This window comes from Cydia fagiglandana, chromosome 22 (genome assembly GCF_963556715.1).
Source record: "Cydia fagiglandana chromosome 22, ilCydFagi1.1, whole genome shotgun sequence".
NCBI classification, from domain to species: domain Eukaryota; kingdom Metazoa; phylum Arthropoda; class Insecta; order Lepidoptera; family Tortricidae; genus Cydia; species Cydia fagiglandana.
In genome coordinates this window covers 11324072-12266427 of record NC_085953.1, presented here as the reverse complement: position 1 = coordinate 12266427, position 942356 = coordinate 11324072, and the positions used below count along the sequence as shown (strand labels likewise).

The 942356-nt window shown below is 39.2% G+C and overlaps 18 protein-coding genes, 3 long non-coding RNA genes and 2 pseudogenes across 27 annotated transcripts; 13 read left to right on the top strand and 10 right to left on the bottom strand.

Moving 5' to 3' along the window:
- Window positions 1–163869: 163869 nt before the first annotated feature.
- On the bottom strand, window positions 163870–536514 carry LOC134675410 (calsyntenin-1). 2 transcript variants are annotated; one of them, XM_063533639.1, is made up of 20 exons: window positions 536289–536514; window positions 197861–198021; window positions 191292–191413; window positions 189606–189817; window positions 188615–188761; window positions 187543–187743; window positions 187293–187373; window positions 186404–186586; window positions 184558–184685; window positions 183956–184136; window positions 183289–183426; window positions 182613–182745; window positions 181214–181407; window positions 180177–180358; window positions 179300–179416; window positions 178017–178118; window positions 176610–176730; window positions 174203–174372; window positions 167427–167535; window positions 163870–166672 (listed from the first exon to the last, which is right to left on the bottom strand). In XM_063533639.1, the coding sequence occupies exons 1-20, from the start codon at window positions 536371–536373 to the stop codon at window positions 166605–166607; spliced, it is 2835 nt and encodes a 944-aa protein (XP_063389709.1). In that variant the 5' UTR covers window positions 536374–536514; the 3' UTR covers window positions 163870–166604. The 2 variants fall into 2 exon arrangements, with proteins under 2 accessions (XP_063389709.1, XP_063389708.1); XM_063533638.1 differs by having other exon boundaries at window positions 167427–167538; window positions 536289–536513.
- Window positions 370584–371060, bottom strand: LOC134675526 (uncharacterized). Its single transcript, XR_010099758.1, has 2 exons — window positions 370994–371060; window positions 370584–370954 (listed from the first exon to the last, which is right to left on the bottom strand). It is a non-coding gene; the product is annotated as an uncharacterized LOC134675526 (long non-coding RNA).
- On the top strand, window positions 400319–401725 carry LOC134675498 (uncharacterized). Its single transcript, XR_010099753.1, has 3 exons — window positions 400319–400404; window positions 400808–401042; window positions 401399–401725. It is a non-coding gene; the product is annotated as an uncharacterized LOC134675498 (long non-coding RNA).
- On the top strand, window positions 433619–435216 carry LOC134675527 (ctenidin-1-like). Its single transcript, XM_063533791.1, has 3 exons — window positions 433619–433739; window positions 434229–434486; window positions 434779–435216. The coding sequence occupies exons 1-3, from the start codon at window positions 433683–433685 to the stop codon at window positions 434926–434928; spliced, it is 465 nt and encodes a 154-aa protein (XP_063389861.1). The 5' UTR covers window positions 433619–433682; the 3' UTR covers window positions 434929–435216.
- On the top strand, window positions 497067–498874 carry LOC134675523 (uncharacterized). The gene is made up of 2 exons (XM_063533787.1): window positions 497067–498251; window positions 498772–498874. Exons 1-2 carry the CDS (start codon window positions 497067–497069, stop codon window positions 498850–498852), a joined length of 1266 nt encoding a protein of 421 aa, XP_063389857.1. The 3' UTR covers window positions 498853–498874.
- Window positions 536515–542008: 5494 nt separating the features above from the next.
- Window positions 542009–621069, top strand: LOC134675457 (lysine-specific demethylase 5-like). Its single transcript, XM_063533726.1, has 31 exons — window positions 542009–542444; window positions 548492–548569; window positions 549472–549610; window positions 550572–550738; window positions 554924–555155; window positions 556023–556189; window positions 556543–556704; window positions 558218–558334; window positions 559810–559921; window positions 560141–560277; window positions 561974–562080; window positions 562510–562662; window positions 564564–564675; window positions 566774–566968; window positions 567359–567537; window positions 568140–568311; window positions 569984–570182; window positions 571903–572018; window positions 573221–573440; window positions 601008–601204; window positions 602023–602193; window positions 602782–602996; window positions 604003–604124; window positions 604373–604515; window positions 605536–605685; window positions 606396–606481; window positions 610556–610673; window positions 611232–611471; window positions 615451–615568; window positions 619837–619971; window positions 620897–621069. The coding sequence occupies exons 1-31, from the start codon at window positions 542238–542240 to the stop codon at window positions 621064–621066; spliced, it is 4836 nt and encodes a 1611-aa protein (XP_063389796.1). The 5' UTR covers window positions 542009–542237; the 3' UTR covers window positions 621067–621069.
- Window positions 579480–598268, bottom strand: LOC134675435 (uncharacterized). 3 transcript variants are annotated; one of them, XM_063533702.1, is made up of 7 exons: window positions 598054–598268; window positions 597506–597616; window positions 582548–582921; window positions 581493–581700; window positions 580860–581029; window positions 580434–580656; window positions 579480–579597 (listed from the first exon to the last, which is right to left on the bottom strand). In XM_063533702.1, the coding sequence occupies exons 2-7, from the start codon at window positions 597522–597524 to the stop codon at window positions 579578–579580; spliced, it is 1014 nt and encodes a 337-aa protein (XP_063389772.1). In that variant the 5' UTR covers window positions 597525–597616; window positions 598054–598268; the 3' UTR covers window positions 579480–579577. The 3 variants fall into 3 exon arrangements, with proteins under 3 accessions (XP_063389772.1, XP_063389771.1, XP_063389773.1); XM_063533701.1 differs by having other exon boundaries at window positions 579480–580656; XM_063533703.1 differs by lacking the exons at window positions 579480–579597; window positions 580434–580656; window positions 580860–581029; window positions 581493–581700; window positions 582548–582921 and adding an exon at window positions 590300–591080.
- Window positions 621070–621641: 572 nt separating the features above from the next.
- LOC134675481 (uncharacterized) lies at window positions 621642–631631 on the top strand. Its single transcript, XR_010099749.1, has 2 exons — window positions 621642–629973; window positions 630095–631631. It is a non-coding gene; the product is annotated as an uncharacterized LOC134675481 (long non-coding RNA).
- A 1559-nt stretch (window positions 631632–633190) lies between these two features.
- Window positions 633191–635803, bottom strand: LOC134675508 (uncharacterized). Its single transcript, XM_063533773.1, has 2 exons — window positions 635568–635803; window positions 633191–634912 (listed from the first exon to the last, which is right to left on the bottom strand). Exons 1-2 carry the CDS (start codon window positions 635671–635673, stop codon window positions 633543–633545), a joined length of 1476 nt encoding a protein of 491 aa, XP_063389843.1. The 5' UTR covers window positions 635674–635803; the 3' UTR covers window positions 633191–633542.
- Window positions 635804–638351: 2548 nt separating this feature from the next.
- On the top strand, window positions 638352–644349 carry LOC134675392 (zinc finger protein OZF-like). The gene is made up of 3 exons (XM_063533596.1): window positions 638352–638470; window positions 640908–641228; window positions 642986–644349. The coding sequence occupies exons 1-3, from the start codon at window positions 638404–638406 to the stop codon at window positions 643990–643992; spliced, it is 1395 nt and encodes a 464-aa protein (XP_063389666.1). The 5' UTR covers window positions 638352–638403; the 3' UTR covers window positions 643993–644349.
- A 41761-nt stretch (window positions 644350–686110) lies between these two features.
- On the bottom strand, window positions 686111–687587 carry LOC134675641 (uncharacterized). Its single transcript, XM_063533970.1, has one exon. It carries the CDS (start codon window positions 687585–687587, stop codon window positions 686193–686195), a length of 1395 nt encoding a protein of 464 aa, XP_063390040.1. The 3' UTR covers window positions 686111–686192.
- Window positions 687588–728954: 41367 nt separating this feature from the next.
- Window positions 728955–734036, top strand: LOC134675487 (uncharacterized). 2 transcript variants are annotated; one of them, XM_063533752.1, is made up of 3 exons: window positions 728955–729214; window positions 729815–730575; window positions 732390–734036. In XM_063533752.1, exon 3 carries the CDS (start codon window positions 732453–732455, stop codon window positions 733386–733388), a length of 936 nt encoding a protein of 311 aa, XP_063389822.1. In that variant the 5' UTR covers window positions 728955–729214; window positions 729815–730575; window positions 732390–732452; the 3' UTR covers window positions 733389–734036. The 2 variants fall into 2 exon arrangements, with proteins under 2 accessions (XP_063389822.1, XP_063389821.1); XM_063533751.1 differs by having other exon boundaries at window positions 729815–734036.
- A 165-nt stretch (window positions 734037–734201) lies between these two features.
- Window positions 734202–910675, top strand: LOC134675422 (facilitated trehalose transporter Tret1-2 homolog). Of its 3 annotated transcripts, XM_063533675.1 has the most exons (5): window positions 734202–734214; window positions 886735–886795; window positions 906494–906825; window positions 907750–907885; window positions 909345–910675. In XM_063533675.1, the coding sequence occupies exons 3-5, from the start codon at window positions 906502–906504 to the stop codon at window positions 910565–910567; spliced, it is 1683 nt and encodes a 560-aa protein (XP_063389745.1). In that variant the 5' UTR covers window positions 734202–734214; window positions 886735–886795; window positions 906494–906501; the 3' UTR covers window positions 910568–910675. The 3 variants fall into 3 exon arrangements, with proteins under 3 accessions (XP_063389745.1, XP_063389746.1, XP_063389744.1); XM_063533676.1 differs by lacking the exons at window positions 734202–734214; window positions 886735–886795 and adding an exon at window positions 872477–872581; XM_063533674.1 differs by lacking the exon at window positions 734202–734214 and having other exon boundaries at window positions 886676–886795.
- On the bottom strand, window positions 748186–751766 carry LOC134675531 (uncharacterized). Its single transcript, XM_063533796.1, has 2 exons — window positions 750522–751766; window positions 748186–749741 (listed from the first exon to the last, which is right to left on the bottom strand). The coding sequence occupies exon 2, from the start codon at window positions 749721–749723 to the stop codon at window positions 748380–748382; it is 1344 nt and encodes a 447-aa protein (XP_063389866.1). The 5' UTR covers window positions 749724–749741; window positions 750522–751766; the 3' UTR covers window positions 748186–748379.
- LOC134675512 (facilitated trehalose transporter Tret1-like) lies at window positions 762833–769954 on the top strand. The gene is made up of 3 exons (XM_063533777.1): window positions 762833–762978; window positions 766388–766533; window positions 768714–769954. Exons 1-3 carry the CDS (start codon window positions 762873–762875, stop codon window positions 769848–769850), a joined length of 1389 nt encoding a protein of 462 aa, XP_063389847.1. The 5' UTR covers window positions 762833–762872; the 3' UTR covers window positions 769851–769954.
- On the bottom strand, window positions 772625–779363 carry LOC134675674 (facilitated trehalose transporter Tret1-like). The gene is made up of 4 exons (XM_063534002.1): window positions 779311–779363; window positions 775937–776072; window positions 774655–774800; window positions 772625–774069 (listed from the first exon to the last, which is right to left on the bottom strand). The coding sequence occupies exons 1-4, from the start codon at window positions 779350–779352 to the stop codon at window positions 772840–772842; spliced, it is 1554 nt and encodes a 517-aa protein (XP_063390072.1). The 5' UTR covers window positions 779353–779363; the 3' UTR covers window positions 772625–772839.
- On the bottom strand, window positions 796622–798586 carry LOC134675518 (facilitated trehalose transporter Tret1-like). The gene is made up of 3 exons (XM_063533781.1): window positions 798447–798586; window positions 798196–798331; window positions 796622–797923 (listed from the first exon to the last, which is right to left on the bottom strand). Exons 1-3 carry the CDS (start codon window positions 798471–798473, stop codon window positions 796635–796637), a joined length of 1452 nt encoding a protein of 483 aa, XP_063389851.1. The 5' UTR covers window positions 798474–798586; the 3' UTR covers window positions 796622–796634.
- LOC134675429 (facilitated trehalose transporter Tret1-like) lies at window positions 805351–822531 on the top strand. Its single transcript, XM_063533692.1, has 3 exons — window positions 805351–805522; window positions 820355–820490; window positions 820871–822531. Exons 1-3 carry the CDS (start codon window positions 805481–805483, stop codon window positions 822199–822201), a joined length of 1509 nt encoding a protein of 502 aa, XP_063389762.1. The 5' UTR covers window positions 805351–805480; the 3' UTR covers window positions 822202–822531.
- Window positions 827011–831311, top strand: LOC134675672 (facilitated trehalose transporter Tret1-like; annotated as a pseudogene).
- Window positions 831785–836771, top strand: LOC134675671 (facilitated trehalose transporter Tret1-like; annotated as a pseudogene).
- Window positions 840572–853563, top strand: LOC134675669 (facilitated trehalose transporter Tret1-like). The gene is made up of 3 exons (XM_063533999.1): window positions 840572–840666; window positions 842269–842401; window positions 852296–853563. The coding sequence occupies exons 1-3, from the start codon at window positions 840625–840627 to the stop codon at window positions 853561–853563; spliced, it is 1443 nt and encodes a 480-aa protein (XP_063390069.1). The 5' UTR covers window positions 840572–840624.
- LOC134675624 (cytochrome P450 6B2-like) lies at window positions 845757–847910 on the bottom strand. The gene is made up of 2 exons (XM_063533952.1): window positions 846533–847910; window positions 845757–845987 (listed from the first exon to the last, which is right to left on the bottom strand). Exons 1-2 carry the CDS (start codon window positions 847899–847901, stop codon window positions 845767–845769), a joined length of 1590 nt encoding a protein of 529 aa, XP_063390022.1. The 5' UTR covers window positions 847902–847910; the 3' UTR covers window positions 845757–845766.
- Window positions 910676–911461: 786 nt separating the features above from the next.
- LOC134675502 (uncharacterized) lies at window positions 911462–927323 on the bottom strand. The gene is made up of 7 exons (XM_063533766.1): window positions 927168–927323; window positions 919999–920142; window positions 918878–919033; window positions 917966–918119; window positions 914646–914731; window positions 913849–913997; window positions 911462–913232 (listed from the first exon to the last, which is right to left on the bottom strand). Exons 1-7 carry the CDS (start codon window positions 927258–927260, stop codon window positions 913112–913114), a joined length of 903 nt encoding a protein of 300 aa, XP_063389836.1. The 5' UTR covers window positions 927261–927323; the 3' UTR covers window positions 911462–913111.
- Window positions 927324–942356: the final 15033 nt, after the last annotated feature.

Sequence of the window (942356 nt, the reverse complement as noted above, 5' to 3'; positions counted from 1 at the left end):
CTTTTAGTATGAGGGCGCCTTCGGCGCCCGGCTTTGGAACGCGTTCGTCGGGCTACGCCCGACCCTTTAGTATGAGGGCGCCAAAGGCTTTGAAACGCGTACAGCGTGTCTCGTACGTCGGGCTACGCCCGATTCTTTTATAATGAAGGGCGCCTTCTTCGGCGCCCGGCTTTAGAACGCGTACAGCGTACCCCGTACGTCGGGATACGCCCGACTCTTATAGTATGAGGGCGCCGAAGGCGCCCCGCTTTGCAACGCCTACAGCGAGCTTCGTACGTACAGCGTACATTTTGGCTAATCTGGACTTCTATACCTATTCACTTAATAAAATATTGTAGATCATTAAAAAACACCATGTATATAGTGGCCAAACAAATTTATTTTGTCAAAAACCTTCTTGTATCGCCTTAATCGGCTAATACGTGGATAGAATCCAGAGCGCTTGTAGATTCGTAGTTCGAATTACCTACCCGATAAATTAATGTTTTATCGGGTTCATGTAAGCAAAGCCGGGTGCAAAAGCTAACAATATGTATATATTTGAAATGTGCTAATTGAGCTCTTTCAAATGATATACAACACGTCATCATTACTTATTTTTATTTTTTTGTTCGTGACTTTATGACCTCTAGAGGGCGCCGTGTTCATTTTTTTGTGACGTCATATAGCCTATAACCAGCGGACGCATAAGACGATTCGAATGACATATCGTTTGTCAAATTATAATGCGTACTCTAGGAGTTCTGAGGGAACAAATGAACATACATACATACATACCCACATACATACCGGTCAAAATCATAACCCTCCTTTTGCGTTGCCGTAGTCGGGTAAAAAGGAAATGTACTAGATTTTTAGTATAGCATTTATGGTGCGTTACCCCCTTCTCCCTGAATAAACTGGGTTCGTAGCCAACATGCCAATCGGTTACGCTCCGTATCGAGCGAAACGCAACTGTCACTGGAGCACTAATATCATCATCATCTCAGCCATAAGACGCCCACTGCAGAACATAGGCCTCCCCCTTAGGGGGGGTGAATGCCACAGTAAGCACTAATATAGAAGAGTGATAACAGACACAAAGCGTTTTGGTGTCGTAGCGCAAGCGATTGTCACCTTGGCTAGGCACCCTGATCAGAAAACGGGGAAAATACACTATCCTTGAAGCGAACTATTACTTTGTACCTCTTACCTTTGAGACAACAATGAATATATACACGCTACCTTAACGTATTGGCAAAAAGGTCATGTTGACATATTTTTGGCACTTTGCCCGTGTCGATATTTAATGCCTTGTCTGTACATTTCACGATTAAAATGAAGAATATCCCATTTTCAAAACGCGTGATCAGGCGAAGCCGGCAAAGCTTTGATTGATATCGATCGTATGCACACATACACATACATATATGTTGTATGTATGTATATGCTTCCAGGCAATCAGTTGCCACTTAGCTTCCATATGGAGCTACAAAGGGTGCCCCTCATTTAATTATAATGGGGACAATGTCCATTATGCGAGGGTCAAAATACTCAAAACTAGTTTGGAAAGTTGGTTTCTGACAAATTTTTTGTATGAACATATGAAATGACTATGTATTTAATAATACGTGTCAAACATTACATGTAAGATTATAACGACATGTATACGTAGGTACCTGTGTTTCAAAAATTAATAATCTCTCTCTCCACACTATTCACCACACACACACACAGACACTATCTAAAAGCAGAAAGGTAATCCTGCACCAACTCCAAGTTTTATTTGACCCAATGGTTGACTGTTAGAGAATGCCTAAAGGTATTAAGTCCGCCATTTGTACAATTTTATCTCGTGCAATAAAGTTTAAATAAATAAATTCGTCTTATTTAATTATTATTCCCAAATGCTATTATGTTCTTCCTTCTTCAAGAAACATGCCGAAATTTTCAAAAACCGTTTCTTAAATTCCGTAAACCGTTAAAGCGCCTGTCAGAACCAAAACACAACAGATGATATGGCATAAAAAAATCAGGACACGTCCCAAAAAAAAAAGCGGCCATCATATCCCCCCTACGATTGCGTCAACACATTTATGAAGTGTCTGGGCGGCGGGGGGGTTGATTATCAGCTGAGTGATAAGGACCCCCTTGTTAACCCCCCTGATTATCGAGCCCGTATGTTATTACATGATATTGCATTAAAATCGGGTCAATTGCTTGTCGGTCGAACAAGTGGAAGTTGGAGTACTATTGTAATGTTATTGAAATATTATATTGTAATAAACAAATGTAACATAAAATAAATTAAAAATAATATTACAAAAAAATATATTTGTGATTCTCAAAATGAGCTCTTTCATTTGATATGCAACACGATATAGTTTAAAAAACATTATTTTTAATTAAATTTTCTCATTTACCCCCCAAGAGTGGCCTCCATGTTTAAAATACATTTGTTTACGTAAGATTTTACATATTAGTAACAAATTTCAATTAAATTGGTCCAGTACTTTTGGAGAAAATGCATGGGTTGTGGCAGACGGACAGACAGACAGACGCACGAGTGATCCTATAAGCGTTCCGTTTTTTCCTTTTGAGGTACGGAACCCTAAAAACTAAGTAAGTAGGTACCATCAGCCGCAAAAATGCATGGCGACTATATTAATGAATTCATTCATAATTTCTCCATGCAATTTCGGAGCTTACTGTACCTAATGGACCTATACTTATATCATATAAACATTTACACCTGTGTTATTTGTTAATATTCATATTACTCCAGTTAAATAAGCTTTCTACCTAAAATACCTATCGTATGCTGCCTTTTGATTCGGCGACCGCAATAGATGGAGGATACACTCTGATGACTCCCTAAATTTACGGATTTTACCAACTACTCGTAAAATTGTATCCATGCTCAATGTTGGAAAGTCCGCCATCTCGTGACCTCGAAAGTGAAAATATCATCTTAATAAACAATTTAATTTCTGACTAATATATTAAAGTAGGTATGTATATTTATTAAACAAGTAAATTTTTTTTCCTAAGAATTTTTTTTCGTAAGAAAAGAAATTAAATTTATAAATAAGACCGCACCTGATAGCTTCTGACGCAAAGGTGCCCATAATGTTACCTATAATATTACCTATTTACTTAAACTGCAAATAATTATGTAATTTTCACTGTATTTTAAAACATGTTACTCGTAAGTCAATCAATTTGTATTGACATAATTTGAAGATTAAAATACCCAAATAAAACTACATTATCTCTAAAATCTACCAATTAGAACGACACTAATGAACGCAACTTTTTTGTTACCCTAACCTTTCTTAATTAAGGACCCCCATAACAGCTGGTGACCTTTGGGACCCCTACGGAACCCATCTCGGCAGATGTAAGCTGAGTCATCAAGCCAGTGCTACAAGCGTGGCTCGCGCACGAAAGTGTTATTTGTGAAGCTTTTAAACAAAAGCATACAGAGTCTTACGGCGCGATTCGGGAAATGAATTAGACATTCACTAGATATGAAATAGTAAAGATATGTGACGTTCCACGGCAAAAGGTACCTTATGGCGGCTGGCGCTTACGCTATTATTAACGCCGCTCCAATATTCAGCCGGAGCAATGGTACCTTTTTCCGAGGAACGTTTACTATTTCATATCTAGTGAATCTCTAAATCATTCCCCGAATCGCGCCGTTAGTCGGTTGGTAAAATAAAAAATCGTCCTTATCGAAAATCGGCAAAGTTAAACATAAAAAACTTCAATTTTCTTTGTATTAAAGAGCATCGAAAACTAGCACCAGACATAAATATATGTTATGTTATGTAAATGTTTATGCCAAGTTTCATGTAATTTAAGCATGTCGTTTTAACTTCGATTGTATGAGAGCTTTTTGGCAGTAATATACCTAATAACTATTTTAATTAATTTAAAAAAGCCCGTAGGCAATTATTTATGACAAAAATATATTATTTGTTTAACTTCAAACTGCTGGATCGATTTTTATCAAACATAGCTAACCACCACCACCACCACCACCGAGAGGAAACATGCTTTCACGTAAAAAAAATGCACCGAAATGTCAATCACAATGATATGGCGTTACGTGGCGATGGTGTCTATTGAAGATAATACTTAATTTGTATGGAAAATAGGGAGTCTAAATACTTCATAATTTTTAAAAGTTGTTGAACAAAAGTGTCACCGTTACGTTTTAATTATTTGCTCGTGTTATAGGCCACACCCGGTATGTGACACCCCTCTATTTGCATCGGGGGTAAAAAAGGACAAAAACTACAAATTGTCCTAAATTAACCTCATGTGAACAAATGTCTGTTATCCGTCGGTCTGTCCTGCAACTTTCGAGATAACGGGCACCGTAACGAAACCTCGCCGCCACTTCCTTAAGGAAACTAAGATTCTCCCATGAAGATACTAAGTTCTCTAAATTATGACTGTTATCCCATTTTGAACCCTGCACAAAACGCTCTAAGTCGATTTTTACTTGTTCTTTTTCAGCAAAATTGGACCACATTTAATCGACTTTAAGTTAACGTAATAAGGTTCGAATTCGCACAGTTTTTGATATGAAACTTACCCTTTAAAAGTTCGAGATACGGATGTCCTTTGATTATTGCATTTTATCTGAACTAGGCGTTATCAATAGCAACTTCGGGCCCTTTCCGGGCCGTAATAGGGCTATTCATTCATCTTGAAAAGTTACCAACTAACAAGGTAACAAGGTTGGAAGGAGATACTGCTCTTACTAGGGTTGGTAAATCGAGTCTTTTGAGTATATCAACTAGAGTCATTTTTACGAGACTCGGCGCTTAAACTTCTAAGTCTTAAGCTGGGTGAGTCCTTTATTGAGTAGGTATTTTTAAACGCAATAACTCAAAAGGACTCGAGTCTCTTCATATTATTTATTTTTTATTTGTTATTTCGAGACTTCATATATTTTTTTAGTTTTATCTAAATAACAGTAAAATAGACGCTATTGTATGATTTTGATTTTGATTGATGTTTAACTAACCTATTTAAAGATAATGCTATTTAAAAATTGTGTAAATAAATTTTGAGTTTTCTGAAGAGAACTGGAGTCTCTACAAAAAACTGAGAATTTCTAACAAAATAAAAAAAAAGTCGAGTTATGACTTAATTATAGAGTCTGAAAAATTGAGTCGAGTCTTAAAGAAGTGGACTCAAAAGGACTCAAGTCTTAACCAACACTAGCTGTTACGCCTGTTACTTACGTCGGAACTCTGAACGTTGAAAAATATGGTTCTGTGAGAAAATTCCGACTTTTCGTACCCTTTATAGGGTTCGTGGTCAACGGGTAACAACGGACCACCGGATGAAAGGATTAGAATTTTCGAAACGTCGGGAATCGGGATGTAGGTGTATTCAATTAATTATGGGTCATCCATTAATTACGTCACACGAATTTCTATGTTTTTGACCCCTCCCCTGCCTTCTCACACTTGGTCACATTTGGCAAACCCCTGCCCCACCTGGTGTGACGTCACATTTTTGGCAATTTTTTTGTTTTCAACGAAACCGGCATAATGTTTTTTCACAATATTTTTTTATAATAAATAAAATATTAGTCATTTTATAACACAGAATTGATTACGAGAGAAAATAAATGACTAAAAACGATTATCGTTCCAAAAAAACTTGTTATTTTAAAGTTTTTGTGTCAGCCCCCCACCCCTTGTCACTACGTAAAATTTTCTTAACCCTCTCCTAATTTTTTTTTAAATTTATTTATCATATAATACACAACAATTTTATAACACATATTCCTCGCCAAACTGCAATTGCAGTTTGTTGGCAATGTGTTGGCAAATGTGTAATGTAATTAATGTATGATTCCATTATACGCGATTATGAAACCGATTATCCGTTTAAATATTTTAATTTCATGAAATAACTATTGAAGTAACCGAAGACAATATTACAATCCAGTTCAAGTTTACATTGTAAGTTCTAACAATATTATTGAGCAACCGAAACCCTTGAATCAAGTTCTAGAGAAAAGTTAACTAACAAGCTTGGAAATAGATACCGCTGTTGTACTGGAAGTACTGAGTACTGACATACAGCCGTATTCCAACAATGAGATACGTCAAATACTAGATATTGAAACGATCTTTCTTCTTCCTCGCGTTATCCCGGCATTTTGCCACGGCTCATGCTGAGAGCCTGGGGTCCGCTTGACAACTAATCCCATGATTTGACGTAGGCACTAGTTTTACCAAAGCGACTACCATCTGACCTACCAACCCAGAGGGGAAACTAGGCCTGGTTGGGATTAGTCCGGTTTCCTCACGATGTTTTCCTTCACCGAAAAGCGACTGATGATGATAGATATTGAAACGATATGGATTGGATATGGCAGTGTCAAACAAGTGTTTGAAGATACGTCAATTCTGACACTTCTTTGACACTGAAATATCTAATCCATATCGTTTCTAGATCTATTAACTGACGTATCTTAAAGTTCGTATCGGTCCGATAGTGATATACCTACCGTTTTTACCCTTTGAGTACGGAACCCTAAAAATGTACTGGTTCAACACAGAAATTATTGTTTGTCAAAGCCAGCCTCAGGTCATTCGCTCCGCAAACATACCTGCGTCCGAATCCCGACATTATCCACTAAGCGCTTTGCTTCTACTTTCCTTATGCGCACTGCCAAGGAATGGAATTCCTTGCCGGCGTCTATATTTCCGTGCTCTTATAACCCGGCAACCTTCAAATCAAGAGTGAACAGGCACCTTCTGGGCGAGCTCGCTCCATCGTAGGCCACGTCTACGCCTCGGCTAGTCTGTGGCCATGAGTAAACCCATGCATAATAAAAAAAAAAAAAATTATCAGTATTATCTTCTGCCAACAGTTAATAAAACATTAATATCGTACACATTGTTATCAGTGCTGTAAATGCGGCCTCTTTGTAACCGGGGAGATTTTACAACAGTTATTTAGGAAACGCATGGTAGGAGAGAAGAGGAGTTTGTTGAGAACCATAGAAAATAGAAGAGGAAAGATGCTTGGTCACCTGCTACGACACGACGAATTTATCAAAAATATAATTGAAGGGAAAGTTGAGGCAACAAGACGGAGGGGGAGACCAAGGAGAACGTACATAGATCTAGTAAAGGAAAAGCTCAACGTCGTGTCGTATCAGGCTGTCAAGGAGAAGGCAGAGGACCGACATACATGGAAATCGCTCCACCGACAAGAGTCTAACTCTTAAATGAATGATGATGATTTAGGAAAAAGTTAAAGATGATTAGAAATTATGAATGCTTATGTTTTAACTCTTTTGAGCATCCATACCGCAATTAACTTTTGTTGAGTAACACTGTGCAACACGGTAACATTAGGTGACTTACTCCACAGTTACACATTAACGGCTTCCTAACTAAGTACTTATATTTACATTTCAGTAAAACGATTTAAAATTATTATGTCGAGTACACATTATTAGTTGTTTATATACAGTGTGGAAAGATAAGTAGGGCCCTGGAGGGAAACTACCTTAAATCCTTAAACTGGCTCATTTTACTTAAAGGAGACATTCCTTTATTTTTAAAAAGAACCAAAACTGCATTCAAAGTATTTTTCTTTTTAGGGTTCCGTACCCAAAGGGTAAAACGGGACCCTATTACTAAGACTTCCCTGTCCGTCCGTCCGTCCGTCCGTCCGTCCGTCTGTCACCAGGCTGTATCTCACGAACCGTGATAGCTAGACAGTTGAAATTTTCACAGATGATGTATTTCTGTTGCCGCTATAACAACAAATACTAAAAACAGGATAAAATAAAGATTTAAATGGGGCTCCCATACAACAAACGTGATTTTTGACCACAGTTAAGCAACGTCGGGAGGGGTCAGTACTTGGATGGGTGACCGTTTTCTTTTTGCTTTTTTTGTTTTTTTTTGCATTATGGTACGGAACCCTTCGTGCGCGAGTCCGACTCGCACTTGCCCGGTTTTTATTTTCTTCAAATTGACTTATCTAAAAAAATCTTGAGTACTTAATATTAGATTATATGGATATTTTGTACGACACATGAGTGTAAGACCTAATGCTTCTTGGAGAAATGTTATCACTAACATTAACTGTAGTAGAATAAAATTGGGAGTTTTTATTTTTAGTCGGTTCGAGTCCCGGGCGAGGCAAGCCAGTTTTAGAAAATCTTTGAATGCAGTTTTGTTTCTTTTTAAAAATAAAAGAATGTCTCCTTTAAGTAAAATGAGCCAGCTTAAGGATTTAAGGTAGTTTCCCTCCAGGGCCCGACTTATCTTTCCACACTGTATATGTGTAGGTACCTATACGGCTACCATCAGTTTGGCATTGACATAAACGCTATCGTGAACGTAATTTACTTTCTATATATCTTTTTCGCACTAAGTAAGTAATATGTCAGTACGAGCGAGATGCATAGAAAGTAAAATACGTTCACGATAGCGTTTATGTCAATGCCAAACTGATGGTATCCGTACTAATGTCGAAAATGTTATGTCTACGACATTATTAATGATAGGCCATGATAGCCATGATAGGTCCTGGTTTCAAGACTTGGCCCGAAAACGGGCAATAAAACACATGCGCGATGAGGGTCGCCTCGATGCGGATCCTCAATGCACTTTTATTTGTCACAAATGTGGGCGACTGTGCCGTTCAAGGATCGGGATATATAGCCACGTGCGACGCTGTCGCTAGATAATAACTAAGTCATAGATGCTGCTTAAATCATCTGTAAAGATGCACAAGGCCTAATGATGATGATGATGATGACGACATTATTATCGTAATAGAATCAGCATCATATTCTCGTAGTTGTATTGTATTTAAAACAAATCAGGAAAAATAACATTCGTCATTAATACAAAGGCGAAATTATCCCTTTAATTTCCCTTTGTATTTGTGTAGATTTGAAAACCTTTCGTGATCGAATGGTAAACGATTTCAGAAAAATGAGTTTATCACATAATATTCAAACATATTACATAAGTATATATTATAATAATGTTTAATCGACATAATCATTTTAAATCGTTTCACTCAAATGTAATTCGAGTTCAAAAGGTTTCGAGTTCGAAATATCAGCACGGATTTAAGGCTCCAAAAGGTTTTTAATCATAAGCTTCTATTGATTCCGGATTGTAATTATGATTACCGAAGCAAAAGGTCCGGGTCCGGAAAATAAAAATCCGGTAAATTTATTGCCGTATGAAAAACATTACCCTCCTTATTACTGTCACCATCAGGCGGTCTAGCATGAGTTGCGATCTCGCTCGTGACTCCTTACATCAATCGCGACTTCAAGTATGGACTCGTGTGCTAGAACGCAACTTATGCTAGACCGCCAAATGTATCGAAGCGGCCAATATTTTCACAAATATCTAAAAGCCTCTATTATTAAAACATTAAAATGCATGTGCAGATGTTTATGAGCACCTTGGCAGCTCCGCTAATTTTTATGGCGACTCTACATATTGATTATTGCTCTACATTATCATTTTACGTTTTAGATATTTTTATTAAATAAAATATTGCAAAAATGTTATTATATTTGTCTCAGGACCAAGTTTTATTGGGTTTGATAATTAAATTTTAGGAAATTAAATATTAGCCAATAAATAAGGTGATACTTTATGTATGAAAAAAGATTCCGTTCCGGTGCGTCACGTGTCACGTAAAACGTGACAATCCGGACGTTAATATCTGACCTGAAAGTATAAACGTGTCGCTTAATTTCAAACTCGGATAAATTCATCTGATCATGCGATCTTGGTATTAAGAAAAGGTAATAGGGTAACCTACTTGTTGAGAGGATCGAATGGATTTATCCGAGTTTGAAGTTAAGCGACACAAACAGCAACACTCCACTGCAACTGCAACAACTGTCCATCGGTAGACCTTATGCCTTTTGTAATAAGGTTTTAAGGTAAACGTTTTGTAATATCGTAGGGATGGACGTATGGCCACGCGTTGGGCGGACAAAATAACGTTGGAGACAAACGCCGCATTACAGGCTAGCATGCACTGGGCAAAGGACAGAGCGGCTTGGAGAGCACTGGTGAAGTGTCCACATTCGTCACGTCCCTCAGCCACGAGGTTACGACAAGGAAGAAGAGTAAGGTTTACGAATTGTCAGTTGTGTGGGCGATGGTAATAAGTATTTAAATGTTTTATGTATTCAATGACTTCGTCGTAGTTTTCACAAATATGATTCATACATTCCTGGACAGTTAGTCTTATCTTAGTTGCAATTTATATTATTATTCTAAGATAAGATTCCTTCATTCATACCGTTTAATATTTTATCTCTTTAGATGCGTACAAAATAAATCCATGTTAGAAACGAATTAAATTGATTTATTGCCGTTTTCTCTGTAGCTCGCAAATGGAGAAAAATTTTCAAAATTCAAGGAAATCTTAGCTAGTCAGTATGGTATCTTAGATAGTCGGTTTTTTATCATATCATCTGTCATCATGCCTGTCATGTTCTTACAAGTGTGCAAGAGCGAAAGTGACGCATGATATGACAAGTGATAAAATGCGACCATGATACCGCCACTTAAAGTGTATGCGGTTGGTGAACTTATAAGAGAATATTCCAATATGTATTAAATCCCCCGTATTAAACCTATACCCCGTATTAAATATGTATTAAACCTGAATGCTTAGAGTCAGACCAAGCTAACTGTGCATGGTTTTTGCATTGACAAAGTGTGGTGATGTCATCATTACCTAATATAAAATTACAACGTTTAGATACTCCCTCACTTTGCTATATAAGTACAAGTCTGTGCATAGTTAGCTTAGACTATATTTGTGCAGTACGGATATGATGGTCGTTCTTGTCTACGTGACAGCGTGATAAAACGGTGTCCGTCACTTTCTATCCCACGGTGTTAAAAAGTGACAGTTATTTTATCACGTGGATAAAGATGGATAAAGCCATCCATAATGCGCCGGCTGGTATAATCTACACATGACAGTATCGAATTGTCAATATTTTTCACATGACTCAAAGCACTTATTACGTTCTTCTACTGACTAGTTCCTAACGTAGTAAAGTTAGTAATAAAACGTCATAAGAGCTTGCAATTATGATGCTTTTCCGTCATTTTGGTTATAACGTTTAGATTAGCGTTATCGAAATGCAAACGTCTCAAGGTTGCCAAACAATGCGGCGTTTTAGTTGCATATTTGGATCTTCTTTATTCTCTTCTTCTCCGTCGAATTACTCTTGGCAGAGCAGTCGTGGTCACGTTGAACGACGAACGATTCTACGCCAGTTCTCCCTGGCAGATGCTTCTCTGGCACATGTGTTAAGTGGGGTGTTGGTAAGGGCTTTTATCTGATCCGTCCAACGCATCGGGGAACGTCCTCTTGACCTACAGCCATTGACCCGTCCCTGGACAACAAGTCTCTCCATGGCCTGCTCTCCACGTCGCGTCACATGTCCGAAGTATCTGAGGATACGCGCTCTGACCGTAGCTGAGAGCCTCTCTTTCACCTTAAGTTCTTCCAATATGGAGACGTTTGTACGGTGTTGTGTCCAAGTCTTCTTTATTAACAATGTTTTAATGTCCCTCAATCCTATAGTGGACACATAGACATCCTAAACCTATTACTTACCTATGATTACCGCTCTTAGTTTTAGTATGACGATCATTATGAAATATTAGACATGTATTCTGTTATTTATTCAGTTTTATTTCAATTTGACGATAGCTCTCAAATTTCTTTTTAAATTATAAATTGTTAGTTTTCATAATTTGTAATTTGATTATCATTGTTGACATTTTATAATTACGTTTGCATGCTAAATTATTGGCGATCATAATGTAAATTCATATAGCTTAATAGCGTAAGGATAATTTATACTGTAATTTATCATTATGAAATAAATAAACTAAAATAACTAGGTAACGACTCGAAACGGTTAAATAGTTACTTTTATTCACTACCTAGATTGTTGGCTCATGCGAAGTGCGGTGGGGCAAAAGCTACGGTCACAAAAAGTTGTTAAATTTACTTGGGCTAATTTCTCATACTATTTGATACTCGTATTCCGTCCAATGCGAACGTATACTGATATCAGAATGGCTTCTAATTAAAAAAAACTGCCGCGTACACAATTACACATCCATATAAACTTTTTCTCCCATTTTTGTAATTAATAGGAAATTGTATACAATAGACATAGTGATTTTATGATACGTATTCAAACTTATTAAGAATTTAGTTACCTTATAGGCAGTTTATCAGCTTAAACTCAAAATACATATCACTTATTAATTATTATAGATAATATATGATGTTTTTATGCTAAATAGGCAGTTTCTTACTTCAACAGATTGTCAAAAAAAAACCTTTCTTAATATACCTATTCCAACTTCTACTACTTCGTAGGTGTAAACTCGAGCTTAATAATGTATTACATCATGTAATCAGAGCCTTATCAATCACCATCCCACAGATCGATAGCTTTCGGCATACGACATAAAATTGATGGATTTTTGCCACGACTGTACCAACATTGAGCTCTACCATCCAATAATCGACTTTACACGATTCTAATAAAGCTCAAATTTGAATGTAGGTTGAACCGAACTGCCCGCTCGGAGCTATATCGCCCACTAAAGGCCTCAGAGGCGCCTCTAAGTCGCATCCTAGCAATAATTAAACTATGTAGGTCGCTCGCCCACCACTAACCACCTAACCAATGTATCCTGACCTACCTAAACCCTACTTGATTAAAGAATTTCCTTAAAGAACCCGCGAGGCGGGGGTCAGCCGACGCTGGTCGAGTGACCTCCGCACAACGCATCTGTTGTTCTTTATTCAATTCAGCTGCGTTTGAATTTGGAATAGAGGTTTTTGAAACAAAGCGGCGTTCATGTTCTGTTCTTAATTCAAACGGCTTTTGTACCTACAGTAGACGTCAAAAATATGTTTACACTTTTGCACCTTACTCCTTTGTAATAAGGCAAAAAGTGTATACATATCTTTGACGTCGACTGTACAGACACCGACATTTTCCGTCAATTATAGAGTTAGACCAAGAAAAGTCTGCAACGATTTTGATAGCACACGCAGTGCAAGTATTATTTAAACGTTATAATTTGATAAAAGTTTGACGTTTAAGATAACACTTGCACTGCGTGTCCTATCAAAATCGTTGCAAACTTTTTTTGGTCTAACTCTTTCTGTCACTATATAGACGTGAATTTCAAAGTTTGTGGAAACGAACCTAGCGTACTTTGCATGGCATTTGTAATGACAAAGTGTGGCAATGCCATCATTGATGTCAAATTTCTTAATGAAATCAAGTCGTAATGACACTTTCCCACTTTGATTTATTCAAATCGGTGCAAACTTAGCTTAGACAGACTCTATCTTAGATGGTCAAATTTACATAATTTATTATTAATGATGATGGCGTTTCCACACTATTTTGTCATAAAAAGCCACAAGTTTCATAAAAATTTGCCATTGCAAGTGCCATGCAGACCATGCAGTCAGCTGCACGGATATCATGGTCGCATTTTTATCACTTGTCATGACATGCGTCACTTTCGCACTTCATACTTGTTAGAACGTGACAGGCATGGTGACAGATGATAAAAAGGCGACCATATTAGCCTTGCTGGTCTGACTCTAATTCTCAGTAATTTACATTTTTATTAAGAGCCAACAGGAGTGGTCATTTCTCCATACAAACGTACTCGACTGTTTCCTCCGTTGGTTTTGATGCTAGAGCAATGATTTTTTTCAACACAGATTAATATTGTCAATATCTGTGTCGGACCGTTTTGTTTTTTTTTTTATATTTTTGTTTTTTAAGGCGCTAGAGCCCTTCAAAAATGGCCAAAATGGCCTCATTGACCATGCCGTAATGAGAGGCGTAGTATTCAAAACTGATATCAATTAGCCTAGAAAGCAAAACCGTCCGACACAGATAATTTCATAATCATTTAGATTTCCAAATTTGGTTACGATTGGTTAAGTTTTGGAGGAGGAAACAGTAGAGTACGAAACCTTGATTTTCGAGATTTTTACGCAGGATTTTTCGCCTTGTCCTTATCGTACTAGTTTTAGGAGCCGCTTCAGTTAGCGAGACGGGTATATTTACCTAAAATATTTAAAACTCAGCTCCTATTTCGTCTTAAAAGTCTACACTGAATGTACATCACGCGTTACATGACGTAACTAAAAATACGACGTCCATAGCTTTAATTGAAAATAATTGAATTGAATGCCTACCGCCATTTAGCACAGATGATTTGGATCAGACATTCATTATTTTTCAGTCTAGTCTCTATTCTAGTACCAATTTTATAGTCCGAAAAGAAATTGTAGAAAATTATTGAGGGCGCCACTTTCTACGTAACTGTCACATTTTAAAATGCTTAAATATGGCAACAATTTAGTACTTATGAATTTTTTTAGTTCCATTTTATTTAATTTTTATTTTTACTATTTTATCGCACGGTACGAACGGTACGTATTTTGCAACGAGAAAAAAACATGTCAAGGGACGTCACAAGTTGGTATAACTTTTAAAAATACTAAGTGCGTTTAATATTTTATCTACACACATGTCATTAGTGCTCTATAATGCGTTCAGAAACCGTAGGAAATGACAAGCTTTATTACAACCAATTTTACTATGAGAACTTCCTTATCTGTGGTAGTAGAAAAATTTGTACTTTAATGTACATAACGTTATAGATTTTTGTAGGTTATGAGTTTAAATTTGGAACAGCAGTCAAAACTCAAGTAGGTCTCTATTCTAGTACCCATAGATATTAAAACAGTTATCGATACGAAACGTCAATTTAGTATGTTTTTTAAATATAAACCGCACGATATTTGATCTCGAGTGACATGAGAATAGGGACTTCATTCTTTTGTTTAGAAATTTAAAAAAACTACGGATGTGTGACATGCGTGAAAAAAGTTTTCATTTACCGCCATTTGACGTACAGTTTATCTTTTAGTTAGTTTTAAGTATGTGTTTAGATAAAGTAGTGTATGTAACTGTACATAATTAGGCATTAAAACACTCGTGTGATCCTATTAAGAAACTCACTAACGTTCGTTTCTTAAACCCACACTCGTATTTTAATGCCTCTCATTATGTAGCAGTCACATAAACTACTATAATTATTTTTGTCTAGTTTAAGCCTAACCTGATAATACCACGGTAGTTATGTAAGTATGTACAATTGTACATAGTTATATTGTAAGTCAAATTAGCACAAGGAAAACTCTTTTTTAATGCTAATGAGCTGTTATCACGATAAGCAATGTTTTTATTCTTTATCGGTCTTGTGTAACATTATTATGCCTATTTCGTTGCTTAGTTAAGCAATTCTTGTTACTAGGTATAGACTAAAAATTAGGTTTCTCTAGGTATCATTGCAAAGTTTGATTTAAACCGTTTCTTGGAAATTTGAAGCAAAAAAGGGCATTACGGATTAACTTGGATTGTTGCGTTATACTTAATCTTAATGAGTACCTACAAAAAGTCTTGTTTTTTGCAATATACTTAAATCACCATGCATTATTTTTATTTATATAAGTGACGAACTGGAAAAACACTATTTTTTTCACATATGTGTGACGAACCGGAAATATTACACTTATATTTATTTAAATGCGTGTAACGGACTGGAAAACACTATGTTTTTTAAATTTCAATAGCAAAATATTAAATAAAACCTCCAAAAATGCTAAACCTTTCTAAGCTTTGACTTTCCTAGTATAAAGACAAAAGCTATTAAAGTGACTTAACCTCCTAAGTCCCTGCGTACAATTTTTTGTACATATTCCAGAATCTATTTTGAACTTTTATTGTGTTACTAAGGGTTCTAATTTCCAAAACAAAACAATTGCCTCTGGGTCTCAGGAGGTTAAAGCCGACCACTGACTAACAGTCCGCCGGACGATATCGGCCGGTCAGTTGTTCGGAACTGTCAAATTTTTGTTCTAACTGACAGGCCGATATCGTCCGGCGGCCTGTTAGTCAGTGGTCGGCTTAAGACATTTTCGAGCGAGGCTCGGTCCCTTCACCGGTCCCCCACAATCTGGGTCAGCTGATCCGATCGGTCGACACGGTCTGAATGATTTCTTTTGTTTCTGAATGAGTCCTGTTCGTCACGGTTCAGATCATACATACATACATACATACATATATTTGCATTAAAAAGGGGTAGCCTAGTATAACTTAGATGGGACTGAAATGATGCGCATTTCACTCGACCGCGCAAAGCTTTTATACGGCCCAATTCGAACTATTGCTTATAAGATGTCACAGCGATACGATAAAGAGTGTATGTGTCAAAGGTGACACACGGACAGATCAGTATCGTATCGGTGTGACATCTTATATGTATTGTTCGAATTGGATTGATAGGAATATATTTTAACTATTAACTAACACTTAATATTTTAACTGTGTATGTGTGTTGGGTATATGACATTTACATTGATTTATTTTTATTTGGGCTGGAAGCCAAATGATAGTGGCTGCTGTCTTTAATATTTGACAGGTCTACAATTGTACAAGATTTCCTGTCAAATATCAAAAGTGCGACCAAAAACGGAATGATGTCAAGATTGTCAAATCATAGTAATAGGAAGTATTGAATTCAGTAGGCCTAGCACATGATTGGCGCGACAGTATGTCGCCCGCGAGATAGAATACCAATAGACTGCCGTATTCGAACTTCAAGATATTCACAAGAGATGACACGTACTAGATACGTTATAGGTAGTTTAGATATCAACTAGTTCTCCTTTGCAGCGCAATTCGGACAACCAATGTCACTTTTACGTTAGATAGAGTAAGATATCTATTAGATGTGAATTGGATCTCTAGTCATATCCTGTGGAAATCGTTCAGGAGTTCTCCAGAATTGCGCAAATGTCAAATTTGACAGGTTAGAACTTAAACATATCGTTATCGTATCTTGGTGATGTCTAAAAGATATCTAATAGATATCTGTTTCAAAATCCGAATCAGGCCCAGAATTATATTAACGGTTAGTTTCATTTCACTAGACTTATATCGACCGGGATAATTATGAACCGTGATTACCTTTTATATTGTTTTCGAGCTCCCGATTTTCCGACGCAGTTACATAAAAGGTAATCACAATCCGTATCCCGATCGATATAAGTCTAGTAAATGTATATTGTACTTATCTCTTTCTAACTAAATTAAATATCAAAGTGTCAGATAAGGAAGGATAATTTATACGGCTTGTACAAAGTTTATGAATAACGGCTTTATTAAATTTTATGTCGCTTTCCGTGTTTGAAACTTTCGTTCGAAATAACCATACTGTGACATGAACCCCTAATGTAAATTTCATTCAATAGCGTGACGAGCGTTCGTATGTTTATTTTAGTATGGGATTTTGAACAGCGCACCAAGCGGGACAATTTGGAAACTCAAATCTCAAACAAAATGACACTACGCAATCGCGTACGTCACGTCACGCTTTCAAATGAAATGTACACCATACTGCAAAACGTAATTCAAGACCAAAAAAAGTAAGAAAATGTTGCCATTGCAATAATTTGTTTGTAAAATAGTAAATTCCTTTTGATAAATAATCACGCTAAGTTAATTTATTCATTAGTAATTTTACTCCTATTATTTAATAAAGTACTTTTATTTACTTATTTGTACATAAATACAAGACGCGCTAGTAAAAAAGTGGCAACATTTCTTACTTTTTTTGGTCTTGAATTTGTCTTGAATTACGTTTTGCAGTATACCTAGAGGTTCATGTCACAGTATGGTTATTTCAAACGAAAGTTTGAAACACCGAAAGCGACATACAAGTTAATAAAGCCGTTATTCATGAACTTTGTACAAGCCGTATAATTTATCCTTCCTTATCTGGCACTTTCATATTTAGATTAGTTAGTAAGGGACACAATATATTTTAATTTATAATTTGGTACTGTGACAAGGGGAGCAAAGTGCCATTTTATAACAATAATTAGTGCTGTTAGTTCAACCAATTTGACATTTAAAAAGGCAACAGCTTGACCTTTATAAAGGTCAGATTAACTTAAGTCTATGCTCTATTTTTAATGTAAATATTAATTTAAACACATATATTATCAAATATATATAAGCAGAGTTTATTCAGCACAAGGGTAAAAACAAGAATCAGAAATCAATAACAACGTCAATCACATATTTGAAATGCATGACATGTCGGCCAGGATTACAGCAAGGAGTACATACTATTCTACAAATGAATGAAACCTCCAACACGCCCTCTTAATCTTGGACGACTTCCATCAAGTCCTGCACAAAAGACTCGTGCTTACAATATGGCAATGCCTTGGTAAGTACATCAGCAGTCATCTGCTCAGTAGGCATGTAAGTCAACTCAATGACGTTATTCTCAATAGTCTCACGAATATAGTGATATCTAACGTCCACATGTTTAGATCGTTTGTGGAATACTGGATTGGTGGCCAGTTTAGCAGCAGACTGGTTATCACTATACAAAGTAACAGTATTACTACAACCTGTCAACTCAGCAAGAACCGCACGGACGTATACCGCCTCTTTGGCAGCTTCTGACAAAGCTATATACTCCGCCTCGGTAGACGACTGTGCGATACAAGATTGTTTGTAACAACCCCAGGAAATGACATTCCTACCTAACTTAAATATATACCCCGTGTATGATTTACGATCCGCCCCATTAGCCCAATCAGCGTCAGTAAATCCAAAAACACGAAATTTATCATTAACATCACTTTTCCTGTACACAAGACCTAAATTCATTGTGCCTTTCAAATAACGTAATACACGTTTGGCCGCAGTAAAATGTTCAGCTGTAAAACGGCTGTTAAACTGACTAAGAAAACTTGCAGCAAATGAAATGTCAGGTCTAGTGGTCACAGACAAGTACATCAGGCAACCTATTAACTCCTGATATGGTAGATTACTATCGTGGGTAACACTATCAGAAAACTTCAGACCTAAGTCTAAGGGCGTCTTTGCGACTTTACAGTCTTTCATACCGAAACGTTCGAGCATCTTTTCGATATAGTTTTTCTGACTCAGCTTCAACTCACTACTAGTGCGATCTACTTTAATGCCTAGCATATGTTTAACTTCACCTAAATCTTTCAAAGTGAAGTGAGACTTCAGTGACGTTTTCAACTTATTTGCAAGCTCGTCACAATCGTAAAAAACGAAAAAGTCATCTACATAAAGTGCGATAATAATGGTTCGCTTACCCACGCGACGACTGAAGATACAGCTCTCGTACTTGCTCTGCGTGAACTTCTCTGCGAGTAAAACTTGCTTTACCTTATCGTACCAGGCGCGGGACGCCTGCTTTAATCCATACACAGCTTTCTTGAGTCTATAGACTTTATGCTCATTGCCTTGTTTGATGAATCCTTCCGGCTGTGACATATAAATTTCTTCGCTCAAATTGCCATTCAGGAAGGCAGTTTTAACGTCGAGGTGATCAATTTTCAGATCTAACTCGACCGCAAGAGACAACAACATTCTCAACGAACTATGTCGAACAACAGGAGAGTACGTATCCATATAGTCGATTCCGAACTTCTGGGTAAACCCTTTCGCAACCAATCGTGCTCTATAACACGCTATTTTCCCATTAGCGTCGCGTTTTATTTTGAATAGCCACCGGTTCTTCACAATATTTTTGCCCGCCGGTCTATCAACAAGCTCCCAAGCCTCATGCTTATTAAATGAATCGATCTCATCCTGCATAGCTTGTCGCCACAGCTTGCTATCACTCGACTGCATAGCCTCTTTAACAGTTGTCGGCTCATATGCCTCTACCTCGAGTGCCGACGCAACATTGCATCTCGGTAATCTTGGCCGTAAATTATAGGCTGGTCCGTCACCATGCGGCTCCCTTGAAGCACCGCCTGCATCAGTAGATGAACTCGGTATCTGCGCGTCCGCCTCGAACCAAACTTCAGGTGCTGCTGGCCTCTCCGCCTCAACCTGAACCTCTACATTTGGTAGCAATGGCATCTCCGCCTCAAGCTCAACCACAGGCTGATTTTCCATATCACTCTCCTCAACGGTAGCTCCGCCGTCAGATATAGGGAAGAATATCTCCAGAGACCGTTTACTGGTGGCACCTGGAAAAATTGTTTCATTAAAGATAACGTCACGACTACGAATAACTTCATTTTTAGTTAAATCGTATAGCCTATATCCTATGTTCTCATAACCGAGAAAAATGCAACGTTTGCTCTTTGGCTCAAGCTTATTCCGCTTTATTTTATCAACATGAGCATAAGCTTCGCAGCCGAAGACACGTAAATGTTTCAAGCTCACCTTCCTCCCTGTCCAGGCCTCCTCAGGAGTCTTCCCCGAGAGCCTTTTTGAAGGAGACACGTTTATCAAATACGCTGCCGTGCGAGCAGCTTCAGCCCAAAATTTGTGATCTAAGTTTGACGAGTACAACAGACATCTTACTTTTTCCAGAAGGGTACGGTTGAGCCTCTCGCTGGCTCCATTCATTTGGGGACTATACGGCACTGTCACCTGATGGACTATCCCCTTACCTTTCAAAAAGTTGTCAAGTTCTCTGTTCACATACTCGGTCCCGTTGTCAGATCTCAGGGCTTTCACTTTATCACCAGTTTGAGTTTCAACTAGAGTAATAAAGTCTTTCGTGTATTGACTCACCTCGCTTTTATGCTTCAGGAAATACACGAACACCTTTCTCGTATGATCATCCAAGAATGTCAGGATGTACCTCTTGCCTCCAAGCGAATTCACCGGCAACGGGCCGCACAAATCCGTGTGAATTAAATCCAACCGATTTGCAGCCACAGACTTCTCAGGATTGCTGACAAAAGGAAATCGCGCTTGCTTTCCTTTCAAACAAACCTCACATGCAACATCTTCACAAGGGTCGTCCTGAAAACTAATATCATTAGCAAGTCCCTGCCTCAACAGCTTCATATTGTTGCCACTCAAGTGGCCAAGACGCTTATGCCAGGTTGCAGAGCTAATAGTCACGTTCGCCCTTAGACTACAGGTCTGAAGTTTGTACACACCTCCTACGTCATTTGCCTTAATCAAAACATCGCTCGACTTAGAAATTGTACAACCAGTAGTATCAAAATGTACAATACAACCATTCTTAATCATTTGAGAAACAGATATGAGATTAACAGAGAGTTTAGGTACAAACAGCACGTTAGTCAACATCGTATTATCCGACAACTTAACATTACCTATACCTGTGCACTCTAGTTTATCTCCACTAGCAACAGTGATGTATCCACTCTGCGATCTAAAGTTTGTCATCAAATCGCGCCTGCTAGTCATGTTATTCGTTGCTCCCGAGTCCACATACCATGAAGATTCAGAGGACGCTTCAGTGCTATATGCCGACAAGTCACAGTATCCTAAACAAGCAAAATCGTTGCGACAGTTTTTCTTGAGGTGACCTTTTTGTTTGCATTTCCAGCACCACGGCTCTCTCTTACGACCAGTAACATCCTTCGTTTTAGACTCGGTCTTGTGCTGTTGCGCTTTTCTCGTCCAGGAGTCACTCGTAGTAGCGCCTTTTCTCATCGAAGACAAGCACTCACTCGAATCTCCACGAGCAGTCCACCGTTGATCCTGTAGCAGCTTGGATTTGACAAGATCGGCCGTAATGACAACTCCCGAATGCTCAAGTGCCATGATCATGGGCTCGTAGTCCGTTGGTAAACCTTTGAGCATCAGCGCACCAAGAAACTCGTCATCAACTGGTTTGTTCATATTCGCTAATTGCTGCGCTAGCGATAAAATCTCCTTGACGTAAGCTTCCATGCTATTGAAGTTCTCAAGTTTGACAGCGCACAAATTCTGGAGAGTTCTCACTCTAGAACCGAGACCTTTATCATCATACGCACGTTCCAGTGCATCCCAGGCGTCTTTCGCGGTGTTTGCCGACATCAAATGTACGAAACAAGACTTCTCGACGCTCAAACAAATCTTTGATTTTGCTTTTTCGTCACGTCTATTTCTTACCTCGGGCGACGTTGTGTCGCCTTCAGCGTAGCCGCTCACACAGGTCCATAAATTGTCGTGTATCAAAGCATTTTTTATAACAAATTTCCATTCGACGAAATTTTCACGTCCACGTAATTTTTCGTGCGAGAAATTATTATTGTTACTTTCCGACATATTCACAACAACGGTAAACTATTTTCGCTGACCATAACCTAATGTAAATATTAATTTAAACACATATATTATCAAATATATATAAGCAGAGTTTATTCAGCACAAGGGTAAAAACAAGAATCAGAAATCAATAACAACGTCAATCACATATTTGAAATGCATGACATGTCGGCCAGGATTACAGCAAGGAGTACATACTATTCTACAAATGAATGAAACCTCCAACAATTTTACCTTACGTTGTCGAAAGCGGTGTATGGGTCAGCGAATTTCTATGGGTAGTGTAGTAGGTTCATAGTAAAAATATAGGTATATGTACCTTTAAAAAGACGTACTTACGGTCACCTGCAATAAATATGTTACTGTTCGAAGGCCGCAAAAATATGTGACACGCTGATATGGCTCTACAAATAAGATCGTGTCAGATATTTTTGCGGCCTTCGTTGTGTAACATATTATTGCAGGTGACTGTACAAAGCCTGAGCCTGATTCATCCTGAGGGTCGCGAAGTTAAGGTGGCCACTGACGAACCTTCCAACAGTCCAAATAGCGTGGCTACATTCCAAAATCGGTCCGTGAATGTCAAAAACGTACAATGTTTAGTATTAGGATGCCGTCCATTTGGATGAATCCATTGTAACGGCATCCATTTGGAAGGCTCGTCAGTGGCCTGCTTTAGAGGCGTACGTTTCCGTGAAAATACGAAGGAAAATAATTATGCACGTGCACTATAGACACTATAGTTCGTTTTTTAGCATTAGAAAGAACTTGCAAGAAGTATATAGGCTCGACATGTCTTTTAATTGAAAAACGCTTTTCAAAAATTAAAAACTATTACTTATGAAAGCAGAAGAATATAAATGGTCGTATTAGATTCATAATTGTTACATATTTGCCGTAACTTATTTTTAAAATGTGTTTTTCAACTAAAAGACACATTAAGATTGTTTACCTTATTTCTAATGCTAAAAAAACGAACTATACATCTGTACTTACATAGTTTATGAACTATCCGAGTTAATACTTCGGAATGCACTAGTTTACTAATGAATGTCAACTCTTTAACAAGGCTTACGGGTCCGTTACCACAATACAATAGAATCCAGATGTCACGTACTCGTCTTCTCATCGCCACATTTCTATTATCAGCTACATTGTAATTCCAACTCCATTTCCCATGTAACAAGGTTGATTTTGACAAGATAACAGTGACAGAGATACGACAGTTTGTAAGATTCTGAGGAACCGGGCCAGTCTTTTATTCTAATGACAAATGTTTCACTCGTCTGTCATTTGTTCAGTTTTTGTCGAGACCGAGATTCATAATGTTCGTTAACCCTTCGAGTGGCATTGTCCTCCTCGAGGTCTCTACGGTAAGTGGCGGTGGCCGCGAGGAGGACAGACATAACAAGCCCGTTGAGTGGCGCAGCCATTTTGGAAAAATATACGTCAAGTGGCGGGGCCTCAATGGGTGATCATCGCGAATTTGGCGCGTCACTTTGTTTTACGCGGGAAATCGACCGTTAGGGAATACTATCCTTGTTTATTGACGAATGCATCTTGCAAGAGTGAGCAAGCAAGGCATAGTTTTAACGGTTTTATTTTAGGCGCGAAATGCAGCGTCGCACAGATGCCGCGAGACGGTCTCTGCCAATTACGGGCTTGTTATGACCGAACCTTCTCGCGGCCTCTGCCACGCAAAGGCATATTTAAAAAATGGCCGCGCCATTTCTCCTGCCGTTCAACCGGAGGTGCTGCCACCCGAAGGGTTATGAAGTTGAAAATACGGTTCAACGCTTGTTTTTGAATGAATTGCATGTCAAAAACCGCAAAACCGACAAAAATAATATTATTTTGCGAGAGGCCTGCACCTGCATAAATTTTATTATAGTTCGTTTTTTTAGCATTAGAAATAAGGTAAACAATCTTGATGTGTCTTTTAATTAAAAAAACACATTTTAAAAATACGGCAAAATATGTAACACTTATGAATCTAATACGATCATTTATATGTATTCTTCTGCTTTCATAAGCAATAGTTATTGATTTTTAATTGGTTTTCAATTAAAAGACCTGTGAAGATCGCTTACCTTCTTCCAAGTTCTTTCTAATGCTAAAAAAAACGAACTATAGACATTATTTTTAGATTTTTTTAAGCTTTTAATTAAACGGACTACTTGAACTACTTGAAAAAATAATAGTTATTCAGACCATTTTTTTCATGCCCAATTTTAAATAACTTTCGTCAGGTTATATCTAGTACTTTTACTTAATAAGTACTTAGGTACGTTTAGAGATTGGCCGAATCATTTCCGAATATAGACTTTGCCGAATACGAATATACAGCCAAATGTTCGGTTCAGATCTTCCCGAATAGAATATTCGGCTAAATTATCTGGTTCATACCTACATAACATATCGTTCATACATTCTTATGAATCACCCGAAAACGTTTATAAACGCAGCTATACCTCGTTTTTTTTAGCATTAGAAAAAAGGTAAACAATCTTGATGTGTCTTTTAATTGAAAAACACATTTTAAAAATTAGTTACGGCAAATATGTTACAATTATGAATCTAATACGATCATTTATATTCTTCTGCTTTCATAAGTAATAGTTTTTGATTTTTAAAAAGCGTTTTTCAATTAAAAGACATGCCAAGATCGCTTATCTTCTTGCAAGTTCTTTCTAATGCTAAAAAAAACGAACTATAGATAGATAAAACGCTCCCTAGAAGTATTCAGGTTTCGTAAAAGGCAACTGAAGGACTCGCGAACAAATTTTCTACACTTGCCTAATGATCTTAAAGTTACCTACGTTATAGAGTTACATATTACATGTATAATTGTATGTTGCCAACAGACAAACATTATAAAAAAAATTGCCGAATATTCGGCATTTTTCCGAATTATTCGACCGAATAAGAAGGAATAATTATAATTTCACCGAATATTTGGTCAATCTCTACTTACGTCTGAGAACCCTGTTAATGATTCGATTGTTTTAAGCGGGCTTATAAAATAAAGCAAATGCAAACTGCAAGACATTTCTAAGATTACAATTGATGGTCAATTCTGTTTTTCTATAATTTAACACAAAAAAATATCTGTATATTTTAAAAATATCTTAATATGTTAATTTATTTCTAGCCAATTGAACGGATGAAATTCATCAACTTGGCAGATTAACAGATGAGTCTATTTTATCTTTAATTTTTTTCATAATTCCGTTTTCCCAGTGACTTCTATCTAAATATAAATTTAAAAAAAGTTACGTTATTAAATTTAAGATAAACTTTTAAAGATTCAACGAGATTTTTTTTTGCGAATACTAGCTAATAAGATTCTTATTAGAACATTTCATGATTCTTATAGAACAAAGACACAAAAGCAGATTTTACGTAATTTTCCCCTCTTCGTAAATTGAATTATTCCACTTTCGCATCTAAATAAAATTCCGAAACAAAAGAAAGCCAAAATGTGTTTTTGTCTTTTTCGCGGCGCAACTGGCTGTTCCCATGACGGTTTTAATAAATTTACCATCGCAGGAACGCTTTAAAAAAAACTTACGCTTACTGCGCGATCCAATAAATTTTACATTACCTACAAAAGCTTTCAAACATTAAAATTAACGGAGTATATCGACCAAACTATAAAAATAAGAATCCAGTGCAAAAACAGCAACGAAAACTTCGCACAAAAAAGCTCTAAGCCGATCGATTGTTAAAAAAAAAACTTACGTCTCAGGCCGGATCCAGGTCCATCGGTCGTGGGGAAGAAACAAAAAAAAAACACAACATAACTCAAAATCACTGGTCGCGAACGGTTTTCGGGATAAAAATCATAGGAGTTTGATCAAGCGTGCGTTCAGTACGCTGCGGGCTGGCTACTGATCTAATTTCAAAACGACGAATGAACAGCTCTTGAAAGTGACGTAACACGGCCGCCATATTGCCCCGCACCCCGCCCCCCGGCCGCGCCTAGCTTCCGATTTGAGCAAAAACTGCACTATTATTTTTAATCAATCTAGTTCCGTACTAAAATTCTCGTGTAGAATTGATACAAGGCGTTCGCCCTGAAAGCAATTACTTAGGGTAGTTTAGTATGTCGCTGTTCCAATTAAGTTGTTCGAATTAAGCAGTAAAACTAAGGTTGGTTGCGCTGTTGTTTAATTTAGTTAATGTACTACCTACGTGAGAATAGATGGAGAATTGTTTAGCAGTAAAATGGCTCTATACGAAAAATATTTGGATGGGTAAATTCTATTTCACACAAATAAACACAAATGTTGATGAATATTTCACAATCCTATTTTCATTGTATATTGTGAGATAAATAAATCATATCACATGTAAAAAAAAAAAATACAATATAACAGGATAATGGATTTATATAAAAAAAAATCACACAATAAATCAATCTACTAAAGTTTCAATGTAGGTATTATTTTATTTGCAATTTAGAGCTGAAGACGCCACCGGTTCGATTTCGTCTTCAGCCACCGGAGAGCTTTATTGCTTTTAGTACAGTCGCTATCAGATATAGTGGAGCAGCGGAGGTGCTCAAAAATATTTGAACACGCACGCTAACGCCTTGACAATAGAGGCGTGTTCAGATATTTGTGAGCACCATGGCCGCTCCGATATATCTAATGGCGACTCTCCCATCTATTTCAGTTTATAACATTATTAGTCTTTTTTTCCTATTTTACAGAAAACCTAAATGTTTTTTGGCTTCGTAGTGTTTCTGTTGATAAATAAATAGCCCTTTTCTGTACGAATTCGGACTTATGGCCCTTTTGGGCTCAAGTACTTCAAGCTTTTAAACTTTTATAGAAGAAATGCAAAGCTTTTTAGAAGTTTTTTTCCTGCTCTAAGTAAGAGTGATAAAAAAACTTGAAAGCTCTCGAGTTTATCGCGAGATTGGCTTTTTAGCTCTACAAAGCCATTCATTTTTCTTGTTTTGATGAAAATAACGTTTAGTGTCAACTATGGGGCTGTCCATAAATTACGTCATCGATTTTTGACCCTCCTTCCCTAAAATCATCCAGAAATCATGCTTCGAATGACCCCGTTTCCTCCTACGTCATGCTACCATTATCCGATGTCCAGACCCCGCCCCCCTAATTTGAAATGACGTAATATATGAATAGCCCCTATGTTATGATATGAATAAAACTAAAACTGCATTTTACAATATAAGTATTGTTTAAAAGGAGGATATATGGTTTTTCAGCACATCCGTGTCTAAAAATTTCCTTGTTTTCTATACTGCATCGACTACATCCGAGCAGAAGCAGCGCCTCTACCGCGAAAACAGAAATTCGCAAATTGCGGGGATCTTTCTCTTTTACTCTCATTAAGACGTAATTGGAGTGACAGAGAAAAATGCCCGCAATTGTCGAACTTCGATTTTCCCGGTTATAGGCCAGTATCATGGTCCCGCATTTTATCACCTGTCATGCCATGTGTCACTTTCACACATCATTTTGTGATAATAAGTTTTTGGCAAAAATTTCTTTTTTGGTACAAGCTTTTATCGCTGACTGTACTTTTCTTACGACAGACAACTAATACTCATCGAGACAATTCTAAAAACTCCTAACACAATTAGGTTACGTTATTTCATCACAGAGTTCCTATGGCCTCCTGTCTCCATCATTATTACTCAAAATGTTACTAAAGTGACTAGACAGTCATTTTCTTTCCATGTAGGTTTTCTTTTAGCTTTTTCTTCAGGAAAAGTCAATTTGTAGAATATCGCCCTGATATTTAAATAACTATTTTAGACTTGCGCTCCATAAAGCAAAACCGTTTAATTCCGCCCTTCATCCCTCAGCGTTAATGAGATTATATAAACGGATTTCATATTATTTTTGCACCCGCACGGACTTTTTTTACACGAACCGACCACGATACGGCAACCTTTAGTAATACAAGAAACTGTAGAAAAGATGAGATGTAGAGAACTGTAGAAACTGTAGAACTGTGGAGACTGTATTGAGGGCGCCACTTGCTTCGTAACTGTCACATTTTTGACGTTAAATGCTTAAACATGGCAACAAAGTATGGAAAAATTAAATAATAAGGGTGTGCCGTTTTTTGTGGGTTCAAACTCTGGTTCACTTTTCACACATTTGATTTACCGCAATTTTTTTAATTTTTTTTTATCAGATTATGATGATATTGTAGAACCAAGGTGTTTGTATTTTCAATTTATTGATTCTACCCCGTTTATATTTCATGCAAGTCAAAGTCAAGTCCAAAAAATACTTTCTTCTTGATTCTAACCCCGTTTCTAACATTGCACAAGTTTTGATTCCAAATCCTATTATTGTTTGAGGAAGTGAGTTTCTTCCCACGTATTACACTCACATCAAAAATATGTGATAGAACGGAAAGCCCCGTTTATATAAAAATAAACATACCGTATGTATACTTTATTATAAACATTGAATCATAAGACTGTTTTAGATACGTGGTAAAGCGGAAGAAACAAAGAATTTCAAGAATTTATCTCAAGAGTTACACGAATTTCATTAATACAAGTACTAGTAATTGGGTTATCGTCTTAAGTGGGTTTTTTGTGATCCAGGAAATAAGGGTCAGTTGATAAACTTTGAAAAATATTATTAAAGACTAATGAGCTTGGCATCCGATCAAAAATATAATCTTCTGATCTGACGTCCGGAAATTATTTCAATAGAAAAAGATTCGTCTATAATAAATGTATTTCCATAGCGTCACAATTCAAACTTAAAAGAGAGTCATAGTTTAATTCTGAAACCCCAAAAAATATTGTTTTTTTTACAATTAAATAACGCTGGTGTTGCGAATACGTGTACTAGTCTCAGTACAAAAAGTACTAAAGGTGGTTGACTGAAGAACAAAAATACGAACTTTTCGAGAAAAGACGATGGGAACGGATTATTTACTATAAGTACTACATAATATATACCTTACTTAAAATATAGAAATACTTATATACATAGATATAGAGCCTTCCTAAAATATCATTAGAGCGATAATCATTGTCCCAGTGACAGCTAGATAATTGAAAGCGAGACGAGCGAATTAACTCATTAGAATATCTGAATACAACAAACGACGTATGGACACTGCAATGATAGAAAACTTGATGCATTCCGTTATTTTAAAATCGCTACTTGTGTTACTTTATTTAGTATTTATTTGCAGTTCAGTTCAGTTAGTTTATTTAGTATTTCGTTAGCCGTTGGGGCGGAAAGGTTCTCGAGTGGCGACCACGTACCGGAAGGTGCAGCGTGGGTAGACCCCCCACAAGGTGGACTGACGACCTGGTAAAGGTCGCGGGAGTCCGCTGGATGCGGTTGGCGCAAGACCGGTCATTGTGGCACTCTTTGGGGGAGGCCTATGTCCAGCAGTGGACGCCCTCTCGCTGATATGATGATGATTATGATGATGATGATGATGATGATGGTGATGATTTACAGTTCAGGAGACCTGTTCTAAATTAACAATTCGTTATGGTTTAAATCTGGTTTTGATACGACCTCGACGATCATCTTGGTGAGTTGCGTGCATCACGCACTATTATATACTGTGTATCTTTAGGTATTTAAATAAAAGTAAACAAACAATTTGTACATTTTCGGATAGTTAAAACATTTATTGGTTAACCAACCAAATAGAAAACCGCCTGGATCTGTCACTGAACGGCCTTGACTTTAACCTACATAATTTAATCATGTAACATTTTCATCTACCTGTAACTGGCTTAAGGAGCCATTTCAGGGTAGATTTGTTTACTTTTATTTCAATACCTAAAGATACAGAGTATATTGTAGGCACGAAGGATAATTAACCGTCCCATAGAAAAATTGATTTGAATTGTAATGAATTTCGCAGCTTTTTCTAGTGACAAAGATAAATTGTTTGACCAGCTATAAATACTTAAAGGATCAGAAACCTAGAATTATAAGCACCCGTAAGCTCTGTTGCGGTGACCGCTTAAAATCCAAGCCACATATTTGTGTTTCTCTCGGCGCGATTCGGGAAGTGAATTAGAGATTAACTAGATACGATATAGTAAAGATATGTGACGTCCCATGGGTAAAGGTACCTTATCGCGGTTGGCGCTTATGCTATTATTAACGCTGCTCCAATATTATTGCTGCGCTATGCGACGTAAGCGCCAGCCGCCATAAGGTACCTTTTTCCTTCGAACGTCACATATCTTCATTTATCATATCTAGTGAATCTCTAATTCATTTCCCGAATGGCGGCACCAGACGCCATAAGGTACCTTTTGCAGTTGAACGTCACATATCTTTACTATTTCATATCTAGTGCGTCTCTAATTCATTTTCCGAATCGGACCGTCTGTCGTGGTATGATAATTTTTTTTTTCAGGAAAATGTTCAACTGGCAGTCGTCGCACCGTAAAGTAGTCGTGTCGTAGGTTGTCCCAAAACCCTCTAAAAGATCATTAGGACGATAGCCATTGTTCGGGTGACAGCAAATTGAAGGCGAGACGAGCAGGGTTAACTCGGCTGAAAATCTGAATAAATGTCAAACGGAGTGATGGAAATGAGAAGCTTATTGAGGGATTTTCCATTTTATTTTTTAAGAGGAAAGTACGTACTCGTCGTAAAAGAGAAACCGTTTTTCTACTTCTAAATATATCTTCCATTCTCCATGTTTTTTAGTATGTTGTAAACACAATGGAGAAATAGGTTTATAGGTTTTCCGTTTTTCAAAATTTGCAATACCTACAATTAATAATTTAGATCATTTGGGATTTAGTTATTATGGATTAAATATACGTGTATTTAGGTATTTTGGGAAAACGATATTTTAAGAAAAAAAATTGGCATTCAGCTTGGTCTTAGGCATTTTGACTCTAGGAATTCAGATAAATAGGTACCGCGAAATTAAGCAACACGACTGCATGCAGGTTGGCGTGCAGTCGGCGTGCAGTTCCCAGGATACAAATACAAATTGCAGTCGGGTTGCAGTTCCCATACAAATTGCAGTCGGGTTGCCGTCCGTCTGTACCGGCCATGAAATGCAATTAAACCAAACCCGAAACTTCGTCCCTACATATTTTTGTAAAGATCACACCTTCATTTTAACCTACACAATTTCAGAGCCCTTAAAACTGTGTCAAACGCTAGTTCCCGTGAGGAAGTACAAATTTGCCTGCACTAACTAGTCCACTATAACCTGACCCCCTGTCTAAAGTTCGCCACAACGGGGCAGGGGCCAGGGTATTCTGGCGGCTCATAATGAGGATGTTGCAAGGATCTTGAGGTCACGTCGACAACGGATGAAACAAGTGAAAAGTGCTGGAAAATGGAATAGAATTTTTGAAGAAAAAGTAACGGTTGATTTTGTTTTAGTAAGTGGTTAGAAAGGAAGAACGCAGTTAATTTCAAATCAATTTTAAAAATTGTAATTCTCTACAGTTACTGCATGAGCGCTGGAATAGCCTGCGCTCAGGTGCCAATTAGAATAATTAAGACTTTTTGCAAGTAAGTAGCACGTGCGGTTTTACTTAGCAATAGACAAAAGATTAGCAGTTCGGGGCTATATACCCTGTAACTTTAATATAATTGTAAAAAAATAAAAGTATTAACAAAATAATTAAACTAAACATTAAAATTAAAACTAAAACTAAACTCTAACAACTATATACCTAATTAATCGAATGGAGATTGGCGGTTCATGTATATGAATAATCATCATTATTCTTGATAAACAATAATTGCAATATTTAACATCATTAGGCTCATCTTTGGATTCTGTATGATGTATTCTATATTATGTCTCCACGACCCCGAAATCACCCTGTATTTATTATATCCTCCTTAGGCCCAAAATCCTACCTGTTATACCTCTTCAAATCGATGAAATTGGAATCTTATTCAATTGGAACAGAGTCGCTTTTGCGTTGTTGGAATTAACGAACGGGTGTAGGACCTACACTATAGGTTCTAATCTTAATGGTAAATTTAGGAGGTATATTAACATTACTGCCACAAATGTCAAGAGTTCGGGCAGCAACATCGATTTTAAGCCATTTGCAATGGCGTTCCACTCTGCCCGATTCTAACTTTAAGATACGTCAATTAATAGATCTAGAAACGATATGGATTAGATACGTCAGTGTCAATTGTGATGTTTCTTCAAACAAATACGCCACGTTTGACACTGACACATCTAATCCATATCGTTTCTAGCTCTATTAATTGACGTATCTTAAAGTTCGAATACGGCAGACTCTTTCAGCCATCTTGAAGTTTTCCCTAGATTTCCACTTTCGAGACATTACTTTTAAAACTAGTTTTATGCCTAGAGCTAATGTATTGGTGCTGGTCCAAAACGCGGTTTACGAGGCCAGTGCCCGGGGTAGTAAAGATTTTTTAGCGTTCCAAGAAACGACCGATTTAGAACTGCTACTTTGTAGTTCTGCGGTGTATTTGAACTTTTAAGAAATACGGTGGGTTTTGTAAAAAATAACTGAAAAAAGCGTGTCTGTTGGGTCTTCGGCGAGGCGACGCCCAATACTTCAATTAAATATTACTATCACTACCTACACCTTATAAAACAAAGTCCCCCGTCGCGTCTGTCTGTTTTTGTGTTTGTTCGCGATAAACTCAAAAACTACTGAACGGATTTTCATGTGGTTTTCACCTATCAATAGAGTGATTCTTGAGGAAGGTTTAGGTGTATAATTTGTTAACCCGTGCGAAGGCGGGGCGAGTCGCTAGTCAAATTAAAAAGTCACACGAACACGACGCCAAAAAGCCGCCCTTTTTCAAGAATAATTTTATTGATAGGTGAAAACCGCATGACAATACAATTAAAGTTCCTTGTTCATTTTAAAATTAAATTAAACTTGGCATGAACATTTACGTTACATAATATCGTTTCGTTTTAATAGTTTTCGTAGTTTTACTCCTAGTTTCATAAGTTTAATGAAACTTCTGTACCTAATCGCTATATTTTCTTCGTATACGTAATCATTTTTAACAACGAAAACTAGTACAGCCAACTTCATAAATATGTATACACTTTTGCACCCTACTCCTTTGTAATAAGGCAAAAGGTGTAAATTCTTTGAGCTCGACTGTACCAGTTACTTGAATGTTTCATGTCAACGATGTCCAGACCGAAGCGAATTCTATTAGCAGTTAGCATAAATGATATCCCACCAAAAACATAAATGTAAAAAAGGAGAGCCAAGTTCAATACAAAAATTATGCTTGGCTGTGGGGCTCGCCGCAAAAATAATGGAGATCTAAATGAGTGCCACTGCCAAGTTCTATGCAAAACCCAAATATGTATTTATAGGAACAAAATAACATTATAAACAAGTATTAAACTCTATTTCTTTGCTTTCTTGGATACCTATAACAATTGCTGTTATTTAAAAAAATGTGAGATCTTAAAGTAGGTTAGATTTGACTTGGCCAGTTTTCATTATATCAATCATTTTATATATATTGTAATTCTGATAAAACCTGGCCAAGCCAAATCTAACCTACTTTAAGATCTCACATAGAAGGGTCAAAAGTGGCACCAAGTGGTTCGTGTAATATTACACTCGACGCTGGCTAGCCAGTTCCTTTGCTTGAACTTGGCTTGACACGCTGCCGCGTGTCTAGATCTATGACGACCACTGGAAGCATTTGAAGACGCTCCGGATCGTCCGGTGACGGATGGTGGAATGTCATTCTTGCATGTAGGTACATTGCAAAATGAATCTCGTGATTCCGAAAACTAGAATGTGTGTGTCATTACATTTCACTGTCCAAATGCTTTCGGGAGGAAGCTGCTATCGAGACAACATTCCATTTCTGTACGGTTACCATCAGTTTGTCACTGACATAAACGCCGTCGAGAACGTAATTTACTTTCTATACATCTCGCTCGCACTCGCATATTAGCGCAAACGGGATGTATAGAAAGTAAATTACGTTCTCGACAGCGTTTATGTCAGTGACAAACTGATGGTAACCGTACTGGACGCAGCTGCACTACTAGTACGAACAGTGCCGGATTTAGACATTTGCCGCCGGTAGGCTATGCCGATTTTGCCGCCCCTATCCGCCTCGCTTATAGGTTTTTTTAAATTACTTTCCTATCAGAGGCGTTTAATTTTTTAGTACAACACACCATACTTACTTACTCACTTACTCCGTTGGCTCAGCGACCCAAAATGAGACTTGGCCTCCGACACAATACAGCGCCACTTTTCTCGGTCCTGTGCGACCTCTCGCCAATTGCTGACTCGAAGTTCGCGCAGGTCCGCCTCCACCATGTCGCACCAGCGATATCTGGAGCGTCCGATAGGACGTCTTCCTGCTGGACGGCCCAGGTATGCTCTTTTGCTCTATGCTATGCTCCCGTTGAAAGTGCCGCCCACCCGCTCTCGGTTACCTCACAGTTACCGGCTGGCAAGGACGCGACGATGCGGTGCGCAGAGCGGAGGCGACGTAAAATATTCAAATATTAAAGAAATATTTACAAAACCTATCAGATCACACTGAAAACAACACAATATCTATGTGAACAAAAATCATGTTTTCAACTTACGTAATATTTTGGTGGCCTGAATATTCTTACAAAAATTTTGTTACTTCGTTTATACTGATTCAAAATAGGAAACTATAGTTAGACCGTAAAAAGTCTGCAGCGATTTTGATAGCCCACGCAGTGCAAGTGTCATTTTAAACGTCATACTTCTATGAAATTATTACGTATAAATAACACTTCCACTGCGTGGGCTATCAAATCTGCTGCAGACTTTTTAATACCCACCTTACAACATAATACGATTCTTATTTCTTCCTAATTCGCGCAATGAGTTTTGAGTAATTGAGGTCATCGAACTTGACAACAAAATGGCGGGAACCCTAGCACGTCTTATCTCACTCACACAAGTATGGTACGCTTTCACCTACACGAGCTTAGTTAGACTGTGTGCGTAGGAACGAGTTTGTTTCATACATTTGGTCGCCAGTGCAGGTGTGGTAGTAGGGATACGTATTAGACAGGCCGTGCTAATAATATCCCTCATTCTGTGGTGCTGGAAAGTCATGAAAAGCTTGTATCTGATATCGAGAGCTCTCTATCCATCCTGAGTTTCGGCATGGGATCGGAACAATTTAGTGAGATTTAATACCACGAATACACAAGAATCGACGATGATCCCAAACTCACAATGTAGTCAGATGGTGGTCAGATAGGTCACAAAAAATGCAGTTAATGAAATAAAAACGCGAGCGTAGCGAGCGCGAAATTTTTTCGAGAATATAGTAGGTACTGTAGGTAGGTACATTTTTAAGGTTCCGTACTTCAAAAGGAAAAAAACGGAACCCAGCATTATACTACCAGGACACAAGAATCGACGACCATCCCAAGCTGTGGTCAGATGGGTCACAAATAATATGTAGGTACTTAAATGAAAGCGCGAAATTTTTTTCGAGAAAATAGTAGGTATATACCTACATTTTTAGGGTTCCGTACTTGAAAAGGAAAAAACGGAACCCATATAGGATCACTTTGTTGTCCGACTGGCCGTCTGTCTGTCTCAATATAAAGGGTCTTGACATGACAGAGGGCGGCAAAATCGTCAAATAATGTTTGTTATTTAAATTTTACAAATAAATTCTGGTCGACCCTATCTGAACGGCACGTACAATATTTTTTTGACCCAAATTTGCCGCCCCCTAAAATCTGCCGCCCTAGGCTTCAGCCTACTCAGCCTAGTGGTAAATCCGGCACTGAGTACGAACGCGTCGGTGTTATTGTCAATTTCCATAGTAAAATGAATGGTAGTGCTGCTGTCGTTGGAAATCGACTAGTATATCACCTTAAGTGGTAAAAATACCCATGGCAGATATGGCGACTTGGTAAAAATGATTTCCTGAAAATACGAGTACACAGTGGGTACCTCGACCTACTTACAGGCCTTACAGCGCTTATCTATTTTTTAAATAACAGACCTCAAAATATTTCAGTATGAAGCTTCATATTAGCGACTATTTTATGACAACGAATCAAATGAACTACTTTGGGGAGTTATTGTCTCATAATTTATTATATATTCAGCGGCCGCCATCGAAAACAAGACTAATTAAAACTATTAAGCGCTCATAATTCATTATTATTGATTAATTGACTTTATTATGGTACAAGTTATAAGATGTGGCGGGAAATTACTCATTTTCTCTATTTGAATAAATAATTTAATTTACCTGTGGTTGCTTAGCACACCTGACACTGCGGGGTTGCGAACTGCATCGCAGCCATAATTGTGTTTTTAGTTTTAATATATATTTTGTAATCATATGTATGCTAGTTTTAAGGTATTTATCTATGGGCCAATAGTTGCCTGAAAATAAATGTTTTCATTTCATTTCATTTGCTCGTTATGTTAATTATAATGTATTTAATATTATTTTAATTGTGCACAATAAAGAATATTACTACCTGCTAAGTACTACTTATTTTGAATTTCGAGGTAAACTCAGTATTTATTTCTTAAACTAATCAAAACTAAATTGACGCCCAAAACTAAACAACACAAGTCCAAGGCAATTTTATATGACGATTTATAAATCTGTAAACTTGTATAACTAGTGAATACGCGTTTACGTCGAGGCATTTCGGAAAACTAGTTTTAACTAGGGAAAACGCGTTTTCACTGAAAACCTTTTATTTTTTAAATAATATTAATAAATAAATAATAACTATTATAGGACATTTTTACACAAATTGACTAAGACCCGCGGTAAGCTCAAGAAGGCTTGTGTTGTGGGTACTCAGACAACGATATATGTAATATATAAATACTTAAATACATAGAAAACAACCGTGACTCAGGAACAAATATCTCCCAACAAACAATTAAGCGACACTTAGCACTTATTTTATCACCTAAAGACATAGAACGGCTGTAGAATAGCTACATATTCTAAGCTTACAGGCTCTGGTGACATCAGGGTCTTTAAGAGGTCCATGTATAGCTTTAAGATCCACAGTAGCCGTTTTGGCCGCTACAATGCATCTTAAGCCGCTAGTGTTATAGCTCAAAGTGAATTCTACCACCTTAATATCTATATGAGTAATAAGCAGCTGCAATTTTCACTTAAGGTTCTAAACAGGCGATAAAAATTCTTTTACACCTCCGTGTATCATAATCGCTACTTAACTCTCTTGTATCACTTACAGTCGAAAAGAGAAGTTATGAGTCACCATTATCGATCATGTAGTCGCAGACGAGCGTTATTCAATACCTTAGTACATCTTATACTGTTATTAGAGTCTTACTTAGAACCTAAGCCTATAGCGCCATGTTAAGATGACCGATGAATCAATAAGCAAAACAAAAACTATTAATTAGAACTTAAATACTTCATAAAAATCGATACTTTTACTCAATATTGACCTAATGTTAGTATTGTGATATTTAAAACCGGACTTCACGTATATTGAGAAATTTTTCGAAAATTAAATACGGTGGACCACAAATAAAAAAATATTATATTCAGATAAATATGCAAAGGATCAATGGGCCCATTAAAATTTTGTTAGTAATACATATAGTTTTTGACAGTGTAATTAATTTCGCCATCATAAATCCGCAGATAACTCCTGCATCAGTGAACTAAAATAATTATTTGCTTTTAATTATCCGCCATTACATTTCACTTCAAGCTGTCACAGAGCAAGCTTACGAATAATATATAATACAAAATGGAAACATCTGCAACCAAAGCAGATAGGGCTAAGGAAAAAATGTGCAATTACCTTCTTGAGTGTTACAAAAATTGACTTTAAATGCTAATATACCATCTAAAGCTGAAAGTATCATCTATATGGCCCTACACTACTACTCAAATAGTTAGTATTCGCTTATTTGGCACCCTTTTAAATCCTAAGTACTTAATCAACGCTATTACAACACTACTTTAGCGCTCTTCTACTACAACAGTTTGTAGTTGCCTATATGCAACCCATCTAGATCCTAAAGAATTAATTAATACTATTGTAGCTCCACTATACCGCTCTTATGTCTCTTTTTTTATCCGCTAACCTTACTGTAGCACTGTTATAAATCTTATGGTGATAAAATTAGTGCCCGATCCGGGGTTAAAACGGGGTTATAGCCGGCTATAACTCCTATTTTTAGAGCACTAACAACACCTAAAGAGTAAATAGGCGCTTATATAAATCTCTTCTAACCCTTAAATTTAGCGCCTAATGTTAGTTGGGCTGTATCATCATACAAATAAATGCCCTTACCAGGATTCGAACCCGGGACCATCGGCTTCATAGGCAGGGTAGGGCAGCCCACTAGGCCAGACCGGTCGTCAAAAAAAACGCGATAAATTGCCAAATGAAACATTGGACAAACATTCGTCAAAGTTTCAAAAGGGAATATTACGCAAAACTCTGCGTAGAGGGCGTCACTAGCTCTTCACATGGCCTACCGCGAAACACGAAAATTGAAAGTTCGGTTTCTGCCTCTCTATCACTCTTGCCTATTTGATCGATAGAGAGGCAGATAGCGAAATTTCGATTTTCACGTTTCACCTGTAAACAAATCTCCTTGATGCATTAATGTCATAAGTGAAAACTTGTCATAAAACTTATTAACGCCTAGTATGTATAAGTTACTCTATGGTTTACTAAGTACACTAGTGCTGCAATCTGCCGGCAGAATATTGCAGTAATATTCCCTATAGGGTAGGTACCCATATTTCAAATCCATGACCTGTATTAACCTTAGTATAGTATCAATTCAATCATTCAATCAATCAATCAGTATAGTATGGACTATCCGCCAGCCTCTTCTGCCCAACACCCTAAACACATCACCTATAAGCACATGTCAATTTACGGCGGCTTATTTCCGTGCCGATTAAAGGATGACTCACACTAGACCGGGCCGGAGCCGGGCCGGAGCCTGGCCGGAGCCGGGCCGGAGCTTCCGGCGCTCCATTTTCTATGGAAAGCACCACGTGATCACCGATCAGGCGTCATAGAAAATGACATGACGGACGCGTGGGCCCGGGCTAGCGTGAGTCATCCTTAATACCGTGCGGGTAATGGACACTCCCTGTCATAATAATAATGAAAAATACCGGCCAAGTGCGAGTCGGACTCGCATTTCTAGGGTTCCGTACACCGTACATAAGTCCGACTTGACTGCACATTTCTAATAGGTTTTCCTGTCTTATATATGTAAAGAACTATTTTGTGTATTTTTTTCAAAATTTTAGACCCAGTAGTATCGGAGATAAAGGGGGAGGGGGATGGTAATTTTTTGGCTATTTTCTTAAATAACTTCAAACCTATGTATTTTAAAATTATAAAAAAACATGTCCATCATTGGGTCACTAATTTACATATGTGTACCAAATTTCAACTTCAATTGGTCCATTACTTTCTGAGAAAATAGGCTGTGACAGACGGACAGACAGACGCACGAGTGATCCTATAAGGGTTCCGTTTTATTCCTTTTGAGGTACGGAACCCTAAAAATTGTATATTTTTATTGAAAAGAAATTTTTTATTTTGAATAATATACGAGTAGGTGCAGTGGGTTCAGGCACCCGAGTTTTTGAAAAATCGTACCGCTTTTTTGGATTATAAACTTGAGGAGGCATTGCTCTAGTAACTAAATTTGATTAACTATACATTACCAGAAAAGTGGGTTAGGTTAGAACTGCGACCCTAACAAAAAACGGGCTGCTACCAGAAAAGTGGGTTAGAAAAGGTTATTTTTTATTTTTAGTTCTGACACTTAGGGCCACTTGCACCATCACACTAACCCGGGGTTAAGCGGTTTAACCGTCAACAAAGTGTCAAATTGTAGTGGTAACCATGGTAACTCCAGGTTTAACCGGTTAAACCCGGGTTAGTGGCATGGTGCAAGGGCGCTTAGAGACATTTAGATCTCTGAAATAATTTCTGAAGTAAGTGTGTTTTTTTTAGGGTTCCGTACCTCAAAAGGAAAAAACGGAACCCTTATAGGATCACTCGTGCGTCTGTCTGTCCGTCTGTGCGTCTGTCACAGCCAATTTGCTCCGAAACTACCAGACCAATTAAGTTGAAATTTGGTACACATATGTAAGTCTGTGACCCAAAGACGGATATGTAACGTCAACAAATGAATTTTAAACATAGGGGGTACTTTTGGGGGGTAAACGATTAAATTAAAAAACAAAGTTTTGAAAACTATATTGTGTTACATATCAAACAAAAGAACTCATTTTGAGAATCTCAAATATATTTTTCTTATAAATTTACGATAAAAAATTTTGAAGTTATTCAAGAAAATAGACAAAAAATTACCATTCCCCCCCTCTATCTCCGAAACTACTAGGTCTAAAATTCTGAAATAAATACACAAAATAGTCCTTTACCTAAAGATGACAGGAAAATGCGGTTAACGTTTTTTAGGGACACAGCCGCAATGGTTTAAGTGAAACGTGATGTAGACAGCTATTGCGAAGGCCCTAGGCCGATATCCGCATAAGGCCGAAGGCCCGAAGCGTCCCAAAGAGGCGTGCCTTTAGCTTCAAGCGTGAGTCGGACTGAAGACAAAAAATGCGACTAGGCTGTATCTGGCAATTAGCCGCAATGGTACTTGTAGTACAGTCAACAGCAGAAGTTGCTAAGCGGGCGAGGTGTTCAAAATTACCTTCACATGCTCTTATTGTCTTAAGTATAAAGTCGCGTCCAGATCATTTTAAACCACTCGCCCGCTTAGCAACTTCTGCTGCTGACTGTACTGATTGATTAGGATACGTTTTACGTGTTACGTGTTTTAAAAAGCACTAGGTATACAGGGTGGCTAAAAAATAAACTAAGTGTTTTCCCGTTGCCAACGTGCAACCCTGAAATCGCGAAGAAAAATTTGGCTGTTTCATACATTTTGGCTGGTCCGTTTTCTATGGGAGGATACTTCTTTTTTCGCGATTTCGGGGTTAGTCCCGTACTAAAAGTAGCTCAGTATAATCCCAAAACCTCCTCGTACTTTGACCACCCTCCTGTAGGTAATAACTCTCTTCGGCCTTCGCTTTTAAAACACTTTCGGAAATTGTCGGAAGCGCGACCCGTCGGAGTTCGAGTTTTCAGCTCTACGCATTTGGACACTTGTATTATTGTTCGGCATTTAATCTTCAGAGATGTAGAGATATAAGCCACCACGCCAGAAAACTTCATGTTACATCTGGTTTTTGATTGACCCATTCGGGTTTTTCAAGACGTTACACTCACGTCACGTTTCACGTACAAAAAAAAATGTTGAATATTGTGTGATGTACGGAACCCTTGAAACGCGAGTCCGACTCGCACTTGACCAGTTTTTTTATTACCTACTACTATTATTGGTGTTTTTTTTGTAATTCCACATTTAGAGATTTTATACATGTCTAAGTAACTGTCATACCTTATTTTGAATAGATTTTTGCGGTTACATGAATTTTATAATTTTTGATGTGTTTTTTTTTTGGTTTTACATGTAAATTCCAGATTGACGTGTAAAAGTGTACTTAGCCCTCGCCGAGGACAGCATATAAAAAAAATCTGTTTATTTCACAAAAAAAAACAACATTACACGTTCTTAACCTAGTTATAATCTTTAAGATTTTAGTAACTAGGATGAGGGGGACATATTTATTCCCTAATCTTAAGTTCTAATATATTTATTACTTTACATTATGTATTTATGTATGTTTATGTGTAGGTATATGTATTATATTTATTGTGCTTATTTAACTAATAATTATTCTTGTACAGTCAACAACAGAGCTATGAATACAGGCAAAGTGCCAACAATATGTATACACGACCTTAATGTACAGGCAATAAAGTACTGTATACATATTTTTGACACTTTGCCTGTATTCATAGCTCTGTTGTTGACTGTACTATGGTATTCAGTTTTTTTTTTTGCGCCGCATGGTCTGTTATTGTCCGCAGAAAAATAAAAATAATATTACTGCACATTTATTTTTTATCAATTCTATCACAATTCAGTCTGAGGAGAAAGTGCTTCAATTCAACACCGTTTGACCTTAACCCACAAATGTACTGATACAATTTCTTTACCATTTTAGTAACGTTCGAAAACAATGCGGCACGGCTCGAGTTGTTAAATGAAAATCAACCGAAACTGGTTCGATTTAGAGTCTAAAATTAGATGTCGTGATCGATTTATGGTTGATTTACTTTTTAGGGTTCCGTACTAAGCCTATATTGAAGATATTTGTATTTTACTTTTGTATCCAGAATTAATAAGAGAAATGCTGCATTGAACTGTATCTATCTATCTAATCTATGTAATACCTTTCAACGAGCAATTCTTGTTTATTTATACAGTATAAATATACCCATCAAAAACATAAATGTAAAAAAGGAGAGCCAAGGTCAATACAAAAATTATGCTTGCCTGTGGGGTTCGCCGCAAAAAGAATGGAGATCTAAATGAGTGCCAAGCTCTATGCAAAATCCAAATATGTATTTATAGGAACAAAATAACATTATAAACAAGTATTAAACTCTATTTCTTTGCTTTATTGGATACCTATAACAATTGCTGTTATTTAAAAAAAATGCGAGATCTTAAAGCAGGTTAGATTTGACTTGGCCAGTTTTCATTACATCAGTCATTTTATAAAGTTATTCAACATATATATTTTGTAATTCTGATAAAAACTGGCCAAGCCAAATCTAACCTACTTTAAGATCTCACATTTTTTTTTAATAACAGCAATTGTTATAGGTATCCAATAAAGCAAAGAAATAGAGTTTAATACTTGTTTATAATGTTATTTTGTTCCTGTAAATACATATTTGGATTTTGCATAGAGCTTGGCACTCATTTAGATCTCCATTCTTTTTGCGGCGAACCCCACCGCCAAGCATAATTTTTGTATTGAACTTGGCTCTCCTTTTTTACATTTATGTTTTTGATGGGATATCAATACTTTTTGTAAAGAAAACTAGGCAGGTATTGAGATTTAATGTTTCTTCTTGTGTTTCCGCTGCATATTTTTTACTTCTGTTCTTTGTATTAATTATGTGGTGCCGCGCGCCGCCAACGACACACCGTTGGCCGGTTGTTTAGCGCGTATTACAGGTTTTTTGTATGGGGACCCCCCCTATTTATTAACTTTTTTTTGTTTTTAGATTTTTTCCTACGCTTACACACAATAACCGAGCTGGATTCCAAATTTCATCCTTCTAGGTCATCTGGAAGTAGGTTAGGTTTAGGTACTTATATGTCAGTCACAATAAAAAAATGTTTTTTTTGTATGGGGACCCCCCCTATTTTATAACTTTTTTTTATTTTTAGATTTTTTCCTACGCTTTCACACAATAACTGAGCTGGATTCCAAATTTCATCCTTCTAGGTCATCTGGAAGTAGGTTAGGTTTAGGTACTTATATGTCAGTCACAATAAAAAATGGTTTTTTTGTATGGGGACCCCCCCTATTTTATAACTTTTTTTTATTTTTAGATTTTTTCCTACGCTTTCATACAATAACTGAGCTGGATTCCAAATTTCATCCTTCTAGGTCATCTGGAAGTAGGTTAGGTTTAGGTACTATAAGTCTGTCAGTCAGTCTTAAAATTTACGAATTTTTGACCTTCATATCTTTATAACCGTTTGAGCTAGCTTCATGAAATTTGGGCTTCTAGATGTCCTTATGGATATAATTAAACACACGTAGTTTTATGTGTTTACGTTAAAGATGTTTTGAGTTATAGAAGGGTCAAAAGTGGCACCAAGTGGTTCGTGTAATATTACACTTGGCGCTGGCTAGCCAGTTCCTTTGCTTGAACTTGGCTTGACACGCTGCCGCCTGTCTAGATTTCGGGATCTCGGAAACGGCTCTAACGATTTTGATGAAATTTGCTATATGGGGTTTTCGGGGGCGAAAAATCGATCTAGCTAGGTCTTATCTCTGGGAAAACGCGCATTCTTGAGGTTTTATGTTTTCCGAGGAAAGCTCGTTCTCCCAGATATTGTGAATAAATAAAATAGGTACACATGTGAATCAAGAGTCACTGAGCCCACTGCCAAAAAGCCGGTACCATACAGTCGAAGCTACGCTCTCATTTTAAAACGACATTATTTAGATGATGATGATGCGGTCGTAAGACTCTTAATAAAATCCTAATGGATAGTAGACATTTGTGTATTTTTAGGGTTCTGTACCCAAAGGGTAAAACGGGACCCTATTACTAAGACTTCGCTGTCCGTCCGTCCGTCCGTCCGTCCGTCTGTCTGTCACCAGGCTGTATCTCACGAACCGTGATAGCTAGACAGTTGAAATTTTCACAGATGATGTATTTCTGTTGCCGCTATAACAACACATACTAAAAACAGAATAAAATAAAGATTTAAATGGGGCTCCCATACAACAAACGTGATTTTTGACCAAAGTTAAGCAACGTCGGGAGTGGTCAGTACTTGGATGGGTGACCGTTTTTTTTTGCTTTTTTTTGTTTTTTGTTTTTTTTTTTTGCATTATGGTACGGAACCCTTCGTGCGCGAGTCCGACTCGCACTTGCCCGGTTTATTAATTATTTCAGCTTGATACCTCCACGCGTTCCTGAGAAAAGTATCTGGATTTTTTTTCTCCTCTTAGGATAGAAAGAGCTCATACGAGTATGAGACTCTGAGCAGGAATAATATAAAAACCGGGCAAGTGCGAGTCGGACTCGCGCACGAAGAGTTCCGTACCATAATGCAAAAAAAAACAAAAAAAAGCAAAAAAAAAACGGTCACCCATCCAAGTACTGACCACGCCCGACGTTGCTTAACTTTGGTCAAAAATCACGTTTGCTGTATGGGAGCCCCACTTAAATCTTTATTTTATTCGGTGTTTAGTATTTGTTGTTATAGCGGCAACAGAAATACATCATCTGTGAAAATTTTAACTGTCTAGCTATCACGGTTCGTGAGATACAGCCTGGTGACAGACAGACGGACAGACGGACGGATGGACGGACGGACGGCGAAGTCTTAGTAATAGGGTCCCGTTTTACCCTTTGGGTACGGAACCCTAAAAATCACCAAATTTGAAAAAAGTGTATAAGAGTGACATTCCATTTCCAACTGCAGCTGCAATACTGTTCATTTTACTATGGAAATTGACAATGACAGCGACGCGTTTCCATAGTAAAATGAACAGTATTGCAGTTGCAGTTGGAAATGGAATGTCACTTTAAGGAGTGTATCGTACAATCTTTAAATAAAATGGCCCTATTGCGAATGTCCGACTCGCGCTTGCCCGTTTTTTCGAACGCTATGCGTATCTCGAACGCACCGGTTCGACATCAGAAAGCGCGGGAAACCATTGTTTTTTTTTAGTTTTAATTTCATCGGGCTTAAATTGCGCGGCAAAAAATAGTATTAATGGTACTGTTTGTTTTAATAGAGTTATTATGCTCAGATCAGTTACTTTACTTTTGGTTTTGTGTTTTTTTTGTTTTGGTTATTTATGCCTCAGAATGGAAACGGTTAATTTGTGTCGATAATAGGGTATTATACTGTATTTAAAATAAATTATTTTACACCATGTATGAAATAAAGCACCACATCTTCTTCCTCGCGTTATCCCGGCATTTCGCCACAGCTCATGAGAGCCTGGGGTCCGCTTGCCAACTAATCCCATGATTTGACGTAGGCACTAGTTTTTACGAAAGCGACTGCCATCTGACCTTTCAACCCAGAGGGTAAACTAGGCCTTATTGGGATTAGTCCGGTTTCCTCACGATGTTTTCCTTCACCGAAAAGCGACTGGTAAATATCAAATGATATTTCGTACATAAGTTCCGAAAAACTCATTGGTACGAGCCGGGGTTTGAACCCGCGACCTCCAGATTGTAAGTCGCACGCTCTCACCGCTAGGCCATCAGCGCTTTTCGAAATAAAGCACCACATAATTATAAGAAAAACACAGATAGGAGTTATTTTTAAACACAGATTCTATTTAATAAATCGGATAGAAATATAAAAAGTAGGCGAGTTGACCGTGACGTCACGCAAGATGTAACGTTTCATATAAATTCGATATTAGCAAATCGTTTTGACAGTTCTAAAATAGTAACTGATTTGACTAGTAGAAAAATACCCTATCCTCCTAAGGCCCAGCCATACAAATTAAAAATTCAGAAATTGCCACTGAAATTTGAATCTTTATTGCAGGGAATAGAGTTGATTTTGGTTCTGTTTGAAAATTGAACGAAATAATCAAACTGCGACTCTGTTCCAATTGAATATGATTTAAATTTCATCGAACTGAATAAGTACTATAGGTAGGACCTTGGGCCTTAGGAGGCTATTACTTAATAAATGTTTGTCTCTTTGTTACGCCACAGTATAAATAATAAATAGCACTAAGTACAGAAGACTCACTCTCTAACAAAACGCGTCTGTTACGATCAGCACAGATATGGCCGCTAGGTGGCGACAGCGCTACGCGCGGTTTATGGCAAGCCCCAAAATTGGGGCCGAACGGATGTACTTTTAGCTACCTGTAGCAAAGCGACGAAATCGCGGAGTGAGACACGCCTGGTTACGCTTAAACCGCCTAACATAACAACCTAATTCATTGTGATGAAATTTGGTATGGTGTTAGTTTCTGGCCCGGAGACGGGCATAGGGTAGTTTTATATCATCAGGGTGCCTAGCCAAGATGCCAACGCGCTACGGCATCGAAACGCAGAGAGCGTTTCCCGACCCAGTACGATAGATGCCGTCTCTATCGTACTGGGTGATTTAAAAAGTTTAGTACATATTATTATCTGTTGGCTCCTCTACACGATGGGCCAACGCCGGCCGCTCTAAGGGACGCAGCCATGCGATAGAATGAGATAGCAATATCACTTGCTCCCTCTAACGCATAAATGCGTCCCTTGGAGTGGCCGGCGTTGGCTCATCGTGTAGAGGAGCCATATGATTAGTGTGGCTACCACCAGTTTGGCACTCGCATAAACGCTTTCGAGAACGTAACTCACTTTCTATGCATCTCGCTCGTACTCGTATATTAGTGCGAGTGATATGTATAGAAAGTAGATTACGTAGACGTTAGCGTATATGTCAGTTTTGACACTGTCAGTGACTCATGGTACAGGTATAGATCCGTACAAAGACTTTGAAGGTTAAACCAACAAACTAAAAAGAGATCGATATATTTATTACCTAGATTCTGCATGGCGGAACTAAACCACGGAACTATGACGATGTAACGCGTAAATACGCAATCGAAAATCAACTGTAAACACCTGAGATAAAGTTCAATTTTAAAACGCGGTTAAAGTGACTGCAACTGATGACGTAGTTTTTGTACGGATTAGAGTTTTTTCATTGATCTTTTTGTGAGTTTGTGATTCAGACGTAATGCCATATCCGCACGCACTAATGGAGATCATTTATTATAAAGGCTGATGTACAATAAACTGCAGAGATATCTGACCCCCCTGCCCTGTAAACAAGTTTATATGCAGGAAGAGGGGTTAGCTATCTCTGCAGCTGTACACGACATGTATTTTCAGCATGGTTCCTGCCAGCTGCATTGCTGCAGCGAATGTGAAAAATTCGGGCAGCAATATCGAATTTGACATTAGCGACAGCTATGTAATCGGCACTATAATGTTTTTCAAACTCGAAGATAAGGTAAGATGACACTTGTCATTTCAATACAATTTTGCGAGATTTGGCTATTTTAGGTTATAAATTATATGGAGATGACAGGTGTCATCCTACCCTTCGAGTTTGAAAAATATTATAATGTTGCCTTCCAATACCGCAGCAGTAATGCAGTCACAATGAATTATAATTCATAATTAATACTTTTTATAATTAACTAAAATAAATAATTAATAAAGATTATTTTGTCACCTGCTCTGCTTAGTACTTTACATACAATGTAATATTACTACTAGAATAACAACAATTTAATATTACGTTAGTTTTGTCAACCTACATTTCCCTTACACTCAAATCTAAACCCTAAACACACAGCGATACGATTTATTTTCCAAAACGTCGCGGTAAAATATTACACGTCCGCTCCCGTTGACAACTAGTCTGCTTCTGACAGATGTCGGCCGCCATTTTGAATTAGTGTTGTGATAGGCGAGCGCTTGACTCAACTGGACCAGTATAAAGCGCCATTTAAACGGTTCAAGAACTTGCATGCAATTTTCAAGACATTGCTTATCAAAGGATCATTCTATGGAAATTGCCATGTAAACAAAATTCACTAGTAAATTCATCATTCAGAGACAATTTCAATATGGCGGTTTGTTTACATAGTTTAGTTAAGTAGCAAGTTTCATAGAAACCCTTTACAGAGTACAATTAATTCAGTGGATCGACCAACTACCGCAATGTCTATGTGTCTAAATTTGGCTTGACAGTCGGACAGCGTAGTCTTAGTAAGAAATAAAGTCCCGTTTTCACCCTTTGTGATGTCTGATCCGCTACTTTTCATGCTGGCGGTAACTCGCTGAGCTATGAGAATACAGAACTGGCGACGGGTACTAGACTAGGCATAGAAATTCGCGATCAAATGGGAACGATATTAAATTGAACATGCTATATTCTACATAGAACCTTATGGAGGTCTAATAAAGTTGAAAATAGCAGCGATATTGCAGTTTGTAGTGCTTTATAGTTTTAAATTATTTCATACAAGCTAGATGAACGATATTAAGTATCTGCAAAACTGTCGTTAGTAATATTTTTATTACACTTTTATCTAATAGATTTTCGATTTTATCGTCGGAGTATATTTTTAGTCCATTTTTAGTGTTCCGTACAAAACTTTGTTTACGGAACACTTATGGGATCACTTCGGTCTTGCAAATCAGTTAAATACGTTTTTCTCAGAGACCGTTTGACATAGATACCTAAAATTTGGAACAGTTATAGCAATTACCACTACTCATATTGTGAATAAGTCAAAACTGCTTATTTCTTATTAAAGGGGGAAATTTAGGGGGTTGAGAGGGGTAAGCTGAAACTTTTTTCATTTGTAAGAATCGTGTGGGGTACCATTAGAAAGCTTGCAAAAAATTGAGTCGATGGACTGATTTTGACTTCATTTTAGACTGCAATAGTTTCGTCAAAAAATGCATTTAAAGTTGCAAGTTTTCATACAAAAATTTTCACCTCTGTCCGGGCGATTTTCGCGAAAACTATAACTAACAGGCAGCTGACCAGTCAATACCCAACTTAAAGAAGCATGGAGACGGCGGGAAAATTATCAGCTTAACTCTATCTTTATTAGTTTTTCAACTGCAGCTTGACCTTTGGTTGCTTAGGGCTAGCTAACTGATGCTTACACTGGTCAATTCATATTAGGCGAGAAAAATCCTTAGTTAAAACTTTGGCATTGAAATTTATGACTTATGACTTTGACACAAAGTTTAATTCTGCTTGCTTATTTTTGTGGGATATTTAATTTTATCTCAATAGCCTACTATAAGTATGAGAGAGATCTACAAAATACGACCTTATTATATTGCAAATAAGTTTCAATTTCGAACGGGCTTTCCAAGCAATGGACTAGGCATCTCAAAAATCTGAAAAATTCAAATTAAGAATTCCGTTCTTGACTGTCGTTGTGTTTTTTTTTCCACAATAGGACACATAGAGTTAGTAAGGCGTATAGAGATAATAAAGTCATTTAATATTTATGAACAGCTTTGGCCTCATGTATAGATTTTATTGAGAGTATCTGATTCGTCGAAACAATATACACAATATTCCTTTTCATTAAGTACCATTACATTTCTGTATTAATTGTATAATTATAATATCTATTAATTATATTCAGTACTTATGTATATTTTTGAACGGATCGGTGAGCAACAAGATTCAGGGCTATAACCGCGAAAATAGAAGTTCGCAAATTGCGAGCATTTTTCTCTGTCACTCTAATTACGCCTTCATTGGAGTAAAAGAGAAAGATCCCCGCAAATTGCGAATTTCGGTTTACGCGGTAGCCCCTCAGTCCTGTTACGAGAAAATAATTTTGGAAGACATTAATAGTATATGACAGTTTTTAGAAAAAAAGGTAAAATTGACGAAATATTTAAAGTAAGCCGATCTTGTTTTTTAGCAGTTCTAAATAATATTAAAGTCTATACATATGTTGTATATATATGGCATAGAACTAGAAACAAAATCAAATAAAAAATACGAATGAGTTCTAAATTCAAATTGAAGGAGTATACATTTTAAGGTATTATAGGCCAAGCGCGCACCACGATATTAATTTTTGCGACACGATTTTAGAATCGCGCTGTAATATATCGCAGAAAATTCACTGCGCGCACTGCGATGAAAATGAAAAAGTCGACCAGTCGCTTGTCATGAAACGTGTCTTTAATATGCGATTGCTGTATGACTTTGAGCATTTATAACACAAAGGTGATCCCCGTCTATTTCCATAATTAAATGGTCAACATCTAGCGTCTCATTTTGAGACTCCATTGGATATGCAGGTGCCGAGACACGAACACTTGATATTACATATCAAGGCAAAAATGTTGATAAGGTGCGTGTTACAAAATTTCTAGGTCTTTCAATCGATAGCGATATGTCGTGGAAGACTCATTCCGAAGAAGTATGTAAGAAACTATACCGATTTTCATATGCTCTATACAGATTAGCGAAAACTACCGACCGCAGCACCGTACTAACCGCTTATCATGGTTTCGTTTCATCAACTCTACGTTATGGATTAGTTTTCTGGGGAAACTCTACATATCGACATTCTTTGTTTAGGGCACAAAAACGATGCGTAAGGGCTATCTGTGGTCTAAGCCCTCAGGAGAGTAGCGTGCCTCTTTTCGAGTCGCTAAAGTTACTGACATTTCCATGTCTATATATTTTCGAGTGCTGCGTTTTTGTCAAAAGTAATTTAAATTTCTTTCCTTTCAAAGAGCAACAGCGAACTTGCAGCCTTCGCCCAAGAAAGCCAGCGCTATTAGTGAGTAGGACTACGACAGCTTTGATGCAAAAAAGCGTACTGGTGATGGCACCAAAGTTATTTAATAAGTTACCAGAATCATGGCAAACGGCACCAATACATAAATTTAAGTCCTTATTATTTAAATTCTTACTAGATAAATGTTATTATAGTGTAACTGATTATTTTAATGATATTGACATATGCCTAAATAGTGAATTGTAATTGTAATCTATTAGCATAATTATTTCCGAGCAAAGTTATAACATGAACATTTGTCATTTTTATTTTTGTATAAGTATATGAATTGTATCAGTAAATTATATTTGCATATGCCAATCTCATTACCCATGTAAATAATGTAAAAAAAATGTATATAGTTAGATAATAAGAAATTATTTCGTACGCCAAAAGGCACATCACGGCTGTTCCTTAGAATATTAAGTTATCACCTATTTATGTACCTGTGATGAACGAATAAAGAATTTGGAATTTGGAATTTGGAATTTGGAGATGTTGGGGTTTGGAGAGCGAAATGCCGACTGAGGTCCGGCCGGGGTGCGATTTTATTATCATAGTGCGCGCGGGGCCATACAAATCCGCATGCTGCAATTCACTTTGCGACAATCGCGTCGCGAACAATCGCGGAAAAATGTGACAAATCACAATTTAAAAATCGCTGCGATTTTTTTGTCGCATATGCGACACATACGTTGCATTTCTGCGACAAAATTATCGCAGGACAAAAAATCGTGGTGCGCGCTTGGCCTTACTCTAAATTATTATAATACATCAAGCATTCGCCAGATGCTCGACTTCGGTATTCAAACACAAAGCAATACACACAATATATACAAGCAATATATACAAGAATCTAACTAAATGCAAAGGCCGAAGGAGCGATTCGAAGATCCGAAGCGTCCGACAGACGCGCGCCTCCCGTAACTTTTCCAAGTATTTTTAAGTACAAGTGTCTAAGTCGCAAGATCCAAAGGCTGAAGTCGCATTGGGCCGAAAGCACGAAGCATCCAGGAGGTCAGTTCTAAACACAGGTAATTAATACAAGTGTCTAAATGCGAAGGCCGGAGGCCGAGCTCCGCGTAGGGCCGAAGGCCCGACGCCTGCAAGATGTCAGTGGTTAAACACAGAACTGACAGCCTGGACGCTTCGGGCCTTCGGCCCTACGCGGAGCTTGGCCTTCGGCCTTCGCATTTAGATACTTATACTATTGTTCTGTGTTTAAGTACTAACATCCTGGACGCTTCGGGCCTTCGGCCCCACGCGGAGCTCGGCCTTCGGCTTTCGCATTTAGACACTTGTACTATTGATCTGTGTTAAAGCACTGACATCCTGGACGCTTCGGGCCTTCGGGCTACGCGGAGGTCGGCCTTTGGCCTTCACATTTAGACACTTGTACTATTGCTCTGTGCTAAAGCGATGACATTTTGCTAAAGCTCGGCCTTCGGCCGTCGCACTTAGACACTTTGTACTATTGTTCTGTGTGTGTAGTTGAATACGGTATCCTAAAAACAGGCAGACAACCTCTGTAAAATATAACGATGCGAGCAGTACGGCTACCATCAGTTTGGCATTGACATAAACTCTACCGTGGGCGTGAACGTAATTTACTTTCTATGCATCTCGCTCGTACTGACATATTAGTGCGAAAGAGATATACCTATAGGAAGTAAATTACGTTCACGATATCGTTTATGTCAATGCCAAACTGATGGTAGCCGTACGGAACACTAAATTCCTCGAGCTATCTCGGACTTGGCCAAATTATTTTATTTCATACTTGGGTCGATCAACTATTTCTTGTTGTTAGTCTGTCCCATCAGCTAGGTGACAATAGTAGCATAGTTTCTTAGAAGAGCTGTTGTACCATATTCTACAAACGTGCTTAGTAGATGTCCCATTATAGAAAGGCCTTATAACTACCAAAAATTTCAAGTTTGGTTCATTTAAATACGAAATAACTACCTAGTATTTTAAGAGTGACCCAGGAGACCGTAACCATGGCAACTAGTGACAAGAAAAAGTTGATTCACCCACTTACGCTCAAAAATAATCACGATTATTAATTTGCAGTCTTGACTCTTTCGCACTCATGTAATGTTGATATAGGTAGACAGATAGATAATTTCTTTATTCATACCCTTCTGTCATTCCAGTACCTACGCCTACCACGAGTGTGACACTGACGTAATATATTCGCTAGCTTACTTTCTATACATCTCGCTAGCACTAATATGCGAGTACGAGCAAGATGCATAGAAAGCGAATATGTCAGTGTCAAACTTGTGGTAGCCGTACTGTGGTTGGTATTGTCAGATCGTAAAAAGCCTGCAGCGATTTTGATAGCCCACGCAGTGCAAGTGTCATTTTAAACGTCAAACTTCTATGAGATTCTGACTTTTACATAACACTTACACTGCGTTTTGTTTGGTGCGACTATATTAACGTTTGCCAATTAAACTGCCCTTAAACACTTTCGCCTAAGCCACTCCCAGACTAAGCTGAGACTAAATTTACCTTAAGCCGTTAGTGCTTTAAATGGCAATTTCAACATACAACGTTATACAGGATGGGCCAAACAACTTACCTATATTTAGAAAATAGGAATGAAGCAGATATCTAAAACTATTAATAAATATTTTAGTGGAGACTCTTAGTCGTCGGGGGATATATCAGGGGAGACCCTCCCCTGATATATCGACGCGCATTCGGCAAAAGCCGATAGGAAAAAGCTTTATGTCCACGGAATAAGAGCGAAAAAGCCGTCGACGCGTCGGCAGGCGCCGGCCGATGCGAGCCGAGCCGAACGACGACTTTTTCGCTCTTATTGCGTGGACATAAAGCTTTTTCCTATCGGCTTTTGCCGAATGCGCGTCGATATATCAGGGGAGACCCTTACCCAAAACTACCTAGCCCCAAACTGAACAAAGCTTACTAGATTTCGTATTTAAGTCGTGCGCAACAAAATGTTATCCCGGTAACAAATAGCACTTATTAATCAGTTCCTTTTTTGAATTGTCAAAACGATTAACCACTATGAAATTTAAAAACAAAACAAGTTACATCACGTTATCAACTCTTAATAGTTCTATCTGATTTATTAAATAGAAATTGTGTCAAAAATAATTGACGTTTTTATAATAATTTTTTGGTGCCGTATTTCGTGAAGTAATTTATTTACAACACTGAGAAAATCCCTATTACAGTTATTGTTAAGTACATTAATAATTTGCCCTGATTTTGTAAAATTTGTATTGAACAACTTTGCAACTGCAGCAATTTTCTGAAGTCTTTTCCCAAACTGACCCCATTAGGAATTCACCCTGTATCTTGTAATTGGGGGCTGATTAGCCAGCCTGTCCCGCGGACTGTGATTAACGACCTCCCCCCCCTGAGAAACCCCCCTTGTGGGTAAATGCAAGGGCATTTTCAGTGTAATATTTATATGTTTGCGGTTCTGACGGCGGGCGAGATTACAGTGAATAATTGCTTGTAGAAGATATTTTATCGTATATAAACAATTTTTGTTAAAAAAACTGAGGCTCCAATTTGAAACTTGAAGTACGTAACGTAAGGTTTGTAGACACATTAACATTATTTGCGTAGCTACTTACCTTTAATTTAATTGTTATGGAGATTAGGCATATACAGGTTGGAAAAATATATGGGCCCTGGAGGGACAGTGCCTTAAAACCTTAAGTTAGCTCATTTTACTTAAAGGAAATAATCTTTTATTTTTAAAAGGAAACATAACTGCATTCAAAGATTTTTTTTATTCGCTTAGTCTCGCCCAGGAATTGAACCGACTAAAAAAACACTAGGTCTTGCACTTGTCTGTCGTACAAAATATCTATAAAATCGAATATTTAGTATGTTTTTAATTTTGAATATCAAGTAAATTTCCGGGCGAGACAAGCGAATTAAAAAAAAATTGGTTGTAGCTTTGTTTCCTTTTAAAAGTAAATGAATATTTCCTTTATGTATAAAATGAGCTAGCTTAAAGTTTGAAGGTACTCCAGGGAGTCCAGGGCCCATTATTTTTTTCCACACTGTATGTAACCATAAAAATGAACCTTAATAGCTATCAATAGTTTTCTAAATTGTAAATGCCATAATGGGCTACGCATGCGGTAAATGGTTAAGTAGATAAGTTTAAGTTACATATAAATAAACTACCTAGTACTTGCATATTAAGCTAATTATAATAGGAGCCTCGTCTGCCAACAAACCGCTATGTGGTTTGGCAGAAGAATGTATTGTATCTAAATGTAAGTAAGCTTGTGAATAAACGCTTTATTTATTTTTTTATTTGTATTTTATATCAATTTTATCACTGTAACCTACTGCCGTATTCGAACTTTAAGGTATTCACAAGAGACGACACGTACTAGATCCATTCTACGTTATATTTCATCATACGTTATAGTTTAGATATCAACTAGTTCTCTTTTGCAGCGCAATTCGGGCAACCGATGTCACTCTTACGTTAGATAGAGTAAGATATCTATTAGATGTGAATTGGATCTCTAAGTCATATCCTGTGGAAATCGTTCAAGAGTATCTCCAGGATCGCACAAATGTCAATTTTGAGAGGTTAGATCTTAAACATATCGTTATCGTATCTTGGTGATGTCTAAAAGATATCTAATAGATGTCTATTTCAAAATCCGAATCGAACCTAGTATCTATTTCATTGGCAAAGCTATTATCGTACATCCAAGCCCGTACGGGTGCGCCGGGGCGCGGCGACGGCAGGACGGCCGAGTGTTATGGTCGCGAATTGTTATTGCTGCTCAAGGGTTGTGCTGACCTGATTCCGCCATTCGTTTCATTTGATGCACGTTTTTAGGGCTCCGTAACAAAAACCACTATTCGCCAACAAACTGTCTACAGTTTGGCGAAACTTTTGTATACCTAGACATAAGTATATTTTTAGAAATAAATAAATAAAAAAAGGTACAAATGGAATACTTATGGTGCGATTCTGTCAGTCCGTCCGTCACTGTCCATTTGAAATTTGGAATAGTCACGAACAACGTTAACCCAAAACTAACATTTAAAATGTTAGAGTTAGACCAAGAAAAATCTGCAGCGATTTAGATAGCCCACGCATTGCAAGTGTCATTTTAAACGTCAAACTTCTAGGAAATTATGAAATATAAATAACACTTGCACTGCGTGGTCTATAAAAATCGCTGCAGAATTTTCTTGATCTAACTCTATTTTGTTAAGGCCGCCGGAAGACGCTGGATGCGGGTTGCTTCCAACCGGTACGAATGGAGGTCCAAGGGGGAGGCCTATGTTCAGCAGTGGACGTCTTATGGCTGAGATGATGATGATGAACTCTATTTTCAGTTACAATGCAAATTGATCATAAGAAAAGACGGGCAAAATTTCAAAGTTTAGTTACGAGGTCAAACGGGGTATCGTTGAAAGAGCGTAAGTTTTAAACTTTCAGGTTAGTTCTTGACTTGCAAAGTTAACACCAAAGCTTTTTTAAGAGCCAACAGGAGCGGTCACTCGACTGATTCCTCCGTGGGTTTTGATGCTAGAGCAATGATTTTTTCAACACAGATTAATATTGTCAATATCTGTGTCGAACCGTTTTGCTTTTATTTATATTTTTGTTTTTTAAGGCGCTAGAGCCCTTCTAAAATGGCCAAAATGGCCTCATTGACTATGCTGCAATGAGAGGCGTAGTATTCAAAACTGATATCAATTAGCCAAAAAAGCAAAACGGTCCGACACAGATAATTTCATAATCATTTAGATTTCCAAATTTGGTTACGATTGGTTAAGTTTCAGAGGAGGAAACAGTCGAGTACGAAACCTCGATTATTGAGATTTTTCGCCTTGTCCTTATCGCACTAGTTTTAGGAGCCGCTTCCGTTAGCGAGACGGGTATATTTACCTAAAATATTTAAAACTCAGCTCCTGTTTCGTCTTAAAAGCCTCATCAAGGCGTGCCGATGTAGTTCCCATTAATAACCGTGATGTATGAAACGCGAGTGAATCGTGGAAAACGCCACCAAATTAAAATATTTATATCATGAATCTAGGATATACCTGGATCTGGCATGAGTGGTGGGGGTAACTGACAGAACGAGATAGTCTTATGTATCTTTCAGTAGGTGTAGCAGAGAAAGCGGTATTATTGCTTGCCCTTGTCACAGTCTCACTTTTTGTTTGTTCCCCACCTTTTTATTAGTATGGAGAATGGTGGGCAACAAATGAATTCGACCAATCACAGTGTCGCATTTGCGTATGTTTTGTCCCTCACAAAGGCACGCGTATACCACTTCTATGCGATCCTACCTTCTATGATTTATATTAATAAATGTCAAGCTTTAATTGACCACGACTACTTATAATTTGAAATTAAGTTGTAAACATAGACAAATATAAGTAAGGAAAGAGTGTTAACCGCTCGTCAGTGGAAAGGTACCCTTACTGAGTTTTCCTTCGGTAGTTCAGTCAGTATAGCGTGATGGCAACAGTAGTCGTAGCCACAATTGATCGCGCACGGGTCGCGCCTACTTCCCGCCGCGCCCGCTTCCTACTGGGGCACGGTCGACGACCATTGACAATAATTACGCAGAAGCGACAATTCTATAATATTGGAACTTATCTTCTTCTCTCTTGTCTTATCTTTTCTTATCTTATCATATTAAATTCTACCCTACCCGCTATCGACACCAATATAGTCGCCACTTGCAACGCGGCATAAAGCTACTGTGACCGCTTATTCGACAAGCCGTATGCTTGTATGCCACCGAGTTGTAATCAGTTGTTTGCACGAGTATATAGCTGAGTTTTACTTCGGTAGTTGAGTCAGTATAGCGTGATGGCAACTGTAGTCGTAGCCACAATTGATCGCGCACGGGTCGCGCCTACTTCCCGCCGCGCCCGCTTCCTACTGGGGCACGGCCGACGACCATTGACAATAATTACGCAGAAGCGACAATTCTATAATATTGGAACTTATCTTCTTCTCTCTTGTCTTATCTTTTCTTATCTTATCATATTAAATTCTACCCTACCCGCTATCGACACCAATATAGTCGCCACTTGCAACGCGGCATAAAGCTACGGTGACCGCTTATTCGACAAGCCGTATGCTTGTATGCCACCGAGTTGTAATCAGTTGTTTGCACGAGTATATAGCTTAGTTTTACTTCGGTAGTTGAGTCAGTATAGCGTGTTGGCAACTGTAGTCGTAGCCACAATTGATCGCGGGCGCGCCTACTTCCCGCCGCGCCCGCTTCCTACTGGGGCACGGCCGACGACCGTTGACAATATTACGCAGAAGCGACAATTCTATAATATTGGAACTTATCTTATTCTGTCTTGTCTTATCTTTTCTTATCTTATCATATTATTAAATTCTATCGAACACCAATATAGTCGCAACTTGCAACGCGGCATAAAGCTACTGTGACCGCTTATTCGACAAGCCGTATGCTTGTATGCCACCGAGTTGTAATCAGTTGTTCGCACGAGTATATAGCTTAGTTTTACCTTCGGTAGTTGAGTCAGTATAGCGTGTTGGCAACTGTAGTCGTCGCCACAATTGATCGCGCACGGGTCGCGCCTACTTCCCGCCGCGCCCGCTTCCTACTGGGGCACGGCCGACGACCGTTGACAATATTACGCAGAAGCGACAATTCTATAATATTGGAACTTATCTTATTCTGTCTTGTCTTATCTTTTCTTATCTTATCATATTAAATTCTACCCTACCCGCTATCGAACACCAATATAGTCGCCACTTGCAACGCGGCATAAAGCTACTGTGACCGCTTATTCGACAAGCCGTATGCTTGTATGCCACCGAGTTGTAAATTGTAATCAGTTGTTTGCACGAGTATATAGCTTAGTTTTACTTCGGTAGTTCAGTCAGTATAGCGTGTTGGCAACTGTAGTCGTAGCCACAATTGATCGCGCACGGGTCGCGCCTACTTCCCGCCGCGCCCGCTTCCTACTGGGGCACGGCCGACGACCATTGACAATATTACGCAGAAGCGACGATTCTATTTAGCAACATAATATTGGAACTTATCTTATTCTGTCCTGTCTTTTCTTATCTTATCATATTATTAAATTCTACCCTACCCCCTATCGAACACCAATATAGTTGCAACTTACAACGCGGCATAAAGCTACGGTGACCGCTTATTCGACAAGCCGTATGCTTGTATGCCACCGAGTTGTAAATTGTAATCAGTTGTTTGCACGAGTATATAGCTTAGTTTTCCTTCGGTAGTTCAGTCAGTATAGCGTGTTGGCAACTGTAGTCGTCGCCACAATTGATCGCGGGTCGCGCCTACTTCCCGCCGCGCCCGCTTCCTACTGGGGCACGGCCGACGACCATTGACAATATTACGCAGAAGGGACAATTCTATAATATTGTAACTTATCTTATTCTGTCTTGTCTTATCTTTTCTTATCTTATCATATTAAATTCTACCCTACCCACTATCGAACACCAATATAGTCGCCACTTGCAACGCGGCATAAAGCTACTGTGACCGCTTATTCGACAAGCCGTATGCTTGTATGCCACCAAGTTGTAATCAGTTGTTTGCACGAGTATATAGCTGAGTTTTACTTCGGTAGTTGAGTCAGTATAGCGTGTTGGCAACTGTAGTCGTAGCCACAATTGATCGCGCACGGGTCGCGCCTACTTCCCGCCGCGCCCGCTTCCTACTGGGGCACGGCCGACGACCATTGACAATATTACGCAGAAGCGACGATTCTATAATATTGGAACTTATCTTATTGTGTCTTTTGTCTTATCTTTTCTTATCTTATCATATTAAATTCTACCCTACCCGCTATCGAACACCAATATAGTCGCCACTTGCAACGCGGCATAAAGCTACGGTGACCGCTTATTCGACAAGCCGTATGCTTGTATGCCACCGAGTTGTAATCAGTTGTTTGCACGAGTATATAGCTTAGTTTTACTTCGGTAGTTGAGTCAGTATAGCGTGTTGGCAACTGTAGTCGTAGCCACAATTGATCGCGGGCGCGCCTACTTCCCGCCGCGCCCGCTTCCTACTGGGGCGGCACGGCCGACGACCATTGACAATATTACGCAGAAGGGACAATTCTATAATATTGGAACTTATCTTATCCTGTCTTGTCTTATCTTTTCTTATCTTATCATATTAAATTCTACCCTACCCGCTATCGAACACCAATATAGTCGCCACTTGCAACGCGGCATAAAGCTACGGTGACCGCTTATTCGACAAGCCGTATGCTTGTATGCCACCGAGTTGTAATCAGTTGTTTGCACGAGTATATAGCTTAGTTTTACTTCGGTAGTTGAGTCAGTATAGCGTGTTGGCAACTGTAGTCGTAGCCACAATTGATCGCGCACGGGTCGCGCCTACTTCCCGCCGCGCCCGCTTCCTACTGGGGCACGGCCGACGACCATTGACAATATTACGCAGAAGGGACAATTCTATAATATTGGAACTTATCTTATCCTGTCTTGTCTTATCTTTTCTTATCTTATCATATTAAATTCTACCCTACCCGCTATCGAACACCAATATAGTCGCCACTTGCAACGCGGCATAAAGCTACGGTGACCGCTTATTCGACAAGCCGTATGCTTGTATGCCACCGAGTTGTAATCAGTTGTTTGCACGAGTATATAGCTTAGTTTTACTTCGGTAGTTGAGTCAGTATAGCGTGTTGGCAACTGTAGTCGTAGCCACAATTGATCGCGGGCGCGCCTACTTCCCGCCGCGCCCGCTTCCTACTGGGGCACGGCCGACGACCGTTGACAATATTACGCAGAAGCGACAATTCTATAATATTGGAACTTATCTTATTCTGTCTTGTCTTATCTTTTCTTATCTTATCATATTATTAAATTCTATCGAACACCAATATAGTCGCAACTTGCAACGCGGCATAAAGCTACTGTGACCGCTTATTCGACAAGCCGTATGCTTGTATGCCACCGAGTTGTAATCAGTTGTTCGCACGAGTATATAGCTTAGTTTTACCTTCGGTAGTTGAGTCAGTATAGCGTGTTGGCAACTGTAGTCGTCGCCACAATTGATCGCGCACGGGTCGCGCCTACTTCCCGCCGCGCCCGCTTCCTACTGGGGCACGGCCGACGACCGTTGACAATATTACGCAGAAGCGACAATTCTATAATATTGGAACTTATCTTATTCTGTCTTGTCTTATCTTTTCTTATCTTATCATATTAAATTCTACCCTACCCGCTATCGAACACCAATATAGTCGCCACTTGCAACGCGGCATAAAGCTACTGTGACCGCTTATTCGACAAGCCGTATGCTTGTATGCCACCGAGTTGTAAATTGTAATCAGTTGTTTGCACGAGTATATAGCTTAGTTTTACTTCGGTAGTTCAGTCAGTATAGCGTGATGGCAACAGTAGTCGTAGCCACAATTGATCGCGCACGGGTCGCGCCTACTTCCCGCCGCGCCCGCTTCCTACTGGGGCACGGCCGACGACCATTGACAATATTACGCAGAAGCGACAATTCTATAATATTGGAACTTATCTTATTCTGTCTTGTCTTATCTTTTCTTACATATCTTATCATATTAAATTGTACCCTACCCGCTATCGACACCAATATAGTCGCCACTTGCAACGCGGCATAAAGCTACTGTGACCGCTTATTCGACAAGCCGTATGCTTGTATGCCACCGAGTTGTAATCAGTTGTTTGCACGAGTATATAGCTGAGTTTTACTTCGGTAGTTGAGTCAGTATAGCGTGTTGGCAACTGTGGTCGTAGCCACAATTGATCGCGCACGGGTCGCGCCTACTTCCCGCCGCGCCCGCTTCCTACTGGGGCACGGCCGACGACCATTGACAATATTACGCAGAAGCGACAATTCTATTTATTATTCAAAGCCCACTGTGTCCCACTGCTGAGCATAGGCCTCCCCCCTCTTCCTCCACTCGTCTCTATTTAGAGCAATATCTGGCCAGCCTCTCAAGAGGAGTCCAAGTTATCCCGCCATCGCCGACTAGGCCTGCCCGCTCCCCGGTTAGACTCGTGGGGCTCCCACTCTATGGTTAACTTGGCCCACAAATTGTCCGGCATTCGGCAGACATGACCAAACACACACAAGACATGAGTATAGCGTGTTGGCAACTGTAGTCGTAGCCACAATTGATCGCGCACGGGTCGCGCCTACTTCCCGCCGCGCCCGCTTCCTACTGGGGCACGGCCGACGACCATTGACAATATTACGCAGAAGCGACGATTCTATTTAAAATTTAGTTACCTATTTGTTTTATAAGTTGTTGTTTAACCGCTCGTGCTCATTTTGATACCTGAGCCAGCGAAAGATTCCAAAATTGAACCACGAGCGTAGCGAGTGGTTCGAAAAATGGAATCTCGAGCGTTGCGAGGGTTTCAAAGCGCGAGGGTTAAACAAAATTTACCCCCGAGTGAAACACAAAATTTTTCACCACACCAACCCGAAGCAAATATTTAATGTAACATATCATACAAAATCAAACCAAATCAAATCCAAATGAATGTTATTAAATATTTATTATCCAAAATCATTATTCAAAATTTGCATTTGATTACCTACTTTGCCTCACATGTGAATAAAATGCAACTTTGCTATCAGTTTTTGGAGTGCAAAGTAAGCCTTTCCGAGGCGGTGTGGTGAAAATTATATTTTCTACCAAACGTTTAGGTCGTATAATCGCCCACCCTGTTAACTGACAGTTTGTAAACCTTATTACAAAGGCCATAAGGTCCATCAAATCAATCTATCAAATCATCGATGAACAGTTACGAGTGTTGTGTACACGTCGTTGGGACATGAGGGCCTACCGCGAACCACGTTCGATATGTTGCCTCTCTGTCGCACTTCTAAATTCGTACGTAAGTGTGACAGCGAGGCAACACGTGGAACGTGGTTCGCGGCAGGCCCTCTGTACTAAATAGTAGGTATAGAAGTTTGATCAAATTTTTATTAAGCAGATACGTCTTTGTTATATTTTTTTTTGTGTGGGAGAAAACTTTCGTCTGTTGCGTTAGGTACCGTACAAAACGTACCTTTTATCTGACCAAGTTGTTAATTTTAATGTGTTAATTAAATACTGGATCTAATAATTGAAATTGAAAATCTTTATTTCAGGTCTGTCGACCCATATTCTGTTAGTATACACGGTGCTTAAAATATGTTAGTTGAGTACATACATTGTAAAATAAATAAATTAAATTACATTAAACATAATAAAACAATTAAAATCTAAAAACCACTTAAAATACATAAAAAAATAAAAACACAAATCATTTTATTTAACATATTGCCATACTGATTTGACTTGCCCAACCCAGTAATTTTGAATTGGACAGTCAAATCTGCCTGCAATCAATTTCAGAATGCTGTTGTGGCTATTTCTTACCCGACTCCAGATGGATGCAATTTTTTTGCGCATGATTGCATAAAAGTCATCTGTTCGGGCCTCAGCAAACATGCCTGAAGCACTGCACCACCTAGGTAGCCCCAACAACAGCATTCTGAAGGCATTATTGTACTGCACTCTTAGGGCATTATAAGCTCGTTTAGTATACTTGACCCACAGGCCGCTCGAGTAAAATGATTGGCTGTAGGCTTTAAATAGCGCAATTTTTACCTCTGTAGAGCACTTCGCGAACCTGCGGGCCAGCATATTACTCCTCACTGATAATGCCCTACGCTCTCTTTCTATATCTTGGTCATCACAGAGATCCTCAGCAAGTATGTGACCAAGATACTTAAAACTTTGCACAACTCGCAGCACAACCCCTCCAAGAGTAACGGGAGGTACAAAATATGGCTTAATTTTACCTGCTTTAAAGACCATCACCTCACTCTTGGAGGAGTTATACCTCAAGCCGTGCGAGTGCGCATAGTCTTCGCACCTGCCTACTAACTGCCTCAACGCCCCGATCGACGGGCTCAGCAGCACCATGTCATCAGCATAGCTCACATTGTTGACACATAAGTCTTCAATATGGCATCCTGCATGCATGCTGCTGAGACCGCCTATCAGGTCGTTCATATACCAATTAAACAGGGTTGGAGAAGTCAATCCCCCCTGCCTAACTCCACATTCAAGCCTGTATTCCTCAGACAGCGCCCCCGCCCATTTAACCTGATTTGCTTGGTTATTGTACCAATATTTTAAAATGCTGATACAATTTGCTTGTACACCTGCTTCCTCTAGCTTTTTCCATAAAATATAATAATTAACCCGGTCAAAAGCTTTTGAAAGATCGAGGAAGCAGGCATAAACAGGAGTTTTCTCAGCCGTGTAGTACCCGACAGTATGCTTCAAACACATAATGGCACTTTCAGTAGACAAACCTGCCCTGAAACCAAATTGGGCTTCATGCAGGTTTAGTTGCCTTTTAAGTATAGTGTTAAGCATACTGTCGAGAACTTTAGCTGTTGTGGTGGCCAGAGAAATTGGGCGGTAATTACTCTTGTCTGATAGATCACCATTTTTGTTTTTAACTATGGGGATGACTACGGTTTTCATTAGGGCCGATGGTAAGTATGAGTGTCCAACACACAAGTTTAGGAGGATGGCTAGCACCCTGGGCAAGTGAGCACCAGCATACTTAAAATGTTCTATACTCAGGCCATCGTGGCCTGGTGACTTTCCTCTCTGCATTTTACGTATGGCATTTTCAATGTCAGTACTTGAAAAGTATAAGTCACTTGAGCTCCCGATGACCCGCTTACCTGGCGCTACCGGTACTTCCGGCAACACATCATGCAAGAGGGATTTTACCGTGAAGTGTTCCCGGAATACTTCGGCAATTTCCTTTGCCGAATAATACCCGTGTAAACAAAAAAGTAAAAATATCAACATGGTTTTTGAAAAATAAATTTTTCTTTGCTAGAGACACGAAATCACCGCCAATACCGAAAATCGTCAATTGCGAGGATTTTTCTCTGTCACTCTAATTACGCCTTCATTGGAGTAAAAGAGAAAGATCCCCGCAGTTTGCGAATTTCGGTTTCGCGGTAGCCGCTCAGTATTCTAAAACCCGTGGTCTCCAAACACCGGCCCGCGGGGCAAGTCCAGCCCGCGGGCCCCCCAAAGCGTGTGCCCACTGTCCGGCCCGCGGCAGCCAGGCTCCAGGGGTTCAGCATTCATTGAGAATGGAACTGTTCCTAACAGCAGCAACCAGGCACAGCGGAAGATTCTGAGGCGCAATATGGCCCTCAGCTAAAAAAATAAAATAACGGGTTGCACTCCGGGAGTGCCGACAGAAGTGAAAACTCAATGACTAGTCCAAAATGTCTGCAGCACTATGTATAATTTACCCATCCTCCTTTCTATTGAAAAACTTTAGTTCCGAAATTGCTGGCCAATGCTGAGATTAAATTTGTAGCGTTAATTGTTTAAAATTCGAATAGAAATTGTAAAGTTACCTTGCAGACCTCGCATCTAAATATAGTTGGTCATGATATCTTGAGTTTTATTCACCAGTACTAGAGTTCATTTTTATTAGCGATTTCATCAAGATGTAGCTGTATTGAATTATATTGGAGTGATATAAAGTTAGAATGTAACTGTGAAATCCTCGTATGGCAGCCCGTACACGATTAGAACATTGAGCTTTATTGCTTAATATTAAAGTCCAGTTTTAAATAATTAATCTGATTATGATACGTTACTAAAATTCTTTGGTGAATAACATTGTCCGTGACACATGACGTCAGCGTTACGTTACGCGTTACGCGTTACGCTGTATCGAGTTTATCATTTTTTGCCCACCTCAAAAAGTGCTCAGCGCCGCTAAAGAAGCTTTTACTTCAAAAAATTAGGAGACCCCTGTTCTAAAAGTTAATTCGGATTGCCGCTTCTGTTTCAATGATTCTATGTCCACAGACAGTCGGGGCGCGGCTGCCGTTAAAAAGTTTCGATTACGCTCCCACCTGTTTAGCGATATTGATATTGTCTATGGATTTTGTTGTAATGTCTGTTAGAGTTAGACCAAGAAAAGTCTGCGGGGATTTTCTCAAGTGCTATTTATACGTCATAATTTCATAGAAGTTTGACGTTTAAAATAACACTTGCACTGCGTGGGCTATCAAAATCGCTGCAGACTTTTGGTCTAACTCTATAGACTTTGGTTTGGGTAGTAGACTTTAAAGGGGCCCACAGATTACCAGTTCGCCGCACGATATCAGCCTGTCAGTTAAACGCAAAAGGTGACAGTTCCGAACAACTGACAGGCTGATAGATATTGTCTGGCGAACTGGTAATCTGTGGGCCCCTTTTTAAATGCTGATGCGATCGCTTGGATAGGTGTCCGCGGAAGACCAGCGTCAAGATACCTGAAAGGTAACTTGATATCAAGCTGAGTCACAGAATAAATAATAGTACTAGGTACAGAAGACTCACTCTCTAACAAAACGCGTCTGTCACGATCAGCACAGATATGGCCGCTAGGTGGCGACAGCGCCACGCGCGGCTTATGGCAAACCCCAAAATTAGGGTCGAACGGATGTACTTTTAGCTACCTGTAGCAAAGCGACGAAATCGCGGAGTGAGCCACGCCTGGTACTTACCTTATTAAATTTAAGCCATACTGTAAGTGTCCGCGGGTGCAATAAAGAAAGAAAAAATCATAATAAAGAATGCCTCTCCCTTTTATTAGGTATGACACAAAATCACTTCACACCAAATTGTTATACTTTACAATGATAACACATAAAATATACACACCCTAATGTTTATGTTTTCAAATAATTAACCTATAATAAAACAAAGTCTCGTGTCGCCACCCTAAGTTTACTTTACCGCCTTTGAAATAAATGTCACAATTGTATTCATATTATAAGGGAGTTACGTCATTTTAGTTTTGCGCGTTTTCGTCAATTAATTAAATTGTTTTCGCTTTTACGGCCATTTTATGGGTCGGCCATTTTGATCAGCCGTGTTAAAATGGCGGATAGTGTCTTCCAGTTTATGGCTGATTTGATGATATGTGGCTTTCCTCCAGAGAAGGGCCCTTGTGTTTTATCTGCAATAAGGACGTTTTTTGTCAGAATTTCTGTTGGAATTTTAGATGGAAACGTCCTTATTGCACTTGAAGCATAAGGATCCTTCTGTATGGAAAGCCACATATAAGTCGTTAAGTTAGGGCTGATTTACACGGCGCGCGAACTCGCATGCGATTATAGTTACATTGCGGACTGTTGGTTACGTCCAATTGAACTGACCGATCAAAACCCGCAATGTAATGAAACTCGCATGCGAGCTCTCGCATCGTCTAAATGAGCCCTTAGGGACAGGTAATATAAATATAAAGTGTTTCAGAGGCGTGGCGTCCACTAACCTTAAACAATTTAGCATTATTATAATAAATAAATAATCGCTCTCTCTCTCTCTCTTTCTCTTTTAATAATAAATGAATTGAAGTAAAAGAAAAAAAAATACAATTGAAAAAGAGTACCTAGGTCAGCCATTTTCAAAGTGTGTTCCGCGGAACCCTAGGGTTCCGCGAAGCCTTAGGGTTTCGCGAAAATATACTTGTAATAATAAGAAAAAAAAACAGCTCTTCTATAGGTATATCTGGTCCACAGTGATGAACGAACATTTTTTATTTGGGGTTCCGTCAAATATTTCGCTTGCCAAAAGGGTTCCGTCACCAAACAAATTTGAGAACCGCTGACCTAGGTCATACTTAACTTTTACTATGGGAATGGGACCAAGTCTGAAATCGTAATAATATTGATGTTTTTAATACCTCATTACCTACCTACATCTCAGTGTTTTTTACGAAACAGGTACCTATGTATCTTTTGCAATTTAGGAATTGGAAAAATATATCTATCTCGCAAATTTTGGTAGGGCATTGGAAAAGAAGAGAAAATGTACGTCGGTGTTTCAGTATTAAAAAATAATATATTTTAATAGCATCATTTTTCCGCGCACTGTCCCGGAATTTTGCCACAGCTCATAAGACCTGGGGTCCGCTTAGCAACTAATCCCAAGAAATGCCGTGGGCAATACTAGTAGTTTTTACGAAAGCGAATGCCATCTGACCTTCCAACCCAGAGGGAAAATTAGACCTTATAGGGATTAGTCCGGTTTATTCACGATGTATTCCTCCACCGAAAAGCAACTGGTAAATATCAAATTATATTCCGTACAAAAGTTCCGGAAAACTCATTGGTACGAGCCGGGATTTGAACCCGCGACCTCCGGATTGCAAGTCGCTTGCGTAAGAGCAAGTCAGTCAGGCCACCAGCGCTTGTTGTAAAGGGGCCCACTGATTAACAGTCCGCCGGACGGTATCGGCCTGTCAGTTAGAATAAAAATTTGACTGTTCCGAACAACTGACAGGCCGATACCGTCCGGCGGACTGTTAATCAGTGGGCCCCTTTAAACGCACCATCAAAATAACTAGATGCAAATAAAATGAAACTGCACCAAAATCCTTTCCCTCCAATAATGGCGTTGACAAACAGAACGTCGTCGTATAATATTGATGGGCTGGCTAAAAGCCGACAAAATGGCGGACAGTCACACCATCCATCATTCGCCGCAAAAAACAACATCATAGTCACCATAATTAAACGTTTTATGCTGGCAGGCGATTGGTCGGAGAAAATAAAATTCCAAATTTAAATTTTTAAGCGGTTGACCAACGATAGAATCGATATATTAAAAAAAATCGTGTTTTAGGATTCTGTACCCAAAGGGTAAAAATGGGACCCTATTACTAAGACTACACTACTGTCCGTCTGTCTGTCTGTCACCTGACTGTATCTCATGAACCGTGAACAAGACAGTTGAAATTTTCACAGATTATGTATTTCTGTTGCCGCTATAACTAGAAATACTAAAACGTACGGAACCCTCGGTGAGCGAGTCCGACTCGCACTTGTCCGGTTTTTTTTACAATTTACCTACATTAAAAATCTAGATAATGTTTACAAAAAGTGCCACAATCTATAGCAAACTGATTTTTCATTGCGCCACGTTTAAAACCGACACCGATTTATCTCAAAATAACAAAAGTCCATCAACGATATGTCAATGGTTTCGCCCCGTTGACAGATCCATCGTCGCCCCTGATTGGTCCAGGTTCGCCGCCAAAAGCTGACAGCTGTCAAATGCCGCCATAATGAGGTGACATGTTGTAAACAAATGAGCGAATGGTTTTCTTTGAATGGGTCTTGTTTGAGTGAATGAATGGAGTGTGAATGTGTTGATAGCTAAAGCGTTCTTAAGATGTGGTTCGCTCACTAGATGTGTAAGTTGATTTACATTTGTGGAAAAGGTGCTTCGTCGATACGAAGCACCTTACTACATCTACTGGTACGATTACCAGAATGTTGTTTAAAAGGGCCCTGTTGAAGTGAAAACATATTTAGCGGGGCTGTGCACTTTTTGTGATGGAGAAAAAATGTTAAACTCGCGACAGGTCACGTGACCGACAGATTTGACAGATTGAAAATTCGTAAGACGGACACGTGACCTGATCGAAAAACTGTTACAATGTCATTGAGTTTTCACTTCTGCCGGCACTCCCGGAGTGCAACCCGTTGTTTTTTGTAATTATGAAGCATCCATGGGCTGCCCCGTACAACAACACGTTGTACATACCTATATATTTTGTATATTAAAATTTAGTTTATTTTCAGTGTCTTAAGGCGATGATGATTATTATGATTATATACCTATTGACTCAGACAATGACCTGTAAAATTCAGTTAAAATAGAGCCTTATAATTTCATGATTTTGTGTGACATTTACATATGGACTTCGCTCTGGCTGGTATCCTGGAGTTGCAAATTCGAATCTGGCCAGAGACAGTGATTTTTCCCACTTTTTCTTTTTTGTCGCTTGCTGAGGTTTCGGCTTCATAAAAAATAGACATAAATCATGCTAGACTCCAATATCACAGCCATATCCGTCACACTTTCATTTCACCCGGCCGACAGGAAATTTCTAAACAATAAGTTAATTTAGCCACAATGGCTGATGAAAATGAAAGTAATAGAATGGCGTGACGCGCCTGCTGCTAGACAAATAGTCTATGACGTATTCCTGCCCCAAAATATTTTTGCGGACGCCCAAAAGTAAAACTATCTCAACTTCATATCAACTCTTAAAGATCGTAAGATAGTGGCGCTTAAATCAACTGCAAGCATAACTTTGTGACACAATTTAGCGGCAAACTTATTTTTTGCGTGCCGTAAAATACATTTTCTTGAGATGGGACAAAGACTGTGTATAAGGACTGGTGATAGGTCGGCCATTTTGGATGGTAAAGTTAATTTGGTGTTGCAGTAATTCGTTTACCAAAAGGACAAGTTGTAATTAAAAGTGGAATTGTCACGTGAGTAATGTCTGGGGATAGGAGAGTATTTGTTTACTGAAATAAATGTGTTTGGTAACCGTTATAATGCAGTTAGTGGGTAGGTACTTTTAAATTTGTAGCTTATCTTAGGTAGGTATGTACCTACTTATATATTAATTAAAATAAGGTGTTTTCATGCTCGGATTTGTGGCGCTCTAATTAATAGGGTTCCGTACCTCAAAAGGAAAAAACGGACCCCTTATCCCACTCATGAGTCTGTCTGTTTGTCTGTCCGACCATTCCCCCCTTTATCTCCGAAGCTACTACACAAAATTGTTTTTTACCTATAGGTACATGACAGGAAAACCTATCAGAAATGTGCAGTCAAGCGTGAGTCGGACTTAATTACTTAGTTTTTGATCCGACTCCTACGGGTTTTTAAAGACTTTTCATTAACGTTCCACATAAAAAATACATTGTTAAAAATTGGGTAATGTACGGAACCCTTAAAATAATTGGTATTTTATAATATCACAGTCTTCCGCTTTAGCCAATAACACACTCTAAAACGTTTTTCGGTTGACCATAATTTTCTCTTTCAAAATGGGATCAAAAGGTACTCATACCTTAAATTTTTCTGACATTTTATAAATAGTAACTAGGGATGAAAGCCCTTAAGCAGAAATGTAACAGGACTGAAAGTATATTTCCAAAGAAACAAATTACATTAAAATAATCTAATGAATTCTCAATAATCCCAATCTAAATATCTCCCGAAAACAATGAGACGAACCAAAAATTAATGGCCCAAATTTAGATCAATTTTCCATTCGAGTAAATCGCATACAAGTATAATTGCTCAATCGGCATAACCCGTTGGAAAATGTGTTCAAAACGAGCCGTGACCAATCTTATTATAAGGCAATAGAGTTTGAATTGGAATGTCACCATAGTTTTTGGTGAGGGCTGGTTAAATGATAGGTTGAAGCGGATAAGAAATAAAGTCAATATATCTTAGTTTAATTTGCGAAAAAAATGCAAATATATAGTTTGGCCTAGGACTGTTACATTTCAAACATAGACAGAGAGAATCATACTGTATTTGTCTTAAGTTAGTACTAGCACCCAAAAAAAGGTATGATAAATTAGTTTTCATTTTTCTTACTTACTAATAAAATGTGTTTTCCAGACTCTGCCTTTCTCGATTCATAATCGCTTCGGCTCCCGCTCCGTCTGTAACTCAGACGACACATACGGTAACAAACGCCGAACGTTGGTTTTACCATCCGACCAGCAATCACAGCTCGGAACAATCCGTTAATTTTCCGATCACTTCCGCTCCTGCTCCGTCTATCGCTCCGCCTGTAACTTGGCCCACACGAACGGTAACAAAAGCCGGACGCGGGCTGTACCATCCGATCCGACACGCAATAACAAGTCTTTGACTCGCCAATCGCTTCCGCCCCCGCTCCGCCTATCGCTCCGCCTGTAACTTGGCCCACACGAACGGTAACAAAAGCCGGACGCCGGCTGTACCATCCGACACGCAATCACAACTCGGAACAACTCTGACGAATTAATATTCGTCAAAATTGTTCGGTTTCTTGATTAGTGGCGGTGGCCATGGGATCGGTCTGAGAGAGACTGGTCCGATTATACCGAATGGATTTAAAGAAAACAGCATTTACACAGGTAACATTAATATTATAATATGGAGGTACATCAATAGTATAATATGTAAGCGCTATCCAAACTGTGCCTGTGGCGCATCGGACCGAATGCCCCAACGATAGGGATTGCAATCCGGTCCGGCGGATCCGGTAATCCGGCCGGATCCGGCACATTTTTCAAGATACCGGATCCGGCAAATTTCACCGGATCCGATCTCGGATCCGGCAAAGTGAATCAAAGCGCTAAAATATAAAATAACAGCTTAAAACACTGCTAAAATTTAAAATTTCTCGCCAATATTCGAATTTTCTCGCTCGCAAACAGCAACACAACAACTTATTTGTTAGTTGACGCCAGTCTTTTAGCCAACGAAATACTTATGTATCGTCGTTGCGTTGAGATTTCAGTGCACCGTAAGTACTGGATTGGTTTATATTCAATTTATTGTGTTGTTTCATTGTAATTTATGTAATTCTATGTACATGTTCTTTCGTTTTATTTTGTACAAACCATTATAGCCCAGTTATAATAAGTGTTACCTGCATTTAAAATATAATGAATAAATATTTATAAAATTTCATTCAGCACTTCAGCAGATAAGTTAAATGTTTTGTCGAATTAAAAGTAATTAAATAGAGGAATATATGTTGACTTTTGACGACCGGTCTGACCTAGTGACCCTGCCTGTGAAGCCGCGATCCTAGGTTCGAATTCCGGTAAGGACAATTATTTGTGTGATGAGCACAGATCTTTGTTCCTGAGTCATGGTTGCTTTCTATGTATTTAAGTATTTGTATATTATATATCGTCTGAGTACCAACAACACAAGCTATCTTGAGCTTACCGTGGGGCTTAGTCAATTTGTGTAAAAATGTCCTATAATATTTTGTCCTTTATTTATTTTTCTTCTTAAGTTAGGTTAATTATAATATGAATATAAAAGTAAAATATAAAAACACTTACAAAACAATAAAAAATATATATAAACACATTATAAAAAACCTAACCTAGGGTGCCGCCGGCAGCGGGGCAGGGCCCAAGCTGCCGGTGGTCAGGGCCGCAGAGTGAGGAATCGACGTACTATTTTGTTATTATTATGCTACTAAATAAAGCGGGAAAATGTTTTGTGTGTATAAATGTTTTAATGTAGACTTGTATAGGTATACACGTTTATTGATTTTGTTTGCTAAAACTAAAATGGTTGAATTGAGAGCACCTTTTTGTGGGAAATGTGGGTTGGGCTATAGATATTTAAAAGAGAAAAAGAAGATTTCATTTGTGGTTAAGTAATAAAAACATTGATTATTGAAACTTAAAACAGCCGTCATCGAATTTAAACTGTTGTGAGACATACTAACATTGAATAATTTACGGTTTAGACTCACTTGTTTTTAGTCACTCGCGCGACATGTTTCGGAGAGCCTAGGTCACCTGTTAAAACACCCGTTTTATTAATCCATTAAAAAATATCCTTAACTACGCATATAACGCTAAAAACATGATAAAATACGTGATTTGATGAATTTTTATCCGCAATAACAATCCGGCCGGATTCAAAACCAGACCGGATTGCAATCCCTACCCAACGATAAACTTTATGGGAGGCATGAAAAAACTGCACGCAATAACTGGACTAACTAAATAACTAACTACGGATAAAACTTTCACAGTAAAGGTGCCGTTAGAATTCAGATAGCACCGCCATGAATGCTACAGCGCGATATTACTGCCGACTGCATCACTGCCGCAAACGTCAAACATCCAAGTGTCAAACAGCAACATCGGTTTTAACATTTGCGCGAGTGATGCAGTCGGCAGTAATGTTGCTGCACGCTGCCCTGCAATAATGCTGCAGAAATGCAGTCTGCCTAGAGGACAAACGAATTTTATTCATTTTATTTAGGTTATATTTTAGTTTTCTTGGAAGTTTGTCCCCATTATGGCTGATTTTGTTTATTTCCAACGAATCACCACTTAAACAAATGGCAGGCCACTTGACTTGTAGATGAATATGATTTACAGATCTGTCACTACTAGTGAAGTGGCTTCCAGGTATTCCTGCTAGTCCTAACTATAAATTGCATGCAAAAATAAGCAGGTAAGTACGAGTATAACGGGTTAATACTGATTGACTACACGGATTAGCAAAGTAATATTTTTGTTTTATAAATATGGATCTTTTCCCCAAAGTAACGCCTGATTCTATTAATTTCTTGGCTCCTAATTACTGTGAGCGTCATACAACCCATGTGCTTGTACGGCATCATATCAACGTTTAGAATTATCCCACAATTTAGTCGCATCATGGCGACCCGACTTGCACTCTGCTGTTTCGCTTAGCAACATTCCAGTAAATATCAAACTGGCGTTGATATCAATGGTAAAGACTATCCTAAATTTCCCTTAATTGATAGTCACCCTACTTGCATCGCTTCGTGTCTAAATCGCTTAGGTTCTAATTACTGTGAGCGTGACAAGAACCCTTCACTAGGGGCCCTTGCGTGAACTGTCTAATTAAAATCAATACGAAAAGCCAATGGTACCACTATATCCCTGTCCGAAGTAAAGAACTCAACTTATACAAAACCTAAACCTATAAAATGTATTACAAAAATTGAGAGAATGATACCTGACTCCACATACAAACTAAATGTAGTTTTGTGGAGCTTTGTTTATACTTCAAAAATTGTATCCTCCTGTTGTAATAAATAAATAAAAAAAAAAAAACTATGAAAACGGATAAAGCGAGTGTAATTACGTAATTTAAAATACGTTTCGAACCTTTACAGCGTGCAGCGTACGCGGTCAACGGGAGACTGGGGAAAATAATTTATTTATTTTCTTTGATTAATTTAATCAGTAATTTATACTAGTAGATAATTTGCACAACAGAATAGTTACCTACTCTACACGGTTACCAAAAACAAGTGTACCAACCCCGAAATCGCGAAAAAATGTGGCTGTTTTACACAATTTGGCTGGTCCATTTTTTATGGGAGGGTAAATATTTTTTTCGCGATTTCGGGGTTGGTTTCATAGTAAAAATTGCTCAGTATAATCCCAAAACCTCACTGGCAACGGGCGTGCACTTATTTTTTGACCACCTGTATATTTCGCGTTCAAAAGTATCTTTTACAATCTAACTGTTCCACATTTAGTAACATTATCTCTTTTTGTCAAGCTGTTAAAAATAGATTTGTAGTAGATACTTTTGACTAGAGATGCACCGGATATCCGGTTACTATCCGGTATCCGGCCTATCCGGACATTATTTTACTATCCGGCCGGATACCGGATAGTGACCTTCTATCCGGCCGGATACCGGATAGTAATATTGCTTGATTTCGGAGTAAACAAAATGGATTTAAGAAACAGACACGGTCATAATCGTACTTGTTTATTATTTTAAAACAATTTAATCATTCCACTGACTTGCATGCGCACTCATTTCGAACCTAGAAATGAGTCCGCGCGAACGTTTACTAGGAAACAGGTCAAACCTGCAGAATGCGCACCTGAATAACCGAAATGTAGGTATAGTTCCGCCGGCCGAATATTCGGCGGCCGGACACCGGTTATTCGGCCAGTGTCCAGGCCGGATATCCGGTATCCGGTATCCGGCCAAACAACTATCCGTTGCATCTCTACTTTTGACGCGTAGTCTGATCCACTATTTTTGATACTGACTGTACGTAATATAGAGTCACTTGTAATATTTTACCTTTCTCACATTACCTCCCGTTTTACACAAGTTAAAAATAAAAGATTATAACTCCCTGTGGCTAAAACTTTATCCATAATACGATCTGCAATACTGCAAAAAAAACTAAATTGCGTCCATTCAAACTGACAGGCTGTCAGGTGGGGGGCTGTGGGGGGAGGAGGGTTAGAGGGGTCATCGCGAGTGTACTTGACCCGGGGTTAGCCGCGGCGGGCGAATGTCGAAAATTCTGGCGAAAATTTTTCTGGACTAAGTGAAAATTTCAACAATTGCGAAAAGTAAGAAAAGTTGTCGGGAAATTCAGGAAATTTTCACAGGAAATAAAGGAACATTTCATTTTTGAAATGGAAAATGACTTTCTCCACACTAAATAAGCCAAATTTGTGAAATTTCCATATAGAAAAATTTGGGAAACTTCGCATATTTTTGAATGGAAATCGTAATTTTCCTTTTCCAAAGTGAAAGTTTCCTTTGTTTCCTGTGAAATATTGCTGAAATATTCAAGAAATTTTTCAACTGTAGATGGTCAAGCTAATCTTGTCATTAGAAAAAGGCGCGAAATTCAAATTTTCTATGAGACGCTATCCCTTCGCGCCTACATTTTTCAAATTTGCCGCCATTTTCTACTGACAACATCTGCTTGACCAAGTATATTTGGAAGCTTCCACAGTATGCACGTCGTATTAGGCTGAATAAGGCGTGGCTCACTTCGCGATTTCGTCGCGTCTCTACAAGTACAAGCGGACCACACCAATTTTGGTGTCTAGCAGTAGTAGTTGCCGCGCACCGCTACGGAACGGACGCCTGCTCGCGCTTGTATCTTGCGGTCATATATATTAGGTATGTCGTAATATACTTGTTTTGTGAGAGAGTGAACCTTCTGTACTTAGTAGTCTTAGGGCCCCCCCACATCTGGCGTCTTTCGAGCGTCGGCGTCTACAATTCTATGGCCGACGTCGACGCAACGTGACGCAGCGTCGACGCAACGTCGACGCAGCGTCGACGCAACTGCGCAGCGACGTCATTTTCCATAGCGCTGGACCGACGCCGACAGACGCCGACGCTCGAAAGACGCCAGATGTGGGGGGGGGGCCTTAGTACTATTATTAATTCTGTGGCTGAATGTAGTGAATGTAGCAAGTATCTATAGGCTGGTAAAAATCACTTTTCGTCATGATTCTTATATCGAAAATCCCTCTCGAAAGCGCCAACTAACCCCCTATTTGATTGACATCGCCATGGTGTCATGTTACACTGGAAGTGTGAGGGGGACAGGATTATGCGCCGTTTACTTCGTTAGAAAGGGATAGATGCGATACGATGCACTGTGACACTACGGTTTTTGGCACTGGGTTTGACCGATTTCGAAGTACCTACTAAAAACCCGCTCCCATACATTCAAAGCATCATCATCTTCATCTTTCTCGCGTTGTCCCGGCATTATGGCACGGCACATGGGGTCCGCTTGACAACTAATCTCAAGATTTGGCGTAGGCACTGTTTTTTACGAAAGCGACTGCCATCTGACCTTCCAACCCAGAGGGGAAACAAGGCCTTATTGGGATTAGTCCGGTTTCCTCACGATGTTTTCCTTCACCGAAAAGCGACTGCTAAATATATTTAAATGATATTTCGTACATAAGTTCCGAAAAACTCATTGGTACGAGCCGGGGTTACAACCCGCGACTTCGAGATTGGAAGTCGCACGCTCTTACCGCTAGGCCACCAGCGCTCCCATACATTCAAAGCGTCGTTTTAAAAGGAGAGCTTCTTAATTGTATGGCGGTGGCTAGGTTTGTGTAAGTGTATGTTCAGATATTTTGAGCACCATGGCCGCTCCTATATATCCGATGGCTGTACAGACAAACTACTCAGCATTCGCGGCATTTCGTAGGAATACGAATGGCGTGTTATTATTCAGATGGAGTTTTTGTGTTGCCGTAATGGCCCATTGCGAGAGTTGGGTATATTATACACTACTGATAACACGAGTACGTAAGTCTTATTGCTAAAATATATTGTATAAATGGTCAGTTAAGAAATAATATTGCTATTATAAATCCTTTATTTATCGTGGGTCTTAGGTTAGGGTTTTATAATATGAAGATAAAAGTAAAATATAATAACACTTACAAAACAATATAAACACATTATAAGCCGCAGAGTGAGGACCCGGCGGACTATCCGCGCCGTGTCCAAGATCACCGCCTTCTGCATCTGACCCTTGATCCAACCACCTAGCGAGAGTCTCTCAAGACTCAAGATGTTGGTCGAGACTCTTCGTTTACTGTTATGAATTATTATTGTACTTCTTCTACTTCAATTTAAGAGGTATCCTCTTGTCGGTGGAGTATTTTCCATTTCTCCCTCTCATAAGCCACATCTTTAACGTCTTGATACGACACGACGCCAGCTTTTTCTTTTATTTGGTCTACATAGCGACGTCTTGGTCAGCCCCTGTCTCTCTTTCCTTCTATCTTGCCTTCTATGATGGTTTTAAAGAAGTTTGTCGTGCCGTAACAAATGTCCAATCATTTTTCCCCGTCTGTTGTTGATGGTGTTCAATATCATCCTCTTCTCTTTCACTCTTCGTAATACCTCTTCATTCGTTATCTTCTCCGTCCATTTTATACCTTCCATACGTCTCCAACACCACATTTCGAAAGCTCCCTTTCTTGTACACAGTCTTTTATTGTACACAGGCGTTCATAATAGCCCTTAGAGGAAAGGGGACGGGCTGTTTCTCCATGCAAACGTAGTCCCTTTTCCTCCCTGGATATTGACATTATGGAAAATATTTTTCATAATTTGATGTGTATTAACCATAGCTACATATGTCCCTACGTTTGATTTTTAATTTTTTTTAATTATTGTAAAAAATTAGGGCCAAAAAACACATTTAATATAAGCTTTTAAATGCTCCTAAATCTTATAATAATCAAAAAATCGATAAAAATCAAACGTAGGGGCATAGCTGTGGTTGATATGCAACAACGTGTCAAAATATTTTCAAAAATGTCAATATCCAGAGAGGAAAATTAGGACTAAATTTGTATGAAAAAGCGATTTGGCGCGGGTCCTCCACATTCGTCATAAAACAGAACAGTGGCCCAGAAACGTAATGGCAACAGGATATTAACAAGTTGATACCGGGGCAGGAACTATTTCATACGAGTCACCGTGGAAGGAAGGCATTTAGGGAAACATTTCCGATGACAGTTATGATGGATGTGCCTGGCTGTGTGGTGGGAACTATCGGATTATGTGCAATAACTTGTAATAATACTTAAATAGGAAAGTGATGCAAAAGTTAGACTTATATCGACCGGGATATGAACCGTGATTACCTTTTGTATTAATATCGGGAACTCAAAAACAATACAAAAGGTAATCACGGTTCATATCCCGGTCGGTATGTCTAGTGAAACTAACCGTGAATCATTCAAAACTGTTAATGCAAAAGTTGCTTTTACTATTAAAGATTATACTTACCACCTTATTTTAACTTTAATTTTAATGTTGTTTTTATTATCACTTTATTTGTTATTGGTAAATAAAATTTTAAGAAGAATGGCTAAATAGTGGCATACAAATGTCGATCTTTAAACGCCCATTATCTTACCATCTTAAGTGCAAAGTTTCTGTTTACCTTAGCATCGAATTAGGTGATCATAATCAGTAACCAAAACTGAAGTGACAGTGATACAGTGAAGTGAAGTGAAGTCAATAGTAAAAGTTCTTCACTTTTACATTTAACCGTTTAGTCAAGGAACCCTTGTAAAACCAGTACCTATTGAAATTATAATAGTTTACTTCAAATCGAAGCTTTTTATTTGAGTCGTCGAGATCCTGACCTGCACGGCGGCTACAGTGACAAAAAAGTGAAGTTAAAGTGCGGATTTACAACAGCCAGATGCGAATAATAACGAAGGTGTCGGTTCACATTTTTAGATTTTTTATTAATTTTATTATGTAATAACACGGTATGTACGGTTGTGTAGCGAAAACAAATTCTATTCCATCTGATTTGATATCTGTACAAAGTTTCACGTTTAATCAGATTTCGGCCCCTCCAGCCTATAGTTCGTCTGTATTCGATTCCATTCGAGTCCAATCGATTCCTCGTCGAAGTTTCAAATGATGGAGCGATTCCAAAACTTATAGGCACGTTACAATTACTTTAGCCTCTAGCCGCCCAGAGACCTATAAAAAGGTATCCTGTTCCATTCTAATTTGAACTTTGTGTTGACAAAATAAATTTTAATTTTGCTTGGCAAGATTTGTCGTATGGGTGGCTAGAGGTTAGTATAAACTGGCCCCTATTTCACCAACGTGACAGGTACGACAATTCGACAAGTCATTGTTGCTGACGTCACCGGCATCATGGATGCTACGGTTATAGCTTACCATCGGGCGGGCCGTATTCCTGTTTGTCACCATCATTGTATAATAAAATATATATTATATTGGCAAAAACAGGTATTTCTCTTGCGATGTTTATGATGATAATGATGACAATTGTCACAAGATTTCAAAGAACTTTCGGTAATTCTTGACAGCAAATGAGTTCTGTGTCGGAATTTCGTGACAATTGTCGTATTTCTTGTGACAATTATTGTCATTAACTTCGCAAAATAAGTACTTATAAACTGGCGATATAGTAGAGTTTTTTTTAATTAATGTTGGTGGCAAACAACCACACCGCCCGTCTGATGGTAAGCGGTTACCGTAGCCTATGGAGGCCTGTGACGTCAGTAACAGTGATGTCGACAATTGTCGGACCTGTCACGTTGGTGAAATAGGGGCCTGTACACATTGCCCATCGGCAGTTTATTGGGGGAAGTGTTTTTTAGGGTTCCGTACCCAAAGGGTAAAACGGGACCCTATTACTAAGACTTTGCTGTCCGTCCGTCCGACCGTCCGTCCGTCCGTCCGTCCGTCCGTCCGTCTGTCTGTCACCAGGCTGTTGTATCTCACGAACCGTGATAGCTAGACAGTTGAAATTTTCACAGATGATGTATTTCTGTTGCCGCTATAACAACAAATAAGTACTAAAAACAGAATAAAATAAAGATTTAAGTGGGGCTCCCATACAGCAAACGTGATTTTTAAACAAAGTTAAGCAACGTCGGGCGTGGTCAGTACTTGGATGGGTGACCGTTTTCTTTTTGCATTTTTTTCCGTTTTTTTTACCCGACTACGGCAACGCAAAAGGAGGGTTATGATTTTGACCGGTATGTATGTGGGTATGTATGTATGTATGTATGTATGTTCATCTGTTCCCTCATAACTTCTAAAGTACTTATTATAATTTAACAAACGATGTGTCATTCGAATCGTCTTAATCGTCCGCTGGTTATAGGCTATATGGCGTCACAAAAAAATGAACACTGCGCCCTCTAGAGGTCATAAAGTCACGAACCAAAAAACTAAAATTAAGTAATGATGATGTGTTATACATCATTGGAAAGAGCTCAATTAGCACATTTCAAATATATAAATATTGTTAGCTTTTGCACCCGGCTTTGCTTGCATGCGCCAGATAAAACATTAATTTATCGGTTAGGTGATTCGAACTATGAATCTACAAGCGCTCTGGATTCTATCCGCGTGTTACGCGACTACGGCGATACAAGAAGGTTTTTGCAAAAGACATTTGTTTGGCTGCTATACATGGTGTTTTTTTAATGTCCTGCAACATTTTATAACGTCAATAGGTATAGAAGTCCTGATCAGCCAAAATGTATGAAACAGTCAATTTTTTGACAAGATACGTACGCGTTCCGAAGCCGGGCGCCTTCGGCGCCATCGTACTAAAATTGTCGGGCGTGGCCCGACGTACGCGTTCCAGAGCCGGGCGCCTTCGGCGCCTTCATACTAAAAGAGTCGGGCGGAGCCCGACGTACGCGTTCCAAAGCCGGGCGCCTTCGGCGCACTCATACTAAAAGAGACGGGGGTAGCCCGACGTATATACGCGTTCCAAAACCGGGCGCCTTCGGCGCCCTCATACTAAAAGTGTCGAGCGTAACCCAACGTACGCGGTCCAAAGACGGCCGCCATCGGCGCCCTCATAGGCACTACTAAAAGAGTCGGGCGTAGCCCGACATACGCGTTCCAAAGCCGGGCGCCTTCGGCGCCCTCATACTAAAAGTGTCGGGCGTAGCCCGACGTACGCGTTCCAAAGCCGGGCGCCTTCGGCGCCCTCTTACTAAAAGAGTCGGGCGTAGCCCGACATACGCGTTCCAAAGCCGGGCGCCTTAGGCGCCCTCACACTAAAAGTGTCGGGCGTAGCCCGACGTACGCGTTCCAAAGCCGGGCGCCTTCGGCGCCCTCATACTAAAAGAGACGGGGGTAGCCCGACGTATATACGCGTTCCAAAACCGGGCGCATTCGGCGCCCTCATACTAAAAGTGTCGAGCGTAACCCGACGTACGCGGTCCAAAGACGGCCGCCATCGGCGCCCTCATAGGCACTAAAGGAGTCGGGCGTAGCCCGATATAGGCGGCGCTCTGCGTGTATTTCTGTACTGAGGACGCCCTCGCAAAAGTAATATAAAGTGACTTCAAAAAGTTAGTAACGAAATTATGACCCCAAAATTAATTAAATAAAAAATAAGTTCAAAAACTAAAACCCGACTACTGCAAATCGCGCTCTAAAAAGCACATTACTTTTAAGTTTATAATCGTGGCATACGACCACGGCTATCCTCTGAATCTCTGTAAATATATAAAAAAATCAGTAAATTATATTACGTTGTATTTTTATATAAAAAAAATGGTAACATATATAATATTTTCTGCTTGATAATTTTAGATAAGAATTCTATCTTGTTTCATACTTTTTAGAGCGCGATTTGCAGTAGTCGGGTTTTAGTTTTTGAACTTATTTTTTATTTGCTTTATGGTACGGAACCTTTCGTGCGCGAGTCCGACTCGCACTTGCCCGGTTTTTTATTTATACGCTCTTTATTTTAAGTTAATTTAGTTTAGAGATAGTTTGTATTATTATTTTTATGCTAATGAAATATTTTATATTTATTTAATAGTGTTGTAATAAATATTTTCGCTGTATAATCAGATACTTTAATTTAATCACGCTGACCTAAAATATTTATTTATTTATTTATTTATTTAATCTTTATTGCACAACAGAAAAATCTTATAGTACAAAAGGCGGACTTAATGCCATAAGGCATTCTCTACCAGTCAACCTTAAGGCTAAGCAGAGATATATATAATATTAATAATAACAAATAATGATATATAATATTGATAATATTGTAGGTATGGGTATGTCGCTTTTAAAAAGCAATGCTTAAATTAGAAACCAGTCTTTCTGAGTACCCGCCCTGGCTTAGCACGGTTTAACAAATTACACACCTAAGCCTTCCTCAGTCAAAGGAATACTGGCCAAGATGGGACACTCTGACAACACCGATTGTCGTATGTGTGGCGAAGAGGAAGAGACAGTGAAACACTTAATGTGTGAATGTCACGCCCTCGCCAGACAAAGAATGAAGGACTTTGGAGCAGGATACCTGGAACCAAAGGACTTTAAAACGCTACCCATGAGCTCCATCATCCAACACATGGATATGGTGGGAAAAGCTCTTGAGTAGTTGACTGATCTTTTCTAGGGGGCAATTGCACAAAAGATCCCTATGGGTCGAAGTGTATCCGTAAGGGCCCCCGAAAACAATAAGATAAGATAAGATAAGCCTCCCTCAAGAATCACTCTATTGAACGGTGAAAGCCGCATGAAAATCCGTACAGTAGTTTTGGCCCTACGGAAGACTAGCGCTGGCTTTATATAGCTAGCATTATGCTGAGGTGGGTCCATCACGACTTGATGTCTTCTATTCTTCTTTTTGTTGTCTGTACATGTCCGTACATGTCTGTGATCGTCACGAATAAATCTTTTTATCTTTATCTTTATCATTGCATGAAATAATCATATGTGACGTTCCACGGCAAAAGTTACCTCATTGCGGCTGGCGCTTACGTCACATAGCGCCGCACTAATATTGAAGCGGCGTTAATACGAGTAATAGCGTAAGCGACAACCTCCATAAGGTACCTTTACCCGTGGAACGTCACATATTCTATGATCTGGCCACAACATTATATTAAATTAGGCCTGAAGTAATACATTTCGGACCCTATTTTCTCTGATTCTACAGCGCATGCGTTTCACTAACCTGCATTTGAAATTATAATCGTCTCCATATTAACAATTCAGATTTGTTGTGGGCATTAAGTAAGTTTGAGGTAGCCCGGCATAGTTTGTGAACTTTACCTCAAAGTTTTGAGTTAGAAATGAGGAATTATGAGATTGGTTGGCGTTCTGTTGGAAAGGAGAAATGGGTACGTACGTCAAGTATTTGGATAAGTACGTGTCAAAATCCATAACTATAAGATTTATAAGCGTCTCAGTTTCAAAGACGTCGAGGATCCCGTTTAAAATATTTTTTTTTCACCTCCCCAGTTCGTAAAGGCCAAAGGCTCTTTATCAACTTCTTCAAAAACTGACGTTAAAGCTGCATTTTATCCACAAGAGTGGCAAAGCACCTAGTTTGCTGAAAATTTTGACATGTTTGAATTTTGACTATAAAAGTTGTATTATGTCTTACACTTTATCAAAATCGTTAAGTTTTGCAATGTCCACAGAAAAGACGCCCTCCCGAAAGTTTTTGAACCGCCTATCATTTCAGAGCTATAATGTCAATGACCTTTCCTACAGACCTCATTTCAAATCCGATCTCGCAAAGAAATGTCGAGTATCTATAGCGCCCTCTCCAATTCCCTTTGAGTGACTTTGAGCCTTCTCAAGACTCACCTTTTTGAGTTTTCGCACTCGCCGAAAAACTTCATCTTTTCTTAATCTTAAGTAAAATTTGGACATCTTAAGGTATTCAATTACACAAACGGGTCTACCGCGATATAATTTCACATAAACATTAAACTTTAACGGGTAGCCGCAATTTCTTTGTCTACCCCGAACATTTTTATAAACTAATTTCGGGTAGTTTAGTGTTGTTTTATTAATATCTCCGTTGACATTTGTTGGGACGTCAGTCTTTCCGTGACCACAGCTGGTGCAACTCAGCTGAAACGTCGGAATTAAAGGTAAAAACAATGAAATTATATCGCGGTAGACCTGTTTGTGTAATTGAATATGTGTACAAAACGCGAGAGTTTAAAGTGTTACATCTTAAGGTAGCCTTCGGGTTCAGACTGCACCAGCAAACCAGCATTGCTATTAAGTACGAGTAACCTAGTGCTGTACAGTATGACGTCAAAGATATGTTTACACTATTGCACTTTAATTCCTTTGTAATAAGGCGACCAATGTAAACATATTTATGACGCCGACTGTACGTAATCAGCACAGCAATACTGCCCCAAATGTCAAAAATCTGCGCAAAAACATGTCGACTGCATTGCTAAAAACGTCTAAAATGCCATTTTTATTGAAAGATTCATATTAATTTTGACTTTTCCTGCAGTAATGCAGTTGATTAGTAATATCGCACTGCAACACTTCTGCAGAAGGTAATGCTGGAGTGTAATCTCAAATCTGAATCCACGATCCAACGGAACGATATTATTATTAAAATAAACCAACTATGTATATTGTTATTAGGTTAGTTACGGCGCGATTCGGGAAATGAATAAGACATTCACTAGATATGAAATAGTAACGATATGTGACGTTCCACGGCAAAAGGTACCTTATAGCCGCAATAATATTGATGGAGCGGCGTTAATAATAGCGTAAGCGCCAACAGCTATAGAGTACCCTTTGCCGTGGAACGTCACATATCGTTACTATTTCATATCTAGTGAATGTCTAATTCATTTCCCGAATCGCGCCGTTACGGTATCTTTATTCTAACTCTACAATTCCATCCGTCAAAAATAACGCACTCATAACATATTAGTAATATCAAAATGTCACGTATTAATTACACTAATTAGGTCAAACATTAAGCAGGAAATTTAATTCGTTTTTTAGAACATTTTTAAATGCACGTAAAAACGCCGTAAACCCAATGACAAATATCCAAGGTCATGAAACTCATGAAGTATGATGCTTAATTAAGAAGGCTAAAAGCATTAGTACTGCGTAGCCACCCTATTCGCAACAGTGTGCGTTCTAGAACCATATAACAACATTCGCGCACAAATAACGCTTCATTCTAAAATAAACTCTAACCTTAACTCACTAAGATTGATTTCCAAATGAGTTTTTACTATATATACGCCAGTTTCATAGTTATAAATGCGTTAGTGTGCGTGGAACGCGCAACAGGTCACGTTATCGAACCAAATACGCTTGTGTGCGTGTACAGTATACACCCTTCAACATAAGTACATTTTGAACCCGACTGAGTACAGGGGTAGGAGCACTATTGGGTGGAAGGTTGTACTTTCATATTATATGTAGATGTCAGTTGGATATGTGACTTCGTAATATGAATACTTACGAGTACTTTGGGAGGATTTTCCGAAGTTTGCAGTTGTTCTATTGACTGAGCGATATACTTGGGGGAAATTGAATAAGTGTATTTTTTCTTCGGAATAGTATTACGAAGAAATTTACGTTCGTGTTACGTAATTGGCAATATCTGATCGGTAGGTATTTAGAAGAAATTCACGCTTTGTTAGTGTTAGGTACGTATTCTTTTGTAAGGATTTAGTGCCGCCGCCATACAATCGAAGTTACACCGCGTGGCTCGTTCCGCGATTTCGTCGAGTCTCTACAAGTACATGCGGCCCACACCAATTTTGGTGTCTAGCAGTAGTAGTTGCCGCGCACCGCTACGGGACGGACGCCTGCGCGCGCTTGCGCCATCTAGCGGTCATGTCTGTGGTAATAAGCGTTTTGTTAGAAAGTGAACCTTCTGTACCTAGTATTATTATTTATTCTGTGGTTACGCTTACATTTAAAAGCAAAGCAAATAACTCGTGTTATTTCAACATACTCTATCTATTTATATCTATGTTCAATACGTAAATGTTCAAGTCAAATTTCATGTACGTAATTTAAGCATGTAATTTTTAAAACGATAAAAAAAATTGTTTTTTTTTTTATGAAAGCTTAACTTGGATTGTACGGGAGCGACTTCTTGGCGGCGCGTTCATGTGACTCTTAAGTTTTCTTATTACAGTTACAAGCGTTGAAAATTATTTTTTATTTAATGATAACATAACGTTTTGCTAATTAATTAATGCAGTACCAGATCTAAATCCTGCATGTCGGACAGCATAGTGGGCCCTTAACAGCCTATTTACTGTATATCAGACAGTCTGCTGGCTCGTTAAGTCATGTCAGGCCTTACTGAGCCCTTAAAAGCCGAATCACTGTATATCGACAGTCTGTCGGCTCCTTAAATCATGTCAGGCTTAGGGCAGACCTGATTATTACATGTCGGACAGCATAGTGAGCCCTTAAAAGCATAATTACTGTATATCGGACAGTCTGCAGGCTCCTTAAGTCATGTCAGGCTTAGGCAGACCTGATTATTACATGTCGTACAGCATAGTGGGCCCTTAAAAGCCAAACTACTGTATATCGTACAGTCTGACGGGTCCTTAAGTCGTGTCAGGCGTAGGCAGACCTGATTATTACATGTAGTACAGCATAGTGGGCCCTTAAAAGCCAAACTACTGTATATCGTACAGTCTGACGGGTCCTTAAGTCGTGTCAGGCGTAGACAGACCTGATTATTACATGTCGTACAGCATAGTGGGCCCTTAAAAGCCAAACTACTGTATATCGTACAGTCTGACGGGTCCTTAAGTCGTGTCAGGCGTAGGCAGACCTGATTATTACATGTCGTACAGCATAGTGGGCCCTTAAAAGCCAAACTACTGTATATCGTACAGTCTGACGGCTCCTTAAGTCGTGTCAGGCGTAGGCAGACCTGATTATTACATGTCGTACAGCATAGTGGGCCCTTAAAAGCCAAACTACTGTATATCGTACAGTCTGACGGGTCCTTAAGTCGTGTCAGGCGTAGGCAGACCTGATTACCGTTGTTAACATATTACGAGGCCGGGGGTCAATTAGTGGAGCGTGGGCATATGACTCACTAGATAAATACACTACAGACGTGATAACGAGATGGTAAATGCATCAGTGATAGGCCAGTGCTGAGTTGAAGAACCTTTGAGAACAGCCATGGTATAATAATATACTCCGCCTGGTACTCTCTTCCCGTCTTTTCTAGGTCACCTGACTGACACAAGCCTACGTCATCATGCGACAGCGCTATATGATAATATGCGATAGCGCTATATATAGCGGCCATGTTATTGTGACGTAGGCTAGCGATGGGCGAGTCGAGTTATCTGATTCGAATAATCCGAATCAACCTACAGATGAGTTGATTCGAATCAAGACTATTGGCAATCCGAATCAACTCGGCCACTAAACTGACTGGTAACTTGGTATCCGATCCGCTGACTCGGCGAATGAATCGCCAATTCACCAACTCTCCGAGCCGAGTCAACGCTACGCTAAGGCCATTCAAAAATAAACCTTAATTCCATAGCCCGAAGGTTCTTTTTACAACAACTGCCGCTTGATTTGCCATCCCGAGTCGAGTTCACTGGTAGTATGGCCATTGAAAAATAAACCTTAATTCGGTGTCCTGAAGGTTCTGTTTACAACAACTGCCGCTTGACTCGTTTGCGGCTCCGCGGCCCGTGACCTTGTCGCGAACCACGCAAACCGTCGAGTCGAGTCAGTTCGAATTTCAACTCGGATCAGTGGCCGAATCGATTCGAATGATTCGAATCGAAAAAAAGTGGACTCGTCACATCGCTAACGTAGGCTTGTGTCACTCTGGGAAGAGAAGACCATTGTTTTATTACACTATGAGAACAGCCAAGCGTAGGTAAGCATAGCCACATAGATGTTTTTTAGGATTCCGTACTCACAGGGTAAAAACGGGACCCTATTACTAAGACTCCACTCCGTCTCCGTCTGTCCGTCTGGCTGCCACCAGGCTGTATCTCATCGGACGGCGCCGTGGTGGAATGTCATCGATCCCAGTGCACTCACGAACCGCAAAGCAGCGGGCGCAGCACGGTTCCATTTTTATCGACTATCACTATGCGCGTCCCTTTCGCACTTACATACTTGTTGGAACGTGACAGATATGGTGACAAGGGATAAAAACGCGACCGTGCTACGCCGCCAGGGTGAAATGCCGGAGTGGGTTTAGTGGGTAGGGTCAAATTCTCCCACTCTTTTGCCAGGAGAGGGAAATCAGGAGCGGCGAGTCTCACACACCGTGCATTCCCACTCCGTCAAAAAGAACTGTAGGTATCTCATGGACCGCGATAGTCAAAATTTTCACAGATGATGTGTTTCTGTTGCCGCTATAACAACAAATACTGCAGCCACTGTACCCGGCAATTTTTTCTGAGGTCACTATTCCCTCCTTGACTACGTACTTTTATGGGGCATTATCTATGAAAAAGGACCTTATTGTCGATGGCGCTTACGCCGCACAGCGTCGCGCGGCATTGTATTTATATCGGAGCATCGTTAATAATGGCGTAAGCACCATCGACAATAAGGTCCCTTTTCATAGTTAACGTCACATATGTATACCTAATGGCCATAGACTAGGAATCCTCTAGACCGAGTTTAGAGCAATTATTTCGTGCAACCGATGATGCCAAAAATGCGGGGGTGCGCGGGACGAGGTGAGCGAAGTCCCGTGCCGTGATTGGTCCGTTCAAAGACACGGACGTCACACAAAGACACTTTCGACTCGAACATGGAGTAAAATTACCGTATGCGTGGCAGAGGGGGTAGCACGACTATGCTCAGTCTGGAGGATGTTTTGTCTGTGCCTAATGGCTAACCAAGATTTTTCCAATTTATATTGTTCAACGTTCAGGTAGGCAGAGATAAAGAGCTAACCAGACCTTGGCCCTTTTCCACCTACGAAAATGAGAAAACTCCAATCCTCGTGTTCCTCCTTAATTGGCCCTCAGGAACACCCTTTGACGTTATTTTGAGAACAAAGAAAGCTTTTTTGTTTAGGTCAGGTTTTACCAACATTACATGGGTATACTTATGTGTGCGATATGTTTATATTTTTATGCAACTTTATAGAGTCAGACTAAGAAAAGCCAACGCAGTTCAAGTGTTATTTTAAACGTCAAACTTCTATGAAATTATGACTTATAAGTAACACTTGCACTGCGTGGGCTATCAAATTTGCTGCAGGCTTTTCTTGGTCTGACTCTAAGAAGTATTTTTCTTACATCCAAATTTTTTCGCGATTACGCCATTGGCCCAATAGTAAGAGTTGACCTATAAATTCACTATGTAGAGTCATCATCATCATCATCATCGGGCTATAGCAATCCACTGCTGGACATAGCCCTCCCCTAAAGAGCGCCATAGCGCCCTGTCTTCAGCTTGCCGCATCCAGCATCTGCCTGCAATCTTTCGCAGATCGTCTATGTAGAGTATGGCTGATGAACAAAATTTCATCCTAAGTACAGTCGCCATCAGATATATCGCAGCGGCCGAGGTGTTCACAATATCTGAACACGCACTCTAACGCCTTGACAATAGAGACGTGCTCAGATATTTGTGAGCGCCTTGACCGCTCCGATATATCTGATGGCGACTGTACAGCGATAGATGCTACCTATTCAAACTACTGTTTCATCAGATATAAGAGTACCGTAAAATGGGGTGAGTAGGGTCAAAACTGAAATTCAAACCTCGATAACATTTTATTTTTACATATGAAAACTGAATGGTGTATACAGGGTGAAATTTAAATCACTGGCCATATTCATTCCCGGCACTAGGTTACACTTAAGGAATCTATTTAGCGAAAAAAAAGAGTACATTTTTTTTTAATTTTAATTTTTCAATTTTTAAATATTTTCCACGAGTCGTGGTCACCCTATTACCACAAATGTAAACAAACCTAATAGTAGGTTTTAACAACAACATCAGCAAAACCCTTATCTGACCTTCAATAAACCTTATAATCGTTGCAATAGGGTCCACCTAGTTAGTGTTGGCGATGGTAGGCAGGTTTATCAATTTCGAGGGTAGTCTAAACTAAACCATTCCGCGCTAGCGGTAAACATAACGGTAAGCATAAATGATTAGTCACTCGTCACTCGCCAACCTTAAAATAATAATCGCGGGCGTACTAAGGTTAAAAAAATGTTTTCGAACCGGGAATATTACGAATTGGTACGGTGTTATTTATTAAGTGGTGAGTGTTTACGTGGTGCACAAAGATTATACGAAATGGAATCAGTTCCACGCCTTCGCAGACAAGGATTGAATCCAAGAGTACCATCTCGTGGGACTTTCGTTAGTTGCGTAAGTTGATTCAATTTTTTAAATACGCCTGAATGCAAAGATTCCTTACCTAGTTTTTACTCATTGTTTTTAAGCCAGGGACGTTTTGTTAATAATCATTAGTCAGATTGTCAGAAATAACATTTTATATTAAAAATGGGTTGCCTTTGCATTTTGACGGTTCTAAGCCGGTTAAAGTATGAAGGAAAAATTTGCAACTTATGTAGGTAAGCGTCTTCTTATCTCGCTGCAATAGGGTTCATAATTGGTGACGCGATTGCAAACAGCGGGCAGGGTGTCAATGACCTTAACTGATAAGAGAGAAGCGGGTGTAGTGGGTAGTTGTCGGTTCACCACAACGTACGAGGTTTTTAGGACAACTTGATGATGAGTTATTTCGAAAAAAAAAGTACTGAGCGGTATTAAAAGAAAAAACACGTGTTTAATATTTTTTCGAGTTCTTTCGGGTGTTTCAATTTGGCCAGTGAATTAAATTTCACCCTGTATAATAAGTGTTCCGGACGTTTGTATTTTAGTTTTTTATTTTATTTTGGGTAGTTCCATTTCATAACTTTGACGATAAAGAGGAAAACCCACCTCACCCCGTAGTGCCTCGTATTTGGGGTGAGAGGGTTTTTCATACAAAGGTGATTTTGGAAGATTGTTGGATCCATTTTTTTTATGCGTATACTATAGCCCCATTTTAAATTGGAACACATTATTTTTGTAGCAGTATCCTTAAAATCCCTTCTCACCCCTCTCAAACCTCCTCACCCCATTCATAACCCAACTCTCCCCGCGAAACCTACTCACCCCGTTTCACGGTAACCCATAAAAAACGTTGATCACGAGCCCAGCGACGGATATCTTATGAATATTGTGGAAATTGCCGAGGCCCGCGTATTTTTGTGATATTTTCATGGCTGCCAAAAGAAACACCACAATAAGTATAACTAAAATATTACATGCCGAACTGTCGCATGCGGTATTTCCGGACCTCTACCACCTCCAAAAAAGAGCGTATATGTACTTACTCTCATCTTAAATAAATAAAAACCGGGCAAGTGCGAGGCCCTAATAAAGCAAAAAAAATAAAACGGAAAAAAATGCAAAAAGAAAACGGTCACCCATCCAAGTACTGACCACGCCCGACGTTGCTTAACTTTGGTCAAAAATCACTTTTGCTGTAAGGGAGCCCCACTTAAATCTTTATTTTATTCTGTTTTTAGTATTTGTTGTTATAGCGGCAACAGAAATACATCATCTGTGAAAATTTCAACTGTCTAGCTATCACGGTTCGTGAGATCCAGCCTGGTGACAGACGGACGGACGGACGGACGGACGAACGGACGGACGGACAGCGAAGTCTTAGTAATAGGGTCCCGTTTTACCCTTTGGGTACGGAATCCTAAAAAACAACGGGTTGCACTCCGGGAGTGCCGGCAGAAGTGAAACTCAATGACATTGTAACAGTTTTTCGATCAGGTCCGTCTTACGAATTTTCAATCTGCCGAATCTGTCGGTCACGTGACCTGTCGCGAGTTTAACATTTTTCCCCATCACAAAAAGTGCACAGCGCCGCTAAAGAAGTTTTCACTTCAAAAAACGGCGCCCTAATAAAAATTGCTTCGTCAAGGTTCCTTATAATATGCTAGCTTTATCGAAGTAAAATCTTATGAATTCTTCTTCTTCCTCGCTTTATCCCGGCATTTCGCCACGGCTCATGAGAGCCTGGGGTCCGCTTGACAACTAATCCCATGATTTGACGTAGGCACTAGTTTTTACGAAAGCGACTGCCATCTGACCTTCCAACCCAGAGGGGAAACTAGGTCTTACTGGGATTAGCCCGGTTTCCTCACGATGTTTTCCTTCACCGAAAAGCGACTAGTAAATATCAAATGATATTTCGTACATAAGTTCCGAAAAACTCATTGGTACGAGCCGGGGTTCGAACCCGCGACCTCCGGATTGCAAGTCGCACGCTCTTACCGCTAGGCCACCAGCGCTTTTTTAAGTAAAATCTTATGAATATTGTGGAAACTGCCGCCGGAGGCCCGCGTATTTTAGTGCTATTCTCGTAGCGGCTGGCTCTATATACTTATGTATGTGAGTATGTACGGAGAGCGTTACTATACCGGTTAAGGGGTATACGAAAAAAATGTGAAACCTTGATATAAGGAAATAATTAATATTCATACCGAAGTCTAAGATAAGCTGTAGACATCTGGAACAAACACGGCACCTCCATTTTGCTAAATTTCCAAAAACTGCGACAGAAAATTCTTTCTACCACCGCAACCCCACACCTGGTGGTATGGTGGTGACCACATCCGATGCAACTCAGCTGAAATGTCGGAAAGGTAAAAATAATGAAATTATATTGCGTTAGACCCGTTATGTTATAATTAAAATTACTATGTTTTTTGTGTGAATTTTGCGAAAGAAAGAGATACCTAAAAGATAATTTCGTTTTCCAGTCTTCATCCGGTAATAAGTACTTAGTTCTAATTTTACTGTCTCAACAATATCCATAAAGTAAGTACTTTCCCCAATATGATTAAAAATCACACTGCCCCTTAATAAAAAACTCCCCACCCTTAACGCCCCAAAATAGCTGCGTTTGATCGCCAACAGGCGCAGGCGCACGCGTCGATCCACTATCGATCGATTGATTTATATATACTTCCGTCCCTCTCGCACTAAAACCACACATCTACCACACCGTTCACACAAGCTTTAACCTTAAACTTCTATAAATAAGGTTCAAATTTGATTGGAAGGCAAGCGACTTAATCTTTTTAGATTTATACTAAGATTTTTTTCAGCTTTCAAACAGTCTTCAAACATAAAGTATTAATGACTTTTATTTATATATGTAGTTAGCACGTTTTTATACTGAAAAGGTTTCTTTATGGTGTGATTTAAAGGTTGAGAAATACGCCAGATGCCAGACTTCGGGTCTCCTGCGCAACGGACTTAAATAGAAAAACCGGGCAAGTGCGAGTCGGACTCGCGCACGAAGGGTTCCGTACCATAATGCAAAAAAAAAAAACAAAAAAAAGCAAAAAAAAGGCCACCCATCCAAGTACTGACCCCTCCCGACGTTGCTTAACTTTGGTCAAAAATCACGTTTGTTGTATGGGAGCCCCATTTAAATCTTTATTTTATTCTGTTTTTAGTATTTGTTGTTATAGAGGCAACAGAAATACATCATCTGTGAAAATTTCAACTGTCTAGCTATCACGGTTCGTGAGATACAGCCTGGTGACAGACGGACGGACGGACGGACGGACGGACGGACGGACGGACAGCGAAGTCTTAGTAATAGGGTCCCGTTTTACCCTTTGGGTACGGAACCCTAACAGTTGGTACTTACTGTGCCCTATTTATTGAAAGTGTGTTTTTTATCAATTTCATCATGTAGGTACCTAATTTAGGTTCACCTAACGGAGCACCTTGGCTAGAAGCACGGATACAATGTCAACGATTCCTGTCAAATATCAAATCCTTAGGTAAGTACGTATATTCAATATGTATTACTTCAATGGAAAAATATATATCTTACTTTCTTTTATAAATCTATAAAAATATGATCAAATTTTTTGTTAGGGCATCCACAACGCAGGCTTCGTCAGGTGGCCACAAATGCAAATCCGCAACATGCTTCGTCCAAAACAAACCAATGACGATATCCGTAACAGGCTTCGTCATTTTTTTTTTAAACATTAAAGCAAAGTTAAACAAAGCAATTGTCACGAATCGTACCTGGCTCAAAAGCCCCCATCACACTGGCAATTGATACTTATCGTTATCGTCATTCTTATTTTTATCGGTCTTTTGATATTTGACAGGAAACCTTGTATAGTCAGCTGCAGAGAAAAGGTACCCCCCTTGCATAGAAGTTTGTACGCAATGGTGCTAAGCGAATAGTATTGGCTGACTGTACATTAAAGATCTGAAGAAGTCATAAATAATCATAAATCATAAATCATTTATTTTTCGTGATAAACTTAGTGTACATACAAAAGTAACATGCAAGGCTTTTAATACAAACATAATTACAAATTGTTTACCACGAAATGGGCTCGCCTCAGCATAATGCTGACCCGGGAGTCGGCGCTGGTCTTCCGGCGAGTCCATTTTGGTGGGCCACGATCGCAGCTGTACGGCACGGCCTCGTAGAACTGAACGCAACCATGCGGCGGCTGCCAGCGCCATCTGGCCTACGGGTGTGACAAATGACAGATAACCTAAAAGGCAATGCCGCACAGACAGGGTGCTAAACATAGACCTAAGTCGAAACACACAAACAACAAAGATTATGATTATGATTAAAGGCGACGAAGCTACTTTGCCGGTACAGCACATATATGGTTGCTTGTCAATAAAGTCGGTTTCTTATTTTTTTCCCCAAAAAATATTGACTACCTACCAATAATTAATAAGCGTAGTGTAACAGCTTATCAGGGGGAGGTCTATGTTCAGCAGTGGACGTCTTATGGCTGAGATGATGATGATGATGATGAACAGCTCATTGAAAACGACACATTTATTTAGGAGCCCGATTCTGATATAAAACAATTTGTTACGGTTTTGAACAGGTTTTGATACGACGTTGAAGAACGCTCACGTTGATTGGCGCATTTTACGAACAGTCGAGTGTAGAGATGGACCGGATATTCGGTTCCTATCCGGTATCCGGCCTATCCGGCCCTCTTTTTAATATCCGGCCGGTTACCGGATGACCTATTATCCGTCCGGATACTGGATAATAATTTTGCTTGATTTTGAAGTCAACAAATTGGATTTAAGAAACTGTCACGGTCATAATCGTACTCGTTTAGGGCAGCTTTATTGTGCACAGTGCGATCGGACATTTAAAACTAAGTTCGGTTTTGCGAGCCATATACGTGCTCATCAGAGGAATTTTCAAGGTCGCCGTTGTCGGACACGACATGGAGGACTATATACTCGTACATATACTCGTCTAAACGTTCCACTAAGTATCGCACGCGCAGTGCGCACTCATTTCCAATCTAGAAATAAGAAATGAGTCCGCGCTAATGTTCACTACGAAACAGGTCAAAGCCTGCACAATGCGCACCTGAAAAACCGAAATGTACCTAGGTATAGTTCAGGGTCAGGCCGAATATCCGGTATCCGGCCAAACAACTATCCGTTGCATCTCTAGTCGAGTGTGAGATGCGCGCAAATCACAAACACGATCGTCAAGGTTGTATCAAAACCATTTCAAAACCATAACAGGTTATTTAATCAGAATTGAGCTCCTTTAACCTCGTAAGTCCCCGCGTACTTGTACAAGTACAAATTAAGGATAGCACTTCAGACCTGACATTTTAACCACGTAGATGGCGTAACTGCCTAATGTACTTACTCAAGTACAAATTTTTCATTTCCCATTTACCGGGTAGTTTTTTTACAACGGCAACACTGACACGGTCATTCTCATTCTATATTCTATGGTCAATTTCGCCATGTTAGACAGGTAAAGTCAACTGTCAGTGTCAGTGTCATTTTTTCGCAATATGGCCACATAGTCAGGTCGCTGGCCAACACGAGGTAAAATAATCGGTTTATATTCAAGTAATCACTTGTTTTTTCTGTTGTCATACGAATGTATTAGTATATTTAAATAATAAATATTGTAAAATAAACAATATTTCAAAGAAACCTGTATATTTAAGGGGGTTCGTGATTGGTCAAAATAATTTGTACTTACGGTAGTACGTTCGGTCTAAATTACAAGTTTTTTTTTCTTATTCTAGCGTTTGATGAAAAGCAAATATGTATTTCAATTTCTCAATGACTATGACTTCAAGGGCTCTGATAATGAAGATAGGTTTATATCTGAACCCGACCAAGCATCAAATAGGGACTTTTCTTCGTTTTCGGAATATGAAGATGGAGAAATAGAAGTTGCAGTACGCGGACGTGTATCTAGTCATCGATTTCAAAGTGCTCGTGGTCAATGAGGTGGGCGTAGCCGTGGTAGAAGCGCAAGTGCACAAGGGCGAGACGTGGGAAAAGTGCAAGGGATAGGCCTGGAGATCTAGTCTAGGCTTTGAACACCCAAATCCAATCTCCTTGGATGTAGTATAGTATTAAAATAATGAAAAGAGGTTTTTTAATTCACCTTTTTATAAGAAGAAGATTAGTTATGTTGTAATAAAGTATTTTTTTTTACTTTACTGATGTTTAGAGAAAATATATGATTTAATTTTAATATTAAATAAATCCTTAATTTTTTTTATTATACTGTGTAAAAACCTAATGTACTCACACAAGTACAAAATATTTTCAAAAATTTCCTTCATAAAAAGGTGCTATACATAATAAACATACCATAAAAATACTGAAAATAAAACCTCACTTCAAAAAATCTCTAAAATCGACATCTTTTTGTCTCGGTCTGAAGCACTATTCTTGGTTTGTACTTGGTATAGTACAGCCGGCAGATATGACTACTGCCCTCGAAAAAACACAGGACTTACGAGGTTAAAACGGCACATTTATACAGATCGAGTATTTATCCGACCTAGTTTCGAGAATGAGTCATAGCTAAAATGCTAGATTTTATATTACAAGCAGTTTACTCTGCAGTAGCCGCATTGCGGCTTTAATACGATCCGTCAATGCAGGGAGGATTTTAGACTACGTTTGGTATCAGTCTAATATAGAAATAGAAAAGAAAAACAGAAAATATTAAAAGTTATACGTACCTTAAACACATTACTCACATACACATTAATCATAATAAAATTACACCAAATAAGATGCCGCTCAGCATAAAGGATATCACGTTAGACCGGGCCGGGATCGGGCCGCAGCTTCCGGTGCTTACTTTTCTATGACAGATGACCGGTGATCACGTGATGCTTTCAGCATTAAGATGAACTGTTGTTAGAACTTTTTATCTGTGAAAATGTTATTATTGCATACTTATAACATCAATATGTCTTCAGTGATAAACATTCAAGTAACATAGGTACCTACTAGGTACATCTATCTCTGGTATTTATAGTATGTACTAGTTTTCGTTGCTTGAAATTGAACCTATACAAACATATTAGAGCGAGTAGAAAATGTATATACACTGAAATTGTTATAATACCTACCTAATTGTAAGTTAATGATCTATCGAGCACACATTAAAGTGATTTCATTAAGATTAACTACTATATACAATATCAACTAATGTACATACGTACGTACGTAATGTACGAACAGTAACTTTTCTGCTTGGTTCGATAGGCTCATAATAAAAGATAAAGAGAAGATAGGCTGTTTAAAGCATTAAACTTTAATGCAATTTCAATTGGACAGTGTACGAAATGTATGTAAATGTCCATATCTACCAAGTTTCGTGTACGTACCTAATTTAAGCATTTTGTTTCAAAAATGAGGGTATAATTTCGATTATGAGAGCGGTTTTTTGCGGCGGCTTCGCGTGATTTAAACCAGCTTGGATTCTGTCAGAGGTAGTCTACGAATTAACCCAACTTTCTAAGCCAAGATAGCCTCAAGCGGCGATGTATAAAACTGTGAACTAACCTATCTGCTATACCTTAGGGCTAAACCACTAAATCCAAAAGGTAATAAGCGTATACTACATCCATAGACACTTACTACTTTTTCTCGAAATCACTGCATACTAGAAAAGGGAGAGCTCAGAAGCGAAACGTAACAAGTGTGTATGAAAATGTTAGACGCTTAGTACGTTCTGTTTTAAATGTTTGTAGAGTGGAATGCCCTACTAAACTTGATCCAGAGGAGTCGTGACCCGCGCTAGGTTACGTATATCTACAATCAATAATCGCTGCACAAAGTAAAAGCAACTTTAGGACTAGATGATAAAGTCCCATTTTAAAGAGCAAACTGTAACCTTTCCGTAATGATTTAAGTACATTCTATTTGACACTTTATGTCTTTACATTTTAGTTGATATTTGAGTGTGCAGCTAAATCATGTAAGTACGTGTTCTTTTAAATGAAGATTAAAGCTTTCTTTGCTTAAATAACATTGTTTCTTTAATAACAAGATATCGTTTCGATATTAGGGTGTTGTCATGACATTTTCAAACTAAGAATAATGGACATAAAGCTCAATTTCCTTTGAGAACAGCGATGTTTTGTAATGTATCATAATAAAAGTCTCCCTTTGGCTTCCTTTTAGTTAGATTCAGGGGAATTGGAGATTTTCAAAGGCCTTTATGACTTTTATGAGTGGAACTTACGTAATATAGATGCTCTGCCCTTGGGAGATGTTTTTCGTTGTTAGGTAACTTATTTATAAGGGGTGATCCATTAATTACATCACACGTTTAGGGGGAGGGAGGGGGTCAAGAAAATGTGACATATTGTGACATGGGGGAGGGGGAGACACAAACTTTGTGACGTCACTTTAACTTCATCAGTAACCGAAAATTTATTTAAATTATTTTATTCGCTGTACATTTAAATAACAAGTTTTTAAAACGATAATAGTTTTTATTCGTTTAATTTTCTTTCCTAAGCAGTTTTGGGTTATAAAATTACTAATATTTATATCGTCAAAAATATTTTGATAAAATATTAATAATACTTAGGTTACCTACTTACTTAATTCGATTTGGCGATTTCGTAGAAAAAATGTGACGTCACACTAGGGGGGAGGGGTTTGCCAAATGTGACCAAGTGTGACAAGGACGGGGGGACGGGTCAAAAAACCTAGAAATTCGTGTGACGTAATTAATGGATGATCCCTAAGTTATAATAATTGTAAGTTATTGGCTTTATGCAATGTTATTTTTCATATTTATGAAAGTTTTATTTATTTTATTTGTTTAACCAACTTTACATTGACAGTTAAACCAAACATGCAAGTTATGGGTTACAAACATGTATTTAAACTGATTACTTAAAAATAATTTATTTACATACAAGATATATACAGTGGTAGGTACTACTAAACGAAATTAATAACCAGCTTAAATCCAAAATAGGCCCTTGATGCATCGTATTAGGTACTTAGATTGCTGGCGGCATTTCCTCGCTGTATCGCAATGCTAATACGTTGTGCGAGGAAGCCGCCAGCTCTTCGGTCACCAGTTACCAGGGTCATAAGCAACTAATAGGGGCTACAAGCAACAAGAATAATATTAATTGGCCGAAAGATACAAAATTAATTGGCCTAAAAACGTTCTAATTAAACAGTACGACCAATCAATCGTCTCTCGTGCTGAACCGCCATTTCGCAGGCCTAACTAGGCTGGCCGCATTACCATACAGTACAGATCACTTAACACTAGATCTGTCGGTCTAGTATGAGTTGCGTTCTCGCGCGCGACTCCATACATCAAGCTCGACTTCAAGTATGGACTCGCGCCGTAGAACGCAACTTATGCTAAACCACCAGGCGTGGCTCACTCCGCGATTTCGTCGCGTCGCTACTAGTACACGCGGCCCACAACAATTTTGGTGTCTAGCAGTAGTGGTTGCCGCGCACCGCAAGGAAACGGACACCTGCTCGCGTTTGCGCCACCTAGCGGTCATATGTGTCTTAATACACGTGTTTTGTTACAGAGTGAACCTTCTGTACCTTGTACTATTATTCATTCTGTGACTAGCGGCGCGATTCGGGAAATGAATTAGAGATGCACTAGATATGAAATAGTAAAGATATGTGACGTTCCACGGCAAAAGGTACCATTGCCCCGGCTGAATATTGGAGCGGCGTTAATAATAGCGTAATTGCCAGCTGTCATAAGGTACCTTTTACCGTGGAACGTCACATATCTTTACTATTTCATAAAATAGGCCCTTGATGCATCGTATTAGGTACTTAGATTGCTGGCGGCATTTCCTCGCTGTATCGCAATGCTAATACGTTGTGCGAGGAAGCCGCCAGCTCTTCGGTCACCAGTTACCAGGGTCATAAGCAACTAATAGGGGCTACAAGCAACAAGAATAATATTAATTGGCCGAAAGATACAAAATTAATTGGCCTAAAAACGTTCTAATTAAACAGTACGACCAATCAATCGTCTCTCGTGCTGAACCGCCATTTCGCAGGCCTAACTAGGCTGGCCGCATTACCATACAGTACAGATCACTTAACACTAGATCTGTCGGTCTAGTATGAGTTGCGTTCTCGCGCGCGACTCCATACATCAAGCTCGACTTCAAGTATGGACTCGCGCCGTAGAACGCAACTTATGCTAAACCACCAGGCGTGGCTCACTCCGCGATTTCGTCGCGTCGCTACTAGTACACGCGGCCCACAACAATTTTGGTGTCTAGCAGTAGTGGTTGCCGCGCACCGCAAGGAAACGGACACCTGCTCGCGTTTGCGCCACCTAGCGGTCATATGTGTCTTAATACACGTGTTTTGTTACAGAGTGAACCTTCTGTACCTTGTACTATTATTCATTCTGTGACTAGCGGCGCGATTCGGGAAATGAATTAGAGATGCACTAGATATGAAATAGTAAAGATATGTGACGTTCCACGGCAAAAGGTACCATTGCCCCGGCTGAATATTGGAGCGGCGTTAATAATAGCGTAATTGCCAGCTGTCATAAGGTACCTTTTACCGTGGAACGTCACATATCTTTACTATTTCATGTCTAGTGTATCTCTAATTCATTTCCCGAATCGCGCCGTAAGACTCCATAGATGAAATGATCTCTCGCCCGCGTCATTTCTGGACTAGGTGCTAATGTGCCGACGGAAAGTTTCCAATATTGAGAAATTTCCAGAAATTTCTCACATTTTTTATGGGATTGAAACTTTCCAAAGGGTTATGTCAAATTTTCAAGAAATTTCCCAGAACATTTCCAACTTTTTTTTAAACTTCAAGAAACGAGCGTACTCTCATCTTAAATGCCGGCAATGCACTTTGTAGCCCCTTTGGTCTTGCTTGATATATTGAAAAATAATCAGAATTATATATTTTTTTGTCGATTCAGTTTTTGAAAAAGTTTTTGAAGAAGTACATTCAGCAAACAATATTTTTTGACAGCAACTTGTCTTTTTAAATCTCCTAATAAGAACTCTATAGGAGGTGATCTCCGGCATAGAGTAAAACAATAGCGGCCAGCGACCCCTGACCCGGCCGTTGACCCGCTCTAATTCCGTCCCTAGATAGCGTTTTTTACGGCCTTAAGGCTTCCGGTCCGGTTTTAAGTTCTTTGTTGTGGGTGTGACTGATTTGGTCAAAGTGGAAGTCTGAAATATAAAAACCGCGAGTCCGATTCGCCCACCGAGGGTTCCGTACTTTTTTATAAATACATACATTAATTGCATGTAAATAAAAACCGGGCAAGTGCGAGTCGGACTCGCGCACGAAGGGTTCCGTATCCGTATCATAACGCAAAAAAACAAAAACAAAAAAAAAGCAAAAAATAAAACGGTCACCCATCCAAGTACTGACCACTCCCGACGTTGCTTAACTTTGGTCAAAAATCACGTTTGTTGTATGGGAGCCCCATTCAAATCTTTATTTTATTCTGTTTTTAATAGGTATTTGTTGTTATAGCGGCAACAGAATACATCATCTGTGAAAATTTCAACTGTCTAGCTATCACGGTTCGTGAGATACAGCCTGGTGACAGACAGACGGACAGACGGACGGACAGCGAAGTCTTAGTAATAGGGTCCCGTTTTACCCTTTGGGTACGGAACCCTAAAAATACGCAAGTAAGTATAACGGCTTAGCACTGATTGACTATGGCACGTTATCTTTTCGCGGATTTAGCAAAGTAATATTTTGGTTTTAATTTCCGTACTTTTTAGTATTTGTTGTTATAGCGGCAACAGAAATACATCTGTGAAAATTCCAACTGACTAGCTATCACGGTTCATGAGATACAGACATGACCGACAGACGGACAGTGGAGTCTTAGTAATGGGGTCCCGTTTTTACCCTTTGGGTACGGAACCCTAAAAAGGTAAACCTAAGCTTTTATTGCAGATTCAGCCTTAGTGGTAAATTTTTTTTACATGCATATGTCGGCGGCTGATCGTAAGATCAGGCAGATCGTAATGTTCCTGTGTATTGTTTTGACGATAGTCACATTAAACCATTATAGGTAAGATAGGTTCGTTAGGTTGCTTCAGATGCCCGAAGGGCAAACCGCCCAGAAATAGGAGCTCCGTCGACTCAGGGAACGAGTCAAAGATTTTCACCGCCGACACATACATACCTACATGGTGCACAGTGGCAACTTCAATTTTTTTATTTTCTTTCTATGCATTTTTATGAATATTAACAATATAACATATTTGTGGCTTTCCATCAGGTCTTTATGCACATGAAGCATAGAACCCTTCTCTGATGGTAAGCCCCGTAGCCTTAAGCTCATTGTCCCCCAACATCGAACGAGTTTCAAGTCCAATTCTTTCACTGTCCAGGCTATCAGACTTTGGAACGGTCTCTCTCCCACTCTCTATCGGACAAGCGCAGGCCAAATTCACATTCAAGCGCATGCTGCGCATGCATTTCCTTGACAAACTTTCTTCTTCGTCAACTTAATGATTCACACTAGGTATATAAATATGTATAGTATCTATGTAGGTTTATTTGTATTAAGTATATGTGTAAGTTTATCAACATAGTTTATATTCATATATGTATAGTCTTGGTTACAAATTCATTTACTTTAAAGACACTGCACTTAATCTTTCTGGTTTGACCCATTGGTTGACTGGTAGAAAATATTTTAAAGCATTAAGTCCGCCATTTGTACTTCATGTATTGTGCAATAAAGATTAAAATAAATAAATAAATAAGCCACATTTGTGCATTAAAATCCTGGGGTATGTGTGTATGCTGAACTAATTTCACTTACACACAAAAAACATAACCCCCTTCCTGCCACAGTAGGATAAACTGTAAAATGGGTCAGACACTGACTCGCAGTGTTGCCAACTTGGCATAAATGATGCCAGATCTGGCATATTTTCACTCGCTTTGGCACCATAATTTTCCATTTAGCATCTGGCATATTTTTTAGCATAATATAGTCTAAGCCAAGTTTTCACCAACTTGGCAACAACAATCTACGCCATCGCCTTATGTGGTTCACATTTTCATATGAATTTTGACTTTTGTGGGCGGGCAAAAAATTATACATATATTATAGTCCGTTGATGTCCACATCAACGGACTATAATATATGTATAATTTTTTTTAAATGGCAAATATAGCTAATAGAAATAAAGCAGCAATTTAAAAAAAATGTAGGCGCGAAGGGTTATCGTCCCATAGAAAATTTGTATTTTGCGCCTTTTTCTATTGACAAAGTACGGTGTTTTTTACATAATATTTTTAGACACCACATTATTTTAAGTGTGTATTTTCAAATGACGTTTTAGCTTTTTTTTTAGCATATTTCAATAGTTATTTGTACAACAAGAGATCAAAGTTTGATATTTCTTCGAGTGCTTATTTTGAGTCCCGTGCAAGCGAAAGATTCTATAATAGATTCACGAGCGTAGCGAGTGAATCTAATTTAGAATCTTGAGCGTAGTAAGGGATTCAAAAGCGCACGAGATGTAAATAACTTTGATCTCGTGTAGTACACAAAATTTTTCACCCTAAGCAGTGAGAACATACCTAGAGGGACAGAGATAATAGAACCCAAGTATATCGAACTTGTATTAGACCCCGCATGTTAAAATGACATTTGACTATAAAAGTCACTTGAATGACATGTTGTCTCAGTGAGCAAAATGCGATTTTGCTCACTCATACTGTCTCACTAAGTGAGCAAAATGTGATTTTGCTCACTGAGTGAGACAAAATGACTCAGTGAGCAAAATCGCATTTTGCTCACTGTTTTTAAGAAGCAAAGTACCCTTGTTCGAGCTGCTGAGGTGAAAAAAAAATGGCATGATTTTGGCATAATCTAGACATTAGTCTAGCATCTTTTCAAAATCCGAGTTGGTAACACTGCCCACTCGGCATAATGCCACTAGTTTTATTAATGTTAGGTACGGTGGTGGTCGAGTAGATTTGACGGCCTACTTTCAATCCGGAGGTCGCGGGTTCAAAGTACCAATGACTTTTTCGGAACTCATGTTCCTACTTACGGAATATTATTTTTAATTTGGGCATTTTTAGAACACCCACCATAGAAGTGTAACCATTTCCTTGTTTTCGAAGAACCATCATCTTTAGGCTTATTTCTTCTCATAATAACGCGGACTACTTATCGATTTAAAAAGGAAAAGAAGTGTCTGAAAAAATTTACAGATTTTTGACGTAGGTATTTTCACAAACATTTTGTATAGACCGTCACAAAACTAACTCCCAAAATTTGTATGGCAAACTGAAGACATATTTTTATTTGTTTCAATCAATAGTCCTCCTGATTGTAAGTAGGTACACATAACCTAAAAGTTGATAATTATTCAAAAATTATACGCTTTTTTCTGAAACCCCACTTTTATAGGATGACTCACGCTAGACCAGGCCGTGTCTGGGCCGGAGCTTCCGGCGCTTACTTTTATATGGCATGACAGGCGATCACGTGATGCTTTCCATAGAAGGCGATGCGCCGGAAGCTCCGTCCCGGACAGGGCCCGGTCTAACCTTAAGGTGGCCACTGACGAGCCTTCCAACAGTCCAAATAGCGTGGCTGCAATCCAAAATCAGTCCGTGAATGTCAAAAACGTACAATGTTGTATTAGGATGCCGTCCATTTGGATGAATCCATTGTAACGGCATCCATTTGGAAGGCTCGTCAGTGGCCATCCTTTATATTATGATACTCTATTTTTTTTAAACTCCCATTTGACCATGCACTAGCTTTTCCGATGCAAGAAAACATCGTGAGGAAACCTGCATAATGTATATGTGAATGATTTCAAATGTATATGTGAAATCCCCAGCCCGAATTGGGCCAGCATTTGACAGTTTCCGTACCTACCTATAAGGGCCCCCCCACATCTGGCGTCTTTCGAGCGTCGGTCCAGCGCTATGGAAAATGACGTCGCTGCGCAGTTGCGTCGACGTCGGCCATAGAATTGTAGACGCCGACGCTCGAAAGACGCCAGATGTGGGGCCTAAACACAAAGTTTTTATTATGACACAAATAAGCCGCAAAAGGAACCGCCAGATAACTCCGACCGAAAACTTTGAAACAATAATATCGCCTTTGAAATTCAAATTAATTTTCAGATCTACATGAAATCCGCTTAGGAAGTTGCCTAGATTATACCACCAACTGTTTTGTATAAGTGTATTAAGTAATCATCGTAATACGATCTCGTTTAATTCGATTATGCCAATTTCAGAAAAAATATAGACCAAAATAGGATAGAGTCGGACTAAGAAAAGTCTGCAGCGGATTTGATAGCCCACGCAGTGCGAGTGTTATTTTAAACGTCAAACTTCTATGAAATTATAACGTATAAATAACACTTGCATTGCGTGGGCTATCAAATTCGCTGCAGATTTTTCTTGGTCCGACTCTACGGACATTTTCTGATTTCTAAGGTTCCGTACCCAAAGGGTAAAAACGAGATCCTATTACTAAGACTCCGCAGTCGTCTGTCCGTCTGTCTGATAGCAGTTGAAAGTTCCACAGAGGATTTATTTCGGTTCCCACTATAACAACAAATACTAAAAACAAAATAATATAAATATTTAAGTGGGGCTCCATACCTACAACAAACGTGATTTTATTGCCGTTTTTTGCGTAATGGTGCGGAACCCTTCGTGCGCGAGTCAGACTCGCACTTTGCCGGTTTTATATGCTCTTTTATTATAGTATATATAGTATTATATATATATATATATATATATATAGTAGTATTTATAGGGGTGCTAAGCTAGTAGTAAGTCAGTAATACTGACTGTACATAAGGTAGAAAATGCAGATCTTGCTTCGTAAAGTATTCCAGAGTTTAAATTCACGCATTTAAGCTAATAGACTGCGGTCCAGCGGAAGTGAGTAGGAACAGAAATAGCTGCAGTTCGATTCGGACTCGATCGGAAACACGGATATAGATATCTGGACGCGACTACGTTGCTTTAGACGATTATATTACAATGGGGCTGTATTCAAGAACCATGACCGGATGACAACCCCACTTCTATATATTTATTAGTGCATTCGAACTTAATATACATACTTATAAAAACATAATTAAATAACTAACCTACAAAACTTAAACTATATCTAAAAATAAATAAAACTAAATTAAAATAAATGATTACAAAATATCCATCTGCGGCATGGCGCCGTAGATGCTGGCAGCATTTCCTCGCTGTATCGCAATACTTATTCTTTGCGCGAGGAAGCTGCCAGACCCCACTTCTAATTGGATTACATCGTATAACTTTAAAAGAGCAATTCTTGAAAATATATTTATATATTTTGGGGATCTGGGAAACGACTCTAACGATTTCGATGAAATTTGCTATATTTTCGAGGGCGAAAAATCGATCTAGCTAGGTCTTATTTCTGGGAAAACGCGCCTTTTTGTGTTTTTATATGTTTTTCGAGCAAAGTTCGGTCTCTCAGATATTGTTCTTTAGTGGGTCTATCAGTATTGGTACTAAATATTAAAGATTAGGTTAACATTTCACAGTTTGTGTCATTTTCATATCGTCAGGATCTGATCGTATCTTGGAATACATTCAGGTTACCCCTCCCAAAGCCCTAATTTCCCCCCTAAAATGCCGTTATTCAAAGTGGTATTAGTTGCTACAACTGTTCCTGTGTGTACAGATATTTATGTCAAACGGTTTCCTATTAAAAAGCATTTAACCGATTTGCAAGTTACAAGAAAACGCAATGCACGAAGTGCAGCCGACGCGACGCGAGCACTCGAGCCTGAAGAAGGACCCCCGACGGGCCCGAAAAAGTCCCCAATAGTGACTAGAATTCAAGTGAGTGAACCCGTTGTCTTCTAAACAGTTGAAAGAGGAAGAGAGGAAAGCCAAGTACCTAAATACATGGATCAAGTGAAGGATACAGCTAAAGTAGTGTCGTATCAGGTCTTAAGTTTCTGATGCTGAAAGGAAACATTTAAAACATTTTATTGCCATTTCCAGCGGTCATAGTCTCGCTGTCGATCGTGCGAATTCATCATAATTCTATATTTAACTCGCGTCAGCTGCCAACGTTAATTTCGGGTTTACGGGCCGTAAAACCAAAAGGGCGGCCATTTTGTTCATAGACTTCGGAAGCATGTGGAGTGGAGGTATTGCGGATTTTATTTTATCTTCGGTACCCTTTAAATTAAAGGGGCAAAATTTATTTATTAGGTTAGGTAATGGTATATAAAAAATCATGCAAAAGCTACTTAAATATATCTAAATATTAAAATATGTATTTAAATCTAAAAGACCTCCGCGGGCTGTACCGGGTGCAAAGGTGCCCATGACACTTGACCTTTAAATTTCACTCGATAGCGTGACGTGACGTACGCGTTTACGTTAAGTGTCACTTTGTATAGGATTTTGAGTTTCCAAAACGCCCCGCTTGGCGCGCTGTTCAACCGCTGAACTTCAGCGTTGCGATACAACGAGAAAATGCCGCCAGCATATTGGTACAGTCACCTGCAATTATGTATATTGTTACTCTTCGAAGGCCGTAAAACTATATGGCACGTTCTTATGGTTATACAAATAAAATCGTGGCAGATATGCGACTGTACAACAGGGACCGAATACCGGTATATTTTTCATACAAATAAACCGGTATTCAATTTCGATATCTTGGTTATTTATGTACCTATATTTTTGCACTTAATTTAGCTAATCTGATCAATGATTATCCTTGCCTAAATACTATTGTATAATATCAAAGAAATAATGTGAAAGCTATGAGATATTTTGATTTTTAGTTATACCGGTAACGGTCCCTGCTGTACAATGCCTCGAGGGCCTATTTTAGGCCCCTATTTGTGGGCCCCTGGGTAGGGGCAGCAGTCCGCCGAGCGGCATCGGCCTGTCAGTTAAAACAAAATTTTGACAGTCCCTAACAACTGACAGGCCGATACCGTCCGGCGGACTGATAATCAGTGGGTCCCTTCATTCGAAACTCTTGGTCCATGGGGTCGAAGCGCGCATATTGTTCGCAGAAATCGCGAAGCGTCTGGTTAACGTAACTGGTGACCGAAGAGCTGGCGGCTTCCTCGCACAACGTATCAGCGTTGCGATACAGCGAGGAAATGCCGCCATCATCCTTGGTACAATGCCTCAAGGGCTTATTTTAGATTCAAGCTAGTTATTCATTTAGTTGCTAGTACCTCTGCATATTTAATTATGTAAATCAATGGTTCATTCCATGTTATCTTCCCTGACTTTAATGTGAAATCCCTGGTAAATCTACTCCAGTTTGGACGGTGCGTTTACTAAGGCATTGTTGTGCTAGTATGCCACCGGCGGGTTTTGAACCCGTGACCCCGAGGTCAAGCGTGACGGGCGACCGCCGCTGCCCCACTCGCCTGCCGAGCGTCCGTGGGTCAACTAGTATTATATGACCCCTAAATCCCCTAATGATGATAATGCTTTATTTATCAACGTGTAAGGTGCTGCCTTATTAGTTGCAGATATTTATACACAGCTGTTAGTACGCTGTTCCTGGAGTATATTTAAGTATGAAACATTATAGCCATACCGGGTGTGGCCTGTAACACGAGCAAAAATATTAAACTGTGGGCTGTACTTCTCATACTGACCAACATTTGTTCAGCAACTTTTAAAAATATCTTCTGCACGGCTACCATTAGTTTGGCATTGCCATAAACGCTATTGTGAACGTAATTTACTTTCGATAGGTAATTATACCGTTTACTCGTATTAATTAAATATTAAATTTATCCTTGCTCTTTTTTTAGTATAGTTAGAAAGGCACAGTATCGTTTGGAGTGGAGTGAATAAAGGCACATAAGACCGTAAAGAAACGTAAAACGTGACATAGGTACTGCACGTTTATTCACTGAGAGTAAGTGAAAAATACTCTGCCAAGTGCCAACTGATGGTAGAGGCTCTGTATTGCGCGAAAGACGCAATGTATTGCGAATTTTGTTATGTTTAAGGCATGACAAGCAACGTCAATCACAATAATATGGCGTGGCGATGGCGGCCATTGAAAATAATATTTATTTTGTATGAAAAATAGGGAGTCTAATAGGGGGAGGGGGGGCGATAAGACCGCCTGTTGTTTAACCTCTTCTTCCTGTATTATTTGTATTGTTTTCTGTAATGAGGTGTGCAATAAAGAGTATTTGTATTGTATTGAGTCTAAATACTTCATAATTTTTTAAAGTTGTTGAACAAAAGTGTCACCTTTTGAGGAGTACAATCTATGTTTTAATTATTTGCTCGTGTTACAGGCCATACCCGGTATACATATCTAAATTTAAGTGCAATAAACGAATCTCTAGTCTAGGTTTTGGAGAGTATCGTCATAATCATACCCACACATAAAACGTCAATGCTTCCAAATTCCCTATTGTCTTCCAAAAGGATTCCCTAGAGCCCCTAACAAAAGGCCTTTATGCTAAAATACGCGATAATAAATAGCTCAGAAAACAATAAGAAGGGTGGTCGGTCGACCAAAGCGACAATTCGGCGTTTTTGACATTTAGCCGCCATCTTTTTAATGTCAAGGGGAAGAGGTCTGGCATTTTGAAAAATGTTACGGCTAATTTGTTTTAGGGTTGAAAATGTTAAGTGTGTCGATTTATGTCATAAATGTCAGATTTTTAACAATTTATCACGGCTACCACGAGTTGGCATTTGATTTTTAGCGACTTCTAGTTTCACCCTGGTCATGGCACCAAAATGTAATTTCCCCATATGTATGTATATAAATACATATATGTGATATTATCTATGAAAAGGGACCTTATTGTCGATGGCGCTTACGACATGCTCCGATATAAAAACAATGCCGCGCGACGCAGTGCGGCGTAAGCGCCATCGACAATAAGGTCCCTTTTCATAGATAATGCCTCATATGCATTATGTCGAACAAATCAAGCAATTGCGAAGGATCTACCAGGTGGACATTACTTCACCGCTAAAAATGTAAGTTTTATATGAGCTTAATAATATTATGTAATAGGCATTTGGCCAGTCACAGACTGCGGCTACTCGATCGCGTATCTCTGTCGTACCAATACATCAGTGCAAGCGAGATGTACTGCATTTTATTATCATGACGTATTAAAATGCGAGCTTAACGACGATTGTATGTCGTTGCGTAGCAACAAAATCCAAAAAGGAATTCTCTGTTAAGAGTCCGCAGTAAGCTCGGTTCTCCATACAAACGTAGTTACGCTCTCATTTGAAAACGACTAGCTAGATTGTTCTGAAACATTGTACTTACAATAGGATAAGGTATATCTAGTCCTGTAATTAGTTTGTGTAGATTCAGATACCATAGTTAAAAACTACAGCTAATTTTAGTTTTTCATACAAAACTTCTTTTTGATCTATTTCGTTTGTTTTATAAATTGGTTATACATTGCCAGGGAGGTTTTGGAATTATACTGAGCAACTTTTACTATGGGACCAACCCCGAAATCGCGAAATTTTACCCTCCCATAGAAAATGGTCGAGCCAAAATGTATGAAACAGCCAAATATTGTTTTCGCGATTTGATCCCATAGTAAAAGTTACCCAGTATAATCCCAATACCTCCCTGGCAACGGGAATGCAGTTATTTTTGGCCACCTGTATAAACTAATTACAGCTAGATATACTTCGTGTCATTGTATGTGCAAAGTTTCATTACAATTCAATACGTAGTTTTAAAATGAGAACGAAACTTCGGTTATAGTATAGAAAGGTGAAATTCGACTGAGCTTACCGGGGACTTAAAACATGGACCCCTATTCGACAAGCGACGTTTGACGTATCGTGTTGATATCCCGTTGATGTGGGAAAAATCATAAGTTCTCGAATACGTACAATGTCAAAATTTGACATTAACAATCCACAGTTAGGGTGACAAGCAAACTAAACCGAACCATCCTTAGTTTAGAGTGGAGTTTTAGTTGTACCAAATGATATTATCCACCGTTGATGGAATCATAACTCAGTATGCGATAAAATCAACTGTTGATTTGACGTGGATGCGAAATCTGACAGTTGTACGTGTCGAATTTGGCCCATGGTTTTAGATTTCAGCCATAAAAGACCCAAAGCCTAAATATATTGTTGTAACAACATAAAATAACGATTCCACGCGTCCCTCGAACCTCATTAGCATATAGAACATATAAACATACATACATACATACACATTCATCAGCATAATAAAGGGGCCGGTGAATAAATGTATAATTTCTGCACCTTTCTTTTGTTATCGGCCGCGTTTATTTTCGCCCCTAATCATAAATTTTGGGTATTTAACTTTAAAACTTACCTCACAAGGTTTAAAGTCGTTTTTCACTTGTATTTTATTGAAGGGTTTGGTGTTTAGGGTTGCTCCCGCTATTGGGAAAAAGGAAATTTGTATAGGAAAATAAATTATGTGAATTTTTTTAAGCGCATGCGTTTGAATGACGTCCGAATTTGAGAAAAGAACACGCACAAGTTAACCTACATCTTGGGCGACAGGTCGGTCTGGCCTAGTGGCCCTGCCTGTGAAGCCCATGGTCCTGGGTTCGAATCCCGGTAAGGGCATTTATTTGTGTGATGTACACAATTTTATCTGTCCTGGGTGTTTCCTATGTATTTATCTATATAAGTACATGTATATTGTCGCCTAGTACCCATAGTACAAGCTTTGCTTCGTTTGGGGCTAGGTCGATCTGTGTAAGAAGTCCCCTAATATTTATTATTTAGCATGTATTTTGTACCACAGATGTAGCCTACAACACTGTAAGTAGGCAAGACTGTAGTCTAGTCTGTAGGTTATCCAACCGTCCATACAAAACCCAAAAATTTTGGCGTCAAAAAACATTTTTTTTGTAGGTACTAATCAGAACACGATACCGAATATGCCCTTAAACGGATCTCCTATATTTTTGTTACACCTTGTATGTTACTACTTAGGTACTTGAATGTACAATATATATGTACAGTCAGCAGAAGAAGTTACTAAGCGGTCGAGGTGTTCAAAATTACCTTGACGCGCTCTTAATCTTTTAACAATTAAAGTCACGTCAAGATCATTTTGAACACTTCGCCCGCTTAGCAACTATTGCTGCTGACTGTACATTTGTCAAACAAGTAGTGTGGTTCGTGTAACTAAAAAAAATAGTCGGGACCGGGGCTGAAACTCATTTTTTTTTGCTTGGCTTACCAACACGAATTACCAACCCTTCCAAAAGACAAAAAAAATAAAATAAAAACACCGATTTTCCCAAAACAATGATGCCCCATTTCTTATATTCCCCACCTAATTCCCGAAATACGACCCTCATTTAAAGCATAGATTAAAAAATAAATGCCTCACATACGTAACCTACATACGATACGACCACCGTAATTGATTCCACCCCACAGATTGCTTCCCCATAGACGGAGCATACAAGACGACATTATATTACTGTACTCATACAATTTTTCTCACTCACATTAACAACGCCTATGCGACGGTCCCACAATCCACGGTCGGCTCACTAGTTTGTTTTTATTTCAAGTCATAATAATAAAATAATTTTGTATCAAGCAAAAACGTTTGCGAACGATGATGCTATTAAGCTTAGAAACAAAAGTGGAACGATTCACTGTCTTGGGTGGGACTTGAACCCACGACCAAGCCCCACCTTTTACAAGCTTTATTTAATTTCACCTGTCCCGTGTAACATGCCCGAAGTATTTGAGGATACGTATTTCGACAGTAGACGACAATCTCTCCTTAAGACGAAACAGGACGACAGCCCGATCTCAGTTTTGAGATTTTGAGGTGAATATCGCTGTCGCGCTGACGGGGGCGGCGCTGCATAGAGTTCCTTTATGTTCTTCTAAGATTGAAACATTGGCACAGAATTCACTGAATAAATAATAGTACCTACTAGGTACAGAAGATACACTCTCTAACAAAACGCCTCTGTTACGATTAGGACAGATATGACGGCTAGGTGGCGACAGCGCCACGCGCGGCTTATGACTAGCCACCAAAATTGGTGTGGGACGGACGTACTTGTAGCTACATGTTGCAAAGGGACGAAATCGCGGAGTGAGCCACGCCTGACATTGGTTCGAAAGCAGTCCAAGGAATTCGCAGTAGTCTTCTCGTGAAGGATCTATTGGAGGCAGTCTGTTATCCCACCCCACCCTCTGAGGAATGCCCTCCCCTTGGTATGAGCATTTCTAAAACTCATTTCGTGTAAGACAACCATAATTGATTCAAGTGGAAATAGTTGGTAGCCATATTGTTTTCGTCGGAGTTTTCGTTACAATAGGGCTATAATAATAATATAATATCATCCAGGCCACCAATGAGTTTTTCTGAACTTAGGTAGGTACCTATGTAGTAAGTACGGAATATCATTTGATATTTGGTCGCACTAGCTTTTCGGTGAAGATAAACGTCGGACTAATTATGCACTACAAATCTCTGTAGGTTCGTATTTTTCTTTAGAGACCCTTGCGATTTTATAGTATCGAAAAATGCATTATTTAGTAACATGGATACATGCAGATGTTAGGTACCTATCTATGTACAAAATCCCATACAAAATGAGACTTAACGCAAACGAGTATCTGCCCGATTCGAACTATATTCGAACTTTAAGATACGTCAAATATTACGTCTATATTTCTTTTTAGGGTTCCGTACCCAAAGGGTAAAACGGGACCCTATTACTAAAACTTCGCTGTCCGTCCGTCCGTCCGTCCGTCCGTCCGTCCGTCCGTCTGTCACCAGGCTGTATCTCACGAACCGTGATAGCTAGACAGTTGAAATTTTCACAGATTATGTATTTCTGTTGCCGCTAGTTATAACAACAAATACTAAAAACAGAATAAAATAAAGATTTAAATGGGGCTCCCATACAACAAACGTGATTTTTGACCAAAGTTAAGCAACGTCGGGCGGGGTCAGTACTCGGATGGGTGACCGTTTTTTTTGCTTTTTTTTTTTGCATTGTGGTGCGGAACCCTTCGTGCGCGAGTCCGACTCGCACTTGCCCGGTTTTTTTTTATTTTTTTCATTAGAAAAAAGGTAAACAATCTTGACGTGTCTTTTTATTGGAAAAACACTTGAAAAATAAGTCACGGCAAATATGTAACAATTATGAATCATATACCATTATTTACATTATTTTGCTTTCATAAGTAATAGTTACTGTTTCATAAGTAAAAGCGTTTTTCAATTAAAAAACATGGCAAGATCACGTACAGTATTTTTCTAATGTATCTAGATACGATATGGATTACGAAAAGATTTATGTAAGTGTCAAAAGTGACCCTTTTGTTTGACATCACTTTTGACACTGACATATCTAATCCATATCGTATCTAGACGTATCTTAAAGTCCGAATCGGTCTGTACGTCACATCACGCTATCAAATGAAAACACTAGGTGTACAGTCGCCATCAGATATATCGGAGCGGCTAAGGCGCTCACAAATATCTGAACACTCCTCTATTGTCAGGGCGTTAGAGTGCATGTTCAGATATTGTGAACACCTTGGCCGCTCCGATATATCTGATGGCGACGGTACAGGCACCGACCTTGCGAACACCCGGTCTTGAATTATTGATGCAGAGGCGCTATCATCGATTTCACCCATTATGTATTATTGATACAAGTGGTTTGAAGATTTGTATTACAGGGATCCTTCCACATTCATAGGTGTATTTGTAAATATGCCTAAAATTGATTTAATTCAAACTATTATTATTATTATCCATACTGTGACATGCAAGTGAAAAGGCAAGACCCTTAATTGTAGAATTTGTAGTCTGTGTGGAAAGAGAAGAGTCGTAAAATGTATGGGTTCCACACAGTTCTCTTTCCACACAGACTCTAACTTGTTAGTGTTCCGTACAAAACTTTGTTTACGGAACACTTATGGGATCACTTCGGTCTTGCAAATCAGTTATTTTTTATAATATTTGTTTAATTTTAAATTGGCAGGCAACAAGGCCCATATTACAAATACGAGTACCTACCTTATAGATCAGCGGTCGGCAACAAGCGGCCCGCCGGGGCGCATGCGGCCCGCGAACCTCTTACTTGCGGCCCGCGAGCCCCCCTGGCTATTTTGTATGTAATATTGTCAAACAACATGCAATGTCTGATAAAGTCACACATATTAACAAAAGTGCGGCCCGCGTTAACTTCCTTTACTACTATGTGGCCCTTGGCTGCTAAAAGGTTGCCGACCGCTGTTATAGATAGACAAACATACATTTATAATTATTATATTTTTATTTTTAAGACAGAGGAGGCAAACGATCAGACGAATCGCCTGCTAGTAAGCAATTACTGTCGCCCATGGACACCTGCAAAGTTTCTAGAGAAACGCATGGAACGGGCTATTATATGGTTAATATTCATACAATTCGTCGGCTGAGAATACGTTTGTGCCATATCCATTTTTGAGAAAATCGTTTTTTAATGTAGGTATTCTAAAATACCAAAAAATATGCTATAATTGACATTTTTGAAAAATGTTGTGCCATATCCGAAATTTACTATAGGATAATTACATTCTGTCAACAGAAAATTATCACTACAGTGTGACATAATATACACAACTTTTGTGTCATGTCATACCTACATTATACGTTTAACATTTACTCATCAAAATAGATATGGCATTGTAGCATTTACCTTGGAATGACCTCCTTCCTCTGTTTATTGTATCCTAATTCTTTCATTTAGCTTTCCAAGTCCGATCGTTCTGACTTGCTTATTATGGCTCCGATCACATTATGATACTTCTTGAATTGTATCTGAAATTTACAGACTCTAATAAGACTCTTAAAATCCTTTTCAACCCTCAGGATGCATGGGAAGACTGGGACTTCTGCCTGGCTTACTTTGGGCTATTATTTTTATAACTTTTCATATGCAATGCGGCCCTAAGCCACCTAAATACATACCTTTAGGGTTTTCCAACTATTTTATATAAATCTAGGGGATTTTTGTTAATATTATCGCTGTATTTTTCGGGATTCTTTCATTGCTTACATTTTGTAAGATGATTGACGTAACCCGTCAATCGGCTTTCAACTGTTCGGATTTCACCACTAAAAAGACTAGTATGTATACTTTCGGCAAAGGTTATTCAAAATTTTGGTAAAATCATAACTGGTACTCGACTATTTTTAAATTTCAAATCTTGTAAATCTGATTCTTTAGATGTTCTAAAGAATCAGGTATAAAAGCGGAACAACCGTCATTCTGTTCAGTTCTTCGTCAGCTCTCATCCGAGCATTTTCGAAATTAAGGGTCCGTGCGGGGCCAAGTGAGGCCCCGCACCTTCAAGAAACCCTCCTCTTCCTGGCGTAACTTACTATATAAATACTTTCACTATAAATTACAAACGCAAATCTACTACAAGCCTCTGATTTGGTGACCCTCGCTGAACGCCTGTGCGCACCCACCTTCACGCCGCGCGCCTGTGCGCGCCCTCCTTCACGCCGCGCGCCTGTGCGCGCCCTCCTTGACGCCGCGCGCCCGTTCGCGCCCTCTTCGACGCCGCGCGCCTGTGCGTGCCTGTGCGCGCCCTCCTCGACGCCGCGCGCCTGTGCGCGCCCTCCTCGACGCCGCGCGCCTGTGCGCGCCCTCCTTGACGCCGCGCGCCTGTTCGCGCCCTCTTCGACGCCGCGCGCCTGTGCGTGGGAACGCGTTTCCCAGGCGCTGCACCCCGGAGCACCGTGCTACCACGCTACTACAACTTCCCGGTGTTGTTGGACAATTTAAGTTCCCAGCCGTGCCATATTGACCCACCACTTATACCTGGAAAAATAAACGTTACCTACCCCTGAGTCTTTACTTTTCTTTTCTTCACCCTTCATCCTTCCAGCTGCTCAGTTGCGTGCTCTACCAATTCATTGGCAGAGCACGTAACGCGACAGTTTTGGCACCCAATAGCTATTTTTCCAGACCTTTTTCAAAATTCTAAATTAAAAACAACATTCGTGTTTCTAAAATTTTAAACCCTTTGGCCTTACTTTAGAACCTTAAATTATTATTTTTAACCATCATTTAGTCAATATGGCACGTCCTATTAAATATGCTAATTTAAACAAAGCAGAATTAGAATATGAAGTTCGTGTTAGATTAGAGGAGCCTAAGGATAATTTAGCTGCCCTTAAAAAGCAGGCAGAGGTCCTAGGACAAGCCCAACCTGCATCAGACGTTCTCTATTCCATTATTCCCCCTGAAGAAGAGTTTGAACAAATCGACACCTGTCTCAACTTCGTGCAAGCGAAAATTGAGCTACTCCAAGCCAAGCCTTCACTATACGCAACTAAAAGGTTAGAATCTTTTCTTAATCATTTGTATCATAGACTTAATCGTATTGATCTAGATCATGACTCTCCTTTCACAGATAATCTTAATAATTCCCTTGAAAGGTTTAAATCTTTGGAGAATAGGTATGAAAGTCTATTATTCGAGTCTGCAGAATCTACCCCTCAGATTTCCCCACACCCCCCCGAACCCCAGACCTCGACATCATCACTGACTACCCCCGTAACCCCCGCTGACTCCCAACAATTAACTTCTCCTGTCTCCCATCAATTAACTTCCTCTGACTCCCATCAACTAAACCCCCCTCTCAACCAACAAACCTTCCAAATTGTCTCCCCACCGAATATAATCTCAGAGCTTAGAAAGCTTGCCTATAATGGTGATTCCTGCCCCAAATCTTTTCTCCAGAAGATAGAGGAATTCAGCACCTCTCGTAACCTTAAAAAACAACGTCTAGCCGAGTTAGTCTTCGAAATTTTCACTGATAAAGCCCTTCATTGGATACGTTTCCAAAAAATCCGTAAACCAGACCTTTCCTGGGACGATATTTCTAACTTACTAGTTAGAGATTTCGGAAATACGGACTACGATCATAAACTTCTAACCGCTATCCACGCTAGAACCCAAGGCGAAAACGAAGCTATTGTTATCTACATTTCCATTATGCATGGCATGTTCTCTCGTCTTAACAAACAATTGCCAGAATCTGAACAACTGGCAATTCTCCTCAGAAACATACGTCCCTCTTACTCAGTCTTTGTTGCACTCAACAAAATCAATTCTGTTGACGATCTCCTTGCGGCATGCCAAAATTATGAACATATTTTGGATAGAGACCGTAACTTCAAAGAACCCAAACCAGCTGTAGACCAACTGGCTTCGGAGTTCAACTACATGGCTACTCCATCAAGTTCTAAATCCTCCTCTAACTTTAATCCTAAACCTACATTCAACTTAGACGCAAGACCTAACAGGTATAACTATCCAATACAAGTAAATACCATTCATAATAAATTTACTTCTAATCTTTTCTGTGTCCGATGCCGTAGCAATGGACACTCCCTTAGCACTTGTAGGCAACCCCACTACTCTATTTGCTTCAAATGTGGCCTAAAAGGTCACAAGACCCCCGATTGCCCTAAATGCAATCCTACAAATAAACCTCCCTCAAAAAACGAACCCAGCACAACTTAGATAAAGCCAATAACTTTGATGCAAGTGATTGGAAAGACTGGCTGTCGTACCTTCGTAACTTCTTTACTGTCTATAAAATTTCTTCAGTTCTCTATGAAGAAGAACAAGATGGTGACAGGCCATTCTTGACATTCACTGTAGATAACATCCCCTTCTCTGGCTTACTAGACAGTGGCAGTTCATTGACCATTCTGGGCAATAACTCCCATTTCAGCCTCCTAAAAATGGGTCACCATTTATCTAAGTCGTGCCCAACTTCAGTTTCTATAGCCAACAAAAAGAAACTACACTCACTTGGTCATATGGACCTACTCATGACCTTCAACAATAAAACACATGCCATAAGAGCTCACGTATTTCCTGAAATACACCCCTCTATAATTCTCGGTGTAGACTTCTGGAAAGCTTTTAATCTTATACCTGATTTATTAAAACCTAACTTTCTCAGCAATCTACACTGCAACACTATAACACTTGAACAAGGAAAAATTTTTACCTTTGAAGCTTTAAGCACTGAACAGAAAAACATCGTTACGGATATAATCGCTCGTTTTCGGCAGATCTCTTTTGAAGAAAAGGGTGAACTCGGAAGAACTCACCTGATTTGTCACAAGATTGACACCGGTGATTCCCCTCCAATTAAGCAACGCTGCTACCGACTCTCCCCCGAGAAACAAAAGGCCCTGATCAACGAAGTGGACAAGATGCTTGCTTGGAAAGTAATCGAGCCCTGCGAGAGCCCTTGGCTATCACCAGTAATCATAACACCTAAGAAGAACGGTGAGTGGCGATTCTGTGTAGATAGCAGGAAACTGAACTCCATCACTCGTCGCGATGCTTACAGCCTCCCCTTCATGAACGAGATCTTGGATCACCTGCGTGAAGCTAAATACTTATCTAGCATCGACATCGCTAAAGCATTTTGGGAAGTTCCACTGCACCCTCCAGACAGAGATAAAACCGCTTTCTATGTCCCCGGCAGAGGTATGTATCGTTTTGTGGTTATGCCATTTGGTCTCACCAATGCTCCTGCGACACAACAAAGACTTATGGATACACTATTTACTCCAGAATTCGAACACAAGGTATTTTGCTACTTGGACGACATCGTTATCGTATCCAAAACCTTCGACGAACATATCTCTCTTTTACTTAAAGTTCTCGAAAAACTAACCTACGCTGGCCTAACAATTAACTTCGAAAAAAGTCAATTCTTCAAAAAGGAACTGAAATACTTAGGATTTATCGTCGATGAACAAGGTTTAAGAGCTGATCCTGATAAGGTTCGTGCAATATTAGAGTACCCTACACCAACTACGAAAAAAGAAATCAGAAGATTCCATGGCACCTGCAGCTGGTTTAGAAGATTCATACCCAACTTTAGCACTATAGCAGCTCCACTAAACAAGCTAGCAGCTACGGGTAAGAACGCTCCAAAATTCCATTGGACTCCTGAAGCTAACACAGCTTTTTTGAAACTGAAAGAACTTTTGGCTACAACACCCGTCCTTGTCTGCCCTAATTTTGAAGAACCCTTCGCCGTCCATTGTGATGCCTCAAACTACGGAATCGGGGCAATTCTGACACAGAAACACGAAGACAAAGAAGCTGTCATTGCATATATGAGCAAGACCCTGAACAAACACGAACAAAACTACTCAACCACCGAACGAGAGACCTTAGCCGTCATATCTGCACTGGAACACTGGAGATGCTATCTCGACAACGGCAGACAGTTTACGGTATACACTGATCATGCTGCCCTCAAATGGTTCTTAAATCTATCTAATCCTTCAGGAAGACTTGCCAGGTGGACTCTAAGACTTTCAACTTTTAATTTCATTTTAAAACACAAACATGGTAAGGATAATGTCGTTCCTGACCTTCTATCACGCTCCAATAACAAAGATCCAGACCCTTACCATGTAGCCCCTATAGTCCAAGAAAATCAACATAGAAATAACGACGAAGAGTTATATAATAGACTTATTTCAGATTGCCAAAACAATCCCGACAGTTACCCAAACTACAACTTCAGAAACAACAAACTTCTCCGTCGAATGAGCAACCAAGACTCTTTATCAGATGACTTCATTTGGAAGGAAGTTCCACCTCCTGCCGAAAGAAAATCGCTGATTGAAAAATTCCATGGACTTCCGTCAGGACCTCACTTGGGAACCTTCAAAACATACAAGAAACTCTCACAACACTACTACTGGACTGGCATGTTTAAAGAGGTAGCTAAACTTATATCTACATGCGAAACATGTCTATCCTACAAACACTCTAATCATTCACCCTATGGCCCTATGGGCAAGCCAAAAATTTGCTCACGACCCTTCCAATGCATATCCCTTGATCTTCTAGGTCCTCTACCCATGACTAGAAAAAGAAACCAATATATACTAGTCATAAACTGTTACTTTACTAAATACTCCATAATTTTTCCTTTAAAGCGTGCTCGAGCTTCAGAAATAATCTATCACCTAGAAAATTTCGTATTTTTAGTTTTTGGAGTTCCACAGACTCTAATCATGGATAACGGACCTCAATTTCGTTCACGTGAGTTCCACAACTTAATTATTAAATATAAAATACCTTTTGCAAACTTTAATCCACATTACTGCCCGCAGGTCAACCCAACAGAAAGGTATAATAAAACCATTATCACTGCCTTGGCATCCCTGGTTGGTGAAGATCACAGATCATGGGACAACCACCTCCCAACAATCCAGGCAGCCATGAATAACTCGACCAACCTAGTAACTGGCTACACGCCTTCATTTTTGGTTTTCGGTCGCGAAACTATTCCTTGTGGTTCTATTTATTCACACTGTCAGAATCTTGACGAATTAGTGTTCCTCCCTAGAGACATTTACGCCAACAGCCTGGCCCTCCTACCCCCAATTTTCGACAAAGTTCAAGTCGCCTTATTCAAGGCACACTCTAAAAATAGCAACAGATACGACCTAAGAAAATCTTTTAAAGAATTTGAGGTCGGCGACATAATTTGGAGGAAAAATTACGTCCTCAGCAATGCTGGCAACTACTTTAGTGCCAAACTTGCCCCTAGATACATAAAAAGTAGAGTTATTCAAAAACTCTCACCTCTTGTCTATATACTTGAAGATTCTAATGGGTCCAGAAGTAAATGGCACATTAAGGACTTCAAAACGTAATTTTTATTAGGATAATTAGTTTTAATAGTTACTTCTAACTAATATATTCATAACTTCATCTTAGGCTTAATTTTGCTTTTATTTAATTTTTCCAGGCATCTAATATGCTTCAGCCTGCGACTCGACCGTAGTGTCTCGCACGGCATTTTTCTTTTCTTTTTCCAGAGTGGTTCTCCATTCTGAAAATATAAATAAAAAATAAAGATGATATCTACCTATATGGTCCAACTAATGGTTCCTTACTCGGTAGGTCTACTCCTACCATAATCTTTATAGGTCTTAATCCTATTTTACTCTCGTCGGCTCTAAACCGGCTAGAGCTTGTACATATACTCTGTCATCCTTCTCGTGGAGCGGTAGACTACTCCCAAAAAAAATAAGCCTTAGGTCATTGGGAGACTTTCCTTAGGAGTGTGAGTCATCGAAAGTGAACCACAGCCCCTTACTCATGTGAGAGACGAATAATTGTGCGATAATTGAAAGAGAAGTATGATTGAGCAGGAAATTCTCTATTTTGCTATGTTCTACAGCACCTTCATCTCATACCTTGCACGAATACTTAACTAATTAATAATTTTAACACCTTTAGCATGTTACCTCATAATTAATACTAAACAAAAAAAAATTTTTGCCTTTTTGAGACTACGTCAAAATTTTTTTTTCCGAGGTTTTTGGGGTAATGTAGCATTTACCTTGGAATGACCTCCTTCCTCTGTTTATTGTATCCTAATTCTTTCATTTAGCTTTCCAAGTCCGATCGTTCTGACTTGCTTATTATGGCTCCGATCACATTATGATACTTCTTGAATTGTATCTGAAATTTACAGACTCTAATAAGACTCTTAAAATCCTTTTCAACCCTCAGGATGCATGGGAAGACTGGGACTTCTGCCTGGCTTACTTTGGGCTATTATTTTTATAACTTTTCATATGCAATGCGGCCCTAAGCCACCTAAATACATACCTTTAGGGTTTTCCAACTATTTTATATAAATCTAGGGGATTTTTGTTAATATTATCGCTGTATTTTTCGGGATTCTTTCATTGTTTACATTTTGTAAGATGATTGACGTAACCCGTCAATCGGCTTTCAACTGTTCGGATTTCACCACTAAAAAGACTAGTATGTATACTTTCGGCAAAGGTTATTCAAAATTTTGGTAAAATCATAACTGGTACTCGACTATTTTTAAATTTCAAATCTTGTAAATCTGATTCTTTAGATGTTCTAAAGAATCAGGTATAAAAACGGAACAACCGTCATTCTGTTCAGTTCTTCGTCAGCTCTCATCCGAGCATTTTCGAAATTAAGGGTCCGTGCGGGGCCAAGTGAGGCCCCGCACCTTCAAGAAACCCTCCTCTTCCTGGCGTAACTTACTATATAAATACTTTCACTATAAATTACAAACGCAAATCTACTACAAGCCTCTGATTTGGTGACCCTCGCTGAACGCCTGTGCGCACCCACCTTCACGCCGCGCGCCTGTGCGCGCCCTCCTTCACGCCGCGCGCCTGTGCGCGCCCTCCTTGACGCCGCGCGCCCGTTCGCGCCCTCTTCGACGCCGCGCGCCTGTGCGTGCCTGTGCGCGCCCTCCTCGACGCCGCGCGCCTGTGCGCGCCCTCCTCGACGCCGCGCGCCTGTGCGCGCCCTCCTTGACGCCGCGCGCCTGTTCGCGCCCTCTTCGACGCCGCGCGCCTGTGCGTGGGAACGCGTTTCCCAGGCGCTGCACCCCGGAGCACCGTGCTACCACGCTACTACAACTTCCCGGTGTTGTTGGACAATTTAAGTTCCCAGCCGTGCCATATTGACCCACCACTTATACCTGGAAAAATAAACGTTACCTACCCCTGAGTCTTTACTTTTCTTTTCTTCACCCTTCATCCTTCCAGCTGCTCAGTTGCGTGCTCTACCAATTCATTGGCAGAGCACGTAACGCGACAGTTTTGGCACCCAATAGCTATTTTTCCAGACCTTTTTCAAAATTCTAAATTAAAAACAACATTCGTGTTTCTAAAATTTTAAACCCTTTGGCCTTACTTTAGAACCTTAAATTATTATTTTTAACCATCATTTAGTCAATATGGCACGTCCTATTAAATATGCTAATTTAAACAAAGCAGAATTAGAATATGAAGTTCGTGTTAGATTAGAGGAGCCTAAGGATAATTTAGCTGCCCTTAAAAAGCAGGCAGAGGTCCTAGGACAAGCCCAACCTGCATCAGACGTTCTCTATTCCATTATTCCCCCTGAAGAAGAGTTTGAACAAATCGACACCTGTCTCAACTTCGTGCAAGCGAAAATTGAGCTACTCCAAGCCAAGCCTTCACTATACGCAACTAAAAGGTTAGAATCTTTTCTTAATCATTTGTATCATAGACTTAATCGTATTGATCTAGATCATGACTCTCCTTTCACAGATAATCTTAATAATTCCCTTGAAAGGTTTAAATCTTTGGAGAATAGGTATGAAAGTCTATTATTCGAGTCTGCAGAATCTACCCCTCAGATTTCCCCACACCCCCCCGAACCCCAGACCTCGACATCATCACTGACTACCCCCGTAACCCCCGCTGACTCCCAACAATTAACTTCTCCTGTCTCCCATCAATTAACTTCCTCTGACTCCCATCAACTAAACCCCCCTCTCAACCAACAAACCTTCCAAATTGTCTCCCCACCGAATATAATCTCAGAGCTTAGAAAGCTTGCCTATAATGGTGATTCCTGCCCCAAATCTTTTCTCCAGAAGATAGAGGAATTCAGCACCTCTCGTAACCTTAAAAAACAACGTCTAGCCGAGTTAGTCTTCGAAATTTTCACTGATAAAGCCCTTCATTGGATACGTTTCCAAAAAATCCGTAAACCAGACCTTTCCTGGGACGATATTTCTAACTTACTAGTTAGAGATTTCGGAAATACGGACTACGATCATAAACTTCTAACCGCTATCCACGCTAGAACCCAAGGCGAAAACGAAGCTATTGTTATCTACATTTCCATTATGCATGGCATGTTCTCTCGTCTTAACAAACAATTGCCAGAATCTGAACAACTGGCAATTCTCCTCAGAAACATACGTCCCTCTTACTCAGTCTTTGTTGCACTCAACAAAATCAATTCTGTTGACGATCTCCTTGCGGCATGCCAAAATTATGAACATATTTTGGATAGAGACCGTAACTTCAAAGAACCCAAACCAGCTGTAGACCAACTGGCTTCGGAGTTCAACTACATGGCTACTCCATCAAGTTCTAAATCCTCCTCTAACTTTAATCCTAAACCTACATTCAACTTAGACGCAAGACCTAACAGGTATAACTATCCAAAACAAGTAAATACCATTCATAATAAATTTACTTCTAATCTTTTCTGTGTCCGATGCCGTAGCAATGGACACTCCCTTAGCACTTGTAGGCAACCCCACTACTCTATTTGCTTCAAATGTGGCCTAAAAGGTCACAAGACCCCCGATTGCCCTAAATGCAATCCTACAAATAAACCTCCCTCAAAAAACGAACCCAGCACAACTTAGATAAAGCCAATAACTTTGATGCAAGTGATTGGAAAGACTGGCTGTCGTACCTTCGTAACTTCTTTACTGTCTATAAAATTTCTTCAGTTCTCTATGAAGAAGAACAAGATGGTGACAGGCCATTCTTGACATTCACTGTAGATAACATCCCCTTCTCTGGCTTACTAGACAGTGGCAGTTCATTGACCATTCTGGGCAATAACTCCCATTTCAGCCTCCTAAAAATGGGTCACCATTTATCTAAGTCGTGCCCAACTTCAGTTTCTATAGCCAACAAAAAGAAACTACACTCACTTGGTCATATGGACCTACTCATGACCTTCAACAATAAAACACATGCCATAAGAGCTCACGTATTTCCTGAAATACACCCCTCTATAATTCTCGGTGTAGACTTCTGGAAAGCTTTTAATCTTATACCTGATTTATTAAAACCTAACTTTCTCAGCAATCTACACTGCAACACTATAACACTTGAACAAGGAAAAATTTTTACCTTTGAAGCTTTAAGCACTGAACAGAAAAACATCGTTACGGATATAATCGCTCGTTTTCGGCAGATCTCTTTTGAAGAAAAGGGTGAACTCGGAAGAACTCACCTGATTTGTCACAAGATTGACACCGGTGATTCCCCTCCAATTAAGCAACGCTGCTACCGACTCTCCCCCGAGAAACAAAAGGCCCTGATCAACGAAGTGGACAAGATGCTTGCTTGGAAAGTAATCGAGCCCTGCGAGAGCCCTTGGCTATCACCAGTAATCATAACACCTAAGAAGAACGGTGAGTGGCGATTCTGTGTAGATAGCAGGAAACTGAACTCCATCACTCGTCGCGATGCTTACAGCCTCCCCTTCATGAACGAGATCTTGGATCACCTGCGTGAAGCTAAATACTTATCTAGCATCGACATCGCTAAAGCATTTTGGGAAGTTCCACTGCACCCTCCAGACAGAGATAAAACCGCTTTCTATGTCCCCGGCAGAGGTATGTATCGTTTTGTGGTCATGCCATTTGGTCTCACCAATGCTCCTGCGACACAACAAAGACTTATGGATACACTATTTACTCCAGAATTCGAACACAAGGTATTTTGCTACTTGGACGACATCGTTATCGTATCCAAAACCTTCGACGAACATATCTCTCTTTTACTTAAAGTTCTCGAAAAACTAACCTACGCTGGCCTAACAATTAACTTCGAAAAAAGTCAATTCTTCAAAAAGGAACTGAAATACTTAGGATTTATCGTCGATGAACAAGGTTTAAGAGCTGATCCTGATAAGGTTCGTGCAATATTAGAGTACCCTACACCAACTACGAAAAAAGAAATCAGAAGATTCCATGGCACCTGCAGCTGGTTTAGAAGATTCATACCCAACTTTAGCACTATAGCAGCTCCACTAAACAAGCTAGCAGCTACGGGTAAGAACGCTCCAAAATTCCATTGGACTCCTGAAGCTAACACAGCTTTTTTGAAACTGAAAGAACTTTTGGCTACAACACCCGTCCTTGTCTGCCCTAATTTTGAAGAACCCTTCGCCGTCCATTGTGATGCCTCAAACTACGGAATCGGGGCAATTCTGACACAGAAACACGAAGACAAAGAAGCTGTCATTGCATATATGAGCAAGACCCTGAACAAACACGAACAAAACTACTCAACCACCGAACGAGAGACCTTAGCCGTCATATCTGCACTGGAACACTGGAGATGCTATCTCGACAACGGCAGACAGTTTACGGTATACACTGATCATGCTGCCCTCAAATGGTTCTTAAATCTATCTAATCCTTCAGGAAGACTTGCCAGGTGGACTCTAAGACTTTCAACTTTTAATTTCATTTTAAAACACAAACATGGTAAGGATAATGTCGTTCCTGACCTTCTATCACGCTCCAATAACAAAGATCCAGACCCTTACCATGTAGCCCCTATAGTCCAAGAAAATCAACATAGAAATAACGACGAAGAGTTATATAATAGACTTATTTCAGATTGCCAAAACAATCCCGACAGTTACCCAAACTACAACTTCAGAAACAACAAACTTCTCCGTCGAATGAGCAACCAAGACTCTTTATCAGATGACTTCATTTGGAAGGAAGTTCCACCTCCTGCCGAAAGAAAATCGCTGATTGAAAAATTCCATGGACTTCCGTCAGGACCTCACTTGGGAACCTTCAAAACATACAAGAAACTCTCACAACACTACTACTGGACTGGCATGTTTAAAGAGGTAGCTAAACTTATATCTACATGCGAAACATGTCTATCCTACAAACACTCTAATCATTCACCCTATGGCCCTATGGGCAAGCCAAAAATTTGCTCACGACCCTTCCAATGCATATCCCTTGATCTTCTAGGTCCTCTACCCATGACTAGAAAAAGAAACCAATATATACTAGTCATAAACTGTTACTTTACTAAATACTCCATAATTTTTCCTTTAAAGCGTGCTCGAGCTTCAGAAATAATCTATCACCTAGAAAATTTCGTATTTTTAGTTTTTGGAGTTCCACAGACTCTAATCATGGATAACGGACCTCAATTTCGTTCACGTGAGTTCCACAACTTAATTATTAAATATAAAATACCTTTTGCAAACTTTAATCCACATTACTGCCCGCAGGTCAACCCAACAGAAAGGTATAATAAAACCATTATCACTGCCTTGGCATCCCTGGTTGGTGAAGATCACAGATCATGGGACAACCACCTCCCAACAATCCAGGCAGCCATGAATAACTCGACCAACCTAGTAACTGGCTACACGCCTTCATTTTTGGTTTTCGGTCGCGAAACTATTCCTTGTGGTTCTATTTATTCACACTGTCAGAATCTTGACGAATTAGTGTTCCTCCCTAGAGACATTTACGCCAACAGCCTGGCCCTCCTACCCCCAATTTTCGACAAAGTTCAAGTCGCCTTATTCAAGGCACACTCTAAAAATAGCAACAGATACGACCTAAGAAAATCTTTTAAAGAATTTGAGGTCGGCGACATAATTTGGAGGAAAAATTACGTCCTCAGCAATGCTGGCAACTACTTTAGTGCCAAACTTGCCCCTAGATACATAAAAAGTAGAGTTATTCAAAAACTCTCACCTCTTGTCTATATACTTGAAGATTCTAATGGGTCCAGAAGTAAATGGCACATTAAGGACTTCAAAACGTAATTTTTATTAGGATAATTAGTTTTAATAGTTACTTCTAACTAATATATTCATAACTTCATCTTAGGCTTAATTTTGCTTTTATTTAATTTTTCCAGGCATCTAATATGCTTCAGCCTGCGACTCGACCGTAGTGTCTCGCACGGCATTTTTCTTTTCTTTTTCCAGAGTGGTTCTCCATTCTGAAAATATAAATAAAAAATAAAGATGATATCTACCTATATGGTCCAACTAATGGTTCCTTACTCGGTAGGTCTACTCCTACCATAATCTTTATAGGTCTTAATCCTATTTTACTCTCGTCGGCTCTAAACCGGCTAGAGCTTGTACATATACTCTGTCATCCTTCTCGTGGAGCGGTAGACTACTCCCAAAAAAAATAAGCCTTAGGTCATTGGGAGACTTTCCTTAGGAGTGTGAGTCATCGAAAGTGAACCACAGCCCCTTACTCATGTGAGAGACGAATAATTGTGCGATAATTGAAAGAGAAGTATGATTGAGCAGGAAATTCTCTATTTTGCTATGTTCTACAGCACCTTCATCTCATACCTTGCACGAATACTTAACTAATTAATAATTTTAACACCTTTAGCATGTTACCTCATAATTAATACTAAACAAAAAAAAATTTTTGCCTTTTTGAGACTACGTCAAAATTTTTTTTTCCGAGGTTTTTGGGGTAATGTAGCATTTACCTTGGAATGACCTCCTTCCTCTGTTTATTGTATCCTAATTCTTTCATTTAGCTTTCCAAGTCCGATCGTTCTGACTTGCTTATTATGGCTCCGATCACATTATGATACTTCTTGAATTGTATCTGAAATTTACAGACTCTAATAAGACTCTTAAAATCCTTTTCAACCCTCAGGATGCATGGGAAGACTGGGACTTCTGCCTGGCTTACTTTGGGCTATTATTTTTATAACTTTTCATATGCAATGCGGCCCTAAGCCACCTAAATACATACCTTTAGGGTTTTCCAACTATTTTATATAAATCTAGGGGATTTTTGTTAATATTATCGCTGTATTTTTCGGGATTCTTTCATTGTTTACATTTTGTAAGATGATTGACGTAACCCGTCAATCGGCTTTCAACTGTTCGGATTTCACCACTAAAAAGACTAGTATGTATACTTTCGGCAAAGGTTATTCAAAATTTTGGTAAAATCATAACTGGTACTCGACTATTTTTAAATTTCAAATCTTGTAAATCTGATTCTTTAGATGTTCTAAAGAATCAGGTATAAAAGCGGAACAACCGTCATTCTGTTCAGTTCTTCGTCAGCTCTCATCCGAGCATTTTCGAAATTAAGGGTCCGTGCGGGGCCAAGTGAGGCCCCGCACCTTCAAGAAACCCTCCTCTTCCTGGCGTAACTTACTATATAAATACTTTCACTATAAATTACAAACGCAAATCTACTACAAGCCTCTGATTTGGTGACCCTCGCTGAACGCCTGTGCGCACCCACCTTCACGCCGCGCGCCTGTGCGCGCCCTCCTTCACGCCGCGCGCCTGTGCGCGCCCTCCTTGACGCCGCGCGCCCGTTCGCGCCCTCTTCGACGCCGCGCGCCTGTGCGTGCCTGTGCGCGCCCTCCTCGACGCCGCGCGCCTGTGCGCGCCCTCCTCGACGCCGCGCGCCTGTGCGCGCCCTCCTTGACGCCGCGCGCCTGTTCGCGCCCTCTTCGACGCCGCGCGCCTGTGCGTGGGAACGCGTTTCCCAGGCGCTGCACCCCGGAGCACCGTGCTACCACGCTACTACAACTTCCCGGTGTTGTTGGACAATTTAAGTTCCCAGCCGTGCCATATTGACCCACCACTTATACCTGGAAAAATAAACGTTACCTACCCCTGAGTCTTTACTTTTCTTTTCTTCACCCTTCATCCTTCCAGCTGCTCAGTTGCGTGCTCTACCAATTCATTGGCAGAGCACGTAACGCGACAGCATAAATAAAAATGTCACAATCAAATTATACCTACTCTTTAGTTTTATATTATACGGGTCATAAAATATAAATTGCGTCTAAAAATAACCACTGTCCACGTTTCTCTATCATTCTTCTGGTGCTTTATTTCATGCATGGTGTTAAATTAATTAATTTAAATACAGTCAAATACCCTATTTCGGGCGGACTAATATCATTTTGAACATACCAGTAACATAATATATTTTATGCGCGAGTTATTGTGTTTACAAAATGTGTAATTTTCATCAAGATAATCATAGTTGTGTTGATAGAAATAATTATAAAATTAACCAAATACCGTGTAGTTGACACGCATTTTCCATTTCATTTGATTTTAAACTCTATCTTAAAGATAATACAGTCTATTATTCTTTAAATTCTAGAAGCCATTAAGGAACAACACATCAACACATTTAATTAGTACAAAAACGCACCGTGTTAATAACGACATGGTTGCTAGTCAATAATTATGGACCTTAATTAGTTGGCTTAAGAGCTACAAATCACCCTTTGTTTAACTACCCTTGTTGTAAGATCACAGATTATAAATAGTCGGACACAGATACAAAATGAATGGACTAGCAATTGTATAGAATACTAGCGGCCCGCCCGGCTTCGCACGGATTACACAAAACCTTAATACATCTAAACCTTCCTCAAGAATCACTTTATTAATAGAAAGAAAGAAGAAAGAAAATACATTTATTTAACGCCACAACATATTACATATAGAAAACAAAGACATACAGACATAAAAAAGCATTAGACGATAAAATAGGACCCCACTCAGCATGATGCCGCGGCAATCCGTGGCGCTGGTTTTCAGTGGGGACCTGACTTAAAGCTATGAGACGACAACACATGCGCCAGCGCTGCGACACACAAAAAACAGACATAAAAAAGATACACACCACACACACACACACACACACACACACACACACACATTTATACATACTGAACAACAACAAAAGAAAAGAAAACAAAAAACATAGTAATAAGCTAATAACATATAAAAAAAGATGAAAAAAAAAGAATAATAGACGAAAACCACTGAAAATCCGATCAGTAGTTTATTTCTAGATTATCGCAAACATACATACACACAAACAGACAGACGCGGCGGGGCCGTTGTTTTATAAGGTGTAGTGAAGTAGGTAGTAGGTACAGCAGTGTATAATAAGGTTTTGGATTTTATCGCTGACTGTACTTTTCTTACCACAGAGACAATTCTAAATACCCCAAATACAATTTAAGGCCTGTGCACACTGGCTGCGTGTGCATGACGTGCACTTCCGACACACACGTGTCTGTGTATCTATACAGATATTACAGATCCTTATGAGAGACGGCACACCGCTTGCATGACGTGTGTGTGTGCGGCTCCAACATTTTGCCGCACGTGCACGTGCACGTCACGCACACGCAAGCCGGTGTGCACAGGCCTTAAATTGTGTTATAATTTGTATGGTATACCGAACTATTTGAATTCTTTGGATGTTACTTACTACCTACTAAATGACGCTGTATCATTTTTGTGTGCATTTTTTGAATGTTTTACAAAAACCGGGCAAGTGCGAGACGGACTCGCGCACGAAGGGTTCCGTACCATAATGCAAAAAAACCCAAAAAAAAGAAACGGTCACCCATCCAAGTACTGACCCCGCCTGACGTTGCTGAACTTCGGTCAAAAATCACGTTTGTTGTATGGGAGCCACACTTAAATCTTAATTTTATTCTGTTTTTAGTATTTGTTGTTATAGCGGCAACAGAAATACATCATCTGTGAAAATTTCAACTGTCTAGCTATCACGGTTCGTGAGATACAGCCTGGTGACAGACGGACGGATGGACAGCGGAGTCTTAGTAATAGGAATTCCCGTTTTACCCTTTGGGTACGGAACCCTAAAAATGGCCGTGTGCCGGCGAGATTCCACAAATAACAGGCATAGTCGGTTAATTAGATTAACACAATGTAGATGCGTGCCACGTGCGACGCATCTGCCGAGTGTAAACAGCAGGCAGGGGTCGGCAACGCGCACTTCCTTCTTGATTTGTTTCACTGCTGTCTTCGAATTTAGGATCCTAAGAAGAAGGAGGATTTTTGTTAGGGATATCTTTAAATTATGTATCAAGATGTAGATGTAGATACTCGTAATTATAGATTGAGTTATTATCTAGTAAAGGGGCCCACTGATTAATAGTCCGCCGGACGGTATCGGCCTGTTAGTTAGAACAAAATTTGGACAGTTCCTAACAACTGACAGGCCGATACCGCTACCGTCCGGCTAACTGTTAATCAGTGGGCCCCTTAAGTCATAATAACTCAAAAACCAACTACCGAACAACGCCATGCTCTTATCTAGAGCACACTTTTGGCATTGGCAAATCTGATAGAAACCATCTTTTTTTTAAGAAGAAGTGTTATAAATAAAGAAGTTGTTGACCCCTGTTCTGAGCGGTACTATAAACAAAGCCCGCGATTGTGCCGGCATGAACCCGGCACATTGTACTCTCATCACTCAATTACTGCTTAGATATAGGTACAGTTGCCTCTACATATTGCGCATAATCGCTAACTTCTCAGGCTAACCAGGCGGCCTAGCCAACATGCCAATCGTTTACGCTTCGTAGCGAACGAAACAAGACTGTCACTGTCACACTAATATGGAAGAGTGATAAAGCGTTTCGTAGCGCTAATGATTGTCAGCCTGTAAGAATATAGTGGTCGTTCTTGTCTTCGTGACAGCGTGATAAAACGGTGCCCGTCACTTATATCTTATCTATATGTCTATCCCGAGGTGTTAAAAAGTGACAGTTACTTTATCACACGGATAAAATCATCCATAATACAATATGGTTAGAAAAGGTTAAAAAAGTGAGCCTTTTGTAGATAAAGATACAATGTAAAATGCAATAAATACGAGTATCATTAAATACACCTTTGGGTCATATTGCAAAGTAAAATTACATAATAACCATCTTAATAATTAGTGAAATGTCTAACATGATTATGGCTTGGAGGCTTGGAAAATGAGCTTATCTTATAGTGCTTATAGATAATTTTAATTTATCTGACCTTCATAAATTTACTATTACATTGTTTAATGACCATCATCGTAGTTTTCACAAAATAGCGTATTATAACACGGAACAGTTCTACAATAAGTCTTTCTGCGTTTGCGCAGATGAAGTCACCTTGTCCTCGACTGCCCACACTGCCCAGTGCCCACGATATCTTATTAAAAAGTCTGGTCTAGGTTATCTAAACAGTACCACCATACAGACCTTTACTCCTACGTTAAACAATAAATATAAGAGCCATTCCACACTTATCGCTATTAAGTAGGTAAATTAAAAAAAACCGGGCAAGCGAGAGTTGGACTCGCGCACGAAGGGTTCCGTACCATAATGCAAAAAAAAAAAGCAAAAAGAAAACGGTCACCCATCCGCGTACTGACCCCTCCCGACGTTGCTTAACTTTGGTCAAAAATCACGTTTGTTGTATGGGAGCCCCATTTAAATCTTTATTTTATTCTGTTTTTAGTATTTGTTGTTATAGCGGCAACAGAAATACACCATCTGTGAAAATTTCAACTGTCTAGCTATCACGGTTCGTGAGATACAGCCTGGTGACAGACGGACGGACGGACGGACGGACGGACAGCGAAGTCTTAGTGATAGGGTCCCGTTTTACCCTTTGGGTACGGAACCCTAAAAAATACATTACATTTTAGTAGTAGTAGTGAATAAAAGATGACCCACGTTAGACCGGGCCGTGTCCGTTACTTTTCTATGTCATGACAGGCGATCACGTGGTGCTTTCACTAGAAAACGATGCGCCGGAAGCTCCGGCCCGGACACGGCCCGGTCTAACGTGAGTCATCCTTAAAACAACGCTGTCAAAGAATCTGCCACCCTGGAATAATTTTACAAATAGAAATATATCTCGTTCAAAGTAAGTATATATGCGTTAGCTCGCGTTCGAAAAAGCTATATTAGAATGATAGATACTTTTGACGCGAAGTCCGATCCGCTAATTTAGATAGGTACTGACGGTACAATTAGTGAACATCTGTACCATTAGTGTTCTTACCGTTTATATAAAATAAAAAATACAAAAATCTGTGTCTGCTGAATTTTCTATGGAGTCAGCACCTATTATGGCTCCTCTACACGATGGGCCAACACCGGCCACTCCAAGGGACGCATTTATGCGTTAGAGCGAGCATGTGATATTGCTATCTCATTCTACCGCATGGCTGCGTCCCCTGGAGTGGCCGGCGTTGGCCCATCATGTAGAGGCCCGGCCAAATAAAAAGGCCATACAACAAATATAACTAGGTCGTTCAAGACAAACTATACAAAACCGAACAAAGAGTTAATAGTGACACACAAGCCTCAAGGGCGCACTAATCAGGAGTGCAGCTCGTCTATCTAATCTGCGCTATTGTGCATATATTGCACTGTACCGTCCGCAAAAAAGTATCTAGTAGCTCTGTTTAATACTTTGATTCGGTCAAATTGTGTTCTAATGTATGGGGAAGACAAACAAATTATAGCCAGCATTCAATGAATTCAATGTAGTATGATACCTTTGGGTATGGTGATGCTTTACGCATACTAGCCTCCCTCGCCCTCCCCCCGATGCAACCCCCCCTTTTAGCATGAAAAACGTCCCGGTTGACGGTTTCATCATACCCAAAGGTATCATACTATATTTATAGAATGCTGGATATAATTAGTTTTTCAAAAAACACAATTTGACCGAATCACTTGTATGGTATATTTTTTAATTGCAATTTCTTAGTAAAAACAAAGAAAGAAATAAAGAAACATAATAATACTTAAAAACCTACAGATAAAAAATATGGCCCAGATCGCCGTCAACCGGCAAGGTGCCCAGAAGGCTGGCCGTATTTCCCCGCTGTATGGCGATACCTACTAATTAATACGCTGGGCGAAATAGTGGCCAGCCACCTGGTCACCAGAAGCCTCTTAGGCGCACCGACAAGTCTTTGTATAGTCGTCGGTATCTTTTGAAAAGAAAAGCCAACCACAGTGTGTATGTATGACACATTGCATGTAAAACGGAAAGTGCTCCAAGGAATTTGTTGGATTAATCCCTGCCGCCTTTTTCCGTATTGCTCAAAGCAAAACAACATTTCCGTCTTCACCATTTCTAGATGGTTGGCAGTCTTCAACTGTGCGTTTCTCCAGAAATTTCCTGCCCCGCAGCTAAACTGTCCCAAGCAACGCACTTGGTGGGCGTCATGAGCGACGGTGATTTAAGCTATTCAATCTGCTCATTTACCTCCTCTTGCTGAACAGGTAGTGGAAGTATCTATACACGACTCTCATGGTGACATTTTTACATGTATTTAGGCGCACATTCAACACCAGATAGCAGGGTTATAATTGTGTTAAAGATTTATGAAAATTACGAAGTTCTGAGAAAAATACGATCGAATTGATAACCTCCTCGTTAAAAATGATTGGACTACTTATCTGTTTACGACTGGCCGAATTTGCGGACGCTACAACACAATGCATCTGCTAAACACCTGTTGGGCCTTAGTCACTGCTGTTACTACAATAACTTACTGAGTTACTGTTTACGCGAACCAGTACGGATATAATGATCATTTTTGTCTACGTGACAGCGTGATAAAACGGTGTCCGTCATTTTTTATGTCGCGAAGTTAATAAGTGACAGTTATTTTATCACGTGGATAAATGTATGTGGATAAGCGAGCCATACTACGTCTGCAGTAGGGATAAGATGGTCAGTTTTTTATCATCTGTCACCAGGCCTGTCACGTTCTAACAAGTATGGAAGTGCGAAAGTAACGCATGACATGACAAGTGATAAAAATGCGACTATGATACCGCCGCTGCAGCGGTATCATGGTCATTTTTATCACCTGTCATAGATATTAGTAAGATAACGTTGTTTATTTTCAGGGGGCAAATTTTTTATCTATAGTTTTGTAAGTTTTATTATGTTTGTTTATTTCTTTTTTTGTTTTTATCAATAAAGAATTCATTTTCAGTGATATCCAAGGCAAATTTTAAGTGATTGCTCGGCAAGTTGTAGCAATAGCACTCTGGTCAGCGGATGTATTAAAGGACTTATTATACATACTTACCTAGTATTAGGATTTGTTAGCGCGTCAAATATATGTACACGTTATTGTCCGTATTTTAATGGGATAAGGTGCAAAAGTGTTAACATATTTTTAACGTTGTCATCTCATGCAGTGTCTACATGGTGGTAGGCTGGTAGGTGGACAGAACATATATTATAAGTGGCTGAGTGTTAGGGCATTATCTAATGTCTGATATAAAAAACCGGGCAAGTGCGAGTCGGACTCGCGCACGAAGGGTTCCGTACCATAAAAAAAAAACAAAAAAAAGCAAAAAGAAAACGGTCACCCATCCAAGTACTGACCCCTCCCGACGTTGCTTAACTTTGGTCAAAAATCACGTTTGTTGTATGGGAGCCCCATTTAAATCTTTATTTTATTTTGTTTTTAGTATTTGTTGTTATAGCGGCAACAGAAATACATCATCTGTGAAAATTTCAACTGTCTAGTCTATCACTCTGTCTATCACGGTTCGTGAGATACAGCCTGGTGACAGACGGACGGACGGACGGACGGACGGACAGCGAAGTCTTAGTAATAGGGTCCCGTTTTACCCTTTGGGTACGGAACCCTAAAAATACTAAAAACAATATGAAAAATATTTAAATGGGGCTTCCATACAACAAACGTAATTTTTTGCGGTTTTTGTGCGTAATTTATTTTATGGGCTATGGCTTATTTGAAGTGATTGCTCGGCAAGCTATAGCAATAGCAGTCTGGTCAGCGGATGTATTAAAGGACTTACCTATTATAGAAGGATTTGTTAGCGCGTCAAATATATGTACACGTTATTGCCCGTATTTTAATGGGATAAGCTGCAAAAGTGTTTACATATTTTAAACGTTGTTATGTCAGTGTCTTGTAATATATCCGACGCTAGATAATGCCCTAACACTCAGCCACTTACCTATATGTTCTGTCCACCTACCAGCCTACCACTATGTAGAATTGTATTCTAGTGGTAGGCTGGTAGGTGGACAGAACATATAGGTAAGTGGCTGAGTGTTAGGGCATTATCTAACGTCGGATATACTCGTATAAATATGATAATGCCTGATAACAGTGATAACGAGCGTTCGTTATTTTTAATTAAATAGTTAGACAACATTTTGAACGCAGGAACACAGATTTCAGACGATTTATTTATTAATTTTTATTGTACATCTCATTTACATGTCAAATAAAAGTGGTGGGTAACGGTTACCGTAACCTATGCTCCAATAAAAAAATGACTCAACGTCTAATATATCCAAACATAATATTTCTACATTATTATTTATATACTCGGATAAACGAAATTGTATATATTTTTTGAATTACTTCTTCTTCTTTTTTTTTACTTTAGTCATAATTGTCATAAAATTAATCTCTCTTTTCTTAATCACAAAATAGCGGGAGTAAAACCAATGTGCGTGTGATAACTTCAAATTAAAACAAATATTATTTTATTTTATCTTATCTTTTTAACCCTTTACCGCATGAGGAGACATATATGGCGGATATGATATTCAACTCTATTTACAGCTAAGTATTAAAGTTCAAATTTAAATAATTATTATTAACAGCAGTTAGGGGTTAAAAATTGACCAAGCTCAGAACATAGATTGGGCAAAATTCATTCGAATGACAAATAACGAATGAGAATAACAAAATCATTCGCGAATGACGAATAATTTTTTCGAATGATAATTCGTGTTGAAAACCGCAAATAATTTATTTGTGGTCTATTCATTCGCCGAATAAATTATTGGCGAATGATCTCACCACGAATAATTGTTTATTCGAATAATTATTTAGATGAAAAATGATTCAAATAATGCCCAGCTCTGGCTCAGAACATACATACTTATAGTCCTGACCCGCAGCTAACCTCTGCCCGCGGCTCCGCTCGTGTCCGACCACGAGCGCTGTTCACGATTTTTAGACAGCCGCTTTATCCTTACAATGCCGTAGTAAGCCGTGATCCTGAGTCCTGCGAAATTACGAAAGATCGTGTAAGTACTAGCATAGATATATGTAGCTCCGTATAGGATAAATAAAGTCTAAGAAAAAAACGTGCCTCGGAAATCAAGAAAAAGTCATTCTCGGATAGATGGCGCCATTACCTTTGGCCTATTCTCGGCTAGATGGCGTTTACAACACCGTTTGATATTTAATAATTTTAACACATAAAGGAAAATGGAGACTACGTTTCTATGGAGCAGTGGTCACGTGACTTCGTCCCCTTTCCTCTTAAACTACGGACATGTTATATTGCTCCTCTACACGATGGGCCAACGCCGGCCACTCCAAGGGACGCATTAATCCATTAGACCAGCGGTCGGCAACGGCAACCGCATGCGGCCCGCGAACCTCTTACTTGCGGCCCGCGAGCCTCCCTGGCTATTTTGTATATAACATCTGGTAATATTGACAAATGACAATGTCTGTATAAAGTCATAAATATTAACAAAGTGCGGCCCGCGTCCACTTCGTAAACTGCTATGTGGCCCTTGGCTGCCAAAAGGTTGCCGACCGCTGCATTAGACGGAGCAAGTAATAGCCAATACATTTGTTGCACACAGAACTTTTTCGGCCTATAAATCTCGTCACATCACTAGCAGCCTAGTTAATGAACAATGCTGTTTGTTCCGCCACTGGGCCACGCTTGTACAACTATAGCACACTAGCTGCGCCCGCCTCTTCTCTCGCTTAGGATTCCGTCGATTTATACATAAATATAAACAAAGAAACTACAAATATAGATAGAAGAAAGATAGATAGAATACTCTTTATTGGCACACCTCAGTAAAATTTATACATAAATGTTAATATATTTTTCCTTTTATTGTGGGATCGTAGCACATCAAGGAAAAGATTTTTTCATTGTGATTGACATCTGTATTTACAATTTATAGATTAAAAGATACATATTGAAGAAAACAATTGATTGAAGATGTAGAAAGACGTAGACAACAGGAGGTCTTATCGCTAAAGAGCGATCTCTTCCAGACAACCTTTGGGTATAAAAAGTATATTCTGCATTTTATTATATAAAAGGTTAATGTAAACTACATATTAGGGTACAGTATCTAAAATCAAAAACTAAAATTAAAACTAAAATATGAATATATTCATATCAGCAGCTCTCTTCGAACGCCACTTGTCCCGGTTCTTATAAGTGCAACATTATGGTATAGCGTTTACTAGCCAAGAGTATTTCACTTAGTTTTCGTTGAAACTTTTTGGGCGAGCTCGCTCCATCGTAGGCCACGTCTACGCCTCGGCTAGTCTGTGGCCATGAGTAAGCCCATTCATAATAAAAAAAAAAAAACTTTTTTCATACCACGTCACCAAGCACGTAAGCAGTCACCGTGGCCTATGGACGCCTGCAACTCCAGGGGTGATACATTCGCGTTGCTAACCCTGTACAAACCTGCACACTTATTTATTTTTTACCCCAGAATCAAAACTTTTGATAGCATCAAGCCGTTACCTGGAGACACTAGTCACAAAAAGTTCTATTTCATATTAATGCAATTATACTGTGTTATCTACTAGTCTACCTACCAATATATATAACATACACAATAAACATAGCTATACGATAAGCCTAATAAATTAAATACAGTAAACATTTTAAAACTAAATATGTAACGACCTAAATAAAATTATAATGAAATACATATTATACAATGTTAAGATAAGTTAAGTTAAGAAGTAAATATAAATGAAATCTATGTGTTAGCATGTAAGGTTTATCTGTTAATGCTAATATTACATTATAAATAAATGAAATGAAATGAAACACTTCTTTTTTAAAGATCCCCAGACAGCCCCTCGAGAAAACCTCGACCAGGGGGCCGATTTTTGAATTTCGACCACTCGATTTCGTGTATTTCGTTCAATAATATCTCCACTACTAGGCATTTAAATTCTACTAATAGAATTGAAATCGAGTGGTCAATACCACTAGATTCCAAATTTCGATCACTCGTAATTCAAAAATTAGCATTTTGCCGTTTTCAACCGAAATTTCGAGTGACGAAATCGAGCGATCGAAATTCAAAAATCGGTCCCCTGGCCCTGTAGCCGCCACTTTCTCAGCACCCATCATATTGATTACATTTTTATCATCAGCGAATTTTTTGTCACAATTTGCCGCCCCTAATATCTTGCCGCCCTAGGCCCGGGCTTACTTGGACTTAGGGCAATTCCGCCACTGCTCTAGCCCAGTCGTATACAAAAAAATTGCAGAATGGCAGCTAGTCCGCCAATTTTCTGTGCTGCTAACTCAGTATTTCGGCCTAGTTTTCGGCAAAGGTGCCCATTACTGGTCGGCTGGAAGGCAACACGTAGCATCCACTCGACCGTTCGTCCCCCAACTAACAATGCTGTTAGCCAAATGTTTTCGGCCTAGTTTTCGGCGAAGGTGCCTACCATTGGTCGATTGGAAGACAACACGAAATGTCCACTCGTCCATTTCTCTCCCAACTAACAATGCTGGTAGCCGAATGTTTTCGGCCTAGTTTTCGGCGAAGGTGCCTACCACTGGTTGACTGGGAGACAAAAGTCAGCGTCCGCCCGGTCGTTCATCCCCCAACTAACAATGCTGGTAGCCGTATGTTTTCGGCTTAGTTTTCGGCGAAGGTGCCCTCCACTGATCGACTAGAAGACAAAAAACAGCGTCCACTCGTCCATTTCTCTCCCAACTAACAAATTTTAGTAGCCGAATGTTTTCGGCCTAATTCTCGGCGAAGTTGCCCACCACTGGTCGACTGGGAGACAAAAGGCAGCGTCCACTCGGCCGTTTGGTCGTCAACTAACTGGATCGATGCGTTACTGGAACTTCAGTCATGGAGTTGGTAAATACAGTGCGCTAGATTTATTTTAGTCTACATAAAACTGTCATAATCATAAATAAATAAATATTATAGGACATTTTTACTCAAATTGACTAAGCTCAAGAAAGCTTGTGTTGTGGGTACTCAGACAACGATATATAAATACTTAAATACATATACATAGAAAACATCCATAACTCAGGAACAAATATTTGTGATGAACACACAAATAAATGCCCTTACCAGGATTCGAACCCGGGACCTCCTGCTTCGTAGGCAGGGTCACTACCGACTAGACTAGGAGGCCGTTAAATCAAATAAATAATCATTTATTTATTGCGGCCATGGCTGTAGTGGCTAACCACATTCGAACCCATTCTGGGTTGAACCTAAGTTCAACCATGTTCAACCCAGGCCGCGTAGCCAACCTGTCAATCGCTAACGTTCCGTAATCGAAACGCAACTGTCACTGTCGCACTTATAAGAAAGAGTGATAGAGAAACATAAAGCGTTTTGTTGTCGAAGCGATAGCGATTGTCACCTTGGCTAGGCCGGTGGAATGGGTTCCGTTCCAAATGTTCCAATCCTGTTTCTTGCAATATTCTTTTTTTAAGATAAAGGAAGGAGGTAAACGAGTTGACGAATCACCTGATGGTAAGCAATTACCGTTGCCCATGTACACCTGCAACACCAGAGGATTTGCAAGTGCGTTGCCGGTTTTATGGTGGGAATACTTAAATCCATACATTCTTTTCATGAAGGTTTCAAGGATTTTATTTTATCCTTCATGAAGTATTTTTTTTAAGGTTAATTGTTTTAGTGAGTATGTGTGTAGACCCTCGATTAACCCTTTCGCCGCCATTGACTTGATATGAAGTCCGAACATTTCGTGCCCCACACGCCACGACTTGATATCAAGTCGTAGTTTTGGTCAGGTTTAAGTATATACGAGCAATTTTTGACATGGCGCTGATGACACTTTATTACTTCATTGACGTGGCGGCGAAAAGGTTAACCTATAGCTGACACCTGTGCTGTCAACTATACGCCCTCGTCCCGTGTCGGAAACAAGCCAAGATCCTAACAACCGGCCGTTTTTATCCGGAGGCCATGTGGTGCTCGCATCAAAGAACAAAAGAGCCACGCAATCAGCGGGTAAAAATAAAACACAACACAGGTTGATGCTTTTATTGCTATAGCAGGACAACCAGTAATAAAAATTTCAACAAAATTTTTGTTAACTTACATATGTGGCGACCACCTACATTCGTGGGAAGCCACCCTTATAATATGGGCATTTTCACTTAATTGAACACCTTTAACGGCCGGTTAGCAATCGTTACAAAACTGACGGTCAGTGTCAAATCCCATACATTTTCTCAGGAATGTAACGGTTAGACGTTACTGAAACACGACTTAAGTCGCGCTTAACTTGTAAAAGTAAATGTAAATGCCCATATACTAAGGCAACACTAGCTGTCATGTTGACAGACAGAGAAAAAGCCGAAAAACTACACGTGTATATGATAAGAGAATTATATGTAACTAATAAACATTATACCTATTCAACACAATACGGTCGTTATTTAATGTTCCTGACATCACCTCACTGCACTCCCACACATACTTAATAACAAAAAATCGGCCAAGTGTGAGTCGGACTTGCGCAGGAAGGGTTCCGTAACATTACGCAAAAGACGTTTAAACATTTTATTTTTATTTGGGGCATCAACAGCAATACAAAAAGTACATAATACATAGCACAGTGAGCAAAAAACAAAGCCAATAACAGATGTCCACAATAATACAGTTAACATGCAATAACTAAGTGGAAACAACACAAAAAGATGTTAAGAAAAAAGAAGGAAGGAAAAATACATTTCACAAAGTAGGTGCATGGGCTTACGTAACGTGTGTGTGTGTTTACGTGCACGTGTTTGTGTTCGTGTGTGTGTATTTGTCTGTGATAGAGTGTGTGGTGTGAGAAGACTAAGATGTATGTATTATGATTTACTTATCCATCTAGTTATATTTTGTCAATAGTCGCTAATTTTGGATTTCAGTAGCAGTGACCGAACACGATTCTTTAAAGTTGTTTTTGTGCAGTCGAACAAGTCGATACTACTAAATTGTTTATTATATAGTTTTAGAATACGATTGATGGATTTTATTATGTTTTTAGCATTTTTTGTTATAGCGGCATCATTTGTGAAAATGTCAACTGTCTGGCTAGCACGGTTCATGAGATACAGCCTGGTCGATGGCTGATCGGTGATCATGTGATGCTTTCCATAGAAATCGACGCGCTGCAAGCTCCGGCCCGGCCCCGGACTTTAATATAGGGGTACTTGAAAAAAATAGACTTATACCTACAATACTTGAAAGGTCTACAATGTCCATAGGCTACTCTAACCGCTTTCTATCAGGCGGACTGTTTGCCACCGTCGTAGTATAAAAAAATCTTAATTATGGTTTAAACTACAATAATGAGCATCCTGTATATGTCGGGCTTTAATAAAGGCACGCGCCGCTAACATGTGCGCGCGCGCAAGCTCATTCATCGGCGTACACAGACTACTACTAGACTCCGCATCAGGAACCATTTTAAATATCCAATTCAACAAAACAAAGGAAAGTATCATTCAAAATCCGGCTTCATTTCGCGAAGACTTCCAATTTGATTGTTTCCTCTATAAGTCACGGTGTACAATATCCAAATTGATTTGTATCTGAGTGGGAGCTATCGAGTTTTACCCGCCGCGATTATAATTCATATTTTGGCTTCGTTTCACAACAATTTATAATGTAAAATGTGCTGTGTATTATTTTTAATCGTCGTCATAGGTGTACTGTGTGTGTAATCAACCTACTCCTACTGTAAATTTCATTCTATACGTACCTATGCGTTTGCGTTCTCATTTTGAATGGGATTTTGAGCGTTTTGGAAACTCGAAATCCCATACAAAATGAGACTGCAATTTACACTAGGAGTTAAACACTATTTGTAGTTTACGTTTCATTATTGGTGCCAATATGACATCTATTTCACTTTTGAGTTTAAGTTTTAATTTTGTATGGTTTGTCTAGTATGTAAGTGATCTGTTGTCTGCACAAAGAAAGAAGCCGCGCGAGCTTCACCCGCTCTTTATTGGTTTAGATTTTTTTTAATTTTCGTATCGAATGATATAATGCATGCTAATAGCCAGTGTAATTGTGTACACGTGCACTACGTGCGTGGACTATCAAAATCGCTGTAGACTTTTCTTGGTCTAACTCTAGGTTGTTTGTAACCTTGTAATTTTGTGTGCCCACGCAGTGCAAGTGTTATTTATAAGTCATAATTTCATAGGAAGTATGACGTTTAAAATAACACTTGCACTGCGTCTATCAAATTCTCTGCAGACTGTTTTTGGTCTAAACTCTAAGCACAATGATATTATATAACTATAAATATGTTGTACTCAGAAGCGGTGGTGGCCGAGTGGATATGACGCCCGACTTTCAATCCGGAGGTCGCGGGTTCAAATCCTGGCTCGTACCAATGAGTTTCTCGGAACTTATGTACGGAATATCATTTGATATTTAGGTACCAATTGCTTTTCGGTGAAGGAAAAAATCGTGAGTAGGGAATGCAAATCGGTTATTTTTTGTACGAAAATAACCGCGGTTTCGGTTAAAAACCGATTATTTCCATACAAATACAAGACCGAAGTGATCCCATAAGTGTTCCGTAAACAAAGTTTTGTACGGAACACTAATAACCGATTTGCATTCCCTAATCGTGAGGAAACCTGCATACATCTGCGAAGAAATTCAATGGTGTACCTATGTGAAGTCCCCAATCCGCATTGGGCTAGCGTGGGGACTATAGCCCAAGCCCTCTCGCACATGAGAGGAGGCCTGTGCCCAGCAGTGGGACGTATACAGGCTGAAATTATTATTTATTATTATGTTATACTCATGCATTGGCGTCAAACATACCTATAACACCCCCCTTTTTGCGTGGGGGGTTAAAAAGATAGACGGACAAAAGAATGACGTCACCGCCCGTCATTATAACCGGGCCGTTGTAAGTTGGTTATCTATAACAAACAGACGGCCCCTTTTTAAAGCTGCGCTAAACGCGGCCGCCCGACCATACAATTACATTAGGTATAGACCGACAAGAAATTGTAGAAATTAATAAGTTTTAGGCAAAAATTTCATTTTTGGTACAAGCTTTTATCGCTAACTGTAGTTTTCTTACGACAGACAACTAATACTCATTGAGACAATTCTAAAAACCCCTAACACAATTAGGTTGCGTTGTTTAATCACAGAGTTCCTATGGCCACCTCCTGTCTCCATCATCAGATCAGCTCGATGGTACCATAATATTGCATTGTCATGCGATTTATACATGCATGCAAAATTTCAGCTCAATCTGAAACCGGGAAGTGGATCAAATTTAACTTGCAAGATTTGATTACACACAGACAAACAGACAACGGTCAGGTGATACTAAATAAAAGCTTGTAAAAAGTGGCAACATCATAGTGTCGTCCCTTTCAAATCACGCTTAGAAAACGGGACGACACTGCGATGTTGCCACTTTTTAATTTCTACAATTTCTTGTCGGTCTATATCTACCTACTTTTGTTTATGGCGATAAAAAAAAAACATTTTTCAAGCTTCGCAACACCGCACAGTTTTCATCTTGATCATAATCATATGTCAATAATATACGTACAATTTTTCAGGCGCTTTTCGGTGAAAGGCAAACATCGTGAGGAAACCGGACTAATCCCAATAAGGCCTAGTTTACCCTCAGGGTTGGAAGGTTGGATGGCAGTCGCTTTCGTAAAAACTAGTGCCTACACCAATTCTTGGGATTAGTTGCCAAGCGGACCCCATGAGCGGTGGCAAAAATGGGAGAACGCGAGGAAGATGATGGAACGTGATTAAAAAACATTATATTTCAAGCGTGAAGGCTTATTATAATCAGTTAAACTCACAATTTAAATTCACACCACTACATAGTTTTAACTCTTAACTGACCGACCGTTAGGTAAGGTCTCCGTTTCAGCTTGAGCAAAGATGCTTTCGTATGTCCAGATATTCTCCTGTACAGGTCGCAATTCTCAATTGATTTTCGTTAAATTATTTTGTCACCAGGTTCAATAAGGAAACTCGATTTTTTTTTAATGGCGAAATATTAAGAATATGCGTCGTTAAATCAATTTTTAAACATGCAGATACGTCTGCTAGCGATATTCCATATTTTATATTAAAGGAAAAAAATGGAAGCGTAATTTTTTCCATTTTTCCTTTAATATTAAATTTGGAATATGCGTCGTTGTTAATTTCGCCGGCAAAAGAATTGACATCTACCTCGTATATGGGTGCCAAGTTCTAGTTCACTTAGGATTAAATTATACAATTAAAATTCAGGAATTGTCAACAATCCTGTTGTTCAACACACACACACACACACAGAGAGACACATCATAGAGAGTACACATATAAAGCAATGTATGTATACGTATCGGTACATAATTAGGCATTAAAACACTGGTGTGATGTTTTTGTGAAACTCGCAATCAGCTCATTTCATAAACACACTCATATTTTAATGCCTTTCATTATGTAACAGTCACATAAACTGCTATAAATTTGTGTGGCAGCCTATACACAGGTACTTATACAAATGAATATTCAGTGTTCGTTCCGTCTCACAGCTTGGACACTGAAGGCTCGAGGGAATAATACCGACCAATTTAGGATTAAGATTCCATTGTTACAATCCCTTCAGGGTTTTGTTGGAATGTTGTTTAAAATTATTTCGTGTTAGATTGTGACTTTTTTTTAAAATAAAACTCAAAGGTTAAATTTAAGAATCCAATTCTGAGTTACGCATTGACACAAAAACAATCAAAAATTGGTAAACTTGGTGCAAAGATAATTTAGTATAGAGGCGTATTGTCAAAGTAAAGGGTTACAGGCAATCTTGTACATAGCGGCCGCTACGAAGTTCAAAAGTGGTCACGTTTTTAGGGTTCCTTACCCAAAGGGTAAAACGGGACCCTATTACTAAGACTTCGCTGTCCGTCCGTCCGTCCGTCCGTCTGTCACCAGGCTGTATCTCACGAACCGTGATAGCTAGACAGTTGAAATTTTCACAGATGATGTATTTCTGTTGCCGCTATGACAACAAATAAAAACAGAATAAAATAAAGATTTAAGTGGGGCTCCCATACAACAAACGTGATTTTTGACCGAAGTTAAGCAACGTCGGGCGGGGTCAGTAGTTGGATGGGTGACCGTTTTTTTTTGCCTTTTTTTGCATTATGGTACGGAACCCTTCGTGCGCGAGTCCAACTCGCACTTGCCCGGTTTTCATTTGTATGGCATGTCAATTTCTATGACTGCTGATAGTGCTGATCGCTGATCACGTGGTGCTTTCCATAGAAAACGAAGCGCCGGAAGCTCCGGCCCGGCCCCGGCCCGGTCTAGCGTGAGTCATGCTTAATCTTTATGCGTTGCTAATTAGGCGTCATTCTAGTTATGTGTTAATCCCACTATAAGCATAAATTTAAAAAGGAGAGTCAAGTTCAATACAAAAATTATGCTTGGCTGTGGGCTTCGCCGCAAAAAGAACGGAGATCTAAATGTGTGCCAAGTTCTATGCAAAATTCAAATATGTATATGTATTTATAGGAACAAAATAACATTATGAACAAGTATTAAACTCTATTTCTTTGCTTTATTGGAAACCTGTTTATGTGCAATAAAGTGACATACATACATACATACATACATACATACATACTTTTTGACCTTCATATCTTTATAACCGTTTGAGCTAGCTTCATGAAATTTGGGCTTCTAGATGTCCTTACGGATATAATTAAACACACGTAGTTTTTATGTATTTACGTTAAAGAAGTTTTGAGTTATATAAGGGTCAAAAGTGGCACCAAGTGGTTCGTGTAATATTACACTCGGCGCTGGCTAGCCAGCTCCTTTGCTTGAACTTGGCTTAACACGCTGCCGCGTGTCTGGATTGAAATAAATACCTATTTACCTAACCTAAATATGAATCATCACCGTTAAAACTATACTTCTGCTTGTCCGTCAGTCAGTCAGATTAAACCCCGTCAAGTGATCTAACGAGTGACTTATGAGTTTAAAGTAGTTTTAAGAAGTTATCATATAAACATCTCTATTATAAACAGTCTTTCAATCATGCTAAGGGAGACGAGTTAATATTTAGTATAGGTAGACTGTGAATTTAAGTATCTCAAATAAGTTTATATTTGACCGTTATGACTATGTGTCATTTGGAGATCACATTTAGTACTCAATTTCGTGTGCCTTGCTTCAATACTATCTCCACGACTAGGCATTTCAATTCTACTAATTAGAATTGAAAATGAATGTCCAATACCGCTAGATTCCAGATTTCTATCGCTCATATTTCAAAAATTCGGTACACGGCGGGAAGAAGTTGATAACTCGATATTTAATTAGCATTTGGCCGTTTTCCACAGATTCAGATTTTAGAGTGACGAAATATACCACACGAAATAGGTATTTGACTACTAGTAAAATCAGTTTCTTTTTTCGAACTGTCAAAACGATTTTGCTACTATGGAATTTATATGAAACAGTGATGTCACAATCAAATTACCTACTCTTTATAGTTTTATACGTGTTTTAAAATAGAAATTGTGTCTAAAAATAACTGCTGTCTACATTTCTGCATTAATCTTCTGGTGCTTTATTTCATGCATGGTGTAAAATAATTTATAAATTTTAAATGCAGTCAAATTCCCTATTCATAAATCGGCCCCTGTGTCGATTTTGTAGAATTTGGAATACCCTGTTTTCGCGTTACCCCAATGCACTTTATTATATTTTATGTATTCGCTGGTAATGTTTAATTAAGTTAATGTGCGTATTACAATCAGATTGAAATGGAAACACTAGCCATTATTCATGATAATGGCTAATCAGCTAACACCCAGGGGCCAAATTCGACATGTACAACTGTCAGATTTCGCATCCACGTCAAATCAACAGTTGATTTTATTCCATACTAAGTGTTGATTCCATCAACGGTGGATAATATCATTTGGTACAACCAAAACTCAACTCTAAACTAAGGGTGGTTCGGTTTGGTTTGCTTGACACCCTAACTGTGGATTGTTAATGTCAAATTTTGACATTGTAGGTATTCGAGAACTTATGATTTTTCCCACATCAACGGGAGATCAACACGATACGTCAAACGTCGCTTGTCGAATAGGGGTCCTGGGTTCGATTGGAATTGATTCATTTAACCGATTACTGATGAAATGATTTGTCTGGTTAGTAACACGTAGTGTTTCAGTTATATAATGTAAAACCTCGATGTTTTCCAATTAGGTACATAGTCATTAGGTACCTATGTTAACAGTTTGTAAGGATCTGTTAAGGAAAGGATATGTTAAATGTTTATAAGGATCAGGGGCACGATTTTAGAATTTAAACCGCTCGATTTCGTGTATTTCGTTCAATAATATCTCCACTACTAGGCATTTAAATTCTAGTAATAGAATTGCAAACGAGGTGTCAATACCACTCGATTCCCAATTTATATAGCTCGTATTTCATAAAGAACTAAGACACCAGCGCGCCGCTCTCCCACCTTCGTCACCGGGCACGGCATTCTCCTGCCAGACATTCGACTGCCGCTCTCGCATTGGGCTTAACAGTCATTTGCGGAAGTGCCGCACTCTTAATATAGACGCTGTTTAAACCATCGTCTTATTGATGTGACAGGCCAATGATGATGATGATTTCATAAGTTAGCATTTCTTCGTTTTACACCGATTTCGAGTGCCTTAATCGATAAATAAAGTATGAATTACCAACAATGTTACTTATTACAAAATTAACAAGTAAAAGCATGAATCGCATTACCTCCACCAGGATTAACTCATATAACCTGTATATGTATATTTTATATGTCGGTTTGACCAGAAAAACTGCAAGAAAGCCAATTGCGCTGGTATGGACATGTCACCCAGACAACGACCACCCAGTTTAAATCGCACTAAGCATTGACAATAGGCAAACAACCAGATGCCCAAAAACAACCTGGTCAGGCGTGGCACACTCCGCGATTTCGTCGCTTTGCAACAAGTAGCTACAAGTACATCCGTTCCACACCAATTATGGTGGCTAGCCATAAGCCGCGCGTGGCGCTGTCACCACCCAGCGGCCATATATGTCCTGATCGTAACAGACGTGTTTTGTTAGAGAATGAGTCTTCTCTAGGTACAGAAGACTCATTCTACCTCACATATCTTTACTATATTGTATCTAGTTAATCTCTTATTCATTTCCCGAATCGCGGCGCCAACCGCCATAAGGTACCTTAACCCGTGGGACGTCACATATCTTTACTATATTGTATCTAGTTAATCTCTAATTCATTTCCCGAATCGCGCCGTATGGCCGGATTGAACAAAACAGTCGTATTCCCTAAAAAGTAACTTATTTATCTTATTTTATCTTATCTTATTTTAACTTGTATCTTCAGTCTCCATTACAGAATCTTGGGCACGTGCCCGCAATCCATACAACTTAAGCCAGACACGTCGTCCGCAATTTATTACGAACACAATATTACGTATTATGTTGTAAATACGGGACACGAATTGTAAAGACTTACTCGATCGAACTGGCAATTGTATTCGCATTTGTCCCCGCCGTGTAGGTACAGAGGGTTTGACGTGTTCCCTCTCTATCGCACTTATAATCTCGTACGTAAGTGTGACAGGGAGGTAACACGTCGAACATGGTTCGCGGTAGGCCCCTAGATTCCGTAGTCCGCTAAATATGCCCCAAATCAAGCCTATGGGCCCGATTCGGATTTTGAAATAGACATCTATTAGATATCACCAAGATACGATAACGATATGTTTAAGATCTCACCTCTCAAATTTGACATTTGCGAGATTCTGGAGATACTCTTGAACGATTTCCACAGGATATGACTTAGAGATCCAATTCATATCTAATAGATATCTTACTATATCTAACGTAAAAGTGACATTGGTTGCCCGAATTGCGCTGCAAAAGAGAACTAGTTGATATCTAAACTATAACGTATCTAGAATGGATGTAGTACGTGTCGTCTCTTATGAATATCTAGTGAAGTTCTAATACGGCAGTTTGTCCCACACTTGTTGCGTTTTGTGACCTGAGTAAAATTTAGGTCAGAAGGTCAGGTTCTGACAAGTGTGCAGAGGGTGGCTTTCTTAGACATGTGTCAATCGTTTATATAGAACCACAGTAGCCTTCACGGGTCACTGAAAGTGCAGGCAGTGAAAAAAAAATATGGTCATTGTCATTACATACATTGTATGGGAAAATCGCATGAAAGTTACACAGTTACATAGTTACAGGAATGACCTGAAATTTATTTTCAGAGCTGTTTGGGATAAAATAAATCGCTTTAGGTATGCGTTATTAATTTCTAAAAATCGTAAAAAAATAAGTTCAAAAACTAAAACCCGACTACTGCAAATCGCGCTCTAAAAAGTATGAAACAAGATAGAATTCTTATCTAAAATTATCAAGCAGGAAATATTATAAATGTTACCATTTTTTTTATATAAAATACAACGTAATATAATTTAATGATTTTTTTATATATTTACAGTAGTAAGTACAGTAAGTAGTAGTTGCAGTAGTCGGGTTTTAGTTTTTGAACTTATTTTTTATTTAATTAATTTTAAGTTTATAATCGTGGCATACGACCACGGCGATCCTCTGAATCTCTGTAAATATATAAAAAAATTCAGTAAATTATATTACGTTGTATTTTATATAAAAAAAATGGTAACATTTATAATATTTCCTGCTTGATAATTTTAGATAAGAATTCTATCTTGTTTCATACTTTTTAGAGCGCGATTTGCAGTAGTCGGGTTTTAGTTTTTGAACTTATTTTTTATTTAATTAATTTTGGGGCCATGATTTCGTTACTAACTTTTTGAAGTCACTTTATATTACTTTTGCGAGGGCGTCCTCAGTACAGAAATGCACGCAGAGCGCCGCCTATATAATATCGGGCTACGTCCGACTCCTTTAGTGCCTATGAGGGCGCCGATGGCGGCCGTCTTTGGAACGCGTACGTCAGGCTACGCTCGACTCTTTTAGCAGAGGGCGCCGAAGGCGCCCGGCTTTGGAACGCGTACGTCGGGTTACGCTGAGGGTGCCGAAGGCGCCCGGCTTTGGAACGCGTGCGTCGGGCTACGCCCGACTCTTTTAGCATGAGGGCGCCGAAGGCGCCCGGCTTTGGAACGCGTACGTCGGGCTACGCCCGACTCTTTTAGTATGAGAGCGCCGAAGGCGCCCGGCTTTGGAACGCGTACGTCGGGTTACGCTCGACACTTTTAGTATGAGGGCGCCGAAGGCGCCCGGCTTTGGAACGCGTATGTCGGGCTACGCCCGACACTTTTAGTATGAGGGCGCTGAAGGCGCCCGACTTTTCAAAGCGTACGTCGGGCTCCGCCCGACTCTTTTAGTGTGAGGGCGCCGAAAGCGCCCAGATTTGAAACGCGTATGTCGGGCTACGCCCGACTCTTTTAGTATGAGGGCGCCGAAGGCGCCCGGCTTTGGAACGCGTATGTCGGGCTACGCCCGACTCTTTTAGTATGGGGGCGCCGAAGGTGCCCGGCTTTGGAACGCGTACGTCGGGCTACGCCCGACACTTTTAGTAGTAGTCGGCTTTGGAACGCGTATGTCGGGCTACGCCCGACTCTTTTAGTATGAGGGCGCCGAAGGCGCCCGGCTTTGGAACGCGTACGTCGGGCTACGCCCGACACTTTTAGTATGAGGGCGCCGCAGGCGCCCGGCTTTTGAACGCGTACGTCGGGCTGCGCCCGGCTTTTGAACGCGTACGTCGGGCTCCGCCCGACTCTTTTAGTATGAGGGCGCCGAAAGCGCCCAGATTTGAAACGCGTATGTCGGGCTACGCCCGACTCTTTTAGTATGTGGGCGCCAAAGGCGCCCGGCTTTGGAACGCGTACGTCGGGCTACGCCCGACACTTTTAGTATGAGGGCGCCGAAGGCGCCCGGCTTTGGAACGCGTATGTCGGGCTACGCCCGACTCTTTTAGTATGAGGGCGCCGAAGGCGCCCGGCTTTGGAACGCGTACGTCGGGCTACGCCCGACACTTTTAGTATGAGGGCGCCGAAGGCGCCCGGCTTTGCAACGCGTATGTCGGGCTCCGCCCGACTCTTTTAGTATGAGGGCGCCGATGGCGCCCGACTTTGCAACGCTTACGTCGGGCTCCGCCCGACTCTTTTAGTATGAGGGCGCCGAAGGCGCCCGGCTTTGGAACGCGTATGTCGGGCTACGCCCGACTCTTTTAGTATGAGGGCGCCGGAGGCGCCCGGCTTTGCAACCCGTACGTCGGGCTACGCCCGACAATTTTAGAATTACGAGCTACGTATCTTACGTAGCGTACGTATCTTGTAAAAAACCGGGCAAGTGCGAGTCGGACTCGCGCACGAAGGGTTCCGTACCATAATGCAAAAAAAGCAAAAAGAAAACGGTCACCCATCCAAGTACTGACCCCTCCCGACGTTGCTTAACTTTGGTCAAAAATCACGTTTGTTGTATGGGAGCCCCATTTAAATCTTTATTTTATTCTGTTTTTAGTATTTGTTGTTATAGCGGCAACAGAAATACATCATCTGTGAAAATTTCAACTGTCTAGCTATCACGGTTCGTGAGATACAGCCTGGTGACAGACGGACGGACGGACAGCGAAGTCTTAGTAATAGGGTCCCGTTTTACCCTTTGGGTACGGAACCCTAAAAATGGACTGTTTCTTACATTTTGGCTGATCTGACTTCTATACCTATTCACGTTATAAAATGTTGCAGGACATTAAAAAAACACCATGTATAGCGGCCAAACAAATTTCTTTTGCAAAAACCTTCTTGTATCGCCGTAGTCGCGTAACACGCGGATAGAATCCAGAGCGCTTGTAGATTCATAGTTCGAATCACCTAACCGAAAATTTAATGTTTTATCTGGCGCATGCAAGCAAAGCCGGGTGCAAACGCTAACAATATTTATATATTTGAAATGTGCTAATTGAGCTCTTTCCAATGATGTATAACACATCATCATTACTAAATTTTAGTTTTTTGGTTCGTGACTTTATGACCTCTAGAGGGCGCAATGTTCATTTTTTTGTGACGCCATATAGCCTATAACCAGCGGACGATTAAGACGATTCGAATGACACGTCGTTTATTAAATTATAATAAGTACTTTAGAAGTTATGAGGGAACAGATGAACATACATACATACATACATACATACATACATACCCACATACATACCGGTCAAAATCATAACCCTCCTTTTGCGTTGCCGTAGTCGGGTAAAAATAAGGAACAGGTTTAACCTAATCATCATTTTCAATAAAACATATATCTTTTTTTCTGCTCTTTATGCCCTTAAGATTTTGTAAATCCCCATGTTTCTTATTTCAGCAGCAATATACAAATCAAACTTGACATGCTCTAACCTAACCCATTTTAATTTAACCCAGACAAGAAGTCTTTGTTCTTAAGAACAAAGAGCGTCAAGTGTATAGGCGATAAACTGCGTAGTTTTGTTTTAGCTACCGAAAAAGGAACGTTTGTGTGATCGATTTCATAAAATAAGGCCGTTACTATATAAATAGATGGCTATGAAATAAATATACTTAGAGAAACACCTAAATATATATATACAAATTATTTAATCTGCAAGACCTTTAGTAGGTACCTATTTACTTTGTCCGACCTAAATATTTATATGAGAGTTTATATTGTTATAATATGTATATGTTGATATTTACGAGTACCTACCATACAATTTGTAGCTATAATTTTATATCGTTGGGTTATCCGATTATCCTTAAGTTCTATACATAGATTACATCGACACTTTTTCAAGTCACTTTGAAAGGGGGCCGGTATATACAGTGTCGGAACATGGTTGAGTCTGGTTTAGTTTTCCGTTTCACGAAATATTAGAACATCGTTAAGAATAGTTACCTACTCAAAATGTACCTATATTACATTTTTGTCTCCTAATGCCTAAAATATAGGTACAATGTGCTATATATTATTTATTTATTTAAACTTTATTGCAAAATACAAATGGCGGACTTAGTGCCAGAAGGCATGATAGTAAAGATTATCAATAAATTGTGTGATGCAACAACCAATTGCTATTTTGACCGTAAAATATCCATTAAACTGCATTATTTGGTGAAATTGAACATGGGTCAACATCCCTATTATGTAATCACGTTAAGTATAACGTCATTATTTATTTCATTTAATTAGCAGGGCATATGACGTCATTAGTGACGTCAGGGCGGGATGAGTCCGTCTGAATTGGGACGTGCGGGTAGCTGTGGGCCCGGTGGCACTGTGGAATAAACTTTTGATAATTTTGATTGTAAGTCTTATATACTGACTAGAGATGCACCGGATATTCGGCTACTATCCGGTATCCGGCCTATGCGGCCATTATTTTAATATCCGGCCGGATACCGGATAGTGACCTACTATCCGACCGGATACCGGATAGTAAATAGTAACATTGCTTGATTACCAAGTAAACAAAATTGGATTTAAGAAAGTCTCGGTCATAATCGTACTCGTTTATTATTATAAAACAATTTAAACATTCCACTGACTTGCACGCGCATTTCTTTCGAACCTAGAAATAAGTCCGCGAGAATATTCACTAGGAAACAGGTCATATAAAATTAAAAATACTTAGATGAAATATCAAAACCTGCACAATGCGCAGCTGAAATACCGAAATGTAGGTATAGTTCCGCTGGCCGAATATTCGGCGGCCGGATACCGGATATTCGGCCGATGGTAGGCCGGATATCCGGTATCCGGCCAAACAACTATCCGTTGCATCTCTAATACTGACTTTAGTAGTTAGAGTTAAACCAAGAAAAGTCTGCAACGATTTTGATAGCACACGCAGTGCAAGTGTCATTTATATGTCATAATTTTTTAGAAATTTAAAATAAAATTTAAAATTTAAAATAACACTTGCACTGCGTATGCTATCATATCGTTGCAGACTATTCTTGGTCTGGCTCTAGATTAGTAGCAAGCTTCAAAATTGAATGGATACACATAAGTGGCCATGCCATTTTGCGGCTGGGTGTATGATACATAGAATACTATTTTAATGGCACATCTTAGTAAAAGCACTAGAAACTCTGGTCTGGTGGTAGAACTAGACAACACACTCCAAAAATGTTTTAATTAATTTCATCAACGGGCCATGTGAAGTCATTAGGGGTTTGATTTGAATTTTAAGATACGTGAAAAATTTGCTAAAGGTAATACGGATTCTTCGAACAAACAACGTCATTTTTGACCCTGACATATCCGACCCATCTTTAGCAAATTATTGAGGTATGCATCTTAAAATTCGAATCAGGCCGTAGGGCACGGCGGGAGAAATCTGAATTCTAGGCTTTAATTTCTCTATCGCTCTTGCTGATTGGCGCGTACGTGTCTGTGGGGACGGGGGTACCGTCGCCCACACTGTTATTGTGGACCTTATTACAAAAGGCATAAGGTCGACCGATGGACAGTTAAGAGTTTTGCTGTTAGTACTGTCAGTACTGTGACATTAAATTACGTTAAGAGAGACGCAACAGAAAACTGTCAACACCTAAACTTCGTTTAACAAAACACCACCGGGCCTAGAATCCGACCCAGATAAACGGGCAAATGCCATTTGTGTGCGTAATCCCGTATACGTGAACGATTACCCGTCGTTGTGTGCGTGAACGGGGACGGCTGTACTGAGTATACGGATTAAACGACAGTTTCCAAGTGTGTGTGGATGAATGAAGAAAAATAGATAAGAAAACTGTAAAACATACCACGCCAGGAACTTATTACTGTTAACCCATCATTTGTTTTTGAGATACCGCTATCGAGCTTAGGGCCCCCCCCACATCTAGCGTCTTTCGAGCGTCGGCGTCTACAACTCTATGGCCGCTGCTCGACGCAACGTCGACGCAACTGCGCAGCGACGTCATTTTCCATAGCGCTGACCAGACGCCGACAGACGCCGACGCTAGATGTGGGGGGGCCCTTAGGGCATACTTGTGGCAGCAAATTTGTTCCAGCATTTAGACGCAGCACAGCGAAAACTGCGTCTAAATGACAGGAGACGGAGTAGTGTAAAGGGAGATACGCTCTTATTGCTCACGCAAATCTTATACTTCACTTACCAAAAGGCTATCAGTGGTTCCTAACCTTTTCAATCCGGTCACCCCTATGACTAATTAAGGAACCTGATTTTACCTCTCCTCCCACTGGTAATGAAAAATAAAACGTATTGTTTGTTGTACGTTTGTACGTACGTATTGTACGTTTGTTGTATTGTTATATTAGGTCAGCTTATTAATTACCCCCGTGAAATACCAGTTTTACCCCCACGGGGGTAATTACCCCCAGGTCACGAACCACTGTTATATATATAATCCGAACAATATAAACATTCCCCGCATTGGGATTTTGCTGTCTTATCTACATTTTTAGCACATCTGCAGCAATGCAGTTGCAGATAGATGCGAGATCTGAATTACAACTGCTACGTACCTAAATAATACCGACTCAGAGATGGGAGAAAAATACGATTATATCGAATAAGAATAAAAATAATTATTTACATCTTCCTCGCGTTATCCCGGCATTCTGCCACGGCTCATGGGAGCCTGGGGTCCGCTTGACGACTAATCCCAAGAATTGGCGTACGCACTAGTTTTTACGAAAGCGACTGCAATCTGACCTTCCAACCCAAAGGACAAACTAGGCTTTATTGGGATTTAGTCCAGTTTCCTCACGATGAAGAATAATTTATTCACGAATAATCCAGTGATGAGTTATTCGAATAAACCCGCCTCTGTCCCGTGTGCAGCGATATATTTGCAAGCCGCTTACGTAGAAAGTGACCTCGTGTAGAGTAGATATACCCTTTTAAGGCGAGGTATTTTCGATCCGAATTTCTATCGAACAAACTTTATACGCCGCCTTTAGATTAGGGAATAGATGTAGGTTTAAGTCAGGTCGTTCAGTGACAGATCCAGGTGGTTTTGTATTTGGTCGGTTAGGCAATAAATTTTATAACTACCCGAAGATAAAGAAATTATTTGTTTACTTTTATTTAAATACCTAAATATATAGAGTATAAATAAAGCAGACGTAAATTGGCGTTCAAGCCATTTAAAATACGCATCATTAACGTACCCAGATCGAACCCCATTATGATTGTATTGATATAGGTACGACACACCTGAGTCAACAGAGGGCGAAAACATACATCTATATATGTGTATGCATCGTTATTGCAAATGTGTGGGATTTGCATTGGTTTAATGGTTTAAATATCAAGTAAATGACATTGATATGTCACTTTTTAACCCCCGCCGCAAAAATACTGTTAAGAGCCAACAGGAGTGGTCATTTCTCCATACAAACGTACTCGACTGTTTCCTCCGTGGGTTTTGATGCCAGAGCAATGATTTTTTCAACACAGATTAATATTGTCAATATCTGTGTCGGACCGTTTTGCTTTTTTTCGAATTTTTGTTTTTTAATGCGCTGGAGCCCTTCAAAAATGGCCTCATTGACTATGCCGCAATGAGAGGCGTAGTATTCAAAACTGATGTCAATTAGCCAAAAAGCAAAACGGTCCGACACAGATAATTTCATAATCATTTAGATTTCCAAATTTGGTTACGATTAGTTAAGTTTTGGAGGAGAAAACAGTAGAGTACCTACGAAACCTCGATTTTTGTGATTTTTCGCAGGATTTTTTTTTTTATTATTATGAATGGGCTTACTCATGGCCACAGACCAAAGAATATAATACTCACTAGGAGAAGAACGGTAACTCCATACAAAAAAATGTCCCCAACCGTTTATACGTTTATACTACTGGCGCCCTCAATGTGTACCAATGGAACTAAATTTGACAACCGGTTTAGCCTGGCGGATATTGGTATTATAGGTATATAGTAATTATGTTGATAAACATATTTGTTATCTTCATATCACGAAATATATGAAAGATGCAAATATTACCCCTTGTTTGTGGTATTATCTATTGATTTAAATAAAAGGCATATTTATGTTTATAACATTGTATTATGTTTTACATATAGAAATATACACTGAAAATTAAACCCTGACAACTTAATAAAAATAGACATTAATAAAGCGCATTCACAAAGTTTTCAGTATTATACAAATAACATTAGGCATGCCTACCTATTACACTTTACACACAGATACACTACACTTTACACACTGCATTTTACACAGATTTCTAACTTGTATTCATTCATACATTTCTTCACGGTTAATTAATACGCTTTCCAGATGCGTTATGACTCGGTTCCTTCTGAACCCACTAAAGCTGTATAAATTTCACTCTGGCTGCTTCAACAGCCGTTGCTCCGCATTTAGCATATTTTCTATGTGCATTGCTGTAATCTATGTAGGTACAGACTTACAGTCTTAAGTGGTTGTACCGCTACGTTGTATTTATTATTTACAGATTTAATAAATAAAATTTTCGTTATGAAATTTAACCACAGCAGTTGGACAGAGTCATTGACAAATATATTTTTTTATTATGGTGGGTAGACGTACCTACCCTCCATATATTTTATGAATATTGATAAAGACAGTTGGAAGCAAATATTAATTATAAAACTTAATCGCGTGTAATTAAGTTTTAAGCGTTTTAAGTCCCGTTTTATGATTAATTATGTATAAAATTCGTGATAATTTAAATCAGAGTTGGGAGCAATGTTGCTGTAGAAAAATGTTTTTATTTTTATTACTCGCAACTTTTTCTCGGAGGCCAACGCACACATAGAAGCTTCAGGCGCACACATGCGCAATTATTTGGGGACATAACTTTCTTAGGAAGTGAACAGGCCTTGCCACAGACTAGCCGAGGCGTAGACGTGGCCTACGATGGAGCGAGCTCGCCCAGAAGGCTCTTGCTTTTTCGCTTTGTCCTTATCGCACTAGTTTTAGGAGCCGCTTCCGTTAGCGAGACGGGTATATTTACCTAAAATATTTAAAACTCAGCTCCCGTTTCGTCTTAAACGTTTGACGCCGATGTCTGTCTGTGGCATCGTAGCACTCAAACGGATTGGCCGATTTCGATGCAGTTTTTTACGTGAAAAGTTTCCTTGCTATGTTTGATAAAAATCGATCCCGCAGTTTGGAGAGTACCTAACAGCTTTCTTGCGTATAGTCGCACCAATAAAAGTCTGCAGCGGATTTGATAGCCCACGCAGCGTTAGTGTTATTTATACTTCATAATTTCATAGAATTTTGACGTTTAAAATGACACTTGCACTTTTTTTTTAATTTAATAGTTATTATATCGCTTGTAAGCGTAGAGAAGAACCATTACTATCCTATTTCCTTTGCCTGTGTCAACCCCAAAAAATGTATAGGTAAGTTCAGATATAGAATATATTTTATAAAACGTAACTTTAATGTAACATGTGTACAATTTTATAACATACCTATGTAGTGAATTAGTCCGAACTTTAGCTGTAAACAAGCCATTTTTGACTTAGCAGTTAAGAAACATAACCCTCTGCGATTCATTTAATTGTTTAGAACTTTAATAAATGAAAGAAAGATATGAATTCATTCGACGTGAAAAGAAACTTATTTTGTTCATCACAAAACCCTCTGACAAGTCGGTCTCGGCACAAAGACGGGTCAAGTCACAAGGGCCGCTACCAAATATATACAGATATAGGCGACGTCGACACATCCCTTTGAAGCTGTGACAACACAGTGTATGTAGAATATACACCCCCTATTTCATAAAATGTTTTATCCGTTTCTTACAAATACATAAGTCAAGATAACAGATTTGATTTGGTCAAATGCTTGGGATTTATTTTGTATAGGATATATATGTTCATTTAATTATACAGACAAAAGAGATGCAGACGCAGTCAGCCTTATGGGAACCCTTCCACAGGGTTCGGACCTGGGTGATCTAGCCTAATATATATGTCGGCGGTCGATCGTAAGATCAGGCATATCGTGAAATTCCTAGGCATATCGTGAAACGTGAAAATCTTTGACTCATTCTCTGAGTCGACGGAGGCCCGCTACGCGGGGCTCCTATTTCTGGGCAGTTTGCCCTTCGGGCATATGAAGCAACCTAACGAACCTATCCTTCCTACCTATATATTGGTTTAATGTGACTATCGTCAAAACATTACACAGGAACATTACGATCTGCCTAATCTTACGATCGGCCGCCGACATATACATAGTCGGCTAGGTCACCCACATTATGTTATATATATATTTTTTTAGGCATTATAGTTTTAGTTTTGTAGGTAGTTTTAATTTTAGATTACTTTTTATTGTAAGTTTGTTATTATTTTTTTATTTTGTTTATGGTTTTAAAAAATAAATTTGACGCAGTTGGAACATGTTTGTGGGAATTTGTTAGTAACAATATAATTAAGGGGCTACCTGCGGTTTTCATTGATTTTTGACAAGTTTTGAAACGTATCTCTTACATTTGCACTACAAATAGATTTATAAGAAAAACGGCTATCGGTTCTTCAATATTTTATCTCCATTTTTGTTTAACAGATTTTGAAAGAAAATAAAAACTTATTATTTTATAATTTTAAGAAACATTATCTAAAAAACACTTTTTTCGTAACTTAGTAGATTGCCGTCAAAAATCTTACATAATACGAAATCTACATATTTGGGTTCGTCTTTGACGTCTCGAAAAACATGTCTAGGATTTTAATTTTAAACTAATTAACACAAAACTTATGGCCAGAAAACCAGTTTTGGCCTAAAATTGTTCAACTTTGATGCCAAATATCTTGAAGACAATGAACTTTGAAGTAAATATAGGATACTATATTGCTTAAAGCCGTTGCTATTAATATGATAAGTTACAAAAAATATTAGAAAACTATGGGCTTCAGATCGAAAGTCATTAGCTTGGGGGACCCCTGTGGATGTCAAAATGAAACAGCAGAAATTATTTTAAACCAACTTTATTTTTAGCTAAAATATAATAATTCATACATCAAAGAGGATTCCTAAGTATACTGTAATAATACCGCAAAATACAAAAAGAAAGTAGCTACCTCACATAATACTTGTTAAAAACTGGCTGTGCGCACGCTGTCAAAGAATAAAACATTTCAGATCTTAAACTAGATTAGAGCCCAACAACAGCGTCTTTTGAATGTCGACGTCTAGTTAGCGCTATAGAAAATGGCGTCGCTGCACAGTTGCGTCGAGGAGCAGCCATAGAGATAACTAGACGCCGACGCTCGAGACGCTAGGAGGCTCTTAAACATATTAAAAAAGCGAAGTTTGGACGGTTGTCAAGAATAAACTAACAAACACAACGGGAAACGAAGCTGAAACTTAATACGGCGGGCTGCGGTGACAGAATGACAGGTGACATTTTCGTTGTTTTAGATGGCACAATTTCACTAACCGAACGACAAAATCTTGCCTTGAGGGTTTAGGTCTCATAGCGGAACACAGAGCCTTATTCAACATGCTAAATCGTCAACTAAATATGTAATGTATTGATAGTATCATATTGTGTAAAATTTTGACAGATGGCATCATAGTACTACTACAAAGACCATCTAATAATATGACAGATGTCAGATAATTTAAGTAAGTAGGTACTTATTGCATTTCGGCTACTAGCTGCCTGGGTAAGAAAATATCATAAATTTCAGAGCTGCCTGCGATAAAGTTATTTTTAAACGTTGATCGATCTGTTAACCACACTTAAAGTTTATTATCGAAGTTAGAGAATTGACACATAAAAAGATTAAGTGCGGATAGTGTTTCAAACAGTGGACTTTAAATTAGATTTTATGCGCAAATGCCTATAATAAGTTTTTATAAAATGCTATGAGGTTAAACCCAACTTATTAATAACAATGCCAAACACAGCCCGCCCGTAACCGCCACACGTGCGAGAGAAACGGCAACATACAACAACGCTAACTAGTGACAAAGACAAAATGATTATGTCAACGATTGCTTGGGGTCGTACAGTCGTACACATATAACACTAATATGGCAAACGTTCCATGATATGCAACCACTTAACGTCAAACTGTACTACCAACCCCGTGACCTTGACACGAAACTCGACTCTTTAAATAATGTCACCTCTATGTGTATTTACTCTTTGATATATTTTGTCTCTGTCACGGGGCTGTGCACAGCTGGCGTGCGAGCGAGACGCACTACCGATAAACCCAAATAAAACCCTACCTACAGTTAGACCGGCGGCGTAACCGCCTCTTACTACCTAATTGTTAGTAAAAATCCCTTAACGCATTCAAAATATATATATAATTAATTATATAGTAGCTGTCGATACCATTTTGTATATTAACTTGTATAATATCGTACATCTATTTTTTTTTTCAAAATATCTGTGCCTAATATACATTTAAGCCGATCTTTGAGAAGCTCATAAAGGGTAGAAGTATTTTTGGACTTTTCTGTGTCGAACGACATTAACTACGAATTGTACGAAGCTTTTGTACCTTCAAATAAAAATGTTAAATGCATTTTGAACCAAAAATAACTCAACGCAAACAGGCAACGGCGTGCCGGGAGTCTTAAACTAAAAAAAAAATCATAGCAAAATATACTTGAAGTGTAAAGTGAAGCATACAACATATCTCTTAAGTATTCAATATACATAGTATTTGATCACTTACAAGCTATATTACGAGCTATACTGATTCCATACGAAATTACAACGACTACTGTTATTTAGTACATACAGTTGTTTCCACTTATTTTTAAAAAAAGATTAGAAAAGAGTTCTAGAGTAGAGTACTCTGTTCTACAAAGCAAGCGCGGAGCGAACTGCCGCTGCCAACGTGACGGACACAAAATGGCCGCCGAGACGGAAACAAGATGGCCGCCGGGCGCGTTCCAAAACACGTTAAGTACACTCGCGCTTATTGGCAACAATAGTTTGCGGAAACCGATTTACGTATAAACTTGATATGATCAATTTTAGACTTACAATAAACTACAAATTAAAAATATAAATGACAAATTGTGCAGTGGTTTGTGCCAAGCTTCTACACCTCGAGAAATCAATTCCGTTCTGTACTGTGGGTCGCTGTGTCGTCTCTGTCACGCATTAGGATCGGGCCTAGTGTGGGACAGAGATAGACGGATCGCAAACAGCATGCATTAGTTTAATCGCATTATTTTTAATTTCCGACTTATTAGTTTTATCATTCTTAAGTTAAACGACTCGTATACCGATTGGGACGTCAAATTTAACTAGTCTTAGTCAATTATACTATTTTTGCCCAATCAGTCGATTTAAATCTCCTGTTGCAAAGCCAGTATGACAAAAGAAAACTTTCTACTTTCTTTACAATTACAATTTAAATCATCAAGTTTCATATATTTTCTAATACAGTTGCTATTTACTGCTGTTAATACAACATTTTCTAGTCGTTTGTTTAAATTACTTTGATCGTCATATTTGATATTCTAGTATCCCGAAAACTAGTCAAAATAATTATTTCTAAACTTCAAAAATAAATATAAAAGATCCACACGCTAGTGTATCGATTATCACAAAACCATTTAACGACCTTCACACAACACATTTCGTTACACGTAAAAACTAATGCGGACAGTTTGCGGAGCGAGATAGCGATAGAGGCGTGGCTCGCGTGCGAGAGAGATGCAAGATGCGCGGGCGCATTACATGGTGCTGTTGTCCCACTCCAGCTGGCTGATGTTTCTGTATTTGTGCTGTTTGCCGGACATCACTGTAAAAAGAAGACATTTTGTTTTATCTATGTTCACAAATCTTCTACAATCCATAAATATTAAGAAGAAGACTGCAGGGCCCAATACAGAACCCTGGGGTACTCGGACGGTCGTTTGGTGATATGATTTTTTATAGCTATACAGTGTACATCCTGCGATTTCATTCCATGAAAAGTTACATCAGAGCTAGACCTCCGCATTTTATACTTATTCCGTTAAGTTTCATTGTTGAGAAACTAAACAGATGATTCACTGACTCGAAAGCTTTTGGCAAGTCACAGAGCAGTATTTTAGTGGATAGGCGATTTCATTAAAGCATGTTCTTCTACATACCCTTCTCGTTTCCGTATAAATGTTATACTCTGACAAGCCAGTTTTGTCAGTATAAAAGGCAGCAAATTGGATAAATTTAGGTGCAAAGGATTGATCACTCAAATTTAGAATTTCACGTTTTTCTACTAACAAAGAAGGCTTTTCGGACTGTATAAGCCGGTAAGCGAAAGCCTACATTTTTGGCAAACGTTTGCGCCTGACGGTAAGGGGTCACCGTAGCCTATAGGCGGCTGCAACTTCAGGGGCGGTATCATGGTCGCATTTTTATCACTTGTCACGCCATGCGTCACTTTCGCACTTACATAGTTGTTAGAATGTGACAGGCATGGTGAAAAATGATAAAGAGCCGACCATCTTAGCCCTTCAGGGGTGTACACGCGTATTGCCGATCCTAAACACAAACTAGAAACGGACACGTACCCTCCTCGTCCTCGTCCGACGAGTCGTGTCGGTCCGAGTCGGAATCGTCGCACGACTCCCCGTCCGAGCTCATCTCGGCCGCGCCGGCCGTGCCCATCTCCGCTGCGGCCTGCTGCAAGATGAAAATAAAGTTGTTGTATATGTCGGAGCGTGACTCCAGAAGGGCGTATGGCAGCGTAACAGTTCATAATTTTAGACGCCTGTATAAAATCGATTAAATTCAGACCGTAAAAAGTCTGCAGCGATTTTGATAGCCCACGCAGTGCAAGTGTCATTTTAAACGTCAAACTTCTATGAAATTATGACGTATAAATAACACTTACACTGCGTGGGCTATCAAATCCGCTGCAGACTTTTATTGGTGCGACTTTAGCAATGCCTGGCTACATATTACTTAGTTGTAACGAAATCCACAATGTTGCGTAGAGTAACACCATTTATTGCCGTGTTGTTGAACTAAGGTGGCAGGTAGAAGGCTTTGGAACGACAAGTGGTTTAACTTGGGTGAAGTTCGGTACGAGGTGACATTTTTATCGTTATGTTGCCTATACTGGTCAAGCAGGTTTGCCAACTTGACTTTGAGGCGGGAGCAGTGAGGCTCTTTCGCTGGTGGTTCTTCTTGATCGGATCGCGCTAGAGATCGGACGTTAGCCATACCTCGTGCCTAACTCGCCACGTTCCTGAAGGCTTATACCTGAAGGTTATTCGGTTTAAAGATCTTTATTTCCCAAAAGAATAACAATAATTCACTTATTTGAGAAGAGAAAACAACATGCATAATTTTTTAGCTATGATACTTAATCTATGCTTAATCTAAGCTAGCGAGCGTAAACATTAATACAATCACAAAACCATAAAAGTTACAATTTGCCGGTAGGATTATAAAAGCATACAAAACAAGTTTAAAGGTGAACACGATCGCTGTCTACTTGGAGCGCGCGCAGCGCTCAGCACTGTGTGATGCGTCATGCGAGCGTAGTAGATAAGTTTTACACGGATATAAGGAGTTTGGAAGTGTCTTAATAATAAGTGCGTACGTACATTGCATTTGCCGAGTTAAATTAACTAGTAAGTTGAGTAGTTTTATATTGTATGTGTATTTTACTGAACAGTTAATGAATGGTTAATTATTATTTATTTATTTAGGATTATTGTGAACAGTTATATGATGGTTTGAGACAAATATTTATTACCCGTAATTTTATTATGTAGTGTTTTTATTTTTATGCGTATTTTTTATTTTGTTTGTTTATTTACTTTATTTCTACGTAGGTAATCTAATGTAAGTGTAGAGGTATGTTATATATATAAGTATATATATATAAAGTGAAAGTATATTCATGGACGGCTTGAGAGATATTGTTTTAATAATCTTTTAAATGTGCGCAACGATTTGGCATCTTTGATGTCATTTGGGAGTTTATTGTATAAGTTGGCTCCCTCGTATAATATGCATTTTTTGCCATAATTGGTACGCGGGGGGCGTAAAATAAGGTTATTAGCGTTCCGTAGTTTAATTCTTTGAATTTGTTGCTTTTTCGTAAAAGAGATTTGTATATGCAAGTCATTTGATAATATTTTTCTTATAAGAATGCAAGTGTAATATACGTAGGCATGGTTAATGGTCATTAATTTGGTGTCTTTGTAAATTTTAACTGTTGGCGTACGGAAGTTATAGTTAAATAAGACTTTGATCAGTTTATTTTGAGCTCGCTGTAGACAGTTCAAGTTAGTGGGAGGGGCGGTGCCCCATATCTCAATCAGGTATTCAATATGTGGCTTCACGAGTGTGTTATATATTGTGTATCGGACACGTTTCGGAAGGCATCGTACTATACCCTTGAGTGAACCAGTTAAGGAAGTTATTTTATTTCTTATTTTGTCAATTTGCGGTTGCCATGTTAATTTTTTGTCCAGTATGAGACCCAGGTACATTTCCTGGTCAACTTTATTAATAAGCTGATTGTTTACTATTAGGGGCTGGTTACTCGGAATTTTTTTGTTTTTTGGCGCAAATATTATGTAATTCGTTTTGCTAATATTTATGGTTAAGAGATTATTTTGAAACCACTTATTGAGTAGATTTAGGTCACTTTGAGCATCAGCTATTATGTCATGAATAGAGTGGCCGTAGTAAAATAGGCTAGTGTCGTCTGCATATAGGGTAGTGTCGCCTCTTAGACCTATTTTGCTGATGTTATTAATATATACTAAGAAGAGCAAAGGACCCAAAATAGAGCCTTGAGGGACACCAAACGTGACATTGCGCGGACTACTTTTATGTTCACCTATTTTGATTATTTGCTTGCGGTTTTCAAGGTAAGACTCGAACATTCCAAGGACCTTACCACCCAAACCAGCCTCCCTCAACTTATCTAGAAGGACATGATGGCTGATAGTGTCGAAAGCCTTCTTTAGGTCGATAAACACCCCCACCGCAATCTTTTTTTGGTCAATACTGATTTTTATTTTGGTCACAAGATCTATGGTGGCGGTTAAGGTGTTTGATTGTGCTCTAAAACCATATTGCTTCGGGTAAAGGAAGTTTATCGACCTAAGATGACCTTCGAGACGTTTGTGTAACAAAGTTTCAAGGATCTTTGAGAGTACCGGTAGAACTGATATAGGGCGGTAGTTTTCCGGATCTGATTTTGTCGAAGATTTGTAAATTGGAGTTACTTTTGCGAGCTTTAGACTATCAGGGAAGTAACCTTGTTTCAAACATTCATTTAAACACTCAGTAAATTTTCCAACTATAAGGGACTTTACACATTTTATAGATTTCACAGTTATTCCATCTAAGCCGGAGCTGGTATTTGAGTCTAAATTGTTTATGATAGTTGTGATTTCTTGATCTGTGGCAGGCATGAATTCTGTAAACTTGGCATGTGACGCTATTGTAGCATTTTTAAAGTGTGTTGTAGAAGGGATTTTGCTGGCTAATGTGGCACCAATATTAGAAAAGTATTCGTTAAAGCATTCGCAGATCTTTTTTGGGTCAGTTATAGTTCCAGTCTCAGTTACTAATTTAGGAGGTGTTCGCATTTCTTCAGTTTTATTCCTGGCCAGGGCGTTTATAAGTTTCCACATTTTGTTCGGATTTGTGCTGCAGTCGGCGAATGCTTTCTGGTAGTAGCTGCTTTTTGTTCTTTGTATATGTTCGGTAACTTGATTTCGATGTTTTATAAACAATTCTTTTTTTTCCTCGTTTCCTGGATGTTTCTTGAGGTCGTGCCATAGGATGTTGCGTTTGTTTATCATATCAATTATCTCTTTGTTTATCCAGTCTTGCTTTGGTGGATTTTGGTATTTGAATTTAGTGACTTTACTGCTGTTGATGCATGATATCAGCTTTTCTTCTAGGAGTCTATATTCTGAGTCTGCGTCGAAATTGATGGTTTGTGCTAATTGATAAAGTGTTTCATAATTTATTGCCTCATATTTGGTTTTTTCAATTAGCGGGGGTTGATATTTTTTTATTTCCAGATAAATTTGCTTGTGATCTGCCATTGCCGAGTCTACTAGTGCAAGATGAAAGAAGTTTTCTGTTAGATTTGTGCATACGTGGTCTATAATTGTTTTTGTGTTAGCAGTTTCTCGCGTGGAGTACTCTTCGTCTACTCGATTTAGTATTTTGTAGCCATTTTCACTGATAATCTGCTTGTAGTCGCCAGTTGCTCGATCACTGCTCAGGATGTTAATATTAAAATCTCCGAATATGATGGCTCTTCTTGACTTGCTTAGCTGCTCCGAGTACGTATCTAGGAATGCTTTCAGATGTACGTTCTCGGGTTTCCTGTAGATAGCACCGACGTCCAGTGCATACTTTTCAAGGTGTATATATAAGTAGTGAGTACCATTCATATTGAGACTTCTGATTTGACTATGTTTCAGACTGTTATGAGCCAGTATGGAAACACCACCACCTCGCATGTCTGTTCTATAATTACTGTAGTGCGTGTATCCCGGTATTTGAATTCTGTTTATTTCGTCATCTGATTTTATCCACGTTTCAGTTAAAATAATGACATGAATGGTGCTCTGGATGGCCTTTATAGTACACTTAAGTTCATCTAGTTTCCCAGGTTTAATTATGCTTCTTACGTTAGCATATAGGAAGTTTAGTGATTTTTTGCACGTTGTTAAATTTTGGTAGGTATTGGTAAGTTGATACGTGTCTTCTTTGGGATTGTCTGGGCTTTCTAGTTTTTTGCCGGTAATTCAACGATTTTGGGAGTGCCTTTAAAATATTTTATACTGAGGTTCAACTCACCGTTTGCGGTCCTAACTTCTATTTCTTTTTTCAGGTTGCTTATATAGTTCTGCTGCTGAGGAGTTCTATCGGTGTATATGCTAATTGTTTCATCTACTTTATTTTTCTGATTGCTAAGAATAATTTTGGCATGCTCTTTAGAAGAGAGACGTACTTTTAACATCCTGCTTTTATCGGCTTTTGGTTTTCCCAATCGCTGGGTTTGTAGAGGAGCAGGGCATGAAGGTGATATATTCCTTAGTATTTTTAGAGCTTCGTCTAAGTCGTGCGCCAGTCTCTCTTCATGTGTAGGGCGATCTGATTCTGGAATTCCTTGTATTATAATGTTACATGCTCTTACTTCACGTTCTTGTATTTCTGCTATTAGGTCTTCAGATGAGATATTGCTAGAAGTCCCGTTATTGTTTGATGCTTTCTTAAGTTCAGTTACTTCAGTCTCTATTGTGTTAATCCTTATCTCTGTCTCCGTACTTTTTTGAATCAGATTATTTATTTTGAGTTTGATTCCATCCTGTTCTAATTTAAGTTTTTCCATCGTGGACTTGATATTTTTGACCTCCTCTTTAATAGTGCTTATGTCATCGGAAATTTTGTTGATAGATTCACCTTGTCTTTCGCCCATCGTTTTTGAATTCTTCATAAGCACCATCATTTCAGACATTTGTTTCCGGAGCTCAGACATTTCAGTTAATATTTCATTGTTATTATCACAATATTTTCTTTTATTGTTGCGAAATGTTATCCTTTGATTTTCGGTCTCTGGGGATAGGTCCGATGCTATAGTTAGGTTCGGTTGCGAGCCACCGAGGCCACTTCCAGTAGGCGAGAGCTCATTAGACATTGTTGATCTTTGTAAATTACTCGAGTGCGTGCGTAATTGTTTCTATGCAATGGAAGTGATTGCAATGAGCGAGACCAAAATTATGTGTCCGTCTCGTTTACCCGAGGGGGTGAAGAGCCGTTACCGCAGCACCGAAAACACCGCTTCGAAAGTAATTGGTGTAAGAACTCTCACGTTGTTCACTCAAATATAACACTTATTATAACAAGTGATACTGATTACAGTTCTATAATAATGATTTAAAAATTTAAATATGATTTTGCGACACGTCCGTTCTGATTGCTCGCTAGTCGTACTTCTGAAAGCTTATAGAATCCAATATTCTTTAACCATTTAGCTAAGTAAAACACTTAGCTAAATGGAAGAAATATCAAGTCTTATTTTGATTTCTCATTAATATGTTTCATTAGAAGCTTACTTTTGTGAAATATTGAAAGAATGTGTTCTTTTGAAAATATGTGTCCCGCTGAGTTTGTTGCCGGTCCCATATTGGGCTAAATCTTCTCAGGTCAGAGGTGTAGGGTTGGAGCCGGCCTAGCTTGACTTGAATAAAGATTTGAACGTTTCATGCGATCTTTTATTTTACAATAAATCCGTTTACATCCGAATAGCAATTAGTTTTTTTTATCATTTAGTACTGAAATATAGTAGGCGCTAGTATGGTTAACGAGTCCGAATGCTTATTTCATGCTACGAGGGTCGCACTGAAATATTCGGGAATGGGACACTTAGAAATAACATAATAGAAAGAGGCATATAATTTATAAAAATGTAACTCTTTATAAAACTTTTAAGGTATATTCCATTTGGTTGTCATTTGTATTTAAGAATTACTGGCAATTTGAAAATTGTATGTCGAACATTATTTGAATTTTTGACCAAGTGATTTTTCGGATCATATTTTTAAACGGTTTTCAATATGCCCTCAGCGAACAAATAAAAGTTACAAAGGGCTTCTCTTATTTTTTTATGAACTAGAGTTCATCGTACGCTCGTTTGCAGTTAAAATTAAATATGAAAGTCACTTTCATTTTATCCCATGGGTGATCTTAAAGAAGCATGTCATTCCAAAGCGACGTCAAAAATTAAAATCGCATTTGTGCTGTTAATTAAAAAGACTGCCAAAAAAGTTGCATGTCGGCAGATTTCGACATTCCTAAATATTCATATGACAACAGTAAAAAAATCTTTTATATACATATATATGTAAAAAAAACTTCAATTCCGTTGGCTACTCCACGAATTTCATACAAAACCACTAAGGCCCCAAAATCGCCATACAAAAAGGACTTTGGGATTATGAGCCGTGTGCATTACAGAATGATTACTTTCAAAAGAAAATTTATATGCGTGGTCAGTTTGAGTTTAAGTATGCATTAAAATAAAGATTGACTGTCTAGAAGCGACAGTTTTCTCTATTCCCGACATTTTCAGTGCAACCCTCGTATACGTAATCTTGTTTCATGCACTGGTAGCATACTAATTTAGCTGTGAAGTAATACATCGAGGTACTACGCCCATGCGCCCACCCGCTACTAGGCCATCTCTCCGACATATAAATATATTCAACCCCTTAATCTGTCTAATTTTGTCTCGCTCTAACAAATGCAAATGTCAAAATGCCAGCAAGGGACGGCGGCAGATAGGTTTAGAATGTGTGACCTCATCCATGGGGTTGAGCGTGATGGTGAGCGCGGAGTCGTCCCAGGCCATCTCGTCGCGCGGCGCGCGCGCGCGCGGGGAGCGCGGCGCCCGCGCACGCGCCAGGCCCACGCCGCCCGCCAGCACCAGCACGCCGCACGCGATCACGCCGATCAGCAGGGCCACGTGGTCTGCGAATTAATACATAGGATCATAGACTAGGAATCCTCTAGACGGAGCTTAGAGCAATTATTTCATGAAACCGATGCTGCCAAAAATACAGGAGTGCGGGGGACGAGGTGAGCGAGTCCCGTGCCGTGATTGGTCCGTTCAAAGACACGGGCGTCACACAAAGACACTTTGACTCGAAAATGGAGTAAAACTACCGTATATTTGTGGCAGAGTGGGCAGTCAGGAGGCAGTCTTTTCTGTGCATGGGATCAATTAAACCGAACAAATTATGTACTATAGTTGAAATTTAAGGACATGTTTTTTTTAAAATCAAGCCCCAATCTGTTAAACAAAAACCTTTGTTATTTTATGCACAGCTGAGAACTCCCGTCTTCGGCACGTGCCAAAGCAACCATACCGTTTAAAAAGCACCTATCGTGATAGTATTAAGGTTCAAATTTATGTGACAACTCATTCAGAGAACAATCAGCCAAAACATGATATCTCCAAATAGGCTGTTTAATGAATTTGAACCATTTAGTTAAATAGGATGGTAAATTAACAATAGCAGTATAACCACTGCATAAAGAAAACAATACCTTTTGTTTAACAGATTAGGGCCCGAGCCCGAAAAAAATATCTGACAATTCATATAGTTATATAATTAGGTAACTAATACGTGGGCCATACTGAAAGTTTCTAGATTATGATATACAGGGTGAAATTTAAATCACTGGCCATATTCATTCCCGGCACTAGGTTACACTTAAGGAATCTATTTAGTGAAAAAAAAGAGTAATTTTTTTTTTAATTTTCATTTTTCAATTTTTAAATATTTTCCACGAGTCGTGGTCACCCTATTACCACAAATGTAAACAAACCTAATAGTAGGTTTTAACAACAACATCAGCAAAACCCTTATCTGACCTTCAATAAACCTTATAATCGTTGCAATAGGGTCCACCTAGTTAGTGTTGGCGATGGTAGGCAGGTTTATCAATTTCGAGGGTAGTCTAAACTAAACCATTCCGCGCTAGCGGTAAACATAACGGTAAGCATAAATGATTAGTCACTCGTCACTCACCAACCTTAAAATAACAATCGCGCGCGTACTAAGGTTAAAAAAAATGTTTTCGAACCGGGAATATTACGAAGTGGTGTATAATGTGAATACGGTGTTATTTATTAAGTGGTGAGTGTTTACGTGGTGCACAAAGATTATACGAAATGGAATCAGTTCCACGCCTTCGCAGACAAGGATTGAATCCAAGAGTACCATCTCGTGGGACTTTCGTTAGTTGCGTAAGTTGATTAAATTTTTTAAATACGCCTGAATGCAAAGATTCCTGACCTAGTTTTTACTCATTGTTTTTAAGCCACGGACGTTTCAGAAATAACATTTTAGATTAAAAATGGGTTGCCTTTGCATTTTGACGGTTGATGTGAGTAAGCGTCTTCTTATCTCGCTGCAATAGTGTTCATAATTGGTGACGCGATTGCAAACAGCGGGAGGGGCGGGGTGTCAATAACCTTAACTGATAAGAGAGAAGCGGGTGTGGGTAGTTGTCGGTTCACCATAACGTACGAGGTTTTTAGGACAACTTGATGATGAGTTATTTCGAAAAAAAAGTACTGAGCGGTATTAAAAGAAAAAACACGTGTTTAATATTTTTTCGAGTTCTTTCGGGTGTTTCAATTTGGCCAGTGAATTAAATTTCACCCTGTATGAGACGACTTATTTTTTTAAGTGGCCAGTCCAGGAATTTTCAGTATGCCCTATAAGTAATAATGTATTAGAGACTATACGTCTCTATAATTTGAGTTATTGGATGGTTACTTCCAGTGTTGCCAACTGGGATTTTGAAAAAATGCTAGACTAATGACTAGATTATGCCAAAATTATAGCAAAAAATTTTAAAATGTGGTAAAAAAATGCTAAAATTTCACTTGAAATTAGACATTTAAAACATATACATTTTTCAAATTTTCCTTTTTCTACTGACAAGATCTGCTTGACCAACTTTATATAGACCGTCGACGTCCATCCGTCCACAAAAGTCAAAATTCATATGAAAATACGAACCACATCAGGCAATGGCGCATATTGTTGCTGCCAAGTTGGTGCAAACTTGGCTTAGACTAAATTATGCTAGATGCTAAATGGAAAATTTTGGTGCCAAAGCGAGTGAAAATATGCCAGATCTGGCATCATTTATCCCAAGTTGGCAACACTGGTTACTTCGCCATGATTACTTACTGGTAGCGCTGGTGGGCGCGTCGAGCAGCCTTGCGGACGGCAGGTCGGCGACGTGCGCATCGCGCTGCGCGTGCGCCGCGTACACGCGCGGCTGCAGCGCGTGCCCGTGCAGGTGCATGGGCTGCGAATACAATAAATAAATATTGGGGACATCTTACACAGATCAACCTAGCCCCAAACTAAGCAAAGCTTGTACTATGGGTACTAGGCGACGATATACATACTTATATAGATAAATACATACTTATATACATAGATAACACCCATGACTCAGTAACAAATATTAGTGTTCATCACACAAATAAATGCCCTTACTGGGATTCGAACCCAGGACCATCGGCTTCGCAGGCAGGGTCACTACCCACTAGGCCAGACTGGTCGTCAATACATTTGTTTTAGATTTTGTTTTAGCCGGTTGCGCGATTCTAAGCAGTGTAATATGTTTATAAGAATCAGTATATGTGTGTACGTAGGTATTTTTAGGGTTCCGTACCCGAAGGATAAAAACGGGACCCTATTACTAAGGGTAACATTCCATTTCCAACGACAGCTGCACTACTGTCAATTTTACTATGGAAATTGACAATGACAGCGACGCGTTCAGTACCGGTAGTGCACCTGCGGTTAGAAATGGAATATTACCATAAGACTCCACTGTCCGTCCGTCTATCTGTCCGTTTGTCTGTCACCAGAGTCCAGACTATATCGCCTGAACCGTGATAGCTAGACAGTTGAAATTTTCACAGGTGATGTATTTCTGTTGCCGCTATAACAACCAATACTAAAAAGTAAGGTACCCTCGGCGGGCGAGTCCGACTCGCACTTGTCCGGTTTTTTTGTTGTTTGTTAGAGGAAGAAATGTTTTACCTTTTTTTCTTATATTCTAAGCGAACAGAACTCATTGTGAAAAGGGCTTTTAACTGCAATAAAAATGTATGTTTGGTTATTTTAAATTAAACACCATAAAACCAGGGTTTGAAGAGTGACGCGAACGTGATGATATGTTGATTTATCATCGCGTGATGTGCGTTAGTATCTTTGTTACTTTAAAATTACCCTTATTAGATATAATTTGTGTTGGCTTTGTTCACATATGTGGTCGCGATAGTGCGTAACCTTAGTATAAGTAGTACAGTCGCCTGCAATAATATGTTCCACAATGAAGGCCGCAAAAATATCTGACACTTATTTGTAGAGCTATAAGAGCGTGTCACATATTTTTGCGGCCTTCGAAGAGTATCATATTATTGCATTGTAGGTGACTGTACCTGTTAGTTTAGTATTAAGTTACTACCTGTGATTTCCTATAATTGGCTTTCTGTATCCTCTATCATTTCTATGTTATTGTCATAGCTGTTGGATCTCCAAATAAATAAAATAAATAAATAAACAAACGTATGTATGTACCTGTTTGTCTCTGGCCACGGCGTCCATTTTGTCGGCCACGCCGCTGGGGTGCAGTTCACGCGCGAGACCATCGCCGCTCATGTGAGGATGCACCACAGTCAGCTGAAACAGAAATAAATTAAACTTTCAGGAAAGAAGAGAGACAACACATACATTATCATACTTGTACCACCGGCCGGCTAGATGGCGCTGATCGCCTCCCCAAAGTGGCGTCAGTTTTGTGGTAAGGCCGTGTCGTATAGCTGCAATCGTGGCCCACAAATGGTCTCTAAAGCGCTGACTTTCGGGTCAGAATTACCGCAGAAGTGCAGATAAGATTTATATTTCTTTATTTCAATATGAAAATTACGCTATTAATTTGCTACATTCGTCAAAATTATGTTCTCATCATGATCGTCCAAAATAAAATTATAAATTTAAAATAATAACACATTGATTTATCATATATTCACCTTATAAAATGAATTACAATTAAATAAAAACTAAATAACAACTAACACAAATAGTCCTCCAGATCCGATCCCTGCGGAAATGCCCATAATGCTGGCTACATTCCCCCGCTGCACGGCAACTCCGATTCTTTGGCCAAGGAATGAGCCAGCCCTAGGATCCCTGGTGGTGTCAAGGACCATCTTCTTTAAATCTTTATCCGAACTATTCGCATCCTGACACCAAGGTCCCAAAGTCTCAACCGCAAATGCCGCAAATAAGTGAAATAATAACAATGAAACTAAATATGGCGGACCTAGTGTTGTGTTATATTTCATCGACATGTTGTATAGGAGTGAGGCGTAGGGCGCAGGGCTCGGAACCGGTATTGAAATACCTGTTAATATCGTTCCAAAACCGTTATATTATTTCGTTCATTAAAAAACCGGTTAATTGACGGAACGCGAACTAACATAGTACGTTCGCTCTCCTAACCGGGAAGAAGAGGGAACGGAATTTTATGGTTCGCAGGGAATGATGTAATACCGGTTACTCTTGGCTTTGGAGACTCTCGGTTAAACTCGTCGTTCTATCTGGCTTCGATTTTTTTCAATTTAACCGGTTAATTTCATTCCTCGAGAATGAAATGAGAACGTATTTGGCATAAACCGTCATCTCAAAGGAACAGTTTTTTAACCGGTAACCGCAAACGGAAACGAAATCCTTTTCATTCCCGGGCGAATGAACGAAACCGGTTTGACTAATGAGAACGGTTTTCGAGCCCTGGTAGGGTGTTTTGAGTGTTATTTTTAGTTGTTCACCTTATTCGGTTCAAATGTTACTCTGTTACTAACCGTTTGAACGTATTCGTTGCTGGTGAACCGGCCGTCCAGCTCAGAGCACGTGAGCTTGAACACGCGGTTCAAGTAGTACGCGGGCTTCTTATTGCTGTACTCGATCTCACGGAGAACCTGCGGGGAAATATCATTTAGAAATAGTTGGGGTCAAATTAAAAGTTCTATCGCATGCGCTCAATTACTTATTGCTGCCAAGCTCGCACATTGACCGGCGGCATCGTCGGCGAGATAACATAATGTCCTTCTTCAGTCCGTACTGTCCTTACTTCAGTCATAGAGAGAATAATACATAGAGTGCTTACTCCATACAACAGTTTCAGTACCAAAACGACTATTATTTTCGTAGTCGACCTCCAGCATCGAGTAGAGGAATTATCAGTACTGCTGCTACTTGACAACTTGTTCCTCCTTCTTCTTTCTCGCGTTATCCCGGCATTTCGCCACGGCTCATGAGAGCCTGGGGTCCGCTTGACAACTAATCCAATGATTTGACGTAGGCACTAGTTTTTACGAAAGCGACTGCCATCTGACCTTTCAACCCAGAGGGTAAACTAGGCCTTATTGGGATTAGACCGGTTTCCTCACGACGTTTTCCTTCACCGAAAACGACTGGTAAATATCAAATGATATTTCGTACATAAGTTCCGAAAAACTCATTGGTACGAGCCGGGGTTTGAACCCGCGAATTGACAACTTGTTCCGACAGCCGAAAAGTCTAATGCTCAACAATTTTCAGCTAATATTATAACCGGATCAACCGGAACTCAATTTTCATTTTTCGACTTCGAAAATAATAGTCCTTCTGGTACCAAAACTGATGTATGGAGTAAGCACTCTATTCTTACAATATTTCTCGATGCTTTGGTCGAGTTACCTGCTGGTAGTTGTGCACAGAGTCGGAGCCGGTGAGGATGACGCCGTCGCGCGTCACAGCTGCGCGGATGTCGTAGCGCAGCGGCAGCTCCGAGGCGGAGCGCAGCGACAGCGCCTCGTGGTCCGGGTTCAGCGCCGGGTACACCGACACCACGCACGAGTCCAGCTTCTGCGTCTCCGCATCTGGGAAAAGGTAAAATTTTAGAATTTTCATTTATAAAAAGGGATGTGGAAGAACATTTGAAGTTGGGAAGGAAAAGTAGAAGAATGGAATCTGGGCTAAAAGGCTGACACACCGTGATGAGGCATATTCGTTAATATAGTATATTATCTCACCTCTCACAGCTCCGTGTTGTGCCGCCAAAACCCTGACACTCAATTCAGGGAACACCCTGAGACCCTGACGGAAATGGGCGTAGTCCCTCGCGGCGTCATCAGTGCCGTTGATGAGGATGCTTGGGGTTTGAGACTGCACCATGATGTAGTTAATATGGTATAATATTATTATCTCACCTCTCACGGCGCCATGTTGCGCAGCTAAAACCCTAACACTTAGTTCAGGGAACACCCTCAGACACTGACGGGAATGCGCGTAGTTCCTCGCGGCATCATCAGTGCCGTTGATGAGGATGCTTGGTGTTTAAAATTACACCATGATATAGTTAATATGGTATAATTTTATTAACTCACCTCTCACGGCACCGTGTTGCGCAGCTAAAACCCTGACACTTAATTCAGGGAACACCCTCAGACCCTGACGGAAATGGGCGTAGTCCCTCGCGGCGTCATCAGTGCCGTTGATGAGGATGCTTGGTGTTTAAGACTGTACCATGATACAGTTAATATGGTATAATTTTATTATCTCACCTCTCACGGCGCCATGTTGTGCCGCCAAAACCCTGACACTCAATTCAGGGAACACCCTCAGACCCTGACGGAAATGGCCGTAGTCCCTCGCGGCGTCATCAGTGCCGTTGATCAGGATCCTTGATGTTTGGTGCACCGTGATGTAGTTAATATGGTATAATATTATCTTACCTCTCACGGCGCCATGTTGTGCCGCCAAAACCCTGACACTCAATTCAGGGAACACCCTCAGACCCTGACGGAAATGGGCGTAGTCCCTCGCGGCGTCATCAGTGCCGTTGATGAGGATGCTTGGGGTTTGGGGCTGCAACACCATGATGTAGGACTCGGCGGGCTTCGCTTTGATGATGCGGCCGTTGTCGCATCTGTAAAAAAAAGGTCGAAACACTTTTCTTATAATAGCATGTCAGTGGCAAATAAGCGCTCGGCCATCGATCATCATGGTTTATGGGGTAAATTAAAAATACTCAAAACACACAGCGAAACGGTACAAATGTGAAAAGAGTTTTATACGTAAAATCACATTACGACAATCAATGGGGTTGGCAACTGTCAAAGGTTTGCATAGATGGCGCGATCATAGCTTGCCCCTTTTGCTGTGAGATTTAGCTTAAAGGGCTGGCATCCAGGGTATAAAAAAAAACAAAAAATTGACATAATTCTAGGGGTTGACGGGGCAAGCTATGATGGCGCCATCTGCTAAGAACTTCCACCGGCCAACCCCATTATTATGCAATGAGATAGACACCGTACGTATGGATATGATCAAGTGACTTATCGTTTGTATCTGCCATTCCGATATGATGTTTATTTATATATCTCACGCTCCCGGGATATAAACGTTAACAATTGCCAATTAGGCTACGCTAGGTAATGTAGACAGCAGTGGCGGAGCGTCCATAGAACTCGATTCCTATTGGCTTGTCTGATATTCAGGCTCTTGAGCCATTTTCATTAAACTTATTTATTTATTTAAACTTTATTGCACATAACATTATAAGTACAAATGGCGGACTAAAAGCCATAAGTCATTATCTACCAGTCAACCACTGGGCCAAAAAGAGACGGTTGTTAGGTGCAAGTACTTTATATGAAGACAAGGAAGGGCAACTTAGCTACGGCTTGCCTACAAACAATCTACATGCGCCGCCACTGGTAGACAGTCAAGAGGGCAAACGTCTCTATCCTCCAGCAGCTTGGGATCCAGACAAGGCTATCCACCACTTGCTTCTTGGACAAAAGGATTCTTGGCTATTTTGGACCTAGCCCGCCGAGAACCTGACAACTTGGAGAAAGTTGTAGTCGTTGGGAAAGTAGATGGCAATCGGCGACGTGGCAGATCTCCTGCTCGGTGGTCGGATCAGGTCTCTACCCTTACAGGCCTCACCACAGCAACCGCCATGAAGAAGGCCGAGAGCAGGGTGGGATGGAAGCGATTGGTGACAGAGTTCATCGGAAAATTTCAAGAGGGACATGACCTTCAGCAATGAAGAAAGCGACTAGAGAGAGAGAGGTAAAAATGTGTGTGTGTGTGTGTGTGTGTGTGTGTGTGAGGTAAAGTGTGACGTACGTGATGGTGGTGGCGACGTGCACGTTGCGGCGGCCGGGCGTGGGGAAGGCGCGCGCGTCGCCGTACGCGACGCGCCGCAGCAGCGTCTCCACGTCCGCCACGCCGTCGCCCTCCACCGACACCGACTTCAGGTCTGGAGAGAAAATAAGTTTTTGGCAAACATTTCATTTTTGGTACAAGCTTTTATCGCTGACTGTACTTTTCTTACGACACAGACAACTAATACTCATCGAGACGATTCTAAAAACCCCTAACACGATTAGGTTACGTTGTTTCATCACAGAGTTCCTATAGCCACCTCCTGTCTCCGTCATCAGATCAGCTCGATGGTACCATAATATTGCATTGTCATCCGATTTATACATGCATGCAAAATTTCAGCTCAATCGGAAACCGGGAAGTGGATCAAATTTAACTTGCAAGATTTGATTACACACAGACAACGGTCAGGTGAAAATAAAAAAAAAGCTTGTAAAAATACATATAATTTATTCACGGACATAAAAGATCCATAGATACCATTTAGGCCTACTTGCACCATCCCTCTAACCCGGGGTTAAGCAGTTACACCGTTAACCTAGTGTCAAATTGTACTGTTAACCATGGCAATCCAGGTTTAACCGATTAACCCCGGGTTAGTGGGATGGTGCAAGTGGACCTTAGTGTTATAACTTACATAGATCAGGGGCCAAGCTGAGCCCCTCCCGGCAGTGCGCGACGCACTTCAGTGCCGCCGGCGGCTGCACGTCGTGCACGAGCACGCCCAGACCGGCCAGCCAACCGTGCAAGTGGTGTTTCATGTCGCCTTCCGTTCCTGAAAATAATTATTTACGTTAGTAATACTTATATTTAAATCTTAGACAAAATGAACGCCTTATGGCATTAAGTCCGCCAATTGTACTGTCTTGTATAGGGTATTTGACTGTGTTTAAAATAAATTATTTTACACCGTGCATGAAATAGAGCACCAGGTAGATTAATAGAGAAACGTAGACAGAAGATATTTTTAGACACTATTTCTATTTTAAAAGAGTAGGTACTTTGATTGTGACGGCACATGCTAGTGTTTCATAGTAGCAAAATCGTTTTGACAGTTCGAAAAAAGAAACTGATTTGAGTAGTAGTCAAATACCCTATTGTGCAATAGAGGTTAACTTTTTACGACTATCATTTTTATCCTTCATTATTTGGCGCAAAGAGGGGTGTTATATGTAATCATACCTTGCCAACAGGCTCCAACAACGAGGGTAGTGTTGACTCCATGAGCAGGATGGAGGGGCCAGTCATCGATGACCTCTGGTCCTTTGCCGTCAGCAGCGCGGTACGGTTCTACCACCACCTACCTTGCCAACAGGCTCCAACGACGAGGGTGGTGTTGACTCCATGAGCAGGATGAAGTGGCCAGTCATCGATGACCTCTGGTCCTTTGCCATCAACAGCGCGGTACGGTTCTCCATCGACGAAAAGTTCCACGTTCGGGAAGCGAACGTTCACGGCGTAGTGGTGCCATTCGTTGTCGCACACCTGTCAAACAAGTTATAGTTATATATAACTGCTACATAATGAAAGGCATTAGAATACGAATGTGGGTTTATGAAACGAACAAAGCGAGTTTCATAAAAGGGTTACATGAGTGTTTTAATGCCTGATTATGCACAGATTGTACAGTTACATACACTGTTTTATCTACACACATATTACAAGCTCCCTATGGTGTATTTAAGAACCGCATGCATGTTACGACCGCTATGGCGGCGTTTGATCACACACTCAATAAAATGTCATCTTGGTTGATACTAAAAATGAGGTCGAATCAAATTCCTTTGTTTTTCAAAGATCTTTGAAATTTTAATGTTAATTTGATAACATTTAGCTGATCCCAGATGAAAAAAGATGCAGTTTTCGGCCTTGAAAAGTAATTTGGAAGAAGTAAGCATGAAGGTACCTCAGGGATCTTCCAACGCCACTCTGCAGGTCTGAAGATGTTCAGGTCACCGTCGCCGAAGTCTCGCCTCAGCAGCAGGATCAGGCGGCAGTTGCGGACGAACAGGGCGTAGTGGTGGCGGTTCATTTCTGTAACGACACAAATTATTTAAAATTTTAGCAGTATATGTGAGTGTAGTTTTATGAAACGAGCTAAAAGCCAGTTTCATAAAAATATCCCACGAGCGTTGAATTGTGTGTGTGCGGCATTCACGTCGAAATAGAACACCTTCCGGCTAAAGAAGCTGACAACACGCTAAAAAAAAAAAATAATCTATTTATTTCCCAAAAAAGTACTTAAATCTACATACATATGTGTGCAAAATCTCTAGTATGAGATTATGTGCGCGGTCACTAAACTCGCGTTTTGTTGTTACCTAACTATAATTCAGAATATAAACAAATATCTACTTACCTTAATTTAGCTAATGGTTTTTTTTTTAGTTTGTTTGCCAGTATATTTGCCAGATCATTGTCTTTTGTGAAATATTCTTTTAGAATATTATTGACTTGCGATGATTTTATATTTTCTAATATAATTAATAATTATGTACTAAATCCTTAGGTAATTTATTTAATGTATCTGGGAGAATATACCAACAAGTTCTTTTGCCATATACATTATTTGCTTTTGGCACCGTGTATATTGGTAAATTCTGGAGTTGACGCAATTTATGAGATCTCTCTAATTTTTGCAGGTGAGTTATTTGATGAGATTGTTCTTTAATGATTGCTGCATCAACTTTATCAAATACATTCATTACTTTGCAGTATTTAAACAATAGGGCATAGTTCTCTCTGTACTTAGTTTTTATTTTATATGGTACTATGGTTTTGATAAGTCTTAGTTGGATATCATATATTCTTTGTAGGTAGGTTTTGTACGTTCTACCATAACTTGATAATCCATAGCTAATAACCGAGTCTGCCAACGCCAGATACAGTAGTCTTATAGTTTTATACGGTAGCTTGTGCTTTAAAATACTTAATTTGGCTAGGATTGATCTTAATTTATTACAGACTATATCTATATGAGGTCCCCAGTTGAATTTGTTGTCAACTAGAGGGCTAGAGGGCCTGCCATGTGTCGTCGACCACCAACACGTCGACATGTTTCGCCTCTAAGAGGCATCATTTGGATATCTGGCGGGTCTGGTTTCCAGCAACGGAATGAGCTGCCACGACTGGTCTTTATATCCTGACCACCCCTCTGCCTCGCAAGTTAATATTGAAAAGGACAGACAAAAAATGGCTCTCCAATAGAGAAGTGTACATTTGCTTCATCTGCAATCACAATTTATTGGAATTTCATACGGAAATGTCCTTACTGCACGTGAAGCATACGAACCCTTCTGTGATGGAAAGCCACACATAGTCAGTAACTTACTGTGGTCATCGGCGAGACACAACACATGCTTCCTGTGCTTGTCATGGTCGGGCGGCGGGGCGTGGCGCATCCAGGTGGAGATGGAGAAACTCCCGGCTAAGGAGGATGGAAGGACGCTAGATGGCACCGCTGCGGCCGTCGACCACCAACATTACAAACATCGACACGTTTCTCCTCTACGGAGTATCATCAGGAGATGCCAGGTGTGTCGAAAGTCTGATGTCCGGCAACAGAATGAGCTGCCACGACTAGACCAGTCGTCTGCCTTGCAAGTTACGGTGCGATTCGGGAAATGAATTGGAGATGCACTAGATATGAAATAGTAAAGATATGTGACGTCCCAGGGCAAAACGTACCTTATGGCGGCCGCAATATCGCGCCGTTAGGGTTGAAAGACACACAATATAGTCCAGTAACTTACTGTGGTCATCGGCGAGACACAGCACGTGCTCCTTCCTGTGCTTGTCATGGTCGGGCGGCGGGGCGTGGCGCATCCAGGTGGAGATGGAGAAACTCCCAGCTAAGGAGGATGGAAGGACGCTAGATGGAACCGCTGCGGCCGTCGTCGAACCGTCGAACTCAAACATCTGCTCGCCGTCGCGACCTAGAACGACAGAATATAGATGAATACATTTTTAGGGTTCGCTCATGGTATAATAATATACTCCGCCTGGTACTCTCTTCCGACCATGTGACTGACACAAGCCTACGTCATCATGCGACAGCGCTATATAATAATATGCAATAGCGCTATACAAAGTGGCAATGTTATTGTGACGTAGGCTTGTGTCACTATGGGAAAAGAAGACCATGTTTTATTAGACTATGGGTTCGCTAAGGTCTTTCTGCACTTCATCTCTCCAGCGGTAGCGGAAAGACCTTAGCGAACTCGGCGCCGTCGACTGGATAGAAACGGCTTTGGACAGAGTAGCATGGCGGTCTTTGGTGTCGGAGGCCAAGATCCACTACTGGTCGTTGCGCCACAGCAGTAACAGTAGTAGTGACATTTTTAGGGTTCCGTACCCTAAGGGTAAAAACGGGACCCTAAGACTCCACTGTCCGTTTGTCCGTATGTCTATCACCAGGCTGTATCTCATGAACTGTTATAGCTAGAAAGTTGAAATTTTCACAGATGATGTATTTCTGTTGCAGCTATAACAAATATTAAAAAGTACGGAACTCTCAGTGGGCGAATCCGACTCGCGCTTGGCCGGTTTTTTTATTGTATACGGTGTACACTTGTACAGTCAGCATTAGTGCCGTAAGAAACTAAACTATAAAAAAGATGGTGATAAAGATAAGATGCACACCTGAATCAGGTTTGAGAGCCTTCGCCCATTCGTTGCCAGCGCCCGGACTGGGCAGGAGGTCCACTGTCTTGGGGTCCAAACCTGGAAGTAAAAGGCAATTTTATTATTATAGTAGATAAGTTTTCAGTCACCATTTTTATACGAAAACTCACACATAAAATGCGGATATAAAACTTAAGAGTCTCATGTCAAAAGCCTTCCCGCTTGGATCCTCGTGACGTCGGGGAAGCGACAATGACAGGGCACTCACCACAAATGGTCCTCTGCGAGTGTATAGCGTAAGTGTCCCGGTCGCAGCCCGAGCCGGCGCGGGAGGCCTGCAGCGTGACGGCGGCCTGGATGCGCGTGACGCCGGGGCAGCGCTCGTCGGAGGAGCAGGCCTCGAGGCGCGCGGCCGGGAACAGCGCCAGCGGCCCCGTCCCGGGCGCCACGTCCACGCGCTCCGCTACTCCTGGTGGTGGTTATAAAAACGTTAAATCATTCTCACAATTCGTGTTCGCGTTTCAACCACTCACTGCTTCGCTTTTGGTTTCTCCGTAAGAAGTCGGAGACCTCTATTAAGTGGATGCAAGTTTGAGCTTGCTTGATCTTTTTAAATGACCTTACTGGGACATAATATCTAAGTGATAGGGCCATAGTATTCCTTACCAAGGTCATGCTTAGACTAAATAAAGGTCTGTTTTTCCCAATCTAAACAAAAGACAAAATTCCACCAATCTCAAAACTCTTGAAGGAAAACATCACGAAGATATCAGGATTGGAAGGTCAAATGGCCGTCGCTACTGTCCTAATTAATGCCCACGCCCGCGCCCGTTACATTGCCATAAGACCATGAAATACGCTAAAAAGAAAGAGGACATTGAAACTTGAAAAGGTTCTTTGGCTCTAGGTGTCTCCTGAACAGGGATGTTACGGAGCTCCGGTTCCGTTTCCGTTAAGGCGGAACTTCCGTTTTGTATTACACATCCTTTTCTGTTCCGGTTCCGTTATGTTCGAAACGGAAGTCATAACGGACGTCAATGTTTCGCGCGGCGGCGGCGTACATCAAAAACGGTAGGTATTATACATATTAGGTAACAATTTTTTGCTTCTAACACCTAGGTGTTAGTAAAAAGTTTGCCTTTCTAGAATAAAGGCTGATTAATAGTTATTTCGAATTTTTATTTTTAATAGACCTAACCTTAACTTCTCGTCCACCTATCACTCAGGTTCCGATTCTGGTTCCGGTTCCGTTAAACTAAATTGAAAGCATCTGTTTCCGTTTTCGGTTCCGACTAAACCACATCCGTTACATCCCTGCTCCTGAACCTACGGGCACTTACCCTTCCAGCCCGCGCGGCAGGGCTTGTTGACCTTGATCGTGACCATCACTGGAGCTGACTGCATCATGCCGCAATCGTAGGCGACGACGGACAGGATGTGGTTGTGTGATTTCTCGTAGTCCAGCGGCTCTGTGTTACGGATCACACCTGGAAATAGAAAAAAAAATACAAGTAACCGAAGGAATTATTTCATGTCTTTAAATATAGGAGACGACAATGATAACACGTCATTAGAATGCTTGGAACAGATCTGTTAATATCTCGGAGTTATCACCGTATTAATATTCGGTATATGCAGTCCCACTTACCCACTTACCCACACACACACACACACTTATGCGGACACTTACCCACTTGAAACATGGGAAGGGACCGGTGCAAACGCCATGTCTCGGGGTATACTCGTCATAACTTGTTTCCACATACTGTGTCTCTTCGTGGTCATTTATCCATTTGATGTGTATAAGGAGACCGATGCAAATTTTCCTTATCTTATCTTATTGTTTCGGGGACCTTTGCCCTTAAGTGTATCCACTTCGACCCATCGGGATATTTTGTGAAATCGCCCCCACAAGGGCAACCTTTGGCCTACTCAAGAGCTTTATTGACGTAGAATTTCTTCAGATAACCTGCTTCAATGTCATTATCTGGCGAGAGTAACGAGGGCGTGACATTACACATTAGCTTTATTACTGTTAGGTTATTTCTTACAAACTTACCATAAGTATCGATAGCGAAGGGCTGGCTCCGATCCGTTAATATCTCGTACAGTTGCAGTCAGTCGCTTCCACACAGACTATCTCATACTTTTATCCACCTGACGCAGCATAGTGAATGGAAACCATGTAAACTTACCATAAGTATCGATAGCGAAGGGCTGGCTCCGGTCCGTTAATATCTCGTACAGTTGCAGTCAGTCGCTTCCACACAGACTATCTCATACTCTTATCCACCTGACGCAGCATAGTGAATGGACACCATGTAAACTTACCGTAAGTATCGATAGCGAAGGGCTGGCTCCGATCCGTCAGTATCTCGTACTTGCACACGTCGCCATACCGAGGCGTACAGTCGCGGTCAGTCGCTTCGACGCGGACTATCTCGTCGTAGATGCGGCCCTCGTCCACGGACTTGACGTACGCGGATTGGGGGAAGACCGGCGCGAACTCGTTCACGTCTGTCACCGTTATGTGAACTGGGACCCTGGAACATTTAGAGGTATGTATATAAGACATAAGTATTAAATCTTCACATAGCTGACAATTAGTACATGTTAAGATGGAATCACTTTCTCTGAGGTTCTTCGGGTTTTCTTTGTCGTTACAAATACGTATATACCCGGAAATACATTAGGCGCGTAGCCCTTGGGACAGGGCGTCAGCCGCGTATTTTTTTTTTTCTTTTATTAAAGAACAATTAAATGAATCGCAGATTTAAGGCGCTGGTTTAATTCCCTCCTCGGCCACTGGCGGGCTTGGTCACTTTTTCTGTAGTCGGACGTCTATATTCAGTTTACAAGTAAGTCACCCACGAGCAAATTGTCTCATCGAAAGATGAGCTCGTAGGTGAGACGGGTTCATGTGTAATATTTTCCTCCGTAGTTATCTCTTACTTTAGACATATAGGTATCGACCGGGATATGGACCGTGATGACCCCGTCCCCCCTTCACTTCGTATATCCCGGTCGATAGATTCTGACGCTTTATGCCACGCAGAATGTCAGATTAGCAGGATGCCAGATTCGCAAAAAGTCAGATTCTCAGAATGTCAGTTTCACATAATTCCAGATTCGCAAAATGTCAGTTTCATACCCATAAGTCTAACCGGGATATGGGCCATGATGACCTTTTGTATTACCCCGTCCCCCTTCGCTTTGTATATTCCGGTCGATATAAGTCCATTGAAACTAAACGTGAATCATTCAAAACGATTTCTCTTTCTTTGTTTTGTGTTTTCGTTAATAAATCAATTATATTAATCGTAAACCTGGCTGTACCCTGTGGCCTGGCTGGCATGTACATATGGCGGGTGACAGAAGCCTATGGAAGAGACTGGTCAGCAACATTAGGACATGATGTCACGATCCTCAGCATTGAGGGAACGACTGATGATGAAACCTGGCTGACGACCTGGTAAAGGTCGCGGGAGTCCGCTGGATGCGGGTGGCGCAAGACCGGTTATTGTGGCACTCTTTGGGGGAGGCCTATGTCCAGCAGTGGACGACCTCTGCCTAATATGATGAAGATGACGAATCGTCGTTTTGTCGACTAGATAGTGTTTAGTTTTAAGTTTATAAATTACATTATGTATGTTAGTCTGTAAGGTATTTGTAATATGGGCCTTGTTGCCTGAATTAAATTTCTAAATCCATACTAATCCATACTAATATTATAAATGCGAAAGTGTGTTTGTCTGTCTGTCTATCTGTCTGTTACCTCTTCACGCTTAAACCGCTGAACCGATTTAGTTTAAATTTGGCATAGAGATAGTTTAAGTCCCGGGGAAGGACATAGGATAGTTTTGATGTCAAAAGTCATCCCTAAAGAGGGTGAAAAGGCTTGCTCGAATTGCTATTAGATTTTATCCAGGCGCTGTACTTAATCTAGGTGGTGTACTAATTCCACGCAGACGAAGTCGCGGGCAAAAGCTAGTAACTAAATAAATAAATAAAACTCACGTGTTAGAGTAGGAGCCGTCACAGCCCACGGCGGCGATGTCGAACTTGTAGTTCCGCCGCTTCTCGCAGTTGAGCGGAAAGCGCACGCGCAGCCGCGCCTCGTTCTCGTCGATCACCATTATCTGAAACGTCATCATCGTCATTAGCGTCCTTTAAAGTAATAGGGTAAGCGAGGCTGCGGGGTAAGTGTGGCTGCGGGGTAAGGGCTGATTTAGACGGAGCGCGAACTCGCATGCGATTTTAGTTACATTACAGACTGTTGGTTAAGTCTAATTCAACCGACCGATCAAAACTCGGAATAGTATGAAACTCGCATGCGAGTTCTCGCATCGTCTAAATCAGCCCTAAAGCCGACCACTGACTAACAGACCGCCGGACGATATCGGCCGGTCAGTTGTTCGGAACTGTCAAATTTTTGTTCTAACTGACGGGCCGATATCGTCCGGCGGCTTGTTAGTCTGTGGTCGGCTTAAGTGTAGCCTTAACATTGGGGCCTGTTTACACATTGACTAGTTGTCATTCTGCGTTAGTCTTTCTATTTGACTCTAATATATATACAGTGTGGAAAGATAAGTCGGGCCCTGGAGGGAAACTACCTTAAATCCTTAAGCTGGCTCATTTTACTTAAAGGAGACATTCCTTTATTTTTAAAAAGAAACAAAACTGCATTCAAAGAATTTTTCTTCAATTTGGCTCGTCTTAAAAAAATCTTGAGTACTAAATATTAAACTTTATGGATATTTTGTACAACAGACAAGTGTAAGACCTAATGTTTCTTGGAGAAATGTTATCACTAACATTAAACTGTAGTAGAATAAAATTGGGAGTTTTTATTTTTAGTCGGTTCGAGTCCCGGGCGAGGCAAGCGAGTTTTAGAAAATATTTGAATGCAGTTCTGTTTCTTTTTAAAAATAAAGGAATGTCTCCTTTAAGTAAAATAAGTCAGCTTAAGGATTTAAGGTAGTTTCCCTCCAGGGCCCGACTTATCTTTCCAAACTGTATATCCCTCGCTACGCATCGTACGTATCTGGTGGAAGCGCTGCCTTATCCCTGTAAGCTGTGCCTAGTAACCCTATTATTTCTACTAATATTGAAATTGCAAAAGTAACTTTGTTTTTCCTTCACGTTTAGGGGTCGTCCATTAATTACAAAATTTAGATTTTTAGATCCCTCTCCCCCTGTTGTCACACTTTTTCATATGAAAAGTAAAGGAGGAATACGTAGAGGAGGAGGAGGAGGAGGAGGAGGAGGTAGGGGAAGTAATACGTCACACTTGGGATGAAACCCACGGTTCTATTTAGACTCACTTTCAATATAAAGTTAACCAAATACCCTAATACCCTAAAGTACTGAAGACAATGAATACATTTCACCAACACCTATACTTACTTACCAATGTATGTACAACACGAGCGTACATTCAAAATTCACGAATGGCGCAAAATGTTCTTTTGAATTCAATACATCGCCTATTGAGCTATCCTAATACTCTTCAATCCACCACTCACGCGAAAAAGCAACGTATGACTACTGAAATAAGGTCTCAAATATAATAACCCAGACTTCCAACGCCTGCACTGCGTCGAAAAATGAATTTTAAGCGGAGAGGTTAAAGTTCAAAGTGGTTCGAACGGGGATAAGTGGCGAAGTTAGTGCTATGCAAATGGGCTAGTTGCGATGGTGATTTGTGTAAGTTTCAGTGCATGTTTGCTTCCGTAATTTCGATGCATACGGAATAGCTTTGCTAGTAGAAAGTAGACGTATTGTCGACTTGGTGACTCTCTAAATATAAATTAAGTATAAGCCCCCCCCCCCCCACATCTGGCGTCTTTCGAGCGTCGGCGTCTACAATTCTATGGCCGCTGCTCGACGCAACGTCGACGCAGCGTCGACGCAACTGCGCAGCGACGTCATTTTCCATAGCGCTGACCAGACGCCGACAAACGCCGACGCTCGAAAGACGCTAGATGTGGGCTAACAATACTAATTTATTTTACTATCTGAATGTTTTGTTTCGAATTGTACTGTCCTAATAGAACTGTATTCGCGGGTGCATTCCTTAGGCTACCTTTCCACTCAGGCGGTGATGAGACGAATCAGCCAATAGCATTGGTTGAAATCCAGAGGAGCTGGGAAGAGATGTGAATTACAAACAATGCTATTTTGTTCAATTCCTCTCATCTCCGCTCGCTCAGTGGAAAGTCTGCCTTAATATTTGAAAAACTTTCACCCGTGTGCGTTTTAGGGTTCCATACCCAAAGGGTGAAACCGGGACTCTAATACTAAGACTCCGCTGTCCGTCTGTCTGTCACCAGGCTGTCATGAAACGTGATAGCTAGACAGTTGAAATTTTCACAAATGATGTATTATTTCTCTTGTCGCTATAACAACAAATACTAAATACAGAATAAAATAAATATTTAAGTGGGGCTCCCATACAACAAACGTGATTTTTCGCCGTTTCTTGCGCAATGGTACAGAACCCATCGTGCTAGAGTCCGATTCGCACTTGGCAGGTTTTTCAAATCAAACTTTGTAAACTTGTCATTGCCACTACAATCCGTATCGAACAATTTTACTGTCTACAACTATCAAGTTAAAATCTACAAAGTTGTCCAAGTCAATCCGCTACGAAACTCGCAGAACTGCCCGTGGCAGTATTGTAAAAGTTGGCATCGTTCAGTTTATATCTGCCCTACAATGTAGAACTGTGAACTACAAGGCTTCGATTAGTTTTGCAAGGTGAGCCGATCGAGCGCCACTGGAAATAGTGCTAAATTAAGTACCTATTACGAAGCTAGGATTTCACAGACCACCATTTTTATTCGGGTCCATATTGGGTCGCATAGTAAGTAATTGATTATCCTAATGTAATGTTACGCATAAAACTCATTTCGCATAATTGTTATTGTGCTGGAAATATTAACATTTCTGAGAAATTATAACACAAACCTAACCTAACCTACCCTATTCTACACAACCTATGCAAAATATTTTCGAAAATACTTTCTGTTTCAGCTGGAGAAAAAATATGCGAAAAGAGTTTTATGGGTAACATTACATTATGACAATCAATTATTATGCGACGAGATAGGATCCCTTTCTATTCAAATAAGATATTTAGATGACCGGAAAACTATTTATTATTCGTAGGATAAAACGTCTCTCTTATAAGTAGGTACGAAGTAGTTAATTAATTTAATTCAACATGGTGTCACTTTCAGTACGGATCAAACGAAAACCAATCAGAAAGGACCTTTAAATCTACCTATACTAGTTGTTTGAAATAATAAAGTTTTTCATTTCATTTCACTATTATGTTCAGTGGATGGTTTCGGAGAAAACATTCATTTTGTGTTCTTGCTGAACTGTGCTTCCTAAGTTTTATAATTAACTTAGGATAAAACTCGGATACGTATCCCAATTGGATAGGTGCTCCACTTTCAATAAATCTAACTAAGGGGTCATCCATTAATTACATCACACGTTTAGGGGGAGGGAGGGGGTCAAGAAAATGTGACATGTTGTGACAAGGAGGAGGGGGGAGTAATAAACTTTGTGACGTCACTTTAACTTCATCAGTAACCAAAAATTTATTTAAGTTATTTTATACGCTAATATACATTTAAATAACAAGTTATTGAAACGATAATCGTTTTTATTCCTTTAACTTTATTTCTTAATCAGTTTTCGGTTATAAAATTACTAATATTTCTTTGGCAAAAAATATTTTGATAAAATATTAAATAAATATTTGCCGATTTCGTTGAAGAAATGTGACGTCACACCAGGGGGGAGGGGTTTGCCAAATGTGACCAAGTGTGACAAGGAGGGGGGCGGGGTAAAAAAACCTAGAAATTCGTGTGACGTAATTAATGGATGACCCCTAAGTAATATCAAACCAAAAAAATAATACCTACAGTATACGAAACAGCGTAGAATCAATTTAAAACTATAATATCATTAGCGAACCTTGTAAAGCACACTAAATCATACTTTATAATATAATAATCCAAGTGCAATCCACTGCAAAGCTCTCCGTCCACTCATTTCCCAAAGGAAATCCGTTCAACTCTCAAAAGCCTTCACTATTCACATTTTATCATGAAAACTAGTGTAACTGTGAACTCACACTACGTATAGTTATTAAGGAAAGGAAGGTCAGGTTAATTTGGTTAGCTTAATATCCTGTATTGGATAGTCCTGCGTTTATTGGTACGGATTCAATTAAAATGAGTCCAAGAACTTGAACTATGCCAATAATAGATTGGTTAGGGTATTAGTGTTGAATTTGGGTAGATCGGGTTAAAATAGTTAGGAACCTAGACTAACAAACGAGATTTGGTGGAAATTATATAAAAAATGGCGAGTTATTGTTGCATAAAATTGTGAAAATTGATTTAAACTCTAAAGCATATACCTGTTATCATACCTAAATTGGTTTTTGTACTGGACAGGTGGAGCGATTGGTGTGTATCTCATCTCAAAACTATCTTAATATTAGAGATGCACCGGATATTCGGCTACTATCCGGTATCCTGCCTATCCGGCCATGATTTTAATATCCGGCCGATACCGGATAGTAACCAACTATCAGGCCGGATACCGGATAGTAATATAGCTTGATTTCGGAGTAAACTAATTGGATTTAAGAAGCAGTCTTGATCATTATCGTACTTGTTTATTATTTTAAAACAATTTAATCATCCCACTGACTTGCACTCGCACTCATTTCGAACCTATAAATGTGTCCGCGTGAACGTTCACTAGTAAACAGGTCAAACCTGCAGAATGCGCACCTGTAAAACCGAAATGTAGGTATAGTTCCGCTGGCCGAATATTCGGCGGCCGGATACCGGATATTCTGCCGATGGTCAGGCCGAATATCCGGTATCCGGTATCCGGCCAAACAACTATCCGTTGCATCTCTACTTAATATAAACCACCTTTTCAAATCTACTTATTCTTTCCACTAATAGACATACTATTTATCTTTCAATCGGCAATAATTTCACAGTTTACTACAAAAAGAAGGACCTGTCATAAACATAACTCGGTACTTACTACAACAATAATAATACACCTAGACACATTGTAAGTCAAACGAAACTAAATAAGAAATCCCACCAACCAGTACACACATTGCCATCCGCAGCCGCCCACAACCGCACAAAACTAACAAACTCCCTTGTGAGGTGAAAGGCATCAAATGAAGCTATATCGGAACGCCCAGAAGGTTCCATGAAAGGCCTTTCGATAGAATGATGTAGGTATTTCGTAGTATATTTCCCTTTTTACGGTCCCGTAGCCGAAGGGTGAAAAAGGATTTTTTATTAAGCAGTTTTTAGGAAAGAAATGACTACGATGACTAACTTGGTTTTAATTGAGTGATATGTCCAAGATAAGTATGTTTTATAGGCTAATGTATTTTGTTTTTTTATGAAATTTGAAGGGCGCCGAAAAGGAAAACCAATAATGCCACTGTCATAGCCTCATAGTCGAGGCAAATTGTGCCATTAGGCACCCTCATCTCATATCCACGCAGCTGTGAGGACGATGAAAGGAATCAAATGAAGTGCCCTGCCGCCGTAACCCTTTCGAGCCCCGATTACTACTGTTGTATGATGTTCGATTGAAGGGATGTTTACAAAAACCGGGCAAGTGCGAGTCGGACTCGCGCACGAAGGGTTCCGTACCATAATGCAAAAAAAAAAAGCAAAAAGAAAACGGTCACCCATCCAAGTACTCACCCCTCCCGACGTTGCTTAACTTTGGTCAAAAATCACGTTTGTTGTATGGGAGCCCCATTTAAATCTTTATTTTATTCTGTTTTTAGTATTTGTTGTTATAGCGGCAACAGAAATACATCATCTGTGAAAATTTCAACTGTCTAGCTATCACGGTTCGTGAGATACAGCCTGGTGACAGACGGACGGACGGACGGACGGACAGCGAAGTCTTAGTAATAGGGTCCCGTTTTACCCTTTGGGTACGGAACCCTAAAAACAACATAACTGACTACACTGGTTGACACCTGAAACGATTAACAATGTTCTTAAAAAAGTGTCAACCGCTCTAAGCAGTTATGTCGTTTTTATAAACAGCCCTTCGATTATATTTGTCAGTTAAATACATAAAAGTTTTCTTATTGGCCTAGATTAGTTTGCATTACACTTTTACATAATAACTTTTTGGACAAAAAAACATTTGCGATACATGCTTTCAGATATTCGAGACTATCTTAATTTCATTATCAGATTATCACATATAGTAAACCATTTCCAACATCAGATCAGATCGATGTGATCATACTGTTGCATTGTCACTTTCCTTACCTACCTATTTATTTATTTATTTAATCTTTATTGCACTAAAGAATCTTATAGTACAAAAGGCGGACTTAATGCCATAAGGCATTCTCTACCAGTCAACCTTAAGGCTAAGCAGAGAGACAAATTTCCTGCCTATGACAAATTTCAATTCAATCGGATACAAAAATTTGGTCCGGAAATACGAGGCGAATACATGGAAATGTACGACGACGGAAAGAAGCAATGTGGTGAGGTTACCTCAAACGGCGCCTCCCCGTGATGCTTGTTGTTCAGTATGAGGAACGAGCAGAGAGGCCCCCGGGCGCGGATCGCCGGGGTCACCTCCACCAGGGTCTCGTTCTCACGGATCAGGCCGTGGTAGCCCTCGTCCGGCTCCGCCAGCTCCAAGTATGGTACGTCTGGAAAAAGAAAAAGAAGGCATTAAAGACTGTGGCTATCTTCACCGGAGTCTAGACGCGGAAAATCGCACATTTACTAAGACACGACCATTTCTTTAAAATTATCCTGGAGGGTCGGATTATCGGATAGGACACAAGCGAGGTATATAGAGGAAAACCCAGACGCAGTTACTTCAAGACAAGGAAAAAGTAGGGGTTGTGTCGTATCAAAAAGTCAAAGAGCCGGCGCAGGATAGGGAAAGCTGGAAGATACTCCACCGTCAAGAGAATAACTGTTTTTATGATGATGAGGATTTCACCATCCTAATCGTATACCAGTTGATGGCACTGGCTTCTCGCAAGTGGGTTCGGGCTTTGGCCCTTGGACAAGCAATGCTAATTGGGGATTATACAATAAAGTTTGCAGATGTTTTTTAAACTTAGTCCTGAAGTCTAATATTTAAAGCGAAACTGATGGGATAGTTTAAAAGTAAACCAAAAAATTTAACATAGATGCAACAATTTCGCAAACTCGCCACCCAGTTATACAAAGCAGATAGAGGTACCTAAATCTGAAAATTTGTAGTCGTCACACGACAACCATTTCATCTAAAATGACTTCAAAATATTCTACTCTAAAATAATTCGCGGCCGGTCCCCACATAATGGGGGCCATAACCGTTCTTACAAGCGTTAGACCGCGTGGTAGATATTACCTTACAGGGCGGGTCAATTGCTTTAGGTGGTGTCATGTTTAGTTACTACTTTTTATTCTTCGCTTCTTCCTTTTAGTGATGATATAATTCTACATAGGAAGGTATGTGCAATTTGCCTTGACTTGTCATCTGCACGTAACGGGTCTGATATAACGGTTTGCAAAGACAATATATCGGTCAAGCTAGTTTTGATTCATGAAAAAAAACTTTTTTTCGCGGTTTCTCATACTCGCAGAAAGAAAAATAACGCTTATAATTTTATCATCACTTTAAGGGTAAATCTAAAGTAATCATAAATACACATACACAAAATTAGGTTGTTTTTGACGATATACGCATTCGACTGCTATTTCTTACCAACCAACCCAACATAATGTTCCGAATCTTTACGTAACAACCAACGATCCTTAAACCCCCGAATTGGCCAACTTTCAGAAAGGTTAGATAACACCCGGGTAAATACGCGCCGAGATTTCAACAAAAACCTTCCGAGGAAATAAAACTACTTTAACGTTGAAATAGAGGCAAGGACCTTTCTTGGGGCGATTGGAAAATCGAAGAGGCGACCGTGTTCTGAACGCGCAGCTAGCTTGAGCGAGGTGGGCGCTCAGGTGGATAAATTTAATGGACACTCGAGAACCACAGCAGGGGATGCCTAGCGGCGAATCTAATATTTTAGACTGTACCAACTATAGGTACTTTGTTAGAAAAAAACACAACCGGACCGTAGCCAAGATGACAATGGTGTATCTACAAACGCCAATCGAAAAGTAAGAATATGGTAAGAATGTATCGGGATGACTGATGCGACGCAAACGTAAAGCGACACCGATTTAACGGCACCAGAGTTTCAAGTTATATTGATGTGCTATTTATATTTTTAACCCCTATAATACGCGACTCTCTTATAGTTAGTTTTTTTAGCATTAGAAATAAGGTAAACAACCTTGATGTGTCTTTTAATTGAAAAACACATTTTAAAAATAAGTTACGGCAAATATGTAACAATTATGAATCTAATACGCTCATTTATATTCTTCTGCTTTCATAAGTTACTGATTTTTAAAAGGGTTTTTCAATTAAAAGACATGTCAAGATCGCTTACCTTCTTTCATGTTCCTTCTAATGCTAAAAAAACGAACTATAGGCGTGTAAACAAAGAATGAAGAAATTCTCACGATTTTGGTAAGCTTCGATAGCTCAGATGGTCAAGAGCGATCGGACCGGTGTTCCGAAAGGTCAAAAGTGCGAACTATGCCCGAAACGGTTCCGAAATTGTTCCTTTAATTTAAAGATTTAAAGAAAAACTAGTTCGACTAAGCGCTCGGAACATGTTTGGAATAGCGCACGAGCTCCCGGTAAACTAAAGGTTTTCAAACGTCTTTCTTTAAGAGCCAACAGGAGTGGTCATTTCTCCATACAAACGTAGTCCTCGTTTTCCTCCGTGGTTTTTGAAGCTAGAGCAATGATTTTTTCAACACAGATTAATATTGTCAATATCTGTGTCGGACCGTTTTGCTTTTTTTGATATTTTTGTTTTTTAAGGCGCTAGAGCCCTTCAAAAATGGCCAAAATGGCCTAATTGACTATGCCGCAATGAGAGGCGTGGTATTCAAAACTGATATCAATAAGCCAAAAAAGCAAAACGGTCCGACACAAATAATTTCATAATCATTTAGATTTCCAAATTTGGTTACGATTGGTTAAGTTTTGGAGGAGGAAAAAGAGGAGTACGAAACCTCGATTTTTGTCATTTTTACGCAGGATTTTTCGCCTCAGCTGCAGTTGTCCCTATCGCACTAATTTTAAGGGCGGAGTCAAGTTTCTAAATACGTACACAGCCAGAAAAGTGATGGGCAATAGTCGACATTTAATGTCGATAATCTAGTGATGTAAGAAGTTATCGATAAACCGTCTTGTGTGAAAATATCTAGATCCTTCTAAGACACAAGGGGTTTTGCGTTGAGAGGGAACACATTTTTGTAGTTACATAGGTACAATCTATTTTGAACTTTTTGATTCTAATATTTCAAATTAGAAATCAAAATCAAAAATATTTTATTGCATGGTTATGGGTTTACAAAATTTTTAGATACAGTCACGCTCCCTAATTGTCGAGCAATTTAAGGTCCTAGCTAGGGAATGCAATCTCGCACCAAGATGGCGATTCGAGATCTCGCAAGAAAAATCCGAATCGAGATTGGGTGTTTCGAGATCTCGACAGTCAGATTTTCGGGATCGAGATTAATATCTCGACGAGATCAAATTTGACAAAGTAACTAAAAATGTGTTATTTTAATCAGTAATCTCTAAGAATTCCATAGATATAGACATCGTAAAATCGGGCGTATCGAGATATTCCTAGGAATATAATGAAACGCCGACATTTCATGATCTGCCTAGCGAACACCAGCCATTTTGCGCAAACCTCAAGGTGTGATATTCTGATATTCCTATAGTCTATAGGCAAATTAAACAAAAGTCGTCTCCTTCACGATTTTCGTCGACATCTCTTCTAAATACCTAAAATTGGTATGGACGTGTTCCTCGTGGTCTCCAGAATATGAATAAACCGGTTTTTATTTTATGGAGGGGGGGGGGACGTGTCGAAAAAAAGGAAGGAAAAAGTGGGCGGCCGACCAGCATTGATATTTGTTCACGTCTTTAGTCCTATGGGACCGATCGGTTCGTGTGAGATGTCGTTTGAAAGAGTATTAAACGTGCAATTATTGTTTTATAATAACCGTAGTCATGACTGTAGTCATTTACAAAATATTTAAAATATATGATTTTTTACCGTGCATGGATGGCATAAGTACTGACAAAACATGCGTCTAACTCAATAAATTATAACTTTACCGCAATTAATGTTATTATAAAATAGACGAAAAATTTCATTAGCTTTCCAAAAACATAAGTTTTATTGATGTATGATATTATACATATAACAAAGTAATGATGAATTTTGTTCCGTCACGTAAATGGCGGGCGACCGACCTCAACTGATCATTATTTCTCGGGTTCTATTTTACTGATCAATTGGTGATGCATACCATTAGAAAGAATATTAAACATACTATAACCACTTGACCGTCCGACGATAGCATAGTATCCGAAAAAAATATGCTCTTAACCGTCCGCGGGAACCTTACTATCCAAAGGGGTGGAAGAAAGATTTGATTTCAGAGCCATCTAACGGAATATTTCAGCATTATTTACTAATTCTCTTGATGCGACAACGTAGCCTAACTAAATAGTTAGCTCTAAAAAAATTTAGATGGCAGTGTAGTTATAATTTTTGTAGAAAATTGTGAATGCGCTGCGCGGGGTGTGCGTCGCTAAAAAACCCGAACGGTTGACAAGAAAACAGTCTCGTGGGCCGGACGGTTGAGTGGATAATTGGTTTCTAATAACCGTAGTCATAACTGTAGTCATTTACAAAATCATTGAAAATATGTATATGATTTCTCGATCAATTATTTTACAATGCGGCCGCTATGAAGCTAGGAATATCAAAGAATGCATTGCTCTGATGGATCTGCCGTCTCTTTCATAAGGAAGATCGTGATATGCCTGGGTTAATATTAGATCAGGAAATGGTGGCGTTTCATGATACGCCAAGGATTACGATTTTACGATATGCCGCCGACATACTACTTATTTAAGGTACCTCATGTTATATTTTGAAAATAACAACAACAAATTAAATATTTAACATAAAATCAATTTTAATTTTTACTTTACTTCTATGAAATGCTATCGATGTTAAACCACTATTTACCTTTACTTAGAAACTGCGTAACAATAATAGAGCTAAAGCCGGACACATAATAGCACTGCCTGAACAACATGAATCTAAGGTCATATATTACTTAAAACAAAGCATTTCACTTTCAGTCTTGTTCGAGATCTCGAATATATTAATCGAGATCTCGACCGAGATTGCATATATCGAGATTTCCTGTCAACTAGGTTAAATTTCGAAAATACGTGCGAGATCTAGCGAGATCTCGAAATTGCGAGATCTAGATAGCATTCCCTAGTCCTAGCTGAATTGGTTGTTTCATACACTTACTCTTACTCTATAGAATGTCCAATCCTGCCTTACAAAGACGTTAATATTTATATTTGTCATGTCTATACTTCGTTTCTAAGCATTATTGAAAAAAAAACTTACTTGATACTAGTATTAACCACTAAGTACATAAATAGGGTAATTCGCCAGTAACAGGCCGCTATTAGTAACTGGCCACGCCAAACCAAAAATGAATTCTATTCACTTATAAATATAATTCATTTTAGTATAAGGGGTCATCCATTAATTACGTCACACGTTTAGGGGGACGGAGGGGGTCAAGAAAATGTGACATATTGTGACATGGGGGAGGGGGGAGACACAAAATTTGTGACGTCACTTTAACTTCATCAGTAACCGAATTTTTTTTTAAATTATTTTATTCGCTGTACATTTAAATAACAAGTTTTTAAAACGATAACCGTTTTTATTCTTTTAATTTTCTTTCCATAGCAGTTTTGGGTTATAAAATTACTAATATTTATATCGTCAAAAATATTTTGATAAAATATTAATAATACTTAGGTACTTACTTAATTTGATTTGGCGATTTCGTAGAAAAAATGTGACGTCACACTAGGGGGGAGGGGTTTGCCAAATGTGACAAGGGGGGGAGGGGTCAAAAAACCTAGAAATTCGTGTGACGTAATTAATGGATGACCCCTAAGGTGGCCAGTTATTGAAACCTTATACCTACTAAAATGAATTCTGTATAGAGGTGAATAGAATTCATTTTTAGTTTAGGGCGGCCAGTTACTACCGAATTACCTTATTCGATATCGAGTTCCGTAAACGTAAGCCGGGTAAGTAAAAAAGTTCAATCGCAATAGGGTAATTCGTCAGTGGCCACCCCAAACCAAAAATGAATTATATTCACCTATAAATAGAATTAATTTTAGTATAAAGTGGCAAGTTATTGAAACCTTATACTAAAATGAATTCTGTTTATAGGTGAATAGGATTCATTTTTAGTTTAGGGCGGCCAGTTATTAAAAGTGGCCAGTTACTGGCGAATTACCCTACTTAGTAGTAGCAGTAACAAAAAGTGGCAATGCAAATTGCAATCAGTGAGGTGCGCGCCAGCGTGAGTACGGGCGCACCGCACGCGTCTGTGTGCGTGCATTACACATACAAATACAGTCTCTCACGCCGCGGTTACGCCCCGTCAGAGCGACGGGTATATTCAGCTTGAAATCTCAAAATTGACTTTTAGCTCAGCTCCCGTTTCGTCTTAAAGAACTGTTTTTCAACAGCTTTGATTGTGCCTTCGACTAATGTAGCTGCTACACCAATAAAACTATCTTAACTGGGATTTAGAGAAACGGTTACATTTAACAGTTGAAGTTTCTGAACGTGTTAAAGAAAAACTAAATACAGAGGTTGTCTGGAACTGTACAGTGTACAAATACAGATTAATTGAATATATAAATAGTAAATACTATTGGACTCGGGGTATTCATTATGTATATTTGTTTGACAAGCTCCCCGAAAAGTGGTACAGAAAGTGGAAATAACCAAAAAAATAATACGTTAAAGCGATAACGCCATATCCTTATAAAATATATTTAGATCGTTTCATTAGTTAAATAAATAATGCCTTTCGTGTGTAATTCTGTTCGAATAATCAATGAGCACTTCAAAATATTGTTTTATACAATATTCATGGGGATCGGTCGATACGATTACTAAGTGATTAGGTTAATGCATATACATACACCAGACAACATACCTACAATGTATACATACATTTGTATGTATGTATGTACCTAAAATGTACGCAGACTCGTGTATGTGACGTGTATGCGAGTCAATCATTAGATATGTCAGTGTCAAACAAGTGTCAAAATTGACACTTCTTCAAACAAAAACGTCACTTTTGACACTGACATATCTATTCCATATCTTTTCAATATCTAGTATTTGATGTATCTCATTGTTCGAATACGGCTGAATGTTTCTATATAATTTTGACTAAGTATACATAATAAGAGATAATATATTGGGGTCATGGCAAGTGGAAATACGTGGTTTCCCTCCGGGAAATAGGCGTGACTATATGTATGTATGTAATAGATAGGTGGAAACCGGCCTGTATTGAAAAAAGTCGTCGACATCTCTTCTAAATACCTAAAACTGGTATGAATGTGTTCCTCGTGATCTCTAGAATACGAATTGACCGGTTTTAGTTTATGGAGGGGGGGACGGGTCGAAAAAAAGGGGGGCAAAGATCGCGGCCGACCATCATTGATATTTGTTCACATCTTGAGTCCTATGGGACCGATCGGTTCGTGTGAGGTGCTGTTTGAAAGAGTATTAAACGTGCTATTATTGCTTTATAATAACCGTAGTCATAACTGTAGTCGTTTACAAAATATTTTAAAATACTTGATTTTTTACCGTGCATGGATGGCATAAGTACTGATTAAATATTCGTCGAACTTAATAAATTATAACTATACCGCATTTTTTTTATTGCAAAATATACGAGACATTTCATTAGCTTACCAAAAACATAAGTTTTATTGGTGTATGATATTATATAACCAAGTAACAACGAATTTTGTTCAGCATGGGTCACTACGCACAGTCACGTAAATGGCGGGCGACCGACGTCAACTTTTCATTATTTCTCGGGTTCTAATTTATTGATCAATTGGTGATAGGCACCATTTGAAAGGTTATTAAACGTACTATAATTGGTTTTTATTAACTGTAGTCATAACTTTAGTAATTTACAAAATATTTTAAAATATATGGTTTTTTTACCGTGCATGGATGTCATAAGTACTGATAAAATATGCGTCTAACTCAATACATTATATTTTTACTCCAATAATATTCATAGAAAATGACGTAAAATTTTATTAGCTTTCCTTAATATAAGTTTTATCGGTATATGATATTACATTACCAAGTAATTACGAATTTTGTCCAGCATGGGTCACTAAGCGCTGTCACGTAAACGGCGGGTGACCGGCGTCAACTTTTTATTATTTCTCGGGTTCTATTTTATTGATCAGTTGGTGATAGATACCATTTGAAAGAATATTAAACGTACTATAATTAGTTTCAATAACTGTAGTCATAACTTTAGTCATTTTCAAAATAATTGAAAACATATGATTTTTTACCGTGCATGCACATGAGTATTGCTAAAATATGCTAACTCAATCAATTATAACTTTACCGCTATTAATGTACTACAAAATATACGACACATTTCATAAGCTTCCCAGGACCATAAGTTTTATTGGTGTATGATATTATATAATCAAGTAATAATGAATTTTGTTCAGCATGGGTCACTGCGCACTGTCATATATATCCCAACAAACAATTAGGCGACACTAAGCACCTATTTTATTACCTAAAGACATTCTAGCCTGGCTCTAGAATAGCCACATATTTAGTCTTAGTTTACAGTTTACAGGCTCTGGTGACATAAAAGCGTTTAAAAGGTTCATCTAAAGATTTAAGATCTACAGTAGCTGTTTTGGGCGCTATAATGTATGTTAAGCTGCTAGTGTTATAGCTTATAGCTCAAAGTGAATTGAACAACCTTAACATCTATATGAGTAATAATCTGCAATTTGCACTTAAGGTTCTAAACGTGTAATAAAGTCGTCTACTTATAGCTTTTTATATCGAAATCGCTACTTAACTCTCTTGTATGACTTACAGTCGAACAGAGAAGTTATGAGTCGCTATTATAGATCTAAGATCATGTACCTAGTTACAGACGAGCGTTATTTAAAAACCGTAGTACTCTCTAATCTCATAACTGTCAATAGAGTCATACTTATAAGCTAAAACTACAATGCCAAACGCTAATGAATCAATAAGTAGGTAAGCAAAAACTATAAATTAGACCGCAAAATAAAATAGTAAATAAATATACATATTTTACTCAATATTAACCTAATGTTACTATTACTATACTTAAAACCGGAATTCACGGATACTTATTGTTCACTGTTTCCAAAATTAATTGTGGTAGACCATAAATAAAAATATATTCCATTGAAATGAATTTGCAAAGAATCAGAGGTCCTTTAAAATTTTGTATTAATAATACATATATGTACCTAGTTATTGACAGTATAATTTATTTCGCCAAAATAAATCCGTAGATAACGGCGGCATCAGTGCACTAAAATAATTATGTACTTGTTTTTATTTACTAGCCATTAGATTTTACTTCAAGTTATCAGATTGTAAGCTTACAAAAATGCAACGAAAGTAGATAGTGGCAAAGAAAAATAATGTGCAATTACCTTCTTGAGTACCTATTACAAATGTTGACCATAAATGCTAATTACCATCTAAAGCTGAAACTATCACCTATGTGGACCTACGCTGCTACTCAAATAGTAGGTAGTCACTTATTTTGCATCCGAGCGTGCGGCGACAAATATCCCTTTAAAGCGCTACAAGCAAGCCTTAGATGTCAAGGTGATTTTAAATTATTAATTACGGAGTGGGTTTGAACCAATATCAGCGGTCGAAAGAAACGTGTAGACGTGAGTCAAATAACAACACAGATATTAAGTACTTTATATGCACTGATCTTGCAATCATGAAAGCTACGAACTGAACGATGTTATGAACCTAGAACTGGGCTTTTGACAAAACATACTTAAGTTTCCTGTGATAAAAGACAAAACAAACAAACCATCATTTATATCGATATTTTATAACAGAACCTCACGTTTCGGAAACTTAGATTATAAAATGTACTGTCAAACAATAATAGAATGCTGCTGGTCTACCAGGCGCTCTAGGTAAAAATTAAACATTTTTTTTAATATTATTAAAATGGTTCAATTTGGGCCTCAGACTTCAAACAATCGAGTATTCACAGAAAATTTAATATGGTTTCAAATGGTATCCACCAAGTATCCGAAAAATAGAACCGGAAAAATAATGAAAACTCAACGATGGCCGGGCTCCATTTACGTGATGGTGCACAGTACCCATGCTGAACAAAATTCATGATTACTTAGTTATGCAACATTATACAGCAATAAAACTTATATTTTTGGATAGCTCATAAAATTTCCCGTATATTTCGAAAACATTTATTGCGGCAATGTTATAATCTATTGAGTTAGAAGCATGTTTTACCAGTACTTATGTCCATGCACGGTTAAAATCATATATTTTCAATTATTTTGTAAACGACTACAGTTATGACTACGATTATTAGAAACCATTTATAGTACGTTTAATATTCTTTCTAATAGTATCCATCACCAATTGATCAGTAAAATAGAACCCGAGAAATAATGAACAGTTGAGGTCGGTCGCCCGCCATTTACGTGATGGTGCGTAGTGACCCATGCTGAACAAAATTCATTATTATTTGGTTATATAATATCTTATAGCAATAAAACTTATGTTTTTGGAAAGCTAATGAAATTTCTCGTATATTTTGTAATAACATTAATTGCGGTAAAGTTATAATTTATTGAGTTAGACGCATGTTTTGTCAGTACTTATGCCATTCATGCACGGTAAAAACTCAAATATTTTAAAATATTTTGTAAACGACTACAGTTAAGACTATAGTTATTATGAACCAATAATAGCACGTTTAATACTCTTTCAAACGACACCTCACATGAACCGATCGGTCCCATAGGACTCAAGATGTGAACAAATATCAATGCTGGTCGGCCGCCCCCTTCCCCCTCTTTTTTTCGACACGTCCCCCCCTCCATAAACTAAAACCGGTCAATTCGTATTCTAGAGACCACGAGGAACACATCCATACCAGTTTTAGGTATTTAGAAGAGATGTCGACGAAAATCGTGAAGGAGAGGACTTTTGTTTAAAATTCCTACACACTAGTAATATATTGTACGGACCTTGCCAATAATACCGTCACTTTTTTATATTTGGAAAATATTATGTTATTTCTACTTAGAATTAAGAGCACATTTGACCAGGTATTGTGCAACAAATTTCACAAAATGTAAAATTTAATTTTAATAAACATTTCAGCTTTATCTATCCATAGTATTACTACCATATATTACCAGTGATATAACATATTTTTAAGTGATCAGTCTACGCTGGGTGAAAAATTATACGTGACCATTTTTCAAATTCGATTTTTCGGTCATAGTTTTTTCCTTGACTTCCCATGGTTTTGTATTGTTTGTACAAATAATTTTCATTTCCTCAACCCAATATCGCCAGTCCGATCCGGATTTCAAACAGAGATATATCCAACTACATAATCGCCGTAGCGAACAGGTCTGGGCCAAATCCCGACCACACTCTCGCCACAAATAGCGACGCTCGGAAATCGGCGTTAACGTCTAGAGATGCACCGGATATTCGGTTACTATCCGGTATCCGGCCTATCCGGCCCTCTAATTAATATCCGGCCGGATACCGGATAGCGACCTACTATCCGGCCGGATACAGAATAGTAATTTTGCTTGTTTTCGGAGTCAACAAATTGGATTTAAGAAACAGTTACGGTCAGAATCGTACGCATTTATTGTTTTAAAACAATTTAAACATTCCACTCACTTGCACGCACACTCATTTCGAACCTAGAAATGAGTCCGCGCGAACTTTCACTACGAAACCGGTCAAAGCTTGCAAAATGCGCACCTGACAGCCGAATATTCGGCGGCCGGATACCAAATATTCAGCCGATGGTCAGGCCGAACACCCGGTATCCGGTATCCGGCCAAACAACTATCCGTTGCATCTCTATTAACGTCTCTACCCGGGGATTGAACCAGCACCTGATTACATAAAGCGACCACATACAGATGTGGACGCTTGTTAATGACCGGATTTTTAGCTGGATATCCGCTAGCGGTGACGACGGTTTTTAAAAAGGCGCATAAATTTAGCAGAGGGTGAAATGGTGAAACTTTTTGAAGAAATGTTTAGGACGTCTGTGTGTTTTGTATGTCCATTTATATCTGTAAATATTACTTTCAAGTCCTAAAGTTTCTTCAAGATCGCAGATCAGAAGGAACTTACTGTCAATTTTGGTTCGAAAATATTACACGGCCAGCATTCATGACCGTGCGAGGGAGAAGCGTCTCCGATTTTGCTTGGGTAAAATAGGTACTTTTGTACGTCTGGCTATTCTCGTCTGCTGCGGCCGTACCTGATACCTGTCACTATGCTTGTCACGTTCTAACAAGTATGTAAGTGCGAAATAGACAGGCATAGTGACAGGCGATAAAAATGGAACCATGCTGACACCGCTGGTCGCATTTAAAATTTTTGTCAGATATATCGATTATAACCATTTTCGCTGATTAAATTGTTGAGAATTTTACAAGATTCACTAGTTCTACAGCTCACAGAGCCCCTAGTTTGTAAACTGTAACTACAAGTGTTAAGAAATAAACATCATTAAACGAAACTTGTTTACATTTTCTGAATTATCTCCAATATGAACTTAAACGTTAAACAAGCTAGAGATAGCCAAGCTTCCGACTAAATAGGTTAAGTAAGTAAGTTGTGCTGAGAAACTTAAGCTTTTTATCACAAAGTCCCGGGGATGTCAACGGGTCTGCTTTTAGGGTTGTCACACAGAGCATTCTACCGTCGACACAGTACCACCCCACACTAGCGTCTTTTGAGCGTCGGCGTCTAGTCAGCGCTATGGAATTGGCGTCGCTGCGCAGTTGCGGTAAGCAACGGCCATAGAGTTGGCTCGACGCCGACGCTCGAGAGACGCTAGTGTGGGGGGGGGGGGGGGCTGAAGGCGCAGGTCCCGTCAGAATATGTGATAATTATCACTATTCCGGTAACCGTTTCACGCTCGCAATGGGTTGTTTAACTGACAAGTCAAATCAAGGTCTCTTTTCCAACTGTTAAACCGATTAGCTACTATGGAGTTTAAAAAGCAGACATTGGACGTGACGTCCAAGTTACGAAATCTTTATACTTAATTCTTTCCCATTTATTAAATACAAATTATATCAAAAAAATAACTGCGGTCTACGTTTTCCAAAAGAATAAAAAAAATGCTTTGTTTTTTCGGGCACAGTGCGAACAATTTAATAATTTGAGTTGGTATTGCGGATAAAGATCCTAAATTCAAGTTGACCTCTATTAAAATAGTAATTTTCCAAAAAGTGTGCAGATAAAGCGAAATAAAATTAACCAACGGTTATTTTTAAACTTTTGTCGGACATCGGCAAACTAGAATATGGCAGCCCTAAGCTCGCGGTGCAGCGAGCCGAGACTGCACGGAGCTTGATAAAAATGTCATCTCCACGATTTATATTGCCCGCAGAACGGCAATGCATTCTGCGGGACATATTTTATGGGGTGGATTTAGCCTGTCTAAAACTCATTGTTCGGGTAGATCGTATCCAGATTGTAACTTAAAGTGCACCATAAACTTATTGTTAGTATTGCCTGCCATCCCAAACGTTGCCTGGCTTTCTCCCAACATAATATATTATATTCCATAACTATTATGGAACTAAGTAGCTTCTGCCTGCGATTTGTTTTACAAGGGGGCAAAGTTGTTGTTTAACCGCTCGTGCTAATATTGATACCCGAGCAAGCGAAAGATTCCAAAATTGAACCACGAGCGTAGCGAGTGGAATCTTGAGCGTTGCGCGGGTTTCAAAGCACGAGGGTTAAACAAAATTTGCCCCCGAGTGAAACACAAAATTTTTCACCACACCAACCCAATGCAAATATTAAATGTAAAATATCAAACAAAATCGAACCAAATCAAATCCAAATGAATGTTATTAAATATTTATCATCCAAAATCATCATTTAAAAGTCAATTCTACCAGCAAAAATAAGAAAACAACTTAAAATTTGCATTTGATTACTTTGCGTCACATGTGAATAAAATGCAACTTTGCTATCAGTTTTTGAAGTGCAAAGTAAGCCTTTCCGAGCTGGTGGGGTGAAAAGACAATTGTTGGAATTTCTTGTCAGGCAATGTTATGCAAGACAAGTATACTTCTACTCAGTATCTGTTGTGTAGTCTCGAGATAATAAGAAAGATATTTGAAACTAAAATAAAAAGTACCTGCTGTTTCTTTTTTTAATAATTAGCTTAGTCTGAATAAAATAGATATTTATCGGTTTAGAAACTTTAGAAGTTCACACACTCCAATGATTTTATTACTAAATAATTTAAGTAAGTAGCTTTTCTTAAACCTTAATAAAAAAACGAATCTTTCAACACTTAGTTTATTCTTTGCTCTTAAATCATTTCTTTTCTTAGATGTTCGTCCTTTTATCTCTTGTCTACGACTCAAACACTAAAGGATCAAACTTCTATTTTCTCGAGATCATTTAAAAAACAAAAATAAAATACAAACTCAGTATAAGTTTCGATTCAAGATGAATTCACTTTTTAATTAAGGATTTGTTGAAGTAACTTCAAATAAAGATTGAGTACCTATAATACTAGAATAGATTTAGAGAGTTTAATATAAGTATAATAATTCATAGGCAAATATACATTAAAAAATTAAGCGTAGAAAAGTGGTTTCAATCGATGTGTGGAAAGGCGGCACCGTCGTCGAACCCAAGCCATCTGGCAGTGGACTTAAAGCGGTGGCGTATGCCTCGGATTCACATGCTGGTGGCGCGTATTATAACAGTTGAGTATAATACTTGTATGACTTTTATGTCTATATGTTCTTAAGGCCCTAGTCTACAATTGTATTTATATTAAAGGCTTGTAAACAAAAGAAAGGAATGGAACAATTCGCACACTTCGGGTAAGATTCGGTAGCTCAGTTGATAAAGAGCGATTGGAGCGGTTTTCTAAAAGGTTATTGTATCTTACATTGCTAGGAAATAGTGACGTCAAAATCAGAAGACATTCACACAACCATTATTATTATTATTATCCATTATTGATTCAGACGATCACAATATAGATTCTTATAAATTGACATTAATGTAATTTGTACTGTAATCATATGTTGTGAAATAAATAAATCTAATCTAATCTAATCATTCACTTTAAAAAGTACTGTTTATTTCCATTTTAAAGTATACGTAATACCTTCCTTCACAATCACTTACATAACAATACTTCTACTTCGAATAAAATTGTTCTACCGGAAAATCACATTCATTTCCCACTTACAGTCCAGCATACATAAAAAACTGCAGCAATTGTTAACAGCGGATTTTTGTGTCCGGATTTTCATTTTCCCATTTCCAGGTAGCTTTCGTCAAAAGAATCAGTTTAAAATGTACAAAGGTAACATATACGTCGCTGAGTATAGAGAATTTAGTAGAAATTGGTACTTACGCCATATTGCCTCGATTTTCTATTGGAGGATCGTTAAAAATGGCGTATGTGTCAATTTTTCTAAAGCTTTTTGTACAAAACGGAATATGGGAATGGGTTTTTGCAGTAGGTACGCCTTTTCATTAAAAGCATTGCATTGTTTGAACCTTTGATTGAACGTTTACAACTAAAACCTAGTTTATATTTCGTAAAAGTACTTCGGCATAATTGTACCTACCTCAATTTCGTTATATCCATTTACCAAAATTCCTAGATATCAAAACATAAACGTAATGCATCAAAATACCTAAATCCCGGCTTGCCAACATTTTTTCGTTCTCAGAATGCCTAAACTTAAAATCGACGTGTTGTTACAATACCTAAAACTCAAATTACCTACCTGAATAACTACCCTGTTATCTTATATATCGTCTTCCTCTTAAATTCCAGCAGACCATTAAAAATTTATTGTTAATACGTTAATAAAAACGCTGGTGGCCAAGCGGTAAGAGCGTGCGACTTTCCATCCGGAGGTAGCGGGTTTAAACCCCGGCTCGTACCAATGAGTTTTACGGAACTTATGTCCGAAATATCATATGATCTGTTGATCCATTCAAGTGATCCTACGACAGTAGAAGTTCTCAGGTAATAGTGGATATCGTAGAAGCTCATTCGTACAAGTTAACCGGTTATCAGTGTCACCGCTTTTCAATAAAAACCGGCATAGCTACCTGTAACTATGTCATATAATATGCTAGAAGAACGGCGAAAAATTATTAAATACCAAATTTTATTAAACAAAATAACGGGCGAGTTAAAGTTGGTAACATCGCCAACACTGTTAACTGTAGGTACACCGGTGGACCGTATGCCTTTTGTAATAAGGTGCACCGATACAGTTAGGAGTGTTGCTGTTTGTACAAGCACAGAATAATTAATAGTACTCTTCTTCCTCGCGTTATCCCGGCATTTCGCCACGGCTCATGAGAGCCTGGGGTCCGCTTGACAACTAATCCCATGATTTGACGTAGGCACTACTTTTTACGAAAGCGACTGCCATCTGACCTTCCAACCCAGAGGGTAAACTAGGCTTTATTGGGACTAGTCCGGTTTCCTGACGATGTTTTCCTTCACCGAAAAGCGACTGGTAAATATCTAATGATATTTCGTACATAAGTTCCGAAAAACTCATTGGTACGAGCCGGGGTTTGAACCCGCGACCTCCAGATTGCAAGTCGCACGCTTTCACCGCTAGGCCACCAGCGCTTACAGAATAATTAATAGTACTACCGTACAGAAAGGAAACTTCCTACAAAAACGAAGTTTGACAGCGGTTCAGGGCGAATCATGCTGTCCCTTTCTAATATATGGCACTATCCCTTTCGGCTATTTAGGGTTGTCAAAAATCAAGTGCTTATCTTATCTGTGGTCGTGCACGCAAAAGGAAGTCAGGTGGTGCCAACCCTAATAATTGCTCGGAGCAATGCTGAGCGAGCGGAGCCGAGTTTGACCGAAGTCAGGAGTCAGGAGGACCCCTGGTACAAGTAACTCAGCAAAAGATTGACACCTTCGTTGCATATTCAGTACAGCATTGCGGTCTTTTGTGTGAAGGGTCCTTACAGCCTGCTTGTATTGTGTACAAAATATATGAGTTTGAATTTATATTTCAGACCCTTTCGAGGTCGAAGTGGCTTTGAACGTGGCAGCGATAAGTTTACGAGTACGTACTATTTATTTGTAATGTATTCATAGGAGATTTCTTTCTATAGGGTTTTTCTTTTTTTTCATAATTGCACCATTTGTACATCACAATCTTATACAAATCGGATTAGTATTCACAGAATAATATGTAATATTAATTTATGTATTGAATGTTGTCTCAGTTGCCTGTCTATGTAACTTGTAAAAAAGTGTCGCTTTTCAGTGTAGGAAAACCGGACAAATCCTATTAAGGTTTAGTTTCCCCTCTGGGTTGGAAGGTCAGATAGCAGTAGCTTTCGTAAAAACTAGTGCCTACGTCGATTCTTGGGATGATGATGATGCTCTCCTGACCGATTTCGGCCCCAGCGACTGTGTGCTCTGGGCTAGGCAATTTTTAGCTCGTGTTATTAGAGTGTAGCTGATCCACTCTCTGATGCGCTCTTAGGTGGCTCACGTACCCTATCTTCTTGCTAAATACTCGATTCTTGGGATAAGTTGTCAAGCGGACCCCAGGCTCCCAAAATGCCGGTATAGCTCGAGGAAGATGATGTGGTACCCTATAGTTTTATAAAGGCGTTTATAAGGGTGGTTTGAGTTTTAAAGTTGGCGCCCAACGCGGAGCTAAAAGTTAGTAACGAGTTTGTACCTAGGGTAATTCGCCAGTAACTGGCCACTTATTAAAAGTGACCAGTTACTGACGAATTATCCTATTTGAGGCAAAATTATCGATAACGTGAACAAACTTTAGCGAAATTAATTTGTGATTAACTTTTATAATTCAAACAAGAACAAAATTTTTAAAAGTTATTGCGTTTTCAGTTTTATATTCGTTACTTATTAAGTAATGACGTGAAATATATAATCAAACATTTTTACTACTTCTTTGTTAATAAAAGAGTTTCATACTTAAATGCAAAGCGCTTGAAAACTTAAATAAGGTTCCAGTTTTTACCTTAACCCGTGGAGCGCCCTAGCAAGACAAGTGTGATGTTAACTCAATTTGGGTCGTAGCGACTTAGTATCAGACGTGTGTTACTACAGATCAATATGGGTCAAATTGCTTTACATCAATTTTTGGTATGGTGGACGTTCGACGGGTTAAGTTTGTTATAGTTAGTAGAAAAAAATATATTTTATAGTCGTAAAGACAACACTCATAAAACTTTCAGCGACATTAGGACGTGGATAACAGTTTGAGTGCCTCCAATGAACCAGAGTTAACCTCGTCCTCTCCATAAATAATCCAATATCAGCCCAACTACGAGTTTCGAAACTAACTCATGTTACAAATTGCTCTAATCATTAATCGTATTAATAGTACATACAATCAGCATCAATGCCACAGAATAAATAAGAGTACTAAGTAAAGAAGATTCACTTTTCGCTCTAAAACCCATAGATTTAGACAGCAATCGCTATCGTCTTGTAATTTAACCAAAACAATAATAAAGAATAATTAGAGACTCTCGCTAGGTGGTTGGATCAAGGGACAGATGCAGAAGGCGGTGATCTTGGACACGGCGCGGATAGTCCGCCGGTTCCTCTCTCTGCAGCCCTGACCACCGGCAGCTTGGGCCCTGCCCCGCTGCTGGCGGCACCCTAGGTTAGGTTTTTTATAATGTGTTTATATGTATTTTTTATTGTTTTGTGTTTTTTATATTTTCCTTTTATATTCATATTATAAAAACCCTAGCCTAAGAAAAATTATGAATAAAGAATAATTATACATACCTACACAAAAACAGAGTCAAATTAAAAAGCTGTACCTTTTTGCAAGTCGAAACCCTACCCCTTTTGAACCCGTAAAAACCCTCCAAGCCCTTCTGTCACCCTAATCAACAGGTACTTGTAGTATAAAAGCGCAACTCTCCACCCTGAGCCCTTGACACGCCCTCATGCATACTCGCACGAGTCGTTAAAAATGGGAGGGTTAACTTTTAGAGCGCCGAGTCAAAAGACGTTGACGATCGGTGTCATATGAAGTTTAGAATCGTTTTGTATTTTTCCAAAGTAATAGATGTTTTCGTTTCCTATGTAGCTCAGTACAGTCAGTCAGGCGTGGCTTACTCCGCGATTTCGTCGCTTTGCTACAGGTAGCTAAAAGTACATCCGTTCGACCCCAATTTTGGGGTTTGCCTTAAGCCGCGCGTGGCGCTGCTTATCTGTGCTGATCTAGCGGCCATATCTGTGCTGATCGTGACAGACGCGTTTTGTTAGAGAGTGAGTATTCTGTACCTATGTAGTACCTACTATTATTTATTCTGTGGTACAGTAAGCTGCAGAGATAACTGACCGCTCCCCCCCCTGCCAACAAGTATCTATGCAGGGGGGGGGAGGCATACAATTGTATGTTGGTGGGTACATTTATGTCGTATGTTTTCATTTCAATGCGACATTATAACCGCTGAACCTATTTTGATGAATCTGCATTTAAGCTGACTTCCAAGAACTGCAGATTTTAAGCCCGTCACAGACGGAGCGATAATATAGCGGCAGATACCAACTGTGACGGGCGTTATACGAATATATTTATTCAGTTGGACTAGTTTTTCGAATGTTTTACCACTTTTTCCATGGCCATTGAATAAGGGTGTAATATTGTGTGACGGCAGCGCACAAAGGGCTGCGGTCGTTTGTCTTCGTTACACAGGTGACGGTGCCGAATCAATTTTCGTTACACAAAAGAAGCATTAAATTACATGGGAAAGTATAATATTCTCAACCAATTTTCAAAAAAATACTTTTTTAAAAGTTAGCAAACAGTAAACAAGAATTTAGTACCTATGTAAAACTAAAATTGGGGAAGATTTTACAGTCAAAGAATTTAATTTCCGTATCATTTCGTTCTTTGTCACAGTGACAATTAATAGCGACAATTTATAGTGACAAGGTACGAAACGGTACTGTAGTTAAATGACCAAGATGATTTACTATGACCGTATTATGGGTGTACATATACCAGGCGACGATATACATACACACACACACATACACACACACAGACACTTCAGTTACTAGGTTTGCAAGGATTTTCTCAGTTATTTATTATTACACCTAGATATTTTGCACGAATGAATTGTTGTAAGTGATTGACAAAATAAAAACATCGACAGTTCTGTTATCGATAAGCAAATGTCACATTGTATGTCAATTATTTACTTTTTTAATTAATAACGTATATGAATATAAAAAGTTTTATTACTTTTTTACATTGGTGGTGGTGGTTGGTTGGTAGGAGAGGAATTAAATGAAATGGATCAAAAGTGTACGTAATACGTTCAATTTGTACAAGATAGGTGGCACGCGGCGTCTAGGAAGGTAGCCGATCATAGTATAATAATATACTCCGCCTGGTACTCTCTTCCCGTCTTTTCGTGGTCACGTGACTGACACAAGCCTACGTCATCATGCGACAGCGCTATATGATAATATGCGATAGCGCTATAAATAGCGGCCATGTTATTGTGACGAAGGTTTGTGTCACTCTGGGAAGAAAAGACCATGTTTTATTAGACTATGGTACGAAACGGTACGTAGTTAAATGACCATGATCATTTACCATGACGGTATTATGGGTATACATATACTAGGCGACGATATACATACACACACACAAACACACCTCCAGAGACTTCAGTTACTAGGTTTGCGAGGATTTTCTCAGTTATTAATTTTAAATTCAGTTACTACAAACAATTTTAATAACAAAACTTCCGTGAGACACAGACATATTAAATATCTTAAGAACGGGTCACTCACGTATTTTAAGTCGAAAAACGCTCGACAACATGTTATATCTTAAAATACGTGAGTGACCCGTTCTTAATAAGATACTACAAACAATTACTAGGTTTTTCCACTAAAGATAAACCAAATGAATATATTACGTATTAGGATTCCTAATACGTAATATATTCATTTGGTAGGAAGCTTACGAGTAAAACCCATTCGTATTCAGAGCATGTCCGCACCGATTTGTCCCACTGATTTACAATCCACAATCCATATTTCAAATTGAAAGATGGCGACGTAAATCGACGATTCCAATATCGATGTATCCCGGACGGACAAGCGGGCGCAAATATTTTTGTTGACGTTTATTTGAAATATTAGCGTCTGCCCGTAACTTTGCCAGTTTTTTAGGGTTCCGTAAGTACCCGAGGGGTAAAAATGGGACCCTGTTACTAAAGGGGCCCACTAATTAACAGTCGGCCTGTCAGTTGTTCGGAACTGTCAAAATTTGTTCTAACTGACAGGCCGATACCGTCCGGTTGAAATTTTCACAGATGATGTATTTCTGTTGCCGCTATAACAACAAATACTCAAAACAGAATATAATAAATGTTTGAGTGGCAAATATTTAAGTACAAGGGTTAATCCTTGTACCCAAATGTTAAAGTTATCAACGTCTATAGTTCGTTTTTTTTAGCATTAGAAAGAACTTCGCAGAAGTAAGCTTGTGGTTCCAAAACCGGCACTTTTAGCGGTAATAATTTGAAGTAAATTATATGTATTGACCATGCTACATTAGATAATTCAATAATTATTAACAATTAAAGAGCCTGATAAAAACTGCACGCTTGCTTCTGTGGAGTTCTTTCTAATGCTAAAAAAAACGAACTATATGTAATATACTGTTACTTATTTATAAACTACCGACATGCAAATAATTCCCAACGGTATTCCATTGAGACACGGTTGATTATCCTAACGATCGCCATCGGTAGTGATTGTACCCGACGCGGCATTGCCACGGGATATGTAATTAATTAATTTACCAGACCCAGTAATAATTAATATGACTTTAGGGCAAGATATGATAAAACGGATAAATGGACTTGCATTTGCCATCTGACCTACAAGACAATCTAATTTTCGAATGTTTACTGTAGTTACAATAAACACAAAAATACAAGGAAAATCTTGAAAATAAACTTAATTCGCAGTCGTATTATGTACATCATAATAATTACGAATGTGTCTTGCTATTTCAGTCAGTCTCGGTACAAAAAGTACTGAGGTTCGCAGTAGTAGCATGACAAATACCTAGTTAATACGTTTCCGAGGAAATACGATGGAAAACAATTACGCACTACAACATAAAACTACTTTGTCCATCGTACGATGTTAACTTACGAAAATAAACTTTTTGTGTTTTGTACTAGATTTAAGAAGTCATTTTAATCGTAATAATTACCTAAAATATATCGTTAAAAATAGTATATTTTTAAGTTCTTGTCCAGTCAGCAGCAGAAGTCGCTATACACTCCAGGTGCTCCAAGAGAGGTAAACGTTTAAACTGTCAAAAAGTTGTTGACTGTCATGGTAGTATTTACTTGTGAGCGCTCAACGTGTCCCAAATATGTTAACAGTCGCTATTCATTAATTTCTACACTTACAACAAGTCATTGATACCTAATCTGTCAAAAAACCAATGGTATCTAAGCGGTCAACGTGTCAAATATATCTGAACAATATGGAAAAATAGACTTTAAAGCATACAAGTATGGTCGAATATTGAATGAAAGATAGCCATGCTAATTTCAGGTAAAGCGTTTTGACAATCATCGAAAGCAGTACAGTCTTGTCATCACATACATCTATCTCACGTTTTGCCCTTCAACCATTTGACAGGAGCCTCTCGGTCAACTTACTGCAAACTATTTCTTTTAACAGAATCGTCAAGACGAATGACACATAGCAAAAGCTAACTGAAGCCGAATTTAGAGCCAATTGTCAAGGCACGTTGTGGTCTCAGTAACAGGCGTTTGCTTTTCAAAGCAGAGACCGCGGGTTCAAATCTCAGTCGTACGCACCTAGAGATTACAGCTTATTATTTTTTTCGGATTTCATTTCTATTATTAATTTGTGTCTTCTGGTTTTTTTATGTTAATTTCGCATTAGTTTATATAGGTAATTTTTGAAGATATGTCACATGTAGCGTATGTACGACTTTCTATCAGGACGTTGTAGGTTTGAACCCGCAGTGGGCGTTACTTAATAAGATTACTCCTGTGCGGAATGCCATTTGATATTTACTGCTAGGTTGGATATGTTTAACACCTTTACTGCCCGTGCTCCTCACGTGGGGCCACGGCTATAGCCTCTATTACAAAGCCATAAAGTTTACATGTCAGATTGGGACAGTGAACGTGTTACGTTTCAATTCAATTATTTTCTCCTTCGTTCTTTGATCGATTCGGGGCATCGTATTTTAGTACTATATAGGTTAGCCCCGGGCAAGTGCGAGTCGGACTCGCGCACGAAGGGTTCCGTACCATAATGCAAAAAAAGGCAAAAAAAAATAACGATAATGTCATCCATCCAAGTATGTTGTATGGGAGCCCCACTTAAATCTTTATTTTATTCTGTTTTTAGTATTTCTTGTTATAGCGGCAACAGAAATACGTAATCTGTGAGAATTTCAACTGTCTAGCTATGTATCACGGTTCGTGAGATACAGCCTGGTGACAGACAGACGGATGGACGGACGGATGGACGGATGGACGGACGGACGGACAGTGGAGTCTTAGTAATAGGGTCCCGTTTTACCCTTTGGGTACGGAACCCTAAAAATGCTGGTCTCTTCGAAAACTGACTAAATTAATTTAAAGGATATGAAAACAATGCATTTTATTAATTTCAGACCTCATGTTTCATAGTAACATTTATTGCTTAAGACCTACACAATCGATATCTAAATAGAAATAGTCTTAGTTTGATTTTTCAAAACGTTCGCGGTTCGATTCCCGAGCTGAGTACACATTTTTTTTAAATGTATTGAATGCAGTTTTTCGTGTTACTAAAATCGATGACATGATTCCTAAGAAGAGATCAGTGTATATAGTATCAGATTTTCCCATACTGGCCGATCTAAATGGGCCACCCTGTATAGTATATTTTACTACAATAAGTGGGCTAAATAAATATATTAACATAGGTATATAATATGATCTACGGTTTGGAAGAACAGCCGCATATGACAGTTAAATAAAAAAACCGATCATTCTAGTAGAACCTACTTATTTATTGTCTAAGTTTGACACACGATAAAATACTTCTTTAAGAAAGGAGGTGTCAATTCGTAGTGCTACAGTATTTATTTTAAAGTTAAACAGATAAAATGTTGATGCTTAGTTACCATTGAAATAACAACTGCTTAGCAACTGGTGGCACCCTGGCTTCTGACGTACGTGATTGGCAGTGCGTGTAGGTATTAATGACAGCAGCTTGAATTTGAGTGCTTAGTTAGCACTGACTTTTTAACCGTTATTGTCATTGTGATTAAATAAGGGTGTATGTGTTAAAGAAAAACTCAGAAGTTAAGGTATTTGTGACGAACTGAAAGCCTACGTGAAAATGACATCTTAGATGTCCTTATTTTTGTGACGATTGAAGTGTATATGTTTTCTTGGACACCTTGCCCGCTCAGGTATATCTGCTGCTGACTGTCCAAACATACAGTTGCTAAATCGTACAAATCTCGGGAAATCATACTCGGGAAATTAAAAGATTAATATCACATAAATTTTCTTTAATTAAACTCCTAACATTAAATTCTGAGTATAACAAACATGACTCCCAACACCTAACATTAAATTCTGAGTATAACAAACATGACTCCCAACACCTAACATTAAATTCTGAGTATAAAAACATATTTTTTTTTTGTCCAGATTTTTTTTAATGGGCAAGTATAATGGGCACCTTTGCACCCGGTACAGCCCGCGGAGGCCTTTTAGATTAAAATATTTTAATATTTAGATATATTTAAGTTACTTTTGTATGATTATTTATGTACCCTGTATATTCTGTATATGTAGTAATTGACATAATTTATTGTATTTTACAGTTATTAATTTGCATATATTCAAATTACATTTCGAGCAATCATGTCGGCGCTGAACCAAACTATATTTTTTGATCAAACATACATCTCTTCTATTCATATCGAGTTTGTTTAACCCTGCAATAGCTATTTCTATTGAAAATGTAATATTGAATTGCTACAATATTGAATACGAGTGTATGCGACAGTATAATCAAATGAAATCATTTATTCAGCAATTGCAATGTTTGTAACAAATGAACAACTGAACAGAATTTCGCTCGTATTTATTTTTATATGAAAAAAAAAAGGATATAAAATATTATTGAGTTACCATCACACTTGTTCGAAAAATACCTTATTTCATGTACTGAAGGACAAAGGTCTATTTCCCGCCAGTGTTATGGATTGTAAAAAAAACCTATAACTCCCTACGGAGTAAAACAATTTGTTTTTTCTTCGCAAGTGTAATGAAAAACATTGTGTGTAACTCCGGGGGTAAGAATATTGTTACTCGAGTCTTTAATACACTCCAGCCTACGGCTGTCGTGAATATAAAAGACTCTCGTACAATATTCCACTTACCCGCCACGTTGCACAATGTAGGTACTATTACTACTATTGATTTGCCGAATCGAAATCTAGTAATATTTGTCGATCTGATCGAGAGAGCATCTCATTCATAAAACTTAGCTACCTCTTACCAACCTCTATCAAATTTTGTCTTATTCATACAAGCAGAAATATCTAAATGACGGATAAGGACAAACGATTATCAACGGTTTGTTAGATTTGTCAGACGTTTATGAATAAAGCCATGAACGACCTCCCATCACTCCGACCTCTGCCAATCCCCACACCCTTAGGGCATTTAATAACCGGAGTCGCCTTTAAGAGCTTACCCCTCTGCCGAAAATCTTGCACAATTGTTCAAACTTTTGTATGGACTGACGTTTAACTGACATGGCTATTGACTACCATTTCATATTTATCTCTCAGTTACTTAAAGGTTAGCTGGAAGAGATCCCTTAACGGGATAAGTTCGCCTTTGTACACATTTACTATATTCTCTCTGTGTTATGTACTTGTTTTGTGCAATAAAGTGTTTACTACTAGTTTACCTACTAATACTACTATTTGTACAGTCACCTGCAATAATATGTTACACAACGAAGGCCGCTAAAATATCTGACACAATCTTATTTGTAGAACCATAAGAGCGTGTCACATATTTTTGCGGCCTTCGAAGAGTAACATATTATTGCAGGTGATTGTACGTTACGTAGGCAATGTAGGCATACATTTGACGTACCCCTCGCGGGGTCCCTTTGTTTCCCATATAGTTTTAAGTCATAATGTATTGTTTGTCATATCATCGTTAGTCATAAAACTGAAACCGTTAACTTTTCAGGATTTTCCTAAGGTTATTCTATAGATAGGTTAGGTTAGGTTAGGTTTGTTTTATGTCAATCCTGAAAAGTTAAGCGTTTCTGAGAAAAACCAATTATGACTAACGAAAATTCGGACAATCAATACATTATGACTTAAAACTATTTGGGAAACAATAGAGACCCGCCCCTCGCCCGCAAAAATCGGCAGACTGTTTTGTACAGAAAATTACAGCCAAGGCGTCTCCAGTCACTAAATGCTCTAAGCCCACACCACACCTGTACACAGAGCCTTAACAATGAATCCCCAAATTGATTCGGACGGAGCCAGCGCGGACCCGTTACATTATTCATATTATACGAAACGGACATATTCCGTTCATAATACAGTAAAATTATACATTTTGCGTTTGCGTCAAATCCGGTAGTTCTGATTTTTTGCAGGCTTGTTTATGATGTTGGCCCAATGAATAATTCAAGTTTGTGACCTCGAGCGCCGAACGCAACTTTGTCAAAAATCGAATAAACCGCAATTTTTTTTAGATTTGGGTGATTATAACCCTAAAGTACTAGTTTTTATAGTAACTTCCTAGGGCGCTTTTAAAGTAGACTAAATTTGCTACAATAATACACTAGAATTGTCTCTGTACATCTAATATTTTCCGAGATAAAGCCTTTCAAAATTTTATAATTTTACGTCAGTTCTTAGCTATAATATAAGGGTTAGGTTGGTAATTTATATGGAATTCATCACCGGCACGTTCTACAAAATATTTATATTCCATAAAAAAATGTATGAGTGCCTATTTTGAAAAAGTATTTAAAAATATAAAAATTTAAATATAAAATTTTGAAAGGCTTTATCTCGGAAAATATTAGATGTACAGAGACAATTCTAGTGTCTTATTGTAACAAATTTAGTCTACTTTAAAAACTACCTAGGAAGTTACTACCAAAAACTAGTACTTTAGGGTTATAATCGCCCAAATCTAAAAAAAATAGCGGTTTATTCTATTTTTGACAAAGTTGCGTTCGGCGCTCGAGGTCACAAACTTGGATTATTCATTGGGCCAACATCATAAACAAGTCTGCAGAAAATCAGAACTACCGGATTTGAGCCAGGTTACAAAAATTCGACAAATTTACTGGATTATCAGTGAAATCTTACCTAACGATTCGGCGTGAGATCAAGACGAAACAGAAGCCGAGTTTAAATATTTTAGGTAAATATACCCGTCTCGCTAACGGAAGCGGCTCCTAAAACTAGTGCGATAAGGACAAGGCGAAAAATCCTGCGTAAAATGCTCTAAAATCGATGTTTCGTACTCGACTGTTTCCTCCTCCAAAACTTAACCAATCGTAACCAAATTTGGAAACTGATTATGAAATTATCTGTGTCGGACCGTTTTGCTTCTTTGGCTAATTGATATCAGTTTTGAATAGCACGCCTCTCATTGCGGCATAGTCAATGAGGCCATTTTGGCCATTTTTGAAGAGCTCTAGCGCCTTAAAAAATAAAAATATCAAAAAAAGCAAAACGGTCCGACACAGATATTGACAATAGATTTAGATTTAGATTTATTTATTTCATAATATTAAATTACAATATAAATTATTTTACACTAATCTATACGAATTTATATTATGATCGTCAAGTAGGGAAATAACAATTGATTATAACTATACAAATGTCAAGCAATACACAATTTAAAAACCATTATTAGCAATCAATTAATTAACTAAATTATTAATCTGTGTTGAAAAATGATTGCTCTAGCATCAAAATCCACGGAGGAAACAGTCGAGTACGTTTGTATGGAGAAATGACCACTCCTGTTGGCTCTGGCACCCGCAACTGGTATGGCACGGGCAAGGGATCCTTCGGCATATTGCCGAGACAGACAAAAACTGAGTCGAATCTTGAAGCAGAGGACTCAAAGGACTTGAGTCTTAACCAACACTAGAATTAGCTATGAATCGTTTGTCTTTCTGTCATTTTGACTTATGTATTTGTAAGAAAGGGATAAAACATAATTCAACTATAGTCCGTTTTTTTTAGCATTAGAAAGAACAACGCATCTTTCTAAAGCATTTGATTGTGTGGATCATGGAACGCTCATTTTGAAATTAGAACACTATGGTCTGTCAGTAAATGCCCTAAACTTTATGTCTTCTTACCTTAGCAACAGAACAGAAACAGTTGTTGTAAACAAAACCCGGTCTAGCGGTACTGTAGTCCAATTAGGTGTGCCACAAGGTTCTATTTTGGGTCCATTCCTGTTTTTGGTTTATATAAATGATTTGCCATGTGTAGTAGAAAATCTTTGTGAAATTGTTCTTTTTGCTGATGACACATCATTACTTTTTAAGGTTGATCGTAAATCTACCGATTACAGTGTAATTAACAGCACACTCGTTAATGTACTAAACTGGTTTACTATGAACAATTTGCTTCTTAATGCTAAGAAAACTAAATGCATTCGATTTTCTTTGCCGAATGTTAAACCAGTCGATACTAAGATACTTTTGAATAATGAATGCTTAGATATGGTAGATAAAGCACTGTTTCTTGGTTTAACATTGGACAAAAATCTACAATGGAGTCCTCATATAAGAACACTAGCAAACAAATTAAGTTCGGCCGCTTACGCTGTGAGGAGAATTAGACAATTGACTAATGTTGAGACAGCTCGCCTTGTTTATTATAGTTATTTTCATAGTGTAATGTCATATGGTATTCTGGTTTGGGGCAAAGCAGCTGACATACAGACTATATTTGTCTTACAAAAGAGAGCCATTCGTTCTATATATAATTTAAGGGTGCGTGAATCATTAAGAGAACTTTTTAAAGAAATTAATATTTTAACTGTAGCTTCCCAATACATATATGATAGTATTATTTATGTTGTTAAGAATCTAGACTCCTTCACTAAGAATTCTGATGTCCATAACTATAATACTAGAAATAAAAATAAGCTTGCTATCAGAAAGTTTCGTGTTCGTAAAGTACAGAAGTCATTCGTTGGGCAATGCATTCATTTTTATAACAAGTTACCTGAGGATGCTTTAAGATTACCCTTTCCAGCTCTTAAGAATTACTTAAAAAAGTCATTGATGTTGAAGGCTTATTACAGAGTCGAGGACTACTTGACAGACAAACATGCATGGTCCAAACCAGAAACTGTAATAACGACAAGTAGCAATTAAAAATATTGTATTATGTGTAGAGTTAAAGGTGACTCAGCTCAGGTAAGAAAGCACATCAAATTGTATGAAAGCATCTCATAACAATCAGTCAGATTCATATAATATGTATTCTCATTTCTTTTATTGATTTTAATTTCTTTTCCTTTTGTAAGATTTGATATGTTTTCTGAAAGAGCTACGTATTTGTGATTTCATGTACATATATGTTTATTTTTTATATCAAATTCTATAAAGTTATGTACTCACTGAGTATAGTTGCATGAATTCTATAGTAATTTAAATTGTATTTTTCTTAATTACTCGTAATGCATGTTAATTATAAGATGTAATAATGTTTTGAAAAGATGTGTCCCGCCGAGTTTGTTGCCGGTCCCATATTGGGATACCCTCCTCCAATTGAGGGGGGATTTAAATCTTCTCGGGGCAGAGGTGTACGGTTGGAGCCGGTAAAGGTTTATTTGACGTTCATAAGCGCATTGTAATATGCCTACTTGAATAAACTATTTTTTATCTTTTATCTTTATCTTATCTAACGCAGAAGTAAGCTTGTGGTTCCAAATCCGGAACTTTTAGCGGTAATAATTTGAAGTAAATTATATGTATTGACCATGCCACATTAGATAATTCAATAATTATTAACAATTAAAGAGCCTGATAAAAACTGCACGCTTGCTTCTGTGGAGTTCTTTCTAATGCTAAAAAAACGAACTATAAATCGGGCCCGTGCCTCTACTTGCGACTTCCCTAAACGGTAACTTATCGAATCCACAGCGACTTGAAAACGTTAACTTTAACTAGTTAGTGATTCCGCCTAGTTACGCCGATTATTCGAATCCACTCGGCATTCGCTATCCTATCAAATTAAGGATAATCCGGAATTTCGGAAGCCCCACCGGACCGGACCGTTTATTTGGAACGTTAACAAATAAATTAAGAGGAAAGATGAAAGAAATTTCGATTACATTTCCTCTATAAATAGGTATTTTGAAGAAGTACTCTCCTTCAATTTTACCTCTATATCGATCTTGACTTCTCGGACACAAAAAAAGCTTCTAAAAATACGAAAACGCCGCAGGAAAAGATCCAAAACAAGATGGTCCAACGATTTGGTTAAGGAAGCCACCAGCGCAGAGGCCCTCTAAGCCAAAGTTGATGTTATGTAATACATCAGTTAGAACCTATTCACGGGTACAAATAGATACCCGTAAATCGGTCTCAGCTGGCGTAGGGGCTATTACAAATATACTGCCGTATTCGAACTTCAAGATATTCACAAGAGATGGCACGTACTAGATCCATTCTAGATACGTTTTTAGTTTATATATCAACTAGTTCTCTTTTGCAGCGCAATTCGGGCAACCAATGTCACTTGTACGTTAGATAGAGTAAGATATCTATTAGATGTGAATTGGATCTCTAAGTCATATCCTGTGGAAATCGTTCAAGAGTATCTCCAGAATCGTGCAAATGTCAAATTTGACAGGTTAGATCTTAAACATATCGTTATCGTATCTTGGTGATGTCTAAAAGATATCTAATAGATGTTTATTTCAAAATCCGAATTGGGCCCATAGTGGAGAAGAGTGCCGGTTATGGTGTTGAAGTTTGGCTGGTCATAAGATTGGGCTATTACTGAGACACTACACTACCTACCTACCATAACAATGTTTATACACATTTATCATGCATTTTCTAAAAACACTACCATAATATTCAGAAAGCGTCCCTAGCTTACTTAAAAGCAGCTGAAATATTAAAATAAATAAAATATTCCACGTAAAAACATACGTAAACTGAACACGAGAAGAGCCAACAAACTAAGCCGCAGAGATTTAAAAAGAAAACTGTGGAGTCTCAGTAGCCATTAAAGTTGTCAACGTGATGAAGTAATCTCGGACATTTTTCAAAACCCTACGTCTGCGCCATTTGCAAAATGAGAACGCGAGGAACTTGCCAAGCTGCACTGGCGGGTAAATAAAACTGGGGCGCTTTTACTTTAATGTATTTGATGTCGATAAAGGGGCCCACTGATTAACAGTCCGCCGGACGGTATCGAGCTGTCAGTTAGAACAAAATTTTGACAGTTCCGAACAACTGACAGGCCGATACCGTCCGGCGGACTGTTAATCAGTGGGCCCCTTTAGTAGGTATTAATTGTAACTTGTGCAACAAGTATGAACTAAACTATTTTTAAATTTAAGGAAAAATGTAAAAAAGGCGTGTAAAAAAGGAAAAAATTCGTACGCTTCTGGTAAGCTTCGGTATCTAGCTCGTTTAAAACTGTATTTATTTGAACTACGTTCCGTTAAAATTGTATGAATATTGTGTTACAAATTATAATAATATATACAGATAAAAAATCCACCCCTAATTGATTCTAAGACCTCACTTCGCTAGGTCAAAAATTCCAAGTTATAATAACTTAAAAAAGTCACTTTTTCCATTGCGTCAGTTTACTTTACTTACCGCTATGCGAAACAAGCTAAATATTGAAAGTGAATGGAAATCAACCTTCTGTTGTCTTGGATTACTGCCAGCAATAACTGAAACATACCTGAAAATAAAGAAAAATAACTCGTTAGTGATGTCTTGCAAGTAAAGTTTATAACGGCTGTGAAAGTACAACAAAAATATGTTGTCAAATTTATTTGATTTTTAAGGGTTGCCAAAACAAAAAATACAAGCGTTCAGGCTACGTTAACTGCTAAAAATCATTAGATCAGCAAGCATGCTTAGTGGGGACTAAGCATGCTTGCTGAATCAATAAAAACAGCAATAATTACAGAACCCTTTTCATTGCCCTCAAGTGTATATAACCCTCATACGACTAGCGGGGCCTGTCCCACTTTGATTTGTGGAGTCGGGACAATCGCTTTTAGCTCCGGTTTTTGTTTGTAAGTGGGACCTGTTGCGTGCGGGTGTTATGTGGCTTATTGTGATGGCTCCTCTACACGATGGGCCAACGCCGGCCACCCCAAGGGACGCAGCCATGCGGTAGAATGAGATAGCAATATCCCTCTAACGCATAAATGCATAATCGCGTGAAGTTTGGCCCAGTGGTACACATTGTCAAGTTTTATGCCTCGGCCATGCTCGCTTCGTGACAATCGCGACCGGCGAAACTCCTGACTTCGGCCAAACTCGGCTCCGCTCGCCTCAGCATTGCTCCGAGCAATTATTAGGGTTGGCACAACTTGACGTCCCATTGCACGACCACAGATAAGATAATGGCTTGAATTTTGACAACCCTAAATTGCCGAAAGGGATGGTGTATATGTATAAGAAAGGGACAGCATGATTCGACACTCAACCGCTATCAAACTTCGGTTCTATATGAAGTTTCCTTTCTGTACGGTAACTATTATTTATTCTGTGCCGATTTCCGAGCCATACCCGGGAGCCCGCTCGGCGAATTCTGTGTTCGTAGTCGCTTTCCTCCACAAAGCGGGAAAACGCCGAGATCGGCTACGAGCGTAGTGCTACGAAAACGTTGGCAGTGAATGTGTTAAGAGGTTGGTTTTTATTATTTGTCAGTGCTGTAATTTCATTACATCATTACAAATATCAACAGCTCTTGTGAACTCTAAACTAAAGTTTGACAAGTTTTTACGTCAACATAATCTACATTAAACAAAAAACCAAGCCCATTTCACTAAAAACTCATTAAAAACTATAACACGAAGTTGTAAAACGACATTGTCGCCGAAATACAGGGTGTAGCGAAATACAGGGTGTAGCCAAATTGCAAGTTTTAATTAGTCGTCCAAGCGGCCGTAACACTTTATCATTGTAGCTTTAGACTTTAGAGGCTGTAAAGGACTGTGATGGTAAGGTGCTTTCGGGTTATTCCAATAGGCTTTTCATCATACTTTCTTGCCAAAGGTGTTATTATAGGTACGTAACGATGTAATACGTGCCTATGTCAAAAATTGGGCCATATTTACTGTAAAACGTTGTTACAATACACGTGCGAAAAGGTAATTCGCAAATCGTTTCGATTTAACACACTCCCTTCGGTCGTGTTTCAAGTTATCGCCAATCGTTGCGAATTTCCTACTTTTCGCAATGTATCGTAATGTACTATTTCATCACACTTGCTCGTAAAAGGTGTTATTATAGCCGACGCGGTCCATAAATCCTGAATTTCGTCCTAGGGTAGTAGGGCTGTATTGTAGGTACGAAATTAAGTAGAAGTTTTATTTTTTTCGTCACAAGTGTAAAGCAGGCCACTGACGAGCCTTCCAAATGGATGCCGTTACAATGGATTCATCCAAATGGACGGCATCCTAATATTAAACATTGATATTCACGGACCGATTTTGGATTGCAGCCACGCTATTTGGACTGTTGGAAGGCTCGTCAGTGGCCATCTTAATGAAAAACAGTGTGTGTGTGCCACGGGCGGTACTGTTAGGATTGCCAGATCGAAAAGCGCTATTATCGGGAAACAATATCAATTTTTCGGTATTTTGGGACTTAAGTCGGTAATAGTACATTGTGTATTAAGGGCGGGAAATAAGAAATTACGAACGAGTGTCAATTTTAAGCCCGACGCGAAGCGAGGGCTTAAAATGTTCACGAGTTCGGAATTTCTTTACCGCCCGTGGCACACACAATGTTTTTCATCACACTTGTAAGGAAAAAAAGGAGAATTAATAAAAACAAACTTCTGTATAAAACACTTTTCCGCCCTAGGGCGAAAATTTCAATTTCCCGCCCGCAAGCCCTACGTGTAAATAAGTGTTTTTCATCACACTTGCTCGGAAAAGATTTTTTCCGCCCTAGGGCGAAAATTTCAATTTCCCGCCCGCAAGCCCTACGTGTAAATACATCTTTTCCGAGCAAGTGTGATGAAATAGTACATTGTGTATTAAGGGCGGGAAATAAGAAATTACGAACGAGTGTCAATTTTAAGCCCGACGCGAAGCGAGGGCTTAAAATGTTCACGAGTTCGGAATTTCTTTACCGCCCGTGGCACACACAATGTTTTTCATCACACTTGTAAGGAAAAAAAGGAGAATTAATAAAAACAAACTTCTGTATAAAACACTTTTCCGCCCTAGGGCGAAAATTTCAATTTCCCGCCCGCAAGCCCTACGTGTAAATAAGTGTTTTTCATCACACTTGCTCGGAAAAGATTTTTTCCGCCCTAGGGCGAAAATTTCAATTTCCCGCCCGCAAGCCCTACGTGTAAATACATCTTTTCCGAGCAAGTGTGATGAAAAAATACATTCAGATTAAAGTAACATCGTCAGCTCGCTCGCTCGACGACAGTTCGGAACTTCAAATTGTTGTTTTATAACGTGTAGCTGTTTTTCGGGACAGTTTACACTTTGTCGGGAATCGGGAACACATGCTAAAAATCGGGAGAATCCCGCCAAATCCGACCATCTGGCAACCCTAGGTACCTACTGTAATTACGAACTGGCCCCTGTTTCACCAACGTGACAGGTGCGACGAATTGTAAAATAACTGTTGCTGACGTCACAGGCATCCATGGGCTAAGGTTACCGCTTACCATCGGGCGGGCCGTATTCCTGTTTGCCACCATCATTGTATTATTAAAAAAAACTTTATGATATCGGAAAAAAACAGATATTTCTCTTGCTAATGTTATGACAATTGTCACAAGAAACACTACAATTGTCACGAAATTCCGACATATAACTCATTACCTGTCAAGAATTACCTACAATTCTTCTAAATCTTTGACAATTGTCAGAAACTTCGCAGGAGAAATATCTGTTTTATTCCGATATAATAAAGTTTTTTTAAATAATACAATGATGGTGGCAAACAGGAATACGGCTCGCCCGATGGTAAGTGGTAACCGTAGCCCATGGATGCCTGTGACGTCAGCAACAGTGATTTTACAATTCGTCGCACCTTTCACCGATGTGAAATTGGGGCCTGAAGTCGAACTGTTGTTACGGCGAGCAACAGATTGCATCGTAAAAGCGGTATACTTAGAAGCGGCAACTTTGTTACATTCAAATAAATTTAACTATTTGTTACGTTCTTTCTTGTTTAACTACCTCTTTGACTCGAAAAGACGAAATAGGACCTCAGTTTTATATAATTTTAGGTAAATATACCCGTCTCGCTAACGGAAGCGGCTCCTAAAACTAGTGCAATAAGGACAGGGCGAAAAAATCTCAAAAATCGAGGTTTCGTACTCGACTGTTTCCTCCTCCAAAACTTAACCAATCCTAACCAAATTTGGAAATCTAAATGATTATGAAAGTATCTGTGTCGGACCGTTTTGCTTTTTTGGCTAAGTGATATCAGTTTTGAATGAATACTGCGCCTCTCATTGCGGTATAGTCAATTAGGCCATTTTGGCCATTTTTGAAGGGCTCTAGCGCCTTAAAAAACAAAAATATCAAAAAAAGCAAAACGGTCCGACACAGATATTGACAATATTAACACGGAGGAAACAGTCGAGTACGTTTGTATGGAGAAATGACCACTCCTGTTGGCTCTTAAGTTTTTGATAAGCAACAACGTGGGAAATCTGTGGTGAAACAACGCAAACTTATTAAGTTTCTAACTGTTCAACAGAATCGTCTCAATGAGGACTAACAAATGAGGAAAAATAATCGCCTGCTTTATATGCCGACACCCAGACAGACACACTACTGAAGACACCCAGACACCAACTACGCAAAATAGCGCATGGGATTAATCACAGGACATAACACACTAAACAAACACCTACATAACATGGGAAAAACAGATAGCAGAGCGTGCATGGAAAAAGAAGAAACAGTAAAACATATCCTCCTACACTGTAAACAGATAGAAGCATACAGGAACCAATACCTAGGGACTCCGTGCACACTGAAGAAGGCAGTTAGCAACCTGAAGACACTGCTAGGTTTCATGGAGGAGCTGGGGTGGCTAGAGTAGTGCAACCTCGTTTTCACGCAAAATAGGCACAATGGTTGTCGATTTGCGGAAAATGCCCAGGATAACTAACTATATGTCGAAAAAATGTCGCAACACAGGAAATAAAATGCGTCTATACGGGACAGCCCATGGAATGCTCCAATGTAGGTATAGGTATTGACAGAGCTTGTTGAAAGTCAGTGTTTTCACGTGAAAATAGCACAAGTCCCGTGGGCAAAGGAGTTACTTACCGCTAGAAGGGAAAAACGTTTCAAACGGGGACATTTCATAGGACATACGCACTAGAAACTCGCTTCATTCGATACGTCACACGTTTAGTAATGAATAATTAAATAAAGCGACAAGCGAAGGACAAGTACGAGTCGGACTCGCCCACCGAGGGTTCCGTATTTTTTAGTATTTGTTGTTATAGCGGCAAAACAAATACATCATCTGTAAAAATTTCAACTGTCTACTCTGTCTAGCTACTTATTCATGAGATACAGCCTGGTGACACAGACGGACAGTAGGGTCCCGTTTTTACCCTTTGGGTACGGAACCCTAAAAACGAGCGGATATTGCCCTCTTATCAGTCCGCCGGGTCAAATTCCTCCGGTCCCTATAACAGGAAACCTCTCGAGTTTCGAAGCGAAAATCTCTTTGATATTTAGCGCATTTTTAAATAAAAGAGCTTTTACCTCCCGGGGTTTTTATGGAGTATTCCTATCGGCGGTTTTTGCCGTGCTCTTTCGGCTTTGAGGGATATCGGATGGACTGTACTAATGAGAGAGGACCATGTTGGTGGCAGTTTTGGAGTCATAATGAGTTTTCAAAATTACTTCTGTAGATACCGCTGGTAAGAGCTTATCAGGGGCGACCAACTGGGAGTCGTCCGGTCGGAAGGTCTAGGTAAAGATGGATCGACGAGGTCCAGAAAGACCTGTGTGGCATGCAAGCGGCTGAATGGCGTCAGATCGCACAGGAAAGGAACGAATGGCGCAATCTAGTGTCGGAGGCCAAGATCCACTTCGGGTCGCTGAGCCAGCGAAGTAAGTAAGTAAGTAAGATACCGCTGGGGAGACAGAGTGGAAGCTGATCTGCGTCAGCTTCAAGCCGATAATTGGCAGGAATCGGCGCAGGATCGGGAAAAGTGGCGTGCTCTCATCTCGGAGGCCCAAGATCCTCTTTGGATCGCTGAGCCATATTAGTAAGTATATTAATATTTAAACTGATTCATGGAATAAAATATTGATGTAAATGGAGTTCATAAGGTCTTATAAAGCGAGACTACTGTTAAGGGGCCCACATATTACCAGTTCGCCGGACGATATCAGCCTGTCAGCTGTTCGAAACTGTCTCCTTTTGCGATTAACTGACTTAGGTATCGTCCGGCGAACTGGTATTCTGTGGGCCCCTTTAGAGAGGTTTGTAAGAGGTTGCTAAATTTCAAGAATGAGAGGGGAGGTAAAGTCCAAGAAAGTGGTCTACCACTTTTCGACTCTATCAATCAGATGATAGACCACCACCACTTTCTTTCACCACTCTCTTCCACTTCTTCTTCCTTTTTCTTTTTTTCTTTTTTTCTTTCTTTTTTTACTTTCTTTCACTACTTTCTTGGCTGACCGTGACCGTACATACATTTTAAGCAACTAAGTGTTAACTCCTAACAGTCTGAACTAAGAAACAGTTACAGGACGATTATAAGTCACCAATGAAGTTACAGTCTAACTTACCCCGAGTCCGGTCCAAGTTAGTCTAACTTAGTCTTGGACGACACCTAGGTTAGGTCCCGAGTTAGAGTTATTAGCTAGTTATTATATTAAGAGGATTACTAACTAGTTAGCCCCCCCCCCCATCTAGCGTCTTTCGAGCGTCGTCGGCGTCTGGTCAGCGCTATGGAAAATGACGTCGCTCGCTGCGCAGTTGCGTCGACGTTGCGTCGGCAGCGGCCATAGAGTTGTAGACGCCGACGCTCGAAAGACGCTAGATGTGGGGGGGGGGCTTAGCGTCTAGTAATGTAGTGCTTTAGCTGAGGTGGAAGTCTAGACAGTTAATAAGGTGCCTTTTCAATATAAGAGCATCAGGTGACTAATTTTCACAGTTAGGCAATTAACGATTGAGTGGCAGAAAATGCCTTGTGATATTAAGTCTCCTTTAATAGTTTCTTTTTATAACTGTACAATCCTTCTCTTCTTTTTCGTTTTGTAAAATATGTAGTAATAACATACCTAAATGTAAAAAATCTACGTCACTAGTTAGTATTTTAGAATCAGTATTTGCATAAAACTGCTGTACAAATTTAAATTAATGCAACATTATTTCACAAAGAAACACGTAACCTAAATACAAATCAAGTTTGTGGCAACCTTAACTTTAAAGGCTCCGTCACACAGGCGCGTTTTGCGGGTGGCGCGTAAGTGGGGCGCGCCGCTTTTACATATAAAACTCTCACGCCCCGCCCGGTAAAGGCGCCTGTGTGACGGAACCTTAAGCGAAATTATGCGCGCTAGGCAACTATAAATTGGTGGTTATTATCCGTAATTGTACAAAGAAATACAACCCGTAAGAGTTTCGATCCGACGAGCGAAACAACTTGCCAACTAGAAACTTTGCAGGCACTAATCTAGGGTTGCCACTGGGGTACAATTGAATATGACATCATTTCCAAAACGATTTTATATTTAGATTACTAAAAAAATATATGTAGTGAAAATTCTAATCATCCAAAAATAAACACGCGTAGTTTAGCATATTTCTCATAAAATATCTTAAGTACCTAAAAGCAGTCGTAGCTCACTCCGCGATTTCGTCGCTTTGCTACAGGTAGGTAAAAGTACATCCGTTCGGCCCCAATTTTGGGGTTTGCCATAAGCCGCGCGTGGCGCTGTCGCCACCTAGCGGCCATATCTTTGCTGATCGTAACAGACGCGTTTTGTTAGGGAGTGAGTCTTCTGTACCTAGTACTATTTTTTATTCTGTGCTAAAAGCTTTGATTTTTTTTGTAGCATATCGTGGTTTTAGAATCCGTGGAGTGATTGTGAGAAAATATTTTTTCTCAAACATGCAATGAAATATTGATGTTATGTTCCTTATAATAGGCTGCGAAGTATGACGTTTCAGGTGCGGCTAGGACAAAAGGTATTTAATGGAATTTCATACAAAACTTGCAGGCCTAGGCCGGCAAAGTCCTCTTTTTTAATTTTCATTTCACAGATATTTGTGACACAGCATCGTGGCATTCATCCATTAAAAAAAAACTAGAGGCAGTATTGGCTTTATGGTTCGTAATGACACTGCCACTACGCCTATAAAAAAAACAAAAAACAATGTTTGCTATAATTTGCAGTTTTATTTGTATAAAATCAACTTGAACTTAATAAATAATACATTATTAACCAAATTTTATAATTTTAAATTATAAATTTAACTACACAAATAAAAACATTTAAAATATTTCATCTAAACGTTAGCGGTAAAAAGTTCTACTCAAACACGCGTAGTTATTTTTTTTAATTGTTATGGAGGTAAAGTTGAAAAAATTTCATTCTGTTTTATTGGATTTATGGTGCGTTGTTGATTTTTTTACTTTAATATGAGTTCCGACGAAATAATGAAATTAATTGTAATCGTAGGTGTTGGAATTGGCAGCGTAAGCAGAACTGATTTTAAATAACTTGCTGCCTCTGCCGCCAAGTCAAAGACGAAGTATGTATGTATATGGTTGCTTATGGCAATTTTATTATTTGAGAAACTAAGAAAAATGGCTTACAGTTTATTAGAAACAGTTTTGTGGCATATTTTAAATGAATGTAACTACAAATTCGTCAACACTGTGGAAATTATACTTATTTACTCCATGCATAAAGCAACGATGTATGTGAAACATGATATCAACATGAAAGGCTATGTAAACTTATGTGACGAAAACGATAGTCAGACGGATACAAGGCGAAAAAATCAAAGATACATGAAAATATACGGGTACCTAGTAAAAATACACGACTCGTGTAAAACATACGCGTGATAATGATATAGGTACGTGTTGGTTATATATATATTTTGGGTGTAGTTTACTTTTAGTTTTTTCTATAAATAAAACTTGGGTTTCGTGGATTTTTTATTTTATTTATTTCATTGCATGTTTGAAAAAAGCACTATACATACCTCGGCGGGAAATGGGGTTGCCCGCGCTCAGACCTATCCGGCCTCGCTTCGCTCGGCCGTCTATATGTCTTCGGCCGGCAACCCCTTTCGTCCCGGCCTCTGTAGTAATGTACTATTATAAAGCTAAAGTCAACAATCAAAATTTCTAAATGTTAGATAGGTAAGGTATCCATATTAGCAATTAAAGAACTGTGCAATGCATCTGATACTACCACGACCATCTGCAAACGCAACGTATGAGAAAAATCAAGTAACTATAAAATAATAAAATGCATCCAACTCCAACAACGGAGCCCATCCGTTTACTGCACTTATCCTGTCGCACAAACCCCAGTGACAACCCTATTGCAACTTGGACACTAGCCAAGGTACCCATTACACAATGGTAGCGATCATTCGTCTCGACCCGTCCACTATAACGGGTCGGCCACGACATTGCGCGACTAGCGACGGCGGCAATCATAGGTGGGAACGAAAGGTCCGATCGCTGTGTCTCGTTTCAAGCTATGGTTGCCGTCGCCGACGTCGCAAGTCGCGCAATGTCGTAGCCGAGCCGTAACTACTAGTATAGGTAAGTTTATCAACCCAACTTGACAACCGAGTGTGGCATTGCCATAAAAAAACATAGTAATCCTACGCACTATGTCATAGTAAAGTCAGTACAGACCAAGACAAGTCTGCAACGATTTTGATAGCACACGCAGTGCAGGTGGCATTTTAAATGTCAAACTTCTATGAAATTATGACGTAAAAATAACACTTGCACTGCGTATGCTATCAAAAATCGTTGCAGACTTTCCTTGGTCTAACACTAGCTCAGTTCGAGCATATCTCACTATATAATAAGGTGCCGCACTTGACACCGGTTTGAGGCGAACAATCTCCCGGGATCCGGAATAACGGCCCGGTTCGCCTTGTCAGTTTTTCCGGAGAGCAGAATCTGATTTATCGGCAATGCAGAGTTATTTGGACACTTGGTAACCCTAGTTCATAATGCCTAGCGAGTGCGAGCGAGTCTATTTCTTTATGATATAAGAGGCAAACGAGCAGACTAATCGCCTGATAGTAAGCGATTACCGTCGCCCATGGACACCCGTAACACCAGAGGTTCTTTTCTCGAATTGAATTTTTAAGAAGCGCTGGTGCCTAGCGGTGAGAGCGTGCGACTTGCAATCTGGAGGTCGCGGGTTCAAACCCCGACTCGTACCAATGAGTTTTTCGGAACTTATGTACGAAATATCATTTGATATTTACCAGTCTCTTTTCGGTGAAGGAAAGCATCGTGAGGAAACCGGACTAATCCGAATAAGGCCTAGTTTTACCCTCTGGGTTGGAAGGTCAGATGGCAGTCGCTTTCGTAAAAACTAGTGCCTACGTCAAATCATGGGATTAGTTGTCAAGCGGACCCCGCGGCTGTCATGAGCCGTGGCGAAATGCCGGGATAATGCGAGGAAGAAGAAGAAGAACAAGCAGAAACGTCTGCGAACGATCCTATGGAATGATTTTTTGATTATGATGATGGAAAGATTCGCTGGCTATGGATGAGGTCCTGGTTGCTCATCCAGATCGATACAGAGGCCACGAGTTCAAGTCTCAACGAAGACAGTAATTTTTCCACTTTTAAATTTATTCTTTCCTCGAATGTTGGTTGGATGTTGGTTGTGGAGAGGATAAACGTCCTTTTCTTGAATGTTTTGAAGGTCGTATCGGTCCGGAAATACCGCAGGCGACAGTTAGGTCCAGTTTACTATTTAGTGGCGCTTCGGAACTTATGCTGCGAAATAGTCTTGATAACAGTTCCCTAATTTGTATAACTTGCATATTCGAGCGAGAGAGACGCAGTGGTAGGCCCTCTGGTACGCCTGAGCAATCGACTCCATATCTCGCGGTGGCAATTGAAATAACACACGGGTAAGCTACCACGACTTCAAGCTACCCAGCATAAATAGGTCTCAGAACCCCTGACAACTTCAAGTATCTGGAGACCAAAATACTGCAAGCTACCCTCAGCCAGCGTAAAATGTCTCGGAACCTATGATAACTACAAGTATTCGGAGACCAAAACAGTTCAAGCTATCCAACCAGTGTAAAACGGTCCCGGACGTATGATAACTACAAGTATTCGGAGACCAAAACTGGACGCCCTGGCAGGTTGATGCATGTGCGAGTACGGGCGGTTTGTCATATGGCTAGAAATGGTGCAATAACATCGGATTTTATTTAGTTAGCTTTTGAACTTGACAGGTCAGATACTTGATCATATTTCTGTAGGAATGCGAGAATAAATTTGAAACTGACGAGCGAGTTTTGGCAAGGAAAGAATTTGCTATAAGAATACTTTTGAACTTGAAAAGTTATGGTAGCTTTCCGGGGAAGTTTAGGGTTTTCAAAGAGATATTGCCAAAGCCGTTTTTATTATGAATCTGTACGGATATAGTTGTTTTTTATCATCCTATTAGCTTCTGCCCGCGCTTTCGTTTGCGTGGAATTATGATGATGATGATTGATAAAATTTCTCAATACCAATTTTCATCTAAATTGGTTCAGAGATTAAGGCATGAATAAATACAATATAATAGAATAGTATTCATTCGTAAGCACAAACAATCGAGACAATACATATTAATAAAAGAGAAAACACAAAATAAGATTAGAGTGTCACGAAGTGGCCCCATTTCAGCATGTTGCTGGTGACTTCCAGCGCTGATCTTCCGATGAGACCATCAAAAAGGCAATGACAGACCAGACCAATGCGCACATGAAATCTAGGTTAAAAAGTCTTATAAAGTTAGCTTATTAAACAGACAGCATCGTAGGATGACAAATACTAACATAAAAACACTCTACTAAGTATGGCGTATCAGGAATGATGAACCCTTGTCAGGCCGAAGGAAAAAACACTTGTGGTAAGCATATATAAAAGTACAAACTACAGGCAGCTAGTATCAAGTCTGTAGGCTTCCTGGTTAAGTTAGTGATTATACTGTTTAATCTTTGACTTAAAACTATGTTCATACTTTGCAGGTTTCTCAAAGGCGGAGGTATGTTATTCCAGACCTTCGACGCGGCATAGCGAAAACTTCCCCGAAAAGCTGCTGGGCATGACGCGGCGTCAACATTGGATCCCACAGTAACGGCGTTCGCGGAGCTTAATACAAGAAAGCTTATTGAAGAGATATGGCGGGGTTCCATATTTAAGCACACCAAAGAGCAGACAAGCCAAATGAAGTTTACGACGTAGTTTCATTTTGAGGATCTTATGGCAGTCTGTCTGTCTGTTATTTGACTCCATGTTCAGAGATGGAGTCAAATAACAGACAAGAGTTACTTTCGCATGAATAATACATATTAAGTTAGGAATATGTAATGCAACACTCACTCACTTTTTATTCCCTATCCAATTTTTTAGTTTTAAAAGTAGCGGGCGCGCAGTGCACGGAGTGCAGCCGTCGCGAGCACTCGAGCCTGAAGAAGGACCCCCGATAGGCCCGAAACGTATCGCCAATAGAGACCAATAATTCACGTGAATTAACCGTTTTGATCTCAATATTTTTTAAAGTTTTTGTCAAATAGTACATAGTTAAGTTTCGACGACGATATTATATCATTAACCACTTAATAAAATTGCGTCATTCTGTGAGCATACGCTGTACAGTAAATCACGCAGCCCGCGACACGTCGCGATAAACAACGCGACAATTTAATAATTGTGCGACATAATTTATCGAACCCAGTTGTCACCCGGTTCACCCTGTATGTAGGTACGTTCACTCTGTATAGGTATACACACAGTTTCTTGTATTCAGTGACCTAATTTTAAAGGGAACCGATATATGTTTGAGAATCAATATACAATATGTATACAGTATGGAAAGATAAGTCGGGCCCTGGTGGGAAACTACCTTAAATCCTTAAGCTGGCTCATTTTACTTAAAGGAGACATTCCTTTATTTTTAAAAAGAAACAAAACTGCATTCAAAGTATTTTTATTTTTTTCTTCATATTTGGCTTGTCTAAAGAAATCTTGAGTACTAAATTTTAGGTTTTATGGATATTTTGTACGACAGACGAGTGTAAGACCTAATGTTTCTTGGAGAAATGTTATCATTAACATGAACTGTATCGACTAGTAGAATAAAATGACGAGTTTTTATTTTTTGGAATTTTTAGTCGGTTCGAGTCCCGGGCGAGGCAAGCGAGTTTTAGAAAATCTTTGAATGCAGTTTGGTTTCTTTTTAAAAATAAAGGAATGTCTCCTTTAAATAAAATGAGCCAGCTGAAGAATTTAAGGTAGTTTCCCTCCAGGGCCCGACTTATCTTTCCACACTGTATTTACCTAAGGACTGTATCGTTTATTATAAATACAACTTTACTTAGCCGTTTTTTCTGGTATTATGTTTTTATTAAAAAATTACACATATAGTTTAATTAGTGCTTTAATAATAAGTAACATTTCGTCCTGGGAGATCACGTAAAGCATATGGTTTGGACAATATTTACCCAATCCTCCCGAGTAACTACAACGATTTCGGACAAATACAACAAGAAAATTTACGGTTTGCGAACAAGATAAGTATTACACAAAAAAAATCGTACTATGTAAACAGCAATTACATATCACTGATTTAAACTTTCACGATTATTAAACATTATCAAACTGCACAACGGGACTTAATACGGGTCTGCGGGGGCTGAGCATTTGCTGGAGTCAGGACCAAACCACTGGATTGAGCTGCATAACCCTAAAATCCTCTCCACGGATCGCCATTTCTACAGTAGAAAAGTGCGGGAAGCCATTGAAATCAAAAAACATTGCAATTTTAATCGGGACGAGGGTTTTAAGATCTCATCCACATGGAATCCGGTCATTAGTAAATGTAAGCGGAAACGAATATCGACAGTCGATAAATCGAATATCGTTAGTGTTGTGTGTCGACAGAGTGACATCCCTAGTGCGCAAAACGTTCAAACTGATAAACAAGACCAAGTGCGGGTAGTTCGAAAAACTCGCGCGGCTAGAAGATGTTGATGTCAACTTGAGCCAGTCTTCTCCGAGACCACGGGGACAACGCCGTCCTCGAAACGTCGGAGGTAAATCTTAAAACTTAAATACGCGATTAAGTCCCGTTGTGCAGTTTGATAATGTAGCAATTACATATGATTCGTAAAGCGAAACATCTGGGCATAGTCTAATCATTTCTTTTAGTTGGAAAAAAAGTTTTGGATCTGTGCTTGGTGGCCTTTTTGAAAATATGGCATGTTACTTACGACAACCCCGACTTTGGTATACAATATAACCATCATGGAGCGTTTCTATCGACCTGTTCTAGCCATGGTTCAACGCCATGAATGTCCGTTAGGCTTTGGATTTCGGTAGATTCTTTTAGCTGTTTCCGTCATTTCCCTGGCGTCAGAAATTGACGGGAATCCAAAATGTTGCATAAAAAGTCGTTTTCATGTAAAGATAAAATACACCACATTTATTCTGTGGATGTTCAATTGAGCAATCATGAAAAGGACACTTAGATGGCATATTTTGGCAGCATATTAACCTTTTGTTTCTTTAAATCGTACTAAGGAATCGGTGAAATAGTCTCAAATTAAGCTCGATAGGCTTGTCCGAATTACATTTGCTAGAAGGTATTAAAATCATCATAAAGTCCCTAAAATAAAATAAATGTAAAACATTCTTATATCAGATATGTCTTAAAAATACCCCCAGATTATACCTTAAGAACATAGTAATACAAAATAATACACACGTCAACAGTTAGACCAGGTTTTATCTGTATTTATAATAAACGATACAGTCCTTAGTTGAAAATTTTCAGTACTAATTATTGCTAAGTACTCGCTCGGGTTGTTCAAAGTTTGGTTCGTGTTTTGTGAGGAGTTGGAACGAGACCACATCTCATTGGCTTTGGCATTCGACATGAAGTTCATAGTTCCGGTCAGTTTGCGGGTAAAGTAAGGGTTATTGAGAATATTTTTAAAGCATTACTGTAAAAGAAAGTCTTATACACGGTGTAACATGAGGAAACCGAATAATTTCAACCACGCATTTCTGAGGTCAAAAGAAGTAAAAAATGTAATATGAGTTTTGATCAATTTCGCCAAAAAAAAATTTTTGTTTTGTTTTTCCAGTTTTTTTAATGTATTTGTGCATAAAAAATAAATGTTCTTGGTAAACTTGTCACTTAAAATTGATTGTTACATTTTTTTTTCGTAAAACCTACTTTTTGCAAAGTGTTACTTGTCACTTTTTGACATCTATCAATAAGGATATTTAGACTACGTCCCACATCACCATCAAAAAGGCCTTTTACACTATGTAACAATAAAAAGTTGTTTATTTTTTAATTAATAATATCTCTGAAACTAGGCGAATTTCAAAAAAGTTTATATGACATTTTTGTCTCTAAATATGATTGTGTCTGTTAAAATTATTCGGTTTGCTCATGTTACACCGTGTATACATATTAAATCAGATTCACAATCACTTTTATCTCTGTTTTGGCACTCGGCTGGGACATCAGTTAGTCGACTACGATGGAAAAAGACGCGAAGTCTATGTTAGGTTAGGCCTACTGTGTCGAAACGTGGGTAAATAAAGGTACGTAACAAAATAAATTTGCGTTAGACCCTATATAGAGATACAGAGATATCTAGAGAGGAAAATGGGGACTACGTTTGTATTAGCGGTCGTCCCCTTTCATCTTACGCTAAAGTAAACAAAATGTAAACAAACACAGTAAGTACACCGCAATAAGCTACGTCGCGCAAATGATACGTCCTTAATTCCCCACCTCCCGGCTTATCTCCTTGTGGTAACCCGTTACCATAGATTACGAGATACAACAGCAGTTATGCTGCTTTCAACATAAATCTATTGTATATATTTTTTATTTATTTAGCATCGGTAGTATATTAAACCTTCATAATTATAATAAATATAAAAACTATAGGTAATACAATAAAACAAGATTACAATTATTTGGAAAACCTACAGCTTTTAAGAGACCATCAACAACGTAAATCTGTGAACTCAAAACGAAAACGGCCGTTTTAACTTCTGACGCATAGATCGACGAATCCAGCAACATACAAACTAGTTCGATGTATTCAAAAGGTACTTAAATACAAAATACAGTACGTAGCAGGCCCCCTTTTTAGGGTTCCGTACCCAAAGGGTACTAAGACTCCGCTGTCCGTCCGTCCGTCCGTCTGTCACAAGGCTGTATCTCACGAACCGTGATAGCTAAATAGTTGAAATTTTCACAGATGGTGTATTTCTGTTGCTGCTATAACAACAAATACTAAAAAGTACGGAACCCTCGGTGGGCATGTTCGACTCGGACTTGTCCGGTTTTTTAAATATATTTGGTTAAATTGAAATCATCACGATTATTTAACAGTGGCGCTAGTGTGCACGTTGATGGGCTCTTAATGGGATCTATTTGCCTAATTCGAGAGAATGTTGCGCATCTGCTATCGTTTCATATAATCTATGGCCACAAGAAGATTTCCCATTCCAGCTTGGATTACTTTTATATCACATGGTCTCTTGTTTGCTTCTTCGCGAAACATATTATCTCTCGTGAGCTAGTCCAATTTTACTTGACCCTGTAATCCGTCACAATTATACGTTATGAGAGCTCACGTTTATATTGGTAAATCGCAATACGCTTAGGGTTGAATTTTGTGGTAGAAGGGTTAAGAGGACCGCCTCTAAAAATAATATTTTGGATCTTAAGAAAAACGACAAAAATAATATTTTTGATCTTAAGAAATTTGATCCAAATTCCAAATGAGAGTGACCTCCTACGAGTGGGATAACTGGGATCAGAGGAAATAGTTCCCAATTATATGAACGTGGCAGTAGTGTACTTTTTACTACTTACTTACTTACTTGGTTGGCGCGATGACCCAAAATGAGTCTTGGCCTCCAACACAAGTGTACTTTTTACTATCTTTGAATCAGGATCTCGTCGAGCCTTGAGGTAATTTTTACAACTATCTAGATTATTCTAGATTAATTATTAGTTCAGTTTAAAAAAATTGTGTAATGTTATCCCTCTGTCCCCAAGTTACCCCCTTGACGGTAGTTGGTACGGACCTCGGGCACAGAATAAATAATAGTACTACCGTACAGAGAGGTAACTTCCTACAAAATCGAAGTTCGACAGCGGTTCAGGGTCGAATCCTGCTGTCCCTTTCTAATATATGGCACTGTCGCTTTCGGCTATTTTGGGTTGTCAAAATTCAAGCCATTATCATATCTGTGGTCGTGCACGCAAAGGGACGTCAAGTTGTGTCAACCCTAATAATTGCTCGGAGCAATGCTGAGCCGAGCGGAGCCGAGTTTGGCCGAAGTCAATTTACAGTGGCACTGGCACCGAACTGGACCTAAAAAAGCAGTGGTGGCCGAGTGGATATGACGCCTGACTTTCAATCCGGAGGTCGCGGGTTCAAATCCTGGCTCGTACCAATGAGTTTTTCGGAACTTATGTACGAAATATCATTTGATATTTACCACTAGCTTTTCGGTGAAGGAAAACATCGTGAGGAAACCTGCATACATCTGCGAAGAAATTCAAAGGTATCTGTGAAGTCCCCAATCCGCATTGGGCTAGCGTGGGGACTATAGCCCATGCCCTCTCGTGCATGAGAGGAGGCCTGTGCTCAGCAGTGGGACGTATATAGGCTGAAATGATGATGATGATGACCGAACTGGACTCGGCGCGTGAGGTCGATGAGAACAGCATGGGATTACTGGAAGCCGTGTTGGTTTTGCAAGAAGTGGTTTTCTTATGTAAATATATTCGTCGTAAGCAGGACAGGGGAAGATTTTCAGTCAAATCTCTTTCGGCCTGATTCGAACTTTAAGATACGCCAATTAATAGACCTAGAAACGATATGGATTAGATATCTCAGTGTCAAATGTGACGTTTCTTCAAACAAAAACGCCACACACATCTAATCCATATCGTTTCTAAATCTATTAATTGACGTATCTTAAAGTTCGAATCGGGCAGTATAGACGATGTTGTTTTTCGTGGCTCTCAACTCAACCACTACCAGCAACCAGGTTGCACTTCGGGGAGTGTGCCCAAGAGCTACACGAGCTCATTCCACCGTCCCCATTCTACCATCGGACTTTTAGACGCACGGCCGGTTTCCATCCTTACTTGGTAGATATTCCACCAATTCGCACGAAGCGCTTTGCTTCTACTTTCCTTATGCGCACTGCCAAGGAATGGAATTCCTTGCCGGCGTCTATATTTCCGTGTTCTTATAACCCGGCAACCTTCAAATCAAGAGTGAACAGGCACCTTCTGGGCGAGCTCGCTCCATCGTAGGCCACGTCTACGCCTCGGCTAGTCTGTGGCCATGAGTAAGCCCATTCATAATAAAAAAAAAAAAACCCTATGATCCTTGAGACGTCTTATCACGTCGTGCCCCTACATACTTGTTAGAACGTGACAGACATGGTGACAGGCGATAAATAACGCGACTATGCTACAAACGCTGGTCACAAAATATTCGGAAAAAACCGGTCAAGTTCCGCACATAACTCTGACTCACGCTTGACTGCACATTTCTAATAGATTTTCCTGTCATCTATAGGTAAAGTACTTATATATTGTGTATTTATTCAAAATTTTAGGCCCAGTATTTTCAGAGATAAAGGGGGGGAATGGTCGGACAGACAGACAGACGCACGAGCGATCCCATAAGGGTTCCGTTTTTTCCTTTTGAGGTACGGAAACCTAAAAAAAGGAGCAAAAGTCGGTCGCGCCGGTGGCGTGCGTACAATTGTATGTGACATTGGGGAGAAGTACATTTGCGATCGACGCCCAAAGGGTTAAGTATAAGTTGACGTTTGCGTTATATTATAAGGGTTGAAGTGTTTGATTTGTGCTCGGTAACTTGGATTCGATAGGCGGTTGATGGATGGCAAACAGGATGGATTGTTACGCCCGCCGATAAGCGCAGAACGGGTTAGCTTTTTGACGCGCCTGTGTGGTATTCTTTAATTTCTTTATGTTCTCCAAACTAGGTACCTACTGAACACTTAGATTTGATAGGATTTTAGACTTACAATATAAAATGACCGGAGAGCCCAATGTTTTTTGCCCACATTTAAATATGTCTATAAGTAGGTAGTGTTTAATCTTTGCAATTCGCGTCTATCTAATATAGTTTTTTTCCAACTTGAGGCTGATTTACAAATAATGGAGGGGCGTACATTTTAACGGTTTTATGTGAGTATAACATATGTGTAGTCATAAAGTTTGCTGTAGTGACCGCCGACACACTGCCGTATTCGAATTTCAAGATATTCACAAGAGACGACACGTACTAGATCCATTCTAGATACGTTATAGTTTAGATATAAACTAGTTCCCTTTTGCAATTCGGGCAACCAATGTCACTTTTACGTTAGACAGAGTAAGATAGCTATTAGATGTGAATTGAATCTTTAAGTCATATCCTGTGGAAATCGTTCAAGAGTATCTCCAGAATCGCCGAAATGTCAAATTTGACAGGTTAGATCTTAAACATATCGCTATCGTATCTTGTTGATGTCTAATAGATATCTAATAGATGTCTATTTCAAAATCCGAATCGGGCCCACAGGCGCGGCGCGCTATAAGTACCTACAGTCTACACCCTGCGACTCAAAACATTGTGGATAATTGTACCTATATACTCTATAGGAGCATTCCATGAAATTGTCTACCGTTGTCCCGTACAAACGCGAAGTTTCTGAAGATTTAAAGATATAAGAGTTTCTTTTTCTACGACAAATGGTCAAAAATATGCACAGAAAAAGAATCGCCTGCTTTAAATGCCGAGAAAAAAGTCGCAACACAGGAAATAAAATGCGTTTGTACGGGACAGCCCGTGGAATGCTCCTATATAGGATCCTACATCCGATATCCGACAATGTGAAAAAGCTCTATAATGAACGTTATACATTATGACGTTTTCAACTAAAAGCCACCACATTGACGGTTATTTATAAGGTTGGTTTCAAATTGAAGCTTTATGGAAATATCGTCTTATTGACAACCGACAATGGATTAAGTACCCTTTTTGTTGAAAGCGGCACATCTATCTATTCAAATTTAATTTAATACCAAACATGAACCCGTTTCCCACGTTTTAATAGAAGCTTCCGGCTACGTTAATACCTGTATGTTTCTAAACTAAATAAATATAAATTGAATTCCGCACTCCAACTGCAATTTTTCACCGACGCCATCGAGAATGGAGACTCATATATAAAATATACGCGTCTGTAGAGACTATTTCATATTAAGGACTGTCAATCAATATTCATGCACATTGCACAGTCAGTCATTGCATGCAGAGAGCGGTGGTAGCCAAGTGGATATGACGTCCGACTTTCAATCCGGAGGTCGCGGGTTCAAATCCCGGCTCGTACCAATGAGTTTTTCGGAACTTATGTACGAAATATCATTTGATATTTACCACTAGCTTTTCGGTGAAGGAAAACATCGTGAGGAAACCTGCATACATCTGCGAAGGAATTCAAAGGTGTATGTGAAGTCCGCAATCCGCATTGGGCTAGCGTGGGGACTATAGCCCAAGCCCTCTCGCGCGTGAGAGGAGGCCTGTGCCCAGCAGTGGGTCGTATATAGGCTGAAATGATGATGATGAATGATTGCACAGTCGTCTTCCTTGCCTTTGTTGTAAGTAAATTGCGATTATTTGGTGGCCCCGGAAATATACTATCTATAGTATAAATGCTCTCTCTTTTTCTATATGTAGTATTTTTTCATGATTGAAGAATCAATAAACCATTAATATTTAGTGTTCAATTCAATCATCTTGTTTCGTTTAGGTATTTTCGTTGTACGTTGTTAATTTCAATTGGATCTATTACTAAAAAAACTTATCATTAGATCCATCGGCCAGAATTTGGATCTAACGAATAAAATTTTTCTCACTAGATCCATCTTGGATCTACAGGTTGGATCTATAGAGAACGATTGACCATTTATGTAACTACGTCCCTTAATATTTAATCATAATTTTATCCGTTTATTTTTTTGCCCTGGATAAGCCTGATAGGACACGGTAACATTATAATATAATATAGGTTTCAAATAATGAAATACCAAACTATACACAGCTTGTCTCTATTATTTAATATCTCTAACGTTTGTAATTGTATTCTGCTATAAAAAACGGCATGCTTTCTCTATTTGCTTGTTCCATTTCAGGACATTTTTGGCGTTTTTTGCACCGTGTCGACGCCATTTTACGCCAAGCGGCGGTGCGCGTAACGGATCGCCGGTTGAATAACTAGTTCTGTTAATTTTAGCTAGTTTTCTGTGTTTTGAGACTAGGTACTGCTAGGTGTCCGTCTGTACGTTTCAGCTCCATTTTTTAAACCACATCGGTGACAAAGTAGTAAGCGGTTACCATAGCAACTCAATGGGGCTAGTCGGGACTTAGCCAAGTACACAATCAATGCCCACAACTCCAGATGTGTTACTTGCGCGTTTCCATTTCTTAAAAGTTTCATATAGTATGAAGAACCCCATATTCTAGTCCTCGTATAGGTGTAGTTAAAATGTTATTTCACTCGGGAGCGACGTTTGTTTAACCCTAGTGCCTTGTAACCCTCGTAACCAAGATTCCACTTTTCGAACCACTCGCTACTATTGTGGTTCAATTTCGGAAAACTTCGCTTTGTACGGTGAGTATGCACATGACGTGTTGGGTATTAGGGTCAACACGTCATGTGACATTTAGGTGACATTTAATAAATAGAAAATATATTTAATAAAATAAACAATAAATCTAAGTACATTTCTTTAAAGGTCACCTAAATGCCACTCACGTAGGCCACTAGTATATAAGAACCAATTTACTCAATAAAGATGTTCAGTATTCAGCAGACTTTTATAGTATTATTTGCTACCCGAACGCTCCACATTACATGGCGACCCTGCCAGTGGAACTGTTCAGCAGTTCTGGTATCACCACCTTCCGAATCGTCTAAGTTGCGCCGTCCAGCCATCTAGCCAGCCAGCCAGCCACCCAGTCAACCAGCAAGCCAGCTATCCAGCACCACTAAACACAGCACTAGACCCTGAGCAACTATGGAACCGAGCACAGCTTCAGCCCAGTGCAATACGATCACAGTAACAATAACGGTAAATACTCAAGGACAACCAACGAGAACAGCAAGATGGACAAGGAATCGGCCACATACCCGCCGTCGATCCCAACCGCCAACCCTGCCAGTACAGCGTACGACTCAGCACACTCAGCAACACCACCAAGCCACGTCAAGGAAGAAGAATAAGGGGCAAGCCACACGCCACATTCAAGAAGACCAGGAGGAAGACTGGACGAAGGTACCAACATCTGACTAAATACCTTCTTTACACATTTTTTTTTCCCTCTATCTAAATTTATCATTAAGTATCTATTGAATCTAATCTGTAATCGTAATAATGGATAAACTATTCTTTAAACATGCAGATACAACTGCGAGTGATATTCCAAATTCTGCTATCTATTAATTTATTAATTATAATTAATTTACGATTACTACTTGATGACGAAAAGCAAAACATGAATATATGTTAAAAAAATATATATTCACCAGTTGACCACAAGTAATTAATTTTAAAGTACATCCGAACGAGTCCAAGTAATTGCCGAAATATAATAAATTTAAATAATACCTACTTAATATTTAACATAAAAAAAAAACCAGTAAAAAAAAAAAATATATATATATAATTATGTACGTATAGATAACATTAAATATCAAAAACTTGTTAAACTAAAACAATTAATAACGCAAAAACATTTTCTGATATCCATCAATAATTTCAACCAGTGCATCATTCGTTAATTAAAACAAAAAAACAAAAATTTAAACAAACAATACACATATAACGCATCGCATGGTTAGCTCAAAAAACTTTACACAATCAGCAACATTAAATATCAAACACGGGGGTGCATTCCATTATTCCCATCTTTGCAATTAACGTATATTATATATTTTAAAGACCAGAATATAAAAAAAAAAAAACACCCGTTACTAACAATAACACTAACATTAACATCATAATATCATTATTTAGCTTCGTTAAAAACAAAACAACCCACTAACCCCACTAACCAACCACCTCCCACCACTAACACTAACAAACTAACCTAACATTTCAAAAACCTACTAACCCACTACTACCCACCACTTACCCTAACAAACTAACCTAACATCTCAAAACAAAACCTATTTCCCAACATAAAGACAAAACCACTAACAAACAAACCTAACAGTAACTTTGACTAACTGACAAACACTAGAATCTACTATTCCACACATTAAACAACATCACTTATGGTCTATTCAAATTATTATCCAATTTAACGTTCAAAAATTTAGCTTTCACACCATTTGGTTTTCAGTAGGTAACATATTTAATACATTTTTGCAAATGCCCTCTTAAAAAATTAAAAAAAAAAAAACCTAATCAAATCATTTCACTATTGCAATTTTATTAACCAAACAAACTTTTATTGGTAAAATAGAAGTATTTTACATGTTAACAATTTATTCCTAAATACAAAACACATTAATATTTTATACATGAAAACATTGCTTACACAGAATATCATTATTATATTAGGACTAATAATTTCAACTTATAATAATTTCAATATATTATAAAAAAAATCATATATTTAAATAATTTTATTTTATATATTTTAATACCTTTAATGCGATTTATAATCTATTTCTTTTTAAATTATTATTACTATCCACTCAATTTAAAAATTTGACATCATTTTTTTTTTAAATTAACAGTATAGCTTATTACTATGACATGTCATGGTTATCGTCAATCAAAATGTATAGCCAATCTGAGTAATTTTTTTTTTCCTAAAGTAAATAAATAACATTCTTACATTAACTTACATTTAAATATCAATATTATTCAAGCCACGAATCTACTACTTAACTAATTAATTATTGCATAAAAATAAGAAAATACCATCGGCCACTCACCACTCTCATATCCTTATAATATTCAAATATAAAGAATAATACAAAAGTTAAATTAGATCATTAATATTCACATCTAAATAATTGCCAATAACAACAAAACATACAAAGTAACACATAACAACACTAAATACTAATCTATTTAAAAATACGATTGATGGAATGCACCAGCCTTGTGAAGGCCGCGTCACGCGCTCACGCGTACTCGTCATACGTCACCCAATACGGATGCAACACATGCTATGTCATCTTAAATTTCGAGTACATAAATTAAGAAAAAAAAAAAAGCAATAAACAGTTCATACATTTGACGCATTATTAGAGTTTTAAACTAAAAAAATATTCACAACATATGATATAAAAATTAAGGCATCAATTAGGTAATACGAGTAGGTATAAAATAAATATAATGAAAGACAAATAAACAAAATAACAGGGAAGGAAAAATCTAAACATCACATTGAAAGAGCTAAATCAGATAAGTGTTGCAACCAACAATTAGCCTGATCAACTAAAAGTTATTGTGACTCTTATATGCTTTAAGTTTTCAAAATGATGATTTCCTTTCAAAACGGGGTAGCTCGTGGAAATAAATAATGTAAGCAAGGTACACCAGGATACAACCAGGCAATAACCCTTGAAACCTAAACAATTCGAGCGAGCTCTCAATTGCAGCGGTCCTTGGGCACACGGAAAGGTTTTTTGTTGTTCCGATGTGTGAAAACAACTGTCTGGCAATGCATATTACGCGTAATATGTATCAGCGCGCTATAATAAATAATAAATTTTTGTATCCTTAATAAATATGTTGTATGTAAAAAAGGTCGGCCGACCGAGAGCGCTATTAAAGGGCGCTGTGTACTTTTTAAAAGACAGGTGACAGGTATCACAAAGTCAGCTTACATTATTAGGTCACAATGCAGACATTACAAAATGGCTCATTGGCGATCAATTCCTACAATAATAAACAAATTTTCCACAAATCACGAGCAAACTAAATTCTAAAAAAAGAAATAAAATAATAATAAATGAAAACCCCAGAGAAAATAATAGACACTATAACACAGAAAAGCATTTTTTTTTACAAGCACTGAATCCTTGAGACATCATGATACGGTCGAGTTACCTAGCATGAAGGTCCTTGGACACATAGTTTGTTTATTAATATAAACATGTGTTAAAAACAGCCTGTAAAAAAATATATATATACCTATATACATTAGGGTGGGTCACTCGTGTATGGAGAAAAAAAAAGTATTAGTTATCCTTCGGGCACGGTTACAAAAACTTGCGTAATAATGCCAATAAACAGTATTTCAAATTATTCTGTAATCAGAATTCATTTTCTGCCTCCGGATCGATTTCAAAGTTTTCATATAAATATTGTTATGTTTTGTATGGTCTGCTGAGTATATTTATTTATCGCCTCTTTATTCAAACTTTAACTAAAAAGTTATACCATTTTTAGCTCGAAATAGCATGGTAAAGGTTCAGAGCCAATAAATATAACAAAAAAGTACTCAAAAAGAAACATTTTTTTTCATAATGTCCATACATTTAGCAAAAACTTTGACTAAAATCCGGAGGCAGTAAAATTAAAGCTAAAAATAAAATAAAAATATGTGCAATAATTAATCACCAAATGGCACCTTTTTTTGACTGTGCCCCCTATAAGTTAAAATGACCCACCCTAATATACATACAAATATCAAATATAGCATTATACTAAATAAATAAATAAAATCAACTATCAATCATAAATCAAATCATAAATCATAAATCAAAATAGAAAAGAAAATAATTGATTAATACAATAGATGATATACTAAATATATTTATGAATAAAACTAAATTAAGACAAATAACATTAATTATAAAAAAAAAAACGTAATACCAACATTAAATAAATACCTACAATTGATAATACAGTGATAATAATAAACAAATCAATTAAAAAAAAACGAACTTAATTAAAATAAGTTAAATTAATGCAAAAAAATCATACGTGTAAAATATAAATACAATACAAATACACTTTGTATTGTGTCCATAATATGTATAATAATAAGTTAATAACCAGTTTACTTGTCAAAGAGAATTCTCAAAGATACCTAACAACCTATTTGCCATACCTACAATAGGTCAATGTATAAAAAAAAAAAAACAAACAAACATAAAATAAATAAAATAATACAACACTTATTTCACTCAAAAGCTTAGCACTTAATTTAAAAACATAGAGTATTATATTATACTACAATACGAGTTTTTCGTCATCAATGTAGAAAAAAATCCTTTTAACCACATAGTTATTATTACCCAAAGTATAAAAGAGCCATATACTGTTATTCAAAATCAGGTTACAAATATTAGCATTAAGTAAGAACATATTGTAAAAAAAAAAACAGTCATACAGCACAAAAATAAAACAGACACACATATTAATGCAACCATTACATTGTCAATGACATATTATCAAAATTATATATCAAATTTTCAAATTATTATACTTTTCGACATCCAAAAATATCAGTTTACGCTAAACCGTAATTTCATATAACAAATAGACCAATTTTATAATTTTAACTCTTATGCTCTAGAACGTAAGTATAGATTGCAAAAGTCCCAGGAGGACGCTAGACATAATTTAATTAAGACAAAACAACTTAAAAAAAAAATATATAAAAATAAAAATAAATAAATAAATAATAATTCATGTAACTATAACGTAGAAGACTTAATATTAATAAAAAAAGGAAGATAGAGATAACATGGACCCAGTACACAGAACTCTACACAGTAGTACAAGTCCAAGGTCAAAATTTAAAAATATTAGTATCAGGAAAAGAAAACATTGTACACCAAAACAGAACAAAGCACTATTACCATCAAAACTCACCTCTTCGGCACACCAGACACGAGAAACACACACACATACACACACAAACACACAAGTCAAATTCAAACGTAATTGCAAGTTCCATGATCGACACAAATCCGCGAAGTAAGCGACAGAACTGATCTAATAATCTAACAATCCACATTTCTTATTTTACAAAATGCAATTTAAAACCGATCACATTTAAACTTACCGAGCCAACAGAATCCATAAAAGGATCTCCATCTTCCTTATTAGACTATAAGAAAGCAACCGACGCATTGTTTACAGCATTGTATCTAATGTTACATAGGAATAATTAAGTAAGGCACATACTAAATGTCAGCACCGCACTTTTAGCTATGAGATAAATATAGTCATGTAACCTTTAGGATATTTAATAGCAGAGTAAGCAAAATAATAAACAACGACACCAAGGTGTTTAGTGTAAATTAGTAGCAAAGTAGAAATACGTAACAGGAAGAGAAAACTAAATATTGTAATTACATTTAGAATATAGACCAGAATAATTTTAAGTACCTATTAATCTGTCATATGTTAACCAAATTTTTTATTATTATATATTACCTATATGTTAAGTCAAATATTTTCAACATTGTAAACCTTTAATTGTTTAAGCCGTAATTTATCTTTAATCAACTTTTTAAAATAATCCATTAAATTATTTTATTTAACATACCTAATTAAAATTATATCCAATTTAATATTTAAGATATCCTTGCATGTTGTTATTTTAAAAAGGTAGTTTTAGTATTTTTGTTTGTATTTTTTTTAATAACTATTATATGCATATGCGTTTGTTTTAGATTATAAGATTAACATATATTGAAATAGATAGAAGATAATGTCTAAGATTAAGTTATTATTTACATTGTAATTACGACAAAAATATATTATAACCTATTTTTGTCTCAAAAAAAAAACGGGGAAGGTGTACGGTGAGTATGCACATGACGTGTTGGGTATTAGGGTCAACACGTCATGTGACATTTAGGTGACATTTAATAAATAGAAAATATATTTAATAAAATAAACAATAAATCTAAGTACATTTCTTTAAAGGTCACCTAAATGCCACTCACGTAGGCCACTAGTATATAAGAACCAATTTACTCAATAAAGATGTTCAGTATTCAGCAGACTTTCATAGTATTATTTGCTACCCGAACGCTCCACATTACAGCTTGCGCGAGTACCAATATTAACACAAGGGGTCCAACGACAACTTTAGCATTTTATAAAATAATCAACATTAAAACTAATAAATAAACTATCTAAAAACCAATGGTAACACAAGAATTAAGCATAAAGCCTTGAGCTCGGCCATAGCTACATATTATTAGTCCTCTATCAAAGCCCTTCATTTGGTATATAAATAATAAATAAATAAATAAATATTATAGGACATTCTTACACAGATTGACTAAGTCCCACAGTAAGCTCAAGAAGGCTTGTGTTGTGGGTACTCAGACAACGATATATATAATATACAAATATATACAAATACATAGAAAACACCCATGACTCAAGTATAAATATCTGTATCATCATACCAATAAATGCCCTTACTGGGATTCGAACCCAGGACCATCGGCTTCGCAGGCAGGGTCACTACCCACTAGGCCAGACCGGTCGTCAAATATGAACTAACTTGGTGTGAGCTAGTTAGGAAACATTATTATCTAACTAATAGGAACTCGCCAGTTGGAGTAGATAGGCAGGTTCCTGCTCGTAATTGATTTTTGTTATGTTTCGGCAGATGTTCTTTCGGAAGGGGAGACCGAGGTGAGTTGTGACAGAGGAGAGTTGTGACATTGTCGATTTTTTTTTTGAATCTAATACCTAACTGTTAGTGAGCTCGCAACAGTGTGCGTTTGTTAGCTCGCAACTTGAACTAACAAACGCGCGCTATTGCGACCTATTTTGTAGTTAATAGATTCCAAAAAATCGACAATCTCACCACTCTCCTGTCACAACTCACCTCGGTCTCCCCTAGTATGTACTTTGTGTAGGTACTACAAATATTGTAAGTTTTTAACAGAGTTCAAAAAAAGGTGTCCTACAACATAGTTAATTAGTTACTATTCTTTTTTTTTTTACCCGACTCCGTTAGAAGGAAGGTAATTTTACTATTTTTTAACAGCGTATGTATGTACGTCCATTTGGGGTCATCCATTAATTACATCACACGTTTAGGGGGTGGGAGGGGGTCAAGAAAATGTGACATATTGTGACATGGGGGAGGGGGGAGACGCAAACTTTGTGACGTCACTTTAACTTCACCAGTAACAGAAAATTTATTTAAATTATTTTATTCACTATATATTTAAATAACAAGTTTTTAAAACGACAATCGTTTTTATTCGTTTAATTTTCTTTCCTAAGCAGTTTTGGGTTATAAAATTACTAATATTTATATCGTTAATAATATGTTGATAAAATATTAATAATACTTAGGTGGCTTCCCTTTATCTTGCATAATATCGATTGTCCGAAATACACTTCGCATAGCAGGTTTCGCAGAAACATTTTTAACCGATTGATACTTTTGCATAATTGTATAATTAGCATAACTGTCATGTCGCATAACATTCATTTGGCAGAATTTTGAATAGCAGAATACTACTATCGTCGATTTTACATACGCAGAATTGTATGTAGCATAAATTACATTCCACCGAATTTCTTATGGCATATTGCTCATATTGTAGACTTGAATTTCGCAGAATGTTATGCAGCAGAATAAAAGTTCTGCCGAAATTGTTACCGCATAATACTCATGTCGCTGACTGAACCTACACAAAAGGAATTGCTGTCAGAACTACAGGTTAAGTTAGGTTAGAACTGCAACCCCTACATAAAAGGAATTGCTGCCAGAACTATAGGTCAGGTTAGGTTACAATTGCGACCCCTACACAAAAGAAATTGTTGCCAGAACTGTAGGTTAGGTTAGGTTAGAACTGCGACCCCTACTCAAAAGAGGGTGCGTAACGGTCCATATAACAACTTTTGATATATTTATAGTCGATATAACGATTGAGGGACATAATGCACTTTTGCTATAACAATACATGGTATTATCAAACTGCACAACGGGACTTAATCGCGTATTTAAGTTTTAAGATTTACCTCCGACGTTTCGAGGACGGCGTTGTCCCCGTGGTCTCGGAGAAGACTGGCTCAAGTTGACATCAACATCTTCTAGCCGCGCGAGTTCCAGACAGCCGGCATTTTTGCCGTATGTAAAAGGGGTAACGGATAAAGTTGGCACAGTACTTGGAAAGTACTCTATAAAGACGGTGTACACACCTTTATCCAAAGTAGCAGGGAGCCTAAGGTCACCGAAGGACATTATTCCGTTCCAGTCACCTGGCGTTTATAAAATAGATTGCAGTTGTGGTAGTTCCTATATCGGAGAAACTAAGCGCACCATAGCAGAAAGAGTTAAGGAACATATCGCAGCTGTCAAAAATCGTCAGGTCAACAAGTCTGCGGTGGCTGAGCATTTGCTGGAGTCAGGACCAAACCACTGGATTGAGCTGCATAACCCTAAAATCCTCTCCACGGATCGCCATTTCTACAGTAGAAAAGTGCGGGAAGCCATTGAAATCAAAAAACATTGCAATTTTAATCGGGACGAGGGTTTTAAGATCTCATCCACATGGAATCCAGTCATTAGTAAATGTAAGCGGAAACGAATATCGACAGTCGATAAATCGAATATCGTTAGTGTTGTGTGTCGACAGAGTGACATCCCTAGTGCGCAAAACGTTCAAACTGATAAACAAGACCAAGTGCGGGTAGTTCGAAAAACTCGCGCGGCTAGAAGATGTTGATGTCAACTTGAGCCAGTCTTCTCCGAGACCACGGGGACAACGCCGTCCTCGAAACGTCGGAGGTAAATCTTAAAACTTAAATACGCGATTAAGTCCCGTTGTGCAGTTTGATAATGTTTAATAATCGTGAAAGTTTAAATCAGTGTAATACATGGTATATTCTTAAAGAGTCTAACTATCGTCAAGTATAATGAACTTGTAATATAACAACTTCTAATCTAACATTAACAGCGTATATAATTAAGTTCGATATAACGCTCAGTTGGCATAATGTAGTACTGGTATAATTTGTAATATTTACTACTATTATAACAACCTACGTATTCGAACTTAAGGCAGGTCTCAGTTAGGTACGACGACGAGCGAAGCGAGGAGGAGTGTTAGGTAGAACTGCGACCCTACAGCGCGCGAGCCGAGCGAGCGAAGCGAGCGTGCCGCGGTAGCGGCCGGCGAAGCGCCAGAACCGACTTTTTTTATTATAACCTCAACTTATTATTATACATTTGAATACATTATACCATAAATACTTATAACAAATATTCATTATATCCAGTAAACGTTATATCGAATAGCTTTTATATCGATTAAACATTATATCCCATGAAAATAGTTATTTTGTTGTTATATCAAAAGTTCATTATACCGCTTAAGTGATTATACACCATGAAATTATATCAAAAGTTGTTATATATTTTGAAAATATATCAAAAATTGTTATACGGATCATTACACACCCCTCAAAAGAAACTGCTTCCAGAACTGTAGGTTAGGTTAGGTTAGAACTGCGACCCCTACTCAAAAGAAACTGCTTCCAGAACTGTAGGTTAGGTTAGGTTAGAACTGCGACCCCTACTCAAAAGAAACTGCTTCCAGAAGTGTAGGTTAGGTTAGGTTAGGTTAGGTTAAAATATTATTCTCATCAACAGTATGCCAATGAATTATTCTGCCTAAGGAAATTGTGCGAAAAGACAGTATGCCAAGTACATATTATGCGACGCAATTTTCGGCAAAACAATTATTCGATTATAGTATTATTCTTCAAATTGAGATTATGCCATTGCATTATTCTGCTTTACAAAATTGTGCGAAACAACAGTATGCCATGAAACTTATGCAAAAAGTAATTCTGCGAAATGATGATTCTGCCAAGGGTTGCTATGCGAAAGTAAAATATGACAATAAATTTTATGCAACATATTAGTAATCCGCCAAATGTGACCAAGTGTGACAAGTAGGGGGGGAGGGGTCAAAAAACCTAGAAATTCGTGTGACGTAATTAATGGATGACCCCTTTCTTTGGCACGCTCTAGAGCCCAAACGGCTGGACGGTTTTTGACATAATAGGTGTCGTTGAATTCGTCAGAATTGTGGTAATGGAAAAAGGGGGGAGGGGTTGTTATTGTTTTTCCTTTCATAACATAGGTATCAAATGAAAGCTAATGAAAAGGCCATTTCAAAAATGTATGTTGCTTACATGTCGGGTTTTTTGTTTTTGTAATAATAATTCAGAAAACTACCTATACCTACTCGTATCCTATTGCAATAAGTAGGACATCTTAGATGTAACTACTAGACAGGAGCGTCCGTAACAGTTCTTAAGCCTCCTTTGGATGCTAGTTCTCGACCTACATCCCCAGGCTTCCTGTCTCACAAATTGCACGTCTGTGAACAAGTACCTACCCACTCACTCCAAATTCACGTCCTGACATGTCATGTTTATACGATTATTAACGTCGCTCCAATATTATTGCGGCGCTATGCGACGTAAGCGCCAACCGCCGTAAGGTACCTTTTGTCGTGTAACGTCACATAACTTTACTACTGCATATCTAGTGAATCTCTAATTAATTTCCCGAATCGCGGCGCCAGCCGCCATAAGGTACCTTTTGCCGTGGAACGTCACATATCTTTACTATTTCATAACTAGTGCATCTCTTATTCATTTCCCGAATCGAGCCGTACGGCAGTTATGGAAGCTTGATGAAGATAGTTTATTTTTGAAGTGGGCATATTATAATGCGCTTATGAACATCAAATAAAGCTACAACGGCTCTAAAGGGGCCCACTGATTAACAGTCCGCCGGACGTTATCGGCCTGTCAGTTAGAACAAAAATTTGACAGTTCCGAACAACTGACCGGCCGATATCGTCCGGCGGACTGTTAGTCAGTGGTCGGCTTAACCCTCTACACTCATTGTCATTACGGACCCTGTCCTACTTAAAATAACGAAGTACCAGCCAGTGTTCTAGCGGAAACCCTTTTGGTTGGTTTTGCGTGATTGTGACTTTCATGAATGTACCTGAAACAAAGAGAACCGCTAATTAGAAAGGAGTTAATAATGTACGTAAATGGATGACGTGTAAACATACGTACAACGACTGCCAAACACATACGTATTATACATAGGCAGTGTGTGACAACACTGACAACGCTCTACGAAGTCGAAAATAGCCGAGTCTCTTTCCAAACAACGATAGGCAATATAAAGTGTATTCATCCTTACTTGTCCTATCATGTAAACAAACACTTCTCGAAGATATTATCACACTTTTCACTCACTCACGGCACTGTCACGGCATTGGTTAAGGTAACCGATGACGTCCGTCTTAATATCGAGGGTGGGAAGCTCACTCTCCTTGTGCTCCTGGACTTTAGTAGTGCCTTCAATAATGTAGATTTTGATATTCTCCTAGGCATACTTAATACGCTTAACCTTTCTCAATCTGCTCTCGATTGGTTTCGAAGCTACCTCTTTGGTAGGCGCCAGCGAGTAAGGGTCGACGACAAGGTCTCCGGGTGGTGTGACCTTACCGCTGGTGTCCCCCAGGGTGGTGTGCTCTCTCCTTTGCTTTTTTCCATCTTTATTGACGGCATTACTAAATCTTTAAGGTCTAATTACCATCTGTACGCAGACGATCTGCAGATTTACGCGGCAGCTAACATTGACGAACTTCCTTCTCTTTTCAATAAGATTAATTGCGACCTAAGAGCTATTTGCAACTGGGCTTTGAATTTCGGGTTACAAGTGAACGCTAAAAAATCACAAGCAATTGTAATTGGCAGTCCTCATTTTATCTCCAAACTAGCGGATATGGTGTTACCCGATGTTATCTATGACGGGACTTTGATTCCACTTTCCTCTACTGTCAAGAACTTGGGTGTCATCCTAGACCAGACACTCTCATGGACGCCGCATATATCGGAGGTCAGTAGGAAGCTATTTGCTTCGCTGCACTCTCTAAGGCGACTGCAAAACTTTCTTCCTCTTACTACTAAAATCTGTCTTGCTCGCTCTCTCTTACTGCCACTCCTTGATTATGGGGACATTGCTTTTGTGGACCTAAGGGAGGAACTGCTTGACAAGCTAGAGCGCTTGCAAAATGTCTGTATTAGATATATATTTGGGTTGCGTAAGTACGATCGCGTGTCTGCCTTCCGCTCGCAGCTTGGCTGGCTTCCGATACGACGTCGTAGGGATGTGCATGTTCTGTCATTACTCTTTAACGTGTTATTTAATCCCGCATCCCCTACGTATCTATCAGAAAGATTTAGTTTTTTGGCTACTGTTAGCGATCACCGTCTGCGATCTAGTGCCAATCTGACTCTAGCCATTCCACCGAAAAAGTCGCGTGCGTACTGTAGGTCTTTCACTGCCTACTCAGTTAAGCTGTGGAACGATCTACCAGTGGACGTAAGGAAATCGCAATCTGTTGCCTCACTCAAGGAGAAGTTGAAAAAGTTGTGGTTATTAGACTCCTGATGTAGTTAGAACTGAATACTTTATATGTATATATATATATAGTTTATATGTTTATGTATACATATATGTATATGTGTATTTTATGTAAGTATATGTCTAAGTATATATATGTATAGGTATGTTATAGTTTATGCGTATTTATACTATTTATTAATATGTACCTAGTACTGGTTTTTTTTTCTTTTTCTATAAGTACTTATTCGCTCTCGTCGTCCTTTATGTGTATCCAAAATTCTCATAGTGATATTTGTCCATATTAAATTGTCTTTCACCTGTTAGTATCTGATCCTTTCGCATTTTCTCAAAGGTTAGCTGGAAGAGATCCCTTTTAGGGATAAGCTCGCCTTTGTACATAACATTTTTATTTTTGTTTTGTTTTTGTCCATTTTATGTAAACCTGTTTATGTGCAATAAAGTGACATACATACATACATACATACATACATACTTTTCTCTGGAATTACGCAATAATCATCACTTAAAATGTTGTTGTATACTTATAAAACTCGCAAAATACTGAAATCAACCAAACTACAATTGAAAAATATCATTTCTAATAAGATTTTCATCAATAATCGCAGTAAAGAACGGATCACCTCAAAAACATCTGACATTACGATGTCTAGATTGTCAATGAATCGTATTATTGGAATGACGGTTTAACATTACGTTTGTTTACATGATAAGACACGTAAAGATGAATACCTACACTTCATATCTTCAATATTTATTGCCGGGTATTTTAGATGCTTCATTGTTTCAAAAGGATGACATCATTTTAAATAATTCAAAACAGCTAATAAAATATCCCAAAATCGACCCAGTAACATAACGAGACTTTTGGTCATCGCATAATAGTCCCTTACCCATCATCCCGCGAGACCTCCCGCCCTTTCCCGGGACCTTTAATGGCTGTTTTAATGAATCATAAAGGGCACCGAATCATTTCGTGTGGGACGTAATAAAATGAGACCTTGATGGGATTTATTTTGTGTGTAGTCAGGAAATTCCTTTGTTTTTCGGAATACAATGCAGAATAATTAAATCGGGTCGGTTCGTTTGCAGATCTCAATAGAGAATGAGCCGTTTTCGTGAGTGTAGTTGTTCATTTTCATTTCACCGTTTGCGCACGGAAATAAATTTACGTTTGAATACACATTTTGCTTTAATTTTCCACTATTGTGTAAGTAAAGCCCAAGGAAATGAGATTTCGCTGAATTTTGAAACATACAACGGGTACATTCGCCATCAGATATATCTGAGCGGCCAAGGTATTCACAATATCCAAACACGCACTCAAACGCCGATAATAGAGTCTTGTACAGATATTTAAGAGCGCCTTACCCGCTCCGATGTCTGATGGCAACTGTACCTACTGTAGAACGAGTATTACCACGAGCCTTCATATGGGTACTTCCCATTGCTGGGAATTTGGGCATTGCATCTCCCTAAGAGAGATAAGGATATATAGTCCTCAGGCTCTGTTGGGAGCTTGATGAAATTAATTGATTGATTTTAATGAAATTTTGTGTAGAAGATATTAATTGCATGCAAAGAATACGAAAATGTGACGGGTTAACACTGATTGAATAACACTGCACTGATTATTATCAAGTCGCAGATAGGCAAAGCAATATTTATGTTTTAATTAATGCTTGTCGTTTGGCAGCTATCTGAGGCCCTAGTGTAAATTTCATTCGATAACGTGACGAGCGTTCCCGTTTGCGTTATGTATATTTTTGTATGTGATTTTGAACAGTGCGGGACACTCAAAATCCTATACAAAATAACACTTAACGCAAGCGTATAGTTCGTTTTTTTTAGCATTAGAAAGAACTTCGCAGAAGTAAGCTTGTGGTTCCTAATCCGGCACTTTAAGCGGTAATAATTTGAAGTAAATTATATGTATTGACCGTGCTACATTAGATAATTCAATAATTATTAACAATTAAAGAGCCTGATAAAAACTGTACGCTTACTTCTGTGGAGTTCTTTCTAATGCTAAAAAAAACGAACTATAGGTCACGTCACGCTCTCTTCTTCTTCTTCAACCTAGCGTTTTCCCGGCCTAGCGCCGGGGTCCGCTTTCCTGCTCAATCTTCTTCACTTTGCCTGGTCTTCGGCATCCTCAGGTGTGAGATTGTTCTTCCATGTCCGCTGTCACGACGTCCAGCCAGCGCTTAGGCCTTTTTTTAATTGGGAGGAAAATCCGTTATGGATACCTCCGCACCGCAGGGACAGCGCGGAGGTTATGTCGGACTTTCACCGACTAAAAACCTCCCAGTTATCCTCCTCGGCGCATTTCGGACGGCTCTGGGATCTCCAATTAACGCGCCAGTGCCGTCCTAGCGCTATGCCCCTTTGTGGGTCCCGTCTTTTTTCAGCCGCAATCCCTAGCTGCGACCGTCTCCGACCCCGAGAACCCCTTTTAGTCGCCTTTTACGACAGGCAGGGGATACCGTAGCCGTATTCTTACGCCCGGGCTACAGGGCTTAGGCCTACCACGGCAGCGCGAAATGAAATTTACACTAGGAGTACTGACCATCTATACTCTGTATCTTTAGCTATTTAAACAAAATTAAACAAAATCTACCCTCAAATGGCTTCTTAAGCCAGTTGAGGGTAGATGAAAACATTACATGATCAAATAATGTAGGTTAAAGTAAGGTCATTCAGTGACTGATCGAGGTGGTTTTATATTTGGTCGTTTAATCAATAAATGTTATAACTACCCAAAAATTTAGGTACAAATTGTTTGTTTACTTTTATTTAAATACCAGATACAGACTGCTGTGAAAAAAAGATGGAAGGACGTAGTGCTAAAAGATATGATTGAGTGCAAAGTGTCTGAAAACGACGTCGAGGATGGGGCGAAGTGGAAGCAAATAACACGGAAAGCTGACCCCATCACCGTGTGGGATATATAGCTCGGAAGAGAGAGAGAGACCAGATACAGACTGTAGTCAATGGTGTAATCACTCTCAATCAAGTATATTGGTCTGTTATCAAAACAGTGCGTACAGTCCTTTGAACCCTTCTAATTAAATGGCAGCCGCCGTTACCTGGGAGTTGATCATCGTCTGTCTGGCGTGTGGCCAACGCACAGGAGGAAGCGTTTGGCGAATATTAGGTTGTCTTCGTGGCACCGTAGTCAGCCAAGAAAGTGGTCTACCACTTTTCGACTCTATCATCTGATTGATAGAGTCGAAAAGTGGTAGACCACTTTCTTGGCTAACCGTACAAACAGCAACACTCTTATGGCTCCTGTACACAATGGGCCAGCGCCGGCCACTCCAAGGGACGCATTTATGCGTTAGAGGGAGCAAGTGATATTGCTGTCTCATTCTACCGCATGGCTGCGTCCCTTCTAGTGGCCGGCGCTGGCCCATCGTGTAGAGGAGCCATTACGGTCATGCCGCGGCATGACGCGACTGGCGACAGCGGCAGCGACAATCATAGGAACGAAAGGTCCAATCGCTGTGTCTCGTTCCAACCTATACTCACTGTCGCCGTCGCAAGTCGCGCAATGTCGTGGCCGAACCGTTAACTGTCCATCGGTGGATCTTATTTAATAAGCCTTTTGTAATAAGATTTACGAACTGTCAGTTAACAGTGTGGGCGATGGTACAGTCAGCAGCAGAAGTCGCTATACACTCCAGGTGCTCAGAGAGGTAAACGTTTAAACTGTCAAAAAGTTGTTGACTGTCATGGTAGTATTTACTTGTGAGCGCTCAACGTGTCACAAATATGTTAACAGTTGCAATTCATTAATTTCTACACTTACAACAAGTCACTGATACCTTAGCTGTCAAAAAACCAATGGTATCTAAGCGGTCAACGTGTCAAATATATCTGAACAATATGGAAAAATAGACTTTAAAGCATACAAGTATGGTCGAATATTGAATAAAAGATAGCCATGCTAATTTCAGGTAAAGCGTTTTGACAATCATCGAAAGCAGTACAGTCTTGTCATCACATACATCTATCTCACGTTTTGCCCTTCAACCATTTGACAGGAGCCTCTCGGTCAACTTACTGCAAACTATTTCTTTTAACAGAATCGTCAAGACGAATGACACATAGCAAAAGCTAACTGAAGCCGAATTTAGAGCCAATTGTCAAGGCACGTCGTGGTCTCAGTAACAGGCGTTTGCTTTTCAAAGCAGAGACCGCGGGTTCAAATCTCAGTCGTACGCACCTAGAGATTACAGCTTTTTGTTTTTTTTTGGGTTTCATTTCTATTATTAATTTGTGTCTTCTGGTTTTATGTTAATTTCGCATTAGTTTACTTATATAATTTTTGAAGATAATGTCACATGTAGCGTATGTACGACTTTCTGTCAGGACGTTGTAGGTTTGAACCCGCAGTGGGCGTTACTTAGATTACTCCTGTGCGGAATGCCATTTGATATTTACTACTCAAAAATCACGTTTGTTGTATGGGAGCCCCACTTAAATCTTTATTTTATTCTGTTTTTAGTATTTCTTGTTACTTATAATAGCGGCAACAGAAATACATCATTTGTGAAAATTTCAACTGTCTAGCTATCACGGTTCCTGAGATACAGCCTGGTGACAGACGGACGGACGGACGGATGGATGGACAGACGGACGGACAGCAGAGTCTTAGTAATAGGGTCCCGTTTTACCCTTTGGGTACGGAACCCTAAAAATGCTGGTCTCTTCGAAAACTGACTAAATTAAATTAAAGGATATGAAAACAATGCATTTTATTAATTTCAGACATCATGTTTCATAGTAACATTTATTGCTTAAAGACCTACACAATCGATATCTAAATAGAAATAGTCTTAGTTTTATTTTTCAAAACGTTCGGGGTTCGATTCCCGAGCTGAGTACACATTTTTTTTAATGTAGGAATGCAGTTTTTCGTGTTACTAAAATCGATGACATGATTCCTAAGAAAAGATAGGTGTATATCTCATAGTATCAGATTTTCCCATACTGGCCGATCTAAATGGGCCACCCTGTATAGTATATTTTACTACAATAAGTGGGCTAAATAAATATATTAATATAGGTATATAATATGATCAATGGTTTGGAAGAACAGCTGCATATGACAGTTAAAATAAAAAAAACCGATCATTCTAGTAGAACCTACTTGTTTATTGTATAAGTTTGACACTTAACGAGAAAATACTTCTTTAAGAAAGGAGGTGTCAATTCGTAGTTTAAAGTTAAACAGATAAAATGTTGATGCTTAGTTACCATTGAAATAACAACTGCTTAGCAACTGGTGGCACCCTGGCTGCTGACGTACGTGATTGGCAGTGCGTGTAGGTATTAATGACAGCAGCTTGAATTTGATTGCTTAGTTACCACTGACTTTTTAACCGTTATTGTCAGGCTACGTTCACACGGCGTAATTTTTCCCGTATACCGTACACGAGATTTTATCGAATATCGTAGTGACAGCAAAATTTGTATGGCAACCTGAAAATCGTTCACACGGCGCCTATACGAGAAAATCTCGTATTCGAGACATATTTTTTACCGTATACCGTAGGGTCTTGCCACCGGGAATGCGAGATTCTCGAAACGATTTTATCGAATGCGATACTCAGTGGCGCTTACGTTTACGTTGAGTCGTTCACACGGACAAATGGTTTCTCGTATACGAGACGCGCACGGGGGCGCAAATCTCTTGCAAATATGGCTTCCGCCCACTAGCTGCCCAATTTTATTTTATTTTACTATTTTATTTATACAAGTTTATACATGATTTAATATTGTCGATTACTAAAATAAAACAACGTGATATTCAGAAGACATCAGTTTTATTTGACCACAAGATCTTCAACACGTGACGACCACTGCGCCAGAGTCTGTTTAACAGGTAATAATAATAAATAAACATATAAAAGAAATAAAATACGGGGATCCATGTCGGCGTGCACTCAACGACTGGTGGTGTGGCGGCAGCTAAATTGCATCGAATAGACGCCGTGTGAGCGACTGTCACGTATACGGGAATACCGTATACGAAAAAAAACCGAATGGATCTTGCGCCGTGTGAACAGACGTCCCGTATACGATAAAACCGTATGCGAGAAAATATCGAATCGAATAGTCGCCGTGTGAACGTAGCCTCATTGTGATTAAATAAGGGTGTATGTGTTAAAGAAAAACTCAGAAGTTAAGGTATTTGTGACGAACTGAAAGCCTACGTCAAAATGACATCTTAGATGTCCTTATTTTTGTGACGATTGAAGTGTATATGTTTTCTTGGACACCTTGCCCGCTCAGGTATATCTGCTGCTGACTGTACCATTATGTCTACAAAAGTTGCAGTCATAAACAGATAATTTATAGGTAGAGGTTCCGTAGTCAACTAGGTTTCGCCATGTTCGTCTGTCTGCCCGTCCGAGGCTCTGCTCCCTGATCGTTAATGCTAAAGCTGCAATTTAGCATGGATTATAAATCCTATGCCGAAAAAGTAGTAAAATAAAATCCAGAAAAAAACATTTTTTTGTACTTTTAATGTTATTTTAGTCTCCTGCAATAATTTACGGGGTGAATATATAGGTCACATACTGAAAAACTTTTACTATGGGACCAACTTCGAAATCCCGAAAAAAATATTTGACTTTCCCATAAAAATGTCAACATCAGCCAGCCAAAATGTATGGGTCAGTCAATTTTTTTTACCCCTATTTCAGGGTTGGTCCCCTTGTAAAATTTGCTCAGTATGACCTATACATATATACACGGTGTAACATGAGGAAACCGAATAATTTTAACCACGCATTTCTGAGGTCAAAAGAAGTAAAAAATGTAATGAGTTTAGGTCAATTTCGCCAAAAAAAAATTGTTTTTTTTGTTTATTCCAATTTTTTGAATGTATTTTTACATAAAAAATAAATGTTATTGGTAAACTTGTCACTTAAAATTTATTTTTACATTTTTTTTCGTAAAACCTACTTTTTGCAAAGTGTTACTTGTCACTTTTTGACATCTATCAATAAGGATATTTAGACTACGTCCCATAGCAGCAACATCACCATCAAAAAGGCCTTTTACACTATGTAACAATAAAACTTGTTTTTTTTTTAATTAATAATATCTCTGAAACTAGGCGAATTTCAAAAAAGTTTATATGACATTTTTGTCTCTAAATATGATCAGGAATACGCTGTTAAAATTATTCGGTTTGCTCATGTTACACCGTGTATAGGTCTTACTGTATATTCACCACGTAAATTATTGGGCATGGGATTAAATCTGCAAAATGTATTAAAGTTGTCGTTTTATAGTTAAGGATATTAAGTTAATCTTGCACCACACGCCCTAGTGTGATTGTATCAAACCCTCAGTCCCTTAATTAAACCAAATTTAACGGCCCGAGAGCCCCGGCCTGCAATCTTGAAGGAGAAGGGCTCCTGACATTAGTTTGCTGCGTTATTATTACATATTAAGGCTCCTCTTCACGTTGGGCCAACGCCAACGAGGGACGCATCTATGCGTTAGAGGGAGCAAGTGATATTGCTATCTCATTCTACCGCATGGCTGTGTCCCTCGTTGGCGTTGGCGTTGGCCCAACGTGAAGAGGAGCCTTTAGGCTAAGTGTAAGGCCTGACTGGACGCTCGAGTTGGGCGTGCAGCGGGGCGGGGCGTGCGGTGTGCATGTTAAACAAATGCAAACGTATAGGAGCGGCCTTAGTGCACGTCACTTGTGAGCCCGACGCCACGCTGCACGCCCCGCCGAACGCTCCGCTCCGAGCGTCCACTCAGGCCTTACACTGGAGTCAGGTGTTTTCTTTGCATAAAATAATCTTAGGTACCAATTCAAAATTGCAAATCCATTTTTCAGCGCCGTAATGTGAACTTCGCAAACATCACACAAACTAATACAGCAACTGCGAGCCCAAACAGTCAAACTTGTTAGATACGTCAGAAACCAAACCCGAGACGGGACTGCCGAACTACGATCGGTAATTCTGTAGATACAATCAGCATCAAAATAAGTTTACGAATAGTCTGTTAAGACGAAACAGGAGCTGAGTTTTAAATATTTTAGGTAAATATTACCCGTCCCGCTAACGGAAGCTGCTCCTAAAACTAGTGCGATAAGGATAAGGCGAAAAATCCTGCGTCAAAATCTCAAAAATCAAGGTTTCGTACTCAACTGTTTCCTCCTCCAAAACTTAACCAAATGTAACCAAATTTGGAAATCTAAATGATTATGAAATTATCTGTGTCGGACCGTTTTGCTTTTTTGGCTAATTGATATCAGTTTTGAATACTACGCCTCTCATTGCGGCATAGTCAATGAGGCCATTTTGGGCATTTTGAAGGGCTCTAGCGCCTTAAAAAACAAAAATATCAAAAAAAGCAAAACGGTCCGACACAGATATTGACAATATTAATCTGTGTTGAAAAAATCATTGCTCTAGCTTCAAAACCCACAGTCGAGTACGTTTGTATGGAGAAACGACCACTCCTGTTGGCTCTTAATAGTGAATATAGGAGCGTGCATGAACTAGGGGGCATCATAAGACCCGTGAGATTTCCAATAGTATTAGTTTATGATGTATGTACTTAATGTAAATATGTTATAACTTCATGTCTCAAGCTTTTAAATGTAATAAACATAAAGTACATATGTATATTAGAAGCCCCTTTATATACTCAGTAGCTCCAGATACATTTTAAGTAACGCAAGTGACACTCAAAACTGTCGGTCAAAAAGTTGAATTCACTACTACGATAGAAGCAATTCTAAAACCCAAACATTTAAGAACTTATGAATTTTCTCACTAAATCAAGCACTAGAATATCCACGCAAAAATCCCAAATGGCATCAACATAATAGTTATACGAATATACGCATTGCTATAACGACTTTACATTCATTTACTTACAAAATGACTTAATTTAAGCAGACATTCAAAAATATGTATACACTTTTAAACCTTGCCCCAATGAGATAAAGTTCAGAATCGTATACATATTTAAGATCTCAACGATGGCGGTTACGCCCTTAAGTTACTAGAATGTCTTTTCACGAGAAGGTGCGTGCGGTACGAACCTTGACCCAGCTAATGATTAATATCTAAAAGGACATAAGCGCCAGTAACATTACAGACTCAAATGTCTCTTTAATACTGAAGGTTTGATTGCCAATTGCAAAAGGCCTTAAGTTAGATGAATAAGTATGTTTGTATGACTTTTATTATAACTGAATTGGCCGCACCTGACTGTGTTTCAAGTGCACAGCGAGAGAAGGCGAGCTGAACGTTCTAGTTCTAGTACAGATTAGAATATATTTCGTGATATTATAAACTAAATAATTTGGCCAAGCCCGAGATAGCTCGAGGCATTTAGTGTTCCGTACGGCTAACCATCAGTTTGGCATTGACATAAACGATATCGTGAACGTAATTTACTTCCTATAGGTATATCTCTTTCGCACACACTGACTTACAGAGGTTGTTTGCCTGTTTTTAGGATACCGTATTCAACTACACACACAGAACAATAGTACAAGTGTCTAAGTGCGAAGGCCGAAGGCCGAGCTTTAGCAAAATGACAGTGCTTTAGCACAGAGCAATAGTACAAGTGTCTTAATGTGAAGGCCAAAGGCCGACCTCCGCGTAGCCCGAAGGCCCGAAGCGTCCAGGATGTCAGTGCTTTAACACAGAACAATAGTACAAGTGTCTAAATGCGAAAGCCGGAGGCCGAGCTCCGCGTAGGGCCGAAGGGCCGAAGCGTCCAGGATGTTAGTACTTAAACACAAAACAATAGTATAAGTATCTAAATGCGAAGGCCGAAGGCCCGAAGCCTGTGTTTAACCACTGACATCTTGCAGGCTTCGGGCCTTCGGCCCTACGCGGAGCTCGGCCTCCGGCCTTCGCATTTAGACACTTGTATTAATTACCTGTGTTTAGAACTGACCTCTTGGATGTTTCGGGCTTTCGGCCCAATGCGACTTCAGCCTTTGGATCTTGCGATTTAGACACTTGTACTTAAAAATACTTGGAAAAGTTACGGGAGGCGCGCGTCTGTCGGACGCTTCGGATCTTCGAATCGCTCCTTCGGCCTTTGCATTTAGTTAGATTCTTGTAATATTGCTTTGTGTTTGAATACCGAAGTCGAGCATCTCGCGAATGCTTGATGTTATGATGTATTATAATAATTTAGAGTAAGGCCAAGCGCGCACCACGATTTTTTGTCGTGCGATAATTTTGTCGCAGAAATGCAACGTATGTGTTTATATGTTAGCGCGCGCATATGCGACAAAAAAATCGCAGCGATTTTAAAATTGTGATTTGTCACATTTTTCCGCGATTGTTCGCGACGCGATTGTCGCAAAGTGAATTGCAGCATGCGGAGTTGTATGGCCCCGCGCGCACTATGATAATAAAATCGCACCCCGGCCGGACCTCAGTCGGCATTTCGCTCTCCAAACCCCAACATCTAGGCACCTGCATCTCCAATGGAGTCTCAAAATGAGACGCTAGATGTTGACCATTTAATTATGGAAATAGACGCGGATCACCTTTGTGTTATAAATGCTGAAAGTCATACAGCAATCGCATATTAAAGACACGTTTCATGACAAGCGACTGGTACGAAATCCACGTTGAGAATGAACAAATCGTCGACTTTTTCATCGCAGTGCACGCAGTGAATTTTCTGCGATATATTACAGTGCGATTCTAAAATCGTGTCGCAAAAATTAAAATCGTGGTGCGCGCTTGGCCTATAATACCTTAAATTTGAATTTAGAACTCATTATTTTTTTTATTTGATTTTGTTTCTAGTTCCATGCCATATATATAGACTTTTATATTATTTAGAACTGCTAAAAAATAAAGAGTCCGTCTAAGCTAACAAAGTGAGAGTGTAAGAGTGAGATAAACGTCATATTTTCATAGAAAATTGACATTAATGATGACACAGTCACACTTTGTCATTGCAAATTCCATACAGAGTTAGCTTGGTCCGATTCTATCAATAATTGGACGTAGTTTAGGGAAAAGGATATACTTAATCCACGATAATCTGTTAAATAAAATTCAAAAACAAAAGCCATTAATTTAAATGACGTAGTTTATGGATGAATCCTTTTCGCTAAACTACGTTCAATTGATACGAAACTCAGTCCGAGTTTATATAATTAGAGTTAGACCAAGAAAAGTATGCAGCGATTTTGATAGCACTCGCAGTGCAAGCGTTATTTTAAACATCATACTTCTATGAAATTAATGACGTATAAAAATAACACTTGCACTGCGTGGGCTATCAAAATCGAATCGCTGCAGACTTTTCTTGGTCTAACTTAAAGTTTTTATAATGTAAGTACTTCTAATGCAATATAAACCGCATTAATAGGTTATTTAGTGTTATTACTGTAGAGTTAAGCTGACAAAAAATATAAGTTATGAGTATGAGTCAGTTATGAATATTTTCTGCACGTCTTGAATTTTGGCCGAGGAAACGTGTTTTTCAGAGAATTTAAAAAAGAAAATCTTTGCGATTACTGTATTTAAAAGAAAAAATATTTTAGTAGAACTGGGATTCATGGGTACCAAATCTTAACTGACATTTTTGTCTCTGCGCTGGCTGTAAGGTTGACGAAATATCTCTCAAACAAGTTTGAACAAGATCGGCTTACTTTAAATATTTCGTCAATTTACCTTTGTTTCTAAAAACTGCGATATTTAACTGTCATATACTATTAATGTCTTCCAAAATTATTTTCTCGTAACAGGACTGAGGGGCTACCGCGAAAACCGAAATTCGCAATTTGCGGGGATCTTTCTCTTTTACTCCAATGAAGGCGTAATTAGAGTGACAGAGAAAAATGCTCGCAATTTGCGAACTTCTATTTTCGCGGTTATAGCCCTGAATCTTGTTGCTCACCGATCCGTTCAAAAATATACATAAGTACTGAATATAATTAATAGATATTATAATTATACAATTAATACATAAATGTAATGGTACTTAATTAAAAAGAATATTGTGTATATTGTTTCGACGAATCAGATACTCTCAATAAAATCTATAGATGAGGCCAAAGCTGTTCATAAATATTAAATGACTTTATTATCTCTATACGCCTTACGAACTCTATGTGTCCTATTGTGGAAAAAAAAAACACAACGACAGTGAAGAACGGAATTCTTAATTTGAATTTTTCAGATATTTGAGATGCCTAGTCCATTGGTTGGAAAGCCCGTTCGAAATTTAAACTTATTTGCAATATAATAAGGTCGTATTTTGTGGATCTCTCTCATACTTATAGTAGGCTATTCAGATAAAATTAAATATCCAACAAAAATAAGCAAGCAGAATTAAACTTTGTATCAAAGACATAAGTCATAAATTTCAATGCCAAAGTTTTAACTAAGGATCTTTCTCGTTAAAATTAGGTACTGCCTAATATGAATTGACCAGTGTAAGCATCAGTTAGCTAGCCCTAAGCAACCAAAGATCAAGCTGCAGTTGAAAAACTAATAAAGATAAAGTTAAGCTGATAATTTTCCCGCCGTCTCCATGGTTCTTTAAGTTGGGTATTGACTGGTCAGCTGCCTGTTAGCTATAGTTTTCGCGAAAATCGCCAGGACAGAGGTGACAATTTTTGTATGAAAACTTGCAACTTTAAATGCATTTTTTGACGAAACTATTGCAGTCTAAAATGAAGTCAAAATCAGGCCATCGACTCAATTTTTTGCAAGCTTTCTAATGGTACCCCACACGATTCTTACAAATGAAAAAAGTTTCAGCCTACCCCTCTCAACCCCCTAAATTTCCCCCTTTAATAAGAAATAAGCAGTTTTGACTTATTTACAATATGAGTGGTGGTAATTGCTATAACTGTTCCAAATTTTAGGTATCTATGTCAAACGGTCTCTGAGAAAAACGTATTTAACTGATTTGCAAGACCGAAGTGATCCCATAAGTGTTCCGTAAACAAAGTTTTGTACGGAACACTAAAAATAGTTATTTGTTTAACCGGACCAGGGGTGGCTCATTTCGCGATTTCGTCGCTTTGCTACAGGTAGCTAAAAGTAAATACGTTCGACCCCAATTTTGGGGTTTGCCATAAGCCGCGCGTGGCGCTGTCGCCACCTAGCGGCCATATCTGTGCTGACCGTGACAGACGCGTTTTGTTAAATAGAGAGTGAGTCTTCTGTACCTAGTACTATTATTTATTCTGTGACCGGACCGGAATTACCGGACTCGCGCAGAAAAGGTTCCGTACCATTACATAAAAAAACGGCCCTTGATATCCAAAATAAATAGGGAGCTGCACTATTGTTTACAGGTGGCCTACTGCGAAAATCGAAATTTCGTTATCTGCCTCTCTATCGATCCAATAGGCAAAATTGATAGAGAGACAGAAACCGATCTATCGATTGTTGCGATTGTCCTAGTGACGCCCTTTATGCAAAGTATTGCGTATATAATCCCTATTGGGAACGTGCGAAGTCGGTGGCGCTGATTGTCACAAACACAGGTAATACTTATTATGGAATGTCCGACATTAGTACTAGCGGCAGCCGCTTGAACTAATTTTACTCCATAAGATTTAACGTAGAAATTCCGCCAAAATGAGGGCAGCACCAGTCGTGCACATAGCGAATTGAACATTGTACAGGTTTCTAAAGGTAACCGCTTACCATCAGTAACGCCGTATTCTTTGTTTGCCACAGATGTGGTAAGAAACCGGGCAAGTGCGAGTCGGACTCGCGCACGAAGGGTTCCGTACCATAATGCAACAAAAAACGGCAAAAAAAACGGTCACCCATCCCAGTACTGACCCCGCCCGACGTTGCTTAACTTCGGTCAAAAATCACGTTTGTTGTATGGGAGCCCCACTTAAATCTTTATTTTATTCTGTTTTTAGTATTTGTTGTTATAGCGGCAAAAGAAATACATCATCTGTGAAAATTTCAACTGTCTAGTTATCAAGGTTCGTGAGATACAGCCTGGTGACAGACGGACGGACGGACGGACAGCGGAGTCTTAGTAATAGGGTCCCGTTTTACCCTTTGGGTATGGAACCCTAAAAACACAGTTGTTTAGGATCTTAAGATCAGGCACCACTGGTGTAAGAGTGCCAGACTCTGTAAGCAAAAAGCATAACCTACTTTTTCACGCCCGGTTGGTAAGTTCCAACCCTTTCCACTTTAATTAAAAAGTTTCGTCATCTAAATTGAATCCTGCTTTAACATCCAGTTCACAGTGCAATAACAGAATCGTGTAATCGAATTAGTTTTTGAAATTTTGTATTCAATATTACTGCTATCAAGTTTACGTTTAGATGAAATTGTTTCTTTTCCATAAGTATTTAAATTGGAATGCTACGCATTGAACAATTACCGAGATTTAACCAATTTAATGTATTTAATGACTAGGATGAACAAGTCGAATGCAGAAAATAAAAATCCAACTGTGATAAGGCTTCACAATATTTTTTTTATACAAGTTAACAACATAACTGAGACGAATCTAATTTATCTAATGAAACTTCATACGTTTATATCCGTCAAACCGTGTATGCCATAGGGCGCGTCAAATAATACATACATACTGGAAAAGCATTACCCTCATTCGACTATCAAATAAAATGCATAAGAGGCATTCAACAAATAGTACTCTGTCGAGGACGTGACGCGTATGGCAGGTTTATAGATATTTATACCGTTGAATTTAAAGCTAAGTTGTCAAACGTTATCATGCCACATAATCGGCTTTTAGCTTTATGAGAAGTGTTCAAAAATAGCTTCACTCACCCGCACTCCTCTGGAATGCCCTTTAAATTAACTCCATTTATTTATATTAGATAAATAAATACATTCGTCAGATTACATTCGTCTCAAAGGTAAGTATTTTTGTATTTAAAACAATCTCGAGTAGCGTAAGCTTGAAATTAGAACTCTAATCCCAAGGAGAAGAGTCATTATTCGCATAAACGCCACAAGACATGCAAATATCAAATCGCGTTTAGCATATACTTTTATTATGAACTCTAACTCAATGTTACAAAGTCTAAAATCGCATGTTTGTAACGGGATATGAGTTTGAACAATTTTACAATGTATTATATAACAAAGACAATCAGTGTGTGTTTTGATAACAAGAGAGTTAGCTGTTGTGTGCTTTAGAGTGAAAATTAATACCTATTACGGGCCCACTATGATGCTTGTTCAACGATTATGCTTATTGTAACAGTTTACTACTGTTTAGTTTTAGATAATCGAAATCGAAAAATGGTAATGTATAGTTTACTATTGGTAAATTCATAATAATCGGATTGAAAGGGACAGGTAGGTAGGTATATCGATAATAGTAGTTTATGTGACTGCTACATAATGAAAGGCATTAAAACACGAGTGTGGGTTTAAGAAACGAACGAAGTGAGTTTCTTAAAAGGATCACACGAGTGTTTTAATGCCTAATTATGTACAGTTACATACACTACTTTATCTACACACATATAATTACCTTCTTTTATATATTCACTAACCTCATATTTCAGTCGACATCAATCGTTGCTCTCTGGCGGAACTCGTAGATTTGAGAGGTGCCGTCTCTCCTTAAATATCTTTTTATCACTCATTTTATATGAAACTTTTGCTTAAAACTTATTTAGAAACAACAAAACAAATTAATTTTATACCTAAAACTAATTAAAAGATAAACTGTACGTCAAATGGCGGTAAATTAAAACCTTTTTTTACACATGTCACGCATCTGTAGTTTTTTTTTAAATTCATAGACAAACGAATGAAGTCCCTATTCTCATGTCACTCGAGATAAAATGTCGTACGGTTTATATTAAAAAAATATACTGAATTGACGTTTCGTATCGATAATTGTTTTAATATCTATGGATACTAGAATAGACACCCACTTGAGTTTTGACAGCTGTTCCAAATTTAAACTCATAACCTTACAAAAATCTATAAAGTTATAACTTTAAAGTACAGATTTTACCTACTACCACAGATAAGAAAGTACTCATAGTAAAATTGGTTGTCATAATGCTGGTCATTTCCTATGGTTTCTGAATGCCTTTTAGAGTGTTCATGATATGTGCGTAGATAAACTTAATTTTAATTATATTAGTATATTTTTTTATACGTGCACTTCAACTGTTAATGAAATATTTCTACGAACGCTTGGCTTCTTCTCGCTGCTTAACTCTTACCTGCAACTATTAAAAAAATTAACATTAACTCACAGATTTTACATAGGTATGGTTTTTTGTCAACCTCAAATGTAGGACGAAATTGTAAATTGCAATACATACATCTATACTCAAGGGTTTAGTATTCTAAACCTAAGGTATTTCACTTAAACCTAATTAGAACCAAGGATCAACAAGTCACGAATGTTCTTTTAATTAAGTGTTTTCGTGAGAGTTTTCGTTTAATTAATTGTAAAGTTGCGTACACACCGACGTGCAAAACGGCCAACCATCCGTCAATACACGTATTAAGACCACTGGCTTCTGCCCGCCACTTCCTCTCCGTGGGATGATGATAATGAATGATAAAAACTGTCCTATGACCTTCTTAGAGCATCAAACTATCTCCATACTAAACGGTGGGGTCGTCATTTCATCGGTGTTTGACATCACTACGATAACCGGCAAGGTCACATCACTAGAGGTGGTCGTCCATCTTAGATTGGTTCTACGCGAGAGCGTCTTGGCATATTATTTCAGAACTATATTCCCATATTTGTGATTCCCTAATAAATCTTGTTATAAAGTGGTGTCTGGTGTTTTTACTCTTACAGCTTCAGAAGTGCGATAGTGATTCCTCGCCTACTACGATATGATTTGTCGGAAAAGTCATTCCTTGTTTCATTGTTGTGAACGTTATCGTTATATAAAATAATTAATTACTCTGATTGTAATGAGTAAACGCATCAACACCACTCATCAGTTAGGGATTAAAATATACAAGGTCTTACCGTCTAAGACCTACAAGGATAAACTTACAAAACTAACCTTACTAAACGAACCTACTAAACTACTGCCGCCTATCTTTTCCTTGTGTTGTGTTTGTGTTTACTTTCAGATACCTAGTGCAGTTATATTGCAGTGTATGCAACGTAAACAGTTGCATCATGACTGTCAAAAAAAAAATACATATGGAGAGTGTAAATACAGCTGACTCCAAGATGATGATGAATGATGATGATGGAGATTACAATATTCACAGCAGAAGTTTACAAGACATAGACTGACAGTATGGTGTAATGTATAACAAAATAAATCCTTGGGATTACAAAGTAAGAATTAAAGTTGACTCAGGTAAGCAGTCGTTGATCCAACACCTAAGAATGCTCCGGGGCCAAAGTGGTAAAATATTCACTGCCTCTCTTATATGTTGTGTTATTTTTGTGATTCATGTGCTTTCAGATACATAACATAATGTGATTATATACACCTGACACATTAACACAATGCTATAATCATTTTCTAAGATTTGTATTCCGGTGTGAGAATTATATTCAAGTAAAAGTCATACAAAACAAATTTGGTAATATAAATTTAGCCTTGATTGATACTATGTGTATGGTAATATTATGCTTTCACAATTAACAATGGGCGCTACTTAATACTTTCCCTTTACAGTCAAATTAAAATAGATTCCAAGTTTTCAAAATACAAACCGGTAAGGAAAGTGAATTGTTGTTTCACATATGTGTGTGTGTGTGTGTGTGTGTGCTTATTGCAACTGAAATAATGCTTTGTTAGTATGTTTTTGAGTTGTGTAATTTCCAGAAATTTGACAGCAATGATTCTTGAAGTGAATTACCATACCGTTGAAGGCATTAAAGCGCCTATCAGCTCAGACCTCTATAATGAACCCAAATCGCCATGGATAATATTTCAAAGTTAGTTGGTTATGGATGCCAGTTATATTTTGTTCAGGTAATTCATTATATGCAGAAAATGTTGATAAGTGACTAATCTCTGATGTCATGGAAAATGAGGTATTTATTTAGAAATAAAATGATTGTTCATGTTTTACATGGATACTAATGGTTAGTATGTGTTACATGGACTGGGTTGGTAAAATGCGCTTTGTGAATAAGCAAAAGGAGTTATTGGCATCTATTTGTAGCTGGTTAGTATTGTCTGTGACAGGTTTAGTCGCTCCATGTTTCCGGAGCCTCCTCGGGCTGAATATTGTAAAAGATGTTTCATATCTCATATAACCTCATACATCCTTGCGATTCATATTAAGTTGGAGACATACTGATATATATTATAAGGTAGTATCTCAGTAGAAGTGTCAAGAAAATTAACAAGGATAATTTCTGTCTGTACATATTATTTTATTAATTATGAATAAAATGTTTATCCAACCGTTGCATACAACTAGTATGTTGTGTTGTGATTGTTTTGTTCATAGGGATGTTGGTTTATGTTTGCAATGCAAATATTTTTCACAAAATGTCTTGTTATAAAATGTACCAAAGACATATATTTAAACAGACTTACCAAATAAAGAGAATGTTATTGCTGATGACATAATACTAACCTTAAGAGGCTAGTAGTTTTTGGTTTCTGCAGTGTAGGCCTTAAGAGGCGGTCCATTGCTGATGACAATTATGTCATAGTATTAACTATCCTTAAGAGGCTAGTTGTTTTTGGTTTCTGCAGTGTAGGCCTTAAGAGGCGGTCCATTGCTGATGACAATTATGTCATAGTATTAACTATCCTTAAGAGGCTAGTTGTTTTTGGTTTCTGCAGTGTAGGCCTTAAGAGGCGGTCCATTGCTGATGACAATTATGTCATAGTATTAACTATCCTTAAGAGGCTAGTTGTTTTTGGTTTCTGCAGTGTAGGCCTTAAGAGGCGGTCCATTGCTGATGACATAATACTATCCTTAAGAGGCTAGTTGTTTTTGGTTTCTGCAGTGTAGGCCTTAAGAGGCGGTCCATTGCTGATGACAATTATGTCATAGTATTAACTATCCTTAAGAGGCTAGTTGTTTTTGGTTTCTGCAGTGTAGGCCTTAAGAGGCGGTCCATTGCTGATGACATTACTAACCTTAAGAGGCTAGTGGTTTTTGGTTTCTGCAGTGTAGGCCTTAAGAGGCGGTCCATTGCTGATGACATAATACTAACCTTAAGAGGCTAGTTGTTTTTGGTTTCTGCAGTGTAGGCCTTAAGAGGCGGTCCATTGCTGATGACATAATACTAACCTTAAGAGGCTAGTTGTTTTTGGTTTCTGCAGTGTAGGCCTTAAGAGGCGGTCCATTGCTGATGACAATACTATTCTTAAGAGGCTAGTTGTTTTTGGTTTCTGCAGTGTAGGCCTTAAGAGGCGGTCCATTGCTTATAACATAGTACTATTCTTAAGATGCTAGTTTGTTCCTGGTATCTGCAGTGTAGGCCTTAAGAGGCGGTCCATTGTATGTGATATGAGATTATCCTTAAGAGGACCATTATTTCTACTACCGATAACTGTTTTATCTATATCGTACTATTTGTTGTTGACCTTGAGAGGTTGGCTTGAGACTTTGTTTGCAAAAGGATATTTAAATGACCTTAAGACTCATGATCTCAAGGTTACCTTGAAAGGGTTGCTTGCACTAATACCTTCTAGAGATCGCTGGCGCAGTTCCGGATCCAGTAGACGTTGAGGTAGTGCCTGTTCAAGATGCCCAGTAGAACGAGTGCGTGCAATGGGCTCCGTGACAGCCTTATCGTGATGGGCTGACTTCTACGGTCGTTGCCCCTACAAGGGCAGTGGTATTCTAGCCTGCATGTGGTATTTTAACACGGTAATGTTTTCTTTTTGTCCAATAATCAAATCTGTGGTTATCTGCCATTAGTCACGATGCTAGAAAGCGGTGACATGAAGTACCTACTTGATTACGTCGCCATTAAGGGTGATTATGTAATTTATTAACAATGTTGCTAAAGAGTGCTCATGAGTTCTGTCCAATCATAACTGCATCTTTCTCATGTATTTACAGAAGTAGAAGTTGACTGTGATGGTTATTACGGTATAATTTTATGGCTATCAAGCCGGACCTGTGATCAAAGGGTCTAACTGTGCCATTTGCGCATTAATATATCGTCGAAACCTTATCATGATTATTTTGAACAACATTATGGTATGCTAATGCAAAGCCTATCGATGGCGCTAGGGTGAATTATAACGCCTTGGTTATATTAAGGAACTGAGGCTTTTCACATGTATGTTACAGAGTTTCGTGAATAAGAGTTTGTACTGTTTACATGTGCTGTATCGGAGGGCACCTATGCACATGCATGAGACGTGTCCCACATTAGCCTCCCACCAGTTGAGGAGCCAACTCAACGGAGGAGCCAACCAGTAATGAACTGGTGGAGGCTACCGCCACCTGGTGAAGGCCCAGCTTGCTGCGACTGCGTTGGCTGCGGCAGTCTTCAGTGGCGGCCTTGATAACGGTGACCTGACGGGACGTAGGTCGGGTCAGAAGATGGCCGAGCTAAACGGTGGGGTCGTCATTTCATCGGTGTTTGACATCACTACGATAACCGGCAAGGTCACATCACTAGAGGTGGTCGTCCATCTTAGATTGGTTCTACGCGAGAGCGTCTTGGCATATTATTTCAGAACTATATTCCCATATTTGTGATTCCCTAATAAATCTTGTTATAAAGTGGTGTCTGGTGTTTTTACTCTTACAATACCAAGTTGCATTTAAGTTTAGGTTCAGCGGTTGAAGCGTGAAAAGGTAACATACAGATAAAGTAACTTTTAGTAGATTTATAATATTAGTAGAGTCGGACCATGCTATGTTTTCATGCCAAGTGCCACGTTAAGTATGGAGCGTATAGGGATATGTATGCATTCATACTGACAAGTTTGTGCAAAGTTAGCGTGGTCAGGTCAGTAGGTATTGATAGGCCTTAAAATAATTAACGAATTAAATATCAACTGTTGTACATATTTTAATTTTTTTTTTTGGTGAGTAAATAGTTAAGCTTAAAAAGACTAATGTAGTTATTTTAAACGCTTCACATCTCTATCTATTTCGCCAGTGTTTACCCAGCTTTAAAAAAACTAGTAATTAATTAGCTCCATTCACAACAAGATTTGAGAAGTTTAGTGCTTACATTACAGAGTGACTGGATTGTTAATTCTCCTGCCAACCTTCGACCTTAATATACAAGAACAATCCTGCTTCAACAAATTGCTTTCAAATTGTTTTAATTAAATCAACTTTCTGTCACGTACTGAATTAGAATGATGTAGTTTTACTAAGAATAAATAGATACAATCTTCTTCCTCACGTTATCCCGGTATTTTGCCACGGCTCATAGGAGCTTGGGGTCCGCCCGGAAACTAATCCTAAGAGCGTAGGCACTAGTTTACGAATTAAAAATGGATACAATGTTCTAGATAATCTAGATATAATTTCGCTTCGTGGGTGTAAAATTTTTTTTGTAACTTGTTACTTCACTTGCGTTACAAAAGATTCAGAATTTCAAAACTGTGCGGTATTCGTTCTTTTTTTAATCGTACTCGTATCTAACTTGATAAATTTATTGTAATTTAGTAATAGAACCTATGTAGGTAACCACCATAACCATAACTAAGTAGGTATGGTACCATTATTTCATTATTTCATTATTTATTTTCTTATTTATAAAGTTAGTTCCGGATACTCAAGTCAAAAATCTAGTCCAAGATGTCTTCATAAAGAAGTGCAACTTTCTATGCACAGCTATATCGATATAAGGTACAACGAAACCTTCCTTAGGTATTTTGTCGTATTTATTACTCATAATGTTTTCTAAAAAACCCACGCGTCGGAATGTTCAAATACACGGATACAGTGGATCGTGTTTTTCGCGGCCTACCGCAGTTTTTAAAGCAACCCGAATATAAGGCTAAGCTCTGCGTTGGACGGGTGACGCTTTTGTTTACCCGCTACCTAAACAACCTAAACATCCACATTATAAATATGGAAGGCTTAACAGGATTGTGGGGGGTGAAAAAGGCGAATGTGGCGGATTAAAGTCACAGCATTTCTGTAAGCACTGGGCAGATGAACTGTAAGGTGAGTGGTTTTTAAAGCGACTCGAATTGAGGCTCGTACTAATGAGTTTATTAGGACTTATGTTAAATATCGTTTGACATATCTACTGGAAAACATCATGAGAAAACCTGCATGCATCTAATAAACTCACGGGTTTAAACGACAATTCTGAAAATGATATGACAAAAAAAAGATGATGGAAAAAAGCGACGAAAAAAACAACATTTTCGAGTTTTTGAACTGATAACTTTTTGTCAATTTCTTTCAAATTTGCGAGCCACTTGAAGGGTAAAATATTGTCACAGACCTAAGTCACCTATGAATACCTACATATTGGTTCTCAGTTAAACTGAGTCTACCTTTAGCTACGAGGGAGATGCAACGACGAGATAATTAGACCGTTGTCACACTGAGCGCCGAGGCGTGATCAATACAAAACAGAGCAAATTGACTCCCGACACGACCCAGTTTCGTGTAAACGGGGCGTTCTACGTATATAAATTAGACCCATATGGCAAAGACCTAAACGTTGTGTGGAAGAGATATTTATGCCTCTACTTGAGTTGCTGTATTCTGTGTATGACTTTCTTGAATTTAAACTGTTGTGAGACATACTAACATTGAATAATTACATTGAAACATGTCACGCGAGTGACTAAAAACAAGTGAGTCTAAACCGAAAAATTATTCAATATTACTTTGTACTTGTATTAAGGTGTGGAATGAAGAGTATTCGTAATGGATTGTACTGTACCTTGTCTCACAAGACGGTTTGGGATACAGCATGCTAACACAATGCTGATTCGGAGTCTTTCACACATCTTTGATTGTGTAAATGCATGTAAAAAAAGTAACAAATAAATACGAAATGTTATTTTCTTACTCCGAACACAAATGTTAAACAACTCAGTGCTACAATGCTTATCAAATGTACATGCAAAAATAATTCCTCAAACGAGACACGAATGAAAATATGACTTTCATCAGAACACAAACAAACAGGAAAGACTGTTTGATGTCAACTGAAAACGTGAGAGAAAATAAACCAAAACCTTGTCGCATCGTTCAGTTTGGCCCCACGTTGGGGCGCCAATTTTTGCAAGTTGTCTAATAATCAAAAAGTCATATGTGTCGTTCGGAAGATGTGTAATAGCTCTTTTTTTCAAACAAGTTACGCTTTTATTAACACCCAGGATAAGTGTAACTTTTGACAGCGCCTGCGAAGTGTTACTCGTACAAACAGCAACACTCTTAACTGCCCGTCGGTGGACCTTATGCCTTTTGTAATAAGGTCCACCGATGGACAGTTAACAGTGTGGGCGGTGGTACTACAGTAATAAATATTTCTTTTCGAGCATTTTCTTTGTTATACTAAAATTGGTGTTAACTGTTGTTTGGAAATTGGATCCTTGAAAGCGATATTTTCCGTGTTTGGCATTGTGAAGAATGGCGCCCAACAGGGACTGAGATAATAAAATATTACTGCTTATCATGTTTCTGGGCGTCACGAAATACCAATTTTTTGTTGTAAAAATGAACGTAAAGATAAAAGACAGCCCCATTACATGGATGCCGACAGACAACGCCCGCGCCCATCTTAAACTGTTGAAGGTAGACTCTTGAAATATGGAACAAATATTCTTTAAATGTCGTAGAGCTCCTGAGAATAGATTTTTTTAGTTTCAGCTTATAACTATGGTAACTATGTCACATCACCTATTCGAAAAGGGGCTTTTCCCCGCTAGGAGGGATCAGTTGCAATTTTCTTCCCTGCTAGGAGGGATCAAAGTTGTACTTTTCTGATCTAGGACACGATTTTTTCTTTCTTGCATATTATTTTTCATATCTCATGCTCTGAAAGTGGGTCGTTGTTGTTCTAAAAGGTGCGCAGAAAGTGATACGTTTATGCTCTAGTGCAGAAAAGTGGTGTACTCCTCTGCGTCCCCGTCCCACGAACAACTGGGTGGAAACAAAATGGAAAAATAGTGTCTTTATTTCCTCGCCAGGAACAATTGGTAATTGTTTAATTTTATTAATCCCACGTTGATCCTTTTTTTATAAAAAATGATATAAGTGAATTGTTAAAAACAAATTATTCTTGATTTATTTCGTTGAATTCTATTTACTCGATTTCATAAGGCGGGAACCAAAAGGAATACACCGAAAATATTTTTTTAAACCTTACACTTGCGTAAATGGGCAAAGGCAGAATCTTATACAGCCACAGTTAAACGTTTGTACGATATTAAATTGATTTTTAAAGATATTTAGCACTATATTCATGAAAATAAAATAAAATACATGAAAAAAATTACTTATATTATTAATTAAATTGTTATTTAATATTTAAAATACTTTTATTATGTTATAACGTGGTGCGGCGCACCAAGGTCGCGGTGCGGTCCGGTAGTCTGTTGCGGCTTTTAGAACGAAAAAGTATAAAATTAAAAAGTAAGAGGCAAACCCGCTGATTTTCATACTATAATGAACAAATAATTTAAAAATTACTGCAGTTTGTTAAAAAATGTGTGTTTTCGTAAATATTTCAATCTAAATTATTTTCGCTAGGGGTTATTAATCACACCTGTAAAGTGTCCGATTGCAAGTAAGTCCTAAGGAAGATAAATCATGGCCGTAGATCTATTAGGTACTTCCATTACTGATTTTGCGAAATTGCCTTGTCTTGTTTGGTTTCCTCGCATTCGATATGAAAAGTAGAGTGTTTAACTCGGGTGAAAGGCACCATTTCTGTCTCGGACTATTGGCGCTCTCACTGCGTTCGAGCGCCAAACTACCTCAACAGAAATGGGTGCCTTTCCACCCTTGGTTAACAATCTACTATTTTTGGTCACATAATACATATTTTGGAACATAACAATTTCCTAATAGTTGATGTGTAAAGCAGTATGTGTCACAGGGTATCAAAATGATTTCGTCTTGGGTGTTAACACTTGAATTCCTTATTACGCTCAGAATTCTACTTTAGAATCCATCGCTTCATTCAAGATTCAATGTACTCCCTTGACGGAAATATATAATTTTGATCCCTTGTAACACAAACTACCTTTTATTTCAATACCTGTTTGTTTACCTTTTATTTCAATAGGTATTGTTCCTGTCTGCGAATATCTGTTGGAACAATACTGCCGCAATATGCAATCAATCCTTTGGTACATGTGACTTTGTTTAGTCAATAAATATTTAACACAAACTACTATTGTGGTAAATATTTCACTGAAAGATAAATTTGATATGAAACAATGTTTCCTACGATGAACATTGTCGAAAACACAACGTTACAATAGCTGAAGTTAAAGTAAACTTGGCATGCGACCCACTCGTGACTAGTTAGCAAACTGCCATGTCGTCGTTAATTTCCTTTGTTACAACTACTAAATAGCTGCTTAATTAAAGAAGCTTTGCAAAACGACGCGGAATAAGTAGTTTCGGAGGTTCTAAACGACAATTAACACAAAACTTAGTTGCTTTAGATAATAGGATGTAAAGTGTGTAAAAAGTAAATGTTACCACACCAACGCGAGGCAAATACTAACTGTAAAATCTTGTATGTGGAGAAAAGAAAATCGTTGTACTTGTGACAGAACATTTTGTATGGCGAGATATTTCCAATGTAAATAAGAGACTTCTTCTTCTTATGGTGCCATATCCTATCGGATGTCGGCGATCATCATGCGAAAGTTTTCTCTGTTCTTTGCCGTTCTAGAAAGAGTTGCGTCGTCCTTGGTACCGGTCCAATCCCTAATATTTTGACTTCATTATGTTCTAGGTCTTCCTTTTCCTCTTTTACCTTCTATAGTTCGTTTTTTTAGCATTAGAAAGAACTTGCAAGAAGGTAAGCAATCTTGACATGTCCTTTAATTGAAAAACGCTTCTTAAAAATCGGTAATTATTACTTATGAAAGCAGAAGAATATAAATGATCGTATTAGATTCATAATTGTTACATATTTGTAGTAACTTATTTTTAAAATGTTTTTTTCAATTAAAAGACACATCAAGATTGTTTACCTTATTTCTAATGCTAAAAAAAACGAACTATATTTTACCTTCCATTATATGTGTCAGTATGTTGTATTTACTATTTCTGGAGATGTGGCCGAAGTAGGCTGTTTCTATTTTTATATTTTAGTTCCTTTCAGTGTATCAGGAACTCTGTAATATGTAGAGACTCTTGAAATTGCCTTGGAACCCTTGCGTAATTAATAAATGACCTCTTATTGTGTAGCCAACTTCAGAATATTTGCTTTATTGATATTTCCCCTTCACGTGATTTGATTTCCGCAAACTCATTTCTTCGACATAATTCTATGTATGTTCAATCTGTCAGTAATTATAATTCATCTTCGTGAGGCCCAGAGGCCATTATAAAGGCCTTATACCAAAATTTAATTTTAACTTGTATTAAATAAGTGCCAAATTCATAACTAAAGCTTCTTCGACTTAGGACCATATTGTTATAGATCTAAGGGTCACATTACAATGGCGGCCAACTCGCGCAGAACCAATGGGAACATTGTATTTGACGGTAAGCCCTTGATCCCAATTAGCGAGTGCGCCGATATCGCAGATAGCGAGCTGTTCGTTTGGCATACATGGTAATCCTACGTAATAGGGTGGTACCTGGTAACAGTTAAATTAGCAACTCTTGTGTGAGGATGATAAGGATCCTGACCGGATTTTTGGTCATCTATTTGCCTTTTCTTCTTGATAACCATTTTTTCTGCTCTATACAGCACACCCGCGGTTGTACCCCACGATTTTTGATCATTGCACACATGTGAAACGTTAGAACGTAATTTCATATTACGGTTTTTACAATTCGTAAAGAAACGAAGACATTGATGTCTAATTTTAATTACATTTAGGTGATTTTAAAATAATTAAATGTGCATAAGGATCGAATCATCTCTTTTTTTAAGGTATGTTAGTTTTGCTTAGAATAACGAGCCTTTTTATAGTATCTATAGGAATCAACCTTGTTACATGCCAATAGTACAGATCTGCTATATTTGTATTCGATTAATTAACAACCATATGAGTGTATTTTTAACCAATAAAGGCTATAATTACAAATATTTAAACTAAAACACACGAGGGATGACCTTTGTTAGGGAGCAGACCGCAACAACGCCGGAACTTGACACCTTTCCAAACTGCCTGTGAAGGTCGGAAGGATTCATAAAAAAATATGATTCATAAATGTATCCTAACTCCAATCTAGGATCCTTCGCGTACAAGCCGCTAATGCTCAGTGAAAGGACCCCGCAGCAATTATTTCTGAAAGTATACTTCTGAGAGAGTTGTGCCCATACAAAAAAATAATCAGGAGAGCCAAATTAACATCATACTAAAATTTCGTGAGATTTAACTGAAACCACTTTTTCCCTATGTTTGCTGCGGGGTCCTTTAAAATAACGAGTGTTTTTCAAATGGTGAATAAACTGGTTGAATTTGTCTTTTCCGTTTCTTTAGACTTTTAGAGCTACTTTCAAGTAAATCAACCGGCATAAAAAGACGGCAATCCTACTTAAGGTCTTATATCACGCATTAACGGACTGGTCTCGAGGGAACGACCAAATTGTATGTATCTATAACTAAGATTCTTTAAAACTGATAAATATGTATATCGAATTTATACTTTTCCTCCCGCGAGTAGTTGTACTCCTTTATCCGTATTTCAAAAAGTTTTTTAAGACCGTCAGTCACAACAGGGCCATGAAAATTCATAATCACAATTTACGCTGTCAGCTGAAAGGATTGGATTTCGGAATCTGAGCGTTTTGCAGCGAGCATCTATCTTGTGTCGTCTAATCCACGCTTAAACACGGATAATCCCGTCCCGGGCTTTTCCGACATTTTGGACCGAAAAGACGTATGTCGCAATAAACTCGTGTGAGGATACGACTTGTTAGACAAGCGCGGCAGTTTTGGACGTTGGTGTAACGCCAGCATTAAGAATTTTGGATATAAATTCATTTGGCTTTCATGTCTCATGTTACTCGTGAACCGGATTTAAAGTAATGCGTATTTAATATTTGGGAACGAGAAAATGATAATCACTGACAGACCAGCACTTATTGGATTATTTGTAGCGAGATTCTATAAAAAAATAAGCAATGTCGTTAATAAATTATCAATTGAGTGTGGTAATGACAAAAAAAATATTACGTGAAATTGAACTGACCCCTTTTCAGATATCGTTCAAAAATTACTTTTAAAGTCAAGGACAGCTAACACAGCATTTTTTTGTACTAATTATGTGTAGTCACGGACGGTCTAGAACGCAAAATGACTAGTGTAATATTTTGCCTATATCGCTTTTAGTCTACATCGCGAACGGTCTAGAACGCAAAATGACCACTTTTTTATATCACACAGGTAGGTTAGGTTCGTCAGTTATCTTCAAATGGCCGAAGGCCAAAACGCACAGAATAGAAGCCCCGCGGTAGCGGGGCTCCGTCGACATCGCTAACGTAAAGATAAAACGACGGAAAATGATGTAGGCATTTTGCGATCTGGACCGTTCGCGATATGTAGACTAAGAGCGATATAGGCAAATTGTTACACTAGTCATTTTGCGTTCTAGACCGTACGCGAATAATCCGTCATATTTTCATTAAATCATCTTTACTTTATCTGAGTCTGAAACTAAGTTTAAACTTGTTAGAATGCTCATCAAAATCCTTCGAAAGTTCTATTACATTATGCATTACGAATAGAGCTAGCTATGAAAAGAAATCTAACTTCCGAGCCTAAGGAAACTTTTAGTTGGTGAAGTACGCGTAATGAGATTTTTTACAGTCCACAGCTCGCGGCGTAGTAGCCCAGTCAATGGGGTATATTTAACCAACTAACTAGAATAGGTAACCATACAAGTCTAAATACAGCTCAAAAATGACCTCAAGTATATTCGCCGCGTGCGATTCAACTGTACTGCGCGAAACGAGTCAGTTTGCAAATGAGTAAATAACTTAACTGGTAAAGTTCTTAGCCTTATTATAAATTCAGTAAACGTGTTTATCATATTCAAACATTAATAGAAAATTGCCTTCGTTAATTGGAGTGCGCGCTAGTAAAGTCATGTCATAACGATCTGAAGCCGACTGACTTAAAGACAAAAATAAATGTAAGTACCACAATGTTCCCTGCATTAACAAAATGGCGGCCAGACACGCAGGATATTTAGCTTTCCTTATCCTTATGGGTAAATGTAGAATACGAACACAGTGATATTTAGGTTTAAGAGAACTTAAAACTACACAAATACATTTATTTTGCATGAAATTAGCGAAAGAACTAAATAATAACATGGAGGGTATTTAAACATACAGTAAAATAAAATAAAAATCTGCCGACACACAAAACAAGGTGATTAGTGGTGCATCGATCGTACGGTTAACATTCCATCTACTTGAGATGTACAAAAACGATTTGCAGTTGACAGTAAGCTAAGGCCCAGTTTAACTTGTTTTCGAGATTCGTAATAACTATACGTCAGCGGGGATCATCCTTGGACTGGTCGGTATAATGCATAAGTAGACCGTAGGTGTCACGAATATCGGGACTGGTTTTTAGTTTCTATGAGCTTATTAAATATTCGAATATCGATCTTATTATCTATTAAAGTTAGGGTCCCTTTTGTAATGGTCATGTATTTTATTTATGGCATAAATGGTATAATGCAGTGCGCTAACTTACAGATACTGGAAGTGGCAATGTTTTTATTATAAGTGTTAAGTTGTTTTTATTTAATTTATTATATATTTTTATTTAATATATTATATATTATTTATTATAGTGCTACGATTTATTTATATATAAACGAGCTAGATTTTAAATGGCTTTTATTTATTTTTTGTTAATGGTATTTTCTATTTATTTACATATATATTATATGTGCGCATTTATTTTAAAACAGGTGCTGTTTGTGATATTTACTTTCAAAATATTCAGTTTTATTCTATGGCAAATCATTGTTAACGTGTTTTTTCAGTTGTTTTTTAAAGCTGTACATAGACTTTGTTTCTTTAATTTTTTTAGGCAGTTTATTATACAGCTGAGCGCCTTCATATAGTATACATTTTTGTCCGAATTTTGTTCTGGTTTGCCGTAGAATGAGGTCAACGGCATTTCTCAGTTTCATTTTTTGTCTAGTATTTTTTTTCGAAAAACCTAATTGAGTGTGTATATTTTTATTGATTATTTTTCGTACTAATAAACATGTATTGTAAGTATATGTCTGTTTGATATTTAGTATCCGAGTTTCTTTATATATTTTTGTTGTTGGTGTTAAAAAGTCATAATGAAATAATGATTTTATTAATTTGTTTTGGGCTACTTGTAGTATTTGTAGATTTGTTATGGCTGCCGAGCCCCAGACTTCAATCAAATAATCAATATGTGGCTTAATGAGGGAGTTATAAATCATATACCGCGTTATTTTGGGCAGAAAACGTGCGATTCCCCGTATGGCTCCTGTCAAGGAAACTATTCGGGTTCTTACTTTTTCAATGTGTGGTTTCCAACTTAAGCTTTTGTCTAAAATCAGGCCAAGATATTTTTCTTTGTCTACTTGTTCAATTAATTGGTTATTTATTGTAAGCGGATCAAATTCATCAATTTTTTTGTTTTTTGCTAAGAATATGATATAGTTAGTCTTTGTAGTGTTAATGGTAAGTAAATTACTCTGAAACCACGCATTGAGAAGATCCAGGTCACTTTGTGCTTTCGTTATAACATTGTGTATAGTGTCTCCAAAGTAAAATAAGGCTGTATCGTCAGCGTAAAGTGTTATATCTCCCGTCAGACCTATCTCTTTAATACCATTGATATAGACCAGAAACAGAAGGGGCCCTAATATTGATCCTTGCGGCACGCCACAATTTATTTGTTTAGGAGTACTCGTGTGATCTCCTATTTTAACAACCTGATAACGATTTGTTAAATATGATTTGATAATATTATACGCCGGCCCATCAATGCCTATGTTAGTTAGTTTATTTAGTATCATATCATGACTAATCGTATCAAAGGCTTTTTTCAAATCTATAAACACTCCGAGTACTATTTTCCTTTGATCAATATGAACTTTAATATTCGTTATAAGATCTATTGTAGCTGACAACGTATTAGATTATTTTCTGAACCCATATTGTTTTTCATATAGAAAGTTTATAGAATTTAAGTAGTTTATTAAGCGATTATATATTATTTTCTCGAAAATTTTGGAAATAGTTGGTAGTACCGAGATGGGTCTATAGTTGCTTGGATCACTCCTATTTCCTGATTTATGTATGGGAGCTACCTTTGCTAATTTAAGACTATCTGGAAACATTCCCACTTCAAGACACTTGTTAATACATGACACAATTTCATCAACAATTATATCCCTTACACATAATATACATTTGGTGTTAATGCCATCTATCCCAGAACTCGTGTTTAATTTTAAGTTATTTATCACATTATTTACTTCATCACTCGTTGTTGGAGTCAACTCAGAAAGGTTGTAGCTTGCTCCCATAGGTTGAGTAGGGTGATTGGTTTCTCGAACAAAGTCCAGGTTAGGAATTGCTGCAGCCAGCTTTGAACCAATTGTTGAAAAAAAGTCATTGAAGCATTCACATATATCATTTGGGTCTGTAATCGTCAGGTTATTATTTATCAATTTAGCAGGTGGAATATCTATCCTTAGTTTGTTAATAGCTAGGCTATTTATTAGAGTCCACATTTTTCCAGAGTTATTTTTACATTCCATGAACTTCTTGTAGTAGTACTCTTTCTTAGTTTGCTGTATTTTTGTTGCTACTTCATTTCTTTTCTTTCTAAATTGCTCTTCCATTTCCTTATCTGTTGGGTTTTGCTTTAGTTTTTTCCATAACTGATTTCTTTCATTTATTTCTTGAATAATTTCTTTATTTATCCAGTCCTGTTTTGGTAAATTAAGGGTCTTGACTTTAGTAGTTTTACTTTGCCGGATGCTTGCTAGTAGTTTGTTTTCCAATAGAGTATAATCATGGAGTTCGTTTTTGTTTTCAGTGTCTGCTAATGTCTTGTATAATATGTTGTAATTTATTGCTTCATATTTAAATTTTTGATGAAGGTTAGGTTTATACTTTTTTATCTCAAAATATATTTGTTTATGGTCTGATAAGGCAGAATCAATAATAGCTAAATGAAAATCATTTTCGTTCAGGTTGGTACTGACATGATCAATTATTGTTTTGCATTCGGGTGTTTCTCGTGTACAAAAGGATTTGTCTATTTTGTTTATAATTTTATACTTGTTCTCTTTTAGTGTTCTTTTATAATCAGTAACTTTCTTCTCTTTGCTGAGTAAATTTAGATTAAAATCTCCGAATACTATTGCCCTTTTACTTCTTTGTAGCTGCAGTGACAGAGTTTCATGGAAATCATTGATATTTGAGTGATTCGTCCTATAGATAGCGCCAATGTCTACAGAAAATTTATCGAGATGTATCCATAGGTAGTGATTTTCATTTAGGGTTTTTTCTTCAATGATGTTATGTTTAAGGTTATTGTGCGCAAAGATGGAAACTCCGCCACCCCGCATGTGAGTCCTTAGATTATAATAATGGGTGTAACCAGGCAGTTGATATCTCTTCGCCTCTTCCTCGGACTTAAGCCACGTCTCTGTCAGTATTACGATGTGAATTATATCTTGAAATGTTTGCACAATACATTTGAGTTCATCGAACTTCCCAGGTGTTACTATACTTCGTATGTTGCAGTAAAAGCATTTGAGAGCACCTTTGTTGGTTATTATATTTTCATAACAAGTAGCTAGTTGATAAGTTGTGTTGTTAACAGTAATTATTTCGGGGTTGAGAGTGTTGGGTTCTTCGCATTGGAGTTTTTTGGCGGAATTTGCACAATTTTAGGTATTCCCTTGACGTATTTGATTCCCAAATCTGACTCTCCGCTCGCTACTCGCTGATTTAGTTCATCTTTTATATTCTTAAAAAACGCTTGCTGGGATGGAGTTTGGTCGGGAAAGATTTTGACTGTCTCACTTTTCAGCTTCTTTTTCTGCTTTAAAATAGATATGGCAGTATCTTGAGCCGCAAAGCAGACTTTAGTGAGTCTAATTTTATTTGGATACACTTTTCCAAGGCGATAAACTTTAACGCTACGTCTTACGTAGGCGAACAACGCGCGAACGCGGCGCGGCGCGGCGCGGCGAAATCAATCCTTTGATGCCCATAGAAGTGTCCTACGTAAGCGATCTCGTTGCGAACGCGGTGCGGCGCGATTTGCACGCGAATGTCAGGCGGCGCGGCGCGGCGCGGCGCGGCGGCGGCCGCTTTCGCCGCGCCGCGCCGCGCCGCGTTCGCGCGTTGTTCGCCTACGTAAGACGTAGCGTAATGGGTTCTGGACAGTTAGGTGAAATAGAGAAATATTAATTTACCAACACATGGTTCTATAAAATATCATCAGGAAAGAATGATAATGAAAGAATGATAAATACTCGATAATGGGTACAGTGTCAAGGGGCTATTCATAAATTATGTCATTTCAAATTAGGGGGGGGGGTCTGGGGTCATTTGAAGCATGATTTTTGGATGATTATAGGGGGGGGGGTGTCAAAAATCGATGACGTAATTTATGGACAGCCCCCAAGACCTAAAATCGGAAGCGGTCAAAGCGCCAAAAATATGTGATATTTATAAAGGTACACGATCTTGTAGACATTAAGCAAAGATTACCAGGTTTGAAAAAAAATATTGGTAGAGACGCCAAAAAAAAAATCACAACTACAAATCAAAGTTTATACTTAAAACCGTTGGATTTGCACAGCTAACTAAAGTTAATAACAGACATACAAACAAAATATTACCCCCTTTTAGGCCCTCGGAGTAATTTTCATATATTTGGTTGTAGATATACATTTTATGATATTTTTACCGCAATCCATTTTTGAAAATCATTGCTACTTCATTACGAATAAATTGCTTATCGCGCAACTTCACTCCATCTTCCATTTGACACATTTCAAATAAAAGACCCCAGTGGAACCAAAGGACCCTGAAAACGACTGGATTCTGGAAAATAACCGTAAATCCCCAAACATCCTAAACAATCGATGCCCGAAACAACTTCCGAAGTTGTTTATTCAATAAAGTTTATTATTTATCGCCGCAACGCCAACATTTTAAAACGGCTTATGTCACTGGTTAAACTAAGGTGTTTACACCCTTTTTCATTTATACTATCACTGATATAAAAACATCTTATGTCGCTACGCAAGCCATGGATGTGATTCGAAATGCGTACAGAGCACGGGTGAATCTAAGACCATTATAATCTCCCTTTTATACTTCACATAGTTGTCGCGGATCTAGAGTTCACGTTACATTTGGCGCCCAAAAACTCCACTTGTCCGTGTTTATGTAATAAAATAATACACGGTGAAGGTACTTAAGCCTTTTTGTATAATGAGGGAAGGTTCGCGTGCTAGCCAGCGATAAGAGCGCGGATAAATTTTGGATTAAATTTCGTAATGTAACACCTCTGTTGGGTTGCCATTCTGCATGGTAGGGACGGGAGCGCGAATGGGGGCTGACAGTTGGATAGGTTTTATGGAATACACGATCAACCCTTTTTTGTTTGGCTAATTTATGCTTTGTTCATTAATTGGGTAAAAATTCTTTTGGTTGTATGGTTTTCTGTGCCGGAGTGTCAAGGTTTTTTCTGAACATTTTAAATATTTATTTGGGAGGAGACACAAATTACCTATATACCTACCTAATACATACGTATAGATAAAAGAAACAGGCTCAAGACAAAGAAATAACTTTTTACCAAATCATCCTTCTAAGTTAGCCTTTTATAGAGAATATATCTTTATGAGTTTTATGAATTGTGTATTGCAATGAACGATAGAATATATCAAAAAATAATTCTACTATGTGAACCGACCAGTGTAACTTTTGACCAGTTTCGACCAGTGGAAAGTTTTACATGTTTTAACTTTAGTTGAGATTCGTATTTAACCCCAATTCCCATCTATCCTACCTCGGTTAAACCTGTCTTTCAAACCCCAAAAGTTAGTCGGAGTTAATTGCATTTCGTGGCAAACAAATCTCAATTTAATGTAAACTGACTGACATTTTAGCTTCAGTGACGTTCAGGAGCGAACAAAGTAATAATGTGAGCTCGCTCCATCGTAGGCCACGTCTACGCCTCGGCTAGTCTGTGGCCATGAGTAAGCCCATTCATAATAATAAAAAAAAAATGTAATGCTAAAGAATGAACACTATACATATGTACTGCAAAAAATTAACTTTTGGTACAAGCTTTTATCGCTGATTGTACTTTTCTTTCCACAGGCAATTAATACTCATCGAGATAATTTTAAAAAAGCTATATTTCAAAACAAAGCTAGGCCGGTTCCATCCATTACGAGATTAGGACGGATTCTGGAGATATTTGGAACAGGCACATAGACCAGATGTTGGGCACCGTAATACCAATTAGATGCAGAAGACCGATCCTAGAGATTTGCGACGGAGGTGTTATACCTATTTTATACTATATGAAAGTTATGAAACCTCTAAAGCCGCCGTAGAAGAAATAGTTAATTGTCTTGTCACGCATGTCAATGGCATTCAAATAAAATAACGTAAACAATACATATGTTCTTATTAATATAGAGTAATGAATACACAAAAGTATATATATTACCGTATATTACCTACCGCTTTCGGTCCCAACTCTAGCATAATTGGAGCGTTTGCCACGTGGAAATATGCCGTTTCGCGGCCTCGGCCTTTGTACTCGTAAGTCGCGATTCCATCTATAATTACTTTACCCATTTGCTGTTGGATTTCGTGTACACGTTGTGATATAGGTAATCAAGCTTGACAAGGTTATGTAATTTGAAAATATTAGCCAATTTAATTTGAATATTGGCAAATTATTACTAAATTTTTTTTATTTTATTGTTGGACGTCTTACACAGATCAACCTAGCCCCAAACTAAGCAAAGCTTGTACTATGGGTGCTAGGCGACGATAAACATACTTATATAGATAAATACATACTTATATACATAGAAAACACCCATGACTCAGGAACAAATATTAGTGTTTATCACACAAATAAATGCCCTTATTGGGATTCGAACCCAGGACCATCGGCTTAGCAGGCAGGGTCACTACCCACTAGGCCAGACCGGTCGTCTTAATGTTTAATTTTAGTCTTATGCCTTAAAAATATCTTGAAAACTGTATTTGAATTTTGTTAAACTTAATGACTACGGGTTTTCTAGGTCTATAACGATTATAACAAAACGTTACGAAACGACTAGACGTTATTTCTACATGAAAAGCTATCGCGATACAGGGTTTTAAAAATGGATCTGCGCCATCTAGTGACCAATTCGTACACTTAACGCATAGACTGCCAACGTTTTCGTAGCGCTAGACGCGTAGTCACTAGCCAGTTCTACATCGTTTTCCCGCTTTGTAGAGAAAAGCGACTGCGGGTTCCCGGCGCTCAATTTATTTATTTTTTAACAAAATTTTACTTACTGCTACAGCCAAACACATTTGTATGTTCGTTTACATTTTCGTTTAACTAAATACAATAACCACAGCAGACCGAGCCACGTGGCATGCCTTGGGAGAGGCCTATGTCCAGCAGTGGACTGAAATGGGCTGATGATGATGATGAAATACAATAAGTCTAAAGGAATTTATGTCGACAGTGATTAATTTTTATTTACCAGTTGCTTTTCGGTGAAGGAAAACATCGTGAGGAAACCGGACTAATCCCAGTAAGGCCTAGTTTCCCCGCTGGGTTGGAAGGTCAGATGACAGTCGCTTTCGTAAAAACTAGAGCCTACGTCAATTCTTGGGATTGGTTGTCAAGCGGACCCCAGGCTCCCACGAGCCGTGGCAAAATGCTGGGATAACGCGAGGAAGAAGTGATTAATTTTCGAATCCGCTGCAAGTGTAAATAAATGGCTTGAACAATCGAATTAACCGACTGAGCATGCAGGCTGCTATTTATTTAATTAAGGGCCCCCCCACATCTGGCGTCTTTCGAGCGTCGGCGTCTACAATTCTATGGCCGACGTCGACGCAACGTCGACGCAGCGTCGACGCAACAGCGCAGCGACGTCATTTTCCATAGCGCTGGACCGACGCCGACAGACGCCGACGCTCGAAAGACGCCAGATGTGGGGGGGCCCTAAGGCGTGGGTATATTGACATCACATGGAAATTATTTCGCGAGAGTGGTAGTAGAAACAGGCTCTGAAAGTTTAAATAACATCTGAGCCGTTCTATAAATTACTGAAAAGTAACTTATAAAACGGCGCTTAGCCAAGATCTTTGTTTGCTTTACCGTGAGACCAAATCTAGGTACCCAAAGGCACGAAGGGTATAGCAATAATACAAATGTCTGTCAAGTGTGACTGATAATATGTGAACCGTTTTCTTGTTGTTACATACACGTGACGTTTAAGGACACGGGACAAAATAGGACTGGCAGGTAAAATTCGTTTCTTTTTTTTCGAAATGTCAGAACCATTCGTCAGTATTAAGATGCAGTGGGTTCAGCAAGCAGTTTTTGAAAAATCGTAGCGATTTTGTAGAAAAGCAATTTTTCTCCAATATGCTCGGAAATGTTCACCTTACTGTAGCAAAAATAGTACGGGAAGTTCTTCGTTAATGTCAAACTCTAACTAAAAAACATCAAACTATCGCTGTCCTGTTCTAGCGGACGGGAAGTAAAAAAACACTACAGTAATAACCTATTACTGTAGTGTTTTTTACTTTTTAATAATAAAAAACGCAAACAGCCAATTATTATTGCCGCGAGCCGCTTCTACACGACCCGATCAGCTATCATTTCACGTGTATGATCGTGCGAATACTGCTTAATAAAATCAAAGATTATTTTTATATTTTTTTTAAATCTCATCCGTGTTCAAAAAGCTTACATAGTTTGTCAAAGGACTTTCTCATTTCAAACATAGACAAAGAGAATCATACTATCTTTGTCTTACACTAGTACTAGCACCCAAAAGAAAAGGATGGGTGTAGTTTTCCTGGTTCTTACTGACTGAAAAGTTGGTTTGACAAACTATATTGCGCAATTATATTGAATGAACGAATATTGAATGGTACTGAATGGCAGAATAAGTTTGTGCTTTTAACTTTTAAAAATTAATTAAAGAGGGAAATTGTTTTTGACATTTTGGATGTGAAGGTATGATTTGAGTGATGCTTGATGCTTAAATAATAATTATTTTAGCTTATTTCCTCGCATGTTTGGAGAAAAGCACTATATATGCCTCGGCAGGAATAGCAATTCGTGGATTCGTCTTCTTTGTCGGACTCCGCTTCGCGTCATCCGACAAAATCGAAACTCATCCACGAATTGCCCTTTCCCGGCCTCTGCAATAATGTACTATTAAAATCCTTCTGTTAACTTCATCGATTCAAAACCTGATTCGCTAAAAAAACATGAATTTCATTATTATTTCACAAACGCTATTAACATGAAAATCTCTTCTAACAATGGACCTGAACTAACTGCACCTTAAGTATCTCCTTTATTCTACGTCACATACCTATCATTAATATCAATAGGTATCAATAAAATTATACTTACGAAATGCTCCTTTATTAATCCGTCTTAGTAGATGTATCTTACCTGTAACAAACAATTAATAAGTAAGACTACAGAAGAAACACCGGAGAATTTTTGCATATTTTCTATACACACACCTTTCGAGATTATTCTAAAAGGTTGTATACGAGTTACCTCATGGAAGAGACAGAAGATTGCGGTCTACTTTGGTCGGAAAGAGATACTGCTTCAAGTCATATAATAGTATTAAATAATATTGTCACAAAACTGACATATGCCATTTGAAACACCCCTGACGGACTCGAAGTCGGAAAATAGCTTCCATGTTTTGAAGCAAGCAACTAATATAAAAAATACGGTTTTTGTATAAGCGTAGAAACTTACTTGTTTACGGATCCATAGCTCACATACATACTGGGGAACCCAATAACACCACTGGTTATGTATACAATACACACAACTAATTCACGTGAAACGCCACGTCACGCCACGCGCCATGTTTATTACGCGGCGTAGTTAGTGGCAGAAGCTCATTTTTGTCCAAAACAAATTACTTGTCAGGCGTCGAGCGTACTACGTACGTGTGCAAGCTACGTAGTAATAACGCGCTCATCTGTGGGGCACTCACGTATGATGGCAATAATCTAGATTTTGTTCTCTTTTCTTTGTGAAATTCTTGAGATTTATAGTGTGATAATGATAAAATTAAATAAGTTTTTATTACTTTTAAGATGACTGTAAAAACTTTTACACATTTACCACTAAACGCAGGTGTCACATCTGAGACAACCCGGGACAGCGTCCTGACGAAGGACTAGGAGAGTCGACCCCAAAGGATGGGATAAAGCTAGGCAGAGAGAGAGACTAAATGCTAGTAGCAAATATATAAACACGCACTTAACACTAATCAATGTGTAACCAACCCGTTACTTCGTGTTCTATTGAAAACTAGTGAAATTAATCTAATTTCCATTAGATAAACGCGTAAAATTAAGCCTCAAATTCAATCCATTATTACAGTAATTTCTATCTCATTTCTAAAATACATAGCGCTAAAAGAAAACGAGGAAAAAGCACGAAATTATGCCCTTATTCTCAATAATTCTAAACGCAAAACATTACGTCCCAATTTACATTTATTATCAAGTTACGTGTTTCAAAAACACCTTATCACGCTGCAACATACATTATTATACTCTTTACCGATACCTTTATAGTCGTTACACAACGTTTATTAAATAAAAATAACGAAGCTGTTCTTACCAACGTAATAAAGTAGAATCAGTGTATAAAATGTATGTAAAGTTAGTACCTTTTTCTTTTGAGTAAAAGTGAGAAGTGGCGCCCAACGTGGGTCCGACGTTAAAAGTGAAGTACATATACAACAATTTTCATTGAATTCAAGCGAAATTAAACCTTCTGTCAATAGCACAAGGACTTTTACAAGTGAATAGTACCTATTTGTATCCACTGTTTCAAAACAGGTGTTTCCCGCGGATGTATAAACTTGTAAACGTTTATATTCCTGTTGAGTATGTATATATTTATACTGGCAGGTTACTCGTAGTTATTAATGTTAGTATGAAACGACGAGTTCTATGTCAAAATGTCACAGCGCAAAAGAAAGGAATATCTGTTTTTGTGTTATAATGTTATGATGATTTAATTAAATATATAATATAGTCCCAACCTCTGAGTATTACTCAATAATTCCAAACGGTTTAAATTATAATAACCAGAAATAAGCCTTGGTTATTTTTTCATGAAAATACATCTACATTAAATATGTTTACATTGTTTACACGAGTCACGAGCTTTATTTCGAATTCATAAATAAAACAAGATACAAGAAACGGCGTATACCAGTTCCGTAATAAAAATAAAATGTTGCATTGTTTCAACGTGTACCAATTAAACAGGAGAAAGATCATTTTCTCTTCAAGAACTGGATGTAAACAACTGACAAGTGAAAAAGATACCCTTACACTCGATTAACATTAAAACAGCGGTAAGGAATACTTTGTATTTGATTTGTGATCCACCAAATAACGTTTTCACATTAAGTGTCATAATAATTTTACTTTTGAAATCAATGTAGTGCCAATGACGTAGTCGTAGTAAATGTGACAAAGTTTCACAGTGAGACAGGAATCGATTTGATCGATAGTACAGATAATACAATAAATACAAGACAAACAAGAAACAAGACTGCGATAATATGAACAAAAGTGGCGCCCAAACGTGGGGCCGTATTAAAATGGATGTGTCTCGACGAAACAAAAACACGTACTCGTAATTGCTCTCGCCAACTGGCTCGCAGGTGGAGTTGACCTACTTGTGAAAAGGTTACGGATTTGTTTTCCCTATTTACTGTGTCTCTGAGACGTTATTAAGTGAGAACATCTGCTTAATGCCTGTTGCTCGTGTTTTATGTTTATATCTTACTGGCCTCTGCGCGTCTGAGTAGGTGTCATTAAACTGATATTTCGTCGTTAGTATGGTACTATTAAGTTGTATCCCACATTAAACTCTTAGGAGATGATTCTCAGGGGTAAATGTCCTATTTCTTAATCCGGGTTATAATTATAAGGTACGTATTCCAGTTTTGTTTTTTGCAGGATTGAGTAAACGGTATTTGGACAAATGTACGAACTGTAACTGAATAAAATTAGTTAGAGTTTTTTCTACTTAAAAATTTGAATCATTATTCATGCAAATTAAGAATTTACATTACGTTCTTCAGCATAATCATGTCCATACTCGATTAATAGATTCACCGTCCACTTTATCAGCTTTACTCGTAGACTCCATATACAGGGTTTTCTACAAATTGCTTCTCTAAAAATCCTTTAGAATTAAGCGAATTGCATTCGTTTGCTTTTTCCTCATTCCATGCCACTAAAATACCTATTCTATTTATCCACGAACAAGCTCTGCTAACTTTACAATGGCCTCCAAATTCTTCAAATGTATTGCTACAGATGTTTGCAGTCTTTGCAATGTATCCCCCGTGCTATATCCTCTGTACCCGGAAAAAGATCTCAAAAACACCGGTGCACTCATATATTTGCTAGGCAACAAAGTGGACCGCGCAGAGCATTTATTTGCTTTAACTGCAAATATAAAGGAAACTACGCTTGTTATTTCTTGTTGGAGTACTTTTATTTTGAGTGCATTTTGTCAAAAGATCGTCGGTAGTTGTTGATTTGGTTTGCGACTGAAGACTGGGAATAGAATGATATGGGACATAAATTGACATAATATCGTAAATAGTGAATTAATATACGTAATAAGTATGTATAAAATTACATACTTACCTTAGGTCCGATAATGTCAGTGTAACAAAACAATCGTGTTTATCTTAAGAACTAACCCATTACAACTGATTTAAACTTTCTTGATTTTTTACATACCCATTATTATTCATAGTTATAACACTGGATTTAATAACGAAATTAAGTTTTAAAATTTACCTCCGACGTTTCGAGGACGGCGTTGTCCCCATGGTCTCGGAAAAGAATGACTAAAACGTCTGAAGTATTTTTTTTATCCTCGAGGATGGTCTACTGTTACTCGTGCGGGACAGGTATCTAAGCAAAGAATAGCGAATTTCAGTCACCATTTCGAAATCATTTAACTACCAAGCACGTGACATCAATTAAGCGAGGCGTGGAAAGAGCGTTCAAAATGGCCGACAAAGATGGCGACTAATTGCTCTCCAGGCAAACACGTGGGCTGAGGTGTTTGTGGGTTGCTGTTTAAACTAGGAATGTAGACAATCACGAAACCTTAGTAGGATTTAAAGGGCAGACAGCTATTTCTTCAATTGGATTGCCAAATTCGTAAAATCAGAAAACTACAGCACAAAAAACCAGTCTAAAATCACGGCTTTCGTATGAGTATGTTGGAATAGTTTTCTTTAATACAGATGTATACGTCAACTAAATTAAAACAAGACCGTTTAAAGAAGTATTTAAAACATGGCTTCGGAATATTTTACTATCGAGCCTATTATAAATACGACCTGAAGAAAATAACGAATATTCTTCTTCTACCTACCGGCCTTTGCCAGGGTCCGCTTTTCTACTCACTTTTCTCCACTTTGCGGGAGCCTGGGCGTCCTCTCGTGTGAGCCCGTTTATGCTCATATCTGCTTTCACGACATCGAGCCATCGTTTTTAGGGTTCCGTAGCCAAATGGCCTTATGGATTCGTCATGTCTGGCCGTCTGTCTGTCCGTCTGTCCGTGTATGTCACAGCCACTTTTTTTCCGAAACTATAAGAACTTATACTGTTGAAACTTGGTAAGTAGATGTATTCTGTGAACCGCATTAAGATTTTTACATAAAAATAGAAAAAAACGATACATTTTGGGGGTCCCCCATACTTAGAACTGACACTCAAAAATTTTTTTTTTCATCAAACCCATACGTGAGGGATATCTATGGATAGGTCTTCAAAAATGATATTGAGGTTTCTAATATCATTTTTTTCTAACCTGAATAGTTTGCGCGAGAGACACTTCCAAAGTGGTAAAATGTGTGTCCCCCCTGTAACTTCTAAAATAAGAGAATGATAAAACTAAAAAAAAATATATGATGTACAGTCAGCAGCAGATATACCTGAGCGGGCAAGGTGTCCAAGAAAACATATACACTTCAATCGTCACAAAAATAAGGACATCTAAGATGTCATTTTCACGTAGGCTTTCAGTTCGTCACAAATACCTTAACTTCTGAGTTTTTCTTTAACACATACATCCTTATTTAATCACAATGACAATAACGGTTAAAAAGTCAGTGGTAACTAAGCAATCAAATTCAAGCTGCTGTCATTAATACCTATACGCACTGCCAATCACGTACGTCAGCAGCCAGGGTGCCACCAGTTGCTAAGCAGTTGTTATTTCAATGGTAACTAAGCATCAACATTTTATCTGTTTAACTTTAAAATAAATACTGTAGCACTACGAATTGACACCTCCTTTCTTAAAGAAGTATGTTATCGTTAAGTGTCAAACTTATACAATAAATAAGTAGGTTCTACTAGAATGATCGGTTTTTTTATTTTAACTGTCATATGCGGCTGTTCTTCCAAACTGTTGATCATATTATATACCTATGTTAATATATTTATTTAGCCCACTTATTGTAGTAAAATATACTATACAGGGTGGCCCATTTAGATCGGCCAGTATGGGAAAATATGATACTATAAGATATACACCGATCTCTTCTTAGGAATCATGTCATCGATTTTAGTAACACGAAAAACTGCATTCATACATTAAAAAAAATGTGTACTCAGCTCGGGAATCGAACCCCGAACGTTTTGAAAAATAAAACTAAGATTATTTCTATTTAGATATCGATTTTGTAGGTCTCAATTTAGTCAGTTTTCGAAGAGACCAGCATTTTTAGGGTTCCGTACCCAAAGGGTAAAACGGGACCCTATTACTAAGACTCTGCTGTCCGTCCGTCTGTCCATCCATCCGTCCGTCCGTCCGTCTGTCACCAGGCTGTATCTCAGGAACCGTGATAGTTAGACAGTTGAAATTTTCACAAATGATGTATTTCTGTTGCCGCTATTATAAGTAACAAGAAATACTAAAAACAGAATAAAATAAAGATTTAAGTGGGGCTCCCATACAACAAACGTGATTTTTGAGTAGTAAATATCAAATGGCATTCCGCACAGGAGTAAGCTAAGTAACGCCCACTGCGGGTTCAAACCTACAACGTCCTGATAGAAAGTCGTACATACGCTACATGTGACATTATCTTCAAAAATTATATAAACTAATGCGAAATTAACATAAAACCAGAAGACACAAATTAATAAAAGAAATGAAACCCAAAAAAAAAACAAAAAGCTGTAATCTCTAGGTGCGTACGACTGAGATTTGAACCCGCAGTCTCTGCTTTGAAAAGCAAACGCCTGTTACTGAGACCACGACGTGCCTTGACAATTGGCTCTAAATTCGTCTTCAGTTAGCTTTTGCTATGTGTCATTCGTCTTGACGATTCTGTTAAAAGAAATAGTTCGCAGTAAGTTGACCGAAAGGCTCCTGTCAAATGGTTGAAGGGCAAAACGTGAGATAGATGTATGTGATGACAAGACTGTACTGCTTTCGATGATTGTCAAAACGCTTTACCTGAAATTAGCATGGCTATCTTTTATTCAATATTCGACCATACTTGTATGCTTTAAAGTCTATTTTTCCATATTGTTCAGATATATTTGACACGTTGACCGCTTAGATACCATTGGTTTTTTGACAGCTAAGGTATCAATGACTTGTTGTAAGTGTAGAAATTAATGAATAGCGACTGTTAACATATTTGTGACACGTTGAGCGCTCACAAGTAAATACTACCATGACAGTCAACAACTTTTTGACAGTTTAAACGTTTACCTCTCTTTGAGCACCTGGAGTGCATAGCGACTTCTGCTGCTGACTGTACATTACCATGCAAACTTCCACCGAAAATTTGTTTGAACGAGATCTAGTAAGTAGTTTTTTTTAATACGGCATACATCGTAAACCGCAATTTTATTATGTTACTTGCTGTTACGGAACCCTTCATGTGCGAGTCCGACTCGCACTTGGCCGCTTTTTTTGATCTGCCGTGGGGTAATAAATAAAAGTTTTTGTAAAAACCTGTTTATCAATTTGAAGGCCGTTGGCGGTTGTCAAGCCCTTAATGATCTACCATTCATTGATTCTATCAAAATATATGTTACTTGAGTGTCAGCGATAATGTCCTTTCTTTGTACGATTGTTTGACTAATGATTGCCCGAAGTAACCTATGAAGTTGGCTAACTAACGTGTTTTCTCGTATTGAAGATAATATGAATGAAACCTTAAAAATGCTCCGCAATAAATCTCATCTAAGCTGAATGAGATAGCTTAGATGAAACGAAAGCATTATTATATTACGTAATGCCCTTGAAGCCGACAATTATCCAGATATCGAAGCGGCCAAGGTGTTCAAATTACCTGAACACGCACTCTAACACCCTGTCAATAGAGGGATGTTCAGATATTTGTGAGCGCCTCAGCCGCTCCGATACCTATATCTGATGGCGACTGTAGAAGCCCTAACAACTAACATTACCATTTATTCCCTAAATTCTATTCAATACGGTTTGCCAGCAAATATTTGACGTCTAATTTTAAGCAAACCTCATTAGTTTATGTACACATTATCCATTGATGTTTTCCGATAGCGTCATGATGGAACGATAGTCCAATCAAATAAGGTTATTGGCTTGTTTTCACTAGCTTTTGCCCGCGACTTCGTCTGAGTGGAATTAGTCATTTGGGTAGCTAATCTGTCCTCATTCAAACTTCCTTATTGAGAGAGAATTATAAAACCTAGATAAAAATAATGGAAATCATTCAATATCTTACTTCCACTCCGCTATCACCCTCTTAAGGGATGATTTTTCGGGATAAAAGCTATCCTATGTTCTGGGACTTAAACTATCTCTATACCAAATTTTAACTAAAAACTAACTGAAAAAGTAACAGACAGACAGTAGACACACTTTCGCATTTATAATAATCATCATAGTATGGATAAATTAATAACTATGTATTCGGTAATGCGTTTCTTTGTTTCGCATAGTGTACGTTAACCTATTTGTTATTAATGTTATTATCTGTATTTTAAAATTTTCATGTCACTTTTGACACTATTAGATCAGTATCGTATCGCTGTGACATATTATAAGCATTGTTAGAATAGGGCCGTTATTTAATACAGTGATTAGAGTACAATGAAAACAACGCAGCGGTCAGTTCGAATGGCGTTATGATTTGTGTACCCAATTAACGGGGTAATCACTGGTTTAGGCCGAGCCAGTGATCAATTACTGAATTAATCATTCTGTTTGATCTGCTCACAGATTCCTACATTATATTGTTAGGTACTGGATATCTGTACCACAATTATCCACAGTGTAAAAAAATAACAGTGGACCGACGCCTTTGATGTTTGCGTAAATGATGTTTTTGGGATACATTTTTTTTTATTTTAAAATCGATAGTCCTCCTGATTCTGAGTAGAAAAAGTAAATCCCATCAAAAACATTACATGTAAAAAGATGCAAGTCTCGCAACACAATTCTTCGACTGCAAAAAAGTTTTGAGATGTAAGTAATGTGAAACCAAGTCGGTTATTTTAGTCAGTGCCAGGGGGTGTTATACCGTATCAATAAGATTATCTTTAATTTTTAATACGTATAATGACTTGGCCATTCTGAGTAGAAAAAGTAAATGGTACACTTTTAAGTGAAAATGCCCTTTTATGTAAAATATGTTTTCCAACATAAGCCCAAAGGCTTAGAAGGTCGCCGTCATAATAATAAGTACTCTCCGTACCTGCATATAAAAGACTGTTACACTTTATTTTACATTCACACGACCTTTTTAGTATTTATAGAACAAAATATTGATAAAACGCTATTTCACCCCCATTTACTTACGGTACTCACCAAAGAAAGGGTTGAAATGTATTAAAATTTTGATTTGACGTAGGTTAAGCTGTGTTAGTGCATTGTTTTGATAAATCAAATGTGACCTTTCATATTCACCTTTTATTAGATGTATCTTCAATAGACCTTTTAAACTATAAATAAGGTGACATTATTTCGTTTTGATTTAGGATAGCTCTGAAAGATGCGGCGGGTAGAGCCGCCATCAGATATATCGGAGCGGCCAAAGTGCTCACTAATATGTATCTGAACACGCCTATATTGTATAGAATAGAATAAAATATAATTGATTTATTCGTAAGCACAAACAATCGGTACAATACATTATATAAAAGAAAACACAAAATAAGATTAAAGTGCCACGAAATGGCCCCATCTCAGCGTGTTGCTGGTGGCTTCCAGCGCTGATCTTCCGATGAGACCATCAAGTGAGAAGAATCACGGGAGGTAACATACAAGAAGAAAAAAGACATAGAAATAACATACAGTAAACAAATAGTTAAATAAGAAAAAAAAATCTAATTATAAAAAATGTTACACAGCAAGAAGTTACAACCAATTGCAAGAAGTTACAACCAAATTGTCAAGGCGGAAGGAGTAACAGGCCAAATGACTGATATGACGACGTATTTAGAATGACATAATTTAATCTCGTGAGACCCAAGTCAATTATTGCGCTTTTGAATTTTGAACTTTCTTTTATTTGTATCAGAGTTGAAAACTTGAATTTAATTTGTACTTGTAAAGTAAGCGAGGATTTACGAGGCTATATCATGTCATGTCAGGAGTTGTTGAGGCGAGAAGCAGCAAATCGGGCTGTTTGGAGGAGTTTTGGAGAGGCGTATGCCCAACAGTGGGCGCATACTCGCTGAGGAAGATCATGTCATGTCACTCAGTTATTGTTCATTTCGATAGTACTTGCCCATAAATGTTTACGCTCCAATTGGCCTGTGTGACGGATTCGACTTTATTTTTTAACTGTCAGTTTCGATACAATAGAACTTAATAAAAACATATCTGTTTGTTGGAACTGGAAACAAAGCGAAATTCAACCGTTTTTCGAGAGGTAAATTAATAACAAAAAGCCCACATTCCGAACTGTCCAACGTTGTCTCCGGAAAAACTGTTTGACCCGGACCCGGACGGAGATGAATAGATGGAGGCTTGCGGTGAGCTGACAGCTCCGACTCCCAGTTCACGTTTATATATCCATACTAATATTATAAAGGCTAAAGTGTGTCTGCCTGTATGTTTGTTACCTCGTCACGCTTAAGCCGCTGAACCGATTTAGTTGAAATTTGGTATAGAGATAGCTTGAGTCCCGGGGAAGGACATAGGATAGTTTTTATGTCGGAAATCATCCCTGAAGAGAGTGCAAAGGGGGGTGGAAATGAAAGAGTATAATTCATTAGAATGACCTAATAATTGAAGTAAGCAATGCGCGAATTGAATGATTGCTATTAGCATTATCCAGGCGCTATACCTCGAGTGCTCGAGTGGAGACCACGGACTACCAAGCGCAGCGTAGGACGTCCATCCACAAGATGGACAGACGACCTTGTTAAGGTCGCCGGAAGACGCTGGATGCGGGTCGCTTCCAACCGGCACGTATGGAGGTCTAAGGGGGAGGCCTATGTTCAGCAGTGGACGTGTTATGGCGAGATATAGAGGCCGCTGTCACTAATTCCACGCAGAGCCATTTGCATTATTTCGGTAGTTAGACCGCGTTGCCACGTCAAGAGGGCCCATTTAGTCTGCATAGGTACCGATTTTCTAGTATCTAAAAACATCACTTGATTAAAAACAATTAAGCAAAGCTTTTTTTTCACAAAAGGATACAAATTAATTTAAGTAGGTTATTAAACGAATTATTTGTTTACTTACTGCTATACAATATATTTTTATTATAAAAACTGCGCTATTTTCTACTAAAAATGTTAACAGCGCAATCGTCCGAGTTAATGCTTCGTGAGGCGTGGCGTTCTGTACGAAAATGTGCCCGCACAAATTCAGACGAAGACGAATGGCCGAGAGAGGCTTGCGGTGAGAGGCGGACAGCTCGGACGCTACTCACCCGTTTATGTATACATAATATATACATATATCGGGTGTGGTCTGTAATATAAGCAAGAAATGAAACTGTAGGCTGTACTCCTCATACTGACCAACATTTGTTCAGCGACTTTTAAAAATAACTTGTGGTTTGATTTTTAATACACTTAAAAGTTTATTCTGCAAATGTATTCGGAATTTTGTTATGTTTAAGGCGTGACAAGCAGCGCCAATCACAATGATATGGCGTGGTGGTGGCGTCCACTGAAGATAATATTTATTTTCTATGAAAAATAAATATTATCTTCAGTGGACGAAGTGTTGAAGGAAAGAAATGATTGGCGATTGCTCCACCGACAAGAGCAAAGCTCTTAAGTTATGATGATGATGATGTATGAAAAATAGAGAGTCTAAATACTTCATAATTTTTAAAAGCCGTTGAACAAAAGTGTCACCGTTTGAGGAATAAAGTACTTACAATCTATGTTTTCATTATTTGCTCGTGTTATAGGCCACACCCGGTATACGATTGTATGGTGTGGTCAGCGTTGGGGGAAATACTAGAGTCGGTCCAAGCTAACTTGGCAGCGAGTTTGATTGCACAGAGAGTGACATGCCATTAGTGTTATTTTAAACGTCACGATTTCACAGACGTTTGACGTTTATGATAACAGTTTCACGCTCTGGCTGCAGAGTGCAGAGTTAGCTTGGACCGACTCTAATATTATAAACGCGAAAGTAACTCTGTCTGTTATCTCTTCACGCTTCAATATTTTGTATGGAGATAGCTTCACGACGCTTAATCTGCTGAACCGATTTAGATAAAATTTGGGCATAAGAAGATAGTTTGAGATCTGGGAAAGGTCATAGGATACTTTTTAACAATCATCATCATCATCCCACGTGTAGTCAGAAGACAGAAGCTAGTACGACAATAAATGCAAAAGAAAGAGCGGAACAAGTAGGTACAGTCGCCATCAGATATATCGGAGCGGCCAAGGTGTTCACAATATCTGAACACGCACTCTAACGCCCTAACAATAGAGGCGTGTTCAGATATTTGTGAGCACCCTGACCGCGCCGATATATCTGATGGCGACTGTACTTACACTTTTAATAAAATAAGGTTTTTCAGTTCACTACGGAACCCGAAAAATCCGTCGTGTAAATTATATTTTTTTCACTTCGCATCAACTAATTAGTAAAAACCTGAATTTTATACAGGGTATTGAATATAAGAGCCATTTTTGCGTGTTTCCACTCCACCATCCGCCACGATATCCCAATAAATGTTAATTACGGTGGTGATCGATCGCACCCGGTTTTTGCCGGACGGCGCTTGATTAACTTACGCCCTGTTTTTCGTCCGGATTCTACCGTCTATCTATAACGACATATAGTTTGACAAAAAAAGAGTAGAAATTCAAAAGTGGCAATACTGTAGTATGTGTAGAAATTAAGAAAAGAAAAAAACCGTTTTACCATACAATCGTATGTAGATCCCATTTTCCTCTCTGTATATTGCCGCTTTTCCGAAACCCAGGCAGACAGTTACTTACGCATTAAATACTCGCTGCCGTATTCGAACTTCAAGATATTCACAAGAGACGACACGTACTAGATCCATTCTAGATACGTTATAGTTTAGATATCAACTAGTTCTCTTTTGCAGCGCAATTCGGGCAACCAATGTCACTTTTACGTTAGATAGAGTAAGATATCTAAATATTAGATGTGAATTAGATCTCTTAGTCATATCCTGTGGAAATCGTTCAAGAGTATCTCCAGAATCGCGCAAATGCCAAATTTGACAGGTTAGATCTTGAACATATCGTTATCGTATCTTGGCGATGTCTAATAGATATCTATTTGAAAATCCGAATCGGGCCCAAATTTACCGATGGCGCCGACCGGATGTCGACGCGGACGCCGCATCCGGCGTCTAATGGCGGACAGTCACGGCTTCCGGGATGCCATTCGAAACTTACATTGTGACATCAAAATGATACCTAAATCATATCTATGCGTGCGTCTCGCTGGCGCCAATACATGTATGGACAAGTACGAGCAAAATGCACGCGCGATCGATATCGTTTAGACGTCACAATATAGGTTTACATTGCCCGTAGAACCGATGGCCATTGGGGCGGGAAGGTTCTCGAGTGGCGACCACGTACCGGAAGGCGCAGCGTGGGTAGACCCCCCAACACAAGGTGGACTGACGACCTGGTGAAGGTCGCGGGAGTCCGCTGGATGCGGGTGGCGCAAGACCGGTCATTGTGGCACTCTTTGTCCAGCAGTGGACGTCCTCTGGCTGATATGATGATGATATTGATGATTATGATGAAGTTTGAATTGGTGTCCGGAACGCTTCGAGTAGGGATTGCAATCCGGACTGGTTTTGAATCCGGCCGGATCCGGCCGGATCCGGACGGATTTTGGCCTCAATCCGGCGGATCCGGCCGGCCGGATTGGTATTGCGGATAAAAAATTCATCAAGTCACGTATTTTATCATGTTTTTAGCGTTATATGCGAAGTTAAGGATATTTTTTAATGGATTAATAAAACGGGTGTCTTAACAGGAGACCTAGGCTCTCCGAAACATGTCGCGCGAGTGACAAAAAACAAGTGAGTCTAAACCGTAAATTATTCAATGTTAGTATGTCTCACAACAGTTTAATTCGATGACGGCTGTTTTAAGTTTCAAAAATCAACGTTTTCATTACTTAACCACAAATAAAATCTTCTTTTTCTCTTAAAATATCTATAGCCCAACCCACATTTCCAACAAAAAGGTGCTCTCAATTCAACCATTTTAGTTTTAGCAAACAAAATCAATAAACGTGTATACCTACCTATACAAGTACATTTAGTAGCATAATAATAACAAAATAACATATAAATAATAATAATAAATAAATATTATAGGACATTTTCACACAAATTGACTAAGCCCCACGGTAAGCTCAAGAAAGCTTGTGTTGTTGGTACTTAGACAACGATATATATGTAATATACAAATACTTAAAATTAAATACATAGAAAGCAACCATGACTCAGGAACAAATATCTGTGCTCATCACACAAATAATTGTCCTTACCGGGATTCGAAAACCCAGGATCGCGGCTCCACAGGCAGGATCACTACCCACTGGCTAGGTCAGACCGGTCGTCAAAAGTCAACATATATTTCTCTATTTAATTTTATAAATATTTATTCATTATATTTTAAATGCAGGTAACACTTATTATAAGTAGGCTAAAATGGTTTGTACAAAATAAAACGAAAGAACATGTACATTAAATTACAATGTAATAACACAATAAATTGAATATAAACCAATCCAGTACTTACGGTGCACGGAAATCTCACGACACATATTTCGTCGGCTAGAAGACTGGCGTCAACTAACAAACAAGTTGTTTTGTTGCTGTTTGCGAGCGAGAAAATTCGAATACTGGCGAGAATTTTAAATTTTAGCAGTGTTTTAAGCTGTTATTTTATATTTTAGCGCTTTATTTCACTTTACCGGATCCGGGACCGGATCCGGTGAATTTTGCCGGATCCGGTATCATGAAAAATGTGCCGGATCCGGCCGGATTACCGGATCCGCCGGACCGGATTGCAATCCCTAGGTAGGTAGGTAGGTAGGTAGGTAGGTGGGTAGGTGGGTAGGTGGGTAGGTGGGTAGGTAGGTAGGTAGGTAGGTAGGTAGGTAGGTAGGTAGGTAGGTAGGTAGGTAGGTAGGTAGGTAGGTAGGTAGGTAGGTAGGTAGGTAGGTAGGTAGGTAGGTAGGTAGGTAGGTAGGTAGGTAGGTAGGTAGGTAGGTAGATAGGTAGGTAGGTAGGTAGGTAGGTAAGGTAGGTCGGTTTGATAAATCACTATCTGTAACGATTACTCAGGAACACAGATCAGCGAGTTGCGGAAACTTTTCAAAAAGTTGGAAAAGTTTTCGGAAATTACAGGAAACTTTCATATTGGAAATTGAAAATATCGATTACTTACTATACAAAACTATGATAATTTTCCGAGTTTATTCTAATATGTAAACTCAAAAAGGCTTGTGTAGTGGGTATACTCTACTTAGAGGTATATTCTAGATTTTGTGTTTGACCGTGACATCGAAACTGCTGAAGTTTAGGTGATAATACAATATTTTTTAATCTAACCATAGGGACAGGTGGCTTTAGGTACTCGTTAGAAACGTCTTGATGAGTAAATTACTACTTTATAAAAAAAAACTCTTCTCTAAAAAATTACATGTAAAAAAAAAGAGCAACACTCTTAATTGTACATCGGTGGACCTTATTACAAAAGGCATCAGGTCCACCGATGTACAGTTAACAGTGTGGCCGATGGTACAAAAAAAAATATTAACTGTCTTTAAAAAGTAGATATTCTTTCTAATATTTCTGATCATATATTTATTGACATTTAAAGACCTTTGAATTAAGGCAAAACAGGACAACTTTCGAAAGATCTCAACTGCCATCTGTTTTCACGTTAATTCAAGCCTTATTCGATTAAACATAGAATTCATATTTCATCAAAAGGCTTTCAGGGCTTTTCAGCCGATTGATTAAGCAGCTGAAGAAATTAACAGAAACAATTTCCGGTCGCCATCTTAAACAGGAACCGGAAGTTAAATCGGGTTGTTTACGCGAAATCCATTTGTAAAGGAAATTTCGCTATTTCAGTATAAAACGGTAATTTAAAATGAACTCGTAAATACCCATTAATGGTGGAAACTTTGTGATTTTCGTTTTTAGTTCATAATTTATAAACAAATGAACAACAACTCCGTCGAAATCCTATTGAATTCGTGAAAACATTCAAACAGAAATTCAACCTAAACTCAAACATTGGGAAAAATTTTCACACCGTGGTTTGAAGAAGCTTGAAGCATTCAGTGCTACGCCACGGCGCTACGCGTCTACGCCTTTGTGAATTCGTAGCGCTTCCCTCGTAGCGTTTTACTTTTCTCGTGTTCGTAGCGTTTGGACGCGAGAAACGACTTACCCCGATTTGGACTTTAAGATACGTCAATTAATAAGATCTAGAAAAGATATGGATTAGATATGTCAGTGTCAAATGTGACGTTTATTCAAACAAAAACGTCACTTTTGACACTGACACATCTAATCCATATCGTTTGTAGATCTATTCATTGACGTATCTTTAAGTTCGAATCGGGCAGTTTAATATTATTATTAGGAATCTGCTCGGCGGGTTCTCTGTCCGTAATCGCTTTACTCTACAAAGCGGGAAAGCGCTGGGCTCGGCTCGGGCGTAGCGCTACGAAAACGTTGGAAACGATTACTGCTGTCAATTTCCTTGTCATCACAGATGTGTCTTCCGGATTATAACTGCCTAAGACGAAATTCATCTCTTTCTATTATCCACATATAGAAGAAGCAAACATTGAATTCCTGATCTAAAAAACTACCGGTACCCTGGCTTTAGTACCTAGGCAACCTGCCAAATTACTAGGTTGCTTGCAAACCTCACTAGAATAATTCATGTCAGGTCTGGGAGATTTATAGACGCGTTATCTAACGAAAATATTATGGTTTTCTAACCGACTTCAAAAAGTAGGCGGTAAAAAATTTGTAGGTAGGTTTTATTAAATGTATACGAATAATTTCTTCACTTACAGGCCAATTTAGAGTTTTAGTTACTCGATCTGTTTCCAATATGATACTGATCTGATGCCCAGGGGTGGCAAAGTACCGCGGGCACAAACACCTCGGCTCAACGGAGTCTCTAAATACAGGGTGTTTGGTACCTACATTGTTTGCCAAATTAAAACGGCAGATAGGTTGAGTCATTTGCTATCTTCTCATGCCTAGAAAAAAAACAGGCCATGATTTTTTTTTACTACCATGCAAGTAAAAATTAGAAATTTACGAAAAACTGGCATAGAAGTGAAAAAAAAAAAACCTGCGCCGATTTAAAAATTTCTAGGCCTAGATAACAAATGACTCAACCTATCTGCCGTTTTAATTTGGCAAACGATGTACCAAACACCCTGTATAATATGACGCCGAGTTGCAGAAACCAAGCCCGCGAGAAGCTAAATATGATAAATTGGTTTTTGGCTGAAAAAATGTCACTTTGACACTGACAGATCAGTAGGTGTCATATTGGAAACAGAACAAATAACTAAAACTCTAATTGGCCTATTATTGGGAGGTTGCATTAAAAGTCGCTGTGTGTTATGATTTTTTGAACGTTTATTTCTATGATAAAAAAATTCATGATTTTAATCAAAATATGCGCCATCGGCAGCTACGACCTTCTCCCACTTTTCTGGCAACAATTGAATTCCGCGGCGAAAGAAAGCTCTATCCTTTGAGGCTATCCAATCAGCAATCCATTTTTGGACTTCTTCATAATTTTTGAAATGCCTGTCTTCTAAATCATGCTGCATCGACCAAAACAGATGATAGTCTGATGGAGCCAGGTCTGGAGAATACGCTGGGTGAGGGAGGGTTTCCCATTCAAATTCCATTAACTTTTGTTTGACCTTCAAAGCAACATGAGGCCGAGCGTTATCATGAAGAAGAATCACTTTTCGTCGATTCGATGCAATCGATGGTCTGTTTTTTATCAAATTTTTGTATAAATTGTCCAACTGTTGTTGATAACGCTCAGCGGTGACTGTTTCATTCGGTTTTAACAACTCATAATAGACAACTCCTTCCATATCCCACCAAATACAGAGCATCGTCTTATTAGCGTGGATGTTCCGCTTTGGAGTCGACGTTGTCGGTTGGCCAGGATCAACCCATGTTTTTTTTCGTTTTGGATTCTCAAAATAGATCCATTTTTCATCTCCGGTCACGATACGCCATAAGAAACTCTTCTTTTTTTGCTTTGCAAGTAAGGAAATGCAGATGTTTAGCCGATTCGCAATAGCACTGTCGGTCAATCGATGTGGCAGCCATTTTCCTTCTTTTTGTATTTTCCCAATGGCATGCAAACGTCGCGATACAGTTGATTTATCGACTCCAAGTTGTTGAGCTAATTCTTTAAGCGATTGAGCGGGATTATCGTCCAATAGCGCTTTCAATTCCTCATCTTCAAATTTTTTCGGTTGTCCTGGCCGTTCTTTGTCATAAACATCACAGTCACCGCTTTTAAACCTTCTAAACCAATCTCTGCATGCTGTTTCGGATGGGGCAGATTCCCCATAAGTATCTGCGAGCAATCGGTGAGCTTCAGCCGCACTTTTTTTCAAATCGAAATAATGAAGAAGTACACATCGGAAAAATAACTTATCGCGATCCATTTTTTACTGTGTATTAAATATTACTTATTGAAGATAAAAATGCTGACTGTCAACTGGATTATATTAACACACTTTCAAGCATCAAAATTGTACATGTCACAGTAATTATACTTTGGTCTAGAAATTGCTAGCCACATTTATATGAGAACAGCGGGAATTAATGCAACCACCTAATACATGACGTTTTTAACAGGGATGTTGCGGATATTCGCATCCGCATCCGCATCCGCGGAACATCCGCATCTGCATCCGCATCCGCATAAAATCGATGCGGAGCATCCGCATGATGCGGATGTCGACCAAGTCGGTAACAGGAACGTATTAGCGGCGGCGCCGGCGGCTAAGTGCTAGGTAATTTCGTCATTATATATAAAGAAATCGGCTAGATCCCGAAAAGTCGGCCAAGTTACTATTTATTAAATAAAACGCACCTATATTCTTGCTCAAATACTAAACGTTTCGTTTTTTTTTAAATAAAAAATGCTAAAAATGTAATATTTGACGTTTATTAAGTACCAAATCTTGACATCCGCATCCGCATCCGCGGATGTGAGGCTTTAAATATCCGCATCCGCGGATGTCAAAAAATCTGCATCCGCAACATCCCTAGTTATTAAGCACATAGTTAGGTGGCAAATTAAGCTAACATGTGACACCACCCCTATTCTGAATAGCTTATAAAACAACGTCGTATATTGCTCGTAAAATGCTCTTTTGCAACAAGACACGGTGCTCTGTAATCTCTCAGTTACACGCCCGATTGCATTCCACTCACCCGGTGTGCGTAAACGACGTAAGTGTGATGAAGGCTTTAAAGGGAAATTACTGGAAAACATGCACATTCAACGGGAATTCAATGGGTACGATCAGTTTCGTCTTTAAAAAAAAACAACGGGTTGCACTCCGGGAGTGCCGGCAGAAGTGAAAACTCAATGACATTGTACCAGTTTTTCGATCAGGTCACGTGTCCGTCTTACGAAGCGCCTTACGTCTTACGCTCTAGCGAGTTTAAAATTTTTTCCCCATCACACAAAGTGCACAGCGCCGCTAAAGAAGTTTTCACTTCAAAAAATCATTTCTAACCCAGAGGGTAAACTAAGGCCTTTTTTGGGATTAGTCCGATTTCCTCACGATGTTTTCCTTCACCGAAAAGCAACTGGTAAATTTCAAATATTTCGTAAGCCGAAGTTCCGAAAAACTCAGTGGTACAATCAGCCAAGAAAGTGGTCTATCACTTTTCGACTCTATCAATCAGATGATAGAGTCGAAAAGTGGTAGACCACTTTCTTGGCTGACCGTACGAGCCGGGGTTTAAACCTGCGACTTCCGGATTGAAAGTCGCACGCTCTTACCGCTAGGCTACCGCTCTTCAATAACACATAAGTTCCCATATTTTTTCAAGTTATCCAGATATTCTTGTCCTTGAACGGTATCAAAATTAACTAGAGCTAACAACGTTTACTTACTTAAAGCCAAGCCCTCTATACAAAGTCAACTAAGTAAAGTAAAGGAACCTACAATAGCTTCAGGCATTTTACGGCGACGATGCCTTAGGAAGGTCAGGCCGCGGGATTCCTGTAACTACGCGAGCTTGAGCGGTCCGAATTCTTGACAACCAATATTATGTGACATCGAGTGTCCGTACGGAGTCGTCTAAGAGGGGCAAAGGTCCAATTGAAGGCGGCTAAATCCGCCTGCAGGAAATTGCGTAGGTACTACATGCATTTTTTATTTATGTATGTATGTATGTGTATGTATGATTGTTACGGTCAAATCTTGCAAGCTAAATGAGACCCATATTTGGCAATGCAATAGTTTGGCAATGCAGACAATGCAATATTATGGTACAATCAAGCTGATGATACAGAAGGTGGCCACAGGAACTCTGCGATAAAACAACTCAATCTAATTTTGTTTGGATATGGTAAAATTGTATCCATGAGAGAATAGCACAATCAGCAATAAAACTTTTCAAAAATTGAATTTTTGACGAAAAGCATTATTCGTTCAATAAATTGCTTTTAAACGCGTGTGGATAAAAAAGCCAAGAAACTTGACTATATAAATTGCCGATTAGCGGTTCTTCGAGCTACCAACCCATACGCGTTCGCCTAGCCTAGCGGGTTTGAAATAGCACCACCCAGGTCACAGGGCAAAAACCTAGAAACACGCTACACGCCAGACCTTCGTGACAGACACTAACAACTTCTTTCACACACGCAACCGAGGCAAATACCTAAGTAACAGCGGAGAAATTGTTGGTTTTATACATTACAAACTAAGTGGAAATGTGTTGTGTATTCGGGTAATTCCGAATGTCGAAAACTGTCGGATAATTCCGAAAAGAGACTTTTATTATGGTGGAATTTTGGGTGATTTTCATCTGAATTTCGGAATTAGCCCTTGATAAAATTTAAAAAACTTGTAAAATTACACCTTCTCGAGTTACAAAAACAGAACCTTCCCCTGTCTTAGTAGGTTTTTGTGTTTCTTTTTTCAATGTAGGTACAAAATATAGATAAAAAATAATAAATAATAATATATATTCATATAAAAACAAAGTACTGGATATCTATGTATACAGGTTGTCCCAGAAATCGACGTCAAGCCGTAAACGGATGATAGACCAAGTCATAACAGTTATCATAAAAATACAAAAAAAAAATCCAACTCATGTTCTTTAAAAATTATGGTCACTTTAAAAATTCACTAAAAAATCCACATCCTGTAATGGTTCTTTAACTCTTGTTACTACAAATTCCATAATTTATTCTAATTTTGTTATTATTGTGTAATCTTGAATAATTACAGGATGTGGATTTTTTAGTGAATTTTTAAAGAACATGAGTTGGATTTTTTTTGGATTTTTATGATAACTGTTATGACTTGGTCTATCATCCGTTTACGGCTTAACGTCGAATTCTGGGACACCCTGTATGTATAGCATACACACAAGCACTTCTGTAACAATCACACCTTTTAGGTACACACACACACACACACACACACACACACACACACACACACACACACACACACACACACACACACACATACACACACGCACACACAGTCGCGCCAAACGCCTTCCGACCAGAGGGATCAGGCTGAAAATCAGGGCTGGATAATACCACCAATCTAGCAAAACCTGAGACTGGTGCCCAACTGCCCATTGCCTATGTACCAAAAGAAAGGCTGACCTGCACTTGTAAAACTTGTTAGTATTAATAATTGTTGTTTTAAGCTATAATGTACTTATACTGTAAGTTTTCGTTTTTTTAGCAATAATTTTATTTATTTAAATTATCCGACATTCGGAATTACCCGAATACACCTTACTTAGTTTTAAACCTAATTTTTAGACCCTTTTATACTACTTACCTACCTGATTCACTTTGCTGACTTCTTTAAAAACGAAATAAGTTACTTTCAAAAACTTGATTTTAGACAGTTACCAGGCCCCAATTTCACATCGGTGACAGGTGCGGCGAATTGTAAAATCACTGTTGCTGACGTCACAGGCATCCATGGGCTACGATTACCACTTACCATCGGGCGGGCCGTATTCCTGTTTGCCACCATCATTGTATTATTTAAAAAAACTTTATTATATCGGAAAAAAACAGATATTTCTCCTGCGAAGTTTCTGACAATTGTCAAAGATTCAGAAGAATTGTAGGTAATTCTTGACAGGTAATGAGTTATATGTCGGAATTTCGTGACAATTGTAGTGTTTCTTGTGATAATTGTCATAAACGTAGCAAGAGAAATATCTGTTTATTTCCGATATCATACAGTTTTTTTTTAATAATACAATGATGGTGGCAAACAGGAATACGGCCCGCCCGATGGTAAGCGGTAACCGTTGCCCATGGATGCCTGTGACGTCAGCAACAGTGATTTTACAATTCGTCGCACCTGTCACGTTGGTGAAACAGGGGCCTGCTGTCAGTGCTGTCACCCTCATTAAAATATACATTTTTACTTATCCACGTATGTACAAAGACATTGCTATATTAATAAAAATAATGGTTTAGATAGACAAATCACATAGTTCATGATATATTGGCAAGCAAAACACACATCACATTCACATCCGACCTATGAAAGTCGAGGCAAGATTAAATAATATTTATGATGAACCACACATATAAATGCCCTAACCGGGATTCGAACCAGAAACCTCCAGCTTCGTAGACAGGGTCACTACCGACAGTGGGTTATGCGCAAATGGCCTAGAACGCAAAATGACTAGTGTGTTGTTTTGCCTAAATCGCAATTAGTCTACATCGCAAACGGTCTAGAACGCAAAATGCCCGAATTATTTTTTCCGTTTTATCTTAACTTTATAGCGATGTCGACGATGGCTCCTATTCTTTGCTATTTGGCCTTCGGCCATTTGAAGATACCTAACGAATCTAACCTACCTATGTAAAATGTGGTGATATAAAAAGTGGGCATTTTGCGTTCTAGACCATCTGCGGATAATCCCCGACAGTACCGACTATTAGGCCAGGAGGCCGTACAATTACTCAGATCGTGATGAGATACAAGTATCTAAAGATAAATAAAACACCATTTGCTCTTAGATTACACGCGAGGCGCCATCAATATTCGATCATCGATTCGTAATTACGGCAGGTATTGGCTAAGACTGCCTAATGACACCCCTGAGGGTCTTTATGAATAAATAACGTCACACTTAATGACCTTTAGTGATAAAACAGAGAAGAGAGTATACACTTATCTACTGAACGTCACATTTAGGTTTCATTAGCCCTACTTATCAAACAAGAAAACCACTTTTTTAAAGTCAATACGAAATAATTATCTAAATGATAATTAATGTAATTGTCATGTTATGTTTATTTGAAATATAAATTGTTATTATCAACATAGTGATCTTTAAATCGGCACATATACCAACATACCTGGGCATTTTCACTTAACTGTGTACCATTAACGGCCAGTTAGTAATCGTCACAAAACTGACGGTCAATATCAAACTCATCAGTCATTTGTGGCGTTATTGAAACACAACTTAAGTCGCGCTTTAAAGTACATGTTAAAATAAAAATGCCCCCCTCAAAAAGACGGTAGGTATGGGATGATGGACTGTATTTGAATGAATGTGAATGTTTACCTTCGATATTATACTCGTAGTTTAATTATCAATACTTAAAACAATTATAAAATGTCATAAATGACACAACCAATCAATAATAACCTGAAGAAAATGAATGACAATATTAGATTTTTATTTATTTATAATTAGAGCATGATGCTGCAAAGAATCTGCAACACCATTTCACCTACCACGATATACTACTTTTAAACATTTTCAGGGTCAAGCTCTTAGACTATATTTAAGCCCTGTAAGTCTGTAACGTATACTAATTTCATTTTACGAGCCACGTCAGCTTTTCAGCGATATTACGTAACGGCCTATTAAATATTTAACGACCTTTTTCGGTATTAAAAACGCTTTTTTTCATCGCGGGATTTCTGTGAAATTGATTACTAGTACAGTCATTATATCCAAAAAACCGACCCTACCCGTGAATAATTAGTTCTTGGATTTTTTTTTCGTAGGTCCCTCGGGGAGGTCACTGGGAGTGTAAATTCAAAAAGTAGGCTTAATCAGGCTCCTGCGTATATTCGAAAAATGGTTTTTTTCCAAAGAAACGGTTTTTCTTCAATAACTCGGCCATTTTTGATTTTACAGTAAAACCGTAAGGACAAAAACTGTAGGAAATTTGATTCTCTACAAGTTAGTCCAGTCATTATATCCAAAAAACCGACCCTTCCCATGAATAATCAGTTCTTGGATTTTTTTTTCGTACGTCCCTCGGGGGAATCACTGGGAGTGTAAATTCAAAAAGTAGACTGAATCAGGGTCCTGTGTATATTCGAAAAACGGTTTTTCTTGAATAACTCGGTCATTTTTGATTTTACAGTAAATCCGTGAGGACAAAAATTGTTCAGAATTTGATTCTCTACAACTTCGTTTCCCTTCATTTATGCCGTAAAGCGTGGAACATAGGAGATAATGATAATATTTTGAATTTGCCGCGTTTTTCAGGTTTAATTTCTAAAATATCGATTTTGGGGGAAAGAAGGTGGGAACCAAAATTGTTCAGAATTTGATTCTCTACAAGTTTAGTCCTCTTCATTTATGTCGTAAAGTTGAAAATAAACGAGATGTTGAAAATATTTTGAATTTGTCGCTTTTTTCAAATTTTATTTCCAAACTATCGATCCTAGAAGAAAAATTGTGAGGACCAAACTTGTAGAGAATCAAATTTTCTAAAATTTTTGTGCTCACGGTTTTACTGTAAAATCAAAAATGACCGAGTTATTCAAGAAAAACCGTTTTTGGAATATACACAGGACCCTGATTCAGTCTACTTTTTGAATTTACACTCCCAGTGATTCCCCCGAGGGACGTACAAAAAAAAATCCAAGAACTGATTATTCACGGGAAGGGTCGGTTTTTTGGATATAATGACTGGACTAACTTGTAGAGAATCAAATTTCCTACAATTTTTGTCCTTACGGTTTTACTGTAAAATCAAAAATGGCCGAGTTATTGAAGAAAAACCGTTTTTTTTGGAAAAAAACCATTTTTTGAATATACGCAGGAGCCTGATTAAGCCTACTTTTTGAATTTACACTCCCAGTGACCCCCCCGAGGGACCTACGAAAAAAAAATCCAAGAACTAATTATTCACGGGTCAAAATCTATAATGACTGTACTATACGGAGGTTTAGGCTGCGTGGCGGCGAGGTGAAGGAGATAAGCTGATAATAAAGATTCGTGGCCTTAGGTCATTTAGTCGGAAATACAGAAACCAAGAGATGCCGCATTTTCTAAGATCGCGAGATAAACTGCTTTGCTGACTGAAATCAATGAAAAATCGTAGCGCTTTTTTAGATCATCATATGGTTGCCAAAATTGAAAATATGAATAGCAATTTTGAGGCCTTTCTCTAGTAACTTAATCGATTCGAAACCTGATTGAACAACTTTTACTTTATAGGAAAAATCACGAATATAGGTCTAAAACGCACTATTAAAAATGTGTAACTTTTTTCGCAATAAAAAAGGAAAATTTATTCTTAAAATGCGTAATTTTATTTTAAGGTGGGTACTGTTTACAGTTTCATGCGACCAGCTGACGGTCTTTCCACTGTGATAGAATCGGCTGACGATTTTTTTCATTCACAATAACATCAAAACTATCAGATGACAAAGTTTCAATCGGGAGGCGATGAATACATTATTTTATAGTGTTTGGGTGGCTTCTGTTCCTAAACTCACAAATAGAGCGGCAGCTGACGTCCACGAGTGTTCATTACACATCAACCTTAATCACTTTACTCGGGATGACTGACGAATTTTGCGCCTGGCCCGCGGTCTATAACGCTTGCTCCTACCCCTTGAACCCCATACTCTGCCTACTTCACAGAACCAAATGGCGCGCAAAATAACGTCAAAATGGCACGCACACCATGGGCTGCCGAATGAAATATTTGCATGGCAAACGTTTGGATACGTGAGAATATATATGTTGCTTTTCTGCAAAAAATATGTTGAAAATAGGCCAATTTTGTGATGGGATGATGAAGATATGAAAAAATACTGAGACGTCACGTGGTAACATTACATTACACGTTTTGGTAACATTAAAATTACAAGACAATACAAAACAATATTTATTATTCACTATTACCAAAATAAACATGACAAACTTCTATAATATATACACCGAATTAAGATTAACATTTATTTTTATTTTTTATTTATTTTATTTTATTGTTCAAACAAGTAACATACCTAACCAGACCGAAAAGGAGATGACGGGACGACATGGACACATTCTACCACAAATGGTGGCAAAATGCAGATGATAGGGTCGAGAGGAGAAAACGAGGGGCGGCCTTTGCCCAGCAGTGGGACACCAAAGTAGGCTAATAAAAAAAAAACCGGGCAAGTGCGAGTCGGACTCGCGCACGAAGGGTTCCGTACCATAAAGCAAAAAAAAAGAAACGGAAAAAATGCAAAAAGTGAACGGTCACCCATCCAAGTACTGACCCCGCCCGACGTTGCTTAACTTTGGTCAAAAATCACGTTTGCTGTATGGGAGCCCCATTTAAATCTTTATTTGATTCTGTTTTTAGTATTTGTTGTTATAGCGGCAACAGAAATACATCATCTGTGAAAATTTCAACTGTCTAGCTATCACGGTTCGTGAGATACAGCCTGGTGACAGACAGACGGACAGACGGACGGACGGACAGCGAAGTCTTAGTAATAGGGTCCCGTTTTACCCTTTGGGTACGGAACCCTAAAAACAAATATTAATACCGTGAAATTCTCGAGTCATCGTGACTGAATATTGTTTGGTTCCATATTTCAAAGATAACCTCCCGTTTTCGTAGTCGTTTCCTTGAAACATTAATAACCGGGTAAAATAATCGAAAACGGCGTGATTGATTGTTCCGGGGGGAGAGCGTTTAAAATATGGGCCCGGACCCACTGAACCGGGTTTCGGTTATGGACTACCACTCGTAGACTCCTTTTAAAGCGTCCCTTTAGGGGAGACCGAGGTGAGTTGTGACAGAGGAGAGTTGTGACATTGTTGATTTTTTGGAATCTAATAACTGTTAGTGAGCTCGCAACAGTGTGCGTTTGTTAGCTCGCAACTTAAACTAACAAACGCGCGCTAGTGCTACCTAGTTTTTAGTTAATAGATTCCAAAAAATCGACAATATCACAACTCTCCTCTCTCACAACTCACCTCGGTCTCCCTATAATCCTCGTAACAGCGAGATCACTCAGTTTTTTTATTTGGAGCTATGACAATACCATAGAAATTATAGTGGATACAGAAAGTCAATTAAAGGAACTCACAGGTAGTAAAGTTTTGATTGTAGTTGTCATTAAACTAGAGTTAAAAAATGTCTGCAGCGATTTTGATAGCCGCAGTGCCAGTGTTATTTACACGTCATAATTTCATAGAAATGACGTTTGAAATGACACTTGCACTGCGTGGGCTATCAAAATCGCCGCACACTTTTCTCGGGATATTAAGTCAATCTTTTTCTTCTTCTATGCCACTTCCCATTATTTGGGATCGGCTAATCTCAATCAAAAACACATAAAAATAAACACTTATAAATATTAAGTCAATAAAAGAAATCTAATACTAATACCAAATAACCCCCTTATTCATAAACGTTTTTTAAAGTTGACACGCCAATAATAATCGTTTGTCCCTTTCCGACGTATTGGTATGCTGGAAAGGGACAAGCGATTATTATCGACTTGTCAACTTCAGTTAACGTTTATGAATAAGGGGGTAAGTAAATAAGAGTCTGTGCGGAAAGAGAAGAGACGTATAATGTATGGGTTCCCTTACATACCACGGCACTTCTCCTTCCGTACAGACTAATAAAACGGGCTCCAAATCAGTTCCAGTCGGTAGGGTTACGAGAAGCCACGCCATTGCGACGCTGGACGCCATTGCCAATATGGCGCTTGGCTAGTTCTTTATAATTATATCATATCATATATCATTTATTATCAGGCAACTAAGGCCCATAGATACATACCTTACAAACTAACATACATACAATAGTAAAATCTTACAAGCTAAAAAATTATTTCGGCGACACGGCGGTTTTCAGTTGTGTCGCATGTTCCGGTGTAGGATTTGGCAGATTCCCACGGAACCGCCGAAACACCACACCCTTCGGCCAGAAGTCCGCGCTCGCGATGGTTTCCAGCAGCGGCCGCGGCACGCGCACGACGAAAGAGCTGAAGTGCACGTAATGGCGCGATCGCAGTTGGAACACTTTCAGCTCGTAACGGCTCTTCTTGCGAACATATTCCACCACATCGTCAACCGTGGCGGAAACGTGCAGGCGCGATACATATAGCGCCGTATTCGGCGTGGCAACTCTCAGGCCAGAAGCAATATCTAGCTCCGCAGTGCAACACTGGCTCTTGCGAGGCGCCTTGCGCGGCTTCCTCTCCTTCGACGCCTGTGTGAATCCTTTTTCAGCGCGGGGTGGCTTCTCATTACGAGAAACACGTTCGGGCACCCTCGAAGGTGCTTTTCTTCGTTTTGCAGCAGCAGCGTAATCGAGACCAGGAGTCGCTGATACACCAACTGGAGCAGATGACGGTACGACGAGACGCGGCGTGCGGGGTGCGGGGGGCGAGTCGGCAGCGGGGACTGGCGTCATATCGCCCGTTGCTGACCCAGCATTGCACACAATTGCACGCGCATCACTACACGAGCCTAAGTCAGTGGCCTCGTGTGACCTACATAACGAAACAGTGTCACGGAGTGTCACTACCTCAGTACGAAGTTCACAAATGGTGTTATTTGCGACCTCTAACTTAGACTGCACCTCTGCCAGACTCGTCTTCAGGAATGTTATGTCCTTCAGCAGCCTGGTGACGTCGACGTGGTCGAAGGTAACCGGCGGTAACCGGTCTAGCCGCTTCGCAACGAAGGCAGGCACATCGTCTGGATCGGTCTCCTTGAACACTTTAATTATGTCCTGAAGACTCTTCACACCCCCATCCCTCCGACGGGATGGCATCTGGTCAGTTTTGCCGAGCGTCTGGAATAGCAGCGCCTTGCCACTGCAAATGTCGTCTTCACTGAAACTTGATTTGCAGATCTGCCTGATGCTGACTTCGTCCATGGTGTCGACGGCATTCTGTACGAACGCCAGTAACTCATTCGCTACGAGTTGTTGCGAACCCATTACGAAAAGATCCGAGGCAGCGACCTAAGTCGCGCCGATCGTGAATAAATTATATTATTCGATATTTTGCAGTAATGCGCGTCCGATCCCAAGCGCGCATAGCACTGCAGGTTTGATAATCACTTATTGTGATTATCATACCTGCGCCATAAAATTTCTACTAAATCTGCCCTATTTGAGCTCTAGAACTAAATGTATAGTAAATACGTGGACGCAATTGAAATGGAAAGCTCACATACCAACATACTTTTGTATGGCTGCCCGTTTCGAACTTTAAGATACGTCAATTAATAGATCTAGAAACGATATGGATTAGATGTGTCAGTGTCAAAAGTGAACTTTTTGTTTAAATAAACGGGCCGTGGGAGTTCCAATGTCTCGTTATCTCGATAGACTCACATACTCCATCTTATTGGAAAGTGATCTGTGTGCTCAGTTGGTAAATTGTTGCGTTAAATGTAACGATGAAAATGTTGAGTCCAGAATAGGCCGAGAAAATGCTATTTATGTGAAATAGGGCTTCTGATGTTATTGAGTATTTATCTGAGAAAAAGTGAATTTAAAACAAAATAATATATTTTGTTTAAAAATGTTACTTTTCCAGCTTAAGCTTAATATGTGACGTTCCACAGAAAAAGGTACATTATGGCGGCCGGCGCTTACGTCGCATAGCGCCGCAATAATATTAGAGCAGCGTTAATAATAGCGTAAGCGCCAACAGCCATAAGGTACCTTTACCCGTGGCACGTCACATATTTATTTAGGTACTTAGGACCACTAGCTACATCTTACTAACCCGGGGTTAAGCGGTTAAACCGTTAACGCAATGTCATATTGTACTGGTAATCATGGTAACTCCTGGTTTAACCGGAGATATCATTTTGATGTCACAATGTACGGTTGAATTGGCCTCAAAAGTAAATTAAAAGATGTCATTTGCAGGAAGCCTTTTGCAGGTTTCGAAATAACGATACATAAAAGGTAATAATCATTTTCACTTTGTTAACTTCGATAAAAAAAACCATTAGACTATGTGTTTTATTACAAAGGCTTTGTAAACACAAAGTAATTAAATTTTTAACGACTCATTAAAAAAAAAGCTAAAATGGCGTCCCGTCCGCTAAACGGGAAAGAATTTTCTCTTTTTATTACCGGCATCATTTTTGCGTGGAATTTTAATAAGATATTGTCAGTCCGTAATAAAATATTCTGTTAACGGAATAATTATCATTCAGGCTTTTAAGGAAAAATAGGAAAATGCGATCTTTTCTTGAATACGCGGCGGTTAGGTCTTTTTTCGTTTTGCAATTAATTGAAAACAGGGAACCCTAACTTAACCGTTGGTACCCAACTTCGCCCAAAATATTAAAACAATAATTTTACCAAGAAATAGATTGCTAGAAGTGGCAAAACATGTACCCATAAACGCGCCACAAACCTGAATAGGGGATATTACTGCAATGTTCTACCGCCAGAGTGCAGCACTACCGACTCTAGTAAATTCATAGACTAACTTATACAAACTGTGCCTTAAACTGTTTTTTGTCAAGTTTTCACAGACAATAAAATATGACATTGATGCATCAAGGCGGTTTGTAAACAAGGCCCTACGAGTAAACGCGAAAATCTAAATTTAGTTATCTGCCTCTTTATCGCTCGAATATGCAAGAGTGATAGAGAGGCAGAAACCAAACTTTCGATTGGCGTGTTTCACGGTAGGCCATGTGATTGACTTAGTGACACATGCTATGTCATTGATGTTTGTTTACTGTATGTGCTAGTGGTGCCACCTACGCAGAACTTTGCCTAATATTCCCTATTAGCTAATAATCGTTAATCTTTATCTGTCATTTTGTAAATCGGTGTATGGCGCAATATATGCGTGGGGTAAACTCCCCGATGCCCGTCCGGCCGTGGAAATTAAATTGTATTAATTTATAATTTATAACGCATGAGGCGGGAATAAGGCGGGATCCGGTAGTGACGCGGTTTTCCGATACCTATCAACATTTTCGCATAATTTTGAAAAACAATAATGAAGTTAGAGTTATTTGATCAAATCCTTAACATGGCGTACGCTGTAAACTTATAAAAGAAACTTGTGAAATTAACAAAAAATAAAATAAAAATTAAACATAGTGATTTTTTGTAATGATCACATAATATGTTTACTTCGAAATAAATATTCACATATGATTTGTATTGAAATAACAGATCTAAATATAAGTTAGTAAGTAAGACTTTATTGTATGCCTATGAAGGATTTCTTTCAGTTAACCTACAAAAGTAATTAAAAATGTAATAGGTACGTAGTAGGAAAATAAACTAATTTACTACGGAAACATTGACAGTGAATATGTTAAACCTGTATTTCGAACTTACAGAAATGACACAGAGCCTTATTTACACTGGTTCAGCAGTTAAAATTCAAATATCAAAGTATACACGAATAGATTGACCAGACGTTTACAAATAAGATCATAATAACGTTTACAAATGAAATAACAGAATTATCAAGAAATCTCTGTATAGCATAACAACAATAGATTTATCAAATCTACCCCAAACACAATGGGTTCTAGCAAATAGTCCCGGCTTCCATTCACTTCAGTGAGCGCACCCATTACGTCCGAATACCGCATTTAATCGTGAAATTAATCGAACCGGGCACATCACTAGCCCCGGAATATTCGATATTCAAGTACTAGGGTTACCAGATGACAGGAATTTTCCCTACATGTCAGGAATTTTGGCCTTTTGTCAGGAATGGGGACGGAACACGAAAATGTCAGGATTTTTTTGAATTGATAGCCTTTTTTCATAAATTACCTTTTTGTTTACTTAAATTAATTCAAAAAAAATTAGATCCACTTAAATGATCAATAACTTCGTAATTATTAATTACCTAACAATTATACGTAATTACCTAATCTTTACTCAAGATACATAGATGATTTACAAGTCTAATATTCGCATTGCAAAGATAACAATAAAATAAGAATTTAGGATAATAGGATAATTTAAAATAAAATATTCGGAAATCAGAAATTTTGTCAGGAAATTCTAAATTTGTATCTGGTAACCCTATATTCAAGTAACACGATCATCATAAAGCATTTCGAATTTCGAACTCTCGGTTTTGAATTTAAATTCTATTGACAAATGAATAGAGTCGCTTTTCCTTTTGATGTTTATTTAAATGTGAGCTTTTAAAAGTTAACTATCGATAATTTGGCGAAAATTTCCGCGCGAAATTGTCAAATTAAAATTTTCGAGGCGGAATGAAATACGCAATAATTTAGTCAAATGTTCTTGATTGATTTTTTTTTTGGAAATTATTTTCGAAGGAAATCAACGTCTTTTACGTTACTTATTATGGCGCCATGGCGTTCAAGTGAATTTATACTGCCTTCTTTTTAATATTGTATTATAATGTTGTTTTTTGAGTAATTTACTGCTTTGGAGACCTTACTTCGGTACTGCTTTAAATTCTGTTGATAAAAACGTACAATAACTTTCTTATTTGGAAATGCTCCAGTTTGCCTCAAAGGAGTTGGTTAATAGAGAAAAATTATTAGTAAAGACTGTTCATCTTCAAATACTTTTTGTAAATTATTATTTTTATTATTATAGCTTTATTTATCCATACAGTTACATATTTGAAATATTTATGTGTACAGTATTATTGTATGGCCCGTATAGGGTAGAAAGCCTCCTCCATCTTATTCCATGTTTGTCTGTCTTGGGCTGTGGTCATCCAGTTTTTACCAGCTGTTTTTACAACATCGTCGACCCATCTTGGCTTTTGTAAAAAAAAAAATTTTTTTGTAAATATCTGATTAAAATTCAAGCCGTCACCAGACCTCGTGATGGGGAATTAAGTAGTGTTGGTTAGGACTTGAGTCCTTTGAGTCCTCTTTAAGACTCGACTCAGTTTCTCAGACTCTTAAAATTAAGTCTAAACTCGAGTTCTTTTCAACTTGTTAGAGACCCGAGTCTTTTGTAACTTGAGTCATTTTCAGAGAACTCTAGATTTTTTTACAAACAATTCCGAAATGCATTATCTTTATGTATAATTTGTAGATTAGGTACACAAATCATACAAGAATGCCTAATTTATTTACTGTTATTTAGGAAAAACCTATAAAATTGTCTTTATTCGGAGGCTCGAGTTCTTTTGAGTTGCTCTTCAAAAAGACTCAACAAAGGACTCGAGTTGGGACTTAAAAGACCAGAAGTTTTTTAAGTGCTGAGTCTCGTAAAAACCGGGCAAGTGCGAGTCGGACTCCCGCACGAAGAATTCCGTACCATAATGCAAAAAAAAAAAACAAAAAAAAAGCAAAAAAGAAACGGTCACCCATCCAAGTACTGACCACTCCCGACGTTGCTTAACTTTGGTCAAAAATCACGTTTGTTGTATGGGAGTCCCATTTAAATCTTTATTTTATTCTGTTTTTAGTATTTGTTGTTATAGCGGCAACAGAAATACATCATCTGTGAAAATTTCAACAGTCTAGATATCACGGTTCGTGAGATACAGCCTCATGACAGACGGACGGATGGACGGATGGACAGCGAAGTCTTGGTAATAGGGTCCCGTTTTACCCTTTGGGTACGGAACCCTAAAAACGAACCAAGTTCTTGAAATTCAGACTCAAAGGACTCGAGTTCCACAAAAAAAGACGGAAAATCTATTTTCCATAATGTGACGTGTAATTCCACAGTCATAATTTGTTACATGCAAAGACATATGTAACTCCGTATAAGATGAATAAAGTCAAAGGAAAAAACGTGCCTCGGAAATCAAGAAAAAGTTTATCGATCGCTGATTTGAACGAATTTAGACTCTTTGCTCAAATAAATAAGAATTGTTAAAAGGGTATTATGATTGGTGGTCTCGCAAGAATCCAACAAACAAAAACAAATAAATAAATACAGTAAATTAGACCCTAAACTCAAGGAAATAAGTATGCAGTTATCGGTACCATTATTGTGGTACTCGCATTGTTTACTGTACAGTCGCCATCAGATATATCGGAGCGGCCGAGACGCTCAGAAACATCTGAACACGCAGTCTAACGTCTTGAGAATAGAGGCGTTTTCAGATATTTGTGAGCACCTTGGCCGCTCCGATATATCTGATGGCGACTGTACGCTTCGAAACTCGGTTTTCTTTGAGACAAGGTTTTGTAAATTCTTATATAAACTTCTTAAGTAAGTTATCTGTTTTGTTTCAAAGTACTTACTTATTTTGTTTTCATTATTTTTGTATTAGTGATGTGTAAAAATATAAAACGTGTGGGTTTTGTGTCATCGTTTTAACCTACGGCGTATTTGGTGTTTTTTAGAAATAACCTGGAACCTCGGTAACTCTATAACCTCGAGAAGACGAAATACTCGTTAACACGAAATAAAATGCTATTCCCTTCCTTTCAGAGCCCAAAACTTCCATAACTCGAAATATTTAACCTCGTTAAGACGAAGCATAGAGAAAAAAATACATAGAGTGCTCACTCCATTGTACTTATATAAGATGGATTTGTCTCCTGCGTTACTTTAAAAAAAATGATATAGTAGGCAAACGAGCAGGCTAATCACCTGATGGTAAGCAATTACCAACGCCCGTGTACCACCAATGGTTTTAAGTGCGTTGCCTGCCTTAAAGATGGGAGTACGTTTTTAGGGTTCCGTAGCCATATGGCAAAAAACGGAACCCTTATAGATTCGTCATGTCTGTCTGTCTGTCCGTGTATGTCACAGCCAATTTTTCCGAAACTATAAAAACTATACTGTTGAAACTTGCTAAGTAGATGTATTCTGTGAACTGCATTATGATTTTCACATAAAAATAGAAAAAAAAAACAATAAATTTTGGGGGTTCCCCATACTTAGAACCGAAACTCAAAAATGCTTTTTTTCTTGAAGGATGGAAAGTCGTATCGGTCCAAAGAAATACGTCGGTTGAATGTTGAACACAAATAATATACCTAAAATTATCAGTATCAAGTTTAAAGCCCAGTCTTGAATATCAAATATCAAGAATATACCTTAATACCAAAGCAATATTCATAGTGAACATAAAACGCAAGAGGCTATTCCGAAAGCACCAGCCAATTTAAAGTTATAGCCATAATAGTATGTATCCAGTGCAGAACGAGCACAGATATTCACAGCGCGGCCAATTTGGGAATAAAACGCTAATCTCTATAAAATGTACGGTCGTAACGGCCGCTGTGAGAATATCGTACAGTTGGACTACTAGCGTGTAATCAACTGGCGAGTTTAACAGCGAAATGGGACCGTTTAAAACGTTATTGAGTAAAACTGACTATTGCACTCTATTTTTTTATAGAATAGGTGATAAAATACAATATAAGTATAACTTTCCAATAGACTGACACATGTTTAAAAGAAAAAATTATGTTTTCTTAACACAGGTCGAAACAGTATTGTACAATACACTAAATAGTATTTATACAACCGCACATGTTCAAGCCGATATGGAGTATGTTTAGTTAGTTGTTCAAATTATGTTGTTCCCAACGCAAACTTGATAACGATGGCACGTGACGATTAAAATATTGGTAATGGATATGTATGTATGTATAACTTAATGCAAAATGTAAACAATTAAACCAAACAGTAATAACTGTTTAAAGTTTTCTGATGAAGATTCCTTCAAAACATACTTTTCAGAAGTAAAGCAGGAGACGTCACGTTTCACCCTCATGTATCCGCATTCCGCATTGCTCTTATTATCCTTTTCGATTTGTGGAAAACGTGTTTATTCTCAAGTGACCTTTCTTCGGCATTACCAAGCTACGCACGCCATCTTTTGGGTCAGAAATTTGCATATAAATTGCGACACCTCGGGCGAGATTTTTCAGACAAGCACCTTAGGAAATAGGGTTGCCACAAGTGTTATTATAAAACACAGTATAGTAATCATATTCATATTATGATTAGGCAGAAAGTAAGCACAAAATATGTCTGCCAGAGATCTGTTTGCAGACACATCGGAGCCCACATTTACAATGTAGACTGTACGTTGCCGTCCTAAGGCTGCGTTTTCACCAGAGATGAGCGAGGATGCGTAGCGAGGGACGTGTTTGTTAAGAACCGATGGAATCACCACACGCTGAGCGAGGAAAACGAATGAAAAAATTCTATTGGTTTTTAAAATGCAAATCCCTCGCTACGCATCCTCGCACATCTTGGGTGGAAACGCAGCCATATGGTCATTTCAAAGCTTAAGTATACGCGATTAAGTACCGCTAATTTAAATAAATCACTAAATCATTGTCACTAAAATCGGAGTGACAGCCCTATACGAGTAGCAAAGGTAGCTGTGAAGATTGCAGGCATGACCGGCCATTTTATTTAGCCCGGCTCTCCAAAGGCGTCTAATAAATTGCCTCTTATACACCCCCATTGCGAGGCGTAGCTAAGCTATACCTGATGGTTTAAAGCCTGGTACCAAAATGCACCTATTTGCCTATAGATAGACGCTGTGGCGTCTCCTCTAGCTGTCACTGCCAACGTCGTGCCATAATAATCTAACAGATGGCGTTAGGGAGCTAGAACGCACAAACTGCTAAGAAGATAGTACGTCTAGAACGCAATTAGTATGTGAGACCTGCATCGCGCTTACGGAGTTATAACGTCAGTTGCTATATATACTTAACTTCCGACCAACTCTCAGTGGACATCGGTCCCCAGACATAACACCCGCCTGGAGAGACTCTCTATTACTACTACTGGAGTACTCTCTATTGCCTTTCTACATCCTACAGACGCATATTATTATATTTCTCCTCTTCCGCCACCTCTAAACCCCAGCGCCGCGCCAGAGAGAACCACGTTCGACGTGGCATCAAACTTGGTAAAACCTCAAACTCCTCGAGCTTCCATATCGGTTTTGAACTATCTACTCGTACATGTTATATTAAATTATATCTATTACCTTGGAACTCCGCTTCAGAACGCCAGGAACGCTCTACTAATTATTTTCAGTTTTAATTATTATTTATTACCTACAACGCTGAAAGTTCAGAGGCACATACGCTATACAAATAAAACTAGGTAGGATAACACAGATGCCATTAACATCTTAAGGCCATGGTAAGACAATAATCTCGTTTATTTTACATGTACATGTAAAATAAACAAAACTATTGTCTTAGCACCCCTGCATTCAAATGTGTATGCATAATATATTTCTTAGCTGAGGTACCTACACTTTGTCAAATTGTACATAATTAGGATAATCTTAGCACCCCTGAATATGTTTTTGTGTATTTATTACCTGCAATAAATCTTTGAAGTTTTTTCTTTTTTAGGGTTCCGTACCCAAAGGGTAAAACGGGACCCTATTACTAAGACTTCGCTGTCCATCCGTCCGTCCGTCCGTCCGTCCGTCCGTCCGTCCGTCTGTCACCAGGCTGTATCTCACGAACCGTGATAGCTAGACAGTTGAAATTTTTACAGATGATGTATTTCTGTTGCCGCTATAACAATAAATACTAAAAACAGAATAAAATAAAGATTTACATAGGGCTCCCATACAACAAACGTGATTTTTGACCAAAGTTAAGCAACGTCGGGAGTGGTCAGTACTTGGATGGGTGACCGTTTTCTTTTTGCTTTTTTTTGTTTTTTTTTTGCTTTATGGTACGGAACCCTTCGTGCGCGAGCCCGACTTGCCCGGTTTTTTTTTTTATCTTATAACCACCATACCATTTGGTAAAGTGGACCACCTGAAGACTATAAAATCATCGGACTGTTTTCAGAAATAAGACTATTGGTATTTTGTTAAAGATTATCACGAGTTTAATTCGCCATAATAGGCGTGATTGTAGGTAAAAACCTTAAGAACCGTTCTGCATTCCATATTGTATGTATTGTAGACCATAGCGCAATCATACCTGAAACAAACAATGAATATAATTAGTTTTTTATTTACGTAAAGGACAGTAAGTATTGGCGGTGACTACCCCTGATTTTGTAGCAAATTATATTTGATCCTTTACGGTTATCCAAATCCATGTCACGACATCTTTGTACAGTCACCTGCAATAATATGTTACTCTTCGAAGGCCGCAAAAATATCTGAAACGATCTATCCGTAGAGCCATAAGAGCGTGTCACATATTTTTGTGGTCTTCGAAGAGTAAGATATTATTGCAGACTGTACTAACGCTAAATGTATGATTAAGGATCCAAATACCTGTGTAAACATTCAAACTAAAAACTTTTACATTTATGTATTTCGTAGGATACAACGTAATACTCCTCTATTCACCACATTTCCCCCACACTAATTAATCCCACAATAATTTCTTACCAATCATTAATGTCTTTTGGCTACCTATAACTATTATTCAGACCATTTTAATTATTATTCACATGAATCCTAAACACACTAAGTCTATTATCGCTTGTACCGCACGCGTGCGGTTTTCTTCATACTACGCGAATAATACGGGAGTAACACAGTAGAAATTTTTAATGACTTAAGTCCTTTTTACATGCGCCATGACGTATAGCGGTTTGCTTGTAACGCTTATAAGTTATATTTAAAACAACAAAAAGCAGTAGTAATTATTAAAGACATAAACCCTTTTAGTTTGTAAAGTTATTTCTTCATACTACGCTCATAATAAAGGAGTAACTCAGTGGACATATTTGAAGACTTGAGCTCTATTGGTACCACTCGGAGTTCACTCATAAGCTATCTTTAAAAAGACAAAAAGCAGTAGTAATAATTAAAGACATAGGCCCTTTTAGTATGGTGACCAGCAAAGCCCGAGAGATACTAATTAGGGTTCCCCAGGCGCCGGTATTAATCAACGTCCGGTTTCCGTGGCACCGCAATATCGACTCCGACTCTCCGATACCACTAACGGAATTAACTGGAATTTTGTCTGTGCGACATGCAATTTTTAACTTCATACAATAGTTTGTTATTTATTATCTTTTCTTGGTTTTTACTAGACACATAAAGTACCAATAATCTGAGATTCCATAAAATACAATGCGTATTTTAGATATTTGCTACATACCGACTTGTCCTTTAGTACTGAAATTACCAAATATGTCAGTAATAACACATTCATGATAGTACAATAACATCACAGTTTGTTTATAAATTAATGATAAATACGCGGCCAAAATAGAGAAATAATAAAAAAAAATATGACAAATGTAAGCCATTGCTAATGGTTATCTATTTTATGTCTCCTGCGTTACTTTATTTTTACGAAAACTGTGTTAAATGTTATATGCTCCTAATATGCAGATCCAAACTAATACTGATAAATGGGTTTTTATTTATATATGTATTACTGTACCAAATTAGTTCTTAAAATTAATTTGCTCTGCCACGAATATTTAATAAACACGCAGACTCTGCATTACTATACTACAGAAACAACTATTTAATAATACATGAGACAGCGCCATGGAAGATAATTATTAATTAATAACTTGGAACACAAGCTCGAATCTAATTGGCGATGCGGTTTCATCAAACACTGAACATGTTATACGAATACTTAGTATTTGGAACAGGTAAATAATGGGCAAGGAATGGGAAAATGTAATAAACGTCCACAATACAAGCATTACAATAACATAACAAATACAATACAGGCATTATTGAAACTGTATCTATCAGTGAATTAAACTAAACAGATTTTAATTTATTACGAAATTACGATTAAGTACGTAAAATTAGGCAAAATGACAGGTCACTTGATAAGACACGACACTTTCTTTAAAACTACATTAGAAGGCAAGATCGAAGCTATTAGGAGAGGAAGAGGAAAACCACGAGCAAGCTATACACAACAACTAAAAGCAAAAGCAAGTGTCGTGTCTTACAGGAACCTAAAGAACCTGGCCGAGGACCGCGAAAACTGTATGCGCCAGTTTTTGCGGTCCTCGGCCGGTTTCTCGACCGACAAGAGCCATGCTCTTAAATTATGATGATGATGAGTATTCATCATCATCATCATCATCATCATCATCATCATATCAGCCAGAGGACGTCCACTGCTGGACATAGGCCTCCCCCAAAGAGTGCCACAATGACCGGTCTTGCGCCACCCGGACGCATCCAGTGGACTCCCGCGACCTTCACCAGGTCATCAGTCCACCTTGTGGGGGGTCTACCCACGCTGCGCCTTCCGGTACGTGGTCGCCACTCGAGCATCTTTCCGCCCCAACGGCCATCGGTTGTACGGGCAATGATGAGTATTATATGAAGATTAATATGAAATAACGAAATCAAGAAGGTAGATGAGATTTTTCGAAGTGATTATTAGGCTTAAACTTTAATGTGTTAAACAAAACACTATGCAGTTAGCTACCAAATCCACCACGAGTGAGAAGAACAAGCCCGTTTAAGAAGCAATTTTACTGTTCTACTTATATGACTCAAATTCATGTAACAGCTCATTCAACAAAAGGTGATATCTATCTCCTACATTTGACTAGCTCACTCTTATGTTAATGTATGACTTCCACTCCTAGTCGCGTGTAGGAATGTTTAATAAAGCCTGTGCACACCGGGTGCATATCGTGCATATTGCATTCCGTCTGCAACTCGCTAATGATCGAGGTAAATCTTGTCTCCTGGCGTTACCTACCAAATTCTTCATAAAGTCCTTTAATTCGACTTTTTCTCGAGTGATTATCGCTTGGGAATCTTCAAAAAAGGAGGTTTCTAAAAGAAATATCTGGGGATACAATAGTCTATGGGCTGCGTTGGTGGTTTTTCATTAGGCGGGTCATATGCTTGCTTGCCTCCAGCGTATTTTTTTTTAAACTAAACAAGTAGTCAGGGAATATTTTTTCTGTAATTTTTTCTAAACATAATACGACACCGAATACGAGCCCCTACAACAGTTCCCCGCAATTTGTTACACGTAATACGTTTACTTGACACTTGTGATAACATAAATTTTGCAATAGGTAGACGTATGTAGAGAAGCCGTCACTGCAACTAGCGTAGCGGCTCTTAAACGTTGATTGCATGGTCTATTTCTACAATATATCTATATAGTCGGTGTAAATAAGACGTTCTAACAAAGCCCGCATCGCGAGTGCATATTGCATTCCGCCGCCGAACGCTCCGCTAATGGCGGCGGTAAATTTTGTCCCCCTCTCCTCTTCTCGTCACTGGAGCTCCCTGAATTCTAGTATTAGTATTTGTTTATCGCATACGTATTATACATCACATATGAGATTTTGTATTATTTATTATCATTCCCCGGTTCGTCAGGGGCAATTTTGGTCTGAGAGAAGTTGTGAATTATAAGAAAATTCGAGAATAGAAAGAAAGAAAAATTTAAGAAGATGCTATTAAGACCAGTGTAAAATGGCGTATTACGCGGGAAATAGTTTTCGTACTAAGCGAGTTCTATTGTATTACATAATGTAAATATGTTTAATCTTTAATATTTTTTGCAAAGTAACGCAGGAGACGACGCAACAGCAACTGGCGGTTCCTACCAAAAAACAGTTTATACCAAGAGCAATTCCACTTTACCAAATATCACGAACTACTAAAATAAATAAAATGCAGAAAAGCTATTTATTCGCAACGATCATTCAACAGATCACCTCATTTCTAATTCGATCGCAAATTACACGATGAGATCACTTCCACGGTTCCGCGAATCAAAAATAGCGTTCAATCAATTCGTTCACGAATTTTCAGTGACATCGCAACCGACTCACAAGTTTAATATACGTACAAAAGGCCGAATTTCCATACAAATTAATTTATTTAAAACAAGTCAAACGTAATATAACAAATTTAACTTCAATTTATTAACAAACCATCAACGTCATAATTCGTTTAAACATGTTAATGTAATATCGACCTTATTAAAATTACGATATAGTTGAAAATTAAAACAAAAGAGCTTCGCATTTCGGAGCGTCCGCCATTTTGAATCACGATTCTAGCTATTCCTTTGTATAAAGTTTAAACAATTTTAAAACTGCCGGTATTGGTATCAAGGATCACAAATATAAAAGCGCGTTCCACTGTAAGTGATTGATTTAAGATTGAAAAGGTGGCAACTATTGGGACGGTGTGCAGTACTGGGACATTTTACATTATAAGTACTATTGTAAAACTGTGAAACCTTTTCACGCATTTATCTTATCTTATTGTTTTCGGGGGCCCTTGCGGATACACTTCGACCCATAGGGATCTTTTGTGGAATTATCCTCTAGAGAAGATCCGTCGACTACTCAAGAGCTTTTCCCACCATATCCATCTGTCGGATGATGGAGCTCATGGGTAGCGTTTTAAAGTCCTTTGGTTCCAGATATCCTACTCCAAAGTCCTTCAATTTTTGTCTGGCGAGGGCGTGACATTCACACATTAAGTGTTTTAGGTACTGTCTCTTCCTCTTCACCACACATACGACAATCGGTGTTGTCAGAGTGTCCCATCTTGGCCAGAATTCTTCATAGTAAACTTTTCATTGGTATTGGATTGATTATAAAAAAATAATTATTAAGGCTGGTTTTAGCCTGCATAAGACACTATTGCGAAAACGTTATATTGGTGGGCCACAATTGGCACAAATCGATTGGATCGATCGTACCTCCTTTACGATAATTCCTTTAAATTATACACTTTACGGTTACAATAGATAGAAAACACGTTTTCTGCGTAAGTTAGAAAACATAAATAAAAAGAGATTACGTCATAAAAGACTAATTTCCCACCAAGGATCCATGTAATCTATCATGTTAAAAATGGTAATACAATATCCATTTTATAATGAACGTAAAACAAAGGATCTGTGAACAATAACGTCTGACACCCTTTCAACGCTATTCGAGCGGATTTTTAATCCATCCGCGTTATACCTTAAGGCCCACTTGCACCATTCCACTAACCCGGGGTTAATCGGTTAAACCTGAAGTTGCCATAGTTCCCCATACAATTTGACACTAGGTTAACGGTTTAACCCCTTAACCCCGGGTTAGTGGGATGGTGCAAGTGGGACTAAGTATGTTTATACATTACGAAATTCCGAATTTTAGGGGGCAAAATTTTACCCATTTTGGGAACCAGTAATTTTTCTGATCGTGTTAGGTAGAATTACAGTCATCATCATCATTAACTTAGGGGCCATCCATTAATTACGTCACATGTTTAGGGGGTGGGAGGGGGGTCAAGAAAATGTGACAAGTTGTGACATGGGGGAGGGGGGAGTCACAAACATTGTGACGTCACTTTAACTTCATCACTATTCATCAGTAACCGAAAATTAATTTATATTTTTTATTCGCTGTACATTTAAATGAGGTTTTGGAAGTAGGTAATTTTCGTTCCTAATTGGTTTTGTGTTATAAAATTACTAATATTTCTTTTACCAAAAATATTTTTTTTAATAAAAACAATAATGCTGAGTAATTGCCGGTTTCGCTGAAAACAAAATTGCCTAAAATGTGACGTCACACCAGGTGGGGAGGGATTTGCAAAATGTGACCAAGTGTGACAAGGAAGGGGGGAAGGGTCAAAAAACCTAGAAATTCGTGTGACGTAATTAATGGATGATCCCTTAAGAGTTAATTCTCTTGTCGGTAGAGTATCTTCCAGCTTTCCCTATCTTGCGCCAGCTTCACTTTTTGATACGACACGACCTCTACTTTTTCTTTCACTTGCTCCAAAAAGCTGCGTCTGGGTTTTCCTCTTCCCCGCTTGCGTCATATCCGCCCCTCCAGGATAGTTTTAAAGAAGTGGTCGTGTCGTATTAAATGTAATCATTTTACCGCGTCTATTTGAGAGTTACAGTAGAATAGTAGAAATTAGAATTGAAAGTCGTTAGTCAGGTGTACCCAAGCGGGTACAACGGGTGCTAATGGGTGACAGGTAGGGAGTTCCTATTACCGTTTGTCGATAAACTCAATTATCGATGCTTTTCCCATATACTATACTAGTGATCCATATACTAGGGACGTAAACTAGACTATATAAATATTAGACAGTTAGATATTAGATTAAATGGGGAGACACTCCTGACTTCGGGCAAACTCGGCTCAGCATTGCTTCGAGCAATTATTAGGGTTGGCACCACTTGACGTCCTTTTGCGTGCACGGCCACAGATAAGATAATGACTTGAATTTTGACATCCTAAACAGCCGAAAGGGATGCATTAGAAAAGGACAGCATGATTCGTCCCTGAATCGCTGTCAAACTTCGGTTTTGTAGGAAGTATCCTTTCTGTACAGTAGTACTATTATTTATTCTGTGGGATTATATTTAGAAATGTGGATTACCTATGGGTTGATTACCGCACGTCTCTCATCTCCGCTTCAGTGGAAAGGCAATCTAAAGGCTCCGTCATACAGGCGCGTTTTGCGGGCGGCGCGTGAGCGGGGCGCGCCGCTTTTACATATAAAACGCTCACGCCCCTCCCGGAACGCGCCTGTGTGACGGAACCTTAAGTTTATCATAAATAATCCGGCTATCGTATTAATAGGCAATTAATCCCTTATCGCAGGTACATGAACACACAGTAAGTACGTTTATCGGAATTTGATTAGTCGAGACAGAGCGATAATCTCACGGTTGATAGGCTATAATGATATCGACCGACAGAACCTTTGTTTCTGTGTGGCCCAAATGACGGACGGCAGCGTGAGCTTTACTTTTTTTCACATGCTTTTTTGTTGCTGAATTTTTGTATTATTTACTCTTTGGTTCTTCGAAAGGTAAGAAATAAAAGTTCATTCTAGAGCGGAAAGCCGGGAAATTAGAAGAGAACATAATTTTTAAGAAAAAAAAACCGACTTCCATGGGGGCCGATGAAAGATTATTGTAGATGGTACACTATGTAGAAAAGGAGGTAAAACCACCCACTTTTTTACTAGCATTTCGCTTGTGTATAATGGCTCCTCTACAGGATGGGCCAACGCCGGCCACTCCAAGGGACGCAGCCATGCACTATCACTTGCTCCCTCTAACTCGAACTCGAGCTTGACAAAAATGTGGCTTAAAAACTTAACTTGCTTAACGAACATAACGAAAAGGAAAAATCGCCAAACGTGAACTATGCGTCGTTTAAGAGTTCTGTTCTGATCATCATCAGCAGTTCCACTTCATCAAATGCAACAGTTTTTAATGAAAATGCTTGATTTTCTGATGTAAATACAAAAATCTCTATACGCATGCCTTTAAGATTTGAGGAGTTCCCTTGATTCCTCATGGATCCCATCATCAGAACTCAAGCTTGACAAAAATGTGGCTTAAAAACTTAACTTGCTTAACAAACATAACGACGAGGACAAATCGCCAACCGTGAACTATGCGTCGTTGAAGAGTTCTGTTCTGATCATCATCAGCAGTTCCACTTCATCAAATACAACAGTTTTTAATGAAAATGCTTGATTTTCTGATGTAAATACAAGAATCTCTATACGCATGCCTTTAAGATTTGAGGAGTTCCCTTGATTCCTCATGGATCCCATCATCAGAACTCGAGCTTGACAAAAATGTGGCTTAAAAATTTAACTTGCTTAACAAACATAACGAAGAGGACAAATCGCCAACCGTGAACTATGCGTCGTTGAAGACTTCCGTTCTGATCATCATCAGCAGTTCCACTTCATCAAATGTCACTTTTTTGGATGTATATGCTTGATTCGTTGATAAAAAACCAAAAATCACTATGTGTATGCCTTTAAGATTTGAGGAGTTCCCTCGATTCCTCATGGATCCCATCATCAGAACTGGATTTTGACAAAAACGGGACCAATCTGTATGCATATACATTCAATCAAAAAAAGAATTTTCAGAATCGGTCCAGTAATGACGGAGTTATGGAGTAACAAAAATAAAAAAAAATAAAAAATAAAATAAAAAAATAAATAAAAAAAACATACAACCGAATTGATAACCTCCTTCTTTGAGATTTGGAAGTCGGTTAAAAAGAAATAGCGCCCCGCGTAAATAGGGTAAGTAATATAAGACATAAGAACTTATACTATAATATTCATATTATATACGCTCATATTGTATAAGTTTGTTTTGTATACCGTTCAAGGTGTATAACGAACGTTAGATATAACATCAAAATATATACTTTTGTTAAGTATACCGTTATTTAAGTATAATATCATTGGATATAATGATCATTATGTATAACGTTCATAATATCTCAGATTTATAATGTATATTACTCAAAACATATAACACCAAAATGCATAATGCTCATATTGTATAACCTAACCTACTTTTCTGGCAGCAGTTTGTTTTCTATTGGGGTCGCAGTTCTAACCTAACCTAACCTACTTTTCTGGCAGCAGTTTGTTTTCTGTAGGGGTCGCAGTTCTAACCTAACCTAACCTACTTTTCTGGCAGCAGTTTGTTTTCTGTAGGGGTCGCAGTTCTAACCTAACCTAACCTACTTTTCTGGCAGCAGTTTGTTTTCTGTAAGGGTCACAGTTCTAACCTAACCTAACCTACTTTTCTGGCAACAGTTTGTTTTCTGTAGGGGTCGCAGTTCTAACCTAACCTAACCTACTTTTCTGGCAGCAGTTTGTTTTCTGTAGGGGTCGCAGTTCTAACCTAACCTAACCTACTTTTCTGGCAGCAGTTTGTTTTCTGTAGAGGTCGCAGTTCTAATCTAACCTAACCTACTTTTCTGGCAGCAGTTTGTTTTCTGTAGAGGTTGCAGTTCTAACGTAACCTAACCTACATTTCTGGCAGCAGTTTGGTTTCTGTAGAGGTCGCAGTTCTACCCTAACCTAACCTACTTTTCTGGTAGCAGTTTGTTTTCTGTAGGGGTCGCAGTTCTAACCTAACCTAACCTACTTTTCTGGCAGCAGTTTGTTTTCTGTAGGGGTCGCAGTTCTAACCTAACCTAACCTACTTTTCTGGCAGCAGTTTGTTTTCTGTAGGGGTAGGAGTTATAACCTATTTAGTATATCATACGCTATTATATTTTATAATCAGCATACTAAAAGATAGTATATACTATGATCGATATACGTTATGTATGTTATATAAACTGAAGTTAGAGTATTTGAGTGTTATATAAAAAGTCATTATACAAAATGAGTATTATGTTAATTGACCGTTATTCCTAATAAAAATATTGATTTTGATGTTATAGCAGACGTTCATTATATCTTGTGAATGTTATTAATATGAAATTATATATTATGTAGTTATATCTCGTGGGACGCACCCGCGTAAATATATCCTTCTGTTTAAAATTTTGCTAGTCACGTCGCTCGGCCGCTTTTCCCTTGTAACTTGAACTCCAACAGAACAGTCCGGATCTTTATTATGATCTGTCATAAAAGCCGGCCAGCAAAGAAGACATTCCCCATTCACACCTCCGTTTACAACTACAGTTCAACTTACATTGGTTTACAGTCAACCACTATTGTATGGAACAGTGCTAGTTCCACTTCGATGAACTAGTTTATGTGCTTTGGTCTGGTAGTAAAGTAAGACGGACCAACAGAGTTGAGCTTAAATCACAAATCAGTTTTGCTTAAAACATGGTACAATAGGTTAGGGTGGTAATTTCAAGTATCATCTACTTAAATATGGTTTTGAAATCTTCAAACTATACGGCGCTACATAAATTTAATTGTACTTTTGTGCATCAGCAAACAGGAAAGTCGGATTTTATGGTTAAAAGTCATAAAAACTAGTCTGGTAGAGAATGCCTTATGACTTTAAGACCGCCTTTTTACTATACACACGAGGTTGTCCGTTTCGAATATTTACTAGTCTCTGCCACAAGTAAGGTACGTTGACGCTTAAAGGATATTTCCAATACCCTAAGGATATCGAAATGTCAATTAAATTGTAATACATCAAATGATAGCGAGCCATAGAATATAGAAGATAGATTTTAAATTGTCAAGAGACAGAAATCTTTAAAATATACAAGAAGAATTTAGCCACCAAGTGGATGCCGCAAAATAAGCGCGAACGTGACAGGCCCATACGGGACGACTTAAGACACCTTCATTAATAAATGGCCAGAAAAAGCTCAACAACGGGAGTCGTGGAAATCACGGGGAGAGGCCTTTGCCCAGCAGTGGGAAACTATAACAGGTTATTAAAAAAACAAAAGGAAGAATTTGAAATACAGGCTTATTTCTATATTTTCTGTTGGAAATATACATATGCAGAGAACAACATGTATATATATGGCCAAGGTGCTTGACGGTCTGCTTGATAACTTACTGGCGAAGCACATTCAAACTCATGACGCGCAGTTTGGTTTCAAACCGGGTCTGTCAACAGAGAGCGCCATTCTTTGTTTCAAGCATACCGTTAAGTACTATGTTGAAGGAAAAACTCCCGTAGTTGCCTGCTTTTTGGACCTGTCGAAGGCGTTCGATACGGTGTCATATGACATACTATGGGATAAGATGGAAAAGGGCACGAGCACTCCGAGGGAGGTGATTAACCTGTTTCGGTACTGGTACGGGCATCAAACCAACCAGGTGAGATGGGCGGGCGCGCACTCGGACGTGTACAGGTTGGAGTGCGGGGTGAGGCAGGGTGGACTCACCTCACCGCGCTTATTCAATCTGTACATGGATGAGCTGATTGCTGGACTCAGCGGCACGAAGATCGGATGTTCCATAGGTGGCACCACGGTGAACAACATTAGCTACGCAGATGATATGGTGCTGCTGTGTCCATCAGTCAGTGCGCTAGTGAAACTCTTAAAGGTGTGTGAAGATTATGCGGTCGCTCATGGTCTGAGGTACAACACAAGTAAAAGCGAACTGTTAGTTTTTAAAGCAGGTAACAAGGCTTTTGACGAACTACCACCTGTCAGCTTGTGTGGTGTCGCTCTTAAAAGGGTGACGCGCTTTAAGTATCTCGGACACTGGGTGACCGAAAATCTCCACGATGACGTAGATATAGAGAGGGAGCGTAGGGCGTTGGCGGTGCGTTGTAATATGTTGTCTCGCAGGTTTGCGCGGTGTAATGGGAATGTCAAAGTAACGCTATTTAAAGCGTTTTGCCAGACCCTTTACACGTGCAGCCTGTGGACAAATTATACTAAAAGAGCCCTCAATGCCCTGCGCGTCCAGTACAACAATGGGTTCAGGATGCTGTTGGGACTGCCTCGTTTTTGCAGCGCGTCCGGAATGTTCGCGGAGGCGCACACTGACAGCTTCGGTGCGATAATACGCAATAGAACTGCCTCTCTGATGCGTCGCGTGCGTGACAGTTCCAACAGCCTCTTGCGCCTAGTGTTAGAGTCACCTGCTTGCGCCTTCTGGAAACACTGGGACGATGTACATATGGGCTCCAGAGGCTTAGTATATAAGTTGTTATAATTTATTAATTTTGTTATAATTTTGTATAGGTTTAAGTACTAACATAATATTAAGGGAATGTATACTAACACTATGGACATGGTCTGAATTAAATAAATTGATTGATTGATTGATTGATTGATTGATATACCTACTTCTCAGCATTTGGATAAAAATAAAATACATCCAGGAGCAAAACAATGTGGCAATTGCAAGAAAGTATCCATATCATTTAGTACCTCGGCCGGAAATCCTCCATTCTCGGCCTCTACCTGCTGTTAAAAATTCTAAGTGCCCTTGATATTTAGGAATACAGGCCCAGAAATTACCTACTTTATTAATTCAAATCCTAGTCAAATCACAACTGTCAAAGAAATTTTATACAGCCAACCCTAATTAACGATTGAAGGCTGAATCCTGACTTAATCAATTATGAAAATGGTAAAAATAATCACTTAGGTATTCTGATATGAATTTAAATTTACCAAGTAAAGAAAAGTAAATGTTCATGGTTTTAGTGTGGCTATAACTTCATTTTATTTATACAGCACTACGACCTACAAGTTAAGATTCTAAACTATATTTTATTATGGGGTCTCTATTGTTTTCCAAATAGTTTTAAGTCATAATGTATTGTTTGTCCGAGTCTTCGTTAGTCATAATTGGATTTTCTCAGAAACGCGTAACTTTTCAGGATTGCCTTAAAACAAACCTAACCTAACCTATCTATATAATAACCTTAGGAAAATCCTGAAAAGTTAACGGTTTCAGTTTTATGACTAACGATAATATGACAAACAATACATTATGACTTAAAACTTTATGGGAAACAAAGGGACCCCTTTATTATGCGAATAACTAAATAGTATATTAACACAAGTACAATACAATACATTACTCTTTATTGCACACCTCACATACACGAAGTTTACAATAAATGAACAATAACATAAACAATGACAATACAGGTAACAACAGGCGGTCTTATCGCTTAAGAGCGATCTCTTCCAGACAACCTTTGGGTATCGGACACATAAGAATTAGAATATACGGTAGGTGGCGCAAAGAAAAAAAAAAGTCGAATTGAATATAACTAAACAACACAAAACATTAATATAGATAAACATACTTAAATACTTATAACCATAAACATACATAGACAGACATACATACATAAAAAGTATATATTAAATAGTTAAAGAAACAACAGTGTCAATAAGTAAGTAATACTAAGACAAGCAAAATCCACTGATGCGAGCAACTACAGTCTACGCTCTATCTTATAGGAACGAATGATGTTTCATAAAGAGTAGCGGATTTGGCTGTTTAGTATCATATTCATAATCCATAACATAACTTAATAACTGTAATTGGAGTGTTCACAGATTAACCACATCATTAAATATGCTAAACCTCGGAATTACCTAATTAATGAACGTAATTTAACAATTAACACAATGGGCATTAAAATGTTAAATTTAATTTGATTTGTATCAACAATATTCTGAAATTTTAGCCACAAATGGACAATATTCTCTTTTCATTAAGCCCCCTCTAGACTATGCGCGTGAATTGCGGGCGAAGCCGCGAACGCGAGTGTGGAGTCGATTTCGCTGTCTGCGAAAATCGACTCCACACACGCGATCGCGGCTTCGCCCGCGATTCACGCGCATAGTCTGGAGGGGGCTTTATAAATATGATAATCAATATGTTTAGGAGGCAATTATACACATGTTAACATTATTGCTACATTTGCTACGCTCGTAGCGCGTAGCAAATGTAGCAATAGCGATGAATGTGTTACGGCGCGATTCGGGAAATAAATTACGGCGCGATTCGGGAAATGAAATAGATCTCTACTAGACCTCAACAAGTTACGATATGGATAATTTAACGATATTTGTAAGATAGATATGTCAAATTTGACGTTTCCGCGATTCTGGAGGTCCTCTTGAACGATTTCGACAAGTTATGACTTAGATATCCAAGTCACATCTAGTCGATATCTATTGTAAATCTAGTTGATCTCTATATCGTTTCTAGATCTTGTGATTATCTCGTTTCCCGAATACGCGTGTTAGACATTCGGCGCGATTCGGGAAATGAATTAGACATTCACTAGATATGAAATAGTAACGATATGTGACGTTCCACGGAAAAAGGTACCCTATGGCCGCAATAATATTGGAGCGGCGTTAATAATAGCGTAAGCGCCAACCGCCATAGGGTACCTTTTGCCGTGAAACGTCACATATCGTTACTATTTCATATCTAGTGAATGTCTAATTGATTTCCCGAATCGCGCCGATTCTTTAGATATCAAACAATAAAGATATGTGACGTTCCACGGCAAAAGGTACCATTGCCCCGGCTGAATATAGGAGCGGAATTAATAATAGCGTAAACGCCAGCCGCCATAAGGTACCTTTTGCCACGGAACGTCACATATCTTTACTATATCATATCTAGTGAATATCTAAATTCGTTTCCCGAATCGCGCCGTTAATCAAAACTATTCAAAATAAACAGTAGGTAGTTATTAATAGTAGCAGCAGGTTGCAAGTTTTTTTTTATAATATAGGAGGAAAACGAGCAGACGAATTGCCTGACGGTAAGCAATAGCCGACGCCCATGGACACCTGCAACACAGGAGGGGTTACAAGTGCCTCGCCACCGGCCTTTAAAGGGGCCCACAGATTGCCAGTTCGCCGGACGATATCAGCCTGTCAGATAGCAAAAGGTGACAGTTCCGAACAACTGACATGCTGATATCGTCCGGTGATCTGGTAATCTGTGGGCCCTTTTAGATGGGAGAGCGCTATTTAAAACAAATAGTTTATAAAGTATCGTTTATTCCATCACATTCTAATACATCAAGCCGATACACCGCTCGTTCTAATATATTGCTTACCGGTTAAAAAGGCACACTTTGAAAATTCAAGAAAATACAACGAACTCTGATGTGGAAATAGAAAATTTATAGCTATTGAGATAAAGCTGTTTGGTAAGCTAGAAAAATCTTTTATTTTAGGGACTTATACGGTTTTGGGGGCTTAGCCAAGATGACAATCGTACATCGACAAGCGCAATTTTTCGATCCACTGTGGGGTGCATACGCCGTACATGGCCTGCCCGGTCCCACTTTAGCATGGCGGCTTTGACCCCGACGTCGATAATGCCTGTTTTGGATTGAAGTCACCGACATAGCCCACCGGATTAGCAAGCTGAAGTGGCAATGGGCAGGCCACATTGCGCGCAGAGAAGATGGCCGATGGGGTAGAAAAGTGCTCGAGTGGAGACCACGGACTATCAAGCGCAGCGTAGGACGTCCACCCACAAGATGGATGGACGACCTTGTTAAGGTCGCTGGAAGACGCTGGATGCGGGTCGCTTCCAACCGGTACGAATGGAGGTCCAAGGGGGAGGCCTATGTTCAGCAGTGGACGTCTTATGGGAGAGATGATGATGATGATGACATGTCAACGAGCCTCCATTTAAGATCAAATGGGACCAGCAATGATTTGTGTAAATCATTATAAATAATCTTTGCTTTTTTTTTCCTCGCGTTGTCCAGGCATTTTGCCACGACTCATGGGAGCCTGGGGTCCGCTTGACAACTAATCCTGAGAATTGACGTGGGCACTAGTTTTGTAAATCATTATAAATAATAATAATAATAAATAAATATTGTGGACATCTTACATACCTAGATCGACCTGGCCCCAAACCAAGCATAGCTTGTACTATGGGTACTAGGCGATGATATAAACATACTTATATAGATAAATACATATGTACTTATATACATACAAAACAACCATGACTCTGTGTTCAACACAAATAAATGCCCTTATCGGGGGATTCGAACCCAGGACCATCGGCTTCGCAGGCAGGGTCACTACCAACTAGGCCAGACCGGTCGCCAAATTGTGTAGGTAGATAAACCAATGCTCGCTAGTGGTTGTTAACAGTAATATTTCGCCCTCGACTCGTGAAATCTCGTCTTTAATCTCGGCCGACAACTCGATATCTCACAGTTTCTCGCGCTCGTTATTATTATGCAAATGTAACGCCGCTCGTTATTTCGAGGTATTGATGACCGCAATGGATATTACGGCCGTCTGTACACTGTACTGTAGGCAGTCAGCAACCTGAAAACATTGCTAGGCTTCATGGAGGAGCTGGGGTGGTTATAGTTCGTTTTTTTTAGCATTAGAAAGAACTTGCAAGAAGGTAAGCGATCTTGACATGTCTTTTAATTGAAAAACGCTTTTTAAAAATCAACAACCATTACTTATGAAAGCAGAAGAATATAAATGATCGTATTAGATTCATAACTGTTACATATTTGCCGTAACTTATTTTTAAAATGTGTTTTTTAATTAAAAGACACATCAAGATTGTTTACCTTATTTCTAATGCTTAAAAAAACGAACTTTATAGAGTAGCGCTACCTCGTTTCACGCAAAATAGGCACAATGGTTGTCGATTTGCGGATAATGCCCAGAAGCACTAATTAACTAACTAACTATGGCCGTACGTATTAAATATTCAAGAAACCCTAAGCCAACCCACGCAGTACACCCATATAAACACAATTACGTAATGACAATAATGATTTATTGATTGACACGTCGACACGCAACTCCTGTCTATACTTTCGATATTTTTTCTATTTCATATTAAACTACAACTGTCAAGTTTGAACCATCATTTTATTGATGTTACAGGCCAATGATGATGACAATGATGTACGGTTGTTTCCGATAAGTCATCATCATCATCATAATATCAGCCATTAGACGTCCACTGCAGAACATATACGTATATACATGAAATGTGCAGGGAAGTAAGAGGAAAGAAAAATGAGGAAAATGTAGATGGACTGTGTGAGAGATGATATGAAATGAGCGCAAGCGAATGATGGAAGGAGAAGTATGACAGAAAAAGACATGCTGCGCCGACCCCAAGTGAATGGAATTAGGGCAAGTGAATGACGAATGGTTGTACGTAATAGTTATGTTATTTCTTTTCACACGTTGAGTGCCGGGAACCTGTTTGTAGTCGCTTTTCTCTACAAAGCGGGAAAACGGCTATGGGCGTAGCGCTACAAAAACGTCGGCGGTGAATGTGTAAAGATAAAATATTATTAATTATGTCACATCTTACTTGGAAATATCAGGAATACTAATACCGTGTTTAAGAATAGATTTACTAATTTAAATTGCCGTTAAAAACCTTTATACCGATGATCTGAAATTTTAATATTCCTCCAAGGAAGGATTTGAGGTCATTAACTATTTCAGATCTGACGGAGCTCATTAAACCCCTGATTGGTCCTTAGATCTTTTACATCGGGATTATTCAGAACGGGACCAATCGAGCGTTTCAGTATTAATTGCGATCTGATATTTTAAATCTCTGACTTAACGAATATTTAAAGGCTTTTACCTAGAAATATACAATATATACATCAAATTGCGTAATAATGTTACTTTTCAGAGAGGAAAAGTGACTATGGGCCCGATTCGGATTTTGAAATAGACATCTATTAGATATCTTTTAGACATCACGATACGATAACGATATGTTTAAGAGCGCTCTTACAAGAAAAGTCGAAATAATGCAAAATTGATGATACTAGTCGACGAAATTCAGGACTTTGTGCTCATTATTAGAAACAATGAGTACTTGTTCCAGTAAAAGCGTCTTCTTATCTTTTTAAATATCGTTGTAAATATTAGAAAAAGGACTTATTAAATTAGTAATGAATTTTTTTCTGATGGTCGTTTCCGAAAAACCGCGTGAAGCACTGAACGGCAAGCTCTTATTTGGAAATGTTGAGAAGTTTACTCTGCCAAACCTGGCTATTTTGTATTACCCTGTACTTTAGGCATATCAAACGATATTTTTCCTACATACCTTTGAGAAAGAGAAAATCAAAGTAAAACGAACTCAATTTTCTCTCCGAAACAAGTGTCAATTTCTACGAAAATCTACTTAATATCGAAGTCATTTTCATACTCAAGCAATCTGCAACGTTTGCTTATACTGTTGGTATACATTAGTGTTTATGAAATTCTACTATAATTTTTTGGCAATTTTTTGAAAACTACTCTATATTACCGATGACGCGCGCTCGCCAGCTCAGTGCCGCGGCAGAGCTTGTACAGGCAGGACGTGTGTCGGTCGGCTCCGCACATTTTCAACGGCGACGACGAGGTTTTTTATCATTGTGTGCGGCGGGCGCCGTGTAAAACGCTATACTGTGTGCGTGTAAACCGCAACGAGAGACTTTGATCCTAGCACTGTTTTTATAGTATTATAATTTATAATACCAGTTTAATAAACTACCGGACAGGATTAAAAATATTTGAAACGACCTGACATTCTATATGTATTTATTTGACTCAAGATAGTACTCAGGGTCTGATGATGGAGCCGGAAGGTGGTCACCGGTACCAATCAACCATGCAACTAAACCACTTTGTGTTTAGGTTCGTTTTATTCATCTCAACAAGATCTTTGACACAAGATAGTACTCAGGGTCTGATGATGGAGCCGGAAGGTGGTCACCGGTACCAATCAACCATGCAACTAAACCACTTCGTGTTTGGGCACGTTTGATTCGGCTCAACAAGATCTTTGACTTAAGATAGTATTCAGGGTCTGATGATGGAGCCGGAAGGTGGTCACCAGTACCAGTCAACCATGCAACTAAACCACTTCGTGCTTGGGCTCGTTTGATTCGTCTCAACAAGATCTTTGACACAAGATAGTACTCAGGGTCTGATGATGGAGCCGGAAGGTGGTCACCGGTACTAATCAACCATGCAACTAAACCATTTCGTGTTTGGGCTCGTTTGATTCGTCTCAACAAGATCTTTGACACAAGATAGTACTCAGGGTCTGATGATGGAGCTGGAAGGTGGTCACCGGTACCAATCAACCATGCAACTAAACCACTTCGTGTTTAGGCTCGTTTTATTCGTCTCAACAAGATCTTTGACACAAGATAGTACTCAGGGTCTGATGATGGAGCCGGAAGGTGGTCACCGGTACCAATCAACCATGCAACTAAACCACTTTGTGTTTAGGCTCGTTTTATTCATCTCAACAAGATCTTTGACACAAGATAGTACTCAGGGTCTGATGATGGAGCCGGAAGGTGGTCACCGGTACCAATCAACCATGCAACTAAACCACTTTGTGTTTAGGCTCGTTTTATTCATCTCAACAAGATCTTTGACACAAGATAGTACTCAGGGTCTGATGATGGAGCCGGAAGGTGGTCACCGGTACCAATCAACCATGCAACTAAACCACTTCGTGTTTGGGCACGTTTGATTCGGCTCAACAAGATCTTTGACTTAAGATAGTACTCAGGGTCTGATGATGGAGCCGGAAGGTGGTCACCAGTACCAGTCAACCATGCAACTAAACCACTTCGTGCTTGGGCTCGTTTGATTCGTCTCAACAAGATCTTTGACACAAGATAGTACTCAGGGTCTGATGATGGAGCCGGAAGGTGGTCACCGGTACCAATCAACCATGCAACTAAACCACTTCGTGTTTAGGCTCGTTTTATTCGTCTCAACAAGATCTTTGACACTGAAGATACACAGGGTCTGATGATGGAGCTGGAAGGTGGCCACGGGTACCAGTCTATCCTGTAACTAAACCACTTCGTGTTTGGGCTCGTTTGATTTCTCTCAACAAGATCTTTGACACAAGACAGTACTCAGGGTCTGATGATGGAGCCGGAAGGTGGTCACCGGTACCAATCAACCATGCAACTAAACCACTGCGTGTTTAGGCTCTTTATATTCGTCTCAACAAGATCTTTGACACAAGATAGTACTCAGGGTCTGATGATGGAGCCGGAAGGTGGTCACCAGTACCAATCAACCATGCAACTAAACCACTTCGTGTTTAGGATCGTCTTATTCGTCTCAACAAGATCTTTGACACTGAAGATACACAGGGTCAGGGTCAGATACAAAGAATGTCACTAAAATGTCCCAAAACAGGACACCTTTCAATATTGCAGTTGAAAAAATGTTTAGAAACCTCTGTTTACCTCAGATATCGATTTTAAACGCAATCGGGTAATTTCTAGAAATGTCCCAAAAAAGGACATCTCTCAATATTTCCCTCGGAAACAAGTTTCGAAACCTTTGAGCACCTCAGATATCGATTTTGAACGCTATCGGTTAATTTCAAGGAAAGTCCCGAAAATGTTCCAAAAAGGACATCCTTCATATAGCCATCGGAAACATGTTTCGGAACCTTTGGTAAACTCAGACACCGCTTTTGAACGCATTTGGTCAGTTTCACAAAAATGGCCTAAATAAAAAGGACATTAGGTAGGTACATACAAAGTAATCGTCAATCCGAATTGACGATTGAGGATTGACCGATCAATTCGAATTAACGATTAGTAATCGTCAATCTTCAATCAGTAGATTTAGAATTAGTTTCGTCAATCGTCAATTCGAATTGATCGGTCAATTCTCAATCGTCAATTCGAATTGATTTTTTGCCAACACTGCTATCATGTAACTGAACCACTTCATGTTTGGGCTCGTTTGATTCCTCTCAACAAGACCTTGGACACAAGTTAGTACTCAGGGTCTGATGATGGAGCTGGACTGTGGCCACGGGTACCAGTCTACCATGTAACTGAACCACTTCGTGTTTGGGCTCGTTTGATTCGTCGCAACAAGATCTTTGACACAAGATACTACTCAGGGTCTGATGATGGAGCTCGAAGGTCGCGACGGGTACCAGTCTATCACATAACTGAACCACTTCTTGTTTTGGCTTCGTGTTTGGTTTATCACCTAGTGTCAAAGATCTTGTTGAGACGAATCAAACGAGCCTAAACACGAAGTGGTTTAGTTGCATGGTTGATTGGTACCGGTGACCACCTTCCAGCTCCATCATCAGACTCTGAGTATCACCTAGTGTCAAAGATCTTGTTGAGACTAATCAAACGAGCCTAAACATGAAGTGGTTTAGTTGCATGGTTGATTGGTACCGGTGACCACCTTCCGGCTCCTTCATCAGACTCTGAGTATCACCTAGTGTCAAAGATCTTGTTGAGACTAGTCAAACGAGCCTAAACATGAAGTGGTTTAGTTGCATGGTTGATTGGTACCGGTAACCAACTTCCAGCTCCATCATCAGACTCTGAGTATCACCTATATAGTGTCAAAGATCTTGTTGAGATGAATAAAACGAGCCTAAACACGATGTGATTTAGTTGTATGGTTGATTGGTAATGGTGACCACCTTCCAGCTCCATCATCAGACCCTGAGTACTGTCTTGTGTCAAAGATCTTGTTGAGACGAATCAAACGAGCCCAAACACGAAGTGGTTTAGTTACATGATAGACTGGTACCCGTGGCCACCTTCCAGCTCCATCGTCAGACCCTGTGTATCTTCAGTTTCTTGTAACTTGTTTCTTGTAAATAAGCGAGTACCTATAATTTCTTTCGAGTAATACACGTTCATAAGTACGAGTATGGGGCTATTCATAAATTACGTCGTTTCAAATGGGAGGAGGGGGGGAGGGGGTCTGGACATCGGATGATGGTAGCATGACGTAGGAGGAAACAGTCATCCGAAGCATGATTTTTGGATGATTTGAGGGATGGGGGGGTTAAAAAATAGATGACGTAATTTATGAACAGCCCCTATGTACATTTGCACTGCATTTAGTATTTTCGTACTTACCAAATAACAGTCTTAGGACTTTATAAGTTAAGTACAGTTAGTGTTGTTATGGTTGATTTCAATATGCTTCGCGAAGGATCAAGAATGTTTAATCCATCATGGTAGTGCGAGTGTGGTAGAAGGGATCGGAATACTGAGCTCGCACGGCCTGCCGCAGCGCGTAAAATACCTAAAGTCGCTCAACCCCGAAATGTAATAGCACTCTTAAGATCTAACCTGACAGGATCTAACAATTTAACATTTGCGCGATTCTGTGGAGATACTCTTGAACGCTTTCCACAAGATATGACTTAGAGATCCAATTCACATCTAATAGATATCTTACTCTATCTAACGTAAAAGTGACATTGGTTGCCCGAATTGCGCTGCAAAAGAGAACTAGTTGATATCTAAACTATAACGTATCTAGAATGGATCTAGTACGTGTCGTCTCTTGTGAATATCTTGAAGTTCGAATACGGCAGTATACCTACGTTTGTATGCAGCATCAGTCACGTGACATCGTCCCGTTTCCTCTTCAAGGCACGAATAGTAAAAGCCAGGAAGACACTAAATGAGTGACATTTGACCCAGTTTAGCGTTACCGTTTTTACTTATTAGCAATAATGAATTTCAAACATAAATTGTACTCCTCAAACGGTGACACTTTTGTTCAACAACTTTGCTGTAGTAGTGTAGCTGTAACACCGCTCTAACTTTATTTGCAGTATTTTCGCATATCGTCGGCGTGCAAACTACGAAGCCTATTGCTTTATACCGGGTGTGGCCTGTAATATAAGCAAAAAAATTATCTGTAGGCTGCTCATACTGATCAACATATGTTCAGCGACTTTTGAATATAACTTGTAGTTTGATTTTTAATACACTTTAAAGGTTATTCAAAGACGCAATGTATTGCGAATTTTGTTATGTTTAAGGCTTGACAAGCAACGTCAATCACAATGATATGTCGTGGCGATGGCGTCCATTGAAGATAATATTTATTTTGTATGAAAAATAGGGAGTCTAAATACTTCATAATTTTTAAAAGTTGTTGAACAAAAGTGTCACCAGCTGAGGAGTACAATCTATGTTTTAATTATTTGCTCATGTTACAGGCCACACCCGGTATATTCGATTGAGTCGATTGCCCGGCTATTCCCTATTATTTGACCGGAATACGATACGTTATTTTGACAAGAACACAAATAGAAAAATAAATTAACTTCGTATTAAGCAGAAAAGTTTGCAAGCGATACCACAATGCTTAGAAATAAAAGAAATGTTCATCACTTTCTCTCTATCTTCACAGAGGTTTCTGCTTAGACTCTAGTAGTAGGCGTGTCTCACTCCGCGATTTCGTCGCTTTGCTACAGGTAGCTGTACATCCGTTCGACCCCAATTTTGGGGTTTGCCATAAGCCACGCGTCGCCACCTAACGGCCATATCTGTGCTGATCGTGACAGACGCGTTTTGTTAGAGAGTGCGTCTTGTGTACCTAGTGCTATTATTAATTCTGTGCTAGTAGTAAAAAAATCACATCACATCACATCACATCGTTTCTGGTGAATTTTCAATATGGCTGCGGTAGCCGTCTAAGTGAAATACTTACTCTATAGAGGCGTAGGCGTACGAAATACTCTTAAGGCGCATATAAAGGATATGGTGATAATATTCTGTCAACGGGTAAGACTCGGTACCTCAGTTGATAGAGCGGCGGTCTCGTATTTCGGAATCGCGAGTTGGGGTTTCGCTCAAGACAGTCAGTCACTTTTCTTTTATTTCTAAGCATTGAAGTCCCTAGTGACCTAGAACACGGGAATAAACTGAACACGGCTCTCCTCGAAAAAGTCCTGTAACACCGTTCTCCTTTAACTTTATTGTTAGCCATTTGCAGTATTTCTGCATATCGTTGGCGCACCAACTACGTTCTTCGTTATGTATTCGATCGAATCTATTGCTAGCCACTGGTCGGACTACTGTTTTTTTTTTGGAATGGATCATAGTTTGCTAAGTGCGAACTTGTAAAGTATTCTAATTTAAACTGTCGTGAGTAAAACCTTAAAATTAGTCTAATGTACTAAATGCCTAGTAGGGGAACTAAAAGCGATGCCCTCGTTCGTTTCGGCCAGATTATTTATATTATTTGACGTTTGTCAACAGCCTCATAACCGCCAGATGGGCGCCACTGTCACGCGTACGTCAATGAAAACTTCATAAATAGAATTTGAACAAAGGAGTAGGTAAACAAAACTCACAGAAACTAATCTAATAAATATCACTCTAAAACTCAACAGGAAAACACATGAAACACCCACAAAACTTCAATTCCTAGTGGCACAAAATAAAAGTTTAGGTATCCATCTTGTATTGTTGTTGTGTCAGTAATATACTAGGGGTGCTATTCGAATTTTTTTTCTAAAGCGAGGCCTAAACTAGCAGGAAATTGCATGTAATCAACATTCAAAAGTTTGATCAGATACCGCAATGTAATGAAAATTGCATGCAAGTTCTTGCTAGTTTAAACCACGCTTAATAGTTAATGACAGTAATTTGCCTAGAGATGCATATCGTCGGGTGACAAGCACAAGTAACTAACTAAAACCATTGAAATTACTGGACAATAAACCGTGTTACAAGTGTAATAAAGTGCATTGTTACTTAAAGTTTTTGATAGTACTTAGTGACTTTTGCTTGTCACCCGACGATATGATGTTGATTGAATATAGTTAACTGGGGAAGTACATTAGGAAATACCGTCGCAATAACACTACCTACCTACTACCCTGCTCTCATTTGTATCAAATATTAATGCAGGCCAAAAATGGGACGTAAAATGGTTTTTTTTTCTGTAACTTGGACTGTTACCTGGACGGTTGTGGTGCTAGTGTTTGACATGCTAATGCCCAATAGATGACACCCTGCTGTCACCTCTATTGACAATGACTTAAATTAAAAGATGACATGTACTGGGACTGCGTCGCCAATACCACCACCTTACTTGAGGAAAAACTTAACCGTCCACTTCAATTTCGCTCGTCAAATTACGCACATTTACAAACGATGTGATTGTCTTATTCGTTTTCCACGCAAGTCACCATCACCGCAATGTGACCAGCTACCATTAGAACAATTTGAAGTTAAAGTTGAATTGAACCCCAGCCGTCCAAAGTGCCATTCACTCCCATTTTCCCGGGCTATCGACTTTTTTCCACAAACTTCGGTAAACTTCGGTAAACTCCGGCGACTGTCGGCCACTCGAACTTCTCCGGTCCTTGAAAGTTTACCATCTGTTTAAAGCGTCCAATCCTCCTTTTGTCTGTCTTTTTAAAAAGTGTTTTGTCATTGGAACTTTTAAAGCGAGGAAAACGCTAAAAATAATAATGTCAATAACGACGTAGGAAGTACGCATGTCCCACACACACTAGACATCACATTCTCTTAAAATGAACCATGAGTAATAATAATAATAATGTCGTGTCAGCGAACGGTCTCATAGCGAAGAGTCTCGACCAACACCTAGAGAGACTCTCGCTAGGTTGTTGGATCAAGGGTCAGATGCAGAAGGCGGTAATTTTGGACACGGCGCGTATAGTACGTCGATTCCTCACTCTGCGGCCCTGACCACCGTCAGCTTGGGCCCTGCCCCGCTGCCGGCGGCACCCTAGGTTAGGTTTTTTATAATGTGTTTATAATTTTTTTTATTATTGTTTTGTACAAGTGTTTTTATATTTTACTTTTATATTCATATTATAATTAACCTAACTTAAGAAGAAAAATAAATAAATAGAATAATAATAACTAACAACTTCGAAAATCCTCCAATTGCCATGGTCTCTTTTGACGGGTCCCGTGAGCTCGGCGTCGGCGAAAGCTGGCGGGATACCGCTCTGGACCAGGGATGTTGCGAATATTCGCATCCGCATCCGCATCCGCGGAGCATCCACATTATTTTCAACATCCGCATCTGCATCCGCATCCACATAAAATCGATGCGGAGCATCCGCATGATGCGGATGTCGACCAAGTCGGTAACAGGAACGTATTAGCGGCGGCGCCGGCGGCGTAAGTGCTAGGTAATTTCGTCATTATATATAACGAAATCGTGTAGATCCCGAAAAGTCGGCCAAGTTACTGTTTATTAAATAAAACGCACCTATATTCTTGCTCAAATACTAAACGGTCTAAACGTTTCCTTTTTTTAAATAAAAAATTGCCAAAAATTAGTATTTGACGTTTTTTAAGTACCAAATCTTGACATCCGCATCCGCATCCGCGGATGTCAAAAAATCTGCATCCGCAACATAGGGATGTTGCGGATGCAGAGATCGGTCCAGAGCAGGGGCTCTGGACCGATCAAAGTGGCGTGCTCTTGTGTTGGAGACCATGACTCATTTTGGGTCACCGCGCCAACCAAGTAAGTAAGTAAGTACTTCGAAAATCATGTAGGTTAACGTAACACACTATGAGAACACTTAGGTATCTGACAAAAGTTCGATTTAAATTAATAAACAAATCAAGTAAGTTATTTTTTTTACTTTTTCATACATTATGGCTGATCAGATGTCGACGTTTTCTATGGAAAATCCAAAAAAAATTCCCCCATTTTAGGGTTGGCCCCATAGTAAAAGTAGCTCAGTTTAGCGAGTAAAATCAAGCCCTGGATTTAAAGCCCCATGGTCAAACACACCATGTATACTTGTGCATTTTATAATTTATCACGAATAAATTGGATGGTTCTGATTCTGATTGTTTCTTTTTTGCACTCCTCATTACAGAAAACAATACAACTTGACTCGTGGATATTGAGTTTATGAAATATTTATACACAATTTATTGTACATGCTTCAGAATCAGAACCATCCAATTTATTCGTGATAAATTATAAAATACACAAGTATACATGGTGTGTTTGACCATGGGGCTTTAAATCCAGGGCTTGATTTTACTCGCTAAACTGAGCTACTTTTACTATGGGGCCAACCCTAAAATGGGTGAATTTTTTTTGGCTTTTTCCATAGAAAACGTCGACATCTGATCAGCCATAATGTATGAAAAAGTAAAAAGAAATCGGGATATCGGGGTCGGTGCCATAATAAAAGTAGCTCAGTTTAGCGAGTACCCAACGAGTAGCGAGTAGTCAACACACCCTCTATATTAAGTAAGTTGTGTTGGTACTGAAGTGGTATTGAAGTAACCAGTATAATGACTTTGTAAACTTCATTATAGGTACTGGTTACTTCAGTTGTGTGCCGGAACCCAGGAGCGTATAAAAACACTCCACTCCACCCTTAATTATGTCCGCTTGCCTTTCATTGGACTAAATTAGAATACATTACTTTGCGTTCTAGTGACTTTTCGAGAGTTTTTAGGTTATTCAAATGTGGCCTTTCTGCCGTAGAAAGCGAAAGTCGTTAGCCACAAGGATGTGTCTGTACTGGAGCTTGACATTACCACAGAATATCCTCTAGCCGCCCAGAGACCTATAAAAAGGTCTCCTGTTCCATTCTAATTTGAACTTTGTGTTGACTAAATGAAAGTTTAATTTTGCTTGGCAAGGTTTGACGTACGGGCGGCTAGAGGATAAATAAAAGTACAGAAGATTCACTCTCTAACAAAACGCGTCTGTTACGATTAGGACAGATATGACCGCCAGGTGGCGACAGCGCCACGCGCGGCTAGCCACCAAAATTGGTGGGGGACGGATGTACTTGTAGCTAGTGTAGCTACCTGATGCAAAGCGACGAAATCGCGGAGTGAGCCACGCCTGAGCTATAACCGCGAAAATCAAAGTTCGCAAATTGCGGGCATTTTTCTCTGTCACTCTAGTTACGCCTTCATTGGAGTAAAAGAGAAAAATCCCCGCAATTTGCGAATTTCGGTTTTCGCGGTAGCCCCTCTGGTTAGGTTACACAACTCGTGAAACATATCATCCACGGAATAAACCCATTTTTATCCAATTCAAGTGGTTTTCCTCCATTTGTGTGTGTCTAGATTGACCGATAAAACTATAATGTAAGTAATATACAGGCTGGAACATTTCTAGGGACTGACCTGAAAGGATAGTGTTATCTAAGTGATCTACAATCGAGTTATTATAATCGTAAAGCTGGATTAAAAAGTAAAACAAAATCATTGATTTTTTTTATATCAGTGACAACCCTAAAAAGTTATTGACATTTGAAATAGACATATGTCATGTCATTATTACGATCTTTTTGTACGAGGGTTGAAACATACAGATTTTTGCACTGACACGTTTAACAAACTATATCTAAACAAGACCGAAGTGATCCCATAAGTGTTCCGTGAACAAAGTTTTGTACGGAACACTAAAAAAAACGGTTAGAAATATTAACGTGATTAATAAGTGAAAAATAAAGTAGGTAGGTATCTCAATTCTTGGCTGACCGTACGTAGCATAAAGAATTCCACCCGGTATGTTTTCAGCTATACCTACATCAAGCGGATTAGACTTGGCCATTAGTTGCGACGTCCATAACCATGACAGATCTGAGTTATTGGCCTAAGTAACGCCTATAATCGATTAATCAAACGAATGGAACGAGACAACATTCGGCACGGAATTACTTTATACGGAACGGTCTAGTTTGATTTCTGTGCCAATTCAAACTTACATCTGACATCAAAACGATATCTAAATAATGTAATTTTCTACTCATTTGTCCGTGCGTCTCGCGCACTGCATATACGGACGCACAGCGAAATGTACGCGCGAATGATAACAAGCTGACATCATTTAGATATAGTTTTGGCACAGAAATCAAACTAGACTAATAAAAAGCGCTAGTGGCCTAGCGGTAAGAGCGTGCAACTTTCAATCCGGAGGTCGCGGGTTCAGACCCCGTCTCGTACCAATGAGTTTTTCGAAACTTATGTACGAAATATCAGTTGATATTTACCAGTCGCTTTACGGTGAAGGAAAACATCAGCGTCTCAGCTTACGCGTCGGCAAAATAGCTACTTATATAAAAAAAACCGGGCAAGTGCGAGTCGGACTCGCGCACGATGGGTTCCATACCATAATGCAAAAATAGGCAAAAAAAACGGTCACCCATCCAAGTACTGACCCCGCCCGACGTTGCTTAACTTCGGTCAAAACCAAAACTCACGTTTGTTGTATGGGAGCCCCACTTAAATCTTTATTTTACTGTTTTTAGTATTTGTTGTTATAGCGGCAACAGAAAAACATCATCTGTGAAAATTTCAACTGTCTAGCTATCACGGTTCGTGAGATACAGCCTGGTGACGGACGGACGGACGGATAGCAGAGTCTTAGTAATAGGTCCCGTTTCACTCTTTGGGTACGAAACCCTAAAAAATATCTATTTTGCCTTCAATAAACACACACACACACACACACACAAATAACATAGACGATATCAGTTTGGCACGAGAATCCACACCGGAAACGGAAGGACGAATAAAGTAGGGTGAAACTGCGAAGTAATCCCCATGAATGTATCGCACATCCTTTATTGGACGCCATCTTTGCCGCCATTTTGTATGTCGGCAAACAAATAACGTCGTTGTTTCCAATAGATAAATAAACTAATTTATATCGAGCAGATACGTCTGCTAAAGATACTATAGGTACAATTTTTTTATATTAAAAGATAAATTAAAAGCGTTAGACTACGTCGGAAATAGATGCCTCAATCTCACTGTCCAAGGCTCTAGCTCACGCGGCCGCGGTAGGCCTAAGAAGCGTTGGCTGGATGTCGTAAAAGCGGACATGCAAGAGAACAATCTCACACCTGAGAATGCCGAAGACCGGGCAAAGTGGAGAAGTCTGAGCAGGAAAGCGGACCCTGGCGCTAGGCCGGGAAAACGCTAGGTTGAAGAAGAAGAAGAAGAAAAGATAAATTAAAAAATTCACAGGTTCCGGTAGCTTCCGCCTTTTCGGTACACCGGTACGATTGCTCTAAACACTTTGAGTGCCAAGCGCCCCATTTCCAATACAAAATGGACACATCTATTCTAGCGTGTTCTTAGCTATTAAGTGTTGGTAGGAAGTGTAGGAACTCGAGTTCTTTGAGTCTGGATTAGAAGAACTCAGCTCGTTTTTACGAGACTGGATCCTAAAAATTTCCGAGTCTTTTAAGTCCCGAGTCGAGTCCTTTATTGAGTATTTTTTAAGAGCAACTCAAAAGGACTCGAGTATCCGAATAAAGACTCCGTGAACAATTTTGTAGGTTTTCCTAAATAACAGTAAATAAATTAGACGTTATTGTATGATTTTTGTACCTAATCCACAAATTATACATTACACAATGCATTTCGAAATTGTATGTAAAAAAAATCGAGAGTTTTTTGAAAAGGACTCAAGTCTCTACAAGACACTCGGATCTCTATCGAGTTGAAAAGAATTCGAGCTTAGACTTAATTATAAGAGTCTGAAAAACTGAGATACGGAAGCTTACCAGAAGCGTGGAAAGAAGGTTACCTCCAAACTTTTCATAACATCTATATCAAGGGTGCAATGTTGACTGAAGGAGCAACCGCGAACTACTTCGTTCGGTCATCTATCTGCCTCTCTATCGCTCAAATATGCAAGGGCTACGAGAGGCAGATAACGAAATTTCCATTCTGGATGTTTGCGGTAGGGTTCCAATTTTCGATTCAAAGGACCTTACCTTACTTTCGGTTTGCGGTCACACAAAATCTATTCTGCTCCATAGAACAATGTTAGTGTTTTCACATAATAACGTTATACCTATATTTAAAGCGGATTAGAGACATCACATTAAACGGGCCCGCGTTAATTATGCATTTGCGTGCAAATTCACAAAATGGCGGACGGACACGAGCCGCTCATCGGTATTTAGCTGATTTATTACTAGTTCGCATTTAGTCGCGATACGGCATAAGCCTAATCGCGGATACATTAAATTTAAACGTGATTATGTGGGGAAGAAACGGCTATTTCGTGTGGATATTTTGTTTGAGAAGGCTGAAGCACAGAATAAATAATGGTATATACTAGGTACAGAAGACTTGCTCTCTAACAAAACCCGTCTGTTACATCAGGACGGACATGGCAGCTAGGTGGCGACAGCGCCACGCGCGGCTTATGGCTAGCCACCAAAATTTATAAGGAACGGATGTAGCTACCAGCAGCAATGCGACGAAATCGCGGAGTGAGCCACGCCTGGCTGAAGCAAAATTGTAGGTTTTGGTATTTGGAAAATTGTAAACATTTTCACTTAAACAACAACAATTTACAATTTAGACAGACAGTATTTTATATTAATTTATAATGCCATTTTGTAAAAGAAGATGAGCAGGAAAAATGTCGTATTAATTAGTAGTTAACGTGTTTTGGGTCATGCTGTGTGCCTCGCCGATAAAGATAAAAAAGCGGCCAAGTGCGAGTCGGACTCGCCCATGAAGGGTTCCGTAGCAGCAAGTAACAATAAAATTGCGGTTTACGATTTATGACGTATTAAAAAAAACTACTTACTAGATCTCGTTCAAACCAATTTTCGGTGGAAGTTTGCATGGTAATGTACATCATATATATTTTTTAATTTTATTATTCTCTTATTTTAGAAGTTACAGGGGGGGGGGGGCACATTTTACCACTTTGGAAGTGACTCTCGCGCAAACTATACAGTTTAGGAAAAAATGATATTAGAAACCTCAATATCATTTTTAAAGACCTATCCAATAGATACCCAACACGTAAGGGTTTGATGAAAAACAAAAACATTTGAGTTTCAGTTCTAAGTATGGGGAACTCCAAAAATTTATTGTTTTTTATCTATTTTTGTGTGAAAATCTTAATGCGGTTCACAGAATACATCTGCTTACCAAGTTTCAACAGTATAGTTCTTATAGTTACGGAAAAAAGTGTCTGTGACATACGGACGGACAGACAGACATGACGAATCCATAAGGGTTCCGTTTTTTGCTATTTGGCTACGGAACCCTAAAATGGTTTATTTTCCAAGTAATAGACATATTAAAATGCATTTATGAACGTCGAATAAAGCTACACAATGCCCTTTACCTCACAACCCTTGAGTTAGGTCGTCTGAAAGTCGTAAGATCACTCATTTAACCTAAAAAGGGTCGGGTACGTCTTGATCTTATAAACGTATTACTTTATTGCGGACTTAGATAGCTATTTAACATATGTCTATGATTAAACAATATATTTATAAATCAATAGTACAAGCTGACCCAAAAATACGTCGACGAAATTTTTTAGGAGTTTTCTTACACATCTTTTACAAAATATCATAAAAAATTCAAACTTTAATTTATTCATTTTCATTAAACATTATTCTTCATGTCGCTATACCCTAAAGGGGTGAAAATACAGTTAAAAGTTTTAAACGGGCGAAGTCGCGGACGTAGGCTAGTTTGCAATAAGGATAACCGAATATATATAATCCGTCCCGTTTTTTATCGAATCACTAAACCAATAACCCTGAGGGGTATATTATCTTATATTGAATAAGCACAAAGTTGTTTGGAGGCAGGAAAAATCAGATATTGGACCAAGTACTTAACTCGAATAACAGAGGGCTACATCAGTCCGGGATTCCCTATTATCTATTATCTTTACCAATATTAAGTAAAAACATAAGAAAAAGAAATTGAACTAAAAAATAAAATACACTAGATCTTTCTCGCTGAACAAGATCCCCAGAAGGCTTAAGGGTTGCTAGGTCTTAATAAAGGCGACGCGCGCTAAGCCCCCACGGCCCCAGAGTTTCGACCTTAAGACGAAACAGGAGCTGAGTTTTAAATATTTTAGGTAAATATACCCGTCTCGCTAACGGAAGCGGCTCCTAAAACTAGTGCGATAAGGACAAGGCGAAATATCCTTCGTAAAAATTTCATAAATCGAGGTTTCGTACTCGACTGTTTCCTCCTCCAAAACTTAACCAATCGTAACCAAATTTGGAAATATAAATGATTATGAAATTATCTGTGTCGGATCATTTTGCTTTTTTGGCTAATTGATATCAGTTTTGAATACTACGCCTCTCAATGCGGCCATTTTGGCCATTCTTGAAGGGCTCTAGCGCCTTAAAAAACAAAAATATCAAAAAAAGCAACACGGTCCTACACACATATTGACAATGTTAATCTGTGTTGAAAAAATCATTGCTCTAGCATTAAAACCCACGGAGGAAACAGTCGAGTACGTTTGTATGGAGAAATGACCACTCCTGTTGGCTCTTAAACGCCGCGAACATGTAGCACTACCCAGGGTAGCATTCTTGTGATATTTAAGTTGAATAAACAGCCTGTCAAACAATTTTATCAATAACAGTACCGACTATAAAAACTACATCCCTCTTTTTGAGTTGAAATACTAGCTTAAGAAAAAGACAGTATGCTCAGTAGTATTTTTTTTTGGAAAATATGAGTTTTAACCGATATAATACCTAAACATGATGATCAAACCAGTTACTAACTAACAATTTGCTCGAACAAAACTCTCTAAAGAAGTTAGAAGGTTTAATCACTTTTCAGTACTTTGGAGGACAATTTTGTCCCAACAGGTTGAGATTGAGCAGCAAAAAACGTATGCGTCTGTTATTTTGGATTAATCTCTAACATATATCAAAATGGGGCCGGACAGTTGAGTACTGAGTACCTTTCTTGTAAGTGGCTCACACATACAAACAGTCAGTAATGCAGAATAAACTATAAGGGTTACAGAACCCTAAAAACTCGAGACTAGTAAATCTCACAAGTCAGCAATACAGAGTCAATATGTATCCAAGATGGCGGCCTGGGGTTGGCGGCAGATTTGCCACGTCAGCACTCAGCAGTTCTGTTTTATTTACCTATAAGTTTTGGACCGTTACATATTTAATAGCTGTAGTTGTATTTTGGTTTTAGTCGGTTATGTTTTAAAGTAATATTAACTAAATTTCTGTAGAGAAGAAAAGTAGTTACACGGCGGTTTTCTAGTAGAAGTTAGCTTAATTTTGGGATTGAATTTAGATAAGATAAGATAAGATAAGATAAGATGTTTATTTGTATAGTCATGTACATGGGATGTTATTACAGTTATACAGGAAGCCTCCATGACACCCTGTCAGGGCACACAAATTTTCTTATATCTAGCTTAATACTAAAGTACATTACAGGCCATGCATGCTATTATTATGTCTAATATTTTGAATTAATGTATAATTAATAATTAGTCAGGGCGAATTTCGTATTAAGTTGAATGTCAATGTTAGTTTGATTACAATTTTTGGTATAAGTAGTGCGGCTAGCTTTCATCATTTAAAAAGTTATCCACTGAGTAATAGCATTTTTGTATTAGGAAGGTTTTTAGTTTTTTGTGAAACAGTTTGTCATTTGGTTCCAATTTGATCTCATCGGGTATTTTGTTTACTACTTGGATACATACGAAATGGGGCCCGTTTCTATAGATGGCTAATTTAGAGCTTGGTGTTTTTAATTTGTTTCTATACTGGCTTCTAGTTTTGTATGTATCCAATTTAGCTTCAAATAGATCGGGGTTTTTCCTAGCAAAGATAGCGGCCTCCATTATGTATATTCCCGGAAGTGTAAGTAGCTCATATTGTTTGAAAAAAGGACGGCAACTGTTTGGGATCCGTATATTTGCCAGGATTCGTACACATTTTTTCTGTAGGACAAAGAGTTCGTGAGCGTCAGTGCTGGCTCCCCATAAGACCACACCATATCGGAGACTAGAATATATGTACGCGTAGTAGACGGATAGTGCAGACTCAAAATCTGCATTTAACTTTATCACGTTAAGCGCGTAGATAAACTTTGTTAGTTTTGTCTTCGCGCCTTGTACGTGGGCCTTCCAGTCTACTCCGGAATCAATGAAAACTCCTAGTAGTTTAAATTCTGTGACTTCCTCTATCTGGGCGCTATTTATGTGTAGGTTCATCTCTAAAGGTTTTTTCTGCTTGGGTTTAAATTGTATAATTTTCGTTTTCTTTATGTTTACTTCAAGGTTGTGGCATTCTAACCATGTTCTAACTGTGTTGAAGATAGAAATAAGTTGGGAGTTACATTCTGTGGTATTTGTAGCGCTGAATAAAAGGGAGACGTCGTCGGCAAACATTACACAGGTCACATTGGGATCTAGGATTTTCGGCAGATCATTTATATATGTCAGAAATAGGGTACATGCTAAAATACTTCCCTGTGGCAAAGAACAAGTGGTACGGCGTCTTTGTGAGGCAACTTCAGTCACTTCTCGGGCTTCGTGATTATAGTAGTCTATGTGTACATATTGTTCACGATTTGTAAGGTAGGATTTGAACCACCTGTGTGTCGTACCGCGTATTCCCATTTCGTATAACTTTGAGAGAAGTATTTCGTGGGACACTTTGTCGTATGCTTTGGTCATATCGAGAAGTAACCCAATGCTGTATTTCTTATCATCGATATGCTCTAAAATTTTTCTAATGTATTTGAATATTGCTAACGTTGTTGAGTGATGTTTTCTGAATCCGTGCTGATTTTTGTCAAATATTTTATATTTTTCGAGGAAGCTATACACACGATTGGCCATTGCTTTTTCGAAGATTTTTGAAATAGCCGGGAGTAATGCGATAGGACGGTATTGATTCGGATTTGTTGCCTTGCCACATGGTTTTAAAATTGGTTTAATTTTAGAAATTTTCAGCTGGTCTGGGAATATGCCGTTATCGAACGATTGATTTATTAGTTGTGTTAAGGGTGAAGCTAGTTCATTTGCGCACAGTTTTAATAACGCCGGCGGTAATTCGTCGGTCCCGAAGCTCTTTTTGTTCTTAAGCTGTTTAATTAATTTCAGTGTTTCGCGTTCGGTAATTGGACTTAAAAATATGGAGTTAGTGACAAAGGTGAGGGCAGGACGGCCGACTAGCGGCTGCGCGGGCGCATCTATGCAACCCGCGCGTGCGTTGTCAAGCGGCGGTGATGACTCACCTACCGATGCAAAGTGCTCGTTAATAGCATCGGCTACTAGTTGGGGCGATTCTAAGATTTTATCGTCAATTTTTAACGACATGTTTTTGTATCGTCGTTCGTTGTTCTTTCGCGTGATGTTATTTATTATGCTCCACATGGTTTTGGTTTTGTTATTCGTTTTTCTAATTTGTTTTGCGTAATTTATTTTATTGGATTTTCTTATACATCTTTTCAGCATTTTTTCATATTTTTTATAGAAATCGTGGATAATCTCGTTTCTTGTCGTGTTAACGAGGATTTTAAGCTGTATTTTATGTTTGCAAGATATTTTTAACCCTTTGGTTAGCCAAGTTTTAGTTTTTGACGATGTGTATAGTCTGATTCTTTTTTTAGGTATATGTGAGTTTAAGATATTCTGCAGTTTATCACTAAATGACTGATAATTTTCATTAATGTTGTTTTTATCTAATATTATGGTACCCCAATCGATGTCTGACAATGCTTGCCTAAAAGAAAACATATTTTTGTCACTAAATATCCTACCTTCCTTATGCCAGGGTTTTTGTATGGTCTGCAAGGTGTGGCTTTGGACTATGAATGTAACGCCTTTGTGATCCGATATGCCATGGTCCTTTATTTCTAGAACATATTCTTTCTGGTTTGTGTATATGAGATCGATACATGAGTTGGAACCGTTAACCTGCCTAGTTGAGTTTTTAACGATTTGAACTAGATTGTGACATAACATAGTATCATTGAGTTTCCTAGAGGTGCCAGAGAGTCTTAACATATTGATATTAAAATCACCTACGATAACAATTCGTTTTTTTTGCTCTTTGAGTTGTAATTTACATAGTAATTTATTCAAGCCATCAAAGAAACTGTCTATATCGCGATCGGGTCGGTAGATATTTATCAGTATCATATTTTCACTTGGTAGTTCTACCCCACAACACTCAAAAACACATTCAATTGACAGTTCCGCAATGTCCTTTTTTTCTACAAAATGTATACCTTTTTGTAGCAGAATGGCCACACCGCCTCCTTGATGTTGTTTACGGTAGTATGCCGCTGCGAACTCGTAGCCGTCGATTTTTACTAGGTTAATCTGATTTTCGGATATCCATGTTTCTGAGATGCATAGTGCTGGGAATTTGGTATTTAATAAAAATGTTTCAAAAGTTGGTATTTTATTTTTGAGACTTTGTACATTCTGCACGAAGATTTTAAAATCATTCCCGAAAGGGCTGGTTTGAACATGCATTGTCATGATCTGGCATTTGTTGTTTGTTTATGTTTATTATATCTTTTTGAACTTCTTGTATCGGAACTATTTCGGTGTGAGCTGTAGCGGTCTCTGACATCTCCGTGTATCGTTTCCCGTTGATTATTAATATATTGTTTTTGATTACGGCATGGTGCCCTTCTCGCCGAGCGTTATGGAGCTTTTCTTGAAGTTTTTTCCTAGTTTGTAACGCTTCTTGTTCCAGGAACCCTGTTATGGATAAGCCGGTTGCCCTAAACAAGTGTTTATTCTCGAGTAGAAATTTCGTCACTTTTTTGCTTAGGAGTTCTATAACTATTGGTCTTTTATTACCTTTCCTGCCTATTCTAGTAAGATCTTCGACATAATTGATAATTGATTTACTAAATTTAGTGTAATATTTATTTTTTACTTAATTCATACATATAAATCACTCGCACATAAAAATTCTTCAACCATTCCGTGAACATTATAAGTTATAACTGTTTACCAACCTCAAGCTCAGTTCTTATTCAAAACACTACTCAAAGTACAAATCCTACCGACTGCGCCATGTTAACGTATGTATAGGGATGCGTCAATAAAACTACGTGCTCGTATCAAGACTGACTGATATATTTCCATCTCTTACCTACATGCATATTAACAATAATCAAATTAATTAATTAATTGCGGGGCACTTTTGGATGAGACTAGCCCAGGACCGGGATAAGTGGCGTACACGAAGAGAGGCCTATGCTCAGCAGTGGGCGACTGAAGGCTAGAATGATGATGATGATGATGAACAATAATCAAAACCTACCCACACCTTAGAGGAGACGCCATGTCTAAAATTTTCGGTACAAAATAGTCTGCCGTTTTTTGCGGGGGAGGGGCACATCAAATGTATACTTAGGTACGTCATGTCAGATAAACGTCATCGTCAGTCCATACATATGGTTGACATGTGGTTGACCATTGGCCGCCTATTTTCGACAAAGGGGAACGCCTGTTAATGGCGGCTCCATTGTTAATTACTCCGAGACCCACACAGTTAAGTACAAATAAACCTATAATAAAACACGCCTAGTATAACTCACGCAAACGGTAGCTTCTTGTCGCTCGCAGTATGTAAATGGCCTTGTAACAAGCTGTGATTGGAAAACCATAACCACTGAAGCTTGAAGTTTCCATGGAAACATCAAACATCAAACATCAAACATCAACATTTATTCAGCAAATAGGCCACAAGGGCACTTTTACACGTCAACATTGAATTTACATAAAAGCAAAAATAATAACATCAACAATTTTATAAAATAAAACTAACAATTCAATCTAACGTATTACAATTACTAAGAGATGTATATGGTCTCTTAATGTCGAATTACATACAAAATACAGATAAAAAAACACACAAAAAAAATCTATAATATTTAGAGGTGTAAATGTCTCTAGGTGTCAGAACTATAAGATTATATAGTTTATCAAGTTATCCTTAGAGATGTATAAGGTCTCCAAGAGTCAATATCCTGTATAATTAATACATTCATTAAAAGAAAAGAAACATACGAGAACAGAATGAGGCGTCTCACTGTAATTAATTAATAAAAGTTACTAAGTATAATAGCTCGTGTTAGCTTAACAGACCAGTCTCCACAAACAGCACCCGTTCACGAGTATGACGCGTATCTCAGCCATCGCCTCCCTCAACCTTCATTCGGGAAAGTGGCGACCCGATCAACAACGCCACCGTAAGCAAAGACTTTTAAGCGAGCATGACATGTTCAAGCTACCGGCCTATATTAATATTAAAATAGTAATAACATGTAGCTGTAAGACACGGCATTTTGTGCTCATATGTTACATAAAAAGACAGTAATATAGCTTCACATAATTACTAGCCTAAGTTGACTTAGAGATGTAAAGGTCTCTAAGTGTCAGAAACATTAAAAATATGGGTAAGTATGTACAATCAAAAATAAAAATCAAATAAATAAATATGTACTTAGAGATGTATAAGGTCTCCAAGTGTCCAAAACTAAAATTAAATTAAACAATATAATCAAGCGAGAACATCATTGTCTCATGTGTCAATTCTACTGGACACTAGCATATTTAATTCACAATGTAAAAAAAAACAATATTTATTTAATTCTTATTATACTAATGAAATCAAGCTACCGGCTTAAAAGCATCTCTATCGTTTATAAAATCATTTACAGTGTAGTACGCCTTACGTAACAAGGAGTGCTTAATGTGCGACTTAAATTTATGAAGTGGTAAATTCACTACATCAGTGGGGACTTTGTTATAAAAACGTGTACAGTTCCCGACGAAAGACGTACTAACCTTACGGAGGCGGTGGGCGGGCACAGCAAGTTTATGTTTGTTTCTAGTGTTATAGTTATGGATATCACTGTTAACCTTGAATTCGTGGATGTTTTTCCGAACATACATAATATTCTCTAGTATGTATTGAGATGCAACGGTAAGAATGTTAACTTCTTTGAATTTCTCTCTTAGGGATACTCGAGCGCCCAGTCCATAGATGGAACGTACAGCTCGTTTTTGCAGCACAAATATTGTCTGAATATCTGCCGCTTTTCCCCACAACAGAATTCCATAAGACATAACACTATGGAAGTAACTAAAGTATACCAGCCTGGCCGTCTCTACGTTTGTCAGCTGTTTGATTCTCCTCACTGCATAGGCTGCTGAACTAAGTTTTCCGGCTAGAGTGCCTATATGTGCATGCCATTGCAGGTTGGAGTCTAGAGTGACTCCCAGGAAAACAGTTCGGTCCTCAAATTCCAGCGTATCACCTTTTATTTTAATCTTGCTGTTATTTACCTGCTTGACGTTAGGTAGCGTAAACTTGATGCATTTGGTTTTCTTGGCGTTCAAAAGCAAATTGTTTGCCGTAAACCAGTTTACAATGGTAGATAGCGCGTCATTAATGCTCTCGAAGCTATTTTCCTTTCTGTCCACTTTAAATATAAGGGAAGTGTCATCTGCAAATAACACTATATCATGTCTATCTTGCACAACTTTTGGTAAGTCATTAATGTATACCAAGAACAGGAAGGGACCAAGAATTGAACCTTGAGGCACTCCGAGGGCTACCGGGGACCCCGCCGATTGAGTTCCATTAATAACTACTCGCTGAGTTCTATCCGAAAGGTACGATGAGACCAGGTCAAGGGCACTAGCTTTTATCCCATAGCGGCTTAATTTTCTCTTTAAATTTTCGTGATCAACGCAATCAAATGCCTTTGACAGATCACAGAAAATTCCAACAGCATCTTGAGCTTTTTCCCAAGCATCAAAGATGTGTTTTAGAAGTACCGCACCGGCGTCAGTAGTTGATCGACCTTTGGTGAAACCAAATTGATTGCTGTCAAGCAGTTTGTTTCTGTTGAAATGTGACAATAGTTGATTCAGAATAAGTTTCTCGAACACTTTGCTTAATGCCGGTAGTATTGAAATCGGTCTAAAGTTCGTGGGATCTGTTCTCGTTCCTGATTTAAATAGAGGGATAATTTTGCTATGTTTCATAATATCTGGAAAAATTCCAGCATCAATGCATCTGTTGAAAATCTCAGCTAAGTATGGTGTAATTGACTCAATGATGGAATCTAATACTTTGACAGACAGGCCCCAAAGATCTTCTGTTTTCTTTAAATTTAAAGACCTAAAAGTCTTAAGAACTATATTCGATGAGACATACGAAAATTTGAAGATTTCTGTACATTCTGCCACATTTGTCTTCAAAATTTCTTCAGCGACGTCTGGCGATGAATTAAGGGATCTTGTTGTTTCTACCGGGATATTCGAGAAAAACCGCTCAAAATGATCTGCCACTTCACGGTCGGAACTTACTAAAGTGTCAGCAATTCGTAGGTTGTAGTGCGGATCCTTCAGTTTACGTTTTCCAGTTTCATTACTGATAACTTGCCATACAGTTTTGACTTTATCGCTGGAATTTAGGATCTTTTTCGACAAATAATCGGCTTTAGCGGCGACACACAACATTTTAAAAGATTTAGAATAATTTTTGACGTACTCCAGAAATTCCGGTCTTTTATCAGTTGCCTTTAAATCATATAAGTCGTAGAGCCGGCGTCTTTTCTCGTGAATATCCGGTGTAGCCCAGTCGCTAAATTTAGTCTTAGCCTTGCCTTGCACCTTTTTCTGAATGAAACAGGCATCAAATTCCTTTTTAATACAATTAAACAACTCGGAACTCAAACAGTCAGGGTTTTCCTGGGTACATGAAAGACAACATAATTGTTTAGTAATATTACGATTGAATAAACCTAGGCGACTTTCAGAAATCGGCCTACACAAAGTGTCTTGAGGAATTTCTTCAGTTTTCCCGCTGAAAGAAGCTTTTAGTCCACAGTGGTCAGAACTTAGGTTGTTAATAACAGATTTACTAATCGCGTCATTATTACTAAAGATGTTATCTATACATGTAGCACTGGTTGCTGTGACTCGAGTGGGTTCACAAAATAAATTGACTAAATTGAAGGATTTAAAAGTATTTAGTAACCTTCCACATAATGGCGAATTTTCTAGCAAATTAATATTGAAATCACCACATACAATTATATTTTTGTGACTTCCAAAAACACTACTAAGTACTTCATCTATGACCGATTCGAATAAGTTATAGTCTGCCGATGGGGGCCTGTACACGCATATAATTATAAATTGTTCCAATTCAACACAAGAAAGTTCTATAAGGCGTTCCACAGACATGTCAACAATGTCTTTACGCTCCTTACTTTTTAAATTATGTTTTACCATTATCAATGACCCGCCGCGATTGCAAGATCTCCTAAAAAATGAACTTACTATACTATGATTATTGAAATTAAACATAAATTCATGACCTTTAAGCCAGTGCTCAGTTATACAGAGAATGTCAATATTCGAGTACTGTATAAACAAATCAATTTCGTGTTCCTTACAGGTAAATCCTTGGATATTTTTATGAACTAAGTTCAATAAATTGGTTTTACTAAACATACTAGCATCACAGTGATCAATATGAACGGAGCCGGCTGGTGCACACGTTGTCGTAGCGATTAGTTTAAATTCAAATCACCAGGCGGCTCCATCTCAAACCCTACGCTACCAAGGCGTAAAATACTACGCGACTTAAGGCTATTAGACGCCGTGCTAGCCACGACGGGGTCTTCAATATTATATGCTAACAGGTTAGCACACTCTACAAGACATCTTCGCGGTAGGTAGGTCCTCTTATGGGGCATAACAAAATCTTCTATAAATTTATTCGTATCAAAATACGAAATCGTACTACTGTACAAGGAAAGGTTATACAATAAAGAATTGTAATGAAATACCCTCTTATTTACCTTGCTCGACATTCTATAAGGGAGCGCACAGATAATTATTTTAGCAACCTCTCCCCGGTCAATCGCCGACAGCGTAGCGGATAATTTTAAGATATCTCGCTTAGTACAGTCTAAACTATTTCCTAATAAAACTACAAGCGTCGAGTCGCGGTCAAACTCGCCCGCAGAAATAGATTCGATTAAACGATCGACAGAGGCGCCCGGGTGACAATGGTTGACGACGCCCTGCGACAAGCGCTGCGCCAGCAGCACGCCCAGGCCGGCGCCCACCTCGTCCGAGTACAGCAGCGTGCGGCGGCCGGCGGCGCGCGGGCGGCGCTGCGGCCGCGGCGGGGCCGCCCCAGACCCGAGGCGGGGCGGCGCTGGTGCCGGCGAGGGGAGGCCTGGCGGCGATGGAGCTGGCGAGACAGGGCTCGGCGGGGATGGCGCAGGCTCGACGTAGGTCAGCAGCGACAGAGCCAGCTTGACAAGGCTCGGCGGTGAAGGGGCCGGTTCGACGAGGCACGGCAGCGACGGAGTCGGCTCGGCTCGGCCCGGCCCCGATGGAATCTGCTCGGCTCGGCTCGGCGGTGACGATGGCGGCGGGGGCGCCGGATCCGCGACGCGAGGGGCGGGCGCGGAGTCGCCGCGCAGCTCGGGCGCGCGGGCGGCGCGCGACGCGAACAGGGCGCGCAGCGCGGGCGAGCCCGGCGCGGCCAGGGCGGCGCCCAGCGCGGGCGAGTCCGGCGCGGCGGGGCGGGGCGGGGGCCGCGGCGAGTCCATACGCAGAGTGTAGCCGCTCCCCGGTTCTAGAACATTATTCATAAAGGCTATGTATTCCTGTAACGCTTTACTTGACAGTTCGTCTCTATTATTTAAGTTTTTCAACTTTAATTCTAATTTTTCTAGTTCATCGGAGCGATGACTCAATTCTTCTACTGTCCGGTCTAGTTGGTATTGGCAGTTTAGAAGTTCATCGCTTAAGGCGACACTGTTACATTTGGATTGTATCGTTTTGAATATTGAATTATGGCGTTTTAGCAAAAGTTTAGATTTCTTTATGAATCTACTGAGTTTTAAATATTTTTTTATTTTTTTGGATCCTTTCAGTGCGACTCTAATATCACTACTGCCTTCAATGTGCACAGAACTTTTTAAATCTACTGTTTCTACCATTGGGGAGAACCCTATGCTATCATCGACTGAATCTACATCAAAGCTATTAATTTCAGCAAAAATACTTAAATTATTGTCTCGCAGTCCGGAGTGGCCGGAGCAATACTTGCAACTATGTTTTGACTCTGACTCCTCCAGCTGCTGTTCTAAGTCCTGGATGCGTTGTAATGCCTGCTCATGTATCTCCTGACAATTCTTGAACTGATCAACGGCAGCTTGAAGTTCATCCCGCTGCCCCTGCATGTCTTCGAACTCAACATCCTGGTTAGCGAGCTGAGACTTGAGGGTTGTGTTTATTCTAACAACTTGCTCAAATTGCTCTGCACTCTCTTCCTGTTCTTGAAGGAGTCTTTTGTTCAATTCATCGGCTGTTTTCAGTTCTTTCTGTAATTGCTGCATTTTAGCAACCAGGACATCCCTGCGTGTAGTCATCTTAGTAGTTTGAGCTGTAAACATATTGGTAGTGTATGATATCTGAGCAAAATAGATGAATGAAATTCAATGCTTCTAACAGAATATAGTGATTAAAAAAAAAAATGTAAACTACAAATGACTTGATTTGTAAGTGATAAGCTTCTTAGATTTTATACAATAAACTTTATAATTTGCTGTTTTGTAAGTTAACTGCTTACCGCAGGGTATGATTTAATGGTTCTTGAGGTGATTTAAGAATGAATTAAGATATTTAGGTATGTTAAAATCCTGTTATGTTTTAAACAAAGTTCTCCTCAAATCGTATGAAAGTAGCAAAAAAAAAAAGTATGACAATTAGAAATCCTGGACAAATAAACTAAAAACTAGGCTTATAAATTATGAAAACAATACTCATCTGTAAAATCTTCGGTGAAATACAGGCAAAAACGGTGTAATTTTTAAATCTGGAACGTTACATCGTTGACAGTTTCCATGTTTTTTGTCGTCAATATATTTCTTCTTATGTTAATGTAACACTTTAGATAATGATACAGCACTATAATTGCGACGTGAAGGTTCTATTTATCACCATAACTTGTTAATTATTCCATTATAATAATTATAATTACTTATTTAAATACGCAGAGCTAATTTGACGTTTGGTCCCGGCCAGTGTTGCCAGCAACTACCTAATACAAACTGAAACAGATACAATTTAACCTAATATACTTTATTGTTTACTTACATACAGGATACTTAGTCTTATGTTATAAGCCCTTGGCCCGTGAGACATGAATGAAATAAAATAAATATAAATATTACTATTTTTTCAATAATTTTGGTTTTGTTTGCTAAAGTAGATTGGAAGTAAGTAAGTAAATAAAGATATTTTCACCACACCAGCTCGGAAAGGCCTACTTTGCACTTCAAAAACGAATAGCAAAGTTGCATTTTATTCACATTTGAGGCAAAGTAATCAAATGCAAATTTTGAGTTGTTTTCTTATGTTTGATGGTAGAATTGACTTTTAAATGATGATTTTGGATGATAAATATTTAATAAAATTCATTTGGATTTGATTTGGTTTGATATTTTACATTTAATATTTGCTTCAGGTTGGTGCGGTGAAAAATTTTGTGTTTCACTCGGGGGCAAATTTTGTTTAACCCTCGTACTTTGAAACCCTCGCAACGCTCAAGATTCCATTTTTCGAACCACTCGCTACGTTCGTGGTTCAATTTTGGAATCTTTCGCTGGCTCGGGTATCAATATTAGCACGAGCGGTTAAAAAACAACTTTGCCCCCTTGTAAAACAAATAACTATATTAATACAGATGAAGTTGACATTACTACTGTCATAATAGTGTAACAGCTTGAGCCCTGCCGGCACCTAGGTTAGGTTTTGTAGCGATGCTACATGGTTTCCTATACCAAACATGTACTTTCTCATACAATGTGACCTGTACAACATTAGTGTCGCATTTTGGACAGAATAACATACACCAGAGTATGACACTTATGTAAAGCTGTAATGTACCTTCTCAGCTGTAGGTTGATTAACATATCTTGCCTCCTGGCTAACTGGCTTCGAGGAGACAAGTCCAAAGAGCATGCCACTCGAACGGAACTTGTCACCCAGATTGTGCAGAGATTGCTGGACCAAACCTGGCTTCATGCATATCAAAACGATCCTCGTGGTCTACTCTAACTGCCCAAGTAGGTCACATCCTAATTTAATTTGTATTTTAGAATCATTTATGAAATTATATAAAAACATAAAAAAGACTTTCGTTGGGTAGTCGTAAGTTTGACAGCCCGGTGACAGCTAAGAATATAGGCGTTTTGTTCAGGCATAAGCAAGGATATATTCCAAAGGAAACAAAGTAGAAACGTACGATATAAATGTAATTATTAGAAATTATTATTAACCACTTAAAATATTACAAGTATTAATGAGCATTGATATTTTTCGGGAATCATTTGATTTAGAAAAGATTTAAGTTGGTTTGACGTTTGATGTGTTGATGTGAATCGAAACGCGATGTGACAGGGAGGATTTTATTTCGAACTGTCACGGGCACTTACACTTAGACTTGGAATGGGAATACGCTAGCATGTGGATGGTTTCTAATTAAAGATTAAGAGGAATTGCCTCGTCTCCTTCCGCCGCCTGGTCCGGCTGGTGGGAGACCGATTTGTAAAGTGCGTATATCGCTATGCGTGAATTGTGCGCGTGATTTACTTAGTGCGTCCCGTGTCGCCGATGGACATGAGCACGGTTGGTGATCGTGTTCCCTGGCGCGCTGTTGCGCGTCCCCGATTTTGCTGAGCGTCATGCTGACGCTGCCTCTACGCCGTAGGACGCGGCCTTGACTTGCAGGCCGTGTGTCGGATGGCTATGCTGCCGTCCGACGACTCCAAGGTGTCTTCGTGCGGGTCCTTCCCGTGAAAGTCCGAGCGCCGCGGGTTGTTCTCGCCTTAGCTTGTCACAGCTGGGGCTCGATGAACGCCCGCCGCTGATCTACGTTGATCTGTCTGCTACGCTAAGTTCCAGGATGAAAGCTACACCCGGTATCCGTGAGTGCACTAGACTTTCGTTTTAGGTTTTGGCCAAAACTCCGCGTTTCGCCCGTCTCGCGATCGTAGATTAAGGTTTACTATGGTGTCACCCCATAACCGCCAACGGTTTATAAAAACAGATTGTATTTTGGGTAGCGCCCGCCCTAAAGCGGAGTGCCTTGTAAGTAGTTAGCGGGGTATATTAAATTGCATGTCAAATATTTGGTTTTATCTTTTCAATATCCTACCAAGTTCCCATTAACCAGGTTAGAATAACAAGAGGACCCTTGTACTCCAAAAGTCCAATGTTTTACCGCGGATCTTACCCGAGGCACTATTTCCATTAATTACTTAAACACTTTAAACCTAATTATTTTTTTACACACGACAATGGCGCCCGAACAAAGCTTAAATTAAATATATAGCCTGGTTATTGTGAGCTTGGGAAGCGATAACATCAATTTATAAAATTTTTGTCATTTAAAAAACTTTATTTTTAAAAAATTTAGTGAAATTATTTGTTTTAAAAATATAAAATTAATTAATTTGTAAGTTTACTTGTGACAGGGTAGCAAATTCATCAATTATTACAATTATTATTAGGCTACACTATGACTAATTAGCATAGCGCTCAGCCACATATTATTTATTTTTCACCATGCTCCATTTGAGAGGTAGGTAATTTATTTTAACACTTCCTGTATAAAGTGAAGTGTTACCAATTTATTATACTTTATTACTGACCCTGACACAAGCAAACCATTTTTCCTACCGACATGCCGGACGGGGAAGGAGAGGAATTTCATGAAGTGGGAGGGGGGGGATACCTTATCTACTCACCCCTACCCATGCCTAATGCCTCATTGTTTAATACGCGACCATGGGGTGCCGCGTTAGACAACCACCCGCCCGACCCACCCATTTCAAAAGTATTAAAATATTTATTCATTTTTATTTCTCAAACCAACTCAAACTTTTCATTCCGGTGACTTAGTATGATAGACGAGACACTCTAAATTTCTTCGTTTTTGACTTATTCAGTTCTAAATAGAACTATTTTATAGAACTTAAATGTTCATATCATTTGCTTTTTTTGTTTTTTTGAAATTTGAGGAAATTGGTCTTAGAATCAACCTCAATTTCAGCTATCTTAGCATAGCATTTTTTAAAGTTCTGCTGAAACATGCACCATTTGTATTCGCTAAAGGTAGGGACATGTTGTTGAACGGCATGCTGCATTCCATTTGGAGTAGTATTCCTGATTCGTCACATAACCTCCGAATTTCCGACTGCTAGAGCAAACCGCTTTGTAGTTAAGGTAATCTGGAAAAAATCAGTTACCATTTAATTTCAAAGCATTGGTTCAGTAACATTATGCTCAATATTATAAATTACAAGGTGTATTTTCAAGTTAGCAACTTATTTTTTATTCGGGTGAACTTAGGTAACAACCCATTTTTTTTGAGTACGCGTACCTCCTTGACTCATTTGGTCAAGATTTTTTTTCAAGCGTTTCCAGGGAAACCAAATTTTTTTGTGACTACACACCCTAAGGGTCCAGGGTGATGTAATTATATTGGATATGATTCACTGACTTAGACATGAAAAAGAAAACCAAGTTTTTTTTTCACTTAGTGTAAGCCCACTGGCTACACATTGGGATTTGACTTGAGTGTGAGCTACAAGTTAGCCTCCACTATTATTAATATAATCTGTAGATATACATTAGCAACTAGTTCCCACATTACACTAAGGTACTAGTAATTTAATTTTGTAGTCATAGGCATGCACATAGTAGGGCATGCCATATTAAAACTTAATAATTAGTATTGCATTATGTATATGACTACTTGTAATATACTAAATAGTAAGAATTTATAAATATAGTTGAAAATACTTAATATTTAAATTGGATTTAAATACTTTAGTGAATCTTAGAATAGGGAGTTAGCTTATTATTATTTAATCTTATGTTGAATAGTGGCTAGACCAGTCAATATAGGATTACTTGAATTGAAAAAATATTTTTTAGTTAGGTTGCAGCAACCACAGTGTAGTGGCCATGCACTGTGATTTCTAGTAGAGTTAAAATTTAGAAATAAAACTTACAGTCCCAGAGATGGACATAGGTAAATTAAGTTTTAATGACGGTTAGCATGCTCAGTAAATACGGTTCTAAGCATAATGTTAAACGAGTATGTATAATTAACATCCTAATGGATTTGTTGATTAGGTACCCGGTTAATTTACTTTTCTCCGGTTACCCCGGCTGCCTCGGTTAACCGGTGCTTAACCTCTTTGCCGAGAGAGGGGATATTGTAGCGATGCTACATGGTTTCCTATACCAAACATGTACTTTCTCATACAATGTGACCTGTACAACATTAGTGTCGCATTTTGGACAGAATAACATACACCAGAGTATGACACTTATGTAAAGCTGTAATGTACCTTCTCAGCTGTAGGTTGATTAACATATCTTGCCTCCTGGCTAACTGGCTTCGAGGAGACAAGTCCAAAGAGCATGCCACTCGAACGGAACTTGTCACCCAGATTGTGCAGAGATTGCTGGACCAAACCTGGCTTCATGCATATCAAAACGATCCTCGTGGTCTACTCTAACTGCCCAAGTAGGTCACATCCTAATTTAATTTGTATTTTAGAATCATTTATGAAATTATATAAAAACATAAAAAAGACTTTCGTTGGGTAGTCGTAAGTTTGACAGCCCGGTGACAGCTAAGAATATAGGCGTTTTGTTCAGGCATAAGCAAGGATATATTCCAAAGGAAACAAAGTAGAAACGTACGATATAAATGTAATTATTAGAAATTATTATTAACCACTTAAAATATTACAAGTATTAATGAGCATTGATATTTTTCGGGAATCATTTGATTTAGAAAAGATTTAAGTTGGTTTGACGTTTGATGTGTTGATGTGAATCGAAACGCGATGTGACAGGGAGGATTTTATTTCGAACTGTCACGGGCACTTACACTTAGACTTGGAATGGGAATACGCTAGCATGTGGATGGTTTCTAATTAAAGATTAAGAGGAATTGCCTCGTCTCCTTCCGCCGCCTGGTCCGGCTGGTGGGAGACCGATTTGTAAAGTGCGTATATCGCTATGCGTGAATTGTGCGCGTGATTTACTTAGTGCGTCCCGTGTCGCCGATGGACATGAGCACGGTTGGTGATCGTGTTCCCTGGCGCGCTGTTGCGCGTCCCCGATTTTGCTGAGCGTCATGCTGACGCTGCCTCTACGCCGTAGGACGCGGCCTTGACTTGCAGGCCGTGTGTCGGATGGCTATGCTGCCGTCCGACGACTCCAAGGTGTCTTCGTGCGGGTCCTTCCCGTGAAAGTCCGAGCGCCGCGGGTTGTTCTCGCCTTAGCTTGTCACAGCTGGGGCTCGATGAACGCCCGCCGCTGATCTACGTTGATCTGTCTGCTACGCTAAGTTCCAGGATGAAAGCTACACCCGGTATCCGTGAGTGCACTAGACTTTCGTTTTAGGTTTTGGCCAAAACTCCGCGTTTCGCCCGTCTCGCGATCGTAGATTAAGGTTTACTATGGTGTCACCCCATAACCGCCAACGGTTTATAAAAACAGATTGTATTTTGGGTAGCGCCCGCCCTAAAGCGGAGTGCCTTGTAAGTAGTTAGCGGGGCTGTGAGTAGGTTAAGAATTGCCATAGTGTCACCCCACAGCCGCCAACGGCTTATAGAAACAAATTGTATTTTGAGTAGCGCCCGCCCCGAAGCGGAGTGCCTTGTAATTATTTAGCGGGGTATATTAAATTGCATGTCAGATATTTGGTGTTATCTTTTCAATATCCTACCAAGTTCCCATTAACCAGGTTAGAATAATAAGAGGACCCTTGTACTCCAATAGTCCAATGTTTTACTGCGGATCTTATCCGAGGCATTACTCCCATTAATTATTTAAACATTTAAAACCTTATTATTTCTTATACGCAACAATATCATTTTTATATACTACAGTTTTTTATAATGTGTTTATATGTATTTTTTTAAAGTGTTTTTATATTTTACTTTCATATTCATATTATAAATAACCTAACTTAAGACGAAAAATAAATAAAGAGTATAAAAGCCGTAACAACCATTGGAAAACTTATTCAATAACCCTGCCTTAGTGCCTACGAAGTTTGAGGTCCCGGGTTCGAATCCTGGTAAGTTGCTATGCTGTGGATATTGATTAGGATTTGAACCACTAAGTTCTAAAACAGCATACAAGTAAGTTCATAAAAGGCAAAATATAAAAATAATACATTTGTATCAATACTTAGTTAGGTACCTCAGTTTTTATCTTGAGGATCGTAAACATATGTAACGTAGTATCAATAATTGGACTAATAGTTGGGTGGTTTTAAGGAACTTTCAAGAGAAATAGAACTAGATATTTCAAGAGACAGGGTATGAAAAGCACAAAATTTTGAATACATACACCTTACCTACACATAGACCAAAAGCACTTCTTAGCTGAACTAGTAGAACCTACGTAAATAGCCCCGTAATCCACCAAAGTTCTAAGTCCACTTAGCGACACGGACGAGTAATGGACGAGCGCCCTAATGTCTTCACTTAGTTCTGTTCACCGTCCCCGTCAGTCGCGCTTTGTCCGAGTTGAGTAGATCTAGGAGAATTGGACCGAAAGGAAAGTTGGATCTTTGAAACTCAATTTTAAATATATTATAAAATAGATAATTTTCGAACAAACTAGGATATTATATTTAATGATACTTTTGCGACATTACTGAGAGCAATTGAAAAAAAAAAACTATTACCTTTTGAGGTAGGAGATCTTGTTTATTATCGTGGCGCTATGTGCTCTTACCTGAAAAAATAAAACATTATTTCTAAAACTGGGGTTGAAAGGTCTGTGGCAGAACATTTTCTAAAGATCAGTCCCTTCGTTAAAAACTAAATTGCAATATTTAAAAGATTATTCTGCAAGTATGCCTCAAGGGCTCTTTTACAGGTCAATACAACATTAAAGGGGCCCACAGATTGCCAGTTCGCCGGACGATATCAGTCTGTCAGTTTTCGGAGGTATCAAATTTTGCATTTAACTGACAGGCTGATATCGTCCGGCGAACTGGTAATAAGTGGGTTCCTTAACAGTGGCATAAAAACAGTGTGACATGAAAAATATATAGCAACATTTGTAACCGCAGCAGCCAACACCTGGCCCCTGTTTCACCAACGTGACAGGTGCGACGAATTGTAAAATCACTGTTGCTGACGTCACAGGCATCCATGAACTACGGTTACCGCTTACCATCGGGCGGGCCGTATTCCTGTTTGCCACCATCATAGTATTATTAAAAAAAACTTTATGATATCGGAAAAGAACATATATTTATCTTGCTAAGTTTATGACAATTGTCACAAGAAACACTACAATTGTCACGAAATTCCGACATATAAGTAACTCATTACCTGTCAAGAATTACCTACAATTCTTCTAAATCTTTGACAATTGTCAGAAACTTTGCAGGAGAAATATCTGTTTTTTTCCGATATAATAAAGCTTTTTTAAATAATACAATGATGGTGGCAAACAGGAATACGGCCCGCCCGATGGTAAATGGTAATCGTAGCCCATGGATGCCTGTGACGTCAGCAATAGTGATTTTACAATTCGTCGCACCTGTCACCGATGTGAAATTGGGGCCTGGATACATATTAGTATTACATTATTAGTAATCTTAAAATATGTGGGACTGATTAAGGAAGCAACCGGAAAAAGGGCTAAGATAAGAGAATGTTTTTTTATGAAAATACGTTTTCAAACAGAGCCTCAAAATTCAAGTAAAAAAGTCACACAAGCCGCAAGACCCGTATTTCCGCCGCTGAATTATTTATTCGCTTAAAGCACTAGCCGTGTCGCCTCGTCCCCCGGCCTCGCCCGCTCGGCCCCCAAGGTCCCCTCATTATACTAGACAGATGTCGGGCTGAATTTTAACACGAAATAAATGGTGATAGATCCTTTTGGGGACAAACAAGGTATTTTATTTGGTGGGAAAGTATGGAGAAAAAATCAATTTGGTACAGCTACGAGAAAAGTGCTTTAAGAGGAATAGGGAGGACCGGTTCCTATGCCCCTTAGTTTGATTTTTATATATTTTTTTTTATTATTAGATCCATCGTTCTGAAGTTGGATCTAATTAATAAAAAAATTCTCACTAGATCAATCTTGGATCTACTGGTTGGATCTATAGGATTTAGGAGTGAAAACAAATTCCATACATATTTTTTAAATATAGTCTAGAAATGATTACAAAATCGAACCATCATCATTCTCTTGCCCTTGTCCCATTCACTTGGGGTCGGCGCAGCATGTCTTTCTCTTCCACACCTCTCCGTCGCCCGTCATTTCATCATTCACTTGCGTTCGTTTCATGTCATCTCTCACACAGTCCATCCACCTTCTCCTCGGTTTTCCTTTCCTCGTACTTCCCTCCATATCCATTCGTAATACCTTTCTCGTCACATGACTTTTATCCCGCATTCTTCTTCTTTGATCTTTCTCGAAAACGAATAATTATAAATTTTTCAGTGTGTCAACATTTAGAGAGGGGGGGTCCCAGTATTACGCGAATTTTATTGAAACTCTCCCGAGTCACTAGTTTATTAATTGCTTTTGAGAGTTTACAAATTAAAGAAAAACTACCAGCAACTTAAAACTTTTCCGTGATCGTTACCCACCGCCCCAGATATGGCGCTGAGCAATTTCACGGGTGAGAAGCTACAGAACCTACTGCCGATACTTTCAATTTAAAAATCTCAACGAAAACGGCTTTGTACGGGACGAAACTTGAACTTTTAAAGGATCTTGTTAAGGGGTCATCCATTAATTACATCACACGAATTTCTAGGTTTTTTGACTCCCCCCGATTGTCACACTTGGTCACATTTGGCAAACCCTGTATAATCTAATGCCATTTCTTTGTAGTTTTACGTGTGTGTGAAATGGATAATTATTGGTGCAATAAAGAATGTTTACTTAGGATTAAATAAATAATGAAAACGTTAATCATTTATGAAAAGTTGTTAGGCGAATAATATTCGAACAAAGAAAGGGCAGAACACCGTGCGTTAAACCACAGGTACCAGCAATTTCTATAATTTCAAAGAACCAAGCCAACTTTGGAAGTCCAACATCTCCGTTTCTAAGGCTCTTACCGTCGGGGCCAAACTTAACGGCATGTGTATATCACTTCGTGGTTCGTGTTTGCGTTGCATGGGGCGTTCCGAAAGTTTCTAGATGCTCCGGCTATCGACATATTTTTTTTTACCATTTTGAGGTTATTCCACTTACGAGTAGACTTTCGAAGTGAATGATTGTTAAGTAGGTACTCGCAATTAGGTGATAACTGGAGGCAAAGGCATATGTATAGTTGGTCAAACCAATTTTTCAGTCAGTAAGAACCGGAAAAACTATACTCATCCTTTTCTTTTGGGTGCTAGTACTAGTGTAAGACAAAGATAGTAGAAGTAAAGATAGTCCTTTGACAAACTATATTTTAATGTATTTTTGAGTGTTGTGATGTTGGAGGGTGTAATGTTTACGCTTTACTCCTCGTGCGAAGCCGGGGCGGGTCACTAGTGTTGTATAAACAAACATTTTACAAAATGTGTCGAAGGCTATTCAAAGGTCCCCCTTCGTCGCTTACCATAAGGACAACATTTGCTTGTGTCTTTATACGAATTACCTGTCAAAGCGTCCTTATGGCAAGCGACAAAATGGGACCTTTTGCTTAGAAACAACACAAACGTTTTCCAAAGGACGCCGTATAAAACAAAGCCTTTTTCTACGTTTAAATACTTCATTTTATTACAATTTTAAAGCCCCCCGATTCCATTTACGTAACGCTATAATCCCTTTGTTAAATTTCGACGCTATTGCGTCGAACGTATTGCGTTGCACGGATAACAAATAAGGACGGCCTTACGAAAAAACAGCCAAAAAAATAACAGAGGCCTTAAATTTTTCGCTATACTCGGGATTCTCGGGAATCTCAAGAATGTTAATAAGCGATTAGGGCACGATTGTGCTCTAGAATAATAAATATGCCATAATGAGGTCCGGAGGGACGACCGACTAATAGAATGAACCTAAGAATAAAAAAAAAGAATATCTTGAGCTTTCACTTTTTGCAGCGCTGTTTTTTAGCAAATCTATAGTACACCAGCCTTCTTGAGCTTACCGTGGAGCTTAGTCAATTTGCGTAAAAATGTTTTATACCTCTTGTCGTATATAAAAAATAATATTTAAAAGTAGCGTGACATTGTAGTGTATAAAAAATAATAAGAATTTAAAATGTTTAAGTAATTAATGGGAAAAATGCCTCGGATAAGATCCGCAGTAAAACATTGGACTATTGGAGTACAAGGGTCCTCTTGTTATTCTAACCTGGTTAATGGGAACTTGGTAGGATATTGAAAAGATAAAACCAAATATATGACATGCAATTTAATATACTCCGCTAACTACTTACAAGGCACTCCGCTTCGGGGCGGGCGCTACTCAAAATACAATTTGTTTCTATAAGCCGTTGGCGGCTGTGGAGTGACACTATGGCAATCCTTAATCTACGGTCGCGAGACGGACGAAACGCGGAGTTTTGGCCAAAACCTAAAACGAAAGTCTAGTGCACTCACGGATACCGGGTGTAGCTTTCATCCTGGAACTTAGCGTAGCAGACAGATCGACGTAGATCAGCGGCGGGCGTTCATCGAGCCCCAGCTGTGACAAGCTAAGGCGAGAACAACCCGCGGCGCTTGGAGTTTTACGGGAAGGACCCGCATGAAGACACCTTGGAGTCGTCGGACGGCAGCATAGCCATCCGACGCACGGCCTGCAGGTCGAGGCCGCGTCCTACGGCGTGGAAGCAGCGTCAGCATGACGCTCAGCAAAATCGGGGACGCGCAACAGCGCGCCAGGGAACACGGTCACCAGCCGTGCTCATGTCCATCGGCGACATGGGACGCACTAAGTAACTCACGCGCACAATTCACGCACAGCGATATACGCACTTTACAAATCGGTCTCCCACCAGCCGAACCAGGCGGCGGAAGGAGACGAGGCAATTCCTCCTAATCTTTAATTAGAAACCATCTACATCCTAGCGTATTCCCATTCCAAGTCTCAGTGAAGTGACAGTGACAGTTCGAAATCTTCCCCTACCGGACACGTTGCGTTTCGATTCACATCAACACATTAAACGTCAAACCAACATAAATCTTTTCTAAATCAAATGATTCTCGAAAAATATCAATGCTCGTTAATACTCGTAATATTTTAATTGGTTAATAATAATTACTAATAATTACATTTTTATCGTACGTTTCTACTTTGTTTCCTTTGGAATATATCCTTGCTTATGCCTGAACAAAACGCCTATATTCTTAGCTGTCACCGGGCTGTCAAACTTACGACTACCCAACGAAAGTCTTTTTTATGTTTTTATATAATTTCATAAATGATTCTAAAATACAAATTAAATTAGGATGTGACCTACTTGGGCAGTTAGAGTGGATCACGACGATCATTTTGATATGCGTGAAGCCAGGTTTGGTTCAACAATCTCTGCGCAATCTGGGTGACAAGTTCCGTTCGAGTGGCATGCTCTTTAGACTTGTTTCTTCGAAACCAATTAGCCAGGAGGCAGGATATGCTAATCAACCTACAGCTGAGAAGGTACATTACAGTTTTACATAAGTGTCATACTCTGGTGTATGTTATTCTATCGAAAATGCGACACTAATGTTGTATAGGTCACGTTGTATGAAAAAGTATGTATTTATCATAGGCAAATATGTAGCATCGCTACAATATCCCCTCTCTCGGCAAAGAGGTTAAGCACCGGTTAACCGAGGCAGCCGGGGTAACCGGAGAAAAAAAAAATCTTTTCTCAAAAAATCATCTAGTCCATTAGGACGTTAACTATGCATATTCGTTTAACATTAAGCTTAGAACCGTATTTACTGAGCATGCTAACCATCATTAAAACTTAATTTACCTATGTCCATCTCTGGGACTGTAAATTTTATTTCTAAATTTTAACTCTATTAGAAATCACAGTGCGTGGCCACTACACTGTGGTTTCTGCAACCTAACTAAAAAATATTTTTTTAATTCAAGTAATCCTATATTGACTGGTCTAGCCACTATTCAACATAAATAATAATAAGCTAACTCCCTATTCTAAGGTTCACTAAAGTATTTAAATATTAAGTATTTTCAACTATATTTATAAATTCTTACTATTTAGTATATTACAAGTAGTCATATACATAATGCAATATTAAGAATTAAGTTTTGATATGGCATGCCCTACTATGTGCATGCCTATGACTACAAAATTAAATTACTAGTACCTTAGTGTAATGTGGTAACTAGTTGCTAATTTATATCTACAAATAATATTAATAATAGTGGAGGCTAACTTGTAGCTCACACTCAAGTCAAATCCCAATATGTAGCCAGTGGGCTTACACTAAGTGAAAAAAAAAACTTAGTTTTCTTTTTCATGTCTAAGTCAGTGAATTATATCCAATATAATTACATCACCCTGGACCCTTAGGGTGTGTAGTCACAAAAAAATTTGGTTTCCCTAGAAACGCTTGAAAAAAAAATCTTGACCAAATGAGTCAAGGAGGTACGCGTACTCAAAAAAAATGGGTTGTTACCTAAGTTCACCCGAATAAAAAATAAGTTACTAACTTGAAAATACACCTTGCAAAATATAATATTGAGCATAATGTCACTGAACCAATGCTTTAAAATTAAATGGTAACTGATTTTTTTCAGATTACCTTAACTACAAAGCGGTTTGCTCTAGCAGTCGGAAATTCGGAGGTTGTGTGACGAATCAGGAATACTACTCCAAATGGAATGCAGCATGCCGTTCAACAACATGTCCCTACCTTTAGCGAATACAAATGGTGCATGTTTCAGCAGAACTTTAAAAAATGCTATGCTAAGATAGCCGAAATTGAGGTTGATTCTAAGACCAATTTCCTCAAATTTAAAAAAAAAAACAAAAACAAATAATATGAACATTTAAGTTCTATAAAATAGTTCTATTTAGAACTGAATAAGTCAAAAACAAAGAAATTTAGAGTGTCTCGTCTATCATACTAAGTCACCGGAATGAAAAGTTTGAGTTGGTTTGAGAAATAAAAATGAATAAATATTTTAATACTTTTGAAATGGGTGGGTCGGGCGGGTGGTTGTCTAACGCGGCACCCCATGGTCGCGTATTAAACAATGAGGCATTAGGCATGGGTAGGGGTGAGTAGATAAGGTATCCCCCCCCTCCTACTTCATGAAATTCCTCTCCTTCCCCGTCCGGCATGTCAGTAGAAAAAATAGTTTGCTTGTGTCAGGGTATGTAATAAAGTATAATAAATTGGTAACACTTCACTTTATACAGGAAGTGTTAAAATAAATTACCTACCTCTCAAATGGAGCATGGTGAAAAAAATAATATGTGGCTGAGCGCTATGCTAATTAGTCATAGTGTAGCCTAATAATAATTGTAATAATTGATGAATTTGCTACCCTGTCACAAGTAAACTCACAAATTAATTAATATTATATTTTTAGTACAAATAATTTCACTAAATTTTTTAAAAATAAAGTTTTTTTAAATGACAAAAATTTTATAAATTGATGTTATCGCTTCCCAAGCTCACAATAACCAGGCTATATATTTAATTTAAGCTTTGTTCGGGCGCCATTGTCGTATATAAAAAATAATTAGATTTAAGGTAGCGCTGGCACTGTGGTGAATAAAAAATAAAAAATAATTTAAAAAATAATAATAATTTAATAATTTTAATAATAATAATTTTTTAATAATTTTTTATTTGGGTGAACTCAGGTCCCTGTTCGGGCGCCATTGTCGTATATAAAAAATAATATTTAAAAGTAGCGTGACATTGTAGTGTATAAAAAATAATAAGAATTTAAAATGTTTAAGTAATTAATGGGAAAAATGCCTCGGATAAGATCCGCAGTAAAACATTGGACTATTGGAGTACAAGGGTCCTCTTGTTATTCTAACCTGGTTAATGGGAACTTGGTAGGATATTGAAAAGATAAAACCAAATATATGACATGCAATTTAATATACTCCGCTAACTACTTACAAGGCACTCCGCTTCGGGGCGGGCGCTACTCAAAATACAATTTGTTTCTATAAGCCGTTGGCGGCTGTGGAGTGACACTATGGCAATCCTTAATCTACGGTCGCGAGACGGACGAAACGCGGAGTTTTGGCCAAAACCTAAAACGAAAGTCTAGTGCACTCACGGATACCGGGTGTAGCTTTCATCCTGGAACTTAGCGTAGCAGACAGATCGACGTAGATCAGCGGCGGGCGTTCATCGAGCCCCAGCTGTGACAAGCTAAGGCGAGAACAACCCGCGGCGCTTGGAGTTTTACGGGAAGGACCCGCATGAAGACACCTTGGAGTCGTCGGACGGCAGCATAGCCATCCGACGCACGGCCTGCAGGTCGAGGCCGCGTCCTACGGCGTGGAAGCAGCGTCAGCATGACGCTCAGCAAAATCGGGGACGCGCAACAGCGCGCCAGGGAACACGGTCACCAGCCGTGCTCATGTCCATCGGCGACATGGGACGCACTAAGTAACTCACGCGCACAATTCACGCACAGCGATATACGCACTTTACAAATCGGTCTCCCACCAGCCGAACCAGGCGGCGGAAGGAGACGAGGCAATTCCTCCTAATCTTTAATTAGAAACCATCTACATCCTAGCGTATTCCCATTCCAAGTCTCAGTGAAGTGACAGTGACAGTTCGAAATCTTCCCCTACCGGACACGTTGCGTTTCGATTCACATCAACACATTAAACGTCAAACCAACATAAATCTTTTCTAAATCAAATGATTCTCGAAAAATATCAATGCTCGTTAATACTCGTAATATTTTAATTGGTTAATAATAATTACTAATAATTACATTTTTATCGTACGTTTCTACTTTGTTTCCTTTGGAATATATCCTTGCTTATGCCTGAACAAAACGCCTATATTCTTAGCTGTCACCGGGCTGTCAAACTTACGACTACCCAACGAAAGTCTTTTTTATGTTTTTATATAATTTCATAAATGATTCTAAAATACAAATTAAATTAGGATGTGACCTACTTGGGCAGTTAGAGTGGATCACGACGATCATTTTGATATGCGTGAAGCCAGGTTTGGTTCAACAATCTCTGCGCAATCTGGGTGACAAGTTCCGTTCGAGTGGCATGCTCTTTAGACTTGTTTCTTCGAAACCAATTAGCCAGGAGGCAGGATATGCTAATCAACCTACAGCTGAGAAGGTACATTACAGTTTTACATAAGTGTCATACTCTGGTGTATGTTATTCTATCGAAAATGCGACACTAATGTTGTATAGGTCACGTTGTATGAAAAAGTATGTATTTATCATAGGCAAATATGTAGCATCGCTACAATCTAATATTTTTTTATTGATTATAATGGTAAGACAGATTGGGATTTTTTATCGAATAATACAGGCGGGCCAAAAACTTTACTAGGTACAGTCACCTGCAATAACATGTTCAACAATGAAGGCCGCAAAAATATCTGACACGATCTTATTTGTAGAGCCATAAGAGCGTGTCACATATTTTTGCGGCCTTCGAAGAGTAACATATTAATGCAGGTGACTGTACCTAATGTGAGTTAAGGTCATGCATTTTGTTTCTGTGGTCGTCATACAATAAATGTTGTTTTAAGCCTATTTTGCGTGCTGTACCGTTACAGACATTTTCAGTATCCGTATTATATCATGAAGTATGGCATGAGAGTGTCAAACTGACATATACACTAACGTCTAAGTAATTTACTTTCTATATATCTCGCTCGCACTAATATCGTACGCTCGTACGAGCGAGATGCGTAGCAAGTAAGTTAAGTTCTCGATAGCGTTTATGTCAGTGCCAAACTGATGGTAGACACACTCTAAATAAGGGTCGTCACCCACACAACCACACCACCACCATCACAACAGCAAAAGATAATTTCCATCCAATGAATGCTTCCTTAAAGAAGCGCTGGTGGCCTAGCGGTGAGAGCGTGCGACTTGCAATATTACGACACAAGTGGTATGTACATATAACTTTTTATTAGTTTATACAACGAAAATAGTAAATTTATTCGCCTTATTTAGTTAAACACTAAACCCAAACTAACCAATAAACGAGCCTAACATTGCACGATTAGACATTAGACATGAAAATCATCTTTATTATTTTTCAATTTAACTTAATCTCCTCATGAAAGTGTTTTGTCCATCAATTTTACATTTGACTTTTAACTGTAACCATAATTATTGTAAAAATATTTATCTATAGGTATACTTTCACCATATTAGATAGATTTTTCTTATATTGTTATCAACCTTAATACAAATGTTTTTAGATAAAGCAGTGTGCGGCGCCTATACAAACAACCGCGGTAACTCCTCGAGCAAGAAACTATAACTGAGCAACAAATCCAGAATACTACTACCTATGGCCAACGGTACAGTAATCTTTTTTATTAAAATCTAAATTCCATCTATATTTTCTCCTCCTCGTCGTTTATATTTGTGTTGTTAAATATTATTATACACATTTTAACCCTCGACTAATTTATCTACCCCCGCCTGCGGCTCGGGCGGAAAAATACGTCTCGGGTATCAAGTGTGTAATATTTCCATTCACTCTTTATAAAAGAGTACAAAAGCATCAAATCAATAAGAGATACCAGACGAGTTCAAACCTATACTTACTAATCTCAATATCGCTGATTTAACTATTGATCCTCTTAATGATATCTTTCTTCCTCAACATATTAAACACTCTTATCCTAACTTAAAAAATCAGAAATAAGCACTGTAACATCGAATAGATTACATAATCATATATAATCATTATAATTGCAGCCGTATGCGAGCAAGAAACTCGGATCATATCAAAACCCTGAAGTGGCGCGACCTGCACCAGTTCACAGAGCGTCAGAGAGAGAGAGAGAGAGAGAGAGAGAGAGAGAGAGAGAGAGAGAGAGAGAGAGAGGAGGAGGACAACGTCAACTACCACCGCACACCACCAGACACCTCTCCGACACCAGCAGCGGCAGTACTACTAACTACTATCAACGATATCAACTTACACCGAAAGGTAAAGCTATACAATAAAACTACACAAATACAAATCACCTGAACAGGAACAAATCTACAGGTACAAATTTAACTCTCGACTAATTTATTTATCCTCGCCGGCGGCTCGGGCGGAAAAATACGTATCGGGTGTCAGGTGTGTAATATTTCCTTTTATACTTTATAAAGCATATATGCTTTCGTGCAAGCATCAAATCAATTAGAGAGACTAAACGAGTTCAAACTTATATTTATTCATCTCAATATCGCTGATTTAACTATTAATTTTCTCAATAACATATTTCTTCCTCAACATATTAAACACCCTTACATTACATATTTATATAATTATACATAATCATTATAATTGATTTTCAGATTTCAGAGAAAGCTGGACATCAACAAAAGACTCCTCTAACATCATTTGTAGCCGTACGCGAGCAAGCAATTCGGACCTTATCAAAACCCTGAAGTGGCGCGACCTGCACCAGTTCACAGAGCGTCAAGAGAGAGAGAAGGAGGACAACGTCAACCGCCACCACACACCACCGGACACCTCTCCGACACCACCAGCTGCAGTATCTACCCAAACAGAACTCAATAATACGCAGTATTATTCACTGCGACCTCGAAATCCGATCCCGATATAAAAGGACATCCGCCGCCACCGACTATCGACCGAGACTAGACACCCAATCACTACTACAAACTACTATCATCGATGCCAACTTCCATCGAAAGGTAAAGCTATACATACCGGGCGTGACCTGTAATACGAGCAAAAAATGTAACTGTAGGTTGTACTCCTCATACTGACCAACATTTGTTCAGCAACTTTTAAAAATAACTTGTGGTTTGATTTTTAATACACTTTAAAGTTTATTCTAAGACGCAATGTATTGCGAATTTTGTAATGTTTAAGGCATGACAAGCAACGTCCATCATAAATGATATGGCATAGCGATGGCGTCCATTGAATATAATATTTATTTGGCATGAAACATACGAAGTCTAAATACTTCGTAATTTTTAAAAGTTGTTGAATAAAAGTGTCACCGTTTGAGGAGTACAATCTATGTTTTAATTATTTGCTCATGTTACAGGCCACACCCGATATATTAATGGTCGGTTGCACCAAACTGATCGTATCGTTAAAGAGTTCGCTAAATTTTTATGTATGGAAAGTTTCATAGTGGCGCGCCGGCTGACGTTGATCAGTCTGTCAAATGTGGTCGGTGCAACTGGCCCTAAGCACAGAATAAATAATAGTACTAGATACAGAAGACTCACTCTCTAACAAAACGCGTCTGTTACGATCAGCACAGATATGACCACTAGGTGGCGATAGCGCCACGCGCGGCTTATGGCAAACCCCAAAATTGGAGCCAAACGGATGCACTTTTAGCTACCTGTAGCAAAGCGACGGAATCGCGGAGTGAGTCACGCCTGCCCTAAGACAATACCTATAACTCATTTCATTGCCTGTAGTAATAGCAAAGACATATGTAACTCCATATAGAAAGGGATATCCTAACATTAATCCATTTCAAAAACAAATTCTCTTTAACTAACTAACCGTTTTCATAAACCATTAATTATGTATATCAATTTGACAATTGCCTTTCTCAATTTAATTGTAATATAATAATAACTATTTTGGGCAGAATTGTAACAGTTTTTCGATCAAGTCACGTGTCTTACGAATCGTCTTACAAAAAGTGCACAGCGCCGCTAAAGAAGTTTTCACTTCAATAAACAAAATAATAGACAAATCAATTTAAAGCTAGCGATTACCATTCATTCATCAGCCATGAACAAGTACTTATGTCGCTTAAATTTAAACTGGTTAATCCATTCAACCCTTTCCAATTTACCCACATTCAATACTTCTTCACCACGGCAACTTGATAAGAAATTTGGATTTTGTCTACTAAAATTATATATGTTGGAGAAATAAACTATATAAACTATTTTCAGGTGAAATAGCACGCCAACTCCTTAGTAAGGAGTAAACATCAACGAGCTGCTGCAGCCGACCCCAAGAATCCACTATCCGGACAAAACGGTAAAACTGAACAAGTTTTTACGGCTCCTGCACACGATGGGCCAACGCCGGCCACTTCAGAGGACGCATTTATGCGTAAGAGGGCGCAAGTGATATTGCTATCTCATTCGACCTGGCTGGCTGCGTCCCTTGGAGTGGCCGGCGTTGGCCCATCGTGTAGAGGAGCCATTAAAGTGCATGACTACTAACACCGCATTCCCACTGTGCCTATATTTAAATACACTAGCCATGACAAAACAATTGCCATTCTACATGTAGCCAGCTCCATTTAAATAAAGAGACAAATTGACAGACGCGCCTATTTGTTGTTAGTCTGTTCGGAAAGAGAAGAGTCGTGAAATGTATTGCGCCGCAAACATTCCACGACTTTTCTCTTTCCGCGCAGACTTACAGCATAGTGGAAATGCGTCCTTAATTCTTAAGGGGCCCACAGATTACCAGTTCGCCGGATGATATTAGCTTAAAGGATGACTCACGTTAGACCGGGCCGTGTACGACTCGGAGCTTCCGGCGCATCGTTTTCTATGGAAAGCATCATGTACATGCCTGTCATATGTCATAAAAAAGTAAGCGTCGGAAGATCCGGCCCGGATACGGCCCGATTTAACGTAATTCGACCTTAATAGTTAAACGCAAAAGGTGACAGCTCCGAACAACTGACAAGCTAAAGTTCGGCAAACTGGTAATCATTGGACCCCTTAACATTACAACAAGCAAAATGATCACTTTCATATTTGTAACTGTGAAGCACGGAAAACGATAAACCGAAAGATCATTTCCACGTCTTAAATACCAGAGCACATCACGTTCCTCCACCACGCTAAGATATGAAATAATAATCCATTTTATGAGTTTTTTAACGCTCATTTATCTTTTTATTAACGTCTCGAATGTTATTTTTCATTTGCTTCTTTAATAGTAATACCTATATATTTTATTTCTTTTCAGTACAATCGGCGCAGAACAACATCGTCAGAATCAAGAATTTGCCGGGCGCTGTCACAGCATATTAACTGTACACTCTGCACATCCTGTCTTTACCTCCTGCTATATGTCCTTAGATTAATATATAATTAGATAAAAAGACATGCGTTTTATTCAAATAATTATCAACTGAAGTTAGTATTCGTTTATGAATAACGCCAGTCTAATGACAATGAATAATTATATTAGGGTAATATTTCATCTATCCAATATCTGAGTTCAATATGTATTTTGTCATTGGACAAAGAAATTGAACAGGTGGAATACCACCATTATAAAGATTTACGGCGTTATTCACTTGCTCAGCTTAGGTAACCAGCTGATGATCGTCGTTTGTCCCTCTATGGCATAACGACAGATATGGACAAATGAAAGTTATCAACTGATTAAGTTCACAAACATATATGAATAACATCATTAAAGTCCACCAATAATCAATTACAGCTAGACCAAGAAAAGATTGCAACGATTTTGATAACACTTAAGCGTTATTAACGTCAAACTTACATGAAATTATGACATAAATAACTCTTGCACTGCATATGCTATCAAAACATTACAGACTTCTTGGTCTAACTCTTATATTAAAGTGTTAATGTAAAAAGTACCTATATTTTTCATATAAAGAAGTTTGCCAAACATACATAATAATCGATGACTATTGATAACAGCGCCATCTATGAGAGACATTAGAAAATAAGTGGATGTGTATTGATCATGTTATTATATAGATGGCGCAATTATCTAAAATGCACCCTGCATCCAACAACATGCGTCAATTGCACCCTGATTAATAAAATAATAATTAAATGAACCACAGAATAAATAATAGTACTAAGTACAGATGACTCACTCTCTAACAAAATGTGTCTGTCACGATTAGCACAGAAATGGCCGCTAGGTGGCGACAGCGCCACGCGCGGCTTATGGCAACCCCCAAAATTGGGGTCAAACGGATGTACTTTTAACTACCTGTAGCAAAGCGACGAAATCGCGGAGTGAGCCACGCCTGGTATGACGGCCCTTAAAGTTCGGTCAGGCGTCAACTTACTGCAACTTGCGTTAACAGCGCCATCTATCGGATCCTTTATACACCGCTTAAAACTTTAGCTTATCCAAATCAATGTTATATACCTAACGAGGGTACGTAGTTTCAAAGACAATCCGTAGGTAGCGCTATAATTAAATAAAAATATTTTTGGATAGTAGTAATAAAATGAAAAACATCCAATAATCAACTAAATTGTAAGTATTGTAATCTTAAACTTTCGTTTCTAAATGAAGACTCCGTAATGTAAAGCTAATTATCCTATTCTATTTAATACAAAACATACCTACAGTAATCTCTTATTTCATAAAACTTTACGGGACTTATAGATAAAGACAAACGAATATTAGCTGTTTATAGTGCGTTCATGACTAAATGGACAAGTTTTTAATTTATAGATTACAAGCTCACAGTTATTAAATGATTTAAATATAATTGAATTGTTCAAAAAGAAAAACATCATACATATGTATATGCAAGATTTTAAAACTAATACTTTTTAAATAAAAAATGAACATTTCACATGGGCCGAAGGCCCGACGCTGATCTTCCGCTTATCAAGACAGTTGACTTTGTAGAACGCTTGGAGGCACCGCATTCACGCAGCTCGGCCTTCGGCCTCGCGTGCTTAAGAGCTCGTAAGGGACCTTTTGTTTCAAGCAAAAGTAAAACTTCATTTCCTTTTCCCTCTGGAAAACAAACTACTACACAATTACAACAGCACAAACAACAGCTCCAACAACAACAACAGCACAAACAACAGCACAAACAACAGCACAAACAACAGCACCAACAACAAGCTACAAGAAGACCGCGGGGCCCTCGGGCCCCGCGCACAACGCACAAAACTAGTTAATATTATATATAGCTACATTACCACTGATTTCTCATATATATGTTTTATTTGGAAACTGTAAGACTTGGGTTAAAAAAAAAAAGTGATTCGTATAGAGGGCCAAAAATGTAGGTCCAGAAAAATATGGATATCCTGGACAAGTGGAAGACCACGATTCTGCATAAGAGCACGCCGAAACGGTAAGAGGTAGAGGGGGGGTGCTCGACCAAATGTCATAGAGGGACCCTGGCAGTTTTTGACGCCGCCATTTTTTTTTCAAAATGGCCGACTTTTTTTTTTGGCGTTTTTTCAAAATTGTCGTAGCGCGCTGAAATTTTGGTCACGGAATCTCGGGGTCCCCTGGATTCGTTTGGTGAAAAAAAATTTCGAAAAAATCCAAGATGGCGGAAAAAATGGCCACTTTTATTTTGTATGGCAACTTTTAAACGGTGCGTGATAGGTGGGGGGTGCTCGACCAAATGTCATAGAGGGCCTCGAGAGAAACAAAACTGCATTTAAAAATTTTCAAAATGGCCGACTTTTTTTTTTTTTTTTTTTCAAGTTGGTCCGAGCGCGCTGAAATTTGGCATGCGGCGAGCTTGGGGGTCCAAGATTACCATGTGAAAAAAAATTTTTGGAAAAAACCAAAATGGCCGCTGGTACGGGCAATTGAAATTTTCCAAGCAGGTTAAGCGAGCCCGAAGGGCGAGCTTCAGGCTGGGAGGCCGCAGGCCGACCCCGCGACGGGCCGTCAGGCCCGGAGCTTCACCCTGAATGTCCGAGCGTGTCCTACCTCCAGTAATTTTGGGCGAGGCCGAAGGCCTCGCCGCGGGAATGACGAACAAAGCAAAATCCTATATAAAAACTGTGTTAAGCGAGCCCGAAGGGCGAGCTTCGGGCCGGGAGGCCGAAGGCCGACCCCGCGACGGGCCGTCAGGCCCGGAGCCTCCACCCCGACTCCCGAAACGCGAGGCCGAAGGCCGAGCTGCGTGAATGCGGTGCCTCCAAGCGTTCTACAAAGTCAACTGTCTCGATAAGCGGAGCCGGCGGGCCGAAGGCCCGACGGCGGAGCGTCGAGGCTCGCGAAGGCCGAAGGCCGAGCTCCGCGTAGGGCCGAAGGCCCGGAGCGTCCCTTACGCATGCGCTAGCACGCGAGGCCGAAGGCCGAGCTGCGTGAATGAAGTCCCAAGCGTTCTACCAAGTCAACTGTCTTGATAAGCGGAGCCGGCGGGCCGAAGGCCCGACGGCGGAGCGTCGAGGCTAGCGAAGGCCGAAGGCCGAGCTCCGCGTAGGGCCGAAGGCCCGAAGCGTCACACGAGAGGGGGAAGTTGGAGCTTAAACACGACCCAATAGGAAAAGTGTCTTAGACAAGCGAAACGGCGGGCCGAAGGCCGAAGGCCGTAGGCCCGACGTGAGCTTGTCAAGACACTTTTACTATTGGGTCGTGTTTAAGCTTCAACTTCCCGCTTACGCCCCATAGCAAAACCAACCCTCCAAGTGTTTTAATAAGCGAAGCGGCGGGCCGAAGGCCCGACGCTGAGCTTCGAAGCCCAGCGAAGGCCGAAGGCCGAGCTCCGCGTAGGGCCGAAGGCCCGGAGCGTCCCTTACGATTTCCCAAGCACGCGAGGCCGAAGGCCGAGCTGCGGGAATGAAGTGCTCGCATGCGGACCTTACGATTTCCCAAGCACGCGAGGCCGAAGGCCGAGCTGCGTGAATGCGGTGCTTCCAAGCGTTCTACAAAGTCAACTGTCTTGATAAGCGGAGCCGGCGGGCCGAAGGCCCGACGGCGAAGCGTCGAGGCTGGCGAAGGCCGAAGGCCGAGCTCCGCGTAGGGCCGAAGGCCCGAAGCGTCACACGAGAGGGGGAAGTTGGAGCTTAAACACGACCCAATAGGAAAAGTGTCTTAGACAAGCGAAACGGCGGGCCGAAGGCCGAAGGCCGTAGGCCCGACGTGAGCTTGTCAAGACACTTTTACTATTGGGTCGTGTTTAAGCTCCAACTTCCCGCTTACGCCCCAAAGCAAAACCAACCCCCCAAGTGTTTTAATAAGCGAAGCGGCGGGTCGAAGGCCCGACGCTGAGCTTCGAAACCCAGCGAAGGCCGAAGGCCGAGCTCCGCGTAGGGCCGAAGGCCCGGAGCGTCCCTTACGATTTCCCAAGCACGCGAGGCCGAAGGCCGAGCTGCGGGAATGAAGTGCTCGCATGCGGACCTTTTCTTTCAAGCAAAAGTTCAACTTCATTTCTTTTACTCTTTGGAAAACAAAACTACAGCACAAACAACAACACAAACAACAGCACCAACAACAAAACAACAACACAAACAACAGCACCAACAACAAAACAACAAGAAAACAACAACAAGAAGACCGCGGGGCCCTCGGGCCCCGCGCACAACGCACAAAACTAGTTAATATTATATATAGCTACATTACCACTGATTTCTCATATATATGTTTTATTTGGAAACTGTAAGACTTGGGTTAAAAAAAAAAAGTGATTCGTATAGAGGGCCAAAAATGTAGGTCCAGAAAAATATGGATATCCTGGACAAGTGGAAGACCACGATTCTGCATAAGAGCACGCCGAAACGGTAAGAGGTAGAGGGGGGGTGCTCGACCAAATGTCATAGAGGGACCCTGGCAGTTTTTGACGCCGCCATTTTTTTTTCAAAATGGCCGACTTTTTTTTTTGGCGTTTTTTCAAAATTGTCGTAGCGCGCTGAAATTTTGGTCACGGAATCTCGGGGTCCCCTGGATTCGTTTGGTGAAAAAAAATTTCGAAAAAATCCAAGATGGCGGAAAAAATGGCCACTTTTATTTTGTATGGCAACTTTTAAACGGTGCGTGATAGGTGGGGGGTGCTCGACCAAATGTCATAGAGGGCCTCGAGAGAAACAAAACTGCATTTAAAAATTTTCAAAATGGCCGACTTTTTTTTTTTTTTTTTTTCAAGTTGGTCCGAGCGCGCTGAAATTTGGCATGCGGCGAGCTTGGGGGTCCAAGATTACCATGTGAAAAAAAATTTTTGGAAAAAACCAAAATGGCCGCTGGTACGGGCAATTGAAATTTTCCAAGCAGGTTAAGCGAGCCCGAAGGGCGAGCTTCAGGCTGGGAGGCCGCAGGCCGACCCCGCGACGGGCCGTCAGGCCCGGAGCTTCACCCTGAATGTCCGAGCGTGTCCTACCTCCAGTAATTTTGGGCGAGGCCGAAGGCCTCGCCGCGGGAATGACGAACAAAGCAAAATCCTATATAAAAACTGTGTTAAGCGAGCCCGAAGGGCGAGCTTCGGGCCGGGAGGCCGAAGGCCGACCCCGCGACGGGCCGTCAGGCCCGGAGCCTCCACCCCGACTCCCGAAACGCGAGGCCGAAGGCCGAGCTGCGTGAATGCGGTGCCTCCAAGCGTTCTACAAAGTCAACTGTCTCGATAAGCGGAGCCGGCGGGCCGAAGGCCCGACGGCGGAGCGTCGAGGCTCGCGAAGGCCGAAGGCCGAGCTCCGCGTAGGGCCGAAGGCCCGGAGCGTCCCTTACGCATGCGCTAGCACGCGAGGCCGAAGGCCGAGCTGCGTGAATGAAGTCCCAAGCGTTCTACCAAGTCAACTGTCTTGATAAGCGGAGCCGGCGGGCCGAAGGCCCGACGGCGGAGCGTCGAGGCTAGCGAAGGCCGAAGGCCGAGCTCCGCGTAGGGCCGAAGGCCCGAAGCGTCACACGAGAGGGGGAAGTTGGAGCTTAAACACGACCCAATAGGAAAAGTGTCTTAGACAAGCGAAACGGCGGGCCGAAGGCCGAAGGCCGTAGGCCCGACGTGAGCTTGTCAAGACACTTTTACTATTGGGTCGTGTTTAAGCTTCAACTTCCCGCTTACGCCCCATAGCAAAACCAACCCTCCAAGTGTTTTAATAAGCGAAGCGGCGGGCCGAAGGCCCGACGCTGAGCTTCGAAGCCCAGCGAAGGCCGAAGGCCGAGCTCCGCGTAGGGCCGAAGGCCCGGAGCGTCCCTTACGATTTCCCAAGCACGCGAGGCCGAAGGCCGAGCTGCGGGAATGAAGTGCTCGCATGCGGACCTTACGATTTCCCAAGCACGCGAGGCCGAAGGCCGAGCTGCGTGAATGCGGTGCTTCCAAGCGTTCTACAAAGTCAACTGTCTTGATAAGCGGAGCCGGCGGGCCGAAGGCCCGACGGCGAAGCGTCGAGGCTGGCGAAGGCCGAAGGCCGAGCTCCGCGTAGGGCCGAAGGCCCGAAGCGTCACACGAGAGGGGGAAGTTGGAGCTTAAACACGACCCAATAGGAAAAGTGTCTTAGACAAGCGAAACGGCGGGCCGAAGGCCGAAGGCCGTAGGCCCGACGTGAGCTTGTCAAGACACTTTTACTATTGGGTCGTGTTTAAGCTCCAACTTCCCGCTTACGCCCCAAAGCAAAACCAACCCCCCAAGTGTTTTAATAAGCGAAGCGGCGGGTCGAAGGCCCGACGCTGAGCTTCGAAACCCAGCGAAGGCCGAAGGCCGAGCTCCGCGTAGGGCCGAAGGCCCGGAGCGTCCCTTACGATTTCCCAAGCACGCGAGGCCGAAGGCCGAGCTGCGGGAATGAAGTGCTCGCATGCGGACCTTTTCTTTCAAGCAAAAGTTCAACTTCATTTCTTTTACTCTTTGGAAAACAAAACTACAGCACAAACAACAACACAAACAACAGCACCAACAACAAAACAACAACACAAACAACAGCACCAACAACAAAACAACAAGAAAACAACAACAAGAAGACCGCGGGGCCCTCGGGCCCCGCGCACAACGCACAAAACTAGTTAATATTATATATAGCTACAAGAATCACTGATTTCTAATGTATACGTTTTATTTGGAAACTGTAAGGGTTGAGTTAAAAAAAAAAAGTGATTCGTATAGAGGGTCAAAAATGTAGGTCCAGAAAAATATGGATTTTTGGATTCGACTCCCGGGTCGAAAAATGTTTGACGGCCCGGCCAAACGGTAAGAGGTAGAGGGGGGGTGCTCGACCAAATGTCATAGAGGGACCCTGGCAGTTTTTGACGCCGCCATTTTTTTTTCAAAATGGCCGACTTTTTTTTTTGTCACTTTTTCAAGTTTGTCCCAGCGCGCTGAAATTTTGGTCACGGAATCTCGGGGTCCCCTGGATTCGTATGGTGAAAAATTTTTTTGAAAAAATCCAAGATGGCGGAAAAAATGGCCACTTTTATTTTGTATGGCAACTTTTAAACGGTGCGTGATAGGTGGGGGGTGCTCGACCAAATGTCATAGAGGGCCTCGAGAGAAACAAAACTGCATTTAAAAATTTTCAAAATGGCCGACTTTTTTTTTTTTTTTTTTCAAGTTGGTCCGAGCGCGCTGAGATTTGGCATGCGGCGAGCTTGGGGGCCCAAGATTACCATGTGAAAAAAAATTTTTGGAAAAATCCAAAATGGCCGCTGATACGGGCAATTGAAATTTTCCAAGCAGGTTAAGCGAGCCCGAAGGGCGAGCTTCAGGCCGGGAGGCCGCAGGCCGACCCCGCGACGGGCCGTCAGGCCCGGAGCTTCACCCCGAATGTCCGAGCGCGTCCTACCCCCAGTAATTTTGGGCGAGGCCGAAGGCCTCGCCGCGGGAATGACGAACAAAGCAAAATCTTATACAAAAACTGTGTTAAGCGAGCCCGAAGGGCGAGCTTCGGGCCGGGAGGCCGAAGGCCGACCCCGCGACGGGCCGTCAGGCCCGGAGCCTCCACCCCGACTCCCAAAACGCGAGGCCGAAGGCCGAGCTGCGTGAATGCGGTGCCTCCAAGCGTTCTACAAAGTCAACTGTCTTGATAAGCGGAGCCGGCGGGCCGAAGGCCCGACGGCGGAGCGTCGAGGCTCGCGAAGGCCGAAGGCCGAGCTCCGCGTAGGGCCGAAGGCCCGGAGCGTCCCTTACGCATGCGCTAGCACGCGAGGCCGAAGGCCGAGCTGCGTGAATGCGGTGCCTCCAAGCGTTCTACAAAGTCAACTGTCTTGATAAGCGGAGCCGGCGGGCCGAAGGCCCGACGGCGGAGCGTCGAGGCTCGCGAAGGCCGAAGGCCGAGCTCCGCGTAGGGCCGAAGGCCCGGAGCGTCCCTTACGCATGCGCTAGCACGCGAGGCCGAAGGCCGAGCTGCGTGAATGAAGTCCCAAGCGTTCTACCAAGTCAAGTGTCTTGATAAGCGGAGCCGGCGGGCCGAAGGCCCGACGGCGAAGCGTCGAGGCTCGCGAAGGCCGAAGGCCGAGCTCCGCGTAGGGCCGAAGGCCCGAAGCGTCACACGAGAGGGGGAAGTTGGAGCTTAAACACGACCCAATAGGAAAAGTGTCTTAGACAAGCGAAACGGCGGGCCGAAGGCCGAAGGCCGTAGGCCCGACGTGAGCTTGTCAAGACACTTTTCCTATTGGGTCGTGTTTAAGCTCCAACTTCCCGCTTACGCCCCAAAGCAAAACCAACCCTCCAAGTGTTTTAATAAGCGAAGCGGCGGGCCGAAGGCCCGACGCTGAGCTTCGAAACCCAGCGAAGGCCGAAGGCCGAGCTCCGCGTAGGGCCGAAGGCCCGGAGCGTCCCTTACGATTTCCCAAGCACGCGAGGCCGAAGGCCGAGCTGCGGGAATGAAGTGCTCGCATGCGGACCTTACGATTTCCCAAGCATGCGAGGCCGAAGGCCGAGCTGCGTGAATGCTGTGCCTCCAAGCGTTCTACAAAGTCAACTGTCTTGATAAGCGAAGCCGGCGGGCCGAAGGCCCGACGGCGGAGCGTCGAGGCTAGCGAAGGCCGAAGGCCGAGCTCCGCGTAGGGCCGAAGGCCCGAAGCGTCACACGAGAGGGGGAAGTTGGAGCTTAAACACGACCCAATAGGAAAAGTGTCTTAGACAAGCGAAACGGCGGGCCGAAGGCCGAAGGCCGTAGGCCCGACGTGAGCTTGTCAAGACACTTTTACTATTGGGTCGTGTTTAAGCTCCAACTTCCCGCTTACGCCCCAAAGCAAAACCAACCCCCCAAGTGTTTTAATAAGCGAAGCGGCGGGCCGAAGGCCCGACGCTGAGCTTCGAAACCCAGCGAAGGCCGAAGGCCGAGCTCCGCGTAGGGCCGAAGGCCCGGAGCGTCCCTTACGATTTCCCAAGCACGCGAGGCCGAAGGCCGAGCTGCGGGAATGAAGTGCTCGCATGCGGACCTTTTCTTTCAAGCAAAAGTACAACTTCATTACTTTTTCTCTTTGGAAAACAAAACTACAGCACAAACAACAACACCAACAACAACAACAGCACAAACAACAGCACCAACAACAAAACAACAACAAAACAACAACAAGAAGACCGCGGGGCCCTCGGGCCCCGCGCACAACGCACAAAACTAGTTAATTAATTAATATTATATATAGCTACAAAACCACTGATTTCTAATGTACCTGTTTTATTTGGAAACTGTAGCACATGGGTTAAAAAAAAAAGTTGATTCGTATAGAGGGCCGAAAATGTAGGTCCAGAAAAATATGGATATCCTGGACAAGTGGAAGACCACGATTCTGCATAAGAGCACGCCGAAACGGTAAGAGGTAGAGGGGGGGTGCTCGACCAAATGTCATAGAGGGACCCTGGCAGTTTTTGACGCCGCCATTTTTTTTTCAAAATGGCCGACTTTTTTTTTTGGCGTTTTTTCAAGTTTGTCCCAGCGCGCTGAAATTTTGGTCACGGAATCTCGGGGTCCCCTGGATTCGTTTGGTAAAAAAAAATTTCGAAAAAATCCAAGATGGCGGAAAAAATGGCCACTTTTATTTTGTATGGCAACTTTTAAACGGTGCGTGATAGGTGGGGGGTGCTCGACCAAATGTCATAGAGGGCCTCGAGAGAAATAAAACTGCATTTAAAAATTTTCAAAATGGCCGACTTTTTTTTTTTTTTTTTTTCAAGTTGGTCCGAGCGCGCTGAAATTTGGCATGCGGCGAGCTTGGGGGCCCAAGATTACCATTTGAAAAAAAATTTTTGGAAAAATCCAAAATGGCGGCTGATACGGGCAATTGAAATTTTCCAAGTAGGTTAAGCGAGCCCGAAGGGCGAGCTTCAGGCTGGGAGGCCGCAGGCCGACCCCGCGACGGGCCGTCAGGCCCGGAGCTTCACCCCGAATGGCCAAGCGTCCCCTACCCCCAGTAATTTTAGGCGAGGCCGAAGGCCTCGCCGCGGGAATGACGAACAAAGCGAAATCCTATACAAAAACTGTGTTAAGCGAGCCCGAAGGGCGAGCTCCGGGCCGGGAGGCCGAAGGCCGACCCGGCGACGGGCCGAAGGCCCGGAGCCTCCACCCCGACTCCCGAAACGCGAGGCCGAAGGCCGAGCTGCGTGAATGCGGTGCCTCCAAGCGTTCTACAAAGTCAACTGTCTCGATAAGCGGAGCCGGCGGGCCGAAGGCCCGACGGCGGAGCGTCGAGGCTCGCGAAGGCCGAAGGCCGAGCTCCGCGTAGGGCCGAAGGCCCGAAGCGTCACACGAGAGGGGGAAGTTGGAGCTTAAACACGACCCAATAGGAAAAGTGTCTTAGACAAGCGAAACGGCGGGCCGAAGGCCGAAGGCCGTAGGCCCGACGTGAGGTTGTCAAGACACTTTTACTATTGGGTCGTGTTTAAGCTCCAACTTCCCGCTTGCGCCCCGAAGCAAAACCAACCCCCCAAGTGTTTTAATAAGCGAAGCGGCGGGCCGAAGGCCCGACGCTGAGCTTCGAAACCCAGCGAAGGCCGAAGGCCGAGCTCCGCGTAGGGCCGAAGGCCCGGAGCGTCCCTTACGATTTCCCAAGCACGCGAGGCCGAAGGCCGAGCTGCGGGAATGAAGTGCTCGCATGCGGACCTTACGATTTCCCAAGCACGCGAGGCCGAAGGCCGAGCTGCGTGAATGCGGTGCCTCCAAGCGTTCTTCAAAAGCAACTGTCTTGATAAGCGGAGCCGGCGGGCCGAAGGCCCGACGGCGAAGCGTCGAGGCTCGCGAAGGCCGAAGGCCGAGCTCCGCGTAGGGCCGAAGGCCCGGAGCGTCCCTCACGAGCTCTCAAACACGCGAGGCCGAAGGCCGAGCTGCGTGAATGCAGTGCCTCCAAGCGTTCTACAAAGTCAACTGTCTTGATAAGCGGAGCCGGCGGGCCGAAGGCCCGACGGCGAAGCGTCGAGGCTGGCGAAGGCCGAAGGCCGAGCTCCGCGTAGGGCCGAAGGCCCGGAGCGTCACACGAGAGGGGGAAGTTGGAGCTTAAACACGACCCAATAGGAAAAGTGTCTTAGACAAGACACTTTTACTATTGGGTCGTGTTTAAGCTCCAACTTCCCGCTTACGCCCCAAAGCAAAACCAACCCCCCAAGTGTTTTAATAAGCGAAGCGGCGAATGAGCTTCGAAACCCAGCGAAGGCCGAAGGCCGAGCTCCGCGTAGGGCCGAAGGCCCGGAGCGTCCCTTACGATTTCCCAAGCACGCGAGGCCGAAGGCCGAGCTGCGGGAATGAAGTGCTCGCATGCGGACCTTTTCTTTCAAGCAAAAGTACAACTTCATTTCTTTTTCGCTTTGGAAAACAAAACTACAGCACAAACAACAACAAAACAACAGCACAAACAACAGCACCAACAACAAAACAACAACAAAACAACAACAAGAAGACCGCGGGGCCCTCGGGCCCCGCGCACAACGCACAAAACTAGTTAATATTATATATAGCTACAAGAATCACTGATTTCTAATGTATACGTTTTATTTGGAAACTGTAAGGGTTGAGTTAAAAAAAAAAAGTGATTCGTATAGAGGGTCAAAAATGTAGGTCCAGAAAAATATGGATTTTTGGATTCGACTCCCGGGTCGAAAAATGTTTGACGGCCCGGCCAAACGGTAAGAGGTAGAGGGGGGGTGCTCGACCAAATGTCATAGAGGGACCCTGGCAGTTTTTGACGCCGCCATTTTTTTTTCAAAATGGCCGACTTTTTTTTTTGTCACTTTTTCAAGTTTGTCCCAGCGCGCTGAAATTTTGGTCACGGAATCTCGGGGTCCCCTGGATTCGTATGGTGAAAAATTTTTTTGAAAAAATCCAAGATGGCGGAAAAAATGGCCACTTTTATTTTGTATGGCAACTTTTAAACGGTGCGTGATAGGTGGGGGGTGCTCGACCAAATGTCATAGAGGGCCTCGAGAGAAACAAAACTGCATTTAAAAATTTTCAAAATGGCCGACTTTTTTTTTTTTTTTTTTCAAGTTGGTCCGAGCGCGCTGAGATTTGGCATGCGGCGAGCTTGGGGGCCCAAGATTACCATGTGAAAAAAAATTTTTGGAAAAATCCAAAATGGCCGCTGATACGGGCAATTGAAATTTTCCAAGCAGGTTAAGCGAGCCCGAAGGGCGAGCTTCAGGCCGGGAGGCCGCAGGCCGACCCCGCGACGGGCCGTCAGGCCCGGAGCTTCACCCCGAATGTCCGAGCGCGTCCTACCCCCAGTAATTTTGGGCGAGGCCGAAGGCCTCGCCGCGGGAATGACGAACAAAGCAAAATCTTATACAAAAACTGTGTTAAGCGAGCCCGAAGGGCGAGCTTCGGGCCGGGAGGCCGAAGGCCGACCCCGCGACGGGCCGTCAGGCCCGGAGCCTCCACCCCGACTCCCAAAACGCGAGGCCGAAGGCCGAGCTGCGTGAATGCGGTGCCTCCAAGCGTTCTACAAAGTCAACTGTCTTGATAAGCGGAGCCGGCGGGCCGAAGGCCCGACGGCGGAGCGTCGAGGCTCGCGAAGGCCGAAGGCCGAGCTCCGCGTAGGGCCGAAGGCCCGGAGCGTCCCTTACGCATGCGCTAGCACGCGAGGCCGAAGGCCGAGCTGCGTGAATGCGGTGCCTCCAAGCGTTCTACAAAGTCAACTGTCTTGATAAGCGGAGCCGGCGGGCCGAAGGCCCGACGGCGGAGCGTCGAGGCTCGCGAAGGCCGAAGGCCGAGCTCCGCGTAGGGCCGAAGGCCCGGAGCGTCCCTTACGCATGCGCTAGCACGCGAGGCCGAAGGCCGAGCTGCGTGAATGAAGTCCCAAGCGTTCTACCAAGTCAAGTGTCTTGATAAGCGGAGCCGGCGGGCCGAAGGCCCGACGGCGAAGCGTCGAGGCTCGCGAAGGCCGAAGGCCGAGCTCCGCGTAGGGCCGAAGGCCCGAAGCGTCACACGAGAGGGGGAAGTTGGAGCTTAAACACGACCCAATAGGAAAAGTGTCTTAGACAAGCGAAACGGCGGGCCGAAGGCCGAAGGCCGTAGGCCCGACGTGAGCTTGTCAAGACACTTTTCCTATTGGGTCGTGTTTAAGCTCCAACTTCCCGCTTACGCCCCAAAGCAAAACCAACCCTCCAAGTGTTTTAATAAGCGAAGCGGCGGGCCGAAGGCCCGACGCTGAGCTTCGAAACCCAGCGAAGGCCGAAGGCCGAGCTCCGCGTAGGGCCGAAGGCCCGGAGCGTCCCTTACGATTTCCCAAGCACGCGAGGCCGAAGGCCGAGCTGCGGGAATGAAGTGCTCGCATGCGGACCTTACGATTTCCCAAGCATGCGAGGCCGAAGGCCGAGCTGCGTGAATGCTGTGCCTCCAAGCGTTCTACAAAGTCAACTGTCTTGATAAGCGAAGCCGGCGGGCCGAAGGCCCGACGGCGGAGCGTCGAGGCTAGCGAAGGCCGAAGGCCGAGCTCCGCGTAGGGCCGAAGGCCCGAAGCGTCACACGAGAGGGGGAAGTTGGAGCTTAAACACGACCCAATAGGAAAAGTGTCTTAGACAAGCGAAACGGCGGGCCGAAGGCCGAAGGCCGTAGGCCCGACGTGAGCTTGTCAAGACACTTTTACTATTGGGTCGTGTTTAAGCTCCAACTTCCCGCTTACGCCCCAAAGCAAAACCAACCCCCCAAGTGTTTTAATAAGCGAAGCGGCGGGCCGAAGGCCCGACGCTGAGCTTCGAAACCCAGCGAAGGCCGAAGGCCGAGCTCCGCGTAGGGCCGAAGGCCCGGAGCGTCCCTTACGATTTCCCAAGCACGCGAGGCCGAAGGCCGAGCTGCGGGAATGAAGTGCTCGCATGCGGACCTTTTCTTTCAAGCAAAAGTACAACTTCATTACTTTTTCTCTTTGGAAAACAAAACTACAGCACAAACAACAACACCAACAACAACAACAGCACAAACAACAGCACCAACAACAAAACAACAACAAAACAACAACAAGAAGACCGCGGGGCCCTCGGGCCCCGCGCACAACGCACAAAACTAGTTAATATTATATATAGCTACAAAACCACTGATTTCTAATGTACCTGTTTTATTTGGAAACTGTAGCACATGGGTTAAAAAAAAAAGTTGATTCGTATAGAGGGCCGAAAATGTAGGTCCAGAAAAATATGGATATTCTGGAGAGGTGGAAAACGAAAAAAATGTTTGACGGCCCGGCTAAACGGTAAGAGGTAGAGGGGGGGTGCTCGACCAAATGTCATAGAGGGACCCTGGCAGTTTTTGACGCCGCCATTTTTTTTTCAAAATGGCCGACTTTTTTTTTTGACGTTTTTTCAAAATTGTCCCAGCGCGCTGAAATTTTGGTCACGGAATCTCGGGGTCCCCTGGATTCGATTGGTAAAAAAAAATTTTGAAAAAATCCAAGATGGCGGAAAAAATGGCCACTTTTATTTTGTATGGCAACTTTTAAACGGTGCGTGATAGGTGGGGGGTGCTCGACCAAATGTCATAGAGGGCCTCGAGAGAAATACAACTGCATTTAAAAATTTTCAAATTGGCCGACTTTTTTTTTTTTTTTTTTTCAAGTTGGTCCGAGCGCGCTGAGATTTGGCATGCGGCGAGCTTGGGAGCCCAAAATTACCATGTGAAAAAAAATTTTTGGAAAAAATCAAAATGGCGGCTGACACGGGCAAAACCAATTTTTCAAGTACTTTAAGCGAGCCCGAAGGGCTGGGAGGCCGCAGGCCGACCCCGCGACGGGCCGTCAGGCCCGGAGCTTCACCCCGAATGGCCAAGCGTCCCCTACCCCCAGTAATTTTAGGCGAGGCCGAAGGCCTCGCCGCGGGAATGACGAACAAAGCGAAATCCTATACAAAAACTGTGTTAAGCGAGCCCGAAGGGCGAGCTCCGGGCCGGGAGGCCGAAGGCCGACCCGGCGACGGGCCGAAGGCCCGGAGCCTCCACCCCGACTCCCGAAACGCGAGGCCGAAGGCCGAGCTGCGTGAATGCGGTGCCTCCAAGCGTTCTACAAAGTCAACTGTCTCGATAAGCGGAGCCGGCGGGCCGAAGGCCCGACGGCGGAGCGTCGAGGCTCGCGAAGGCCGAAGGCCGAGCTCCGCGTAGGGCCGAAGGCCCGAAGCGTCACACGAGAGGGGGAAGTTGGAGCTTAAACACAACCCAATAGTAAAAGTGTCTTGACAACCTCACGTCGGGCCTACGGCCTAAGCGTCACACGAGAGGGGGAAGTTGGAGCTTAAACACGACCCAATAGGAAAAGTGTCTTAGACAAGCGAAACGGCGGGCCGAAGGCCGAAGGCCGTAGGCCCGACGTGAGCTTGTCAAGACACTTTTACTATTGGGTCGTGTTTAAGCTCCAACTTCCCGCTTACGCCCCAAAGCAAAACCAACCCCCCAAGTGTTTTAATAAGCGAAGCGGCGGGCCGAAGGCCCGACGCTGAGCTTCGAAACCCAGCGAAGGCCGAAGGCCGAGCTCCGCGTAGGGCCGAAGGCCCGGAGCGTCCCTTACGGTTTCCCAAGCACGCGAGGCCGAAGGCCGAGCTGCGGGAATGAAGTGCTCGCATGCGGACCTTTTCTTTCAAGCAAAAGTTCAACTTCATTTCTTTTTCTCTTTGGAAAACAAAACTACAGCACAAACAACAACACAAACAACAGCACCAACAACAACAACAACAAAACAACAACACAAACAACAACAACAAGAAGACCGCGGGGCCCTCGGGCCCCGCGCACAACGCACAAAACTAGTTAATATTATATATAGCTACAACCCGATACATTTCTAATATAGATGTTTTATTTTGCAACTGTAAGGGTTGAGTTAAAAAAAAAAAGTGATTCGTATAGAGGGCCAAAAATGTAGGTCCAGAAAAATATGGATATCCTGGACGAGTGGAAGACCACGATTCTGCATAAGAGCACGCCGAAACGGTAAGAGGTAGAGGGGGGGTGCTCAACCAAATGTCATAGAGGGACCCTGGCAGTTTTAGACGCCGCCATTTTTTTTTCAAAATGGCCGACTTTTTTTTTTGACGTTTTTTCAAGTTTGTCCCAGCGCGCTGAAATTTTGGTCACGGAATCTCGGGGTCCCTCGGATTCGTTTGGTAAAAAAAAATTTCGAAAAAATCCAAGATGGCGGAAAAAATGGCCACTTTTATTTTGTATGGCAACTTTTAAACGGTGCGTGATAGGTGGGGGGTGCTCGACCAAATGTCATAGAGGGCCTCGAGGGAAACAAAACTGCATTTAAAATTTTTCAAAATGGCCGACTTTTTTTTTTTTTTTTTTTCAAGTTGGTCCGAGCGCGCTGAGATTTGGCATGCGGCGAGCTTGAGGGCCCGAGATTACCATGTGAAAAAATATTTTTGGAAAAATCCAAAATGGCCGCTGATACGGGCAATTGAAATTTTCCAATCAGGTTAAGCGAGCCCGAAGGGCGAGCTTCAGGCTGGGAGGCCGCAGGCCGACCCCGCGACGGGCCGTCAGGCCCGGAGCTTCACCCCGAATGTCCAAGCGTGTCCTACCCCCAGTAATTTTGGGCGAGGCCGAAGGCCTCGCCGCGGGAATGACGAACAAAGCAAAATCCTATACAAAAACTGTGTTAAGCGAGCCCGAAGGGCGAGCTTCGGGCCGGGAGGCCGAAGGCCGACCCCGCGACGGGCCGTCAGGCCCGGAGCCTCCACCCCGACTCCCGAAACGCGAGGCCGAAGGCCGAGCTGCGTGAATGCGGTGCCTCCAAGCGTTCTACAAAGTCAACTGTCTCGATAAGCGGAGCCGGCGGGCCGAAGGCCCGACGGCGGAGCGTCGAGGCTCGCGAAGGCCGAAGGCCGAGCTCCGCGTAGGGCCGAAGGCCCGAAGCGTCACACGAGAGGGGGAAGTTGGAGCTTAAACACAACCCAATAGGAAAAGTGTCTTAGACAAGCGAAACGGCGGGCCGAAGGCCGAAGGCCGTAGGCCCGACGTGAGGTTGTCAAGACACTTTTACTATTGGGTCGTGTTTAAGCTCCAACTTCCCGCTTGCGCCCCGAAGCAAAACCAACCCCCCAAGTGTTTTAATAAGCGAAGCGGCGGGCCGAAGGCCCGACGCTGAGCTTCGAAACCCAGCGAAGGCCGAAGGCCGAGCTCCGCGTAGGGCCGAAGGCCCGGAGCGTCCCTTACGATTTCCCAAGCACGCGAGGCCGAAGGCCGAGCTGCGGGAATGAAGTGCTCGCATGCGGACCTTACGATTTCCCAAGCATGCGAGGCCGAAGGCCGAGCTGCGTGAATGCGGTGCCTCCAAGCGTTCTACAAAAGCAACTGTCTTGATAAGCGGAGCCGGCGGGCCGAAGGCCCGACGGCGAAGCGTCGAGGCTCGCGAAGGCCGAAGGCCGAGCTCCGCGTAGGGCCGAAGGCCCGAAGCGTCACACGAGAGGGGGAAGTTGGAGCTTAAACACGACCCAATAGGAAAAGTGTCTTAGACAAGCGAAACGGCGGGCCGAAGGCCGAAGGCCGTAGGCCCGACGTGAGCTTGTCAAGACACTTTTACTATTGGGTCGTGTTTAAGCTCCAACTTCCCGCTTACGCCCCAAAGCAAAACCAACCCCCCAAGTGTTTTAATAAGCGAAGCGGCGGGCCGAAGGCCCGACGCTGAGCTTCGAAACCCAGCGAAGGCCGAAGGCCGAGCTCCGCGTAGGGCCGAAGGCCCGGAGCGTCCCTTACGGTTTCCCAAGCACGCGAGGCCGAAGGCCGAGCTGCGGGAATGAAGTGCTCGCATGCGGACCTTTTCTTTCAAGCAAAAGTTCAACTTCATTTCTTTTTCTCTTTGGAAAACAAAACTACAGCACAAACAACAACACAAACAACAGCACCAACAACAACAACAACAAAACAACAACACAAACAACAACAACAAGAAGACCGCGGGGCCCTCGGGCCCCGCGCACAACGCACAAAACTAGTTAATATTATATATAGCTACAAGAATCACTGATTTCTAATGTATACGTTTTATTTGGAAACTGTAAGGGTTGAGTTAAAAAAAAAAAGTGATTCGTATAGAGGGTCAAAAATGTAGGTCCAGAAAAATATGGATTTTTGGATTCGACTCCCGGGTCGAAAAATGTTTGACGGCCCGGCCAAACGGTAAGAGGTAGAGGGGGGGTGCTCGACCAAATGTCATAGAGGGACCCTGGCAGTTTTTGACGCCGCCATTTTTTTTTCAAAATGGCCGACTTTTTTTTTTGTCACTTTTTCAAGTTTGTCCCAGCGCGCTGAAATTTTGGTCACGGAATCTCGGGGTCCCCTGGATTCGTATGGTGAAAAATTTTTTTGAAAAAATCCAAGATGGCGGAAAAAATGGCCACTTTTATTTTGTATGGCAACTTTTAAACGGTGCGTGATAGGTGGGGGGTGCTCGACCAAATGTCATAGAGGGCCTCGAGAGAAACAAAACTGCATTTAAAAATTTTCAAAATGGCCGACTTTTTTTTTTTTTTTTTTCAAGTTGGTCCGAGCGCGCTGAGATTTGGCATGCGGCGAGCTTGGGGGCCCAAGATTACCATGTGAAAAAAAATTTTTGGAAAAATCCAAAATGGCCGCTGATACGGGCAATTGAAATTTTCCAAGCAGGTTAAGCGAGCCCGAAGGGCGAGCTTCAGGCCGGGAGGCCGCAGGCCGACCCCGCGACGGGCCGTCAGGCCCGGAGCTTCACCCCGAATGTCCGAGCGCGTCCTACCCCCAGTAATTTTGGGCGAGGCCGAAGGCCTCGCCGCGGGAATGACGAACAAAGCAAAATCTTATACAAAAACTGTGTTAAGCGAGCCCGAAGGGCGAGCTTCGGGCCGGGAGGCCGAAGGCCGACCCCGCGACGGGCCGTCAGGCCCGGAGCCTCCACCCCGACTCCCAAAACGCGAGGCCGAAGGCCGAGCTGCGTGAATGCGGTGCCTCCAAGCGTTCTACAAAGTCAACTGTCTTGATAAGCGGAGCCGGCGGGCCGAAGGCCCGACGGCGGAGCGTCGAGGCTCGCGAAGGCCGAAGGCCGAGCTCCGCGTAGGGCCGAAGGCCCGGAGCGTCCCTTACGCATGCGCTAGCACGCGAGGCCGAAGGCCGAGCTGCGTGAATGCGGTGCCTCCAAGCGTTCTACAAAGTCAACTGTCTTGATAAGCGGAGCCGGCGGGCCGAAGGCCCGACGGCGGAGCGTCGAGGCTCGCGAAGGCCGAAGGCCGAGCTCCGCGTAGGGCCGAAGGCCCGGAGCGTCCCTTACGCATGCGCTAGCACGCGAGGCCGAAGGCCGAGCTGCGTGAATGAAGTCCCAAGCGTTCTACCAAGTCAAGTGTCTTGATAAGCGGAGCCGGCGGGCCGAAGGCCCGACGGCGAAGCGTCGAGGCTCGCGAAGGCCGAAGGCCGAGCTCCGCGTAGGGCCGAAGGCCCGAAGCGTCACACGAGAGGGGGAAGTTGGAGCTTAAACACGACCCAATAGGAAAAGTGTCTTAGACAAGCGAAACGGCGGGCCGAAGGCCGAAGGCCGTAGGCCCGACGTGAGCTTGTCAAGACACTTTTCCTATTGGGTCGTGTTTAAGCTCCAACTTCCCGCTTACGCCCCAAAGCAAAACCAACCCTCCAAGTGTTTTAATAAGCGAAGCGGCGGGCCGAAGGCCCGACGCTGAGCTTCGAAACCCAGCGAAGGCCGAAGGCCGAGCTCCGCGTAGGGCCGAAGGCCCGGAGCGTCCCTTACGATTTCCCAAGCACGCGAGGCCGAAGGCCGAGCTGCGGGAATGAAGTGCTCGCATGCGGACCTTACGATTTCCCAAGCATGCGAGGCCGAAGGCCGAGCTGCGTGAATGCTGTGCCTCCAAGCGTTCTACAAAGTCAACTGTCTTGATAAGCGAAGCCGGCGGGCCGAAGGCCCGACGGCGGAGCGTCGAGGCTAGCGAAGGCCGAAGGCCGAGCTCCGCGTAGGGCCGAAGGCCCGAAGCGTCACACGAGAGGGGGAAGTTGGAGCTTAAACACGACCCAATAGGAAAAGTGTCTTAGACAAGCGAAACGGCGGGCCGAAGGCCGAAGGCCGTAGGCCCGACGTGAGCTTGTCAAGACACTTTTACTATTGGGTCGTGTTTAAGCTCCAACTTCCCGCTTACGCCCCAAAGCAAAACCAACCCCCCAAGTGTTTTAATAAGCGAAGCGGCGGGCCGAAGGCCCGACGCTGAGCCTCGAAACCCAGCGAAGGCCGAAGGCCGAGCTCCGCGTAGGGCCGAAGGCCCGGAGCGTCCCTTACGATTTCCCAAGCACGCGAGGCCGAAGGCCGAGCTGCGGGAATGAAGTGCTCGCATGCGGACCTTTTCTTTCAAGCAAAAGTACAACTTCATTACTTTTTCTCTTTGGAAAACAAAACTACAGCACAAACAACAACACCAACAACAACAACAGCACAAACAACAGCACCAACAACAAAACAACAACAAAACAACAACAAGAAGACCGCGGGGCCCTCGGGCCCCGCGCACAACGCACAAAACTAGTTAATATTATATATAGCTACATTACCACTCATTTCTCATGTATACGTTTTATTTGCCAACTGTGAGACCTACGTTAAAAAAAAAAAAAAGATTCGTATAGAGGGCCAAAAATGTAGGTCCAGAAAAATATGGATATTCTGGAGAGGTGGAAAACGAAAAAAATGTTTGACGGCCCGGCCAAACGGTATAAGTTAGAGGGGGGGTGCTCGACCAAATGTCATAGAGGGACCCTGGCAGTTTTTGACGCCGCCATTTTTTTTTCAAAATGGCCGACTTTTTTTTTTGACGTTTTTTCAAGTTTGTCCCAGCGCGCTCAAATTTTGGTCACGGAATCTCGGGGTCCCCTGGATTCGTTTGGTAAAAAAAAATTTCGAAAAAATCCAAGATGGCGGAAAAAATGGCCACTTTTATTTTGTATGGCAACTTTTAAACGGTGCGTGATAGGTGGGGGGTGCTCGACCAAATGTCATAGAGGGCCTCGAGCGAAACAAAACTGCATTTAAAAATTTTCAAAATGGCCGACTTTTTTTTTTTTTTTTTTTCAAGTTGGTCCGAGCGCGCTGAAATTTGGCATGCGGCGAGCTTGGGGGCCCGAGATTACCATGTGAAAAAAATTTTTTCGAAAAATTCAAAATGGCCGCTGACACGGGCAAAACCAATTTTTCAAGTACTTTAAGCGAGCCCGAAGGGCGAGCTTCAGGCTGGGAGGCCGCAGGCCGACCCCGCGACGGGCCGTCAGGCCCGGAGCTTCACCCCGAATGTCCAAGCGTGTCCTACCCCCAGTAATTTTGGGCGAGGCCGAAGGCCTCGCCGCGGGAATGACTAACAAAGCAAAATCCTATACAAAAACTGTGTTAAGCGAGCCCGAAGGGCGAGCTTCGGGCCGGGAGGCCGAAGGCCGACCCCGCGACGGGCCGTCAGGCCCGGAGCCTCCACCCCGACTCCCGAAACGCGAGGCCGAAGGCCGAGCTGCGTGAATGCGGTGCCTCCAAGCGTTCTACAAAGTCAACTATCTTGATAAGCGGAGCCGGCGGGCCGAAGGCCCGACGGCGGAGCGTCGAAGTTCGCGAAGGCCGAAGGCCGAGCTCCGCGTAGGGCCGAAGGCCCGGAGCGTCCCTTACGAGCTTTCAAGCACGCGAGGCCGAAGGCCGAGCTGCGTGAATGAAGTCCCAAGCGTTCTACCAAGTCAACTGTCTTGATAAGCGGAGCCGGCGGGCCGAAGGCCCGACGGCGAAGCGTCGAGGCTAGCGAAGGCCAAAGGCCGAGCTCCGCGTAGGGCCGAAGGCCCGAAGCGTCACACGAGAGGGGGAAGTTGGAGCTTAAACACGACCCAATAGGAAAAGTGTCTTAGACAAGCGAAACGGCGGGCCGAAGGCCGAAGGCCGTAGGCCCGACGTGAGCTTGTCAAGACACTTTTACTATTGGGTCGTGTTTAAGCTCCAACTTCCCGCTTACGCCCCGAAGCAAAACAAACCCTCCAAGTGTTTTAATAAGCGAAGCGGCGGGCCGAAGGCCCGACGCTGAGCTTCGAAACCCAGCGAAGGCCGAAGGCCGAGCTCCGCGTAGGGCCGAAGGCCCGGAGCGTCCCTTACGAGCTTTCCAGCACGCGAGGCCGAAGGCCGAGCTGCGTGAATGAAGTCCCAAGCGTTCTACCAAGTCAACTGTCTTGATAAGCGGAGCCGGCGGGCCGAAGGCCCGACGGCGAAGCGTCGAGGCTCGCGAAGGCCGAAGGCCGAGCTCCGCGTAGGGCCGAAGGCCCGAAGCGTCACACGAGAGGGGGAAGTTGGAGCTTAAACACGACCCAATAGGAAAAGTGTCTTAGACAAGCGAAACGGCGGGCCGAAGGCCGAAGGCCGTAGGCCCGACGTGAGCTTGTCAAGACACTTTTACTATTGGGTCGTGTTTAAGCTCCAACTTCCCGCTTACGCCCCGAAACAAAACCAACCCTCCAAGTGTTTTAATAAGCGAAGCGGCGGGCCGAAGGCCCGACGCTGAGCTTCGAAACCCAGCGAAGGCCGAAGGCCGAGCTCCGCGTAGGGCCGAAGGCCCGGAGCGTCCCTTACGATTTCCCAAGCACGCGAGGCCGAAGGCCGAGCTGCGGGAATGAAGTGCTCGCATGCGGACCTTTTCTTTCAAGCAAAAGTACAACTTCATTTCTTTTTCGCTTTGGAAAACAAAACTACAGCACAAACAACGACACCAACAACAACACCAACAACAACAACAGCACAAACAACAGCACCAACAACAATACCAACAACAAAACAACAACAAGAAGACCGCGGGGCCCTCGGGCCCCGCGCACAACGCACAAAACTAGTTTGTTGTTATAGCGGCAACAGAAATACATCATCTGTGAAAATTTCAACAGTCTAGCTATTAACGGTTCGTGAGATACAGCCTGGTGACAGACGGACGGACGGACGGACGGACAGCGAAGTCTTAGTAATAGGGTCCCGTTTTACCCTTTGGGTACGGAACCCTAAAAAGAAGTGTATAAAATTTCCTGTGGTTAAAAATAATGGATTTTGTCTATGAATGAAAAACACAATTATTACTATAGTTTGTTTTTTTTAGCATTAGAAATAAGGTAAACAATCTTGACGTGTCTTTTAATTGAAAAACACATTTTAAAAATAAGTTACGGCAAATATGTAACAATTATAAATCTAATACGATCATTTATATTCTTCTGCTTTCATAAGTAATCGTTTTTGATTTTTAAAAAACCTGATAACACTGAGTATGTGGGGGAAGCGCTGCTGGCCTAACGGAAAGCAATTCGGAGGTCGCGGGTTCTAACCCCGGCTCGTACCAATGATTTTTCGATTTTTGTACGAAATAGCATTTGATACCTACCTATTTATACACCGATACCTATTTTTCGGTGAAAGAAAACAATGTGAGGAAACCGGACTAATCCAAATAAGTTTACTCTCTGGGTTGGAAGGTCAGGGCAGTCGCTTTCGTAAAAATTAGTGCGCATGCCAATTCTGGGATTAGTTGCCAAGCGGAGATTGAATATCTGGGAGACCGACCAAAGCTTACAAAACATAAAAACTCAAAAATGCGCGTTTTCTCATAGACCTTTTCTAAGAGATCAAACCCCTTATAGCAAATTTCATCGAAATCGTTAGAGCCGTTTCTGATACCATCCAAATATATAAATAAATAATTATATATCTAATAATTGCTCGTTTAAAGGTAAGATAACACAAAGGAGAAACAAAAAGAAATTACCTACTCGCACCAGTCTTGAACCTCAATCCTCTTGCACGTATTTCCACGAACATACCGTTACGCTATTGCAACATACTTACGTTGTGTGAAACTGTCTACTACAAGGATCACGGAAACACTGTTTGCATGTGTGAGTAATAGTAGGAAAAAGCGTGACAGCAACACTCCGTCGAATTAAAAAGGTGGTTTTTGCACAATGAAGTATTCAATGTTTATGTTAATAGTTCAATATTTACTTAAAGAGTGCGCGAAACAAACTTTTAAGTATACAAATACCAAGACCATTTCACAAAAAAATAAAATCTGAAATTTTGCAAAAGTGGTGCCATCTAGCGACAGTTAAGTTTTGAGTAACCTAGGCGAACCACCTTAATAGCCCTGGCTAGAGGCACCCATTTAATAAATTATTCTTGCATAAATAGCCCTGTGGCACCCATTAAATAAAACTCTAATCTGTTCAAATAACAGATAATTGATAGCATAATACCACGAATAAAGTCATTTCAAGGAAAACTGCATTTATGTAAGTATGTGTTAAAAAATTCTCCAAACTGATAACATTATAGTATAGTCAAACACATCGTTTGGACAGCAAAATGTTGCTATAAAAAATATTTTTCAATAAAATGTAAGGCACTACAACGGGTGTTGTGGAAATCAGGGGAGAGGCCTTTGCCCAGCAGTGGGGCACTACAATAGGCTAATAAAAAAAAATTATGGAATTTGCTTTTATTCTGAAACTTTGAGGTCTTGTATTTCTTTAATAATTATAATAATATAGTTTTATATAGTTTTTTATAATGTGTTTATAATTTTCTTTTTTATTGTTTTGTAAGTGTTTTTATATTTTACTTTTATATGCATATTATAATTAACCTAACTTAAGAAGGAAAATAAATAAAGGAGATAATAATATAATTATTTCTTAATTTCCATTTAAGTATTTAACTCGAATTTATTATAAAATTCAACACGTGTCATTATCCTAATTACCATAAATATTTAGCACTCGTTCTGTGTATCAACAAGATTTAGAAAAAACTGGTTTATTAGAATCGCCATCAATAGAGGCGTGTCCAGATATTTGTGAGCACCTCGGCCGCTCCGATATATCCGATGGCGACTGTACAAGCCATTCCTAACACCATATTAAAGTAAACAACAGGCATGAGGTAACCAGATGCGAAACCAGAAACTATACAACCGTAAACAAACTCGTCCAAAATTACCACGGCGCTCTTGACCGTGAAATATGTAGTTTTCTGGTAATTTTACTAACTGATAACAGGCTTTCAATTTTATATACAATACAATACCACTTTTTACCACTAAACTCGTCTAAAATTACCACGGCGCTCTTGACCGTGAAAAATGTAGTTTTCTGGTAATTTTACTAATTGATAACAGGCTTTCAATCTTATACACAATACAATAACTTTTTACCACTAATGTCGTCCAAAATTACCACGGCGTTCTTGACCGTGAAATATGTAGTTTTCTGGTAATTTTACTAACTGATAACAGGCTTTCAATCTTAAATACAATACAATACAATAACTTTTTACCACTAAACTCGTCCAAAATTACCACGGCGCTCTTGACCGTGAAATCAATCACAAAATAGTTTTCTGTTAATTTAATTTAACTGATATACATATAACAGTCTTGAATTCTTATACTAATACAATAACTTTTTATTACATAATAATTCAGAATTCATAATAAGCTTATAGAATCAAACCATGGAGAAGATTGAGTTAGACCAGTTGACAGCGATTTTTACAGCTCAGACTGTGCAAGTGTTTAAATGTCATAATTTCATAGAGGTTTGACGTTGAATATCACACTCGCACAGTCTGGCAGTGTTGCCAACTTGGCATAAATGATGCCAGATCTGGCATATTTTCACTCGCTTTGGCATCAAAATTTTCCATTTAGCATCTGGCATATTTTTTAGCATAATTTAGTCTAAGCCAAGTTTGCACCAACTTGGCAGCAACAATATGCGCCATCGCCTTATGTGGTTCATATTTTCATATGAGTTTTGACTTTAGTGGACGGATGGACGTCCACTAAAGTCAAAATTCATATGAAAATATGAACCACATAAAGTTGGTCAAGCAGATCTTGTCAGTAGAAGAAGGCGGCAAATTTGAAAAATGTATGTGTTTTAAGTGTCTAATTTCAAGTGATATTTTAGCATTTTCTTTGCATAGGTATTTCAAAAATCTTTGGCATTATTTTGGCATAATCTAGACATTAGTCTAGCATTTTTTCAAAATCCGAGTTGGCAACACTGCAGTCTGGGCTATCGAAATCGCTGCCAACTTAGCTTGGTCTAACTCAACGCGCACAAGTTTCTTTAGGAAAAAGTCTGCTGTTTTCGGCGCGGGGCAAATTTACATTATACACCGTGTTTTTTTTGATTTCCGTTAATTTCAGGGGTGCATTCCTGAGCTTAAATCTAGTAACTTTCTCAAAGACACCGATGTTCTAATTAACTCCATTTCGGAGATAATCGATATTTTATTTTTTTCCTTTAAGGCCTCTACAAGCGTGTACACTCGCCTTAGGGCCGGTTTACATATTGATTAGTGTTTAGAATGAGTTCATGCATTTGCTACTAAACTTAAATACAATCTCGTCGCTCGATGTTCGAAATGACATTGATATGTCACAGATTTCAATTGTTTGGTTGAGTTAAATGTAATGCCCATGTTACAACAACGCTATATGCTACATTTAATTACTTTTTAAACTTAATTTTTTTTTATAAAAAGCAAAAAAATTTTTTTCTTTTTAATTAACTATGCCATTTAGTTGTCTTAAACGTACTTAACCGTACCCCAAAGTTAACACAATTCAATAAAAACACGGTGTAGATAGAGCCACCCTTAACATAGGTACACACCTTATAAACAAAGGTATATTATACGTATGTAACCACAACATCAAACATTTATTCAGCAAATCGACCACAGGGGGCACATTTACATGGCTCATTTTTACAAGCAATTATTTAAACAACTTATTTACCAATTACTTAAAACAAAATCCTTATGCTGTAGAAAAAATATATTTACTATTCAGCTTTGCTGTGGTACTGATATAACGGTAGGAAAACTTTATCGATGTATTCACAGGTAGACCGAATTTCCAATCGAACAATTGGTTTGAAAAAATAAATATACTCGCATGCTAAAATGAATGCAGGAATGTAAAAACTTCTAACCTAGGCATACAAACTAGGGAAAATATTCCACAGAGAACATTTATAGATATTTACCCGTTTGTTAAATCATTAAAACATTTTGTTTTGACATACTTTTATTAAACTCACACTTGAGTGTTTTCCGTCCGGCCCACGAGACTGTTTTCCTGTCAACCGTCCGGTTTTTTTTGCGCGACGCATGCAAATCGCAGTGTCTAAGCACCTAGCGTACACTGCCATCTGTATTTTTTAGAGCTAACTTATTTGGTTAGGCTACGTTGATTTATCAAGGGAATTAGTAAATAATGCCGAAATATTCCGTTAGATAGCTCTGAAATGAACCGTTCCTACTTCCACCCCTTGGATAGTAAGGTTCCCGCGGACGGTTAAGAGCATATTGGTTTCGGATACTATGCTATCGTCGGACCGTCAAGTGGTTATAAATTTATGATTAAAGAACGAACTAACTAACACTGTAAAATCTAGGCATTAAGTCCACCATTTATACAAATTTATACTAAGTTATTTTTTTAGAAGCGTACTTTGGTGTACCACTGCTGGGCAAAAGTTTTGAGTTTAAATACATAAATTGGCGTGCTAAAATGAATTCAGGCATACATCATATTCAACCTCATATATGCTGTACCTACAGCTAATACACTACCTACATAGAAACATTTATTTTTATTTATTTTTAGTACCCGTTGTTAAAAGTTGGCCCTTTTAAAGGGATTAGCCCTTATATTGAAGTATTCGTGCCATAAATAGAAATATACGTAATCGTTCTTATTTTAAAACAATTAATTGATTTTTCTTGTTTGTAAATAAATAAAACAAATTGTAGGTTTAACGATGAGACGATTTTACAAATTCTATATTCTAATTAATTTATATATTCACGTGCCGCAGTGACCGCAACATTATGCAGTATCTACTGTAACAGTTGATACAGTTGCTTTCAGAAGAACAATACAAGGGAAATAGATAATTTACCCAGTCTCCTGAATAGCTGGCCGGGTAATAAGACACAATAAGAGAAATGGACTATTATCAATTTCTCGTCCTTATTAAATAAATTATTTACCTATATTTTCTTAACATATAAATAAATAAATAAATATTGGGGACATCTTACACAGATCAACCTAGCCCCAAACTAAGCAAAGCTTGTACTATGGGTGCTAGGCGACGATATATATACTTATATAGATAAATACATACTTATATACATAGAAAACACCCATGACTCAGGAACAAATATTAGTGTTCATCACACAAATAAATGCCCTTACTGGGATTCGAACCCAGGACCATCGGCTTAGCAGGCAGGGTCACTACCCACTAGGCCAGACCGGTCGTCATATATAGCATATAGTAGGTATGATCGGATTGACAGAGGTAATATGTAATTGGTATAAGTACTGTAACCGTTCTTGTGATATTAATAATAAATAAATAATGGTTCTCGAGAATGGTCGTGCCACGCTCTATTGGGATCGATCTATCATCACTGACAGGACTATTGTAGCCAATAAGCCTGACATCGTGATAATCGATCGATCGCAACGTCGGGCCGTGCTCGTTGACATCACCATCCCCCATGATGAGAATCTCGTGAAAGCCGGGAAGGACAAGTCCAGTAAGTACCTAGACTTGGCTCACGAGATAACCGCTATGTGGGATGTTGATTCGACGATCATTGTCCTGATAGTCGTTTCAGTGGACGGTCTAATAGCGAAGAGTCTCGACCGACATTTTGAGAAACTCTCGCTAGGTGGTTGGATCAAGGGTCAGATGCAGAAGGCGGTGATCTTGGACACGGCGCGGATAGTCCGCCGGTTCCTCTCTCTGCGGCCCTGACCACCGGCAGCTTGGACCCTGCCCCGCTGCTGGCGGCACCCTAGGTTAGGTTTTTTATAATGTGTTTATACTTATTTTTTGTTGTTTTTTATGTGTTTTTGTATTTTACTTTTATATTCATGTTATAAATGACCTAGCCTAAGAAGAAAAATAAATAAATGAATAATAAATAAAATACACTAAAAGCAAAAGCACTTTTTTATGAGGAAAATACAAGACATATGTCATATTGTACAGACAAAAATGTATACAGTAATCACTTCATTTCACAGAACACAACACAAATCGATAACAACATTTACGCACCAAAAGATACGAAAAACAACACACTGATAATACTGCGAATCGACTAATAGGGTCTTAAAACAAGGTTTTTGCGTGTTTTCAACAGATGCATTTAAAAATACCATTTTACGGGCAACAATGTGTTAATCCCCTGATCCGCCTTTCTATAATGACTCATAGAAACCTTTTTGTTGGATAAAAATCAATAATAGGGTTCACTGGAATCCCCAACGAAAACAAAAAACCCAGCAATAATGTTAAGATAACAATACATTTAAAGCCTATTAGACAATACCCAAAGTCTATTGTAGTAATTAAGTAGCAATGAAGGGAAACGTGTTATTAGCAGGCAAATCTGAGAAACAATTAGAGATATTAATACTGTTAAATACGTAGAGTCATTAGTTAATGCTGGAGATGGTTATAAAAGAATAGGCGGATGCGTTCAGGTCATCATTTCGTTGTGTGCTGTCGAAGGAGAACCATGAAGTTCCTGGTAAGTTACACTAACCCAAGAAATTAGTAATCCAGATCTTCCCTTCAGTGCCTTTTGACAATTCATAAGATGTTTTACATACTTACTGATTTATTTTGAATAAATCTTAAATATTATGTTTCTTTAAATGATGTAGTCCATGCTTAGGCTTTTGATTAAGTAGTTTGTTTTACGAATTTTATTGAATTAACTGTTAAGTGTATTCATGTGTTGTTTTCTTGCTATCAAAACAAAATACAACATTTTACATCATACGATTTATTTCGTAAGCACCTAAACTGACTATTTGAGGCTGGTGTACCTCAGGGGTGTCTCCTGGGGCCAATTTTATTACTTTGTTTGTAACAATGAAATGAGTTATTTAAATAGCTTCAACAGAAATATGGTGTAATGGTATAGGTATTAGTAGTTTCTCTCCAAAATTTTGTGGCTAGTAATTTTCTACTGACAATAAAAGAATGCTATTCTCAATTTTCGTCTTTTTTTCAGCTGCTCACCGTAGCCTGCGCAGTGGCCGTCTCAGCCGTGCCCTTCGCCCCCATCCCGCCATACGGCGGCGGCATGGGCATGGGTATGGGCATGGGAATGCCCATAGGCGGGGGGCTGGGCATGGGTGGTGTCGGAGGCGGCCAGTACGGCGGTGGTCAGCAGTTTGGTGGAGGCAGCTCCGGGTTCGGAGGTGGTTCTTCGATGGGAGGCGGACAGCAAGGATTCCAGCAAGGAGGGCAACAGAGCAGCTTCCATCAGGTATTATCAATTTACGGTTATTCCCAGGTATCGAGAACCTCAAAGGGTTACAACGACATATTGGAACACATGTCTAATCTCTTCAAACGTCCATTATAAATATAATAGAATTTGGAACCTTGAAGCACCTACAAACAAGTCTTCAAAACAAAAAATATGTACAAAAATTATGCACAGGACTTTGCAAGAATAGCGCAAATCTAATAGGCGCATCAGGATTTAATCCTTTTATCAGAAACGCAAGAAATCGAATCCACGAAAGGCTTTTTTTAATAAACCTTATTATTTCCAGGTAACATCAGCCCAGCAGTCATCTGGTGGAGCCTCAGGCGGTTCCTCTGGCTTCGGATCCCAGCAGGGCGGCGGTGGCTTCAACAACTACGGACAAGGGGCATCCGGCTTTGGGGGAAGCGGTTTCGGTAGTTCGCTAGTCGGAAAGTAGATGATGATGATGATGATGGCTGAATTTCCAATGAAGATTTTCTTCCAGATTTCAACGATTTCGTTAAAGAAGATTTTAAGATATTTAATCGACTTGTCTTGCTTGAAGGAAAATATGATATTCATATTGAAGAACAAAAATGCAGAAGCAATCAATGGCCACAAAGTTTGAGAAAGTCACAGATAACTTTTCAGAAGAGTTCAAATGTAATTGTCAAATATTTAGGTTGGAAATTCAATTTATTTGTAAAAACGTTAGGGAACGAATCAATAAAGTATTATTTATACATTTAGTAGTTTCACTGCATTCCTAAACTAAACAAACATGTATTTATTCTGAGAACAAAAGTAGGTTTAGTTTTTGCCCTAAGTTCATTAACCGCTTAATAATTCAACGTTATTATACCGAGGCATAATAATATCAGATGTTAACTTCGTTATTCAAACGTTTCAGCTAGTAATAAAATTATAATATTCAATATTACTAATCATTTGTAGGTCTGCTGCGAAATACGGTATATTCAATTTAACTTTGGAATTATTTGAGTTACAATTAACTATTTTGCAAGAGCTTAGCTGCCAAAGTAAAGGATAATAAAGGATTATTATTCGTTATCATGGATAATATTCGAAGGATAATCCGCAATCGAATGAAAAGGTTTATTGTAAACTAACGCAAGTTATTATTTAATTGCGTATTTTTCATGAATAATGCATTTTTTTTTATTAAATAAATAAAAAGTAAATAGATAAATCATGAATGAACCACGAAATAGAATGGCAAGTTGCGTTGCCGAGGTTTGACTCGAAAGGAAATTATGTGAAGAAATGTATGTAATTAGACACTTGCATTTATAACGCAGAAGCAATATTTTTTTCGCTTATCCTCCTACGTCCCTGCGTACAATTTTTTGTACATATTCCAAATATCTATTTTGAACTTTTATTGTGTAACTAAGGCCCACTTGTACCATCCCACTAACCCGGGGTTAACCGGTTAAACCGTTAAGCTAGTGTCAAATTGTACTGGTAACCATGGTGACACTCCAGGTTTAACCTGTTAACCCCAGGTTAGTGAATGGTGCCAGTGGCCCTAAGGGTTCCAATTTCAAAAACAAAACAATTGCTTCTGGGTCTCAGGAGGTCATGAAGCAATTGATCAAGATTAGTTTTCAAATTAGGCATAAGTGGATTGAGAGAATAAAATTTTAGAGTGATATGTATTTCTATTTTAGAAATACATATGTATTTTTATTTTACAAAAATATCTTGCAGAAAAAAAGCCGTTCTAAACACAAACAAAACGTGAACATTTCGACAGCAACTTCGTTACGAGTTCAGACTGTATCAAGGCGAACTCCTTTCGTGAAATTAAAAAAGTCCAATTTGTTTGTGAGTGGGTTGGAGGACTCTCCTAACTTACTGCTCCTGGATAAGTACCTGGAAGAAAATAAGTTTTATTAGAATTATGTCACAATTATTAAAGGAAAATATCATACACGTGTTATACATGTTAGGCATAATTTATATCATAAACCAAAGTCAACGAAACATGAACTCGGAACTTAGCAACGACATGAAAGCAATATACATTTCAGAAATGTCAAATGAGTCTGTCTTACATTGTACTTGGCGTTTGAAATTAGACGTCACGTGTGTACGTTTATTTATATAATTGTAATACAATTAATTTATTATCAAAACGTAATTATGTAATGCGTAACAAAAGTTTAAATTTGGTGATTTCGAAGCCTTGTATTTCGTTGCGTCTGTCATACCGATACATTTCTTCTTTTCGATCGGCATTTGTCGATATACGATTGTCATCTTGGCTAGGAGCCCAGATTTTTAATTTTCTACCCACTTCATTAAATTAAATATGTTTCATCATCCCTATTTTCTAAATCTATTTACTCAGCTACCCATATCTAACTAAATTGTCACAGACAAGTTTGAACCGAACAATACATGTGAATCATCAACCTTCAACTCACAAGTATGGTCACAATGATGTCATGGGACTCTTGACCGACTTTGAATGGCTGATTTATTTTAAAACTCTTCGGAGGCAAATATGCGTACGGCCCGCCTGGTCATCGCCGGATTTTCGCCTAGGCTCACAAGGGGCTAGGGTCCAGGCAACCTAGCAATGGTTTTGCGATGGAGACGGTGAGCCCCCTAAATTCTAAGAGCCATATCAATAGGTCTCTAAATCCGGGCCTGCGCCTGGTAGTAATGTCAACGTGGTAAAATAGGAGCCAGGACGGGCTTGCTTGACTGACTAGCAGTGGCGTCACGTTCATAGAACTCGATAACCACCAGCTTGCCTGTTTTCGGATAACTGAGCCGGTTATTTTACAAGTTTGGAAAAATAGGTAAGTCAACTACTTTTTTTATAATTTTCAAAGTTTGCTGGTAACCCCATAAAGTACCTAATATAAGTAGTTCGAAACTGTGATTACACGAACTACAAGAACTTACGTGCAATTTTCGAGACATTGCTAACTACAAAGTACAATTAATTCAGTCAATCGACCAAATACCGCAATGTAACAAAATGGCGTGCAATTTCTTGATCCGTCTAAATGGGGCTTTTAGAACCATCCAACCATCCTTTCATTCTCTTATTTATAATATCCCAAGAGCATTATAATAGGGGATGAAATATGACCCCATTTTTACTGAAAACCCTTACCCGTCAAAACAAATTCCAACAAAAAATTACAACATTAACTGGGCGTACTCATTTAAAGTTTAATGTTTCACCTTCACCCGAATGCCGTAACGAATAATTTTCGACGTATTTTGAACCTTAAAGCAAAGAGTTAGGGTATAGGAATAGAAGCGTGTGCTGTTAATAGGTATTCGGGCCGCGTATTTACGTACACTAGATTATGTTTCGGGGAGCCATTGACCCTTTTTACTCCTGGAGTTTTAATAGAGCACATTGCGTCGTGTAAACGTTAGTAAATATTTATATTTACGTTCGACAACGAAGAATAAGGCTAAGCGTGTGCTGTGACGCAGTTCACGCAGAACAGATTTTGTAAATTATAGACCGTCCTTTAGCTACGCACACTGCAGCCGCACAAGGACGTTCTACTTATACTTTTCAAAATCTGCGCTGCGCTGCGCTGCGTGAACTGCGTCGCCTTCGTCTTCGGCATACGCTTAGCCTAAAGGGGCCCACTGATTACCAGTTCGCCGGACGATATATCAGCCTGTCAGTTAAACGCAAAATTTGACAGCTCCGAACAACTGTCAGGCTGATATCGTCCGGCGAACTGGTAATCTGTGGGCCCATCGGATGGTAACCACAGTTGCATTACTTGTTACTGCTGCGGAGTAGACGCGGGCCCTGTCATTGTCAATTGCCTTGATCTGACCTACTTTCTTACTTAGCTGTCGCGATGGCCAAAAATGAGTCTTGGCCTCCAACACAAAAGCAACTTGGGTCGGATAGAGTGGAAGCAGATCTCCGTGAGCTTGGCGTCGGCGAAAGCTGGCGTGATAGCGCTCCTTAATCTGGGGGGCTACCGCGAAAACCGAAATTCGCAAACTGCGGGGATCTTTCTCTTTTACTCCAATGAAGGCGTAATTAGAGTGACAGAGAAAGATGCAATTTGCGAACTTCGATTAACGCGGTTATAGCCCTGACTATGTTCAGTTAATTGTGTTCACTTAAGAGCCTTTAACTTGACTATAAATAGGAATTCCACTAGTCTAGAGCTAAACCACTCCTAGGCCTTCAGTTCCCTTTCACTTGTGTAACATTAGTTGCACTTGCAGTGAACTCTTGCATACATTAATGCATAAAACCGTTGCTATGCAATAAGAATAAATGAAACAGATTTGCAAATGGATAATAAAATAACTAATGCTCTTAATTAATAGGTAACTTTTATTTCAAGGATGTGTCACATTTGTTTTTATGATTTAGAATTTACTTTATACATAACTATATTTAATTAATTTTGAAGATTATGCCCCCGAAAACTGGGATATGGTTATGTTAATATAGAATTAAATAGTATTGCTTGAGGAGAAAGCGATCTAACTGTTTAAGTTTAATGCCAAGAACATTATCTCTAACATATTATATTACAATATATCACAGTACATTGAAGACTTACTTATTATTAAGTACGCACATGATATTATGTAACTTATACATATAAAGCCAAGTAAAATTATATCCTTCATGAAGCCAATAATCCGTCTTACGGTTCAAGGCCTGAATACATATTAGATTTTAGCACTAGCTCGCTAATGACATGTATAATCCCCGTGGAATGTCTGGCGACAATGAGAGCAAGACCTAACTTATAGACAACATCGATGTATATGTCGGCGGCCGATCGTAATATCAGCACGATCGTAAATGTTTTCACGGTAGTCACATTAAACCATGCAAGAAGACAGGAAAGGTTCGTTACGTTGCTTCAAATACCTGAAGGGCAAACTGTTCAGAAACAAGAGTCCCGCGTAGCGGGGCTTCGTCGCCTCAGGGAACGAGACAATTTCACGTTTTCACGATATGTATAGGAATTTATGATCTAGCGGATATTAAGATCGCGCGTCGATATATACATAATATATTGGTATTATATGAAACAGAGCTAATCGATTCAACTACATTAATATTTGATCGCACGGAGCCCGACAGACATGTCAGCGGCGCGACAAAAATAAACCACCCAGACTGCCTTGTGCACAGGGTGAAACTTAACTGGCAGGTAACTGGAATAGGACTGATTTCTTACTGTGGAAGTGTGGATGTCTGTACGAAATGTGACTAACGAAATTACAATGACAAAATGTGAATTAACATATTTTCGCGTTTTGAATCATTAAATAAGTTTTTGGCAGACATTCCATTTTTGAAACAAGCTTTTATCGCTGTCTGTAGTTTTTTTTCCACAGGCAACTAGTACTCATCGAGACTATTCTAACAACCCCAAACACAGTTTTATCAGAGTACCCGTGGTCACCCCCTGTCTCATTCATCAATAGATCAGCTGATCTGATGACAAAGCAATATTATGATGAGATGGACCTCCAAGTCGTCATAATATTGCTTTGTCATCCGATTTACATATATATGCAAAATTTTTAGCTCAATCGGATACCGGGATGATTCAAATATCTATCTGATGTCATCGCACGTTCGAATTAGCCTGGAAGTTTTAAAGTTAATTTGAGATCTAGGCTGAATATATTTGGCAACTGGAGCTAGAATTACTTAAACGAAATTAATTTATGTCTGGTGATGGCTTATAAGTCTTATAACTTATAATGTTTATGAAGTCTGCGGTCTGTCTTAAACACTTTGTAGTGTTAATTTTCAATTTAGTGGTTACGAAGGGAGAAATATTTTCATTTTGACTGACTGACAGGCACGTAGCTTGTCTAGACATGAAAAGCATAAGCTTTTGCATATGAATATTATTACAAAATCCTTTAACCCTTATGCATAACAAAATGAATATTTTTCTTTTATACATGGTGGAACATTTCTAGGGACTGACCTGAAAGGATAGTGTTATCTAAATGATCTACAATCGAGTTATTATAATCGTAAAGCTGGATTACAAAGTAAAACCAAATCATTAAAATGAAATATTTTTATGTCAGTGACAATCCTACAAAGTTATTTACATTTTATGCCATTCAATTAGATCTCCTAGGGTTGAAACATTTTACGTACGATACAGAGATGATAAACAATAGCCTAGACAATTCCCCGTTTGCGTAAACGTCCTTCATTCTGTTCCACCCGGTATGTGTGTGGTGGTCAAAAATCGTGGATTCAAACCTCGGTTGTGTTGTATAGACAAACGGCTCTAACGATTTCGATGAAATTTGCTACATGGGGGTTTTCGGGGGCGACAAATCGATCTAGCTAGGTCTTATCTCTGGAAAACGCGCATTTTTAAGTTTTTACATGTTTTACGAGCAAGCTCGGACTCCTAGATATTACTTATATTATACGCGTGTACTTCGTTTATTCCGGATTTTAAAATTTTCCTGTGATGACTAAAACTAGTGGCTCTGTGAGCTGTAGACCTCGCGAGCTGAGCTTAAAACTGAGTAAATGTATGGCTTCGTTGTTTAGAAGAATTTAGAGAATCTAATTTGACAATTAAAACCTTAACTATCGAACCTGCTTACAAAATTCGGGAATTGGTTTAGAAATGCGACCAGTAGAGTAGAACAGATGGACATACGAAACAATTTTTGGCTAACAGGCCAATTCAAACGTACACTGATATCAGAATGACGTCTAACTGATGTCATTTAGTTATCGTGCATTTCGCTGGTTCTTGTCCGTACATGTATTGGCGCAAGCGAGACGCACGATGACTACTAAATAACATGATAAAAATATCATTCCGATGTCAGTGTACGGTCGGTGCCCCAACTTAAGTATCCACGTCGCCATACTAATTGTATAGAAAAGTGGATAGAGTTAGACCAAGAAAAGTCTGCAGAGATTTTGACAGCACACGCAGTGCCAATGTAATGAAACATATCAATGTACGAAATGACATTGATATGTTACAGATTTCAATTGTTTGGTTGAGTTAAATGTAATGCCCGTGTTACAACAACGCTATATGCTACATTTAATTACTTTTTAAACAAAAAAAAAAACAAAAAAGAAAACAAAAAAAAATATTTTTTTGAAAATTAACTATGCCATTTAGTTCTTATAAACGTACTTAACTATACCCCGAAGTTAACGGAATTCAATAAAAACACGGTGTATAGTAAATTAAAGAAAAACAATACGAAATTTATGTGTAAAAAAATACAAAAAGTTATAATATCCCAGCATACAATTACTGGGGATCGAACCCAGACCCTCTGTGCAAACAGAAAAACGAACGTTTACAAACTGAGCCAAATAGTTCTTAGATGGGTTGACGAAATTTAGCTACTCCTTCTCAAATTAAAATTAGTTAAAATTAAATATCTAAATACCGCCTAAACCAGCGATAATTTTTTTCTGCATTTTTTGCTATTAACTCTGTAAACATGTTTCAAAAAGAAAATAGGCTTATGATATCGATACGACTATTTGTTTAGGCGCCAGGTATCACGACTCCGCCATTTTTAAAAAAATCCAAAAACCGGATTGACAAAAAAATTTTATTTAGTCATAAAATTCGGTCACAAAATTTCACGAGAATCGGTTAAGAATTGCGACCTGTAGAGGAGAACATCCGGACATACGAAAGCAAAATGCCCGAGTCAAAACGTAGACCTTCGCTTCGCTTCGGTCAATAAATAAACGCAGACGAATTGGAAAGTTATTTCCCGATTCTTAAACAAGTGCGAGTCGGACTCGCGCACGAAGGGTTCCGTACCATAATGCAAAAAAAAAACAAAAAAAAGCAAAAAAAACGGTCACCCATCCAAGTACTGACCCCTCCCGACGTTGCTTAACTTTGGTCAAAAATCACGTTTGTTGTATGGGAGCCCCATTTAAATCTTTATTTTATTCTGTTTTTAGTATTTGTTGTTATAGCGGCAACAGAAATACATCATCTGTGAAAATTTCACCTGCTATCACGGTTCGTGAGATACAGCCTGGTGACAGACGGACAGACGGACGGACGGACGGACGGACGGACGGACAGCGAAGTCTTAGTAATAGGGTCCCGTTTTACCCTTTGGGTACGGAACCCTAAAAACGAAGTATGGACAATCATATCTACATTAATATTTTATTGAACAAAGCCATCTTCGGGAAAGAAGTAGTATAATTGAATTATCATAGCAGATTGATTCAAGGAATTTGCATTTTAATATCGCCGAGCTGGCTAATGTCGATATTGGAATATAGTCTTGCCCGGGCCTTATTAAACATATTGATTCCAGCCAATTTCATATTATTATTGGTCCCTGAATTCATCATATTTTTAATGAGATTAGAATCTAAGTCGATAAGCAAACACTAACTTAAAATTTCTCAATATTCTTATTAACCCATTTAAAAGCTACATTCCTTGCAACGAAGGATCGGCTGGTTTTTTATAGGTATATGTTAATAGCGACAAAATGATCTTGTTGAATTCAAGACTTCTTCTTCTTCCTCGCGTTATCCCGGAATTTTTGCCACGGCTCACATAGGAGCCTGGGGTCCGCTTGACAACTAATCCCATGATTTGACGTAGGCACTAGTTTTTACGAAAACGACTGCCGTCTGACCTTCCAACCCAGAGGGGAAACTAGGCCTTATTGGGATTAGTCCGGTTTCCTCACGATGTTTTTCCTTCACCGAAAAGCGACTAGTAAATATCAAATGATATTTCGTACATAAGTTCCGAAAAACTCATTGGTACGAGCCGGGGTTTGAACCCGCGACCTCCGGATTGTAAGTCGCACGCTCTTACCGCTAGGCCACCAGCGCTTGTTAAATTCAAGACTATGACATTTTATCAACAAGAGTGGCAAAGTAATTTCATGCAAATTTTGTATAGTTTCATGTTGGCTGATTGAATTGTTTTTAATGTTGTTGATGTTTTGATATAATAAATGTTGAATAGGTAGCGTTCATTTGGGTTCATTTGATCTGTATATTTTTAGTTTGAATTTCCTCGTATTAGTGAAAAATTGTGTTCCACTCGGTAGCAAAGTTTGTTTTACCTCGTGACATGAATCCTCGAAATGCTCAAGAGTTCACAATTCACATTTCGACCCATGCGCCACTCGCTACGCTCGTGATTCAATTTTGAAATCTTTCGCTTGCTCTGGTATCAACATTACCACAAGCACAAGGGTTGTAACAACAACCTTGTGAAACTAATGACTATTAAGTATATTAAACGCAAACCACAGTATGTGTACATATTTGTGACTCCGTCATTAACATGTTTAATAACTTCACGCACAATTTACAAACAAGTCAGCGCCATCTAGCGTCTCCTGGGCTTACCAAAACTCATGCTTACCATCTTAACTCTGAACTCGAACACCGTAATACTGTACGGGGCCAGAGTTCGCGGTTAAACTGGTCTATACCGAAAAACGTAATTGAAGACCAAAAAAACTACTACAATGTTGCCACTGCAATAAATTAATTGTTAAATAGTAAATTCCTTTTTTATAAATAAACACTCTAAAATAAATTATTTATTGGTAATTTTACTCCTACGATTTAAAAAAGTACTTTTATTTACTTATTTTTACATAAATACAAGACGAGCTAATAAAAACTTAAATATCCGTGATTTTTGGTTGCAAAGCTGGTATTGTGCTGGTACCACTTCAGGTATTCATAACATTTGGTGCATTCATTTACAAATAATTACGAACTAACTCCTAACTCTGATGTGTTTTTTCTTACATACATATTTTAGCAAAATCAACGAAATCGCAGAATAATAGTGTGTATTAAATGACTCTCACGAGGAGACTGGTTAATCCCACAGTAAGAAGTAACGCGAGACATCGTAACGATACAGATTTAAGTGTGTTTGCGTTAAGCGTTTTACTTTTTATACCTATTGTCACTATAAAAATGACTCTTCCTCTATATAGTCGAGTAGGTACTACTCTGTGATTGAAGAACCTTATAGTATTTATACTTAGCTCGTTAGAACTGTATCAATCAATGTTACTAACGTTAGTTGATTGTTGGAAATAAAGTGCAGTCGGCGACAAAAGTTGTATAGTTTTGACAAAAACCTTTTTTATCAATGCTAATATAAATAAGGATATTAGAAAAAGGTTGGCGAAACCTGGAATGTTTACTTGACAGTGACATAAGTGACATTGACAGTTTTGACAGTGACGTATCTGTAGTAGCTTTTTTGGTCTTCAATTACGTTTTTCGGTATAATATTTGTGAGAAATAATAACTCCCTTGAATATTTCATCAGGACGCTAATATGACTTAATGACAGTAATATGCCACCAGGGCTATAACCGCGAAAATCGAAGTTCGCAAATTGCGGGGATTTTTCTCTGTCACTCTAATTACGCCTTCATTAGAGTAAAAGAGAAAGATCCCCGCAATTTGCGCATTTCGGTTTTTTGTTGCGTACGCGAAATGCGTAGTTTCGGGTAAACATCTTGGCTCGTTGCTTTTGCGTAAGCTCACTCACATTGCATCTCACTGTAACCAATACATTTGTAGACTATTTTTAGACGATAATTTCTCCGAAGCTATTAATTTTCGCTGAACGAAGATGGGGGTCATAATATTCAAACTGAGACCTATGTTTCCTCTCTAGGTTGGAAGTCAAGATGGCAGTCGCTTTCGTAAAAACCTACGCCAATTCATGGGATTAATTGCTTTGACCTCTAGAAAAATGTTATATTATAAGTGGCAGTTAAAGTTTTATCAATAAAAAAAACCGGTCAAGTGCTAGTCGGACTTGCGATCCAAGGGTTCCGTAAATTACCCAATTAACAATGTATTCTTTTATGTGGACGTGAATGAAATGTCTTTCAAAAACCCATAGGGGTTGCGGATCGAAAACTAAGTAATTAAGTCCGACTCAGCTTGATTGCACATTTCTAATAGGTTTTGCTGTCATCTATTTTGTGTATTTTTTCTTTAATTTCAGACCCAGTAGTTTCGGAGATAATAGGGAGGAATGGTCGGACAGACAGATGCACGAGTGATCCTATAAGAGTCCCCTTTTTCCTTTTGAGGTACGGAACCCTAAAAACATGGGCCATATGACGAACATCCTGAAATACGAAATCCCTATGGATTTGCGCACTTTGACAAAAACACCCATTAAGATTACATCAACCCATACGTCATTACGCTAAACTGAAAAGCATGAGAGTGGGCGCAAACTCCGGAACACCCTCAGGGCTTAACAACGCGTGGGTTATTTCGAAAATAACCATTAAGGGTACAGCGACAAAATATTACGTAACAAACAAACCTTATAAAACAAAATCCCACGCCGCATCTGTGTGTTTGTGTTTGTATGTTCGCGATAAACTCAATAACTGAACGGATTAACTCACATTTATAGACGGGTCTAACGCGAATTTTATTCAATTACCTTGATTTACCGACGTTTCGACACAAGTTTCACTGGTCGTGGTCAGTACTGGTGGTGGTGGTGGTTTCAGTGGTCGTGGTAAGTAGTATAAATGTGAGTTGATATGTGTTCATACCGCGAAAGTTTAAAATATTATACTGAACGGATTTTCATGCGATTGATGCATGCGAGGAAGGTTTAGGTGAATTTGTTAACCCGTGCGAAGCCGGGGCGGGTCGCTTGAGTTTATATTTTATCGCGAACATACAAACACACAAACAGGCAGACGCGGCGGAGGACTTTCGGCGCGATTCGGGAAATGAATTAGACATTCACTAGATATGAAATAGTAACGATATGTGACGTTCTAGGGCAAAAGGTACCTTATGGCCGCAATAATATTGGAGCGACGTTAATAATAGCGTAAGCGCCAACCGCCATAAGGTACCTTTTGCCGTGGAACGTCACATATCGTTACTATTTCATATCTAGTGAATGTCTAATTCATTTTCCGAATTGCGCCGTTTGTTTTTTATAAGGTGTAGTGATGATATCGACACGGTGAAAGAGTCAGAAATATCTACACATGACCTGTATTGTCCATACATTATGTTAAGAGTTCAGGAGTAACCAGAAATTATAGACTCCAGAATCCGCAAGTTTCGGGCACTTAAGGCGCGGTGTGTAGTAAAATGCGCTGTTTTGTAACCATATTTACAGACTTTTACAAGGATTTCATGCATTATTTTCTAGTATGTATAACTTTAGTCCTTGAACTACGTTATTGCTTGTCAGAAACACAACGGCTCATTATTTTCTCGATATAATCTTACGTTGAAAACATGCTTAAAGCTGTCTTTTGATCCATATTTTAGAAGTACTACGACGAAAATGGATATGAAACTTACCTCATTCGATAGCTTTTAAGTAAATCTTCGTTATTGCTGGTCTTTTTATCGATACGTTAATCCTTTCATTCATAATTTTATGAATTCAACTTTTGCCTACTAAATTACACCCTACGCGGCAATACCTTGCGCCCATTCCCCGCGCCAGTACGCCCGTGGCCACTGCCAGCGTCGGACCTTTGCTAGTTTAGTGGACATTTCATAAAATGGATAACCACTGTATAAATATGCAAATATGTTATACACACAATGTTTTTCAACAAAAGCAGCAAGAAAAGCAAAATAATTCTTAATTACTGTGACATTTCAGACATTCGTCCGTCATATTGTCATTTTATAACAACTTGGGAAGCAAAGCCAAACACACCCATCTAACCAATCCGGAATTCAGTCACGATTGATAAATTGTGTAAACATATTTTATTAAAGGCTATTAAATTAATCAAATTGAATCATTTTTAAACATCTGTGTACGGGATTCAAATACCTATGTGGGAGTGTTTAGTGTATGGTGGTAACCATTTCACCGCTTTTAGTTTCCGAGTTACCTACATGCGTTTTAAGGGAAGTGGTCGAAAAATGCCTAAAATGGTTTTGTGTTTAATATTAGGTAAGGTAGAAGTACTAGTGCTCGACGCTGCACTAGTATTCGACATGGGTATAGTGTGTAGCTTTCAAATAGAGCTCGACGGCTAATCCTATTGTCTATTGATAAGTAAAACTGCTCGTGCTACGTGCCACAACCACCTGATAAAAAATACGTACTTCGGTTACTGAGTGCCGGCGAGTCGAACGCTACAGAACCAGTCTAAAATGTGTCATCGAGATGCGTAACAAAGACGCGTTATCGGAGAGCGCACCTACACTGGTTTTTGAACGTTGGCCTAGCCCGGGCTCAGGTGCCAAATAAAATAATTAAGGCAAAATAATTTTTGCAGGTAAGTAGCACGTGCGGTTTTACTTGACAATAGACAATAGGATTAGCCGTTGAGCTCTATTTGAAAGCTACACACTATACTTTATGTCAAAGTAATATAGATTAAATTTTAACGGCGACGATCTTTCTGTATTCAAATTTAATTCTTGTCACTTTGACATAAAGTGCCCGTGTCGAATACTAGTGCAGCGTTGAGCACTAGTACTTCTACCTTATTTCCGCCAAGTCCGTACCGTGCTATATGGAAATTTATTCCAAAAAATGCTGTTTTTATATACCACACTGGTGGCAAGCTAGCAAACGACCCGCATTCACCATAGCCTATGGACGCCTGCAGCTACGGGGATGTGACACATCATGCCAAATGTTGATTGATTTTATATAAAATAAAAGTCCTAATATATAAAATAAGCTTTCATAAGTAATAGTTACTGATTTTTAAAAAGCGCTTTTCAATTAAAAGACATGTCAAGATCGCTTACCTTCTTTCAAGTACTTTCTAATGCTAAAAAAAACGAACTACAGTATTCTTCCTTATTTTCAATACCTACTTGCCCGAAATTGACTTCTAGAATTAGACCAAGTCTGCGACGATTTGGTTTGCACACGCAGTGCAAGTGTTAATCATAATTTCATAAAGGTTTGTCGTTCAAAATAGCACTTGCACTGCGTGTGCAATCAAAATCGTTGCAGAATTTTCTTGGTCTAACTCTATTATATTTTTAAGGTAAGTACTAATTTCTGTCTCATAATAAGGGTTTTTTTTTTTATTATGAATGGGCTTACTCATGGCCACAGACTAGCCGAGACGTAGACGTGGCCTACGATGGAGCGAGCTCGCCCAGAAGGTGCCTGTTCACTCTTGATTTGAAGGTTGCCGGATTATAAGAACACGGAAATATAGACGCCGGCAAGGAATTCCATTCCTTGGCAGTGCGCATAAGGAAAGTAGAAGCAAAGCGCTTCGTGCGAATTGGTGGAATATCTACCAAGTAAGGATGGAAACCGGCCGTGCGTCTAAAAGTCTGATGGTAGAATGGGGACGGTGGAATGAGCTCGTGTAGCTCTTGGGCACACTCCCCGAAGTGCAACCTATAATTGCAATTTAATTGTGGTATAATTTGATTAGGTTCTTAGTTTGTCGGGGTATACTCTCATATTGTATATAATTTCATTAAGTACTCATTAAAATACGAATTTGCCAATAAACCTTATTCGATATTAATTGCCGGAAAAAATCCCGGAACTGACAAATCAGAATATTCAGAATACCGATGGCGCCAGAATAAGGATGTAGGCGTGCTGCGCGGGAATGATGCGGCGGGGCGCGCGGGGCGCCCGCCCGCCTGTTCTACCACTCGTCTGCTTCACCCCCTCGGAAACGTAAAACTCAAGTATAAGAGCGCCTTAAGGGACATTTTTTTTTTCTTCAGTCAGTTTTTCATTAGCTAGATGCTGCTAAGGTGTGCTAAATTGGTATCAAATCTACAATTATTACCATGAAACATTATTACGAAATGTGTACCTACGTATAAAGCAGGGGTCGGAAACCGGTATTTGGTCCATACAAAAATACCGGTATTATTACGTTCTTTTCCGTTCTTTGGTTTATTATTTAATTTTTAATGGGAGAATCTAATAATACAAAGTTGTTACCTAAATACATGATTTAGTCCTACGTAAAGAGCATGAAATAATTCAAAATATTGGGCTATTTCGGGGTTTAAAAAAAATACCGGTTCCGAGCCCTGGTATAAAGTTTAAAATCCTCAATGTAGTTTGTTAAAGTCATCTGAACATCCATCATCATACGTCATAATCTCATGATGTCACCGACAACATTATGTCATCATAAATGTTGTTTTAGTCAATTAGGAACTATTTGTAAGTTTGTAGTTAGCGTGTTAATGTTGTCACGTAGATAAATGGATATAATAACATTAATAACATTATAGTCGTTATCGCACACCGAAATCAAAAACAGTACGACCTACTGGTACCTACTGTTTTCTTTGATTTCGGTGTGCGATAACGGCCTAAATAAAGGTAGAGGCTGTAAACAGGTGGTCTTATAGCTAAAAAAATATTATTTGAATACCTTTGAAAATGCTAAGAAAGTGATTTTTTGTTTGAAATATCAAATAAAAGGCTCTGCTTTTCTAGCATTTGTAGTATGTATTATAAAAGTAGCGTCAGGTAAGCGCGTCTCTTGAAATCTAAATCAAGATGCCAGTACTTTAAATTACTCATCATAATACACATATCATCATCATCATATCAACCTTTCAGAAGCTTAAAGAAGCTCCTGGATTCCGTTACCTAACGAGGTAACGACATTCGGAAGATTGCGGGCCTCTTCTAGTAGATGAAGTAAATTCACAGGACCGGGACAAGTAACGTATGCGAAGAGAGGCCTATGCTTAAAAGGTTGAAATAACACATATTATATAGTCTCATAAGATGGTAAACATGTCCAGTCCAGTATATAACCCGGCCGTATCGATAGGAAGTTAATTTCCCTGGAGACCGCGTATCCGGTCCACGATAATTCGATGATACGTTTCGCTTAATAGTTAAATATGTAGGTAATATATTATATGGTATATTTTGAGAAAGTATAGTAAAATTATGATGCATGCTTACATAATGAAGAAAATAGCTATCATTTTCACATACTGTGTGGTCTGATCTTTATTTCTACATAGGGTTACCACATACAAATTTAGAATTACCTGACAAAATTCCTGATTTCCGAATATTTTTCCTGACATTCTTATTTTTGACGACGACACGGGGGGGGGGGGGGGGTCTAACCGTTAGCGATGGCCACCCGATTGAGCCGATATCAGAAGAAGATAAGTTTACTTCGATTAAACAAGATGTTTTACCTACATTATTTTATTTTATAAGTTGAGTGGGTGACATTTATTATTTTATACTAAGTTTTTGGGTCAATTTAAATAAATAAAAGGTACTTTATAAAAAACTCTATCAATTCAAAAAAATCCTGGCATTTTCGTGTTCCATCCCCATTCCTGACAAAAGGCCAAAATTCCTGACATGTCAGGAAAATTCCTGTCATCTGGTAACCCTATTTCTACATATCAACACAGAGATCGACCCGAGATAAAATCCTGCCACATTATACTTAACACTTATTTGAGACATTTTCTTTTCATCCATAAAAGTAAGTAGTCTTCTAAATGTAACAATTTTATAAGTAGGAAACAAATAAAATTTTATAAAAATATTTTGGTTTATGTTATTTTTAAGTAGAAACACGTGTTACTACTTAAAATAACACAAATAAACACAAGTAAACTGTTATAGATGTTCATACCTACATGAAAGAAAAAGTGACAAATCCAGAGCCCAGGGCTAGGATGGAAGCTTATTCCTATACTCGTACATATGCGTTCTTATTGGCAAGTTTGTGCATAGTTAGCGTGGTCAGAGTCTAGCCACCCGCACCCGAGTCTAGGGTTGCCAGATGACAGAATTTTTCCTAGCATGTCAGGAATTTTGGCCTTTTGTCAGGAATGGGGACGGAACACGGAAATGTCAGGAATTTATTGAATTGATACTTTTTTGTAAATTAGGTACCTTTCTAATATTCGCATTTGCAAAGATAACAATATAATAAGAATTTAGTCGTCGTCATCGTCGTCAAAAGGAAAATCTGGAAAAATATTCGAAAATCAGGAATTTTGTCAGGAAATTCTAAATTTGTATCTGGTAACCCGACCCGAGTCACGACTAGGGCCGTACCGGGTCCCTATTTGTTTCGTACGTACTGATATATGTATTTCAGTACATCCATTTTGATATCCCTAACAGCAACAGTAAATTTACATTCACATCAGAACAGACAGAATCCCAACCCAACTGAAACCGCAGCATCGATCATAATCTGAATAGCATCTATGCAGATGCGCCGCACCGCACCGGCGGTAATCCCGGAAAATTCTGGAATATAACCGGAAAATTCCGGCTCGAACCGGTTTCCACCGCATAGCGGTGAGCTGGAACGAACTAGTTAAATTTACTGATGGTTTAATGGAAATACTAGCTTCTTCCAGCGATTTTGCCAGCGTAGAATCCTGAAGTGAATTTTCAGGTACGGTGGTTTCAGCCGACTGAGTTTTTGAAAAACCGTAACGCTTTTTTAGATCATAATATTCATAATACGGTTGCCAAAAAATATGAATAGCAATCTTGAGGCTCTAACTCTAATCTTGTAACTACATAGATACAAAACCTGATTAGACAACTTTTGCTCAAAAAAAATCATGAACATAGGTCTAAGGATTCACAGCCGTATTCGAACAATGAGATACGTCAAATACTACATATTGAAACGATATGGATTAGATATGTCAGTGTTAAAAGTGACGTTTTTGTTTGAAGAAAATCTTTGGCAAATTCTCGTAATTGCATTTTTATTTATGTTAATTATACGTAAAAATGCTTCATGTGCATTTTATTTATATCTGAAGATTCTAGACTGGAGGGATCTCACCCAATTAACAAAACCACTTTATTCTAACTGTGAATAATTAAATGTTAATTTAAATAAAAGCCTCCGATACCTACACTCAACAGCAATGAAACTGGTCACTTTCTATATAAACTTCCATATAAGCTGACCACTTTTAATAGCGCTCGAGTGTAAAATCGATCGGTCAGTCTCAACGGTCCGCCATTGCAATTTGAATATTGCAACTAAATTATTCATTTGCAACATAAAACCTCGGTTTGCTTTAATAATACACCCCAGAACAATGAAAAAAGTTTAAATTGTAAGGAAAATACCGTACGAAGTTACCCTTTTTATGGCTCTTGAGTGTATAAAGGAAAGCTGGCTTAATACGCTTAGTTTTAATGAAGGTTTCTAGAGCTAGCAGTTTTTACTGTTCTTTAATTATGTCAAAAATAGCGTTAAAATTAAGACTAGCATAGAACGGTTAAAAGCTTTGAACAATATTTTCAGTTCATTATAATCAGTCCACAGACTAGCAAGCGCAGCGTAGGACGTCCACACATGGACAAGATGGCCAGACGACCTTGTTAAGGTCGCTGGAGGACGCTGGATGGGTACGAATGGAGGTCTAAGGGGGAGGCCTATGTTCAGCAGTGGACGTCTTATGGCTGAGATGATGATGATTATCAGTCTGTACAGGTGTAGTGGATACTTGTGTCCTTCGTATTTTTTCCGAAAGGTTCATATTTGTCATGCGTCATGCTACTTCAGTACTTTTTGTACCGAGACTGAGGAAATAGCAAGACACGTTCGTACGTTTCCGTGAAAATACGAAGGAAAATAATTAAGCACTAAATCTGTACTGCCGGACCTGTTATTGTAACGTTGCCATCAGATATATTGGAGCGGCCAAGGTCTTCACAAATATCTGAACAAAGCCTCTATCATCAAGACAATGTGGATGTAGGAACCTACATCCGATATCGGATCGGACACAGTTACATAATTAGGGTTCCGTACCCAAAGGGTAAAACGGGACCCTATTACTAAGACTTCGCTGTCCGTCCGTCCGTCCGTCTGTCACCAGGCTGTATCTCACGAACCGTGATAGCTAGACAGTTGAAATTTTCACAGATGATGTATTTCTGTTGCCGCTATAACAACAAATAGTAAAAACAGAATAAAATAAAGATTTAAATGGGGCTCCCATACAACAAACGTGATTTTTGACCAAAGTTAAGCAACGTCGGGAGTGGTCAGTACTTGGATGGGTGACCGTTTTTTTTTGCTTTTTTTTGCATTGTGGTACGGAACCCTTCGTGCGCGAGTCCGACTCGCACTTGCCCGGTTTTATATGTTTACAGTACATATGTTACTAATTTACCGCCCTAGTGCGGTAACAAAGCACTATCATCACGTGCGTATATCGAAAATTTAAACGGCCATATGTACTATAAAACGTTGTACAACACACGTGCAAATAGGTAATTCGCAACTCGTGTCGATTTAAAACACTCCATTCGGTCGTGTTTTTATTTATCGCCACTCGTTGCGAATTTCCCACTTTTCGTACTTGTATCGTAATGTACTAATATCGTTTTGTCATGTACCTGTTCAAATACACGACACGCTGTACCAAACATCACATCACCATGTTCATTAGCTACCCTTGTCTCTACTACACATACTGCCGTATTCGAACTTCAAGATATTCACAAGAGACGACACGTACTAGATCCATTCTAGATAAGTTATAGTTTAGATATCAACTAATTCTATTTTGCAGTGCAATTCGGGCAACCAATGTCACTTTTACGTTAGATAGAGTATAGATCTATTAGATGTGAATTGGAACTCTAAGTCATATCCTGTGGAAATCGTTCAAGAGTATCTCTAGAATCGCGCAAATGTCAAATTTGACAGGCTAGATCTTAAACATATCGTTATCGTATCTTGGTGATGTCTTAAACATATCTAATAGATATCTATGTCAAAATCCGAATCGGGCCCATAGTTGATGCACATGCAACGTTTGACAAAGTTGATTAACTACGTCGGGTGCACTCCATGATGCGACTAATAACGTTGCAGGGAAGTTTAGATCAATGTCACGGTAGATGGCGTTGATATGGCGGATCCCATGTCTGAATTGCGTTATCGAATTGTGTATGTAAATCATAGATTGCCTCAAATGTACAGTCAACGGATTTGATTTCGGTGCCACTTCGTTATGCTTTACGATATGAGAAGTAGCTCGGATATCAATTATTGATATCAGTGTTGAATATCACGCCTCTCATTTTTGAAGGGCTCTAGCGCCTTAAAAAACAAAAATATCAAAAAAAGCAAAACGGTCCGACACAGATAATTTCATAATTCATAAGTAATCATTAAGATTTCCAAATTTGGTTACGATTGATTAAGCTTTAGAGGAGGAAACAGTAGAGTACGAAACCTCGATTTTTCTGATTTTACGCAGGATTTTTCGCCTTGTCCTTATCGCACTAGTTTTAGGAGCCGCTTCCGTTAGCGAGACGGGTATATTTACCTAAAATACTTAAATCTCAGCTCCTGTTTCGTCTTAAATTATTAAAGTATCTAGGATTAGTCGGGCACAAATGCTACACCTACATGTACAGTCGTCTGCAATAATATGTTACACAACGAAGGCCGCATAAATATCTGACACCATCTTATTTGTAGATCCATAAGAGTGTGTCACATATTTTTGCGGCCTTCGAAGAGTAACATATTATTGCAGGTGACTGTATACGCCTTTTGACATGTGTAAACAGAGCATTCTTACATCATTTAAAAATATACTGAGAGACTATATCCATGTTATCAGCTACCTACTAAAGTGCAAAAATATAGGTATATATAAACTTACACTTCACAAGTTTTGCGGCTATCTAGTTTATTAATAATTTATGCTCAAAACAGTAACTTAAAAAAGAAACATTAAGTATGAAAAAAATAGAATTCATTAATTCACTACTCTACCATAAAACTATATTCTAAAAAAAAACATTTTGAATTCACGCGCGCATGAAAAATAAAACAGCGCAACAATTGGCACCGGCAGGCAAATTCAGCCAACATTGAAAATTTGTTTAATAAAAAAGTTACGCCAACAGACTGTTTCGTTTTTAGCAAATTAGGTGACTTTGGTTTCTGAACGCATTCCAGTAGAAATTGTGTTGTGTACCTGAAACAAAAATAGCTATGGTTAGGCATCGTTTTATTAAAAAAACCATAACTTATTTATAATATACTAGATTATGTCCGCGACTTTGTCCGCGTGGGATGATAATGATGATTAATAAATCTAGCCTATCCTATGTCCTTTCTCAGGCCTGAAACTATCTCTGTACCAAATTTCATGTACCAAAAATCTGTATGTTTCAACCCTAGCAAGAAGATCCTATTAATGACATGACATGTGTCAATTTTTAAATGTACTTAAATAACTTTGTAGGGTTTTCACTAATACGAGGGTCGCACTGAAAATGTCGGGAATGGGACACTTAGAAATAACATAATAGAAAGAGGCATATAATTTATAAAAATGTAACTCTTTATAAAACTTTTAAGGTATATTCCATTTGGTTGTCATTTGTATTTAAGAATTACTGGCAATTTGAAAATTGTATGTCGAACATTATTTGAATTTTTGACCAAGTGATTTTTCGAATCATATTTTTAAACGGTTTTCAATATGCCCTCAGCGAACAAATAAAAGTTACAAAGGGCTTCTGTTATTTTTTTATGAACTAGAATTCATCGTACGTTCGTTTGCAGTTAGAATTAAATATGAAAGTCACTTTCATTTTATCCCATGGGTGATCTTAAAGAAGCATGTCATTCCAAAGCGACGTCAAAAATTAAAATCGCATTTGTGCTGTTAATTAAAAAGACTGCCAAAAAAGTTGCATAGCGGCAGATTTCGACATTCCTAAATATTCATATGACAACAGTAAAAAATCTTTTATATACATATATATGTAAAAAAAACTTCAATTCCGTTGGCTACTCCACGAATTTCATACAAAACCACTAAGGCCCCAAAATCGCCATACAAAAAGGACTTTGGGATTATGAGCCGTGTGCATTACAGAATGATTACTTTCAAAAGAAAATTTATATGCGTGGTCAGTTTGAGTTTAAGTATGCATTAAAATAAAGATTGACTGTCTAGATGCGACAGTTTTCTCTATTCCCGACATTTTCAGTGCAACCCTCGTACAAAAATTTTATGATTATGTTTTACTTTTTAATCCAGCTTTACGATTGAAATAACTCTATTGTCGACCACTTAGAAAACTATCCTTTCAGCTCAGTCCCTACAAATGTTTCACCCAGTAGGTATGCACAATGTACAAATGGCGAATGGTATATTTGGTTTTTAGACTTTTTATGAGTCATATAAATTTTCAACCTGTATATTTATCTGCATCTTTAAAAACACAAATGGCCCTAGAGGCGGAAGTGAAGAAAAGTATTTTTATCGCAGTTAGCGAGACAAACACAAAGGAGACGAGCTGATGGGCGTAATTAATAAAATTAGACTAATTGGGAACATTTGCGTGGGTCGCTCCGACGTCAAATTAACTTGCTTTTTTGCTGGAGATTAAATACGATGGGTACTGAATTACAGTGTCGTATCCGCATTTTCGTACAATTTAGAGAAATCGTGCGTTTTGCGTCTCGTAGCTTCGATGAAGACATCAAACATCAACATTTATTCAGCAAATAGGCCACAAGGGCACTTTTACACGTCAACATTGAATTTACATACAAGCAAAAATAATAACATCAACAATTTTACAAATAAAACTAACAATTCAATCTAACGAAGACAACTTTACAACCGGCTATAGACCGACCGCTTAAATGAGTCCTCGCCTGCGCGGTACGGGGGCGACGGGGTAGGACGACTAAGGGCGGCGGGGAAGGTGCGGGCGCCGTACGCCTGCCGCCCACACCCTTAGTCGTCCTACCCCGTCGCCCCCGTACCGCGCAGACGAGGACTCATTTAAGCGGTCCGCTGTGCGGCGTAAGCGCCATCGACAATTTTCATAGATAATGCCCCATATTACAGTAACATCTCCCGTGTCAAGTGTCAACGCTACAGTATTAGCCGCCATTCGAATACCGTGTAAAGTTTACAACGTGCCAAAATAGGCGAGCAAAGCACATAACTAACTTCTCTACATGTTTAACCGCCATAGTTTAGTGTCAAACAACTTCAATAAATCTGCGGTGCAAACTTTTGTAACGTCTCGGAAATATTAACCACGGGGTTAGCCGCATAAATTAGGTTGTTGGAACAGAGTTTGGAATAGAGACGCACCGGACATTCGGTTACTATCCGGTGTCCAGCCTAGCCGGCCATTATTTTAATATACGGCCGGACACCGGATAGTAACATTGCTTGATTTTTGATCGGAGTAAACAATTTGGATTTAAGAAACAGTCACGGTCATAACCGTAGTCGTTTATTATTTTAAATTTTAAAACAATTTAAACATTCAACTGACGAGCTCCGCGCGTTCACTAGGAAACAGGTCAAAACTGCACAATGCGCACCTGAAAAACCGAAATGAAGGTATAGTTCCGCCGGCCGAATATTCGCCGGCCTGATACCGAATATTCGGCCGACGGTTAGGCCGAATATCCGGTATCCGGCCAAACAACTATCCGTTGCATCTCTAGTTTGGACCTAGCAAAAACTTTATGCAATACTTAATTCAGGAGTGTGAAGAAAAAGGGGCGTCGTACATTAATTTTATGCTGGAAGATAATAAATCTCTCGGGAAATGTTTGTCTATGATTTGTTGCTGGTCCTTAATTTAAATTGGATCAGTGTGGCTTGACCGGATATTCTTTAACGTATTGACCCGTTTTCGTGATTTCAGTGTAGATACTACGTGTTTTCGGTAAACTTCTGTGGAGTTCTTTATGATGCTATACCTAACTTTTTATTCTGCGATTTTACCTTGCAGCAAGAAATTTTTCGTTTAAAATGTCTTGCTGCAAGATTAAAAACATCTGTGTTACCAACGAGTAGGTATTATTAATATGATTATGTTTTTTTTGCAATTACCTTATTAAGCCATGTGCCACTGGATATGTATTCAAAATATAAATGTAAAAATGATTTGATATTAATCTCATTGCTTCCCTCTCCCACCAAGAGTGCAAGCATGATTGTAAGGCACATAGATTTAATATTACATTGTAAGCTTGAAAAGATCTCCAGGTATTTACGCATCGCCATAAAATGTGTACAATCCCTAGTAAATCTCCAGCCAAGATTAACCTAGCCACAAATGTGAGCAAGTAATTTAGATAAAAGCCGGCAAACCGGCCTTTTCCGCCGTGCCGCAATGCTTTCCAGTCTCGTTCCCCTATTGCGATATACAACAGGCCGGGAATTAGTATTGCTGGCGCGAGCGTGAGAAAGTCGAGTCAGCCGCCACTGTGTGACCTAGGGATTATAACAATTAGTTTACCTGTATCGCTAATTTTCGGTACCTATCACCTGTATTGTGAGTACTGTGATAAGTACAGAAAATTAAAAAAAAGTAAAGTTTTCATACCATAACGTAACATATTATGACCGGAGTGATTTTCAGGGATTTATGTCACGTAAATAGATAGAAATATGGAGTCATCCCGTAAATGGTATTTCGTATTTTTAGCATATTAATTGAAGGGATATTTACAAAAACAACATAACTGACTACACTGATTGACACCTGAAACGATTAACAATGTTCTTAAAAAAGTGTCAACCGCTCTAAGCAGTTATGTTGTTAACTGAAATAAAAAGTAAATAATATTTTCTGAAAATAATTTAATTTGTTCAAATGCTTCATAGTTATGTTGTTTTTGTAAACATCCCTTCAACTATACGTGAGGAAACAGTTTTAAAATAATTTTAATATAATCCGTTATTCTGAAACCCAAATCTATGTTTAGTGCACTAAGCCTGCTATTTGACAACAAAAATCAGTCATTCGATAATGATTCGCTGGCCGAACTACATATATGATACTAATGAAAGGGCGTTCTTAGACTGGACGACATCAACTCGCTCGTGCTCAGTTAGAGACTGGAACGACAACTATGTACGGGCTACTATCACTATAAGTTTTTATATACAACGGCGTTAGAGCATTGCTTTCTCTACGAAGGTACGTCCTTTTCATATTAACGGAGAATGAGGCTCTACGCATGACCTGGAGTCTCATTTGCATAGAAAAGGTTTTGTTGGAAGAAAAATACATGTAACAATGATACATAGTCTGTCTCGGAAATGATTCTCTAAGACCTGACCCGTCAGACATTTTCACCAAGCGAATTATAATCCGTTCTATAGAATAAATAAATAAACGTTGCGCTGGTGGCCTAGCGGTGAGAGCGTGCGACCTTCAATCCGGAGGTCGCGTTTTTCGGAACTTATGTACGAAATATTATTTGATATTTACTAGTCGCTTTTCGGTGAAGGAAAACATCGTGAGGAAACCGGACTAATTCCAATAAGGTCTAGTTTCCCCTCTGGGTTGGCAAATGGCAGGCGCTTTCGTAAAATCTAGCGCCTAATACGCCAATTCTTAGGATTACTTTCCAAGCTGACCCCGGGCTCCCATGAGCCGTGGCAAAGGCTGGGACAACGCGAGGAAGAAGAATCGTTCATATCGAAATCGTTGTATCGAAATCGAAGTTGATTGCTGTACCTACAATTTCATAGGCAAGCTTTAGAATCTCCGGGTCTGTCACTTTCTACAGTCTTATGTTATATGGAATGAAGTATACAACCAACTAAAATAAGATTAATGAACAACCCTAAAATCGGGGTATTTCACCCAACATCCGAGGGACAGTATTAAACAAATTAAGTTTTCTTAAGGGCGAGCCGTACTAATCTAGTCTAAGAGCTTATAACGCCCCTAAATCCGTTAATATGGCCTATTAAATTCAGGGCAAAGTCAACACTGAATTTAAAACTAAAGTTGGCGGGATGGCATTAAGTAGAAGGGTTAAAGGGATGGTATAGTTGTCGTGAGTTTGTGGACTAGTGATGTGCTGTGTGACCGAAACCGAAATGTGGTTTTCTTTTTAGGTTAAGAGAAGTTTTTTAGGTTCCATTTATAGTATAAAATTATTACTTTAGCTTATCTTTTTATTTTTTCTTTAGATCCTGACTTGATGACGTGAAAATGCTTTCGGAAAGTCTCATTAGTTGAATTGTATGTAGTGGAACTGGTGATGAAAACCATAATATAGTAAGCTGTATTTGAAGTGGGTTCTCTTTTTACACACTTTACTTTTTTTTTTTTTTCGAATGGGCTTACTCATGGCCACAGACTAGCCGAGGCGTAGACGTGGCCTACGATGGAGCGAGCTCGCCCAGAAGCTTCACTAAAGTTTTTTTTCTTTCTTTGTTTGTAATGTAACTTTAATTTCAGCCACTTCCTGATGGTTGATTCAGTTAAATTGAAGTTAAATTCAGAAATTTGGAGTAGGTACCTACTACTATAATTCCGTTGACAATGCAATAATGTCCTAACCAAACGTCGGACTATAGCGGGCAGTTTGAGGGCAAGGTAAGGTTTACAAAAAAATCTTAACTTACGAGTATTATAATGTACCTACACTACATACTAGACTACATCTACACTACATCTACATTATAATGTACCTAGTATTTGTAACATAGTTAATTAAATTAATTACCCGTTATCATTTATTCATCTTTAATGTGTAAATACTCTTTGAAGTGATGACTGATAGCCCACTGAAGTGGCCACTTAAAAAACAAATAAATAGCTGACATGCGTCATTATGACTGTTGTTCATGAATGTAAATTAAATCAAATATAACACAGACTATTCAATCTTATTTTTATTTAAAATTTAAAGGATATAAAAAAAAAACACCTTACTAACGTACAGCCTTAGAGCCGTGTTCATAGAACTTGACATGCCCAGTTAACTCATTTGTTTTGTTCCTTTCTCACAGCTGCTATTGGCTGAGTGACGGATAAAGCCAAACGAACTTTTTCGCCATTTTGACTTATGTGTAGTCCAAGTTTATAAATAACGTAGTTAGTTGCTATGATATTTGGAATTTCACATTATAAATACTAGGTACCAAATACTAAGTACAAATACTCGAAAGTGAATTGATTGATTTGCGAACCTTACCTATCATTCTGACATGCCACGAAAATGCCCGCTGGAGTCCGACGTATGATCCTAACATAAAGCTGATCTGATGATGCAGTCGGAAGGTAACCAAAGAAACTCCTTAATGGAAGAACACAAACACATCGAGTTTAGGCTCATTAGAAAAGCTCTCAAGAAGTACTTGACAGACATGCATATGAAAAGTACAATCAGGAATAAAAGCGTGACATAAAATTACAGTAACTTGTTGTAAAAGGTTATTTTAGTTACTAACTAAGCGTGTCCCATCACTACTCGACCCAGTGGCCTCGTACAAACCCGAGAGATATCCTAATTTGTTTACCGGACCCGTGTTAACACTATAGGGACCGAGATTGAGCTAGATTAGCGATTCGCATAGTTTTCGGTAAAATATATAAAATAAACCTACTAACATTGTCACAGTACATTTGTGTCTAGCATCTACTCGTAAACAATGTAAACATACCTGTATTTTAATAACAAAACTGACTGGTTGACTGGTAGAGAATGCCTATAACGGCATTAAGTCCGCCTGTTGTACTTTTTGTATGTGCAAAAAGTTTAAAATAAATAAATAAAACATCCGTGAGAAACAGAAATTTAAATATATCAAAACGGGTTTCATCAAACGTTTTTGTTTGAAGAAGCGTCAAAATTGACACTGACATATCTGAACCATATCGTTTCTAGATCTATTAATCGACGTATCTTAAAGTTAGAATTGGGCCGAAAGTCACCCATTTTTTTGACGCAATTAATCGTCCGGTGAGTAGTTCTCTTAACTCTATACCTAAGGTTCAAAAGGGTCTAAGGGCCCCCCCCCCCCCACATCTGGCGTCTTTCGAGCGTCGGCGTCTACAATTCTATGGCCGCAACTGCGCAGCGACGTCATTTTCCATAGCGCTGGACCGTCGCCGACAGTCGCCGACGCTCCAAAGACGCCAGATGTGGGGGGGGCCCTTAGGGACCTTTTTGTCTCCTTTTTGACGCAATAATTCGCATGTTTGAGTCAAAATTATTTTTACTGGATTTTCAACCAACAGAATTAACCTAATAAAGTGCAGTTTCCACTATTTAAAGTACTAGCGAACTCTTTTACATAAAGTAGCGCTATCGCATGCATTCCGCCTCATGCATATGCAATTATGCAGTGTTTAAATTAAGGACTGCGTGTCGGCTAAAACTTGGATTAGGATTAACCCCTTCGCTGCACATGGCCCGAAACCGGTAAGTTGTAAATACAGCCGGCCTAGCCGAGGTTACAATCGCTATCGCTTCGACAACGAAAACCATTATGTCTCTCTATCACACTTCCATATTAGTGCGACAGTGACAGTTGCGTTTCGATCGCTACGGAGCGTAAGCGATCGGCATCTTGGCTACGCGGCCTGTACCCTTTTATAGTAAGATCACGTTTAATACGATTTCCTTCCATTTTGTAACTTATTTTCATACCTTTCTCTCGGCTTTCTTGCTTAAGACGCGTTTTTGAAGTGGTGGTCCCTTCAGTGGCTTCTTAAGAGTTTTCTGTATTTTAAAAGAACTGCACTAGGCAGCAAAAGGCGCCTATTCCTAATAACAATCGATCTATTCCAGACTACCCGTAGGTTACTTATAAAGTATGTCAAAATCGATGTTCCGATTCGAATTTTTTACATTCGCGGCAGAAATGTCGCGCCGCTATATTGCAACATTAGCTTTAATTTTGCAATCTAAGTTCTCCCACACAGTTAACTGACAGTTAGTAAACCTTATTACAAATGGCATAAGGTCCACCGACGGACAGTTAAGACTGTTGCCGTTTGTACCTTCATTCAGCAGGGAGTGTCGGATGACGGCAGCGGAATGCGGGCAATGCGGTCATTCGCAACTGTACAGTGCTTATGTCACCACAAGCTTTTACATGCATACGACCTTTGCCCCCGTTTACCTACTTTGGCATAGTTATAATCCATTAAGAAGGCGTAAAGCCAAGAAATTAGGGTGTCCGCTAGATGGCGCGGGTGCCATTGTAGACAAAATCCGTAACACGCAATCAGTTAGCGGCGCTCATACAATTCTTACAATCACAATACAATCCGCTCACATCACCCGCTCCGTGCAACCGCGCTAGCTAACGGGCACCCTTCTTAGAGAATATAACCAAACGGAGTGGTCATTAACAGGCGTTCCCCTTTGTCGAAAATAGGCGGCCAATGGTCAACCACATGTCAACCACATGTATGGACTGACGTTTATCTGACATGATGTACCTATACATTTGATGTGCCCCTCCCCCGCAAAAAACGGCAGAATATTTTGTACCGAAAATTATAGACATGGCGTCTCCGTTGGTTATATCCTCTAAGGCACCCTTAGAAGGAAACAACAAATAAGGCACACCGCGGGAAAAAAAAATGAAAATGAGTGCATCATTTCGACGTTAAATGTAAGTTTGGCGAACCTAATATAAGTTTTAAAATATACCATACTTTTCTGAATAAAAAAAAATTGCGTTGGCACGCGGGTTTGTACCTTTTGTCTCAATAACTCTGAAATTCGAATCAGTCGTGCTATTCTAATTTGCCGACGCCAAATATACAAACGCAATCACACTCATAGAATAACGCCATACTTTAAAATTTACCGATCAGACGCGCAGTAACCGTAACCGTCCGAACGACAATTAGTATAAACCAGAAGTGCAATAAAAACAACCCTCGCCGCAGCACAGCACTAGTTTCGTGGACAGTATTTTGACTGATTTCAAGCTGTTATCATGCTGATGTGGATCCGCTCGCCCGCTGTGTGTGAGCGTGTCAGCGCTAAGAACGTAAGAGATATAACTATAGATGTTTACCGCTCGCACACCGTAGCGAACGACACGCACTTGTCTCTCTGTCGCACTAAAATGGAAGAGTTGACACATATGACAGATTGCCGTTTCGTTAGCGACGTAACCGATTTTCATCTTGGCTAGGCATCCTAAACGGCGTGCGTATCGGCCTTGAGGCAGCGTTCGGATTCAGAGCTCAACAGCATGTATGTATTTTTATTTCACCAAACAAATATGTGTATGAAGCTCGAGAATTAGTGTTATACAACAATATAACGTTCATACAGTTAGCTCACGTTTGTTGCAATTATTTTCTCGGATTTTCAACTCATAACCGCATAGTTTTAGTCGAAATACTGCTCACAATAACAGTACTGCGACTACAGGCTGATTTAGAACACTCCCCGCCCGTGAAAAATTAAATTTGATGTTTTATGCCACAATAAACGTCCGTTAAGGGGCCTAAAAGTTACGGGGTGATTTAGGCCCCGTATAAAATTAATTTCTAACGTTTACCCCATTTCTGAAATGGAGGTTGTGTAGACGCCGTTATGTTGATGGCAAGAAACCTACTTAGATAAATCACAGCATTTGGAATGGAACCCACGCGTTCATTGTTTTGGGAACATTTTGGACGGCTATTAATAGTTTTTAAGCTACCTATAATTTGTTATAATCACTATATTAATCGTTTTAGGGTTCCGTACCCAAAGGGTAAAACGGGACCCTATTACTAAGACTCTGCTGTCCGTCCGTCCGTCTGTCACCAGGCTGTATCTCACGAACCGTGATAGCTAGACAGTTGAAATTTTCACAGATGATGTATTTCTGTTGCCGCTATAACAACAAATACTAAAAACAGAATAAAATAATGATTTAAGTGGGGCTCCCATACAACAAACGTGATTTTTGACCGAAGTTAAGCAACGTCGGGCGGGGTCAGTACTTGGATGGGTGACCGTTTTTTTTTTGCCTTTTTTTTGCATTATAGTACGGAACCCTTCGTGCGCGAGTCCGACTTGCACTTGCCCGGTTTTCGTTTTTTTTGTGTAATTCGACATTTAGAGACTGGATATCTCTTACAAAGTAGGTATCTAATATTTCTAGACGATATTTGATCGTGATAAAATACATTTATTTGTGAAGATCACAAAAAATGTTGTTTATTTTGTGCATTTATACGAAATCATTTTTGCCAAAACAGAAACAAAGACTTTCGCTTTTGCTCGGTCAATAAGTGCACGTCAATAAAAGTTTAAGTGTTTTTTTTTCATGGCATTTGTCCTATATTAAAACCTGTAAAAATTCAATATAAAATTAAATTTTTGCGTTAGCCTCCTCTTAAGAACATTCTTTATATTATTAAGTAGACCGGCAGCTGGCGTTAGCTACGTTTCAAAACGAACTTTAATGCTATCGTCATAGAGTTGTTATTGGCAAAGTTCAGATTAAACGTGCAATTTGTGAAAATCGAGAAAAATTATCGAAGACGTTTTCACTTTTATTGGACTGTTGATTATGATTTAAGGAAGAGACTCTCATCTTAATGAAGTATCACAATTTAAAAAGATTATTATATTTTACTTGAAATGATTAAGAGGTCAGCTTTTAAGGATTTGTTACAAGGTATAAAAAGAAATTTAGACCAAAAATATCATTTAAATGGTAAAATACAGAAACATCACTATTTAATAGGCACCGTAAACAATTTCTTCTGACCCTCAAAGTTGTCATTTAATTTGACCCCGGCAAAGTGTCAAAAACACTTCGGTCGCTTTTGTCCTGTAGTTATTAATGTTGGCAACTTTACGGGAATTACATTATGGCCGCGTTGACTATGGTGGTTCACAGGTTTACTTATTATTACCTCAAAGTGTGGAACCCTCAGTGAGAGAGACCGAAACGAGAATTTTGCACTTTTCCGACAACAGCAGAAGCATTATGGCATATAGTGGAGTGTGCTCAAGCCATAAAAAAGTCAAATACGGCGTTCACTGAATAAGAGATTTCCTTTGGTAGAATCAATCTTTGTGTTCCTAAAATGTATTTAAGAAGTGGAGCCACCCAGATTTTTGATGCAGGTGGGGGGTGGGGTCGGTGACGTCTGAGGTTAATATTTTTTAAAGTATAGGTTCTATGTCAAGTTTAGTATCATTTCCAACTAAATCAAAGATGTAGACATAGATTTCATCTAAATCGGTTCAGCCGTTATTGATTTCCCATACAATCTTACACCTTCCTTTTCACTTTTGAGAGATTTTTTTTTGAATAAAAAGACCCTATGGTCTTCCCCGGGATTCAAAATATCTATGCCAAATTTTATCTAAATCGGTTCAGCGGTTATTGGATGCCCATACAAATTTCCACCTCCCTTTTCACACCCTTAAGGCTTAAGGGGTGATTTTTGAGATTAAAAATATGCTATTATTCCCTGGGACTGAAACTATCTCTGTGCCAAATTTCAACTAAATTGGTTTAGCGGTATAGGCGAGAAGAGTAATTAAAAAAAAAGGTTTTTTTTCATAATTTATGTGTTTTTACTTCGGAATGGTCTTGGCCTAGTAACTTAAATGACATAGATATCAAGATCAAATTGAAAGCCCCCCCCCCTAAAAATTTACATCAAAAATGTCGGTGGCTCCACTTCTTAAATCCATCCTTGGGTCCTAAGGACCAATCCTGCCAAAGGAAATCTCTTGTTCACGCAACGCCGTATCCCACCTCCAGCACCTTCTGCTAATATATTATGGAGCTGATCTGACAGTGTAGTCGTGAGCTAGCCAAAGCAACTCTTCAATGAAAAAACACAAACACATCTAGTTTTGGCTAATTAGGTCTAAGAAGTAAGTACTTGATAGGCAAGCAAATGAGAAGAAGTACAGTCAGCCACAAAAGTGTGTCGCAGAAAAAAAATACAGTAACTCGCTAGAGAGAATAAGGGTAACATTCCATTTATAACCGCAGCTGCATTACTGTAAATTTTTCCATGGAAATTGACAATGACAGCGACGCGTTCAGTACCGGTGGTGCAGCTGCGGTTAGAAATGGAATGTTACCATCATGGTAGTCCAGACTAGAGAGAAGGAAGCTAGAAACAGCAACACGCATACTGTCTATCCGTGGACCTTGTTTTGTAATAAGGTTTACGAACTGTCAGTTAACAGTGTGGGCGATAGTATTTCACGAACTCACTCATTCACGAAGACTCATTTTAGTAACTGGCGGCCAAATATCCATACAACAAACCATCTAACATCAACCGGTAACCGTTGAAATTACGATTTTTCCTTTGAGCCAGAAAGCAAATTCAAATCTCACATGATACATACAATCTGGATCCCATTCTCAAAACCCTCGTCCCATTTCCGCTCACATTTGATAAAAATAAAAACGTTTCGGAAGCCGATCCAGTTTTTACAATTTGATAATATCATATTTTTTTTCTAGTAAATTCATCATTTTTGACAGGTTCAATATAGCGGTTTGTTTACATAGTTAGCAAGTTCCATAGAATGACACTTTACTTCGCCAGCAATCATCTAAAATCGCAAGGCATTTCTTGCAAGGTCTGTAGAAGCCTTAAGGCACACTTATTATACAGGGTGTTTGGTACATCGTTTGCCAAATTAAAACGGCAGATAGGTTGAGTCATTTGCTAAGACTTCTTACCTTTTCGGGCCTAGAAATTTTTAATTTAGTGCAAAAAATTTTTCACTTCTATGACAGTTTTTCGTACATTTCAAATTTTTACTTGCGTAGCAGTAAAAAAAACCATGGCCAGTTTTGTTTTTCTAGGCATGAGAAGATAGCAAATGACTCAAGCTATCTGCCGTTTTAATTTGGCAAACGATGTACCAAACACCCTGTAGAGTCTCGCTCGCACTTCGTGCTGTTGATGACACGACTCAAGGCCGCCAAAATAACATCATAACCTTACCAAATTATTGAAACCGAATCTGCCTTTCGTTCCGCGCAAAAAAAACGTCGAAAAACGTAAAAGGTATCAATTTCCAATGTGTTTTCCCTTTTAAAGTACATGCTTGGGACACCGGATGTTTTACAGGAGCTATTAGCATCCGGAAAGGGTGTTCAGAGGGCCACGTCCGACGTGTTGCCTCCCTGTCACACTAACGTACGAATTTACAAGTGGAACAGAGAGGCAACACGTCGAACGTGGTTCGCGGTAGGCCCTCAGCTTCGGGTGGAGTCGTGATTGGTGCGTTAAAATGTTTTTAAAATATTGTTTTTTCTTTCGGTTTGTTCGAGCTTTTGCGCGGTAATTTATACACATGTAGCAAAAAAAACTGGACAAGTGCGAGTTGGATTCGCTCACCGAGAGTTCCGTACTTTTTAGTATTTGTTGTTATAGCGGCATCAGAAATACATCATCTATGAAAATTTCAACTGTCTAGCTATCACGGTTCATGAGATACAGCCCGGTGACAGACAGACGGACAGCGGAGTCTTAGTAATAGGGTCCCGTTTGTTTAGGGAACCCTAACAATGCCCTAAATCAGAAAACAGAGACCTATGATATGATGATACGAAGGTGGGGATTTTCAAAAATAAGTGTACAATTAGGTATCTTTTCTCGAAAATCTATCAAGTTTTGGTTTATTTCGACCCCAGAATTATAGGTTTCAGGAGAAACGTACAGTTGAGGACTGCCAACCATACAACCAACCTAACGGCTCCTCTACACGATGGGCCAACGCCGGCCACTCCAAGGGACGCAGCCATGCGGTAGAATGAGATAGCAATGTCACTTGCTCCCTCTAACGCATAAACGCGTCCCTAGGAGTGGCCGGCGTTGGCCCATCGCGTAGAGGAGCCATAAGTGGTGACGATGGAAATATTGTCGTGTGTGTGTGTGTCTATGGCGGAAAGAAGCGACAGGGACCGAACAATTCCTCGGATCAATCCCCGTTCTACAGTTGGTCGTTGTAGACAGTGTTGCCAACTTGGCATAAATGATGCCAGATCTGGCATATTTTCACTCGCTTTGGCACCAAAATTTGCCATTTAGCATCTGGCATAATTTTTAGCATAATTTAGTCTAAGCCAAGTTTGCACCAACTTGGCAGCAACAATATGCGCCATCGCCTTATGTGGTTCATATTTTCATATGAATTTTGACTTTTGTGGACGGATGGACGTCAACGGACTATATAAAGTTGGTCAAGCAGATCTTGTCAGTAGAAAAAGGCGGTAAATTTGAAAAATGTATGTGCTTTAAGTGTCTAATTTCAAGTGCTAAAATATGCATTTTTTTAGCATGGGTGTTTCTAAAACCTTTGGCATAATTTTGGCATAATCTAGACATTAGCCTAGCATTTTTTCAAAATCCGAGTTGGTAACACTGGTTGTAGAGGCAAAAGCTATACGCATCGATTGTCTCCAATTTACGTACGTGTCAATTGAGGGCATGACTGCCTAGATATCTGTAGCTCTGCAAAAACCGACCTAAACACAATGCACTAAGGTTACAAACACACTAACATCCAATCCGGTATTACCTGATACAACAAAGAAACAGATCCCGGATATAGAGATACAAATGTTGGAATAAATCCTGCTGTCACCCGGGATTCCGGACGGAACCTGTACCTATACGCGTTTCTTCTCACAAACCACTGTATGCTCAACCTCGAATTACGTATAGATTATACTGATCTAGAGGTCAGCTTATGGTGGTTTAATTCGGGTGAAAGAGGTTATCGTGTGAAAAACGCGCTCTAACTAGCATTTATCTTACTTGTTTACCTCTTTCAGGCGGTTATGTTTAACTTGTTTAAGCCATATACATGTTTTAGCAATTATCTGGTGTAAAAAAGTATTCTGCAAATAGGACAAAATAGCGATGAGAAATTAGTTGATATTTGGTCTCTTTTCGATTATCGATATGAAATAAATAATAAGTAGAGGTATTATACCTACGCAATTTTTAATTATAATAATAAATAACGTTACAAACGCCTGCTAATTTTCATTCAAACTTCCAACCTCGTTTATTTTAACTGAAGATTTATTTCAAAGGACCTCCAGTAAATGGCATAATAAAATTTATAGACGTCACAATTTCGCACAAATATCTGAAAACGAAGCCTCGGAAATGAAGGCCGTAGCCAAACGACCATTATATTTCTCATTTCAACGTGTACATTTTAAATGTCCGCCCAAATGAGTTGTCAATTTAATTACCTACGTTATTTAGCACATACACGGTGTAACATGAGTAAATCAAATAATTTTAACAGCGTATTCCTGATCATATTTAGAGAAAAAAATGTCGTATAAACTTTTTTGAAATTCGCCTAGTTTCAGAGATATTATAAATTAAAAAAAAACAAGTTTTTATTTTTACATAGTGTAAAAGGCCTTTTTGATGGTGATGTTGCTGCTATGGGACGTAGTCTAAATATCCTTATTGATAGATGTCAAAAAGTGACAAGTAACACTTTGCAAAAAGTAGGTTCTACGAAAAAAAAATGAAAAAATCAATTTTAAGTGACAAGTTTACCAATAACATTTATTTTTTTATGTACAAATACATTCAAAAAATTGAAAAAACAAAACAAAAAAAAAATTGTTTTTGGCGAAATTGACCTGAACTCATATTACATTTTTTACTTGTTTTGACCTCAGAAATGTGTGGTTAAAATTATTCGGTTTCCTCATGTTACACCGTGTATTATCTAACTTTGTACATACATTATAAATTATAAAGCTATCAAACACAACAGTTGATTTATTTATTTCTGTAAAACGATGTAGGTGCTTTGATGTGACAATACCTCAGTTATATTCTTATTTTTCTTTTAATCTTTTATACACATATGGTAGGAAATATTTAGCTACTTTTAGAATACGTATTTGGCACAGACGGAGAGTATGAAAGTTGCCAAACTGATATTAGTTGTTAGACTCGTGTAAAAAAGTTATTTTATTTATTAGTTACTTTCTAATATATGGCACTATCCCTTACGGCTATTTATTTAGGGTTGTCAAAATTGGAAACCTGTCAGAAATGACGACATCAAATCTTTCTAAACGTATAGTAGTCCTTTATCGACAGGGCCGTTGGTAATTTTGGGTTAGTAAATTTAACCAATTTAATTTCACTGTTCAGGCCGAAACGCATCTTAAAGGTGGTTAGAACAGTTATGAGACGTGCTATAAAATGAAATGTTGAATAAATTAGTCCGCATCGCGGAGGCCGTAAAGCCGGGCGCCGTCGGGCGGCTAACTTGGGCCGTTTGGCGATCGCATTATTCATTGTAGTAGTAATTTTAACCATGTCAGTGATGTCAGTCGACTATTCAGGCCTCAACGCACCTTAAAGGTGGTAAGAAGTGTTAGAACAGTTATGAGACGTGCTATAAAATGAATTGTTGAATAAATTAGTACGCGTCGCGCAGGCCGTGAAGCCGGGCGGCCAACTTGGGCCGTTGGCGATCGCATTATTCATTGTCGCCCGCATTATAGGGTTGCCACTAGAATCCGTCAAAAACATTACCGAGTCAAAATTAGAAATAAGTTTTTGGCAAAAAAATCATTTTGCTGCATGCTTTTATCGCTGACTGAACTTTTCTTTCCACAGACAACTAAATACTCATCGAGACAATTCTAATAACCCGAAACAAAATTAGTTTGCGTTGTTTTATCAATGTTCCGATGGCCTCCTACCGGCTCCATCATCAGATCAGCTCCATGTTATCATAATACATATTTCATTGTCATCCGATTTACATATGTATGCAAAATTTCAACCCAAACTAAAATCAGGAAGTGGTTCTTTATTTATTTATTTAAACTTTATTTTGAAAGAAGTCAACGAAATAAAATTGAAATAGTAACCAGTTGACAACCCTGGGTGAAACGGGGCGGTTTCATTTAAGCTTCTTTATGAGCTCATTTGAAGGGTTGAAATTGTCTTGGATTTTTCACAGCAATAAAAGAGTTGATATTTCTTTATGTGTTTTTAACGTAAATTTATAGGTTTACTTTTACAAAACTCGCATACTTTTACAATTTAACTTACTTTAAGTTTTTGAATAATTTTTAAAATCGATTCACGTTCGTGAAAAGGGTTGTTTATTAATTACGTAAGGGTTCTAATAAGAGGATGGACATTCTTACGTAATATTTGTGTACAAAGTACATATAAGTAAGTGTTTTTTTTTATAAATGTGTTTGGGGTTCTTAGAATTGTATCGATGATAGTTGCCTGTGGTAATAAAGTACAGCCAGAGATAAAAGCTTGTAACAAAAATTATTTTTTTGCCAAAAACTTAGGTACCTATTTAATTGCTTCGCGTGCAGCGAGTGTTTAACACAACTACACCAGACGTACTTAAAGTACCGTTGCTTCGCTCCATCGTATAATAAAATCTTAGCACAGGCAGGGGTGCGAATCTCCTGAACTTCGGCCAAACTCGGCTCCGCTCGGCTCAGCATTGCTCCGAGCAATTTTTAGGGTTGGCACCACTTGACTTCCTTTTGCGTGCACGACCACAGATAAGATAATCACTTGAATTTTGACAACCCTAAATAGCCGAAAGGGATAGTGTCATGTATTAAAAAGGGATAGCATGATTCGACCCTGAACCGCTGTCAAACTTCGGTTTTGTAGGAAGTTTCCTTTCTGTACGGTAGTACTATTATTTATTCTGTGGCACAGGCAGGCATGGCTCACTCCGCGATTTCGTCGCTTTGCTACAGGTAGCTAAAAGTACATCCGTTCGACCCCAATTTTGGGGTTTGCCATAAGCCGCGCGTGGCGCTGTCGCCACCTAGCGGCCATATCTGTGCTGATCGTGACAGACGCGTTTTGTTAGAGAGTGAGTCTTCTGTACCACTATTATTTATTCTGTGGCACAGGTAAGTTAAAACAATAACAGTAATGGAGACGGATTCATCTAATTAATCTTATTAACTCCTGTCTGTATGCAGAGGCGCTATTCCCCCCACTTCAGAGCAAACGGGAGTTAAGGCCACCCACCTACACTAGCGTCTCCCAGGTGAAGGCGTCTAGTCAACTCTATAGATAGATAGATAATGTTTATTTGTTTGCCACAATACACACAGAATATTCAAATACAAAAATGACAGAAAAAAAAACAACCAATATTTAGAAAAAAACAGAAAATACAAACACAAATAAGAGTCAGACAGATTTTTACAAAAATAGAAAAAGAAAGAAAAAATACATATACATATTGATACACACAGAAGGAATGCTTTGTGCTGTGCGTCGCAGCAAAACAAAATGGTTCTGGCTCAGTAGTAGTGGTAGTGGCTTCACTGATATTCTGCCAGGACCAGATCACGTCAATAAGATCAGTGAAAAATATGAAATAGTTGAAAGATATTACTTACCAAATTACCAATAAATAACTTAACTAGTGACATAATTTAAACAATTGTGACATTTAAAAATGTGGCCCGGACCCGGACCCGGGTATGTCCTTAAACTACGTCCAGGACCCGGGTATGTCCTTAAACCACGTCCAAGACCACCGGTGGACGGGCAGCAGCGTCCCTCAAATTCGGTGTACTCGACTGCGATCGCCAACCCGCCTGCCAAGCGTGGCGATTATGGCATTCACCCCCCAAAAAAGGGGGAGGCCTATGTTCAGGAGTGGACGTCTTATGGCTGAGATGATGATGAAAAATGTGGCTATGGCTATGACGCAACGTTGGCGCAACTGTGCAATGACGCCATTTTCCATTGCGCTGACTAGACGCCGACGCACAGGAGACACTAGTGTGGGGAACAGTGGCGGCGCGTCAAACATATCCATAGGCAAGCCGGAGCTAATTTGGCTTACATATTTTCTTTACAACTCTGCTCAAACGTCCAAAAACAGGCAAGCCGGTGGGAATCGACTTTTACGGACGCGCCGCCACGGGTGGGGAAGCGCTTGTCAGAAATTTTGGTCTCCGATAAAATACAATAAAAACCGGGCAAGTGCGAGTCTGAGTCGCGCACGAAGGGTTCCGTACCATAAAGCAAAAAAAAAAACAAAAAAAAGCAAAAAAAAAACGGTCACCCATCCAAGTACTGACCCCTCCCGACGTTGCTTAACTTTGGTCAAAAATCACGTTTGTTGTATGGGAGCCCCATTTAAATCTTTATTTTATTCTGTTTTTAGTATTTGTTGTTATAGCGGCAACAGAAATACATCATCTGTGAAAATTTCAACTGTCTAGCTATCACGGTTCGTGAGATACAGCCTGGTGACAGACGGACGGACGGACGGATGGACGGACGGACGGACGGACGGACGGACAGCGAAGTCTTAGTAATAAGGTCCCGTTTTACCCTTTGGGTACGGAACCCTAAAAATGACATGCAATAGTAATGATAAAACATGTTGAATTTCGTAACAAAATCTACTTAAATCCACCTATAGAAAACGAGCAATTTATCACAAAGCACTATTAAAATATATGTAAATGATTAAAAATACATAAATACTTTCAGTTAAAGAGTTTAAGTAAAAAAATGGTAGCTACGCAAAATTAAACTTTTTCTATTGAATTGTTACACGTTTTTACAAACGCAAATTCCATGAAAAAAATGACACGGAAACCAGATTATACAGTGATTAAATTCAATACGGGCGATAAATTAAACCAAACATAGAATTTATAATAAACGTCATGTTTCAAGAATTGTAGGGGCGAAAGGGGGGGGGGGGGTTGGCGCAGATCAAACACAGACTGTGCTCAAATAGAACGCAATCATTCTTAATTAAGTCTGGTTGGCTTAATTACTCTTAAATATACGAGTACTTACATTTAATTGTTTCATGTGGCCAAATCTGTTCAAATATGTATTTAATTTAATTATAGACCGAGCGTTCAAAATTTCAGCTTGGTCCGACGGTTCGGCTGGTCTCTACAGGTCGCATTTTGTGAAGGCCTTCTTGAAATGTTATGAGGATGATTACAATACAATACTCCTTATTCCACACTTCACATACACGTGATTCTATAATTGTTTTTTTTTCGTCCATTTAGTTATTGAAATATTTGTAAAATGCCTACAAGCTCATAGGCCCATTAGTTATTATTTTATTGGCTAGGTGCGTGGTGGAAGAACTTTAGTTCTTAACGTGGCAAAAATAAAAAAAATTCGTGAGCAAGTTTTCGTACACTGTTTCACGTACCTATAGCCGCCAAGCGAGCTTCACTGTCATACACAAGGACAATAGTTTAATCCATAGACTAGGAATCGTCTAGCATAGTCGCGCTACCCCCTCTGCCACGCATACGGTAATTTTACTCCATGTTCGAGTCGAAAGTGGCTTTGTGTGACGTCCGTGTCTTTCAACGGAACAATCACGGCACGGGACTTCGCTCACCTCGTCCCGCGCACCCCCGCATTTTTCGCATCATCGGTTGCATGAAATAATTGCTCTAAACTCGGTCTAGAGGATTCCTAGTCTATGGTTTAATCTAATAACTTTTATATGTTTTCCGAGCGGTCTCCCAGATATATGTAGTTTAAATCAGCCTCAAATAAATTGTGAAAAGCTCTCGGGGGTAATAAGTATAAAGTAGGTAAGTTTGGCCGCTATCCATAAATATTAAATCCACTTGCATATTCAACATGGTACTGACAAAATGCCAAAAAAGTTTATCGCATAAGAGAGTTATTTTATTTCAGCATTTCATATTCACATCGAGTTCAGTTTGTATAAACCAGCTTTTACTGCAGAGAAGGTATACAGTAAAAACGGGACCCTATTACACTAAGACTCCGCTGTCCGTCCGTCTGTCTGTCACCAGGCTCTAACTCATGAACCGTGATAGCTAGACAGTTCAAATTTTCACAGATCTAGACACGCGGCAGCGTGTCAAGCCAAGTTCAAGCAAAGGAACTGGCTAGCCAGCGCCGAGTGTAATATTACACGAACCACTTGGTGCCACTTTTGACCCTTCTATAACTCAAAACATCTTTGACGTAAACACATAAAACTACGTGTGTTTAATTATATCCATAAGGATATCTAGAAGCCCAAATTTCATCAAGCTAGCTCAAACGGTTATAAAGGTATGAAGGTCAAAAAGTCGTAAATTTTAAGACTGACTTATGACTTATAGTACCTAAACCTAACCTACTTCCAGATGACCTAGAAGGATGAAATTTGGAATCCAGCTTGGTTATTGTGTGTAACCGTAGGAAAAAATCTAAAAATAAAATAAAGTTAAAAAATAGGGGGGATCCCCATACAAAAAAACCACTTTTTATTGGGACTGACATATAAGTACCTAAACCTAACCTACTTCCAGATGACCTAGAAGGATGAAATTTGGAATCCAGCTCGGTTATTGTGTGTAAGCGTAGGAAAAAATCTAAAAATAAAAAAAAGTTAAAAAATAGGGGGGGTTCCCATACAAAAAAATATTTTTTTATTGTAGCGTTGGAACCGTTACAAGCAGATATTTGAAACTACCCCAATATATGTATTATTATATTTGCTATATTAAAATAAAGTTAAGTCAAAAAATAAGTGGTGTCCCCATACAAAAAACTTTTAATACGCTCTAAACAACCAGCCAACGGTACATAATTATACAAAGAACAGAAGTAAAAACCATACAGCGGAAACACAAGAAAAAACATTAAATCTCAATACCTGCCTAGTTTTCTTTACAAAAAGTATTGATATCCCACCAACAACATAAATGTAAAAAAGGAGAGCCAAGTTCAATACAAAAATTATGCTTGGCTGTGGGGCTCGCCGCAAAAAGAATGGAGATCTAAATGAGTGCCACTGCCAAGTTCTATGCAAAATCCAAATATGTATTTATAGGAACAAAATAACATTATAAACAAGTATTAAACTCTATTTCCTTGCTTTATTGGATACCTATAACAATTGCTGTTATTTAAAAAAATGTGAGATCTTAAAGTAGGTTAGATTTGGCTTGGCCAGGTTTTATCAGAATTACAATATATATAAAATGATTGATATAATGAAAACTGGCCAAGTCAAATCTAACCTACTTTAAGATCTCACATTTTTTTAAATAACAGCAATTGTTATAGGTATCCAATAAAGCAAAGAAATAGAGTTTAATACTTGTTTATAATGTTATTTTGTTCCTATAAATACATATTTGGATTTTGCATAGAACTTGGCAGTGGCACTCATTTAGATCTCCATTCTTTTTGCGGCGAGCCCCACAGCCAAGCATAATTTTTGTATTGAACTTGGCTCTCCTTTTTTACATTTATGTTTTTGGTGGGATGATGTATTTCTGTTGCCGCTATAACAACAAATACTAAAAAGACAATAAAATAAATATTAAAGTGGGGCTCCCATACAACAAACGTGATTTTTTTGCCGTTTTTGCGTAAATGTACGGAACCCTTCGTTTTCCGGGCGTGGCCGGTTTTTTTTACGGGAAAGCGGTCCTTGCGGTGGTTCTTAGCTATAATGTTTGATAGAAATCAATCCAGCTACGAGTATTTGTAAAGCATGTTTGGCATAAAAAAAACCGGGCAAGTGCGAGTCGGACTCGCGCACGAAGGGTTCCGTACCATAATGCAAAAAAATACAAAAAAACAGCAAAAAAAAACGGTCACCCATCCAAGTACTGACCACTCCCGACATTGCTTAACTTTGGTCAAAAATCACGTTTGTTGTATGGGAGCCCCATTTAAATCTTTATTTTATTCTGTTTTTAGTATTTGTTGTTATAGCGGCAACAGAAATACATCATCTGTGAAAATCTATCACGGTTCGTGAGATACAGCCTGGTGACAGACGGACGGACGGACGGACGGACGGACGGACGGACAGCGAAGTCTTAGTAATAGGGTCCCGTTTTACCCTTTGGGTACGGAACCCTAAAAATGTTTTTTTGGCATATACCCAGCGTTGGGTACTTGGGTAGGGGTATTTTTCTTTTTAATTTAATAGTTATTACCTATTTGTTCGCTCCACTTCCACTTAAGAACTAAATTTATTATACCGAATGTCCGCTCGGCACTGTGTCTGTAGTTTCTGTAACTTGCAGTGGCGGACCGTCGATAGAACTCGATTCCCATCGGCTTGTCTGATGTTTAGGCCCTTGGGCTCTTTTCTTTAAATTTATAAAGAAAAGGAAGGGCAACTCAGCTACGGCTTGCCTACGAACAATCTAGCCGCGCCGCCACTGGTAACTTGCAACAGTGTTTTCAAGCTGTTTTATTGGACCAACGACCCCCTAGTGCTTTGTGCGAATTACCAATTAACCCAAGGTCGTTTCATTAGTTCTAACCACGCAAAACACCACTAAAGGGCAGAAAACACAAGAAAGCCGTTGATTTTTACTCCGTTCGTTAGTTACTATTACTAGGTGAAACCACACTCATTATGAGTGTAGAAAATGACTCATTATGAGTGTGATGTGTGATGAGTGTGATGTGTTTTCGAATGTTTTAGCTAAGTACCGAGCAAAGTAGGCACATTTTATGGTAGAATATCTGGGAGACCGAGCTTTGCACGGAAAACACAAATACTCAAATATTCGCGTTTTACCAGAGATAAGACCTAGGTAGATCGATTTATCGCCCCCGAAAACCCCCATATAGCAAATTTCATTGATATCGTTAGAGCCGTTTCCGAGATCCCCGAAATATGTACCTATATAAATATACAAGAATTGCTCTTTTAAACGTATTAGATGGATACCAAAAAAAAACAAGTTCGCGGTAACCTCGTTACTGAACAATAAGCAAATTATCGGCAATTTGGTCAGTCTGCCGCGTGGGTGTTCAACTATTTTGGTACGCAATTGGTCCATTCGAGACACTCTTGAGAATTAATGTAAGAATACCTTATATTATCTGCTTATGTTAAAAAAAGAATATCTGTGTAAATGTTATTAATGCCGGCAATAAATATAAGCCTAAATAACAAAATCCCTATCCCAAATAGCCTAGCGCTTAATAACCGGATTTACCGGATTCTGGACATAACTGAAGCGCTAATAGCCTCCGAACGAGCTTGCCAGCGAACGAGCGAAATGGGCGGAACGAACGAAATGAACGACGTGAACGAATGACTTACGATCGGATAAACGACCATATAATATGGCTCCTGTACACCAGTGTTTTTCAAAGTGTGGGTCGCGACCCCCAGGGGGGTCGCGGCACATGTCCAGGGGGGTCGCGAAACTCAGTCCTGAAAGAAACTTATGGAAAGTAGATTTCATTTTTTTAACTTAAAAATAATCCAATCCTTTAAAGTTTAATGGTCGTTAACGTACAGTATAACGTATCAATAAAACAAAATATTATTAGATAGGTAAACTGTATTTTTAAACAGTTAAATAAGTTAAGATCTGTTAGACCAGTCAAATTAGATTTTTTCCAGGAATTAATTACCAGCAAGCTGGAAATCGTCTAAATACCTTAATTTGGTTCTAAATTAGTGTAATCCGAGTTTGCTCCATTCCAGGAGTTGCGGAGAAATTTCTGCTCTTTTTCAGTTTTTTGCTTGTAGTTCAAAAATGGTACGTCCGACGGAAAATTGGCTCTAATTATGGTAAAAATCGATATCTGAGGATCCGAAAATTACTTTAATATGAATTAGTACCTAGTCAAACATTGTAAAAAGTGGTTGCCACTTTGAATTTGTTTTTTTTTTTGTAAAATCTTGTTAAATCCGAAATATTTTACCAGTGTCTGATCCCCAACAACCTTGCTGTTAGTTTGCTGTTAGTTAGTGACATTAATTTTTTCTCATTTAGGACCAAATGAAGGTATTAAAATGATGTGGAGCTTGCTGGGAATTCATTTCACAAAACGCTTTTTTGGATCTCATGAACCGTGATAGATGATTTTCACAGATGATGAATTTTGATTTTTTTGCCAGTCCGACTCGCACTTGGCCGGTTTTTTTTATTTTGATATCGACCATTGATGGACGGTGAGAAAAGAGGTCGTAGAATGTATGGGACCCCATAAATTTCATTTCATCGATTTTTGAATTTCATGGAAAACGGCGAAATAATAATTATATATTTTTTTAAATATGAGCGATAGAAATTGGGAATCTAGTGGTATTGGCCACTCTTTTTCAATTCTATTAGTAGAATTTAAATGCCTAGTAGTGGAAATATTATTGCGCGAAATACATGAAATCGAGCGGTCGAATTTCAAAAATCGGCCCCGTGTTATCTTTCCGCATAGACTCTATATAGATATAAAAACGTAGAAATGGGGTTTGGGGGTCGCGAAAAAATTTCGTGGTCATAAAGGGCCGTGACACCATAAAGTTTGAAAAACACTGCTGTACACCATTGCCCATGATGGGTGGGCAGTTGCAAGTGATCCCGATCGTATGGAGGGCGATGTTTGCCTAAAAACCGACACAATGGCGAATGCGCTCCATCATCGCAGATCATGGGCCACTGTAGACCATTAAGCTCTCCACACGACCGGGATGCCCTGCAATTGCCCATCATGGCTAATGTGTAGACTGTGGAGTCACACGATGGAGTCGTCGCCATTCTGTAATGGACCATCATTGCCGATGGTGTAGAGCAGCGGTCGGCAACCTTTCAGCCTTTTCGGAGGTGACGCGGGCCGTACTTTGTTAATATTTATGACTTTATGAGCCATTGTCGTTTGTCACTATTACTTACAAAACAGCCAAGGCGGTTCTCGGGCCTCAAGTGACAGGTTCACGAGCCGCATGCGGCCCCCGAACCTCTCATTGCGGCCCGCGAGTCTCCCTGGCTATTCTGTATGTATTATTGACAAACGACAATGTCTGATACAGTCATAAATATTAACAAAGTGCGGCCCGCGTCAGCCTCTACAGGTCGCAATTCTCAACCGATTCCCGTGTAATTTTGTCAGCAGGTTCGATGATTACCTAGCCATTTATTAAGTTTTAAGCTACGCTTTCGAGGTCTACAGCTCCCAGAGCCACAAGTCTTTATATACTGTGTATAGTGTGTATAATAAAGATAAACACAAACAAAAACATAAGCCAAGTACTCTCAATATCCTAAGAATGTTTCACCGGAACAAATCGAGTGCCACGACCATCGAATGATCGTTCTGATCGTGCACTTGTACAGAAATAGACCGTGTAATCAAAGGTGTTTTATACCCGATTCCCACCGACTTGCCTATTTTTAGACATTCCAATATCTTATCAAACTCTGCCTAAGAGCGTTTTCACATTGTCCGATCCGATATCGGATGTCGGAAGGAAGTGAAATGTAAGAAATATGTCATAAGGACTGTATCGTTTATTATAAATACAAATAAAACCTGGTCTAACTGTTGACGTGTGTATTATTTTGTATTACTATGTTCTTAAGGTATACTCTGGGGGTATTTTTAAGCCATATCTGATATAAGAAGGTTTTACATTTATTTTATTTTAGGGACTTTATGATGATTTTAATACCGTCTAGCAATTGTAATTTGGACAAGCCTATCGAGCTTAATTTGAGACTATTTCACCGATTCCTTGGTACGATTTAAAGAAACAAAAGGTTAATATGCTGCCAAAATATGCCATCTAAGTGTCCTTTTCATGATTGCTCAATTGAACATCCACAGAATAAATGTGGTGATTTTTTATCTTTACATGAAAACGACTTTTTATGCAACATTTTGGATGCCCGTCAATTTCTGACGCCAGCGAAATGAGGGAAACAGCTAAAAGAATCTACCGAAATCCAAAGCCTAACGGACATTCATGGCGTTGAACCATGGCTAGAACAGGTCGATAGAAACGCTCCATGATGGTTATATTGTATACCAAAGTCGGGGTTGTCGTAAGTAACATGCCATATTCTCTAAAAGGCCACCAAGCACAGATCCAAAACTTTTTTTCCAACTAAAAGAAATGATTAGACTATGCCCAGATGTTTCGCTTTACGAATCATATGTAATTGCTGTTTACATAGTACGATTTTTTTTGTGTAATATCTCGTCTTGTTCGCAAACCGTAAATTTTCTTGTAGTATTTGTCCAAAATCGTTGTAGTTACTCGGGAGGATTGGGTAAATATTGTCCAAACCATATGCTTTACGTGATCTCCCAGGACGAAATGATACTTATTATTAAAGCACTAATTAAACTATATGTGTAATTTTTTAATAAAAATATAATACCAGAAAAAACGGCTAAGTAAAGTTGTATTTATAATAAACGATACAGTCCTTATGTCTATGTGGGCATGCTGCCGGGAACTCCCGAGTCTGATTTATCCCGAAAATTCCCGGGAACGGACACTTCATCCAGTACCGGAACTGAAGACCAGTACCGGAATTCCCGGGAAATATTGAAATTTCGGGAAATTTATAAATGTTATGTTAAATCGATTTATATCTACATAATTGCGAATTGGCTACAAGCCCGAAATTATGTTGTATACAAAATAATAACTTTAAAGGGCCATATGACTCATATGACATGACCCTTTAAATTTTCGACATATTTAGGTACGGAAAGATAAGATAAAGATAAAGATAAAAAATAGTTTATTCAAGTAGGCATATTACAATGCGCTTATGAACGTCAAATAAACCTTTACCGGCTCCAACCGTACACCTCTGCCCCGAGAAGATTTAAATCCCCCCTCAATTGGAGGAGGGTATCCCAATATGGGACCGGCAACAAACTCGGCGGGACACATCTTTTCAAAACATTATTACATCTTACATCTAGTCAAAGTAGCTCCTGTAGTAGTACCTGTAGGTAGTGTACATAGGTAAATGATATTTATCGAGGCAAAACACGATTGATGTAACACGTACGAAATTTCTTCGTATTTAATCCATCAGTTACATATTGGTCCATTAGCACACGCCTAAGTTGAAGTGAACACAAAAACACAAAGTACTTGTAAATAAAGTGTAATGTGGATAAAGGTGATTTATCACTTACGGCCATTTTGTGTTTGATCATAGATTACCGCCCCCGGACTACGCATTATAAATAAAATCATGGTTATGTCACACTTAAGTACACCGGCGTTCGAAAGTGCATGGAGATATTCCAATCGTAATATTAACCGTAATGTTTCAACCGCATTACGGTCGACATCTATCCATGCTTTTGAACGCCACTGTACATTATAAAATTGCACACACACAAGTAAAACGTGTTAATAAATTAAATTAGAAAGAAATATAATTAAAAAGGTTTTTAAATCAGACAGCAATAATACAAAAAGAAATAGAATGAAAGGTCTCATTACACGTCATTTTTTCGTAGTTTACTAGCGAAGCATGCGACTTTGTACGTGTAGAGCAGATATAAGCTGCTCCTAATACTCTCGCACTTAAATGCAACCCCCTTTACTGACACCCCCTTAGTAAATTAATTCCGGGATAAAAAGTCCAGGTTGACAATTTTATTAACTGCATGCGATATATTGTTAATAATAAGTGTTTGCGTCTATATCAAAACTAAAGAAGTAGGTAGGTATATGTATGTAAAAGATAAGACGTTTTGTTTTAGTTAAATGATTGTAGTTTATTTTTTTAATAGCCTGGTTAAGTGTCACTGCTGGGAAAAGGCCTCCCCTCGCTTCCTCCACTCAACCCTCTCTTTTTAGTTTCCCGCCAATCCGGATAAAATGCGTCCAAGTCGTCCCGCCATCCATCTCCTTTAATGTCATTTTTTGAATATAATTATTATGTAAGATATTCCCAAAATATATTTGTGTTGGTCGAGAGCGCCTATGTGAATGTCGTGACACCGATATATCTCAGATGATCCATCTAGTGAGCGAGTGATCTGGCTTGTTTGACGTGTGAGTTATTGCACGTGGGAGTATAGAACATATGAGGCTAAGTAGTCACCCACAATTTCCACAAATCACATACGTCTCACAAGTTAGAAAGAACTTTTATGGATACTGTTAACTGGGCCATTTTATACAAAACGTACGCGGTTGGCGGTTTTTAACTGTGGGTTTCTCCAGAAATTACTTGCCCCTAAAACCGTGTAAAGTTGATTTTGCTTGTATTTATTTAGATTAACGAGTATGTGTCATTTTTATTTTTACTCAGAATCTCGAGCTTTTTTGATTTTAGTAGGTGAAGAAAGGTTCTCAAATATTCCATACATTTCTCGTTCCCTCCGTTCTGTTACCGTCATACATAGTTTAAAAAAAACCGGGCAAGTGCGAGTCGGACTCGCGCACGAAGGGTTCCGCACCACAATGCAAAAAAAAAAAAAAACAAAAAAAAAACAAAAAAAAAACGGTCACCCATCCAAATACTGACCCCGCCCGACGTTGCTTAACTTTAGTCAAAAATCACGTTTGTTGTATGGGAGCCCCATTTAAATCTTTATTTTATTCTGTTTTTAGTATTTGTTGTTATAGCGGCAACAGAAATACATAATCTGTGAAAATTTCAATGGTCTAGCTATCACGGTTCGTGAGATACAGCCTGGTGACAGACGGACGGACGGACGGACGGACGGACGGACGGACGGACGGACGGACGGACGGACAGCGAAGTCTTAGTAATAGGGTCCCGTTTTACCCTTTGGGTACGGAACCCTAAAAAGGTAACTGAATGGAAAATTTTCGGAAAAAATATCGCTAATGACGGCGAAGATAATCAAAAGAGATACCCCGCCTACTTTTTATAAATTTCGTCCTTTATCTCTCAGATGTACAAAAAATGTTGGAAATTAAACACCCTACCTACTAATTGCAGAAAAGAACGCAAGATTATTGGTAATAGGCTTAAGTAGGCTTAAGGCGAAGTGTTGAATGTAATCCAGCAATCGGGCGTCTCCCACGATTATTAATCCGGTAAGGACCTCGCCAGGTAAGAAAGAGTGATCGGGTTCCATAGAGCTTGTTTTTTTTTAAATGTGTTACAGGGAAGGGAAGCGCTGGTGGCCTAGCGGTAAGAGCGTGCGACTTGCAATCCGGAGGTCGCCGGTTCAAACCCCGGCTCGTACCAATGAGTTTTTCGGAACTTATGTACGAAATATCATTTGAATTTACTAGTCGCTTTTCGATGAAGGAAAACATCGTGAGGAAACCGGACTAATCCCGATAAGGCCTAGTTTCCCCTCTAGGTTGGAAGGTCAGATGGCAGTCGCTTTCGTAAGGCACTAGGCCTACGGCAAATCATGGGATTAGTTGCCAAGCGGACCCCAGGCTCCTATGTAAGCCGTGGCAAAATGCCGGGATAACGCGAGGAAGAAGAAGTGACAGGGAAGGGCTTGGTGACAATATTTTTATGCGAGATCGTGATGATGGTTATGAATACGATTTTTTTGTATTGTACAATCGAAGAATTTAATTTTGGTATCATTTCGTACCTTGTCACAGTGACAAAGTACGAAATACTTACTTACTCCTCTGGCGCAGCGACCCAAAGTGTGTCTTGGCCTCCAAAGTACGAAATGGTACTGGATTAAATTCCTTGATCGTACATACATTTATTTCAACTTCTTTTTCAATTTTATGTTTTCATTCCATTTTTTTTTTCATTATTTGCCTCTTTCGGGAGTTTCAAAGGGCATCATACACGTGTCATTATTCCTTTAACTTTTGCGTACTTTTTTTAACAAGACGTCAATATGATTTTCGTTACACAAATGCAAAACTCTTCTAACAAGTATCGAGTTACGTCAACGAATTATAAATACGTTCAGCAAAAAATATGATTCTTCGAGTAATATAATACATCTTCTTCAGTATTAATAAGCACATTATTTGCGAATATAAAATTATGTTAGTCTAGAAAGCAGATCATTAGACGGATGCTTAAAATACTGGCAACATTAAAGAAAACCCTTATAAAAAAACTTAAAACAAAGTTCCTAACACGTTTCCATCCAGTAATTAAACTGTCTCTCCTTTTTATTTTTCTTCTATTTCCCGCCATTACGCCGCCATATTGAATTCTCTTTGAACAGAAGTATTAAGTCTCATAATGAATTGTCGGCGATGTTGTTCAAATTAATTGTGTATTAAATTAAAAGTGGACTAGTCTGTTGGTACAGAAGTGATCCAATTACGTGGCTATTTGATTATGCGACAGTAAATCGGTTTCATATTTTCTAGCATAAGTTGAGTTCTCGCGCGCGAGTCCATACTTGAAGACGCGCTTGATGTATGGAGTCGCGCGCGAGAACGCAACTCATGCTAGACCGACAGATGTATAAAATGAGCTTGTTTGCTTACTTTATTTACCGCTATTGTAATATAAATGCCAAGTCATCCCAAATGTCGCACTCAAAATAGGAACCAAAAGTAATACTACGGGTTTTTTAAATTACTTTTAGTAATTATATTTGATACGACTTTCCATCGACGTGATAAAATCTTTAAAGGGTAAATAAGTAGACCGGCGTATTTCAGAAAGTTTTTAATTTATTCCATTTATTTATTTTTCTTCTTAGGCTAGGTCATTTATAACATGAATATAAAAGTAAAATACAAAAACACATAAAAAACAACAAAAAATAAGTATAAACACATTATAAAAAACCTAACCTAGGGTTATTTATTATTACTAGATAGACTTTTTATTTATTATTTATTTTTAAACAGAAATTACCTACATTTGGCTACTGATTGTCAAAGTCAGAAGATAATTTAAAATAGAATGATTGTCGTTTTCAACTTTCAAGTCTCGATGTTATTTTATATTTTACATTTAACCCGTGAAGCGCCCTAGCAAGACACGTGTGATGTTAACTCAATTTGGGTCGTAGCGACTTGTGTTACTACAGATCAATATGGATCAAATTGCTTTGCATCAATTTTTTGTATGGTGGACGTTCGACGGGAGGTTGTTGTTTTGGGTGACTGATGAAAAAGCCACTACAAATATCAAATTTAAACTAACAACTTACATATACATCAACGATTTTTAACGATTAATTTTGCAGAAAAACGCATTGAATATAAAATATATGGTAATGAGTTAAGTTTTAGAGTTTTGCAACGCGTTTTATTAATGTCACGATCCACACCATTAGGAGTAAGAAGTCAGCCCATAAAATAGATCAACGACAATTTATGATAATATTTTAACTTCCGAAAGTGAAAGTTATTCTGATTGAGCCATTTTTGGGGAGTTTGTGAAGGACGAAGACCAGGGCCCTATTTCACCAACGTGACAAATGTCGCATTTGTCGATATCACTGTTACTGACGTCACAGACCTCCATAGGCTACGGTAACCGCTTACCATCAGACGGGCGGTGTGGTTGTTTGCCACCATCATGTTAATAAAACAAAACTCCACTATATCGCCAGTAAATAAGTAGTTATTTTACGAAGCTAATGACAATTGTCACAAGAAATACGACAATTGTCACGAAATTCCGACACAGAACTCATTTGCTGTCAAGAATTACCGAAAGTTCTTTGAAATCTTGTGACAATTGTCATCATTATCATCATAAACATCACAAGAGAAATACCTGTTTTTTGCCGATATAATAAAGTTTTTTAAAATAATACAATGATGGTGACAAACAGGAATACGGCCCGCCCGATGGTAAGCGATAACCGTAGCCCATGGATGCCTGTGACGTCAGCAACAATGAGACTTGTCGAATTGTCGCACCTGTCACGTTGGTGAAATAGGGGCCAGGCATGAATAGAACAAATTGCGATATTTCTTTTAAAACAAACATAATTCAATAAAACGTCGATTTTAAGCAGATCTATGACTCGATTATAGTAAAAAGTTGCCCGTGTTTAATACTCATGTTAAATTTACAGGATTTGTGGTTTAACTCTTTTTATTGGTGCCTCGTCCATTATAGGGGTGTTTACTATATATTTGCCCATTATACACAGCTCAATGGCTCCGACCTCGTGGCCAGCACCTACATTACAATTAAACCCTATTGTTAGATGCCCAAAATAGTACGAAACGAGGTGACATCAACAACGACACCATAAAAGAGTTGGCGCTATAAAAGTCTCACACCATGTTTAACGTCAACTTGGAACGGGCTCTTTCTAAGATTTATTTAGCTGATTTCGAAATAAACTTTCAAGTTAGGTACTATAAAAAGCTGGCAAAGTGCGAGTTGAACTCGCGCACGAAGGGTTCCGTACCGTTACGCAAAATACGGTAAAAAAAATTACGTTTGTCGTAAAAAAAAAATAAAAAAAATTGTTGTATGAGAGCTCAACATAGGCCCACTTGCACCATTCTACTAACCCGGGGATAACCAGTTATACCTGGAGTTACCATGATTACCAGTACAATTTACCATTATAGGTTATTATCCAATTTTGAATCTTAAATGTATATACCGCATAAGTGCTTTGGTGCTATACTGTTAACTTATGTGTAAGTTTTTGATAAATAAATAAATAATAATTAGGTTTAACCACTTAACCCCAGTTTAGTGGGATGGTGCAATTGGGCCTTAAACATTTAATTTATTCTGTGTTTAGTAGTTGTTGTTATAGCGGCAACAGAAATACATCATCTGTGAAAATTTGAACTGTCTAGCTATCACGGTTTTTGAGTTACAGCCTGGTGACAGACAGACCACTGCCAAGCGCACCCATTCCTTATGCGCACTGCCAAGGAATGGAATTCCTTGCCGGCGTCTATATTTCCGTGTTCTTATAACCCGGCAACCTTCAAATCAAGAGTGAACAGGCACCTTCTGGGCGAGCTCGCTCCATCGTAGGCCACGTCTACGCCTCGGCTAGTCTGTGGCCATGAGTAAGCCCATTCATAATAATAAAAAAAAAAGACGAACGGACAGCTGAGTCTTAGTAATAGGTCCCGTTGTTACCCTTTGGCTAAGGAACCCTAATAAAACATCGTGCTTGTGAAATACGTCATCATAATTTAAGAGCATGGCTCTTGTTGGTGAAGAATGCGCCAGTGTTCGCGGTCCTCGGCCAGGTTCTTTAGGTCCCTGTAAGACATGACATTTGGTGTGGTTTTCCTCTTCTACCTTCGATCTTGCCTTATAATATTGTGAAATACGCATCTTTTAAGTAAAGTTTGACAACTAAATTTCCACAGTTAAATAAGAAGCAGTTGCTTGCTGGTGTTGCTTATGTCCATGGGCGACGATGACCGCTTCCCATCAGGCGGCTCGTCTGCTCGTTTGCTGACTATTACATAAAAAAAAAGAAGGCTGAAATATGTAACCTTTGCGTCACTGTTTAGAACAAGTTTTCGTAGGTATTTTTCCTGCTTGCATCTTTATTATACCAAATCACTGCAATCTCTAGTTAAAGAACCATTAGGTAAATACCAAGACGCCTTATATAGTCCGATACAACGAATTAAAACAGAATAAATGCATAAGCATAAATACTAATTAACTACCGCGACACACTGACACATATTAAATACGCGCACCGCGTACTACCAACTTTGAGAAGTTCATTAGCGCGTTTGACACCGTGTTATTACTTTATTAGGTTGGCAGCGTTGCTCGAGACGTATTTTATCTGTGGTAATTGATTCTTGGAAGATTGGTGTTGCGCGGGAAATGTCATAGACTAAAATAAGTTGTATATTGTTTATTTTAAATAAAATGATTAGGTTTTATTTTAAATGCATAAGTATACAATAGTATACAGTAGTTTAGGTAGACCTCGTTACGCTTAGCATAAGTGCGCCGCGATAGTACCTATCACGAGCGTGAGATGGCTACCCGTCTCTTTTTAATTATATTCTGGGGGCCTAGCTAAGGTGACAGTCGTACATCAATAAACGCCAAACGAAGAGCAACCATGCATCGGGATCACATGCAGATGCTACAAATAGTCACGCGATTACTTCCATTATTTTCTATTGGAGTATTTGGAGTTTCTATCAACGATTGTCATCTCGGCTATATAGACCCCCAGACATGGTATTTTGACCCAAATTGTAATAATAGATTTGACAAATATTTTTATGTACATAATAATAGTACCTAATACCTATCTAATTTAAAATAAAATAAATTGTCAGTGGATTTCATATTTAAATAAATTGTAACTGAGAGTCAAATAATAAATCCTTTACCTAAAATGTGATTCCAATCGTTCGTAACTCGTTCATGCATTCAGTCCATTCATTCATTGAATGAACGAATGGGAACGACTAATTCAATTTCGTTCGGTCAAAAGCGGTCTTTGGATGCCGCGAATTCCACGTACTATTTTCGCTGGATTCGTAATCAACGTTAAAAAGATGGTGGTATTCGCCATTTTTTTTTCTTTTCCTTGCTAATCTCTGTAATTTCTTTAAACTGAAATGACAGGATAAAAAGAGAGAGAAAAAAGGTTAGCCTTGGGCGTGCTTAAACTCTAATACTGAGGAACCGTTAAAAATGCCTACTTTTTATAATTTTGCTCTATTCACAATTAACATCTCTTTGTTTAAAATTTAGTTTCGTCGTAGTTTCGTCATACAATACATGTTTAGTAAACACAATATAGTTTCATGTTTGACTACCATGATCCGCGAGAGCTGTAAACTTTAAAATTAATTACCGACCCGCTAAGTCAACATAAACTTGTAAATTAAATTAGGAATTGTTTACGTTCCTGTTTAGATATCGTTTGTTTACATTTAGGAAACATACAATAATACCTTGTAATCTAGTAACTAAGGTGAAACCTAACTATACTCTGTATCTTTATAGGTATTTAAATAAAAGGAAACACAATCTACCCCCAAATGGCTCCTTAAGCCAGTTGAGGGTAGATGAAAACATTACACGATCAAATAATGTTGGTTAAAGTCAGGTCGTTCAGTGACATTTCCAAGCGGTTTTGTGATTAGTCGGTTAGCCAGTAAATGTTATAACTACCCGAAAATGTACAAATTGTTTGTTTACTTTTATTTAAATACCTAGAGACACAGACTATAAGGGCAAAGATACATTGATTGAGTAAGATGCGTAAATTCTAAGACAATTTCGTGCTTCAAATTTGACAGGTAAACGAGATGGCGCTGTACAGCATACATTTTGCGGTAACTCTGATTGTCAAAAGTTGACGTTTGACAATTCAGTGACCGCAAAACACACACACACACCACACACACACACACACACACACACACACACACACACACACACACACAGCGCCATCTGTTTTGGATGTCATACTAAGGAGCACGTTTATTTCTTCGACTTTACCTCTCTGTTACAATTAATTATCTTTGGCATACCTAGATAAACAAACTGTAACTTACCTACATACACGAAATTGCATACCATGTCAGTAGGTAAGGTGTCATTCAGCAATGGCTTACCTGCAAAAAAAACAATTTGGCTACATTATTCTAAGACTTTTATCATACAAATTAAAAAGTAGAAGGTTTTTCATGCCAAGACAGATAAAGTACGAGAATTAGGCGTCAAATCCCGTTGATTCCATGACGTCCAGGTCCACAGGAAAGTCGTATTAACCTTAACTCACACTAAAAAAGTTATTTACACCTATACAGTATAATCCATTTAAAACAAAGTTAAAAATAAATGATAATAATAACTATAACCTTTTAATCGTTCCTATTACCACCGCCAACGTTACAATTATACGCCTACAAATCCGCCCAAATTGTATTATTTAGGCAGTTACGTAATGTAATTAATTACTTAAGTTAAATTAAGTGTTACATTTCAATACAAAACAATGAGGGTAATGACTATTGTACTTACGACAATGTCGAGTACATTCACCTGTAATAATATAATCAAGAGCAAGGGGAGAACGCGCATTTTTAGGGTTCCGTACCCAAAGGGTAAAACGGGACCCTATTACTAAGACTTCACTGTCCGTCCGTCCGTCCGTCCGCCCGTCCGTCCGTCCGTCCGTCCGTCTGTCACCAGGCTGTATCTCACGAACCGTGATAGCTAGACAGTTGAAATTTTCACAGATGATGTATTTCTGTTGCCGCTATAACAACAAATACTAAAAACAGAATAAAATAAAGATTTAAATGGGGCTCCCATACAACAAACGTGATTTTTGACCAAAGTTAAGCAACGTCGGGAGTGGTCAGTACTTGGATGGGTGACCGTTTTTTTTTTTTGCTTTTTTTTGTTTTTTTTTTTTGCATTATGGTACGGAACCCTTCGTGCGCGAGTCCGACTCGCACTTGCCCGGTTTTTGAGTTCTTATGTTTCCTGAGCAAAACTTCCCAGATATTAACTCTAACAAAATAAAACTCATTAAAAAGGAAGATGCATAATATTCAGGGTAACTGCAGGTATTACAGTTTCGCAAATTACACACACCCCAAGAAAAGGGATGAGTATATTATTTTTCTACTGTCTAAGAGTGTATTCGTTGGGCCCATTTCTCGAACGATATTAGACTAATTTTATTAGTGTCTTGCCATGGTAACTTCTAAGATTTGAAAGTTCTTGGACTAATATTAGTCTAATACCGTTCGAGAAATGGGCCCCTACTCGTTACAACTTAAGAACAATATTTTTCACTGTAAGTGTAATGTGAAATAAATAAATCCATTTCCTTCCGAGTTTCTGTAGGAAAGAAATGGCTATATTTCTCCAGGTGTTCAAATAAAGGTTCTCATTTCAAGACTAGAAACAAACATGTCTGTGTTTACCTTGTAACATGATCGTTTATTGCTTTCTTGTCGTAGTTATTTTTGTTTTGTAAACTCAGGATAACAATCAACTTAATACATGTACAGTCACCTGCAATAATATGTTACACAACGAAGGCCGCAAAAATATCTGACACGATCTTATTAATAGAGCCGTAAGAGCGTATCACATATTTTTGCAGCCTTCGAAGAGTAATATATTATTGCGGGTGATTGTACTTAGTTCTAATTTGTTGTCCTCAAAAGTTAATATTGAAACAGCTGTCAACAATTCGGTACATTCACCACGCTTCTATTGCCAAGGCGCTATACAGGGCGTCCCACGGCTATGCCACATGGAGGGAAAGTACCCTAAATATTGTAGATGGAACATTTTACTGAAAGAAGACATTATTTTAATTTAAAAAACAATTTAAACTGCATTCATAGATTTTTAAATAATTACATGGTTGAACCGGGAATCGAACCCGCCGCACGAGAAAAAAAATCACCCTGTAGCTTTATCATACCGATCGAAAGGCTTGATCGTAAGGATTATTTTTTGCTAAATAACATAGTGTCGGAAATAAAAGGAAGCCCATGAATTTTAACATTTTTAATTCAAAATTAATCAATTTAATTTATCAAATGCTCAAAATGTAGTCTCATTCTGTTGAATACAAAGCCGCACTCTTTTGATTATTTCGCTAAATTTCACATCAAATGTTAAAATTCATGGTCTTCCTTTTGTTTCTGACACTATGTTCTTTAGCAAAAAATAATCCTTATGATCAAGCCTTTCGATCGGTATGATAAAGCTACAGATGATTTTTTTTCTCGTGTGGCGGGTTCGATTCCCGGTTCAACCATGTAATTATTTAAAAATCTATGTATGCAGTTTAAATTGTTTTTTAAATTAAAATAATGTCTTCTTTCAGTAAAATGTTCCATCTACAATATTTAGGGTACTTTCCCTCCATGTGGCATAGCCGTGGGACGCCCTGTAGAGTGCGTGTTCAGATATTTTTGAGCACCTCGGCCGTTCCGATATATCTGATGGCAATTGTACATCCCAGTATTACTGGGTGCCGGTAACACTACCCTAACTTAGGCATTCGATTGATACAACTGGAAGGCACCGTCGAAAATCGAGATTCGACATCAATTTTCGAATCTGTCTATCGCTTTTGAATATTCGACTGATAGAGGCAAATGGACGAATGAACTTCGACCTGCTCATAGCTTCGAGCAACGCCGTCTTCCGACATGTCGGAAGGGAGGAGCCCAAGCGATATCTTACCATTCAAATCATTCTGCTATTTTTTGCGGGGGGAAACGTGCACACAGTCGCACTTCTCACTACCAGGCGTGGCTCACTCCGCGATTTCGTCGCTTTGCTACAGGTAGCTAGCTAAAAGTACATCCGTTCCACCCCAATTTTGGGGAAAGCCATAAGCCGCGCGTGGCGCTGTCGCCACCTAGCGGCCATATCTGTGCTGATCGTAACAGACGCGTTTTGTTAGAGAGTGAGTGTTTACGCCAAGTGCAAGCACCTTTCACATGTGCCGTGTGCAATAATCGTAGGCCAATTTCCTAGAGGCTCAAGCGTAACTTAAATGGTATGTCACTACATTCATTATGGTAAAACTTCATATCGATGGATTCTATTTCCGGACCAGGACGATTCGGAGCGTTGTAGCGAACGCACGTAGGTTGCATTCCTGCCGGGTTTGAAGCTAGACTTGGCCGCAGCCATTGACCACGCCGCGTGTGTTTTCAGTATAGTTATTTTCTAAGAATAGTAGTTGTCGTGTCACGATTGTCACGCATCAGGCGTCAGTGTACGAACGAATAAGTGTAGATTAACGTAAAATATACGTGCATATGAAACATTGAGTTTCTTTTCATCGCCACACCTACCCGAACCACCCAGGCCGGAACGGCCAGGGTCCTCAGCGGCATCACAGCAGGCTTTGGAAGGCCTAGCTCCTACCGGACCACGCGAGGCGTCACACCGGAGCGGTGGAGGCGCTCCTCACCAGCAACGAGCACCAAAGGAAAGAGAAGTATAGGAACGCGACCACGGGAGTCCGGGCTAACCGCCTTGTGACGTAGACATTTTTGGTGTTCCCATCAGAGGGGAGGAATTACAGCACGATATTATTGAAAGCCATCGTCATCAACGCGAGCACCGCAGCGGTACATCGCATTGGTAGCGTAATCATCGCTTCAAGTACTCATCGTGTCAGCATTATTCATTTTTGCCGTTAAATTCAGTGGAAACGGAGCCCGGTGCGGTTGGGCATAGTGCGAAAAAATCAAATCAAATCGTAATAAAAGGGAAGGCGTCGGCCGCCATTTTCTTGCGTAGGCAACGGACGGGGACCGTACAGTGCGGAGTGCGGCCATCTTTAGCATAAGGACATTTCCGGTTCGCGGCAAACGTCAGTTTGGGACATTTAGGTTAGAATTATCTGTCAACGTCAAGTGTCGCCAATAGATTAATTAGGTTATCGTCAATATAAAATCCAACTTTAAGGTAAAGCCAAAGCCACCTAACTTGTAAACTGTTAGTCGAATAGTGTCACAAATTAGTGTCTTTCATTAATCGTAAAGTAAATTCACGTCATGTCGTTAAAGTCAATCAAGGTGCAGCTGCGCACCAAGTACCAAATGTTGACCGACTATGCTGGCACGGTCACATCACGACCTGACAGCATGGCCGCGTCGGTGGCGAAGCGGCACTTTGATCTTATTTATACTGAGTACGTCAAGGCCCACGAGTCACTGCTGGCCTACGAAGGTGAGCTCGAGGAGGAGGAACGACTTCAATACCAGGAGTGCTTCAGCGAGGTTAACCGGCTGCTGATCCAGCTAGACGAGGCGTCGGCTGGAGAGGCTGGCCAGTCACACACACCCCGTGGACAGGCAGGTAAAGTCAAATTGCCCTCTGTGCAGCTGCCCACCTTCAGTGGCAACCTGCCAGAGTGGCTCTCCTTCTATGATCTCTTTATGTCGTTAGTCAATAGTAGGGACATCTCCGACGCGGAGAAACATTACTATCTTCGGTCGTCGTTGCAAGGGGAGGCGCTGTCCATTATACAGCACCTTCCGATGGACGGACCCAACTACGCGGTAGCTTTACAGTTATTGCGGGCTCGGTATCAGAATAACAGGCTGCTGTTGGATACATTCATTAGCCGAATCATGAACCTGCCTTCAGTGGCGCACTGGAGTGCAGGGTCACGCTCAGCTTTCTATGACCCGCTCCGGGAGTCAGTCCAGGCGCTTGAGAAGCTCAAGCAGCCAATCACGGAGTGGTCATACTTATTGGTTTTTATAATTTTGCAGAAACTACCGAACAGAATCAAGACCTTATACGAGGAGAGGTACGGTGGCAATCCGGAGGTGTTGCCCACTCTCACGCAGCTACTGGCGCTGTTGGAGGAGCAGTGCCGGGTTCAGCAAGCGGTCTCGCCAGCAGCGGTGGAGCAACCAACTGCGCAGCGTGGTTCCGCACCTGCACGAGGAAGAGCGGGGCCGTCGGGTCAAGCTACCAGGAAACCGGGACCGCCAGCGAGGGTCTTCGCCATCGAACAAGAGACCAATCAGGTGAATTCACCCCCTGTTCTTTGCTCATACTGCTCGAGTGACCAGCACAGCTTGTACAAATGCCCGAAGTTCCTTAACCTGGCGATTTCGGAGCGGAAGACCTGGGCTAGGAAGTCAGGCGCATGCTTCAGATGCCTGCGCAGTCACTATGCACGCGAGTGCATGCAGCGCAACTGGTGCGCACAGTGTGAGTCGTCCGCACACAACTCACTGCTGTGCGATGGTGGTGCAGCGGGGAGAGCCCCACCCATGGCAGTTGAAGCAGCTGTCCATCGGGTAAGGGTCATGCCGCTTGCCACGCCAAGCACGTCGAGAGCAGTCACGCTGCCGGAGCGGTGGCCGTCTCCCCAGCGACGGACTACATCTCCGCCGAGGGCTGCGAAGCCGCAGTCTCCCAAGCCGTCAGTACCAGACCAACCCCAAAGGAGGGAGACAGGGTCACCTCATAGTGCGCTTCAGCCGGCTCAGCTGATTCCCACCGGTCATATACCGAGGGCTAAGGTAGGCGCGCGTGTTCAAGCGGCGCAGCAGTCATTCCACTCATTGCGCTTCGGGACTCGGAGCAGTCCTGAGCCTGAACAATGAGATCAGGCCACTGTTGGTGCACCGGAGGAAAGACTACGAATGGCGCCAATTCGTGTCTCTCCTACAGCTGTGATCATGGTCAGATCAGGCAATGGGTCTTATGTTAAAGCTAGGGCTTTGCTTGACTCGGGAGCGGGGTGCTCCGTAGTGAAGAAATCATTTGTAGAAAGATTCAAAGTACACCAACAGTTTACTGGGAATAATATTTTTGGAGTAGGTGACATAAAGGTAAATGTGCCAGGCACGATTGCTAAGCTTGTATTCAAACCACGCGGGAAAACAGTGCCTATCATCAGTGTAGTAGCTACAGTCATGTACAGGGTTACGGGAAACATACCTTATTATGATACTGAGATCAGGACTCATTTGGATTCATCAAAACTTGAATTAGCTGACCCTGCCTTGGATAAATCGCAGGATGTGGACATCATTCTAGGAACGGATGTGCTCAATTATATATACACTGGTTCAAAGATACTCACTAACATTCCAGGTGTTGAGGCGTACGGCACCTGCTTCGGTCACGTGCTGATGGGGGCAACTTGGAATTACCCATCATCATTAACAACACCGACCGCCGGGACATCAGTAGAGGACTACGGCATCCATGCTACTCGGCTCGAGGACGTCCTAGAAAGGTTTTGGAGAGTGGAGCAGCCCCCCGAGGAGCGGCCGCAACACCCAGAACACCTCGAATGTGAAAGGTTGTATACCTCCACTACTCAACGTTTAGATAATGGCCAATTCATGGTGCGGTTGCCGCTGCGGGCAGACCGACCCAAGCTGGGCGAGTCTAGGGCTCTAGCCATGCGTAGACTGATTTCGTTGGAGGCCAGGCTGGCCAAAAATCCAGTATTTGCTGAAAAATATAAGGAATTCATGAGGGACTATGAGGCACTTGGTCATATGTCCAAATCAGACTTTAATTTCGAGAGCGAACACTATGTAATACCCCACCACGGAATTTTCAAAAAGGGATCCGAAAAGATCCGCGTCGTATATAACGCTGCAGCTAACTCAAGCACCGGAGTATCGCTCAATCAATGCCTTCACTCAGGCAAACCGCTTCAAAATGATATCACTCAAATATTGTTAAATTTCAGACGTCATCAAGTTGTCTTCACGACCGACATCAGAATGATGTTCCGGCAAACGTGGATACACCCCAGCGATAGGCGCTATCAGCTGATTCTGTGGCGCGAGGATCCGTCGCAGGATGTACAGGTATATGAGTTAAATACCAATACATACGGACTACGCTCCAGTCCTTTCATCGCGATAAGGACCTTACTTCGATTAGCTGATGACTGGGAAGCCCAGCATCCAGACTCACCGGCTGCTCATATCATGCGCAGAGATGTATATGTTGACGACATCCTCACTGGGGCTGATTCACTCACCGAGGCCCAAGAACTCAAATCAGAACTCATAGAACTCATGCGGAGCGCTGGATATGAGTTACGCAAATGGTCGTCTAACCGCAGAGAATTATTACAGGATCTTCCGCAGGAGCATTGTGAGATGCCTCGTCAGTTTGACACTGACGACAAGAGTTTCATAAAGGTATTAGGGATACAGTGGAACCCCATGTCAGATTCCATGTCGTATCAACTCAACATACCGTTGGGCCAACCAACGACGAAACGTAGCATATTGAGTACCATAGCTAGACTGTATGACCCGTGTGGCTATTGCGCACCAATCATATTTAGATTCAAACTGTTTTTACAATCACTGTTCACAGATGGATTACAGTGGGATGAGCCACTGTCCCATACTCAAGACCTTCAATGGAATGAACTCATTCAAGATCTACATCACTTGAGTCAGCTACAGATTCCGCGGTGCGTCACTCTGCCCGGTGCGGTGTCACACTCCCTCCACGGCTTTGGAGATGCGTCGGAGCTCGGCTACGGAGCCTGCGTGTACCTCCGGACTGAGGACGCGTCAGGGAATGTACTAGTACGGTTAGTGATAGCTAAGACTCGCGTAGCGTCAAGGAGAGTCAAACAAACCATTCCGAAGAGCGAGTTAAATGCAGCTCACCTGGTTTATAAGTTATTAAACCACGTCGCAGCGGCATACGAGGAATCAGTTCAGATTGACAGCATAAATGCTTGGTCAGATTCCAGAATTGTGCTATGTTGGTTGAACACAAAGCCTCATGTGCTACAGACTTTTGAAGGTAACCGTGTTCAAGATATTCAACAGTCAACCCGACCTATGACCTGGAGGTATGTCAGATCGGAGTCGAACCCTGCCGATGTCGCATCGCGGGGGGCTACGGCGAAGGACCTCATCGGGTTTCATCTTTGGTGGAACCCAGAATGGTTAATGACGAATGAGTCACAGTGGCCGACGATGCCGGTCACCATGTCACCAGATTTACCCGGATTCAAACAGTTACATCACATTACGCCGGCCGAGAAGTCATGGGAGGAGTTTCTGTTATCACGAGTCAGTTCGTTCAACAAGCTTATCAATGTGACGTCATACGTATTGCGATTTTGTAAGAACGTTCGTTTGCCGAAAGCGCAACGGAACGTTCGCCCTACGCTAACGATCGACGAAAATCGTGAGGCAATGAACCACTGGATTAAGTACGTTCAACTGGATGCTTACAGAGATGAAATCGTGTTATTGAAAGGAGGCAAGATTGTTTGCAAGTCACTTCAAAAACTCAGCGTTTTCGTAGATGAGAATCACTTCATTCGCGTCGGAGGGCGACTGCGGCATTCATGCTTACGTTACGATGCTAAGCACCCATACCTTCTACCTAAAGACCATAAATGGACTCAAATGTTGATGCAGCATTATCACCGTACCTATTGTCACGCTTCAACGAGCGCACTCATCAATATACTCCGGCAACGTTACTGGATCCCGTCGGCGCGACGTGTGGTATCCCGCGTAATCAATAGCTGTATGTCGTGTTTCAGATTCAACGCTTCAACGCAGGCCCCGTTTATGGCAGATTTGCCAGCGGACCGAGTCACGGCGGCTCGTGCCTTTTCAGGAGTAGCAACCGATTTTGCCGGTCCCTACTGGGTCAAAAGTAGTCACCTCAGAAATGCTAAATCACTCAAAGCTTATCTGTGTGTTTTCGTATGTTTAGGAACGAAAGCCGTACATCTTGAACTCGTCTCGTCGCTGAGCACCGAGGCCTTCATTGCGGCGTTCACACGGTTTGTCAGTCGACGAGGGCTGCCCGCCTTAGTCAGGAGCGATCAAGGTACAAATTTCAAAGGTGCTAGCTCATACCTCAAGGAGGTTAGTCAGTTCTTACTTGACAACGAAATTGTCCTCCAGGAGGAATTTCGTCGCCAAGGTGTCCGCTGGGAGTTCAATCCTCCTGGTGCCCCTCACATGTCAGGCTTGGTAGAAGCCGCAGTCAAGAGTAGTAAGAACCTACTCAAGCGTGAGTTAGGGGACCGCATACTGACCTTCGAGGGTCTTTCAACCGTATTTACCAAAGTAGAATCGGTGCTTAACTCACGGCCTCTGGTTCCTTTATCCGAGGACCCATGTGACTTGGAAGTACTCACTCCGGGCCACTTTCTTATAGGGCAACCATTGCTATCGGTACCTGAGTACCCGTGGAAAGACACTAATGTAGCATGTTTATCACATTTCCAGTCTTTACAAAAGATTTCACAAAACTTTTGGGCTAAATGGCATATTACTTACCTTAATAATTTGCAAACCAGACTCAAATGGTACAATCATGTTCCTAACATGGCTTTAAATGATTTAGTATTAATCAAGGATGAAACTGCACCCCCTCTCCACTGGCGTAGAGGTAGAGTGATTCAATTATTTAAAGGTGCAGATGATATTGTACGATCAGTTAAATTAAAAACTCAGGGCGGCGACTTAATCCGGCCCGTTGTCAAATTGTGTAAATTACCAGTAGAGTGTACTTAACTGTATTAATTTATAAGTTATGTTTTGGTATTGTCACATGTTAACAACCTATGGTACCTACTGTTTAAATTGAATTTATTTATATCAAGATGACTCACTGATTTCTAATTGCAACTGTACTAGGTACTGTTTCTTTATAAGTATTTAGTTGGTTACTTGTTCTTTCATGTCACCACTTTGCTGTGGTCAATGTTTGATAGTGCTGTAAGTTAGACTAGCTAATCCATTGTGCTTCAAGGTATCAGCTCAACTCTGGCCTCCCCCCCGCAGGAATGTTTACGCCAAGTGCAAGCACCTTTCACATGTGCCGTGTGCAATAATCGTAGGCCAATTTCCTAGAGGCTCAAGCGTAACTTAAATGGTATGTCACTACATTCATTATGGTAAAACTTCATATCGATGGATTCTATTTCCGGACCAGGACGATTCGGAGCGTTGTAGCGAACGCACGTAGGTTGCATTCCTGCCGGGTTTGAAGCTAGACTTGGCCGCAGCCATTGACCACGCCGCGTGTGTTTTCAGTATAGTTATTTTCTAAGAATAGTAGTTGTCGTGTCACGATTGTCACGCATCAGGCGTCAGTGTACGAACGAATAAGTGTAGATTAACGTAAAATATACGTGCATATGAAACATTGAGTTTCTTTTCATCGCCACACCTACCCGAACCACCCAGGCCGGAACGGCCAGGGTCCTCAGCGGCATCACAGCAGGCTTTGGAAGGCCTAGCTCCTACCGGACCACGCGAGGCGTCACACCGGAGCGGTGGAGGCGCTCCTCACCAGCAACGAGCACCAAAGGAAAGAGAAGTATAGGAACGCGACCACGGGAGTCCGGGCTAACCGCCTTGTGACGTAGACAGTGAGTCTTCTGTACCTAGTACTATTATTTATTCTGTGTCACTACATACAAAATCCAACCTGTAATGACGACACAAATACAAAGAAAATTACACACATCACAGACAAATCTTGCACACCTCGATCTCTCTTTGTGTGCGGAAGAGTCACAATCACAACTCACAACACGCAGCGCCATAGGTATAGTTTGTGCCTATGCTTCGACAGAGGGGACATATTACAAATGTTGTCTCCATTCCCGGTGTTGCTCGAAAGGTTATAGCCCTGGATAGATGTGAACAATTTTCAAAAAAAAGAAAACTCAATGACTTGTCCAAAATGTCTGCAGCACTATGTATAATTGATCCATCCTCCTTTTCTATTGAAAAACTTTACTTCCGAAATTGCTGGCCAGTGAGCTTAAATTTGTAGCGTTAATTGTTTAAAATTCGAATAGAAATTGTAAAGTTACCTTGCAGACCTCGTATCTAAATATATTTGGTCATGATATTTTGAGTTTTATTCACCAATACTAGAGTTCACTTTTATTAGCGATCTCATCAAGATGTAGCTTTATTGAATTATATTTGAGTGATATAAAGTTAGAATGTAACTGTGAGATCCTCGTATTTCAGCCCGTACAAGATTAGAACATTGAGCTTTATTGCTTAATATTAAAAGTCCAGTTTTAAATAATTGACCTGATTATGAAACGTTATGACCAAACGTCGGACTATAGGGGGCAGTTTGAGGGCAAGGTAAGGTTTACAAAAAAATCTTAACTTACGAGTATTATAATGTACCTAGTATTTGTAACATAGTTAATTAAATTAGTTACCCGTTATCATTTATTCATCTTTAATGTGTAAATACTCTTTGAAGTGATGATTGATAGCCCACTGAAGTGGCCACTTAAAAAACAAATAAATAGCTGACATGCGTTATTATGACTGTTGTTTATACTTATATTTGTTGGTAGAGTGCCGTCTAATCAATAGAAAGATTTGCTTTATTTGTTACATTATAAATACTAGGTACCACTACTATACTAAGTACAAATACTCGAAAGTGAATTGATTGATTTGCGAACCTTACCTATCATTCTGACATGCCACGAAAATGCCCGCTGGAGTCCGACGTATGGTTATGACTAAAGTTCTTTGGTCAATAACATTGTCCGTGACACATGACGTCAGCGTTACGTTACGCGTTACGCTGAATCGAGTTTATAATTTGTTCCCCACCTCAAAGTGCTCAGCGCGCTAAAGACGTTTTCACTTCAAAAAAATCATAATGTAATATCACTTCAAAGATACCATATATATATGTTTTACCAATGCTAAATAATATATTATGTATACGTAAACCTGATGAAATTTCCGCACCAAGTACAAGTAATATTTCATATCTCATGCGGACCACGCCCGCCGGTCAAAGGGAATATTAACGGAGCCTCGTATTCATTTAGTTAGACGACTGAATTAATCCTGCCATGGGACTAACGTCGCTGCTAGTTTCCGGCTTCATTTTTTACTGGAAAGTGTCATTTTCATGGACCACACCGTTTTTAGGGTTCCGTACCCGAAGGGTAAAAACCACCGAAGGGCAAAAAGGTCCGTCTGTCAGTCTGTCACCAGGCTGTATCTCATGAACCGTTGATAGACCTAGACAGTAGAAAATTTCACAGATTTTCAGAAATTTCAGAGAAAAATAAACTTAATCCGGGGACAAGGAGAGTTAACTAATATGAACAAATTGACTTTTGTAATTTCTATTAGTTCTTGCAATTTCTATTATCTTTTTGTTGAAATTATATTCGGGATTACTGAGCTGTTTGTAGAAATAAATAAACTTTACAGAAATAGTGAAACGTCCATAATTATTACTAAAACTTCTGTCTACGTCACAAGGCGGTTAGCCCGGACTCCCGTGGTCGCGTTCCGATACTTCTCTTTCCTTTGGTGCTCGTTGCTGGTGAGGAGCGCCTCCACCGCTCCGGTGTGACGCCTCGCGTGGTCCGGTAGGAGCTAGGCCTTCCAAAGCCTGCTGTGATGCCGCTGAGGACCCTGGCCGCTCCGGCCTGGGTGGTTCGGGTAGGTGTGGCGATGAAAAGAAACTCAATGTTTCACATGCACGTATATTTTACGTTAATCTACACTTATTCGTTCGTACACTGACGCCTGATGCGTGACAATCGTGACACGACAACTACTATTCTTAGAAAATAACTATACTGAAAACACACGCGGCGTGGTCAATGGCTGCGGCCAAGTCTAGCTTCAAACCCGGCAGGAATGCAACCTACGTGCGTTCGCTACAACGCTCCGAATCGTCCTGGGAAATAGAATCCATCGATATGAAGTTTTACCATAATGAATGTAGTGACATACCATTTAAGTTACGCTTGAGCCTCTAGGAAATTGGCCTACGATTATTGCACACGGCACATGTGAAAGGTGCTTGCACTTGGCGTAAACATTCCTGCGGGGGGGAGGCCAGAGTTGAGCTGATACCTTGAAGCACAATGGATTAGCTAGTCTAACTTACAGCACTATCAAACATTGACCACAGCAAAGTGGTGACATGAAAGAACAAGTAACCAACTAAATACTTATAAAGAAACAGTACCTAGTACAGTTGCAATTAGAAATCAGTGAGTCATCTTGATATAAATAAATTCAATTTAAACAGTAGGTACCATAAGTTGTTAACATGTGACAATACCAAAACATAACTTATAAATTAATACAGTTAAGTACACTCTACTGGTAATTTACACAATTTGACAACGGGCCGGATTAAGTCGCCGCCCTGAGTTTTTAATTTAACTGATCGTACAATATCATCTGCACCTTTAAATAATTGAATCACTCTACCTCTACGCCAGTGGAGAGGGGGTGCAGTTTCATCCTTGATTAATACTAAATCATTTAAAGCCATGTTAGGAACATGATTGTACCATTTGAGTCTGGTTTGCAAATTATTAAGGTAAGTAATATGCCATTTAGCCCAAAAGTTTTGTGAAATCTTTTGTACAGACTGGAAATGTGATAAACATGCTACATTAGTGTCTTTCCACGGGTACTCAGGTACCGATAGCAATGGTTGCCCTATAAGAAAGTGGCCCGGAGTGAGTACTTCCAAGTCACATGGGTCCTCGGATAAAGGAACCAGAGGCCGTGAGTTAAGCACCGATTCTACTTTGGTAAATACGGTTGAAAGACCCTCGAAGGTCAGTATGCGGTCCCCTAACTCACGCTTGAGTAGGTTCTTACTACTCTTGACTGCGGCTTCTACCAAGCCTGACATGTGAGGGACACCAGGAGGATTGAACTCCCAGCGGACACCTTGGCGACGAAATTCCTCCTGGAGGACAATTTCGTTGTCAAGTAAGAACTGACTAACCTCCTTGAGGTATGAGCTAGCACCTTTGAAATTTGTACCTTGATCGCTCCTGACTAAGGCGGGCAGCCCTCGTCGACTGACAAACCGTGTGAACGCCGCAATGAAGGCCTCGGTGCTCAGCGACGAGACGAGTTCAAGATGTACGGCTTTCGTTCCTAAACATACGAAAACACACAGATAAGCTTTGAGTGATTTAGCATTTCTGAGGTGACTACTTTTGACCCAGTAGGGACCGGCAAAATCGGTTGCTACTCCTGAAAAGGCACGAGCCGCCGTGACTCGGTCCGCTGGCAAATCTGCCATAAACGGGGCCTGCGTTGAAGCGTTGAATCTGAAACACGACATACAGCTATTGATTACGCGGGATACCACACGTCGCGCCGACGGGATCCAGTAACGTTGCCGGAGTATATTGATGAGTGCGCTCGTTGAAGCGTGACAATAGGTACGGTGATAATGCTGCATCAACATTTGAGTCCATTTATGGTCTTTAGGTAGAAGGTATGGGTGCTTAGCATCGTAACGTAAGCATGAATGCCGCAGTCGCCCTCCGACGCGAATGAAGTGATTCTCATCTACGAAAACGCTGAGTTTTTGAAGTGACTTGCAAACAATCTTGCCTCCTTTCAATAACACGATTTCATCTCTGTAAGCATCCAGTTGAACGTACTTAATCCAGTGGTTCATTGCCTCACGATTTTCGTCGATCGTTAGCGTAGGGCGAACGTTCCGTTGCGCTTTCGGCAAACGAACGTTCTTACAAAATCGCAATACGTATGACGTCACATTGATAAGCTTGTTGAACGAACTGACTCGTGATAACAGAAACTCCTCCCATGACTTCTCGGCCGGCGTAATGTGATGTAACTGTTTGAATCCGGGTAAATCTGGTGACATGGTGACCGGCATCGTCGGCCACTGTGACTCATTCGTCATTAACCATTCTGGGTTCCACCAAAGATGAAACCCGATGAGGTCCTTCGCCGTAGCCCCCCGCGATGCGACATCGGCAGGGTTCGACTCCGATCTGACATACCTCCATGTCATAGGTCGGGTTGACTGTTGAATATCTTGAACACGGTTACCTTCAAAAGTCTGTAGCACATGAGGCTTTGTGTTCAACCAACATAGCACAATTCTGGAATCTGACCAAGCATTTATGCTGTCAATCTGAACTGATTCCTCGTATGCCGCTGCGACGTGGTTTAATAACTTATAAACCAGGTGAGCTGCATTTAACTCGCTCTTCGGAATGGTTTGTTTGACTCTCCTTGACGCTACGCGAGTCTTAGCTATCACTAACCGTACTAGTACATTCCCTGACGCGTCCTCAGTCCGGAGGTACACGCAGGCTCCGTAGCCGAGCTCCGACGCATCTCCAAAGCCGTGGAGGGAGTGTGACACCGCACCGGGCAGAGTGACGCACCGCGGAATCTGTAGCTGACTCAAGTGATGTAGATCTTGAATGAGTTCATTCCATTGAAGGTCTTGAGTATGGGACAGTGGCTCATCCCACTGTAATCCATCTGTGAACAGTGATTGTAAAAACAGTTTGAATCTAAATATGATTGGTATTTAACTCATATACCTGTACATCCTGCGACGGATCCTCGCGCCACAGAATCAGCTGATAGCGCCTATCGCTGGGGTGTATCCACGTTTGCCGGAACATCATTCTGATGTCGGTCGTGAAGACAACTTGATGACGTCTGAAATTTAACAATATTTGAGTGATATCATTTTGAAGCGGTTTGCCTGAGTGAAGGCATTGATTGAGCGATACTCCGGTGCTTGAGTTAGCTGCAGCGTTATATACGACGCGGATCTTTTCGGATCCCTTTTTGAAAATTCCGTGGTGGGGTATTACATAGTGTTCGCTCTCGAAATTAAAGTCTGATTTGGACATATGACCAAGTGCCTCATAGTCCCTCATGAATTCCTTATATTTTTCAGCAAATACTGGATTTTTGGCCAGCCTGGCCTCCAACGAAATCAGTCTACGCATGGCTAGAGCCCTAGACTCGCCCAGCTTGGGTCGGTCTGCCCGCAGCGGCAACCGCACCATGAATTGGCCATTATCTAAACGTTGAGTAGTGGAGGTATACAACCTTTCACATTCGAGGTGTTCTGGGTGTTGCGGCCGCTCCTCGGGGGGCTGCTCCACTCTCCAAAACCTTTCTAGGACGTCCTCGAGCCGAGTAGCATGGATGCCGTAGTCCTCTACTGATGTCCCGGCGGTCGGTGTTGTTAATGATGATGGGTAATTCCAAGTTGCCCCCATCAGCACGTGACCGAAGCAGGTGCCGTACGCCTCAACACCTGATTGGTCTCTTGTTCGATGGCGAAGACCCTCGCTGGCGGTCCCGGTTTCCTGGTAGCTTGACCCGACGGCCCCGCTCTTCCTCGTGCAGGTGCGGAACCACGCTGCGCAGTTGGTTGCTCCACCGCTGCTGGCGAGACCGCTTGCTGAACCCGGCACTGCTCCTCCAACAGCGCCAGTAGCTGCGTGAGAGTGGGCAACACCTCCGGATTGCCACCGTACCTCTCCTCGTATAAGGTCTTGATTCTGTTCGGTAGTTTCTGCAAAATTATAAAAACCAATAAGTATGACCACTCCGTGATTGGCTGCTTGAGCTTCTCAAGCGCCTGGACTGACTCCCGGAGCGGGTCATAGAAAGCTGAGCGTGACCCTGCACTCCAGTGCGCCACTGAAGGCAGGTTCATGATTCGGCTAATGAATGTATCCAACAGCAGCCTGTTATTCTGATACCGAGCCCGCAATAACTGTAAAGCTACCGCGTAGTTGGGTCCGTCCATCGGAAGGTGCTGTATAATGGACAGCGCCTCCCCTTGCAACGACGACCGAAGATAGTAATGTTTCTCCGCGTCGGAGATGTCCCTACTATTGACTAACGACATAAAGAGATCATAGAAGGAGAGCCACTCTGGCAGGTTGCCACTGAAGGTGGGCAGCTGCACAGAGGGCAATTTGACTTTACCTGCCTGTCCACGGGGTGTGTGTGACTGGCCAGCCTCTCCAGCCGACGCCTCGTCTAGCTGGATCAGCAGCCGGTTAACCTCGCTGAAGCACTCCTGGTATTGAAGTCGTTCCTCCTCCTCGAGCTCACCTTCGTAGGCCAGCAGTGACTCGTGGGCCTTGACGTACTCAGTATAAATAAGATCAAAGTGCCGCTTCGCCACCGACGCGGCCATGCTGTCAGGTCGTGATGTGACCGTGCCAGCATAGTCGGTCAACATTTGGTACTTGGTGCGCAGCTGCACCTTGATTGACTTTAACGACATGACGTGAATTTACTTTACGATTAATGAAAGACACTAATTTGTGACACTATTCGACTAACAGTTTACAAGTTAGGTGGCTTTGGCTTTACCTTAAAGTTGGATTTTATATTGACGATAACCTAATTAATCTATTGGCGACACTTGACGTTGACAGATAATTCTAACCTAAATGTCCCAAACTGACGTTTGCCGCGAACCGGAAATGTCCTTATGCTAATGGCCGCACTCCGCACTGTACGGTCCCCGTCCGTTGCCTACGCAAGAAAATGGCGGCCGACGCCTTCCCTTTTATTACGATTTGATTTGATTTTTTCGCACTATGCCCAACCGCACCGGGCTCCGTTTCCACTGAATTTAACGGCAAAAATGAATAATGCTGACACGATGAGTACTTGAAGCGATGATTACGCTACCAATGCGATGTACCGCTGCGGTGCTCGCGTTGATGACGATGGCTTTCAATAATATCGTGCTGTAATTCCTCCCCTCTGATGGGAACACCAAAAATGTCTACGTCACAAGGCGGTTAGCCCGGACTCCCGTGGTCGCGTTCCGATACTTCTCTTTCCTTTGGTGCTCGTTGCTGGTGAGGAGCGCCTCCACCGCTCCGGTGTGACGCCTCGCGTGGTCCGGTAGGAGCTAGGCCTTCCAAAGCCTGCTGTGATGCCGCTGAGGACCCTGGCCGCTCCGGCCTGGGTGGTTCGGGTAGGTGTGGCGATGAAAAGAAACTCAATGTTTCACATGCACGTATATTTTACGTTAATCTACACTTATTCGTTCGTACACTGACGCCTGATGCGTGACAATCGTGACACGACAACTACTATTCTTAGAAAATAACTATACTGAAAACACACGCGGCGTGGTCAATGGCTGCGGCCAAGTCTAGCTTCAAACCCGGCAGGAATGCAACCTACGTGCGTTCGCTACAACGCTCCGAATCGTCCTGGGAAATAGAATCCATCGATATGAAGTTTTACCATAATGAATGTAGTGACATACCATTTAAGTTACGCTTGAGCCTCTAGGAAATTGGCCTACGATTATTGCACACGGCACATGTGAAAGGTGCTTGCACTTGGCGTAAACAACTTCATTTTTTCCCCCAGTACAGAACTGTTTTTTAATTCCTGGTGATGATTTTTCTCTCAGTGTAGAATATAATACAGACCTAGACAGTAGAAAATTTCACAGATTTTCAGAAAATTCAGAGAAAAATGGAATATAATACATGTTTAAGTGGGGCTCCCATACAACGTGATTTTTTTGCCATTTTTAGGTAATGATACGGAACCCTTCGTCCGCCGGTTTTTTAAATATATTTTTGACCTGCTTCGAAATTCGGAAAGAAGAGGTTCTCTCTTGTCCTTAGTTTTAGGTCTTTAATAAATACAGACATATCTGCCTACTTGGTCGCCTTTAGCTACTCGTAGTATTTACACTTTACAGTCAGCAAAGTTATTAGCTTGGCATCTCTACATACATATGTATGAAGGTGTGCTAAACTAATGGATTTACTGACACATGCGTACAGTGGCAGCGCAACTATAATAAACGACTTTTTCACAAGAATTTGACGTTTGTACAAAAAGCAACACTTCTAACTGTACATCGGTGGACCTTATTACAAAAGACATAAGGTCCACCGATGTAAAGTTAACAGCGTGGGCGATGGTAGTGGCGTTACCACACTTTGTTGCGTGCTCAAGAGCTCAAATTACACATACTCTATGTACGTCATATTGAAAGATTTTCACTAATGGCTAAAGGTTGTAAAAACGCCAAAAAAAGGCGTTGTCTTTGATATATATATGTATGTACATATTATTATCTTCAACACCGCGCTTTCGCCTAAAACATTAAGAAGATTAAATCAAGTCTAAAATTAAACCTTATCGTTATACAAATAAGTAGCCGTTTCGTTGTTTTAAACTCCTCCGCGTTATGACGCATAAAAAAAGCTCTTATTTCGTTTTATGATCCTCCTTTTTCTCAAAGCGAAAGAAATGTAAACGAAAAAATAATAAGATCGTGCAACCGATAATTCTCAACTGAATAATAATAGTCATCGAACCCAATCCTCAAACGCAATAGGTATAATGTGATATTATAGCTTGACGTTAAAGCTTTTGAAGTAAGGTAAAAGTCTATTTTAAAGGTGCAACAATAATTGCTCGCCCCGGGAATAAATTGCGATCAAATGGCGTTTTTTAATCAAAAGGCAGACCAACGGCGTCCAATTCTTTCAACAATTGACAGGAAACCGCTAAAAAACGGTTTTATCCGAGGCGTGTTAAATAAAGAAACAAATCCGTAAAGGGGATAGCTTATGCATTCATTAGATTCCAAGCCTCAGTTCCCAGAACCGTGCAGGTATACCGTTTGTTTGTTCACTGCCCACACCAAAAAAGAGTCGATCAAACTTTGATTCAGCAAAGAATCTTGATTACAAAAACCTTTTTTAGATACCTATAATAAAAGGATTTCCCGCCAGTCGAGAATACGACAGATCGGACGAAATAATAGAAAATGAGATTTGGAAACACAAATCCCATTTAATAAAACCCATAGACGTCTTTTCAGAGCCGTATTTCCAATACTAAGCAAAAAATTACGAGACCGATTTAAGCAAATTTCGAGAGGCTTCTAGTTTTGTGAGCCTTTGCAGAAGTTTCCGAACGGTCGTCGACAGAAAAAAGTTTGTATTGGACATTGCGAAAGTCGTGGAATACTTTATTGGTTCTAAACAGCAAAGAGAACAACAACTTCTGAGGACTTTAATTAAATAGAGCCTGTAGGTATCTAAGCACTGCTTTTCAAAGCGCTCTTCAAGCTAAAAGCGATGCCGGATAAATAAAAGAACTGGGAAAATTCCCGGCCTTTCATATCTGTGAAGATTTTTACGGTAAAACCTAAATGCATTTTAAGATAAGGCAAAGCTAGCAAATTTATATTCAGCAAAGCATTCGGAGGCAATCAAAGTTGCCAAATGAAAAAGTTGAACAAACCGATCCCGGCTTGTTTGCGCCTTTCTCGTTGGCTCTTTATTATTTTTTATTCGCGTTTGCAAGTTGGCAGTACTGGCAGTACTTTCGGATTTATCGTGAAGGCTTCTCGGCCGTGACGAGGGCACGCAAGGAAGCTCAGAGACAAATGTGTTTTATAGCGATATGCGATAACGCTCACTGCATACCAACCAGCCGTCGTATCATTTGTCTAAATCATACCCCAGATGGGCACGATATGCCATGTTATGTAATATGTATACAGATATTACTTAAGACGAAAGTGGAGGACCCGCGCGAAATCGCCTTTTCATACAAACGTATCCTCATTTTCCTCTCTGGATATTAACATTATTGAGAATATTTTGACACAATTAGTTGTATATCAACCACAGCCATGCCCCTACGTTTGATTGTTTTCGAATTTTTATTTATCATAAAAGTTAGGAGCATTTAAAAATTTGTTTGAAATATATTTTTCGCCTCTTATTTTTACAAAAATAAAAACAATCTGAAAAATTCAAACGTAGATGCATATTAGCTACGGTTAATATACATCATGTTATGCAAAAATATTTTGCAAAATGTCAATATCCAGAGATGTATATGGCTACGTTTGTATTCGAAGCGGACGTCCCCTTTCCTTAAAAGGGATTCTATCTCGGAAATACTCGGAATAAGCAATTAAACTTGATATGTTTCTGAACTGTTGATTTTCTTTGGTATGTTATCATTATAATCCGCAATAAGTCTGCATGACGCGGGTCGGATACGAAATTATTTTCTCTTCCATTCCTAATAATGAACATAACTGTGGTTGGACAATGCGACCGGCGCGTGGCTTGAACGACAAGCTTACTTTACCTTCGGAGCAAGCAATAATGGCCCTATTTATGATAGCAGTAAGGGGTGGCGTGTGTAAGATAGGTTTGTTTGTAAGTGGGTCACGGGTCCGAATCAATAGGACGTGGTCAATCAAGGGCCGGTGGAACTTGGAGGTAATGACGGTTAAGATCACTTATCGAGTTATCAGCGGAGGTATAAAGGTTCGATTTTCACCCGAATACTGGAAAGGGAAGTTTAAGAAAAGTGTGGGATAAACACCTTGTTCTTATCCCTTATATTGGGGGTTGGTTTTTGTTTTATGGGTCGATTTTTATTTAGACATTTTTTATTTCGTCAGATTTCGATAAAATTTGGTCGATAGATAGAGTAGTAGTAGTACCTACCTAATCACTTTATTGCACACAACACAGGTTTAGAGGACGAAGAAGATGAGACGACCACCACACGACTAAGAGAGCCCTAAATGACATTCCCGAAAGTAGGAGGGGCAGAGGTCCTAAATACGACATGGATGAGCACAGAAAGATTTGAGGACGATAGGGCTGGCCCTGACATGACGCAAAATAGAGAAGAATGGCGCAAAACGATACGGAGAGCCGATCCCTAACCCTACGATATGGGATAAAGGCTAAGATGATGATGGTGATGACAGGTTATAAGTAGAAGAACAAGAATGCGCCACACCCAGCCGGGAACATGCCCGCTTTGGACCAGCCGGTATACCAGAGGACGACATTTTATGGGGAGTGCCACGCTCTGGGAAGGAGGAGGGATAGTTATACTCGTAATCAGCCGGCTATGTAGCCTGAAGCCAAAAAAATTACAGAAATAGAGGTATAAAGGCGAACTTATCCCTATAAATTATTATGTAAAACAAAAGCGCAATTACACCGTATGTTAAAAAATTAATATATTTCAAACCAAATATATCAACGTAAGTAAATAAAACTTTCACATTCCTCAAGGGCAACAAACGCCGCGGGTTGCGAGTGATGAGTGAATGCATTTTGATAACGGAATCTTCAGACAGTTCACCTTTAAGGTACCTTTCGGATTCAGACTGCAATAGCATTACTGCCGCGGTGATGTGGCGCGATATTGCTGCCTTCCGCATTGCAGATGCAAATGTCAAATATCCGAACAACAACATCGATTTTGACATTTGCTGCAGGAGGCTTTATGACGTTTTCAACCAAAATGTCGGTAGCCGTTTAAGAAGTGTAACACTCTTACGGTAAATGTCACTAGGGTCCCCGTGACTCATATGGTGGAAAGATTTGCTGGCTATGGATCTCTTGGTGGCTCAGATGGCAGAGCGCTGGAGTACCGAACGTGAGTTTAAGTCTCAACCAAGACAGTAATTTTTCCACTTTTAAATTTATACTAAGCTTAATTTGCACTATTTGCAGCAACAATGCAGTCGGCAGTAAAGTCGCGCCGCATTTCATCAGTAATGCAGTCTGAATTCGAACGGTACCTTTTATCTTGTAACACATCGACAATACAGAATGAGTGAGCAGTTTTGGTTAGTAATCGAATCTTTGTAAGATTAGGCCCATCGAGTATTTAAGGGCCACCCCGCTCTATAGCGTCTCCCGAGCGTCGCGTCAGCGTCTAGTGTGGTCTAGTCAACTATGGCTGCTTTTCAACGCAACGTTGACGCAACTGCGCAGCGACGCCATTTTCCACAGCGCTAACGTGGACGCTCAAAAGAGGCGAACAAAAGATATGGCGCGCCGCGCGAATCTTGCGACGGAATTACAAATTATTATAAAAAGAAAAACCCGAAGGTCGCAAGTTCGAGTATTGCCGGAAGCGGTATTTATCCCTTTTTTCTTCAATAAAAAAATTATATCGGCAAGTCGGTGTGTCATTAAGTTTCATTAATTAAAATATTGGCACAAGCACTCTGAAATAACGATCACACTTCAGCAGGTATCATTATCCAGAGCTGAAGTGCAGTAGGTTGTCGGCAGAAATTTTGAAAAAGTTTTTAGTGCTTTTCTAGATCACAATACGAGTACGGTTGCCAAAAATTTATTAGCAATCAATTCTCACATTTATTAGCAATTTTTCTGTCGATTCCTACTGTCTACTTTGTCACACTTGTGGATAAAATACAACTTTCTCATCAGTTTTTGAAGTATCAAGAGAGCCTTAACCAGTTGGTGTGGTGAAAAATATATTAAAGAGATTTGTATGATAAAAAAAATATTTCGATTAGTTGAAATTATCCCGCAGTCGAAATTGTCCCCCTGCGCCTTACCACATTTTTTAGGGTTCCGTACCCAAAGGGTAAAACGGGACCCTATTACTTAGACTTCGCTGTCCGTCCGTCCGTCCGTCCGTCCGTCCGTCCGTCTGTCACCAGGCTGTATCTCACGAACCGTGATAGCTAGACAGTTGAAATTTTCACAGATGATGTATTTCTGTTGCCGCTATAACAACAAATACTAAAAACAGAATAAAATAAAGATTTAAATGGGGCTCCCATACAACAAACGTGATTTTTGACCAAAGTTAAGCAACGACGGGAGGGGTCAGTACTTGGATGGGTGACCGTTTTCTTTTTGCTTTTTTTTTTTGCATTATGGTACGGAACCCTTCGTGCGCGAGTCCGACTCGCACTTGCCCGGTTTCTTTTGATTGACATTATTGACAAAGACAAGATACGAGGTATTTTTCAAAATAGTCATGATATTCATTATTAATATGTATATCCATCAAGAGTTTCCAGTGGCGGATTTGTAGTCTGCCGCTCTAGGCCCCAGGTCCTGTAGCCGCCCCTTTCTCAGCACCCATCATATTGACTACATTTTGAGTTATTTCTTGTTATCATCAGCGAATTTTTTGTCACAATTTGCCGCACTATCTTGCCGTCTTAGGGCAAATCCGCCACTGAGAGATTCTCGTTTTCGCTCCCATACCCAGAACATGTACAGTCGCCATCAGATATATCGGAGCGGCCGAGGTGCTCAAAAATATCTGAACACTTACTTTAACGCCTTGACAAGAGAGACGTGTTCAGATATTTGTGAGCGCCTTGGCCGCTCAGATATGTCTGATGGCGACTGTACAATAAATCACTACCTGCAAATGATACACCCGTCTGAGGGCCTACCGCGAACCACGTTCGAAATGCTGCCTCCCTGTCACACTTACGTACGAATTTACACGTGCGACAGAGAGGCAACACGTCGAACGTGGTTCGCATAGGCCCTCTGAAACGCGCGTAGTTCCTACGCAAATGTTATTGATAAAACATTTATACAGCATATAGCATATTGATGTATACGAAGTGCCTGCGGCAGTTGGGCACGTGACTCCTTACCAGGGATGTTGCGAATATTCGCATCCGCATCCGCGCAACTTTTGCATTATTTTCAAAATCCGCATCCGCATAAAATCGATGCGGAGCTTAATGCAGATGCGCATGTCGAACAAGTCGGTACAGGAACGTCTTAGCGGTGGCGTAAGTCCTAGGTAATTTCGTCAATATCTATAACGAAATCGCCTAGATCCAGAAAAGTCGGCCAAGTTTATTAACCCCCTTATTCATAAACGTTTACTAAAGTTGACAAGCCGATATAATAATCGTTTGTCCCTTTCCGACGTAAAAGTATGATGGAAACTATGGAAAGGGATCGACAAACGATTATTATCGGCTTGTCAACTTTAGTAAACGTTCATGATTAAGGGGGTAAATATGTACAATGCACCTATGTTATATTCCTGCTCAAATACTAAATGTTTCGTTCTTATTAATAAAAATTATTAAAATGTAATAATTGGCGTTTTATAAGTACCTAATCTTGACATCCGCATCCGCACCCCCGGATGTCAAAAGATCCGCAACATCCCTGACTCCTATACAAACCGGGAATTAATTTTGCCTATCAAACATACCTAAGGGATTCAACCTCTCCAATGTGTATTTTATCGCACATTTTGCTTAATGACAGAGTGAGACGCAATGACATTGGATGGACCAAGATATTGGACAGATGGAATACCACCCTAAGGCGGTCTCACGCAGGCCGCTCCGGTGAGCAAGCAGGACAGAGCTACATGCGCGCATAACGCTGTCTCGCTCGCGTGCATTCAATATTCGATTGGGACATTCGAAATGGCTTGTTCAAATACAGAATTTGTTTGGTCAACCCTTTTTGATGACGGTTAAAGTCAAACTTGATTTAGAATTTGCGAAGCTATATTTTCCTTTGAAACAGGTGAAAGCGTGGGTGAAAGGCATCGGATTTCGAGGGCATTTTTACCAGTCCAATATTAGAACAAAGGATTGTTTTTTAGGGTTCCGTAACCAACGGGTAAAAATGGGACCCTATGACTAAGACTCCACTGTCCGTCTGTCTGTCTGTCTGTCACCAGGCTGTATCTCAGATAACTATGTACAATGGCTAACAGACCTAAATGCAATTCCGATTTTATTATGATATGTTTTTAACACAAGTTTTACAATTTACATTTGGGTTTCAATTGAATAATGTTTTACAATTCTCTTTCATTATAATATAATTTGCTTATTCTATATAAATAAACATCGTTACAATAAAAATATGGTAAGGTTAATTGACAGCCCTATTAAGTTTAGTATTCAAATATGTTATCCAAATACAATGCTTAATACATATTCAGGCTATTCTGAATCTAGATTCTGCGCTGTCCGTGGAGTGGCAATGAGATTCAATGACGAATTGAAACGTTATTAGCATACGTATGGGTATGATGACGTCATAGCTTCCTGTTGGACTAGACGTTTTGTCGCTGGCAACACTTAACATCCTGAGAGTCTGAGACCCAGAAGCAATTGTTTTGTTTTTGAAATTGGAACCCTTAGTTATATAAACAAAGTTAAAAATAGATTTTGGAATATATAAATAAATAAATAAAATAATAATAAAAAAAAAGTTTTTTGTGCGTCTGACTAGTCCGCGCTCAGGTGCCAAATAGAATAATTGAGACCCTCTTTCGCAGTAGTACGTGCGGTTTTACTTAACAATACACAATAGTATTAGCCATCGGGCTCTATTAGAAACCTATGAACTATACAAAAAATTGTATGCAGGGACTTTAGGTTAGGACGAAAGTGGAGGGCGCGCGCAAAATCGCCTTTTCATACAAACGTAGTCCTCATTTTCCTCTCTGGATAGGATATTAACATTATTGAAAATATCTTGACACAATTTGTTGTATATCAACAATGGGGGACGTGTTTTTTTTTTGAATTTTTAATTATTACTGATGGAGTTAGATGTAGTTTAATATTTGTATGAAATCTGTTTTTCGCTCCTTTTTACTTGGGTATTTTTCTTTATTAATTTCTATATTAGTTGGATATTAAGCTTAGAATAAATTTAAAAGTGGAAAAAAATACTGTCTTGGGTGAGACTTGAACTCACAAGACAGTAGTTTATCCAGTTTTAAATTTAGGATGGTTAACCCTATAGTTGACCAGGCACCAGTAGTTGACCAATAGATAGAAAAATGTATGCTAGAAATTTTCTATCTTTGTCACACTCATATGATGGTCAACCTCGTCATACTCGTGAACGGGTGCTGTTTGTGGAGACTGGTCTGTTAAGCTAACACGAGCTATTATACTTAGTAACTTCATTTTTATTAATTAATTACAGTGAGACGCCTCATTCTGTTCTCGTATGTTTCTTTTCTTTTAATGAATGTATTAATTATACAGGATATTGACTCTTGGAGACCCTATACATCCCTAAGGATAACTTGATAAACTATATAATCTTATAGTTCTGACACCTAGAGACATTTACACCTCTAAATATTATAGATTTTTTTTGTGTGTTTTTTTTATCTGTATTTTGTATGTAATTCGACATTAAGAGACCATATACATCTCTTAGTAATTGTAATACGTTAGATTGAATTGTTAGTTTTATTCTATAAAATTGTTGATGTTATTATTTTTGCTTTTATGTAAATTCAATGTTGACGTGTAAAAGTGCCCTTGTGGCCTATTTGCTGAATAAATGTTGATGTTTGATGTTTGAACCATTCGCCCTAACTGGTCAACTACTGCTGCATCCACCCTATTCTAAGCTTAATAGCATCGTTCGCTTGTTAAAAATTAAAGTTACTTGGATATCTTTCTTCCTGCACATGCAAACGAAATTCCACGTAAAAACGCAAATGCAGTAAACAGAAAAAATTGCAACTGAATTTAATTTACTACCCATTTTGTACTTTGTCACAGTGACAACCGTATGAGGTCTCTAGCGGCTTTCATATTGATTGTCACTGTGACAAAGTACGAAATGGGTCGGAAATTAAATTCTTTGACTGTACAATGATTCTGAGAAAAGAAAATTCTGGTAAATCTGGCTTTCAATTTGTCTGAGAGAAAATAAAAGTGGAAAATGGAAAATACCTTTTTTACGGAACTTTTTAAAACCTTTTCGTTTTCAAATTCTAATTGATTTCTATAACAATCACAAATGAAATTACAATTAGGTGTTTCACCTTTCGCGCTTGATTACATCAAGTAAATGAGATCCAGTCAAAGTTATAAGACATGGACATAAATTTAATTAAAGTGTAAACCGTGTACCGTCGCTGATGATTAAAACGGATCAACTCGTGCGTAAATCCCTTTAGATAGACTGTAACCAATTTCAAAAGGTATGTAAGGCCTGTGCACACCGGCTTGCGTGTGCGTAACGTGCACGTGTGCGTGCGCTAAAATGTTGGAGCCGCACACGCACGTCACACAAGCGGTGTGCCGTCTCATAAGAATCTGTATACTACAACACCGCACGCGCACATCCGGTGTGCACAGGCCTTTAGACGGCGCGCGAACTCGCATGCGATTTTAGTTAGATTGCGGACTGTTGGTTACGTCCAATTCAACCGACCTATCAAAACGCGCAACGTAATGAAACCCTCATGCGAGTTCTCGCATCGTCTAAATGAGCCTTAAGGCCGGAGACAACTAACTGTTACCATTATAGACCGACAAGAAATTGTAGTGAATTAAATAGTTGCAACATCGTAGTGTTGTCCCTCTCAAATAGAGATGGGCGGCGGGTAAATACCCGGGGTAGATATCGGGTATTTATCGGGTATTTACCCAATCTACCCGGTATTTACCTTTTCTACCCAAATGAGTGGGTATAAATAAAAGTTGGGAACGGAGTAGTAAATTGAATGGAGATATTGCAAATAACAGTTTTTTTGATGCTCATGTAGTTATATAAAACGTATAATATTTGTATTGACTAAGAAAATTGATAAATGCTTAATAGTTATCTTAAACATACGTTCTACAATACGTGTGTTTGTCACTCTACTCCTCCTAAACGGCTGGAACGATAGCGATAAAATTTTGTGTGTATATTTCAATGGGTTCCTGAAGGGTTGGGAAAAACAATTATACCCGGTAGGTGGCGCTGCTATCGGTATATAGCCAAATTCGATTTACTGAAACCGATTTGGGTGAAATTTTGTGTATATATATGATTATTATATATGTATATTTCAACGGGTATCTGGATGGTTTGAAAAACTATTGGACCCGGTAGGTGGCGTTGCTGTCGGTATATCACCTAATATTAAATTACTGACTGAAACCGATTTGGATGAAATTTTGTGTATATATTTCAACCGGTACCTGGATTGTTTGAAAACACTATTGGCTTTATATATACCGATAGCAGTGCCACCTACTGGGTCATATTGTGTTTTCATCATCATCATCATCAGCCTACTCTCGTCCACTGCTGGACATAGGCCTCTCCTATTGCACGCCATTGAGCACGATTTGCGGCAACTTTGATCCAGCTCTTGCTGGCCGCCTTGCGAAGATCATCGCTCCATCTAGTCTGAGGGCGTCCTACTCTACGTTTGCCGATGCGCGGTCTCCACTCGAGAACTCGTCTACCCCAACGGTTATCGGTTCTACGGCTAATATGACCGGCCCACTGCCACTTCAGCTTGCTAATCCGGTTGGCTATGTCGACGACTTTAGTTCTCTGACGGATGACTTCATTTCGAATACGATCCCTCAGAGAGACTCCGAGCATAGCCCTTTCCATTGCTCGCTGAGCGACTTTGAATTTATGGACTGACCCTACCGTGAGTGTCCACGTTTCGACTCCGTATGTCATCACGGGTAGGACGCACTGATTGAAGACTTTTGTCTTCAGACTCTGTGGGATTGACGACGTGAAGACTCGACGCAGCTTCCCATATGCTGCCCAGCCCAGCCGTATCCTTCTATTCGACTCTTTCTCGAAGTTGTTCCTTCCTAACTGCAGTATTTGCCCGAGGTAGACGTATTCCTGAACAACCTCGAGAACAGCCCCTTGTACTGAAATAGGTCCCGGAGCAACACATTTGTTGAACATAACTTTTGTTTTGTACAAATTCATCCGGAGACCTATGTGTTGAGAAGAATCAGCTAGACCGGTCAGCATATGCTCTAAATCCTGCAACGTCTCAGCCATGGTGACGATGTCGTCCGCAAATCGCAAGTGTGAGATGTATTCGCCATTAATGTTATTACCATGTTCCTTCCAGTCGAGCGTTTTAAACATATCCTCCAATGCATTTGTGAACAATTTGGGGGATATCACATCCCCTCGTCTCACACCACGATGCATGGGGATAGGCTTAGTCTGCTGGTTTTGGACTTGGACGGCCATGGTAGCTGCGTTGTACAGACATCTCAACACTTGGATATATCACCAGTCGACTTGGCATCGCTGCAGGGAATCCAGAACAGCCCAGACTTCAATGGAGTCAAAGGCTTTCTCATAGTCCACAAATGCTAAGCACAGGGGCCGATTATACTCTTCAGTCTTCTGTATAATCTGCCGCACTATGAAGATGTGGTCTATGGTGCCGTATCCTCCTCGAAATCCGGCCTGCTCCGGTGGCTGAAATTCGCCGAGTCTTCGTGCTAGGCGCTTCGTGATGACCCTCGAAAACAGCTTGTAGATGTGGCTTAGGAGCGAAATGGGTCGGTAGTTCTTCAATAGGGCCTTATTTCCCTTTTTGAAGAACAGCACGACTACACTCCTACTCCACACCTCTGGAGTTCTCCCATCGAAAAGAACGGCGTTAAAGATGTTCTGGAGCTCCTTCACTGCAGGTTTACCTCCCGCTTTCAGAAGCTCGTAACGCCGCCCTCGCCTGGGGCTCTTCCATTTTTAAGCTGCCTGAGGAGCATCTCGATTTCGTCAGTGCTGATTTATGGCAAGTTTTCGGTAAAGTGGCGGATTAATGTGGCTCTCGAATCCTCATTTTCGGGATCTGGTTGAGATCAAACAATTTAGATACACACAAAATTTCATCCAAACTGGTTATAGTAAATCAAATTTGGCCATATACCTAACGAAAAAATATCTGTATTAAACGATAAATAAAATAAAATGTAGAAATATCAAAACCAAAATATGACAACAATTAAAAAATAGTAGGTATAAAGGTATAAAAAAAAATTAATTGTGTACAAAAAAGTTGTGAGATTGTGATTTGTATACTTTATTTTAACTTATTTTCATATTTATACGCATTTTATACGATAATAATATTGATATATCTTAGTTATATAATGAATTTCTTCAATTATACGAACAAATTTTAAATACCCAACAATTTGGGTAGATACGGGTAAATATCGGGTAGATTGGGTAGTTTTGGGTATTTTCCCGGTATTTACCCGCTGGCGCCCATCTCTACTCTCAAATCAATCTAATGCCGGCTACACACGTAACTATAAATCGTAGCGATTAATCACTCTACTCTCCCCACTATAGAGTGATTTAATCACCAATATATAGTGTCCGATCAAAATCAGATTTTTTGCCGAAACCGAAAGTTTAGTTTTGCTCTAGTTTCGGCCGAACCTTCGGCCAAAACATGATTTTAATGCCGAAACCGAAACTTCGGCCGAACACTACCGAAAATACAGTTTTGTCGCGGCCGAAAGGTTCGGCAGGTTTACGGCTCGGCCACGACATTGAGCGACCTGCGACGGCGGCAGCGACCACCATAGGTGGGAAGTGGGAACGAAAGGTCCGATCGCTGTGTCTTGCCCCAACCTATGGTTATCGCTGCCGCCGTCGCAAGTCGCTTAATGTCGTATGGTAGCCGAGCCGTTATGGCCTAGCTAGACCGAACGCCTCATGGCGGCGGTCACGTGGGGCCCCACAAAGGGACCCACCCTTTTGCAGACATTTAATTTTAATAGCCTATCAACGGCCCACAAAAGTAACACCTTAGGCTAGAACTTCTAATTAATCTCACGCTTTTCGTTTAAAGCCGTTATGTAAAGTTTTAAACCGAGTAATTAATCATTTTCGTGGTCTTAAAAACAAAACAAAAGCGTTCTGACTCAGCGAATTAAGTTTTAATACTTTAAAGGATCTTTTGAGATGAGAACTAAAAACTTAAACGAAATGAAAAACTTAAGAAGTGATTTTGGTCTATAGGTACCTACTTAAAGACAGATTTTTTTTTGTCTGTGTTCAAATACAATGGCTTCATTCGCTCACTTTTTCTTTTAAAACAGTAAATGTTCTCAAAGTAGAAACTACTGTGACGACAAATATTCAAAAATGTCAATTCTAAGACATACGTGATGCTATTAGGTCAAGAAAATGAAACTATTACGGACTCGCCCACCGAGGGTTCCGCGCTTTTTAGTATTTGTTGTTATAGCGGCAACAGAAATACATCATCTGTGAAAATTTCAACTGTCTAGTAATAACGGTTCATTAGATACATCCTCCATCCAGGACCCGGGTATGTCCTTAAACTACGTCCAAAACCACCGGTGGACAATCCCTCAAATTCGGTGTACTCGACTGCGATCGCCAACCCGCCTGCCAAGCGTGGCGATTATGGCATTCACCCCCCATCCGGCACGTATGGAGGTGGTCCAAGGGGGAGGCCTATGTTCAGCAGTGGACGTCTTATGGCTGACATGATGATGATGATGATGATGATGAGATACATCCTGGTGACAGACAGACGGACGGACAGACGGAGTCTTAGTAATAGGGTCCCGTTTTTACCCTTTGGGGACGGAACCCTAAAAAGGTGGCAAACATGTGTGATTTACGTATTACACAAGTGGAATAACAAAAACGTCAACTCAAAGAACAAGGTTCAGTTCAGGTGCTAAAATTCCCAAAACCTATCGAGGTCACCGGATGATTAAATATTAGGTGCGAAAGATGTTTTGTCCACATCGATAAGTGATATAAACGCGATAAACGATGATTATCACACTGATATGTTGCCAGAATAGGAAACATCATGCTGTAACCTGATCTATTGCGTTAACGCTGTAACAGACGGGCATACAGGACTGCAAACTCGGTCCGGTCAGAGGCCTGTTCGAACGACTGTAAGGTGGTCCGTCGTATGTCCGTTAAGTACGGCTACCACCAGTTTTGACATTGACATATGCACTCACGTCTACGTAAATTACTTTCTATGCATCTCGCTCGTACAGGCATATATTAGTGCAAGCGAGATGTCTCTTCTTCTTTCCATCCTGTTACCCCCTGCTGGGGTGTAGGGCTCGAATCTTTTTCTTCCACTGACTCCGGTCCTGGGCAGCTTGGGTAGCCTCCTCCCACCCCATCCCCAATACACCCAGCTCTTGCTCCACAGTACGGCGCCAAGTCGATTTAGGGCGACCATGTTTCCGTTTGCCGGGCATCTTCCAGGTCAGGGCCACTTTGGATAGGTGGGTGTCAGGTTTCTTAAAAGCGAGATGTACAGAAAGTAAATTACGAGTACGTAGACGTGAGCGTTATGTTAACGTCAAAACTGATGGTAGCCGTATAGGATGCAGCTATAAGTGAGAACGAGAAATAAATATGCTGACCGGACTATTCGGTTGCATTGATTTATCACAGAGCTCCTATGTCCACTTCCTAGATATTGAGTTTTGAGTTGAGTTTTGATTGGATAAAATGAGACTGCAAGCTATGGCTCGTAGTAGTAGTATTTCTAAAGTAACCGGCCGCTTATATAGCACACATGGGCGCTCTTTCAACTCAACAAAGTCTGTGAATAGTCCATGTGTGGAACTTATGAAACATGGCGTCTATTATGATTGTTGTATAAGCGCGGGGGTTATTGATCCAAGTCATCCAAGTAATGAGCCGTCGGCCAGGTTTATGGAACCAATGTCAAACTAATGTGTTAGCATCGTATAATTTGTATTTAATAAATATTGTAAGCCTCATTTATTTATTTATCTACAGGTTGCACTTCGGGGAGTGTGCCCAAGAGCTACACGAGCTTATTCCACCGTCCCCATTCTACCATCGGACTTTTAGACGCACGGCCGGTTTCCATCCTTACTTGGTAGATATTCCACCAATTCGCACGAAGCGCTTTGCTTCTACTTTCCTTATGCGCACTGCCAAGGAATGGAATTCCTTGCCGGCGTCTATATTTCCGTGTTCTTATAACCCGGCAACCTTCAAATCAAGAGTGAACAGGCAGCTTCTGGGCGAGCTCGCTCCATCGTAGGCCACGTCTACGCCTCGGCTAGTCTGTGGCCATGAGTAAGCCCATTAATAATAATTAAAAAAAAAATATTTTAACTTTATAAATTATTATTTGTCAACTCTGGTGACGGTTCATATAACAGTTTAACAAGTTGCCTATTTGTGTCTGTGCTCTGTGGTTTATTTGTGTTTATTAATTTGAGTCAGTTATTGCACACAAAATGTCTCCGGGTAAAATCACGTGACAAACTTAAAAAACCATAAATGGTGCTGGCCGGAGTGCAGGCAGACCGAAAAGACTTGGACGCATTTTAACCGAATTGGCGGGAAACTACAAAAAACAGGGTCGAGTGGAGGAAACGAGGGGAGGCCTTTGCTCAGCAGTGGGACACTCAGCCAGGCTAACAAAAAAAAAATTAAAAAACATAGGTCGCAATTTTTTTTAAACCAAGAGCATCTACTGAGAGAAAAGGATAACAAAAACACACTTATAATTACAAAAATAAACTTAATCCGGGGACAAGGAGAGTCAGTAATAGGAACAAATTGACTTTTGCAATTTCTATTATGTAGTTCTTGCAATTTCTATTATCTGTTTGTTGAAATTAGATTTAGGATTACTGAGCTGTTTGTAGAAATAAATAAACTTTGCAGAAATAGTGAAACGTCTATAATTGTTACTAAACTTCATTTTTTCCCCCAGTACAGAACTGTTTTTTAATTCCTGGTTTAGTTAACTAATGATTTTTCTCTCAGTGTCATCCCTTTCAAAAATCACTACTTACTTATATAACGCAGCCCGAAGAAAAGTCTCTTTCTCTTTATTTACCTAGATTCCACATCACAGCCTACCTGGACTTGGAGCTATAATACCTATTTAGTATGTCAAAAACTAGTTTTACTACCGGATATTTTGTAAGTTGGCGAATAATATGACATAGACAATCCTAAACGTGACATCCATAAGATCAATGTCCAAGGATACATCGGCATTGTATTTTTTTCTTCCTTGTTGTCATGCGACCCGCGAGCGCCCGATACAGCCAATCATGTTTCTTGTCATGTCAGCTGAAAGTGATAAATGATATGATATAAAACGAAGAACGGAGTAAAAGGGGCACTGGAAATACTTCAGATGATATGAAACAGGTATTTTGCTGGGCCAAGTGATGATGAAAACGAATACTGACGAGTTATAGTATAGTCCATCGGTCTAGCTAGGTATTTAAACAATCAAAGATCTATTAGTCAGAACAATGTTCTAGCCCCATAGTAATATTATCTGATGAGCATAGAGTTCATAGAGTCTGACACATTTTGCTAGTCATAGATTCTAAGGTAACTTGCACAGATTTTCCAGTGACCATGTGAGAAAGTGCTACTAAAAATGTAAAATTCCTAAGAAAACATAACTTTTACCTTTACTGTTACACGATCGATGTACTATTGTAAAATTTGTCGGTTAAACGAAATAAGTATTGTAATTTCCCTATGTTATGTTATAACACCGACTTTTCCCAGACAATAGACAAGACCCACAATAGACATAACCAATCTAAGTCAAAGCCAAGTTTCTTTGCGCCGATAGCACGGAACCCAGCGCCATCTGAATAAATTACTCCGTAGAACAATGGCGTAGTACTTATAACGGACGCCATTGTAATGTAAACTCTGGTTAAACAGTTAAGTCTAGAACTAGTGGGACAAAGGGTTATCCTTGCTTTCGATTCTATAGTGGCCAAGTCGCTATTTTCATTGTATAATCCCGTTATTCGTAATACTGTATAAATCGTGTCTTGTAATTACACAATATGACGTAACTACGTCGAAAATTTAAAGAGCCATATATACTATAAAACGTTGTAGGATACACGTGCGAATAGGTAATTCGCAACACGTGTAGATTTAAAACACTGCCTTCGTTCCCCTAATATGCTATTTTTCGCACTTGTATCACAAATAACGAATTTAAGAATGGGACAAAACATTAAATTAACTACACATACATACATATAATCGCGCCTATTTATCTTTCGCTTCCTTCACATTCATAACATTCCTCATACACGCTCGCCGGTTTAGGGTGCTCTTGACCTGGCCTTTCTTCATGATTTCCCCGATCTGATCAGAGAAAGTCCGCCGAGGAAACTAATTCAAATATTTAAACTAATTCAGAATAAACTCAAGAAATGTATTTTTACAAGTATGTACGTCAAAATTCAAATAAGGAAAGTTTATAGCTACCTACACACATAGAAAAGTTTTAGAGACTCGGTTTTAAGAACCGGAAAACATTCTATCTCGGAATATACGAAATATACGATCTGAGTACCGCGAATTCCGGTAACATCGTTGCGGTGGCTATTTCGTCGCCAGTTCTAGTTTTGGTATTGAAATTCTTGCAGTTAGGATTTTGCTCAGGTATAGTAGGCCGCAGACTGGACTGGACGCAAGCGGCGCGCGGCGCGGCGAGCGGCATATCAATTATATTAATAAATTATTAATACCAGAATGTATGCTATAAAACACCTTATATCGCACAATATTCACTAAACCATAAGTCGTATTGTTGTTATCTCTAACATTCCTCTTATCACTAGGTAAACAAACCACTACCAGACTCCATCAACAAGTGCTTAAATTCTCGTTTGCCACATTTATTGTGCGCAAAAACCATCGACAATCCCCTCGCTTTTTTTCAACCTGTTTCTGAACGAGTGCGACAGGTGCGTTTTTTTTAATATCCGGAACTGCACAGATGTGGTGTCGAGTGACATTGTTCAAGGTTTATTTATGGTTCCCGAGTGTTGTTTAGCCCTTTTGAAGTGTTGTATTGGTGCCTTTTAACTAGCCTTTTGATATTTAATGGGACTTTTTTTGCTAGCACGAGAATTTGAAATAACAAACGCTCAACAAACAAAATGTAAATTGAAAACTCCAATTTTATAAAGAAAAAATAATGTGATGTGGGAAACAAAGTAAACAAACCGTTTTAAATGGAAAGGGTATAATGTACCTACATAATATTATGTAAAAGGTTTTTTTATACTTTATTAAGTAACTTTTTCGACTAAACGAATATGTCGCCCATAAGAACAGACTTAATTAACATTAACAGAGTTGAAAGAAAGTAAACAACCAAATCTAGTTTAAAATAGATCACGCAGTCTGTCTTTCCGACCGCCCTTAACAATATTTTCCACTTTCCACTACATTAAACATGGGGTTAGGTAGGTAGGTAGGTAGGTATTATATTAAAATGTAAACAGAGATTACAGATCTTGTCACCATAATCGTTTAATAGTAGATTGTTAACCAAGGGATGAAAGGCACTCATTTCACCCCAGGTAGTTTAGTGCTCGAACGCAGTGAGAGCGCCAATAGTCCGAGGCTGAAATGATGCCTTTCACCCGAGTCACTCTATTTTTCATTTCGAATACGAGGAAAGTATATGCATATGTTTTTTCAAAACATGCATGACTAAGTATCAATTTTTAAGTATAGTATTTGTTTAGGGTACTTTCAATTAACAATTTAGGCAAAAGTATCGTTATTAATGGAATGGGGAGTCAAATATCAGAATGGAAATTGTATAACAAATCCATTTATACCCAAATTTCAATAGCTTGTCATAAAAAATAATAAAATCGTACTTGGAACCTAATGTGCTCTAGTGCAGAAACGTATCATTTTCTACACACATTTTAGAACAACAATGACCCTCGTTCAGAGCATGAGAAATGAAATATAAATTAAGTTATAATTTCTACCTTGATTAGTCCTTGAATAAGCTGGATTGAGTCATTCCGTTAAGGTAACGAACTATAAATAAAACTGGTTGGTCGCCGTATTCCGTCACCTTTTGACTTTGGAATGTCAACATTCCAGGACGTCTAGCTCTCTTTAATGCGTGTGCGCATAATAATGTTTTTCTTTGATCCAGTGACGTCTGAGGGCCGTGGGCCCGTGGCACTTTCTTTTAAAGCCGTTTAAGTAGGATAAAGTTTCATAAAATAAGAAAGTATTAAAGTAATTGTGATTTCATCAATTTATTATGTAAATACAAATAAAATGCTAATAACAATATTTTTTACAGCTGTATGTCACAACATTTTAGCTGTCCCTCATCTCAACAAGCAGCTATGACTATGACAAAGTTAAATTTGTACTGCTATTTATAACAACTCTTTTACTTTGGCCTAATAAACTATGCGCAAGTTGAAAACCTAAAAGGTTTTATAACTCGTGCTTTGTTTGGGTCTAAGTAAAACAGTAGAAATTTACAAGAAAATGTATTTTCAACCAGAAATATATTGTTGCATAGCTTATAAACACTAGAAAATTCACTCTGAAACCTACGTAGGTGTTACCTAAACATTACAACGAAACACCGTTTAATGAGTAGCGCTCACAAAAGCTTTTCTTCGTTTAGCAAAGCAATTAACTGGCGATAGCGTTGGCGTCGTTGCCCAATTCTCATGGACGAACTAAGTGTAGGGTTGTCAGATCGAAAGGCGCTATTATCGGGAAACAATAACAATTTTTCGGGATTTTGGGACTTAAGTCGGGAAAAAAAATACATTCAAATTAAAGTAATTGTATTAAAAACAACGATATTTTACATTATTCGCACTACGTCAGCTCGACGACAGTTCGGAACTTGAAATTATTGTTTTATAACGTGAAGCTGTTTTTCGGGACAGTTTATACTTTGTTGGGAATCGGGAACACATGCTAAAAATCGGGAGAATCCCGCCAAATCCCGACCATCTGGCAACCCTAACTAAGTGTCTTGAGGCTACGGAAACTAAAATTGTAAGCTATTAAATAGCGAGACTGGCCATTTGCTCTGTGAAGAAATTCAAGATTTTAGCTTAGTCTGTCACCAGGCTGTATCTCATAAAATAGTTGAAATTTTCACAGATGATGTATTTCTGTTGCCGCTATAACAGCAAATACTAAAAAGTACGGAACCCTCAGTGGGCAAGTCCGACTCGCACTTGTCCGGTTTTTTACCCTTTGGGTAAGGAACCCTAAAAATGCTGACGTGTAGTCCATTAGTACTAATTTATAATATAGAAAAGAAAGAAAGAAAATACATTTATTTACGTCAAACCAACAACTTAAATTACAAATTAATATAGAGACATAGACGTTAAATAGGACCCCCACTCAGCGTAATGCTACGACGGTAAGCCGCAGCGCTGATTTTCGGTGGGGACCTAACTTAAAACTAATAAGAAGAAAATCAGATAACAAATGTGTTGAGGCCTACCGCCAAACAAAACAAAAAACATGAGGATATAATAAGAAAAAGTTAAGAGTAAAGAAGAAGTTAAATGTTTAAATGAAAAAGAAAGAAATAAGGGTAAGGGTAGGTTAGGGATGGTATTACTGTTGCCGCTAAATATTTTGGGTGTTATATAATATTGGGTGTAATATGTCCTAACGGCAACGTTTAAGCCCGTTTGCTATACCTAAACAGGGGTTTTGTTATACAGTGAGCCTTCTGTACGCACTACTATTGTTTATTGTGGCTTAGGTTGTAATAATCCCTTTATAATTTTACTACATGCCATCAACATTGTTTCCAATACAATTTAACCCCGGTTGCCATTTAGCGTCGCAGATTAACTTCGGATTGTTTGTTCTAATATTACACATATTCATTCAAAGTTTCAGATTACCCACCGTACGTAAGCTACAAGCTTGCGGCAGTTGAAACAAGAATCCCTTGAAACTTGAATAATAGCGGACAAGGCAGCGTTTCTACGTAAATTGCTCTGCATTAGGGTGGCCATAAGTTCCAGTACGCCGGGACATGTCCCGCCAATTCGCCTCGGCGCGCTAGACTCACAACTGCTCCAATCAGTCATGCATAGTGTAATAAAGGCTTCGTCACACAGGCGCGTTTTCCGGGCGGGGCGTGAACGGGGCGCGCCGCTTTGCGCCTGTGTGACGGAACCTTAAGCGAGAAAGAGAACGAGTCATGGGCTTTGAATTCCATTATTCCGAGATGGATGTTTTCTATGTATTTAAGTACGGATTTATCTATTTAAGTTCCTATATATTATCGCCTAATACCTATAGTACAATTTGCTTTGCTTTGCTAATTTGTGATCGATCTGTCTAAGTTAGTCCCCAAAATATTTAATTATTTTGTTTCTATTACTCTTTTCTTTCTATTATATCTCCCTTTTGCTACTTTTCCTGTTAAAATAATCAATTGTCCCACTTAACGCCTATATATTTATGGCAACCCTACTCCTCATATACAGGTACTCTTATTACTGACGCAATATTAATTCGCACATCAGGCATATTTTGATGACAACAGATATGTTATGTTTACTTTCAGAACACTAAAACCATTATGTTTCTAATAGATTTTTTTACTACAAGACAACAATATGGTTCCTCTGTTTCAATAGAAATAGATGATTCAAGAAGTATTTAAAAGTTTTGAATTGTATGTATGTATGTACATAAGTATATACTTTATTGTACATAGAAATAAAAACACGAGAAAAACAGTTACAGAGTGAATTAAATACAACAAAGGCGGACTTATCCCTGTATGGGAATTGTAACACAGGGATTTGTTCAGTTAATTTAGGTTGGTTTAAATAAAATTTCATATTATCTAATAAGTATTTCATAAAACTTGGCTACCTTAGCAAACTTACAGTCTCCTCTTCTAAAATTTGTCTCTTTCTAACAGACAGAAATGTCAAAATGACGGATAGGGACAAACAAATTATGAATACCTAACGACATAACAATACACACTGCCTAGTGAGGCAGAATGAAGTAGGTTGGCTCTTATCATCCTTGTCTACATTATCTACTTAATGCAAGGTAAATATTAGGTAACTCTGGTTGCTATCTATTTTGTATTATACTGTAGGCCTACACAGGCCTATGATAACACTACACTTCATAAAACTACTAAACAAAAAAAATGCAACTTTGTTATAAATGAAAATGGTTTAAATTATACTAGGACCCATCGTTGGGTTAGCAAATTATACACCTAAGACTTCCTCAAGAATCGCTCTATTGATAGGTGAAAACCGCATGAATATCCGTTTAGTAGTTTTTGAGTTTATTGCGAACATACAAATAGACAGACAGCGGGGGCACAAAACAGATAAGTACAGAAGTCAATCACATGTATGTACTTTACTTTTCATACCTACGCTCGGCGGTCGCTCTAGGGTTGCGATTGTTGCGAACTATGACTTATGCACAAAAAACTATCGTGGTAGTGGCACTCGTATCCATCGTATCGTATCTCGTATCTAGTTGTTTGATTTTTGTTGAGGATGAAACGGGAAGAATGGAAATATAAATTAATAATAACTAACTCAAATACGTATTTTCATTTTAATGTCATTGTTATATTACAAATTTGCCACAGAAAATATCTTGCGATGATTTCGAGATTGGCGAAATGCACGATTATTATATTTTAAACTGTAATAAATTCGCATTATCATGTACAATGTAATAAATTCGCATACGCATTCTCTCTGGAACCACTAGTAGCTTAAAAAACGACAATTCACCGGTTAATGTTGAATTTAAACAACCGTCCACTGTACAGTTATAATAACTTTTTGTTTTGTTTCTCCATTATTGCACAAAAAAGTTCACAGACGCGTGTCTCAAGCGGATGGCACTCGCGCTCGCACTGGTCCCAACTGGTCCGAGATATCGTGTCCGTGAGTGGTGTCTATGTGTGCGTTGCTCGAGCGCGCTTTGTATGTTGATTGATTTCTGTACCTATCTCTTTTGTGGCGGGGGACTTTGTTTTATAAGGTACCTCTATTTCAGTAAAATTTTATCCCACCAAAAACATTCTGTAAAAAACTAGCCAAGTCTCGATGGAGCTGCTTGTTTATCTCTAAAAAGTAATGAAATCTAGACAAAGTCGTGCCAAGTCTAAGGTTCCTTACTGCGATTTCTTTATTATTATAGTTAATGTTGTGTGACTTGGCCGTTGAAGGGTACACAAGGGTACAAAACCAGGTGCGCCATGACACCATTGCACCAATCTGCCATTGCACCAAAAAGAAGTGTTTGTTTCAGGCTCGCCCATACATAAGTATTATTGAAATACGCAGCTTTATCAAGCCTACAATTGACTGGTTATTGAATCAACGTTTTCCAAGTGGCAATTTTCCATCGTCAATGGGTAGCGGTTCTGGCGACAGATTGGTGCAATGGTGTCATGGAGCACCTGGTTTTGTACCCTTGTGTGGGTTTCAACGGCCAAGTCACACAACATTAACTATAATAATAAAGAAATCGCAGTAAGGAACCTTAGACTTGGCACGACTTTGTCTAGATTTCATTACTTTTTAGAGATAAACAAGCAGCTCCATCGAGACTTGGCTAGTTTTTTACAGAATGTTTTTGGTGGGATTTCACTTATTTTTGTAGGCAGTCCTTCTTTTCGGGTACTCATACCCATACTATGTATACACATATCATAACTAAACATATCTTCATTCATACTCACATCGTACGTCGTAGTGTACCTTTACTTTACTTTACCTACTATTTGTAGGAACTGCAACAGTAACTTTGTAATATCATATATTTATATGGGATTACAAACTTACTTATGCAGTTCTTAGATCTTTAAAACGTGACTGATATTGCAATATTTTTAGGTTTTCCCTTTATGTGGCCATTAAACCCTAACTCTGTACCAAATTTCAGCTCTCTGAGTTTATGGGAAGTACTAGTTCTATTCTGATGATCATGAGTGAGTTTCATAAATGCGAAACTTTGCTTTCGCTTAACTTCGGAACTAAATGACCTACAGACTTGAAATTTTGGATTTTAAGTATGTGATTATAGCTTACTGGATGACCAAATTTTCTGCGTTCTGGTCTTATCCAGAGGTTCTCAAATAGGGGCCTGAAAATGCGGCGAAATGGTTCCAGTAAAGGATGGTACGGCAGTGTTTGCTTCGCGCTCGACTTGGCGGGGGCACTGCCGTGCCCCCCGATGTTAATCTGTGTTGTCTACAATAAAGTGATTACTACTACTATGTAGTGTATTGTGAACTTGCTACATATTTGTTATTATACCACTAGGTCCTACAATACAGGCTAAATATACTACACATACCTACACAGTGGACAAATGGAGCAAACTAGTCACGCAATGGTACCCAAGAGATGGAAACTAGACCAAAGAGAAGGTGGGACAACGACATAAGACAGGTTGCAGGAATAACTTGAGGTAGAGTGGCCATAAAAAGGTCAGAATGGAGAAGATTGGAGGAGGCCTTTGCCATCTGGCAAATGGACACACCAAAATGGAAAGAGTGAAATATATGAACATGAACAAAAAGAAGAAATGTATTGTCCGATTAAAGGCTAAATAATAATAAAAACCTGTAATGCCCCTTTAATACTGTAATACATGGGTCATTCTAAGTTAAGAGGTAATCGCTTGTATGAAGAAGTGGCACAACATAAATGTTAGTATTTTGATCTAATTATACAATATTTTTATTGAAACAACTCTTTTATATATATTTGTAAGCTAATCAGTCATTTTTTTAATTTTTTACCATTTTAGAAGACACCAGGGGAGAGACCGTACTTTTTCTATGTAATTAAGAGAGAAGGGTCTCTCCCCTGATCTCTTTAAAAATATAAACAAAATCGAAATTTTGACCAGCCGTCATAGAAATTCGAGCAAATTAAAGTGTAATGATTCATTTAAACAAGAATTCATACCTCCACTGTACATTTTGGAAAATTATGCGCCAGGGGAAAGACGCCAGGGGAGTGACTTTTTCATGTCAAATCAGATATAATTGTGCAAGTATTTATTGTAAATAATAAAATTAAAGTATTTATATAATCTATGCACAAACTATAGTAAATATACAAATACAATTAAGCATTTGTATCAATAATTTTGAAATAAAACTGACCAGGGGAGATATCACTTTCATAAAACAACATTGTCAAGTATAGAGGTCAATGATCAAAATGACTGACAATCGGAACCAAAAGATGACTGTCGCAGGGTTGGTCGTTAGTATTGAATGAAATGCATTTCTATTGGGATTAAAATGGCAATAATTAAAGCTATAAACCCAATATTTTTACATTTACATAATGGCCAGGGTAGGAGACATAGAATCTGGGGGACAAAATTTAACATAAATATTTTTTATGAAAAAGTTAAGTTTAAAGGATTTTATTAATAACATTACAATCAATATTTGTTTTAATTTATGAAGTATATCAAATTTAACGGATTTATGGGAAATACATCTGGATAAAATTACTGATTTATTGAAAAACCTGCAAAGGGACAAGCCAGGGGAGAGACATTTTGCATGTTTGAGGTGCAATTGTGACAAAACTGAATTAATTAATAAATTGAAATTGACTGTATATAGAGGAAATGCAATCTTTTAAGGGAAATTACCATAATTTATTTAAATTGTTTAAGAAAAGTATGGATATGTATCATGGACACCATTAATACCTCTTAACTTAGAATGACCCACATATTGATTGTTGTACTCAGGATCTAGCTGGCACTTTATAACTGGAGACGGGTAGGCTGCCCTTATCTTAATCATAGAAAAGGTTTTCTACATTTCTGTTTTTTCTATTAACTATCTCCCAATTAGCTTATTATGTTCTTAATCGTTCTTTTTTTACTTTCATATGCACTTGATACACTTTTTTATAGACAAGAATACAAACACAATTTGAATGATTATGATAAGTTTATGGATTATGACATTTATGACTTACAATTATTAGAATGAGTTTAGTGTTCAATATTGTAGAGATAAAATATTTCAAATAAGTGTGTTAAAAATAGGTACATAATATTCTTAAAATTCTTTCCCAAAAACTTTTATTTGGAAGTAGCTAAACACAGAGCTAAGAGATACTTAGACAAAAGCAAAGTTAAATTTTTGGTGTACAGGTCATTCATCTGCTACTCAGGTGATTCGTTCGGAAATGGGACAAAGTGCTAACACCCGGTGTGAATCAGACTACACCTACACAGGCATGCACGTGTGTGCAAGCCGTGTGCACGCACTATGGGCACTGGCCAGGCTCAGCCTCAGAAGTCGTCGGGCCGGTTATGCTATCAACTCTACACCCACGACCCGCTCGTCGACATAATAATCAACCGCGGGACACTTTAGAAAGTCAGGAAAATAATACAGACCCTAATAAGAAAATCACAAACTAACTTTAAAGAAAATTTCGTAACATATACTTCAAAGCCACAATTTATGAGATAAAAGTAATTCTCAGGCCAACGAACTCCTCTCAAATCTTTAAATAAGTTGATTTATATTTTCCACACTGTTTATAAATAAAACTGGGACCGATAAAAAATAAATATACTGAAGATTATAATTACGAACCTTCATTGTCGTTGTTTCCTTCGGCATTGTGCGCCGAAGCCACCAAAACTCCCAGGCACAGCACGCTCAAAAATCTCACAATCATTTTAACTGCTAAAATCCAGCACTGAAGTCACAGTTTAATTGAAAATAACAAATTACACTCTCGACATACTCAAACGTACGACACTCGCGCTGCGGAGCAGCGATCGGCTACTTTCGCAAATGGCGGATGACGGATGTGATTTCATCGATTGCATTCGAGACGGCGCGTTTACAGAGCTAGCTAGATTTTTGTAAAGCTTGTACTGACTGTAGGGCACCGTCGTGTTCAGTGTGGCCAGCTTAAAGGTTAGTAAAAGGCTCCTATAGACGTTGCAACAAAAGTCATAAGCGTCATAAGATTTAGATAGATTGCTGGCTAAGTGGAGCAACGAATTATAGATCAACCAAATGCCGCAACGCATTGCAAATGGCATGCGATTGTCTTTGACGTTTGGAGAGGCCATTTACATTATTTCATAAGTTCTTCCATTTGGATTTATAGCTCAGTGATTTATCAATAGGGAGCGTGCATGAACTAGAACATATAGGGGCAGAACAGGAACCGTCGGATTTTTGGCGCGAGGCGTAAATGTGAATGTTATGCTTCCGATGTAGTTGTCGTAGTTGACAAGATGGCAGAACCTACTACGCACAAGAAAACGTACGAGAACGGTAGATAGTAGCACTTGCTTCGGCAATGTTTAATTACGTTTCCGATTCAGGCCACAAGATGGTAGACCCTCCAACGCTCATGGTCCCTGTCCCTATACCAGGGATGTTGCGAACATGCGCATCCGCATCCGCGGAACATCCGCATTATTTTCAACATCCGCATCTGCATCCGCATCCGCATAAAAACGATGCGGAGCATCCGCATGATGCGGATGTCAGCCAAATCGGTAACAGGAACGTATTATCGGCGCCGCCGGCGGCGTAAGTGTTTGTGTATAAATTTCGTCATTATATGGGGCATTATCTATGAAAAGGGACCTTATTGTCGATGGCGCTTACGCCGCACAACGTCGCGCAGCATTGTATTTATATCGGAGCATCTAGTCCGGGAGCCGGCTGCATGAAACAAACCTCATCAAAAAATAGAATATACCTACCCTGTAGAGGTACCTGACATTTAGTAGATTCCAACGCACTTGGTCGGCCTAGGCTTAACCTGGCAGATTTTGTACAAATGGCAAAAACGTTGGACAAAAATTCATCAAAAAAAACCTCATCGAAAAATAGAATGAAACTTGTATGGTAGGATACCTGACCTTGAGGACAGTAAAAAAAAAGTGGTCGGCCTCACCTTAGCCTGGCAGTTTTTGCAGTCCGACCAGATTTATTGGGTCACGTGAGAGCTACAATTTACCTCATCGAAAAATAGAATGAAACAAACGGATTATAATAGCTAAAATAAGCCTGTCGACGTATGTCTTGGTCGGCCTCACCTTAACCTGGCAGTTTTTGCAGTCCGACCAAATTTATGAAAAAATCATCAAATTTTTTTTATCGAAAAATCGTATGAAACTTGTATGGTACGATAGCTGCCTTTGAGGACAGTAATAAAAAAATGGTCGGCCAAATCCTGTGTTTGCAGGTTCCTGTGTCCGACCAATTTTGTGGTACCACGTGAGAGCTACAATTTACCTCATCGAAAAATAGAATGAAACAAACGGATTATAATAGCTTAAATAAGCCTGTTGACGTATGTCTTGGTCGGCCTCACCTTAACCTGGCAGTTTTTGCAGTCCGACCAAATTTATGAAAAAATCATCAAAATTTTTTATTGAAAAATCGTATGAAACTTGTATGGTACGATAGCTGCCTTTGAGGACAGTAAAAAAAAAGTGGTCGGCCAAATCCTGTGTTGGCAGGTTCCTGTGTCCGACCAATTTTGTGGTACCACGTAAGAGCTACAATTTACCTCATCGAAAAATAGAATGAAACAAACGGATTATAATAGCTAAAATAAGCCTGTTGACGTATGTCTTGGTCGGCCTCACCTTAACCTGGCAGTTTTTGCAGTCCGACCAAATTTATAAAAAAATCATCAAATTTTTTTTATCGAAAAATCGTATGAAACTTGTATGGTACGATAGCTGCCTTTGAGGACAGTAAAAGAAAAGTGGTCGGCCAAATCCTGTGTTGGCAGGTTCCTCTGTCCGACCAATTTTGTGGTACCACGTGAGAGCTACAATTTACCTCATCGAAAAATAGAATGAAACAAACGGATTATAATAGCTAAAATAAGCCTGTTGACGTATGTCTTGGTCGGCCTTACCTTAACCTGGCAGTTTTTGCAGTCCGACCAAATTTATGAAAAAATCATCAAAAAATTTATATCGAAAAATCGTATGAAACTTGTATGGTACGATAGCTGCCTTTGAGGACAGTAAAAAAAAAATGGTCGGCCAAATCCTGTGTTGGCAGGTTCCTGTCTCCGACCAATTTTGTGGTACCACGTGAGAGTTACAATTTACCACATCGAAAAATAGAATGAAACAAACGGATTATAATAGCTAAAATAACCCTGTTGACGTATGGCTTGTTACGGGCGGCTTTCATAAATTCAATGTGGCAGTGTGCGGCAGAATCCACTTGCATCAAATTTGATGCAACACATTGTGGCTGGACATTAAGAGATGAAATGTATAAGATCAAATGGTTTGAAGGACACATAACGCCTTTGCGAGTCGAAGAAATAACAATAAGATAATCACTTAATATATGTGAGGTTATCTTGTGTATTTTTATTTATTTATATTTATTGAGAAGTTCAACAGCGTTTACATTAAATAATATACAAAAAAAACATGAGAACTTATAGCATAGCCAATAACAGAACTTCCTGTAATTTATACATAATAAAAAATCATCTGTGGGTAGACTTGTAACTTGTGCTGTACAAGAATCGTAAATATAAATTAATTTGTAAGTCTTTAAGGTACAAGGAAAAAGAGAAAAAATTAATAATAACTGTAAACTGGAAAAAAAATCCTAAAATAGTAGGTATAGCTCTAAATTTGCGTAAACAACAAATAAAAATACAGTACCTACATAAACGAGCGAATCTATTAGTTTGTATGCATTTATTGGAATTTATGTGTTCGTGTGTGTGTGTGTGTGTGTGTGTGTGTGTGTGTGTGTGTGTGTGGGTGGGTGGGTGTATGTGTGTAAGTGGGTGTGATAGTGCGTGACTACCAGGAAAGTTGCTTTGCAATTTGTGATTTGAAAACACGTCTGGAGGAGAAGAAAGGGTCAATGTTTTGGAACGATTTATTATAGGTACGTGCGATTCTACTCAGAATTTAATAGAATAGAATTTTGGCCATAATTGGTACGATGACAGGGAATATGGAATAGTGTGGTGTGACGAGTTCGGCGCGTGGGAGCGCGGAGCCCTAACTGTGACAGCAATCCAACGCAGTCTAGATGCCCGTTGAGAACATCGTGGAGGAACATTTTACCATTTATTTAAATTTTGGAAGGATCACGTGCAGTTTTTCCTCTTATATTACAAGTGTTCGATTGAAAACTAAGCTTTGGTGTATACCTGGATCACCTGCACGTACAAGAAGGCGTTTCATATACGCCCGCCCATCAGATAGGTACACAAAGTCATGATGCGTATGGAATACAGCATGTGTGGTCCTATTCTAGCTGTCACGTGGTATCACAAATTTGGTCGGACTGCAAAAACTGCCAGGCTACGGTGAGGCCGACCAAGACATACGTCAACAGGTTTATTTTAGGTATTATAATCCGTTTGTTTCATTCTATTTTTCGATGAGGTAAATTGTAGCTCTCACGTGGTACCACAAAATTGGTCGGACACAGGAACCTGCCAACACAGGATTTGGCCAACCACTTTTGTTATTACTGTCCTCAAAGGCAGCTATCGTACCATACAAGTTTCACACGATTTTTCGATAAAAATTTTTTGATGATTTTTTTATATATTTGGTCGGACCGCAAAAACTGCCAGGTTAAGGTGAGGCCGACCAAGACATACGTCAACAGGCTTATTTTAGCTATTATAATCCGTTTGTTTCATTCTATTTTTCGATGAGGTAAATTGTAGCTCTCACGTGGTACCACAAAATTGGTCGGACAGAGGAACCTGCCAACACAGGATTTGGCCGACCACTTTTTTTTTACTGTCCTCAAAGGCAGCTATCGTACCATATAAGTTTCATACGATTTTTCGATAAAAAAATTTTGATGATTTTTTTATAAATTTGGTCGGACTGCAAAAACTGCCAGGTTAAGGTGAGGCCGACCAAGACCTACGTCAACAGGCTTATTTTAGCTATTATTATCCGTTTGTTTCATTCTATTTTTCGTTGAGGTAAATTGTAGCTCTCACGTGGTACCACAAAATTGGTCGGACACAGGAACCTGCCATCAAAGGATTTGGCCACCCACTTTTTTTTTACTGTCCTCAAAGGCAGCTATCTTACCATACAAGTTTCATACGATTTTTCGATAAAAATTTTTTGATGTTTTTTTTATAAATTTGGTCGGACTGCAAAAACTGCCAGGTTAAGGTGAGGCCGACCAAGACATACGTCGACAGGCTTATTTTAGCTATTATAATCCGTTTGTTTCATTCTATTTTTCGATGAGGTAAATTGTAGCTCTCACGTGACCCAATAAATCTGGTCGGACTGCAAAAACTGCCAGGCTAAGGTGAGGCCGACCACTTTTTTTTTACTGTCCTCAAGGTCAGGTATCCTACCATACAAGTTTCATTCTATTTTTCGATGAGGTTTTTTTTGATGAATTTTTGTCCAACGTTTTTGCCATTTGTACAAAATCTGCCAGGTTAAGCCTAGGCCGACCAAGTGCGTTGGAATCTACTAAATGTCAGGTACCTCTACAGGGTAGGTATATTCTATTTTTTGATGAGGTTTGTTTCATGCAGCCGGCTCCCGGACTAATCGGTAATAATGGCGTAAGCGCCATCGACAATAAGGTCCCTTTTCATAGATAACGTCACACATATAACGAAATCGTCTAGATCCCGAAATGTCGGCCAAGTTACTGTTTATTAAATAAAACGCACCTATATTCTTGCTCAAATACTAAACGTTTCATTTTTTTAAATTAAAAATGCTAAAAATGTAATATTTGACGTTTTTTAAGTACCAAATCTTGACATCCGCAAATGTGAGGCTTAATACACGAAAAAATTAACAAACAAGGAGATCAATTGTAAATTTAAAAGGGCTTTTCTGACAAGGCTATTCAAATAAGATTTTCCTCTTTCTACACGACACTAACAATAATCAACACACTTAACTCATTGTTTCTAGTTAGTAGACTTGCAAGACTCAGTTCGTTAGTCGTTTTAGTTTGCAATTAGGAACAGCAGTGTTCGATGTGCTCGTTGTCGTTCGTGTTAGGCGAGCCAAACCAAATCTGAGCAGGAAGACTGGTAATAGCGTTTTTTTAGCTGCTTATCTCCTTGTGGTTGGACATAAGACATAATTTATAGAATAATCGAAGAAATATGTTTTACCGTATTTGTACTGCTTAAATGTTACATTACTAAATAAATTAATGCGATAAAACTTTCAAAAAGTGTTCATAAACATTTTATATTGCAGTACGTTGTGTACCAGTCTTTATTTTATGACAACGGGCTTTTGTAAATGCACCATGAAAATAAAAAAATTATGCGTACTCTTTTTTTCCACTAGCAACACCGCAGTTTCGAAAGTTCAATTTCGCATGGCGGACGTGCAATAAGACTCACTGATATTTGTTGGTGATAATTTCAATCATCTCGTTGTGATTCCTTATGGAAGGACAAATTCTAATGCTTTTATTTCTTTGTGGACGTGCGTTATTCATACCTTAACGATTGATGATGCTGTAGTGATATTATTTGTTGTATTTGTGTGAACTGCATAGTTTTTCTCAAAAATGGGAAAATGTGACGAAGCCAATGTTGAAGTTAGTATGGGGGACTCGGCGTCCCCCATGAAACCTGATAATTTTACGTTCAGCGTGCCCCCGGAGGCGCCCGTGTTCGAGCCGACGCCGGAAGAGTTCCTGGATCCTCTGGCGTACATCAGCAAAATAAGGCCAATTGCAGAGAAGTCCGGAATATGCAAAATCAAACCCCCTGCGGTTAGTGCCCTTTGTTATAAAACAATGAAACCCTCTAAACTGACCTTAATTTGTTTATTTGCAATTAGGAATTGTCGTTTTCAAGTGGTTTTCTAACCCTAAACTCGCACGTTAATTGTTGTGTGATGCAACCACATAGACCCGTCTGTGTCTCTCGCGCGTTATCTATTTTCTGTTTTTAGGGCGTAATCCTCAATAAAACATGCCTGGGCACGTTATAAAAGTGGACACTGGCAGAAAATGCATTTGATTGTCATTAAATGCAGTGGCATATTGTGCATAGAAGGCAGGTTGCCATTTTGTCTTATAATGCTGCTTGTAGTGGTTCAGATAAAAAATAACTATTGCGACGTTTTTTGTCGCGTGTAACTGTATTTTCGTTAAATGCTCTCAGGTTTGCTCTATTTTCATCTGCTTTTAAGTCTAGGATTTTTACCAAACCAATAGACTTGGGGTCATTTGACTATTAGCTATGTATACTTACTTTCAATAATATAAATTGCTGCACCTAAAAACAAAACACTCCCAGGGTGTGCTGAAAATAACTTTCAACCCTTAATTTCCGTATCTTAAGATGTTAGGAAAGGTCATAGGCTTTAGAAAAGTAATATGGTAATGTGGCATAATAATTGCTTAAATGCAAATGGTGTAACTTACTGACATATATTGGCATATATTCTTGCTTTAAAAAGTGTTAAAAATATAAGAATACAGAGAAAACCACTGGAATAGTCTGATATTGAGAATATGTGCAAATGTCAGAACAATTCCATATCTACCTCAAAATGGTTGACTACATTTACCACAGTCATGCTTTTTATTTTATGATTAGTCATATGAGAGACTTCTATAGCTAAATCTTCAAGGAAAACAAGTATAATATCCATATTATTATCAAAAACATTTAAATCATATATTTCTGAAACTAGCAGTCAATGAATTGTTATTATTGATTTTTAAAGTTATCATATTAGTGATTGACATAATTGTTACATATTATGCAATTGTTACCAAAATATCTGAATAGAATTATAAAAAGATATGAATTATATTCTTAAATCTTATTATAATAACATAATTTGGTTACAGCAGTGATTTCAAGTGAATAAAACATAGTGACAATTTAAGTGATATTACTCTGAAATGTGTGTTGCCCTGAATTTACTAATGTGAATTTCATAATTATAGCCAGAGATAGTTGTGTTAGTGACCTTAAGTTGCCCCTTTAATGAGGTCAGCCCAAGATTTGTTTTTTTTTTGTAACCAATGAGAGTTTTAGTACCATAAACACCTTTTTACAACTAAACATTTGTCTATTTGAGCTCCATCTGACTCCAGAAAGTGGTAGGTACAAAATCACACAAGATGCAAATAAAATAAACATAATGTAAAGATTCAAATAAACAAACAAATATAGGTATGATGCAGTGAATCTTAGTAAAATAAAGTTAAAATGTATATTGTTTTGATGTTTCCTGCAGAAATGGCCATATACACACAAAATAATAATAAACAGTCACAACAAAAACTAGTCTCTATAAAACTTTGTAGGAATTACTAGCAATATGAAATTAAAAATGTTTTAAAATGAGATATGTTTATTATGTTTAGCAATATGGCTTTTAAAATCAATGTCAGTTAGTGTCCAAATGCAATATGAAATTAAAAATGTTTTAAAATGACAAATGTTTATTTTGGTAAGAAATATGGCTCTTAAAATCAATGTCAGTTAGTGTCAAAATACTTTATAACATAAATATATCTTTTTTTTTCTATTATGGCTTTTTGAACGTTAGCCAATGTCAAGTTGTGGAGGTATTAAAAGTTAGGGAAACAAGGAATTAGGAAATACGAAAAAAATTTGGAAAGGAAAGGATTGGATTTACTGTAAATATATCTTTGGTGAACACTGTAACAATAGTTGCCACTTTCAATCTTAACCTGTCATCTACCAAGTTGTAAACAAAAGTACCATATATGTATTTGTTACAGCCGGAGATCTCTGGCCATTTCAACCCCAGTGGAAAAGTAGTTTTGTTTATATGACATTGACGCTGCTTTTCACCTGCCAATTATCTCGGATCAAAAAAAAACGGTTATTTAACAAAAACGGGGTCTCCCGGTCGGGGAGCGGGAGGCAAGGATAACGAACAATTGGCCGGACATCTCCGTCCTGGCTAGACAACAGGTTAATTCTGAGGAATAGGGTTGACCAATCGGCTGCCAAGTACTGGAATTAAATTTAGGCTGTCAAACACCTGACAATACAAAGCCACTTTGTTTCGCTGTAAATGAATTTAATTTGAACATGAAGATAATCCATATTGTGTTAAATAATGGCCCAGCCTAAGGTCAGTATGGCACAAGTCACTTTAAGAATATTAAATACTTAAATTGAAGTTCAACAATGTTGCAAGACCTGCATAATTTGCACTGGAAAATAGGTTGTATGCAGTTTGTTTAATATTGTTGCCGTCCTACATGCACTGAGCTACAGTCCGTTTTTTTTAGCATTAGAAAGAACTTCGCAGAAGTAAGCTTGTGGTTCCAAATCCGGCACTTTTAGCTGTAATAATTTGAAGTAAATTGTATGTATTGACCATGCTACATTAGATAATTCAATAATTATTAACAATTAAAGAGCCTGATAAAAACTGCACGCTTGCTTCTGTGGAGTTCTTTCTAATGCTAAAAAAAACGAACTATAGGTAATGTTGCTTATTTTCAAGTTAAAATTAATTTAAATTAGTAACAACAGTACTGTTAAATAATCTGCCTCTATGAGAACAATCTGCAGTAAATAAAATAATAGCATCCGCAGAACATGGCACAGATCCACATCCACAAATAATCCTAGGCTTTGACAACGGGGCAGCCCTATCGCTATAGTCCTAACCAAATACTACCGTTAACCAACTCTTTTCATATATACAGGGCGTCCCACGGCGATGCCACATGGAGGGAAAGTACCTTAAATATCATAGATAGCATATTTTGCTGAAAGAAGACTTCATTTTAATTTAAAAAACAATTTAAACTGCATTCATAGATTTTTAAATAATTACATGGTTGAACCGGGAATCGAACCCGCTACACGGAAAAAAAAACATCCTGTAGCTTTTTCATACCGATCGAAAGGCTTCATCATAAGGATTATTTTTTGCTAAATAACATAGTGTCGGTAATAAAAAGAAACCCATGAATTTTAACATGTTTAATTCAAATCAACCAATTTAATTTATCAAATGCTCAAAATGAGTGTCATTCTGTTGAATACAAAGCACTCTCTTTTGATTATTTCGCTAAATTTCACATCAAATGTTAAAATTCATGGTCTTCCTTTAGTTTCTGGCACTATGTTATTTAGCAAAAAATAATCCTTATGATGAAGCCTTTCGATCGGGATGAAAAAGCTACAGGATGTTTTTTTTTTTCGTGTAGCGGGTTCGATTCCCGGTTCAACCATGTAATTATTTAAAAATCTAAGAATGCAGTTTAAATTGTTTTTTAAATTAAAATGAAGTCTTCTTTCAGTAAAATGTTCCATCTACAATATTCAGGGTACTTTCCCTCCATGTAGCATAGCTGTGGGACGCCCTGTATGTATTTTTCTCCTTGTTTCAGTTTAAATAAACTTGTTGTTACTTTTATCAAAAATTGTTTAACTAGATAAAAAAAAGTTTTAAAATAATCGCTTTAAAAAATTATCATTTTTAATATTGTTATAGTAAAGGAAGCATTAACAATGACTAACATGCATGTTTTGTCGACCAATACACTCATGTTACACTGAAAACTCAAAACATTGTGTCAAGAATGGAGGTTGTAAAAGAAACCCATCAAAAACATAAATGTAAAAAAGGAGAGCCAAGTTCAATACAAAAATTATGCTTGGCTGTGGGGTTCACCGCAAAAAGAATGGAGATCTAAATGAGTGCCAAGTTCTATGCAAAATCCAAATATGTATTTATAGGAACAAAATAACATTATAAACAAGTAATTAACTCTATTTCTTTGCTTTATTGGATACCTATAACAATTGCTGTTATTTAAAAAAAATGCGAGATCTTAAAGCAGGTTAGATTTGACTTGGCCAGTTTTCATTACATCAGTCATTTTATAAAGTTATTCAACATATATATTTTGTAATTCTGATAAAAACTGGCCAAGCCAAATCTAACCTACTTTAAGATCTCACATTTTTTTAAAATAACAGCAATTGTTATAGGTATCCAATAAAGCAAAGAAATAGAGTTTAATACTTGTTTATAATGTTATTTTGTTCCTATAAATACATATTTGGATTTTGCATAGAACTTGGCACTCATTTAGATCTCCATTCTTTTTGCGGTGAACCCCACAGCCAAGCATAATTTTTGTATTGAACTTGGCTCTCCTTTTTTACATTTATATTTTTGATGGGATATCAATACTTTTTGTAAAGAAAACTAGGCAGGTATTGAGATTTAATGTTTTTTCTTGTGTTTCCGCTGCATGTTTTTTACTTCTGTTCTTTGTATTAATTATGTGGTGCCGCGCGCCGCCAACGACACACCGTTGGCCGGTTGTTTAGCGCGTATTACAGGCTTTTTGTATGGGGACCCCCCCTATTTTTTAACTTTTTTTATTTTTAGATTTTTTCCTACGCTTACACACAATTACCGAGCTGGATTCCACATTTCATCCTTCTAGGTCATCTGGAAGTAGGTTAGGTTTAGGTACTATATGTCAGTCACAATAAAAAAAGAAATTTGTATGGGGACCCCCCCTATATTAACTTTTTTTTGTTTTTAGATTTTTTCCTACGCTTACACACAATAACCGAGCTGTATTCCAAATTTCATCCTTCTAGGTCATCTGGAAGTAGGTTAGGTTTAGGTACTTATATGTCAGTCACAATAAAAAATGTTTTTTTTGTATGGGGACCCCCCCTATTTTATAACTTTTTTTTATTTTTAGATTTTTTCCTACGCTTTCACACAATAACTGAGCTGGATTCCAAATTTCATCCTTCTAGGTCATCTGGAAGTAGGTTAGGTTTAGGTACTATAAGTCTGTCAGTCAGTCTTAAAATTTACGACTTTTTGACCTTCATATCTTTATAACCGTTTGAGCTAGCTTCATGAAATTTGGGCTTCTAGATGTCCTTATGGATATAATTAAACACACGTAGTTTTATGTGTTTACGTTAAAGATGTTTTGAGTTATAGAAGGGTCAAAAGTGGCACCAAGTGGTTTGTGTAATATTATTACACTTGGCGCTGGCTAGCCAGTTCCTTTGCTTGAACTTGGCTTGACACGCTGCCGCGTGTCTAGACTGTTATTTACTGGACTAAATTGCTTGAAAGAATAAGGGCGGATCCAACTTACTTAACACACCTTTGTTAAATGCAAAATTGTTGATATCCATAAATCAAGTTGCTCAGGTTAACTTAATGTCCCTGGCTGTATTTGAAGACAAACACTTTCCACTGTGCTAGAGTCTGTCTAAGCTAACTCTGCACTGACTTTAATAAGAAACAAATATTTTAATAGAAATTGACATTTATGATGACATTATCACACTTTGTCATTGCAAATGCCATGCAGATTTAGCTCGGTGGACAGTAAACTAAATCAAACATTTATTTATATCAGAAATACGTTTTTATACTATATCTATAGTTTTCCTTAATCTATAATCGATTCTGTGTGCCTATGGCCAAAGGCCTCCCCCACTCTTCCTTATTTTGCACTAATCTGGCCCATGTTTCCATGTTTTCGTTCTTCCAGCCATGTATTCGATTTCATCGGACCATCTTTTAAATTGCCTACCCATTTCTTTTTTTTTTGTAGGCAAAAGAATTTATTCATCAAAAATCTTTTGTTTCTTTTTTATGTCCTCTAGGGTGCCATTGTTACAATTTTGCTCCATTTATCTCCTAAATGAGTTATTGCATTAAGTTAAATTTATATTCTCATTTTAAGTGAATAATGTTATGAGAATTTATGAGAATAAATGTGTTAAACCATAATGAGCCATTAAAATATATTTATTATTGTTTTAGCACTGGCAACCCCCGTTCGCCGTGGACGTCGACCGTCTGCGGTTCACACCGCGGATACAACGGTTAAATGAATTAGAGGTAAACTTCTTTCAAACTCTACTAAACTGTGTTTTTCACGGCCACCTAGTCTACTCTGCCTACGAAGCAGGAGGTCCCAGGTTCAAATTCTGGTAAGGGCCACTTGCACCATCCCACTAACCCAAGGTTAAGCAGTCAAACCGTTAACTCAGTGTCAAATTGTACTGGTAACCATGGTAACTCCAGGTTTAACTGGTTAACCCCGGGTTAGTTGAATGGTGCAAGTGGCACTAAGAGGATTAATTTGAAAATTACCTTAAAGTGTCATTCTTTGGAACTTGCTAACTATGTAAACAAACCGCCATATTGAAATTGCAATGAAATCTTCACTGAATGACGAATTTCAATATGGCGGTTTGTTTACATAGCAAGTTCCGTAGAATGACACTTTACATTTCGAGATCACAAGTGCACCGTTGCACTTGAGGTAAAATTCGAAGTTTATTAGCAATATTTAGTTTATATAAAGAATAGGAAGTAAGAGTTACTAATGTTACTATTGTATTGCATTCCCCATTTTTTACAGATTACTGAATTTTGAATAGAAAAATTCACCACCAATTATTTCCTTTAATTGAGACCATAGACTAGGAATCCTCTAGACCGAGTTTAGAGCAATTATTTCATGCAACTGATGATGCCAAAAATGCGGGAGTGCGCGTGACGAGGTGAGCGAAATCCCGTGCCGTGATTGGTCCGTTCAAAGACGCGGACGTCACACAAAGACACTTTCGACTCGAACAGGGAGTAAAACTACCGTATGCGTGGCAGAGGGGGTAGCGCGACTATGCTCGGTCTGGAGGATGTTTTGTCTGTGATTGAGACAAGTTAGTTATCCATAAATGTGTTTTAATCAGGAGGGGAGCTTTTCTAAACTCTTGGTTACCGTTTTATGTTCACAGGCTATAACAAGGGTGAAGCTAAACTTCCTGGACCAGATTATAAAGTTCTGGGAGCTCCAGGGCTCCGTCCTCAAGATCCCCACAGTCGAGAGGAAGCCGCTTGATCTCTACTCTTTGCACAAAATTGTTAAAGAAGCCGGTAAGTGTAATATTTATACTAGTGGCTCTGTGACCATATGTTAATAAAGAAATTTTAATATAATTTAATCTGTGAGCTCACGATAAACTCAAAAAATAAAAAAAATTAAAAATACTTTGTTTTGTCATTATCAAAGCAAACTCACAATGGTCTTAAGTGCTATGGACTCTACTGGCGCTTAAGTCCTTTATGCCAATTTCCTCCATTTTGTACTTTTTCCAAAAAAACTTACATGACAGAAAAATTCTATCTAACTATCGAACATGCTCACAACATTTCACGAGAATCGTTTGAGAAATGCGTACTACAGAGGGGAACATCCATACATATTTACATACGAAAGCATTTTTGCCCAAGTTGCAACTGAGACCTTCCCTAACGCTCTGTCAATAATGAGGGTGGAGCAAAAATTTCTAGATTAGATCAGCAAGTTCTATGACGATTTTCTGAGTGTATTTTTTTCTTTGGCTTCATGAGTGGTATGGTACAGTCACCTGCAATAATATGTCACTCTTCGAAGGCCGCAAAAATATGTGACACGCTCTTATGTTATGTTATGGCTCTACAAATAAGATCGTGCCACATATTTTTGCGGCCTTCGTTGTGTAACATACTATTGCTGGTGACTGTACCTATGTTAAGTGCCATATATTTCATCTCTCAAATACAAATTTGAGAGAGGAGACACAAGTCTAGGTACTGTAGTTTTACCATCTTAGTATTCCTGGTCGCAGTCTTTCGTCGATGTCGACAGACAGGATGATAATCTTGCATGAGTCCGACGGCATTTATAATATAACATAAACGTCATTAAAGATTTTAAACTTTTTTTTTAATTATGAATGGGCTTACTCATAGCCACAGACTAGCCGAAGCATAGACGGGCCTACGATGGAGCGAGCTCGCCCAGGAGGTGCCTGTTCACTCTTGATTTGAAGGTTAACTACCTCGATTTTCACAGGCGGCTTCGACACATGTTCGGCGGAGCGAAAATGGACCAAGATCGCACGGCGTATGGGTCACCCACAGGGAAAGGGCATTGGCTCCATACTCAAGAACCACTATGAACGCATACTGTACCCTTACGACGTGTTCAAGAGCAGCGGTGCCGTGGACAATAAGGAAACAGTAAGTATTTGTATTTTGTGTAAGCGACGGACCCCCTCTTTGCGGGTATTTTATTAGGCGACGAGGCCCCGCTTTGAGGGGGTCCTTGGTAACGAGAATGTCTAGTCCTATGTGCCTTTGATCAGGACCAAGATCGCTCGGCGCATTGTTCACCCATAATGAAAGGGTATTAAGCTGAGGTCTTTGTCCTAGGTGTCTTGAAGAGTCCTGCATGGAGGACGTTTTCCAAACGTCGTCACCCCGCGTTGCGGGAGTCCTTTTAGGAAAAATTTAGGAAATTTTTAGGAAATGGAGCGTCGCCCATTACAGGGCTATTTTTTTAGAGTTTGACTAAGTTTGCACGCCAAATGGCACTCCCATACTTTATCACTGCAAACTCGGCGCTTTCAGCTTAGACGTAATATTATTATAACTATTCAATTATAAACTCATCTTGACATTCATTTCCAACTTCCTCTTTAGATATATTTGCATTTTATTACAATTTTGTGTCTCCTTTTGGATTTCACGGGCCTATAAATCCCGGTCTTTTGATAGGCTTGCGTGGGGATATAGATCCAACACGTAGAGGCCCCTTGGAGAGCTTTAATGTCATGTAGAACGCCTGCTGGAACCCGTTCACAGGCGCAACAATAGACACCCATGAACCGGTCGCAGCAGGCATTGGGACTATTGTAGAAAAAGTGAACAGTATTCCGGGCTATGGATTGATGTTTGGGTGGACAATGAGACTGGGCTATTGTAAAAGAGGTCCGGACACCTGCCATAACAATGTTAACACCGTCATCGAGGCAGGCGGTGACTCGCCGCTGACTAGATGGGCCCCTGAAACTGCCGTCGCGAAGACGACCAGGAGCAACATCGGTGTGAGCGGCTCAGGGGTGTCGAGAGGTGTGCGCCGCTTTCTACCCAGTGACTGTTAACAGCCACTGTGCCAACTCGCGTCTTATGCATCTTTCACTTCCACCCCTGGAGCATATAGCTCTAGCGACTCCTCTCTGGACGGCCAATGAAGGCAAGCCAGAGCTGAGAGTCCTGCGGGTCCCCTTGGGGTCCACTCCGACCGACGAAGACACGCCGGAGACGGAGACCCTGACCGACTCTCGGGAGCACTCGGGTCCGTGGGGTCGTTACTCCCCAACAGCTCGCCACAAGCTGCCCTGCGGGCTTATTACAATTATTATTATCAACAAGTTGATAAAATTATTACAAGTTGCTGTGTTGATATAATTCACTATCAGTTTCTAAGAAACTGATGTCACTTGAGAAAACCCCGCTCTCTGGAGTTCAATAATGCCCGCTTTCAAACAAGGGTAATGAAAAGAAACGGAGGCAACGGACTGAGCTGACTGGAGTATTGGTTTATAATAAATAAATAATAATAAAATATCTTCATTTCGAAGAATGTAGGCTTCATAGTTGTTAGTAACACAGTAAAATTTGTTAAAAGTTAAAGTTAAAGGTTTAGTATTAGGAATAAGTAGTTAAGTTCATAATTAATTATCAATAAGGGCTAGTTGCCACCGCTTTTGTCCCCCATTTGTCCAATCCAATAGGCGAGAATTGGGCTATCGTATTTGTCAGCAATAGCATTCAGAATACTGTTGGGACTGCTTCTAACTCGACCTAGCAGAGATGCTATTTTCTTGCGCATGATTGCCGGAAAACCGTCTGTTATAGCTTCGCAAAACATGCCAGATGCACTACATCTAGCTTGTTTAGCGATAACAATTGTCTATCTAGTTTTGTTTAGCGATAAGTCCGCCTGTTGTTACCTACATATTTGTACCTGTTCATACTTTTGTACTATTTCTTTTGTAGTGTGCAATAAAGCATTTTATTATTATTATTTATTTATTTATTTATTTACATAAGGAGATCCAACAGCTAACTAAATGACAATGGAATCATAAATAGATATATAGAGCCAATTACAGGAACTCGCAAATAGCTCGCAATTATTATTATGTCTGTCTTTTACAAATTCTCGGGACCATGGGGTCCCGGGCATTTGGAAGGCGTGCGTGGGGCCGAAGCCAACACGTAGAGGCCCCTTGTAATAAGACAATTTACTCTAAATGTAATGTGACACCAACCGACGATTATCCCTGTTTGCACTATAGTAGTGCACCCAAGGACAAGCCCCGGTTAGTGTAGGACTATTGCAAGAAAAGGTACAAAAAGAAACCGGGCTATTGCGTTGAGTTGCTAGTGGGCTAGTAACCGGGACTATGGAGGAGACTATGGCACCTGCCCTGCTCATATGTTAAAAACATGAAAAAATGGGCCAGGTGGTGACTCGCCAACTCACAATATGGGTCCCCGAAAACGGCCGCTCGCACGGAGCGAAAAGGGGACAACATCACGTGAGCGGCTCAGGGCGTGGAGAGGTGTGCACCGCTTTCTACCCAGTGGCTGTAGGCAGCCACTGTGCCAACTCGCGTCTTAGGCATATTTCACTTCCGCCCTGCGAGCATATAGCTCTGACACCCCACTCTGGACGGCCGGTTAAGGCAAGCCAGAGGTAAGAGTCCTGCGGCCCCTGCTCAGTGTTCACTCCAGCCGGCCAATGAAGGCAAGCTGGAGAGAGGGGCCTTGGAGAGCTTTAATGTCATGTAGAACGCCTGCTGGAACCCGTTCACAGGCGCAACAATAAACACCCATGAACCGGTCGCAGCAGGCATTGGGACTATTGTAGAAAAAGTGAATAGTATACCGGTCTATGGATTGAAGTTTGGATGGACAATGAGACTGGGCTATTGTAGAGAAGTCCGGACACCTGCCATAACAATGCTAAAACATGTTATCGAGGCAGGTGGTGACTTGCCGCTGACTAGATGGGCCCCTGAAACTGCCGTCACGAAGACGACCAGGAGCAACATCGGTGTGAGCGGCTCAGGGGTGTCGAGAGGTGTGCGCCGCTTTCTACCCAGTGGCTGTTACCAGCCACTGTGCCAACTCGCGTTTTATGCATCTTTCACTTCCACCCCTGGAGCATATAGCTTTAACGACTCCTCTCTGGACGGCCAATTAAGGCAAGCCAGAGCTGAGAGTCCTGCGGGTCCCCTTGGGGTCCACTCCGACCGACGAAGACACGCCGGAGACGGAGACCCTGACCGACTCTCGGGAGCACTCGGGTCCGTGGGGTCGTTACTCCCCAACAGCTCGCCACAAGCTGCCCTGCGGGCTTATTATTATTATTATTACATCTACTAGGTAAGCCCAACAGCATTCTGAATGCATTGGGTTTAACCACAGAAGAAATATTAGTACTACCGTACAGAAAGGACACTTCCTACAAACCCGAAGTTTGACAGCGATTCAGGGTCGACGAATCATGCTATTCCTTTCTAATATATAGCACTATCCCTTTCGGCTACTTAGGGTTGTCAAAAATCAAGTGATTATCTTATCTGTAGCCGTGCACGCACAAGGAAGTCAAGTGGTGCCAACCCCAATAATTGCTCGGAGCAATGCTGAGCCGAACGGAGCCGAGTTTGACCGAAGTCAAGAGTGTCTCCCCACTGGTTTAACCCTTACTGTTATAATATAACGCATTATTGTAAATTTAAACCTTTTTGGAATGTACGAGGGTTAATATTAAACTGTCACCGTGTGCGTTCGTGCCCGCCTTTGGCGGTCAACGTTTTAACAGTTTTTATGTGATGGAAGGCAACTTCAAAACATAATAGGGTATTTGACTAGTAGTCACATCAGTTTCTTTTTTCGAAATGTCAAAAAGATTATGCTACTACAACATTTATATAAAACACTAGCATCTGCGGTAACAATCAAATTACCTTCTTTATAGTTTTATAAGGGTTTTAAAATAGAGAAAGCATCTAAAAATAACTTCTATCTACGTTTCACGTTACACGATGGGCCAGCGCCGACCACTCCAAGGGACGCAGCCTTGCGGTAGAATGAGATAGCAATATCACTTGCTCCCTCTAACGCATAAATGCGTCCCTTGGATTGGCGCCGTTGGCCCATCGTGTAGAGGAGCCATAACAATCTTGCAAATAACAATCGGTGTGAATTAATTTATTTTATATATTAATTTATATTATAAGTTTTTATTTTGTGTTTGTGCTCACGAATAAAATTATTTCTATTCTATTTTAAATACAGTCAAATACCCTATTATAAAGTTTCACATTTATTCTAATTCGAAATCCCTTTCAGAAAATCGAAGTAAAAGGCGATCAGACCCCAGAAAAGGCGAACACCACCCGGAGTCGCTCGAACTCTAAATGCCCCGCGGCGACCCCGCCGCCCGCGCGCCGCTTCAAGGGCAGCGAGCCCGAGCCCGCGGCCGAGGGCAGCCACACGGAGGGGGCGCTGGCCGGGGCCGACGAGGAGAAGGAGGCCAAGACGCCAGTCAAAGAGGAGAAGGAGAATGGGGAGCAGAGACGCAGTAAGTTCTATGTTTTAATATTTGTTTTACAAGGGGGTAAAGTTGTTGTTTAACCGCTCGTGCTAATATTGATACGCGAGCAAGCGAAAGATTCCAAAATTGAACTACGTGCGTAGCAAGTGGTTCGAAAAATGGAATCTTGAGCGTTGCGAGGGTTTCAAAGCACGAGGGTTAAACAAAATTTGCCCCCAAGTGAAACACAAAATTTTTCACCACACCTACCCGAAGCAAATATTAAATGTAAAATATCAAACAAAATCAAACCAAATCAAATCCAAATGAATGTTATTAAATATTTGTCATCCAAAATCATCATTTAAAAGTCAATTCTACCAGCAAACATAAGAAAACAACTCAAAATTTGCATTTGATTACTTTGCCTCACATGTGGATAAAATGCAAAATAAGCCTTTCCGAGCTGGTGTGGTGAAAAGACTGTTGATTGTTCAAAAACTGATAGGAAAGTTGCATTTTATCCAGATGTGGGACAAAGTAAAAAAATGGGGTAAATGTGGGGTAAAGTAGTAAGTATGCAAATTTTAAGTTGTTTCCTTGTGTTAGCTGGTAGAATTGACTTTTAATTGGTGATTTTTAATGATAAATATTTGATGTTGTTTGTTTGAATTTGATTTTGTTTGATATCTTCCAGTTAATATGTTCGTGGGGTTTTTTGTCTCATTCAAAAATTTCTCGGGAGCAAATTTTGTTTAACCCTCTTGCTTTGAAACTACTTTTCAGACTAATCGCTATGCTCGTGGTTCAATTTTGGAGTCTCGCTTATATTAGACGACGTATTATATACGAGCGGTTAAAGAATAATTTTTCCCCCTTGTAAAACAAATAGGTAACTACAATGTTCTTCCCCAGGTCCCCGCGAGAACAAGTGGATGTCGCCGGCGGGCAGCTGCGGCGCGCGCGCGCGCGTGACGCGCGCCACGCGCCTGCGCGAGCACCGCATGAGCAACATGACCGTCTCCGTCACGCCCGCGCCGCCCACCACGCCCGTCGCCACCAGCCCCGGAGCTCTAGACCCGGTAACCTGACATTCTTGAGATATGTGTAACTGTATACTAAGTGCCAGTTACACCATTCGCACTTGACAGACTGATCGACGACACCCGACGCGCCGCGGCTATTTACTATGAAACTTTCCATACAAAAATTTTGCGAACTCTTTAACGATGACAAAAAGATTGGTGCAACCTACCCTAATTGGGGTGTTGGCGAGAACTTTCGTTTTATACGTAGGGACAGTGTGTCCCTGTAAATATTAATGTAGCTAATACAATACAGCCAGATAAATCCAGCAATGCTGTTTTAGTATTAACAATTTAGAAATCGGCTATCAAAATAAATAAAAAACCTTGAACATACGTTTTATTTTCAGCTGGCAAAATACATGTGCCGCGTCTGCGGACGAGGCGACATCGAGGAACAAATGCTGTTATGCGACGGTTGTGACGACTCCTATCACACATTCTGCCTCGTGCCTCCGCTCGCCATCGTGCCCAAGGGAGACTGGCGTTGCCCCGTCTGCCTCGCAGAAGAGGTAAGATATCTGCTATATGACATCTAGGAAGAAATGCTGTTATGCGACGATTGTGACTACTCCTGTCACACATTCTGCCTCGTGCCTCCGCTCGGTATCGTGCCCAAAGGAGACTGGCTTTGCCCCGTCTGCCTCGTAGAAGAGGTATGATATCTGCTAGATGACAACTTGAAGCAAATTTGGTTTACTTTACAAACGTCTAGAGATACTATCAAAAACTAGTCCTTTAAGGTTATAACCGCCCAAATCTAAAAGAAAACCGAATTTTTCGCGGTTTTTTCGATTTTTGACAAAGTTGCGTTCGGCGCTCGAGGTCTAAAACTTGGATTATTAATTGGCCTAACATCATAAACAAGTATGCAAAAAATCAGAACTACCGGATTTGACGCAAACGTAATAGTACATTATTGTCGAGGCTCGGAAGTAGCTACTTGCAGGCTGAGGATTCGTTTTAAACGGACGACCTTGGGAGTCCGTTTAATTGAATCCGAAGCTAGCAAGTAGCCTTCCAGCCGAGTCATATATAGTGCTTTTCTCAAAAATGGTGCAAGAAATATAAATATCATAGAAATATTTTACAAAAGCAACGTTCTTACATATATATTTTGACAGAAAAAAGCCCTTGCCGCCTTTTAATTTTTTTTAATAAAAAAATAGAAGTGTATTTTTCTGTCAAAAATACGCCAACCTATTTGAGACATCTAAATAGTCGCGGTACTAATCATCTGTTTGGCTGTTTAATGGGCCTGTGCCTTCATTTGATATGGTCATTTCAACTTTTAAAAAGTTTGGAACTCGACAAATAATGGAATTTGTATGCAACATTGCAGTCCCAAAATCGAGACTGCAATGTTTTTAACTTTTTAATTTTTGACTGACCATAAACTACGCGCTTCGCGACCTATTTTTTAGACGGCAAAGTCGACTTTGCCGTCCATTTTTGAGAAAAATGTATAAAATTACTGTATTTAACACACAGACAGACGCGGCGGGGGACTTTGTTTTATAAGGTGTAGTGATAGTAGTAGTACTAGTAAGGTGTAGTTCACATTTCATGCTATAACTACTTTGAACACAACCAAGACCTTATTGTTTATTTTACCCCACACCAGCTCGGAAAGGCTTACTTTGCACTTCAAAAACTGATTGCAAAGTTGCATTTTATTCACATGTGAGGCAAAGTAATCAAATGCAAATTTTTAGTTGTTTTCTTATGTTTGCTGGTAAAATTGACTTTTAACTGATGATTTTGGATGATAAATATTTAATAACATTAATTTGGATTTGATTTTGTTTGATATTTTACATTTAATATTTGCTTCGGGTTGGTGTGGTGAAAAATTTTGTGTTTCACTCGGGGGCAAATTTTGTTTAACCCTCGTGCTTTGAAACTCGCTACGCTCGTGGTTCAATTTTGTAATCTTTCGCTTGCTTGGGTATCAATATTAGCGCGAGCGGTTAAACAACAACTTTGCCCCCTTGTAAAACAAATAACTATTTTATGCCTGCACAGGTATCGAAGCCGACAGAGGCGTTCGGATTCGAGCAGGCGTCGCGAGAATACACGCTGCAGCAGTTCGGAGAGATGGCCGACCAATTTAAGTCGGACTATTTCAACATGCCCGTACATGTAAGGATTACGTTTATATTTTATGTTTACTGCATGTTGTAAATTTATAGACAGGAGGCGATGAAATATAAATATTAGAGTATAATATTCAACTTTGTACGTTAAACGTGACGCAACATATTTCGAAAACCCTTTGTACAAATTTTGTATATATCACGAGATACTTATTTACTGTCTTAGGTAGGTATGTATATACAGGATGAAATTTTAATCACCAGCCATACTTTATACTATAGATAGATAGATAATCTGTTTATTTGAATTTATAGGTGATACTGAACAACCTTTAGATAGATAGATAGAATACTCTTTATTGACACACCTCAGTAAAAAGATACAAAAGAAAAGTACAATTGATTAAATTACTGTTACTTTACTATGGGACCAATGCCAAAATCGCGAAAAAAGATTTGGCTGTTTCATACACTTCGGCTGAAATTGTTCAGTATGACCTATATAAATTCACTAACTTTCATCCCCTTTTTAACCCCCTTAGGGGTTGAATTTCTCAAAATCGCTTATCTCTTGTACACTTTATAAATGCAATCTGGTGTGCAAATTTCAACTTTCTGGCTTTTGTAGTTTCGGCTCTGCGTTGATGAATCAGTCAGTCAGGACACTTGCATTTATATATATGTATAGATTACGCAAAGTAAGGCTGGGTTAATAAAATTTCAACCTGTATACTATTATACTTTAGTTGTGAAACAGAATGAAATTCAAAAATAAAACAAGTGCGAGTTGGACTCGCGCACGAGGGTTCCGTACCATAAAGCAAAAAAAACGGAAAATAATGCAAAAAGAAAACGGTCACCCATCCAAGTACTGATCACGCCCGACGTTGCTTAACTTTGGTCAAAAATCACGTTTGCTGTATGGGAGCCCCACTTAAATCTTTATTTTATTCTGTTTTTAGTATTTGTCGTTATAGCGGCAACAGAAATAAATCATCTGTGAAAATTTCAACTGTCTAGCTATCACGGTTCGTGAGATACAGCCTGGTGACAGACGGACGGACGGACGGACGGACGGACAGCGAAGTCTTAGTAATAGGGTCCCGTTTTACCCTTTGGGTACGGAACCCTAACAACTCTCACGTATCACGTTATGTATAGTAAGGCGTGGCTCACTCCGCGACTTCGTCGCGTCGCTACAAGTGTACAAGTACATGCGGCCCACATCAATTTTGGTGTCTATCCACAGTAGTTGGCGCGCACCGCTACGGAACGGACGCCTTCTATCTGTCGTAATAGACGCGTTTTGTTAGAATAGAATAGAATAGAATAGAATGTTTTTATTCGTGACAAAACTTAATAGAGTGTTTGTTTGTCAGGCCGTAAATAAACGAAAGTTTTACGCGATTAAGTCCTGTGTTAGTTATAAAAGTATGAGAGAATAAACCTTCTGTATCTAGTACTGTTATTTATTCTGTGGTTTGGTACTGTATCATGTATGATACTGAACGATATTTTTAGATGGTGCCAACCCCGACGGTAGAAAAGGAGTTCTGGCGGGTAGTTTCATCTATAGACGAAGACGTCACAGTGGAGTATGGCGCTGATCTCCATTCCATGGACCACGGATCGGGTGAGTGGCATTGTCCAAAAGCCCTTAGTATAATCTAGAAGAATACCGGTTTGCAAAGAAACGGTTCAAGGTCAGCTTCAGTAGCATGGTCGCGATTTTACCTACTGTCACGTTCTAACAAGTACAATGTATGTCTCACTGGATTAGACCACTAGTTTTTAATATTCTTAAACGTTTTTCCTGAGATAAGTATAATAATTTATAATGATTCTTGTCCAGGATTCCCTACAAAGTCGAGCGCTCATCTATACCCCGGCGAACAGCAGTATGCCGAGTCGAGTTGGAATCTGAACAACTTGCCTGTCCTAGAGGGCTCTGTGCTTGGACACATTAACGCTGACATATCCGGAATGAAGGTATATTTTTGAGTTATTTTACGCCATCAAAAAGATTACTAGGTATTTAAAACAAAAAAAATGAGAGGCATGGCGTGATCTGGTGTCGGAGGCCAGGACTTTGGGTCGTTGCGTCACCGTAGTAAGTGACCTTTTTAACGCCAAGAATATGTAAAGGCTACTATAAATAGTCGTGCCCACAGCGCCATGGACATGCCATGGATGGATGGATGGATGGATTATTAGAGGTGTTATGGCGTACACTGTCAATCAGTGTCAGTAAGTAACCTTCACACTTTCCTGTAAGGTTTACATTAGGGTGGTATTCCATCTGTCCAATGTCGACTCACTCTGCCATTAAGCAAAATGTGAGACAAAATACACACTGGACAAATAAATTGGACAGATGAAATACCACCCTTAGCTCACTTGATGAATGAATGAATGAATGAATATTCTTTATTTCAGACCAGGTCCATATAAAATTAAAATTAAAATAAATAAAATCAAAATTAAAATCAAAATCAAAATTAAAATTAAAATTAAATTAAATTATAACATTACATTACATTACTACATTACATGTGTTAGTAACAGTGTGAAATCATTAAATTAATGTTCCTACAACTAAGGTTAGTATATATACAGGGCATCACAGACTTTCTACATACAGTATATTGGCTTGCCTGTCAGTACATGTATCATATTACAATGGTTTATGTACTGACAGTCAAACCTTGACGCAAATGCCCTCAGGATAATGTTAGAGCTGTCCCGCACCCTACGCGACAGGGATGTGCACCGCTTCCGCATTGTGGTGTAGAAACAGTCTACCCTAGCTTCAGCAAACATCCCCGATGCGCTGCAGTAGCGAGACAGCCCCATCATCATCCTGAAGGCATTGTTGTACTGTACACGGAGGGCGTTGTACTGTTTCTGCGTATAAGAGATCCACAGGCTGCTCGTGTTGTACAAAAGGCTCTAAAGAGAGTTACCTTAACTTCAGCAGAGCAACGAGCGAACCTGCGGGCCACCATGTTTGCCCTAACAGACAACGCCCTCCGTTCTCGCTCAATATCGGCATCATCTTTCAAGTCAGAGGTTACCACATGGCCAAGATACTTAAAAGATTCTACCCTATTCAAAGGAGTACCATATAATCGAATAGGCGGCACAGGTGGCAGATCTTTACCTCTGACTTGAAAGACCATGCGTTCGCTCTTTTTTATATTGTACATTAGACCGCGACTTTTAGCATATTGCTCACATATGCCAAGCAACTGCCCAAGGCCACACGGAGAGGCACTCAACAGCACCATGTCGTCAGCGTAGCTTAAGTTGTTGAGACATACGTCATCAATGTGGCAGCCGACATGAGTGCTGCTGAGCTCCTCTATTAATGCATTTACATACAGGTTGAAGAGCTTGGGTGAGGAGACTTGATCCCGTGACGTTTTGGTTCATGACGTAAAACGTTCAAAGGGTTAAGTATGGGCAGTAGAATGCTCAAGCGCTTGCGTTTCACGGAAAGCGCGACTGTTCCAGTACTAATTTCAAAATCCCAATGTGTAGGTACACACACACACACAGGTGTGTTGGGTACAATAAAGTGCTTACTACTACTACTGTACCTACACGCGATTTTCTTTTGCGTGTTCCCTCAACTTTGTTACAGATATAGTTTTACAACTGTTTTAACAATTTAATTTGCTCGCAGGTCCCGTGGTTGTACGTGGGCATGTGTTTCGCCACCTTCTGCTGGCATAACGAGGACCACTGGAGCTATTCCATCAATTATTTACACTGGGGCGAGCCCAAGACTTGGTGAGAATGTTTTCATGTTAATCTTAACCCATAGACTAGGAATCCTCTAGACCGAGTTTAGAGCAATTATTTCAAGCAACCGATGATGCCTAAAATGCGGGGGCGCGCGGGACGAGGTGAGCGAAGTCCCGTGCTGGATTGGTCCGTTCAAAGACACGGACGTCACACAAAGACACTTTCGACTCAAACATGGAGTAAAATTACCGTATGCGTGGCAGAGGGGGTAGCGCAACTATGCTAAGTCTGGAGGATGTTTTGTCTGTGTCTTAGCCTTTTGACCGCCAAAGACGTCAACAGACTCATGCGGCTACTGTACTATTTTTTTTTTAATTAAATGTGCCAACTGTTTTTAATATCTTCAACGTTACTGAAATCGCGGTCGAAGGCTAGTTTAGTTAATATGTATTCTGTAATAATGTTTGTGTACAGGTACGGCGTGCCAGGCTCGAAGGCCGAGCAGTTCGAAGCCGCCATGAAGGCCGAGGCTCCCGAGCTATTCCAGCTGCAGCCCGACCTGCTGCACCAGCTCGTCACCATCATGAACCCCAACATACTCATGCGCGCCGGCGTGCCCGTCTACAGGTACACTCGGCACCAAATATACAGGGTGTAACATGACTACGGGTACGGCGTGCAAGGCTCGAAGGCCGAGCAGTTCGAGGCCGCCATGAAGGCCGAGGCTCCCGAGCTATTCCAGCTGCAGCCCGACCTGCTGCACCAGCTCGTCACCATCATGAACCCCAACATACTCATGCGCGCCGGCGTGCCCGTCTACAGGTACACTCGGCACCAAATATACAGGGTGTAACATGACTACGGGTACGGCGTGCAAGGCTCGAAGGCCGAGCAGTTCGAGGCCGCCATGAAGGCCGAGGCTCCCGAGCTTTTCCAGCTGCAGCCCGACCTGCTGCACCAGCTCGTCACCATCATGAACCCCAACATACTCATGCGCGCCGGCGTGCCCGTCTACAGGTACACTCGGCACCAAATATACAGGGTGTAACATGACTACGGGTACGGCGTGCAAGGCTCGAAGGCCGAGCAGTTCGAGGCCGCCATGAAGGCCGAGGCTCCCGAGCTATTCCAGCTGCAGCCCGACCTGCTGCACCAGCTCGTCACCATCATGAACCCCAACATACTCATGCGCGCCGGCGTGCCCGTCTACAGGTACACTCGGCACCAAATATACAGGGTGTAACATGACTACGGGTACGGCGTGCAAGGCTCGAAGGCCGAGCAGTTCGAGGCCGCCATGAAGGCCGAGGCCCCCGAATATACAGGGTGTAACATGAGGAAACCGAATAATTTTAACAGCGTATTCCTGATCACATTTAGAGACGAAAATGTTCTAAAAACTTTTTTGATTTCGCCTAGTATGTATGTATGTATGTCACTTTATTGCACATAAACAGGTTTAAATAAAACGGACAATAACAAAAAAAATGTTATGTACAAAGCCGCACTTATCCCTAAAAGGGATCTCTTCCAGCTAACCTTTGAGAAAATGCGAAAGGATCAAACACTAACAGGTGAAAGAAAATTTAATCCTAGTTTCAGAGTTATTCATCAACATCATCATTCTCTTGCCCTTTTCCCATTCACTTGGGGTCGGCGAAGCATGTCTTTCTCTTCCACACGTCTCTGTCACCCGTCATCTCATCATTCACTTGCGCTCGTTTCATATCATCTCTCACACAGTCCATCCACCACATACACATACACACACACATAGTTTAAGAGTTATTATCAATTAAAAAAAAAAACAATTTATTGCTACATACTGCAAAACGCCTTTTTAATGGCGATGTTGCTACTATGGGACGTAGTCTAAATATCCTTATAGATGTCAAAAAGTGAAAAGTAACACTGCAAAAACTAGGTTTTACCATAAAAAAAGTAAAAATCTATTTGAAGTGACAAGTTTACTGATAACATTTACTTTTTATGTACAAATACATTCCAAAAATTTAAAAATAAACCAAAAATATTTTTTTTATGGCGAAATTGACCTAAACTCATATTTAATTTTTTCCTACTTATGACCTCAGAAATGCGTGGTTAAAATCTTTCGCATTCCTCGTGAGCACATTGTATAGTGACGGCCAAAGTGGCCGAATATATCGATGTCGATACACGTCCTTATTTCTACGGCAACAAAGGTTTGTTACGATATATCTGGCCACGAGTTGACCTTTGTATTTTAATTACGTGACTATAGTTCGTTTTTTTTTATCATTAGAAAAAACTTGAGAGAAGGTAAGCGATCTTGACATGTCTTTTAATTGTAAAACGCTTTTTAAAAATCAGTAACTATTACTTATGAAAGCAGAAGAATATAAATGATCGTATTAGATTCATAAATGTTACATATTTGCTATAACTTATTTTTAAAATGTGTTTTTCAATTAAATGACACATCAAGATTGTTTACCTTATTTCTAATGCTAAAAAAATGAACTATAATTAAAACAATGAATTCACAGGACTGACCAGCGCGCGGGCGAGTTTGTTATAACGTTCCCTCGCGCGTACCACGCGGGCTTCAACCAGGGATACAACTTCGCTGAGGCCGTCAATTTCACACCAGCTGACTGGGTACGTGTCTAATTCTTTTCTAGAGCGGTGGCGGCGCGTCAAACAGCTGCTGAGTGAGCTGGTGCTAATTTTATTTAGCCTGTTATTCCTGTAGGGTAAAGGTGCTCATAGACTTGAGCATTCACTCGAGCAGAACATCGAATATATGCAGTTTTTAAGTAGATTCGGCCAATTGTTCGAAGAACGCTATAGTCTGTATCTTTAGGTATTTAAATAAACGTAAACAAACAATTTGTACATTCTCGGGTAGTTGTAACATTTATTGGTTAACCGCCTGGATCTGTCCCTGAACGACCAGACTTGAACTTACATCAATTTGATCATGTTATGTTTTCATCTACACTCAACTGGCATAAGGAGCCTTTTGAGGGGAAATTTTGTTTACTTTTATTTAAATACTTAAAGATACAGACTATAATACCAGTCTTCTGTTCCCGATAATGCTCGTTTCAAGTCCACTTTAAGGTGCTACACTCCTCAAATTTAACAAGTCGCTGCTAAATGAGGACGCCAAGCTACTGAGATATCGACTGAGAATAACTCCTCCTCAGTCGTTCACTCTTGACAGAGTGGTCGTGGTTGTATGATGAGACGTATCTATTGTGGATAACGCAGCCCTCGCAATGTGCCTCCATTTGCCACGGTCTTCGGCGTTACGGGAACATTGGACTATGGTGGTTTGTGTCGCAGATTTTATCAGGTCTGTCCAGCGCGTAGGTGACCGACCTCGTGACCGCTTGCCTTCAACTCGTCCCTGGACAACGAGACGTTCCATGGAGTTTTGGTTTCGTGTAACGTGCCCGAAGTATTTGAGGATTCGTATTTGAACAGTCGACGATAATCTCTCCTTCACTTTGAGTTCTTCCAAGATCGAAACATTGGTCCGAAACGCAGTCCAAGGAATACGCAGTAGTCTCCGCCAGCACCACATTTCGAGTGCGTCAATTTTGCGTCGGTCTTTCAGACGCACCGTCCACGTTTCTGCGCCATAAAGAAATATTGGGAAGACTAAGCTTCTCATCAGGCGGACTTTCGTGGTTTTAGTGATGTTGCGGTTGCGCCAGACTCTGTTCAGCTTGTCAACGGCAGATCTTGTGATAGCACATCTCCTGCGGATCTCGTCCTCGCACCCACCATTGTTCGTGATCGTGGAGCCGAGGTATATGTAGCTTTGGACAACCTCACAGTTGCCAATCATGGAGACATCAGGTTGATTTAGTTCCGCTCGATCCACGACCATCATTTTGGTCTTATCTCTGTTGATCGCGAGTCCGAAGGAGAGGCTTGTTGTCTCTAGGCGTTCCAACAACAGTTCTATGTCTTCTTTTGTTTGAGCGAGAAGAGTTGTGTCATCAGCGTATCTCAAGTTCGATGTTTTCCGCCCTCCCACTGAAATTCCCTTGTCCCATTGCTCCAGAACAATTCTCATAATACATTCTGTATAAATATTAAACAACAGTGGAGAGAAAATGCACCCCTGCCGAACACCAGCGTGTGTCTGGAAACTTTTCGAGTCGACGTCGTCAATTCGAACTGTCGCAGTTCCGTCCTCGTAGAGTCGACGTATGAGGCGGACCAAGTGGCTAGGTACTCCCATATGAAGTAGAACGTCCCAGAGCTTGTCCCATTTCACGGTGTCGAAGGCCTTGCGAAAGTCAACAAAGCAGATATAGAGTGGGATGTTAAACTCTCTAGACTTTTCGATAATTTGTCGAAGAATTAAGATCTGCTCCCTTGTTCCACGACCTTCGACAAATCCTGCTTGCTCCTGAGCTATCTCCGGATTCAGAAAAGCTTTCAGTCTGGTGTTGATGATATGGAGAAGTACTTTGCTGGCGTGCGAAATCAAAGCTATAAGTCTGTAGTTGCTACATTTTTTTGTAGATCCCTTCTTGTGCAGTGGTACGAATACGGAGTGTGCCCAGTCCTTAGGCCATTTTTCTATCTCCCAGACACGATTGCAGATTACGTGCAGTATTTCAACTGAGAATAACATTAAATACCTATATATTTTCTTACTAAGCAGTATTTTTAGTAGCCTGAAACTTGACTCCAATATTATGTAAATATCCATAATTAAATAATCCATATTTTCCAGCTAAAAATGGGCCGCGAATGCATCGCACACTACTCGACCCTGCGTCGGTACTGCGTGTTCTCGCACGACGAGCTGGTGTGCAAGATGGCGCTCTCACACGACGCATTAAACATGAATGTGGCGCTCGCCGCGTATAGAGACATGAGAACCATGCTCCACGACGAAAGGAGGCTTAGGAAGGCGCTTCTGGACTGGGTGAGTAAATAAATAATCCATATTTTCCAGCAAAAATGGGCCGCGAATGCATCGCACACTACTCGACCCTGCGTCGGTACTGCGTGTTCTCGCACGACGAGCTGGTGTGCAAGATGGCGCTCTCACACGACGCATTAAACATGAATGTGGCGCTCGCCGCGTATAGAGACATGAGAACCATGCTCCACGACGAAAGGAGGCTTAGGAAGGCGCTTCTGGACTGGGTGAGTAAATAAATAATGCATATTTTACAATAAGGTTGGCAATTTTTGAATGTTTTACTGTCGGTAGCGTAGGTTTCTTCTACTCCTAATTCTAATTTTTATATAATTTAGTGTCTTCTTACGGTGTGGTTGTTCTTACGGTTTTTAAACTAATTTCTCTTTCCAGGGCGTGACGTCAGCCGAGCGCGAAGCCTTCGAGCTGTTACCGGACGACGAGCGGCAGTGCGCGCTGTGCAAGACGACGTGCTTCCTGTCGTGCGTGACGTGCGCGTGCTCGCGCCGCGTGGCGTGCTTGCGGCACTACGACCAGCTGTGCGCCTGCCCGCCGAGGTCGCACACCCTCAGGTGGGACAGTCTGGTTTCCAATCTGTGTTACGTGTGCTAATGCACTTTTCGTGAATGTGCTTTTTTTGTTATTACTGAAAATCATGACCTCTTTCGTCCCAATAAAAAGTTTTCTTTCTATGGTGGTAATGGTAATGCAAAGGAAATTGTATACAGTTTTTTCATTATTTTCTTTGTTAGGGGTTCCGTACCCAAAGGGTAAAAACGGGACCCTATTACTTCGATTCCTCTGTTCATCTCTCTGTCTGTCACTGTATCTTAGGAACCGTGATAGATAGACAGTTGAAATTTTCACAGATGATGTATTTCTGTCAACAAATACCAAAAAGTACGGAACTCTCGGTGGACGAGTCCGACTTGCACTTGTTCGGTTTTTTTTTGGAGGGAAAGAGCTATTGATTCTTAAAAGAAATAACGCAAATGACAGATAATTTCACATTAAAAAAAAAAACAGATTTTTTATTAAAGAAATGCCATGAGCAAATCGGTTTGACTATTTACTCGACTAAGGCTAGTTGAGTTCATCATCAAGCCTGAAAGAGGATTTCTTTTTACAGAATGATCTATCGTCGGATTCTTTTCTAATCTTCTACTTGTTGCAGATATCGATACACTCTTGACGAGCTACCAGCGATGCTAGAAAAACTGAAGAAGAAATCAGAAATATTCCGCGAATGGGCGGAGTCTGTACAGAACGCTCTGGACCCCGACACGCCGAAAACTTGCGACTTGGACGGCCTGAGGGCTCACCTTAGGAGGTCTATTGAACTTAAGGTATGTCTGTGTCAAATTAGGTATAGTGTTTTTGATGGTGAGTAAGATTGCCAGAGCTACAGATTCATTTTGTTGACTGTGAGAGGCCTCTTGTCCACACAGTGAATAGTTTGAGTTGTAAGCGTTTATAGGCTGCGGTGGCCGCACGCTTGTTTGCTGACGACGTGGAATAAAATGAGTAGAAATGAGTTAGTGTTGTAATTGTGACCAATATGTGATGATGTGTGGTGGTGTTAGCAATAGGTGTTTCACCAGATGGAATTAAGCTCAATCTGTATAAAGGAAGTATATGTATGTTATGTTATGTATGTGCGCGAAGTGGATTTATCTTGAATGCGAACGATCGCTCATAATAGTATTTTATGCAACCGTTGTTTAAGAGAGGTCAAAAAGGCGAGTGGCGTGAGTAACAATTTGAGGCGAAGCCGAAACTTGTTAATAAAGACGCCACGAGTCTTTTTTGACTCAGTTAAATAACGTTGCATACAATACTTTTTCTACGACCAAGCACTTACTTTAAAATAATATTGTATATTTAACAAATATTTTTAAATCAAGAAGTAGCAAAAATGGAGGGAATGGGCGGGAAAAGAATGAATGAATGAATAAAATAAAAAAAAGTCTATGGTTCACTTATTTGTCAGAGATGACATTTAAAATAAGGTTGGCAACACTGTATTTCATTCAATATTTTTTAAGTGGTCATTACACGAGGTATCGTAAAATCGTCAAAAAGATACTGCGTGTATGCACAAATTCTTTTTTGGGGAATAGACTAAAGACTTGACAACTACATATAAGGTAGTGTTTTAAAGGTGTGTGCACGACCCTTTAAATGACAAATAAAAGTACGGGAGTAGAAAAATACTTTTCATTGCACTTTATTTTTTATAAAATCTTGATACAGAAAGTGGTATGTTTACTAGTTCTAACCTGAATAACTCTTTTTGTTTCGGTCTTACATTTTGGGCCTTTTTGTTTAGACGGTAAATTAAATATTTGTACGCATGTATATGTTGTTTGCACGTTCTGTTCCATTTAAACCGGTCCCTGACCGGTTTTAAGCCTTAAACCCTTTCGCAAATTGTTTTATATTTTCAGACTGAAATAATTGCCTCTGTGCCTTTCTGTAAACTCGTAGAAAAAAAAAACTGAACTGCTTATGTTGTTTGCAAAAAAGACAGCATAAATATTTTACTTATTGAAACCCCAAGCTTAATATTTAAATGAATCTATGCATTTATGTTTAAGTCATAAATTAAATAGTCCGTATTTCTGGTTAATTTATTAATCACAAAAATAGTTTTCATTAAAATGAAAATATATTAATTAATATATTTAATTTTCTGTGTATTTTTAACTGTATGGTGCACAATAAGGAATATTTATTATTATTATATTTTGTCGCCATACTTAGATATTTGATAAATAATTAAAATCACAAAATAATACTAAGACATGAAAATTAATACATAAAATTAATATGAAGTAGAAAATGCTGTCCATTATATGATAACTAGGTTGCCGAACACCAACGTTTCACAACCTAGTTATCATAAAACGCATGATGCCATACCCACAGTCCGTTGCGTGGAGTAAATATATGAGTACTTTACTCGTCTTAGTATTAATTTTCTTACGATAAAAAATAATTTCGCTTTTTATTTCACAGATGCACAAAACCGAGCTAGTCCGCGCACTAGAAACCGCCATAGAGGATGCCGAAAAGTGCGCCTCCGTTATTCAGCAGTTAGATCTCAACAAGATGCGAACTAGAACACGCCATCATGACCCCAAATACAGACTATCAGTGCAAGAATTGACACTATTTGCGCAAGAGATTGACCAGCTGGCTTGCGTGCTACCTGAAGGTTAGTTTATATTTTATTCTTTTATACTATGAATGAACAGTTCTAGAGCAGACCCTTCGTGATTCAAGAACTAAATCTCAACAAGATGCGAACTAGAACACGCCATCATGACCCCAAATACAGACTATCAGTGCAAGAATTGACACTATTTGCGCAAGAGATTGACCAGCTGGCTTGCGTGCTACCTGAAGGTTAGTTTTTATATTTTATTCTTTTATACTATGAATGAACAGTTCTAGAGCAGACCCTTCGTGATTCAAGAACTAAATCTCAACAAGATGCGAACTAGAACACCCCATCATGACCCCAAATAAAGACTATCAGTGAAAGAATTGACACTATTTGCGCAAGAGATTGACCAGCTGGCTTGCGTGCTACCTGAAGGTTAGTTTTTATATTTTATTCTTTTATACTATGAATGAACAGTTCTAGAGCAGACCCTTCGTGATTCAAGAACTAAATCTCAACAAGATGCGAACTAGAACACGCCATCATGACCCCAAATACAGACTATCAGTGCAAGAATTGACACTATTTGCGCAAGAGATTGACCAGCTGGCTTGCGTGCTACCTGAAGGTTAGTTTTTATATTTTATTCTTTTATACTATGAATGAACAGTTCTAGAGCAGACCCTTCGTGATTCAAGAACTAAATCTCAACAAGATGCGAACTAGAACACGCCATCATGACCCCAAATAAAGACTATCAGTGAAAGAATTGACACTATTTGCGCAAGAGATTGACCAGCTAGCTTGCGTGCTTCCTGAAGGTTTGTATTTCTGTCTTTTTCTTATATCCATGGCCAAATAATGCGCCTCCGTGATTCAGCAGTTAGATCTCAACAAGATGCGAACTAGAACTCGCCATTATGACCCCAAATACAGACTATCGGTGCAAGAATTGATACTTTTTGCGCAATAGATTGACCAGCTAGCTTGCGTGCTGCTTGAAGGTTTGTATCTCTGTCTTTTACTTATATCCATGACCGAAAAATGTGTATCCGTGATTCAGCGTGAGCGACTGGTAGCCGTCCAGTGGGTCGGCCCAGGTATCGCTGGGAAGACAGGGTGGCGGCGGATCTGCTTCAGCTTCGCGTCAGTAACTGGCAGGAAGTTGCGCAGGATCGGGACAGGTGGCACGCTCTCGTTTCGGAGGCCAAGATTCTCTTTGGATCGCTGAGCCAAAATAGTTAGTTATTCAGCAGTTAGATTGAACAGTTCTAGACAGTTCTTATACTGTTTTTCTTGCCCTAAGCAAAATAAACTATGTTAGTCTTCGAAGAAGAAGAAGTCTTGTAAGAAGAGAAGAATCTCTTCTTCTTCGTGTTATAGGCTATATAAGGCTCCAAAGCCTATGTATCACTGCGACCATCCGTGATCTATTGTGATCGCCACCTACTACAACTCTCGATCCACACCTGCAACTTCAAACAGCTGCAGGATCTTTTTGATCTCGAGAGACTTTTAACTCCTCCGGGCGCAAAATGTGTCCAACCATGACTTAATTCATGAATACGAATTAGGCAAGGGCACTCTGTGAGGATGTGCAAGGGTTCTCCTCTGCCTCCATACGGAGTCTGCACCGCCCCATGCCGCGTTTCCCCATAGTGTGCATGTGATTATTTCGGCCGCAATGGCCAGTAGTCTTACCACACCTAATAACAATATCGAATTTATCCCCTGTATTGAGTTTTTGTTAAATACCGGTAAATTTTAACAGGATCAGCGGTAAAAGAAGTCCTGCGCCAGACCGCAGAGTTCGAGTCGCGCGCAACGGAACTGCTGAACAAAGATTTGGACCAGACCGACCCCGGTTTCGTTAGAGACCTCGAAGAGGTAATATCCACACGGCTAGCACAACTAGTCGCGACTGCCGCGTCATGCTTATCTTTACCGTTTATACAAAAACAAGACACTTCATGTTTGGACTGCCGCAGAAGAATATGTGCAGGTTGCGCGCGAGCGACTGGTTGTGCTAGCCTTATTGAGTCTTTCACTTAAGTGGAAGAAACGTTATAATCAGAGCTCGGCGGGGGTGAACTGTTTTCAGAGTTTGCACAACATGGACATGCCTTGTCTATGTATATGTGGTGTAAATTAATAACTAAAGAAATTATTTTATTTTGGCTGCCTTTCCGCTACGGTCTTTACGTCGCCATTAAAACAAATTAATTTTATAGCAAGCTTTATTAGCAAATCTCTTCAAATAATGTGTATATCCATCCATATGCTAATATTAAAATTTGTAAAACTTAGTACCTTACCTACTCGTTTTGTACATAAGGCATTGTCATTTTAGTTTAATTATAATTAATAAAGTTTTATTTTCTTTTATTTTAATATTTCTTTCTAAGGTATATCTATATTAATATCTACACTTGACATAAGTGACGTCAAAATGGCTCACCCCTGCCGAGCTCTGGTTATAATTAATAGAATCTCCATTACTTGTTTGAATAAGAATTCAACTGTATTCTAGATTTCGGTGTTAGAGGTTCACAATTCGTCAGGATATATTTTTTATGTGTGTGTGTTATTTTAACATTAAAGAAATTGAATTGAATATGTTCCCCGATTGAAAACGGCTGGATCTATTTATAAAAATACTACTTTACAGTTGGTCATATTGTTATCAGGTCAGAATCTGGTGATGAGATTCTGGAGAAATCAAGGGAACTCTTCAATATTGTATATTCTGTAATTGTTTGGTTACATTATATAATGACTCGTTTATTATCTCCAAATTTTCCTTTTTTCTTTCGGAAAAGGATATTTAGAACTGCCGATGAAGACCGAAAAATAATGACATATTGTGTAAAGTAGTTTTTGTGAAAGATTAAGTGTCGGTAGCACCAAACAGTCACATTTAAAGGGTTCGCTAAATTTTATTGTATTGGAAGCTTCATAATTCACTACTGAGTGACGTTGATCAGTTCGTCAACTGTGGTTGGTGCAACCGGCTCTTAGACAAAAATTTACCTACTAGCATTTTCAGAGGCACTTATATTCAAGGTACATAATCTTCGTATACCCTACAGGTGGTAGAACTCGGCGTACGCCTCTGCATAGTCCTACCCCAACTCGCGCCGCTGCAAATGCGCCTCCAACAAGTCAAGTTTCTCGAGGAGGTCCGGACTTACAGGGAAGACTACGCGACCTTGACCCCAGAGGTCATTGACCGGCTGCTCCAGGAGTCGGAGAACGTGGTGCCGCATCATAAGATTGAGACTGAGCGGGCGTTGCTGTATAAACTTAAAGGTATGTGTGGATGGCAAAAATCTAGCCCCAATATTCATAACACTTAGCAAACATCTGTAACATTTTCTTTCTAACAAACATAAATGACCCTTACCTGTCATGTCACAGTGTATTATCATCGACTTTTTCGACAGACGTTTGTTTATGAATTAAGTTATTAAGCCATATAACTTTAATAGCTTTGTTTATCATCTTTTGTACTATCATCTACACTCCACAGTATTTAAAAGAAATAAAGGATTTTTGTAAAGGATTTGTATCTACGAGTACACACTACTACTTTTTCTGACAGTTTTTATACTTTTTTTCTGGTTATGTTATGATTGATTATTATACTGGGTCAAGCAAATCTTGTCAGTAGCAAACGGCGGCAAATTTGAAAAATCGCGGGTTAGCAACACTGTGTTCGAATAATTCGCAAATCGCGTGTCATCTGTGTTTTATCTGTGGAATGTGGATCACGAATGACAGCCGTCATCTTTGTTTACATTCTGAATCGATTCTATTTCAAGAGATATTTCTGCTGTGTCACCATTAAATGGGCATTTCCATTTAAAGTTGTACCCTCGAGTTTTTCGCATGTCCCCTTAAATTTTTTGCGTTTTACTCTTAAGACGAATTTTTTAACTGGGCAAATGTTGTTTTTTATTGAAATATATTATATAGACACATCATTTATTAAGTTTAATGCACAATAAATCACTTTTTTCTTACTTAAAATCAGGTTTTTAGATATGATAAAATCACTCTGTAGTACTGTCCCCTTCACGGACTTCAATTTTTGATGGACTTTTACACATATTTTTTCTATGAAGGCAACACCAAGTAATGCATTCCGGGCATAGTTTAAATGTTGGAAAATGTGTTATTGATGAAAAAGAGCTTTAAAAACATCCATAATAGGGTTTAATTTCGATAAAAACGTTGTCCCCGCAAAATCGTGAAACGGACATAGTCCAGGTTGGTTACGCAGTTTTCGCTACTTAGCGAAATACTTTTTACCAATATTTTAGGTTTTTTTTCATCCTGGAAACCCTGTGACCATAGATAAAGCTTGTTTAAACGTCAAATTTGATTTATAACAGTCAAAACGCAACCTCCAAGGCGTGCTGGTGTGTGACCGGTAATTTTACTCAATGTTTTGTCCGTTTTGTTCACCTGTTTATGCAGCTTGAACCTTAAGGTGGATGTGTAGGGATGTCCTGCCGACTAACCGCCAAAAGATGGCGTGACTGTGCACAATTTTCGAATTATCACTATCGTTTCCAAAACTCAAACATTTTTAAGACATGTTGATATCTTGCGACGACAACAAAAAATATGACGTCTAAATCGAAATATTTTAACTCAACAGTCTGTAAATTTCATCAAAAATCTGTATAAACTGCAAAATATTGCAATTTCTTACATTCACGCACACTACCATACGTACTGTCATTCACCAGGTGTCAGTCGTATTACTATTACGCCAAAATAGACTAGAGGTCGCTAGTACAGAAAGTGGCTTTTCTCTTATTACTTTCATTAGCTAACTAGGGACAATACTGTAAACTAGATGGCGCAGTGTAGGAGACGAATTTTTAGCAAGATTAATTTATGGTAAAGGCGCAACCAGACGAGCTGAATTTAGCATCAAAATGGGCGGATTGTCTATGGTCACGGACGGTGTATTCCATATAAGTACATACTACATAGGTACCTTGCAATAAATCGTAGAATGTAACGCAAATCACATGCAATTATCTGTGAGATTTGTAGGGGCCCATACGATAAATTCGTAACTGTATGCAGATCTTAGACAGACCTTTACTTATTTCTTTTTGCTAGACGTTGTCATCGAGTGCCATACATTACCTACGCAATACTTACATATGCACGCACGTAGCGTGCGTTTCGTGGCTCGTGGCTCAGGCGTTAGCTTGGTCCGATTCTAACTACCTACTTACATTCAAAATTAAAAATTTCAAGGGTCACTGAAACATACTTTCTACAATGCGTTTTTTCATGCCGCAAAGGAGCATGCGTCATAATGGTCCAAAAGAGCTTTTTTCGAAAAAAAATTGAAGACCTGAGCCTCACAGATCCTAATCTTTTTAATCTGGTTCTTCCAACTCAAAATCACTAGTAGGTACCTATATTCAATCCTGATGCTAAAAAAGTGTTCCAAATATTTGTGGCTTTCCATCACATAATCCTTAGGCTTCAAGTGCAATATGGTCCTTTTCAACAGAACTCCTGATAAAAAATGACCATTGTCTGATGGAAAGCCACATTTGTATAGAAATTGTAGATTCCACTAAGTAGGTACATCATGCACGTTTGTAAGCTTGAAGTACTAAAATACGTGACGTAGTGGAACTTATGGACCACACTGACGGTTTTAACTAGAATAAAAGAATGTCCATGGATCCAAAGTTGAATTTCAATGCAGAACTGAAATATTCATGCTTTAGTAGGTAGTTTAGGAGAGAGTACCTACATAATGCAAGCTTTAAAGCAATTGCTTCATTCCATCCGCTTAGCGAGTGCGGCAAATGGGATGTCCGCTCGGGATAACCACTATGGTCGTATTTTCCGAATATACACAGTTCTTAGATCTCCAAAGGGCCTAGCTAAGGTGCCAATCATTTGCGCCGTAGCGAACGAAACGGTTATCTCTCTCTATCACTCATCTAATTAGTGCGACAGAGAGACTTAGAGTTTCGTTCGCTACGGTGCAAAACTGAGTGCCTAGCCAAAGATACCCATTCTTATCTATTTCCAGTACATATACAGGGTGGCTTAAAAATATCTGCATTCCCGTTGCCAGAGAGGTTTTGGGATTAATATAATATTCATTCCTATGTATAGTTATCATTATTTAAATGAACTCAACACGGGATGAGCTGTGGTTAAAGTATAATTTGTGTTAATTTATAGTCAATAATTAGTTTTTGGTAAAAAAAAACATTTTTGGTTTGGTATATGTTATTATCAATGACTGCAGTTTTCTTTCCATAGGCAACAAACAACAACATTCAGACAAATCTAATAATCCCAAACACAATTAGCTTGCGTTGTTTTATCACAGAGTTCCCATAGACACCTTCTGTGTTCATCATCAAATCAGCTCTATGTCATAATAATATTGCATATTGTCATTGTATTATGAGTGCAAAATATCAACTCAATCGGAAATCGGCTAGTAAGCCTTATTTAGCTTCCAAAATTTGACCTACACTAACATACATACTTATGGCGTTATTCATAAATATAGGTATTCATAAAACATTTAATTTCAAGTACTTTTAACTATTGTAATTTCGACTAGATTTTTTAAACTTTTTTATCCTTTCCTATAATCAATTATGATCGTTTTTAGCTGATCATCAAAAACAATAAACGTCGGACAACGGACAGTTCACGTCACGTCATCCCTGTAAAGATGAAAAAAAAAATAGTATAGTATTTGTAAATATATACTCATGTACATAGTAAAATCATGTTGTTTAATTGATAGTGCCTACAAAAAGAAAATACGTTTATTTCCATTATTTATCCAATGTTTCGCCCTGAAAACTCTGAAATACATGCTAACTAGCATGTGATATGTATAATGATTATAATGAATGATTGATTTATTTGAGGAATATAATTTTAATTTAGTTTTATTGGTAATATAAAACTAAATTAAAATTATATTTTATCAATTTGATTAGCTGACTGATGCACGGATCTAAAATGTATGCGAAGAACCGCGGATTCGGATCCAGATCCGGATAATTTCATACATTTCGGATCCGGATTGCAAACCCTATGTGCGGACAACCAATCTGTCCGTATTTTATTTACTGTAAGCTTATTTTTAGGGTTCCGTACCTCAAAAGGAAAAAAAAGAACCCTTATAGGATCACTCGTGCGTCTGTCTGTCTGTCTATCTGTCTGTCTGTCTGGCTGTCCGTCTGTCACAGCCGATTTTCTCCGGAACTACTGAACCAATTAATTTGAAATTACTACTGATTCTAAAATTTTGGAAAAACTACATAAAATAAATGATGTGTTAAAAATTGGGTATCGTCTTGGGTCGTCCCATTCGTTTTTCGTCAAGTTCTTAAATTAGTCCTATTCTGCTTTCGTCACTCATTCTTCATTGATCACAATCGTCGGTGGCTTTCAATGTAGAATGAGTGACGAAAGCAGAATAGGACTAATTTAAGAACTTGACGAAAAACGAATGGGACCACCCAAGACGATACCAAAAATTGTGTTATATACGAAACCAGGAACGCGAGTCCGACTCGCACTTGGCCGGTTTTTTTTTGTTGCTATTTTTCCATACATCATTCCGAATCCAATGAGGTACCTTATGTCACACGTATTTTTAGGATTAGTAAGTATCTCTAATTTTCACCATTTTAAACTTGACGACGAAACTACACTCTGCGTGTACACGGTGGCTAAAAAATAACTGCATTCCCGTTGCCAGGGAGGTTTTGGATTTACACTGAGCAACTTTTGCGAAGTAAAAATTTACCCTTCCATAGAAAATGGACCAGCCAAAATGTTTGAAACAGCAAATTTTTTTTTTCACGATTTCGTGGTTGGTTCCATAGTAAAAGTAGTTCAGTATAATCCCAAAACCTCTCTGGCAACGGGAATGCAGATATTTTTAAGCCACCCTGTATATGTACTGGAAATAGATAAGAATGGGTATCTTTGGCTAGGCACTCAGTTTTGCACCGTAGCGAACGAAACGGTTATCTCTCTCTATCACTCATCTAATTAGTGCGACAGAGAGACTTAGAGTTTCGTTCGCTACGGTGCAAAACTGAGTGCCTAGCCAAAGATACCCATTCTTATCTATTTCCAGTACATATACAGGGTGGCTTAAAAATATCTGCATTCCCGTTGCCAGAGAGGTTTTGGGATTATACTGAACTACTTTTACTATGGAACCAACCACGAAATCGTGAAAAAAAAAATTTGCTGTTTCAAACATTTTGGCTGGTCCATTTTCTATGGAAGGGTAAATTTTTACTTCGCAAAAGTTGCTCAGTGTAAATCCAAAACCTCCCTGGCAACGGGAATGCAGTTATTTTTTAGCCACCGTGTACACGCAGAGTGTAGTTTCGTCGTCAAGTTTAAAATGGTGAAAATTAGAGATACTTACTAATCCTAAAAATACGTGTGACATAAGGTACCTCATTGGATTCGGAATGATGTATGGAAAAATAGCAACAAAAAAAAACCGGCCAAGTGCGAGTCGGACTCGCGTTCCTGGTTTCGTATATAACACAATTTTTGGTATCGTCTTGGGTGGTCCCATTCGTTTTTCGTCAAGTTCTTAAATTAGTCCTATTCTGCTTTCGTCACTCATTCTACATTGAAAGCCACCGACGATTGTGATCAATGAAGAATGAGTGACGAAAGCAGAATAGGACTAATTTAAGAACTTGACGAAAAACGAATGGGACGACCCAAGACGATACCCAATTTTTAACACATCATTTATTTTATGTAGTTTTTCCAAAATTTTAGAATCAGTAGTAATTTCAAATTAATTGGTTCAGTAGTTCCGGAGAAAATCGGCTGTGACAGACGGACAGCCAGACAGACAGACAGATAGACAGACAGACAGACGCACGAGTGATCCTATAAGGGTTCTTTTTTTTCCTTTTGAGGTACGGAACCCTAAAAATAAGCTTACAGTAAATAAAATACGGACAGATTGGTTGTCCGCACATAGGGTTTGCAATCCGGATCCGAAATGTATGAAATTATCCGGATCTGGATCCGAATCCGCGGTTCTTCGCATACATTTTAGATCCGTGCATCAGTCAGCTAATCAAATTGATAAAATATAATTTTAATTTAGTTTTATATTACCAATAAAACTAAATTAAAATTATATTCCTCAAATAAATCAATCATTCATTATAATCATTATACATATCACATGCTAGTTAGCATGTATTTCAGAGTTTTCAGGGCGAAACATTGGATAAATAATGGAAATAAACGTATTTTCTTTTTGTAGGCACTATCAATTAAACAACATGATTTTACTATGTACATGAGTATATATTTACAAATACTATACTATTTTTTTTTTCATCTTTACAGGGATGACGTGACGTGAACTGTCCGTTGTCCGACGTTTATTGTTTTTGATGATCAGCTAAAAACGATCATAATTGATTATAGGAAAGGATAAAAAAGTTTAAAAAATCTAGTCGAAATTACAATAGTTAAAAGTACTTGAAATTAAATGTTTTATGAATACCTATATTTATGAATAACGCCATAAGTATGTATGTTAGTGTAGGTCAAATTTTGGAAGCTAAATAAGGCTTACTAGCCGATTTCCGATTGAGTTGATATTTTGCACTCATAATACAATGACAATATGCAATATTATTATGACATAGAGCTGATTTGATGATGAACACAGAAGGTGTCTATGGGAACTCTGTGATAAAACAACGCAAGCTAATTGTGTTTGGGATTATTAGATTTGTCTGAATGTTGTTGTTTGTTGCCTATGGAAAGAAAACTGCAGTCATTGATAATAACATATACCAAACCAAAAATGTTTTTTTTTACCAAAAACTAATTATTGACTATAAATTAACACAAATTATACTTTAACCACAGCTCATCCCGTGTTGAGTTCATTTAAATAATGATAACTATACATAGGAATGAATATTATATTAATTCTGTAAAACAACAAAAGACGCCCAATTTCTCTCTTTCTTTATAGTTCCATCGTTGACTATGCTAAAGATAATGTGAAGGACTTTTTGAACAAATTGAACTCTAGTAGATTGAGTTAGCAAATCAACCTCCTGGCTCCAACATCAGATGAACTAAAAGTAAGAAGTATATATCTAGGACTGAATCAGGCAAACGGATATACAATTTGTGTACAAAAACAACAATTCAACTACACTTTGAATAAATATACCACCTCTGTTCCATCCTGGGTAAATCTTAAATAAATCTGTAACGTACCAGGCAAGTCTGAAATTTCGACGCATTTTTGGTTTTTTGGAACTCTTCGCAGAATGAGCTCGGGGACGATGCAGTTCTTGTAAAAAGATACGAGTTTTGGTATCATATTGTGTATAAAGTCCTCGTCTCGGTCTACTTCGATTATAGTCATATTTATCCCAGGGTCAATAAAACAGACAAAATAACATTTTGCCATGTCAGCAATACGCAGTTGTCCTTGCACCTAGTAATACAATATAATAGTCATTAAGTTATAACTTTTATTTGATAAATGTAATCCACGAAGAAAAATTATATAAACTAAAACACTACAAGAACAAGTCGTTTAAGTTGGGATTATGTTTACACGCATATTTAGATTTGTTAGTATTGTATTTATAATTAATATTATCTGAATAAAGTTATTATACACAATAAAATACTCACCTGGTAATAATAATTATGGTTTGTGTTCATAACCAATTTACCTTCCTTATTATATTTCAAGCAAAACTTATTTCCGCGGCTTTCAGCCGCGGTTTCAATGCTTTCTTGGCTTCTTTTCAGTGATGGAAAGCATTTTATTTCAAGTAGAGCATTCTCATCAATAATGATACCTAAAATAAAAATTTATTGAGTGGTTTTAGGAAACTACGATGCAAGTAAAATTTTTTTTCGGATTGTAGGCATTAAACTGAAAAATTTCGACAAATGGATCTCATCAATCTCATGGTCACGTTACACTGGAGTTTTCGAGATGTCTACATGCTTGCGAGTTGCGAGTAACCAGCAATCGATGGGAATTGGATGATGATGCTTATTTCAGAGAGACATGAACTCTTGTTTTGACTATTTTGGTGTTATAGGTCCTCGCTTTCAGACTATGAACTCTAGGTACTAGAAATGAAGTAGAGTTTTACTAATGCTGTAACTAATGTAATGCGACATGCTAGTAGACAGTCTAAAACATTTGGGCGATAGAATAATAGTTTCACTTTAATAATATTAGCATTAATAAGACTGCGCTTGACTGTGCTTGTCATAGTTTCAAACAAAGATTCTTTGCAGATACATATTTACCATCTGGACTTGCGCCTAGGAATCCGTATTGTTTATCAATAAATAAACCCGCACGTTCCACTTTTTTATTCGTTGTGGTTTCAAAAAGAGTCCTTGCAACAGCTTCGTTATGCTGCCCGTATTTCATATCAGATGTTAAAATATTGTTTTTATACAAAATTTGTTTCACGTGATTGTGGCAAGGAGTTTTATTTCGTCGTTTGCATACCTGGTTAGAAAAAAATATAGTCTACAGAAAACAGTTTTGAATGATTCACGGTTAGTTTCACTAGACTTATATCGACCGGGATATGGACCGTGATAACCTTTTGTAGTGATATCCGAATCAAACACGCGTAGTGACACTGTGAGTTTAGTGTGCGTGGACATACCAACAAGTGTGAATACGACTAGTGGTATTATCATGCCGCGATCAGAAAGGGATTAGAAATAACAGATTTCCATACACTTACGTCAAAATCAATATGGATTGACAGCTATCTCAATCCCTTTCTAATCGCGATTCAGTAATAACGTTGAAAGCGAACGCAACCGACGCACACGAATACCTAAGGGTAGAGCGAGCGCGGTCTACTACACCTATACTGAGACACCCGCCCGCTATCATCAGTTACTAGGGTTTGCAATCCGGATCCGATATGTATGAAATTATCCGGATCTGGATCCGGATCCGCGGATCTTCCCATACATTTCGGATCCGTCGTGCAAACCCTATCAGTTACCCATAAACAAGATGCATGTAACTGCGTGAAAATATCGTGAGCTCGAAATCAATACAAAAGGTTCTGTTCATATTCCGGTCCAATATGTCCAGTCTACAGATAGTTGCATATACATTTCAGACAAGTTCATAGGAAAAAAAATGTAGAGTAAATATGTTGCTAGAGTGAGACCATCAAGAAAAGTCTGCAACTATTTTGATAGCATACGCAGTGCAAGTGTTATTTATAAGTAAAAATTTCATGAAAGTTTGACGTTTAAAATAACACTTGCACTGAGTTTGCTAACAAAATCTTTGCAGACTTATCTTGGTCTCAGGAAGAGTAATTAATTACCATCCCGAATTGGCTTGCAGTCAATCTATCACTCCTGATCACGTTGTAGAGTTCGTTATCATGCTGATCTTTAGTTTGTTGCTCTATTTCAGCGATTTGGTCGGGTGTCACTTGCAGTTCCATAAGCTTTTCTTGCCCTATTCTTTTTATATCTTCTCGGCTCAAGTCAACAGGATCGCATGCTTTGGGACCATAGTCTTTGTCGGGTTTAATGACAGTAGGTTTAAAATTGCGCGTCCTTGGACATCTTTGGCGTCGCATCCGGATAAGTTCTTTCCTTTTTATGTAAAGTTGGAAATGTTGGCCAATATTATGGCTGGAGGTTTTAAGCCATGCTTGTTTGTGCCAACTATATCCAGTCGTTTGTGACAAACCTAAAAAATAAATATAATCTTTAGCAAAAAAGAGCCGACTAACTACATATATTAAAAATCTCCATCAGTAAGCCTTCATCAGTATGACAAATGATGTTTTCATCACACTCGCTCAGTAAATGTGTAAATGCACGCAGGTTTAGCGGGAGTTATAGAAAAAGCGTTCTCCCTAGGGAGTTATGAAGTTTCTAATGCGATAATTGACAGTTTTTTGTCTTTATACTTAATTTTTGTATCGCAAGTGTAATGAAAAACATTAAGTATTAGTGAACCTGAAACCTTTAAAGAGTAACCTCGATTTCATCAGATGTTTTCATATTAGATCCTGACCTGACGAAAATGATCCCAATCAAATCAGTACAAGATCGTCTCAGTCAAATCTATCCAGTAGTCTGTTAAAAATGAAGACATTGGGTTGAAATGAAGACCATATACTTTTATACTTTAAATACTTAACTTCATAAAAGAACCTGTAGCACTTTCCTCAGAGGTATCACTGAATCCTGAGTCACAGGCTTTGTCCTAGTTCAGGAAACAGGCTCAATTACAATGAAACTGTTATACAAACCTAATATAAGTTTTTTTCTACTCGTCGACTGTAATTCTTGCATTAGGATTTCGATTACCAAACTGCAATTGGGTATTTTTAATGTATGGGCTCCTAACTCAACTATAATAATCATTGAGTCTAGAAACGCGCATGTGACCCCCTTAATATAGTAACATCCATAGACTACGAAAACCACTTAGCGTTGCTTGCTAGTCTCCATAGGCTAAGGTGGCCAAAATTATTTATTATCATTTATTAGGATTTGCAAGACGGATCTGAAATGTATGCGAAGATCTGCGTATCCGGATCCAGACCAGGATAATTTAATACATTTCGGATCCAGATTGCAAACTCTTGCTCAGATCAAAATGTATAGGGTACTTCCCGTCTTACACTACAAGTACATGGAAAAAAATGAAAAGTATACATTTGTAAAAAAAATGCAAAAAATAAGTAAGATTTGTACGGAACCCTCGGTGGGCGAGTCAGACTCGCAATTCTTCGGTTTTTATCTAATTGTTCGCCAATGGTTTTGATCTCCATTAATTCCAGCATTGTGCAATAATATCTTACATAACGAAGGCCGCAAAAATATCTGACAGATCTTATATGTAAAGCTATAAGAGCGTATCACATATTTTTGCGGCCTTCGAAGAGAGATAAGATATTATTGAAAGCGACTTCCCTGTTAGGCCATCAAACCAAGGATAAATGGGGGAAATAATTCGTGTATAAGCGTATTTTGGCATAGTTGTTGGGATGGTGTATTAAATAACCGACTAAAAGTGAAGTGGGGGTGAAGCTAACGGGTAGGGCGAGTTTAAAGGTCCCTTTTGACAGTTTTTCGTAAATAATTCGTAAACGGTAGCCCTTAACAAAAAATAGTCTCATACGTAAATAATCTGTTTGAAATTTCCTACAAAGTTGATATTTAGGATGTCCCAAGTAGGGTTTGTAATCCGGATCCGGATCCGCGGATCTTCCCATTCATTTCGGATCCATCGTGCAAACCCTAGTCCCAAGAATAGCACGCCAAACTGACCCCGGAGGTAGGACACCCTAGTACTTTTATTATGTTGTTTAATACGCCATTCCTTACAACTATGCTAAAATACGTTTTACACACGAATTATTTCCCCCGATTAGCAATTTTTGGTTTTCGTTGGGAGAGCTATGTGGACGAGTTAGTACAGTGGACCACATAGGTATGTGGAAAAGGTAGGAAAGTGACGATGTAGGAATGATGAAGAATAAGGACTGTTATAATAATATCAAGTAAATAAAATAAAATAATGACAAGTTGAGAAGGTGACGAAATAGAATTGTGGACAAATCGGTCCAGAGCCCCTTTTTGAAGCCCATTATACAATGACAGTTTGTGAAATTAGCTTAAGATATGACGGTATTTTTTTTTTGTTCACTTACCTGCAAGAAGGACTCTTCTTTGATACGAACCACCTTTTCCAAGGCTGAGTCGCTGGCCGCAAGTGAATTTATTCACCAAGCTCATAAAGTTTTCTGCTACGTTCGTGGTCTCATTACTCACTCTGTGGGACTTAGATAAAATATGTTCATTAGCGGCACAGATGTTTGCCCAAACTCCAGGTGCCTTGGTTGTCATTATTGTCACGAGATCTTTGTCTTCATTTACTTTTGGGTGTTCGTCATTGGCCTCTGTGTAATTACAATAATATGGTTGACACTCCATGTGACGGCCGTAAACGTGATAGGCCACGTTCTTCAAATCTTTTCGAAGGCGATTCGGATCTTTGTGACAGTGGATGATTACTTTTCTTGTCACAATGGTCAAATTCTCAATTCTTGGCTTTAGCATATTTCTACCTAGCAGGGGTAGCTTTGTATTAGTCAAAATCTAAAAACAAAAACCACAAATATTTACTATGATATTATAACTTGTTAATAAAATCCCTTCATTTTTAGGGTTCCGTATCCGTACTTTATTTATTTATTTCTTATAATTAGGTAAACAACAAACAATAATTTAAAAATATGATCTCAATATGAAAAACAGCAGAAACGTTATCTTTATAGTTTCGTTAAGTCTGTCTGTTCGTCTGAAATTTGAAGTAATATTTTCTTTTGAACAAATAAACAAACAGATAATGAGTCCTAAACTATGTGCCCTTCTATTAGATTCACAACATGTCCACATAACCCAGAGACGGGCAAATTTTATTCGAATGACGAATAACGAATGAAAATAACAAAAATTATCGCGAATGACGAATAAAAATGTCACATGATTATTGAATAATTCATCCGCGAATGATTTATTCGTCGAATGAATTGCCACGAATAATTTTATTGGAATATCTTATAAAGTTTTCACGGTTTCGAAAGATTTGGCAACTGTTGGCTCGATTCGGGAAATGAATTAGAGATTCACTAGATATGAAATAACAAAGAATGTGACGTTCCAAGGTAAAAGGTACCTTATGGCGGTTGGCATTTAGGTCACATAGCGCCGCAATAATATTGGAGCGGCGTTAATAATAGCGTAAGCGCCAACCGCCGTAAGGTACCTAAATCATTCGCAAATAAATCATCCGCGAATAAAAATATCGCGAATTATTCTTTATTAGAATGATCATTCAGATAGAAGTTTATTCGAATGATGCCCATCTCTCACATAACCGCACGCACTTAATAATTACCTTATACAAGCCCGCGGTATAATTTTTGACGAGGTGATTTTTGCATTCGATTTTAGTGACTTTATGTCCATACGGTATTTTTTTTTTTATATGGGCATAAACGGATGAATCGCCGTCACCAATGAAGGATTTATATTGCAGTCCATGCATTTCTTCACTTTTTTTAAAGCCTTCAATGACTATGTCTGCCTCCATAGCTGTCAGGAGAAAAATAGTAACTTAAACCTTAATACTGTAGTCATGGATTTGTAATAGCCATAAAATTACAAATAGAGATCTGAGTTAAAACGAGAACAAACTTTAGTTCAAAGTATTTGACGGATTTATCCGTCATATATTTGATTTTCTAAAATTGTCATATATTGTATGGATAAATACCTGTATCATATGACCGTCTTAGCATGATTTATTTAGCACAAATTATGAAATTAGTAAAAACAGTGTGCATGAATACAATGACACCCCAAAAACTACTTTAATCGTTTAAATATTTTTATTTGTAAATATTTTAAATTTTATAAAAAACACATATTACACTTAGGGTTTGCACAAAGGATCTGAAATGTATGCGAAGCTCCGCGGATCCGGATCCAGATCCGGATAATTTCATACATTTCGGATCCCGGATTGCAAACCCACACTGATACTGACACAAACACACACACCCTCTAAACTGACAGAAACTTTCCCGATTTTATTACGAATTAAGTTTTACGACTCACGGCCGACTCCGCGTTCTCGGAGAAGACTGGCTTAAGTTGACATCAACAATTCAACATCTTCTTGTGCGCATCGGCTAAAGATGTTTAGGTGTACTTATGTCAACATTAGCCAGTATTTTTTGAGACCACGGGGACAACACCGTCCTCCAAACGTCGGAGGTGAATTTAAAAATTAATTAAATACGCGATAAGTCCCGTTCAGTAAATGAAAAAAAAAAACACGAAGGTACCGATTTGTAAAAATGCTATCCAACTACTTTAGTTTCTTTATATTCAGACCTGTAAATTAATCCATTCTGTATGATGAACACAGAATGGAATAACTTATACGTGGACTGAATTCCGTACCAACGAGTCTATACGTGGAGAACTCGGCATCAAGCGGCTGAAGCGGCGTTTATAATGTTTGGTGCAGTCTCGTATCCTCACCTTTTTTGGTCACGTATGCCGAGGTGGCTATTGAGCGACTTGTGGTCCTGGGAAAGGTTGAGGGTACCAGGCCACCAGCAAGATCGCCTATGAGGTGGACTGACCAGATAAAAGCGGCAGTAAATGGCTTATCATCACTCCATGGTTGTACGAGGAAGGCGGCCATCAGAGAAGAGTGGCGACGTGTTGTGAAGCTTGTCACCAACACCTGAAGTGATGATCACGACTACTCTGTCAAGAGTGATACCGACGAAGAAGATGATGATGAATAAGTAATGAAACGCACCTGTTGAAGGTCCATTGAAATTTTTAAAACAGACATGTTCTGTTGGCTTCATATTTTTTTTCTCGTAATATTGGCAGTGGTAACAATACTTATTACGTATCCCTAGGAATAAGCACTTCTTTGTTTCCTTTCCAATAATACAAGCCTAAAACAGTGTAATTAGCATTAATAAAGTATAATAAAGTCCGCCTTTTTTGCGTTATCTGTCGTGCTGTAGTAGGTAATAACTATTTATTAAATGAATAAATAAATACAGAAATACACATACCTAGGTATGTCTCACGTTTTACTTTCATCCGAATCATCCTATATCGGATCGGGCAATGTGAAAACTCTCTAAAAACTATAACACTAGACACAAAATCCTAGACTTTGTGATATATTACACCTACATATTATGAATTTGTAAAATCATTTGTGGCTTTCTATCAGAGGAGGGTCCTTATGCTTCAAGTGCAAAAAGGTCCTATCCGAAATTCTGACAGAAAGGTCGTTATTACACATGATGCATAAGGATCCTTCTCTGATGGAAAGCCACATTTATTCTAATTGTCGCGTGGTCGTCAAGCTAGGATCTAGGTTGTATAACTGGGAACAAGAACGGGAATGGGAAATCAGAAATCAGAAATTATTTATTTGCATTGATACAGTATGGGGATGTTACAATATGGTGTTACAGCACCACACTGAAACTACAGACACTGGTGGGAATGAAATTACAGTTTAAAAGGATTTCATTTCGCGTAATTTATAAATCTATTTCTTTTATATTATTTTACCTCCTACAATATCCTCATTGTAGATGCTAAAAGTTGTATATGCCACACGAGTCCATATTTTTTTTTATCTCATGTCTTAGGTCCCACGCTACACTTAAGATTCAATTACATATAACCACACGCTATACTCTCGTCATTTGCCAGTCGGACTCGCGCACGAAGGGTTCCGTACCATAATGCAAAACAAAAACAAAAAAAAAAGGTCACCCATCCAAGTACTGACCACTCCCGACGTTGCTTAACTTTGGTCAAAAATCACGTTTGTTGTATGGGAGCCCCATTTAAATCTTTATTTTTTTCTGTTTTTAGTATTTGTTGTTATAGCGGCAACAGAAATACATCATCTGTGAAAATTTCAACTGTCTAGCTATCACGGTTCATGAGATACAGCCTGGTGACAGACGGACGGACGGACGGACGGACGGACGGACAGCGAAGTCTTAGTAATAGGGTCCCGTTTTACCCTTTGGGCCAAGACCATGTTGGCCCGCGACTTTGACTTAACTGTCATAGTATAATATAAATGATAGCATTGAAGCTATCATTTGGCATAGGTTTCATAAGTATTGAGGATATGGACCAAAATTACTCGTTGTCCTTTGGTTACTTAATTATAACAGTGCCTATTACCATTTTTATTACGATATAGGTAACAGGTATATCTATATCTAGGGTTTGCACGACTTACCGAAATGTATGGGAAGATCCGCGGCTCCGGATCCAGATCCGGATAATTTCATACATTTCGGATCCGGATTGCAAACCCTACCTATATCATATTAAGAATAATGAACGATTGTATTTTAGTAGTAGTAGTAGTAGTAGTAAACACTTTATTGCACAAAACAAGTACATAACACAGAGAGAATACAATAAATGTGTACAAAGGCGAACTTATCCCGTTAAGGGATCTCTTCCAGCTAACCTTTAAGTAACTGAGAGATACATATGAAATGGTAGTCAAACTAAGATAAAATGTACATGACGGCGAGACTTAAAAGAAGTAGCTATAGAAACTAAAGTATAAATTCGTAATGGATTTTCTTTTGAGATAGCGCCACTCGGCTTAGTAGGGCAGTACGTGTCCTTCAATTGACATTTTGTGTTATTGCCATAACCTCTTTAATTTTGCCTTCAGCGACGCTACAGACTGACACTGCCTTAGCGGGGATACAACGCGTTCCATAGCTTCACAGAGTGTATCGTGAATGACTTTGACTTATTGTAAGACCGGTGTTTGTGGGGAGGAATAGCGAGCGATAGATCCGCACTAGATCGCAGCCGGTGGTCACTTCCATCCGCCAAAAACCTAAACCGTTCTGCAAGGTAAGTTGGAGAAGAGGGGCAGAACAGCACCTTATAAAGTAGAGATAAGATGTGCAAGTCTCTACGGCGGCGGATAGGTAACCACTCAAGCTGATATTTTTGGCATGTTACGAATAAATAAATTATTCTTATTGTCTCGCATAACATGTAAATTACTGATTAGTCCCCTAATATTCATTTATTTATTCATGTGAATCGTGTAAGGAATTTATAGGTATGCTGGAATGGGACGGGAAAAAATATGTTGTCAAAGTACATAGACCGGAAGACAGTGACACATTTTACTGGGTCATTTGTACCAGTATGGCGGTTCGTCAGGGGTCTAAGTACGTAATGAAGGAAAGAAAAATGATGGTCATAGCGCTGGTACCGACGGCCCAATCGCGTGGGCGTTAGTCGAACGTGTCGGATAAAATACGAGTGTCGAACGATTTGTTCCACAAAAATCCTCGTATTTTTCGATACCTAGTCCATAAAAAAGAAGTAGGCGGTAAAAAACAATTCAATCATTTGTGCCAAGCTAATTTTTGCACAGGTGATCATCGTCGAGCAGCCATTCATGGACATCACCATGCCATACTTTTCGGATGGTTCCAAATGGCCGCCATACCGCAAGGGAGTTAATTTTTTTTTTGCTAAACGATCACTGTCTCTCGGTCTAAAAGTAATAAATAAAGTTATCTTACCATTCCAGATGATGAATTATAATTATGACCATATGATCGTTTGAGCCAACCTCCATCGAGATACACTGTCGTATATGGCAATCCGTTCTCGTTAATTTGTCCCTTTTGAATGGCAATGTCTCGTTCTTCTTGTCCAGCTTTCATAATTACTTCAGTTAAATGGTTTTCCCAAACCTCCCCCAATTCTTTTTCAATGGAGCGAAATTTATTGCTCGACATTGTTGGGATATCCATACAGCTGGTAAGGTGTGCTGTAGCAGCGTAGTAGCTGCCGGCCGATACTGTGCCCCATACGAAGGCTTTATTAATGTCTTCATTTTTTTCAGTCGAATTTTTGAAGACCTTTCCGCAAATCTGACATTGAAATGTTAGAACACTATTAAACCCGTTTCTAGTCTCTTTGACAAATTTTATGGTCGAACCTGGGCAGCTGTTTTTGTGCCTTTCAACGATAAAAGCCCATTGGAGGACATGGTTAATGTCCACAATCCGATAGCCAGATAGATCGCCTAAAGTTTCGTGGGGAACCGTCTCTACCAACAGTTGGTGACTTTCCACGTCCGGGTCAGGATTTGGCCAGTTTACTTCGACCTGTTTTGCAGGTGCTTCATCGCCAACTGCTCGAGGTGTGCTTGAGGTCGACGTGATTGGGGCTTCAAAACGAACAGTTGGTGGATTCTTATTTGCGTACGTTTTTAGTGGGATTCTGTAAATGATGATTTGATGATATTTCAATTTCAAGATTTTCAACAACCGGCCAAGTGCATGTCGGACAATAGTGACGGAAATAGTGTGGACATGAAGAAGAGACCTTTAATTAACATACATACATAGGGTAAACCCTCCAGTGAATAAATAATTACGTTCTTATTTATTAAATGAGGATTCATTAAATTGCCGATAATTATTGAAATTAATAATGAATGCTGAGAAATGATTTTTCAAACTTGGATAATTCCTTAAGTGTTCATTCACTGGAGGTCTTACCCTACCAAATTTCAGCACTGTTCTAGAGATTTCGAGGTTAGTCCTACTGCGATTGTGCTATTACTTTATACCTACTGTACGATTCCTACCGCGGGCGGCTGAGTCGGGCCGCGCCGGGAGCGCATTTTCAATGTGCTTATACATTGTGTAGGTATAGCAGAAGCGATGGAATCCGTCGGGAGTCCGGAGCCGTTCGCGTCCTCCAGAAGCCGAACGGCTTGCGAGAAAATGGCTCGGTTCGGCCGTGCCTCTTTAGCTCCTACATTGTAGTACGCCTTGCAGGACTACGGAGCAAGAAATAGCTCACACACGGTACTGTTTTGCCGTCCATCATCAGTACTGCTTCGTTTCTCACAAGTGTCGGTCTACTTACTCTTGAAAATGTTACGCATAATAAAAAAAAAAGAAAATAGCTCTTCTGCTATGTATTTTCTGCAGAAAAATAAAAAAGAATGTGGGAAAAAAAACTGCTAAAAATTCGCCAGAGAGCGTCATATTTCTTCAGTATTGGTAATAATTGTTGCAATGCCTATTCCTCCATTATTTGTTGGAATGATTGGGTGATTTCTGGTCCCAAAAACAGCGGGTTTCTTTATAAATTTCAAAAAATGGCGCGCACTGTTATCATACGTCAAACACGGTAGTCCGCAACGTAGGACGACAAAGCTGCTATAGAAATTTTGTTGCTAAAACCTCGTACTTATACTGTACATGAGAAATATTTCGTAGTGTGAACCTAGCCATGTTTTGTCTGTGACCTAGCCTTACTTGGTTTTAAGACCTATCGAACATTGTGCCACACGCAATTGATTGTACTGAACAAAAAACATTCTTATTTACATGTATGATGGAGTGCCACTCCTAAAAATATTGTTTTCATCTCAGCAGCTCGAACGGTACGTTGCTACTTGAAACATACATACAATCACGCCTATTTCCCGGAGGGGTAGGCAGAGACCACGGATTTCCACTTGCCACGATCCTGACATACCTCTTTCGCTTCCTTCACTTTCATAAAATTCCTCATACACGCTCGCCTGTTTAGGGGGCTCTTGATCTGGCCTTTTTTCAGGATTTCCCCAATATGATCAGAGAAAGTCTGCCGAGGTCTACCCCTTCCAATTCCAACTTCCACTTCACCCTTATACACTCTCTTTGTTAATAGCCTTTTTTCACTCATTCTTTCCACGTGTCCAAACCATCTCAATTCTCAACATACCTTTCTCAGTTGTAATGTCAATTCTATACATTGTTGTTTTTAGGGTTCCGTACCTCAAAAGGAAAAAAATGGAACCCTTATAGGATCACTGGTGCGTCTGTCTGTCTGTCTGTCTGTCACAGCCTCTTTTCTCGGAAACTACCAGACCAATTAAATAAGTTGAAATTTGGTACACATATGTAAATTAGTAACCCAAAGGTGGACATGTTTTTTTTAATAATTTTAATATACATAGATTCGAAGTTATGTAAGACTAGGCGGGCCCGCGGCTCCGCTCGCGTAAATGAAATAAAGAGTTTGTCTTATGTTTAGTTAAATATCGACATTAAATATTATGTATTCAACTCTGCCAGGGTTCATAACTCTGTGATAGGGACTTCTTATTTGTAACCGTTATTTGGATAACTTAATTCGCATATTTCTCAATAAATAATGTCTAACAAAACTTCCGTGAGACACAGACATATCGAGCACATCGAATCTTAAAATGTCGAGCGTTTTTCGACTTAAAATACGTGAGTGACCCGTTCTTAATATATTTAATATAAATAATGTCATTTGAAAAAAGGCAAGATTGTATTTTTTTGAGTGACCCGTTCTTAATATATTTAATATAAATAATGTCATTTGAAAAAAGGCAAGATTGTATTTTTAAAAATTATTATTTATTTTTATAAGCTCAGTCCAGTCAGCAAAAACGTTCATTAGATTAATTTCCGCCTTAAGATGAATGTGGACGACCACCGCCCATAAATCGCCTTTTCATACAAACGTAGGTAGTCCCCATTTTCCTTTCTGGATATTAATAATACTTACTATAGTGACGCAACGACCCAAAAAGAGTCCTGGCCTCCAACACCAGATCACGCCATATTTCTCGGTCTTGCAATAGCTCTCGCCAGTCGCTATGGCCGTGGTTGAGCAGGTCTTGAGCAACGACGTCGTTTCTGCTGTACCTTGGACGTCCAATCGGGTGTCTCTCATTTCGTTGTCCCAAGTACGCTCTCTTCACGGCACAATCCTCTCCCATTCTCTCCTCTAACCTAACCTAACCTAACCCACTTTTGTTCGGTTCTGTGAGGATCGCAGTTCAAACTTAACCTAACCCACTTAAAGGCGCATGCGGTGCGGTGTACGGGGGTTTGAGCGGGAGGGGTTTGGCATCATCATATTTTGTACCTACATTTTATGGTTAGTAACCATAGTAGTTTATTTAGTTTAGGTATCATAGTGGTTTTCCGGGTCAAGGTCCGAGTCCGGGTCCGATCCCGGGTCCGAGTCCGGGTCCGGGTCCGAATCCGGGTCCGAGTCTAGGTCCGGGTACGGGTCCAAACCGGTCCGATGAGTCCGGTTCTGGTCGGAATCCGGGCCGCAGTCCAAATCATAATCGAAATTCGAAATCACCAAACGTGTACTATGCGTCGTTGAAAAGTTCTGTTCTGGTCATCATCAGCAGTTTCACTTCATGAAATGCGACAGTTTTTAATGAAAATGCTTGATTTTCTGATGTAAATACAAAAATTTCTATACGCATGCCTTTAAGATTTGAGGAGTTCCCTCGATTCCTCATGGATTCCATCATCAGAACTCGAGCTTGACAAAAATGTGGCTTAAAACTTAACTTGCTTAACAAACATAACAAAGAGGAAAAATAGCCAAACGTGAACTATGCGTCGTTGAAGAGTTCTGTTCTGGTCATCATCAGCAGTTCCACTTCATCAAATGCGACAGTTTTTAATGTAAATGCTTGATTTTCTGATGAAAATACAAAAATTCCTATACGCATGCCTTTAAGATTTGAGGAGTTCCCTCGATTCCTCATGGATCTCATCATCAGAACTCGAGCTCGACAAAAATGTGGCTTAAAAACTTAACTTGCTTGACAAACATAACCAAGAGGAAAAATCGCTTTAAAACTTAACTTGCTTGACAAACATAACCAAGAGGAAAAATCGCCAAAAGTGAACTATGCGTCGTTGAAGAGTTCGGTTCTGGTCATTATCAGCAGTTCCACTTCATCAAATGCGACAGTTTTTAATAAAAATGCTTAATTTTCTAATGTAAATACATAAATTACTATACGCATGCCTTTAAGATTTGAGGAGTTCCCTCGATTCCTCATGGATCCCAGCATCAGAACTCGAGCTTGACAAAAATGTGGCTTACAAACTTAACTTGCTTAACAAACATAACACAGGCGAAAAATAGCCAAACGTGAACTATGCGTCGTTGAAGAGTTCTGTTCTGGTCATCATCAGCAAGTCCACTTCATGAAATGCGACAGTTTTTAATGAAAATGCTTGATTTTCTGATGTAAATACAAAAATTTCTATGCGCATGCCTTTAAGATTTGAGGAGTTCCCTCGATTCCTCATGGATCCCATCATCAGAACTCGAGCTTGACAAAAAGGTGGCTTAAAAACTTAACTTCCTTAACAAACATAACGAAGAGGAAAAATCGCCAAACGCGAACTATGCGTCGTTGAAGAGTTCCGTTCTGATCATCATCAGCAGTTCCACTTCATCAAATGTCACTTTTTTGGATGTATATGCTTAATTTGTTGATAAAAACCTAAAAATCATTACATATATGCCTTTAAGATTTGAGGAGTTCCCTCAATTCCTCATGGATCTCATCAGAACTGGGTTTTGACAAAAACGGGACCAATCTATATGCATATACATACAATATAAAAAATAATTATCAAAATCGGTCCAGTGATGACGGATATATGGAGTAACAAACATAAAAAATAAAAACATACAACCGAATTGATAATGATAACCTCCTTCTTTGAGATTTGGAAGTCGGTTAATTAGATGTTATAATGACATAACATCCATCGTAAATTTGACCAAGTCCTAGATTTTTCTCAACTTTCGGGTCAAATATCTCAGCCATTATTAATTTTAGAGAAAAGTTTATTAAGAAATAAAAATAAGTTTTTGTCAAAAATTTCATTTTTGGTACAAGCTTTTATCGCTGACTATACTTTTCTTACGACAGACAACTAATACTCATCGAGACAGTTCTAAAAACGCCAAACACAATTAGGTTGGGTTGTTTCATCACAGAGTTCCTATGGCCACCTCCTGTCTCTATCATCAGACTGGCTCGATGGTACCATAATATTGCATTGTCATCCGATTTATACATGCATGCAAAAATTTCAGCTCAATCGGAAACTGGGAAGTGGATCAAATTTAACTTGCAAGATTTGATTACACACAGACAGACAGACAGACAGACAGACAGACAGACAACGGTCAGGTGAAACTAAATAAAAACTTGTAAAAAAGTGATTATTTCATCAAAATATTGTAAATTAGAGTGTGTTGCAAGTGTTTGTGAGTGAATATATATATTTGTACATAAGAAGTAGGGTTTGCACGACGTACCGAAATGTATGGGAAGATCCGCGGCTCTGGATCCAGATCCGGATAATTTCATACATTTCGGATCCGGATTGCAAACCCTAATGAATGTAGTAAATGTTAAAAGAAGTAAATGTTATTGGTAAACTTGTCAGTTAAAATGGATTTTTGCTTTTTTTTTCGTAAAACTTAGTTTTTGCAAAGTGTTACTTGTCACTTTTTGACATCTATCAATACGGATATTTAGACTACGTTCCATAGTAGCAACGTCGCCATCAAAAAGGCGTTTTGCACTATGTAACATTAAAATTTTGTTTTTTTTTTAAATTGGTATTAACTCTGAAACTAGGCGAATTTAAAAAAAAGTTTATAGGATATTTTTGTCTCTAAATATGATCGCGAATACGCTGTAAAAATTATTCGGTTTCCTCATGTTATACACCGTGACCGTGTATAATAAATGAGTTTCAAACCCTAAGTAAAAGCTAATACATGAATATGGTGCATCACATAAAAAAATGAATATAATGTTTTTTATTAAGAATTTATTAAGGACTATTCCGTTCATTGACACTTTTTTCCTAAAATTTAAACTTTCCTCAAAAAATGTAAAAAACGGTGAACCGGGACATATTTCATGCAAAAGGGGGGGAGGGGGGTTGCGTCAGGGGGGGGGGGACGCTAGTGTACGTAAAACACCATACCCTAAGGTGTCATATTACATTCATAAAAGGCTGGCTATAATTAGTTTTTTTAAAAACACAATTTGACCGAAATACACTCTACGACATGAAAGTTGGCATTTTGAAAATTGACATTATAAAACACAGACCAAACCTTTAGTTGGTAACTGTGCGGTTGGCAAATAAAAAAAAAACATTTGGTTGGGAAATGAAAATTCGGCGAAATAAAATTCCGCCAAACGTGAGTTGGGAAGTGATAATCGGCCATACCATTTTCGACGAAAAATATGAGAACCGTTTCCCTCCCTTTATTTCAGAAACGAATGGGACTCAGTTTTGAAAAAAAAATATACAAAATAGTTCTTTACCTATATATAGATGACAGGAAAACCTATAAGAAATGTGCAGTCAAGCGTGAGTTGGACTTATGTACGGAACCCTAGAAACGCGAGACCGACTCGCACTTGGCCAGTTTTTGTATAAACTACGAGCATCTTGCAATCTCACACCACACACACTTCTCAACGCTCTCATTTCCACTGCATTCACTTGGCTCTGATGTCTCTTCTGCCATACCCAACTTTCGCTACCATACATAAGTGTAGGCACCAACACCATGATGAACAGCCAACCGTGCTTTTTGCGACACCTTCTGGCAGCTCATAAAAGCGTTAAGCGCTCGATTCACACGATTTCCAGCATTCACTCTCCTTTCAATATCTTTATCATGCTTACCGTAGGTACCGTCCCGTCCCTAGTGAACAAGGTTGCCAGTTACACAAACTCTTTCACTAGACCGCCTGATGCAAAACACATTGTGACAAGCCATTATCTTTTAAGAACGCTAACAGGTATCAATTTACTTACTCAGCATTAGTTGAACCATTATTTATCACCGTTTGGGCATTTGACGGATCGTCACACATCGTGACGTCAGGTGGGTTATTCATTTGAACATTACGCCAAGCCACGTTTCTTCTGGAATTATGATACCATTTATTATGTTAATTTCAACTCGGTCCGCAAATTTCTGTGAGTAATACTCATAGCCGCGAGGACAAGAAATATTATAAATGGTTGAAAAAGGCAGAATTACAAAATTAACAACATGGCAGAAAACCGTCGAATACGGGCAGCGCACGAGTAGTAGTCGTTGTGCAGCAGTGCACATTTTTTAAAGTTTAAATTCATAATTACTTAACTATAGTGATGATGATGATGATGTGTCATGTACAGTCACCATCAGATATATTGGAGCGGCCAAGGTGCTCACAAATATCTGAACACGCCTCTATTGTCAAGGCGTTAGAGCGCGTGTTCAGATATTGTGAATACCTTGGCCGCTGCGATATATCTGATGGCGACTGTACCTAGAAGAGCCTAGTATGATTTGATATTGACAGTGAAATACTTACGAATTGGTGCCATAATGGTGTTGTAAGGCAGCTTGGACTTGACGCCGTTTCCTTTTTCCACCTGACCACTGATGTTTCTTGTATGCAGCTTTGTTAGTTCTTGTCATGTTAACTATGTAAGGGAAACTAAGTTTCATAATCATAATGTAAATAATATTCTCCTATTCATATAGGAGAATATTATTTACATAAATTTATAAAACGATTTAAAAATAACGTACGATTTTTCTTCTTAGGCAGAAGGTATTGTGTGTTGTATTGTGAGTCGTTGCTAAGCGACGGACGTGGCGCATCGCGCAGGCGCGCGGACTTAGGCGCGTAGAGAGTGGCGAGCCGGTGGTCGCCACAGCGTCATTCCGGGTATGAACTAATGCTTAGTAGAAGTTGACCTCCGAAGGAATCGTGATTCTCATCATTTCCCTGCGAAAACGAATCGCCTGATATGAAGGCAACAATATCTAGGCTTTTGTTGTACGGACTGACATTTTTAATGACTTGACATTTATTACTTACCTATATACAATGAGTTTTGGTGTCTTCCGTATAAATAAATCGACCCATGAAATCCCAACTGATCACAACTAAAACCATGCGATATTCCGTATAGCATAGTCTAATTTAAAGTGAACGGGAAATAAATCACGCGGTAGGTAGGTAGTTTGAAAAAATGGATGTAGAAAAACGCTCAGGTTATCTATGGAATAAAAGTACCCTTCACACTTTCGCGGGCTCAATGATAATGTTTTAGAAATGTTATAAATAATGAAATAATTTTGATAATTCAATGAAAATGCATTTATAATATTAAAAAAAGAATATTATAATTTAAAATCATTATAAATTATTACCTACTGCCAATCCAAGATTGGAACTGGTAAATGATTGTCGAAGATTCCTGGAAACCCTTTAGAAACCAAATCAGGCTTGACCTGCGATTAGTAGTTACCTACATAACTAATCAAGGGATTAAATTTTACTGGTAATGGTTTGTCAGCTAAACCAGTACAATATATTTTGTGAATCATATACCTTTACGCTAATACCACCTATCGAGCAAATTAGGCACTACTTAGTCAGGTAGCCTGTGGTAAAGTGACATCTTTGTTGGTTATGATTAAACTTAACCTCGCCATCTTGTTTCACATGGATAGCGTAAAGATCACTCACACAAACAAGCGTTAGAGCAAAATCTTCTAAATTTTTAAATGAATTTGTAAATAATATCATTGAATAACTGGTCATAATTTTTCATTTTGCAAAAACAAACGATCCATATTAAGATATGGATCAAGGTTTAAAGTGCGGGAAATCAACTTATTATGAGAAAATCTGTAAATACAATTGTATGAAATTCAGATAAGGAGAACCACCTTAAGTAACTAAAACACTGTTAATATTAAATAATACCATGTTTCATATAGTTATTTATCAAGCACATAAGTTGATCATTGCGGTTAGTTTTGTATTATTTTGAATAGATTTAATTCTGGATCAGATAAATCGTTACGTCCTTTTGGTTATAATTTGAAGCGTAACATATAGCCGGACTAGAAAAATGTAACCAAACGGACACGGTAAAGTCGCACGCACATTGATTATGTATAGTTTTTACCGTGACTTTGTCTATACTTATTTAATTCATGTGCAATGAATAAGTCATATTTTATTAAGTAATATTAAGTTTCTTATGTTTAAAACTCTATGTACTGATTTTCGTACATATTTTGTGGTCTTTTTTTTATTCACTGGGTATTTGTGTAAATTTTTGATTATTGTGATCTCGTCTTTACTTTTTCCATTAAGTTACATGGGTGTCCATTTGGAAATGTCCCCTTGATTTCAAAAGTATTTATTATTGTTTATTCAAAGTTTATAAACTAAAGTATTTAATTTTTTTGACAATAATAACTAGTTTTGGTAATTCTAACTATTGTTATTCGTCACATGGCAGTAATGCCAATAACTATTCAATAAACCTAAAAATATCGTACGATTTGTGGCCACCTCGTAACCAAACCACCTAAAATTCCCTTTTATGAAAAATGTTTGTTCTAAATTGGACAATGATGATTGTTTTTAGGTTGTTTATTAACATTATTATGCTTTAAACATAAAAACATTTGCTTCAAGTATGTCTTTTATTGACTATTTCAAAAACCATTTGTAACCAAACGGACCGCAAAAAACCTCCCTCATCCTATTAAATATTAATTTTAACTGGTTTATGCTAAAAATATGACGATTCTCTTTTGTGTTTCGTAAACTAGAATATATTTACTCATAGAATCACATAAAAAAGTACCAAATAATCCAAATTTTATTTTCAACATGTCAAGTGAGTCATGGTACAACTTTAAATGGAAATGCCCAAATACCAATATATTAAATAAAATTGTGCTTAATCAAAGATAAGGTGCCTACAATGCCTACAGTTCCAACTGATAAATCTAATAAAATAGTAAAATCCAATAGGACATCTTCTATCTGCTGAAGCAATGATTTTATTCATTACATTCTTGTTTAACGGCATATTCCACTTTTAATTTTATTTTGAGATCTTCAAATTCACCACACACCGCTTTTAAATTGTCCGTCCATACCATTTAATAACAATTTCAAACATTTTCAATAGATAATCCACGAGTGACAATTTGAATTGACGTACGTAACAGGGCGCGCTCAGCGGAAAAAAAAGTTTTGGTTCGATGTACATTGTACATTGCTGCTTTTCTTAGCGCAATACTACTCTTTGAGTGTTGCCCTACTTTAGTTTGCTTTACATTGCTACTAACAAGATTTGCTTGACGCACTATATTTACTCTGTTTGGTTTATTTATTTTATACATTGTTTGTGTAGGTAAAGAACTTAGCTATAACTCCTCTTAGTAACTCAGTTGTGTGAGTGAAGTGTTCGGATAGACGATGTTACTTACATGCTCCTTACTTCCCCTTAGCCGAAGTCGAGGAATGGGAGGAGCGCGCCCGCGCCGTGCTCATCGACCCGTCGAAGCCGCCCCCCGACCCGCCGCAGCACACGACTGTCGCCGAAGTCCAAGCGTTACTCGACGCGAGGGAGGACATTGAAGCCGCGTTACCTTCGTACCACGCGCTCAGTCACGCCAAACAGCATGCGCAAGACTGGCTTGTGAAGGTATCTTTCTATAAAATATGATTTTAGAATTTGTAGAGCCTCGTAACACCACAGAAGTAATAATAGTACTACCGTATAGAAAGGACACTTCCTACAAAACCGAAGTTTGACAGCGGTTCAGGGTCGAATCATGTTATCCCTTTCTAATATATGACACTATCCCTTTCGGCTATTTAGGGTTGTCAAAATTCAAGTTATTATCTTATCTGTGGTCGTGCACGCAAAAGGAAGTCAGTGCAGGAAGTGATGCCAACCCTAATAATTGCTCGGAGCAATGCTGAGCCGAACGGTGCCGAGTTCGACCGAAATCAGGAGTGTCTCCCCACTGGTAACACCCAAGTCAATTATCGCGCTTTTGAATTTGGAACTTTCTTTTATTTCTATAAGAGTTCATAACTCGAATTTAATTTGTACTTGTACAAGTACGCGGGGACTTACGAGGATAAGTACAAGATCCTGGTCACGGCACCAAATTGTAACGCCACGCCTATCGTGTGATCCGCGTCATCGTGAACCTTTTCAGAATGCACGAAAGCTGATATTGGACTATAGAGCCGAGCGCTATTGACGTCCTTGACGGTCAAAGTAACCCTTTTTTGTGTTGCCTCTCGTTTGCGAACTTAAAGCTTCGTTCAAAAATTTGACTATACCGGGATGAGGCGCATTTTGGTCACCATAAAATAGTCTCACCTTAATAGGTTGCTAATTTTTCTTGCTAATAACAACAAGGCGTTACAAGAGCGACTGTAGCCAGCTATTTAATGAAGTTGTATCCAACTAGTTGATATTATTATCTATCAATTGTCATTTCTTTGCAGGTGGAAGAGATGCAATCAAAAGACTTATACCCATACATGCACAGCGTAGAAGCTTTAGTGAAGCGCGGCCAGCAAATACCTCTAGCGTTATATGAGAAAGATCAACTTGCCGCAGCGTTAGCGTCCGCCAAGGAATGGAAACGTGGAGCTGGAGATATGTTCTTAAAGAAGGTAAGTTATAAGCTAAAGTTGGGTTACTTTTTTTCTTTTAGTAATATTTTTATTACTTTATTTTTCTGTTAGCATCTCAGTTAAGAATAGAATATTTCCAGGACAGGGCTTCGTTTTTTATTTTATCTTTATTATCACAGGCCTTTGCGTCTATTACAGATGATTTATGTATTGCTGTTCTATAGGACATTGAATTTAATTTCTTTCTACATCTGCGTTCAAGTGCCAAAAATAATTCACGTGCATTTTTAACCCCTATTTCATGTGTAACAGTCTAACAGTGTAACTATCTAACTATTGCAATCGTAATAAGTGTTGAAAGGATCCCGGACCTAAAGTAAGGAAAATGTTATAGATTTCAGGGTCCTGAACAAAAGTCTCTAGGGGTGATATCACTGTTTCCGAGTCCCTTTTAGAGATTTGACTGATTTTGTACCAGATAACAACGTATTAGTACTTCAACAAGATTCAACTGTTCGGGGTCCTTTAAAAAAAATACTGCAAGCAGGTATTTTACATCTCAATACAAATATGACATGTTTATCGTCGATATCTTCGGGTCAAGACTATAGGTATGTTTCCCCACAGAACTGGCCTTATTCACTGCTGGAGGCGCTGTCGCCGCGCACGGAGGCGACGCCGTGCCGCCGCCGCGCGCGCGCCGGCGCCGCGTCGCCGCAGCCCTCGTCGCTCGAGGCGGGGCTGTTCCTGCGCAACTTCAGCGAGGACTCCACGCCCACCGAGATCGTCGCCGCCTTCAAGCACGCCGAGCAGCGCGAGCTGGCCACCGTCAAGGAGCTCAGGTGACAATACTACTACGACTCTTCCATATTAAAACAGCATTCGGCGAGACACTGCCGCGACCGACCGCCGCCGCCGAACGTGGCAGCTGGGCAGCGCCGCCGTAAGCATTCGGATAGGCGCGATCGGGCGGCGCCTGCCGACTGCCACGTGAAGTGGTCACACAGGAGTCAGTGCTAGCAGTTGTGCGATTCGGTTGCATATTATTTAAAATAACGATGTTTGACAATTTAAATATACGAAAGCGAAAACTTGTGGAGCAACTGCTTCAGGACGAAGATGATGAAATAATGATGATTTTAATTTCATCATAGAGGAGTAGAATCGATTCATTGTATACGTCCAGAGCTGATGAAGGCAGTTATCAGATAAGCTCTACTAAATACTCGTCGTTTTCTTCGCAAGACGCCATTTTAGCGACCGACACGAGTTGGGCAGCGCTGCCATACCGCTACGGGAGCGGCTCGGCGCAGGCCACGCCCCCGGCCGCGCCGCCTGCGTCGGACGGTGTGTCATACAAATCCCTATAAATCAGTGCGGCGACTGCCGGGCAGCCGCTGCCGGGTCGCGGCAGCCTCTTGCCGACGCTTACCTTTAGTGTGACAGTTGCGTTTCGTTCGCTACGGAGCGATGAGCTCTGGTTTCCTAGGATAGCGGCCGTCTCCATGCAAAATACTACGACACCGCTATCTTAGGAAAACCGAGCTTTAGCGATTGACATGTTGTCAACGGGGTCTGATCAATTAGCTAGCGACTACCTTATCGATAGATTCACCACCTTTGGTTCGTCTCTAGGGGTCTGCTCGATAGCCCACTTGCAGTCTTCTCCCTGATCTCCCTAGGCGATAGGTACACCGACTGTCTCTTGTTTTCTTTTTACATCGTGATAAGCTCAGCTCAACCATGCCGTCTACTGTACTATGTAGGGACCGTGTGTTTTGGAGGGTCTGAACCGATTCAGCCTATTTTATACCGCCAGTTTATTTTACAGTAATTATTTATCCGCAGAAATAAGAACATGCGCAAGGAGGTCCGCGCGCCCCCGATGCCGGGGATCTCGTTCTGCGTGTGCCAGAAGCGGCAGTACGGCGTCATGACGCAGTGCGAGCTCTGCAAGGACTGGTTCCACGGTGAGATATCTTATTGTATACTTCGGCCCATCCGGATCTTTTGTGCAATTATTTCCTTTAGACTGACCTTTCGCATACTCAAGAGCTTTTTCGCCTCCATTTATTTTATTTTATTTATTTATTTATTTATATGAGCCTAGAGTGTCCCACTGCTGGGCAAAGGCCTCCCTCCTCCCTTTCCATGTATCCCGGTCTTGACTCGTCTCCCATCAAAGGCAAGTTTCTAATATGTATCCTTTTCTTTGCAGCCGCCTGCATCACCGCCGCGAAAGAAGAACGCGCTGAATCCGAAGAGCGGGACCTTCCGTTCCCGACGCCGGAACCCAAGTTCCTCTGTCCCGACTGCACCAGGACTCGCCGCCCGCGCCTCGACCGCATCCTCGCGTTACTGGTTTGTATCTGTCCTTTTCTCTTTTAGAGTCTGTGCGGAAAGAGAAGAGTTGTGGAATGTATTGAGCCCCTTACATTCCACGACTCTTCTCTTTCCGCACAGACTCTACCGCCTGTCACTATGTCCGTCACTTTCACACTTACATACTTGTTAGAACGTGACAGGCATGGTGACGTGCGATAAAAATCCGACCGTGCGACGGCCGCTGTACTGTTAACGTCAAACATATGTTTCCAATTGTGCACCTTACTCCTTTGTGATAAGGCGAAAAATGTTAATATATCTTTGACGTCGCGTGTACCATAGACGCAGCTATCGCTGGGGCGATGCTGTTGAAGCGGACTTGCGCGATACCCAAGCCGATAACTGGCGGGAGATTGCACAGGATCGAGACAGCTGGCGTGTATTCTTGTAATGTCATATGTTGGTGGTGTCGTAACTACCAAGGCTCGGAACTGGTTTATAATGGTTATTAATATCCCGCGCCTGCATAACCGCTGCGAAAAAGGAACGCGCCGAAGAGCGGGACCTTTCGTTCCCGACGCCCGAACCGAAGTTCCTCTGTCCCGACTGCTCGCGTACTCGCCGCCCGCGCCTCGACCGCATCCTCGCGTTACTGGTTTGTAACCTTTTCTGCCCTCCGGCCGGAAAGCGGCAAACTTTCGGCCCGCTGCGCTAAATGACTTTCCGGCTCCGTCGGACAGAAAAATAGTTTACCTACACACCTCGGTCAGTAAATGAGAATGAGAGGATGGATCTTTTACGCTAAACTACGTCCAGGACGCAGTTTAGCGCAAAGGATCCATCCTCTATGAAATGACGGGCGACAGAGAGGTGTGGAAGAGAAAGACATGCTGCGGCGACCCCAAGTGAATGGGACAAGGGCAAGAGAATAATGATGATCCTCTAAAATTTGTCATTTAAATGAATGACTTTTCCGTTTGACGGAAAGTTCAAATGTAACTAACAGATTTTTGTGGATTGGATCTTTTACCCTAAACTACGTCCATTAATCCACAGGTGTGGCTACAAAAGCTACAAGTGCGACTAGCAGAGGGAGAAGCACTGCAGTGCGTGACAGAGCGCGCGATGGCGTGGCAGGACGCGGCGCGCGCCGCGCTGGCGCACCCCGCGCTAGCACAACTGCCCGTCGAGCGCGACCGCACGGCTGTGAGTATTGCACGACACTAGTGGTATTTTGCTCAATTATTCGGACGCGCTCGGCTCACGACCGCTCCGAAAAATCACTAAAGCAGTCTGGGGAAAGAGAAAGACACAGTCGCTGATGAATTTCATGAGTAATTGAGAGAACATACTTATAGCGATTTTTTTATTTACATCTAAAAACTAAGCATTTGCATTTAAACCATAGAAGGTAGGATCCTATAGAAGTGGCATACGCGTGCCTCCGTGAGGGACAAAACATACGCCACTATGATTGGTCGAATTTATTTGTTGCCCACCATAATCCGTACTAAATTTACGGTGTAATAAGGACAAACAATAATAGCCCTTTCGCTGCTACTCCTACTGAAACATACATAAGACTATCCTGTTCGGTCACTTCCCCCCACCTTGCAAGCCAGATCCAGTTATATACTAGATTCATGATTTAAACAGTGCAGTGCTATTTGGTGAAATGGGGCTGTTCATGAAGACCAAAATGGACGACACAAGTCTAATAAAATAATAAGTCTAATAGTCTAGTAAAATGTCCTATAATATTTATATATTTATTTAAGTCTTGGGGTTAACTGTAATTATTATGAAACTCATAACGTGCATTTTCGTGCTTAAATAATTTTCATGGCATTTCAGACTGTCTTGTGGAGTCGGTTTTTTTCTGTTGAAGATTATTTTAACTATAATTTTGATTGCAGGCGAATCGGGAAAAATCGGACAAACTCAACGCAGAATTGAAGAAAGCGACCGGCCGGGCGCATGATCACTCATCACAGAACGCAAGGTAAATGGAACATCAGGTTTTATTTTGAATAATTTTACGGTTTACATTTACTTGTTACACACTTTTATTTAACGTCACTGGCAGTTCACTGCTTATATACCTACATCTCTTTGTATATATAATTCTTCAAATCTAGTAACTTAAATTTGAACACTTCCGGATGTCTGATTGAGCTGAAATTTTGCATATACTTTCATATTTCCGATGACAATGCAATAATACGCTAACGTGGAGCTGATCTGATGACGCAGTCGGAAGGTAGCCAAAGGAACTCTTCGATGGAAGCCAAGCGCTAGTGATGCAGGCATGCTTCGAAATGCTTTGTTATGCTGTTGAATTGTTATTTCCGTAGTTAACAATCATTGAAATAGATATCTAGGGACTGGCTTTACGGACAATAATAATGAGGCATGACAGGGGCCAGTACAGCGGTGTTATTATTATTATTAATTCATTTATTCATATAAACAATTACAATGATACATATATACAATAAATGCGCCAAACTGGAGTAACCAGTTTGTTGGCGCGCCGCCCTCAACTCTTACTTAATATTAAGGTAAATGTTTACAATCGTGACTTATATACTATTGTTAGTAGAAAAGAAAGCATGCATTTTTTAACTATTTATATTGTTATTGATATTTTAATATGTACATGATTGTGGAATGATTTTACATCGTGTGACATCGGTACAACGCGATTGGTTGATGGGTTCGTATCACGCGCGCTGTTGGCTGCAACTAGTTGCGTTAGACTGCATGATTGGCTGGAATTCGTTAGTCATACCGTTAAACTAGTATCATTTTAAGGGCGGGTTGCACCAAACCACCTGCTAACGTAAGCACGGTTCGCTAAATTTTAACGCTGACGTGGGGGTCTTAACGATTGCTAAATAAAATGCGTTGCACCAACCATAAAATAACTGAGCGCTAAAATAACTCTTCGATAATCGTGTTGCCGTATTATGAACGCAATCCTAGCAATTTTTTTTTGGGGGAATTATTTTTTAATATAGCAACCCAGTCATACTTGCCAAAGTTGTCAAAATTCTCAACAACGAGAAAACTTTCCTTTCAGCTTTTAAATCTAAATATTCAACAATTTCTGCAATTCCTGAATATATTTATGGTTATATATTAAAAATAATGTATCTTCATGGCACTCTAAAGTGAAATGTCTGACTACGATTGTTGAATGGCCTAGCTAAAGTCGGAATCAAACAAGGAGCGACATTGCCCGGTAAGTTATCTAAATCTTATTAGTTTAATACTTATAGCTTCCTACTTTCAGCCCTTTCAGAGCCCTAAGCACAAGCGTGCACAAGTGATTACTTGCGCTAACTACGCTATCTACAACTATGAAGCAGAGTTGACAAAATAATGCATAACTGTTAGTAGCAGGCATTCGAGTTACTTTTGTACTTTAATTTAAAACTGCTTGGTCTAAGCATTAGTTGCCAAGCGGAACTCAGGCTCCCATGAGCCGTGGCAAAATGCCGGGACAAACGCGAGGAATAAGTCATCATACTTATTATAATAATATCATATTACTTTCTTTTCAGGTTAGATTGATACCATATGATATGGTATACATGATAAAAGTTACACACAAGTGAATGAATTCAAGAAATCAACAAATTATACAATTAAATTAACTGGAAAAAACTTGTTACAAAAAATAAAGTATTAGAAATATTATCTGAATTTCAATTTTGACAAGAAAATATATTGCTAGTTACCTTATCTACTTTATTTTCCATTTCCCACTAATATCCTTTTTAGGTAAGCAGTTTAGTGACTAATGAAGGTAAAAGGTTATCCGGAGAGTAGATAAACAACTTATTGACATAATTTATTATTTCACAAATATATTTAAGTACCTACCTATCATAGTTATTATATTTTCAGTCATACAGGTAACTTGGTTATTAAATTTTTTTTATATTTTCTTTCTTCGGGTGTAGATAAATAATTTAAAAGCTGGTATGGAGAAAACATATAAAATAAAATTATTCAGACCGAAAGCCTTTTCTTGTGACAAATTCAGGGCTATTTAGGTACCTATGTTAGGTTTAAATGTTATGTATATAGGGACTTGAGGTAGGTTAAATCAGTAGGTACTGTACTGGAACATTATTTCCAATACATGGCTATGGTTAAATATATTATATTTCAAATAATTTCAATGTAGACTGGTTGAACACAAATAAAATTCAGGTGACAGAAGACAAGCCATATTATATTTTATTTGACCCAGGTATTGGCAGTTAGTTGTATGAAAAGTTTATAAATGTTGCTTTGTATTTTTAAAGTCACTGCAAATGTTGTATTGACTATAGTGGAAGAGCCCTACTTACAGAATACCTACATATTTGAATTTTGTCAATAGATATGCTTGTCAGATGCAGATAGGGCTATTGTTCCTTTCTGCATCTGACAAGCATATACAAGTTCCTTTAAAACAACTCAGTGGTTTTCATGTATGTTCCATATTTCCAGAATAATTACTTTAATAAGCTTGGCGGCCAGTATCACCTTGGCACGGTAATATATATTTTGGCTTTTTTTATTACCAAGGAAAGCAGCATTCCTCGGGCATTTCAAGCATACCAAGGTATCCAAAAATACTAAGAACACCTCGGCATGTTTAAGATACCTTGTTAAACCTGTACATGCCAGAGGGATGCCTTGGTATTCACAAGCAGAGCTCGATGTGTAAGGATGCCTACCTCGGTAATATGCTAAAGCAGCAGAGCAGAGCCTCCATGGCTATTTTGTATGTAATATTGACAAACGTCAATGTCTGATAAAGTCATAAATATTAACAAAGTGCGGCCCGCGACTACTTTAAGTTAACTACTATGTGGCTCTTGGCTGCTAAAAGGTTGCCGACCGCTGTGCTAAAGGATGCTTTGCCATGCTATGTTGATAATGGGTGTGGGATCCTATTAGAAGCAACACAAATTACACTTGTAGTTGTAATTGCAATTCAAATAAAGATAGCTCCAAAAATAAACATTATTTTAGTTTAATGCCTACTTGGAAAGTTGTTGTTTCTTAGGGTTATGAATAAGATTATGTTGTAAAAGCAAATAAAACTCAAGTAAGTAGGAGTTGAAGTATTATAATCACTTTTGCATTACACATTTTTGACACTTTATTATAACCTATTAGTTATGCCAACTAGTCTGGAATTGTCCCAATACATTTGCTTCACACTTGCCATACTTCACAAAATACTTGATTTTATATTTCGCATCTTGTTTTATGTACGTATAAACAACATAGTTCACTTCTGTAGCGGGTTACGATTTTCAGAGGCAGACTTGTAGATGGTTATAGGTGCCATCTCGCTGTTTTCGAATATCATAGTTCGTCCGTGGTGGATTTGTCCAAAGGATTTATCATTTTTATCTTGATGCCAATAATTAGAAGCCTTTAATTGGTTTTAATGACCATCCTAGCGACAAGTAAGTAGTGCCGACATTATATGCCGTCGAATTTCATCTGATGGGACGTAGTTGTTAACCTTTGATAACGTCAATCTGGTCTTAACTCCAACTTTGAGTCATTTTGCACGCAATTTAAACTTAAAACACGCACATTTCTTTTAAACTATAAATAAATTAATGTATTTATGAAAGACGGATCGTCTCCCAATTATAATGACTTTTAGAGCTAGTCATGTCAACTGTCACACGTTTTGCGTTTAGAAACTCCACATTTTATTGTTATTAATATTTTTTTAATAATTTAAATAACATATTTCCTAAAATTATTGAAAAATCAAATATAAATTCATGAAATACGGACAAATTCAATAAAGTGCCGCCATTTTTATCAAGCGGTAAAATCGTTAACCAGTGGTCTACGACCGGTTAAGGGCAGCGTAACTTTTTAACAGACGTTAGGCGTGGTGCAACCCAAATATGCAGTTAGCGTTCGTTAGCGCCATCTTTAGCCATGATCAGCACATCAAATGGGCATGGTGCAACCCGCCCTTAGTGATTGGAAGGCTAGTCTATAGATATATACGTTAAACATATGATTGTTAACAATATGATTGTTGTAGGTCGTCAGCGAGCGTCGAGCACGCGTATAGCGCGACGCCGCGCTCGCCGGGCGCGCGGTTGGCGCCGGGGCTCTTGCAGAAACTGGAGGACTTGATGCTGGAAGGAGATTTGCTAGAGGTAATCATACTGGTATTGTTTCAAACGTGTGTGGAAATATTGTCATTATTGTTTGTAATAGCATATTTTTGAAGTTGTAGGTTATTGGTTGTAATGCATATTTTGAGGAAAGCACTGTACATATTTGGACTGAATGTTTCTTTGTTTTATTTTTTAAGTTAAGAGCTTTGTGTAATTTGTATGAAATTGGCTTTTGCTTCTAATTTTTGTAGTAATCAATAGATTGGATAAAATTGAATGAAAGGGCATCAGCTACTATCAATGCGTATTCAATTGTGTGAAATTATTTTGTGTCAAATCGACATAGAGAAAGGAAAAAGTTGATGTCATTTATACGGATCACCGGTTATCCGCTGTATATTTACGCAGGAGCCGGGCTACTAAATTGTAGTATCGTCTCGGAACGACGTAAATTTTCTTAAGTTTCGCAGGAGTAATTTTTTCTGTCACAATGAATGTGAAAAGTCATCATCGACTTAAAATCGATACAAAATGCATTCGTAACTTCGTAACGGGACAGGTCACGGGATGCCCCTCATTTAAATGCGGTATGTGCAGGTCCAACTAGAGGAGCAGGCGCAAGTGTGGAGCGCCGTGTGCGCGGCGCGCGGCTTGTGCGGGCGCCGGGTGGCGCGGGTGCTGGACGCGGGGCGCCGCAAGCGCGGCCCGCGCGCGCCGCGCCCGCACCAGCAGCTCAAGCGCGCGCGCGCGCCCCCGCACGACGCGCGCCGCGGCGCCGGCGCCAAGCCGGCCAAGCGCCAAGCCGCCACCACCACCAACTATCTCAACAGGAAACAGGTAACGAGCGCAGAGTGCTGGACGCCGGGCGCCGCAAGCGCGGCCCGCGCGCGCCGCGCCCGCACCAGCAGCTCAAGCGCGCGCGCGCGCCCCCGCACGACGCGCGCCGCGGCGCCGGCGCCAAGCCGGCCAAGCGCCAAGCCGCCACCACCACCAACTATCTCAACAGGAAACAGGTAACGAGCGCAGAGTGCTGGACGCCGGGCGCCGCAAGCGCGGCCCGCGCGCGCCGCGCCCGCACCAGCAGCTCAAGCGCGCGCGCGCGCCCCCGCACGACGCGCGCCGCGGCGCCGGCGCCAAGCCGGCCAAGCGCCAAGCCGCCACCACCACCAACTATCTCAACAGGAAACAGGTAACGAGCGCAGAGTGCTGGACGCCGGGCGCCGCAAGCGCGGCCCGCGCGCGCCGCGCCCGCACCAGCAGCTCAAGCGCGCGCGCGCGCCCCCGCACGACGCGCGCCGCGGCGCCGGCGCCAAGCCGGCCAAGCGCCAAGCCGCCACCACCACCAACTATCTCAACAGGAAACAGGTAACGAGCGCAGAGTGCTGGACGCCGGGCGCCGCAAGCGCGGCCCGCGCGCGCCGCGCCCGCACCAGCAGCTCAAGCGCGCGCGCGCGCCCCCGCACGACGCGCGCCGCGGCGCCGGCGCCAAGCCGGCCAAGCGCCAAGCCGCCACCACCACCAACTATCTCAACAGGAAACAGGTAACGAGCGCAGAGTGCTGGACGCCGGGCGCCGCAAGCGCGGCCCGCGCGCGCCGCGCCCGCACCAGCAGCTCAAGCGCGCGCGCGCGCCCCCGCACGACGCGCGCCGCGGCGCCGGCGCCAAGCCGGCCAAGCGCCAAGCCGCCACCACCACCAACTATCTCAACAGGAAACAGGTAACGAGCGCAGAGTGCTGGACGCCGGGCGCCGCAAGCGCGGCCCGCGCGCGCCGCGCCCGCACCAGCAGCTCAAGCGCGCGCGCGCGCCCCCGCACGACGCGCGCCGCGGCGCCGGCGCCAAGCCGGCCAAGCGCCAAGCCGCCACCACCACCAACTATCTCAACAGGAAACAGGTAACGAGCGCAGAGTGCTGGACGCCGGGCGCCGCAAGCGCGGCCCGCGCGCGCCGCGCCCGCACCAGCAGCTCAAGCGCGCGCGCGCGCCCCCGCACGACGCGCGCCGCGGCGCCGGCGCCAAGCCGGCCAAGCGCCAAGCCGCCACCACCACCAACTATCTCAACAGGAAACAGGTAACGAGCGCAGAGTGCTGGACGCCGGGCGCCGCAAGCGCGGCCCGCGCGCGCCGCGCCCGCACCAGCAGCTCAAGCGCGCGCGCGCGCCCCCGCACGACGCGCGCCGCGGCGCCGGCGCCAAGCCGGCCAAGCGCCAAGCCGCCACCACCACCAACTATCTCAACAGGAAACAGGTAACGAGCGCAGAGTGCTGGACGCCGGGCGCCGCAAGCGCGGCCCGCGCGCGCCGCGCCCGCACCAGCAGCTCAAGCGCGCGCGCGCGCCCCCGCACGACGCGCGCCGCGGCGCCGGCGCCAAGCCGGCCAAGCGCCAAGCCGCCACCACCACCAACTATCTCAACAGGAAACAGGTAACGAGCGCAGAGTGCTGGACGCCGGGCGCCGCAAGCGCGGCCCGCGCGCGCCGCGCCCGCACCAGCAGCTCAAGCGCGCGCGCGCGCCCCCGCACGACGCGCGCCGCGGCGCCGGCGCCAAGCCGGCCAAGCGCCAAGCCGCCACCACCACCAACTATCTCAACAGGAAACAGGTAACGAGCGCAGAGACACGGAATAACTAATACTACTACCCTACAGAGAGGACCCTTCCTACTAAACCGAAGTTGGACAGCGATTCATTTCGTGACACTTTATTTTCCACTATGTTTTTTCTGTGTATGTCTACTGTCTGCGTGTTTACGGATAAGAAACTATTCTATCCTATTCAGGTTCGAATCGTGACGTCCCTTTCTAACTTATGATTTACCTTTCGACTATTTAGGATAATCTAAATTCAAATAGTTAGGGGTCATCCATTAATTACGTCACACGAATTTCTAGGTTTTTTTACCCCTCCCCCCCTCCTTGTCACACTTGGTCACATTTGGCAAACCCCTCCCCCCCTAGTGTGAGGTCACATTTTTTCTACGAAATCTCAAAATCGAATTAAGTACCTAAGAATTATTAATATTATATCAAAATATTTTTGACGATATAAATATTAGTAATTTTATAACCCAAAACTGCTTAGGAAAGAAAATTAAACGAATAAAAACGATTATCGTTTTAAAAACTTGTTATTTAAATGTACAGCGAATAAAATAATTTAAATAAATTTTCGATTACCGTAAAACGGGGTCAAGAGAAATCGCGGGGTGAATAGAGAAATTTTGAACTTTTTCTTTCAAGTTGTTATATTCAAAAACGTACATCTCTAAAATCAGATTTTTTGGAATACGTATATAGTAGACTATTTATTCTCTACATTGATAACAAAAGAAGTTAATCAAACTGCCTAAAAGTTAGATTTTTTTGACTCTACAGGAAGGCCTCACCGAGGTAAGAAATGAAGCCTCTCTGAACTTTGTTCTAGCGGTAAACGTAGTTAAAGTTAGCTAACCTGGTAATATAGTATCTGTAGTACCTAAATAATAAATAATATCACCAATTTTCTCTATAATGAAACATTTTTTTGCAAAAAACTATTAACAAGTAATTATACGTGAAAAGGGGGTCAATGGACACGCATATGGGGTGAATAGTTACGTCATAGGGGGTGATTAGATACCACAAAAGGGTAAAAAAATACGCCTTGGGGGTTAAAAGACACGATAAAATATTTTTGTATCAAATAACTGTTTAACAGATATATATAATATTTGCCAATAGAGAACATAATAATGAGTATAATGACCAAATTCAATGCCGATGACAACTAAAACTTCTTATTTCTATTCAACCCTTTCTTGTGTCTATCGACCCCGTTTTAAGGATATGGAGAAAACAGGCAGTTTTCTTTGATTTTCTCTGAATTGGCTGGGTCAAAATTGATTTCACAAATGCAAAATTGAAGAACTAACCAAGACTCATAAAATGATGTCTAAATTTTTACTTTTATCATTTGGATTATTGGTGAAAATCGTCCTTGAAGTTGAAAATCGTGTCTTTTCACCCCGTTTTACGGTACTAATGAAGTTAAAGTGACGTCACAAAGTTTGTGTCCCCCCCTCCCCCATGTCACAATATGTCACATTTTCTTGACCCCCTCCCTCCCCCTAAAGGTGTGATGTAATTAATGGATGACCCCTTATCTGTAATCGTGCACGTTAAAAGGACATCAAGTTATGTCAACCCTTACAATTGCTCAAAGCATTGCTGAGTCGAACGGAGCCAAGTTTGCGCGAAGTCAGGAGTGTCTTCCTACTGTCCGAAAAATAGACTCAACACGCGCGCCTCTATCTCAACACAAACAATGAAACTGCGCATGTACACATCTACACGAAATGTATCTATAGGACATACGGAACGATCAAATTGTCATCATAATATCTGGTAAGTAAAAACAAAAAAATATACGAATGAAAAATGACTATGTATTATTATTTGGGACCTGTCGTATCCCACTGCTAGGCAAAGGCTTACCTCTAATTTCTCCACAAATCTCTGTCCAATGCTATGTCTAGCCACTCCTTCAAAAAGGAGTCCAGTTCATCCCGCCATCGCCGGCAGAGTCTGCCGAATCCCCCTATTTGAGTTTTCCGGCTCCCTCTCTGAAGTGATTTGCCGCACAACTCATTTGGCATTCGGCAGACGTCATCAGCCCAATCCCATTTTAGCTTAGCTGCCTTCCGAGCTACATCGACAATTTGAGTCTTGGAGCGTAGAGTAGTGTTCCGTACTCGATCCACCAATTTGACAAATATAATACGCTCCATGGCACGTTAACTATGTATATTAATTTAAAATTTATTAATAACTGATTTGTCCGCAGGGAATTTCGTCCGGCTCGGGCCTTATGATGCGCAAACACTACATGGCGCGGCAAGAGCGCCGCAAGAATGCCGCGCGCGGCAAACTCGCGCGGCATCCCAGGATGGGACAACGCTCAGGTACAATCTACTATCCTTTCTAGTCACCCCACACTAGCGTCTCCGAGCGTCGGCGTCTAGTCAACTCTATGGCTACTGCTCGAACGTTGATGCAACTGCGCAGCGACGCCATTTACCATAGCGCTGACTAAACGACGACGCTCAAAAGATGCTAGTGGGGTGGTTCTTATACCAGCTTTAAGGCCGAGCCACACCGGCTTGCGTGTGCGTGACGTGCGCGTGTGCGTGCGCTAAAATGTTGGAGCCGCACACGCACACGTCACGCAAGCGGTGTGCCGTCTCTCATAAGGATCTGTATACTACAACGCCGCACGCGCACGTGCACGTCACGCACACGCAGCAGGTGTGCACAGGCCTTTACTCAACCTTTATTTTACGAGGTCCGCAATAACGGTTTTGCCTTGTAACCCCGGGCCGCAAGATGAATTACTATGCGCCATCGCTCGAAAAGATGGCACCATACCTTTGGCCTACCCTCGAGTAGACGGCGATACTTTTTGACATTTAACAAATTTAACACGTATATCAGTGAAAAAATAAGGATGAAAGTGAAATAGCGTTATAAAAGTGTTAATCATTTGTGTCGAAAGATGGCAGTAATGTACTGACTACATAATTTACTTTGACAATATTCCTCTATTTCAATAGGGAAATAGGGAATAGGGTATATGTGTAAGTTTATATTCATATAGAGTCTTGTTAACAAATTCATTTACTTTAAAGACACTGCACCTAATTAATCTTTCTGGTTTGACCCATTGGTTGACTGGTAGAGAATGCCTTAAGGTATTAAGTCCGCCATTTGTACCTTCATGTATTGTGCAATAAAGATTAAAATAAATAAATAAATAAATATTACGCAAAACTCTGCGTAGGAAGCGCCACCGCGAAACACCAAAATCGAAATTTCGTTATCTAACCTCTCTATCACTCTTACATCATCATCATCATCTTGCATATTCGAGCGATAAAGAGGCAGATATCTAAGTCTCGATTATCGCGTTTCCCGGTATAGACCAGTCAAATCTTACAAAAAAATCTCCTAAAAAAACAATGCGTGATGTAGTTCTATATTTTTTTTTATATTGTTTGGAGTCCTTGGAGGAATGTGAAACTATGTTTTGCAAGCAAAAAAAAGTTGTGCTCCCTGCGTAATTTGCAAAAAACTGCAAAAATTTCGGAGTTTTTTTCAGTTTATGCACTTTTATTAAAAAGCTATGGGTTTTTGGTCAAAACTTGCTATGTAACGCTAAAAGAACATTAAATTTGGAACAATTTGAGCCCATGTATAGCGCCGCACGTTAAATAGTTCATGAGATATGGAACTTTAAAAAAAGGGTATTTTTTTCCTTAGAATGAAATTTTTCGTTTTTCCTATATTTCAGGACAAATATCGGCACAACCGCTCATGCTATCAGATATATTGCGATAAATAAAGTTGTAGCATATTTAATTACCTTTCATTTAAGTGCAAGAAAGGGTCAGTAAGTTCTACAGTTCTCTAGTTATCGTAAAAAAATGAAATTGCTATAATGAGGAAGGCAACTAATGTATTGTTTTAAGGCATTGTCCAAATCCGTACAAAAGGCAGTACCATCTACGATTAACTTTTACCGGCCTTCTCGGATAGCAGCAGAGCGATGTTAGAGATCAACCATTTTTAAAATGCACTCCCTTTTAAGCACTTCATTCATTCAGTAATGAAATCAAGATACAAACTGTAGATTGACTTGCTTTTAGGCTCCACTTTTTAGTCTTAGCCATTGATTGTAGTCCACGATACCGATTCTTATTTAAGAATTAGTTCTGGTTTTGATCTTGTTTTGATACGACCTTGAAGACAGTTCACGGTGATTGGTGTGGTGTTGGCGAAACGCACCCGAATCACTGGAAGTTGTGTCATTAGATATCTAGCTGTCGCTTTTTGGCGCTCTTGAGTGTACTGTGAGTCGTGTTAATCCAAGATCACGATAATATCCTAACCACAACAAATTGATACATCAGAATCAGCTACCATTACCCACGCTAAGTATATGTTTGTGCTATAGGCATGGATATGACTCAGTCTTGTCAAGTTACCAGTATATTATAACTTCTTCAGTGGTTTACCGTATTTACACGGAATATTGCAAATAATGCAAATTCTTTTCCAATGGCTGTTAAGGCTAAATGTATGTGGAGCTACTGCTCAGTGAGTTGTCAATCCACGGGTTGTAACTATAAATAACTATTTCAGTGTTTACTTTACAAATGAATTTATTGTCTGGACCAATTAAAAATAAAAATAATTGGACTAATTTGTTAATAGAAAATACGGCAAATACATATTGAAGTTTTTGAGTTACAAATTGGATATTTAAGTAGGTACCTATATGTGTAATTCGTAACCAAATATATCTCAATGTTAACATGATTAACTAATTAGTAATTATGCTAAAAGAATATCTCATTGCTAGAAAGTAACAAATGTATGCAATCTACCCGGCTTGGCAGATCATGCATCATGTTAACACACACTTATCTATACCTTACTGAATAAAAATTAGGTCATACTACGTGTTTCGTTTAGTTCTTCTTCTATTCCCGATTTGGTTTGTCAATCTATACACCTTTGTATGTAGTTAAGACTCTTAGTAATATGATATTACTGGTAAAAATCCGTAGATTATAACACAAACGTATACCTAGAGTAGGTAATGGTAGCCGATTCTGATGTATCCATTTGTTGTGGTTATATTCGATACAGGATATTATCGTGATCTTGTATTAACACGACTCACAGTACAGCCAAGAGCACTAAAAAGCGACAGCTAGATATCTATTGACACGACTATCCGTGATTCCGGTGCGTTTCGTCAACACCACGCCAATCACCGTGAACTATCGTCAAGGTCGTATCAAAACAAGATCAAAACCAGAACTAATTCTTAAATAAGAATCGGCATCGTGGACTACAATCAATGGCTAAGACCAAAAAGTGGAGCCTAAAAACAAGCCAAACTACATTTTGTATCTTGATTTCATTACCTACTGAATGAATGAAGTGCTTAAGAGGGGAGTGCATTTTAAAAATGGTTGATCTCTAACATCGCTCTGCTGCTATCCGAGAAGGCCGGTAAAACTTAATCGTAGATGGCATTCTCGACGATGGTACTGCCTTTTGTACGGATTTTGACAATGCCTTAAAAACAATACATTAGTTGCCTTCCTCATTAAAGCAATTTCATTTTTTTACGATAACTAGAGAACTGTAGAACTTATTGACCCTTTCTTGCACTTAAATGAAAGGTAATTAAATTTGCTACAACTTTATTTATCGCAATATATCTCATAGCATGAGCGGTTGTGCCGATATTTGTCCTGAAATATAGGAAAAACTAAAAATTTCATCCTAAGGAAAAAAATACCCTTTTTTTAAAGTTCCATATCTCATGAACAATTTAACATGCGGCGCTGTACATGGGCTTAAATTGTTCCAAATTTAATGTTCTTTTAACGTTACATAGCAAGTTTTGACCAAAAACCCATAGCTTTTTAATAAAAGTGCTAAAACTGAAAAAACTCTGAAATTTTTGCAGTTTTTTGCAAATTACGCAGGGAGCACAACTTTTTTTTGCTTGCAAAACATAGTCTCACATTCCTCCAATGACTATAAACAATATATAAAAAATACAGAACTACATCACGCAATGTTTTTTTATTGTAAGATTTGACCGCTCTAGTAGGCCCTTGTTAACAAACCGCCTTTAATGCATCAATGTCATATTTTATTGTCAAAAAAACAGTTAAAGGCACAAGCCGCATAGCCAAGATGTCAATCGCTTACGCTCCGTAGCGATCGAAACGCAACTGTCACTGTCGTACTAATATGGAAGAGTGATAGAGAGACATAAAGCTTTTCGTTGTCGAAGCGATAGCGACCGTAACTTTGGCTAGGCCGGCAGTATGTATAAGTTACTCCATGGTTTACTACCTAGCTTAGTGCTGCACTCTGGCGGCAGAACATTGCAGTCATCATCATCATCATCATCTCAGCCATAAGATGTCCACTGCTGAACATAGGCCTCCCCCTTTTGGGGGGTCAATGCATAATCGCCACGCTTGGCAGGCGGGTTGGCGATCGCAGTCGAGTACACCGAATTTGAGGGACGCTGCTGCCCGTCCACCGGTGGCCTTGGACGTAGTTTAAGGACATACCCGGGTCCACATACATTGCAGTAACACCCCCTATTCTCTTTGCTATAATAAACCAGCAACGTTTCACCCAGCAGCACAGACCCGCGAGACGGGCGCGCGGCGCGCCGCCGCCGCCGGCGCCGCCGCCGAGGCCAGCAGTAGCGGCTCCTCCTCGGGCGACGACGACGACGAGCAGTGCGCCGCCTTCAACTGCCGCCGACCCACCGGTACGTACACCCCCACACTGTGGACCTTATTACACAAGGCATAAGGTCCAGTTAAGCAAGCTCGGGTAAATCCATTCGATCCGCTCGGCATCTACCTATAGACCAACCGCTCAAATGAGTCCTGCGGGGTACGGGGGCGGCGGGGTAGACGACGAGGCCAGCAGCAGCGGCTCGTCCTCAGGCGACGCTGACGACGAGCAGTGCGCCGCCTTCAACTGCCGCCGACCCACCGGTAGGTACATAGTTATACCCTACCAGGCGTGGCTCACTCAGTGATTTCGTCGCGTCACTACAAGTGCGTCGCGTCACCCATTTTAGTGTCTAGCCACAGTAGTCGCCGCGCACCGCTATGGAACGGACGCCTGCTCGCGCTTGCGCCACCTTGCGGTCGTATCTGTCGTAATAAACGCGTTTTGCTAGAGTGAACCTTCTGTACCTAGCACATATTTATTCTGTGACACTACACACTACTATAGTCTAATAAGAATCAGACTATGGTAGTGTGTCATCATCATCTCAGCCATAAGACGTCCACTGCTGAACATAGGCCTCCCCCTTAGTAGTGTAGTAGTGTGTGTAGTGTGTAGTTGTGAATAAATATGTACTATGTCGATAACGAAAATAGGCAGCGTCTTGGTGTTCCAAGTTCCTATTTTCTAGCGTCAAGTAGCTGATGTACCAGTACCACTACTTGGCACTAGATGTCGCGTCCAGACGAATAGTGTATTGCTAAACAGCTTATATTAAGTATAACCGGAACTTTATTTTCAACTCCTTCCGCCTTAATACCTATTGGTTGTGTATTGGTTGAGCAATACTGGGACTTAGGGCAAAACCGCCACTGCTATTCAGAGTGGATGGAATCTGAAATAAACTGGGCTATCGGATGAAAGCGATGAACTTTATCTTAAAATTCCCCCCACAGGCAAAGTGGACTGGGTGCAATGCGACGGCGACTGCGACCAGTGGTTCCACATGCACTGCGTGGGGCTCCAGCGCGCCGCCCTGCGCGACGACGACGAGTACATCTGCGGCGCGTGCGCCGCGCGGCAGCTCGGCAAGCCGCGCAAGGCCAAAGGCAACGACGAGCGGTAAACACCCCGCGACAGATGGGTTAAAACGGTTACAAACGAAGATTTCTTCTTCGGAAAGGTCTAAAGTCAATCCTAATTAGGGCTTGTGCACAAATCACGCGAGGTTCGATTGGGGGAGGGGCGGTCACGAAAAACTCACGTTGGGGGAGGGGGGTATAAGGAAACCTAACGTGTATTTTTCTACAGTAAACGAAACTAAGAAAAAAAAACCTACCACATGAGTACATACTTTTTCTCGGTTTTGTTAACACATTCAACACCAAGAACCCGACTGTCGGGTACACTGTTCGTAGCGACTACGCGCTACATACGACGAAACCGTGGCTACGCGCTACGAGCGTAACCCGTAGCACTTAGTGGTATTGAATGTGTTAAACATAAATCTTCACTCTGCACTTCAAAATAGCGAGACTATTTAACGAAAATAGAAAAATAAACAATATTTTCTAAATACAACACTATTTATCTTAAAATTAGGTCAAATGAAAAAATTCAAAAAAATACACGTGAGGTTGCGTGGGGAGAGGGGGGGTAGTCAAAAACCTCACCAAATATCACCAAGGGGGAGGGGGGGTCAAAAAGTAGCCGAAAATACCTCGCGTGATTTGTGCACAACCCCTTAGGAATATGACGATACCGTAAAATTATACATAATCTATCTTCTAAACGCTTAGAGCATTTAATAATTGGAGTCTTTAAGAGCTTACCCCTCTGCCGAAAACCTTGCACAGTTGTGCAAACTTTTGTATGGACTGACATGGCTATTTGTACGTTACGTAGAAATCATGTAGAAATCAATACATTTGACGTCTCTCCTGCAAAAATCGGCAGACTGTTTTGTACAGAAAATGACAGCCATGACGTCTCCAGTTACTAAATGTTTTAAGTCTAAGCGGTTACAAATCGGAAGATTTTTTTCTGTGATTTGCTCGGACGCATTTTTTTTATAAAAATCATTAAATTAGAAAAGTCACAAATAGATTTGTGTCTCAGATATATGAAAATTTTCTAAACTAAGTCGCTTTCGGGCAAATTAAAAATAGTATAATTTTACGCTGTTGTGTAATCGTTTTGTAATGTGTCTTCTTGGGCACCAATGTCATGATAATATAATGAAATGAATGTTGATTGCGCTGCTAAAACAATTAAGTTTTCTGATTTAAATATTAGATTAACCCTTCGACCGCTAAAGATGTCAACTAACGCGCGCGGCTACAGAAATATCTAGCCTCTAGCAGCCCAGGGACCCATAAAAAGGTCTGTTCCATTCAAACTATTAATGACTACTAACTACTAATTTGAACTTGGTGTTGATAAAATCAAAATTTCATTTTGCTTAGCAAGGTTGGACGTACGGGCGGCTAAAGGTTTCCGTCAAGGTTCACAATGACGTGCCGCGCACGGTGTAGCGTTTAAAGGGTTAAAATTGACAATCGTGACATTTTATGACAGAACGATTGTCAGTTGACAAACTGTGTGGCGCAATCAGTATTTAAAGTGTTATGAAAAGACTGTCATAATATTAGAATACGCGAGATTTCATCATTTTAGCGTAATTATCGTATAGATTAAATTTTAACTGTTGCGAAAATGGCAATTTATCAAGAAGACAAACTAGCGTCAATAATTACGTGTGATGTAGTTAAAATTATTAATTACTGATTTGACAAACATTTTAATGTCTATTTAAGAGGGGGCGTAAAGCCAGGAAATTAGAAGGGGATAAGAGATTTTATATTTATTGGCAACGGAGCCAAGCTGTTACGTCGTCGCCCAAATCTAATGTTTAATTTGTCTTTGGTTTTTATTTGTAGTTTCTTTGTACTTATTGTATTTTATTTTGTAGTTTCACAGTGCCTTGGTTTTACTGTAATGCTGTGTTACTTATTTGACTAATAAATAAATAAATAAATAATATTTTATAGGCGCGAAAATGTTAAAAATTGACATGATGCAAATATGAGCATTTCTTTTATTATTTGCCATTTTTATATATTGTGACATTGTTTACCGCTTTTGTGTTATTCCTACTCAAAATAACGAGCTCTTTCGATACTAATACTCGGAGTAATTAACAATGGAGCCGCCATTAACAGGCGTTCCCCTCTGTCGAAAATAGGCGGCCAATGGTCAACCACATGTCAACCATATGTATGGACTGACGTTTATCTGACATGACGTACCTATACATTTGATGTGCCCCTCCCCCGCAAAAAACGGCAGACTATTTTGTACCGAAAATTTTAGACATGGCGTCTCCGTTGGTTATATCCTCTAAGTACTAATAGGATAAAAAAATGTCCCAGGGTTTTTTCCTATTGTGTTATCATTTCTCCATATTTGTATGGCGGTAACAAAAAGGAAAGATTGAAAAATGTACGTGTAGAAATTTTAGGACACTTTTTTTCTCCTGTAAGGATGAAAAGGGCTCGCGATCCCGACTAGAAATAACACAAAAGTGGCAAAAAAGGTCTCAATATATAAAAATGGCAAAAATTAAAAGAAACGCTTGTGTAGTCTATTTTCCGGGTGATTTCTTTCATGGCATTTGCCCTTGATTAAATGAATATAAAAATCCATATAAAAACAAAGATTTGGCAATAAGCCCCCTCTTAAAAAGAGATATTATGATGATCTTTTCTCTATGACTATAATAAACATAATGAAGAGATAAATTAAATGTTAAAAACGCAGAAAAACTTGTGTGCTGTTTAAAACTTTGCATTATACACCTCTTGGTTTCAAAATAATCTACACAAAGATTGCCGAAGCCTTTAAGATCATATACAGATATAACTAAATGTAACCTAAAGATAATGAAAGTAATGTAATATTCGATCTGTCGGTATATATAATACAACACCTTTTTAAACTGTACCCGTATGTTGAATCGACTTACGTGAAAATGAAACTTACAGTCGAGATATACGAGAAATAACAAATTATTCGTGACATCCCACGGGTAAAGGTACCTTATGGCGGTAGGCGCTTACGCTATTAACGCCGCTCCAATATTATTGCGGCGCCATGTGACGTAAGCGCTAGCCGCCATAAGGTACCCTTTTCTGTGGAAAGTCACATTTGTCTTCAGTTGCGATGGATTACTTCTATAAATTATTTATAAAGTTAAATTGGATTGTGAGTATATAAAATACTACGCCCTCCGGAATGCGCCAAGGGATTTTAGACCGTATCCCGACGGTGATTAGATAGGTTTTGTGTCGATCTTGTTCAAATAACGAAATATGTGTGAGCTTATTGTCCGTAGAAACGGGGAAGGATATCGGTATTTCTTATTTTTTTAAATAAATTATTGATATTCTTAATAAAGCGATTGGTTAAATATCTTATATTTTTTCTGCAAGTTACGATTATTGTTTACGAACCGGGTTTTGGTTCGAAAGTCGCACGCCTTACCTTTAGGCCACCAACGAACGCTTCAATAAAACTTTTAACAAATCGATTTTATCTACTTATAAAACTCATGTTAATATTGTGGCGTTTAATTTTGATTGAAACCATTATTCAGATTCCGTCAAAACAATAATGAAGTAAACTATACTTAGAGCCCGTTTAAGCTCACTGTGACCCGACTCGACAAGCACAGAGTGTGGTGTCGCCATAAATTAAATTCGAAAATATGACGTTTATATAGCGGCGTTGTCACACTTTGTCCCAGACAACTGAGGCTCTAAGATAGCCTATTACCGGTCAATATTACCGGTAACATGTCCCCGAGTAGAAATATCAACGGTGTTACTTTCGATGTCATAGATGTACTGGAACTTATTGGATGTTGTTTATTCGTATCTAAACGTGCTCATGTCCGTACTATAAACGGGAAAGTAAATCATCTTCATATGACACCACACTAGCGTCTCTCGAGCGTCGGCGTCTAGTATACTCTATGGCTGCCGCTCGACGCAACGTACGCGCTACTGCGCAGTGACGCCATTTTCCATGGCGCTAACTTAGACGCCGACGCTAAAAAGGCGTGGTCCTTAAACTCCAGTTGCTGAAAAACAGTTTTTTTAAAACCATTTTCTGTAATTAGTACTTGTTATTAGAGATGCACCGGATATCCGGTTACTATCCGGTATCCGGCCTATCCGGCCATTATTTTACTATCCGGCCGGATACCGGATAGCGACCTGCTATCCGGCCGGATACCGGATAGTAACATTGCTTGATTTCGGAGTAAAAAATTGGATTTAAGAAACAGACGACAGTTTTGACGGTCATAATCGTACTTGTTTATTATTTTAAAACAATTCATTCCACTGACTTGCACGCGCACTCATTTCGAACCTAGAAATGAGTCCGCGCGAACGAACGTTTACTAGGAAACAGGTCAAACCTGCAGAATGCGCACCTGAAAAACCGAAATGTAGGTATAGTTCCGCCGACCGAATATCCGGCGGCCGGATACCGGATATTCGGCCAGTGCCAAGGCCGGATATCCGGTATCCGGCCAAACAACTGTCCGTTGCATCTCTACTTGTTATCATTTTTCCACATACGGAAGATTGCGGGTTATATTTAACAATAGACTAAGGATAAGGCGTCGGGGTTCTATTAGAAAGCTACAAACTATACTTTTGGATGAGATTGGCCCAGGACCAGGATAAGTGGCGTATTCGAAGAGAGGCCTAAGCTCAGTAGTGGGCGATAAAAGGCTGATATGATGATGATGATAATGATCATCATCATCATTTTTTAAACTTGTACTCGAACAAAGTGAGGTTCATCATATGAAGATGATTTGAATTTCTTTTGTTACTATTTCCTATCCAAGACATTTTTATGTTATATCAATATTCGATGGAAGATCTGATTATAGTGAAATATATCTACTGTTTCTTCTGTCAGTTAACACAGACAGGGCAAGGAGTGTGATTTTATTAAAGGTATGGAAATTGTGACAGAAGTAAGTCATTTTCAGGACAGTCAAGAAACTTTCATGTGTCAAGTTAGTATACCTAAATTTAGTACTGTTCTCAAAATTACTCACTTCTATCGTTTTATTATTATGACGGACTTAGGGATTTACTAAAACATAATATTAAATTCTAAATACGCCACTCACGAAGTGCGATAGACAAAAATTGTAAATATTTTTTTAAGAGTAAAACAATTCTAGACGATTTTTTAAAATGAATTGGTACATTTTTGGAAATTAAAAGAGGTTTGTGCGTGTTTGTAATGTTCGCCCTCGTTGAAGCGGTTTACTGTACTTTGGATTTCCCCCGCTAGGGGGCGGTGTGTCGTTTCGAAAAAATATACTTGTGTAAAATAAAAAGGCCTAGAAGGTTAGTGCTACACATTTGTGGTTGCCTTTGAGTATATTTCGCTATGTTATTGAAAAAGCGACTGAGATAGGGATGTTATAGGCTTCAGTTTCGGTGTCAAAACTGAAGTCAAAAACATATCTATCTCAGCTTCAGTGCCTGCGCACTGCACTCCCGTAGCTCGGCTTTCGGCCTCGCGTGCTTAGCCTTCGGCCTCACGTGCTTGGCCTATGGGACAGTTGGAACTAGCTTTCTAGGCCTTATTATTTATATTTTTCTAATGCAGTCCCGACCAGTCATTGTCTCGCGTCTTAGAAACAAATTAACGATTTTCAACTCTATTTCCATGTACGGGGAAAGGTTTAAATTTGATAATCCGTTTCTAAAGGCGTCCTTATAGTGATGCCCTCGCTTCACGCGTCAACACGCACACAATTACATACTTTTATATGGATGATGCTCAATTTGAAACTATTAGCTTTTTTACAACTAGCTTTTGACAAATCTAAAGTTGTTTTATATTATGTTGTATGATTACCAACATATAAAATTATTTCTCTGGCACAAATCTAGATAACAGATTTTGCTTCGATCTATTATATAATACAATACATAAACAACCCATCTCATCCGAGGTCATTTATCGGTCCGAATCGCTAGACGAGGACCATTATACGTCGAAAATAAAATGCCTATTTTACTTTTCTACACTAGGACGTAAAATCCATTTTAAACAACCTACACTCATCTATAAAAAAGTAGTTACATGAGATGTACTAAGTATTTTTTTATACTGACTTTTTGACATAAAGTTAACGATTTCAACAGACTTTTTGACATAAAGGCAACATCATATTGCGTTTAGATTATACCGTGTCCATGTTGACTAGTGTATGCGCGGCCGCCAGTATTGCTCAATGGATCTGGGATTATGCTCTAAAAAGTTGTACAGACGTAGTGCATAATTGTTTTCCATCGTATTTTCTAGGAAACGTTCGTATTTATCATGCTACTTCAGTCAACCTCAGTAATTTTTGTACCGAGACTAACTGAAGTAGCAAAATACGTTCGCCCGTTTCCGTGAAAATACGATGGAAATAGCCCAATCGGTCGGCATCTCGTCTTATGTTTCAATTTTCAATAATTTGGGAAATGCTGGTATAACTCTAATAAGAATCTTCAGTCTTTAGACTTTATATTTTACTTTTAGTAGCAATCTTAGAAATCATTGGGCAGTACTGAAAAGGATCGGTCGGTATCACTCGACGTACTCAGTTTTAATAACTACGCGTTACGGTGTATCCATACGTGTTCGATATTTGGTTTTAATTCCGTGTGAATGTACCGTAAGGGCCACCCCACACTAGCGTCGGCGTCTAGTCAATTCTATGGTTGCTGCTCGACGCAACTACGCAGCGACGCCATTTTCCATAGCGCTGACTTTTTTTTTAATAGACGTCGGCGCTTGAAAGACGCTGGTGTGTGGTAGCCCTAAGATCTGAGTGAGTACAGGCCAATCCTTTCACGAGGGATATTATACTGTGTTCTTATAGCATAAGGTCGACTTTTCGACGGACATGTACATAAATGTTACTGTAGTTGATGTATATTAAGGCGATGTTCGCTTAGTTTTAAGAGCTTGCGCCCGCGCGCCTTAACTGAATGTAAGCAATTTTTTTTTATTACCTATATTTACTTTTTGTTTAATAAATACATTTATTTGACAAAAAATTTGATTATTGCGTAACTGAGCAGGCTTTGGTAAATGGACCCCTGATATATAGGTAAATATTGTAATTGTTTTCGTGAATGATAAAATGAAAGTATTGTCTGTACCGATAAGAATAAAAATACCGCCTAAATATGAAACTTGATAAAATATCTGAACATTACTTTTTGTTTATCATCCATGTATTAATGCTGGTTTTACACATTTGTTATTTTATTACAGAATATTAAATTTAATTTTTCTAATCTTTTTGATTTATATTATTGTGATGATCGTAAAACTAAGATACTATTACTGTTAATAGTTATTGTATCTTCTTTTTAGGTAATAATGTCGATAACTTCGTCAAGAATTGGACAACATTATAAAATTACTTTCGATTTTTAGGAAAATTGGCGTAATACAAAGATTAGAGTGCGAATGTGTAATCCCGCCATTACATAACAAGCCTAGTCTAATGAAATTCATGGTCCTTAGACATTTGACCAATATTTTGAGTGTGAAGATGAAATTGTCAAACAAATTTGAACCTTGAGGCGTATGAAATAAAGTTTGCGTTGGCCATTGAGTTAGTCTCGTATTTATGTTTTGGATTGTTATTAGTTTAGCATAGCGCGATGTGGGTGGTGGCGATGGACAAAATAGTATTTTACTTGAATTATATGAAATGTATGAAACTACACAAGGGATATAAACATGAAATTTATCACAAGGTACGAAAGTTAATTTTGACCAAGCCAAATATAACGCAACTAAAGAAATAATACAACCGAAAAAAACAGCATAACCAACTTGAAGCTAAGATAATATCCCCCCGAGTCCCAGAGGCCTTTATAAAAGCTTAATTCCAAAACGTAAATTAACTTTCATTAAATAAGTCAAGGTACCAAATTTAAAAAGGAAACCAAGTAATTATTCTGGGTCTTAGGAGGCTAGAGATGCGGTTTTAAAAATAATCTCATATATACAACATTTGTAACTAAATCATAAGTAGGCTGAGCCCCGCAATTCACTTCGTGGTTTGCTATCGCGTTGCTGCGTCACTCGCAACATGAATTTGGCAAATACGGCCATGTGTTTCCTAGGGGTCTCTACTGTTTCCCAAATAGTTTTAAGTCATAATGTATTGTTTGTCCGAATTTCCTTAAGTCATAATTGGTTTTTCTCAGAAACGCGTAACTTTTCAAGATTGTCATAAAACAAACCTAACCTAACCCAACCTAGCTACATAATAACCTTACAAAAATCCTGAAAAGTTAACGGTTTCAGTTTTATGACTCACGATGATATGACAAACAATACATTATGACTTAAAACTTTATGGGAAACAAAGGGACACCGTTTCGTTGACACCACGTCCTTAAGAATAACAGGAGGTACCATATTGTCGATTAGCACGTTTTTTAAAGGCAATTATTTTAGGGTTTTTTTTTATGGTAATTGATCTTTCTCTACTCGACTTCGCAGTACGCACAATGGTTTAACGTGACGATTTAAGGGTACGCATAATGTTCTGCATGTTGACGAAGTAGTTTCATAATTATTTAAAAAAAATACTCAAAGTCCATCGGCTTACCTTCCACGTCGTCGTACCGAAATGGCTGTTAAAATAAATATAAGTTCGCGCCTTTTTACGCAATCGTTGACGATCTACCGACTATCGAGAGTCCGCATCTTAGGCGAATCAACATAAATTAAATTTCATTTTCTTACATGATCAGAGGGTCAACATAATTTCGTTATCTGCCTCTCTATTGCTCGAATAATCATGAGCGATTGTCGCAGGTAACGGTTTTCGATGTCGGCAGTAAGCCTAAAAACCTGTGTATTGACTGGTATAAATGAAAGAAATATACAAATCTGTAACATGTCGTATATTTTTGTCATCGTGGTAGTGATAGATATGTAGCTAGCTACACACGTGTCTCGTAGGATAGATCGTTTATTACTGATTCATGTGTGCGGCAGCAAGACGCACACTAGTGAACGGTGCATACATGCATATACAGCAGGCAGTCACTTTCAACAGGAATGTAAGTTGTGAGTGACGCGTGACATGACAAACTACAGTAGAGTCCGGTTAGTACGACTCCGCATATAACAACCAACCGCTTATAGCGACGTAAGTATAGGCACTTGTTTGGTTTTAGTACAAGCTACTATGAAAGTACAACCGTTTATAACGACTCCGCTTATAACGACTGACTGCTTTTAACGACGGAAATTGACAAAAAATCCGTCCGTCAAGTCCGGTTACAACGACGAGCGACGTAGTTTTTACAAATAAATTGTTGGTAAGAAGCTTACTCCGTCCAGCGCACCCAACTCCCCTCCCCCCTTTTGCCTATACGGAGCAAGATGAAATAGTCATGTGACTTTTCGTAAACTTGCAAACTAAATAAAACCAACTCCCATTTTTCAATTGAGCTTAAACTTCACATACATAATTATGTAAGTTGGGTAACAATGCAATATTTTGGTAGGTAACTTCGAGCTGATCTGATGATGGACACAGAAAGTGGCCATAGGAACTGTGTGATAAAACAACGTCATCTTGATTAGATCCTCAAGAATTACGACTTTTTATTTTACGGGATTCGAGTAATTTGCGGCTTCTTGAAAAGCCTTCGCCTTGAAAAGTGGCTTCTTCTAACTAAACACACAAGTCTCTCCATTTTGACAAGGTGTCGTAATACTAATGTAAAAAAATATTTTAAAAGAAATGTTTTCTTTTTTCTTTGATTGTCGCATACGTATTAATAAATACAAAATGATTTTTGATTTAAAACATATATGTAAATTGGCAGTTCGTTTTGTACGACGTCCGGTTAGTACGACGTAATATCATCGGTCCCTTGGGCGTCGTTATAACCGGACTCTACTGTATATAATTGCTATTATAAGTACTGTCATACATTCGTAGATACATTTTTGGAAATATCAAGAGTTGGGCTTTAGTGCGTTCTCCCGATAGTCTACTTATTATCTATATGCACATTTAGAAACAGATCAATTTGATATCAATATCAGTTTCTGAATGTGCTGTTTTTGTGTCCGAGCTATGTATGGATCTGTATTTGTAGCGTGCTTTATTACGCCATTTTAGTTAAGCTTCTGGGGATGTATGTAAGGCTCGTTTTTCTGACGGTCAATTCTGCGTTATATCTCTATAGAAATGAATTTAAATAGGCAATTATCACATACATAAGTGTATTCCGTATTGGCTGATTTATTTCAAGAAAACAACCATATAATAATTAATAACTTATTGACCATATGAAAACTTCGTTACAACCATGTCAAGGAACATAATGGAGGAACTTCATCAGAATCAAGGAACCCTTTAGGACTGACCGTCAAAAAAACAGTCTAAACCTTATGTTGTACAGTAGTTAAGTGGATGTCGTCTATCGTGCAACTATACTGGCCGGAAGCGCCGCCATATTTGTATTTTAAAGTTTAGTCACCGGCGGCGCCTATAGCTCCCTATGGTTGGACGGATAGACTAATATCATGTACCAAATAATATAGAAAATTATAGAAAAATAACTATGTTTTTCATTTTCAGTATATTACGCAAAACTCTGCGTAGGGGGCGCCACTAGCACACTGTAAACAAACCGCCTTGATGCACCAATGTCATATTTATTCGTAACAAATAATCTGTAGAAACTTGTCAAAAAACTGTTTAAGGCAGCGGTCGGCAACCTTTTAGCAGCCGAGGGCCACATAGTAGTAAAGGAAGTTGACGCGGGCCGTACTTTCGTTAATATGTGTGACTTTATCAGACATTGCTGTTTGACAATATTACATACAATAGCCAGGGGGGCTCGCGGGCCGCACGTGAGAGGTTCGCGACCGTCGCGTCTTGCCGACCGCTGGTTTAAGGCATAGTATAATTATAAAGTTACTGTGTACCTACAGTTTGTGCTAGTGCTGCCTCTGGCGGCAGAACATTGCAGTATTACTCCCTATTCAATCTGTTCCGAGTTAGACACCTACCACGCTAAGTTGACGTAAAACGAGACGAGACAGTGACGTAAAACGTGACAAGATTCTGTTTGGTTCTTATAATAGCATAGGTATTTAAGAAATAAAAAATGTCCAAGAAAAAACTTACCTCCGAAAATCAAGAAAAAATTATGCTCGAAAAGATGGCGTCATACCTTTAACCTATGTTAGAGTAGATGGCGACACCGTTTGACATTTAACAATTTTAACACATATCAGTGAAAGAACAAGGATCAAAGTCAAACGGCGTTGTAAAAGTTTTAATCCTGTGTCGAAAGATGGCAGTAAATTTACTGTGACTACAAAATTTACTTTGACATTTTTTGAACAGTGCGACAAGCGGGTCTTTTTGGAAACCCTTAACTCTTTAGTCCGTAGCGACAACATACTTGCCACAAACAAAAACGCATCTCTACTATAAGAATTATGGTTCTAATCGAATGACTAGAAAGGAATGTCAAATGGACGCTATCAAATGTACACTACTCATTACACTAGGACTATGGGTACTGTATTGTGACGATAAAATCGTTTCGTTAGAACGATAAAGTTAACTTGGGTATTATTTAGGTAGTAACGCCAGTGGCTTGCTAAATACAGGGTCATTTTTGGACCGTTAGCCATATTGTGCGAGGTGATCAGGTAGGTCATAATGAATAACTTTCTCTATGGCAGCGGTCGGCAACCTTTTAGCAGCCAAGGGCCACATAGCAGTTAACGAAGTGGTCGCGGGCCGCACTTTGTTAATATTGATGACTTTATCAGACATTGTCATTTGTCAATATTGCATACAAAATAGCCAGGGAGGCTCGCGGGCGTCGAGCGAGATGTTTGCGGGCCGCTGGTTGCCGACCGCTGCTCTATGGGATCAAACCCGACATCCCAAAAAAAAAAATTTGGCCTTCCCATAGAAAACGTCGACATCCACTCGACCAAAATGTATGAAACGGCCAAAAAAATTTTTGTGATTTCAGAGTTGGTCCCATAGAAAAAGTTGTTCATTATGACCTACCTGATCACCTCGCACAATATGGCTAACGGTCCAAAAATGACCCAGTATTTTTAATGGCCTCAATTTTAAAAATAAACCAAGTATATTAAGAATTAAAGTTTATTTGACTAAATAATTAAACTGAAAATTATTCTCTTCTAAAAAATTTTAATCGATCAAAAATTAATCTCTCAAACGCGTACCGCGTGAATTTTTAACTAACCATTTTGGCTTTAAATTGCGCAAAAACTTTAATTAAATAGGTTTTCTTATAACATATTTTAACAAGAACTTATTATTATTATCAAAAACATTAACCACGTTACTCTTTACTTATACTTATAACAAGCAAACAATGTTTTCTTATTTTTACCCATTTTAAAACTTAACATCTTATCCCAATTTTTATAACAAATATAAAATCGAACTGTTGAGTAAAATTAAAACAGACTCATAAATTAAACTGAATCACCACCTGATAGAAGATGACCAATCACAACCTGCCTGAACTTCAGTAACCTTTTAACCGGAGGCTTCTCCCCGTACCTTTTGTACAAATTGTATGCATTCAGAAACAACATCTGCAATATATGAATCCCCACTCTCTTGTGCCACGCCAATTTCTCTGGCATATAATAATAGTCGGCCATCATTTCGTCATGTGTTCTTACGCCGTCCCTGTATTTCTTGAATTCCCAAACACATGCTGGCTTTTTAACCGATTGCTTATATTTGTTGACGTGTTCCTGCCATTCGCTGCCGTGCTCTGAAGATATCATTACAACATGGTGGTCAGCACTCTCTTTCCATATCATAACACTGATACCATCCGGGTTGTATTTAGTAATTTTATCGCCTATATTCATATTCAACTCTTTCTCGATTATTTCTGGCGGGTTTCCTTCTCTTTTGCGTTTCAAAGTGCCAGTTACATGTGTGTTTCGAGCTACTAAAAACTTTGCGAGTTCTAAAGAGTTGTAATCACTGTCCATGTACACGGAATGACCAACATCAAGTTTGTCTTCGAGCAAATTTTTCACCGCATCATTCGCGCGAGTATGTATAAGCTCATCCCGCTCACGTTTCGTCATTTCTTCTAGCTCATCCTGATCTAAGCCTTTGTATATTAATAATTTATGCACCAGACTGTGTTGATCTGTCAATAAATATAAATTTTCATAAAACGGGCCCATCGACTCATCTAAGCACAGTATCTTTTCAGGGGTGACCACCTGTTTCATAATATTGTTAAAGTAATTGACAATTAAAGACACTTTCGACATTCTGTTTTTTTTCTCAGGGATCTCTTCCGCGAAATTGAGACATTTAAGTATGATAGAAAATCTCTTTTCAGTCATATAATTTTTAGGAAGATATATGCCTCGATCTTGTTTCCAGAAGTCTGCCGCTACGTTTGTATTTATAGTTCCAACGTTCAGTAATAATCCTAAAAAGATGCGGAACTCTTTTATTGTCACATCATTCCATTGTCGTATGCGGTTATCGTTCAGCAGTTTTGTTCCGTGCTGGTTAATATTTTTTACTAGACTTTCAAACAACGGTTTTTGGAACATCAAGTTTAGAAAATCTACTGGGGAATTTGCGATTTCCTTAAGTCCAGGTTGCAATTGGAACATACACACGTTGGCAGTTCGTGCGTCGTCGCTCCAGAGTTCTGACGAAGCTGTTGAGGCCGAAGACACAGGAGATGATGGTTCTTCATCATCAGACTCTGATTCACTGTCCCACTCCGGCTCCGAGTCAGTTTCTGAATCGAAGAAGTCGGAGATATCCGAACCGTCTGATGAATCTAGTTCGGTCCAAGAATCTGAAATAAAAGGAAAATATGCATCAGTAGTTCCGAGACAACGCGACCGAGGCAAGTACTTATCTTATCATAAAGCTTTTGCAAAGCTTGCTTAAAATAAAGTTTTAATTAATATGGAGTGAGCACTCTAAGCTTATTTGTTTCTCTATCTATGGTATGAATAAAAATTCAACTTTTAAAATATGACTAATGGCTGATTTAGACGGTGCGTGAACTTGCATGCGATTTTAGTTACATTGCGGACTGTTGGGGACATCCAATTCAGCCGACCAATCAAAAACCGTAATGTAATGAAACTCCCATGCGAGTTCGCGCGCCGTCTAAATGAGCCTTAAGGGTTGATAAAATCGTCCTGACAAGTGGGTTTAACATTTTGCCAGCATAATATTAGCCCTGTGAAATTGACAAAGAGTAAAAACTTTTTTTTGGGGCCTACGTACTTTATGGAGGACGCAGGTCAGGAGGATGCAGCTAAATCTGCAAGGGCAGTCCCAGAGCGCCGTCATATGGCGATGAAATCAACAGAAATGTACCCTCCCTTTTTGTACCTACAGGGAGCGCGAAGGATCGTGCGCGAGCGGATTATATTAACACGCTTGAATACGAATCAGTTTGAATTTGATAATCAGAAATACACAAGCGACTTGCGACATACCATGGCTGTTATGCGGGTCTGCGTGCTTTGGCGCATTCTCGTCTTCGTTTTCGACCTCTTGCGTTTCCTCTTTCGAGGGTTCCGTCTTCGCACTCGCTGCATCCATTTTTCGCAGTCAGCAAGTTGAAAATTATTATGTATTAGTTTATACTTTATAAAACAAACAAACTACCTTCGCTTTGGAAGTTGCGAAAAACTTTGAAATTATTGAATTGTAATGACGTTCTTAATATGACCAGCACAAAAATATAAAAACTACCAGTACTTACTACCACTACCACTAGCGCAGAGCTATAACCGCGAAAATCGAAGTTCGCAAATTGCGGGGATTTTTCTCTGTCACTCTAATTACGCCTTCATTGGAGTAAAAGAGAAAGATCCCCGCAATTTGCGAATTTCGGTTTTCGCGGTAGCCGCTCTGAATGCAGTTGGACGAATTTACGCCAAGCGATTGCACGCGGAGCATGCTGAACCTTGCGCTAGGTAAGGGCTCCACAAACAACTGGGATTTATCTACATAACGGAGTAAGATGGGCTATTTACATCCTTTGCAGGACGATTTTTTTTTGCTGAGAGGAATCTAGATAATTTCATAATTTATGAGTCATAGGTTCGGAGGAATTAACCAACCGAGCCTCGAATCGAAGTTTTCTCTGTCACTCTGATTTGGACTAATTTGGAGTAAAAGAGAAAGATGCCCGAAATTTGCGAACTGTAGTGTGAAGCCCCCTCCAGACTATGTGCGTGAATCGCGGCGCGACGTCGCGGAGCGAACATATCGCGAAGTTGACGTATGACTCCACACTCGCACACTTCACGGCGATTTCGCAGTTTGGTTTGCGGCAATATGGCGGAAAAGCATCAGCTGATCGAGTTTAACTGTTAGTTATCTATGGCATCATACGTGATTTAGCTGTTTTTCCATTTTGTTTTATTGTAAAACCGTAAAATATAGCTGCTTAATATAATATAATCATAATATAATTCATATTTATCTTGCCACAAAGGAGCCAAAATATTGTGTAATGTGGAGTCTTGCAAGTTCGCGCTTCGCGTCTCCTTTGACGCGGGCCGAAATACCGACAAAAAACGGAGAACAAGGCGCGAAGGCGTGAACAATCTGCGAAATCGACTCCACACTTGCGTTCGCGGCTTCGCCCGCGATTCACGCGCATAGTCTGGAGGGGGCTTTTAACGCAGGCCGAAATACCGACAAAAAACGGAGAACAAGGCGCGAAAGCGTGAACATTCTGCGAAATCGACGCCACACTTGCGTTCGCGGCTTCGCCCGCGATTCACGCGCATAGTCTGAAGGGGCCTTAATAATTACACTACAGTTCGCAAATTTCATCACATTAATTATTAATGTTCGCGGTAGACCTTAGGACTTGAGCTGAGCATAGACATATATATATATATATATAGACGGTGTCTCAGCGAGCTGTCACTGTTGCCACTTTTGTTTAGTGTACGATTAAAAATGAGGCCCACGTTGCTGTAGCCATGTCGATAAAGTCATATCGATAAACTATCGACATTTCTTGCAATTTTAATTTTACTTCAAAGGCTTAACGATACCTAAAATGACCAAAAACGCTTTTATTCTTTATTGTGATTGATTGAATCTTTATTGTCATATTGTGAGTTACAATGATTTTAAAATTATTAAGGTAGAATCATCACAATCAACCGCGATGCGGAGTACAATGTTGATACTAAAACTAATCTTACAGCTAAATACTTATAGGAATATCGTGTCATTACATGTGATACAAATAAAATTATTGGTACTATGTCAATGAGTAAATTAATAAATATTACTATTCGTACTAATTATTGTTCGAAGACATAAAGTGGTCACTTATTTTATAGTAAGATTTTTCTAGGCACCATTTATAAAGTTTACGGCCAAATTCAGGTTGTTCAAGTATTTTAATTTCATTAGGCAAGTGGTTAAATGTGTGAACAGACATATAAAACACACTCTTTCTAAAGTAAGCTGTTTTGTGATCAATGGGATAGCACAAGTTAAAGCCATGGAGTTTGGACGTTATTCTCGGATTGCTTTTTTGTATTCATCGCGGATTGGTTATCAGATCACAATTTTATATTCACGCCCCAGCAGGGAACCAAGGGAAAGTTCAGATATTTAATTAAAATACATAAATACCTCCTAAAATAGGTGTTCCGCAATAATTGAATTATATTATTATATTATAATATATTCATTATCCATTAGCATTTCAATAATGTTTATGTTTAACGAAGATATTGAAGCTTCAATTAATCGCTATTTCGTTCCGCTGTGTAGCGTTTATCGATATATAACATGATTAAAATCGACTTTTCACATCCCTAAAAGAGCACACATATACGCTTTTACGCACACATACACAGGGTGGGCGCATCAAGAAAGGCAACACTTGATTTGAAGTCCGCCTTGTCAACAGTATGGTTGTCCTTTTTTGACAAACGGCATTTTAAAAGAGCGAGGTGAGAGAAACTGAGCTGAGTCAAACTGACACAAAATTTTTAGGTGATGCGTTGACCGGAACGTGAAAGTACTTGACAGTGACATATGGTTATGGACCGAGCTGAAGGCAAAAATAATGAATACTGTTTATTTTTAACGTAGCTATAAATTTTCTATGAACGAATAACTTAGTTACTTGACTTTTGATACATAAATAAATTATTCTTGTTTCTATCATTAATTTACAAAGTAGGTACCATCGTTTTGTGTAACTAAGTGGGCACCGAGCAGCACTTACCGTGAAGATCTCGATATCTATCCCCTGAGTTGCAGTACCGAGTACTCGGCTATCATCGGATAGGAATGGAAGTGTTGGTAAAAGTGGAGCCGACGTGCGAGGACGAGCAGGGACTCGACTATGACGGCCACGGTAAGTGTAAGAGATGTATTCTGCCCTCCTAAGCTAAAAAGCGGTATTTGCATAAAATTTTTATTGAAAATACGTCCTTCCCTCCTAAGCTAAAAGGACGTATTTTCAATGAAAATTTTATGCAAATCTACTCTTCTCTCTACTCTTTTAAAAATAAACTCGATGAACACTTTCGTAGAGTACAAAACACAAGTAGACATTGATGTGCACGTATCAGCTTTAAGCTGCCTGTGCATTTACATATAATAATAATAATAATCCTCACTCTGCGGCCCTGACCACCGGCAGCTTGGGCCCTGCCCCGCTGCCGGCGGCACCCTAGGTTAGGTTTTTTATAATGTGTTTATATGTATTTTTTATTGTTTTGTAAGTGTTTTTATACACGGTGTAACATGAGGAAACCGAATAATTTTAACCATGCATTTCTGAGGTCAAAAGAAGTAAAAAATGTAATATGAGTTTAGGTCAATTTCACCAAAAAAAAAAAAATTTTTTTGTTTCGTTTTTTTCAATTTTTTGAATGCATTTGTACGTAAATAACAAATGTTATTGCTAAACTTGTCACTTAAAAATGATTTTTACATTTTTTTTTCGTGGAACCTACTTTTTGCAAAGTGTTACTTGTCACTTTTTGACATCTATCAATAAGGATATTTAGACTACGTCCCTTAAGCAGCAACATCACCATCAAAAATGCCTTTTACATAGTGTCCGACCGAAGGTTCGGTTTCGGTTTCGGCCAGTTTCGGCCAAAATATCATGTTTCGGATGTAGTTTCGGTTTCGGCCGAACCTTTCGGCCGGGCCGAAACTTACGAAGTGGTACTTCGTACTATGAAACTAAACATTTGACAAAGATCAAAAGTTGGGGAACAAGTAGGACAACAATATTGATATACTGATTTATGAACATATACATAAATTAATTAGTTTATTATAAAACACAATTCCCCTAATCAAGGCGCCACTGGACGAGCAGGACGCAGTCTTAATGTGTAAACTAGTGATGGAGTGGCCAAGTTGAAGCATAGCACTTTCGTAGGACTAAAAAAAAGTTTATACCGACCAGTGGTATTGTTGGAATCAGCATGGTCTACTGATTATCAAAATGCATATTGTCGCTTCATAAAGTGGTGGAATGAGTTTATATGACGTCATAAAGTCAGCAGTACAAGTTGTAAAATTTTTGACCAAAAGTGCAAAATATATAGAAATCGTAAAAGACAGAAAAAAATCAATCAAAACGCTATAATAAGCCTGTTTTGTAGGAAAAACTTTTCTCTAAAATCGAAAATGGCCAAGATATTTGACCCGAAAATTGGGAAAAATCTAGGACAGTAAAAATTTCGATGAATGTTGTGTCATTATAAGACCTATTTTTTTTTGTGTTATAGCAGAGAATACGCTAAAATAAGCATGTTTTGTAGGAATCACTTTTCACTAAAATCAAAAATGGTGCTTGCTGATGATAATTTTAGCGTATTCTCTAGGATAACATCATGAAAAATAAGCGTCATAATAACATCACTCTGATGATTTTTTTTCAAAGTGCAGCACTTTGCTTTAGTCCAACCCGGTATAAACCTTTTCGGTCCTACGAAAATCGTTAATAAGGTAATTTCTACGAATTGGCCTCTCCTCTAAAAAACGCGATTTTGTGACATATTTTCAACGATTTTCACAAGTCTACAAGGTTCGGTTTCGGTTTCGGTTTCGGCCGAAACTGGGGCCAATGCCGAACCTTCGGTTTCGGTTTCGGCAAAAAAACATGTTTCGGTCGGACACTACTTTTACACCATGTAACAATAAAAACTTTTTTTTTTTAATTAATAATATCTCTGAAACTAGGCGAATATCAAAAAAGTTTATAGGACATTTTTGTCTCTAAATATGATCAGGAATACGCTGTTAAAATTATTCGGTTTACTCATGTTACACCGTGTATTTTACTTTTATATTCATATTATAAATGACCTAGCCTAAGAAGAAAGATAAATAAAGATAATAATAAATACCGCTTTTTAGCTTAGAAGGGCAGTATTAGGACTTGGGCGTATGCATGTTTGCTAGACAACTATTCTTAATGCGACGCTAAACAGAATGCTGATGTGACTGAACTTTCAAATTAGAAATAATGCTTATAATGTAAACCACCTCCACTGCGCACACAACGCCGCGCCTCCGCCTTACCGCGCCATAACCTCTGGCCGCCCAGAGACCTATAAAAAGGTCTCCTGTTCCATTCTAATTTGAACTTTGTGTTGACAAAATAAAATTTCATTTTGCTTGGCAAGGTTTGACGTATGGGCGGCTAGAGGTTAATTAATACCTGCTTTTCTGATTAAAACTTGAAAAGTAATTCATTCACGCCAAAGTCTTGATATGTTTGTAAGTATCCAAAATAACCTACTTATAATATTTACTTGTTTGATTGACAGGGTATGTCACAGAGGCTGGGCAGTCCCCAGATACTTTGTCCGCACTGCCTAAAAAAGAAGTTCTAATAGCAATGGCAAACAATGACGTTGCAATTACTGAGAAAACTATAGACATAAAAGTAGAAATAGAACGGGAAGAAGAAAATGTAGACATGAAGGAAGCTCCAGATTTTGAGGACAGTCTAAAGCTTAAGAAAGTGGCACTGGATGTGAAGACAGAGCCGTTGCCAGACGAGGAGCTGTATGCGAACTGTGTGGTCAAGGACGAGCTTGTGTTAGGCCCGGAGACAGTGCAGATGCCTCACAAGAAGCGGCTGAGTGGTGAGTTATCCCGAACCTGGCTTTTTCTGTAGTTTATTCAAATTAACTTTATGATATTAACTCATATTTATAGACGGGTCTATTGCGAATTTATTTTATTACTTTTATTTACCAACGTTTCGACACTGGTTTCACTGGTCGTGGTCGCGGCTAAAATAAATGATGTCCCAGCAAAATGTCAAAACAGAGATTTGTGCAACTACCCGACAATAAATAATAACTTTATGATGCTAGGAGCTAATATATTGTATCTGTATTTTTCAAAATAATCTCATGTTAGTAAAATACTTAATAATCAATTAATCGTAAAGAAATATAAACATTACATAATTAAAAACATAGAAAGAAAGTAACAACTTGTACGAAAGTTGGTCTGAAAGTTATTAATATCATTGGCACCATTGTGAGGGACATTTGAATGCTAATTATGGCCATCAAAAATATTTTGTATGATAATTTAACACAGAAATAATGGTAACCTTAAGGTTTGATTGTGAGCTTTTTGACTTCAACTGTAGTTACCAACGCAACATCAATGAGTTTAAACTGTTGCACGTTATTTCATTGTGGTAAGGCCACACAAATCTTTGACATCTCCCATACAAACCATCACATAACCAAGTGTAACCTCAACAACGGAGAGTACTTCGGAGTACAACGGAGAAGTGTGCGTAAATAAATTTATTTATTTATTTCTTAACATACACAGAACCATCGTTACAGGCTATATTAATTCGACAGTATGGAATTTGACACAAAAAAGAAAATAAAAACATAGGTACAGTCACCTGCAATAATATGTTACGCAACGAAGGCCGCAAAAATATCTGACACGATCTTATTTGTAGAGCCATAAGAGCGTGTCGCATATTTTTGAGGCCTTAGAAGAGTAACATATTATTGCAGGTGACTGTACATTATTACAAATTACAGTAACACAATACATATAACGTGGCCTTTGTGAATTCGTTCAAAGAACAAAAAAAACAAATCTAGCTCGATCACTACTCGATTAAGGGTCCGTACTCGTATCTATTGATAGCCTATTTAGCAATATCTATTGAATGCCAGGAGTTTTTTTCGTAATTGGAACCTAGTAATAAAAATCCCATGCATTTGTACTGATACAGGATACACAACGCATGTTACAATACATTGTGTTTCAGTTCATGTTACTACTATAAATTAAATTTTTTTTTGTATTACTTTCATGTGATTGGGTCTCATATTGTATAATAGACCTTAAGAAATACTACCTTTCCCTACCTTAGTTTTTCATTTTTATAATATTGACACTGTTGTTTCTTTATTTAATATATACTTTTTATGTATGTCTATGTATGTTTATGGTTATACGTATTTAAGTATGTTTATCTATAGTAATATTTTGTATTGTTAAGTTATATTCAATTCGACTTTTCATATTTTTTTCTTTGCGCCACCTACCGTATATTCTAATTCTTATGTCTCCGATACCCAAAGGTTGTCTGGAAGAGATCGCTCTTAAGCGATAAGACCGCCTGTTGTTACCTCTACTGTCTTTGTTTATGTTATTGTCCATTTATTGTAAACTACGTGTATGTGAGGTGTGCAATAAAGAGTATTGTATTGTATTGTATTGTATAGACCTTTGATTCTCAAAACAAACCTGCTTAAAATGTTTTTTTAACGTTTCAGAATAAAATGTATCTCATGATATCAATCCCCTCTGCTTTACTGCATAGTTTGATATTAAAAGTTTGGGTTATTTGTTTCAGATAAACGAAGCCTGCCTGCCGGCGACACCGCGGAGCAACGCAGATATGAGTGTGACATTTGTGGCAAAGTATATCAACGAAAACATTCCCTGGTTAACCATATGAAGCTGCACTTGAAGTACAAGAATAAGGTTTACCCATGTAACTTATGTATAAAAGTGTTTTCAAAACGGAGTGCTTTAAACATACATGAACTATCACACACTGGCGCGAAAAGATTTTCATGTGAGACGTGTAATAAACAGTTCACTCAAAAGAATTATTTAAAAACACATATACTCACACACACGGGGGAGAGGCCATACGCCTGTAACATGTGTCCAAAGCGGTACAGACAAAAAAGTTATTTAATTATACATAAACGGAAACATACTGGAGAAACACCATACTCCTGCGAATATTGCGAAAAGAAGTTTAGAGATTCTGGAAGTTTGATGTCGCATAGACGCGTCCACACTGAGAAAAACAACGACGCCGATAAACCTCACGTCTGCAAAATATGTAAAAAGGGGTTTGCGAGAATAAGTGTTCTAAACAGACATGAAAAATTACACACCGGCGCAAAAAACTTTTCATGTGAGACGTGTAATAAAAAGTTTACACAAAAAGGCCATTTACAAGATCATAAACTCACACATACGGGGGAGAGACCTTACGGCTGTAATATGTGTTCAATGCAGTTCAGAAGGTCAACTCAATTAATTATACATAAACGAACACATACTGGAGAGACACCATACTCCTGTGAATATTGCGAAAAGAAGTTTAGTAGTTCGGGAAGTTTAGTGTCGCACAGACGTATCCACACCGGGGAAAAAGCGAAATTTGCCTGCGACATATGCAACAAAACGTTTAAGGGCAACCGGGACCTAATGATGCACCAACGAGTACACACGGGGGAGAAACCTTTTGTATGCGAAATATGTAAAAAGGCTTATAAGCAAAATGCTCACTTAAAAACTCATTCAAAAATACATACTGGTGATTGGACACACTCATTTCATTGATGCATAATGGAGTTAACGGCATTAACTAGTTAAAAAAAAAAACAAATAACTCTCTCAAAAAGAAGTCTTTTTTATGTTAAGTGTGCAACAAGCGAAATACACAGTTGGGAGAAACCTTACTGCGGTGAGTTTGTGAGATAAGCAAAACAATCTGGGTATTTGAGTGTGCTCAAGAAATATAATACCTATATCAAACTGATTCATGCAGGACATGATGAGCTTGTGATGCTGAAAGTGAACAAATTAAGAACTACGCGGGGCATATTTTTATTTTATGTAAAAGTGCTTGATTGTGATTTATTTTTCTTCCTTTTGAAAGTAAAGTCGAAAATGGCCAAGTCTGTTTGATTATGTTATCATCTGCTTTTATTTACTTCCCAATATAGCCCTATTAGTTAAGGGCGGGTTGCACCAAACCACCTGCTAACGTAAGCACGGTTCGCTAAATTTTAACGCTGACGTGGGGGTCTTAACGATTGCTAAATAAAATGCGTTGCACCACTTATAAAATAACAGGACGTTAAAATTACTAATCGCTAATCGTATTGCCGCATTATGAACGCATTCCTACCAAAAAATTTATGGTAGAATGTTTATTTTATATAGCAACCCAGTCACAAATGCCAAATTGAATTGTCAAAATTCTCAACGAGAATAGTTTTGTAGGCGCGAACTAAACTTTCTTTGCAGATTTCATATCTAATTATTCAACAATATAAGCCATTCCTGAATATTATCAGAAAAACAATGTATCATCACGGGCTTCACGTTTCGAGCAACACTGGCTTCCGACAAGGCCCTTTAAAGTGAAATTTCTGACGATTATTAAAAGTCCAAGTGCTTTCCAAGCTATAGCCACACTGAAGGAGGCAGTTATCAACCTGCACCTCTAGCACAACTGGCCGCGACAGACGCGAGAAGTGACAGATCGGCGCGACTTGGCGGCTTGTCGCGTGTTGGCAGCACAACACACGCGCGAGAGCCGCGACAAACTCGCGATCAGGTGTCACTGTCAGAAAATGACAACGATCGCGACTTTGAACTAAAACCCGTAGCACAACTCCCTATTTTGAGTCTTTATGTCAATCCGCGAGTCGAAGTCTACGCGACTTTATAACGCGACTCGCTCTCGCGGGTGGTTTGCTTGTACTTTTTTAACTAAACTCATGATAATTATAACTTAAAAACAAGTTTCATATAGTATGTAATAATATAATTTGTATAATTACTTATTGCCCTAAGGAATAAGGAAGTATGGAACAATCACTAAATGCGCTTTACGCACTCGTATATCGATTATGCACGGTGCAACCTACATCTACAAGTATCACAACACACCCATCATGTTTACAACTTTAATTTCAAACAGCTAGCTTGTAGGTACTCAATTAAGTAAATAGGTACATATGTAGGATTTTTAAATTTCAATTCAGGTTCGTAAGTTTGTAAAAGTAATCCTAAGACTTCCTTACACAAAACTTTCATCAACCTAACAACGGAGCCCGCTTGCTTGTACATAAACGAAGCCGATGAGGTGGGTAGGTACAAATGTTCAAAACAAAACAAACTATCCAACTTATTAAGTAAGTTATAGTCTTAGTAGTAATATTTAGGATCACGGTTAGATGTCTAATTTCAACAATCTCTTACTATTTAGGTACCGTTTGGAACCTTCCTCGACTTCAACAAAACATACCTACATGTGGCCTATGCCCGCTGCATTGTACTGTAACAGAATGATGTAATACGTGGCTATAACAGGATCATGTCCGGCTCAAAATCATGCTTTGTATGAAATATTATCAGTCATCAGTGTCATCACCCACTAAACCATTCCGTCCCCTGCCAACACCTGTAATGTTCATAGGTTTTAAGTATGAATATTATATTTAAAGTCAAGAGCTTGTTAATCAACATGAGTTTTATTCAGATTCATTATTGCAAGTCACATAGATAATCTATATTCTATTTAAGGCCGCTACACACTTATTAACTTAAGTATGATTCACACTTATAACATCCTTTCCTTTCCATAAACACAAAAGTTACATTAATCATTAAACATTATTTTCATTAACACTTAGAAAGGATGCCACATGTTAAATTCAAAAACATTATTATAATTGATAGTCCTTAAGGTAAACTGGTCTTTTGATTTGTCTACCAGACCTTGAGAAAGTACTAGGCATAGGCATAACATCAAAAACACATTAAAAGAACTGGACCTGGACACATTTCCTGAACCATGAGCCATATCTACATCATTAGGCAAATCTGGTATCCTATCATTATTTATTACAATGTCATCATAGTCCAATTTGTTTTCTTTATGAGTCCCACCCTTTATTAACATACTAGCTGTGCCCGCGGCTCCGCCCGCGTGGAATTCGGGTTGTGTCAGATAAGCTGCTAAACATATAAATTGTTAATTATATTACGCTTACATTTATAATTTCCTGCATGATAATTTCTGATAAGAATTCTATCTTATTTTTTCATACTTTTTAGAGCGCGATTTGTAGTAGTCCGACTACGCCCGACTCTTTTAGTATGAGAAAGTCGAAGTCGCCTAGCTTTGGACCGCGTGCAGTGCGCCACATACGTCGGGCAAAGCCCGCCCGACGCTTTGAGTATGAGGGTGCCTTCGGCGCCCAACTTTGGCAAGCGTACAGCGACTCTTTTAGTATGAGGGCGCCGCAGGCGCCCGGCTTCGGATCTGGTACAGCGCGCCACGTACGGAGGGTTACGCCCGACGCTTTGGGTATGAGGGCGCCGAAGGCGCCCGGCTTTGGAACGCGTACAGTGTGTCACGTACGTCGGTCTTCGCTTGACTCTTAGTATGGAGCGCCGAAGGCGCCCAGCTTTGGAACGCGTACATCGTGTCACGTACGTCGGTCTACGACCGACACTTTTAGCATGCGGGCGCCGAAGGCGCCCGGCTTTGGAACGCGTACAGTGCGCCACGTACGTCGGTCTACGCCCGACTCTTTCAGTATGAGGGCGCCGAAGGCGCCCGGCTTTGGTAACCATACAGCGTGTCACGTACGTCTCTTTTAGTATGAGAAAAATGAAGTCGCCTGGGTTTGGACCGGGTGGAGCGCTCCACGTACGTCGGGCTACGCCAGATTCTTTTAGTATGAGGGCGCCGAAGACGCCCGGCTTTGGAACGCGTACAGCACGCCACGTACGTCGGGCTACGCCCGACGCTTTGAGTACGGCGCCCGGCTTTGGAACGCGTACAGCGCGCCACGTACGTCGGGCTACTCCCGACGCTTTGAGCATGCGAGATGCGATGAGGTTTGCACGATATTTACTCTAAAGGTTGCGTAATATGGCGTATTAAGTCCTCCATATTGGTTTGATAATGACGTCACATAGCCTCACCCGGGATGACGTAAGGATTATAATGATGTATCGTACGACTAAATCGCTTAAGGCATTCAGAAGTTAAGGTGGAATAAAGAAACTCACATAAATAAATATATCATCATCATCATCTCAGCCATAAGACGTCCACTGCTGAACATAGGCCTCCCCCTTAAAATAAATATATACCTACATACAAACACGAACGCTGAAAACACACAATACACTCTCTCTGTCTTTTTTTGGGCAGTCGTGAAAAAGATGGCACTGTGCAATGAAGGGCAATTAATTTACTGTTGTTTAATTTTGTTGTATTATTAAATCAACATAATTATTCAATTGTTGATATCCGTACCCCCTCATTTAATTTGGCAAAATCCTTCCTCGGTGGCTTATTCATGTCACTACGTATTAAATTCTGCGCCACCTGTTAGTTCACCGGGGTACTCAATAGTGGTAACACATATTTGAAAAAAGTTTGCCCCTCCTTCCTAAGTAGCGCCATAAGATTCAGGGGCAAACTTAAATCAAGCGAGTGTTGTGGCTACCCCCCCTTTTAGGGGTTGAATTTTTATAGCCTATAACCTGGCCGGAGATTTTCTCGACATATTAGTAATGTTTTCATCAAAATCCGTTCAGCCGTTTTCACGTGATGCGCGTTCAAATAAACAGACAAACAGATAAACAGACAAAAATTCTAAAAATTGTTGGAACGTGTTCTGTTATCGATTCTAAGTATCCCAAGCCAACTTTTTTTCAAATATCTTCCATGTACAGACTTTCGACCCTCTACAGCTTTATTATATGTATAGATACCTATTCCTTTTTATAATATTTCCATCTTCATTTTTTACATGATATGATCTGGGACCTGGAGCCTTTCCTACCACTATGCCACTCTGTAAGGGCTTGATGTTACTTTCATTTTGTATTTTTACTTTATCTCCTACTTCCAACTGTGGTAAGGCTCTAGTTTTCAGATCATAATACATCTTTTGTTTTTGCTGATTTTCAGTCAATGAATTTTTATAATTAAAATCATTTTTACAATCATTTCCAGTTACACAAGGTATTATTGTCTTTACTTTTCTTTTGTATAATAACTCACTAGGAGTTAAGTTGGAATGTACTGGAGTATTTCTATACATGAGCAATCCTAAATTTATGTCTCTATTAGTGTATATCATCTTTTTCAGCATATGCTTTACAGATTGTATATAACGTTCAGCTAATCCATTTCCTTGATGGTGTTTTGGACTAATAATTATATGCTCAAATGTCCAATCATTGGCAAATTTCTTAAATTCATGGCTGGTAAATTGAGAGCCTGAGTCTGAATACAATATGTCACATACTCCATGTCTAGCCAGTATTGATTTTAAACAATTAATCAAGGTAGTAGTGTTTATATCCTGCAATTTACCAATCTCAACAAACTTACTGTATGAGTCCACCACTAACAAATAAGTAGTGTCCGACCGAAGGTTCGGTTTCGGTTTCGGTTTCGGCCAGTTTCGGCCAAAAAATCATGTTTCGGCTGTAGTTTCGGTTTTGGCCAAAAAACGGCCGAACCTTTCGGCCGGGCCGAAACTTACGAAATGGTACTTCGGAATAAGACCAAAAGTTGGGGAATAAGTAGGACAACAATATTAATACCTACATATTATACTGATTCATGTATAGGTACAGAAATTAACTGGTTTATTTATTATAAAACACAATTCCACTAATGAGGGCGCCACTGGACGGTCGACGCAGTCTTAAGAGGCTGTCAATACCTATAACGCACACACTGTCTAATTGTTTCGGAGTGAATGAGTGATTTTACCTCAATTTCCTATTGGTTTGTGTTCCACATGTCCTCTACTTCAGCTTAGCCTTTGGCCTCGCTGCGCCATGCTCGGCCTCCGGTCTCGTTTTTTAATACAATGGACATTGGTTGGAGTCTGTGCTCAACTACTTATCCTGAAGCACGGCTTTGACTTCGCATGAAAGTTCGCCTCACTGGGGCACTTCGGACTTTTAGGCCCAGGTGAAGATTGGTACCCGGCCTTGCGATATTGTCAACAAAAAATTTCGCGCTCGCGTTTTTGGTTGGTTTTTTGGTTGACCCTGTGTCTACATGTTAACTTGACTGGTGAATGAATAGAGTTAGACCAAGAAAATTCTGCAATGATTTTGATAGCATACGCAGTGCAACTAGTGCAAATGTTATTTATACGTCATAATTTCATAGAAGTTTTGACGTTTAAAATAACACTTGCACTGCGTGTGCGTGTGTTATCAAAATCTTTGCAGAATTATCTTGGTCTTAAAAAACTGCTGGAAAAGGTCTCAAGGATATTGGGTGTTGACAGCCCCATAATATGAGTATAAAAGGGGTTTTATGACATTTTTTCAACGATTTTAACAAGTCTACAAAAGTTTCGGTTTCGGTTTCGGTTTCGGCCGAAACTAGAGCCAAAGCCGAACATTCGGTTTCGGTTTCGGTTTCGGCAAAAAAACATGTTTCGGTCGGACACTACAAATAAGGTTCTCCATAGAGAAAAAATATATCTGTTGCCAGTATTTGCCATGCATTATCAGGGATTTCCTTATTTATTAATGGTTCTTTCCTATTATTTTTCTGGAAACTTTTACAAGCATCACAATTTTGAACAAGATCTTCTATTTCTTTTGACATATTAGGCCAAAATACTGTTTTCCTAGCTAAAGCTTTACATTTGTCAATTCCTAAGTGTGCATAATGAATTTTCTGCAAAATTTCAGGTCTTTTACTTTTAGGTATTACTATCTGACTTCCTTTGCAAATCAGTCCCTTATATTCTGTCAACTCATCTCTGTAACTATAGTATATTTTAGCCTCATTCTCAATGTCATTCTTACTATTGGGCCATCCATTTAATATGTATTTTAATACACACTGTAACTCTCTGTCCTGTCTTGTCTCATCTGTCATTTCCTGTAATTTCCTATCTGTTATTCTTACACTCTGCACTACCATAGCAACATGAGCCTCTAAATCTGTTTTATATGTTGGTGTAGTCTCATTTAAATATGACCTACTCAAGTGGTCCGCTACTAGCAATTCTTTACCCGGTTTATATACTACCTGGAAACTATATGGTTGTAATGCCATTTTAATTTTTTGTAATCTAGCTGGGCATTTATTAAGCGGTTTGGCAAAAATTGAAACTAAGGGCTTGTGATCTGACTCTACAATAAACTCTTGCCCATATACATACTGATGAAACTTAGTACATGCAAATAAAATTGCCAAGCTTTCTTTTTCAATCTGACTGTACATTTGTTCGGTTGGTGTCAATGCCCTAGATCCATAAGCTACTGGTTTATTATTCTGTAAAATCACACAGCCTAATCCATCTTTTGACGCATCTACACTCAAAGTTATAAGGCTATCTATTTCAAAATATGCTAACACTGGTGGTTTACATATCAGTTCTTTCAGTCTATCATAAGCCTTTTGTTGTGAGTCTGTCCAAATAAATGGTACATCTTTTTTATTTAATTGTCTCAAAGGTGCTGTCACCTCGGACACATTGGGTATGAATTTTGACACATAATTAATCATGCCCAAAAAACGCAACAATTCTTTATGAGTACTAGGTTCTTTCATTTCTGTAATAGCTTTAATTCTGTCACTATCTACTTTAATTCCTTCTGTTGTGAGAACATGCCCTAAATACTTTACCTCTTGTTTTTTGAATTGACACTTTGCTCTGTTAAACTTTATTCCATACTCTTTTGCTTTTTCAAACACTTGCTTTAAAATTTGGTCATGTTCACTCTCTGTCTGTGCATGAATTAGTATGTCATCTATGTAAATTTCTACATTTGGAATGCTACCTAAAATACTACTGAACACTCTTTGAAACACTTCTGGACTGGACGCTAACCCAAATGGCAATCTATTATAAAAATATCTCCCATAAGGGGTGTTAAATGTTGTCAACTCTCGACTGTCTTCCGACAAACTTATTTGAAAAAATCCTTTATTGGCATCTAATGTGCTGAAATATTTACTACCTTTCAATTTAGCTGTTATCTCTTCTAGGGTCGGGATTTGAATATGTTCTCTCTGTATTTGAGTATTTAAATACTGAGGGTCTAAACATATACGCAATGATTTGTCAGGCTTCCTAGTCATTACTAATGAACTAACAAACTCTGTGGGTGTCTGTACTTGGGATATAATCCCTTTTCTTTCTAAACTATTTAACTCCTTTTTTAAATCTGACATTAATTTAAAAGGCACATGTCTACAAGACTCTATTTTACCTGTTGCACCCTCCTTCAACTTTATTTTGTATTCATAATTTTTTATTTTTCCAATCCCTTTAAACAACTCTTCATAATTTTTTATATCTATTTTTTCTGTCACAGCCTGAACTTTTCTTTCTACTAATTCTAATTCTTCCAATGTAGGCAACCCTAATACTGGCACATAATCATTCTTACATACCTGGAAGTTTATAACACATTCTTTGTTTAATATTTTACACTTCAAGTTAAGTAGCTCTACTATGAGTTCCGTGAATGACAGTGAGAAGTGAAGATAGTGAGAAAGTTAAGGAAAATGTATGGAGTAATTGTACAGTGCCTCTACCGGTCACGTAAAGAACTAAAAATTTCAATTTGTACCATGAGTTACAAACGTTTTTACGCGAGTTTTCCATACTTGCCTAACTTCACACCTAAAACGCTCTCTTTCTAATTATATAATGAAAACTGAGCCAGAATTATTCTGCGTAAATACTTTACGCGAGTAAACGTGACAGATGTTATGGAAAAATACGTGCGTTTCCAACGTGACATTTCTGTCAACTTGTAAACACAACAAATACGCAGATTTTTCACGAATATTAATGCAATTTTCAACGTAATATGTATAAATTTATAACCAGAGCTCGGATAGGGTGAGCTATTTGCCTTATATATGACATAAGACATGTCAAATTATAAGGCAAATAGCTCACCCTATCCGAGCTCTGTTTATAACAGTATGTGAACTTCAAGCAAAACTTTAAGGGATAAATCAATTAATAGTTCGATAAAAGGCTGATTTAGTACAAAGGTAATGAGTTATACTTGACATCATATTTTCCTATTTCTACTGCTACATTTGCGAAAATCACATTGCTTACGAGCAGTTTTTGGTTTTAGGCAAGAAGCTGATTGAAAACAACATTTCCATGAAAACCCGGATTGCATCATGTATGCATGTAGAAGTTACATATGTATTAAGAATTAAGGCTCAATACAAGGAGCGGTACATAGACATGTTGCTGTTTTTGTTGCTGGGTGCACATAACACATAGTAAGAATAAGACATACCGCAAGACCTATTATAATATTTACACAAGAATTGCTACGTATTTTATTAAGCATTATTATCTTAAATAAAATAAAACATACAAATGTTCTGTGGGTTTATTTATTTTTCTTTACTAAGTAAGTATTATTTTATTTCGTAATCGTTTTTCATGTCAACTTGGTAACAGGAAATATAAAACTTTCTTCAAAAACTTTTGCTGGTGGTTCTGAATCTGAAAATTTAAATAAGATTTAAACACATTTATTGCCAAAAACCCGCTGCGTGGGTTCATTTTGTATTGGAAATGGGGCGCTTGGCACTGAAATATACTCGAGATCATATAGGTACTATAAAATTAAGATCGCTATTAAGGTCATACGTAGGGTCTGTGCGGAAAGAGAAGAGTCGTAGGTATAATGTATGGGCTCCCCTAAATTTCACGACTTTTCTCTTTCCGGACACTCTATTAGATAATGTTACTTAGCAGTAGGAGACGGCCGCTGTCATGATGCGGACTGAAGCGGACCATTATAATACATACCTATTTTAATATTTCTTCTCATGTGTGTACTATTTTCATCATAGGTAATAAATATGTAGCCTGTATAATCGCGCCGTATACTTTGCTTCCTATTTTTTAACACGCAATGTCATAATTTTAACTCGATTATTAATGATGTTTACGTAATTATCATATTTTGCAATTTTTGTCTTGAATACAATTATATTTTAATTTATTATACATTGTTTACTAACATTGATGTTTATTATTTTCGTAACTATGGCAACGTCAAATCTTTAAAAAATTGTAGAATGAAAGTTGAGTCAGTAACAAAGTGACAAAACTGGTCTTAGAGCATTTAATAACTGGAGTGGCCATTGAGTGCTTACTGTTAGGATTTAGGATTAGGGTTCCAAGCAGGAAAGAAAAGCTTGTTTTAACACCATATTGGTAATGTTTATTAATCTCAAGCAAGATTACATAGTAATGGCGTCTCATACGAGAAGAAAGAACACCTACATTTGTTTTATATTGACAACCGAATAAATCAAATATCATAGTCGTAGTAGTCTCGTAGGTATACTCTTTATTTTTTTCCTGACATTATTACTTACCCCTCTGCCGAAAAACTTGCACAATTGTGCAAACTTTTGTATGGACTGACATGGCTATTTGTACGTTACGTACAAATCATGTAGAAATAGCAATACATTTGACGTCCCCTCCCCCGCAAAAATCGGCAGACTGTTTTGTAAAGAAAATGACAGCGATGACATCTCCCTTCTAAATGCTCTTAGTGGATGGTAGAGGTAAGGAATACAATCTCCATGTAATTAATAATGAAAAAGTGTCCGTCAAAAACCTTAAGAGGGAAGTATACTACGTAATCGTCCATACAAACAGAGAAAACGTTTTTCCACTTGTAAATACGACTATCTTCCATTCCCCATGATTTTTAGTACGGTATTGATACAATGAAAAACTAGGTTTATGGGTTTTCTTTTTTTGGCTACTCTGGAGAGATTTAGAAAAATTATAATAGCTGACAGCGTGCCCAGTTTTTGCAAATATTCTCCCATAAAGGAGTTTTCTCATAAAGTCATAAAGGATTCTCCTTACCTCTACCCTCCATATTCACGGCTACCATCAGTATATGTAACATTACTTTCTGTGCATCTCATTTGCACTAATATGCGAGAGCGAGATGCATAGATAGTAAATTACGTAGACGTGAGAATGTGTCAATTTTGTTATTTAGTTCTTTAGGTGAATCCTAGAGGCGCTGTATAAAACTCCGATATAACTCTTGCTCTGTTTTTTAGTATACTTAGAAAGGGACAGCATCGTTTGGAGTGGAGTGAAGTTAGGTACATAAGACCGTAAAGAAATGTAAAACGTGACTCACGGCACGTTTATTCACCGAGTGTAAGTGAAAAATACTCTGCCAACTGTAGCTCTACTATCAGTTTCGTGAATGACAGTGAGAAGTGAAGACAGTGAGAAAGTTAAGGAAAATGTATGGAGTAATTGTACAGAGCCTCTACCGGTCACGTAAAGAACTAAAAAATTCAATTGGTACCATGAGTTATAGACGTTTTTACGCGAGTTTTCCATACTTGCCTAACTTCACACCTAAAACGCTCTCTTTCTAATTATATAATGAAAACTGAGCCAGAATTGTTCTGCGTAAATATTTAACGCGAGTAAACGTGACAGTGACACGAAAAATACGTGCGTTTCCAACGTGTCATTTCTGTCAACTTGTAATTACAACAAATACGCAGATTTTTTACAAATATCCATGCAATTTTCAACGTAATATGTATTAATTTATAACAATACGTGCACTTCAAGCAAAACTTTAAGGGATAAATCAATTAATAGTTCGATAAAAGGCTGATTTAGTACAAAGGTAATGAGTTATACTTGACATCATATTTTCCTATTTCTACTGCTACATTTGCGAAAATCACATTGCTTACGAGCAGTTTTTGGTTTTAGGCAAGAAGCTGATTGAAAACAACATTTCCATGAAAACCCGGATTGCATCATGTATGCATGCGTATGCATGTAGAAGTTACATATGTATTAAGAATTAAGGCTCAATACAAGGAGCGGTACATAGACATGTTGCTGTTTTTGTTGCTGGGTGCACATTACACATAAATAGTAAGAACATACCGCATGACCTATTATAATATTTACACAAGAATTGCTACGTATTTTATTAAGCATTATTATCTTAAATAAAATAAAACATACAAATGTTCTGTGAGTTTATTTATTTTTCTTTAAGTACTAAGTAAGTATTATTTAATTTTCTGTTGTTCAAATTATTGTGTTTGGTACCTAGGTAATCGTTTTTCATGTAAACTTGGTAACAGGAAATATAAAACTTTCTTCAAAAACTTGCTGGTGGTTCAGAATCTGAAAATTTAAATATGATTTAAACACATTTATTGCCAAAAACCCGCTGCGTGGGTTCATTTTGTATTGGAAATGGGGCGCTTGGCACTGAAATATACTCGAGATCATATAGGTACTATAAAATTAAGATCGCTATTAAGGTCATACGTAGGGTCTGTGCGGAAAGAGAAGAGTCGTAGGTATAATGTATGGGCTCCCCTAAATTTCACGACTCTTCTCTTTCCGCACACTCTATTAGATAATGTTACTTAGTAGTAGGAGACGGCCGCTGTCATGATGTGGACTGAAGCGGACCAATATAATACATACCTATTTTAATATTTTAAGATTTCTTCTCATGTGTGTACTATTTTCGTCATAGGTAATAAATATGTAGCCAAAATAGGCCTGTATAATCGCGCCGTATACTTTGCTTCCTATTTTTTAACACGCAAAGTCATAATTTTAACTCGATTATTAATGATGTTTACGTAATTATCATATTTTGCAATTTTTGTCTTGAATACAATATATTTTAATTTATACATTGTTTACTAACATTGACGTGTTTATTATTTTTGTAACTATGGCAACGTCAAATCTTTAAAAAATTGTAGAATGAAGGTTGAGTCAGTAAAATAGTGACAAAATTGGTCTTAGAGCATTTAATAACTGGAGTGGCCATTGAGTGCTTACTGTTAGGATTTAGGATTAGGGTTCCAAGCAGGAAAGAAAAGCTTGTTTTAACACCATATAGTAAAAGCATATATTCAAGAATAGGAAATAAATCATACTCAATTTAACATAATTACCTTTTATTTTCAACAACTGAGAATAACAAATATATTTAATTACAAAATACGATAACAGAGTTACCTTGTTAACTCGTTGAACTCCGAACTAGAAGTGGCCTCCTTCAGAATGACTGGCTGTATTTATACCCCGGTGACCGATAGAAAATAATACTAAAGGAAGGTAGAATCACATTGCTTAATTTACATCTACCCGATAAAATATTCAATAAAACGAAGGTAATTTTACTTAATTTGTTCACAACTACCCATTATTTGTATGTTCTTGTAAATCAACTCAAAACAATGCTTACAATAGGTAATGTTTATTAATCTCAAGCAAGACTACATAGTAATGGCGTCTCTTACGAGAAGAAAGAACACCTACATTTGTTTTATATTGACAACCGAATAAATCAAATATCATAGTCGTAGTAGTCTCGAAGGTATACTCTTTATTTTTTTGTTGACATTATTACTTACCCCTCTGCCGAAAAACGGTTTACCCTTGAATTGCCGACAGACATTTCATCGAATGTTATTTGGAAGACAACGTTTCAAGTATTTTTATTTCATCGACAAGTTATTGCGTCGAAGAATCGATACTAGTAAATTTAAATCGGGGACTTTTAATTGGTACTTGAGTTATTTTGTATATAGTTTATATCGTGGTATTTCTTTACGGGTTTTCTTATTTCATTTTGTATTATATTTAATAAAATTGATTACGCGTAAAATTACTTCAATTTGTAATATTTCTTATCGAAACAAGGCTGCCATTTTCATTTTGGCCAAATTATAAATAGGTATAATTTAAGCCGTTCATTTCTGTGTAGGGTCGCAGTTCTAACCTAACCTAAACCTACTTTAAAAAGCCGTTCGTTTCTGTGTGGGGTCGCAGTTCTAACCTAACCTAAACCTACTTTGATAGCCGTTCGTTTCTGTGTGGGGTCGCAGTTCTAACCTAACCTAAACCTACTTTGATAGCCGTTCGTTTCTGTGTGGGGTCGCAGTTCTAACCTAACCTAAACCTACTTTAAAAGCCGTCCATTTCTGTGTAGGGTCACAGTTCTAACCTAACCTAAACCTACTTTGAAAGCCGTTCGTTTCTGTGTGGGGTCACAGTTCTAACCTAACCTAAACCTACTTTGAAAGCCGTTCGTTTCTGTGTGGGGTCCCAGTTCTAACCTAACCTAAACCGACTTTGATAGCCGTTCGTTTCTGTGTGGGGTCGCAGTCCTAACCTAACCTAAATCTAAAATTCTTACAACAGAAAAATGTATAAATGTATAGTACGACATATAAAAATGTATTAAAGTAATACGTCGCACAAATGAATTGCGATGTTTAGTAGTTGTGCCAATCAAAATATTTTGAAACGAATTAGCGATCAAGTAATATTCGTTGAATATTATTTCTACGCAGTAAGAAAAATTGAAATAAATAGTATATGAAACAAAATAACGCCAAACAATATTACTAGTACTAACGTTTCGATGAATTGTTGTCGATGAAATAATATTCGATGAAAAGTTTGTCGGCAAAACAAGGGTACACCGCCGAAAAACTTGCACAATTGTGCAAACTTTTGTACAGACTGACATGGCTATTTGTACGTTACGTACAAATCATCTAGAAATAGCAATACATTTGATGTCCCCTCCGCCGCAAAAATCGGCAGACTGTTTTGTAAAGAAAATGACAGCGATGACATCTCCCTTCTAAATGCTCTTAGTGGATTGTAGAGGTAAGGAATACTCCATGTAATTAATAATGAAAAAGTGTCCGTCAAAAACCTTAAAAGTTTAAGAGGGAAGTATACTACGTAATCGTCCATACAAAAAGAGAAAACGTTTTTCCACTTGTAAATACGAGTATATTCCATTCTCCATGATTTTTAGTACGGTATTAATACAATGAAAGACTAAGTTTATGGGTTTTCTTTTTTTCGCTACTCTGGAGAGATGTAAAAAAATTATAATAGCTGACAGCGTGCCCAGTTTTTGCAAATATTCTCCCATTATGGAGTTTTCTCATAAAGTCATAAAGGATTCTCCTTATCTCTACCCTCCATATTCACGGCTACCATCAGTATATGTAACATTACTTTCTGTGCATCTCACTTGCACTAATATGCGAGAGCGAGATGCATAGATAGTAAATTACGTAGACGTGAGAAAATTTGACAATTTTGTTATTTAGTTCATTAGGTGACTCCTAGAGGCGCTGTATAAAACTCCGATATACTCGTAACTCTTGCTCTGTTTTTTAGTATAGTTAGAAAGGGACAGTATCGTTTGGAGTGGAGTGAAGTTAGGTACATAAGACCGTAAAGAAACGTAAAACGTGACTCACGGCACGTTTATTCACCGAGTGTAAGTGAAAAATACTCTGCCAACTGATGGTAGAGGCTCTATGGTAGAGGCAAAGTTCACCAACTGTAGAAATACTTTCTTCACTATAATTAGTCAAATGACAATTTGATTTTTCAAAGTGAAATATGTTCATTTTGTGGCATAAAGATCTGGGTATTGTATTGCAAGCAGCTCCACTATCAAGCTTAAATTTGAAATCTTTATTCTGTTCCACAAAATGGACATTTTCATACCAACTACTACTTTTACTTTTCTTCTTGCTAACCATTGAAATGTCTATCTCTTGTGAATCACTATCACTCGTGCCTTGGTCTTCAGGATTTGTACTACCATAATACTGTACTCTTACTGTACCTATCTTATTCCATCTGCACTTCTTAATAAAATGTCCCAGCTTGCCGCATTTGCTGCAAGTTTTTCCATACGCCGGACACTTATTCCTTTCATGACTGTAGCCACACCTGTAGCACTCTGCATGATGTCTGCTTTCTTGACGATGGTAGGATGATCCACTTGAACTGCCTTTACTGCTACAGGCTGATGCTTGCTGGCCTTGATGATGGTAAGTCGATCCGCTTGAACCGCCACCTTCACTGCCACTGGTTGCTGCTTGCTCTTTTCTTGCTAATGGTTTCTTCTTAATGACCTGCACCTCTGTTTTTTCTACTGAGCTTTTTCCTTGTATTTGTTTGACTTGTTCATTAGCTAGCTCAGCTGTTTTACATATATTGATCGCTTTTGTTAGTGTCAAATCAGGTTCCCGGAGTAATCTATCTGTCAGTTTCTTATTAAAGACACCTGATACTAGCTTATCTTTTATTAAAGAAATATTTTGATATAAGGAACTGCTGTGCCAAGTTTCATGCTTTAATCAAACAAAAAAAGGTTGTTGCACTTAACATCCTCACTATTATAAACCACTTCTCTGATAGCAGTTCGGTTCTGTTCTGTTCTGTGAGAATCGCAGTTCGAACCTAATCAAACCCACTTTTCAAGTAGCATTTCGTTTCTGTAAGGCTCGCAGTTCTAACTTAACCTAACCCTTGTTCGGTTCTGTGAGGATCGCAGTTCAAACCTAACCTAACCCACTTAATGGCGAATGTTTGAGCGGGAGGGGCTAGTAAGATTGGCATCATCATACTTTATACCTACATATTATGGTAGGTAATCATAGTGGTTTATTTAGTGAAGGTATCATAGTGGTTCTCCGGGTCCGAGTCCGGGTCCCAGTCCAGGTCCAAGTCCGGGTCCGAGTCCGGGTCCGAATCCGGGTCGGAGTCCAGGTCCGGCTCCGGGTCTGGGTGGGGGGGTTTAATGCAGTTTAGGGAATGCAAATCGGTTAATTCGGTTATTTTTTGCATGGAAATAATCGGTTATTAACCGAAACCGCGGTTATTACCATACAAAAAATAACCGATTTGCATTCCCTAATGCAGTTGCCTAATGAGTCCGGTTCAGGTGAAATACTATCGACAGAGTGGTAAGATAAAGACATGTCGCAAGCGGAATGGTAAGATTCATCCTTAATTGCAATATAATAAGGTTGTATTTTGTAGATCTCTCTCATACTTATAGTAGGCTTTTCAGAAAAAAAAATATCCCACAAAAGTAAGCAAGCAGAATGAAACTTTGTGTCAAAGACATAAGTCATAAATTTCAATGCCAAAGTTTTAACTAAGGATCTTTCTCGCTAAGTCTACTGCCTAATATGAAATGACCAGTGTAAGCATCAGTTAGCTAGCCCTAAGCAACCAAAGATCAGGCTGCAGTTAAAAACTAATGAAAATAAAGTTAAGCTGATAATTTTCCCGACGTCTCCATGCTTCTTTAAGTTGGGTATTGACTGGTCAGCTTCCTGTTACCTATAGTTTTCACGAAAATCGCCAGGACAGAGGTAAAATTTTTTGTATGAAAACGTGCAACTTTAAATGCATTTTTTATCGAAACTATTGCACTCTAATTGCTCCTCTACACGATGGGCCAGCGCGGGCCACTCCAAGGGACGCAGACATGCGGTAGAATGAGATAGCAATATCACTTGCTCCCTCTAATGCATAAATGCGTTCCTTGGAGTGGCCGGCGTTGGCCCATCGTGTAGAGGTGCCATAAAATGATGTCAAAATCAGTCCATCGACTCAATTTTTTGCAAGCTTTATATTGGTACCCCACACGATTCTTAGAAATAAAAAAATAATTCAGCCTACCCCTCTCAACCCCCTAAATTTCCCCTTAAATAAGAAATAAGCAGTTATTATTTATTTTAATATGAGTGGTGGTAATTGCTATAAATGTTCCAAATTTTAGGTATCTACGTCAAACGGTCTCTGAGAAAACTGATTTGCAAGACCGAAGTGATCTCATAAGTGTTCCGTGAGCAAAGTTTTGTACGGAACACTAAATACGATACAACACAGTTGTTTTTTTTCCCTTGTCAATTTAAAGGTTAAGCGTCATTCTTTGAACAGTTATGTTATGAGATTGAAAGGTGAGTGTGCTCAGAGCATAAAAAGGTCAACCACAGCGTTGCATGAACAAGAGATTTCCTTTGGCAGGATTGGTCCTTAGGACCTAAGCATGGATTTAAGAAGTGGAGCCACCCAGATTTTTGATGCAGGTGGGGGTGGGGGGATTTTTAAGCGTCTGCGACGTCTGACGTTATATAGGTTATAGGTTTTCGCGGGCTTGGTTTCCGCAACTCGACGTCATAATATCGCGCCTATTTTGCGTAACGGGTTGGCGGCACTATTCCTGCCAACCCAACTCTACCAAGAAGCCTAGCAGACCCTTGACGTTGCCGACGACTTCTGGGAGAGACCCCGGTGAGCCGAGGTGTTGTCCCCGGTATTTTGCCACCCCTGGGCATTCGAGAATGACGTGGGCGGCTGTCTCCTCTGCCTCCATGCACGCTCTGCAGAGGGGGCTATCTGTAACACGTAGGGTTAGTAGGTGCTTGTTAAATGAGGCGTGTCCAGTTATTGCCCCAGCTATAAGCCGGAGCTGTGGTCTCTTCAGCTGTCGAAGCCTCCGCGATAGATTGGGGTTGAGTGTCGGGAGGGCTTCCTTATTCGCCTGCCTGCAGGTGCCTAGGTTAGACCAGTATTGTTGGTGTTTTACCTTGGTGTTGTGTCGCAGCGTGTTCCGGAGCCAGGCATATGGCAGAGGTAGGATTGGCTCAGGTCCTGCCACCCTCAGTTCCGAGCCACCTCTCGCCAAGATGTCAGCTGCATCGTTACCTCGTGAGTTGCTGTGTCCTTTGATCCACTGCAGAGTTACGCCATTGGTGGTACATACCTCTGACAGAGCTTTGTGGCATTCGTAAATTAGCCCCGAAGTGAAAGTATAACTTTGTAGAGCTTGTAGTACTGACCGACTATCAGAGAGTATGCGGATGGGGTAGTCCATTACTTCCCTTGAGACGATTGCGTGTGCTGCCATTATAATGCCCATACATTCCGCCTGGAAGACTGTGTTATGGGCACCAAGTGGTGTCGAGATGTGTATGTTTAGGTCCTCTGAGAAAACCCCAGCGCCAGTGCCTGACCTTGTTTTTGATCCGTCCGTGAAGATTCTCAGCTCCCTTGGGTTGAGTCCTTCATGGGGTTCTTCGTGTAATTGTATTTTGTATTTCTTGTCGAAGACGAACTGCTTGGGTATCCTGTCAGTCACCGCTTCTATAAGCGGTTCCTTACCTATGGCCTCGTAAAGGATTTCGGTGTGTGGCACCCTAGGCGGTCTCCAGAGATTAGATTTTTTGAGACGTACCGCCGCAGCCAGCGCTTCTTGTTTTATAAAGAGGTGCAGCGGCGGGAGGCCCAGTAAGGCTTCCAGGGCCGCGGTAGGTGTTGTCCTCATGCAGCCCGTAGTCGCCATAAAGGCCAACCTCTGGAGTCGTTGTAGTCTAGCCTCCACAATGGATAGTTTGGTGCGTGGCCACCATACTATCGCACCGTAGCTTATTATTGGTCTTATCACTGCCTGGTAAAGCCATAGAGTTAGCCTGGGAGTTAATCCCCAGGTTCTACCCACCATTCTACGACATTGCCAGAACGCGACTGTAGCCTTATCAATTTTGCCATTTAGGTGATTACTCCAATTCAGTTTGCTGTCAAGCACTACCCCTAGATACTTTACCTCTGAAGATAGTTGGAGTTCTGTATTGAACAGTTTGGGAAGGTGGTAGTTTCCCAAATTGCGTTTGTTGGTGAACATTATACCAGCTCCGTCTTGTCTGACGTCTGACGTTAATATTTCTTTAAGTTTAGGTTCTAAGTCAAGTTTAGTATCATTTACAACTAAATCAAAGATGTAGACATAGGGGTCATCCATTAATTACGTCACACGTTTAGGGGGTGGGAGGGGGTCAAGAAAATGTGACATGTTGTGACATGGGGGAGGGGGGAGTCACAAACATTGTGACGTCACTATTCATCAGTAACCGAAAATTAATTTATATTTTTTTATTAGCTGTACATTTAAATAATGAGGTTTTGGAAGTAGGTAATTTTCGTTCCTAATTGGTGTTGTGTTATAAAATTACTAATATTTCTTTTACCAAAAATATTTTTTTATTAAAAAAATTATGCCAGGTTTGTATTGCCGATTTCGTTGAAAACAAAATTGCCTAAAATGTGACGTCACACCAGGTGGGGAGGCATTTGCAAAATGTGACCAAGTGTGACAAGGAGGGGGGGAGGTGTCGAAAAACCTAGAAATTCGTGTGACGTAATTAATGGATGATCCCATAGATTTCATCGAAATCGGTTCAGCGTTTATTGATTTCCCATACAATCCTACACCTTACCTTTCATTTTTAAGGTTTTTTTTTGGAATAAAAACTATCCTATTTGTGTTCTTCCCCGGGACTCAAACTATCTCTATACCAAATTTTATCTAAATCGGTTCAGCGGTTATTGAATCCCCATTATCCCCATACAAATTTCTTCCTCCCTTTTCACACCCTTAAGGGATGATTTTTGAGATTAAAAGTATGCTATGTTATTTCCTGGAACTCAAACTATCTCTGTACCAAATTTTAACTAAATTGGTTCAGCAGTTTAAGCGAGAAGAGGAATTTAAAAAAAAGTATTTTTTTCATAACTTATGTGTTTTTACTTCGGGATGGTGTCAGTATGATATCAGAAATGTATTCGGCACCCCCGATTTATACGAAAACGATACCAAACTTGGCCTAGTAGCTTGTATAATGATAAAGATATCAAGACCAAATTGAGAACCCCCCCCCCCTAAAAAATTACATCAAAAATCTCGGTGGCTCCACTTCTTGAATCCATCCTTGGGTCCTAAGGACCAATCCTGCCAAAGGAAATCTCTTGTTCATGCAACGCCGTATGTTAGGCCCAGCACCATCCGCTATGAGCCTAATCTATATGAAGCTAAGTTTGTCAGTTAAGTGACAAGTCTTTAGTGATAAGTCAAACAAGAATGTATGCATAAGGTTTCCAAGTGCTTACATTTAATTAAAATGTCACGTTCCACGGCAAAAGGTACCTTATGGCGGCTGGCGCTTACATTGCATAGCGCCGCAATAATATTGAAGCGGCGTTAATAATAGCGTAAGCGCCAACCGCCATAAAGTACCTTTACGCGTGGTACGTCACAAATTATCTCATATTGCATTTTCTGGTAGTAAACATTATTCCGTTAAAGTTGATTGAGTTATAAATTGAATTTAAAATCTAATAAAGATTTATAATTCAATTCTGAATTTAATCATCACAAACGCTTTATTGTTGTAAGTTTCCTGTCAATGAAGATGCTTCGCTTGTTCCTGGTAGTCGCATTTTTGTGCTCTCAGTGTAAGTATAAATAAAATACAAGTATGTACTTAGCTATTTGTAAATAGACTCCTACCTTACTTACTACCTTATGCCGGTTGGCGCTTACACTATTATTAACGTCGTTCCAATATATTGCCTCGCTATACTATAGTCGCTGTGCGACGTAAACGCCGGCCGCCATAAGGTACCTTTTTCAGTGGAACGTCACATATCTTCACTATTTCATATCTAGTGAGTTTCTAATTAATTTCCCCAATCGAGTTGTTATGATCATTTGTTTAGTCTCTGTTTTAATAAATAACTCTTTTTATAAATACATAATAATACTATAAATTAATATAATATTATTCATATAATTATTTTTCTTCTTAAGTTCGGTACTATTTCGGGTTAAAGATATTTCATTTGTCCCAAAAGAAATATTACATTTCACTTATTGAGGTAAGTCGATATATGCAGGTATTTTATAGGCTACTGAACGTTAACCACTACATATTATATATTATTCACAATAAGTATATATTGTTCTTATTAGAGGGACAGTAATAATAAAATGAGCACAACAATAAAACTGTTGACATAAGCTACTTAACACGTAATAATTTCTTGTGATGTTTTTATTCCTAAGTGTGTGTTCGCGTACATACTTCCGTGAAGTAACTTTCATACTAAACACGTTTACCGAATATCACGCGAGATGGCGCTGTACCGGGAGCGGCGATTTCTACATCGCGCTAACGAGATTTTTATTGGGATTGTATATAAGGGTTTGGGATTATTTTTTTGTGATTGGTTATTTATATTGCTTCATTGATAAAGACCGCCCTTTTTGATAAAGTTAGGAGTACATACATTGATCCTTAGCGAACCGGGATGTACTGTGGGCCTTAAGTGTTTTAGTAGTGCTTCCTGCATCAAGTGGCAACGGATTGTTGTCGAGGGTGCAGTCTCCGAGGGCGGCAGCGGATTGGAGCAGTCGACGGAGTCAGCAGCGCCGTGACCCTGAGTGACGTCACGGTGATCAACTTGGCGGGAAGATTCAACTGAGGTTCAAGTACTAGTGACGTAAATGTGTAAGATTTTAAACTGTGAGTACATTTATGTTTTGTCTGTGCAAAGTGTCATGATTTGGAAAGTAGAACTGTCAAGTGTCAAATTTGGACTTAGTAAAAATCATAGACTGAAGTAGAAATTTTCAAAGTGTTTAGGACTTTGAATAATTAAAGGAAAAGTGAACCGACGGGGAACCTATGCCCGATTTCATAGCGGCCACATCAGCCAAACACTTAGAAAATTTGAGAGCAAAAAACACTTGTGATTTTTTTCAAGATTTGCTATACTGGGGACTTAGCAGATTTACGAGCAACTAAATCTATCTACATATATATATATAAATGCAAGTGTCCTGACTGACTGACCTATTCATCAACGCAGAGCCGAAACTACAAAAGCCAGAAAGTTGAAATTTGCACACCAGATTGCATTTATAAAGTGTACAAGAGATAAGAAGCGATTTTGAGAAATTCAATCCCTAAGGGGGTTAAAAAGGGGATGAAAGTTTGTATGGGGTTAAAGTTTTCTTTTAAGCTAGGAATTTGTAACTTCGTAAAAAGATATATTATTAAACATTTATTAAAATACAAGAAAACTAATTTCAGCATTTTTGAAAATTCATCCCCTAAGGTGGTGAAAAAGGGATTGAAAGTTTGTATGGATATCAAAAAATTTTTCGAGTGGTGGAGTTGAATCATTGTATTTAGGGATATTATTAGAAGACAGGAAAAGTAATTTCAGCGTTTTGTAAAATTCATCCCTTAACAGGGTTAAAAAGGGGTTGAAAATTTTAATCCATTACAAATGCTTTGAAACTTCTTAGAAAAGCATAATGTCATAATTATGGTGACATAGTTTGCATAATACTTAGTAAGTCAACTTTACGCAAAAGATAATGTCTCGATCCAATAGGGGATACCTATTACTGCAATGTTCCGAAAATAGAAATAGAAATAAAAATCGCCTGCATCTTTACTAATGTTAACGACATTTTTAACGGCTAAGCGCGGTCAACGACGGCATAAAAGTTAAAATCATCTAAATATAAGGTAAAATCATATTGCAGATACTGTGAGCGTCGTCGGCGCAACGCCGACTCGAAGGCAAAGCCGGCCACCCAACGTGTCGCCGGAACGAGGGCCAGGCCGTAAATTGACAACTGAAGTATATGCTCGGATTTATCCCATCTTTGGACGCGTCACCCCTTCGCCGGAGATTGATGCCTATGCGGATTATGTATTCGGGTAATTCAGTTATAACAGTATACCTATTCATTATAACCATGCAATGCATCTATTGACATTTAAGAGATTAGTACCTATAGCAGGGCTCCCGATATCCGTGCTACGCGCCAACCCGCGTGTCCGTGTTCTTGGCCCCGGCGGTGCTAAGCGTCCGAACTACACGAACCCGTCAAAGTCCGTGCCCGTGTAGTGCCTTCGGCTCCGGATTTGCGTTCGGCTCTGAGTCTTTTTTGTTTATCCCATCTTTGCTTGCTTGTATAACGAACAATAACACATTAATGTGTTATTGTTAGTTATACAAGCAAAACGAAAAAAAAAACAGAATAACAACAACTAAACACTCGGAACCGAACGCAAATCCGGAGCCGAACGCACTACACGGGCACGGACTTTGACGGGTTCGTGTAGTTCGGACGCTTAGCACCGCCGGGGCCAAGAACACGGACACGCGGGTTGGCGCGTAGCACGGATATCGGGAGCCCTGCTATAGGTACTAATCTCTTAAATGTAAATAGATGCATTGCATGGTTATAATGAATAGGTATACTGTTATAACTGAATTACCCGAATACATAATCCGCGAAGGCAACAATCTCCGGCGAAGGGGTGACGCGTCCAAAATTGGGATAAATCCGAGCATATACTACAGTTGTCAATTGACGGCCTGGCCCTCGTTCCGGCGACACGTTGGGTGGCCGGCTTTGCCTTCGAGTCGGCGTTGCGCCGACGACGCTCACAGTATCTGCAATATGATTTTACCTTAATAAATGCATAACAATGATACAATACATAATAAATCCCAACTAAATTTATAACTAACTTAAAATTAAAAAAATCACAAAAATCTTAACCTAAACTAACAAGTTAACAACTATTAACTAACAAACCTTTTTTTACCTTATATTTAGAGGATTATAACTTTTATGCCGTCGTTTGACCGCGCTAGGCGTTTTGACACTTTCAACCAGGGGGCGGGACGCTTATACTTCGTGCATTGTTATTTGCGTTATTTGACACATGTCACTCACAACAGTAATACGACGTAAAATGTCTTGCACATCGAAATTACAAAGGAAGACAATTGCACTGCGAACGTTTACGTTCTACGTCTTAATTTTTTAAATTTAGGGTTGCCCGGTCACCACCGTTAAGGCTCCGTCAGACATAGGCGTTTTGCGGGCGTGGCGTGAGCGGGGCGCAATGGAAGCGGCGCGCGCGGCGCTGGCGGGCCGCTCGCGTCCCGCCCGTATCGCGCTCTGCGGACGCCGGCGGAACGTGCGCGTCGCACCAACATCACGCTCGCGGCCCGCCAGCGCCGCGCTCACAACCCGCCCGCACCGATTTTTCTAAAGAAGTAATTATTGCCTAAAATAGTTTTTTAATCTAATCTAACACCTTCTGTACCTCCTAGTGAGTATTATATTTTTTGTTCTGTACGTAGTTTACTGCGTTACTACAGGAAATATCAAAATAGTACATTTCGATGCTAGTGCGGAAGGTATGTCATTACTTCACGAGTACCGAGATATCTTGCCACGAGCCGCAGGCGAGTGGCAAGACTCGGGACGAGTGAAGAATGACATTTCCGCACGTGTATCGAACGACGTTTTTTACAGTTGCGAAAAAAAAAGAAAAACATTGTTAATCGTACACTAAACAAAAGTGGTAACAGTGACAGCTCGGTTAGACGTCGTCTTTAAGTATATTATATCTATGGGCGTTTGGCAGCTATTCCGTTCCATTCAGTCAACTTATTAAGAACGGAATTTTCAATATTGAATATTAAAAAATAAACGTGTTATAATGATGAAGAGGTAATTAAGTAATTAAATATGAAATATGTAATATTTTTCGTATTCTTACATTAACGGTAGGTTTTTATGCTGATTACGACGTTTAAAGGAAACTAATATTAACACTCATCAATAAGTAGTCGTGAATTGGAAAAAGTATAAATTTAAAAAAATTGGAAAAGTAAAAAGCACTAGTTCGAGATAACCAACTTTCCGCACGCTAAACAGCTACGTAAAGTAGCACTTTTTGAGCAACTGTATTAAAAAGGTCATTTTATAGAAGAAAAAAAAAACATTTTAACCGCCTTAAAAAAAAAAGGTCTCAGTTTGACCCGTATGTATGTATGTTTGTTCGCGATTATCTCGTGTTTGTCTGAACCGATTTTGATGCGGTTTCAGAAAAGTGTTTGTTCAATTCTGCAGAAGGTTTTAGTATACATAGATCTGAGCTGATGCTGAACCCTGGCTGTACCTAGTGGAACTCAGGTTTGGTGCAACATAGGCCCACGCTAATTTGGTCATCCGTCACATCTTGATGAGCACTTGGGAGAGCAGTACCCAAGATAGAGCTGATGCTGAACCCTGGCTGTACCTAGTGGAACTCAGGTTTGGTGCAACATAGGCCCACGCTATTTTGGTCATCCATTACATCTTGATGAGCACTTGGGAGAGCAGTACCCAAGATAGAGCTGATGCTGAACCCTGGCTGTACCTAGTGGAACTCAGGTTTGGTGCAACATAGGCCCTAGCTATTTTGGTCATCCGTCACATCTTGATGAGCACTTGGGAGAGCAGTACCCAAGATAGAGCTGATGCTGAACCCTGGCTGTACCTAGTGGAACTCAGGTTTGGTGCAACATAGGCCCACGCTATTTTGGTCATCCGTTACATCTTGATGAGCACTTGGGAGAGCAGTACCCAAGATAGAGCTGATGCTGAACCCTGGCTGTACCTAGTGGAACTCAGGTTTGGTGCAACATAGGCCCTAGCTATTTTGGTCATCCGTTACATCTTGATGAGCACTTGGGAGAGCAGTACCCAAGATAGAGCTGATGCTGAACCCCGGCTGTACCTAGTGGAACTCAGGTTTGGTGCAACATAGGCCCTAGCTATTTTGGTCATCCGTCACATCTTGATCAGCACTTGGGAGAGCAGTACCTGAAATAGAGCTGATGATGAACCCTGGCTGTACCTAGTGATTAGTAGGAGTAGTGAGTTTTGTAAGACCTAGGGCTCGTCGCAGGTGGTACTTTACGGACTTCACGGCAGACTCCCAGATTCCTCCGAAGTGAGGTGTGTATGCTGGGATGAAAGAGAAATTGATTTGCACGTCGGCCATATCTGCCGCAAAGTCTTGTTTTAAGAGATTTGAGAGCTCATTGAAGGTACCAACAAAGGTCGTGCCATTATCTGAGAACATTACCTTTGGCTTGCCACGACGACCAATAAATCGGTTAAGAGCTGCCATAAAAGTCTCCTTGGTTAAATCCGAAACAAGTTCCAAATGAAGTGCCTTGGATGTTAAACACACAAATATACAAATGTAGGCCTTTACGAGCCTACACCCCCTTTTGCGGTCAGCTATAAGAAATGGACCGGCGTAATCGGTGCCTGTTTGAACAGATGTTCAAGGTGCAACTTTTCTTTCGGCAAGTTTCGGGTATTATTGATTGCACTGTTCCACCCTTCAACCGAACACATTTGAGACAAGTATGGACAACCTGTTTTGCCAAGCTTCTTCCTCCGAGCGGCCAGTAGTTAAGTTTTATAGTTGCTAGAAGTAGTTAAGGAGGCGCGTGAAGTAGACGTAAGTGGGACATTTTAAAAAGCATCCTTCCAAATATTCTGACTTCAAGTATATTATATTTCATTTCAAAAGAATAAATGTACGGGAAGTATTTTTGCGTTTGTAATACCTGTCATTGCGTTAGCAATGACAGGTATTTTTGTTTTCTTTAGCGCGGCACGGGTGCTATTTGTCCGTACTCCATCACCCCGTACCGCACCGAAAGGCGGGTACGCAGCGCTCAGATTGGTCATAGTGCTGCGTATTCTTCACGTTTCCGCGTCGATACGACATTTTATTAATGCGACAGTTCAAGACTATGACATCAATATTGAAAATTACCTATTCTAAAAGTCTGATCCCTTTTTATAATTATATGAAGATGAATAATATTTGTTTTGAACACGTACAGACACGATGACGATCATAAATATTTTGTCGATTACAAAAGTCGTTATCGATTCTTTAGTATCCCATCACTAGTATTATATACGGCCTGTGCGGAAAGGGAAGTATATTCCCGTAAAATTAAGGGTTTTTAAAAATGCCTATATCTTTTGGAATTTTATACAGATCCGCGGGCGACGGCTGTATATACACAAGGATATGGTCGATTGATCAGGATGACTTTTAGTTCAAAACGATAACATTCCAGGTTTGTAGGGGCCTTTAAAGTCAGGACATGGTACGGGAAAATGTAGGTCGTGCCGGAAATTTGGCTTTCTCAATACGGGAAGTATATGATTCGTAAAGCACTGGCAGTAAGTTTGGGTTTTGCGCTGCCGTCCGAATGTGCTAATTAAATATTCTATTGGGTTGCCAGAATTATCAGGGGCGGGACATGCGACAAATGCTTTGGCTGGTAACATCTCGGGCAGTGGAGACTGGTTACTAGACTTTGGGGCAGTCGGCCTGTAGACCATGTCCTGCTTCAAGAAGGATGGTCCGCCCGACCACCACAAGGAAGAATTCGTTATGAGGTTGGCACCTAAACTTTCAAACACTTAGCGTTACTAATTCCAGAGGGTCTCAGTCTGATCTAGAACTCTTTCATGTGTTGACTTGTCTGATAGCCATTTCATCTAAGTATGGTAATTTCTCCTTACCTTTGGAACACATGGACATTGGAACTATTTCAATTCTAATTTCCCTATTTGAATTTTACTCGTGTTTAATGCTGCTGGCTTGCTTGCTTGTTCTGATTTCACTCTGTTCTGCTATGCACTTTAAAATTAATAGAAAAATAATATATAAATTAGGATAATATTATTTTCTGACAGTAAATAACAGTTGCTAGGTTACAACCAATTTCATAAAAACTATAGAAGGTGTGGAACGGCTGTGGAAACTATTGTCCACCAAATATAGGCTATAATTTAGAAATCACACTATCTTCATACACAATTTACCAACCCCTTAGGATCTGATCTAAAAAAAAATTCTTAGTGGTTGCTTACGTTATATAAACCGCTGATTGCCAATAATTCACTTTTCTAGATCAAACGGTTTGGGCTGATCTTTCAATCAGGACTTTTACTGTAGATGGACTTTTAATGTAGGTACCTACATATAATATAGATGATTACAGTATTCAATAACGTTATGTTTACCCAGGTATTGGCTCCTATATTTGTATATGTTGCTATGTTTTCTTCACTTAAATGTTATATCGACATGTGCTTTTGGAGTATTTGTAAATGTGACGATATTTCTTTCATGTAAATGTTATTTCAACATGTGTACTAAACTTTTGGCTCCTGTATATGTAAATGTGACGATGTTTTTTTCACGTAAATGTTACATCGACTTATGTAATAAACTATTGAATTTAAATGATGAAATATCAATTATCTTTTCTTTTCCATTTATACCTACTCACCTTATTAATTTATTTTATCAGGTATTTAATAAGCTACTTTATAATTACTTTCTTGTTAAAATCATGCTTTGTATAACATTGTATTGTACCTGCTTTACCTGTAGGTATGTCTTTGCAATATCTGCTTGCCAATGTATCTTACATTAATCAAATATTATAATAAAGTTGTTTATTAATGGGTAATAGAAGAGCAAACTCTTGATATAACAAATTATATATGATCCTGTTTGCATATTGATTAATGTTTAGTGTGAGTTCATACATTTGTAGCAACACTAAACATTAATCATTCGTACTAAACACTAATCAATGTGTAAACAGGCTGTAGGTATGAATATTGACGTTAATGCTTCTTGTTCAAATTTTAAGACGGTGCTTCAAAATGGATACGAAAAATTTCCACGAGAGGGCTCTCTTTCTCATATACAGTGTGGAAAGATAAGTCGGGCCCTGGAGGGAAACTACCTTAAATCCTTAAGCTGGCTCATTTTACTTAAAGGAGACATTCCTTTATTTTTAAAAAGAAACATAACTGCATTCAAAGTATTTTTCTTTTTTTCTTCAATTTGGCTTGTCTAAAAAAAATCTTGAGTACTAAATATTAGATTTTATGCATATTTTGTACGACAGACAAGTGTAAGACCTAATGTTTCTTGGAGAAATTTTATCATTAACATTAACTGTATCGACTAGTAGAATAAAATTGCATGTTTTTATTTTTTGGAATTTTTAGTCGGTTCGAGTCCCGGGCTAGGCAAGCGAGTTTTAAAAAATCTTTGAATGCAGTTTTGTTTCTTTTAAAAAATAAAGGAATGTCTCTTTTAAGTAAAATGAGCCAGCTTAAGGATTTAAGGTAGTTTCCCTCCAGGGCCCGACTTATCTTTCCACACTGTATATATTATACTACTCTTTGATTCATACCCTTAAATTGTATCAATTTTATAGTGACATATGGTGACATAGTTTGCATAATAGTAAGTCAACTTTACGCAAAGGATAATGTCTCGATCCAATAGGGGCTACCTATTACTGCAATGTTCCGAAAATAGAAATAGAAATCGCTTGCATCTTTACTAATGTTAACGACATTTCTAAGTGTCCCGCCCCCTGGTTGAAACTGTCAAAACAGCTAGCGCGGTCAACGACGGCATAAAAGTTAAAATCCTCTAAATATAAGGTAAAATCGTATTGCAGATACTGAGAGCTTCGTCGGCGCAACGCCGACTCGAAGGAAAACCCGGTCACCCATCGTGTCGCCAGGCCCTCCATTAACAACTGAAGTTTATGCACGCATTTATCCTATCTTCGGGCGCGTTACCCCTTCGCCCGAAATTGTTGCCTTCGCGGATTACGTATTCGGGTAATTCAGTTATAACAATATACCTATTCATTATAACCATGCAATGCATCTATTGACATTTAAGAGATTAGTACCTATAGCAGGGCTCCCGATATCCGTGCTACGCGCCAAACCGGGTGTCCGTGTTCTTATCCCCGGCGGTGCTAAGCGTCCGAACTAGGGTTTGCAATGCGGATCCGAAATGTATGAAATTATCCGGATCTGGATCCGGATCCGCGGATCTTCCCATACATTTCGGATCCGTCGTGCAAACCCTAGTCCGAACTACACGAACCCGTCAAAGTCCGTGCCCGTGTAGTGCGTTCGGCTCCGAGTATTTGTTAAGCAATAATGTGTCATCCCACTTTCATTTTGCAATAAAATGTCAACTTTAAGCGTAAAGTTTTTGAGTTGACATCTTATTGAAAAATTAATGTGGGTTGACACATTATTGCTTAACAGCATCCAGTTGTTGTTGTTCTGTTTTTTTTTCGTTTTGCTTGTATAACGAACAATAACACATTAACTATAGTTAACTACCTATACCTATATTACCATTAACTATAGTTAACTATATTGTCTATAGTGTCACTATGTTTCCCTCGGAGAGAATATACATTTTGTATAGTGTCACTATATTTCCCAAGGAGATAATACTTACCTATATATTTTGTATGGTGTGACATGTTTCCCAAGAAGCGAATAGCTAGCTCTTTTTACTTTTAATTAGCGTTTGTCAACAAACGATTGTCATCCTGGCTAGCCCTAAAAAAACTATATCTTATACTGCTATACACTCTTACAGGGTTCGGCGAGCTGGCAACAATAACAAGGACTATAAGAATGCTCGCAACAAAGCGGCGCCCGTCGAGGACAGCAGCGAACTATTGCGGCCCAAATCGGCAAATATACATGCTAATATTGGATTTGAACAATATTGGCCAGGTGGAGATTGGGTGTACAGGTAAGATCGGCACTGGGTCTAAGTAGGACCGGCGCTGGGTCTACAGGTAAGATCGGCACTGGGTCTACATATACAGTGGTACCGCCCGACGCGACGGTGTGGCTGGACAGCGGCGAGTCACTGCGGTCGCGAGTCTGACACCCATCCCATCCATGCCATCCAGGCAGGGAATGCAATAACCGGCCAAACTTCATAACCGGTTTCGGTTACGGTAAATACGAAAAATAACCGAATATCGGTTATAATTGGTTACGGTTATTTTCGACGAAACATTATAAATGTATAATGAAGTAAATAATTCAAAAACTACAAAAATCTTTATTTTAGTACCTACAGTATTAGGGAATGTGAGTAAAAATCTTCGTTTTTAGGGTTCCGTACCCAAAGGGTAAAACGGGACCCTATTACTAAGACTTCGCTGTCCGTCCGTCCGTTCGTCCGTCCGTCCGTCCGTCCGTCCGTCCGTCTGTCTGTCACCAGGCTGTATCTCACGAACCGTGATAGCTAGACAGTTGAAATTTTCACAGATGATGTATTTCTGTTGCCGCTATAACAACAAATACTAAAAACAGAATAAAATAAAGATTTAAATGGGGCTCCCATACAACAAACGTGATTTTTGACCAAAGTTAAGCAACGTCGTCGGGAGTGGTCAGTACTTGGATGGGTGACCGTTTTTTATTTTGCTTTTTTTTTTGCATTATGGTACGGAACCCTTCGTGCGCGAGTCCGACTCGCACTTGCCCGGTTTTTTTAATAAAACACACGAAATACAGTAAAAGTAAAATATGACCTTGGACGTGATATAATATTCGATAAAAATATTTCATAAATAAGGGAAGTAAACTTGGTATAATTTTGTTATTAAAGTCCACGAATGACAAAAATTAAAGTCACAGGGGTCACAACCAAAAAAGGCAGGATTTTGTAGTCATTAGAATTAGATGATAAAAACATGCAATTTAAGTCATAAATATATAAACGAAAAAAAAACCGAAACCGGTTATTCGAGTTTCCAATATTCGGTTATGAAATTTTGTCAAAATATTCGGTTATAACCGAATATTTCGGTTACGGTTATAACCGATTTGCATTCCTTACATCCAGGACAGGAGGCGAGTGCGTCTACAGGTGGTAGGACCGGCTACAGTCTACTGCTATTATAGTACCAGCACTACTTGGCAGGTAATCTGAGTTTTACGAACATACAATACATACTTGCAAAAAATTTATAATATACAAATAAGAATACTAATACTAAAAATATAATATACAAATAAGAATACTAATACTAAGAATACTAAAAACCATAGTTCCATTAAAAATAAAGCAAAAGTATAAGCATAACTATGATAAACTGTTTCAATATTGTAGAGTACTTAGTATATTTAATAAAGTAAAACTGGCTGTGATTCTTGAATACAAAGACTTATTAGGAAAGCTGGATAGATACCATAGACCGACCAACCTCAGGCAATTACCCAATGAACCTCAGTTTATAGTCCCCAAAACAAATAATGAATATGGCAATAGAGTTTGGAATTCATACTTACCTACTATTCTAAACAACTTTCCTAATAGAGTATTACTAGAAATAAGTAATAAGCCTAATAAGATTAAGTATATAATAAAAAAAGAACTGAATACCATAGTACAAGAATAATTATTAGTTAAGTAAATAAATATAATACATATACCTACACATAAACATACATAAATACATAATGATAAGTAATAAATATATTAGAACTTAAGATTAGGGAATAAATATGTCCCCCTCATCCTAGTTACTAAAATCTTAAATATTAAGGTGGTTCGCCTAGGTTACTCAAAACTTAACTCTCGCTAGATGGCACCACTTTTGCAAAATTTCAGATTTTATTTTTTTGTGAAATGGTCTTGGTATTTGTATACTTAAAAGTATGTTTCGCGCACTTTTTAAGTAAATATTGAACTATTAGAATAAACATTGAATACTTCATTGTGCAAAAACCACCTTTTTAATTCGACGGAGTGTTGCTGTCACGCTTTTTCCTACTATTACTCACACATGCAAACAGTGTTTCCGTGATCCTTGTAGTAGACAATTTCACACAACGTAAGTATGTTGCAATAGCGTAACGGTATGTTCGTGGAAATACGTGCAAGAGGATTGGGGTTCAAGACTGGTGCGAGTAGGTAATTTCTTTTCGTTTCTCCTTTGTGTTATCTTACCTTTAAACGAGCAATTATTTTATTATGTATATAATTATTTATTTATATCCATATTTGGATGGTATCAGAAACGGCTCTAACGATTTCGATGAAATTTGCTATAAGGGGTTTGATCTCTTAGCTAGGTCTATGAGAAAACGCGCATTTTTGAGTTTTTATGTTTTCTAAGCTTTGGTCGGTCTCCCAGATATTCAATCTCCGCTTGGCAACTAATCCCAGAATTGGCATGCGCACTAGTTTTTACGAAAGCGACTGCCCTGACCTTCCAACCCAGAGAGTAAACTTATTTGGATTAGTCCGGTTTCCTCACATTGTTTTCTTTCACCGAAAAATAGGTATCGGTGTGTAAATAGGTAGGTATCAAATGCTATTTCGTACAAAAGTTCGAAAAATCATTGGTACGAACCGGGGTTAGAACCCGTGACCTCCGAATTGCTTTCGGCTAGGCCAGCAGCGCTTCCCCCACATACTCAGTGTTATCAGGTTTTTTAAAAATCAAAAACGATTACTTATGAAAGCAGAAGAATATAAATGATCGTATTAGATTTATAATTGTTACATATTTGCCGTAACTAATTTTTAAAATGTGTTTTTCAATTAAAAGACACGTCAAGATTGTTTACCTTATTTCTAATGCTAAAAAAAACAAACTATAGTAATAATTGTGTTTTTCATTCATAGACAAAATCCATTATTTTTAACCACAGGAAATTTTATACACTACTTTTTAGAGTTCCGTACCCAAAGGGTAAAACGGGACCCTATTACTAAGACTTCGCTGTCCGTCCGTCCGTCCGTCCGTCCGTCCGTCCGTCTGTCACCAGGCTGTATCTCACGAACCGAAATAGTCCGTAATAGACAGTTGACATTTTCACAGATGATGTATTTCTGTTGCCGCTATAACAACAAATACTAAAAACAGAATAAAATAAAGATTTGAATGGGGCTCCCATACAACAAACGTGATTTTTGACCAAAGTTAAGCAACGTCGGGAGTGGTCAGTACTTGGATGGGTGACCGTTTTTTTTTTGCTTTTTTTTGTTTTTTTTTTTTTGCATTATGGCACGGAACCTTTCGTGCGCGAGTCCGACTCGCACTTGCCCGGTTTTTATTGCAGTGAAGATGTCCTGATTGTAAAAATCAGAGAGATTAGGTAGAGTATAATTACTAATTATCTTTGTAAAAATAAAACAATACGTGTAGCCCATACTTAATAATCGATTTATGATAATAAGAAAAATTAAATAAAAATAAAAAAACAATACGAAATTTAGGTGTAACAAAAATACAAAAAGTTATGTTCCAGCATACAATGACTGGGGATCGAACCGGGAATCTTCCGTTTGCAAGCAAAAAAGCGACTGTTTGCATAACAAGCCATGATAGTTCTTAGCTAAGCTGACGAACTTCTCGCTTAGGTCAATTAACTACCTGTCAAATATCAGTGTCAATAAAATTGCACTAAACATGACGGCACTCCAAATTCGAGCCGTGGTCAGCCCGGCAACGTCGGAAATGGAATGGCAACGTCGCAAATGTATCTGTACACGACATTTGTGACACACACATACGTAAAATTGATGAAAAGTTAACTATGATTTTTGCATGATTTCTGTATGAAACATTGTTTTCCTGTTAATTTCGCGCAAACGAATATTCGAAAGAAGATAAATGCGAAAATATTTGTGTACTAATAGTGTGTAGTTACTTAATGAGCTTTGATTGAATTTTGTATGAAAAGCGAACCACCTTAAAGATTATAACTAGGTTAAGAACGTGTAATGTTATTTTTTTTTATGTGAAATAAACAGATTTAATTTTTTTTTTTTTTGATAGAAAATATCTTTAACGCGTAAATTGCTGTTATGTATAAAATGTTATAGTATTACAATATAACATTTTATACATAACAGCATTATTGTTAATATAATTTTAATCAAGATTTACTCTTCTTCCTCGCGTTATCCCGGCATTTTGCCACGGCTCTTGGGAGCCTGGGGTTCACTTGATAACTAATCCCAAGAATTGACGTAGGCACTAGTTTTTATGAAAGCGACATCTGACCTTCCAACCCAGAGGGGAAACTAGGCCTTATTGGGATTATTCCGGGTTCCTCACGATATTTTCATTCACCGAAAAGAGACTGGTACCTAAATATCAAATGATATTTTCGTACATACATAAGTTCCGAAAAACTCATTGGATTGGTAAGAGCCGGGGTTTGACCCCGCGACCTCCGGATTGCAAGTCGCATGCTCTTACCGCTAGGCCACCAACGCTTAATCAAGATTTACTATTGATAATAAAAAAATGTAAGCACTGGGTCTAAGTAGGACCGTCCCTGGGTCTACATGTTAGGGCCGGCACTGGGTCTACATCTATCTCATGTTATATTTATGTATTTTTTTTATTCATTTATTAGAGATAAAACACAATTACATAATATTTTGATCCAAAAGTATCGTGAAACTCAAGGCCCCAACGATTTCTGTTCACTTTGACGGTGCAGCAACTAGGATCACTTCTCTCTACTCGCTCTTTTAAAAATGCCATTTGTCAAAAAAGGACAACCATACTCTTGACAAGATGAACTTCAAATCAAAGTGTTACCTTTTTTGGTGCATCCAGGCTGTGTATGTGTGCGTAAAAACGTGTATGTGTGCTCTTTTAAGGATGTGAAAAGTCGATTTTAATCATGTTATATATCGATAAACGCTACACAGCGGAACGAAATAGCTATTAATTGAAGCTTCATTATCTTTGTTAAACATAAACATAATTGAAATGCTAATGAATAATAAATATATTAGAATATAATAAAATAATTCAATTATTGCGGAACACATATTTTAGTAGGTACCTAGGTATTTATGTATTTTAATTAAATATCTGAACTTTCCCTTGGTTCCCTGCTGGGGCGTGACGATAAAATTCTGATCTGATAACCACAGTAAAGAATAAAAAGTTTTTGTTCATTTTAGGTATCGTTAAACATTTACCATTTAGAAGTAAAATTAAAATTGCAAGAAATGTCGATAATTTATCGATATGACTTTATCGACATGGCTACATCAAGGCGGTGTTAAATTGTTAATCGTACACTAAACAAAAGTGGTAACAGCGACATCTCGCTGAGACGGAATCTCTATATATTAAGGTGGCCACTGACGAGCCTTCCAACAGTCCAAGTGGCGTGTCTGCAATCCAAAATCGGTCCGTGAATGTCAAAAACGTACAATGTTTAATATTAAGATGCCGTCCAGTTAGATGAATCCATTGTAACGGCATCCATTTGGAAGGCTCGTCAGTGGCCTGCTTTATAAATCTATGGTTAAACTCTCGGAGTAATTAACAATGGAGCCGCCATTAACAGGCGTTCCCCTCTGTCGATAATAGGCGGCCAATGGTCAACCACATGTCAACCATATGTATGGACTGACGTTTATCTGACATGACGTCCCTATACATTTGATGTGCCCCTCCCCCGCAAAAAACGGCAGACTATTTTGTACCGAAAATTTTAGATATGGCGTCTCCATTGTTAATTACTCCGAGGTTAAACTAGAATTATGTAGAGTCTGTGCGGAAAGAGAAGAGTCGTGGCAGAAACGGGAACTAACATTTTAAATTTTATATGGCAATCAAACCTTTGACACTTGTCTTGTAAAAAGTAAACAAGCTTCTGTCATTGTATATTTTTATTAACAAAAACCGCAAGTTTTATGTATAAAATATTTTCAAAACACGATAAAACCGTACATAAAAATACAAGGAAAATTATATTTAACATTGTTCGGTTTTGTCAGCGGGAAGAAAACGGCTAAAAGCTGACTATCGACTTACAAAAAGTCGCGGAACGTGTTTCCGCTATTCGCGGGTATTGATGTTGTATTTAATATTAAATAATTACCTATTTAATAAGCCCCCTAAGTAACTTGTCTCCGGTACATAATCGGTAAGTATATTCATTCAAAATATATAAATTTTCATAAATATGCAGGTCATTCATGATCTTTAAAATAACTGGCAAATAGTCGTGATACTTGCCATTTTATGCATATTTATATGTAATTTCTTTTTCAGTATTGTGTAAAAGTACCTACCTACGGCGTCTCGTATAAAAGACCGCTAAGTAGGTGATATGCAAGCATTCGTAATCTACGTGCCGGATTCAAGCACATCCAGTTCAGATGAAGATAGTTCTATGAGTGTCCCTGCTTGTTCTGAAACTAGCTCAAACATAAGTGACAGACTTCGATTACAAAGAATAAAACTTTTTCTAATAAAATATTTCTTTATTTGTAAGTTCGTTTACTAGGTTCTGAATAAAACTTTTTCTAATAAAATATTTCTTTATTTGTAGGTTCTGTTAGTTACGAAATTATATTACATATTTAGCAGTGACTTTTCGGCGAAGTAAAATATCGTGAGATGAGAGAACCGGACATATCCCAATATTCATATTTATTATTAATAATGTACACATACATTACAAGTTTACAATAGGTGAAATATATCCCAGATAAAATTACAGTTCTATTGCCCAATTTCTACCCGATCTACCCGGTTTTAATTGTTGGACTGCACAGATTAGGCAGCACATAAATGAGACTCTCTCTTGTTTGGTACTAAAATTACAGTTGTATTGGGCAGATTCTTAACTAGTTTTAGCAGTTTTGTGAATTGCACTGTCACTTTTTAGTATCTGAGATATAAAAACAAGTGTGTGTTTGAAAAGAAAACTAGTGCCTGCGCTAAATCAGAGGATTGAGTTGACGAGCCGACACCACAATCAGGCTCCGTTTAGTAAGCCGTGGTAAAAAACCGGAACAAAAGGGATTCAAGTATCATGACCTTTAGTGTCGTACTATAACCACGTGACCAGTGTTGTCAGCATAGCAAAAACCATAAAATAGCACTGGCGCGCCCTCAAATCCCACGACTCTTCTCTTTCCGCACAGACTCTAGTTTGTTTCTCGATATTCAATTGAAATTGGCATTGACATGGGCTGATTTAGACGATGCGAGAACTCGCATGCGAGTTTCATACCATTGCGGGTTTTGATCGGTCGGTTCAATTGGACGTAATCAATAGTCCGCAATGTAACTAAAACCGCATGCGATTTCGCGCGCCGTCTAAATCAGCCCTTCGATTACCATTAAAAAAAACTAAATAGAGGATTTTGTCGCTGACTGAAGAAGTCAATCATCGTTATTTAAAAATTTAGGAAAGAACGAACTATCGGTGGGATATGTTTAGTATTTTGCAATAAACGAATTGAATTTCTTGGTATAAACAAAATGTAATTAATAAATGTGTTTCCTTGTCAGGAAGGCGGAGATGGACCGCTGCAACTCCTCCGATTACTGCGGAATCTTAAGCAAGTAAGTAACGGAGGAGGGTGGAGGAGGAAGCGGTTTACCCCTAGAACAAATACATGTTTGTATCAGCTCTTTTCCCAAATGATAAGGCATTTTTAGTACAACTTGATTTTTTTTGGCATTATTTTAATTTAATACATAGTTATTTCAATAGGTAGTCGCTAAGTCGCTAGGTTTATAGCCCGGGAAGTAGTATCATAAGGTGCAAATTTTGGTATCGGATGAATTCACTTAGCACAGATGTAATATACGTAAAGCTAAGCTATTTGAGCCCGGTAGACATCCGCCACCCCCTAGCAGGTAGGGAGGGGGGGCAGTCAAAGTAATTTGTAATGGATTCAAGCTTTCAACTCCTTTTTAACCCCGTTACAGGATGAATTTTAAAAACGCTGAAATTACTTTTCTTGTATTCTAATAATATGGGCATGTAAAAGTTTCAAGCCCCACACTCGAAAACGTGATGAATGTTCGAAAACGCTGAAATTAGTTTTCTTGTATTTCAACAATATATCTTTTAACGAAGTTTGAAATTCCTAGCTTAAAATAAAACATGAACCCCATACGAGTACAAACTTTCATCCCCTTAGGGTTTGAATTTTTCAAAATCGCTTTTTATCTCTTGTACACATTATAAATGTAACCTGGTGTGCAAATTTCAACTTTCTAGCTTTTGTAGTTTCGGCTGATAATATGAATTGTTGAATAAAAAAAATAGCAAACCGATTTTGATTTGTTCGTCAATATTTTTTTCTGTTAAACTGTACATCAAAGGTCTCAAAAATGAATTCCTCATGCCCGATTTTTTTTTTTTTTTTTTTTTATTTATTGAACACAATGTAAGCTTACAGTTATAGACCAAATCACTTACACGCTAGAAAAACAGATACATTGTCAAAATAGTAACAATTAAAAACATACAAAAATATAAAAACATGCACATAAAAATGTCATACAAATTAAAATTATAATTTTACGTACACTCTAAGAAAACAAGAAATTAAAATCAGAAATAGGGTAAAACAATAAAAATAAAGTAAATTAAATGTCAAAACAGATTATAATACATGTTACCAGCAATGTCATGCAGTATGAAAATTTAAAAATTGTCTAGCAGTTTTGCACAAGTTTGCTAAACGATCGGCGAACATGTCAGCGTCAACGTGTTGAGTGAGCATTATATGTAGAAATGATAAAGCACGCGTGGTAGGTGCGTGCCTCGCGTAACATGTGCGAGCGGACGGCCGCAGCAACACACACGGCCGGCGACGCGGCGCGACCGCCCCGTCCACATCCCGCGGTATCCTCCTAGGAACCAACAACCCTATCTTCTCTAACACCTCTGGGCTATCAACTTGGTGGTGAATGATTGAGAGATAGTGCACCAGAAGCAACAACTTCCGCCTCAATGCGAGCGTGTCTAGCCCAACCATCCCCGAGACAAAGATGGAAGGGTAGAGGTAAGGGTAATATCCATAAGCTTTTTTATACAACCAACGTGCAAATTTTCGTTGTATTTTTTCAAGCATTAGGGAATACTTGTCCTCATATGGATCCCAGACAACCGCACCATATTCCAACTTACTGCGCACATATGCGTTATAGAGAACCTTAGCCACTCCAACGTGAAATTGCTTGGATATTCTCATAACAAATCCTAAGGTTTTACTGACCTGCTTGCAAATACTATTGATATGCGAATGGAAGTCAAATTTACTATCTAATATTAAACCCAGGTCTCGAATTTCGCTAACTTTCTCCAAGGAGGAACCCGCTAAGCTGTACCCAGTTTGAAGAGCAGAACGTTTGCGCGAAAAAGTGATCGCCTTACACTTTTTTACGTTAAAGGGAAGTCGATTCCTCTCACTCCACCTGGCAGCAGCATCAATATCAGCTTGCAACTCTGCGCTGTCGCTAATACTACGAATGCCTAGGAACAGCTTCAGGTCATCAGCGAAAAGAAGACATTTAGCAGCACTGATTGTGTCCGGCAAGTCATTTATCATAAGGAGAAAAAGAGTGGGCCCCAGGGTACTGCCCTGACTCACACCAGACAGCGTACAGTAGTCATTAGACTCGAAGCCGCCCACCCTGACGTACTGCTGCCTGCCACTCATGTAATTAGCAAAGAAATCTAATAGCTTTGGTGTGAAGCCTGCTAGCGCCAGCTTGCTCAGCAAGACGTCGTTGTCGACCAGGTCGAATGCCTTTCTGAAGTCGAAATATGCAGCATCGACCTGGTGCCCTTCATCCATCTCTTTGCAAACATAGTCAGCGAGGGCAACGAGATTCGTGACTGTAGATCGCGACTTACGGAAGCCGTGCTGACTGGGATGCAAGCGATTAGCCACCTGTAGACTTATTTGGCGATTAAGCATGATTTCAAATATTTTACCAAACACAGGAAGAACAGCTATAGGCCTAAAAGAGGTTATATCTGTATTGTTACCATCCTTAGGAACCGGTGTCACCCTAGAAGTTTTCCAGCGATTTGGATAGGCGGAGTGATTGAGTGAGAGATTATATATGTGCAACAGAGGTGTAATCAAGGTATCAGCACAATCTTTGGCCAGAAATACTGGGATACCATCCGGCCCGCCCGAAGAGCGGGGTTTAAGGTTGCGAATAGCCGCCCTAAAATCAGACTCAGAGACGAAGGGAATGGAAACTGACCTGGAGTCACCAGAAATGTATGCCCCACGCGCCGCGGCCGCCGCGTCCAGGCTCGGCCTATCCTGCTGAAATACTGAGCTGAAATAATTAGCGAAGGCATCCGCAGCGCCCTGACCACTTACCACATTTCCATCGTCATAGAATGATTCATTGCTGTGTTGTCGTTCCCTTTTTTTGTCTTTAACATAATCCCAGAACCTTCCCGGACAGTTAACAATACTGCATTGTAGATTTTGAATGTAAAGTTTATATGCTTCATCAATTAAATATTTCACTTGTGATCTATAATATTTGAACATATGTCTGTTGAAGTCTTTGCCCTCCTGCCTAAAGCGTTTCAAGTGAAAGTATTTTAATTTAATATAACGTATAATTTCCCCTGTGAACCATTTTGGGTATACGTATTTAGAATGGTTATTAGAGCGGCTTTTTAGAGGAACAAATTGATTAATGCAAGAGTAAAGTTTGGCATACAGGATTTCAGTAGCGCAGTCGACGTCAGTAGCTGCTAGGAGATCGGTCCAATCAATAGCGGTCAGGGCCGAATAAAGCATTTCGAAGTCGGCCTTACGCCAGTTCCAGTCAGGGCAAGAAGTGGCGCGTGGGCGCGGCGGCACAGACGGCGGAGGCAGGCCGCATGGAAATGTCACCAAAATCGCAAGGGGTGGGTGGTAAGCGTCCATCGGGACTAGCATTTCTTCAGAACAGGCATATACCGACAGCCGTTTCCCATCTAAATCACTCAGCACGAGATCTAACATGCCCCCGTGGTCGTTAAAAACATTATTATACTGAGTCAATTTACAGAAGTCACAAAAAATATCAAAGTCAGTTTTTACATTAGACGAACATGAATTTAGATTAAAATCGCCAAACAATAAGAAACATAAGTCAGGATAGGTACATACAGCATTTTCAATACATGTCATGACATTCGTATACTGCTCAGCATTATAGCTTGGAGGTAGATATACGACACAACACAAAAATTTTAAATCCTTATAAGTAATTGTTGCAAATAACAACTCCATATCTGCGGTAAGCCCATCAATGTCATGAAGGACACGTATTGAGTAGCGCTCGCGTGCGGCCAGCAGCACCCCGCCCCAGCCGGCGTCGCCCGCGCGGTCTCGTCGCGCCACGCGCCACCCACTGGGGAAGAGCTCACCGTCGCGCACGGAGCTTGTCAAGAAGGTTTCAGTAAGGCCAATGATGTCAAACTTACAAATGGTAACATTTTTAACAAACATGTCAGTCTTAGATCGTAATCCCCGAACATTTTGGTAATAACATAAAAGTTTTTTATGCCGGGGGCGCGCCGCTGACGCGGCTTTTCCCCCGGCCCGATCGAAAGTTCTGTCGCCAATATTTAACACATATTCCTTGGGCCCAGTTATTAGCTGACAGCACTAGCTCAGAGAACTTAGAGGGCACTCCAAGTTTAAATGATGAATAGTTCCCACGGGGCTTAAGAGATTCAACCGTACACAGATCACTTTCGCAGATAGTGTTCAGATGCTCCCGCACTTGCTCCGCTGTAGTACCCTCCTGGACGTAGCACAGATGCAGTTGTTGTAGACGCTCCGCGGCGGATAAGACAGTTGTGCCGGGCGGAGCCGTGCCGCGGCATACGCCACCTTCGGCGCCTGCTCGGCCCACTGTGCGCCCGTTGACTCTGCTGCTACGTCTGTGCCCACGGTCGTCGCTGCCAGAATGGCTGCCACCCCCGGACTCTCCTTCGGTACCATTACGATCACGAACTCCATCGGAGGGTGTGTTAGACATCCGCCCTCTCCTGTACTGCACATTTTTCCAGGCTGAGGCGTTATCTGCTATAGCAAAAGTATTGCCTAAACTATTATTTTCACTTGCATCACCGTTGAAAAGGTTAACTTTCCTACTCTCCTGTGACTTGGTTGCAGGTTCTGTATGAACTGGGGGGGGAGCTCTGTCTGGAACGGGTTGTTGTTGTTTAGGGCTAGGCGCAGTCAATTTGTTAGGGGAGTTTACTCTACCAACGGAGTTGCCAGTGGTAGAAATAGGCAAGTACAATTTAGGTGTTTCAGGTTTGGGTGGTAAATGTGTAGATATATTTGCCGACTGCGCTTTCGTACATGTGCTAGATGGCGTTACAGATGACGGTAGGGTGGTGAAGTCATTTAGTCTAGCTAATAGCTCAGCCTGGGTGTTTAGAACCTCATTCATTAATTGTGTAAGCTTGCTCGTCTTGGGCAGGACGGCATCTAATAGCCAAGAAGGGTTGCGGTCAGTAAAGAAAGCTTTAAGCTCTTCCCTTATAATAGTTCTCAGCGTCGAACCCCCGCATACACACTTAGGCAACTCGTCCACTCGATGAATATTCTGTGAGTTCTGTGACTTGTACTGCCCTCGTCCTATGGTGACATTTTCAAAGCCGTTCTCTAAGTCCAAAACCGAGGTATCAACTATTTCAGCAATTGAACTATCATTACCCAAACAGTGGCTTAAGCTAGGAAAGAGACGTACAGGTGTCTCTGTGTTGCCAGTTTTGGGTATTGTACTTCGGCAATCCATACAAATCCAAGAATTGAGGTCCTCAATTGACAAGGTTTGGTACCTATCTAAAGCCAATCCGGCACACAATAAGTCGTATGATTGATCGCATTTATTACATTTCATGTATCTGCCATCATCGGCTTCCAATTTACAACCACCCATACAACCATTTCCAGTCGCCGTTACGACGCGGTGTAGACACATCTTGTGTCGACACCGTCTGTTTCGGTCACAATTCCAGTCGCAGAGTCGTCGCCGTGTCGACACAGTTACCAGAAATGGGGAAGGGTCGACACATGACACAAAGTGACATAAAGTGTGGTCGCCGTGTGCACACATTGTTACTAGTTTGCGACTACTTTATGCCAAAATCATTCGTTCATTCGTTCATTTTGTTCCTGTCAAATGGAAACTGTCAGATGGAAAAATAGTTAAATAAAAATAAGTGACATTAATACGCCATCTCTAAAACGGATTACAAGACGTAATTATATATTGTTTGCATTTATATTACAATAGGACTTAAATTATTATGGGGAATTAAACTGCTCGAGTGATTTGATAAACTAAGTGTAATATAATCAACGCGCCACCAAATTGTTTTAGTTTAGCCGGAAATGAAATTGTTTACTTCTCAGTGCCTGTGTTCATAAATATATTATTTGATGCATTTTTAGTACTTCGATGCGTATACTATACTTAAATAACAGAAATAACGCTTTACATACTACGAAACTTGTTAATTATGATGTATAAATATGGTTTAAGGCTGAGAAATATTGCAGTCACAAAGTAGTCGCAAATGTTTCGACTTTGTGTCGACTCTGTGTAGACACATGACACGCGCTGTCAAAAGTAATAACAAAGTTATTGGATTTGCAAAATGGCTCCTTGTGTTCATTTGTTTTCAGATATTCTCAAAGTGTAAAAATGCCGTGGTCAGAGATGGGACTTAATAGATTAACTGTTTATTCGACTAATTAATGGAATAAAAAAAGTTAATTCTCAAATTTTAATCACGATTAGTTTAGTCGACCTAACATAGATTGAAATTGAATTAATCTGAACATTAATCGAATAAATTATCGATTAAATCTCGGTTGGAAGTTGACAGGGGGCCATTTATGTACGTAAAAATAATAGAAATGTCTTGCATGCAGATGGTAGCCAAACACTTTGTCATAAAAGTCGAGATGGGTGTCGATTTATAGCTTTTAGGGAGTGCCGATTTCGAAAATGATGACCATTTTGGAATCCAAAATGGCCGCCATGCAGTGTCATAAAAGTCGTCATGGATGTTGTTTTATACGTTTTAGGGGGCCCCAATTTTGAAAATGATGACCATTTTGGAGTCCAAAATGGCGGCCATGCACTATGCCATAAAAGTCGTCATGGGTGTCGTTTTATAGGTTTTAGGAGGCGCAGATTTCAAAAATGATGACCATTTTGGATTCCAAGATGGCGGCCATGCACTATGTCATAAAATTCGTCATGGATGTCGTTTTATGGGTTTTAGGGGGCCCCGATTTAGAAAATGATGACCATTTTGTAATCCAGAATGGCGGCCATGCACTATGTCATAAAAGTCATCATGGGTGTCGTTTTATAGGTTTTGGGGGGCGCAGATTTCGAAAATGATGACCATTTTGGAATCCAAAATGGCGGCCATGCACTATGTCATAAAAGTCGTCATGGATGTCGTTTTATAGGTTTTGGGGGGCTCCAATTTTGAAAATGATGACCATTTTGGAATCCAAAATGGCGGCCATGCACTATGCCATAAAAGTCGTCATGGGTGTCGTTTTATAGGTTTTGGGGGGCGCAGATTTAGAAAATGATGACCATTTTGGATTCCAAAATGGTGGCCATGCACTATGTCATATAAGTCGTCATGGGTGTCGTTTTATAGGATTTAGGGGGCGCAGATTTCGAAAACGATGACCATTTTGGATTCCAAGATGGCGGCCATGCACTATGTCATAAAAGTCGTCATGGATGTCGTTTTATAGGTTTTAGAGGACGCAGATTTCGAAAATGATGGCCATTTTGGAATCCAAAATGGCGGCCATGCACTATGTCATAAAAGTCGTCATGGGTGTCGTTTTATAGGTTTTGGGGGGCGCAGATTTAGAAAATGATGACCATTTTGGATTCCAAAATGGTGGCCATGCACTATGTCATATAAGTCGTCATGGGTGTCGTTTTATAGGTTTTAGGGGGCGCAGATTTCGAAAACGATGACCATTTTGGATTCCAAGATGGCGGCCATGCACTATGTCATAAAAGTCGTCATGGATGTCGTTTTATAGGTTTTAGGGAGCGCAGATTTCGAAAATAATAACTATTTTGGAATCCAAGATGGCGGCCATGCACTATGTTAAAAGTCGATATGGATGTCGTTTTGTTGGTCATGGTCATCATTTTCGAAATCTGCTTTTCCTAACACCTATAAATCAACATCTATGACGGCTTATATGACAAAGTGCACGGCAGACATCTTGGAATCCAAAATGGTCATCATTTTCGAATTCTGCACTCCCTAAAACCTATAAAACGATATCCATGACGACTTTTATGACAAAATACGTAGCCGCCATCTTGGAATATAAAATGATCATAGTTTTCGAATTCTGCACTCCCTAAAACCTATAAATCGACATCCGTGACGACGCAAGTTATCTTTATTTTCAGATCTAACAAATTGCTACAGAATACAAAGGACAAAAAAAGAAGCGAGGAGGTAATGAAACAAGCAAAAATACAGATGATTCCTCGACGCAATTGGATGCTTCTTAAATTGTGTCCAGATTTTTTTGTCATAAAAGTTTTTATTTTTCACATATTACTCTCACAAGTTCCGTGACATTTCGACCTTGTAATTTTTTAAGTAAATGTTTTTGTTTATCTATGAGGATCTCACTAGAATAATATAATCAAGGTATGTTTATATTTGATGATTGAAATAGTAACGCAAAAAAAAAAAAAAATATTTGTGTTTATATTCCTGCCGAAGACTTTTATTTTTCCTTTTCCTTCTACACAAGTTTGGTCAAGTAATAAGAATTTAGGGCTCTCAATTTTATTTTGACTTCTACAACAGTAAAGCTACGAGGCCATGTTTGGTATCGTTTTCGTATAAATGCGCAGTACCAAATTTAGTTATGGTATCACATTGACACCATTCCAAAGTAAAAACATATAAACTTACTTTCTTTTAAACTCCTCTTCACGCTTAAACTGCTGAACAGTTTTAATTTAAATTTAGTACACATACAGTATGTAAACTTACTAAAACCATTTACTTAAGCCCGTTAATGAATGGGTGACACTGAGCAACTTTTACTATGGCACCGACTCGGAAATCGCGAAAAAAAATTTGGTTGTTTCATACATTTTGCTGGTGTAGCATTGAAATTTTCTATGGGAGAGTCAATTTTTTTTGCGCGATTTCGGGGTTGGTGCTATAGTAAAAGTTGCTCAGTGTCACCCATTAATTAACGGACTTGAGTAAATGATTTTAGTAAGATTACATACTGTATATTTTGAGTCCCGAGACAGGACATAAAAAGTTATCTCAAAAATCATCCTTTAAAGGTGTGAAATGAGGTGTAGGGGGGAATTCAGAATTGACTTCTTGAAGTTAATACTGTTTAAGTTTAGGTTTGAAGTCATGTTTTTTTTATCATTTTTAACTAAATCAAAGATGTAGACCATCCCAAATTTAATATAAATCGGTTCAGCGGTTATTGATTTCCCGTACAAATTTCCACGCCACTTTTCACACCTTCAAAAGGTTGCTTGGTTATAAGATCTATTCTATGTCCTGTTCCGGGACGCAAACTATTTCTATACCAAATTTCAACGAAATCGGTTCAGCGGTTAAGCGTCAAGAGGAGTTTAAAAAAAACCGGCCAAGTGCGAGCCGGACGAGCGTATTAAGGGTTCCGTACATTAAGTCCGACGCGCGCTTAACTGCACATTTCTAATAGGTTTTCCTGTCATCTATAGGTAAAGAACTATTTTGTGTATTCAGACGGACAGACATACAGACGCACGAGTGATCCTATAATGATTCCGTTTTTTGCTTTTGAGGTACGGAACCCTAAAAAGATTTTTTTTAATTTTGTGGAATGGTGTCAATGTGATACCTTAAATGGATTCAGCAACCCAGATTTATACGAAAACGATACCATACACGGCCTAGCACCTTCACTGATGTAGATATATCAAGATAATATTGAGAGCCCTAAATAAACTTTCAAGAGCGGATATCTCAAAAACTATTCAACATATCGAAAAAATTGACTGAATAAACTTGTAACAAATTAAATTAACTTTCATTTTGTATAAGTGGCCATGTCGCTAAGATGCATAGTTTCCGAGATATAATCGAAAAACCGGAAAATGGGACCATCAAAGCCCCCTCTCTTCCCCCTGCTCAAGGGCTACGGCCGGGGACTTTTGATATGTTCACCTCCTAACTTGTCCAAACCAAGTTACAGAGTCAAAAATTGTGTTCCGTGCATTTCCCTTTACAACGTTTTGGAGCATTCGTTGGCTGACCTAAGTAGCTTATTGCATTTCTTTAAAAACTTTTCTGTAAAAGGTTGACGGGTGTTGGGTGTTTATATGGTTTTCATTTGCATCGCCCATGATGACTTACTAGAATTACTTACGAGCACACGAGACACTAATAGTAGTTTGACAAACCTTGGTTTTCAAGAGGTATTTTATATTGACATTTGCTGTCACAAATTTTCTGTCAGATTTAGTCGCAAACCGCACGCAAAGTGCACACAAATGTGTCGACACCTTGTTACGGAAAAGTGTACACACGGCGACGACACTTTGTTTCGAAACAATTCTAGACACATTGTGTGGACTCTGTTACGACACATCTGACATTTAGTTACCACTTTGATGATTCTGCGACTGGAATGGTTATATGGGCAGCACACAAAGCCATATTTAATATTTAATGATAACTCGCTGTGGTTTCCGAACGCACCCTTCCGTTGACAATACGCGATTTATAATGTTGGCATGCGTGGACATGTGTCAACCGCTATCTATTCTGTCGCTGTCAGACTGTCAACGTCAGTTTGCTCAACAGCTGTGTACGTCACTGCGTTATCCCGTTATGTTTATCGAAATTTGGTGTTTTAAACTACAAACGGTTTTCAGTGTACTTTACCGTGGTCTAAAACGTTGAAATGCGGTGCACCGTAGTTGAATTCGATGCGTTTTCGTCCGCGAGGCGACCCACATCACCGTTGTTCACTTCACCACAATATTCGTAAGCTTTTATCACTTATTTATAATTAAAATTTAGCGAGCTCTCTATTTCAAATGTTTATCTGGCCGGGGTTGCCAGCATTCGCTTTATCTGGAAATGACACCAAACTCGACTCACCAGATTCATTTATCTGGAAATGACACCAAACTCGAGGTGGTAGGTAAATAGAAGCCGATATGCGGCGACTAGCTTTGGATGCCCCCCTGCCTACCCACCAGGGGTGGCGGATGGCTACAGGGCTGGATTGGTTTAGCTTTACGTATAAGTGTGTGAATTCATCCGATACCAAAATTTGCACGTCCCATACATTGGGTCCCTCATGATCAGGTCATCTAAAAAGCAAAACGCTTAAGTAGCAAAATGCCTGAAACGGATGTCTAAGAAGCTTTATACCTAAGAAGTAAAATACATTACAATCATAATGCCTAAGACTTAAATCATCCAAAACGTCAAATGTCTGAGTAGCAGAGTCACAAAATATGCTGTTGCCTAATTTATGTAATGTCTAAAACGCAAAACAGCTGAATGGCAATATGGCAGTTAATCCCATGATAATTATCTCATCATCATCACATAGCGTGATGTGCAAGTCGCAAAATGTGCAGGCTACGCAGGATTCATGTTCTATTAAAACTTTGTTGTACAGTTGCAATCAGACATATCGAAGTGGCCAAGGTCTTCACAAATATCTTAACAAAGCCTTTATTTGGTTATAAAAATCATGGTCTGATATTTTTGAGTACACTGACCGCTTCGATATATTTGATGGCGACCGTACCACGCGTTTGGCAGGTAGTGAAATTTAAAATGTAATTTAAAGTCAATAAAATAGGCTTATCACAATTAATATCTTATAAATTACTTTTATTAATTTGCATATTGCTGCTGCTGGTATGTACATTTTTGCTGACTGTACAACACTGACCGCTCCGATACATTTGATGGCGACTGTACAGTCAGCGTCATATAGTTCGTAGCAGTCAAAGTGTCAAAATAGTCACACCATACAAGTTGTAGGGATGAACTATATCGCTGACTAAAAGGTAGGTAGGTTACCTGTTAGACGACATGGTGCGTTTCTGGCATTTTGCTACTAGGTCCTAATGCGATTTAGGTAATCAAAAAAGCAGACATGGTGCGTTTCAGGCATTTTGCTACTAGGTCCTAATGCGATTTAGGTAATAAAAAAAGCAGGCATGGTGCGTTTCAGGCATTTTGCCAGCTAGCTGTTGTGCGTTCTAGGAATTTTACTACTTAGGCTTTTGCCTTTTTAGATGACCTGATCATGAGGGCACCCTCATGATCAGGTCATCTAAAAAGCAAAACGCTTAAGTAGCAAAATGCCTGAAACGGATGTCTAAGAAGCTTTATACCTAAGAAGTAAAATACATTACAATCATAATGCCTAAGACTTAAATCATCCAAAACGTCAAATGTCTGAGTAGCAGAGTCACAAAATATGCTGTTGCCTAATTTATGTAATGTCTAAAACGCAAAACAGCTGAATGGCAATATGGCAGTTAATCCCATGATAATTATCTCATCATCATCACATAGCGTGATGTGCAAGTCGCAAAATGTGCAGGCTACGCAGGATTCATGTTCTATTAAAACTTTGTTGTACAGTTGCAATCAGACATATCGAAGTGGCCAAGGTCTTCACAAATATCTTAACAAAGCCTTTATTTGGTTATAAAAATCATGGTCTGATATTTTTGAGTACACTGACCGCTTCGATATATTTGATGGCGACCGTACCACGCGTTTGGCAGGTAGTGAAATTTAAAATGTAATTTAAAGTCAATAAAATAGGCTTATCACAATTAATATCTTATAAATTACTTTTATTAATTTGCATATTGCTGCTGCTGGTATGTACATTTTTGCTGACTGTACAACACTGACCGCTCCGATACATTTGATGGCGACTGTACAGTCAGCGTCATATAGTTCGTAGCAGTCAAAGTGTCAAAATAGTCACACCATACAAGTTGTAGGGATGAACTATATCGCTGACTAAAAGGTAGGTAGGTTACCTGTTAGACGACATGGTGCGTTTCAGGCATTTTGCTACTAGGTCCTAATGCGATTTAGGTAATAAAAAAAGCAGGCATGGTGCGTTTCAGGCATTTTGCCAGCTAGCTGTTGTGCGTTCTAGGAATTTTACTACTTAGGCTTTTGCCTTTTTAGATGACCTGATCATGAGGGCATTGGGTCACACTACTTCCCTCACTATTATTCAATAATAATATCTGGGAGACCGAGCTTTGCTCGTAAAACATATAAAAACTCAAAAATGCGCGTTTTTCCCAAAGATAAGACCTAGCTAGATCGATTTATCGCCCCCGAAAACACCCATATAGCAAATTTCATCGAAATCGATAGAGCCGTTTCCGAGATCCCCGAAATATATATTAAATAAATAAACATATAAATTAATAAACAAGAATTGCTCGTTTAAACGTATTATATATGAATAGATAGACTAGCTAGATAGATAGATTAGAGAGATACTTATGTAATATACTCGGGTTAACTGCAAAGTCAATCTGGCAATTCAGAGGGCCTACCGCGAACCACGTTCGACGAGTTGCCTCCCTGTCACACTTACGTACGAATTTACAAGTGCGACAGAGAGGCAACACGTCAAACGTAGTTCGCGGTAGTACTCCTGGTATGAGCCCAACTATAGCAACTAAGGCAGTGGTGGGCAAACTTTCTTCATGAGGGGCCAAAACTTGAAGGAATTTCAGAGGAGGGCCAGATTTACGGCAAAAATGTATTTGTATTATATTGCAAGCCATATTATACATTTTTTTAAATGACCGGCGGCGGGCCAGATAATTCCTTTCGCGGGCCGCACTTGGCCCGCGGGCCGTACTTTGCCCACCACTGAACTAAGGCTAAGCAGGGTAGTGATTGTTTGAGTGTTGCAGGGAAAAAGTATGTGCAGGCAATCATGACTTGACCGCACATCATACATTTGAAAACATGTGCGAAGTGCAAGACGTGAATTGCAGGGACGGCACTGTCAGTGAGTACCGCAGTACCTTCAACCGCGACCTCACCGCCTCCCACACCTGCGACGTGCACGGCGCCAGCTGCGGGCACGGCACTGTCAGTGAGTACCGCAGTACCTTCAACCACCACCTCACCGCCTCCCACACTTGCGACGTGCACGGCGCCAGCTGCAGGCACGGCACTGTCAGTGAGTACCGCAGTACCTTCAACCACGACCTCACCGCCTCCCACACCTGCGACGTGCACGGCGCCAGCTGCGGGCACGGCACTGTCAGTGAGTACCGCAGTACCTTCAACCACGACCTCACCGCCTCCCACACCTGCGACGTGCACGGCGCCAGCTGCGGGCACGGCACTGTCAGTGAGTACCGCAGTACCTTCAACCACGACCTCACCGCCTCCCACACCTGCGACGTGCACGGCGCCAGCTGCGGGCACGGCACTGTCAGTGAGTACCGCAGTACCTTCAACCACGACCTCACCGCCTCCCACACCTGTGACGTGCACGGCGCCAGCTGCAGGGACGGCACTGTCAGTGAGTACCGCAGTACCTTCAACCACGACCTCACCGCCTCCCACACCTGCGACGTGCACGGCGCCAGCTGCAGGCACGGCACTGTCAGTGAGTACCGCAGTACCTTCAACCACGACCTCACCGCCTCCCACACCTGCGACGTGCACGGCGCCAGCTGCAGGCACGGCGCTGTCAGTGAGTACCGCAGTACCTTCAACCACGACCTCACCGCCTCCCACACCTGCGACGTGCACGGCGCCAGCTGCAGGCACGGCACTGTCAGTGAGTACCGCAGTACCTACTAATACATTGCGTCTTTATATCAACTTGGTGTACTAACAATCAAAACTCAAGATTTCTGTTTATAGTCGCTTAACCCTTCAAGTGGTGGTCAACCAGTTAATGGTTGGATCGAAAAGTAGTAAACTGGCGGCCCACCACTCTCGGATCAATGCGAAAACCAATAAACTGTCGGCCACCAGTGAGAGGTTAATGAGGTGTTGCCGTATATAGAGGTAAAATTGAACGCATTTAAGTATAGTTACGCTCTTCTAACGCCTAAAATTAGGTAGCGAGTTAGACAAGGATAACATACCGTCATTCTTCCGGAGCAGAGTTCGATTAGGTCTGGCCAAATGTATAAACATTATAATAATTTAATTGCTATATTCAAATAGCGTAATTAACGCTTATTATAACGATATGTGATTTAATATACTTTCAAACATAGAAAAGCTTAAATCGACGATTTTGTAAAATTCTCTTAATCTGCGCTGACCACCCACCGGGGCCCCGCCACGTGACTGCTTTTGAGCAAATCCGCGGCGCTACTTGACTACTTTTCGCGTTGTCCCTGGCGCTAGTTGAAGGGACTAATGTTGGTCAGTTTGAGGAGTTCAGTCTAAATACAGTCTACAGTTTACAGTTTATTGCTCATTGCTCCTGTTACAGGCCCAACCTACATAATAGTGCGAATAATGCATGCTAATTATATTATCGGAAATTTCGAGCAACTATCTCTGTCACTTATTTCGCCTTAACTGGAGTAAAAGAGATAGTTACTCGAAATTTAAGTTATTCGATGTACGCGATAGGCCCTCTGCTTTCGCCCCAATTTCACCACGGCTACAATTGTCAGGGACATATGTCGAGCGACAATTGTCAAGCGACAGGTGACATATTACAATTTTATAAAATATTTTCTATAGAAATACTTACAAACATGACAGGCATTTTGCTACAATTGTATGTATTAGAATTATGTTGTGAAACAAGAATTATTTTTTCTAGTCGACATATTTGTAGAATTGCTGGTGAATCTTGACAGGAAATGAGTTATATGTCGGAATTTCGTGACAATTGATCGTGTTTCTTGTGACAATTGTCATAAACTTAGCAAGAGAAATATCTGTTTTTTCCGATATAATAAAGTTTTTTTAAATAATACAATGATGGTGGCAAACAAGAATACGGCCCGCCCGATGGTAAGCGGTAACCGTTGCCCATGGATGCCTGTGACGTCAGCAACAGTGATGTTTTACAATTGTCGCACCTGTCACCGTGGTGAAATTGGGGCATAGTACGTTTACCATCAGTTTGTCACTGACATAAACGCCGTCGAGAACGTAATTTACTTTCTATACATCCCGTTTGCACTAATATGCGAGTGCGAGCGAGATGTATAGAAAGTAAATTACGTTCTCGACGGCGTTTATGTCAGTGACAAACTGATGGTAACCGTACAGTTGCTTCAACACTGAGAGAAAAAACATTAGTAAACTAAACCAGGAATTAAAAAAACAGTTCTGAACTGGGGGAAAAAAAGAAGTTTAGTAATAATTATAGACGTTTCACTATTCCTGTAAAGTTTATTTATTTCTATAAACAGCTCAGTAATCCTAAATCTAACTTCAACAAACAGATAATAGAAATTGGAAGAACTAATAGAAATTACAAAAGTCAATTTCTTCCTATTAGTTGACTCTCCTTGTCCCCGGATTAAGTTTATTTTTGTAATTCTAAGTGTGTTTTTGTTATCCTTTTCTCTCAGTGAAGTTAAGTGTTGTTGCAGCGGTGTACACCGAGGCAGCGTTGAATGGCACCACTGTGAAGTGGTACCCCGTGACCACGGCGGGGTTCATTAACATGAAAATAGCGACGAGAACAGAGTGCTGGTTCATGCTCGCGCGGAACAAGAGTCTCCTTTCCGAACATAAGAGGATGGTAGGTGACGCTTCACCTAGAAACTAGAAATGCACCGGATATCCGGTTACTATCCGGTATCCGGCCTATCCATTGCTTTATTTCGGAGTAAACAAATTGGATTTAAGAAACAGACACGGTCATAATCGTACTTGTTTATTATTTTAAAACAATTTAAGAGTGCTATTACATTTCGGGGTTGAGCGAGTTTAGGTATTTTACGCGCTGCGGCAGGCCGTGCGAGCTCAGTATTCCGATCCCTTCTACCACACTCGCACTACAATGATGGATTAAACATTCTTGATCCTTCGCGAAGCATATTGAAATCAACCATAACAACACTAACTGTACTTAACTTATAAAGTCCTAAAACTGTTATTTGGTAAGTACGAAAATACTAAATGCAGTGCAAATGTACATAGGGGCTGTTCATAAATTACGTCATCTATTTTTGACCCTCCCATCCCTCAAATCATCCAAAAATCATGCTTCGGATGACTCTGTTTCCTCCTACGTCATGCTACCATCATCCGATGTCCAGACCCCCCCCCCCTCCTCCCATTTGAAACGACGTAATTTATGAATAGCCCCATACTCGTACTTATGAACGTATATTACTCGAAAGAAATTATAGGTACTCGCTTATTTACAAGAAACAAGTTACAAGAAACTGAAGATACACAGGGTCTGATGATGGAGCTGGAAGGTGGCCACGGGTTCCAGTCTATCATGTAACTAAACCACTTTGTGTTTGGGCTCGTTTGATTCGTCTCAACAAGATCTTTGACACAAGACAGTAATCAGGGTCTGATGATGGAGCTGGAAGGTGGTCACCATTACCAATCAACCATACAACTAAACCACATCGTTTTTAGGCTCGTTTTATTCATCTCAACAAGATCTTTGACACTAGGTGATACTCAGAGTCTGATGATAGAGCTGGAAGTTGGTTACCGGTACCAATCAACCATGCAACTAAACCACTTCATGTTTAGGCTCGTTTGACTAGTCTCAACAAGATCTTTGACACTAGGTGATACTCAGAGTCTGATGATGGAGCCGGAAGGTGGTCACCGGTACCAATCAACCATGCAACTAAACCACTTCATGTTTAGGCTCGTTTGATTAGTCTCAACAAGATCTTTGACACTAGGTGATACTCAGAGTCTGATGATGGAGCTGGAAGGTGGTCACCGGTACCAATCAACCATGCAACTAAACCACTTCGTGTTTAGGCTCGTTTGATTCGTCTCAAAAAGTTCTTTGACACTAGTTGATAAACCAAACACGAAGCCCAAACACGAAGTGGTTCAGTTATGTGATAGACTGGTACCCGACGCCACCTTCGAGCTCCATCATCAGACACTGAGTAGTATCTTGTGTCAAAGATCTTGTTGCGACGAATCAAACGAGCCCAAACACGAAGTGGTTCAGTTACATGGTAGACTGGTACCCGTGGCCACATTCCGGCTCCATCATCAGACCCTGAGTACTATCTTAAGTCAAAGATCTTGTTGAGCCGAATCAAACGAGCCCAAACACGAAGTGTTTTAGTTGCATGGTTGATTGGTACCGGTGACCACCTTCCGGCTCCATCATCAGACCCTGAGTACTATTTTGTGTCAAAGATCTTGTTAAGACGAATAAAACGAGCCTAAACACGAAGTGGTTTAGTTGCATGGTTGATTGGTACCGATGACCACCTTCCGGCTCTATCATCAGACCCTGAGTACTATCTTGTGTCAAAGATCTTGTTGAGTCGAATCAAACGAGCCCAAACACGAAGTAGTTTAGTTGCATGGTTGATTGGTACCGGTGACCACCTTCCGGCTCCATCATCAGACCCTGAGTACTATCTTGTGTCAAAGATCTTGTTGAGACGAATAAAACGAGCCTAAACACGAAGTGGTTTAGTTGCATGGTTGACTGGTACTGGTGACCACCTTCCGGCTCCATCATCAGACCCTGAGTACTATCTTAAGTCAAAGATCTTGTTGAGCCGAATCAAACGTGCCCAAACACGAAGTGGTTTAGTTGCATGGTTGATTGGTACCGGTGACCACCTTCCGGCTCCATCATCAGACCCTGAGTACTGTCTTGAGTCAAATAAATACATATAGAATGTCAGGTCGTTTCAAATATTTTTAATCCTGTCCGGTAGTTTATTAAACTGTACCATTATAAATTATAATACTATAAAAACAGTGCTAGGATCAAAGTCTCTCGTTGCGGTTTACACGCACACAGTATAGCGTTTTACACGACGCCCGCCGCACACAATGATAAAAAACCTCGTCGTCGCCGTTGAAAATGTGCGGAGTCGACCGACACATGTCCTACCTGTACAAGCTCTGCCGCGGCACTGAGCTGGCGAGCGCGCGTCATCGGTAATATAGAGTAGTTTTCAAAAAATTGCCAAAAAATTATAGTAGAATTTCATAAACACTAATGTATACCAACAGTATAAGCAAACGTTGCAGATTGCTTGAGTATCAAAATGACTTCGATATTAAGTAGATTTTCGTAGAAATTGACACTTGTTTCGGAGAGAAAATTGAGTTCGTTTTACTTTGATTTTCTCTTTCTCAAAGGTATGTAGGAAAAATATCGTTTGATATGCCTAAAGTACAGGATATTAGTAATACAAAATAGCCAGGTTTAGCAGAGTAAACTTCTCAACATTTCCAAATAAGAGCTTGCCGTTCAGTGCTTCACGGGGTTTTTCGGGAACGACCATCAGAAAAAAATTCATTACTAATTTAATAAGTCTTTTTTCTAATATTTACAACGATATTTAAAAAGATAAGAAGACGCTTTTACTGGAACAAGTACTCATTGTTTCTAATAATGAGCACAAAGTCCTGAATTTCGTCGACTAGTATCATCAATTTTGCATTATTTCGACTTTTCTTGTAAGAGCGCTCTTGCATGCGCACTCATTTCGAATCTAGAAATGAGTCCGCGCGAACGTTTACTAGGAAACAGGTGTAACCTGCAGAATGCGCACCTGAAAAACCGAAATGTATGTATAGTTCCGCTGGCCGAATATTCGGCGGCCGGATACCGGATATTCGGCCGATGGTCAAGCCGAATATCCGGTATCCGGCCAAACAACTATCCGTTGCATCTCTAGTAGAAACACCTATACTAACAGCCTGCTAACGGGCTTACTAATTCTTATTTTATATACGCCAAAAATTAGATCTAAATACGATATGGATCGTAACTACTAATAACTAAATATTCTTATATTAAAATTAGAATCAGGCCGTCAGTAGCTTTCTATTCACAATTGGCGTTACTCTCATGTACTTGCACTTGTTTATATAACATGCTTTCCAAACCACAGGACTCCTCTATATCTTAGGGCCGGTACAGACGGACTGCGACCCAACTGCAACTTGTATGGGAACTGCACGCCGACGTTGCAGTTGGCGTGCAGTCGGCGTGACGCGACGGAATTCGATAGTAACCCCTATAGGGAGTAAAACTTCTAAACATTACAAAAAAATCCGTTCGCAGGTTTAGGATTTATAAGGATTTTATTGCATTTGGGGTTACTTTGATAAAGAGAAAAAAAGGTTAGTTTAGAAAAAATCTACTTTATTGCAAAACAGTCTCATATTTTACTTATTTAAGGTAAGAAACATAATTGAACAATAAAAACTTGTCAAAATTTATTAACAATATGTAATAATCAACAATACGATGATGTTCGGGTGCTTGGCGTATCGACGGCCTGCCTTCGACCACTAACCACTTCTGTCATAGCCCGGTTTAAAACTTTTCAGAGTAGTTCCTAATGCTCAGGCATTATTCTAAAACAATAATACAAAAATCAGTTAAAAAACCTTCAATATCTAAATAATCTAAAAAAAACTATATGTCGTCGGTTGTCATTGATCAGTGATCAAAGTAAACCCTTATAGGCGATTAATGACACCCCATGCCACAAAAACCGAAAAACTAAAATGGCCGCCATGATTATGATTTGCAACACGAATCTATGTTATAGGCCGATACATGCCTGATTCAATAGATTACATAAAATTTATGTATTTGCTATATAGAACATTGTACATTAGAAGTTATACAGGCTATTAAAAGTACACAAAACTGATACTTACGTATTTTAATTTTTTTCCCATCGATCGACGTGCTTGATCCCGCGGACACAAATCACAAACTGACAGTGACGTTTAATCTTGCCAATCGTAAAAAAAACAATCCAAAGGGTGCGTTCAGAAAGCGTAATATTCGAGTTTGAACTTGAAGTCAAGTTTTTATCAAAGTAAACCCAGGATTCAAAGTAACCCCATTCCACGGTAATTTTTTTTTTAATTTTTACTTCGAGCAACAGCTAACAGCCATATATGCCATATTATTCAGTTAAAAGATCTCATATTAGCTTCCGCATGACTGAAACCGGCGCCGTTTACATTTTGATCGAAAGACAATCCGATCTTAAATTGGGATGTATCTGAAACGGCCTTAATGTATACGCGCCTTAAAAAAAGTGAAACTGAATGAATGAATGTAATGTAATAATAATACTCAACTACCAATAATCAACCTACATTTCTCGTGTTTGACTTTCCTCATAGTCGAAATTAAAAGTAGAGTGTTTAACTCGGGTAAAAGTAACCATTTCACCCTCGAACTATTGGCGCTCTCTCTTCGTTCGAGCGCCAAAATATCTCGGGTGAAATGGATCACTTTCCACCCTTGGTTAACAATCTACTATTAAACATGGAGGCCACTTTTGGGGAGTAAACGAGAAAACAATAGTAGATTAACCAAGGGTGGAAAGTAAACCATTTCACCCGAGATATTTTGGCGCTCGAACGAAGAGAGAGCGCCAATAGTTCGAGGGTGAGATGGTTACTTTTACCCGAGTTAAACACTCTACTTTTTTTCATTTCGACTATGAGGAAAGTCAAACACGAGAAATGTAGGTTTATAATAATTGGTAAGTATAATTCTTTAGAACAAATTATTAACAGATATATAGGTAACTAGGTATAAGTCACTCGAATCACTTGAAAATGTAAACGGCGCCAATTTCAGTCATGCGGAAGCTGATATGAGAGTTTATAATATGGCATATATTGCTGTTAGCTGTCACTCGAAAAAAAAAAAATACTTCCACCCTAGGGTGGGAATAGTTATTTGTACAACAAGAGATCAAAGTTTGATATATCTTCGAGTGCTTATTTTGAGTCCCGTGCAAGCGAAAGATTCTATAATAATTATAATTTAGAATCTTGAGCGTAGTAAGGGATTCAAAAGCGCACGAGATGTAAATAGCTTTGATCTCGTGTAGTACACAAAATTTTTCACCCTAAGCAGTGAGAACATACCTAGAGGGACAGAGATAATAAAACCCTGCAAGTATATCGAACTTGTATTAGACCCCGCATGTTGAAATGACATTTGACTATAAAGGTCACTTGAATAACATTTTGTTAAATCGCATTTTGCTCACTGAGTGAGACAAAATGACTCAGTGAGCAAAATCGCATTTTGCTTACTGTTTTTAAGAAGCAAAGTACCCTTGTGCGAGCTGCTGAGGTGAAAATGTAATTTTCCACCCGGTTATCAGCTTATGAAAGGTAAACTTTCCGAACAGGAGAGATGAAAAATGTTTTTTAACTATATTGTGTCAAATATTGAAAGACCTCATTTTGAATATATTTTTTTTGTAATTTTAAAATAAATAGCTTACAGTATACCGTAAAATTGGGTGAATAGGGATTACGAGGGCAGTCGGGTTATAAATGGGGTGAGGAGCGATGATAACAGAGGGGTGAGGTGGTTTTTACAGGCTACTGCTGTGTAAATTATATATGTAGGTATTCTAATAACAAAACAAGCTATTATAATGTTCATAATCCTCACTCACAACATTCACTTTAGTAGGAAATCCCGCCTGACCCCTACGTGCCCCTACTACGCGCTGGTGAGCTGGGATTTTCTACTATTTCGTATTTATCTTTAAAGTTATGAAATGGAACTACACAAAATCATAAATAAAATTCAAACGACCGGAACATTTATTATGTATAAAAAATAGTTTGCCACATGTAAAAATAAAGTTTTATCGAGGTTTTAATGTCAGTTTTGTCCCTACTCACCCCATTTTACGGTACATAATCGCAATAAAAATACAATTTGTAGGTACTTAGGTACGTCAACGTATGACAAATTGATAAAGTGATGAATTACATATATGGAATTGTTATATCAGGCACCGCTAAAATGTTCTCCTTATTTAGTTTCCATACGCCATTCGCAAGCGCGTCATTCAAATTTTTTAGGGTTCCGTACCCAAAGGGTCAAACGGGACCCTATTACTAAGACTTCGCTGTCCGTGCGTCCGTCCGTCTGTCTGTCACCAGGCTGTATCTCGTATCTCACGAACCGTGAAAGCTAGACAGTTGAAATTTTCACAGATGATATATTTCTGTTGCCGCTATAACAACAAATACTAAAAACAGAATAAAATAAAGATTTAAATGGGGCTCCCATACAGCAAACGTGATTTTTGACCAAAGTTAAGCAACGTCGGGCGTGGTCAGTACTTGGATGGGTGACCGTTTTCTTTTTGCATTTTTTTCCGTTTTTTTTTTTTTTTGCTTTATGGTACGGAACCCTACGTGCGCGAGTCCGACTCGCACTTGCCCGGTTTTTTTGACAAACTTAAGTATACCAAGATCGTAATAGGCAGCAGTGACCAAAGCGTTTTGGTCAGTCTGAAATGATTAAGGCTATAGTTTACACACGTTAGACACGGGATAAAAAAAAACTGCCGTGTCCTTTTTAGGGTCCCGTACCCAAAGGGTAAAACGGGACCCTATTACTAAGACTTCGCTGTCCGTCCGTCCGTCCGTCTGTCTGTCACCAGGCTGTATGCTGTATCTCACGAACCGTGATAGCTAGACAGTTGAAATTTTCACAGATGATGTATTTCTGTTGCCGCTATAACAACAAATACTAAAAACAGAATAAAATAAAGTTTTGAGTGGGGCTCCCATACAACAAACGTGATTTTTGACGAAAGTTAAGCAACGTCGGGCGAGGTCAGTACTTTTTTCTTTTTGCATTTTTTTCCGTTTTTTTTTTGCTTTATGGTACGGAACCCTTCGTGCGCGAGTCCAACTCGCACTTGCCCGGTTTTTTTACCCCATGTCACGGTTTTGGACTAATCCCCCTACCTATTCTTTATTATGCGTTTTATTTTGTTTTAGTTCTATTACGCATTTGAATTTAAGAAAGGCAGAGATAAACTGGATAGCGCGAATGTGCGGCTATATAAGGACGAGTTCGTCAAGGCCAGTCCGACGTCATATGATAGCAAAACGATGTTGAAGCAAGGTCAGTATTATGATAGCCTTTTTTACCCTTTATTACAATAATATAATATATGTACCTATATTATATATGACGGAGGCAGGCACAGCATGGGTATGTACAGGATGGCGGGTGGGCGTAGTATCTCAATGTATTACTTCACAGCTAACCCAGTATGCTACCAGTGCATGAAATAAACTTTCGGACAATGTTGATGTTTGATGTTTGGACTTGTTAACCATACTAGTGCCTACTAAAATATCTATATAGTCGCTATTAGGATGTATTTGGATTGCACTCAAATAAAAGGATCACATGAAATCGTTCAAGTCTTTATTCAAGTCAAGCTAGGCCGGCTCCAACCGTACACCTCTGACCCGAGAAGATTTAATTCCTTTTTTTTTTTATTATTATTATGAATGGGCTTACTCATGGCCACAGACTAGCCGAGGCGTAGACGTGGCCTACGATGGAGCGAGCTCGCCCAGAAGGTGCCTGTTCACTCTTGATTTGAAGGTTGCCGGGTTATAAGAACACGGAAATATAGACGCCGGCAAGGAATTCCATTCCTTGGCAGTGCGCATAAGGAAAGTAGAAGCAAAGCGCTTCGTGCGAATTGGTGGAATATCTACCAAGTAAGGATGGAAACCGGCCGTGCGTCTAAAAGTCCGATGGTAGAATGGGGACGGTGGAATAAGCTCGTGTAGCTCTTGGGCACACTCCCCGAAGTGCAACCTGTAGAATACCGACAGGCTGGCGACTTTCCGCCGATGGGCCAAAGACTGAAGCTTAGCCGTTAGCTTCTTGTCGCCAATCATCCTCCTGGCTCTGCGCTCCACTGAGTCCAAAGCGGCGAGTTGGTATTTAGCTGAGCCATCCCACAGGTAGCTGCAATACTCCATACACGACCGGACTTGAGCTTTGTAAAGTGTTAGAAGCTGTCCAGGTGTGAAGTATCGCTTCACCTTATTTAGGACGCCCAGCTTTCTGGCCGCAGTTTGTGCTTTAGACTCAATGAAGCTGCCGAAGCTGAGGACTGAACTCAGCTCCATGCCGAGGAGTTCCAGGCTGTCGGCAATAGGTACAGATGCACCCCGGAAAGAAGGAGTCAGGTCGAATGGACTCCGTTTTGCGGAAAATAGACACGTCTGCGTTTTGGAGGCATTGAACGTGACCAGATTGTCATCACCCCACTGGGAAACGAGACTAAGGGTCAAGTTCATTCGCTCAACCATGGCCTCTCTCTGTGAACGTATATCCTTCTCAATTGGAGAAGGGTATCCCAATATGGGACCGGCAACAAACTCGGCGGTATACATCTTTTCAAACCAACACTTCTTATCTTTATTTTACAAAGGTAATCTTCTAATCACACGTAAGAAATCAAAATTAGACTTGGAATAAAACACTTAGCTAAATGGTTAAAGAACATTGGATTCTATAAGCTTTCAGAATAACCCTTCAGGTATAAGCCTTCAGGAACGTGGCGAATTAGGCATGAGGTTGGCTAACGTCCGATCACTAGCGCGGCTCAATCAAGTCTGCTTTTGGAGCCTCACCGCTCCCGCCTTTTATAGTTCGCTTTTTTTAGCATTAGAAAGAAGTACAAAGAAGGTAAGCGATCTTGACATGTCTTTTAATTGAAAAACGCTTTTAAAAAATCAGTAACTATTACTTATGAAAGCAGAAGAATAAAAATGATCGGATTAGATTCATACTTGTTAGATATTTGCCAAAACTTATTTTTAAAACGTGTTTTTCAATTAAAAGACACATCAAGATTGTTTACCTTTTTTCTAATGCTAAAAAAACGAACTATAAGTCAAGCAGGCACAACTGCTCGACCGGTCCACCAACATAACGACAAAACTGCCAACTCGTGCCTACCTTCACCCAAGAGAAACCTCTTGACGTTCCAAAGCCTTGTACCTGCCATCTTAGTTCAAGAACACGCCAATAGATGGCGTTACTCTCTACGCAACATTATGAATTTCGTTACAACTCAGTAATACGTAGCCAAACATTGCTAATCTACTTTATACAGGCGTCTTTAACTATGAACTGTAACGCTGCAATACGTCCTCCTAGAGTCACGCTCCGACATATATTATATGTACCTATAATGAATTAATGATGAACCTGGACGCTTCGGGCCTTCGGCCCTACGCGGAGCTCGGCCTTAGGCCTTCGCATTTAGACACTGTACTATTGCTCTGTGTTAAAGCACTAACATCCTGGACGATTCGGGCCTTCGGCCCTACGCGAAGCTCGGCCTTCGGCCTTCGCATTTAGACACTTGTGCTATTGTTCTGCGCTAAAGCACTGACGTCCTGGACGCTTCGGGCCTCGGCCCTACGCGGAGCTCGGCCTTCGGCCTTCGCATTAGCGGTCCACACCTCGTTTCACGTCAGCCATAGCGGCTGTGTCCCTGATACAGCCTCTCTCAATTTTTTGTAAGTTGCTGAATGCTTGTCAAAAATGGGTCTATATTAATTCGCATAACGTAATACTCCTAATTCAAATTGGCATAACACAGATTACGCATAACTTTTAAATCGCATAATGTTAATGCGCATAACGTTTATTGTCATAACGATGACTTAGTATAAATGTAATAAGCATAACGTTACTTTGCATATTTATTAAATGGTATAAATATAAAAGGAAGGTAACAGATTGTCATGTCACTAACTAAAAAGCGGTACCTATTTGGAGGCAATTGCAGCCAATTTCAATTAAAATTTAGTTAGGATGGTTTTTTCCATCCTACCGATTTTACCGATTTATAGGTATAGGTTCTATTTACCATTTACCAGTTAGAGGTATTGACAAATGTAATTTTGATTATATATATTATTTTATTTATTTAATACATCTGAGGAGATAATCAGGGTGTGAATTTACGAGTATCTATTATCGGGCTGTTATAAAAAAAAACCTAACATCGAAGGCTAATGTCTTCTGAACTTTTTTTTTTTTGGGGGGGAAATGCATTCCGCATACCACCCGGGTGCGGGGGGTGACCCGAGTGGTTATGTGGGACTCCCGTCTAGGCTAATGAGGCCCACGGTATACCCACTAAAAACCCCTTTTTCTGTCGCAAAACCACAATTCGGCTGCAGAGGACAGGGAGAACGGCACATCGTAACACCGACACTCCTCTTCCTCTGCAGCCCCACCAACGCCGCTACAGCGGAACGGCACCGCCAAGTTCGCAGGGGATAGGGCGAGTGGCGATCGTAATACCATCACGCCTCTTCCCCTGCGATCCCACCTCGGCCGCCGAGGATAGGGAGAACGGCTCACCGCAATACCGACACTCCACTTCCTCGACGGTCCACCTCCAACGCGTCACAAGCGCGTTACAAGCCCACTTGGAGCGTCCTCCTCGGGCCAGCCCGACCGTCAAACAGGCCGGCCCTGGTTGCCTCTTCGCTTCACCGTGGGTGACCAAGCCACGGTTACTAAGCCCCTCCACCACGACAAGGTGAGCAACCCGCGGGGGGAATGTCTTCTGAACCTAACCTAACCGAGTTGGTTGAGTTGGTTTTGCCCTGATCCATTTACATTATAAAATTATGCTAAATCATTTTATGACAGTTAAAGTTATCGCAATAAATGTTATGCTTTTTTACAAGCTTTTTGATTCAGTCAAATTGTGTTTTTTAAGAAACTAATTATAGCCAGCCTTTTATGAATGTAGTATGATACCTTAGGGTATGGAGCTTTACGCACATTAGCGTCCCTTCCCCTCCCCCTGCCGCAACCCCCCCTTTTGGCATGAAATATGTCCCGGTTCACAGTTTTTTACATTTTTTGAGGAAAGTATACATTTTAGGAAAAAAGTGTCAATGAAAGAAATAATCCTTAATAAATTCTTAATAAAAAAGGTCATATTCATTTTTTTTATATGATGCACCATATTCATGTATTAGCTTGTCAAAATTCGAAATAACATAGTTTTTACTTAGGGTTCGAAACTCATTTATAATACACGGTGTAACATGAGGAAACCGAATAATTTCAGAGCGTATTCCTGATCATATTTAGAGACAAATATGTCCTATAAACTTTTTTGAAATTCGCCTAGTTTCAGAGTTAATACCAATTTAAAAAAAAAAACAAGTTTTTATTGTTACATAGTGCAAAACGCCTTTTTGATGGCGATATTGCTACTATGGGATTTAGTCTAAATGTCCTTATTGATAGATGTCAAAAAGTGACAAGTAACACTTTGCAAAAACTAAGTTTTACGAAAAAAATAATAAAAATCCATTTTAAGTGACAAGTTTACCAATAGCATTTGCTTTTTATGTACAAATACATTAAAAAAATAAAAAAAAACCAAACAAAAAAATTTTTTTTGGCGAAATTGACCTAAACTCATATTACATATTTTCCTTTATTTTGCGGGGTGAGACAGGGGGGGCTGTCCTCTCCTCGACTTTTCAACCTATATGTAAACGACCTTCTCGAGGAGCTCAGCAGTGCCGGCGTAGGCTGTTCTATAGATGGAAAGTTCGTTAATAATATCAGTTACGCCGACGATATGGTGCTGCTGTGTCCCTCGGTAAGGGCTCTTCAGATGTTAGTGGATATCTGTGAGGGGTACGCGGCGGCCCATGGGCTAAGGTACAATGTTAAGAAAAGTGAACTTCTCGTTTTCAAGGCTGGAACTAGAAAACTGAGAGCAGTGCCACCAGTAAAACTGCTTGGAGTCCCCTTGAAAAAGGTCACCGAGTTCATGTACCTTGGTCACTGGGTTACCGAGAGCCTCTCCGATGACGCGGACATCGAACGTGAACGAAGGGCTATGGCGATGAGAGCTAATATGTTGGTTCGTAGGTTTGCTAGGTGCTCACGTGACGTAAAAATCACATTGTTTAAAGCGTATTGCCAGACCTTTTACACCTGCAGCCTATGGACCAACTACACTCGAAAAACCATCAATAGTCTAAGAGTCCAGTACAATAACGCCCTCAGGATGCTGTTGGGGCTGCCTCGCTGGTGCAGTGCGTCGCGCATGTTTCTAGAGGCTAACACGGATGGCTTTAATACGATACTGCGGAAACGTGTTGCCTCCCTGATGCGCAGAGTGCGAGAGAGTACCAATAGCCTCCTGAGTGCTGTTATTGAAAAGTGTGAGTGCCCTGTTATGAGGCATTGGAACTATTTGCATACAGGCGACAGACCTCTCATTTTTAATGTAAAATAATTAGGAATTTAATTGTTTAATACTGATTTTAATTTTAATTTTGATATATTATTATTACATGTTAATTAGTTTTGTGTCGTGGATATTATAATAATTATTAATTATTTTAATGTATGTTTAGTATGTAGGCACTAACTCTTAAATGTAAGTACTTGTAATACTAACAATGTTATGGACCTATGCAGTCTGAAATAAATATATTGAATTGAATTGAATTGACCTCATGTATACATTTTAGGAAAAAATGTCAATGAAAGAAATAATCCCTTATTAAATTCTTAATATAAAAGGTTATATTCATTTTATAACACTTATTATACAAGGTGTTCTCAAGAAATGCGAAAGATTTTATTTCTGAGGTCAAAAGAAGGAAAAAATGTAATATGATTTTAGGTGAACTCCGCGAAAAAAAAATTTTTGGGTTTGTTTTTTTTTCAATGTTTTTAAATATATTTGTACATAAAAAGTAAATGTTACTGCTAAACTTGTCAGTTAAAATGGATTTTTACTTTTTTATTTCGTAAAACTTAGTTTTTGCAAAGTGTTACTTGTCACTTTTTGACATCTATCAATAAGGATATTTAGACTACGTCCCATAGTAGCAACATCGCCATCAAAAAAGGCGTTTTGCACTATGTAACAATACGAACTCGTTTTTTTTCAAATTGGTATTAACTCTGAAACTAGCCGAATATCAAAAAAGTTTATAGGACATTTTTATCTCTAAATATGATCAGGAATACGCTGTTAAAATTATTCGGTTTCCTCGTGTTACACCGTGTATAATAAATGAGTTTCGAATCCTAAGTAAAAACTTTGTTATTTCGAATTTTAACAAGCTAATACATGAATATGGTGCATCATATAAAAAAAATGAATATGACCTTTTTTACTAAGAATTTATTAAGGATTATTTCTTTCATTGACACTTTTTTCCTAAAATGTATACTTTCCTCAAAAAATGTAAAAAACTGTGAACCGGAACATATTTCATGCAAAAAGGGGGGGTTGTGTCAGGGTTAGGGGAAGGGACGCTAGTGTGCGTAAAGCACCATACCCTAAGGTATCATACTACATTCATAAAAGGCTGGCTATAATTAGTTTGCCTTCCCCATACATTAGAACACAATTTAACCGAATCATTTATTTACTTTCACCTGACCGTTGTCTGTCTGTCTGTCTGTCTGTCTGTCTGTCTGTGTGTAATCAAATCTTGCAATTTAAATTTGATCCGCTTCCCGGTTTCCGATTGAGCTGAAATTTTGCATACATATGTAAGTCGGGTGACAATGCAATATTATGGTGTCATCGGGCTGATCTGATGATGGAGACCGGAGGTGGCCATAGGAACTCTGTGATAAAACAACGAAACCTAATTGTGTTTGGGGTTTTTAGAATTGTCTCGATGAGTATTAGTTGCCTGTGGAAAAATAAGTACAGTCGGCGATAAAAGCTTGTACCAAAAATGAAATTTTTGCCAAAAACATATTATTATTATGCCTGTTTAATGTTATGAACAATTATTTTATGCCAAATCTGTAATGCGAATTCATATTATGACAATTAATGTTAGGCGTATTAAGGGGCACCCTGTCAAAAATATCAACTGAGTGATACATAGAAATACCAAAGGAAATTGGCTTAAATTAACTAGAAATAGTATGCATAAGATAAATTAGACATATATGATAAACATTAGGTTTCTAAAACACGTATGTCAATATCATAAACAATATCTAGAAGACAAAAGGAGATTATGATTTCTTCGTTCGTCCAGGATGTAGTCGTTAAGATGTTGAGGCATTTTGACGACCGGTCTGGCCTAGTGGGTAGTGACCCTGCCTGCGAAGCCGATGGTCCTGGGTTCGAATCCCAGAAAGGGCATTTATTTGTATGATGATACAGATATTTGTTTCTGAGTCATGGGTGTTTTCTATGTATTTAAGTATGTATTTGTATATTATATATATCGTTGTCTGAGTACCCACAACACAAGCCTTCTTGAGCTTACTGTGGGACTTAGTCAATCTGTGTAAGAATGTCCTATAATATTTATTTATTTATTTATTTATTTTCTAGATCTACGGAAGATCCGTGAAGGCGGATCTTCTTGTGGTGGAGTACTGTAGACCTCTTGATCATTATTAAGTGTACCTACATCAACAGGGTTTTACGCAACCATAAGTATATTTTCACCACACCAGCTCGGAAAGGCTTACTTTGCACTTCAAAAACTGATACCAAAGTTGCATTTTATTGACATGTGAGGCAATGATATTGTTAAATCACTTATACTTGTATTTATTTAAAGAACTAGCTGTTGCCCGCGACTTCGTCCGCGTGGAATCTTATCTTCAACATTTTACATCTTTAGTACCTATCTATAATTTTCATATCCAAGCAATGTTGGAATTAAGTACTTTTCTTTTTTAGCAAGTATGAAGTATCAAGTGGATTTTGATGTTGGTTGCTGAAATTACTTTTCTTGTATTCTCATAATAGGTACCTATGCCCTTATACAAAGATTCAAGTTCCGCACTCACAAAATATCTGATCTCCATACAAACTTTCAACCCCTTTTTCACCACCTTGGGGAATGATTTTCAAAAATGCTTGAATTAGATTTCATGTTTTTTAATTTAATACCTTTTTTATGCAAAAAGTTCAAGTTCCTAACTTAAAATTAAATTTACACCCCAAGACGAACTTTCTTCCACTTTTTAACCCCCTTAGGGGTTGAATTTTCAAAAACGTTGCAATTACTTTGTTTTTTTAATCGGCTATTATGTCTTTCTAAGAAGTTTCAAAGAATTTGTAATGGATTCAAACTTTGAACCCCATTTTAAACCTGTTAGGGGATGAATTTTACAAATCGCTGAAATCACTTTTATTGTCTTCTAATAATATCCTCAAATACAAAGATTCAAATCCCGCGCTCGAAAAAATGTATGATATCCATACAAACTTTCAACCCCGTTTTCACCACCATAAGAGATGAATTTTCAAAAACGCTGAAATTAGTTTTCTTGTATTTTAATTCAATATCTTTTTACATAGTTTCAAGTTCCTAGCTTCAAATAAAATTTACACCTGAAGAAGAACTTTCATCCCCTTTTTAACCCCCTTAGGGGTTGAATTTCCAAGAACGTTGCAATTACTTTTTTTTGTAATCGGCTATTATGCCTTTCTAAGAATTTTCAAGCATTAGTAATGGACTCAAATATTGAAACCCATTTTAACTCTGTTAGGGGATGAATTTTACAAAACGCTGAAATTACTTTTAATAGTATCCCCAAATACAAAGATTCAAGTCCCGCGCTCGAAAAAATGTTTGATATCCATACAAACTTTCAACCCCTTTTTTACCACCTTAGGGGATGAATTTTGAAAAACGCTGAAATCAGTTTTCTTATATTTTAATTTAAAACGTTTTAACAAAGTTTCAAGTTCCTTGCTTAAAATAAAATTTGCACCCGCAGACGAACTTTCAACCCCTTTTTAACCCCCTTAGGGGTTGAAATTCCAAAAACGTTGCAATTACTTTTTTTTGTAATCGGCTATTATGCCTTTCTAAGAAGTTTCAAAACCATTGCAATGGATTCAAACTTTCAACCCCTTTTTACCCCTGTTAGGGGATGAATTTTACAAAACGCTGATATTGCTTTTCCTGTCTTCTAATAATATACCTAAATACAAAGATTCAAGGCCTACACTCGAAAAAATGTTTGATATCCATACAAACTTTCAACCCCTTTTTCACCACCTTAGGGGATGAATTTGCAATAACGCTGAAATTGGTTTTCTTGTATTTTAATAGTATATCTTTTAACGAAGTTTCAAATTCCTAGCTCAAAAGAAAACTTTAACCCCATACAAACTTTCATCCCCTTTTTAACCCTATTAGGGGATGAATTTTACAAAACGCTGAAATTACTTTTATTGTCTTCTAATAATATCCCCAAATACAAAGATTCAAGTCCCGCGCTCGAAAAATTTTTTGATATCCATACAAACTTTCAACCCCCTTTTCACCACCTTGGGGGATAAATTTTCTAAAACGCTGAAATTAGTTTTCTTGTGTTTAAATTCAATACTTTTTTACAAAGTTTCAAGCTCCTAGCTTAAAATAAAATTTGCACCCGAAGACGAACTTTCATCCCCTTTTTAAACCCCTTAGGGATTGAATTTCCAAAAACTTTGCAATCAATTTTTTTTGTAATTGTCTATTATGCCTTTCTAAGAAGTTTCAAAGCATTTGTAATGGATTAAATTTTTTAACCCCTTTTTAACCCTGTTAGGGGATGAATTTTACAAAACGCTAAAATGACTTTTCCTGTCTTCTAATAATATCCCTAAATACAAAAATTCAACTCCACCACTCGAAAATTTTTTTGATATCCATACTAACTTTCAACCCCTTTTTCACCACCTTAGGGGATGAATTTTCAAAAACGCTGAAATTAGTTTTCTTGTATTTTAATATATATCTTTATACGAAGTTTCAAATTCCTAGCTTAAAAAAAACTTTAATCCCATACAAAATTTCATCCCCTTTTTAACCCCCTTAGGGGTTGAATTTCTCAAAATCGCTTATTATCTCTTGTTTACTTTATAAATGCAATCTGGTGTGCAAATTTCAACTTTCTGGCTTTTGTAGTTTCGGCTCTGCGTTGATGAATCAGTCAGTCAGGACACTTGCATTTATATATATAGATAGATAAAGGGGGTCCCTTTGTTTCCCATAAAGTTTTAAGTCATAATGTATTGTTTGTCATATTATCGTTAGTCATAAAACTGAAGCCGTTAACTTTTCAGGATTTTCGTAAGGTTATGCTGTAGATAGGTTAGGTTAGGTTAGGTTTGTTTTATGGCAAACCTGAAAAGTTACGCGTTTCTGAGAAAAACCAATTATGACTAACGAAAATTCGGACAAACAATACATTATGACTTAAAACTATTTGGGAAACAATAGAGACCCTAGATAAAGTAATCAAATGCACTTTTGATTTTTTTCTTATGTTTGCAGGTAGAATTGACTAAATAAATGATCATTTTGTATGATAAATATTTAATAACATTCGTTTTAATTTGATTTGGTTTGATTTTGTTTGATATTTTACATTTAATATTTGCCTCTGGTTCGTGTGGTGAAAAATGTTGTGTTTCACTCGGGGACAAATTTTGTTTAACCCTCGTGCTTTGAAACCCTGTAACGTAGTACATTTTTCTAAATTTAAAATAAATATTTTGGGTCGATTGATAATTAAAATAAAAATACCTCTTCTAATTTCAACGTTTTTAAAGGTGTCCAAAACAAACCTCATTGATTGCATTTCTATGCATAATCTGTTGCATTCTGATGCACCTCTCGATGCTTATCTGTTGTCGGGGTTGTCATAAGACTAAAAATAATTAAAACTTGAGATTTTTATGTTGTCACTCCACGAAAACTTTGTATGAAGTAGGTATGATTTATAAGATAAAAAACAATTTTGATTTAAAACAAAACATAGAAATTACAGACTTACAAAGTGGCTCTGGAATGAAACAATATTAGATTAATTGGTAAAAATATATTTCTTAGGCTCAGGAGTGATATTGTCTAAATAATTCAGACAGAATTTTCGTGGGATTTGTGTCTTCAAGGGACTGCCACCCTATTATCTTTTGTTAGGGCTCTCAGGGACTCCATATTGGAGATCATTCGAGAATGATAGGCACATTTGATTTGGGAACCCCTCCGGGGACACTCGCTCGCAAGAGCGCAATTTGTGGGAAGACCACACTTTCGGCATGGTGGTCTGAAAGATGGAAACGGCTTGAGTCCTTCGGAAGCTCCACTGAGTGAGTAGAAATTAAATTTCGTGGTGATCAACTCCACAATGGCGCGAAACGTGGTGGGTTTGTTCTTAACCAGATTTTGGTTCTTTGCAGAGAGACTCCTGCTCGAGGGAAGGGAGTGCTCCGCGAGAAGTTCTAACAGCTTCCAGTGCGGTGAGCTAAATTTCCAATTGTTTCATTTCTTCTCTAGCGGCCATAAAGGGCATCGGCTAATATATCCTTTTCTCGCTTTGCAGAAGCCGGGATGTTTCTAGATGTTTCTAGAAGCTTTCGATGTTTCTAGAAGCTTTTGATGTTTCTAGAAGTTTCAAGATGTTTCGATAGCTTTTGATTTCTTTTGAAATTCGTTTGAAGATGATTTGAAGTATTAAGATGATGCTGTGGGATCTGTCCCACATCATCTGCACTGGCCGGCTCCAACCAGGTTAGCAGTCAGCTTCCCGGGGATAGGCGAGGTCACTCCCCGCTGCTCCAGGTCCGGTAGCAGTTTTTGAGGTCGGTCCGATGTATCTTTAATTTTTTAAATTGCGTCTGCGCTCGGCTACAAATTTAAAATGTAATTTAGAGCAATAGTTATTTCCGTTTAAAGTTTTGAAAGTTCTGGTGCATAAAACTTAGGTATTTCGAAATTTAGTTTTTTTAGTATTTAATTAATTGGTGTAACCTTCATAACTTGAACCTGTGAAGCGACCCAGCTTTGCCACTGAGCTTTTACATAATAATATTAGGTTAATAAAGTTTGTTAGATATCAATTTGTTTAATTGTTTCTCCTCCTAGCTTTCCTACAGCAAGGTTCCGTTTAGTCTATTTAATTTAATTCTGATTTAATTTTATTTTGTTAACAGGGCTGTTTCCATTTTAGACAAGCCGGAGCTTTTCATCCATTTATTTTACCCCCTTTCAAAACAGCCGTGTTACAACCCTCGCAACACTCAAGATTCCATTTTTCGAACCACTCGCTCGTGGTTCAATTTTGGAATCTTTTGCTTGCTCGGGTCACAGGGCGGACACGCCATACATCAAAACTCGTTTGCGTGTATATGTGTGAACGGCACGTCTGTACACGCGTCATTGTGTGAGTAAGTCGCTTAGGGCTACTATTTACATGTTTTTGAGTTCACGGAGCGTTATCGTTGTACTCGTAACGTAAATATCAAACATTTTTATTGCTAAAATTAAAGAAACAAACATAATTTACAAGATGGTATTTTCTCCTAGATCCTTGCTATAAAAAACTGTTCTATTCACAGGTCACAGCTAATATTATTTGAACGTATATGCGAACTCACCCGTAACCCGTAAAGGCCGTAAAATATTACGTAAAGTATGGTGCGGCAATAAATTACCAAAAATGTCATGTCGAATTGTCAATACACAATTAGCGTGGACTAAATATAAATAATTGCAAAACGCTACTTTTTAATATATACTGTATAATAAAAATAAATGTTCTGTATTTCGTGAATTTGAAAAACAACCATACATCGCAAAATACATGGGCATTTTGAACGTTGCGTCATCGCGCCGCGGCGTTGCTAGCCGAACTGAGAGTATGTCAGGAGTCCGTCAGAACTCAATCGCGGGGCGAGGTAATCCGAGTCGGGGCGGGGCGGTGCGTGTCCGTTCTGTATGATAATACTATTACTTATTCTGTGCTCGGGTATCAATATTAGCACGAGCGGTTATACAACAACTTTGCCCCCTTGTAAAACAAATAACTATTGCTAAGACCTGTACTCCCTAGCTCGCTACGCTCATGATTTATAGTTTTAAAACACATATCAGGTGATTGAAGATTGTCTAGTTAAGGCGATATGATTCGACTCATCAACGAATCTGAGGGGGTGAGGTGCGCGGCAAAGCGTGAAGCCCCGCCCGCGCGTCCCGAACCGCTCGACGAGCACGTGAGCGCGCGCTGTGCGCGGCGGCGATAGCAAACGGGTCACAGTATAAGGATCTTATGATGGCAGTATTTTAACCATACCGTGCAAGGGTCACGTTTTTATAGTTTTTATTGTATATGTATATATTTTTTGCATTACGTGTTTCTGATCATTATATTTAGATTATTATTTTTACAGAGCCATGTGTACTTATTATTTAGTGATCGGTAACAACGTTTTAATTTAATGGCAGCGTAGTAGAATTAAAGTACCGAAAGGAAATAAACATTTTAAGGTGACGGTCAATTAAGGTAAGGTATTGTTCATATAAAGGTAAGGTATAGGTAGGTAGGTAGGTAGGTAGGTAGGTAGGTAAGGTAGGTAGGTAGGTAGGTAGGTAGGTAGGTAGGTAGGTAGGTAAGGTAGGTAGGTAGGTAGGTAGGTAGGTAGGTAGGTAGGTAGGTAAGGTAGGTAGGTAGGTAGGTAGGTAGGTAGGTAGGTAGGTAGGTAGGTAGGTAGGTAGGTAGGTAGGTAGGTAGGTAGGTAGGTAAGGTAGGTAGGTAGGTAGGTAGGTAGGTAGGTAGGTAGGTAGGTAAGGTAGGTAGGTAGGTAGGTAGGTAGGTAAGGTAGGTAGGTAGGTAGGTAGGTAGGTAGGTAGGTAGGTAGGTAAGGTAGGTAGGTAGGTAGAACCTTAATCAATCGGGGTGAGAGATTAGCATTTTACTCTTAAATACGACAACCTGATAAGAAAACGCAAACATAATCGAAGAGTTTGTATACTACATTGTAAAACACCGGTTGAGTAGAGAGTAATTTTTTTTTATATGACAAATGGTATTCGGTTTTTGAGTATCAAGGCATACCTAAATAAAGAACACTATTCAATAAATTTCAGCAAATCGCTTGAATACATCCCGAAAAACAATACATTAAAGAAAAATAATAATAAAATCATAAGTCAAAAACTGTCACTAGTAGGATGTTGATACTCAGCAAAAATATCCTTCATTATAAGAGGTACTCACAAAAAAAATAATTTAAATTTTTTTTTATCGGGCTTAGGGAAAACTCAGTTAAAGGTCAGATGGAGGAGCGGATGATGGAATTGAATTGATTGGCAGAGCTAGACAATAATAAGTCTGCAACTACTGGAGTCAGTTATGTAACGCTGCCATACATGACCCAAAAATTTTTTATTAAGCTATGAGCTTCATCACATCTGATATTTGAGTAATTCTAAGCATTTCTAGCCTGAAGTGGGAGGGTGGGGTACAAAGACGGCCGCCATCCGTCATTTAAAAAAAAAATCTACTCTGATCCTGGTGGGTACTAGGGCAAGTTTGGTATCATTTTCGTATAAACCAAAGACGTAGAATTCATTGCTGATATTTGTTTTTTCAATTCCGTAGTAATTTTACAAGAAAAACGTAAAAAGGTGAAAAATTTGGTTGGAGATTTTTGCTACGCGGAGCCGAAACTACAAAAGATAGAAAGTTGAAATTTGCACACTAGATTACATTTATAAAGTGTACAAGAGATAAGAAGCGATTTTGAGAAATTCAACCCCTAAGGGGGTTAAAAAGGGGATGAAAGTTTGTATGAGGTTCAAGTTTTATTTTAAGCTAGGAATTTGAAACTTCGTAAAACGATATATTATTAACAAACGTCGGACTATAGGGGGCAGTTTGAGGGCAAGGTAAGGTTTACAAAAAAAACTTAACTTACGAGTATTATAATGTACCTAGTATTTGTAACATAGTTAATTAACATTGTAACATTTATTCATCTTTAATGTGTAAATACTCTTTGAAGTGATGACTGATAGCCCACTGAAGTGGCCACTTAAAAAACAAATAAATAGCTGACATGCGTCATTGTGACTGTTGTTCATACTTATATTTGTTGGTAGAGTGCCGTCTAATCAATAGAAAGATTTGCTTTATTTGTTACATTATAAATACTAGGTACCAAATACTCGAAAGTGAATTGATTGATTTGCGAACCTTACCTATCATTGTGACATGCCACGAAAATGCCCGCTGGAGTCCGACGTATGATTATTAAAATACAAGAAAACTAATTTCAGCATTTTTGAAAATTCATCCCCTAAGGTGGTGAAAAAGGAGTTGAAAGTTTGTATGGATATCAAAAAAATTTTCGAACGCGGGACTTGAATCTTTGTACTTGGGGATATTATTAAAAGACAGGAAAAGTAATTTCAGCGTTTTGTAAAATTCATCCCCTAACAGGGTTAAAAAGAGGTTGAAAGTTTGAATCCATTACAAATCCGAGTAGACACACATTTCTTATTGCCTCCCAGGCTTGAAATGCTTAGAATTACTCAAGGAACATATGTGATGAAGCTCATAGCTTAATAAAAAATTTTTGGGTCAACTTTATAACTGCTTCCGCTAAACGATTTTGATTTGGTCTAACTTTTAACTTTTTTCATATTATGAGAAAGCCACATAGTGCTTTCGGTGGGGGGTGTTTAGTATTAATCCTTAATACCTACTGCTATACTGATTTACTTGAGGTAGCGAGGCTACTGGCCGGCGACACACAAGCAATGGTCTAAAAAGTAATAACTAACGGTGTCAGTGTCACCAAAACATCGCGACAGAAAGGATATCTGAATTCGCAAAATATACCATAAAACAGTGCCTTGAAATAACGAGGAAGCCAGCAGCGAGCAATCCACCCGCCGAGGCCTCTGCCAGCTGCAGACCACAAAATCCCGGTAAGCCCTTCTACAATCTGGTAAAGCAGTATAGTGTAGCGAAGGAACTAACTTAAAAAACTACAGTCCACTGGCTTTACGCCACACGTACATACCGTAATGTAACAAATTATTTTCAATATTATGTTTTGTTTCTTCCAAATATCTATTAAATAATTAACTGATTGTTGTTGAAAACCTGTTCAAGGACGCCGAATTAATATCTACTATTCCACGTCCTTGAACAGGTTTAAAACATCAATCATTTTCTTTTTCTACCAGATATGGTTCAGTCAAATTAATTTCTTCTACCTTTCTTAGCTAAACTCTAGTTCTACCTAAATTAGCCAGACCCTAAAACCAGTACAGGCAGCAGCAGATATAGATAAGCAGAATAACATGTTCAAAATGATCGACACAGACCTTATTATCTTGACATTTCCGTGTCATCATTTTGATTACTAGGCCCCGTAGCTATTTCTGCTGCTGACTGTACAATCCAGTAAATTTTAGTGAAACTTTTATATTTTTATTCAGTCTAGCGTATGCTTTATGTTTATTTATTACTATCGACCCGCCCCGGCCTCGCGCGGGTTAACAAATCGCTTAATAATCCTATAAACTTTTGTATAGGATTTTGCTTTGTTCGTCATTCCCGCAGCTCGACTTTCGGCCTCGCCCAAAATTACTGGGGGTGGAGCATGCTTGGACATTCGAGATAAAGCTCCGGGCGTGACGACCCTCCGCGGGGTCGGCCTTCAGCCTCCTTCGGGCTCGCCTAACCTACTTGGATATTTGAATTTGGCCTGTGTCCGCCGCCATTTTGGATTTTTCCAATTTTTTTTTCACATAGTAATCTTGGGCCTCCAAGCTCGCCGCATGCCAAATCTCAGCGCACTCGGACCAACATGAAAAAAATTAAAAAAAAAAGTCGCCCTGTGTGATTTTTTTTAAATGCAGTTTGTTTTGTCTTGGGGCCCTCTATGACATTTGGTCGAGCACCCCCCACCCATCTCGCACCGTTTAAAAGTTGCCATACAAAATTAAAATGACCATTATTTCCGCCATCTTGGATTTTTTCCAAAAAAATTTTTTCATAGGAATTTAGGGGCCTCTATCTTCCGCCATGCCAAATCTCAGCGCGCTCGGACCAAATTGAAAAAAAATAAAAAAAGTCGGCCATTTTGAAAAAATTTAAATGTATTTTGTTTTGTCTTGGGGCCCTCTATGACATTTGGTCGAGCACCCCCCACCCATCTCGCACCGTAATATGAATACTTTTTGAGATATTGGGGAAATTAAAGATCTCTACTTTCCCCCCTTTTTTTGCTTATAACTTTTGATATTTTGTGTGTGCTACTACACGCTTCGAATACATTTTTCTAGGCATTATGACGAATCTAATGAGGTATCACACGTATTTTTAGGAGTATTATCTCTATTTTTCACCGTGTTCAGTTTCTCGAACAAGACTAATACAACCAAGCACAAGATGAACTGCCTGTAGGCACTTGGAACTCTCAATTATATTTAATTCATGTCGACCGTGGTCAAATATTAAAATTAGTGATATGTATTTAGTTCTTAAATAATTGTATTGCGATATGCTTATTATGGTAATTTTTTCAATTAATTCAATTTGACATTTTATATTTATATAAATTTATGATTATGATGATGAATTTGCACGCTTGACGGGCCTGGCACGTTGCATGCGATCCAAAGCCGGGCGCCTTCGGCATCCTCATACTAAAAGCGTAACACTATACATATATTGTAACATCTCCATACTGTGTCAATCCAAATAAATAATTTCTGATTTTCAAAGGAGTCAAAGAGCACGAAGGAATATAATCATTTTGCAGATCGGACGTAGGTATATCAGTAAAGGTGAAATACTGTAAATATATCATACTTACATACTCACAATTATATTATCTAGGAATATAATATTATTTACCTACATTGAAATTGGTTGCTGACCTAGTGAAAATACTGAAATATTTTAACTGTTGATGTAGTAAAGCTAGGCGCTTTCAACCACCTCGTAAAGTATTAGATGCTTCTGTTATCAGAAAGTGTGTTTTTATAGCACTTAGTGACTTTTTCTTACGTTTCATATGCTTTGTTTCCCATTGTTTGTAAATGGTAAAATCACGTGACCGCGCGGAACACACTGACACAGGTCCGTCCTCTACAAGCGCTGCCGCGCGACTGAAGAGGGCGTAAGTGCGTTCGCGAGTGATTGCGCTTGCGGATTTAGTAGGTATTGAAACATAGAAATTATTTTAATGATGTTACCGAGACAAAGTGATCCAAAACGTCTAGATTATCTTATTACCTATACATTTGTGTAAAAAACAAGTCTAAAAAGTTTGTATTGTAGATATGGTTTGGATTTATTGTTAAAAAAAGGCGTAACTTTGGAATTTTTTTCTATCGAGCAAAGTTTATCTAATCATGTTTTTGAGATCCAAAACGTAACTGCCAGATCCTTAAGTATAAGATATATTTTTTTTACAATTTTAAAACATTGTTTCTTATATTTCTAATGGATTCAAAAAACTGGTTCGCTTAGCTCCTACGGAAAAAGCACGCCTTAATAGTAGTAGTAGTAGTAGTAGTAGTAGTAGTAGTAGTAGTAGTAATAAACTCTTTATTGTACAAAAAGACATATTAAAAATAACTTACAATTAGCAAGAAGTACAAAGGCAACAAAGTTAATTTAAGTTATTTAAGTTAGTTAGTTAGTTTTGTGTTAGTTAAGGGGTACAAAGTTAATTGATACTTGTTTGAATTTTCAGCGCACTACATCAAGTATGATCCAGCATTGCAAGCACATTTTTTAAAAAATGGAACCATATATCAGTGGAGACTAACTTGGGATGGAACCAATGGGTCTGTCCTGTTAGAGATGATAAAGAACGGCACGACGTTTCTTCCCGAAGAAATAGCAGGATGGAAACAATTCGGACGCTTAAATCACTCCTCCGCTGAATATAAATACCCCGTAAGATACATCGGACTGGCGGGCGGTAACGCCTCTCATCCCACCTGGTGGGAACTCACGGGCCCCGGTAACTTCCTTTTTTTTTCAAACAGTAGGCCAGTCAAATTTGATCCAAAAAAATAAAAAGACAAGTGAGAGTCAGACTCGCGCACGAAGGTTTCCGTACCATAATGCAAAAAAGGCAAAAATAAAAAAACGGTCACCCATCCAAGTACTGGCCCCGCCCGGCGTTGCTTAATTTCGATCAAAAAACCGGGCAAGTGCGAGTCGGACTCGCGCACGTAGGGTTCCGTACCATAAAGCAAAAAAAAAACGGAAAAAATGCAAAAAGAAAACGGTCACCCATCCAAGTACTGACCACGCCCGACGTTGCTTAACTTCGGTCAAAAATCACGTTTGTTGTATGGGAGCCCCAATTAAATGACCCGTTCTTAATATACCCAATTAAATCTTTATTTTATTCTGTTTTTAGTATTTGTTGTTATAGTCATATGCCTTATGGGAATATAGTTCAGAGCCGGAAACCGCTACCAACTTTTAATATGTTGTTGGGCATGGCATTGGGTCTCCAAAACTGCCGGGAGACGGCGGCGCCGGCCATCTACTTCAGCGGAATGACGTCATCAAAATGACTCCCGTTTCGTTGCGAACATTGCATATTGTACCCAAACTATGCATGGCACATAATTGTGTGGGGTATTGAATGAAAGCCAGTTAAATATGCTATATTTCATTTATACAGTATGTACCAAAATATACAGCCGTTTAAGAGCCATTTGCAAAAGAATCAAAATGATGTAAAAAAATATTCAATTATTTTGGTTTTACAACCAAACCAAAAGTCGGACATTAAAGCAATGTACTACAAAATTAAAGACGACGTCTGACGCCATACGTTGATATCTATCAAGTCAATATTGGACCAAATATGTGGAAATTATGCATCAAAATGTAGATATTAGCCCATACAAATGCATAAAAGTAAAAAAAATCCAAATTGGTCATTTTCAGGATAATCCGCATAAGCTTCTAGTATGTTATTAGCAATATAACCTGGATTCTAAAACTGCTGGGAGACCATGTCTGTTGTTCCTCAGTTACAAATAATGACGTCATACAAATAATCACTGCCGAATTTCGTAAAATGTAAATTATAGCTATACCACGAGTCTCACATACACGTGAGTTACATGTAATGAAAGGTTATTAAATTTAGTATGATTCACCTAAACATTGTTTGTAAAAAAAATGTACGGTTTAAGAGCTAGAAACAAAGAAATACCACTTTTTATGGAAAAAGTAGATGTATATCAATTTTATAGCTAAACTAAAATTGTCAATAAAACGTTGCATATAACATTTAAAAAACCAGTTATTCAACTATACATCACAGTTTAAATTTTATATTTCCGTTAAAAACTGTGGAAGTTGTGGAAAAAAAACTAAAGCGCCCCAACAATTCTACCTTAATACGCTCATATTATGCAAAGAATAGTTCTAATTATCGAGTATTAAATGAATGAACATTACATAAAATACATGAAAACGACATTTTCGAATGGAACCATAATTAAAAAAATAATAATTTACTTGATAAGTAAGCAAAATACTGTTTCTTTAAGTACCTAATCTCCTCCTTTCAAAGTCGGTTAAAATGTAGCTTTTGTGACCTGGGCTACAAAGACAAATAAATTAAGAACTTGATGAAAAACGAATGGGACGACGGAAGACGATACCGAAAGCTGATCGGGTCGTGTAGAAGCGGCTCGCGGCAAAAATAATTAGCTGTTTGTGTTTTTTTAATTTTAAAAAGTAAAAAACACCACAGTAAAGCGCCCTCCAGACTATGCGCGTGAATCGCGGGCGAAGCCGCGAACGTGAGTGTGGAGTATAGTTCGCTGATATGCGAAATCGACTCCAGACTCGCGTTCGCGGCTTCGCGCCGCGATTCGCGCACGAGTGTGGAGCCGGCTTAATAAGTTATTACTGTAGAGTTTTTTTACTTCCCGTCCGCTAGAACAGGACAGCGATAGTTTGATGTTTTTAGGGTTCCGTACCCAAAGGGTAAAACGGGACCCTATTACTAAGACTTCGCTGTCCGTCCGTCCGTCCGTCCGTCTGTCTGTCACCAGGCTGTATCTCACGAACCGTGATAGCTAGACAGTTGAAATTTTCACAGATGATGTATTTCTGTTGCCGCTATAACAACAAATAATAAAAACAGAATAAAATAAAGATTTAAATGGGGCTCCCATACAACAAACGTGATTTTTGACCAAAGTTAAGCAACGTCGGGCGTGGTCAGTACTTGGATGGGTGACCGTTTTTTTTTTTTCGTTTTTTTTGCATTATGGTACGGAACCCTTCGTGCGCGAGTCAAACTCGCACTTGCCCGGTTTTTTTTTATTAGTTTGATAATAACGAAGAACTTGCCGTACTTTTTTAGGGTTCCGTACCCAAAGGGTAAAACGGGACCCTATTACTAAGACTTCGCTGTCCGTCCGTCCGTCCGTCCGTCCGTCCGTCCGTCCGTCCGTCCGTCTGTCACCAGGCTGTATCTCACGAACCGTGAGAGCTAGACAGTTGAAATTTTCACAGATGATGTATTTCTGTTGCCGCTATAACAACAAATACTAAAAACAGAATAAAATAAAGATTTAAATGGGGCTCCCATACAACAAGCGTGATTTTTGACCAAAGTTAAGCAACGTCGGGAGGGGTCAGTACTTGAATGGGTGACCGTTTTTTTTTTTGTTATTTTTTTTTTGCTTTATGGTACGGAACCCTTCGTGCGCGAGTCAGACTCGCACTTGCCCGGTTTTTTTTGTTACAATAAGGTGAACATTTCCGAGCATATTGGAGAATAGTTATTTGTTTCACTCGGGGGCAAAGTTGTTGTTTAACCGCTCGTGCTAATATTGATACCCGAGCAAGCGAGAGATTCCAAAATTGAACCACGAGCGTAGCGAGTGGTTCGAAAAATGGAATCTTGAGCGTTGCAAGGGTTTCAAAGGGTTAAACAAAATTTGCCCTCGAGTGAAACACAAAATTTTCACCACACCAACCCGAAACAAATTTGAAATGTAAAATATCAAACAAAATCAAACCAAATCGAATCAAAATGAATGTTATTAAATATTTGTCATCCAAAATCATAATTTAAAAGTCAATTCTACCAGCAAACATAAGAAACTAACTCAAAATTTGCATTTGTTTACTTTGTCTCACATGTGAATAAAATGCAAATTTGCTATCAGTTTTCGAAGTGCAAAGTAAGCCTTTCCGAGCTGGTGTGGTGAAAAATCATTTTAATACCTTCATTTGGTCCTAAATGCGTATAATTCGGGTTTTTCCATCCCAGGAGGTGTGGATACATTTTGGGAGCTTTGGGAGATATATTTTACCTTGTATTATCAAAACCACTGGATGTAGAAGGAACCCACCATCAAGATGTTGACAATCTTTTAGAACTGTATTCATTTTATGGATAGACACGTAATTATTACAAAAAATATATTTCAAATTTTTATTCGTTAATTTTAAATACAAAATATAGCTAATTAGTTTAGTGTTTAAAGTTCGAGACTAAACGCTCCAAGCTGTCACGTGATCGTGTTGACGTCACAAATGCATAAATAAACAAACTGCTGCCAAAATTTCAGTCCTAGCGTACATCAAAAGATGAAGTATATTACATAAATATAACGGGTGTGGCCTGTAATATGAGCAAAAAATTTAACTGTAGGCTGTACTCCTCATACTGACCAACATTTGTTCGGCTACTTTTAAAAATAACTTGTGGTTTGATTTTTAATACACTTTAAAGTTTATTCTAAGACGCAATTTTGATATGTTTAAGGCGTGACAAGCAACGTCAATCACAACGATAATGGCGTGCCGATGGCGTCCATTGAAGATAATATTTATTTTGTATGAAAAATAGGGAGTCTAAATACTTCATAATTTTTAAAAGTTGTTGAACAAAAGTGTCACCGTTTGAAGAGTACAATCTATGTTTGAGTTATTTGCTCGTGTTACAGGCCACACCCGGTATAAGCTAAAATAATGAATAACAAGCTTTACATGTCTTCTGCAGTGCCTATGTGTAATTATTATTACGCTGCACAAATTTCTTCAATGATAATAACTATGTAGTACGCCGTACTCATACAGCTTCTGGCCATGGTATTTAGAGTATAAAGTTAAAATTTCTCAACGAGAATTTTAAAATTTTATATAATATTTCTGAACGCACCGTCTGCGCGGGCGCGCGCACGACGCTGCTACCAAGTCTACCAACCTCATTGTCGTTTTCATGCAGCTTTATGGTCATTACGTCAATTACGTCTTTTATCATAAAAAGTGGTTTTTTGTATAAATAACGTAAAGAATTACCTTAAAATATGCGGAGAAGAAAAGAAGACAGCGACCCAATTGCAAAATTGGGAGAACGTTCAAGGTCAAGTGCGGCGTCGTCTCATCGACATGGCCGATATGACCGGCCGCGTTATACTTACAGGTCGAGATCGAGATCACGATCTTGGACCTATTCTAGGTCTACATCAAGATCCCTATCTCCGCCGCCGAGAAGTAGATCTCGTTCGGCATCAAAAAGTAGATCTCGATCGCCCATAATAGTTATAGAAACTGCGGACGATCTCTCTTGTGAACCGGAGAAAGCAGCGCCAGAGAAGGAAGATTTAGTACAAAATTCCGATAAGAAAGAAGATACGCAAGGTAAGAAATACAATGACAATAGTCCTTTAATATTCTAACAACCTTTTTTGCATGGTGTGTGCCTTATTAACTCATTCTGACTGTTAGCAAGATAATGGTGTAAGTATGCTATTTGACGTTGGGCTGAGCGTTTTGCAATGACGCACTACGCATCTCTGATTGCTAACTACACATAATGGTTCTTTTGATTATATTGGAGTGCTACACTAGGTATCTCTGTTGTTAATTGCATATGAAGGCTGTGCTGAGCTAATTGGAATGCTTTACTAGGCATATCTGTAGCTAACTGCATTTGGCAATATTTGGCGTACTGTGCTAGGTACGTTCACCGCCAGCAGTCATGGGCATTGTGGTGTTGTCATACTAGACACATTCTTTGCCAACAGCACTGAGTTATTACTCACGCCAGTCATGCCCACTGTCATACCGTGGTGAATGTAAAAACCTCTCGCTAGATATACCTACTGGGTTCTGTGGCGTGTTCGGTTAGACACAGCTCTTTACCCCTTGAGTTAATCAAAGTGGTATGCCGTTTAAGGCCGTCTCTTTGTATGTACTCATCTTCAAGTAGGTACATTAAAGTGCTTATTCATTTTTCAGCAATTGAAGATATTAGTGATAACATCTTAGCCTTGCTCGGGGATGCACCAGAAGAGGTTGCATTTGGTCCAAACCTTCTTGGACAGGTTGCTTCTCGTTGGCAAGATATAATTAAGAAAGGTATGAATAAAGATGACAGAGACAAGATTATGAAAAAATATCCCGCTCCAGATAACTGCAAAATTATTGGAGCCCCCAAAAATGAATTTAGAGGCTCAAGTTGCAGCGGGCGAGACTCTTGTTCACAGGGACAAGGCGATCGAAATGAAGCAGAATGAAGTTTCTTGTGCCCTGACCGCGATTGGTCTAGCCCTTAACAAGTTGTGCTTGGTACCTGGTAATGAGGAGGTTATTATGTTCCTGAGCGACTCTGCCCGTCTCTTGTGTGATTACCAACACAGGGAATCCCAACTAAGGAAGATGTTCATAATATCGGGTCTTGAAAACAAAACCGCACGCGACACTTTACGAGATTGTGAGGTAGACCAGTGGCTTTTCGGAGAAAACTTAGCTGAAAAATTAAAGACTTCTAAAGCGATTGAACAATCTAGCAAAGACCTAAAAAACACAAAAAGACCGAAGAAGATACAACCCAGTAATTTAAACTTCAAAGGCCCGACCAACAACACACACAAACCCAGAGCCCGAGGTCATCTGAAGCAATACCACAGGAAACCGAACAACACTTCTTCTGCCAAGCCACACCATCAGCAGAAGCGTCGCACTCACCGACATTACAACAGCCGCCGTTAAATGATCAGGTTGGTATGAGTTACTGTGGTCAACTTAAATATTTTTTGGAGCAATGGCAAAATGTCACCAATGACCAAAGGGTCTTGTCCTGGATATCAGGATATAAAATTCCTTTTTTATCTAGGCCAATTCAATCAGTTATTCCAAAAAATGATCACTTCCCTGATCTCGACGCTCAAATACTAGATAAACTTGTTTCTGAGCTGTTAATAAAAGGCGCTATTGTAAAATGTTCACCTTGTAAAGGTCAATATCTGTCAAAAATATTTTGCGTGCCAAAACCTAATGGAGAGTACAGATTTATTTTAAATTTAAAAAATCTTAACGAATTTATTGCTACTGAACACTTCAAATTAGAAGACATCAGAACTGCAATAAAGCTAATGACACCAAATTGCTTTATGAGCACTTTAGATCTCCAAGATGCTTTTTTCTTAATACCTATACACCCTGATTATAGAAAATACCTACGTTTTATGTGGAAAACTGAGATATTTCAGTTTCAGGTCTTACCATTTGGACTAAATGTTTCTCCTTATGTATATACTAAGCTACTCAGACCTGTCATGAAACATCTAAGATCCAAAGGTCACATACTGAGTAATTATTTAGATGACATATTTATTGTAGGAAGCACTTATAATGAATGTTTAAATAGTATACAAGTTACACTTGATACCATTAACTATCTTGGACTAAAAGTAAACTATGACAAAAGCTTCCTGGTACCCCAAAGAACTGTCAAATATCTGGGTTTCATATTAGATTCAAAAAATTGGCAACTTTCCTTACCTGATGAGAAAAAGTCCAAAGTTGAACAAGAGATTAAGTCATTTATTAAATTGAAAAATTGTTATATTAGGGACCTTGCACATTTAACTGGTTTACTTGTCTCTATTTGTCCTGCTACTGAATATGGTTATATGTATACTAAAGAACTGGAAAGACAAAAATATAAATACTTACAGAAACATAATGACAATTATGATTGCAATATGCCTATATCACTTAGTGTGAAAAATGATTTAAAATGGTGGTTAAAAACAATAAATAAGGCAAAATGTAAAATAAAGTGTAATAATTTTAGCAGAGAAATTTATAGTGATAGTTCATTGACAGGCTGGGGCGGTTCATGTGGAGATGAGACGGCCGCTGGGTTATGGAATGATGATGAGAGAAAACATCACATAAATTATCTGGAGCTTATGGCGGCATTTTTATGTTTAAAGACTTTTTGTTCTGATCTAACCGATTGTGAGATACTTTTAAGAATAGACAACACCACAGCTATCTCATACATTAACCGCCTAGGGGGAACACGTTTTTTACACCTTAATTCAATTGCGAGGCAAATATGGCAATGGTGTGAAAAGAGACACATCACAATATTTGCCTCCTATATTCAATCAGAACTCAATGTCATAGCTGATAAGGAATCTAGAAAGGCTCATTCGGAAATTGAATGTGAATTAAACAATGAATATTTTGAAATCGTTCTGCAGTATTTTGGAATTCCAGATATAGACTTGTTTGCTAGTCGCGCAAATAAAAAATGTGAGCGCTATGTATCCTGGACAAGGGACCCTGATGCTTTCCAAATAGATGCTTTCACAATTTCATGGACACCTTATTTTTTCTACGCTTTCCCCCCATTTGCGCTGATACCTAAGGTATTGCAAAAAATTATTTTAGAAAAATCAGAAGGCATTGTTATTGTACCTAAATGGCAAGCTCAGGTGTGGTACCCTATTTTTACAAAACTGGTCAAAACAAGATGTATAGAATTAGGCCCTAGCACTCATTTATTTAAATGTTATTCCAGCAACCAGCGGTTTCAACGGCGTCTTATCCTGGTTGCCGCGGTGCTATCCGGAAAGCGCTATCTATGAGGGGCGTGTCGTCTGGTGCGGCCGAAATTATGTTGAAATCCCTTGCGCCCAACACCGTCAAGCAGTATGACACGTACTTGAAACGCTGGTATATGTATTGTGGAACAAATCATATTGATTATTTTAAGGCTTCTATTCCGGAAGTGCTTGCTTTTTTAACAGAATTGTGTAGTGATGGAGCCGGGTATGGAAGTATCAATAGTTGTAAATCTGCCCTGGTGCTTCTATTAGGAAATAAGATCTCGTCAGATGATAGGGTGAAACGATTTATGAAGGGCGTTTTTCGATTAAACCCGCCACAACCTAAATATAGTGTAACCTGGGATCCTCAGTTAGTATTGAATCATTTGTCAAAAATGTCACCTAATAAAAATCTGTCTTTGGAAAATTTAAGCAAAAAATTAGTAACTCTATTAGCTATTGTTACTGCACACAGAGTGCAAACCCTGTCTTTGATAAAATTATCAAACATCTATCATTATTCTGATAAAATTCTTATCAAAATTTCAGACTTGATCAAAACTTCCAGAGCGGGTTCATATCAACCCGTGCTATCTTTACCTTTTTTCAAAGAAAAACCTGATATTTGCCCAGGTCAAGCATTGTTAGACTATATTAACATGACGAAGGATATTCGTGGTGGTTGTGAGCGATTATTTATCGCCTTCAAAAAACCCCATAAAGAGATCACTTCCCAAACAATTAGTAGATGGATTAAGAATATGCTAAAAGATAGTGGTATTGATACCTCCATTTTCGCCTCCCATTCAACTCGCCATGCATCGGTGTCAGCCGCAGATCGTTTGGGAGTGAATATCGATGTAATTAGAAAAACAGCAGGTTGGAGTGGCACTTCCAAAGTTTTTGCTAAATTTTATAATAGACCCATAGCGCCAAATATTGATTTTGCAAGATCCTTAGTTTCTGATTAATTAGAAATAAGTATTCAAAATTGTCATATGTCTTAAGCAGCAACGCACCGTCATGTGTTGCTATAGTTGTTGATTTTGTTAGAACAGCCCATGCTGTCTCTGCTAATTGTTGTAGTTTTATACAAATTTAAGTTTTTTAAATAGTACTAATTGTATTAAGAAGGAACAAATTATCTTTTGTTTCATTTGACTATAATTATGAGAGTCAAGTTTAGTAAATGTTGATCTCACTGGATCTCTTGAGATAGTTATAAGAGTTACCTAAATACATGGTTGATGATACCTAAACAGTTACGTTTTAAGTAAAGCAATGGTTTGCTAATTATTGATTGTAATGCAAAGCCAAAAATAAACTTTAAATATCTCTAAACATCTACATAGTTATTATCATTGAAGAAATTTGTGCAGCGTAATAATAATTGGAAATTAAACGAACTTACCTGTAAGTGAAGTTCTATTTCAATTATATTAGCTGCACAAATTTCGAAATGATAACCCATCCCGCCCACTACCCGCGTTGTCCTGAGACAACCAGGGATTCTAATAGTGTAAAAATCCCTGTCAAAGTTTAAGATAATATTGGCTTTGCTGAGTTGTGAGCCAAGCTGTCACATCTGCTGACATATTCACTGCCAGCGCGTGCTGCTGGCGAAGCTATGTGTATATGCGATAACATGTGTTTTTCCGCCTTGTAGTGACAAGCGCTTAAGAACAGAGAGCTCGCCTAGCTGTCACTGGCAGTGAATAGTGTTATAACTTGGCTTGTTACTCTAAACTAAATGAGGTTGGTAGACTTGGTAGCAGCGTCGTGCGCGCGCCCGCGCAGACGGTGCGTTCAGAAATATTATATAAAATTTTAAAATTCTCGTTGAGAAATTTTAACTTTATACTCTAAATACCATGGCCAGAAGCTGTATGAGTACGGCGTACTACATAGTTATTATCATTTCGAAATTTGTGCAGCTAATATAATTGAAATAGAACTTCACTTACAGGTAAGTTCGTTTAATTTCCAAAAGAACAACAATCAAGACCCTAGAGTATAAAACAAATATTTGTTACAATATGACACTCACGTTGCAGTTACGAATTTTGACTTGAATTATATTGTTAATTGCGCACTGTATGTATAGATACATATTACGTTCAGCGATGATAAATACATTTCATAAATTAATCACAATAACTGATTTCACACGAAAACACGGTTACAATTGATACAACTAAAATTTCGAGTAATAATAGCGGGCGTAGATATAACTTTTTTTTTTGTTTCTGACAGCCAACGTGAATCCATCCACGTGTTCCATGCAGCCAAATTATTAAAGAGATTTTAGTGAAATATCGTATTATAACAGTAGGTTTTGCCCGCGACTTCGTCTGCGTGGAATTAGTACCAGCAGCTAGAGTAAGTACAGCGCCTGGATAAAATCTAATAGCAATTCGAGCATTATATGCTTAATTGTTTACACCAATTAACAGGCACTTCATTAATTTTCTCATTTCCACCCCCCCCCCCCTTTTCATCCTCTTTAGGGATGACTTCTGACATAAAAACTATCCTATGTCCTTCCCCGGAACTTCAACTAATCTCTATGCCAAATTTAAACTAAATCCGTTCAGCTGTTTAAACGTGAAGAGGTAACAGACAGACAGACACACTTTCGCATTTATAATATTAAAGTGTGGATTAGTATGGAGTTTATTTATTTAATGACAAATAAATGTATACTTTATTATAACGTAATAATATTTTTTGTACGTAATAAATGTCTAATGCTTAGAGGATATAACCAACGGAGACGCCATGTCTAAAATTTTCGGTACAAAATAGTCTGCTGTTTTTTGCGGGGGAGGGGCACATCAAATGTATAATAGGTACGTCATGTCGGATAAACGTCAGTCCATACATATGGTTGACATGTGGTTGACCATTGGCCGCCTATTTTCGACAGAGGGGAACGCCTGTTAATGGCGGCTCCATTGTTAATTACTCCGAGGTCTAATGTCGAAATACAAACTACATACAGTGTTTAAACATCCAAACTCTTTGGTGGTGTCGTATCGATTATACGGTGTTTCTTAGGCCATGACGTCACGCGCTCCCATTGGCGTCTGCAGTCACGTGATACTGGGCATTATTTTAAATACTTTTGATTATTTTTAATTAATTTATTACGCATATTTACACTTGGAGAAGAAAACAAACGAAGAGGTTTTACGCATGGTAGGAGTGAAGAGGAGTTTGTTGAGAACCATAGAAAACAGAAGAGGAAAGATGCTTGGTCACCTGCTACGACACGACGAATTTATCAAAAATATCATTGAAGGGAAAGTTGAGGCAACAAGACGGAGGGGGAGACCAAGGAGAACGTACATAGATCAAGTAAAGGAAAAGCTCAACGTCGTGTCGTATCAGGCTGTCAAGGAGAAGGCAGAGGACCGACATACATGGAAATCGCTCCACCGACAAGAGTCTAACTCTTAAATGAATGATGATGATGATTTACACTTGCAAAATATGTTTGTCAGCCTTCTAATATTCCCTGCTGCTGTAAAAACATAACATGTTATATATTCGCGATTCATGTCAACATCCCTATTACAATGTCACTACATACTAGCAAGGTTGTAGTAGATCAGACACTGGTGAAAAAAATGTTCGGTTTGTTATTATACAAAAAACAATTATACAAAAAAAAAGAAATTCAAAGTGGCGGCCATTTTATATCATGCATGTAAATTGGATGACAATGCAGTATTATGGTACCATCGAGCTGATCTGATGATGAAGACAGGAGGTGGCCATAGGAACTCTGTAATGAAACAACGCAACCAAATTGTGTTAGGGGTTTTTAGAATTGTCTCGATGAGTATTATAGTTGTCTGTCGTAAGAAAAGTACAGTCAGCGATAAAAGCTTGTACCAATAATTAATTTTTGCCTAAAACTTATTAACATTGTCGTTTTTAGAATTATATTATACAGGGGAGAAAGTGAAAGTGATCTTGTCGTTATATGTATGGTGGCGGGTAGATTATCTTTTTCCTAGAGACTAATTTTATTATAGTCTCTTTCTAGCCCACGCCTTTCATTCACGTCTCATTAGAATTGAAGTACCAAATGAAGGTAGTAAGACGATTTCCAGCTTGCTGGGAAATAATTCCTGAAAAAAATCTAATCTGACTGGTTATTAAATTTCATTTAAATTAAGTGCATATATGTCCGTCTTTAGGTCGCAGGTTTACAATACCAGAAGGCCTTGCACATAGACTACCCGTCTTTTACTAACTATGTTAACAAAAGAGGGACGCGTAGTCTTTCTCGCCGCGAGATACTGTCGCGCCCATCATGTGCTAACCCGGCGGGTGTGGCAAATCAATTAAACATAAATTGTACTTCTCAAACGATGACACCTTTGTTCAATAACTTTTAAATAATTATTATGTAATCTTTAGACTTCCAATTTTTATACAAAATAAATAATTATTATCTTCAATGTACGCTGTCGTCAACTCGTCTGTGTGATTGAACTTGCTTGTCACGCTTTAAACACGCAATATATTGCGTCTTAGAATAAACTTTTAGTGAACTAAAAATCAAAACACAACTTATTAAGTTGCTGAACAAATGTTGGTCAGTTTGATGAGTACCTACCTAAAGCCTGCAGTTAAATTTTTGCTCCTGTTACAGGCCACACCCTGTATACTAAATTTCAACTAAGGCTTCGGATACACGGACGCGGATACGCGCCGATCCGTTGTATGAGCAAGACAGCGCTATGAAAATTATATAGCGATGTTCCGTTTGCACACCGCCGCGGAGAGCGGATCCGCGTCCGTGTGACCTTACCGTAAATTAGTTTAGTAGTTTCCGAATAAATCACAAAATACTTAAATAGGCTATGACCATAGACCTAGTATTACATAGATGAGCTATACGCGTGCCTCCGTGAGGGACAAAACATACGCAAAGCGACAATATTAAAAACACGTTTTAACATTCCTGACAACATACCAAAAACAATCTACGTAATTCGGTCGGGTTATTTGTTGCCCACCATAAACCATACTAAATTTTTGGTGGGCAACAAACAAAAAGTGAGACTGTGACAAGCAATAATACCGCTTTCTCTGCTACTCCTACTGAAATTTCCATAAGTGCATTTCGTTCGGTCGTTTGGCCCCTCCCCCGTGTCATCTCTATATTATTGTACCTCTATGGGGACAAACGGACACACGACTGATCCTATGGGGGTTCCGTTTTATCCTCCTCCTAAAAAAAGCATAATTTTAATTCTCTTTTCTGTGTATTGCAGGCATTCCCAGAGGTGAGTCGTAAGAAAGAAGTTTTATAAAATTGAAGTCGGTTAAAAAGAGATGAGACCCCATCAAAAACATAACATGTAAAAAGATGCAAGTCTCGCAACGCAATTCTTCTACTACAAAAAAGTTTTGAGATGTAATTTGAAACCAAGTCGGTTATTTTAGTCAGTGCTGTGGTGTTAAACCCGTATCAATATGATATCAAATATCAAATATCAAATATCAACATTTATTCAGCAAATAGGCCACAAGGGCACTTTTACACGTCAACATTGAATTTACATAAAAGCAAAAATAATAACATCAACAATTTTATAAATTAAAACTAACAATTCAATCTAACGTATTACAATTACTAAGAGATGTATATGGTCTCTTAATGTCGAATTACATACAAAATACAGATAAAAAAACACACACAAAAAATCTATAATATTTAGAGGTGTAAATGTCTCTAGGTGTCAGAACTATAAGATTATATAGTTTATCAAGTTATCCTTAGAGATGTATAGGGTCTCCAAGAGTCAATATCCTGTATAATTAATACATTCATTAAAAGAAAAGAAACATACGAGAACAGAATGAGGCGTCTCACTGTAATTAATTAATAAAAGTTACTAAGTATAATAGCTCGTGTTAGCTTAACAGACCAGTCTCCACAAACAGCACCCGTTCACGAGTATGACGCGTATCTCAGCCATCGCCTCCCTCAACCTTCATTCGGGAAAGTGGCGACCCGATCAACAACGCCACCGTAAGCAAAGACTTTTAAGCGAGCATGACATGTTCAAGCTACCGGCCTATATTAATATTAAAATAGTAATAACATGTAGCTGTAAGACACGGCATTTTGTGCTCATATGTTACATAAAAAGACAGTAATATAGCTTCACATAATTACTAGCCTAAGTTGACTTAGAGATGTAAAGGTCTCTAAGTGTCAGAAACATTAAAAATATAGGTAAGTATGTACAATCAAAAATAAAAATCAAATAAATAAATATGTACTTAGAGATGTATAAGGTCTCCAAGTGTCCAAAACTAAAATTAAATTAAACAATATAATCAAGCGAGAACATCATTGTCTCATGTGTCAATTCTACTGGACACTAGCATATTTAATTCAGTGTAAAAAAAAAACAATATTTATTTAATTCTTATTATACTAATGAAACCAATCAAGCTACCGGCTTAAAAGCATCTCTATCGTTTATAAAATCATTTACAGTGTAGTACGCCTTACATAACAAGGAGTGCTTAATGTGCGACTTAAATTTGTGAAGTGGTAAATTCACTACATCAGTGGGGACTTTGTTATAAAAACGTGTACAGTTCCCGACGAAAGACGTACTAACCTTACGGAGGCGGTGGGCGGGCACGGCAAGTTTATGTTTGTTTCTAGTGTTATAGTTATGGATATCACTGTTAACCTTGAATTCGTGGATGTTTTTCCGAACATACATAATATTCTCTAGTATGTATTGAGATGCAACGGTAAGAATGTTAACTTCTTTGAATTTCTCTCTTAGGGATACTCGAGCGCCCAGTCCATAGATGGAACGTACAGCTCGTTTTTGCAGCACAAATATTGTCTGAATATCTGCCGCTTTTCCCCACAACAGAATTCCATAAGACATAACACTATGGAAGTAACTATAGTATACCAGCCTGGCCGTCTCTACGTTTGTCAGCTGTTTGATTCTCCTCACTGCATAGGCTGCTGAACTAAGTTTTCCGGCTAGAGTGCCTATATGTGCATGCCATTGCAGTTTGGAGTCTAAAGTGACTCCCAGGAAAACAGTTCGGTCCTCAAATTCCAGCGTATCACCTTTTATTTTAATCTTGCCGTTATTTACCTGCTTGACGTTAGGTAGCGTAAACTTGATGCATTTGGTTTTCTTGGCGTTCAAAAGCAAATTGTTTGCCGTAAACCAGTTTACAATGGTAGATAGCGCGTCATTAATGCTCTCGAAGCTATTTTCCTTTCTGTCCACTTTAAATATAAGGGAAGTGTCATCTGCAAATAACACTATATCATGTCTAACTTGCACAACTTTTGGTAAGTCATTAATGTATACCAAAAACAGGAAGGGACCAAGAATTGAACCTTGAGGCACTCCGAGGGCTACCGGGGACCCCGCCGATTGAGTTCCATTAATAACTACTCGCTGAGTTCTATCCGAAAGGTACGATGAGACCAGGTCAAGGGCACTAGCTTTTATCCCATAGCGGCTTAATTTTCTCTTTAAATTTTCGTGATCAACGCAATCAAATGCCTTTGACAGATCACAGAAAATTCCAACAGCATCTTGAGCTTTTTCCCAAGCATCAAAGATGTGTTTTAGAAGTACCGCACCGGCGTCAGTAGTTGATCGACCTTTGGTGAAACCAAATTGATTGCTATCAAGCAGTTTGTTTCTGTTGAAATGTGACAATAGTTGATTCAGAATAAGTTTCTCGAACACTTTGCTTAATGCCGGTAGTATTGAAATCGGTCTAAAGTTCGTGGGATCTGTTCTCGTTCCTGATTTAAACAGAGGGATAATTTTGCTATGTTTCATAATATCTGGAAAAATTCCAGCATCAATGCATCTGTTGAAAATCTCAGCTAAGAATGGTGTAATTGACTCAATGATGGAATCTAATACTTTGACAGACAGGCCCCAAAGATCTTCTGTTTTCTTTAAATTTAAAGACCTAAAAGTCTTAAGAACTATATTCGATGAGACATACGAAAATTTGAAGATTTCTGTACATTCTGCCACATTTGTCTTCAAAATTTCTTCAGCGACGTCTGGCGATGAATTAAGGGATCTTCTCATCTTTAATTTTTAATACATATAATGACTTGGCCATCGCACATAGTTAATGCTTTATTCGTACCGTAATCGTAAATATATACCGGGTGTGGCCTATAACACGAGAAAATAATTAAAACATAGATTGTGCTCCTCAAACGGTAACCCTTTTGGCCTGCAACATTTAAAAAATATGAAGTATTTAGACTCCCTATTTTTCATACAAAATAATTATTATCTTCAATGGACGCCATCGCCACGCCATATCATTGTGATTGACGTTGCTTGTCACGCCTAAAACATAACAAAATTCGCAATACATTGCGTCTTAGAATAAGCTTTAAAGTGTATTAAAAATCAAACCACAAGTTATTTTTAAAAGTCACTGAACAGATGTTGGTCAGTATGAGGAGTACAGCCTACAGTTTAATTTCTGCTCATATTACAGGCCACACCCGGTATAACGCTCAAACTGCATGTGATTAGCGCTAGCGTTATGTTCAATTATAATTATTTTTAATACATGGTTGACGATCATCCGTATGTCATTAAGCAGCCGTGCGATGGCAAAGTCATTATACGTATTAAAAATTAAAGATATTAGGTATCATATTGATACGGGTTTAACACCACAGCACTGACTAAAATAACCGACTTGGTTTCACATTACATCTCGAAGCTTTTTTGTAGTAGAAGAATTGCGTTGCGAGACTTGCATCTTTTTTGTTTTTGATGGGATTTGTTTGTCTTCCCCGTACATTAGTTAAACTGCAGCGGTCGGCAACCTTTTAGCAGCCAAGGGCCACATAGTAGTTAACGGAGGTGACGCGGGCCGTACTTTGTTAATATTTATGACTTTATGAGACATTGTCGTTTGTCACTATTACATACAAAATAGCCAAGGAGGCTCGCGGGCCGCAAGTGACAGGTTCACGAGCCGCATGCGGCCCGCGGGCCGCAGGTTGCCGACCGCTGAATTAGAGCATAAACTTTCGCGTTCGCACGGGCAGGCTACCTGATGGCGTACAGCGGCGAGTGCCGCGAGGACATTCCGCCCCTGGAGCCCCATAAGCTAAAAGGACCACGACATCACCTACACCCCGGCGAGGAGATAACTCTATAATAAAATATTTACTTGAAACTCTGAAATTTTCATTATAAACCTGGTTTTGAACCATTACGAAACTACTCGAAAGCCACCAGCTCGTACTTGATGTAGGGGAAGGTCGGATAAAACGAACACCCCAGGCAAAGCGAATTCGAGCTCCCAATCCTAAACTATTCGACTTTGTCGCACCACGCGCCTTTATGATGTTCAGGATCCTTCGCTCTATGAGCGCAAAACGTCATAGGGAGCGGTCGCTGCGAGCGTCGTCGGTGACGAGTCAAAATATGTTTTTAGTTTATATAAATTTTCGATTTTGAAAGGTAAGTTTATTATTTGATTGACATAGTAATTATCTCGAATTTTAATTCTTGATGCTTCTATTGCTCATATAGACTGGTCATATTTTTCATAAAATCTATTTCGACTGGCAAATCATATTACTTTTTGGCAACCGGGTTTTTAAACCTAATTAAAACCCGCTGATCGAAAATTGAAATCTTGTCCGGAAGTGAGATATTTGATATTAAAGGTCCCTTTTTTATCAAAAAATGTTGTCAAACGTTAATAATCTACACAAAATTTTGTACAAAAAAGATTCAGTACACTTTTTGCAGGGATCAATATTTAAAAAGATAATAAAGAGGGAAAGTTAAAAATAAATAGTACATAGTTTTGCATGCATTCATTATTGGTTATTATATCAACAATTAAATTATCACTTAGGTATATCATTTGTCAATATAATTAAAATAAAATAAAATATTTATTCTCTTTATTTATTTTTCGTCTTAAGTTAGTTATTTATTTATTATTATCAATTAATCTAAATTATTTAAGGACCCCTCTTAGGGTGAAGGCCTCCTCCAGTTGTCTCCACTTGTCACAGACAGGAGGCGCAAGATAGAGTATCTTGCGCCTCCTGTCTCCATCTGTCTCCGCCTATCCGTCTGATCTCGTCAACCCATCGTTCCGTCGGTTTGCTCGACCTTCGCTGACCTTCAGGGCCTTTCCAGAAGGTGACTATATTTTGTCCATTTAGTCCTGTCCATTCGAGCCACATGGCCAGCCCATTTCCATTTAAGCTTTTGTGCATGTTCTAAAGCATATATTACCTTTGTGTTGTTTCGTATGGTAGAGTTTCTGACTTTGCCTTTTAATTTTAAACCCGACTTCTCTCCATACTTCTTTGGCAAACCTGTATTTTATTTCTTGCTGTATTGTTGAGCACCCAAGTTTGACATCCATAAGTTAGGCAAAGCAAAAGACAAGAATCTGCAACCTTCTTTTTCAGGGGCATCGGGATGTTGGATTTGAAGATTTCTTTGTGGCTCCAGTATTTATTCCACGTAATTTTTATGCGTCTATTTAATTCTTCTTTGTGCCTTTCTTTTCTAAAAGTCAATAATTTTCCCAGATAAATATATTCGTTGACATATTCTATTGTATTTCCTTGAAGTTTTATGGGAATAGTTTAGGTAAATATTTGTCATTACTTTGGTCTTATTCGTATTCATCTCTAGGCCAATGTTTGAGCTTATTTTATTGTGGATAATTCTATAAGCATCGTTTGAAGTTCAGATGGTGATTCAGAGAGTAGAACTATGTCGTCCGCGAAACGGAGGTGATTTAAGCGTTTGCCGTTCATCTATACTCCTTTCCTAGACCAAGGCAATTTTTCCATATCATGCAACACTGCAATGAATATTTTCGGTGAGAGCGGATCACCTTGTCTCACGCCTTTACCTATCTTTAAGCCGACCACTGACTAACAGGTCGCCGGACGATATCGGCCTGTCAGTTAGAACAAAAATTTGACAGTTCCGAACAACTGACCGGCTGATATCGTCCGGCGGACTGTTAGTCAGTGGTCGGCTTTATAGGTGGCCCCGTGCGGTCTAACCTGATTACCTGACTCTACTTGATGTTCTGCTGTAAATGTCCTTTAACCTCGTGCCGCCCAATGTACATTAGGATGTACACTCAGTTTCGATGGAATGTCAACCTTAATTAAAAAGAAAGTAGGTAGCATTTCATTTGTCTCGTAAAATTTTCGAACAAATGAAAATGAACCCAATTGAAAATACAACAAGATTCTAATTTCCTTGGCTATAATTTTGTATGGTGGGTGGCACGAGGTTAAGATAGTGATATATGTTACCTATTGGAATCGACTGTGCTAATAAAGCGTCCCATATGCTTTGGTGGGAAATCGAGTCGAACGCTTTGGCGTAGTCTACGAAGGCTAAGTAGAGTGGGTTATTAAATTCTTGATATTTTTCTGTTTTTTGATATTATAATTTTATGTTCAATATTTATAATGTATAATTTTTTTTGCAACGGTCCACCGTTTACGGCTTATTTACGAAAAACTAAAAAAAAGTGACATGTGAACTGATTGTAATTAACTTTCTTCCTTTAATATCGTTTTAAATATTGATCATAGGGAAAAAAGGATCCAAATGGTTTTTAAGAATTTTTTTTTGTAGATTATTTATTCATTAAAACCTATTTTGCTATGGGACACCTTTATATGTTATTTACAAAAACTAAATAGGGACTTTAAAATTGATTTTAACTAAACCACCCGCTGCTTTGTCTTTTTAAATACTGATTCTAGCGAAAAGTGTTCGGCATGTTTCTTGTAGGAAATTTTATGTTTATTATAAGTAAGTAAGTAAGTAAGTAAATATTCTTTATTGCACCAATAACCATACATCTTACATACATGTAAAATTACAAAGAAATTTTAGTGTTACAATAGAACCCGAAATTTTAGTGTTATAAATAATATATAAGATTTATTTTGCTATGAGTCATAATTTTCAAATTATTAACGAAAAAATTAAAACAAGGAGCCTTAGAATTTATTATAATTAACTTCCCTCTTTATTATCTTTTTAAATATTGATCCCTGCTAAAATTAAAGTGTAATTAAAGTGTGTAAATATTTTTTGTACAAAATTTTGTGTAGATTATTAACGTTTTACTTTTTAGAGCACCGTACAAAACTTTGTTCACGGGTAAAACAATTAAATGATTAATTAAATAATTATAGTATGCAATAGCGCTATACAAAGTGGCAATGTTATTGTGACTAGGCTTGTATCACTCTGGGAAGAGAAAACCAGTAGGTATATTCATCTTTTATCTACCCTCAAGTTTTGTTTGTTATTGGTAAATAAACTTGAACCCTCAAGTTACATACTTTTTCACACCACCTATTCGGAAAAGAGCTTTTTCTTCCCTGCTAGGAGGGATCAAAGTAACACTTTTCTGTTCTAGCACATTATTTTTACATTTTTTTGCACATTATTTTTTTTAGCTTATATAATCTGTTTAAGCATCAGATTGTGTCAACACTAAGATTTTTTATTTTCCTCTTAGTTGAAGTGAAAAGCATCAAAATTATTTCGTCTTGGGCGTTAACACTTGAATCCCTCATTACGCTCAGGATTCTACTTTAGAATCCCTCACTACGTTCGGGATTCTATTGTAAAATCCATCGCTTCATTCAGGATTCGATGTACGCCCTTTGTACCGACGTTGATACAAAATGCTAAAATAAATAGATTGCCTGAATTCAAGTTACTTAAGATTCTAAGACCTTATTAAATGAAATATGAGTCTACTATCAACTTGACATGTATACTTGCATCTTAAAGAACTCATTTTTGCTTCGCTTATATTATTGGGAGAGAGGTCAGTTAATCTGTGAATAATGTGGTTCATACCTTATTATAATGATGTGTATGGAGTATTTTTCCCCGTTCATGAGCTCCAAGTGTAGCTGCCAGCTCTAACCTGATCATATGCCACCACCTGTGTAGAAAGTAGATTTATGACCATGGGTCACTAAATTATCCCTAGCCTATCATATTATAACACATATATAATATCTCAAGGCAAATGTAGAACATTGTAACATGTAGGTAGGTATATGTAGGGATAGATAGCCAGAAATTCATATTCATAGTAAGATACCACATTGTCCCGCAGGACTCAAATATACATATATATAGGTATGCAAGTCTGCATAAGATAGTCACAATTCTATATGTCTCAGAAAGTCTCATAAGTTAAACCTTTGCACCAGATAAGGGGTGCTGTGACCTGGTCGCAACCAGTCACATCTATATACGGATCTGAAGGCACACAGTTCTATCTGTGTCGCAACCTAGCCGCGCCAGCCGCAACCAGTCGGATCCACAGCCCTAAAGGTATATATATGTATCCCAGTCGCAACCAGATACATCTATATCGATCCCTTGGCACACTTAAAGAGTGTTCGCATGCCTAGCCGCGCTAGTCGCTAACCATTCAGATCCACAACGTATATGTATCCTGGCCTCAACCAGATACATCTATATATTGGCATTAGTTGGGGGTGTACTTGTCCCTCGTGAAGGGATATTGGTGCTTAGTCGCAACTAAGCACCCCACGCCTATTGGTGCTTCTAGACCATTTTCTATATGAGGCTAGGCACAAGCCGGCAGACGCCGACTAAGCACCCCACGCCTATTGGTGCTTCTAGACCATTTTCTATATGAGGCTAGGCACAAGCCGGCAGACGCATCTCCGACCTGTCCTGAACATATGCAAGCACACCCTCTGCCAGTAACACAGCTATATAAATAAATATATGAAAATATGTGCATGGGACTAACCAGTCCTCTTTTAAATACATATACTTAGCTTTGAAAGACGATGGTCTCGCTGTACGAAGCTGGCGTCCAGCACACGTACCACTTTATACAAACCACTTTATATTAAGGACTTTTATTTAATGAATCAATCATAAGTTCACAAACTAACTCGCAAGTTTCATACGATCGAAAAAGGAAGTGTGGTTTGCTTACCATAGACAATATAGAAGCTGTTGCCAGGTGTAATATATATAATACATCGCGGAAGTCCGCGACACACCCACCGAAGCGAAGCTATTGCATTGCGAAGCCTCAAGTTAGGGTAGTCCTTAAGTCTCAAATCCATATCAAATTTTGCTGTATCTACATTTTCATTAGTAACATCAGTTTTCTCCTTCGTTCTATTTATGCTATGTGCCATGTCCGTGTCCATGTTATCAGTCTTATCCATGTTTCCATCCGTTTAAATATTGGAATAATCTTGCCTTTGTATCACTGGTAAGTCCGAATCTTCCTCAACTACCATTCTCTCACTTGTTGAACGACTCGACTTCAGATCGGTGACCTAAAGGGTACAACTGCATTATAGACCTTGTAAATGTACTGTCATCAACACATGGTTCATCGTGAGATCTGATTCTTAGTAGTTTATTTGAATGCTTGTAACATTTCCTTAGACTTCCACGAGTACTGATCCATGAATATGTCTCTGTATTCCTTCATGATAGTCTCACCTCGTCTTCATCTTTCTATGAGCTGTTGTTTAGTTGCAGTGGCTGTAACTGGTGCCTTACTCACTGACATCTGGAGTTCGAGACATCTTCCTGGTGTTAAGAAATCGGCTGGTTTCAATACATGTTCCAAACCAGTACTCATACAAGTCAAGGGTCTTGTGTTCATGACACTTTCCACTTCTTTGATGATAGTCAGTAATTGATTATCGTCAAGCAGATGTTTCTGTAAGTTTCGTTCAAACGACCGCTACATCTAAGGATTCTGTCGACATCTTTGAACAATCTTAGATAGCGAGTAAGATGTGTCTCCTTACCCTCAACTTCATCCGGGTAAAGTGTCTCTATATACTTCTTATTTTTTGTACTTCTGAGCTTATTCTGTTATCCTCACTTGCCTATGTTTCTGAACAGACTTGTCCGGTTTCCTTCTGATACTTATGCGTCTTGCTCAAGCCAATATTCTTATTAAGCTGATTTTTCCGTCTCAGTTCAATCCAACTTTCTGTATGATGTTGTTCGACAGACCCTCCCCCGCTCGAAGAGTAACATCTCTTGCGGGTTGGCAAGTTGGCATGGCCAATTGTGAGAATCTCCTGTCAGAAATTCTGGGCCGCTGAGGTATCATTGGAAATCTTCTGTCGAATTAGTCTGCCTGGTTGCTACATCAGCTGAGTTGTATTCAGACAAAACATATCTTACAGTCAAGTTCTTATTTTCTTGGTTCCTTCTATATCTGTAGATGTTTCATGACATATTGGATTAGTCTGATACCTAAGTCCTAATGGTACCAATTTAGGAATCTTCAGATTATCTTGATCTTTTATGGGTATTAATCTTGACTTGCCAATAACGAAGTTCATCTTGTCTCCTTGAAGTAAATATACTACGGCTGCATACGCTGACATAGACGAATCTATGAAACAGTGAAGTTGGCCGTCTTGGCTATTCGCTATGTTCTTAGGTAGGCATATGCGATGAACTTGCTTAAAGTCTTCAGAACACCTCTCTTTGTATAAGCATACAAGTGTTTTTATCCTTAGGCAAATCATGTCCTTTTCTAAGTCCCATTTTAAATCAAGAGTATTACAGTTTTATCTGTACTAGCATCTGTAATGTTCATCTACATATTTAAGCTCTTTAGAGTTGGAATCTATATTATTTTACTGTCTTTGTATAGACTCATCGCTTTTTTGACTCCGTTTGATCCTGTCAGATATTATGTACATAGATGTCGCTGACTAGATTCTTTAAACGTTCATCATTGGTACTGAATAAGTGATGTTTGATGGTAGCATTATAAGTAGGTAGATATGATTGCAAAGGGTACACGTATAAATCTGTAATGTACAAGATTCTCTTCTATAGCTAATTTAGATATATCTTTCAGGCACAGGAATCTTGTGACGATGATGTCTCTGTTGCCTGGAGCAATTTCTTAGGGCACAATGCTCTATTATGCTGATTCCTTTCACCACAGTGATAACAGATGTGTGTTATTCTACATTCATTTTGTCTATGGCCAATTTTCAAACAGATGTAACAACGGTTAGGTATTTTATCTTTCCTTTCAGCCAAGGTCTTAAATTTCGTGCAAGCGTCATTGTAATGATTCTCTTGACAAAATATACATTCTAATTTCCTTCGTTTTTCAGATGCCTGCGCATTATTCGATTCACTATTAGCTTTATATGTTCTTTTCTTAGGCGTGAATGTATTTGAAAATGTTGATGTATTTTTTCTAAATTTATTTGGTTTTTCCCTCATATTTATAACTCTGTGTTTGATTCTCCTATCGTTGGATTTCTTCACAAATTTATCTCTAATGTGTAAAGTTTCAGTAGTAAAGGTTGTTTCCATATCTTTAGTCTCAACGCTTATCCTCTTGGCATCTTCTTTTGCTGATATGATAGCGGTTAGTTGTTTTCTTATTTCCTCAATGGATTCAATCTTCAATTTTAGCTTCATTTCATAAATGATGTCTTCCGGAAACTTTTCCATGAAAAGAAATCTTAAATGGTTTTGATTTGTATCCTCTCCTAGGGACTGTAAGACTCTTAGATGTCTCTCGAGTTCATCTAATGTCTTTCTGCAATCTTCTGGCTTTGTGGCCTTCTTAATCTTATATAAGGAAGAATAGTGGGCATCAACAATCTGCACTCTGTTGCCATATCTCTCTCTCAGAGTATCTATGGCAATCTTATAATTGTCATTCGTGGTTTCTAAACCATCGATTATGGTTTTGGCTTCACCCTTTAACGATGCTTTAAGGTAGAGTAGCTTATCAACGTCTCGTATATTCCTTTGATCAATGTTGGAACTGAATTGGTCCCAGAATTGAGTCCATTCTAGAACGTCACCATGAAAAGATATTAAATCTAACTCTGGTAACTTGCTCCTATTTTTTGTAGGATCGGATTTGACTTGTCTTGTATCCTTATCGGCTTGAATTCTTGCATTAAGTTCAGCTAAGACTTCATCACCGTCTAGCTGTATCGCAGTTACATTTGAAATCTCATCGGCGTTAGGATCCTTGGACAGGTTGAAGTACTGATAGAGATCACTTTGGAATCTTCCCAGTATAGATTGTAGTTTGGAGGCGATAATAGCAGCTTGCTCTAGCTGATCTTTTCCCCATGGACGACACGCACATAGCTCTGATGCTTTTACTTGATGCTCTTTGATGTTTGTGGCAAATGTGGACAGGCGATTCAGCAGGATAACTTCCATAGTGTTCTCACTCTCACTCTGGAAATGTATTTTTAAACAAGTTATAACAACAGAACTCAATAATGTTGTCAAGTACTTTATACAAATTTTCATATTTCCACCGAGTGTGAATCACTGTACCAACAGGAATGTCATCATATGACAGATAAAATGTATATGCAAGTAGTTGATATATGAATATTATTCAAAATGAATTCAACTTTCTAATAAGTACAAATAGTACAACAGGACTAACATGATGATGATGATGATGATGAACATAGCATCATGTGTATTAAACATTCTCAAATTACTCATGGAATACCCCAAAATCATTTATAATTATATTAGAGTTTCATACACACCACACACTATGGCATTATTCAAGTATACAACTTGTTCTCATTATCAACTAAGTGTAGTTCCTACTTACAGTACATGTCTGTACTGTTTGTATGGGTATCTGTACATACATACTAACATTCAGTATTTACTTTACCAAATGTGCAATTTATCTGACATATTCCATATGTTTAAAACACAGACTTCATATCACCAAGTATTTATCATAATAATATGTAATTATTATTTGAATATCACTCTATTATTTCATCATCACTGTAGAACAATATTTAGTACTTATTGTCATATGTTGCATATGTTGCAAGCGCCATCTATTTCTTAGAGATGTAAACACTGTATAAGGTTAACTTTTTGAGTAAATTATTCAACTTCTGAAGAATGCAATTTGACAGTAATAATACACAATATTATGAGGCTGTATACCAAGTTAACGTTATATTAATCGAGTTTACGTACCTTGTGACTTTGGTCTAAGAATATTTATCCTCCTCCTCATGCAGAGAAGTAGCTTGGCGTAGAGACGCCTTGGTTTCACGCTCGACTCGAAAATTGTCAGTTCGTACGCCGACTACGCTGTATTTCTTGAAATTCCTATTTCATAACAATATATTAGTTGGGTTTCGTACTCAAGTGCAACAAACAATTATTCTGAGTATATATAGCCTCTGACCCAACGATATAAGTACCTAATTCCTCTCAAGTATACGAATTAGTGCTTACGCATTTTTTAAATAGTAATAATAGTAACGTGTCAAGTCGCATAGAAATAAGTCATATTTCTTTCAAGTAAGATCACTTAAATATCTAATTATTACGTAAATTATCACTGTATCTATGATCCCGTGGGTAAGCACTCACGTTTTTATTTATTTACGCGTCGTAATGGCGTTACTTCTTGTAACGAAGTAATTGCGTGACTATTTCTTTGTTATAATAGTGTATTCGCTCACAATCACACAGGATGCCTAATAATCCTTGTACAGGCTTTGTTTAATTCACATAAAACGAAATTATATAGATCGATAATTAAAATCGATGATTCAAAGTGGATCCTATACCGCATAGGTTTTTACCTGTCACGTTCTCGATTAATTCACTTCCTCAAAATTTCACACAATCACAATGTACTCACCTTTGTTATTTTCACTTTTATTAACAAAACACTGCACAACAATCAAATAACAAAACACTCGTTAAAACTTTCTTCAGTTCTTGAACTTGTTCCGCCATCTTGCGAAAACGAACGAACTACGGGAATCATAGAGGTATAATAACATAGAGAAGACACGGGGAAGTGGCCAAATGACCGAATTACGTAGATTGTTTTTGGTATATTGTCAGGAATGTTAAAACGTGTTTTTAATATTGTCGCATTGCGTATGTTTTGTCTCTCATGGAGGCACGCGCACACCACTTCTATAGGATGCTACTTCTATGACGGAAATACGCTGGCGCCAAGCCCGCGCCACACATATGAAAAAATGGCGCGAGAAATTGAATCATCAAGTCGTATTTAATTTTTAGTCATAAAACTCATAAAAAATGCTAATTCAGATTAATATTTTGAATCATAAATTCGTAATTTGTTTATTACATAATATTCAAAGTCGTGATATCGTAAATACGGCTTTCGCGAAATAAATTCGGTAAAACGAATCAAACGCAATATTCATCCTGTAAAGTTCAAAATCGTTTAGCAATCATTAGCAATAAACAAACAATTTAGATGTACGATAATTATGTCAATTATAGGTGGCAGCACATGTATGATCAACACTATCCACAGGGTGACCTTTGACCTCTTAAGAATTTGTATTTTATTATTACAAATACTACAATTAATCATGATTATTCATGCAGTAATTTTAGATAATGCACACTTGAACATGTCTTAGTATGTTTTGATCAGTTTATTTTACCATTTCTTTGTATATTTTAGTACAGATTTGGTAAATGATTTATAAGATAATTTCATGAATTTATGTGGGTCTGAATCATATCCAAGACACTCTTCCACCAATTTTTGTACCGACGTTGATACAAAATGCTAAAATAAATAGATTGCCTGAATTCAAGTTACTTAAGATTCTAAGACCTTATTAAATGAAATATGAGTCTACTATCAACTTGACATGTATACTTGCATCTTAAAGAACTCATTTTTGCTTCGCTTATATTATTGGGAGAGAGGTCAGTTAATCTGTGAATAATGTGGTTCATACCTTATTATAATGATGTGTATGGAGTATTTTTCCCCGTTCATGAGCTCCAAGTGTAGCTGCCAGCTCTAACCTGATCATATGCCACCACCTGTGTAGAAAGTAGATTTATGACCATGGGTCACTAAATTATCCCTAGCCTATCATATTATAACACATATATAATATCTCAAGGCAAATGTAGAACATTGTAACATGTAGGTAGGTATATGTAGGGATAGATAGCCAGAAATTCATATTCATAGTAAGATACCACATTGTCCCGCAGGACTCAAATATACATATATATAGGTATGCAAGTCTGCATAAGATAGTCACAATTCTATATGTCTCAGAAAGTCTCATAAGTTAAACCTTTGCACCAGATAAGGGGTGCTGTGACCTGGTCGCAACCAGTCACATCTATATACGGATCTGAAGGCACACAGTTCTATCTGTGTCGCAACCTAGCCGCGCCAGCCGCAACCAGTCGGATCCACAGCCCTAAAGGTATATATATGTATCCCAGTCGCAACCAGATACATCTATATCGATCCCTTGGCACACTTAAAGAGTGTTCGCATGCCTAGCCGCGCTAGTCGCTAACCATTCAGATCCACAACGTATATGTATCCTGGCCTCAACCAGATACATCTATATATTGGCATTAGTTGGGGGTGTACTTGTCCCTCGTGAAGGGATATTGGTGCTTAGTCGCAACTAAGCACCCCACGCCTATTGGTGCTTCTAGACCATTTTCTATATGAGGCTAGGCACAAGCCGGCAGACGCCGACTAAGCACCCCACGCCTATTGGTGCTTCTAGACCATTTTCTATATGAGGCTAGGCACAAGCCGGCAGACGCATCTCCGACCTGTCCTGAACATATGCAAGCACACCCTCTGCCAGTAACACAGCTATATAAATAAATATATGAAAATATGTGCATGGGACTAACCAGTCCTCTTTTAAATACATATACTTAGCTTTGAAAGACGATGGTCTCGCTGTACGAAGCTGGCGTCCAGCACACGTACCACTTTATACAAACCACTTTATATTAAGGACTTTTATTTAATGAATCAATCATAAGTTCACAAACTAACTCGCAAGTTTCATACGAGCGAAAAAGGAAGTGTGGTTTGCTTACCATAGACAATATAGAAGCTGTTGCCAGGTGTAATATATATCCCATCAAAAACATAAATGTAAAAAAGGAGAGCCAAGTTCAATACAAAAATTATGCTTGGCTGTGGGGTTCGCCGCAAAAAGAATGGAGATTTAAATGAGTGCCAAGTTCTATGCAAAATCCAAATATGTATTTATAGGAACAAAATAACATTATAAACAAGTATTAAACTCTATTTCTTTGCTTTATTGGATACCTATAACAATTGCTGTTATTTAAAAAAAATGCGAGATCTTAAAGCAGGTTAGATTTGACTTGGCCAGTTTTCATTACATCAATCATTTTATAAAGTTATTCAACATATATATTTTGTAATTCTGATAAAAACTGGCCAAGCCAAATCTAACCTACTTTAAGATCTCACATTTTTTTTAAATAACAGCAATTGTTATAGGTATCCAATAAAGCAAAGAAATAGAGTTTAATACTTGTTTATAATGTTATTTTGTTCCTATAAATACATATTTGGATTTTGCATAGAACTTGGCACTCATTTAAATCTCCATTCTTTTTGCGGCGAACCCCACAGCCAAGCATAATTTTTGTATTGAACTTGGCTCTCCTTTTTTACATTTATGTTTTTGATGGGATATCAATACTTTTTGTAAAGAAAACTAGGCAGGTATTGAGATTTAATGTTTTTTCTTGTGTTTCCGCTGCATGTTTTTTACTTGTTCTTTGTATTAATTATGTGGTGCCACGCGCCGCCAACGACACACCGTGGGCCGGTTGTTTAGCGCGTATTACAGGTTTTTTGTATGGGCACCCCCCCTATTTTTTAACTTTTTTTATTTTTAGATTTTTTCCTACGCTTACACACAATTACCGAGCTGGATTCCAAATTTCATCCTTCTAGGTCATCTGGAAGTAGGTTAGGTTTAGGTACTATATGTCAGTCACAATAAAAAAGAAATTTGTATGGGAACCCCCCCTATTTATTAACTTTTTTTTGTATTTAGATTTTTTCCTACGCTTACACACAATAACCGAGCTGGATTCCAAATTTCATCCTTCTAGGTCATCTGGAAGTAGGTTAGGTTTAGGTACTTATATGTCAGTCACAATAAAAAATGGTTTTTTTGTATGGGGACCCCCCCTATTTTATAACTTTTTTTAATTTTTAGATTTTTTCCTACGCTTTCACACAATAACTGAGCTGGATTCCAAATTTCATCCTTCTAGGTCATCTGGAAGTAGGTTAGGTTTAGGTACTATAGGTATGTCAGTCAGTCTTAAAATTTACGACTTTTTGACCTTCATATCTTTATAACCGTTTGAGCTAGCTTCATGAAATTTGGGCTTCTAGATGTCCTTATGGATATAATTAAACACACGTAGTTTTATGTGTTTACGTTAAAGATGTTTTGAGTTATAGAAGGGTCAAAAGTGGCACCAAGTGGTTCGTGTAATATTACACTTGGCGCTGGCTAGCCAGTTCCTTTGCTTGAACTTGGCTTGACACGCTGCCGCGTGTCTAGATAATACATCGCGGAAGTCCGCGACACCCTTGACGGAAATATATCATTTTGATCCCTTGTAACACAAACTACTATATATCTCTCCTATCAATCTTTCTTTAGTACTCACATTAATATATAACGTACTTTGTGCTTGCGGTATTTGTTATTAGTAAACATAATTAATTGTATAAACTATTTAAAACAATTATCTAAACCGATGATATGAATTGAACCTTGTGGCTATAATGATAAGGAAATTATACCGTTACCGAGTATCTAAACTAGTTCATTAACCTCTAGCCGCCCAGAAACCTATAAAAAGGTCTCCTGTTCCATTCTAATTTGAACCTTATTTTTGACAAATCAAGATTGCTTTTTTCTTGGCAAGTTTTGGCGTCTGGGCGGCTAGAGGATTATGTACATTACAATATCAGTATCACTGGTAATTTTAGTGACATAACAAATTGGTTAGTCTTTTTGCACGGTTTGTTCGTGCAAAAAAATAAAATTAAAAAAATGCCTGATTTAAAGTGGTACACTCCATTGCTGAGACAGGTGAGTGTGTTTTTACACCACAGTAGTAGGTCCCTACTATGAATCACTTACTGTGTTATCATATCATATCATATAATATCATATCATATCATATCATATTTATTTATTGCTACCATGGTATTTCTATAGATATTACAATGTCTGGGTAGTTCCACATGGACCCTAAGCTGTGAGGGCATAGCAATATTACATGCTTAGGATCTAATCTTAAATCTATGTGTAGGTATAATATGAAAGTAAGGGCCCGATTCGGATTTTGAAATAGACTTTTATTAGATATCTTTTAGACATCACTAAGATACGATAACGATATGTTTCAAATTTAACCTGACAATTTTGACATTTGTGCGATTTTGACTCTTGAACGATTTCCACAGGATATGACTTAGAGATCCAATTCACATCTAATAGATATCTTACTCTATCTAACGTAAAAGTGACATTGGTTGCCCGAATTGCGCTGCAAAAGAGAACTAGTTGATATCTAAACTATAACGTATATCTATAGGTAGAATGGATCTAGTACGTGTCGTCTCTTGTGAATATCTTGAACTTCGAATACGACAGTAAGTCAAGTTTTTAGATGAAAGTCGAATTGAATCAGTTAATTGTCAGTATGTGTATTCAATACAATTAGGCAACGAATTAATTATTAAGTAGGTAATCTCAAGTTAATGAGTATTAAAATAATGAGAATAATAATTAACAGTGACATTATACGCTAACGTCTACGTAAGTACCTACGTAAGATGACAATCGTTTGCAGAAAACGAAACGCTGTTGTCTCTCTATCATTCTTCCAGCATACGAGTATTAGTACGATAGAGACAAATAGTATTCCGTTTCGTTGCTCGGCGAACGATTGTCATCTTGGCTAGGTCCCCATGAGTTAAGTGACTCGGCGTAACGGAAAGCGGAACTTATTTTCTTTTAGGGTTCCGTACCCAAAGGGTAAAACGGGACCCTATTACTAAGACTTCGCTGTCCGTCCGTCCGTCCGTCTGTCACCAGGCTGTATCTCACGAACCGTGATAGCTAGACAGTTGAAATTTTCACAGATGATGTATTTCTGTTGCCGCTATAACAACAAATACCAAAAACAGAATAAAATAAAGATTTAAATGGGGCTCCCATACAACAAACGTGATTTTTGACCAAATTTAAGCATCGTCGGGCGTGGTCAGTACTTGGATTGGTGACCGTTTTTTTTTTGTTTTTTTTTTTGCATTATGGTACGGAACCCTTCGTGCGCGAGTCCGACTCGCACTTGCCCGGTTTTTTTTTAATCATAAGCCATAAATTGTAGGTATGTGTACATGATGATGTTAGGCAATACAGTGAGAATCAATACAATTTTACCCAGTGGGTGTAGCTCTACAGGTAGGTGTAGGTGGGCATCAGGGATGTTGCGGATGCAGATTTTTTAACATCCGCGGATGGGGATGCGGATATTTAAAGCCTCACATCCGCGGATGCGGATGTCAAGATTTGGTACTTAAAAAACGTCAAATATTACATTAATTTTTAGTAATTTTTATTTAAAAAAGCGAAACGTTTAGTATTTGAGCAAGAATATAGGTGCGTTTTATTTAATAAACAATAACTTCGCCAACTTTTCGGGATCCAGGAGATTTCGTTATATATAATGAGGAAATTAGCTAGCAATTACGCCGCCGCTAAGACGTTCCTGTTACGCTACGTCTTACGTAGGCGAACAACGCGCGGACGCGGCGCGGCGCGGCGCGGCGCGGCGAAAGCGGCCGCCGCCGCGCCGCGCCGCGCCGCGCCGCCTGACATTCGCGTGCAAATCGCGCCGCACCGCGTTCGCAACGAGATCGCTTACGTAGGACACTTCTATGGGCATCAAAGGATTGATTTCGCCGCGCCGCGCCGCGCCGCGTTCGCGCGTTGTTCGCCTACGTAAGACGTAGCGTTACCGACTTGATCGACATCTGCATCCGCATGACTCATGAGCTCCGCATCGATTTTATGCGGATGCGGATGCAGAAGCGGATGTTGGAAATAATGCGAATATTCGCAACATCCCTGGTGGGCATTAGGCGGTCTAGCATAAGTTGCGCGAGTCCATACTTGAAGTCGCGCTTGATGTATGGAGTCGCGCCGAGAAGTCGAGAACACAACTCATGCTAGACCGCCTGGTTTCCCGAGGATATACCCAATCAAGTCCCCCGTCTGGATCTCCTTTTTAGGGTTCCGTACCTCAAAAGGAAAAAACGGAACCCTTATAGGATCACTCGTGCGTCGGTCTGTCTGACCGTCTGTCACAGCCTATTTTCTCGGAAACTACTGGACCAATTAAGTTGAAATTTGGTACACATATGTAAATTAGTGACCCAAAGATGGACATGTTTTTTTTTTATAATTTTAAAATACAGAGGTTCGAAGTTATTTAAGAAAAAATCAAAAAATGACCATTCCCCTTTATCTCCGAAACTACTGGGTCTAAAATTTTGTAAAAAAAAATTCCATAATAGTTCTTTACCTATGACTAGAAAATCTATAGAAATGTGCAGTTAAGCGTGAGTCGGACTTATGTACGGAACCCCAGAAACGCGAGTCCAACTCGCACTTGGCCGGTTTTTTTTGTTTAATTGATGAAAAATATACATGTCCAATATTTGTAGATCATAACTACAACTTACGGACCATTTATATTTTTAGGACACTAGGAAAAATTATCAACTGGTAACCAGTTACCAAACGAGAAATGATACCTTTCATTAAACGTGACACGTATCAAAATGGACAATGCCCTGCCTCCGCAACCCGATAAAAAAATGAATATAGTCGCACCAATAAAAGTCTGCAGCGGATTTGATAGCCCGTGGGCTGCGTGCAGCGTAAGTGTTATTTATACGTCATAATTTCATAGAAATTTGACGTTTAAAATGACACTCGCACTGCGTGGTCTATCAAAATCGCTGCAAACTTTTTACGGTTTGACTATACATAAATATCATTCTGAAATACATGTATATTTAAAAAGTATCCTATTTAATTAGAAAAACAAGTTACAGTCTTATGGTAACATTCCATTTCTAACCGCAGCTGCACTACCGGTACTGAAAGCGTCGCTGTCATTGTTAATTTCCATAGTAAAATTGACAGCAATGCAGCTGCGGTTAGAAATGGAATGTTACCCTTAGTTAATTTCCGTCGGCGTTTGTCTCACGTTGGGCCGGCGGTGGCGGAGCGCCGTCGCGACGCGGCGGCGGACATGTCTAATGAATATTATAATTTACAATCCTGAAACTTGGATGTTTAAACGGATGTAATTAACTAAGCAATCAAATATCACTTACAAAACAATCTCGTTAATTGAGAATAATTAGCTATATAATATGCATAGGTACATGTAACTTATTCTTGTATAGGTGCATCTAATTAGATTGCCACAACGTAGATAAATAAAAACAAATAAAAATTATCTGCTACAGTTCAGACAAGTAAAAATTAAATACCAATAGTGTTGAGTCATTACACAGTCACCTTAAGGTGACAGTCCATTTCCAACGACACTACCATTCATTTTACTATGGAGATTGACAAGAACACCGACGCGATTCGTATGGTATAAGATCCCACATATATGGTCGACCTTCACCAATCTGTCTGACGGATGAAACTATGAAAATATGAAAGAAAATACGTTCCAGAACATAAATAAATAGGGTTGCCTAAAGAAATATGGTCAAGGCTATTTTTAATAAATTTTTGAACAAAAATTTTTCGGCAAATTTCACCGATTTGTCTGACGAACGAAATAAGTTTCAATGGAAAGTATACAACTTCTACAACATAAATAATCTAGGTTGCCTATCTTTTTCCAGTCACTATTATGTGGTTGCCGTGTTTAAAGAGGTGATTTTATATCGATACTTGCACTCATCTGTCTGACGCTTGAATTATACATCAAAATGATGGAAATTTTATTGCAAATACAATGGTATAGGGTTGCCTGCGAAGATCCGGTCACAAATAAGGGTTGCCAGGCTTTTAATTAAAATAAAAAGAGAAGACTTTTAGCGATAACTTATAAACGGCTTAACTGATGAAGTTTGTTTTGATTTAGTTTTTTAAGCACTGTTTTCATGATATTTTTCATATTTTTTGGACAGATGGTTCAAAAGTCAGAAGGAAAAACCTTTTATTTTATTTTATTCTAAACGATTATTTCCGAAATTATTCACTTTATCAAGAAATGTTGTTTAGAGACCAGAAGTGAATATTTTAGGAAATACTTAATCGCCTCGAAAGAAACAAAATGTACGTGAGGATTTTTTTTTCGTGGCAACCCTATGATGTGGGATGTTTATGGAAAGGTCTTTTAAAATGAATAGGGGTTTTAGAAGAACATTTTTTGATCAAATGAATATTTTCGAAAATAATCGCTTTCAAAGAAACAAAATGTGTGAGACAATTGTTGTATCTTTCCAACCTTATAGTACGAGGTGTTGTTGGATAGGCCTTTTAAAATAAATAGGGGTCTAAAAACAACATTTTTAGATAAAGTGAATATTTTAGGAAATAATCGCCTCGAAGGAAACAAAATGTACTTATGTGAGGATTTTTTTTTTCGTGTCAACGCTACGGTGTGGGATGTTGTTGGAAAGATCAATCGACTCTACTTCTCGTGAGATATAAATAAGATGGACCAGCGTGTAGAGGGCGTAGTGGTGTCGGATGGCTTATGCCGCGGCGGTAGGGCGATGGAATGGCCACGGCTTTTTCGTCCCTGGAGCATTCAATTAAATTGTCTACCGTTTGTTAAACGCAAATTTTCTGAAGATGTGCGTGTATAAGATAGTTTCCTTTTCTATGACCAAAGAGAATAGATAGTATAGAGGGCTATTGCCAAAGTAAATTTTGTAGTGACGGTACATTTACTGCCATCTATCGACACACGATTAAAACTTAAAATAAAATTGAAAATGTATAAATTAATCAAAATATGTTTACGGATAAATGATTTTTAATTTTTATTGTTCCATACTGACCCATGTTCTTTCACTGATATACCATCTAGCCGAGAATAGGTCAAAGGTAATGGCGCCATCTATTCGAGAATGACTTTTTCTTGATTTCCGAGGCACGTTTTTTTCTTAGACTTTATTTATCTTATACGGCGTTATATATACCGGGTGTGGCCTGTAATATGAGCAAAAAATTTAACTGTAGGCTGTACTCCTCATACTGATCAACATTTGTTCCACGACTTTTAAAAATAACTTGTGGTTTGATTTTTAATACACGTTAAAGTTTATTTTAAGACGCAATGTATTGCGAATTTTGTTATGTTTAAGGCGTGACAAGCAACGTCAATCACAATGATATGGCGTGGCGATGGCGTCCATTGAAGACAATATTTATTTTGTATAAAAAATAGGGAGTAAAAATACTTCATAATTTTTAAAAGTTGTTGAACAAAAGTGTCACCGTTTGAGGAGTACAATCTATGTTTTAATTATTTGCTCGTGTTGCAGGCCACACCCGGTATATATATATCTCTGCTATGACGAATGATCAAAAATATGCACAGAAAAATAATCGCCTGCTTTAAATGCCGAAAAAGTCGCAACACAGGAAATAAAATGTGTTTGTACGGGACCACGCGTGGAATGCTCCCCCAACATCACACGTGGCCCCTTCCATAGTGCGTGCTCTCAACCATCGCATGGCCATCTCGCTGGTCTAGCGCTGGGCCATCGTGTAGAGGAGCCATTATGTAATTTATGTGTAGTATTGTTATACTTATAAGTATAACAATATAATAAACCTGCTGTATCTTAATGTTAGTATGACTCACGACAGTTTAACCTTTTGGACGCCAATGACCGATATATCCGCACCGCAGCTTCAATGTCAAAGACTGATTAATCGGTCACAGACCACAGAGTAACATAGACCTACGTGCATATGCATAAAGTTCAATTTCAGTTTGGACACTTCGGTAATGTGGCGTCCGAGTGACAGCTTTTGTGTTTGACACGGCGTCGAAAAGGTTAAAGGAGGATGGGCAAATTTTTTGGACACTGGCCCATGAACCAAGAAGAATAAGTGATATAACACCGGAAAGGTTTTTAGGGTTCCGTACCCAAAGGGTAAAACGGGACCTTATTACTAAGACTTCGCTGTCCGTCCGTCCGTCCGTCCGTCCGTCTGTCCGTCCGTCCGTCCGTCTGTCACCAGGCTGTATCTTACGAACCGTGATAGCTAGATAGTTGAAATTTTCACAGATGATGTATTTCTGTTGCTGCTATAACAACAAATACTAAAAACAGAATAAAATAAAGATTTAAATGGGGCTCCCATACAACAAACGTGATTTTTGACCAAAGTTAAGCAACGTCGGGAGTGGTCAGTACTTGGATGGGTGACCGTTTTTTTTTTGCTTTTTTTTGTTTTTCTTTTTGCACTATGGTACGGAACCCTTCGTGCGCGAGTCCGACTCGCACTTGCCCGGTTTTTTTATACTCAAATCGCTGTTTAAAAAAAATCACACAAAAAAAACATAAGAAAACGAGTAAAAAACTAAAATATCGTAACACAAAATCATCGACAATAACAAAACCTTCATGATCTGCGAAACAGGAACTAAGTATCGAAAAAAAAACTATACAGGCCGCGTAGCCAAGATGCCGATCGCTTACGCTCCGTAGCGATCGAAACGCAACTGTCACTGTCGCACTAATATGGAAGAGTGATAGAGAGACATAATGGTTTTCGTTGTCGAAGCGATAGCGATTGTAACCTTGGCTAGGCCGGCAGTCACGTTTCAACTCACACTACTTTCTGCGGCGATAACTTTTCTCACACAAAGATTTGGGACTACCTGCCATAGTAATTAGTAAAAGTTTTATAATATAAGCTATCCAGGGGTATATATCATGCCTTATTGGTCATATAGGCCCACCCTCCTTTGATTGTAATTTGTATTGAATGAATGAATGAATGAAAACATTTATTTTCAGGCAACTATTGGCCCATATATAAATACCTTAAAACTAGCATACATATTATTACAAACTATATATTAAAACTTAAAACACAATTATGGTAGCGATGCAGTTCGCAACCCCGCAGTGGCAGGGAGCCGGCCGCGGAACCGCCGGAACTTGACACCCTTCGGCCAAAACTCCTCCTTGGTGAAGGTCGCTAGATGTTCAGTCGGAACGCTCAGCACAAAAGAATTAAAATTCACACTATTATTATTGTTGGTATCTCCGTTTTAAAACTCTCGGGTCTTTCGAGCCCGGTCATTTATAAGGCGTGCGTGGGGATATGGATCCAACACGTAGAGGCCGTTTGGAGAGATTTGATGTCATGTTATTGTTGGTATTGTTATTGTTGTCAGTGCGTGGTCACGGCGGCGGTCAGCATCAACATGATCGGCTATGGCTGCGGTTTCGGCTTCCCAGGGATACTGCTGCCGCAGCTGGAGCTGCCAGGGTCCCTCATCAACGTCTCCAAAAACCAAGAGTCTTGGCTAGGTAAAACACTAGGATTTACCCACGTCTTCTTGGAAGTCGTGAAACTCCCCCTAAGCACATTTAAAATGCAATATTTTTTTACAAACAAGCATACGGCCCACCTGATGGTAAGCAGTCACCGTAGACTATGGACGCCTGCAACTCCAGAGGTGTTACATGCGCGTTGCCGACCTTTTAAAAACCTGTACATTTTTTGAAGAACCCCATACTGTAGACCCTCGGGAAAACCTCGGAAGGGAGCTCATTCCACAGCCGGAGCGTCCGCGGGAGGAAATTCCTCTTAAATCGCACAGTACGCGACTATTTAGGTTCTAGGGTGTGAGGATGAACACCCTGCCGACGGCGAGCGGTGCGGTGATAGAAACCGGCCGTTGGCATCATGTCAAATAGTTCCTCAATATACATATGTATTATTATTTGAATGTTTAATATAAACCCACTTTTTTAGGGTTCCGTACCCAAAGGGTAAAACGGGACCCTATTACTAAGACTTCGCTGTCCGTCCGTCCGTCCGTCCGTCCGTCCGTCCGTCTGTCACCAGGCTGTATCTTACGAACCGTGATAGCTAGACAGTTGAAATTTTCACAGATGATGTATTTCTGTTGCCGCTATAACAACAAATACTAAAAACAGAATAAAATAAAGATTTAAATGGGGCTCCCATACAACAAACGTGATTTTGGACCAAAGTTAAGCAACGTCGGGCGGGGTCAGTACTTGGATGGGTGACCGTTTTTTTTTTGCTTATTTTTGTTTTGTTTTTTTGCATTTTGGTGCGGAACCGTTCGTGCGCGAGTCCGACTCGCACTTACCCGGTTTTTTTTTGAAATCCTGGCTCCAACGCTGCCAAAATTCTCAGGGTGTCTATCAATGTATCAGTCATAAGGGGTCATCCATTAATTACGTCACACGAATTTCTAGGTTTTTTGACCCCTCCCCCCTCCTTGTCACACTTGGTCACATTTGGAAAACCCCTCCCCCCTAGTGTGACGTCACATTTTTTCTACGAAATCGCCAAATCGAATTAAGTAAGTACCTAACCCAAGTAGCATGGAAGTGTCGGCAACATCAATATACCAGCCAATTTAGAACTTAGAGTGATTTAAGAGACGTATAAGAGTGTCAGAAAAGATTTAAGCTGTATAAAAGGAATTTTACAGACGTTATACAGCTCAAGTTGTATAAAATCATTATAAAGGATTCTGCGGAATCATGGGGTGCTTTATCAGAATATAGAAAATCTACTATAAAACTAAAAGTGTTGTGAAACACTACAAGCTAATTCTATCGTAAAAGCTGTATGCAGGCTGTATTGTAGTAACACTTGGCACTTTTAGCTGTATAAAAGTATCTGTCAACTCCGTTTTAAATCTATAAGTGTTGTGAAACACTACAAGCTAATTTTATCGTAAGAGCTGTATACAGGCTGTATTGTACTATCACTTGGCACTTGTAGCTGTACAAATGTATCTGTCAACCCCGTTTTAAAGCTATTTCTTATGGCGTAATTTTACTCTCCTATAAGAATAGTAGTTGTATAACTTCTATCTGTAAGGGTATTATAAAACTAAACGAATAAATGACAGCTATAGTACAGCTTTTTTCTGTATTACTGACAGAGTCGCTTATTTCGGCATAATTTTACACTCGTATAAGTATGTATATATTTCGACCACGAAAATGAAAGTTGTAATGAACAAAACTAATAATTTAGAAAATTATGAAATGGAACGAAGAATAAGCCAAATACATAAATTTGGACCTAAGGGTTTTATTATTTGTTATACGGATCTCTAAAGAGACTTATAACTTATGTACGGAGAACCGAAATACAGCCAAACGAATACAAATCTTCTATTATAAAGCTGTTTTAATTACAAAAGCTGTAAATGACACTCCATTTATTACACAGCACAGCTACTAAGATTATAATGCTCTCCAACTATCCTGTAAGCTGTTTAAAAATTGTCGCCAATTTACAATGAAAAAAAAAGTATTTGTAAATATAATTAATGAAATACTTGCAAATATTTAGCAGACTAACATCGTGTTATGATTACCAGCTAAAATAAATTAACTTTAGCCTTAGAATTAATATTTATAAAACTTTTTGATATTCTAACCTTAAAAACAAACACTAACTTTACCGATTTTTGATATTTTCCTTATGGTTTCTCTTTGTTATTTTGCAGGCGCGTGAATATTTTGCCAGAAAAGATACATAGGTTCACAATAAATAATAATCGGCACTTACCAATAGTATAATATTCCACTTAAGTCCTCTATAATATTTACTTTAACTTTTACCATCCACTATATACCACTTTATTGTCGCCCTTACTATATTACGAATGAACAAGATTAAGACATTTTAGTTTCTTAAATGATTATTATTCTCTTGTAATCATTTTTAAAAACTCATTTAAAACTCATATTCTTATATCGTACTTATAAGAGATCATCTCTAGTGTTAAGGTTTCCTGTTACACCGAAATATAGCTGTAATGCAGCTATTATGCAGCTTATGTATTGCTTATACAGCTACTCTACAGCTCTAATAACGCGAAAGGCTGTATAATTTGGGCCCTTTTTTAACTTATAAGGGCTGTATAAACGCTTATACAGCCTAACTGTACAGCTTATAGTATACAAATAAACTTCAATACAGCTTATATACATTATACAGCTTGCAATGCTACTTGGGAAGTATTATTAATATTTTATCAAAATATTTTTGACGATATAAATATCAGTAATTTTATAACCCAAAACTGCTTAGGAAAGAAAATTAAACGAATAAAACGATTATCGTTTTAAATACTTGTTATTTAAATGTACAACGAATAAAATAATTTAAATACATTTTCGGTTACTGATGAAGTTAAAGTGATGTCTCAAAGTTTGTGTCTCCCCCCTCCCCCGTGTCACAATATGTCACATTTTCTTGACCCCTCCCTCCCCCTAAACGTGTGATGTAATTAATGGATGACCCCTAATCATCTACCCTGCGTTAATCAGGCAGTTTTGCTACGGATCACATGGGCGATGGGGAGTCCGGAGTAAGCTTCGCATCGTAATCCCAAGAATTGAACCTACTACTAAGACTCCGCTGTCCGTCTGTCGGTCTGTCTGTCCGTCTGTCGGTCTATCTGTCCGTCTGTCTGTCCGTCTGTCAGTCACTAGGCTGTAACTCATGAACTGTGATAGCTAGACAGTTGAAATTTTCACAGATGATGTACTTCTGTTGCCGCTATAACAACAAATACTAAAAACGAAATAAAGTAAATACTTAAGTGGAGCTCCCATACAACCAACGTGATTTTTTTTTTGCCGTTTTTGCGTAATGGTACGGAACCCTTCGTGCGCGAGTCCGACTCACACTTGGCTGGTTTTTTTATACGTTTTACAGCTTCAGTCAGCTCAATTCCGATGGTCTTCGGCAACTTCCTAGTGCCAGTGGTGATGTCACGGGCTGGACGGAAGGTGGCTCTCTATGCTGTGACCTTGATCCTCATGTTGGGCTGGTTCTTCGTTATCATAGCTACCAGCTACGAGGTAAGAATACATAACACCCTTTCAATAAATATGTGCAAAAGTTCACATATCTATGTTATGTTCGTATGTTAATTGTTAAGGTAAACCATGTACCAGTACGTCATGTCACATCTTAAAACTTAAGTCATTGTCAATAGAAGTGACAGCAAGGTATCATCTACTGGGCATTAGCATGTCGACATAGATATAAACTATGGATGAGCGCATGCATATGAATTGCCCGTTGCGATCTTCATGTCAGCAAAAAAGCGCCATCTGTTACACACTGCGTACAACTACGTGAGCTCGACTCTCGCGATAACTTTGTACGGGCGTACAAGGCTTGTTAAGTTTATTCGCGGTTTATATCAGAAGAGCGTCGATTAAGTTTATGGTTAATCAAAATTATTTGTTGTATTTGTTGGCGTTGTTTGATATCCGTGTCGTCGACACTGACGCTCCTTCTTACCTCTCAAGACCCGTGACATCTGTACTAAAATCAGCTGAAGACGAAAAACAGAGAAAATATTCCACGGCCTGTGAAATGCGACATGCAACTTTCACACCACTTGTAACATCTGTTGACAGCGTCTATGCACCCCAAATGTCCTCCGTTATAAAACATATGGCAGAAACCATATCTCAACGTTGGAACCGATCTCTAAGTACTGTACTGGGCTGGCTGAGATGCAGGATCAGTAACGCCGTTATACGTGCCACCACCATGTGCATCCGAGGCACACGCCACCGGTTTAAGTCCCCCGCCTGGTGGCTTGGGTTCGACGACGGTGCCGCCCTTCCACACATCGACTGAAACCCCTTTTCTACCCTACCTACATATGTCTTAACCTAACCCTTTGCCTATGTATTACTTATGATTCTCGTAATAAATGCTTTAGTTAACATATTTATTGTATTAAAATGGGCGAACTTATCCTTATAAGTTTCCGTTCTTCTACGTTATTTCGTGATGTCATTATCGTCTCAGGTGGCAATGCAATATTTTAAACATTCGCGCAGTGCGGTGTGCCGCCCTGTGTAAGCCGGCTCTGTCAAGGTCGACAAGTTGGCCGAGCTACTAGCTACAGCAGTACAGTTCGATAAGTACCTCCCGAGCTTTCGCGAGTAAAATGCGGCGAACAACTATTTCTGTTAGTTTCTTGCTTGCAAAACAGGTAGAGTAAAAAAGAAGGAAACAGCAATACAAACTAACTATTTTGGCTCAGTGATCCAAAGAGAATCTTGGCCTCCGAAACGAGAGCGTGCCACCTGTCCACAAATATGATGCAAAAATATAAGTAGGTAATGGAAAGTATTAAATACAGCGATGTGAATTAATCGGTGTTTGAAAATGCGCGCTTTGTTTCTAGCGCTCACCTGTTAATTTTTTTTGAGTTTTACCTACAGTTAATTAAAAACTTTAACCTGACAAGAATTAATATACTAGGTACCTAAGTCAACGAATAAAACAATAACAAATACTTGATCTTGTTATTTCGAATGTTTTTAATAATTATGTAAAAGAAACGGGAACAAACTCTGTAAGACAGACAATAGGTACTTTAATTTCGGTAATTATATCCGGTAGGTAATCAACTAATCATATTTAAGTAAATTTACCTATACAAATCACGCAGTATGCATTTCTACTTCATAATAACTTCCAAAGAGAAATGACGTCCTTACAAGGTTAATGCATTAGCGCTATGACGTACGAGCGAACATTAGTTGCTCGTGAGAATGAAATAAAATTATCGTTTAAAATTGGTTTTAAGCAATAAATAAACCTAATTGGAAATTACTTACCGATGATATGAGATCCCATTTTTTTTCTTATACTTCCTATAATGGTTTTTGTACCCTTTTACAACGCAATAAGGCATTTTTGTGTTATGCTGCGTGACAACTTTCTACTGCGCAATTCGCCACACGACTGAGCGCCGGGGTGTGATAAATGCAAATATCACACCCATGTAGCGGCCCCCTTTTTAGTGCTCGTTAGCCGCGTCCTTACGAAGTAATATATATGTCCATGCATGTCGAGCACTAGTACGTTTACCTTATCTGTTAGATTTTTGCATTAAAATAATATTTCATATTTTTAAGTGACAAGTAGAAGATTGTGACTGTTGCAAGCTGTGCAAGGGTAAAGGCCAGATTCCACCAGTGTGCGGCACACTGACATGTTGTTATTTTTTCAGATGCTCCTACTAGGGATGATGATCCAAGGCTTCTCGTTTGGCATGTTCATGCCGCTCCGCTCCGTGTACATCGGCGAGTGCTCCAGCCCGCGCTACCGCGGCGGGTTCCTCACGTCTTCAGTCCTCGCCCAGATCTTTGGCATCCTGTTCGTCCATTTCACCGGATCTCTCATCAGCTACCAGCTAACGGCCCTCTGCTCCATATCCTTCGCTTTGATCAGTATCATCTTGACGGTATACTCGCCAGAATCTCCGAGCTGGCTCGCGACAAAAGGACTGTATGAGAGGTGCAAAGAGAATTTCATATTTCTAAGAGGGGAGGATGAAATGCCTGAGCTGGAGAAAATGATAGAAACCGTAAATCTTTTGGAGACGCAAGAGAGTACACGAAGCACATTTAGAGAAATGATTGCAGTAGTAAAGAAGAAGGAATTCTTTAAGCCCGTTTTGCTATTATTTGCCTTGTATATCATGCTTAGTTGTGGCGGAGCACCAGTCATGGGAGCGTACTCGGTGACGATTTTAGAATTGCTGATGCCTAAAGCCAACGCCAACTTCTGGATGGTAGCTTTAGACTGCCAGAGGCTACTCTTTACTGGTGCAGCTATTTTTGTGGTTAACAAAGTTAAAAGAAGACCAATGCTTTTCTTCATTGGATCTCTCTGTGCCGGTAGCCAGCTCTTGATGGGTGCTTACGTCTTCGCGAAGAACAATGATTACTTGCCTTTTGATGCATTGTGGATACCCGGTGTACTTATCAGCGTGCAAATGTTGAGTATATCCATGGGAATGCAGCCGCTGCCTGCCGTGATAGCTGGCGAGGTATGTCCTTTGCAACATAGGAGTCTTGCAGGGGGTATAGGTTTGACAGCACTGAGTGTGTCTGCTTTTATTGTGCTTAAGACTTTTCCTGGTCTGATATCCGTTGTGGGTCTAGAAGGAACGTTGGCTGTGTACGCTGGGGTTATAGCGGCGTGCCTGGCGGTGGCGTGGGTGCTGCTGCCGGAGACGAGCGGCCGAACGCTGCAGCAGATCGAGGAACACTTCAGAGGGACGACACTCTTGAACCCTGAAACTGATGAGGAGAAACCATTGACATATGCGGCGCAACCCGTTTACTTCTCTATTCAAAAATGAGTCTAATCTGCACAGATGAAATAGAAACAGAGAACAGGAAAATAATGAAGGCTGTTCCAACTAAACTGGAAAAAGTAGCAGGCGAGATATGTCCAAGGCTCTCCCAATTAAAATACTGTAAACTTGATCACAGATCATATAAACTTGATAAACCGTATAGCTCGGTCCACACACAGTGCGAAAATGATGTAAGTCGAACAGGGAACGAAATGGGTCATGTTTTTATTAGATTAAAAATAAGTTAATAAGGTATATTTTATAATATAATAAAAGGATTTAATAAGTATGTAAATACTGTTTTTTTGTTTAATTTATTTATTCAGTCATTATTTTGTACAAAGTTTTACATACATACCACTATTGGAAACCTCGAGGGTTTATGTAAGGGCTTGTGCACAAATCACGCGAGGTTCGATAGAGGGAGGGGGGGTCACGAAAAAATCACGATAGATCACGTTAGGGGGGGGGGGTTTAAATTTTCTATATATAATACTATGTATCTTAAAATTAGGTCCAATGAAAACTTAAAAAAATACACGTGAAGTTGTGTGGGGGGAGGGGTGTAGTCAAAAACCTCACCAAACATCACCAAGAGGGGGGGTTAAAAAGTAGCCGAAAATACCTCGCGTGATTTGTGCACAACCCCTAATAATTGGCGAGCTAGCGCGGACCGATCCACGTTTGATTGACGAAAATAGAATAGCTATAATAATTAGTATTATCCTGTCTAAGCTGAGATTGTAATTAAAATAAAAGAATCAAGCTCTTACAGGCGACTGGTAAACTTAAGAGCGAAGTATATTAATAAGTATAGAATTATATATATTTATCTCATTCTCCCGTTTGCCACCATGTGAACGCTTACATTAGATAGATGGTTTTTATTATAGCTAGTTTGTTACTGCACGACACCTTGCACTTTGAGACTATGCGCTGAAACTTGGCACAGTTGATTGTTAGCTGGTCTTGAGCAGATACAGACCGGGAGCCGTCGAGAGCCACGTCTCATTTAGTGGGGGGGAGGGGGGAAGTTCGACGCCGCCGCGCTTTACTTGGAGCAACATTTCTCTAAAACTATACCTATTAGGGCATGTGATATATCATTTTCGGATAAATTAAGGATAAGAAATCTAGTTTTGGAACTAAAACAATGCACTTTCTAACAAAAAAAAGCGTAAAGTAGAAAAGACTAAAAAACGTATATTTGATTTTTTCATAATTACCAATTTTTAGCAGCAATGTGTAGCAGGAATCTGAAAACAATAAATACAGTTGTAAAGCTACACTTATTACGTTTAAGAAAATATCTGTGTCCCTAGTGAAAAAAGGTATAAGTCTCGGGCAGCGCGGTTGTAAATGGGTATAAGTTCCAAGTAACACCTGTGTCCTTTTACTCCTAAGCTGCGTGAGACTTGTACCCTTTTTCACTAGGGCCACAGATATATAGTTTATTATACAAAACTGTTGATAAACCTAGCCAAATCCTAGCCAAAAAGTTTTGATAACCTTTTATATAGGAAATTTTATGCTAATTATTCATGTATAAATATTTTTTTGCTATTGGCCATCCTTTACGAGTTATTTACGAATGACTAAAAAAGGGGACCTTAGTATTTATTTTCACCCTTCAATATTTTTTTTAAATATTGATCTTAGCGAAAAAAAGTTGCACTTAATTTATAAGAAATCTGAAACAGATTATTTACGTAAAAGATTATTTTTTGCTGTGGGCTACCGTTTACGAGTTATTTACGAAAAACTAAAAAAAATAAACGATTGTAGAACAAATTATAAGTAACTTTCCCACATTCATAGTATTTTGTATTGAGATCTCTCTGACCCACGCTTAATATTATTTTTTAACTCCCATTTATCAAAAGTTTTGTATAATAAAATATATATTTTCTTAAACGTAATAAGTGTAGCTTTACAACTGTATTTATTGTTTTAAGATTTCTGCTACATTAAAAAAAAAATTGGTACTTATGAAAAAATCACAAATACGTTTTTTAGTCTTTTCTACTTTACGCTTTTTTTTGTTAGAAAGTGCATTGTTATAGTTCCAAAACTAGATTTCTCATCCTTAATTTATCTGAAAATGATACATCACATGCCCTAATAGGTATAGTTTTAGAGAAACGTTGCTCCAAGTGAAGCGCGGCGGCGTCGAACTTCCCCCCCTCCCCCCACTAAATGAGACGTAGTTCTCGATGTCTACCGGTCTGTATCTGCTCAAGACCAGCTAACAATCAACTGTGCCAAGTTTCAGCGCATAGTCTCAAAGTGCAAGGTCCCCATACAACGTTGTGCACTGTCAAACTAGCTATTATATTTGACAAGAAAACTGTATAGTATAGGCAGGCGTGTATCACTCCGCGATCTCGTCGCTTTGCTACAGGTAGCTAAAAGTAGGTACATCCGTTCGGCCCCAATTTTGGGGTTTGCCATAAGCCGCGCGTGGCCCTGTCGCCACCTAGCGGCCATATCTGTGCTGATCGTAACAGACGCGTTTTGTTAGAGAGTAAGTCTTCAGTACTTAGTACTATTATTTATTCTGTGGTATAGGTACTTATTAGCTACAGTTAACTAACAATTTTTAATTTGTCTTTCTTGTCGAATTATTAGAAGCATGTTAATGAAACAAATCACTTCAACTTCTGGTTAACACATTTTGAAAGTAATACACAAGATTAAAATTATTGTTCTCCTTTTATTTAATAGGGTGATTTTTTGCATATATTGCATATTAAAAAAACAGAGATGAAATAACAAAATAAATAAATTATAAATCTAGCCCTAAATTAGCCAATTATTTAATCATAAATATTATCAATAACTTAAGCTAAGAGCAATATGGCAAGAATCAGTTAGTCAAGCTCCTCAGGAAATCGGTGATATAACTGCGAATAGCAGCAATATGCAAATACGTCTGCGAACCATTTCTATCTTTCGTTCGTCTATTTATCAGTTTTGCATTTGTTTAATACCTTTACTTAACTGTACCAATAGGTTCAGTTTCTTCTAAAGTTACTCTCGCTATGCCATTGCAACTTGACGTTAATGTTTGACTAGTTTTACTGCCTTTTTTATCCACACAATTCAGCTTCTCATTCAAGGGCGCTGACTCCCTAACATCAGCCTCAAGATCCGGGAGCGGAGCCCCCCTGAAGTGTTCTTCAATCTGCTGCAAAGTCCGGCCGCTTGTCTCCGGTAATAGCACCCACGCCACCCCCAGACAAGCAACTATCGCTCCAGCATACACAGTAAATGTTCCATGGAGGCCCGCTAGGGCTATTAAACTAGGAAATGCCTTAAGAACAATAAATACAGAGCCACACTGCGCTATTAATCCGATACTTCCACCTAAACCTCTGTACTGCAAAGGAAATACTTCCCCAGCTATAACAAATGGCAGTGGCTGCATACCCATTGACACACTCAACATCTGCAGATTTATAAGTATACCAGGAATCCATAGAGAATCAAACGACAAATAACCCTTAGCTCTGGCGAAGACGTAAGCGCCCATAGCTAGCTGGCTACCAGCACAGAGCACCCCAACACTGAACAACATTGTTCTCCTTCTAACTTTGTTTATCACATAAACTGCGACTATACTGAAGATTAATCTCTGGAAGTCTAATGCCACCATCCATAGATGAGCATTAATGCTAGGCCCAAGCAGAAGCTGCAGAATCGTAACCGAGTACGCTCCCATTATCAGTCCTCCTGAATACGTCATCAGAATATACAAGGCAAACATGAGGAATATAGGTTTGTAGAATTCCCTTTTCGTCGCAACAGCCATCATCTCTTTAAGTTTGTTCTGCTCAGTACTCTGTTTTGTTTCTAAATGCCTAACGCTCTGTATCATCTTCTCCAGCTCTGGTATTTCTTCTTCTCCTCTATACCATATGAAGTTCTTTCTGCATCTGTCATACTGTCCTCTTGTCGCTAGCCAGCTTGGAGATTCTGGCGAGAATATGGCTAAGATGAGACTGATGATAGCGAAGGATATGGAACAGAGAGCTGTCATCTGGTAGCTAATAAGCGATCCGATGAGATGGACGAATAGGAGGCCGAAGGTCTGGGCTAGTGTGGAAGTGGAGAGGAATCCGCCACGGTAGCGCGGGCTGGTGCACTCGCCGATGAAGATGGAGCGGAGTGGCATGAACATGCCAAACGAGAGTCCTTGAAGTAGCCTGCCTAACAGCAGCAACTGGAAAGATTAAGAACATGTGAGAAAAGTAATCAACATTTGCAATTGGGTGATGTGAATGTTACAATCCTCGGATAATTGTAAATATGGGTGTTCCTGTCAAATTCACGACTGTCAATAATTTTCCAATATTCTCAGCATTCGAGGGCTATAAACAGTAGTTAGATTACTGTAGTGTTTGTACGAGAGTCTGTGCGGAAAGAGAAGAGTCGTGGAATGCATGGGGCCCAATACATTCCACGACTTTTCTTTTTCCGAAAAAACTCTATATTATCTTTTTATTTTCACCAGAAGATAGTAATCCCGGAATGGATCCCATGAGGCTCTCAGGAAAATAAGCCAAGGCAATGAGCCAGGCCAAGAACAGCTAAAGCGACTGGTTTGGTTTGCATGTTGTGCAGCCCTGTACGCTTACCAACCCTAGCAAGCAAGTGTTAGCTGTGAGCCAGGATGATGGTGCATCGGCGCACAGTCTTGGTATGACTGACAACGTAGAGCGCCACTTTCCATCATCACTGCCGGAACTATTAGGCTCTGGCTAGGCTCTGGGATCTAGGCCCCTTTGAGTATAGTCTGCGAGCATACCTCATAGCTGTGGCCGAGAATGATGGTGCACCAGCCCAACATCATGGTGAGGGTCACTACGTAGAGTGCCACCTTCCTTCCTCCACGCGTCATCAATGCTGGCACCATGAAGTTACCGCAGATCATTGGGATTGAAGAAACGGAGGCTGGAAGAACATACAACATTTTGCTTTAGCTTCATGAGAGATTTAAAAAACATACTTTTCTAGCAAAAAATAGTATATCAATTATCGTTATCGAAAGAAAACTTGTAAGTTGTTATAGGCTTCTTAACAATGATGATGAAATGCAAAATAAACTCAAGGTCCCGGATACGTGATAAAGTACACAATACAATACAATACAAATACTCTTTATTGCACACCTCAATAAAAGAAGACAGAAATACAAGCAGAGGTAAACAACTTAAAAAAAAATACTAAAAGTACTTAAGTAAATAAACAATAAACACTTTATTGTACGAAAAGAAAGGAATATTCGTGATAAACTGATAAACGTGTAACTATAAAGTATTTATATGGCTATAGTTTAAATCGATTAGCCTAAATGACCGAGTTCTTGCACGTGGAGACATTAACCTAAATATCTTTTCAATTTTTTATCCAAACTTGAACGGATTGATTGAATATTTAATGTGGCGCCAGCTTGAAGTCCAACTACTCAAATGTCTATAAAAAGTATGTTTTTTTTTCTGGTTTCCATTCCAAGGCTTCACGAATTCTTGTTGTCACTAAATCTTACTAAGATACCGATCTTCAGGGACTTGAAGTGGTGAAACAGGATGCTCTAGCTGCGGCAATAGGATCCCCGGGGAAGTCTAACGCGCAGCTGCAACCAATGACGCTGCGGCTGCTGTTGACAGACCTTGGTGAAAACTAACCTAGCTAGAAAGCCTGAACTTCGGAAACTTGAAGTGCTGAATCAGGATGCTTCAACTGTGGTAACAGTATACCTGGAAAGCCAGACCTTTGTGAAAACTGACCTAGCCAAGAATCCTGGTCCGCAGAGACTTGAAGTGCTGAATCAGGATGTTCCAACCGCGGTAGTAGACTGTCTACTTTAGGTGTCCATTGTAAAAACTAACCTAGGCAGGATGTCTGGTCTTCAGAGACTTGAAGTGCTAGATCAGGATGTTCCAACTGCGGTAGTAAACTATCTACTTTAGGTGTCCTTGGTGAAAACTAACCTAGCCAGGAAGCCTGGTTTTCAGACTTTAAGCGCTGAATCAGGGTGTTCCGTGGTAACAGGATCCCTGAGAAGCCAGACCTTGGTGAAAACTAACCTAACCAGGAAGCCTGGTCTTCAGAGACTTGAAGCGGTGAGTCAGGATGCTCCAGCTGCGGTAACAGGATCCCTGGGAAGCCGAACGCGCAGCCGCAGCCGATGACGCTGCTGCTCACCGCGGCCGTTACCAGACACTGGCAATGATTAAAGTGGTTTAAGCATAGAAGTAAATATGTTTTTATAGGGCTAACCATGTCGGTAAGAACTTAGTTATAAGTTATAGGTTAATTTTATTTATTTAAAAAAGTACTCTACACTTTTGTTTTGATTTGAGAATTTTTATGTTATTTCTACGCAGAATCTCGAACTTATTCGATTTTAATAGAGTCGGACCAAGAAAAGTCTGCAGCGGATTTGATAGCCCACGCAGTGCAAGTGTCATTTATACGTCATAATTTCATAGAAGTTTGACGTTTAAAATAACACGTGCACTGCGTGGGCTATCAAATCCGCTGCAGACTTTTCATGGACTGACTCTAAGAAAAAAAAGTGTCACAATTTTTTCATACTTGGGGCACGTAAAACTTGGGGCAATATCAAACTATCACTTTAGTACGTGGAATATACATATAAACAAAGTAATGAGTCCGTCTGAGCTCACTTTGCACTGACTTTAAGTCAACAAATCAAATCAAATCAAATATCATTTATTATCAGGCAACTAAGGCCCATAGATACATACCTTACAAAACTAACATACATACAATAGTAAAATCTTACAAGTTAAGAGCGCTATTACATTTCGGGGCTGAGCGAGTTTAGGTATTTTACGCGCTGCGGCAGGCCGTGCGAGCTCAGTATGCCGATCCCTTCTACCACACTCGCACTACAATGATGGATTAAACATTCTTGATCCTTCGCGAAGCATATTGAAATCAACCATAACAACACTAACTGTACTTAACTTTTAAAGTCCTAAAACTGTTATTTGGTAAGTAGGAAAATACTAAATGCAGTGCAAATGTACATAGGGGCTGTTCATAAATTACGTCATCTATTTTTGACGATTTTTGACCCCCCCCCCCCCTCCCAAATCATCCAAAAATCATGCTTCGGATGACTCTGTTTCCTCCTACGTCATGCTACCATCATCCGATGTCCAGACCTCCCCTCCTCCCATTTGAAACGACGTAATTTATGAATAGCCCCATTTGTACTCGTACTTATGAAGGTATATTACTCGAAAGAAATTATAGGTACTCGCTTATTTACATGTTTCGTCATTGCATTTGGTACCTATAGGTTGTAAAGTTTGTATCAACGAGGGTTTAAAAACGAACTGGTATTGAGGATCTGATGATAATGATGATGATTAAGGTGGTCACGGATACCAATCAACCATGTAGTAACATGATTAGGCTCGTTTGATTCGTCTCAACAAGATCTTTGACACAAGACAGTACTCACTACTCAGGGTCTGATGATGGAGCTGGAAGGTGGTCACCATTACCAATCAACCATGCAACTAAACCACATCTTGTTTAGGCTCGTTTGATTCGTCTCAACAAGATCTTTGACACTATGTGATACTCAGAGTCTGATGATGGAGCTGGAAGGTGGTCACCGGTACCAATCAACCATGTAACTAAACCACTTCGTGTTTAGGCTCGTTTGATTCGTCTCAACAAGATCTTTGACACCAGGTGATAAACCAAACACGAAGCTCAAACACGTAGCCCAAACACGAAGTGGTTTAGTTGCATGGTTGAATGGTACCGGTGACCACCTTCCGGCTCCATCATCAGACCCTGAGTACTATCTTGTGTCAAACATCTTGTTGAGATGAATAAAACGAGCCTAAACACGAAGTGGTTTAGTTGCATGGTTGATTGGTACTGGTGACCACCTTCCGGCTCCATCATCAGACCCTGAGTACTATCTTAAGTCAAAGATCTTGTTGAGCCGAATCAAACGAGCCCAAACACGAAGTGGTTTAGTTGCATGGTTGATTGGTACCGGTGACCACCTTCCGGCTCCATCATCAGACCCTGATTACCATCTTGTGTCAAAGATCTTGTTGAGACGAATAAAACGAGCCTAAACACGAAGTGGTTTAGTTGCATGGTTGATTGGTACTGGTGACCACTTTCCGGTTCCATCATCAGACCCTGAGTACTATCTTAAGTCAAAGATATTGTTGAGCCGAATCAAACGAGCCCAAACACGAAGTGGTTTAGTTGCATGGTGGATTGGTACCGGTGACCACCTTCCGGCTCCATCATCAGACCCTGAGTACTATCTTGTGTCAAACATCTTGTTGAGATGAATAAAACGAGCCTAAACATGAAGTGGTTTAGTTGCATGGTTGATTGGTACTGGTGACCACTTTCCGGCTCCATCATCAGACCCTGAGTACTATATTGAGTCAAAATTAATACATATAGAATGTCAGGTCGTTTCAAATATTTTTAATCCTGTCCGGTAGTTTATTAAACTGTACCATTATAAATTATAATACTATAAAAACAGCGCTAGGATCAATGTCTCTCGTTGCGGTTTTCACGCACACAGTATAGCGTTTTACACGGCGCCCGCCGCACACAATGATAAAAAATCTCGTCGTCGCCGTTGAAAATGTGCGGAGCCGACCGACACACGTCCTGCCTCTACAAGCTCTGCCGCGGCACTGAGTTGGCGCAGCGCGCGTCATCGGTAATATAGAGTAGTTTTCAAAAAATTACCAAAAAATTATAGTAGAATTTCATAAACACTAATGTATACCAACAGTATAAGCAAACGTTGCAGATTGCTTGAGTTGAGTATGAAAATGACTTCGATATTAAGTAGATTTTTGTAGGAATTGACACTTGTTTCGGAGAGAAAATTGAGTTCGTTTTACTTTGATTTTCTCTTTCTCAAAGGTATGTAGGAAAAATATCGTTTGATATGCCTAAAGTACAGGGTATTAGTAATACAAAATAGCCAGGTTTAGCAGAGTAAACTTCTCAACATTTCCAAATAAGAGCTTGCCGTTCAGTGCTTCACGGGTTTTTTCGGAAACGACCATCAGAAAAAAATTCATTACTAATTTAATAAGTCCTTTTTCTAATATTTACAACGATATTTAAAAAGATAAGAAGACGCTTTTACTGGAACAAGTACTCATTGTTTCTAATAAGGAGCACAAAGTCCTGAATTTCGTCGACTAGTATCATCAATTTTGCATTATTTCGACTTTTCTTGTAAGAGCGCTCTTAAACAATTATTTCGGCGACACGGCACAAAGACAAAGTAAAGGAGTGTCATCGTAAACGTTACAATTCATAGAAAACCATTAATGATGACATTGTCTCACTTTGTCATTGCAAGTCCCATGCAGGGTTAACTTGGTCCGATGTTACCAAAATAAATAAAGTTTCTCAATAAACTTACTTGTCTCAAAAATGGACTAAACGTCTTCGTTTTTTCTGTCATTATTTTAATATTTTAATTATTTTAAAAATATTAAAATAAATATTAAAATATTGCCGCACGGGTAAACTATTCAAACGCACTAATTCTTCTGTTATGTCACTTTGTTAGTATTTATCTTTGATAGCGTTTAATTTATATTTAATTAGTTATCGAGACCGGCAGCTTGTTATGGTTTAAATCCTTTCAAAAAACGGTCTTATTGTTTAAGTGAAAAGGTTAAAAATACATTGCAATATTACAAAATTATCTTAAATAGTTTGATCAATTATTGACATTTATAAACCGCTAGAGTTTAAAGTATCATATACAGTAGTCATTGTCGTTGAACTAGTCAGTAAATTGCAGCTATGTTTATTTAAAGGTATGTTGGGGTTATTACAAAAGGTTTTCGGGCGAGGTGGGAGTTATGTTTGTTATTTGACAGCACTTTGACAGTTTTAAGTTTTCTCTATTAAGTGTCGCGCACGAAGAGTTCATTACGCAAAAAACGGTAAAAAATCACGTTTGTTGTATGGAAGACTTCATTATTAATTTTATTCTATTTTTGATTTATATTGTTATAGCAGCAACAGAAATAGGTACATCATCTGTCAATACAAATTCCAACTGTCTAGGTATCACGGTTCATGAGATATAGCCTGGTGACAGACAGAGACAGACGGACAGTGGAGTCTTAGTGATAGGGTCCCGTTTTTACCCTTTGGTTACGGAACCCTAAAAAGGGGATGATTCCTAAAAACAGTAATGATTGATATGCTTATGAAACTTCTGCTGCTCACTGATGTACTTGTTCGTACATGTATTGGCGCGAGCGGGACGCACGAGCGAATGATAACAAAATTGCATCATTTTGATATCAAAATGAAAGTCTGAATAAGTCTAGGTCAGATAACCGTGGCGTCTAGCTAGAATGATGTTGTCAGTGTAACACTATAGTTCAATTAAGATGATGGGCACCTTTGCACAAAATTCAGCTAGCGGAGGTCCTTACGGATGTAATAAGTAGGTATTTTATTTTGCCTTATTAGTTTATTTATTAATTTAGATACATTGAAATTGTATTTTTATGATTGTAATTATTTTAATTTTTATTCTGCAAATAAACACATTTGGACATGTTAAGAAGAATTATTTATTTATTTACACTTTTACGGAATAACCCCACCACACCGTATGGATTTATCACTGTTTATATTATGAACTAGTTTTGATAACCTAATTCTATACTTAGACAAGGTCATGAAATGTTACGAAGATAGTAACGTGAAATATTACTTATGTTGTTTACAACAGAGCGTCTATGGGCCCGATGCGGATTTTGAAATAGACATCTATAGATATCTTTTAGACATCACCAAGATACGATAACGATATGTTTAAGATTAACCATCAAATTTACAAACTAGGTACATTTATTCATTTATCTCACAATAATAACCTAAATAACTAATAAATTATAATTTTCACTACAATATTAACATAAAACTACTAACTAATCTAGCTTACTGACTAACTTATACTAAAACTAAACTAAACCACGAATTAAATATAAAAAACCTCACCAAAGTCTCCTGCCTCTGGAATGGTGCCAAGGATGCTGGCGGCGTTGCCCCTTTGCACCGCCAGACTTAAACGCTGGGCAAAGAAGGAGCCTGCTCTGTGGTCGCCCGAGACACCTATTAGCCGGACCGACACTTCTTTTATGAATTTTTTTGTGTCAGTCGACCATGGGCCCAGCGTTTCCATTGCAAGCGCCGCAAACTCGTACTCGTTCATTAGGAAAGCGTATTTGCGGCGCTTGAGAGTCTGGGCCTGGTCCGCGGCGGTCCCGGGCTTCCGAGCAGACCCTTCGACGTGGGACGGGGCCAGTGTATCGACGCAGGTAGCGTCCCACGCCAAAGGACGGCCAAGGCTCCAAGGGACCAGAGTGCAGCCATCCGGTCTCTTGCCGTCGGTGGCAGAGAGGCCTGACGGCTCCAAAGTCGCGGGTAAGGAAGCGGTGCTAAGAGCGCGGCGGATCAGGTCATTCAGAGTGCCATGCCGGTAAAGTCGCCCTGCACTCATTTGGCAGTACAGACCGTGCCGCCCCAACGCATCCACCGGTTGGGCGCACCGCCTACACGCGTGTGGCTCGCATACCTTTAAGCCCAGGCGGAGGCAAACAGCGATTCGCAAGGCTGATGGCTCTAGGGTTGAGCCAAGGTTTCGCGACGGAAGTGCGTGCAGCCAATGCCCAGATTCTTTTTCTGAAACGGCCAGTAACCTCGCCCGTTCGTGGTCATTGTCGCATCTCTGGAAAAGGCATTGGTGGTGCATTTTTATGGTAATGGTGTCCCAAGCTGCTTGGCTGGATTTCTCCTCTGGTACCCGTTCGACAGGGTGGTCTGCCCGCCAAACCGATTCAGCGTCCCCCAGGCACGACACCGACACATTAGCGGTTGAAGGGATACGTAATATACCGCCAATGAGGGTGAGCGAGCCATAGGCAGACGATAAAAAGGCCGGCAGAGCTAGACTGCCCGTCAAACGGATACCAAGACCACCATATTTTATCGGAAGGGTAGCTTGAATCCAACTGGAGGGTGTGAATGTAACATTAAGAATTTTGGCGACGGTGTCTTTTAAAATTTGGTCAATGTTTGCAGTGACAACGGGGAATTTCCAGAGAGGGGCACAACGTAGGATGTACAAAAATTTAGGTGAGAAAAGGCAAAGTCGCAAGATGTAAAGGGCCATGTGTGGGTTAATTTCATAAAATAGGTTGGAACACTTATAAAATTGTTCTATTTTGGAGTTTACGGTAAAAGGGATGGATTCGTCCAAAATAGGGGCTCCTAACAGTGTAAGGCTCTCACGAGTAACGACTGAAATATTTGGTGTGAGGTTGTTAATATCGTTAATAATTTTTGCCCTGGTGTCAACCGAAATACTGTCAGAAATAAATACCTCACACTTGTTAGAGTTAACCGTAAGGCCAATCTCAGCAAATCGGTCCGAGATGGTTTTTAAATCGGCAAGAACTGACGATATTTTGCCGCCAATCGTGCCATCGTCGAGATACCAAATGTTGAGATCCGATGTGAGTTGCGTGATTATCGGATGGATGGCTAAATTAAAAATTACAGGCCCCAGCGGATCCCCTTGCTGGCATCCTACACAGGATGAGATCTCGTGCTCCCGGAACATAAGTTTCGTGGGTGCACCGTAACATTGCCACAAGTAGCCCTGGATCTCTGGAAGTTCACTTTCTATTTGCGAAAGAAGGGAACCTCGATCGACAGAATTGAAAGCGTTAGTCACATCAATTTTAACGAGAATTTCGAATTTCTCACTCTCAATAAAAGACCGAGTTGCGTGCACTGCAGCCTCACAACCACCTTTGAGTCCAAAACCTAACTGTGTAGGTTTAAATTTTTCCATAAGGCGGGAGTGGAACTCACGGCAACATATTTTTGAGGTGAGGCGCCGTAACGTGCTTCCCACTGCAATTGGGCGGATGCCTCCATCCTTTTTCCTTGGAGATTAACCTGTCAAATTTGACATTTGCGCGATTCTGGAGATACTCTTGAACGATTTCCACAGGATATGACTTATATATCCTGTGGAAATCGTTCGATATTTTACTCTATCTAACGTAAAAGTGAGAAGCAGAGATAAGACAGAGAAGCATGGCGTTCCTTAGGTCAGAGGCCAAGATCCACTTCGGGTCGCTGCGCCATGGTAGTAAGTAAGTAAGTAACGTAAAAGTGACATTGGTTGCTCGAATTGCGCTGCAAAAGGGAACTAGTTGATATCTAAACTATAACGTATCTAGAATGGATTTAGTACGTGTCGTCTCTTGTGAATATCTTGAAGTTCGAATACGGCAGTAGATACCGTATGTCGTATAGGCACAGCGCGGACACGCCATACATCAAAAATAATTTGCGTTTATATGTGTGCGCGGCACGTCTGTACACGCGTCTTTATGTATGTGTGGGTAAGTCGCTTCACTGAGAGGACGCCAGAAGTCCGCCAGATTCATGTCGCGGCCAGTCGCGGGGCGAGGTAATGCGAGTCGGGGCGGGGCGGTGCGTGGCCGTTCTGTATATTGGCTCGTCTACACGTTGGCCCAACCTATTGGTCCAATATGTTGGGACAACGTGTAGAGGGGGTATTGGTATCGGTTGGCTTTTGGCGCGCGGGTTAGCGATGAGTTGGCCGCGGTGTCGGTTTTTCGGCCGCACATCAAAGGGATTGGCCAAGCGATTGCGGTACGCATCTACACGTGGCCCAATCGGCAGTGCGTGCTCGGACGCGGTCGAGGGTGGATGTTCATGCCTTTTGTGTTTTTTTTTTAAATTAAAAATGACGAATACGTGGCCATGTGTAGTAGCGTTCCGACCAAGGCACGGCCAACTCATGGGCCAAGCGTTGGCGGAGCGTTAGGCCAACGTGTAGAGGAGCCATATGGGGTCATCCATTAATTACGTCACACGAATTTCTAGGTTTTTTGAGGTCACATTTTGGCAAACCCCTCCCCCTAGTGTGACGTCACATTTTTTCTACGAAATCTCCAAATCGAATTAAGTAAGTATAATTTTTATTAAATACTCGTCGCCCCCATGCTAAACTAACATAAGTGTAAATTTGTCAAAATTGAGTTATTGATGTAATTCTGTACCAAATATGACAATGCACAATGTGACCAATTTTCAGACTTCTATCTTTTAAGCTTTCAGAGTTACCATTGTACCAATCTGACTTAATATTTCTTTTACCCCATGGTAGACTCGCGAAGTGTAGATAAGGTATTTTTCCTTGGCCGACACCAGTAAATAACTAAGGAATCTGCCATTTTCGTTAACTTTCTATGGTGGCAATTATTATTGACCGGTACGATTAGCCTATAGAAAACTTGCGAATCTGGCAAATACGGTCGTTTACTATGGTGGCATTTATTCCTCATTCATATTTATAAACTATAGCATAATTGCGAATCTACACATTCGTTATTTTACTATGGTGGCAACTATTACTCAACCACATAAGTAGACTACAGCAAATTTGCGAATCTGGCACATATGTCAGTTTACTATGGTGGCATTTAATATTTATCTACATTCATTTAATCTACTATGGTGGCAAATAGATATAACCACAAGTAGCCATAGCAAATTTGCGAATCGGGCATATTCGTTACTTTATTATGGTGGCCATTATTACCACATCACATAAATTAGCCTATTAAAATTTACGAATTTTGCATTTCCGTGAGTTTGTAAGATAAATAATTCGTTTGTACCTTTAGAGTAACTTACAAGTAAATATGCGAATCAGGCGTTTTCTTAAGTTTGTAATAAAATTATTTTTGTACTGTTTACAAGATTACTTGAAACGCATTTTTGCTATATTTTATACCACGTCCGTAGCTAGCTTCAGAGTTAGACCTTTTAACAGCCTGTACACTTCTTTTTTTAGGGTTCTGTACCCAAAGGGTAAAACGGGACCCTATTACTAAGACTTCGCTGTTCGTCCGTACGTCCGTCCATCCGTCCGTCTGTCACCAGGCTGTATCTCACGAACCGTGATAGCTAGACAGTTGAAATTTTCGCAGATGATGTATTTCTGTAGCCGCTATAACAACAAATACTAAAAACAAAATAAAATAAAGATTTAAATGGGGCTCCCATACAACTAACGTGATTTTTTACCAAAGTTAAGCAACGTCGGGCGTGGTCAGTACTTGGATGGGTGACCGTATTTTTTGCATTTTGTTTTCGTTTTTTTTTTTTACTATGGTACGGAACCCTTCGTGCGCGAGTTCGACTCGCACTTGCCCGGTTTTTTAAGAATCGGGAAAAGCTCGACCTCGGACTCGTTCCACAGCCGGAACCCGCGGGAGGAAATATCTCTTGAACTGCACAGTGCGCGACCATTTAGCTACTAGTCTAGGGTGTGAGGATGAACACCCTGCCGACGGCGAGCGGTGTGGTGATAGAAGCTGGCCGTTGGCATCATGTCAAACTATTATTCAGAGCATAGACCATCGTACAAGCGGTAGAACACATACAAGGAGGTAAAGTCTCTCCTTAGACTTAATACCGAGGCTCAATACCGCTTGTGAGTTTGGGACTGTTCATTTTGTATTGGGAAGGGGGCGCTTTGGCACTGGAAGTGTTAAACACTCGGAGTAATTAACAATGGAGCCGCCATTAACAGGCATTCCCCTCTGTCAAAAATAGGCGGCCAATGGTCAACCATATGTATGGACTGACGTTTATCTGACATGACGTACCTATACATTTGATGTGCCCCTCCCCCGCAAAAAACGGCAGACTATTTTGTACCGAAAATTTTAGACATGGCGTCTCCGTTGTTAATTACTCCGAGGTTAAACACAACTTCTGGTATGCTGTCTGGCCCGCTCGACTTATTTAATTCTTTATATGGCAACTTTTTTTCCTATCACATAAGCTGTCAGTTTCAAACTGTCATTTATTTTCATAGTCATTTTATTGCCAGGTGCAGTTCTTATTGAAATTCCCACTTTTTTTGTGACACGACACGCTGGTCAGACTCTATGAGTACCGCGGGATGGTGGGCGGCACGGAGCTACCGTTGTCATTCGAGGCAAAAAGAGTACCAAAGATCGGTTTTCTCTTTTACACTGTGAGCCAGAGCACCGTCAGCTTTTCGCAGTGGTGGTAAAGAAGACTGACAAAAATTCCTTCGGCAGCTTTGGCAAGTGCTTAGAACGCGCGACTCCCCACTGGGTAGCCCGCTAGATTTTCAGTAATCCTGCCAAAGAAATCGTATTTGGCTCTGATAATGGCTTTCTTACTGGACCTCGAGGCAGCATTTAATTTGCGTTTCACATCGGAGACGTTCGGATCCTTATTAGCTACGGCCTTTGTCCAAGCCCTGTAAGCGGCTTGCTTGCAAACTGTAGTTTCTTTACAGGGCTGGTTAAACCAAGGACGTCTCTTTGCTCCCGCACCTATTACCGAATTGGGAATGAAACAATCCATTTTTGTGTTGCTGTTGATGCCCCAAAAAACCACCAGTATCGTCTCGGGGATATTGGCTGCGCAGGATATTCTGATGTGAATCAGAGCTGCCTACACGGGTACGACGCGTAGAATTCACGCAGTCCGTTCCAATCTGCTGATTTATACTGCCGTACGCGTCGTGAGCTAGTTGGCCGTGGTGGATCGCATGGTGCAAGTGTCCGGACTAGACAGTGATTGGATGAACATAATTTTATAAAAAAAAAAAACCAGAGGCAGTAATCGGATGAACCGAGAAGCGCGTTCACTGAGACAGAATATCCGTCCGGACGTGTGGTCTGCAGAAGGTCTAATAGAGAGCTTGTATGGTATCGGTTTTCTCGTGGGGGAAATTACCAGTGGCGAGAGTTCATAGGCCAGAGACAATTCGTAAGCAGACCTTCCTGCGTGGTCGGCGGACCAGGACCCAAGCCAATCAATGTAGGGTAAAGGCACCAGTAGTCAGCCTTATAACGACTTTTTTAAGTTTGAACGTTCGGCATTTCTACAGGATTACTCGGATAATTAAACAAATGACATAGTTAGATCAATTGTTTATCATAATTTTAAAACAAAATATTTAAAAAAATAATAATCCTCTTTATAATATCTCTAATTTAGTTTAAACAAAAAGTGGCACTTTTCTCCAGTAGTCAGCCTCCAAAATCCAGTAAGCAGCCTCTGTGTACCCAGTACTCAGCCTTTATAATATTCATAATGATTTGATAAAAATCACTTATATTAACCAACAATATGATTATCATTATTATTTTTTGATTATCATTTTTTTTTATTAGTACATACAATTCTTATGAAACGAAATTTGTTAGTTATGTACTTAACTAAAAAAGTTGTCAAGCGGACCCCAGACTCCCATGAGCCGTGGCAAAAATGCCGGGATAACGCGAGGAAGAAGAAGGTACCTTTTCTGTAAAAAATAATGAAACGATTCTATGCAGATCTAATTATCATTAATAAACAAAGTCTTATACCTACCAGGAAAAAGCAAAATGATAGTTATGTACAGTTAACGTCATAAATATGTATACACTTTTGAACCTTATTTCAAACAGATAGGGTTTAAAAATGTGGACTTCTTTTTGGCGGCGACGTTCCAAGCAACGTCAATGGCTGAGTATTGGATCCGCGAAGTGAAGTGAAGAAGTTCCAGTGGTCAGCCGCATTATAACGTAATTTCAAATGCGGCTGACTACTGGATTTTACTTAAAATTGACTAGGGCATGCCTAACTAAATTTGAAAATGTAAATTTAACGGTCCTAACGGTCGCATTGGTTCGAAAATAATAAAATAAACGAATAACCCAAAGGTCAGCCGTGGGGGGCTGAACACTGGGTTTTTTGGAAAAAAGTGTTATCCAGTGGCCAGCCCCCTCAATTTATAAGTGAAATATTGATATTTTCATCAAAACATAATCCAATTTAAAAGATAAACTAATAATCAAACCAATCATTAACAAAAATAATAACTTATAACATTAAAACATAGTTTTTCTTGCCTGTTAAGAGAACACCACGTGCAGAAAAAAATATGGCGGACATGACACTTTTGCACTCTTCGACAAACAGCACCTGTATGAACGAGTATATTTCTTCCCCCCGTTCCCTCACCGCACCTATCGTGTGACGTATTAACCAATAAGGAATCAAAGCTCCTATTTGAGTAATCGCGATTTGTTTAAACGAATATACCAGATATTTATGACCAATAAACGACTCAAAAGGCTGACCACTGATCCCTGGCTGGCCACTGGTGCTGTTACCCTAGTAGGCGTTGAAATCCCCCAAAATCACCGTAAGACCTGTACAGGCACGCGTAGACGTGAGTGTGGCCACTGTAGTCTACGCACACGCACACCCACAGAACTGACAGGTCAATAGCTGTCTACATAGGCATCAAGGTGGTGACAGCAGACATCCTGCCGGACATACACTACATATCCCGGCGTGTCTCATGAACTTGTGTTCAAGTGTATAGCCGGGATATATTTAATAAGTATGCAATGTCTGCCGGGCAGGATATCTGCGTCTCCATAAGAAACACGATGGTCGGCTGCACAGATTCTAGGTGGTGATGGACTGGGATGGACATAATTATTATAAGGCCTTGTCAAGTTAGTAGGTAATGGTTATAAAGTCTGACAAAAAAGAGTAAAAATTAAAAAGTGGCAACACTGTAGTAAGGTCAGGTTTTTCTTAGATTGATTTGAAAAGGACGACACTACAGTATTGCCACTTTTTAATTTCTACTCTTTTTTGCTTATAAGTGTTTGATTATGCAAAATATTCTTGTTGAAATCAAAAATAAATACAGATTCGCAACTCAATTTCTATACAAATGAATAGGAAGCATTCACATACACCAGAGTAAACACACGAAACTGTCATTTTCGTAACTTTACCTCGGTCCAAATGTTTTAAATGGATTTATAATTTGCGAAAGTGGTACTTTCGTGAGTTCACTATGGTGAAAAATCTTATCTTTTTTTTGCTATCTATGGAGATGCATAATTGCGAACGTGCTGTAATTCCCAATTCCAATAAAATAATGCATATCTGACAAATTGATCATGTAATACATGCATTTTGAAAACACTGTGTGTATACTATATCAATACAACTGCAACGACTACTTCAAAAAAACAAAATGGAATTTTTAGGAGCTTCAAATCGCTCTCCTCAAAAATGTGTTTTTTACAGTTATGTTAGTTTAGCATGGGGGCGACGACTTTATCAAAATATTTTTGACGATATAAATATTAGTAATTTTATAACCCAAAACTGCTTAGGAAAGAAAATTAAACGAATAAAAACGATTATCGTATTAAAAACTTGTTATTTTAAATGTACAGCGAATAAAATAATTTAAATAAATTTTCGGTTACTGATGAAGTTAAAGTGACGTCACAAAGTTTGTGTCTCCCCCATTCCCCATGTCACAATATGTCACATTTTCTTGACCCCCTCCCTCCCCCTAAACGTGTGATGTAATTAATGGATGACCCCTATGATAATACTATTGCTTATTCTGTGGTATAGGTACCTAATTATTTCTACGTTTTAGTTATTGGCGTATACAAACTGCCACCCTACTGCTATTTATCACTACACATTATAATGTTACATTAGTGTAGGTACTTTTACAATGTTTGTTTTGAGCAACAGATTATGTTTTTTATTTGTAATAATACGTCCAAAAATAACAAATAATTAATTAGCCTACGAGAGAAGAGCGGCGACCACAGAACAATAATAGGTCTGTGGCGGCGACCCCAGGTCTGGCGCATTTTTAATCCAGCGTATTTCGCTAGCCGTACAAAGGGGAAACGCCAGCAGCCGTGCTAGATACATTTAGCCGGGTACCTATGGCCTAATAGCATGTAATACCCTTAATTTATTTTTATATTTACCTTGTTATAAATTTGTAAATTTCTGTTCTTATTTGTATTTATGTTGTAAAAGAAATAAGCGACCTATCTACGTTTTATGTACAACATTTGTAACGTTTTACTTTTTCCCTGTGACTTATAATTTTTCCAATAAAGGAACATTACGATAGGCCGTTTTGAGACTAACTTTGCCCATTAGCGAGAATAATTAAAAATTCTATTTATTAATTTTATTTATTTAAATACTTAATATTATAAATTTCACTAGTGGAAACTGTGTGGCTTGTGAATGTGAATACTGTATTTACTATGTGTGTTGTATTTGCCTGTATGTTTCCCAAAGGTAAGTAAATAAATAAATCATAGTCACAGGGTCATTACCGACTAGGCCGGACCTTTAGATATGTTTTCTAAGGCCCACTTGCACCATCCCACTAACCCGGGGTTAACCGGTTAAACCGTTAAGCTAGTGTCAAATTGTACTGGTTACCATGGTGACACTCCAGGTTTAACCTGTTAACCCCAGGTTAGTGAATGGTGCAAGTCGCCCTAAAGGTTTAAAGTAAATAAATAAATCATAGGCACGGGGTCATTAATTACCGACTAGGCCTGACCGGCCGACTAATCATTATTGTGACCTTAAACCGTTAGTTATTTTGTATATGTGTGAAGCATAATTAAGAGGATACGGGAGCTGAGATTTAAATATTTTAGGTAAATATATCAGTCTCGCTAACGGAAGCGGCTCTTAAAACTAGTGCGCCAAGGACAAGGCGAAAATCCTGCGTAAAAATTTCAAAAAACGAGGTTACCTGACTGTTTCCTCCTCCAAAACTTAACCAAATGTAACGAAATTTTGAAATCTAAATGGTAATGAAATTATCTCAGTCGGACTCTTTTGCTTTTTAGGCTAATTGATGTCAGTTTTGAATAATATGCTTCTCTTTGCGGCCTAGCAATTTAGGCAGTTTTTATGAATATTTGAAATGATCTAGCACCTTAAAAAACAAATATATCAAAAAAAAGGCAAACAGTCTGACACAGATATTAATAATTATCTGTGTTGAAAAAATCACTACTCTAGCTTCAAAAACGACGGAGGAAACAGTCGAGTACGTTTGTATGGAGAAATGACCAATCTTGTTGCCTCTTAAGGTCTTGCCAGTAATTTGTCTAATAGTTAATGCGCTCCACTCACTATCAGTAGTATAATGTCATTATTTTGACATTACTTCAAAAATATTAAAAAATGTTTAATAACTTCATTATCGTCCATCATTCTTTCTGTCATTTCTGATTCCATCATTCTAATCAATTCACTGTCAGTAGTAATGTCATTTCTAACATCATTACTTTGACATAACTCCAATACTGACGGAAATTATTTAAAACGAAACTTCATTACTTGCCGTCATTCCTTCATGACAATCCCTACACTATCAGTAAAAACGTCATTCCATCAAAGTAATGTCAGTATTCATGATAGTGTCGGGGCCGTATATGATATTACAAACAAACAATACATGTACGTATGTAAATATTCTTGTTAATCTATACAACAAGACAACTACCCAAAGCGACATTTTATTCACTCAACTTCACCATGCTTAATGGGTCAAACAGATCACTGTGTTACGTCTTTCCTGTAGTTGTAGACATACACAAGAGTTAAGGGATACAAAGGTTAATTTTCTTATTTAACCCTTATCCACGTGAAAAGGTCCTCCTTTTATTTAGAGAACTATGACATAATCATTACTTACATGCTCATAAGCTGTTAACTATTGCCCACAGGAGAGAAAAGTAGTGTGTTCGCGCGAACTGTACATTTTTCTCTCCTGTGGGCAATTAGTTAACAGCTTGTGGGCATGTAAGTAATGATTTTATCATAGTTCTCTAAATAAAAGGAGGACCTTTTCACGTGGATAAGGGTTAAATAAGAAAATTAACCTTTATAGCCCTTAACTCTTAGTGTATGTCTACAGGAAAGAACGTAACACAGTGATCTGTTTGACCCTAATAGACATTGAATTTGGACTTCATCCCGCTGAAATACGGTGAATATTTGAATGAACTTTTCAATGGTTAGGACTTTTATGTGTGTGACATTTACATACCTATTAATACTAATGAGATCTTGTAAAGGGGCCCACTGATTAACAGTCCGCCGGACGGTATCGGCCTGTCAGTTGTTCGGAACTGTCAAAATTTTGTTCTAACTGACAGGCCGATACCGTCCGGCGGACTGTTAATCGGTGGGCCCCTTAAGAAGATAATGTTATTTTAATATTCTTGTTATAATATATACTTATAAATCAATCAACAGTTAATTAATCTATTATAATTTCATTAATCATAATAGATAATTAATTAACTGGTTCTGTATCAATTACATATATTAATATACAATTAATAAAGTTTAAAGTTCAAAGTTTTACTTTATGTCAGAATTTTAGTTTTACTGTAGTTTAAATTTGCTAGGTGTTGAATGTTACTTAGGAGCTCTTTCTGATCCTAAAGAAAAAATAGCTAATATATTAAAAATAAAATCATTTAAGGGAACTTTCTCTGAAAACTAAATTAAGTAATAACTTGGTTCCTATAATTCTTAAAATCAATGAAATGACTATAAAATCACGTATTTTAATCGCTATAGGTACAACTATATTAAGTTTAAAGCATTAAACTGCTTTCCACAATAGTTTATCCAGTATAAAAAAGGATTTCTAAAACTTACTTGTCTTAAAAATGGTGTACTAATTGTCTTCATTTTTAAGCCTAAGATAATATGCACAACACCCCTTTGAGTCACTCGGAAAAGAAAATATTTTTTCAGGTGACTAAAATTTCGAGATAAAGCCAGCCGCTCTTTCGCTCTAACCATATTCGACTGATCCTAATGACATGACTAACGGTTATTGCAGGAATTGGTCAAGTAATTACATGATTAATAATCTCCGGTTGCCACACACGAGCACGACGGATCGGAAATAAATATCGACTTTGGCTAGGCTAATCTGATCAATTAGATAAGTGACGTCATAATTTAGTAAAAATTAGTGATGTACCGACTATTGATTTGGCCGACTAGCCGACTAGCTGACTAATCGGCCCTCGGATGGCCGGTTAGTCGGCCGACTAGTCGGCTAGTCGGCCAGATCATTTTTTTTGCCTCTGAGTTCGGTACAGATGCACTTAAAAGCAATCGTTTCACCCTATCAAAACGGTGCTAAAGCTAAAAAATAAAATAAAATAAACAACCTAAGGCTATATTTCATACGACAACCGGACAATCGGACATAAGAAAGCGACCACACTGTCAATAATTCGAAACAAAAGTTTTCGTAAGTACCCTAAATAGTAATTTGGGTAAAATCTAAAAGCTTAATGTTATAATATATGCTGTTTATTTCTTTTTGCCCTGTTTTTCTGTCACTTATAAAGTGCCGACTAATCGGCCATTTTTGCCGACTAGTCGCCGACTAATCGCCGACTACAAATCAGGCCGGATAGTCGGCTTTCCCGACTAGTCGGTACATCCCTAGTAAAAATGCGACTTTTAAGAGTCACTCGAACCTATACTCTGTATGTTTAGGTACTTAAATAAAAGTAAACAAATAATTTGTACATTTACGGGTAATTATAACATTTATTGATGTTGACGGGCTACCCGAGATTTTCATCAATTTTTTTCGTAAAAAAAAAACCTTTTTACGTACCTATCTAGTTTCCAGTGAAGGATCTTACATGTACGAAATGTACATATTTAAGTTCGTCCTTGAAGTCTCGAAAAACGTGTCGTGGGTTTTAATTTTAAACTAATTAACACAAAAGCTGTAAACTGTCGTATTTCTTGTGACAATTGTCATTAGCTTCGCAAAATAAGTACTTATTAACTAGCGATATAGTGGAGTAATTTTTTAATTAACATGTTGGTGGCAAACAACCACACCGCCCGTCTGATGGTAAGCGGTTACCGTAGCCTATGGAGGCCTGTGACGTCAGTAACAGTGATGTCGACAAATGTCGCACCTGTCACGTTGGTGAAATAGGGCCCAGGCCACATAAATTATGTCATATAAACTATCGGGTATCGGGTCGTCCGGCATGGGAACGAAATCATAAAATACCCGATAGTCGGGTTTTCGGCGCCGAAAGTGTTAAGAACTACGATCATTAGCCCAAATCTAATGTTTAATTTGTCTTTATTTGTTTTTATTTGTAGTTTCTTTGTATTGTTTTTTTTTTGTAGTTTCACAGTGCCTTGGTTTTACTGTAATGCTGTGTTACTTATTTGACTGATAAATAAATAAATAAATAAATTAGAAAATAATACAAAAAATTCAAAATGCACTGTCTCCGTTACAGCATCGAATCGCATATTAGAAGTTTTAGGCAAAAAAACAGTTATTATTATTAGGCATAAATTTTTAGTAATCTTTTGGGCCTTTTGGGCCCTATACAGCACAACTGAGGTCTAAACCGCGATTTTAGACACACACATATAAAAGGTTAATCTTCATTGATTTATGTTCAAAAACAACAGTATGGAAAATACCTATCCTAACTCATTGATTGAAGAAATCTTAAAAAGGAAAAAAAATATTATTCAGGTGAAATAAACCCTATTTGGCAGAATTTTTTCTTCTGCCAAACTGCAGGGCAGTTTGCTGACAGAGGGAACTCCTGTGTAATAAACATAGAAGATGGGTAGACTTAGCTAATTGCCTAATTAATTGTTAACTTATGTACATCTTATTGCTTAAAAGAAAAGAAATGAAAATATTTTTTCACCTCAGCAGCTCGAACAAGGGTACTTTGCTTCTTAAAAACAGTGAGCAAAATGTCATTCAAGTGACTTTTATAGTCAAATGTCATTTCAACATGCGGGGTCTAATACAAGTTCAATATACTTGGGTTCCATTATCTCTGTCCCTCTATACCTCGTTTTTTTTAGCATTGGAAAAAAGGTAAACAATCTTGATGTGTTGATGTGTCTTTTAATTGAAAAACACATTTTAAAAATAAGTTACGGCAAATATGTAACAATTATGAATCTAAAACGATCATTTAAATTCTTCTGCTTTCATAAGTAATAAATAGTTTTTGGTTTTTAAAAAGCGTTTTTCAATTAAAAGACATGTCAAGATCGCTTACCTTCTTGCAAGTTCTTTCTAATGCTAAAAAAAACAAATCATAGATATGTTCTCACTGCTTAGGGTGAAAAATTTTGTGTACTACACGAGATCAAAGTTATTTACATCTCGTGCGCTTTTGAATCCCTTCTACGCTCAAGATTCTATATTAATCTTTCGCTTGCACGGGACTCAAAATAAGCACTCGAAGAAATATCAAACTTTGATCTCTTGTTGTACAAATAACTATTTTACAATCGTACTAATGCCAATTAATATAAATCATAACATTTGAATGTTCACTTTTGTTCTTGGCTATCAAATATTTTGCGTGCAATAGTTTAGAGACTTAAATGAACTTGCTGTGACTTCTGTTAACGTAGAAACTGTAGTAGGTCATTTAGCTCTTTAAAATGGATCGAAGTGAACGACTGACAGCCAAATCTGTTGAGCAAAATTTAGTCGTTTATTAAGTATAATTTGTATAGGTAAGTGGCACTAAATATGTATAATACTCATAAATCTCATAATTTGTGATATGTATGACGAAATCAATAGAGAATAAGCCTGGCCATCCAAAAAGGAAACGCTGCCAGCCTCCTGGGCACCATAACAAACGAAGGTGACCTGGGGAGCATTTTTAGGGTTCCGTACCCAAAGGGTAAAACGGGACCCTATTACTAAGACTTCGCTGTCCGTCCGTCTGTCACCAGGCTGTATCTCACGAACCGTGATAGCTATTAGACAGTTGAAATTTTCACAGATGATGTATTTCTGTTGCCGCTATAACAACAAATACTAAAAACAGAATAAAATAAAGATTTAAATGGGGCTCCCATACAACAAACGTGATTTTTTACCAAAGTTAAGCAACGTCGGGAGTGGTCAGTACCTACTTGGATGGGTGACCGTTTTTTTTTTTTTTTGCTTTTTTTTGTTTTTTTTTGCATTTATAAGTTCTGTTTTTTTATTTATAAGTTCTGTTAAATTTTAGTTTTAATTTTAATGTTGTTTTTATTATCACTTTGTTTGATACAAAATTAATTACAATCGTATCAATAGGTAGTGAAAAAATATGGTTGAGACATTGGGTCGCCCTTATCGTGACGATGCGATGACGTTGAACAACGACAATAGTTATTTGTTTTACAAGGGGGCAAAGTTGTTGTTTAACCGCTCGTGCTAATATTGATACCCGAGTAAGCGAAAGATTCCAAAATTGAACCACGAGCGTAGCGAGTGATTCGAAAAATGGAATCTTGAGCGTTGCGAGGGTTTCAAAGCACGAGGGTTAAACAAAATTTGCCCCCGAGTGAAACACAAAATTTTTCACCCCACCAACCCGAAGCAAATATTAAATGTAAAATATCAGACAAGATCAAACTAAATCAAATCCAAATGAATGTTATTAAATATTAACATCCAAAATCATCATTTAAAAGTGAATTCTACCAGCAAACACGAGAAAACAACTCAGAATTTGCATTTGATTACTTTGCCTTTGATTACATGTGAATAAAATGTAACTTTGCTATCAGTTTTTGAAGTGCAAAGTAAGACTTTCCGAGCTGGTGTGGTGAAAAATAAATTGTAGAAAACAATAACTTTATTTTATTAACAGGAACGTTGGTGCGTAAATTATTTAGGTACGTACCTAAATCATTATCATTTACAATGTAATTGTCATTACCTACTCGTAAATCGTTAATCAATCAGATCTTAAGCATGGTAGTATTTTCTTCATCATCTCCGGGAACTTTCTTGTCACTGAGGAACCGTCCGTGGTTAAAGAAGTCTTCAATCTCCTGCAGAGTTCTGTCCTTAGTTTCTGGAAGGATGAAGTAAAATACTACTAGAGAGAGTCCCATGGCTACGCCGAAGATAGCAAAGGTTCCATACACTTTTACACTTTCTAGCATCGCGGGAGTAACCTTCAAAGCGACCATGAGACAGATAGACAGCGTCAATCCTGACATTGCAGATCCCGCTCCTCTATGAGCTACCGGGAACACCTCTCCAAGTAACGCTAGAGGTATAGGAGTACACCCCAAGTTTGCCAATAAAAAGTACAGCATTAACATCGACACAGGCAGCCAAGCTCGGTCCTTCGATATCACGTCTATAGCACTCAAGTAAAGGTAGGTACAGATGGCCATCAAGACAGCTATAGATGCTCCACCAGTGACGAACAGCAAGGTACGTCTCTTTAGCATGCGAACCAGCGCCGACGAGAACATGGAGCTGAATGTCGTTATCAGATCTATAATTATCATGTAGTAGAAGGTTCTGGACTTATCTCCAGAGATTTCTTCGATGATCCGCAAGGCGTAGGCCGGGAAAATGTGTCTTCCGCACGTCTCTAGCAAAATAGCAGCAAAGAGTATTATGAGCAGAGGTTTCAGAAAGTCCTTTCGAGTGAACTTTTGCAAAAAGATTACCACGTGTCTTTGGAAGCTGGATTTCTCTCGTATTTCAGAAAGCCTCTGCTTTTGAGCTTTAGTCATACTACCGTACTCGTTTCTAGAGTTTTGGTCGTCACCTCGCAGCCACAACCACGCTTTCTCGCTCTGCTGGAACTTAAATTTAGCAGCCAGCCACGTTGGACTTTCTGGCCAGGTGCAGATAATCCCAAAAGCAATGACATGGGGCGCTAGTCCGAAAATTGCAACCGTTCTCCAAGTGTAGAAATGGCCCACAATGTGAACTAGAGTATTGCCGACGCAGACGGCCGCAGTCTTGAGGTTTAGGAACATGCCCCGGAGCTGTGGGCTGGTGTACTCCCCTATAATAACGGCTCCTAAAGTAGTGCTGGCTCCGGCTGTGAAGCCTCCGAGGATCCTGCCAGCCATGAGGGTGGTCACGTCCGTGGCAAAGTAGATGAGTAGCCAGCCTAGCGTGCCTGGTAGAATGACCATAGCATGTGCGGTCTTCCGGCCCCACAGCTCCATGAAGAAAGCGGAGATCAGGTAGCCGGGGAAGCACGCCAGGCCAACCACAGACGCTGGAATGACAAAAAAAAATTAATGTTGTTTCTTTACACAACTTCTTTTGTTTACTGGACGCCGTCCTGTTGGTCATCCTAAATATCGTTGGGCAGATAGAGTGGAGGCAGATCTCCGTGAGATCAGCGTCGGCGAAAGCTGCCGTGATACCGCAAAGTGGTGTGCTATTGTGTTGGAATCAAGATTTATTTTGGGTCATCATGGCAACTAAGTAAGTAAGTTTTTTACACAATCTGCCTCTTACCGGCTAGATACCAGAAGAGATACATACAAAGCCAAGACATAGTTTCCAAGTCAGTCTTGATGGTGGAATCATCAGCCTTTAGCCCCGGCAGCAGGACAACCGGGAAGCTCAAGACCATGCCTTGTCCCAACATGTTTAGGAGTACGCCTGACACCGCCCATGACTGGAAAAGAAAGAGTATTTCATTTTAACACTTTGCTTGTAACTGACTAAATAAAAATAATTGGCCAAGCCCGCAGTCACTGTAATTTATGCTAATAATTATTTTAGCAACTTACCTGCCTCACTGCTGGTGAGAACATCATGAAATTCGATGAACGTCCAATCCTGATAACGCGCGTCTATGCTTCAAGGCAGATGAACATCCAATCCTGATAAACTCGCGTCTCTGCTCCAAGCCACATGAACAACCAATCCTAATAAACTCGCGTCTCTGCTTCAAGGCAGATGGCTGTTTCAGATGACGATTGCACCATAACCGTTTACAATTACCATTTATAGTATAGGAAGATAAACATGGTAAGATAACATAGATAATGTTTATTGTGTTAAGGCTTCGATTGTAACTTCTTTTAACTGATTGTCGAATAAATTAATAAATAAATATTATAGGACATTCTTACACAGATTGCGTAAGTTCCACAGTAAGCACTAGAAGGCTTGTGTTGTGGGTACTCGGATAACGATATATATATATATAATATCATCATCATCATAATTTAAGAGTATGGCTCTTGTCGGTGGAGTATGCGCCAGTTTTCGCGGTCCTCGGCCAGGTTCTTTAGGTCCCTGTAAGACACGACACTTGCTTTTAGTTGTTGTGTATAGCTTGCTCGTGGTTTTCCGTGGAAAACACCCGTGACTCAGGAACAAATATCTGTGTTCATCACACAAATAAATGCCCTTACCGGGATTCGAACCCGGGCCTGTTGGCTTCATAGGCAGGGTCACTACCCACTAGGCCAGACCGATCGTCATAGAATAGGCCAATCAAATAAGATTTTTTCGAAGAAAAAATTCCCAGCGAGCTGGAAATTTGACGTCTTAGTGGCCTTTGAATAGTTAGGTATACGTTTTCGCTTGTTTTTTTTTAATATTAGATACTTATCGTATTTAAGGGGGCATGTAAATCCAGGAAATTAAAATGGAACAAAAAATATGGTGCGCCACGCGAAACTTGCGATGAAAAAATTGGCTATAAAATTGGCGCGGGTTTTGATGTTTTATCGCAATAACTGAAAGTCGATATTAAACTTTCGTGAGACATATTTTAAAATGTTTATACGACCGGTTTCACTCGCTTGAATTTTTAGTCGCCATTGGCGACATGTTTCGAGCCCGTCGGGCGTCGGGTCGGGAAACTCTGAAAGTATTCAAAAAAATTCAAAAATTCAAAATTCTTTATTCAATAAAAACATGTACAAATGATCAAAGGGATGGAGCCTCCCTGTAAGCAAAATAAATGCTTGTGTTGGGAGTATAATTCGCTAGTCAAATCCTTGTTGTGGAGCTGAATTTGTTTAACGGATAAAACTGAATGACGAAGCCAGAATTAGACCAAGAAAAGTATGCAAAGATTTTGTAGAAATGTTATTTGAAACGTCAAACTTCTATGAAATTATGACGTGTAAATAACACTTGCACTGCGTGGGCTATCAAAATCGCTGCAGATTTTTCTTTGCCTAACTCTATCAAGTGGATTCATTCTCTGGAGTTAGATTTCTCTGTATCTGTATATTTAATATAATGCCATACGATTAACTAAATGATTGTGCTGGAATGCGGCTGAATGCAGAGAGCAGCCTAGGCCACTACACTAGTTTCTGCCTGCGTCCTGGTCTGCGTGACATTATGATGATGATGATAAAAACTCCCCTACGTCCTTCCCCGGGCCTCAAACTATCGGCTCGATTTGGAAAATGAATTAGATTTCTACTAGACTTCAACAAGTTACGATATGTGTAATTTGTAAGATAGATATGTCAAATTTGACGTTTCCGCGATTCTGGAGGTCCTCTTGAACGATTTCGACAAGTTATGACTTAGATATCCAAGTAACATCTAGTCGATATCTAATGTAGATCTAGTTGATCTCTATATCGTCACAAGATCTTGTGATTATCTTGAAATCCGAATAGGCCTGTATCTCCATACCAAGCATCTAAATCGCTTCAGCGATTTACGAGTAAGAGTGAAAAAGATCAGACAGAGTCTTTTAGTCAGAGTCTTCAAATATTATAAAATAAATTTAAAAACCGGGCAAGTGCGAGTCGGACTCGCGCACGAAGGGTTCCGTACCATAATGCAAAAAAAAACAAAAAAAAGCAAAAAGAAAACGGTCACCCATCTAAATACTGACCCCTCCCGATGTTGCTTAACTTTGGTCAAAAATCACGTTTGTTGTATGGGAGCCCCATTTAAATCTTTATTTTATTCTGTTTTTAGTATTTGTTGTTATAGCGGCAACAGAAATATATCACCTGTGAAAATTTCAACTGTCTAGCTATCACGGTTCGTGAGATACAGCCTGGTGACAGACGGACGGACGGACGGACGGACGGACGGACGGACAGCGAAGTCTTAGTAATAGGGTCCCGTAGGGTAGGGTACCCTTTGGGTACGGAACCCTAAAAACTGATTAAAGTAGCAAACTAAAACTACTTATTTAAAAGACTTATCAATTATAAATAAACATATCTTACAATCTCAAGCGCAGGCTTTGTCGGATAAATAAAAAAAAATGTCATGTAACAATGAATAATGAAATTTTAAACAGCCTTACATGCCAATTCGAAGGCACACTGCCAGCAGAATGATATATGAATGATGTTATTTAGTTATCGTGCGTCTCGCTTGCAGTAATACTTGTACGTACAAGTACGAGCGAAAGGCACGATAACTGAATGAAATCAGATGTTATTTCTGATCACAGTGTACGTTCGAATTAGACTGTTAGTCAAAGTCAAATCTTTTATTGCTTATCAATTTATGTATTTGATGCTTATTTATAGCTTAAAGCTATGTACAGTCTCAACATGAACTCTTGATGAATACCTAATACATTAACAACTAATTAAATATTAACTAGAGGCTCTGTGAGGTCTAGACCTCGCGAACATAGCTTATAAGTGAATGTCATGGCTCCGTATAGGTATAAAATAATAATAGAAAAATCATTTATTTCAGACCTTAGTCCATACACTTATACAAAAAAAATCTAGCTACAAACTAAATTTAACGAAATTAATATTTTAACTGTAGCTTCCCAATACATATATGATAGTATTATTTATGTTGTTAAGAATCTTAAGAATTCTGATGTCCATAACTATAATACTAGAAATAAAAATAAGCTTGCTATCAGAAAGTTTCGTGTTCGTAAAGTACAGAAGTCATTTGTTGGGCAATGCATTCATTTTTATAACAAGTTACCTGAGGATGCTTTAAGATTACCCTTTCCAGCTCTTAACCCTTATCTTGGCATCGTAACACCCGTGATACATGAAACTTCAAAAAATCTAGCAGGTTCACTTTATTACCTAACATAATAATTCTGCCATCAACATGTCGAGCTACCCTCCTTACTTATAGAAAAAAATAATTGACACGAGTGTCATTGTAAATTAATTAGTAATAATCAACATGGCGCCACGGAAACAATAGATTTCGGTTCGTACTGGAAGTTTTGCATTTATTTCTTATGTTAGTATATATTTTTCCATAATCTACATTTTGATATCTTTACTGTCTCTTAGTGCATACATATTTACAATGCCTTCGAATTTAAAAACATTTAATACACAGAATCTTACATGAAACTGTTATGTATTATATTTGATACACTGCCAAGAACTCAGAAATGTACATATCGAAAGGATTGTATTACATTTAATACATTACCAAGTTATCGTCAAAATATTTTTACATGATTTTTTTATTATTTTTATTTTTGTGGGGTTACAAAACATGCTTCAATTATTTAATATTAGTTGTCGTATTATTTAGTTAATAAACTTTGATTTTTTTAAGTACTAGATGTTATTTAACTATATATTCGTACGCTGTAGCATTATTGCTACGCCGTAGCCCGTAGCACTGAAAAATATGTGTATGGCAAAAAATGGCCCCAAAGTGAAAAAAAAAGATTTTTTTTTTACTTTTAATTATTTGTTTACTTTTCATATTTTACTCAACTTTTTGCTGACGACTTTTTTGAAACTTTACGGGATCTAATTTTCCGCCCATGTGATCAGGTATTCGTAGATATAATTTATTTTTACAGGTTTAATAGTCATATGATGCTTTAGATTGCGTTTAATTAGCAGTAAATGCTAATTTCTGTTGCATTACATGTTTTATTTTTATTAAAATCCTCATTTTTCTTCTAAAAAGTAGGTAACTATTTTGTCGAGTTATTGGCATTGTATCAAATATGATACATATGATTTTCCGAAACTGGAAAATCCTGGATTTTTTTTCTTATTTTTTAACAGTTTAGTATGCTCAATAGGTGACAAAAAACTAAAAAAATGTTTATATTTAAGATATTTTGAGCCTTGCCAAGATAAGGGTTAAGAATTACTTAAAAAAGTCATTGATGTTGAAGGCTTATTACAGAGTCGAGGACTACTTGACAGACAAACATGCATGGTCCAAACCAGAAACTGTAATAACGACAAGTAGCAATTAAAAATATTGTATTATGTGTAGAGTTAAAGGTGACTCAGCTCAGGTAAGAAAGCACATCAAATTGTATGAAAGCATCTCATAACAATCAGTCAGATTCATATAATATGTATTCTCATTTCTTTTATTGATTTTAATTTCTTTTCCTTTTGTAAGATTTGATATGTTATCTGAAAGAGCTACGTATTTGTGATTTCATGTACATATATGTTTATTTTTTATATCAAATTCTATAAAGTTATGTACTCACTGAGTATAATTGCATGAATTCTATAGTAATTTAAATTGTATTTTTCTTAATTACTCGTAATGCATGTTAATTATAAGATGTAATAATGTTTTGAAAAGATGTGTCCCGCCGAGTTTGTTGCCGGTCCCATATTGGGATACCCTCCTCCAATTGAGGGGGGATTCATTTTCTCGGGGCAGAGGTGTACGGTTGGAGCCGGTAAAGGTTTATTTGACGTTCATAAGCGCATTGTAATATGCCTACTTGAATAAACTATTTTTTATCTTTTATCTTTATCTTAATTTAACCGAATTCTCATGCGGTTTTCATTTATCGATAGAGTGATTCTCGAGGAAGGTATAGATGTAAGTATTGTCAAAAAGAATAGATAGTATAGAGGGGTCCTGTCATTGTCAATTTTGTAGTCACGGTACATTTACTGCCATCTATCGACACACGATTAAAACTTAAACTAAAATTGAAAATGTATAAAATAATCAAAATATGTTTACGGATAAATGATTCTTAATTTTTATTGTTCCATACTGACCCATGTTCTTTCACTGATATGTGTTAAAATTGTTAAATACCAAACGGTGTCGTTAACGCCATCTAGCCGAGAATAGGCCAAAGGTAATGGCGCCGTCTATTCGAGAATGACTTTTCCTTGGCCGTCCGAGGCACGTTTTTTTCTTAGACTTTATTTATCTTATACGGAATTATATATATCTGGTATTGCTAACCCGCCGAGCTAACCCGTGTCAAGCCGATGCTGGTCGCTATTTATTATTATTATTTCCTTTTTTTATCATTGATAGATAAGGTAAACAATCTTATTTCTAGTTATAACTTTAGTTTTAATTTTGTATCCTGACAGTCTTTCATTGAAAATAAAATATAACAATCTTGATGTGTCTTTTAATTGAAAACACATTTTAAAAATAAGTTGCGGCAAATATGTAACAATTATGAATCTAATACGATCATTTATATTCTTCTGCTTTCATAAGTAATAAGTAGTTACTGATTTTTAAAAAAGCGTTTTTTAATTAAAATACATGTCAAGATCGCTTACCTTCTTTCAAGTTCGTTCTAATGCTAAAAAAACGCACTATAAATTATGAACGCCTATCGAAAGATTGTCATATTTACAAACATCTTTTGATTTGCTAAGATATATTTTTCAGGCTTACTCATGATTATTTCATGAAATAATAATAGACATATACTTACGTATGACTTTTTAGGGTTCCGACAGTCAACAAGGAACCCTTATAGTTTCGCCGTCCGTCTGTCCGGCCGCGGCTTTTCTCCGTCGTTATAGTGCTAGAAAGCTGCAATTTGGCATGGATACATAATTGCATCATGCATAATTGCATAGCGACAGAAAGGTAAAATAAAAAAAGTACGAATAAAAATGTTTTAGGGTACTTAATAATTTTTTTTTTTATTTTACTTTGACTCAATGGTGACTAAAAAATTAAACCCATAATATTACTTTATAAATCCGTGAAAAGATAACGTGCTAGCTAATCAGTGCTAATATTGCAAAGTAATATTTTGGTTTTAATTTAATATGGATTTCCGCAAAGTAACGCCTGATTCTTCACTATTTTAATGGTGACTGGTGGTCAACAATATTAATATGTGCCCTCTAACTTTTGAACCGTGGGTCCTAAAAATATGAAAAAAATCGTAAATCAAAAGCTAAATACTTATAATGAAAACTATAGCGAACATGATCGGTCCAGCCATTTTTGAATCATTGAAAGTCTTATTTTGTTAGTAGGTAAAAAGTGCTACGAAGCTCCCCCCAACTACGGAACCCTTCACTGAGCGATTTTTTAAATAAAGCTTTAATTATCCCCTTTATAATTTTTAAATGCCTAAAGTCTACTCACGCTAGACCAGGCCGTGCCCGGACTGAGGCGTGCGACATGTCATTTTCTATGACACGTGGTGCTTTCTACATAAGTAGTATAGCTTCATTAAGTATTTATGTTATTTATATAAACTCTCCGCAAATTACGTAAAATTTACATAAACAGTTTTGCTATCCTTTACTTGAAACTGAGTCTTACTACATTTATTTTTACACCGAGAATTCAATACGAAATTGGCATTGCGTTCTTAAGATATTATGCTAGTCTAAATTATGCTCTATGCTTTATTTAGGTAAGTTTTATTTTGTTTGTGTTTAAAAATAAATACTCATAGGTACAGAAGCTAGCTACGGATTTGTATTGGCATAAGTCCAGTCATGGTTGTTAGACGGCGGTATCCACTCACAAATAGAGAACCACTTGATTTTATCTGAATGAGATATTGATAAGTTCTAAGATATAATGTAGTAGCTGATATTCGGTTTAGGAAGTGTTGTGTGTGCGTATTGTGAAGATGGAGAAGAAATCCGGATGGATAACGCCATTTAAGAAGCAGGTGACTTTTGAATTACTGTTTATTATTCTCTTTTGGCACATAAATGTGCTCTGTTCTACTAGTGCTATTAACGTGTAAAAACTCAAAACACAGTGTATATGTTGTACAGTGTTCATCATTCATTATTCATTATTATTGTTATTATTTTCATTTTTATTTTATTTTACTTTGACGATCATGATAGAAATTCTTATATTTTTGACTCAATGCAAACTTATTATGTAATTGTCTTTCATGAAATAAAATATCTAATCTAATCTAATCTATAAACAAATCAATATATACTAGTATATTCCAATAAATAATATATAATATATTCCAAATTGAACCACGCGCGAGTAGTTCCAAAAGTGGCATCTGGAGCGTTGCGAAGATTTAAAGCATGAGGGTTAAAAAAACATTACCACCGAAAGAAACAACATTTTTCACCAACAAACGCGTTGAAAATTTTAAAATTTCTATACAAATCCAAATATACGTTATTGAATAATTCTTGTTCAAAATCATTTTCATCATGATGATTTCAAATGATTTTAGCATTATGAGTAAACAACTCAAAAATTGCATCAGATTACTTTGACACTTGTAGATAAAATGCAACATTCTCATCAGTTTTTGAAGAAATCGAGAGCCTTTATGAACTGGTGTTGAAAAAGTAATTATAACGCCAAAAAAAAAACGCGAGCTGGCTTGAACTGGCGATGGAGTTTCGTGCGTCATATCGTCACTCAACACTGTGACTTTTCGTTTTTATTTTAGCATTATGCGTATTGAAAAATATGAAATCTGTCACCTATACCAGAGATATATATATATGTATAAGTCCGTATAAGATAAATAAAGTCTAAGAAAAAAACGTGCCTCGGAAATCAAGAAAAAGTCATTCTCGAATAGACGGCGCCATTACCTTTGGCCTATTCTCGGCTAGATGGCGTTGACGACACCGTTTGATATTTAACAATTTTAACACATGTCAGTGAAAAACATGGAGTCAGTATGGAACAATAAAAATTAAAAATCATTTATCCGTAAACATATTTTGATTAATTTATACATTTTCAATTTTATTTTAAGTTTTAATCGTGTGTCAATAGATGGCAGTAAATGTACCGTGACTACAAAATTTACTTTGGAAATAGCCCTCTATACTATCTATTCTCTTTGCCTATACTTATCTTTACACGACTGCCCGAAAAAAGGCTTCTAAACGTAGTAAAATTGGACTAGCTCGACCGCTTTTATGTGCACAAAAGTACAATTAATAAAGCCTAATAAGTAATAAAAGTATTTTATACATTATTCTTATTCAAAGACGCCACTCAGTGAGCTTTAAGCAATACTTATTACAGCTAAGTACAATTAATTTCATTATTTGTTAACATTAATTATTATGATTATTTTATGACGTTCATGATATAATTTTTAGGGTTCCGTACCCAAAGGGTAAAACGGGACCCTATTACTAAGACTTCGCTGTCCGTCCGTCCGTCCGTCCGTCCGTCCGTCCGTCCGTCCGTCCGTCTGTCACCAGGCTGTATCTCACGAACCGTGATAGCTAGACAGTTGAAATTTTCACAGATGATGTATTTCTGTTGCCGCTATAACAACAAATACTAAAATCAGAATAAAATAAAGAATTAAATGGGGCTCCCATACAACAAACGTGATTTTTGACCAAAGTTAAGCAACGTCGGGAGTGGTCAGTACTTGGATGGGTGACCGTTTTTTTTTTGCTTTTTTTTGTTTTTTTTTTTTTTGCATTATGGTACGGAACCCTTCGTGCGCGAGTCCGACTCGCACTTGCCCGGTTTTTTTATTTATAAATATTTTTGACACCAATTCAAACTTATTATGTAATCATCTTTGATGAAATAGATAAACTAATCTAATCTAGTCTTCTTCATCTTCCTCGCGTTATCCCGGCATTTTGCCACGGCTCATGGGAGCCTGGGGTCCACTTGATAACTAATCCCAAGAATTGACGTAGGCACTAGATTTTACGAAAGCGACTGCCATCTGACCTTCCAACCCAGAGGGGGAACTAGACCCTATTGGGATTAGCACGGTTTCCTCACGATGTTTTCCTTCACCGAAAAGTAACTGGAAAATTTTAAATGATATTTCGTATATAAGTTCCGAAAAACTCATTAGTACGAGCCGGGGTTTGAACCCGCGACCTCCGGATTGAAGGTCGCACGCTCTTACCGCTAGGCCACCAGCGCTTCTTAATCTAATCTACCACTCGTACTTATGACAACTATTTAATCAATTGAATAGTAGGTCCATTGTATGCATTGAAGTAAAACGAAATGCATATAAGATTGAAAACTATGCCGAGGTAAAACCTCCTGACAACATTAAGTATCTAGAGTCCAACAAAAAAAACCGGGCAAGTGCGAGTCGGACTCGCGCACGAAGGGTTCCGCACCATAATGCATAAAAAAAAACAAAAAAAAAGCAAAAAAAACGGTCACCCATCCAAGTACTGACCACTCCCGACGTTGCTTAACTTTGGTCAAAAATCACGTTTGTTGTATGGGAGCCCCATTTAAATCTTTATTTTATTCTGTTTTTAGTATTTTTTGTTATAGCGGCAACATAAATACATCATCTGTGAAAATTTCAACTGTCTAGATATCACGGTTCGTGAGATACAGCCTGGTGACAGACGGACGGACGGACGGACAGCGAAGTCTGAGTAATAGGGTCCCGTTTTACCCTTTGGGTACGGAACCCTAAAAAATAGGCTACTTGCATTTGCATCATAAGAAATATTGGCTTTGGTGTAGTCCAATTTTTTATAGTACATTACTACAGAGGCCGGGACGAAAGGGGTTGCCGGCCGAAGACATATAGACGGCCGAGCGAAGCGAGGCCGGATAGGTCTGAGCGCGGGCAACCCCATTTCCCGCCGAGGTATGTATAGTGCTTTTCTCAAACATGCAATGAAATAAATAAAATAAAAAATCCACGAAACCCAAGTTTTATTTATAGAAAAAACTAAAAGTAAACTACACCCAAAATATAACCAACACGTACCTATATCATTATCACATATGAGTCGTGTATTTTTACTACCCGTATATTTTCATGTATCTTTGATTTTTTCGCCTTGTATCCGTCTGACTGTTGTTTTCGTCACATAAGTTTACATAGTCTTTCATGTTGATATCATGTTTCACATACATCGTTGCTTTATGCATGGAGTAAATAAGTATAATTTCCAGTGTTGACGAATTTGTAGTTACATTCATTTAAAATATGGCACAAAACTGTTTCTAATAAACTGTAAGCCATTTTTCTAAGTTTCTCAATTAATAAAATTGCCATAAGCAACCATATACAATTATACATAGGTACTTCGTCTTTGACTTGGCGGCAGAGGCAGCAAGTTATTTAAAATCAATTCTGCTTACGCTGCCAATTCCAACACTTACGATTACAATTAATATTAATTTCATTATTTCGTCGGAACTCATATTAAAGTCAAAAAATCAACAACGCACCATAAATCCAATAAAACAGAATGAATATTTTTCAACTTTACCTCCATAACAATTTAAAAAATATAACTACGCGTGTTTGAGTAGACCTTTTTACCGCTAACGTTTAGATGAAATATTTTAAATGTTTTTATTTGTGTAGTTAAATTTATAATTTAAAATTATAGAATGTATTATTTATTAAGTTCATGTTGATTTTATACAAATAAAACTGCAAATTATAGCAAACATTGTTTTTTGTTTTTTTTTTTATAGGCATAGTGGCAGAGTGTCATTACGAACCATAAAGCAAATACTGCCTCTAGTTTTTTTTAATGGACGAATGCCACGATGCTGTGTCACAAATATCTGTGAAATGAAAATTAAAAAAGAGGACTTTGCCGGCCTAGGCCTGCAAGATGTGTATGAAATTCCATTAACGACCTTTTGTTTTAGCCGCGCCTGAAACGTCATACTTCGCAGCCTATTATAAGGAACATAACATCAATATTTCATTGCATGTTTGAGAAAATGTTATTTTCTTAAGAACTGCTACATAGCCGCTAGTATATATTATCTACAGGGTGGTCCAAACCTTGACGTCCAAAATTTTGTTTAGATTCCTCACGTCGTGGGCTATCAGAATATAACCCCATGTATTTTAGCCGATTTTTCGTAGTTTTCGAGTTATGAATTTTTTTAACTTTTGTCACACCCCGGACACTGGCGATCAAATGTATGAAACAAACGCGTTCCTATGCGCACAGCTAAGCTCGTGTAGGTGAACGCGTACTATGCTTGTGTGAGTGAGATAAGACGTGCGAGGGTTCTCGCCATTTTGTTGTCAAGTTCGATGACCTCAGTGACTCAAAACTCATTGCACGAATTAGGAATAAATAAAGGGGCCCACTGATTAACAGTCCGTCGGACGGTATCGGCCTGTCAGTTAGAACAAAATTTTGACAGTTCCGAACAACTGACAGGCCGATATCGTCCGGCGGACTGTTAGTCAGTGGTCGGCTTAAGAATCGTATTATGCTGTAAGGTGGGTATCTAAGCTCGAATTATACGATAGTTTCCTATTTTGAATATAAAAAAGTAAGAAATTTTTTGTAAGGAAATCAGGCCACCAAAATATTACGTAAGTTGAAAACATGATTTTTTGTTCATATAGATATTGTGTTGTTTTCAGTGTGACCTGATAGGTTTTGTAAATATTTGTTTAATATTTGAATATTTTACGTGGCCTCCGCTCTGCGCACCGCGTCGTCGCGTCCTTGCCAGCCGGTAACTGTGAGGTAACCGAGAGCGGGTGGGCGGCACTTTCAACGGGAGGCAGGGAGTGTCCATACTGTACGTTAGTACTCTTTATTATACTGTGCTTTTGTTAAGAAATCCCGGGGTGAAGCAATTACTTTATGGACGTCGAGGTTTGGACCATTCGGTATGCTAATTTAGTTAGTTTAGATAGCTGCACTTTAGCAAAGATATTTGAGGATTGTTTTTGACCACAGTACCTAGTTGTGAGACTTGTACCAGTTGTACCGTCGACGTCAAAGATATGTTTACATTTTTCGCCTTATTACAGAGGCGTAAGGTCCAAAAGTGTAAACATATCTTTGTGTAAGAGTTTGGACAGTACCATTATATTTATTATGGTTCCGTACTTCAAAAAAAAACGGAATCCTTATCACTTGTGCGTCTATCTGTCCGTCTGTCAGAGCGTATTGGCTCCGAAACTACTAAGTACCAATTAAGTTGAAATAAGGTACACATATGTAAGTCTGTCACTGATAATAAATTTTATGGTACAGTCGCCATCATATATCGGAGCAGCCAAGGTGTTCACAAATATCTGAACATGCCTCTATTGTCAGGGCGTTAGAGTGCGTGTCCAGATATTGTGAACACCTCGGCCGCTCCGATATATCTGATGGCGACTGTAACATTCCATTTCTAACTGCAGCTGCACTACTAGTACTGAACGCGTCGCTGTTATTGTCAATTTCCATAGTAAAGTGAACAGTAGTAATGCAGCTGTCGTTGGAAATGGACTGTCACCTTTAAACTCTTGGGGCGAGAGTTAAAAGATTATCGTCAGTTAAAAGCATGATGATGATGATGGCATGGACATGTGATAATGGAATGTGATCAAATTATTCTGCTGTGTGATATCTCATCAGTCATCACAGAAGCACGTGCCATGGTGTTGCGTCAACCCTGTAGGTTATCAGAAATACCGGTTCACGCTTAATCTTTGATCTTTCGTATCATAAGATAAAGTGTGGTCACAAAACAGATAAGTACAGAAGTCAATCACATGTATGTACTTTACTTTTCATACCTACGCTCGGCAGTCGCTCTAGGGTTGCGAACTATGTATGAAGGTATGGCTTATTATGCACAAAAAACTATCGTGGTAGTGGCACTCGTATCTATCGTATCGTATCTCGTATCTAGTTGTTTGATTTATTGTTGAGGAAGAATGGAAATATAAATTAATAATAACATTAATAACTCAAATATAGGTATTTTAATTTTAATGTCATTATTATATTATAAAATTTATAAATTTGTCACAGAAAATATCTTGCGATGATTTCGAGATTGGCGAAATGCACGATTTCTATATTTTAAAGTGTAATAAATTCGCATTCGCATGTACAATGTAATAAATTCGCACTCCCATTCTCTCTGAAGCCACTGGTAGCTTAAAAAACGACAATTCACCATTAAATGTTGAATTTAAACAACCGTCCACTGTACGGTTATAATAACTTTTTTTTTGTTTCTCCATTTTTGCACAAAAAAGTTCACAGACGCGTGTCTCAAGCGGATGGCACTCGCGCTCGCAGTGGTCCCAACCGGTCCGAGATATCGTGTCCGTGAGCAGTGTCTATGTGTGCGTTGCTCGAGCGCGCTTTGTATGTAGATTGATTTCTGTACCTATCTATTTTGTGGTGTGGATGTGGAAAGATAAGTCGGGCCCTGGAGGGAAACTACCTTTAATCCTTAAGCTGGCTCATTTTACTTAAAGGAGACATTCCTTTATTTTTTTAAATAAACAAAACTGCATTTAAAGATTTTTCTTTTTTTTCTTCAATTTGGCTTCTCTAAAAAAATCTTGAGTAGGTACTAAATATTCGATTTTATGGATATTTTGTACGAAAGTCGAGTGTAAGACCTAATGTTTCTTGGAAAAATGTAAACATTAACTAAACATTAACTATAAACATTAACTGTATCGACTAGTAGATATTGTATGTAAGTGTTTATTTTTTGGAATTTTTAGTTGGTTCGAGTCCCGGGCGAGGCAAGCGAGTTTTAGAAAATCTTTGAATGCAGTTTTATTTATTTAAAAAAATAAAGGAATGTCTCCTTTAAGTAAAATGAGCCAACTTAAGGATTAAAGGTAGTTTCCCTCCAGAGCCCGACTTATCTTTCCACACTGTACACCAATTAGAAGATTATAAAATGGCTTGTACAAACGTTTGATGACATTTTTAGGGTTCCGTACCCAAAGGGTAAAACGGGACCCTATTACTAAGACTTCGCTGTCCGTCCGTCCGTCCGTCCGTCTGTCACCAGGCTGTATCTCACGAACCGTGATAGCTAGACAGTTGAAATTTTCACAGATGATGTATTTCTGTTGCCGCTATAACAACAAATACTAAAAACAGAATAATATAAAGATTTAAATGGGGCTCCCATACAGCAAACGTGATTTTTGACCAAAGTTAAGCAACGTCGGGAGGGGTCAGTACTTGGATGGGTGACCGTTTTCTTTTTGCTTTTTTTTGTTTTTTTTTTGCATTATGCGCGGTTTTTTTATTTAATTTTTTACTTTTTCTTCTACCTACGAGCGCTCTTACAAGAAAAGTCGAAATAATGCAAAATTGATGATACTAGTCGACGGAATTCAGGACTTTGTGCTCATTATTAGAAACAATGAGTACTTGTTCCAGTAAAAGCGTCTTCTTATCTTTTTAAATATCGTTGTAAATATTAGAAAAAGGACTTATTAAATTAGTAATGAATTTTTTTCTGATGGTCGTTTCCGAAAAACCCCGTGAAGCACTGAACGGCAAGCTCTTATTTGGAAATGTTGAGAAGTTTACTCTGCTAAACCTGGCTATTTTGTATTACTAATACCCTGTACTTTAGGCATATCAAACGATATTTTTCCTACATACCTTTGAGAAAGAGAAAATCAAAGTAAAACGAACTCAATTTTCTCTCCGAAACAAGTGTCAATTTCTACGAAAATCTACTTAATATCGAAGTCATTTTCATACTCAAGCAATCTGCAACGTTTGCTTATACTGTTGGTATACATTAGTGTTTATGAAATTCTACTATAATTTTTTGGCAATTTTTTGAAAACTACTCTATATTACCGATGACGCGCGCTCGCCAGCTCAGTGCCGCGGCAGAGCTTGTACAGGCAGGACGTGTGTCGGTCGGCTCCGCACATTTTCAACGGCGACGACGAGGTTTTTTATCATTGTGTGCGGCGGGCGCCGTGTAAAACGCTATACTGTGTGCGTGTAAACCGCAACGAGAGACTTTGATCCTAGCACTGTTTTTATAGTATTATAATTTATAATGGTACAGTTTAATAAACTACCGGACAGGATTAAAAATATTTGAAACGACCTGACATTCTATATGTATTTATTTGACTCAAGATAGTACTCAGGGTCTGATGATGGAGCCGGAAGGTGGTCACCGGTACCAATCAACCATGCAACTAAACCACTTTGTGTTTAGGCTCGTTTTATTCATCTCAACAAGATCTTTGACACAAGATAGTACTCAGGGTCTGATGATGGAGCCGGAAGGTGGTCACTGGTACCAATCAACCATGCAACTAAACCACTTCGTGTTCGGGCACGTTTGATTCGGCTCAACAAGATCTTTGACTTAAGATAGTACTCAGGGTCTGATGATGGAGCCGGAAGTTGGTCACCAGTACCAGTCAACCATGCAACTAAACCACTTCGTGTTTAGGCTCGTTTTATTCGTCTCAACAAGATCTTTGACACAAGATAGTACTCAGGGTCTGATGATGGAGCCGGAAGGTGGTCACCGGTTCCAATCAACCATGCAACTAAACCACTTCGTGTTTAGGCTCGTTTGATTCGTCTCAACAAGATCTTTGACACAAGATAGTACTCAGGGTCTGATGATGGAGCCGGAAGGTGGTCACCGGTACCAATCAACCATGCAACTAAACCACTTCGTGTTTAGGCTCGTTTTATTCGTCTTAACAAGATCTTTGACACAAAATAGTACTCAGGGTCTGATGATGGAGCCGGAAGGTGGTCACCGGTACCAATAAACCATGCAACTAAACCACTTCGTGTTTGGGCTTGTTTGATTCGGCTCAACAAGATCTTTGACTTAAGATAGTACTCAGGGTCTGATGATGGAGCCGGAAGGTGGTCACCAGTACCAATCAACCATGCAACTAAACCACTTCGTGTTTAGGCTCGTTTTATTCGTCTCAACAAGATCTTTGACACAAGATAGTACTCAGGGTCTGATGATGGAGCCGGAAGGTGGTCACCGGTACCAATCAACCGTGCAACGAAACCACTTCGTGTTTAGGCTCGTTTTATTCGTCTCAACAAGATCTTTGACACAAGATAGTACTCAGGGTCTGATGATGGAGCCGGAAGGTGGTCACCGGTACCAATCAACCATGCAACTAAACCACTTCGTGTTTGGGCTCGTTTGATTAGTCTCAACAAGATCTTTGACACTGAAGATACACAAGGTTTGATTATGGAGCTGAAAGGTGGCCACGGGTACCAGTCTATCATGTAACTGAACCACTTCGTGTTTAGGCACGTTTTATTCATCTCGACAAGATCTTTGACACAAGATAGTACTCAGGATCTGATGATGGAGCTCGAAGGTGGCGACGGGTACCTGTCTATCATGCAGTGTTGGCATCAATCTGAACTAAATCAATCCGGATTGATCAATCGAATTGACGCGTCAATCCGAATTGATCAATTCGAATTGATTTAATTCTGATTGACGCGTCAATCCGATTGAATCAATTGGAATTAACGCATCAATCCTCAATTCGGATTAAATCAATTCTCAATCTAGATTAACCTAGGGTCCCTTTCCCTTCCCTAAGATTAGTTTTCAAAGGTGTCCTTTTTAAGCACTTACTTACTGGACTTAAAGTCGATATCTGAGGTTCCCAGAGGTTCGAAAACATGTTCCTGATGTCAGTATTGACTGATGTCCCTTTTAGGGACATTTTTCGAAATTGGCCAATTACGTTCATATTCGTAATCGATGTCGACCATAGGTCCCGAAAAATGTTTCGCGCGTCAGTATTGAAGGATGTCCCTTCCATTTCGGGACATTTTTTTAAATTGATCGTTGGCACTTTAAAACGATATCTGAGATTTCCAAAGGTTCCGTAACATGTTTCCGACGGCAATACAGACGGAGTTTCCTTTTTTTTCTGGACATTTATGGGACATTACTTCCAATTAACCGATTGCGTTCAAAATCGATATCTGAGGTGCCCAAAGGTTTCGAGACATGTTTCTGACGGCAATAACGAGAAATGACCTTTTTTCAGCAAGGTGGTGTAGTAAAGTAAGTACGCGGCTAAAGTGTAGAATCTAAATATTGCCGTTGAAACCATATTTTGCACCTCAGATATCGATTTTGAATGCAATCAGTCACTTTCAAAGAATGTCACTAAAATGTCCCAAAACAGGACACCTTTCAATATTGCAGTTGAAAAAATGTTTAGAAACGTCTGTTTACCTCAGATATCGATTTTAAACGCAATCGGGTAATTTCTAGAAATGTCTCAAAAAAGGACATCTCTCAATATTTCCCTCGGAAACAAGTTTCGAAACCTTTGGGCACCTCAGATATCGATTTTGAACGCTATCGGTTAATTTTAAGGAAAGTCCCGAAAATGTTCCAAAAAGGACATCCTTCATATAGCCGTCGGAAACATGTTTCGGAACCTTTGGTAAACTCAGACACCGCTTTTGAACGCATTTGGTCAGTTTCACAAAAATGGCCTAAATAAAAAGGACATTAGGTAGGTACATACAAAGTAATCGTCAATCCGAATTGACGATTGAGGATCGACCGATCAATTTGAATTAACGATTAGTAATCGTCAATCTTCAACCAGTAGATTTAGAATTAGTTTCGTCAATCGTCAATTCGAATTGATCGGTCAATTCTCAATCGTCAATTCGAATTGATTTTTTGCCAACACTGCTATCATGTAACTGAACCACTTCATGTTTGGGCTCGTTTGATTCGTCTCAACAAGACCTTGGACACAAGTTAGTACTCAGGGTCTGATGATGGAGCTGGACTGTGGCCACGGGTACCAGTCTACCATGTAACTGAACCACTTCGTGTTTGGGCTCGTTTGATTCGTCGCAACAAGATCTTTGACACAAGATACTACTCAGGGTCTGATGATGGAGCTCGAAGGTGGCGACGGGTATCAGTCTATCACATAACTGAACCACTTCGTGTTTGGGCTTCGTGTTTGGTTTATCACCTAGTGTCAAACATCTTGTTGAGACGAATCAAACGAGCCTAAACACGAAGTGGTTTAGTTGCATGGTTGATTGGTACCGGTGACCACCTTCCAGCTCCATCATCAGACTCTGAGTATCACCTAGTGTCAAAGATCTTGTTGAGACTAATCAAACGAGCCTAAACATGAAGTGGTTTAGTTGCATGGTTGATTGGTACCGGTGACCACCTTCCGGCTCCATCATCAGACTCTGAGTATCACCTAGTGTCAAAGATCTTGTTGAGACTAGTCAAACGAGCTTAAACATGAAGTGGTTTAGTTGCATGGTTGATTGGTACCGGTAACCAACTTCCAGCTCCATCATCAGACTCTGAGTATCACCTAGTGTCAAAGATCTTGTTGAGATAAATAAAACGAGCCTAAACACGATGTGGTTTAGTTGTATGGTTGATTGGTAATGGTGACCACCTTCCAGCTCCATCATCAGACCCTGAATACTGTCTTGTGTCAAAGATCTTGTTGAGACGAATTAAACGAGCCCAAACACGAAGTGGTTTAGTTACATGATAGACTGGTACCCGTGGCCACCTTCCAGCTCCATCATCAGACCCTGTGTATCTTCAGTTTCTTGTAACTTGATTCTTGTAAATAAGCGAGTACCTATAATTTCTTTCGAGTAATATACGTTCATAAGTACGAGTATGGGGCTATTCATAAATTACGTCGTTTCAAATGGGAGGAGGGGGGGGGGGGGTCTGGACATCGGATGATGGTAGCATGACGTAGGAGGAAACAGAGTCATCCGAAGCATGATTTTTAGATGATTTGAGGGATGGGGGGGGGGGTCAAAAATAGATGACGTAATTTATGAACAGCCCCTATGTACATTTGCACTGCATTTAGTATTTTCGTACTTACCAAATAACAGTTTTAGGACTTTATAAGTTAAGTACAGTTAGTGTTGTTATGGTTGATTTCAATATGCTTCGCGATGGATCAAGAATGTTTAATCCATAATTGTAGTGCGAGTGTGGTAGAAGGGATCGGAATACTGAGCTCGCTCGGCCTGCCGCAGCGCGTAAAATACCTAAACTCGCTCAACCCCGAAATGTAATAGCACTCTTAAACGGATCCCTACTATTTTTGATATGCCTGCTGTCCTTCTAAGTCCCAGCCATACAAATGAAAACTGCAAAATTGCCACAGAAATTTGAACCTTTAGTGTAGGAAATAGAGTTGATTTTGCGTTGTTTAAAAACTGAACAAAACAAAGCAAAAGCAACTCTGTTGCAATCGAATATGGTTTAAATTTCATTGAATTGAATAAGTAATATAGGTAGGGCCATGGACCTTAGGTCAGAGGGCCTAGCGCGAAACACGAACGAAGTTTTGCCTCTATCGCACTTACGTATGAATTCACAATTGCGATAGAGAGGCAAAACTTTCACCGATCCACTTGAGAACTTCGTCTTTTAATTTAATTTGGGGGCCTAGAAGACAATCGTTGATAGAAAACCCCTGGCCCCTATTTCACCAACGTGACAGGTGCGACAATTCGACAAGTCTCATTGTTGCTGACGTCACAGGCATCCATGGGCTGCGGTTATCGCTTACTTTCGGTAATTCTTGACAGGAAATGAGTTCTGTGTCAGAATTTCGTGAAAATTGTCGTATTTCATGTGACAATTGTCATTAGCTTCACGAAATAAGTACTTATTAACTGGCGATATAGTGGAGTTTTTTAATTATCATGTTGGTGGCAAACAACCACACCGCCCGTCTGATGGTAAGCGGTTACCGTAGCCTATGGAGGCCTGTGACGTCAGTAACAGTGATGTCAACAATTGTCGGACCTGTCACGTTGGTGAAATAGGGCCTGGAAACAGTCACCTAACTTTGCGGAAAGAGAAAAGTCGTGGAATGTATGGCGCCCAATACATTCCACGACTTTTCTCTTTCCGAACAGACTCTAGCATCTAGCATCTGGGGATCAGGGATGTTGCGAATATCCGCATCCGATTCCGCGGAACATCTGCATTATTCTCTGCATCCGCATCAGCATTATTCTCTGCATCCGCATCCGCATAAAATCGATGCGCAGCATCCGCATGTTGCGGATGTCGACCAAGTCGGTAACAGAAACGTATTAGAGGCGGCGCCGGCGGCGTAAGTGCTAGGTAATTTCGTCATTATATATATATCGAAATCGTCTAGGTCCCGAAAAGTCGGCCAAGTTACTGTTTATTAAATAAAAGGCACCTATATTCTTGCTCAAATACTAAACGTTTCGTTTTTTTTTAAATAAAAAATGATAAAAATATGATATATGACGTTTTTTAAGTACCAAATCTTGACATCCGCATCCGCGGATGTCAAAAAATCTGCATGCGCAACATCCCTGCTGGGGCTGACTCCCCATAGGGAGCGTGCGCGTTGAAGGGCCATCTTGTGGCCTGAATCGGAAATATATACACATGTACATTGCCAAAGCAAGTGCTACCATCTACCGCTCCCCTCGATACGTTTCCTTGTGCAATAAATTCTGCCATCTTGTGGGCTACATCGGAAGCATAAACGACACATTTACGCTTCGCGCCAAAAATCTGAAGGCTCCTATGCTGCCCCCTATAGTTCATGCACGAGGCCTATACATTTATTCTTTTCGTTTGGCGTTTATCGATGCAGAATTGTCATCTTATCTAGGCCCCCAGCTTCTCCGGGTGGCCTCCAGTACTTCGAGCAGATAGGACGTATTTTTAAGACGCAAAAACTACAGCCAATGATCTTGCCGATAAAAACGTATACCTAGTCGAAAATCTAATCGGAAATATCCTGTGTTTTGAAATTGAAATTGACGTGTTTGTTTGATATGATTGTAAAGATAACGATTATCGATAATAACCGTCAATGTCGATAAAATTTGCAAATAAGATAGCTGTTATAGATAAATTTCACTGGTATAATATATTTCATGACCTTGAATTTTTTAAGATTTTCATGATGATGATTTTTTGGCGGCGATTTCGTGTGATTCAATCTCTAGAATTTGGCTGCATATTCATATTGTTTAATAAATCACATCGCATCGCGTTGTATGTTTTAACTATCTTGTAACCTTTTAAACATCTTTTAACTAAGTATCTTGTAATCTTTTAACTATTTTGTATACTGTATATGTATATTTGTGGCCTAGTGGTTAGTTACCCTGCTTTGTGAAGCAGATGGTCCCGGGATCAGATCCCGGTATGGGCATTTATTTGATCTACGAGCACAGATATTTGTAGTCATGGATGTTTTCTATGTACCTATTCAAGTATTTATATATTGTACAGGGTTACTTTTTTACCAGTAGAATAAATCAACATACGTAATTGTTGCCAAAAATAAAAAATACCAGCATTCTTTGTTACTACTATTTGGGAACAAAAAAAACAAAAATACCAATGCCCGAACTTATCCGCTAAAGTACTAGAAAATGTGGATGCCTTACGCATCAATTAGCAAACGCACGAACTGGCAACTGTTTGTTTACGTCATCGCGCGCGATTTCATACCGTTGACACCTTGTAATTAGTGCAACCAGAAATTACTAAATTGGTGAAGGATAAATTAATTGATGCGAAAAAAAAAATTATTTGTCAATGTGATCTAGGTATTATGGATACCAATGATGTGGTAAAATTTATTGTACCGGTAAAAAAGTAACCCTGTATATCGTTGTATCGTTGTTGTTGTCGTATCTTGGGAGACCCATAGTCAATTTGTGAAACAATTTACCAATTAATTTAACTTGGATTGTTTTATTTACAGTGCTTCGTGACCCTAGGAGTATGCTTGAACATGGCGAGCCACGGGCTGACGGTGGGCTTCGCTGCCATCCTGTTGCCGCAGCTCAGGAGACCAGACTCCATCATCCCTATTGACGCTTCGTCAGGATCCTGGATAGGTGGGCGCGCTTACAGAAATCCCCCTAAGATTAAGCCCCGTTTAGAGGGTTCAAGAATTTGCTTGCAATCAGGAGTCTCCAAACTGAGGGCCATATAGCGCGTCAGGTATATGGTCATACCTATATGGTCCTCAATAAGTACCTCAATGTAAATTCTTGAACCGCATTAAGTTCTTGAACCGACTAAGATAAACGTACTGGTGCTCGACGCGGTCCTAGTACATTAACAACTTGAAACTTAAGTCATTGTCAATAGACGTGACATCAGGTGTCATCTATTAGGCATAAACACGTCGAGGACTAGTACGTTTATCTTAAATGAAGCTTTACTTACCAGTTGTAAAAAACCGCAATCTGATATTTGGTTTTCATTATTCCAGCCTCAATTTTGGGATTCGCGTTGGTCGCTGGCAACTTCATCTGTCCGACCGTGATGGCCAACTACGGCCGAAGAACCGCCAACATCGTCTCTATAGCTCCCATGCTCGCCGGCTGGTTCTGTATTCTCTTCGCCACCAACCTTCCCACCCTGCTCGTCGCGAGGCTGTTCCAAGGCATCTCCATGGGTATGAGCGCCTCCCTCGGACCTGTCATCATCGGAGAATATACCAGCCCCAAAAACAGAGGACCTTTCTTAGCATTCATCTCTGTTACAATCGCTACAGGAGTCCTGATTGTACACGCCATGGGGTCTTTTATCAGTTGGCAAACAACAGCCCTCGTATGCGCTATCATAGGATTCATAGACTTACTTATAGTTATTTATTCACCTGAGACACCCAGCTGGCTGGCAGATCAAGGGAGATATGATGAGAGCAGAAAAATATTCAGATGGCTCAGAGGCGACGGCGAAGAAGACGAACTACAGAGGATGATAGATAGTAGCATAATTATTAGAGAATCCAAAGCCGAAGTGAGTTCATCAGAAACCTTCTTCCAAAAATTAAGAAGGAATGTAGTGCATTTTAGAATAACGATTAGAAAAAGGGAGTTCCATAAGCCGATTTTCATAATGATGCATATTTATACTTTGGGCATGTGGTCAGGCGCTAATCTCCTGGCGGCATATACTGTGGATATTTTTGAGAACGTTGTCGGCAAGGGATCGAACATTCCTTTATTAGTCATCACAATGGGCGTACACAGAATCATCTCAAACACGTGTGCTGTGTTCGTAATTAAGAAAGTGAAGCGACGGACGATGTTATTAGCCACTGTTGCAATTAACGTGTTTGCATATTTATCGATCGCAGCATATTCTTACGGAAAGCAGCACGGAATGCTGCCATTCGACCATCCCATGATAGGCATTGTCCTGATTAACATCCATATCTTCTCGATAGCTACAGGGACAGTACCGCTTCCTTTTATAATCGCTGGAGAATTATTCCCTCTGGAATTTAGAAGTTTAGCCGGAGGAATAAGTGTCTTGTTCCTGTCTGCAAACTTGTTCCTATCGATCAAGACTGCGCCACTTCTCTTCTTGAAAATTGGTATTCATGGTGCGTATGTAATGTACGCATGTATAGTGACCTACTGTTTGGTCGTAGCTTGGTTCTTCCTTCCAGAAACTAAGGATAGGACTCTTCAGGACATAGAGGACGAGTTCAGAGGTAGACCACTATCCCCTGAGGAAATGAAGTCGGTGCAGTCTTTGCATTCCCTGATGATGTACAAAACTGACCGCCGGTGCAGCCAACCTGTGATATAATTTTAGTTTTACATCAAGTATTTATTGTGCTAGTTATAAGTACTTTTTTGGTAATAGAATGTCTGGATACTCATGTCGAATAGTTAATTTGTAGGTAGTTTTGTTTTGATTTTTCTATTACCGTCTTATTTACGAGGCTTTGAAAATATTAAGCAAAACTGAAAGAGGGATTTGGAATAAAGTATTTCATAAAGAACATTACTTATAAACATTATAAATTCGGGCATCATTATTATTACGTTGCAATCTTTACATATTAAATTATTATTATTTTAAATCAAATTAGTACCGGACATTTTATCTAATTTTATTTGTAAGTGATGTTATGATTTGACAATGCTTTAAATTAATTAGTTTATTAATTTTATGTAATGTAACTAACTGCAAAGTATGGATCTTGCTATCCGAAATAAATACATTAAATAAATAAATTGTGTTTTTCCCATCACGAAAAAATGGTGTTCCAGACCTTTGGGAGTCGTGCGCGGAGTCGAAGCCAATACCCAATACGTAGAGAATGTCAAAAGAGACACTTTAATGAAATGTAATGGGTACACCGAGCGGATGCCGCCCTTGCCCGTGTCACGGGACGCATGCAGAGGCAGCACCAAGGACTTATTGAGAGTTGATGGAATCTAAAATGCATACCTACTAGGTGATTGGGTGAAAGCGATGGACTAAGTACTGAGCTATGTGTTTATTATTAGTTACCGTTAGCCTGGCAAACATCATGTCTCGTATTTGTTGTAAATATTTTGTGCAATTAAGTTTAAAGTTAGATTAAGTATTACATATAGGAATTTAGAATTACATGACTTTTTCAAACTATACCTAATCTTTATTTAACAACAGAAGATGCTTAGTGTCTTGATTCTTGACTGCATTGAAGCTGCATTGGCCCGGCCTTTCTGCACCTACGAAGGTCGTTGTTATCAACTTCCTAAGCCATCGTTATCACCTACTCTGTGTCAGTAAACCAATCGCCAGTAATCAATAACGTTTTGATAAGATCTATACTTACGACATAACATATTATTAAATTGCTCTTAAAACTTTGTCAAAGGCTGATCTGGCTGTTCGTACAAGAATGTTTAAACATAGGTACTGAAGTGGTAATCTGAATACGGCTTAACGGTGGTTCCGTGGGCCAAAGGCCGCTGCTTGCTCTGGGATGCAACCTGCGTGAGTACTTTGCGCCTACTCAACTGGCTCCCGCTAGCAGGTTAACAGGCGCAGCCGCGGCGAATGCCGCGAGGCTCAAACGCATAAAATACGCCAACCATGCCAACCTAGAACCAGCGTACGATTTTGTTCAGTCGCGGTGGAAACCGCTGGGCCGTGGTGTTCGGAGGCAAAGAAGTTGGTTAGAGACGGGGCGGCGTCTACGTGACAGAAGGTGCGATCCGGGTTCAGGGTCTTACCTTAAGCAGGCCACTGACGAGCCTTCCAAATGGATGCTGTTACAATGGATTCATCCAAATGGACGGCATCCTAATATTGAACATTGTACGTTTTTGACATTCACGGACGTATTTTGGATTGCAGCCACGCTATTTGGACTGTTGGAAGGCTCGTCAGTGGCCACCTTTAGTCCAACAGATATCGCTTGCCATCCAGCACGGTAAGGCTGCTAGGATCTTTGGCACTTTTGGGCTGGGTGGGGGTCATAATGGACTGATAGTGTAAGTAAGAGGTATATTAGTAATGTGTTTAGATTTTATGTTGGGATATTCTGAATTAAATAGACTGAAGAAAGTTGGCTAAAGTGGCTTTTGCCCTTTTCCGTCCGTCCGTCTGTCTGTCACATCGCTAAATATCTCGAGAACTACTTAAGCTATCGATTTGTGGAAGAGTGATGAACAACGTTAGCTCCGACAACTGATAATGTTATTTCTCTAAATGATCCATATGAGGAGGGGGAAAATTTCAAAGTCTAGTTACTAGATCAAAAAATGGAGTATCGTTTGAAAGAGCTCAAATTGTAAATTTCAAAACAATTTTTGAATTTTTAATTTCATAGTGAAATAAATTGATTTATGAGGGTTTAAAAAAATTACCTCCGAAGTTTAATAATGAAAATCATGAAATTTTTACATAAGTGATTTTTATAAAAAAAATACATGTCTAGGTCTAAGGTATAATACCTGAAGGTCATTAACCTTTGACCACTATGACGTCGACTGACGCACACAAGGGGCTGTCCATAAATTACGTCATCGATTTTTGACGATTTTTGACCCCCCCCCCCTATAATCATCCAAAAATCATGCTTCAAATGACCCCATTTCCTCCTACTTCATGCTACCGTCATCTGAAGTCCAGACCCCCCTAATTTGAAATGACGTAATTTATGAATAGCCCCCAAGTACAGTCTTCCAATATCATATCAACCTTCGTACATTCCGTTCCGATAACATTTTAAAAAGACACGCCACGCGTATTAGGCATGGAGTGCAAAGAGTTAATCCAGCAGACATAAAAACAAAAACAAAAGAAGTGAATTACTGCCCGATTCGAACTTTAACACACGTCAATTAATATATCTAGAAACGATATGGATTAGATGTGTCAGTATAAAAAATACGTTTTTGTTTGAAGAAACGTCAAACGGCTCGATTCGGGAAATGAAGCAGAGACTCATTAGATATGAAATAGTAAAGATATAAATATAAATAAATAAATAAATAAATATAAATATTATAGGACATTCTTACACAGATTGACTAAGTCCCACAGTAAGCTCAAGAAGGCTTGTGTTGTGGGTACTCAGACAACGATATATATAATATACAAATACTTAAATACATAGAAAACACCCATGACTCAGGAACAAATATCTGCATCATCATACAAATAAATGCCCTTACTGGGATTCGAACCCAGGACCATCGGCTTCGCAGGCAGGGTCACTACCCACTAGGCCAGACCGGTCGTCAAACAAATATGTGACGATCGACGGCAAAAGGTACCGCTGCCTCAGCTGAATATTGAAGCGACGTTAATAATAGCTTAAGCGCCAGCCGCCATAAGGTACCTTTTGCCGCGGAACATCACATATATTTACTATTTCATATCTAGAGAATCTCTAATTCATTTCCCGAATGGCACCGACATTTTAAGTATTTTAACACAGACATAATTATCTCATCCATATCGTTTCTAGATTTATTAACTAACGTATCTTAAAGTTCGAATCATCATCATCATCATTCTAGCCCACCCACCCACCCACTGCTGAGCATAGGCCTCTCTTCGTGTACGCCACTTATCCCGGTCCTGGGCTAGTCTCATCCAAAAGTGCCCCGCAATTTTCCAAATGTCATCCACCCAACGAGCCAACGGACGCCAGGCGCTTCTTTCATCCGAAAGTGGCCACCAATCTGTCAACCTTTTGGTCCACCTGCCATCACTCTGCCTAGCAACATGTCCCGCCCAACTCCATTTAAGCTTGGATATGACGTCACCCACGTCTCGCACCTTGGTGCGGCGTCGGATTTCGACATTCCTCACTCGGTCTTGCAGTTTAATGCCGAGCATGGAGCGCTCCATGGCTCTTTGTGCTACTCGTATTTTATGCACAGCCCCCCTAGTGAGCGTCCATGTCTCGGCACCGTATGTCATGGTGGGCAGGACACATTGATTAAAGAGGTGAGTTTTCAGGCATTGTGGAAAGTTTTCAGATTTGAGGATGTCCGCAAGTTTGTTGAATGCCGCCCAACCCAACTGGATTCTTCTGGAGATCTCCTTTTCCTGATGTTTTTTGTCGAAAGATAGAATATGTCCAAGATACACGTATTGCTCGACCACCTCCAGCTCTTCGTCTCCCACCGTTACGGTGAGATTCGAATTGCCAGTGATGTTCGTCATAACTTTGGTCTTGGACATATTCATCTTAAGACCTACCTTTATAGAAGCATGGTATAGTCCTTGAATCATGCTTTGAAGATCATCCAGGGACTCGGCAAACAAAACAATATCGTCGGCGAATCTCAAGTGCGACAAAAAGACACCATGGATGTTAATACCGGTCTTGTCCCATGCAAGCGTTTTTATGACGTCTTCTAGTACCGCCGTAAAAAGCTTGGGTGAAATGGTGTCTCCTTGTCGCACGCCCCTTTTGATGGATATCGGGTCGCTTGTCTTGTGAAGACGAACTTGCATGGTTCGAAGTTCGAATAGGGCCGTTAATCTGTCCATATTTGATATAGTAATTGTTTATCTGACCTTTGTACGGTCGCCATCAGATATATCGGAGCGGCCAAGGTGTTCACAATATCTGAACACGCACTCTAACGCCTTGACAATAGATGCGTGCTCAGATATTTGTGAGCACCTTGGCCGCTCCGATATATCTGATGGCGACTGTACGATAGATGGTTGTAAAAGATCATATAACAGGTAGTAAAAGTCGGTATACCACCAAATATCTAATCAATTTAATTTAGTCCATTATTATGAGACGTGAAGTGAAAATGGTTGCACCTTTCAAAACCTTAAGCAAATAAATATAAATACCTATTGTATAAAAAAGTATTAACTAAAAGTAATTCTAAATTAATATAAATAAAACGTCCCTTAACCTAAACTACAATAAAAAATCACTCGGCAAGGTGCCGTAGACACTGGCAGCATTACCTCGCTGAATTGCAATGCTATACTTTGTTAATTATGCTTTCAAAATGATTATGGATCTACGTGTGAAGTTAATTAACTTTGAGTTATAATTTTCTTGCGTTTTGTGAGTTCGAGTTGTGAGTGATGTCTGATGTCTTTCGGTTTAAAAAGTGCTCGAATACAAAATAAGATAAAATGACAAAAATTTGGTTTTCACCATTTCAAAGACAAGTAAGTATTTGTATTTTCTGATTATTCTCATACAAGAAATTAGTGCCGGCACTAGTTTTTACGCAAGTGACTGTCATATAGAGATGCCCCGAATAGTGGATTTGGCCGAATACCGAATACCGAATATTCGGCCTCCCTCTCGGCCGAATACCGAATATTCGGCGTGACATGCGAACATTTTGAGTCACAATTATTATTAAAACTGTTCACCGAAAAAACACAACGTTTGCTAAGATATATTTTTATGTTGAACAGAATTAATGAATGTAATTAGCGTCAATTAAATCAGACCCATGATAAAAATAAAATATTTTGGAATCAACTAATGCTCAAAAATGTGCCTTCGTATTTAACCACTTTCCAAGAAAACATTTTAAATAATATACCTAGTTTCTAGTTATTTTTTTGTGAATTTTTTCTTTTATAGGTAGGTGCAACAGATATTCGGTATTCGGCCGAATAGTAGGCAACATTCGGCCGAATACCGAATATTCGGCAAAGCGGCCGAATAGGCCGAATACCGAATAATTGCCGAATATTCGTGGCATCTCTACTGTCATATACCCTAAGGGCTGATTTAGACGGCGCGCGAACTCGCGGACTGTTGGTTACGTCTAATTCAACCGACCGATCAAAACCCCCATGTAATGAAACTCGCATGCGAGTTCTCGTATGTCTAAGTGAGCCCTAATAGGTACTCCATACGACGCGATATGTTTTTATTTTTATTTATTTTTACTATACATGGAAAACCAACAACTAGACACATTTCTGAAAACCACAATAGATTTACAGAGCCAATTACAGGTTCTCACTTATAAAAATTAAGTAGGTACACAAAGAACAAATCTAATTACAAATCAGTTACACACACAAGTATCAACAGCACAAGCCAGGGTTAGTGTTTACAACAAGCTGCGAAACTGCATAGACACATTAGGAATGGAATTCATTCATAAAGGGTCATGCACTTCCACCGCCGACAGCACAAAACTTCACGAAAAAAAAAAACGAAATACAAAAAATTATAAGTTAAAAGTAAAATTTTAATTGACAGTGCTTCGTGACGTCAGGAGTGTGCCTGAACATGGCTGGTCATGGACTAACAGTTGGCTTCACGGCTGTGGTGCTGCCGCAGCTGCAAAGATCCGACTCACCCATACCTGTGGATGACGTCAGCGGATCTTGGATAGGTACTATCAAAGACATATGTAACTTCGTATAAGACGAATAAAGTCTAAGGAAAAAACGTGCCTCGGAATTCAAGAAAAAAAATAAAAATAAAATAAATAAATCATTTATTCAGGTGAAATAAACCCTATTTTACAGATGTTTTTCTTCTGCCAAACTGCAGGGCAGTTTGTTGGCAGAGGGAACTCCCTTAAACAACAAAAAATTCAAATTTATGAAAAAGTCATTCTCGAATAGATGCCGCACACACCTTTAGTCTATTCTCGGCTAGATGGCGTGACGACACCGTTTCATATTTAACAATTTTAACACATAGATATCAGTGAATGAACACGGATCAAAATGATATAAAAATAATAAAATCATTTATCCATATATATAATTTTTTTTGATAATTTCATACGTTTTCATTTTGAGTTTTAGTCGTGTCTCGATAGATGGCAGTAAATTTACTGTGACTACATAATTTACTATGACAGGACCCCTCTCTTTTTGGTACTATGTAGGGAGTGCTCCCGGTACCTGGTTTGCTATACAAACAGTACCGGAACCGGGAATTCCCGGTTATCGCCATACAAACTCAGTACTGGGAGCATTATTCCCTAGTACTATGGATACTATTCACTTTTCTTGACGGCCTCATGGCCTATTCGGTAGTGATATAAAGTGTCATTCTATGGAACTTTCTAACTATGTAAACAAACCGCCATATTGAAATTGTCTCTGAATGATGAATTTAAAACCGGGCAAGTGCGAGTCGGACTCGCGCACGAAGGGTTCCGTACCATAATGCAAAAAAAAAGCAAAAAGAAAACGGTCACCCATCCAAGTACTGACCCCTCCCGACGTTGCTTAACTTTGGTCAAAAATCACGTTTGTTGTATGGGAGCCCCATTTAAATCTTTATTTTATTCTGTTTTCAGTATTTGTTGTTATAGCGGCAACAGAAATACATCATCTGTGAAAATTTCAACTGTCCAGCTATCACGGTTCGTGAGATACAGCCTGGTGACAGACGGACGGACGGACGGACGGACGGACGGACGGACGGACGGACGGACAGCGAAGTCTTAGTAATAGGGTCCCGTTTTACCCTTTGGGTACGGAACCCTAATAATAGGGTCCCGTTTTACCCTTTGGGTACGGAACCCTAACTAGTGACTTGTTTACATAGTTAGCAAGTTCCATAGAATGACACTTTGGGAGGTCCTGGGTTTGAAACGGGTAAGGGCATTTAGAGTTAGACCAAGTCTGCAGCTATTTTAATAGCCCACGCAGTGCACGTGTTATTTTAAACGTCAAACTTCTATGAAATTATGACGTAGGTATAAATAACACTTGCACTGCGTGGGCTATCAAAATCGCCGCAGACTTTTCTTGATAGACCAATACGGACTTTTATTCCAGAATTATGGATTTTTTTTACGTATACTTATTACATATTTATGTAACTATACGCTAGTGTATTTTATTAATACAGTCTTAAAAAGGCTTGTTGAATTTACTGTGGGACTAGGTCGATCTGTGTAAATTTGTCTCAGAATATTTATTTATTTACTATATACCTGCCTGCAAATACACCTCGTACAAAAGGCGTATTTAATGCTACATATAAGGCAGTATCTAATAAATAAAATTAATGAAAAAGATCAATATTTCTCAAATCATGTTTCATGTCTTAATTTTCAGCTTCAATTCTTGGCTTCGCTCTCGTGACTGGAAACTTCATCGTCCCCACGATAATGGCAAAATTGGCCGCAAAACCGCCAATCTGGTCAGCATCCTGCCCATGCTGGTCGGCTGGTTTAGCATCCTCCTGGCCACCAGCGTCTCTGGCCTTCTGCTCGCCAGGTTCCTCCAGGGGGTCTCCATGGGAATGATCGCAACACTAGGACCAGTACTTATAGGAGAGTATACAAGCCCAAAGAACAGAGGCGCTTTCCTTGCGACCCTCTCTCTAGCCATCGCAATTGGGGTCCTAACTGTTCACACAGTTGGGTCTTATTTCGGTTGGCAAACAGCAGCTCTTTTATGCGCTTTTATATCTTTTACCAATTTGTTGATTGTGATCAATTCACCCGAATCGCCAAGCTGGTTAGCTGATCAAGGACGATACGAGGAATGTGAACAAGTCTTTAGATGGCTTAGAGGGTACGAAGAAGAGGAAGAGCTACATGCAATGATGGAAACAAGTGCTATTCTCAGGGAATCTAAAGACGATGCTGGTGTAAACGATTCTTTTCTATGGAAACTGAAGAGCGGTTTAGTGTATTTGAATGAGACGGTGCGAAAAAGACAATTCTATAAACCAATATTTATAATGATGCACCTTTATACGTTAGGACAATGGGGACGTGCGAACATTATGTCAGCTTACACCACCAAGATATTAGAGAATGTGGTTGGACCAAATGCCATGTTCAGTCTGATCATTATCAGTCTTGGCACACAGAGGATCATATCAAACTCTAGCGCTGTATACGTCATCAAAAAAATAAAAAGACGGACTATATTGTTAAGCACTGCGTTAATCAACATTTGTGCTTACCTCACGATAGCTGCGTATACTTACGCCAAAACACATGGTTATCTTCCATACGACCATCCATTAATAGGTGTAATTCTAGCTCATATCCACATGTTTTCTATTGCTACAGGAACAGTACCGCTACCTCTAATAATAGCTGGAGAGTTGTTTCCATTAGAATACAGAAGCTTAGCTGGCGGCATAAGCGTCCTCTTCGTTTCTGTGAATCTTTTCCTGACGGTCAAGACATTGCCGTATCTTTTTGCGACGATAGGCCTCCCTGGGGCGTACTGCATGTATGCTGGGATAGTCGGGTATTGCCTGGTCGTGTGTTGGATGGTGTTACCTGAGACCAAGGATAGAACTCTTCAGGATATCGAGGAGGAGTTTATGGGACGTCCGTTGTCGCCGGAAGAGTTAATGTCGACGTTATCGCTGACGTCTTTAAAATTGCACAATGCAGACCGGAGGTGCAGTGCCCCCATGATTTAGGTTATCATCGAAAGCCATCGAGTCTATTACTGAGTATATAGGCAAACAGTGTCAGGTAGGGGCACAGTGAATAAATAATTACATCAACATTGTTAACCATTTTTCTAATGCTTAAAAAACGAAGTATAATGATTTTTGTTAAAGCAAAAGTCACTAAGAATACTTTTGAGCCGACTAAATTTGAAATAATATGAATTGAATTGAGTATCCTACAGACCTTTTTACATAGGTCTTGAGATACAATATTGTTTGCTAAGCGCCGTAAAAGCCACACGATAACGATTAGCTAGCAATAAAATTTGGTGCGTGTCTTTCCGTATTAGTACAGTCAGCAGCAGAAGTTGCTAATCAAAATGATCTTGACGCGACTTTATTGTTAAGAGAATAAGAGCATGTCAATGTGATTTAGAACACCTCGCCCGCTTATCAAGCAACTTCTGCTGCTGACTGTAGTAGAGAATAGATAAAGGTCACACTACAACGATTTACATAGTTTTGTCAAACGTGACATGCAGGCGAAGGCTTTATATGTCGGCGGCCGATCGTAAGATCAGGCATATCGTGAAATTCCTAGGCATATCGTGAAACGTGAAAATCTTTGACTCGTTCCCTGAGTCGACGGAACCCCGCTATATATTGACTAGTTTTTATGTTGCTGGATTCGTCAATCTATGAGTCCAAAGTTAAAACGGCCGTTTTTGTTTTGAGTTCCTAGATCGACGAAACCAGCAACACAAAAACTAGTTTGATGTATTCAAAAGGTACTCAAATACACAATACAGTACGTAGCGGCCCCCTTTTTAACCGACTTCCAAATCCCAAAGGAGGAGGTTATCAATTCGGTTGTATGTTTTTTTTTATTTTTATTTTTTTTATTTTTTTTATTTTTTATGTTTGTTACTCCATATCTCCGCCATTACTGGACCGATTTTGAAAATTATTTTTTTGATTGTATGTATATGCATACAGATTGGTCCCGTTTTTGTCAAAATCCAGTTCTGATGATGGGATCTATGAGGAATCGACGGAACTCCTCAAATCTTAAAGGCATACATATGGTGATTTTTGTGTTTTTATCAACAAATCAAGCATATACATTCAAAAACGTGACATTTGATGAAGTGGAACTGCTGATGATGATCAGAACGGAACTCTTCAACGACGCATAGTTCACCTTTGGCGATTTGTCCTCTTCGTTATGTTTGTTAAGCAAGTTAAGTTTTTAAGCCACAAATTTGTCAAGCTTGAGTTCTGATGATGGGATCCATGAGAAATCGAGGGAACTCCTCAAATTTTAAAGGCATGCGTATAGAGATTTTTGTATTTTCATCAGAAAATCAAGCATTTTCATTAAAAACTGTCGCATTTGATGAAGTGGAACTGCTGATGATGATCAGAATGGAACTCTTCAACGACGCATAGTTCACGTTTGGCGATTTGTCCTCTTCGTTATGTTTGTTAAGCAAGTTTAGTTTTTAAGCCACATTTCTGTCAAGCTCGAGTTCTGATGATGGGATCCATAAGGAATCGAGGGAACTCCTCAAATCTTAAAGGCATACGTATAGAATTTTTTGTATTTTCATCATAAATTTATTTACATTAAAAACTGTCGCATTTGATGAAGTGGAACTGCTGATGATGATCAGAACAGAACTCTTCAACGACGCATAGTACATGTTTGGTGATTTCGAATTTCGTTTTTGACTTGGACTGGGACCCGGACTCATACCCGGATCCGGTTCGGACCCGGACTCGAACTCGGATTCGGACCCGGATTCGGACCCGGACTCGGACCCGGACTCGGACCCGGACTCGGATCCGGACTCGGACCCGGACTCGGACCCGGACTCGGACCCGGACCTTGACCCAGAAAACCACTATGATACCTTAACTAAATAATCAACTATGATTACCTACCATAAAATTAATGTAGGTATAAAGTACGATGATGCCAATCTTACTAGCCCCTCCCGCTTAAACCCCCGTACACCGCACGGCATGCGCCATTAAGTGGGTTAGGTTAGGTTTGAACTGCGATCCTCACAGAACCGAACAAGGATTAGGTTAGGTAAGAACTGCGAGCCTTACATAAACGAAATGCTACTTGAAAAGTGGGTTTGATTAGGTTCGAACTGCGATCCGCACAGAACCGAACTGCTATCTGAGGAGTGGGTTAGGTTAGGCTAGAACTACGACCCTCATGGCTCCTCTTCACGATGGGCCAACGCCGGCCACTCCAAGGGAAGCATTTATGCGTTAGAGGGAGCAAGTGATATTGCTATCTCATTCTACCGCATGGCTGCGTCCCTTGGAGGGGCCGGCGTTGGCCCATCCTGTAGAGGAGCCATTATACAGAAGCGAAATGCTAGTAGAAAAGTGGCTGGTTTTACCTTCTTTTCTACATAGTGTACCATCTACAATAATCTTTCATCGGCCCCCATGGAAGTCGGTTTTTTTTTCTTAAAAATTATTGTATTTATTTCAATATCTTTCGTTAAATTTAAATAACCACGATTATTTAGCTGTGGCGCTAGTGTGCACGTTGAAGGGCTTTTAAGTTTACTTCTGATTGCGCTATTTAATGAGCTACCTACGAATATTAAACTAGAATGTAGGTTTGGCTCACTCCGCGATTTCGTCGCGTCGGTACAAGTACATTCGGCCCACACCAATTTTGGTGTATAGCTATATATAGTAGTTGCCGCGCACCGCTCGGAACGGACGTCCGCGCAACGCGCATGCATATCTGTCGTAATAGACGCGTTTTGTTAGAGAGTGAATCTTCTGTAAGTACCTAGTACGATTATTCATTCTGTGCTACTATTATTTATGTACAAAGTACAAATTGTCGCTTCGCACGCTACAAATCGCGGTGTCAATGTGAAAATAGCCTTATCTCAATAACCCTTTTTTACGGACATCTTTATCAGTAACAACATATAATGTACACTGAAGATAACATAGTTTTGTGGCGATGGCGATTTCATGGCGATAACCGGGAATTCCCGGTTATCGCCATACAAACTCAGTACTGGGAGCATTATTCCCTAGTACTATGGATACTATTCACTTTTCTTGACGGCCTCATGGCCTATTCGGTAGTGATATAAAGTGTCATTCTATGGAACTTTCTAACTATGTAAACAAACCGCCATATTGAAATTGTCTCTGAATGATGAATTTAAAACCGGGCAAGTGCGAGTCGGACTCGCGCACGAAGGGTTCCGTACCATAATGCAAAAAAAAAGCAAAAAGAAAACGGTCACCCATCCAAGTACTGACCCCTCCCGACGTTGCTTAACTTTGGTCAAAAATCACGTTTGTTGTATGGGAGCCCCATTTAAATCTTTATTTTATTCTGTTTTCAGTATTTGTTGTTATAGCGGCAACAGAAATACATCATCTGTGAAAATTTCAACTGTCCAGCTATCACGGTTCGTGAGATACAGCCTGGTGACAGACGGACGGACGGACGGACGGACGGACGGACGGACGGACGGACAGCGAAGTCTTAGTAATAGGGTCCCGTTTTACCCTTTGGGTACGGAACCCTAATAATAGGGTCCCGTTTTACCCTTTGGGTACGGAACCCTAACTAGTGACTTGTTTACATAGTTAGCAAGTTCCATAGAATGACACTTTGGGAGGTCCTGGGTTTGAAACGGGTAAGGGCATTTAGAGTTAGACCAAGTCTGCAGCTATTTTAATAGCCCACGCAGTGCACGTGTTATTTTAAACGTCAAACTTCTATGAAATTATGACGTAGGTATAAATAACACTTGCACTGCGTGGGCTATCAAAATCGCCGCAGACTTTTCTTGATAGACCAATACGGACTTTTATTCCAGAATTATGGATTTTTTTTACGTATACTTATTACATATTTATGTAACTATACGCTAGTGTATTTTATTAATACAGTCTTAAAAAGGCTTGTTGAATTTACTGTGGGACTAGGTCGATCTGTGTAAATTTGTCTCAGAATATTTATTTATTTACTATATACCTGCCTGCAAATACACCTCGTACAAAAGGCGTATTTAATGCTACATATAAGGCAGTATCTAATAAATAAAATTAATGAAAAAGATCAATATTTCTCAAATCATGTTTCATGTCTTAATTTTCAGCTTCAATTCTTGGCTTCGCTCTCGTGACTGGAAACTTCATCGTCCCCACGATAATGGCAAAATTGGCCGCAAAACCGCCAATCTGGTCAGCATCCTGCCCATGCTGGTCGGCTGGTTTAGCATCCTCCTGGCCACCAGCGTCTCTGGCCTTCTGCTCGCCAGGTTCCTCCAGGGGGTCTCCATGGGAATGATCGCAACACTAGGACCAGTACTTATAGGAGAGTATACAAGCCCAAAGAACAGAGGCGCTTTCCTTGCGACCCTCTCTCTAGCCATCGCAATTGGGGTCCTAACTGTTCACACAGTTGGGTCTTATTTCGGTTGGCAAACAGCAGCTCTTTTATGCGCTTTTATATCTTTTACCAATTTGTTGATTGTGATCAATTCACCCGAATCGCCAAGCTGGTTAGCTGATCAAGGACGATACGAGGAATGTGAACAAGTCTTTAGATGGCTTAGAGGGTACGAAGAAGAGGAAGAGCTACATGCAATGATGGAAACAAGTGCTATTCTCAGGGAATCTAAAGACGATGCTGGTGTAAACGATTCTTTTCTATGGAAACTGAAGAGCGGTTTAGTGTATTTGAATGAGACGGTGCGAAAAAGACAATTCTATAAACCAATATTTATAATGATGCACCTTTATACGTTAGGACAATGGGGACGTGCGAACATTATGTCAGCTTACACCACCAAGATATTAGAGAATGTGGTTGGACCAAATGCCATGTTCAGTCTGATCATTATCAGTCTTGGCACACAGAGGATCATATCAAACTCTAGCGCTGTATACGTCATCAAAAAAATAAAAAGACGGACTATATTGTTAAGCACTGCGTTAATCAACATTTGTGCTTACCTCACGATAGCTGCGTATACTTACGCCAAAACACATGGTTATCTTCCATACGACCATCCATTAATAGGTGTAATTCTAGCTCATATCCACATGTTTTCTATTGCTACAGGAACAGTACCGCTACCTCTAATAATAGCTGGAGAGTTGTTTCCATTAGAATACAGAAGCTTAGCTGGCGGCATAAGCGTCCTCTTCGTTTCTGTGAATCTTTTCCTGACGGTCAAGACATTGCCGTATCTTTTTGCGACGATAGGCCTCCCTGGGGCGTACTGCATGTATGCTGGGATAGTCGGGTATTGCCTGGTCGTGTGTTGGATGGTGTTACCTGAGACCAAGGATAGAACTCTTCAGGATATCGAGGAGGAGTTTATGGGACGTCCGTTGTCGCCGGAAGAGTTAATGTCGACGTTATCGCTGACGTCTTTAAAATTGCACAATGCAGACCGGAGGTGCAGTGCCCCCATGATTTAGGTTATCATCGAAAGCCATCGAGTCTATTACTGAGTATATAGGCAAACAGTGTCAGGTAGGGGCACAGTGAATAAATAATTACATCAACATTGTTAACCATTTTTCTAATGCTTAAAAAACGAAGTATAATGATTTTTGTTAAAGCAAAAGTCACTAAGAATACTTTTGAGCCGACTAAATTTGAAATAATATGAATTGAATTGAGTATCCTACAGACCTTTTTACATAGGTCTTGAGATACAATATTGTTTGCTAAGCGCCGTAAAAGCCACACGATAACGATTAGCTAGCAATAAAATTTGGTGCGTGTCTTTCCGTATTAGTACAGTCAGCAGCAGAAGTTGCTAATCAAAATGATCTTGACGCGACTTTATTGTTAAGAGAATAAGAGCATGTCAATGTGATTTAGAACACCTCGCCCGCTTATCAAGCAACTTCTGCTGCTGACTGTAGTAGAGAATAGATAAAGGTCACACTACAACGATTTACATAGTTTTGTCAAACGTGACATGCAGGCGAAGGCTTTATATGTCGGCGGCCGATCGTAAGATCAGGCATATCGTGAAATTCCTAGGCATATCGTGAAACGTGAAAATCTTTGACTCGTTCCCTGAGTCGACGGAACCCCGCTATATATTGACTAGTTTTTATGTTGCTGGATTCGTCAATCTATGAGTCCAAAGTTAAAACGGCCGTTTTTGTTTTGAGTTCCTAGATCGACGAAACCAGCAACACAAAAACTAGTTTGATGTATTCAAAAGGTACTCAAATACACAATACAGTACGTAGCGGCCCCCTTTTTAACCGACTTCCAAATCCCAAAGGAGGAGGTTATCAATTCGGTTGTATGTTTTTTTTTATTTTTATTTTTTTTATTTTTTTTATTTTTTATGTTTGTTACTCCATATCTCCGCCATTACTGGACCGATTTTGAAAATTATTTTTTTGATTGTATGTATATGCATACAGATTGGTCCCGTTTTTGTCAAAATCCAGTTCTGATGATGGGATCTATGAGGAATCGACGGAACTCCTCAAATCTTAAAGGCATACATATGGTGATTTTTGTGTTTTTATCAACAAATCAAGCATATACATTCAAAAACGTGACATTTGATGAAGTGGAACTGCTGATGATGATCAGAACGGAACTCTTCAACGACGCATAGTTCACCTTTGGCGATTTGTCCTCTTCGTTATGTTTGTTAAGCAAGTTAAGTTTTTAAGCCACAAATTTGTCAAGCTTGAGTTCTGATGATGGGATCCATGAGAAATCGAGGGAACTCCTCAAATTTTAAAGGCATGCGTATAGAGATTTTTGTATTTTCATCAGAAAATCAAGCATTTTCATTAAAAACTGTCGCATTTGATGAAGTGGAACTGCTGATGATGATCAGAATGGAACTCTTCAACGACGCATAGTTCACGTTTGGCGATTTGTCCTCTTCGTTATGTTTGTTAAGGGTCATTCCATAAGAAACGCTACCAAAGGGTTGAAAAATGAAAACTGGTTTAAGAAGTCAAAACTAACCTATTTCCATAGAAAACATACCGAACCTTCATGTCACAAAAAAAAACCGAAAAAAAATGTTTTTTTATGGTAGCTCCTGTACAAAAAAAATATTTTTAATTTTTTTTTGCATTTATCCCTGTGATGTGGGGTGTCGTTGGATAGATCTTTCAAAATGAATAGGTGTCACCTTCAACAAGTTTTTGATTAAGTGAATATTTTCGGAAATATTCGCATCGAAAGAAAAATAATTATGATATCTTTGAGAAACAGTTTTTATTGTTAAGATAATGTATTTTAAAATAATTCAGCATTTATTACTTATATTTTTAATCGAATTTATTAAAAAGACAATAATTTCAATAAAATGAGCCATAATTTCGTATAAATCTGTCTTAATTTCGTACTCGTAACACCCGAAATGAACCATGAGTAACACCCGAAACAGGTAATTTATTTTATTAAAATTAAACAAGAAGTGATACTAAGTATTACTTCAGTGTTTCAGTAGACTATACTAACTATTACTACTTGACATAAATAAAACTGGAGCTTACTTGATAAAATTCGCTTAATTATGCATTTTGGTACTGATGGTCAGAAGGTATAGGCCAATTTGCGTAACGCCCGAAACAGCTACTTTTTAGTGATTCTCTCGTTATTTCTCTTATACTTTAATAATATGCGTACAGGAAAGGAAAATATTATCAAAGTAGTAGATGAATCAATAGTTATAACCTCCTAGTTCCTGTTACAATATCGAATAAAACCTTATTTTATGAGTTCAAGTGTAACACCCGAAACGGTGGAATGACCCTTAAGCAAGTTTAGTTTTTAAGCCACATTTCTGTCAAGCTCGAGTTCTGATGATGGGATCCATAAGGAATCGAGGGAACTCCTCAAATCTTAAAGGCATACGTATAGAATTTTTTGTATTTTCATCATAAATTTATTTACATTAAAAACTGTCGCATTTGATGAAGTGGAACTGCTGATGATGATCAGAACAGAACTCTTCAACGACGCATAGTACATGTTTGGTGATTTCGAATTTCGTTTTTGACTTGGACTGGGACCCGGACTCATACCCGGATCCGGTTCGGACCCGGACTCGAACTCGGATTCGGACCCGGATTCGGACCCGGACTCGGACCCGGACTCGGACCCGGACTCGGATCCGGACTCGGACCCGGACTCGGACCCGGACTCGGACCCGGACCTTGACCCAGAAAACCACTATGATACCTTAACTAAATAATCAACTATGATTACCTACCATAAAATTAATGTAGGTATAAAGTACGATGATGCCAATCTTACTAGCCCCTCCCGCTTAAACCCCCGTACACCGCACGGCATGCGCCATTAAGTGGGTTAGGTTAGGTTTGAACTGCGATCCTCACAGAACCGAACAAGGATTAGGTTAGGTAAGAACTGCGAGCCTTACATAAACGAAATGCTACTTGAAAAGTGGGTTTGATTAGGTTCGAACTGCGATCCGCACAGAACCGAACTGCTATCTGAGGAGTGGGTTAGGTTAGGCTAGAACTACGACCCTCATGGCTCCTCTTCACGATGGGCCAACGCCGGCCACTCCAAGGGAAGCATTTATGCGTTAGAGGGAGCAAGTGATATTGCTATCTCATTCTACCGCATGGCTGCGTCCCTTGGAGGGGCCGGCGTTGGCCCATCCTGTAGAGGAGCCATTATACAGAAGCGAAATGCTAGTAGAAAAGTGGCTGGTTTTACCTTCTTTTCTACATAGTGTACCATCTACAATAATCTTTCATCGGCCCCCATGGAAGTCGGTTTTTTTTTCTTAAAAATTATTGTATTTATTTCAATATCTTTCGTTAAATTTAAATAACCACGATTATTTAGCTGTGGCGCTAGTGTGCACGTTGAAGGGCTTTTAAGTTTACTTCTGATTGCGCTATTTAATGAGCTACCTACGAATATTAAACTAGAATGTAGGTTTGGCTCACTCCGCGATTTCGTCGCGTCGGTACAAGTACATTCGGCCCACACCAATTTTGGTGTATAGCTATATATAGTAGTTGCCGCGCACCGCTCGGAACGGACGTCCGCGCAACGCGCATGCATATCTGTCGTAATAGACGCGTTTTGTTAGAGAGTGAATCTTCTGTAAGTACCTAGTACGATTATTCATTCTGTGCTACTATTATTTATGTACAAAGTACAAATTGTCGCTTCGCACGCTACAAATCGCGGTGTCAATGTGAAAATAGCCTTATCTCAATAACCCTTTTTTACGGACATCTTTATCAGTAACAACATATAATGTACACTGAAGATAACATAGTTTTGTGCAACTCAAATGGAACACATTTAACACAATTCGTAGTGATGATCTTAGTTTCGTGATAATTTGAGAAAAATGTGTTCTGGGTCGACATGGATCACACCTTTTACCAAGCAGGTATGAATTGAAACTTTAATTTTATCACTATTTACATTAATATTAGTTTATTTTGATGTTTAGTTTTAGTATTTGTGTACCTATATACTTACAGTTAACATAAAGTATCATTCTTATGGAACTTGCTAACTATGTAAACAAACCGCCATATTGAAACTGTCAAAAATGATGAATTTACTAGGGACTTTTGTTTACATAGTTAGCATATTCCATAGAATGACACTTTACAATATTGTAGGGGAGACCGAGGTGAGTTGTGGCAGAGGAGAGTTGTGACATCGTCGATTTTTTGGAATCTATTTTATTTTTTTAGAAACTAGGTCGCAACAGTGTGCGTTTGTTAGCTCGTAACTTGAACTAACAAACGCGCGCTATTGCGACCTAGTTTCTAGTTAATAGATTCCAAAAAATCGACGATGTCACAACTCTCCTCTCACAACTCACCTCGGTCTCCCCTAGTTATTTCAATGTGGTCTAAAGGCCAGCTGGCGTTAGACTACTTAGGCTACATACACAAGGCTTAACTCTAGAGGATAAGAAAAGTCAATAAGTTCTACTATCCCTATGATACGATGCTATTTCAAGTCCAATAATAGGAAAAGTGCCTTCACCTTTCTAAATTACCATTCTCAGATAGTCAGCTACACGCATAAACAACTAAAGGCCGAGCCACACCGGCTTGCGTGTGCGTGACGTGCGCGTGTGCGTGCGCTAAAATATTGGAGTCGCACACGCACACGTCACGCAAGCGGTGTGCCGTCTCTCATAAGGATCTGTATACTACAACGCGGCACGCGCACGTGCACGTCACGCACACGCAGCCGGTGTGCACAGGCCTTAAACACGTGGAAACAGGTAGATAGGCATTGTAAACGCCACTCATTGGTGATAGAGATAGAGTCTACAATCTATTGAAAGTTCAAGGTGCTTGTTACGACTTTGTACAGTCAACAACAGAGCTATGAATACAGGCAAAGTGTCAAAAATATGTATACAGTACTTTATTGCCTGTACATTAAGGTCGTGTATACATATTTTTGGCACTTTGCCCGTATTCCTAGGTCTGATGTTGTTGACTGTACAACGTGGTCATTATAGTATTAGGTTAACCAACCAATGGGATGGGATTGTTTTTAAAGGAGTGTGAGATTTGCCTATGATGGTCCACCACGAAAAATTAAGCTTAAAGTAGGTATGTATGTTTAGGAAAGACGTATGTAAATGTGGGGAAGAACGGCATGTAAAATTTTTAGTTGGGAAGACGGCCAAGAAGCTTCGCTCCTTCTGCTCTTCCGACCTTCTGTAAATGGAATATATGTACAAAACGCAAGAGTGAGAAGCGATGAAAGAGCATGTAGAATTGTAGACGGTCTTATCTGATACTTGTGATAGACGGTCTTGCCCATCTTCCACCTTAACTAAATGACCTTGATCTTAACTAAATGTGACTTTATCTATCTTTATCCTTATTGTCGATGGCGCTTACGCCATTATTGACGATGCTCCGATATAAATACAATGCCGCTCGACGCTGTGCGGCGTAAGCGCCATCGACAGTAAGGTCCCTTTTCATAGATAATGCCCCAAATGTATGTGTTCCAGTGTTTCGTGACCTCAGGGGTGTCTATGACCCTGATGTCCCACGGCCTCGTAGTCGGCTTCACGTCCGTGCTGTTACCTCAGCTTCAGGCCTCGGCGTTCATTCCTCTTGACGATGCCTCCGGTTCATGGATTGGTAGGTTTGTTAATTTAATAAAGGATTTAGACAAGGTGAAGCGCTGTAGGCCTAGCGGTAAGAGCGTGCAACTTTCGATCAGGAGGTCGCGGGTTCAAAGGTTCAAACCCCGGCTCGTACCAATGAGTTTTTCGGAACTAAAATGTACGAAATATCTTGATATTTACCAGTTACCCTTCTGTGTGGTTTTCGTAAATACTAGGGCCTACGACAATTCTCGGGATTAGTTGTCAAGCGGACCCCAGGCTCCCATGAGCCGTGGCAAAATGCCGGATTAACGCGAGGAAGAAGAGGGCTTGGCAGTGTTATTGTTGTTGCATAGCTTATTATTGTTTTATCATTATCAGAAAATATTGTCATCAGTTGCATCTGATTACCATTATCTTTTTCATACGATAATGTGTCAAGGCGTGGTATTTAGTATTTACGTCGCAGTTCGCAGATTATATCGGGTGTGGCCTGTAACACGAGCAAATAATTAAAACTTAGATTGTACTCCTCAAACGGTGACACTTTTGTTCAACAACTTTTAAAAATTATGAAGTATTTAGACTCCCTATTTTTCATACAAAATAAATATTATCTTCAATGGACGCCATCGCCACGCCATATCATTGTGATTGACGTTGCTTGTCACGCCTTAAACATAACAAAATTCGCAATACATTGCGTCTTAGCTTTTCGTCCTGGTGGTCATCTATACCAACCACCTAGGGGCTGTCCATAAATTACGTCATCGATTTTTGACGATTTTTGACCCCCCCCCCTATAATCATCCAAAAATCATGCTTCAAATGACCCCATTTCCTCCTACTTCATGCTACCGTCATCCGATGTCCAGACCCCCCCCCCTAATTTGAAATGACGTAATTTATGAATAGCCCCCTATTTACATACATCCCCTTCAAAATTGACTAAATTTTTTTTCCCTTATTTTAGTCATCGTTAAGCCATACACTACTGCACGCTTTTATTACTAAAAATTGTGTAATTAATAAAAAATTGTGACACAAAGGGTTAAAGTGTATTAAAAATCAAACCACAAGTTATTTTTAAAAGTCGCTGAACAAATGTTGGTCAGTATGAGTATAGCCTACAGTTTAATTTTTTGCTCATATTACAGGCCACACCCGGTATGTGTCGTTTCCAAGCAAAAAGTCCCACTTCGTCGATACGTGGGCCAAACTGAAAGTTTCTGGGTTCTGATATAAGAGACGACTTATTTTTTCTAAGTATAAAGACGATTGGACAGATTATCGCTTGCCATAAGGACAATTCGACAGGTTATTCGTATAAAGATACGAGCAAATCTCGTCCTTATGGTAAACGACAAAGTGTGACCTTTTACTAGGCTTCTACACATAGAAACACAACCCAACACATAGTTCATAATAAAACAAAATGTAGGCGGGAAATCACTAAGCGCCATAAGCGTCCCTAAAATTGTGATATTCGCTCTTAATTTTCCTAATAGCACAGAATAAATAATAGTACTAGGTACAGAAGACTCACTCTCTAACAAAACGCGTCTGTTACTATCAGGACAGATATGGCCGCTAGCTGGCAATAGCGCCACGCGCGGCTTATGGCTAGCCACCAAAATTGGTGTGGAACGCATGTACTTGTAGCTACCTGTAGCAAAGCGACGAAATCGCGGAGTGAGCCACGCCTGAGACTATTTTGTGTGGTAGGTACAGTCAAGTGTAACAATATGGGTGCACACAACTTACTCAAAATTATGTCTCATAGTTCTTAAGATGGCGGGATGACCTTGACGCTTTTTGCAGCGACTGGCGGGAACATGCACAAAACCGTGACGAGTGGCGGAAGAAGGGGGAGGCCTTTGCCCAGCAGTGGGACACAAACTAGGCTATTGAAAAAAAAAAGTTCTTCATTCGCTGACATAGGACTTATGGGACATATTTATTTTTTGAGTATGATGTCTGCACCCATATTTTGACACTTGACTGTACTTGAGTATAATGACACACGTCAATTATATTGAAAAGTAAACAAAAGTGACGTTGACATCTAGAGTCCGTCTAAGTGGTCTAAGGTAACTGCATGTGCATTCGGCTTAAATAGAGTCAGACTAAGAAAAGTGTGCAGGGGGTTTGATAGCCCACGCAGTGCAAGTGTTATTTTTTAAACTTCAAACTTCTATGAAATTATGGAGCTATTCGCTGCAGACTTTTCTTGGTCCGACTCTAGTTATAGGATTGAAGAGCCTACTAAAATGGAAACACAGAATTAGTTAACTATAAAATATTTTAATATAGCTGGTCAAGCAAACCTTGTCAGTAAAAAAAGGCGCGAAATTCAAATTTTCTATGGGACGATATCCCTTCGCGCCTACGTTTTTCAAATTTGCCACCTTTTTCTACTGACAAGATCTGCTTGACCAAGTATATAACACAACAACTTAAAAATAAAATATAAGATCCAACACGAAGGTCCAACAAGGATGAGGGAAACCTCAGTCTTGTCAAAAGTATAAAAAATATGGCCAAAAACGGATGTTATTACTAACGTCGACTGCGAATTGAAGTAGGCAGTGCATCTGTTTCAACCCTTACATTACATTATTCTAAACGTGAACAGTTATAAAAATACACAATATTCCTCACAGCCATAACTATAAAAAAAAATCAAGAACAACCACTGATTCCAAAAACAATTCATTTTTCTCTCACATGACAAAGATGTCCACGATCTTAATTTGGCGGAATAATAATAATTCAGCCTATATACGTCCCACTGCTGGGCACAGACCTCCTCTCGAGCGCGAGAGGGCTTGGGCTATAGTCCCCACGCTAGCCCAATGCGGATTGGGGACTTCACAATACACCTTTGAATTTCTTCGCAGATGTATGCAGGTTTCCTCACGATGTTTTCCTTCACCGAAAAGCGACTGGTAAATATCAAATGATATTTCGTACACAAGTTCCGAAAAACTCATTGGTACGAGTCGGGGTGTGAACACGCGACCTCCGGGATTGCAAGTCGCACGCTCTTACCGCTAGGCCACCAGCGCTCTCGTATTTGGCGGAATACTTCCAAACAAAGCAGACAATTTCATTTCTTGTTTTTATTAGTCTACTTTGGTGTCCCACTGCTGGGCAAAGGCCTCCCCTCGTTTTCTCCACTCGAGTCTGTCATCGGCATTTTTCCATCATTTGGAGAATGCCTCCGAGTTGTCCCGCCATCTCCTTTTCGGTTTGCCTGAACCCCGGCCTGCCCGCACACAATTTGTGATATAATGAACTTCCTATTTTGCTTCACCCTTTCAGGGGTCCAAAATCTAAAATTCCTTTGTATGTAAAAAAGATGTCTAAAATCTCTATCTCGTCAGCGCCATCTACTGACTATAATGCTCTGACTGGAAACTCTTCTATGAGTAACGGTTCAGTTTGGAAGTTCTTCCTCTCCTTGAAGATGAGTGGTAGCCCTCCGACCACTCCTTGGGTGATGTTGGACTTGGGGTCTATTGTGGGGTTCCGTGTGGAGTTTGGTGCTGGTTCCACTGTGAAACGGGACAATACGGCTGCCAAGCCGGCTAGCGACTGCATCATGCCGAGACGTTCACCTGAAAAAAAGAAGTGAGAAATCAACAAATGTACAAAATGAGAATAATTTGCTAAACTTGGGTTGACGACGCAGACTCAGAAACACATCAGAGCGACGACGGATACTGGTAACATTCCATTTCTAACCGCAGCTGCGCTACCGGTACTGAACGCGTCGCTGTCATTGTCAATTTCCATAATAAAATGAACAGTAATGCGGCTGTCGTTGGAAATGGACTGTCACCTTAAGAATAAAAAGGTAATAGAAAAAAATAAACGTCATAATTTCATAGAAGTATGACGTTTATAATAACACTTACACTGAGTGTGCTATCAAAATCGTGTCAGACTTATCTTAGTCTAACGTCTAACTCCATCAATGGTTAGACTTGACAGACGTTTATGAATAACGCTAGTGATTATTATAAAACTATTATTAAGAATGTTGCTTAAGACCGATTCATACAATTTTGAAATATTAAAAAATTAAACTATAAGAAAGCACAGTTCGTTTATGGAATCCTAAAAAGTTCACAAAGCAAATTAAATAATTTGTTTAACTTACCAGCACATACCCGCGGTCCAGTGCCAAAAGGTACATAGGTATATTTTGTTCTGGCTTCGTTATATTCGTCCGGGCTAAACCTTTCAGGTCTGAACTCCTCAGGGCTATCCCAATACAGTGGGTCGTTGTGCAACGCCTGAACTGATATCCTCACTCTCACTCCTTCGTCGATGGTCAAACCTAGCTGCTGGAAGGTGTATTTTCTTTTACACGTCCTCCCTATATGTCCCACTGGTGGCTGCATACGCAAGCCTTCCTTGAACGTCCATTCCAAATACTGCATCTCTTTAATCGCATCCCAACTAAGCTTGTTTCCATGCTTAGCGAGCACTCTGTCAATTTCTTGTTGGACTTTCTTTTGTTTATCCGGGTTGTATGCCAGTGCGTGGAGTGTGAAGCTTGTGGAATTGGAAGCCGTCTCGAAACCGGCTCCGAAGAACATGAACACATTAGCAGCCATCAGCATATCGTCCAACTCCATTGACACTCGCTCCGGAGTGCCATCTGGCTTCCGTCTCTCCATGGACTCCACTTCGATCTTCCCCTTCCTTTTCATCTCCATCAACAAATCCACAAAATCATTCCTCCCCGACGGCGTGTTGTTCCTCATATTCTGAATCTCTCGCACCAGGTGAAGTAAATATTCCTCGAATTGACCGAAATATTTCAGAAACGGGAATTTGCCGGGGAACAGTTCTTTTAGGATGTATATGATGATTTCTCTAGGTCCTATGTGGAATATTTGTTCACCGAGTTTTCGGAACGGGGAGTTGTCGTCATTGAGGGCTGCGGCGTCGATGCCGAGGCCGCAGGCTCCGATGAAGTCGATGGTGAAGCGGGCCATGAGGTCCCGCGCGTCGATGGGAGCGCCGCGCTCCACGAGCCCCAGCGTCAGCTCCTGAAGCCTCTCAGCTCGCTCTACGATCAGCGGAAACATAGCTTTCAGCTTTCCCATGGTAAACGCCGGAGAACATCCCTGCCTCAACAACCGCCACAAATCACCTTCCGCAACCAACATGTTCCTCCTCAGAGGTTCAACTTGATCTCCGCTTTCGCTTCCAAGGTGCGATCTGGCGTAGAAATACGAAAAATCGGTCGTAAACACACTTTTTATTACATCAGGGTCCCTAATCACCAGTTCTGGCTGGGTCAGTCTGTAGAAACCAACGACTTTCTCGTTCGGATACCTCCAGTAGACGTCCTCGATGACTTGTGACATGCTCTTCCTGGCGAAGACTTGGTCCGCATTATTCCCAAGTCCTGGTACTGGTGGGTCATGTTTCACTCCCCTGTTTTTCCAGTATGAAAAAGTTCTGGTACAGTACCAATACAAGAAGGCAATGATGACGCCGGCAATTAAAAAAATCATTTTGCTTTGGGTTTATAGCAATCAATGGGGATTAAACCAGCGGCTAGTCTTTTATATAAATATTGGATAGTCAATTAATCACTGTTATCTGATATTAATCTAAATATTGATAAAAGTTCCAACACATTTAGACATCCTGTACCTATTGCATTACCTACATATATACAGTATGTACATATAAATATATTTTAATCTAGATCTATAATAGATAGCTATTGATAATGGGGTTTCCAGTAAATACGAGTATAGCGGTGGTAGCCGAGTGGATATGACGCCCGACTTTCAATCCGGAGGACGCGGGTTCAAATCCTGGCTCGTACCAATGAGTTTTTCGGAACTTATGTACGAAATATCATTTGATAATTACCACTAGCTTTTCGATGAAGGAAAACATCGTGAGGAAACCTGCATACATCTGTGAAGAAATTCAAAGATGTATGTGAAGTCCCCAATCCGCATTGGGCTAGCGTGGAGACTATAGCCCAAGCCCTCTCGCGAATGAGGAGGCCTGTGCCCAGCAGTGGGACGTATATAGGCTGAATTATTATTATTACGAGTACTGATGGTACATAAATGATTACCAGTACGTTTACCTTTTAGATCTGACTAGCAAAATTTTAAAAGAAGTGTTTTTTCAGAGTAATTGTGATGATAAACTACGCGGTGCTCGTATTCCTGATGATCAGTTTGACGGCAACCTAACGAATTTATTCTACCTATCATTCTAATCTACTTTTGTTTTAATGTGACTACCGTCAACACATTACACAGGAACATTATAGTTAGGGAGGCGAGGTAGCTAAATGGCGTAATTCAACGGCGCCGTCGAGACCTATCAAAATCGAAAGATAAAATAATTTCGAAAAGAAAAGCTCGTATGGCAAAAACCATTTTGGCGGTGGGTTTGGCGTGTACGGTTTTTCAAAAATGTTAAAAAAAAACAGTTACTTGGGCATTCTCGAGCGCGTCAGATATTCATACTACGTATGCCCCGAGTGCCTCTGATAACAACGGTATACTAATCTGCCGGTTTGCGTGGTGGGGGTAGGCATATAAAGTAGTCAAAAATGCAAAAAAAAAAATTTACTCGAGCGCGTCAGATTTTCGGAAGGGGTGTTAAGTAGGCCCCAAGGAAGCTTCCTTTAAAAAAACTGACGATTTCGGCGTGACGATAAGTTACGATGAATTTTTATAAATGCAAAAAAAAAAGTTTTTTTGAAATACTCGAGCGCGTCAGATTTTCATAGGGGAGGTTTATCTCGGTATCCTGAAAGCATATTTTTTTAATCTGACAAAAATGTTGGTGGGTTCTCTTAATCTGACCGATTTTATGATGCTTCAAGTCAAAAAGTTTTAACTTTGGACAAAAATGTAAAGAGACCTTTTTTGTGTAAAATAAAATTACCTTTTTTGTTTATTTAAACTTTTTTTTTGTAAAATGTATCGTTCGCGACTTATATGCCGCAACGCGTTCTTAGGAAGACGAAATGGCTCCTCCACACTTCCGGTCATGCGGAAACCGGCAGATTTTGTATTTTTAGTAAGTTTTAGATTATATTCTTCAAAATAAAAAACTCGCGCTCGAGAATGCCGGATTAACGTTTTTTTTTACAAGTTCGCGACCCTATAACTCGGCGGCGTCAAGGACTTATCGTCAGATTAGTTAAATTTAGTCTTTAAACACTAAAATCAACCCCCAATATCTTAATCTGACGCGCTCGAGTATTTCAGACTATCCATTTTTTTTTACTAATCTGATCGTCTATCCTAGGCGCGCGTCACTACATATAGAGCTAAATACTTTACAAGGTTGTTCTATTAGGTCTAAGGTATCTCTCATATCTTAAACTGCCACGCTCGAGTATTGCCGAAAATTCCCCTATTCGCCTCCCTAACTATTACGTTCTGCCTGATCTTACGATCGGCCGCCGATATATATCCGATCCGTTGCTCTCATTTCTGACTCTTGATTTTGACACTGACTTTGAAATAGTAAAAGTCAGGGGCCAAATTCGACATGTACAACTGTCAGATTTCGCATCCACGTCAAATCAACAGTTGATTTTATTGCATACTGAGTGTTGATTCCATCAACGGTGGATAATATCAATTGGTACAACCAAAACTCAACTCTAAACTAAGGGTGGGTCAGTTTGGTTTGCTTGTCAACCTAACTGTGGATTGTTAATGTCAAATTTTGACATTGTACGTATTCGAGAACTTATGATTTTTCCCACATCAACGGGAGATCAACACGATAGTCAAACGTCGCTTGTCGAATAGGGGTCCTGATTACATCTTATGAAATGAAATGAAATTGTTTTATTCCAGAAATCTTATACAGTTGGAAACATTCGAAAACTCATTATTTATCAATACCGATTATGATCTTGAATATCTAGATCCATTAAATATAAATTACGCTATCGTAGATAAAAATTTGGCAAGCTTGTTTGCAATGTTACACGTCATACGTTATTTTACACAGCTTATCATTTTTCGGCTTTTGCAAGAATTTGAACCGACTCAACGGACCATGTTTTAGGTCTGGAAGAATTTTGATCAAAACTTAGTAATTTTTATCATCAAGTAGATAATATTTGAAACATTTCTATTTCTTAATATTAAAGGAAAAATTGAAAAAAATACCACACACTTTAAAACAAATGTCAATACCATTATACATTATTTAAAACCATTTGTCATTTTTAGGGTTCCGTACCCAAAGGGTAAAACGGGACCCTATTACTAAGACTTCGCTGTCCGTCCGTCCGTCCGTCCGTCCGTCTGTCACCAGGCTGTATCTCATGAACCGTGATAGCCAGACAGTTGAAATTTTCACAGATGATGTATTTCTGTTGCCGATAACAACAAATACTAAAAGTACATACAACAAACGTGATTTTTGACCAAAGTTAAGCAACGTCGGCGGGGGTCAGTACTTGGATGGGTGACCGTTTTTTTTTTTGCTTTTTTTTGTTTTTTTTTTTTGCATTATGGTACGGAACCCTTCGTGCGCGAGTCCGACTCGCACTTGCCCGGTTTTTTACACCTTATTAGTTGAAAAAATGGCATTATCATGGTGAACGCTGATAAAGAAATTTCGGACGTCTCGGCTTTGACCCGGACCGCTCCAACGTGAGTCATCCTTAATTCAGTAATCAGTCATTACCTACTTATTAATGGAAATAATGACTAATTGATTCTAATCTAGAAGTTTTCATTAAGTAATCTAGTATACTATGAAATCTTTGATATCGATCTGATATGGTGGTTTGTTTTCAGTGTATGTGCCGTCGCTCGCTTACCTAATTTTCATAGTAATTGGTGAATGATATTGGGACATAATATGACAGTGGGACACCAAAGTAGGCTAGTAAAAAAATTGTAAAGAGTGACGGGAGTGTGCATCGGATAGGACCAAATGGCGGGAAAGAGGGGAGGCCATTGCCCAGCCGTGGGACACTCTTATAGGCTAATAAAAAATAAAATAAAAATATTAGAAGTGAAGTCAGTGTTGTAAGCATAATATTATGTAAGTATCAATTACAATTACAATAATAAATAATAACACTAAATTATGGTACCGTAGGTACTTAAAATTGGGAATATACGAAATAAGGTAAACGTACTGGTGTTCGACGCGGTCCCAGAACATACTTATCATCTTGAAACAATTATGTTATTGTCAATAGAGGTGACAGCAAGGTGATCTATAGGGCATTAGCATGTCGAGTACTAGAACCTTTGCCTTACGCCATTTTGATGTAAGGTCGTGATGTGATTTCAGCGTCACTTGTAGAAGTAACAACCGTGTGACATTCGATAACTTATTCATTCGTTATTTTCCAATGTCACTTAGTTACATTATTATGCCTGGTGTATATATATGAGGTTATTAAACTTTTCGATTGCTAATTACATTAAAAGGCAGACAGCCATGCGACTGATGGTTCAGTAACCATGATATCGTTCTGTCGCATCTAAAAAGATTCTTATCTGTCAACAAGAATTGATCGTTTCAGTTCGAAAAACTACTGACTTTCAGACGAAAATTAATATTTTATGCCTTCATACTGTACTGTTGATTATTGTCATCATAAATTGTATCATCATAAGATAAACTAAAGATAAAGATAAACTGAATAAGTATCAATACACTGCTAGGTGACCCCGGTTTCTAATTCTAAAGGTATAAAAGGCCGAATGAGGCGCAAATACATTTGTATGTAAGCCCTTACCTGCATGTTTCCCCCAGGGCATACGATATACGATGTACCTTACTTACTTAACGTATTATCATAATTCTGATAGGCTTACAATTAGCGCTGACGTTACGTTTCAATTTAGTTACTTCTTCTTCATATTTTATGATTTATTTCCTTACTTCACAGCATCCATCATTAGCATCGCCCTAGTCACCGGGGCCCTGACGCTGCCATTCATCATGAACAGCCTCGGCCGCAGGGCTGCCAACATCATCAGCGTCAGCTTCATGATCTCCGGCTGGTTCTGCATCCTCTTCGCCACTAGCGTGGCAACCCTGATCATCGCCCGGTTCCTTCAGGGTTTCTCCATGGGACTCTCTGCTTCTTTGTGTTCTGTTTTAATCGGCGAATACACCAGCCCAAAGAATAGAGGAGCTTTCTTGACAACTATATCATTAGCTATTGCATGTGGAACTCTAATCACTCATGCTCTTGGTTCTTATTTTACATGGGAAGAGATAGCTCTCGTATGTGCTGTGATATCTTTTGTTAATTTAATGGTAGTGATACATTCTCCAGAATCTCCAAGCTATTTAGTTTCTAAAGGAAGATATGATGAATGTAGAAAAACATTTCATTGGTTAAGAGGCTATGATGAAGAGGAAGAACTAGAAAAGATGATCAAAACCCATATGTCGAATGAATTAAAAAACGACGAAAAACAAAGCGCTGAAAGCAAATTTCAATATTACAGGAGAGTTTTCAGAAAAAAGGAGTTTTACAAGCCGTTGATTTTGGTCATGCACTTGTACATGATTGGACAATGGTCTGGCGCTAATATCCTGGCAGCGTACACTCAGGAAATATTCCACACGATCATCGGAAAGGTTGACGTTTCACTGATGATTATCTCCATGGACATTCAGAGAATCGTATCCAACTTCTGTGCAGTATTTGTTATTCGAAGATTTCGGCGAAGGCCTATGCTTATCTCTACCATTAGTATCAATGTCTTATCATTCATGACTATAGGTGTTTATGCCTACTTTAAGTCTAAAGGTATTTTGCCTTATGATCATCCTTTGATAGGTATAACGCTGATCCATATACACATGTTTTCTATAGCTACCGGATCAGTTCCATTGCCAAATATTATAGCGGGTGAAGTATTTCCTTTGGAATACAAAGGTTTGGCCGGAACATTATCGGTACTATTTCTGTCATCAAATCTTTTTATCACGTTGAAATGTAACCCATTCTTCTTTAGTACTTTAGGTCTTCATGGTACATACTGGTTATACTCTGGGATGGTCGGGTACAGTCTGTTGGTGTCCTGGTGGATGCTTCCAGAGACTAAAGACAGGATCCTTCAGGATATTGAGGAGGAATTCCGAGGGACCCGCAAAGGTCAGTCGGCCGATGAGTCTGATATTAAGTCGATCTTAAATAAATAATTAATCTTAATAATTAATTTAATTAATCTTTTTAATAATTAATTTAAGTAATCTAATTAATAATTAATTTAATTAATCTACTTAATAATTAATTTAAGTAATCTAATTAATAATTAATTTAATTAATCTTGGCTATTCAGCGCGGGAACGCCGCTGGTATTTTGGGGACGTTTGTGCCGGGTACTTACCGGATTAGGATATAGGTTTATGGCTTGTTATTGTGTTATGTATACCTAATGGCCAATTTTCTTTTAATTAAATTTGACGATGCGTGTTGCGGATGACATATGTGAAAGTATACACGTTATTTTGACGAAACCTGTGGTGGATGAGCTATCTGTATGGTGACGAAGCCTGCGCTGTGGATCTGAAGGTACTGTTAATATTTTTTTTTTTTGGGTCAATAAATTTTTCCTTTTTTATTAATCTTAAAGTGAAATACATACTCGTAATTACGGATTTGTTAAAGGAACCTTCTTTTTATAGTGAACAAGTAATTTTATAGTAATTTATTAATATATTATAGTACATAACTAGTAAGCTATTTTGTTTTGTTCCCTGGTTATAACATGTTTTCAAAACAGTTAAATGTAAATAATGAAATATTATAACATATACTATATATTATATGGCATTGGCATTTCACCCTTTAATGGCTCCTCTACATGATGGGTCAACGCCGGCCACTCCAAGGGACGCATTTATGCGTTAGAGGGAGCAAGTGATATTGATATCTCATTCTACCGCATGGCTGCGTCCCTTGGAGTGGCCGGCGCTGGCCCATCGTGTAGAGGACCCATAAGAATGAATGTGGAGGGAGGTACGAGGAAAAGATGAAATGAAACAAACGCAAGTGAATGAACTGACGGATGATAAAGAGGTATGGAAGAAAAAGACATGCTGCGCCGACCCCAAGATGGGACAAAGGCAGGCGTGGCTCACTCCGCGATTTCGTCGCTTTGCTACAGGTAGCTAAAAGTACATCCGTTCGACTCCAATTTTGTGGTTTGCCATAAGCCGCGCGTGGCGCTGCAGCCACCTAGCGGCCATATCTGTGCTGATCGTGACAGACGCGTTTTGTTAAAGAGTGAGTCTTCGATCTGTACCTAGTACTATTATTTATTCTGTGACAAGGGCAAGCGAATGATGATGTGTTATAATATCATCGCTTATGGCAGTTACAAGAATAGGACGTCGACGTGACAGGAATGGCCCATCAAACATCGCAAGTGTGCCAAGGCTGCATCTGCCATAGTTATTAGCAGTTGGCATAATAATTGTCATTCTGAATACTAATTAGACGTCGCGGACGAAAGGAGGTGAATCTTTGTTGTATACAGGACGCCTATTCGACAAGCAACGTATCGTGTTGATCTCCCGTTGATGTGGGAATAATCATAAGTTCTCGAATACGTACAATGTCAAAATTTGACATTAACAATCCACAGTTAGGGTGACAAGCAATCCAAACCGAACCACCCTTAGTTTAGAGTTGAGTTTTGGTTGTACCAAATGATATTATCCACCGTTGATGGAATCAACACTCAGTATGGAATAAAATCAACTGTTGATTTGACGTGGATGCGAAATCTGACAGTGGTACATGTCGAATTTGGCCCCTGGTATAATGACTAATGAGTTACGGTCTAACCTCTGTTTCTATAAACAAGGGTACCGAAACGCGGTAATGGTATATCGGCTCGATTCGGGAAATGAATTAGAGACTCACTAGATATGAAATAGTAAAGATATGTGACGTTCCATTGAAAAAGGTACCTTATGGCGGCTTGGCACCGCGATTCGGGAAATGAATTAGCAATTCTCTAGATATGAAATAGTGAAGATATGTGACGTTCCACGGAAAAAGGTACCTTATGGCGGCTGGCGCTTACGTCACATAGCGCCGCAATAATATTGGAGCGGCGTTTATAATAGCGTAAGCGCCAACCGCCATAGGGTACCTTTATCCGGGGACGTCACATATCTTTACTACATCGTATCTAGTTAATCTCTAATTCATTTCCCGAATCGCGCCGTATCTATGTGCTAAAGTTCAAGTTTTAAGTTCAAGTTCAAATATACTTTATTCATGTAGGTAGGCTTAGCAACAAGCACTTATGAATTCGTATACGTAGTAAGTATTACATATAATTTAATTATAAGAGGAATTTATTGATGTTAATTTTATTCCATAATAATTTTGGATTTTGATCTGTATAATGATCAAAATTGAATACTAAGAATTTCACAAAAAGATCGTCAAACACAAAAAAATGTTGAAAAAAATACTAGTCTAGAATGTTTCTCGCTCGAATACCAGGTTAAAAAAAACCGGGCAAGTGCGAGTCGGACTCGCGCACGAAGGGTTCCGTACCACAATGCAAAAAAAAAACAAAAAAGCAAAAAAAAAACGGTCACCCATCCAAGTACTGACCCCTCCCAACGTTGCTTAACTTTGGTCAAAAATCACGTTTGTTGTATGGGAGCCCCATTTAAATCTTTATTTTATTCTGTTTTTAGTATTTGTTGTTATAGCAACAGAAATACATCATCTGTGAAAATTTCAACTGTCTAGCTATCACGGTTCGTGAGATACAGCCTGGTGACAGACGGACGGACGGACGGACGGACGGACGGACAGCGAAGTCTTAGTAATAGGGTCCCGTTTTACCCTTTGGGTACGGAACCCTAAAAAACAGACCCCACGGTATGGTCAACAATACAACAAAGAACAAAGTGAATAAATATAACATATAGATGAATAACAAAGTGAGGAGTGTCATTATAAACGACATACAGTCAGACAGAGAAAACTCTGCAGCGATTTTGATAGCCCACGCGGTTCAAGTGTCATTTTATACGTCATCATTTTATAGAAGTTTGACGTTTAAAATAACACTTGCCCTGAGTGAGCTATCAAAATCGCTGCAGACTTTTCTTGGTTTGACTTTACCTATGTTCATAGAAATTTGACATTAATGATGACATAATTAAACTTATTTCAATTTACAACTTGGTGGTTGATTGAAATTGCTCGTATAATAATTGTAGGCGCGTTTTAAATGAGAGCGCCTAATACTTAATTAACTCAGGAAAACATTTCTTCCTATATTTCCATTTAAATTTAAACTTTTTTTTTATCTCATATTTACATACAATATATATAAGGTGTATTCGGGTAATACCGAATGTCGGATAATTCCGAAATTCAGATGAAAATCACCCTTAATTCCATCATAATAAAAGTCTCTTTTCGGAATTATCCGACAGTTTTCGACATTCGGAATTACCCGAGTAAACCTTACAGTGGTACAACTAAACGAAATTAATAACCAGCTTAAATCTAAAATAGGCCCCTGAGGCATTGTACTCGTACCAAGGATGCTGGCGGCATTTCCCCGCTGTATCGCAATACTGATACGTTGTGCGAGGTAGCCGCCAGCTCTTCGGTCACCAGTTACGTCAACCAGACGCTTCGCGATTTCTGCGAACAACTTATGCGCGCTGGGACCCCATGGACCTAGAGTTTCAACTCCAAATGGTACAAAATGGTACTCTCTACCGAGGCTCTTATAATTTAAACACATATACCCGGACAAGTGCGAGTCGGTCTCGCCCACCGTGGGTTCCGTACTTTTTAGTATCATCTGTGATCTACTGTCTAGCTATAATGATTCAAGAGTTACAGTCTGGCGACAGACAGACGGACAGACTGGCAGTAGAGTCTTAGTAATACGGTCCCGTTTTTACCCTTTGTGTACGGAACCCTAAAAACATAATTATCTTCTATTCCCGAAAGATAAGGTTACTAGAGTCAAGCCCAATCAAAAGTTTTATGGCTCCCCTACACGATGGGCCAACGCCGGCCATTCCAAGTGACGCATTTATGCGTTAGAGGGAGCAAGTGATATTGCTATCTCATTCTACCGCATGCCTGCGTCCCTTGGAGTAGCCGGCTTTGGCCCATCGTGTAGAGGAGCCATTATAATAATAGGCATCACAACTTTGACCTTAATTCATTTTGCAGATGATCCTGAGCTCTTTATCCACGCAATTTTATTCTAAGTGTATTTTGTACTTTATGTATGTATTTATTAATTATACAGCATCTTTTGGTAAGCGATTTCATAACTACGTAATGACGTTTATCAATTAACTAGATAGATAACCAACTAGGGAGTGCTCCCGGTACTGGTTTCTTATACAAATACAGAACCGGAACCGGGAATTCTAAGCATTTCAAGCCTGGGAGGCAATAAGAAATGTGCGTCTACTCAGATTAGTAATGGATTCAAACTTTCAACCCCTTTTTAACCCTGTTAGGGGATGAATTTTACAAGACGCTGAAATTACTTTTCCTGTCTTTTTATAATATCCCCAAATACAAAGATTCAAGTCCCGCGTTCCCAGTCCAGAAATGCTTAGAATTACTCAAATATCAGATGTGATGAAGCTCATAGCTTAATAAAAAAATTTTGGGTCATGTATGGCAGCGTTACATAACTGATTCCAGTAAATGAACTAGAAACAGTTGCAATATTTCTTAAAAAGATTCCTACGATTTTATTTCCGGGAATAGCTTCCCGGTTCTCGCCATACAAACTCAGTACCGGAAGCATTCCCTATAACCAACATTAGGTTAGAAAATCTGTGAATATTTTTTTCATCGTATTTTCACGGAAACTTACGAACGTGTCTTGCTATTTCAGTTAGTCTCGGTACAAAAAGTGAACTTGACTGAACTAGCAAAACAAATACGAACGTTTCCAAGAAAATACGATGGAAAACAATTTAAGCACATCTGTAGGTACAGTCAGCAGCAGAAGTTGCTAAACTGGCGAGGTGTTAAAAATGATCTTGATGCTACTTTTTTTAAGAGAATTAGAGCGTGTCAAGGTAATTTTGAACACCTCGCCCGCTTAGCAATTTCTGCTGCTGATTGTCTGCTGTATTCGAACTTCAAGACATTCACAAGAGACGACACGTACTAGTATTACGCGGATACGAGGTTCCGCAGCAGCAGGGCGGTGGAGAAAGAATACTCACTGTTCGCACAATGCACATGAACTTTATTATCTAGTAAATAATATATGTTAATACAATTTATGGGAGCTAAAGCTTACGCGTCCGACCATCAACGCAGCCGAAACCAAAGAGAGAGGAGCAAATAGAGTAGCGACATAGACTAAAGAACATAAGGTGTCATTCACACATGCGTACATTCATTGGTTGGTATTATAAGGGTGTACATACAAGATTCAATTTTCTAACACTTCCCCTCACACTTATAAGACCAAAATGTCCCATGCTTAAACACAACATAAGTACACAGAACACTATACAAAACTAACATATGTTGTCTATGTGTATTGGCACATCCCTGATAAAAGGCTTGAACTTAATATAATATCAATTATATTAGTTAACATTTACAATAATGCTTGCCCTAAGTAGAGACTAACTCTATCCATATACACATTCGTATAATAACATGCTTTCACGAGACACAAACATGGACTGAGTGAAGAAAGAATGCATGCTATTTTTACGATTGCACATGTACATTTGTAAACAATATAAACGATTATATAATGATTTTACACGCACATAATGCAAACATGCCTACTCATTTAACTTTATATTCATGCTTTGAATAAATTTGGAATGTTTATAAAGACTCAGCGGTTTGGTAAGTACATCGGCTATCATTACTTCTGTTGGTAAGTATTTTACAGTTAACACATTATTATGTACCAAATCTTTTATATGGTGATACCGTACATCTATGTGTTTGGTACGCTTATGTGAATATTCTTTACAAAGTAAAAGCTTGTGCGCACTCTGATTGTCATTGAACACAGTGATGTTAGGTTTCACATGTAAAATTTCAAACAAAATATTTTTGATGAAACATAGGTCTTTACATACATCATTAATTGAAATAAATTCACTTTCAGTAGAACTGAGTGCTACACAACGCTGTTTGCGTGATTCCCAATGTATACAATTCGAGCCTAACTTTATTACAAAACCAGTATAAGAGCGTCTATCTACATCATTAGCCCAGTCGGCATCAGCATATGCAATTAAATTCAATTCTCTACTCTTTATGAAATATAAGGAATAGTTAATTGTTCCCGCTAAATACCTTAAAATCCGTTTTGCTGCAAGCCAATGACTTTTATTTACTTTGTTATTCCAAATTCTACTAGCTTGTTTAAGACCATAGATCCCTTTTTGTAACAAACAAACTTTATTTTTATGGTTATTATTAAAACCTGGTGGAAGCTCCATATAAATGGTTTCCTCAAGGTCTCCATTGAGAAAAGCTGTGGTCACATCAATGTGATCTATGCTTAAATCATACTCACAAGCTAAAGCAAACAATATTCTCATTGTACTATGTCTTACAACTGGTGAAAATGTGTCTTTATAGTCCACACCAGGGACTTGTGTATAACCCATGGCAACAAGACGCGCTTTAAATTTATCAAAGTTACCTGATGCATCTGTTTTGATTTTATATACCCATTTAGACTTTATTACGTTCGTATTATGTGGCCTATCAACTAATCTCCAAACTTTATTAGCTATAAGAGAGTCAAACTCACATTTCATTGCGGCAGACCATTCTGCACTAAGGGGACCAGTGACAGCATCCTTATACGATAAGGGTATGTCTAGGCTGTGGACAGACGCAGCATCGTGCGCTACCATGGAGTAGTCTGACGTGTAATCAGCATACCTTTTGGGTTTTTGTGACCTTGTAGTACGTACGGGACGCGAGGAATGCATATCCGGCGCATCAGCTGGGGGCCGGGCTTCCCCTGAATGTGACGGTCGCGGCGACAGCACTACAGACTCGCTCGACGAGTCACGTGAGCCCGAAGTAGAGCAGCCTGGCTCCTCATTCTCGCTTCCGGTACAGAATTCCTCCGAATCTGAAAACACCATGGAAGAATCATTAGGTTTTTGAGTACACATTTGTTTTTCACTTCCTGGGTTGCAGATTGGAATTTGCTCACTTTGAATAGACATTGAATCCACATCAGTTTCACTAGAGACTAGATTTTCATTACATTGACTAGGGATTTCAATTACATTATTCTTATTTAGATTCTCATTATTTTTATTAGGAATTCCAATATTATTATGACTAGATTTATCATTATCATTAGAAATAAATTCAAATTCATAAAATATATTCTCATTGTCAGATTGGTTAAAACTTAATTTATCTAAATTGTTGTAAAATTTATCTTCTAAAAACACAACATTTCGAGACAAGATCACTTTCTTAGGGTTCAACGGATCCAAAAGCCTATAGCCTTTTGTCGTTTCACTGTAACCAACAAAAATATAAGGTTTGCTTCTAGGATCAAGTTTGCGACGATTTTCTTTAGGTATTAAGGAATAGGCAATGCAGCCAAAGACGTGAAGATGCCTGAGGTCTGGTGTAGAACCTGTCCAGAGCTCTTCAGGGGTACGTCCCGACAATGCACTTGTTGGACTCCTATTCTTTAAGTATGCAGCAGTCATAACTGCTTCACCCCAAAAACACTTGCTGAGACCAGCTTCATATAGCATACATCTAGCCTTGTCAAGAAGAGTCCTGTTCAGTCTCTCAGCAACACCACACTGCTGATGGCAGTAAGGAACACTCTTCTGATGAACAATACCTTCTCTTCTAAGAAAATCAGCAAAACTTTTGTTACAATATTCAGACCCAAAATCTGTCCGAAGAGTTTTAATTGGCAATCCTAATTGTTTTTCTACTAAATTCTTGTAAGTAATAAAATGTTTAATTACCTCGGATTTATGACGCATGAGGAAGATGTGTGACTTCCTGGTGTAGTCATCAGTCATGGTAACCATGAACCTCGCACCTCCAATGCTGTCTTCTTGAAACGGACCTGCTACATCGCTATGCACTAGTTGCAAAGGTACGTGTGCACGTGTAGCCTCGCCCACGGGATACGGCAAGGCAACTTGCTTCCCAAGCAGACAGGTCTCACACTTCGCACCAGAAGTTTCCTGAAATTGTATACCAGTTGCAGGATCATCCCTTAGAGTACACATGCTTTTAAAGCTGAGGTGACCTAAACGGGAATGCAGAAGTTGAACCGGCAGAGAAGAAACAGCTACATTAGCACTCTGTGTATCTTGCCTATTATGCAAAAACATGGAAGAGTGCACTTCTTGCGAAGTTCCTTTTCCTTGACTACACCCATCCCATTCATATAAACCATTCCTATTAAATGCTGAGGTAATAGGGTTGCCATGAATTTTACAACTATTGTATATATTACATTTCTCTTTGGTAAAAACTACAGTATAGCCTACATCACACAATTTACTAACAGATAATAAATTAGCGGTCAAGTTTGGAACATATAATACCTTATTAAGTTTATCGATGACGCCTCCCACTGGCAGTTCCCCGACGCCTTCAGCCGATATAGAGTCATCGTTGGCCAAAGTCACTTTACTTCCTTCGCCCGGCAGCTCCTTGTAGTCCTTCAGGATTGTCTTGTCGTTGCAAAGATGATTGGAGCATCCAGAGTCCAGGTAAAAGGATGACTTCTTCACAAAGAACGCTTTCGATGACTCGGTAGCCAGAAGCGACCGATTCTTCACCTTGTCCTTCCTATATTTGAAGCACTTGCTTTTTATATGGCCTGATTTTCCGCAGTAGTGACAAGTAACCTGTTTTTGTTGTCTGGGTACTGTGTTTCTTGCCTTGGAGAACAGGGCGGCTTCATCTACACAGGAAGATCCTTCCATTTTCCTCGATTCTTCTTGAAGAAGGCGAGATCTCACCATATCAGCGGTGAGGTTGGTGTCGGCGATATTTGCAGTCTCGAGGTTGCTTACCAGCGCGTCGTATTCGTCTGGCAGTCCGCTAAGGAGAAGTTCCACCACTTCTTTATCTTCTATGTTTTTGTCAATATCCGCCAATTGATGAACCAGCGACATCACCGCTTCCAGGTAACGGGACATGCAGTTATATTGCTTGTACTCTATACGATGCAGCTGCCGCAATAGCAGCACGCGCCTGTACAAACCTTTGTTTTCAAAAACAGTTTTTAGGTTATCCCACGCTTCTTTAGCGGTCGTCGCCTTTCTGATGTGTTGTAGGCACGCGGTCGAAACGCTGAGGCCGATGCGAGCCAATGCTCGTTTGACGTGCGAAGGGTCAACGTCCGTCCCTTCCACAGTCTCCCACAAACCGTCCAGGGTCAGCAGCATCCTGATCTGGTACTTCCATGTCTGGTAGTTTTCCGAGCCACGTAGCTTTTCGATCGAATGGTTAGAGTAGCTGAGAGGTTGGTTTTGATTCACCTCGGCCATGATGAATGCGCTTACCGGCGATCATAGGATGATGACCCACGTGTGGATGGCGTGATGGCGAACAGTGAATATATATCAATCGTGACTGTGCCCAGAACCTATTACGCGGATACGAGGTTCCGCAGCAGCAGGGCGGTGGAGAAAGAATACTCACTGTTCGCACAATGCACATGAACTTTATTATCTAGTAAATAATATATGTTAATACAATTTATGGGAGCTAAAGCTTACGCGTCCGACCATCAACGCAGCCGAAACCAAAGAGAGAGGAGCAAATAGAGTAGCGACATAGACTAAAGAACATAAGGTGTCATTCACACATGCGTACATTCATTGGTTGGTATTATAAGGGTGTACATACAAGATTCAATTTTCTAACAACTAGATCCATTCTAGATACGTTATAGTTTAGATATCACCTAGTTCTCTTTTGCAGCGCAATTCGGGCAACCAATGTCACTTTTACGTTAGATAGGGTAAGATATCTATTAGATATGAATTGGATCTCTAAGTCATATCCTGTGGACATCGTTCAAGAGTATCTCCAGAATCGCGCAAATGTCAAATTTGACAGGTTAGATCTTAAACATATATCGTTATCGTATCTTGGTGAATATTGGTGATCTCTAAAAGATATCTAATAGATATCTATTTCAAAATTCGAATTGGGCCCTGTACTAGTAATAAACGCTATTCGCATTGAGTAATACATTACGATTATGAGTAAATGACGCAACGCGACGTCATCTCGTCGGCCCTTGACCTCGCAATAAGTAAACAGGAGGAAACATGATAATACCAATACAAGGAAGGCATTGCCTATTATATTTCGTACGTGCACATTATTTGGCGTGACTATTATAACGTTACGGCAGTTCTGTTGGTAAATATTACGTGGTTGACGGCTTTGTTTACAAACTTTTTTGTAACGTTTTAATGCGTCGTTCCTATCGAGTTACAGGAAATAAAATCGTAGGAATCGTTTAAGAAATATTGCATCTGTTTCTAGTTGAATTTGGTTTTTTAATGGCTTTCATCTAATTTATATGACGATTAGGTACGCCAATATCAAAAGTGCTACGAGTAGTAGACCATGACGTTGTTCGGTAGTTGATTTAAAGTGATAGCTGGACTTTACAAATTGCCACGATGCATTTATTGCCGGGTGTTGACTAAATAATAGTTAAACGCGTTTTAAAATAAATTCCTCATTAGCTGCACTTCCACGTTAGTTCACGGCATAATAACTATAATAAGCTATCAATACACTTTTTAAACAATATTAATGAGCAAAAACAAAATATTATCGAGACGCCTTCGCTATTTTAAAGTTCAAACGAAAATCTAATCCATGATTTCTAAAATATCATAACGTTAGAGTCTGTGCGGAAAGAGAAGATTCGTGGAATGTACGGGGCCCAATCGCTTAAGCCGACCACTGACTAACAGGCCGCCGGACGATATCGGCCTGTCAGTTAGAACAAAAATTTGACAGCTCCGAACAACTGACCGGCCGATGTCGTCCGGCGGACTGTTAGTGAGTGGTCGGCTTTACGCTCCGTAGCGATCGAAACGCAATTATCACTGTCACACTAATATGGAAGAGTGATAGAGAGACATAATGCTTTTCGTTGTCGAAGCGATAGCGATTGTAACCTTGGCTAGGCCGGCAGACTACAGTATGTTCGTGCGATAGTATGACATAGACAATACATTTGTCATTGCGGAAAGTCAGAGCCGTCTGGTCATTTAATCGCAGTCTGTCATCAGGGATTTAGATTGGGACAAACAAAGTGATAAAAAGACGGAATTAGGTCAAAGTCGAGACGAGCACGCACGCGCACATCGTAATTATGTTCACTACAACACTTTCGGCGCAATTCGGGAAGTGAATTAGAGATTAACTAGATACGATATAGTAAAGATATGTGACGTCCCACGGGTAAAGGTACCTTATGGCGGTTGACGCTTACGCTATTATTAACGCCGCTCCAATTCGTTTCCCGAATCGAGGTGCTATAGCCGCCATATTCTCGTATATTAAATTACTCGTATCTGAGGGACTACCGCGAACATTGAAGTTCGCAAATTGCGGCATCTTTCTCTTTTACTCCAATTAAGCCGTAATGGATAAAATATTGCATTCAAGTTCTTGAGCCGTCTAAATGGACATTGTTTCACTTGACTTTAGTTGTTGCCAAGTCGACAAAACATCGTCGAAGGTAAATAAGTTTTTGGCAAAAAAATTATTTTTGGTACAAGCTTTTATCGCTGACTGTACTTTTCTTACGACAGACAACTAATACTCATCGAGACAATTCTAAAAACCCCAAACACAGTTAGGTTGCGTTGTTTCGTCACAAAGTTCCTATGGCCACCTCCTGTCCATCATCAGACCAGTTCGACAGTACCATATTATTGTATTGTCATCAGAACTACATACAGCTGCCAATTTTCATGAAGCTACGATCCTTGGAAGATGGTTAAATTAGTTACCTTAAGCCGACCACTGACTAACAGGCCGCCGGACGATATCGGCCTGTCGGCTGTCGGCCCGGCGGTAGCATTTGAGCAACAATATCGCATTGGGTTCTGCCTGTACTGATATTTGTATGTGTGCAAATAAAATAAATAAATAAACTATGTAGTTGAAACCTAATAGGTATTGGTTCTTCTTCTTCTTCTGCCGTGCCTTATCCCTTTATTTGGGGTCGGCCCTCCTCGTTTTACGGCGCCAAGACAGTCGGTCTTGGGTTATCTGCTTGTCCAGTTGAGCTCGTTCTAGATCGTTAGCAACGGTTGTCCACCACGTGTCGGGCGGTCGCCCTCTACCTCTCTTTTTATCCGGGATAGCCAGGGCCTTCTTTACAGCGTTGTTTTCGTCCCGTCGCATTACATGACCGTACCATCGCATACGACTTTCCACCATTGGTTATTTTATCTTATCTGAAAAGTCACTTGAAAAAACGTGTCTCATCACTAGTGCTACCTAAATGCCACAAGCCACCGATATTTGTTATTAATGTACAGTCAGTAGAAGTTGCTAAGCGGACGACGTGCTCAAAATTACCTTGACGCGCTCTTATTCTCTTAATAATAAAGTCGCATCAAGATCATTTTGAACACCTCGCCTGCTTAAGAACTTCTGTTGTCAAAGTCAAAGTCAAAAATACTTTATTCATGTAGGCCTAGTAACAAGCACTTATGAACGTTTTACATAATACATAATATATTATCTTAAGCTAATTATCAGAGCAATTTATTGAAGTTAATATTATTCCATAGTAATATTGGATTATTATACAGATCAAATTTAATACTAAGAATTTCACAAAAAGATCGTCAAACATAAAAAAAAAATTGTATAAAAAATACTAGTCTAGAATGTTTCTAGAATAAAATCTAAATGTCAATAACAAAAGTCAATAAAACTTAACAAAGAAGTACATACATTGAATTATCTATTTCGAGTCACCATTAATCCCACGTTGTTTTATCATTCATGTAGTCTTGTGTGGTATAATAAGCTTTAGAAATAAGTTTACGCTTTACATAATTTTTAAATTTATTAATTGATAATTCAGTAATATGGTTTGGAAGTTTATTATAAAATCTTACACAATTACCCATGAATGATTTTTTAATTTTATGGACCCGTGTGAAGGGCACTGCGAGCTTATGTTTATTTCTAGTATTAATATTATGAATGTCACAATTTTTCCTAAAATTAACAATATTTTTATGTACTGACAGAATATTCTCATAAATATATTGACAGTGCACTGTCATTATTAGTTGCTGACTGTACCTACATTATTAGACACCCTGAGATTGGTATCATAATAATTAGTGCCTATTTTATTTTTAACATGAATGTAACATGAAGTCATTTACATGATATCGGCACCTCCTTTAACGGAATATTGTAATTGTTAAATAAGCAATCCAAATGCAATATGTGATAATTTAATATACTTCTGATTTTGGACGTTTTCCAGATTTAAACATGGCGCCTTAAAGAGAAGTGAATGGACTGATGAATTAATGGATACCGCGCGATAAACTCAAAGACTACTGAATAGATTTTAATGCGGTTTTCACCTATCAATAGAGTTATTTCTTGAGGAAGGTTTAAGTGTATATTTTGTTAAGGTTTTGTATAACCTGTGCGAAGTAGGCGCTTGTCGCTAGTAATAAAACGAAAAGCCCACAGGAGCATTCGGCATTAACCTGCTGAAAACTGATTGCATCACTATAGCACTCTAAACTCTCGCGTTTTGTACACTTAATAACACAAACGGGTCTACCGCGATACAATTTCATTGTTTTGTACCTTAAATTCCGACGCGCGCGGTTAGATCGCGGTAGACCCGTTTGTGTAGTTAAATATGATTGCATCACTTGACGTCAGTGATCTCCTTTCTTCAACTGATCACTAAAACCTTGAACTTGAATAGGTCATTTATAATAAATAAACTCAAGGTGCGCGAGCCACGAAAGTAAATTTAAACGAGAACTTAAATTTCACTTCCTTGAACTTCGCTGCTCACTTAAATTAGATTGTTTCAAATGATTCAGGGTCAACTTCTTATAAAAGTACATCGTATTATAAGTGCGAGTTTTTATTTGCATGTTTTTTACCAATGACGAACTATACATACGTACATACGTGACGTTCCCACGGGTAAAGGTACCTTATGGTGGTTGGCGCTTACGCTATTATTAACGCCGCTCCAATATTATTGCGACGCTATGCGACGTAAACACCAGCCGCCATAGGGTACCTTTTGCCATGGAACGTCACATTATTACATTATTTTATTAATAGCGTTATTAATAAACGCGTTACATGTGTAGTGCTTGTTTTCCATCGTATTTTCTCGGAAACGTTCGTATTTGATGATACTTCAATCAACCTCAGTACTTTTTGTACCGAGACGAGACTGAGTGAAATAGCAAGACACGTTCGTACGTTTCCGTGAAAATACGAAGGGAAATATGCACTACATCTGTGTATAGTTCGTAGCCCGGCGGCTAATCAACTTATTATATTCGGCACCTGAGCGCGGGCTAGTCCAACGCTCAAAAAACCGGTGTAGTTGCGCTTTCCGATAACGCGCCTTTGTTACGCATCTCGATGACACATTTTAGACTGGTTCTGTAGCGTTCGACTCGCCGGCACTCAGTAACCGAAGTACGCAGGTTTTTATGCAGGTGGTTGTGGCACGTGGCACGAGCGGTTTTACTTAACAATAGACAATAGGATTAGCTCGGGCTCTGTTTGAAACCTACGAACTATACATAGATTTACTAATGGCGTTACGCGTTACCTATTCATAAACGCGTTACAAGTAAAGCCTGAATTAATTATGAATCGCCTGTTTTTGTCTGTAATTTTGACGTATGTATTTGTAAGAAAGGGGTAGAATATAATTTAGAATATATTTAACTAAATAAGAGTGTACCTTAAGTAGAGAGGTGGGTTTTTCATCCGTTAAGCCTCATTTAGACGGATCGAGAAACTTGCATGCGATGACAATTACTGATTTTAGAATACAGATTTTGTACATATTGTGTTAGAGGCCAAGACCCATTTTGGGTCATCGCGCCAAACTAGTAAGCAGTAAATAGATTTTTCACCACACCAGCTCGGAAAGGCTTACTTTGCACTTCAGAAACTGATATCACAGTTGCATTTTATTCACATGTGAGGCAAAGTAATCAAATGCAAATTTTGAGTTATTTTCTTTTGTTTGCTGGCAGAATTGACTTTTAAATGATGATTTTGGATGATAAATATTTAATAACATTCATTTGGATTTGATTTGGTTTGTTTTTGTTTGATATTTTACATTTAATATTTGCTTCGGGTTGGTGTGGTGAAAAATTTTGTGTTTCACTCGGAGGCAAATTTTGTTTAACCCTCGTGAAACCCTTTGAAACCCTCGCAACGCTCACGATTCCATTTTTCGTATCAATATTAGCACGAGCGGTTAAACAACAACTTTGCCCCCTTGTAAAACAAATAACTATTAAGAGCTATTTAAAGTCATTCATCCGTATTAAGTACTTACCTATATTTAATTTATGGGACACCATAATAAAAATATACGTAAATATATACCTACGTAAATTTGCGTCACAACTGGTTCCAAACACCTGTTGAGTATGGACGGATTTCCCATCTTGTTGCTAACGGGCATAATTAATACGTTTTACCATACATACCTCCCATACAACTTATTAGGTATTTATTCAATAAAGAAACCGATGTATGCATTGAGTACTCTAAGCTTACTTAGGCCCACTTGCACCATCCCAATAACCCGGGGTTAAGCGGTTAAACCGTTAACTTAGTGTCAAATTGTACTGGTAACCATGGTAACTCCAGGCGTAACCCGTTAACCTCGGGTAAGTAGAATGGTGCAAGTAGACCTTAGGGGTCATCCATTAATTACATCGCACGAATTTGTATGTTTTTTTATCCCCCTCTTTATCACACTTGGTCACATTTAGCAAACCCCTCCCCCTTGGTGTGACGTCACATTTTTTGGTTGTACCTATTATTAATACATATTTTATCAAAATATTTTTGAATAACAGAAATATGTATTAGTAATTTTACAACCCAAAACTTATTAGAAAATCAAATTAAACGAATACAAATGATTATCGTTCCAAAAATTTGTTTTGTACAGCGAATTAAATAATTTGTGAATCCCCCTTCCCCCTGTTCCAACATCTCGCATTTTCTTGACCTCCCCCCCCCCCATAAACGTGTGTTGCTAACGGGTGACCCGTAGATACCTACCTAATGCTGGAATCGGATTGATTCCGGTATTGATTCTTTGATGCCTCATATCGAATCGAACACACGTGTTACACAAAAATCGCATGCAAGTTCTCGATCCGTCTAAATGGGGCTTAATAGATATTAATTAGCAATTAGATAATTGCTTGTTAAATCAGTTAACGCATTCACTGCAACCGACGCATATACGCGTCACCGTGACTTTCAGCCTGTGCCTTTGACGCACAGACGCATTCATAATATATAGTGAGAGCAAAGTGCGGCACCTGATGAATGTCCAGGAAAAGAGGGTGGTAGTGAATGCGTTAAAAGCAGTGAACAGATATATCAGTTTCGCTGGTTAAAAGCAAAAAGAAATAGGAGAGGCATGATGTTAGGCATAATATTTTTTTCCTAAACATCCTGGAAGGCAGAGTTTGAAGAGACAAGAAAAGAAGGGAGACCCGGACTTTTACTTATCTCAGCCAAATAAAAAAAAACCGGGCAAGTACGAGTCGGACTCGCGCACGAAGGGTTCCGTACCATAATGCAAAAAAAGGCAAAAAAAAACGGTCACCCATCCAAGTACTGACCCCGCCCGACGTTGCTTAACTTCGGTCAAACATCACGTTTGTTGTATGGGAACCCCACTTAAATCTTTATTTTATTCTGTTTTTAGTATTTGATATTATAGCGGCAACAGAAATACATCATCTGTGAAAATTTCAACTGTCTAGCTATCACGGTTCGTGAGATACAGCCTGGTGACAGACGGACGGACGGACGGACGGACAGCAGAGTCTTAGTAATAGGGTCCCGTTTTACCCTTTGGGTACGGAACTCTAATAATGCGACGTATGAGGAAATTAAAAGACTGGCTAAGGAAAGAAATGATTCGCGATTACTCCACCGACAAGAGCAACGCTCTTAAGTTATGATGATGATGATCAATCGTAAGTAGAGTGTGAAGATACATGTTTAGTCTAGATATGACATATGTGGTATCTGACACGGTGTCGGCGTAGCGGTGGCGAAAGTAAACTTGCGCAAGGCGTACCTACCGAGTCTCTAGAGATGGGATAAATATCGATACTAAGAAAAATCTAACAAAATAAGCTTTAAAATCAACTCGAAGCATCCAAATTTTGTGAAAATAATCCTAATACTTAACGTTAATATCCAGAGAGAAAAATGAGGACTACGTTTGTATGAAGAAGCGAATATCCCTTTTCAGCTTGCCATTCAAATTATCAATGCCAGTTAAATTATTTAAAACCATAGTATAGTGCATTATTTCATAACAATTACAATTAGCCCCAAAACTACTTACGACTTAATCGCGTATAAATAGATTATGCTTGAAAATTGTTTCAACCACACATCTCTCCATCTGTTGTATATAAAAAATAATACAAACAATGACATTTAGTTTTTTTATACCACGACGGCAGTGGTGGCCGAGTGGATATGACGTCTGACTTTCAATCCGGAGGTCGCGGGTTCAAATCCTGGCTCGTACCAATGAGTTTTTCGGAACTTATGTACGAAATATCATTTGATATTTACCACTAGCTTTTCGGTGAAGGAAAACATCGTGAGGAAACCTGCATACATCTGCGAAGAAATTCAATGGTGTATGTGAAGTCCCCAATCCGCATTGGGCTAGCGTGGGGACTATAGCCCAAGCCCTCTCGCGCATGAGAGGAGGCCTGTGCTCAGCAGTGGGACGTATATAGGCTGAAATGATGATGATGAATGATGATACCACGACGGAGCCAAACGCGTGCTGACGGCCTATACTCTGTATCTTTAGGGGTATTTAAATAAATTTGAGGGTAGAGTTTGTTTACTTTTATTTAAATACCTTAAGTAAGTATAATGTTAAACAGCCTTTTGCAGCCTATGGCCGCTTACAACTCTATTGGAGTAACTAGCTAGTCTAGAATTATACTCAACTATATAGTTAAAAAAAATAATGAAATGATTTTAGCCATTACCAGTTGAAATGTAATCATTAATCAACCCATCCCTAATTACGTGAAGTGCAACGAAAGGTGAAAGGAGACCAAGGTTACGTTACAAGATACTGCGATTTCAAAAATTCAAACTACGCGTCTCACTTTTTATAGTGCTGGCATAATACATTTCATTTTAGGTATGTAAACATTTGGGGCTTAGCAAAGTAAATATTGTACCTATTAGGTAGGTATACTAAAGTTTGTTTGACAGGATTTAGTAAAATCTGTCAATGATAACGATATAATGATGATCCGTGTACATATAGCGGCTATTATCATTTTTAGTGTTCCGTACAAAACTTTGTTAAATGTTATGGTTAACGTGAAATGAAATGAAAGTTTTTTAAAGTGTCTTTAACGTTCTATTTCATCACCGATTAGGTGAAAATCTTAATAATTACGTGTCTATATCAATCATAGTTTTTTAAATCTCCAATTATAAAAATACTGAGTTAATCTTTCACGATTTTACACATTATTAACTCGTACAACGAGACTTAATCGTGTATGTAAGTTTTAAGATTTACCTCCGACGTTTCGAGGATGGAATATTTACGTAGGAAATACGCGATTAAGTCCCGTGTCCCGTTGTACAATTTGATAATGATTTAAAATATCCAGCACTATCGATCGGTTGATAATTCTATCGATACAGACATCCCTAGCAACCTGTCTCTCGTAGTAGCGAATACTGCGGCCCCTCGACCGGACTTGCACCAGTAATTTTTGTTTTAATCCTTTTTTTCACGATCCACGCGAGTTCAACAGCTTGTACTTACGCTAAAAAGCCGGTTTTATATTTACAACATAGTTTTAGTGAAAGGTTTTGTGATGAAGTTGAAATGTTTTAATTTAAATGGTGAGTATAAGATTTTTAAGAAATTAAGTAATTATTAAGGTCAAGATAAAAAAGTAATTATAATCGAAAAGAAATCTAACCCGACCGTTTGTTTTGCTATCAATCAATCAATCAAATTTATTTTCTATAAGTAAGCACAGTTGCATGCATGCAAATACAGTTCATTTCGCTTACGTATAGTAATAATTATAAGTAAGAATACATCCAAATACATCCAATTGTGTAAAAATATTTTCAATAATGTCAATATCCAGGGTGGAAAATAAGGACTAGAGTTAAGCCACGGAAGTCTGCAGCGATTTTGATAGCCCTCGCAGTGCCAGTGTTATTTAAACGTCATCATAATTTCATAGAAGTTTGATGTTTAAAAAAATACTTGCATTGCGTGGGCTATCAAATCCGCTGCAGACTTTTCTTGGTCTGACTCTAGGTACGTTTGTGTGGAGAATCGATCGTCTCCTATCCTCTTAAGGATTCATATTGTAGATAGCCGACAATGCCTTTCGCCTAAGAAGAACTTATTAAGATGCCTCGAAGTACCCAATAGTGAGTGTAAACATTTTATGAATATTAAGTTATTTAAACCGGTTTAAAAAATTAACGGTAAGCAAAGCATGGGAAAATCTTCTCATCGTTAAAATTCAATACATATTCAGTATTAGCATACTCGTAGTTTGCGTTGAGCCAATATTTAAAAAGATAAATATGCCTAAAGTTGCTATATTTCTCCGTACTGTTGTATAGAATAGGGAACTATCTTTTCACCGAATCATATTAGGAATACAAATACATTTATTTCATTACTTTTTTACAGCTGTTCTTAGGTATAATTAAGTAGGTTCTTTTCTCCCATCTAATTAGTCCATCTTAGGTATAAAAAGTAGGTACCTAATTATTTATCAAAATATTTTGAACAAATTGTGTGAGTAATGAAAAAGGTGCGGGTACAGCTTGCTGGATTTAATATATAATTTCAGCTAATTGGAATACTATTAAGATTAAATAATATTTAAATTATGAAATATTGAAACTTGACAGGAAAAGAATCGAGAGCAAAATAAGGAGCCCACTGATTAACAGTCCGCCGGACGCTATCGGCGTGTCAGTTGAAACAAAATTTTGACAGTTCGAACAAGCATATTTTGTGATCTTTCTAAAGCATTTGATTGTGTGGATCATGGAACGCTCATTTTGAAATTAGAACACTATGGTCTGTCAGTAAATGCCCTAAACTTTATGTCTTCTTACCTTAGCAACAGAACACAAACAGTTGTTGTAAACAAAACCCGGTCTAGCGGTACTGTAGTCCAATTAGGAGTGCCACAAGGTTCTATTTTGGGTCCATTCCTGTTTTTGGTTTATATAAATGATTTGCCATGTGTAGTAGAAAATCTTTGTGAAATTGTTCTTTTTGCTGATGACACATCATTACTTTTTAAGGTTGATCGTAAATCTACCGATTACAGTGTAATTAACAGCACACTCGTTAATGTACTAAACTGGTTTACTATGAACAATTTGCTTCTTAATGCTAAGAAAACTAAATGCATTCGATTTTCTTTGCCGAATGTTAAACCAGTCGATACTAAGATACTTTTGAATAATGAATGCTTAGAGATGGTAGATAAAGCACTGTTTCTTGGTTTAACATTGGACAAAAATCTACAATGGAGTCCTCATATAAGAACACTAGCAAACAAATTAAGTTCGGCCGCTTACGCTGTGAGGAGAATTAGACAATTGACTAATGTTGAGACAGCTCGCCTTGTTTATTATAGTTATTTTCATAGTGTAATGTCATATGGTATTCTGGTTTGGGGCAAAGCAGCTGACATACAGACTATATTTGTCTTACAAAAGAGAGCCATTCGTTCTATATATAATTTAAGGGTGCGTGAATCATTAAGAGAACTTTTTAAAGAAATTAATATTTTAACTGTAGCTTCCCAATACATATATGATAGTATTATTTATGTTGTTAAGAATCTAGACTCCTTCACTAAGAATTCTGATGTCCATAACTATAATACTAGAAATAAAAATAAGCTTGCTATCAGAAAGTTTCGTGTTCGTAAAGTACAGAAGTCATTCGTTGGGCAATGCATTCATTTTTATAACAAGTTACCTGAGGATGCTTTAAGATTACCCTTTCCAGCTCTTAAGAATTACTTAAAAAAGTCATTGATGTTGAAGGCTTATTACAGAGTCGAGGACTACTTGACAGACAAACATGCATGGTCCAAACCAGAAACTGTAATAACGACAAGTAGCAATTAAAAACATTGTATTATGTGTAGAGTTAAAGGTGACTCAGCTCAGGTAAGAAAGCACATCAAATTGTATGAAAGCATGTCATAACAATCAGTTAGATTCATATAATATGTATTCTCATTTCTTTTATTGATTTTATTTTCTTTTCCTTTTGTAAGATTTGATTTGTTTTCTGAAAGAGCTACGTATTTATGATTTCATGTGCATATATGTTTATTTTTTATATCAAATTCTATAAAGTTATGTACTCACTGAGTATAATTGCATGAATTCTATAGTAACTTAAATTGTATTAATTACTCGTAATGCATGTTAATTATAAGATGTAATAATGTTTTGAAAAGATGTGTCCCGCCGAGTTTGTTGCCGGTCCCATATTGGGATACCCTCCTCCAATTGAGGGGGGATTTAAATCTTCTCGGGGCAGAGGTGTACGGTTGGAGCCGGTAAATTTATTTGACGTTCATAAGCGCATTGTAATATGCCTACTTGAATAAACTATTTTTTATCTTTTATCTTTATCTTTATCAACTGACAGGCCGATACCGTCCGGCGGACTGTTAATCAGTGGACCCCTTTTTAAGCTAAGTAGTTAGTTTTAAAGTCCTTGTTGCATTGATCAACGAAAATAGTATTAGATAATCGAAGAAATTGTGTCAAGAACAAATGATTGCATTTAGTGTTTGTCTTATTAACCGTGAGATCTAGGTAGCCCATGGTTAACAGTATAATATACAGTATGAAATTGTACCTACACAGTGCACACATTTTAGTCATGGTTGAGTAAAAAAATCAAATTGGCAAATAAATCTTTATAATGTTTAAATTTGCATAAACATTATATAGTTATTTGTACAACAAGAGATCAAAGTTTGATATTTCTTCGAGTGCTTATTTTGAGTCCCATGCAAGCGAAAGATTCTATAATAGATTCACGAGCGTAGCGAGTGAATCTAATTTAGAATCTTGAGCGTAGTAAGGGATTCAAAAGCGCACGAGATGTAAATAACTTTGATCTCGTGTAGTACACAAAATTTTTCACCCTAAGCAGTGAGAACATACCTAGAGGGACAGAGATAATAGAACCCAAGTATATCGAACTTGTATTAGACCCCGCATGTTGAAATGACATTTGACTATAAAGGTCACTTGAATGTCATTTTGTCTCACTCAGTGAGCAAAATCGCATTTTGCTCACTGTTTTTAAGAAGCAAAGTACCCTTGTTCGAGCTGCTGAGGTGAAAAAGATTTTTTCGCGTTGTAAAGCGAGCTGTAAAAAAAGATAAATGATGTAATAAAAATTTTCATTTAATTTCAAAAAGTGCGCAAAATGAGAGATTTAAGGGTTGAGATGAGAGCATGAGAAAGAGAGATTTTGAATTGGTTTATTGTAATAAGCGTCACATTTCTGTAAGAATAAATATTTACCTATAGATAGACCAAGATAAATCTGCAACGACTTTGATAGCACACGCAGTGCAAGAGTTATTTTAAATATCAAACTATGTCTTTGAAATTATGACGTACTTATAAATAACACTTGCACTGCGCATACTATTAAAATCATTGCCGACTTTTCTTGTTCTAACTTTACTCTGATCTATTAAATTCCGTAGTAAACAGTCAATTGCTGACTTTTCTAGACGCCATTGACATCGTGCCAACTTTTATTCCTATTACCAACCACATTCCCTCAAACTTACCAATATAACATGACCTCTATTCGTGCATAGATCATACGAAATCAAGGTTCAATTAAAACTGGATCTTGAGGCATGTTCTAGAGGGAATGGTGGAAATTATGCGCAGACGCTGGCCGTACAGTTCCCGCTCAGATTCGAGAAACAATAGTTTTATAAAACAATACCGAGTTTTATAGAAGAATAAAGTGTGAGTAATTATTATTGTGATATCATCTCGCTCTCATCTAAATATTTACCCTGTATACTGCTCCACCACCATTTGTTTTTCGTCCAGTATGAATTTAGAAATTATTGCGCGAAAATACCTAATCTACATGTTAGTTTGCTAAAGCTGCTAATTAATATATTAAAGTGATTTGATCCTCTAGCTCATTTTCCACACAATACCGTATTGGCTATATGTTTATAATGTTATTGCTGTTGGCTGACGTGAGCGAATTATATAAAAAAATATGAGTTTGTTTTTTATTGACCAATGCCTACCTTTGTTTGCTATAACTTAAGCCAAAGCTTGATATCTTTTTTTACATCGCCAAAAAAGGGCTTTGTCGTTTTACTACTTGGCAGGCTGGTTTTTCCAGATTACTTAATATAGAAAAACCATAAAAATATGTTTTTTCAATTGATTTTTTCTTCCCTTAGCCAAGTTTAGGAAAGTAAATATTTATAGGCCACTTATATAAGTATTAAGCTCTTTGAGTCTCCAACAGAAGACATACATCTCGCAATAAATATGGCTAAGGATTTAAAAACTTATACGTAACTTTAGGTCTTTAACCACAGGCTATCTACGTATTATTTTACACCATGCATGAAATAAAATAAAGCACCAGTAGATTAATAGAGAAACATAGACAGCAGTTATTTTTAGACACAATTTTTATTTTAATACCCGTATGAAACAATAAAGAGTAGGTAATTTGATTGTGACATCACATGTTTGTTTCATATACCGGGTGTGGCCTATAACACGAGCAAATATTTAAAACATAAATTGTGCTCCTTAAAGGGTGACGCGTTTGTTCAACAACTTTTAAAAATTATGAAGTATTTAGACTTCCTATTTTTCTTACAAAAAAAAATATTATCTTCAATGGACGCCATCGCCACGCCACCATATCATTTGTGATTGACGTTGATTGTCATAGTTGTCATGCCTTAAACATAACAAAATTCGCAATACATTGCGTCTTAGAATAAACTTCAATGTGTATTAAAAATCAAACCACAAGTTATTTTTAAAAGTTGCTGTACAAATGTTGGTCAGTATGAGGAGTACAGCCTACAGTTAAATTTTTTGCTCATATTACAGACCACACCCGGTATAAATTCCATTACGACAGTACAAGAAAGGAAACTGATTTGACTAGTAGTCAACATACTCTATTAAAGAATGCCTATCTATTAGAAGAGGCATATGGGTTTTTATTAGTCTTTATTGGAGGCGGGGCATTTTATGATCACTACTACGAACAACACCGATAAATTACTTACACAAGTAATGGCATTACTTTATACTAGCTGTTGCGTTTTTTGGTGTTCCGTACAAAACTTTGTTCACGGAACTTTTATTTTTAATTAGCCTATTAGGCCCCACTTGCACCATTCCACTAACCCGGGGTTAAGTGGTTAAACCTAATAACCTAATGTCTAATTGTACTGGTAACCATGGTAATTCCAGTTTTAACCGGTTATTCCCGGGTTAGTAGAATGGTGCAAGTGGGCCTTAGTGTGTCCCACTGCTGGGCAAAGGCCTCCCCTCTTTCCCGCCAATTAACACTTTACTTTACTACCTAGTTTTAAATATTATGTTATTTATTAATAATGTTTGTTTGAATAAATAATCCATAAACCTCAAGAGCTGACAAGAAATATTATAACAAACAACGTGGAATACCTAGCAATGCACCGAGGAGAAGTTTCATAAGTTGCGAAACTTCTATGAAGAATATTCTCTGGAACTTTTTTTTTTGCTAGCCCCAGCCTAGCCTAAGGTGTCCCACTGCTGGGCAAAGGCCTCTCCCCTTGTCTTCCACGACTCCCGACATAGCGCCTGCTCTGGCCACTCTCTCTGGAACTTAAATTTAATAAACAATCTAATCGTGTCAAGACCGACGTAGACACATGCCATTTTAAATGTGTGAGACCGAGACAGCGCTATGCATCTATACCCACATATAGGGTCATTACAGTAGCGTAGATGCCTCGATTTTAATTTCTACTAGTAGTAGAACTATGGAACTACAATTAACACTAAACTAAAAACACTAACACTAAACTTAAAATCGTAGTTCAAGACCAAAAAAAGTAAGACTATGTTAGCACTTTTTACTAGCGCGTCTTGTATATTGTAAAAATAAGTAAATAAAAGTACTTTTTGAAATCGTAGGAGTAAAATTACCAAAAAAATAAATTATCTTAGCGTGTTTATTTATATAAAAGGAATTTACTATTTTACTAACAATTTATTGCAGTGGCAACATTGTCTTACTTTTTTTGGTCTTGAACTACGATTTAAAGTTTAAATTAAAAACACATAACCAGATCAAACATTGTATATTAAAGTTTAAATTAGAGACAATAAAAATTTTGCCGTATCGGGATCTAGCCGTAAACGATATCTATGTATGCTTGATACATTGTTTAAATTTGATTCGTTTTGGATTTATGTAAGTCAATTAGAATCATGTACCATTTTAGGTATAATAAAATACCTAATTAATTCGCTAAAATTCCTGGCATTTTCGTATTCCGGCCGCATTCCTGACAAACGGACTGACGTCTGGTAACCCTATTTGGGAGGGCTTCAGGGCTTATGTGTGGTCATCATCATCGTCATCATCTCAGCCATAAGACGTCCACTGCTGAACATAGGCCTATCAAGCCTATTCGGATTTCGAGATAATCGCAAGATCTAGAGACGATTTAGAGATGAACTAGATCTATATTAGATATCGACTAGATGTGACTTGGATATCTAAGTCATAACTTGTCGAAATCGTTCAAGAGGACCTCCAGAATCGCGGAAACGTCAAATTTGACATATCTATCTTACAAATATCTTTAAATTATCCATATCGTAACTTGTTGAAGTCTAGTAGAAATCTAATTCATTTTCCGAATCGAGCCGTATGTGTGTGTATGTGTGGTGACCGCGAGTTATTTTTATACCTATTATATATAAATACATATTTATGCTTTAATCTTGTTGCCGAGGCGATCTGTGCCTCAAACAATACTATATAAGTATGCACCGAGAATCTCGACACGCGTTAGGTATCGCGTGTCAACTGTTTATAAATATGACCCTTATTCAACTAATTGATATACTTCAAGATGTGTACCCAAGTCTTTGTTAAATAACAGAATTATCTCTAAGCATTGATATGAGTAATATCTGTTTACGTTCGCACTTCCTATCTGTATGTCACATGACGGTTGCTATTCACAGATTTCAGCGTGCACGTCGTCTTAACAGGACCAGTAAGAGTGACCTCGAGGTGTATTCCTCATCATCATCATCTCAGCCATAAGACGTCCACTGCTGAACATAGGCCTCCCCCTTAATTCTCCGAGTCCTCCCGACTTCCCGAATTAAGGCCGAGCCACACCGGCTTGCGTGTGCGTGACGTGCGCGTGTGCGTGCGCTAAAAGGTCGGAGCCCCACACGCACACGTCACGCAAGCGGTGTGCCATCTCTCATAAGGATCTGTATACTACAACGCCGCACGCGCACGTGCACGTCACGCACACGCAGCCGGTGTGCACAGGCCTTTAAGGTGTATTCGAATTGTTAAAATATGATAGTATTTCTTTGGCATACATTTCAGTAACTTCATTCATACATTGGGACTACTATCGAATCAGGGACGTATTTCAAAACTTAGGAATATATTGAATGATTTGCCATTTTTTTTATTAAGTCCTTCCTAGTAACACGATGCGTATTTGCGCGTGTGTGTATGTTTACACAAAAAACACTCAATAAAAAAAATACCAATTGAACGAACGTAAAAAAATTCCGTCAGTCTCGAATTATTGAAATATATTATTCTGAGAATGTTTAAAAAAACAATACACCGTTTCAAAAAACACGCTTACCTTTTTAAATAGGTACTATAAATAAATAAAAATTCCCAAGGTCTCAGATTATATAAAAAAACTGTAGAACTCAAAATATTCTGGTCAATAGCTCAAAGTCGATACGAAATGTAATCGGAACACGCGGCCTTATTTCTCTCCCTTATCGTGTATTCACTCCATTTAGTACAGTTGTTGAATAAAACCTGAATAAACTATAATGACCTTAATTAATTTCATAACTACATATATAGGTACCTAGGTATACTACCGGTACAGACACAAGTCTAGTAAAGTGCCTATCGTTCATAAAAAACCGCCAATCGAAACTTTAATATTGTATGGAGAGTGACACATTTGAACGCAATATCAAGAACCCTTTATAGCAAAAAAAATTAAGAGCTAACAGGAGTGGTCTTTTCTCCATACAAACGTACTCGACTGTTTCCTCCGTTGGTTTTTGATGCTAGAGCAATGATTTTTTCAACACAGATTAATATTGTCAATATCTGTGTCTGACCGTTTTGTTTTTTTTGATATTTTTGTTTTTTAAGGCGCTAGAGCCATTTAAAAATGGCCAAAATGGCCTCATTGACTATGCCGCAATGAAAGGCGTAGTATTCAAAATTGATATCAATTAGCCAAAATGCAAAACGGTCCAACACAGATAATTTCATAATCATTTAGATTTCCAAATTTGGTTACGATTGGTTAAGTTTTGGAGGAGGAAACAGTCGAGTACGAAACCTCGAATTTTGAGATTTTTACGCAGGATTTTTCGCCTTGTCCTTATCCCACTAGTTTTAGGAGCCGTTTCCGTTAGCGAGACGGTTATATTTACAGAAAATGTTTAAAACTCAGCTCCTGTTTCGTCTTAAGAAAAACCCCCTTTTTCATGGTAATTTAGGTAGATTGGGATAACATTAAATGCGAGATAATTTTGAAAATTGCTCATATCTAAACTGCAAAACGTAATTCAAGACCAAAAAAAGTGAGACAATGTTGCCATTGCAATAATTTGTTTCTAAAATTGTAAATTCCTTTTGATAAATAATCACGCTAAGATAATTTATTCATTAGTAATTTTACTCCTACTATTTAAAAAAGTACTTTTATTTATTTATTTGTACATAAATACAAGACGCGCTAGTAAAAAAGTGGCAACATTTCTTACTTTTTTTGGTCTTGAATTACGTTTTGCAGTATAAGTAGCACTTCTTTCTTTGGCAAAACTTACGCTACTGCAAAGCTTGCCCAGGCATCTTGCTTTCTGTTGCTACAGTTGCATTAAATTTTCAAAATTATCCGGCATTCGAGCTAGCCCCAATGCACCTCACTTAAAAGTAACTATGTTAGTTTGAAATCTTAAAAAAAATGTCACCACATTAGTTACTGTGTTTCACAAGGCGGAAATAACAACCCCTTTATCTGTGTATTATGTGTATTTGATAATGTGTCATACTCTTTTGAAATAAGATTGTTAATTTGAAATAGTTAATATTTAGTTTACATATAACATTCACATACAATTTACAACAGAACTGTTCTAATAGAGTCAATTAATTCTGAGCTTTATATAATTCGCAACTAAGTCTTTTTTGCATTGATTTGTTTTTATTTGCAAGGAAGAATAACGTTCTGATTGAATATAAGGTATGAGTTTTTTTACCCGGAATTGTGGCGCGTTTTTTGTTATATTTTTTAATCAATAAATTCGTTACATCATTTTAATTCGATTTATTTGATTGTTGCATAAACAACCGGCTATGGTTGTTAATAGTTTATTTTATTAGTTACCTACCTAGTTTAATTTGACGTAATAAGTCAAACATTTTGAGTGTTCCGTACAAAACTTTGCCACGGAGCACTTATTACCTAAATCACTTTGGTTTGGAAATCGGTTTTTTAAATATTTTATTAAACAAAACCGGGCAAGTGCGAGTCGGACTCGCGCACGAAGGGTTCCGTACCGTAATGCAAAAAAAAAACAAAAAGAAAACGGTCACCCATCCAAGTACTGACCACTCCCGACGTAGCTTAACTTTGGTCAAAAATCATGTTTGTTGTATGGGAGCCCCATTTAAATCTTTATTTTATTCTGTTTTTAGTAGGTATTTGTTGTTATAGCGGCAACAGAAATACATCATCTGTGAAAATTTCAACTGTCTAGCTATCACGGTTCGTGAGATACAGCCTGGTGACAGACGGACGGACGGACGGACGGACAGCGAAGTCTTAGTAATAGGGTCCCGTTTTACCCTTTGGGTACGGAACCCTGATAAATACGAGTAAATGGTATAGTAAGTGTAGGTACAACTAGTATTTTATCTATTTCTCCAAGTGATCGAGAGCTCTTCCACGTGTTACTTAATAATATGTTTCGATTTGATAAGGATCTCGATTTTTGACAATCATTTTGATTTTTTTACGATAACAATTTTTTCTGCACTATACACAACCGAGGCTTGAATACATTATATTTCGTCAGGTGACAAGCAAAAAGTCACTAATTACTAAAAAAAATTTAAACAAAAATCGACCTTTTTTTTAGTACTAATACGGTTCACTATGGGTATGAACTTGTGGTTGTACTTAGTGAATTTTGCTTGTCATCCGACGATTTATAAGTAGAGGTTAGAATACCGTATGCTCATTAGAAATACAGGGAACCAGTTACAAGTACAAGTACATATGTATAATGTAGGTAGGTACTTACCTATGTATGAATGTTTGTTTTAAACCTAGTTATTAGGGTTCCGTACCCAAAGGGTAAAACGGGACCCTATTACTAAGACTTCGCTGTCCGTCCGTCAGTCCGTCCGTCCGTCCGTCTGTCACCAGGCTGTATCTCACGAACCGTGATAGCTAGACAGTTGAAATTTTCACAGATGATGTATTTCTGTTGCCGCTATAACAACAAATACTAAAAACAGAATAAAATAAAGATTTAAATGGGGTTCCCATACAACAAACGTGATGTTTGACCGAAGTTAAGCAACGTCGGGCGGGGTCAGTACTTGGATGGGGGACCGTTTTTTTTTTGCCTTTTTCTGCATTATGGCACGGAACCCTTCGTGCGCGAGTCCGACTCGTACTTGCCCGGTTTTGTTATTTATTAATATGATCGTGATCAGATCCCACTGTTTGTAAAGTCGATTCACACTTAACTAGTTTCATTTTGTCAGTCACGCACTGATAATAAATTTAAAATTGAATATTGAGAAATACACTGAAATACTAGGAATTAAATTAAAATAATGACTTCCGAGGTAATAAAAAACAAAAAATATATATATATTTTAAATGCTCAAGGACACATTTCACAAATTCATACTATTTTTGATTTGTAAGTCACGCGAGTATAAATAAAAAAAAATAATGCATTTTATATATTTTGATGTTAGTTTGTAGCAAAATGGGATTAGTTGACAAGCGGACCCCAGGCTCTCATGAGCCGTAGCGAAATGCCGGGATAACGCGAGGAAGAAGAAGAAGAAGAGTTTGTAGCAAAACGTGAAAAATTATCGAGGTGGATAAAAAGCGTAATATGGAACTAAATGATACCTACTATTTTCTTTAATATTCGATTTTATTAAGATGTAATGCAGCAAAAAATTACATTTTCCTAAGGGTTTTATAACTACGCGATCTTGATGTGTCTATTACTTGAAAACGCTTTTTTAATAATCAGTAACTACTTACTCGTATTACTTATGAAAGAAAAATAATGTAAATAATCGTATATTATTCATAATTGTTACATATTTGCCGTGACTTATTTTTCTAAAGTGTTTTTCAATAAAAAAACACGTCAAGATTGTTTACCTTTTTTCTAATGCTAACAAAACGAACTAAGGGCCAGAAACGAGCTTGGAACACCCCTGGAGTTGCAAGACTTGCATTGCAGGTGTCCAAAAGCTATGGTGATTACTATTACAGGCGGGCCGTATGCTTGTTTGCCACCAATGTGGTATAAAAGAGGGCTGAAAAGCTAATAGTTCAGCTGACTGTACATTTAATTAAACTACTAAACTCAAGATACAGTAAAACTAAATAAAAACCGGGCAAGTGCGAGTCGGACTCGCGCACGAAGGGTTCCGTACCATAATGCAAAAAAAAAAACGAAAAAAAATGCAAAAAGAAAACGGTCATCCTGACCACGCCCGACGTTGCTTAACTTTGGTCAAAAATCACGTTTGCTGTATGGGAGCCCCACCTTAAATCTTTATTTTATTCTGTTTTTAGTATTTGTTGTTATAGCGGCAACAGAAATACATCATCTGTGAAAATTTCAACTGTCTAGCTATCACGGTTCGTGAGATACAGCCTGGTGACAGACAGACGGACGGACGGACAGCGAAGTCTTAGTAATAGGGTCCCGTTTTACCCTTTGGGTACGGAACCCTAAAAAGCTTGATTACAAAGTGCAACCATTCACCCACATATATATATACCTACTTATTATATGTTTTATACCTATAAACTAACATGTATTTATAACTACAAACAAACAAAACATAACAAACCATAAATAAAAATAAAAAAATTGTTTGGAGACAAAAAAAACATAAGGGTCTACCGCGAACCACGTTCGACGTGTTGCCTCCCTGTCACACTTACGTACGAATTTACAAGTGCGACAGAGAGAGAGATAGTGGACTTTTTATTCGCTTTGCTAGTGTGCGTAACTTGAGCACATTAAACTTATTTTTATACTCTAAGAACTTATTTTTACAAGGTATTTTTAAATATAACATGTTGTTACCTTTAAAGGAAGAATTAATGTAATGCGGACCTGACACTATCAATAATAATGACATTATAATACAGTAGGGTTCTACTGTATCATAATGTCAATTGTCATTATAATACAATAGTGTTCTACTGTAATATATTGTCAATTATAATACAATAGGGTTATATAGCATTGTCTCAATCATTTCTTTTTGACATAATTCATAATTTTTTATTGCATGAAAATGAGTACAAAAGGTGTTAGCATATACAAAAAGTCCATCACAATCTGCCGAGGTCCAGCAGCACGCAATGTTTCTTAAATCTAAAACTACAACTAAATCAATTTAGCTATAACTATAAAATAGCAAATTAATAAATTACATAATATTGAAACTGTTCATACATATGTTAATAATTAGAGGAAAAAATAATTACAATAAAGATAAGTCACTCTTGCGCCGCCGCCGTGTAACAGTCACATCCAAAACAATCCCAAACAGCTGATCCATTTTCACTGTTGCCGACTGTATTAGCATTAGGTACTATATGCTATTGCTGACTGCTATTTTAAAACTAGTGACATACTTACAAATAGTTAAAAACCAATATTTAATTTTTAGGGTTCCGTACCTCAAACGGAAGAAACGGAACACTTATAGGATCACTCGTGCGTCTGTCTGTCAGTCCCTCTGTCACAGCCCATTTTCTCGGAAACTACTGGACCAATTAAGTTGAAATTTGGTAGACATATTTATGTGAGCCAAAGATGGACATATGTATAACATAAACAAGGGGGCAAATGAGAAAGTTAAAAAATAAAGTTTTTCAAACAAGAGTATACCTATATCAAATGAAAGAGCCCATCTTGAGAATTTCAAATATTTTTTTCATAATTTTAAAATACATAGGTTTTAAGAAATACATAGGTTTGAAGTTATTTAAGAAAATAGCCAAAATATGACCATTCCCGCCCCTTTATCTCCGAAACTACTTAGTACAAAATTTTGAAAAACATACACAAAACAATTCTCTTCCTATAGACGACAGGAAAACCTATTAGAAATGTGCAGTCAAGCGTGAGTCGGACTTAATGTACGGAACCCTTGAAACGCGAGTCCGACTCGCACTTGGCCGGTTTTTCTTTATTTTTATCTATAAATAAAGAAAAACATGAGAAACGAAGGCATATTTAGATTACAAATGTTTGAATTAGAACTAAGTGTTGTTTACACAGACGGACATTTTTTAATTACTCAACGATTACACTTAACCACACCAGACGTACGCATCTCGCTATATTATTGCTATCAATGATCTATAGATCATGCAGTCCCCGCTCGATCGCCGCCGCTCGCGCCCGCGCTGCCACAGACAAGTGTTGATCGAATAGTTGACAGTGTTTGTGTAAACGAATAATAAAAAGGTTAGCCTATTATTTTTATCTGTGGCTTTTCATATAAATAGAATAGAAGAAATGTGACAAGGGATACTCACAAGAATTTAATGTTTTTTTTATAATTTTGTTACATTTTTGCAAATTTAATCTAGAGGTAAGGTAAGTACCTATAAAAACTATTAGAAAATGGCACAAAATGGTTATGAAAAAATATTTTCCATGTTAAGAATAATAAATACAAATAAAATATTTATAACATAAGTACAGATTAATACATATCCCTTCTAGTTGGTAAAGTTTCTTTCAATGTAAGTTAAAATTTTGATTTTTTAGGGTTCCGTACCCAAAGGGTAAATGGGACCCTATTACTAAGACTTCGCTGTCCGTCCGTCCGTCCGTCCGTCTGTCACCAGGCTGTATCTCACGGACCGTGATAGCTAGACAGTTGAAATTTTCACAGATGATGTATTTCTGTTGCCGCTATAACAGCAAATACTAAAAACAGAATAAAATTAAGATTTAAATGGGGCTCCCATACAACAAACGTGATTATTGACCAAAGTTAAGCAACGTCGGGAGTGGTCAGTACTTGGATGGGTGACCGTTTTTTTTTTGCTTTTTTTTGTTTTTTTTTTGCATTATGGTACGGAACCCTTCGTGCGCGAGTCCGACTCGCACTTGCCCGGTTTATACTATATGTATTTAATCGTAAAATCCGTAAAAAGACAAGACGTCCAATATATGTAGACCTCTTACGTCAGACAAGACTACTAGTCCAGGTATCAGAAATAAACAGCCAAAATCGTTGTAGTGCATAATTGTTTTCCATTGTATTATTTTCTCGGAAACGTTCGTATTTGCCAACTTTAGTACTTTTTGTACTGATACTGACAGAAATAGCAAGACACGTTCGTAAGTTTCCGTGAAAATACGATGGAAAATAATTATTATGCAAAAACTATAGTATCGGAATCCGCAAATCACCTACTTACATAGGGGCTGTCCATAAATTACGTCATCGGTTTTTGACGATTTTTGAACCCCGTAAAATCATCCAAAAATCATGCTTCGAATGACCCGGTTTCCTACCATCATCCGATGTTCAGACCCCCCCCCCCCCCCCAATTTAGCTCAATTAAAATAGCAAATCCAGATTAATTTCCACCTTTATAAGCGCGACGCATTGGCGACATAGCGTTTTTTTAGCACTTGATACTTAACTATTTTCTTACTTTTCTTATTGGAAGTACGAAAAGAAATAAATGTATAACAATTGAACCACGTGTACGTGTCTAATAATTTCGTAGGGAAGGTTATTTTTTATAACAGTTTAATCAAAATAATTACATCTGTTGGATGCGTTTTAAGCATGACTGATCGTGTTAATGTATGCATGTATGTGTCAACATCAGTCGCCAATAAATCTTCAAACAGTCCACACGTCTCTCTTTAAGAAAAATCCCTACATACAAATATCAACCTTATTACAAAGAACATTATCCTAATTTTGGATTCCTACACTCTTATTTGGGATAAACTACAACTTTGCCTCGAACAGACGGGCAAAAATATAATAAGCACTTAATTTTATTTTCTTCCTCAATATCCAAACATTACTACTTTATACAAAAACCTAGTTTCGCTCGGTTGATAAACACACAAGTCATTGAAACCTAGTATCAAAAAGAATAGATAGTATAGAGGGGTCCTGTCATTGTCAATTTTGTGGTCACGTCACAGTCACGGTACATTTACTGCCATCTATCGACACACGATTAAAACTTAAAATAAAGTTGAAAATGTATAAAATAATCAAAATATGTTTACGGATAAATGATTCTTAATTTTTATTGTTCCATACTGACCCATGTTCTTTCACTGATATGTGTTAAAATTGTTAAATACCAAACGGTGTCGTTACCGCCATCTAGCCGAGAATAGGCCAAAGGTACGGTTAAGGTTCGAGAATGACTTTTTCTTGGCCGTCCGAGGCACGTTTTTTTCTTAGACTTTATTTATCTTATACGGAGTTATATATATCTCTGCTAGTATCTAGCAGGAAGTATGATACGTATGACATGTATTTACATTTATGATATTATAATTAATGCATAATAAATTAGTATACAACGACAATAATCAATGATAAATCGTGATTTTAGAAATAATTACACTGAATATGTAGGACAAGAGGTATAGGTACCTATTTATTGTATTTTAAACCCTTTATTTATTTTTCTTCTTAAGTTAGGTTAATTATAATATGAATATAAAAGTAAAATATATAAATTTTAAATATTATTATCTGATGTGAACTTTATGCAATCGTGTATTTATTAACTTATGTCAGATACTTGAACAATCGAAATTCATTAAATATCGAAGTATTTTATCAAATATGTTTTTGAGTATAGGTACCTTTTGCTTTCGCTGATATCTGTAAAATTTTGATTGCTTTGCTCGTTAAAAGTTGAAAGACTTAATACGTCTTATGTTTTCTGCGTGTATTTAACAAAATACTGTTATTTAAGACATACTTACGGTGTGATTGCGCTTATAATTGTACATAATAGGAAACTCAATTTGGGTATCCATCAAATTTTATCGAAACCCGACGGAAAAAAATCGATAGCAAAATAAAAATCGGCCCATCTAAAATGAAAAACTTATCTTAAAGTATTTTTTTTCTCTCGGATGCACTTTGACATGTGATTGATAATGTTACCGAGTAAGAGGGAGAATGACTTTCACCTCTCACTTTCACAATTATTACAACATGCAATAATATTATGGATTACTGATATAAACATTATGGTAGGTATGTAAGAATGTTTAAAATTCCAAATGCTATAATTACTAAAATTAAAGTTCAAGTTCAAATATAGGTAGGTACTTTATTCATGTAAGCCTAGCAACAAGCACTTATGAAATGTACGTAAGTATTACATAGACCTACTTATCTTAAGTTAATTATCAGAGCAATTTATTGATGTTATATTTTCTTTTATTCATGTTATTATTATTAGCAATTTGTTAATTATTATACAGATCAAATTTAATAAATAATTTAAATGTGACGTTGTCATGCAAAAGGTACCACTTTGTCTCTTAGAATGAGGACGTTTGCTTGTGTCTTTATACGAATAACGTAGGCTACGGTGACTGCTTACCATCAGGCGGGCCGTATGCTTGTTTGCCACCGATGTGGTATAAAAAAAAGTGTCAGAGCGTACTTATGGCAAGCGACAATGTGGTACCTTTTACTCATGAACGACACAAATATAGACACGTATTATCTTGATACAGGGATTTTTAAAACGATCGAACTTGTTTAAATATACCTAAAGCACATAACTCTTCTCACATTAAATTGGGTCTTAGATTTTAGACATGTGTAAGTAATGCTCGTAATATCACAAATGAGATATCTCTCGAACACGTAATATGGCATTACGTATCTCTCCGCGAAATCAACCAGTACTTCAAACATCACGCATCACGCGAGCCGCACCGAGCGCGCGAGCGCCAACGACCGGCCGAAGCGCGCGAAATGGATTCAATTCCAAATACATTGACTCGCCGATATGAACGGTCAGTTCAAGTCTACGCACGGAGCGCGTAATCTGTAATGTCACTTGTGATAGTGTCATGTTTGTTCGCCATGCCATGCCATCATTGCTTTGTTATCTCGCTCGCACTCGCACTCAGTGCTCGCTCGCTCTCGCTCTGCGATGCTTTCGGCTATCTTCGGAACCATTCGGATAGGTCCGCTCGGCCGATCGCCGCGGTTTAAGTTGTCACTCACTAATATTTTTACGAATATGATTTTCTGCAATAGATTTAAAACTCTAATGCGTCCGCGTAGAGCTTAAAATGTTTTCTTATAATACAAGAAGGACGCGGTCAAATGGAGTAATTTATTTGCGATTTTGAATTTGACGAAAACCGTTTATTAATTATTATTGTTGTGAAATGTTTGATAGTTTGCTTGACTTTCGCGGTTCGCGGCAATTGTTTATCCTTTAATTTAATTGTGAATTAGTGCATATCGAGACTGACTGTAGAAATTCGAGTTGTTTATAAAGACTGATTGAACTAAATTGCAAATACGAGTATAGTTAAATTGTGAAAAGTGTAAATAATAGTTTCGTTATGGCAATATTCTGATAATGTATTAGTGCTGGTGAGTAATTGCTTTTTTACGGACTATTGGTGACTTTAACTTGATTGACCTATTTAAAAAAAATGGATATAAACGACCTGGACCTGGACTTTACGGATATAGAACCAAAGCGAGCAAAATGTACGCATTGTTATAGAATACTCGCCATATCGGGAAGCTCCATAGGCAATTATCTACCTCCGAAACTTACATACATATTACATAATTACATTATTTTATAATTTATAAGAACTAACCAAAAATCTTTCACATAAAGGTGACAAAACGCAACGCGTAATAAAAAGATCGATCGCCGATACGGATCCGAGACGCCCTAGAATCACTAGAGTGCTGTATGCGCTGTAAGAGATAGCTGTAATGTGGCTGTCTCGCGCGCGCCCGAGCGCTGTTTCACGTTCGGGTCATGTTTCGAGTGATGAGTGATGTGATATCTCAGTGTACCATTACGTGTTCGGAAAAGTGATGTGATATAGCATCACTTTTCGAAGCACTGTTTCGCGCATGTCTCTTAGATTTCTGTTTCAGAATTATAACTAATGATAATCTGACAAATATTACATTATGACTATCAATAATTATGTCAAACAAAGGGATATATATTATCCGAACTATAGGTCGATTTGTGTATGTTCGATTCGTCGTCCTAAATATTTATTTTATTTTAAACGTGGATTGTAGTAAAATTATTTAGAATTGTTAACTTGCCAATTATGTTTTTGCCAGTTAATTGTAACCGGACACCAGTTAAAGAAGTGATGTATCACGCGTGTATTATCAATTTATCATTCCAATGATGTCATTGCAATAATATCAATAATTTGCGTCAAACTATTCGATACGGATTGTATCAACTGTCAATATAATATTTTTGGCAATATTTCTGGGTCAACACATATAACTATCCATATTAAATAGATAACTAATTAAAATATATTTATTTTCACCTCAAAAAGGATACATTTAACAATATTAACTTTTAGATAGAGTAAATCACTACTTAGATTGATAGTATCCTTTGTTGGAGACTGGAGTCAGAACTGGGAACCGATTTGTGAATTTCGATCGCTCGATTTCGTCACTCGAAAATCGGTTGAAAACGGCGAAATTATAATTTTAGATACGAGCGATCGAAATTTGGAATCTATTGGTATTGACCACTCGATTTCAATTCTATTAGTAGAATTTAAATGCCTAGTAGTGGAGATATTATTTTTTGAAATGCACGTTACGAAATCGAGTGGTCGAAATTCAAAAATCGGGTCACTGGGCGTAAACAGTGAACGCTGGGTGTACACCTGTAATACAGATCTCCAGGCCACATTATAAACTACCTATTGGAAATATATTTATTCATATATATGGTACAAAAAACAAGTCAAAAAACAATAAATAAAAATAACTTAAAATTAAACTAAATACAAACTATTCTAAAATAAAATAAAACTTATCTAAACTAAATCTAAAAAGGCCCCTGTGGCGAGGTCCCCAAGATGCTGGCTGCGTTACCACGCTGAACTGCCAGACTGAAGCGTCGAGCGGGGTAACTGCGAGGCGGCAACAGAGGGGTTTTAGTGGGTAAACCTGGGGTCTCATTAGCCCACAACAGGGAGTCCCACATAACCATCCCGGCCCGTCCACGCGCCGGATGGTATGCGTAAAGCATTTCCCCTCTTAAAAAAAAAGGTAACTGCCAGCTCTCGGGTCCCCAGTTGTTGCGTCACTGAGTCTCTTTGAAAGGTCTCCAAAGACACTCAGGGCGCCAGGACCCCGACGCATTTATTTGTGACATATGTTATGCGCGGTGGGGCAGAGTTATCTTACAAATTAAAACACGTTAGAATAAATCCATAAAGAAAACAATAAACCATTATATAATATTACTAGCGGTGCCCCGGCTTCGGACGAGTTAACAAATTATACACATAAACCTTCCTCAAGAATTACTCTATTGATAGGTGAAAACCGCATGAAAATACGTTCAGTAGTTTTTGAGTTTATCGCGAACAAACACACAAATAGAGAGACGCGGCGGGGGACTTTGTATTGTAGAGTAATACCTTTAAAAGTCTGCAGCAAGTTTTGCTCACGCAGTGCATGTGTTAATTACTCGTCATAATTTCATAGAAGTATGACGTCAATAAAAAACCGGGCAAGTGCGAGTCGGACTCGCGCACGAAGGGTTCCGTACCAAAAAGCAAAAAAAAACGGTCACCCATCCAAGTACTGATCCCGCCCGACGTTGCTTAACTTTGGTCAAAAATCACGTTTGTTGTATGTGAGCCCCATTTAAATCTTTATTTTATTCTGTTTTTAGTATTTGTTGTTATAGCGGCAACAGAAATACATCATCTGTGAAAATTTCAACTGTCTAGCTATCACGGTTCGTGAGATACAGCCTGGTGACAGACGGACGGACGGACGGACGGACGGACGGACGGACGGACAGCGAAGTCTTAGTAATAGGGTCCCGTTTTACCCTTTGGGTACGGAACCCTAAAATGACACAATTTGCACTGCGTGGGCTGTCAAAATCGCTGCAGACTTTTCTCGGTGTAACTCTAAGGATTATTTCAATTCCTACCAAAGGTTGTTTAACTCTCTCACGTAGCTATTTTATCCTCGATGTGTATCGGTCCTCGCTTTACGGCTCGGACAAAAAAGTTTGCCTCAGATTTTAAATATTGTATGAAGTGGAATAATTTTGAGTCGAAATTTAGCCGCACCTGGCCCGAACGCTTGTTTTGACTTTTTTGGATTTTATTTTATTTTATAAGCATTGACATAAATCTGAGCCCACACAGTCATTAACAGTTTTTGCCTTTAATTAAGTCCACAACAAACTAAAACAAAGAATAACCTATATTTTAAAACTAGTGCCTACGCCCATTCTGGGAATTAGTTGTCAAGCAGACCCCAGGCTCCCATGAGCCTTGGTAAAATGCCGGGACAACGCGAGGAAGAACCTATAGGTACGCTTGTTTCCGTAGTCGCCAATCCATTGAAATTGATAAATGACGGAATAAGAACTAGACAAAATGACGTCGTTATGACACCTCAACGTCATAAGGAGGCTGCACATAAACATTGATTGTTATCGTAACAATACACAAAAGGGCACGTTCTTGTGTAAAAACTGTGATCTTACAACCTTTAGTAATAGAAGTGCGGAAATGAATAAGGGCCAAGTACATAAGAAAATGCAAACAGTGAACAATAGGTGCGTGCTTATAATAACGCTAACGTTTAGGTTAACGTTAATTAGTACGTCGACGGTTGACGGAATCTTCCAGAACATTACGCTTTTCTCATAATCCTGGAGCCAAATTTTATTGTGAAATTAAGCTCCGAGTTTCTTCACACGGAAATATTTTAAAATAATAATCTTTACCAAAATTTCACAAATTCTATGCTTCGCCTTTAGTTACAATTACTTATTCTGTGGTTACATTTTTATTTCATTGCTAAAAATGCATAAAAGACAAAGTTACTAAAAAAGATAGTTACTTTCGCATTTATAATATAAAATAATATTAGTACACATGATGAGTGTGATTTGTAACCATATAATGTTTGCAAATGAAGATATACACTTCGGGTATATCTTCATTTACATGTATATAGTATATACATGTATACACTTCGGGACACTATTGAAGAACAATCATGAAAGTCTGGATTCCTCATTTTTGTCATGAAATAAATATATGTACGATCAAAAACAACTATCAAACAAATGATTATTATTATAAAAACGTTTGGTTTGGTCTGTGCTATCTTGTCGTACGAGTACACAGAAATCATTTGATAAAACCGGCCAAGTGCGAGTCGGACTCGGGCACGAGGGTTTCATACCATCACGCAAAAAACGGCAAAAAAAAACACGTTTGTTGTATGGAAGCCCCACTTAAATATTTATTATATTCTGTTTTTAGGGTTCCGTACCCAAAGGGTAAAACGGGACCCTATTACTAAGACTCTGCTGTCCGTCCGTCCGTCCGTCTGTCAACAGGCTGTATCTCACGTACCGTGATAGCTAGACAGTTGAAATGTTCACAGATGATGTATTTCTGTTGCCGCTATAACAACAAATACTAAAAATAGAATAAAATAAAGATTTAAGTGGGGCTCCCATACAACAAACGTGATTTTTGACCGAAGTTAGGCAACGTCGCGCGGGGTCAGTACTTGGATGGGTGATTAGTATTTGTTGTTATAGCGGCAAAAGAAATATAATTAAATACATCATCTGTGAAAATTTCAACTGCCTAGCTATCACGGTGCATGAGATACAGCCTGGTGACAGACAGACGGAAGGCGAGTCTTTAGTAAGGGTCCCGTTTTTACCCTCTGGGTGCGGAACCCTAAAATGCTGAATCTGTCATGTAGAGCAATGACCCACTTAGACAATGAATTTATTTAAAAAAGAGATAAGATATGCCAGACAGTTTCTGTTTAAGTTGATTGCAAATGATTATGAACCTGCCTATTTTTTCTACAAATAAATAGAACTGTTAGCATTTAAGTCTGTATTGTTTCAGTACTTAAAATTGTATTTTATTTACGTTTCGCTTATTATATTATATAAGATATATGACGACCAAGGTGGGAAAATGCCGCCTGTATAACATATCTGGTCCAAATTTTAATCTATTTAATACTTATCTTCTTCTAAGTCGGTCCCTCACTGCTGAGGATCGTGACTACTAATTTTTCCTATGGCAGCTCTTCACTTCTCCCTGTCAGTTGCTTTGTGGAAAGCGTTGCTTAGTGTGATGTCCATCTGGGCGGATATTTGGTCACACCATCTCGTTGGACTTGGTCCTCTAGGCCGTCTGCCGTCCACCTTTCCCATCACCACAAGTCTCTCCAAGTTGTCAGGGTCTCTGCGAGTAGGGTTTGCACGACGGATCCGAAATGTATGGGAAGATCCGCGGATCCGGTTCCAGATCCGGATAATTTCATACATATCGGATCCGGATTGCAAACCCTATCTGCGAGCTATGTGACCGAAGTATCTTAGTACTCGTTGAAGACAGATGGTGGATAGTCTAGGTTCCTTTTCCAATTTGAGCGGCGCTAATATGGATACATTAGTGCGGCGTGCCGTCCAGGGTATTCGGAGCATCTACTTATAAATACAGTAGAGTCCGGTTAGTACGACTCCGCATATAACAACCAACCGCTTATAGCGACGTAAGTATAGGCACTTGTTTGGTTTTAGTACAAGCTACTATGAAAGCACAACCGTTTATAACGACTCCGCTTATAACGACCGATCGCTTTTAACGACGGAAATTGACTCAAAATCCGTCCGTCAAGTCCGGTTACAACGACGAGCGACGTAGTTTTTACAAATAAATTGTTGGTAAGAAGCTTACTCCGTCCCGCGCACCCAACTCTCCTCCCCCTTTTGCATATAGGGAGCAAGATGAAATAGATAGTCATGCGACTTTTCGTAATCTTGCAAACTAAATAAAACAATTCCCATTATTCGATTGAGCTTAAACTTCACACACATAATAAAAAAAATAAGATAAATAAGATATAATTATGTAAGTTGGGTGACATAATGCAATATTTTGGTAGGTACCTTCGAGCTGATCTGTCGATGGACACAGGAGGTGGTCACAGGAACTATGTGATAAAACAACGTCATCTTGATTAGATTCCCAAGAATTACGACTTTTTATTTTACGGGATTCGAGTAATTTGCGGATGACGAGTGAGTACGCGTACCTTGATGAAAAGTGGCTTCTTCTAAACACACAAGTCTCTCCATTTAAGACAAGGTGTCGTAATACTAACGTAAATATATATTTTATTTAAAAGAAATGTTTTATTTCTTTGATTGTCGCATAAGTATTAATAAATTCAAAATGATGTAATTATTTTGATTAAAAAATATATTAAAATTGGCGGCTCGTTTTGTACGACGTCCGGTTAGTACGACGTAATATCAGCGGTCCCTTGAGTGTCGTTATAACCGGACTCTACTGTAACTGCATTACGCACCGCATATACCTATCCCAAGTTTATATATCAACCACAATAATAATATATTTTTTGCAAGTTTAGGCATTTTCCTGGATAATAATACCAGGACGCCAGGAAGATGATTACTTTTACGATTACTGTTAAACCTGACGTATCTATTTATGAAAATAAGAACAATGGGAGTTATTAAACGGTGAAAATAATCAAGGAATAACGTAGTTCTACATGCTTAAAAAACAATCCAGGAAATGACGTTATATGAAGACGATAATATAACACGAGAATGGCACACCTAGAGTCATCCTTAAAACTTTACATATGCACTTCTACTTATCTTTCTGAGTCAAAACAACTGACATACTTAGTCATAACGTCGCAAAAGTGACATTATCTTCGACGTATTATATATAAAAAGATATTTGAGAGAAGCTGTATGTGTATCTGAATTAGTCTGAACTAAACGTGTGACAAAGAGGTAATGCCCACCTAGCGTTTAAAATTTAAACGCTTTATTTAAACTTTAAATAAAGTATAATTTGCAATAAGTATTGCATAATTCAATGCGATGTTTAATAAAGCTTGAACACGCCAAAACGTGGGCACATAAAATTACAAATAAATAGAAAATAAAGGTCTAATGGAGCGAAATATATATTGAATATAATTGAAAATATTATAGTTTATTATGCTAATATACTAGACTATCATTTCAGCTTCAGGATTTGACATGTCACAGACTTCGTGATGACCAGGACACAGGCACTTTGCACGACATGATTACTGTATGTTTAAGTAGTCCAAGCCAGAGTTATTTGCGGATAAGTTGATAATATAACTTTAACAGGTGTCTTTTTCAAATATTCATTGATATGGGCCCAGTCCATTGCCATCCGCCTTCATTTATTACCATCCCCCAAAAGTACCCTTTTGGCATTGTCAGCATGTCCATCATGTTAATACCCCTTCGTCACTGTTATAGTGTAATGATAACACGATGAATGCTACCAAAATAGTAACTGTGAGCTGTGGCTTCTTTAAAATAGGTTTAGGTCATTTTCGCAAATGTTTCTTGCATATATTTCTATAGTCAATGTCCCTTATGCGAATCAATTAACGGCATCGCTTGATGCAATCACAAGTAGCTGGCTCAACCATAAATAATGGGGATACTTAGCATTATTTTTATCTTGCAATCTTCGGGAATGTATTAGCAACTCATAGAAGTCAAACTTTTTATTTTGTGTATTGCTTGAAGTATGTATTTCTATAGAACCATCGTCTAACACCTAACACGCTCAAATACGTTAAAAATGATCAAACGTTTTAATATCCTACATTTTGCATACAAATTTCATTTAGCACCACTATTTTGGGAGCAGATAAGCTCTTGCTAGCTCTTAATCTAACTTGACTTCTCTTTTTGTACATAAATTTGAGATATTTGTCCGTTTTTTGTAACATAAGAAAAATTAGGTTTCGGTCTTTATGTAAGAACGCTGTATGTTCCTAGTTTCTTTTTTTTTCTCATTTGTATCTCGTGTTTTTCTGCTTTCTGGTTGTCTTTCCATTCATTGACGTCTCCGCAACATTTCAAAAACACAAAAACTAATCGATCCTCGATATATTAACATTTTCACAAGTTTCCTTAGCCTAATCGACTTTTCCAATGCTATTGGTGCAAAGTGATTTCGCTCCGTTATTGTTTAAAGCTCGTTATCATGAAAACGAATCATACAATTGACAACTATTGTGGTATCATATGTTCCTCATACTATAGCGATTTTAATTTAAGTAAAGAAATAAAATTTAACCACCCTTTACAAAATTTATAAGCAAAAATGTGTGCCCACGTTTTGGCGTGTTCAAGCTTTATAAATATTAGTTAAATTTACGTACTGACGCGATCGCTTGGACAGGTCTCCACGGAAGACCAGCGTCAAGATACCTGAAAGGTAACTTGTCATCAAGCTGAGGGGAGACCTATTCAGTGACGTTTATGTTTTATACTTATAAAAGTTTTGTATTAGTTTTAAGCAATACTGTAAGCGGCCTGAATAAATTTATTTTCTTCTCCTTTCTTCAATTATCTTTCTAATGATGGCTTTAATGTTTACCCACAACACAAGCCTTCTTGAGCTTACCGTAGTGCTTCGTCAATTTGTGTAAAAAAGTCCCATAATATTTATTTAATGTAAATCGTACAATGTACCTGAGATGTGCAGTTATAATATTTTGTTGATATGAGTAAATCACGTGCGTGACACGTCTAAATGCGCGCAGTAACGGTACCTTTTTGCATAATATATTTTTTGCAGCGTCTGGCGTATCACAGTATTAATTTTATTATGTCTCGATATATTTAAATGTGTCAAATGAAAAAAAAACAATGTAAAGTATTTTTGTACCGGTTTAATATTAGTCCAGGTGTAGTTAGTACATCTGTGACAACTAAAAATAGCACTTTGAAAATCCACCCCGTTTGCCTACACAAAATATTTAAACTTAACATGAAATATATTTCCGGTATGACGTGATTCAAAGTAAATAATTCATCAAAACAATTAATGTTTGCAATCAAACAAATAAATACTCCGTTAATCAAACAATTATAATATTTGTTTACGCATAACAAAAACGTGTGCACTCATATAATTATGATAAGTTAATCAAAGTATGCTTTAGATAATTTACTACTGCATTTACTAGTAAAGTAAATTGCAAAGTTTACCTTGTTTTAGATAAGAAAACAATTGTTCTAATTAATTAACGGACTTCTGTACTAAGAATAGGTAAAGAAGACAGACAAGTAAAGTAGAGGGAATTTCGATAGCTAAAGTGGAAAATAATCAATAAACCAGGCAGTCGACTAGTAGTGATGGATTTTATTAGCGAACTGACGTACAAAAATATAAACAGTCAAAATAACATTAGAATTTAAATATGGAATTAAAAAAGAACTTAAGACTAGACATAGATAATAGTGTAAACGTATCAAAACCTATTTACATATACACCCTTAACATCCCACCCCCTTGTGTGCGAAAGCACACAAAACTAGCCAGACTAGATATAAACTGAGACTTTATGCCTCTAATCTGACCAATTTTTTAGAAGGTCGACGAAGAATTCCACCTGATGTGGCTACGTCCACCACCCTGACCACTCCGTCTCTGCCAGGGAATGTAGCAACGACGCGGCCGCGTGGCCAGGTTCCTCGGGGTAGGTTCTGGTCTACAATGATGACTAAGTCGCCAACAGTCAAGTCGTGCTCTCTGTTCTCCGCTATCTGGCGAGGTTGCATGGTTGGCAGAATTTCTTTTGCCCATCGGTTCCAAAAGTGGTCGGCCAATCTCAACGCCTTCCTCCAGTCAGCACGTCTTAAAAGGTCTCGGTCGTCAAGGGTTGCAGGCAGAACCTGGTTAGAAGATGAGCCAATTAGAAAGTGGAAGGGCGTTAGGGTTTCCTGGTCTTCAGGGCCAACAGGGACATGGGTCAGAGGTCGAGAATTTACAATTGCCTCAGCTTCTAGAAGGAGAGTTACTAGGACTTCGGGATTAGGTTCTCTTTCACGTAATGTGGCGTTCAGCGCGACTTTGATGGTGCGAATCAGTCTCTCCCAGCATCCGCCGAAAAAAGGAGCAGCGGCAGGAATAAAGCTCCATTTTATTCCTCTATTGGCAGCAAAATCGTAGACCTCATGCTGATAAAAATCTCGTAAAATTCGGTCTGCACCAATAAAACATGTACCGTTGTCAGAATATACAGTATTGGGAGTTCCTCTTCTAGCAATAAACCGTCGCAGGCTCATTATTGCGGAGTCAGCAGAAAGGGAATGTACAAGCTCCAGGTGAACGGCTCTGGATGTCATGCAGGTGTACAGGGCCACATAACGTTTCTCTTGTCTTCGACCGATCTTGGTATTTAACGGGCCGAAATAATCCAAGCCAGTGTACGTGAATGGGCGGCGGTGGTGGGCAAGCCGCTGAGGAGGAAGGTTACCGGTCATCGGATTCATTGGCTTTGCTCTTTTGATGCGACAGAACAAACATTTGCTGGTGACGCTTCGAACAGTACTGCGCAGATGAAGAAGCCAATATTTTTGTCGAACCTCATTGACCACCATTTCATTGTTTGCATGTCCAGCCTTGCGATGGTAGAAATTGACCAATAAGCGCACTACTGGGTGTCGTCCATCTAGAATGATTGGAAACTTGATCTCGGAACCGACGTCTTGTACAGCAACGATTCTGCCAGCTAGGTGCAACAAGTTGTCTGGCCCCATTCTGGGAGAAAGCTTTGCCAGGCGACTACTCTTTGGTATCAATTCTCCACGTTCTATTATTGGGATTTCGTCACTAAATGACTCAGATTGTACTTTCTTCAGGACGTGCCTTTCTGCGGCTTCCATAAGTTCCGCTGTCAGGGGGATTAGAGTGGTGGACGTAGGTGTATTCGTACGTTGACGAAGCCTAACATCGGTGCTAGGAGCAACGCGACCTACCCGATCTAAAGCCGAGCGAAATTTAGACGCAGCTTGCAAAACGCGAGCAGTAGCACGAAGTAATCGTAGCCAGTCACTAAAACGACTGAAATCCGCGGTAATTGTCAGATGACCAACCACAAGTCCAGAAGTCTGCTTCCGCTCTTCCTGGACTATAGGCTGACCAGCTGGTTCAACAGGCCAATTCTCCGGAGGATCGAGGAGGAACGAGGGACCTGTAAACCATCGGTGGTTTGGATTAAGATGAAGCGGCTTAATCCTAGTGGCATCGTCCGCAACGTTCAAATCAGTTGGGACCCATTTCCAATCTTGCACGCGCGTATTTTCTGTAATTTCTCCTACGCGATGGGCCACAAAGGGTTTGTACGTTCGTGCGTCACTTCTGAGCCAACCGAGGACAGTTCTTGAATCTGTCCACAAGAAAGTTCGTAAAGGTTTTTTCTTATGAAACTCTTTAATAGTGACAGCAAGGCGAGAAGCTATCAAAGCGCCCTGCAATTCTAGACGAGGAATTGAAGTGGGCTTCAAAGGTGAGACTCTCGTCTTACTGGTGATGAGTGCGAGCTTGACTGTACCATCTGCATATAATAAGCGCCAATAAGCGACGGTGGCAAAGGCAAGCTCGCTTGCGTCCGCGAAAATGTGTAGCTCCCTGTGTAGAGGTTCTCCATTGAGCTTGGCGTACCATCGTGGAATCCTAATTGTAGATACGTCAGACAGTTCCTCAAACCACTCGTTCCACTTTAAAATCTGTGATGGTGGAAAGGGTGTGTCCCAGTCAATATTGGATCTCCATGCCTCCTGAAGTAGTATACGCCCTTTGACTACTATTGGGCCCAACAAACCTAGTGGGTCGTATACTTTCATGAGGTGGGACAACACTTTGCGTTTATTAAAACTGCCCTGTAGTATGAGACCTTCTAAACCGGTCCTAAATCCGATAGTGTCTGATATAGGATCCCATGAAACACCTAAGGCTCTGACGCTACTTGACTCACTACCAAGTGACATCTCACTAGGTTGGGCGGCGCGCAGTTCAGTCGGTACAAGACGCAATGCTCCTTGATCGTTAGAAATCCAGCCACACATTTCGAAACATGCGTTACGATGAATAGTCACAACATCGGATGCCATCTGTGCAGCTTCGTCAACATCGTCCAGACTATCCAAGAAATCGTCCATATAGGAACTATGGATACTTGCGTTGGCTGCCGCTGGATACGAATCTTGGTGTGACATAGCGTTTTTATGTTTAATGTACAACGCAGTGAAAGGGCTGGACGATGCTCCAAAAATGACAGCTGTCATCCGATATTCTTTTAGAGGCGTTGTTTCCCTTGACTGAACGTCGCGCCATAAAAAACGTAGTGCGTCACGATCTTGTTCACGGATTTTTATTTGAGGAAACATTTCCTTAATATCAGCTGTTATGGCAACAGCGCCCTCTCTGAACCGAAATAAAATACCTAATAAATTTTCTAAAAGATCAGGTCCTTGAAGCAGCAACGAATTTAATGAAACACCCTGATTAGTCGCGGCTGCGTCGTGGACAACACGAAGTTTACGTTTTTGTGGATGGTACACGCCAAAATGAGGCAAATACCACCTTATTCTTGCGTTAATGTCACTTTGGTTAGGTTCAGAATCGGTTTTTAATTTATTTGTATTGTTGTTCACACTTGACAGCTTAATGTCAAAATTTGTTTCTGCTTTATTCGGACTGACTGTACTAGGTTGTAAGTTATCAGATACGGTGTGAATTTTATTTGGATAATCGCTTAAATTGGTATCGCGTTTGAGATCAATGCTTGTGTTGACGCTTTTAGTGATAAGATGATTATAATAAGTGCCGGGATTGCACTCTTCAGCGTAATTTTTAGCAATCATGTTATCAATAAACTTTTTATACGCGTCAGCGAAGGCGGGCTCACGAATCATTCGCCTTTCGAGGCTTAGAAATCTTGATAAAGCTTGTGGGTAGCTATCGGGAACACACTGTATGTTGTCACGCCACGGAAGACCTACTTCATATCTACCGGTCGGTAAGCGTGTGGTGGTAGCATCAAGAATCTCGACGGCACGGGAGTCTAGCTTGCTAAATAGAGTCTCGCGCTTAGAGATACCGAGCGAGTCGAGTTTGTATTGCTCCTTTATCAGTGACTCCAGGCGTTCATTTTCAGAAGGTTCAGTGCGGTATAACTGACAATGGTTGACGAACTCGACTGGCTTGGTTTTGCTACTCGTTGGTCCATACAAAGTCCACCCAAGCAAAGTGCGACAAGCGGCGGGCTCGTTACGTCTGCCTTCACAAACCTCGCGACATATTGACAGATGCCAATGCTCAGCACCAATAAGTACGGTTGGTGTAGCGTCAGCATATGTCAAGTATTCGGCTAGGTCTTTTAAGTGAGCATAAGATTCAATAGTCTCTCTAGATAGAGTTTGTTCGTTCAAGCCTAACGATTGTACAGCCTTAGCACGATTTACCAAATGGATGTCAGATTCATATTTACCTCTTATGTAAAAGTCAACGTACCTTACCTTTGTAGTTGTTTGTAAACCCATGATACCATTGACAGTTATGATCTCTTCAGGCCCTATTAAACCCATGCGAGCAGCCACTTTACAATCGATCATAGTCGCAGTACTGCCATCATCGAGAAACGCGAAGGTTTCATAGCTGCCATTTGGCCCTGACAGTGTCACTGGTAAAACTTTCAACATTGTAATATTTGAACATATTTCATTAGATGTTTTATGTTGATTACACGATATACCTATATTTGACACAGTCACATTATTGTCTGACACCTTATTATCGGCTGGCGAGGAACTCGACGTATGCTGGGTATCACTTTCAGCCGCAGGAACGCAAATGACGTTATTAATCCGTGTATCGGGTGTAGGCGGTGATCTAAACGTATCCTGCCTGCCGTGCAAAAGAGGGTTGTGTCGAAAAGTACAACCATCGACCCCGCAAGGGTTGCTTTTGCATAATTTCCATAGGTGTGAGTTGTCTTTTAGACATTTATAACAAACTTTGTGTTCACGTAACCAACGCCACCTATCGTCAACAGATAACGACGTAAATTCAGTACAGTTTTTAATATTGTGGGATTTTTTACAATAAACACACTCTATCTTACCAATCGTTTTATTTTTGTCATGAGTGACGGAATGTATATTTTCACGTTTAAATGGTTTATTCATTGGAAAATGTACTCGTGATTGTTGCGGTATAGACATAGAAAGCCCTACTTCTGGCGATAAAGCGAATTTAATATAGCGTTCGTGTTCGCGTGTTAGAAAGTCAGATAAAAGTTCTAACTTTGACTTGAGATGGTTTGACGTTTCTGACAAATCTGACGCATAATCAGACCATCTCATTTTCATTAAAGGGTTAAATTTTCCTAGAATATTATGAAACAGCTCCGGCGATTGTAAATATTCTCGTAGGCCGAGTAATTTCATAGTAGATAAAGAATTGCGTACCTTATTAGCGAAAATACCTATCTCCTTTAGGTCAGGCCCGAGCCGAGGCAGCGTTTTCAAAATCTGAACTTCGCCGAAGACAATCATTTCGGGACAAGCAAATGTACGTTCGAGTGCTGCCATGATATCTTCGGAAGCTGCCGCGGTGTTGAGTAAAGAGGCGACGGCCTCCCGGGCGGGCCCGCGGAGTGCGTTATATAGACGCGCCGTATTTTCTGCGGGGGAATAAGAAGTTTTAGTACTATCAAATAAGTATTTAAATTGAAGCCATTGTGACGAGTTGCCATAGAAAGTTGGAAGCTCAATTTTAGCTTTTCTTGGCACGTCTCGTGCGGCGAGCGCTTTAGCTGCGGCAGCCGTATCGGCAATAGCTTGTAAAAACGTGGCAGAGCCGGTTATTGGCTCGGTTTGATCTTGACGGCGGCACTCTTCATTTACATGATCATTGTTAAAATCAATCAGTGCATTATCGTGGCCGTTTTGACGTTTGACGTCTTCACGCAATAAAGGTGAATTAATACGGTTATTTACTACATTACACTCTACAGTAGGTTCTGGCCGTAAATTTATAGGGGGATCGGCGGTCATGGTGGTAACTACCGCTATATGTGGCGGAATAGTTACACCCACTTCGGCCCGTGTGTCTACGGGTTGCCTTTCCTGATTTACGTCACGAACCCAAGATGCTGTACGAGAATATGCATTACTAACCGTGTGATTGGAACGCTCCTCGGCTTCTAAGGCGGCTATTTTCGCTTCAAGTTCAAGCTGTTCTACCTGTTTAACCTGCTCAAGGAGTTTCCGTTCGCGTTGAAAGAGCTCTTGTTCCCTTTCTATGCTCTTGCGGGCCAAGTGGGCCTCCGCGGTCAATCGTCGTGCCCTAATCGTGGCCGATGATCGCGTAGAGCCCGAAGCGCGAGACCTGCAACTGAGGGGAACATTAACTTGTTCGGCGCTGGTGCCGGTTGTGAGGCACTCGCGAGACGTCCCGGGGATTTGCGGGTCGGAAGCCGCGGGTGGTACGGTGGCGTCGGCCGCACCGTGATCCAACTTTTTGGACTGGCCGAGCCTACCCGTGGCAGGGGTACCCGTTTCCGAGCGCGTCATTTTAGCGCTTTTAGCCGACTGCTTGGTTTTAGATCGCAAGATCATTAGTGAGGAAGAAGGACCAAAATAAAGAAGACAGACAAGTAAAGTAGAGGGAATTTCGATAGCTAAAGTGGAAAATAATCAATAAACCAGGCAGTCGACTAGTTGTGATGGATTTTATTAGCGAACTGACGTACAAAAATATAAACAGTCAAAATAACATTAGAATTTAAATATGGAATTAAAAAAGAACTTAAGACTAGACATAGATAATAGTGTAAACGTATCAAAACCTATTTACATATACACCCTTAACAATAGGTATATGAGTTATTTAAAGATCAACAGGAAAATGATACATAAAATAAATGACATAAGTTGCAAGATGAACTTAATGCTAACCTACTCAGAAATCCCTTCGTTTGTCTGTCCTTTTTCATTTATAAAATCATCTTCTCTTTTACAGAATAAGCGATGGCGCCAAAGAGAGAAGACATCACAGAAGATCAAGAAACAACAAAAGAAGACACAACAGACAAAGAAGACAGAGTAGCAGAGAATCCTGATAAAGACAAAGATATTAAAGAAGATAATCCTGACAACGAAAAAGAAACATCTGAAACTGATAAAGTACCTGACGCAGATATGGTTGGAAAACTGTCAAATTATTACCAGAATTTGAAGCATGATTCAGCCACAGGTCTAGCGCTAGATAGTAATAAGAATGTAACCTCAAAAGAAGAAACTCTCCTGGAGGACTCCAGGACTGTAGTGCGATTTTCTCCAGTGTGGAAACAGGTAAATAATCCTTTATATACTTATGACTAATGTGAAAAAGTAACTGAAGAAGCGAAGATTTTGTAACAACTTTTGGGCAAATTGCATGACCAATACATTAGTTCCATTGCCGTTTCGGTTGCCATTCAAGAGGCAGACCTTTTGTCACTACTTGAAGAAAAATCGAAATTTAAAATCTGTGACATAATTAAAATAGCACCCTGTTGAGTGTAGACCTGTCTAAAACCATCGCCAAAATCCTATCATAAAACCGATACGTTTTGGAGGTACTTAGGAACATTCATTTGTATGGTCAAACATAAAGAAAAAACAAATGTGAATATGAAAATGTGAGAGACTTTTCGTTCGAAATTCATATGCCGGCTTATGATAACATTTCCTCACTTTGACTTAGCTAATCCCATGCAGTCCGCTTCTACTCGTATCTTTAGATTGATATGGTAAATAATAGAGACTAAAAAGCTAAACAACCTAAATCAATGTCTATGATGAGGGCATAATGTCAATTTGTAATTCATTTCCATAACTCATTAAACATGCGGGTGGCATTTCAAAGATACATAAACCATTGTTAGACTTAGAAAAGGAGTTCATGAATTGTCAGTTTTCATCATTGTATCATTCAGATTGTATCATATAAAAATGCAGGTAATAATACCTATTGGCACATATCTAGAATAATTGGTATCTTACTTACTTTAATCTATTAGTGTTGGTTACGTACAGCGTGTAATATGTAATATATTTATCTTCTAAAATATAGTTTTTTTTTGGATTTATCTTCCAAACCTCAAAAATTTTACCCAATCGGCGCAGTAGATGGATATACAGACCAACACACGAGTGATCCTATAAGGGTTTAGTTTTCATTTGAGATACTGAACCCTAACAAAAACTAAGGTCTAAATAATTGTTATATTCCAGACAATAGCAGCATCGGCTTCAATCCTCATCACATTTATCTCCGGTTTGACGTCAGGGTATTCCGCCATCTTATTGCCCCAGCTCAAAGCAGAGGATGGCGCCATCCCGTGGGATCCATCCACACAGTCCTGGATAGGTCAGTATAAAGCAAAGATTCACTGATTGTATAAACCCCACAGGTTACCAGGGCCCACAGATTATCAGTTCGCCGGACGATATCAGCCTGTCGGTTGTTCGGAGCTATCAAATTTTGCATTTAACTGACAGGCCGATATCGTCCGGCGGATTGGTAATCACTGTAATCAATGGGCTCCTTTAGCCGAGTTTCTTGCCGGTCCCATATTGGGATACCCTCGTCCAATTTAAGAGGGATTTAAATCTCGGGCAGAGGTGTAGGGTTAGAGCTGATGTAGATTTATTTGACGTTCATAAGCGCAGCGTATTATGCCTACTAGAAAAAATATATTAAATTTATATTTAAGTACCTATATCTTAGGTGTATAAAGCTTAAGATAATTTCGAAAAATGCAAAGAGTTCTATAAATGTACATCGGCTTTTATGACTATATTACGGTCAGCAGCAAAAGTTGCTAAGCGGACGAGGTGTTCCAAATAACATCGACACGCTCTTATTCTTAAGAGAATAAAGACAAAATGAAGATATTGTTAAGACAATAAAGTCGCGTCAAGATCATTTTGAACACCTCACCTGCTTAGTAACTTCTGCTACTTACTGTATCAGGAAGTCATTCTTCATTATTTAACGTAAAGATAACTGACACGATCTTTATCATTTGTATGTACGTAGTGTGTGTCCTAAATAGTAATAATTTTAATCTTAATTAAACAAGTCGGTTTAATGAGATCAAATCAAAATATGTATTTTTTTATGAGTATTTAATAAATTACCTAAAATATAGTAAAAAAAACATTGAAGATCTTTGTGGTACGCTAAACGTACTAGTTCTCGACATGCTAATGCCCAATAGATGACACCTTGCTGTCACCTCTATTGACAATGACTTAAGTTTCAAGATGGCATGTACTGGGACCGCGTCGAGCACCAGTACGTTTACCTTACCTAACTCTAAAGTCCTATTATTTTCGTGCTGTCGTAAAAGATATAAATACCTCAAAAGAATTACTATAATGTCATTGCCACGCACACAGGTAACGCAGGTCGCAAACCCTTACAAATGAATACAAGATCTAGATGTCTGTTTTAGTACATCAACCTTTTCAAGTATTCAGTTAGCGTCATTGACATTGAAATGCCAAGGCCGTTGCTATTAAGTATGTCTGGAAAATCCACTTTGCTGTGAGATTCTTTTTAGTTCTTCTTTTTAGTCTAGTAACTTATTTTAACACTTTAGTGAGAATTATAAAAGGGACCATGTCATAAAAGGAAACAATTTAATGTTAACGATTTCTGTGAACGTCATAGGCCTTCAAGTTGAAATATAGTTCAATTAGTGATACTGACGATACTGTAAATGTTAGTGAACCTCTAGGTAACCGCCGCAACCTATTTGAATATATTTCTTTTTGTGTAACAAGTAGTTAACCTATTTAAAAAGTTTTTTTTTCCCTTTCAGCTGCAATGGCTGCGCTCCCAATGGCGCCTGGCTGTCTGATCTCTGGTTGGATGATGGAGAAATTTGGTCGCCGCACCTCTCAATACATCATCTGCGCCCCTCTCCTCCTCGGCTGGATTCTCATCGCCTCGGCCACCAACCTCCCTCTCCTCCTAGCTGGAAGATTCCTCACTGGTATCTGCGTTGGACTCTGCGGTCCACTCAGCCCTGTTTACATTGGGGAAACCACAGAACCTAAATACAGAGGCTTCTTTCTAGCTGGTGTCTCCCTAGCTATAGCTGTAGGACTCATAGCGGCACATGTCTTAGGAACTTTCCTGACTTGGCAATGGACAGCTAACATATGCTGCCTCTTCCCTATCCTGGCAGTTCTACTTCTAACTTTAATCCCTGAGAGTCCTACATGGCTGATCTCAAAGGGGAGAATAGAAGAAGGTGTGAAGGCTTACGGTTGGCTTAGAGGTCATAGTGAAGAAGCCAATGCTGAACTTAGAGGGATTTTAGATAAGCAAAAAGCGGCTGATGCAGAGCCTGCTCTGAATTGGAAGGAGAAGCTAATAGCGCTTAAAAGTCCGGAGCTGCTAAAGCCATTGTTTATAATGGTATTCTTTTTCATAGTCTGTCAGCTGTCTGGGGTCAACGCTGTTGCGTTCTATTCTATAGATATAATGGAGAAGGCAGTTGGTACCGGCATGGATCACTACGTCGCTATGCTGGTCATAGATATAGTTAGAGTAATCATGTCTGTGGTCGCCTGCGTGGCTTGCCGCCGCTTCGGCAGACGACCGTTATGCTTCATCAGCGGTATACTCACCGCTCTGTCAATGATCGGGCTCTCTATGTACTTATTTGCGACTGAAGGTATGCAGATCAAAATGTCGTGGATACCTTTGTCCTGTCTCATGATATATATCTGTGCGATCTCTATTGGTCTGGTGCCTTTACCATGGATCATGTGTGGGGAGGTGTTCCCCACTAAAGTTCGGGGTTTGGGCTCCGGTATTAGTTCAGCGACAACTTTCACCGCTTTCTTCGCGGTGGTAAAGACCGCTCCAGGTATGATGCAGCATTTAGGAGAAGTGATTACCTTCCTTAGCTATGGTGCTGTCGCATTAGTGGGCACTGGCGTCCTCTACTTTATTCTCCCAGAAACAAAAGGGAAAAGCTTGCAAGAAATTGAAGAAGAATTCAAATATGGCAAGAAGAGTGTTCACAAAATATGAACAAAGTAATTGTAATAGAAGATAAGACTCTTTATAATACTTTTACGCTAAAAGCGACAGTGTTTATCTGTGATACTTAAGTAGTCAATATTAAAATTATATTTTTAATTGTGTGTTTGTTTTTCTCCTACTTTTTTTTAAATTAGGTATTACTATGCCTACAAGGAAAACCTAATTTGTAATAGAATAAAATCACAGGGCAGAAGGCCAGAAGGTCCCAACAATTAGGGCGCCTCGTTTAGATTAGAACTAAGCTTAGGTACTTAAGTACTATCTGTAAATTAATTTATAGATTATATTTTCTACTTTTGTGTACTTATGTACAGTCACCTGTAATAATATGTTACTCTTCGAAGGCCGCAAAAATATGTGACACGCTCTTATGACTCTACAAATAAGATCGTGTCAGATATTTTTGCGGTCTTTCTCGTGTAACATATTATTGCAGGTGACTGTACCTATGGAGTCTCTATTGTTTTCCATAAAGTTTTAAGTCATAATCATAAGGTATTGTTTGTCCGCATTCCCGTTAGTTATAATTTGGTTTTCCTCAGAAACGCGTAACTTTTCAGAATTGAATTATATATCAAAGTTATCAAACGTAACCTATCTATAGGGTAACCTTACGAAAATCCTGGAAAGTTAACGGTTTCAGAATTATGACAAATGATAATCTGACAATCATTACATTATGACTTTCAATTTTGTCAAACAAAGGGATCCGGTCCCTGCCTTATATTTTTCCGGTAACTAGATTGTCAGGAGCAATTTTTGAGAATTTTTTTAATTATTCTACAAAGAATGTCTTCGAGTTCACGCATACAGTTTACTAAGTAGTAAGTACTGCTGCTTATAAGGGAGATCTTACCAAAAGGGAAATAAATAAAATGCAATTTTGTTATAACATTTATTAACAAAATAATATAGCTAAGTATTAAGTAACGTCAATGGCACATTAGTAAGTATTAAGTCTATAGTTTAGCCGTAAATGCAGTTTGGTATGACCTGTCCAAAGCTTTAGTGAATGAAGCTGATAATATAAAATGTTACTTAATTATAACAGTGAATATAGGCCTCGCATTATTAGCATGAGGATTTACAATGACGCTGACATTTTCATGCCTATACTAGTCACCTTGTTGTGTTCCTTGCCTTTTCTTACTTTAGGGTATCTACAAGAGTTTTTGTGAGGCCTAACCGATATTTCATTCATTCATTATTTATTCATAAAACATAATATTTTACATGTCAAATAAGGTAGGTACATAGACAATTTGTACATTAGGTCTTAGGTAGATAAGTATTTAACTATCAGGTAAGCAAGTACTTAAGATTACTAATTTATTTATGCATGTGTTGCATTATTTTGTGAGTAAGTTTGAAAACACAGTTCATAACTTAGATATTATGATAGTAAAACCATAGAGAAAGTAAAGAATGAGTGTAAACTCCATACACCAGTGTTTTTATTAAAACGCGAGTTATTTCGTAGTTGACATACTGCTACTTGACAATAGATACTCTATGGTAAAACAAAATTAAGGTATAAGTACAAATAGATGCCTGCGACTTTTTAATAGCAAATACACCAGTCTTCTATTCTTGATAGTGTTTTGTTATTTTTGAGTTCGATAAGAACGTAGTTTAATTAGTTGTCTGTGTATAGTGTGTAGTGTAGGTATTGTATTGTATTTACAATTAGTGCAGTTACGTTTTAGTTGTTACTTTCGTGTGTGCTGTCCCAGATCTTCATAAGCTGTAATAATAAATTCTTTAGTAAGTAAAATACTAATGAAGTAACAGATGATGATATTCATGACAAGATGCGTGATGGTTCCTAAAGGAAGCATAATTGCGTAAGTTATGTAAATGTTCAGAGATCTTGAGATAATTGATTAATGTTTTGGTTATTCAGAATGATGTCTTGATGAAAAATGTCCCGATGAATATGATGACGTCTTGATGTCCCAGTTGATGATGTCCCGATGAAAGATGTTCCGATTAAGTCTTGATGAAAAGCGGGGCAAGGCGCCACCGATAGAAGCATTTAAACTGGCCTGATTCAAAAGTTACTCGAGAACTTAGCACGTAGACATGTCTATGAAAATCCGAGATCTGAGGCCTTACGACGATAATTGAATATCTACCTCTCTATTTATTGCAAGCAAGTGATGGAGAGGCAAATAGACAAACGAATCAAGTTATATGTAGATGCCCATGATCTGAACCGAAACATGAACAGATTCGAAAATATTGAACATTTCAGATCTATTTTGAGACCTTAGCGAACTTGGCGCCGAAGCGCCGAACTGATCTGAACCGAAACGAACAGATTCGAAAATATTGAACATTTCAGATCTATTTTGAGACCTTAGCGAACTTGGCGCCGACTGGACAGAAACAGCTTTGAACAGAGTAGCATGGCGTCGGAGGCCAAGATCCACTTCGGGTCATTGCGTCACAGCAGTAAAAGTATTTTGAAATTGGAAAATCTCAGATCAATTTAGCTTTCGTCGGTATGTTTTGCCCCTGTTGATTTTCCGGTTACTTATTGGACCTGGGTTTTACGAGACGGGAGGCCGGGGGGTTGAACTTGGTGAATCCGGCCTGGTCAAAGACGGGGAGGAGATCGCGGACGCGAGCTGAGACCGTTCCTCCTGTTACCCTGGAATTTATAAAAAAAAATATTTCAGACAATTGACAGTCAGTTTATATAACTGAGTGTGAAATTGGGAGCTCAAGTAGAATCATCATATTTATATAAAATTGAATGTTTTGGTGCGCAATATCAGCTAAGCGGCTTTACGCCGGTCATAGGTTTTGACGACCGGTCTGGCCTAGTGGGTAGTGACCCTGCCTATGAAGCCGATGGTCCCGGGTTCGAATCATAGTAAGGGCATTTATTTGTATGATGATACAGATATTTGTTCCTGAGTCATGGTTGTTTTCTATGTATTTAAGTATTTATTAATATATTATATATATCGTTGTCTCAGTACCCACAACACAAGCCTTCTTGAGCTTACTGTGGGGCTTAGTCAATATGTGTAAAAATGTCCTATAATATTTATTTATTTATTTATAGGTAAATATATCACGAATAAAAAGATATAAATAGATTTATAAGGAAAAGCCCTTACCGCTAGTAGCTAGCGATTAGGGCGACCGACTTCCAATCTGGAGGTCGCAGGTTCAAACTCAAATGGTGCATTTTAGACAATTCTCGTGATTTTTGCCGGGAAACGCTATTGAAGAAGAATATTATAAATAAGTCACCTCACCTGCTAGGTTTGATGAGCTTAGCGGCCTGCGCGGGAGTGGCCAGCTCTGTGGGGAAGTAGGTGGCGCCGTAGAAGTCCAGGCCGTTCTGCAGCAGGATGTTGGCCTCTTCAATATTGGCCAGCGTCACGCGGAGCACGCTTGTTGCCTCCTGGAATAAGAAATAAAAGATGAGTATATACTTATATGTGGCATTATCTATGAAAGAGGATCTTATTGAAGATGGCGCTTACGCCATTATAAACGATGGTCCGATATAAATACAATGCCGCGCGACACTGTGCGGCGTAAGTGCCATCGACAATAAGGTCCCTTCTCATAGATAATACTCCAAATTACATACATAACTTAATAACACGTATTTTACAAATATTTTCATAAAATCAGAGCATTTAAAAAACGGTTCCTGACGACCAGCGTCCTAAACGTAGTACAAGCCTTAATTAAATTTTGACGCTTTGTCAACTCGAAATAGTTAAATTTATGCATTTAAATAATTTAACCTCCTGACGGCTTCAAAATTTGCAGTTAGGAGGTTAAGTAAATGAGCCTGAAGTAGAATTTCAGTCGAAACACAACCTTTTTTAAAGTTCCCCTCTATGGTATAGAGTTAGACCAAGAAAAGTCCGCAGTGATTTTCATAGCCCAGTGCAAGTGTTATTTTAAACGTCAAACTTCTATCAAATATTGTCGTATAAATAACATTTACGCTGCGTGGGCTATCAAAATCGCTGCAGACTTTTCTAGGTCTGACTCTAAACGGTTTTTAATGTAACTGTCAAATGTCACCCAGACGTACCTTGGGCACCATGCTGCTGACCAGCTCGCCGTCGATGGTGGTGAGCGCCCGCGACGGTTTGTCATGCGGCTTTGGAGTGGACGTGCCTGTGGGAAATTAATAGCAAAGCTTTATTTTTAGACAACATGTCATAACAATGCGTTAAACTTCTCTTAATGCGGTTGGCCGGTGGAAGTTTTTAGCAGATGGCGCCACCATAGCTTGCCCCGTCAATCCCTAGAATTATGTCAATTTTTTGTTTTTTTAATACCCTGGATGCCAGTCCTTTAAGCCAAATCTCATAGAAAAAGGGGCAAGCTATGATGGCGCCATCTATGCAAACCTTTGACAGTTGCCAACCCCATGGGGTATTTGACAGTATTTAAAATAATAGTTATTTACGATACAAGTGCGGAAAAGAGGAAATTCGAAACGAGCGGCGATAAATTACACACGTCGACGCTTATCATGAATAGTGACACAAAACAAAATGAAATGCCATTCGACTTTAAATCTTACCAGTAAAAGATAGAATATTTAATTCAATAGCATTTCGTTTTTAGTTGTACCACTGTTCATGATAAGCAACGACGTGTACACACGAGTAGCGATAAGCGATAATAGACACACGTTGCAAATTACTATTCGCACGTGTATCGTACAACGTTTTACAGTACACATGGCCCTTTAAACTTTTGACATACGCACAAAAAGGGCTATTTCACGCACTAGTGCGGGAAAATAGGACCATATGTACTGCAAAATATGTTTACAATTCTGCATCTTATTCCTTTGTAATACGGCGAGAAATATAAACATAATATCTTTGACGTCGACTGTTGGTATAGGTATAATGTCTTCATGAGACATTCTTTGGCCGTTGGCGGTTTGCCAAGTTATCATCAAACTCATCTATCTGTCAAAATGTGCCTATTCAGATTTTGATGACGATGCCGAAACACGACACTTGAAGACGATGCGGGAATGATTTGAATTCTTCGCGAAATATTCGTGGTGTATCACGATGTTCACAATTTGGTTTAAAATAATACTCAGAATATTAGGTAGTGTGTTTAATTACGTTTTGTCAAAATGGTGCAACTTCAACTCTAAGAAATAACAAAGGAGAAGAAAGACAGCGAACAACCTTTTCATCCGGGATGTCATACATGTGGATAGTGGCCAAATAACCACGTGGGAAACCGCGTGACGGTACCGTACAGTTTGCCAACAGGGAGAGATGGCGGGAGATCGTGCGAAGAGATGTATCCGCCTCTACCATAGAATAAATAATAGTCCTAGGCACAGAAGATTCAGTCTCTAACAAAACGCGTCTGTTACGATTAGGACAGATATGACCGCTGGTTGGCGACAGCACCACGCGCAGCTTATGGCTAGCCACCAAAATTGGTGTGGGACGGATGTATTTGCAGCTACCTGTTGCAAAGCGACGAAATCGCGGAGTGAGCCACGCCTGCCTCTACTGATGCGGACGCCTCGACGTAACCACGACCGCTCTGTCAAGAATGATATGACAGAGAAGAAGAGAGAGGCGGCAGAGGATCTGATGGTTTACCGTTTAGTGAAATACTTTCTCGTGGAGACCCTGAGAAGTGTAGCCGCAGCACTTTCACGACTGACGTGAACTTATACAGAGCGTGGCGGACATCTTCCTCAGGCACCTCGTCTGGGATATCTTTAGATCATGAATGTCTGCGGGTAGGGGATCTGATGGTAGACTGCTTAGTGTTACCTTCTCGTGGCGACCCTGAGAAGTGTACCCGTAGCACTTCCACGGTGTGAACTTGTACAGCGCGTGGCGGACAGCCTTCTACGGCACCTCGTCTGGGATGTCTGGGATGTCTTGGATGGCAGGGGATCTAAGGGCAGACCGTTTAGTGGGCCTACCTTCTCGTGGCGACCCTGAGAAGTGTAGCCGCAGCACTTCCACGACTGACGTAAACTTGTACAGCGCGTGGCGGACATCCTTCTACGGCACCTCGTCTGAGATGTCTTGAGATCGTGAATGCCTGCTGGCAAGGTATCTGATGGTAGACCGTTTAGTGTTACCTTCTCGTGGTGACCCTGAGAAGTGTAGCCGCAGCACTTCCACGACTGACGGGAACTTATACAGCGCGTGGCGGACGTCCTCTGGCACTTCGTCTGGGATATCTTTAGATCATGAATGTCTGCGGGCAGGGGATCTGATGGTAGACCGCTTAGTGTTACCTTCTCGTGGCGACCCTGAGAAGTGTAGCCGCAGCACTTTCGGATGTGAACTTATACAGCGCGTGGCGGACGTCCTCTGGCATCTCGTCTGGGATGTCTTTAGATCGTGAATGTCTGTGGGTGTGGGATCTGATGGTAGACCGTGTAGTGTTACCTTCTCGTGGCGACCCTGAGAAGTGTAGCCGCAGCACTTCCACGACTGACGTAAACTTGTACAGCGCGTGGCGGACATCCTTCTACGGCACCTCGTCTGAGATGTCTTGAGATCGTGAATGCCTGCTGGCAAGGTATCTGATGGTAGACCGTTTAGTGTTACCTTCTCGTGGTGACCCTGAGAAGTGTAGCCGCAGCACTTCCACGACTGACGTGAACTTATACAGCGCGTGGCGGACATCTTCCTCTGGCACCTCGTCTGGGATGTCTTTAGATCGTGAATGTCTGCGGGTGTGGGATCTGATGGTAGACCGTTCAGTGTTACCTTCTCGTGGCGACCCTGAGAAGTGTACCCGTAGCACTTCCACGGTGTGAACTTGTACAGCGCATGGCGGACATCCTTCTACAGCACCTCGTCTGGGATGTCTTTAGATCATGAATGTCTCCTGGCAGGGGATCTAAGGGCAGACCGTTTAGTGGACCTACCTTCTCGTGGCGACCCTGAGAAGTGTACCCGTAGCACTTCCACGGTGTGAACTTGTACAGCGCGTGGCGGACATCCTTTTACGGCACCTCGTCTGGGATGTCTTTAGATCATGAATGTCTACTGGCAGGGGATCTAAGGACAGACCGTTTAGTGGACCTACCTTCTCGTGGTGACCCTGAGAAGTGTAGCCGCAGCACTTTCGGATGTGAACTTATACAGCGCGTGGCGGACGTCCTCTGGCACCTCGTCTAGGATGTCTTTAGATCGTGAATGTCTGCGGGTGTGGGATCTGATAGTAGACCGTTCAGTGTTACCTTCTCGTGGCGACCCTGAGAAGTGTACCCGTAGCACTTCCACGGTGTGAACTTGTACAGCGCGTGGCGGACATCCTTCTACGGCACCTCGTCTGGGATGTCTTTAGATCGTGAATGTCTGCGGGCAAGGTAACTGATGGTAGACTGTTTAGTGTTACCTTCTCGTGGCGACCCTGAGAAGTGTAGCCGCAGCACTTCCACGACTGACGTGAACTTATACAGCGCGTGGCGGACGTCCTCCTCAGGCACCTCGTCCGGTATGTCGTACACGTAGATTGTGAACGTCTTTTGAGGGCGGCATGGGATCGCGATCTGAGAAAAACCAGCGCTTTAGGGAAAAAACCGGTCAAGTGCGAGTCGGACTCGCGTTCCAAGGGTTCCGTACATAAGTCCGACTCACGCTTGACTGCACAATTCTAATAGGTTTTCCTGTCATCTATAGGTAAAGAACTATTTTGTGTATTTTTTTCAAAATTTTAGACCCAGTAGTTTCGGAGATAAAGGGGGGGGGGGAATGGTCGGACAGACAGACAGACGCACGAGTGATCCTATAAGGGTTCCGTTTTTCTCTTTTGAGGTACGGAAGCCTAAAAACACATGTCTTACATAGATCGACCTACCCATTAAAATAAGGAAATCTTGAACAATACTAAATTATACTAATACTAATATACGATGGAAAAGGTGCACGACGCGTTCCCAGTATTTACATGTCATCTTGAAACTTAAGTCATTGTCAATAGAGGTAACAGCAGGGTGTCATCTATTGGGCATTAGCATATCGGGCACTGGTACCACCACCTTATAAGCAACATTTTAATTAGAAGGGCGAAGAGAACCCTGTCGAAACTTAGGCACATATTCTTAAACTTATGAATAGACCAATAAAGGAAGGAAAAGTATTTACTGAAGAAGTTTTAGGTGTTTTATTTATTTTGAATGAAAAATTATCCAACTATTTCAAGAACGCGTTAGTAATGGTTACTGATGTTAAATAGAAGAAAACTAATTCGAAGCTAAACTTATTCAAACTTAATTCTTGTGCTCAAAATAGCCAAGAGCCAATTTACCTTCCTATAAAACCTGGACCCAGTGACCTTATGGAATCCCTTCTTGAACACCATCTGGTAATCATCCACGTGAGAGAACTTGAATAGAATCCCCGTCGCAGTCTTCGTAAGTGAGAAGCAGCCCTTGAACTCCATTTTCTCACAGATGGTGGACGCCTTAAGTAAAGATAAAGTTTATTCTTCAAGTAGGCATATTACTGCGCTTATGAACGTCAAATAAAGCTACACCGGCTCTAACTCTACCTGACCCGAGAAGATATAAATCCCTCCTAAATGGTAGGAATATTCGATGGGACCGTCATGAATCTCGGCGGGACACATCTTTTCAAAACAGTACATCATATAACAATTAAAAATACAATTCTAATATGGAATTTAAAAAAAGTCATATTAACAAACTTTCTTTATAGAAATTGGATGCACTAGATTGTTAAAGTCAGACCGTAAAAAGTCTGCAGCGATTTTGATAGCCCACGCAGTGCAAGTGTCATTTTAAACGTCAAACTTTTATCAAATTATGACGTATATATAACACTTACGCTGCGTGGGCTATCAAATCCGCTGCAGACTTTTATTGGTGCGACTATAATGCAAGAGTCTGTAAGCCCGGTAATTTTTTTTGGAAGCTTGTTATAAAAGTTTATAGGACCATCTCCCAAACTCGTGGACTTTATGCCTTTTGTAATAAGGTCCACCGATAGACAGTTAAGAGTGTTGCTGTGAATGCAATTTCCCAAGAAGGACTTTCTTGTTTTAGCCAGTCTGTAATAAGTTTTTGGCAATAATTTCATTTTTGGTACAAGCTTTTATCGCTGACTGTACTTTCCTTTCCACAGGCAACTAATGCTCATCGAGACAATTCTAAAAACCCCAAACACAATTAGGTTTCGTTGTTTTATCACAGAGTTCCAATGGCCACCTCCGGTCTCCATCATCAGATCAGCTCGATGACACCATAATATTGCATTGTCACCCGACTTACGTATTGCAAAATTTCGGCTCAATCGGAAACCGGGAAGTGGATCAAATTTAACTTGCAAGATTTGATTACACACAGACAGACAGACAGACAACGGTCAGGTGAAACTAAATAAAAGCTTGTATACAATGTTAGTTTTTACCTTCTCCATGCTGAGGCCGTGGGAGGGAGTGAGAAGGAACGCGCCCTTGGTGAGGAAGTTCTCGGAGTCCGATATGTCGGACTCGCTCTCTCCGCCCTTCATTAAAGTGTGGATTTGCTCCTTCCACATGAACGAGTCTGACATCTGGGGGAAAGGGGAAATATTTGGTTAAGACCAAATTCACAAATAATAAGTAAATACACTAAATACATCATAATCCCCCCGGACCCGGACCCGGGACCCGTAAAATGGACCCGGCCCGTGTAATGGACCCGGTATGTCCTTAAACTACATCCAGGACCCGGGTATGTCCTTAAACCACGTCCAAGACCACCGGTGGACGGGCAGCAGCGTCCCTCAAATTCGGTGTACTCGACTGCGATCGCCAACCCGCCTGCCAAGCGTGGCGATTATGGCATTCACCCCCCAAAAAAGGGGGAGGCTTGTGTTCAGCAGTGGATGTCTTATGGCTGAGATAATGATGATGATGACTTCATAATCACTTACAATTTATCGTCAGGTCACGAGTGCTTAGAGGCAACCCTGACCAGGCGTGGCTCACTCCGCGATTTCGTCGCTTTGCAACATGTAGTTACAAGTACATCCGTCCCACACCAATTTTGGTGGCTAGCCATAAGCCTCGCGTGGCGCTGTCGCCACCTAGCGGCCATATCTGTTCAGGGGGCCGATTTTTGAATTTCGATCGTTCGATTTCGTCACTCGAACATCGGTGGAAAACGGCGGAATTAAAATTTTTGAAATACGAGCGATCGAAATTTGGAATCTAGTGGTATTGACCACTCGATTTCAATTCTATTTGTAGAATTTAAACGCCTACTTAGTAGTGGAGATATCATTTAACGAAATACACGAAATCGAGTGGTCGAATTTCAAAAATCGGTCCCCTGGTCGTAACAGACGCGTTTTGTAAGAGAGTGAGTCTTCTGTACCTAAATAGTACTATTATTTATTCTGTGCCCTGATGAACAAGGTTTCTTAACCCTTGAAACGCCAAGCATCGCCAGAAGGCATAGAAAATGTGTTGTCAGGGCTGCCAAAGCATCATGTTTTAACCCTCAATTGAGTATGGGTAAAATTAGGTACCTAGGTACTTACTCATAATTTATTTTGAACTTTATCTCTCTTTAGTAGAGTTCAAAACTTTTAATAAACTGACACCCGCATGCTCACTTGTATTAATGATTTTAACTTGTAGCGAAATAAAAAAAATTGGGTTTTATGTAAAAATAGTAAAACCTGATTAATAATATAATACCTACCTTAGGGCCGCTTGCACCAGTCATTAACACGGGGTTAAGGAGGACTCTCGTTAGACCAGGCCGTGCCCGGGCCGGAGCTTCCGGAGCTTCGTTTTCTATGAATTCTATGGAAAGCACCACGTGACCCATCAGCCGTCATAGAAAATGACAAGTCGGACACCTCGGCCCGGGCACGGCCCGGTCTAGCGTGAGTCAACCTTTAACCGGTTAAACCTAGATCGAGTTACCATGGTTACCAGTACAATTTGACACTGGGTTAACGGTTTGCGGTGCAATTGGGGCTTAGTCATATTAAACAGTAATAAAAATCTATCAATTCTATCACCATGATCTATAACGTAAATCTCCAGCGTTCATTCAAAGGATCGATAAACAAATCAATGAGCAATGATCTGAATGTGGAATACAATGGCGGGCGCAGCGCCGCGCGTGGCTGCGTGTGCGCACGTCACAGTGTATGTAGTGAACAGTAGGGTGATTTCATTCAAATGCTGATCCTTTTATTTTATCTCATGTATGTATTTGTGGGCTCTTGTAGGTATGTACATTTCAATCGTTTGTCGTGCCCTAGCAAGAGCTTGATATCATTACTACATTCTTTCATAAAAAAAAATGATTCGTAATACAATTCGAACTTTTAAATGAATTATAAACTGAAATAGATGTAACACAATAAAAAAACCGGGGAAGTGCGAGTCGGACTCGCGCACGAAGGGTTCCGTACCATAATGCAAAAAAGGGAAAAAAAAACGGTCACCCTTCCGAGTACTGACCACGCCCGACGTTACTTAACTTCGGTCAAAAATCATGTTTGTTGTATGGGAGCCCCACTTAAATCTTTATTTATTCTGTTTTTAGTACTTGTTGTTATAGCGGCAACAGAAATACATCATCTGAGAAAATTTCAGCTATCACGATTCGTGAGATACAGCCTGGTGACAGACGGACGGACGGACGGACAGCAGAGTCTTAGTAATAGGGTCCCGTTTTACCCTTTGGGTACGGAACCCTAAAAAGGCCCCTTTTGCCCTCCGGTGGCCAAGAGGCTGGAATGGAACCGTTACTGTTGCACAAACATTTATTTCAGTGTAGCTTAGCCTGACTTGCTTATTATACTGTTATAAATAATTGTATCATGAACGTACTTATTGTCAACCACGCATCTCGACTTAGTTGATCGCTTCCGGATATTGCGTGCGTAATTATGTCAATATTAATACACACTATTATAAATAACAAAATAGAAGGAAAGATTGCAGGCAAGAGAGGAAGAGGAAGGCCGAGGATAAGCTACATAACACAATTAAAAGAAAAGGTAGCTGTAATGTCGTATAAGCAAATCAAGGAGGCGGCCCTGGATAGAGTCAAATGGAGAAAGCTACACCGATAAGAGTCTAATAAGTCTTCAATTTACGACGATTATATGTTATTTAATAATATTATTGGCTCAAGCGATAACATATTCATGATAAAAATGTTTAAATATATTTTTATATTTTTTTTTAATTTGAGGGACACACACATACACACACTTATTTTCGCTACGGAACCCTAAAAAAACGTGTTGCACTCCGGGAGTGCCGGCAGAAGTGAAAAGTCAATGACATTGCAACAGTTTTTCGATCAGGTCACGTGTCCGTCTTACGTCTTACGAATCTTACGGTCACGTGACCTGTCGCAAGTTTAACATTTTTTTCTCCATCACAAAAGTGCACAGCGCGGCGCCGCCACAGAATAAATAATAGTACTAACTAGGTACAGAAGACTAACTCTCTAACAAAACGCGTCTGTTACGATTAGCACAGATATGGCCGCTAGGTGGCGACAGCGCCACGCGCGGCTTGTGGCAAACCCCAAATTTGGGATAGGAACGGATGTACTTTTAGCTACCTGTAGCAAAGCGACGAAATCGCGGAGTGAGCCACGCCTGGTGCCGCTAAAGTTTTCACTTCAAAAACAAGTTGTAAAACATTAATTGCCGATGTTACCAATAAAAACTGTAACGCTAATCAATAAACGGCTTAATCCTCCCACAATTTACAATCCAACACAATAATTGGGATCGTAGGTGGACAACCTAATGGCCATCGTTATTGCTATCAATTGCCATCTGGCAAACTTATTAGCCGAATAAAGCTATATTACACTAGCGATTATTAGCGCGCGTTTGGTAACAAAAGAAAAATACATACATAAATAGTTTTATTTATCGAATAAAGTAGGTACGAAATAGGTAGGTAGTAGGTATCGAGGAAAGTAGGTAGGTAATAATTCTCGTTCCTAACTCTTCTCTTTCTCTCTCACTTTGCTTAAGTCTAGTCAATGCAAAAAGTAGCTAAAGTTAGTTTTTTTAGCATTAGAACAAAGGTAAACAATCTTGACGTGTCTTTTTATTGAAAATTATCGAAAAACGCTTTTAAAAATTAGTTATATTACTTATGAAAACAAAATAATGTAAATAGTCGTATTTGATCTATAATCGTTGCATATTTACTGTGACTTATTTTTAAAATGTATTTTTTTCAATAAAATCGCTTCTTTCTAATGCTAAAAAAACGTACTAAAAGCTTCGACGGTCTTAAGTCACTAGGTGTTATAAAGATTAGTCAAAACAGCTTCACGGCTCGATTCGGGATATGACTTAGAGATTAACTAGATACGATATAGTAAAGATATGTGACGTTCCACGGCAAAAGGTACCTTATGGCGGATGGCGCCGCGATTCGGGAAATGAATTAGAGATTCACTTGATATGAAATAGTAAAGATATGTGACGTTCCACGGCAAAGGGTACCTTATGGCGCCTACGTCGCAGCGCCGCAATAATATTGGAGAGGCGTTAATAATAGCGTAAGCGCCAACCGCAAGAAGGTACCTTTACCCGTGGGACGTCACATATCTTTACTATTTCATATCTAGTGCATCTCTAATTAATTTTCCGAATCGCGCCGTTAGTATAGTCACGTCCTTACCTACGTCGCGACTAAATTCGGCCTTTTCGTAGTAATTTTCCACAGTGCCATAAATGGTTGTGTATAAATTGATTAAATTGGACAATAAGCTACTGTAGCAAGGACAAGATAGTTTTTGGTTAAAAGTTTATTTTGTCTCTGAATTTTTGGCGTTATGGTCGATTGCAAATTGTTTGTGTGGGTGGGGCTCGAACACAATAATAATCAATTTGCGGTTAAGAGCCAACAGGAGTGGTCATTTCTCCATACAAACGTACTTCTCGTTTTCCTCCGTGGTTTTTGAAGCTAGAGCAATGGTTTTTTCAACACAGATTAATATTGTCAATATCTGTGTCGGACCGTTTTGCTTTTTTTGATATTTTTGTTTTTTAAGGCGCTAGAGCCCTTCAAAAATGGCCAAAATGGCCTAATTGACTATGCCGCAATGTGAGGCGTGGCATTCAAAATTGATATCAATTAGCCAAAAAAGCAAAACGGTCCGACACTGATAATTTCATAATCATTTATATTTCCAAATTTGGTTACGATTGGTTAAGTTTTGGAAGAGGAAACAGAGGAGTACGAAACCTCGATTTTTGAGATTTTTACGCAGGATTTTTCGCCTTGTCCTTATCGCACTACTTTTAGGTACCGCTTCCGTTAGCGAGACGGGTACCTATATTTACCTAAAATATTTAAAACTCAGCTCCTGTTTCGTCTTAAATTAGGCACTACAAATGTAGTGCATAATTGCTGTCCACTGTATTTTCTCGGAAACGTTCGTATTTGTCATCCTACTTCAGTCAACCTCAGTACTTTTTGTACCGAGACTGACTGAAATACCAAGACAAATTCGTACGTTTCCGTGAAAATACCATGGAAAATAATTATGCACTACTTACATCTGTACCTATATCTATTGCTAACGACTGTCATAATGTTAAGCTTAGAATAAATTTAAACACGATCAAATAATGTAGGTTATAGTCAGTTCGTTCAGTGACAGATCCAGGCGGTTTTGTATTTGGTTGGTTAACCAACTACCCGAAAATGTACAAAGTATTTGTTTCATTATCATCATCATCTCAGCCTATATACGTCCCACTGCTGGGCACAGGCCTCCTCTCGAGCGCGAGAGGGCTTGTAAGTATTTGTTTACTTTTATTTAAATAGTTGTCTTGTTCTTATCTAATTGCCCAAAAACATATCACAAATCCTTCAAAACTTACAAAAATCCCCAAAACCTCAGAACATCAATTAAACCCAAAAATAATAAGTCCAACCAGCCAACGATATCCTCAAGACTTATCATAAACCCCCATCCCCCAAATTACTTATCAAAAAACCGGGCAAGTGCGAGTCGGACTCGCGCACGAAGGGTTCCGTACCATAATGCAAAAAAAAAAACAAAAAAAGCAAAAAAAAAACGGTCACCCATCCAAGTACTGACCACTCCCGACGTTGCTTAACTTTGGTCAAAAATCACGCTTGTTGTATGGGAGCCCCATTTAAATCTTTATTTTATTCTGTTTTTAGTATTTGTTGTTATAGCGGCAACAGAAATACATCATCTGTGAAAATTTCAACTGTCTAGCTATCACGGTTCGTGAGATACAGCCTGGTGACAGACGGACGGACGGACGGACAGCGAAGTCTTAGTAATAGGGTCCCGTTTTACCCTTTGGGTACGGAACCCTAAAAACCACAAAAAAGTGTGTGTGTGTGTGTGTCAGCTCCGACGCATGACTGGAGTTACGAACGATTATAAAATATATTATAAATTTAATTTTAATTTTAATATGTAATTTTAGTTTATATTTGTTATTTTAAGTACGTACTAACAATACTATTATGGACCTTGTTGTCTGAAAATAAACGCATTTTTTTTTTATAGAAATTAAGATCAAAACTCCGCACATTGACAGTTGTTATTTGTTGACATTGAATAAATAACCTCTAGCCACCCAGAGACCTATAAAAAGGTCTTCTGTTCCATTCTAATTTGAACTTTGTGTTGACACAATAAAATTTCATTTTGCTTGGCAAGGTTTGACGTATGGGCGGCTAGAGGATAAAGCCTTTGCTATGGGATGCGCAAGTTGCGCAGGAAACATGTAACATAGGTAACGTTTGATATTACTCCCAATACTAAATTTTCATAGGTTCATAGTAGGTCATAGGCTTAAGTCTCCTCTTCACGTTGGGCCAACGCCAACGCCAACGAGGGACGCAGCCATGCGGTAGGACGAGATAGCAATATCACTTGCTCCCTCTAACGCATAAATGCGTCCCTCGTTGGCGTTGGTGTTGGCCCAACGTGAAGAGGAGCCTTTATATGTACCTACCGTCGCCTTCAGTCGCAAACCTCGTAACTCCATTTCAAGGAAATTAGTAATTACTACCTTAGCCCTGAGGAGTTCCGAGGTTTGCGACTTAGCCGACGCTATATGAAAATCGATAAGAGCCAACAGGAGTGGTCATTTCTCCATACAAACGTACTCGACTGTTTCCTCGGTGGGGTTTTGATGCTAGAGCAATATTTTTTTCAACACAGATTAATATTGTCAATATCTGTGTCGGACCGTTTTGCTCTTTTTGATATTTTTGTATTATAATGCGCTAGAGCCCTTCAAAAATGGCCAAAATTGCCTCATTGACTATGCCGCAATGAGAGGCGTAGCGGTCCGACACAGATAGTTTCATAATCATTTAGATTTCCAAATTTGGTTACGATTGGTTAAGTTTTGGAGGAGGAAACAGTCGAGTACGAAACCTCGATTTTTGATATTTTTACGCAGGATTTTTCGCCTTGTCCTTATCGCTCTAGTCTTAGGAGCCACTTCCGTTAGCGAGACGGGTATATTTACCTAAAATATTTATAACGTAGCTCCTGTTTCGTCTTAAGGAGTAAATTCCAAAAACTTATCAAAAACCGTACCTGCCCCCGCCTGACCTCCTTCTTCTTCCCGTTCTTGTCTTCCTGCGTCTCTGGCCTGTGGTCGGTGTCTGACACGCCTTCCGCTAAGGACATGGTCTTGCGACTGCGGGGCACGATGTGAGGCTCCGGGTTTTGGTGAGGGACTGATGCTTGCTCAGCCGTGGCCGCCGCTCCTTGGGCACGGACGAGGGGTGCCGTGGAGACGTATTGTGTTAAAGTTTTTGGTACTTACCAATTGGGTGTCGTGCGCTATTGGATGGCTTTATCCATCTTTATCCACGTGATAAAATAACTGTCGATTTTTAACACCGTGGGATAGAAAGTTTCATCAAGCTGTTACGTAGACAAGAACGGCCATCATATCCGTACAGGGGGCCAAAAAGAAAAAATGTATCGGGACGACAGATGCAAGGAAAAGTCACGTGACTATTTCTCCACTACCATTATATTATGTTACTCCTGTGTTACAAGTCAAACATTATGTTATGTTACTCCTGTGTTACAAGTCAACCATTATGTTATTTTACTCCTGTGTTACAAGTCAACCATTATGTTATGTTACTCCTGTGTTACAAGTCAACCATTATGTTATGTTACTCCTGTGTTACAAGTCAAATAATGAATATTTAGAACTGGCGTCGAAACACTTACACACACAGGTAACTTACTTTTAAACTACAATGGGTACTTTCCTTTACTTTTTAAAATAAATTATTTCATACCATGCACGAAATAAAGCATCAGACAGTTATTAGAAAAATATATATACTTAGCAGTTATTTTTAAACACAATTTCTATTTAATAAATCGGATAGAAAAATGGATAGAAATATAAGAAGTAGGCGAGTTGACCGTGACAGTCTCAGACAAAACCTATAGGTAACTATGTTTACAGTACCTAAATATAAATGATAACTGGCCATACACACTTATAGGGTATGCATGCGTGCGCAGTTTTGCCTGTACATTCAATAGCTGCAGAATTATCTTGGTCTGACTTTATTCGACTATCAAGCTATTCACAATCCACTTACAATAAATCCAGTCTCGAAAAATTACAAAATTACGCAAATTAGAAATTACGATTACACGTTGTCACTAACCTCACTGTCGGCATTTTTATTCCGGGGTGCTCGTATGTCCTCAATATCACGCCTTGGTATTATCACGGTCACCGACATCTTCACTACTCTACACTACAAACACTAATCACAAGTCACAATAAAATTAGTCCAAACATAGACGCAAAATAAATTTGAACTATAAAAGTTTGATTTACAAAACACTAAGAAACACTCAAAATAAAGTTCCAAAATGCATACAAAAAGTGCAACTACAAGAACGAATGTGACTGACAGACTAGTGTAGACTAGTGTGTGTATCCCTTCTCTCGTAGTGCTTGTTATTATACTACAGACACTGAAATGACAATTCGATTGCCAGAATTTAGTCTGGCCAAATTTGTCTTTTTAGTACAAAATAGAGCCAGGCCAAGAAAAGTCTGCAGCGATTTTGATAGCCCACGCACTGCGAGCTTAATTTTAAAGGTCAAACTTCTATGAAATTATGATGTTTAAATAACACTTGCACTGCGTGGGCTATGAAAATCGCTGCAGACTTTTCTTGGTCTAACTCTAGGTACAAAATCAAGATGATTGGGTAAATTAGCAAATCGAACTATTATTTTACTGTCTGTGATATAAAAACAGAGCTTAGGTCACACTTGAAGTGATTAATTTTTAAACTAGAACTTTTATGTGACATACACCCTACCCCGTCCCAGCCCACAAACTGATTGCCTACTTTGCTCCGCCGAAAATAACACAATTCACAATAATTCTGAATCTTGGCAATGAAAAAGAAAGGAGTTGACAGATTAAAGATGGTTGTAAACTAATATTACGACCCTCGTTCTAGCAGGAAATGTTATGTAATGTTACAAAAATGTTTGACAAGACGACTCCACGGTTTTTTTAGTTTTTATTGCAGGAACTTTGAGACGGCCTTTTAATCAACGATCGTAGGTATAAAAATTGTAGATCAAACTAAGGATTTGTTCACATTACTTAAATGCATTTTAATTAAGATCTCTAATTGCCATCACCTTTACCAAGAACTTTAAATGCAAAGAAATTGTGAGGTATTCTACAGACGTATTATGGATGGCTTTTATCCACGTGATAAAATAAGTGTCGCTTTATATCACCACGCATTTGAAAGGGATAGACACTGTCATTGTCACATACACGACTATCACAACCGCACAGAATGCAAACGACATAGGTACTTACATATTTGACAAAGTACGATGGCCCAGTGGAAGATTTTAAAACCAGAACGAGTGCATTGCCAAAAAAAATGTAGGTTTAGATATTTTTTATGAATCATTTATTTACATACAAGATATACAGGATGTGTCTGACCATGGGGCTTTAAATTCAGGGCTCGATTCTACTCGCTAAAAACTGAGCTACTTTTATTATGGCACCAACCCTGAAATCCCGGATAAAAATTTTACTTTTTCATACATTTTGGCTGGTCAGATTGTGACGTTTAGCGTCGCATGAAGTAGGTAGATTGCAAAATGAGACGAAAGAAAACTAACCAGAGTAAATTTTACGAAATATAATTTAAAAAAAATAAAAAAACTAAAGGAAACACAAGGTCGTGGATCTTTTCTGAGCTGGCAATTAACAGTGGTGAAACGAGTCCTTGATAGGGGTCACTTCCCTGCACTACGTCGCAGAACGTTGAACTTGGAGGTGGCCGTCTTCAAAAAAAGGGTTCCGGATCCAGCACGGGAACCTTCCGGAACGAAGCGGAGCATGCGAATTCAGGTTGGTAGGTTCCGACTCCAACCCCAGACTTGGTCCCTGGAATTCCGGTAAAAATGGCCATTTCAAGAAAAGTCCAATTTTGTACAAGTGACTGCGGCATCCGGATTTTAGGCCAAATTAATGCGCTAATGAGAAAGTAGGCTGGTGTAGTGAACCCCAAAGAATTAAAAGGTGATCAATGATGTGGCAGTCACAAGTAGAATCATCATTTTAAATTTAAAACAAAGAAGAAAGTGAAGTTAAATTTACTAAATGTACTTCTACAACTAAAAGCTTTATTAATGCATGTCAACTACAATTTGGCATGTAATTTTATACATTTAAATTAGAATTAAGCATAACTTTGATTATAATCTACAAGATTTTTATAAAGTGGGTAGACTCATATTTCCAGAAGGTTCGAGAAGCTTGTTATTTCCAGCGTTATTTTTATAGGAAAATTACAGTTAATAAGCAGATAGTGATAGCCAAATGTACCCAGAAAGAACTAAATGAAAATGTGATGGCAAGAAGAAAATGATTCCTTAATTTACTACTATGAAAGTTACCTTTCTCTTAAAACTACAAAATATTCAAAACACTCACCCTATTTGGGGAAATACTGGAACTTAACACATTTAATATTAGAATAAATTTTACACCATATTAAAAATTTGTCACATCATGACTGTAAAATTGTATCTTTGAATTTAGTCGATTTGACCTCTCGCTGTCAAAGCCGTGATAGCAATGTCTCGGACGCGTATGTGTCTCATTAGCTGGCCGGTGCAAATCGCTTATCGCGAGCCGGGTGACGTAGTCCTTTGTATTCGCATCTAGTTTTACCTAATAGCAAATGCAGTCGTCAATTCTGTTTGTTCGTAGATTTATTTTGTATATATTAGTTTTTAAGGTTTTTGTATATATTTTTTTAGATCATAAGTATGAAATGTGTATTATAGTAGTTTATAGTTATATTTAGGTTTAAGTTTATTTCTTATTTTATAGAATTTTAATTGGAAATAACGGTAAACCGTTACAAGATGTCGACGTTTTCTACGGAAATCCAAAATTTTTTCCTCGATTTTATTGTTAGTACCATAGTAAAAGAAGCTCAGTTTAGCGAGTAAAATCAAGCCCTTTTTTTTTTAAAGCCCTATGGTCAGACACACCATGTATATAGTGGTACTACTAAACGATATTAATAACTAGCTTAAATCTAAAACAGGCGCTTGATTTAGATTGTAAAATAATTAATGAATTGTACAGTGTGTGATAATCGCCATACGATAAATTTTGTCAAAAACTAACGAATGTTACATTTCCTATGATAAACGATAATATAATTGCAACAATCAATGCAGAATTAAATAAGACATATATATGAATCTCGAGTCGATGTCACACTCAACAGTCAATAAAATCATTGGCCAAGTGCCGAAAACTGCGATAATTTGACAAATGACAGATTTAGTCAACCGACGACCATAACGCACGCGTAAATTGCCGATTTACAAAGTAAATTATAACATTTTTTTGGCGGGGTCGTGGCATATTCACATTTCATAGCATATTTAAAACGATGAAATAGATTTTTTTAAGGTTTGATGCCTGTTTGATTTTGCGCGTGCTGGAACGTATGCGATTTATACAAGCTTTCATTTTATTTCACGTAGTCCTAGCACATGATTGTCGCGACAGTATCTCGCGGCGAGATAGACTACCCCTCTTTTTAATTATGTTAATTAAAGAGATACGAATAGTCTATGTCGTCGCGAGATACTGTCGTACCAATCATGTACCTAATAGCCCGGCTGTCCCGTTGTCTGTGTGTGGATATGTAATCAAATCTGGCAAGTTTTTGACCCACTTCCCGGTTTCCGATGAAGCTGATAATTTGCATACATAAATACATATGTAAGTCGGGTGACAATCGCGGTGATCAATCAATGAAAATCTCCCAAAAATCATTTAACGCGCCTGTGTGAAAAGACCTTTACTCCTAAACTTGGACGTTTGGGAGCAATAGGCCGTGACTTGTTACCGTCGCGCCCCGGGAAGGCCAAACCTATCTAGATACTAACCATATTAGGAATTCAGGGGAAAACTACACTAAGGCTCACTCCACTAACCCGGGGTTAACCGGTTAAACCTGGACTTACCATGGTTACCAGTACAATTTGACACTGTGTTAACGGTTTAACCGCTTAACCCCGGGTTAGTGGGATGGTGCAAGTGGGTCTAAAAGAACCGAATGCGTTGTAATAAAGGGGCCCACCGATTTCAGTCTGTCAGTCAAACCCAAAAGGTGACAGTTCCGAATAACTGACAGGCGGATTTTATCAGGCGAACTGGTAATCTGTGGGCCCCTTAATTGCTTAAAGTTGAAGTTTGAGGGCGCCAACGCAAAATTGTGGTTTTAATACTATTTTTACAAAAACAAATGCCATGAAATAGTTCAAAACCCCTTTTTTTTAAAGAGGGGAAATGCTTTACGCATACCACCCGGCGCGGGGACGGGCCGGGATGGTTATGTGGGACTCCCTGTTGTGGGCTAATGAGACCCCAGGTTTACCCACTAAAACCCCTCTGTTGCCGCCTCGCTGCTATATGGCGAGGTCCCAGGAACGCCGAAGTAAAATAATAAATAGTTCAAAACCCAACCCAACCCAACCCAACCCAACCCGACTAGTTTAAAGTTGATTCGATAGAAAAATTTCACAAAACATGTCTATAGGTAGTGTAGGTATTTCATTTTTTTTCAATTGTATATCGTTAATAACCGAGCGGCGTGACAGGTCCAACAATTGTCGACATCACTGTTACTGACGTCACAGGCCTCCATAGGCTACGGCAACAGCTTACCATCAGACGGGCGGCGTGGTTGTTTGCCACCAACATGTTAATTAAAAATAACTCCACTATATCGGCAGTTCATAAGTACTTATTTTGCGAAGCTAATGACAATTTGTCACAAGAAACGACAATTGTCACGAAATTCCGATACAGAACTCATTTGCTGTCAAGAATTACCGAAAGTTCTTTGAAATCTTGTGACAATTGTCATCATTATCATCATAAACATCGCAAGAGAAATACCCGTTTATTGCCGATATAATAAAGTTTTTTTTTAAATAATACAATGATGGTGACAAACAGGAATACAGCCCGCCCGATGGTAAGCGATACCGTAGCCCATGGATGCCTGTGACGTCGGCAAGAATGAGAGTTGTCGAATTGTCGCACCTGTCACGTTGGTGAAATAGGGGCCTGGACAAATTTCCCGTCGCAAGTTTTGCGCGGCGGGCCATATCTTTTCTTCCCTCCTAATTTCCTTGCTATACACCTCCTCTTAACAAGAGACTTTCCTCTTAACGCCTAAGAGTTAATATATCACTATTATATTTAAAACGTTATTTACAATATCATTGGTCAGTTAAGCTAGTTATTAATTTCGTTTAGTTGTACCACTGTATATATATTGTTTGTAAATAAATGATTTCATAATTGGTCAGTTATGTACCTATAGGTATAGAACTAATAGTAGTTTTAAAATTCATAAAAAAATAAGTTTTGTAACGGATTAGAGATTAGTTACCTATTATAAGAAGGTACCAACAATTAGACATAATCCGAAATTAATCATTTATTTATAACACTCATCTGATAAAGCCGACTAGCATGAAACATTGTATTAATACGGTCATACAAAATGTAAGCGCATGATTATGCAAATGAACTTTGCTATAACCCGATTTGAACAAATCCAGTATAATCCTTATTAAAGTTTAGACGTTACAAATTGTAAGGGCATAAATTAAATTGACCTTGAAATGACAATATTCTTGGTTAGAAAGGTTTGTTGTTACAAGCTTTTATTTAGTTTCACCTGACCGTTGTCTGTGTGTAATCAAATCTTGCAAGTTAAATTTGATCCACTTCCCGGTTTCGGATTGAGCTGAAATTTTGCATAATTATGTAAGTTGGGTGACAATGCAATATTATGGTGCCATCGAGCTAATCTGATGATGGAGACCAGAGATGGCCATAGGAACTCTGTGATAAAACAACGAAACCTAATTGTGTTTGGGGTTCTTAGAATTGTCTCGATGAGTATTTAGGGCTGATTTAGACGGCACGCGAACTCGCACGCGATTTTAGTTACATTGCGGACTGTGGATTACGTCCAATTCAACCGACCAATCAAAACCCGCAATGGTATGAAACTCGCATGCGAGTTCTCGCATCGTCTAAATCGGGCTTTAGTTGTCTGTCGTAAAAAAAGTACAGTCAACGATAAAAGCTTGTACCAAAAATGAAATTTTTGCCAAAGACTTTTAACGTCAAACTTCTATGAAATTATGACGTATAATTAACACTTGCACTGCGTGGGCTATCACAATCGCTGCAGTCTTGGTCTAACTCTACCTACTCACTATAGATATTCGAATTAATCTACTACTTACGTTCCTTTTTCAGATAATACTGATAAGATATTTTCATGATCACATGAAGCGAAAATTACGAGTGATAGTCAGTGGATAGATAAGAATGCAGCATGATCGAATACATAAATAGTGCGAGTTATGTGTTGAAGTATTTTGGGAATATTTAGGTATAGGAGTATATAATCTACAGAACATGGGAAAAAAGGGTAGGTTTTCGCCCTTCGTTAAACAAGTAAGTTCATTATTTGTGACGTTATCTATGAAAATGGACCTTATTGTCGATGGCGCTTATACCATTATTAACGATGCGCCAATATAAATACAATGCCGCGCGACGCTGTGCGGCGTAAGCGCCATCGACAATAAGGTCCCTTTTCATAGATAATGCCCCATTTTATCCATAAACATAGCATAACCATCTATGAAGCGTTAAAAGCCGCATTAAACAAGTATAATAAACTCTCTTCTCGTCAGTGTTTGGTTAGAACTTTCCTATCTGTGAAAATGTTATCAATGTTATCATTACGTGATAATAGCATCAAAATCGGTTTTATAATGGCATTTAAATTAAAATTGAAATTTCTTTTAGTTTTCCTCCAGATTAAAAAATACGGCTGTGTGAAATGCTTGAAAAAAGTGCTTATTTACCGCTATTTGAATTTCAGTTTATCTTGTCTCCTCTCCTTGTCGCAATTATTTAGTTGTTTAGAAATTAATTAAACAATGAAAAAGCAATGAAAAACAATGAAATAAGATAAGATAAGATTTCTTTATTGTCAAAGCTGTGTTGGTACAAAGGTCTTATAAATATTACAGAAGTCCATCAGCTTGCCCATTTCGGGCGTACAATTATAAACTAACCTAAAGTATGCAAAAAAACAAATAAACAATAACAATAACATAACATCATATCATAACTATTAATTGTCTATGTACATAAATTCCCTTCCTGAGGATTTATAGCAATTTTTCTGCCTTTGGGTATGATTTGTTGTTCCAATATTGTGATTTTCTTTGCACTTGGGACTGGTTTTGGAGGTGGAGTATGTGTGATCTCAATAACGGGATCATCATAGCTGGCAAAGCTGTCAGTTCTCTGTGGAAGAGACTGGCTCGGAGATGTGAGTGATGTGTAACAATGATCATTATGAAAGCCAATCAGACTATTCTCTCTTGTTTCTATTCTCAATGATTGCAACATTTCAGCTCCACTATCATACTTTATGATGCTATTAGGCTCATCATAATTGCGCACTGGATTGTGGTGCGCACCCGCAGGACGAAATAATTTGCGCATTCGTTACGAAAGGACACTTCCGTTTTATTCTGTGTGTTATATACTTAGCTCCTCGAATACACGAGAATCGATATCACTCCACATTCCAATGTATAGAAAGAATCATAAATACTTACTCTTATCCTATCATTATTGTAGGTGACTTTAATATGTACTCGACTACGATAAGTGTACGAAATGCCTTTGATAATGTCTTGTCTTATTGTAATCTTACACAGCAAAATACTGTATTAAATAGTCTTAATCGAATATTGGACTTAGTCCTGTCAAATGAAATGATTACCGAGCTGACTGTTACTGAGGCTACCGCGGGACTAGTATCATTTGAAAAACATCATACTCCTATTAACATAGAAATGACCTGTCCTACGATATTTAATAAACGACCTACTAATCAAATCCACAATCGACCTACTAATATCACACCGCGAGAGAGAAATTATCGTAAAGCAAATTTCATTACCCTATATCATAGGCTGGCAAATTGTAACTGGTCGGAACTATACGACATAAGTGAAATGAATGATTGCGTCGAGTGTTTCTATTCCATATTGAATGGTATATTGTCCGAATGCGTCCCATTAAAAAGCCCCCAAAAAAATAAAGCTCGTCAAAACTATCCTGAATGGTTTACACCCGATATTATACAGTTAAACAAAGTAAAAAACTCGTATCACAGACTATTTAAACAAACGGGACATCAATTATACTACGCTTTATTTACGTACTATCGAAGAATTACAAACGTCCAATCGGAATCTGCTATGCTAGCTTTTATTAACAACTTACAAATGAATATTACAACGGACCCATCCTCTTTCTGGGCATATGTTAAAAACCGCCGTGGTTCTAACCAGCCTGCTACGTTTGGCGACATGTCTCCACAAGAAGTCGTAGACTCATTTGCCAAATTTTTCAAAAGTGTTTTCCTCCAGAATCCCCCGGCACTGGACGTAACGGCAGCATGCACTTCTTCTACGGCAGAGTCACAAAATACAAATGGTCGGATCGTTAGCATTGACTATATTAGTGATGCGGATATCCGCACAGCTATAAATCGTCTGCGACCCAAGTCTACTCAGGGCCCCGATGGTATTCCTCAATTCGTAGTGAAGGACTGCCGTGAAGCATTTGTCCAACCGCTACAATATATATTTAACCTCGCATTAAAAAACAAAACCTACCCATCCGTGTGGAAAACCTCCAAAGTTCTGCCAATTTATAAATCTAGCTCCAAATCTGACGTCCGTAACTACAGACCGATCGCTATATTATCAATTTTTGGGAAAGTCTTTGAATCTGTAATTTACGCCAAAATATATAAACAGCTCAATGGCTGGTTCTGCGAAGAACAGCACGGATTTTTACCGAGGCGCTCAACAGCATCTAACTTAATAAACGTCGTCTCGTTAATATCTAATAATCTGGACCAGCGACGACAAGTAGATATTGCCTATTTTGATTTCCAAAAGGCATTTGATAAAGTCGATAATGATGTGCTGCTCAAGAAGCTGTCAATCGCGGGATTCAGCACCCACTTACTAGAATTCCTGGCCAACTACCTATCGGAAAGAAATCAATTCGTTCAGTACGACGGCGCGCGTTCCTCTCCGTTCTTGGTCACGTCAGGTATTGGGCAAGGAAGTAGCCTCGGACCCCTCCTATTTCTTATCCTCGTAAACGACTTACCATCAGTACTCAGTCATTCAACGTGCCTCCTATTTGCCGATGACCTGAAACTGGCACTACCAATTAACGGTATTGAAGATTCTACTCTACTGCAATTTGATATCGATAATGTTTCTGCCTGGGCTTGTAATAATAGTCTGACTCTGAACATTGAAAAATGCTCAGTTATTACATATACGCGTAATCGACATCCCGTAAATCACCCCTATACATTAGAAGATAAACCCCTGAAACGCGTCACTGAAATCAAGGACCTTGGTACGTGGTTTGACACACAGCTCACGTTCAACCAGCACATTACTAAGACCTGTAACGATGCCCGAAGATGCTTAGGGTTTGTCATACGCCAAGCCAAGTTGTTCACCAACAGACAGGCACTAACCGTCCTATACAACTCGTTCGTCCGGTCCAAGCTAGAAACAAATGCGATAATTTGGAATCCCCACGAAAAACATTACACGCTTCTAGTGGAAAGAGTCCAAAAATCCTTCGTTAGGTTCCTATATAAGAAATTATACGGGTATTATCCTCTATTGTATCCAACACTATTCGTGTTGGGTATGGTAGACTACACATCCCTCGAAACCCGCAGGAGTATATATCTAGTCAAATATTTCTTCCAACTAATACGTGGGACAATAACTAACTCTCAATTACTGTCGCAAATAACAATTCGTGTTCCCCGACTCACTGCTAAAGTGCTACGCCCTCGACGTCGCGGTCTCTTCGCTGTCCCCACAGCTCGAACTCGCATGCTTGCTAACTCTCCTCTTTACCAAGCACAGTCGCTACTGAACGACATACTAGACAGCGACGACGAACTCGATATCTTCACTACAACCGAGACCAAATTCATAGCCGCATCATGTCGTTATATCGAGAAAATCGTAACCACTAGCTCCATTATTTACCAATGAATGCATTATTAGGAAAATTAAATCAGTTATGTGCCTATTGATTCTCTATAAGTAAATGAATGTATTATTAATTTTATTAGAGTAAAATGTGACATGTTATTCAAATTGCAAATAGTAATATTTATTTATTTTATTTCATCATTTTATACAAATACTCTTATATTCTAATTTAGTCTGTAGAAATCGATTTCATTTAAATTTTATTAGGATTTTATTTAGAAAATTGTGACATTGACAAATATTGACGTTTTTAATTCCATAATCATTCGGCATTGTACATATAATTTTAGTTTTGATTTAGTCCAATTTTATTTTATTGTATTTATTGCAGTTAATGCATGTTAGATATTAAGTAATGTAATGCCAATTAGCACGTAAGGTTTATCTGTAAGTGCTAATTGATTGAAGTGAATAAATGAATGAATAAATATTCATTTAAATTATAGAAACTTTTTGTTAACAGCCATTTCTTGAGCTGGTTTTGAAATCTGATCCGCTCTTGGGCCTTAATGTATTCAGGCAAGTGATTAAATATGTTTATTCCTGAGGCATATGTGCTCTTGCTTAGTATAAAACTAGACGATCTAATCGTACAAACATCATATTTGTATTGCAATCTTATATTATTTTTTGAGTCACTTTTTTTAATAAATATGTCATTTTGTTCCTTAACTAATACACAAATTTCCAAAATATAGATACATGTCAGCTTCGAGCAACACCGGCTTCCGACACGTCGGAAGGGAGGGGCCCAAGCGATATCTCGCCGTACAAATCTTTCTGCCATTTTTCGCGGGGGGAAAGGTGCACACAGTCGCATTTCTCACACACTTACATACAAAATCCAATCTGTAAAGACGACACAAATACATAGAAAATGACACACGTCAAAGACAAATCTTGCAAACCTCGATCTCTTTTTGTGTACGGACGAGTGACTAGTGTCACAACACGCACACTAACACATTTTCGTTGAAGTATGTCATTGTATTCTGAGAGATGTGAAGTCGGATTTGTCGCTCGACCGATCCGCAATTTGTACTGAGCAAGCAAAATCGATAAATCCAACAATTACTTGAGACTAAAATATAATAGTTGTATTTAAATGTAATTTAACGTATGATATGTAAAAAAAAATATTACATGTGAAATGTAACACTTTCTTTTTGTAAATTTGATGTCCCCGACCTCTTTTTATAACAAAAAACCGAGCAAACAGGCATTTTTGTGCAGCAGTGTTCACGCGCGCGTCTGGACTCGGTCTAGTGAAAAATCCAAGTGCAACTAGTTTTATTACCCGCGCTAGATTAGATTGACGCGCTAATCTTGTACCTCGGCAGAGGGGAAATAGTGCGAATGCCGCCTCCCTTCCGTGTTGCTCGAAGCATGTCAGAGTTAATATTCCATTGTCTATAAAAACTTCTCTTAGAGATTCCAGATGCCTAAGCTTAAAATTATACGCATGCATCTTTTTTGAAGAATGAATGTCGACTCTACGTTTACCGAATTTCCCCAAAATATTATGCCATATGTCAGGTGAGGATAAACATTTCCATAATACGCCTTCTTTGCGACATCGGTTGAGGTTATATTGGTCTAGTTGAGGCTAGTTTTTTATTTATTTTATCTATGTGATGCTTCCAGTTTAGGTTGCTGTCTATTGTGACTCCTAAGAAGTTTGTACTATTTACTTGTTCAACTTGTTTACTATTTATAACTACATTAACACTTTTTGATGCCTGTTTATAATTTAGAAATTGTACAATTTTCGTTTTTTCTAAGTTAACACTTAGATTTAAAGTAGACAACCATTCAATTACATGAGTTAAGGTATTATGTAGTTCGTTGGCTATATCTGACCCATTCTCTACAGAGACAAAGATAGTGGCATCATCGGCAAACATAACACACAAGTGGTGAGCTATCAAGGGGAACTCATTTACATATACCAGAAATTATATCGCGGTAGACCTGTCTGTGTAATAAAATAATTATGTGTACAAAACGCGAGAGTTGACAAAGTTCAAAGGGAACGGAGTTTTTATCAATAAAATATTAGAATGAAGACGAAACCCTCAAATACATGTTATGAGGGTTCTTTTAGAACTTAGCAGGTGAGTGAAGAACGTGAGAGTTTATAAAGTGATATAGAATAGTAGATTGTTAACCAAGGGTTGAAAGGCACCCATTTCTGTCGAGGTAGTTTGGCGCTCGAACGCAGTGAGAGCGCCAATAGTCCGAGACAGAAATGGTGCCTTTCACCCGAGTTAAACACTCTACTTTTCATATCGAATGCGAGGAAACCAAACAAGACAAGGCAATTTCGCAAAATCAGTAATGGAAGTACCTAATAGATCTACGGCCATGATTTATTTTCCTTAGGACTTACTTGCAATCGGAGACTTTACATGTGTGAAGATTAATAACCCGTAGCGAAAATCATTTCAAATTGCAATATTTACGAAAACACACTTTTTTCATCAAACTGCAGTAATTTTAAAATGATTTGTTCATTATAGTATGAAAATCAGCGGGATTGCCCCTTACTTTTTAATTTTATACTTTTTCGTTCTAAAAGCCGCAACAGACTACCGGACCGCACCGCGACCTTGGTGCGCCACACCACGTAATAACATAATAAAAGTATTTTAAATATTAAATAACAATTTAATTAATAATATAAGTAATTTTTATCTTGTATTTTATTTTATTTTCATGAATATAGTGCTAAATAACTTTAACAATCAATTTAATATCGTACAAACGTTTAAATGTGGCTGTATAAGATTCTGCCTTTGCTCATTTACGCAAGTGTAAGGTTTAAAAAAATATTTTTGGTGTATTCCTTTTGGTTCCCGCCTTATGAAATCGAGTAAATAGAATTCAACGAAAGAAATCAAGAATAATTTGTTTTTAACAATTCACATCATTTTTTTATATAAAAAGGATCAACGTGGGATTAGTCAAATTAAACAATTACCAATTGTTCCAGGCGAGGAAATAAAGACACTATTTTTCCATTTTTTTTCCATCCAGTAGTTCGTGGGACGGGGACGCAGAGGAGTACACCACTTTTCTGCACTAGAACATAAACGTATCACTTTCTGCGCACCTTTTAGAACAACAACGACCCACTTTCAGAGCATGAGATATGAAAAACAATGTATACAATAAGTGGATGTAAAGTGGGCCTACGCGAAACACATTCGACGTGTTGCCTCTCTATCGCACTTGTAATTCGTACGTAAGTGTGACAGGGAGGCAACATGTCGAACGTAGTTCGCGGTAGGCCCTCAGACTCTAAGGACGTCGGACGTGCTTCACGACTACCATGAGTTCGGATTTAACTTTTACGCTAGCGACTGCATGGATTCGCAGCCCCTTTCTATCGCACCAAAACATCAGTGCGGTCGAGCTCACGCAGATGCTTGCGTAAAAGTCAAATATCAACTCATGGTAGCCGTAGGTACATCACTATCCCAGTACATGTCATATGTAGACCTAAGTTTGTCATTTGCAATAAAAGTGACAGAATGGTGCCACCTTCTGTGCGTTGGTTGGGGCCCACAAATTACCAGTTCGCCGGACGATATCAGCCTGTCAGTTGTTCGGAACTGTCACCTTTTGCGATCAACTGACAGGCTGATATCGTCTGGTGAACTGGTAATCTGTGGGCCCTTTTAGTGTTGCGTAATGCGTAAGGGGATGTTTGTTTACCTTATATTTTGTAAAGCAAAAAAAAATTTGCCATGTTAAGTGGTAGATCGCAGATATAGTCATAATTTCATTACATTTCAGTGATTTTATTTATTTAGTCATGGGTAGATTGGGTAGATGATTCAGATTTAGTGTAGGTATAATTGTTTTCTATCGTATTTTCTCGGAAACGGTCGTATTTGTCATGCTGAACATCAGTCATATGTTTTCTAATCATTTACCTAAGATATGTAATATGTATAATAGTTATTGACAAATAAAAACAAGTTTTATCTACACCCATACCATAAACCCCTTAAGATGCG

What these genes read in the sequence shown, in the direction of transcription:
- LOC134675527 (XM_063533791.1), top strand. Translation starts at nt 433,683, where the DNA reads ATGCGTTCAGGTCATCATTTCGTTGTGTGCTGTCGAAGGAGAACCATG. An exon ending in GGAGAACCATGAAGTTCCTG is followed by an intron (nt 433,740 to 434,228) that starts GTAAGTTACACT and finishes TCTTTTTTTCAG; the next exon opens with CTGCTCACCGTAGCCTGCGC. An exon ending in AACAGAGCAGCTTCCATCAG is followed by an intron (nt 434,487 to 434,778) that starts GTATTATCAATT and finishes TATTATTTCCAG; the next exon opens with GTAACATCAGCCCAGCAGTC.
- LOC134675523 (XM_063533787.1), top strand. Translation starts at nt 497,067, where the DNA reads ATGGCGCCAATTCGTGTCTCTCCTACAGCTGTGATCATGGTCAGATCA. An exon ending in ATCCGTCGCAGGATGTACAG is followed by an intron (nt 498,252 to 498,771) that starts GTATATGAGTTA and finishes CACTGTTCACAG; the next exon opens with ATGGATTACAGTGGGATGAG.
- LOC134675410 (XM_063533638.1), bottom strand. Translation starts at nt 536,373, where the DNA reads ATGATTGTGAGATTTTTGAGCGTGCTGTGCCTGGGAGTTTTGGTGGCT. An exon ending in CTTCGCTATCGATACTTACG is followed by an intron (nt 188,762 to 189,605) that starts GTAAGTTTACAT and finishes TTCTATTTCCAG; the next exon opens with GTGTGATCCGTAACACAGAG. An exon ending in CGCTCAACCCCATGGATGAG is followed by an intron (nt 167,539 to 174,202) that starts GTCACACATTCT and finishes TTCATCTTGCAG; the next exon opens with CAGGCCGCAGCGGAGATGGG.
- LOC134675457 (XM_063533726.1), top strand. Translation starts at nt 542,238, where the DNA reads ATGGGAAAATGTGACGAAGCCAATGTTGAAGTTAGTATGGGGGACTCG. An exon ending in GGCTTGCGTGCTACCTGAAG is followed by an intron (nt 570,183 to 571,902) that starts GTTAGTTTATAT and finishes AAATTTTAACAG; the next exon opens with GATCAGCGGTAAAAGAAGTC. An exon ending in ACTATCTCAACAGGAAACAG is followed by an intron (nt 611,472 to 615,450) that starts GTAACGAGCGCA and finishes ATTTGTCCGCAG; the next exon opens with GGAATTTCGTCCGGCTCGGG.
- LOC134675435 (XM_063533701.1), bottom strand. An exon ending in CTGCAAGCCAATTCGGGATG is followed by an intron (nt 581,701 to 582,547) that starts GTAATTAATTAC and finishes TTTTCTAACCAG; the next exon opens with GTATGCAAACGACGAAATAA. An exon ending in ACCATAATTATTATTACCAG is followed by an intron (nt 580,657 to 580,859) that starts GTGAGTATTTTA and finishes TTGTATTACTAG; the next exon opens with GTGCAAGGACAACTGCGTAT.
- LOC134675508 (XM_063533773.1), bottom strand. Translation starts at nt 635,673, where the DNA reads ATGGATGCAGCGAGTGCGAAGACGGAACCCTCGAAAGAGGAAACGCAA. An exon ending in AGACCCGCATAACAGCCATG is followed by an intron (nt 634,913 to 635,567) that starts GTATGTCGCAAG and finishes CTTTTATTTCAG; the next exon opens with ATTCTTGGACCGAACTAGAT.
- LOC134675392 (XM_063533596.1), top strand. Translation starts at nt 638,404, where the DNA reads ATGGAAGTGTTGGTAAAAGTGGAGCCGACGTGCGAGGACGAGCAGGGA. An exon ending in ACTCGACTATGACGGCCACG is followed by an intron (nt 638,471 to 640,907) that starts GTAAGTGTAAGA and finishes TTTGATTGACAG; the next exon opens with GGTATGTCACAGAGGCTGGG. An exon ending in TCACAAGAAGCGGCTGAGTG is followed by an intron (nt 641,229 to 642,985) that starts GTGAGTTATCCC and finishes TATTTGTTTCAG; the next exon opens with ATAAACGAAGCCTGCCTGCC.
- LOC134675641 (XM_063533970.1), bottom strand. Translation starts at nt 687,587, where the DNA reads ATGGGTGGTTGTAAATTGGAAGCCGATGATGGCAGATACATGAAATGT.
- LOC134675487 (XM_063533751.1), top strand. Translation starts at nt 732,378, where the DNA reads ATGTTATTCCAGCAACCAGCGGTTTCAACGGCGTCTTATCCTGGTTGC.
- LOC134675531 (XM_063533796.1), bottom strand. Translation starts at nt 749,723, where the DNA reads ATGGAAGTTATCCTGCTGAATCGCCTGTCCACATTTGCCACAAACATC.
- LOC134675512 (XM_063533777.1), top strand. Translation starts at nt 762,873, where the DNA reads ATGATCGGCTATGGCTGCGGTTTCGGCTTCCCAGGGATACTGCTGCCG. An exon ending in AAACCAAGAGTCTTGGCTAG is followed by an intron (nt 762,979 to 766,387) that starts GTAAAACACTAG and finishes TACGTTTTACAG; the next exon opens with CTTCAGTCAGCTCAATTCCG. An exon ending in TCATAGCTACCAGCTACGAG is followed by an intron (nt 766,534 to 768,713) that starts GTAAGAATACAT and finishes TTATTTTTTCAG; the next exon opens with ATGCTCCTACTAGGGATGAT.
- LOC134675674 (XM_063534002.1), bottom strand. Translation starts at nt 779,352, where the DNA reads ATGACAGAAAAAACGAAGACGTTTAGTCCATTTTTGAGACAA. An exon ending in AGACCAGGCTTCCTGGTTAG is followed by an intron (nt 774,801 to 775,936) that starts GTTAGTTTTCAC and finishes ATGTTCTTCCAG; the next exon opens with CCTCCGTTTCTTCAATCCCA. An exon ending in TTCTCGGCCACAGCTATGAG is followed by an intron (nt 774,070 to 774,654) that starts GTATGCTCGCAG and finishes TAATCTTTCCAG; the next exon opens with TTGCTGCTGTTAGGCAGGCT.
- LOC134675518 (XM_063533781.1), bottom strand. Translation starts at nt 798,473, where the DNA reads ATGATGTTCTCACCAGCAGTGAGGCAG. An exon ending in TCTCACCAGCAGTGAGGCAG is followed by an intron (nt 798,332 to 798,446) that starts GTAAGTTGCTAA and finishes TTTCTTTTCCAG; the next exon opens with TCATGGGCGGTGTCAGGCGT. An exon ending in GGAAACTATGTCTTGGCTTT is followed by an intron (nt 797,924 to 798,195) that starts GTATGTATCTCT and finishes TTGTCATTCCAG; the next exon opens with CGTCTGTGGTTGGCCTGGCG.
- LOC134675429 (XM_063533692.1), top strand. Translation starts at nt 805,481, where the DNA reads ATGGAGAAGAAATCCGGATGGATAACGCCATTTAAGAAGCAG. An exon ending in TAACGCCATTTAAGAAGCAG is followed by an intron (nt 805,523 to 820,354) that starts GTGACTTTTGAA and finishes TTTTATTTACAG; the next exon opens with TGCTTCGTGACCCTAGGAGT. An exon ending in TTCGTCAGGATCCTGGATAG is followed by an intron (nt 820,491 to 820,870) that starts GTGGGCGCGCTT and finishes TCATTATTCCAG; the next exon opens with CCTCAATTTTGGGATTCGCG.
- LOC134675669 (XM_063533999.1), top strand. Translation starts at nt 840,625, where the DNA reads ATGTGTTCTGGGTCGACATGGATCACACCTTTTACCAAGCAG. An exon ending in TCACACCTTTTACCAAGCAG is followed by an intron (nt 840,667 to 842,268) that starts GTATGAATTGAA and finishes TATGTGTTCCAG; the next exon opens with TGTTTCGTGACCTCAGGGGT. An exon ending in TGCCTCCGGTTCATGGATTG is followed by an intron (nt 842,402 to 852,295) that starts GTAGGTTTGTTA and finishes CTTACTTCACAG; the next exon opens with CATCCATCATTAGCATCGCC.
- LOC134675624 (XM_063533952.1), bottom strand. Translation starts at nt 847,901, where the DNA reads ATGATTTTTTTAATTGCCGGCGTCATCATTGCCTTCTTGTATTGGTAC. An exon ending in TGGACCGCGGGTATGTGCTG is followed by an intron (nt 845,988 to 846,532) that starts GTAAGTTAAACA and finishes TCTTTTTTTCAG; the next exon opens with GTGAACGTCTCGGCATGATG.
- LOC134675422 (XM_063533675.1), top strand. Translation starts at nt 906,502, where the DNA reads ATGGCGCCAAAGAGAGAAGACATCACAGAAGATCAAGAAACAACAAAA. An exon ending in TTTCTCCAGTGTGGAAACAG is followed by an intron (nt 906,826 to 907,749) that starts GTAAATAATCCT and finishes GTTATATTCCAG; the next exon opens with ACAATAGCAGCATCGGCTTC. An exon ending in ATCCACACAGTCCTGGATAG is followed by an intron (nt 907,886 to 909,344) that starts GTCAGTATAAAG and finishes TTTCCCTTTCAG; the next exon opens with CTGCAATGGCTGCGCTCCCA.
- LOC134675502 (XM_063533766.1), bottom strand. Translation starts at nt 927,260, where the DNA reads ATGTCCTTAGCGGAAGGCGTGTCAGACACCGACCACAGGCCAGAGACG. An exon ending in AGGAGGTCAGGCGGGGGCAG is followed by an intron (nt 920,143 to 927,167) that starts GTACGGTTTTTG and finishes CCTTTCCCCCAG; the next exon opens with ATGTCAGACTCGTTCATGTG. An exon ending in ACGGCCTCAGCATGGAGAAG is followed by an intron (nt 919,034 to 919,998) that starts GTAAAAACTAAC and finishes TCTTTACTTAAG; the next exon opens with GCGTCCACCATCTGTGAGAA.